The sequence below is a fragment of the Perissodus microlepis genome, chromosome 3, assembly GCF_051167445.1.
Source record: "Perissodus microlepis isolate ML-2025 ecotype Zambia chromosome 3, ASM5116744v1, whole genome shotgun sequence".
Lineage (NCBI taxonomy): Eukaryota > Metazoa > Chordata > Actinopteri > Cichliformes > Cichlidae > Perissodus > Perissodus microlepis.
The window spans coordinates 49,908,005-51,025,308 of NC_140463.1; the positions used below are offsets into that span (position 1 = coordinate 49,908,005).

Consider the following 1,117,304-nt stretch of genomic DNA (forward strand, 5'->3'; position numbering starts at 1 on the left):
CATGCCAAAGGACTGTTTTTTTCCTAGAGCTTTTAAAGTGAAGGGTCACCACCGCTACCTATAAACCTTTGCAAAAACTTAATGAGCTTAATTGTGAAAGCAGAAAGAGTGTCTGTCTTCAAATCTGAACTGAGATGAGATGATGATGAGATGAGATAGCCTTTATTTGTCAGTTGCAGGTCTTTTGCCCACAACCGAGATGACAGACCTTGCCGACCGTACATACAATACACAAACATCACATTGGGGAGACAGGTCAGGCTAGGTAGCGAGGAAAAAAACATCGAAATGTGTAACACAGAAGGATAATACAGGCATGCACAGATATCAACACACCATAGCACAATAAACACAGACAAGCAACATGGGAAAGAGTTCCAGTGTGTACATCTGATCTGGGACCGCTGCAATCTTTCGACTGCGCCTCAAACTGACCCGATGTCCACATCAGAGGGAAGGTAAGCATTGGAGGTGGCGTTGGATCCGGGGTGATGCGTCAGTGAGTGCTTATCAGTATCAGTATATGTATGTGTGTGCGTGTCCATAGTTCAGCTGAGACAGTGTCCTTCGCCCTGCCAGCCTAAGTAAACAGTCTTCCAGCCAACCCAGGTGGCCTTGCATAGAATGGGAAGGAACAGACTCAACACAGTCGTTATCAGGGTGTTTGGTTCAGCTCCGGCCTTGCAGCTGGCGCCAAAGGGGTATCCGCATAAGTGATGGTATTTTTTACTTTAGTGCGAACAGCTCATATGAATTTCAAAGCAGTTCTACAATCCAACACTGGTCTCTCAATCTCCCGTTGGAGAGCTGCGAGCTTCGCCATACTTGCGTTCTGTGATGTTGTCATTTCTTGTGCTCAAGGAGCCGATTTCTGAGAACTCACGGCAGTGTGCCTCCCTGAGATTTCATCCAATTTGTGCCCAGAGATGTTATTCCGGGCGAGCCCTTCCGAGATGTATCCAGTCTGCAGTCAGAGATCTTATTCTGAGTATTCACAGCAGCCGTAGCCTCTCCAAGATCTTCTCCGTGCTGCACTCAATGAGCCCATTTTGAGAAACTCACGCCTCTCCCATCGTTCCAATCCCAGCAGGCAGCCTTGTGGGGGTTTGAACAGCCGGTTCCGCTTCCTTAATTCTTCGATAAGTCAGGGCCAAGCCGATCAGCCAGAACCGTGTTACCATGGTTCCGAATAGGTAGCACTCAGGCTCACCCCAGCCCAAACTTCTCGTTGAGAAAGGGGTGTCAATTGCAATCCATAACTTTTGGGTTTTAGAGAACAGACTGTGAGAGAATGTTCCAGGGAAAATACAAAAAAAACCACGAGACTAGACAAGGACATAAGCAGGGAAGATAAGGGAGAGGAGAAAAAGTGCGTCCGCCTCCTCCGAGAGCCAAAGAAGAAAAGCTGGGAGCTTGTTTCACAGAAAGTGGCTGAAAACTGAAGGTTTTGCTTCCTTCTCTACTTTTAAATACCTGAGGAGCAACAAGTAATTCTGAAATCTGAGAGAGAAGTGCTCTTTTGGTTCTTTAAGAGTTCTTTAAGATATGATGATAATACATGCATGAACTAGTTTTTCAGTGTCACTCTGAGACGGGATCATTCTAGTTTTTCTGGTGTGAAACATTTCTAAGATACCTGAATGTAGAAGTAGTGTATACTGTTCATGCTGATGCACAGATATAAAATGTAGGTATATCAGATAAAGAAAAGGAATAGGAAATGCTGATGTGAGGTTTCGTATTTGCTGCAGTATGAGCTGTCCTCACAACATGATTCCTTGAAGCTTACTGGTTGAGAGTCCATACAGTAGTCGGTCCACATCGTGTTAACGGTCCATCTGTAAGTTGGTGGTAAAGAAGAACAAATATGTGAACGCAGGTGGCCTTCCTAGAATCACTGTCAATATACATTACAAGCTAAATAGGTGTGTCCCTCTGATCAAAGTTTCATGTTTATTACACAATAAGCTTGATAATTTCTTACCGTACAAGTTATTTTTCATAATACGGTGTTTGAGGAACATCCCCACCCTGCTTGTGAACTCCTGAGGTCAAAAGGCACACATGCACACACGTATCCAGTCACGCCTAACGGGAACACACCCTCTCCCTATCATTCACAGTTACTCATTTACTCATTTTGATACACAATATACAGCAGTTCAGCATCCACACCACCTACTCAATTTATTCATCCTGGTTTCCACCCAGCATGCCCCTGACTCATCCCCAGCCTATAAAAAGTCCTGTACTCTGTGTCTCTGTCTTCTTGCACTGGTATCTCAAAGTTAGCCATGGAAATTAAATTAAAGTTTTTAATTTTCTTATTGTGGATGTGTGATTCCAGAGCAGGACAGTTACAGTACAGGTGAGTTCTTAATGCATAACAACTATATAATCAGTTAAGTTGCTAATTATTCGTATAGCTGGATCCTTCTAATAAGTTATGACTTTATCGAGCAAGAACGCGTCGTTTCTTTTCTGATTGTTGTCAATAGCTGCCTTCTTTAATAATTGCTTTAAGTGATCAGTGAGCCTAGAAAAGCACTATGCCACTATGACTCTTATGTATAATAATGCCACGTAAGGCTTAAATCACAAATATATGTCATTATTGGACCTTTTTTTGTTAAGAATTGGGAATTTATTTAGTTATTTATTTCTACCTTTAACTTGACTTTCAGTTTCTTTGGATAACTAGGCCTTCTTTGGAATATGGAATGAATAAAGTGCTTCTTAAATGGACAAAATGAAGAGTTTCCTATTTCACAAATGACTGTCACGGCCCATCCATGTTCATGTGCTCATGTGTTTTTTGTAATTTGGCGAATTGTATCGCAGTAGTTGCACTTAATTAATTAACTCTAATGATGTAAGCCGCCACATGAATAACAGAGACAGAGAATTCTGTTTGAAGCACATTTACTTTATGCACTTTGGCCTGTCTTCCACCATCAATGTGTTCCTTGGAGTGTGTCTTTTTTCTTCTTTTTAATGTCCTGCGCAGTTTTAACCAGACTTTAACCTGCATCTTTCTCTTGTTTGCAGTGCGCAGAATGAGCAGACAGAAGATGGTATGTTGGTTTTTTATCATCTACGACATGTTCAAGACATATAAAGTGCACTTATGGGTAACATACTATCACAGAGATGTGACATTACTGCAACACTGTATCCAACACAGTCCCTGTGTTGGATTTGAACCTTAACTCTTTACAGCTCCTTATCTTAAGTAATGATAATAATGTCCGGCCTAAACATGTACAGAAAAATAAACAGTTGTCTCTCATTGTAGAATCAGTTTAATGTCTGTTACTGGGATGTTAACTGTCAGTAATGATTAGGCATAGCTTGAAACCTGACACTAATAAACAGATGCTTGTTTGCATTTAAACACTTGAACTACTCTATCATAGAGAATTCTTTATGAACATGTTTGGCCTTGTGTTCTGTCTGTAATGTGTTTCTACAGCCGTAGTGGTGACTTCATGCGACTTTAACCAAGACAGTGGCCCATTCTGCGATTTCATCCAGGATAACACAGACAACAGTGACTGGACCCGGCACAGAGGTCCAACTCCCACAACTGGCACTGGTCCCAGTGGAGACTACCCTGATGGAGGTTTGCATGCTTTATTAAAAACATGTTTATTCCGTACTATTGTTGTGATTGTACTGAATGGGATTAATTAAGAGTTCAAGGGTGTAAACAAATAAACATGTTTCGTCTGTGTCCTTCTTTCTGCAGAGGGATACTACATCTATCACGAGGGTGACAATGTGTCTAATGGACAGAAAGCTCGCTTGCTGAGCCCTCCCATCACCTCATCAGCCTCTGAGATCTGTGTTCAGTTCAACTACTACATGTACGGGATTGACAATGCCAATAATTTGAGAATTCTGGCAAAATTACCCAGTAGTGAGGCAGAGGTGTGGAAGAGGACTGGAATCCAGAGTCCAACCTGGTTGACTGGCTCTGTTACCGTATCGAAACCGAGCAGCCAGAGCATTACCGTGAGTGTTACCAGATCACTTTAACAACTTTAAACAGCATCAACAGTAGCAACAGGAGCTTGGGACTTTAGCTATGAAGTGAAGTCATTCAGACACTAAACTCTCATCAGACATTAGTAAGTGACATTAATAAGGTGAAGGAAGCTGCTTTAAACAGCTTTGGAAATATAGAAATCCTTCTGTATTAAGGAACTAATTTAAAGTTTAATTTTGTCGCTGATAATTGAGAACAATTTTTCTACATGCCAAATGAATACACACAATAAGCAATATTTAGCATATAAAACGTTGAAATGTTATTTAGGCTTGAGTACAAAGAACTGTGTACAAAATACTTGGAAACTCCTGGAAACACATGTTTTTGTAAAAATCCACAAGCAACTCCATGCTATTACAAAACAGATAGTCAAACGTAATAATAGTCAACACATGTAAAGATTATTTTACAGCTGCCTTTATGTCTTTGTAATTGTAACAACAGCTGTAAAACAATCATTCAAAATGCTGAACGAGACAAGAACAGACAGATATGTGCTGAGGTTGAGACAAACCTGAGGACAGGCCCATGATAACGCTCTGCTCTTTAAAACATGTTCATAAAGTTTCGGGCTGTCACACCCTCAACAGTATTCTTAAGGAGTTGCTTAACGTCTAGTGTATCATATTTGATACATACAGTTTTTGGCACTTCAACATTATCAGTGTGAATTTTTCCCCCTGAAAAACCTAAATAAACTGCACAATGCCTTTTTTAGCAATTAAAAAAAACAGATAAGCAAATACAAATTAAATGTCATATATAGAAATTGAAATGTGATTTATTTTTTAAAAACTTAAACAAAAGGACGTTAAATAAACACTATTTTCAAAAAATTTACATTTTCTGGCAATGATTTCATGATTCAGGCTTTAAAGGGTTAAAGTAACAGCTGTACTGTTTCTTACATTTTTTGCACAGTGCTTATCATTTAGCAGCTTACCCAGTACTGTTCAGAACCACACTGTCTGTTATACGTTTCACTTTTGGTGAAGTGAAAGCTCAGGAGGAGGAATTTGAAACGAGTCAGGAAACTCAATAATTAAAGATTGTTTGCAGGTTATTATGTAAAATCAATATATAACACACACAGTGTTTCTAGCAGACACTTCTGGTCATGTATGTGTGTCGGTTACATCACAGTATTTAACAATATGAAATCAAAGTACTTACATGCAGGACTAAGGTCGTAGCTTTATGGTCTCAACTATGATACCTTTGTGTCTCATTAGTCTGATACTTCTTCACCTTTTTCTAAGAATCCTTTGGTGTCTCTTCTGTCTGTCACACTTCTCATCTCTCACCTCTTTCTTCTCTTGTTCATAAAAGGCCAAATCATTAAAAACATTTTGTTTTCATGACTAAATGAAAAAGCTTCAAATATTTAAGAGTCCAACCACTACCACATGTCAAAGACATGTCCTGTAACCAGTTTTTACTGTCTCAGTTTCTTTATTTTTGAAACACATCCTTATGAGTAGATTAAAGTGTAACGACAGAATGCTGCTGGAATGACACACAGCGGCGGTTTCCTCTGTGTGTCTATTTCTGGAGGAGTGGAATGATTCTTATCATGTTTCACATTTTATTGTTTGGCCAACTCGTCCACTTTGTCACGTGTAGACATGATTTTCAGCCTTTTTAAAAGACTAAGACTGCTTCCTAAAAGTTCACTGCAAAAATATTTTCAGGGCCCAAACATCAATGTGCTGAAAAACTGATGAAGCACAAAAAGTTATTCATCACTGACACTTGTACTGTTTATGTTGAGGTTGAGCTGACATAAAAACTTTTTGTTCACTTGCCCGCCAGACTTTTATTGGGCAACTAATTTCACTTGCAAATGTTTCCTTCCATCTCTAAAAGCATCAGAGCAATTTTCATTTTGATCAGAAAATGATTTTTAGATAAACTGACTATAGCTTTAAAAATTACTGTTAAAATATGATTGTTATTTACTATAAATTAATTAAAATTACTAGCAAATGGTGCAGATGGCCTGAGCCTGGTTCTGCCGGAGGTTTCTTCCTGTTAAAAGGGAGTTTTTCCTTCCCACTGTCACCAAAGTGCTTGCTCACAGGGGTCATATGATTGTTGGGTTTTTCTCTGTATGTATTATTGTAGCCTTACAATATAAAAGTGCCTTGAGGCGACTGTTGTTGTGATTTGGCGCTGTATAAATAAACTGAATTGAATTGAATTGGATTACTTGGGTATCTGGAATAAAAGAAAATAAACCCTTATGTCTTTTACCCCCCCCCCCGTTTGTTTCTGCTCCTACCGCTTAGATGGAAATCAAGGCCTTATTGAAGAAAAACTCTTTCTTTATGTTACTGTGTATATTATGTATATAAATCTCTAGCTTTTTTTGTGTAGGGTGATATTTTCTTTGCATGTCTACAGATCGTCTTTGAGGCTCAGAGAGGCTTATCTTCTTCTTGTGATTCAGCTTTAGACAACATCGTCATCACTGAAGGAGCATGTCCCTGTGAGTTCACACACATGCACATAAAGACACACACACACACACACACACACACACACAATCACATTTTGAGCTGATATATAAATGTTTTGTTCACAGCTTGTATTTTTGGCTGTGATTTTGACACTTCCGGTGACCTCTGTGGATGGACAACTCAAACTGAGGATCCCAATGTGTTTGGCTTCAGTCAGTGGACAGGAGAAACTGACACTGAAGGCACTGGACCTGATAATGACTTTTCAAAACCTGGTTGTAAGTGATTTTTCTTTGTGAGGTCTAAATGGAAGTGAATGTTTTACCAAGACTGGCTCTATTTTCCTCTTGCAATATTTGCAAAACATAGAACGCTGCTTTCTGGCCTGATTAAGCACTAACTGACACTATTGTGGTACTGACAATAAATCAGAAATATAATAACAATTCTACTAATAATTTACAATTATTACTACTACTAGTAGTAATATTATTTGTATTGTTATTATTATGCTTTTAACCCTTACACATGTAGTTGGATCCTATCTGTTGTTGGATTCTCTCGAGACTATACCTGGAGCCAGTGCTCAGATCACAAGTCCTTTAACAACTCCCTCCTCCTCTGGATGTCTCGAGCTTACCTTCCACTACTACCTGTATGGCACTAGTACTACTATGCAGATCAGCGTCCACACGATCACCACAGGTAAAAGAAAAAAAGGGTGCACTATCATAATAGAAGAATGTTTTGACCAAAAGCTAGAAAAGAGGAAAATCATTTTTTGAATTGTTTTTCTCTTTACCAGATGAAACCCTCGGACCTGCTCTCTTCACTGTAACGGGGAACCAGGGACAAGGCTGGAAGCCGGCAAACGTCCGCTTTCTGGGAAATAATGCTATTAAGGTAAATAGTAGAACACCACAAGTCTCTTTATGTGTGTATTCCTGTGTGTGCACAGGCTTCACATCATATGCACATTTATATGCATTTCAGTTTGCAATTGTGGGTACCTATGGAGAAACGCCTCAGACAGATATTGCTATCGATGCTGTTTGTATCATGACCTGCACAGGTGAGAAATCGACCCAAAACGTTTAATTTGCCTTCTTGCACATTCAGAACCTTCAGAAATATGGATCAGTTGTATCGGTGTTTACATGAGAAACTATATCTGTTTCATTTATAGGTCAGCCTGTTACACCCAAACCACCAACTGCTGCTCCAACTACACCTAAAACAACAACACCCAAACCACCAACTCCTGAACAAACTACATCTAAACCACCAAGTAAGACTTGTTTTATCAGATATTTCTATTAATACTTCATTCCAGAAGTCCAGAAGTTCTTTCATTCATGCTCCTTTTTATTTTCCATCTTATTCTTTCTATCCAGACCCCTGTCCTCCTAACGCAGAGTATATAGAGTGCGGTCCAGCTTGTATACCCACCTGTATGGAACCCTCCACCAATTGCTCCGGCTCCTGTATCAGTGGCTGCTTCTGCAAACCAGGCTTTGTTTTTAAGGGACGACGTTGCATACCACTGGAGAGTTGTGGCTGTTTAGACGATGAGAATAACTATTATGAGGTCAGATGTCCTATTTAGATATCCTACATAAATTCCCGGTCAGTAAACACAGATATACAGTTGACCTCTGCCTATTCAGAATTTGTTGATTTTTCTGTGGAATGTAACTCTAAATTATTGGCAGAAAATTTGCCTATTTGTGGATTTTTTGATAAAGCATATCTAAAATATTCACTAGTTATTTTCATTAGGGTGATGATTTAAGTTATATATTTCATGTTTGAACTATTAAAAAGGGCAGTTATAAGCGTTTTTAGAGGGCGTTCTTAAGTATTCCCAGAGTGATTGTGGTCCCTAACCACAATCGGGGGTCGACTGCAGTAACAAAATGGCAAGCATAAGTTGTATTTCAGGTCCCTCTTCTGTGAAACCAGCCCTCAGTTTAGATTTGCAAAACAGACGCCCTCTCTGCTTTTAAGATTATGCTTACAATTTTTTGATAAAGCTCATAGTTAGGGTAGAAGCAGGTGACCCTAAAATCTCACTTAGTTATACTGCAATAGGTTATGGCTACTAAGGGGTTCGTATGATACACTGAATGTTTCTTCTTCGCTTACCTCTTTTCACTTTTTGTGTTTATTTATAAAACACTTTTCATCTCATCATTACTTATCTGGCTGTGTTCCATAGTGTGTCTTTTTTCTTATTTGCCTTTATTTCTCTTTTTCTCAACTCCAACCAGTCACAGCAGATGGCTACTCCTCACTGTGCCTGGTTTGGCAGGGATTTCTTCCTGTCAAAAGGGAGTTTTTCCTTCCGACTGTTGTGAGAAATAAAATAAATCTAGAGGCGACTACTGTTGTTAAATAACTAAAAATGGAATGAATTGAATAATATGTAATTATACACCACGCTTTCTTAGTTTTGATTGTGTTAATTCTTTTCAGCCTGGTGAGATCGTATTTGGAGATGGCTGCACAAAGCTGTGTCGCTGTGCAGGGAACTACACTTTGGAATGTGTTGATAACTCCTGTGACCCCACTGAAGAGTGTAGGGTAGTTAATGGTGTAGCAGGCTGTTATCCTAAAGGTAATAATGTTTGGCAACAAAAAATTTGTCTTGAAACTACAACGTGCATCTTAAAATGTGTAATTTTAATAGATGAATATGCAATGGATGGTCTAGTCACATCTAAAGACAAAAATATTTTAAAGTAGTCACGTCCACAACTACCACTCCACTGTTCAAAGATTATTGATATAATACTCCAGAGGTTGATTCTGTTAATCTGGACGTAGCGTTTTTGTGGGAGAAATGTTTTGTCACTCATCCAAGTGACTTCTTCAGTCTCAGCTGACTGCAGGTTTCTCCAATCTTATAAACAGTACATTTGCATAATGACTGAAACCAGCCCGCTGAAGGAACAATGGGCTGGGAGGTCAGTTCCTTAATCTAAGGCACTTGGAAAGAAAAAGCATCTGGACTATATCATGTGATTTCCTGAGGTCAGATGGCCCAGGATGCGAGTGGGCGTTGAGGCGTCTGGGAAGGATCTCAAAACTGGATTATAGATGGCAGACAGTTGGTGTCGTAAACCACCGCCTCTGTTCAAGGATGGTCGCTCACAGTGGACATAAATGGCTTATTTTATTCCTCTTTCAAACCATCTGTCTTCTCTGTCCAAAATGTGAACATTGGCATCCTCGAAAGAGTGACCTTTGTCCTTTAGATGCAGATGGACAGCCGAGTCTTGTCCTGTGGAGGTGGCTCTTCTATGTTGTGCCATGCGCTTGTGAAGTGGCTGTTTGGTCTCTCCAATGTAGAGGCCTGGGCATTCCTCGCTACACTGTACAGCGTACACCACATTGTTAAGTTTGTGTTTAGGAGTTTTGTCTTTAGGATGAACCAGTTTCTGTCTGAGTGTGTTGCTGGGTCTGAAAGAAGCTTCTCAGATGAGAGGTGAAATGTCTTAAAGAACTTAAAGAAGTCCAGACGCTTTTCTTTCCAAGCTCCTTAGACTACGATGACCTGGATGACTGAGAACCTTCACAGTTAGTTCCTTGATCTTAATTATGCAAATTCTCATGACCATTGATCAACAACCACTGATCAATAACCATGAGTCCCATTCACAGAGAGTTGGGGAATGGATGCAATCACAGCATTGTAAGATGGTGACAGATGTACCCTTAGGCCCCCTCCTTGATTCAGAGATGGTCTTTCCCTTTTCACGTAAATTTTCACGTTCCTCCCTGTCCAGGATGTGAACATCCTCATCATTGAAAGAGTGTCCACTGGCCTGTAGGTGTAAATAGACTGCAGAGTCCTGGCCTGACGAGGTAGCTATTCTGTGTTGTGCCATCCTCGTAGCCAGAGGTTGTTTGGTTTCCCCGATGTATAAATCCTGGCAATCCTCCTGGCACTTAACAGCGTACATTATGTTACTCTGTTTGTGTCATGGGACCCAATCCTTGGGGTGGCCCAATTTTGGTGCAGTGTGTTTTGGGGTTTAAAAGCCACAGAGACCCGGTGTTTGGAAAAAATGTGTCTCAACTGCTCCGATACTCCTGACATGTACGGGATCACTACAGGTTTCCGCTTAGGCAGCAGTTGTCCTTCTCTCCTGGATCGGCTGGAGCTTTCTTTTGGCGCCTTCACAGCTTTGACAAAAGTCCAGCTGGGATAACCACATTTACTCAGGGCCTTCTTGATGTGATGTTCTTCTGCCTCCCTGGCCGCTGTGTCTGTGGGGATGGTGTTCGCTCTGTGTTGTAGCGTCCTGATTAGGGATGGGTATCATTTAGGTTTTATCCGATACCGGTGCCAAACCGGTACTTCTGAAACGGTGCCGGTGCTTAAACGGTGCTCGAACCAGTGCTTAAAGAATGGAGAACAAAAACTTTGTCCAAAAACCTCTTATGTTTTTATTTTTTGCAGTCTCTTTTTTTCTGCAAAATGATAACCAAGTTAGCCTTTTCTGTTGCTACAACATGAAGGGAGTATCTGCCATCAAACAAGAAGACAGCCACATGTAACACCGACAGTGTTTGCTAGTTCACCTTACGTGCATTAATTTAATAACGTGGTTAGCCTACTCAACGTGAATTACATACGAACAACAGTAAGCTACTCACCCAGAGAAGAACGGCTGCTGCCGCCACCATCATCATCCATCATCATTTCTGCTACACTGGCAGGGCTAGGGGCCAGGACTCTCCTCTTCGGGTTCTTGGGGGATGTTGCTAACTCCGGGTCAATAACAGGCACCACATCCGCAGTAGATGTGCTTGGTGCGAGATCTTGCAGCAAGCTATCAAATACAGTGCATTTCTCTCATTTAAAAAAACGCTATGCATCGCCAGGTGTTTCATCAGATTCGAGGTTTTACCTCCTTTGCACAGTATCACCTCAAAGCACTTGTTGCAGGCTGCTGAGTTTGCATCTTTTGCTGTGAAGTGCAGCCAGACTTTTGACCGCTTCGCCTTGGGCATTTTTAATCTGTAGCTCTGCTCTAAAAGAATGTACGTACCTGGGCCCGCCTACTACCCTTGGAAAGGTCAAATGATTGGCTAGAATCCAAAGTGTATGACATCTCAGGGAAAAAAAAAACAACCGAAATGTGCGCAGCCTTTTGGTCTGGTTACTACCGTTTACGTCAGAACCGGGGCCATAATGGCACCGGATATCGGTACCCATCCCTAGTCCTAATGACAGCCAGTTTATGCTACAGTGGATGATAAGAGTCAAACCTTAAATATTGATCCATATGAGTTAATGTGATCCGTGAAATATGGTATGTCCTGAGATTTGATTTTCAACCAGGTAGCCATTCCCCGACTCTCTGTGCATGGTACTCATGGCCATTGATCAGTGGGCTTTGGTCAGTAGCTGTTGATCAATGGTCATGAGAATTTGCATAATTAAGATTAAGGAACTGACCTCACAGCCCATTGTTCCTTCAGTGGGCTGGTTTCAGTCATTATGCAAATGTACTGTTTATAAGAAGGGGAAACCTGCAGTCAGCTGAGACTGAAGAAGTCACTTGGATGAGTGACGAAAAATTTCTCCCACAAAAATGAATTGTGCTTTTTATTTACATTTTACATAGCATCTCCACATTTTTGGAACTGGGTTTGTAAATCTAAATAAAAAGGTCCTCATACTGTGGTTTACAATCACAAATTTATATCTTGATAGGTTCCAGTGGAGCATTGAATATACTCCAAAACAGTAATACTCTAAACTTACTTTTCATTGCTTCCTGTTCACAAAATCTTGGCACAGTGGATAGCTCTACCTGTTTTATTTGGCAGAGCTTTTACTTTTGACACAGTCCCTAAGGAATTTGTGTCCCAGATTGAAATCAAACTTACCATATTCTTGTTCTTATACTACTACATTTTAACAAAGTCATATATCTAGAGCTTATAAATCTGTCTTAATCAAAGGAGCTTGTAAAGAAAAGCATCTGGACTTCTTTAAGTTTCGTTAAAGATGTTTCAACTCTAATCCGATAAGCTTCTTCAACTCTAAGAGCAATTGGTGAACAGTCCCTGATTTGTAAGCCTTATTGGGAGTGGATCTAAGGGGGCCGTGGACCCCCTAATGTTCCTCTGCATTATCACATGAGCCACGGTTAGAAAACAGGTGTGGGTCACAATCAGCACAGGTTTCGGGTGAATCCATTGTGAGACCTAGCCTCACCCTATCATGTGACTTACTGAGGTGAAATGACCCAGGATGTGAATGGGTGTTAAGGCCTCTGGGAAGGATCTCAAAACTGCATTATAGATGGCAGACAGTCGGTGTCGTAAACCTGTCCCTCTGTTGAAAGATGGTCATTCACAGTGGACATAGATGGCTTCTTTCACTCCTCTTTCAAACTATCTATCTTCTCTGTCCAAAATGTGGACATTGGCATCCTCTTAGGGACACTCCCAATAGGGCTTACAAGTCTGTGACTGTTCACCAGTTGCTCTTAGAACTGAAGAAGCTGAAGAGGTGAAATGTCTTAAAGAAAAGTCCAGACACTTTTCTTTCCAAGGTCCTTAGACTACGATGACCTGGATGGCTGAGAACCTTCACGGACAAATCTGCCTTAAATTCTTGATTACATCAATACATTACATTCGTATCAAAATGCCAATATACCATTTATCTCTTGTTATTTTCTTTAGGTACATCCACGTGCGTCGCATCTGGCGATCCACACTACACCAGCTTTGACAAACGCAAATATGACTTCATGGGCAACTGCAGCTATCTGATGTCTAGTCCATGCAATGACACAACTGTGCCCTACTTTGAGGTCCATACTGACAATGAAAACCGGTATAACAGGCCGACCATCTCCTATGTGAATGCCGTACATGTATACGCACAGATGATAAAGATCTCCATTCTCAAAGGTGGCACTGTGCAGGTAAGAAATAAGAGAAGGAAGGAAAACCAATCACGCTATCACGTTATCAGGCACTACTGCATTACAAACAAACATCATTCTGTGGTACAAATCACTGCACATGCTCAGGAACACTTCTGAAAACCACTGCAATTGACCATGGAAAGAAACTTGCACTTACACTTACCACTTTGCACATGTTCAGGAGTTGAGTGATCACATTTGTTGATCACTCAACTGGCACTGGTTTCGTTAGCTACCAGTGCTAGCTAGCGAAACCTGGCTAGCACTGGTAGCTAGCCAGGTTTCGCTAGCTAGCCAGGTTTCGCTAGCTACCAGTGCCATCGGAATGACAATAGTTCAATAGTCTGATCTTGATCCTAACATTCAGGGACGTCGAGTTCCAAATAGGTTAGAGATAGGTCCTTCTCTCACCCCAACCAGTCGCAGCAGATGGCCGCCCCTTCCTGAGCCTGGTTCTGCCGCAGGTTTCATCCTGTTAAAAGTCGCCTTTGTCGCCAAAGTGCTTGCTCATAGGGGGTCATATGATTGTTGGGTTTGTTCTCTGTATGCATTATTATAGGGTCTACCTTCAAATATAAAGCACCTTGAGGTGACTGTTGTTGTGATTTGGCACTATATAAATAAAATTGAATTAAATTGAATAGAACTGGAAACATCGGAAGACTTCGGCCGCCTTCCCTACTCTGAAGTCGCATCCTTGTCTGATGCCAGTATTGATCTTGAAGAAATCCGTTGAGAAATCATCTCTCCGGACGCAGCAACGGGAGTTGGAGTAGAGACCACAAAAGGCATCTACAAACTTGCTGGGGGACTTCATATTGACGTAAGATAGCCCTTAGAATCAGCCGGTGGACGCTGTCAAAAGCCGCCTCAAAGTCGATGAAATTAATAGAAATCTTCTTTTGGTATTACGATGTTTGTTCAATGATCATGCGGAGGGTGAAGATTTGGTTCACTCAGGACTGGCCACTCCGAAAGCCAGTCTGCTCTTCTCACAGTCGTTCGCCCACTGCACATCGTAGCAAACTCAAAAGAATGAGGAAAAACACTTTCCCAGGTACCGACAGCAATGTGATGCCCTGCCAGTTGTTACAGTCGCCCAAATCACCTTCCTTCCGAAGTTTGATGATGACTGGGATCCACCGTAATTGAGCATTTCAGGGAGGATCTTGTCCAGGCCAGCGGTCTTTCCACTCTTGAGGAATCGGATCGCTTTCTTGACTTCGGCGTGTGTTTGACTCAACGTTGGTCTTGCTCAGCTAGGGTGAGCGGGACTCGTCCATTTTTCTCTTGGATTTGGACGCGGCAGCCACTGCGAACCCCAGTTAGATCTCGTACAATGCGACATAAGGTTCAGATATCGTTCGGCTGCTTCTTGGGCTTCCATGCCTTTGGTTTCGATCCACTCTCACTTGTCACACCGGCAGCTACATTTGACCTGTCCGACAAGGTCTTAGTATGCGTCCTGAACCAACTTCACCAAACAACTTTGAACGAGAAGGCTTTTGACAGCGTCCACCGGTTTGGGACTGGCAACGGCGGAGTTGATGTAAAGACAACAAACATATAATAAGATCCAGAAAGGCTTCCATACCACATCACCAAAACCAACTACACCCAAACCAAGAACTCCTGGGCCAACTACACCCAGACCAAACAAACAATTCAAGGACCGGTTGTGATTTTGTTGCGTTAATGTAAGACAGCTACAAATGTGCCCATGTGCCAATTGTTATTAAAATGGGTTAGAGTGGAATCAAGTTGAAAATAATCAATTTTTATGTTGTTCTTCTTTTTTTTAATGTCTTAAACTGTTGTTCAGACATCATTGCCATGATGAGGGAACGTTTCTTTTTACTTACAGTTAGTAATGTTGTGACATGGGTAATTCGAAAATGAAAATGTTGGCTAATAATTGACCAGATTTGATGTACTGTGCTTATTTTCCCATACAGGTTAATGGGACCAATGTCAATCTGCCACTGTCCCCGGCCCCTGGTATTTCTGTGTTCAAGTCAGGAAAACACTACACTGTCTCCATGAACTTTGGTGTGACGGTTCGCTATGATGGAAACACCTTCATGGACATCAAAGTGATCAAAGAGTGAGTGAAGACCAAATTAATGGTTTCCTTATAAAGTGGTGTTTTAATCACAAGTTCACCAGTCCAGAAATCTACATCCATACTGATACAACTAAAACTATAACACATATTCATATACTGAACATGACTCCTTTATCTGTAAGGAGTAGTAAGGTGATGAAAGCAGAGATTAATGACACAGCTATGATAATTTATTTAAACAATTTAGCAGGGGCAACACAAACAGCTCCCTCAAAATTTCAAGATAAAATCACACAAAACTTCTAATTTCCTGACTAGTTAATTCTATGCTGATGCTATCAACCGCATCAAATGTACATGTCTGATCTTTTAGTCTTACTAATGTGTGGGGTTTAGTCTACTGCTGAAAAGAAACTTGGCTGGAATTAAAAAACGTTGTAAGATGTAGTTCTGGCTGACTTGTTAGTCTTTCTTGCATAAGACACTAACAGTCATTTTCTGCAATCTGCAGCTATCAGAACAAGCTTTGTGGCCTGTGTGGCAACTATGATGGAGATACTAAAGATGACTTCCGCAAACCAGATGGAAGCTTAGCTGAAAATGCCAATGACTTTGGACACAGTTGGAACATGAATCCAGAGTGAGTATTGCAGAGATGCAAGTGTAAAGAAACATTTACCATTGACAAAAGACAAATGTTCTTAAGATGATGGTCTGTCTTGACAGATGTAATGAGAAACCCAACACTACCATTCCTGGGTGCAATGAAGAAGAACAGGAACTGTATGAAAGCTCTGGATATTGTGGCATTCTGCTGGACAAAAATGGACCTTTTGCTGTGTGCCATCCCAAAGTCAACCCCAATGTATGTTCATGTAGAGGATAGTGCACATATAATAAACAAATGTGGAACCGGTCCTTATTCTGAGCTTGTTGTATTTGTGTATGTGTGTGTGCATTCAGGGTGAAAATGTGATATTAGTAATAGTGGAATAATTTCAATATGTGGTTTTAAATGGACACACAATATAAAGCATTGTAACAAAGTGATTGTTTGTTCTCAGAATTACTTCAGGGACTGTGTCTTTGACTTGTGTGAGCTGGATGGTGCCAAGCCCATTTTGTGTGAAGCCATTGAAGCCTATGTCAATGAATGCCAAGATCGTGGGGTAAACCTTGGACCATGGAGGAATGAAACCTTCTGCCGTGAGTATTGGAAGGACAAATGATTTAATATAGCAGTAAAATATATTTAGGTATATCATTAGGTAAAAATCAGCTTGGCTGAGTAGTTGGGAGAAAATAACACAAAGAAGTTTATGTCAGTTTTGACTTGTGGAAGAGTACTTCATACGGGCTTCCTACGCACTAAAGTTAACTGAGGGAGTGCTGCTTTAGCATACCTAGTTGGGCAGACAACATATACCAAGAGGCTGCAGGAGCCTGGGTTACCACCAAACTAAAACAATCTAGTAACACGGAAGACAACACAGCTGGAAGTGCCAAAGACGTATCTCTTTTCTTGTGAAAAGCTGTCATTTTAAATTTTAACCAGCACATACTTTTGTTTCCTATCACTAACTTCAACCTCTTGTGGTCTGCTTAGCACTGAGCTGTCCCCCAAACAGCCACTACGAACCTTGTGCAGATCCTTGCCAGGAAACATGCTTTGGAAAACCCCCCTCCTGCTCTGGTCCCTGCTCTGAGTCCTGTGTGTGTGATCCCAGCTATGTCCTGAGTGCTGGCAAGTGCGTTAAGGAGAACATGTGTGGCTGCAACCACACGAACGGCCAGTATTATGAGGTATGGTGAAGTGGGTCTGATAGGCCGGCAGTGAATCATTTGGTCCTTTGTATTTCAAGTCAGCTCACTTGCAGTCTCTTTATGTCCTCTCTAAAACAACATTTTCATACATACATGCATAAAATGATCTACAAAGAATCATCTGTGCCTGCTATGCTTAATTGTCAATTTTGTTGTCTGTTTGTCAGCCTGGACAGGAGTTTTTTGAGGAAGACTGCAAGCGAAAATGTTGGTGTGGTGCAGCTGGAATTACCTGTGAACCCTCTGAATGCCCCCCAATGCATGAATGTAAACTTCAGGATGGAGAGCTGGGCTGCTATCCTACGAGTATGTTTGTAATGTTCACACCTAAAAAAAACACAGCAAAGCTGTAGCAATTATATTCTAAGTAGGTTTCCAGATCTCATGGGTTGGATGCCAACCTGAAAAGTTTTGCAACTGTGTTTGACGTGATGCTGTAGACTTTGTCAAAGTTCTCAAACTAGCATTTTCTATCCCTGCTTTAATATACATAATTAGACTGAGTAATGGAAGATAGAGAAGCACAACCCAGAGGTGTCTTTTACTTTCAATAACAGTGAAATATTTATGTGTGTGCTGCTGTTATGTTTCTTTTGCTCTCTTCTGTATAGTTTGTCTATAACAACACTTGTTACATGCATTTCTTTATAATACAAAATCACAGAGTTGCAGAAAATTTTTGTCTAGTCAGGAAATGATATATTCTTTGCATCTATTTTAATGCCAGTATAAGTCCAAAGCAACAGTGAACTGCACTTTTATTAGGTAATTGTTCTACAGTGGCTTCATCTGTGTTTCAGTCTGATGTTCCTGATGTTTTTCCCTCTCTCAGGCTTTCAGGATTGTGTAGTTTCTGGGGATCCACACTATAACACCTTTGACAAGAAGTACTACAGCTTCATGGGAACCTGTACTTACACACTGGCCAGAACCTGTAGGAACAGCACAGGTACACACTATTTTGAGACATTTATTCATTAAGATGTTTGGGTTTCATTGCACCTGTTCTAGTCTTGCCACACCACACGCACAAATTAAAGTTTAAATGAGCTAAATTTACTCATTTATTATTTTCATCGCAAAGCATGACAGATGTTGTTTTCATTCACGTTTGCTGCAAAAAGAAGACACTGAATGTCAGTGGTGGTTTGTATGTTAATGCCAATATCTGCCAATGTTCACCTTTAATATAAACACACAATATTCCTGATTGTCGTGGTCTTCCCTGTGCAGGCCCTTGGTTCTCTGTGGAGGCAAAGAATGAAGAGAGAGGAGTTGCAGGAGTGTCATACCTGAGGAAGCTATATGTGACAGTGGATGGAATTACTGTGACCCTGATGAAGAGCAGTAGAACACTGGTCAGTATATGAATGAATTACTATCTCTTGTATTTCCCATCTTTAAGTAAAATGTGTGCCAATAGACATCCCACACACTAGTTGTATCATCACCATGGATGTCTTATGTCTACACATAACTGACATTTTAGCAAAGAACTCAAATTATATCTTTAGTTACTTTGTTGCTAACAGCATGTAAAAAAACAAAACAGATTTTTCCCATTTTGTCAGTTGAATCTATGCCAAAGATAACACAGTGTGATAGGCATAAAGCAATATCTTTCTTGCTTGTTAAATCTATACAAAGTCTGTTTTTGCCTGATATACTGCACATTGCACACTCTTTGTACTTTTATACTCCCTGACCTGTCCACCAATTAGACGTTTACACAGTCTGTTTAACATCTTTATATTCTTATATTCTTAACATCTTTTTCTTCATCACTGAATCAGGTGAACGGAGTACGGGTGGCTCTGCCCCACTCCCCCTCTCCTCTCATGTCTATTAGTCTTGCTGGTCAGTTCATCACGCTTCAAACATCCTTTGGCCTGAGGGTGCGTTGGGATGGAAACCATTATGCCCAGATCTCAGTTCCCAGGTTAGTATAAATATTGGTTTGAACTATTTTGATATTGTAGAACTTCTTTTTATTTCCTTCACACATTCATACAATACACCTGACCACTGTCTCCATTGCTCCATCATTCTTTTTTTGATGACCACTTTCCTCCGATGCAACCATAACCTAACGATCTGAAGAAACTCTGGTAGATAACGATCTAAACTGCTGAACGTCACCAGTTGTTTTAAGTATGTTGTGAAAACTTAAAAAAAAACGAAACATAGCAGTCCATTTGTGTGCATATTGTGGACATATGCAACTTTTAATATATACTAACGATGCCCTGGTTTATTGTATCAGGGATTTTTGCATTCTCTTCATTTGTTTCTAGAATTACAATAAAAGGCCAAGCAACACCTTATTATACATTGCAAATATTCTTAAGCTTGTCTTATTTTAATCCTATATATCCTGCCTTGACTTTGTCCTACCAGCTCCTACTATGACCAAATGTGTGGCCTTTGTGGTGACTATGATGGGAACCCAGACAATGACTTCACTAAACCAGATGGCACTGTGGCAGGAAATAGTAATGACTTTGGGAACAGCTGGCAGACCAAAGACGATGAAGATGACTCGTGAGTTCGAACATATCTATCTTTCTGTCTTTTGGATTTCTTCTGGTTATGTCTTTTGTTACCTTACTGTCGGACTCTTTCTGACAAACGGAAGAGGATGTAACTGTGTTTTGTATTTGTATTGACCAGATGTACCCCAGGAACAAAGCCTGATCCAGACTGTGACCCCAACTTGGAAGCTGAAGTTGTAAAACCAGAGAAATGTGGTAAAATTACAGACCCTACTGGACCCTTCCGGTAAGAATTCACAACCCCTCCACTTTTGGTTATCGACTTGGTTAAACTGATGGGATTCCTGGGATTTTACAACGTTTTTTTCCTGACCTTATAAAATCATGAAATAGATGGCAGCATGCCTGGTAATCACCCAACTGACCTGTAAAATATGAATAAATCTTTTCAATACTATTACTGTAATGCTGTAATGAACCCTTCTGGCACTGGGATGCCAGCTTTGTTCTTTGTCCCTAATTCTCAAACGCAGCAGCAAGTTTTTACCAGACTTGCCATTTTATCTCCATCTATTGTTGCAAAAAACCTGGGATACCAGGTTCTTTCTATATCCCTCCTTTGCAAATGCCACAGTGAGCTTTTGGCACCAGGATGCCAAGTTATTATTCCTCGTTTGCAAATGCATCAACAAGGTTTTCTACCAAGGAGATTCCAGTTTCCCTTCCCCTCTGTCCCTCCCTCGCAAAATGCAGCAGCATGCTTCTTGGCACTAGGATGTCAGGCTTTCTTTCTCTATCCCTCCTTCACCAATGCAGGAGCAAGCTTTTAGCACCGGGTTGCCAGTTCCTCTTCCCTCCCTCTCTTTTTCACAAAAATGCAGCAGCATGTTTTTTGGCACTGGAATGCCAGGTTCTCTTTCTCTGTCCCTCCTTTTCAAATGTACCAGCAAGCTTTTGGGCCCGGGATTCTGGGTTTCTTTCTCTTTTCCTCCTGTACAAATCCAGCAGCATGCTTTTTGCAATGGTATTACAGGTTCTATTTCTCTGTCCGTCTTTTTCAAATTCGCCAGCATACATCTGGCATCGGGATGCCAGGTTCTTTTCCTTCATTCGCAGTAGCAAGCTTTTCTTCCCTCTATCTCTCCTGAGCAAAATGCAGCAGTGTGCTTTTTGGCACCTGGAAGCCAGTTTCTCTTCCCTCTATCCTTCTTTCCCAAATGTAGCAGCAAGCTTTCCCCAATAACTTGGATGCCAGGGTCCATGCATCTATCTATCTTTCACAAAATGTAACAATGCACATTCCTGACGCTCTATTGCCAGTCTTTGTCTCCATATCGATCATTTGCAAACACAGCAGTAAAAGCTTTTACGAGCCGTCAAGCCATTGCCTCATGTCTTAAAATACAAACATGCATCAATCCAGCCTCCATACCAGTCGAGCCACGTTGCCACTCGATCAGTGGTTCTCCTCATTCATCTATTAAGGTCTTTCGTTGTCTGAAATTTGCTTTGATGTCTTCTCCCACCATTCCTTCGTAATTTTCCGAACTCAACCACTCTACTCTCTGGAATCCTTGACCACCTTCTCTCTGCGCTTCTCTTTTGTCCTGCTTTCCTTCTTCCACCTCAACCGGTAGCGGCAGATGGCTGTCCTTCCATGAGAATGGTTTTGCCGGAGGTTTCTTCCCGTTAAAAGGAGTTTTTCCTTCCCACTGTCGCCAAAGTGCTTGCTCATAGGGAGTCATATGATTGTTGGGTTTTCTCTGTAGGTATTATTGCAGGGTCTACCTTACATATAAAGCGCCTTGAGGTGATTGTTGTTGTGATTTGGGGCTGTATAAATGAATTGAATTGAAAAATTGAATTATTACTGCAGAGGTCTTTCACCTTCACAATGCACAGTTATTGCTGCTTCTAGGGGATGCCTTCTTTGGGGATCTGCCAGCCCAGGAGCCACCGCCAGTCCCCAGCGAGGCCTTCCCCGAACTGCAGTTCAATTCATGTTTAAGCCATTCACCTTTATTCACTGGCCCCAGCCAGTGAATTGTTACTAAAATTATGCAACAATTGTTGACTGTTTCACCACCAAATGCAGCTTGTTTGTTTGTTCGAACTCGGATTTTCAGTATATATGAGCCTCTGCCTTTTCCTACCTGAGCTAAGTGAGTGTTTTTCTTTGTTACAGGGAGTGTATCAGTGTAGTTAATCCCACTCCATTCTTCCAAAGCTGTGTGTATGACATGTGTCAGTTCAACGGCCAGCAGCACGTGCTGTGTGACCAGCTCCAGGCCTACACTGACGCATGTCATAGTGCTGGAGCCAAAGTCTACCAATGGAGAACTCCAGACTTCTGCCGTAAGTTTGAATCTGAGATATACCAAATATATCTAAATGATATATGATATATAAAACATAGTCACAGTGACATCACCCATTGGCTTGATAAGCCCAATTCTGAAGCATAAATGAATAAAGACTTGAATAATACCTTTTCATGTTGGAAACATGAGCCTTCAGCATTTTCCCTTTTAAATGGGGTGCATGCCATAGCTTCTCCATTTGGAAGTTGTCTCCACCTGTAAATATAACTAAGATATATTACATCCTGCTCACTATATCACATCCTGCAACATTATAATTGAACTTATAATCATGTTTATAATTGTATAGGGAGGAGAGTTTAAGATACAGTGCACAATGCTGAAACCAATGTAAAATATTCAATGCAGTTAATATTGTCCTTGCTTTCATTTATGACACTGAGTTAAATCAATATGAGATACGTAGATGCCCTGTCTTTGAATCATCCTACTACCCCCTCCCTTCTCTGTTGCTATTTGTCCACCATTGTTCCCTCTCATTATTGTTCATCCCTGTGTTTGTCCACACAGCTCTGACCTGTCCTCCCAATAGCTCCTACTCCCTTTGTGTGAGTTCATGTCCTGAGACATGTCTTGGTGTGGTGGGACCACCTGGCTGTGAGGAAGTGTGTGTGGAGGGTTGTGAGTGTAACCCTGGCTTCATTCTCAGTGATGACAAATGTGTGGAACTGAGAGACTGTGGTTGTGTGGACCCCAGTGGAACCTATCACTCTGTAAGTGGAAACAGCCTCCAAACAATTAAAACCATATTCCATTTACCTTTAAAATGTGCTAAGCTCATGCTAACATCATTTTCAGTTCTCTTTATAACTTCAACAGGAGAGACGCCAAAAGACACAAAGACCCTACAGTACAAAAGAAATTAAAACTCAACTAAATTAAGGGTGCATAGACTGCAGTGAACTGTTGGCACACAAATATTGGTTTTACAACAAAGATTTTTACTTTCAACTTATCAAGCACAGATTATATTTATTATACTGTATTTTACCTGACTTTAAAACACACTGGTGTTATAGAATTTGTATTTATGTCACAGCATTTATATACTGGTGCCACCACAATTAGCAAGACCAAAATAAATAAATAAATGAGTGTAGGTTGGCCTAATTAGTTAGTGGCATACAGAATCCCTGGTTTGCATCCAAATGTATATTTATCATTTTGATCTTTATATTCGTGTGATGTACAAGAGAGAATTACATGACAAAATTTTGATTGTTTTTTGCATTCTGTGTACATTTGTCAGGTGGGCGATGACTGGTACTTGGAGGGTTGTGAACAAAAGTGTATGTGTTACAGTGGAGGTCTGCTACAGTGTCATAACACCAGCTGTAACCCAACTACTGAGAGCTGCCAACTACAAGATGGAGAATATGAATGCCACCCTCTGGGTATGTTAATCACACAGCTTCACATAGAAATAGCTGCATGAATGCATGGATGTGGATTATAGTGTCAAGTGCTTTATCCGACTGGTCCTAGAAATGCAGTAAATAAATGCAGTCATTTTAGCAACAGGCGCTCCAAACCTCCACTGTCTCAACTGATGTTGTTAGTTTGGACTGAGTTTGTTAAGACTGCATAATAACTTCCTACCTTTTTTGTTCCTGAAAGAGTATCTGCACATTTTCCAGTAATCCTTTTTCTTTCTATCCAGACCTGTGTCCTCCTAACGCAGAGTATATAGAGTGCGGTCCAGCTTGCATTCCTACATGTATGGAACCCTCTACCAACTGTTCTGGCTCCTGCATCACTGGGTGTTTCTGCAAACCAGGCTTTGTCTTCAAAGGACGGCACTGCGTGCCACTGGACAAGTGTGGTTGTTTAGATGACAACAATAACTATTATGAGGTCAGATGTCCTAGTTAGTACTGTGTACAGTGTACATTTAAAGACATACAGTATACTTTCTCAGTACTGATTGTTTTCATTTTATCCAGCCTGGTGAGATAGTATTTGGAGATGGCTGCACAAAGCTGTGTCGCTGTGTAGGGAACTACACTTTGGAATGTGTTGATAACTCCTGTGACCCCACTGAAGAGTGTCGAGAGGTTAATGGTGTTGCAGGCTGTTATCCTAAAGGTAATAATGTTTGTTGACTTTATTGTTGTTGACTTGATTTAATGCAGTGTAATAAATTACATCTGCACAAGGAGCACCTTGTGTTGTGCTTTACAGTCAGTCGGTATAACTTGATAGTTGACAGTGTGGAAATTACAATTTTTTCATATATTATTCCTTTAGGTACATCCACATGCATAGCATCTGGCGATCCACACTACACCAGCTTTGACAAACGCAAATATGACTTCATGGGCAACTGCAGCTATCTGATGTCTAGTCCATGCAATGACACAACTGTGCCCTACTTTGAGGTCCATACTGACAATGAAAACCGGTATAACAGGCCGACCATCTCCTATGTGAATGCCGTACATGTATACGCACAGATGATAAAGATCTCCATTCTCAAAGGTGGCACTGTGCAGGTAAGACATCAGAGGAAGAAACCGGATGTTTTGCATGTCAAAACCAATCACGCTTTCACGTTATCAGGCACTACTGCATTACAAACAAACATCGTTCTGTGGTACAAATCACTGCACATGCTCAGGAACACTTCTGAAAACCACTGCAATTGACCATGGAAAGAAACTTGCACTTACACTTAGCACTTAGTTCCTCCTAAGTGCTAAGTGCGCCGAGCGACGCATCGGGCAGCTAACAATCTCCATCGATGTCGGTCAGGGGCGAATGTTTCAGCTTCGTCCCAGGCGATGCCGACTGTTTTCAGATCATCCATAAACGTTCGACGCCATGTGATATTTGGTCGGCCTTGCTTTCGCTGGTTCTGCCGAAGGCTTCTTCCTGTTAAAAGACGTCTCTGTCACCAAAGGGCTTGGTCAATGGGGTCATATGATTGTTGTTTTTTTTCTCTGTATGTATTATTGTAGGGTCTACCTTACAATATAAAGCACTTTGAGGTTACTGTTTTTGTGATTTGGAGCTATATAAAAACCATTGAATTTAAATGAATTGAATTGGAGACGTCGGAGGACACCGGCAGCCTTCCCTACTCTGAAGTTGACATCTTGATCAGAGAACCCGTCATTCGAGATGATGCTGCCCAGACATGTGAAATTTTCCAACTTTTCAGCACGTTATTTGTTGATTATGACGGGAATATGGGCAGTTGTGTAGCCAACTCGGAGTACCTTGGTTTTCTTGGCGCTGATTCATAATCCGACTTTCCTCACCTCCATCTACAAAGCTGCAGTCCACTCTTGGAGGTCTTCCGTAGTCAAGCCCAGTAGGGCGATGTCGTCCAGGAAGTCCAATTCGATGAGATTGCTCGTGCCAGGGGACACCGATGCCAGCTTGGTCATCTGATTGTTGCATGGTTAAGTCAATTACCATCAGGAAGAGAAAAGGCAAACGCAGGTATTGATCTTGAAGAAATCCGTTGAGAAATCATCTGTCCGGACGCCGAAGCGGGAGTTGGAGCAGAGAAAAAAGCGCTATACAAATACAGGGCATTTACCATTTACCAGAGACCACAAAATGCATCTACAAACTGCTGGGGGACTCCATATTGATGTGGGATAGCCCATAGAGTCGGCCGGTGGACGTTGTCAAAAGCTTTCTTGAAGTCGTTGAAATCAATAGAAATCTTCCTTTGCTATTCCAATTTTCGTTCAATGATCATGCGGAGGGTGAAGATGTGCTCGATGCGTGACTGGCCACTCCGAAAGCCAGCAAGCTCTTCTCACAATCGTTCGTCTACTGCGCGTCGTAGCCAATTCAAAAGAATGAGGCACCCAAATCGCCTTTCAGGAAGTTTGGTGATAACGCCTTTTGCCCATTCATAGGGTACACGCAATGTTGACCAGCAGGCGTTTAGGGGTCTTCTAAGGGCGGCATCCAACTGGGCTTCGTCGTGCTTCAGCATTGTGGGGAGGAACTCGTCCAGGCCAGCAGCCTTTCCAGTCTTGAGGAGTCAGATCGCTGTCTTGACTTCGGCGTCGCTGATTTTTCCGATATCGACAGGAAGAAGATCCATGGAGGGTGCAAGTTCTTCAGCCTCGAACAAGTGGAGTTGCTCCGGCTGGTTTAAAGTATCGCAGAACTGTTTGGCTCAACGTTGGTCTTGTTCAGCTTCAGTGAGGAGGACTCGTCCATTTTGTCTCGGATTGGGACCAAGCGGCCCCCGCAAGCCCCTGTTAGATCTCGAACAATGCGATTTAAGATTCGGGTATCGTTCTGGTCTACTGTTTTCTTGGGCATCCATGCCTTTGGCTTCGATCCACTCTCGCTTGTCATGCCGGCAGCTGCGTTTGACATGTCGGGCAAGAGCTGAGTTGTTCAGACATCATTGGCATGATAAAGGAACGTTTCTTTTCAGTTACAGATAGTAATGTTGTGACATGGGTAATTCAAAAATGAAAATGTTGGCTAATAATTGAACAGATTTGATGTACTGTTCCTATTTTCCCATACAGGTTAATGGGACCAATGTCAATCTGCCACTGTCCCCGGCCCCTGGTATTTCTGTGTTCAAGTCAGGAAAACACTACACTGTCTCCATGAACTTTGGTGTGACGGTTCGATATGATGGAAACGCCTTCATGGACATCAAAGTGATCAAAGAGTGAGTGAAGACCAAATTCATGGTTTCCTTATAAAATGGTGTTTTAATCACAAATTCACCAGTTCAGAAATGTACACCCATACTGATACAACTAAAAATACTGTAAACAGTAATAAGGTGATAAAGGCAGAAATTAATGGCACAGCTAGGATACTTTATTTAAGCAATTTAGCAGGGGCAACAAAAACAGCTCACTCAAAATTTCAAGATGAGATGTAGTTCTGACTAAGTTGCTTGTCTTTCTTGCATAAGACTCTAACACAATCATTTTCTGTAATCTGCAGCTATCAGAACAGGCTGTGTGGCCTGTGTGGCAACTATGATGGAGATACTAAAGATGACTTCCGCAAACCAGATGGAAGCTTAGCTGAAAATGCCAATGACTTTGGACACAGTTGGAACATGAATCCAGAGTGAGTATTGCAGAGATGCAAGTGTAAAGAAACATTTACCATTGACAAAAGACAAATGTTCTTAAGATGATGGTCTGTCTTGACAGATGTAATGAGAAACCCAACACTACCATCCCTGGGTGCAATGAAGAAGAACAGGAACTGTATGAAAGCTCTGGATATTGTGGCATTCTGCTGGACAAAAATGGACCTTTTGCTGTGTGCCATCCCAAAGTCAACCCCAATGTATGTTCATGTAGAGGATAGTGCACATATAATAAACAAATGTGGAACAGGTCCTTATTCTGAGCTTGTTGTATTTGTGTATGTGTGTGTGCATTCAAGGTGAAAATGTGATATTAGTAATAGTGGAATAATTTGAATATGTGGTTTTAGATGGTCACACAATATAAAGCATTGTAACAAAGTGATTGTTTGTTCTCAGAACTACTTCAAGGACTGTGTCTTTGACTTGTGTGAGCTGGATGGTGCCAAACCCATTTTGTGTGAAGCCATTGAAGCCTATGTCAATGAATGCCAAGATCGTGGGGTAAACCTTGGACCATGGAGGAATGAAACCTTCTGCCGTGAGTATTGGAAGGACAAATGATTTAATTTAGTAGTAAAATATCTTTAGGTATATCATTAGGTAAAAATCAGCTTGGCTGAGTAGTTGGGAGAAAATAACACAAAGAAGTTTATGTCAGTTTTGACTTGTGGAAGAGTACTTCATATGGGCTTCCTACTCACTAAAGTTAACTGAGGGAGTGCTGCTTTAGCGTACCTAGTTGGGCAGACAACATATGCCAAGAGGCTGCAGGAGACTGGGTTACCACCAAACTCAAACAATCTAGTTACAAGGAAGACAACACAGCTGGAAGTGCCAAAGACGTATCTCTTTTCTTGTGAAAAGCTGTCATTTTATATTTTAACCAGCACATACTTTTGTTTCCTATCACTAACTTCAACCTCTTGTGGTCTGCTTAGCACTGAGCTGTCCCCCAAACAGCCACTACGAACCTTGTGCAGATCCTTGTCAGGAAACATGCTTTGGAAAACCCCCCTCCTGCTCTGGTCCCTGCTCTGAGTCCTGTGTGTGTGATCCCAGCTATGTCCTGAGTGCTGGCAAGTGCGTTAAGGAGAACATGTGTGGCTGCAACCACACGAACGGCCAGTATTATGAGGTATGGTGAAGTGGGTCTGATAGGCCGGCAGTGAATCATTTGGTCCTTTGTATTTCAAGTCAGGTCACTTGCAGTCTCTTTATGTCCTCTCTAAAACAACATTTTCATACATACATGCATAAAATGATCTACAAAGAATCATCTGTGCCTGCTATGCTTAATTGTCAATTTTGTTGTCTGTTTGTCAGCCTGGAGAGGAGTTTTTTGAGGAAGACTGCAAGCGAAAATGTTGGTGTGGTGCAGCTGGAATTACCTGTGAACCCTCTGAATGCCCCCCAATGCATGAATGTAAACTTCAGGATGGAGAGCTGGGCTGCTATCCTACGAGTATGTTTGTAATGTTCACACCTAAAAAAAACACAGCGAAGCTGTAGCAATTATATTCTAAGTAGGTTTCCAGATCTCATGGGTTGGATGCCAACCTGAAAAGTTTTGCAACTGTGTTTGACGTGATGCTGTAGACTTTGTCAAAGTTCTCAAACTAGCATTTTCTATCCCTGCTTTAATATACATAATTAGACTGAGTAATGGAAGATAGAGAAGCACAACCCAGAGGTGTCTTTTACTTTCAATAACAGTGAAATATTTATGTGTGTGCTGCTGTTATGTTTCTTTTGCTCTCTTCTGTATAGTTTGTCTATAACAACACTTGTTACATGCATTTCTTTATAATACAAAATCACAGAGTTGCAGAAAATTTTTGTCTAGTCAGGAAATGATATATTCTTTGCATCTATTTTAATGCCAGTATAAGTCCAAAGCAACAGTGAACTGCACTTTTATTAGGTAATTGTTCTACAGTGGCTTCATCTGTGTTTCAGTCTGATGTTCCTGATGTTTTTCCCTCTCTCAGGCTTTCAGGATTGTGTAGTTTCTGGGGATCCACACTATAACACCTTTGACAAGAAGTACTACAGCTTCATGGGAACCTGTACTTACACACTGGCCAGAACCTGTAGGAACAGCACAGGTACACACTATTTTGAGACATTTATTCATTAAGATGTTTGGGTTTCATTGCACCTGTTCTAGTCTTGCCACACCACACGCACAAATTAAAGTTTAAATGAGCTAAATTTACTCATTTATTATTTTCATCGCAAAGCATGACAGATGTTGTTTTCATTCACGTTTGCTGCAAAAAGAAGACACTGAATGTCAGTGGTGGTTTGTATGTTAATGCCAATATCTGCCAATGTTCACCTTTAATATAAACACACAATATTCCTGATTGTCGTGGTCTTCCCTGTGCAGGCCCTTGGTTCTCTGTGGAGGCAAAGAATGAAGAGAGAGGAGTTGCAGGAGTGTCATACCTGAGGAAGCTATATGTGACAGTGGATGGAATTACTGTGACCCTGATGAAGAGCAGTAGAACACTGGTCAGTATATGAATTACTATCTCTTGTATTTCCCATCTTTAAGTAAAATGTGTGCCAACAGACATCCCACACATTAGTTGTATCATCACCATGGATGTCTTATGTCTACACATAACTGACATTTTAAAGAACTCAAATCATATCTTTAGTTACTTTGTTGCTAACAGCATGTAAAAAAAAAACAGATTTTTCCCATTTTGTCAGTTGAATCTATGCCAAAGATAACACAGTGTGATAGGCATAAAGCAATATCTTTCTTGCTTGTTAAATCTATACAAAGTCTGTTTTTGCCTGATATACTGCACATTGCACACTCTTTGTACTTTTATACTCCCTGACCTGTCCACCAATTAGACGTTTACACAGTCTGTTTAACATCTTTATATTCTTATATTCTTAACATCTTTTTCTTCATCACTGAATCAGGTGAACGGAGTACGGGTGGCTCTGCCCCACTCCCCCTCTCCTCTCATGTCTATTAGTCTTGCTGGTCAGTTCATCACGCTTCAAACATCCTTTGGCCTGAGGGTGCGTTGGGATGGAAACCATTATGCCCAGATTTCAGTTCCCAGGTTAGTATAAATATTGGTTTGAACTATTTTGATATTGTAGAACTTCTTTTTATTTCCTTCACACATTCATACAATACACCTTACCACTGTCTCCATTGCTCCATCATTCTTTTTTTGATGACCACTTTCCTCCGATGCAACCATAACCTAACGATCTGAAGAAACTCTGGTAGATAACGATCTAAACTGCTGAACGTCACCAGTTGTTTTATGTATGTTGTGAAAACTTAAAAAAAACAAAAAAACATAGCAGTCCATTTGTGTGCATATTGTGGACATATGCAACTTTTAATATATACTAACGATGCCCTGGTTTATTGTATCAGGGATCTTTGCATTCTCTTCATTTGTTTCTAGAATTACAATAAAAGGCCAAGCAACACCTTATTAAACATTGCAAATATTCTTAAGCTTGTCTTATTTTAATCCTACATATCCTGCCTTGACTTTGTCCTTCCAGCTCCTACTATGACCAAATGTGTGGCCTTTGTGGTGACTATGATGGGAACCCAGACAATGACTTCACTAAACCAGATGGCACTGTGGCAGGAAATAGTAATGACTTTGGGAACAGCTGGCAGACCAAAGACGATGAAGATGACTCGTGAGTTCGAACATATCTATTTTTCTGCCTTTTGGATTTCTTCTGGTTATGTCTTTTGTTACCTTACTGTCGGACTCTTTCTGACAAACTGAAGAGGATGTAACTGTGTTTTGTATTTGTATTGACCAGATGTACCCCAGGAACAAAGCCTGATCCAGACTGTGACCCCAACTTGGAAGCTGAAGTTGTAAAACCAGAGAAATGTGGTAAAATTACAGACCCTACTGGACCCTTCCGGTAAGAATTCACAACCCCTCCACTTTTGGTTATCGACTTGGTTAAACTGATGGGATTCCTGGGATTTTACAACGTTTTATTCCTGACCTTATAAAATCATGAAATAGATGGCAGCATGCCTGGTAATCACCCAACTGACCTGTAAAATATGAATAAATCTTTTCAATACTATTACTGTAATGCTGTAATGAACCCTTCTGGCACTGGGATGCCAGCTTTGTTCTTTGTCCCTCATTCTCAAATGCAGCAACAAGTTTTTACCAGACTTGCCATTTTATCTCCATCTATTGTTGCAAAAAACCTGGGATGCCAGGTTCTTTCTATATCCCTCCTTTGCAAATGCCACAGTGAGCTTTTGGCACCAGGATGCCAAGTTATTATTCCTCATTTGCAAATGCATCAACAAGGTTTTCTACCAAGGAGATTCCAGTTTCCCTTCCCCTCTGTCCCTCCCTCGCAAAATGCAGCAGCATGCTTCTTGGCACTAGGATGTCAGGCTTTCTTTCTCTATCCCTCCTTCACCAATGCAGGAGCAAGCTTTTAGCACCGGGTTGCCAGTTCCTCTTCCCTCCCTCTCTTTTTCACAAAAATGCAGCAGCATGTTTTTTGGCACTGGAATGCCAGGTTCTCTTTCTCTGTCCCTCCTTTTCAAATGTACCAGCAAGCTTTTGGGCCCGGGATTCTGGGTTTCTTTCTCTTTTCCTCCTGTACAAATCCAGCAGCATGCTTTTTGCAATGGTATTACAGGTTCTATTTCTCCGTCCGTCTTTTTCAAATTCGCCAGCATACATCTGGCATCGGGATGCCAGGTTCTTTTCCTTCATTCGCAGTAGCAAGCTTTTCTTCCCTCTATCTCTCCTGAGCAAAATGCAGCAGTGTGCTTTTTGGCACCTGGAAGCCAGTTTCTCTTCCCTCTATCCTTCTTTCCCAAATGTAGCAGCAAGCTTTCCCCAATAACTTGGATGCCAGGGTCCATGCATCTATCTATCTTTCACAAAATGTAACAATGCACATTCCTGACACTCTATTGCCAGTCTTTGTCTCCATATCGATCATTTGCAAACACAGCAGTAAAAGCTTTTACGAGCCGTCAAGCCATTGCCTCATGTCTTAAAATACAGACATGCATCCATCCAGCCTCCACACCAGTCGAGCCATGTTGCCACTCGATCAGGGGTTCTCCTCATTCATCTATTAAGGTCTTTCGTTGTCTGAAATTTGCTTTGATGTCTTCTCCCACCATTCCTTCATAATTTTCCGAACTCAACCACTCCACTCTCTGGAATCATTGACCACCTTCTCTCTGCGCTTCTCTTTTGTCCTGCTTTCCTTCTTCCTCTTCATCCGGTGTCGGCAGATGGCTGTCCTTCCATGGGAATGGTTTTGCCAGAGGTTTCTTCCCGTTAAAAGGAGTTTTTCCTTCCCACTGTCGCCAAAGTGCTTGCTCATAGGGAGTCATATGATTGTTGGGTTTTCTCTGTAGGTATTATTGCAGGGTCTACCTTACATATAAAATGCCTTGAGGCGATTGTTGTTGTGATTTGGGGCTGTATAAATAAATTGAATTGAAAAATTGAATTATTACTGCAGAGGTCTTTCACCTTCACAATGCACAGTTATTGCTGCTTCTAGGGGATGCCTTCTTTGGGGATCTGCCAGGCCCGGGAGGTGCCAGTCCCCTCTGCAGCCTTCCCTAAAGCTCAGTTCAATTCATGTTTAAGCCATTCACCTTTTTCTAATAGAAACACTGTAAAATGTAAAATGAGGATGTGGGCTCAGCTAGTGAATTAGAGATAAAGTATCCAAACACTTCCCTTCCTGTTCTTATCTATATATAATCCCCCAGTTCTACTAGCTGTTTGTTCTTCCATTCATTCCCAACCCCCCCTCCCCTTTTTCAATTTCAATTCTTTCACTGTTTTACTTCTCATTAGTACATGGGGATCTGCCAGCCCAGGAGCCGCCACCAGTCCCCAGCGAGGCCTTCCCCAAACCGCAGTTCAATTCATGTTTAAGCCATTCACCTTTATTCACTGGCCACAGCTAGTGAATTGTTGCTAAACTTATGCAACAATTGTTGACTGTTTCACCACCAAATGCAGCTTGTTTGTTTGTTCGAACTCGGATTTTCAGTATATATGAGCCTCTGCCTTTTCCTACCTAAGCTAAGTGAGTGCTTTTCTCTGTTACAGGGAGTGCATCAGTGTAGTTAATCCCACTCCATTCTTCCAAAGCTGTGTGTATGACATGTGTCAGTTCAACGGCCAGCAGCACGTGCTGTGTGACCAGCTCCAGGCCTACACTGACGCATGTCATAGTGCTGGAGCCAAAGTCTACCAATGGAGAACTCCAGACTTCTGCCGTAAGTTTGAATCTGAGATATACCAAATATATCTAAATGATATATGATAGTTTAATAATAATATCAGCTGTTCTTTGTGAAAATCATAAAGTATATATAAAACATAGTCACAGTGACATCACCCATTGGCTTGATAAGCCCCATTTTGAAACATAAATGAATAAATCCTACTCCCCCCTCCCTTCTCTGTTGCCATTTGTCTACCATTGTTCCCTCTCATTATTGTTCATCCCTGTGTTTGTCCACACAGCTCTGACCTGTCCTCCCAATAGCTCCTACTCCCTTTGTGTGAATTCATGTCCTGAGACATGTCTTGGTGTGGTGGGACCACCTGGCTGTGAGGAAGTGTGTGTGGAGGGTTGTGAGTGTAACCCTGGCTTCATTCTCAGTGATGACAAATGTGTAGAACTGAGAGACTGTGGTTGTGTGGACCCCAGTGGAACCTATCACCCTGTAAGTGAAAACAGCCTCCAAACAATTAAAACCATATTCCATTTACCTTTAAAATGTGCTAAGCTCATGCTAACATCATTTTCAGTTCTCTTTATAACTTCAACAGGAGAGACGCCAAAAGACACAAAGACCCTACAGTACAAAAGAAATTAAAACTCAACTAAATTAAGGGTGCATAGACTGCAGTGAACTGTTGGCACACAAATATTGGTTTTACAACAAAGATTTTTACTTTCAACTTATCAAGCACAGATTATATTTATTATACTGTATTTTACCTGAATTTAAAAGACACTGGTGTTATAGAATTTGTATTTATGTCACAGCATTTACATACTGGTGCCACCACAATTAGCAAGCCCAAAATCAATAAATAAATGAGTAAAGGTTGGCCTAATTAGTTAGTGGCATACAGAATCCCTGGTTTGCATCCAAATGTATATTTATCATTTAGATCTTTATATTCGTGTGATGTACAAGAGAGAATTACATGACAAAATTTTGATTGTTTTTTGCATTCTGTGTACATTTGTCAGGTGGGCGATGACTGGTACTTGGAGGGTTGTGAACAAAAGTGTATGTGTCACAGTGGAGGTCTGCTACAGTGTCATAACACCAGCTGTAACCCAACTACTGAGAGCTGCCAACTACAAGATGGAGAATATGAATGCCACCCTCTGGGTATGTTAATCACACAGCTTCACATAGAAATAGCTGCATGAATGCATGGATGTGGATTATAGTGTCAAGTGCTTTATCCGACTGGTCCTAGAAATGCAGTAAATAAATGCAGTCATTTTAGCAACAGGCGCTCCAAACCTCCACTGTCTCAACTGATGTTGTTAGTTTGGACTGAGTTTGTTAAGACTGCATAATAACTTCCTACCTTTTTTGTTCCTGAAAGAGTATCTGCACATTTTCCAGTAATCCTTTTTCTTTCTATCCAGACCTGTGTCCTCCTAACGCAGAGTATATAGAGTGCGGTCCAGCTTGCATTCCTACATGTATGGAACCCTCTACCAACTGTTCTGGCTCCTGCATCACTGGGTGTTTCTGCAAACCAGGCTTTGTCTTCAAAGGACGGCACTGCGTGCCACTGGACAAGTGTGGTTGTTTAGATGACAACAATAACTATTATGAGGTCAGATGTCCTAGTTAGTACTGTGTACAGTGTACATTTAAAGACATACAGTATACTTTCTCAGTACTGATTGTTTTCATTTTATCCAGCCTGGTGAGATAGTATTTGGAGATGGCTGCACAAAGCTGTGTCGCTGTGTAGGGAACTACACTTTGGAATGTGTTGATAACTCCTGTGACCCCACTGAAGAGTGTCGAGAGGTTAATGGTGTTGCAGGCTGTTATCCTAAAGGTAATAATGTTTGTTGACTTTATTGTTGTTGACTTGATTTAATGCAGTGTAATAAATTACATCTGCACAAGGAGCACCTTGTGTTGTGCTTTACAGTCAGTCGGTATAACTTGATAGTTGACAGTGTGGAAATTACAATTTTTTCATATATTATTCCTTTAGGTACATCCACATGCATAGCATCTGGCGATCCACACTACACCAGCTTTGACAAACGCAAATATGACTTCATGGGCAACTGCAGCTATCTGATGTCTAGTCCATGCAATGACACAACTGTGCCCTACTTTGAGGTCCATACTGACAATGAAAACCGGTATAACAGGCCGACCATCTCCTATGTGAATGCCGTACATGTATACGCACAGATGATAAAGATCTCCATTCTCAAAGGTGGCACTGTGCAGGTAAGACATGAGAAGAAGAAACGGACGTTTTGCATGTGAAAACCAATCACGCTTTCACGTTATCAGGCACTACTGCATTACAAACAAACATCATTCTGTGGTACAAATCACTGCACATGCTCAGGAACACTTCTGAAAACCACTGCAATTGACCATGGAAAGAAACTTGCACTTACACTTAGCACTTGGTTCCTCCTACGCCAAGTGACGCATCGGGCAGCTAACAATCTCCATCGATGTCGGTCAGGGGCGAATGTTTCAGCTTCGTCCCAGGCGATGCCGACTGTTTTCAGATCATCCATAAACGTTCGACGCCATGTGATATTTGGTCGGCCTTGCTTTCGCTGGTTCTGCCGAAGGCTTCTTCCTGTTAAAAGACGCCTCTGTTACCAAAGGGCTTGGTCAATGGGGTCATATGATTGTTGTTTTTTTTCTCTGTATGTATTATTGTAGGATCTACCTTACAATATAAAGCACCTTGAGGTGACTGTTTTTGTGATTTGGGGCTATATAAAAAACATTGAATTTAAATGAATTGAATTGGAGACGTCGGAGGACACCGGCAGCCTTCCCTACTCTGGAGTTGACATCTTGATCAGAGATCCCGTCATTCGAGATGATGCTGCCCAGATATGTGAAATTTTCCAACTTTTCAGCACGTTATTGGTTGATTATGACGGGAACATGGCCAGTTGTGTAGCCAACTCGGAGTACCTTGGTTTTCTTGGCGCTGATTCGTAATCCGACTTTCCTCACCTGCAGTCCATTCTTGGAGGTCTTCCGTAGTCGAGCCCAGTAGGGGCCAAGTAGCCAATTCAAAAGAATGAGGCAAAGCACTTTCCCGGGTACCGACAGCAGCGTGATGCCCCGGCAGTTGTTACAGTCACCCAAATCGCCTTTCGGGAAGTTTGGTGATAACACTTTTTGCCCATTCATAGGGTACACGCGATGTTGTCCAGCAGGCGTTTAGGGGTTTTCTAAGGGCGCCATCCAATCATCTGTCTGGACGCAGAACCGGGAGTTGGAGCAGAGATCACAAAAGGCGTCTACAAACTGCTGGGGGACTCCATATTGACGTGGGATAGCCCATAGAGTCGACCGGTGGATGTTGTCAAAAGCTTCCTTGAAGTCGTTGAAATTACCCATTCATAGGGTACACGCGATGTTGACCAGCAGGCGTTTAGGGGACTTCTAAGGGCGGCATCCAACTGGGCTTCGTCATGCTTCAGCATTGTGGGGAGGAACTCGTCCAGGCCAGCAGCCTTTCCAGTCTTGAGGAGTCAGATCGCTGTCTTGACTTCGGCGTCGCTGATTTTTCCGATATCGACAGGAAGAAGATCCATGGAGGGTGCAAGTTCTTCAGCCTCGAACAAGTGGAGTTGCTCCGGCTGGTTTAAAGTATCGCAGAACTGTTTGGCTCAACGTTGGTCTTGCTCAGCTTCAGTGAGGAGGACTCGTCCATTTTGTCTCGGATTGGGACCAAGCGGCCACCGCAAGCCCCTGTTAGATCTCGAACAATGCGATTTAAGATTCGGGTATCGTTCTGGTCTACTGTTTTCTTGGGCATCCATGCCTTTGGCTTCGATCCACTCTCGCTTGTCATGCCGGCAGCTGCGTTTGACATGTCGGCCAAGAGCTGAGTTGTTCAGACATCATTGGCATGATAAAGGAACGTTTCTTTTCAGTTACAGATAGTAATGTTGTGACATGGGTAATTCAAAAATGAAAATGTTGGCTAATAATTGACCAGATTTGATGTACTGTGCCTATTTTCCCATACAGGTTAATGGGACCAATGTCAATCTGCCACTGTCCCCGGCCCCTGGTATTTCTGTGTTCAAATCAGGAAAACACTACACTGTCTCCATGAACTTTGGTGTGACGGTTCGATATGATGGAAACGCCTTCATGGACATCAAAGTGATCAAAGAGTGAGTGAAGACCAAATTCATGGTTTCCTTATAAAATGGTGTTTTAATCAAAAATTCACCAGTTCAGAAATGTACACCCATACTGATACAACTAAAAATACTGTAAACAGTAATAAGGTGATAAAGGCAGAAATTAATGGCACAGCTAGGATACTTTATTTAAGCAATTTAGCAGGGGCAACACAAACAGCTCACTCAAAATTTCAAGATGAGATGTAGTTCTGACTAAGTTGCTTGTCTTTCTTGGATAAGACTCTAACGCAATCATTTTCTGTAATCTGCAGCTATCAGAACAAGCTTTGTGGCCTGTGTGGCAACTATGATGGAGAAACTAAAGATGACTTCCGCAAACCAGATGGAAGCTTAGCTGAAAATGCCAATGACTTTGGACACAGTTGGAACATGAATCCAGAGTGAGTATTGCAGAGATGCAAGTGTAAAGAAACTTTTACCATTGACAAAAGACAAATGTTCTTAAGATGATGGTCTGTCTTGACAGATGTAATGAGAAACCCAACACTACCATCCCTGGGTGCAATGAAGAAGAACAGGAACTGTATGAAAGCTCTGGATATTGTGGCATTCTGCTGGACAAAAATGGACCTTTTGCTGTGTGCCATCCCAAAGTCAACCCCAATGTATGTTCATGTAGAGGATAGTGCACATATAATAAACAAATGTGGAACAGGTCCTTATTCTGAGCTTGTTGTATTTGTGTATGTGTGTGTGCATTCAGGGTGAAAATGTGATATTAGTAATAGTGGAATAATTTGAATATGTGGTTTTAGATGGTCACACAATATAAAGCATTGTAACAAAGTGATTGTTTGCTCTCAGAACTACTTCAGGGACTGTGTCTTTGACTTGTGTGAGCTGGATGGTGCCAAGCCCATTTTGTGTGAAGCCATTGAAGCCTATGTCAATGAATGCCAAGATCGTGGGGTAAACCTTGGACCATGGAGGAATGAAACCTTCTGCCGTGAGTATTGGAAGGACAAATGATTTAATTTAGTAGTAAAATATCTTTAGGTATATCATTAGGTAAAAATCAGCTTGGCTGAGTAGTTGGGAGAAAATAACACAAAGAAGTTTATGTCAGTTTTGACTTGTGGAAGAGTACTTCATACGGGCTTCCTACTCACTAAAGTTAACTGAGGGAGTGCTGCTTTAGCATACCTAGTTGGGCAGACAACATATGCCAAGAGGCTGCAGGAGACTGGGTTACCACCAAACTCAAACAATCTAGTTACAAGGAAAACAACACAGCTGGAAGTGCCAAAGACGTATCTCTTTTCTTGTGAAAAGCTGTCATTTTATATTTTAACCAGCACATACTTTTGTTTCCTATCACTAACTTCAACCTCTTGTGGTCTGCTTAGCACTGAGCTGTCCCCCAAACAGCCACTACGAACCTTGTGCAGATCCTTGTCAGGAAACATGCTTTGGAAAACCCCCCTCCTGCTCTGGTCCCTGCTCTGAGTCCTGTGTGTGTGATCCCAGCTATGTCCTGAGTGCTGGCAAGTGCGTTAAGGAGAACATGTGTGGCTGCAACCACACGAACGGCCAGTATTATGAGGTATAGTGAAGTGGGTCTGATAGGCCGGCAGTGAATCATTTGGTCCTTTGTATTTCAAGTCAGGTCACTTGCAGTCTCTTTATGTCCTCTCTAAAACAACATTTTCATACATACATGCATAAAATGATCTACAAAGAATCATCTGTGCCTGCTATGCTTAATTGTCAATTTTGTTGTCTGTTTGTCAGCCTGGAGAGGAGTTTTTTGAGGAAGACTGCAAGCGAAAATGTTGGTGTGGTGCAGCTGGAATTACCTGTGAAGCCTCTGAATGCCCCCCAATGCATGAATGTAAACTTCAGGATGGAGAGCTGGGCTGCTATCCTACGAGTATGTTTGTAATGTTCACACCTAAAAAAAACACAGCAAAGCTGTAGCCATTATATTCTAAGTCGGTTTCCAGATCTCATGGGTTGGAGTGCCAACCTGAAAAGTTTTGCAACTGTGTTTGACGTGATGCTGTAGACTTTGTCAAAGTTCTCAAACTAGCATTTTCTATCCCTGCTCTAATATACATAATTAGACTGAGTAATGGAAGATAGAGAAGCACAACCCAGAGGTGTCTTTTACTTTCAATAACAGTGAAATATTTATGTGTGTGTTGCTGTTATGTTTCTTTTGCTCTCTTCTGTACAGTTTGTCTATAACAACACTTGTTACATGCATTTCTTTATAATACAAAATCACAGAGTTGCAGAAAAGAAATGCAAATAATACAAATTTTTGTCTAGTCAGGAAATGATATATTCTTTGCATCTATTTTAATGCCAGTATAAGTCCAAAGCAACAGTGAACTGCACTTTTATTAGGTAATTGTTCTACAGTGGCTTCATCTGTGTTTCAGTCTGATGTTCCTGATGTTTTTCCCTCTCTCAGGCTTTCAGGATTGTGTAGTTTCTGGGGATCCACACTATAACACCTTTGACAAGAAGTACTACAGCTTCATGGGAACCTGTACTTACACACTGGCCAGAACCTGTAGGAACAGCACAGGTACACACTATTTTGAGACATTTATTCATTAAGATGTTTGGGTTTCATTGCACCTGTTCTAGTCTTGCCACACCACACGCACAAATTAAAGTTTAAATGAGCTAAATTTACTCATTTATTATTTTCATCGCAAAGCATGACAGATGTTGTTTTCATTCACGTTTGCTGCAAAAAGAAGACACTGAATGTCAGTGGTGGTTTGTATGTTAATGCCAATATCTGCCAATGTTCACCTTTAATATAAACACACAATATTCCTGATTGTCGTGGTCTTCCCTGTGCAGGCCCTTGGTTCTCTGTGGAGGCAAAGAATGAAGAGAGAGGAGTTGCAGGAGTGTCATACCTGAGGAAGCTATATGTGACAGTGGATGGAATTACTGTGACCCTGATGAAGAGCAGTAGAACACTGGTCAGTATATGAATTACTATCTCTTGTATTTCCCATCTTTAAGTAAAATGTGTGCCAACAGACATCCCACACATTAGTTGTATCATCACCATGGATGTCTTATGTCTACACATAACTGACATTTTAAAGAACTCAAATCATATCTTTAGTTACTTTGTTGCTAACAGCATGTAAAAAAAACAAAACAGATTTTTCCCATTTTGTCAGTTGAATCTATGCCAAAGATAACACAGTGTGATAGGCATAAAGCAATATCTTTCTTGCTTGTTAAATCTATACAAAGTCTGTTTTTGCCTGATATACTGCACATTGCACACTCTTTGTACTTTTATACTCCCTGACCTGTCCACCAATTAGACGTTTACACAGTCTGTTTAACATCTTTATATTCTTATATTCTTAACATCTTTTTCTTCATCACTGAATCAGGTGAACGGAGTACGGGTGGCTCTGCCCCACTCCCCCTCTCCTCTCATGTCTATTAGTCTTGCTGGTCAGTTCATCACGCTTCAAACATCCTTTGGCCTGAGGGTGCGTTGGGATGGAAACCATTATGCCCAGATCTCAGTTCCCAGGTTAGTATAAATATTGGTTTGAACTATTTTGATATTGTAGAACTTCTTTTTATTTCCTTCACACATTCATACAATACACCTTACCACTGTCTCCATTGCTCCATCATTCTTTTTTTGATGACCACTTTCCTCCGATGCAACCATAACCTAACGATCTGAAGAAACTCTGGTAGATAACGATCTAAACTGCTGAACGTCACCAGTTGTTTTATGTATGTTGTGAAAACTTAAAAAAAAAAAAACATAGCAGTCCATTTGTGTGCATATTGTGGACATATGCAACTTTTAATATATACTAACGATGCCCTGGTTTATTGTATCAGGGATCTTTGCATTCTCTTCATTTGTTTCTAGAATTACAATAAAAGGCCAAGCAACACCTTATTAAACATTGCAAATATTCTTAAGCTTGTCTTATTTTAATCCTACATATCCTGCCTTGACTTTGTCCTTCCAGCTCCTACTATGACCAAATGTGTGGCCTTTGTGGTGACTATGATGGGAACCCAGACAATGACTTCACTAAACCAGATGGCACTGTGGCAGGAAATAGTAATGACTTTGGGAACAGCTGGCAGACCAAAGACGATGAAGATGACTCGTGAGTTCGAACATATCTATTTTTCTGCCTTTTGGATTTCTTCTGGTTATGTCTTTTGTTACCTTACTGTCGGACTCTTTCTGAGAAACTGAAGAGGATGTAACTGTGTTTTGTATTTGTATTGACCAGATGTACCCCAGGAACAAAGCCTGATCCAGACTGTGACCCCAACTTGGAAGCTGAAGTTGTAAAACCAGAGAAATGTGGTAAAATTACAGACCCTACTGGACCCTTCCGGTAAGAATTCACAACCCCTCCACTTTTGGTTATCGACTTGGTTAAACTGATGGGATTCCTGGGATTTTACAACGTTTTATTCCTGACCTTATAAAATCATGAAATAGATGGCAGCATGCCTGGTAATCACCCAACTGACCTGTAAAATATGAATAAATCTTTTCAATACTATTACTGTAATGCTGTAATGAACCCTTCTGGCACTGGGATGCCAGCTTTGTTCTTTGTCCCTCATTCTCAAATGCAGCAACAAGTTTTTACCAGACTTGCCATTTTATCTCCATCTATTGTTGCAAAAAACCTGGGATGCCAGGTTCTTTCTATATCCCTCCTTTGCAAATGCCACAGTGAGCTTTTGGCACCAGGATGCCAAGTTATTATTCCTCATTTGCAAATGCATCAACAAGGTTTTCTACCAAGGAGATTCCAGTTTCCCTTCCCCTCTGTCCCTCCCTCGCAAAATGCAGCAGCATGCTTCTTGGCACTAGGATGTCAGGCTTTCTTTCTCTATCCCTCCTTCACCAATGCAGGAGCAAGCTTTTAGCACCGGGTTGCCAGTTCCTCTTCCCTCCCTCTCTTTTTCACAAAAATGCAGCAGCATGTTTTTTGGCACTGGAATGCCAGGTTCTCTTTCTCTGTCCCTCCTTTTCAAATGTACCAGCAAGCTTTTGGGCCCGGGATTCTGGGTTTCTTTCTCTTTTCCTCCTGTACAAATCCAGCAGCATGCTTTTTGCAATGGTATTACAGGTTCTATTTCTCTGTCCGTCTTTTTCAAATTCGCCAGCATACATCTGGCATCGGGATGCCAGGTTCTTTTCCTTCATTCGCAGTAGCAAGCTTTTCTTCCCTCTATCTCTCCTGAGCAAAATGCAGCAGTGTGCTTTTTGGCACCTGGAAGCCAGTTTCTCTTCCTTCTTTCCCAAATATAGCAGCAAGCTTTCCCCAATAACTTGGATGCCAGGGTCCATGCATCTATCTATCTTTCACAAAATGTAACAATGCACATTCCTGACACTCTATTGCCAGTCTTTGTCTCCATATCGATCATTTGCAAACACAGCAGTAAAAGCTTTTACGAGCCGTCAAGCCATTGCCTCATGTCTTAAAATATAGACATGCATCCATCCAGCCTCCACACCAGTCGAGCCATGTTGCCACTCGATCAGGGGTTCTCCTCATTCATCTATTAAGGTCTTTCGTTGTCTGAAATTTGCTTTGATGTCTTCTCCCACCATTCCTTCATAATTTTCCGAACTCAACCACTCCACTCTCTGGAATCATTGACCACCTTCTCTCTGCGCTTCTCTTTTGTCCTGCTTTCCTTCTTCCTCTTCAACCGGTGTCGGCAGATGGCTGTCCTTCCATGGGAATGGTTTTGCCAGAGGTTTCTTCCCGTTAAAAGGAGTTTTTCCTTCCCACTGTCGCCAAAGTGCTTGCTCATAGGGAGTCATATGATTGTTGGGTTTTCTCTGTAGGTATTATTGCAGGGTCTACCTTACATATAAAACGCCTTGAGGCGATTGTTGTTGTGATTTGGGGCTGTATAAATAAATTGAATTGAAAAATTGAATTATTACTGCAGAGGTCTTTCACCTTCACAATGCACAGTTATTGCTGCTTCTAGGGGATGCCTTCTTTGGGGATCTGCCAGGCCCGGGAGGTGCCAGTCCCCTCTGCAGCCTTCCCTAAAGCTCAGTTCAATTCATGTTTAAGCCATTCACCTTTTTCTAATAGAAACACTGTAAAATGTAAAATGAGGATGTGGGCTCAGCTAGTGAATTAGAGATAAAGTATCCAAACACTTCCCTTCCTGTTCTTATCTATATATAATCCCCCAGTTCTACTAGCTGTTTGTTCTTCCATTCATTCCCAACCCCCCCTCCCCTTTTTCAATTTCAATTCTTTCACTGTTTTACTTCTCATTAGTACATGGGGATCTGCCAGCCCAGGAGCCGCCACCAGTCCCCAGCGAGGCCTTCCCCAAACCGCAGTTCAATTCATGTTTAAGCCATTCACCTTTATTCACTGGCCACAGCTAGTGAATTGTTGCTAAACTTATGCAACAATTGTTGACTGTTTCACCACCAAATGCAGCTTGTTTGTTTGTTCGAACTCGGATTTTCAGTATATATGAGCCTCTGCCTTTTCCTACCTAAGCTAAGTGAGTGCTTTTCTCTGTTACAGGGAGTGCATCAGTGTAGTTAATCCCACTCCATTCTTCCAAAGCTGTGTGTATGACATGTGTCAGTTCAACGGCCAGCAGCACGTGCTGTGTGACCAGCTCCAGGCCTACACTGACGCATGTCATAGTGCTGGAGCCAAAGTCTACCAATGGAGAACTCCAGACTTCTGCCGTAAGTTTGAATCTGAGATATACCAAATATATCTAAATGATATATGATAGTTTAATAATAATATCAGCTGTTCTTTGTGAAAATCATAAAGTATATATAAAACATAGTCACAGTGACATCACCCATTGGCTTGATAAGCCCCATTTTGAAACATAAATGAATAAATCCTACTCCCCCCTCCCTTCTCTGTTGCCATTTGTCTACCATTGTTCCCTCTCATTATTGTTCATCCCTGTGTTTGTCCACACAGCTCTGACCTGTCCTCCCAATAGCTCCTACTCCCTTTGTGTGAATTCATGTCCTGAGACATGTCTTGGTGTGGTGGGACCACCTGGCTGTGAGGAAGTGTGTGTGGAGGGTTGTGAGTGTAACCCTGGCTTCATTCTCAGTGATGACAAATGTGTAGAACTGAGAGACTGTGGTTGTGTGGACCCTAGTGGAACCTATCACCCTGTAAGTGAAAACAGCCTCCAAACAATTAAAACCATATTCCATTTACCTTTAAAATGTGCTAAGCTCATGCTAACATCATTTTCAGTTCTCTTTATAACTTCAACAGGAGAGACGCCAAAAGACACAAAGACCCTACAGTACAAAAGAAATTAAAACTCAACTAAATTAAGGGTGCATAGACTGCAGTGAACTGTTGGCACACAAATATTGGTTTTACAACAAAGATTTTTACTTTCAACTTATCAAGCACAGATTATATTTATTATACTGTATTTTACCTGAATTTAAAAGACACTGGTGTTATAGAATTTGTATTTATGTCACAGCATTTACATACTGGTGCCACCACAATTAGCAAGCCCAAAATCAATAAATAAATGAGTAAAGGTTGGCCTAATTAGTTAGTGGCATACAGAATCCCTGGTTTGCATCCAAATGTATATTTATCATTTAGATCTTTATATTCGTGTGATGTACAAGAGAGAATTACATGACAAAATTTTGATTGTTTTTTGCATTCTGTGTACATTTGTCAGGTGGGCGATGACTGGTACTTGGAGGGTTGTGAACAAAAGTGTATGTGTCACAGTGGAGGTCTGCTACAGTGTCATAACACCAGCTGTAACCCAACTACTGAGAGCTGCCAACTACAAGATGGAGAATATGAATGCCACCCTCTGGGTATGTTAATCACACAGCTTCACATAGAAATAGCTGCATGAATGCATGGATGTGGATTATAGTGTCAAGTGCTTTATCCGACTGGTCCTAGAAATGCAGTAAATAAATGCAGTCATTTTAGCAACAGGCGCTCCAAACCTCCACTGTCTCAACTGATGTTGTTAGTTTGGACTGAGTTTGTTAAGACTGCATAATAACTTCCTACCTTTTTTGTTCCTGAAAGAGTATCTGCACATTTTCCAGTAATCCTTTTTCTTTCTATCCAGACCTGTGTCCTCCTAACGCAGAGTATATAGAGTGCGGTCCAGCTTGCATTCCTACATGTATGGAACCCTCTACCAACTGTTCTGGCTCCTGCATCACTGGGTGTTTCTGCAAACCAGGCTTTGTCTTCAAAGGACGGCACTGCGTGCCACTGGACAAGTGTGGTTGTTTAGATGACAACAATAACTATTATGAGGTCAGATGTCCTAGTTAGTACTGTGTACAGTGTACATTTAAAGACATACAGTATACTTTCTCAGTACTGATTGTTTTCATTTTATCCAGCCTGGTGAGATAGTATTTGGAGATGGCTGCACAAAGCTGTGTCGCTGTGTAGGGAACTACACTTTGGAATGTGTTGATAACTCCTGTGACCCCACTGAAGAGTGTCGAGAGGTTAATGGTGTTGCAGGCTGTTATCCTAAAGGTAATAATGTTTGTTGACTTTATTGTTGTTGACTTGATTTAATGCAGTGTAATAAATTACATCTGCACAAGGAGCACCTTGTGTTGTGCTTTACAGTCAGTCGGTATAACTTGATAGTTGACAGTGTGGAAATTACAATTTTTTCATATATTATTCCTTTAGGTACATCCACATGCATAGCATCTGGCGATCCACACTACACCAGCTTTGACAAACGCAAATATGACTTCATGGGCAACTGCAGCTATCTGATGTCTAGTCCATGCAATGACACAACTGTGCCCTACTTTGAGGTCCATACTGACAATGAAAACCGGTATAACAGGCCGACCATCTCCTATGTGAATGCCGTACATGTATACGCACAGATGATAAAGATCTCCATTCTCAAAGGTGGCACTGTGCAGGTAAGACATGAGAAGAAGAAACGGACGTTTTGCATGTGAAAACCAATCACGCTTTCACGTTATCAGGCACTACTGCATTACAAACAAACATCATTCTGTGGTACAAATCACTGCACATGCTCAGGAACACTTCTGAAAACCACTGCAATTGACCATGGAAAGAAACTTGCACTTACACTTAGCACTTAGTTCCTCCTACGCCAAGCGACGCATCGGGCAGCTAACAATCTCCATCGATGTCGGTCAGGGGCGAATGTTTCAGCTTCGTCCCAGGCAATGTCGACTGTTTTCAGATCATCCATAAACGTTCGACGCCATGTGATATTTGGTCGGCCTTGCTTTCGCTGGTTCTGCCGAAGGCTTCTTCCTGTTAAAAGACGCCTCTGTTACCAAAGGGCTTGGTCAATGGGGTCATATGATTGTTGTTTTTTTTCTCTGTATGTATTATTGTAGGATCTACCTTACAATATAAAGCACCTTGAGGTGACTGTTTTTGTGATTTGGGGCTATATATAAAACATTGAATTTAAATGAATTGAATTGGAGACGTTGGAGGACACCGGCAGCCTTCCCTACTCTGGAGTTGACATCTTGATCAGAGATCCCGTCATTCGAGATGATGCTGCCCAGATATGTGAAATTTTCCAACTTTTCAGCACGTTATTGGTTGATTATGACGGGAACATGGCCAGTTGTGTAGCCAACTCGGAGTACCTTGGTTTTCTTGGCGCTGATTCGTAATCCGACTTTCCTCACCTGCAGTCCATTCTTGGAGGTCTTCCGTAGTCGAGCCCAGTAGGGGCCCAGTAGCCAATTCAAAAGAATGAGGCAAAGCACTTTCCCGGGTACCGACAGCAGCGTGATGCCCCGGCAGTTGTTACAGTCACCCAAATCGCCTTTCGGGAAGTTTGGTGATAACACTTTTTGCCCATTCATAGGGTACACGCGATGTTGTCCAGCAGGCGTTTAGGGGTTTTCTAAGGGCGCCATCCAATCATCTGTCTGGACGCAGAACCGGGAGTTGGAGCAGAGATCACAAAAGGCGTCTACAAACTGCTGGGGGACTCCATATTGACGTGGGATAGCCCATAGAGTCGACCGGTGGATGTTGTCAAAAGCTTCCTTGAAGTCGTTGAAATTACCCATTCATAGGGTACACGCGATGTTGACCAGCAGGCGTTTAGGGGACTTCTAAGGGCGGCATCCAACTGGGCTTCGTCATGCTTCAGCATTGTGGGGAGGAACTCATCCAGGCCAGCAGCCTTTCCAGTCTTGAGGAGTCAGATCGCTGTCTTGACTTCGGCGTCGCTGATTTTTCCGATATCGACAGGAAGAAGATCCATGGAGGGTGCAAGTTCTTCAGCCTCGAACAAGTGGAGTTGCTCCGGCTGGTTTAAAGTATCGCAGAACTGTTTGGCTCAACGTTGGTCTTGCTCAGCTTCAGTGAGGAGGACTCGTCCATTTTGTCTCGGATTGGGACCAAGCGGCCACCGCAAGCCCCTGTTAGATCTCGAACAATGCGATTTAAGATTCGGGTATCGTTCTGGTCTACTGTTTTCTTGGGCATCCATGCCTTTGGCTTCGATCCACTCTCGCTTGTCATGCCGGCAGCTGCGTTTGACATGTCGGCCAAGAGCTGAGTTGTTCAGACATCATTGGCATGATAAAGGAACGTTTCTTTTCAGTTACAGATAGTAATGTTGTGACATGGGTAATTCAAAAATGAAAATGTTGGCTAATAATTGACCAGATTTGATGTACTGTGCCTATTTTCCCATACAGGTTAATAGGACCAATGTCAATCTGCCACTGTCCCCGGCCCCTGGTATTTCTGTGTTCAAATCAGGAAAACACTACACTGTCTCCATGAACTTTGGTGTGACGGTTCGATATGATGGAAACGCCTTCATGGACATCAAAGTGATCAAAGAGTGAGTGAAGACCAAATTCATGGTTTCCTTATAAAATGGTGTTTTAATCAAAAATTCACCAGTTCAGAAATGTACACCCATACTGATACAACTAAAAATACTGTAAACAGTAATAAGGTGATAAAGGCAGAAATTAATGGCACAGCTAGGATACTTTATTTAAGCAATTTAGCAGGGGCAACACAAACAGCTCACTCAAAATTTCAAGATGAGATGTAGTTCTGACTAAGTTGCTTGTCTTTCTTGCATAAGACTCTAACGCAATCATTTTCTGTAATCTGCAGCTATCAGAACAAGCTTTGTGGCCTGTGTGGCAACTATGATGGAGAAACTAAAGATGACTTCCGCAAACCAGATGGAAGCTTAGCTGAAAATGCCAATGACTTTGGACACAGTTGGAACATGAATCCAGAGTGAGTATTGCAGAGATGCAAGTGTAAAGAAACTTTTACCATTGACAAAAGACAAATGTTCTTAAGATGATGGTCTGTCTTGACAGATGTAATGAGAAACCCAACACTACCATCCCTGGGTGCAATGAAGAAGAACAGGAACTGTATGAAAGCTCTGGATATTGTGGCATTCTGCTGGACAAAAATGGACCTTTTGCTGTGTGCCATCCCAAAGTCAACCCCAATGTATGTTCATGTAGAGGATAGTGCACATATAATAAACAAATGTGGAACAGGTCCTTATTCTGAGCTTGTTGTATTTGTGTATGTGTGTGTGCATTCAGGGTGAAAATGTGATATTAGTAATAGTGGAATAATTTGAATATGTGGTTTTAGATGGTCACACAATATAAAGCATTGTAACAAAGTGATTGTTTGCTCTCAGAACTACTTCAGGGACTGTGTCTTTGACTTGTGTGAGCTGGATGGTGCCAAGCCCATTTTGTGTGAAGCCATTGAAGCCTATGTCAATGAATGCCAAGATCGTGGGGTAAACCTTGGACCATGGAGGAATGAAACCTTCTGCCGTGAGTATTGGAAGGACAAATGATTTAATTTAGTAGTAAAATATCTTTAGGTATATCATTAGGTAAAAATCAGCTTGGCTGAGTAGTTGGGAGAAAATAACACAAAGAAGTTTATGTCAGTTTTGACTTGTGGAAGAGTACTTCATACGGGCTTCCTACTCACTAAAGTTAACTGAGGGAGTGCTGCTTTAGCATACCTAGTTGGGCAGACAACATATGCCAAGAGGCTGCAGGAGACTGGGTTACCACCAAACTCAAACAATCTAGTTACAAGGAAAACAACACAGCTGGAAGTGCCAAAGACGTATCTCTTTTCTTGTGAAAAGCTGTCATTTTATATTTTAACCAGCACATACTTTTGTTTCCTATCACTAACTTCAACCTCTTGTGGTCTGCTTAGCACTGAGCTGTCCCCCAAACAGCCACTACGAACCTTGTGCAGATCCTTGTCAGGAAACATGCTTTGGAAAACCCCCCTCCTGCTCTGGTCCCTGCTCTGAGTCCTGTGTGTGTGATCCCAGCTATGTCCTGAGTGCTGGCAAGTGCGTTAAGGAGAACATGTGTGGCTGCAACCACACGAATGGCCAGTATTATGAGGTATAGTGAAGTGGGTCTGATAGGCCGGCAGTGAATCATTTGGTCCTTTGTATTTCAAGTCAGGTCACTTGCAGTCTCTTTATGTCCTCTCTAAAACAACATTTTCATACATACATGCATAAAATGATCTACAAAGAATCATCTGTGCCTGCTATGCTTAATTGTCAATTTTGTTGTCTGTTTGTCAGCCTGGAGAGGAGTTTTTTGAGGAAGACTGCAAGCGAAAATGTTGGTGTGGTGCAGCTGGAATTACCTGTGAAGCCTCTGAATGCCCCCCAATGCATGAATGTAAACTTCAGGATGGAGAGCTGGGCTGCTATCCTACGAGTATGTTTGTAATGTTCACACCTAAAAAAAACACAGCAAAGCTGTAGCCATTATATTCTAAGTCGGTTTCCAGATCTCATGGGTTGGAGTGCCAACCTGAAAAGTTTTGCAACTGTGTTTGACGTGATGCTGTAGACTTTGTCAAAGTTCTCAAACTAGCATTTTCTATCCCTGCTCTAATATACATAATTAGACTGAGTAATGGAAGATAGAGAAGCACAACCCAGAGGTGTCTTTTACTTTCAATAACAGTGAAATATTTATGTGTGTGTTGCTGTTATGTTTCTTTTGCTCTCTTCTGTACAGTTTGTCTATAACAACACTTGTTACATGCATTTCTTTATAATACAAAATCACAGAGTTGCAGAAAAGAAATGCAAATAATACAAATTTTTGTCTAGTCAGGAAATGATATATTCTTTGCATCTATTTTAATGCCAGTATAAGTCCAAAGCAACAGTGAACTGCACTTTTATTAGGTAATTGTTCTACAGTGGCTTCATCTGTGTTTCAGTCTGATGTTCCTGATGTTTTTCCCTCTCTCAGGCTTTCAGGATTGTGTAGTTTCTGGGGATCCACACTATAACACCTTTGACAAGAAGTACTACAGCTTCATGGGAACCTGTACTTACACACTGGCCAGAACCTGTAGGAACAGCACAGGTACACACTATTTTGAGACATTTATTCATTAAGATGTTTGGGTTTCATTGCACCTGTTCTAGTCTTGCCACACCACACGCACAAATTAAAGTTTAAATGAGCTAAATTTACTCATTTATTATTTTCATCGCAAAGCATGACAGATGTTGTTTTCATTCACGTTTGCTGCAAAAAGAAGACACTGAATGTCAGTGGTGGTTTGTATGTTAATGCCAATATCTGCCAATATTCACCTTTAATATAAACACACAATATTCCTGATTGTCGTGGTCTTCCCTGTGCAGGCCCTTGGTTCTCTGTGGAGGCAAAGAATGAAGAGAGAGGAGTTGCAGGAGTGTCATACCTGAGGAAGCTATATGTGACAGTGGATGGAATTACTGTGACCCTGATGAAGAGCAGTAGAACACTGGTCAGTATATGAATTACTATCTCTTGTATTTCCCATCTTTAAGTAAAATGTGTGCCAATAGACATCCCACACACTAGTTGTATCATCACCATGGATGTATTATGTCTACACATAACTGACATTTTAGCAAAGAACTCAAATTATATCTTTAGTTACTTTGTTGCTAACAGCATGTAAAAAAACAAAACAGATTTTTCCCATTTTGTCAGTTGAATCTATGCCAAAGATAACACAGTGTGATAGGCATAAAGCAATATCTTTCTTGCTTGTTAAAACTATACAAAGTCTGTTTTTGCCTGATATACTGCACATTGCACACTCTTTGTACTTTTATACTCCCTGACCTGTCCACCAATTAGACGTTTACACAGTCTATTTAAAATCTTTATATTCTTATATTCTTAACATCTTTTTCTTCATCACTGAATCAGGTGAACGGAGTACGGGTGGCTCTGCCCCACTCCCCCTCTCCTCTCATGTCTATTAGTCTTGCTGGTCAGTTCATCACGCTTCAAACATCCTTTGGCCTGAGGGTGCGTTGGGATGGAAACCATTATGCCCAGATCTCAGTTCCCAGGTTAGTATAAATATTGGTTTGAACTATTTTGATATTGTAGAACTTCTTTTTATTTCCTTCACACATTCATACAATACACCTTACCACTGTCTCCATTGCTCCATCATTCTTTTTTTGATGACCACTTTCCTCCGATGCAACCATAACCTAACGATCTGAAGAAACTCTGATAGATAACGATCTAAACTGCTGAACGTCACCAGTTGTTTTATGTATGTTGTGAAAACTTAAAAAAAAAAAAACATAGCAGTCCATTTGTGTGCATATTGTGGACATATGCAACTTTTAATATATACTAACGATGCCCTGGTTTATTGTATCAGGGATCTTTGCATTCTCTTCATTTGTTTCTAGAATTACAATAAAAGGCCAAGCAACACCTTATTAAACATTGCAAATATTCTTAAGCTTGTCTTATTTTAATCCTACATATCCTGCCTTGACTTTGTCCTTCCAGCTCCTACTATGACCAAATGTGTGGCCTTTGTGGTGACTATGATGGGAACCCAGACAATGACTTCACTAAACCAGATGGCACTGTGGCAGGAAATAGTAATGACTTTGGGAACAGCTGGCAGACCAAAGACGATGAAGATGACTCGTGAGTTCGAACATATCTATTTTTCTGCCTTTTGGATTTCTTCTGGTTATGTCTTTTGTTACCTTACTGTCGGACTCTTTCTGACAAACTGAAGAGGATGTAACTGTGTTTTGTATTTGTATTGACCAGATGTACCCCAGGAACAAAGCCTGATCCAGACTGTGACCCCAACTTGGAAGCTGAAGTTGTAAAACCAGAGAAATGTGGTAAAATTACAGACCCTACTGGACCCTTCCGGTAAGAATTCACAACCCCTCCACTTTTGGTTATCGACTTGGTTAAACTGATGGGATTCCTGGGATTTTACAACGTTTTATTCCTGACCTTATAAAATCATGAAATAGATGGCAGCATGCCTGGTAATCACCCAACTGACCTGTAAAATATGAATAAATCTTTTCAATACTATTACTGTAATGCTGTAATGAACCCTTCTGGCACTGGGATGCCAGCTTTGTTCTTTGTCCCTCATTCTCAAATGCAGCAACAAGTTTTTACCAGACTTGCCATTTTATCTCCATCTATTGTTGCAAAAAACCTGGGATGCCAGGTTCTTTCTATATCCCTCCTTTGCAAATGCCACAGTGAGCTTTTGGCACCAGGATGCCAAGTTATTATTCCTCATTTGCAAATGCATCAACAAGGTTTTCTACCAAGGAGATTCCAGTTTCCCTTCCCCTCTGTCCCTCCCTCGCAAAATGCAGCAGCATGCTTCTTGGCACTAGGATGTCAGGCTTTCTTTCTCTATCCCTCCTTCACCAATGCAGGAGCAAGCTTTTAGCACCGGGTTGCCAGTTCCTCTTCCCTCCCTCTCTTTTTCACAAAAATGCAGCAGCATGTTTTTTGGCACTGGAATGCCAGGTTCTCTTTCTCTGTCCCTCCTTTTCAAATGTACCAGCAAGCTTTTGGGCCCGGGATTCTGGGTTTCTTTCTCTTTTCCTCCTGTACAAATCCAGCAGCATGCTTTTTGCAATGGTATTACAGGTTCTATTTCTCTGTCCGTCTTTTTCAAATTCGCCAGCATACATCTGGCATCGGGATGCCAGGTTCTTTTCCTTCATTCGCAGTAGCAAGCTTTTCTTCCCTCTATCTCTCCTGAGCAAAATGCAGCAGTGTGCTTTTTGGCACCTGGAAGCCAGTTTCTCTTCCCTCTATCCTTCTTTCCCAAATGTAGCAGCAAGCTTTCCCCAATAACTTGGATGCCAGGGTCCATGCATCTATCTATCTTTCACAAAATGTAACAATGCACATTCCTGACACTCTATTGCCAGTCTTTGTCTCCATATCGATCATTTGCAAACACAGCAGTAAAAGCTTTTACGAGCCGTCAAGCCATTGCCTCATGTCTTAAAATACAGACATGCATCCATCCAGCCTCCACACCAGTCGAGCCATGTTGCCACTCGATCAGGGGTTCTCCTCATTCATCTATTAAGGTCTTTCGTTGTCTGAAATTTACTTTGATGTCTTCTCCCACCATTCCTTCATAATTTTCCGAACTCAACCACTCCACTCTCTGGAATCATTGACCACCTTCTCTCTGCGCTTCTCTTTTGTCCTGCTTTCCTTCTTCCTCTTCAACCGGTGTCGGCAGATGGCTGTCCTTCCATGGGAATGGTTTTGCCAGAGGTTTCTTCCCGTTAAAAGGAGTTTTTCCTTCCCACTGTCGCCAAAGTGCTTGCTCATAGGGAGTCATATGATTGTTGGGTTTTCTCTGTAGGTATTATTGCAGGGTCTACCTTACATATAAAACGCCTTGAGGCGATTGTTGTTGTGATTTGGGGCTGTATAAATAAATTGAATTGAAAAATTGAATTATTACTACAGAGGTCTTTCACCTTCACAATGCACAGTTATTGCTGCTTCTAGGGGATGCCTTCTTTGGGGATCTGCCAGGCCCGGGAGGTGCCAGTCCCCTCTGCAGCCTTCCCTAAAGCTCAGTTCAATTCATGTTTAAGCCATTCACCTTTTTCTAATAGAAACACTGTAAAATGTAAAATGAGGATGTGGGCTCAGCTAGTGAATTAGAGATAAAGTATCCAAACACTTCCCTTCCTGTTCTTATCTATATATAATCCCCCAGTTCTACTAGCTGTTTGTTCTTCCATTCATTCCCAACCCCCCCTCCCCTTTTTCAATTTCAATTCTTTCACTGTTTTACTTCTCATTAGTACATGGGGATCTGCCAGCCCAGGAGCCGCCACCAGTCCCCAGCGAGGCCTTCCCCAAACCGCAGTTCAATTCATGTTTAAGCCATTCACCTTTATTCACTGGCCACAGCTAGTGAATTGTTGCTAAACTTATGCAACAATTGTTGACTGTTTCACCACCAAATGCAGCTTGTTTGTTTGTTCGAACTCGGATTTTCAGTATATATGAGCCTCTGCCTTTTCCTACCTAAGCTAAGTGAGTGCTTTTCTCTGTTACAGGGAGTGCATCAGTGTAGTTAATCCCACTCCATTCTTCCAAAGCTGTGTGTATGACATGTGTCAGTTCAACGGCCAGCAGCACGTGCTGTGTGACCAGCTCCAGGCCTACACTGACGCATGTCATAGTGCTGGAGCCAAAGTCTACCAATGGAGAACTCCAGACTTCTGCCGTAAGTTTGAATCTGAGATATACCAAATATATCTAAATGATATATGATAGTTTAATAATAATATCAGCTGTTCTTTGTGAAAATCATAAAGTATATATAAAACATAGTCACAGTGACATCACCCATTGGCTTGATAAGCCCCATTTTGAAACATAAATGAATAAATCCTACTCCCCCCTCCCTTCTCTGTTGCCATTTGTCTACCATTGTTCCCTCTCATTATTGTTCATCCCTGTGTTTGTCCACACAGCTCTGACCTGTCCTCCCAATAGCTCCTACTCCCTTTGTGTGAATTCATGTCCTGAGACATGTCTTGGTGTGGTGGGACCACCTGGCTGTGAGGAAGTGTGTGTGGAGGGTTGTGAGTGTAACCCTGGCTTCATTCTCAGTGATGACAAATGTGTAGAACTGAGAGACTGTGGTTGTGTGGACCCTAGTGGAACCTATCACCCTGTAAGTGAAAACAGCCTCCAAACAATTAAAACCATATTCCATTTACCTTTAAAATGTGCTAAGCTCATGCTAACATCATTTTCAGTTCTCTTTATAACTTCAACAGGAGAGACGCCAAAAGACACAAAGACCCTACAGTACAAAAGAAATTAAAACTCAACTAAATTAAGGGTGCATAGACTGCAGTGAACTGTTGGCACACAAATATTGGTTTTACAACAAAGATTTTTACTTTCAACTTATCAAGCACAGATTATATTTATTATACTGTATTTTACCTGAATTTAAAAGACACTGGTGTTATAGAATTTGTATTTATGTCACAGCATTTACATACTGGTGCCACCACAATTAGCAAGCCCAAAATCAATAAATAAATGAGTAAAGGTTGGCCTAATTAGTTAGTGGCATACAGAATCCCTGGTTTGCATCCAAATGTATATTTATCATTTAGATCTTTATATTCGTGTGATGTACAAGAGAGAATTACATGACAAAATTTTGATTGTTTTTTGCATTCTGTGTACATTTGTCAGGTGGGCGATGACTGGTACTTGGAGGGTTGTGAACAAAAGTGTATGTGTCACAGTGGAGGTCTGCTACAGTGTCATAACACCAGCTGTAACCCAACTACTGAGAGCTGCCAACTACAAGATGGAGAATATGAATGCCACCCTCTGGGTATGTTAATCACACAGCTTCACATAGAAATAGCTGCATGAATGCATGGATGTGGATTATAGTGTCAAGTGCTTTATCCGACTGGTCCTAGAAATGCAGTAAATAAATGCAGTCATTTTAGCAACAGGCGCTCCAAACCTCCACTGTCTCAACTGATGTTGTTAGTTTGGACTGAGTTTGTTAAGACTGCATAATAACTTCCTACCTTTTTTGTTCCTGAAAGAGTATCTGCACATTTTCCAGTAATCCTTTTTCTTTCTATCCAGACCTGTGTCCTCCTAACGCAGAGTATATAGAGTGCGGTCCAGCTTGCATTCCTACATGTATGGAACCCTCTACCAACTGTTCTGGCTCCTGCATCACTGGGTGTTTCTGCAAACCAGGCTTTGTCTTCAAAGGACGGCACTGCGTGCCACTGGACAAGTGTGGTTGTTTAGATGACAACAATAACTATTATGAGGTCAGATGTCCTAGTTAGTACTGTGTACAGTGTACATTTAAAGACATACAGTATACTTTCTCAGTACTGATTGTTTTCATTTTATCCAGCCTGGTGAGATAGTATTTGGAGATGGCTGCACAAAGCTGTGTCGCTGTGTAGGGAACTACACTTTGGAATGTGTTGATAACTCCTGTGACCCCACTGAAGAGTGTCGAGAGGTTAATGGTGTTGCAGGCTGTTATCCTAAAGGTAATAATGTTTGTTGACTTTATTGTTGTTGACTTGATTTAATGCAGTGTAATAAATTACATCTGCACAAGGAGCACCTTGTGTTGTGCTTTACAGTCAGTCGGTATAACTTGATAGTTGACAGTGTGGAAATTACAATTTTTTCATATATTATTCCTTTAGGTACATCCACATGCATAGCATCTGGCGATCCACACTACACCAGCTTTGACAAACGCAAATATGACTTCATGGGCAACTGCAGCTATCTGATGTCTAGTCCATGCAATGACACAACTGTGCCCTACTTTGAGGTCCATACTGACAATGAAAACCGGTATAACAGGCCGACCATCTCCTATGTGAATGCCGTACATGTATACGCACAGATGATAAAGATCTCCATTCTCAAAGGTGGCACTGTGCAGGTAAGACATGAGAAGAAGAAACGGACGTTTTGCATGTGAAAACCAATCACGCTTTCACGTTATCAGGCACTACTGCATTACAAACAAACATCATTCTGTGGTACAAATCACTGCACATGCTCAGGAACACTTCTGAAAACCACTGCAATTGACCATGGAAAGAAACTTGCACTTACACTTAGCACTTAGTTCCTCCTACGCCAAGCGACGCATCGGGCAGCTAACAATCTCCATCGATGTCGGTCAGGGGCGAATGTTTCAGCTTCGTCCCAGGCGATGTCGACTGTTTTCAGATCATCCATAAACGTTCGACGCCATGTGATATTTGGTCGGCCTTGCTTTCGCTGGTTCTGCCGAAGGCTTCTTCCTGTTAAAAGACGCCTCTGTTACCAAAGGGCTTGGTCAATGGGGTCATATGATTGTTGTTTTTTTTCTCTGTATGTATTATTGTAGGATCTACCTTACAATATAAAGCACCTTGAGGTGACTGTTTTTGTGATTTGGGGCTATATAAAAAACATTGAATTTAAATGAATTGAATTGGAGACGTTGGAGGACACCGGCAGCCTTCCCTACTCTGGAGTTGACATCTTGATCAGAGATCCCGTCATTCGAGATGATGCTGCCCAGATATGTGAAATTTTCCAACTTTTCAGCACGTTATTGGTTGATTATGACGGGAACATGGCCAGTTGTGTAGCCAACTCGGAGTACCTTGGTTTTCTTGGCGCTGATTCGTAATCCGACTTTCCTCACCTGCAGTCCATTCTTGGAGGTCTTCCGTAGTCGAGCCCAGTAGGGGCCCAGAAGCCAATTCAAAAGAATGAGGCAAAGCACTTTCCCGGGTACCGACAGCAGCGTGATGCCCCGGCAGTTGTTACAGTCACCCAAATCGCCTTTCGGGAAGTTTGGTGATAACACTTTTTGCCCATTCATAGGGTACACGCGATGTTGTCCAGCAGGCGTTTAGGGGTTTTCTAAGGGCGCCATCCAATCATCTGTCTGGACGCAGAACCGGGAGTTGGAGCAGAGATCACAAAAGGCGTCTACAAACTGCTGGGGGACTCCATATTGACGTGGGATAGCCCATAGAGTCGACCGGTGGATGTTGTCAAAAGCTTCCTTGAAGTCGTTGAAATTACCCATTCATAGGGTACACGCGATGTTGACCAGCAGGCGTTTAGGGGACTTCTAAGGGCGGCATCCAACTGGGCTTCGTCATGCTTCAGCATTGTGGGGAGGAACTCATCCAGGCCAGCAGCCTTTCCAGTCTTGAGGAGTCAGATCGCTGTCTTGACTTCGGCGTCGCTGATTTTTCCGATATCGACAGGAAGAAGATCCATGGAGGGTGCAAGTTCTTCAGCCTCGAACAAGTGGAGTTGCTCCGGCTGGTTTAAAGTATCGCAGAACTGTTTGGCTCAACGTTGGTCTTGCTCAGCTTCAGTGAGGAGGACTCGTCCATTTTGTCTCGGATTGGGACCAAGCGGCCACCGCAAGCCCCTGTTAGATCTCGAACAATGCGATTTAAGATTCGGGTATCGTTCTGGTCTACTGTTTTCTTGGGCATCCATGCCTTTGGCTTCGATCCACTCTCGCTTGTCATGCCGGCAGCTGCGTTTGACATGTCGGCCAAGAGCTGAGTTGTTCAGACATCATTGGCATGATAAAGGAACGTTTCTTTTCAGTTACAGATAGTAATGTTGTGACATGGGTAATTCAAAAATGAAAATGTTGGCTAATAATTGACCAGATTTGATGTACTGTGCCTATTTTCCCATACAGGTTAATAGGACCAATGTCAATCTGCCACTGTCCCCGGCCCCTGGTATTTCTGTGTTCAAATCAGGAAAACACTACACTGTCTCCATGAACTTTGGTGTGACGGTTCGATATGATGGAAACGCCTTCATGGACATCAAAGTGATCAAAGAGTGAGTGAAGACCAAATTCATGGTTTCCTTATAAAATGGTGTTTTAATCAAAAATTCACCAGTTCAGAAATGTACACCCATACTGATACAACTAAAAATACTGTAAACAGTAATAAGGTGATAAAGGCAGAAATTAATGGCACAGCTAGGATACTTTATTTAAGCAATTTAGCAGGGGCAACACAAACAGCTCACTCAAAATTTCAAGATGAGATGTAGTTCTGACTAAGTTGCTTGTCTTTCTTGCATAAGACTCTAACGCAATCATTTTCTGTAATCTGCAGCTATCAGAACAAGCTTTGTGGCCTGTGTGGCAACTATGATGGAGAAACTAAAGATGACTTCCGCAAACCAGATGGAAGCTTAGCTGAAAATGCCAATGACTTTGGACACAGTTGGAACATGAATCCAGAGTGAGTATTGCAGAGATGCAAGTGTAAAGAAACTTTTACCATTGACAAAAGACAAATGTTCTTAAGATGATGGTCTGTCTTGACAGATGTAATGAGAAACCCAACACTACCATCCCTGGGTGCAATGAAGAAGAACAGGAACTGTATGAAAGTTCTGGATATTGTGGCATTCTGCTGGACAAAAATGGACCTTTTGCTGTGTGCCATCCCAAAGTCAACCCCAATGTATGTTCATGTAGAGGATAGTGCACATATAATAAACAAATGTGGAACAGGTCCTTATTCTGAGCTTGTTGTATTTGTGTATGTGTGTGTGCATTCAGGGTGAAAATGTGATATTAGTAATAGTGGAATAATTTGAATATGTGGTTTTAGATGGTCACACAATATAAAGCATTGTAACAAAGTGATTGTTTGCTCTCAGAACTACTTCAGGGACTGTGTCTTTGACTTGTGTGAGCTGGATGGTGCCAAGCCCATTTTGTGTGAAGCCATTGAAGCCTATGTCAATGAATGCCAAGATCGTGGGGTAAACCTTGGACCATGGAGGAATGAAACCTTCTGCCGTGAGTATTGGAAGGACAAATGATTTAATTTAGTAGTAAAATATCTTTAGGTATATCATTAGGTAAAAATCAGCTTGGCTGAGTAGTTGGGAGAAAATAACACAAAGAAGTTTATGTCAGTTTTGACTTGTGGAAGAGTACTTCATACGGGCTTCCTACTCACTAAAGTTAACTGAGGGAGTGCTGCTTTAGCATACCTAGTTGGGCAGACAACATATGCCAAGAGGCTGCAGGAGACTGGGTTACCACCAAACTCAAACAATCTAGTTACAAGGAAAACAACACAGCTGGAAGTGCCAAAGACATATCTCTTTTCTTGTGAAAAGCTGTCATTTTATATTTTAACCAGCACATACTTTTGTTTCCTATCACTAACTTCAACCTCTTGTGGTCTGCTTAGCACTGAGCTGTCCCCCAAACAGCCACTACGAACCTTGTGCAGATCCTTGTCAGGAAACATGCTTTGGAAAACCCCCCTCCTGCTCTGGTCCCTGCTCTGAGTCCTGTGTGTGTGATCCCAGCTATGTCCTGAGTGCTGGCAAGTGCGTTAAGGAGAACATGTGTGGCTGCAACCACACGAACGGCCAGTATTATGAGGTATAGTGAAGTGGGTCTGATAGGCCGGCAGTGAATCATTTGGTCCTTTGTATTTCAAGTCAGGTCACTTGCAGTCTCTTTATGTCCTCTCTAAAACAACATTTTCATACATACATGCATAAAATGATCTACAAAGAATCATCTGTGCCTGCTATGCTTAATTGTCAATTTTGTTGTCTGTTTGTCAGCCTGGAGAGGAGTTTTTTGAGGAAGACTGCAAGCGAAAATGTTGGTGTGGTGCAGCTGGAATTACCTGTGAAGCCTCTGAATGCCCCCCAATGCATGAATGTAAACTTCAGGATGGAGAGCTGGGCTGCTATCCTACGAGTATGTTTGTAATGTTCACACCTAAAAAAAACACAGCAAAGCTGTAGCCATTATATTCTAAGTCGGTTTCCAGATCTCATGGGTTGGAGTGCCAACCTGAAAAGTTTTGCAACTGTGTTTGACGTGATGCTGTAGACTTTGTCAAAGTTCTCAAACTAGCATTTTCTATCCCTGCTCTAATATACATAATTAGACTGAGTAATGGAAGATAGAGAAGCACAACCCAGAGGTGTCTTTTACTTTCAATAACAGTGAAATATTTATGTGTGTGTTGCTGTTATGTTTCTTTTGCTCTCTTCTGTACAGTTTGTCTATAACAACACTTGTTACATGCATTTCTTTATAATACAAAATCACAGAGTTGCAGAAAAATTTTGTCTAGTCAGGAAATGATATATTCTTTGCATCTATTTAATGCCAGTACAAGTCCAAAGCAGCAGTGAACTGCACTGTTATTAGGTAATTGTTCTACAGTGGCTTCATCTGTGTTTCAGTCTGATGTTCCTGATGTTTTTCCCTCTCTCAGGCTTTCAGGATTGTGTAGTTTCTGGGGATCCACACTATAACACCTTTGACAAGAAGTACTACAGCTTCATGGGAACCTGTACTTACACACTGGCCAGAACCTGTAGGAACAGCACAGGTACACACTATTTTGAGACATTTATTCATTAAGATGTTTGGGTTTCATTGCACCTGTTCTAGTCTTGCCACACCACACGCACAAATTAAAGTTTAAATGAGCTAAATTTACTCATTTATTATTTTCATCGCAAAGCATGACAGATGTTGTTTTCATTCACGTTTGCTGCAAAAAGAAGACACTGAATGTCAGTGGTGGTTTGTATGTTAATGCCAATATCTGCCAATGTTCACCTTTAATATAAACACACAATATTCCTGATTGTCGTGGTCTTCCCTGTGCAGGCCCTTGGTTCTCTGTGGAGGCAAAGAATGAAGAGAGAGGAGTTGCAGGAGTGTCATACCTGAGGAAGCTATATGTGACAGTGGATGGAATTACTGTGACCCTGATGAAGAGCAGTAGAACACTGGTCAGTATATGAATTACTATCTCTTGTATTTCCCATCTTTAAGTAAAATGTGTGCCAATAGACATCCCACACACTAGTTGTATCATCACCATGGATGTATTATGTCTACACATAACTGACATTTTAGCAAAGAACTCAAATTATATCTTTAGTTACTTTGTTGCTAACAGCATGTAAAAAAAACAAAACAGATTTTTCCCATTTTGTCAGTTGAATCTATGCCAAAGATAACACAGTGTGATAGGCATAAAGCAATATCTTTCTTGCTTGTTAAAACTATACAAAGTCTGTTTTTGCCTGATATACTGCACATTGCACACTCTTTGTACTTTTATACTCCCTGACCTGTCCACCAATTAGACGTTTACACAGTCTATTTAACATCTTTATATTCTTATATTCTTAACATCTTTTTCTTCATCACTGAATCAGGTGAACGGAGTACGGGTGGCTCTGCCCCACTCCCCCTCTCCTCTCATGTCTATTAGTCTTGCTGGTCAGTTCATCACGCTTCAAACATCCTTTGGCCTGAGGGTGCGTTGGGATGGAAACCATTATGCCCAGATCTCAGTTCCCAGGTTAGTATAAATATTGGTTTGAACTATTTTGATATTGTAGAACTTCTTTTTATTTGCTTCACACATTCATACAATACACCTGACCACTGTCTCCATTGCTCCATCATTCTTTTTTTGATGACCACTTTCCTCCGATGCAACCATAACCTAACGATCTGAAGAAACTCTGATAGATAACGATCTAAACTGCTGAACAACACCAGTTGTTTTATGTATGTTGTGAAAATTTAAAAAAAACATAGCAGTCCATTTGTGTGCATATTGTTAACATATGCAACTTTTAATATATACTAACGATGTCCTGGTTTATTGTATATGGGATTTTTGCATTCTCTTCATTTGTTTCTAGAAATACAATAAAAGGCCAAGCAACACCTTATTATACATTGCAAATATTCTTAAGCTTGTCTTATTTTAATCCTACATATCCTGCCTTGACTTTGTCCTACCAGCTCCTACTATGACCAAATGTGTGGCCTTTGTGGTGACTATGATGGGAACCCAGACAATGACTTCACTAAACCAGATGGCACTGTGGCAGGAAATAGTAATGACTTTGGGAACAGCTGGCAGACCAAAGACGATGAAGATGACTCGTGAGTTCGAACATATCTATCTTTCTGTCTTTTGGATTTCTTCTGGTTATGTCTTTTGTTACCTTACTGTCGGACTCTTTCTGACAAACTGAAGAGGATGTAACTGTGTTTTGTATTTGTATTGACCAGATGTACCCCAGGAACAAAGCCTGATCCAGACTGTGACCCCAACTTGGAAGCTGAAGTTGTAAAACCAGAGAAATGTGGTAAAATTACAGACCCTACTGGACCCTTCCGGTAAGAATTCACAACCCCTCCACTTTTGGTTATCGACTTGGTTAAACTGATGGGATTCCTGGGATTTTACAACGTTTTTTTCCTGACCTTATAAAATCATGAAATAGATTGCAGCATGCCTGCTAATCACCCAACTGACCTGTAAAATATGAATAAATCTTTTCAATACTATTACTGTAATGCTGTAATGAACCCTTCTGGCACTGGGATGCCAGTTTTGTTCTTTGTCCCTCATTCTCAAACGCAGCAGCAAGTTTTTACCAATGACTTCCCATTTTATCTCCATCTATCGTTGCAAAAAACCTGGGATACCAGGTTCTTTCTATATCCCTCCTTTGCAAATGCCACGGTGAGCTTTTGGCACCAGGATTCCAAGTTATTATTCCTCATTTGCAAATGCATCAACAAGGTTTTCTACCAAGGAGATTCCAGTTTCCCTTCCCATCTGTCCCTCCCTCGCAAAATGCAGCAGCATGCTTCTTGGCACTAGGATGTCAGGCTTTCTTTCTCTATCCCTCCTTCACAAATGTAGGAGCAAGCTTTTAGAACCGGGTTGCCAGTTTCTCTTCCCTCCCTCCCTTTTTCACAAAAATGCAGCAGCATGTTTTTTGGCACTGGAATGCTAGGTTCTCTTTCTTTCTCTATCCCTCCTTCACAAATGCAGGAGCAAGCTTTTAGCACCGGGTTGCCAGTTCCTCTTCCCTCCCTCCCTTTTTCACAAAAATGCAGCAGCATGTTTTTTGGCACTGGAATGCCAGGTTCACTTTCTCTGTCCCTCCTTTGCAAATGTACCAGCAAGCTTTTGGGCCCGGGATTCTGGGTTTCTTTCTCTGTTCCTCCTTTACAAATGCAGCAGCAGGCTTTTAGCACTGGGATGCCATGTTCTCTTTCTCTTTTCCTCCTTTACAAATCCAGCAGCATGCTTTTTGCAATGGTATTCCAGGTTCTATTTCTCTGTCCGTCTTTTTCAAATTCGCCAGCATACATCTGGCACCGGGATGCCAGGTTCTTTTCCTTCATTCGCAGTAGCAAGCTTTTCTTCCCTCTATCTCTCCTGAGCAAAATGCAGCAGTGTGCTTTTTGGCACCTGGAAGCCAGTTTCTCTTCCCTCTTTCCCCAATAACTTGGATGCCAGGGTCCATGCATCTATCTATCTTTCACAAAATGTAACAAAGAACATTCCTGACACCGTATTGCCAGTCTTTGTCTCCATATCGATCATTTTCAAACACAGCAGTAAAAGCTTTTACGAGCCGTCAAGCCATTGCCTGATGTCTTAAAATACAAACATGCATCCATCCAGCCTCCACACCAGTCGAGCCACGTTGCCACTCGATCAGGGGTTCTCCTCATTCATCTATTAAGGTCTTTCGTTGTCTGAAATTTGCTTTGATGTCTTCTCCCACCATTCCTTCGGAATTTTCCGAACTCAACCACTCCACTCTCTGGAATCCTTGACCATCTTCTCTCTGCGCTTCTCTTTTGTCCTGCTTTCCTTCTTCCACCTCAACCGGTAGCGGAAGATGGCTGTCCTTCCATGGGAATGGTTTTGCCAGAGGTTTCTTCCCGTTAAAAGGAGTTTTTCCTTCCCACTGTCGCCAAAGTGCTTGCTCATAGGGAGTCATATGATTGTTGGGTTTTCTCTGTAGGCATTATTGTAGGGTCTACCTTACATATAAAGTGCCTTGAGGCGATTGTTGTTGTGATTTGGGGCTGTATAAATAAATTGAATTGAAAAATTGAATTATTACTGCAGAGGTCTTTCACCTTCACAATGCACAGTTATTGCTGCTTCTAGGGGATGCCTTCTTTGGGGATCTGCCAGGCCCGGGAGGTGCCAGTCCCCTCTGCAGCCTTCCCTAAAGCTCAGTTCAATTCATGTTTAAGCCATTCACCTTTTTCTAATAGAAACACTGTAAAATGTAAAATGAGGATGTGGGCTCAGCTAGTGAATTAGAGATAAAGTATCCAAACACTTCCCTTCCTGTTCTTATCTATATATAATCCCCCAGTACTACTAGCTGCTTGTTCTTCCATTCATTCCCAACCCTCCCTCCCCTTTTTCAATTTCAATTCTTTCACTGTTTCACTTCTCATTAGTACATGGGGATCTGCCAGCCCAGGAGCTGCCGCAGTCCCCGGCGAGGCCTTCCCCAACCTCAGTTCAATTCATGTTTAAGCCATTCACCTTTATTCACTGGCCCCAGCTAGTGAATTGTTGCTAAACTTATGCAACAGTTGTTGACTGTTTCACCACCAAATGTAGCTTGTTTGTTTGTTTGAACTCAGATTTTCAGTATATATGAGCCTCTGCCTTTTCCTACCTAAGCTAAGTGAGTGTTTTTCTCTGTTACAGGGAGTGCATCAGTGTAGTTAATCCTACTTCATTCTTCCAAAGCTGTGTGTATGACATGTGTCAGTTCAACGGCCAGCAGCATGTGTTGTGTGACCAGCTCCAGGCCTACACTGACGCATGTCATAGTGCTGGAGCCAAAGTCTACCAATGGAGAACTCCAGACTTCTGCCGTAAGTTTGAATCTGAGATATACCAAATATATCTAAATGATATATGATAGTTTAATAATAATATCAGCTGTTCTTTGTGAACATCATAAAGTATATATAAAACATAGTCACAGTGACATCACCCATTGGCTTGATAAGCCCCATTCTGAAGCATAAATGAATAAAGCCTTGAATAATACCTTTTCATGTTGGAAACATGAGCCTTCAGCATTTTCCCTTTTAAATGGGGTGCATGCCATAGCTTCTCCATTTGGAAGTTGTATCCACCTGTAAATATAACTAAGATATATTACATCCTGCTCACCAACATTATAATTGAACTTATAATCATATTTATAATTGTATAGGGAGGAGAGTTCAAGATACAGTGCACAATGCTGAAACCAATGTAAAATATTCAATGCAGTTAATATTGTCCTTGCTTTCATTTATGACACTGAGTTAAATCAATATGAGATACGTAGATGCCCTGTCTTTGAATCATCCTACTCCCCCCTCCCTTCTCTGTTGACATTTGTCCACCATTGTTCCCTCTCATTATTGTTCATCCCTGTGTTTGTCCACACAGCTCTGACCTGTCCTCCCAATAGCTCCTACTCCCTTTGTGTGAGTTCATGTCCTGAGACATGTCTTGGTGTGGTGGGACCACCTGGCTGTAAGGAAGTGTGTGTGGAGGGTTGTGAGTGTAACCCTGGCTTCATTCTCAGTGATGACAAATGTGTGGAACTGAGAGACTGTGGTTGTGTGGACCCTAGTGGAACCTATCACTCTGTAAGTGCAAACAGCCTCCAAACAATTAAAACCATATTCCATTTACCTTTAAAATGTGCTAAGCTCATGCTAACATCATTTTCAGTTCTCTTTATAACTTCAACAGGAGAGACGCCAAAAGACACAAAGACCCTATAGTACAAAAGAAATTAAAACTCAGCTAAATTAAGGGTGCATAGACTGCAGTGAACTGTTGGCACACAAATATTGGTTTTACAACAAAGACTTTTACTTTCAACTTATCAAGCACAGATTATATTTATTATACAGTATTTTACCTGACTTTAAAAGACACTGGTGTTATAGAATTTGTATTTATGTCAGAGCATTTATATATTGGCGCCACCACAATTAGCAAGCCCAAAATCAATAAATAAATGAGTGTAGGTTGGCCTAATTAGTTAGTGGCATACAGAATCCCTGGTTTGCATCCAAATGTATATTTATCATTTAGATCTTTATATTCGTGTGATGTACAAGAGAGAATTACGTGACAAAATTTATGATTATTTTTTGCATTCTGTGTACATTTGTCAGGTGGGCGATGACTGGTACTTGGAGGGTTGTGAACAAAAGTGTATGTGTCACAGTGGAGGTCTGCTACAGTGTCATAACACAAGCTGTAACCCAACTACTGAGAGCTGCCAACTACAAGATGGAGAATATGAATGCCACCCTATTGGTATATTAATCACACAGCTTCACATACATCTAAAGATTATTATTTCATTTAACACATCTGACATCTCAGTGCATTATCCATCTTACATAGTTCCACTGAAATCTGCATTTGTTTTGCTCATCATGGTAAATGATAAAGTAACTCCCTGCCTTCTTTGTTCAGGAAATGGTATCTGCTCAGTTTCTGGTGATCCTCACTACATAACCTTTGATAAACGTACTCACCATTACATGGGTTCATGCTCCTACACCTTGACCAAACCCTGCAATGTCTCCTCTGGCTTGCCACATTTCACGGTCCATACCCAGAATGAGCACAGAGGAAGTAACAAGAAGGTTTCCTATGTGAGGGCTGTGGTGATCAATGTGAATGGTATCACTGTCATCCTTGGCAAGGGACACACGGTCCAGGTAGGCAGAGGGTTCTTCCAGTCACTCATACAATAAACAGTATCTCTGTTTGCTATCTTAGTGCTTTTACCCATTTTATTTACTACCAACTGAATAATTTTTAGGCCAATATGTGCAGCCTAGGCCTATTGGAACAAGAACCACTTGTAAGATTTTCTTTAAATCTCTTCATAATCAGATTTGAGATTTTTATAATCTGCAGCAGTCAAAATAAAACACAATTTTTAAAAAATTAAGCTAGTTCTCCACCAAATTTAATGCAACAGAAGGCAAGTATAACAAAGCTATATTTATAGCAGCCTCTTTACTGAATGTGTTTTCCTAACATGTGTTTAAATAACAGATTCAGCCTCGTCTCACTAGAAGGTGGAAACTGTCCCCTGCTGCATTTCTATATAAAGATGGTTGATTTAAAGGAAAAGTCTACTGTAGAGGAACAAAGAACAAGTACACATAATAAGCTGTGTTTTTCTGGCAATAATATTGTGATCTCTGGCTGTTGTCAGGTCAATGGCACTGCGGTTGTTCCACCTGTTACCTCCATCAGGGGAGTTAAGATCTACTTGAGTGGAAAGTTTGTTGTCTTAGAAACATCTTTTAATCTGAGGGTGCGTTTTGATGGAAACCATCATGCTGATGTCACTTTGCCAACTTCCTACAATGGCCTACTCTGTGGGATGTGTGGTAAGAGCCAGTGCAATTATTTGCTGTTGTTCCTTACTAAATGAATAAAACACAGGATTTGACTAATTAAAATAGAGTGATTTTGAATATCTGTTGTCCCCACAGGAAATTTCAATGGGAACCCTAACGATGACAACTTGAAACCAGATAACGCACCAGCTGCTAACACCAATGAGCTAGGAGACAGCTGGCAGGTTGCTGACTCAGATCCCGAGTGAGTCACATTACAGAAAACAGAATATAAGACCTTTAATTTTATCTATTTGTAGATTTTCATTTCTTCATCATTATGTCGATACAAGAATTGTTGATCCCACTTTATTCCTAAGTTCCTTTTATTTCATTGTCATTCAGCTTTGACTGCTACGTCTGCATTAAATATCGCTATTAAACTTTTCAAGTTCTTCTCAGAAATTGTCCTATACATGTCACCAGTCTCCTGCTAATCTTAGCCTTAGAATTACCAAACACAAACATGTTGACTCCATTGCAATGAATTCTCCCATTTCCTCTCAGCTGTACTGATGGTACAGAAGAAGAAGATTGTGATGTAAAGGTGGAGGAAGAGGCCACGAAGCCTACCAGCTGTGGCATGATCACTGATCCCAACGGTATGAAAAACACATATGTGTGTGCATGCTCTCTCTCTCTCTCTCTCTCTCTCACTAAGATACACACATACACACACACGCACACATAAAAGAATGTTATCATGACAACTAATAGTCTAATATCATCTACCCATCTATTTATCTATCTACCCATCTATCTATCTACCCATCTATCTATGTATGGTCCTGGGGGCAGTAGTTTAAGGAGACAAGCCCAGACTTTCCTCATCCTAGTCAGCTCTTCTGACATTAATAAGTTATATTTCCAGCGATCTCTCACTCCAACAAGTCCTGGAACTGACCCGCCTCCTTCAATCACAGAATACCTTAACTCAAATGTGTCCAGATGGCATCCTAGTCAATGCCCGAACCACCTAATTGGCTCCTTTGAATGTGGAGGAGCTGCCACTCTACTCCAACCTCTTCACCCTATCTTGGAGCCCAGCCACCCTTCGAAGGAAGCTCATTTCCGCCGCTTATGTACATGACCTCATTTTTTTCGGTCGCTAAAAAAATGAGGTCGCCCAGAGCTCTGAACCGTAGCTCAGGGAAGGATCATAGATTACCCAGATGCTATCCCAATCCGTCTGTCAAATCTGACATGCCACTCTTCCCTTACTCAATTCAATTCAATTTTATTTGTACAGCCACAAATCACAATAACAGTTGCCTCAAGGCACTTTATATTGAAAGGTAGACCCTACAATAATACATATGCACAAGATCCCAAGACCCCTGAACTCGTCCCTGACCTGGAGTGAGTGCTCCACCTTTTTCTGGCTGAGAACCGTGGTCTTGGACTTGAAGGTTCTCGCTTCACACTCAGCTGCGAAACGTTCCAGTGGAAGCTGGAGCTCACCATGTGATGAACGACAAAATCTGCAAAAGGCAAAGATGGAATCCTGATGCCACCAAATGGAGCCTTCGCTACTTGGCTGTGCCGAGATATTCTTCACATAAAAACTATGAACAGAATCAGTGAGAAAGGTCGCCCCTGGCAGCCTACCACTGATTTTCCCAGGGAGGGTGGGAAATGTGATCCCTTATAGTTGGTGCACAGACTTTGCTTCCATTACAGAAGACCTGACTGTAGGATTGAGGATTGTTTGCCATTTTAATGGACTCACCAAACTCCTCCTTTTTCATCTACTGCCTTTCACTCCATTTGGCCCGCAGGTACCTGTTGGATGCCTGTAAATATTAAATAGACTGATTCTTATATGATGCTTTGTATTGTCACAAGCACGTGACTAGAACACACAAACTCCTCCACTGAAACAATATGCTGGTTTACAGAGTGTACTTAATCTTATTAAGCACTGACATTTGATGACTTCAGCACCCTTGTAGACAAAACATGGCGCTCAGCACAAGCCAGGAACTGTGGAAGTGATGCTTGGGAAACGATATGACATATATATGCAGTAAAACAACCAATTGGTTTGGTGATGTGAAATATAGATATGCGCTGTTAGCTGAAGTAAGCCCTTCATGCCTTTTTCCCACTTTGTACCGTATATGTCTCACATATATTAAACAATCTTTACATTTACCTTAAAACTTTTTGGCTGGCCTCTTTGATATATATCACTGTTAGGCTAGACAATGTGGTGAAAATCATCCCCAAGCAGTCGCTTCAACTACACTTTGTTCTATCTTTGATCTTAACCTCAGGAATCTTTAAGCCCTGCCACTCTGTTGTATCCCCCGAGCCATACTTTGAGAGTTGTGTATTCGACATGTGTGCCACTGGAGGTGAGACCGTGGCTCTGTGCCAGGCCATAGAGACCTACGCCGACATGTGTGCTGCTGCAGGAGTCCCCATCGAATGGAGGACGAACACCTTCTGTCGTGAGTACTGTTTTTCTTTGTGTGTGTATAGAGAAAAAAAAGGATCTTAAGTAATACTTTTTCCATTGCTACCAAACGTATTACTAAAGTAATAATAACAGTATTAGATGTTTCCCTGAGAAATCAGTGCCTTCATTTTGAGCGTGACAAAATGATCCCTTTAAATATAAAAAGTTGAGTATAAAGTAAGAAAATCCCCATGATTTGTCCAATACACCCAGGTCATCTTCCACTTTCTTTACTACTAGTGACATTATAGTACGTAGTTTATATTTCCATTTAAAACTGCAGTGTCTGCTGTCTAACAAAGGTTACGTAAGCTTGATTTTTAAGTGCTAAGGAATAATGCTTATATGCTGCTTTATGGGAAACACAAAGGTTTATTGGTCCACAGAAACATATAGTGGACATTCCAGACACTCCCAGATTTCAAGAAAATTTACCAATATTTGTTTGTTTTTTCAGAAAAATATCCCGGTGAAAATAGTGCAGTTTAAACTATATACTCTCATTCGTTTCACTTTCACTAGGTTACATCTCTCACAACGTTTAGATAATTCCACTGCGAGCACCAAAACTGTCCCTCTTCTGAGTTAGGGGCCAACAATGGTCCAAAAAGAAATGACGTACACAAACTTTATGAGTTTTGCTGTAACATGTTTCCTGTAGACAAATACAACCTTCTTTTTGTTTACAGATATGTAACAACTGTTGTGCATTTTTACAAACAACCCTAAAAATTGCTTGACTCCCTCCAGCTCTGAAGTGCCCCCCAGGCAGTCATTACACCTCATGCGGCCCTGCATGTCCTCAGCCGAGCTGTCAGAACCCTGCAGGACACGGCAGCTCTTGCAATCTTCCCTGTGTGGAGGGCTGCATCTGTGACACTGGCCTCATCCTCAGCGGAGACAAATGTGTCCCAATCAGCCAGTGTGGATGCACTGATGGTGATGGGAAATACAGGCCGGTGGGTGTGCAGTGGGAGATTTTCCTTTTTGCAAGAAAATGTGTTTTATGTAAGGGTGCATTAAACTTTTTTGGTATATGTTTAGGTTGGAGACACTTGGTTCACAAAGGCTGACTGCTCAGAGCAATGCAAGTGTGCTGGAAACAACAACATCAGCTGTGAGTCTTGGCAGTGCAGCCCTGCACAGGAGTGCAAAGTGGTGGAAGGAGTACTAGGCTGTCATTCTACAGGTAAACTGAACGAAGGGCTGGATAATTACATGTTCACTTCACCTAAAGCTGTGTCAGTGTATGTTTTTGCCCTTTTACCGAGTCTCATATCCGACCTCAGGTAAAGGAGTGTGTCATGTAGCTGGAGATCCGCACTACTACACTTTTGATGGTGTGATGCATACGTTCATGGGAACTTGCACATATACTCTGGTGGAGGTATGGGAAGAGTTTAACTTACTTTGTACACAACAGATATTCCTGTGGTGCTGTTTTGTCTTTGAAAACGAAATATACGCTATTTTAAAGGTGTGCAACGCCACCCAAGTCACTCCCTTCAACATAGTGGCTAAGAATGAGGAACGTGGTCAACCAGAGGCATCATATGTTCGCTCTGTGAAAGTCACCCTGTACCCTGGCACTGTTATTGAACTGCAAAAGGGCCGCAGAGTTCTGGTATGTGACATAGTTTATGATTTTACAGACATTCAATTATAGAGGAACTACGCCATACTGAAACAATCAGCAGCTGACATGATTTCACTTTTCTGTGCTCAGGTGAACGGACAGCGGGTGAAAACCCCAGTTTCCGTTGACTTGGCTGGAGCTAAAGTGATAACCAGTGGAGCCTATAGTCTGCTGGACACAAACTTTGGTCTACAGGTGAAATTTGACGGAGTCCATCACGTTGAGATCACTGTTCCAGGAGAATATTTTGATAAGGTATCAGAAATTAAGACCATGTTTTCTAGTGTCTGCATCACAACTCTTTCAATGTCAAGTCACATGAGGAAATTAAAAATTACAAATTGTGTATGCTAGTTATGGCTGCTTGTAGTAGCTGCTCTGCTGTATATTACAGAAACATTGCAATAACCTTGTTCCACTGGCCTCTTCTCCAGGTGTGTGGCATGTGTGGAAACTACAACCAGAACCCCTCTGATGACAACCTAATGCCCAACAAGAAACCAGCCAAGGATGACATTGAACTGGGAAACAGCTGGAAATCAAATGGAGACAGTGATCCTGGGTCAGTGGGTAACAACCAATGAACAACTTTTAGTGCTGTTATGTGGATAGTCTGAGTTGTAACTCTATCCGGTCTTTAAGTGATGACATGTTGAATCCTGCTTCCAGGTCCAAACTACTCTGCGTTTAATAAGGCTGTTGTGTTTTTAACACGTTTTAATGTTTTGTATCTTGTTCTATTTAATCTGAACAAGCCCCTAAAAACAGTCAGCGATCACTGTCGGCTTCTCGAGTTTTTTGGGGTTTTTTTGTTTTTTTTTTTACCACTGTTCATTTTAAAGCACAGTTTTTAAAACCTTACATGTAACTACAGCCCAGCCCATGCAGCAGTACATTAATGAATAACCTCATATTGTGGATGGATTATCTCAGTTGTTCTCCTGACTGAAGTTTGGTCCGCTTACAGCAGCGGTCCCCAACCCCCGGGCCTCGGACCAGTACCGGTCCATGAGTTGTTTGGTACCGGGCCGCGAGAGTTGAGGCTCAGGTGTGAAATGTATGGTTTTCAAGGTTTTTATCGGTTTTCAGCGTTATTTTGTTATTGTTTTTATCGTTAACTGTGTTTTCCTGGGTCTTTTCACGTGTGTTATGAATAAATCTTCTTTTTTTCGGTACCGGTACTAGTTTTATTTTGTTGTATTTATCCGCGACACCTTAAAGGCCGGTCCATGAAAATATTGTCGGGAATAAACCGATCCGTGGCGCAAAAAAGGTTGGAGACCGCTGGCTTACAGCATCCTGCCATGCGATTGCATTTTTCCCTAACCATCTGGAACCCTCACGTTAACTTTTATCGAGTGGAAAAAGCAATATATAAACATGTAGCACATGATTATATACCAGCTAGCCTACAAACGTCACTGCTGTTTAGTTTTCTGTCTTCATTTATGCTGGAAATGATAGCAGAGCTGTACATTTTGGAAATCCCTCTTTCAAACATGCTATATTACATATAGATGGAAACTAGCAAGCTAACTGCTTGCTAACTTCTAACTCCATTACATTTCATAAATTCGGTTTCCATGGATTCCTGGACATTAAACTTAATTGTTCCACCTGGTAAAGCAGCAACGCTGATCATTTTATTAGAGATGAAAGAATTTGGACAGTTTTTAACTCTCAGTGATGCTGCAGTGATCGTGTGACTTACGGACCTGCAGCGGAGTTTGGACCTGGGCATGGCTAATGACGTCAGACTTAAAGATAGTAGTGGTCTACAGATTCACCAAACACGCAAAACACCCCTGGTTCCAGATAGTGGTTACTCTAATGAATCAAGTGTATGCTGTCCATGTTGGGGAAATTACACCCTGATCCAAATGTTCTTCTTTTCAGTTGTCAGCCAGACACCCGTCCAGACATCCACCCAAAGTGTAGCAAAGAAGAAGAGATGCTGTATGAGGCTCAGTGTGGTGGGGTCATTCTCTCCAATAACTTCAAGCCGTGCCACGCTCTAGTGCCCCCTGAGGCTTTCCTGGCTAACTGCGTCTATGACATGTGCGAGTATGACGGCATGCAGACTACGCTCTGTGACAACGTGGAGGCATATGCTCAGGCCTGTCAGAGTGCCGGTGTCACCATCAGCTGGAGAAACAGCAGCTTTTGCCGTGAGTTACAGTAACAAAGATTCACATAAAGATTTGAATTTATTGTTTGTCTTACCTCATTCTCGTCCCTCTCTGCAGCCCTGCCCTGTCCTCCTAACAGCCACTACTCAGACTGCACAGCCCCCTGCCCTCCCACGTGCTCTGACCTCTTCCCTGTCTTCTGCCATCTTCCTCCAACTACTTGTCTCGAGGGCTGCCAGTGCAATGCTGGTTACGTCCTCAGTGACAGCAAGTGTGTTACTCTGGACCAGTGTGGCTGTCTGGACTCAAACAGAGAGTACCATGATGTGAGTACAGTACTGCCCGTACTGTTGCTAGATGATGGACTCAGTGGGATGTTCCATAATTGAAAATCCTGAGCTCAAAAGCACACGGAGGCTATGAGGATTTAATATTAGCATATTGAAAACCCTTTATTGTAAGTCCAGGTATAACCAGTCCCATGCATGTCTGTGTGTGTGCGCCCACAGGTAGGAGATTTGTGGCTAACAGATAAATGCACTGAGTCGTGTACCTGTAACCCTGGTGGTGAAGTCATATGTGAGGACCACAGCTGTAATTCGAATTCACTGTGTGACCTGGACAAGAATGGAAACCGCTACTGCAGACCCACCGGTGAGTTTGAGAGACTTCAAACCTTAATAAACAAGCAGAGTAACAAAAATGACTGTGGTTTTTGACCATGAATCCTCCCATTTTCCACCATCGTTAGAGTTCAATCAGTGCAGCATCTGTGGGGATCCTCACTACCTAACATTCGATGGCTTCAAGCATCACTTCCAAGGTGTCGACACCTATGAACTTGCTCTGGGTCACAACCTGTCGAGCTCCCTGACGCCCCTGGTGGTGAGAGGAAAGAACGTTAGACGTGGAGTGAACAAGAGGGTGTCGTTCCTGGAGGAGATGTACATCAATGTTTACGGTGTCAATGTTAAATTCCTGCAGAAGAAGACTGTCCTGGTCAGCTGACACTTTGTTAAAAAAGAGCAGGTTTTCATTCATTTCTAATGGTAAAAATGATGTAACGCAATCCTACCTGATCTCCTGTAGGTCAACGGGGAGTATGTAACACCTCCTCTCACACCAGTTGATGGTTTGACCATCACAAGGAACTCCAGGCAGATCCAGCTCACCACTGACTTTGGACTCACTGTACGCTTTGATGGCAACAGTCGAGGAGGTAAAAGAAGAAGACAGTTCTGTCTGAGAACGTCTTAGGCTTTTGTACAAATCTGTTCACGTTCCTCTTATGTCTCTCTGTTTGTGTATCAGAAATCCTACTTCCTGGTACCTATAAGAATTCTGTTAGAGGACTGTGTGGGAACTATGATGGCATCACCAGAAATGAATACATGAAGCCAGATGGGACAGTAGTCAGGAATCTTAATGAATTTGGAGATAGTTGGAAGGTCAATGACCGACCTGCCAACAGACTTAGGATCTTGGACCGTCCTATCCGTGCACTGAGGTACTATTACAACCAGGCTCACTGCTTCTACAGATTTCTGTGACTATTTAACAGAGAATATTGTTGTTAAAGAAAACTGCCTTATGTTATAAAATAAAGATAATTATTGCTGCCCGACAATAATTAACAGAGCTTGGCCCAAGTCCGTCTGCCTGTTAAGTGCTTGATAAAAGAAAATCTTCAAACAGAATAGGCTCATTTCATGTTACAGTTTTTGTGGAAACTAAACTTCATGTTACACACGGCTGTTACACAACAGTTTCTCTGTCTCCAGACAAGAAGCAGAGACTGATCCAGACTCAGGGTTCGAGGTGTCAGACTGCTCTCAGTCACAGCTCAGCGACTACAACAGCCCGACGAAGTGTGGGGCGCTGTCTGATTCCAGTGGGCCATTTGCTGCCTGCCACGCCACCGTGTCACCCCAAATCTACCAGGAGTAAGTAGTCTGCACTTCAGTGGGGATATGTATGAAGCTGTCTTCTGGAAACATTTCAGTACAATGTTAACTTGAGCATAATCGATATAATTCATCTGAAAAACGCAACGTCTAGATGAACAGAATCAGCCTTTTGGGATTTACGTACCTGGATGATTGAACATGCATCAAGACATATTCAATATAACACATGACAGCAGCTGTATGAACCAACGTGCAAGTGTGAGCGTTTTGCTTGTGCTCATGTTTGTCCTTTCAGTGACTGTCTGTTTGACCTGTGTGCTGAGGGAGGCAGTGAAGCTATGCGCTGTGCCAGTTATGAAGCATATGCAGCAGCTTGTCAACAGGCTGGAGTTACATTAGGATTGTGGAGGCAGCAGCTGGACTGCGGTAAGAAATGCTGCACTTAATTCACATCATATGGGAAGACAAGCAGTTCAGAGTCCATCTCCTCACACCACCTGTTGTGTGTTTTTGTTTGTATTCGTAATTTGAAGTAAATAAAAAACAAACTGCATTTCAAAACTGTCAGAAAACGCAGATTGTAATGTGCTGTCCTCACTGAGACAGATATGTGGTAATGCAGTTTGTATTCATCTTATATAGTTTACAGTTTCTTATATTCTTCTTTATAGTTTCTTATATAGATACTCTTGCACATTATCAAATCTCCTGTAAACGTGAGGCATTGAACTAAGACACATTTGTAAAACAAAGAGTTACAGTCTGTCGAACGGTTTGCTGTAAATAACATCACGTTTCTCTTTCCCAGTCCTCTCTTGCACCGCCAACAGCACTTACTCCCCCTGCATGTCATCTTGCCCCGCCTCCTGCGCCAACCTGGCAGCACCCTCGGAGTGTGAAGTCACTTCGTGTGTGGAAGGCTGCCAGTGTGCCGCCGGCTTTGTTATGAGTGAGGGGACTTGTGTGCCATATGCACAGTGTGGCTGCACCTTCCTAAACAGATACTACCCTGTAAGTGGCCTTCAGTTACACGAGTGACTGTGTATCTATGTGACCACGTGACGATGTGCGCTCATATCTCTCCATCCTGCAGCTCAAAGAGAAGTTTGTGACCGAGGACTGCTCTCAGTCTTGTGAGTGTAGCAGTACCGGTGCTGTGTGTGAGCCAAAGACCTGCCAGGACGCTTACGTGTGCACCATCTACAACTTCAAACGTGACTGCTACAAAGGTACGTGTTCATGCAAGTGTTTGAGCACCGTGTATTTTGAATTATACAATCATACAGCAGGGCTGTGTGGGAGAGTCTGGGTGCTGAACTGGTCTGTGTGCAGTCCAGACCGATAACATAAAAGCAAAAATACAACAAAGAAAATAAAAGGACCATGGAGCATCTCTAATCCCACATTAAACAGGAATGGGACAACATTCACTCCACTAACTGGTCCCAGTTCACAGCTGTTTATGGACAGCTGTTAAAAAACTGATGTTTTTTCACAATTACCTCATTTTTTCCTAAAACTTTATAGATTCTCAGTTTAATTATGTGATTATGTGTTTCCTGTTGTAAATAAAATATCTTACAAATTAACTGAGAAATGAACTAAATTAAACTGTCAACAACAACACCTACTTTTGTCTTCTTGCAGCAAGTCCCTGCCTCAATTACCCCTGTTTGAATGAAGGCACATGTCAGGACTCAGGCAACAACACGTACACCTGTCTGTGTGCAGAAGGCTTTGAAGGCACAAACTGTGAGATGGAAGTGACACCACCCACCGGTGGAGGACTTGGTACGACTCAAACATGACTTCATTCTTTAAAGCTGTCACATTTCCTTGTGAACTTTCTTGTTTCTATACTACTCTTTGTGTCTGCGATGTCTTTGTGTGTCTTTGTGGATGCAAGACTAAACATAGAAACATTTTAGTATCTAACACTGAAAAACTAACGTTCAGCTAGATGTCCCATACTTCACTGGTTATCATCACGAGATCTATTTGCACTAGGATCAACTGATATCAGAGGTATTAGCCAACACGGCGTTCTGGACTAAAGTAGAATTATAATGTCCGTGGTTGATATAACCCAGAAAAATGTTCAAAGTGACAATATAATGTCGAGATAAGAGGGATCATATAAAATACTGACTTCAAATCTCCTCCAAGCTCAGGTTCAAATTCATGTAAGGACACTGCACACACTGTGATTGGTCAAGTGAATTTTTTCACTGAGAGTGGAGGACATGTGGTTAACAGTTAAAGACTTTGTTTCTCATTTTTGTGTGTTTCAGAAACTAAGTGGATTATCCTGATTGCGGTTCTGGTCCCAGTTGCTGTCATTATCATCACCGTGACTACCATTGTTCTTGTTTGCAAAAAGAAAACCATGTGAGTGTTAACAAATCATCTTAACAAAAATATGTGCTTGAATAAGTATGTCTGTGTGCACTGTATGAAATTTAAACACAAATACATGTCTTAAAAATATATCTGGGCCAATATTTTTTGTTTTTTCCAGATACCATTATAAAACTTGAAATAAAAAAATAACTGTATGCATGCACACATTAAAGTCTCTAACCTCAGTTTTTCTCTTTTCAGGAAAAAGAAGAACAAGGAGACAAATATCAGCATGGAATCAACAAGTAAGGATCAGGAAAAAGATTAAATGAGCTTAAAAAAAATCCCCAAAACACAATAAAGCTGCTCTGCCACAATAAACATTTAGTTAGTGTAACACTTACTACTGTTAGTAGTTGTTGTTGTTGTTTCCATAATGTCACTATAAACATCAAATTGAAAGGGTGTGTAGCAGTCAAGCTCCTGCTCATCAAATCCACATGACCATCAGAGTGACCAGTTTGCTGGGCTGGAACATTCAGGTGTATATTAACACTACACCACAAGGCGAGGATGTCCCAGCAAATCCACTCAAAGGTCTGACAGTAAAAAGCACAACGAAAGAGCAAAATATAAAAATCTCAGACTCTGTGTGCCTCACTTAGCATGTTATGTGTAAAAATTCACGACAGCGTCCTTCGAATAAGAATAAGTGTCGCTTGTTCGGAAGCTTTTTCTCTCTTAAAAAAAGAGCATGGCAGCCCACCTTAGGTCTGCAAAGACTCCTCTTACTGTCAAACTGTCAACAATAGTAGAGGAGGGATGTGGTGGTCGCAAGTGTGAGTAATTCCTCAGATTAGAAGTAGGTTTCTGCTTCTCGATTCCAATTAAAGTCAAGAACACAAAAATCCACCTCCCTGCTGCGGAGTAACTTTCCCACGCGCCCAAAAACAGCAGGTGCAGGGTCAAGTACGGGCCAGGACTCTGGCTGAGGGCCCAGCACAAAGGGGCACCCTTAAATTAACCCTTTGCTTTGCCTTCTGACAATAGGTCACAACATGGTCAAAGGTCACACATTAGTACAGCAAACAGCATACTTTTTGTGATAATCTTATGATATACATGTGAATAATACTTGACCTAACTACATCAAATATATGGGTTAAATGCTTTACATAATAATAAACACTCCATTGTAGGTTAATAGTGTGTTTCAGTATCTCTGTTACCATGTTACTATTTTCTAAGAGAGCTGCATGAAAAATGTTTATTGTGTGTGTGTGTGTGTGTGTGTGTGTGTGTGTGTGTGTGTGTGTGTGTGTGCATAAGGGCAAAATACCTCGTGCCTAATATTCTACGTGAAAGTTACCTAGTACATATGTTCAGTGCAGATAGATATATAGAAGGGGTGCAACGATACACAGAATTCACGGTTCGGTTCGGTTTGATACTTTGGTGTCACGGTTCGATATTTTTTCGATACAAAAAAATGTTCATGCTTTTTAATTTGTCATTTATTAAAATTATAAATATATATTTTAACTCAAAAATACAGTTTTTAAAGTTAATGTTGCTGAAACAACAAAGTACTAAAATAATAAATCTATCTGATCGAGAAATCACTCATCTTTGGAAAAGAGAGTTTATTACAGAGAAATGGCTCTTTCCAATCTGAAATGACGTTAACGCCACAACAAGGCAAATCTCCGTTAACCGCGGATCGCCCCGTGCGTGGGGCTGGACAGCGTCAACATGTTAACAAGAAAACTGCGCTAACGCAGTAGTTCCCACCCATGTAATTGAGCATTGCGTGGCACATCCGACATACTGTTTTACTTTTGTCCATGACGCGCTTACCTTCACGGTCATACGTCACATGAAGACCAAAATAGTTCCAAAGGCCAGATCTGAATGAGGGTGGGGGAGGTTCAATTTGCCATGTTGCAACGAGCTTAGCTTCTGTCTCGCTAGCTTGCGCTGCCCTTAGTGGATCTGCGCTCAACAGTGCAGTCTAGGCGGAGTAGTCGAACGCAGATCCACTGAGCGCTCAACACAGACAGCATCGTCAGAAGAAAAGTTGATAAAATAAATTAAACATTTTGTATTGTTCGATACATATGCGTACCGAACCGAAAGCACTGTATCGAACGGTTCAATACAGATACGAGTATCGTTGCACCCCTAATATATAGTGTATAGAGTTATATAGGTATACATGTCATACAAAAATCCACCACAGGGGCTGATGAAGGGGCAACATGAACTCCTCTGTATACCAGAGTCAAATGTGATGTCATCTCTCTGACAACTAAAGCTTGGTGTATAATTACTCGTATGTATATAATGTGTGTGTATTTTACTTATTTTTCAGCTCTAATATGTCTCCCATGTCTTCTGTTTTAGGTGTTCCATATACAAACATTGATAACCAGAAAAAGGAGAAAGTGACTGCTTTTTGATGACAAACTTCAATGAAACTATTTTTTCTCTATGTAACCACTTGTTATCTCAAAGAAGAGTAAAAATGAAGATAAGACTTGCTTATTTGTTTATTTGGTGCTTTTTTAAGTTATACTTGAACATGTCATTTGAAGTGAATGTTTAATTAAATAAATAGTTATATGTGTATGTGTTTCTTGTAGTGTTTGCCCACAGTTTTTCAGAGTAATAAGTTCCACCCTGTCTTTACTTCAGAGCGTGTCCATTACTGACCTGCTGTCTAATAACCAGACAGTAGATGTATTTTAATTATTGGTCTTTACTGGTTGGAAACAGTGTAGAGAGAGACAGCAAAGCGAAACACCACTGTCCCATCTGCACCAAAGCTCATGGAAAAAACGACTGAAAGTAGAAAACCATTCTGTACTCAGGCAAATCAAACATTTTTTATTCTTTTGGAAAACATGAACTCCAGACAATCTGATGGAGTCACTAAAATCATATATTAAAACAAGAATAGGACAACATTCCTCTCAAAGAAACCTCAGTTCTGAAATATTTGCAGACTGTTGAACGAATAGGAAACGCTGCACATTAGTACGCACTGCCATATCTCCTCTTTTTTGATAAATGTTGCTGTTATCAAATTTAAAATTATTTTTCCCAAAAACTGTACTTTTAAAAATCCATTTTAAATACTGGAAGTTCTGTTGTGAATAATAAATGTTTTTACAAAACTGGCCCGCTCTGTTTTTATTTACCTTTTACATGGAGTCCAAACATTTTCAGAGCATTTGTAAGAGGGGAGGCACATTTCTGGAAAAAGTCTTTGGACAGATACAATCAAGTTTAACTTGTATCCAAATGATGGGAAGATAAAAATATAGAGAAGGAAAGGAACACCTCGTGATCCAAAGCACATCATCATCTGTGAAACACCGTGGAATGTGAAGTGTGCCGGGCTATAATCACTGTGGAGAGTCAGCAAAGTGCTATAACACACTGCAAATGGGGGAAAATGTATACTATTACCGCGGAAGCAGCTGGTAGTCGGGCCATATGCGTGTCCTTGTGCAGTTGAACATAATCAACAAAGTCCGCTTGTAGTTGAAAACAAACAGGCAAACATTTATTTCCACAGTCTTGAAATACAGTGATCCGTTTGAATGTTCCTGTACACGGTAAGAAAACTGTTTGACTCCACAGCTAGTTAAAGCCCCGTTACTCCACACTCGCGAACGCTCCCCCCGTGCACGGTTACCATGTATTAAAGGAACAGTACGTCAAAATTAAATAAGGAAAGAAAATACAATTTAATTGTAAATATTACGCTAAACAAAATTATAAAGTAAAAACTGAAATCCCCTATTATCTTACACTTATCCTTATCCAAACTAATTCAAATTATTAACAAATATACACTCTGTGCAATCTGAGTAAAGTAAGAGATGATTAGACCTTTATCTTATACAGTATACTGTAAATGCAAGCTACATGTTTTTAAAGGCGAAACACAGGAAATTGTTCACGAGCCCAGCGAGTCAACTGTCCTCTATTCAACAGAGTTATCAAAGAACAATGCAGAAAAACCCAGGAACTGAAGGCAGGGCAATAAAAGCCTGCCAGAGCATGTCACGGGCATCTGATGATGTAAATGAGCTCTAGATTTTAGGGTCACTGATTGCAAAGGATTTTATTCATATATTTAAAAAACAAACTCCTATATAAGTTTAGCCTCTAAAACGTGGGAGAACATCTAACTAATGACCAGCTGGTCAACTCTACTAAAAAGTATGAAAGTATGAATAGAGTATATTTTGCAGAGGTTTTATACATATTTTTATTCACAGCTTTATACAGTGTAGAACAACTGATGACACTATGAAATTCATCCCAAATTTATTAAGAAAGTGAGCTCAAACTTACAGTCAGTCATAAAAAATTAGAATCTAGATCGATCTATGCACGCACACACAAACGCACAGAGCAGACTTCATAGTTTCTCACACGGTACAAAATACTAAATAATCAGGAAGTACTGTGTAGCACTCACAGTGTGGTTGATGCCACTTGCTGCACTAGAGAACCAGGAACGTATATTTCCAAACTGGGTTACGTTGTTAGAAAGGTCGCTCAATACTTTTAACAAAAGCAAAAAAAACAGCAACTGTGCACAGACTCATTAAGATTACAGTCTCAGCTGCACATATTCAGAATGTTGTTTCCTATGTACATTGTCCTGAACACAACTGTTCTTATGAGAATGAGAACTTTTGATGGCCCATGATACCCTAACCCTAATACATTCACAAAGTGTTACATCATCTGACCCTGACAGTCACTGCACATACCTGTAACTGTTATGTCAGTTTTTTAATTGTAAGCCTATGATTGCATTTATCTCTACTAAACTGTGCACAATGTTTAGGCACTGCAGATGCTCAGATTCTAATCCATAACAATGCCATGAGCGAAGACATTGGTACCACCAGTGCAATGACTCCAAACATGCACTCGCACATGCAATCATCTTCAGTCTCAATAAAAATGAGTTACAGTGGGATGCAAACGTTTGGCAGCCTTGTTAATAGTCATTATTTTCCTGTATAAATCCTTGGTTGTTACAATAAAAAATGTCAGTTAAATATATCATATAGGAGACACACACAGTGATATTTGAGAAGTGAAATGAAGTTTATTGGATTTACAGAAAGTGTGCAATAATTATTGTAACAACCAACGATTTATACAGGAAAATAATGACTATTAACAAGGTTGCACAAACTTTTGCATCCCACTGTACGTCCTCTTTAAACTGTCAGCCTCCTACAGTATCGCTCGTTTTCTACTGCACAGATAAAGCAGTTTTATGATAGTGCAATAAAATCAGCGTTAGCAAAAATTATATTCACAACTAAAGTGCAGATTTTATAATTGTTAATGTTTTTTATGTAAAAAAAAAAATCAAACAGCTGTTTCTAAGCCACATTGGTTGAGTGTCTGCGCTGCCCCCCAGCTCAGCTGCTGGGATATTTACTCTGGTTATCCTCGTCTTTTTTATGATCTGGAACATGCAAGTCTAATAAATCAAAAACAAGAAGGAAATGAAGGAGGGGGCAAATATCACAGCAGGAAGGTCTGAAATATTAGACAGTGCTGCTAGAAGTTAAATCAAAAGATAATATAAACTGAAAGTAAGTAAGTAACTACTGCAAGGGCTTGACACACTCTGACTGGATCCTACTATACAACAAAACTTTTCGCCCATCAGTGTCAGTCTCTGTGCAAACCATAGAGGCTGACATAAGAATAGTTTAAGACATAAATCCTCTAAGTTTGAGGCAAGAAGCCAAGAACCAGCTGTAAACCTTTGACATGTTAAATAGAACGAGTAATTACATTTTTATTGTTACATATAAAGGCCACATGGCACAGTATGCAAAACAAAACAAAAAACATTTCTTTACAAAAACGTAAAAAGTAAGTTCTGTTATCACGTCCACATTTTGAGACATGAAACATACTGGAGCTTACTTTATGCTATTGAGCCTGACTCAATGATGCTAAAAGGAAACTCGAGTGAAACCAACAGATTCAAGCATAAACAGAGACGTGTATGAACAGTTATACACAGTTAAACAGTTTTAGCAAAAACAAACATTTTTAAAAGGTGTGAAGAAAATCTTTAAAGTAAATAAAAATGTTGATGTGATGGAGGGAATTTGTCATCAGGGAGAAGCGTAACAAACAGAAGTATCCCTCCACTAACCTGAGCTCACATCAGAATCTCATCAGCACCAGTCCTCTGACTCATGTTTCATTCCTCATTCACTGACTCCATCTTTAGCATTTATTATAGTATGATTGTTGCTTCTTCTTGGGATGAAGACAAAGATCTGACGGCTGCTCTGTGTTGAAGCACAGCCACAGAACAGTGATGCTTTTGTCATAAGCTCCCACAGTCCAGATCACCTGAACAGAGAAACAGAGTGAGAAGAAATTTAAAATGCTCCTAGGAAATGCACCAACATTAGACCAGTTTGCAGTAGATTTACATTTGTGTACATTTTGATAGATGGACATTTTTCACCACTATCCATTTGATGGCAAATAATCAAGATACAAATTTCATTCCAATTAATTTTAGGGGGTCTAAAGTTACTTAGAAACAAACCGCTCCTTCCAGTCAGCTTGGACAAAGGTTACTAACACTTCTTTAGGCTGTCGTGTTGCTTTAGTCCCGCTTGTTGTATTGTTTTTCTACAGCCAGAAGGTGAATGTTAACCATGAATATTAAGTATGAATATTAAGTAACATGAAACGTATTTCACTCCAGCTTCCTAAGTTTTGTCTTATTTTGACAACATTAAGAGCCAGTCCATTTTGATTGTGCAATGCAGTATTTAAACTACAGAAGGCGGTTAATGTTTCATCTAAATAAAACAGTTAATGTTAAACAGTACATGCACCAAAGTTTCCTACCTTTTGTGTACATATTTGATTCATTCCAGCACTAGCACCTTACACTCTCTCTTGGCTATTTTTACCAGTGAAACAAAGCTGGGATCGGGGGACAGGTGAGGGGCTCGATTAACAGTTCCTGCAGGAGAGGTTGTTGTCTGGAGCTCTGCCATAGCGCCTGACCTGGACCCAGAACAAAGATATCACAGACATCATTGTGGACTGCAATATGAAAGGTTGTCTTAAATGCGTCTCCAATCTTGCATAACTACTACAATGTCTCTAAAAAGTGTATCATCTATTATGTGAATCTTTTATACAAACATATTTGGCTTAAATCTGACATAACTCAAAGGAATTTCCATCCATCCATCTTCTTCTTCTGGAAACAACCTAAGCAGAGAAGTCTCCAGCCACCTCCCACAGCTTATTCAGGGGAACGCCAAGTCGTTTCCATGGCAGCAGAGAGATATAGTCTTACCAGGTTGTCTTGGGTCAGCCACAGGGCTTCCTCCAGGTGGGACACCTTGGAACACCTGACCTGAGAGGAGCCAATGAGGCAACCTATAGATGCCCAAAACAATGACCCGGCTCATTTCCAATTGGAGAAGCAATAGCTCGACTCTGAGCACTTCTTGAATGACTGAACTTCTCACCATCTCTAAGGGAAAGAGCAGCCACCCTCTGGAGAAAGCTCATTTCCGTTGCTTGTATCTTTGATCTTGGTCACAACCCAAAGCTCATGACCACAAGCCAACAGAACACCATCATCTTCCAAAATCAGAGATGAAATTTTGAGGCCACCAAACTGGAAGCCTTCCAGTCCAACGCCCCCCAGAAATGAGCCTGACGAAGTTCAATCGCTGCAGACCAAACTGTTGAAACGGTTGTACAAGGACTGGATGGCCTGTTTCTACGTGCCAGACAACCCATACCCCCAGCACAGGACACTCCGAGGGACATGACTGAATGGCTGCTACACCTCGCCCACCCAAGTTGATAAAAGGTCATTTCTTCCCTTTTTACAGTTTTCAATTAATTCAACTTAACTTTACTCATTTAATAAAAACTTTTTTTCCCAGTCACCCACACCCCAGTGGAAGTATCTCAATGCCCCACAGTTTGAGAAGCAGTCTTGTACAATGACCCTCCATACCTGAGATTTACTGACCAAAATGGCTGGTGGTGGGGGAAGCTCTTTAATCGGCTCAGGCTTTGTCCTTCGAAGGTGTTTTTCAAAGGTGACTGAGGCTCCGTGGGCGGTGCGGGCACAGAAGCTGTAAACTTCATATGCTGGCTCAGCTACCGCGTTATCATAGACATGTGGAAGATGGAAAGCCATTACTTACATTTTTTGTCAAGCAAAACTGTGCCAAATAAAAACAACACAGCAGTATGAGCGGTGTAGTAATTCCTGGTTTAAAGTTCTTCAAGGATCAAACATTAAACTGAGCATAAACAGGATTTACTGGGCTGGGTTTGTGTACTGTTAATATTAAGACAATGTCAATACATTTAACAACTTGTTTCCTTTGGTACCTCAAAAATCCCAGTTTTGAGAATCTGGAAGGCCACAGTGAAGGACAGTATGGAACCTTTCTTACACTGGCCCAGGTTGTTGAGTGGAGACTGGCACACAACCGCTCCCACACTGGGATCCTGCTCACTTCCTCCTAGATGGATGCATGGACAGTGAGGAGCAGGTAACAAACATAAGCAGGGGGAAGAATGAGAATGTAGACTGGATTAGGTATCCGACATAGGATTGGAGCAGAGAATATTTATCCAATTCAAGAATCTAAGGCTACGTTCACACTGCAGGTCTTAATGCTCAAATCTGATTTTTTTAATCAAATCCAATTTTTTTGTCTGCTTGTTCACACTACAAATAAAATGTGACAGCAAACGCGCTCTAGTGTGAACCCTCAATGCGGCCCGCATGCGCAAAATAAGACGTCACACACAACGCGCTCTGTTTACGGAAGTAAAAATAGTGGCTACGGAGCTAGTAGGTGTTGTTGCAGCAGTCTATCAATTTCTCTCCATGCTAATCAAGTCCAAAACCTCAGTTGCTGTCCATTGACTCGCTCCGTCTCCAGTTTCCGCAGCCATGCTTTCTCGTTTGTCTTCTCCGGCGCTGATAGTTGGCGTCTGTCTCATGTCAGGGACGTAAAAGACGGATTTAATATGACATGACCATTCAAACAGCAGTCGCTTTCTAAAACATCAGATATGTATCGGATTCAGTACCACATACGAAAGTGACCCAGATCGGATTTGAAAATATCGGATTTGTGCCGTTCACACTGTCACACCATGATGGGATATGGGTCGCATAGGGTCAAAAAAGTCGGATTTGATGCGCAGTGTGAACGTAGCCTATGTATGAAGCATTTGAATAGAAGAGCAGCAGTTCAGTGATTCTGACCATTAAAAACAGGAACCATGCCATAGAAATATTGGTATTTCAAATCCTTGTGTTCCTGCGGTCCACTTGTACAACTAGTCTGGATTGATCACCTAGCTCTTACACTAAGAGCTTGGTGCCTGCAGTACCTAGGCAATGTGTTTAATTTGTCTCATAAGTTGGATGTTGGAACTGGAATGTGTGATGTCCCCTGAGCTGTGCGCGTTCCAGTAACTTGGAAAATCAAGAAAAACACAGAATTTGCTTTGGTTCTTAGCAAGGTGCAGCCATTTATGCAGCTAGCAATAGAGCACAATGCTCAGGTGGAGGGGGGGGGGGGTTGCCCTTCAAACCACCACTGCAGCACATTCATAGATAGAACCAAGCCCGTGTTCTGCATATGGCTTATTTAGCCAGACACAAATACACAGCAGTGGCAACATTACACATTTACAGTTTTGCTCCCATTTTGAAAATGGGGGTTGGATTGGCTAAAGAAGGAGGTGAAACTTTGAAATGCAAAGCAGCAGCCAGGAGACCTAAACCAGAGCATGCCAAAATCCCTGCTGAGATTGTGGAAACCTGGTGATAAGAAAAGTCTTACCACTGCGCTCGCAGTGACAAGGGTTTCTCCACCAAGTATTTGCTTGGTGTAAATCAATTTACATCTCCATTTTCTTTCATGTAATGTGTTTTTATTTCTGGATTTTTGGTTGATATTCTGTCTCTCCATTAACATGAAAGACTCAATTCTTTGTAAGTGAGCAAACTTCCAGATTCAGGAGAGGGAGCAAATAATTATTTCCCACACACTAGGAGCTGTCTGTAGGATTTGATACTCACCCTCTGAATTCCAGATCAGACGAACAGCAAGGAAATCTTGCAAATTGTTGAGCAGTGTATATTTCACCCAGAAGTGTTGTTGAGGCCTGACGGTCCTTGGGCAGGACGCCATCATCACCAACTCTGGACGATTTAAGTGAACACTGGGTATCGAGTAACAAGTAGAGATGCATCTGGAGAGAGCATGATAAGTATTATATTTCTATTATTAGAACATATAGCAGGAATTCTTCTTATAAGAGAAAACAAATAGCACAACAAGACTACAATTTCAATTCTACACAATTATAAACAGAAAAAAGTCATTTAATGTTCTTACACGGAGATTGTTTTGGTTTCTTCTTTAATACATTTTGTATTTCACACATAAAGGCATACAAAATGACACAATGTGCTAATCCCTGTCAGGGTCACGGGGGGCAGGAGCCTAGCTCGGCTACCACAGGGCGAGAGAACGGGTATACCCCGGACAGGTCGACCAGTCTATTGCAAGGCTGATACATAGAGACAGACAAGCACTCCCACTCACAGTCGTACTTATGGGCAATTTAGAATTATAAATTAACTTAATCCCACTAAACTTTGGTCTTTGGACTGTGGGAGGAAGAGAACCCACGCAAACTCCACACAGAAAGGCCCCAGGCGCTGGAACTGAACTCAGGATCCTCTTGCAGTGCTAATCACAGTGTTACTCCTGCTAGCGTTTGTTGAGCAATTGCTGTCCTTCTACAGCAATGCATAGTGGTCAAAGGTCTAATGTAGTGCAGCCGCATACATGATCCATAGTTGCTACAGCCTGCGGTAAGGGTGCAAACACGCACTCAGTTGTTATTTAAAATAGATGTTAAACTACAAATTCTGGAAGTCATATAAATATCATCTCTTAAATTGTTTAAAAAATTGTTTTTATTTTGCCACAGTTGGTGAAATTAATCAATTTATTTTAATACTAATTTTCTCTAAATCCTGTTATATGTTTGTGTTCAGTCAAATAACATAATAGAGTGCTGTAGATCCAAAAATATAGGATTATAGATCTCTCTCTCTCTCCATATATATATATATATATATATATATATATATATATATATATATACATATTAAAGGTTATTTGTATGTAGAAGCCTGCAGCATTTTGATGATCCTTTGGTGCCCTCTAGTGACTCATGTGAAATAGTGATCAACTGGGAAATTAATGTTATTTCTGTTAAATAAACTGGTATGATCTTTATTTGTAGACCACACTAAGCAAAAAGATCAATAAAAACTCAAAGGGAACTTTAAGTCTGTTTGCCATCCTTCACTGGATGCAAGCAGCGGCTGTAATTACTTTAAAATACACGGCAGTCATTTCATATACACAGTACATGCAGACAGTACTGCTCCAGGATTGTTATGTACTGCTACTGCTACAGAAATACCTCCACAAGAAGACAAATAGTTACCTCATGGCAGGATGTACTGGACTGTGCCACTGTAGGACAGCCAACAATGGGACTTCCAAACCCTATGAAAAGACAACAACATTATTTAATAATTACAACCTCCTCTTCGACCCCTCTACCTCTCACATTGGACTCTCCGGGAGGCTTCAGACTGAAAGCCCCATAGAGGGCAGAGAAGTGACAAGGTGATGAGAGGCATTATGAGGTATGGTCTTTCCATGTGATTTCCATGCATCCTCATTAAATTTTCAATTTTTACAGGTGGGATAAGGTCCCTAGGCTAGATGCCCCATGCTAACCAAGCCTACCTCGGATATGGGCAAGAGAAAAGTGAGACCATACCATCGCCAGGATTAACAAGGTCCCTGTCAGGTGTTGAGGAGCCAGGATACTGATGAAAAGTGTACTGAAACAAGAAGGCTCAAGTCGGCAAGAGATGAGAAGTAACCCCAGGAGAAGAGGTTACATGAGCAGGATGTGGGACCTATGGTATCTCCAGCATCCAGATTGTCAGCAAAACAACTACTAACTCAGTATTCCAACATTTGGAGGAAGGAACTGCTCTCACAGCTAGAGACTGACGAGGTACAACACACAAGCTACGGCAAGGGGGAGCCAGGAAGACAAGTTGGGGGGCGATATCATCCTCACCCCCACCCGAGCTTGGGTACCAAGCCCAGGTACGATGGAAGAAGGAGCGTTGAGTGTGAGAGAAACTGACCTGAAAGGTAGGATCATGGTGAAGCTTTAAATTTGGACCCTCCGTATTCGGTTACCAAGATTACGTGAAGTACTCTCTGAAGGTCTACTAGATGATGTGAATGCAGCACTACGCATCACTGAGACTAATCAATACCCTTCAGTACCCTGGAGAAGGAGACTGGAGGTCAAGATCAAGGTAGCGTGGAGGGAAGTTATCGGTATTGAAGTAGAAAGAAATACAGCAAGCATGAGAACCTGCCTCAGTACCACATGGAAGCTCCTGTCAGGCATCATATCGGAGGCTGAACAGGCATATGGTTCAATACATGAGCGGCGCACAGAAAGGAATCAGCAGGAATACTAGAGGAGTGAATCCCCAGCTACTGGTAGACAGAGCAGGCACCTGAGACTGCAAGAGTTTGAATAATACAGGCTAAGGGAAGCATGTATAAAGTAAACAGAAAAGACACAGTGCCTTTAATTCCTATGGCATGGTCTAACCTCTGTAATATAAACTGTGGTGACCAGTAATGAATGCAGCACTGTGACGTGGCAGATTTCTTTTCTGATGTATTAATCATACATTTTTATCGTATCACATTAGTAATAGTAATATCATTTTCTCCCTTTAGTATAGCAAGAGCACTCCTGTCACTTAGTTGTATGCATGTGCACTACAAATGGGCCTTATGCTCTACACACACACACTTGACGCAGTGAGGCCAGTATTATGGGAGAGGTTAAACAGATAGTGAGACTCCTGTTTATCAGGGACGTAAATCCTTAGGTGATGGCCAAGCAGAAAACAAAGTCATAATTCTGTCTGTGAGGGAGAATTATGACTCTACGATCCCACCTACCCATGTCATGTTTGGTGACAGGGTGTGTACCACACTCAACATGGACCAGAGGAAGCAAAGGAAAGAGTTGTCTCAGGAGATTAGAAAGAAAATCATAGACAAGCATGTTAAAGGTAAAGGCTATAAGACCATCTCCAAGCAGCTAGATGTTCCTGTGACTACAGCTGCACATATTATTCAGAAATTTAAGATCCAAGAGACGGATAATCCAAATGGTAACAAAAGAGCCCAGAAAGACTTCTAAAGAGATCCAAGGTGAACTTCATGCTCAGTGAACATCAGTGTCAGATCACACCATCCGTTGCTGTTTGAACCGAAGTGGGCTACATGGGAGACGACCAAGGAGGACACCATTGTTGAAAACAAATCGTAAAAAAGCCGGACTGGAATTTGCCAAACTACATGTTGACAAGCCACAAAGCTTCTGGGAAGATGTCCTGTGGACAGATGAGACCAAAATTTTACTTTTTGCCAAGACACATCAGCTCTATGTTCACTGACAGAAAAATGAAGCATATCTAGAAAAGAAACATGGAGGAGGCTCGGTTATGTTCTGGGGCGTCCTCTGGGGTTGAATCTGTGCAGGGTACATTGAAATCTCAAGATTGTCAAGGTATTCTAGAGAGAAATGTGCTGGCCAGTGTCAGAAAGCTTGGTCTCAGTCGCAGGTCATGGGTCTTGCAACAGGACGATGACCCAAAAACACACAGAAACACCCAAGAATGACTAAGAGGAAAACACTGGACTATTCTAAAGTAGCCCTCTATGAGCCCTGACCTCAATCCTGTTGAGCATCTTTGGATGAAACATGCCGTCTGGAAAAGGCGCCCTTCAAACTGGAAACAACTGGAGCAGTTTGATCAGGAGAAGTGGGTCAAAATACCTACTGAGAGGTTAAGAAGTCTCATTGACAGTTACAGGAATCGCTTGACTGCAGTGATTGCCTCAAAAGGTTGTGCAACAAAATATTAAGTTGTGGGTACCATCATTTTTGTCCAGGTCTGTTTCATGCATTTTTTTTTTTTTTAAATAATTCTGTTCAAGCATGGTTAAAAAGCAATGTGTGACTTTCAATGGTTAACATTCATAGAATTTGTATTTACTTATACTTTTGTCAGATTACAGTTATTTCTGTGAGTTTTTCGTTCATTGACTGAAGGGTACCAAGAATTTTGTCCACGTCTGTAAATTATATATAAATAACGGTTTATGCAAAATAATTTAGTACAAGCAAATTGTTAGTACAATCACTTCCTTTATTTCTACCGTGTCTGGACTCAGTGGAGACCTTCAAAAAGCAGCTAAAGACATGTTTATTTCAAACAGCTTTTAATTGGAGCGGGGTTTTTATGATGTATTTATGACTGTATTGTGTTTTTACCTTGTAAAGCACTTTGTGACACATGTCTGTGGAAGGTAATATATAAAAAAAACTTTACTTACTTACTATTTATTGTAATCATTTGGCAGCTTTAACTTTGCACTAAAACTTGTTTTCACAAAATCGCACTGGTTTTAAAAAAGTAACGGCACACTCTCCATTGTGCCTTCTCACCTTGCTGGACTGCTGTTCTTCTTTCTCTTGTAGCAGCAGCTGAAAAATGAAGGTCTGCTCCTCCAGGGCATTAAGCATACAAGGTAAATGTGATGATTTGTTGTCTATCCGACAGAATGAAGCCATGGTGATCTCCGCTGACTGGTGGCTTTAATAGAAAGTATAAAGCGTTATGCTCATTAGGAGGCTAAAGAACACAGAAAACAACTTGCCAATTACTTCCCTGCTTACAAAGCATTTGCACACTGAGTGCATATGTACTTACCAGACATTGTCGACTACGAGCACTGAGCCATCAGGCATCATGGGAAGGTAAGACGAGTTATAGTTTGGAAGAATCTTCACATCTTTGACACACATTCTGTCCTGTGAGCTGCAGTTCATCACTGAGGAAAAAGTAACCCACTAATCATTAGCTGTTTATGAGCTTATTGTACTTCTAGGTACAATTGCATCATTTTGGTGTTTTGCTAACTTGACGCAGTTTTCTGGACCATTCAAATTCCCAATTTTTGGTATGTTTAACAGAATAGTATTGTATATTGTGTATATTCATTTTGTTTAAAGTTTAAAATGCAGTAAAAATCAGATGAAGGTAGCGTGACAGATGTTTACTTTGATTACACAAAAATGAGGCAGGACTACGTGATGGATGATTCTAAGGAGCTCGGAAAGCAACCAGCTGGGCTTCTTTAAGTTTCTTGAAGACGTTTCACCTCATACTTAAGCTCTAAAATCAAATAGTGGCGAGTCACAAGTAATTACACCCTATTTAAACCCCAGTGGGCTGCCCCCTACTGGGGCATTTAAACCAGTTTGGGTTTATGTTAGGACTACTCCTGGCAACGAATTTCTTACTTGACTAACTATGTGGGGAAAAAATGAGACACTTGCTTAAAATTATGAAACACTCAAATATTAAGTTTCATGTATGATGAAAAAATGTCAATTCAATAATAACAAAAGGGATTTGAAACCACGTATCACATTGTTTAGTAATGAATCATGGCGCTTAACTGTGTGGCCTCTGACACCGTTAATGATCAACATTACACGTAGCTGCTTTAGTTTAAGGGTCGTGATATAGCGGCTGCTGTTTCACTTAATACTGACACAGGTAGCTGTCGTTTAGGAGAGATCCAGATTTGGGAAAATACAATTAAAAAAATAATAAAAGTCCACGTTTTGTGTCTGTGTGTGCATGAGCTGCTGTTCTACCCTTGAGGACGGTCAGATGTTTTCCAGAAACAGTCATCTGTCGACACTGGACACTGGGAGGTGGAAGAACATCCAGGGTAGTGCTGACTAGGAAAGAGGAAACCATGGTGTTTGTTTACTATCAGACTGGACAATGGAATATGTAATATATGTAATATGTAATCCAATGGGACAGATACTGGTTTCCTAGTCTTATAACCTCATTAGTTGTAGGTTTTAGACTACAATCCTTTTTAACTCTTGTGACACACAGAGCTCATTCAGTATGTTGAGAGATGGCGTGTTTACCTTGTGCCTTGAAGGTGCTAAGATCTTGTCTGAAGGTGCATGTTGGACTCCTAAACTGCAGCAGAGTCAGGTAGCCAAGCTCCCTTAATTCTGCATTTTCCTCCATCTGCTTCCACACAGTGACTACAATCTGTCATCACAGAGAGGCAGGCACAGACAAAACAGGACCAGGAAAAATTAGGAAAAATTAGGAAAATTGGAAATGCATAAAGTTTTACTAAAACTCAAGTTGTCTGCAGCTTTTCCTGACTGCCAGTGCCAGCCTTGTCCCTGAGACGCTGCAAAGGGCGAAGTGAACCTCCAGCCTCCCGGGGATCCGGCAGCTTATGCACCACAGCAGACGCAGCTGCAGCAGGAGGCAGAGGGCCAGCAGCTGCTGGAGCGTCGTCATCCTCGGCTCCTAACGTGTTCGAGTCAGGGGTCACCAATGTGGAGGTAAACACAGACGAGACGAGAGCTCTCACACGCCAACGTTTCTCACTCCAACGTTATTCTTGAACTAACAACAACTGCAAACATCGTACCACAAAACTCAGCAACACACTTCCTGCGTGTGAGTGGAGTCCACCACAGTGGAAATAAGGCAAAAACAAGAGTTTGTTGATAAGATAAGCTTTCTTGTCATTTCTGTCTTCACAAAGATTTTTCCGGGCTTCTTGAAGGGCTTTCCCGAGGTCTTCTAGGGTTGTTGGCTGCTGCTGTTCTCTGTAAAGATGATGCGGGCTCCGAGGAGGCCGATCCATGATGTACTCCATTGTGTGTTTTTCTCTTCAGGTATGCTTTTACTCCCCTTTTTACTTTAGTTTGGTTTTAAAAATTGTGTCATCTAGTTTTTGTTTTTAGTTTAGTTTTGGTTGATTATAATAACATTGCTACTCAGTAGTGTGCGAGCCTGACAATATCAGGCAGAACTGATCCAGGGTATCACTGAGCTGGATCGTCTCAGGTGCATAGTCTCAGATTGACCGAAACAATGTCTAGATTTAGGTCAGGCATGTGTGGGGGCTGGTCAATAGTATCAGTTCCTTCATCATACTCTTGTCACATGAGACCATGTGACCATTCTGGTGCAACACAAGAAACCCAGGACCTGCTACACCAGCGTATCATCTGACAGTGGCTCCAAAGATTTCACTCTGACACCTAACGGCCATCAAGTTGCCGTTGCCTAGCTTGTAGAGGGATGTGCATCCCTCCATGGATGAGGTTGCCCATTCCTTAACCTACAAACAAACCAGTCATGCTGAGCATTATTACAGGCAGCATAACATTCCCCATGGCTTCTCCATTACTTTCACATTTGCCACATCCACTCAGGGTGAACCTGTTAAGAGGTAAATGAATTGGTTTTTATCAGCACCTCCAAGTCTGAGGCCATGTACCTCAGCTGGCAAAGGGCGGAGAGCCCACGCCGGGTCAGCAACAAGTTCCTGGTTGAGGTTGTTCAGGAGTTGGGTGCCTCCTGGGTGAGGTGTTCCAGGCATGTCCTACCAGGTGGAGGCCTCGGGGCAGACACAGGACATGTTGGAGAGATTATATGTTTCTACAGATCTGCGAACGCTTTAGTGTTCCACGGGACAGGCTAGAGGAGGTGGCAGGAGGTCTGGGCTTCTCTGCTTAGGCTGTTGCCCCCGTGACCCGGTCGCAGATTTGTGGAAGAAAATGAAAGGATAGATGGATGGAGTGGTCTCGTTATTGGCCCTCTAGTAGGCCTGTAGTTAATGTAATTAACACCAAAGCAACTGAAACCGATTAAAAATCCCCTCTGCGACTTAACTGACCAGATTAATATACCAAGGGTTGAATTTATTTAATTACTTTGATTAAAAAGTGTTCCTGTAATTAGTTTGAGTGTATAAAGAAATCAGGGATGGGTCAAGACTTTTGAAAAGTTTTGTACCATTTAGGAATAATTAGCACAGTACAAACAAACACTAACAAATATATACACTATACACTATAACCTATACAATACATGTTTACGTTTTTTTTACACCATTTAAATTCCCTTTACTGAAGGCATCAGAACTACGAATGAACACATGTGGAATTCTGTAATAACAGAAAAGTGTGAAATAACTGAAAACATGTTTGATATTTCAGATTCTTCCAAACAGCCTTTGCTTTGATTCCTGCTTTGCTCACTCTTGGCGTTCTCTCCATGAGCTTCATGAGGTCGTCTCCTGAAATGGTTTCCAACAGTCTTGAAGGAGTTCCCAGAGATGCTGAGCACTTGTTGGTCCTTTGCCTTCACTCTGAGCTCCATCTCATCCCAAACCATCCACACTGGGTTTAGGTCAGGTGACTGTGGAGGCCAGGACCCATCAGACCAAAGCACAGATGTCCTCTGGTCTAATGTCCACTCCTTGTGTTTCTCAGCAGCTGTTTGACCATAAAGGCCTGATTCCCACAGTCTCCTCTGAACATGTAGAGATGTGTCTGCTACTGGAGCTCTGTGTGGCATCTATCTGGGCTCTAATCTGAGCTGCTAACTTGTGATTTCTGAGGCTGGTGACTCGGATGAATGTATCCTCAGCAGCAGAGGGGACTCCTGCTCTTCCTTTCCTGGGGCGTCCTCATGTGAGACAGTTTCATCGTGGTCTTGATGGTTTTTGTGACTGCACTTGGGGACACATTCAAAGTTTTAGCAGTTTTACAGCCTGACTGACCTTCAGTTCTTAAAGTAATGATGGGCTGTTGTTTCTCTCAGCTGATTGGTTCTTGCCATAATATGAATTCTAACAGTTGTCAAATATGGCTGTCAGCTGTGCACCAACCTGACTGCTGCACAACACACCTGATGGTCCCAACCTCATTAAGAAGGCAAGAAATTCAACAAATGAACCCTGACAGGCACACCTGTGAGGGGAAACACGTCAGGTGACCACAGCATGAAGCTCACTGAGAGAAGGCCGAGGGTTTGCAGCGCGGTCAATCTATCTACATCTATACACACACGCACACGCACACACACACACACACTACGTGTACATGCATACAGGTGTGTCCAACCTTGGCTTTACGTGTACTGACTGGCAGCTTGTCCAAAGAGACAGTGAGACAGAAGATAAGCTGGTCTTCCAACACCCAAGCAGACTGCAGGAGATCAACATAAGACAATTTTTTTTGTTTAAATAAATAAAATAATATGGACTGAGTTAAACAATCAGTCACAACAGTACGATATCTAACAGCTGCCATCACAGGTAATTCTGGAAAAAACAAAACTCGCTTAATGCTAGTTTAGCTTTAATTGTGGTGGAAAATAATGTATGCGTTTCAGTTTTCTGTTTGCAGATATTTATGTATAGACATTTACAACAGCTGATAAATTAAAATTTAAAGAATAGTTTTACAATCATTTGTTGTATGTGTTTGTGTTTTTTCCTGAACAGTTTGTTGTAGCAACTCTTTTAACTCTGCATGTCATGGTAATTCAACTGTGCAGGTGCCCTGCTGCGACTGGTGCATGGATGTACGGCTCCTGAATGACTGGTTCCAGCCTGAACACCTGCCTTATATATAAAGCCTGGAGCGCTTCACACGCTTCCCATAACAGCTGATCAGCTGAGGAAGTGGAGTGGGTGAGCTGCCGTTACGTTGAACACATCGTTTTCTCCTGTTTTTGGACAGGAGGTCAGACTCTGTCTTTATTTTGGTTCCTTTCCTCTGTGAGGTCGTGTATGTTGGCATCCATCAGACCTTAGCTTTGTTTTATTTACTATTTTGGCCTCGGCTCACCCTGAAGTGTTGACACTCCTGTTCTGTTGTTTTTCCCTCATTACTTTGTAAATAAATGCCATGTAATGATCAGTGATTGTTTCCTGTGCCTGCGTGGGTGTTGGTGGGGAGCAAGTGCCTCATCCATGCCATCTCCTGGCCCGCAGACGGGTTGTAACAATAGGGACTAGACAGGAGAGTGCTGAGAGTGTTTTTGTACTTACGTAGTTTGTTTTTCTAAAAGTAACCTTTTACTTTTACTCCTCACATTTTCAAAAACAGGCTCATTACTTTGCATTCAAGAGGAGTTATTATTTGTTACTGCGAGCCTCCAAACATCAAACTGATTTAAGTCTAAACAGTAACACGTGCATGGCAGTCCTGTTGTGTAATCGTCACCAGAGGATGATGCATAAAAGAGCTGAAGTGTGTCAAAGTCAGGGGTTAAAACTGGGCTTCATGAGCTGCAGGGCTTCAGCATCTAGTCAGCCCCACAGAAGATGAGTGAACATAAAGGGAGTAATGTGTTACTGAAGGTCATTTCAAATGCAGCATTTCTGCAAACACACAAATTGTTTTTGCACAGTTTGTGTAACAGTGTGTTGCGGCTAAAGGTCCAGCTGCTTATTTGACAGGGAGAGAAAAGAAAGAGCTAACTTCACTCAGACAGACAGGACATGGCAGGAAGAAGAGAGCTTACATTTAAAGGTCAGGATGCTCGGTGGGATTTTTTAAAACGAGATATTTTGTTTGTACATGTGGCTTTTTTTAAATTTTGAAACATGCTGCAAATCAAACTAAGGCAGACTAACTGTTATATAAGGCTGCATGAAAACCCTCTGCAGGTTAGTTTGCTGCACTGTGAGGACTTAAAGTAAAGCACAGTGTGTGTCTGGTGCACAGTGGCTGTGGGTTCGTGGCCACAGTTAGCTCACATCACATGTAGCAGAGAGTCACATGAATTTGATGAGCTTAGATCCACTGATGAATTCCACCTTGATACCAGTTTTATAGCATCTAGTATAAACACAGTATAAACTGTGGAGGATGAAACATCTGCTCACATCTGGTTGAATCCAGGTGTGTCCATCCACAGAGAGCAGCAGGTCAGCTGATCACAGCCTGCACACTAAGAACATCTACTGGAGCTCTCAGGAGAAATGAGTGTGAGTTTGATTCAGTTCCCCACACTGAGCCATGACAACCAGTTTTAGGTTCCCCACCTGCTGAACCCACTTTAACCTCCGACTGTGCACACTTCCTGTTTACAGGCAAAGTCCCCTCTACAATGGAGGCAACAGCAAATAGATTTGATTTGATTTTCCTTTTTCTTCAGACTCAAGCTGAGTATAATTAGAATCAAAAATAGACTAAAGTTTGTGTTCCCCTCTACTGATATTATTCTATCATTATGTTGATATAGCACAGGGTTCAGCGTCCTCCTTTACTTCCTTACTTTGAGCACATTTAGAGCCTTTACTTTTTTTTATTCAAGTAAATAAGTTGAATCAGTACTGTAACTTTTACTGGTGTTTTTTTACTAGTAGTATCTGCACTTCTACTCGAGGACAGACAATCTAAACCACCCTCTCGTTTTTCTTTTAATCTAATTAGGACATATGTGTAGGTTACTTAAAAACTAAATAGTTCCTGTCTCGTTGTAGGTAACAACTGTGATGACAGTTATGCAGAAACATTAGATATGTGTAAATCTATGGACTTCCTCTTCTCCAGTACTGGCTTATTTTACCTTGGCTTGTTCTGTGTCGTTGTGCATCGCTGCACTACTGGGTGAGCATTTATGACTGAGGAGTTGGTTACACTGTGTGAAGGTCTGCTTGTCCCCCCGTCTTCTTCCGCTCTGTTCTGCGGTCCTACACTCTACATCCTCGCTGTCTTCACTGCAGCTGCTCGTGCGGTCACACTGCTCAGCCGGTGTCTGCCTCCAGCTCTCCGCGGCGCACACGCTCGCCAGAGCGCACAAAGAACCCCCCAGGTCCTTCCAAGACAGAGCACCATCGTCCCTGTCCGTTAAGCCCCGAAACCGCAACACCAGCAGAAACTGGAGAGTCTCCCCGAGGTAGACGTTCTTTCGCTGAGGAAGCGTTGTGTAGTTTGCTGCGTCTGATAAACTCGATATTTGGGCGACAGGAAAATACATACAAAACTTGTATTGCGACTCCATCGTGGCGTTGGCTAAGTCTGCCTCTGCATTTCACTGCGCCTGAACAGGAGCTTACTGAAAGCGCCCACCGATGTGTGTATCCTGCTTCCTTTCACTAATAGCGACAAAACAACAGGACGATTAATCGATGTAGAGAAGACGAATCAGACCAATGCAATCAAAAGTCAGTGACGAAAACCAGAAAAACGAAGCCATACTGTACCAGGATGCAGTTTACATAAATAACATTTATAATAAGATCATTTTACAAGTCACCTTCCAGTATTCTACTAAAGCTTAACTCTAAGCCTATGCAGCCCTAACTGACAGCTGCCACACTATATTGCCAACAATATTTGCTCATTTGCAAACACACACATGAACGTGAGTGAGATCCCATTCTTAATCAGCTCACCTGGGAACCTTGCTTTCGACAAGGTGCAGGTATGTGTTTATGGGAAATTTGACCATTCTGACCATTTGTGAGGTCAGACACTGATGTTGAACCAGACGCCCGAATCACAATCTCTGCTCTAATTAATTCCTGAGGTGTTCTGTCAGGTGTTCATTCAAGTTCTTCCACACCAAACTGTCTGATCCATGAACAGGGAGGGGTCGTACCCATCACTGGGAGCATGAAGCTGAAATCCATGAAGCTCTCTGCACACTGTTCTTAAGGTAATATTACGGCCACAGTTTTGGAGGTTTGTTGGCAGCCTCTTTCATTCCCAATCACGTCCACTTCATTATAACTGTGTCAGTTGGTGATATCCTCCTAAGACCCAGCAATTAATTTTTGTCCTCCTTTGGGGACACGAGTCTGATACTTCTACATCATGCACCATATATATGACTCCTGCTGTACTGTCAGGGGGCATCCTGGCTTTTGTGTGGGCTGGACAAACAGAACACATCAGCTTCCATATTTTATGGCCATGAGAGATTAAGTGATACTTCTGTTTTTTGTAGATTCTATTGCTTAAACTCAAATTGTTTCTTCTTTAATTTGAGCGTCTTAACTTAGATCTAGATTTCTGAAATGCGTAGTAATTACAGGCTTTCCAAAACAAAACTTTTATTCTGTGTTCTTTTAAATCGACAGAACTTACTACCTCATAACCGATTCCAACAGTGTCTATACTTCAGGAAGTAGAGGGCAGAATGAGGCAGAAAGAATTTTACTCAGAGCTGTCGAAAAGGAATCAGTCAAACGATGAAGTGGAGGAAGGTCAGACATCAGAGAGGGAAGGTGAAAGCTAAAAGGAGGTGATGCACCTCATCCAAAATAAGAACTGTTAAATGTAGGGCTCTGAAGTTTTTAGGCACAACAGTATCAAACAAGCCAACGTGGCCCACAACCACCAAACACGTGATTCTCTGACTACATCAAACAGAAAATAGGCAACACTGAAATAAATTCTTCAATATTAGCAAGTCCATTAAGGTAACAAATGAGAACAAATGTCCTCAACAAGGCTGCCAAGGAAAGATGGTTCCCTTCACAGGCGATCTCCTGTCTGGAAGTTGAGAAACCAAACCTCATAACTTCAGAGCTTATACATCTTGTCCATAATAGACTGTGGGTGTCATCATTTTGCCCGTTCTCAGGCTCCTCAAACGCTGGCACGTCCTTTAATCTTTTTGTTTGCCCTGTCTGTCCTGCATCTCTGACAACTTCCACAGTTCTGAATAAAATATTTTTCAGCTTCACTCAGCTTCATATTCTGTGATCAAAGAAGCTGATGTCCACTTCAAGTAACAGAATATTACAAAAGAAATGTCTCTTTGAAATACAACAATTAAATTATCTAAAAAAATCTAAATATCAAAACATGTTGGGGGTGTCTCGGGAGGAGTGTTATGAACTCCTTGGCCTGCTGTATGATCTGATTCGAGACAGTTTATACCTCAGTATATTTCTGAGTGCTAACTATAATGTACAAAGCAGCCTGCTAACTAAACTCACTAGCTTTAGCTGATAACTGAGCAGTCCAACCTGTCGATCAAATATGGTTGTTTCAGAGAATAGTTATAAAATGGACATGGTTTCATGTATCTACTAATTCTACGTCATTTAAATCTGCAGTATTTCTAATGGCTAGCAGGGCATCCTCGGGTTGCATGAATACTGCATAGAAGTCTATGGGAAATGATTGTGTAGGTCTGTGAGCTCAGTAAAAAGATTTTTAAAGACATTTTTCATTGAATAAAATGTGGAGTCTATGAAGATGTTTAATATGTTCAACTTGAAGAATTAAGAATTAACTTTAAGAATTAATTCTTAAATTTAAAGATGAAACAATTGTGTTGTATTAAGTAAGAGAATAGTCACAAATATGGAGGCTGATATTTGCACAGATGCAACGGCAGCTGTAAACTTACAGTTTGCTTTGCACTCACTGCATTTTCTGTTTCACGATTATAAATGTAACAATTTACACATAAAGTTCTTTGATCTTTTTACTCAGGACATTTTAATGCAGCATAGAACAACCACCGTATCACACAGCTGCTGTAAAATGTTAAAAACAAGGAGGCAAAAAGACGTAGGAGAGTTAAAGATTTTTTTAATTATTTAGTACAAGAAAACAAACACAACAGATGCACACAAAGAGCGTGATCTACTACAAATTTCCGACAGAATACAGTTTCAAGTAAGATCATAGCCACATATACTGCAGCTGCTCTGCCTGCTCAGTAACATCTGGAGCAACATGAGGAATTCTCTGTGAAATGTCCTGTCAGGGCTGTGAGAGTGGCTGAATAGAGATCGTTGGCAAAGTGGGCATGACAGAAGGTAAATCACACCACCTACCACTGCTTCTTACTCTGACCTGTACCGCTCTTGTCCACTATGTACAACATGGAACTTTAATACTGAAAACGAGCTACAAAATGAGTCACATTACAGTATTTGCGAAAATTCAAATAAAGCTTTATCCTAGATCGGGAAGCAAAGTTTGACTTTCTGGTACCTTTTAGTACCAGAAGCTGTTTTTAATGGAGTGTAATTAAAAGGAATAAAACACACACACACGTGTTTAAACACCAATAAAAAGTATGAGCAGACAGAGGTGACAACATAGTTACTGTCCTGAATATAAGAAACAGGTTTAACTTTGTTATTTATTTATGTTAAAATGTTTCACCTCATTTTATTTTTACTTGTTTACATTTTCAACTTATTTGCCATCTTCCATATTTATATTGGAATTAAGTGTGTAATAAAGAAATTTCCCCTGCATTAATAAAGTCTTTTTATTTCTTTATTACACTGTGCTGATTACATGACACGACTGTGGTATCATATAGAAGGGCGCTCGAAAAGCACAAAAACATTATGATGGGGTTTTCAGTGTATTAATTGTTTCTGGTCCATTTTGGCAAGAATTGATTGGCATTTGTCAGCGATTGAGTACCGACGTGTATGCTGTGTGTAAATATGACTTATCACCACTAACCTTCAGAGAGTGACAAATGTACCTGGATATAATAGTCACAGTTATCTAATAACCAAAATATAAGGGACACTTATGTTACAGTATGTAGTAGCACTCTATGATAAAAAAAAATCCATATTGTGTAATTTTTTGAATGTTCAGCTGTTACTGGTGTAAAACATGAACAAGCAGAATAAGAAGCGATATTCTTCGAAATCTAAACGAAAGCTGGCAGGTGCAAAAGACAGAAAGGTCTCTTTCAGTGAAGTCAACACGACGTGACTTGGAAACCAGGAAAACCACGGGAAAGGAAACCATTTACTTCAGTTACGCTGCTGTAACATAGAAGCAGCCGTGGACACGCTGCTGCTGTAACAAAGCAGCAGCTTCTGTCATTCCAAACGTCTGCATAGGCTTGAACTCCAGAGACCTTTCTGGATGTAACATCGAGCACATTTTAATTAGCGCGACTGAAATAATGTTGTTGAGACCCCAGACAGGACTATGACACTCCTGAAGCAGTACTTTCAAGAGTTTCACTGTTAATGATGGCTTATTTATGAATGAAGAGAAAGTCAGAGTTTTAGAGTAAACTAAAATAAATCACTGGTTTCCTGAGTGAAGGGAAATAAACACCTTATGTCCCTTTGATTTTAAGACGTTGTTCAGTATTAGTCGTCCCTTTGACTCTCTTTAAACAGACGGACTGTAAAAGATGAATAATATCCTTTCATCAGAGGAGGTAGCCACTCAAACACAGTATGCCTGAATCTCCCTTACAGGCCACTGCTGAGGTGACCAGATGTACACTGTATAGGGTGGCCGACTCTGGACGGAGAACAAGACGATCGAATGTTTGACACTGGGCAATAAATTCAATACTTTCAACAACGAACGAACACCTACGATCTAGGAAACAACCTGTTGTAAGGAGGTTCATTTAAAAACAAAGTGGCGCATGCATATTTCATGTATATGCATGCAGTCACGTCTTACGCTGTCTGTCACCTGTGCTACCTCGCATGCAGGGATGACCCTCACTAAGGCAGGGTCAACACTGTCAGTGAACCCACTCTGTGACACTTCTTATGCAATCAAAGAAACGTAACTGAAACAGCCGTCTAGCTTTAGCACTTTACCTGCTAAAACACCTAATATGGTCTGTGACTCTACTTTCCTTCCACAGGTATGTCATTAGAAAGGAGGGAAAGGTAAGCATGCTGGCCCTGCACTTGCCCAATGTAACTTTGGACCTCAGTATGGAAGAGCAGGTCAATGACAAAATGAAACTGGGACTGCTTTGAGTCACTGAAAACAACAGCGAGCTATAAGCCTTGTGCCCGACAGGTTCCTAAGATGTGGTTAATGTTGCTGAAAGTGTGGATCTGAAACAATATAGCAATCTTAGTCTAAAGCTAAAAGATGTATATGTATCATAAATGTAAACAAACTGTGGCAGAAAACTGAAACTCATAATCCCGAAATAGCTTTTAGAGTCCAGACTCACCACTCAACAGCACAAACAAGCCTGTGGTGTTTCAGGAGACACGCCCACAGGCACTTATTTTGAAGCACTACCTTAATTTCACTGGGGAAAAAAATCATTACACAAACCTGATGTAAATCAAAACATTTAAAATCCTGCCTAAAAGTGATTTTTTTAAAATTCACCTGGAAGATGTACCTGTACCACCACAGCTGCTATCTGCGGACTTCTCCTATAGATGAGATTTACTGTCTCTGAGCCGTGTTTAAAGGCAAGCTTATGTAAAAAAACAGTCTGTATGTTAAAATACAAAAAAAGAGTTGAGCAAGGAAGCGATCATTTGTCTGATGAAATCAATAACAGCTGTTAATGCAAGAACAAACCTAAAATCTTGCCTGAAAACAATGTCTTGGTTTTCTGCAGTGCTCTGTCCAGCGAGACTGTCTTGATGTTTTTATTTTCACAAACTCCCGCCTGTGTCATTAAAGACACTCTGTCGGATCAGCCACAACACCCGAGCGGTGTACCCCTCCTCTGTAACCTTGGGACAGCTTGTACCTTTTATTTAATTTAAGCATTAACACAGGGTCAATAAGAAAATGCAGTTCCAATAATAAAATAGACTGTCACTGGGAGTAATTGCCAAAGATGAAAACATACCAAACCAGAGAGTGTGTTCAGGAAAAGAAAGAAAACTGGAAGTGCTGCAGAGAAGCTTGTTTCCTTCTCACATGTAAACTAAATTTGGCTCAGGCGTCTCTGGTCCGTTTCCCCTCACAAATCAAAGGTAACATGTAACTCACCTTAAACTATCTCAATCTTTCTTTTTCTCGCACTCCTTTTAAAGTCTGGTTACTCTTCATTATACGGCTTCCATCCCAGTCTCTTTCTCGTTCCATCTCAGCTTCTCCCATCATCATTTTCTCTCCTGTCCTAGATGAATCATGTCTTACAAAAGCACCACCAGCTGCTAGCAGTCCCTGTCCCTGCTGTCCCAGCTGGGGTTGGACAGCCCGTGGGAACTGTTTACTATCCAGCAAATCTTTGTATTGGATCTCGGGCCTAATCATCCTCAGACAGGCCGTCCTGGTAGCATTGTCGAGACCCGGCTGGAGCTCGTATCCAAGAATCTTTACTACTCCGCTCTGAAAGGGTCGGATATTTTTGTCTCGTATCCGGTACGCTTCTACGGGCTTTCCACCATCCTTCAGACAAACCCGGCCCAGGATTTCCCGCCGCATCCTGAGAAGAGCTACTTCTTGCTCCATCTGGGCACGACCAAACTTGTCGATATCCTCCCAGAACGTGCGGTTGAAGGCTTTGTATAGGTACCAATCTAAGGCGTTCCACTGGCGTAGCTTCTCCCGCTGATGATCCGTTAGCGACAGATTGGGCAGCATCTTGCCTTGTGAGCGTCCAGCTCTAGCACCGACGCCAGCCGCTACGGCAGCTTTGCCGACCCAGCTTCCGCTCATTACGCTGTTGCTGCTGGGCTTTTGCTGCCGAGCGTTAAGGCTAAATGAGACTACAGCATCCAGTGGCCAGCAGAGGGCATGTCTCAGCAGGATCATAGACTGGTCAAAGTACTCGGACACAAGAATCAGTCTGAATGTCTGGCGGATCATGGCCTCACCATGCTGAGCTAATTCCACTGAGAAATTAGCATTATTGTCCATGCCAAAATCAAACCACAGCAGGTTGCGGGCATAGTGGTTGTTGCGAAGACGAGGGTCATAGTATTTATTTGGGTCGTCGACAAAGTCGCCCAGCCCTTTTGCCTTCCGAAAGGCAGGAGCTACTTCTTTGTAATAAGCAAAAGAGGACTCAGCCAGCGCGACAGGATCCCTGATGATAGAAAAGTAGAATGTGTCTGCAGGCATCACTTTCTCCACCTGAAAGACAAAAAATTGAAACAGTTACAAATAACGATACTACTGCAGTAGTATCATGTATTGTCTCTGACATCAGTAACGGTTCAACTATCCATTGTTTTAATTATGAAACCAACAGAAGCTCCTCTGATGTCATTCTACCGCTGAGCATGCTCAATCTGGACAGAGGGTTTGGCTTGCTGACACGGGTATTTACAGGTATTTACACTAGCAGTCTGGTGATTAGCCGGAATGACAAATAGTGCTAATGCACGGCCCGGCAGAGTTAGGCTAACCAATCCCACTGGGACCTTCTAGTGCTGGTTGAAGGGTTCAGTTTCCTAAGAGTCTGAAGGTTTGGATGGGCTGGCAGTCCTCCTACAGTCATACAGGCGGTTAGGTTAAGTCAGACTAAGCATGGAGATAAGTGTCTGTAATTTCTAAATGAACATCACTTTAGCAAAACGACCTCTGGGTATAATTTTTGTGTATTTTGTTCATCAGTTGTTACAGATTATCTTCTGCCAATTTTTATTATATGGCTGAGGCTACTGATGTCACATCTGTATATGAGTTTGTACAATTTCATTTTCTATATATAAACTATAAAATGAGTCTCTTTAAAATGTCCAGCCATGTTGGGAATTTGAACAGTGGAGGGTTATACAGATTGCTGTATGATTATCAAACCATTTTCAGTCATTACTGTTAGCCTTCTATTTTACCCACCATTCTCTTCGTGTGAATGACTTACCTCTGGCTTATTAAACCTCATGTGATTGCCCATGATGTGAAACTCCGTGGCTCGGGGACCTCGATAACCTTTGACTCTGTGAGCATTGAAAGGTAGTGGGTACCCCAGCTGGTAGCCCAGTGGAAGGGCAAAGCGAAGGTTGCGTTCCTCTCCAAAGCGGTACAGCATGTTAAGCACTGTGCTGCTTGCTGTCTTGTGTGTCTTGAGGAACATGATGTGAGTGTGGGGCTGACAGGAGCCCAGAGACGGCCCCTGGGCATCAGGGGATGAAAAGATGGAGTGAGCAGCTGGTTGGGCACTGCTGTTGGACGAGTGGGAAGAGAGGAGCAAACTGTAAATAATTATTATTCAGAACATCTCTGGGATTTTACCACAACTCAAAACTACTCACCATATGATAGTATTGACATTTCTACAATCAATGCAAATCAATTCTTAGTCTTACTTGTACTACAAAATCAGTAGGTTTTCACCCCACATCAGAAATAATGTTTAAACCAAACAGCTTAGCAGCATCACACTGTCTCAACCGATAGAACTGATGTGGCTGTTCACAGGAAATGTAAAAGAAAGGACAACAAACAGAAACAGTTCAGTTGCTGAGTACACTTTGAACCTAACTCCTTACTTCATGCAAAGTTAAAATATCTTAAAGAAGTATAAATGTATGAGCTTTGAATTTATTAGTTGCTGTGAACTGATTTTATAACTGAGTTTTATTCCTGTCTGGATGGTTTCCTTCTAAGCAGATGTTACATAAACACAGACACATCACAGCCAAAATGTTCAAAGCTATACTGTGGTACCACGGGGATTTCATTTCATACAGGCACAAATACTCCAAGAAAGCAGCAGCAATCATTTCTTCATCATTAACAGCAAACTGAATGAGAAGCATGTGATTGGGTAGCATTTGTCCTGCAGCTGTGGCTTAATAGTTGGGTAATAGTGGGACAGCAAGGACAACAGTATTTCACAACATTCAGGTCCCTGTTCTGTGCAACCAGGGTTCAGGAGACAGACATTATCTCTACTTTTAAGACTAGGCTTACAGATACAGCCACTTTAAAAACGGCTGTCTCATCCCTGACAGGACCGTGGGTGGGCGCGTGACAGATTTCTGACCAATTGCCAGCTGATGGGTGGCTGTAATGATACCCTCACCTGGACGATGCAACCATGGGTGGTAACGTCCCAAAAGCAGCATTTAGGAAAACCGGTGGTAATATCTTGTGTATCCACCAGGGGGCGCAGTGTGGAGGCACATTCATTTACAGGCTTGTTATACCATGTACATGTGAAACTTGAAATATTAGAATATGGTGCAAAAAACTTATTTCAGTAATTCTACTTAAAATGTGAAACTAATGTAGACTCATTACATGCAGAGCACGATATTTCAAGACTTTACTTGTTATAATTATGATGATCATGGCTTACACTTATGAAAACCCTGGATAGTATAATCATACATATGTACTCAGTACTTGTCTTGGGCCCCTTTTGCATGAATTACTGCCTCAGTGCGGCGTGGCACGTCAGCAGTGACGTGTTATGGAAGACCAGGATGCATCAATAGCAGCCTTCGGCTCTTCTGCATTGTTCGGTCTCATGTGTCTCATCTTTCTCTTGGCAAAGCCCGTTCAGGTCACGTGAGTTTGCTGGCCAATCAAGCACAATTATCCCATGGTCATGATTTTGTTTCTGAGAGTGTCTCAATGACGTAAGCCCGTGCGACGTCCGTGGCAGCAACAGATGTTTGCAGATCAACAATGGAGAGAGCACGACCATGCAGCGTTTAAATCGTGGAAGTAATCACATTACTTTGAGTTTGATTCTGTAAAAAGTGACAAAAACATCAGCGTTTGCTGCACACTCTGCGTGGGAAGAAAACTTCTTTCTACACCGAAACATTAAACTTCAACTCTGAGCAAGCAGCGAGCACGCTGCCACGGGAATGTGACAGAGAAACCCCCGGATCCTCCCACTGACAGGACCGCTGTGGGCAAACCTCCACCCGCCCCCACTCCTGCTAAACAGGTGACAATAGATTTAAGAGCTGCTGAGTCTTTGATTTTATTTACTTTCTGCTGTGTTTTACTTGCATCTATTTGAAAGAGTGAAAACACAAAACAATATTTTATTTTATGTGCTGGAATGTGCAGAAAATAGATTTAAATGTTAAACATTCTTCCAGTCAGAGAATGTTGCATATTATTTAATTTTTGCTTGATGCATAAAGTTCAAAGATTAAAACTAACAAAACAAGTTTTTCATTTCATTACATTTTATATGATGGATTAAGCAGAAAAAGTAGAACTGGGCTGAAAGGTCTGTTGCTCTGTTACATATTCAGGTTGTTTATCATGGTTTTAAAATGTAACTTTGTAACTAATTACTTTTGAAAATAAGTAATCAGTAAAGTAACAGGATTGCTTTCTTTGCAAAGTAATCAGTAATTAGTAACTAATTACTTTTTCAACTAACTTGACCAACACTGCTCTCCATTCTTCCTCCAGACTCTAGGACCTCGGTTTCCAAATTCAATTCAATTCAATTCAATTCAATTTTATTTATATAGCGCCAAATCACAACGAAAGTCGCCTCAAGGCGCTTCATAGATACAGAGAAAAACCCAACAATCATATGACCCCCTATGAGCAAGCACTTTGGCGACAGTGGGAAGGAAAAACTCCCTTTTAACAGGAAGAAACCTCCGGCAGAACCAGGCTCAGGGAGGGGCGGCCATCTGCTGCGACCGGTTGGGGTGAGAGAAGGAAGACAGGATAAAAGACATGCTGTGGAAGAGAGACAGAGGTTAATAACAGATATGATTCAATGCAGAGAGGTCTATTAACACATAGTGAGTGAGAAAGGTGACTGGAAAGGAAAAACTAAATGCATCTTGGGAATCCCCCGGCAGCCTACGTCTATTGCAGCATAACTAAGGGAGGATTCAGGGTCACCTGGTCCAGCCCTAACTATATGCTTTAGCAAAAAGGAAAGTTTGAAGCCTAATCTTAAAAGTAGAGATAGTGTCTATCTCCCGAATCCAAACTGGAAGCTGGTTCCACAGAAGAGGGGCCTGAAAACTGAAGGCTCTGCCTCCCATTCTACTTTTAAATACTCTAGGAACAACAAGTAGGCCTGCAGAGCGAGAGCGAAGTGCTCTAATAGGGTGATATGGTACTACAAGGTCATTAAGATAAGATGGGGCCTGATTATTTAAGACCTTGTATGTGAGCAGCAGGATTTTGAATTCTGGATTTAACAGGAAGCCAAAACAGGAGAAATCTGCTCTCTCTTTCTAGTCCCTGTCAGTACTCTTGCTGCAGCATTTTGGATTAGCTGAAGGCTTTTCAGTGAGTTTTTTGGACATCCTAATAATAATGAATTACAGTCGTCCAGCCTGGAAGTAATAAATGCATGAACTAGTTTTTCAGCGTCACTCTGAGACAGGATATTTCTAATTTTAGAGGTGTTGCACAAATGGAAGAAAGCAGTCTTACATATTTGTTTAATATGTGCGTTGAAGGACATGTCCTGGTCAAAAATGACTCCAAGGTTCCTCACAGCGTTACTGGAGGCCAAGGTAATGCCATCCAGAGTATGAATCTGGTTAGATACCATATTTCTAAGATTTTCAGGGCCGAGTACAATAACCTCAGTTTGATCTGAATTAAGAAGCAGAAAGTTAGCGGCCATCCAGGTCTTTATGTCTTTAAGACATTCCTGCAGTTTAACTCATTGGTGTGTGTTATCTGGCTTCATGGACAGATAGAGCTGGGTGTCATCTGCATAGCAGTGTAAATGTATGCTATGTCTTCTAATGATGCTGCCTAAGGGAAGCATGTATAATGTAAACAGAATTGGTCCTAGCACTGAACCCTGTGGAACTCCATAATTAACCTCAGTGTGTGAAGAGGACTCTCCATTTACATGCACAAATTGGAGTCTATTAGATAGATATGATACAAACCACTGCAGTGCAGTACCTGTAATACCTACAGCATGTTCTAATCGCTCTAATAGGATATTATGGTCGACAGTATCGAACGCTGCACTGAGGTCTAGCAGGACAAGCACAGAGATGAGTCCACTGTCAGAGGCCATAAGAAGATCATTTGTAACCTTCACTAAAGCTGTTTCTGTGCTGTGATGAGCTCTGAAACCTGACTGAAACTCTTCAAATAAACCATTCCTCTGCAGATGATCTGTTAGCTTTTTGACAACTACTCTTTCAAGGATTTTTGATATGAAAGGAAGGTTGGAGATTGGCCTATAATTAGCTAAGACTGCTGGGTCTAGAGATGCTTTTTGAGTAAAGGTTTAACTACAGCCAGCTTGAAGGCCTGTGGTACATAGCCGATTATTAGAGATAGGTTGATCATATTTAAGATCGAAGAATTAATTAATGGCAGGACTTCTTTGAGCAGTTTTGTAGGAATGGGGTCTAAAAGACACGTTGATGGTTTGGAGGAAGTAATTATTGAAGTTAACTCAGAAAGATCAATTGGAGAAAAAGAGTCTAACTTAACATCAATGGTACTAAGAGTAGCTGTAGATAATATTACATCTGTGGGATGATTACTGGTACTTTTTTTTTTTATGATAAAAATTTTATTTGCGAAGAAGTTCATGAAGTCATTACTAGTTAACGTTAAAGGGATGGTTGGCTCAACAGAGCTCTGACTGTTTGTCAGCCTGGCTACAGAGCTGAAGAGAAACCTGGGGTTGTTCTTATTTTCTTCAATCAGTGATGAATAGTAAGATGTTCTGGCTTTGCGGAGGGCTTTCTTATAAAGCAGCAAACTATTTCTCCAGGCTAAATGATGATCCTCTAAATTTGTGATACGCCATTTCCTCTCCAGATTACGAGTCATCTGCTTTAGGGTACGTGTTTGAGAATTATACCACGGAGTCAGGTACTTCTGATTAGAGACCTTAGTTTTCACTGGAGCTACAGTATCCAGAGTCGTACGTAGTGAGGAGGTAAAATTATTAACAAGATAATCGACCTCTGTTGGGGTAGCGTTCAGATAGCTGCTCTGCTCTGTGTTGGTACAGGGCATTGAAGATGATAACAGTGGGTGGATTATATTCTTAAACGTAGTTACAGCGCTTTCAGAAAGACATCTACTTTGATAAAATCTACTCTCCACTGCTGTGTAATCAATTATTGTAAATGTAAATGTTATCAGGAAATGATCAGACAGGAGAGGGTTTTCAGGAAACACTGTTAAATGTTCAGTTTCTATGCCATATGTTAAAACAAGATCTAGAGTGTGATTAAAGTGGTGGGTGGGTTCTTTTACATTTTGAGAGAAGCCAATTGAGTCTAATAACAGACTAAATGCCATGTTGAGGCTGTCATTTTTAGCATCTACATGGATGTTAAAATCACCCACAATAATTATTTTATTTGAGCTCAGAACTAAATTAGATATAAAGTCTGAGAAATCAGACAGAAACTCTGTGTAAGGCCCAGGTGGACGATAGATGATAACAAGTAAGACTGGTTTCTGAGTTTCACAGCTGGGGTGGACAATGTTAAGCATCAGGCTTTCAAATGAATTAAAAGTCTGTCTTGGTCTTTCATTAATTAATAGGCTGGTGTGAAAAATTGCTGCCACACCGCCCCCTCGGCCTGTGCTTCGAGATTTCTGGTAGTTAGAATGACTCGGGGGTGTTGATTCATTTAAACTAACATAATCATCCTGCTGCAACCAGGTTTCTGTAAGGCAGAGTAAATCAATTTGTTGATCAATTATTAAGTCATGTACTAACAGAGACTTGGAGGAGAGAGACCTAATATTTAATAATCCACATTTCACTGTTTTACTCTTTGGTTCAGATGTGGATACTGTACTGTTCTTTCTTTGTAATTGTTTATGTTTAAGTTGTTTGTTGCTGGTTTTTAGTTTGTTTTTTGTCTTTTTGGAAGCTGACACAGTCTCTATGGAGATGGGTTTTTGGGGGGGGTAGCAGGAGGAGAGAAGCAAATGAGATGCAAAATTTGTTCCCACCAGAAACTGGACTTTGTGCCACAGATTAACAGAGCAGTTCCTTTATTCTTTAGCCAGGTGATTCTGTTTGTTGTTCAGGATCGGTTTGACATGAGGAATAGAGCATTTGAAGCTCAAGTCCAGGATCCGTCTGTGTGTTGCACTAACTCCAGCCTCAGTCACTCCTTGTGAAGGTCTCTCACACTGTTGAACGGCCTTTTCCTAACAATCCTGTCCAGGCTGAGGTCATCCCTGCTGCTTGTGCACCTTTTTCTTCCACAGAACTTTCTATTAATGTGCTTTGATGCAGCACTTTGAGAACATCCAACCTCTTTTGCAATTACCTTTTGAGGCATTCCCTCTTTATGGAGGCTGTAGTGATGGTTTTCTGCACAACTGTCAGGTCAGTAGTCTTCCCCATGAACCAGACTGAGAGACCATTTAAAGGCTCGGGAACCCTTTGCAGGTGTTTTGGATTAATTAGCTGATGAGAGCGTGACACTTTGAACCTACGATATTGAACCTTTTCACAATATTCTAATTTGCTGAGCTTTTGAATGTGAAGTTTTCATAAGCTGTAAGCCATAATCATTAAAATTATAACAAATAAAGGCTTGAAATATCTCACTTTGCATGTAATGAACCCAGAGCAGCATCTAGCGGTATGGCTGTTATTTTACTATTACTGTATTATAGTATATATATTGCTATATGCAATACTGTTGAGCATGTATTTGCCTATGTAGAGCTTACAGAGAGGGGGTTTTCAACCACTGCAAACGTACTCCCATGCTGTAGTCCTCCACAATACCAACTGCATGTTGCTCAACATGGATGATGCTGTATGTCAGTTAATGCCAACTGGTTGACAAGTCAACAGGGACTAGCGCGATAATAGGAATGAGACAAGTACAAAAACATTACACACTAGTTTATGCTGAGTTAGTATGAAACGTAGAGAGAGCTGTTTCAGTGGAAACTCTGTTTCACTTTAGGTCTGTACAACTTCACTTTTTTTCACAGACGGCTGATGGGCGAAAAAAGAACATCCAATGGTTGTACCAGCTCTACCACATATTTGTGACACTGTTACCATGTGACAAAAACCCACTCTACAGGAACACGGGCAGCCCAAAGTTGAACTGCCAACATAATTTCCTCATAATAGAGACAAATGAAACTAAATGTAAAAAACCAATGCAGTTCAAATCGAAAAAGCAAAACCATACCTCTTGTTGAAGATGATTCCCAGCAGCTGGGTGGCAAAAGCAATGGCCACAAAGAATAGCAGCGCTTTCCACATCCAAACTGGACCCAGCCGACCACAAACCAGCGATCGCAACATCCTGTGAGGAGGAGAGAAGGATGGATGAATGGAATGATGCACATAGTTGTGAGCCCAAAGCAGTCAGTGGAAGAGGAAGATACAGAAAAAGAAGGGGGAAAGTTTGTGGAAAGAGAGTAATACGGATGGATGGATGGATGGATGGTAGTCGGATGATTGGATGGATGGATGGATGGATGGATGGATGGATTAATGGATGGATGGATGGTAGTCGGACGATTGGATGGATGGATGGATGGATGGATGGGTGGATGGATGGAAGAATCAAACACAGTAAGATAATGTCATTAAAGTGACAGGATAGGATTTGAAGAGCAGAAAAGGCATGAAGAGACGGGGACAGCTGGATGAGTCATAAAACAAAAACGACTTAAGTATCTTCGGGAAGGAAACCAGTCTGAAAATAGATCTTGTATTCCTTAGATTCCTTAGGTACTGTTGTCCGGTTCATTCTTATAACAGAAGATGAATAAACTCCAAGCATACTTTTAACCAAAATTTAAATACTAATCAGTTAAAGGTTCAAGTTAATTTTACATCGCACCATGGACTTTTCCTTGGCTAGGAAAGGCTACCACTCGCTATTGAACAGAGTTTTTTATAATATGGCACAAACAAGGCATGAATGTGATTGGTTTGAAAAAGTTGGGGAGGGGTCACAGTTTAAACTTGGCCTCCCTACTGGTCTTTGGTCTGGTGTCTGGCTCATGTTTCCCCTTACACTTTGTGCAGGGGGCTTGTCTCTGTAATGAGAAGAAAGACGACTCCTCTCTACTTTACCATGGCAACCGCCTCTCTTCTGGAGAGTGAAAGAACTCTTGACTCCTTGGAATTTTTGTACCTTGCTGTACCATCTCCAATGAATTCATTCCCCAAAAATTCCTAAGGGGGGACGGGGGGTTCCTCCCTGTTTATGTTGCGTTTTAGTTAGTATCAGTGTACCAGTCTGCCTCTGATACTAGTGTCTTGTATTTTTCCTGTGGGTTTATATGTATGGGTGCGGCATTTTCTTACAACACTCTATTCTATGATACATATTTGTGTAGTAAAACATGTTAGAACAAATTATGAGGTAATTGTGAAACCTAAAATAATGGGGTGTATATGTATTAAAGATTAAAAAAAAAATATGTGTTCAAATGTGTATCTGTTCATAGTAAACATGTATGTATTGATGTCTGTAACTGTAACTTTAACCTCAGCCAAACGTCTCCGAAAACGTCGGAGCACTTTTGCAAATATGTGGTGTCTTGATAAACCGAGCAGATATTTGAAGTTTACACAGCTACAGTATCGCCTGAAAATGTGTTAAAGGTTTATTTTGTGACCCAGAAAGAATAATAAGAGTAATATTAAAACTAAGTAGCTGCCGCCATTGTTGGAAACTGGAATTGGCTGAGTTGTGCTATGATTTCTGGGAAAGGTTGGTCCACGAAGGATACACCCATCCTTCAAATCTGGGGAGAAGGAGGACGCATTTGTTGGAGTCTTTGAATTTAGACATTTGTCACGTCGCTGTAACGTAATGGGCCAACAAATGTGGCCTGCGAATGATGCGGCCCCTGAATTTGTACACAGCTATGATACCGGACACAGCTTCTTCTTCTTCGGGGTTTAACGGCAGCTGGCATCCTTGTACATGCAGTGCTGCCATCTTCTGTTTCAGTCCGTTATTACACTCTTAAATCCTACTACTTATTCCTGCGTCTTTTGGGATCTTACAAAGCTTCAAACGACGCGTCGAATATTAAATCAGTCGTCGACGATTTCGATAGTCGACGTAATTGTGACTGGTCGACTAATCGTGGCAGCACTACTGTCTATTGATGTCTATGGTGTTTCCATAGTTGGCACTACTAATTATTAAAAGGGTTTGCCCATCTTAAACAGTAAGTGTGACAATACTTTCCATTATCAAGCATTTAAATAAAAACCCAACACCACTAGAAAAGAGATAAAAATATACATCAATAAAAAGTCATTTTTTTTTTACATATTAGTGCATATGTAACAAGTTCTATGTAAAAGACCCTGTAGTGAGCTGTAAAATGAAATAGTACTTTCAGAGAGTACCAGTCTGTTTTTCAGTGACATCGATTGCTGTCACACAATCACACTGGAACAGATCAATGTAACAGGATTTGTGATAGATGTGTGTTCATTGGTTTGGAATCACACACAGGTGTCATCAGAGCGTGAACACAACTGGCATGGTCTTTTTGTGTTTGATAACAAAGGAACACTCACAGGAAGTGGCTGTTAGGTCATACAATTGCACATATATTAAACCTAATTTAACCTAATGCATTTTAGTAAAATGCTTATTGGTAATAAGCTGCTAAATATTGCCAAAACAACCTTGCAACTCTGTTGAAAGGAAGCGTATTTCCTCACTTTTGGTTTTTATTATACTGATAAAGAGCTGATACACTTATCAAAGCCTCCCATGGGTCTTTAAAGCTGAGAGGGGCTCTGTGTAAAGACCATAACATGCGATTCACATCAATTCAATTTTATTTTTACAGCACCAAATCACAACAACTGTCCCCTCAAGGCGCTTTATATTGTAAGGTAGACACTACTAAAACAATCATATGACACCTATGAGCAAGCACTTTGGCGACAGTGGGAAGGAAAAACTCCCTTTAACAAGAAGAAACCTCCATCAGAACCAGGCTCATATTCATATCTATCCAACTTAACAGTGATGCCTTGTTCCATCTAGCTGGGCAAACAGAAAAAGAAAGAGACCATTCGCACTATTACAGCAATATTGTTTTCAGAGGATAAAGGCAACTTTGTCGACTTTGCCACATTAGCTTTGTACTGTTAATACGTGCATAGAATTTATGCTTCTATTAAGATTTTGTAAAAACATCTTTATTAACTTTATTTTTTTTATTTAACCCTAAATAATTAATTTAAAAAAACTCTACAGTTAAAAATGTCCAATAATTAATTTTAGTCTTATACTGATGTATATTACTATGTCAAGTAACCCAGTTACATTACTGGCTAATGGGACACTGGAAAGGTTTGGGGAAAAACTTCTTCAGTGGACTTGGAGACGTTGATGACTAGAATAATCTTCTGACACTCTCCTAATATGTGATGGACTAGTTCTCTATGATAATTTGACATTCAAACCCAGACGGATTCATAACATTGCAGTCAGGCACGTTACAGTGTGGTATGTCATATGACAGCTGAAATAGAATGAATCACACTTCCTCTAAATAGATTTATGCATTTCACTGTTCACTTTGATCAGAACTGATCACACTGCCTCTCCGTCTGATTATCACTTCTGCAGACCAATGTGAGATTAATATTAGGGCAGCAGCCACCACCCTGTTAACCACATATTACAAGTCTGAAATGCCCAAGCAGAGTTGGAGGGAGAGGCTGTATATATGTATATGGTTCCCGAACTTGTGACCATGTTAAGACTTGGCGTGTGAAGAATCCCTACACCCACACCTTCGCCTATGTCTCTGCAAAATCGCAGCCTAGCGCCGCCCATTGTACACCACAGTCTCTCCATCCTAGTAAACCCGTTATGGTTTTGCTATCAGCATCTTGTTCTGTGCCCACTTGTTCCATTCTCACATCTATTGCTAGCTATTTCAAGTTACCTGGCTCTCCGTCTGAAAATCATAGCTGTGTCCCCAGGCCGGTATCGGTGACGCTGTTATTGTGCAGCTGCAGAGAGCTCGGAGCATCTCGGAGGCTTCAGCTGCAGCAGATCCACTGATCGGGCCGTGGACCCGGATCAGCCCCGCGGAGGGACACGGGCCGGAATACGTCCCTGTTGGGCTGAAAGCCCGTTTAGTTCCGAGGACGTAAAACGAAATTTTCTTTCTTCCAGCTGTAAACCTTCCTGCCTATTGTGCTGATGATGAGAATACAGTAGAGTCAAGAAAAGAACAGAGGATGTGGCGTACTTCCGGGAAACATCAAAATAAAAGCATTCATGTGTCTGGACCGTGAGCAAGCCGTGAAGGGTATTAGCGTTAGTCGACGTGGGTGCCGATCAGTGGGTCGGGGGGTCTGGGTCCGTTCATAAAAGTCACTGTACCCCGTCCGATGAACTATACACATACTCAGACTACAGGTTTGAATTTGTCATGTCGCCTGTAAAAGTGGCTCCGCGTTGTATCCGGCTGCTCTTGCTGTCACACACCGTGCTTTTATTAAGTGCGTTATTCCGCTTCGGTTTGTTTTATTGACATTAGCTTGGCGAAGGGGGTCCGCCATATATGACGTCACAGGGTGACGCTGTTAGAAAGGCATCCGCAGAAAAAGAAAGATTCGTTCCCATCGCTTTTCCTTGACCTCGAGGGAAACAAATCCAAGTCCAGGAAAGGTGGTAAGAGAACTGATAAGGAGTTAGGAAAAATGCTCTGAAAATCCGAAAGACCCTGCGCTTGTCTTATTATCAGTGTGATGCCGGATATCCGCCATATTTAAACTACAAAGTGCACGTTCTACTCCTTTAATCTAATGTCGGCAGGTCATTTGGACCTTTATTACAAAAGGTTGGAAATTTGACGAAAACGGAAAAATTCGGCCAGATTTACTAACGCAAGGGGGAGTACAAATACATGGCCTTGTGACATGTATTTGTAAAGAGGAAAATATTTAAATGAGTCACTACAAAATCTGTGCCACACAGTTTATTGCAAATTGCATAATATTTAAAGCCCCAAAACTCATGTCTTATGCCTGCTGCTGCTGTTGTGATAGCTACATCTTTTTTGTTTGTTTGTTGCTGGAGATAGATGGTGATGTGGATGTTGCAAAGCTGTGCCAAAACCGTGTCTCACTAAAACTTTGCACTCAAGCTTATAGGCGAGCCCCGCATATTGCTCTTCAATAATTCTGGGATTTTCATGTAAAACTACAAAAAAAAAAAACCACAACTCAGATTCTTTTTCTCAGCAGTTTGCACACAATACATCTTATTTTCTCGTATTAACCTGCTGTGATCTAGTGGAACTCCTTTCCTCCGCGGTTAGGATTTGTGTGACTGCAGTAAATTCCATCCATCAAAAGTTTATCAAAAGAAGTAAAAGTTTATGATGTCCCTAAAAGGACCCATCTCATCTTCAAGAACTCATTGTACTGTATCTCCTCTTTAGAGTACTTTGCTCTAAGACTGCTGGCTTACTTGTGGTTCCCAGGTAGACGTAGTAATGGGAGGCAGAGCCTTCCGCCTGCTCTTCTGTGAAAGCCTGTTTCTGCTGGCACTTAACCGTACAATCGAATGTGCCTTAAGGCAACTGTTTATGTGGTTTGGTGATTGAATTGAATTGAATAAAGTCTGCAATGTGTCGAAGAGCATTACTAATAATGTGTCTGTGAAGGTTCTCAGTCATTACTAATAATGCAAAATAATTGTACAGAACCTCAGACAGACTGTTATCAGTAAATATCAGAATTTTTATCTTCTAAATCTGCCTTCTTAATAGGAGACCGCGACTCAACTAAAAGTTGTTTTTATTCCTGTTGTGTAATGTTCAGAGTGCAGCTGTGAATTTAACAGGCTGTTGCTAAAACTAAAAATATAGCAGAGGGTTGAAGAAACATTGGGACGAATGTGTAAAATGTATCATCCTGATCCATGCTCCGGTAAGAAAATCCCAGAAAGTTGATTCAGTGTTTTCAGTGGGAGAAACGTTTCATCACAACAGTCCTCAAATGTCTGGGATATACCTCATCATAACTTCTTGGAGGTTTCCCTAAGAGAATAAGCAATCTTATAGCTGGTGGCTGCCCACTACACCTAATCTTAAGGTCAGCATGAAGTTATTTTCCCTGTAGGAATCAGTAAAAGCTACCTTAGTCTACAATTTGGGGCTTAATGTTGAAAAAGATCTAATACCTTTTGACACAAAATTCCACTAATCACTGTCACACTTTCCTGATTTGGTCTCACTGCCGCTTAGCACCAAGAATAGAGAGACCACAAGTTTATTTGATTTGACAAGTTTAGCGGTACAATAGAGAAAAAAAGTCTCTCTTAACAGAGTTGAAATACACTCGATCTGTTTACTTTGTGGACAGGCTGCAACTGCACAGGTTTATTGAATATGAATAAGTTGTGTTGATTTAACTCAGTTGTTTAAGTTTCTGCCAACGCAAAACAATTGTGTGCAACCATTGTTCGCTATTGAATTAAGTAAATCCATCGGTAAAATGGGATTCGGCAGGTGAGGGAGCCAACAGATGTGGACCGACTGCGATCAGGTGACCTGTGCCTCTGCTGCCTTTGAGGTTACTGTTATGATCCATCACTGCTTCATGTGTTTAACCCTCTCTCTTAGCCTAGGATGAGTCCCAGGGCTGGACGGGGACAAAAAAAATCAGCCCAGGCATTTTGAGTAAAACAAACGCCACTGTGACAGTGATGTATACTGTCTTGTTTGTATATATTTATCAATTTAATAAACTTAAACCTACACCATCCTCCCTGTTCTGGTATTCTAAACAGTACTTAGCCGAAACCCAAAGACTGCTTGGTCGAGTTAACCTCCTGAACTATCTACAACACGTGGTGGAAACCTGACAGTAAGACAGAGAAGACTAGAGGTGAGACATGACCATTACTGAATATTAAAAATAATAAATGACAGGTTTGGTGATATTTTCATAAACTATTCATTTACCACATCAATAAACACCATGACAGCACAAAATATTTTTTCTAACATGGCAAACTTTAAAAAGTGAAAGGAGACAGAAAGACAGGTGAGAAAGAATAAAACTTAACTGACTTTTTGATGGCATTTTACACAAAGTACTGGTACAGAATCTAGAAAATGTGGGGAAATACTGGCATCATATACAGTACTTACTTCTGAAGAAATTATGATGGGACCCTGAAAAATAATTACTATGTACAATAATGGATTTCTATACATTTTAGATCAGATGAAAACTTTGTTGTAAGATTCAGATAATTATTTAATAATTTTATTAAATAATTATTTAATAAAAGTGAGAAATTTTAAATAACAATAAGACAGAAAAGTATTTCTTTGTGCCCCCCTCTCCCTGTTAATGCCCTACCTGCCCCCCTGACAACACTTTGCTAGACCCGCCCCTGCACAGTTACCAGCTGTCAGCTACTTAGAAAAGGATCCTGGTGTTATTTGTCTCTCAGAAACAGTTCATAACTTCCCTTCAACTCATTCATGTCACCTAAAAGGTAAACCTGTTTCTCCATCACCTGTTCAGCTCTGATGATTCAGTAAGGACATCACCTGGTTTCATCTTCATGTTTCCCTCTCAGCAGCAGAGATGGGCAGTAACGCATTACAAGGACTGCTGAGACTTTGATTTTATTTATTTTCTGCTGTGTTTTACTTGCATCTATTTTAAAGAGTGAGCGTTTATGCCTGATGCATAAAGTTAAAACATTAAAACAAATAAAACAAGTTTTAAAAAGAGACTTTTCCATTTGATTACATTTTATATGATGGATTATGCAGAAAAAGTAGAATTGAGCTGAAAAATCTATTGCTTTATTACCTATCCAGGTTAAATCATGTTTTTAAAAGTAACTAAGTAACTAATTAATTTTGAAAATAAGTAATCAGTAAAGTAACAGGATTACTTTTTGGGGGAAGTAATCAGTAAAATGGTAAATGGCCTGTATTTATATGGCGCTTTACTAGTCCTTAAGGACCCCAAAGCGCTTTACACAACCAGTCACCCACCCATTCACACACACTGGTGATGGCAGCTACATTGTAGCCACAGCCACCCTGGGGTGCACTGACCACCACCAGTGGGTAACGGGTGAAGTGTCTTGCCCAAGGACACAACGACCGAGACTGTCCAAGCCGGGGCGCAAACCGGCAGCCTTCCGATTACAAGGCGTAATTAGTTACTGATTTTTTTTTTTTCAAGTAACTTGACCAACACTGCTCACCAGATATCCAAACCGACATCATGACCAGGAGCTTTTACAGCTGTGGCTCCAGCAAACATCAGCTGATACTGGAAATTAATATTAAAAAAATTCTAACAACAGCTGATCAAGCTTAAACGTGCTGCTGTTGGTTCGCGTGACATCCGCTGGTTTCCTCTTTCTGGCGCAAAGTGGACGATAAACAAACAAGAGAGAAAAGCCGATCAGCTGATCATTGATCAGTTTCATGATTGAAGTAGCAACAGGAGAGGGAGGGGAGAGAATGAGAGGAGAAGAAACAGCTGTGCAGCGTAACGACAGAATAACTCCAGCTTTGTGTCTTTTTTTTTTTTTCATTGTAGCTGAAGTACGAGACAAACTGTTTTCCTTCTCAGCTCAATACGAAACGCGTAATATTTTCTCTGAATGCGGGACGATTCCGTTTTTTACAGGACGGTTGGAAACTCTACAAACTAACCTTGTGAATTAAATAAAGTTCACTGTCAGTAACATCATAGCACCCACCCAGCTGTATAAACTCCGTCATGCTAGCTAGTACGCAGTACGAGTTATTGTAACTGACTGTAAAAAGTCAGCATAACGAAAATAAACTCCACCTAAACTTGGTTTATATCTGACCCAGATAGACTGCAGGTCATAACTTCTTACCTGAAGTTCAGTTCACCTGACACTCGGACCGCTGCTACCTCAGGTGTCTCCTCCTCCTGCCTTCCCTTCCCTCATCCACCTGTTGCCTCTGTGGAAGCTCCGCCATAGCCACCACCAAACAACTGAGTTATTTTTACGCATCTGCCAGCATCTGGCCAATCCACCACCGTTCATTGTTTATACCGTTAAGGGAAGAACGACAACAAAAAAGCATCAACACCAGGCGGTGGGCCGATGGCCAGTCCAGCTTTGGAGAGTCCCTTTAATCAGCCTTTAATCAGCTAAACCACCTGTGTCTTGTTATCTTCAGTAGTCACGAAATGCAAGGACCAGCTCCACCACCCAGTCTTCAGTAGAATATCTGCCAACTTAGTTCAGTAACAGACTCAGCCCTGGTTGCTTCTTTGGTAATTCTTCCTTCAACATCTTCTCCCTCCCTCGTCCCCAGTGCTTAGCTGCTGATTGTAGGAGCAACTTCATTCCTTCGTAAAAGACTCACCAGCTTCCTTTAGACTGCTTTGTTTTCATTGGAGCTGAGCTGGATACTCACCTCTGATTTCTGACGAACAGAGTTTGCATTGCACGTTTAGATATGGCCCCTCCTTCTTTAAATGTGAAGTGGTGTTGGAATTTTCAAGTAAGAAAAACATTCCTGCACGTGCACTGCTGGCTCTGTTTGTGCTCCGGGTTCATTGTGTAACTGAAGCCATCAACATTAGCAGGATGCCCCTGGCTCGCTCCAGTCTTTTTATGGTTTGAGTTTTTTATGGTTTGAGTAAACAAACAAGAAAATACCCACAACTATTTCCTGAAATGTTTTGCTTGTTTTTTAAAATTTCTAATATTGTATAACAAGACAAAACAGCAAATATGAACACAGATTTTTATCTAACTGAAGCCTTTCATTGAGCTACCAAATAAACACATTGGTCCTTTCTGTCTGTGCACACATGGCAGCACTTCTGCTGACATAGTGTTCATATTTAGCAAAAAAATCGCAGACATAAGTGACACATTAGTTTTTGACTCTCTCGCTAAACTAAACCAGCCTCAGCATGTGATCTTTTTTACAATGTTGCATTTTCATGTTCTTTAGAGATATTTATCACCATTTGATAACATTTCTAGAGTAGGTGGCATTTAAAATACAAAACATGATTAACTGTATTCGTTTAAATAGGTAATATTCAGAATACAGTCACTTCGCTGAAATAAATTTCGTGTTCTCGCTAGTCTGGACTTCATAAGTTTACACAGGTGTCCGGACTTCCCGAGAACACAGTGCGATCCCTTTACAAGAATGGAAGTGTACTTGATGACATCACAGCTCCGGAGTTTTTACCGCCATCCCCTCTTAACTTAACTGTGATAAATATTTGCAATGGAAATTACACATGACATAAAACAACGACACATTATGTAGTAGATTTTTTTAAGAAAAAAAAAGATCATTTTAAGCACTTTGGCAAAATTCACTTTCACGTATCTGTTTCAGGACGTCTCATCTCAGATCTCTCTGACACTTTTATTCTGTTTTAGCTATTCTGGTCTTTATCTCATTGGATGATGTTTGCATGTGTGTACGTATACATGTATTTTATGTTCACCTATGTGTGCTTTTGTGTAAATGTTTAGACTTTTGTATATGTATGTGCATATTTGCATGTACACATATATTTTTACATACATATATGGATGTCTCACAATGTTTTCTATAATGTTTTCATCTTATCTATTTTAACCGCGACCGTGGCTCAGGGGGTTCTGTAACCAGAAGGTTGCCGGTTCGATCCCCAGCTCTCTCTGTCCTGGTCGTTGTGTCCTTGGGCAAGACACTTCACCTACCGCCTACTGGTGATGGCCAGAGGGGCCGATGGCGCAATATGGCAGCCTCGCTTCTGTCAGTCTGCCCCAGGGCAGCTGTGGCTACAACTGTAGCTGCCTCCACCAGTGTGTGAATGTGAGAGTGAATGAATAGTTGAATTGTAAAGTGCTTTGAGGGTCTCGAAAAGCGCTACATAAATGCAATGCATTATTATTATTATTACTAATTCTTTTTATTTTATTATACTATCCTTCTGTTCAGCACTTTGGCCAATACTTGATGTCCTCTAAATGTGCTATATAAATAAAGGTGACTTGACTTGACTAATAAGCTTCCTACAATTAGGCACAATATATGACAGAAACACAAGCTTAATCTCTCTTAATAAACATTTTATAGAACGCTTTTTATTGTAGTAAACACTCAAAACGTACTATAGAAAGCTGGGGTCTGGAAGAGAATTGAACAAGTATTTAAAATATAATCTTATCATTTTTGATCAGATTATCTCCACGTATTAACCTGCTGTTTTTAGATTTGATGTGTAGCATTAGCAACCTGCTATCTGCTAATAATCATGTTCAGATCCACATGATTATTAGCAGACAAAAAGAAAACATATTACTGATACAGAAATAGTTTTCTATATGAGATCACTGCAAAAGTGCAGCCTTACCTAATGTCCACCCTACTGTTACTCATTTATATTAAGATTTAAAAGTCTAGTTGGTATTGGTGTGGCGAGTAACCTTCAGTACACTATTGCTGTGTAACAAATCACACAGCAATAGTACATTCATGTAGCTGTAAAAAGCATGATAATATATTAAGAGTAACTTAACAGGATACGTTACAAAATAAGGGGCATGTATTCTGTAATCCCCAATCAGACCAGGAGTGACATGTTTAGCCGCATGTTCTCCTTAAATTGCTGGCTGTCTGAGTGGTGTCCCAGAAACGATGTGGGCTTCATAGATAATTGGCAAACCTTCTGGAGGAAACCTGGTCTTGTAAGGAGAGACGGCATCCATCCCACTTTGGATGGAGCAGCTCTCATTTCTAGAAATATGGACAAATTTATTAAACCCCCCAAAATATGACTATCCAGAGTTGGGACCAGGAAGCAGAGTTGCAGTCTCTCTGCAGCTTCTCTCCTCCTGCAACCTCCCCCCCCCCCCAAAAAAAAAAAAACCAAAAAAAAAACATCTCCACAGAGACTGTGGCTACATCCACATGTACACGGTATTTCTGAATACTGAGATTTTCCATTTTAAAAAATAATCCCATCCACACGTAAACGCTGAAATGAAGGAAAACGCTGCTAGGAACATGCCAAAGCAACAGGTGGCGATATATTCCTAACCGGCCAATCAGAAAACTAGAAGCCTCGGTGGGAAAAAGTAAACAAAGCTGGGGCATAGAGGCAGAACTGAGTCGTATGTGTGGAGGGACAGTAACTGTGTGTGTATATGTAAGCATTTAAACACTGCAGAGAGTACAATTAACAGTAATAGTATTGTAGAAATTAATTTCACCGAAACAATAACGTGGCGCACACTGTGACGTCAAAAAATGCGCACACCTTTGACGCTGCATTTTCTCCGTTTTTCTCGTCCACACCTAAATGCAAAACGGAGTTTTCGAAAATATCCACCCTGGCAGGCGTTTTTAAAAATCTCCGTTTTCAGTGACCGAAAACGCCGTTTGCGTGTGGACGAAAGGTGCAAACGCATAGAAAAATCTGCGTTTTCAAAAATACCCGGGTACGTGTGGACGTAGCCTGTGTCAGCTCCCAAAAAGACAAAAACAAACTAAAAACATGCAAAAAACAACTTAAACATAAACAATTACAAAGAAAGAACAATACAGTATCCACATCTGAACCAAAGAGTAAAACAGTGAAATGTGGATTATTAAATATTAGGTCTCTCTCCTCCAAGTCTCTGTTAGTACATGACTTAATAATTGATCAACAAATCGATTTACTCTGCCTCACAGAAACCTGATTGCAGCAGGATGATTATGTTAGTTTAAATGAATCAACACCCCCGAGTCATTCTAACTACCAGAAACCTCGAAGCACAGGCCGAGGGGGCGGTGTGGCAGCAATTGTTCACACCAGCCTATTAATTAATGAAAGACCAAGACAGACTTTTAATTCATTTGAAAGCCTGATGCTTAACATTGTCCACCCCAGCTGTGAAACTCAGAAACCAGTCTTACTTGTTATCATCTATCGTCCACCTGGGCCTTACACAGAGTTTCTGATTTCTCAGACTTTTTATCTGATTTAGTTCTGAGCTCAGATAAAATAATTATTGTGGGTGATTTTAACATCCATGTACATGCTAAAAATGACAGCCTCAACATGGCATTTAATCTGTTATTAGACTCGTAAGCTGGAGAGGAAATGGCGTGTCACAAATTTAGAGGATCATCATTTAGCCTGGAGAAATAGTTTGCTGCTTTATAAGAAAGCCCTCCGCAAAGCCAGAACATCTTACTATTCATCACTGATTGAAGAAAATAAGAACAACCCCAGGTTTCTCTTCAGCTCTGTAGCCAGGCTGACAAACAGTCAGAGCTCTGTTGAGCCAACCATCCCTTTAACGTTAACTAGTAATGACTTCATGAACTTCTTCACAAATAAAATTTTTATCATTAGAGAAAAAATTACCAGTAATCATCCCACAGATGTAATATTATCTACAGCTACTCTTAGTACCATTGATGTTAAGTTAGACTCTTTTTCTCCAATTGATCTTTCTGAGTTAACTTCAATAATTACTTCCTCCAAACCATCAACGTGTCTTTTAGACCCCATTCCTACAAAACTGCTCAAAGAAGTCCTGCCATTAATTAATTCTTCGATCTTAAATATGATCAACCTATCTCTAATAATCAGCTATGTACCACAGGCCTTCAAGCTGGCTGTAGTTAAACCTTTACTCAAAAAGCATCTCTAGACCCAGCAGTCTTAGCTAATTATAGGCCAATCTCCAACCTTCCTTTCATATCAAAAATCCTTGAAAGAGTAGTTGTCAAACAGCTAACAGATCATCTGCAGAGGAATGGTTTATTTGAAGAGTTTCAGTCAGGTTTCAGAGCTCATCACAGCACAGAAACAGCTTTAGTGAAGGTTACAAATGATCTTCTTATGGCCTCTGACAGTGGACTCATCTCTGTGCTTGTCCTGCTAGACCTCAGTGCAGCGTTCGATACTGTTGACCATAATATCCTATTAGAGCGATTAGAACATGCTGTAGGTATTACAGGTACTGCACTGCAGTGGTTTGTATCATATCTATCTAATAGACTCCAGTTTGTGCATGTAAATGGAGAGTCCTCTTCACACACTGAGGTTAATTATGGAGTTCCACAGGGTTCAGTGCTAGGACCAATTCTGTTTACATTATACATGCTTCCCTTAGGCAGCATCATTAGAAGACATAGCATACATTTACACTGCTATGCAGATGACACCCAGCTCTATCTGTCCATGAAGCCAGATAACACACACCAATGAGTTAAACTGCAGGAATGTCTTAAAGACATAAAGACCTGGATGGCCGCTAACTTTCTGCTTCTTAATTCAGATAAAACGGAGGTTATTGTACTCGGCCCTGAAAATCTTAGAAATATGGTATCTAACCAGATTCTTACTCTGGATGGCATTACCTTGGCCTCCAGTAACACTGTGAGGAACCTTGGAGTCATTTTTGACCAGGACATGTCCTTCAACGCACATATTAAACAAATATGTAAGACTGCTTTCTTCCATTTGTGCAACATCTCTAAAGTTAGAAATATCCTGTCTCAGAGTGACGCTGAAAAACTAGTTCATCCATTCATTACTTCCAGGCTGGACGACTGTAATTCATTATTATCAGGATGTCCAAAAAACTCACTGAAAAGCCTTCAGCTAATCCAAAATACTGCAACAAGAGTCCTGACAGGGACTAGAAGGAGAGAGCAGATTTCTCCTGTATTGGCTTCCCTTCATTGGCTTCCTGTTAAATCCAGAATTCAAAATCCTGCTCCTCACATACAAGGTCTTAAATAATCAGGCCCCATCTTATCTTAATGACCTTGTAGTACCATATCAGCCTATTATAGCACTTCGCTCTCGCTCTGCAGGCCTACTTGTTGTTCCTAGAGTATTTAAAAGTAGAATGGGAGGCAGAGCCTTCAGTTTTCAGGCCCCTCTTCTGTGGAACCAGCTTCCAGTTTGGATTCAGGAGACAGAAACTATCTCTACTTTCAAGATTAGGCTTCAAACTTTCCTTTTTGCTAAAGCATATAGTTAGGGCTGGACCAGGTGACCCTGAATCCTCCCTTAGTTATGCTGCAATAGACGTAGGCTGCCGGGGGATTCCCATGATGCATTGAGTTTTTCCTTTCCAGTCACCTTTCTCACTCACTATGTGTTAACAGACCTCTCTGCATTGAATCATATCTGTTATTAACCTCTGTCTCTCTTCCACAGCATGTCTTTATCCTGTCTTCCTTCTCTCACCCCAACCAATCACAGCAGATGGCCCCGCCCCTCCCTGAGCCTGGTTCTGCCGGAGGTTTCTTCCTGTTAAAAGGGAGTTTTTCCTTCCCACTGTCGCCAAAGTGCTGCTCATAGGGGGTCATATAATTGTTGGGGTTTTCTCTGTATCTATTATTATAGGGTATACTGTACAATATAAAGCGCCTTGAGATGACTGTTGTTGTAAATTTGGCGTTGTATGAATAAAGTTGAATTGAATTAATCGGTAGTGGAATACATTTAAAAACATCCAACATAAAGACAGGGGCTGTCATTGTCCCTGAATCTTCTTGTGCTTTCCTGCCTGTTTTCTCTCTCTCTCTCTGTCTCTCTGTCACAAAGGTAGTGGTTGCCCCATGATCGGAAGGTCAGGGGTTTGAATCCACTGAACGGCTACCCTGAGGTACCCCTGAGCCAGGTACCGGGTATGGGTTAAATGCAGAGGAGTAATTTCCCTACAGGGACTAACACATACACATTAGGTATATCACATCAGCCACCTGAAAGCATGAAGAAGTGATCGTGATCTTGAAATATCTTGAAAAAAATAAAATCCCCACATCCCCACGGCTTGCCCTGGCAAACCGTGACAATGCCTAATTTGTGGATTGTCGATCTTCGGATGCAGCTGGCTTTAGCTTTCCAGCACAGAGCCCGACACATAACACAACAGCAGAGAGAGCACAGACTTTAAGGTGGCGAGGCGCGATTGCGGATGACGCTCAGGTGCATCCACCTCTCCTGCAGAGGCACTGCAGGCCACACCCCACCATACACATGAACCATTTTTTAGCAGCATAGTGCTTTTTTCCAATTATTTTTAAAATTCAGGGCAAGGCCAAAGGTGATGTAAGAATGACGGCTCACTTTTTGTTTACTACATGGACAATTTCAGTTCAGCTTTGTAATTCATTTAAAAGAGACCTTCAGCTGGATGTTCAAAATGTGTTCATTGCATAAATAAAATTTCATTTTCTTTGTAGCACTTCATGGATTTCATAAGCAACACTTTATAGCTGTTTATACAAAGCATAAAGGTAAAAATGTATGCAGTGTAATCTTCATTTTAGATGTTAAAAAGTATTTGCGGCTCCCAGTGTTTTCTTTTCCGTGGAAACTGGATCCAAATTGTTCTTTGGGTCTTAAAGGTTGCTGACCCCTGAACTAAACCATAAAATAATGCCTATCTGCACCACAGAATGGCTGTCGCCGTCCTCCATCTTTAAAATGTATTACCCTTCCAGGACCTGAAGCTCAGTAAAGCGCCAGGGTTCTTATCAGTGTTTTCAGTATTGGACCTTATCACTGTTTAGTTTTCGCATTTCCTGTTTTATTGTGTTAGCCTCGGACTGTGTGTATGTTCCACTTCCTGTGTCATTAGTTAGATTTAGTCCAGCTGTGTGTACGCACCTGTTTCTTGCCATCATTATCCGGTGTATTTAAACCCTCAGTTTCTCTCAGTTCCTCGTCTTGTAATCGTCTAATCCGCAGGTGTGTTTCCAGGTCTACTTCAGTCAGCCAGTCTTTCAGTTTCAGATAGCTTATGTCCATCCAGCCTCACTAATAAATACCATCCACACCTTCAATCTGCCTGCGAGTCCTGCATTTGGGTCCACTCGCCCTCTCTCTACAGTGTGACGCCTGACAACTTGACATCGACCAATCAGCTGAAAGGAAGAAAAATCTTGTCAAAATTCGTATGTGCAAGTTGAAACTCACGCATGCGAGGGAACTTGAACACGGAGCTTCACACATATTTTTTTTCTTTCTATCCGTAAACAGACATTAACCAAACAACTTGTAACTTGTTTAATTATCTTTTACAAATACAAATCTTTTTTAGGCACACATTTTAGATATTTTGATTTGCAAGGTTACAAAACTCACTTCACAACTAGACCGTCTGATGTACAAGTACAAAATATTTATGACCATAATTTGAGCCCACAGTCCACGGTTCGTAATAATGCAGCTGTCCTCTGAATCAATCTGCAGTCCTAATCCCGAGACCCCTTTGCACAGTGTTCAGAAGAGTTGTTCCTTATATTTCTTAAAATGTTTCTTAAAGGCACATTTATATTCCTTCAGCCTCCTCTCATTTTGCATATAAAATAAAATACATCAAATTTTCTTTTATGTACTTGCTGTGTAACTCTTTTCCTCCATACATCACAGACCGCTAATCACACTTTTATCAGTTAATATCTAATATAGCGTTCCATGTTCTTCCTCCAGCAACAACTGTGTTATTAACAATGAAACGCAAAATGCAGTAACAATGAAGATTCACACAATCTGCTCAACTGTGTTTATGCTGCTCTCTATAAAACAGGAAGTGATGTGTGAACGGACCTAATACAACAGACTTGACACAAGAGGGAGAAACGCTGAGGGAAGAATTTGGAACAAATAACTGGACTAAGTTCACAAAGAGAATCAATACAGGAAATAAGCTAAACATTATAAAAAAAACCATCTCTTGATAAATAACCAAAACTGGAATGTCCAAAACACTGAAAACAACTGACCGAGGACCATGACAGTGTGTGATTTGGGGATTTGTTTGTATTCATTTACACACACTCCATTTTCCCAAGACTTCAGGATGGACACATAGCTGAAAAACTAGATGAAGTTCCCATCGATCCAACCATTCTCTTCCGCTTATCCTTTTTCAGGGTCATGGGTGCTGGAGCCTATCCCAGCTGTCTTAGGGTGAGAGGCAGGGTACACCCTGGACAGGTCGCCAGTCTGTCGCAGGGCGATGAAATTCCCCAAATCCGAAAAGCAAATCCAGAATCTAAAATTGTGTATTTATTTAGGAGTTTAAATGTAATTAATTCCCAATTAAAAAACAAGTTAACTTTGCAGAAACTCACCACTGCTCACACTGTGTGTGGACAGGAAGCCGTCCTGGTTCTAAATTTAGAAGCAAAGCCTCTTATCAGTTCACTGGTGCCTTTGTTAAGGAGCACAACACCTGCTGCTCCTGACCAGGGTCTACTCCACTTTAATCTACATGGCCCGATTCAGAGAGTCGTAACAAAAACGAGCTGCTGCAGGTACCACTGCATACTATCACAAGAAAACATGCACTGCAATATCTGCTTTTGTTCTATTAAACACAAAAACAGCTGCAAAGAGGAACTGATGAAGTCACTGCTGTGTTTAGAATAAGTAACAGTGTGCTTAGTGGTTGTGTTAATGTTTTGTCCCAACATGGTTTTCTAATAATGATGACAAGTACAGTAATACTCATTATTACATTATCAGAAAAAAGAGGAAAAAAACTGTCAGTTTTTTTTATAAAGCTTTTATAAGTTTTATAAAGCCTTGTGAAGGGAATCGTTTTACAACATCAGTGTTACATCCCTGAATTAATGTGACATCATGTGCACCAAACTTTTGTAAAATGACTTTTCCACACAACTACAGTCCTGTGAAAAACTAAGAATGCTCCATGATTCAGTGCCACCTTTAACACTTTAACACCTTTAGTAAGAAAGTACAGGCGTGAGGCAGGTTAATGCTTCACTGCAGTGAAACTGTAATAAACCCTGTCACAAATCTTTCTCTCTAATAATTTTGTCTTAACTTCAGACTCAAGTTTTATGTTTCATTAAAGGGAAATCAGACTGTCTCGTTTTATTGCCACCTCCAGGTTAACACCCTGATGTTGCGCAGTTTACAACGTCGCTGTTTGGATGTTTTAAAAGTAAAATACACTCACGGTGCGGTTCAGCAGGTCTTCCTCGTATAGCGGTGTCCGGTTAGTGAAGAAAACAAAGGGCGTCCTTGTTGCACTGCTCCTGTTGGCTCAGCAGACGGCTGAGAAAGACCTCTGAAGTTACCGTGTCATGTGGTTCCTCTGCGCCACACAAACACCATCACGGACACGTCACTTACCCACTTTCCCGTTTTTACCTTTAGCTAGTAAATCCTGAATAAAAAGTTTTAAATTCGGTATTGGGGAAAACAGTAATGGATACATATGAGCTGGAAAATGTCTCAACATGTTTACTATAATATACAACCCTGAATTATACTGATTCAATTCTATCCTATTTTATTTATATAGCGCCAAATCACAACAACAGTCGCCTGAAGGCGCTTTATTACTGATGACCCAAAGACAATTCAGTCCTCTGATGAGCAGAATGCGCATCAAGCAGCTACGTGAAGTTCACTACAATTAAAAAATGAAGCTTGGAGAAAAAATAGATCCTGGGGTCAAATACGTGATAAAACAGGCTTTTGTGTAGCTACCATTCACTACGCGTTGTTAGTTTGTTAATGTCACACTGGCTACAAACTATACTGCAGCTAAAGTATGTTGATAGTCATGTTTCACCTTTAACAACAGCATCTCTGTTCTCGCACTTTCATTCCAGACGCATTTGTCTGTCCTGCTTTGTGTTTCTTTGCTTTTTGCGCTGTCCACGGCACGTGCAGCAGAGACATCTGGTGGTCATCTTGTGAACGTTTAATGGGTTGTGATTGTTATTTTAGAAATTCAGAGCTTTGAATTCGTTTTTTTATAATAGTCGGAAACCGAACAATATAATATCACAAGTTTAAATTAGATAAAAGACTCTTGACAGCTTACAGGAAACAGAATCTGCATATACTGCATTCTTTCAAATTGCTGACTGAATCCTCCACATTGCTGCTGTCTTTCCAATTTGAATAAAGCATTTGTTTTTCGTATATGGCTTAATTTTTAGCTACATCAAATCGTTGACTATTTCAGAATCAGAATCAAGGAAACGTTATTCATCTCAGAGGGAAACTGAGCTGTCATAGCAGCAGACATACGACAGACACCAAGCAATCATATAAAGTGTAGAAATAGAGATATAAATATAAACATAAATATTAAAGTAATATTAAAAATTTAGAAATGTACGAATCCAGAGATCTGAACCAGGCAGCTGATGGTTCACTCGGGATCACATAGAATAATCAATTAATTCTTCTTGGCAAAACCACCATTTTTCTTGAAGCAATCCTTCCCATGAGTGATATGGACAGAGACTTCCCTCAAGTCAGATTGTCTTCTACTTTCATTAAAAGTGGCATGTTGGTTAATTCAGTTAAATCTGCAAGCCTAGGAGAGTTAGCTCTTCTGTGTTGTGCCACTGGCTCAGCAAGAGGTTGTTTAGTTTCCCTGGAGTATAAATCTTTGCAATCTTCCTGGCACTTCACAACGGTCCTGGTGATATGTTAAATAAGGAATTCTTGTGGAATTTGGTGATATAAATTAGACTTGTTTTGCGATAAATCTTTTAGAACCTACCATTATATTAAAAACACTACAGCCAAAGAAACAAAAAAGTGCTCACAGATTATCCTAACAAAGGAAAATTAACTCAAAAAAGCCTTTTAAAGAATCTTATGTCTTTTGGATTACAAATGAATTAATTTACGAGATGCACTATAGGCACTGTGAATTGCCCAAGAATATAAGTGTGCACATTGTTTTCAAGCGTAGATTGCATGATCAATAATTTATATTATTGATCATTTTGAAGTAGATGTTCTTGCTGATGTTCAGTTTTACATGAATGTCTGCAAGAACATTTCCCATCCTTTTGTTCAACCACTGGGAGTCACCAAAAGCTTAAATTTAACACTGCATGACTTACACTGAGATGTGCGCTTCATTGCCCAAGTGTACAAAATCCTTCTATTAACTAATATGTAAACCTTTTCACCATAACATAGGAATGCTACTGTGTTTAGTAACGACTGTGTCGTCCATGTGGCCTTGGTCTCCACATCAACCAGCAAATTATTCTGATTGATTGACTGAGTATTTGCAGATATGTCCTTACAGCCTTTATTATAAAGAAGATGTGATTGTGAGCTTCTGATAAAGCTTCAAAGCCAGAAAGTAAAATCCTAGAAAAAGTGAAAAAATGCTGCTCTTCTTTTTATTTTTAATGCATTTTGTTATTAATAGTTGTCATACATTGTCACTGTAATACATCGAAATGACAAACACCTCTGTACCATAGCTACAAAAATAAAAGCACTTATTGGTCAGGAATCGTCGCGTATCCACCACTAACTAAAGTAGTGATTTAGCAAACGCCTTCTTGCCTGAGACCCTCTGAGTATTTATACTTTTTCATTTGAAGGCTTGTGAAGTACTCTGCTCTCTGCTCTACTGATGTGTTATTATAGGGCTGATCCACCTTTGTGTGTCTTTAAATATTACATAATTATACTACTTTAAAACATAAGGAAAATGATCTGATGCCAATTTAAAACTGTACAGTTGTATGATGAAAAATAAAATGTGTAGCCGTCCAATAAAGACATGGTTGATATTCCAGGTCCTAATGCTGGATGAAGTATTCAGATTTTTAAAGTAGCATTCTCGGCTGAACCTTAAATGTTGATTTTATACTTAATTTGGTCCTCGCAGAGAAACACACTCCTTACAGCCACAGAGGCATGCTTTTCACAAGTAAAAATACAGTTTCTTTACACATTCAAGCATTTCAGTTTGAACAAGAGGAAGTTACAGCAAAACTAGAGCGTTTGTGTCTAAGGTCTGTTGTTTTTAGAGATCACACACATAGACAACCACACCACAGGAAGCCACAGACATGAACACAATTTCAACTTCTCATAAAGATCTGTCTGTTAAGATTGTGCAGTCAAAGCAAAAGCAGAAGGAAACACCAAAGCTGTTTCTGCCCTTCAATTACAAAGCACACTGTTTTACTCACTTCAGCAAACAATTGTAATTACAAGAAAAATGCTGCGTAAATTCTTAAGTTGAATACTTTGTATGATGCTGAGGTATAATGACCTTTGAAGACACCGTCTGTATGAAGAAACATGCTGCAGGCACTGCTCAGGTGTGGCTTTGGCCCATTCTCCCACACAAATAGGATTCAAATCCTGAAGGTCCCGTGGGCCCGTGCTATAACTCCGAGCTTTAGCTCTTCCCATAGATTTGGATTCAGGGCAGCTGATTGGCTGGTACCAGTTTAGAGTTTCCTTGGCCGTGTGTTTGGCATCATTGTCTTGCTGAAACATGCACTCTTTGTTCATCCTCCTGGTAGATTTTTATCAGGAATGTCTCAGTACATTATTCCATTCATGCAAATTCAGCTCCCAGAGTCCTCATTGGAAGCTTCGGTAGTTTAGACATTCTTCTGTAACCAGTGTCATCGTTATGTTTCGCAGCAATACGATTGCAACAGTCCTTAGAGCGCTCACTGGTTTTATATATCATGAAATGTCCATTGTGTGGCACATTGGTAATGACACAACTTTTTATTGGCCATCAATTAGGCCTGAACCAGCTGATAATAATCAGTACTAAGTGACAGGATTGCTTTCTAATTACTGACAGATTTCAGCTGATGTCATGACTTTCCATGTGATTTCCCTTTCTTCATGTGTTCGGTACTTTTTCCCTGCATCTTTTCTTATTGTTACACATTACACATCGATGGTTTGATTTCTTTAGATATATCGCATAACTGCTGCATCTATTTCATGCATCATGCATTCATACATTTAGTCCAAAATGTGTTTATAGAAAGATTATTTGACTTTGAATTCACTTTATCACAATTCCAAGGCTGCTCAGCACCGAAGAAGCCACTGCTTTACAATGAAAAGCCAGGATAAAGTTTCCAACTTCCCCAACAATCTTACTTTAGTGAGAACTCCCCAGTAAACTGATGGAACAAAAATGTTTGGCCATAAAGGCTGAAATAAGCAAACTTGAAGCCTAAGAGGTCCAATTTTGATATTCCTTTGAAACTCCCACGATGAGGAACCTAATGAGGAGGATGATTGAAGGTTGTTATCATCATGGCCTCATCCAATCAGAATGCAAAATAAAACAGCCACCAGGTTGTTGTTTTTTTGGGGGGTTTTTTAAGTTTTGTGACCTTTTCAAAGTGGACAGACAACCATAAAGAGACAGGAGATAACAGCAGGGGACTTTTCATTTAGCGACTTGACACAGAGAATACAAGAATATCATTTCATTTATTCATTTTCCATCTTTTGGAGCTGCAATATGCTGGTGTACAGACAAGCTCTGTTTCAGAGACGGGCTTTTAACCAGACCACATTATCTACAGTTTCCAGCAGCATTGCTTTCTGGTAAAAGAGTCCAGGTGCTGAACTTGCAAGATAAAGTTACAACATTCGATTTGTTGTGTCCAGTGTCCCGACTTTTTTGGAAACAGGTTTAGAAATGATGAAAGAATACAATCAAGTCTTGGCCTCTGTGCTATCCAACATAACAGAACACAGTAATAAATAATATGGTCTTCAGCAAGTCTTCAGATGATGTACATACAATTTCAGGTGAATAACAAAATGACATATTACATTGTGTAATTATTTATTTAACAAAAGGAAGCCAACACACAGAAGCAGTATGTGAAAAATTAAATACAATAGTACTGCTTCAGTAGGAGTCACGTAGCCGCTAGCTGCTAATAATCAGATAATCTGTTTATGTGCTTCTTATATAAATTTTTTTTAGTGCTGTCAGTGTTAATCTCTTTAAAATGATGTTAACGCCATAACTGCATTAATGCGGCAAATCTCAGTTAGTGAGTTAAAATGGATCGCCCCGTGCATGGGGCTGCATGGCATCAACGTGTCGACGAGCTAACCACGCTAACGTGTTGATGCCATGCAGCTCTATGTACGGGGCGATCCACTTTAACTCGCTGAGATTTGCCGCATTAATGCGGTTATGGCGTTAACATCATTTTAAAGAGATTAACACTGACAGCACTAAAAAATTTGGAACAGAATAAATGGACCCTTGCAGAGCAATAGCAATTCATGTTTACGTAGTTCAAACCTGTATAATAATAATGGATTGCATTTATATAGCGCTTTTCAAGGCACCCAAAGCGCTTTACAATGCCACTATTCATTCACTCTCACATTCACACACTGGTGGAGGCAAGCTACGGCTGTAGCCACAGCTGCCCTGGGGCAGACTGACAGAGGCGAGGCTGCCATATCGTGCCATCGGCCCCTCTGGCCAACACCAGTAGGCGGTAGAGTGTCTTGACACAACGACCAGGACAGAGAGCCCGGGGATCGAGCCGGCGACCTTCCGGTTACAGATGCGATTCCCAACCCCCTGAGCCACGGTCGCCCCAAGATATCATCTTTTACTTTTTTATATTAGAATATTATTTTATTGCATCTCCATGAGCTTTGTGCATTACATTGTTTGTTTTTAGAATCTGTTATTGCATAGTAAAAAAAAAAAAAAATACCTTTATGACCATTGTGAAGACATAGTATATACAAGATTATGCAAGATGTGTTGTTGTGTACACTTCCCTGTGGTGGCTTAGTATTGTGCAAGCATAATACTTGCCGTGGTGGTTGATGAAACAGTGTCTCTGGCTGCACTGTGCTGTGCTGCAGGTTTGATATTAAACTAAAATTAATGCCAGTAAGTTAAGAACATTTTGGAAGGACCCTCATTTAAAGAACACCTCATAAATAAGACGTTAAAGGTTGAGTTGCAATATAGACAAAAGCAAAAGTCATTTCACAGTCTGCTTGTATTTCATCAAATGTGATGGAAAGAGCACAAAGGAGAAAAACAGAACTCGTGCTGGTGATGATGTTGGTGAGAACATAAACCAAAGACAGACAGATACAGACAACTGAGGAAAACATGCCCAGAATGCACCTTTCGGGATAACAGTGACCCATGGAGCTAAGTGGGACTAAGAGATCCTCCAACATTTTTCAGCTATTGTGAGCACTCCGCTATCTCTGCCCTGAACTCAGATTGTACAGGGGGAACATCTTTTGAACAGTGCCTATCACCATGTTCTTCCTGAAGGTATCTGTGGTGAAATAATACGCAATGGGGTTAAGCACTGTGTTTAGACAAGCCACCACCAGGCTGTAGCGGTATGCAGCCAACATGGGGTGCATACCGCTACAAGTTCTAGAGGTTATAGGCTCTCTGTGCAGGGAGAGGACAACTAGGGTAGCATGGTATGGAGAGAAACTGAATAGGAAAATAAGCAGACTTGTAGCGATCATCCTCCGGATCTTTCTGCTGTCCAGCAGATTTGTCTGAGCCACAGTGCTTTTTTGAACAGTATGAACCAATATCCAGGAGCATATTAGCATAATTGCTAAAGGGAGCCCAAACCCCAGAAATAAAGTGGAAAAAACTACTGCTGGTTGCGTGGCATAAACCGGTGGGTTATCAAAACAATGTTTAGTAACATTTAAAGAAACATTTTCACGCTTGAGGATGTAGATTGGCACACTTGGACCAAAGGACAGTATCCAGACTCCAAGACAAATCAACCATGACTTCTGTCTTGCTCTCTGAATTCTTGTAGACATAGGAAAGCTGACAGCGACACAGCGGTCAAAGCAAATACAAGCGAGGAATAAGATGCTCCCATACATGTTGGCCTTCAGCATCAAGCCAAGGCAATCACACAACACCAGAGGAATGCCTTCTAATCCAAGGTGGTAGTAGATTCTCACTGGCAATGTGAGGATGAGTAAAAAGTCCGCCATGGTCAGGTTGGTCATGTAGACAACTGTTGGGGATCTGGATTTGATTTGACAAAAAAAAAAATACCAGAGCTATAACATTCAAAGTAAGACCCACGATGAAGATGAAGGAGTACAAGCACACGTGGATGATGTCGAAGTGGCTCGTACTGTCATTGGTGCAGGTAGTGGTGTTGCTGATGGACATCGTGACCTGTGAGAAAGCATAAAAAATAATGCATGAAAAAAACAGGTTTGTTGCAGGTTTAAGTATCAAAGAACAATTCATGTTCAGCTCAGCTGTTGTCAATCAAATAACTGTAACTTATGTCAAGTCAACATAAAGCTTCTTTGATTACTACGGCAGCAATGTTATGTGTGTTTACAAACTAATATCTCAGCTGGGAAACAGTCAAAGAAGCACACGCTGATCAGAACCATAAGTGAAGCAGCTGAAACAATTGTGGAAGTAGAGGAAGAGGAAGTAGAGGAAGAGGAAGTAGCACATGTGTTTCTGAACAGGTCAGTGAAAACTGCTTAAGAGGTTAAAGAAAGAGATGACCCTGCACAGGAAAGACAGTGTCATTGAGGATGTTGTTGCATTGACCAGCCTACAAGAACAACGTGCAGCTCGGCAGCTGAGTTTTCAAACCTCGACAAAAGAGTTAGAGGAAGATATGGCAAGACTCACAGAAACAATCCCAAGAACTCATTCTGGGTCTAGGCACAGAGTTACCTGCTCTACCGGCACCAACACAGCTCACTGAAGTGACTACACACAGTCGATTCAGAATTGGTGTAAGAAAGACAAACTGTCAGAATCCAACCAAATCGAAACTGGACTTAAAACGAATCACAGTGAAGCTGGAATTACTGAAGCCGTCGTCAGGCCTAAGTCTTTGCAATATGTTAGTGATTAAAACAGACCTCACCCTCGCACAGCTTCATACCACACTGAAGGGACACTACAAGGATGATTGATCTCTATCAATGGCTATTTGCTGGGTGGGCTGAAATCACATTCAGGTTACTCACAGAAGAGGCTCCGCAGTCAGAGCTTCTAGTACCAGTATTAGTAGCTCAGGAAGATAGGGTGGCAGAGGAGCCAATCATTGGCTTCAATGTGATTGAACACATGTTAGAGAGGGGAATAGAGCCGCCTCATGCTGTGAAGGAGGATGTTAGCACAGTATTCTCCACTGACTGTAAGAAAGCTGAAGTCTTTTTAAAGGCGAGTTTGTTATGAGCAACTCAGGCGGACCCCGGCAGCAGATCACAGGACACGTTTAGCTACAGTGTAAATGACTTATCTACAGTGACAGAGTAACAATAACAGTTCTGGGATTGCAGGGATAACTGGCGGAGGACTTGAACGGTCTATGGGAAGAAAAGGGAGCAGAGATTACTGAGTGGACACTAGACTTGTAGTCAAGACCGCCTAAATCAAGACCAAGACAATACCAAGACCAGAGGGTATCGAGACCAAAACCAAGACCAAGACAAAGTCGAGACAAGACCAAGACAAAGTCGAGACAAGACCAAGACAAAGTCGAGACAAGACCAAGACCGAGACTGAGACAAAATCGAACGTTACGTTGTGTTTCATGGATACTGTTGACTCCAAATCTCCCGACTACAATGTCGATCTGAGACAGCAAGACCAAGACAAGACTGAGGGATCCAAGACCAAGACAAGACCAAGACCAATATCAATCGAGACCAAGACAAGACCAAGACCATGTAAAAGTAGTCTCGAGACTGGTATCGAGACCAAGACGGGTCTTGAGACATCCAACTCTAGTGGACACGGAGAGAGGAAGACGAGGGTTGTGTGAGATAATAGAGTTGGAGAGCTTATTTGTCACGAGTTTGGTAGAAGGCTCGGGGAATGGTAGTGAGGAGCTGGGGGCTGAGGCGAGAAGAGTGCGTGCTGGTGGCACAGGCAGATGGGCGTGGCCAGTTCCCCTTCTCCAGCACAGCAGCAGAAGGTAAGACAGCTATTGAGGGAGGAGATTAACATGTTTGCACCCAATGGTTTTTCTTACAGCACCTCCTTCTCAAAACTCCACCTCTCCTCTCCTGCCTGCTCACCCTCTCAGCCTCTCTGCATGACTCCGAGGAATTCAGACTTGATGTATCCTCTCATTTGAGTGAATTATGGTTGTGGAGAGATTACCCGAAAATGATGCATGGACTAATTCTCCTGTCTTCCTTCCCCCAGACAATATCTGTTCCTTGAGTCACAGTCCACTGGCATCCCTTAAACCCTCACCACCATATGGCCCAAGTGTGTGTATGTGTTTAACTGAGAACATGCAACTCAGTTCTGCTCTCTTGCCTGTTCTCGTCTAGGCCTTGCACTTGCACTGAGTCTGCATGCCTCCAGTTTAACCATTCATAACAGAACAGCACATCATGCTACGTGTGCACAGGAAGTAAAAATCTGGAGTCTGTCAAAGCTGTTTCCACAGGGTGCAATAGTGGAAAAATAATCCCCCTCTGTGGAGGTTTTGCTACATAATCTGTAAAAACTGTAATCAAAGGGCATTGTAGCTCCAACAGTACATACACAGTATAAAAGTATTGCTTCACTAACACGCTGTAGCCTTTGTCAGAGTTATCAGAAAAGATAGCACTTTAAATGGCATATGTCTTTAAGTAGTTTGGGAGGACGAATGTAAAACAGTCTATCACATATGTTGCCATGCATATCCCCCAACCTACTCAAATATGTATGTGAGAAAAGAAATTAATGGACATGATGAAAAATTAGTCGTCCTATGTATTCTTTTGTTACAAGATCCCAAATCCACCATAAGAGCCTATAGCAGAGTACTTAAAAGTACTTCTAATGTTACCTTTCCATTTGGTTATAACAAATAGCTGAAAAGTCATTGGCTACCTGGACGATTTTAGCTGAGAGCTTGTAAATGAAAATCCACGTTTGGCCAAATGTTGTGTGGAGTTGAGAAAAGAGACAAAGACTGCGCTTTACTTTAGTTTACTGGGTTTTTGTTTTTTTTGACAATTTGTAAAACATTTCACACTATGAACACGTCTCTGCAGAGACTGCATAGGTACAACAGTATCTCTGTTTCTAAACATTATTTGTGTCTGTTTGAAATAACATGAAATAGTCAATGCATTTTCAAACCAGTACATTTCTTTCAGTTTCATGTCGTTCACACAGACTAAGATAAGGACAGGACGATACACAAATAACATTCCCCGCAATTTTCTGGTTTGGTTCTACCCTCTGTAGAGCTGAGTGACTAGTACTAAAATAGTGTTAAATAGTATAAAATAGTGTTTAAAGGTAATTTGTAAATGAGCTGATAGTGTGAGTTTTACCTGTTTGATGATTAAAGATCCAGTGGAAGCAGAAGAAGAGCACTTCTGTGGTGAGCTGATATCTTTGCCACAAGGCAGCTTCCTGTGCTGACATCGGTCAGCTTCTCTCTGCTTAGTTTTCACACGTCTGTGTGGTAGCAATACTTTCTTTACATATTCTGTACGTGTTATGGAAATGCATCCACAGACAGTCTGTAGTTTGCTCTCATATCATTATTGTTTGTGTAAACATAAACAAAATTAATTATGTTACAAAGGTTATTGGGTCATCTCCAAGCAGATCTAAAAATCATGGTATTAAAATAAAAATGACTATTTTCTAAATTTCAAAGTCATGTGACAAAACAGACGAGGCTCGTTGTCTTTTTTTAAGTTTTAGTTATTATTGACTTACATGAATAATGCTGAACTTGATTTACTTCTAGCTTGATGTTAAATTTACATCATATTTATATCTTAGAAGAGAGATCCCTCTAGAGGCGAGCAAATCACCCAGGTTCTGTTCATCTGGATGTTGGAGGAAACATCAGTGGAACAAACCTTTCTTCAGTCACAGCTGACAGGATGTTACCCCAACCTTCCCCAAACCCCAACTAACAGTGACCCTGAGAGGTCAAGTGGACTGCAACTTAAGAAAACAACAGCAAATAGAAAAAAGCTGCAAAAGAACACAAAACACAACGGAAATAGAGAAAAATATAAAACAAGCCCCAAAACTAAAGGAAAACAATCACAAAAGAAAACAGAAGTGTTTCTGGGGAAACAAAAATGTGACAGAAGTGACGAGCTAACAGTGAACAGCTTATAGCAAACATGTATGTTGTGATGGCATCATCATCATGGTAAATTAGTCCATTTGTAAACTTTATTAGTTTGTTTTGCAGTTTTCTTCATTAATATAATTCATTAATCATTTGGTTAAACCTAACACTGATATTATGAGGCGCGCACATAGTAACATTGTGTGGTTTTTCTAAAATGTTTTGTTATATTAATTATGTTTCTCTTTCTTTGAGTTACCTGGGTTTGGGCGGTGGCTGTTTCCTGTCTGGGCAAAAGGCGTGGCTGAGGACTCTGGGAACAAAATGCCTGCTCAGCAGGACCAACCATGGGCTTACCAGGAGCAGGGGTGTTTTGGGTTTACTTAGGTTATTCTGTGCTTAGTTAATATTAGTGTGTGTTTTTGTTTCTGCATATTGTGCTTAAATGGTTTGGCCAAAACATTATAAAAGCTACCCTCATGTGTCTTTGTAATTAGGTCAGTTTGTGAGTTAAGTTGTGTCTCACTTTGTTTGTTTGGTTGTTTCTGGAAATTGCTTTTCGTAGAGTTATAGCTGACCTCTTTTATGGGCCTGATTATTATGTTTTGAATTTTGTCATTTTTGAACCTTTTGAGGGTAAAAATAAAGCAAACCCTTTTTGAAGATTTTTTTTGCCTGTGTCCTCTATGCCTTGGCTGCTTGGTCCCTCACATATGTACACGATCATATGAATCATGTTCATTGTCCCTCACAGCACTATGAACCTGCTACTTCAGAATGTGTCTCACTGCATGTTTCATCATGTAATATTATAACTGCCTTCATTCATATCAAACAGGTATCAACGCCTGTTTTTGATAAATGGGTCTAATGACACAAATACAGAACATCCTTATAAGGTATGATGTAATGCTGTAGATCCACTTATAAATGTATAAAGTGTATAAACTTCTATAGCAATAAATGCAACAAACACAACAGAACTATTAAGTAAAAGGACACAATGTTTCATCCAACTAAAGAAAAAGATGGATTTTGAACACATAACTTGTTATTTTAAACTATTTTAAATTCCTTTACAAAGAGAGAACAGCCTGTCGATTCTCCACCTGTTCTCCTCTCCATCTCTCAGCTGGCTCTTCTTCGTCCTCTTCCTCACACGCTGCTGCAGGGGACGGTCACCTCCGTGTGGATACTTCTTTAAGACACTCCTGCTGGCGTGGCGACACCCCACAGCTTACATATGAAACAGCTGTGCAGACGTGGAAGCGATTTGATCTCCACTTGTGTGTGAGCAGGTAGAGGCTTTGTGTGGTTCTGAGTGTGGTTCTTTGTGGAGTGGCAGTTTGTGTCTGTTACCCTTGTGGTGGGGATCCTGTCTCAGCAGCCTCCCAGATTTACATTGTACGTTGTGACCGTACATTCTCTATGTGAGAGAATCGCTCTTTACACTGAAACGTCTGCTCGACAGAAGTATTTCTACTGCAGCTCTACAGCATTCAAACCCACCACACTGTGGGTGTGGGTGTGTACCAGTGAACGCAAGAAATGTAGAAAGAACAAAAGCATTCGCTCCAATCCAAACATGGCAAATAACCGTTAGTGTTATTAGCATAGTAGTGTTATAGCACCTGGGTAGACCACACAGGGGTTGGCTGTGAGTGGGTAGAGTGGGTGATTTAGCAGTCACATGGAGTTAATCAGACATTGGTGCTGGAGAGCTGGGACATTTGTATTCTTACACAGTGCTCAGCTGGGGTCTACTGCAGCAGCAACATTTCATTTAGCCAGTGACACTGACTGTAAGCTGTTGCCCTGCAGCATTTTCTGGACTGGTCAGCTGTACGTGGATTTAGGACCTGTGAGCAGAAACAGAGAGAACCAGACGAACAAAAGAAAGACAAAAAAGTAAAGACACAGAGTGATGTGTTACTTATCAAAGGGAGTTCAACAGCGAGGCTGGATATGTCAACCATCAGCAGTGTCAGAACTATGTAGATGTAAATATGACTGAAGCAACAGAACATGTGGAGCAGAACAAGTGTTAGGCTTAAAGAGTGTTTCAGTATTAGACATGCTGTGGCATATTAACATATTAATCTGTAGAGTTTAATTCGGCTCTCTCATGTTTGTCAAATATTTTCACTAAATACATTTTCAATTCAAGTTTCTTTTGTGTTTTCTCTTTTTCTGCTGTTTTTTTTAAATCGTCAAACATGTGACCTTTCATCAGAGTCGGATATCAACCACACACAAAACTGCATGTCAGGATCCAGACTGGCTGGTCCTCCTCCGATCAACCCTCCCACATATCTGACTTCCTGAGTGAGCCGTAGTTCTTCCCATAGTTCTTCAAATCAGTGAGGAAGAGCGTGATGGTGCGAACGACTGAGTCTGCAGACAGTTTATGTAGGAGGCTCGTCGCACACCCTCCTGTACACACTGAGTCTGCAGAGTTCTGCTTTTCACCAAGTGTCCACATTTTCAAGTTTACAGATAAAATGTTCATGTTTGTGTTTTAGCTCTCACGGGTCCTCAGATGCAGCTAAAGGTGGGGCTTTAACAAATCACCCCTTCAAAGGAGTTCTCTTTAACTCATCGATCCTTGTTTCTTTGATATCGAGTCCTCTAAAGGTCAACAGCACTAAATTTTTAAAAAAGAAAATGTATTTTCTCATCACGAGCCCTAAATCAGCTGAGTCACATGTCACAGATGCACCTCAGCCTTTTTCACTCCATGCATTTGTGTTGGTAACACACTGATAACAAGCTGTGCGTCTGTGTGAGGGTATGTCTATGATTTTGATCTTTTCAGTGAAGAATTTGTCTTTGGGCAGTGGAAATGACTTTAACCAAACACGAGTAGATACATGTAGCTTCAGGCTCACCTGTTTGTTTAGCTGTATGTCCGAGACAAACTTCACATGTGGGACAGAAAAGTTTGTTTCTTCTTCTTTAATCCATTACATCGTTTCAAAAACCCAGCTCATTTTGAATAGTCTTTATTAAATGAGGCATTAATGATTACAGACAACAGAGTTTGGATTTCTTTGGAAGTTCAGGATTGGTTATAAACTTGCTGACCAACAGTAATAAAGAAATAATGGAGATTTCTTTGTGAACAAATGTTCTGTAGACACCAGTTTGATATTTGAGGCTTTAATAGTGGAACAATAAACATTTTCTGTCACTGACCTCATTTGTGTCGTGCGCTGATGTCAGTGGTTCCACCACAACTTTGCAACTACATGTTGAAAAGTCCATACAAGTTTTATTATGAGTTCATTTAACATTAACCAGAGAATGTGCAGTTTTTTCCTCAGTCCACTGTGAAAGGTAACACGAATTAAGGCAGAAATGTAGAAAATCACACAGGATTTCACAGAAAACTACATTCAATGTCACAGTGGTGTATGTGGAAGTTTGTCTTCCTGCCAGAAGTTCTTAACTTTGGCTTGAATGATCCGAGTCAAGCTCCTAGTATTCAGTAAAGTCCCTTCGATTCACAAGTTGGAGTCACTTGTTCCTGAGAACTCTGAATGGAAGTCCGTGTCCTGGTATGATCACGTCGGCAGTACGTAAGGCCTCCTGGCGGCTGACCTCGTGTACTGCAGCGTTCATACTTAGATCCCGCCAGCTGTTCTCGTCTGAGCAGCACTCAAACAGATCTCCTGCGATCAGCACGGTGCCTGCTGAGGTCCCCTTCACCTGCACGCTGATATCTTGTCCTGTGTGGCCTGGAGTGGGAACTATAGACACCTGTGGATGAAACAAGACTATTTAAAAACACTACATACATTTAGAAAAACCAACGAGATCACCAACTCTGTCACAGGATTCAAATTTTGAGATTATTGTTGAAATTATTTAATGGTTTTTCTTTATTTTTACTACTTTCTACATTGTAGATACAAACTGAAGACATCACCTATATGAAGCAAGATATATGGGATTATGTAGTGAAGACAAAAGTGATAAATATGTTTTATATTTTAGGTTCCAGCCTTTGCTTTGTTGGCAGCGCTGCAAACCCTCGGCCTTCTCTCAGTGAGCTTCATGCTGTGGTCACCTGACGTGTTTCCCCTCACAGGTGTGCCTGTCAGGGCTCATTTGTTGAATTTCTTGCCTTCTTAATGAAGTTGGGACCATCAGTTGTGTTGTGCAGCAGTCAGGTTGGTGCACAGCTGACAGCCATATTTGACAACTGTTAGAATCCATATTATGGCAAGAACCAATCAGCTGAGAGAAACAACAGCCCATCATTACTTTAAGAACTGAAGCTCAGTCAGTCTGTAAAACTGCTAAAACTTTGAATGTGTCCCCAAGTGCAGTCACAAAAACCATCAAGACCACGATGAAACTGTCTCACATGAGGACGCCCCAGGAAAGGAAGAGCAGGAGTCCCCTCTGCTGCTGAGGATACATTCATCCGAGTCACCAGCCTCAGAAATCACAAGTTAGCAGCTCAGATTAGAGCCCAGATAGATGCCACACAGAGCTCCAGTAGCAGACACATCTCTACATGTTCAGAGGAGACTGTGGGAATCAGGCCTTTATGGTCAAACAGCTGCTGAGAAACACAAGGAGTGGACATTAGACCAGAGGACATCTGTGCTTTGGTCTGATGGGTCCTGGCCTCCACAGTCACCTGACCTAAACCCAGTGTGGATGGTTTGGGATGAGATGGAGCTCAGAGTGAAGGCAAAGGACCAACAAGTGCTCAGCATCTCTGGGAACTCCTTCAAGACTGTTGGAAACCATTTCAGGAGACGACCTCATGAAGCTCATGGAGAGAACGCCAAGAGTGAGCAAAGCAGGAATCAAAGCAAAGGCTGTTTGGAAGAATCTGAAATATCAAACATGTTTTCAGTTATTTCACACTTTTCTGTTATTACAGAATTCCACATGTGTTCATTCATAGTTCTGATGCCTTCAGTGAGAATTAATGTAATCAGAATGAGAATACTTTATTAATCCCTAAGGTAATTATGTAAATGTAAATAGTGTAATAGTTCATTACTGCGTAAATACTAATGACAACTGGTACACACACACACACACACACACACAGTCCGTGTTTTCATCGCAGAGGTTTCAGTGTGCTGTATTCCAGCTAAATGAAGATCAAAATAATAAATAAATCTCTCGGTTCAACCTTTAAATTTCAGTGTGTGTTGTGACAAAAATGAAAAACTCACATGTTCATCAACGGTGTAAGTCTTTCCCTCTGCCAGCTCGCTGGGACTGTATCTGTCCCCTTCACTGATGTCATATCCAATAATCATCTTTGCAGTTGGGAAAAGACTCAGATTTCCAATGTGGTCTGAGTGTCCGTGGGTGCCCACGACCAACTCAATGTTTTCTGGGTCCAAACCTCTCTTTTTTAAGGACGTCAGAAGGAAGTCCCGGTCCCACGGTCCCCCAGTGTCGACCAGGATATTCTTCAGTCCCATTATCAGAGTGATGGTCCCGTCGGCTCTGAAGTTCCCGTCAGTCTCCGGACAACAATATCCGGGTTTCAGGACGGACACGGAATACGTCTGACCACAGAAATCCAACTCCGTCTGTGACAGAGGGACTTTCTTAAAGGAACAACATCCACCAGAGGCTACCTCCATCACTGCAGTTAAGGAAGTGGTGTGGGGGCGTTTCTTCTTCTTCTTGAAAAGCGGAATAAACAGAGAGGTCTGCTGCCCTCTAATGGTTGTTATCTGTTACTGCGAGTTTAAACCGATGACTGAAGCATCTTTTATACAGTCATTGGGTTGGAGCAAAGCACGAAGGAGTATTAGGGTTTTATTCAGAAAAACATATTATTGATCAGTTTGAGAATAAAGCTGAAATAATACTCTGGACTTTACTCTCTTTATTATTAAAAAAAAGTCTGTGGTGATTATAGGCCTCTGCAAAACGCCTTCTGTAGATGAGTTAATGAGATCATACTTCAGAGTCAGTTTTAGTCATAGGAAATGATTTCTCTTTCAGCACAAACACAGTGTGGTGATAAGAATAAGGACAATGAAGAACAGAAAGCAGGAAATGAAATGGCTGGAAATAAGACAGATGCCAGCATACAGATAGTTACACCCTCATGAAAAACATGATGTATGTTGTTTCACAAGACACAGTAAGACAGCTGGGTAAGTGGTCTGTGTAGGTTCACCATCATCTAGGTCATGGCAATCTAGGGAGTTTAGAAATAAGAGCAACTGGACTTCTTAAGTTTCCTGAAGACGTGTCACTTCATATCCGAGAAGCCTGGAACTGAAGAAGCTTCTGGATGAGACTGGGGCCTCAGACACTGGGAATGTCTGAGGCCCCAGTCTGCCAGTTCTTCAACTTCCACCTCAAGCAGAGCTTCAGTTGCATTACAAGAGAGGCTGAGAACATTGAGCCTGAGTGGACCATCTTTCACGCCTCCATTACTGAGACTGATGCAAGGAGGTGTGGCTGCAAGGTAGTTTGTGCCCATGTTGGCGATAATTCGAGGGGAACTAGAGGAAAGGCCCTGAAGGACTAAAGGGAGCTGTCAGGCTAACCAAAGAGTATTATCGGGCTTAGTCTGTGGGACTCCAGAAGCAGCTGACAATTACCTGCAGGACAAGCAGAGTTGCTGATGCATAAACTCAGGTGTGGGAGGAGTTCAGTGAGACCATGGAACAATACTTCCAGACAGCCTCAAAGTGGTTTGGACAAACTGTCAGATCACTCAGGAGGCGAGGCTGTGTTCTGCACACATTGCTTGCAGTGGTGATGGGACATGCACTGAGTGACTCGCCTGTCACTGGATTACCAATGACCTTCTGATGGCAGCTGATTCTAGTCTCCCATCCATCCTCATCCTTCTTGACCTTAGTGTGGCGTTTGATACCATTTCTCACAATATTCTCCTGAACCGGTTAGCATCCATTGGCATTAGTCACACCCCCCTTGCCTGGTTCACCTCATATCTCTCAGACCGCACTCAGTTTATCCAATTTAAATCCCATTCTTCAACTCTCTATCCTGTGTCTGCTGGTGTGCCCCAGGGTTCAGTATTAGGGCCTCTTTTATTCATTATTTATATGCTACCTCTTGGTCATATATTCCAAAAATATAATATAAATTTTCACTATTGTGCCGATGACACCCAGCTCTACATTTCTTCTAAACCCAATTCATCCCTCCCACCTTCCTCCCTCTCAAACTGTCTTATTGAGATTAGATCCTGGTTCTCCTCCAATTTTCTCAAACTTAACAGTAATAAAACTGAAGTTTTATAAATACTTTTATAAAAACTGAAGTTTTATTACGTCCTGCATTGATTACTACAATTCCCTCCTATTTGGTCTTCCTGAAAAGTCCCTTCATAAACTCCAACTTCTTCAAAACTCCACAGCTCGGGTCATAACTCGCACTCCGTTAAGAGCTCATATTACCCCAGTTCTTCAGCATCTTCACTGGTTGCCCATAGAAGCCAGGATAAATTTTAAAATCTTACTTCTTACATACAAGTGAATCCATAAATCTGCTTCTTCATATTTGTGTGAGCTGCTCCATATCACCACTGTTTCCCGCCCTCTCAGATCCTCATCTGCTATTCATCTTACTGTTCCTGACGTCTCATCACTGTGGGGAACAGAGCCATCACTCGCTCTGCTCTGGAACTCTCTTCCTCCTGCCATAAGAAATATTGACTCCTTTTCCGTGTTTAAGTCACAGCTCAATACACATCTGTTCAAACTGGTTTATTCACTTTAGTGCTGATTTGATCTGTTGTCAAGCTCTGTTTTGCAATTTGAACTTATTTTATGTATTTTATGACTATTGCTCCTTTTATTAATTTTGTTCTTTGTAAGGTGACCTTGGGTTTCTGAAAGGCGCCCTCAAATAAAATGTATTATTATTATTATTATTACTGGGGGTGAAGTAACTGATGTAGTTAAACAACTACACAGTATCTGGACCCCTGGGGTGGATAAGATTCACCCTGTAATCCTGAAGGCTTTAGATCTCTTAGGACTGTCCTGGCTGACATGTGTCTGCAACGTCGAGGTTGGGGTGGCCTCTAGATGAGCAAACTGAAGTGATGGTTCTCCTGATTAAGAAGGGGCCCATAGGATGTGGCTCCCGAGGGATTATACTCCTCAGCCTCCCCAATAAAGTCTATCCCAGGGTAATGAAGAGGAGAGTTTATCTGTTGGTTGAACCTTTGATTCAGGAGGACACGTGTGGTTTTCATCCTGGTCATTGAAACACTGGACCAGCTCGTTATCCTCTCAAGGATATTCGGGGATGTGTGGGAGGTTGCCCAACCAGTCTACATGTGTTTTATGGACTTGGAGAAGGCATCTAACCAGGTATCTCAGGGTATCCCCTGGGTCCTCTGGGTGCTTTTGGAGTATGAGGTGTCAGGCCTGTTGTTAGGAGCCATCCAATCCCTGTACAACCATAGCGAGAGCTTGGTTTGTATTGCCAGCAGTAAGTTAAACTAGTTTCCAGTAGGTGTTGGACTGTGTCTTTGTTACCCTTTATCAGCAGTTTTAGTCATAGCTTTTATGGACAGAATAGCTAAGTGTAGACAGATGATGGAGCAAACTAACCAAAAAACAAGTTAAACATAAAGGAAATCGCACAGAAAGAACAATATAGTGTCCACAGCTCCACCACAGAGTAACACAGTGAAACATTAGGTCCCTGTTAGTATACAAATTAATAATGAATTAATATATTGATTGACTCTGTCTTACAGAAACCTGTTTACATAAACATAAAGGTTATGATTATGTTAGTTTAAGCACCACCCCGACCCATACTAACTATCTGAATGCTTGCAGCACAGGCTGAAGCGAGGAAATGGCAGCAATCATCCCCTGTAGCATATTAATCAACCAAAGACACAGACAGTGTTTTAATTCATTTCAAAGCCTGACACTTGTCTACCCTGGAAAACTCAAACACGGTTTTATTTGTGTTCACTTGGCCCTTACTCTGAGTTTCTATCTGATCTCTCTGACTTTTTGTCTTATTTCATGTTTTCTAAAAAGAAACTCATCTGTTACTATGCTAAATAAGTGAAGCTCATCTATTTGTTAATTCTAGCTTCCTTTTCATATGAACACTAAAAGCCCTCAGAGAGAAAGACGACTACACTTTGTAATGAGACTAAATACAGCTTTCAGCAACAATAGCCAACTGCAGCCACAAGATGGTAGTAATGGAAAGGCTGGATGCACATATTAACTGACAGGAGAGGAGCTTTATGATCAAACCTGCAGCCTGTTTCAGCTGCTCCTGACTTTTTCTCCTCACTTTTTTCTTTGACTTTCACTCAGTATTTTAGAGTATTCATTTGTTTTGATAGCTTTATTTTCAAAAACCAAGACATAATTTTCGTAAGGCTTAATAAAGTTTTCTGATTCTGAAAGGACAGAGATTGGTCTAAAGTTGGTATATCTTAAATTATGTTTTAGATTTGACAAAGCAAGCACTGCTTCCCTTGCTTGTCCTAATGGAATCCCACTGGTAGGACTGCTTTCTTCCATTTGTGCAACATCTCTAAAGTTAGAAATATCCTGTCTCAGAGTGACACTGAAAAACTACTTCATGCATTTATTACTTCCAGGCTGGACGACTGTAATTCATTATTATCAGGAAGTCTTAAAAACTCCCTGAAAAGCCTTCAGCTAATCCAAAATGCTGCAGCAAGAGTCCTGACAGGGACTAGAAAGAGTGTGTGTATTTTGCCCATATTGGCTTCTCTTCATTGGCTTCCTGTTAGGTCCAGAATCAAATGTATAATCATTCTCATCACATACAATGTCTTCAGGCCCCATCTTATCTTAACGACCTATTAGTATCACTCCAATAGAGCAGTTACTCTCAGACTGCTGCTTTACTTGTGGTTTAACTACATAGAGTATTTAAAAGTAGAATGGGAGGCAGAGCCTTCAGCTCAGACACAGAGACCGTCTCTACTATTAAAATTGCACTTAAAAATTTCCTTATTAAAAAATTCATAGTTAGGGCTGGATAAGATGACCCTGAATCCTGTCCTGGTTATACTACAAAAGGTTTAGTCTTTCTTCTTCACTTACTTTTTTCACTCACTACGTGTTCATACACCACTCTGCATTTATTTATTAGTTAATCTCTGGCTTTCTCTCCTCATCCCCAAACGATCGTGCCAGATGGCCAACCTGATGTCTCAGCCTGATTCTGTCAGAGATTTCTTCCTGTTCTTCCCACTGTCACCAAGCGTCAGGCGATTGTTCTTGTGAACTAAGGCTATAGAAATTGAATTGAAATAGTAATCGACCTAAACCCATAATAAGTGTGATTTACTTTAATTCCACTGTAATCATGCGGTGAATTTGATTGATATCCGATCTCTTACAGTTAGTTACAGCTCCATTGTTTGGAAAAGACACTTTTTCAGCTTCTAGAAATGTTGTTTTTTATCTTTTAGGTTATACCTGTGTAACTGATATATATGTAAGATATTAACTAAACACTTACTGTAATGTTACATGATGGAGTCGAGCACTTTATGACAGCACACTGTTAGCGGAACACTTGTGATGTCATTTGAACCGGTGGGATCTTGTTTCTGTTACACATTAAACGGCGACGTCACATCTTGACAATGGCGGAAGAAGCCGTTGTTGTTGAGGGTTTGTCTTTTATGGATCCTTTCAAAGGGCTTCTGTTGACATATTTTATGCCAGAATCATGCTACGACGAGTTCTTCCTCAAGTTCAACTTTCTAGACGGTAAGAGGCTCGTCGTAGTTTGACAAGCGCAGTTTATTACCGAAAAGTGTAACTCTGAGGGTCTGATGACAGGACACGAGCGACGTTTCCACGTTAGGTGTAAACAAAGTGAGAGTCATGTGGTGTCGGAACGCTTAGTTAAAATGTTAAAATGTAACGATATTTGAATACAGCTGCATGCAAACAACGAGGGAGCTCGTTTGAACAAGCCGTCTGCTACAAAGTAACGACACGAATTTACCTGAACACGAGTTCGACACGACTGGCAACACTGTGTCAGTTCCACTCTGTTACTCCAACTACGAACTACAAAGTCAGAAAAACAGCAAACAGGAAAAAATTATTGGAGGAATATTTGTGTGTTTTTATTCTTCAATTTATTTCAAAAAGTCCATTTTAAAAAATCAGGTGAAGGAAATATCTTTAAAAGAATTGTAGCAAATGTCTCCGTGATTTCTTTTTCACAAAATCGAAACGATGGCATTTCCAATCTCTTTAATGTTGAGGTAAACTTAGTGTAATCCTGTTTGCCGTGGCCGTGTGTGTTCTGTTTCTTTTACTGGAGTTAGAAGTAAATCTTATTCAGAGAGGAAAATGTATTTACGACACAGACCGTGGTACAGAGTTATTATAATTTTATATTTAAATTCGTTTTTGTTCTTGTTTTTATTTTGTTTTGACCACTTTGGTGGCCTCAGGATCTGATCTTTGGTTTTTGCGGGCGATGCGGTTCTTTTAGCTTCTTGGGATCATGACCTCCAGCTTGCACTGGAGCTGTCTGTGGAGAAGAGAATTAGCGCCTCCATGTCAAAGACCATGGTTCCCAGACAGAAAAGGGTGGCGTGCCCACTCTGAATGTGGGATAGGTTACTGCCTGAAATAGAGAAGTTCTTGGGGTCGTGTTCCTGAGTGAGGGGAACGCCGGATTGACAGGCGGATTGGGGCGGTATCTGGAGCGATGCGGATGCAGTTTGTTGTGGTGAAGAGAGAGCTGAGTATGAGAGCAAGGCTGTCGATTTAGCGGTCTATATTCCTACCCTCACCTGTGGTCACAAGCTCTGAGTAGTGAATAAAGAGGTTTCCTTCGAAGAGCGGCTGGGCTCTCCCTTACAGAAATGGTGAGGAGCTTGGTCATTGAAGAGGGACAGAGTAGAGCCATAGCTCCTCCACATTGAAAGGAGCCAGCTGAGGCATCCACTAGGATGAATCCTGGACACCAGCTAGGTGAGGTGTTCCAGCCATGTCCTACCTCATGCCTGGCCTCAGTCAGACTCAGGTCTCACCGGGCTGCTCAGACTGCTGCCCTTGCAACCGGAGCCCAGATACACAGCAGAAAAATGACTATAATTTCCTTCAGGAAAGTATTTCTGATTCTGATGGATGCTTTGAACCGAGTTGAGTTGTTTCCTTTTCGGTTAGTTTCCAAAATGGTTTTTCTGGTTTTAGTTTAGGCTTTATTACTAAATAAACACAGAATGAAATTAAAGATGCCTAAATGTTTGTTCACTAATAGGTTCAGTTAACTTTAATATCCTTGCTGTAGAAACAAAGGCCTATTTGTTTGGTTTGTTTTGCAACTTTACGATTTTTATTCAAAATCAGTTTAACAGTGCAGTGATTTTTTTTCTTCACTTAACTGTTTTCCTTTACTGCAAATAAAAAAAATAATAAATAAAATAAGAATAAATAATTAATGTGTTGCTGCAGACATTACATGCCAAAGGTCCTGATAATCATTCAGCCTGTGTTTTCTTCCAGTGCCATGTCTGAAGATTGTACTGAGCAAAGGCCTGGGGATCGGCATCATACTGGGATCAGTGATGGGTAAAATGCTTCCTCCACCTCTCTTTGTAACTGCCTTGATCTGAATTGCTGCCTTAGTCAATCAAAAGATAGAATATATTATTTGGCTTATTTGTTTTTAATTATAAATAAACATCAATTTCATTTAATTTTAGTGAAATAATTAATTATAGTCATATATCCTATGTAGTATAGGCCCATATTTGCCTCAAGGTGCTTTATATCATGAGGTAAAGACCCTGCAGATGCAGAGAAAACAGAAAATCAGATGACTTCCCCGTCTCTGAAACCTGACTGAAACTCTTCAATAAGCCATTCCTATGCAGATGATCTGTTGGCTGTTTGACAACTACTCTTTCAAGGATGTTTGATATGAAAGGAAGGTTGGAGATTGGCCTATAATTAGCTAAGACTGCTGGGTCTAGAGATGCTTTTTGAGTAAAGGTTTATCTACAGCCAGCTTGTGAGAAGACGTCAGGAACAGTAAGATGAATAGCAGATGAGGATCTGAGAGGGCGGGAAACAGTGGTGATATGGAGCAGGTCACACAAATATGAAGGAGCAGATTTATGGATTCACTTGTATGTAAGAAGTAAGATTTTAAAATTTATCCTGGCTTCTACGGGCGACCAGTGAAGCTGCTGAAGAACTGGGGTAATATGAGCTCTTAACGGAGTGCAAGTTATGACCCGAGCTGCAGAATTTTGAAGAAGTTGGAGTTTATGAAGGGACCTTTCAGGAAGACCAATAATAAATAAAATAATTAATAAGCAATTGGAGTTAAAAAGAAATCATGGGATCACTTTATGGACCAAAATGTAACAGCTGAACACAGTCGTGGCTTCTTTCTACAACAGAAATCAAATCTTCTCCCATATCTGTAGCAGAAGTTCCCATAAATGTGGACCATGTAGGTTGCTTTGCTTTCAGCCTTCTGTCCAGTTCAAACCAGCTCGATGGGGTTTAAGTCTGGAGGCTGTGATGGACACTCCATGTTTCCAAGCTCACCATCTTGTTCTTTTTTTTTCAGACCTGCATTTATAAGTGTTATGATGGTCTGTCTCTCTTCCATTGTTAATCGCCTTTTTCTCACATCACTCTACTTTCTGCAGTACAACAATGTTCAGCTGATGCTGACGAGGGTTTGGTAGCACTGTGTGTCCAGCACAGCTTTATGCAGACAGAGGGGGCTGGAAGTAACACCTGTAGGAGTTAGTAGCAGCAGCTTCTGCACTGCTGCAGAGCAGCTTCAAACTGTTAGCCCATGTTGTCCCTGAAAAAGATCTTTTTGTATCATTGTGAATGTGCATTATGTTGTTTAACCTCTGACAGTTCAACACTTTCTACCATTTCAAGCTGTTCATTGGACTTCAATTCGGTGTTCTGTAACTCTTGACTGGTAGTGTATACACTGTATACAAATCCAAAACCGATTGTTTGCTTCAGTAAATCGCTGCACCCATCTTCCACCTATTTTCCTTGAAAATATAAAGAGGCGAGGGGTGGTGCAAGACTTCTGTACGGTACTGTATGTTAAATTATTTTATAACTTTTTCCCCAATTGTTTTTTAACAGTGAAGCTTCCTCAGATCTTAAAGCTTCTTGGAGCGAAGAGCGCTGAGGGGCTGAGCTTCAAGTCTGTGCTGCTGGAACTGTTGGCTATCACAGGGACAATGGCTTACAGTGTTGCCAACAACTTCCCTTTCAGGTTGGACCATGTTTGGTTCTGTAAAGTAGAAATGGACACAAGGCGCTCTGAATTCTGCATCTGTTATTGTAATCAGTGTTTATTAAGGGTCCAGGTTTTCTTTATGCCGTATGTCACTGCAGTTCCTGGGGTGAGGCTCTTTTCCTCATGTTGCAAACAGTCACCATTGGCTTCCTCATTCAGCATTATGGAAAAAGAACCAGCACAGGTAAGACTTCGTGCAAACTGAACTGTTAGCAGAACTGCCTCGGTAACAGTTGTGAAGCTTATAGTCGCCTCAAGCATGTATTCATGTAGCGTATAACTGTGAAATGACCAATGGTTTGACTTCTCCCCTTGATGTTATTAAATACCAAAATATACATGAAAAAGACATTTTACATCTCATAGCTAGTCTTAACTGAATGTTCGCAACAACAAAAAAAAGTATCCATAACTCGAAAATCTACATGAATGACGTCATTTCCTTGTTACCCGGAAACTGAAGCCCTCAGCTACAAATGCTACAGCTAAGCTAACAGTATCACAGCCGTCATGAATGCACAAATTGCTGATTATTTACAGCGTGGCTTCACAAATGATGAAATCCTTCAGTTATTAGCTGAATCACATGATGTTACTGTCAGCACCCGTTCTCTCGAAAGCGCCAATTTGTTGCTATACATTGGTAGCTGACCATATCCTCCCGGGTAACAAGAAAATGACGTCATTCACGTAGGTTACTGATTGGCAGAGCTAACTCGAAGTTTCGAGTTACTTTTCTCAAAATTTCAAGAAAAAACTTGAAATTTTGAGTTATGGATACCTTTTTGTTTGTTTGTTTTTGTGGCGGAAACGGGCTTCCATATGAAACGAATACTTCAGTTTAACATTGTTACATCGATATGTTGCTTCCCTTGCAGGTCTCCTATTCATGGTTATATACTTTATCCTGCTGGTCCTGCTCCTGTCTCCAGTGACTCCTATGTCAGTGGTTACCTCCATGCAGGCCTTCAACATGCCGGCGATCATCACTGGGAGGGTAGGCCTGCACACGTCACACACGTGTTTTTTAAATCATCTGTAGCTTTTTCAGATGTTGCCTTTTCAGGCATTCCTGTAACACAGGGCCACAGTACAGTGCATCCAGACAGTATTGACAGTACTCAGAGTGATTAGCTTGTAATACATTTTCAAGACCTCATTGTGTGTATGATATGTCAGCTAACACGTGTCATCAGATGAATCCACCTTTACAGTTACACCGACAGTGTCCACTAACAACATGCAGATAGAAGAATGTGTCAGCCTCCATCAAACAAACGCTCGTGCTTGAGTAACACGTGATAATCCTGTTCTCTCAGCTCATCCAGGCGTCCACCAACTACTCTAACGGTCACACCGGCCAGCTCTCCGCCGTGTCTGTTTTCCTGCTGTTCGCTGGGTCCCTCGCACGCATCTTTACCTCAGTACAGGTAAGACGATTAAAATACAATGCACACCTCTGTGTCTTTGCCCTGGTTTGAGCACCAGTTTTTACAGGGACCATTCCTCATCAGAGGGTTACCTTAATGAACTAAGATCTCATTATAGAGGACATGCTTCACATTCCGCAAAAAGTAAATTATTTAACTTTATACTGTCTTTTTACAGGAAACTGGAGACTCACTGATGGCGCTCACCTACGTCATATCCTCAACCTGTAACGGCATTATTACTCTGCAGGTTCTTTACTACTGGAACAGTTCACCTCAGAAGAAAAAAGAGGATTAGACAAATAACCGTCACTAAACTTGAATAACAGAGAGCCATCTACATGTTTGTTAGACACTATGTGTGTCTTTAAACTTGGAAGACCAAACTTACACATGAAATGTTTGTACAAAGCCTTTGGGACACATGGTATTTCAGATATGCACCTGACTGACGTACAGGTGAAATTGTAACAAGCCAGGCTGATCATTCAGCTTTTATGATTAACAGTTGGGCAGCTTTGGTGGTGGGGTTAAATTATGGATCGAGCTGCTGGCTCTAGTCCTCTCCCTCCCTGCACTGTCCTTACATTCCTTTTGATGCAGTTTTCCTGATTGTGGTTCACACTGGTTTTGATCATCACAGGGTTAAATCTGTAGGCTCTGTGGAGGAAACTGTGTCAGACGACACCACGACGAGTAACCATTGCACATTTGTTTATCATATCTATTCCACTGATTTGTATTGTAACAGCAGTGAGCGACACAACATATCCCTATATTGAATTTCTCTATAGCTGAAATAAAAGATTGTGATTCTAAGTTGGAGGTTTACAGTTTTTCTTTTCTGCATAAAGTGTGTGTGTGTGTGCGTGTGTGTGTGCGCGTGTGTGTGTTCCTGTCTAGCTATCTTTGTGAGGACCGAAATCTGCATTCTACTATACTTGTGAGAACCAACAGGCACTTGTGAGGACACACTCACCGGTCCTCACAAGTTTGAAGCCTTTTTGAGGCTCAAAATGTGGTTTTAGTGTCAGGGTTACAATTAGGTTATGGTTAGGTTTAGAGTAAGGGTGAGGTATTCATTTTTAATGGTTATGGTTAGGGTAAGGGGCTAGGGAAACCATTATGTCAATGAAGGTCCTCACTAAGATAGCTGAACGGGCTTGTGTGTGTGTGTGTACATTTTTTTTCCTGTTTTCTTATAAGTTCAGTGAAGTGATGCAGAAACCAGAGACTGAGAGCTGAACGTGTGCATATTTACTCGCAGGTTAACTTTGAAGAACATTCCCGTCCACGTCCTGCAAAGAGTTTGTGGTTCTCAGGTTTTTGGGTCTTTACCTTACAAAATAAAGAGTTGTTGTTGTGATTTGTTGTCATTTAAATAAAACTAAATTGAATCTTGAATGTAAACACTGAATCACACTTTAAAACTCTGTTGGTAACCACCACCTGATGCTCACACACAACACTCACACAAACAGAGAATGACTGCAGCTCTTTGTAAAGACTTTTAAGTCACTCTTGGCATATCCATGGCAACCACTTTTTGAAGCCTCATTGCTTGTTGCTAGGTGAGGAGATGTACTGGACCAGAAAATCCTTCCATTGACACTCCCTCCACCTCCTCCTCCTCCCACACTACTCTTTCTCCCCCTTCTATCCAATTCCTATCCTCGCATGGTCCCATGGACCTCAGCAAAAACACAAACGTGTGTGCTTCAACGTCTCCCACTTAGAACAAATGGTCAACGATTGTTCCCATGCTACTTCTGTTGTCATGTCACATGGTTTGCTGTTCTTGGTTTTTATAGCTACTTCCTAAAAGATCCCTGTTTTACATTTTAAGAATCAAGAGTGTTGTGGGAAAGTTGTAAAGGTCCACATCCTAGGAGGGTCCATATCGCCTTCCAAGAGATGGATGGATATAGAGATGTGTGTCACCCTAAAATGTGTCATGTTGAAGGGCTGAGAAGCTATAGGTTTTTGCAGAGTCTCTTATATGTGCTCTATGTTGTTATGCCCCTCCTGTTGTTGGTCTCAGTGCGCTCATCTTTTCTCCCTTTCCTCAGGATCCTATCCCCTCCCCTCAGTGACCGATTAGCCAGTGCGTGATTCCCTCCCATTTCCATGAGAAAGGCGCTGCTCGGTGAAAGGGTTAAGCCTGTGGACTAAGTCCTAAAAAGCAACCCTAATTTTCTGCTCGGTGGGGGAGTGAGGAAAGCGGGGAGTGGGAACAAAGACGCCCAGGGGAGGAGCGGGGACTCTGGGTTTACTATATGCACCTGCGACTTGAAAAGCCACGGACAATGTGCTTCTGAAACGGCCAATTACGAACGGGCCATCCACTCGCTTTTTCTGTGGAAAGACGTGGGGGAGGAGGAAAGACGAGTCTAAAGGAAGGAAGAGACTAAGGAAAGTGAATTTTTAAAGAGGGTAAAGATAAGAAAGTAAATAATCGAGCTCTAAATAATTCTGGGGACAATAGAGGACACCCTGTCCTGCCTTCCCAGCCCCCAAAATTCATCCTCCCATATCACATGATCCCCTGTGTTCTCCCGCTTTAAGTTCATTTTTGTCCCAAGTGTTATCCTGCCTCAGGCAGAGCTAATGGCTCCACCCGTTAGGAGGAAAAGTGTCTCTGGAATGCTGAGAAACATAATTTAAACTTTTTCAATTCAGCTTTAAAGTCAAAGATTCTCTTTTTTTAATGCGAAAGCAAAAATTTACGACTGATAAACTCAGAACATTGTGACAAAAGGAAAAAAAGGTTTTCCTGTTTGTCTTTTTTTGCATATTTGTAACAGTTTTCAGATCTTCAAACAAATTTTCATATTAGGCAATAATAACCCAAGTAAAACAAAAGTCCTGTCCTTCTTTTGAAGGACAATTTCATTTATTAAGAGGAACAAAGTTACCAAACCTGCGGTCCAAAGTGAAAAAGGAATTGTCCTTTTAAAATCATAAATTAACACGCAGGCCTGATTACTGCCAGAACTGATGAATCGACAAATCACTTAAACCGGTCTAAGTGAAGTTAGGTTAAGTGAAGGTTAAGAGATCTCAAAGCAACACTTTATGTTGTGATCTAAAGAAACTCACAAACGGATCAGAAACAAAATCATCGATATCATGTCCAAATCTCCAGCGCACCACGGTGACAACTATTATCAACAAACTTAGCAGAGCGGCTGTCTTCCCGGGAGTGACCGGCCTACAAAATGACTCCAAGCCTGTGTCGCTGACGTGTCCAGGGGGTGATAAAAGAACCAGAACTACATGAAAAGAACCTCAGGCCTCACTTACCTCAGCTAAGTGTTCATGATTCAACAGAAAGAAATAGACTGGGACAAAATGGCATTCATAGATTTCAGAGTGAAAAAGAGCTAAAAAGTCTCGGGGAAAATCACAGGAGTCTGATACAGAAATGTAACTCTGTCCCATCCATCAGGGATGTGTTAGTGTTTGTTAGTGTCAACTTTGGGAGCCGACACCGTTTCATAAAAATGAAACCTTACCAACAGTCAAACATGGCTGCAACGTGACGGTCTGGGGCTGCTTTGGTACTTCAAGATCGATGACTTGCTGGAACCACGAATTTGCAAATTGATGGAACAATGAGTTCTGCTCTCTACCAGAAAATCCCAAAAGAGGATGTCGGATGTCAGTTTGTGCCCTGAAGCATGAAATGATGTTCGGCCTTCAGGGTTTCAGCTTATGGAGCAGAATGATGATCTAAAACACACCAGTCCCCTTTAAAAAGGGGGAAAGTGAACAAAACGATGGTTTTGGAGCGGCCTGGACAAAGTGCTGACTTAAATCCTGACCTGACGTTTAACAAGCCGTTCATACTCAAAACCCCTCCATTAAGGCTTATAGTGGGGTATACTCATTCTGCATTCATAATGCAAATATTATAATTCAATAAAAGTTCAAGTGTCAAAGCAGGTAAATACTAGGCCGACATTAAAATGGTGAAAAATCAAATTGTATTAAAACAATGTCAGAATCATCAGTCTGTGTAAATGTGGCTCATGATTGTTCTCTTGAGTAGTTTTAAGGGGAAATCATTTACAGAATTACTTGTATTCACTATATAATTGTAGTATTCTAACCCACAACCTACCAAACTAATCCAGCCCAGCTCAGCACTGTGTAAATGGATGAATGATTACAATATAAACTAAGAAGCCTGCGAGAGCATAAAGGCTGGATTAGTGAGTTATTGGATTGGAGACAAAGTGAGCTGCTGTTATTTCATTTTCATGAAACATGTTGGCATATACCTAATTTATTAATGTTGTTATGAAAGCCACAAATCTTTTCCATCAAAAAGGAATCAGGACTCTTAGTCTAAGAGCTTCATATACATACTGTTTGCATAAATGCTGCCTACGGTAACTTACACATGACACTGGGCAGGTTAAACCCCGAATGCTGGACATAGTTCAGTTATGATGACTAGAACAGAATTATATCACAGTACGTGACTGACATGTCCCGCTTGTGTTTGAAGATCACACTTTGAATCCAACCAGGACTAAACTTAAAAAAGAAATTAGCATTATCTCAACGTTTGTTACTGCAAAAAGTTTAGAAACAAGAATAAAGGTTTTCTGAGGTTTAATCAGGAACACGTATCCATTCTCTTTAAAAGTTATAAAAATACAACTGACAGTTCATTTAAAAACAAGTCTGGTCTTTTTCCAATCCAGCGTCCTTGTATGGAGACATTTGAAAGACCAACTGAAAATCTAGCAGTTCACATAAAAATCCTTTCAATTATTTAAAAGCATAGAAAAAGAAATACTACACCTGCCTAACGCAAGAGGACATGAATATAAATTCAGCATGCTCAGTTCAGATTGATGCATCGAAACACGAAAATGTCCTAAAACTAAATTATAGCAAATAAAACACCTGCACACAGTAAACACAGTCAGATCTTAGAGCCGAAAGTGTGATTCTGACTGAGGCTGCTGCTTCTACTGCATGTAGGAGGTACTACTGCACAAAGCCAGTCCTTTTCCTTGTAGACACGGTGGTGATTGTCCAACAGAAGTTTGTTTCATTTCATTCAAATGTAACTGAAGAGTAGAAGTCCAGATCTAACACAAGGCTACTAAACCAAAGCCACATCGCAAAGAGTTAGATTTTAAAAAGCTCTGTTATTGAAGTTGTGCATTTCATTCTCGAGTTTCCTGCTGACGCGTCACAGCAGCACTAACGAATGGCCAGCAGCTCAGGCGATGTGGCTATCACATGATTTCAGATGGCAGAAAGTGACAGTCGCCATTCGAAGACGTGGCCACGGGAACCAGTCCAACCAGCACTGACTGTGCTGGAACCGTAATGAAAGCCAGTATCGCAAGTATTTAGGGTGGTTCTAAAACACAAGTTCTATAATACACAAAACACTAGAAAATATTACATGTTATGTACAACAGACACCCCGGCTTCACTCAAGACATTCAGGGAGAGACGTCTGTGGCAGGGTGGTGGGTGGAGTCTCAGCGCTGCATGTGTGGCCTGGATGCGTCGTCCGTGTGGCACCAAAGAGTACATTCGGATACTTGTCGTACTGCAGACACATCATCAAAAACTTCACAACTTCTTTATGCTGACATTCTGAAGTACTCCACACCCGATTCCATCTCCTCTCTAGCTGCTCGTGAATCGTTCTTCAGTCCTAGATGTGTGTGAGAGGAACAGTTCCAGTGAGGTAGTGCTGCTGGACACTGGTGTAGCCCCTCTGTGCTGTCGAAGGGTCGCTGGCATCTCCTCCCGGTCCAGGAATGTACATGCTGATCATGTCTCTGAGGTCACCCTGCAAAGCCCCCCGATGGTGGTTTGGTGTTCCCGTGGGAGGAGAGTGGGACACCGGTTCTGATTTCACCATGGACATAGTGACAGGGCTGGGCTGCTGTGGACTGCTGCTGTATGACATGGGGCTGTGGGGTGAAGACGGCATTACAAGTTAAACAACATCAAAACAACGTAATTATTGTGGAATAAAAATGTCAGGATGTACTGCTGAACTACAATTCTGTCCTGTCTTTTTCCACCATAAAAACAAGTGTGCACCGAGCTAGTTACAGCACTTTATCATCAAACACAAACACACTCCTGCATTACTGGAAACTCTGCAATAGTTATTTGAATCCGGTGCCATGTGTAGTAATTATATCCAGATAACTTTTAAGCACCAGATATTTTCAGTTCTGTGTAACATAGCTAATAATGCTGTAGAGCGAAATACAGAATTACTTCTTTTACACTGGGAATTTATACATACATATTTTTATCTTGCACTGGGGATTTTGTTGCTATCATCATGGATAAAAGTTCCTAATATGCTAACAAACCACAGTGTGAACTCTACAACAGACATGAGTGAGTGCACAGCAGACTATGTTTGATTTTGTAGGAAAACTACGGGATGACTGGTCTATGTGTCACAGCTGTTTGAATCCTTTGAGTTTTCAGTACATCTACTTTTCTATCTGAATCCTCTATCATAGTTAAATACGTATTAATGTACACTGATGCAAACTTGTCTTTAGCAAACATACTCTTCATGATTTTCGACACTAAAATGCATTCATTAAATACATATAGAAAGATATTTTCAATGTTGGAAGAGACTGGATGGATTATAAAGTTGATAAGTGTTCCAGATAAATCTTCAAAATACTGTCTGAGAAAATTTGTAAAATTTGGATTTGACTTGTGTTTAAAAGCTTAAAGGAAAAAATCTCAAGCTTCAGTGATTCCACTGCTGTATTAAAAATGCAGTGACAGACACAGCTGCAGACGAGTCAGCAGAACCAATCAAACTGGGAACTACTGCAATAAATTGCAGCATCATCCATCCTTACACCAGAAAATTTATCAAGTGTTCGGACTTTGTTTAGGGTCATGAGATCTGTGCTAGGAGGCAAAATCTCCCCTAACACAGGACAATGGTTTGGATGGGGGTCTGTGGGCAGGGGACCACACACAGAGCAAGCCTGCTTGCCAACAAGTTATACTGATAAAGACTGCAGGCAGAGGAATGCAGACAAACCTCGTTGCTCAATCATATGTAGACTTCTTTGTGATTCGGTGGGAATGGATGCAACATATGTGCCTCATTTGAATAAACTCAGCACGATGAGTCCTGTGGCAGTTTGAGAACATCCAGCATTACTTATTTCTGGTATCTTAATTTTCATTCAGTAAAAAAAGACATTTCTCAGACTCGTTTTTTGAAATCAGAATCAGGATACTTTATAAATCCCCAAGGAAATTATGTAAAATAATATAACAGTGAGGGGATTTTCAGCACAGAGAAATAAATTCTTCAGTGTCACCGAGTGAAAGTCCAAGGAACCATGAAGTCGCACTAACTGAAGGATTGCACACTCCGTTTTCGCCAGATTTTAACACCTTTGACCTGAGTTTGGAGAAGCCCAATGAAGAAGTAACCTACAGTTTAAACGCTGCTGCTCAGTATCGTATCTGCGCGTGTTTTGCCATCTTTAACGTGCGCTGGGAACATGCGCGGTTGCTGTTTTGCAGAAACGCAGACACACACTCACCTGTATGAGTTGGCCCCGTTCATGTACGTCTGCGGCGCCGTCATTGCAGGTGGGTACTGGAGAGCTGACAGCTCATACCGGTGGAGCTGCTGTGTGTAGCCCAGTGCCTCGCCCTGCATGCCGGCGTATCCTCCGGTGGGGCCCCAGCCATAGCTCTCCATCCTGGGGCTTCCACCTTGGCTCTGTGCCGCTGCCACCAGCAGGTTTCCCGCTGTCAGTGGGTACTTGCCTACCTGAGTGTCTTTTTTGAGTAAAGGCTTTGTCTTGCGTCGTGGCTTGTACTTGTAGTCAGGGTACTCCTTCATATGGACCGCACGGAGCCGCTTGGCCTCGTCAATGAAAGGCCGCTTCTCAGCATCGTTCAGAAGTTTCCACTCGGCCCCCAGCCGCTTGCTGATTTCAGAGTTGTGCATTTTCGGGTTTTCTTGTGCCATCTTGCGCCTCTGCCCCCTGGACCAGACCATGAAAGCGTTCATGGGCCGCTTGACTTTATCCATGGGGTCGGCTCCAGGTGCGCATGCCGTTTTAGAGCTCGGGTGAGAGTTTCCATTGCTGCCCATGCTCCCGGTCATGGTGCCGGTGACCGGTGACATTCCCTGGGAGGTCTGATGAGAAGGGGGCTGGCCAGTCGGCTTCAGCTCGTGTTCCATCATGCTGTACATGCTGGGAAAAGTAGGAAAGTTGAGTTACAAATAAACGATCGAGCACTCAGGAGCCTTCGTCGCCGTCAATCTGGCGACTTTTGGCCAGGTTTAGTTACACGTTTCCCCGGGGCTTACGCACGACACACCCGTGAGACTGCAGCGGACAACCTGCCCCCCCTTTCTTAAATTAAAAGTCTCTCGAGGCAGTCATTAAACTAGCACTGAGATACACTTTCACAGTAAAGTTTTGCGGTTTCAGTGCAGTGAAAGAGTTTACGGAAAACCACTTGTTGTCAGACAGCCAGCTCACACACTGAACTCATCTGTCTGTTCACTCCCAAAGTTCTCCTATTCTCGTGCAGTCAGGCATGAACCAATGGGAATGGCAAAAAGCTTCATTCTGTGCGTGTGCATTTGCAAATGAAAGGGCTCCGGGGGTGCGTGAGACACTTGTTGATGACGGAGTTGGTGAGAGGAAGCATTCCAGTAAGACAAGACGATCTTAATAATCCCCGGGCAACTGTAAACTATATACTGAAAACGAGGTTTTAGCAAAGTTGTCTGTGGAGACAGCCACGCAGACTGTCACGCGTCTCCGGGCTTAAAATATGGTTCGAAAGATCCGCAAATATAAATGTATCTATAATCATAAAAGTTGAAATAGTACAAACAACAAAAACTAAAAGAGTAAACAGTGTTTTGTGTTTATAACCAGTTCGATCTCATTTATAAAGCACAACAACAACAACAGTGTTTGATGCTGCGGGGTAACCGTCCGACAATATCACAAAGAAACCCCCAACGATGAGAGCTCCTCTGTGGGCAACACGGGGGACACAACTCCCTCTAACTGTTAGCCAGGGCCAGGCTGAGAGAGGAGCGCATGCTGCCGCTGGTTGATTAGGGAGGTGCAAGAGAAAAACCATCAAAGATCCAATAATTTCATTTCAACAGAGACATATTGTGTCGCACAGCCTGTCGGGACTGTTTCACACACGCAGCTCTGGTTCCAGAGTTTTTAAAAGAGCAAGAGAGTTTCAACTTAGCATTTCAAACCTAAAAGTTTTTTCTAGAAAGCATAAATTATTTGCACACAATAACAGAATTATTTAAAAAATAGCTCCTGAAAACTAACCATGTTATTGAGTAGTAGCACAAACCATGGGTGTGCAATGGCTTTGTAAAACTTGTAGCTGGTAAAATCTGACTGAGGCTTATCTTCCAGTTTACATCCAATAGAAGTTTGAGCTGCAGCTTTAGAAAGCTTCATGCCAAAAACGAAAGAAATCAGTTTAGCTTGAGGAAAAGATATGTTGGTGTTCATAACTCAGGAGGTGGATATGAAAAGTTACTGCAGCATTTCCAACTGTCAAGAACTGGAGTGGAAGTATCATCGAGAAACTCAAAGAGAGCCAGAACAAGCCTTACAGAGGTAGGAAGTACAAGACTAGTGAGAGATGCATCCAAAGATCCCAGAACAACTGCCGACACACAAGTGAAGCCAGTAGAACAGTCGCAATTGTTATTTCAAGGAAGACAGTTACTTTCACCCTGCACAGGAAGAAGAGCAATGGAAACTGTGCAGACACCTTCAAGTCAGACTGAGATACGTTAAAGACAACCTGGAGAAAGACTATGCACACTGGAAGCCCGTCCTTTGGTCAGAGAGAACTAGCCATAGAGACGCTGCTTATGTTTGGAGAAAGAACACAATCCCCACAGTGACACACAATGACGAGAGTACTAATCTGCAGGGATGCTTCGGAGCGTCTGGAACTGTGAATGTCGTCAAAGTGGAAGGAATCGGGAAAATTTGGAAACCTGGAGCAGTCGGCAGCAAAACTGGGTCTGCGTCGTTGCTTTATCTTCCAACTTGACAACAACACCAAACATACATCCCTCATGGTGAACCACCTTCAGAACAACCAGTAAAAAAGCTCTGACTTGAATTCCATTGAAAGTCCTTGACAGTTTAATTTGGAGGAGCTTGAAAGTCGCCAAGTACTGGGATTACTTTGGAGATGTGCGAGTCTTGTTGAACCACAGCAAACGACTGCAGCAATGTCGATACAACCCTGGTAGTTTTGTAAAATAATTTTATCACCATGAAGTGAAGTTGGGATGTTTGAAAAAGCTGAATTAAAAGTGTTTGTTCTGTTGGCACGTAACCAAAATCATGTGTTAACATCAGTTATCAGAGTGTCCTTAAAGCATAAAACAATCATAACGAGAAGCTTCAGATGAGAGTTTGGGTCGAATTTAGTTCCAATAACTTCAACGTTATTTAGACCAAATCACAACAACATGTGTTTTATATTGGAAGGTAAAGACCTCTACAATGTAGCCAGCTCTGATTAGTACTCACAATCAGAGCCTTAAAGAATGATAATAGAGTACTATGTGGCTGTTTCGATTACTTTAATTATGCCGTACTATCTCCTGCTGACTTTGTGAACATGTCAGAGAATCAGAGACTCTTTTAATGTTAAAGAGCTTGGACCGTGACATTTCCATTATATCTCCTCATTCAGCAGACCCACGAAATAATGATGAGATTCAAATGTTTTGGAAAGCATCAAAGTCCAAACAGCTTGATGGAAAGGAGGGGAAATCTGAATGAACAGAAATAAAGTTGGATAAAATAAGCTGGGGTTTGGAGGTCAGAGAAGTGGGTAAAGGCTATAGATTTATAGGGGGAGAAATAACCAATGAAAACAGGGAAGGCCAGAAAATGAAGGTGAAAAGAAAGGAGGAGGGATGCAATGATGAAGGGATGGATGATGAAGGGGTGGGTGATGGGTTGGTGCAGGAGGGTGGATTTGGATGACAGGGCTTGAATAGACCTCTATTCTTCCCTACGCTGGCTTCTCTTATCATGCAAAACAGGCCCGTTCAGCCTCCCAGCCATCCGTCACACAAAGAAAGACCATGGCAGCCTTTTTACAAGCCTCACACTCACATAATCCACCCACCCCATCCCACCATCTCTCAACCCTGCGATCCAACACCCAACAGGGAGCGAGTTGGTACCCACAGTGTGCATGTGGCATTTGGGGGATGGGCACAGGGTACATTCACCACAAACAGCGCCTTTGGAAAAGGGACCACCTAACCTGAGAAGCAGGCCACAAAGTAGAGATCTGCACCATGTTTTTAGGCTGTGCAGACACGATTAGAGGACCACGGGAAGCTGGAATAAGGCTGCCCGTCCATCCCAGGGCTAACATTTCTCTATCTTACGTCTGTGCCTGTGAGCTGGAAATTAGTCTGTGGATAAACTGTCAGTGTCGCTCCTCCAGCAGGCTGGGAGAGAAAGAAAATGCAAATCCACAAGAGCGTGCATGTGTGCTACAGAGAGTACAGGGCTGATTATGTCAGTAAGGCTGAATCAACGTCTCCCTCTAGTGGACGGAGACGTTATAGTTCATACATTTGTTGGCCTCCTGCAGGACATGCTGATGGTGCTACTTCTCAGACAGCTTCTATTTGCTTAGCAGGAAAAACACTGTATGCGCCTCTATTTCATTATTTTATATTCCAGCTTTATTACAAATGCACACATGTATCTTTACCTTATCGTAGACATGCCTTATGCCGTTACATGTTTAGTACTTTATTATGAAGAATTGCACTCTATGCAAGAGTCCGTCAACCAGCCGTGGCCTCAGTAAACTGGTACGGTCTTTAGCTGCTGCACCCACGGTCGCGTGGGTCAGGCCTTGACACCGTTTCACACAAACATCAAATATTTGAATAAAAGCAAATTAATTCAGTCCTATAATGCTTCTGTTGTCTCAGGGCCGTCTCTTTTTAATGAAGATTCAGATCTTAATGAGCTCTCTTTAATTGGGAGGAAAAAAAAGACAACGGGAAAATAAATGGGAAATGCAACAGAGACACTGACACACGTTCTCCTTTGATGTGACACAAACGTGTCTGAAGATGTGAATATTGTAAGAGTTCCAGCTCTAACATTGACTGCTCCACTCCATCGCCCACGTCACTGAGTGAGCTTTGCCACAAAAGTAGACACCACACAGGATTTGGCCAACAGAGGGCTGCTTTACAGCTTTAAAAAAAAGGAAAAGAAAAGAATGTTTTTATTGTTTTTCTTTTAAAGACCAATAAAATAAATACTATACAGTATCCAATGTAGAAAACCTGATACACTGTCTCAAAAAAAAAAAAAAAAAAAAAAGGAGAAAAAAAAAAAAAGAGGGGGAAACAATCCATACATTTGGGGAAAAAAATAAAAAATATATTAGCACTGATAGCACACACCTCATAATACGAGAGCTCAGAAACTTTTGGTGGAGTGGAAAGCAAGATAAAAATCTCTATATACTTTTATATTTGTAGTTTGGTCCAGATGACACTCCCCATTCACCTATAAGATTTGGATGAGGTAGGTTACAAAACATGACCACAACCATTTGAAATCTTATATTCCCTGTAAAAATAAAAAAAAACTCCAATCTCAAGAAACTGGAGACGGGGAAAAAATAAAAACCAAAAAGCCGCTTGGATCTGGGTCAGGAGGCCAAATCGCTACAACTCACCGTTTCTGCCTGCAAGCACTCCTCATCTGAACTCTACTGTACAAATGGCTGAACAGGGTTACGGCCGCAATGGGAAAGGAGGAAAAGCAGAAAAAGCACAGCAGTAAAGAGGATCAAATTTGTCAGCCACTGTACAGCTCATTTTATTGATCATGTCCTGTTTACTTCCAGAACCCAAAACCTGCTGTAAACATGACCATGGGCGTGCGATGAACGTTGTGCAAATACACTGAAGATCGTTTAAATACTGAGCTAGTCAATCACACCGCTGTTCATTCAGAACACCGTCGAGTCCAGACTGCTCGGGTCAGCCGACCGACGCTGCAACAGTCAAACCTCACACAAGCTTCAAATCAACAGTGTCTCTTTGCCAACAATCAGCAAGTATAATGTCATCACTGGACTTTAAATGTGCTTTTGGAAACAGTTCTGGCGTGAAGCAGAGTATTTAACCGCTGGGAAAATTTCAGGGTCGATAAAAGACAATGGCAGATGGAGCGGGTCAGCAAGTTATTCTTCCAAAATCATGTCAAATGCTGAGTAAATTCAGGGTGGAATTTAGAAAAAGGAAGTTTTTAGTATTCGTATTGTAGGAAACAAGCTTTTACTTCTAAAACAATCGGATATGGGTGGACAAACAGAAGCGGGAAGTCTTCTAGATAAGATCGGCCACGTTCATGGGCATCTCCTCCACGGTGGTGTTGTAGAATGTCTCAATGTCCCTCAGTGTTCGCTTGTCATCCTCGGTTATCATGTTAATGGCTACTCCCTTTCTGCCGAAACGACCTCCCCGACCGATCCTGTCAAAAACAAAAGGATCACCGTCACTGCAGATATCATCTCTTTGGGTTTGCTGCTCATGCTCACATTGGACAAAGAGTTTGCTTATAAATAATAATAAATGCAACTTCAGGGTCATGCCATTAACATGCCACGTAACAACTTTCCCAAAGTGGTCTAAAAATTACAACTAATGTGGACATGAACATTTCATTTGCCTGTTGTGAATAGCTGCCAATCATGTCTGCAAACAGTTTATATCCTCACCTGTGGATGTAGTTTTCCCTGTTGGTTGGCAGGTCGTAGTTGATGACAAGGGAAACCTGCTGAACATCAATACCTCTGGCCTGAGAAGAAACAAACACCTTTACTTACATGGCACAACTCAATTTTGGATCTAACAGCGAACCAATGCAGGAGAAAGATGGTCTCTGAAAATGTACTGCTTCCCCCCCTTTTTTTCCTTCCCCTGGAGTTTCTCAGCGTCACTCTGAGACAGGATATTTTAGAGATGCTAAGCAGCCTTACACATTTGTTTAATATGTGCATTGAAGGACATGTCCTGGTCAAACAGGAGGCCGAGGTCAGGCCATCCAGAGGAGGAATCTGGTTGTCAGGGCCGAGCACAATAACCTCAGTTTGACCTCAATTAGGTCTTTATGGCCATCTATCAATTAAAATTGGGCCGTAAACTGGATGTTTCTTTGCACTCAGCTAACCCCACATACAAACTGGTGGTGGGTCCAGTTTCTATGACCCACCACACCTTTACTCAGAACTCTCACAGGTGAGCTACAGCAATAAGTGTAATCTGCCAATTAGTTGTGAGTCAGGGATTTCAACCCAGCTACAGTGGAGGGCAGATTTCTGCTCTACCAAGGAACTTTCAGTCCTTTACCAACACTGCAGCTGGCAGGAGAGGGAACCTTGGACTGCAAACAGCACTAATAAGAAGCCGTTACATACCAACAGGTCAGTGGTAATAAGGACTCGACTGGAGCCCGAGCGGAACTCCCTCATGATCAGGTCTCTCTCTTTCTGGTCCATGTCACCGTGCTGAAAAGACGCAATGAAGTCTTACAACATGCACTGAAAGTTTTTCCACACTTGTACCAAATGTTTCAGTCACACAAAGAAAAGAAAAAGGTTCGTACCAGAGCAGAAACTGTGAAGTCTCTGGCATGCATCTTCTCAGTAAGCCAGTCCACTTTTCTCCTTGTGTTGATGAAGATCACAGCTTGTGTGATGGTCAAGGTTTCGTACAAGTCGCACAAGGTATCCAGCTTCCATTCCTGAGGACCACCAGGTCAGACTGTTAGCACAGCAAGCTCAGCATAAACACCCTGATTACAGGGAAAGCGAGTGCACGTTTTTCACCTCTTTTTCCACATTTATGTAAAACTGGCGGATGCCCTCAAGTGTCAGCTCCTCCTTCTTCACGAGGATTCTGATAGGCTCACGCATAAACTTCTTTGTGACCTCCAAAACATCGGCTGGCATGGTGGCAGACAGTAGGACAACCTTAAAGATTAACAGAGATCTGTCAGCTACAAGCAAAGTTCATATTTCAAGCAAGGATCTTTGACTCGGCCGTTACGGCGCCGACACCAAAGTTCTAACCTGGATGTTGCTCGACAGCTTCTGGAAGATCTCGTAGATCTGATCCTTGAATCCTCGACTAAGCATCTCATCAGCCTCGTCCAACACAAACATTTTGATGTATTTAGAAGCTGCAAAAAGGGAACAACCATGTTACACATAACACAGCCATACGTTTGCACACTGATACAATTGATTCATGTTGGAATAAGGATTTAGGAATCATGTGCCACTAATGAGGTTTTGGTAATGAAGCGTCTTCAGGTGTAAAGGTGCCGTATTCAGAAGTAATGAACGTATGATCATGCCTCTGGACCTCTGTTGTCATGAACGCTCGAGCCAGCAGAACGCCGACCAAAGCAACACCACAGCAGGGGCTTACAGTGTCAGCTGACACGCATGGGTTTCATCATTATACAGCCCTTCTCATACGCAAGCAGGAATAGACACGGGAAGGACTACAATGTGGAGTGAAAGCAATAACTGACCTCTGAGGTGATCAAAGTCACCCGAGAGACTCGTGTTCATTTCTTTCTTTGTGGTCACACATTTCAAACGAAGCCTGATTTAACTCCTTCTCAGGAAGACTTACAAAGGTTTTTGCGAGTTAGCATGTCAAAGACGCGTCCGGGAGTTCCCACCACGATGTGTGGGGCTTCAGCCTGCAGTTTCTGGACCTCACTGCGGATGTTGGTCCCTCCAATGCAGGCGTAGCAGCTGGCTCCCATGTAATCACCCAGGGCAAGGACCACTTTCTGAATCTGAAAGAAAGTCAAAGACCAGACATTAAGCCATGCAAAAGGCTACATGAGAGATTCTTAAGAAACAATAGCACAATATGTCACTAGTGCGACAGGGTGGGTGTGGAAGCCTACCTGCTGAGCCAGCTCCCTAGTGGGAGCCAAGACCAGAGCCTGAGTGCCTTTCAGCTCCACATCAATCTGCTGAAGGATGGAAATGGCAAAGGTGGCAGTCTTCCCAGTGCCAGATTGGGCCTGAGCAATCACATCGTAACCTGAAATTAAAACATGTGCAATTTAGTATCCAGGGAATTCTTGGACTTGTTAACTGCTAAGAAGTGTTAGAAACACTTTATTACACATTGAAGCACGCTTACCCTTGATACAAGGCATAATGGCCCTTTGCTGGATAGCTGAAGGTTTCTCAAAACCATAGGCATAAATTCCCCTGAGCAGGGTCTCACGTAGATTCATCTCATCAAAACTATCCACAATCTGGTTCCAATTGCTCTGGAAAGGTTAGAAAGAGCACAGGTTTGAGTCAGTTCATTACATGCTGTACCTATGGCTGTGAAGAACGTCAGTGCTGGTGGGAGTTTCATAGGAGACTTACCTCAATGATCCCATCTGGCTCCATGCCTTCAGGGCCATTGTCTCTGTGAACGACAGAAACTCACGGTTATCTTTCCTTTCAAGCTGCACTTGTAAATGACCTTAATGAACTAAATCCTCTCTGCCCACGAATAACGAGAATAAAAAAATCTTCTGTGGCACAAAAATATCCCCTTTAAGTAAACGTGCTGATATAATCATTACCAGGCTCCACGTTATATCATTCTTCCCAAACTTGGCATGAAAAAAGAAGCCTTCGCCCCTTGTGCTGTGACGCGCGGCCTTGTGGAGAGGCCGCCATTTTTGCTACATACAATCAAGATGGTCGTTTCTCCATTCAGGGGAGGAAAAGACAGGGGCGGGTGGACGCTTTACGGAGGAAACAGAGCCACAGCCACGTCGAATGTGGCCAAGTAGTCGACAAACGCCGACAACTTCGTGTTCAAAGCGTTCGGATCATTTAGAGTTATCCGCGATGCTAAGAAGAAAGCGGCAGAAGAAGCTTCGCGGCTTTCCGCCGCGGCCTGCTCCGCATTAGCTGCTAGCAACAGGGCCTGCTAGTCTGTAACTGTCGGCGAAAGTCGGCGAAAGCTATTGTTCATTTAGACACGTAAGGCACAGCGCTTTATGGAGGCAGCACACAGCTCCACCACATGCAGCGTGTGTAAACGGAAAAACGACCATTTTCAGCGGCCTTAAAGCGGCCTTTGTTTAAAACGCCGACCATCCGTACTAAGACCATGTGACTCCATCGACACCACGAAACAGCATTAATTCACCTTTACAGACAAAATAAGGTTCGTCGCGTGTATTACACCCGAAAGTATCGTAGTTCCGATGTTTTGGCTTCAATATCAAGTTACTACAAATGAAAAGAGGAAGAATTTTTAAAGGCCTACATCAGGCTTGTTCACGTGCTGTCGCCGGATGCCGATAACGACCGCAGTCCGTATTCACATCTGAAGCATTAAGACTAATATAACTTCTGACTAGCATGACTTTAACGATCTAAAACATTCAATCTTATTTCACACTCGTCTCCTGAAACGCGAAGAGTCCTAATGTTCATCTAAGACAAAAAGTCCCCGAATGTTACTCGACTACAAAACTCGGTTAAAAATCTGCATTCTTGAGAACATCAAGTAAAATATGACGGATTGAAAAAGAAAATAAGCCCTAGAACTCACACTTAGTGTGACCAAAAGTAGCCTTCCTTACCTGTTATCATATTCAGCCGACATTATTTCAAAGAAAGAATCCGCAGCAGAAATCTCTTATATAGGTTATGCGCACAAAGAGGCTTTCTCATTGTAAAAGCTCACCGTCACTTAGCTGTGGTCCCGCCCACAGGCACTTGCGATTGGACGAGCTCTACGTCACGTAAAAGTAAGCAGACCCACGGGGCGGATCGTTTCGTTTACAGTATGCTCGTAATTCACGCTCGTGCCCGAGTTCTTCAGCCAAAGAGGCGGGGTTTCAGTTATTACGGAATCCGTTGGTGACGCAACCGGGTTTCTTCAGTCCGCCTGCCCAGGTGTGTCCCCGCTGCTTTGTTCAGACATTAAAAAACGCCGAATTAAAAATAAACGCAATTTTTAATTCGGGTCATGTAACGTGTTAATGTTCCAGCATTACGTTGAGTATTTACAGCCTATCAGAAATGAGGCTCATGTGTAATATGCATCAACACACTGCTCTTTACATTTACTCATACTCTATCACGGGAAAGAGTTAAAAAAAACTATTTCTGTTGATTATCTCAATTTCTTGCTGAATCTGGATAATGGAAAAATCTAATGACAGTGCAGTAGGTTAGCTCCATAAATGTAAATAAATAAAGCTTAAAAAACTAATGTCTATAATGGCACATTTTAATGCTTAAAAAAACTTGAAACAAACCATAACCACAAAATGACACCATGAAATTAAACTGAACATTGTCCCGGTGACAATAATGTGGCATCTGTACCTGGTTTAGAACTTTTTAAGTGTCTTATCATGTATATGAAGAACCCATCGTGTCTTTCTAGTCTCTACATGTGCTGAGAATCATTCAGATATTTGTTCTGAAATGGGGTTTTATTACTTTAATGTAATGTGTTTTTTATTTCTTGATCTAATATTCTGTCTCCATTAAAATTAAACTACCATAAACAACTAGGCTGCTCATTTCTTTGTGAGCAAACTTACAAATTCACCAGGAGATCAGATGATTTCACCCATTGTACTAATATTTACTTTCTACACAGATTTATGCTTTTTCTTTGTGGATTCCCTCATCAGATATTGCTTTTCTGTATGGGGCCGATTTTGACTTCACACCATGTGGGCTGCAAAAACAAAAAAGCACTTGGGTTTTGGTTATGACTTGTTCTCTCAGTGCTTATGTATCGTCTGAGTGTCGACACCTATCACAAAAAATACTGCAGCGGCTTTCCTCACTTTAACAGCCGACTGTGAAAAGGTGTTGTGGCAGTGATCGAAGCGCCCATTACAGCAGGTATCGGTGTGAAAGGGTCTGCAACCATCCCCTCTGCTGAATACCTGATACTGCAGGTTAATGAGGGACACATTCACACCCCTCACCCACCACATCCTGGTAGTAGTCACTGTAAGGCCCCCTTTGTACTTTGTGGATGATGCAATCAATATGGGACTGAATGATATCCTATAATATCTAGATGCAGTTAGTTTAGCGACACGTTCAAGGCCGTCAGCTGTGCACCCCCAGCTTCCCCAGAGAAAGGAGAGTCTGGTTTGGTGCAGCCACAGAGCAAGGAAGCTCAAAGCAGACAGTTCAGAACTAGGATCACTATTACGAGGAACAAACCATAATATGATGAGCTGAAGAAATGACCCAAGAAGACCTCTTAACAAAAACAAAACAGAGATCCTCTTTTTACTTTAACTTTTCATGAAACCCAAACATATTACCACAATCACTGACAGAGACAGGAAAAAATTAAATGCAACGTAAATATAGTTCTTTGAGCCAACAGGTCATTTCAGTTCAATCTCCCACAAGCTGTTTGTGACTAGAAAATTTGACTAGGACTAAATTACATCTGCAGAGCTTATGGGGTGTTCCCCGTTTGCAGGAAGAAACAGTGGTTCTGATGGAGACTGCATAGCTGTCTATATCTGCATGCCTGTCAAACACACTTTTTCAAAATGCTAAAGTCCAGATTTTGGACAAAGGTTTGAAAGGAGTGAACGACCCTCTTTGAACAGACGTGGCGTCTCACACCGACGGCGTCTGCCATCTACGATCCAGCTTTGAGATCCTTCCCAGACGCCTTAATACACATCCTGGGCCTTTTGACTTCAGAAAGTCACATGATGGGGGGCAAGGTCTCACAATGGGTTCACCTGAAACCTTGGCTGAGTGTGACCCACCCCATTTTCACACCTTGGCTCATGTGATTATGCAGAGAATCAATAGGGGGTCAACGGCCCTCTTAGGGACAATAGGGCTTAAAATCTGGGACTGATTCTCAGACGAAATGTCTTCAAGAAACTGAACGCAGTCCTTCCATTACTATGATCTGGACGAGTGAAAACCTTCACACACACACACACGTTTGCCACATATTTTTATTTTTAGCAGTCATAACGTATTGTAGAAGATATATAAAACAGCTCTCTTGCATCAGCTCCTTCTTGGGAAAAAAAAAAAAAAAGCAAAGCCAAAAACAACTATTCACAAGTTTTCTTTTGTTATAAAAAGAATAAGAGAGCACTGTATCTCCACTGTGGACATATGCCTGGTGTGTATTTGTGGTCCTCAACAAAATGGCTTTTATACTAACCAGAAGATCTAAACAAAAAAAAATAATAACAAGAAAAAAACAAATTGTCTTTTTTCTTGATTTTTTATGAAACCCAAACATGTTACCACAATTACTGACAGAGATTGAAACACATTAAAAATTAAATGCATTGTAAATATACTTCTTTGAGCCATTTCAGTTCAATCGCTTTCAAGGTTTATGACTTGAAAGCGATCGAGGGGGAAAGTTTCTACTGTGTGGGCCAGCATGAGGCGGGACTCATGGATGCTGCAGAAATCCAACTTTCCCTGAGATTCACCAGAAAAAAGTTTTACCTGCCAACATAACCATGGATTCCCACTAAACTCCAGCTGAGCAGACCGCAGGAAACGATTAAAAATATTGTACATGGAAGTTTCACACTGTAATACACTGGCAAACATTTTGTGCTGAACAGCTCGTCCACAATGGTGGCCATTGCATGGGGTACGTTTCATTTGCAAAGATGTCAAGTAATGACTGGCTGGATGGAAAAGTCACTGCAGCCCTCTAAACACAAACTCCACTGTGGGACTTCCCTTCATACCTCCTGGACGCAGGCTTTTCCGTACCTCAGTGCTCCCTCTCCAACCAGAAAACTAGTGGACTATCTTTACACGGATAACTAGCGCATCCCCAAAATAAGACAGCTAGTCTTGGCCTCTCACAACCACAAAGAACTATGACATGATATTTAAATCAGTGTTTTTCAAACAAACCGAGGGAAGCAGAACCTGAAAAAATAAAGTCAAACAATGTTCGCATCTAGAAGAATTTCTCTGCATGGTGGAAGAGAAAAAGTTAGGTTTGTAATGTTTATTTTCCCCCAGTCACTTGCTCCCATTTTCCTCTTGTTTTAACACTGTCCCTCCATCCTGTTAGATTGCAGGGACGGAGCAGGTGTAGCTGGCCACAAACGATGGAAATGAAGGGTCACACCATAAGCTTGCAGTGACACAGTTCTTTGTACATCTGTCTTCTGAGGCGGGGCATGTCTTGCTGCCCAAAGTTGAACTGCTGCCCGAGTGCCAGACACTTGCAGTACTGCAGGATGGCAGATAAGGAAAGGTCAGGGTCAGATACTGAAGCACATTTAAAACAATCTGATGTGTGGTAATTACCATCTATGCAGTAGGTACATATGTTTCCCTCATAAATGCTATAAAGAAGTGGAACTGAGACTAATCCAAATTGTCCATGGCTAGCTCTCAACAACAAGAGTTCGTGTTTATATCAGGGCTGGGCGATATATCGAGTATATTTGATACGTACGACGGTTAAAATGGTTTTATCGTAACCATCGAGTGTAGGTTCCCGCACGCTGCAAATGCATCATCAATCTCCCCTCCTAGCTGGAAAATGTTCGACCTGCCACACTGCGCTGAGCATGCGTGTTTATATGCTAGCAGATGGGAGAAATATGGTGACAGCGGGAGTTTCAGACTCGCTGTCGTTTGGATTTCACGAGGAGGATGTCGAACAACAAGAATGAACTCGGCATGTCAACATCTCCCCACACACCAAAGGAAACGTTAAATACACCAGCTGTGATTCGAGCTACGACGGCCTCTGTTGAAGGAAACAGTTCATGTTGTTGTTTATCGTTCCTGAAGCATATTTGTGGCCTTCTTTTGCTGCTGGTTCAGTTCATTTTGGTTGGAGAGTGACGAAACCTTTGATGTTAGACAATGTGACGTTTGCTCGGTTACGTGAAGCTGAGTGTGGCTTAGTTGTTTGTGTTTAGGCACATAACTGCCTTTTTAATTGTTGTGTTGGCTGTTTGGTGTTTGCAGAAATGGTTTCTATGAGCTTGTGGCTGAGACTTGAAAGTTTCTGTGGATACCACACATGTTGATATTTACATAAAAACCCGACCTCACTGAGGCTCACACTGCAGCCCACCCCCTTTGCTGCTCAAGACATATCGCGATATAGCCAAAAAAATATGGCAATATTAGAGTTTCCTCATATCACCCAGCCCTCATGCACACTGTAGAAAACTCACCTGTAACACAAAAGCCCCACAGTCACTGTCATTGTTCTGGCGGCCCACATTCTGCAACATTACAAATACATTAGCATTAGCAATGGTACCATTTCAACTAAAGTCTACTTCTCGTATCAGTTTTACTCAAAGTCTCACCAGAGCTTTGTTAAGTGTTATAAAGAAAAGTCGTGTTACCATTTTGAAAAAGCCGGTCCATCCTGTCAGGAAGTCTTGCTGGTCTTTTTTGATGGCTTCAGCTTGCAGGTATTTGTAAATGTGCTGGAATCAAAATGAACACATTCAAAGAGACTGAGCAATTTCCAAAAACAGAGATTCTGACTTTGAGCAGTAGATTCATGAATACATTATAGGTGTGACAGCCCGTCCTCTCCTATCAGCAACTGAATCACTGGCAGGACAGACAGAGGAGCAGCTTTGGACCCGAACATTTGGGTTTAACACAACCCAACTGAAGAGGTTACAAAAACTTTGGCCTTTTACAACAAATTTGTAGTGTTAAAAAATACTAAGTTTTATTTAAAAAGCAACAATATTAGCTAACAGAAATATGCAGCTGCTTATTTGCTACTATTAATCATTTTGACAGAAGCGTTAATAAGCATCTATACCCTCTGACCTTTCTTCAAAAACCGTTCAATCATCCACTCATTCCTTTTCCAAAAGCTGCCTGATCCCTACCTTTGGGCAACGCCTGTTCAAAGTCCTCTGAGAGTCAAAGTAGGTGATGGCTCGACGAGGAATGTCAACACTGACCAGCGACCAGTGGACCTCAAGATGGATGGGGATCAACAACAGATCCTTCTGAAAGATGTCGACCTGATAAATGAAAAATATGGTCAACAGAAATAAATGGATTACACAAGAGTTTGAGAGATGTAACAAAAATCTTGGTTAAGCTGTCGGTTTTCAATTATACGATGCCCCCCACCCTGTAACACTAAGCCAGCAGTGCTCCTAATGTGGTCTTAAGCAATGTAACCAACACACAGATGGAAAAGCTTGTAAAGTGGTGTATGCGGCTGCTAGCCAAGAGCTAATTCAATTATGAACCAAACAAAGCCAGACGCTAACAATGTGAGAAGTATGTTCTTCCTATTAAGACAAGCAGATGAGTAAGGCTGTCATCACATCATCGCTTTCAGTTCTATAAAAACATGTCACAACATTTTTCCATGGGATTTTACAGGTACTGCAGATAAACCACATGCAAGTATTTCATTGTTTTGGTGTATATTTGTTACACGTTTCAGACCAAACTAATTTTACTCACATTTATCCAAAAACACCTTGATGATCAAAGATAGTTTTACACAGAATATTCTGTGTAAAACTAACAGCATTGAATATGATAATATATGGTAACATGTGATATTAAACAATGATATATTAATATAACAAGAGGAGGACGGAGTAATGTCCATGGCTGCTCTGCTGCTTCAGGACCTGGACGACTGTAATTGATTCAACCATGAACTCTGACCATGTCCAGCCATCAGGTCACTCAGTAAGCTTAACCACAGGTGGGTAATGCAGCAGGACTGAATATTGTCTAATATTTCATTATGTTTGATTATCTTAAAATGTGTGAACAAGACAAACGTGCAAGAAACTAAGAAATGAGGAACGGGGCATATCCTTGTTCAACAATGCTGGATGATCAGGGTCGAACAGAAACGGAGGCACACACGTCATCTCAATAAAAAACTTTAAAGTAAAACTTTAATCTCCAGACACTCGTGGGATCTTTTTAGTCATCAGATAGTAAGGTTGCATGATGATGATGTGTCTTCTATGTGTATAATATTAGGATGAGATTTAGAAACCAAAACTATTTTATACTTACAAATGAACTGGAACTGTGGATATACAATTACAATTTAAATGTTAAAAAATATTCTGTTTAAACCTTTGAAAAAATACATTGTAATTGTGTTGTGTATTTTGGAGCAGCAGCTAACTAAACGTATCAAGTTGACTGTTTTTTATTCAAGCACTAAAAAGTGCGAGTCAGGACGGTTCCTTTCAGGAGTTTGTAACAAGCTGTAACAGTATTCATGTAAAGACAACATGCTTATCTAAAACTATACAGGAAACAGTTTAAGTTTATTTTGTAACAAACAACCTTTGAAGTTTGAAAGAGAACTGGACAACTCCGTTTCAGATGAACTCTCCATGCTCTGCTGCAGAGTTCTTATGTTTGAAATACAGACTAGACTTTTGTCTTGACCAAAGTTAGTCTGACGCCTTGTTTTTGACTAAAGATCCCAGAGAAGATCAAAATGTTCCATTGGTAGTGTCAGTAGATACCAAATAAAAAAGCTGAACCACAGTGGTGTTTGGACAAACAGCTGATTTCCATCAAAAGCCAAAGCACAGAGCAGACACAACTGTGTGTGCAGCTCAGGCTTTGTTACATGTGTGCGTTATTTAAACGACATGTTTGAATGAAAAGAGCACATAAACAGATCTAAAATACAAAAACTAAGACATAAAAATATATGTTCATTTTCATTTTGATGTCACAACGTTCTTTGAAAGTTAAAACTGAAGCAAACTGACATTTACAGCACTGAGCCATCAGAAAATGGTCAAAGGTCAGAAATGTACTGAAACGTGCAAACACACACATGGAAATCTAAGGCAAAAATACATTTGGTGAGACCAGCCTGAACTCTCCTAGGTCAGGTTCAGAAAAAACTTTCTAGCTTGAATAAAGATCAGTCCAAAGTTCTTCTTTGTTCCCTTCTCAAGGGAACAAAGGGAACAAAGGGAGGAATCTTGATGATTCCAGTTTCAACATCTCTGAGGTCCAAACCCTGAGTGGGTCATTCTACGACTGACCGTGTTTCATTGTTTTTCTATCCAGGTCTTTGCTGCATTACCTGTGTGTTTGACATCGTTGCTGTAAAATAAAGCAGTCAGATGCTTTCCAGCTTTCTCAGTTTGTTCTGCATTCAGAATTCCTTCAGGTTTAAGAAGATCCTGAGCTGGCTGACATGCAGTCTCTGTTTTACAGACGAGACCGTTACTGCACCTCTCTCCTGTTCATCTACAATCTGAAGCTAAAATCTCACATTTGGACGCATCACTCTATAAGACTGGTTGCCACCAATTTTTAGTGTAGTTGTTGAGTTGTCTGGCACTCTTCAGCTTGTTGTCACAGTTTACCTTGCTTCTTTATTTATTTACTATAGATAGATATTTAAGACAGCTACTACTACTTTTGTGCTCCACTTGTCCAGTTTCTTGACTGCTACAATGCCAACATCTGCAGGAGTTTACAGGAAAAAGCTCTTTTTGTCACCGTGTTGGTGACAGAACTACACGGCAGTGTTCAAACAAAAGAAATCAGAACCAATTATGTGTTTCGAAACTGACAATATTTCATCCTATAAGTCCCCCAGAAAACTACTGCTCAACACCACTCGGGTCTTTCTCCTCGGAAGCAAAGACTTCAAGAAATGGGCGGCTGGCTCAAGACCTTTGTGGAGTTAGTAAAGTGAGAAGACTAATCAGTGTAGTTTTGAAAGCAGAGGGTTTTTCCCCCATTCTTACTCCAGATGTGCAAGACAGAGATTCAGTGTCACCCCCCCCCCTAAAAAAACCCACGGACAGTGAGGCTTTAACCTAGACCAGTGCAGATCATACAATCATGCATCACACACAGAGTCGTATAGAGATCCTTTGACTCTGATATTATGTACTGACTTAATGAAAAACTCAAACTCTTCTAAGCAGATGAAACGTTTTCCACTCGTGTGCAGCCTGTCATGACGTTTGAAATGTGCTACTGATGTTCAGAAAGTTCTTAGTTGCAACTGTCTGCATGAGCTGTCTGAATTATTTAGATCACCTTCATAAATTTGTGTTACATTGTAATTTAAAGACAAGACTGAATGTCTTTTATCACCCAGCTCTAACAACACTCCTCATTGTTTTATTCCTGCATATTAATATAAAGTGTTAATATGCTGCTAAACTACTCAGAGTACGTTGGCAGCATTCACTTACATTTTTTGTCCACCGTTTGACTCCTTCGTAGCCTTTTGTCCTTAGCTTATCGTAAAAGAAGCTGTTGAAAAAATGGACCTGAAAAAGAAAAACAAGATTTCGATTGATGACAGTAAACATGTAGTAATGGGATTACACAGACCATTACTACGGGAGCAGCAAGGCTCCAGTCATCGCAGCCAGAGACAGGACTCGGCATAGTCCAATGTTTTAATTTTTTTACCATCATAACATGACAGCAAAAGGAAAAAAAGCTCCTTAATCCATAATTGGCAGCTCGTTATACCCGTCTGCTGATAGCCACACATCCTGCCAGGCGTGTTTCCACACTTTATAAAAAGAACATCAATTAGCATTCAGACAAACTCTGTGAGGCCCAGGTGGACGAGAACAACAGATAAGACTGGTTTTGGTTTTTCCAGCTGGGGTGGACAAGGCTGAGCATCAGGCCTTCAAATGAATTCAAACTGTCTGGGTCTTTGGTTGATTAACAAGCTGAGGTGGAAAATTGCTGCCACACCGCCCCCTCGGCCTGTGCTTCGAGGTTTCTGATGGTTAGAATGACTCGGGGGTGTTGAACCCCGACTATTATGACAAGTTACTCTAAACATGTTACAAATTATCTCCACTACATAAAAACATACTTGAGAATAACTACATTTTTTTTGTTATTCATTAAATCTTTGTTGTTTAAAACTATTTTGGAGCCGTGGGAGCAGCCATGTTTTTTTGCACACAATGCATTCTGGGACGATGACGTGTATTGGTTGTCAGTAGTATAGGTGCTTTCGTTCAGCTAACCTGTTTTGTTTTTTAAAGTGTAGCAACCGTATTAATTAACTTGCCTATTACCTGGTTACGACTTGGTAGACCAGCACTATCCGGTCTTTGAGTGTGATGTTATTAGCCATGTCTGGGCCCAAACTCCGCTGCAAAAGTCAAACGATCACTGCGGCATTACTGAGAGTTGAAAAACTGTCTAAATTTGTTCATCTTTAATAAAATGATCAGTGTGGCAGCTCTGCCAGGTGTAACAATTAAGTTTAATATCCAGGCATCCATGAAAACGGAATTTATGACATTTAACTGAGTTAGAAGTTAGCAGGGAGTTAGCTCGCTAGTTTCCATCTAAATATAACATACAGTGGAACCCTGAATTATGAAATTAATTTGTTCCAGAGGGTCTTTCGCAAGTCAAAATTTCCGTAAGTCGAAGCACCTTTTTCCATCGCCTTTTGAGTGAGGCGATGCTGGCTGAAGACGAAGTTCTTGGTGGAGGAGGAGGTTGAAGAAAGCATACGCATGCATGCATACATACGTACGTGTACATGTACATAACATTATGGAATTTAATTTTTTTAAATTTTCTATATTATCTATTTCGTTACGCGGGCATTTTGCCGTACCACGGGCAGAGATATTGCCGTTAAGTGTCTTTGTAACTTGAATTTTTCGTTAAATGGGGTCTTCGTAAGCCGGGGTTCCACTGTACCATGATCTGACTGAGAGATTTATTATCAAATTCAAACGTACAGCTCTGCTATCACCTCCAACATAAATGAAGACAGGAAACTAAACAGCAGTGATGTTTGTAGGGTTACTGAAGTTGGGCTAGCTGGTATATAATGATGTGCTACGTGATCGCTATGTTAGCATAACATAAACAGTAAAGCTGGAGGATGAACGCTAACAAACGGAGGACTTTTTTTCCACTCAATAAAAGTTCATATGAGGGTTCCCGATGGTCAGGGACAAATGCAATCGCATGGCAGGATGCTGTAAACGGACCGAACTTCAGTCAGGAGAACAACTGAGATAATCCATCCACAATACCAGGTTAGTCATTAACATACTGCTGCTGCATGGGCGGGCTGCAGTTAAAACGTAAGGGTTTAAAATCTGAGCTTTAAAATGATTGGCGGTAATAAAAACCGTGAGAAGCCGACAGTGATCACTGACTGTTTTTAGGGGCTTGTTGAGATTAAATTGAACAAGATACAAAACATAAACATAACATAAAACATGTTAAAAACACAACAGTCTTATTAAATGCAGACTACTTTGGGCCCGGAAGCAGGATTCATCACGTTATCACTTAAAGACCGGATACCGGTCATGGAGGCTAACAAGGGCTGCCCAAAGAACATCTGGATTAAGACAAACAACAAACGCTCTGAGTCGCCGTTGCTATTGGCAAGCAGTAACCGCATAGACACCAGTAGTTTTCCCCCACTCTCTCGTCATCGTGTGACAGATTGTTTTCATCTTCATCTAAACTAAGTGCTGGTTGACTGTTTTCGGTTTGCTCTGGTTCAAACTGGAAAGGTTGAACAGAAGCCATTTCCAGTGCGCTGCTAACTGAACTGGATGCGGTGCAACTGTATGACGTCACTACCCAGAGTGCATTGAGAAGTAAATAACAATGGCGACCTACTGGTAAATCGGTTTTATATAAAATGTGCTTAGAAGGAAAACATTTAGTATATTTTAATACCACATATGTGTTATTGACAGCACAGTACATATTTTAGCACAACCATGTCTTAATAGCCGGGGTTCCCTTTAAACTAACATAATCATCCTGCTGTAACCAGGTAAATCCATTTGTTTATTAATTAATGTACTAACAGGGACTTAGAAGAGAGAGACGTAATGTTTAAAGTTTAACATTTCACTGTTTTACTCTTTGGTGCTGTTGAGGACACGATATTGTTCTTTCTTGGTTATTTGTATTTAAATCATTTGCTCAAGTTTGGTTTGTTTTTGTCTGGCAGCAGAACGATTAGACACAAGAAGGCGTTGGTGGTGTACCGGGGGTTAAACATCTGACCCAATGAGCAGGAAAGTGCAGGAGGAACAGGTCAAGAGGCCACGCTGCTAACAAGTCGGCTATGAGCTAAGCTAGTGAATCGCTGAAGACACAGTGAGTGAAAACTGTGAAAATAACTAGTGTGTGAATCAGAGAGTGCTCTGGACAAACCAAGTGAAGATTACACTCTGAAATAAGACGTTATCTGTAAGTTTCTAATTAAATCGACTACAAAGATAAGCTACACAAAAACAACAGTGTATGTTTTAAAAGGAACAGAGAGATACAGCAGAGAGCAAACACCAAGTGATGAGGAATAATCAGGCCCCATCTTATCGTAATGACCTTGTAGTACCATATCACCCTATTAGAGCACTTCGCTCTCGCTCTGCAGGCCTACTTGTTGTTCCTAGAGTATTTAAAAGTAGAATGGGAGGCAGAGCCTTCAGTTTTCAGGCCCCTCTTCTGTGGAACCAGCTTCCAGTTTGGATTCAGGAGACAGAAACTATCTCTACTTTTAAGATTAGGCTTCAAACTTTCCTTTTTGCTAAAGCATATAGTTAGGGCTGGACCAGGTGACCCTGAATCCTCCCTTAGTTATGCTGCAATAGACGTAGGCTGACGGGGATTCCCATGATGCACTGGGTGTTTCTTCTTCACTAACTGTGTGTTAGTAGACCTCTCTGCACTGAATCGTTAGTTACTGTTAATCTCTTCCACAGCGTCTTTGTCCCGTCTTCCTCCCTCACCCCAGCAGATCCCGTTAGATGGCCCCGCCCCTCCCTGAGCCTGGTTCTGCCGGAGGTTTCTTCCTGTTAAAAGGGAGTTTTTCCTTCCCACTGTCACCACAGCGCTTGCTCATAGGGGGTCATATGATTGTTGGCTTTTCTGTTTTCTTTGCACTATTGTAGGATCTCCAACCTGATAATATAAAGCGGTTTGAGGCAACTGTGTTGATTTGGCGCTCTATAAATAACACTGAATTGAACTGAACTACACCAATTCAAATAATCAGTTTCTGCCCCAAATATATTATTATTATTCACTTATTAGACCCTCCACAAAAATATTTACCATAATAACAATGAAAAACGAAGGAACATATCACAGCTGTAAGATCTTTGTATACTCAGTTTATATATTCTGAGTGGCTGTTTTCATTATGATACATCAAGTATTTGATGTAGCTGATATTGTGCACTGATGTATCGAGTGAAACATGGTTTCAGTGTGTTCAGCAGAGAAGGTTCAAACAAGGCTGAAGAATCTCAGAAGATGTTACATATGGCTTTTGCAACCACACAATAATAACTGTAGGTAGGTAAACACAACACAGCACAAGCTGGAATAAACCTTCATTTCACAAGGATACTGTTTCAGTTTAGTTTGCAGCTTCCTCACCTTCTTTGGCACAGAGTCCATGACCAGCTCACCGTACATGTTCATCACCTGAATAACACAAAAACAATGTAAGAATTAAAGTGCAAAGAGAAATGTTCTCAGGCAGCAACACTTTTGATACAATTCTCTTTAGTTTTAAGGCCCGAGTGTGAAACCAAGCAGCTGTTTTCATAAATACAGTCTGATTTTAAAGCCTCGCTGAGGGCCTAAACTTTGCACACGCATCTGCTCTGGTGAAAGCGTACATATTTTATGGGTCTGGCATGTGGACAGTACAAAATGGTTCTACATACATGGTTCCACCTGTGTGGGTGAAATTTGGTACACGTGTGCAACTTTCCAAGATGAATCAGTTCAGAGAACCTTTGAGACAAACCCGACAGGAAGTCTGCCGTTTGTCATTTCCAGATATTACACTTTGTGGTTGACAAGGAATGTTGAAAATTTGGTTTGGAAAGTCTTCAGCAGTTTGTTTTACAGTTTGCCTCAAAGTTACGACAGGAAGCACAAACCTGCATGTTTGACGTGATCGTTGAGGAGTTTGATTTAAATATGATTACAGGAAATGGCTCAACTGCACCACTCCCACCTCCAGCAAACTGAAATTTTCAATTCAGTTCAGTTTAACTTCTATAGCCCCAAATCACAACAGCAGTCGCTTCATGGCGCTTTATTCTGGAAGGTAAAGACTCTACAATAAACCAAAGAGTGAGTGTCCCGTCATCACTGCTCGCAGCTTTAATTTGTTTTGCTTTTCTTGATGATGAAACATTGGATGTTGTAACATCTGGACTTTGGAGAACGAGAACATATACTGACGTACCTAACTCAGCCGATGCCATGCACCTGCATCATTTACAGCACGTACAAGTTACAAAGTATTAACAGCAGTATCTCTAAAATGTGCCGCAGCAGGAACAACACAGGTGTACTGAATCACATTTAAATGGACTTAACCTTAGGCATTAGTGCACCTAAGTCAATATTCCCCCCAAAAAGCCTAAAGTGTACAGTTAGAGTGTACCAGCATACCTGGTCATTGAGCCAGTTCTGTCCATACAGAGTGCCCAGGTCGTCCATGGTCAGAACATGCCGTTTGTAGTTGACTCTGAAGGTTTTAGCTACAACAGATCCTGATGAGCGCTGGAAGGACTGTATTAGATGTTGGACCACTGCTTTTCTAAGGAAGAACGAATCAAAATCAGATGTACAGTTAGCTCCATGTATTCAGACATCGCTAATGGAAGCTTTCCATTACACAGCCCAAATCAAAGGATCGCTACGGCAGGTGAAAGAGGACACCTTTGCTGCAAAAACAAAACTGCAGTTACATAGTGATTCTATGAACATTAAGTTGTGAGTTGTGAAAACAAAGCTTAATGTCTCATTCACCCAAACAATCATGCAAGCATGTTTCTGTACATCTAAGAGCTTTTATCCATCTCCACACGCCGCTGAATGCCTCACGAGCAACTCAAGATTCAGCAGCTTCCCCAAGGATACTGAAGCATGCAGCCTGGAAAAGCTAATGGATAAAGAAAACACAGATTTTGCGATGAGTGAAGGCCCAACTTCACAGCCACACTAACCCCGGTTCTCTGAAAACCAAGTGAGCTATGGAGTATGCCATCCTGGTGTGACCAATCACGGGAGCTCCCCTTCCACCACATCAAGAAGATGGTTCAAGAACACAGGGTCCCCAGACCCCCTCTATAGGAGCCCCTGGCTCCACACCAGGCATTCACAAAGTGTTTCTTTGATGTGACCATGGTGAGATACCGGCTTTGGTTTTCAGAGAACTGGGGTTGCCCGTGTAACCAAACACTGTGTATCTCACTACAGGAGACTGCATGCTCCAGAGACACCTCGACCGAGGACACGCCAGAGCTCGGTACGGAGCTAACAGCCCATGCTAAGCACCAAGTGTCCAGTGAGTGCACAGTCACATCAAGGCCAAAAACAAAACCCTAACACGTGTGGGGATGCAACACCCTTAAAAAGAGAGCCCCTAAAGGGTCCACCTTCCTCTGGTGGACTTAGCAGGTCCACAGCAGAACTACCTCACTGTGGTTGGAGGGAAAGCTTCCACAGGAAGTATTGCTACATAAAATTCACTCATCCCTTTTGTTAATGACAGTTTTTGTGTGAAATGAGCTTTAAGTCCACACACTCCACAGGCGCAAAACTCTGACACTGCGGCTAAATCCCAGGAGGGAACAACCTGTTTAACAGCAGGCGTCAGGCGGTGGGGCCCCTTATCAACTGCAACATGGCAGGCTGAAATTGGAGCTAAACACACTTCAATAGTTGGAAATGCTCCTAACTTATCCAGAAAATCCTGAAGGAGCAGAACACATTTGATTACGAGCTGCACAAACGTCTCAAATATGCATCAGTAAGTGATGGTGTTGAAGCTCTACGTGGTCTCAACCGCCCTCAGAGGGAGAGCAGACTCATTCAAACTCAGCCTTTCTCATGACTGGGCAGACAGCTAACCTCTGTGGATTCAGATGACAACTCTGTGATACCCACTCACGGTCCGTGGCAGTGGCCACAGATGAGTGTAAAGCAGACAGCTCCATGGGCTGCTTGGTCAGGAAAGGAAAAATCCAAAGATGGTCACTGCTCCATCGGGCCTGTGCCGATGATCCGAGACCAGGGAGGAGAAACGCATACATTAGGCACGCCCTCGTTTGTTAAAAAGGTAAGAACAGAGGATGCTTACACGTGAAGTGAACAGATGCCTGACCAAACCTGAGCCACATACGGTACAATGGATTCAAAAACACAGGGACTGTGTGTTCACAGGGAATGACAGGATGTGCTTGTGTCAGCCGGCCTGTGTAATGTCACACTGCGAGTGCCTCCCTTACAGTTTATATAAGGTAACGGATGTGAGGTGCACCACAGACCCTCTGGGAGCATCTGACATTTACATAAATGTGTAAAGTTACAGATAGCAGCTCACTGCCCACACTGTCCAGTTTTTGTTTTCACAATGTAATAACAGTTAATCCTGAAACCAGCAAATCCCATATTCAGGGATAACATGATGGTAGAGATTCCCAGCAGTCCGGTTCCTCAGAATCGTTCTGAATCTCAGGAATCACGGCACTGTCAGAGGGGAGAGTAGTGCTGCAGATTACAGCGTAGACATGGACACCAGCTTAACCTTTACTGCACAAAAGGATGAGAGAAGGATGCTAACAACACAGAACACTGTTAACACAACAGTATCACTACGTCTCACCTGTGTGGGTGTGAGAAGTTTTCATTGAAGATGTCCTGAAGTTTCTCCACAACATCATCCACGTGGATGGGGATCAAACTGCCGTACTGCCGTAGCGACTCTTCCAGAATACCTCGAGACAGATGACAACCACAGGAATGAGGGCTGTGCCACACACAGGTATAATACAGGTAACATCATACAACATGTCCAGCTGAAATACTTGCATTTACATTTGCGAGCACCAACAATGAGCAAACCCGAGCAGTGAGTTTCATACTGGCGCCTTTTAAATGGGATGATGTTCAACAACAGAGGACGTCCAGCACAAACTGAAACGCACTCTGTGCTCCTCCATGAAGAGCACAAGGCTGTGACGCAGCAGGGTTACAAACCCGTAAGACCGTACAAGCTCACGTTCTGCTAACGTTCACATGCTCCGCCTCCATCAAACATGATGTTAACCATACAAACTGTCTTCCTGCTACCCTCTGAATAAATAACAGTGTGCAGCTGCAGCACTGTGGAAACGCCACATTATTCATGTTCAGTGTTTAGTGCAGTCGAGCTATAGTCTATATTCAACTCAAATTCTTTGTGTCAATACTTCACTTTAACTCTTAGCTGTTCACCCACATTTCAAACTCAAAATAGAAAAATATCTGGGAGCAGCGAGTGACAACGTTAAGCCCCACAGCTCCCAGTTTTTAAACAAAAAGCACCAGTGAAGATGATGCTGCCATAGTTTAATGTCCACACACACTAAACAGAAGTGTCAGTCTTCCACAAAAGCACAGTAACTCGTTAGTTTTGTACTTCATTTAGATTTCATATAAACCACATTCATGGAAACTTTACCGCTAAACTGAAATCAGTTTATTTGAGAACATGAACACGAAGGTTTCATTTGTTTTTGTTTTTTGACAGATGTCAAACTTTAAATGAAAAACATTTGTAACATGAAACCAATGAGCAGTTCATGTCGAGACGTTTTTCCTCTTATCACGGCTCATTAATGAGATCCAAATATTTCTTGGCCAATGATGGAACAATCAGTGGAATACTCGATTACTAGGATACCCTAACCCACCTGCCACAGAGGCAACAACAGGGAACGAGTGGGTACAAAGACACAGCTCTGCTTTACACGGGTGCAGAAAGACTTTATAGAACCAGGTTGGACAGACACAGCACAGCACTGCTGACAGTTACACACATGAGACATACAAGGCCTCAGACACAGCATGAACGGTTACTGATGCAGCACACATGTTTGAGCATGTGTTACAGCACACTCTCTAACATGAACACTGTAGGGCCTCACATTGATGCTGACATGAGAAGCAGCGCACACTGAAACACAACAGGGGGGTACACAAGGACAGACATGAACCAGGACGTCACCCAGTCACAATGAAGGGACGCACTGCAGGAAACACGTGTCAGTCTACAAACAGTTTAGAGACTCACAGCTAAACACAAACTCTAGTGTCTTTAGCAGCCTGTGGGAATGACCCATCAAAGACAGTGGACACCTCAGACCCTGGAAGTCCGGATCTCTGCAGTCAAAGCAGCTGTCACGTGAGGTTTACAGCTGAGGATAACAGGACATTATGGAGGAGCAACAAGTGTGTGTGGACTGATTGGTGCCTCCATATATATGTAGATAAAAAGCAATGACAGCTGGATGAATCTTGAGTTATGGGGTCCCGGGCTGCCGTGTAGACGGGACAGCACAAAGTGTCCCCCCGACTCAGACATGCATGTGACGTAAGGAACATGAAAACTGTTATGTGGAAACAGCCTTCCTCACTATACGACACATTCAGCATCTGCAGCTCATAGACTGTTCAGTAAGGATACATGTTTAACTCCAAGACTGATTAAAGTCTTTGGGTATTAAGACAAAGCAGACGTCATGTTTGATGCGAGCTGGCAATCGCCGCTGCTGCCCGTCAGCCTCCTGCTAGACACACCGATGTTTTTCATTTTCAAAGCCTACGTCGCCTCATTCACAAGCTCTCACATTCAGAAAACCTGACCTCCTCAGCTCGCTGATATTCAAACTCGTCCAAGACTTGATGCCCATACTGTATCAGTTTGAAGCGCCTACGTCGCCTCGTTCTCACATTCACGACCTTGAGCATCCGTGCTGCCCACGCTGGTACTGCACAAACATTTAAGGCAAGGCTAGAAGCATTTGTGATACATACCATTCACACAACTTGTGTGTTCTTCAGTAAGAGCCAGCTCTGCCGGCCTGACCTCTGCCTCCAGGGTCACTCTGTCCTCCTGCTTTCCTGAGGAGGAGCCGTTTATTTGCTGATCTGCCAAAGGAAAGAAAATATATTTGTTATGGAATCTGCAGACTCAGGCATTTTTATCAAATTCCAAAAAGAACAGTTTTTAAATCAATTTGGGTCAAAGGTAACTTAACTGCAACTTTAAACAGTAACAGGGAGCCTAAACCAAACTTCACCAAGCATGACGCTGCAGTGTATCACAGCTGGTGTCACTGCAGGTTATGGAAATTTATTATTGTTCCCACTTATTCAAATGCCTCGTGGGAACTTTTTCACAAAAGCAGTAAAAGTGGCGACTGAAGCAGACTGAAAACATCTGTTACTTTTGTTATGGTACTCTGATTGTTGCCACTGACAAAAAATATCATTTTAAATGCCTGCTATTCCCATTACTTAGCATTCCCACACGAATAAGTACCTGTGTCAGACTCTGTGTGCCCGTCATCACTGCCGTCATACTCCTCGTGCCTGTACGGGGGCCCCTCATACCGTTTCAGTCTCCTCTGTTCTCTTTGAGTGTTCCTTTGCCCTTTGTGGCTCCACCTGTGTCTTACGGAGCACATCCACCGGGCCCGCTGGCGCCAGCTCTTCCAGTGCTGAGAGAGCCGAAATCCAAGACCTCCACGGCATCGCAAACGCTGCAAGCGCCCGAGTCTTCTCAGAGCCCTGTACTTGCTTAGGTGGGACCTAAACAAGTCTCCCGCTTCAGCCTGGCTTAGCGCGTGAGCTACGGGGGCCTCGCCGATCTCTTCAGCCTTCTGTTCTGGTCTCTGATGATCGTGCTGCTGTGAATGAAGGTGCTCGGAAGACTGGGAAGAAAAATCTGAGATTCCCCACTCCTCCACCTCCTGGTCTCCATCCTCTTCAACATCTTCATCCTCATTGTTTTCCAAACTCTTGCTGTCAAACTTACCCATGTCTTCACCATCAAAGTTGTTAACTTCATCGTCACCTACAGCTTCAGTCCCACCTATGCCATCTTCCTCATCCACTACATATTCACCCGTCCACACCTTTTCTTTATGTTCCAGTCTCAGGTGCATGGGGGTGGATACACTGTGATCTGACACTGGGACTATGAGGCGGTCCGCTGGAATCCCACCTATGAAACAAACAGCAGTGATTATCGTCCAATCAGGCATCACGACAGCCCAAAAGTACTGCTGCAGCTCATTACAACAGGTGACAATGTATGTATCTATGAGCTCTTCCTACATAATATAAACAAGGCACACAGTTGTGTCTTTTGCCCCTGAAGGTACTTATCTGTATCACATTACTTAGCAACCACCTACCAACAGGCCAAACTATCCCATTTGTAGTGAGCATGGACCTCTGACACATTAAAAAAGCATCGTATCGTCTTCATTTCACTAAAAAATAACATCTAACCCACAGTGCTGTCCAAAGGTCTTGAGTCACCCCCTCAGGCTTACTTTGAATATTTGAACACAGCCTTAAGTAACAGCTCAAGCTGCTTCTTCAGTTTTCCTTGGGACGTCATTCATTTTTTATTTTTGGAGGTTTGGTTTTTGGCCTCATTTCACTCGGTGATGTTGGGGATCTTGTCAAAATCGAAATCTGGAAAAGTACGCCCAAATTTGGGTCGACCCTGCAAAACCACGAGGAAACGTTCTGCCTGGGAACACATTCAATCATTCGTCTTTGTGTTTCGTATCGGTTAATCCGACATCCTTTTTATCCTGGCAAAGAGAGACTACCAGAGTCTGATTAGTGTTTGTTGTATGATCACCAACAAGAGCTTGAAGACACTATAGAAAAGCAGCAGTTATAATAAGATGAGAGCATGTGTGCATACATTCAGTCCGTGTTTATTAAGGTCAGCTATCGATGTGTGCTGTGACCGCTCCGTCCTCGATAAGGAACGATTCAATGAAATGAATGAAATATCCTGGTGGGAAACCTAAGCTGCATGCTGGTTTCACACACCACCCACGTCCACGTTTGAGATACTAAGTAGATCAGGGGTGGGGAACGCCAGGCCTCAGGTGTCCTGCAGGTTTTAGATCTCACCCTGGGTCAACACACCTGAATTAAACGAGTTCATTCACAGGCCTCTGGAGAACTTCAAGACATGTTGAGGAGGTCATTTAAATCAGCTGACACATCTAAACCTGCAGGACACCGGCCCTCGAGGCCTGGAGTTCCCCACCCCTGATGAAGACTTTGAAATCAAAGACTTCCTGGGGCCCCTGAGGGCCACAGCTCACTGCTGGACTTCACTGGTTACTAGATCGATTTTTTAAAAATGGCATAAAAAGCAAGTTCTTAAAACATACATGAGACAATAAAGAAAAAGCAAAACAAATTTAGGCAAGTTTTATAAACCTACGCCACACTGTTGTTGAATATTCACTCATTTATCACCGACATTTAACTTCAGGTGCACGGAGAGGATGAGAAAGTCACAGTGCAGGGACTCCAGCAACACGTCATCAGGGTGATGATGACCCTGATGAAGGCCACAAGCCAAAACGCGTTGGTCAGGCAGTAAAGTTGTTCCTCTTTAAGTGTTGTGACATTTCATTTCAAAAATGAAAGTGACCTCATGTCCATCAAACTCTTAGGGTTTCCACTGATGCCTGACCCAGTGGTCTGAACGTCCACCCTACTGGGGGGTAAATATTTTCCACACAAACAGTGAGTGCTAACCTCCTCCTGTGTCGTTCTGCCCCACAGCGGTCAGACCCAGGTCTCTCTGCCAGCGGTTCTGGGCTAGGCTACCACCACTGTCTCGCATTATCCAAGAAAAACCCACAACCTGCGCCAGCTCGTCACCTACAAACAAACACAGTCTGCAACGGTGGGAGAGAATACAGTCAGTTCACAAAGTCCACAGTGGGCATCAGAATAACACAGTAGCTGCTTCTGTCTGTTTGGATTTTTAAGTGACAAAAAGAAAACTCTATGAATCACTTTGCTTCATAGAGATGTAGTGCTATATACCAAAATGTAAAGATGAAAGTACACATTTCCATGCAGATTATTCTAGTTTGTAAATTACAATGATATGCAGTTGAGTGTTTTCACAGCATTTATACATGAGTTTATCTGATTCAGCACAGATCCAACACTGAGACAGTGCTCCATAGGCAGTACAGGACACTCAGGACCCTGGGATAGCCCAGTCTCAAAGCATAACCTCCATTATATTGCATTTTTAGGGGAGTCTAACACTTTAGGTCTACCGTGGACCCGCCATGTCTTACAATAAAAAAAAAAAAGAACTGAGTGGTTACAAAACATATTCATAAGTAGCCTATAAAAGACAACTTCACACGAATGAAAGCCTATAGTTCAATAAAAAGTAGAAGTATTAGTAAATTTCATTAATTTGACATGGCAGCACTTTTCTAATCTTACTGAACACTTGTAATGTAAACAAGCCGTTACATAGTCTTGACTTGTTGTTACAAAGTACTGAAGCTAATTTTGGCACAATTATTACAAAACAACTACTAGGGATATAAAGGCAGTAATAATGACCTGAAACCCCCACGCCGTAATTTTACAACTAACGCGTGGGACCGTTTCAGTGGGCAGCCACAGGCTTTGCTACCCTCTCCACAGACACAGAATACACGTCCCGGTGCCTTCACGCTGCTTCACTTATCCTGCAGTTTGTCTTGCTAGCTTCACTCCGACCGCTGTGTGATGACAGCGGCATTGACAAAAAGCGACAGGAACTACACGTAGCTATGAACTTAACTGTTTACGTGCAGGATTAAAAAAAATAAATTACTAAATAAATCCTGTTCTCAATAAAACTCTTCCATTATGAACACTTCTGCAGGAAATAGTCTACACCAATGCTATCTCGTGAATGCTAATAGCTAGCTTACCGTTGCCGTGGTTTCATCAAATTAGACTGAATAAAGCTCACACCAACTGCAAACTCCTTTTTATTATAATATATCATGACTATTGACAACCAAAGCATCAACACGAACATAAGCAATAAGCTGAAGTTATTCAAATTTGCAGAGTTCTTTAATTATCTGCTGAGTGTGCGGGCTAACCTTTGAGCTATAACCATGTTGTCCTCAGCTAGCTAAGCGAACTGTAGGCAGATACCATGCTAGCAGAAAAATAAACCGCCCAGTGTGTGTTTGTTTCCTAGCTAAATGTTGCCACTGCATGCTTACCCTTGATCTGTAGAGGTGTAAAAATTTCTATCCGCGTTCCTCTAACAGAATGTGAGCGTATTCTGTATGCAGAACACTGAACCAAAACAAACGCTAATTGATGTTGAATCTCATTCAATGAAGTCAAGTGTGGGGTAGCTGTTTCCACCCTCTCCCTCCGCTTCCTCTCTTCTTCTTGTGTTTGAAGACGATTGGCCATTAGCTGTTAGGCACTATATCGCCCCCACGTGGTATGGGTGTGGTATAGCGGTTGGAAAGACTCCAACTCGGACTTCAACGTTTACCGGTTTCCTGCTTGTTTTGCCACTTTTGGTCTGCTCCCAGGGGATGAACCATTATTATGTCTACACATTACAGACAGCCTTTGTAATAGCAAAAAAAAAGTCAGGCTGTATAATTTATCTTTAGAATCTTTATTAGCAGCTTACTGCAAAAATACATACTTTTGCTTCCTTTTCTTTAGTAAAATTATTCTTTTTAAATAAATTTGACAACATAGTTTGACAGGCTTAACAGCATTTCTGCACAAACAAGGTGATTCCCAAAGAGTTATTAGCTGAAAACTATGATTTCACGTGGTCTGCAGAGGAAAATAAAACAGGTGGCTTGGAAACGAAAGTCGTGTCCTGCAGTCACCGTGGGAAATCCACCCTGCGCCTAAGTTGATCCGTATACTCATCATAAATGGTGTCAGTGGAAGGGTGGCTGCTAACAAGCTATTCCTAAGGAACGGAAATGGAAGGAGAAAAGGCGAGCCATGAAGAAGAATTGGGCTGAAAATCACTGGCAACAGACTTAAGGACAACAATATCTTGAGAGAGAATGAATCAAAGGCAACACATAAAGAAGAGCTCTGAAATGTCCTTCAACAGGACTGGATGGCTGAAAGAGCTGACAGGAAACTTGCCAAAGAACTAATGCTAAATAAAAGTCGTCACACCAAATAGTCACTCGCAAGCTCATTAGAAGTGTACAGACTTGTTTTTTTCCATATGTACTGTCCATTTATGTTTGTGCATTGCAATAAATCACTTCATTCGCTTTTTTTTTTTGCAAAATAAAGAAATAAGGGATGGCACAAGACTTTTGTCCTAGAGCTGCTGTGCAAACAGAACCATTAGAAATTATTCAGGTGATTCTTTCATTGTTGGTCGGCTCCAGACCATCACGGAGTCCAGACCATCATGGAGTCCAGACCATCACGGAGTCCAGACCATCATGGAGTCCAGACCATCACGGAGTCCAGACCATCATGGAGTCCAGACCATCACGGAGTCCAGACCATCATGGAACTAAAGGAAACCAGATTCACACGCAACAGGTTCTGTCCATGTCTACGGTTAGAAGATGGAACATGTCGAGTGACCCACATTCATTCAAACTGAACTCTGAGGCGAAAGCAGTGACATTAAGTTATTGTTTACTGTGCTGTCAGGACTGAATATTGAGCTGCAGAGAACAGCAACTCACTGATAATGTTCAGCTGAACTTACCATCCCAGCGTGCTTGGCAGTGAGAGCAGCTTGCTGGTTCCTGTTGAACTGACGACTTGCATCCTTCGCAGTTTATATTTCAAGTCATAGAAACCGTTTTCCATCGCTCAGATCAACAAATCGTAGCTTTGATATATTTTTTATTGTTCATTAACCACTTGTGTTTGTTTTGAACTCACTGCAGTACGACTACAGGTACACAAAAACGTCACAGACTCTCTAAAATGATACGGATACAACGAGCGCTTGAGTGATTTACAGATTTATTTGAACCATTACCTTTTTTATGATATTTGAAAGCTGTTCTTAATACAAACTCTGTAAAGTCGATCAAATATGAAGCATATAAAAATAAAACACTGGCCCTGAGATACTGCTGGCGTGGCACTGGGGTGCCGAGACTGCTTTGAGCTAGCAGCCGCAAAGGCTTCATGTTTTTGGGGCTCGCTGGTCTGCCAGATCGGACAACGTCTGGACAGTCTGGGCCAACCGAGTCAGGCCTTCGTCCTCCATGATGAGTTGAGGGGAACACAAAGAATCCTGTAAGGTGACGGAAAGAGCAGGAAGTAGATCCAAGTAAGAAACATACACTTCTACACATTCATCAGTAAGCAGTCCCTTATTAATATAAAGGTAACAGGGTATGTCCAGCTTTATAACTTTGATAATGCTGCATATTTCTAAGTGTGGTTTGATCAGATTTGAAAAACTTTGCTAATGAGACAAAACTAAGGAGGGCGACAATCCAGAGTCCCGTCACTGAGAGGATGCAGTTACATCACAGTGCAAATGTTCCCCTGAATATCAGAGCATGACTTTTACTGACGTATTCATTCTTTACTGAAGATGATGCATTTTGACTGTGTGTACTTACCTGTGTGAGCACGAGCTGCCTCAGGACTAATGCAGGTGTTTAAATGGGTTTGAAATACAGATGCTGCTGTCACTGTATTATAGAAACTCTGATAGGTTTTTGTTTTTCTAACAGAAAAAACGGAACCGAGAGGTTTCAGATGCATTAGCAGTTTTCATATTAGTTTGATGGTTTGTCACAACTCGCACATGACGGGTCGAAAATGAAGACAGATGAGACAATTTCAGGAGGCCAGGTGGATGCATGTAAGCTTCACAAACTGAGACACTGAAGCTGCAGGAAGACACAACAGCAGCAAAGCAAACACAGCAGAGAAGCACCAAAAAGTTCTTTTGAAATCATTTAATTACAACAGATAAAGAGTCAAAAATCATCCTCGTTAGTAAAAGGTGTAGAAATATACAATACAAATGTATTTGGACTAACATTAAAGAATATGTCTGCATCATTGTGTGTTTTATCAGTTAGTGTTCGTCCAGTTTGACCTACAAAAATATACATCTGAGCTGAAACAACAGCAGAGCGTTCATAAAACTGTCAGATATAAGAAGCAGTTATTTTGGTTTTACAATGGACAAAAATCTAAATCAGTATAAAACAGCGTCCTCACACCAGAGCCAATCAATCCCACTGCACTCACACTGAGGGGGCGGAGCAGAGCCAACATCGTCATCGTGAACGGAGCTCAGCTTCTACAACTATCACTTGCACCTACTTCATATATCATGTCTAAACTGAAATAAAGCAACACTTGTGTCCTTTATTCTGCTCGGTCATTGGTCTGTAACCACTAAAAAAATAGAAATTTAAACACCATAAAACAATAAATACAATAAAAATTTCCTTCAGAAGCTCTTGTTGAAACAGGAACTCCAGAAAGTGAGAATTGTTAAATAAACTTTAAACAGAAAGTAAGGAAACGCTGTTTGTTTGTTGTAACGAGGCGTCTGTTCTCACACAGCGTGTCCTTCACCATGAAAACCTGCCACAGCTTCTCTGTCAGCACCAAGCAGCCTATTCTGACACTCTTACGCTGACCGTGTGGTGCTGACAGTCAGGTGCTGACTGGAGCCTGAACGGGTCAAAGTGTGGAGGTGACATAACGGGACTCTCTTACCCGATAAGGTAAGAAAGCACCTTTGGTGGGAGATGCACCAAAGGTGCTCTGTTCAGAGTTTGGGGACGGTGAGGTTGGACTAGCCTGGCCACAGTGCTGACCTCAGTCCCATCGAACACTCCTAGGATCAGCCTGTTTGTCCCAGACTAACCAACACAATCACACCAGTTGACTTGTGACACATGCTGGTCAGAGGCGGTCCAACAGCAGTGTGTGACCTGCATGAACCCAGGCTGTGTACCTGCGTACGGTTCTTCCACAGGCCGATAAGTCGTGTTTCAATCCAATAAGCAGAATAAGCTGTTTGGCATCAGCAGAGAAGGTCTGGCAAGTTTTTCCTGTTATTTCCTCACAAATGTGGCACATTTAAGGGGAAACAGCCGTTCCTGCCAAGCAGCACAGTTGCAGCACAGAAGTGCGTGCTCACACACAAATGTGCAGACTTACTGTTTGTTTAGACGTTTGTTACAGAACTAAATTTACAATAGCTTCTGATTCAGGTACCGAGTGCTTCACATGAAATAATGATGATGAATGCAGTGTGTTACATGTAAATGAGCCCATAATCTATTTACATAGAGGATTACAAGTGGACCCATGTAAGTCTGGGATAACCAAAGGTCATATGAAACAAAAGACACGTGTAACAGGAAGGCGCTGCTCGCCGCTCTGAGCTGTGCTGCTCTCTCATCTCATCAGCTTAAAGTCTCGAGGCAGCTACTGTCGCTTCATATTTGGTGCCATTTATATAAACTGATCGAGTCAGCTGGCCCACAACATGCAGCTGATAGACTGAAGCAGCCTTTAGGTAAAGTGGCCCTGAAGCCAAAAGCCAGACTGCAGCGTCTAGTTTTAGTCCCACAACAGCAACAGTGATGGAAATGAATAGTTTGTAAAAAAGAGCCATCATCTTTAAATCAATGGTTTTTACACGAATAATGTCCCACTTTAGTTAGCAGGCTGATTCAGTTGCTGTTACGTCTAAGAGCAGTGCGAAACTCATGAATAAACAACAAACTGTGTCTGAGCAGAGTGACATCACAGGAAGTTTACACCACGCTGACGGGCTAAACCGGCTCCTCGTAGAGTTCCTTAAAGTGGAAGACGAGAAGGTCTGAGGTGAGATCGACACCAGTCTGTGGTGATGTACACACTCACTCACTCAGCAAGGACACTGCTGTAAAGCCAAACAGAAAGTTATAGAAATAATAAAGTCAGCACATAAAGAAAGCCCAGAGTTACACAGAGGGACTTTTAATCAGGGCTCATCACATGAAAGGAAGCACAGCAACTTTTTTAAGGAAGTTGAAGTGACGACGTGTACGAAGCTAAAAGGAAACCGTTTTCATTTCCTATTTCTCCCAGTGAAATACTATCGCCTACTCTCAGAGTTTCAGATGTTTGAATCTTTGCTCAAACACTGAATGTAGCCTGAATCTCCCAAATGTCTCGTCCTGCGTGGGTTAAACAGCTGCAGTAACGAGTGTCTGTCACACACTGGCCCCGAGTAGAAACAGCAAAGGTTTCCACGCTGAGCCAATCACATCTGTGAATCTCCAAAGGAAACTTTGTCACAGGGTTATTTTACCTGGACACATCTAATTGACCTGTTAGAGTGACTTAAAGTGCGCACACTAATCTCACAAAGGTTTAAAACTACTAAGATGCTGGACTTGTTTCACCGAGACAACCAAACATAGAACAAAATAAATAAAGCAATAATTTAATGACCTGTTTACATTTATACAGACAAAAGGTTAGAGTCAGGGTTAACCGTGATTGGTCAAACAGACCATTGACAGTAATGGAGGGGTTTGAACCTCAGGTCTGAGGCAGTAACGGCGCCCCCTGCTGAAGCGCAGGCATGTTTCACTCGCTCACATCAGCAAACATCACAACGTGAACTCTTAAAACGGAAACATTATCCTTTATTTTGTGTATTCTTGTATTAAATAAGGAGGTGCAGATGCTCTCTATGAGCTCCTCACGAGGTCAGCGAAAGCAGAGATCCCTTAGATGGGTGTGTCAGACAGAGGCCCCGCCCACCTGTCAGGTACAGCTAATCAGACAGACTGGCTAAGAGCGAGGATTATCTGGAGGGGAGAGGGCTGCAACAAGGGCCAGCGTAGGAAACATCAGGAACTGTGAATCATGCAAAGCATCGAGCCCAACAACACAAATACACACAGTGAGACGTTCGTGGTCACAGCTTCTCTCTGTGAGCTGGAACATCCTCCTGCGTGTCTAATAAGACACTTGGTTAACCTGAGATTTCAAATACACAGAACAGCTGGGCTCTGTTTCCCTCAGACTTTCACCAGTATAACCAGTGTCATCAGGACAGATAGCAGTTACCTTTCATTTGTCACTAATGGAGCGACCCAGGGTTAAATGAACTTCCAGGAGATGGTTGGTGACGGTGCAGGAAGCTGTGACACAGACAATCATCACGGAGCGCTTCTGTTCAGTCACCAGTGCAAAGCAGCACACTTACAGGTCTTACAACATGAGCACAAACAGCTGTGACTCTTCTGTGTGTTTGTTTTCTATGCTAACAGCCTGTTGCTATGGCGAACGTACTCCGTGTCACATGTCGTTGCTTTAAGGGAGCAGGTAGCAGTAGAGGACGTAGAGCAGCGCCATGACTGCACAGTAGAAGAGCAAGAAGTCTGCGGACAGCAGCGAGGTGGAGGACGACGAGGCCTCAGGCGAGGAGTGGAGGCGGGACCGGTCCTTCTCCTCCCCCTCCACGGCCAGCAGGGCTGTCACACAGCGCAGCACATTGGGCAGCTTACACAGAAGCACATCAGAGCACACACACACTTCAGTCTGGACAGGAGAGGACACACACGCACGCAAACGCACAGAAAGACAATATGAGTCGTTATATTGTTAAAGCTAGGACATCAGAGACGACAGGACAAAGGGCAGAACAGCAAAAAGCAGATTTAGACTTGATTCAAAGCACTGTCATCACGGCAGACTACACCAGGACACAGCGCCAGGACATTCACACGTTACCTCGGGGACTCCCAGCCGGCGGCAGGCGGCGACGAAGTTTTCCACGTTGAGTCGACACTTTGCCAGGCTCAGTTTGGGCTGCGAATAAAACACACACACACACACACACACACACACACACACACACACACACACAGGCGAGTTATTCTCCATCACAGCAGGAAGCTGCTGCTGTACTTTTACACTCTCTTTGCTGTTTCACATTCAACATCTTCTGGAAGCTTTTAATGTGAAATCTGAGAAGGAAGTAGGAAGAAGCTACAAATATGTAATAGCAGTGTTAGTTGTGACATGAGTCTTTCTGCCTGTATGAGCGTTTTGATCATAGCGAGCCGAGTTTATTTGCACAGACGCAGCTACAGTTCTCACAAACTGCTCGTTTTAAAAAGAACGCTGACATGACCGACAGGTGAGCGGACAATGACCAGGTGGGTCATACAGCTACCCGCTCTACTGCTAACAGCAGCCTCACATTTCCGTTTCAAGGCTTCCAGACTCACCACCGCTGGGGAAGGAATGTGGATGATGGACACGGAGCGTGGGCGGATGTGATTCACCAGCTGGCAGAGGATGGTGCCATTGGCCAGAGCTTCACCCATATCCTCTGGTAGAGTGATCTTCAGCCGGGACTCTAGAGTCTGATTAAGGACACAGAGGTCATGGTTTAAAGTAGACCCCACTCAGGTGCCATGACACTAACACAACTCTTAGTTCATCCTATCAGGAGCCTGACTGTGACACCAAGCGTCCAGTTTCCCGTTTAGATCACGAGGAAGTGTTGGTCTGTGGGGCTGACCTTGCGTAGCTGAGTGATGTCCGGTCTTTCCTCTTTAGGCAAGCGCAGCGTCGTGCGAGACTCGCTTCTGCCAGACTCCCCAAGAGAAAAGATGGCCCCTGAAAGCAGACAGGTAAATAAAGGTGTAAAGGTGTGTGGATTGTGGAGTGACGCTGTGGCGTGTTCTTTGGGTACCTGTGGGTTTGACGCTGCTGTGAGAGGACGTCCGAAACAGGAAGCTGCTGGGTTTCTGGGCCTGACCAGGAGGAGGGGACGTCTTGGGGGAGGACTGGAAATCTGATGCAAACGTCAACAATGCAAAGTGTTAAAGACGCACTCTCACTCACATCACAACACAAAATTACACACACATACAAACTGAATTGAACATATTTCATAATTACAACATGGCTCCCCTTCATCAAAGCATGACTGTAACCACTTGTATGTGGAAGACTTGATTGCTTCACTGAAATGTGCGCTTCTGAGGAACTACACTCATGTGTTACAGCAAATGTTGCACATTGGGATTTAAAAGGCAAGAATTGTGAAACATTCCACCCACACACCCACCCACCCACCCACACTCTCTCTCTCTCCTGTGTTACCTGTCTTGCTGCTCGATCGCTGCAGAGAGACTGAAGGAGAGCCTGTGCTCATTTGGTCAGCGCTCTGAGGGAGAAACAAGTGTGATTTAAAACAGCAGACACACAAACCCGTTTACCTCAGTGAACTGAAGATAAGGACAGTACTCACTGCACATCTGTGTCGCAGGGCAGGCGTGCCATTCTCTGCTTTGCTGCTTTCTGGTGATGTACCACTAGAGAGACACACCACTTTGTATCAGCAGCAGAACTTCAGCCCTTTGTTACCACTCTAACATAGATTTGTGAACAGCCGTTTGTCTCTATGGCAGGCCTCACGTGTGTTTATCTGCACGCCATCCTTACCATGAACTACTTCCCATCTGCTGTGCAGTGGCCACATGACTTCCTGTTTTGGTGGAGAACTTCAGCGAACTACAAAATAACAGGTTAAGACAGGCAACAGCGTATAATTAGACATGAGAGCACAGTTACAGTGTTGACTCGAGGGACACGTAAGGTAAGCAGAAACGCCGAGTCATCATCTTCAAAATAAAGGAAACACTCCCGAGCAGATCGTTACAGGGAGACACCTTTGGAATACAAGCATGCTGATCCACACAGGTGTGCACACGGGTGTTCACACAGGTGTTCACACGGGTGTGCACACGGGTGTTCACACGGGTGTGCACACGGGTGTGCACACGGGTGTGCACACGGGTGTTCACACAGGTGTGCACACGGGTGTTCACACAGGTGTTCACACGGGTGTGCACACGGGTGTTCACACAGGTGTGCACACGGGTGTTCACACAGGTGTTCACACGGGTGTTCACAGACGCAGACTACACCTTTCTTGGCTGCTGCCTCAAAGCACATTGTGCGCTGTCTATCTTGCGTGCTGCACAATATCGTTTATTATTTAGTATCTACTGTTATCTACTGCGAGCTAGTTTATTGTGATGGTGCTGTTTTTATTATGTTGCTCTTTGTTGTTTGCTTTCTCTTCTGTTTTTTTTCTCCATACAGGTGATCCAGGTGTTTTGTTTGTTTGTTTTTTCCTTTCTTCCCCCCTTCTCACCGTCTCTTCTCCCCTTTGGTTTTCTTTCTCTCCCTCTCTTTCTTTCGTTCTTTCTCCCTGTCCTATCCCCCAGTCACGTCTGTCCCGTTTGTAGCAACCGAAAATAAAATAAATTCATAATTATAATAAAGGTCAATCAAATGGACCAATATGGCAAGGCCATGATGATCCACTTGGTAAAATAAATCCGCTTGGCATCTTTCTTGGCCTTAAGACAACAATTCTGATGGTTAAAGATCCAAACGGGACACAAAAAAGAAATGTGAAGACGCTCAAAGCAGAATATCTCCGTCAGCATCAACCTTGCTTTCTCCTTTTGCTGCTGCTGAAGCCGTTCTCTCTCCTGCCAGATAAACAAGGTGCCAGGTCTCCTTCGCTCCTCTAGGGAGGGGCTGGAGGGGGACAGAGGAGACGAGGAGGCTGAAGATGAAGAGCCCAGCTCGATGAGGAGGCTAGATCTGGGAGTGACAAACACAAAATGGATACAATCAGATTTTTTTTTATCCGATTGTTTCCAAGCTCGTGAGCTAACTTCCAGGACTTCTTATTACTGCAATCACTGGCAGCTTGTCTGTTAGATAAGCTGCTGACATACAAACTAAACTAGGACTCTCTGAGAAGCTTCCAACATTTAAACTCTGATTCCTCTTCAACAACAAACTTTCATATCCAAATGTTTCCCATTACTGATGTTTACGCACGATTTACATTCACAGACGTTTGAACCTTTTACTTTATCCAAAGGAAGTCGGGGAAATACGGAGGGCTAAACGTGCACAACTAAACAAAAGAAAAACATACGCTGTTCCAAATATCGTTTTAATCACAGTACGCCATCAAGTCGGTTCAACATGTGAGATACTGATCTGTCCAGAGGTGGTTGGTAATGAGTTTCAGCTGCACTGGTATTAATTAAACTAACAGGTGCTCTACAGAAGCAACAATGGGACAAAGTCCAAAATAAATAAAATGGTTTTATAGGTGAAAGCCGCTGAGTTTGGGTCAGTGCTCCTGCTGACAGGGTGACACCTGGATCATACAGAGGCTGCACAGGTAGTCCGACTCCTCTAGGACGGCACATCAATACGTGCCACTGACACAAGGTTTGCTGCCTCCCAGCACAGTCTCAGAAGCATGAAGGAGACTGCTAACTCTCGCTTGACATTGCCAGAGAAGGTGCTTAACCCAACAGCATTACCAGGATCTGCTCCTTTGTGCAAGTAGCTACAAAATGACCTTCAACAAGCCACGAGTGTGAGCGTCTCTGACCAACAATCAGACTTGGGCCCTGTGCTCACTGCCTGCCCTGGTGCCTGACAGGTCCAGGACCGGTGCTCCGTCCTTTCCACAGATAAGAGCAGGTTCACCCTGAGCACAAGTGACAGGCATGAAAGGGTCTGATACCTCCAGACCCGGACTTTCATCAAGCATCTCAAACTTGGGATGGACTGGTCCTGTGGTGATTGACTGGAATTGGACATACCACCACAGACAGACCCTTCAACCACAACTCAAAAGCTTTGCAGAGGTCTTTGGACTGAACTTCCCAAACATCATGCTGATCCAGTGAAATCTGTAGGAAAAGTCCAAGATCAGAAAACGGCAAAACCCCGTCAATGTCAGATATTTGATCTTAAAAAGCCACACATGGCACTATGGCTCCAGGTTTCCTCACCCACCAGCATAAAATACAAAAAGCTTTATCACAGCAGCAGTGCAGCAGTCAGACATTCCCTCAGATCATCAGAAAGGAGAGAGGCTGTTCTTGTTAACAGCTGGTGTAACCCTGCTCACGTCTCCATCACAGAGCCCACTGGGTGCCTGGACAGTGAACTGTGCGCTGTTGGACTCGAGTTGTGTCATTTGCAAGTGAATTTACCCACGTGACCTTGGTGGCTGTGGATGTTCCTTCCTCTACTAACCCACAGTGCACGTGACACTATCCACTCGGCCACAGCGTGGTTACAGAATCGGCACCCTGGTGTCTCCATTGCTGTCTCGGGTGACTTCAACCACGTCACCTTGGACATGACACTTCCACCCTTCACACAGGACGTGGTCTGTCCCACCAAGGCGGACCGACTGCATGCTAATGTCAGGGAGGCAGACAGTTTCTCCTCCTTTCAGCTCCATGTGCCTACTGTGAAGATGCAGAGTGTGACCACAGGAGGTGGTCAGAGGGCTGTTTCCAGGTGGCAAGCACGCTCGGAGACCCACGGTGAGGACATCAATGGGCTTACCCAGCGTATCACTGAGCGCATAACCTCCTGCACCGACTCTATTGTCCCTCCATTGTTACCCAGATAACAAGCCGACACTGCAGATGAACTGAAGGTGGGCCAGATGTGGGCTGACATTAGACTGACACCAGAGCTGAGGACACCAGCATCTACCTACTCAATCGTGTCTACGCCCTGGACCAGCCGGAGAGGACAGTGAGCGTCATGTTGTTTCAGTTTCCTGGTGCATTCAGCAGCATCAGACAGACCTGCTGGGTGATGATCTGACAGCGATGCAGGTGGATGCCTCGCTATCCTGGATTGTTGATTACCTGACAGGAAGACTAGAATATGTGCGTCTTCAACACTGCGTGTCTGACCAGGTGATCAGCAACACAGGGAACCACAGGGGGCCTCTTCACCCTCTACACCACAGACCTCAGCCACTGCACGGAGACCTTAATGCCACTTTCCACCACCGACATCTATCTACCCAAAGCTTTAGCTTTTAGCTAACTAAATGCAAACAGTCTTAATATATTTGCCAAGTCTTGTTTTGTTTAGTGTACTGTGTGCAGAATATAAAGTTATGCACCCCCATCAGCATTGCTCAATCATACTAAAGGTTCTTCTAATAACATGTATCACTCTGGGTTCCAGCGTTATAATACAGGATAAACTGGATTCATGTTGTGTGAACCTGCAACATATTTAACCTGTAGAGCTTTTGTATTGCAGCTACACTTTGGGAGGTGAGATTTGTGCAGATAATCAATATTCCTCTTTTAATTTTGAGCTTGAATTTGGATTTCTGTTTGTGGTGTTACAGAGCAGACCCTCCGCTCTGAGGTCTGAACCTACAGCAGGTGATACAGCCATGCAAAGCTCTGACTGTGCTTCACACCACTGACCTGGATGTTGTTGACTCCTGGGATTGCAACGGTGACGATCTGTCCTTCTGATCCTGAAAAACCAATACGCGGTCAACATAATCAACACAAACACAGGACACGACGCTGCGTGACAGCTGCTGATCGGCGTGAGGATAACTGGTACCGAAGGAGGCGTGGATGTGTTGGTCCTGATGTCGTCCTCTTCCTCCGTCACGCTGCTGTCAATGAAGTCAACCTGCTCCGCATTTCCATTCACTGTGAAGAGTACGATGGTGTTCGATACGTCTCACAACACAAACAATGATTTATGGCCTGTGTCTCGTTCCTCACCTCTGTTAGATTCCTCTTCTTCCTCTGCCAGGTTACTTTGGTCTCTGTTGACCTCAGCCATGCGGAGGGAGCGCTCTGAGAAGTCATCAGCAGACTGAACACACAGCACATGTCAGTGAAACACTGATCTGTTTATCTAATACTACACAATGCATTTCTATATCCACTATTATAGATATTAATAGAAGAATATATAATGCAGTCACATGTGACAGTGTGTCCTGTAACGTTACCTCGTTCCCAGACCATCGTTTGCTGCCGCTGTCAACGCTGTTGAAGCCAGAGTCGAGCCCTCCTAACTGACCTGGAAACAGTTCCTGGTCTGACAGACTGCAGGGAAAACACCATAAGCACCCATTCAAATAAAGAAGAGCAAACATTGTGTTAGTCGGGGCAAACTGTGAAAGAGAGTCGCTCTAAAGGGCAGTGACTCATGTTTTTAGGCTCTGGTGCAGTGCTAGAGTGGATTTCCCACAGCAGAGTTACTTCTCTTATCTCTGTCCTTGGTTCAAGTACTACAATGTTACTGGGCGGCTAAATGGAATGCATTGAATTACAATGATACTATTTTCATTTGAGTGTAGATGGATACGGAGCGGTCCCCAACCCCCGGGCCACGGACCGGTACGGCCCGCGAGAGTTGAGGTTTGGATGTGAAATTGACCATTTTCAGGGTCTTAACTCGGTTTCTCTGGGTCTTTTCCCGTGTTGCAGTTGTGTCTTATTTTGAAAGAAATATTTATGCGTTACCATAGCGACCAGAGAACATTGGGGTTGGGTTTAAAGCGTTAAGAGGCAGAGAGGAGGAAGTTACGCTAAATGTTGTTGGCGCATTTAGGAGGACGCTGCTAATAAAGTTACACAGTGAATCTGCATTTATTATTATATTTACCAAATCCCAGTTTTTGTCTTGGCCGTATCACTGAGCAAACCAACTTGGCAGCTTCTTCCAAAGTGTTTGTTACAGGATTATAATATCCAGACAATGCAAACACGCTGGCGTAGCACCTCCACATAGAAATATGTATCATCACACGTGTTCTTAGGATCTGACTGTTACAGCAGGAAATTGCACACAGACTTAACCCAACCAGTTAAAGACGTCTTGACTATCTCTTAGACCTTTGTCCTTACCAGCTGTTAAATCCAGTGGGTCTCAGGTGTTTCTCCAGCTCTTCTTGGCTCCTCTTACAGGCCTCCATGTTGAGGTACTTGAAGATGTGGTATTTGCCCTTGGAGCAGATCTGCGCCGGCGGCATCTGCAGTGGGTTGCTATCCAGTGAGATGCTTTGCAGATGCCTGAGGTGACGGTAGCACAAAGGCAGATGGGAAACTCGGTTGCAGGAGACATCGAGCCGAACGAGGGGCAGCTCGGATATTTCTGTGTGGGGAACAGAGAGGGTAAGAGTCAGTCGCTCCGGGCTTGGAGCTTCGTAAACATTAAAATCCAAACTGACTTCATACAGTTGAAACCTCAACTCCTTCACCACTGGACGTCGATCCAATAAGAATTCACTTCTATATTATATTATCTACATTCCCTCTCTGATTGGCCTGTTCAGCACTCTCTATTCCTACTGTGGATTTTCAAGTAAACATGAGTGGCAAAGGGCTCTAAGTTTATTTGTACCTTCAGGCAACGTGGTGAGCCGGTTCCTTCTTAGGTTCAAGTCTCTCAAACACTCCAACTGCCCGAGCTCTGCTGGCAGACGCTGAAGTTCATTACAGCTTACATCCTGAGAGAGAAAAAACTATAATAAACCAAGAGGAAAACTGCAACACAGAAATGTGACTGAGTGATTAAACTGTAAGACTGGACGTCTGACCATGAATCACAGGAAGGTGAAAAGGATGCTGTGAGGGGTACCACTGTACCCTCCACAGTACAAACAGAACATTTCAAGGAGAAATGACGGTGTGAGTGTGTCGTACCAGCTGTCTGAGTTGTGTGAGGGAGTATATGGAGGCGGGCAGTGAAGACAGCTTGTTGTTACTGATGATGAGCACTCGAAGGAGGGGGAGCTGAAAGACCGAAGGCTGTAAACTGGACAGGAGATTACGACTGTGGAGTCACAGAGAGAGTGATGCAGTTTAGGAGGTGTGACCTGGGACTGCACACAAACACAGTTAGATGCTTTACTACATTACAGTGTGTTCGCTGTGAGCTGCACGTTTCCTGCTCGAACTAACAACAACCTGGAGGGTTCGCCTTGTCTCCTAGCAACAGCAAAATGAAAGTGTCCAGGCCCAGATTAACAAACACTAAGACACAGAGGCTCGCCTCAGAGACCTGATTACCGACTGCTGCCTTTGCACTAACCAGCACCTGGTTCTACCAGCCAATGAACAGTGCACAGATGGAATGATCAGTACTTGTGTCACTGATACCAAACCATGACTGCTGACTACTCAGTAAGTTTGTTTTTAAAATGTATCATTTTATATGAACAAAAACAGCATTTTTATTGGACTGAACGTGGCCCAGCAGTCCACCTAAAATAGTTCGGACCCTTGCAGGACCAAAGCTAAACCTGTTTCCATTTTGACAGAATGGTTCAAATGTTGCTGCAGAACAGCTGCAGTAACAGTGTTTCTCGTTGTTTTTGAAGTAGGACCTGCCTCCATCTGACGTTACGACAGAAGCGCGTTACCTCTGCTCTTCCATAACGGCTCTAAGAACTGTTTGAGGTCTACATTTGTCACAACATTACTACAACAGAATACAACGCTACTGCTAAACAATGCAGTGCAGTAATCAGTCATGTGTTGCAGTGTGTAGGAGTTACCTGAGGTTGAGGTAGGTGAGAGCCTGCAGGTTGCTGAGGCTGGAGGACAGGGACCGCATCCCATTGTGGTACAGGCTCAGTGTCTCCAGGGAGATGAACTGACACAGCTCCTCTGGCAGCTCACACAGGCGGTTCTTTGACAGATCTGGAAAACATCAAACGGCCCAAACTTCAATAGTTGTAGATACATTGATACAAATGTTAAAACGGACCAAATGTTTATTAAATGTTTTTATGAATGAGATCTTTGTTTTATGCCACACACAGCAGCTTCCACCTGACAGCATCCAGTTAACCACCACCGCCTCCTGCTCTTCACACTACTGTATGTACGACACTGTCAGTCACCATGAAGACAGCAATGCACAGCAGTCACGTCTCAGCTCAAATTACACATTTAAATGAACAAATGCAGCCACAGGATCAACTTCATACATTTTTTTGTTTTAATTACTTTACAAATAGTTTTTATTTGTTTATATTTTGTATGTGTTGGTAAACTTAAAGGTCAAAGGTCAAGTTTCCTGATAATCTCATGAATGCAATAACCCTGAAAGAAGTCACCTAGCACTTTGCATTTGATGCCACGAGTGTGTCCACTAATGATCTCAAACAAGGCTGAATCTCAGGTCAGAGGTCAGAGGCTGACATGTTCATGCTTCAACAGGACACCTGTGCTGTAGCTGTGTCTATGTAATCGCACACACCCCTGAAACTGTGACCCGAGGTATAGCCTGATGTCCACGCCCCTGCTTTGATTTCAAAATCCTACATTGCATTGTTATCTGGAGTTATTGCACCTCTGACTTTGAGGTCAAGGTCACTGAGATTCATCAAACTCCAAGTTTCTTAAGAGATGCACCAATGGGATCAGTGTAAAACTCCTACTTTGCTTCGTTCTTGAGTTGAGCATTCATAACTTTGGGTATTCCAGTCGCCCACCTTCCTGCCTGGCATAATGACGACGATATCACCTCAGCCTTTCATGGCCGAGGGCTAAAAATGTAACTTAACGTTGGGTCAGTGCAGGTCCCAACTACTGTCATTGGGCCGTTCGATACCATTAGATCCTCCTGGGCATTTGTGGCTAATTTTTACATGCAAATTTCCTCATTTATGAGTGAGACGATAACAATCACCAATAAAAACTCACAAATGTCAGCAAATTCCCAGAGGGAGGTTGCTGACATCATCTGAAAGGACATGAGGGAACATAAAAAGAAGTGGAGGGACAAATATGTCTGACCTCATGAAAGAGGAGAGAAAAGGAGGGAAAAGGTTACTGCATGTAATTTTCTTCTATCGTGGGCAGAAACACATAAAACACAAATCGATAATTAACTGGGGCACAAACACACGGTACAGTAATTAGCACCAAACACACCAGCACAAGCAGGTCGTAGGTCTACAAATATTTCCTGCTGAAGCCTAAATCAAAGATCTCTCCTACTAACACCGAGAACAACACGTGTCCAGTACAGCTTCAGAGACACAGATGAGCCACGGCTGGTGAGAACAGGACACCGTCACGGTGTGGGTGTGGAGTTTTTGTAAAACCTCTTTCAGTTTAGTTAAGAATTCGATTAAATGACTAGTAAGCCTGGTAGTGACAACACCGATGATTAGTCGACTAGTTATTCCCTAACCTTACCCAAGAAAACCTCACCAGCCCAAACTCTGCTACCCTTTCTGTCCAAACGGCTGCTGACCTTGTTAGCAGAGTCAGACTGATTTAACATTAGAAAGTGTCCTGCTGTGTTTCAGCCTGGCACTAAGCGGAAACGCTCCACAGTGAGGAGCAGGAGGAGGCCCAGCACGTCACCATGATAAGAACTGAAACCTTTTGTCAAAGCTGACTCAGACCAGCTCTCTTCAAACACTGCTGTTTTCTCTGTCCTCTCTGGGGAATCAGCTCACATTCAGCTGAGCTGAAATGTGATTGGATTTCCTCGTCAGGACACACGGTGCAGCTTCTTACTTCCTTCAGTGTCGACAGTAGAGGCGAAGAGAACAAATCCACGATACTCTAAGAAATCTAATATACGGTTAAAAAACCTCAATGTTCTTTTTATTTACATTTATTTTATTCTCTATTTCTTCAATTCGCTCCCACTCGGACTCAAAGCAGTTCAGCTGCACACAACCCAAAAGACAAAATATTAAGAACTGAAAAAAGTAAAACGTGTTTTACTTTTTTCAGAACAGAACAGAAACTCAAATGTATGACAAAAACTTTGTCCACATAGTGTGTAGGGCTGCAATAATCTATCAATTATTCTATTAGTTAATCGAGTGATTATACAAAAGAAAAAAGACAAAATGAAGAATGTTTTAATGTTTAACTACGACATTTGTATTTACCTGCCACAGTAAAATGTCATTATCTAAAGAAAACATTTTCTTGGAAAAAATCAATAATTTCAAGTACAGTCAAATACAGAGTAAATAAGATAAATATGCAAACTACACTAAGGCTTAAAAATGCTCTGTGTTGTTTCTGACATTAATAGGAGGCAACGAGACGTTATGAAGGTGTACATGTTAATATCCACCCAACACCCTCACGGGCTCAGTTTTACTGGTCCATGTACTTTTTTATGGGCCCGTGAAAAACTTTACAATTTCATATTTTTAGATATTAAGACAATATTTTATATTATTTCACTTTAAAAATGTTATGAAAGCCTTGAAATAAATGTGGTCTAGTACACCCCGGGCCCCCCCTTAGACTCACCCCTGTTTGCTTCCATATAAACGCGTTTTCTCTCCGTTTTGGCCTCCTGTCCACACTGAGACGGCGTTTTCCTCAAGGAATAATGCAGCGTTTTGAAAACACTCTCGAAAACGCATACATTTCAAAACGGAGCTGTCCCGTCGCAGTGTGGACACTCGAAAACGCAGACTTTCGAAAATGATGACACATTTTAGTCATGTGATGCAGTCATGTGACCAACTATCAGTCTGCACATGCTCCAGAGAGCTTTTCTTCAACTTCTTTAATTCTCACTCGCTTTTGCAACTTTGTACTTTTGTGTTACTCGCAGCAACAACAACACCTCATTGTTAGTCTGTTTAAAAAACTTATTGTTGCGACGTTTCAAAGAGCCAGAAAGTAAATAAGCAGCAGACAGAAATGAGGCAGGTCGAATCTTCTTACGTTTCGCGCATGCGCAGGACTGCAACGTAAGCGTTTTCGGCCGTTTCAATGTGGACGCACACCTCTGTGAAAACAACTGAAAACACTAGTGTGGACGCGGAGCGTTTTCAGACGAAAACGCCGTTTTCAAATCTATCCGGACTGGTGTGGACGTGGTCTGAGTTAACAGTTCATCTGCATATCTGAAACCCCCTGTGGAGGCTTACAGCAGACTTGTCTGTGTGAAACAAACAGCGGTGGATGGAGGAGCTACAAAGTTTGTTTTTCATCACGGTTTGTTGGTCCGCTGGTCTGATGGACGACAAACACATTTTCTGTTCCCTGACTCACTTTACCTGTCATTGTTCGATTACTTAGATATAAAAATGCTTTGTTAATATAAATATATATCATGTTTATGGTTTTTAAATGACTCCTTGTTGGATGTATTTCAATCAAAGAAAATTCAGACCAGCTAGATCTGTATGTGTTCACCCAATGAGAAGTAATTACTTTCAAACAACGACTTTCATTGCCAAGCATTGCACATGCTGCTGCACACTCTGGAAAAAGTTCAAATCTAACCAAGCAGGAACAAATGTTGGATCGCTGTTAAGCTAACACATCATCAGAGCTACTTTCTGCATCTTGAATATCAAGGGTAAGTAATGCATGTGTACAAATATAGACCTGAATATATTCATTTCTGTAGGAGTGACGAGTAACCCTCCACCTTCATGTCACAGGTCGTTCAGTGTTACCCTGTCTCACAGGATTGTCGGCCACTTCAGGATATCTGCTGACCTGGATCGACTCCCGTTAAATTACCACAGTGGGTGTGGAGATGTTTCACCAGGCTTAAGAACAGGGTCAGCGATTATTAGCTCGGAGAAACTGGATCAAAAATATAAACAAGGAAAAGCACACAACAAGAAAAAACAGCATGCAGGTTATAGCAAGCTCTCACTTGCCCTGTGCCGCTGTCACACTCTGTGGGTATTTTCCAGTAAAAGCCACAGGCCTAACCATTTTGAGCCCTGGTCCATATGCAGACACTCTGACAGTGAGCAGAGAGCCGTCAACAGCTGCTGTGGATCAATGATTGTGCTGTGGCCAGAGGGCACAGTAAAACACAGGGTAATGAACCCTGTTAGCAGTAAGACGGCAGCTCTGAAGCTCCACGTCTGCTGTAAGGGACCTAAATATATATAAACACTGTCAGATTAACCATAACGCCTCACTGTCAATGCCATTAACTACAGACATCATGGTGAAGCTAACTGAACGTGACATTTCACAGCATTTGTGCATCCATCAGGTTCATTGATGCTTTTTGTTCTCAATGGATGGAGTTTGTTTACTGCCACAAATGATATGGCAGACAGTGAGCTGGCATATCAACACGGCCATCACATACAGCAGGTACACGTCACCAAGTTTCCCAGTAAATATATTTCTAAAGGTGCTCCTGACGCAAAGAAATCCAACCATAGATGTCCATAAATTATGTGTAATAATAAGAAATGACAAAAGGAACAGGTATTGAACGCATGAAGAAAGAGAGGTGCAAAACCACATGGAAAGTCATGAGACCTGCTGCCATCGCCACGAGATGCCAGACAGACGAGTGAGAAGACTGATCAGAAGAGCTCTCCGAGATCCAAGAGCGCCATGGCCTACGCTCACCCTCACCACACACTCCAGTGCTAAAGAAGAAAGCATGTTGAGGCGTGTTTAAAGTTTGGTGACAAACATTCAGACGAGCCTGTGAATAACTGGTCAGATGAGACGGTGAAACACGTCTGGAGGAAGGACCAGCACGCTCTGGGCTCGCTTCGTATAACTGAAGGAAGGATGAATGGAAGACGTAACGAGACCTTCTGCTGCCAGGATGACGAAGGTGAAATGAAGACAATGATCCCAAACACACGGCCAAGGAGACTGAATTGGTTAAGAGAATAAAGCTGGCGCAGCCAATCGCCTGACTCCAATCTGACATCTGTGGAAAGAGCTAAAGGTCAAAGTAGGGGCTTATGGAGCAGGTCATCAGGATCTGAAGACTGTTTATGTGGAAGAATGAGCCAAGGTCATGTGACTAGTTTCTCTATACAGACGTGTCCTCATCAATAGTATTAAATACATTTTTGTTCAATACTGTCCTGTTTCACTGTGTCGTTACACACAAGTCAACATCTATGGTTTCATTTCTTTGCATGTGTGGATTTCGTGGCTTATTACTGACATTCGGTCACAATGGCAGCATGTTTACTTTTAAATACTTAACTCACCCTCTGCACCTGACTGGTCAGAATAAATTCATTTTTAATAAGAAATATCTGTTATTACGCTGCCTTACCTTCAGCTGGAGCTGGGCAAGTTTTCCAAAATTTGAAAGTAGGGAAGGTGTATTTACTGGAACAATGAAAGCAGATCATGAGGCTTAAAAGGGGGCTGAAGGTTTTAAACAGATCAGTAGAAAGAGGAGGATTTTCCTGTCAGAGCAAAGCTCTGCATCTAATTACAGGCTCTGCAGGAGGCTTTATCCTGGACACTTACGTCACCTCTCACACATTGATCAGACAGAACTCGGTGGAAGGCAGAGGGCTTCCAAACACCTACGGCATGATAACACAGGACACGAACCAGCTCCAGACATCAAACAGGTTTAAACTCATTGTTTAAAAAAGAAAAAAGTCAAATGAAGTCATCGGCCCTCTTATGTTCCACCCTGTACTGCATAACAGCGGGCCTGAGGAGCTGCTCAGCACACGTTTGTTTGTGTTATGAGCTTCATTTGATCACAGCTGACACACTGAAACATTACAGCCTTCAAAGTCTGAATATTTATCCAGGTAAGATGGACAGATGCATCTGTTTCATGAGAAAGTCACCACTACTACAAAATACAGCAGTGTCTCCCACGAGTACTTGGCGAGTACTTGGCGAGCCCCGACGTGTATTATTTAAACTCAGTTTAAACACCTTTTTTTCCTCCCATTGTTTCTGAGCGATCTCCGGCCTCTTATTTCACCTTCAGTTTGCTGGTTTGTCAGCAGCTGATTGGAACAAATGAGCTGAGTCATTTTTGTTTTTATTGCTAGAAATATCAGTAGTGTAAATTATGTAAATGTAAATATCATTATATAAGCCATTGGCTATGCTGTCCTAGGCTTTAGTCGTTTCTATGATGTGAATGATGCTCTGCATGAAACTGACCAGGTGAAGACCACATTGTGGATGACATATTATACAAATAGCATTTCATTGTTGTTCACTTTAACTGCGGTGGCTGATATCATATAAACAACATATGCACATTTGACAAACAAAATAAAATAATATTTCTTTAGTTGAATTTATGAAACATAGACAAAAACCTTACAGTTTGACATCATAAAAATAGTATTTCTGCACCAATGAGGTGATTCCCAAAAAGCTATTAGCCAAAATGTTGGCACCTTTAGCACGCTGTGCTTTAGGGCTGCTCGATTATGGCAAAAATGATAATCACCATTATTTTCACTGAAATTGAGATCTCGATTATTTGACGATATTTATTTAACAATAATGTGTTGAATAATGACTTTAAAGATTGTCAAAAAAATAATATAAACTAGTGCAAATACTGATAACAGTGCAAATGTTTGCAATATAAGAAATAAATGAAAAATGCAAACATCTGTGTTTAGTGAACTTTGCAGTGTTGCTCTGTGGTGCAGCTACGACACCGTAGCAAAGTTTACACACTGTGTCTACTTGATCCACGTCTGACTCCACGAACCCATAACGTTTCCACCCACTGAAGTTTTTTTTACCTCTCTTTTCAACCAACAGCAGTCACTCTCCTCTCCAAATAACTTCTGCTTAGCTTTCCGAGCTTCCCTCGGGTCCTCTTAATCAGCGGTCCCCAACCCCCGGGCCTCGGGCCGGTACCGGTCCGTGAGTCGTTTGGTACCGGGCCGCGAGAGTTGAGGCTCAGGTGTGAAATGTATAGTTTTCAGGGTTTTTATCAGTTTTCAGCGTTATTTTGTTATCGTTTTTATCGTTTACTCGGTTTTCCTTGGTCTTTTCACGTGTGTTATGAATAAATCTTCTTTTTTCGGTACCGGTACTAGTTTCATTTTGTTGTATTTATCCGCGACACCTTAAAGGCTGGTCCATGAAAATATTGTCGGGCATAAACCGGTCCGTGGCGCAAAAAAGGTTGGAGACCGCTGCTCTTAATTGTTGTGACACGTGTTCGAAATGCAGAGAGGTGCGCTCGATTTGCCACACGGAGCAGCGCGAGAGTAAAGCAGGAGGGAGGGGCTAATAATCGGCTCGGTCATTTTTAATGATCGTTGAAAGCTCAGATCGTAATCGAGATTAAAATTCGATTAATTGAGCAGCCCTACAGTGCTTAAAACAATTAGAGGGAATTGGATAACTCAAAGACGTGACGGGGCTAAAAATGACATTTAAAATGAAATCTGATCCTTTACTGTTTGCAGACGCTTCATCACAAACTCTCACTGGAAGATGTGTTGTCAAGAAGCCATCTCTAAGGAAGGGAAATGAGATAAACACTGAGGTGGATCCAGTTACACAAACACTGCACTGAAAATCAGTAACAACACAGCTCAGAGTGATGAATCCAGATGTGAAACTGTCATTGCATGAAGGGGGTTTGATGTTTAGCAGATCTTATGAAAAACTGGCTCCATTACCGATTGTCCCATATCACGTTTCCTGCACATTCTCCACCTGCCTGTGCTGAGGTGTGTTCACGTTAACAACATGAGCCTGAGTTAGTGGGCAGGCACCACTGGGCACCACTGCCAGGGGACAACAAAAGAACTGAGAAGACACAAATAAATGAGTCACAAGGAGAGGGCTGTAGGCAAACGTGTGCGTCGCTTTTTTGTAATAACATGAAACAACTTAGCAACAAGTGCTCGACATATGAGACAATCTTACATTTGTATTCATGTGTTTGTGTGTGTCAGAACGTCTAATACTGACTGACAGTTATAGACTAAAGTTACTTTACTAGAGTTCGACCAACCACGCGTCTCGGAAATGACCTCGTTCGACTACTTTACAGCATTAAATATGCACTGAACATGCATTCCTGCTGCTGTGAGCGACTACAGCGACATCAAGCTTTATTATACATTCGGTTTAGCGCCACGTAGCAACCAGCTACCTCTTCCCTTCACCCTGGCTCTTTTTCATAAGACAGCATCAGACCGCAACGTCTGTTCTGATGCTGTTTGTTTCGCAATGTTGCCAGTGACAACACAACTCTGTGTCTGCTGTAAGACAGGATGTGGCTGTGTGGATTCCTGTTACAGTGTTAGTGATAGCAAGCCGATGAGCAGCACTACAGACAGAAGCTAAAGGCATTCGGTACAGCGTGTGCGAGAGTAGACACAAACTGCACTATTTCATTAGGTGGGAATCTAAATGTTTCTGTAAGTGATGGAGACGTGCAGCAAGTTACCATTTAAATCACAGCGAGATGTTTGGATATGACCCGATCTTAACCAGCAGCGTGTTTCCTACCAGCAGAATAACGAGCAGCTCTGTCTGACTCATGTGAAACAGACTGAGAATGTTGCCTCATTATTTGAAGCCCTTATTATTTTATTCATTATCTTTTATCCTGTCACACCTCCCGTCGTCTTTCTGTTAAAGCCATACAGACTGCAGGTTTTGCTTTAGCTCCATATGCAAAGCTCAGTGTGTCCATGCAAAAGGCAGAACATGCTGCTCAGCACACTGACAAACGAATAATACGACACAATGCACGATGGGCATGAAAAACTAAATCTAACTAAATAAATGTTCCATGGTGGTTGGAGGTAAAAACATAAATAACATTATTTAAAGACTTCTTTTTAGTTTTAGTTTGTTTTTCTACTGAGTTATCAGCTTTGTCACTGGTTAGCTAACAGAAACTATTGTAAGTCTACTAACTGCTACCAACCAACCAAACCCAGTGACGTAAAGGTTTGTACTGGCACCAAACGTGCTCTACAAACTCTGAGCACTTGTGTCTTAAATGCAGTTGCACAGTTTGAGGACAGGGAGGCTCCATAACTGACCTAAACTACAGTTTGTATAAATCTGTTAAACTACTTTCCTTTCATTTGAACCTACCTCTTGATTAAAGACACTAACAACCTACAGCCACATTATTAAGAAGCATATTTCATCTATCAACTTGTAAAAACTCTGACGTTTGCTACAATAATAACAATATTAATAATAACAATAATAATAATAATAACAATAATAGGGTATATGTGCACATACAGTATTTACTTCAACCCCTCGAGGCCCCGTCTTCTACCCACTTGCACAGTGAATCTGCTGTTACGTAAGAGAGGGACGGCCTCAACTTTCATTATAGAGGAGGCGGTCCTCTCCACACAATTAGATTATTTACACACCAATAGTGGTAGATTGTGTTTCAGGGAAAAACACAGGACTATGTGACCTGGGTTTATGGCTCGTGTGTGTTGTCATGGCCCCGTAAGACAGAACGTGTTATTTTTTTCTCCTAGACCGGACTATTTAAGATAAGATGACTCTCTTTATTGTCATTGCACAGTCATACATAGTACAATGAGATTGGAAAACTGTCCTACGTCGGCACTACATATAACACAACACGACACGATATGACACATCACAACGCAACACAAACAACACAACACAGTATATTAACTTAGTAATAAAAAAAAAGAAGAAGAAGTGTATTGCACACTGTTATTATTGCACATTAATTATAGTTGCACCTTGTTATAAATATAAATATTATTATTGTTACTGTTTTAAACATTGTAACCTCCCCCCCAAAAAAGTCCAGGGAGGTATCCAGTCGGGTCAGCTATTTGCATTGATTGGGGCTATTTGCATTGATTGGGGCTATTTGCATTGATTGGGGCTATTGCCCTGTTGTAAAAGCTGTCCTATTTGGGAATTTGACAAACATTAAATTAGTTTCAAAAATGAAGATGGTCGATTACTTCAGATTTTTTTAATGAAACAGGTTAACATTAAACTTTTAACTGGAAAAATGGTAACTTATTGTTGGAATTCACATCCAGTTTGTAGTGGTTAGCAGGCTACGACTTCCTGAATAATAAAGTAGCCTGGAACGCCGGACCTGTTGGAATTTAATGTATTTAAAACAATGTGGTTAAACAACAACAAACAGCTTTAACAAGGAAAGAAAAACATATCAGCAGGAGGAAACTCTACACTCACATACAGTGAAACTTACACAAGTTCCAAATAGAACGTTCAGTTCAGCTCAGCTCTATTTAAACTAGCACCAAATCACAACAACAGGCACCTCAAGTCACTTATTAGTGTAAGAAAAGGACCCCACAATAACACAGAAAACTCCAATAATCAGACGACCCCCTATGAGCAGCACTTTGGCGACAGTGGGAAGGAAGAATTCCCCTTAAACAGGAAGAAACCTTTGGAAGAACCAGGCTCAGGGAGGGGCGGGGCTTAGAAAGACGGGACAAACCATAAACTATTGTCAGTCCTTACAAACAGATCAAAATAACAGTAACATGTCTCACAACTTCCTACACACTGAAGACCAACAGCTATGGGAACATTGGAGTTCTGACTACACACAGACACACACACAGACACACACACAGACCCAAACTAGTTATCGTCCTTAAGGCTGAAGACAGACTCTGGATCAGAGAGAAAAAACAGCAGCAACCTTTAAAGCAAACAGATGTTTGTTACTAAAAGCACCACCATGAAAAGATGTCATACTGAAAACTCACTCTGAACTAAAATGAAAGACTCTGATTAACAGAGCCATCCATGAAGACCACCAGGCTGCCCTGTTCACCAAAAAAAGAGAAAACCCTTTTCCTCATAATGAGATGTCCCATCTAGTCTTATCAGCTCATGAGATGCTCCTTCAGTATTCCCATGGATATGTTTGAGGAAACTGCTGGTTGGTTCATTGACTCACTGCAATGTTTTTAGTCTTTTACACTGACATGACAGCTGGATGGAAACGTGGTGCCTGTCTAACAGAATCTGCTCGGTAATCAGAAAGGGAAAGCAGGGAGGCTCACAGAAGAAAAAGCAGAACTAAAGACTGAGTGAACATGCCGCCCACATCCGCAGAGTAAAGGCAATAAGACCTCTCTGTCACAGAGCAGACGCCAGCTACTGACGAACAAGGCTCGAAGCCATACAGAAGCCACACAGCAGGCAAAATAAGTATTGAACACATCACCAATTTTCTTAGTACATATATTTGTAGTAGCACGAATTGCTCAGGTGTGATTTTGGCCCAGATCTCATTATTACACACAACTTATGGACCTCTGTGATTGATGTCTTTAGCATCTGTGGGCTGAATGGGTCGCTACAGACGTCTGGTGAGAATTTCATCTCATTAGCATCTTTAGAAATATATTTAATTTGTTCAATACTTATTTTACACACTGTGTGTTAAAGTGTGTTCACCGAGTTCACAAAGTACAGGACAGCTTTGTAGCTTCTAGCAACACTTCCCAAACATGTTCCCTTGGATCCCCTGTGGAGGCACCGTGGGCAGACACACACTGCACTGTGGGCCCCTGCAGGGGTTGGTGCTAGCATACCTACATTATGCCCACACACAACTGCTCAAGTGTGGACAAGAACCCCCAAGGGATTTATGTCTCTACCCAGACTCAACAAGATATACTATGGAGCTGCTTACAGAAAAAAAGAGAATCACATATGGCCTAATACCATTGACTTCTTTAGTTGGTCAGCAGTACATCAATAAGGTCTCCATCACCCTTTCTCTGCCCCTTGCTGACAGTGTGATGGCTGGATATTAATAATAACTGATAATTGAATGTAGTGGTGTATAAACATATAGTGAGTGAGAAAGGTGACTGAAGAAGAAACACCCAGTGCATCAATGGAGTCCCTCAGCAGCCTACGTCTATTGCAGCATAACTAAGGGAGGATTCAGGGTCACCTGGTCCAGCCCTAACTATATGCTTTAGCAAAAAGGAAAGTTTGAAGCCTAATCTTGAAAGTAGAGATAGTTTCTGTCTCCTGAATCCAAACTGGAAGCTGGTTCCACAGAAGAGGGGCCTGAAAACTGAAGGCTCTGCCTCCCATTCTACTTTTAAATACTCTAGGAACAACAAGTAGGCCTGCAGAGCGAGAGCAAAGTGCTCTAATAGGGTGATATGGTACTACAAGGTCATTAAGATAAGATGGGGCCTGATTATTTAAGACCTTGTATGTGAGGAGCAGGATTTTGAATTCTGGATTTAACAGGAAGCCAATGAAGGGAAGCCAAAACAGGAGAAATCTGCTCTCTTTCTAGTCCCTGTCAGGACTCTTGCTGCAGCTGTATTATACATGTAAGCATGTATAATGTAAACAGAATTGGTCCTAGCACTGAACCCTGTGGAACTCCATAATTAACCTCAGTGTGTGAAGAGGACTCTCCATTTACATGCACAAACTGGAGTCTATTAGATAGATATGATACAAACCACTGCAGTGCAGTACCTGTAATACCTACAGCATGTTCTAATCGCTCTAATAGGATATTATGGTCGACAGTATCGAACGCTGCACTGAGGTCTAGCAGGACGAGCACAGAGATGAGTCCACTGTCAGAGGCCATAAGAAGATCATTTGTAACCTTCACTAAAGCTGTTGGTGGTTATGAACGGTGTCCGTCAATTGAACGGGTGGTGGTGGTGGTGGTGGTGGTGGTGTGGACATGAGGCAGCCAGTATCACCAGGAGCAATGGTGAAGGAACGTGTCCCAAAAAGTACGTTCTAACATACTTTTGTTTATGTATCACCAAATATGCAATACATGAGATTTTTTTAAAGCGAGAATGTTGTTGCGGTCGATTTGCCAAGATAAGATAATTACTCCAACATTATCTGAGATGTCAGGTCTAGAATCAGCTCTGATATTGATGTGTGAGCCTCACGAACAGAAGCTGTCAATAACCAGAAGGGACAGGACCGAGGAGGATTTATTAGAATGAATAACAGTATGGGACAGAGGTGGTAATACCAGTACTCTATCGTATTGTTTTTGCCTTATACGCTTCATTTCCAAATATGAAGACATGATGGGTGGCTCTAGACTCTGGCACATAACTGTATCTATATGAAAAATGTAAAACATAAATAAATACACGCGTGCGCGCGCACACACACACACACACACACACACACACACACACACACACTCCAAGTGAGCAGCTGGGGTCCTGAGCGCCGGCTGTCCAAATCCCCTCGTGCTCTCAGCATAGCTGTACGACCAGCAGGACCCCAGCAGCCTTTATTAGGAATTTGGAGACGTGGCGAACGACACTACAGGACAACTTCAATTCTTCAACAATTTTCTTTTTAAAATGCTTAAGAAAAAGTTACATACGTTTCTCAGCAGTCCATTTAATCTGCTTGGTGCATTGAAGCATACTTGGGGATTAGCCGAAACCTAACCTCACAGCACTATAGCTCCAGAACAGCTTGGTGAATCAGCACTAACTGAGTACGTCCCTTACAATCACAGAATCAGTGGGTGCAGAGTTTTCAGCTGATATAACATCTGTGTCAGGAGGCACAACTACCAGGTACTTCTGTGAAGCTCAAAGCATGTCATTAGGCAAGACAGTCAAATACAGGCTAGAGGCTACAAAACCGACTCTATGTTTCCTGCTAAACAACGACTGAGTCACCGTGAGCCAGTGTGAATGACAGATGTCAGCAGCTGCCTTGTTAATGAGGACAATGATGCTAAGAACAACTGAAACGCTGATTTCAAGATTCTGCCACATGCCTCGCAAATGTATTAAACTTTAAATAAAAAATGCTTTATTAAGTAACTAACACATTTGTTAAAGGGCTGTGTGTCACTGCTTCTCCAATCAAGCCACAAACGTGTAGTATATGAAAGTCTGTGCACCACTGCATCTGAAAATTTAATTCTCTGCTAAGACTTCAGTCTCCAAATGTTCAATCCATGCACTTAACCTTATAGTGTGAAGAGTATGTAAACAGAATCATCATTAACAGTCTCAGTGGCATTCACTTTGATGATATAGTGATGAAAGCCTGAAATACTTCCTCATCCTTTATTATCAAAAAGCACTGACTGAGTGACACAGGAAAAATGATGTGTCAAGTAGGCATTTAAGTGAGGCCTTGGGACATAAACACCCAGTAAGAATCCAAGCATGGTAGCCTCTTTCATATCACAGTCACCACTCAGTGAGGGAAATCAGAGCTTAAGCTGATGGATAAACTCAAACACCCAGCTAAATGATAAAGATTAGGACACCAATACTGTAACTAACAGATGTCCAGGTATATTTTGCAGCTTATTTTAGCTTTTATTTTTAACCTCCCACCCTGTCACAGCACATGTCTGACCTCCCTGAGCCTGGTTCTGCCAGAGGTTTCTTCCTGTTAAAAGGGAGTTTTCCTTCCCACTGTTGCCAACAATCAGGAGGAATCTGGTTGTTTGGGTTTATCTGTATTAGCGTTAAGTCTTTACCTACAGTGCCGAGGTGACTGTTGTTGTGATTTGGGCCTATATACACTGAACTGAATCAGCCCAAAAAAATGTTACAAAAGATTTTTACTGTTGGGGATTACTGGATCCCACCTCTTATTTTGAAAGATCAGATGCTGCTAACCAGCTAGCCCAGTTTCAAGTCCAGTTTCTCTGCTGCAAACTGATCAAGTCACTGTTGCAGAGGATGTCGTTCAGATGCCTCTCCTTCAGGCCACGAGGGCCCATTTCACAACAGAGTAGTGGCTTTAAATGCTGTGCTTGAATCTTTCATCCAACACAGGTTCTTGAACAGGTTCGCACTTCTTCCACTACTGATCTTTAATGTAAAACCACGACCCAACATTAATGCTGTACACAGCTATCCCCCACAGTCACGAGTGCCCCACTCACGCCCGTAAAGCAAAGACCCAGATGGTTACAATATGCAAAGCAGCAGCAGCACTGCGATCAGACTAATTTCACCCGCTTGGATGAGGTAATCCTCTTTCAGCATCGCTAGGCTAATCCACACCTACTTCACTGTTTTTACTACTTTTACTCTGTTACCAACAGCACTCTGCTTTGAGCGATGATAACTAGCATGAATCACCGGTAAACACAAAGTCTAAACCCCGTTGAGGGTTTCACATGATGAGTTGAGGAAGAGGAACTCGTCTGGCGTTTTTTCCTTTTCTCGTTGGAAGTTAGCTTCCTGAGAATAGCAGCCTTCTTAAAAGCGATAATTATGACTGTGCTCAACTAGAAACGGAATTACAACCTCATATGTTTGAAGCTCTTAAGCAGAAACGTATTTGGGAGTTATACTGGACGCTAACGGCGCCGCTCAGGCCGGTGGGAGACGGGCCAGCTGTACGAGGCTGAATCCCTGTTAGAGATACTTGACGTTCATACGGTTAGTCACGTTAACCTGCCGAAGCAAGAAGTCGCTATGAAACATATAAAACAAGTCAGTTAAAACGTAGAGTGGCTGGTCACGTAGCTATGACAGGGTCGAGGAAACTTGTTTCTTTGAAAACAGTGTTGTGCAACGCGGCGGGGAGGGGAAGGATGAGTGTTCGCCCTGAGCAGAAAGAAGCAGGTGGCGATACAACAAAAGGCGTCTCTCATAATTAAAGCTAGCATGATGGCAGGAAGCTTTTTCAACTTACTTAGAAAAGTGAAAAACAAGCTAACCTGCGTGTGTTATGTCGGACAGGTCATAGTTCTTGGCGCTCCGAGGAAACTCCTTCAGTTTACGGTTTGACAAGTTGAGAGCCCCGCTCGTGGCAGCCTCCTCGAGCGCTTTTTCCACGCTACGACTGGCCGCTACTGTGGCAGGCAGCTGGGCTCCATCCCCAGCAGCCATCAAACGTACAGGTCTACCTCCTCTTACACTTTGTTTGAAGCGTCCACTCCACGTTCATACCCTGTAGGTCCGTGTAAAATCCAGAGTGGGCGTTCTTCGTGGACACTTTCAAAGCAGGGAATTATTTCTTTTTTTAACGCAGGCTTCGCTCAACAACGGAAGCTCTCGATTCCGTTACTGAACGAGGGGCTGTCAATCTTCCAGGAAGTCGCGCCAAGCTACAAAATGTCGCGACTGTTTTACGGGAAGCCCGGGTCTCTCCTTCAAAATAAAATACCAGAACCAAAATAAAATAGTGTAGTAAACCTCCGACGGTTATGAGTGCTGCTCTGTATGTGGCAGGTTTTTAGCAGAGCAAACAGAAAAATAACATTGCACCAATAAAAGAGCTCACAATACTGACAACTGTGCATATTTTAAGTGACTAACTAAACTCATTTTTAGCAATAGATGATATGGTTTGGACATTTTATCGTCAGTTGTGATAATTTTAGATTCAGATTTGGACTTCTAGGCTCCTCGTTACATGAAGAAGAATTGCAAAATGTTGGGAACTGTAACACTGGCACTATCACAAGGGTTCAGTTTAGAATGAACTGGGTTTACAGCACATATCTATTCGCTTTACATGTCAAATGATGTACGGTCCATCACAAAGAAATATATAGAGAAATAAATGTTGATAGGTTACATGAAAAGTAGAATAGCCTTTTATTATCATTGTACATGTACGGTGAAATTGTGGGTGCTCCACACTAACTGTGCATGAAATGGTAAATGGCCTGTATTTGTATAGCACTTTACTAGTCCCTAAGGACCCCAAAGCGCTTTACACATCCAGTCATCCACACATCCACACACACATTCACACACTGGTGAATGTGTGTGTGGAATAAAATATAAACAGTTGTACAGCAAGAATTAATAACAGCCAAGAGGAGTACATACAAACAAGAGAACCATATACAAAACAGGAGGAGGGCGCACATTACAGGTTGCAAACTGATGAAGGTTAATCAGACCATGGCTCAGATTGGTAAGTGGGTGGGTAGGGATGGGGTGTGGGAGGGATAGTGTTTGTTAACAGTCTGAATGGCCAGAGGGATGCAAGGGATACAGTAGAAGGCCAGCATCAGCTTCTGGTCCAGGTTATTCTTCCTCCGTGTCCTGAGGAAGTGTAGCTGCTGCTGAACAAGGCTTGGTTTGGGCCAGGAGTACAGGAGGAGGCCCTAATCTATACTCAGTACAGAATATTTAAGTGTCCTTCCTGAATGTGGCTTAAACTCTACAATAATCAGGACTGAGTTAAGTAAGGTTAAATTAGAACACGTGGGTTAAACCTCATAAGGACAGGTAATCATACATAGTGCTGAAAGTATTCATGGGTTCAAAATACATATATTAAATGAAAACTGTGCAAAAATGATTTCTGTTGAATATTTGCTGCTCATTGTGGAACTGAGGTATAGAATTAGTAAAAAGGTTACTGTGACCATTTAATCCTCTCTGAAACCGAGCGTAGAATTTAAAAAGAAATATTGAATCACAAGTTCCACCTTTCCAACTAGAATGATCTTTGTAGAAATTACGACTACATACGCTCACCGTGATGACTGAAATCCAGTTGTATGGTTGCATTACCCTCAGCACCAGGTGCTGATGGGCAGCTGATGGAAACATGACAACCACCTACACAAACACTCATTCTTGGCGACCTCCCACACTGTGGTCGACTTGGCCAGCAGCACTGGGAAATTTGATGTAGACACTGCTCAGTTCACAAATATCCCTGCAGACTTTATCTGCCAGTTGACCCCTATTAATGAGTACAGAAATCACGTGCCTGTTGGTGTTCATTTAGACCCTCACTAATATTGCCAAACAAAAGTTAAATCAGTCTCCATGAAGGATTAATTTAAAGCCTCTGTGCAGTCACAGCACTCCTGGTTAAATCTGTAATTATTCAAAAGTCTTGAAAAACTAATTGCTTTGAACTAAGACAGATGAAATGGCCATTTGAATTAGCTTTGTCTATTAAGCCTTATAACGCAGTTATGTTGCCTATTCTGGGTTTTATTTTGTTAGGATTAACCGGAAGTGAAGCAACGGTGTGTTTGTCGACGTAGCTTTCACGGGGGTTATAAGGGGTGCGGCCAACGCGAGGGTAGAGGGAAGCATGGGCGTCGCCTCAATGAAAGTATTTTTGAGGCAGACTCGAGGAGGCGGAGACTGTGTGAAGCCTGTTAATATAATAAATGTATTTATATCTACATTAAAGTTTCAGAGTGTAAACTTTTTACAACACAATCATAATCACGCAAGCTTTTTCCAAATGAAGGCAGAGCCAGGTGAGCCAATAACAGTTCCACTTATCTCACTGAAGTTAATGAAATTTTCTTTAATCTTTCATTTTCATTACAGTACCGACGGGATTAAATTCAATATTACTGTGTCCAGTATTTTCATGTTTCAAACATCCATATGAGACATACTATAGCTATAGTTACAGAGTGATTTCACTGTGTGTTTGTGATTCGGATGCATTCCGGTTTGCAGTGTGTGGCTCTTGTTGGAGGGTTGTTTGGGTTTATAAATAGTTGATATAGAGGATTCATCATCCTGCAGGAATCATAGGTTTGTCCTTCTTTAATCTACATTCAATGTCCCCATTTTAAAGTGTGATGGTTGTAAAATAGTTTACATTATTAAAGAAATGCAGTTTCTTATTCCTTTATTTCTTCTGGCAATGTGTTGTTTCAGTTCTCTGACTGATCGTTGATAATTACAGTGTAAATAATGTTTGTTTATTCTCCACCATAAGTTTGTCACGGTCCTGGATTCTGAGCGTAGCAGAATGTTTTAGTTCTGTTCAATATGATGTTTTCCACATAGTCTGTTCTTCATTTACATCCTTTTAAGTTTGTATTTAAGTTTAAATCTGAGTTTATTTTTCACGAGTCTACTCTCTGATTTCCCTACTTTTATCCACAGTTATAGTCCTTCCCTACTCTTCAATCTTCTTACCCTGTTCCCTGTTCTTAAGTCAGCTTTGGTGTCAGATGTTCACATGTTTTGTTATTTCCTGTTTTATTATAGCTTCTTACCTCCTGTGCACTGGATTTAGCTTTGTGTCCTGTGTTTTGTTTTACCTGTTCCAGCTGTGCACAAAATGTGCACATTGTGCTTTTCATTTCAGGTGGTAGAGCGGGTCACCTACTCACCGGAAGGTTAGTGGTTCGATCCCAGTCTGCTCTAGTCTGCATGCCTTGGGCAACGCCCATGTTCCGATGCATCCATCAGAGCGTGAATGTGAGTGAATGTTAGATAGAAGCACTAAAAACCTTAGATAAAGTGTGTGAATGGGTGGATGCACGAGTTGTATAAAGCTCTTTAAGTGCTCAGTGACAGTAGAAAAGCGCCATATAAGAGTTGTATCCTTTGTCTCACTTCAGTTCTTTGTTGTGTCATACTAACCATTTGTCTGCCTTTGTATATCTGTCACGTCACGAGTCGCCTCGGGGGGACGCCCTAGCATGTTGATCCAAATCGAGCTGACGTTCCATGTGATGCGACGAAAGATGCCCTGACCGATGTATCACGTCATGTGTCGCCAGGGACCCACACCGTTGGCCAAGGATCCTTGTTTCCAGCTGGCACCATGAGGAGGTGGTGTTGGGGTTTCACCAGGCCCTCCCGGATGTAGGCTCACGAGCCAACGCAGCATGGCCTAAATAGTGTGAATCCACTGGCATCCAGTGCGTTAAGAGCATGCCCGAACACCTCAAAGCTAAGATCAACAAGAGAGTCATATGGCCGGTGGCCCTATAGGAGCGGAAGATGGAGATGAAGATGCTCAGGTGGATGGTGGGCGTAACCCGCCTGGATCATGTGACAAATGAAGTTGCCCCAGTCGAAAAGAAGATGAGGCAAGCGCACCTACAGTGGTATGGACACATCATGTGCAGTGTGGAAAATTTGGTGTCAAGAACAGCCCTCTGACTTGACTCTGGAGGCTGCCGACTGCAAGGAAGACCGAAGAAGCGGTGGATGGACGCAATCACCAATCTCGCCGTAGAGGACACCCAAAACTGATCCAAATGGAGGAGACAGAGCCACGCAGCGGACCCCGTGCTGGGAAGACACTAGGAAAGAGAGACTGAGCATGTGTCTGCCTGTGAGTGTTCCCTCAGCTGTTTGGGGTTGTGGACTCTGTTTTCCACCTGTTGGTCTTTGTAAAACATAAAAAAACGTTCTTTCTTGTTCATTTACCCTGTTCAACAAGTAATAGGTGATAACAAGGTTTTTGAAACACAGAAACAAGATAGTGAATAAAAATTTGTTATATGTCACGTTTCATTTAATTATTACAAAATTAGTAAAATCCAACCATAACCAAAGGTGTATACAATTACCCATACAAGTTTCAGCCCCAGCATCCAACATCAGCATGGAGGAGAGGAAGGCACTCACATCACTTACTAATGACAACAATATTATCATCCTTCCGGCAGACAAGTGTAGGTGCACAGTATTGCTAAAACAGAAAGACTATCATGAGAAATAGACAAAAATACTTATGAGGCCTTAAAACCAGACCCAGGTTGTGGTTACAGGAAGAAGGTGACTATGGAGGCAGATGAAACCATGGTCTCGTACGACGTTACATCTCTCTTCACTCGCATCCCAGTCACGAAAGCGTTGCAGGTAGTCCGTAAGAGATTACAGGATGACACCAACCTCAGCAACAGGACCGCTCTCAGCATCGACCAAGTGTGTTTGAACTGTGTCTTCATTCCACCTACTTCACATACAAGGGTCAGTACTACAGGCAGAAACATGGGTGTGTCATGAGCTCCCCAGTTTCACCCATCGTGGCCAATTTGTACATGGAAGAAGCAAAAAAGAGGGCTTTGCAATCCTACCCTGGAACACCACCAAGCCATTGGTTCAGATATGTGGATGACACCTGGGTGAAAATCAAATCTCAGGACGTTCCACAATTCATGGATCACATTAACTCGGTGGACCAACACATCAAATTCACCAGGGAGGATATGAAAAGTGGCAGGTTAGCCTTCTTAGACTGTGAGATTTCCATCAGTAATGAGGGACATCTAAAAGCTGACGTGTACCGTAAACCTACACATACGGATCAGTATTTAAGGACACCCACAAACTGGGTGTCATCAGGACGCTACAACACAGAGCGAACACCATCCCCACTGACACAGCAGCCAGGGAGGCAGAAGAACATCAAGAAGGCCCTGAGTAAATGTGGTTATCCCAGCTGGACTTTTGTCAAAGCTGGAAAGACACCTAAAGAAAGCTCCAGCCGATCCAGGAGAGAAGGACAATTGCTGCCCAAGCGAAAACCTGTAGTGATCCCACATGTGTCAGGAGTATCGGAGCAGCTGAGACACATTTTTTCTAAACACCGGGTCTCTGTGGCTTTTAAACCCCAAAACACACTGCGCCAAAAACTGGTCCACCCCAAGGATCGGGTCCCCCGACACAAACAGAGTAACACAGTACGCTGTTAAGTGCCAGGAGGATTGTCAGGATTTATGCATCGGGGAAACCAAACAATCTCTGTCACAACACAGAAGAGCCACCTCGTCAGGCCAGGACTCTGCAGTCTATTTACACCTACAGGCCAGTGACACTCTTTCAATGATGAGGATGTAACATCCTGGACAGGGAGGAACGCTGGTTGGAGGGCGGAGTCAAGGAGGCCATTTACGTGAAAAGAGAAAGACCATCTCTGAATGGAGGAGGGGGCCTAAGGGTACATCTTTCAATCATGCTGTGTTGCTGTGTGTAACTGTGGTCATAAAAATTACTACAGTTAAATTTTTTTTTTAAATTGTATAGTAGAAAGTAAAAAAAGAGACATTTTTCTGTCGTTTACCCGTTTATAGCTTAATGACTTTGTGTAGTATGAAGGCCAATAAGGGAGGTTTTTATCAGCAGGAAAAGCTGTTAAAGTCCATTCTGCTTGTACTTGTTTGTGGTGCACAGCAGCTCAAACAAGTTGGGAATTATAACATAATAATAGACTAATTTAAACACTCAGACAATGAACCATGGCTACATGCACAAAGACACTTGTATATATATAGTTTATTTTATGTAATACTTAATACTGAATTGTAAACTAAGTCTTTTTAAGGAAGCAAGTTTTTATTCAGTGTTATCATAACAGCTTTATTTTTATGCATTTACTACTGCCAGGGAGAGCACACATGAGGCTAAAGTCCTGGACAAGTTTGAAACATTTCATTGACGAACATGGAAAATGCCTGAAAATAAAAATGAGCATCACTTTATCCTAATTTCACTACTTTACAGATAGACTCTAGGCATTGGCATCCTTCATGTAGTGGAGCCAATGCATCCGAACAGAGGGCGGCCCAGGAGGTAATAATAAAGAGAGTTGATGTGTATCTGGCCTCCTGCTCTGACAGTTTCCTGCTCATGTAAATGTTCGGGCAGCTGATCCCCTTTACTTGGAGTGTAGAGCAGGGGTTCCCCACAGAGTAATGTAATGACCCACCCGACACCCTGTCATGCTTGTCACATTGGGAGTGTTCTTTCAGTACCCAGTACAGTGGTCTCCAGCTTCACTATATAAAGGAGAGAAACCTCATTAGTTTTATCATGCACGCCTGTCCCTCCGACCCCCCTGGCACTGCCCCTTGAGCTCACTGCACCACCCCTCCCTTGCAGCTGAGGCAGGGACCACGCCTCCGCCACAGCCTTCTCTTTACCTGTACGACCGCTGCCTGACACTGCTCCGTCCACTGGACCAGACCTGGGGCGAGATCAGTCAACGGGCTGATCAGTTCCGTGAAGCCTGGCATGAACTGACAGTAGTACCCAGCCAGCCCGTGGTCAAATCCAGTGTTGTGAAAAAACAAGCGGTGCGTACCTGGTCCAGGAGCTCAGCTCCCCTTGCTTTCACTCTGTCTTTCCTCAAACAAAGGAACACTGCAGACTCCTATGGGAGTCACTGACAAACTTATGCTTACAGCTAGATAGCGCAATGAAAAAACACCTCTAAGTACTGGGTGAATCCTACAGAACTAGACATGCAGTATAGAATGAAAATATACATTAGCCACTATTCTCAGGGACCAAGAATGCCTGCGGTGAAAATACTGGCTTTAAGGTAAACCAGTACGAAACAAACATTTAAAGACTACATTTTTTGAACATGAAAGATAAAGTTACCCAAGAGAAAGAAAATTACACTCCTCAAAACGTGAAGTATAAACAGGAAACATCAACAGTTCCCCTAGATATTTTTTTCTTACTTGGTTATCGTCTTAATGTAAGTCCCATGTGACCCCATCATGAGTAATCCACAGCCGGGCTGGGTGGAGCAGGTCGAATCGGACCCCTTTGACTCCTCAGAGCTAGCGGCAGCTGTCTGCAAAGGCTGCATGTGCTCGCGCCGTCTTGGCGGTATAATCGGGAAAACCAAGATGGTCATATTGTTCACCTTGATCCGCTGAAGCTCCCTTGCCCTCGAAAGGATTTTAACACAGTGTAGTAAGTTAGCTACTATGGCACGGGGCCGCTCATGCGTCTTAGTCTTGGGAGCCAGAGTACGGTGAGTGTGATCTAGCGGCGACTCCTCTGGGAGGTCAAAGGCCTCCTTTAGCAACTGCGAATCGGCATCCGTGGACGCTGACAATTGGTTGTCTTCCAGAACACCAATGATGCGGATGTTTTGACACCGGGACTCCAAATCGTCACATTTATCCTCCAACTTGGCCACCGCCTTAGTTAGATGTTCCACTTTTCTCTGGAGGCAGATGATGTCGTCAGTACAGGTGGACAGGGATCGCTGCATCTCGGTAACCGTTACCTTTAGTTAGGTGAAACTCTCCTACTCTACTTTGAGAGCGCTGACACGGCTACTATCGGTGGCCTGGGCCCCAGTCCCCGACTCAGGACAGGTCAAGGGCTCATCAGGAGAAGCTGCAGGCGAGGCTGGATCAAGTTTCCTCATTTAGTCGGCTTTGGTGGCATTTTAGTGACCGAAATATAAAAGTTTACAATTGTAAAAGGTCTTTGATATTGCTTGGGGTCGAGTCAGAGAAAAAGTGCTCAGTAATAATTGAAAAATAGGGGCGGCACGGTGGTTAGCACTGTTGCTGCACAGCAAGAAGTTCCTGAGTTCAATTCCACCATCAGGCCGGGGTCTTTCTGTGTGGAGTTTGCATGTTCTCCCCGTGTTTGCGTGGGTTAACTCTGGCTTCCTCCCAACATCCAAAGACATGCAGTTTGTGGGGTTAGGTGAATTGGTTAATCCAAATTGCCAGTAGGTGTGAATGCGGGAGTGAATGTGAGCGCGAATGGTTGTCTGTCCCTGTGTGTTGGCCCTGCGATAGACTGGCGGCCTGTCCAGGGTGTACCCCGCCTCTCGCCCTATGACAGCGCCCCCCGCGACCCTAAAAAGGATAAGCGGAAGCGAATGGATGGATGGATATTGAACCAATGCCAAATAAGCACTCTTTAAAGGTTGAATTTCCCGTGTTGGCTGGTAATAACTAGCGCAATGGATTAGTTCACTCAACATATTGAGTTATTTTTGTCTCTCATTTTTGTCTTTCATCAGTGACCCAGTCAGCTACTCTCCAGCTGCACTATTTTCCCACCAAAGATTTTGTTTATTTATTTTCTATTTTTGTTTCCGCTCAAGTCCCAGCAGGAAAAATGACATCAGCGCTTCTCACGCTCTTCATGCCTTTTTCTTCTGAGCTGTCCCTCTCTCTCTCTCCTACACTCAGTATTTCCCTCATGTGGGTTGTGGAAACATTGTTAGTTTAATTCATAACGTGATCTCTCCATATCCAGGACATGATGGCTCACACTACAATATTACTGATTTTACAGTATTGTGATGCAGCCATGTACAACAAAGAACCAACAAGACAGCTCTTCTTATGACTTTACAAAAAGTTTTGATGATTTATTTATTTATTTTTTCAAAGTCCATCTGCTGTGTTAGTCAGCCTCCCCTGACACCACACGGCCCCCAGCAGACCCATGGCTGATTTCCTCTCCTGTTAGGGGGGTGGGGGTGGGGTCAGGGGAGGCTGACCAACACAGCAGATCTCCATCAGCTAATCATCCCTCCTCTCTTTTAGCCGGCTGTTGCGAGCAGCGCCGGACTGAGCTGGAGTGTGACAGCTGGAAAGCTGCACAAACAGGCTGACAGGTCCTTCTGTTACAAGCATAGAGCATATTATTGGTCCCCGGTCCTTTGAATGTTAAATCAGTCTAAAGAAGTGGGCATCGTACTGGATTCACTTTATCTGGCCAGGATCGCTCTGATTTTGAAACAGAACTGTGACCCTACTTTCATCTCATAGTACAGACCTGTATCTCTCCTCTCAGTCTAAGCAAAATGACTAACCAAGATCTAATCATCTGAAAACTTATACTGCCAAAATCATACTTCTGGATCAGACAAAGTCCATACCCTGTGGGCATATTCATTTCAACATGCAGAGACTTTGTGATATCATCTACAGTATATCCCTGCTCACAGCAGGGAGGATTCAGTCGTATCTCTTTTTGTGCCGGGAAGGCTTTTGCTCAAGTTGAACGGCCTTTTAGTCGACGACTTTTCACCTCTTCCTGTATCATCTGGGGTGGTTGGAACAAGTGGTGTAAAAGATCATTATGATGCTCGAGCCATTTCCTTATCAAGGCTGAGTGGAACAGAGTCTACACCCAGTCTTTGGCTAAAATCTTGCATATCTGAGCCACAGCTGTAGGAAGTGATAGATTTCTGGCTGATCTTTATGAGTGGCCGTTGCTCTGTCTCTCTCTCTCTTTCTGCCTGGGAATTTTTACAGGTAGCATGTGAAATCTATGTAACACACAGAGATTCATTCAACATTCATTTAGGATGGATGGATGGATGCAGGCTGTAATTAAATTACTTCAAACACAGAGCACCAACTTTTTCTTCAGTTTGCCTTCTTTGTCTGCTTGTGGCTGGTTGCTTTAGCCTGTTGATGGTGTGGCCAGTTGTCCCAGTCAGCACAGGGAATCCCGTTATTTGAAACATTTGATCATGATGCTACAGCACAGTTCTTCCAGTTATACAAGAATAGCAGCAATTTCCCAACCTTAGAGTTAAATGATATTCAGCGCAATTAGATTTCCAGGATATTGCACTGACCTCTGCTCGAGTACATATGTGTTTTTAGAAAAGAGGTAACGTGCAAGACCCTGATAATTGGTACGTGGGGGAGGCGGGGTGAGCACTCTGCTGTGCTTCATATACTAAACTAAATGGTAAATGGCCTGTATTTGTATAGCGCGTTACTTAGTCCCTATGGACCCCAAAGCGCTTTACACTACATTCAGTCATCCACACATTCACACACAGGTGATGGCAGCTACATTGTAGCCACGGCTGCCCTGGGGCGCACTGAGGCGAGGCTTGACCAAATGGGGCTATTTAATTTTACCATCAACTTTGATAGCTTTCTGCCTGCTAAACCCTAAACTGGATAAGCAGATAAGAAGATGAATGTAAGTGGGGACTTTTATCTATACTAAATTAAAAGTTAATGCCATGTGAAAGAAAAACTAATGCCAGCTTATTTCGATATAAAATGGGAAAGAGATACGTCACATAAACTACATTACCCATAAGCTCTTAGAACGGAACCGCACAGAGAGCTCATTTATTGGCTGAAAAGCTTCAGCGGTAATCACGTGACTGCCGTCATCCGGGTAGCCATGGCTGTATATAACGAGCGGCTGTGGGGGGGAGGGGGTCTAGTTCAAACAACAGTCGATATTCAGTGTAGACGGAGGATATTATTTTGGCTGCCGAGTCAGAGTTTCTTTGTAAGTTTTTAAATATGGTACGTATTATATGTCGTATTAACAAAATATTATAACGACACACTCTGTTTAGGTAGTTTATTTGAAATAAATCTTTATTTGGTAGCGTTGCATTTTCTTTATTAGTTAACAGTTGGCCGCTAGCATTGACTGGTATAGTGAATTAGCATGCTAAATACCCACTGGCTTCAGTGGGGAAGCGCTAGCATGGCTAGCGAATATTAAGCGGACCTTAAGTTAATGTTGGGCTACAATAAGGCGCGTTTCGGCGGAGGCACACTAACAGTACTGGTGTTTTACAGGCTGGTGGTAAAGCTGGTAAAGACTCTGGAAAGACCAAGACCAAAGCGATTTCGCGCTCTCAGAGAGCAGGACTGCAGGTTTGTCCCCAAATTTCATTCATTTTCTCGGTTGCGCAAGCACGCGCTATTAGCCAAAAGTCAGTGGTTCTTTGTCGGTGGCGGGCTCTCATCGGGCGGCCAGCACGGCTTTGCTTCTGTTCACTCGTGTCATTATCCCCGCAGTTCCCGGTAGGCCGTATCCACAGACACCTCAAGTCCAGAACAACGAGCCACGGCAGAGTAGGAGCCACCGCGGCGGTGTACAGCGCGGCTATTCTCGAATACCTTACTGCTGAGGTGACCCTAAGCTCCGTTTATCTTGCACTTCGTTGCTTGAAGTGTTGATCTTTTTGTAAAGGCTGTGTCTCTTTCAGGTTCTAGAGTTGGCAGGAAATGCATCAAAGGACCTTAAAGTAAAGCGTATAACCCCACGCCACTTGCAGCTGGCTATTAGAGGAGACGAAGAGCTGGATTCACTTATCAAGGCCACTATTGCAGGCGGAGGTACGAACATTACAGAGAACTGTCTTACGGTCTTATACTCTCGTACTGTAGTGGTTTACACATTTTGTTGAGGCACAAATCCCTTTTGTGTTGCAGCTGGTGTAAAACTGTAACATCAACACTGTTGTGGCAACTCCTTGTTACAAGGGAGCAGCTGAAAGTGGTTACTGAAATGAAAACTTAACTGTTCAAGTATATAAACTGTTATAACATTTATTTTTTCAGGCGTGATCCCGCACATCCACAAGTCTCTGATCGGGAAGAAGGGCCAGCAGAAGACTGTATAACCTGAAGGGTTCAGCAAGTTGTGCCATCTCAGGATGAAGTCTGCATCAAGTGGTTAAATGTCTTAGATTAGTAATCTTACATTATTTTATGGTAGTGTGCATTTACTACTCTGGGTGGGGTTTGTTTTTGGGTTTTTTTGTTTTGTTTTTTTAATAGTGGGCCCCTCCCCTCTCCTGCAGGTTTTTGGGGGTGGGGGGCGGCTCCAGCCGGCTTGTCTTGGATGTATACGTGTATTTGGCCTTTCTGTTTTTAATCTTCACAGCTTTGAAAGGAGCTCACAGCCACCAAACCTAGTCGATACAGAGTACAGGATGTGCATAGCTTTTGTGAAAACTTAAGATGTGCTTATGTGCTTTGTATGTACCTTTAATGCAGACCATCCATTTCAGGCTTGTATTTCAAAGCATGTTCATTCTCTTTACCACTGGACTGTCATGGACCGGTTCATAACCTTGTTGGTATTTTTGGATTCCTGAATAAAGACTGGATTTGGCACAGTCTGAGTGTTTCCCCTAGTCTTTGTCTTATTCTCTTTGAACAGAGTGCTGTGACTTTCCTCTCAATCATGCAGTGATGTATGACTACAGGTGGCGTAATGTGAAGCTTTGGCTTTCATTCCACTTTTGTTCAGTTTTACACAAAATTGGAGGAATGCTAATGGGCCAGTTAGGTGAGGTGGCTTCACGCGGTGTTTTAGATTTTATTTATTTTTAATACTTGAGGTCTATTGAATATTCAAACTTATTTGCTAATATGCACTGAAATTCTCATGGGTGCAAATGACTGAAAAGTCAGAACTCAACCTCTGTGATGGTTGAAGTTGGTTCAAATTTTCAAAGCCAGACAGACCTTTATTTGTTTACATGACCTGAGTACTAATGAATCCACGTGCTACATCTGATAGCAGATCTTATATTTCTAAGTATGTCTGCACGGTTTCCTCACAACGAGGTGCTGGGTTTACATCCATGATCTGGCTGGGACTTCCTTTAGGGTTTGCATGGCTTCTTTGTGTTCTTGGGCAGCTGCCTGGAGTCCAAACACATGCTTTTAGTGGGGTTGGGTTCATTCATTCTGGATTACCTATAGGTGTGACAGGTGACCTCTGGCTGCTGGGATAGACTCCAGCAACCCCCGTAACCCTGAACTGGATAAGAGGATGAATGACTTTCTACATTTTTAGTGTGTTTTAGTCTTAACTTTAGGGTGGGTGGCGCTATAATCCCAGTGGACTCCCGTTGTGTGAAGTGCTAATTCATATATGAACCTTATATAAAAAAAACAAAAACTTTTAACAGCTTTCAGAAGTGCTTATTGAGCATATATGAGACAAAACAGTCTTATGGGACAAACCAGTCAGTTATTTCCTTCCGTTTCCTTTTCATTAAACATGGTTGTCTCAAAAAGGGTTTGACCAACAACTTTGGATGGGGAGATTTTTCTGTAGCTTAGTTATAATCAGTGGAAGAAAATCAAACACACGACTGTGTTTCCTGCACTTGTTTCAGTTTATGGGAGGAGTGAAACACTGCTGTGTCTGCAGCTTTTGACGAGACGAGATATGGAGGAGACTTTATCTTTATTTTCATTGCATAAACGGCCAAGAGTGTCATGGTGAAATGCAAACGTCCAAGTTTTAAACTGTCAGGGTTCATCCCCCTTACGTCCCTACTGCAGTGACCTAAACATTTGAAGTCTGTGGTCTAGTGCACTCGGTGGCTTTTTAAAGTGCTGCAGTGCCAACACGCAAGAGTTTTCTGTCTTTGCCTGTGTTCAGAGTTACAGGAGTGTTGTACATGTGAGTTTTTAAAATGATATACTGCAGGCGTAACATCGTAAATCCAATTGTAGTATATGATTCACTTCATAGAAACAACTGGGAGACCACGTTTTTATTTCATTTCACTGAAATTGTAAGAATTCTGATTGTTTTTAAAACTAAAGGTGCCTCAAGTTTACTTTTAGAAACCAAAGAAGCGTTTGGACATTTCCCATTATTGCAAACATATTAGACTGGTCTCTGCTGCATTTAAAAGGTTCTTCAATGCAGCACCCATACCTGATATTGAATACATGCTTTCTAATGCATTAAAGTTTACTGAGTAAAATGTTCATAGAAATAAAAACAGAAAGCTAACAGCAGGATATCATTTAATTGTAATTGAACTGTCCACTGTTGCCCACTCACATCCTGGGCCTTCTGACCTCAGTAAGTCACATGATAGGGTGGGGCTACGTTTCACAGTGGGTTCACCTGAAACCTTGGCTGTATCCCAATTCAGGGTCTGCAACCTTAAAGTACTGTCTAACCTTCGTAGCGCTGCCCAGGTTGCCTAGCAACCATGATAGTAACAGCTGGAAACGTTTCATACAGCTTTGTTTGACAGAAATGAAGGAGAACATATTTTGTACATTTGTTTCTACATGAGCTCTGTGTGATGTGTTTAGTATCTGAGGCTGAGACCACAGGACTGTAAAACATGATTGTTGGGCTTCATTTCTGTGCTGAACAGTCATTTAAGATTAGTTAGTAAATAACAATTAGCTAATGTTGTTCATGAGACTAAAGTCATGTCACTTTGGTAATGTAAATATAATATGGCCAATATTATAGTCACTATATTAGTCATTATTAGTTATTACAGCAGTGAACATGAACTCTGAGCTTCAGTAAAGATTCAAGTTGCATTTATTTATATTTCCTATCTCCTTAAATCTTCACTCAAAGACAATTATCTTTGACAGTGCATCTATAGATGTATTACATACAAGAGACAAATATTGGTCTTTTAATATGTTGGCATTACTAAATTTGGCTCAATGCTTACATATATGTGTAAAAAGTGTAAAAACAAAATGTACGAGCTGTGAAAACTGTGTCTGATAGAATGAAGAGTAGACTGATATATGAAATATTCCTTTATTGGGTGAGAAAATCAGACCATGTCATAACTGCTTTAAGTCATACAGAAAAGATATCAGAGCCTTAAACAGGCTGACTTCTGCTAAATGGGTCAAACTGGGCAGAAAGTCTACAAACACATAACATCCTTAACACATAACATGAAAGTACAAACGTCACTAATGTCACATAACTTTGCCGACATGTGGCCAACATTAATGTTTTAATGTTCTTCGTTATTAAACATTCGCACATAAATAAGTGACATAATATTCAGTTCTTACTTTAAAAGTTTACTCTTCGGCCGCCCCTCTTCTGCTGTTTTTTTCGGCAAAATTATCCACACCCACCGCCGCGCTATGGAGTCTGGGATATGTTGGGCCATGGAGTCTACACCGCCACATCCTTAAAATTCAGGGAAATGAAGGACGCATTTGAAGGCCGCATTTCGAGAAGCCTTTGAATTGGGACAGCCTTCGTCGCGTCGCTGTGACGTAATCGGCCTTAAAATGCGGCCTTTAAGGCTGCAGACCCTGAATTGGGATACGGCCCTTGGCTGATTGTGACCTACACCCGTTTTCACACCTTGGCTCGTGTGATTAGGCAGAGGATCAATAGGGAGTCCATGACCCTCTTAGGGGGACACTCACACGGGACCTAAACCTGGGATTCTCCACCAGTTGCTCTCAGAACTGAAGAAACTTCTTGGATAAAACGTCTTCAAGAAATTTAAAGCAGTTCAGACGCTTTTCTTTCGCAGCTCCTCAGACTGTCCACCCTGTTAGCTTGGTTAAGTAGCCATGAAGAGTAGAAGGCCAAGTATGAGTTTCAAACAGTAAACACATTTATTTTTAAACCCTGCAAATAAACAACATTAACATCAAAAGTTTTACATTTCCTAAATGTATCCCACAATCTGAATATAACACCCACTTCCCTGCATTTGATCCGCTGTGTTAAATATGATTAAGAACAGAATGCAATCATTTGCAAATCCTATAAACCAGGATTTTAACCAAAGTGAGAAAATGAAACATTTAAAGAAAAATATTAGCCCATTTTGAGTTTGATGGCAGCATCCTCTCTCCAAAAACTAAAGGCTTTACGATGTTTAGTGCTGGACCATGTTGGTTAATGTGTAAACTTCTGAAACGTTCAACAGTTTCCATTTTGATTAACCTGACCAACATATAACACAGAACACCTTTGAAGTGGACCTCGCACCCTGTCGATAACTTCAAACACGTCGAGGTCTTCAGAGGCTGAACTTTGACCCAGCATCACAAGGAGCGCCATAAACACTTGTTACGGTTATTAGAAGGAAGCCAGCCTTTACACATCCCCACAATGACATCGTGACCAAGGGTCTGTTGCATGATTTTTAACATGGCTGCAATGTGTCGTCTGCTGAGTCATCGTTTAATACAACAACGTACTGAAAGAGAGCATTCAGCATCGGACTGAGCTGGACTAACCTTCCCTTTCAAAAGTGAAAACTGCAACATAAAACTGGAATACAACCAACTTCTAATGAAATGTAACATTTTATAACATGGACACAGATTCCAGGTGAGCTGTGTCTTCCAGGACTGGATTTACCAGAACAGGTATGAGGACGGTGCCTGACGGGCATGTACGAGCTGGAGTGGATCCCAGCTAACACAGGGTGAGGAGACAGACGACCGTTCACGCTCACACTTATTCACCAGTTAACCTAACCCCACCACCTGAATGTCTGTGAACTGTGGGAGGAGGCCAGAGGCCCCTGAGAGGACCCACACAAACACGGGGAGAACATCCAACCTCCACAGTGTTAGGATGCCTGGGTCATTGACCCAGGGTTTTTTTGAGTTTATTAAAATATTTATCATTTCTAGTCGTTGGTTTCTTAGAGTTCTGTCTTATGGTTTAAGTCTCTGTGTTCTCTAGTTGTTCTGTCTCCCCTGTCAGCTGTATCCCCTTGTCAAGTTCCCGTCTCTGTGTTATGTTTCCTGCTTTACTTTGAAAGTCCGTGTCTCATGTAAATGCGTCTGGTTTTGCTTCCTTTGTCTCGTTAGGCCTGATTTGCTGTGTGTTTCCCTCCTGTTACCCATTCCCTGATTGCTCCCTCTGTGTATTTAAGCCCTGTGTTTCTCTGTGTCTGTGATCTATCCTCATTTATGCTGTGTGTTCTGGCTGTCTGCTTATGTAAGTTTATTTGGATTTTTGTTATGTTTTCCCATCCAGCAGTAAAAGCTGAGTTTTGAACACTTTTGCCTGCAGTGAGTCTCCACTTTGGGTTCACTACTCCTGCCTGCACACAGCCTTCACATGACACACAGAGACTCTCTCTGCACTAAAAGCACAAAATAAAAATCACACCGTCATGTAATTTAAGAAACTGGTCTTAAAAAACAGTTAATCTAATATGTCCAAATGGAGCCTGTGTGTGTGTCCAAGGTTTATTGAAACGTGTCCTTTTATACTGGTATGTATATTTATACCTTTATTTCTCTATTTATCTGAATATTTATCCATCATAACTCTGTTTCTACACTCACTTTATATGAGTGCTTGTTGTTTCTTGTATATTTGCTGCTATGACAACTCAGTTTCCCTCCTGGATTAATAAAGTTTTCTGATTCTGAAATACAGTGAGCCATTATATTTGTAGTTTCTAACTAACAATATAAAGGCTCAGCAACCGATAGAGCCACAGCACGTCCCACTGGCAGCTGAAGGAACTTTTAAACAAAGGACTTTGTAATTGAAGCTTTATTTATACAGGTCGGCTCATTGAGACTCAATGTCTCATTTACAAGAGAGACCTGTTCCAGACAAACATATTAAAATGACAACAATAAAAGAAAAGTTTGTGTAATGTACTCGGTCATATTAAAATGAAAACAAGTTCCCAGAGATGGTTTCACAAAAACATGTGTACGTCTTTTGAAGTCTGCAAGTGAAATCAGCTGAGAGCCTTAAATCCTTCGGTTATGTTTTCCATGAAGACGGAGCAGAAAAGGAGAACGCCTTCTTCCCAAGCTCTGCATGAACTGATGGAACAGTGGATGTAATGATGTCCTGAGACTGCAGGCTATGACTAAACTGTTTGCCTAACATGTACTCTGATAAATAGGAGGCAGTAAACCAGAAACAGATTTATAGATCAAATGATACTAATGGACCATCCTGTGTGAGACCAATGAGGACCAGTTAACCAGAGAACACAGAGTACAGTGGTGTGTTAAAGGTTTACAGACAGTTATAAATCTTAATGCCCCATGATGGACAAAATCCAACAGATGAAGAGAGCGAGCAGAGTCATTCATATAAATCATGTCACTGTAATCCAGGGCAGGTAAAAAAAGGTGGCAGCAACAAGCTTTTTCCTGTGAAACATGATCTGTTCCTGGAAGAGAAGCCCAACTTCAGCCTCAGTGTCTTTATTAGATGTTCAATGTGTGGCTTATAGGAACGACTGTCATCAATCACAATACCGAGGTCTGTGTACGAGGCCACAGTTTCAATAGAAATACTTTGAGCAGATACAGGAGAAGGAAATAAAGCCGGACACAGACATGTAGAGCCAAATACTGTCAATAAGGCCTCTGCAATGCTCTGAAGACAGTTAAACCTGTCAGGTAGTGATGTCCAGCAGGTGGAAATGCAGCTCCATGAACACGCACAGCTGTGGATTCCAGCTGTGTTCGTAGTTCTGTAAACTTTGACCCCACAGAGTCGAGCTTTTCAGTTCAATCAGCTGCCTTTCGATGTCCTCTGTGTCCAGCCAGTTAATGCGACACAAACCCAGCTGCTCATTAAAGCTTCTGGTTTGATCAGAAAAGAAAACATTGGTCCAAACACCTGAAAGTCCCAAAAACACATTGTGAATTCTGTCTCGAGTATCCGGATGTATCCGAGTATTTACGTGGTGCTGATGCTCCTGAAGCTTTTGAAGTGTCTGAATGTGGAACTTTCAGCATTGCTTGAAAAAACTGACAGCGAGCAACGTCCCTCTCACCGGTAGGCTAAGTGATTTTTAGCCAGTTACAAGTTGAATCTGGTAGTTGGGGTTGTTAGCTAAGATACCGTCATTAAGAAGCGGCACAACTAATGTGTCTATGCGAGCTAATTCGCGATGTGCACCGCTGGCCCGGCCATTTATTTTTTAATGCACCTTCCCAGATTACTTCACTGCGTGTCGTGCCCAGGGCTGGACTGGGACCAAAAATCAGCCCGGGCATTTTGACTAGAGACCGGCCCACCAGGTATTAAAGCCATAAAGCCTTTGAATGAAAACAAACACTGTTGTGACAGTGATGTACAGTCTTGTTCCTGGTGTTATTTGTCTCTCAGAAAGAGTTCATAACTTCCCTTCAACTCAATCACGTCACCTAAAAGGTAAACCTGTTTCTCCATCACCTGCTCAGCTCTGATGATTCAGTAAGGACATCTCCTGGCTTCATCTTCATGTTTCCCTCTCACCACATATCCAAACCGACATCATGACCAGCAGCTTCACAGCTGTGGCTCCAGCAAACATCAGCTGATACTAGAAATTAATATTAAATAAATTCTAACAACAGCTGATCAAGCTTAAACGTGCTGCTGTTGTTTAGGGCGACATCTGCTGGTTTCCTCTTTCTGGCACAAATTAGGCGATAAACAAACAAGAGAGAAAAGCCGATCAGCTGATCATTGATCAGTTTCATGATTGAAGTAGCAACAGGAGAGGGAGGGGAGAGAACAACAGTGTAAAGACACAGAATAAATCCAGCTTTGTGTCTTTTCCATTCTAGCTGAAGTCCGGGACAAACTGTGTTCCTTCTCAGCTCAACACGAAACGCATAATATTTTCTCTGAATACGAGACGATTCTGTTTTTTACAGGACGTTTGGAAACTCTACTAAAATAAAGTTCACTATCAGTAACATCATAGCACCACCCAGCTGAATAACCTCCGTCATGCTAGCTAGTACGCAGTACGAGTTATTGTAACTGACTGTAAAAAGTCAGCACAAGGAAAATAGACTCCACCTAAACTTGGTTTATATCTGATCCAGATAGACTGCAGGTCATAACTTCTTACCTGAAGTTCAGTTCACCTGACACTCGGACCGGCGGCCGCCTCGGGTCTCTGCTCCTCCTGCCTCCCCTTTCCCTCATCCACCTGCTGCCTCTGTGGAAGCTCCGCCATAGCCACCACCAAACAACTGACTTATTTTTACACATCGACCAGCATCCGGCCAATCCACCACCTTCCATCGTTTATACCGTTACAAAAAAATAAAAAAACATCATCGGCCCATAAAAACGAAAAATCCCCATCAGTATGCCCGATGGCCAGTCCAGCTATGGTCGTGCCATCAGTTAACCCTTCACGTTCCAGCTGTGACACGTGTGCCCAGGGTTGCCGACCCCTGCTCTAAAGCATCTGATCTGGATTCCTGAGATCAAATATATTTTCCTTTGGCTTTGTTTTCTTCCCATTTGTGGTTTTAATGTAGTGTTACATCCTGTTTGTTTGCTTCCATCTGTATACATGTCCAGATTCACTGTTATGTTTCTATTCTTACATTGCTGTGTGATCACTGTTCCCTCTGCTAACTGATGTGACCTTTTGTATCTTACACTGATACTTGTCATATTTGTATCTGCGCCTAAAAGATAAAAAGTTTTCCATGCTAAAACACAGCTCCACCTCCTGCAGTTCTCCCTCTGAACCACTAGATGTCTCTGTTATCTAAATGAAGACGTGCAGCACAGCAACCACAGCAGCGCTCAGATCACACGTGTCCTGTTATTATGTATAAAAGCATGAAACAGGTGAGACAGGTGGGATCAATATTAATGTTGTGGAAATATATGAAAAAGCAACAGAAGAGTGAAAACATTTCCTGTTTCTAGAAAGATCTTTCAGCTCATAGCTGCTCACAGACTGTATTTACAAGTGACAAACTGCAACTCTACAGTACATCTACAGTATATATCAAATATATTCTGTATTCAAATCTATTGAGTGATGTTTGAAAGTCTTTCCAGGTGAGTTTGATCCAGGAGGGTCTGAAGCCAGAGTCAGACAGAGACTGTGCAGAGACTGTAGAAGGACAGAGCAGCAGCAGAGCAGTCCAGATACACTGATGATCCTCTGTCAGATCCAGAGGGACACACAGGGATGATGCTGGACTCTACATTGTGTCTGACAGTGGAGCTGTTCTCAGAGCAGTTCACTCTGCAGCACTGACAGTCATCTGCACTTCTTCTCATTCCTCTGTCAGTCACTGCTGGATGAAGCTCTCCTCTCCACCTCCCAGTAACATGGCCCAGTCAGAGCGTCTCTACACACAAGCTGCTGCTGCTTCAACCTCTCTGGATCATCAGGACACAGCTCCTCCTCTCTCAGCACACACACCGTCCTGTTTACCATCATCAGCTCCACCTGCAGAGAGAAGAAGGAAGAGCAGAGGAGATAAACGAGTGTTTCCAGAGACTCTTCATCAGCTGTCAGTCAGTGATGCAGCACATCCAGTATAAAGAGCAGCAGGGACTTCAGTGCTGGGACTGTACTAGGACTCACTGTTGCTTCACTTTTTCTAATCTTTGGATTTTTATTGAAGTTGATGAAAATGTTTTTCCCTCCTAGTTTGAGTTTGGACTTTCATTCATTAGAAGAACCTTGGTGTGTCCACTCTGAGCTCTGTAGGAACCCCAACAACAAGCCCAACAATCCAGATGGACGGTTCCAGCTGTTAACTGGAGGAATTCCATCCAAACATCTGCTCTCACTAAATTCTTCCTCACCTACAGACTGTGTTCTTCACTGCTTTAAACTTGGAAATGAACGCAGTCATTGGTCTGCGTGCTGCTTTGTTCAGAGAGCTGATTGGCTGTTGACAGCGTTTGATCAGAGCGTGTCAGCCGTTACTATGGTGACCATAAAGGTCAGAAACAGGAAGTGATTGTGTCCAATCCTGAAGCCTGTCACCATTCTCCTCTCACAGCTTCACTGAGAAGCTGCAGCTTTACAGGAAACTCTGGATCTTTGTTTCATACTGACTGTGTTTAGTACAATACTGCTGACAGCACCACCCACTCACTCCATCACTCTACTGACCCCAGAGTCTCCAGTCTGTAGTCTGGACTCTGCTGAAGATCAGACAGCTGCTTCACATCTGGATGCTTCAGGTTGTTTCTGTACAGCTCCAGCTCTCTCAGATGGGAGGGGTTGGACTTCAGTGCTGCTGCCAGATAATCACAGCTGATCTCTGACAAACCACAGAAACTCAATCTGTATAAAGAATGAAAGATGTAAGTTTATTAGACAAAGTGTGAGCTTGAAATCATTCAGTGTTTCATCATCTGTTCAGAGCTGAAGAAGGTTCAGAATGTAGAAGTTTAGAAAATGGAAACTCCAAACAGCTGAAGCCAACAGGAAGCAGCTTCAAACAGGAAACTGTGCAGAGTTTCAGACTATATGTCCTGATGCAGCCAGTTGGATTTTGGAGATTTGAATCTCTGTTCTGTGACTAAGTCCTTGAATCATTTCTTCCAGTTGGTCCAACAAGACAGACTAAGTATTGGACATGTGTTGTGGCTCCATTAGGGGAGCTTCTAAATGTGATGTGATGGCCCCTCTGGGTCTGTCAGGTCACAGGACTGAAGAGAGCTCAAACTGGGCACACAGTTGTTCCAGTCTGGACCAAAGACTCTATACTGGGACTGAGGGACTGCTTTGACTGCACCCACTGGGACTTTTTAAAGGCTCATGTTCTCACTTAGATCATCGATTTCTACTTACATTTCTTTCTGGGGAAAATGGGGATTACTTTGAAAACAGGAAGTATTTTCCCCAATAAGCAGCCCTGGATTAGTAAATCACTCCAACATGTTCTCAGGCAGAAGAAGCTGTCTTGTTATGAGGGAGAGAAGAAAAAGATTGAGGCACAGAAACTTGTTGAAAGAGAGATAAAGCAGCTGAAATCAGGTGTAAAAGTAAAGCAGAGGATGAGCTGAATAAAGGACACTCAAGGCTGGCTTGGAAAGGAATGAAGTCCATGGTGGGGATGCAGAACAAGGAGCAAAGATGAATGTGATGCTGAATCAGCAGAAGACTTGGACTCATTTGATTCCAGCTTTGATATCATTGATTTCAATGAAGAGCTTTGTGATTGTAGCAAAGGGCTGGTAGCTCTGAGAGTCCCACTGATGAGGTGTTTGTGTGGAAATCTCTTAGTGGGACCAAAGAGAGAAAAAGCCCTGGTCCTGATGCTGTGGGAGGGAAATGATTGAAGTGTGCTGTGAGGAACTGTCTGGGAGATTTTCACACATTTTCCAGTCCTCCTTGGAACAACAGGAAGTTCCCAGCATATGGAAACAAAGGTTAAGTGTCCTATGGCACTCAGTGATGATGGTGCTGTGGCCCCACCACCTCCACCTCTTTGTAAAGGAACTAACTGTAATCTGACACTTCAAATGGAACTAAGACTTCCTCCACTAGGTGGCAGTGTCTGATGAGAAAGTGTTAGTGGAGCTGGCCTGGAGTCAGAAACAGGAAGATGCAGGATTTGGGCTGAAATGGGGAAAAGTGGTTCGCACTAGTGCCTTAAAGCAAGAAGGTTGTAGGTTGAAGCTTGTTGGCCTTTCTGTGGAGGTTGGATGTTCTCCCACAGTCCAATGAAAAGCTGCTTAGGTTCATTGGTGCTTCTAAATTGGCTGTAGGTGTGGATGTGAGAGAGTGCTTCTCTGTCTCTCTCTGTTGGCCCTGTGATGGACTGCTCACCTGTGCAGGTGGACCACGCCTCTTGCCCTATGACAGCTAGGGCACAGGCTGCAGCCCTGTGAGCCTAAGCTGAATAAACAGTTAGCAAAAATGATCCATAGATGGCCTGAAATCCCCCAGTTAGCAGTTTGGTAGATAGCTATGACATGCTAATCCCATCCAGCAGCTGTATTCTACCTGTAAGCTGATCCCTGCTGAGCCAAAGCACTTTTTCATATACAAATTACAACCTTTAATAGAAACCTATTGGTCAGCATCTTATTAGCCTGCTGTTAGCTTCATTCCACAGAAAACTGAGAGAAACTAACAGAGTTGATAAAGAATAAAGAGAAATGTGCTGATTTAAAGCCTTTGAAGTGCTTCAGATGATCTCTGTCCACTTCTGTCCACTCATTCATTCATGTAAGCTTTCTAATGCAGCTTTGATCTTCACAGCCTGCTTTATGAAACTCATTCTAACCCTGAATGTCAGAGTGTTCCTCCTTCTCTTTCCCATCATTCATGCTGGCAGTGGAGGAGATTTGGATGTTGGACTGTGTTTTGGATGATGTGTGTATGTTTGTGTTGGACTGCTGTCTGTAAAGCAAACGCACATTTTGCTTTGGATTTCAGTGTCAGACAGACTTTAAGGTGGAATGAAGAGTTTGAGAGTTTCACAGTGAATTATCCAGTGGAGGATTTTTCTTCTTCTTTGAAGGTTTGAAATGTGAACATTGTTCTGCTGCAGTCAATGGACTAAACCACAGAAGAAGAAAACAGACTTTACCATGAAGATCCTCAGTGTGGATCAGTATAATATCAGCCTGATGTCTGCAGTTTAGTGTCAGCACAACTTTCACATCATATTCATCTCAGCACAACTAAAACATGCTGACTGACCTCAGAGTTTCAAGTCCACATCCTGGACTCTCCAGGAAACCACACAGATGCTTCACTCCTGAATCCTGCAGGTTGTAGTTGGAGCTCAGGTCCAGCTGTCTCAGATGGGAGGGGTTGGACTTCAGTGCTGCTGCCAGATAATCACAGCTGATCTCTGACAAACCACAGCCCCTCAATCTGTATAAAGAATGAAAGATGTAAGTTTATTAGACAAAGTGTGAGCTTGAAATCATTCAGTGTTTCATCATCTGTTCAGAGCTGAAGAAGGTTCAGAATGTAGAAGTTTAGAAAATGGAAACTCCAAACAGCTGAAGCCAACAGGAAGCAGCTTCAAACAAACACAACAGGAGAAAAAACTCTGAATGTTTCACATTAAAGTCGTACATTTATCGTAAAAACAGGACAAAGACTTGAAAAAGTCGTGTTTTTCCTTCCAGGAACCACAAGGCTTCACTTTTAAAGGTGAAGTGTGAAAGAAATGGACATATTTGAAGTCCAACACCTTTTTCCAGTCACATTATTAAAGCAGACAAACTACAAGCTCATTTTCATTCCAACAAGTCATCTTCTGACCTGGACTAACAACACTGGTCTCTATGTGCAGCTGGCTGTGAGACCAGTGCTCAGGGAGCGTCTACAAAGTGCAACACTGAAAGAACATCACACACTAATTTGCTTCCATCATCCAACCTGAAGAGGAAACAGAGACGGGTCCCCTTCAAAGTAAAAGCTGCTCCTTTTGGACACAGTATCAAAGAAAGTCTACAGTATAACATAGAAAAGACAGAACAAAGTTTTGGTTGTTTTTAAATTGTGCAGAAATGAAACTACACTAAGCTCAATTATGTGACAGACATTTCATCCCATGTCAGTTTGGCCTCATCCTGGGCCGGATTATCCAGCACACACTCTGACCACAGGCCCAGGGGCCACGCACAGCTGGGCTCCATCCAAGAGACAGGAAACAAACCAACACAATAATAAAAAGCACCATGTGATCTTCTTACATTCAAGACAAACATAGTAAAAACATGAGCATATTTGTTTCCTGATAAAATGATGTGACAGGTAGAACAGAGTAAAGTGGTGGTGTTACAGCCTTTCTCCCCTCTGCTGCCGAGGCTGTTAGTCTCTCCCAAACTCAGCTACAGGACTTCCAAATGAATGAAAGCAGCAGAAGTGGCTTTACAAATGAAAGAGGAAGAGGAGAAGAAGAGGAGAGGGAGGCCACCCTGACCATCACTCCAGCTGAAAACATCACACTTCCATTAAAGTTGGTGAGGAAATGTTGAGCAGGATGAGCTGCTGGCTAATCTGGAGGCTGTAGCAGCAGCTCACAGTCACAGTGGATTTCCACTCATGAAAAAGCTCTGGCTGCTTCATTTCTCATCTCATATCAGAGACTTTAAAGCTTCACTGAAGCTGTACTGTGATGCTTCCATATTCCAGTGAGGCCTCCATAATGATTTCAGCTGTTCTGTACACACACTGTGTGCCCTGTATGGCTCAAAGTCTCTGCAGCCTGTTTTTATCTGCTATCATCAGATCTTCATCATCCTCATTCACATCCCTCACACACTCTACAGCCTCATCAGCACTGACTTCATCTTCACTGACTGATGGAGCACAACATGAACCTGTGGAGGCTGAAACACTGTCCTGTCAAACATCTCCCCGTCACCACTCCACTTCTGTCAGCCTTTAAATGAACCCTGCTCAAGTCTGTCACTTCTGTTTGGAGCCAAAAGGAAAAACTGTTGTTCAGTCGTTTGGAAAGACAACATTTCTGAAAGCACTCAAACTTCTTCACATTTGTCTTCAGACACATCCTGAACATTTAGGAACTAAAGAAAGTTTCAAACATCAATCAAAGACCTGAAATATAGAAAAACTACAACAGCCGCAGTCAGTGAACTCACCTCAGAGTCTCCAGTCGACAGTTTGGACTCTCCAGTCCAGCACACAGAAGCTTCATCCCTGAATCCTGATGCTTGTTCCAACTCATGTCCAGCTCTGTCAGAGGGGAGGGGTTGGACTTCAGAGCTGAGGCCACAACTTCACAGTGAGACTCTGAGAGTTGACACGGAGTCAGTCTGTGATGATAGAAAATATAAATGTGTTATTATAAAAGCAGAAAATCTGCATTATAAACACAGACTGAATGTATATGAAGACAAAACAGAGTGAGGTCATAATCTGATGAATCTGCTCTTCACATCTGTGCTTCAGCTCCTCTTACTGTGTTTGACATGACACAACGATTGAGTCTCTCTCAGACCTGCAGACTTTTAATGAGAATCTTTGTTTGGCTTTAATCTGCAGATGAAGGAGGAAGATGGTGTCACATTTAGGCTTCCATAATGTCCACAGTCTGTCACTGAGATCTGATCCAGAGTCAGAGTGAAGACACACATTTGGACTGTTTCCTGTTTTGACTCCAGAACATTTTGAATGAGTTCAGCTCAGTGAAGAGTTCCAGCTGGAAAGATGATCTCTGTTTGCTACCTGCTGTCAGGTACGACTGTTCACGTCCACACGCAGGAAAAACCTGCTGACTGTTACCAAACGGAGCAGAAATCTCATCACTGGACAATAATGATGAATGAACTCAGAGCTGCTGATATCAGATCTGATTTCAGGGGAACTAAACACAGAAATGATTGGCTCATTTTAGCTTTCTGAGCCATTATCTGCTGGTGTGTCGCTAGTTGGCAGAAAATGATTTGTATTCCTGTTCAGGGCTTCAGTGTTTATGAGTCCAGATCCAGGTGACAGCGAGTCACAATGATGTTACCTGTCTGTGTCCAGCAGCAGCCTGTATTCACTTTGAATATTGTTATAACCTGACATGGATCAGTTTGTCTTTGATTGGTTTGTAAATGTCACTGTTTCCATTGGACCTGAGTGACGTACAAAGACAGAGAGGGAGAGAAAGGAGAGAGAGGATGGAGACAGCAAAGAGAGAGCAAACACAAACAGGTGAGAGTGGACAGGTGACCAAGGTCAGCAACCAATCAGAGAGCTTCTGTTTGACCCACAGTCACTGATGATGACTGCACATAACCATCAGTGTGTTACTCTGATATCAAATATGGATCCTGCTCTTATAATAATGATCATCAGATGATATTATTGTGTTATTTTGTAGCTGAATACGATGTTTGTGTGATTATCAGTGAAAGAAGCAGTGAGGAGGATGGAGAGAGAGAGAGGACAGAGGCTGAAGTTAGAAACACTAAAAGGATTTTTCATGGATTTCATGGATGATTTGAGTGATTTCCAGCAGGACACTTAAACATGTCAGTGGACGTCCTAAAGAACATATTCACTGATATGAAACGTGTCATTGAACAGGATTAATATCAGTGGAAACATGGTGGAAACAGCTGTGACTGCATGGATGTGACACACTTCAAATCTGTTCTCCACTCTTGGATTTGGGATCCATGGAGCTGCTGCTGAGTCTGTACAATAAAGGAATGGTGTGGAAGGTTGCAGCGTACGGACACAAACACTTTGTGGTTACAATCTGATTTTATTTTCAAAATTAAACTACTAACCTACACTGATCAATGATGTTAATGATCACATCTGGACTCACCGAGCCTTTCTGCAGTTCCTCACAGCTGGAATCAGTCTCTGTTGTCCCCGCTCTGATGTTTTGTACTTCTGCAGGTCAAACTCATCCAGAACCTCCTCTGACATCTGCAGCATGAAGGCCAGAGCTGAGCACTGGATCTCAGAGAGTTCCCTCTCTGACTTCAGGAACTCTTGGATCTCCTGAAATAATGAGAGGTAGTTCATCTCCATCAGACAGTGGAAGATGTTGATGCTTCTGTCAGGAGAGATTTCATCACTGTTCATCTCCTTCAGGTTGTTGATGACTCTCTGGATGGTTCCTGGACTGATCTCTGTCTGACCCAGCAGACCTACTAAGAGTCTCTGGTTGGACTCCAGACAGAGGCCATGAAGGAAGCGAACAAACAGGTCCAGGTGGCCATTTTTACTCTGGAGGGATTTCTCCATGGCTCTCCTCAGAAATACATCAAGTGATTGGAGGTCTTTGTTATCAAAAATACTGGAAATCATCTTGGTCAAAGACTTTGGTTTAAGGAAGTTCTTCAGCACCTCTGTCTTCCTGTTGGTGTGACAGTGGAACATGTAGACAGCAGCCAGAAACTCCTGGATGCTCAGATGAACAAAGCAGTAGACTGGTTTCTGGAAGATCACACTCTCTCTTTTGAAGATCTCTGTACAAACTCCTGAGTACACCGAGGCCTCTGTCACATCCAGACCACACTGCTCCAGGTCTTCTTGGTAGAACATGATGTTTCCTTTCTCCAGATGTTCAAACGCCAGCCTCCCCAGCTTCAGAAGAACTTCCCTGTCAGCCTCCGTCAGCTCCTGTGGACTCGTCTCATGTCCCTCATGGTACTTGTTCTTCTTCCTCTTTGTCTGAACCAGCAGGAAGTGTGAGTACATGTCAGTCAGGGTCTTGGGCAGCTCTCCTCTCTGCTCTGTAGTCAACATGTGCTCCAGAACTGTAGCAGTGATCCAGCAGAAGACTGGGATACTACACATGATGTGGAGGCTCCTGGATGTCTTCATGTGGGAGATGATTCTGCTGGACAGCTCTTCATCACTGAATCTCCTCCTGAAGTACTCCTCCTTCTGGGCGTCAGTGAAGCCTCGTACTTCTGTTAGCCTGTCAACACATGTAGGAGGGATCTGATTGGCTGCTGCGGGTCGGGAAGTTATCCAGACGAGAGCCGAGGGAAGCAGCTTCCCCTGGATGAGGTTTGTCAGCAGCTGGCTGACTGATGACTTCTGTGTGACATCAGACAGCAGCTTCCTGTTGGTGAAATCCAATGAAAGTCTGCTTTCATCCAGGCCGTCAAAGATGAACAAAAGCTGAGAGACAGCCAGCTTCTCTGCTGTGACCTTCTGTAATGGTGGATGGAAAACATGGAGCAGCTCCAGAAGACTGTACTGCTCATCTCTGATCAGGTTCAGCTCCCTGAATGAAAGCAGAACCACCACACTGACATGTTGGTTCTCCAAGCCCTCTGCCCAGTCCAGAGTGAACTTCTGCACTGAGAAGGTTTTTCCAACACCAGCCACGCCGTTGGTCAGAACCACTCTGATGGGTCTCTGTTGGTCAGGTAAGGCTTTAAAGATGTCCTGGCACCTGATTGGAGCGTCATGGAGGGCGTCCATCTTGGAAGCTGTCTCCAGCTGCCTCACCTCATGTTGGGTATGAACCTCTTCACTCTGTCCCTCTGTGATGTAGAGCTCAGTGTAGATCCTGTTGAGGAGGGTTCTACTTCCTGTTTCATCACTTCCTTCAGTCACACGTTCACATCTCCTCCTCAGACTGATCTTATGTTCATCTAAAACCTCCTGCAGTCCAACATCTGCTGAAAGAAAGAAAAACAATGAGACTAAAGAGAAAGAAAACTCTTCAATGTCTGAACAACACAAGAAGTCCAGTTTTCAGAAATGAGTCCATCAGCAGACAGATGTTCAGTCTTACTTTGTACACAGCTGCTCTGACTGGCTGTCTGCAGTCCAGCTCTGCTTCTGGATCTTTCTCCACACTGTGCAGAAGCTCTGATGGTGACACAGAAAAGTCAAAGTGGAGATACTTCTGTCCACCTTTGATTAGACTCATTATAAAAAGGAAAAGTTTGAACACAGTCATGTTTCCAGTTCACTGACTTACATTTATTCCATGGACACTCACTCTAACCTGAACCACAGCTACAACCCAACATTGTTGAGGCCTCATCTCCTCCTTTCCTGACTGTAGAGGTTAAATATGCAACAACCAACAAATAAAAGAATTTGGTTCATTTCAAAGAAATTCACACGGTGACCAAGTAAAGTAACCGTAGTAACGGAGACAACATCCCGTTGATGGTGGGATTATTTGAAAGATTTGCTTTAGTCACGTCACCAAATGCAGTTGAACCACCCGTGGATCCATGTTTGACCATCCTACCACTCTGAGCTCTGCTTTTTAATCATTTTATTATTATCATCATTCATTTATTCATTCTTTGGAGGGGGGCTATTTCCTAATGCCGCCCTAATAAGGTGATGTTCAAGGGGAAATATAACAGAAACTCTTTCAGTGTTATTCATTAATAAATTAACAGATAAACTGTGAGGAAGAAAAAACCTGAGATTTAAAGGAGAGAGTGAGAAACTTGATCATCCATCCTCATAATACATGTTTATCAGTGTCTGCTGTGACCATACTGCAGTAATAACTACAAGTCTACATTTCTGTGACTGTTGATCAATCACAGCAGGAATCTGAGCTCATCTCTGCACACAGAGCAGCTTCAGCTCTGGGATAAACTGCTCGCTTCACGTCCTTCTCAGCTCACAGACACTCATCCTGATATTTTCCTTTAACATTTGATGGTATAATTCATCTGAGTTTACACTTTATCTGCATAAATACAGAAAAACAGACCCAAACACCATAAACCATCAGTTTCACCATGTAGAATATATTGTTGTTTCCTTGCTTTTAATTCAGAGAAAATCTCTGATTTGGATTTTCTCTGTTGTCTTTGCCACAGCCCATCCCAGCAGCAGCTGAAGCAGCTGACTGTCACAACACTGAATAACACTTTAGGAGGAATTTCAGAGGTCAGTAAAGCTCCAGTTTCAACATCAGTTAATTCATCATAGTTCATCATAAATGTTAACCTGGCTGGCACACATGTTAATGTTAGCCATTTAAATATTAGCAGTTAGCTGAGGCCACAAGAAGAAGAGGCCCTAGAAGAACAATGGATGATAAGATTAGATTTTCAAGACTAGGCAGAGACGTGTTTTCCTTCACTGTCTCTTACAGAGGAGGGAGCAGATACCAGACGAGGTCACGGAGGTACGGGGAGGATTCTCAGCAGACAGCAAGGCTGCCACGTCCATGCGAGAGAGCGATGGCTACGATAATCTCTGTTTTTGTCTCCCTATATAATGTTGTACAGCCCATTTGAGGGTTATCCTCTCTGTGAACCAGAGGCTTGATTTCACACAGAGGTCCACCAACTGACTTTGATCAGTTATGGAACGATTTACCTCGACAGGCTCCTTCACTCGCTGCTTTTAAACCTCCTTTAAAACACACTTTTACTCCCTGACCTTTGACCCAGTGTGACATGTTGACTCACTACCTCAGACAGCTTAAAATAGTCTTTTTGTTTTTTGGTGCTGCCTAAAAGAACCGTAAAATATCTGTCCTATATACAGTTATGTTCATATATTTTTGTACTACATCAGGAAACTCAAAAATATAGTTTGTAATATTTTAATCCTTATTTTTAAAACTGTTTTTGTCATTTTTCTTCTCCCATTGCATCAAAAATCATCATTTACACTGAATAAATGAGTCAGCAGCTCTCTTACATTCTTGCTGCAGGTTCATTACTGAAGTTCAGAGGTGTTCCTTTGGACAGGTCACTCCTCACAGACACACAGCTGGATGCTGCAGATCCTGCTCCATCCTCTTCCTCCATCTTCTTGATGTCAGGGTGGAGTTAGTCTGGGAGGCAAACACACACACTCAGAGGTGCTGTTGTACTGGAAGCATCACACTGACGGGTTTCTAAAGTTCTCATTGATCATTTCATGGAGTTTCTGTGGTAAACACTGTCCTGTGACGTATGTGTTATGGTGAGGGTCATGAGGGCTAACCAGCCCCACTCCTTACTCCTCATATTTCAGCCTGAAGCACAATAACAGCCTAAACCTAACCAGGAGGCTGTGACCTCAAAGGGACTTCATGGTTAGAAATAAAGGTTCAATGAAATGAAGCAGATCATAAAGACATGAGTTCCAGCTTTAAAAGAAGCATCCACACGATGACGGCACAGCAGAGGAGCACTTTCTCTAACACACTGATTCAGTTCCACTGACACAAGGACACACACAGGAAGGCACACACACACAAGCCTTTATAAGAAACAACACAATCATCTGCGCTTGACTTGTCAATCCAAGTCCTTAGCCCATGAGCCCGCGGTATCAGACCACAGATATTCCCTTACTTTGAAAAAATAAAGCCAGTTTTCAGAGCAGACCTGATGTTTATGCTACAGCCTGTTTACCAATATAATCAATATCAGATATCAGAGCAACAGAAACCTCGGTGATCAGGACGCTGGGACTGAGAACAGGAAGTGGCTCAAACGTCACAGTTTCATAACGTCACCCTGAACTCCACCCACGGAGTTTCTGTCGCCATTGTAGTTTTTAAAAAGTCCCGTGATAAAGGCGGGTCTTTCTGTGAATCCGCACGCTCATTGGCTAATAGCTCGAGATTGACACATCGTTATCCAATGAGCGTGCGGGAACTTCCGACATAAAGTTGTTTCCTTTGAAAAACCAAAGTCTGATTATTTTTGCCTCCACTGACGGAGCCTGTTGTTCCCGCCACAGAGACACAGTAATGTCAGAGCGGTGTTAACACTCACCCTGCCTCAGCACAGCTCTCACTCTCCTCCTGCTCTCTCACACTAAACGGAGGCTCAGCTAAACTCACTTCCTCTCTACTTACAGGAAACCAGCGCTCAGAGGAGCCGACCGGCCTCACATTTCACCCACAGACACGAACAGCGTGAAATTATTTTATAAGAAGAAACATATTCATGTTAACACTCACCTGCCTCAGCTCCACCTTCCTCCTCCTGCAGCTCTGAACGGAGGCTCAATACTTTCACTTTCACTGCTGCTCCCTAAACACAGAGGATGCTGGGACTTGTAGTTGTTTCCTTCCGGTGCGGTCTTCCTCTTTGTTTGTTTGTGTTTGTGTTCAAGTTATTTGGATCATGTAAACATCAAAAAAACACGTGAAGCCACACAGAGTTTGTATGTCGAGGTGGGTAGGAGGGTTTGAGGGTTTGGGGAGGGGTCAGAGGGAAGAGGTCTCTCAGTCTGGACAATCCACATTGATGGCACAAGAGCATCTGGCTGCAGCCAGATTTTATATTCTACAGCAGGGGTGTCAAACTCAAATACACAGAGGGCCAAAATTCAAAACTGGAACAAAGTCGCGGGCTAACATTAATATTTATTGAAAAAAAAAATCTTCCATCATTGTCAATGTTTGTCTCTGTAATGCCTAAACACTGAGGAGGTGTTCTGACAGATTACACTGAAACAAAGACAGACAGTTACCTTATTTCCAGATAAAAGATCAAAATGATCCCACACAGCAGAAACATTTCTTTTTCTTTTGGGCTCCATTTTGTTATGGAGAGATGTGTATTTTTATTTTTATTTTTTTTTATCTTTGCAGTAATTTTGTGGGTTTTTTTGGTGGCGACTCATTCCGTTGACAGATGCGGATGCGGAACCTTTTAAACACAGGTTGGCACGTTGCCAATGAGCGATACAGCGGCTGTTTCGATCATGTGACATTTTCTTAAAGCGACGCACGCACTGATACAGGCATCGCTAGGTGAGCTTGATACAAGCGTCAGTGCATCAGTGTTGCTGGACCCATCACTAGATCAAAGCTTATGTACCACACATAAAAAAATCAAGGCAGAGTAGAAGCGGGTGGATAGATTGTTAATGAATTTTAAAATTATGTTTGTTTTTCTTATTCTTGAAAAAAACAATTTACCCTCGCATTTTTTCCCTTTTTATATACTACTACTTATGTGTTTTTTTTCTTATTTATGTCTATATTGTTTTGTTAAATGGATGACAGTTTTACCCTTTTTACTACTTTTTGAACTCTATGCTGATGTTTAAAGATTGTATTATTACTAAATAATGTATTTAACAATTAGGTGAAAATAAATATCAGATGAAACGATATTCTCTTCTGTTATCTTTTATTATTTGTTACTTGAATCAGTATCTGCACTGCACACAATCAAAGTTATTTTCAAAACATACACAAACAGGTCTTATTTTGTTAACAAAATGACAAACCAGGTTATCACTGTACATATTAATTAGTCTTGAATAAGACGCTCCTTTTTGGACATGATATAGAAAAAACACACAGTGTTGTCCGCAGGTTACCGAAAAGTCATTCTGAACCTGTCTCCCAGAATACAATATCCGAGCGGTGTTTTTTAAAAGAAAAAGTTTTATCTCGGGTGAAAACTTGTCAGGTGAGTTACCGAAGCTGTCAAAAAGTACCCTTGCTTGTCTTTTGTGATATAGAACGCCAACCAGTGCTTCCCAGGTAAGTCTGATGGATCTGTATTCACAATGCCCATGCATGGATATCTGATGGTCTTTGTTGGCAGCTGGTCACATGCTAAGACACCTAGAAGATGAGCCCTGTTACTAATCCTTTTAACAACGCTGGTTAGTTCTATTGTATTCATTTTGAATCTTTAGTAGTACTCCAGCAGCACTTGTCTCATATTAGATATTTCTATGACTGAATCAAATACAGAGTAACACACCAGGTTCATTGTTCGGGGTAGCGGATTTCTGAAAGGGGTTTCCAGCCTCACGTTCCCTGTTTTAACTAACGATACATTCCCTGAATGTCCTTCATCAGCTTCCAGATTGAAACAGAATAATGTGTAGCCGTTACCAAAGTCCTCACGTGTTATGGCCAATGGTCTATCCTTTAAATGTCTTCCAGTGGTTTGTATCAGCTGATAAAATTCTCTGGTAAAGTGTTTTCTCTGAAAATTTGGCTGGAATTGTTTGGCCGGATACGACTGTCCGTATAAACACATGAATTCTATATCACAGTTTAAAAATTAAATGGATTACGTGTAAAAGAACCAGGATAAGCTTCGTTATCCACAAAGGCGATGATGACAAATTCAGGCAACCTGCCCATAAATAAATTGTCATTAGTTGATATTCTTGCCCCAGCAGGTGTGGAGAAGGTCTTCAAAGAAACTCTGTCTACAGCATATTTTGCATTTGCATGATGCAGCGCCTTGCCGTGTGCCAGCCTGACACTTGGTGAGACACTGATTCTTTTCACAAATAAGCTGGCAGAGACAATTTTAACTTCATACGCGGTGTTAGCTCCAGTCATGAGAGCAAATTCGTCTTTAGAGCGCACAAATTTCAGCGACAGATCGATTCCATTAAGTAATAATTTTTCTTGAACAAACAGGTCTGCGTGTACTGGATCAATCAATTCAACAATACTGCTATTCGCTGTATAAGTACCTCTGGTCACCAGACCCTAGCTCTCCCCTTCTATACATGTATCATTCATGTGCGAGGCTGTGTCTGTACAGAATAAAGCGCTGCTGAACTGTGTGTCTAAAGTCTCCTTATTATAATTGATAAGACGTTCTATTATGCTTCTGTATGGATACGTGTTGGATGATTGGCTAATCAAGCGATCCCCCAAATTTACATCTACCTGACTAAATAAGGTACAACCTGGATAATTAACAAGTCCCACGTTTGCATCCCTGCCTAAGTTTGTGCCGTCAGCATCTGTGATTCTTACTCGTGTGTAGATATAGGAATCGTTTAGATCCAGGTAATCCTCTCCGGACGATGAGATGATTGGACCTCCGTCTGTGATTGCAGAAACTGGCGGAATTTCAGTAAACGTCGTTTTCTCTATGGACGTTTGTGTGTATGGGGCAGTAAAAAGATCGAGCTCTGTTTTTAGACATTCTCCTGATTGGTTGTGTAACAGAGCCATTTAGAAGATGTCAAATGCTGTAGTTTTTGAACGACTGGTTCTGGGTCTTTTCACTCCGCGTGGTTGTCTCCGTTTGGTGGCTTTCCTGGCAGGTTTTGTCGTTTTACGCTTTTTAGGCGGCGGTGTATCACACATGCGTGCAGTGGGAGGGGTCTTAGAAGGTTTGGGTGTATACACATACAAGCCGTTGCCATCCTGCTTAGTAGATGTTGGCTTGGTTATGTTGGATATGACATCAGACACTATGCCTGATGCTGCTGTTTTTAGGTGGGGTTTGACTATGCTGACTCCTTTTTTAAACAACGGTACAGCAATTCTAAACAGGCTGCGGAACAAACCTCCCAGACCTGCGCCATATTGCGTGCTAGTCCCAATATAACCATTCAATTCGCCACCAGCCTGATTTAAATAATATCTTACATATTCATCTGTGTTGTAGACAGACATCCTTATTTTTTAAAAATGGTGTCTTATGGGTCGGAAGTGGAGTTTGACAAACACCTTCCCGTATAAAAAGGGTATGTGTTGATTTTGGTCGTCTTTCAAATCAATTTCTATGTCATCGATTAAGGATTTCGAGACTGGTGTGTAGTGTGGGCTGTCAAATTGAAGAATGGCTACCCGACGATCATCGTCTGTGTCACGGTTTGGCATGGCAGACCGTGGGGGGTGTAGGGAAGGAGGACCCAGGCGCGGTGCTCTGTGTGCGAACAGTGCGTTTATTTACAGTGTGTGGTACAAAACAACAATAAATCCCCGTGTTTTTCCCCAGACTCCCGTGTCGTGTCCTCCTAGTGCTCTCTGCTCCCGTGTCTGCACTCCCGGTGCTCGCTGCTCTTCAGGCCTTCCACACTCCTCCTGCGGGAAACAATAGCGGCAGCTGTCAGGACACTAAACAATGGCAGGCAGGCACTTAACGACAAAACCTAAACTGGGTGACTAACGTGGAGTCTCAAGCAATGATCCCACGCCGGTGGGAGCTCCAAGACTCTCTTAAGTAGCTCCCCCGACGAGGCCTGATCAGCAGCAGGTGTGTGGCTTCGGATGTGGCCCGTCCCCTAGCAGGGCCACACCCACCAGGCCTGACGGCGCCTATAAACGAGTGCTCAGACACACAGCCACCCACCCACACATACATGTACAAGCATAGAGAAGAAGGGGGAGCAACACCAAAAATACATAATAATATAACAGGTCCATGACTGCCCAGGGGTCCTGGGTCGCCCAGTCCCAGGACCCTGACAGTCTGTTATATTTATTGCTCTTAATAGCCGCGCATGGGCGTCGCCCACAAGCTGGTAATCAACGATATCTGCATAAATAAAAATGTTATATTTTCCTCCGTATATGTCTGCAGGATGTGGTGCGTATGTGTTTTTATAATGAAGTACAAACGGGTCTTCTGATTTGAATCCTAAGATTTCTGTCAGTCTCCCTCTAAATGTGAGAACTGTGCCCCTTGGGCCCATAACACTAACATAGTTACTAACTTCACTGTATTGTGTTTTAATGTCGGTAGTGGCTTGATGTTGCTGACATTTAAAATGTCATTCTTTTATTATCTGCGCCACAGATGCATAACGCCCCACAGACAGCTCAATCACGGTTATGGACAATGCTCCATCTTTGACTGGATCATAAATTTCCACTCGCTAATCTGATTGCGGAAAAGAAACCATAGTCTTGGGTATTGAAATTCTATAACACCAACCTCACACGGTTCATTTAAAACAATAGGTTTTGCTAGCTTTGTTCTAAAGTTTGATTTCTTATTGCCTGGATAAACATGTGCTGAAGCATTCGAGAAGAGGCTCACATAAAAGCTGTTGTTGTTCGTTTTATCCATTCCTTCCTTCCTTCCTCAGTCTTTGTCTAGTGCAGAATGAAAGTATGCAGAGCTGCGGCGTCTCTGTTAATCACACTTCAATGATGTCTTTTTCAGGGATCCATGAATTCAAATGAGAAGGCCAACCGAGCCATTTGACCAGCGCTAACTTTTTTCGGTCCTCTTTTTTTCTATATTTTAAAACTTTTGTTTTTGTCAATAGTCACCTGCTGTATCTCAGGTTCGTAAAATACACCTTTCACTGCAGCTCCTGTGAGATCCTCTAGTTTGTATACGGGAGGGTCTCTTCCTAAACGCTCCTTTATGGTAAAGTACTCGTCTGTGTAGGTCTGATGGTAACCCTTTCAGAATATGCCTCGTAGTTTAGATATTCTCTCTGTATCGCCCACATTAAATTTAAAAGTCACCGTGTTTGGGGTTTCATTTTGTACAGGGTGTTAAAGACTGCTTTCTCATTATCTTTGCACACCTCGGTGGGGTCATTTTGATAGAGCTGTGATAAGACATGTTATAGGCCTGTACAAGATCTTGGATCACATTAACATATCTTCGCGAGTTAACTGATGTTAAGTATTTCCACATTTTCCCCTTTAAGGTGCGGTTAAAACGCTCTACCACACATGATTTCATTTCACTAAAGGTTGAAAAATGTGTGATGTTATACTGCTCCATTAGTTTTTTAAAATGTTTACTATAAAATTCTTTCCCTAAACCTGTTTGGAGTTTTTCAGGCACACGGCCCTCTCTCAGAATATCACCAAAAGCCTCAGCAACAGCCTGTCCTGTCTTGGTTTCAAGGCACCTAACCCATGCATACTTAGAAAACACATCTATGCATGTCAATAAGTACCTAACATTATCATTATCCGCAGAATATTCACGCATGTCAACCAAATCAGCTTGAAACTGTTTGTCAATCCTGTTAACCAAAACTCTATTTCTGGGGAAATGTATCCTTGCAGGTTTATGAAGAGTATATGCGTCATCTCCTTTTACAAAACGCTCCACGTCAGGTAATGACGGCTTTAAGCCTGTTGCCTCACTGACAGCAATACGGAGCTTCTTTACACTTCCTAAACCCCCTGGGTGTGCAGGGTTGTGATATATTTTTCTCAGCATATTTTCCATAATCACTTTGACCAAACACAAACACAAATGACCAGAAAAAAGTGTTAGCATACGTTTTTATTTAATTTTCTGTGTAGTGACCAGTAAGGTTTTTATAACAGATGTACATTAAATCTTGTGTCTCCCAGACCAGTAGTTTCCAATCATGTGGAGCAGCGCTGATTTAACACCGCAGGTGTGATGATTGGTATTTAGCATACAATGTGCAGCACTGATCTCAGTTCACACAGAAGACGCTCTGCAGTGCTGATGATTTGTGCTTTAGCCTCACTGACACTGTATGAGCATACAAACAGACGGATGGCCGGGATGAATCGGGGCGTCCGGAGCTTTTCCATCACCTCATCATAGTAGGTCTCGAAGAAAAACACAGGCAGTTCAAACAGGCAACTGCGTTGTAACTGGCTGGGGTGACCAGATTGGCATCCATAACATATCTCCTGCACATACTCATTCAGTGCCATCGACAGCAGGTGGAAGGTTACGAGTTTAATGTTGATTTCCGTTTCCTCAGACGGGTGTGATCCTGCAGAGTCCTGTGAGCATCCTGGAGAGGGGGGCGGAGTCGGTGGGGTCTGGATTAGCAGTGCTGGAGGGGGAGACTCTGAGCGGTCCACAATATGGCAGATGTTGTCTGTAAAAGAAATCCACACATTGCATTTTTTTAAAATATCGGGTATAATGCCAATGTCTCTCACACAGAGACAACCTACCATTTGTTTTTTTTCTTTTTTTCAGTCCTCGGGGTTTTTGATGATTTTTGGCCTGAACATGGCAGAAGGTAAACCAATCTTCGGGCCACGTGCGAGCTGATCATATACAAGACGCTTCCTAATATTCTCATAAGAAGAGGTGACCTTGTCTCTCTTGATAGTCTTATCGACCTCATTAAACACCCGCTGCAGTGCTCTCCAGTCTGACCACTGAATAAAAAACAAATCCTTAAACCATGATAAACATTCTTCAAGGGTGAGGGGGTATGGGTTCAACCTCTTTAGAGGCCCCTGTCCGCAATTACACCCTCCTTGATCCAGGTCCGGACAGACGACTGAGCGAAACGGTTTCCAATTTTTGATAGACATAGAGTGTGTCCCGCCAACTCCCCAAATCTCCCCTCACCAGAATCTACATACAGGGTCACTTTTCCATCACTATATTTAATTGAATAAACATACCCGCACACACCTCTAAACGCAAAATTAAAATCAGTCTCTGTAGACTCTTGATGGAGTGATGAAGATCGGATATCTGCAGACATACCTAGGGGGTCAGAGGCTGCTCGGATGTCTGATGTGAATGCCATAGTTGGAGGTGGAAATTCTTGCTGAAAGTGTGGTGGGTATCCCATGAAAAAGCTATAAAAACCAAACCCTTTTCTCTCCATTATATTGCTTTTTCTTTAAAACACGACCAGTAGGAGACAGAGCATGCGCAGTGGGACCGCATGGCCCGGAAGTGCCCCTTTTTCGGATGAGTGAACGCGCGTGCAAGAGAGTGCATGTGCGCGTGCTCGTACGTGCGAAAGGTGCCAGTTTTTAAGCTCGGCAATGGGGGTGTGGGGGGCATACCTCTCCCCTCACCCCTCCACTCCTCAGACACCCCCCCCCCCCTCCTCACCCCCCACAGAGGTGCCCTATTTATTCTTCTGGAGGGTTTTTGCAGCCTTCATCAGAGTTTCACAAGCCAATAGGTACGGTTTTTAAGTCCTATGCATTTCTTTCTATGTACTATGAGTCTGTGCTGTTATTGTATATTTATTGTGTATCAGTTAATTTCCAATTCTTTTTATATATATTGTGTGTTTTTAATGTTAGTTCGGCTGTTGCCTGTGCAAAGGCCAGACCGTGTGTGTGACTGCCCAGCAGGTAACGTTGAGGTTTCACCCGGTGCAATTGTGGCTCTTGTAACCATAAATGGTAAGTTGCTCTTTTGTCACACAGTACACACACAATAGATGTGTTTGCAGGTTTTATTGCAAATTGTACATTACTACATTGTTTTGAATTACCCTCGGCCCGCAGTATATGTGGGCACCTGTCAAAGGTCATTTGGATTTACCAGACCGCTTTGAAAACAACATGAAATCTTCACAACATGGAAAAAATGAATGTCTTTGTTGAGCCATGACTGGATTTCTCCTTATCCTTCCTAAAGGCCGTTATAACCTTGCACTGCCAGTGGTGAGCTGCACCAGCTGTGACCTAATGTGGTCCCCCTCAGTTAAGGACTTCCAGGGTGGTGGATATTGGCCTGGCACCTTAAATTTCTGCACCCTGTTTTCAATGGATGTCTTTCAGTCTTTCTATGACATTAAGAAGCTGCACCAGGGATGTCACTTAAGGCATTTGTCAAAGTGCTGGATGAAAGAACAGCCCATTTTGGAAGGGTGAGTTTCTAAATTTGTCAAGTTTAAGGAAATTGTGCAAATCAATGTTTATGATGACTGTCCTTGAATATTCTGTTGTTTGTCCTCTACTTAAAAGACTGGCCGAATATCAGCTGATGCCTTCAGTAAAGGTTTCTTGGAGTGGAGTGCTGTAAAGTTTGAGGTGGACAGGATGTGCAAGGAGCCATGCTTTAGCTGCCCTGCCTGCACTCCAGACATGCTCGCCGTGTCAGTTGATGGAAACCGCAAGCTTTATCGCTTTCAGTCAAATGCAAGGTACGTTATGCATTGTGTACATAAATCAAATATGGATTTGTACAAAAATTGTATTTTGATGTTTCTTTTCAAACAACTGTCACTGTGTTCGTTCAGCACTTCAGAGCAGGGGAACTTTGAAGGTGTCTTCATTGAAAAAGATGAGGAAGTTGCTGAGTTTGTGAAATACATCCACAGACACACAAATGATGTAAGATACACATATATATCAGTGCTGTTAGCGTTAATCTTGTTAAAATGACCATAACCATATACACATACGTGTGTGTGGATACATATTTGGATGGGTGGATATTTATTTTGTTTTTCTCTTGGTGTTGTCGTAATACTATTTACTTGACTTTATCTTAATGCATACTTCATTTTGTCACCATGTGTATTTAAAAAAATAAAAACATGGTTTTTATGAGGTGTTGTGTGAACGTGACTTAAGGCTACTTCAGCGAATTCTTTTGCATTTGTGTTAAAAAAGTTTGTCCCTGATAGGGCGTAATCACGTCGTGTCTTTGAGTGTATAGGTCCCAGGGAAAGGGTTGTGTGGATCTTCATCTTGGACTGCAGCAAAGGAGTCGACCAAAAAGTCCACTGGGAAGTTGGATGAAGAGAGCATAGAAATAGCTGTTTGTTTGCTGTTAGTCCTCCTAGCTGCATTGGACATGTTTCGAGGGGAGATCTTTGCTTACCCCCTTTTTCTCCAGAGGAAGTTGGCAGCTAGCGTCCCAGGACATATTATGTTCCTTTGCTCCGATGTGGCCTGTAAATATTTCCCATATTTAACCAACGTGGCTCAGCAGCGCCCTGAGCTGAGGAACCTCTTGTCAATGCGTCCTTTTCTCTCCGTCATGCATGCTAAAGCTCACACTTGGATATGCGAGGTATACTGCAGCTTGTAGTCTTGGATACGTTTAAGACATTTTGTTATAAGGTTGAATGAATTCAGCAGTCATGTATTGTGACCTCCTTTCTATAGATCAAATGGGGAGGTGCGTTTCAGGATGGGGCCGGTTCTACAGTTGGAGAAGAGGTGGAGCAAGTAAACAGTTTCCTGTCTAGGGCGGCCATCACAACGAAGTACATGTCTAATAATAATAATAATAATGGATTGCATTTATATAGCGCTTTTCAAGGCACCCAAAGCGCTTTACAATGCCACTATTCATTCACTCTCGCATTCACACACTGGTGGAGGCAAGCTACGGTTGTAGCCACAGCTGCCCTGGGGCAGACTGACAGAAGCGAGGCTGCCATATCGCGCCATCGGCCCCTCTGGCCAAAGCAGGTGTGTGTCTGTGTGTGAGATTCCACTCAGTCTCCTGCTCATTCATTCTTATTTGTATACTAACTGAAATGCAGGGCGAACAGACATGCTGACCCTCCTGGCTTTGGGCTGGAACAAAAGGAAAGTGGAACAACTGGGCCGCACTTTGAGCCAGAGAGATCTAAAGGTCATTTTTTCAACACCCATTTTAATGTGTGTGGTAATGGGGGAAAACACCAGTACTCTAAAAATGTCCATATGAATGACATTTATTAATGTATTCTTAGATCATAAGGATCCTTAGAGAACAAGTGGAGAGCCTGAATGCGAGCAGAAATGAGCTGGGTGTGGATGACGACACACTGCAGCAATGGGTGGTCGATGTGCAGCAATGGGCTGAAGGTGAGTCTCAATATAATGCAGTCGTGTATAACAACAGGACCCACCATGGCCTCATTAAAGAACTTAGAATTAAGATCTTTCTGACGGTGTCAACAAACAATGAAAAATAAGCCTTGTAAAAGCACAATTGATGGCAGAGTCGTTGCGTTTGATCAAATTGGATTGGACCTGGGTTGAAATGATGTTGTACTAGTTGGTTTTATAAACCTGAACACCAACATACTTGTTATCTCATGATAATGCAGCACATGAAGGCTCCAGATGTCTTATAATGAATATCATCAAGTCAGTGATTACAGAGTCCACTGTAGTTTGGTGACTGTTACTCATCCTGTATTCTGATTAATATTCCTCTCACTTAGAAAGTGATCAAACTGATGGCAGCCTTGGAGCGTTGCAGGCACCAATAGAGGAGCTTGTCGTCATCATCAGAGTGCGAACACAAAGTCTTTACAGACAAAATGGTGTCCCAGTTTCTTTGAAATGGACCGTTTGATGCTCAGTTTGTACAGCTTGTACAGCTACTTTGTAAACAGAATAAAATCAGATCCAGGTTTGTTTAAGCTGGATGTGATTTGTTCTAGCAAACAAATTGATGAGTGTAGATTAAAATGTAAATATATGCATTATGTGAAGGTGTTCCTTTTTATGATTATTTACAGATAGCAACAAGAGGCGACACAGAATTCACAGGGTCATCTTAGATGAGAAGAAACGCTTGGCGGCTGCTGTTGTCGACTACAACAAGCTCGCTGAACCAACAAAGCAAATCGTATCCAGTGATGCCCTCATCCAGACCGACATTTGGCCCTGGCAGAGCACAAGTGAACGTAAGCTCTTGATTTCTAAATATCCTTTTTAAACAAACTCCCAGTATCTGAGCAGTAGTTGAATGTTTTGTTCTTGAATCATAATATGCTACTATGTTTTCCCATCTGATGTTGTTAAACTGTAGCTGCTGCTGACCTCCGGACAAAGAGAAAGGTCTTTGAGAAGGTGATGGCTGTGAGGCGCCTGAGAGAGGAGGAGATGATCCTTTGCAGGGAGATGCAGCATCACTGGACAGTGTTGCGAATGCGATCTGTGGTGTTGGGGACAATCTCCTCAGACTGTAAGCACATCTTTTATTTATTTATACATTTGGTGATGAATTGATTGAAAATAATAGCAGATGCTAAAGTCTTACTGGATCTTTTACCTATATTTGGGTTGCTAGCTGACACTGCCTTGTCCCTTAAAAAAAGTTTAATTATGATCCTAATTCCTTGTGTTTATGAGGTGAGGTTTGTTTGTTTGTTTGTTTGTTTGTTTTACTTCTATTTAATAGTTTTGTTGTTTATGTTTGGTAAAATAAAAAGTTAATCACATCTGTCCAATGTGATTTTCATAATGTCTGTTTTAGAAATTGCTTATCAACAGACATTTTACATGTTGAGAAGAAAAATGTAATTCCCTTGGTGCAGTTGTTTACCCTGAATCATTCTTTCCCATCTAATTTAATGACTAGTGTACATGTTCAGATACAATAACATCATTTAATTCATGGGATGCTCTCTGGGCTGCTCAAATTATCACAGAATGTAAAAGCACCAGGCAGCACACTCACAAGGACATTTTTTGTTCAGTGTTTTGTTGAAGAAATCAACAAGTACAACTGAGATGTTTGCTGTAGTGGTGTGTTTGTTAAGAAGCATGCCAGCACACTGGTGAACTGACAGTCCCAGAATGCACCCGAGCCAGTGACTCGCCCCAGAGCAAATGAAATTAATTATCTAGAAAGACAACCGTGATCAAAGACTAAGTAAAAGAGTAGGAAACAAAAGATAAGGGAAGGTACTGTGGGGTAGGAAAGAAAGGCCAGAGCTGTGCAAAATGACCTCCAGCAGGCCACAAATATGCACGTCTGTTCAAGCGGTCAGATACTGACTCCATGAGGGTGGTATGAGGGCTCGACGTCCACAGGTGGGGGTTGTGCTTACAGCCCAACATCGTGCAGGATGTTTGGCATTTGCCAGAGAACACCAAGATTGGCAACTTTGCCCCTGGCGCCCTGTGCTCGTCACAGATGAAAGCAAGTTCACACTAAGTACTTGTGACAGAGTCTGGAGACATATTGGAGAACCTTCTGCTGCCTGAAACATCCTCCAGCATAATGGTTGGGCAGTGGGTCACTAATGGTGTGGGGTGGCATTTCTTTGGGGGACCGCACAGCCCTCCATGTGCTCGGCAGAGGTAGCCTGACTGCCATTAGGTGCTGAAATTAGATCCTCAGACCCCTTGTGAGACTATATGCTGGTGCGGGTGGCCCCGGGTTCCTCCTAATGCAAGACAACGCTAGACCTCATGTGGCTGGAGTGTGTCAGCAGTTCCTGCAAGACGAAGGCATTGATGCTGTGGACTGGCCCGCCCATTCCCCAGACCTGAATCCATTTGAGGACATCTGGGTCATCATGTCTCACTCCATCCACCAACTGCACCACAGACTGTCCAGGAGTTGGCAGATGCTTTAGTCTGGGAGGAGATCCATCAGGAGACCATCTGCCACTTCATCAGGAGCATGCCCAGGTGTTGTAGTGAGGTCATACAGGCATGTGGAGGCCACACAGACTACAGAGCCTCATTTTGACGTGTTTTAAGGACATTACATCAAACCCGATTAATGATTCTGTATTGCACTGATCAAGGAACCAACCCAATAGGAGCTAAAGGCATCCTCTTCACATTACTTAACCTAGTAAGTTTATACTATGTTTAATGTGCATTTTCTTCATCAGTTTAGAACATAACATGTTAGCGCTCCCTGGTCCTTTTTGGAGACAGGTCCTGAGACAGCAGCCAGCTTTGGAGAACTCATGCCAGCTGTGGTAATTAAGGAATACTTTGATTTAATATTGATTTCATGACAACTATCCTCAGGCACATATTCCTGGATATATACAATGACACGAGTAAACTCCCATTTTAGAATCATTGCCTTCTTTGATCTGACTCACTGCCTCAGACTTTGGACCTGTGTCCCCAAAACTACAGAGAATCCATGACACTGGGTAAGAGGCCTTGATCATGTTATAAGTGAGAGAGTTTGGTGTAACAGTGGTTGAACATGCCAAATCAATCCACAACATACTGCCATTCCCCAGCTGTAACCTGCATATGCATCAAACCAAAACCCAGTACCATAGCCACATGACAGACATACAGATGAGGGTAAAGGGCTGTGTCATGTTGCCAGATAGCTTCATCCCAAAAAAGAGAAACATTCTTCAAAAACAAAAGTTTGTGAATATTTGCTGTATTGCCAGGCCTGAACCAACCTGTTAAACTTATCAAATTATTGTCATAGATATGAACCTATTGATTGAAACAGAATAATCCATTCAAGCCTCCATCATCATCCAAGATCACTGTTAGTATTCAGATTATTTTATCTCTATTTTCCTCTTTGATGATTTGAAAATCAGTATTTGATCAACAGACTTTTTAAAAGTGTATTTTGATCCTATTGTTTACGCGTGTAATTGCATTTTTATTGACATTTTGACAGGAAAACCCTTAATCAAATTGTATCTTTGGTATCTAATAATAATATTAACAATAATGTTACATATGTAATATGTACACAATAATGATTGGCAAACAAACAAGAAAAATAGAAAAAATGACAATTTAAAAAAAAAAAAAATACCCTGTATATAAAAACCACATATGACCACGACTCCAAATGTGCAATTGTCACTGCATCTAAACATGACAGATGACATATTACAAAAAGGTAGAAACGTATAATATACAACATGTTGTGAAGCTGCTACTGGTGCAGTTAACTTTGCTTTAGGCTCCCATACACAGTACTGCTGACCCTAATCACCTCATACAAGATGTTACTTACTTTACGTGCAGTGCAGTATTACTTTAACTTGCAACATGTTATAATAGCCAAGTCACTTCTATATTTATGAGCATGTAGACAATAATGTTGGCTGATATGTAAAACTATGAGATATCGAGTGCTGGGAAGATATTATTGATCGATCAGACTCATGAATGTGTTAGGTACTTAAGCCACAATTAGAGAGTGAAACAGAGACTGACACTGGTTAGAATTGTATAGTAAATATTTTATTTTGAACTTTTATGCTGAACTACAAACTGTGAACTGTGCGATCTCTGCGACCTGTGGTGCCTGGTTTCTGTGTGTAAAACTGCGCAGGTTCCCATGTGTCATCCCACACTTTGCCACTGTCAGGAGAAAAACATAACAAACAACAACCACACACACAAACTAGGATAATTTAGGTTGTGACATATGACAATTTTTTAGGATGAAATATCTTCTATATTCATGTCATGCTTTATACACCTTCATTGTAATATAAATTAATCAAATGAAGTCAGAGAGTAATAATATATGAAGCAGACGTCAAGCAGGACCACAGCAGCAGCCACGATGCTTCAGAACCTGCTGTATGAGAGAGCACAGAAACTCCAGGGAAGAAGTTTAGTTAGTAACATGCATGAACTGCATTACTGAGACATGTATGTTTACAGATGGTGGTGAGGGAGAGGGGGAGAGGTTTTAGTAAAAGGAGATGTGACTGCATCTTCAACCAATACTGAGCCTGCATAACCCTGAAAGAGACAGATAGAGAGAGGGGGGGGGACACTAACCCCCAGCAGTCTGGTCCTGTGACAGCATAACTAAGGGCTGACCTGAACCAGCCCTAACTATAAGCTCTATAAAGAAGTAAAGTCTTATGCCTACTCTTAAAAGTGTTGACCACGTCCACCTCCAAAACTCATAATGGACTTTGGAGGTGGACAGCTATCAAGCTCCTCACAGAAGAGCAGCTTGACAGCTAAAAGCTCCCAATTTACTTTAGTCCAAATACATGAATTCAAATTGAGGTGATAACTATTTATCAACAATATGAATGTCTGTTCCCGTCCAACAAAGTTGTTACTACATACCATGTTGAGCAGGGCTTCCACTTGACTTTAACTTCTTCTTTTTCCTGAAAAACATGATATAAACAAACAATTAATTCAGAAAGACATGCAAGTTGCATACAAAAAGGAGCTTATAAACATTTGTGTACTATTGAATGGCTCAATATATTATACAATTAGTTTACAAAAACATAAGAACCATTACAACGCTTGTACTGCCAGCATCGAGTGCATGTCAGCAAAGCAACACTGCTTACATTGTGGCTCACAAGCAAAACTAACTGAAGCAGATGTTACTGAATGGGAAGGAGCACCTCCACATCAATCACTCCTTCTGAGCATGATGTCAGGAGGACTTTAAAGCACGTAAACATCAGGAAGGCAGCACGACCAGGTCGTATCAGGTGGTATGTTCTTATTTAATGTCCTATTTGGAGGAAAATCCTGACTCAGTGGCTGAATTAGTGTCGATTCATCAAATACAAAAGCTTATGGATAGTCAGTCAGGCACAGTTCAAATCCGGGAAGTCCAAAGACGTAAACAAGTCTGCACAGCAGCAGGCTAAATTACTTACATTTACAACTCTCCTGTCTACTATCTCTTCATATTGGAAAATCTTCTGTGTACGGTGTTTTCGGCATTCTGAAAAATAACAAATGAAATATTTACATGAGGTCTGTAAAACTGGAGAAAATGAAAGAATGAAACAAAAATGAAAAAAGAAATCTTATCAAACTTAACGAACCTGTCATGTGTTTTGTACATTTACAATAACATAACGTCTAACCTTTCCTTTTCCTTTTTTTGGTTGGGACATCCGAGGTGTACGCCGTAGAAATTGAGGGAGATGCAGGAAGTGGAGATGGAGAGGAAGATGCAGGAGGAAGCAGAGATGGAGAGGAGGATGCAGGAGGAAGCAGAGATGAAGAGGATGATGCAGGAGGAAGCAGAGATGGAGAGGAAGATGCAGGAGGAAGCAGAGATGAAGAGGAGGATGCAGGAGGAAGCAGAGATGAAGAGGATGATGCAGGAGGAAGCAGAGATGGAGAGGAAGATGCAGGAGGAAGCAGAGATGAAGAGGAGGATGCAGGAGGAAGCAGAGATGCAGGAGGAGGATGCAGGAGGAAGCAGAGACAGAGAGGAGGATGCAGGAGGAAGCAGAGATGAAGAGGAGGATGCAGGAGGAAGCAGAGATGAAGAGGAGGATGCAGGAGGAAGCGGCGATGAAGAGGAGGATGCAGGAGGAAGCGGCGATGAAGAGGAGGATGCAGGAGGCTGACAGAGGGAAGATGTTGGTTCAGGCTCTAAATGAAGAATAAATTCCTGGTTTAGAGCCTCTGGGTCTGGGACTGGTCCAGCATCCACATTGTCAGCAGAGGATGGTCCAGCTGCTGGTGTAGAACTTTTAGCAGGAGGTGAAACTTGTAATTCTGCAAAATGTTAAATACTAAATATTCATTAAAAGGGGCTGAAAATGTACAGTACACATAAACACATAATAAGTAGTGATTTGCATGTTTTCAGTTAGGTTTTTACTAAAGTTACAACTTGTAAATATTGGCATCAAATAAGTCATCTCACACCCTCACTGACCCAAATCATTCAGTACAAGTGCCCTCGGGGGTAGTGTGACATCTGTAGTGCTTTTCTACTTTGTACATTAATAAATTAATGAGTGTGACTATAAATCCAGAGAGCTAATGACTTTTATCCTCTGATGACATGACTTTCCTGACTTTGTAGTGCATAACATTTGACACTTCAACCTACTGTGACTTAAGAGTTTTGTACAGTGGTGATGCTAACGACCTCAGGGAGGTAATCAGGTGACCTCTTAAGAAGTATATAAGTGTATAAGAATCTTTGTGTTCATATTGGTAACATGTTTACATATGTATTTGTTATACTAGAAAGTCTCAAAGAGAATTATCAGGTGTGGTGTTCGAGAAGATTTGTACAATTACATTTGTATATACATGAGTGTGAAAGACCATAATATACACACACACACACACATATACAAAATTGTTAAGTCAGGTAACACCAGAGGTTCTCGATGGCTAGCTTTGGTGATGTGAACACCACATGGAGAGGTAATAAGGCAGATATAACACTATTTTCATGTTAGCCACAGGACATGTAGGGCAGCTGTCACCTCACAGCAAGAAGGTTACTGGTCTGAAACTTGGCTGAATAATAGAATAGAACAGAACAGAGTAGAGTTGAATAGAATAGCTGGTGACTCTGAACTATCCTCGTCTTCACCATCTTGTTTGTCTCTATGTACCTCGTGGTGAACTGCCTACTTATCTAGGGTGTACCATGAGTATCACCCAAAGACAGCTAGGATAGGCTACCTGATAAGGAGACCTGGTTACAGATAATGGACAAAGCATATCTTACTTCTCAGAAGGTGTTCATAAAGTTTCCTCATCTTCATGAGGATGTCACGTGCAGCACCTTCCGCTGGTTCGATGTGAGCGATCACGTCCCCTACTATACGGCCCTTACGGTCAAACTGTCCAAGAAACAGAATTGGCTGGTAGCCCAGGGCGTGTAGTTTTGAAACCTGCAAGAACAACAAAGAAAAACATGCAGCCAGTCTTTCATGTAAGCAAACGGATGTATAACAAACCTTTAAGTTTCACATCTTTGGTGTTTTATTGTTGTAGATAGTTAAAAAGTATTTATGGCGACCAAACCTGTAAATGTATGATAAAATCCATCTTGAAATGTTTTCTCTCAGTTAATAGCCGATTAAATTAAAAATCAGAAGTAGCTTAAATTAAAATAGTTGAAGTTTTTTCTAGTTTGATGTCTTTAGTGTGATGATGTTATTCTGATGTGAATAACTTTTTATTTATGCTCTTAGATAAATAAATATTTTATGTGTATATACATGTCTTGTTAGTTTCTTACTTCATGATATACAAGAAAACATTGACAACTGTGATTAATAAAGAATTGTCTAGCAGACCAACCGCTTATTAGATCAGAACTTTTAAACTTACTGACAACTGGGCTGAATTAACCACCCTGCTCACATTTCTGTTGTTTTTAACAGAGGCAGCCCAGTTGCTGTTTTTAAACTGTTCTTGTTTTTTTTCAATCCCTCCTTTACGTTCAGGCTGCCCAGGCATCCACTGCATGTCTTCCTGTTGCAGGTGTTTGGAGCCTGACAGGAAGGGCATGGTTTGGTTTTTGGCTTTGTCATTTCTGCAAATGAAAATGGAACATGTAGGGATTATTTCAGGTCTGTTTTGGTGAGATGATTACAAAAATAATTTCTGACCAAAGAAATGAATAATATAATAATAGGCAGTATTACACCATGTTTAGAAAAAAAATCAATTAAGAGATTACAGTCGTAAATATTGAGTAAATTATGAGAATAGGGTTAAAAATACTGAATTAATTACAGAAAAGATGCATTGCTAAAATAGAGCAGTACTAACGTTAGCTGGGTGGCCAAGCAAGTGACTTACACAGGAGAATATATTACAAAAGGAAACATTAAATAAACTTTTGCAGAAGTAGTTCTCTTGGTACTAGGGATGGGTATCGAAACCGGTTCTTGTTGAGAACCGGTTCCCACTGTTTCAGTTCCTTGGAATTGTTTGCCATTTTTGCAAACGATTCCCTTATCGATTCCAGTCGCCCCGAATGACGTCACCACGTTGCGGAGCGTCATTTACCTGGCAGGAAACCGGGCGCCTAAGCGGCTCAAACGCTCAAAAGTTTGATTATACTTTACGAGAACGGATGACAACAGGGCAACTTGCAATACTTGCAAAGTAGATATTTCATTTAAGGGAGGAAATATGCAAAACCATTTGCTCACAAAACACGCGCCAACCTTAAATGAATGTTGTGTTTTTAACTCGTGAATCTCAACCCAGCAGCAGCGGTAACGTTTGCACGTCCTCTCCTGTTAATGCGGCAGGTAAATAATCAACTAACAGTGCATATTATGTTAGCGCAATCTGCCTTATTACAAAACCTGCCATTACTGTGCATTTAGGTGATCATGATGAGAGAGACAGAGTCTGGCTGGCTCAGATGCTGGCAGTTCTACCGGTAGCGTCTCCTTTCAGGTCAGGATAGACGAATGTCACCGAGCAGTGATTAAGTTTGTGGTAAAAGGCTTGCACCCATTTGCCACAGCAGATGCCACACATGCTACAGAATAATTTATGTTATACTTTGTTATTTCTACAGAAGAATATTTATTTTATTATTTTACATTTACAATTTTTTTTTCTGGGGACCCTGTGACACCCCATTGAAGAGCCGTAGGCTGGATCTCTTAAGATCTCACTGTTGGGTTTGTAAGGCCATGTTACTCCTAAATTTCTATCTTGTTCAAAGAGAAGATATAAAACAAAGTTCTAAGCAAATCGACCTTAGTGTTCTTCTTTTTTAAAAAGAATCGTTAAAGAATCGAATTGTTAAACAGAATCGAAAATGGAATCGGAATCGTGAAAATCTTATCAATACCCATCCCTACTTGGTACACAGACTGCTCTGTAAAAACATTTCAAGTTTGATATCAGCTGATTAATATTTTCAGTGAACATGCAAATCACCAACAGTTTATCTCAACTTACTTAGCTAGGATCTGCCTCGTTTTGAAAAACCACTTGGCAGCAGGACCGTGAGTTGAAACATACATTTACTACGACTCCCAAGATGCATTGCAGTAAAAGCCATCCAATCGTCTTGCTTAAAATCTGTTGACGTGTCGCTAAAGGCGCGCTGTAGATAAATATTACAATTTGTAAAAAAAAAAAAAAAAAAAAGATAATTAAAAAAAATAAAATGACCAATTTGTAATGACACCATTAAACACTGGGCCAGTTTATTTTCATATTATGATGATAATTATCGGCGGTTATTATTGTAAAGTTGGACCCAAGAAACATACGCTGGAGCAGCACAACTTTTATTTAACACTGTGGTTTTTACTGGGACACAGACACTCCCGCTCTTTCTCTGCTGTCACGTCTGCTTCCCTCCTCCGGCTGTCACTGCCAACATATAAAGAGACACAATCACTGTCAGATCCCAGCACACCTGTTCACCCCGCCCCTGCGCCGCCCCGGGAGCTCACTGCGTCACCCCTCCTCTGCAGCTGGCCAGAGACCACACCCACGCCACAATTATTTTAGAACAAATACAGGAATAACGGGTAGCGTCAAGCTGCTGATTGTCTTCATTTCCATAGCAACGGCGGTTGAAGATTATGGGTATGCAGTTATGGGATTAGTGCGCCGTTAGCGTAAATTGGTCTGATTGGTTGGAGCCGAGCGCATCCAAAACTAACAGGAATGGTGGATAAAACTATAAATGTGTTTTATGTGTGAAATAAAATAATAAACCCAACCAAGGTTTATGTACGTTAAATCTGCGCACTTTCAGATCGTGAATCAGTTTGGAAAACACTGTGTGATGGCCACAACATGAAGCGATTTTATTGTTGAATTATCAGTGACACTTTCGTGTGTTTTTGTTGAGAAATGTTAACGATGTCATTAAAAGAAAGCTTTGAATTAGGGAGAAAAACACGTCGGGGGAGGGTCCCCGGTTCTCCAGTTAGATTGTGCTTCATGTTTCGCCGTGACGGGGTTATTATTGGAGTAAATGGATGGCTGGAGCCTCTGCTCGAAGCGTGTCTTATCGCCGCAAGCGGGTTCATATTGGAATGAATTGACAACCCACAGGGTCTCATAACGTGGAAGGGTACCTTTAGCGTCAGCATGAGACGTTAAGGGACGTGACAAATCGTCAGTATTTTACGCGTCAGGAGTGAGAACGGGTATAAAGCATGTAGTGAGCGGTTTTACAGTTTTAAAACAGCTACAATAATTGTAAAAAATAAAGTTTGCTACTTCCCAGATTTCACCTACCGCGGGTTATTTTTAGAACGTAACTCCTGCGATAAACGAGGGACCGCTGTATTATTAATAGTAGAGTCTGGGGCATCTAATTGATTAACATCAACATTGATTATTGTGCACTATTATTTTTGTTCAAGGACAGCAAAAAACATAAAACTCTCTCTCAGCTTGTCCGTTGCCAAAAATGAACACTTTTGTGTATGTTCACAAAATGCTGTAAAATGTATATTTATTAAAACATTTATCTACTTTTACCGACTTTAAACCGACACTTTAAATTAGCTCCAGTCCTTTTCATCAAAGCCAAAATTTGATCTACATCCTGTTTTTTACACTTTAAATCCCAGTTAGGTTATATATTACCAGTAGCTTTTCAGATAAAACAGTAATAAAGTCCTAATGGTTTCATAAATCTTCATATTTTTTTCATATAAGCATCGGGGACAAGGCTGTCTTGCAATTGTTGAGGTCACTAGTGTGCGCCCTATTTCTTCCAGGATCACTCTTCATTTGTAGGTTTTAGTGGACTCCTACTACTGTGAAGTGGTTTTCATGGGACAGGGGCTTGTATTCCAAGATCTGGGAGATTGTAGAAATGAGCAGTGATGCCCTTCTTGCCATCTTTCCAGAAATATAAGTGATCTGGAAGCTGTTAGTCTTACTTACAGCAGCAGCACTTTCTGCACCTGCAGAAACTCCAGGACACATTTACTAACAGTGTTTGTTGCTGTGTGTGCTGCAGCTGCAGCTTTGAATTTTTTTTGAGAGCTAATATTTTGGCTATGGTGTCTTGTTATGAAATGTACAACAGTAAAAGTGTTAGCATGTGTGTCAAAGCTAAGTTTGACTGGGAAACTCAAAGCTCAATAACCTGTATCAACAAAAATTCACTGCAGCCTGTGTAATATTTGATGCATCATAATTTATTCCAGTCTATCTTGCAAATACATGTTTGCGTTGCAGTGTCATGCACAAACACACACAACTATTAGATCCTTAAGATCAAACCTGCGTCATTCTTTTGGTCCACTGCAGTGTAGCAGTCAAACAAGAAGAAGAAGAAGAAGTGAAGTGGCCACAAATGGCCAGGATAGAGATCAGAGGGTTAATGCGTAAAATGTATAAAAATATTATTGATTACAGGATAATACATTAATGTTAATATCAACAATAAGCTTTTTACTCTGAAGTTATAACAATGCTGTTACATTTACACTTACATTTTTACTATAAGTACGGAAACAAGTGAACATTTTATAATAAGTTTAACTGGAATTCTGTACAAACAACACATAAAAAACACAAACAAACAGCCAGTGCCTTCATCTGTCCATTAAATGTCAAACATCGCACTGACCCGTAGTCCCTGCTCGTCAGCACATGCTTTTAAAAAGAGCTCCATGTCCTCTGCAAACTGAAAAACAAAGAGGAAGAAGTCCCTCTACACAAAAACACTGCAGATGACAGGCCAGGCAAACATCTACTGACCTGTTTGAATGCCTCCTCATCGTCCACATATGTGGACATCACATTTTGGGTTATTTAGACCAAAATACTCAATTTTGCTCTACATGGGCCTGATATCCACTTACGAGGATGTTATACTGCCACTGTTCTATCAAAATTTTAAATGAAAATCCTCATTTGTGGCTCTCATTTTTCTTAAAAAAAAAAAAAAGGTAAAAAAAAAAATCTGGTAATTCTTTGTTTTTACATTCATTGGGCCCCAATCAGCCCAAATATCAAAGAGAAATTAAAAATCCATGTCGTGGAAGAGTTCGGGTCTTAGGAGGTTAAGGGAGTTTTCTTTACGATGGGAAAATGTTTTACTCTGTTTCTTTAAGTTCCCCAAGAAGAATGATAAATGTTTTTTATAATAAATTTGTAAATACTTTTAGCTAAATTTTTTATCCATAAATGAAAGTTTACTAATAAAACACCATATTTCTGTCATTTTTTAAGGATGTGGAATTGTACATACAATCAATATCAGACTCCACGAACAAAAAGGCTCTCAAAACAATATATATATGTGAATTTTTGCGTGTATTCATATAATTATTACTTTTTTCTTTTTACCCCTGGTTTTGTGTGTTCATGTTCTATTCATTTGTATACTTCATCTGTTCGTATGTTGTATATTCATTGTTTGTTAAATAAAGTTCTTCAAAAAAAGGAAAAAAAAGTCGATGATCCATGCAGGAATGTATCTCTGCCTACTGTGGAGGTCACGTGTTTCAGGTTAGTGTGGAGGTCCCAATATGGCGCCTCCCCAGTGGCTGCAGCCAGACCTTTCTCCCTCCTGCCTCCACTTTCCCTCATCCACCTGCTGCCTCTGTGGAAGCTCCGCCATAGCCACCACCAAACAACTGACTTATTTTTACACATCGACCAGCATCCGGCCAATCCACCACCTTTCATTGTTTATACCGTTACAAGAAAAATTAAAAAAAAAACACCATCAACCTTTTGTATCTTACACTGATACTTGTCATATTTGTATCTGCACCTAAAAGATAAAAAGTTTTCCGTGCTAAAACACAGCTCCACCTCCTGCAGTTCTCCCTCTAAACCACTAGATGTCTCTGTTATCTAAATGAAGACGTGCAGCACAGCAACCACAGCAGCGCTCAGATCACACGTGTCCTGTTATTATGTATAAAAGCATGAAACAGGTGAGACAGGTGGGATCAATATTAATGTTGTGGAAATATATGAAAAAGCAACAGAAGAGTGAAAACATTTCGTGTTTCTAGAAAGATCTTTCAGCTCATAGCTGCTCACAGACTGTATTTACAAGTGACAAACTGCAACTCTACAGTACATCTACAGTATATATCAAATATATTCTGTATTCAAATCTATTGAGTGATGTTTGAAAGTCTTTCCAGGTGAGTTTGATCCAGGAGGGTCTGAAGCCAGAGTCAGACAGAGACTGTGCAGAGACTGTAGAAGGACAGAGCAGCAGCAGAGCAGTCCAGATACACTGATGATCCTCTGTCAGATCCAGAGGGACACACAGGGATGATGCTGGACTCTACATTGTGTCTGACAGTGGAGCTGTTCTCAGAGCAGTTCACTCTGCAGCACTGACAGTCATCTGCACTTCTTCTCATTCCTCTGTCAGTCACTGCTGGATGAAGCTCTCCTCTCCACCTCCCAGTAACATGGCCCAGTCAGAGCGTCTCTACACACAAGCTGCTGCTGCTTCAACCTCTCTGGATCATCAGGACACAGCTCCTCCTCTCTCAGCACACACACCGTCCTGTTTATTGCCATGGTTCCCACCTGAGGAGAGAAGAAGGAAGAGCAGAGGAGATAAACGAGTGTTTCCAGAGACTCTTCATCAGCTGTCAGTCAGTGATGCAGCACATCCAGTATAAAGAGCAGCAGGGACTTCAGTGCTGGGACTGTACTAGGACTCATTGTTGCTTCACTTTTTCTAATCTTTGGATTTTTATTGAAGGTGATGAAAATGTTTTTCCCTCCTAGTTTGAGTTTGGACTTTCATTCATTAGAAGAACCTTGGTGTGTCCACTCTGAGCTCTGTAGGAACCCCAACAACAAGCCCAACAATCCAGATGGACGGTTCCAGCTGTTAACTGGAGGAATTCCATCCAAACATCTGCTCTCACTAAATTCTTCCTCACCTACAGACTGTGTTCTTCACTGCTTTAAACTTGGAAATGAATGCAGTCATTGGTCTGCGTGCTGCTTTGTTCAGAGAGCTGATTGGCTGTTGACAGTGTTTGATCAGAGCGTGTCAGCCGTTACTATGGTGACCATAAAGGTCAGAAACAGGAAGTGTTTGTGTCCAATCCTGAAGCCTGTCACCATTCTCCTCTCACAGCTTCACTGAGAAGCTGCAGCTTTACAGGAAACTCTGGATCTTTGTTTCATACTGACTGTGTTTAGTACAATACTGCTGACAGCACCACCCACTCACTCCATCACTCTACTGACCCCAGAGTCTCCAGTCTGTAGTCTGGACTCTGCTGAAGATCAGACAGCTGCTTCACATCTGGATGCTTCAGGTTGTTTCTGTACAGGTTCAGCTCTCTCAGATGGGAGGGGTTGGACTTCAGTGCTGCTGCCAGATAATCACAGCTGATCTTTGACAAACCACAGAAACTCAATCTGTATAAAGAATGAAAGATGTAAGTTTATTAGACAAAGTGTGAGCTTGAAAGCATTCAGTGTTTCATCATCTGTTCAGAGCTGAAGAAGGTTCAGAATGTAGAAGTTTAGAAAATGGAAACTCCAAACAGCTGAAGCCAACAGGAAGCAGCTTCAAACAGGAAACTGTGCAGAGTTTCAGACTATATGTCCTGATGCAGCCAGTTGGATTTTGGAGATTTGAATCTGTGTTCTGTGACTAAGTCCTTGAATCATTTCTTCCAGTTGGTCCAACAAGACAGACTAAGTATTGGACATGTGTTGTGGCTCCATTAGGGGAGCTTCTAAATGTGATGTGATGGCCCCTCTGGGTCTGTCAGGTCACAGGACTGAAGAGAGCTCAAACTGGGCACACAGTTGTTCCAGTCTGGACCAAAGACTCTATACTGGGACTGAGGGACTGCTTTGACTGCACCCACTGGGACTTTTTAAAGGCTCGTGTTCTCACTTAGATCATCGATTTCTACTTACATTTCTTTGTGGGGAAAATGGGGATTACTTTGAAAACAGGAAGTATTTTCCCCAATAAGCAGCCCTGGATTAGTAAATCACTCCAACATGTTCTCAGGCAGAAGAAGCTGTCTTGTTATGAGGGAGAGAAGAAAAAGATTGAGGCACAGAAACTTGTTGAAAGAGAGATAAAGCAGCTAAAATCAGGTGTAGAAGTAAAGCAGAGGATGAGCTGAATAAAGGACACTCAAGGCTGGCTTGGAAAGGAATGAAGTCCATGGTGGGGATGCAGAACAAGGAGCAAAGATGAATGTGATGCTGAATCAGCAGAAGACTTGGACTCATTTGATTCCAGCTTTGATATCATTGATTTCAATGAAGAGCTTTGTGATTGTAGCAGAGGGCTGGTAGCTCTGAGAGTCCCACTGATGAGGTGTTTGTGTGGAAATCTCTTAGTGGGACCAAAGAGAGAAAAAGCCCTGGTCCTGATGCTGTGGGAGGGAAATGATTGAAGTGTGCTGTGAGGAACTGACTGGGAGATTTTCACACATTTTCCAGTCCTCCTTGGAACAACAGGAAGTTCCCAGCATATGGAAACAAAGGTTAAGTGTCCTATGGCACTCAGTGATGATGGTGCTGTGGCCCCACCACCTCCACCTCTTTGTAAAGGAACTAACTGTAATCTGAAGCTTCAAATGGAACTAAGACTTCCTCCACTAGGTGGCAGTGTCTGATGAGAAAGTGTTAGTGGAGCTGGCCTGGAGTCAGAAACAGGAAGATGCAGGATTTGGGCTGAAATGGGGAAAAGTGGTTAGCACTAGTGCCTTAAAGCAAGAAGGTTGTAGGTTGAAGCTTGTTGGCCTTTCTGTGGAGGTTGGATGTTCTCCCACAGTCCAATGAAATGCTGCTTAGGTTCATTGGTGCTTCTAAATTGGCTGTAGGTGTGGATGTGAGAGAGTGCTTCTCTGTCTCTCTCTGTTGGCCCTGTGATGGACTGCTCACCTGTGCAGGTGGACCACGCCTCTTGCCCTATGACAGCTAGGGCACAGGCTGCAGCCCTGTGAGCCTAAGCTGAATAAACAATTAGCAAAAATGATCCATAGATGGCCTGAAATCCCCCAGTTAGCAGTTTGGTAGATAGCTATGACATGCTAATCCCATCCAGCAGCTGTATTCTACCTGTAAGCTGATCCCTGCTGAGCCAAAGCACTTTTTCATATACAAATTACAACCTTTAATAGAAACCTATTGGTCAGCATCTTATTAGCCTGCTGTTAGCTTCATTCCACAGAGAACTGAGAGAAACTAACAGAGTTGATAAAGAATAAAGAGAAATGTGCTGATTTAAAGCCTTTGAAGTGCTTCAGATGATCTCTGTCCACTTCTGTCCACTCATTCATTCATGTAAGCTTTCTAATGCAGCTTTGATCTTCACAGTCTGCTTTATGAAACTCATTCTAACCCTGAATGTCAGAGTGTTCCTCCTTCTCTTTCCCATCATTCATGCTGGCAGTGGAGGAGATTTGGATGTTGGACTGTGTTTTGGATGATGTGTGTATGTTTGTGTTGGACTGCTGTCTGTAAAGCAAACGCACATTTTGCTTTGGATTTCAGTGTCAGACAGACTTTAAGGTGGAATGAAGAGTTGGAGAGTTTCTCAGTGAATTATCCAGTGGAGGATTTTTCTTCTTCTTTGAAGGTTTGAAATGTGAACATTGTTCTGCTGCAGTCAATGGACTAAACCAGAGAAGAAGAAAACAGACTTTACCATGAAGATCCTCAGTGTGGATCAGTATAATATCAGCCTGATGTCTGCAGTTTAGTGTCAGCACAACTTTCACATCATATTCATCTCAGCACAACTAAAACATGCTGACTGACCTCAGAGTTTCAAGTCCACATCCTGGACTCTCCAGGAAACCACACAGATGCTTCACTCCTGAATCCTGCAGGTTGTTGTTGTTACTCAGGTCCAGCTCCTTCAGATGGGAGGGGTTGGACTTCAGTGCTGCTGCCAGGTAATCACAGCTGATCTCTGACAAACCACAGCCCCTCAATCTGTATAAAGAATGAAAGATGTAAGTTTATTAGACAAAGTGTGAGCTTGAAATCATTCAGTGTTTCATCATCTGTTCAGAGCTGAAGAAGGTTCAGAATGTAGAAGTTTAGAAAATGGAAACTCCAAACAGCTGAAGCCAACAGGAAGCAGCTTCAAACAAACACAACAAGAGAAAAAACTCTGAATGTTTCACATTAAAGTCGTACATTTATCATAAAAACAGGACAAAGACTTGAAAAAGTCGTGTTTTTCCTTCCAGGAACCACAAGGCTTCACTTTTAAAGGTGAAGTGTGAAAGAAATGGACATATTTGAAGTCCAACACCTTTTTCCAGTCACATTATTAAAGCAGACAAACTACAAGCTCATTTTCATTCCAACAAGTCATCTTCTGACCTGGACTAACAACACTGGTCTCTATGTGCAGCTGGCTGTGAGACCAGTGCTCAGGGACCGTCTACAAAGTGCAACACTGAAAGAACATCACACACTAATTTGCTTCCAGCACTTTCACACAAACATCTACTGTCATTATTGTCACCAAACTCTGTGGATCCTTTATTGCAAATTCAAATGGGATCAAATGGTCAGACAAAAGAGGGTTATGAGGAAATATGATGAAATGTTGTGTATTAGCTGCAAGTTATTGAATCATTTTCCTCAGAAACCAAACAAAATGATTGACAAACATGTTTTTACAAACTCAGTGTTGGACTTGGATCAGCAGGATAAGCCGATGTTTAAAGGCATTTGAGTCTCGCTGTATGAGAGTCCAGTTATTACTCAATATTTATGTCAGGGCTCTGTGTGCAGGCGGATGGAGAAGAGGATCCAAATGCGAGACTCTGAGACTGAATTGAAACTGAGAACCTTAGCTTTATTGCTGGTGATAAACGAAAACATGAACTGAACAATGACACTGAGAACTGAACACACAGGCATAATTCTGAGGGTACGACGCGACACCGAGCATGGGAAAACACAGGGCTTAAATACACAGGGTAGTAATGAGGGAATGGGCAACAGAAGGGAGACACAGCTGGGGGAGATCAGGGCTAACGAGACGGGGGAGCGAAGCTGCACACACTAACATAAGACAAAGACTTTCACAATAAGACAGGAAACAAGAATTACTAAACCAGATGCAGACATGACACTGAGAGACAGACTAGACACTGAACAGAAACTGCAATACACATGAGAACCCAAAACCTAAGAACTGATCCCTCACCAAGAATAACAGAAACAGATCCATAATGATAATAATAAACAAATCACCAGAACATCAGAAAACAATCCATAATGCAAAAATAAACCAAAACATAATAAACTCAAAACACTGGGCCCAACGGACCCAGAACCGTGACAATTTATGGATGATGTTCTTTCAGTGTTGCACTTTGTAGACGCTCCCTGAGCCTCACAGCCAGCTGCACATGGACCAGCTGACATTACCCAGCATTAGAGGCGGCTGTAAAAAAATTGATCTTCCTATTTAAATGGTTTTAATTTGAATAAAGCGATGTTGATTCATTCAATCCTTAATCGATTTTTAATATAAATGTATTTTGCCAGAATCTCAGGTTAAAGCTCCCAAAAGTATTTCAACAACAACCAAACAGATAAAACAGTAAATGAGAGCAGCTAAACACACAAAGATGGAAACACAGAGCGTGGATCGTTCACTCGACGGCACGTACACGGACACGCCGTCGGGGCTGAAAGTGGACAGCTCACAGATCCTGAAGCTGCAGGTTTCATCTGTCTCCAACCAAAACTGACTGAACCAGCAGCAAAAGAAGATCCAAACTACGCTTTACGTTTGATGAACATCGTCATGAATTCTCTCTGACTTTGACGTTTACTTCCTGCACAGCTCTCTCTCTCTCAGTGTACTTCAAGAACAGTTTACCTTCAAAAATCTGTTTCCTGCATTATTCACTGCTTATTACGCACCAGTCTGCTGTTGTGTTCACTGCTGTCGGCCTCCCAAAACAAAGCCTCATTTCTGCTGTTCAATACTGAAGAAATTTAAACCTTTTAAAATGATGACAGATTACAAACTCTCAGCTGTGTCTGTAATCAAACCTCTGTAACTTTGCTTCACTTCAGTAGCATCAGGTCATGTTCACATGTTGATTCATGGTTTGCTTCAGTTTTTGATCGACTGCAGAATATTTTGAAGGTTATCTGCTATAAAAAGCCAGAACAGGAAAATCTGCTTCATGTGTTCCTGTTTGATCCTCAGTGACTTTGACACAAAGGCCTCTGCTGTGATGATCACACCTCTGATCAAGTCTCACAGTGTCAGCTTTGTTTTTATACATATGGATATGTGCTGATAAATGATCAGAATTATAATATTTCCCACTGTCTGCTGTGTGCCGTGACCTTTGACCTGCTAAAGACAGTCAGCTGTGGATTATTCATTGTTGTGTCTGATACTTAGAACTGTGAGGAAGAACACTACACAGTTAATCAGGGTCCCCTCTCTCTGAATCAGGAAAGGTGGGCAGGCCGCGTGTGGGCCGCGGGCCATACGTTGAGTATCACTGTTTGAAATGTGAACATTGTTCTGCTGCAGTCAATGGACTAAACCAGAGAAGAAGAAAACAGACTTTACCATGAAGATCCTCAGTGTGGATCAGTATAATATCAGCCTGATGTCTGCAGTTTAGTGTCAGCACAACTTTCACATCATATTCATCTCAGCACAACTAAAACATGCTGACTGACCTCAGAGTTTCAAGTCCACATCCTGGACTCTCCAGGAAACCACACAGATGCTTCACTCCTGAATCCTGCAGCTTGTTGTTGGAGCTCAGGTCCAGCTCTCTCAGATGGGAGGGGTTGGACTTCAGCGCTGCTGCCAGATAATCACAGCTGATCTTTGACAAACCACAGCGATACAATCTGTATAAAGAATGAAAGATGTAAGTTTATTAGACAAAGTGTGAGCTTGAAATCATTCAGTGTTTCATCATCTGTTCAGAGCTGAAGAAGGTTCAGAATGTAGAAGTTTAGAAAATGGAAACTCCAAACAGCTGAAGCCAACAGGAAGCAGCTTCAAACAAACACAACAAGAGAAAAAACTCTGAATGTTTCACATTAAAGTCGTACATTTATCATAAAAACAGGACAAAGACTTGAAAAAGTCGTGTTTTTCCTTCCAGGAACCACAAGGCTTCACTTTTAAAGGTGAAGTGTGAAAGAAATGGACATATTTGAAGTCCAACACCTTTTTCCAGTCACATTATTAAAGCAGACAAACTACAAGCTCATTTTCATTCCAACAAGTCATCTTCTGACCTGGACTAACAACACTGGTCTCTATGTGCAGCTGGCTGTGAGACCAGTGCTCAGGGAGCGTCTACAAAGTGCAACACTGAAAGAACATCACACACTAATTTGCTTCCATCATCCAGCCTGAAAAGGAAACAGAGACGCCTCCCCTTCAAAGTAAAAGCTGCTCCTTTTGGACACAGTATCAAAGAAAGTCTACAGTATAACATAGAAAAGACAGAACAAAGTTTTGGTTGTTTTTAAATTGTGCAGAAATGAAACTACACTAAGCTCAATTATGTGACAGACATTTCATCCCATGTCAGTTTGGCCTCATCCTGGGCCGGATTATCCAGCACACACTCTGACCACAGGCCCAGGGGCCACGCACAGCTGGGCTCCATCCAAGAGACAGGAAACAAACCAACACAATAATAAAAAGCACCATGTGATCTTCTTACATTCAAGACAAACATAGTAAAAACATGAGCATATTTGTTTCCTGATAAAATGATGTGACAGGTAGAACAGAGTAAAGTGGTGGTGTTACAGCCTTTCTCCCCTCTGCTGCCGAGGCTGTTAGTCTCTCCCAAACTCAGCTACAGGACTTCCAAATGAATGAAAGCAGCAGAAGTGGCTTTACAAATGAAAGAGGAAGAGGAGAAGAAGAGGAGAGGGAGGCCACCCTGACCATCACTCCAGCTGAAAACATCACACTTCCATTAAAGTTGGTGAGGAAATGTTGAGCAGGATGAGCTGCTGGCTAATCTGGAGGCTGTAGCAGCAGCTCACAGTCACAGTGGATTTCCACTCATGAAAAAGCTCTGGCTGCTTCATTTCTCATCTCATATCAGAGACTTTAATGCTTCACTGAAGCTGTACTGTGATGCTTCCATATTCCAGTGAGGCCTCCATAATGATTTCAGCTGTTCTGTACACACACTGTGTGCCCTGTATGGCTCAAAGTCTCTGCAGCCTGTTTTTATCTGCTATCATCAGATCTTCATCATCCTCATTCACATCCCTCACACACTCTACAGCCTCATCAGCACTGACTTCATCTTCACTGACTGATGGAGCACAACATGAACCTGTGGAGGCTGAAACACTGTCCTGTCAAACATCTCCCCGTCACCACTCCACTTCTGTCAGCCTTTAAATGAACCCTGCTCAAGTCTGTCACTTCTGTTTGGAGCCAAAAGGAAAAACTGTTGTTCAGTCGTTTGGAAAGACAACATTTCTGAAAGCACTCAAACTTCTTCACATTTGTCTTCAGACACATCCTGAACATTTAGGAACTAAAGAAAGTTTCAAACATCAATCAAAGACCTGAAATATAGAAAAACAACAACAGCCGCAGATCTTTGACCTCACCTCAGAGTCTCCAGTCGACAGATTGGACTCTCCAGTCCAGCACACAGAAGCTTCACTGCTGAATCCTGCTGCTTGTTCCAACTCATGTCCAGCTCTGTCAGATGGGAGGGGTTGGACTTCAGAGCTGAGGCCACAACTTCACAGTGAGACTCTGAGAGTCGACACTGAGTCAGTCTGTGATGATAGAAAATATAAATGTGTTATTATAAAAGCAGAAAATCTGCATTATAAACACAGACTGAATGTATATGAAGACAAAACAGAGTGAGGTCATAATCTGATGAATCTGCTCTTCACATCTGTGCTTCAGCTCCTCTTACTGTGTTTGACATGACACAACGATTGAGTCTCTCTCAGACCTGCAGACTTTTAATGAGAATCTTTGTTTGGCTTTAATCTGCAGATGAAGGAGGAAGATGGTGTCACATTTAGGCTTCCATAATGTCCACAGTCTGTCACTGAGATCTGATCCAGAGTCAGAGTGAAGACACACATGTGGACTGTTTCCTGTTTTGACTCCAGAACATTTTGAATGAGTTCAGCTCAGTGAAGAGTTCCAGCTGGAAAGATGATCTCTGTTTGCTACCTGCTGTCAGGTACGACTGTTCACGTCCACACGCAGGAAAAACCTGCTGACTGTTACCAAACGGAGCAGAAATCTCATCACTGGACAATAATGATGAATGAACTCAGAGCTGCTGATATCAGATCTGATTTCAGGGGAACTAAACACAGAAATGATTGGCTCATTTTAGCTTTCTGAGCCATTATCTGCTGGTGTGTCACTAGTTGGCAGAAAATGATTTGTATTCCTGTTCAGGGCTTCAGTGTTTATGAGTCCAGATCCAGGTGACAGCGAGTCACAATGATGTTACCTGTCTGTGTCCAGCAGCAGCCTGTATTCACTTTGAATATTGTTATAACCTGACATGGATCAGTTTGTCTTTGATTGGTTTGTAAATGTCACTGTTTCCATTGGACCTGAGTGACGGTACAAAGACAGAGAGGGAGAGAAAGGAGAGAGAGGATGGAGACAGCAAAGAGAGAGCAAACACAAACAGGTGAGAGTGGACAGGTGACCAAGGTCAGCAACCAATCAGAGAGCTTCTGTTTGACCCACAGTCACTGATGATGACTGCACATAACCAAGCAGTGTGTTACTCTGATATCAAATATGGATCCTGCTCTTATAACAATGATCATCAGATGATATTATTGTGTTATTTTGTAGCTGAATACGATGTTTGTGTGATTATCAGGGAAAGAAGCAGTGAGGAGGATGGAGAGAGAGAGAGGACAGAGGGTGAAGTTAGAAACACTAAAAGGATTTTTCATGGATTTCATGGATGATTTGAGTGATTTCCAGCAGGACACTTAAACATGTCAGTGGACGTCCTAAAGAACATATTCACTGATATGAAACGTGTCATTGAACAGGATTAATATCAGTGGAAACATGGTGGAAACAGCTGTGACTGCATGGATGTGACACACTTCAAATCTGTTCTCCACTCTTGGATTTGGGATCCATGGAGCTGCTGCTGAGTCTGTACAATAAAGGAATGGTGTGGAAGGTTGCAGCGTACGGACACAAACACTTTGTGGTTACAATCTGATTTGATTTTCAAAATTAAACTACTAACCTACACTGATCAATGATGTTAATGATCACATCTGGACTCACCGAGCCTTTCTGCAGTTCCTCACAGCTGGAATCAGTCTCTGTCGTCCCCGCTCTGATGTTTTGTACTCCTGCAGGTCAAACTCATCCAGAACCTCCTCTGACATCTGCAGCATGAAGGCCAGAGCTGAGCACTGGATCTCAGAGAGTCTCTTCTTTGATCTGTTCTCTGACTTCAGGAACTCTTGGATCTCCTGATGTACTGAGAGGTCGTTCATCTCCATCAGACAGTGGAAGATGTTGATGCTTCTGTCAGGAGAGATTTCATCACTGTTCATCTCCTTCAGGTTGTTGATGACTCTCTGGATGGTTCCTGGACTGATCTCTGTCTGACCCAGCAGACCTACTAAGAGTCTCTGGTTGGACTCCAGACAGAGGCCATGAAGGAAGCGAACAAACAGGTCCAGGTGCCCATTTTCACTCTGGAGGGATTTCTCCATGACTCTCCTCAGAAATACATCAAGTGATTGGAGGTCTTTGTTATCAAAAACACTGAAAATCATCTTGGTCAAAGACTTTGGTTTAAGGAAGTTCTTCAGCACCTCTGTCTTCCTGTTGTTGTGACAGTGGAACATGTAGACAGCAGCCAGAAACTCCTGGATGCTCAGATGAACAAAGCAGTAGACTGGTTTCTGGAAGATCACACTCTCTCTTTTGAAGATCTCTGTACAAACTCCTGAGTACACCGAGGCCTCTGTCACATCCAGACCACACTGCTCCAGGTCTTCTTGGTAGAACATGATGTTTCCTTTCTCCAGATGTTCAAACGCCAGCCTCCCCAGCTTCAGAAGAACTTCCCTGTCAGCCTCCGTCAGCTCCTGTGGACTCGTCTCATGTCCCTCATGGTACTTGTTCTTCTTCCTCTTTGTCTGAACCAGCAGGAAGTGTGAGTACATGTCAGTCAGGGTCTTGGGCAGCTCTCCTCTCTGCTCTGTAGTCAACATGTGCTCCAGAACTGTAGCAGTGATCCAGCAGAAGACTGGGATACTACACATGATGTGGAGGCTCCTGGATGTCTTCATGTGGGAGATGATTCTGCTGGACAGCTCTTCATCACTGAATCTCCTCCTGAAGTACTCCTCCTTCTGGGCGTCAGTGAAGCCTCGTACTTCTGTTAGCCTGTCAACACATGTAGGAGGGATCTGATTGGCTGCTGCAGGTCGGGAAGTTATCCAGACGAGAACCGAGGGAAGCAGATTCCCCTGGATGAGGTTTGTCAGCAGCTGGCTGACTGATGACTTCTGTGTGACATCAGACGGCAGCTTCCTGTTGGTGAAATCCAATGAAAGTCTGCTTTCATCCAGGCCGTCAAAGATGAACAAAAGCTGAGAGACAGCCAGCTTCTCTGCTGTGACCTTCTGTAATGTTGGATGGAAAACATGGAGCAGCTCCAGAAGACTGTACTGCTCATCTCTGATCAGGTTCAGCTCCCTGAATGAAAGCAGAACCACCACACTGACATGTTGGTTCTCCAAGCCCTCTGCCCAGTCCAGAGTGAACTTCTGCACTGAGAAGGTTTTTCCAACACCAGCCACGCCGTTGGTCAGAACCACTCTGATGGGTCTCTGTTGGTCAGGTAAGGCTTTAAAGATGTCCTGGCACCTGATTGGAGCGTCATGGAGGGCGTCCATCTTGGAAGCTGTCTCCAGCTGCCTCACCTCATGTTGGGTATGAACCTCTTCACTCTGTCCCTCTGTGATGTAGAGCTCAGTGTAGATCCTGTTGAGGAGGGTTCTACTTCCTGTTTCATCACTTCCTTCAGTCACACGTTCACATCTCCTCCTCAGACTGATCTTATGTTCATCTAAAACCTCCTGCAGTCCAACATCTGCTGAAAGAAAGAAAAACAATGAGACTAAAGAGAAAGAAAACTCTTCAATGTCTGAACAACACAAGAAGTCCAGTTTTCAGAAATGAGTCCATCAGCAGACAGATGTTCAGTCTTACTTTGTACACAGCTGCTCTGACTGGCTGTCTGCAGTCCAGCTCTGCTTCTGGATCTTTCTCCACACTGTGCAGAAGCTCTGATGGTGACACAGAAAAGTCAAAGTGGAGATACTTCTGTCCACCTTTGATTAGACTCATTATAAAAAGGAAAAGTTTGAACACAGTCATGTTTCCAGTTCACTGACTTACATTTATTCCATGGACACTCACTCTAACCTGAACCACAGCTACAACCCAACATTGTTGAGGCCTCATCTCCTCCTTTCCTGACTGTAGAGGTTAAATATGCAACAACCAACAAATAAAAGAATTTGGTTCATTTCAAAGAAATTCACACGGTGACCAAGTAAAGTAACCGTAGTAAAGGAGACAACATCCCGTTGATGGTGGGATTATTTGAAAGATTTGCTTTAGTCACGTCACCAAATGCAGTTGAACCACCCGTGGATCCATGTTTGACCATCCTACCACTCTGAGCTCTGCTTTTTAATCATTTTATTATTATCATCATTCATTTATTCATTCTTTGGAGGGGGGCTATTTCCTAATGCCGCCCTAATAAGCTGATGTTCAAGGGGAAATATAACAGAAACTCTTTCAGTGTTATTCATTAATAAATTAACAGATAAACTGTGAAGAAGAAACAAACTGAGATTTAAAGGAGAGAGTGAGAAACTTGATCATCCATCCTCATAATACATGTTTATCAGTATCTGCTGTGACCATACTGCAGTAATAACTACAAGTCTACATTTCTGTGACTGTTGATCAATCACAGCAGGAATCTGAGCTCATCTCTGCACACAGAGCAGCTTCAGCTCTGGGATAAACTGCTCGCTTCACGTCCTTCTCAGCTCACAGACACTCATCCTGATATTTTCCTTTAACATTTGATGGTATAATTCATCTGAGTTTACACTTTATCTGCATAAATACAGAAAAACAGACCCAAACACCATAAACCATCAGTTTCACCATGTAGAATATATTGTTGTTTCCTTGCTTTTAATTCAGAGAAAAACTCTGATTTTGATTTTCTCTGTTCTCTTTGCCACAGCCCATCCCAGCAGCAGCTGAAGCAGCTGACTGTCACAACACTGAATAACACTTTAGGAGGGACGTCTTGATGCATTCTCAATCATCCAGGAAAGTAAATCTCCAAAAGTTGATTCTGTTCATCTGGACGTAGAGTAAATGTGGTTATCCCAGCTGGACTTTTGTCAAAGCTGGAAAGGCTCCTAAAGAAAGCTCCAGCCGATCCAGGAGAGAAGGACAACCGCTGACTAAGTGAAAACCTGTAGCTATCCCATATGTGTCAGGAGTATCGGAGCAGTTGAGACGCATTTTTTCTAAACACCGGGTCTCTGTGGCTTTTAAACCCCAAAACACACTGCGCCAAAAATGTGTCCACCCCAAGGATCGGGTCCCTCGAAACAAACAGAGTAACATAGTGTACGCTGTTAAGTGCCAGGAGGATTGTCAGGATTTATACATCGGGGAAACCAAACAACCTCTGGCTACAACACAGAAGAGCTACCTCGTCAGGCCAGGACTCTGCAGTCTATTTACACCTACAGGCCAGTGGACACTCTTTCAATGATGAGGATGTAACATCCTGGACAGGGAGGAACGCTGGTTTGAGGGCGGAGTCAAGGAGGCCATTTACGTGAAAAGGGAAAGACCATCTCTGAATCGAGGAGGGGGCCTCAGGGTACATCTGTCACCATCTTACAATGCTGTGATTGCAGCCATTCCCCAACTCTCTGTGAATGGGACTCATGGCCATTGATCAGTGGTTGTTGATCAGTGGTCATGAGAATTTGCATAATTAAGATTAAGGAACTGACCTCCCAGCCCATTGTTCCTTCAGTGGGCTGGTTTCAGTCATTATGCAAATGTCCTGTTTATAAGATTGAAACCTGCAGTCAGCTGAGACTGAAGGAGTCACCTGGATGAGGGATGAAACGTTTCTCCCACAAAACGCTACGAACAGATGAACAGAATCAACTTTTGGAGAAAGTTGAATCAGTATTTCAGCTTTAAGAGGGTATTTTAACACAAACATCAGTCCTTCTACTTAAGTATGTTTGCCTCTTTGTTTACGCCTAAATTAACTTTACTGTTAACGAGTTTCCATGTTTCTGTAATCCACCAGTGTGCTCATGCTTTTTTAAGTGAAAAGAGATTTTTAATGATCAAATATAATTATTTTTGTTATTTGTGGATTTTAAATTGACAGAGACAGATGATAATCATTATCCTGCACTGTGGTCTCAGGTTTGGTCGAGCTAGCACAAAGAATGGCTGGCTATGTTGAACTTCCTCCTGGGATCTACACTAAGAAGTGAGTCCAACATTAGCAGGGTCTCTTTCCTTTATCTGGATTCACTTTAGCATTCACAGTCACGTGAAGCTTGTTATTAACTCGATAAGTCAACCCAGGGTTTCAGCTGAGCGCTCACATGAAACACATGGTGTTGGCAGCATCTGATCAATCATATTCATGGAGACGTGTATCAGCAACAGAGCAGCTGAGTTTGCAGAAGGAAGTCAAACTAAACCACAGGAACAATATGAGGAGATTACACACATAATAAAATACTAGCAGTAACACAGCTGCTGCAGACAAATCAGTCGTGTGATCGTGTGTGAGAGGAGAAGGACTGTAAAGGAGTTTGGTGTTAAAAGCTCTGTATGAATGTGGGAGCATTTGAAGGGCTTTAAAAAGGCCAATATAAAATAAAAGGCAGCAAAATTGCTGACTGTGAAAGTCACCAGACTTATCAGAGCTCTGTGATTAAGACCTGTAAGAACACCTATTTGTACTTGTTGGCATTATATCAAACACACACGTATATTAAGCCTTTGTTTGAACTCTGGTTGAATTTGTTACTTTCAGACTGTGAAACATCACAGAGGCTGCAGCTGCAGATCTTTTCTTTCACCTGGAAAATTACTTTAAATGTTAGATGGAAAATGTATTGCTCAGTTTAACCAAAGTAAGAACAATAATCCATAAACCTTCATAAAGACAAACATCTCCCCAGAACATTGAGCTGCTGAAGTGTCACTGAAGGGAAAAACTATTTGTCCTCCTCCATCCAGCAACACCTGAAACACCTGAGTGGAAGCTCCTCCCTACACTGTGTTTGAAGCAAAGCACAAAGGAGACACCTGCTGGAGCAGCTGGAGTCCTACAGACACTCAGCCTCTTCACTACACAAACACCTCCTACAACATCCACTCTTTCCACTCTGACTGCTGTGTTTGTGGAAACACTCCAACACACACCGCTTCACATACCAACATAGAAATGTGTGTGAAAAAGAGCTGAGCTGATATTAAACATGAGGATTTATTCAAAAATACAGAGTCAGGAACAACATCTAGACACACATTACCTCTCAGCAGCAGAAGAACAGCCTTTAAAGTTTAGACCAAAATCCTTCGACATGTTGCTCTTTAGAGACACACAGCTGGGTTCAGGTCCAGGAGATTCTGGCCTCTTATTGATCCTAAAAGAAAAACAATAAATGTAACAGCTTCATGAGATAGGAAGGAAAAACTGGAAATATTAAATTAAAGACATGATGAACAATCTCATAAAAATAATGTACTTACTCTTTGTCACATAACAGTCTTTTGTTAAAGTTTACAATAACATCCTTCGACTCGTTGCTCTTTAAGGAAACACAGCTGGGTTCAGGTCCAGGTTCTGGATCAGTTTTAGGGTTATGTCCAGCTGAGCCTGGTACGCCCCACAGCTCTGGGCTTTAAAACAACACACACAGAGGTATGAGTGTGAATAATGATGGAGCAGTGATGTGAGTGCTGAGCTGTGACATGGAGAAGAGTCAAGGACAGTTAGAGATGGTCATCTCACCTCTGAGCTTTGGTCTGGCTCTCATGTTCCCCACACAGAGTGCTTTTAGAGGGAGGGACTCCCTCCTCTCTGTCCTCACACTGATCCATGCTGCTGAAAACGTCCAGATGAACAGAATCAACTTTTTGGGGATTTACTGGATGATTGAGCATCAAGACACTTTTTAGTATTTTACTAATTTCTGAAGCATTTTACCAACTTTGTTCAAATTGGTCTGCTGTCATTTTATTGTTGACAAAAAGAGATTTTGAGTTTGACTGTTGACGTTTCCATGTGGGACTGTTGCTGCAACACCAGGATGTTACTACAGAATACACTTTATATTGTGTGCACTTGGATGTTAGTCCAGTGGTCCTAAACTGACACACCTGCACCTGCATTCATTCTGACCAGATTTTAACCCAACAGTTTTTCATACTTAATACATCAGACATAAACTCTGCAGCTGTCATTGTGTGCAGTGGGACACTGTGTCCTATGAGTGTTATACTACAATAAACAGAGCCTGACCGCGGGCATAAAGAGGGCAAAAACCCACTTATGCTCTAAAGATGAAGTTCTGTTTCTCTTCAAATGACCCTCAGAGCATGTGGAGGGTCATTAAACGCATCACAGATTACCTCAAGAACAACAGGCTGAAGAACATAAAAACAAACGCAGAGTTTCTGTCTGATGGTTTGAACATGAAACAGGAATTATTGAGCAAAAACGGCCAGTTTACTAATTTATGACCTAGCATCAGCGCATTCACCTACAATACACGAATGAATATCACCAGTTAAACTGAAAAAGGAAAAAACCTGCACACAAATACGACAGCAGACTAGGGGTGGGTTTTTATAATCAATTTATCGATTCTGGTTTGGATAATGTGAAATCGATTCGGTAAAATCCTGAATCGATTTTTTAATATAAATTTATTTTGGCCAAAACGCCAGAATCTCAGGTCAAACGTCACAAAATTTCAAGAACCACCAAACAGGTAAAACAGTAAATGAGAGCAGGAACACGGATTCTGCACAAAGACATAAACACAAAGCGCGGAGCCGCCGACGCATCAGAATCAGTGAGATGTGACTTTCTCACCTGACGGCACAGACACGGTCGCTCGCTGAAAGCCGACAGCTCGCTGATTCTGATGTTTCGGCGGGTCCGCGCTTTGTGTTTATGCCCTTTTTGCGCTGATTCTGAAGCTGCAGGTTTTATCTCTCTCCAAACAATATTGAGTAAACCAGCAGCAAAAGAAGATCCAAACTACGCTTCACATAAACATCGTCATGAATTCCCTCTGATTGTTTTGCTGCCACCAGGATAAAATCACACTTCATGCACAGCTCTCTCTCTCTCTCTCTCTGTACTTCAAGAACAGTTTCCCATCTAAAAATCTGTTTTCTGCATTATTCGCTTGCTTGTTACGCACAAGTCTACCGTTCTTACAGCCTGTCGGCTGCTGTTTTTTTTTTTTTCCTTTTACTTACTTCCGGAAAGAAAACCTAATTTCTGCCGTTCAATACTGAACAAATTTAAACTTTTTAAAATTATGCAAAATGCAAAACGCTCAGCCGTGTCTCTAATAAAACTGCTGTAAAGTAGTGATGGGTCGTTTGCGAACGAAATGGCTCTTAGAGCCGGCTCCTTATCGCGAGCCATCACGTGGGTTTTTTTTTTCTTTCTCTCACCCTCTCTCTCGCACTTTTTTTCTGCTTCACTCTGCACGTGAGCCTTGTGCTTTACGCTGGGCAGAGGGGGGAGGGGCGGTAGTTACACTCGCAGTAGCACAGGAACAGAGCCAGAGGGCGAGACAGAGAAAGAGAGCCAGGGACAACAACGTCACATTAGAAAGGTAGAATAATAATAAAGGATAAAGGATTCAGAAAGTTTATTCATGCAGGTCCATATGACAGAGAATATGCATGTTCTTTTTGTTTTCATATTATAATTTATATTTAATTGTGTTGTGGTTTGCAGTGTTTTGTGTTGTTTCACTTTAAATTTGTAAAAGGAAAAAGCTGAAAATTTAAATAGTTAAAAGTTGAAATGTGAATAGTTGATTTTTGTATTATATGATTTATTTATTACATTTTATGTCGAGTGAATAAATAAAAGTATATTTACGGTGGCCCCTACAGACAAATCACGTACGAACTCTGAAGCACGTACAAACCCTGAAGCACGTACAAACTCCAAAACACGTAAAAACACGTACAAACTCCAAAACACGTAAAAACTCTGAAGCACATAAAAACTCAAAACACGTACAAAAGACAACAGAAGTGCTCCAGGATGCTAGGGGTAGTGTTGAGCTTTTGTTACCTAGTGGCTACACAAGCCAGCAAGTACCAACGACCGGATTTGGTGTGTGGTAGTAACAGGTAAATGAACATTTTTTTAAATTATTTGAATATATATGAGTGCTTGTGTAGAAATACAGAAACAATACACATATGCTTTCAATTGTGTAATTTAAGTGATCTAGGTAGCTCTGTTTTGGAAGTTTAGTTCATGCTAGAAATGTGTTTTGAAGTTTGTACGTGTTTTGTCTCCAGGGGCCACCGCATATATTTATATATAAACATATAAATAAAACCACTTTTTTTTACGTTAGTAATTCCTTTTGTGCATGATTTTATATTATTGTTAATAATAAATTAATTAAAGCAACAAAACAACCTGAAGAGCTGGTTAGGAGCCGAAAGAGCCGGCTCTTTTTAGTGAGCCGAGCCAAAAGAGCCGGATCTCTAAAAAGAGCCGGAAATCCCATCACTACTGTAAAGTCAGAGGTAACTGTCACGGCCCAGCGGCACGAGGAAACTCAGATGGACACAAGTGCAGAAACCAAACCGGAAGCGAGACAGTAAATGAACAAAAGGTTTATTTCCCCCCCACAATACAAACAAGCGAAAACAAAACGACGCCACCACACTAGAGGCGCGCTGTATAAACTAGGTTAACAAAGGGTGACCTAGACAACTCTAGGATGTCGCTGAACAGCTGAGGCAGAGGGGAGGTGGAGGCTGACTATGAAGTGACTGGCCGGGCATTGGTTTCAGGTGGGGAAGACAGGTGGAGCGGAAGGCCCGGATGCGGTTGAGGTGAGGGGGAGGCAGGCAAGTGAGTGGCGGGCCAGTTGGCAACATCGTACCAGCAGCAGGTGGCCCAGGTCCAGGAAAGCGGGGATGAGGGCGGTGAGGCCTCCACTCCAGGAGCTACCTATGGGATAGCAGATACTCAGGCGATGATCGATTGAGTGCGCAGGTCTTATATGCTGCCGGAATAATTGCCCACAGGTGGTCAGCCAGGGAGGAGCAACCGATCTCCGCCTAAATGAGGAGGAGTCGCTGTAGGAGACCTGCAGGTAGTGATGGCCAAATGAAGCTTTCTGAAGCACTGAAGCTTGTATTGAAAAACGGTTCATTACTCAAAGCTTTTCAACACAGTCCTGTCTGGTGACATCTGGTGGCCAAAAATATGAAGAGCCGCTTGAATCCACAAAATAAAACCAACTGCTTCATTAAGATTGCCCACTCTACTCTGGAATTCTGTCTGATATTGGGCCACTGTTGTGTTGCTTTGAACATGTATTTTTTGGTGGTTACAAAAATGTGTTTTATTTGTTTAATAAATAATTTTGACCAGTAAACTCTCCTTGTTTAAATGCACCATGGTGTGGTCTTTCTTTGCCACACCACTCCATGTACTTAATTGCTGCAATTAACCGCTAGACGGGTATATTTATAAATAATATTATTAGGGAATTTTTCCCAGACATATTTTTGACCTGGGGGTAGAATTGATTGTTAAATGGAAAGGGAAAATGCTTATGAACTTGCAAATTAAAAACATGATGCATTTAAAGTAACCTTTTTCATTTTTATTTAAGAAGAGAATTTGTTCTAGTGTGCGATGGCCGAACCTGTTCCTTTTCGTGGAGACAATTTCTCCTGCCTTAAGGAAAATCCCTTCACATGGCACAGAAGAGGCTGGAGTGCAGAGAAACTGGTAGAGATGCTGTTATACAGTCTAACTGGGCCCCACAAACTATCAGCTAAAGAGAATAAATAAATTCAATTGCTGCACATTTGGCAGACTAACATTTTCAGATTAATTAAACAATAAAATATATATTTTTACAACATTACATGTAAAGAGTCAAGTGGAAGTTTTTCTACAGTTATTTAATGATATTTATATTATGGAAGCAGATTTTTGACATTTTACCTTTTTCCCGTTTTCAGATATAATAAACACGCACAAAACAAAAGCAAACAGCCAGAAAACAAAGCTGGAAAACCCACCCGATTGACAAAAATCAACTCAAAATTCTCCCACACAACAGAACCTCCTCTATTCCTCGCTGGCTCCAAATCTCTCAGTGGAATGATCAGTGGTTCGCTATCTGTCACCATCAAAACACTCCACAAATCCCGCGAATGATTCGCTTCCTGATAAACCATTGAATCAGATACCGAAGCAGTTAGGTTATAAATGAAGCTTCGGACGTCACTGATCACGTGACTCTGGCCAAACGAATCAAGCTTCGACACAGTGCTTCTGAAGCACTGTGTTGATTTTTTTCGACACACGCACCAGAGCTTCAGCTTCAAGCGGGCCATCACTACCTGCAGGTACCTGCCCGGACCATGACAGTAACGTCCATATGTTGATTAATGGTTTTCTTTTGTTTTTGATGTACTGCAGAATATTTTTATAAAATCCCAGACCAGGAAAATCACCTTCATGTTTTTCTGTGTTTTATCTTCAGCTATGTTGACACAAAGGCATCTGCTGTGATGCTTACACCTTTGATAAAGTCTTGTGTGTGTCAGCTTCCTTTTTATAGATACAAAAATATGTAAATCTACTGATCTGAATTATAATATTTCTGACTGTCAAAATTTCCCAGATTCAAATCGAATCGAATCTAATTGAATCGATTCGAATCGAATTGTGGATCAAATCGATTCGGGACCTTGTGAATCGGAAACGAATCGATTCTAGAAATGAGTGACGACACCCAGCCCTACAGCAGACTATAGCGAGCAGAGAAAGGCATTTTATAGATGAAATGTTGGCAGCGACTTCCGAAAAGCAACTCTTAGGACACCCCTGTCTCACTGTCAGCAGTTAATGAACATCCACCTATGGGCTCAAATTGTGGTCATAAATATTTTGTATTTGTAAATCAGGATTTGTGTGTGTAAAAAGAATTTGTGCGCAGCATAAAGGTCCTTTCACATCAGACTCAGCATGTGCTGCTAATGCTAACTGCTAACTAAAAGCCAAGTGTTGTAAAGACCCACCTTTTAGCACATCCCAGCACACCCACTCACTTCACCAGATGCACCTTGTTTAGTTCTCTCACCTTTGATTGGGTGTGGTGCTTGTCCTGAATTGCACTCACCTGTCACACATTATATAAGGACTGCATTCACTTTTGGCTCACTCTTTCTTCACTCCCACACAGGGCAGCAGCAGAGGTGAGGTTGTGTTTGGGTTTTTGATTTTATGTATTGTTTAAAGTAATGAGTAACTTAAGTCTCTGTTTTCTTTCAGCATTGGCAGTCCATGTGTGTCTTTCCTTCTTTCCTTTATTGATTTGGGAATAAAAGGAGAACCCTGTAAATGATTAGATGACTGCTTATTCTCATTCTAATCGGATGAGCCCATGATGCTGATTACTTAAACCCTGAGCCTTCCTTCCTTCATAACACCAAGGATCCAGAATTTGTTGTGCTGGCTGCTGAGCTCTGTGGGTTTTTGCAGCAGCTCTACTAGATGCACCTGCTCCTTGTCGTTTCTATCTCTGACTTTGTCCTCTACAAGAGTTTTTTTTTTTTTTTTTTTTGTTGGTTCTTCAAATGTTCAATAAAAACATGTATGCTCATTCATAACGAAGAAAGCTTTGTAACTATCCCCACTAGTGAAGACTGTCATTTCCACAACACACCAATGACATTGGCCAATCAGATGAAAGGAAGAAAAATAGGGTCGTACTTGTAACTTAAAACTTGAGTGCAGAGTTTCACACGTATTTCTTAGCTAAGTCCACACACAAATCTTTTTTACACACACACAAATTCTTTTTCCACCTACGAATCCTGATTTACAAGTACAAAATATTTATGACCACAATTTGAGCCCATACATCCACAGACTGATGGAGGCAGGAGAAGCTGCCTACAGTCATCAGTCAGTGGATCCACAGTAACATCGACTCTGAGTTCAGCTGCTGATCATCAACTAACTGTTTCTGTCTCGTTCCCAGACTCTGATCTCACATAAAACGAAGCAGATTTATGCTGAAACTAAGCTGCACGCAGCTGATGTTAGCCAGGAAAACAGTACAGACTGCTAACGTTACCTTAACATGGAGACGATCAACTGCGCCACAACATTCACGAAAGTAAAAACGACGGAAGGAAACGATCAGAGAGGCGTTTGAGGGACGTTCAGAGTCAGGAACTTCAGAAACGGATCAGGCTGGAGTTTAATTCTGTTTTCATCTTTAGAAACATCTGGAAAAAGGTTAAAAATACTTAACCAACTTAAAAAATTACAGGCAGACGTTGTTTTATTACAAGAAACCCACATGCCTGTCACAGGTTTGAATAAACTCAAAACACCTGAGTTTCCTAATGTGTTCTCAGCCTGTTATAATTCTAGACAAAGAGGAGTAGCAATTCTAATACATAAAAATATTAATTTCACAGTACTCGATACAGTTATAGATCCAGAGGGCAGATTCCTAATCGTCAAACTATCTATACTTAACCAAAAGCTAGGTATTGTAAGTATATATGGTCCAAATGTTGATGACCCCTCATTCTTCCACGGTTTTTTTAGTACACTCTCCGAACACCTAGACTGCACAATTGTTCTTGGGGGAGACCTCAACCTGGGACTAAATGAAGAAATGGATAGGCTCAATACAGCAGGAACTCAGCGTAACTGGCAGTCCACAAATATAATCAAACAGTATATGAGCGACTTTGGTCTTTGCGATGCATGGCGCTCCCTTCACCCCAACAGTAAGGAATATGCTTTCTTCTCACATGTTCATCACTCCTACTCTCGTCTGGATTATTTTCTGGTCAGCAGCTCACTGCTGAGTCACATTTCAGACACTGAGATTCATCCTATAGCTGTCAGCGATCATGCTCCTGTATCTTTAACACTAATACAGATGAATAATACTACACCAAGAAAAAACTGGAGATTTAATACATCACTGCTCAAAGACGAAGAGTTTATCAAATACTTTAAAAAAGAATGGACTCTATATTTAGGCTTTAATGACATTCCTGGAACATCAGCATCTGTCCTCTGGGAAGCAGGGAAAGCCGTGATGAGAGGTAAAATAATCTCTTTCTCATCACATAAGAAGAAAGAAGAAAACAAAAAAATTCAGGAACTAGAGAAAAACATCAAATCCTTAGAAAAAGCCTATGTGTCACACCAAGATCAAGAAATATTAAACAAAATACGCAAGACAAAACTAGAATTAAATGAAATTATTAATAAAAAGACTAAATTCTTAGTACAAAGACTTCGCCTGCAAAATTATGAACACGGTAACAAATCCGGACAATTTCTTGCTAACCAGTTAAAAATCAATAAAGAAAAAACAACTATATGTGCTGTTAAAGATTTATCTGGGAATACAATATATGATCCTAAAAAAATAAATAAAATTTTTAGGGATTTCTATGAAACTTTATATACACCACAAATAAACCCATCTAAAAACGAAATTGATCAATTTCTCGACAACATAACTCTTCCAAAATTATTAGACACCCAAGCAATGGCACTGGATTCGCCACTGACGCCAGGTGAACTCCAGGAAGCTCTGATAAGTATGCCCAATAATAAGGCTCCAGGTCCAGATGGTTTTCCAACAGATTTTTACAAAGAATTCTGGACAATTCTGGCACCAGTTTTTCACAGGATGTTGCAGGAAATCAAAGAAAATGGTAGACTACCACCAAATATTAACTCTGCAAATATCAGTCTCTTACAAAAACCAGGCAAAGACCCTGTATATCCCTCAAGCTATCGTCCAATATCCCTTATTAATGTAGACCTTAAAATAATCTGCAAAGCTCTCTCAAAGAGATTAGAGAAAATAACCCCCCTTTTAATTCATCCTGACCAAACTGGTTTTATAAAAGGTAGGCACTCATCAACAAATACACGTAGATTACTTAATTTAATAGACTACTCATGCAGTAAAAACACTGAAACCATAATATTTTCTTTAGATGCAGAAAAAGCATTTGACAGAGTTAACTGGAAATTTCTATTTGCAACTTTACATAAATTTGGTTTTGGACCCTGTTTCATTAACTGGTTAAAAATATTATATAACTCCCCAACAGCTTGTGTCAGAACAAATGACCAAACATCCTCCCGCTTCTCTCTTCTGAGGGGCACCAGACAGGGATGCCCACTCTCCCCTTCACTGTTTGCAATTTTTATTGAGCCATTAGCAGCAGCAATTAGACAGGCTACAACAATTAAGGGCATAAAATGTAAGAATATAGAACATAAAATCAGCCTTTATGCAGATGATGTGTTACTTTTTCTCCAAAACTCACAAACCAATATCTCTGGGGTAATTGCATTGATAAATTCCTTCTCAAGTGTCTCAGATTATTCAATTAACTGGTCGAAATCAACAGTTCTTCCGATTAATTGCTCCTTCCATAATTCTTCTCCTTCCCCACTGCAATGTGGAAATATAAAATATTTAGGTATTAATGTCTCTCCTAAACTTTCAGAATTAACTAAATTAAACCACATCCCACTTTTAAAGACAGTAGAAGGCGACCTGGCTAGATGGAAATCTTTACCCATATCACTCATGGGAAGGGTCGCCGCTATAAAAATGATGATCTTGCCAAAAATAAACTATTTATTTTCAATGATCCCAAATAAGCCATCACAAGATTAGTTCAGATCTCTAGACTCGTATATTTCTAAATTCCTTTGGAAAGATAAACCCCCACGTATCAGCTTAAAAACACTACAAAGGACCAAGGATAAAGGAGGATTAGATCTGCCTAACTTTAATCACTATTTTTTAGCCAACAGGCTTCAGTTCATCTCTAGATGGTTTAAACACACCCTCTTAGATGAACCTTGGATAGATGTAGAACAGGCACTATGTAATAACCTAGAAATTTCAGACCTACCATTTATCAGCTCAAACATCAAATGACATGAATGCTTTAAAAGCATCAATATTAGCTCTTCTCTGACAGCATGGTGGGAGTTTCTAAAAATGACAGAGTCTTCATTAATCCCATGCAAACGTACACCTATCTGGAACAACCCGGACATATTACAAAACAATAATATGATAAACTTTTCAGATTCGAGTTGCAAAGGAATTAAATACTTGGAACATATATTGGAAGGAACAGACTTTATTTCGTTTGACAGACTAGTTATACAATATGGGATCAACAAGAAACGATTTTTGGAATATCAACAAATTAAATCCATAGTAAAAAAGAAATTTAATCCCAGTGAAGCTGAATTACAAACACCACCAAGTGTGGTACAATTTCTTAGTCTAAAACCCCCCAAATTATTGTCTAAAATATACAGAACACTTTCTTAAATAGATGAATCAATATCCCTTCCTATTGCAAAATGGGAAGCAGATTTATCAATCAACTTAGACCCAAACCTTTGGTCTCAGATATGCTTAAAAACCTTTCAATGAATCAGAAATCCCAGTTTGCAATTAATACAATACAAAATATTACACAGAGTGCACTATACTGGTCATAGGATGTTCAAGATGGGCTATACGCCTTCCAACAACTGCTCACACTGCACAGCAAATACACCGGACAATTACATCCACGCGCTTTGGTTCTGTCCACCAGTTCAGAAATTTTGGCGTGAGATATGTGAAGACTTATCAAAGTGTCTGAAATGTAACATTCCAGCCTCCCCTTTAGTATGCTTGCTGGGCAACTTGGATGAGGTCACTGCAGAAATAAACACAGCCCACGTTGTTTTTACGGCCCTATGCATTGCCAAGAAAATGGTCCTCATTAACTGGAAAAATAAAAATAATCTTAATTCTAACCAATATAAAAACCATCTAATAGATCACATTAGTCTTGATACAACCTCTGCCATCACATTTGATCAATCCCTTTGGGCTCCTTTGATCGGCTTCATCACCTAGTGGGGGTGGGGGGTCATGGTTTGGTCCTGCCTTCGCTATTGTGGTTGATATGGGGGTAGGGACGGCCTTAGGGTGTCTGGGGAGTCCCTAGGGACGTTTCCCTAGGGGGCCTAACCTGGGGGCTGTGGCCATGACCTGGTTAGGAGCTCTGGGGGCTCTTGGATGGTGTTTTCCCTGTGGCTGCGTACAGCGGAGATGGGGGAGGGTCTGTGCTGGCGGACGTTGGTTACTGGCCTGGTAGCCTGGCTGCCCCTGGGAGGGTCCGGGACGGGCGTGGAGGCTTGGGGGTCTGGGGGTGCTCCGCCCCCCGGTCTGGGGTGCTGGCCGGGCCTTGGGGGCTTGGGTCCTGGCTGTTGTGTCGCCGGAGCAGTGGGCGGGTGGGTGCAGGGGGGCTCAGCCCCAGTGCAGGGGACCTCTGGTGCATCGGCCCAACTAGGGGGCTCTCTAACTGGTGGGGAGGTTGTTACATCTTTGCAGGTGGTCTCCTCACCACAGGAGCTCACTCTGCAGGTGGGGGGAGAGATATAGGAGAGGGGGAGAATGAACTCAACCTGGGTGTCTATTGTCTTGTGTAGTTTGGGAGATGATTGGATGATGGGGTGGGTGCAGTTTTCTCTGGGGTGGAGTCGGGTGGGCTGCCCCGGGCTCTGTGGGGCTGGGCAGTGCTGCTGCTGCGGGCCCCGGTCCGGATGGGCCTGGGCCCCCTTGCCCTGGTGGGTTCCAGAGCGTGGGGGTGCCTACTGGGGTCAGCGGGGGAGCTGGCCCCAGGGAGGGGCCGCTTGCCCCTCCCTTTCTTCCCTCCCCATCCTCAGCTGCCTCCCTATTCCCGCTCTACCACACCCACCCACACACGCAGGGCTTGGGGTGCAGGTATGTCACCAGGGTGCAGGGGAGGCACTCCCCCTCTGTCCCCTTCTGGCCGCCTGTGCCTCAATTTTATTCTGCAACCTAGACATCCACATTACTCACACTCTCACATAACACATACATATAGGGCCTTGGGGGTGGGCACGTTTTACAGCATCCAGAGGATGGTCGTTGTACTCCAACCCACCTCTGGCGCTGGTGCCCTACCCTCAATTTTAAATGCATTTAGACACTGAGGGTTTTCGGGAGGAGCCGTGCTGCTCTCTGAGAGGAAGCTAGTACCATGCTCTCCTGAGTTTTAAATGCACTTTAGAACAGCACACAACAACATTACATATGAGCGGGCGTAGGGAGGTTTGAGGTCTTCACTCACCCCGGTTCTGTTAGCCGTCAGGGCTGGGGGGCTGGGAGGAGGTGCTGGCCGTCAGACTGGGGTCTGGGATGCGGGGCCTCCCTGCTACTGCAGATAAGGAGGTGGTCCGCTTGCCTCCACCCCAGAGAGAAGGGTTACATCTCCTGGGTCTAGGTGCGGCTTGCCCCTCTGGGGTCGGGGGTACCTGGACCTGGGATATAGAGTATGTTTGGGGAGTGCGACTGTCTGTGCAGTGTCTATTTGTGTCTGTCTACACGTTGGGTGAGTGCCGAGTATTTGGTTGTGCATATGGGGGTGGGAATGCACGTCTGTGTCCGCGTGTGCCTGTTTGTCTGTGTCTATATGTCAGGTTGGGTCTTAGACTCAACCTCTCTGGGTACATCTCAGGCCCTCTAAAGTACGGAGGCCTATCTCCCCTCACCACACTCCCTGCCGGTGGCTGATGCCCTCAGACGATGGTGTGTTGGTGGTCCTTGTCATCTGGGGCTGGGCGCTCATGTATGTACCGGCTCACTCCTGGTGGCCGATTGGCGGGGCCGGGTGCCTGTGGCCTGGCTGGGCTCCTTCCGGGGGGTGGGATGCCCTCAGGCCTCTGGCCTCTGGGCCTGAAGCTCGGTCCTCTCTGGCACAGCTGGCTGCCGGCAGAGCCCGCGGGCACGCCACTGCAACCCCCTCTGGCCTCTGCTCCGTAGCTGCGGGGTGACCTCTCGTTTGGGGCTCTACTCAGCTCTTCTCAGGAGGGTGGCACGGTTCCCCCCCCTTTGGTGGTCCTCCTCGGGTCCTTGTACTCTGGGGCCTCTGGATATCTGGGGCCTGGATCTCCTCCATACCTGCTTCATACCCTGGTGGACGGGGCTATGGCTCCCCACACTCCCTAGCAGATCGTTACATGGAGAAACCTTTGGAATACAAGCATGCTGATCCACACAGGTATGCACACAGGTGTACACACGGGTGTACACAGACGCGGACTACACCTTTCTTGGCTGCTGCCTCAAAGCACATTGTGCGCTGTCTATCTTGCGTGCTGCACAATATCGTTTATTATTTAGTATCTACTGTTATCTACTGCTAGCTAGTTTATTGTGATGGTGCTGTTTTTATTATGTTGCTCTTTGTTGTTTGCTTTCTCTTCTGTTGTTTTTCTCCATACAGGTGATCCAGGCGTTTTGTTTGTTTGTTTGTTTGTTTTTTCCTTTCTTCCCCCCCTTCTCACCGTCTTTTCTCCCCTTTGGTTTTCTTTCTCTCCCTCTCTTTCTTTCATTCTTTCTCCCTGTCCTATCCCCCAGTCACGTCTGTCCCGTTTGTAAAAAAAAAAAAAAAAAAAAAAAAGAAACATCTGGAAATAGTTATAAAAATGCTGCGTAATAAAGAAAAATAGTGTAGATTTGTTTGAGTTGTGTTTAGCTGAGCTGTGTCTTTAATCAAATCTAAACTGAAGAGTTCATTTTGTGGAGGAGCAGCAAGACTTTCAGTGTTACTCTCAGGAGAAAGCCTCCCAAATGTCTGTTGTCTTAATAGTGGAATTATCTGGAAAATGAACCAGTTCTTATAAGCTGCTTTTCAATATGAGCAGTCAAAGCATTTTATACAGCGTGCTTCATTCACACAAGCACTTCTTTTTCTAACAATGACACTATGATGGATGCATCGGAGAGGAAGTCGGGGTTCCATATCTTGCCCAAGGATACCGTGGCGTGCAGACTGGAGCAGCCAGGGATCAAACCTCCAACCTTCCAGTTAGTAATTCTACCTGCTGAGCTACAGTCTGTACTTCCTGAACAACACACCCTCCTTTTGTTTCTTTATTTCCAGTAGCAACCAGGACCATAATGAACCCTGACTCCAACAGACACTCAGGATCCACCTGCCCAGTAAGTCACCCGCTAACTGTAACTATCAGAGCCCTGACCTTCTACAGAGACGACCCCCCCCCTCCCACACACACACACACACACACACACACACACCCCTTATACAAATATTAAAAAGTCTGTAACAAGATGAATTGGATCAGATTAAAGCATACTGTGCTGCCTGTCTGCACTCTACATGGACATCGTGACCTTCATGTCATTCAGATTCACTTCCTTCATGTGCCTCAACATTTAACTCTGTTAATAAACAGACCACAAAAAAAATTCCAAAACTTTGTTATAAAAACAAAAATGCTCTGTTTAAATAACTTTTAATGAGCCTTATAAAATAAACACAGTTTAAAAACATCTAGCTAGTAAATAGGGCTGGGTATTGTCACTGATTTCTAGAATCGATTCGATTCCGATTCAATTCAATTCGATTTAAATCTGGGAAATTTTGCCTCAGACAGTCAGAAATATTATAATTCAGGTCATGCATCAGTACATTTCTATACTTTTATATCTATAAAAAGAAATCTGACACTCGCAAGACTTTATCAAAGGTGTGAGCATCACAGCAGATGCCTTTGTGTCAAAGTAGCTGAGGATAAAACAGAAAAACATGAAGGTTTTCCTGGCATGGGATTTTATAAAAATATTCTGCAGTACATAAAAAAAGAAAGAAAACCATTAATCAACATATGAACATTATCTCTGAAGTTACAGCGGTTTTATTAGAGACACGGCTAAGCGTTTTGCATTTTGCATAATTTTAAAAAGTTTACATTTGTTCAGTATTGAACGGCAGAATCTAGGTTTTCTTTTCGGAAGTAAGTAAAAGAAAGAAAAAAAAAAACAGCGGCCGACAGCCAGGGGCGGATCTAGAAGGGTGGCATGGGGTGGCAAGTGCCACCCTAAAATGATCCCTTGCCACCCCAAGTGCCACCCCAGTTTTGCATATGACAGTGTTGTTTATTAAAATAAGATAGCATTAACAGTTTGAGCGTAGTGACAGTCAATACTGAATATAAATGCTAAAACTGAACATATTGCATAGTGTCGTCCCCCCCTCCACCATTAACAAATGGTTCAGCCCATAGCAGGACCCAAGCGATGTTTATGATTGTGCCAGAGCACATTTTGAACAACACCATGGGAATTTCGCTTTTTACACAGGTGGTTGGATACACTCCGGAAATGGAAGGAAGGTGAGTGTTATTAACCATCTGTGGTCCACGGACACTGCATCTCCAAATCACATGACTGATGTAAGCTGACATAGCAACAAGCTGCAGCTGCTGAGTCTCTATTTCAGCCCACATTGAAAGTTCGGACTTCAAAGTTTTTTAATTTTAATTACAGGCCAGTAAATCCAGATTTATGATAATATATATATATAAGCCACGCTTTTTTCTAAATACTGTCGTCACGTTTTTGTGTGTGTGTTTTTTTTATAGCGTTTTGTAAGGACAGCGCGAAAACAGTAAAGAAAGAAAAAAAGCCACCTCTTTCTTATTGGTGGAAAAATGTACCATGTCGACCAATTAAAAAAAATAAGTCAACACGTGGGATTTGATTGTTTAGGGGAAACTTTTGGGAGTGACGGTAACTGTTTAAGGTCTTTGTGTGATTTCAGATCAGTAATAGTACTATTAATAGTAATAGTAGTACTAATGCAGTATGTCAGTGAAAAAAACAACTAAATTCAGTTGAGCTGAAAAGATACCAAACAAGGCAAGGGGGGAAAAATAAAATGAAACAATCTGATGGTGAAATACAAACGTAAACTCAAAAGGAGTCAAAAATGGCCGGTTGTATTTCAGACCTCAGAAGGTTAATCCAACAAAACATGAAAAATTAGGTTTAAATTTTTGTTCATGACAGTGCAGATTTCTGACATTTTGTGTAATTTAACATGTAACAATGTGATTGTTTTCTAACAAAAAACAGTGAAACTTAAGTTAGATTTGTGTTTGTAAATTAACTGCCCCATGTTGTGTAGCTTTCTGGATTTTATACTTATTGGGCTACATATTTATTTATCATACAGGCTATACAGTACATAACATCAAAACTCACATGTTTTATGTAACTAAAGTGTTTAATTACCGTATTTTCCAGACTACAAAGCGCACCTGAATATTAGCCGCACAAGCTAAAATCAGGGGAAAATCCTGTTTTGTACATACATTAGCCGCACCTGACTAAAAGCCGCAGGTGTTTCAATGTTGACTTATCATATGTAAGAGAATATGCACAAAGGGAATTGTCAGGAAAGAGATGGCTGTTTGGAGACACATCACTGTTATTAATATTTTGAAAAACAAGTTATGGGTACATATTTGCATAACTTTTTAGGGTATATGTACAAGTACCGGTAATTACAAGTACGAAACATGTACTGTGCTTCATAAACGAGTAACAAATGTAGTACATAACAATAACCTACAGCACACCAGAAAAATACCTTTTAGGCTCAGGTACAGCGACACGGCTTTAACAAGAAGAAAAGTCAGTCATTCACCACCATCTTTCTCTTCTTCCTGCGCACTAAAACCACCAAAGTCCTCTTCTCCAGTGTCAGAAACGAACAGGCTCAGGATGGCTTCATCATCCACTCTCCGCTTCTCTCCTTCGTTGTCACTTTCAAAACCAAAGAAATCCTCGTTGTCAGTGTCAGAGTCGAACACCCTCTGAAGGGCCGTGGCGGTGTCCTCCTCTCCATCATGCAGCAGTCCAGCCCTTCGAAATCCGTTGGTGATCGTGGATGTTTTCACACTTTTCCACGCTGTCAGAATCCACTGGTGGAGTTGAGCATAACTTGCTTTTCGCAAGTTTATCGCCGCTCGTCATCCACGCCTCCCGCTGAACGCGTAGCACTACTTTGAAGTTTGTTTTTCGCGCTACTTCGTACGGCACTACGTTGCCTGGCGGACAGACATGTGACCAACATACCACTCTTGAACCCCGATACTGTGTGTCTGATCACATGCCCTTCCGCCAGGCAACGTAGTGCCGTACAACAGCGGAACAAACAAAACAAATCCTCTTACGATATCACAAAAATCATGGACAATTACGGTATGTGGGCTACAGACAATAATTAAGTTGTAGACTATATTTATATGAAAAACGTGTATACTTACTGCATTTGAATCATTTTAACCATATGTAACCACCTGCACATGTGTTTGGGGGAAAAAAGGGGCTTCGATTTTGCCACCCCATTTGATTTCTTTGCCACCCTCATGCCACCCTAAGAAAATTTCTCTAGATCCGCCCCTGCCGACAGCGCTGTAAGAACAGTAGACTTGTGCATAACAAGCAAGCGAATAATGCAGAAAACAGATTTTTAGACAGGAAACTGTTCTTGAAGTACAGAGAGAGAGAGAGAGAGAGCTGTGCATGAAGTGTGATTTTATCCTGGTGGCAGCAAAACAATCAGAGGGAATTCATGACGATGTTTATGTGAAGCGAAGTTTGGATCTTCTTTTGCTGCTGGTTTACTCAATATTGTTTGGAGAGAGATAAAACCTGCAGCTTCAAAATCAGCGCAAAAAGGGCGTAAACACAAAGCGCGGACCCGCCGAAACATCAGAATCAGCGAGCTGTCGGCTTTCAGCTCGTGTCCGTGCAGTCAGGTGAGAAAGTCACATCTCACTGATTCTGATGCGTCGGCGGCTCCGCGCTTTGTGTTTACGTCTTTGTGCAGAATCCATGTTCCTGCTCTCATTTACTGTTTTAACTGTTTGGTGGTTCTTGAAATTTTGTGACGTTTAACCTGAGATTCTGGCGTTTTGGCCAAAATAAATTCGATTCAGGATTTTAATGAATCGATATCACGTCAAGCCAGAATCGATTTTAATCGATAAATCGATTATCAAAACCCATCCCTACTACTAAATCAAGGGTAGCCTGAACTTAAAGTCACACTGAACACAAGTGTCCCTGCTCTCAGATACAAAATATGCCTTTAAAAGTTAAGAGTAATGAAATCAGCAGTTCTGATTCTATAATTTGTAGTATGACACACCACTTGTGCATTTTTGTTGTTTTGATTTACATACGTTGATATTCTGCTGTAAACAACTAATGAGAACATTTTATAAAAGCTTTGAGTGTCCATCAGGATCCTGTAGAAACAGCTTCCATGTCAAAGATCAATATTCTGAATTCTGTTTAGAAAGAAAAACATTTCTAGAAAATTCTCTAAAGAATTCAACATCTGTTTTCTTTTCTACTATTTTTTTAAACGTCCCTCTAGCACAGATTTCTTTAGCCACATGTCTTTCTGTGTCTTCCATACAAATATTAAACGTGCAAACACTCAACACAGCAACACTGAAAGCATTTGATTGTAAATTTCATTCAAATCAAACTTCAAATCTCTTTTTCTCTCTGAAAGAAAGTGACAGCCGACTGAGTCAAAGGCAGAAACCTTATTTAAACACCAAATATTCACCGGCTTCACTTCCTGATCCAGGAGTCAAAGAGGACGTTGCACTTACTCAGCTTCTTCCCGTGAACGTCTTCACTCTGCAGCTCTGCTGTCTGGACCAGGTCTGTGTAGAAACAGAGACAATCTTCTGCTTCATCAGTCCTCTGTGTCTGCAGGCTGAAGTCACATTAAACACTTCACACCAGCAAAGAGTCTGAAACTCACAGGTCAAAGGTCAGCTGCTGCACCTTGTGTGATATTGTTTGATCAATAATTAACCTGCAGCAGGTTTCTGCTCCAACTCCAACACACTGAACAACCCTGAGAACAAATCAGATGATGTGGGTGTGTCTGCAAGCTTCAATAGTATTAAACACCTCACACCAGCAATGAGTCTGAAGCTCGCAGGTTAAAGGTCAAAGGTCAGCTGCCACACTGTATATAACATTTCAATATGTATACAACCTGACTGTGGGCGTGTGTGCAGCCATAAACAGTTTAAACATTAAACACTGAACCATAAAAGAAGCTTAAGCTGCAGCTCACAGGTCAAAGCTCAGCTGCTGCAGCCAGTTATGACTTTACATAAATCATCATGTTTTCCCTCTCAGCACTTGGGCTGTTTTGACTCAGCTACACGATGGGAAATGGCCAATGGTTCCACAGCTGTTCTTGTTCACAGCATCATCCAGTTAGAGAGGAAACTGTATAATGCAATGATGATGTTCCAGCGTCACGCTGCAGTTGTTGCTCCTCCTCCACATGCTTACCTGCCACAGTTTAACTCCGCCTCTTAAACAGTCATGTCACCTGATCTGAATGTTTTGTTGTACGATGATGTTATCTTGCTGTTGACGAGGAGAAAAACTAGTTTGTCCTGCAGATGGCGATCTTGCACCGTGTTCAGAGAGCCAACACTTTGATGATGCTGGTCTACTCAGCTTACTTTTAGCCTGGGTTGGACTATAAATGAGCAGCTTCCACTCTGGTTTCACTGTTAAACACACTTGTTTGATTTCACTTGTAAAAGTTGGAAAATAAATATTAAATTATTTGTTGGTACATTTTTTTTAAGGGTCAAATATCTTGCTTCATTTGTTAAGGTGGAGAAATGAATCAGGTTAAAATAGTGGTCCTTTAAATCAGTGCAGATGTATAATGTAATTTAAAATGTTGATAATGCTTGTAGTGGGCTTGTAATGTAAATGTGGTCTGATTAAATGTGACATTAATGGTGACGCTGCATAAAACCTGATAAAACAGTTCTAGTAGTGGGTCTGTGTGATCAGCATCAGTGGGTTAAACACACACACACACACACATATTCAAGCACATGCATATACACACACATACATGAGAAGGTCTGGTTTCTTCGCCAGTTTTCAAGGAGGGTTAAGGATGGTTTCTCCACTGAAAGGAGGTTTTTCCTCCTCCGCTGAGGGCGTTGAGTGTTTGGTTTCTCCACCAATACAGGGAGTGCAGAATTATTAGGCAAGTTGTATTTTTGAGGAACAATTTTATTATTGAACAACAACCATGTTCTCAATGAACCCAAAAAACTCATTAATATCAAAGCTGAATGTTTCTGGAAGTAGTTTTTAGTTTGTTTTTAGTTTTAGCTATTTTAGGGGGATATCTGTGTGTGCAGGTGACTATTACTGTGCAAAATTATTAGGCAACTTAACAAAAAACAAATATATACCCATTTCAATTATTTATTTTTACCAGTGAAACCAATATAACATCTCCACATTCACAAATATACATTTCTGACATTCAAAAACAAAACAAAAACAAATCAGCGACCAATATAGCCACCTTTCTTTGCAAGGACACTCAAAAGCCTGCCATCCATGGATTCTGTCAGTGTTTTGATCTGTTCACCATCAACATTGCGTGCAGCAGCAACCACAGCCTCCCAGACACTGTTCAGAGAGGTGTACTGTTTTCCCTCCTTGTAAATCTCACATTTGATGATGGACCACAGGTTCTCAATGGGGTTCAGATCAGGTGAACAAGGAGGCCATGTCATTCGTTTTTCTTCTTTTATACCCTTTCTTGCCAGCCACGCTGTGGAGTACTTGGACGCGTGTGAAGGAGCATTGTCCTGCATGAAAATCATGTTTTTCTTGAAGGATGCAGACTTCTTCCTGTACCACTGCTTGAAGAAGGTGTCTTCCAGAAACTGGCAGTAGGACTGGGAGTTGAGCTTGACTCCATCCTCAACCCGAAAAGGCCCCACAAGCTCATCTTTGATGATACCAGCCCAAACCAGTACTCCACCTCCACTTTGCTGGCGTCTGAGTCGGACTGGAGCTCTCTGCCCTTTACCAATCCAGCCACGGGCCCATCCATCTGGCCCATCAAGACTCACTCTCATTTCATCAGTCCATAAAACCTTAGAAAAATCAGTCTTGAGATATTTCTTGGCCCAGTCTTGACGTTTCAGCTTGTGTGTCTTGTTCAGTGGTGGTCGTCTTTCAGCCTTTCTTACCTTGGCCATGTCTCTGAGTATTGCACACCTTGTGCTTTTGGGCACTCCAGTGATGTTGCAGCTCTGAAATATGGCCAAACTGGTGGCAAGTGGCATCTTGGCAGCTGCACGCTTGACTTTTCTCAGTTCATGGGCAGTTATTTTGCGCCTTGGTTTTTCCACACGCTTCTTGCGACCCTGTTGACTATTTTGAATGAAACGCTTGATTGTTCGATGATCACGCTTCAGAAGCTTTGCAATTTTGAGACTGCTGCATCCCTCTGCAAGATATCTCACTATTTTTGACTTTTCTGAGCCCGTAAAGTCCTTCTTTTGACCCATTTTGCCAAAGGAAAGGAAGTTGCCTAATAATTATGCACACCTGATATAGGGTGTTGATGTCATTAGACCACACCCCTTCTCATTACAGAGATGCACATCACCTAATATGCTTAATTGGTAGTTCGCTTTCGAGCCTATACAGCTTGGAGTAAGACAACATGCATGGAGAGGATGATGTGGACAAAATACTCATTTGCCTAATAATTCTGCACTCCCTGTATTTGTTTTACATCTATACTGTCCAGTCTCTCCTGGTGGACATGGCATACAGCAGCATTGTTTTATCTCATTTGAGTCATTGTTAACCTTACCCATCTTTTTAGTCTTCTGAGAGCACTGAAGCTTCTTTCAGCCTCAGTACATGCGTTTTATCCTCAGATTGAAATTATTATTATGTGCTTGATGTGCTTCACCTTTGGCCCTGGCTCTTCCCCTCTGACTGCACTAGGACATATTGCCACCTGATAAAATAACACACTGATTCGTGCCATATAAAAAGTGAGACATGTCAATTCAGATTCTTTGTCAAATATACACTAATGAATCAATTTACATCAGCAGCCTAACAATTGTTGTGATAATAAATACTAGTTAATCTATAGCACCAAAACATCAGTCAGTCACCTGTGACCTCGCATCTTCACCTCTGTCTGAGCTACAACATGGCAGAGCTGCCTCTGTCACCTGATGAATAACAGTGAGACATTCCGAACAAAAAATTCCAAAATGCAGTCACACATGTGCTTCAAATACAGTTATGAACCAACAAGTCATCATCCAATTTCACCTGTGATCTTGTATCACCATTGCTCTCTGAGCTTTGTGTTGGTTCTTCTGTCACCTGACAAATAGGACATACATGACAATAAGAATAAAATGTGCAGCTGCTTCAGTGTTTCTGTCAGTTTGTGCAGATCTTGACTCATCAGTAATGTTTGTACGGTGAGTGCATTTTTAAAACAATTTTTGAAAACTGCACTACAAGGTGGAATATTTGCAAAATCATGACTACCTCATGATATTTTGTCTCAAAAATTAACCCTATTAATATGTCAGTGCCATTAGAATGAAATTATTGTGTCACCAACATTTTAACGTTAGACATACAATTTTAACAGCCTCTGTAAACTAATATCCTGGCTTGCTCAAAGCTGCCGTTTTCTCTGACAGTTTCAATCAAAATTAGAAATGCTACTCTGAGACTGAGATAACTAATAGTGCTGCATGTTGTGCAGTTAGTTTCCAAAACACGTTATTCATACTTACAAACAATTTTAGCCTGATGTGGGCCAAAGCCCAGCATAGCCTGTAACGTTATTAAGACGGACACATTTTATGAGTGAACTTGGCTTTAACCCTTGTGCGCCCGCCTGTTCTCGGGGCGTGGGTCATGGTGACCCCCCGAGGGGCGTGTGTGTTATGATGATGATGGTGGTGGTGGTGATGGGGGGGGTCTTAGTGACCCCCTCGGGGCGTATGTGTTATGACGATGATGGGGGGGGTGTCGTAGTGACCCCCTCGGGGCGTATGTGTTATGACGATGATAGGGTGGGGTCGTAGTGACCCCCTCGGAGCATATGTGTTATGATGATAGGGTGTGGTTCGTAGTGACCCCCTCAGAGCATATGTGTTATGACGATGATAGGGGGTCTTAGTGACCCCCTGGGAGCATATGTGTTATGATGATAGGGTGGGGTTCGTAGTGACCCCCTCAGAGCGTATGTGTTATGACGATGATAGGGGGTCGTAGTGACCCCCTGGGAGCATATGTGTTATGATGATAGGGTGGGGTTCGTAGTGACCCCCTCAGAGCGTATGTGTTATGACGATGATAGGGGGTCGTAGTGACCCCCTCGGAGCATATGTGTTATGATGATAGGGTGGGGTTCGTAGTGACCCCCTCGGGGCATATGTGTTATGACGATAGGGTGGGGTGGGTGGTTGGGGTCGTTCGGACCCCCCGAGGGGCGCTTGTGTTACTACGATGTCGGTGGCATCTGAGAAGCAGCGGTGCGGGAAGCGGCGCAGTTGGGACAGTACTTGACGGCGCAGTTGGTGCACGGATGATCTGATATCCTCGTGTTGGTGTTGTTCCCAGACCATCATGAAAATGTTGTTCCAGGTTCAACATTGCAAGTGACCAATCACATTGTTGTGACGTTATTCTTTTGCGCGCCAAGCCATTCGTGCATTTATGAAATTCCAATGTTGCAAGGACAATATCAATTCTGCTTACTGTTTATTAAAGGGTTACGGTTAGGGTTAGGGTCAGGGTCCGTTGATCGGCAGACAGAGGCGGTTTCTTGCAGCTTAAGTACAGTTTTTTGTTTTACGCCGGTTTTTCCCGAAGTCGCAAAAGTATGACGTCACAACATTCTGATTGGTCACTTGCAATGTTGATCCTGGAACAACATTTAGTATGATGATCTGGGAACAACACCAACATGAGGATATCAGGTCGTGCGTTGGTGCACACGTACACTCGGCACTTGTGGCACAGGATCTTGGTCTTGACGTCTTTGCTCCTGGGACACACGCGGCACCTTCGCCTCTTGACCGGAGAGGAGTCGCGTGGCGTAGCGGTGGCAGTACGAGTAGTACGAGCATCGGCATCAGCATCATCGGCCTCAGTGGTAGTAGTACCTCGGGCCGCGACTCGGCCTCCTCCTCCTCGTGCTAACGCCCTGGCTTCGATCATGGGGCGCGCGAGCGCTTTGCCCAGTCGCTCGAGGAAGAGCCTTCGTTTGTTGAGCTTGCCCGCCATCCAGTTGGGGTGAATTTCCCTCCAGAGCACGAACGCGTTGTAGGCCGCGACGTCGACCATGTTGTGGAAAAGGGCCACAGGCCACCTGCAGGTCTTTCTCCTGCAGCTGTACGTGCTCACAACCTTGTCCAGGTTGTCGACGCCTCCCTTGGTGCGGTTGTAATGCAGCACCAAGGGAGGTTTTCCACCGCTGCCGCTGTCGCTACTGCGGCGGCTAGGCCGGGGCTCGGGGCCGGAGCGGTGGTGAGAAGCAGCACGTTCTTGTTCTTCTTGGCCACGTAGGAGAGGATGATCGTGTCGGGCCCTCTTCCGCCACCTTGTCCTCGTCCCGCGAAGCCACCAAGTACTACAGATTTGACGGAGCCCACGGCCCTGCCCGTGACGCAGCGCAGCTCTCTGGGGATCTCGGGTCTGTTTGATCGCAGAGTGCCCAGCACAGTGTGGCCTCTTTCGCGAAAGAGCCTGTCGGCGAGCTCGCGCGAGGTGAAAAAGTTGTCGCAGGTGACGTTGCGTCTCGGCGCCAATCCCTCGGTGAGGTCCACGACCACTTGAGTGGCCAGGTGCTTTTCGGGAGGGCCGCGCTTGTCGGGCTTGCCGGTGGAGACTTGCATCTTCCATGTGTAGCTGGAACGCGCGTCGCAAGCCACCCATATCTTGATCCCGTACCTGGCGGGTTTGCTGGGCATGTACTGTCTGAACGGACACCTTCCTGATGGCGAGAAAGAGAGAGAGAGAGACATAGAGGGAGACATAGAGGGAGATAGATAGAGAGGTGTGGGAGAGATTGGGGCAGAAACGGATGAAGAGACGTGAGTTTGACAGAGAACACACGTGCAAGAGTGGAAGATAAAGTCATGTAAAAGCACGCACACAACACGCACACAACACACACCATGTACGTACCTCTGAACGGCACCAGTCTCTCGTCGACGTTGACCTCCGGTCCCGGTCGGTACATGGCGGGCAATCTCGCGCACTACTCGTCCCACACGGCTCTGATGGGGGCCAGTTTGTCGTAGCCGCCCTCGCCGTAGCTGTGGCCGCTGCCTCGCCTAGCTTGTCTGGTCTCTCTGTCGTCGAAGCGCAGTGCGCTCAAGTAGGCTCGAAAGGTCTTGAGCGGCATCGCGGCTCTGAACACGGACCTGCCGCTCTCGGCGTCCTACAGGCTCTCGCAGGCCTCTCCCCGGGACCTGTACACGCCGGCGAGCACGAGCAGCCCCACGTAGGCCCGGAACTCGACGCGGCCCATGGGCTTCCATCCGTCGATGGCGGGCCTGCGCCTGTCCGCTTCCAGGTTGGTCATGGCGATCACCGAGTCCTCTATCTCTGGTGGAAAGTAGGCCATGAACGAGGAGGCCTCGTCTCGCGCCGCCGCCACGGCCTCTTCGGTGGGGCCTCGTCCTTGCGGGTCGAGGTCGTCGTTGTCGTTGTGGTCATCATCTTCTTCTTCTTCATAGTCTTTGTCATTATAGTCTTCGTCTTCTTCTTCATCGTCGTAATCATCGGCTGCATCGCGAGTTTCACCGACATCGCCGTGCCTGCGATCGCGCCCAAGATCATGAACGCCACCCGCAGCACGGCCGGCGTCCTCTTGCCAAAGCTCCGAAGCCCCCCGCCCCGGTTCAGCGCCTGCTTCTTCCTCTTCCTCTCGGCAGTTCGACTCACCTTGCGAGCCGCCGTCCTGGCAAAGTTGCAACGGCATTTCGTAACCGTGATCCTCTGCAGCCACATACCCATGTTCCGCCACCTCGTCGTTGTCGTCCTCCTGATCCTCCGAGTAGCGCTCCTCGTCTGTGAGCGTTCGGGCTGTCGAGTCGTTATCCTCCTCGGCCTCTTCCTCCTCCTCTTCCTCCTCCTCCTCCGAGTTCTCCTCTTGTTGTCGTTGGTCTTCCTCGACCCCTAGCCCTGGATAGCGAAACGTGGCTGGTCGCAACAACGGAGCGACCGGAGCCGACCCCACGTACGCCAAACGCGATGGTGACGGTGATGGTGATGGCGAGCAGGAGGAGGAGGACGATGATGACACCGCCGGCGAAAGCGATCCACCTGTACCAACCTTAGTGCTCTTTGGCTCCCACGGTCTAGTGCGTGACATTGTCTTTGTCTGTCTTCTTCTTTCTCGGTGGCACCTTGTTGTTGTTGTTGTACGGCGTGCGCCCGGACACCGCCTCTGTAGCCAAACCCCAACACGCTTAGTACCCACGATCCCCGCTCTTATCATCTCACCGTGCGACACGCTGTGCTTTCGCCGGGGTGTTTCTCAACCCCCCCACCCCCCCACCCTCTCTCTCTCTCTCTTGTTTGTCTCCCATCCCCTTGGGGGGGATTTCGCGACCCCCGCATATTCCCTCCTCCCATCCCCTCCCCGAGGGGGGATTTCGCGACCCCCGCCTCTTCCCTCCTCCCTCTCTCTCTCTCTGTCCCATCCCCTCGGGGGGATCTCGCGACCCCAACCACCTTCCTCCCTCCGCGGGGGACCCGCATCCCCCGACCCCGCCGCTCCCCCTGGCGGGAGCATCAGGGTTAAATAAGCATTAACACTAATAAATAAATAAATGTAAATAGTATAATAAAAGTATTTTTTTTCAATTCATGTAATATAATTCATTGTAGTACAAATAGATGAACACGTACAGAGTCAAAACCTAATTTTGTAAGAAGACAAGGACATAGAAACAACATTAATAAAAAGGACGATACAAAAAGCATTAGAGACCAGAGGGTATAAAAGGAGTGCAGGTAGGAGAGAGAGCTCATTCTGCTTTCGACAGCCGAACAGTGCACATCTCCAGCAGCCAGCCATTGTTTTGAGCGCTTGGATTTTAGTTGATTTTATTTTCTTTCGTGCCTCACAGGCCTGAGGAAGACCTCTTAAGGTCGAAATGTTGCCTGAGGCACGTTTGAACTTTTTTTGAACCAGAAAACACGTTTTTTTCTTTTTAGGGATTTTTAAGCCTTTGGGCTCTCTTTTAGTTGTTTAAGCCCCTTTTGGGTGTTTCTTTTCTGTTTAAAACCAAGCCTTTTTTTTTTTTTTTTTGTTTAAGAGAAATTTAAAAGACAGAGCTGAACAGACGGTTTTTATTTTAAGGGATTTTTAAGCCTTTTGGCTCTCTTTTAGTTGTTTGAGCCCCTTTTGGGTTTCACTTTTATTTGAAAAAACAATTCATAAATTTTTTTGGACATATCATTTAGTTTTAAAAAAATAATATTTAAAAATATAAAAAACAACTAATTAAAAACCACCCGTCATGACGGACGAGTGGCAAGAAGTCCGCTACGGAAGGCGGCGCCAGCGCCTCTTCTTTGACGACCCAGACAGGTATCAGGGGTTCTCCCGTGAGATGGCCCGCGCACCTTCCTTCTACCCTCGTAGGAGGAATCAATTCCCCTACCCTAACCCTAAACCCCGGAAACACTGTGGAGGCCCGTCCCTTAAAGGAGAGGGATGAGCTAAAGGAAGAACAAAAGGAGAAGGAGAAAGAGAAGGAGGAGGGAAAGGAGAAGGACAGGAAAGATGAGATTAGTCTCACCATCCATTTTTTTTTTTTTTTTTGGTAAAACTTGTATACGTGATTTTTAAATGCCATTAGAGGCAGTGGCGGTTTTTGATATGGGCGACATCGTCGTGGGGGCGGCATTATGGCATCGGCAAAAATTGCTTGCACCTGCCCTGACGTCATGCCACCGGTTTTTGGGGATGGCATAGGCACCTCTATTTACGAGGTGCACCTGCTGCTTGCGTTACATTGTTACTTTGAAACCAAGCACACCATTGTTTTTCTTGTGACATTACCAATAGGTTTGATGTGTCACATGGCCCTTTTCCTATTGAAAAAAACAAAATTTGTATCCAAGATGGCCGACTTCTAAATGGCCACCATGGTCACCACCCATCTTGAGGAGTTTGCCCCCTCACATATACTAATGTGCCACAAACACAGCAGTGCTACTAATCCAAAATACTCAAAGCTTCATAGAACTGAAACAAACATTTATTTTTAGCTCCATTCTGCTGCTGATACATACTTTAGGTTTCTGAATATTAAACTTGTTTCTGCTTTTCATAGTGTGTAACTTGAAGGCCCTGAGTACTTTCTCCCACACTGAAAACACTGGAATGATAAAATTTTTTGAACAATATCTAATAAGACTGATTCAGGACAGACAATTAGTTATGTTAAACTTTTTTATCAGTCCTTCACACAGAGGGAACAGTCTGTCTATTCTCTCCATCTGTCAGCTGCTGCTGGCTCTTCCTCCTCCTCTTCCTCACACACTGCTGAGTTTGTCCTGGTGGATCATCAGGGGTGCAAAGCCTCACAGATGATGTGCAGCAGTGGGTTCCTCAGTCTATCCTCACACTGGACACTTGCAGTCTTCACACATGGAAATCAAATGTGTGATAAGCTACAGGATTCAAACACAAATGTATCTTATAAATACATGTTCATACTTTTATTACACAATCAGAGAGAAACAAACCAAACACAAGGAGCCAGAAACAAAAAAAAGCGCAAACACTGGAGCCCGGAAAACAACAGAACAAAAATAGGCTCACGACAGGCGCAGGCGGCCAGGAAAAACAGTTTCCACAAAGTTCAGGGGGCCGGCCCGGAGGTCGACAGCACAACAGTCCAAAACAGTTCAGGTCCGGAGGCCGGCCGCGCAGAAGGCAACGGCGGCGACTGGGCAGGTCCGGAGGCCGGCCGCGCGGAAGGCAACGGCCTCCATGAATTTACATCATGGAAAGATGTTTTGGGACACACCCTGTCTTCATTAATCTACATGGAAATATAATAAACAAAAACCAAGTTAATAATAAAACTAAAACATTACCAATTCAGTTCTTCTGTTATTAGCAACATGTGAAACATACAGTTCTGTCAGAACACCTTAAGGCTGAGTGAAATGCACCTAGAGGGATAATGATTAACTTTTGTTTCAGGGTAATGTACTTAAACCTATAAAGTGATATGAGGGTGCAGTAGCTGAGCTTTGACCCGAAAGCTGCAGCTTAAGACTCTTTTATGATTTACTGTTTAATGTTCAAACTGTTTAAGCCTGCACAGACACATCTACTGTAGCAGTGTTGCATCTAATCTTTGACGTGTGAGCTTGAGACTCTTTGATGGTGTGAAGTGTTTAATGTGAGGGCAGCCTGCAGATACAGAGGATTGATTGCAGAGAAGAAGCAGAGGATTTTCTCTGTTTCTACACAGACCTGGTCCAGACAGCAGAGAGCTGAAGAGTGAAGAAGTTGATGGGAAGAAGCTCAGTAAGTGCAACTTTGATTCATTCCAGTCTCTGAGGTTTCCTCTTCATCACAGAGCAGATGCTCTTTGGTTGTTTGCGTGTTTCTGCGGAGAACACACGAAGCCTTGTTTCATCTCTGACGTCTGGTGTTGGATAAAGGATCCAAAGCAACAACAAAGTCTCCAACATCCAGCTCAGAGCCTTTCAAACAGAGTGTGCAGGTTTGTTCTCCTCAGATCATCACATCAGACTAACAGTATGTGTGGGCGTCTTCATCAGACTGTGCTGCAGGTCGGTACCAACATCATGAAATCGTCCTCACACATCTGCCACTGTTTGATCCTCTTTAACAGAGGAAAGTGTGACTGTGCTGTGATGTCTAGTCACACTCAGTGTTCATGTGGACTCTGAGCAGGCTCACAGTCAAACCATAAAACTGGAGTCCTGATTTGAGAACCTGCTTCAGACGCTGGACTTCAGTTTGACTCTGAAGTTGTTTTATGAAGGATCAGAGTTCATGTTTGTCTGTTAAATATTCTCCAGAATTTATGGAGAATATTTAGCAGGACTCAGTGAGCGCACCCTGCTGGTTCCCCCTGAGTGCTGCTGTCAGTCTCCAATGAGCCTGTAGATGGATTTATGGAGACTTTGAGGGATTCGCTGCAGTCCTGCTGTAGTTAGTCCATCATAGCAAGTAAACTACACTTACATTTTTCACTTCCAGCTCAATGTCGTCTGTGCAGCAACATTTCTTCATCAGATCTGTTTGATCTTCTAGTTTCAGATGGATTCAAATGGAAGCTGTTAGCAGGAAACATGAACTCATTCAAACTTAGACTGCTAATACTGACAGCTCACACATGAAGTCACCGCTTGTCTCCAAATCTGCACAGAGATAAAAACTGAGCCACATTGAGCACAATAGATTTTTTCATTGATGCTGATAATAATTAATGTGACATATGCGAGATACAGTGGGATGCAAAAGTTTGGGCAACCTTGTTAATAGTCATTATTTCCCTGTATAAATTGTTGGTTGTTACACTAAAAAATGTGAGTTAAATATATCATATAGGAGACACACACAGTGATATTTGAGAAGTGAAATGAAGTTTATTGGATTTACAGAAAGTGTGCAATAATTGTTTAAACAAAATCAGGCAGGTGCATAAATTTGGGCACTGTTGTCATTTTATTTATTCCAAACCTTTATAACTAATTATTGGAACTCAAATTGGCTTGGTAAGCTCAGTGACCCCTGACCTACCTACATACACAGGTGAATCCAATAATGAGAAAGAGTATTTAAGGGGGTCAGTTGTAAGTTTCCCTCCTCTTTTAATTTTCTCTGAAGAGTAGCAACATGGGGGTCTCAAAACAACTCAAATGACCTGAAGACAAAGATTGTTCACCATCATGGTTTAGGGGAAGGATACAGAAAGCTGTCTCAGAGATTTAAGCTGTATGTTTCCACAATTAGGAACATATTGAGAAAATGGAAGACCACAGGCTCAGTTCAAGTTAAGGCTCAAAGTGGCAGACCAAGAAAAATCTCGGATAGACAGAAGCGACGAATGGTGAGAACAGAGTCAACCCACAGACCAGCACCAAAGACCTACAACATCATCTTGCAGCAGATGGAGTCACTGTGCATCGTTCAACCATTCGGCGCACTTTACACAAGGAGATGCTGTATGCGAGAGTGATGCAGAGGAAGCCTTTTCTCCGCCCACAGCACAAACAGAGCCGCTTGAGGTTTGCTAAAGCACATTTGGACAAGCCAGCTTCATTCTGAAATAAGGTGCTGTGGACTGATGAAACTAAAATTGAGTTATTTGGGCATAACAAGGGGCGTTATGCATGGAGGAAAAAGAACACAGCATTCCAAGAAGAACACGGTAAAATATGGTGGTGGTTCCATCATGCTGTGGGGCTGTGTGGCCAGTGCAGGGACAGTATCAGCAGATTATGGAGACCAATGTCCAGGAATCAGTAACAAAGCTGAAGCTGCGTCGGGGCTGGATCTTTCAACAAGACAACGACAAACCACTGCTCAAAATCTACTAAGGCATTCATGCAGAGGAACAAGTACAACGTTCTGGAACGGCCATCTCAGTCCCCAGACCTGAATATTATTGAAAATCTGTGGTGTGAGTTAAAGAGAGCTGTCCATGCTCGGAAGCCATCAAACCTGAATGAACTAGAGATGTTTTGTAAAGAGGAATGGTCCAAAATACCTTCAACCACAATCCAGACTCTCATTGGAACCTACAGGAAGCGTTTAGAGGCTGTAATTTCTGCAAAAGGCGAATCTACTAAATATTGATTTCATTTCTTTTTTTTGTGGTGCACAAATTTATGCACCTGCCTGATTTTGTTTAAAAAATTATTGCATGCTTTCTGTAAATCCAATAAACTTCATTTCACTTCTCAAATATCACTGTGTGTGTCTCCTATATGATATATTTAACTCACATTTTTTATTGTAACAACCAATGATTTATACAGGAAAATAATGACTATTAACAAGGTTGCCCAAACTTTTGCATCACACTGTATGATGTAACTTCCTGTTCCCTTAAATAACCCTGTCACTGCAAGAGTCTGCTGGCTGCCACACAGTAAGTTTTTCTGAGAATTCTCCTTTTACAGCCATCTTTACTTTCAGGGAAATCTTTCAGAGATTTCAGTTCAGTGTTGTCTCTCTGTGATAAAATCTGAGGAACATCTTCAGCTGCAGCCTCAGCCTTCCAGTCGGAGCCTTTTTCATGATGGGGAGTCTGACTGTTTGATGAGGCCCAACTTCAAAGTCTTGCTGAGCAAATTTGAGAAAATATTGTATGTATTTAAGGTTAAAATATGAATACATATAATATATAATATGTTAAAATGTGATACAATCAGTGAAAGAAGTTATTTAAAAACAAAAGCTTTGTTAGAGTCAAAGTAAAAATAGTTCTTGCTGAACAATAGTGCTGGATTTCAAATCTAAATTCTAGTTAAACATGACAGCATGAGAGTTTCTTTCAACCATCAAATTACTCCTTATTACTCAGACACTTTTAATCCAGCTGCTGAAAGATGATTTACGATGTAGCGGAGGTTTTCAAAATATTGTTTCATGTTTTAATATATATGTATATACTTTTAATTAACAGTGAATCAGTGTGAGTCAATGCATCGTGTGTGCTTCATGTCTGCAGCTAGTGGACTGATAGTAGAAGTAGAGCAGCTGATGGCAGCTTCCTCTGCCTCACACTGCTGTCTGACTGCATTCAGGTGACACTGAGATGAAGCAGGAAAAAAGCAGCTGATATTTGGACACCACGCATGATGGAAAGGAGGATTTCAGTTGATGTGCACATGAATGATTTGTGTTTCCTCTGCAGGTGAAGGTAGAAAGTGTGTGTGAGCTGATGTGAATTGAGCAGCATGGATCAGTGTGAGGACAGAGAGGAGGGAGTCCCTCCCTCTAAAACCACTCTGTGTGGGGAACATGAGAGCCAGACCAAAGCTCAGAGGTGAGATGACCATCTCTAACTGTCCATGACTCTTCTCCATGTCACAGCTCAGCACTCACATCACTGCTCCATCATTATTCACAGGAAGAAACGAGGAACTAAACGCAAACATGAACCTGGACCCAGCTGTGTGTCCTTAAAGAGTGACCGGTCTAAAGATAGTGGCATTAATTTTAAAGTCCAGCCTCTGTCTACTGCAGGGAGGTGAGCTGTTAGTAACATGAACTCTTTGATTTAACTGCTTGATATTGTTGGATAAAAACTACAGTGCAAACATATCATTCCCTCAATCCCATTTAAACTGTCTCTTAAAAACAAGCCTTTGGTTCCTAAGCAACTGAAAATCTACTTCAGCTGTCCATCTGCATCTAAAGGTCAAAGGTCACTCTTTCGAGGATGCCAATGTTCACATTTTGGACAGAGAAGACAGATGGTTTGAAAGAGGAGTAAAAGCCGTCTATGTCCACTGTAAACAACCATAGTAGTAATATACCTGTACTATTTTTGCCCCCCCACCCCCACTGTACGGGTTCATGAGCGTGCGTGTACACATGCGTCTTCCCCTGTACAAGGCACTTTTGCTTGTTTATATTCACTTCAGTTCATATATGTTTAACCAGGGTTTTCATTTAATCATTCAATTATGTTTTAATTAAACTACTTTTTGTGGATTCTGGACGTGTCTCAGCAACAGTTATACAGGCATAAGCTCTTAAAAGTAATCCGTTGTTTTACCAATGCCTTGACAACCCTGAAATGGCGATCCGACTTTTTAAATTTATCTACAACTGGTCAGAAAAAATGTGTTTACAATCCTGGTTCTAACGACATTTCACCGGTCATTTTATTTTTAAAAATTTAATTGGTTTAATTTAACCACACCTCATGCTGGTTTTCCCATCCCAGTTGGTTCTTTCTTTCTCTCTCTCTCTCTCTCTCTTTTATATTTACCTTTCTGTTACGATGCTCTGGACATTTCTAAACCCCACAAGTTCAGCCTCAATTTTCAACCCAATTTTCCTATGCTCTCACTTTACCACGTCCAGCCTTCACCTCTCACCGGTCCTCATCCTCTCTTCTCACAGCTTCCTGTGTGGCCTCCCAAATCTAACACAGGCCCAAATCAGCCATTTCTTCTTCTCTCTTCATTCTGTCTTCCTCTTTTCAGTCTTTTCTTGGCGGTTAACTCCCAGCATAGCAAATATGAACTCAGAGAGTCCCGTCCAGTGCTTTCACACAGTCTTGTCACTGGTACACTTCCCAGCTTGTAATTCAGAGTGCATGTTTCCATTAACAATGGTATTCATACATGCTGCTGGACCCGTCAGTGTTTTAGGTCAGTTGTACTATCTTTTGCCTGCTGTGAATTCTTCAAGACCACGGTGTTGTTCTGTCTGTCTTCTGTCTTCATCAGGAGATTGAATGTCCTTTAAGCTTCTTCTCAGGATAAGAACAGGATGAGAGGTGAAGCTGTAAAATTTCAGACAAACCTGGCCTGTTTGTCGTCCAAATTATGTTAATCTATCATTTTGCCACTGTACTCATCCGATGTTGAGCCAAGTCCACGGGCACCTGTATTAACACACTAAGACATTTATTTAATATCATTTTCATTACTATTTCTTAACACATTCATTCTCTAATTCCTCTGTTTTAATTTTGAAACGTCTCTATTTCAGCCTTTGCTCGCACGGTCTCTTTTCTCCAAACTGCCTGCAGACTTCCTGCTTCACTTCCTGCCAGACACACACACACTCTTCATTTCACTGGATTTTCATCCGTTTCTACAGCGTAATCGAACTCTTATTTTATGTTCACACTCTATATATCCTCTGTAACTCTACTAATTTCAATATAAAAAGAATGCACTCTCAGCACACAAACACTGGACAACATCATGCAGTTATATAGTCAGCACTTTACACTTGCAGCAATACACAATAAACGGACAACCCAGGTACATACAGACACAAACACCATGATCCCTACGGGGGTTTTCTGGCGTCCAACGCCCGGGTCCAACCCTTTTGCCCCCTTCTGCTGGTACCAGACTTTTCCTACACAATTTTGACAAATTTGAAAGCCTCTAAGCCCAGGTCCAACCTTGCTGGTCAATCAACCCGCTTCGGGAACACCGTCACCGATAACGGTCAAATTTCTAGGCCCTATGTTAATTTAAAAGCACTTCCCGCAGCTTGACCAGAAGCTCCACTTAACCAGCGTCTCAGTATTCAACTGGCGCCTGAAGGTTTACCGGTCACTCCATATTGAAATGGTCACACCCGAGCCCAGCTCTACACCCAAATAGCGCATAAAAGAAGTGATCCCTGACCTGGTTATTAACGGGAGCCCGAATCCCCGCGGGAACCCCCCGAGCTAATCCGGACGCCGCTGGGCCCCACCGCGCATCCGCGATGAGGAGTCGTTGCCACACGCTGAACAGCTGCGCTCCTAGGAGTCCAACCGGGTCCAACCCTCTAATCAATAGGGAATTAAATCCCTTAACCAAATGTCCTAGTCTAATCTCTTTCTCTTGGATGACACAACACAATTAACGTTACACACAGCATTTCAACCTTAAACACACACCCATTAACTTTAAAATTCACTCCAACATTAACAACAATAAGTTTTCATCAAATATTCCCCAGACTTTACTTTTATTGTCACAAATTACCCCAAAATCTCCATGGACATGTCACTAGAAATCTACTGAGCAGATTCTATAATTTAGTTTAATTTTACCACTACTGAGCCAATTTAACGGTCAGGATCTTTAACTCGGTGAACAGATAATTTAGAATTCATCCAATCTGCACAATTTGCTTTTTTGAAAGGGCTGTGCCTACCTTTAAATCTTTTTAGACCGGTCTCCTGTTCGCCACATTTGTCCTCTCAGCCGCAAAAGAATCATGGTCACAGGCACCAATTATTAAATTTGGTTCTTTTCTGAATTCTTTTAGTGACAGAGAAAGACCGGACTCAGTGTGGTCAAGCTCAAAAAATCATCTTTATTTTACATTTCCGGAAACGGAGAGCTGTAGACACGAGCACACACCCACAGTTCTAAAAGCATTGCAAGCCAAAATGCGTATATATAGTTCTGCTATACGTCACACACAGTTTCGATCAAAACAACTCTGCTTAGTTTCACTTTATGTCTGCACGCTTCCTGTTCTCTGGACAAAGCGTGCCGTCTCCTGTCAGTACTCTGTGACTTTTGGCACACATTCTAATTTAGGGGCATTTTCCTACACTGGCCTCTATAAAACAATATAAACAGAAAATAAGCACTAAGAATATATATTTATTTCGTGACACGACACATTCTCTGAATGTCCTTTGTCAGCTTCCAGATTGAAACAGAATAAAGTGTAGCGGTTACCAAAGTCATCACGTGTTATGACCAAGGGTCTGTCCTTTAAATGTCTACCTGTGGTTTGTATCAGCTGGTAGAATTCTCAGGTATAGTGTTTTCTCTGGAAATGTGGCTGGAATAGTTTAGCAGAATAAGCCTGACCATCAGCGTATAAAGAAATGAATTCTATATTGCGGTTTTCAAAATTAAACGGATTACTGGGAAAACTCCCTGTGTAAGCTTCATTTTTGACGAATTTAATGATGACAAATTTAGGTATCTTGCCCATAAATAAATTGTCATTAGTTAATATTCTTGCCCCCACTGGTATGGAGAAAGTCTTTAAAGATACCCTGTCTACAGTGTATTTTGCGTTTGCATGATGCAGTGCCCTGCCGTGCGTCAGCCTGAAGCTGGGTGAGAAAGTGACTTTTTTCACAAACATGCTGACAGAAACCATTTTAACTCTATATGTAGTGTTTGTCTTTACAGCGCACACATTTCAGTGACAGATCGATTCCATTAAGTAATATTTTTTCTTGAAAAAACAGGTCTGTGTGTACTGGCGCAATCAATTCAACAATACTGCTATTTGCTGTATGAACACCTCTGGTCACCAGACTCTGGTTCTCTCCTATAGATGTATCATTCATGTGCAATGATGCATCTTTACAGAATAAGTCTTTGCTGAACTGTGTGTCTAAAATCTCCTTATTATAATAGATTAGGCATTATATTACACCTCTGTATGGATACTCATTGGATGACTGGCTTATGAGCCTATCCCCCAGCATTATGTCAACTTGAGAAAATAGTATACAGCCGGGATAATTAACAAATCCTACGTTTGCGTCCCTAGCTAAGTTTGTGCCATCGGCATTTGTGATTCTTATACGCATATAGATATTAGAGTCATTTCGATCCAGGTAATCTTCTCCGGATGATGAAATGTAAAACTTGATCGTCCTACGTCGGTGATTGCAGAAACTGGCGGGATTTCGATAAATGTACTTTTCTCAATGCTAGTCTGTGTGAAGGGCACAGTAAACAGGTCCAGCTCTGGGTTTAGACATTCTCCAGATTGATTGTGTAACAGAGCCATTTAGAATATGTCAAACACTGCAGTTTTTGAACGACTGGTTCTTGGTCTTTTCACTCTGTGTAACTGTCCCCCTTCGGTGGGTCTCCTCACAGGGTTTGTTGGTTTACGCTTTTTAGATGGCGTGCGCACTGTGCTGTGGGGGGGGATCTTAGAATGCTTGGTTGAATACACATGCAAGCCATTGCCATCCCATTTAGTAGATGCGGGCCTGGTTATGTTGGATATGACATCAGACACTATGCCTGATGTGGCTGTTTTTAGATGGGGTTTGACTACGCTGACTCCTTTTTAAAACAACGGTACAGCAAATCTAAACAAGCTGTCGAACAAACCACCCAGACCTGCCCCATATTGCGTATTGGTGCCGATATACCCTCCGAGCTCTCCCCCCGCCTGTGATATTTTACATATTTTGCTTCATCTGCGTTGTAGACAGCCGTCCTTTTTTTTTAAATGCTGTCTTATCGGACGGAAGTCGAGCTGGACACCTTCCCATATAAAAAGGGTATGTGTTGATTTTGGTCATCTTTCAAATCAATTTCTATGTCACCTACAGTGTAGTGAGGGGTGTCAAATTGTAGAATGGGCACCGGGCGGTCATCGTCTGTTATGGTAAATGGCCTGTATTTGTATAGCGCTTTACTAGTCCCTAAAGACCCCAAAGCGCTTTACACATCCAGTCATCCACCCATTCACACACTGGTGATGGCAAGCTACATTGTAGCCACAGCCACCCTGGGGCGCACTGACAGAGGCGAGGCTCCAGGACACTGGCGCCACCGGGCCCTCTGACCACCACCAGTAGGCAATGGGTGAAGTGTCTTGCCCAAGGACACAATGACCGAGACTGTCCAAGCTGGGGCTCGAACCGGCAACCTTTCGATTACAAGGCAAACTCCCAACTCTTGAGCCACGATCGCCCCAAGGAGTCCAAGATAACTGTGGCAGAAACACCTTTAGATGGAAAAGAAGGACAACAACTTAAGGAAAAGGTTAAGCAAATACCTATTTCTGGCACAAGCACAAGGTAAGCAGAACTGTTATCCCAAGACGTACAGACCCAGCTTGACTGTGCTATTCAAATTGCTCCATCACTAAAAACACAGAGGAGAGAACATTTACTCAGGAATAAAAGAAATGTTAACAGCCTGTTTTGTGCATTTTTTACAGAGGTTAATGCATAGGCCAATGACTTACACTGCAATTGTTATACGCAGATGGAAGACAAAGCAGCACTTCTGTGTTACTGGCGGCTTCTACTACAATAGAAAGTTACTTTTGTTAGGTATTACCTGTAATGGCCCTTTATTCATCAGCCCTTAGTAAACAGGGTAAATGACAGACAATAAACCAGTAAAAAATACACAAAACAGTATCCACATCTGAACGAAAGAGTAAAACAGTGAAATGTGGATTATTAAATATTAGGTCTCTCTCCTCCAAGTCTCTGTTAGTACATGACTTAATAATTGATCAACAAATCAATTTACTCTGCCTTACAGAAACCTGGTTGCAGCAGGATGATTATGTTCGTTTACATGAATCAACACCCCCGAGTCATTCTAACTACCAGGAACCTCAAAGCACAGGCAGAGGGGGCGTTGTGGCAGCAATTTTTTCACACCAGCCTATTAATCAGCGAAAAACCCAGACAAACTTTTAATTCATTTGAAAGCCTGATGCTTAGCCTTGTCCAAAAGTAGAGTTGAAATGTACAAGTTGTCACTGACCAGAAATGGGAGATGGAAGTATGTAAATATAATAATAACCACTGCAGCCAAAAAGAGTGCACGACAAGCCCAGTTGTAAGTAAGCTATTAAAACTCGACTGTACACTGTGTTTGTGTTTTCCTGCGAAATAATAAGTTCCTTTGCAGCAGCCTTTCAATGCCTCTCTCTGTCTCTCGCTAGCAAAGTTGACCCAGACAGTAAAGTAAAGCTGGTTTTTGGCTACGGGCCTGACACAGAACCCAACGTATTACCCAGAGGTCCCTTCATTACGGTTCGGAGCCGCTGACCTGTTTTATATATGTGCGGAATAGTTTTCTATACGAGATCGCTGCAAATAGTGCAGCCTTACGTAATGTCCACCCTACTGTTACTTATTTATATTAAGATTTTTAAAAAAAACTTAGTATTCGTATGGCGAGTAGTCTTCAGTAATAGTAATAAATCACACAGCAGTAGTACATTCATGTAGTTGTAAAAAGCATGATAATATACTAAGTAATCCAAAGTATTCAGAATACGTTACTCTTAGTAACAACAAAGTCACAAGGCCAGCATGTTGTTGCCGTTTCAGGAGGATAAGAAGAACATGAATAGAACTATTCTTTGTGTGACTTGATAACAGCTGTCCAGTCTTTTCAGAGAAAACTTGACATTCTAAAACAGGATCTTCAGCAGGAATGTACATATTTTTCCTCAGTGAAAGGGTGTTAACGTTACTTGCTGCATTTGCACAAAAACTGACTGAAAACTTTAAGAATCGGTTTGATGGCTTCGCTTTTGGAGATCAGCTCCACCTTTTCATGAAAAATCCCTTTCTAGTGAAAAATATCATTGCATTCTCAAAGGAGGTTGCACATGTCTACAAATGGGTGGATATAGGTTCTCTGCAAATGGAACTTTCAAGCTGATATGCTGTTAAAAGAGCAATGTGAAGCATCTGATTCTTCTACCTTCTGGATGCAGACTGTGCCAAACACAAGGTTTCCATGACTTACCAAAGTGGCAGTGTATACTGTTGAGGAATATATATATATATGTATATATATATATATATATATATATATATATATATTCTTATTGCTTATTTTCTGATTATGTTGTTTTATGTATTTAAATAATAAAGGCCTGTATAAAGGAAGGCCAGCTTTGACTCACAAACCAATTGCTTAGCCAGACTGGAACTTTGCAGAACAGGAAGTCTTGTGCAGAGCTGCAGAGGCAGTATATTAAGAACAGGAAGCAGATGCAGACAGAAAAAGCGGAACTAGGCAGATGGTAGCGCACGTAATCACTCTACCAGCAACACACACACACACATCAAGTAAGGCCAGAGGTAAAGAAGCTGTTTTGATCGAAACTGTGTGTGATGTGTGATTACCAAAATAACAGAAGGAGGGAGCAGACTTATATTATACACCTCCGGCTTAATGCTTTAGATCTGCAAGTGGCTTAGCGCTGTGCACATCTCTCTTCCGGAAGATGATTGAATAAAATGATTATAAATACTTTGACCAGTCTGAGTCTGCGTCTTCTCTGTCCAGTAAAAGAATAAAAAGAACTGGGTTCAATATTACCTTAGCCATGTTTGGATTGACATATAGTTTTTGATCAGCCTTCTCAACTGTTAACATGATTAAAAACAAACTTCACTCACAACTGACTAATGAACTTTTGCATGCTTAACCCTTGGATGCACAACCTACCAATACCTACACTCTTCCACAAGTGGGGTCAAAAAGCAGGTCTGCAGGTCCAGATGGCGTCAGCTCCAGGCTCCTGAGATGCTGCGCAGATGAACTGTGTGGCATCCTAGGATATCTGTTCAACCTGAGCCTGTCACTGGGGAAAGTACCACAGCTGTGGAAGACCTCCTGTGTGGTACCGGTACCAAAGACCTCCCATCCCAAGGACCTCAGCAGCTACAGGCCGGTAGCCGTGACATTGCATCTGATGAAGACCCTCGAGAGGTTGGTTCTAAACCATCTGCGCCTGAGGTCTTCATTGGATCCGCTGCAGTTTGCTTACCAGCCTGGCATTGGGGTGGAGGACGCCATCATCTACCTCCTGCACCGAGCTCTGACTCACCTGGAGAAGCCTGGAAGCACTGTGAGGATCATGTTCTTTGATTTCTCCTGTGCTTCAACACCATCCAGCCACGACTTTTGAGAGACAAGCTGGAGCTATCGGGAGTGGACCACCACATGTCCCAGTGGATACTGGACTACCTCACAGAACGTCCACAGTATGTGAGGTCACAGGGCTGTGTCTCTGACACACTGGTCTGCAGTACGGGGGCCCCACAGGGAACTGTGCTGGCACCGTTCCTCTTCACCCTCTACACTGCAGACTTCTCCATCAACTCCCCATGCTGCCAACTACAGAAGTTCTCTGACAACTCTGCCATAGTCGGCCTCATCACAGGTGAGGACGACTCAGAGTACAGACAGTGGACTCTGGACTTTGTTGACTGGTGTCAGCAGAACCACCTGCTGATCAACGCCGGGAAAACCAAGGAGTCGGTGGTGGACTTCCGGAGATGTAGACCCACCACACTGACACCGGTGAACATCCAGGGAGTGGACATTGAGATAGTGGACTCTTATAGGTACCTGGGTGTTCACCTGAATAATAAACTGGACTGGAGCCACAACACTGATGCTCTTTACAGGAAGGGTCAGAGCAGACTCTACCTGCTGATGCGGCTGAGGTCATTTGGAGTACAGGGAGCGCTTTTAAAGACCTTCTATGACTCTGTGGTGGCTTCTGTCATTTTTTACAGTGTTGTATGTTGGAGCAGCGGTTTATCGGCAGCTGAGAGGAAGAGGTTGGATAAACTCATCAGGAAGGCCAGCTCTGTTCTGGGATGCACCCTGGACCCAGTGCAGGTGGTGGGAGACAGAAGGACTCTGGCCAAAATAACATCTCTGATGGACAGAGTCTCCCACCCCATGCATGTAAATGTTGCTGAACTGCAGAGCTCCTTCAGTGACAGACTGCTACATCCTAGATGCATGAAGGAGCGTTTCCGCAGGTCCTTCCTCCCTGCAGCTGTCAGACTGTACAATCAGAACTGCTCCCAACAAACATAGATGTTTACTTCTGCGCTGTAACTGCAATAAGTTAATTAACCGATTCGCACTACAACCTGGTTTGCCTCTTATCTGTAGTTATTTTTATTTAATTTAATAACTGTACAGTACTCTCTGTTTATAGTAACCATTGTCCTTAATGTAAATATGTAAGAAAAATTGTGTATGTTTCTGTTCTGTGTCCTGTGTACTGTTTGTTTATATATATGTCTTTTTGGCTGCTGTTACAACCAAATTTCCCCCTGTGGGACAATTAAAGGATTATTCTATTCTATTCTATTCTAAAAATGACCCCAAATAGAAACAATGCTTTTTTCTATAAACTCGGTTGCTATTCTTCACAATCTTTAAAACGAAGAGTTGTAATATTTTCATATTTGAGGTATTCCTCATAAAACATGTTTGTGACATGAGGCCCTTTGCATTTTTATTTATTTTTTCATTAATTTTAAGAAATTGCAGTTTTTGTATCCTTGTATCACTTTTGTATGCTTGCTCGGCATATACTGCAGAAGCTAGGTCTTCCCTCTGAAAGGCACAAGTTGTTCATCCACTGTAACACAATCACCGAGGATGAATTTCTGCCTGCAGTTGACCAGGAACAGGCCCCATATGTAGCAGAAAGCTGCCATGTGGTTTGTTTTCAGTCGGTAGGCTCTGGTCCTCTTGTCATCAAAGTACAAGAAATGGCGAATATCTTCAAATCTTTGAATTGACAGAGTGGCCTTGTACAATGGGTTACACCGACTGGTACATTCCAGTTCTTCTCACTTCCTGCAAGAATGGTCAATCAAATGAAGGCCAGGAGCTTATGTTTGATTACATTTTTCCACTCTTTTCCCCTTTCTGTGGCTACTCTTCGTGACTCCATGTTTGTGCATGTCAGCACCTCTTCTATTATCAGACATGAACAACTTCCACGCATCTATTGGGGAGACAGTACTAAACCCAGGTGCAAGCCCTGGCCGACTAATTCAGAATATTGTAGCTAGAGCAGTAAGAGGGGCTCATTCTCTTAGACTCAGTATCCATTTCCTCTTCAGAGGACTCATCAGAGGACTCCTCTGTATCTGACTGGCCTTGTTCAGTGGGGGGGACAATAGTCTGGGTCCTCTATATCTTAGATGTCAGATTCTGAGTCAGTGCCTCCGATGGGCTCTTCATCCCATCCGTCCTGGATCATTTGTAGGGCAAGGTCCACAGGGATCCTAGCTGGCCTCATAGCAGCCATGTTACTTTAGATATTTAAAAAAAAAACAACATCAGAAAGGACAATGTTTTTAAACTATAAACAGGGCTGCACATAAATGGTTCGCAGGTGCGCATTCACTGTTAAAATAAAAGATGCGTACCAGATAAGAAGTTGGAACGCGCGTTTGCGTATTTGATGTTCTGGAGGAGGACAGACATTTGTTCAGAACTCTTAAAGATGTCGAAGAAGCAAGCTCCGTAAGCAATTAGTTTGGTGTTCTTCCACCCAAAAGAAGCATGTATTCTCTTAATTTCTAGGAATACTTTTATTTTGACAGCGAATGCGCACAAGGGGACCACTTATGTGCATCCCTGACTATAAATCATGTATGTTACTGTGTAAAAATTAATTCCTGATCCATCAGATGTGTAAGTGGGACAGTCAGAGTTGCTAAGAATGAAAGTTTCATAGAAGATTCCATAGGAACTCCTTGGGGTCATTTTTTTCCCACTTGTGGAAGAGTGGGGTAGTGATACAAAAACTGCATTTTTTCTAAATTAATGAAAAAATAAATAAAAATGCAAATAGCCTCATGTTACAAACATATTTTCAAGAAAAACAACCCGTGGGGTCATTTTTGATCCCACGTGTGCATCTAAGGGTTAAGAATTGCATTGACCCCATTTCACCCAAAATTTAAAATGTTAGCTGCAAATGTCCCTGCAAATTTCTCCCACTGAAGTGAGAGTCAGCACTGTTTTACAGTATGCAGTTTGGTATTGTGAATACTTTCATTCTTTTTGTAATTATGCCTTTTCAAGACCAAAGAAAAATGCAGGTATGTCAGAGGCACAAAGAAATGGACCTTCCCTGTCGAGCGCTGGGAGAATAACGGCTTGTGTTCTTACATGGCGCTGCCCCTGTTAACCTACTAGATGGCACGCGTTGCCTTTAGACGATCAGGAATAAACATATTTTATAAAGCTACAATTACTTACAGAACGAATGATTATGACCCATCATATTAAAACTGATAAAAATCATGCCTCAGAAAAAACCCAGTGGATAGAATATTAGAAACATTTCTCCCACTGAAAACACTACGTATAGATGAACATATTGAACTTATTCAGATTTCCTTACGTGAAATACTGAGCATGCATCAAGGCGTTATTTCATAGGGGTTTGTTGTTACCTATCAAGCAGCTTTCCCACTGAAGCATAAGACCTCAGTAAGAGGGACTGAATCACCTCTATTATAAGTCAATGATAGTTTGTGTTGTAAGCTACCTCATCTGTTCATCGACAATTATGGACAGATGACTTCCTGTACTCTTTTGTCAAACTACTGCATCTGTCTTCATGGTCAAAAATGTGAACATTTTCTTATTTACATTCAGATGTACGATGAAGCATTTTTCTACCTACCTGGCTCTTTTTGGAGTGGTCATTTACTTTCTCCTTATGTAAAAGTCAGATCATTCCTCACTTGATTTAAAACTGAAGAAATATTATGTGAAAAATGTTAGTGGAATTTTATCATGGACCAAAAAAAGACCAGATCCATTTTTTTTCAAGCAGTCAAGACTACCACAATGTTTCCTGTTTTACTTTGAAGGTCCCTGTCTTATGTCAATGTATTGTTTTGCTTCCTCTCTGTCTAGTTATGTTTAATTAGGTTCAGCTGTGTCTCTCTCCTGTTTGCCATTCCTCGTTTCCCTCTGTGTCTATATATTGTTTGTGTTCACTTCTGCTCCTGGTCGAATTGTCTGTGTTACCTCTGTGTTTCTTCCCCATGTTGTGTCAGCATTTCTGCCGTCAGCTTTCCCTGTGTTTCTTGGTTCCACGTCATTTGTTTCTGGTTTCCATCCTCAGGTTATATGTTTATGCTTAGTTTTCCCTAATTTAGGTCTGGTTTAGTTTTCTCTGATCCACCTGTTTGTAGTTTAGTTCAGCTCTAAATAAAGGCTCACCTTTTCAGGTGACCCCTATAAAGACCCCTATGAGAAGACAGTTTGCCCGCCCTGGAGCCAGGCCCGGGGAATATACTAGAGGGCGAGCGTCTGGTGGCCGGGCCTTAGTCACTGGGGCCCAGCCAGGCACAGCCCGAAAAAGATACATGGGCAGGTCTTCCTGCAGGCTCACCACCTGCAGGAGGCGCCGTTGGGGTCGAGTACATTGTGAGCCGAGTGGCGGCCAGGAGTGGAGGTCCTGGCAGACCGATTCCCAGATACCAAGTCTGGCTATTGGAACATGGAATGTCACCTCTCTGGTGGGGAAGGAGCCGGTGTTAGTGTGTGAGGTTGAGAGGTACCAGCTAGATATAGTTGGGCTCACCTCAATGCACAGCTTGGGTTCTGGAACCAGTCTCCTGGACAGGGGCTGGACTCTGTCTCAGTCTGGAGTTGCCCCTGGTGAGAGGCGGCGGACTGGAGTGGTATCCCCTCGGCTTTCTGCCTGTATGTTGGGGTTTCTCCCAGTGGATGAAAGGGTTTGTTCCCTGTGCCTCCAGGTCAGGGAATGGGTCCTGACCGTCGTCTGCGCTTATGTGCAGAGTGGCGGTTCAGAGTACCCAGCCTTCTTGGAGTGCCTGGGTGGGGTACTGGTGGGTGCTCTGCCTGGGGACTCTGTTGTCCTAGTGGGAAACTTCAATCTTCATGTGGGCAACAACGGTGAGACCTGGAGGGGCTTGATTGGGAGGAACAGCCTCCTGGATCTGAACCTAAGCGGTGTTTTGTTGTTGGACATCTGTGCAAACCACAGTGACAGGGGATTTCTTTGAATCACCCCACAGTTCTTCAGCTGTGACGCCTGAGTTAGAAAACACAAACACTGCAGTTGTCTTTACTCGCGAGGACGGTCACAGAGCGCTCGTACTCGCAAGAGGCACTCACGGACTCGCGCTCTGTCACTGTCTACGTTCTTTATTTATACAAGCTTATGTGTGTACAAAGGTAACAAAGATAACTCAGAGCTACGGTTTTCCCCTTTTCTACGTCTGTATGTTCTCGTAAAAGAGCTGAGGTTTCTATTTTCTACATCTGAATGTTCTCTGAAAACAGGAAGTGGTTAGCTGCTAAATAAGTGAGAAATAAGTTTATCACACAAGAGTTCATGTGAAAAGTCACGTAGACATGTGACTTTTCACATGAAAAAAACACATTTCATGTAGCTGATCACACTATATACAATTTTCTTTTAACATTCCCTCCTGTAGATCAGAAAATGAAATGTACATGTTATCAGTAAGTAACTACTTGTCTTTCACATGTTCAGTTACTATATCATTAGTTGCACTTCATCTTCATCTAACAAATAGGAAAAGAAGTCTTCATGATCTTCATCGGTTTGTGGTACCTCTGCATATGCTGTGAGTGATGTTGCTATCATCTGTGAAATTACAGCTTTTAACCCTTTAAGACCTACCATAGAACCAAGTCCGCCAGAGCTTATATTATATTTTTACATGTTGTAGAGCCATTTTTGGGAGCATTTCAAGTTGCTATACATCAATACAACCATTACAGCCTAAATTTTAATAATTTGTATGCATTAAGTGCATAGTAATTACATAAATTGCAAAAAAGTGCAATAAACTACAAAAAAATTTAAAATCGTTTTTGTTTTTTAACATATATTTCTAGTTAGAGAAATTTAAGAGGCTTATCCCTCAAAACTGTAAATACAAAAAAGTTGCACAAACTAGTTTCCCACCACAGGAAATTTATTTTGAGTGTCTTCATAGTTTTATTTTTGAAATACACCAATTTCTATACACTGCAGGAAAAAAGAAAATAAATATTATAGTGCAAATTTGCAAAAAAACAGCGTATGGATCAAAATAAACTATTTCCAGCAGTGCAATATGAGTCCTAAGCAACCCAGAAACGACACAGAAAGTCATAAAGTCAAACATAACTTTTAAAAACACCAGTATAAGCTCATGAGGCCTTGATGGTAAAAAACTACATTTCCGCGAAAATGACATCACTTCCGGTTTCGGGCAGGTCATGGCGGACATGCGATAGTTCACGCTGATGGACGTAGAAAGTGTTATGAACAGCTGATCGGATCGGCAAAGCGAGTTTCTGGAATATTATGTTTTTGTTGCTGCAAGCGCTTTTTATGCAGTTTTTGCAAATCTATATGTGGAAGGAAACCGTGACCTAGGACAAGCTGATGGCATCAGATGTAAGTACAACTCCTCCAGTTTCATATGCAAAAAAAATTATTGCGCTAGCTCACGTGGTTGCAGTGCTACCGGGATTTAAAAATAGTTACGCAAAACGGAGCGTGCCCGCTCTGACCGGTTTTAAAGGGTTAAACAAGGAATAACAGTGTGATCAGAGATCAGAATTGGTGCACATGTTCCAGTGTGTTTCCCATATATGGTTGGTTGTGTTAAACACGTATCTGTATCAGGCATTATTCATCCAAGGATGGATGTGGTCTTGTGTCATGTCCAGTAGATGTGAGTTGTCATGTGTTCATCTCTTATCTCGGCTCATGTATGGGTTTCTGCCGTCTTCCAGGTCGGATAGTCTGATGAATAGAGCCATTGCCAGTAGTAAGACGCCAGTCATCACCTGAGAACACTTCATGCTTGAGGTTGGCCACACCCAAATGTATCAGTGAGCCTAAAGTTGGTCAGTGGCTGGAGAGATAGGAGTGCGAGCTGAGCTCAATCAGCACTCCTCTCTCACCACTGGACCCACTGACACCTGGTGAAACACCCCTTACACTTGTGAATCTCTGGTGGTCTGGACTTCAAGCTCTACTTTTTTGCAGTGGCTCTGATGAATCCAAGATGGTCTCTCTGCTATCTTACAGGCTGTGGGTGTGGTCAACCTCAAGCATGAAGTGTTCTCAGGTGATGACTGGTTCGAATCCGGCTCGAAGGACCAATTTAAATGACAGGGGATTTCTAAGAATCACCCCACAGTTCTTCAGCTGTGACGGCTGAGTTAGAAAACACAAACACTGCAGTTGTCTTTACTCGCGAGCACGGTAACAGAGCGCTCGTACTCGCAAGAGGCACTCACGGACTCGCGCTCTGTCACTGTCTGCATTCTTTATTTATACAAGCTTATGTGTGTACAAAGGCAACAAAGATAACTCAGAGCTACGGTTTTCCCCTTTTCTACATCTAAATGTTCTCTGAAAACAGGAAGTGGTTAGCTGCTAAATAAGTGAGAAATAAGTTTATCACACAAGAGTTCATGTGAAGTAAGTCACGTAGACATGTGGATTGCTTAGTGATCAATAAAAAACACATTTCATGTAGCTGATCACACTATGTACAATTTTCTTTTAACACACAGTTTGGCCATAACGAACACCATGTCTGAACATAAGAGTGTCCATAAGTGCATGTGGCACCAGGACGCAGGACTTGCGGCTGCAAGGTGGTTGGTGCCTGTCGCGGTGGTAACCCACGAAGCAAATGGTGGACACATGAGGTGAAGGGAGCCACCAAGCTGAAGCAGGAGTCCTACTGGGCTTGGTTAGCCTGTGGGAGGCAGCTGATAGGTACCGACAGGCCAAGCGGAACGCGACTAAAGCAAAAACTTGGGTGTGGGAGGAGTTCAGAGAGTCCGTGGAAAAGACTTTCAAACTGCCTCGAAGAGATTCTGTCAAACCCTCAGGCAACTCAGAAGGGGAAAGCGGTGCTCTACCTGCACTGTGTATAGTTTGAATGGAGCCCTGCTGATTTTGACTGAGAGAATTGTTGAGGGTGAATAGGCTCAGAGTAGAGCCACTGCTCCTTCAGATCGAAAGGAGCCAGTTGAGGTGGTTTGGGCATCTGACAAAGATGCCTCCTGGGCGCCTTATCAGTGAGGTGTTCAAGGCATGTCTCCATGACCCGGCCCAAGATAAGCGGAAGAAGATGGATGCATGGATGGATTTTTTTTTTTCTACAATTTTCAGTATATATTCAGAAGATTCCAGTTAATATTACATGATGTTGAATTTAATTTGTATGTCAAAAGCAGTTGTTTATACTTTTCTCTCTCTCTTTTCATCAGCTATGTGTTTGTGTTCTTCTTGGAAACCTTACGGTTAGAGTATTAGACCTACATAAATTTACTTCAGTTTTCTTTTTGTATTTTTTATAACTTGAAGATGTCAAACTGAATTGGCCATTGTGAAATAAATAAAATGTTTTATTCAATCTGATTTTAAAGACTATAAAACTGAGAGGTGTTCTCATCTGTTCTTGAAGCCTTCATGACACTGCGAAAGTGTTAGACATAGTGTCCATTGTACGACACTTGAGCAATAACTCCCACATTTCTTGTTTGATGGGATGGTATTAAAAAAGTTCAGTTATGTGACTTGGCTTTTTGAGCACAGAATGCATGATTATGTTTTCATTTGTTCTTTCATAACATGTTTAATACTTTTATTAGAACACTGAATGTTTAGCTGTTCTCAATTTTGTTTTCTTTTTAAAAATTGTGTATGTGTGAGGGGGTGGTGGGGGGCATGGTGGACAAATAGCAACAGATAGCAGGCTATAGTGTTTTGTTTTATCATTTTTATTCTCCATGATTCTTTCACAGAGTGGACCAGGACAGCGCTGAGGTTCCCAGTGGTCAGTCTGCACAGCAGCATCAAACACACTTGGACTCCATATTTATGGTCTGTACATGTACAGTGACTACTTATACATCTATTCTGTTCACAGTCATCTCCATTCTGTATGTGTATGTTTTACCTATTGTAGTGTTTGGAATATTTAGTTATTCATCTTCCTTCTTAACCATAATGGTGTATAACAAATACCACTCTTTTGTTTATTTTTTGTAACTCACTTTAGCTAAGCAGGCAGCTTGTTCCAAAGAACAGGTCTACAGTAACTAAAAGCAGCCTCAGCACATTTAGATTTAATTATGTGACTAATTAAAAGATCTGCACCTTATAAATTACGAGGTCTGACTGGATTAGCACATTGTACATTGGTCAAATCAAAGATTTATTGGGAGGCCAAACCACTGGGAGCTTTATGAACTAAAAACAATATTCTAAAGATAATTCTGTATTGAAGCAGGAGCCAATTATTTTCTTCTCTACGCCCATCTTTTTACTCCCTATGTATTTATATACAACTGTTGCATGTCATTAAATTATGTTCTTCCTCATCATAGTTTGTGTTTCTTACTCCCCAACACTTTTGGGTCTCTATGCTCTTTTTTTCTACTTTCTCTTTCTCTTCTCACTATAACCTTAATGGATGTGAGTGATTCGGTAATTCATAAAGTATTCTGTTCCAGCTGCTGGAGGAAAACATCATCACTTTCGTGAAGAATGAGCTGAAGAAGATCCAGAAGGTTTTCAGTCCAGATTACCCAGAATGCTTAGAAAGTCAGAGAGAACATGAAGAGCAGAGCAGGAGCAGCAGGAAGGCATTTGTGAATATCACAATAGATTTCCTGAGGAGAATGAAGCAGGAGGAGCTAGCTGACCTTCTCCACAGCAGTAAGAGGATTTCTTTAAAGATTTAAATCTGCTCGATAAATAGGATAAATAGGATAAATAGTTACTGATGTCTCAAAAAAGGGACAAACATACATTTAAAAAGTGTACTTGATAAATACTTAATTGATGTTTTTTTGTTTGTTTGTTCTTATAGGAACTTCCAGTGGGAACTTCCAGTGGAGTCAGTGTGAACTTAAATCTTCTCTGAAGAAGAAGTTCCACTGTCTTTTTCAGGGGATTGCTAAAGCGGAAAATCCAACGCTTCTGAATCAGATCTACACAGAGCTCTACATCACAGAGGGAGGGACTGCAGAGGTCAATGATGAACATGAGGTCAGACAGATTGAAACAGCATCAAGGAAACCAGACAGTCTAGAAGCAATAATCAGACAAGAAGACATCTTTAAAGCCTCACCTGGAAGAGATGAACCAATCAGAACAGTGCTGACAAAGGGAGTGGCTGGCATTGGGAAAACAGTCTTAACACGGAAATACAGCCTGGACTGGGCTGAAGACAAAGCCAACCAGGACATCCAGTTCATATTTCCATTCACTTTCAGAGAGCTGAACGTGCTGAAAGAGGAAAAGTTCAGCTTGGTGGAACTTGTTCATCACTTCTTTACTGAAACCAAAGAGGCAGGAATCTGGAGCTTTGAAGACTTCCAGGTTGTGTTCATCTTTGATGGTCTGGATGAGTGTCAACTTCCTCTGGACTTCCACAAAACTACAATCCTAACTGACCCTAGAAAGTCCACCTCAGTGGATGTGCTGCTGATTAACCTCATCAGGGGGAAACTGCTTCCCTCTGCTCGCCTCTGGATAACCACACGACCTGCAGCAGCCAATCAAATCCCTCCTGACTGTATTGGCATGGTGACAGAGGTCAGAGGGTTCACTGACCCACAGAAGGAGGAGTACTTCAGGAAGAGATTCAGAGAGAAGAAGCAGATCAGCACCATTATCTCCCACATCAAGACATCACGAAGCCTCCACATCATGTGCCACATCCCAGTCTTCTGCTGGATCACTGCTACAGTTCTGGAGGATATGCTGAAAACCAGAGAGGGAGGAGAGCTGCCCAAGATGCTGACTGAGTTGTACATCCACTTCCTGGTTGTTCAGGCCAAAGTGAAGAAGGTCAAGTATGATGGAGGAGCTGAGACAGATCCACACTGGAGTCCAGAGAGCAGGAAGATGATTGAGTCTCTGGGAAAACTGGCTTTTGATCAGCTGCAGAAAGGAAACCTGATCTTCTATGAATCAGACCTGACAGAGTGTGGCATCGATATCAGAGCAGCCTCAGTTTACTCAGGAGTGTTCACACAGATTTTTAAAGAGGAGAGAGGACTGTACCAGGACAAGGTGTTCTGCTTCATCCATCTGAGTGTTCAAGAGTTTCTGGCTGCTCTTCATGTCCATCTGACCTTCATCAACTCTGGACTCAATCCCCTGGAAGAACAACAAACAACCTCCCAGAAGTCTGAAACAAGAGAATCTGCAGATAAACACTTCTACCAGAGTGCTGTGAACAAGGCCTTACAGAGTCCAAATGGACACCTGGACTTGTTCCTCCGCTTCCTCCTGGGTCTTTCACTGCAGACCAATCAGACTTTTCTACGAGGTCTGCTGACACAGACAGGACGTAGCTCACAGACCAATCAGAAAACAGTCCAGTACATGAAGGAGAAGCTCAGTGAGAATCTGTCTGCAGGGAAAAGCATCAATCTGTTCCACTGTCTGAATGAACTGAATGATCGTTCTCTAGTGGAGGAGATCCAACAGTCCCTGAGATCAGGAAGTCTCTCCACAGATAAACTGTCTCCTGCTCAGTGGTCAGCTCTAGTCTTCATTTTATTGTCATCACAAGAAGATCTGGATGTGTTTGACCTGAAGAAATACTCTGCTTCAGAGGAGGCTCTTCTGAGGCTGCTGCCGGTGGTCAAAGTCTCCAACAAAGCTCTGTAAGTAAATATGTGATTATCCTTTAGTATTAAAATGCTCAGTCAACTTAAGAAAAATTATCTAAATAATTATTAATTGATTTTTTTTAAATCATTTCCACTGTCCCCTAATAAGAGCTCTAAATATAGAATCTAGAATGTAATGTTCATCAGCATGTGTAGCTAGTTTATTAAATTTTGAACGTTTCATTGCTGCACAAACATTTGTGTGTGCAATTGTAATCAAGGTACCACCCAAACTTATCCCATTGTGCGCATAAATGTAACAATCACTAACTCCTGAAGAACAAGTACAAAATGTAAATACTAAAAAAATACAAAATCAAAACTTAATGACATGGTCTTTCAGTCTTCTCTGGTAGTTTCATTAGTCCCAAGTTGTAAACTTGTCATTTTGTCCTGATATGTTGTTCTTTATTCTAATGCATACAATGTCAGCTGATTGTTACTGTACCTTGTTTCTTGATGTCATTAAATATAGATGTAGTGCTTTTTTAAATATACGCTATAGTTGTCACAAGAAGGAGATGCAGAGTTTTTCATATTTGTGTGCATTTAATGGGCTGACTTTAAATACCATAAAACAAGGGAGCTCATTATTGATCTCAGAAGAAAAAACAGGTGGTTCAGCAGCCACTGATGATAAATGGGTGAAGGCATGGAGAAGGTGTTTGCATTGGGCACACATGTATTGGAGGACATCATGTGAATACAAAACATAAACTCTTTAATTGGGAAGGCACAGGAGTGAGTACACTTTCTGAAAGTTCTCAGGAAGATCAGCTTCCCACTTCTGCTAGTGTTTTTCTTTCACTGTTCCACTGACAGTGTTCCGATTTGTGGCATTTGGGTGAGGTACAGCATCAGCTCTGCAGCTGTTAAATGTCCCTGCAGAGATTACTTCCAAGAAAATAACAAAAAAAACCCAGCTACCTACAGAACAGGTCAGGTGAACAGTGGTTAGCACTGATGCCTCAGAGGAAGAAGTTCCTTGGTTATAAATCTGCCAGGGCCTTTCTGTGTAGAGTTTGCATGTTCTCCCTCTGTCTTCCTGGGTTGTCTCCCGGTTACTCTGGCTTCATACTATAGAGCAAAAACATGGGATTAGGTTAACTAGTTATTCTAAAGTTCCCATAGGTGTGAATGACTGTCTGTCTCTCTTTGTTAACCACATGACAGTCTGGCCAACTGTCCAGAGCGTGCCTTGCCTCTCACCCTATGTCAGCTGGGATAGGTTACAGCCCCTCCACACCTTAATTTGGATAAATGCAAGAGAAGGCAAACATTAAGGAGTCATCACACTGCTCTCCATTTTCTTGAACATCACCATTCTGAAAGCTGCTATGACGTGACATAAAAGTGTTTAAATATGTTTAAAGCACATGTTGAAACTTTGAATTACTGAGTGTACTGTATGTGAGATTTACTTAATTTATTTATTTTAATTTTCTTTCTCATTCATATCTTCTCTTATTACTTTTACTTATACTACACGGAGAGCAATTTTGATTCACTAGTTTATAAACTAGTGACTGCTAGTTTAATGCATTAAATTTTGTTGTATTTTACAATGACCAATATATAGAGGAATTGGGGGGTAATTTATACAACCCAGATGTCCAACTGTAATTTTGTTGCTTTTTATCGCCATTGTCATATTCCAGAATCTGAGTCTAAAATGTAAAAGTGGATTAGAAAGGATTACATTTCCAATTATGAAACACAAACTATGTTTTTCTTTGTTTGTTTAGTTATAGTGTGTTTTCAGAAATTCTAAACCAAAATGTGCAGGAGGTGGCATTCAAAAGGACTGGTATTGAGCATGCTTTCAGAAAATGGTCAATAAAAGAAAGAAAAAAACCCTTAAATTGGGTTGTTTCACATAGATGATGAAAAGTGGTGGCCAAATATCCTTGGGCAAGATGCTAACCCCAAATTGCTCTACGATGCATCCATCAGAGTATGAATGTATGTGAATACATAGATATAAAGGACTTGAAGCATAGAACAAAGTGCTTGTGTGAATGGGTGAATGTGGCGTAGTCAGATATGCGGATGCAGACAAAAAGGGAACATGAGGACACAACACCATGGCAGGGCACCAGGTGAGGACAGCGGGCCATGACAGAACCCCCAGTTAACGGGAGCCTCCTGGCGACCTGCCAAACTTGTCAGGGTGCCGCTGGGGATATCGAGAATGGCAGACCGAGGCACCCAGGGACGTTCTTCCGGACCGTACCCTCCCCAATCCACCAAATACTGAAAGCCCCTACTGCAGCGCCTGGCATCCATAATCCGGGCAATGGAGTAAGCTGGGGCACCATCAATAATCCAGGTGGGTGGAGGGGGCCTGGGAGGAAACATGGAAGACATTTTGAATCTTCATATTAGTAGGTAGCTACAGTCACAGGATTAATGATGGTGTCAATGCAGAACGGCCCAATAAAATGGGGAGACAATTTCCTGGACTCCGTGCGCAAGGGCACGTTTCTCCATGGATAACCAGACTTTCTGACCTGGAGCGCAGGCCAGGGCAGCAACCCTGCGACAATCGGCCATTCTTTTGTTCTGGTCCTGGGTCCAGAGGAGAGCAGCTCGGGTGGCCCTTCACATATGCAGACAATGACGAACATGTTGCTGGACGGAGGGGACCTTATGCTCCCCCTTGGAGATGCAAAGGAGGGGGGGGGCTGATAGCCCAGGGATGCCTAAAATGGCGACAGGCCCGTGGCGGAGGATGTCATCGTGTTATGAGCATATTCCACCCACGGCAGTTGGGAATTCCACTGAGACTGATTTGAGGAAACCACACAGCCGAGCATCGCCTCCAGCTCCTGATTGGTCCTCTCCATCTGCCCATTAGTCTGAGGGTGAAATCCAGAAGAGAGACCTACTTGGGCTCCCAGCGCCGAGCAGAACTGCTTCCACATCCGCGATGTGAACTGTGGACCTCGGTCAGACACCACATCCTGAGGAATGCCGTGCAGGCGGAACGCGTGGTCGGTCAGCAGCTTAGCAGTCTGTAACGCGGTCGGCAGCTTGGGCAAAGCTGCCGACAATATGGGCAGTTTTAGAGAAGCGGTCAACAACAGTGAGAATGACTGTGTTACCAGAAGAAGGGGCCAGTCCAGTAATGAAATCCTGGCCTGAGGAGTCTAGGAGGCGGAGAAGTGGATGCCTTATTCTGGGCACAGGTGGGACAAGCAGCCATAAATTCCTGGACATCTCAAGCCAGAGACGGCCACCAGAACAAATGTTGCATGGAGGTGCAGGTGCGGTTCTTACCAGGGTGGCAGGAGAACTTAGTAAAATGGGTTCACTGGATCACTTGGGCATACACTGCTGTGGGCACATGCAGGGGGTGAGGTGGACCTGTACCAGGACCGGGTTCCCCTCTCTGAGCATCTCTGATCTCCCATGTGAGTGACCCGACGTTGCAAGCAGCAGGTAAGTTGGTCTTGTCCCTCTCAGTGGCGTCCCCTGGCGACGGGAATTGATGAGAGAGGAAATCAGGTTTCACGTTTCGGGAGCCTTGACGGTAAGTAATAGTCATATTGAAGCTTATGAGAAACAATGCCAACCTGGCTTTCCAGGAGTTGAGGCGTTTCGCTGTCCATAGATACTCGAGGTTCTTATGGTCTGTCCATACAACCAGGTGCTGCTCCAATCCCTCAAGCTAGTGTCTCCATTTTTCCAAAACATTTTAATGGCCAGCAACTCTGTCTCCAACGTTATAGTTCTGCTCCACCTATGTGAGACGATGGGGAAAATAGGCACAAGGATGTAGCTTATCCCCTGAGCGCTCCGACAGCACTGCTCCAACTCCTGAGTCAGATGTGTCCACTTCCATAATGGACGGCTGGGAAAGGTCAGGCTACACCAGGATGGGGGCAGATGCACACCATTGCTTAAGCTGATTGAAGGTTTGCTGCGCCGCTGGGAACCACTGAAAAGTTAGCAAAGCCTGGGAACTTCTGCAGCAGCTTACGCATCCAGGACACTGGCCACTCGACCACCGCTTTGACCTTTGCCGGATCAGCACGTAGCTGGCCCCGTTCCACAAAGTATCCCAGAAAGGCAACTGAGGACACTTAAAACTCACATTTTTCCCCCTTGACCAAAAGCCGGTTCTCCAGCAGTCGTTGCAGTACCTGACGAATGTACCTGCTCCTAGTGTTCAGCCTCTGACTTGGAAAAAATCAAAATATCGTCAAGGTGACAAAGTGATTCAAAAAATCCCTCAAAACGTCATTTACCAACGCCTGAAACTTGGCAGGTGCTTTTGTAAGACCAAACGGCATAACCAAATACTCAAAATGGCAGAGGTGAGTATTGAACGCAGTCTTCCATTCATCCCCCTGTCTGATTCGGACCAGATGGTAAGCATTCCTGAGGTTCAGTTTCAAGAAAACCATGGCCCCCTGTAACAGCTCAAAAGCAGAAGATAGTAAAGGCAACAGATTTTTAATTTTGATGGTAATCTTGTTCAACCCACGATAGCCTATGCACGGCCTCAGAGATTTATCCTTCTTCTCGACAAAAAAAGCCGGCCGCTAACAGGGACTTTGAGGGGCAGATTCTCCCTGGTGCCAGAGAGTCTGTGATATAGTGCTCCATGGATTCCCGTTGCGAGGGGCAAGCGAACGAGTTCTTACTGCACCTCTCGGCAAGGTCACGATAAACCGAGGGCACAGAGGAGAGATCAGGGGCGCTGCCTGCCTCAGAACATGGTGAGGGAGACGCAGTGGGTGTAGCACAGCGCAAACCATTTTCGTGTCACCAGCGACTCCAACCAACAACACTTTCCTGGGGCCAGTCAATCTGCGAATTGTGTAAACTCAGCCATGGGAAACCAAGAACAACGAGGGTCCCTGAGGCATCAAATAGGAAGAAGCTGGTTCTTTCTACATGATTTCCGGACATAGAGAGCTGAATGGGTTGGGTTTGGTGAGCGATGGGGTAAGTTTAGTGCCATTCAACGCAGAAACCTGAAGTGGCTCCACTAGCGATGTCAAAGGAATTTTTAATTCTTTAGCCAGTGAGCAATCTAAAAAACTCTGTTCCGCACCGGAATCAATGAGGGCCAAACACTGATGTGTATGGGTGTGGAGAAGGATTTTAGCCAAGCACTTGACTACGAGTAGGGCAGCGTCTTTACTAGTGCCCGCCAGCATCCCCACGCTTACAGACGGGCGCGCCCCTTTTGCCGCGCCGGGCATGCATCAGCAAAATGTTGCCTTTTCCCACAAGAAAAACACTCACCGACTTGTGGCCGTCTCCTCTGATCCGCGGGCGAGAACTGAGCTCGTCCGAGCTGCATCGGTTCCTCCTCCTCTCTCCAGAACATGGCCTCGAGCCTCCGTCCTCCGCGGAACTCCTGAATGTTGCTGCACTGTCACCATACTGTTCCATGTGGTCATCCATTTTAATGCCCATAGAAATCAAAGCATCAAATGAAGCAGGCAGCTCTTAGCAGACAGTTTGTGTTTCAGTTTCTTATTAAGGATATTCAGAAAAGCGGAACACAGCACATTCTCCTGCCACCCTGTCTCCTTAGCCAGAATCCAAAAATCAATGGAGAAGTCTGCCACGCTCCTCTTACCTTGCCGAAGATTAAACATCCTGTGGGCTGCTGCATCCTCTCTCGAGCCCTTATCAAACACGCTCCAAAACTTAGAGAGAAAGTCAACATAGGAAATTCCTGGGCGTCCGTTGAGGACCATTTCAGAGCCCATTCTGTTAACAGGCTCATCATCTTTGAGTCATCTTTGAGCTGTCGGTGGCATAGGCCTGCAGCATTCTTTTAATTTCCGCTAGGCTTTGGAGGAGAGCACTCTGCTCCTTGGAAAAATGATGAAGCATTTGTTCATGCCGGTCCAATTTGTCCCCATGCATTGCCAGAGCCTGCTGCATTGACGCAGAATCCGCTGGGTCCATTCCTGGCTGGATCATTCTGTCAGCTATTAGGATTCACAACCCACATGCAGGACTCTTTGAATGAAGATTGTCACTCACCTGACTGTAAATAAATGCACTAAGTGCAGAATATTTTCTTCTGGTGACGATGGCCCGTGTCTCCTTTTCCTCTGTTCCCAAAACCCATGCATCAGCTTAATCCACCTGTTTTCGAGATCGGTTTCTCAGACAATGATCCAGCTCTGACAGGTGCTCAGTCAGTCTCCTAAGACTGATCAGCTGCAGGTGTGTGATTGCTTTCTGGTGCGGCGAGTCCCATGACAGGGACACCACTCTTCGGGCTCGGACTTGCAGGGAGACCAGAACATGACACACACACACACAGATGAGGAAACAGGGAACATGAGGACACAACACCATGGCAGGGCACCCGGTGAGGACAGCAGGCCATGACAGGCGTAGTGTATAACACACACTGAGTGCGCTATATAAGAATCAGTCCATTTACCAGTTACCAAATGCAGGGTTGTATCATGGTTGTAGTAATAAATTATAATGTTTTTAATGGTATCTAGCAACAATATTGTCATGGTCCTGAGTCTGAGGACTCGGTGTTTTTTGTTTCTTTATATTATTCTTTGTTCTCATTTATTCTGTTTTGTCTTTTGTTTAGGTTTGCTATGTGTTAGTGTTTTTGTTTCATGCCTGCCTGTGTTCCCTCTGTCTGTCCATGGTGTTATTGTGTCTGCTCTTGAGTCTGCCTGTCAAGTTCAGTGTCCTGTCTGGTTCTCTGTGTCTGTTAGTTTCCTGTTTTATTCTGAAAGTTCATGTCTCATGTCAGTGTGTTCAGTTTTACCTCTCCCCTGTCTCGTTAGCCTAATTTCTCCCAGCTGTGTCTCCCTCCTGTGGCCCATTCCCTGATTACTCCCCGTGTATTTTAGCCCTGTGTTTTCCTGTGCTCTCTGTCGCGTCGTCTGTTTAACTCCATGTCAGTCTGCATTACTCTGTGTTACCCGGTATTCATTCTGCGTCTCTCTGCCATCTTTCTTTGTGCATTTTGCTCCTCCTCCCGTGAGTGTTTGGTTTAGTTTAGTTCTTTAGTTTTCCCAGTTTAGGTTTGTTTACTCCCCGCTCTGCTCTTCCTGTTTTTGTCACCTTATCACCTCTGTAAATAAACACTCACTCGCACCCCAGCCAGTACCTGCATTTTGGATCCTTTTTTTTTTCAATACTCCACATGACTGCTCCCCAGCCATGACAAATATTTAGAAATATTAGAATTATGAAAGTGAACAACAGTACTTTACGCCTGGGTCAGCAGGTACAAAACTAGATTTAGTAGCTAATATAGCAGCTCTTCACTGGTTTCTGTTTCTATATAAAAGTATTCTCATAAGTGCTGCTAATCAGGCACCAATTAGGCACCTGATTGTCAGTACCTAGGGTACTAGAAGCTAAACCATTTGCAGAATAACCTGTTTAGATTTGGGAAAAATGATTTGGCAAGTTTTTAATACGTGCAACCCACAAAGAAATAATCGACCAAACACAAATTGCCTTACTTTTTGTAATTTGTTTCTTTATCTGAGTATGTTCGATATTAAGTTATTTTATTTGTTAACAATAATTATTTGTTTTCAGACTGAGTGCCTGTAAACTCTCAGAGAGAAGCTGTGAAGTTCTGTCCACAGTTGTCAGCTCCCAGTCATCTAGTCTGAGAGAGCTGGACCTGGGTAACAACGACCTGCAGGATTCAGGAGTGATCCTTCTGTCTGCAGGACTGGAGAGTCCACATTGTGCACTGGAAACTCTCAGGTCAAGATTCAGTTTTCTTATGATTACCAAAGTGTTAATTTTATCATCATTATATTACTATTTCATTATAATTTTAATTATATAAAATGTATGGGCAGAATTTTGTGCCATCAGAAACGGAATTTTAATAAGTTAAATTCAAATTTAATATATATATATATATATATATAATATCATATTGAATCTGAATTGTAACTTAAATAAATGCTTTTTAAAACTGAATTTGAATTAGCCTAATTTGAAATTCAATGTATTGGTTTAAAAATGATCGTCACTAAATTGAAATTGAATTATATAGTTTGAAAATGAATTCATTTGCTTTAAAGCTGTATTTTTTTTAAAAAAAAATATACCTCTCGAATAATTTCAGTTTCACTTCTCACCCTTCAGTTTCAGTTCTACAGTTAAATTTCAGTTCCAAACTTCATTTCTTTTTGGCACTTACATTCGGTTCTGGTTCCAGAGTAATCAAGCACAGATTAATAGAACTATGTTTTACAAGGGGACCGAAAGTGTTACTGACAGGAATCTACAGCATCTTGAGTTGGAGCTAGATTAAGAAGTCAGTTGTCATGTTGAATGACCAGTGTATCTCAGGTTGTTAATAAATGTATAACATGTATAAGAACAAGCGTCATGTTAAAAATAATAGCCGTACAGTAACTTTTATGCTTATTGTAGCTGTTAGCTAAAAACACTAATTTAGCATAGTTTGCCTTGTTTTCAACTTTGACAAACAAATATGATTCCAAAGTTGTCGTGTTGTACCTTCTCAGAGCCCTGTATGCTTGCAGAGACCCCTACATTAGGGAAACATGCAAATGAATGTCCAAAACATCATATTTTTTCACAGTCTGGCAGGGGGAAACTGTATGTGTTGCGAAAAAGGACTCAAATGCAGACCAAAACAGAATGTGAAACGTGTCGTGGAATAACAAAAACGAGCCATTTATTAAGGGCTGGCAAAGAAGTACAAAAAAAAGGCAAAGATGAGGCTAAACAATAAACTAAACTGGATGAACTAACACCTTACACATGGAACCTGGCATGGAGACATGTAAAAAACCTGGACATGAACACAGCAGACGACCTGAGAAGGAATGACTGAAAACACACGGACTAAATACACACAGGAGGCTAATGAGGGAAGTGGGAAACACATGGGGAAACAGCTGACACACATGAACATAGCGACGTCACAAGCAGAGTGTAAAACTAAACACAGAACACAGGACCTCTTCAAAACAAATCAGGAAACATAATGAAACGCAGACATGACTACATGAACTTGACAACATAAGAAACACAGACATGAAACACATCAAGGACAAGGGAGCTTTTACACACGGGTTGAAAACACAAGGGGAATATAATAAACAAATGAACTTGAATAACTTAATGAACTTAAACATAGACCATAAACATCAAAATAAACTAAAACTCGAAACGCTGGGTCAAAAGACCCAGGATCTTGACAATTTTAGGTTTATTTATGTCTACACAGCATCCCAAGTCTTTAGCTAACTTAATAACTTTAGCTAAAATGAATAGTTAGTCTAATTTATTAGTGCAGCATTACTGAATCACCTCGGTTTGAAGTGATATGATGTGACATGACATGATATGATATGATATGATATAATATCCCACATAGCAAAATTGGTATGGCCCGGATCTGTCCCACACAATGTGCTTACACATGGCCCACATACCGCAAAGAATGACGGCCCTTTGGTGGCCCAGACCAGGTTTGCCAGAGGTAATCTACACATGGGCCAGCACAGGACCACAAGTGTGTCTGCCACTGGCCTTGCGCAGGCCACCTCTTGCAAAGAGATTGTGGGCCATGTGTAAGTTGTGTGCAGTCACGGGCCATTTGCAGACACACTTCTAGCCCTGTGCTGGCCTAGAACAGTTTCAGCTCTGGTCCCAGATGTCAGCCTTATGGTAAATGGTAAATGCCCTGTATTTGTATATTTGTTTACTAGTCCCTAAGGACCCCAAAGCGCTTTACACATCCAGTCATCCACCAATTCACACACACATTCACACACTGGAGATGGCAGCTACATTGTAGCCACAGCCACCCTGGGGTGCACTGACAGAGTAGAGGCTGCCGGACACTGGCGCCACCGGGCCCTCTGACCACCACCAGTAGGCAACGGGTGAAGTTTCTTGCCCAAGGACACAATGACCGAGACTGTCCAAGCCGGGGCTCGAACCAGCAACCTTCCGATTACAAGGCGAACTCCCAACTCTTCAGCCACGATTGCCCCGTAAAGTAATGTGTACTTTAATCAAGCCATGTAATAGTGCAAAAGTAACATGACAAAACTCTGTTCAGACATGAACAGACGTGTGTGTGTGTGTGTGTGTGTGTGTGTGTGTGTGTGTAAAACAGAGGTGAGCATTCTTGCTTAAGATCTAATCATCTTTCACAATGACAACCATATTGATACACAATTCTCTAGCACTCTCACTCGATCCACTCAACGGTGAGTCATTTACTTTGTTTATTTTGTTATAATTAATGAAAATGCGGCGCCGTGGTCGCGCAGTCAAAACGCCCGTAAGTTTAGCGTTACAGCAACTTTGCTAAAACAATGTGAGAATTTGTAGGTGGGTTTTTATATTACTTCCGGCATCGTCTCAGATAGCAGCCTGTCTAACATGCTCTCTACATTTGAAAATTACTTTCCTCTTTCTTTCTTTTGCTCTTATTTATTTCTTTTTTTCTACTTAATTACACAAAAAGTATAAACTGAAAAACCAACTGAGAAATTTTTATCCTTGTTTGGACACAAAATTCCGTGTAAAACTACTGTGATGACCGCGATGCCACACTGCCCCTTTGTCTATAGCTGAGACCAGCTGCTGGGACTCAGACATCATAGCCATGCCGGTATTCAGCACAAGATCCCTGCGGTGATCAAAAGGTACTACCACGGCTGCAGAGCCAGGAATGCATGGAGACCGAGGAGGAAAAGATTCCGTCCTGCTCTCCCGTCAGTAGTGACTGGTAATGTCATATCGCTGGTTAACAAGATGGATGAGATCGTGACGCTAACAAGGACAGAGAAAGTTTTCCGAGAATGCAGTGTTATGTGTTTCATGGAGATATGGCTGCATGAAAACATCCCGGATCTGGTGGTTGATCTAAACGGATTTACGTGTGTGAGAGCGGACAGGGACCCAGGCAGCAGCGAGAAGAAGAGGGGAAGACGACTCGCTCTTTATGTTAACAACCGCTGGTGTTCCCCCAGTCACGTCAAGGCTGTGTGTAACAAACATATTGAACTGTTAGCAGTCGGTCTTCAACCATATTATTTATTGCAAGATTTTTCCCTCGCCATTATCATCATTGTTTACATCACCCCTGACGCCAACGCAGCGCAGGCTTATGACATCATCAGCTCGGCGACAGCGGATCTTCTGAATCAAAGCCCCTCTGCGTTTGTGGCTGTAACGGGTGATTTTAAGCACACGAAACCTCTCTACTGTTCTACCCACATTCAATCAGTATGTGGACTGCAAAACCAGAGACAATAAAACACTGGACCTGTTTTATGCCAATGCTACTGAGGCATACACCTCCATCCCTCTCCCTCCTCTGGGCAGGGCAGCTCACAACCTTGTCCACCTCCAGCCACTTTACAAACCTGCCTTTCAGAGACAACCTGCAGCTATAAAAACAGTTATAACATGGACAAGGGAGTCAGAAGAGACACTGCAGGGATGCTTTGAGGCAACGGACTGGGATGTTCTTTGTGATTCTCATCAGGACAATGTTGACAATCTCACAGGCTGTGTTACGGATTACATCAACTTCTGTGTGGACACTGTGGTTCCCAAGAGAAACATTCTTGGCTTCCCCAACAATAAACCCTGGGTAAGTAAGAACATCAAAGTGACTCTGAACAAGAAAAAAAGAGCTTTCAGAAACAGGGACATACATCAGTTGAAAATGGTGCAGAAGGAGCTGAAAGCCAAGATTGCAGAGGGAAGAGAGACTTACAGGAGGAGGCTGGAAAACAACAGGGAGGTGTGGAATGCAATGCGGGCAATTACTGGCTTAAAAAAAAGGTGTTGGGATGGATGGGGACGTTGAAAGTGCAAACAACCTAAATCTACACTTCAATAGGTTCGACTGCCATGCGTCTCCCACCTCCACACCCAACTCTTCTCATCTTCTCCATCTACTCCATTCTCCTCCCCCCTCTCCTGCTGCCCCCTCAGCCTGTCTCACCCTGTCCCTTTCAGAAGATGACATCAAAAGGGAATTGGGCAGACTCTACTCCAGTAAAGCTGCTGGCCCGGATGGTGTCAGTCCCAGAGCCCTCAGGTTCTGTGCTTCCCAGCTTTCTGGAGTTCTGCATCGGCTCTTCAACATGAGTCTGAAACTGCAGAGGGTCCCATCACTCTGGAAGACATCCTGCCTGGTTCCTGTCCCTAAGAAGATTAACCCGTCAACCCCCAGTGACTACAGGCCAGTGGCTCTGACTTCACATGTTATGAAGACGGTGGAGAGATTCATCCTGAGAAATCTGCGCCTGTTGGTGGAGCCTTGGCTGGACCCCCTGCAGTTTTCTTATCAACCCCATATCGGTGTTGGGGATGCCATCATCTACCTGCTGGACCAGGTTTATTCTCACCTGGACATTGTTGGATGCACTGTGAGGGTCATGTTCTTTGACTTCTCTAGTGCTTTTAACACGATCAGACCATCACTGCTGGGGAATAAGCTCACAGAAATGCAGGTGGACGCCCCAGTGGTAGCTTGGATCACGGACTATTTAACAAGTCGACCACAGCATGTTCGGCTGAAGGGCTGCCACTCGGATAACATCCTGATCAGTATGGGGTCGCCGCAGGGGATGGTCCTATCACCCTTTCTCTTCACCCTCTACACGTCTGACTTCAGGTACAAGTCATTAGTCATGCCATCTGCAGAAATTCTCTGATGACTCTGCCATTGTGGGCTGTATAAGAGATCATGGACTTTACTTTACTCCTACCCCTGTCACCATCAGAGGGGCTGATGTAGAGATCGTGGAGGACTCCCTGTACCGGGGGGTACGCTTGGACTGTAAACTGGACTGAACCAAGAACACTAATGCTGTCTTTAAAAAGGGCAGAGTCGGTTTTCCTACTGAGGCAGCTCAGGTCCTTTAATGTTTGTAGGAAAATGCTGACAATGTTCTATCACTCTGTGGTAGATAGTGTTGTGTTCTTTGCAGCTGTGTGCTCGGGCAGTGGGGTGAAGACAGCCGAAGCCAACAGCCTGAACAAACTGATTAAAAAGGCTGGTTCTGTCCTGGGTGTCAGACTGGAGAACCTGGAGGTGTCTGAGAGGAGAATGATAAAAAAATTTTCTTTGTATCATGGATAACCCCTCCCACCCCATGCGCGCCTCCATGATGGACCATCGGAGCACTTGCAGCAAAAGACTCATCGCACCTGTCCAGAGATTTATTCTAAATGACACTTCTTCAGCTGAGAGTCAGAGAGTGGAGACACACACGCTGTAGGTTTTTACTTGCAAGGGCGTTCACAGAGCGCTCACATCAGAGTGGGGGCCCTGTGAAGTGCGCACTCTGTTCTTGCACTTGTCTTTATTTATACACAAGGAAAATGAATACATTTGTTCAGTGACGTGAGCATGTGCATGTGTGTGTGTGTGTGTGTGCGAGGTCAGTTTTAAATAACAATCAGTTCTAAGCAATGAAAAGAACAATCAGTTCTAAGCAAGGAAAAGGTCATCATGCAGTATTCTATCACAAATAAACTTATATCATTAAAAGCTTATACTGACTACTCAGTACAATTTTCCCTTAACAGCACTGAAATCCAGAACTGACCGCCACAGTAAATGTCACGGCTGCCGGGGCGAGCCGTGTGGTGTGGGAGGAAAAAGGACCCAAAATGCAGGCAGTGACTGATGATACGAGTGACGTTCATTTACAAGTGGCGGAGTGGCAAAACAGGCAAATGACAAATGACTAAAGAAACCTAAACTGGGAAAACTAAATAACAAACCTGAGGACATACGAAACAGGGTGCGGGGCAGAGAGATGCAGAGAGAGGAAACGAAACACCATGGAACACAGACGAGCCGACAACAAACGCAGACCGACACCCACTATATATACACACACAAGGAGACCAGGAAATGGCATACAGGTGGGAGACACAGCTGATTCTAATACACATAATGACTGGAGGATACAAGCTGAACACAATGACCACAGACACAGACCTTCAGAATAAAAGAGGAAATCCAAAACGCGAACTTAGGGACATAAACCGGGCACAAGGGGAGGACACAGGATACCAAAATCAGAATAAACTAGAACAGAGGAAAATAATCATATAAAACCCAAAACGCTGGGTCAACGACCCAGCACCATGACAGTAAATCTTTTGTGCCAGTGGCAATAATAAAACAAAACTGTAAAATAAAATAAAACTGTACAACTCTTCCTTACTCTGTTGGTGATTTTCCTGAGGATTAATAACAAAGCTATTCTGTTTCCATTCAGACCGTGCAATATCACCGAACAGTTTTTCATTGAATGTTTGTTTCATCTCCCTATCATATGCTGCTACTCTTTTATCCATTTGCACAATACTATCTCACTTTTAGAATCACCTGCACTGATAGCTAAGCTAAGCTATTTAATTTTCAGGATATAGTTATATTGTTGCTTGTTACAGTTATTTGATATTATATTTTGCACTATCCTACCCTACTTTATTTTACTGTATACTTGTATTCTATTGTACATATTGTATATTTTATTCCTCTGCTCCTCTGTCTCTCTTGCTGCATTGAGCATGTGTATGACAAAAAAATTTCCCTCGAGATAAATAAAGTTCTTCTTATCTAATTAGGGCCCGAGCACTGAGAGTGCAAAGGCCCCACTGTATCTGCTCAGTTTCTTCTTCTTCTTCTTCTTCTTCTTATTATTATTATTATTATTAGGGCCCGAGCACTAAAAGTGCGAAGGCCCTATTGTATCTGCTCTGTTTATTATTATTATTAGGGCCCGAGCACTAAAAGTGCGAAGGCCCTATTGTATCTGCTCTGTTTATTATTATTATTAGGGCCCGAGCACTAAAAGTGCGAAGGCCCTATTGTATCTGCTCTGTTTATTATTATTAGGGCCCGAGCACCGAGAGTGCGAAGGCCCTATTGTATCTGCTCCGTTTCTTATTAGGGCCCGAGCACTAAAAGTGCGAAGGCCCTATTGTATCTGCTCCGTTTATTATTATTATTATTATTATTATTATTATTATTATTTCGGCAAATGAATCGGCCTTTTGAGGGCCTAAACATGCTCAAAAACTCATGAAATTTTGCACACGCGTCAGGTCTGGTGAAAATTTACGTATTTTAATGTCCTCAGACATGGCCAGGGAAAATTGGCTCAGTAGCGCCACCTAGAAAAATGAAAAACGCGAGCCCCCCGTGTGGGTATGACCTACATGTATGAAATCTGGGACACATGTGTACCATGCCGAGACGAACAAAAAAGTCTGTGGGCCCATTGACGCAAACCCAACAGGAAGTCCGCAATTTAGAAGTGAAGGTGACATTTTGGCTCTAATTTTGCCATTTCCATGCCTCGAACTTTTTCGAACTCCTCCTTGGGATTTGGTCGTATAAGCTTCATCTTTGGTCAGTGTCTGAAACCTGGTAAGCTTATAGGAGATATCAAGATGTACAAAAAAGTCTCTTGGAGCAATATCCCAAATCCAACAGGAAGTCAGCCATTTTAAAATTAATGTGCAATTTTGGCGACATTTTCCCCTCTTTTCAGGCACCGTACTTTGACGAACTCCTCCAAGGGATTTCATCAGATTGATGCGATCTCCAGTGCGTGGAATCTAAAGACCTTTGTGATGTTAAATTGCGAAGCTTTTTACATTCAGGGAAACGGGGTGGTCATGGCGGCACGTGGAGTTTCAATCACTCGCCAAAAAGCAGTAATCTGCTGTTACTCCAAAACACAATGTCCAATCTCTCCCAAAGGTCGCAGGTGTGATGAGACTCGATCTCGGAAATGTATGTTTTGCCATTTGTCAGTAATGGTTAGAGCGCCACCTAGTGGGATGACTATAATCCTGATTGAATGAGATGAAATGTTAGCTGGTGGTTAAAGGCATGAATTCCATCAATGTGACATCAGATCGGACGTGCTGGTTTTAGGTGTTGGGCGTGGCTCGACGCGCCGGGGGTGCGAGGGCCCTCATAACGCTGCTTGCAGCTTTAATCTTATCTTATCTTTTAGATAACTGTGAGCAGAAGATTCAGGTTCACCCTGCCCGGGATAGAGTTGTCTTCCTGACCATTTTCAGGGGCCATGCTTCCTGAAAATGGTCAAAGAAAGTAGAATTTTTAGGGAGGGTAGTATTGAAAAAAAAATAACATGGATTGTTTTAGATAGATGATGAAAAGGGGTGGCCAAATATTGTTTGAGGAAGATACTAAACCCAAGTTGCTCTACGATGCATCCATCAGAGTTTGACTGTGTATGAATGTTTAGATTAGCCAAACCTACATCCCAACAGGCTTCCAACCCGACGACAGGGCCGTGTCCCTTCTGGAGGCCGGCCATGCCTCCAGCGGTGGTGGCGACACTGGTCTGGAGGCCGGCCACGCCTCCGTACCCCCCTCAACCTTGGACCTGGATCGAGCAGACTCCCCTGCCGCGGGGACCTCCGTCTCCCCACACGGTTCCTCCACCGCTCCCGGCTGGAGCAGCCATTCGCGCAACGGCCCATCTTCTTCCAGCCGGCGCAGACCCCGGCGCGCTTCTTCCACTGCCCGTTGGAGCAGCTCCTCCACCGCATGAGCAGCCCTTCACCCGGCTGCTGCCCCTCCTCCGGCAGGCGTCGACCCCCGCTCGCCTCGTCCACCACCTCCAGCTGTCGAGGTGTCCCAGACGGCTCCCCCACCGCTTACCCACCACCAGGTTCCACCAGTGGGGTTGGTGGCAGCAGTTTTGACCATGACTGGAGCAACATCGCCAGCTCCGCAATTCACCCCAAGTGGCACTCAGCCTGGTCCTGTAGCTCTTCCTGCCACGGCGCGCCCCCGCCTCGTGCTCCCACTGGGTGGCTGCCATTTCGGCCAGCATCTGGGCCAGGGTCCTCCCTTCCCTGGCTCCGGTAAGGACCTGCTGTGCTGCCTCCTGGGTATCGGCACCAGTGTGGTGTGAATGAGATACGGTGGGTCCAGAAAGTGTTGTTTTGAGCCATTTTTATTTGCGGCTGCAGCTCACAAGCTGCCAGCCGCACATGCAGCAGACCACAATACCCCACAACCTCTTCTTCTCCGGGTTTTTAACATGGCTGGCATGATTGTGGATGCCGTGCAGGTGCGTCTGCACGGCACTGCCGACCCCGTCTCACCACACTTACATATAAAATACACTGGCACTAAGTATCAGACACATACATATTGTTTTATTAGCAGTTCTCTGGGATTTGGGATTCTCTGTGGATTTGTGTTTATGTGCGTGTGTTTTCCTTTTCTGTTCCCATTTTCCTCTCCTCGTTTTCATCCAGCCCATCATGTCTCTCCCTCATGCTCTCTCAACCACTCTCGTCCACGCTTGATCTCTCGTGCTCTTCCCTCTCTGTTACTTTCTCCATTATTACCTCTCCTTCCTCTGTTCCCTGGCTTTCATCTCTCTCTGTCTCAGTGTGTGTATCTGTTTCCCTGTACTTCCTGTCTTATTTTGACAGTCTTGTGTTCCATGTTTGGTGTGTTGAGTTTGGCAGTGTCATGTTCATTTGTGTCAGCTGTGTTCCCCATGTGTTTCTACTTCCCTCATTACTCTTCTGTGTATTTAAGTCCTTTGTATCCTTTTGTTTATTGTCAGTTCATCTGTTAACTTTCCCTGCTTTTCTGTTTCATGTTTTGTAACCAGGCATTCCTGATTTCATGTACTAATTTTACCCCAGTTCACGTTTTATGTTAGTTTCTCCCCTGGTTATTGTTCCCAGCAGTGTTGGGCAAGTTACTTTGAAAAGGTACTTAATTATAGTTAATAGTTACTTCTTCAAAAAAATAATTGATTTAGTAATTGAGTCACAAGATTCTAAAAGTAATTAATTACTTGAAAAGGAACTATTACGTTACTTTAAAAAAAATGTTTAACCCTCTGGGGTCCAGGGTATAATTAGCTATTTTTAACTACTTCTGAGAGAACTACTATTTGCTTTGCCTTTGTTTGTACCATTTTTACTGTAAATTCAGACCTCACGTGTCTGAATTTACAGTTATGTTTTCATTTTGACATACTGTATTAACACAATTGATCTAAAATCAGACAAAATACATAAAATTCGAGTAGATAAAATTTATATTTTTACTGTAACAACCACAAACATGTTTATTGAATCATATTTCATGACTTTAAATGCAAATATAAATTGTCAATTTTAAAATCATATGCACAAGTTTTGCAAACAAAGTTATTTGCAGCCATTTACCTTTTACCCTTTTTTTTTATAACCATTTCAAACTATTTACATAATAATCAGGTGTTCTGCATTCAAAAAGATGCCACACAAATTATTTGTGCCACTGCAAAAATTTCTGTCCACTGTAAAGGAGAACATCACAGGACTGATACCTGCAGGTCTGACAGCAGGTGTACCACTCCGTTTTCTGTCTGGAGACAACAGTTGCCTCATTGTTCTGACACAAAACACAAAACTATCCACAACACTACACACTAACTACACAAGAAAACACATTAACTACACACTCCGAACATGCTAAACGTCACAAATCTCTCACATCTCAAAACTCGCTCTCTCTCTCTCTTTCTGCTGTCTTTCTCTTTCTCTCGCCGTCACTCCTAAAACTTCCCCCTCTTCCTAAACAACCACATGTCATGTTGCCATATCGTTTTGATTGGTCAAAATGGTGCATTTTTCCACCAACATGAAAGGGCTGTTTTTGTTTTGGGTTTTTTGTTTCGGAGGGGGGGGGGGGGGTCATAAGTAGAGAGTGTTTGCTAGTGCTGTCCTTAGACAGTAAACGTGACGACACTATTCAGGAAAAAACACTGCGTATATATTGTTTATCATGACTCTGGTTTTACGTGGCCTATCAACATAATTAAAAGCTGGCTCACCAAGACTACTTTATTCTTCCTCAGTGAAACAGCAGCACCAATTGAACAGCACTCATGCGACTGTTTTGCCCCCCTTGAGCTCCAGGTGTTGTGCCAGAAAGTGATTGCCCTCCACGGGAGCGTGCGCAGCTGCTTAAAATCGCAGTGCCCAGATTACTTACGTAGACAACTACATCTGTGCAATTGACATAAGATGCGGTAAGCTGAAGACAGCTTCAACCGTCTGTTTATTGAAAAATAGTAACGCGACCGCACCGCACCGCATTTTCTTTTTAGTAACGGTAACGGCGTTGTAATGATATAAATAATAATTAGTTAGATTACTCATTACTGAAAAAAGTAGCGCCATTAGTAACGCTGTTACTTGTAACGCTGTTATTCCCATCACTGGTTCCCAGCCACGATAAAGGCTCGTGTGTCGTTAAAATTCAGTTCTGCCTCATTCATCTGCATGTGGGTCATCACATCACCATGTAATCTGCCATTGCAGATTGTGATATGATGTTTTTAGAACTTGAATTCAAGACGTATAAAGTCAGATGAATCAGACACAGTTCGTGAATAACAAACAGAACTTCAACAACTATATTGTTCAAAAGAATTTAAGGTAATTTAAAAGATCTAACACAAGAAGTCGTAAAATATATCAATTATTATAGTTTTCAGGATGAATCTTTATGGAATGATCATTTTTGACAGGGAACACAAAATTATTTAACATCAAATGACCACAACATGAGGGTTAAGGACCTCATTATTTTATATCAACCCAACAGAGAATGTCGCTCTCAGACTGCTACTTTAGTAGTGGTTCCAAGAGTATTTAAAAATTGAATTGGAGGCATCCCCTTCAACTTTTAGGCCCCTCGTCTATTGAGCCAGCTTACAGTTGGTATTGGGAGATCTATCTCAACTTTTAAGATTAGGCTTCAAAGTTTCTTTTTTGAAAAATCTTATAGTTAGGAGTGGATCAGGTGACCCTGAACCCTCCCTTAGTTATGCTGCAATAGGCCCTGGCTGCTGGGGATTCCCATGATGCATTCAGTGCTTCTTCTTCATTCGTCTCCCTTCAGTCTCTCAGTGTATATACACCATTCTGAATTTATCTCTTTCTTCCACATCTTGTCTTTTGTCTCTCATCTCTCCCCCCTCCTCCTCAACTGTTGGCGGACCATTCCTGAGCCTGGTCCTGCTTGAGGTTTCTTCCTGTTAAAAGGGATTTTTCCCTTCCCACTGCTGTCAAGTGCTTGCTCAAAAGGGTCATCAGATCGTTGTGGTTTTCTTATAGGGTATGGTCTTACTTGGTCTGCATCTTAGAATATAGAGCAAGTTGTTGTGAATTTGGTGTTGCATAAATGAAATGTGATGAAATTAAATTCAGTGAAGTTTGATGATCTTCCTCTGTATCTTCTTTTGGCTGTGGTGTGTTAACTGCTGGATTTTTGTTGTTGTTGTTTGTTTCTGTAGACTCTCAGGCTGTCTGATTACAGCAAGAGGCTGTACTTCTCTGGCCTCTGCCCTGAGCTCCAACCCCTCCCATCTGAGAGAGCTGGACCTGAGCTACAATCATCCAGGAGACTCGGGAATGAAGCTGCTGTCAGCAGGACTGAACGATTTGCATTGGAGACTGGACACTCTCAGGTATGGAGATAATGTCTGATAGAGGAGGAAGAAATGGAAACATTTTACATATATTTGCCTCTTGATGGAGGCAGTCGCATTTTCTCCTTCTCCCTCTCCCTTATCTTTCCTGCTTGGCTTCTCATGTCTTTTGTGTAGTCTTGCTTATTTGAAAACCCTTAGAGAGTCTCCCAGGCTTGTTCTCTAAAAACCTAAAGAAGAATTATGGATTTGATCAACTGGTGCCTTAATGAAACTGACAAACACCTGGACTTGGGAGAGCCTGATCGTCCTGCGGAGACATTTGCTGCGGGATACTCGATGGTCGGTTGCGTCATGTGTCTTGCGACATTCTCGATGGAAGACATTGAACGACATCTACCAATTCGAAACCACGATTATAGAGTTCTGGCTGATTGGAGCTGGCTCGGACCTGGCTCATCGAAGAACAAGAAGCGGCTACAGCTGTTCAAAATCCGACAAGGCTGGACGACATGATAGACGATGGGCAGGGCTGTGAGTACTCAGACTGTGTTTTTGTGAATGCAATATGGATAGGATCTTGGAGAAGCTCATGGCTCTGCTATATGGACAAGATCTTGGAGAAGAACAATGGGAATTGAGAGACCTGGTGACCAGTGATGGACATTAGACCTACTGTAAAATTGGAAGCAGTTTGTTCGCACTAACCAAAACATCTACCATCTTCATCTCATGCAGGCCCCCTGGCGCTAGCTGGATGCTCAAGGCGAAAGCTGACGGGAATAACAAATTCTCCCTTAGATTGTGTTTGTTGTGACTATCTCCATCCTCATTCAAGGCCACCCATGTCGACTGAAGATTGTTGACTTTTGCCTGACCGGGTGAAGGGACACTTTCTCTCGGCTGAACACGGAACAGACACACACACACTCACATGCACACATACGCATGTACCCGGACACAGACCTACACTTACCCCCCCCCCCCCTCCAAACGCCTTTGAAGCTTATGTCTTCTATGTTGTGAGATGTGATGATCCATGTGTTATGTGATGAGGTGTTTTTTTTCTGTTCTCAAACTGATCTCCCTGTTGGAGCTCAGTCTGGGGGGAGTTCATTTTTCTCCCCGTCTTTCCTCATGTTGTGCATTTTCCATTGTTATACCTCTCTGACCTGTCTTCCCCATGTGATGTTGTGTAATGTATGTATGGTCGGAAGGGTAAGATGGCGCTGGCAAAACGTCAGCAGCCTTAACCCAATTTCCTTCGGGGTCAGCCTTCGGGGATCAATAAAGTTTAATTGAATTGAATTGAATTGAATAATGATCAAGAAACTGACATCACATCCATTTGTTCATTCACTGGGGTGGTTTCAGTCATTGTGCAAAGGTACTGTTTATAACAGAGGTCTCAAACTCGCGGACCTCCGTCCACTTGCAGCCCACGCCACCTCTACATGCATACTGACATGAAGAAATATTTTATTTAATTATTGTTCAGAAAAATGATTTGATATTCAATTCAATTCAATTCAATTCAATTTTATTTATATAGCGCCAAATCACAACAAAAGTCGCCTCAAGGCGCTTCATAGATACAGAGAAAAACCCAACAATCATATGACCCCCTATGAGCAAGCACTTTGGCGACAGTGGGAAGGAAAAACTCCCTTTTAACAGGAAGAAACCTCCGGCAGAACCAGGCTCAGGGAGGGGCGGCCATCTGCTGCGACCGGTTGGGGTGAGAGAAGGAAGACAGGATAAAAGACATGCTGTGGAAGAGAGACAGAGGTTAATAACAGATATGATTCAATGCAGAGAGGTCTATTAATACATAGTGAGTGAGAAAGGTGACTGGAAAGGAAAAACTCAATGCATCTCGGGAATCCCCCGGCAGCCTACGTCTATTGCAGCATAACTAAGGGAGGATTCAGGGTCACCTGGTCCAGCCCTAACTATATGCTTTAGCAAAAAGGAAAGTTTTAAGCCTAATCTTAAAAGTAGAGATAGTTTCTGTCTCCCGAATCCAAACTGGAAGCTGGTTCCACAGAAGAGGGGCCTGAAAACTGAAGGCTCTGCCTCCCATTCTACTTATGAAGGCAGTATAAGCAGAGTGTTCTCTGTAACCTCATGGGCAGTGTAGTCTGTGCTGCAGGGAGAATGGACTGCCATACCCGTCATGTGTCTGTGAGCGCGAGGGAGGGAAAAAAAAAGATGAGTCGAAAAGTAAGAGTTGTCACTGACCAGAAACGGGAGACGGGAGCATGTAAATATAATAATAACCACTGCAGCCAAAAAGAGTGCCTGACGAGCCCAGTTGTAAGTAAGCTATTAAGACTCGACTGTACACTATGTTCGTGTTTCCTCCGAAACAATAAGTTCCGTTGGAGCAGCCTTTCAACGCCTCTTTCTGTCTCTCACTAGCAAAGCTGACCCAGACAGTAAAGCTAGTTACCAGCTACGAGCCCGACGCGGAACCCGACGTATTAGCCAGAAATCTCTTTACCACGGTTCATAGCCGCGGACCTGGCCGAGGTAAGAAGAGACTGCAAACATGTTGAGGGATTGGCTGTGTTAGTTCAGTGACAGGTTTATTTGCAAATAACACAATTTTCACGAGCAGTCAAAAACTACCCACATAGCAAAATTGGTACGGCCCGGACCTGGCCCACACAATGTGCTTATACATGGGCCTCATACCGCAAAGAATGACGGCCCTTTGGTGGCCCAGATCTGGTTTGCCAGAGGTGGCCCACACATGGGCCAGCACAAGGCCGGTTACAGACACGCTGCTGGCCCTGTGCTGGCCCAGAACAGGTTCAGCTCTGGCCCCAGATGTCAGCCCTAATGTGTACCTTAATCAAGCCATGTAATAACAACATGTGCCGGAACATAATCGTGCAAAAGTAACATGACAAAACACTGTTCAGTGAATGGACTGATTCTTACACAGCGCTTTTCTACTCTCTTGGATTATTCAAAGTGCTCAACATGCAACATGCCACATTCACACACTTTCTCTAAACCGAGTGCTTACTAACTACATGCACACTCTTGACACACAGACTGGAGGAGCCAGGGATCGAACCACTAACCTTGCAATCAATAGGTGACCTGCTCTACCGTCTGAGCTACAGCCACCCAGTAAACAGGGTAAACATGAGTAAACCGTCACTAGGTTTTGGATAAAGTGTACACTCAAACCTGTCAAGCCTGCATTTGAAATGTTGGCTACCATAGCAGTATAGTATTGCAACATAGCATTTGGGTCTTCTAGTTAAAATAGGAAAAGAGGAACATAAATAGTGCCATCATTTTTTTTTTTTTTTTTTTGTGTCCCGTTTGGATCTTTAGCCATCAGAATTGTTGTCTTAAGGCCAAGAAAGATGCCAAGTGGATTTATTTTACCAAGTGGATCATCATGGCCTTGCCATATTGGTCCATTTGATTGACCTTTATTATAATTATGAATTTATTTTATTTTCGGTTGCTACAAACGGGACAGACATGACTGGGGGATAGGACAGGGAGAAAGAATGAAAGAAAGAGAGGGAGAGAAAGAAAGCCAAAGGGGAGAAGAGATGGTGAGAAGGGGGGGAAGAAAGAAAAAACAAACAAACAAAACACCTGGATCACCTGTATGGAGAAAAAAAAACAGAAGAGAAAGCAAACAACAAAGAGCAACATAATAAAAACAGCACCATCACAATAAACTAGCTAGCAGTAGATAACAGTAGATACTAAATAATAAACGATATTGTGCAGCACGCAAGATAGACAGCGCACAATGTGCTTTGAGGCAGCAGCCAAGAAAGGTGTAGTCCGCGTCTGTGAACACCCGTGTGTACACCTGTGTGCATACCTGTGTGGATCAGCATGCTTGTATTCCAAAGGTTTCTCCATGTAACGATCTGCTAGGGAGTGTGGGGAGCCATAGCCCCGTCCACCAGGGTATGAAGCAGGTATGGAGGAGATCCAGGCCCCAGATATCCAGAGGCCCCAGAGTACAAGGACCCGAGGAGGACCACCAAAGGGGGGGGAACCGTGCCACCCTCCTGGGAAGAGCTGAGTAGAGTAGAGCCCCAAACGAGAGGTCACCCCGCAGCTACGGAGCAGAGGCCAGAGGGGGTTGCAGTGTGGCGTGCCCGCGGGCTCTGCCGGCAGCCAGCTGTGCCAGAGAGGACCGAGCTTCAGGCTCAGAGGCCAGAGGCCTGAGGGCATCCCACCCCCCCGAAGGAGCCCAGCCTGGCCGCAGGCGCCCGGCCCCGCCAATCGGCCACCAGGAGTGAGCCGGTACATACATGAGCGCCCAGCCCCAGACGACAAGGACCACCAACACACCATCGTCTGAGGGCATAAGCCACCGGCAGGGAGTGTGGTGAGGGGAGATAGGCCTCCGTACTTTGGAGGGCCTGAGATGTACCCAGAGAGGTTGAGTCTAAGACCCAACCTGACATATAGACACAGACGAACAGGCACATGCGGACACAGACGTGCATTCCCACCCCATATGCACAACCAAATACTCGGCACTCACCCAACGTGTAGACAGACACAAATAGACACTGCACAGACAGTTACACTCCCCAAACATACTCTATATCCCAGGTCCAGGTACCCCCGCCCCCAGAGGGGCAAGCCGCACCTAGACCCAGGAGATGTAACCCTTCTCTCTGGGGTGGAGGCAAGCGGACCACCTCCTTATCTGCAGTAGCAGGGAGGCCCCGCATCCCAGACCCCAGTCTGACGGCCAGCACCTCCTCCCAGCCCGCCAGCCCTGACGGCTAACAGAACCGGGGTGAGTGAAGACCTCAAACCTCCCTACGCCCGCTCATATGTAGTGTTGCTGTGTGCTGTTCTAAAGTGCATTTAAAACTCAGGAGAGCATGGTACTAGCTTCCTCTCAGAGAGCAGCACGGCTCCTCCCGAAAACCCTTAGTGTCTAAATGCATTTAAAATTGAGGGTAGGGCACCTGCGCCAGAGGTGGGTTGGAGTACACCGACCATCCTCTGGATGCTGTAAAACGTGCCCACCCCCAAGGCCCTATATGTATGTGTTATGTGAGAGTGTGAGTGATGTGGATGTCTAGGTTGCAGAATAAAATTGAGGCACAGGCGGCCAGAAGGGGACAGAGGGGGAGTGCCTCCCCTGCACCGTGGTGACATACCTGCACCCCAAGCCCTGCGTGTGTGGGTGGGAGTGGTAGAGCGGGAATAGGGAGGCAGCTGAGGATGGGGAGGGAAGAAAGGGAGGGGCAAGTGGCCCCTCCCTGGGGCCAGCTCCCCCGCTGACCCCAGTAGGCACCCCCACACTCTGGAACCCACCAGGGCAAGGGGGCCCAGGCCCATCCGGACCGGGGCCTGCAGCAGCAGCACCGCCCAGCCCCACAGAGTCTGGGGCAGCCCACCCGACTCCACCCCAGAGAAAACTGCACCCACCCCATCATCCAATCATCTCCCAAACTACACAAGACAATAGACACCCAGGTTGAGTTCATTCTCCACCTCGCCTATATCTCTCCCCCTACCTGCAGAGTGAGCTCCTGTGGTGAGGAGACCACCTGCAAAGATATAACAACCTCCCCACCAGTTAGAGAGCCCCCTAGTTGGGCCGATGCACCAGAGGTCCTCTGCACTGGGGCTGAGCACCCCTGCACCCACCCGCCCACTGCTCCGGCGACACAACAGCCAGGACCCAAGCCCCCAAGGCCCGGCCAGCACCCCAGACCGGGGGGCAGAGCACCCCCAGACCCCCAAGCCTCCACGCCCGTCCCGGACCCTCCCAGGGGCAGCCAGGCTACCAGGCCAGTAACCAACGTCCGCCAGCACAGACCCTCCCCCATCTCTGCTGTACGCAGCCACAGGGAAAACACCATCTAAGAGCCCCCAGAGCTCCTAACCAGGTCATGGCCACAGCCCCCAGGTTAGGCCCCCTAGGGAAATGTCCCTAGGGACTCCCCAGACGCCCTAAGGCCGTCCCTACCCCCATATCAACCACAATAGCGAAGGCAGGACCAAACCATGACCCCCCACCCCCACTAGGTGATGAAGCCGATCAACGGAGCCCAAAGGGATTGATCAAATGTGATGGCAGAGGTTGTATCAAGACTAATGTGATCTATTAGATGGTTTTTATATTGGTTAGAATTAAGATTATTTTTATTTTTCCAGTTAATGAGGACCATTTTCTTGGCAATGCATAGGGCCGTAAAAACAACGTGGGCTGTGTTTATTTCTGCAGTGATCTCATCCAAGTTGCCCAGCAAGCATACTAAAGGGGAGGCTGGAATGTTACATTTCAGACACTTTGATAAGTCTTCACATATCTCACGCCAAAATTTCTGAACTGGTGGACAGAGCCAAAGAGCGTGGATGTAATTGTCCGGTGTATTTGCTGTGCAGTGTGAGCAGTTGTTGGAAGGCGTATAGCCCATCTTGAACATCCTATGACCAGTATAGTGCACTCTGTGTAATATTTTGTATTGTATTAATTGCAAACTGGGATTTGTGATCCATTGAAAGGTTTTTAAGCATATCTGAGACCAAAGGTTTGGGTCTAAGTTGATTGATAAATCTGCTTCCCATTTTGCAATAGGAAGGGATATTGATTCATCTATTTTAGAAAGTGTTCTGTATATTTTAGACAATAATTTGGGGGGTTTTAGACTAAAAAAATTGTACCACACTTGGTGATGTTTGTAATTCAGCTTCACTGGGATTAAATTTCTTTTTTACTATGGATTTAATTTGTTGATATTCCAAAAATCGTTTCTTGTTGATCCAATATTGTGTAACTAGTCTGTCAAACGAAATAAAGTCTGTTCCTTCCAACATAGGGCAGGGATAGCTTAGTAGGTAGAGTGGTGGCCCCATGATCGGAAGGTCGGGGGTTCGACTCCACTGAACGGCTACCCTGAGGTACCCCTGAGCAAGGTACCGTCCCTACACACTGCTCCCCGGGCGCTGCATTGGTGGCTGCCCACTGCTTCACTGGGTGAATGGGTTAAATGCAGAGGAACTATTTCCCTATGGGGACCAACACACACACTTTACTTTACTTTTACATATGTTCCAAGTATTTAATTCCTTTGCAACTCCAATCTGGAAAGTTTATCATATTATTGTTTTGTAATATGTCCGGATTGTTCCAGATAGGTGTACGTTTGCATGGGATTAATGAAGACTCTGTCATTTTTAGAAACTCCCACCATGCTGTCAGAGAAGAGTTAATATTGATGCTTTTAAAGCATTCATGTCGTTTGATGTTTGAGCTGATAAATGGTAGGTCTGAAATTTCTAGGTTATTACATAGTGCCTGTTCTACATCTATCCAAGGTTCATCTAAGAGGGTGTGTTTAAACCATCTAGAGATGAACTGAAGCCTGTTGGCAAAAAAATAGTGATTAAAGTTAGGCAGATCTAATCCTCCTTTATCCTTGGTCCTTTGTATTGTTTTTAAGCTGATACGTGGGGGTTTATCTTTCCAAAGGAATTTAGAAATATACGAGTCTAGAGATCTGAACCAATCTTGTGATGGTTTATTTGGGATCATTGAAAATAAATAGTTTATTTTTGGCAAGACCATCATTTTTATAGCGGCGACCCTTCCCATGAGTGATATAGGTAAAGATTTCCATCTAGCCAGGTCGCCTTCTACTGTCTTTAAAAGTGGGATGTGGTTTAATTTAGTTCATTCTGAAAGTTTAGGAGAGACATTAATACCTAAATATTTTATATTTCCACATTGCAGTGGGGAAGGAGAAGAATTATGGAAGGAGCAATTAATCGGAAGAACTGTTGATTTCGACCAGTTAATTGAATAATCTGAGACACTTGAGAAGGAATTTATCAATGCAATTACCCCAGAGATATTGGTTTGTGAGTTTTGGAGAAAAAGTAACACATCATCTGCATAAAGGCTGATTTTATGTTCTATATTCTTACATTTTATGCCCTTAATTGTTGTAGCCTGTCTAATTGCTGCTGCTAATGGCTCAATAAAAATTGCAAACAGTGAAGGGGAGAGTGGGCATCCCTGTCTGGTGCCCCTCAGAAGAGAGAAGCGGGAGGATGTTTGGTCATTTGTTCTGACACAAGCTGTTGGGGAGTTATATAATATTTTTAACCAGTTTATGAAACAGGGTCCAAAACCAAATTTATGTAAAGTTGCAAATAGAAATTTCCAGTTAACTCTGTCAAATGCTTTTTCTGCATCTAAAGAAAATATTATGGTTTCAGTGTTTTTACTGCATGAGTAGTCTATTAAATTAAGTAATCTACGTGTATTTGTTGATGAGTGCCTACCTTTTATAAAACCAGTTTGGTCAGGATGAATTAAAAGGGGGGTTATTTTCTCTAATCTCTTTGAGAGAGCTTTGCAGATTATTTTAAGGTCTACATTAATAAGGGATATTGGACGATAGCTTGAAGGAAATACAGGGTCTTTGCCTGGTTTTTGTAAGAGACTGATATTTGCAGAGTTCATATTTGGTGGTAGTCTACCATTTTCTTTGATTTCCTGCAACATCCTGTGAAAAACTGGTGCCAGAATCGTCCAGAATTCTTTGTAAAAATCTGTTGGAAAACCGTCTGGACCTGGAGCCTTATTATTGGGCATACTTATCAGAGCTTCCTGGAGTTCACCTGGCATCAGTGGCAAATCCAGTGCCATTGTTTGGGTGTTTAATAAATTTGGAAGAGTTATGTTGTTGAGAAATTTATCAATTTCGTTTTTAGATGGGTTAGTGCCATCATTGCCAGACCTGGCACACGTCTGGTTGACATACACCCTGCCATGACACCAGTCAGTCAGAAGTGCCAGCTTGATCCGGGCCACCTGTTTTCTATGAGCCTGGGCCACATAAACCAAACCACAATTGGGAAAGATGTGGCATGCTATCACATAAACAGTGCCATCTATGCCAGGCCTGGCCCATATCTGGATGACAAACCACTTACTATGCCAGAAGTCAGCCAGCAGTGCCGGCTTGACACCGGATCTGGGCCAGACCTGTCTACTATATGGGTAATGTTTACACTTATGTCTGCATTTTTATTTTGTTAAATATGAACAAAATTTTAGCAGAAGTGCTGTCGCATGTTTGACCAGAAAGAGAGTAACAATTTGTTTATTTGGTAGTTCAATGAAAGGCTTCACTTAGTTAATAGTGAGAAAAAAAAATTGTGTTCACGTTTGCAGTCTTGTTATACAATATGTAAATGGTGAGTCTTCTTCATACACTGAGGTTAATTATGGAGTTCCACAGGGTTCAGTGCTAGGACCAGTTCTGTTTACATTACACATCCTTCCCTTAGGCAGGATCATCAGAAGACATAGGATACATTTTCACTGCTATGCAGATGACACCAAACTCTATCTGTCCATGAAGCCAGTGTGTGTGTTATACACACCAATTAGTTAAACTGCAGGAATGTCTTAAAGACATAAAGACCTGGATGGCCGCTAACTTTCTGCTTTTAATTCAGATAAAACTGAGGTTATTGCACTCGGCCCTGAAAATCTTAGAAATATGGTATCTAACCAGATTCTTAATCTGGATGGCATTAATTTGGCCTCCAGTAACACTGTGAGGAAACCTGTGGTGATTTTTGACTAATATATGTCCTTCAATGGACATATTAAACAAATATTTAGGACTGCTTTTGTCACGGCTAACGAGTGAGCCGTGTGGAGAAAATAAATGAGGACCCAAGAGCAGACACTTGCTGAGATGCGAAGGTGGTTTATTGTAAAATAAAACACAAGGTGAAAATGGCGGAACAGAACTAAAGGTAACCTAAACTGGAAGAAACTAAACTACAAAACAGCAAACCCTAACATGAACATGAAGGGGGGAGAGCAGAGGCACATAAAGGTGGACAGCAGGGTGAACACACGGTGGATATGCAGACAGACCAACGACCACCACACGAGTAGACACGACTTAAATGCACACAGAAGAACACAGGGAGTTTACAAACAGGTGGGGAACACAGCTGGAAGTAATTGTCAAGACGAGACAGGGGAAGCCAAACTGAATACACTCACATGAGACACAGACCTTCACAATAAAAGAGGAAACAAGAAACAATTCACAAGGACACAGACTAATTCATGCATTTATTACTTCTAGGCTGGACTACTGTAATTCATTAATTCATTATTATCAGGAAGTCCTAAAAACTCCCCGAAAAGCCTTCAATTAATCCAAAATGCTGCAGCAAGAGTACTGACAGGGACTAGAAAGAGAGAGCATATTTATCCTGCATTGTCTTCCCTTCATTGGCTCCCTGTTAAATCCAGAATTCAAAATCCTGCTCCTCACATACAAGGTCTTGAATATTCATGCCCCATCTTATCTTAATGACCTTATAGTACCACATCGCAGTTCAGGAATATGGCAGCACTGGAGTATAATGGGTTCCTGGTAGCTTCACGTTTGATTCTTCTCAAATCTTTGGCAGTTAACTTGTTTGTTTTTTTCTCAATACATTTCTTGCGAGCCTGTTGACTATTTGCAACAAAACATTTGATGGTTCTGTGGTCACACCCCAATATCTTTGCAATTTCAAGAGTGCTGCATCCTTCAGAGTCCATCAAATCCCTTTTTTCGCCCATTTCGCCTGAGGGAGAGAAGCTGCCTAATAATTATGCACACCTTTATATAGAGTGTTGATCTCCTTAGGCCACACCCTCACTCATTACGCAAATACTGATCACCTGATATACTAAAACCCAATAAGCACTCAAGTTTATACAGCTTGAAGTTGGACAAGATGCGTAAAAATTATGATATGGCCAAAATACCTACTTGCCTAATAATTGTGCACACAGTGTATGTATTATTGTAGGGTCTACCTTACAATATAAGGCGCCTTGAGGCAACTGTTGTTGTGATTTGGCACTATATAAATAAAATGGAATTGAATTGAATGAAATAGAATATTTGAAATATATATATAAAAAAAACTACATTGTTGTTGTTTTCTTGTTTGTTTCAGGGGGTTTTTGTACCATTTGAATACTAAAGTGGTCCTCTAATGAGATGACGGTGCCAGCAGTGGCCCGCGGCTCATTTGAGTTTGACACCCCTGGTTTATAAGGTTGTGGAAATCTGCAGTCAGCTGAGACTTAAGAAGTCACTTGGATGAGTGACGAAAAAGTCAAATGCTACATCCAGATGAACAGAATCAGTTTTTTGGGATTTTCTTACTGAGAGGATTGAGCATTTGTAAGAGCATTACTAGTTAAAGTTAAAGGATGGTTGGCTCAACAGTGCTCTGACTTTTTGTCAGCCTGGCTACAGTGCTGAAGAGAAACCTAGGGTTGTTCTAATTCTCTTCAATCAGTGATGAGTAGTAAGATGTTCTAGCTTTACGGAGGGCTTTCTTATAAAGCGGCAAACTATTTCTCCAGGCTAAATGATGATCTTCTAAATTTGTGACACGCCATTCCCTCTCCTGCTTACGAGTCATCTGCTGTAGTCTACGTGTTTGAGAATTATACCATGGATTCAAATACTTCTGGTTTGAGGTTTTATTTTTCACAACAGTTAAAGTATCCAGTGTCATACGTAGTGAGGAGTAGTGGTGCAACGGATCACAGTTGATCCGAAATCCGAACCGATCCCACTCCACGGTTCAGTACGCGCGTGATCCGAAGATTTGGAAAAGGAAAAAAAAGTATGTGTATGGTGCGCGTGGTCAATCTGTCAAGCGGTAGTTATGGTCAGCGCTAGCGGTCTAAGTAGCAGAGTAGAGGAGTTTGCGGCATTTAAGCAGCCCTTTGCTGCCCAATCCTACTGGGCTAAAGCTATTACAAAAGCTAATGGGGTGTTTAGCTGCAGACGGGAGGCCGTATTGCATTGTGCAAAACTAGGGGTTTAAACTGTGATGAACGTGCTTGAGCCACGCTATGATATTTCGTTGCGCGTCCACTTCAGTATGACAAGATCGTTCCAAACATGTATGAGTAGGAAAAGTTTAAAGTTATGGCTGAACTGTCCCAGGCATCTTGTGTTGCTCTAACTACAAATGGGTGGACCTCCAGGGCAACGGAAAGCCACGTGACCGTGACTGCTCGTTATATCACAGCGGAGTGGTAGATACAAAGCCCTGCACTGCCCTATAGATTACATTAGATTAGATGAAACTTTATATATCCCTCGGGTGGGTTCCTCCGAGAAATTCAGTTTCCAGTAACACAGCACCGACAGAAGGTGCAGAATGTGAGCAGAAATATACCATATATGCACATATATAAATACAGAAAATACAAAAGGGATAAATAGAATAAATAGGAATAAGAATACAAGGGAATGGCACATTTCAAGTATTGTGAGTCTATTACACCATTGGATATTAACAAAAATTATTGCACAGTGAAAAGGCACTACAGCTACTTGTTCCCCCCTCCCTTGTTCCCGTTTCTCCTCCCTCTCCCCTCCAGCGAGGAGTTAAACAGTTTGATGGCGTGTGGGACAAAGGACTTTTTAAGTCTGCTGGTCCTTGACTTTGGGAGAAGCAACCTGTCACTGAACAGACTCCTCTGGTTGTTTATGGCCGTGTGCAGAGGATGCAGAGGATGCCCAGCATGGTCCATAATGTCCATATTGCACCTTAATTTGTTTTTATATAAGTGCGTGGAATGAGTCTTCAGTTGAATGTTTTTTAATAGGCAAAAAATACTTAAATAAGTAAACGGCGAGTCGAATTTTTGTCTTTTTCTATTTTTGCTGATCCGAAAATTGATCCGATCCGAACCCGTGAGATTTTTGATCCGTTGCACCACTAGTGAGGAGGCAAAGTTATTAACAAGATGATCGACCTCAGTTGGAGTAGCGCTGAGGTAGCTGCTCTGCTCTGTGTTGGTAAAGAGCATTGAACATGATAACAATGGGTGGATTAAATTCTAGTTACAGCACTTTCAGAAAGACATCTACTTTGATGAAATCTACTCCCCACTGCTGTGTAATCAATTATTGTAAATTTAAATGTTATCAGGAAATGATCAGAAACACCTCTACATCTCGTTTGGCTCTCAGCGAAGGCGGTCGCACTTTTCTCCTCTCCTCTCCCTTATCTTCCCTGCTTAGCTTCTTATGTCCTTGTCTTGTCTCGTGCTTTTTTTTTTTCACTTCCCTGGAACACTCTCTTACAGTCTGTGTCTAAAAACCTAAAAGAGAATTATGGATTTGATCAACTGGTCTCTGAATGCTATTGACACCCTTTTCTCAACGAGAAGTCTGGGCTCGGGAGAGCCCGAGTGCCCTGGAGGGACTTTCCCTGCCCAATACACGATGGACGGGTGGCAGAAATGGAGGATCGTGTGCCTGGTGGGACTGTCGATCGAGGACGCTAAGATATCTACCTATTCGGAACCATGATAACAGGGTTCTTGCTGATCGGAGCTGGCTTGGCCCTGGCTTGGCCCTGGCGGAACCGGCTGTTCAAACCCCCACAAGGCTGCCAGCTGGGATTGAAACGATGCGACGAGGTGCAGCTTCTCAGAAAGGGCTCACTGAATGCAGCATGGTTAAGAGCTTGGAGGCGCTTACGGCTGCAGTGAATACTCAGAATAACACCTCTGAGCGTATATTGGATTAGATCAGGGAAGAATCCACTCAGAACAACACCTCTGGGCGGAAGCTGGATTACATCGCGGATCAGTTGGCTGCGGTCGTGAGGTCTCAGAATCTGCTCTGTGAGCAAAAGAGTGACAAGACCACGGAATTGAAGTTTAATAACATCATGGAGAAACTCGCAGCTATCCAACGGGAGATTGAGAGACCAGTGTCGGACTGTTAAAAACAGCTTGAAATTGTCATGAGTTGTTTGTAAAAGAAAAATCACCATCATAATGCGGCTACCCCTTCGGCGCCAGCTGAGGGCTCAAGGCTGGAGCTGAACAAAAACTCCCTGATAACGACTGTGTTGAGTCTGTTCCTTCCCATTCCATGCAAGGCCACCTGGGTTGGCTGGAAGACTGTTTACTTAGCCTGGCAGGGCGAAGGACACTGTCTCAGCTGAACTCTGGACACGCACACACATACACACACACTGATATGCACACACTCATCCCCCCTCCTTTTCCAAATGCCTTCGATGCTTGCTCCCTGCGGAGGAACACGGCGGGTCTGAGCCCGCGCTGGAATGGTAGCGCTGGGCAGGGCGGCTGCTGTGTTTGCTTCGGATTACTCCTCACCCCTCACCCAACCTGTGGCTTGTTATGTCCTTCATAATGTTGTGTTGTGGACATTTATGTGCTTTTTGTGCAGAGGAGTTTTTTTGTTTCCTGTTCCCATGCTGTCCTACCATGGGAGCACAGCATGAGCAGAGGTCTCTTTTTTTCCTCTTGTACTTTCCCATTGTAATGTACATTTCAGTGTTTTCTTTCTGTAACGCTACTGATCTCCGACTTGTATCCCCATGTCTGTGTTGTGTGTGTAAGGTCGGGGGGGGGGGGTCCCATTTCACTGCAGGGCAACCTGCATGTGGCGAATAAAGCTTGGATTGATTGATTGATTGATAAATGTTCAGTTTCTATGACATATGTTAAAACAAGATCAAGAGCCTGCAGGCCACCTCCGGCTCGTTGGGCTTTTTATTCCAGCCCGCCGAAGATTGGTGTCTCTCATCCATGTCTCAAGCCATGAAGTCGGGGCAGGGCATGCAGTGTGAAGTTACTCTAATTAAGTAATGACCATGGCAGACCTGATGACACATTCATGCTTTTTAGCATCTCTTCATTCAGACACACAGAGCTGCAGCTTCCACGCCCACATACCCCCATCGCCCGGCTGAGGCCGGGAGCCATCTGGCCGAGCCTACTCTACCACTGCGAGCGGGAGAGGCCCTGGTCAAGCGACGGGGAGATGTGAGTTCAGGTGGCTCCCTGCGAATTAAGCGGCACCGGTGAAGCTCTTCCGGAGGTCGGCCACGTGACAGGTAGATTTGCCGTGGCCGGCACAGTCGTGAGCCCCAGCTCACAGGTGGCTGGGCAGATGTCCGGCGTGCACCGGTCTCTGGTGGGGGTGAGGCCGGTCTGGCGAGCGCACCAATCTCAAGCTTGGTGCACGACTCGCACGCCAGCTCCAATCAAGCAGGCTCCCCTGGCACAGGGACCTCTATCTCCTCACGTGGCTCCTCCGTCGCCGCCCCCGCTCCCAGCTCAAGCAGCAGAATGGCTTGCAGGTGTGTTCGCCTTCTTGCAGGACAGTGACTTGCCATGTTGAGCTAATCGACGGAGACTTAACTAGCATGCTAAACACAAATGTGGAGTCATTTACATTATATTCCTTGGCATTGGATGAAAGTAATGACATAAAGGACACCGCTCAGCTTTTAAATTTTTTCAGAGGGAATAATGACAATTTTGAGATAATGGAGGAGTTTTTGGCCATGGAATGCCTAAAGGGGAAAACATGGGGAGAGGACTTGTATCACAGCATGTCGGAGGCCATCAAGAGGCACAAGCTACCTTGGAGTACACTCGCCAAACTCACCACAGATGGATAGCCGCCAAATCTGACTGGAAAAAAACTCGGGTTGCTCAAAAGAAATCTGTATTGCACCTTGATCACGTAGTGAAGCCTGTTGTAAAATGCATTAACTGTATGAGAGCAAGGGGACTTCAGCATCGTCAGTTTATTACGTTTATTGACGAAATTGACGCTGATCACCAGGACTTGCTTTACCACTCCAATATCTGCTGGTTAGGTTTGGGGAAATCATGTCAACGAGTGTGGGAGCACAGAAAGGAGATTGTCTCATTTTTGGAACTACTTGAGAAAGATGGTGATTTTCCTGAGCTGAGTGACACAGATTGACTTTGTGATTTAGCTGTTGCTGTGGACATACTGGCACACATGAATTAGCTGAATGTGAAGCTGCAAGGCAAAAACCTGTTTGTGCATGAAATGTACACTAACGTCAACGCTCTTAAAATCAAGCTGGTTTTATTCTCAAAACAAATGTCACATAAGTCATTCGCTCATTTCCCCACACTGGCTATGCTGAAAGAGGCCCCTCAACATGTGAAAAAATACAGGAAATCACTGGATGACCTCCATGCGGAATTCTGCCGTCAGTTCTCTGATTTGGGGAAAATTGAATTCACTTCAGCTGGTGTCATGTCCCTTCACACAAGACTCTGAAACAGCGCCACAGGAGTTGCAGTTGGAACTGATTGATCTGCAATGTGACACTGTCTTAAAGAAGTTCACCTCTCTTAAACTGGATGAGTTTTATGCATCATTAAACACAGCCAAATTTCCAAAGATCCAGAAGATGTCACAGAGGATGCTGGTAGTGTTTGGCTCTACGTATGTATGTGAACAGACTTTCAGCATGATGAGCAACAACAAAGCATCCCACAGATCCCATTTGAGTGATGAACACCTCAGATCTGTTCTGAGAATTGCCACAACAAATCTAACAACAGATTTCGACGCACTGACAAAAAAGGGTGATCAACAACACTGTTACCACTAAAAGTGAATGTCAGTATTAATGTTTTTGTTTGATATGTATGCATCTGGTGCTGGCCTGGTCCGTTTTGTAAATTTTAAGCTTCAGTGTGGCCCTTGAGCCAAAAGTTTGCCCACCCCTCATCTACTATTGTGATTAAAGTGGGGGGTGGCTTCTTTTACATTTTAAGAGAAGCCAATTAAGTCTATTAACAGATTAACTGCTGTGTTGAGGATGTCATTTGAAGCACCAACATCACCCACAATAATTAATTTATCTCAGATGAGCACTAAATCAGATAAAAAGTCTGAGAAATCAGACAGAAACTCTGTAAGGTCCAGGTGGACGATAGATGATAATGAATAAGGCTGGTTTTTGAGTTTTACAGCTAGGTTGGACAAGGCTAAGAATCAGGGTTTCAAATGAATTGAAAGTCTGTCTGGGTCTTTGGTTGATTGATAGGTTGGTGTGGAAAATTGCTGCCACACCGCCCTCTTGGCCTGCTCGAGGTTTCTCATAGTTTCTCATAGTTGGAATGACTCGGTAGTGTAGATTTATTTCAACTAACATAATCATCCTGCTGCAACCAGATTTCTGTAAGGCAGACTACATCAATTTGTTGATCAATTACCTTTTAATCATCTTTTATCATACCTTTTATCCACCAATAATCACTTTTTACAGGAGGAGGGCCCTGATCTTGATCCTGCTGTCATCTCTGGATGCTATGTATATGCTCTATGTATGTACAGGGTGGGCCATTTATATGGATACACCGTAATAACATGGGAATGGTTGGTGATATTAAAGTCCTGTTTGTGGCACATTAGTATATGTGAGGGGGCAAACTCCTTAAGATGGGTGGTGACCATGGTGGCTATTTAGAAGTCGGCCATCTTGGATACAACTTTTGTTTTTTCAATAGGAAGAGGGCCATATGACACATCAAACTTATTGGTAATGTCACAAGAAAAACAATAGTGTGCTTGGTTTCAACGTAACTTTATTCTTTCATGAGTTATTTACAAGTTTCTGACCACTTATAAAATGTGTTCAATGTGCTGCCCATTGTGTTGGATTGTCAATGCAACCCTCTTCACACACTGATAGCAACACCGCAGGAGAAATGCCAGCACAGGCATCCAGTATCCGTAGTTTCAGGTGCTGCACATCTCATATCTTCACACCATAGACAATTGCCTTCAGATGATCCCAAAGATAAAAGTCTAAGGGGGTCAGATCGGGAGACCTTGGGGGCCATTCAACTGGCCCACGACGACCGATCCACTTTCCAGGAAACTGTTCATCTAGGAATGCTCGGACCTGGCACCCATAATGTGGTGGTGCACCATCTTGCTGGAAAAACTCAGGGAACGTGCCAGCTTCAGTGCATAAAGAGGGAAACACATCATCATGTAGCAATTTCAAATATTCTAAATGGCCACCATGGTCACGACCCATCTTGAGGAGTTTGCCCCCTCACATATACCAATGTGCCACAAACAGGACTTTAATATCACCAACCATTCCCATGTTATTACAGTGTATCCATATAAATGGCCCACCCTGTATATATGCTGCCCCCAGCAGACAACAGCAAAAGGGATGGGATTTCCTATCACACAAACTGGAAGAAGATCTCAAGCTTGTTGCTGCTCACATTAAAGGGCTTTGAGTAGTGTCTGCCCTTCCTTTTTTCTACAATTCAATTCAATTTTATTTATATAGTGCCACATCGCTTTATATTGTACGTTACACCCTACAATAATACATACAGAGAAAAATCCAACAATCATATGAAGGTCACATATTTCACAACCCGTTGCTATTTATGATATACTTCATACATATACATGTACAATATCTTACCTAAAGTGTCATATTAAATAAATAAATAAATAAACTACTTAAACGTAAATTCATGCCCTGATGAACTTTATCATTTCTTGAAGATGGTTTCTTAAGTGATTTGTTATCAACTTCTGTTTATATAGTTTTAGTTCCTTATTTTGTACTTCTTGATTAGTTAGAGGTGATTTTTGGTTTATTACTTCACTTGCCCCACCACCCTCACCCTGTGGTGCATAAATACTTAATTGAGAGACTCTGGCTAGCCGGGCCATACCCGATAGCTTATGTATAAAAAGCTGCATCAGTCCAAATCATCAGCGGTTTGATCCACGTATGGATTGAAGTGTATTTGTGAAAGTGTTGGACTGTTCCTTTATCAGTGTGTAACAGTGTGTGTATGAGAGCCATGTAATGTCCATGTGTGCATGCTGAAAGAGACTGTGCTGGTCTGACCTCCCTCCACCTTTCAGGTTGGAGCCTGCTGGAGTCCGATGGTTAAGACCAGGTCTGAGGAAGTGTAAGTGTGTTTTTAATGTGATTCATGAAAACAAAGCAGCACACATTCAACCATCTTCAAACTGTCACATCACTCAGTGGCTGTGTCCCAATTAAGAGATCGCACGCTTGAAGTACGCATTTTGAGTGCGATTACGTCACCGCCACGCATCGACGGCTGTCCCAATTCGAATTGTACTTCAAACGCATACCCCAAATCGCCGTCGATTTCCCCAAATATCAAGCGTGGTCCAGTGCACGCTTCGTGGTCCCAAATATCCCACAATTCATAGCGCGGCGGTGGATGTGGATAATTTTGCTGCAAAATACGGCAGACGGCAGAAGGGAGCGGCCGAAGAGCGAACTGTCAAAAGTAAGTACTGAATATGATGTCACTTATTTATGTGCGAATGTTTAATAATAAAGAACATTAAAACATCACTGTTGGCCACATGTCGGCAAAGTTATGTGACATTAGTGATGCTTGTAGTAACTTGGTTTTAAATCCTTTACTTTAAAATATACACCGTTCAGTAGTCGACCTCAATCTTGCAGAGAATGTGATGATTTTGTGGATAATTAAAGTCAGTCATATATCCACAAACACAACAAGCTGAAAGTCAGTGATGCTGCTCGGTTTGCAGTCCTGAATATCACGGCACAAGCAGGATTCACTGCACTGTTAATGTTAGCTATGTTATATTGCTTCCTCTGTTTGGTGGTGTCGAGCCAAACGGACTTTAACGTGTGTTTGAACGAGCTGACGGTTCACTCGTTAGGCTGAAAGAAAGATGCTTTAATCACAGGAGTCACACATGTATCCACTGTACCATCTGGGAACTCTTCTTGTTTAGCACTCGTAATAACACAAACACTAAATCCTCCTTCTCTTGTGCTGTTGTGTAGCAGTGTGTACACCTGAGACTGTCACCTGTCTGTCCTGCACTCCCTCTCTGTTTCTTTCTCTCTGATTGTGGAATAAAAGTATGAACATGTATTTATAAGTTACACTTGTGTTTGAATCCTGCAGCTTATCACACATTTGATTTCCATGTGTGACAACTGCAAGTGTCCAGAGTGAGGACAGACTGAGGGACCCACTGCTGCACATCATCTGTGAGGCTTTGCACCCCTGATGATCCACCAGGACAAATTCAGCAGTAGGGATGGGTATCGTTTAGGTTTTATCCGATACCAGTATCAAACCGGTACTTTTGAAACGGTGCTGGTGCTTAAACGGTGCTCAAACCGGTGCTTAAAGAATGAAGAACACAAACTTTGTCCAAAAACCTCTCATGTTTATCTGTTTTTTGTACAAAGATAACAATGTTAGCCTTTTCTGCAGCTATAGGGCATATATGGTATCACTCTTGGTTGGAAGCAGTGCTTAAACAATGGAAAAAACACAAACTTTGTCCAAAAACCTCTCATGTTTAGCTTTTTTTTTGTAAAAAGACAACAATGTTAGCCTTTTCTGCAGTTATAGGGGATTTATGGTATCACTCTTGGCTGGAAGCAGTGCTTAATCAATGTGGGGAAAAAACACCAACTTTGTCCAAAAACCTCTCATGTTTAGCTGTTTTCCACTTTTTCTTTGGCCATTTTAGCTTTTTTGGCCAGGGTGAAGGGAGTATCTGCCATCAAACAAGAAGACAGCCGCATGTAACTATGACGGTGTTTGCTAGTTCACCTTAAGTGCATTAATTTAATAACATGGTTAGCCTACTCAACGTAAATTACACACGAACAACATTAAGCTACTGACCCAGAGAAGAACGGCTGCTGCTGCCATCATCATTTTTGCTACACTGGCAGGGCTAGGGGCCAGGACTCTCCTCTTTGGGTTTTTGGGGGATGTTGCTAACTCCGGGACCGATAACAGGCACCAAACCCGCAGTAGATGTGCTTGATGTGAGGTCTCGCAGCAAGCTATCAAATACGGTGCATTTCTCGGCTTTTTAAAAAAACGCTATGCGTCGCCAGGTGTTTCATCAGATTCAAGGTGTTACCTCCTTTGCACAGTATCACCTTAAAGCACTTGTTGCAGGCTGCTGAGTTTGCATCTTTTGCTGTGAAGTACAGCCAGACTTTTGACTGCTTCACCTTGGGCGGTTTTAATCTGTAGCTCTGCTCTAAAAGAACATACGTACCTGGGCCCGCCTACTATGCTTGCAAAGGTAAAATGATTGGCTGGAATCCAAAGTGTATGACATCTCAGGAAAAAAAAGCACCGAAATAAAACACCAAAATGTGCGCTGCTTTTCGGTCTGGTTACTACCGTTTATGTCAGAACCGGTGCCATAATACCGGTACCCATCCCTACTCAGCAGTGTGTGAGGAAGAGGAGGAGGAAGAGCCAGCAGCAGCTGACAGATGGAGAGAATAGACAGACTGTTCCCTGTTTGTGAAGGACTGCTAGAAAAGTTTAAAATAACTAATTGTCTGTCCTGAATCAGTCTTATTGGGTAATGTTCAAATATTTTTATCATCCCAGTGTTTTCAGTGTGGGAGAAAGTACTCAGGGCCTTCAAGTTACACACTATGAAAGGCAGCAACAAGTTTAATATTCAGAAAACTAAAGTATGTATCAGCAGCAGAATGGAGCTAAAAATAAATGTTTGTTTCAGTTCTACGAAGCTTTGAGTATTTTGGATTAGTAGCACTGCTGTGTTTGTTGCATCACATTGCTGTAATTGTTTATATGCTTTATATATTCTGAGGTAAGTTGATCTATAGTGTCACATCATATTCTATAAGGATGTTATGTGTTTGTATACTTTCTGCCCAGTTTGACCCATTTAGCAGACGTCAGCCTGTATCTACAGGGAGTGCAGAATTATTAGGCAAGTTGTATTTTTGAGGAATAATTTTATTATTGAACAACAACCATGTTCTCAATGAACCCAAAAAACTCATTAATATCAAAGCTGAATGTTTTTGGAAGTAGTTTTTAGTTTGTTTTTAGTTTTAGCTATTTTAGGGGGATATCTGTGTGTGCAGGTGACTATTACTGTGCATAATTATTAGGCAACTTAACAAAAAACAAATATATACCCATTTCAATTATTTATTTTTACCAGTGAAACCAATATAACATCTCCACATTCACAAATATACATTTCTGACATTCAAAAACAAAACAAAAACAAATCAGCGACCAATATAGCCACCTTTCTTTGCAAGGACACTCAAAAGCCTGCCATCCATGGATTCTGTCAGTGTTTTGATCTGTTCACCATCAACATTGCGTGCAGCAGCAACCACAGCCTCCCAGACACTGTTCAGAGAGGTGTACTGTTTTCCCTCCTTGTAAATCTCACATTTGATGATGGACCACAGGTTCTCAATGGGGTTCAGATCAGGTGAACAAGGAGGCCATGTCATTAGTTTTTCTTCTTTTATACCCTTTCTTGCCAGCCACGCTGTGGAGTACTTGGACGCGTGTGATGGAGCATTGTCCTGCATGGAAATCATGTTTTTCTTGAAGGATGCAGACTTCTTCCTGTACCACTGCTTGAAGAAGGTGTCTTCCAGAAACTGGCAGTAGGACTGGGAGTTGAGCTTGACTCCATCCTCAACCCGAAAAGGCCCCACAAGCTCATCTTTGATGATACCAGCCCAAACCAGTACTCCACCTCCACCTTGCTGGCGTCTGAGTCGGACTGGATCTCTCTGCCCTTTACCAATCCAGCCACGGGCCCATCCATCTGGCCCATCAAGACTCACTCTCATTTCATTAGTCCATAAAACCTTAGAAAAACCAGTCTTGAGATATTTCTTGGCCCAGTCTTGACGTTTCAGCTTGTGTGTCTTGTTCAGTGGTGGTCGTCTTTCAGCCTTTCTTACCTTGGCCATGTCTCTGAGTATTGCACACCTTGTGCTTTTGGGCACTCCAGTGATGTTGCAGCTCTGAAATATGGCCAAACTGGTGGCAAGTGGCATCTTGGCAGCTGCACGCTTGACTTTTCTCAGTTCATGGGCAGTTATTTTGCGCCTTGGTTTTTCCACACGCTTCTTGCGACCCTGTTGACTATTTTGAATGAAACGCTTGATTGTTCGATGATCACGCTTCAGAAGCTTTGCAATTTTGAGACTGCTGCATCCTTCTGCAAGATATCTCACTATTTTTGACTTTTCTGAGCCTGTCAAGTCCTTCTTTTGACCCATTTTGCCAAAGGAAAGGACGTTGCCTAATAATCATGCACACCTGATATAGGGTGTTGATGTCATTAGACCACACCCCTTCTCATTACAGAGATGCACATCACCTAATATGCTTAATTGGTAGTAGGCTTTTGAGCCTATACAGCTTGGAGTAAGACAACATGCATGAAGAGGATGATGTGGACAAAATACTCATTTGCCTAATAATTCTGCACTCCCTGTATTCTGTATGACTTAAAGCAGTTATGACATGGTCTGATTTTCTCACCCAATAAAGGAATATTTAATATACCAGTCTACTCTTCATTCTATCAGAAACAGTATTTACAGCTCGTGTATTTTGTTTTTACACATATATGTAAGCATTGAGCCAAATGTAATGTAATGCCAACATATTAAACGAAAACGAAATAAATAATTGACCCAGAGTTCAAGCTCACTGTTGTTATGTATCCTGTAATATATATATATATGTCATAATACTCTGACAATACATATAATATTGGCCATATTATATTTACATTACCAAAGTGAGATGACTTTAGTCTCATGAACAACATGAGCTAATTGTTATTTACTAACTAATCTTGAAATGACTGTTCAGTACAGAAATGAAGCCCAACAATCATGTTTTACAGAATCGTGATCTCTTCTTCTCGTACTTAGTGTGCGTACTTCAAGTGTGCGGTCTCTTAATTGGGACTCAGCCAGTCACATCTCTGATGTCAGGAGTCATCATCAAAGTGTCAATCAATGAACAGATGATGGATCAATAACTGCAGCTGGATTGTGTTTGTTCACTCCATCAGATTCCTGTCAACTCACAATCGACACAAACACAGTACACACAACGCTCAAACTGTCTGACAACAACAGGAAGGTGGCACGTGTGGAGGAGGTTCAATCATATCCTGACCATCCAGACAGATTCGATGCGTATCCTCAGCTGCTGTGTAGAAATGGTATGACTGGTCGCTGTTACTGGGAGGTCGAATGGAGAGGAAAAGTTGATATATCAGTGAATTATAGAAGAATCCAAAGGAAAGGTGAAGGTGATGGCGGTGTGTTTGGATGGAATGATCATTCCTGGAGTCTGTGCTGCTCTAGTAATGGTCCTCTTCGTGTCTGTCACAATAATCTAGCAAAATCATTCACCAACTCCTCCTCCTCCTCCTCTTCCTCCTCTGACTCTAACAGAGTAGCAGTGTATGTGGACTGTCCTGCTGGCACTCTGTCCTTCTACAGAGTCTCCTCTGACACTCTGATCCACCTCCACACCTTCAACACCACATTCACTGAACCACTTTATCCTGGGTTTTGGTTTAGTTCTGGTTCGTCACTGTGTCTGTGCTGATTTGAGTGTAAAGAGTGTCCTCCTGTTAGAGAAACACTCTGACTGTTGAACAGATAGTTCAGTCTGTACATTTCTGTCTCTTTCACTCAGAAACACATTTTCAGATTCATGGATTCAATCAGTTGATGTTTTAAACTGTTCTAAATGATTCCTTGTAAACTTCTTCCTCTTCAGTCCTTTAAAGATGGAAAGTCCCATTATACCAGGATCCACATGTTGTTTTTATTTTTCCACTCAAAACTTCACAGTAAATATCAGTATGTTGTGTTTTACCTGAAGCTCATTAAGATCACTTCTAAACAATAATACATACATATATATGATGATTGATTTCTACAGTATGGTATTCATTATATAGTAATACTAAATCAAAGTGGTTGACTTGTGACCTTACAAAATAGGTGTGATTTGAGTCAAATTGCAGATGTTCCAGATGTTTTCAGTCTCTCTGTTTTTCTGTGTAAAAGGGGAAAAATTGGGAGCAAAAAAAGTTAACATGTAGATATCACTGCAGTGAATATCAACTTTGATTTTCAGGACATTTTAGGACTTTTTTCCTTTCATCATCTTATAATATTAGAATATTTCAAATGAATCCAATATATTTGAAATGTCAGATTTCAAGTCAAATTCGTTGAAATGTTTGTTACAGGTTGTAGAAAGTACACCGTAAGATGTGCACATCAGGAAAACTCAGTCGAATGCATTAAGCTCTAACTGTACTTTGATGTAAGTGTGAGCCTGTAGTTTTCATGTAGTTAGTCAAATCAAGACTTTAACTTTGATCAGAGTTTTCACAGTGACTTAGAAATAGTTAGCCTTCAGTTGTTCCAAAATGCTGCAGCAAGAGTACTGACAGGGACTAGAAAGAGAGATCAGATTTCTCCTGTATTGGCTTCCCTTCATTGGCTCCCCGTTAAATCCAGAATTGAATTCAATATCCCGATCTTCATATACAAGGTCTTAAATAATCAAGGCCCCATCTTATCTTAATGACCTTATAATACCATATCAACCCCTTATAACATTTCACTCTCGTATTGCAGGCTTAGTTGTTTTTGCTAGAGTATTTAAAAGTAGAATGGGAGGCAGAGCCTTCAATTTCAGGCACCTCTTCTGTGGAACCAGCTTCCAGTTTGGATTCAGGAGACAGACACGATCTCTACTTTTAAGATTTGGCTTAAAACTTTCCTTTTTGCTAAAACATATAGTTAGGGCTGGATTAGGTGACCCTGAATCCTCCCTTAGTTATGCTGAAAAAGGTGTAGGCTGCTGGGGGATTCCCATGATTTCTTTTTCACTCACTATGTGTTTATACACCTCTCTGTATTTAATTATGAGTTACTGTATTATTGTATAGTCTTTACCTTACAACATACGGTATAAATATAAAGCACCTTGAGCTGATTGTATTTGTGATTTGGTGCTATATGAATAAAACTGAATTGAAGGTAATGTGGCGACCCACTAGAGGGCTCCACTCACACCCAAGCTTGGAGGTTCTTTTGTGTTTGGGCGCGATATGCTCAACTGATGTATGGAGGTGAATAAAGTTGGAGTGGAAAACTAGAGCTCCTGTGTTGTGTGTCCATATTGGTGACCCTACTTTGAACATACGGCGAAACCATGGAGATCGCCCTGGAGACGCCAGCGACCACCGGCCCTCTGCCTCCTGCTGTGCGCTCCAGTTGCCAGACTTCTGGCTCTACAACCCCTCGTCATGGTTCGTCCACGTGAAGGCTCAATTTGCTCTCAATTTGCTGACGACACGAAGTCTCATTATGTGGTGGCATTGCTTGACCCACTAGCCACCTGCCATGCGATGGCCCTCCTCCAGGACCCGCCCGCGCACGGTAAATATGTCGCCCTTAAGGACCTACTACTGTGCATCCTGCTGGCTTCCCGCACGTTCGGAGTGCATGCCCTGGAGTGGACGGGCTGGCGCTGATGGCAGGAAGGGTTAGGGATGTGGGATTGAGTCCGGTCCCTGAAGGGTCCAGACGGTGCCCTGTCCATCCCTCTGCCCCTGCCACTTGTCCCCTGCTGGACACGTCTACGGGGAGGCAGCTGCCCTCTCCTGTGACGCACCACCATCCAGCCCTCCGAGTCCATCCGGGACCCCATATTTAAATTTTGTGTCTTGTGTTTTGATGTCGCCTATGTTATCTTTATTTAATAATTGTTTTAATGTGATATTTATTTCAGTTAGATATGTAAAATATGTTTATTTGAATTTACAATCACAAACAAAGGCGAGAGAAAAAAAATAAGAAAAAAACTAAATTAAATTTGTGTTTTTAAACAAAATTAATAAATGAAATTAATAAACTTTTTTAATTTTTAATAAGTGAAAATCAATGAATTAATGTGCCCACTTCTGCGACGTTTCGACCCAAGATAGGTCTTCCTCAAGCTGGGGCACAATGAATGTCAAGCTGGGAATACACAGAGAGAGACAGAGAGAGAGATGTTGTTTCTTCAACGGTCAGCTCCCAAATGAGCTCCTTTCTGCTGTGCAGCCTTTTATGGGCTTGGTTTGGTGTTCGGTAGTTTAAGTTTAGGTTAGGCAGTGTGTTTTAAAATGTCCATGATGACTTTAGACTAAAAAGAATGTGTTTTTTAACCTTTGTAATAAAATTGTATGAAATGTATTTTTATTTTGTATATTATGTGAATTTTTAAAGAACTATATTTTTTGAAGTGATGTATATACGGTTTTATGATTTTTTTTAGGTTTGCAGAGAAATGTATTTATAATTTTAAACTTGGATGAGTATGTTTTTCACCAATTATGTTTTTATGGGGTGGCTGTAGCTCAGGTGGCAGAGCAGGTCAGCCACTAATCAGAAGGTCAGTGGTTTGATCCTAGGCTGCCTCCTGGCTGCATGCCAAATGTCCTTGGGCAAGATACTAACCCCATGTTTGCCTACTGGTGGTGGTCAGAGGGCCCAGTGGCGCCTGTGTCTGGCAGCCTCGCCTCTGTCAGTGCGCCCCAGGGCAGCTGTGGCTACAATGTAGCTTGCTATCGCCAGTGTGTGAATGTGTGTGTGAATGGGTGAATGACTGAATGTAGTGTAAAGCGCTTTGGGGTCCTTAAGGACTAGAAAAGCGCTATAAAATGCAGGCCATTTACCATTTATGCTTTTTGGGTTTGTGTATTTAAGCTATATTTTGTTTTTAAGGGTTTTAATAAAGTTTGTGAATTTAATGACTGTTGTTTTGTTTTGAGTGTAAATTATGAAGTGATTAAAAGGGTCATGAATCAAAATGTCGTGTTTTAATGGTTTCAATAAAGTTTTCATAGGGTTAGGTATTAAGAATTTGAGTTGTTGTTGTTTCACAGTTGTGATTCTGGTGCACTGGCATACAGAGGTCCTTAATTCTCCACCCATTTATAATCCTGTATCCCCTGTACCTTAAGACTTTATTCTCCCTAAGTCCTCTTAGCGGTTCTTTTTATTAGCTTTTTATTGAGTTGTATTTTTAAAGAAATAGACATTCTAATAAATTTTCATTCCCTCTTAACTAAAGAGGAAAAAGGATCTATATTTTTCTAACTTAGCATTCACACGCACTCACCTTCATAAAGTAATTAGTAGGTTTTCAGTGCTCCTATATACAGTGAAATTAATAAGCATACAAACCCATTCACAGGGGACAACCTGTGAATAAAACAGATCCTACAGAATATGTACACTAATATAATAGAATCTCTATTCCGAATATATTTCAATAGTGATCAAATTATTATTTACAGTGGTCTAATCGTCTTTTTTTTTAAATTCCATTTTCCCACACACAAAAAAGAAAATCCAACTTCACTTGGAGCTCTCACTCTCCAGACCAAGATCCCTGTCATTAAAGGGAATATTATGGTCAAGGAAAGAATACCAAGGTAGGTTTAATTAATGTTTTTTTTGTTTTGTTTTTTTGTGGGAGAAAAGAAGACCAACTGAAAAAGATCACTACCAAATTATTTACATAAGAGGACCCACAGAGGCTTCCATTCAGCAAGACTAGAATAAATACAAAGTAACTTAAACACTCCTTTCACAAATCCTGCAGTATCAATAACTTTATTATCACACAATAGACAAGAGATAACATATTAATATCAATATGACATTAGTACTATCTAAAATTTAGCCCATAAGGAGTTCTGGTGTTCAATCTTTCGATCCACAGGTCCTCATTTCTCCTCCTCTGTCCCTCCATCCACGCTGCACAGGATTGCAATCCCAGGATGCCCAGAAAATTCGGTGGATGTGTTTGAAAATGTTGGACCAAGGGAGTTTTAAATCTGCCTTACCCAGTGCTATACAGATATTGTTTTAATCTGTCTGCAAGAGTCTGGCCCGCTTCTCCCTCATACATTGGAGAACACCTTTTGCAGATGATAGATCGCACTACATGGCTACTGGTAAGTGCGGTCTTCTCCAAAATTTGAGTTCTGGCTCCCTCGTGTGGATCAAAAAAGGTACTATCCTTTTTTTAAGAAGTAATAATTTAAACCTTGCTTCCTCTTATCCTGTTGTTCACAATACATTCTGCTTTAATCAACATAAATTAGAATTCTTATTCTGTATGCTGACCGCTGTAGCTTTAAGGTTTTAAGGCATTTTGGTTTAGAATTTTAGCCATAACTGGTCACACCAATTTGCAAATATACATTTCGCTGTATGTTGTGTCCAGTGAATATTGTCCCCAGTCGTTTTAAAATGGTCCCCGGAAAGCGGGTTCAGGACCAAAAACCGTTTTGCAGCGAAGTTATTGATGAGAGTCAAATTTCTTTGTTCTTCTTTTGGGAGGGAAGATGAAAAATTGTGATGGGAAAACTACATCAGCATTTGGGAAGACAGATTTAGCATTTTTGTATAGCATTCTTAATTGTTTGAAACTGCGTCCTGATCCGTATTGTTTATACCCACTGACAAAGCTACGAATTTGGTGTGTGGATTAACAGGCATCTTCTCCAATACCTTGAGAAAATGATAGAAAGAAGCCCCCGGATAGCTGTTGATTTGAATATTGTCATTATTGTAGGCCGGTATACGGTTTAAATTAGAGTCACGCAAAAACCAAATTGGCTTATTACCACAGAATGCCCAATCCGCAATTTTTCTGCCCTTTCTGGCTGTATGATAACTAGGACGACACCCATTTAGCGTCTGTTATTTTTCTATACCTTTTTGTCTCTCTCTCTCTCGTTCTCTACCGTATCAGGAGCGAGCCCCTGAGGGGAGGTGGATCTAACTAGAGGTGCGGCAAGGTGGCTATTTTTGGGGTCAGATGAGGTCTCCACACTTTGGTGTTCGGCCACACTGTGGTCTTCAGACCTTTTCATCATCATGTTGTTGGTTTTATTCCCCACCAGCTTTGCCTGGCCACTTGCCCTCCTTTCTCCTTTCAAGCTTTAATCCCAACCTCCATTCCCCCAGGGGGCGCCCCTGCACCGTCAGTCAGAGCTCTGGCAGCAGAAGAATGGGTCTGATTGGTGTTTTGGGGCCCGTCATTACAGGCTTGTATCTCCGGACTAACCTGGAACACTGACACATTAGAGTTACCGTTTTTCGTCTGGTGAAATGAATGACTCTTAGTCATAGTCTACTGTCCTCTCTGTGCCTCAGGTCTAATTTGTATCTCGCTCCTATTTGCTGTATCTGTAGGTTTTCTCCAGTTTGTTCTAGAGGGAACAAAATCATCATCTATCTGAGGGATCGGAGGCCTAACTTTACCTACCCCTTGGTCTCTCCCCCTCCCCCTGTCTCAACACGGGGTGGGAGGTCAAGGAGGGACAAAGAGGAGCACGAGGGGGGCACGATGGTGAGGAGGACCTTACACCTGTCCGCTGTGGATCCCGAGCAGACCCGGTCACCTGTTTGCTGTTTCCAGGGACGATAGGAGAAATAACCCGGCTTGGTAAGTCATCTCTGACCTTATTAAACTGTGGTATTGGCGCGGGGTCATCTATCAAAGGGGTAAATTGTGAGTCCTGAGTGGTAGGGTTTTTTGTAATCTGAACTTCAGGGTATAACGATGTCTGTTTTAGTCTGTTTATTTCACTCAGAGGTGGAAATTCCTCCTCGCTTTCTAGATTTAATTCATCTGTCGTCTCTTCGTCAAAGGATTCTACAGATGCGAGGGAGCAGAGATGTGTGAGCCCTCCAAGTTTTCAGTGAGTAGAGATCTGACTGCCTCCATCGTACCTTCGGCTAACCTGGCTTTGTAACGCTTTGTCATCCAGTTTGCCGTGACCTGAAAAGCTGTATCACCCCATGTTATGTGACTGTGATGTGCCATAATCTTAGTGTAGTGTTCCTGCAGTATAGAAAGGCTATTTTGCAACCATGTCTGTGTATTTCTAGCCACTGCCTCCCCAAGTTCCTCCGTGGGGGAGGAGGGTCTGATAAATGCTGTGAGTTTTAATATCTGTCTCCTCATTCCCGTAGGGGGGATTTCGGTCAAAATAGCTTTATCAATGATGTTTTTGTGGTGTATAGCCTGCATTAATTCAAAGGGTTAGGGTTAGGGCAGGGTTAGGGTTAGGGAGGGTAAGGGGGAGGAAAAAGGAGAGGAAAAGTGTTCCGGTGTTGTGCCAAAGTAGTTACCCCCATCAAAAATTGTTTCCCCATTCACGGGAGCGCGCAAAGTAGGAGGAGCCACTTGCCCAGCTCCGTTCTGTACGCTACTTGTCACTGATCTGCAGTCGACGCAATAAAGAGTAAAAGGTGGAAAACAGCAGACTCGATGAATTTAATATTAGTTTCGTGACATTGTAATGTGCCGTGTGGAAGACAATTTACCTTAAACTGTACACTGAAATAACCTGCTGGGAATACTTTGTCTAGAAAAAGACTTTGATACTATAATACTGTAAAACCAGATGCGATCATGGAAACACGTCGCTCTCCAGTGAATTTACACTCAGTTTACACTTTGTAGTGAAGCTATCACGAATGAGTTTATTTGCAAAATCAATCTCAGTATAACCAATAAGTACAGTAACTTTGGAGACGATTTCTTCTTCACAGCAAAAGTTATGGAGGGATACAGATTTTATCAGGCTGTGTGCCATCGGCTGCCAAAATGTGTGCCCCCCCTATCTGTAATCCATATTGTCTTTGCTATCACAAAGGGTATATTTGCCAAATAAGTCACAGTATAACCAATAAGTACAGTAACTTTGGAGACGATGTCTTATTCACAGCAAAAGTTATTGAGGGATACAGATTTTATCAGGCTGTGTGGCATCGGCTGCCAAAATGTGCCCCCCCCATCAATAATGCACCTTGGCGTTGGTATCACGAAAGAGTTTATTTGCAAAATAAATCACAGTGTAACTAATAACTACAGTAACTTTGGAGACCATTTGGTTTTTTTAGACTTCTTAATTTAACATCTACATCTATATATGTAGATATGTGTTCTCAACAATGTGTGCCATAAGAACACTAGCTGTGGACCTTTAGTGTCAATTATGTACAAGCAAAACAAATAAACACATCTTCTGGTGGTGGGCTTTTCACGCAGAGCTGGTGGAACCACCGCAAACACATCTCACACTGAATCTGTAAAAAAATACATAATTACAAATCCCAATGTTAAAATTTCATTTATGGGAATTGATCATAACATTTAGCAGTCTTTCTTGATGTCATTACCCATTTGTTGTCAGTTTCATGCTCTTCTTCCCCGCAGAAATGACAGATGTTTGTCAAGTCATCTGTTTTAAAAAGTGAAAAAATAGCACATAGAGTATACTACCTACTGCACTTATTACTTCATTCAAACAACTATATGGTTTGTTTCTATAGCCATCATGATGAAAATATTCATGATCTGAGAACGTTGAATGGTGGAAAATGAGTTGCCTGTCTCTAGGAGAAGAGTGGTGGCAATTTGCAGCCTGTGTGTGCTTATGGCCTTTTTTGTAGACGGAAAGTCTATTGACTCTTTTCGCAAGATCTTTTCAGCAAACTGAAAAAGAGATTCTAAGATGACTAAATAGGCTAATATCGTAAATGTTATTTTATAGTAATTTGTTTTCTGTGAATCAATTTCTTTCTTTTATTGTGTAATTATCTTGTATTCCTTTTCCTGTCATTAACATTTATTACAACACAACATTTCCAATATTCTCGTATATATGTATGTATTACGGTTAAGACTTGTACTTTCAATGCAAAGACTCCACATGAGGTAGCGTCCACTTGTTTTGGGTGTTTGACTGTGTCACAAGTCCATCTTGAGACGTTGCATCCTTTTTTTTCGCATGAATGCCCTGAAAGACAAGTACAATAAAAACAAATAACATGTTTTAAAATTTTGGTGACACAAAAAGGTGAACAGTATGGAGAGCTTAAGTGTCTGTTGAACATCAAGTTAAGAACACTGACCACACTGTTTTGTTAAAATCATTACTTTTTAAAAGTCTACAACGCATTTCCGTGGACAATTACTTGTGCTTTTTTCCCCGTTTCCGCCCATGATATAGAAATCAATCACTTACACAGTACACTTTGAAGAGATGTGGAGGAGGAGCAAAGATGAAATTCACACATGTATAACCTATGTGAAATTATTTTAGACATTTGTCTGATGTTTTAGTGCTAAACCTCCGCAACACTTTATGCAACTACTAAACATTATTCTCCCCGTGCTGTATTTTCTAATGTAAAAACATCATCTCATACAGACATCAGGTCCTCAAATAAACATTGAAACATGGGGAGACTTCTCTTTAAAGGCAAAATTAACCCATAACACCACAATATCAGAAGGCCAACACAAAAATTTAAACCTGTTGCTGCTAGTTTTTTAATTGTGAGTACCAATTGTTTTTTAAAAATTTTTTGGATTGACATCATACTTATAATTGTCATAATAAACACAAAAATAACAACAGCAACAAAGAGTTTAATAAAGGGTCAAAATAAATTTCAACATTTATCCTTACCTTGTTGATTCCAAACAATTTTGGATACCTTGTTTAGTTTCTCCGAGTGGATCAAGATACAGTGACTTCTTTTCTTGTGGGTAAATGACCTACAGTAAAATTATGTGGAGAATTACATGTAATAATTCAAGACTTAAGATTATCTGCATGCCATGCATTTGTCTTATGAAACTGATTTGATGAATATTGTAAATGCAATTATTTTTTTACCACTAATGTCCAGTGATGATGTTCATTTACAATTCCCAGAATGACTTCATGCTCCATGGGTTTGATCTTAAATTGAAACAAAACAATAAAAATATTCACTTCAGACATAAAAAAAAGAAATGCAATAACATGTTGTTTAGAGTCCTTTTTTATTAAAGCAATTTATGATATATTATATATCATCCACTTATAAAGTACTCTGCGACAGCCATGTTTCACCCCTCATTTCTTTAACCTGTGCAAGAAGCAGGACTATCTTATATTTTTTATAAGTGGTTTTGCACATTACTTCCTCCAAGACTAATAAAGGTCTTTCTAAGGATTGTTTTTGGACATGGAGTTCATTTTCAATCATTTTCAATGCGATCCTTGTACCATCTGCAGAATAACGTTTAATGCTTTCTTAAGCCTGTTTAACAGTGACGTACTCTAATGATAAAAATTTTATTTGTGAAGAAGTTCATGAAGTCATTACTGGTTAACGTTAAAGGGATGGTTGGCTCAAAAGAGCTCTGACTGTCAGGCTGGCTACAGTGTTGAAGAGAAACCTGGGGTTGTTCTTATTTTCTTCAATCAGTGATGAATAGTAAGATGTTCTGGCTTTGCAGAGGGCTTTCTTATAAAGCAGCAAACTATTTCTCCAGGCTAAATGATGATCCTCTAAATTTGTGACACGCCATTTCCTCTCCAGATTATGAGTCATCTGCTCTAGGCTACGTGTTTGAGAATTATACCACGGAGTCAGGTACTTCTGATTTGAGACCTTAGTTTTCACAGGAGCTACAGTATCCAGAGTCGTACGCAGTGAGGAGGTAAAATTATTAACAAGATAATCGACCTCTGTTGGAGTAGCGTTCAGATAGCTGCTCTGCTCTGTGTTGGTACAGGGCATTGAAGATGATAACAGTGGGTGGATTATATTCTTAAACTTAGTTATAGCGCTTTCAGAAAGACATCTACTGTGATAAAGTCTACTCTCCACCGCTGTGTAATCAATTATTGTAAATGTAAATGTTATCAGGAAATGATCAGACAGGAGAGGGTTTTCAGGAAGCACTGTTAAATGTTCATTTTCTATGCCATATGTTAAAACAAGATCTAGATTGTGATTAAAGTGGTGGGTGGGTTCTTTTACATTTTGAGGGAAACCAATTGAGTCTAATAACAGATTAAATGCCATGTTGAGGCTGTCATTTTTAGCATCTACATGGATGTTAAAATCACCCACAATAATTATTTTATCTGAGCTGAGAACTAAATCAGATAAAAAGTCTGAGAAATCAGACAGAAACTCTGTGTAAGGCCCAGGTGGATGATAGATGATAACAAGTAAGACTGGTTTCTGAGTTTCACAGCTGGGGTGGACAATGTTAAGCATCAGGCTTTCAAATGAATTAAAAGTCTGTCTTGGTCTTTCATTAATTAATAGGCTGGTGTGAAAAATTGCTGCCACACTGCCCCCTTGGCCTGTGCTTTAAGGTTTCTGATAGTTAGAATGACTCGGGGGTGTTGATTCATTTAAACTAACATAATCATCCTGCTGCAACCAGGTTTCTGTAAGGCAGAGTAAATCGATTTGTTGATCAATTATTAAGTCATGTACTAACAGAGACTTGGAGGAGAGAGACCTAATATTTAATAATCCACATTTCACTGTTTTACTCTTTGGTTCAGATGTGGATACTGTATTGTTCTTTCTTTGTAATTGTTTATGTTTAAGTTGTTTGTTGCTGGTTTTTAGTTTGTTTTTTGTCTTTTGGAAGCTGACACAGTCACTATGGAGATGGGTTTTTGGGGGGGGTAGCAGGAGGAGAGAAGCTGCAGAGAGGCGTGTAAGACTGCAACTCTGCTTCCTGGTCCCAACTCTGGATAGTCATATTTTGGGGGGTTTAATAAATTTGTCCATATTTCTAGAAATGAGAGCTGCTCCATCCAAAGTGGGATGGATGCCGTCTCTCCTAACAAGGCCAGGTTTCCTCCAGAAGGTTTGCCAATTATCTATGAAGCCCACATCGTTTCTGGGACACCACTCAGACAGCCAGCAATTTAAGGAGAACATGCGGCTAAACGTGTCACTCCTGGTCTGATTGGGGAGGGGACCAGAGAAAACTACAGAGTCCGACATTGTTTTGGCAAAGTTGCACACCGATTCAATATTGATTTTAGTGACCTCCGATTGGCGTAACCGGGTGTCATTACTGCCGACGTGAATTATGATTTTACTGAATTTACGTTTACCCTTAGCCAGCAGTTTTAAATTTCCTTCAATGTCGCCTGCTCTGGCCCCTGGAAGACAATTGACTATGGTTGCCGGTGTCTCTAGCTTCACATGTCTGAGAACAGAATCACCAATTGCCAGAGTTTGACCCCCGGCGGGTGTGTCGCCGAGTGGGGAAAAACGGTTAGACACATGAACGGGTTGGTGGTGTACCTGGGGCTTCTGTTTAGGACTATGCTTCCTCCTCACCGTCACCCAGCCGCCCTCTTTCCCCAGCTGCTTGGGGTCTGCCGGGGAACAGCTAGCGGGGCCTACGCTATCTTCGGCTGCACCAGCTACAGGGGCCTGGCTAGCTACGGGTGAATGAAGGGTGCGAAGCCGAGTCTCCAATTCAGTAATCCTGGCCTCCAGAGCTGCAAATATGCTACAGCGAAACAGTACAGAGACAGTGAGTGAATACTTTGGCTATAAATTAGGTAGTGAGTACACAGAAAGTGTGCTTCGGATGAAGCACGTGAAGATTATACTATGAAAACAGAATGTATGTAAAAGTTGTTAATTTAAATTACTAAGCAAATAAGCTGAGCGAGGGAACACCAAGTGACAGCGCCACCAAGAGTGCAAAATGTTGATGAATGAATCAAGATGTTGATTCATTCAATCCTGAATCGATTTTTAATATAAATGTATTTTGCCAGAATCTCAGGTTAAAGCTTCCAAAAGTATTTCAACAACAACCAACCAGATAAAACAGTAAATGAGAGCAGCTAAACACACAAAGATGGAAACACAGAGCGTGGATCGTTCACTCGACGGCACGTACACGGACACGCCGTCGGGGCTGAAAGTGGACAGCTCACAGATCCTGAAGCTGCAGGTTTCATCTGTCTCCAACCAAAACTGACTGAACCAGCAGCAAAAGAAGATCCAAACTACGCTTTACGTTTGATGAACATCGTCATGAATTCTCTCTGACTTTGACGTTTACTTCCTGCACAGCTCTCTCTCTCTCAGTGTACTTCAAGAACAGTTTACCTTCAAAAATCTGTTTTCTGCATTATTCACTGCTTATTACGCACCAGTCTGCTGTTGTGTTCACTGCTGTCGGCCTCCGAAAACAAAGCCTCATTTCTGCTGTTCAATACTGAAGAAATTTAAACCTTTTAAAATGATGACAGATTACAAACTCTCAGCTGTGTCTGTAATCAAACCTCTGTAACTTTGCTCCACTTCAGCAGCATCAGGTCATGTTCACATGTTGATTCATGGTTTGCTTCAGTTTTTGATCGACTGCAGAATATTTTGAAGGTTATCTGCTATAAAAAGCCAGAACAGGAAAATCTGCTTCATGTGTTTCTGTTTGATCCTCAGTGACTTCGACACAAAGGCCTCTGCTGTGATGATCACACCTCTGATCAAGTCTCACAGTGTCAGCTTTGTTTTTATACATATGGATATGTGCTGATAAATGATCAGAATTATAATATTTCCCACTGTCTACTGTGTGCCGTGACCTTTGACCTGCTAAAGACAGTCAGCTGTGGATTATTCATTGTTGTGTCTGATACTTAGAACTGTGAGGAAGAACACTACACAGTTAATCAGGGTCCCCTCTCTCTGAATCAGGAAAGGTGGGCAGGCCGCGTGTGGGCCGCGGGCCATACGTTGAGTATCACTGTTTGAAATGTGAACATTGTTCTGCTGCAGTCAATGGACTAAACCAGAGAAGAAGAAAACAGACTTTACCATGAAGATCCTCAGTGTGGATCAGTATAATATCAGCCTGATGTCTGCAGTTTAGTGTCAGGACAACTTTGACATCATATTCATCTCAGCACAACTAAAACATGCTGACTGACCGCAGAGTTTCAAGTCCACATCCTGGACTCTCCAGGAAACCACACAGATGCTTCACTCCTGAATCCTGCAGCTTGTAGTTGTTTCTCAGGTCCAGCTGTCTCAGATGGGAGGGGTTGGACTTCAGTGCTGCTGCCAGATAATCACAGCTGATCTCTGACAAACCACAGTTCATCAATCTGTATAAAGAATGAAAGGTAACATCATTTTGACTTGCTGTCACCTGGATCTGGACTCATAAACACTGAAGCTCTGAAAAGGAATACAAATCATTTTCTGCCAACTAGCGACACACCAGCAGATAATGGCTCAGAAAGCTAAAATGAGCCAATCATTTCTGTGTTTAGTTCCCCTGAAATCAGATCTGATATCAGCAGCTCTGAGTTCATTCATCATTATTGTCCAGTGATGAGATTTCTGCTCCGTTTGGTAACAGTCAGCCAGAGGTGGGTAGTAACGAGTTACATTTACTTGAGTACGTTTTTGAAAAAAACGTACTTTTAAAGTACCTTTTTTGCACGATACTTTTTACTTTTACTTGAGTACATTTGTGAAGAAGAAACGGTACTTTTACTCCGCTACATTTGCAAAATTCGACTCGTTACTTTTAAAAAAAAATAATTAGTTTAACGCATTAGATAAAATGCCGCCAGTGGAGTTTCCGGTAACTTTTTTACCAATGAGATGTGGCCGTACAGTCACATGACCAGTTTGAAACTGTGGCGGGCAGAGCGGCCCAAGCGTTTCAAAGTAGCGGACACACAGTAAGAAGAAACATGAAAAATGGCAGAGTCTACGCTAGAGCTGAAGAGGATGAACAGCCTTGGCCTCATATACAAAGAATGTGTCTGTGAAGGTTCTCAGTCATCCAGGTCATCGTAGTCAAAGGAGCTTGCAAAGAAAAGCGTCTGGACTTCTTTAAGTTACTTGAAGACGTTTCACCTCTCATCCGAGAAGCTTCTTCAGTTCTAAGGTCAAATGGTGGAGAGTCCCAGATATAAACCTAGTGGGAGTATCCCCCCACAGAGGGACAAAAGGACCCCCTGATGATCCTCTAATCGCCTGAGCCAAGGTGTGAAACTGGGTGTGGGTCCCAATCAGCCAGAGTTTCGGGTGTGTTCATTGTGAAAACTGGCCCCACCTTATCATGCGAATTCCTGAGGTCAGATGGCCCAGGATGTGAGTGGGCGTTAAGGCGTCTGGAAAGGGATCTCAAAACTGGATTATAGATGGCAGAGAGTTGGTGTCGTAAACCCCCGCCTCTGTTCAAAGATGGTCGCTCACAGTGGACATAGATGGCTTCTTTCACTCCTCTTTCAAACCATCTGTCCTCTCTGTCCAAAGTCAGCAAAGAGGCACAGAAAAGAAGACCAGACACCAGCGAGGGAGGATAAGAAGGACAGACGCAACAACATTGTCATCCCCTATGTAGCCGGTGTATCAGAAAAACTTAGGAGAGTTTTCTCCAAGCATGACATCCCGGTGCATTTCAGACCCAGCAACACGCTCAGACAAAAACTGGTTCACCCGAAAGACAAAACGCCAAAACACAGACTTAACAATGTGGTGTATGCTGTACAGTGCAGCGAGGAATGCCCAGACCTCTACATTGGAGAGACCAAACAGCCACTTCACAAGCGCATGGCACAACACAGAAGAGCCACCTCCACAGGACAAGACTCAGCAGTCCATCTGCATCTTAAGGATAAAGGACACTCTTTCGAGGATGCCAATGTTCACATTTTGGACAGAGAGGACAGATGGTTTGAAAGAGGAGTGAAAGAAGCCATCTATGTCCACTGTGAGCGACCATCTTTGAACAGAGGCGGGGGTTTACGACACCAAGTCTCTGCCATCTATAATCCAGTTTTGAGATCCCTTCCCAGACGCCTTAACGCCCACTCACATCCTGGGCCATCTGACCTCAGGAATTCGCACGATAAGGTGGGGCCAGGTTTCACAATGAACACACCCGAAACTCTGGCTGATTGGGACCCACACCCAGTTTCACACCTTGGCTCAGGCGATTAGAGGATCATCAGGGGGTCCTTTTGTCCCTCTGTGGGGGGATACTCCCACTAGGTTTATATCTGGGACTCTCCACCATTTGACCTTAGAACCGAAGAAGCTTCTCGGATGAGAGGTGAAACGTCTTCAAGTAACTTAAAGAAGTCCAGACGCTTTTCTTTGCAAGCTCCTTTGACTATACAAAGAATGTTTCGCTTAAAAGCAGTACAAAAGAACAGCTATGTCTTCAGCGTCGGTGTCTTCAGTGAGAGCCAAAACAAACCAACTTTTCAGCATGAAACAACTCAACTCGTGTAACCTGAGGAAACGGTAAGTTTTCTGTAAATATCTTTTTAGCTGTGGTTAGCTGGATTTCAGTCTTATGTTACAGCAGCTGTGTCAAGCTCGAGCTGCAAGTCATATTTTCGGCGCTACGTTGTAGTGAGATAAGTTTGTGGGTGTTTTGTGCAGCTTCGGCTGTCCCTTTAACTGCTCGCTGGTTAGCTAGCGTGAGCTATAAGCTAACAGCTAGCCTGGTTAATGACGCTAGAGTTCCATGCACATGCAAACAGCTCGTCTCTACTGCTTTAACTGTTAAAACAGAAGGCAATTCTGCGGGTGACAGGGTTTATTATGTGAAACAGCAGCTTGTTTAGTTTAAACAGTCTGCATTAAGCCGGGCAAACACTGCGATTTTATTTTATTTTTTCAGTCGCGTTATTCAGCTCCTGCTCAAACTGTACAATTAAATCGCAAAGGTTAGAAGTTCATAGGTCACGATGCAGGGTCTCACACTATACGGCCTGATGCTCTGATGCGACCTGAGTGCTCAAACTGTGCGTCCATAACATGAAGCTTATCATACAAAATCTGTCCCTCGCTCTCCCTCTTTGTGTCTTTCACTCACTCACTCACTCACTCACACAGACACGCACACACACCATCAACTTTGCTAAATTACTAATGGAAAACATTGACCAGGCAGCTGTGATTGAGCAGCAATGTCCATCCAACTCTTTTCATGGTTGTTGTAGTCGTGATAATTTTGTGAGGCCACATTGAAAAGCCTCGGATACGGACGCGTAGAGCTGCCTCATGTTAGTACAATATACCTTTCACATTTGAACAATATAATATCACGTTCGTACAATATACATAATTATCACGTTCGTACAATATACATATTGTTCAAACGTGAAAGGTATATTGCACGAACATGAAAAGTATATTGTTATGACAATAAACTTTTCACGTTGTAACGTGATATAGCTCTATTTTTCTTTTGCCTGGGTGGCAGCTCTACGCTTTCGTACTCAGATGAGCTTGCCTCATCCTACAAGTTGTGCCTCCATCTCTTGTGTCCAGATCACACGCTGCACTGCCGTGCTGCTCCACCTTTTCTCTTTGATTTCTGTATTTGTGCGTGCGCAGTGTGAGAGGCTGCGTTGAGGGGCGACAGGATTTCAAACAGGTTTGATTATCTTGCGACCATACGATTGTTGATTGGGAGCTGGTCGTGAGGTGTTAACTGCTTTTCGTTACCCCATGTATACTATACGATGCACACATGATTAAGGCAAAACTCGGGCCGATCCCCAAAACGGTTGCACGACTGAAATCGGCTCAAAATGGGCCAAAAATCGCAGTGTATGGCCAGCTTTTGGAGGCTAGCTCCAAACAAACATCTGCAGCTTGGCAGTGTATACAGCACTATAATGACCAGACCTAATTCTTTTGAAAACCTTACATCTTTCCACAGGTCTCCACTTCATCAGACATCACCTAGACACAGAGCTGGATGAGGCCAGCACAAACAGCGGCCTATTCGACGAAGATGATGGATCCATGGGGTCAGGAAAGCCAGAAGCAGGGGAGCTGGAGAGGTACCTTTCATGTCCATTCACTGGAAGTGTGGATCTATTGCATGGCTTTCGTCACATCAAGAAGCTGTCGATCAAAGTCAATACAGCTCTTCCTGCATCTGGAGCTTGTGAAGGACTTCTTAGTCATGCAGGACTCATGTTCACTGCTAAACAGTTACAGCTTCACAGCAAGGACCTTGAGAGCAAACTGCTGCTGAAGCTTAACTGTTATGACATGCATAGGTTCTTTCTCTTCAGCACCCTCTGCTGGTCATAGTGGGAATACTCACCAGCTTATATTTTGGTAGGATTTTTCTTTGTTCCTGTGGGTAGAGGAAACAGGAAGCTGGTCGCTTGTTAGGCTGCAGAATATGTTGTTGCTCTTTAAAACGTTTCTGCCTTGGAGAGTTATTGCTTGTGAGTATTAATGTACAACATGTTTACAAGTTTATTTGGTGCATTTCTATTACAGAGATTTGTTTAGAAACCAGTTATTTCATCTGCTATGTTTATCTTTGAGGAAGCTAAACTCGCTAAGTTGTATTGTGATCAATACTGAGTCGCTGTTGATTACACATACTATATAACAGTATAGTTCATATCCTAGAAGTGTGAGTAAAAAGGAAAAGACATCTTGTAACATTTACTTTGTGTTTGTTTTTAGTTTTACGGGAAGAAAAGGATGTCAATCATTGAACTACTGATGAAGTAAAAAGCCTTAAACTTACTTCCGCCTCCAATGTTCATTGAAACCGTTAGCTGTCTGTCAAGTTGGGTAAAGGGACGCACAATAAGGACAGAACATTAACCATCACCTCACTGAGTGAAGAAATGGCACATTTTTGCTAAAAATGCAGAAATAAATGCACACCCATACAATTTATGGTAAACTGAGCTGCCTTGTATGAACATATGTTGAAGATGCCTCGCTCTGTTTTCTCTGAGGCTGTTGTGCCATTTGGAGCAAAAATGAATATAAAGTTTACAGCATATCTTGTCACTGGAAATTGTTTGCACTGTTTATATATTTATATTATTTACTGTAGGTATTGGTGAAAAAAGCTTTATGTTGTGAAAAACTGAAATCTGGAAATTAGAATTGTTGTGCCTTATTTTGATGTCTTTACATATATTCCTTTTGAAAATAGTAAAATTTGTATATTTATTTATTTTTGTTTGTCTGATAACATTTATTTAAGAAATAAATCGGACATTTAAAACAGTTACTCACTACTTGAGTAGTCTTTTCGCCAAGTACTTTTTTACTCTTACTTGAGTAACTTTTTTGACGACTACTTTTCACTTTTACTTGAGTAATAATATTTTAAAGTAATGCTACTCTTACTTGAGTACAATTTTTGGATACTCGACCCACCTCTGCAGTCAGCAGATTTTTTCCTGCGTGTGGACGTGAACAGCCGTACCTGACAGCAGCAGGTAGCAAACAGAGATCATCTTTCCAGCTGGAACTCTTCACTGAGCTGACCTCATTCAAAATGTTCTGGAGTCAGATTCAAAATAGGAAACAGTCCAAATGTGTGTCTTCACTCTGACTCTGGATCAGATCTCACTGACAGACTGTGGACATTATGGAAGCCTAAATGTGACACCATCTTCCTCCTTCATCTGCAGATTAAAGCCAAACAAAGATTCTCATTAAAAGTCTGCAGGTCTGTATTCTCTCTCAAGTGATGTATTCTCTCTACCTGTCTAAGCGACACACACAGCATACATCCCTAGTTATACACAGACATCTATGGGTGCACTAAGGTTCGTTACATAGAATATAAATGGAGCTGGCTCCAGAGAAAAGAGGTTAAAAATATTTAACCAACTCAAAAAACTACAGGCAGATGTCCTTTTACAAGAGACCCACAGACCTCTTAGAGGTTCGAGTGAACTTAAAACACCTGAGTTTCCTAATGTGTTCTCAGCTTGTTATAATTCTAGACAAAGGGGAGTAGCAATTTTAATACATAAAAATATTAATTTCACAGTACTCGATACAGTTATAGATCCAGAGGGCAGATTCTTAATCATTAAACTATCTATACGTGATAAAAACATATGTATTGTAAGTGTATATGGTCCAAATGTTGATGATCCCTCATTCTTTCACGTTTTTTTCAGTGCACTCTCTGAACACTTAGATGGCACACTTGTTCTTGGAGGCGACCTCAACCTTGGACTAAATGAAGACATGGATAGGCTCAATACAGCAGGAACTCAGCGTAATTGGCAATCCACAAATATAATCAAACAGTATATGAGCGACTTTGGTCTTTGCGATGCATGGCGCTCCCTTCACCCCACCAGTAAGGAATATACTTTTTTCTCACGTCCATCACTCCTACTCTCGTCTGGATTATTTTTTGGTCAGCTGCTCACTGCTGAGCGACATTTCAGACACTGAGATTCACCCTATAGCTGTCAGCGATCATGCTCCTGTATCTTTAACACTAATGCACAAGAATAATACTACGCCAAGTAAAAACTGGAGATTTAATACATCACTGCTTAAAGATGAAGACTTTATTAAATATTTTAAAAAAGAGTGGACTTCATATTTAGACTATAATGACACTCCCGGAACATCAGCTTCTGTTCTATGGGAAGCAAGGAAAGCTGTGATGAGAGGTAAAATAATTTCTTTCTCATCACATAAAAAGAAAAAAGAAAACAAAAATATTCAGGAATTAGAAAAAACCGTCAAATCACTAGAAGAAGCCTACGCGTCCCACCAAGATCAGGAAACATTGAACAAAATACGCAAAACAAAACTAGAATTAAATGAGATAATTGATAAAAAAAAATAAAAAATTCTTAGTACAAAGACTACGCTTACAAAATTATGAACATGGTAATAAATCCGGTCAATTTCTAGCAAACCAGCTAAAAATAAATAAAGAAAAAACAACTATATGTGCTGTTCAAGATTCATCTGGGAACACAATATATGAACCGAAACAAATAAACAACATTTTCAGGGATTTCTATAAAACGTTGTATTCACCACAAATAAACCCATCTAAAAAGGAAATTGATCAGTTTTTGGACAACATAACGTTTCCAAAATTATTAGACACCCAAGCAACGGCACTGGATTTGCCACTGACATCAGGTGAACTCCAGGAAGCCCTGATAAGTATGCCCAATAATAAGGCTCCAGGTCCAGACGGCTTTCCTGCAGAATTCTACAAAGAATTCTGGACGATTCTAGCACCAGTTTTCTACAGAACATTGTTGGAAATCAAAGAAAAGGGCAGACTTCCATCAAATATGAATTCTGCAAACATTAATCTCCTGCTAAAACCAGGCAAAGACCCTTTATATCCCTCAAGCTATCGTCCAATATCCCTTATAAATGTAGACCTTAAAATAATCTGCAAAGCTCTCTCAAAGAGATTAGAGAAAATAACCCCCCTCTTAATTCATCCTGACCAAACTGGTTTCATAAAAGGTAGGCACTCATCAACAAATACACGCAGATTACTTAATTTGATAGACTACTCATGCAGTAAAAACCTTGAAACTACAATATTTTCTTTAGATGCAGAAAAGGCATTTGACAGAGTTAACTGGAAATTTCTATTTGCAATTTTACACAAATTTGGTTTTGGATCCTCTTTCATTAACTGGTTAAAAATATTATATAATTCCCCAACAGCTTGTGTCAGAACAAATGACCAGACATCCTCCAGCTTCTGTCTCCTGAGGGGCACCAGGCAGGGATGCCCACTCTCCCCTTCACTGTTTGCAATTTTTATTGAACCACTAGCAGCAGCAATTAGACAGAATTCAGTAATTAAGGGCATAAAATGCAAGAACGTGGAACATAAAATCAGCCTTTATGCGGATGATGTGTTACTCTTTCTCCAAAATTCACAAACCAATATCTCTGGGGTGATTGAATTGATAAACTCTTTTGCAAGAATATCAGATTACTCAATTAACTGGTCAAAATCTACAGTCCTTCCAATTAATTGCTCCTTCCATAATTCCTCTTCTACACCACTGCAATAGGGAAATATAAAATATTTAGGTATTAATGTTTCTCCCAAGCTTGCAGATCTAACTAAATTAAACCATATCCCACTTTTAAAGAAAGTAGAAGGTGATCTGGCTAGGTGGAAATGTCTACCCATATCACTTATGGGAAGGGTTGCCGCTATAAAAATGATGGTTTTACCAAAAATAAATTATTTATTCTCAATGATCCCAACTAAACCGCCACAAGATTGGTACAGATCTCTAGATTCATGTATGTCCAAATTCCTTTGGAAACATAAACCCCCACGTATAAGCTTAATCAGAATCAGAATCAGAATCAGAATACTTTATTAATCCCTGGGGGAAATTATTTTTTGTTACAGTGCTCCATTATAAACCAACATTAAGACAAGACAGACAATACGCTAAGAATAGTACAATATATACATATATATACATACATAAGTCACTCATAAATAAATAGCTGGAAAAGAAACGTGTAGTTGTAGCAGTAACCAGTGTGTTAAGTGGATGCGTTGTACAGGGAGATGGCCACAGGCAGGAAAGATTTCCTGTGTCGTTCAGTGGTGCTTTTCGGTAGTCTCAGTCTCTCACTGAACGTGCTCCTGTGACTGACCAGCATGTCATGGAGTGGGTGGGAGGTGTTATCCAACATTGTCTTTATCTTGGACAGCATCCGCCTCTCCGACACCACCCTCAGTCGCCTCAAAAAATAGAGACGACTCTGGCCCTTCCTGTAAAGTGCTGTGGTGTTTTTAGCCCAGTCCAGTTTATTGTCAATGTGTACTCCAAGGTATTTATAGTCCTCCACAATGTCAACACTGACCCCCTGGATTGAAACAGGGGTCAAGTGTTTCCTGGTCTTCCTGAAGTCCACGATCAGTTCCTTGGTCTTTGCCACGTTGAGCTGCAGATGATTCTGCTCACACCACGTGACAAAGGAGTCGACCACAGCCCGGTACTCTGTCTCATCATCCCTGCTGATGCATCCAACCACCGCAGAGTCATCAGAAAACTTCTGAAGATGGCAGGTCTCTGTGCAGTGGCTGAAATCTGTGGTGTAGAGGGTGAAGAGGAAGGGGGAGAGGACAGTCCCCTGTGGTGCCCCTGTGTTAAAAACACTACAAAAGACCAAGGATAAAGGAGGATTAGAACTACCTAACTTTCAGCACTACTTCTTAGCCAACAGGCTTCAGTTTATCTCAGGATGGCTAAAACATACCCTCTTAGATGAACCTTGGCTAGATGTAGAACAAGCACTTTGCAATAATCTAGAGATTTCAGATCTACCATTTATCAGCTCAAACATCCAACGACATGAATGCTTCAAAAGCATCAGCATCAGCTCTTCTCTGACAGCATGGTGGGAGTTTCTATAGTTTGAAGTTCTTAGGCACATCTGATCCGTAGATTGGGTCATGTGGCAATACTTTAGCGACTTCAGCGACTTCACGCTTTGCTCTTGATGTGCGTGTGTGTGTCTCTGCTGTGATCTTGAAGGTGTGGTCTGAAATTAGTACTGGTGCACACAGACCGTCCTCCACTCCTTGTTCCCTTGGGTGGGAGCTGGAAAAAACATGCTCAGGATCGAGACACTTGACTACCGATTTGGATTGTTCCTAAATGCCTCAATGAAAATCAACAAGGCGCAAAATGAAGAAATCGACGCAATACACATTGTAGTGATGCAACACAGAGTCGCACTGGACATGATTCTAGCTGAAAAAGGAGGTTTGTGCGTATTGTTTAACACCACATGCTGTACATACATCCCAGACAATGTGCATTCACAAAACATGACTGACGCTCTGAACGCCTTGAGAAAGATTAAGGACGCTCAACAACAAGACTATGTCACAAGCACTGAAGATTGGTTGACATGGTTGCTAGGTGGTTCATGGAAGTCCCTACTGATTAAAGGACTTGTTTGTATTGGATTTTTGCTTTTACTATTATGTGTTTTCACAACATGTGTAATACCCTGTCTGAAGAAAATGGTGTCAAACATGGTGACGACCTCTATCAACGCTTATGTAACACTGTCTCAAATGGAAGAAGTTTTGAAAGATGATTCATATAGTGATGTCTAGTCTAATTGAACACAGGACTGTTTCATGACGTTCAAACCGAAAATGTTCAGACATGAGGTTATGAACTGAAAAATATAACAGTACTGTCATAAAAGAAATCTAAACAACAGGAGGGAATGTCAAAGGATTTTTGCTTTTAAAGGTTTTATTATTCATATAATAATCAGCTAAGAGTGTTTATATTTCTGTTTGTACTCAACCAGCTGCACAATTAACCGCTGGCTCTTTGCTCTATAACGGAAACTGTTTGCCGTCACATTATCTGTCAGCAACAGGAAACCGCCACCCAAGAATAAGAAACGACCTTGTAGAGAACACAACGTTTTGAGAAGTCACACCTGCCTGGTTGACTAGATAAGCATGTTATTTTCTTTTTTGTATGCTTCATGCTGTGTATAAATAAAGGCAGAGAGCTGCTGCAGGGTGTGAGTCTCCGTTGAGCTCTCACCCGTGCACGTTAAACTGCTGAAGTGTCTGAGTGTTATTTCATTATATCTGAGTCCTTGATAAAAGAATATCTCTAACAGTAACTTACCCAACACTCATTATGATAAGATATGGTTAATTATATGACAGTTGATTGGTATATTTGGAACAATGGGACCTTGAAAAAAACCTTTTGTTAAATTCTAAGCTACCATTTGCTTTCTTTCTGCTACATCTCCTGCATCTGATCTCACCTGCAGCATGAGTCACTTACCTTTTCCGTCACCAGTGAAGCTAGTTTTTTTTACTTTTGTATTGGCGGCATTCTGGCTCTGTTTTACTCTTCTGTACCACCGTTAGGAGGCAACAACAGGTAAACACGAGCAAGACCAGGTACTTTTCTTTCAAAAAAGATGTCTAATGAAAATTTAAGTTACGGCAAGACTGTCAAAAAACTGTCTTATCCTGGCTTATCCAACTCCCCCATTGCATAAGAACATAATTACAGTGCGCCAGAAGCACAAAATACCAAAAAGTGCACTCTTATCCTCAAGAGCCTGAGTCTGCACCTGAGTCCATTCTGTTTGACATGGAAAGAGTGGAAAACACACACAATCACACACACACAAGACAACACAGGCTGGCAGTGGGTCAGAACGACTTATGCGTGCAGCAGAGAAACGCTAAGACCACGGAATGGTTCATATGTTCTATTTGAAATCATCAACGATAAGTATGGGCAAAACAAAAACAATCTTTATAAATATCTTGCCTTTCTTTTAGCTTGTTCTCCAGGTGTTGTTTTTCTTTGATACGATGCTGAAAATGCTCTTGTGAGAAGTTTAAATGTTAATTGCTTATATTTAATTATTTTTAACAGTTCTAAATACAACCAAGTATAAAGTCCCTGCTATTTATTAATATAAATCATGAAAGCTATGCACCAGCCACGCCCAAGTCATACAGACTTCATATTTGAAAAACAGGTGTACAAATTCAAATAGCTTAAATTCATCATTCATTACTCAACATTTTCTTCCATATGACATAATTCAACTTATGAATTTATTTCTCGTTTTAACTTGATTTGAGTCATAGGGGCTATAACCTTATTGAAGTCTCATTCCAAACATTCCGGAACCATGGTGCATTCTGGAATTCCGAACATTCCGGAATTATGGCGCATTCCGGAATTCCGAACATTCCGGAACCATGGTGCATTCCGGAATTCCGAACATTCCGGAACTATGGCGCATTCCGGAATTCCGAACAGTCCGGAACTATGGCGCATTCCAGAATTCCGAACATTCCGAACATTCCGGAACCTTGGCGCAAATAGTTACGGAATGTTCGGAATTCCGGAATGCGTTCCGGAATGTTCGGAATTCAGGGATGCGCCATAGTTCATAGTGTCACAGTTCATGTTTTTTGCCACTTCCCTCTTAGCTCTGAGTCCCCTAGTTCATAGTTCCTGCTCTGTTTTCAGCCTCTCATAGTTCATGCTCTTAGCTCCTGCTCAGCTTTTATTGATATTAACTCTCCTACAGTCCCTCTTCCCCTCCTTCTCATTTGGTACCACCACCTTGACCTTTCCGGAATGTTCGGAATTCCGGAATGCGCCAAGGTTCCGGAATGTTCGGAATTCCGGGATGCGCCAAAGTTCCGGAATGTTCGGAATTCCGGGATGCGCCATAGTTACGGAATGTTCGGAATTCCGGAATACGCCAAGGTTCCGGAATGTTCGGAATTCCGGGATGCGTTCCGGAATGTTCGGAATTCCGGGATGCGCCATAGTTACGGAAAGTTCGGAATTCCGGAATGCGCCATAGTTCATAGTGTCACAGTTCATGTTTTTTGCCACTTCCCTCTTAGCTGTGAGTCCCCTAGTTCATAGTTGCTGCTCTGTTTTCAGCCTCTCATAGTTCATGCTCTTAGCTCCTGCTCAGCTTTTATTGATATTAACTCTCCTACAGTCCCTCTTCCCCTCCGTCTCATTTGGTACCACCACCTTGACCTTTCCGGAATGTTCGGAATTCCGGGATGCGCCAAGGTTCCGGAATGTTCGGAATTCCGGGATGCGCCAAAGTTCCGGAATGTTCGGAATTCCGGAATGCGTTCCAGAATGTTCGGAATTCCGGGATGCTTCGGAACTGTGACACTATGAATTATGGCACATCCCGGAATTCAGAACATTCCGGCACCTTGGCGCATCCCGGAATTCCGAACATTCCGGAACGCATTCCGGAATTCCGAACATTCCGGAACCTTGGCGCATTCCGGAATTCCGAACATTCCGGAACTCTCCTACAGTCCCTCTTCCCCTCCTTCTCATTTGGTACCACCACCTTGACCTTTCCGGAATGTTCGGAATTCCGGGATGCGCCATAGTTTCGGAATGTTCGGAATTCCGGAATGCGTTCCGGAATGTTCGGAATTCCGGAATGCGCCATGGTTCCGGAATGTTCGGAATTCCGGAATGCGCCAAGGTTCCGGAATGTTCGGAATTCCGGAATGCGTTCCGGAATGTTCAGAATTCCGGGATGCGCCAAGGTGCCGGAATGTTCTGAATTCCGGGATGTGCCATAATTCATAGTGTCACAGTTCCGAACATTCCGGAACCTTGGCGCATCCCGGAATTCCGAACATTCCGGAAAGGTCAAGGTGGTGGTACCAAATGAGAAGGAGGGGAAGAGGGACTGTAGGAGAGTTAATATCAATAAAAGCTGAGCAGGAGCTAAGAACATGAACTATGAGAGGCTGAAAACAGAGCAGGAACTAGGAACTAGGGGACTCAGAGCTAAGAGGGAAGTGGCAAAAAACATGAACTGTGACACTATGAACTATGGCGCATCCCGGAATTCCGAACATTCCGGAACGCATTCCGGAATTCCGAACATTCCGGAATTATGGCGCAACCCGGAATTCCGAACATTCCGGAACCTTGGCGCATCCCGGAATTCTGAACATTCCGGAACCTTGGCGCTTTCCGGAATTCCGAACATTCCGTAACTATGGCGCATCCCGGAATTCCGAACATTCCAGAACTCATTCCGGAATTCCGAACATTCCGTAACTATGGCGCATCCCGGAATTCCGAACATTCCGGAAAGGTCAAGGCCCAGCCAACATGTATATATGGGCCCCACCTGGTATTTGGGTTCTTAACATTAAACCCATATGGGCCATCCCAAGTGAGCACTTTTAGTAGGTCCTAGCTGGGTCAAACATGGGAAACACTTAACTTGGTCCAAAATGGAAAAGACATGTAGGACCCACTTGGGTTTTCCACCTGGGATAGACATGGGCAAACACAGTAATTTAAGGATAGGCTGTTGTTATGTGCCCCAGGTGGGGCAAAGTTATGTAATCAATATATGTTTTAGTATCGATGACACAGGTGGGGCCTACCTGGCCAAACTATATGGGTCACACATGGGCAAATGCAAGTCAGACCCTGAAAACATGTCTATGTGGGCCCCAGGTGGGGCAAAGGTGTGGTAGTCAATATATTTTTTAGCACTGATGACACACGTGGGGCCCACCTGGTCAAATTACATGGTTCGCACATGGGCAAATGCAAGTCAGACCCTGAAAACATGTCTATGTGGTCCCCATATGGGTTATGTTAAGTTAATATGGGCATATATTTTACGTGGGCTCAAGATTGTGTAGTATATATGGGACCCACTTGGGTTTCTCACATGAAAGCCATATGGGCAAAACCAAGTGGAAACATATAGTAGGTCCTGGCTGGGTCAAACATGGGAAACACTTCACTTGTTTCAAAATGGGAAACACACGTAGGACCCACTTGGGTTTTTCACCTAGGTTAGACATGGGCAAACACAGTCATTTAAAGAAAAGCGTTTGCTGTGTGCCCCAGGTGGGGCAAAGTTAGGTAATCAGTATATATTTTTTAGTACTGATGACACAGGTGGGGCCTACCTGGCCAAACTATATGGGTCACATATGGGCAAATGCAAGTCATACCCTGAAAACATGTCTATGTGGGCCCCATATGGGTTATGTTAAGTTAATATGGGCATATATTTTATGTGGGCTCAAGATTGTTTAGTATATATGGGACCCACTTAGGTTTCTCACATGAAAGCCATATTGGCAAAACCAAGTGGAAACATATAGTAGGTCCTGGCTGGGTCAAACATGGGAAACACTTCAATTGGTCCAAAATGGGAAACACATGTAGGACCCACTTGGGTTTTTCACATGGGTTAGATATGTGCAAACACAGTCATTTAAAGAAAAGGTGTTGTTGTGTGCCCCAGGTGGGGCAAAGTGTGGTAATCAATATATTTTTTAGCACTGATGACACACGTGGGGCCCACCTGGTCAAACTATATGGGTCACACATGGGCAAATGCAAGTCAGACCCTGAAAACATGTCTATGTGGGCCCCATATGGGTTATGTTAAGTTAATATGGGCATATATTTTACGTGGGCTCAAGATTGTTTAGTATATATGGGACCCACTTGGGTTTCTCACATGAAAGCCATATGGGCAAAACCAAGTGGAAACATATAGTAGGTCCTGGCTGGGTCAAACATGGGAAACACTTCACTTGTTTCAAAATGGGAAACACACGTAGGACCCACTTGGGTTTTTCACCTAGGTTAGACATGGGCAAACACAGTCATTTAAAGAAAAGCGTTTGCTGTGTGCCCCAGGTGGGGAAAAGTTAGGTAATCAGTATATATTTTTTTTAGTACTGATGACACAGGTGGGGCCTACCTGGCCAAACTACATGGGTCGCACATGGGCAAATGCAAGTCAGACCCTGAAAACATATCTATGTGGTCCCTATATGGGTTATGTTAAGTTAATATGGGCATATATTTTACGTGGGCTCAAGATTGTGTAGTATATATGGGACCCACTTGGGTTTCTCACATGAAAGCCATATTGGCAAAACCAAGTGGAAACATATAGTAGGTCCTGGCTGGGTCAAACATGGGAAACACTTCACTTGTTTCAAAATGGGAAACACACGTAGGACCCACTTGGGTTTTTCACCTAGGTTAGACATGGGCAAACACAGTCATTTAAAGAAAAGAGTTTGCTGTGTGCCCCAGGTGGGGCAAAGTTAGGTAATCAGTATATATTTTTTTTAGTACTGATGACACAGGTGGGGCCTACCTGGCCAAACTACATGGGTCGCACATGGGAAATGCAAGTCAGACCCTGAAAACATATCTATGTCGTCCCCATATGGGTTATGTTAAGTTAATATGGGCATATATTTTACGTGGGCTCAAGATTGTGTAGTATATATGGGACCCACTTGGGTTTCTCACATGAAAGCCATATTGGCAAAACCAAGTGGAAACATATAGTAGGTCCTGGCTGGGTCAAACATGGGAAACACTTCACTTGTTTCAAAATGGGAAACACACGTAGGACCCACTTGGGTTTTTCACCTAGGTTAGACATGGGCAAACACAGTCATTTAAAGAAAAGAGTTTGCTGTGTGCCCCAGGTGGGGAAAAGTTAGGTAATCAGTATATATTTTTTTTAGTACTGATGACACAGGTGGGGCCTACCTGGCCAAACTACATGGGTCGCACATGGGAAATGCAAGTCAGACCCTGAAAACATATCTATGTGGTCCCCATATGGGTTATGTTAAGTTAATATGGGCATATATTTTACGTGGGCTCAAGATTGTGTAGTATATATGGGACCCACTTGGGTTTCTCACATGAAAGCCATATTGGCAAAACCAAGTGGAAACATATAGTAGGTCCTGGCTGGGTCAAACATGGGAAACACTTCACTTGTTTCAAAATGGGAAACACACGTAGGACCCACTTGGGTTTTTCACCTGGGTTAGACATGGGCAAACACAGTAATCAGTATATATTTTTTAGCACTGATGACATAGGTGGGGCCCACCTGGTCAAACTATATGTGTCACACATGGGCAAATGCAAGTCAGACCCTGAAAACATGTCTATGTGGGCCCCAAATGGGTTATGTTAAATTAATATGGGCATATATTGTACATGGGCTCAAGATTGTTTAGTATATATGGGACCCACTTGGGTTTCTAACATCAAATCCATATGGGTGGGCATCCAATGTAGGTCCTAGTTGGGTCTGTGATGGTAAATGTGTACATTGGTTCAAAATGGTAGCACATGCTTATGTGAGGATTCTTCTTCTGTGAAGAGCCTGAGAAAGTGTTATTTGAATAAAGGAGGATTTATTCCAAACAAGCCCATCACAGATTGCACACAACCCAGGGAGTTCTGAAAGTCAAATTGTAAAACGAATCTCAAAAGAACGTATGAACATAACTCTCTTTTATAACCTGCAGACGGCACCCATGGGGTACCATTCTCTAACAAATCACCCTAACTTTAACATATTTGTCACAACCTCAGTCTATCACTTTTGCTACCCTTACGTACAGTCAGATGTTCTTTACCCTTCATTTTTGACCCTCTCAGTATTTAGCCTTGGCTAGCAAATGTACTCAAAGTCCACATTGAGACCTCAAGATGTTATGTGTTATCAGACACTACAACCCTGCTGTCAAGTGAGACTATAGGAACTTTGGTGTTTTTGAACATTCAATGTTACTCAAAACACTCTGCACACTATTCCAAATAACTGGTTTGAAACTGGTTACTTTTTAATTTTAGATTTCATTTTAAGTACTTAATGTGAACTTTCAGCGCTCTGCATGGTAGGCTGCATGGTGAGGCTCAGATAAGATAAAATAAGGACTTCATGATTCTTCTTAGGTAAATTCACTTGTCACAGTAGCAATAATAAGTGCTTAAAACAGACACAAGAGTAGAAAAAAAGAAAAGCAAAAAATACAAATAAAAAACCGAAGATAAAAGTGAATTACACAGACAAAATCCAGATTTGGCATTTGCAAATTAAGGATTACTGGTTGTTCAAACAATTAAGACTATTTACTTGAGCAAACATGCAGTTGAGGATTTTTAGTAGATCAGACACACTCTACTGTATTAGAGAAAAGACAGTTAGCTACATGGAAGATGGAAGTTTTGGTTAATCAGATCCAGTAAAGCTCCTGAAGTATATTACCGATCTGTTAAAATGTTACTCTTCAAACTTGTGCCCTCAAATTATATAATCAGAAATAATTTATATTTTCTTTGAACTAGTGGAAAGGAGAGGGAATGGGGTCTTTCAAGCAGTCACACTTCAACTGTGTAACTCCCTTGTCCTTATGGTGTATTGACACTATTGAAACTTTTCAAAAGCAGTCTAATGTTAGAAGAGCTTTTAGGTAAACTGTTATTCTTCTTCTTATCATTATTATATTTTTATTAATTATATTTTTATTATGATGTTGATTTGGGCCACAATTTTTGATAAATATTATATATTAATTTTTTAAACATATTAACCATCCCTATGCTTAAAAAACTTTTAAAAATAAAATTGTTCTTTTAAACTTGTGCATTGTTTGACTTTTAAAATTTTTGTATCAGGTGTAAAACGTCTTTTTAATTAAAGTTGTTTTTAATGTGAGCAGCTCCTATTGGCTTGTTTAAAAAGAGGGAGGAGCAGATTGCACCGCCTAGCGTCTAGTCTTCGCGGTCTTTCGTCTGTTGCGGCCTTTTCTCTCCCTGGTGTTTGAGAACGTGGAGGACAAAAGGATACCAAAGAATCGAAAACTGTGACAAAGGTAAATACTTAAAGTTTGATACGTTTTCATCAATGGTTATTTTAGTAACTTTCTATAGTCGTCCTAAACGGTATAAGGGGGAGAAGCATAACATCTTTAGCTAGCAGGTAGAACTGGGTTAATTTACTGCATTGTCTTTGGCAAACATAATTTAAAGTTAATTACAAAACTCTTACTGCCTATATTCTACTCAATAAAGTTCATCTTATCTTATTCTGTTTTCATTGCACCATTCTCTCTATACAGTTTTTGAATTTACACACTATAACGTACACGGCAGTTTTTTTTTCTGTGCTTCTGCAACTGTTTCTTAGGTTTTCCTATAAGGTTTTTGTAATTAATTAAAAAAATTTATATTATTTTTTTGGCTTTAGTGGATTCCCGCTCAGCTAACTCGGCCATTATGCACTACCCAGTAAACAAAATGGCTGAACAGTATCTTAAATGTCTGAACATGAGCTAGTCATACCATGTTACGTAATATTCGTGTGCAGTGTAGCAAGCTCACCTTATAGGTGTGTAAAACACGAGGCGTATGAGGTGATTGTTTAATTACAGGAGTAGATGCCTGCAGCTGAAACGGTTTTCTGATCTGAACGTGAACCTACTGGTCGTAAACTACTACGTTTACGGTAATGTTACCAGATATGCATTGTACTATAGGAAAATGGTGGTGGATCAGTGTGCAAAAAGCCCCCAAAAGAAACACACAGCTTCTTTAGCTCAAACACTGTCTGATCTCTTAGATACTGAGCTGTTCCATCTAGTTATTGGTTACTGAGAAATGTTAGGTCATTAATTAATTAAGAGAGTGCAGCTGTTCAGATCAGATGGTGAAGTAGGAAAATGCATAACATGTTACTATAGCTGAATGCTGTGTAAAATACTAGTAATAAATCTAACTCCCATTTATGGCTTTTACTACTGTGGGGCTAAATAAAAAAATTACAGACATAATGAAATCTGCTACAATTACAAAGCTTAAGTTTAAAACAATTATTATATATTAAGCATTTTTTTGCTCCTTTTTAAAATTCTTTTTGCTAATAATGGACTCAATTTTATTATCAAGTTCAAAGACCTATTAAACTTTTAAACCATTAAATCCAGGTAATTAGATGCCCGTAAATGTACGAGACCCTCTTTATGGCTAGTATCCCCAAATATTTAATAATCCTTTCTAAAAGTACACAAATTTTGTTCTTTTCAATTAAATAGTGCATGTTTAATGTATTCTTGAGCAGGTAAAAATTCCACTAAATTAGTTTTTGCATATTTTTAAGTATAATCAAATTTTTATAGTTTGCGAGTACTTTTAATTTGGAGATTTTGCCACTTGATTTGAAGTTTGGATAGTGCTTTATAGTAATTTGTAAATGTTTTTAACTCATCTGGCTTCTTAATAATTTAATAAAAAATTAACAAGCCATGTAATAATTTGAAAACCACTAGGGACCATTTTGGTGGACATTACTATGTCACCAATTTTTTACTTAAAGGAATTTAGGATTTATGTCTGTCAAGTCATTTGTTCTGGCATAAGTCACCATTTTGACATATCTTCCTGTGACTTTAAAGTCTGTCAGCTAGTTAGATACATTTTTGCACTGCTAGTGTTTGCTGCTTGAATTAGTCAGTTTATCATATAAACACATGCAGTGCCTTTCAAACTTTTAATTACACTGTTCATTTTGTGCATTAGTAAGAGAATCTTTTATATTGAATTATCCTGGGAAAAAACAAAAATGTTTGTATTTTCTCATGCACTTTCTTTCATTTCCTTATCACGTTTAGATTCTTCAAGATCACAAGCACCATCTTTGACATGTAAGTAACTTTCATATTATTTGTATTACTTATCATTATTATTATTATTTTTGAAAAGTGATGGTCTTTGGGGCGTCCTTTTTTTTTTTACTGGTATTCAGTATATATATATATATATATATATATATATATATATATATATATATATATATATATATACAGGGAGTGCAGAATTATTAGGCAAGTTGTATTTTTGAGGAATAATTTTATTATTGAACAACAACCATGTTCTCAATGAACCCAAAAAACTCATTAATATCAAAGCTGAATGTTTTTGGAAGTAGTTTTTAGTTTGTTTTTAGTTTGAGCTATTTTAGGGGGATATCTGTGTGTGCAGGTGACTATTACTGTGCATAATTATTAGGCAACTTAACAAAAAACAAATATATACCCATTTCAATTATTTATTTTTACCTGTGAAACCAATATAACATCTCCACATTCACAAATATACATTTCTGACATTCAAAAACAAAACAACAACAAATCAGCGACCAATATAGCCACCTTTCTTTGCAAGGACACTCAAAAGCCTGCCATCCATGGATTCTGTCAGTGTTTTGATCTGTTCACCATCACCATCAGACCAGGAGTGACATGTTTAGCCGCATGTTCTCCTTAAATTGCTGGCTGTCTGAGTGGTGTCCCAGAAACGATGTGGGCTTCATAGATAATTGGCAAACCTTCTGGAGGAAACCTGGTCTTGTTAGGAGAGACGGCATCCATCCCACTTTGGATGGAGCAGCTCTCATTTCTAGAAATATGGACAAATTTATTAAACCCCCCAAAATATGACTATCCAGAGTTGGGACCAGGAAGCAGAGTTGCAGTCTTACACGCCTCTCTGCAGCTTCTCTCCTCCTGCTACCCCCCCAAAAACCCATCTCCATAGAGACTGTGTCAGCTTCCAAAAAGACAAAAAACAAACTAAAAACCAGCAACAAACAACTTAAACATAAACAATCAAAAAGAAAGAACAATACAGTATCCACATCTGAACCAAAGAGTAAAACAGTGAAATGTGGATTATTAAATATTAGGTCTCTCTCCTCCAAGTCTCTGTTAGTACATGACTTAATAATTGATCAACAAATTGATTTACTCTGCCTTACAGAAACCTGGTTGCAGCAGGATGATTATGTTAGTTTAAATGAATCAACACCCCCGAGTCATTCTAACTACCAGAAACCTCGAAGCACAGGCCGAGGGGGCGGTGTGGCAGCAATTTTTCACACCAGCCTATTAATTAATGAAAGACCAAGACAGACTTTTAATTCATTTGAAAGCCTGATGCTTAACATTGTCCACCCCAGCTGTGAAACTCAGAAACCAGTCTTACTTGTTATCATCTATCGTCCACCTGGGCCTTACACAGAGTTTCTGTCTGATTTCTCAGACTTTATATCTAATTTAGTTCTGAGCTCAAATAAAATAATTATTGTGGGTGATTTTAACATCCATGTAGATGCTAAAAATGACAGCCTCAACATGGCATTTAGTCTGTTATTAGACTCAATTGGCTTCTCTCAAAATGTAAAAGAACCCACCCACCACTTTAATCACACTCTAGATCTTGTTTTAACATATGGCATAGAAACTGAACATTTAACAGTGTTTCCTGAAAACCCTCTCCTGTCTGATCATTTCCTGATAACATTTACATTTACAATAATTGATTACACAGCGGTGGAGAGTAGATTTTATCAAAGTAGATGTCTTTCTGAAAGCGCTGTAACTAAGTTTAAGAATATAATCCACCCACTGTTATCATCTTCAATGCCCTGTACCAACACAGAGCAGAGCAGCTATCTGAACGCTACCCCAACAGAGGTTGATTATCTTGTTAATAATTTCACCTCCTCACTACGTACGACTCTGGATACTGTAGCTCCAGTGAAAACTAAGGTCTCTAATCAGAAGTACCTGACTCCGTGGTATAATTCTCAAACACGTACCCTAAAGCAGATGACTCGTAATCTGGAGAGGAAATGGAGAGTCCAAACTGTCGACTGGAGACTCTGAGGTGACATTTTTGTTTTGTCCATTCCATTTCCCTCTGATGCTCATCTTCTGCCACTCTAACAGCTTTGGCTGCATCTCCATGTGGATCCTGTTTGTTCATTTCTCCCGGGTTTTTGCACCAAAAAATGTTGTAGCAAATTCTCTTGGCCAAGAAAATGGACAGGACGTCAGTTATAGAAATTATAGTCTTTATATGAGACGGTCTTCTAATGACAATACACACGTGCAAAAAATTGTTGGTACCCTTCGGTCAATAAAACAAGAGCTCACAATGGTCACAGAAATAACAAAAGTAATAATAAATAAAAAATTCTATGAATGTTAACCAATGAAAGTCTGACATTGCTTTTCAACCATGCTTCAAAAGGAATTATTTTTTAAAAAAAAATGCATGAAAACGCCAGCCCCACAGTATACATCCAACAGTTGCCGGACAGTACTGGATCACTGGATAGTGAAAACAAAATAATTCAAAATGTCCCGTAACACATCATTAATCAAGGCCTGAAACACTGCTGGTGCATTAGTTAGACTAAATGGCATTACCAGGTATTAATAATGTCCTTGAGAAGTGTTGAAGGCAGTTTTCCACTTATCTCCCTGACATATACGCACCAGGTGAAGGTCCAGTTTAGTGAAAATGACAGCTTCCTGCAGAGGTTCAAAAGCAGATGCGATTAGTGGCATTGGATATTTGTTTATTTGCATTGGTATCATTGTGGCCTCAATAGTCAGTACAGGGCCAGAGTGACCAGTCTTTCTTTCCCACAAAGAAAAATCCATCTGCCAAAGGTGAGGAAGATGGGCAAATTAAGCCAGTTTCCAGCGACTCAGTGATATACCTCTCCATTGCCGCATTCTCAGGTCCAGAGAGTTGTACAGCCAACTTCTAAAACCAGCTCCTTACTGGTTTTGATTTAGAGCTAAAATTGTGATTTACTGTGCAATTTGAAACTTTCCTGTGTTCTCAGTTTAAAATTTATTTTGGGAACTATGAATTTTCGCGCACAGTGACATTGGTTTTCGTTATGTAGAAAAATTATGTGTTTTGGTTTTGTACACGAATACCTTTTTATATGTGTATCTATTTGTTTTTCTTTGGGTTTTTGGGGGCTTTTCAGACTTAGTGGCTGTTTCATATCAGAGAGAACTTGTGAAGCTCTGTCTTTAGCTCTCAGCTCACAGTCTTCTAGTTTGAGAGAGCTAGACCTGAGTAACAACAACCTACAAGATTCAGGAGTGAAGCTTTTGTCTGCTGCACTGGAGAGTCGAAGTTGTACATTGGAAACACTAGGGTGAGATTAACGGATATTTATTTTTCATGAAATGACATATTTAACCAATTTAAACTTTTAGCTAATAAATGTCAGCTTTGTCTTTTTGTTGTTGTATCTTAGTATTGGTCCTTCTTTCTAAATCACAGTAAATTGCCAAATTTGTGATGTGTTTAAAATAAGGAAACACCAATTTTAGGCAGTGTTGGAACATTAAATATTGTCACATCTAGAAAGTCATCCTTGCAACTTAAACTTCAGCTTTTCTATGTTTGTGTGTGTGTGTTTCCTTTGTTTCTAGACTAAGTAGCTGTTATCTCTCAGTGATAAGCTGTGAAGCTCTGTCCCCAGTTCTCAGCTCGCAGATCTCTAGTCTGAAAGAGCTGGACCGGAGTAACAACAACCTACAAGATTCAGGAGTGAAGCTTCTGTCTAGTGCACTGCAGAGTCCACATTGTACCCTGAAAACTTTAAGGTCAGACCAAATCATATTTATTTTTCATCAAATAACTTAATTAACCAATTACAACTTTCAGTTAATAAATTTAAGATTTATCAATTTGTTATGTCTTAGTCTTTTTCATTATTTCTAAATTATAGTAAATTGAAAGATTTCTAATGTGTTTAAAATAAATGAATAGCAATTCCAGCCAATCCTAAAAACAACTTTAAATATTGCCAGACCTAATAACTCGTCAGTGCATCATCAATACACTTTAAGTTCAGCTTTTTGTGTGTTTGACTTCTTTATTTCTAGACTAAGTGTCTGTAATCTCTCAGAGAGAAGCTGTGAAATGCTATCCTCAGCTCTCAGTTCCCAATCCTCTAGTCTGAGACAGCTGGACTTGAGTAACAATGAACTGCATAATTCAGGGGTGACACTTCTATCTGCTGGAATGGAGAGCCCACATTGTACACTGGAATCTTTGAGGTCAGTATTCACTCTTTTCCACTCAGTATTATTTAGAATCTGTATTAAATTACTGAATAAATAGCCAAATTTTATAGAAATTTGGGGTTCCTGTCATTTACCTTTGGTTGGATTATTTGAATTGCTCTCTGTAAAGATTTTCATATCAGATCATGTTATATCCTCTAATATGAACAAAGATAAAATTTAACACTGCCTTCTCTCCTGTGATCAGTATTGACAAATTGAGAACCACCTTTATCAGACTGGGGTTAAAAGCTGAGTCATACACTTGTTACTTCTAGGCTGGATTATTCAAATTCAGTATTATCAGGCTGTTTTAAAATGCAGGACTGATATGTGATTCATGCAGACTTCGGAAGTGCTTACAGGGACTAGACAGAGCACATTTATCCCTCATTAGCTTCTCTTCATATGCACCCTGCTGAATTGAGATTTAAAGTCCCAATTATTATTCTCATAAACTATATCCTGCTTATTTGCATTCCATCATATGTTGAAGACCTCATGATACCATATAACCCAAGAAACACACTCCCTTGCGTTGCTTGGAGTTTTTGTGAAAAGGGAGTTCCTTTTTTCAACTGTAGCCAAGTACTGCTAAGGTACTAAGGAAATGCCAGATTGTGTTCTCTGTAATATTGTAGAGCAGTGGTTTATTAGGTTTATTAAGGTTTTATTAAGGTTTATTATTATTATTATTATGAAGGTTTATTAAGGCCATTGTGTTTTTAACATGTTTTAATGCTTTGTATTTTGTTTTGTTTAATCTGAACAAGCAAAAAAAAAAAGAGTTAGTGATCACTGTCGGCCTCTCTCGGTTTGTATCATCACTATTCTTTTTAAAACCTTACAAAGTAACTACAGCCCAGTCCATGCAGCAGTATATTAATGACTAACCTCGTATTGTGGATGGATTATCTCAGTTGTTCTCTTCACTGAATTTTGGTCCATTTACAGCGTCCTGCCATGTGATTGCATTTGTCCCTAACCATCAGGAACCCTCAAATTAACTTTTATCGAGTGGAAAAAAGTTAGGATTCATCTTCCAGCTTCACTGTGTTTATCTTATGCTAACCATAGCTGTGTAGTCAGCCACCATGCAGCACAAAGGTTTACCGCTCACTTGCAGAAGAAGCGGATCGCACTATCCAGGCAATAGTTTCTGACTCACCAACGGCATCTCCTGTGGCCCCCACCGATTCTCCCGGGGGCCTCCGACTCATCGATGATGGCTGGGATTGCGGCAGTTTTAAGGCCCAGTGAAACGAGCCCGCTAACACTCTGTAGTGGCCACGACCACTGGCGATAAGGAAAGGCTACACTTCATAGAGGACTCACTCTCGAGGAGACGTTTTCTGGTTGACTCCGGTTCCCAGAACAGCCTCTGGAACTCTCCTGTTGTTTTTGCATACCTCCACAATGCAAAGACGGAGTATACAGTCTTTAAAAAATTGGAGATTTCCCGTGTACCACCAGAGAGAGCCTGCGTACCACTAGTGGTACGCGTACCACAGTTTGAGAATCACTGTTGTAGTCTACTGCTGCACAACTTTGTTACAACGTGTTGCTTTAGGAAGCTAACTATTACTGAATTGAATTCAGATAAATTGTTTGTCTGCAGTGTGTCAGGCTGTCTGATCACCGAGGAAGGCTGTACTTCTCTGGCCTCAGTGCTGAGCTCCAACTCTTCCCCTCTCAGAGAGCTGGACCTGAGCTACAATGATCCAGGGGACTCAGGAATGAAGCTGCTGTTGGCTGGACTGAAGGATCCAAGCTGGAGACTGGACACTCTCAGGTATGGAGAGAATGACTATCCAGAGTTGGGACCAGGAAGCAGAGTTGCAGTCTTACACGCCTCTCTGCAGCTTCTCTCCTCCTGCTACTGGTACTACTCTTAGTACCATTGATGTTAAGTTAGACTCTTTTTCTCCAATTGATCTTTCTGAGTTAACTTCAATAATTACTTCCTCCAAACCATCAACGTGTCTTTTAGACCCCATTCCTACAAAACTGCTCAAAGAAATCCTGCCATTAATTAATTCTTCGATCTTAAATATGATCAACCTATCTCTAATAATCGGCTATGTACCACAGGCCTTCAAGTTGGCTGTAGTTAAACCTTTACTTAAAAAGCATCTCTAGACCCAGCAGTATTAGCTAATTATAGGCCAATCTCCAACCTTCCTTTCATATAAAACATCCTTGAAAGAGTAGTTGTCAAACAGCTAACAGATCATCTGCAGAGGAATGGCTTATTTGAAGAGTTTCAGTCAGGTTTCAGAGCTCATCACAGCACAGAAACAGCTTTAGTGAAGGTTACAAATGATCTTCTTATGGCCTCTGACAGTGGACTCATCTCTGTGCTTGTCCTGCTAGACCTTAGTGCAGCATTCGATACTGTTGACCATAATATCCTATTAGAGCGATTAGAACATGCTGTGGGTATTACAGGTACTGCGCTGCAGTGGTTTGTATCATATCTATCTAATAGACTCCAATTTGTACATGTAAATGGAGAGTCCTCTTCACACACTAAGGTCAATTATGGTGTTCCACAGGGTTCAGTGCTAGGACCGATTCTGTTTACATTATACATGCTTCCCTTAGGCAGCATCATTAGAAGACATAGCATAAATTTTCACTGCTATGCAGATGATACCCAGCTTTATCTGTCCATGAAGCCAGATAACACACACCAATGAGTTAAACTGCAGGAATGTCTTAAAGACATAAAGACCTGGATGGCCACTAACTTTCTGCTTCTTAATTCAGATAAAACTGAGGTTATTGTACTCGGCCCTGAAAATCTTAGAAATATGATATCTAACCAGATTCTTACTCTGGATGGCATTACCTTGGCCTCCAGTAACGCTGTGAGGAACCTTGGAGTCATTTTTGACCAGGACATGTCCTTCAACGCACATATTAAACAAATATGTAAGACTGCTTTCTTCCATTTGCGCAACACCTCTAAAGTTAGAAATATCCTGTCTCAGAGTGACGCTGAAAAACTAGTTCATGCATTTATTACTTCCAGGCTGGACTACTGTAATTCATTATTATCAGGATGTCCAAAAAACTCGCTGAAAAGCCTTCAGCTAATCCAAAATGCTGCAGCAAGAGTCCTGACAGGGACTAGAAAGAGAGAGCAGATTTATCCTGTTTTGCCTTCCCTTCATTGGCTTCCTGTTAATTCCAGAATTGAATTCAAAATCCTGCTCCTCACATACAAGGTCTTAAATAATCAGGCCCCATCTTTTCTTAATGACCTTGTAGCACCATATCACCCTATTAGAGCACTTCACTCTCACACTGCAGGCCTACTTGTTGTTCCTAGAGTATTTAAAAGTAGAATGGGAGGCGGAGCCTTCAGTTTTCAGGCCCCTCTTCTGTGGAACCAGCTTCCAGTTTGGATTCAGGAGACAGACACTATCTCAACTTTTAAGATTAGGCTTAAAACTTTCCTTTTTGCTAAAGCATATAGTTAGGGCTGGACCAGGTGACCCTGGATCTTCCCTTAGTTATGCTGCAATAGACGTAGGCTGCCGGAGATTCCCATGATGCATTGAGTTTTTCCTTTCCAGTCTAACTAACAGACCTCTCTGCATTGAATCATATCTGTTATTAACCTCCGTCTCTCTTCCACAGCATGTCTTTATCCTGTCTTCCTTCTCTCACCCCAACCGGTCACAGCAGATGGCCCCGGCCCTCCCTGAGCCTGGTTCTGCCGGAGGTTTCTTCCTGTTAAAAGGGAGTTTTTCCTTTCCACTGTCGCCAAAGTGCTTGCTCATAGGGGGTCATATGTTTGTTGGGGTTTTCTCTGTATCTATGAAGCGCCTTGAGGTGACTTTTGTTGTGATTTGGCGCTATATAAATAAAATTGAATTGAATTGAATGACTGATAAATGAGGAAGAGCTGGAATCATTTCCTGTGTCCTTCACTCACTTCATGTTTATTTCATGCATATGCAGATGACATGAATGCAGGGACAGTTCCAAGAACAGAAACACTAGACTAGCTTAATAATAAACAGATTTCAATGTCGGGGGTCTCCAAGGAGGCCAATCTCAGGAACATTAATGAAGACTGTCTCACCATTTATTCAACATTTGGACAGATATCTTTATGTTTAATGGTGCAGTCATTTAAAGGAAATTCCTCTTCCTTTCAACCTAATTACGATCAGGTTAATCTCCGTACAGAGGCAGGTCTAGGACATATTATAATGATAATAATACATTTTATTTAAAGCGCCTTTCAAGACACCCAAGGACACTTAACAATAGAATAAAACGCATAATAGAACAATGACAACACAGAAAAAAAGGGGGGAAAAAGCACAAAATAAAATAAAATAAACAAACAGTAGGTTCACAGTAAATATGAAAATTTGAATAAAGGGGTTTTGAGTAGGGATTTAAACTGGGGGTGACAACCAATGTTTGTTATATCTGTGGGTATAGAGTGCCACAGTCTGGGAGCAGTGCAGCTGAAAGCTCTGCTTCCCATGGTGGTGAAGCGAAAAGAAGGCACAGCAAGCTGGATAGAAGAAGAGGATCAAATTGAGTGGGCAGAAGAGATGGTGCTTAACAGGTCAGAAAGGTAAGGAGGAGCAAGGTTATGAAGGGCCTTGAAGGTGAGCAGAAGAAGTTTGTACACTATGTGGAATTTCACAGGGAGCCAGTGAAGTTCCTGAAGAACAGGAGTGATGTGCTGGTAGCAGGGGGTTCTGGTAATAATGCGGGCAGCAGAGTTTTGAGCCACTTGAAGCTTATGGAGGGATTTTTGCGGGAGACTGTGCAAGAGAGAATTACAATAGTCAATATGGAGGTAACGAGACTAGGGACAAGAATGGACATAGACTGGGTGGAAAGAGAAGGATGTAATCTTTTAATGTTGCATAGTTGGAAGTAGGCAGAACAGGTGAGATTATTGATGTGAGGTTTATAGGATAGTGAACTGTCTAGGATGACACCAAGGCTCTAATCCTGAGGTGAAGGGAAAACTGGAGTTTTCAATAGTGAGCGAGAAATGATTTGCCTTCAGTAGGTTGGATTTAGTGTCAATAAGGAGGATTTCAGTTTTATGCTGAATAAGCTTGAGAAAATTAGAGCTGAACCAGGATTTTAATTCAGATTCTGTAAGAAAAGAAGTTGGGAGGGATGAATCAGGCCTGCAGGAGAGATATAACTGGGTGTCATCAACAAAACAGTGAAAATGAAGATCAAATTTGTGGAAAATGGTACCAAGAGGAAGGATGTATATTATGAAGAGAAGAGGGCCTAAGACTGAATCTTGAGGTACACCAGTAGTGACTGGGAGGAGACGAGAGCAGAATGATTTGAGTTGAATAAATTGGGAGCGGTCAAGGAGATATGATTGGAATCAAGTGAGAGCTGTGTCGGAGATACCAAGATGAGAAAGTCTGATTAGAAGGACGCAGTGGAATAGAATGGAATAGAATAAACCTTTATTATCCCACGGATGAGAAATTTTTGTGTTACAAAGTTGTTACAGCAAGGGAAAATAAAATATAAAAGGAAGACACAGGGTGATCCTATAAACATAAGCAACCAAAGTTTATATATGGTAACAAAGTACAGAATATGTATAGAAAAACTGAAAAAGTGTTACGGAGATATGTATAAAATGTACAGTAAACAAACAAGCTGGTGAGTAAGATGACCAAAAGACTGTTAACCTGCATTATAGAGTCTGACAACTGCTGGCAAGAATGACCTGCAGTAGCGCTCCTTCCAACAATGTGGGTGTAAAAGTCTACTGCTGAACGAGCTGCTCAGTGCTCGTACAGTCTCATGCAGGGGGTGGGAGGTGTTGTCCATAATGGATGTTAGCTTAGACAACATCCTCTCCTCCCCAACCTGCTCGATGGACTTCAGCGGACAGTCCAGCACAGAGCTGGCCCTTCCGACCAGTTTGTTGAGTTTCCCCCTGTCCTTCCTTGCTATTCCACCACTCCAGCAGACCACAGCATAGAAAATAGCAGACGCCACCACAGTGTCATAAAATGTCCTTAGGAGTGTCCTGTTAACCCCAAAGGATCTCAGCCGCCGTAGCAGGTGGAGACGACTTAGACCCTTTTTGTAAAGTGCATTTCTGTTTGTGGACCAGTCCAGTTTGTTATTGAGACCCAGGTATTTGTACTCCTCCACCCTTTCAATGTCCAAACCCTGGGGGGTGGCTTCTTGCTGAAGTTAATCACCCACTCCTTCATCTTGCTGGCATTGATGCAAAGATGGTTCTGTTTGCACCAGCTGACTAAGTCCTTGATGACCCCCCTAACCCATAATGGCAGTGTTGTCTGAGAACTTCTGGAGGTGGCAAATGTCAGTGTTATAACTGAAGTCCACGGTGTACAGGGTGAAGAAGAAAGGGGCGAGTATTGTTCCTTGTGGGGCCCCCGTGCTACAGACTACCACCTCAGATACACAGTCCCACAGCCTCACATACTGGGGTCTCCTGGTGAGGTAGTCAATAATCCACGAGGACAGCTGATGGTCCACTCCCGCTTCCTGCATCTTCTCCCTTAGCACTGAGGGTTGGATTGTATTGAAGGCACTGGAGAAATCAAAAAACATGACTCTCACAGTGCACTGCAGTTAAGTCACAACATAAACAGGTTTCAGGTGGCATTAAAACACATGAAACCAACACTGCATTCACTCAGAGGTCAGAGGTCATGTACAGTAACCACACTGACACAAAAAAGAAGAAAAACAGCTGGGAGCAAAGGCAGGGAGGTGTCCTTTCCAGCTAACCAGAGGAGGAATATAAAGATAATGAAGGTCACAGTTTGAATCAGTCATATTTCCTTCAATACTGTGGTGTACTGACAGATCCAGGATCAGTCCAAATCATCAGCAGTTTTATCCACGTATGGGTTGATGTGTATTTGTGGAAATGTTGGACTGTTCCTTTATCAGTGTGTAACAGTATGTGTATGTGAGCCATGTAATGTCCATGTGTGCATGCTGACTGTGCTGCTCTGACCCCCCTCCTCCTTTCAGGGTGGAGCCTGCTGGAGTCCGATGGTTGAGACCAGGTCTGAGGAAGTGTAAGTGTGTTTTTAAAGGGATTCATGAAAACAAAGCAGCACACATTCAACCATCTTCATCATGTCAGGAGTCATCATCAAAGTGTCAATCAATGAACAGATGATGGATCAATAACTGCAGCTGGATTGTGTTTGTTCTTTCCATCAGATTCCTGTCAACTCACAATTGAAGCAAACACAGTGAACACAAACCTCAAACTGTCTGACAACAACAGGAAGGTCAAACATGTGGAGGTTCAGTCATATCCTGATCATCCAGACAGATTTGATTTTTTTTTTTCAGCTGCTGTGTAGAGATGGTCTAAGTGGTCGCTGTTACTGGGAGGTCGAGTGGAGAGGAAACATTCATGTATCAGTGAGTTCCAGAGGAATCAGAAGGAAAGGAGACAGTGATGACTGTGTGTTTGGACGGAATGATCAGTCCTGGTGTCTGTACTGCACTAATAATGGTCCTCGATCTGTCAGGCACAATAAAAGATACACATCCATCCCCTCCTCCTCCTCCTCCTCTGTCTCTAACAGAGTAGCAGTGTATGTGGACTGTCCTGCTGGCACTCTGTCCTTCTACAGAGTCTCCTCTGACACTCTGATCCACCTCCACACCTTCAACACCACATTCACTCAAACTCTTTATCCTGGATTTAGAATCAGTTCTGCTTCCTCAGTGTCCCTGTGCTGAGTGGAGTGTAAAGAGTGTCTCCTGTTAGAGAAACACTCTGACTGTTGAACAGATAGTTCAGTCTGTACATGTCTGTCTCTTTCACTCACAAACACATTTTCAGATTCATGGATTCAATCAGTTGATGTTTGAAACTCTTCTAAATGATTCCTTGTAAACTTCTTCCTCTTCAGTCACAAACAAATAGGAAGTGATGTCACATGTTGTTTTTCTGCCTTTTTCCACTCAAAGTTTCACAGTGAATATCAGTTTCATTCATTGTTGGAAGCTCATCATTTGAAAATGTTTTGGCCATATAAGCTGAAGTGTATGCTCAATATTGCTAATGCCATTATAACCATAAAATGATTGTACTGAGGTACCATAATGAATGTTGCTATATAATTAATAACAACAGCTTTAATCATTTGAAACTAGTCTTGTCTTTGTCAGGCACATTGTGAACAAGAATGTGGTGCAGGATGTTGGTAACAGATTGGTTATAATATTCTTAGAAACGTGTGCATAGCACTGCATATGTTGTCTATCACTTTAGTTTTTATGAAACATGAAAACTGTCAGCTGTTTCAGCTGCTCAATAATTCCGTGTGATGCACATTTATACTCTTGTCTAAAATTAAATCTGGTGAGCAGTGTTTCGGGTCATTGTCTTGTTGAAAAATCCAGCCCCAGCTTAGCTTCAGCTTTGTCACTGATTCCTGGACATTGGTCTGCTGATACCGAGTGGAATCCATGTGTCCCTCAACTTTGACAAGATTCCCAGTCCCTGCACTGGCCACACAGCCCCACAGCATGATGGAACCACCACCATATTTTACTGTAGGTAGCAGGTGTTTTTCTTGGAATGCTGTGTTCTTTTTCCTCCATGCATAACGCCCCAAATAACTAAATTTTAGTTTCATCAGTCCACAGCACCTTATTCCAGAATGAAGCTGGCTTGTCCAAATGTGCTTTAGCAAACCTCAAATGGCTCTGTTTGTGCTGTGGGTGGAGAAAAGGCTTCCTTTGCATCACTCTCGCATACAGCATCTCATTGTGTAAAGTGCGCCGAATGGTTGAACGATGCACAGTGACTCCATCTGCTGCAAGATGATGTTGTAGGTCTTTGGTGCTGGTCTGTGGGTCGACTCTGACTGTTCTCACCGTCGCTTCTGTCTATCTGAGATTTTTCTTGGTCTGCCAATTCGAGCCTATGTTTCCAAACCAACTTCATTCTAAGCCAAAGACTAGAAAATATGGTGAAGCATATCTTCCCTTTGGCTTCACCTGCACAAGTGCCAAGGTAGGTCTCCCCTGCAGAATTAAACCAATTGGTTTTCCCTTCGTGGGGAGCACGGGCTGGGTTCTTCAAATCACGGACAAACAGAATCCCACATTCTTGATTTTTAGTTCACAAACACTTCTTGTAATGACTAACTACTCCTGACGTTTTGGAGATGTTAGCTCTTTATACAGTAAAGTTACAGCGGGATACAAATAATATCAGGCTGATCCTGCCACGATTTGTTCCCCTGGTTCAAATCACGGACAAACAGGAACCCACAGTTGTTTATGTTTTTAAAGCCATTTTGCACAGAGAGGCATTTTTTGAAAAATGTATTGATAGCAATGTTGAACATTATTACACAGGAAAAAAACAACTACATGTAAAGTAATTACACCGTGACGCCTCTGCCTTTGTAAATAGAGGGACATTAACTGCGTGTGTATGTAAGTGTGTAAACCTGCAGATAGAGACAAAATACTGTTAATCTGAATATCTGCCATTCTGCAATTCATCTCATATAAACAATAATGTGGCGCACAGCATAATGTGAAAAAAGGTGCATACCTCTGACGTTGCATGACCAACTCTGTATTCCTCGTTAAAAAATCTCCGTTGCTGGTGATTTGAAACGCCGTTTACGTGTGGACGAAAGGTCCAACACATAGAAACACCTGCGTTTTCAAAAATACCCGTGTAGGTGTGGACGCAGCGTAAAAGAGTTAGTAGTTTATTTTATTACTACCTGTAATTTATTGCAGATTACTTGTATTTAGTTGTTTACTAAATATTTGAGGTGTGAAAAAAAAACGCAATGGAGCAAAATATGGGTGTGTGTGGTTGGAGGATGTATTTGCGCGTGCATGTGCGGGCACGGGGGGTGGGTGGGGGGGGGGGGGGGTGGAGTTGTTTTGAGACCCCCGTGTTGCTACTCTTCAGAGAAATTTAAAAGAGGAGGGATTCACTGGATTCACCTGTGTATGTAGGTCAGGGGTCACTGAGCTTACCAATCCAATTTGAGTTCCAATAATTAGTTCTAGAGGTTTTGAAATCAATAAAATGACAACAGTGCCCAATTTTATGCACCTGCCTGATTTTGTTTAAACAATTATTGCACACTTTCTGTAAATCTATTCAACTTCATTTCACTTCTCAAATATCACTGTGTGTGTCTCCTATATGATATATTTAACTGACAGTTTTTATTGTAGCAACCAACGATTTATACAGGAAAATAATGACTATTAACAATGTTGCCCAAACTTTTGCTTCCCACTGTATATCCTGTCACGCCTGACACCCATCAGTGATCTGATGATTCCTGCTCTGACATGAAGGCCTGGTACACCGAACAAAGAAGCTAATCATCTCATATATCCCTCTAAAGAATCTCTTTCCCATTTGACATCTTTACTTCACTTCTTTCTTTTGCTGTAACGCTACAAGCCACATAAACTGGAGTTGGATGATCTCTTTTAATGGGAGCACACTGACTGTGAAATGGAAAGAAGGATTTTAGGAATTCTTTATTTCTATCTCATCTTATTCAAGTCTGACACAGTGAATCAAACTGCTCTATCTTTGCTACATGTCACATTTTCATGGGTCTCCTCCCAAATCTCAGCGACATCGACCTATAATTCAGTAATATCTCATTATTATAAAAAAGGTGTGACAGTTAAAAAGATGGATGTGTCAAATTCAGTATCATTAGTGGTGGGGCAGTCTGTGGAGGCGGAGCAGTTATAGCTCCAAAAAGAAGTTTTCTTCCCACGCACAGCGGACACTAATGTTTTTGTCACTTTTTATGGAATCAAACTCAAAGTAAGATCAGTGCTTCCACGCTTTAAACGCTGCACGCTCATACTCTCTCCCGCACTCGATATATTATCCATTGTTGATCTGCACACAGCTGTTGTCACGAACATCGCACTCACTTACGTCACTGTCATGAGACATTCTCGCAAATAAAATCACGGTTTTAGTAACGCAGTAATGCAGCGTTCCTACGGGAAAGTAACGGTAATCTAATCACCGTTTTTGCAATAGTAATCCCTTACTTTACTCGTTACTTGAAAAAAGTAATCGGATTACAGTTACGCGGTACAAGTGACGCGTTACTGCCCATCTCTGGTTCTGACATTTATCACACAGTTAGAACAAATGTCTGCTGATGACTTCATCTCATGAAATGACTGATAGATGTCAATTCATTGATCAGCTGAGCTGCTGCTGCTGATCTTCATCGTGCACAGAAACATTCAGCTTGTTTCAATCAGTAAATAACTCCCACTACTCTCAGTTTGAACTGTTCCCACTCAAAATGCTGTGAGAACAATGATCATTGTAGAACTTCACAAACATCACGTGTTGTTTTCCACATGTAAGATCAGCAAACATACAGAAACTTCCTGTTGCCACACACGGCCTCTAAAATCTCTTCCACGGTTTCTGTCTGAAGTCCACTCTCTGTGTCAGATCCACAGGAAACAACCAGATCTTATTAACATGGTTTTCAATGTGTCTCCTTACAAAAAGTCCAACCAATGAACAAATGTGAATATTTGTGGAGGCCGAACAAAAGCATGACACATTTCTCTGTTTCTATAAACTGGTGTCAAACACAAATATGAAGAGTTTCATTGACAAACTCCAAAATGCCCCCGCAGTGAATCAAAGGGAAATCCTACAGTGTGGCCAGAGAATCTTAATGGCTCCAACATCAACACATCCACAATGTTGCATCCAGTTCTACCTCACAGAGTTACTAAGACACACCCTCTGCCAGCATTACAACAGCTCCACCTGCTTCACCTGCCTCCTCAGCAAGGAGTCAATCAAACACAGCTAGTTGAGTCATTTCTTGTGTGAGTCTAAAGTGAATCTAGTATTTGAAAGTCCACTTCCTGTATTTGTTGTTGAAGACTTCTTCAGCTTCTTCTCAAGGACATCAGCTGCTTGTTTGGCAGCAGAGGCAGTTAAGAAGCTTCCTGAAAAACACTGAACAGTGAGTTCACTGTGGCATATGACAAATTCAGCTTTCTATGTGCAAATGTGTCTGTGTCAACCTTTCGAATGCTGTTGAATCCAAAACATCAGCGGCTCCTTGGCTGCTCACTTCATGCATTTCTGTCTTTGTGACAGTCCAATGACATCACAGCTGTTTCATCACAGCATCTGGCTGTGGTAACAAATGAGTCCCTGTTTGTGTTCAAATTGTGTGCATGTTTTAGACGTGTGTCACATGTAGAAACACAACAATCCCACAATGACACAAAGATGTGTTTGACACAACTGTGCAGCTGTAAATTGTTTCTAATGATTCATTGAAGCTCTTCTAACATTCTGGAGACGATCAGTACATGAATCTGTTCAACACGACAACAATTTGACTTCAATGTGAACGTTTGCCATTAAATAACCTTCTTCATCCAGCTGACAAGCATCCTTCATTCTATGATATTAACAGTTCCTCCTTTTGATGACAAACCTCTGACATGATCTGCTTGAGGAGCTTTTTCATGTGAAGCTCTCTGAGCTCAGGGCTAAGTTGCTGTGTTTCATCTTTAAGAGCTGCTGCCTCCTCGCCGGACTTGTTCTTCTCTTCTTCTCCTAATGACACCATTTCTGCTTCATATCTTTCACTGGACATACAAACAGATTAAGAGTATATCTACTGCTGTTCACTGTTTGTGTCAATATGGAGAAATATGAAAAGACAAACACAGCACACACTGTAAAAACTGTGATTTGGGTTAATTAGTATCTAATAGGAAAGTGATACTCAGTAAAAACATGTATGTGTTGTTTTAATTAAATCTAAGCAAAATTAAACATTTTTGAGATGTTCAGTTATTTAAATTTACACAATTTTGTTTGGGGTAAATTAAGCAATAGTTTGTTGAGCATATTTAACAAAAATGTATGAGTACCGTGAAAAATGAAGAAATCTAATAGATTTAACTAATGAAAGCATTTTCATTTCAATCATTCTACACTTCCGCCTGTAGTCCTTGTGCCACGTGCAGGACACACACGCTTCAGCAGTGGATGATCTCCATTTTGTCCGAGGTAAGATTATCTTAATTTGTACGAATATACGACACGTTTTAAACAGTAACGTATAGCAGTTTTGAGTAAAAGTTCTAAACAGTATGATACGTCAAAATTAGATTAATAATGACTAGGGATGGGTATTGATAAGATTTTCACGATTCCGATTCCATTTTCGATTCTGTTCAACGATTCGATTCTTTATCGATTCTCTTATCGATTCTTTAAAAAAAAAAAGGAGAACACTAAGGTCGATTAGCTTAGAACTTTGTTTTATATCTTCTCTTTGAACAAGGTAGAAATTTAGGAGTAACATGGCCTTACAAACCCAACAGTGAGATCTTAAGAGATCCAGCCTACGGCTCTTCAATGGGGTGTCACAGAGTCCCCAGGAAAAAAAATTGTAAATGTAAAATATTAAAATAAATATTCTTCTGTAGCAATAACAAAGTATAACATAAATTGTTCTGTGGCAATTACACAAGAATATCCAGTAATGTTCCTGCCTACAATTAAACACATTCACTTACCGAAAATTGGGGGCATCTGCTGCGGCAGCCTTTGACCACAATCTTAGTCACTGCTCGGTGACATTCGTCTATCCTGGCCTGAAAGGAGACGCTACCGGTAGACTGCAGCGAGAACTGCCAGCATCTGAGCCAGACTCTGTCTCTCTCATCATGGTCACCTAAATGCACAGTAATGGCAGGTTTTGTAATAAGGCAGATCGCGCTAACATAATATGCACTGTTAGTTGATTATTTACCTGCCACATTAACGGGAGAGGACGTGCAAACATTACCGCTACTGCTGGGTTGAGATTCACGAGTCCGGAGCGGAATTAAAAACACGACATTCATTTAAGGTCATCGCGTGTTTCAGGCCCACACCAACATGCACATAGAGAGTCATGGAAAGTACGCACGTTCACTCCCGCACGTATTAAGAACAGGGAGGTCGTCTCAGGACAATCTCTCGGTTGGACACACAGTCTCACAAAATTGCACAACATATCACACACTTGTTTGTCTCGAAAGTAGTATTGGATGCCTATATAAGGAGAACTTTGGAACTGTTATCATTTCCAGTAAGATCTAGCTGTGATGTCATCAGGGTAATATAAGGATGGGGAGCGGTCTGCTCGAGGAAGATTGTAAGATTGTTGTTGCAAGTTTCTTCCCACACTCTGCGCAAGTGTGTAAATAAAGATCACTATTTTTGGCACCTACCTGGATTCAGTCTGCTTACTTCTCTTACCCAAATCGAACAAGTTGTCAACAATTCTTGGTGCCGAAAACCCGGTTGGGGAAGAGAGGAGCGTGCGGCTTGGAGGTGCCAAAGGGACGGAAGGCCAGCAGCTTATCTGAGTGACACGCCAGGCGAAGTAGAAGGTGAGTGCCACCTGTTGATTTTTATCCAAAGGCGCTAAATTGGAAGTTAAAACTAAATTTAATAATATTCACTCAGTATAGGCTTCTGGTGTCTGTCCATAGTGATCTTGGGGTAATTAGTGCTAAAAGCAGGGAATATTGGACTGACTAAATTTATTGCTGTTTATTTTGGGGGTGAATTTTGAGTTAAGAGGTTATGTGTTTAAGTCAATACGGTGTGTGTTTAAAGTGATGTGGGTTGACTGGGGAGGCCAGCCAGCCAACCAGTAGTTTAGGGTATTCGGTCTGATTGATCAGCAGAACGCGGTTCGGGCGTCGAAATAACCGCGGACTAAGACCCGGGAGTGATGCTTATAATACACTTGAATAAATTGTCTTAGGACTGGGGCGCGGCCCCTAAGAGCGCAGTTGCTCAGCGTGTGGCGGCGACCCCTGATCGTGGACGCACGGTCAGGTTAAAAGCTCGGGTGGTACCCGGGGGATTTCGAGCCCCCCTTAAAAACTAAAGTGATCAAGGGGATCACTTTCCTTACTGCGCTGTTTGAGTGACAGGGTGCGACCCGGCTGTGACTATTTAACGTCGGGGACTTGTGAACTTTAAGTAAAGCCAAAAGCGTAAACTGTGATATTTCACGTGGCTGGTGGAGGTCCTTGTTGCCTGGCGGGAAGCAGTTATAAATTAAGTAGGGCTTAGGAATCTGACCGCTCTCGGCGGGGGCGTCCTCGAAGCGGGTTTAATTGATTAGCAAGGCACGGCCCTGGGCTGAAAGATGCTTTTAAATTAGTCAAAAAACTTAGGAATATCGGTAGAGAAATAAAGAAGATAAGCTGTTCTGGCATATGGTGTTTTCATACGTTTATATGGGCCCATGTGTAAATAATGTGTAAATAAAGTGTAAATTAGTGGTATAAACTGTCTGTTGAATTTCTCCTGTGTGGTTGCAGAGTGAAAAAAGGAAAACTCTTTTCTTTTCTCTCTCTGAGAGGAGGAGAGGGGGCTCTGTGGGGAGCTCTGTGTGTGTGTGTACTTGCTGGCTTTGTTCCATCTCCCTACTTCTCCATTTCTCTGCTTCTCAGTTTCCTTTTTGGGTAGGTGAAGGTGTGTTTCAGAAGTGTGGTTAAAGGATTTCAGTATATTAAATAAACTAAATCTTGTAGTCTTGTGTTTGTGATTTCCTAGTGTATATAAAGTCTTTTAAAGATCGGTTGAGTCTCTCGCTATAAGGAGGGAAACGGCGTGCATAGTAGATTGATTGGATTATTCTCATGTGTGAAAACTTTGTAGTTGTTAGGGAAGTGAATGTGAGAGTGAGTTTTTGCTGGCTTTGGGTGCTTAAATTGTTGCAGTAGACGTTTGTGAAGTTTTGTCTTGAAAGGAGCATTAGAGAGTGTGTGTGTGTGTGTGTGTATGTGTGTCTGTGGGCGGTCTCTCCCCGGCTAGAGCCTAGCGGAGGTTAAGCTTGACCAGCTTGTGGGATTCTGACTGCCGAAAGGGGAACTACAGTGAGGCAACCCCAAAGGGAGGAGCCTAAGAGCGGCCATTTTGGTAAAGGTAAGTGAGGTCGAAAAGCAAAATGGCTGAAGAGGAAAAGGTGACCCCTGATGGGGGAAAGAGATACAAGCCACTGAAGGAGCAAATACAGCAATTGAAGAAAGCAATTAAAATTACTGCTGAGGGGACTTCAAAGGAGATTGCCCGCCAGTGTCAAGATCTGGAAAGAGAAGTGAAGGAATTATGTGAAAATCAACAGAAGACGTTGGAGGACAGAATCCCTCTTCACTCCATCTTCCAAGTTGAAGGTGAGAAATGTGAGAAGAGGATCAAAGAGCTTGAAGAGGAACACTTGGGACGTTTTCAAGGGAGAAAAGTGAAGGCAGAGAAGAAGCTCATGATTGGAAAACAAAATAAGTATTGCTGTCAGGGTCCTGGGTCTGGGCGGCCCAGGATCCCTGGGCAGTCATGGACTGGTGACATTATATGTATTTTTGGTGTTGCTGCTGCTCTTTCTCCGTGTGTGTGTGTGTGTGTGTATGAACACTGGTTTGCAGGCGCCTTTGGGCCTGGTGGGTGTGGCCCTGCTGGGGGACTGGCCACACCCGAAGCCACGCACCTGCGGCTGATCAGGCCTCGTCGGGGGAGCTACTTAAGAGAGTCTTGGAGCTCCCACCGGCGCGGGATCATTGCTTGAGACTCCACGTTAGTCATCCAGTTTAGGTTTTGTCGTTAAGTGCATGCCTGCCATTGTTTAGTGTCCTGACAGCTGCCGCTATTGTTTCCCGCAGGAGGAGCGTGGAAGGCCAGAAGAGCAGCGAGCACCGGGAGTGCAGACACGAGAGCAGAGAGCACCAGGAGGACACGACACGGGAGTCTGGGGAGAACACGGGGATTTATTGTTGTTTTGTACCACACTGTAAATAAACGCACTGTTCGCACACAGAGCACCGCGCCTGGGTCCTCCTTCCCTACACCCCCCACGGTCTGCCATGCCAAACCGTGACAGAATGATCCCGCCAAGCATGGACCCAGCGGTCTCTGAGGAGAGGCTCAGGAGGGAGGTGATGGACAAGGTTTACCGCCTATGCGAGTTGTGGTGGGAGAAGCCCGCGGAAGGTTTGCGTCACGCCGTGGAGAGGCGGCTGCAGGAGACGCTTGTTAAATTCCCCTGGCTGATGGACTCCCTTAATCCAGTTGTCCTGGACTTCCTGCTTTCCACCCTCCACCTCCACTCTCCTCCTCAGGCTGCTCACCGGCCCGGACAGCTGGTGGTTTCACAGCCTGAGACGCCGGCCCCGACGTCTACACGGAAACGACGTTCGCGCCGCCGGCGTTCCTCACCGCAGCCTGATCCACGGACATCTCAAGAGCCGGCTGTGGTGAGTAGTACGGACTATTTTCCATTTCCCTCACCATCTGTGTTTGTGTCTGCAGTGGACAAGCCGACAGCGCAGGTAACATCACCTCGGTCAGAGGTCTCCACACCACTCGCTGCTTCACCATCTGCAGCTGTAGCACCGCCGTCGTCTCATCTGCCTGCAGCCGCCATTCTGCCATCTTTTTCACCGGCTGCTATGTCGCCACCCGGACCTGCCCAGCCTGAGCCGGAGGAGCTCGCGCTGCCCGAGCAGGAGCCCAGCAAGCCAGAGGAGCTCGCGCTGCCCGAGCAGGAGCTCAGCGAGCCGGAGGAGCTCGCGCCGCTGCCGGGGGAGCTCAGCGAGCCGGTGGAGCCAGCGCCGCTGCCGGAGGAGCTCAGCGAGCCGGTGGAGCCGGTGGAGCCAGCGCCGCTGCCGGAGGAGCTCAGCGAGCCGGAGCAGGAGCAGCTCAGCAAGCCACCAGCTGAGGAGCCAGCGCCGCTGCTGGAGGACCTCAACGAGCCGGAGCGACCGGCGTTGCCAGCAGAGGAGCTCGGCGAGCGGGAGGAGCCTGCGCCGCAGCCGGGGGAGCTCGGCGAGCCGGAGATCGGCGAGCGGGAGGAGCTCAGCGAGCCTGTGGATCCCGCGCTGACACCGGAGGGGCTCGGCGAGCCGGAGCTGGAGATCGGCGAGCGGGAGGAGCTCAGGGAGCCTGTGGAGCCCGCGCTGCCACCGGAGGAGCTCGGCGGTCTGGAGGGACTTGCTCAGCCAGAACTGGAGGTCAGCGAGTCAGAGGGACCTCCACGTCTAGCGCGCCCTCCACGCCGCCCACGTCTAGCGCGTCCACGTCAGCGACCGGCGCTTCATAGGCCATGTGCCACTCCTCGCTGTTGCTCACCGGAGCAGTGCCGTTGCCGTCGGACCCGGGGCAAGCCGCCGGAGGAGCTGCGCCGCCGCCACCGGACCCTGGGTAGGCCGCCGGAGGGGCAGCGCCGCCGCCACCGGACCCGGGGCAAGCCGCCGGAGGGGCAGCGCCGCCGCCACCGGACCCGGGGCAAGCCGCCGGAGGGGCAGCGCCGCCGCCACCGGACCCGGGGCAGGCCGCCGGAACCGTTTCGCCGCTACTGCCGGACCTGGGGCAAGCCGCCGGAGGGGCAGCGCCGCCGCCACCGGACCCGGGGCAGGCCGCCGGAACCGTTTCGCCGCTACTGCCGGACCTGTGGCAGGCCGCCGGAGGTACAGCGCCGCCACCTCTGGACGCGTGGCAAGCCACCGGAGCTGCAACGCTGCCCCCACTGGACTCGAGGTCGGCCGCCTGAAGCGTCCTACTGCCGTCACGGGACCCGAGGTAGGCCTCCTGAACTCTTGTGTTGTAATGATGGGCCGCCTGAGACTGTTTTGTGGCGTTTTTCTTTTTTGCTCCGCTGCGGGATGCGCGGTCGGACTTTGGGACTGTGACCTTGGGGGGGGGGTTGTTCTTTTGTGGTTTTTGCTTGTTTCGGTTCTGGCCCTCCGTCCCGGACCCCCGCCACCCGCCCTGGGTTGGTTGTACTGTAATTTTTGTTTGTGTTTTTTTTTTTTTGTTTTGGGTCGTCGGGAGCCGACCCTTAGAGGGGGGGTACTGTCAGGGTCCTGGGTCTGGGCGGCCCAGGATCCCTGGGCAGTCATGGACTGGTGACATTATATGTATTTTTGGTGTTGCTGCTGCTCTTTCTCCGTGTGTGTGTGTGTGTGTGTATGAACACTGGTTTGCAGGCGCCTTTGGGCCTGGTGGGTGTGGCCCTGCTGGGGGACTGGCCACACCCGAAGCCACGCACCTGCGGCTGATCAGGCCTCGTCGGGGGAGCTACTTAAGAGAGTCTTGGAGCTCCCACCGGCGCGGGATCATTGCTTGAGACTCCACGTTAGTCATCCAGTTTAGGTTTTGTCGTTAAGTGCATGCCTGCCATTGTTTAGTGTCCTGACAGCTGCCGCTATTGTTTCCCGCAGGAGGAGCGTGGAAGGCCAGAAGAGCAGCGAGCACCGGGAGTGCAGACACGAGAGCAGAGAGCACCAGGAGGACACGACACGGGAGTCTGGGGAGAACACGGGGATTTATTGTTGTTTTGTACCACACTGTAAATAAACGCACTGTTCGCACACAGAGCACCGCGCCTGGGTCCTCCTTCCCTACACCCCCCACGGTCTGCCATGCCAAACCGTGACAATTGCAAGCTTATGATTGTCTCCCAAGGCGTTTCTCACTGGATGCAAGAGGAAGTGAACGACACCAAACCAGTCTTAATAAAAGAAGCCGAGGCTGAGGGAATATTATATCCCAGCCTGAAGGAATTCCTGAGTGCCCCACCCCCTCCTTATATCTGTCCAGTGGTGACTTTGGAGGGTGGCACCCTGTGGGGGCCGGGAGGAAAAACAGGAACAGTTAAAGGAGGAATTGTGGAAGTACAGGAGAATCCTATACCATCGACATCTGCTCGGGGCATAGAGGAGGCAGACACAAGAGTGGCGCAGCCTCAATCAGTGGCACCTACACAAAAAGTGATGCAGCCTCAATCAGTGGCAGCTGCATCAGAGGTGAGTCAGCCCCACCCAGCTGCTGGGACATCACAAGGAATCACTACACGGGGGGTGATCTTGATCCCTCCCTCTCTTTTCAGCCCAGATGGAGCTACAGAAGAAGCTCAACCTGTGGCTTCCACGAGTACAGGTCAGGTGACACCGCAACAGCCCAGCCAGGGAAATGCATCCCAGGAGGTCTGGACTTCAGAGGAAGATTCACCTTCACTGCAGTTTCAGAGGCAGCCATTAAAGGCGAGCCAAAAAACCAGTCAGAGGTCAAAGGTTGACAACCCTGAGGAAGAACAGTGGCAGGGCCATGTTGTTGGGAAAATATCTGACAACCGGGAGGCCGTGATAAAGTTGGAACAGACCTTGAAAAGACTGGAGGAAGAAGGCGTAGCAACACCACGGCTATTAGCACAAACGCTTGAGGCATTGGAAAAGGACTTGGCGACCTCTATAAGACAATCACGAAAATCTAGAGAAGTATCGAACCTGGAAATGGGAGGACTCGCCCCAAAGTTTCAGGGTCTCCCAGGAGTGAAGACGCTTCGCTCTGGGAGGGTTCTGGAAGAAGTAAGAGACAAAAGACCGTCGATCTTTGAAAAGAATCGGAAGCAGAACGTTGCATTGCAAACCGGAGAAGGGCAGTGTGACATAGAGGAGGAATTGCCCCTCACTATGCCTTTACTGACGGGTTTACAGGGCGAACCAGTCTACCATCCCTATAATATCAGAGATCTTGAGGCTCTGGTGAAGCAGCTGCCCCCGATCACAGAGGGAGGAGCGGCTTGGTTGAGAAGACTAGGAAGTCTTACAGAAGGAGAAGAACTTGCCCTGGGAGATTTTCGTGCTATCGGTGGGAGGACCTTCAGAGGTGGAGGCCTCGCAGACGTGGAAGAGATAGCAAGAACTGTATGCCAACCAAACGATGTCCCCTATGCAAGGGTGCGAAATGCTCTCTCTGATGCAGTGCGTGAGAAGTATCCGACCCATAATATTGGCACTACACCTAGGATTGTTTGGAGCCCAGAACATTCCCCTAGAGAGTTTATAGAGCACGCAAAAGAACAGTGGATTCTCCAAACTGGAGAGCATCCTGGGCAAGATGGGGAACCTCGGGCGTGGTTCCGATGTGCGGTGTTAGCAGGTCTGCCAGAACGAGTGAGAGCAGATCTACAGAAGAATCCAGACTTTGCGGTGGCGGATTCAGCAAAATGGGAGAGGCATATCATACATCGACTTGAGCTGGAAAGAGACGAGGTGAACAAGAAAAAACAGGAGCTGGAGGAGGCGCAAGGGCAGTTAGTAAAATTGAAATTGGCTGAGGCGAGAGAAAAACTAAACGAAAAGAAAAAGGAAAACAAAGATGGAGCTAAGAAGATGCTGGTGGCGCAGCCACAGGGCAATCCGGAGCCTGATTGGCCAGATTTGGATCCGGTTCTGTACCCTGATGACCGATGGCCCGCCAATGGACCAAGGCAAGGAAGACCCGCGGGGAATTGGGGGGCTACTAGGTCGTTGAGGGGGCGTGGTGGATCTCAAAGAGGAGGCGGACCAAGGGGCCGTGGTCTGGGGGGACCTATGCTGGACCCGAATGTATGCAGAAGGTGTGGAGGACGAGGACATTGGGTTCGTGATTGTCCTACACCACGACAGCTAGAACTTGGTTATCCATCTCCACCCCAGGCACAGGGAGCTCTTCGAGGCAGAGTGGTCCAGACAAGGGGACATCAAGCTCCAAACCCAGGCATGGCGCCGGTGGCTCAGTATCCCCTGGCCTACTGGGGCGGAGAGGAGGAGCTGTACTGACGGGACCCACAGAGACAAGACGACATGGGAATGGCAGATCCGATGTTGTCAATGAGTGTGGAAGGGACTGAAATGACCTTCCTTGTGGACACTGGAGCTACTTACTCAACGCTGAGACAAAGACCAAGCAGTGTCACACTTTCCGAACACACGGTTAGTGTGGTGGGTTTCTCTGGGGTTCCAATGACTCTGCCAATAACCAATCCAGCCCGGACGGTGCTGGGAAATCAGACATTGAAGCACAGCTATGTGGTGTCTCCTCAGGTGCCAGTGAATTTGATGGGCAGGGACCTGCTCATTAAATTGGGAGCCACTGTCATGTGCTCAGCTGATGGATTAACAGTTACACTTCCAGGAGGAAAAGAGTTTCTGTGCCTGGGGACACTTTCAAAGAACCAGTATTTGCTGAAAGACTGTGAACAACCTACAGCTGACATTTACTGGGGTCGGTTGGTGGATGAAGGCATTTTGAGACTGTATCAGCTGTGGAAACCTTGGATTATGGCCTTGGCTGTCTATTCTTTTCCGCGAGATCCATACCATGTGACCCTCTATTATGATAAGAACGAGGACGAAATTTATAGGGACCAGTTCCAGACTGAACTTGAGGGTCAGACTTGGAACATACGCTCTCAGAACATCTATGTTGGTCCTGAAGGCGTCGCTGCAGGAGTAAATTTAACCGAAGAACAACGGCCTTGGTTCAAAATGGGACCTGATTCAGTGCCCCATATTACATTGGCGGTCCATGAGGGTCATCAGGCGAAGGAGCTGGGAACAATGGTCAAGAGAGCCCTCGATGAACCGGGCTGGCAAGCTACTCAGATTCCAGACGTTTGGTACTCGCCAAAATGCAAAATTTACCGTATCACTTGTCTATCAGAGGACACAGTGATATTGGAGCATGAACAAATCTCAAGAATCCATGGGAGAGAAAGAATAGACCATGCGGATGCAGTTGCCGCACTTGCGACTCTTCCTGACACCTTATGGTGAGCTGGGTCTACGGATGTGGGCCTGGCAACTTGCTCGCCTGTTTTGTTCCAGCTGAAGTCTGAAACGCCAATTTGGAAACCGCAGTATAGGCAAAAGAGAGAAGCTGAAGAGGGAATTGCAGAAACCATTGAAGGGCTATTGAAAGTACGGGTGCTTGAGCCCTCACAATCTTACTGGAACACTCCTATTTTGCCAGTAGAAAAGCACGGGACAGGAAAGTACAGAATGGCACATGACTTAAGAGCCATTAATGACACGGTGCCTGTCCCAAATCCATACACAGCATTGACGGCATTAACACCAGAACAGAAGTGGTTTACATGTATTGATCTAGCGAATGCATTTTTCTGTCTCCCATTACATGAGTCTCTGAGGGACATTTTTTCATTCACATACAGGGGGCAACAGTACAGATACACACGGTTGCCACAAGGGTTTGCACTCTCCCCGGGCATTTTCAACCAAGTGTTGAAAGAAGCTCTATCGCCATGCCATCTACCAGAGGGGTGTTCACTGGTGCAATATGTTGATGATTTGCTCATTGCGGCTCCGTCTGCTTTGGCCTGTACGGCAGCTTCACTTACCATACTGAAGAGACTCGCTGAGTGCGGTTTCAAAGTGAGTAAAGAAAAGTTGCAGTTGGTCCGACCAGAAGTAACATTTCTGGGCCGTGTCATTGCTCACAAATCAGTGGGTTTGCTAAACACCCATCGCGATCAGATTTTGACACATCCAAAGCCGCGTACGGTTAAGGAGTTACTCTCATTCTTAGGTTTAACAGGATACAGCCGTCACTTCATTCCAAATTATGCAGGGAAAACAGCCCTTTTGAGGGATTTGGTGAAAACGGTGGGTGTCCGTAACCTGAAGGCTGAACTGCCATGGACATCGGCCACTGAGTGGGCGTTCATCGCATTGAAACAGGACTTGTCAAGATCGGCTGATCTTGCCATCCCTAATTATGATGAACCCTTCTATCTTGATGTTTCAGAAACACACGGGATAGTTAATGGGGTGTTGTTTCAGAAAAAAGGGGGAGGGAGAGATGTACTTATGTACGTCAGCGTCAGACTGGATCCATTAGAGACAAGGCACCCGGGATGCACACAGCATGCCATTGGGGTGTCAAAGATTATACAAAAGACAGCACATATAGTGAGGGACCATCCGTTGAAGGTGCTGACCACCCACAGTGTGGTGGCATATGTTAACTCACAAGCCTTCACCATGACACCATTGACACAACAGAGAGTGTGTAAAGTTTTAGACGCTTCCAACTTGACCTTCACACATGAAGGAATCAATATGGCAGATTTAATGGGGTCAGGAGAGCCGCACGACTGTGCAAAGAGAGCTGAAGTCGACGAGAAGATAAGAGAAGACTTGAAAGCGGAACCTGTACTGGGAGCTGAAGATTGGTTCACAGATGGATGCTGCTACAGAGATGAGGAAGGATTGAAAGCCGCCTGAGACTGTTTTGTGGCGTTTTTCTTTTTTGCTCCGCTGCGGGATGCGCGGTCGGACTTTGGGACTGTGACCTTGGGGGGGGGGTTGTTCTTTTGTGGTTTTTGCTTGTTTCGGTTCTGGCCCTCCGTCCCGGACCCCCGCCACCCGCCCTGGGTTGGTTGTACTGTAATTTTTGTTTGTGTTTTTTTTTTTTTGTTTTGGGTCGTCGGGAGCCGACCCTTAGAGGGGGGGTACTGTCAGGGTCCTGGGTCTGGGCGGCCCAGGATCCCTGGGCAGTCATGGACTGGTGACATTATATGTATTTTTGGTGTTGCTGCTGCTCTTTCTCCGTGTGTGTGTGTGTGTGTATGAACACTGGTTTGCAGGCGCCTTTGGGCCTGGTGGGTGTGGCCCTGCTGGGGGACTGGCCACACCCGAAGCCACGCACCTGCGGCTGATCAGGCCTCGTCGGGGGAGCTACTTAAGAGAGTCTTGGAGCTCCCACCGGCGCGGGATCATTGCTTGAGACTCCACGTTAGTCATCCAGTTTAGGTTTTGTCGTTAAGTGCATGCCTGCCATTGTTTAGTGTCCTGACAGCTGCCGCTATTGTTTCCCGCAGGAGGAGCGTGGAAGGCCAGAAGAGCAGCGAGCACCGGGAGTGCAGACACGAGAGCAGAGAGCACCAGGAGGACACGACACGGGAGTCTGGGGAGAACACGGGGATTTATTGTTGTTTTGTACCACACTGTAAATAAACGCACTGTTCGCACACAGAGCACCGCGCCTGGGTCCTCCTTCCCTACACCCCCCACTGTCTGCCATGCCAAACCGTGACAATTGCAAGCTTATGATTGTCTCCCAAGGCGTTTCTCACTGGATGCAAGAGGAAGTGAACGACACCAAACCAGTCTTAATAAAAGAAGCCGAGGCTGAGGGAATATTATATCCCAGCCTGAAGGAATTCCTGAGTGCCCCACCCCCTCCTTATATCTGTCCAGTGGTGACTTTGGAGGGTGGCACCCTGTGGGGGCCGGGAGGAAAAACAGGAACAGTTAAAGGAGGAATTGTGGAAGTACAGGAGAATCCTATACCATCGACATCTGCTCGGGGCATAGAGGAGGCAGACACAAGAGTGGCGCAGCCTCAATCAGTGGCACCTACACAAAAAGTGATGCAGCCTCAATAAGTGGCAGCTGCATCAGAGGTGAGTCAGCCCCACCCAGCTGCTGGGACATCACAAGGAATCACTACACGGGGGGTGATCTTGATCCCTCCCTCTCTTTTCAGCCCAGATGGAGCTACAGAAGAAGCTCAACCTGTGGCTTCCACGAGTACAGGTCAGGTGACACCGCAACAGCCCAGCCAGGGAAATGCATCCCAGGAGGTCTGGACTTCAGAGGAAGATTCACCTTCACTGCAGTTTCAGAGGCAGCCATTAAAGGCGAGCCAAAAAACCAGTCAGAGGTCAAAGGTTGACAACCCTGAGGAAGAACAGTGGCAGGGCCATGTTGTTGGGAAAATATCTGACAACCGGGAGGCCGTGATAAAGTTGGAACAGACCTTGAAAAGACTGGAGGAAGAAGGCGTAGCAACACCACGGCTATTAGCACAAACGCTTGAGGCATTGGAAAAGGACTTGGCGACCTCTATAAGACAATCACGAAAATCTAGAGAAGTATCGAACCTGGAAATGGGAGGACTCGCCCCAAAGTTTCAGGGTCTCCCAGGAGTGAAGACGCTTCGCTCTGGGAGGGTTCTGGAAGAAGTAAGAGACAAAAGACCGTCGATCTTTGAAAAGAATCGGAAGCAGAACGTTGCATTGCAAACCGGAGAAGGGCAGTGTGACATAGAGGAGGAATTGCCCCTCACTATGCCTTTACTGACGGGTTTACAGGGCGAACCAGTCTACCATCCCTATAATATCAGAGATCTTGAGGCTCTGGTGAAGCAGCTGCCCCCGATCACAGAGGGAGGAGCGGCTTGGTTGAGAAGACTAGGAAGTCTTACAGAAGGAGAAGAACTTGCCCTGGGAGATTTTCGTGCTATCGGTGGGAGGACCTTCAGAGGTGGAGGCCTCGCAGACGTGGAAGAGATAGCAAGAACTGTATGCCAACCAAACGATGTCCCCTATGCAAGGGTGCGAAATGCTCTCTCTGATGCAGTGCGTGAGAAGTATCCGACCCATAATATTGGCACTACACCTAGGATTGTTTGGAGCCCAGAACATTCCCCTAGAGAGTTTATAGAGCACGCAAAAGAACAGTGGATTCTCCAAACTGGAGAGCATCCTGGGCAAGATGGGGAACCTCGGGCGTGGTTCCGATGTGCGGTGTTAGCAGGTCTGCCAGAACGAGTGAGAGCAGATCTACAGAAGAATCCAGACTTTGCGGTGGCGGATTCAGCAAAATGGGAGAGGCATATCATACATCGACTTGAGCTGGAAAGAGACGAGGTGAACAAGAAAAAACAGGAGCTGGAGGAGGCGCAAGGGCAGTTAGTAAAATTGAAATTGGCTGAGGCGAGAGAAAAACTAAACGAAAAGAAAAAGGAAAACAAAGATGGAGCTAAGAAGATGCTGGTGGCGCAGCCACAGGGCAATCCGGAGCCTGATTGGCCAGATTTGGATCCGGTTCTGTACCCTGATGACCGATGGCCCGCCAATGGACCAAGGCAAGGAAGACCCGCGGGGAATTGGGGGGCTACTAGGTCGTTGAGGGGGCGTGGTGGATCTCAAAGAGGAGGCGGACCAAGGGGCCGTGGTCTGGGGGGACCTATGCTGGACCCGAATGTATGCAGAAGGTGTGGAGGACGAGGACATTGGGTTCGTGATTGTCCTACACCACGACAGCTAGAACTTGGTTATCCATCTCCACCCCAGGCACAGGGAGCTCTTCGAGGCAGAGTGGTCCAGACAAGGGGACATCAAGCTCCAAACCCAGGCATGGCGCCGGTGGCTCAGTATCCCCTGGCCTACTGGGGCGGAGAGGAGGAGCTGTACTGACGGGACCCACAGAGACAAGACGACATGGGAATGGCAGATCCGATGTTGTCAATGAGTGTGGAAGGGACTGAAATGACCTTCCTTGTGGACACTGGAGCTACTTACTCAACGCTGAGACAAAGACCAAGCAGTGTCACACTTTCCGAACACACGGTTAGTGTGGTGGGTTTCTCTGGGGTTCCAATGACTCTGCCAATAACCAATCCAGCCCGGACGGTGCTGGGAAATCAGACATTGAAGCACAGCTATGTGGTGTCTCCTCAGGTGCCAGTGAATTTGATGGGCAGGGACCTGCTCATTAAATTGGGAGCCACTGTCATGTGCTCAGCTGATGGATTAACAGTTACACTTCCAGGAGGAAAAGAGTTTCTGTGCCTGGGGACACTTTCAAAGAACCAGTATTTGCTGAAAGACTGTGAACAACCTACAGCTGACATTTACTGGGGTCGGTTGGTGGATGAAGGCATTTTGAGACTGTATCAGCTGTGGAAACCTTGGATTATGGCCTTGGCTGTCTATTCTTTTCCGCGAGATCCATACCATGTGACCCTCTATTATGATAAGAACGAGGACGAAATTTATAGGGACCAGTTCCAGACTGAACTTGAGGGTCAGACTTGGAACATACGCTCTCAGAACATCTATGTTGGTCCTGAAGGCGTCGCTGCAGGAGTAAATTTAACCGAAGAACAACGGCCTTGGTTCAAAATGGGACCTGATTCAGTGCCCCATATTACATTGGCGGTCCATGAGGGTCATCAGGCGAAGGAGCTGGGAACAATGGTCAAGAGAGCCCTCGATGAACCGGGCTGGCAAGCTACTCAGATTCCAGACGTTTGGTACTCGCCAAAATGCAAAATTTACCGTATCACTTGTCTATCAGAGGACACAGTGATATTGGAGCATGAACAAATCTCAAGAATCCATGGGAGAGAAAGAATAGACCATGCGGATGCAGTTGCCGCACTTGCGACTCTTCCTGACACCTTATGGTGAGCTGGGTCTACGGATGTGGGCCTGGCAACTTGCTCGCCTGTTTTGTTCCAGCTGAAGTCTGAAACGCCAATTTGGAAACCGCAGTATAGGCAAAAGAGAGAAGCTGAAGAGGGAATTGCAGAAACCATTGAAGGGCTATTGAAAGTACGGGTGCTTGAGCCCTCACAATCTTACTGGAACACTCCTATTTTGCCAGTAGAAAAGCACGGGACAGGAAAGTACAGAATGGCACATGACTTAAGAGCCATTAATGACACGGTGCCTGTCCCAAATCCATACACAGCATTGACGGCATTAACACCAGAACAGAAGTGGTTTACATGTATTGATCTAGCGAATGCATTTTTCTGTCTCCCATTACATGAGTCTCTGAGGGACATTTTTTCATTCACATACAGGGGGCAACAGTACAGATACACACGGTTGCCACAAGGGTTTGCACTCTCCCCGGGCATTTTCAACCAAGTGTTGAAAGAAGCTCTATCGCCATGCCATCTACCAGAGGGGTGTTCACTGGTGCAATATGTTGATGATTTGCTCATTGCGGCTCCGTCTGCTTTGGCCTGTACGGCAGCTTCACTTACCATACTGAAGAGACTCGCTGAGTGCGGTTTCAAAGTGAGTAAAGAAAAGTTGCAGTTGGTCCGACCAGAAGTAACATTTCTGGGCCGTGTCATTGCTCACAAATCAGTGGGTTTGCTAAACACCCATCGCGATCAGATTTTGACACATCCAAAGCCGCGTACGGTTAAGGAGTTACTCTCATTCTTAGGTTTAACAGGATACAGCCGTCACTTCATTCCAAATTATGCAGGGAAAACAGCCCTTTTGAGGGATTTGGTGAAAACGGTGGGTGTCCATAACCTGAAGGCTGAACTGCCATGGACATCGGCCACTGAGTGGGCGTTCATCGCATTGAAACAGGACTTGTCAAGATCGGCTGATCTTGCCATCCCTAATTATGATGAACCCTTCTATCTTGATGTTTCAGAAACACACGGGATAGTTAATGGGGTGTTGTTTCAGAAAAAAGGGGGAGGGAGAGATGTACTTATGTACGTCAGCGTCAGACTGGATCCATTAGAGACAAGGCACCCGGGATGCACACAGCATGCCATTGGGGTGTCAAAGATTATACAAAAGACAGCACATATAGTGAGGGACCATCCGTTGAAGGTGCTGACCACCCACAGTGTGGTGGCATATGTTAACTCACAAGCCTTCACCATGACACCATTGACACAACAGAGAGTGTGTAAAGTTTTAGACGCTTCCAACTTGACCTTCACACATGAAGGAATCAATATGGCAGATTTAATGGGGTCAGGAGAGCCGCACGACTGTGCAAAGAGAGCTGAAGTCGATGAGAAGATAAGAGAAGACTTGAAAGCGGAACCTGTACTGGGAGCTGAAGATTGGTTCACAGATGGATGCTGCTACAGAGATGAGGAAGGATTGAAAGCAGGCTACGCGGTAGTTTGCAGAAAAGGGGCTGAATTTGAAGTGAAGGAGGCTGAAAGACTTGAAGGGCAGCAGTCAGCCCAAAGAGCAGAAGTAATTGCTCTAAGTCGAGCTCTGAGACTTGCAAAAGGAAAAAGAGTCAACATTTACACGGACTCAGCTTATGCCTTTGGAGCAGCTCACGTGGAGCTGGCCCAGTGGAGAAGAGCAGGATTCAGGACAGCAGATAATGCACCAATCTGCCACAAGAAGGAAATGGAGGAACTTGAGCAGGCCTTGGGAGATCCAGAGGAGGTGAGCATCATAAAATGCAAAGGTCACTCCTCAGGGACTGGCATGGTGGCCAGGGGAAATCAGGAAGCTGATCGAGCGGCCAAGGAGGCAGCAGGCTATAAAGCACTACGACAGATGGTGCAAATAACCGCGGAGGAAGAGGTAGGAGTCAACATGCTAGAGGAGGCCAGGAAGGCCCAAGAGGAGGCGGCCCCGGAAGAGAAGGGGGTCTGGAAGAGTCGAGGAGCCTGGGAAGAAGGAGGTCTCTGGCGAGGACCTGACGGACGACCAGTGTTGACGGCCAACCTGGCAAAACAGAAGATTGCCGAAGCGCAAGGGCTTGGCCATGTAGGTGTGGCCCAGATGGGAAGACATCTGTGCCATTGGTGGCATCCCTTTTTGAAGGATATGATCAAGGAGAAAGCCAGGACGTGTCTGATCTGTGGGAGGCACAATCCAAAACCAGTAATTAAGCCAGAGGCAGGAAAATTTCCCATCCCAGAGAGACCAGGTGAAGAGATTGTGATCGACTTCACTGACATGATTGATCCAGGGCCAGGAGGAGTTCGATATCTACTGGTAAGTGTAGATGCTCTGACGGGATGGCCCGAAGCGTGGCCAACAAAGAGGGAGGACGCAAAAAGTGTGATTAAGTGTTTAATCAATCATTACATCCCCCGGCATGGTTTTCCTAAGAGAATTAGGTCAGACAATGGGACTCATTTCAAAAACAAAGATTTGGCAGAGGTAGAACAGAAGCTGGGGTTGCAACACAGATTTGGCACTGTATATCATCCCCAGTCGCAGGGGAAAGTAGAAAGAATGAATCTAAACCTGAAAAATAAAATCGCTAAAATTTCTGCTCAGACGGGGCTAAATTGGGTGGCAGCCCTGCCAATTGCATTGATGATAATAAAATGTTGTGTTAATCAATCCACAGGTTTCACACCATATGAGCTGTTGACAGGACGACAGTTTCCAGGTCCTTGGACAACAGTCCCGGCAGAAGAAAGTATAAAAAGTAACAGAAACCATACTGAATGTTGGAAAGAATTAAAAGCTCTTGTGTCTAGTTTCACACAACAGGTTGGAGAGGGGGTGAATGCGGAGGACAGGTCCGTACCCGACGCCAAGGCGGTGTGGCTGAAGGTCATTAAGCGAAAGTGGAGAGCTCCAAGGTGGACGGGGCCATTCGAGGTGACGGCTCGCACTACCAGTGCGGTTCGGCTGAAGGGAAAGGGTGAGACCTGGTTCCATTGGTCTCAATGTGCCGTGGCCGATGAGAGCTTACTCGAGATAAGCTCCACCCCAAGTAACACAGGGGGGAACATAGAGGCAGAATAATCCTCTCCCCCTGTGCCGCGGGTCTCCCCAGTAGTCTACCTGGGGAGACGAAGAAAGAAGAGGAGCGTCACATGCCAAGCATTAATTCATTTCAGGCTCCTAATAGGCTAGGGCTCTAGTCTAAAGTATTTTATAGTTTAAAGGAGTCGTAATAGTTTTGTACGATAATCGCATACTTTTATACTCATAACGTTATATTCTTATTACGAAGTTTAAAGTAAAAGTAAAAGTAAAACGAGCCTGGGAACAGTGATCATGAAGTTGTGGGAAAATTGGAAAATAACGGGGATGTTGGGGATAATAAGTGTTATAATGTGTTTGTTTATTTATTGGCAGACAGGTGAATTGCCCAGACGCAGAGGTCTATCCGCTCCAGAGTCCAAACCGATCAAGTCGTCAAGGAAATTCAAGCGCGAGGTTGGCTCAGGTGGGAACGATGGGTGTCTCACAGCCAGTGGGGGAGTTGAGTTTGGGTATGTTAATGGGTCCACGACAGCCTTCACATTCGATTTGTGTGAGGTAATTAGATGCCCAGGAGACGGTAGCAGCTGGAGAACATATGATGTGTGGATTTGTTATCACCCTATGGTATGTTACCCTAAGTCGGTGTGGGGTCCATCAATGGAAGGAGACATTTACACTTATATAACAGATCAGTGGTGTTCTTGGCAGGATGTGGTTGCTTGGACAGGAGTAGGATGGCGGCCAACAGTGCCACAGGCCCTGCAAGGGATAGCCATTCAGAGAGATTATTCTGTTACACAGAACCCTGTCACTCTTTCCCTGGGACCATGGAGCGAACTCCCTGAAGCGGGGTATGACGGGGGTGCGTTTTATCTAGTCATAGGGGTAGATAAAGCAGGGACAGATCCAGCAGGGATAATTCGGGTGAACTTATTCAATCCAAGACCTAAACCGATAGGGAACGACACTGCAATGAATCTCATAGAGCAAATGGACCCCCTAGAGACAGTTACTTACAAGGATTCAGAAGAGAAATGGCTTGTTGCCACAGATTACACTAGATTAAAACCCCAAGAGTTAATAGAGCGGGCCACAGGTTTTGGTGATAGGAATCTTTGGTTAGATTGGGTGGCTCAAAATGCTAAAGAGCAGGAAGTGGTTGATTGTGTTGCTTGTGCTACAGCTCGACCTCGTCTGTTCACTGAACCCGCTCCTCTGTATCCAGAGGATGAGTGGGGTTATAATTGTATGCTGAGATTAACTAGAGAGGCGGTGAACACAGGTAACTGCACCACTTTGTCAGGTTTATATCCGCCAATTGATAAACGTACACAACCAGGTTCATTCACACCTAAACGAGATAATTATACATGTTTTGAGTTCTCTACAGACAGCGTGAGATATACGTTAGGAAGGATTGATCCAAGCTGGTGTCAGAGGACGATCCCAGGTAGGACTACTAATAATGTAAGTGACCCAACCACAATCATAGGCACCTGGGCAAGGGGTGGGCTATATTATTATTGTGGACAGTACACCCTTTTGGTGCAGGTTCCCCTGGGGAGTGTGGGAACATGTGCTCTGGTGCGCCTAGGTGCACCGTTGATGCTTATAGGAAGTAGAGTAGAAACAGTTTCACAGCAGGACACGGGTGTGTTGACAGCCAGACGTAGGAGAGATACAAGGGGTACGCACAAATATGACCCAAGATGGGACTCGCCAACCTGGATTGACTCAATAGGAGTTCCCAGGGGAGTTCCAGATGAGTATAAGTTAGTTAATCAGATAGCGGCCGGCTTTGAAAGTGTGTTTTTATGGATAACACCAAATAAAAATGTTGATCGCATTAATTATGTCCATTATAATGTGCTGAGACTCTCTAATCTCACTAGGGACGCAGTGGAAGGCCTTGCGGAACAATTAGGTCCGACGTCTTTGATGGGAGTCCAAAATCGAATGGCTCTGGACATGTTGTTGGCTGAGAAGGGTGGAGTATGTGCAATGTTTGGTGACATGTGCTGCACCTTTATTCCCAACAATACTGCTCCGGACGGAACGGTCACTCGGGCGCTTGAGAATCTGAAAACGTTATCTAGAACCATGCATGAGCAATCAGGTGTGAACACGGGGCTGGGAGACTGGATCACGTCTGTCTTTGGGTAATGGAAGGGTGTGTTTATGTCTGCCATGTTTTCTCTTATAGTTTTTCTAGGTATATTGATGATCGGATGTTGTCTCATTCCTCTGGTAAGGCGAGTGTTGGTAAAACTGGTAAGCAGGGCCCTAGGCTCTGGTTCAGCTGGTTCAGCTGGTCCGGGGTATATGATGCCATTGCGAGAAGCCGCCTGGACGGAGGAGTGAAACAAAATTCGGGTAAAGGTTGGCCGATGGCCAAAGAGGAGGAGTGTGGACAAAAGATATTTTATTTTGTATTCTTATGGTGACAATTTATAATCAGAACTATCATTGATCAATCATTCATCATTGTCGAACCAGTTGACAGAATAATCTCTGAATTATATCTATGGTAATCTGAGCAAAATATTAATGTATGCATATTATCATCACTTTAATTAGTCTATTGTTGTTCTCTATTATTCTTTCTATCTGCTTAAGCTGTTGCAAATGGTATCCATATCATTGTATTCACACCTCTCGAAGCTGTGGGTCCAGTAGGGCCTTCTACATTCACTTACACACATATTCAGGCCCACACCAACATGCACATAGAGAGTCATGGAAAGTACGCACGTTCACTCCCGCACGTATTAAGAACATTGAGGTCGTCTCAGGACAATCTCTCGGTTGGACACACAGTCTCACAAAATTGCACAACATATCACACACTTGTTTGTCTCGAAAGTAGTATTGGATGCCTATATAAGGAGAACTTTGGAACTGTTATCATTTCCAGTAAGATCTAGCTGTGATGTCATCAGGGTAATATAAGGATGGGGAGCGGTCTGCTCAAGGAAGATTGTAAGATTGTTGTTGCAAGTTTCTTCCCACACTCTGCGCAAGTGTGTAAATAAAGATCACTATTTTTGGCACCTACCTGGATTCAGTCTGCTTACTTCTCTTACCCAAATCGAACAAGTTTTCAACACTCCCTTAAATGAAATATCTACTTTGCAAGTATTGCAAGTTGCCCTGTTGTCATCCATTCTCATAAAGTATAACCAAACTTTTGAGCGTTTGAGCCGCCATGTTTCCTGCCAGGTAAATGACGCTCCGCAACGTGGTGACGTCATTCGGGGCGACTGGAATCGATAAGGGAATCGTTTGCAAAAATGGCAAACAATTCCAAGGAATTGAAACAGTGGGAACCGGTTCTCAACAAGAACCGGTTTTCGATACCCATCCCTAATAATGACCACTGTAATGACAGTGTCGTATTTTTACACAAAATGGCACGAAGTGGACTGCTATCATAAGGTCACTTTCCAAGCCTTCGCGGCTGTGTTACTTAAGAGCTTTGACTAACCACGTTTTACCATATTAAAAAATATATCAATGATGTATTTCGATGGGCTGTAACCTCCCTCATTTACTTTTAAAATTTTATGAAAAAGTTTTGCACTCAGCAGTGAGTGATGTAGTTAAAATCATTTGTGCAGGATTTTGTCAGTCACAGTTTTTCAAAGCTTTTGTCTCCACGCAGTTTTTCAGTTGTGGTAATTAAGCTAAAGTGGCTCAGTCCAGCAAAATAACTGGTTTTCATTTTCATGCTGTCGGAGCCCTGTGAATTTAGTGCGGGCACAGCTCACATAGAGGGATGATGCAAGTTTCCAGTTAAACTTGGTCGGTGTATCAGTGAGACCCATGCTCAGTCACGATGTTTCTGTTTCTGTAGAACGATCTTCAAGACAAAGGTACATTCAGGAAATAATATAGTAATACGTGTTTAATCTGACATAAGTCTTTCATAATTTCTATGTTTAACACCCAATGGTGTTTGGATACAGAGATGACCTTGTGTAGATTAAAAGGACATCTTTTCAAATATGGGAAGATATATACAGTATATAAATACACAAATAGTGTTATTTCATGTCATGATCTGTCACCAAATTGGTACAGAAAATAGGGTCTATTCCCTTTTTAATCTAATAAAGAGTTTCATTGTTTTACATGTGAACCTCACCTTTAAAAAATTTAGTATTAATTCAAATTTGTCTTTAACAATTTGTGTGTGTAAAATATTTACTTTGGAGAGTGCGATTGTTATTAATGTTGTGTTCTTTTCAGTTGTTGGAAGATCCCTTAACTTAAATTCAGCTGATCAGTATGTAGACTATGCATTTTGAATAGGTTGTGATGGATGATTGTATTGAATTAAACTATTAGTTTTGAAATTGAAGCAGCAGAAAATGACAAAGTTGACCCTACTTAATCTAACTTAACTCTGCCCATTTACATTTTATTCTAGGTTGAACGAGATAGAGCTCCATGTAATCACTGATGACTAAATGGAGAAGTTGGTTCTTCCATCAGGGATCCCACCAACAGTAGAGGAGCTGCAAAGTGTTGTGAAGGATACCTTTGGGATTTCAAACGACTTCAGTCTTCAGTATTTTAAACCAAAATTTCAGGACGACTTCACTATTCGCAGAAGTGACCAGATAAAAGACAAAGACACTGTGAAGGTTATTGACATCACCCTGCTCATCCTGCCATTTTTTGGCAGCCCCTCTGATCAACTGTCAACTGACTATGACTCATCATCCAATCCAGTTGTATCCAATGCAGACTCTGCTGCAACCACATCTTCTCAGGACACCATTATTCTCAAAAGGCAGAAGTTCACAGAACGTTGTGAGCCCTGGCCAAAGCTGTTCCACAGTCTGCATATGAAACTGAAATGTAACTGGAAAGAGCCACGAGGAGTATAAAAAGAATGGAAATCTTCTGCCCACCTCCAAAGTAAAGACTGACATTCTCGAGAAGTTGGCCGAAACTGTATTTTCAATTATGGCCTATTCTTCCTATTATTTTGGGGCGAGCACTAGTGAAGAATTTCAGTGCATACAATCTAAATTAATCAGAAAAATGTTATATTATAAATTTTGTATATGTTTTATATTCCACAATAAAAACAATTACTGTTTGAATGTTGTCTTTGTGAAATTGATTCATTTTACTCAGAAAACAAGTTAAATTAATTTGATTTTCTCTTACTATTCAGTCATTAATTATAAAGTTTGATTGGAAAATTAGTGAATTTGAGTTTTAATTAAAAACAAAAAGTTTTAATTTTTTTGTAATGGATATTTTAGTCATTTTTTACTAACCCTTTGCCAGATCGTTAGTAAATTCAAAGTAATTTTTCTCAGAGATTCATTTCAAATGAACTAATTTTTTGTTACAATTACCAATTTTAACCTTCAATTTGAGATTTTGTCCCTAAATTCAACACATATTTACAAGAGAATGTTAATAATATATATTATTGTTTTTTGTTGAAATTTAATTAACATTTTATCTAAATTTTACATAAATAAATAAATCACATAAATCACTTGAAATTAAAATCTACTTAAGTAAATTAAGTGTCACTTTGTTCCCATAGGTTTTTTAAGTAACCTCTAGTCACAGTTTTTACAGCACATTGTCAGGGTTTCTGGGTCGTTGACCCAGTATTTTCAGTTCATGTTCACTGTTTATCCTCTGTATGTTCCACTTCCTGTTTTGTGTTACGTTACTCTGTGTGCATTATGTTCTAGTTCTTATTCCATGCATCGTCAGTTCAATTGTGTTCAGCTGCTCACTCACCTGTCACCTATCAGTCATTGTTCAGCCAGTGTATTTAAGTCCTCAGTTCTCTCCTGGTCGGCGTCGCGTCATTAATGTTGTCACTGCTGTCTATGCCCCATGTTTGCCTCCCAAGTTCAGATCAGTCAGCCGTTCATTCAGTTATTCAGTCAGCCATCTCCTGTTTTCGTCATTCGTCCCTCACAATAAACACCCTGCATCTTCACCGTGAGTCCTGCGTTTGAGTCCTTTTCTCCACATCCACTCAGCAACCCCTGACACACATACAGAGAAATGTAGACAGGATGTGCAGCCAGTGCAGTAAATGGTCTAAATATCAGCTCTTTAGAAAATGATCCTGATTAACATGAAACTAACATCAAATGAGAAACACAGCTTCCTTGTTTCATGTCCAATTACAATAAATGAAGAGCTAATAAAGAGCTATTCTATTGTAAAATGCTGAGATGTATTGAGATTGGAGAGATATTTTGCTGCTATTGTTAATAATCATCATCATTACCATTGCATTAATAATATAATTTACAGTATTGATAATGCATTCAGATGTTTAAACATTTTGGTACCCAATTAGCCTTTATTACAGGTGCAGTGATAACCACTTTAAACTGTTGAGTTGAACCTATAATCTTAAATGCTTTTGAATGCTTGTTATACTCTTAAGTGTGTATGTGCTGATTCTGTTGATTTTGAGTACACTCTGTCAGAGGAACAGTTCAAGTCAGAGTGACAGGAAACTGCAGGTTTGCAGAGCGTGCGTTTGCAGAAGTGAAACTGAAAGCAGAGTCTAAGTGCAGGTTATTCTGAGGAGCTGTTTGGACTAGGTTATTCAAATTGTCTTTTATTTCATTTATATCTTTTATTAAGCTTTTAGTAGAGGTTCTTGATTATAACATTTATTCAACATAGTACATATAGTTTCAGTTAGGTTGTTACACATAAGGATGAGCCTCTGTTCTGGTGAAAGGTCAGAAGTGCAACGGGTGAGATGAGAGAGCATTTAAGGACGAGACACACATACAGTTAGTGAGCGTTAGTAGGCGAGAGGTGACATAGAGGCCGAGTGAGGTCGTGACATATACACACACACACACACACATTAGTTAGACTCATTTATAGGTGAGAGGTTAGTCATGTTTGTCTCTGCAAAAGAGGAACAGTGTCTTGCAGGATGTGGGGCTCGTGTTCCAGACGAGACAGAGATAATGTTCTTTTAAACTGTGTTAAAAGTCATTGTGGTTTTGATTTGACGTATGCATATATTCTGTCTGTGACGTTGACGGGGCGTCATTAAATTTAAGCCCGGATGGTATAAAATATCTGTTTATGCTTTGATTAAGTCGAAGATCAATTCCTGTCTGCGAACAGAGTGATCTTCCCACGCGTGTATTCATTAAAATCAATTGTTTGACCAAGCTCTTCTGGACCATGGTTGTTTGTACTCTCCTTCCTCAATATTTGAACCTTAACAGATGATTATTAGACAGAACCCAGCGGCTCACCGAAAGCCTGCAATGAAAATCTATATGAAAGTAATCTATGCTCATATATGGCAAAATCCTTTAACTGTCACTGTGTTTTTCATCTGTGCTCTTGTTGGTTGGACAAGTTTCTAAATGACAAAGAGCTCAGTGGACTTTGCATCCATCAAATCCTGTTAGATGTTTGGATTGTTTTTCCTTCACAGCTTTGTGATGAAGGCTAAAGAACAGAGATATGAACTATTGCCAATATGAATCCTGATGGCATGACGTGGGCATAGACCCACCAAAGCAACACTCAGCTCACCTCATTCCAGGCGCTTGTCTGCTGGAGACAATGAGCCTTGTTAGTCACACATTAGCACCGTGGTAGGAAACAGCCTCCATCATTTCATTAGATCTGAATTTGGACTGTTTCCCTCTGGATGAGAACCAAGTCTGTCAAATCTCTTGATCCAACACAAACTATCAAACACATTGGCTCACAGTCAGATTGGCTTTGTATGGATGGTGTAACAGGGGGGTGGGAAAGGATGCTGGAAGCTGAATATAATACAGAACAATAACAGGACATATAATAATGCAGCAAACATGATCTTCAACAGGCACACTTCTATTATTCATGATCACAAACACAAAGAACTTGTGCAGCCCTGATATCAGCCCTAATATATGAGTGTGTTTGCCCAAAGATTGAAACAGCATCAACATGACAGCTGTAAGAAATCTTCTCTCAGACTTGTTTGGCAGAAGATCCCTGCAACAAAGATTGTAGCTGAAAGATGACGTGTGTAAAGTTTGCTCTTTGGGAGGGTTGAGGCTGTTTTTAGACCTTTGATAGTTTCCAATCCAGTTCTGAAAGACAGAAATAAAAACAACATCATTAAGATCAGATCATGGAGCTGTTTTCTGCCTTGTTTCTATCTTCACATTACAAGACTTTACTACAATAAAGATGCTAACATGTATCTGTAGGAACAACATCATTGAATCTATAACAACTGGAGCCAAACCAGTGGCCTCTGCTGGGATCACTGGTGAGCCAACACTTCCTTGTTGGATGCAGATTTCAGGGCTTCCTTTTGCTCCTCCGTTATAACTGTTCTCTCTTCTCAACAAATGATGACACAAAGGAATCAGCAGTGACAAAGATGATGCTGAAGAGAAGCTCACATTTCACACATATAACAGACCAGTCCAGTTACACACACCTCTGCTTGACATTAGGCCTCAAACAAAGACACAAAACACTAACTTGACTCTAAATAGAAGAAACGAGCAGCTTTTTCTGTTCTGTGCTTATTTATATTTGACACACATGCTTCTCTTTGTGCAAACACACATTGCACTATAAGGGTAACCTAGCACACAATGATTGGACAGCACAGTGATGATGCTGGGAGATCCTATACGCAGCAACACAGAAACACTGAGAACTTTAAACATTGATTATATTGAGATCAGCAGCCGACCCAGTCTAGATAAAGGCGAGCAGCTGGGACCGCTGCTGCACCAAAAACAGGTTTCAGTGTTTCCATGTGTTTGTGTGTGTGTGATGTCTTTACTTATACTGGTCAATAGACTTTAGTCAACACATTATTGAAAGGTGTTCTACATGAAATAAAAACAGTGTTTCATCTTTATTCCTCTGAAGCAGCTGCATTATAACCAATCTGCTCCTTTGTGGCCATTTAAAACAGCCTTAAATAACTGTTGTTATATTTGTTGCAGTTTCTGCTCCTCTTGGACAGACGACTCTTGAAAAGACATTTTTGAATTTCAACTTTTAACTGGATAAATATCGGATATATAAACGTCTGCAACAAACTGATTCCAGCTTCTACCTCACGATAGGAATGTTTTTGTGGCTCAAGATGACCTGATATCTTTCATGATGGATACATTTGACACATGTTTCACATATTATAGACCAACAAGTTATTCATAGCAGTTTAAATACGGGGAGTCACTTTTGGGCCCAGCAGATAAAACAGAGCCAATATTTGCTTCTTTATTTAAGTGACGTGTGTCACAGATGTGACCTAGTAAAGTGTAGTAACGTTATTAACACTCTCAGCTCGTCCTTGTTCCAGACCTGAAGATCCTCTTCTTTCATTCAGCAGCAGCTTCAGGTCTCTGATGGTCCAGGGCTTGTTGTTGGGAAACAGCCCTGCTGGGATGATGGTGTCCTCACAGAAACAGTCAGTGATGCTGTTGATCTCCATCACAGAGCACGTCCCAGTCTGCAGTCTCAGTCCTGCAGGGCCTCGCTGGCTTCCTGACTCCACCCAGTCAACAACAGGAAGTGTTTGAACTGCAGGAACAAACTGAGGCTGTGGTCAAACAGGAGTTTTTATCTCCTCGCTCTGACTCTCACTGCGGCCCCGCTGCTGTGTCAACATGTGTTTGTGCTAAACAATGATGGAAAGTGTTATAAATGACTTGTTGGCCTCTGATCTGTCACAAACAGCTGAAACGTGTCTCTCATGAGTCACATGAAGGTTTTTGACAGAAAGGACAAAAAGTAGCTGCAGTCAGTTTGTGTCATTTTTATATTTATTCATCTGGGAGAAAAATCTGAGGGACATTAAAATGTGTTTTTCAACAGAGACAAGAACATAAATATAACAGAACAGGTAAATGAACATATTTCAAGTAAACAGCTGGACTGATCAGGTCCAAACACAGAGTGATAAACTTGTCAAACAGCTGTCATATCTTTATATATAAGCTCTTTATAAATCCTGTTCACTGCAGTCTGTTTACTAATAATGTCAAACTGTTAGAAACACAGAAACATCAGAATCGTCTTTGTTCACATAAACCTGTCTGGGATCCTTTGTTGTTCTTTTGATGCAGAGTTACATTATAAATATAAAGAGTTATTTCAGAGTCTCATCAGTTTTCCTGCATGTCTTTATTTAACACATCAGCAGGGCTGAAGCTCTCATGTTAAAGACACACTGATCTATGGACACGTTCATGTGTTTCTAACAGAACCAGGCTGTTATCAGCCCTGCACTAACATTACAGGGAGTGCAGAATTATTAGGCAAGTTGTATTTTTGAGGAATAATTTTATTATTGAACAACAACCATGTTCTCAATGAACCCACAAAACTCATTAATATCAAAGCTGAATGTTTTTGGAAGTAGTTTTTAGTTTGTTTTTAGTTTTAGCTATTTTAGGGGGATATCTGTGTGTGCAGGTGACTATTACTGTGCATAATTATTAGGCAACTTAACAAAAAACAAATATATACCCATTTCAATGATTTATTTTTACCTATGAAACAAATATAACATCTCCACATTCACAAATATACATTTCTGACATTCAAAAACAAAACAAAAACAAATCAGCGACCAATATAGCCACCTTTCTTTGCAAGGACACTCAAAAGCCTGCCATCCATGGATTCTGTCAGTGTTTTGATCTGTTCACCATCAACATTGCGTGCAGCAGCAACCACAGCCTCCCAGACACTGTTCAGAGAGGTGTACTGTTTTCCCTCCTTGTAAATCTCACATTTGATGATGGACCACAGGTTCTCAATGGGGTTCAGATCAGGTGAACAAGGAGGCCATGTCATTAGTTTTTCTTCTTTTATACCCTTTCTTGCCAGCCACGCTGTGGAGTACTTGGACGCGTGTGATGGAGCATTGTCCTGCATGGAAATCATGTTTTTCTTGAAGGATGCAGACTTCTTCCTGTACCACTGCTTGAAGAAGGTGTCTTCCAGAAACTGGCAGTAGGACTGGGAGTTGAGCTTGACTCCATCCTCAACCCGAAAAGGCCCCACAAGCTCATCTTTGATGATACCAGCCCAAACCAGTACTCCACCTCCACCTTGCTGGCGTCTGAGTCGGACTGGAGCTCTCTGCCCTTTACCAATCCAGCCACGGGCCCATCCATCTGGCCCATCAAGACTCACTCTCATTTCATCAGTCCATAAAACCTTAGAAAAATCAGTCTTGAGATATTTCTTGGCCCAGTCTTGACGTTTCAGCTTGTGTGTCTTGTTCAGTGGTGGTCGTCTTTCAGCCTTTCTTACCTTGGCCATGTCTCTGAGTATTGCACACCTTGTGCTTTTGGGCACTCCAGTGATGTTGCATCTCTGAAATATGGCCAAACTGGTGGCAAGTGGCATCTTGGCAGCTGCACGCTTGACTTTTCTCAGTTCATGGGCAGTTATTTTGCGCCTTGGTTTTTCCACACGCTTCTTGCGACCCTGTTGACTATTTTGAATGAAACGCTTGATTGTTCGATGATCACGCTTCAGAAGCTTTGCAATTTTGAGACTGCTGCATCCCTCTGCAAGATATCTCACTATTTTTGACTTTTCTGAGCCTGTCAAGTCCTTCTTTTGACCCATTTTGCCAAAGGAAAGGACGTTGCCTAATAATTATGCACACCTGATATACGGTGTTGATGTCATTAGACCACACCCCTTCTCATTACAGAGATGCACATCACCTAATATGCTTAATTGGTAGTAGGCTTTCGAGCCTATACAGCTTGGAGTAAGACAACATGCATGCAGAGGATGGTGTGGACAAAATACTCATTTGCCTAATAATTCTGCACTCCCTGTATGTCACACACACTGAATGTAACAGTGACAGTTTACATCATCACACAATCAGCTGTGATTGTTTCACTGTCATCAAACTAGTCAACAGGAAGTAGAATAAATAGAAACCAATCATTTACTGACAGCATGTCTGATGGAAATAAGTGCAGATTATGTATGAAGTATAACTGCACACAGTAACTGTATTACAATAAGGACTTAACACCGCCCTCTGCTGGAGTGTTTCAGTACTGCGTTAACTAGAATACACCACCTCCTCCTCCTCCTCACACCACCTGCTACAGCTCTACTCTTCTATGACTACAGTCATCCACAGCACTGATGTGAGGTCACATGGTTCATATGTAAGGAGCACAGAGACGTCCTAGCAGCTGACCTCAGGTCAGTTTAATGACTGTGAGCAGCAGCTGTGTTATTGTCACTGTGACAGGGAGACACTCTCAGACACAGCGCTCATGTCAGCTTGTTCTCATGCAGGAGGATCAGGAGCTCCATGTTTGTCTTTCTGTTTGAATCATGATGTGTTTGTGCCATCAGAGTCTGTCATGAGTATTCAGGGTTTCACAGCAGCTCTTCTGGATGCTGACGAGGACTCCAACCTCATGTTTCACCTCTCTGAGCTTCTGATGTCTGTGAACACTCGTGTTTCTTCTCTGGGCTCATCTGGACAAAAACACCTTTCTGTGTTTGGCTCCAGCCTCATTCTGACTGACAGGAAGTGTGTTATCCATGAGCTGCACTTCTGTGAGAAAGTTTCCTGCTGTGTTTCCTGTCTGTGGACAAACACGAGTGTTTCAGCTGAGGACTTGGTTCCTTCCACCTGTCCATACAGGACATCACGCTGTCTTTTCTCTTTAAATGCAGCTCCAGGTCCTTCCACGTGCTGCTCTGTATTTGTGCAGTTTGTAGTCTGTCCTGGGAAACGTAGCACACATGGTGTTCTTCTGCTGTTTCCTCCTTTCACTGAGTGTGAAACACTGACGCTGTGCTGTTGTTCACAGAGGGGAGCTGATTCTAGCTGCAGCTGGACTCTGTCATCTAACTGAATGTGTTGGTGCTGATCACGGGGCTCTGAGGGGGGAGCAGCAGGAGGACTCTGGATACTGACGTCAGTGTATCTGTGGAAGCTCACACAGCGTCTCTGTCATTCAATATTGTGCTATATATTGTATCTATGCAAAGATGAACAGACTGTGTATTCACTGGTCTCTGTGCTGCTGACTGCTTTGCTGCAGCTCTGATGTCATCATCACTCCCTCCTCCACCCTCAGCAGTCCCAGCATGCTGCTGTGGTGCACCCCACCCTCACTCTACACCTGAGCCGTAGACCACACCCTCCACCTCAATATACACCACAGTTTTCTCTGCTATGGAAATGAGATCAGGAGGAAATCATTATTATTATTATTTAATAAATGCTCACATTAATGTGGGCTTATTTGTTTCATATTAGAAACATTAGTTGAGTGTTTTTAGTATAAAATGGTGAAAGTCCCTCTTTTTGCTCCTCCCCTCACCTGTGGATGGACGGTGCTGTTACCGTGGTGACAGCTTGGATGCGTTTCAGTCCTGCCTGGTTATCACTGCAGGAATCTTTACTTTCACATTTATTACAGGTAATAACTCTGATTTTTCTGTGTATTATGAACTAAATGTATCCTGATACACACAGAGATGGATGAGCAGAGGTCACATGATGAAAGAAAAAACATGGAGTCTTTGATTTATTTAGATATTTATTGATGAATGCAAACAAACCCTGACACTGAACCATCGTCGAGCTTTCACAGAACAAACCTGATCACATGACCTGCTGACCCAAACAGTGAAAAGCTCCATGGCAACAACAACAAACAGCCTCACATATGTTAACAGAGGCTGTTAGAAGCACAGAGTCTTTACAGTCTTTCTCCTGTTTGTACACAGATCTCTGCACATCTTCATCACAGTTACTCACAGACGTGCAGAGTGTGTGGATATCAAAGCTAAGTTTCCACCATGTTTGTAGTCTGTACTGGGACTCGTGGAGCATCTCTCTATGAGCACTCAGTGATTTAAACAGTGAGTCCCAGTTTAACCAGCAGCCTTCACACCACACAGACATGGAAACTTCAAACCCTCAGACTGAAGACACCATCATAAATAAATAGATTGTGATGAAGATGAAGAACTGGAACAGTTTGCTGTGGTTTCTTCTGTTCCTGTCAGAAATGAGAGTCTGGCAGCACTTTGCTCTCTTTCCACATGTTTAAGGAGGAAGTGAAGAAGAGTGAGTGAGTCGTCTTCCTCTGTGGGCCCAACATCAGGCAGCAGCCACGTATTTTTAAAAACCCAGCACACTGCTTCAGAAACACTGAGTCCAGGTGACCAGAGTCATGTGATCAGTGAGGTCTTCACTCAGGACGTCACAGCTTCAGGACCTGATTCAGAGGTTTATAAGGACGTGGATCATTGGTGCTGATGTTGTGTGAGAGCTGGTGAACCATGGGGAACATAAATAACAACCAGGCCATCAGCAATTCTACCCCCAGCTCTAAAACCTACATAATACACTATACATATAGTTATATAGGTTATAGTATGTTATATATAAACGTAGCTGAAGCAGTTTAATTTGTAGCTTCACGCTGCACTTCATATGTTTGTCCAACAGATGGCAGCACAGAGGCCTGTGTTGGAAAGCTTTGAGTAATGAAGCGTTTTCAGAATCAACCAAAAGGTTGATTCTGTTCATCTGGACGTTTTCAGAAACGTTTGCTCACTGATCAGGTGACTTCTTCAGTCTCAGCTGACTGCAGCTTTACAGCCTTACAAACAGCACATTTGCACAATGACTGAAACCAGCAGCAGCAGCACCTGATATATATGATACTAATATAATACATATACATATATAATCCATACTAATGATGAAGGAACTGAGCTCACAGTCCATTGTTCATTCAGTGAACTACTCAGTTTATTTTGGGCCTCAGAAATGCTCACTCTGTTTGTACATCACTGTCAGCAATAGACTCATTCTGCTGTGTGGACAGGAACACATGTGACATCACTTCCTGTTTGTTTGTGACTGAAGAGGAAGAAGTTTACAAGGAATCATTGAGAAGAGTTTCAAACATCAACTGATTGAATCCATGAATCTGAAAACGTGTTTGTGAGTGAAAGAGACAGACATGTACAGACTGAACTATCTGTTCAACAGTCAGAGTGTTTCTCTAACAGGAGACACTCTTTACACTCCACTCAGCACAGGGACACTGAGGAACCACGACCCAACCAAAACCCAGGATAAAGAGTTTGAGTGAATGTGGTGTTGAAGGTGTGGAGGTGGATCAGAGTGTTAGAGGAGACTCTGTAGAAGGACAGAGTGCCAGCAGGACAGTCCACATACACTGCTGCTCTGTTAGAGACAGAGGAGGAGGAGGAGGAGGAGATGGATGTTCTTATCTTATTGTGCCTGACAAACTGAGGACCACGATCAGAGCAGTTCAGACTCCAGGACTGATCATTGTTTCCAAACAAATAGTCACCACTGCGTCCTTTCCTTCTGATGCTTCTGTAACTCACTGATATATAAACGTTTCCTCTCCACTCGACCTCCCAGTAACAGCGACCAGTCAGACCATCTCTACACAGCAGCTGACGAACATCAAATCTGTCTGGATGATCAGGATATGACTGAACCTCCTCCACATGTGTCACCTTCCTGTTGTTGTCAGACAGTTGGAGCTTTGTGTTCACTGTGTTTGTGTCGATTGTGAGTTGACAGGAATCTGATGGAGAGAACAAACACAATCCAGCTGCAGTTATTGATCCATCATCTGTTCATTGATTGACACTTTGATGATGACTCCTGACATGATGAAGATGGTTGAATGTGTGCTGCTTTGTTTTCATGAATCCCATTAAAAACACACTTACACTTCCTCAGACCTGGTCTCAACCATCGGACTCCAGCAGGCTCCACCCTGAAAGGAGGAGTGGGGTCAGAGCAGCACAGTCAGCATGCACACATGGACATTACATGGCTCTCACACACACACTGTTACACACTGAGCTCAAACCTCGGCTCCACTGTTTTATTCAAAGAAATCTACATTTATTTATCAGCACATTTAAAAACAGGTTGAGCCAAAGTGCTGCACAGAGTAGAGAGAAAATAGGAAACATACACAGTAATTACTATAAAGACTCGTCAGAATTGAAAGCTACAGAGTACAAATGTGTTTCCAACCGGGTTTTAAAAATGTCGAGTGTTGGTGACGACCTGATGTGAAGGGCGACTGTTCCAGAGTTTGGCTGCAGCCATCGATAAAGCTCACCTCTGTTTTTACGTCTAGTTCTGGTCAGAAGCTACTTATCTGCAGACCTGAGGGCTCGACTTGGATTATTTTGTTAAAGAGAGATAAGATGGAGCCAATCCATTCAGAGATTTAAAGACAAACAACAAGATCTGGAAGTGGATTCTACGACGTACTGGTAACCAGTGGAAAAAGCTGGAAAAAGCTGGCGATGGGTGGTCTAGCACAGACCCACCGCTGGAACCAGACAATTCATGAGGGAGAGAACTGTGACAGCGCCGTTCCTTCACTTGACCTCAGTCGCTCTCGTCTGCTCCCTCGTAACACTGCTCTTTATTGAGGTTACATGAATATGCATAAGTTCATTAACATATGACGTCTTACACAGGTATGAACAAAGAGTACCAGTCTGTGAATAGTGTAGGTGTGTGTGTGTGTGTGTGTGTTCTCGTATTTACTACCTGGTGGGATCCACAACCTGAGATTTCACTCACCTCGCGGGGTCCAATTTTTCCGGTGGGGACCGAGCCCCGGTCCCCACAGGCACAAGCATTGCAATGGATAGAAAACAGCCTCCCGATATGCCTAGTGAGATTTTTTTTGAAAAGTAAAATTGGTCCCCTGGAAGTGACTTTTCCTGACAACGTGTGTAAACATGTGTGTCGACTTGACGCCCTACTGTTGAAATGTGGTATTGCAAGTGTGTAAAATTGGACCGGTGGGGCCATTTTCCTGACAAAGTGTAAACTTTTAAACTAACTATAACTTTATATTTTATGAATGCATTTACATCAAAAGCATTTCTTAATGATCTGGGTGGAGTTTTGAAGGGTTGAGCATTCTGATATGTCACTCCTACACGAATAGGCCCCCCAAAATGTACTTTCAAACTTCCCTATGCAATTGCATTGCCTTTTCTCCTAAATTTGCTGTCATGCTGTGAGTCACAGGAGGGGCGTAGAGGGTCAGAAATCGGTTCACTTCATCGCCAAATCACACTCTTCAAGACTTACGTGTTTGCATTCTGATACGTCACTCCTACGCGATTAGGCCCCCCAAAATGTACTTTCAAAATCCCCAATACATTTTTATTGCCTTTTCCACTAACTTTGCGGTCATGCTGTGAGTCACAGGAGGGGCGTAGAGGGTCAGAAATCGGGTCACTTCATCGCCAAATCACACTCTTCAAGACTTAAGTGTTTGCATTCTGATACGTCACTCCTACGCGAATAGGCCCCCCAAAATGTTCTTTACAATGGTGACCTTTGACCCCCTGGTTCCCCAGACTTCCAGAGGGCCTTCTAAAGGCCCTGTATCCCAGCCAAGAGGCAACTTTCTTGGCATCCCAAGGTGCAATGACCCGCTGCTGATTTTCAGGACAATGGGTAAGGCCTGCAAGGCCTTTTGAAAAAAACTGACACCAAGGATGGATCCTTTTTGAGTCAGACAGGTCGCAAGGGGGAAAGGTGAAATGCATTCATAAAAGTTAAAAAAAAAATTGTTGGATAAGTGCGTATTCTGGTGATCGTAGGAAAGACAGAACAATGTGAAATTCAACATGCTTTTACTCTTTGATAACCCCTTCTAGAATCTTGAGTTTGAAACACATGCAGCCATGGGTTGGATGTTTTCCTGACTATTTAGCAAGTTTTGGAGGGAAAATATGAATAAAGTACTTTCTAGTAGGACTGGGTCATATTATACCATTCACTGTAATACCGGTATAATGTTACGCAACGATAAGAAAATAAAATATCGCGATAGAATATGAGTAAAATGGGCATGCGCAGTGCCTTTGTTTTCATACACATGTGGCCACAAAAGCATGGCGGCGACAGAGAATGAGAAGGGGGAAAGCTGATCGTTGAGTGAAACGGATGAACCAGAATTTGTTTGTAAAATTTGTGCAACTTCAGTGGTGTGGAACTGGTTTGGTGTTTGTCCATCAGATACACACCAAAGCAAATTTTTTTTGTAGAACATTCAAGCGGGACGTCATTATTACCATATTTGTCGTACTATAAGGTGCTCATAAAAGCCTTCAATTTTCTCAAAACTCAACAATGCACCTTATAATCCAGTGTGCCTTATGTATGAATTCTGCATTCCGTACCATTGATTCATTAATGTTAAAATTCTCTCGCAGCTGCTCTATTCTAATAACTAACCTTGTATTACTGATGGATTATCTCAGTTGTACTCCCGACTGAAGTTTGGCCCGTTTATAGCATCCTACCATGCGTCTGCATTTGTCCCTAACCATCGGGAATCCTCACGTTAACTTTTATCGAGTGGGAAAAAGTTAGCGTTCACCCTCCTTCACTGTGCTAATGTTATGCTAACATAGCTGTGTCACTAGCGATCACGTAGTACATCATTATATACCAGCTATCAGTAACCTACAAACGTCCCTGCTGTTTAGTTTTCTGTCTTCATTTATGTTGGAAGTGATGGCAGAGCTGTACGTTTGAAGTTTTTCAGAAATCTCTCAGTCAAAACATGCTGTATCATGTTTAGGTGGAAACTAGCGAGCTAACTTTCTGCTAACTTCTAACTCCGTTAAATTTAATAAATTCTGTTTTCATGGATGCCTGGATGTTAAACTTAATTGTTACACCTGGTAAAGCAGCAAGACTGATCATTTGATTAAAGATGAAAGAATTGAAGTTTTTAACTCTGTGACGCTGCAGCGTTCGTTTGACTTTGGCGCCTGAAGTGGATAGAGTTTTGGACCCAGATTACTCCGCAAGGCTCCTGACTATGGCAGCCGTAATGCTCTGACAATCCATCGAGCGGTGCGGCTTCGTAGCTTACCCAAGTCTTACTAAAAAAAATTTGACAGATTTTTGAGCACCATGTACCAAATAAAATCGTTTCGAGGTCAGTAAGCACAACCAGAATTCATACATAAGGCAAACTGTTGATTTTTGAGAAAATTAAAGGATTTTAAGTGTGCTTTATAGTGTGGAAAAAACATTATACAGAAGAAAAGAATCAATCTATCTATCTATCTATCTATCTATCTATCTATCAGGCAAGACCCCAGGTGCAGGCTGTGTAAAGATGCTCCAGAGACAATCCAGCACATAACAGCAGGGTGCAAGATGCTAGCAGGCAAGGCATACATGGAACGCCATAACCAAGTGGCCGGCATAGTGTACAGGAACATCTGTGCCGAGTATAACCTGGAAGTCCCGAGGTCAAAATGGGAGATGCCCCCAAGGGTGGTGGAGAATGACCGAGCTAAGATCCTGTGGGACTTCCAGATACAGACGGACAAAATGGTGGTGGCTAACCAACCGGACATAGTGGTGGTAGACAAACAGAAGAAGACGGCCGTAGTGATCGATGTAGCGGTTCCGAATGACAGCAATATCAGGAAGAAGGAACACGAGAAGCTGGAGAAATACCAAGGGCTCAGAGAAGAGCTCGAGAGGATGTGGAGGGTGAAGGTGACGGTGGTCCCCGTGGTAATCGGAGCACTAGGTGCGGTGACTCCCAAGCTAGGCGAGTGGCTCCAGCAGATCCCGGGAACAACATCGGAGATCTCTGTCCAGAAGAGCGCAGTCCTAGGAACAGCTAAGATACTGCGCAGGACCCTCAAGCTCCCAGGCCTCTGGTAGAGGACCCGAGCTTGAAGGATAAACCGCCCGCAGGGGCGAGATGGGTGTGTGTTATCTATATCTATATATATCTATATATAGATATATATATAGCACATGCTTCGAATTATACCGCAATATGGATTTTCGGCCATATCGCCCAGCCCTACTTAGAAGTAATTTTCCTTTATATGTTTACTGTCTTTAGCTTATTAATACTATAAAGATAAAGTTAAAGAGGTAATATCTTTAAAAGTAAGGGGGGAGAAACTCAAGCTTGCATTCAAAAGTGGACTGTGGGGTATTTCATTTAAAAAAAATTTTTATATCAATCAATCAATACTTTATTTATATAGCACAATTAAACACCAGAGGTACACCAAAGTGCTTCTAAATAGTAAAATATGAAATAAAATTAATTGGGTATGATAGCAGAGTATATATACACTTCCCGAAAAAAACAAAGCACTAATTAACCTGGGAATACTATGTTAAAAGAAATATTTCACTCCTAGTGTAAAAAAACTAGTAAGACAATAGGTTAAAATTAGATACAGATGCAATAAAAGTACAAAGTGTACATCCGATAAATCACTAACCGAAAATGCAAGATCAAATAAATACGTTTTCAATCGTGTTTTAAAAGACTGAATAGATTCCGACACGCGAATATCAGCTGGAAGACTGTTCCAGATATTAGGTGCAGCAATGTCAAAGGCACGATCACCTCTGGTTTTTTAGCCAGGACATAGGTTGCGCCAAGAGCATTTGACTCGATGATTGAAGTGCTCTCCTAGAAGTATACAGGCTGAGAAGTTCAGTTAAATAGCAAGGCGCAATATTATTTATGATTTTGAATATAAGCAATAAAATCTTAAAATCAATCCAATATTTAATGGGCAGCCATTAAAGTCAGCCATTTCTAGTACCAGTTAAAAGGCGTGCCACTGCATTTTGGACAAGTTGTAGTTTAGGTAGAAGGGCAGATTGGAGGCCCAGGTAAAGGGAGTTGCAGTAGTCTAATCTTTAAGTAACAAAGGCATGTGTCATGGTTCGAATTTTTTGAGGAAGAGACATACGACTGGAAGTCCATAGTGGGTCAACACAAATTATTTTATTAAAACACACAGTACAGTGTGGGAAGAAACTTGCAACAGCAACCCTACAATCTTCCAATCTCCCTCGAGCAGACCGCTCCCCATCCTTATATTACCCTGATGACATCACAGCTAGATCTTACTGGAAATGATAACAGTTCCAAAGTTCTCCTTATATAGACATCCGATACTACTTTCGAGACAAACAAGTTTGTGATATGTTGTGCAATTTTGTGAGACTGTGTGTCCAACCGAGAGATTGTCCTGAGACGACCTCCCTGTTCTTAGTACGTGCAGGAGTGAACGTGCGTACTTTCCATGACTCTCTATGTGCATGTTGGTGTGGGCCTGAATATGTGTGTAGGTGAATGTAGAAGGCCCTACTGGACCCACAGCTTCGAGAGGTGTGAATACAATGATATGGATACCATTTGCAACAGCTTAAGCAGATAGAAAGAATGATAGAGAACAACAATAGACTAATTAAAGTGATGATAATATACATACATTAATATTTTGCTCAGATTACCATAGATATAATTCAGAGATTATTCTGTCAACTGGTTCGACAATGATGAATGATTGATCAATGATAGTTCTGATTATAAATCGTCACCATAAGAATACAAAATAAAATATCTCTTGTCCACACTCCTCCTCTTTGGCCATCGGCCAACCTATACCAGAATTTGTTTCACTCCTCCGTCCAGGCGGCTTCTCGCAACGGCATCATATACCCCGGACCAGCTGAACCAGAGTCTAGGGCCCTGCTTACCAGTTTTACCAACACTCGCCTTACCAGAGGAATGAGACAACACCCGATCATCAATATACCTAGAAAAACTATAAGACAAAACATGGCAGACATAAACACACCCTTCCATTGCCCAAAAACAGACGTGATCCAGTCTCCCAGCCCCGTGTTCACGCCTGATTGCTCATGCATGGTTCTAGATAACGTTTTCAGATTCTCAAGCGCCCGAGTGACCGTTCCGTCCGGAGCAGTATTGTTGGGAATAAAGGTGCAGCACATGTCACCAAACATTGCACATACTCCACCTTTCTCAGCCAACAACATGTCCAGAGCCATTCGATTTTGGACTCCCATTAAAGACGTCGGACCTAATTGTTCCCACCTGAGCCAACCTCGCGCTTGAATTTCCTCGACGACTCGATCGGTTTGGACTCTGGAGCGGATAGACCTCTGCGTCTGGGCAATTCACCTGTCTGCCAATAAACAAACAAACACCTTATGCAAGGATACGTTTTTCAAGATCCATTTGCGGTATGTAATGCTTAGCCTTAGAGATTTGTCGTAGTTGGTAAAAGCTAGACTGTACTACAGAGGACACTTGTTTAACAAGTTTAAAGGAACTGTCCAAAAGAACACCTATGTTACATACTGTATCAGAGAGGAAGGTAGCAAAGGGCCCAAATATATCAGCTAATTGTCCCCGCGGCATGTGGCTAACAAAGACAATAATTTCCATTATCTTTTTAGTTAGGGAGTTACTCGATAACCAGCCTCATACAATCAAGAAAGCAGTGTAGTGAAGATGGAGTATTGTCAGTCAGACAAAAATAGATTTCAATATCACCAGCATAAAAATGAAAAGAAACGTTATATTTCTCAAATATAGAGCCCAAGGGTAGCATGTACAATGAGAAAATTGTACAGAACAGATTACTGGGGCACACCACAACGAAAAGGGGTAACAGAAGAAGAGTAGCTCCTCATCGTAACAGAAAAGGTGTCACGGTTCGCGAGGTGAGCCGTATGAAAATATTAAGGACCCAAGATGTGGCACACCTGAGGTGAGGAAGCTTTATTGGTGGAGCATGCTCATACAACAAAAGGTGAGAGTGGCGAAAAACAGAACCGAGTAAACTGGGAAAACTAAGCATAGAAAACAAACCTGAAACCTAGAGACACAAAAGAAGATGCAGGGAGATGTGGCGAAAACCACTCTAGACGACGGAGGGGAAAAACGCAGACGAATCAGCAACGAGGACGAGGTAACACACAGTATAAATACACACACCAGGAATCAGGGGATGGGAAACAGGAGGGGAACACACCTGGGAGACATCACAGCTGATGAGGCAGGGGAAACGTAAACAGAACACACTGACATCAGACAGGGACCTTCAAAGTAAAACAGGAAACACATACTGTCATGGTTCTGGGTCGGTTCAACCCAGCATTTTGAGTTCTTATGTTTTGGTTTATTTTTGAATGATGGACTGTCTTCTTTCTCTGGTGCTTTATTGATTATTATTATAAGCTATGTTTCGGTTATTCTTGTTAAGGGATTAGTTCTTATGTTTTTGGTATTTCTCGGGATTAGGATTTATATGCTGTTTACTTTGTGATACTGTGTTTATCATTATATTAGTAGGTTTTGTTCAGTGTCAAGTCAGTCTCTCTGTCTAATCCGTGTCTTAGTAAAGTGTGGTTTCTTGTTTCCTGTTTTGTTGTGAAGGTCTGTGTCTTATGTTAGTGTGTCTAGCTTCGCTCCCTCTGTCTCGTTAGCCCTGATCTCTCCCAGCTTTGTCTCCCTCCTGTCTTCCATTCCCTGATTACTTCCTACTTCCTACCTGTGTATATTAGCCCTGTGTTTGCCCTTGCTCCATGTCCGTATCATCAGATTATGCCTGTGTGTTTCTGTTCTCTGTCACCAGTATTCTTTGTTCAGTTCCCGTTTTGTTTTCTCCAGCAATAAAGCTGAGGTTCTGAGTTTCAATTTAGGGTCTGAGTCTCGCATTTGGATCCTTCTCTCCATCCGTCTGCACACAGAGCCCTGACACATACATGCAAAGACACATACTCAGAGACGCGGGCTTAACACAGAGACCTTACTACACTAAAGGGGATACACAGGCAGGGATGACACCAACAGAGGGAACACAACTAAACCCTGGGAAACCAAAACACAGTCATACTACATAAAACTATCAAAAGTAAAAGTACAAAAACCAAAAACACTGGTCACCGACCCAGGACCATGACAAAAGGACCTATCCAAAAGATACAATTTAAACCATTCAGGGGCGCTTCTTTTAATGCCTACTAAATATTCTAGTCTTGTTAGCAGAATGCTGTGGTCCACCACATCAAAGGCTGAAGACAAATTCAGTAAAACCAAGAACTCAGGGCTCCCTAAATCTGCAATTAAAAGGTCATTAACAACTCTCAGCAGAGCCGTTTCAGTACTATGATGTGGTTTAAACCCAGACTGAAATCTGTCACTATTTAGATTAGCATCTAAAAAGCCCGGTGATTGCTGAAGAAGTACATATGCCTGTGCTTAAACTGCTGTTTTATAAATAAGTGATCCATTTTCCTTATTTGGATTTTTTTTAATAATATATTTTTGATCAACAAGAAATATGAAAAATACACTGTTGATTGTTTTTGTGTAACAAAAGCAAGCCTACATGAAACAAATGTGTGCAGATGAGAGTAAGCTGACATTTCCAGACTTTTCTGGTCCCCATGATGACCATGCCCATCCCCCCATAAAGTGTGTGCCTCAGCAGGAGGAAAGAATCTTGTTTGCAAAGGTTACACACTTCTGAATTTTGCGGTCCCCACGTTACCTATCAGTTTATCCCCTCCCCCACAGACACTCAGCACGAGGAGCCATGTTGGATGGAGCAAAGCAATTTTAATTTCTGCAGAGACTGATTACATGATGGAAACCAGGTAAGTCCTCTCAAAACTTTAATATTGCTGCTCTCAATAGATGCAGAGACGTTTCAGAGATATATTTTAGCTTTTTATGAGTTAAAGTTTTTAACTGCAATCTTTTTCATACATGGTGTGTGGTTAGCTAATATTGATTGGCTCTGTGGCCTGGAGGCTTACTGAGGGATGATGATGGCTCCTTGACACTGGTTTGGTTGTTTATTCATGGGAGCTTAATTTGACCTATATTACATTTGTACTAACTTTAAAAGCCTGAAGTCTTATTGAAATGCTCAAGTATGCAGTGGTGGAGGTGGCGAAGGGGGATTGAAGATCAGAATACGAACACGCATTAACCTTGTTAGCATGTTTAATCTTCATATTCCATTGCAGTGATTCTGGGCAGTTTATCTTCTAAATTATTCTGATGAGTTCATGTTTGTTTTAAATCCATATAGCTTTTTAATGTTACATGGTGGACACGCGCCTGTAGACCACGGTCACGTGCATGAGGCCCAGTAAAATTATATTTGTGTAGAAACATGGAGTCTGGTCAACCTACTGTCATCTCAGCAATTTTATTGAAACAAAATAGCTGCTTCTGCTCTCCATGCCTGGCGTGTGACATAGACAGAACCATGGATTTTTCATGCATCTGCAGCTGCATGAATGTTCATGCAGCTGCAGACCCTGTTTGCAGCTCTTCCTTCTGCAGAGCTGCATTGTCTTTATTAAACATTTGAACATAATACAACATAAACTCTCGTAGAGGAGATAAAGTCAGAGAGATACATGTTTTGAAACGACAAGGATCAGGCGCATTTAGTACACCTAGAGCGGTCGCTAAAAAACAATATACAAGCAGAGCTCAGCAGCCAGCGCAACAAATTCTGGATCCTTCGCTCTTAGTTAGCGGTGAGCACAGCGCATGTTGCGTCCGATGTGAAACTGCCTTTATGCTGCATAGTGTGACTCATAGCAGTGGTCCCGGGTCAACCCTGATTTTGTGTTAAAGTAATACTAAAGTAATAATGGTGTTTCTGAAGACTGGTATACCACAACTGTATGCTTTCAACAGCTACCAAAAGTTAAAAGACCTTATGAGTATTATGGGATATTTATATAAAGATCCTCCAGCTTCAACTGTATTACCCTTCAAGGACCTGCAGTTCAAAAAAGCTTCCCTCCGACAGCCAAACCAATCTGTTCTCTGATTGGATAGTTCTATTTGTGATTGACATGACATTGACCAATCAGCTGAAAGGAAGAAAAATAGGGTCAAAATTCGTACTTGTAAGTTGAAACTTGAGTGCAGAGATTTTTTGGCTATGTCCACACACAAATCTTTTTTACGTACACAGAAATTCTTTTTACACAAACAAATCCTGGTACAAAAAATTTATGACCACAATTTGAGCCCATAGAGGTAAAACAGTAGGGCTGGGTATCGTCACTGATTTCTAGAATCGATTTGATTCCGATTCACAAGGTCCCGCGTCGATTATTTTCGATTCGATTTGATTTGAATCGGGGAAATTTTGCCTCAGATAGTCAGAAATATCATAATTCAGATCATGAAAGGTGACACTTGACTTTATCAAAGGTGCATCACATCAGATGCCTTTGTGTCAAAGTAAATGAGGATAAAACACAGAAAAACATGAAGGCGATTTTCCTGGCCTGGGATTTTATAAAAATATTCTGCAGTAGATCAAAAACGAAAGAAAACCATTAATCAACATATGAACTAGAGCAGGGCGATATGACCAAAAATATTTATCACGATATACATTTGAAAATTTGCGATAACGATATAACTGACGATATAATTGACACTAGACAAAATACTTTACAAATCCACAACTTTATTAGTGCAAAAAAACCTCATCATTGTATTTTCACTTAAACAAGCAGCTGTTTTTTATGTGCATTAAAGTTATATAAAAATTTAACAGTGCAAATGCAAATTCCTTGCTGACAGTTTAACAAAAGGCATTTCCAGTGGAAATTGGCCGACATATCCTCAGCACAACCATGTATAGTAACCACAAAACTTAAAAAGAGGTTATACACAAAATGTGGTAATATTATGTTGAAGCACAGTACGTGTTACGAGGCTCCTGACGACGGTAGCCATAATGCTCTGACAATCCATCAAGCGGTGCGACTCTGTAGCTTAGCAAAGTCGTACTAAAACATTTTTGACAGATTTTTGAGCGCCATGTACGACATAAAATCGGTTCGGTAATAACGACGGACCATTTGCATGCTCTACCAAAAAATGTGCTTTGGTGTGTATCTGACGGACGAAAGCCAAACCAGTTCCACACCACTGAAATTACACCATTTTTACAAACCAATTCTGGTTCATCTGATTCATTCAGCCATCCGCTTTCTCCCTTCTCATTCTCCGTCGCCGCCATGCTTTTTCCGCCATGTGCGTATGAAAACAAAGTCACTGAGCATTCGCGTTTTACCCATTTTCTATCGCGATATTTCATTTTCTTATCATTGCCTAACATTATGGTATTTATTATTATTATTATTGGTAGGATGAGAGGAGTCCCTGAGAACGATGCGTGCTTGACATAGACATCTCTTCTCTTGGACATCCTCAGTGGCAGGAGGTGGAGTCCCTGTAATGCATTTTCACTACCCGCTGCAGTGCCTTGCGGTCAGCAACAGCGCAATTCCTATACCAGTTACACAGTTGGTCAGGATGCTCTCTATCGCACAGCGGTGGAAGTTACCCAGTATGTCAGCAGACAGGTGATTCTTCTTCAGTGTCCTCAACAAAAAGAGGCGCTGATGGGCCTTCTTGACCAGGCTGGAGGTGTTAGTTGACCAGGACAGATTCTCAGATGTGGGTCCCCAAGAGCTTGAAGCTGGAGGCCCGTTCAAGAGCTGTTCCATTTATGTAGATGGGGACATGTGTGTCTGTTTTCTCCCTCCTGAAGTCCACAATGAGCTCTTTGGTTTTGCTGGTATTCAGAAGCAGGTTATTGTCAGCAACACACAGCTAGGTGCTTTACTTCTTCCCTGTAGTCAGACTCGTCGTTGTCACTGATGAGACAATCACCGTAGTATCATCTGCAGACTTGATGATGGAGTTTGGAGGGAATAACTGTACTGAATGCTGAGCTGAAGTCGCCGGAGAGTGTGGTGTCCAACTAGCTCGATAGAGTTGTGTTTCCATTAGTATCATGACATTACAATCCATTAGTGTCCTGTTGTCAGTGATCCACAGTCATAACTCATTCATTTTATTCACCAGGTGTTAGCCTTAGATTAACTGTTAGCCCTCTGCATTTCCCTTGCCTTTGTTTACAGTCTCTGTGCCGTCTTCAAGCACTTCCGGTTGGCCGAGCAGCCTGCAAAAGCATCGGTGTTCTTCTTATTTCCGGGATGAGTCAAAGGTTGCTGATAAAACAGTCGAAGTTGTGTAATCCTAAATCCAAAACCTCTAGTCGGGTGTAAGATGTAAAGGCGAAGCTGTTCTACATGAACAGACCCAAAATAAGCAGGAATAACACAGCAAACTTGTAAAATGTGAAGAGACACTGTACCTAGTGTGATGCACGGGCCGCCATCTTGGTATTAGGCCTGACTCCATCTCCTTGTTAAGTTATGACACACTTAATAAACACTTCACTTCTGAAATGACCAGATTTATGCATTTGAATTTAATGTTTTGTTTTTTTTAAACAGGCCCTTTGATCACAACAACATGGTGGACCGAGTCAGAGGGTGATACTCCTTTGAAAGGTATTGTTACAACAAATGTACACCTCAAGAGCTAGGGTGATATTTTATTTACATTTTATTTAAATCTGCTGTCTGATATTCAGCTTTTGAAGTCAAACCCAAAGTCCACAGCAAAGAAAATTAAACCTCTTCATGTGACTCAAAAACAAAGAACTTGGCCTAACTGTCCAAATTCTTTTGCAGGAGACGGTTTATTTCATTGTTCCCTGTTGCCTGAAACAATTTTATCTTCAGTTGATGAATTTGTTGAACACAGTTAAAAGATTGTTATGGTACTGTACAGGTTTTTATTTAGCTCTGGAAGTATGTTTGAGTTATTACAGCATTTGTATAACACCATACAGCACAGGTGTCGAACTCCAGGCCTCGAGGGCCGCTGTCCTGCTTGTTTTCCAACTACCCTGCCATTGTAGCTTCTTATTGGCAAAGCACACCTGATCCAGGTAATCGGCAGCAGGTAGGGCAGGGATATCTCAAAAACAAGCAGGATACTAGCCCTTGAGGACTGGAGTTTGACACCCCTGCCATACAGGGAAGTTTGTCAGTTTTGAGATATGTACATGCAGTACAATATCTCCCCTGAAATGGCAAAAATAAATGGGGGCTACTTTTTATTTCACTTGTTCACATGTTGTATTTTACTTGTTCAGTTTCCTATTTTCTTGTCTGTCCCTCACACTAGTTTCACCACTATGCTCTCGAAATCACTAGCATCAGAAATATCACTTCACCTCACAGGCCCCTTCAATTAAAATGAATTATTACTATTAATACTTTTGTTTGTTCTCAGGAGCTTCACAGAAGAGAGGCTGGTCTGCAGCAGAGACTCTTGCTGTAGAAAAAAAGAGAAAAGGTTCCTAGAAGGTGGCGAAGTTCCTGGTAAGGTGGATTGCGTGTATTGAATCTTCACCAAAAGAACTTGAACAAAGGACGTGGAAAGCAGTTAAGGTCTATGTCATAAACAGAATTGGAGCACTGAGGCACCAGAGTGCTAAAAGACTTTTGGTTTTGGTTTAAAACACATAGTTGCACATTTCAGAGTGCTGTTTTTTCATGTTTCATGTTGAAGCTCATATTTAGTTTACCCACGGCTGGCCCAGTGTAAACTAAATTGAGTACTTTACATATTTGTGCACAATGGCACTTTTCATTTCATTATGGATTGTAGGAAGGTCAGTACAAGACAAAATAATAATGTGAATTCCGATTTTTACATTATAAAACATTTGGATAAATGGAATACTTGGGATTTTTTGTTTAGAAATAAACAATCACTGTCCCATTTACAGTTTTTTGTTTTTGTTTTGTTTATTAGGTAATGGGATATATGGCATGACATTTTGCTGCCATGCAAAATGTCTTGTGTTTTAAATAAAGAGCTTAAACACAAAAAAAATGTTCTTTTGATTGAGAAATTTAAGTGTGTTTGAGGTACACTATCACCATAGCTGCTGTAGTATTATAGCTGTTCTGTTTAACATGGTAGCAAATGTTAATTATTTGTGGTAAAAAGTAAAATTGCTCATTTAATATAGGAGGGTCCCCACAGAAATAGCAAAATTCAGGTCATTTTTTTTCATGTGAGTGTTTTTAATATATCAAGTGATTTTCCTCTTCACAAAAAATTTACATGAATTTAGCAATTAAAATCAATTTTCTAAACCATGTAGAAAAGGTGGATCCCACCAGCACCCTCCCAGTCAGGTGGTCCCACCAGGTAGTAAAAATGGGTATGTGTGTGTGTCTGTGTATGTGTGTGTGTGTGTTCCAGATGTGACCCTGTGACCCCAAAGCTGGTGCTAAGAGTCCAGCGGTCCCCCTAACAAAGGGCTCTTATACTTAACCAGACACAGAGTAGGTGTCCTCCTACACCAGGGGTCTCAAACTCGCGGCCCGCGGGCCAATTGCGGTCCGCAGGACGATAGTTTTTGGCCCCCACCTTAATATGAAAATTTAATGTTAGTTTGATAATGTATGACACTTTACAGTGTTGTGTGCGGAGCTGAATTAACCTACCAATCGGGGTGGGATATGGATCTCAGGGGACACCAGCCGGGCTTGATGCAAGCAGGGAAACATTTCTCAATGAGTGAAAGTTACAGCAGCGTTGCCGTGGAGTGTTTCTTTCTTTTCTGTGCCTGGCTGGCTTCCTCCTTTCTATTGGGCAAACGCCGACATTCACCCCAGCGCGCAGCGTTCACAACACTTCAAAAAAAGTTGTGTTTTTTAAGTTGCTGCCCAGCGGGACATTATTCGTATATAGATTTATACACACGTCAGTGGGATTTAAAGTTATTTTTCCACAGAGAGAGATCTCATATTAACTCTCACAGTGATGCGTAGGCGGCGGGATAAAAGAAAAGTAATGAACTCAATGCAGCCCAATTTAGTCTGCAGTCACATAGCGACACCTGTTCATCGGCAATAACAGTCCCCGGTAACCCGGTCTAATTATAGGGTCGCACCGTAATTTGTGGCTCGATGTTTTTTATTTGCATCACTCCGTTTGCATTGCAGCATACATGAACATTACATATATTTCAATATAATGTAAAAGCAGTCAAAACAACTAACATCAGAAACAGGTGATGTTATTTGTTATATGTCACGGTGTCATTTCCGCTTCTTTCTCCTGTAACAACAGCCCGGCGCCGTGAGCAGTTGCCTTTTTTGCGCTCGCCATCCCTGTACTTTGTACCATCTGCAAATGCCACAGTGTTCGTGTCATCATGAAAGACATGAACATCGAGCGTAAAAACAAAGGAGACTGCTACCGGCTTTTTATCTGCCGATCGCCGTGCTACGGTTGCAAGAAATGTTGGGTGAATAATTATTACCACCTAATGCTAATATCATTTTCTCTTCCCTTTTAACAATGTGACCAGCTAATGCTAAGTAGGTTGCTGTTATTAGCTAATACTAATTTGAGGTGAATTAGCATTATCAGCTCATGCTAACAATGTTTTTTCTTACTTTTTAACAATACGAGTAGCTAATGTGAACACTTTTATTTATTCAATTTTAACTTTTCCCCTGCGATGTGAAGAGTTAATGCTAAATAGGATGCCATTAGTGGCTAATTCTAATTTTAGATGAGAAAGCATTAGAAGCTAATGCTAATACCATATTTTCTTGCTTTATATCAATATCAGTAGGTAATGCTAAGTACGTAGCCATTATTAGCTAATGCCAATTTGATGTGAATTAGCATTATCCACTAATACTAACAATGTTTTTACCAACTCTTTTCCCTTGCATTATAACAATATGACCAGCTAATGCTAAGAAGGCTGCCATTATTAGGTAATGCTAATTATTATGTGTGTTAGCATTATCCGCTGCTGCTAGCAATGTTTTATCTTACCTTTTAACAATATCAGCAGCTAATGCTAACACTACTTTCATTTCAGTTAAGCCTACTTGGCATTAATTAACTTCATTTAGCATTAAGAAGTTTTTGCTAAATAGGCTACCATTAGTGGCTAATGCTAATTTTAGGTGAATAAGCATTGGCAACTAATGCTAATACCATATTCTCTTGATTTGTAACAATGTGAGCAGCTAATGCTAAGAAGGCTGCTGTTATTAGGTAATGCTAATTTAAATTGCTAATGCTAACAATGTTTTTTCTTACATTTTAACAATGTGATGTGTGTTACCGTTAATAACTATTGCTAATTTGATGTGAATTAGTATTATCAAATAATGCTAACTATTTTCCCTTGCATTATAACAATGTGAGCAGCTAATGCTAAGAAGGCTGCTGTTATTAGGTAATGTTAATTTGATGTGAGTTAGCATTACCCGATAATGCTAACACTTTTCCCTTCCCTTTTAATAATGTGAGCAGCTATTAGTCACTAATGCTAATTTTAAGTAAATAGAAATTGGCAGCTAATGCTAATGCCATATTTTCTTGCCTCATAACAATGTGACCAGCTAATGCTAAGCAGGTGCCGTTATTCGCTAATACAAATTTGAAGTGAATTAGCATTATCCGCTTATGCTAACAATGTTTTTTCTTACTTTTTAACAATACGCCATTAGTGGCTAATTCTTATTTTAGATGAAAACACATTAACAGCTAATGCTCATACTGTTTGCTTTGTAAGAATGACAGCAGCTAATGATGCAAAATCTGCCGTTATTAACTAATGCTAATTTGATGTGAATTAGCATTATCCGATAATGGTAATTGTTTTCCCCTGCATTATAACGATGTCAGGAGTTAATGCAAAGTAGGCTGCCATTAGGGGCTAACTCTAATTAGGGGTGAATAATTATTAGCAGCTAATGCTGATACCGTTTTCTCTATCCTTATAACAACTTGAGCAGCTAATGCTAATTTGATGTGAATTAGCATTATATTAGTGAGCAGTTAATGCTAAGTAGGCTGCCCTTATTAACTAATACTACGTTAATGTGATTTAGCATTATGCGCTACTGCTAATACTGTTTTCCCTTACTTTTTAACAATGTGAGCAGCTAATTCTAAGTACACTGTTGTAAATAGCTAATGCTAATTTAATGTGAGTTAGCATTATCCAATAATGCTAACACTGTTTTCTCTTACTTATTAAAAATGATAGTAGCTAATACTAATACTCTTTTCCGTTTGGTAACAACGAAGTGAGGAGTTAATGCTAAGTAGGCTGCCATTAGCAGCTAAAGGTAATCTGAGGTGAATAAGCACTAGTAGCTTATGCTAATACCCTTTTCTCTTGTGTTATAATTATGTGACGTTAATGCTAAATAGGCTGCCATGAGTGACTCTTTTCCCTTGCATTATAACGATGTGAAGGGTTTATGCAAAGTAGGCTCCCATTAGCAGCTAAAGCTAATTTGAGGTGAATAAGCATTAGTAGCTAACGCTAATACCCCTTTCTCTTGTGTTATAATGATGTGAGACATTAATATTGTTCTCAAACAACAGAATGAGAATGAAATATTGATTCTAACAGGGCCCATAAATAGCATTAGCCTAGCAGCATTAGCTTATCAGAGTTTCCATCATGGTCACACAAATCCTTAGAAGAGTAAAGTGGCCTACTTAGCAATAGCTGCTCAAGTTGTAGAAAGCAAAGGGAAAACCGTATTAGCATTAGCTGCTAAATGTGCACTTGAGAACAAATCTATTGTGAATTCAGCTGTGAATGTAGAGTTTGTCATTATTTAAGCTTCCATTTCCGAATGTTAGCTGCTCCTGTCTGCCTCTTTGTCACACACACAGACTGAAATGATTCACAGCCTTGTTTCATCCTTCTGTCAGTGTCACTGACTGTCACTGTGACTGTGGACATACAGCATGGGAAACATACACATGGCTGACACTTTATTAGGTACACAGTGGCCACTATCTCAGGTACACCTGTGACCTAATAAAGTGTATCTAAATTTACAAAATGTTGTCTCTGTCCAAATATTTATGGACCTAACTGTAGGTCTACTTTTAATGAAACTCTCAACATGACTTATCAGTTATCATTAATGTTCCTGCAAACAGACTCCTTGGAGACCCCTACATAAATATCCATGTACTATCCAGCTAGACTAGTGTGTCTGTCCCTGAAAATATTCCTGCATGTGTGATTGTTCATATCTTATCTGCAGGAAACAAACAGGAAGTGAGTGAAGGACACAGGAAATGTTTCCAGCTCTTCCTCCTCTATCAGACATTCTCTCCATACCTGAGAGTGTCCAGTCTCCAGCCTGGATCCTTCAGTCGAGCCGACAGCAGCTTCATCTAATTTGATGTGAATTAGCATTATATTAGTGAGGAGTTAATGCTAAGTAGGCTACCATTAGCAGCTAATGCTAATTTGAGGTGACTAAGCATTAGTAGCTAACGCTAATACCCTTTTCTCTTGTGTTATAATGATGTGAGACGTTAATGCTAAATAGGCTTCCATGAGTGATTCCTTTCCCTAGCATTATAAAGATGTGAAGAGTTTATGCTAAGTAAGCTGCCATTAGCAGCCAATGCTAATACTGTTTTCCCTTGCTTTATACAACTTGAGCAGCTATTGCTAAGTAGGCCACTTTGCTCTGCTAAGGATTTGTGTGACCATGATGGAAACTCTGATAAGCTAATGCTGCTAAGCTAATGCTGTTTATGGGCCCTGTTAGAATCAATATTTCATTCTCATTCTGTTGTTTGAGAACAATAACAGAAAAATGTGCTCTTGAGAACAAATTTATTGTGAATTCAGCTGTGAATGTAGAGTTTGTCATTATTTAAGCTTCCATTTCCAAATGTTAGCTGACACTTTATTAGGTACACTGACATCTATCTCAGGTACACCTGTGACCTAGATGTTCCTGCAAACAGACTCCTTGGAGACCCCCTACATAAATATCCACGTACTATCCAGCTAGACTAGTGTGTCTGTCCCTGAAAATATTCCTGCATGTGTGATTGTTCATGTGTCATCTGCAGGAAACAAACAGGAAGTGAGTGAAAGACACAGGAAATGTTTCCAGCTCTTCCTCCTCTATCAGACATTCTTCATACCTGAGAGTGTCCAGCCTCCAGCCTGGTTCCTTCAGTCCAGCCGACAGCAGCTTCATTCCTGAGTCACCTGGATGATTGTAGCTCAGGTCCAGCTCTCTCAGATGGGAGGGGTTGGAGCTCAGAGCTGAGGCCAGAGAAGTACAGCCTTCCTCTGTGATCAGACAGCCTGACAGGCTGCAGACACACAAAACAACAATCATTCTATTATCCATCTATATGGCAGCATAACTAAGGGATGGTTGAGGGTCACCTGATCCAGCTCTAACTATAAGTTTTATCAAAAATGAAAGTTTGAAGCTGATCTTCAAAGTAGAGAGGGTGTCTGTCTCCTGAACTCAAACTGGGAGCTGCTTCCACACCCAGTCCAACATAGCCAGGCTTTCTTTGTGTTTGCTGCTTTGATAAAACCTCAAATCCCAGTCAGAGATGATGAGCATCATCACAGTGATGATCATTTCTCTGTTAACCCAGGCTTTCTGCTTCAGGATCTGTGCACGCTCACAGAACAAGGAGACCTTTAAACATCATTTCACTGAATGGATGGACTGAGCTCGGCCTACAGATGAACTGGATAAATAAAGATTTGACCTCAGTGTGCTCAGTGTTACTGTCTATTCCTAACATATTCCTAACATGATAGCTGCACTTTAGAGCTCTAAAACTGGAACTGACACATATTTAAACTCTACATGTTACTCAGTACATTCAGTTCAGACACCCGCCCACAGTCCAACAAAGGAAACATGGAGATCACATCAGTTTGTCACCAAAGTCTAATTATTCCAGAGGGCAGTGTTGATATAACTAAAGTTATTTTTTTACTTTTTTAATTTATGTTTTATTAGTTTTCTTATTTATACAACATGTACAACAAATTCAATTTAATCACCGTGAGGGGGAAAGCAAAACCAAACCGAACAACAACAGATGAGACAAACGGACCAAAACAAAATCAAACAAAACACAAGAACAAACAAACAAACCAAGAAATACAATGACATTATACAAAATCGGACCTCCCATTTTGTACATATTTTAACCATTTCAACCAATATTCTTCAAATGAGTTCGCCTGGCACTTTAGCCTAAAAATTATTCTTTACATAACAAAAATATTATATATCACATCAATCCATTCATCTATGGTAGGAATATCCTCTTTAATCCAAAGGCGAGTTATGGCCTTTTTGCAAGCTACCAACAGCACACTGAACAAATATTTATCCGGTTTGCATAGATTAAGACTCTCTAGGTTGCCTAGGTACAATAATGCAAAATGAAATTGTATTTTCTTTTGGAAGATTGTTTCCATGACCTTATGTATTTCCTTCCAAAATGGAACCACATGGGGGCATTCCCAAAAAATGTGAAAATGATTTGCTGTTGCATGTCCACAATGCCTGAAGCATGTTGTATTCTGAGAATAATTGGATTTTTGGGCTGGGGTAATAAAATAACGAAATATATTCTTCCAGCTGAATTCCCTCCACGAGGGGGAGCTTGTTACTGACCACTGCTGCCTACAAGTCCTATCCCATTGCTCTCCTGTTAGGAATAGATTGCTATCTGTTTCCCATCTTGCTTTAACATATCTTGTATCATGGCCCCGTAGATTGATCAGTGAGCAATATAATTTGGAAATAATTTTTTGATAGGGTCCATCTCTATATGCATTCTCGAATATATTTATAATCTCTTCATTCCCAGTCGATAACTGAGAATTTTTTAGCTTTTTATTCAGGAAGTCCCTCATTTGCAAATATCTAAAAAAAAATCTTGATTTTGCAACCCAAACTTTTTCTTGGAAACTCATCACTTTTCCATTTTTCAACAAGGTACTGTATGTGGTGAGACCTTTATTTGCCCATGTTTTGAATGTCGAGTCGATCTTACTAGGCAAAAATTCTGGGTCATATGCAAACCATTTAAGGAATCCGGCCCTCTGGTTTAATTGGTACTTTTTAAGTACTCTCTCCCATATTTTTATTGAACTTTGTAACCACGGTAACTTCTGACCCCACTTCCGCCAGTCCCTTTATTGTGGCGGGAATGAACCCTGCATAAGTTCCGGGTCAATCAGCTGCATGTTCCCTGCTCCTCTGGCTGCTGTTGTCCCTGTGGTTGGCGTACTTGTCAGATATCGACAAACTTTACACTACAGACCAGTTGACAGCGTGCAATAACCCGGCCGATTCATTCATCTTTACACCACCTCACAATCGACTCAACAGTGAGTTATTTGTTTGTTTTGTCACAATTAATGAAAATGCGGAGCCGCCATCACACATCCTAAAACGCCGGTAAGCTAATGCTAGGCTAGCGACAGTAGAATAGAATAGAATAGAATAGAATTCAACTTTATTGTCATTGCACATGCACAGGTACAGGGCAACGAAATGCAGTTTGCATCCATCCAGAAGTGCTTTAGTGATATAGATATATAACAATATATATTAGCAATAATATAGATATGTGAGTATATTACAGAATGGGTCTATTACGGTATGTTATAATGTACACGGTATGAAGTATGTTGTGAATATTCTATAACTATAAGTATGTACAGGCTGTAGTGAGTACAAGCTATGTACAGGCTATGAACAGGATATAAATATGAAAAACTATACAGAATATGAAATAAATAACTTTACAGAAATCTGAGATATACAGCTATACAGAAATGGGAACTATGCAAGTTGTAAACAGTTGTAGGATTAAAAATGATCGAATGTACAGAATGATTATTTACACAGAGCTATACAGTAGTGCAGTTAAGATAAGTGAGATATAATTCCTACAGAGGCTATATAAAGTGCTAGTGGTTGTGAGTGGTGGTTCAGTCCATGTTATTATTGTGTGTTTGAGGGTACAGTTGTCCATTGTGGGTGTGTGTATGTTCAGTCCATGTGTTAACGTGGGTCAGATGTCAGGAGGCAGAGTTCAGGAGTCTGACAGCTGTGGGGAAGAAGCTGTTCTGGTACCTGGTGGTCTTAGTCCGGAGGCTCCTGTAGCGCCTCCCAGAGGGCAGGAGGGTGAAGAGTCCATGTGATGGGTGACTGGGGTCTTTGATGATTTTCCCAGCCCTTTTCAGACACCGCTTCCTGTAGATGTCTTTTATGGCAGGAAGTGGTGCTCCGGCGATGCGCTGGGCAGTTTTCACGACCCTCTGCAACGCCTTCCGGTCTGAGGCAGAACAGTTCCCGTACCAGACTGTTATACAGTTGGTCAGGATGCTCTCGATGGTGCAACGATAGAAGTTCACCAGGATGTCTGAGGACAGGTGGTTCTTCCTCAGAGTCCTCAAGAAGAAGAGGCGCTGGTGAGCCTTCTTGACCAGCTTGGAGCAGTTGGTCGTCCAGGTGAGATCCTCGGAGATGTGGACTCCCAGGGACTTGAAGCTGCTCACACGCTCCACAGCCGTCCCCTTAATGTGGATGGGTGGATGTGGGTCAGCATTCCTCCTGTAGTCCACAATGAGCTCCTTGGTCTTCTCGGTGTTAAGCAGCAGGTTGTTTCTGTCGCAGTAGGTGCAATTACTAGTTTTATTTATTGAATATTGTTGTTTTTGTTTATTCCATTATGGCCGAATGTTGACTTAACGTATCTAGAGTTGAACGAGTGATTTGATTTTTGTAGTTTTGTCCGTTTTGGATGTTTTTTGTTACTTTTCTGATGAAATGTCAAAATGGCCTATGAGATTTTGCATTGAGTTAAATTCCATTGAGATTATTGAATCTGTTGCGCAACTCCTGTGATTAAATGAGTTTTGTAAATATATGTTTGATTAACTTTGGATAATGTTTATTAGCTTTATTGCTGATATACTTTGATGGGACCCATGAGAATGTTTTTCTATAATAGTATTTTGAATGAAATTCATTATGAGAGATGATGGTTTATTGATTGTTGTATGAAACATGGCATTAATTACTTGTCTTTGTTATTTATGGATTTATGTATTTGTCACAGCAGTAGAATGCTGTTTCATTTTCTTCTGTGAATGATAATTTATGTTTTTGACCTTGTTTAGGTCAGGTCAGGTTTTTTTTTCTCCCGCGATCAGCCCTGATCAGCGCGGGATGGTGAGCCACCCGACCACCGCTACGTTGCGGTAGGAATCGTAAACCTAGGGACTGAATTAAACTGTTGACACATGACCTATCACAGGTCCATGGAACTGTACTAAATCTCATACTGGACTACACCTCATCCCACCTCCTTTTGGAACCTAATAAGCTGTTTTGTATTGTCAACATTATTTTTGTTTGTGATATATGCGCATATTTTTTTATTTTTTGTACATCCGTCTATACATTTCTCATAACAAACATAATATATATATTTTGAGCTCTACTTTGGTTTCCTGTGTTTTATTCACACACTCAGGCTCCATAGTGGAAACCAATTCTGATAGCTCATTGTCTATGAAGCTGCAGTCAGGCGCCCTGGTCCTTTAACCGCGTTACAACTTACTATCCAAGGGTTGCCCGGGTCTCCCAGGAGTCGTAACTCTGAAGGATCTCCTATCAGTGCTCCGACAGGGAAGTTACCTCCCAAGGACAATTCCACTTCCTTCCATCTTGAACAGTATCCGGGTTTACACCAGCCCACCAGATTTCTTATTTGTGTTGCCCTGTAGGCAAGGGAGGCCTAATCCTCCTTTATCTTTGGGAAGCTGAAGTGTTTTGAACTTAACTCTTGGCTTTTTACCCGCCCATATAAATCTTGAGAGGATCCTATCCCACTCTACAAAGTATCTATCAGGGTTTTCTATAGAAACAGACTGGAATAAGTACAATATCTTTGGGAGCATATTCATTTTTATGATGTCCACTCTAGAAGAGATGCTTAGATAAGGGATTAATGACCATCTGCTAATATCTACCATGATATCTTTTTTAAGTAGGGGGTAATTGATTTCTTCCAAACTGGTTATCCATTGATAAATTTATGCCCAGATATTTGAGAGTTCTTTTGTCCCAGCTTAACTAAAGTTATTTTTAAGCAAAGTTGAGTTTTTTATCGTCGGAGTACTTCAAGTCTGAAGTATCACTTAAATGCATTACACGCTGTTGATGGCAGCAAACAAACCACCCAAACAAACAGCAGTGGGAGGCTTGGGCAGACTACGTAGATTCAGTTTGTGGGAGGAGTCTAGATAAACCAAAGAAAGACAAGCTAACAAACGCCACAGTGAAGTGAGCAGCTACAAACTTCAGGCCAATTAGTGTTGTTGAAGAAGTCAGGAACGTTCTTAGGATCAACAAATGATGGCATGTATGAGCCTCCCTCAAGACGCACCATCACAAGAAGAATACATGAGCTGTAGAAAAAGGAGAGACTACGAAAGCCACGGCGTTACAACGTGAACCAGCTGTTGGTCTCTCTGGAGACTACTTGGTGAGGCTGGGTAACCATGGTTACTTGGAAGTTACAGTACATGATATTAATGAAGAGTGGGAGCTGCGTTCTATAGCAAACAATTTGTTATAAGGTAATCAGCTGATCTTACTTTAACTGGAAGCCCTTCACAATAATTGCAAAGCCTTTATTTTGTACAACTACCATCAGTTCATCTGTACTGATGGTAACTTAAAGTCACACTAATGTCATTTAGTTTGTATAGTGTATGTAGTAGAAGTATACTACAGTACCCTGATCACTGATAGGATAGATTTATGTAGATATACACCTTTGTGTTTAACATTACTGCATTATAGTACTGTGATCTTTGTCCTTATATATGGCTATATTAGCTATACTGATGTATGTACATATAACTGGATATGTAACTTATCTATTCATCTTATTTGTCATATATTTGCATTGTGTACTTCCTTTTTGTAAGAAACCACACACGTGATCACAGCCACAAGAATCAATCAGTGAAAGAATAAAGTGCCTCAAACCGAACCTTAAGCTCCTTATTCCACATGCTGGGATCATTTGGCCTTCAGTGGTGTTCTGGCTGACACACCAGAGTGACCAGAGTGCTAAAGAGTGAATCGGACACACCAGTGTCATCCCTGATATCTCCACTACATTTAATCGTCCTTCAGCTTGTGGCTGCCGTTAGCCGGTGTGCTAGTTAGCTGATCTGCTAGTTAGCCGGTGTGCTAGTTAGCCGGTTCGCTAGTCAGCTGGTGTGCTGACCAGCGAACCAGTAGGTTACAAGTTGAGCTTGTCTGTCTGATGACCCAGCTCTCTCTGTCTTGATTGTTTTGTCCTTGGGCAAGACACTTCACCTACCACTTACTGGTGATGACCAGAGGGGCCGATGGCGCGATATGGCAGCCTCGCTTCTGTCAGTCTGTCCCAGGGCAGCTGTGGCTACAACTGTAGCTTGCCTCCACCAGTGTGTGAGACTGAATGAATAGTGGAATTGTAAAGGGTCTTTGAGGGTCTCGAAAAGCACTATATAAATGCAATCCATCATTATTATTATTATCATCATCATCATCATCATTATTATTATTATTATTAAGAGCATCTTTAGGCCTGACTGTGCTCATTCTTCCTCCAACCTCTCCTTACCAAAGATAACAACTACATCAGTATTAGTCAAAGGAGCTTGCAAAGAAAAGCGTCTGGACTTCTTTAAGTTACTTGAAGACGTTTCACCTCTCATCCGAGAAGCTTCTTCAGTTCTAAGGTCAAATGGTGGAGAGTCCCAGATATAAACCTAGTGGGAGTATCCCCCCACAGAGGGACAAAAGGACCCCCTGATGATCCTCTAATCGCCTGAGCCAAGGTGTGAAACTGGGTGTGGGTCCCAATCAGCCAGAGTTTCGGGTGTGTTCATTGTGAAAACTGGCCCCACCTTATCATGCGAATTCCTGAGGTCAGATGGCCCAGGATGTGAGTGGGCGTTAAGGCGTCTGGGAAGGGATCTCAAAACTGGATTATAGATGGCAGAGACTTGGTGTCGTAAACCCCCGCCTCTGTTCAAAGATGGTCGCTCACAGTGGACATAGATGGCTTCTTTCACTCCTCTTTCAAACCATCTGTCCTCTCTGTCCAAAATGTGAACATTGGCATCCTCGAAAGAGTGTCCTTTATCCTTAAGATGCAGATGGACTGCTGAGTCTTGTCCTGTGGAGGTGGCTCTTCTGTGTTGTGCCATGCGCTTGTGAAGTGGCTGTTTGGTCTCTCCAATGTAGAGGTCTGGGCATTCCTCGCTGCACTGTACAGCATACACCACATTGTTAAGTCTGTGTTTTGGCGTTTTGTCTTTCGGGTGAACCAGTTTTTGTCTGAGCGTGTTGCTGGGTCTGAAATGCACCGGGATGTCATGCTTGGAGAAAACTCTCCTAAGTTTTTCTGATACACCGGCTACATAGGGGATGACAATGTTGTTGCGTCTGTCCTTCTTATCCTCCCTCGCTGGTGTCTGGTCTTCTTTTCTGTGCCTCTTTGCTGACTTTGGACAGAGAGGACAGATGGTTTGAAAGAGGAGTGAAAGAAGCCATCTATGTCCACTGTGAGCGACCATCTTTGAACAGAGGCGGGGGTTTACGACACCAACTCTCTGCCATCTATAATCCAGTTTTGAGATCCCTTCCCAGACGCCTTAACGCCCACTCACATCCTGGGCCATCTGACCTCAGGAATTCGCATGATAAGGTGGGGCCAGGTTTCACAATGAACACACCCGAAACTCTGGCTGATTGGGACCCACACCCAGTTTCACACCTTGGCTCAGGCGATTAGAGGATCATCAGGGGGTCCTTTTGTCCCTCTGTGGGGGGATACTCCCACTAGGTTTATATCTGGGACTCTCCACCATTTGACCTTAGAACTGAAGAAGCTTCTCGGATGAGAGGTGAAACGTCTTCAAGTAACTTAAAGAAGTCCAGACGCTTTTCTTTGCAAGCTCCTTTGACTACGATGACCTGGATGACTGAGAACCTTCACAGACATACATCAGTATTAGCTCAATAACAATTTCTGCAATTCAATTGTGGACATTCATTTTTAAACCTTGTGTAAAACGATAAAACCTAAAAGTCTGAGTATTATTCTTTGTGCAAACAGCTCTTGCAGGTTACCCCGGACTTAATAATTAAATAATAATAATAAAAATAACCTTTTACTTTTGAGCAGCTGTTCAGGCTACTAAACTCATCCCAGAAATAACAAGTGACACCATTGATAGTGGAGCTAACTTTAACAGGTGAAACTGATTTGACTTATATGGCTACTGCAGTTACTTCTTATCAAGGTTAGTAGGGAAGACATCTGGATGACGTAGTTAGTAGTATGTAGTTAGTACCGGGCGAGTCCCCTCCCCCACATCGGCACCAGAACCCTGTATTATCTACAGGGTAAGACTGCCTGTTTTATCAAACTATGGCCATTACTACTGTGATCATTTGCAGCCCAGTGTGCCGCTCCCTCTGCTGGGATGAACCACTGGAGCTCACCCAGTCATCCCTTTCTTTCTCTCAAGAAGAAGTGAAATAAATATATTTATTATGTTACGAGTCTAATATTCTTTAAATCAAACTGTAATGAATAAATCAAGCAAGAAGATTTGGTGGCTCCAAGTGTTGTAGAAGAAAAGATAAACATCTCATTTTGAGAAATAAGCCTTTAAAATTAAGTAAGTACTGTGAATAAAAAACAAACAGCGAACCAATCAGTAGTCGCCAATATCCTCCTAATTTCATTCACAAAGAAATCAAATATATATATTATTGGCCCAAAGGAGCCTAAATCTTTAAATTAGGCAGTACATGAAGTATTTTTTTAAATAAACAAAGACATGACTATAACAACTTTTAAAAGTAATTCAGAGTCCAATTATCCACTCAAATGTAAATAAAAGTTCACTTGATAGCTGTATAAAAGTTACCTGTTTATACAATAATATAAGTCACATTTCAAATGATCATCTGTGGAAAAGTTTGAATCCTGACCTGAGAGTTTCCACTGCACACTGTGAACTCTTTAGTCCAGAGGACAGAAGCTTCACTCCTGAATCCTGCAGGTCAGAGTTACTCAGGTCCAGCTCTCTCAGACTGGAGGACTGGGAGCTGAGGACTGAGCACAGAGCTTCACAGCTTCTCTCTGACAGGTTACAGCCACTCAGTCTGAAAAATAAAAGACAGTCTATACAAGAAATACTCATGTAGAGTTTGTTAATACATTTCACAACATTAAATCTTGACTTTCTATTTTTAAAGGAAACATAAACATACTAAGATACAACATCATATGGATGAACTTTAATTAATAATTCTAAAAACTAAATGTTTTCTGATCTGACCTCAGAGTATTCAGTTTACAGTTTAAACGTTGTAGTCCAGCAGACAGAAGCTTCACTCCTGAATCCTGCAGCTTTCTGATCCTCAGGTCCAGCTCTGTCAGAGTAGAGGACTGTGAGCTGAGAACTGAGGACAGAGCTTCACAGTTTTCCTCTAAGAATTCACAGATGTTAAGTCTGAAAATAAAAACATGAATAAAGATAATTGTTAAAGTGTAATCAGGGTGCAATAGCTTATTGTCTTGTACTGAGCAGGTTAGTAAAACTTCACTTTAACTTGGAAATGAATAAAAATGCTATGAAACAAGGATAACTGGATAAAGATATAAACAAAAACAAACATCAAACACATAAACAAACAGAACTAAATAGAATACAAATTGATCTGACCTCAGAACATTCAGTTTGGCGTGTGGTCTCTCCACTGCAGCAGACAGAAGCTTTACTGCTGAAGCTTTAAGGCCGTCGGTACTCAGGTCCAGTTCTCTCAGACTACAGGACTGGGAGCTGACGACTGACAACAAATTTTCACAGCCTTCCTCTGAGACGTTACAGCTGCTCAGTCTGACAGAGAAAGGGAAAAAAACCAAAACAAAAAAACCAAACAATATATGTGATCAAATTAAATTTGTTTATATGTTGAACCTTTTTTTTTTTTTAATTTTAAACCTATGAGACTATGAGTGCTACCAATCCAGTGCACACAATTGGTACCTTGATGGTACCTTGCTCAGGGGTACCACAAGGTAACTATTCGGTGGATTCGACCCCTGACCATATGATCATGGGGCGACCACTCTGCCTACTGAGCTTCTGTGTACACTATCATACAATATTAACTAAAACAATTATTTTAGAAAATTTTAGTAATTCAATAATCATTATGCTCATTACCTGTGTACTGTGAGGAACACTGGATTTTAAACACTAGCTGTATAAAACTCTTCCTGTCAAAGGTGCGTATAAAGGAGATGAGCTGAAATCCTGTCTTCCTTCTCTCACCCCAACCGGTCGCAGCAGATGGCCCCGCCCCTCCCTGAGCCGGAGGTTTCTTCCTGTTAAAAGGGAGTTTTTCCTTCCCACTGTCGCCAAAGTGCTTGCTCAATGGGGGTCATATGATTGTTGGGTTTTTCCTCTGTATCTATTACTGTACGATCTACTGTACAATATAAAGTGCCTTGAGGAGACTGTTGTTGTGATTTGGCGCTATATAAATAAAATTGAATTGAATTACATCCCATTTCAGGTACCTGGAACCTGAACCTTCTCTGGAAACCTGGGACGCTGGCGGGTTTCTCTTGCTTACCTATCTGCTCATCCTCTTTCTTTCTGCTCGCATGATGATTTCCTGGTTGAGTTTGTAAAGACTTTTGCTCAGGACCTTCTTGCTGTGCGGCAACAGTGCTAACCACCGTCCGCTGTATTTTTTCAGTCATTAAATAAAACCATGAAAGATCAGCTTGCTTCTCGTGATGAACCTGTATATTTTCGATTCCACACCAGGGTCTGCCCACTGGTAAGTTCGGGGATAAGGGTGGAGGATACTCACACAAACAAAAAAAACCCAGATTGCAACTCCAAGTCTCTGTGCTAGTTAACCAGACCTTTCAGGATCTTGTTCAATCACAACCTCATGGAGTCTGAGTTAGCGAGACAGTTAAACATCCCTCTATGCGCCCTTAATCCGCCCATTCCCACTAAGTCATTAAATAAACGAGTGTCCCCTCACATAACTCACCGCACAGAGCCTGTCACCCCTGGCAATCACAAGAAAACCCTTACCTTTTTTGCTTTTCATGCACCTCACAAACCACTTATACTCGGGTTTCCTTGGCTAGAATTACGTAACCCACACTTAGACTGGTCAGGTCAGAGGGTAATCAGTTAGAGTCTGTTCTTTCATTCAAATTGCCTTGTTTCCGCCCGTCCACCGGAACCTGTGGAACCATCAACCAACACTGAGACTGTTTTAGATCTCTCCTCTGTGCCCACCAAATGTCATGATCTTCAGGAAGTATTTAGCAAAAGTAAAGTGCTTTCACTGCCACCTCACAGACCACATGACTGTACCATAGAACTACTCTCTGGCTGCACCCGGCCTTCTAGCTGGCTGTATAACCTGTCTAGACCTGAGTGTGCAGCTACGGAAAAGTACATTAAGGAATCCCTCGGTACAGGCATAATCCAACGATTGTCATCTCAAGTTGGAACTTCTTTTTTGTGGGGAAAAAGGATGGCTCTCTCTGGCCATGCATTTACATCAGGGGCCTCAGTGATATTACCATCAAGAATAAGTACCTATTACCTCATTAGCTCTGCTTTCAGGCCATTTCACAGCGCCACAGGGTTTACAAAACCCCACCTCCGCAACGCTTACCACTTTTTCCAGATCAATCAGGAAGACAAGTGGAAGACCGTTTTAAACATGCCATCGGGGGACTACGAGTATTTGGTCATGCCGCCTGGGTTAACTAATGCTCCCGCAATGTTTCAAGATTTGTTAACGATGTCCTCCGGGACTTCCTTGACAGGTTCGTATTGGTGTATCTGGATGATATCCTCATTTTTCCCAAAACCTGCGAGGAACATCAGTCTCATGTCCATGCTATTTTTCCAACGTTTGCTGGAGAATAAACCTTATGTTAAAGCAGAAAAGTGTGAATTCCATTCCTCATCAATAACTTTTTTCGGTTACATTTTGGCACTGGGGGCAGGTGAAGACGGATCTGGCAAAAGTAAAAGCTTTCACAGAGTGGCCTTCCCCTTGTACCCATTGTAGATTCCAGAAGCATCTCCAATGGGTTTTGGGAATAGCAAATTTTTATAGATTGTTCATTTGCAACTATAGTCAGGTAGCTGCACCACTCAAGTCTCAGCATGCATCTGGTCCCCCAAAGCTGAAACTGCATTCACCAAACTGAAGTATCTGTTCACCACGGCACCTTTTTGGTTCACCCTGATCACAGCTATCACATTGAAGATAACCTCGTTCACTTACTGTAACCTCCACCAGTGATCTTTCTGATGCTGCTCTACCTCTGTTAAAGTGACTCAGATTACCATCAACCAAGACCCATTTCCGGAAACCTACCATTGAGCCCACTTCATGCTCACAGATTCAAGTACTTGACTTCTGCCATAGTTCACAGTTCATGTTAAAAATTCCAAGTGTCAAGTTCCTGTGTGTAAATAAAGCCTTCACGTCTAGTAATATTCAGTTCCTTCACCTTTGTCTGTATTTTGGGTTCACCATGTTGTTCTGGCCACACCGAAGTAACAGAATTATATTTGAAAAAATGAGAGACATTGGGGATTGCAATAAAGGTGAGACACAAACCAGACCTTATAACAAGAACATCTGAAAAAGATGTAGGTGCAGTCTGGTAGCTCAAGTATTTGCTTTAAAAAACAGAGTTAAACTCCTGGTTGTTGGAGACAAGTGAACAACTTGAGGATAATAAACCTGTCAGAGGGGCTGAAGGATCAGACCTCATGTTCTTATAGGCTGGATCTGGATTGTGTTTTGATTAGAGTTAAAGACAAAAATATTTCAGAAATGCTGACATGTCCTGCTGGAGTGAAATATTTAAAGTATCATATTTGACTAAGTGACTATTTTTTAATTTTTCTTAAAGGGTAGTGTTCTTTGAACTGAGCACCTCAGATTTATTTCCCATGATTTTAAGAATGAAGCAATGAGTTCATGTTTACTTACAGAGCTTTGTTGGAGGCTTTGACCACTGGCAGCAGCCTCAGAAGAGCCTCCTCTGAAGCAGAGTATTTCTTCAGGTCAAAAACATCCAGATCTTTTTCTGATGACAGTAAGATGAAGACCAGAGCTGACCACTGAGCAGCAGACAGTTTATCTGTGGAGAGACTTCCTGATCTCAGGGACTGTTGGATCTCCTCCACTAGAGAATGATCATTCAGTTCATTCAGACAGTGGAACAGATTGATGCTTTTCTCTGCAGACAGATTCTCACTGAAATTCTTCTTGATATACTTGACTGTTTCCTGATTGGTCTGTGAGCTACTTTCTGTCTGTGTCAGCAGACCTCGTAGGAGAGTCTGATTGGTCTGCAGTGAAAGACCCAGGAGGAAGCGGAGGAACAAGTCCAGGTGTCCATTTGGACTCTGTAGGGCCTTGTCCACAGCACTCTGGTGGAGAGAGTTTTGGAGTTTTGGTTTATCAAATAATTTAGACCACATGGACGTTGTTTGTTGTTCTTCCAGCAGATTGAGTCCAGAGTTGATGAAGGTCAGATGGACATGAAGAGCAGCCAGAAACTCCTGAACACTCAGATGGATGAAGCAGAACACCTTGTCCTGGTACAGTCCACTCTCCTCTTTAAAGATCTGTGTGAACACTCCTGAGTACACTGAGGCTTCTCTGATATCGATGCCACACTCTCTCAGGTCTGGTTCATAGAAGATCAGGTTTCCTTTCTGCAGCTGAACAAAAGCCAGTTTTCCCAGAGATTTAATCATCTTCCTGCTCTCTGGACTCCAGTGTGGATCTGTCTCAGCTCCTCCATCATACTTGACCTTCTTCACTTTGGCCTGAACCACCAGGAAGTGGATGTACATCTCAGTCAGGGTCTTGGGCAGCTGTCCTTCCTCTCTGGTTTCCAGCACATCCTCCAGAACTGTAGCAGTGATCCAGCAGAAGACTGGGATGTGGCACATGATGTGGAGGCTTCGAGTTTTCTTGATGTGGGAGATGATCCTGCTGGCCTGCTCCTCATCTCTGAATCTCTTCCTGAAGTACTTCTCCTTCTGTGGGTCAGTGAACCCTCTGACCTCTGTCACCATGCCAACACAGTCAGGAGGGATCTGATTGGCTGCTGCAGGTCGTGTGGTTATCCAGAGGTGAGCAGAGGGAAGCAGTTTCCCCCTGATGAGGTTTATCAGCAGCACATCCACTGAGGTGGACTCTCTAGGGTCAGTTAGGATTGTAGTTTTGTGGAAGTCCAGAGGAGGTCGACACTCATCCAGACCATCAAAGATGAACACAACCTGGAAGTCTTCAAAGCTGCAGATTCCTGCTTCTTTGGTTTCAGTAAAGAAGTGATGAACAAGTCCCACCAAGCTGAACTTTTCCTCTTTCAGCACATTCAGCTCTCTGAAAGTGAATGGAAATATGAACTGGATGTCCTGGTTGGCTTTGTCTTCAGCCCAGTCCAGGGTGTGTTTCTGTGTTAAGACTGTTTTCCCAATGCCAGCCACACCCTTTGTCAGCACTGTTCTGATTGGTTCATCTCTTCCAGGTGAGGCTTTAAAGATGTCTTCTTGTCTGATTGTTGTTTCTGGTTTGTGTGGTTTCCTGGATGCTGTTTCAATCTGTGTGACCTCATGTTCATCATTGACCTCTGCAGTCCCTCCCTCTGTGATGTAGAGCTCTGTGTAGATCTGATTCAGAAGGGTTGGGTTTCCTGCTTTAGCGATCCCCTCAAACACACACTCAAACTTCTTCTTCTGTGCAGATTTAAGGTTACGTTGACATATCGTAGGAAAATGTTCTGGAAAAAGAATGCAAAACATTACGTCTCATTTTTTTAAAGCATGGATATTTGGCTACATGTTGGTCCATCTCTTAAGACAATAACAAATGTTCTAGTCATCCATCCATCCATTTATATTTTTCCGCTTATCCAGGGCCGGTCAAGGAGGCAGCAGCCTAGGTAGAGAAGCCCAGACAACCCTCTTCATGACCACTTCCTCCAGCTTGTCTGGGGGAACATCAAGGTGTTCCCAGGCAAGCCAAGAGATATAATCTTTCCAGCATGTCCTGGGTCTGCCTAAAATGCCAGTGGCAGCCACGTACCAGTTGTTGGGAATTATTATTGCCAGTGGTTTACTTATTTTCACCATAAGCTTTGTGATATGGTAATGGTTACATTTTGGCGAAATATGTTTTACATATTAACCTAATAGCCGCTGCGGTGTAAATGTGGGCTAAGCTAGCGTCTCATGGTAACGTGAGTTGTGGTTTTTCTTTTCGTTCGAACAGCTTGAAGTGGGATTTGAGCATTAAACACAGTTATCGCCAAGCTCAGAGGTAAGTTTTTTTTTTTATTGTATTTTAATATTGTTGTGGTCAGTGCAGCAGCTGTAGTGGAAGATGAGCTTGTGGTAGGCGACATTCCCAAGTGGGCTGATGCATTTGTCTTGTTGTTCGGATTGTTTTATGTCTTGCATCTGGACTATCCAAAAAACCTAGTTAACACATTCACATTCATCCAGAAACTCCTGATGGGCCTTGAGGATGGTAAACAGTTGAAACCATGTCTTCTTCGCCTCAAAAACAATCTTTTACTGCCAGAGTAGCAGGTACAGGTGCTGGCACTATACTGCTGGAAAAATTCAAACTGTTCCAATGAAGTTGATGCCTCGCATGACTAGTTGTACTAAACTGTAGTAAAGTTTCATACAAAGTTCTGTAGGTTTAGGACATCTGCTGCTATCTGTTCCCCATAGCCTGAGACATAGACTGAGACAAACATGCCTCTAGATAGCTTTTTTTTTTTATATGGCGGGTGTTCTATTTAACTTAGTCTTATAATGAAAACGTGTAAGAAAATGCTCATATATATTTTTTTGTTTTAAATGTTTCTATTTTTAAAAGTTTTAAAAGGGAACAACTGGAGAAAAAACTGATGCACTATATTATTTGTTATAAAAATACTATTTATGTTGAAGTTTAAGGGAAAAGCTAAAGAGTAGACGGAGACTATTTATTTTGTTTAAATGTTTATAAAAATGCCTTTTATTAGTTTTATAACAGCATCAGGCTGATTCTTTTTTATGTTGTTTCCAAAATTATTTTTAAAAGAGAGCCAAAGAAAAGGCTGAAGCACTATATTGTTTAACATTTTCACTGTACAAGTTGTACAATAAGCACTAAAAACATGTTCAAATGCAGAAGCATGTAAAGTTTTGTGCAGGTAGTTATAAATAAACTTGAGATTGCAAATCTGTCTCAGCTTTCTTTCTTTACAGAAAGACCCTGTCTATGAAGGGTTACACTTAGCGTGCGCTTTAATAGGTAATTAGAGTTTATATAAGTTATAATATTTAAGTTAGTAAAGTAATGAAATAAAGTTCAAATAAAATAAAATATACAAGTTTAGTGAAATTAAACTTTGTAAGTTACTTAAATACTAAGTTACAGGTTGGAGGTAGTTCAATTCCTTGATCTTATTCAGGTCATATTTTTTAAATTACAGTGAACTTATAGTTTTTAAGTAAGTTAACTTAAAAATTATTATGTAATCAGTTTCCTCATGAATGTTGAGTTCACTGGACTTATTCGGGTTTACAGTGTACCCAACAAGGAGTCATTTATCTCTCTTAGGGACCTCGCCCCAAGAGACAGGTAAGTTGTCCCCTCATCCACAGACTCTGCTTCTTCTACAGGAGGAGGAAGCCAGTGGGATTAAGGAAGTCCTCAAAGTATTCGTATTCCTTCCACCGCCCGACAATATTCTCTGTCGAAGTCAGCAGTGCTCCACCCGCACTATACACAGTGCAAGTAGAGCACCAGTCTCCCTCAGACTGCAGTTGAAGATACATACACTATGCACAGAAGTCCAAAAACAAAACACCACTCAGATTCAGATCCAGGAGGCGGTTCCTCCCAATCACGCCCCTCCAGGGCTCACTGTCATTGCCCACATGAGCGTTGAAGTCTCCCAGTAGGACAACAGTGGTTGTTTAATGACTGTTGAAATCATCAATCAGCTTAAACGCTTACAGAAATGCTCTTACTGCAATAGAGACGCTCAGCCAGCTCCTCCTGCTTCAGTCTCCTCAGAAAGTTCACTGTGATTGTCACAAGTGCCTTTCTGCTCCTCTCCTCCTCCTCCTCCTCCTCCTCCTCCCTCTGACTCTCTAAGCATTCTGGGTAATCTGGACTCAGAACCTTCTGGATCTTCTTCAGCTCGTTCAAAAAAGTGATGATGTTGTCCTCCAGCCGCTGGAAAAGAATACTTTATGAATGAGCCAATCAGACTGAAATCATGTAATCATGAAAACATGTAAACACAAAGTGTGGATCATTAACCTGATGTTTAGACCTCTGATGAAGTCTCAGCTTTGTTTTTATACCACAGTAGTTTACACGGAGTTTGTAGTTGCAGAGAAAGACTCAAATCATTTGGAATTAAATGTTTTATATTTACAAGGTTTAGAGTGAAATCCAAGATAAATAATCATGATTATAATATTTCTGACTGAGTCAAAACTGAATTTGTGAATCAGAACTGAATCATTGTAAAAATCAGCAAAGTACACAAAGTCTGTACTTTTGTTTAAGTAGAAGGACAACTACTACTATTAAAAACTACTCCAGTAAAAGTTGAAGTACTCATTAAACTTAAAAGTAATAGTAAAAAAGAAAGTAGCTCTTTGGAGGACGTTTCTACTTTTAAGAAGTAGAAAGTTCAGATATTTGTTTAAAAATGTACAGAGTAAAAGTAAAAAATAGTTACTACTCAAGTAAACTACAGATACCTGAAAATAGTAATTAGGTTATGTAATGAAGTATTTGTACTTTGTTCTCAGCCCTACAGACAATCCACTGGTCTCCAAAGAGCAGCATGGAGATGACTGTGAACAGATCAGATGTAACAGTAGTTGTTGTACATGTACAGACCATAAATATGGAGTCCAGCTGTGTTTGATGCTGCTGGGCAGACTGACCACTGGGAACCTCTGAGCTCTGCTGGTCCACTCTGTGGAGGAAACATGAAGGATTAGATGAACACAGGATACAGATCCAGGAGTTTCTGCTCAAATAACTTCATCTGAATCAAGTCTGTCAAGATTTAGACTCTCAGATTGTGAAAATATGGGCCATTTTTACTAAGTTTATGGACGTCCTTTCAGTGGTGATGTCAGGGATGATTTTGAAGAAGCTCATTAAACTGAACCATCAGCAGATCACTGCTCCAAAACCAGAACATGATCCGAGGTCTCCCTCCACCACCAGAACACCAGCTTTACTAACGTGGTAGATCAGTGTAGTACAGATCAATAACTGATGAGTCATTTTATCAAAATCACCGAGTGCTTCACGTCTGACCCTCTGATGCTTCTGTAGACATTTTGCATATTTAATGAATGTCTGACAGTTTTACATTCATTCTATGAACACAGTGGAAATGTTGTGTTATAGTCTCCATGTTTTTTCCAGCATCATAAATTCTTAAGTTCAGAAAATTAGATTCTTTTTTCACGGCTGAAAAACAACAACATTTATTCTCTTTTGAAATCTGCATCGTCCACTCCAAAGGTCACAATCTGAAGGTAACATCTGGTTTTGTTCCCTGTGATTAACTCTGAGCATCAGTATGGTGGGATTTATCCACTACATCCACACCACTGTGGTTCAGTGTTGTCCTGATGGAGTCTCATTAACAGCAGCCAGTATGATCCAGGCTTTAGCTGCTGGGTCTCTTTGTGACCTCTCAGACTGTTTAACAGATCAGACACAAAGAGAATCAGAGCAGCTCTGTTCTTTAAAGACAAACCCACTCAGGTCACACTTTCCCCACAGATATGAGCATCACTGTCCTCAAACAGCAAATGACCAAGTCTAACATTTGGATCTTTTCTCTTTCATTGTTTTCTTTTTAATGAATCTTTGTAACAATCTGAGGATGTTTCAGGTCATATTTATCCAGGAAACACAAACATGTAAAGGACTCATCACAGCTCTCTGACCTCGTTGGACCAGGTTCAGCACTGAAGTTTGGAGGGTCACCTTTGGACCGGTCACTCCTCACAGACGGACAGCTGGACCCTGCAGACTCTGCTCTGTCCTCCTCTTCCTCCATCATCATCTTCAGTCAGTCTGAGAGGTAAACTACAAACACTCAGTGAGTTCACATTAACAGGAGTAACTGAGTTACAGTCGCTGACCTCTGACCTGTCATGTGACCTAGAAACCAGGTCAATATGTCTGTAGGTTCAGTCATCCAGGTCATGTGATCTAAGGAGCTTGGAGAGAAAAGAGACATCTTTAAGTTTCTTGTAGACGTTTCATCCGAGAAGCTTCTTCAGCTCTAAAACCAAACGGTGGAGAGTCCCAGATACTTAAACCTGAGACGGAAAGAGACGCTCACCATTGATCATGTGACTCATCACATGATCAATAGTGGGTCAACAATATAAACACTTATTTCAAGGAGGAAACTGAGAGCCTTTCCACCAGGAGCACAGACATCTGGGGCACAGACATCTGGGGCACAGACATCTGGGGCACAGACATCTGGGGCACAGACATCTGGGGCACAGACATCTGGGGCACAGACATCTGGGGCACAGACATCTGGGGCAGCATGTCGATGCTGCTGTTATGTGACGGCTGTGTGCAGACAGGAATAGGACCCAAGGTGCAGACTCCGGAGACAAACGTGAACTCAAAACAGCTTTAATGTTAAACTCAAATATAACTGGAAAAAAATCAAAATAAACTTAAACCGGAGGACTGACAGAACACACAGCTAGGTAAACGGTAGGTCGCGACACAGACACAGAGAAACACAGGGCTTAAATACACAGAGGGAGCAATCAGGGGATGGGTAACAGGAGGGAAACACAGCTGGGGCAAATCAGGCCTAACGAGACAAGGGGAAGCGAAACCAGACACATTAACCTCAGACAAGGACCTTCAAAATAAAACAGGAAACATGACACAGACTGAACTAAAGACACAGTCTCGCACGCACTGCAACAGAGGGAACAGAAACGTGGGACCAGGGCAGACACAGACACTGACTGGACACGGGGATATAGCAACTAAGGATACACAGAGATGCGAACTAGACAAGGGAATACAGCTGACAGGGGAGACAGAGCAACTAGAGAAGACAGAGACATAAACCATAAAACAGAACTCAAAGAAACCAAAGACTAGAAATTATAAATAATATAATAAACTCAAAAACCCTGGGTCAACGACCCAGGCATCCTAACAGTACCCCCCCCTAAAGGGCTGGCTCCCAGACAGCCCAAACCGAAACACAAAAAACCCACACACACACACACACACACACACACACACACACACACACCCCAACCAGGGTGGGCGGTGGGGGAAACAGGATGGAGGGCTCGAAACAAACCAAACAAGGAGCCAGAAACAAAAAAAAAAAAAAAAAGTGCAAACACCGGAGCCCGGAAAGCAACATAACAAAACACAGGCTCACGACAGGCGCAGGCGGCCAGGAAAAACAGTTCACACAAAGGTCAGGGGGCCGGCCCAGAGGCTGACGGCACGATAGTCCAAACCCGGGCAGTTCAAGGGGGGCGGCCCGGAGGCTGACGGCCCAAGAGCCCAGAAAACAGTTCAGGAGGCCGGCCGGGCGGGAGGCACCGGCGGCGACGTAGTTCAGGGGGCCGTCCATGACGGCAATGACGTCCAGTCATCGGCCTGGAAAGCGGCCGAACAGGACGTGCAGGACAAGCAGGCCGGACGGGACGTGCAGGCCGGACGGGACGTGCAGGACCAGACAGCATGGGGACCTCAGGCGCAAACAAAGCTAGACGGAGCGAGGCAGGACCAGGCGCAGCTGAAGACCCGGAGGCTGGACCAGGCGCAGCTGAAGACCCGGAGGCTGGACCAGGCGCAGCTGAAGACCCGGAGGCTGGACCAGGCGAGGCGGAAGCAGATGCTGCAGGCGGCGTGGATGTTGAGGTTGCAGGCGGTGGAGCCGGTGGTGGCTGAATGGTCTCGCCAGAACCGTCAGCAGACACTAGGATGTGCTGGCTGGGTCCTCCCGGACCCCCAGCTGATGAGGCAAGAGGCTGAACGGGCCCCTCGGACCCTCCAGCGGAGACAGGAGGCTGAACGGGCCCCTCGGACCCTCCAGCGGAGGCAGGAGGCTGAACGGGCTCCTCGGACCCTCCAGCGGGAACAGACGGCTGAAGCCGTTCCTCGGACCCCCCAGTGGGAACAGACGGCTGAAGCCGTTCCTCGGACCCCCCAGCGGAAACAGACGGCTGAAGCCGTTCCTCGGCCCCTCCAGCGGGAACAGACGGCTGAAGCCGTTCCTCGGACCCTCCAACGGGAACAGAGGGCTGAAGCGGTTCCCCAGAACCCCCAGCGGGAACAACAGGTGGCAGAACAGAAGATTGAGGAGAGGAGCGACGGTGGCGTCGTTTCCTTCTGAATGAGGGAACTGAAACTGGCGGAGAAACGGAGACCTCTTCATCGTCCGACCACATAGCTGCCAGGAAAAACGCAGGCGAACGAGAACCCAGCTGGTGTGGGGAGTGAGAGGAAGTCCGTGGCAATGTTGAGACAGGTGGAGAGTGTGTGTTGTCCTGGGGCAGCGGTGGGGAAGATGTAGTGAGTGAGAGAGCAAGCTCACCAGCCTTGACTTGCTCTCTCCAGGCAGTAATGGTGCCGTCCAACTTAGTGTCCTTAGCAAACTGAGAAAGCTGAGGGTTATGGCGAATGATGGCATCTACTGCACTTAGCCCGACTGCCATAGTCCGTAAATCCTGTGACTGGGCAATGCGGTCGAGCAGACTCACCATCCGCATCATCTCACCGTTGAACTCCAAGGAAAAAGAGTCGGCAGGGTCCATGTTCTGGTCGCGATCTTCTGTTATGTGTGGCTGTGTGCAGACAGGAATAGGACCCAAGGTGCAGACTCCGGAGACAAACGTGAACTCAAAACAGCTTTAATGTTAAACTCAAATATAACATAACTGGAAAAAAATCAAAATAAACTTAAACCGGAAGACTGACAGAACACACAGCTAGGTAAACGGTAGGTCACGACACAGACACAGAGAAACACAGGGCTTAAATACACAGAGGAAGCAATCAGGGGATGGGTAACAGGAGGGAAACACAGCTGGGGCAAATCAGGCCTAACGAGACAAGGGGAAGCGAAACCAGATACATTAACCTCAGACAAGGACCTTCAAAATAAAACAGGAAACATGACACAGACTGAACTAAAGACACAGACTCGCACGCACTGCAACAGAGGGAACAGAAACGTGGGACCAGGGCAGACACAGACACTGACTGGACACGGGGATATAGCAACTAAGGATACACAGAGATGCGAACTAGACAAGGGAATACAGCTGACAGGGGAGACAGAGCAACTAGAGAAGACAGAGACATAAACCATAAAACAGAACTCAAAGAAACCAAAGACTAGAAATTATAAATAATATAATAAACTCAAAAACCCTGGGTCAACGACCCAGGCATCCTAACAGCTGTTGGCTGAGATCCTGAAGACTGAAGTCCAGGCAGCTCCAGCAATGATCCACTGATGTGTTTTTATTCCATGTATGAATGTTGTTATTGACAGAGATGAAGTTTGTGTGTCAGTGATGCAGTGACTGTTAACTGTAAAGGTTGGTTAGACATACAGATCTCTGCATGTTAGAAGAGACTATTAAAGGCAGAGGTGGGTAGTAACGAGCTACATTTACTCGGTTACATTTACTTGAGTAAGCTTTTGAAAAAAATGTACTTTTTAAGTACCTTTTTTGCACGATACTTTTTACTTTTACTTGAGTACATTTATGAAGAAGAAACGGTACTTTTACTCCGCTACATTTGCAAAATTCGACTCGTTACTTAAAAAAAAAAAAAATTAGTTTAACACATTAGATAACATGCCGTCAGTGGAGTTTCCAGTAACTTTTTCACCAATAAGATGTGGCCATGCAGTCACATGACCAGTTTGAAACCGTGGCGGGCAGAGCGGCCCAAGCGTTTCAAAGTAGCGACACACGGGAAGAAGAAATATGATGGCAGAGTCTACGCTAGAGCTGAAGAGGATGAACACCCTTGGCCTCACATACAAAGAATGTTTCACTTAAAAGCAGTACAAAAGAACAACTATGTCTTCAGCGTTGGTGTCTTCAGTGAGAGCCAAAACAAACCAACTTTTCAGCGTGAAACAACTCAACTCGTGTAACCTGAGGAAACGGTAAGTTTTCTCTAAATATCTTTTTAGTTGTGGTTAGCTGGATGTCAGTCTTATGTTACAGCAGCTGTGTCGAGCTCGAGCTGCGAGTCATATTTTCGGCGCTACGTTGTAGTGAGATAAGTTTGTGGGTGTTTTGTGCAGCTTCGGCTGTCTTTTTAACTGCTCGCTGGTTAGCTAGCATGAGCTATAAGCTAACAGCTAGCCTGGTTAATGACGCTGGAGTTCAACGCACATGCAAACAGCTCGTCTCTACTGCTTTAACTGTTAAAACAGAAGCAATACTTATTCAGCTCCTGCTCAAACTGTACAATTAAATCGCAGAAGTTAGAAGTTCATAGGTCACGATGCAGGTCTCACACTATACGGCCTGATGCTCTGATGCGACCTGAGTGCTCAAACTGTGCGTCCATAACATGAAGCTTATCATACAAAATCTGTCCCTCGCTCTCCCTCTTTGTGTCTTTCACTCACACAGGCACACACACCATCAACTTTGCTAAATTACTAATGAAAAACATTGACCAGGCAGCTGCGATTGAGCAGCAATGTCCATCCAGCTCTTTTCATGGTTGTTGTAGTCGTGATAATTTTGTGAGGCCACATTGAAAAGCCTCGGATATGGAAGCGTAGAGCTGCCACCTAGGCAAAAGAAAAATAGAGCTATATCACGTTATAACATGAAAGGTTTATTGTTCTAACAATATACTTTTAATGTTTGTACAATATACATTTCATGTTTGAACAATATAATATCACGTTATTACAATATACAACATAATTATCACGTTCGTACAATATAAATATTATATTGTACGAACGTGATATTATTGGAATAAAAGTATGAACATGTATTTATAAGTTACACTTGTGTTTGAATCCTGCAGCTTATCACACATTTGATTTCCATGTGTGACAACTGCAAGTGTCCAGAGTGAGGACAGACTGAGGGACCCACTGCTGCACATCATCTGTGAGGCTTTGCAGCCCTGATGATCCACCAGGACAAACTCAGCAGTGTGTGAGGAAGAGGAGGAGGAAGAGCCAGCAGAAGCTGACAGATGGAGAGAATAGACAGACTGTTCCCTGTTTGTGAAGGACTGCTAGGAAAGTTTAACATAACTGTCTGTCCTGAATCAGTCTTATTAGGTAATGTTCAAATATTTTTATCATCCCAGTGTTTTCAGTGTGGGAGAAAGTACTCAGGGCTTTCAAGTTACACACTATGAAAGGCAGCAACAAGTTTAATATTCAGAAACCTAAAGTATGTATCAGCAGCAGAATGGAGCTAAAAAATAAATGTTTTTTTCAGTTCTATGAAGCTTTGAGTATTTTGGATCAGTAGCACTGCTGTGTTTGTTTGCATCATATTGCTGTAATTGTTTATATGCTTTATATATTCTGAGGTAAGTTGATCTATAGTGTTACATCATATTCTATAAGGATGTTATGTGTTTGTAGACTTTCTGCCCAGTTCGACCCATTTAGCAGAAGTCAGCCTGTTTAAGGCTCTGATATCTATTCTGTATGACTTAAAGCAGTTATGACATGGTCTGATTTTCTCACCCAATAAAGGAATATTCAATATATCAGTCTACTCTTCATTTTATCAGAAACAGTTATCACAGCTTGTACATTTTCTTTTTATAAATATATGTATGCAATGAGCCAAATTTAGTAATGCCAACACACTGAAGGAACAACATTTGTCTCTTATATATGATACACCTATATGCACTGTCAAAGATACTTTTCAAATTCAAATTCAAATTCAAATTTTTATTTGTCACACACACACAACCATACACAGTATGACATGGGGGTGAAATGCTTGTAGCTGTACAATGCCCGACCATTAAATGACAGAAAAAAAGTTTTACAGTATTTACAATTTACAGGTTACTACAAAATTTACAATTTAACTTAGAAATTTACAGTAAAAAATGTGCAAATAGCAGAAAGAGATTATAAAGATTATAAATTATAGGAATTATAGGATTATAGGAAATGTGTGGTGGTGCGTGTGGTGATGTGATGTGATGTGTGGGAGAGTCCAGTCTTATAGTGACGTGTATGGGAGAGTCCAGTCCTACACCTGGTTCAGGGCCCGAATAGCCTGGGGGAAGGAGCTCCTCCTCATTCTCTCTGTTTGGCCTTAAAGGAGCGGAAGCGCTTCCCAGACCTCAACAGTGAGAAGAGTCCATTGCTGGGATGGGAGAGGTCCATCATAATCTTCCTAGCTTTGGACTTGCACCGCTTGGTGTAGATGGACAGCAGGTCAGGGAGCTCTGATTGAATGATGCGTTCGGCTGAGCGCACCACTCTTTGCAGATCTCGTCTGTCCTGCTTGGTGCTGTTCCCAAACCAGGTGCAGATGTTTGCCGTCAGGACGCTCTCGATGGTGCAGGAGTAGAAGTTCTTGAGCACCTTCAGTGGCAGATGGAAGTCTCTAAGTCTTCTGAGGAAGAAGAGACGCTGACGGGCTTTCTTAACCAGGGTGTTGATGTGGCAGGACCATGACAGGTCCTGAGTGATGTGGACACCCAGGTATCGGAAACTGTCCACTCTCTCCACTGGCGTGCCACTGATGATGAGGTGCTTGTAATTCCTCGCCTGCTTTGTAGTGAAGTCCACGATCAGCTCCTTAGTCTTGCTGATGTTTAGGAGGAGGTTATTCTCCTGGCACCAGGTCTCCAGGTTCCTAATCTCCTCCAGGTAGGCCGTCTCGATGTTGTCGGAGATCAGGCCTACAACAACAGTGTCGTCAGCAAACTTGACAATGGAGGTGGTGTCTGATGTGGCTACACAGTCATAAGTGTACAGTGAGTACAGCAGGGGGCTTAAAATACAGCCCTGAGGCACTCCAGTGCTGAGTGAGATGGAGGGGGAGACTCTCACCCTCACTGATTGGGGTCTGTCTGTGAGGAAGTTGAGGATCCACTGACACAGTGATGAGCTGAGTCCTAGATCCGTCAACTTGGTGAAAAGCTTAGAGGGAATTATTGTGTTGAATGCTGAACTGTAGTCCACAAACAGCATCCTAACATAATTCCTTCTGCCAGTGTCCAGGTGACTCAGGGATGTGTGGAGCAGGTGAGATATGGCATCGTCTGTGGAACGATTAGTCCGGTAAGCAAACTGAAGTGAGTCGATGGTAGCAGGAAGTGAAGAAGTGATGTGATCTCTCATCAGTCTTTCAAAACACTTCATCACAATTGAAGTCAGTGCTACTGGACGGTAGTCATTGTGGCAAGCGGGCTGTTGTTTCTTTGGAACAGGGACAATGATGGACTGTTTGAAGCACGTGGGAACCAGCTTGGGCCAGGGAAAGGTTGAAGATCTCCGTGAACACCGGTGCTAGCTGGTCAGCGCAGGCTCTCAGGACCCGGCCAGGGATTGCATCTGGTCCTGCTGCCTTCCTGGTGTTCACCCTCCTGAAGGTGTTCCTCACGGCATGCTCTGTGATGATGAATGCATTTTCTTCACTGGTGCACTCCGAGCGTGCGCAGCCGTTTGTTGTTTTAATTGCTGCGGCGTTGAAGCGAGCATAAAAGGTGTTCAGCTCATCAGCCAGTGAAGCATCGGCATTCATCATTGAAGAAGCTGGTCGTTTATAGTCCGTTATAATCCGCAGTCCTTTCCACAGGCTCCTAGAGTCACACTGTCGTAGCTGTGACTCTAGTTTTTCCCCGTAGCTCCGCTTTGCCTTTCTGATCGCGCTGCGCACGTTGTAGGACGCAGCCTTGTATAGGTCCATATTAGCAGAGACGAGCCCTTCATTGTAGGCAGCGGCATACTTGTCTTTGAGTGAAGATTTAAGGTGATAAGACATATAAATAACTGCAACTTGAATCTGTACTGAGGCTCAGTATTTGACACAGAGTTCATGTTCACTGCTGTAATAGCTAATAATGATTAATATAATAACTATAATATTGGCCATATTATATTTACATTACCAAAGTGATATGACTTTAGTCTCATGAACAACATCAGCTAATTGTTATTTACTAGCTAATCTTAAATGATTGTTCAGTACAGAAATGAAGCCCAAAAATCATATTTTACTGTCCTGTGGTCTCAGCCTCAGATACTTATCAAATCACACAAAGCTCTTGTAGAAACAAACAAACAAATGAACAAAATATGTTCTCCTTCATTTCTGTCAAACAAAGTTGTATGACACGTTTCCAGCGTTTAGTATCATGGTTGCTAGGCAACCTGGGAAGCGCGACGGAGACTAGACCGTCCCATACAGACAAACTTGCCGTTTATTTTGCAAATCGAGCTCAACACTGCCCCTAGCGTCCTGGAGCACTTCCGTTGTGCTTTGGAATATGCATGTGTTTTGGAGTTTGCATGTGTTTTGGAGTTTGCAAGTGTTTTGAAGTTTGCAAGTGTTTTGGAGTTTGCATGTGTTTTGGAGTTTGTACGTGCTTTGTCTCTAGGGGCCACCGTAGGACCCGAATATAACGGCGAAACATCTTCAAGCAACTTACAGAAGTCCAGATGCTTTTCTTTCCATGCTCCTTAAACTACGATGACCTGGATGACTGAGAACCTTCACAGGAAAAATGAAACACACTGAACAAAGAATGCAAGACTTTCACAATAAAACAGTAAACAAAGGAACGCAACACTAACACGTGAGCTTGACAGAGGAGTGGAGGAAAGGCAGACGAGAGTGAGCGAGGGAAAGAGGAGACAAGAGAGACATGACAGGTTGAGGAAATATAGAATGGAGCACCAGGCCTCACACAAACACACATAAACACAGACACACACAGAGACACACAGAGACACAGAGGGAATCTAATGATCAAGGAACTAAACAGGAAGTATAAGAAACTCAAAGCAGCATAAATAAGACTGTAAATGAACCAGAACATAAACCATAATACAAAACATCACCAAAACACAAGAAACGCAAAGTGCTGGGTCAAAGGGACCCAGAACCATTAAAGTTCTTTTCTTTGCTCTTCACTGTTTGAGTGAAAACAGACTCCACGTTAAACTATGACAGCACCGTCCCTGCTGCTGCTGTCAGACCTGTTATTCACTCACTGCTTGCCAGTCTTTCTAATGAGTTTTACTCATCCATGAGAGTTTAAAGCTTGCACTTACAAGCAATGTTCCCTCTAATTTTTCATGTGTCTGAGCGAACACACAAACTCCCTGAGCGATCCACTGTGAGCGACATTAGACGTGTGCACTGTGGTCACGCCAGCGTCGAATCCATCCAAGTTACATGGTTTATTAAAATAATCAATTTACAGCATTTACATTTCTGTTAGACGACTTTTAATTAACTGTTTTAGCCCACTTACAATGAAAATTAAAAAAAAAATCTTGTTCATGACCTGTGTAGCATGTTAACACTATTGGAAGTAAAAAATAACTTGAACTCCAATTTTGAAAACACAACTTTCTTTTTTTTTTTTTTTTTTTTTATAAAGCTCTGACTTGTATTATGAGTCTGTGGTCTGGGAGAGAGTCTGTAACTCTGTCTGCAAAATACAGTAAATAATGACCAATGTTGGGCAATTAATGATATAGTTACTTCTTCAAAAAAGTAACTGAGTTATGCAAACAAAGTTTTTTGCAGCTGTTTACCTAAAAATGCAGCCAAGGCGGTTTTTTTAAATAAACATTTCAAACTATTTACAGAACAATCAGCTGTTTTGCATCAAATCTGATGCCACACAAATTATTTGTGCCACTCCAAAAATAATTTCTGTCCACTATGAGATGAAGGAGAACAACAGCCTGATACCTGCAGGCCTGACAACAGCAGATGTATCACTGCTGTAACACCTGTAACATTCAGCAGTCGCCTCATTGTTCTGACACACACAACAAAACTATTGACTACACTACACACTAACTACACACTAACTACACACTAACTACACAAGATTTGCTCTAAATGTCTCAAATCTCTCACATCTCAAAACACCGCCGTCACTCCGTTTCTTAACAACTAAATGCCATGTTTTGATTGGTCGACATGGTACATTTTTCGACCAATAGGAAAGGGTGGGGATTTTTGGTGTTGTTTTTGCTCACAGGCTTTTGAGCGTTTTCCTTATAAAACGCAGCTTTCACCGTTTCTTCCCGCAGTAAATATAAACAACGATAGTATTCAGGAAGAAAACCAAACATTGCAGATATTTTTATCATAACTCTGGTTTTACGTGGCCGATCAACACAATTTAAAAACTGGTATAAAGTCCACACTTTTCCCGTCAATTGTTCCGTCTGTCCTGCTCACATCTGCAATGGTTGTACATGTTGTCATTAACGTGGCTTCACTCCACATCAGCCACGCCGCTTTGCTAGCTAAAACACCGGCACATATTTACTTTAATTTCAATTCAGGATAGAATTCTTTTTGTGTGCGCAACACAGATTTTCTCTGCGCAGAGACCGTGCCAACAGTGCACAATTGCGCACGTGCGCAGCTTAGAGGGAACATTGCTGGTGACTACCAATAAAAATGAGTGTGCTTCACTGTCAGAGCTACGGTGATTCAACCAGTAGGTCGAATGACTTGATAATAAAAAATATTTGTTTGATGCTTTGCATTGAGGCGCATTGTTGAATTTGCAGGGACACAATAACCACAGATCAATTGTTCAAACCACTACAGTTGGGAGCCATGTTATGAATAATAAACAAATAATAATATTAATACTACTACTAATAATAATGTTAATTTAAGTAATTGTTTTCGACTGAACATCACATATAATGTAACAAGCAGTAAATTCAGGTTAAGTGCATTTTCAGCATTTGGAGGAGCTCCTTATCCTTCTTTTTACTGCTCACCTCTTACAAAGTGTTCACACAGTTTGCTAGCCTCTTTCAGCCTGCTAGCTATGCTAACAAGTCTACTACACACACTTGGTCACATGACAGACAGCAGAGATAGCTGCTCTGCTAGCTAAGCTAACTCATGTTAAAGGTCAAAGAAATGAGGCGATGCTGCTGGGAGTTATGTCACAGACTAGCAGAATTTAGTTATTCAGCATACTATTTAATCCTTATTATCTGCTCCTCTCACCTCTGTTTACATCTGAAAACAAGAAAATTTTGCCAACAGTTTATTAGCTTTGGTGAAATTATAAACAGGTATCAGCACGGTCACCTATACTGTCCTTTAATGCTAGAGCAGCAGGAACACCGGTTAATCTAAAATCTCCTTTTCTCTCTAAAAAAGTGACAGCAGACTGAGTCAAAGACAGAAACCTTATATAAACACCAAATATTCACTTCCTGATCCAGGATTCAAAGACGATGTTGAACTTACTCAGCTTCTTCTTCCAATGAACGTCTTCACTCTGCAGCTCTCTGCTGCCTGGACCAGGTCTGTGTAGAAACAGAGAAAATCCTCTGCTTCTTCTCCGTCAGCAGTCGTCTGTGTCTGCAGACTGCGTCACATTAAACACTTCACACCAGCAAAGAGTCTGAAGCTCACAGGTCAAAGGTCAGCTGCACTGTATATAACAATTCACTTTTTAACAGTAGATAGCCTGTAGGCGTCTCTGCAGTGATAAACAGTTTACACATTAAACACTGAACCATAAAAGAAGCTTAAGCTGCAGCTCACAGGTCAAAGCTCAGCTGCTGCACCCAGTTATGAGTTTAAATAAATCATTAATCATGATCTTTTCCTTCTCAGCACTTTCACTTGGCCTTGGGGTGTTTTGACTGAGCTACACTGTATGTTTCAAATGTTGTAAATAAATTGGGAGTTAGGGCTGGGCAATATGGCATAAAATCCATATCGCGGTATAATTTGAAGCACGTGCGGTAACGATATATATCGCGATATATTCTTTTCTTCTGTTTAACGTATTTTCCACACTATAAGGCACACTTAAAATAATTTAATTTTCTCAAAAATCAAGAGTGTGCCTTATGTATGAATTCTAGATGTGCTTACTGACCTCGAACCGATTTGGGCGTGCAGAAATCTGTTAAAAAATGTTTTAGTAGAACTTTGGTAAGCTACGAAGCCGCATTGCTTGATGGATTGTCAGAGCATTACGGCTGCCGTGGTGAGGAGCTTCGCGGAGTAATCTGGGTCCAAAACTCCGTCCGTTTCAGGTCCCAAAGTCAAATGAACACTAAGAGTTAAAAACGGTCTAAATTCTTTCATCTTTAATAAAATCATCAGCGTTGCTGCTTTACCAGGTGTAACAATTAAGTTTAACATCCATGAAAACAGAATTTATTAAATTTAACGGAGTTAGAAGTTAACAGGAAGTTAGCTCGCTAGTTTACACCTAAACATTTCATACCATGTTCTGACTGAGAGATTTCTGAAATAATTCAAACGTACAGCTCTGCTACCACTTCCAACATAAATGAAGACAGAAAACTAAACAGCAGTGGCGTTTGCAGGGTTACTGAAGTTGGACTACCTGGTATATAATGTTGTGCTACGTGATTGCTAGCGACACAGCTATGTTAGCATAACATTAACACAATGAAGCTGGAGGATGAACGCCAACTTTTTTCCACTCGATAAAAGTTAACGTGAGGGATTCTGGTGGTCAGGGACAAATGCAATCGCATAGCAGGATGCTATACATGGGCCAAACTTCAGTCAGGAGAACAACTGAGATTATTCATCCACAATACGAGGTTAGTTATTAATATACTGCAACAACATGGGAACAGAACAGCTGCGAGAGAATTCAACATTAATGAATCAATGTTATGGAAGTGGAGGAAGTGCAGTTTTTGGCTTTCCCCGTATTTCAAAAGTGCTTCATCTCTTTGCTATGACTGTCACCCGCCATAATTGCAGATGATAATTGTTGTAGCCGCTGCGATGCTTTCGACCAAAAAAGGCGCAGCTTGATGACATCATCAACATGCGCTAACGCGATAGAGCGATATAGGCTGTATCCCAATTCAGGGTCTGCAGCCTTAAAGGCCGCATTTTAAGGCCGATTACATCACAGCGACGCGACGAAGGCTGTCCCAATTCAAAGGCTGCTCGAAATGCGGCCCTCAAATGCGTCCTTCATTTCCCTGAATTTTAAGGACGTGGCGGTGTAGACTTCGTGGCCCAACATATCCCAGAATGCATAGCGCTGCGGTGGGTGTGAATAATTTTGCCGAAAAAAAACGACGGATGAGGGGCGCCCGAAGAGTAAACTTTAAGTAAGTACTGAATATTATGTCACTTATTTATGTGCAAATGTTTAATAACGAAGAACATGAAAACATTACTGTTGGCCACATGTCGGCAAAGTTATGTGACATTAGTGACGTTTGTACTAACTTGGTTTTAAAGCCTTTACTTTAAAATATACGCCGTTCAATAGCTGAGCTTAATCTTACAGAGAATGATCAAAGCTCATGCAGAAACAAACAAACAAATGAACAAAAGATTTTCTCCTTCATTTCTGTCAAACAAAGCTGTATGAAACGTTTCCAGCTGTTAGTATCATGTTTGCTAGGAAACCTGGGCAGCGCAACGGAGGCTAGACCGTCCCATTTCACAAGCCTCGCACTTCCGGCCTTAGCGGTCTTTAAGTACGCGGCCCTTGTGGACCGTTAAGGCTGTGTACTTTAAGGCTGAAGACCCTGAATTGGGATACAGCCATAGTCAGAGGCCCTTTCTCAATTCTAAGTACGCAAGTACGTACTTGCGTTCTCGGCGAGACCGGACTTGCCGAGACCGCACGGGAGTACGGACTTGCTGAGAATGCGAGCACGGACTCGTACACGGATTTGTAAAATTGGAACGCCAGCATACTTGATGATGTCACAGGTCCGGAGGTTTTACTGCCGTCCCCTCTTAATTTAACTGTGAGTAATATGTTATGAAGCTTAACTTTAATCACAGCCAAACCGGTTTACTCAGGAACAAATAAAACACTAAAATAAGCCAAACATTAACATTTAGAAGTGATCTAAGTGACTTATATATCATGTTTAACCTCAGTAGTGAAATCTCTATTAATAAAAATAGTGTACATACCTTAATAAAAACAAGCAGGTGAGATGTTAGAACGCTTTTATTTTTATTTTAGTGGACACTCAATACAATAGACAGCTGCTGGGGTTTGGGGTTTGTTTAACCTGAGTAGGGAAAAGACCGTGCGGGGGGGGGGGGGGGGGGGGGTGTTGAAAACGATGTGCCGGGAGTCCGCTGTTCTCGCCAGCTCTAATGATCCTCGACCTCACTGTCTGCTATGGAGCTGGCGGGTCACAGACGTCTCCGAAAACATTGGAGCGCGTTTGGAAATATATGATATCTTGATAAATCGAGCAGATATTTGAAGTTTACACAGCTACATTCTCGCTTGAAAATAACTTAAACGTTTATTTTGTGACCCAGAAACAGTAATATTTAAAAGTTTTTCGCCCCGCTCGTCCGCCATTGCCGCGTTTGAGTTTTGGACGAAATGCATTCTGGGATATTTAGCTGTACCAAGTCCACACAAGTCACCACCGATGCATGCTCGATAAAACGGGCGGAGCGAGAACTCGGCTTGATGCATACTTCGAATTGGAACAGTACTTGGTCTCCGACTGATGACGTATCACGAGTAGACGAGAACGCAAGTACGCACAAGTACGCATATGGAGAAAGGGCCAAAATCTCTATCGTTGACCAAATTTAATCGATTCTATCGTATATCGTTTATATCACCCACCCCTACTGGGAGTGATTTGGTTGTATTGGTTTGTTTTTTGATTTTATGTTTCCATGTAGATGAATGAAGACAGATTCACTCTTACCTTTTCAAAATGTCTATAAGGTAGACTAGGTCTATGCTTTTCTGCCTCTTCACAGATAATCCCAGTGATTTTCCCTTGGTCTGAAATCTCACCTGATCTTGTGATATTGAGAGTCATCTGCCTTTGAGGCAGCTAACCAAACAGTGTTCTCTAAACTCTTTAACTTTAATATACTTTGATATATTTCAGATTTCTGAGCTCTGCTCTGACTCCGTGCCAGTAGCTCCTTAATATGACTTTAGTTTGATCAATAATTAACCTGCAGAAAGTTTCTGTTCCGACTCCACCACGCCGAACAACCCTGAGAACAAATAATATGATGTGGGTGTGTCTGCAGGCTTCAGCACTGTGAGCATTAAACACAATAAAAGACTCACAAGTTCCTGCTCAAAGGTCAGCTGTCTTTAGATCAATCATTAACCTGCAGCAGGTTGTGGCCTGATGTGTTTGTAAGAGTTTCACTTTCAGGAGGAGAAGATTTAAACGAGTCACATAAATGTGAACTACAAAGTCTGTGACACACAATTTAGTGCAAACTGCATGAAATCTGACCTGAAGAAATCCAGTCTTCTGCCTTTTGTGGTTGTGACAGCTGCTCGTAGGAGAGTTTGTGTTTAGGAGGTGGAGATGTTCTCAGAACGAGTGCGTAATCGTCTCTTTGTGTAGACGCTAAAAGCTGTGAGCCAAAACTCTCTGCTCTGAAACTCTTCACTCAGTCCTCACGCTGAGAGTTTAGAGGCTGAACTTCTTGTTCATCCATAACACTGTTTTCATGAAACAGAGCAGAAATGAGCTTCTGTTTCTCAGCAGTGCGCACACAGAGAGCCACTCCTCTCTGCTCAGTCTGAACAAATCAAAGTGAAACGTCTGTGAAAACACAGCTGCTGATGAAACTGTGTCAGATTAATGCCTCAATGTTTCACTGTCAGATTAAAAAATACATAAAAATGATTTAAAGAAGTAAGAGGCAGATTTTCACAATAAGAGCACTTTGTTTTTAATTCAGTTAATGTCAAACTGTCATCAACATCTCTGTGTTGTCTCTGTCTCTGAGCAGATTCAGGCATTACTCAAATAATAAAGGCTTTTTATTACTATTATACTTTTCATTAGTCTCCAGGTTGATGATTATAAACAGAATTATTAAAGTTTTTATCATTTCAGGCTGAAAATCAACATGAATTTGGTTCTAATCAAAGAAGCTCCTTTAATGTGTGTCATTAAAATCCTCACACAGACTTAAAAAGGCGACATTAACATTAAAATAAATGAATGAAACTTCAGCTGAGAACTTCATGCAGTCATCATAAGCGGTTCATAGCAGTCACAGCTCTTTATTACGCAGCTTTGCAGGAATTAAAGTGGCTGAAGTGTCAGTTTGTGTGAGAAGCTGCTTTATGGACAGCTGTACACACTTTTTTATTATTTCTTCATAAATCAAACACACAGGTTTGTCTGTAGATGATTTAAAGTGTGTCGTTGTGCAGTTAAAGCTGTTTGTGTGACGCCCTGACCTCCTGTGAATGAAACAGCCAATCAGATCCATCAGAGAGAGAGAGCAGGAAGTGTTGTGTGTTTGTGACAGAACAAGGAAACAGTGATAATGATGAACATAAATATCCTCTGATGACGTGTTTGTGTTTCCTGTTACTGTAACGCTTGATCATCTGTTGCTCTCCTACGCTTTCCTATAAATAAAGGAGAAAAAGTCCATTTAGTTTCATTTGCTAAAGCTCAGAGTTACACTTCACATTCCTGCAGTCACATCAAAAAGCTTCACTTTGGTCCAACATCTACATGTTAACATGAAACACAGAGAGACTCAGAACATCTGGAACATCTGCACATTGACCCAAACTGTTATAGCCAGGATATTTTCTACATATTTCTTATGTTGGATCTGTTTGAACTGTAAACGACCTGTAATCATCTGTAAATGGTGTGAGACACACTGAGGCCACCTACAGGGCAGCTGGGGAACAGCAGGGATCTGAAATCATGAGATGTTAGTGAGTGAGAAGAACAAGCGGACTTAAGTTGGCTCAAAGTGATCAAAGTTGATCTAAAACAGAAGATAAATCCACTGATTCTTTGTAAAGTCGATCTGGTGCTCACATGAATCCTGTGATGAAAGATTTATTTCACTGAATGTTCTTCAAAGCTCATTTCAACCTGTTGAAGTCATGAATGAAAGTGCAGACTGAGAGTGGATCACATGATGTTTAAGGTGTGTCATGTGACATGTTCAGTATTGTCACACATGTCCAGATTGTCCCTGATATCATAACTGCTCAAACACTGATGGTTATATTTGAAGAATTATTACTGATGGGAGCAAAGTTTGAATGGAGCTCTCTGTCTGTGCTGATTTGTCGCCCTCTGGAGGTCAAAGCACAAACTGCATGATGTCACTGTAACCACCACAGTGAGAGGAAGGGTTTTTAAATGATGAAATATGTCAGTGATGCTGATTGACATGAATCAAAGTGAAAGCAGAGAAACTGGAATGAATCAGGTGTTTTTACCTGGTGTAAATGGCAACACATTAAAGGTGTATAGACAGTAGAGATGTTTCAAAAATCTTTAAGAACAGTTCAGTAGCAGCGCCTCACTCGTCACTTCTCATGGTAGATGACTTTAAACTATGGCCCGATGTTAGCTACATCCACATTATTAATGACTTGTATTTTCCGAAGGCGTTGTTGGCGAGGAATTGTGTAATTATAAGAGCACCGAGGCGTATAATTACCTGCACAGCAACAACATTGATAAAGTACTGCTCAACAATAGGGATGGGTACCGGTATCCGGTGCCATGATGGCACCGGTTCTGACATAAACAGTAGTAACCAGACCGAAAAGCAGCACACATTTCGGTGCTTTATTTCGGTGCTTTTTTTTTCTTGAGCTGTGATATACTCAGTGTTGGGAAGGTTACTTTTAAAATGTATTCCACTACAGATTACAGAATACATGCCCCAAAATGTATTTTGTAACGTATTCCGTTACGTTACTCAATGAGAGTAATGTATTCTGAATACTTTGGATTACTTAATATATTATCATGCTTTTTACAACTACATGAATGTACTATTGCTGTGTGATTTATTACTATTACTGAAGGTCCGCGGCTCCGAACCGTAGTAAAGGGACCTGTGGGTAATACTTCGGGTTCGTGTCGGGCTCGTAGCAGAAAAATAGCTTTACTTTGTTGTCTGGGTCGACTTTGCTAGCGAGAGACAGAGAGAGGCGTTGAAAGGCTGCTGCAACGGAACTTATTGTTTTGGAGGAAAACACGAACACAGTGTACAGTCGAGTCTTAATAGCTTACTTACAACTGGGCTTTTGGCTGCAGTGGTTATTATTATATTTACATGCTTCCAGCTCCAGTTTCTGCTCGATGACAACTTGTACTTTTCTCCTTTTTCTCCCTCCGTCGCTCACAGACACATCACGGTATGGCAGTTCATTCTCCCTGCAGCACGGACTACACTGCTCATGAGGCTACATTCTTTAGCGCTATGCCTGTAACACTCTGCCTATTGCATTCATATTAAATCACAGCCGTTTATTTTCCAACAGAAACACACTGCCGCTAACCAAACTGCTTGGCATAGCTTAGCACAGCAACAACAACAACAACAAAAACGAGCTCTCTCACCCAGGAAACACACAGTCGCAGAGAGCGCATGTCGCCCTGTAACCATGGCAACCGTAACGCTGCCGCCTGGAACAACAGAACGTAGCTGTCAAACAAAACCCAAACAGTCCTGACCCGCCACAATATGAAACAGGAAAATACCGCCGTGTAATCCATTTATTTCAACAAAGTAACTGTATTCTAAATACCACCATTTTAAACGGTAACTGTAACGGAATACAGTTACTCATATTTTGTATTTTAAATACGTAACGGCGGTACATGTATCCCGTTACTCCCCAACACTGAATATACTTTAGATTCTAGCCAATCATTTTACGTTTCCGAGGATAGTAGGCGGGTCCAGGTACGTAGGTTCTTTTAGAGCAGAGCTACAGATTAAAAATGCCCAAGGCGAAGCGGTCAAAAGTCTGGCTGTACTTCACAGCAAAATATGCAAACTCAGCAGCCTGCAACAAGTGCTTTAAGCTGATACTGTGATACTGTGCAAAGGAGGTAACACCTCAAATCCGATGAAACACCTGGCGACGCATAGCGTTTTTTTTAAAAGCCAAAAAATGCACCGTATTTGATAGCTTGCTGCGAGACCTCACACCGAGCACATCTACTGCGGGTGTGGTGCCTGTTATCGTTGGCAACATCCCCCAAAAACCCGAAGAGTAGAGTCCTGGCCCCTAGCCCTGCCAGTGTAGCAGAAATGATGAGGATGATGATGCAGCAGCAGCTGTTCTTCTCTGCGTGAGTAGCTTAATGTTGTTCGTGTGTAATTTACGTTGAGTAGGCTTACCACGTTATTACATTAATGCACGTAAGGTGAACTAGCAAACATCATCATAGCTACATGCGGCTGTCTTCTTGTTTGATGGCAGATACTCCCTTCAACCTGGCCAAAAAGGCTAAAATGATCAAAGAAAAAGTGGAAAACAGTTAAGCATGAGAGGTTTTTGGACAAAGTTTGTGTTTTTTCCATTGTTTAAGCACTGCTTCCAGCCAAGAGTGATACCATATCTGCCCTATAGCTGCAGAAAAGGCTAACATTGTTATCTTTTTACAAAAAAACAGCTGAACATGAGAGGTTTTTGGACCAATTTTGTGTTCTCCATTCTTTAAGCACCGTTTTGAGCACCGTTTAAGCATCGGCACCGTTTCAAAAGTACCGGTTTGGCACCGGTATCGGATAAAACCTAAACGATACCCATCCCTACTCAACAAACAAGACGACTTTATTTTTCTTAAAGCAGCTGTAGAGCCGAGCCAGAGCGCTAATCAAGCTAAACACTTAGCATGGCTAATGCTAAGAGAAAGTGGAGTAGTGGAGACAGTCGGCTGTTCCTGTATCGCCGGATTAGGGAAATCATGTAGTCATGCTGCTGTTCTGTGGAGGTTATTTCACTTATCTGGATATCACAATGTTTAAATGACTGAAACAGAAACACTGGACTGGTCAAAGGCTGTCTGGGGAGTCACGCTACTGCCATCTAGCCAAGTATTACATGGAGCACTGTTTACTGATTACATGTCAAAGCCACTCGTTAACTTTGTGTGGGCTGTATGCTGCACAATCACAGGTTAAAAAATATTAAAAAAATAAAAGATTGAGGACAAATTTACAAGACAAGAAAAAAAAAAAATATATATATATATATATATATGTACACACACACACACACACACACACACTACTTTGAAAAAAAAAATTAGACTGTGGATGTATGTTGGATGCAGTACGATGAAAAACTAGTTTAGTCCTGCAGATGGCGATCTTGCACTGTGTTCAGAGAGCTGACACTTTGATGATGCTGCTCTACTCAACTTACTTTTAGCCTGTTTTGGACTCTATATGAGCAGCTTCCACTCTGGTTTCACTCTTAAATACACTTGTTTGATTTCACTTGTAAAAGTTGAAGAATAAATATTTTATTGCAAAATTATTTGTTGGTACATTTTTTGAGGGTCAAATATATTGTTTGATTTGAGGAATAAACTGTTAAGGTGGAAACAATGAATCAGGTTAAAATACTTTAGATCAGTGCAGATGTATAATGTAATTTAACATGTTGATAATGGTTGTAGTGGGCTTGTAATGTTAATGTGGTCTGATTAAATGTGACATTAATGCTGACGCTGCATAAACCTGATAAAAGAGTTCTATTAGTGGGTCTGTGTGATCAGCATCAGTGGGTTAAGGTGAGGCCTTGACTAGTAGAACGTCATGTTGTTGTTTGACAACACATGAGCCAACATCAGACTCCGAGCGCTACGATGCTAAAGATCAGAAGATCCAGTGTGACATCATCGTTACCTGGCAACAGAAGCCCTGAGCCCATCTGACTTTATTGGAGGATATTTACACCAGCAACACTGTTTAGTTTGATATGACGGATTAACAACATGCGCTGCTATATCCAGTTCATCTGTAATAGATACTGGATCTAATCAGTCAGCAGATATTTGATCACCTTATTTATAACTATACTAGAAACAAATACAACTGTGTTGGTGATTCATGCAAACTTGCATATCAGCCTTTTAAGGTTTTGTAGTATTGAGAACAAAGAGGTTGTGTTAGGGCTGAAAAGCCCGACTTGTTCTCCTCTGCAGGTCATCAAATGCACCACAGAAGTTTGTATTTGCACAAGCCTGTATAGGAGGCAGAGCCTTCAGTTTTCAGGCCCCTCTTCTGTGGAACCAGCTTCCAGTTTGGATTCAGGAGACAGACACTATCTCTACTTTCAAGATTAGGCTTCAAACTTTCTTCTTACTTAACGATTAAGTCCCTGTATTCCACCGTTATATGGAAATCAGCCATTATAACTTGTGTCAAATCTACTTGTACCTCACAGTTTTCTAAGTACACAGAGAGCAGTAAACCTCAGAGCAGCAGCACATCAGACTGTGTGCAAAAAATCTAGAAGAGAAAATATTTTGACCCATTTCTAAATGATTCTTGTGACCATGCTGCACCACAACACCTGATCTCTGGTTTCCTGACCTCTTCAATCCCACTTTAATACTTGACTAAACTCATTTTCCTGTTTAGGTGTTGAGGCTAAGCCACCCATCTACAATGCAGGCAACAGCAAATGGAGCTATTTTTTATTCCCTTTGGGTTTTTTCTACTTTTGTGCTACAAAATGTTCAAGCTGATTAAATTCATTAGAGTAAAAGTTCAGATAATTTTCTCATATTAATGTTGGAGGTAAAAATTCAGGTAACTTTGCACAAAAACTGGCAGAAATTTCCTTCAAAGATGGAGTTTTTACTTTAATACTGTGAGTACATTTCAGAGCCTGGACTCTTTTACCTTTACTTGAGTAAAGAAGTTGAATCAGTATTTCAGCTTTAAGAGGGTATTTTAACACAAACATCAGTCCTTCTACTTAAGTATGTTTGACACTTTGTTTACGCCTAAATTAATTTTACTGTTAACGAGTTTCCATGTTTCTGTAATCCACCAGTGTGCTCATGCTTTTTTAATTGAAAACATATTTTTAATGATCAAATATAATTGTTTTTGTTATTTGTGGATTTTAAATGTACTTGACAGAGACAGATGATCATCATTATCCTGCACTGTGGTCTCAGGTTTGGTCGAGCTAGCACAAAGAATGGCTGGCTATGTTGAACTTCCTCCTGGGATCTACACTAAGAAGTGGGTCCAACATTAGCAGGGTCTCTTTCCTTTATCTGGATTCACTTTAGCATTCACAGTCACGTGAAGCTTGTTATTAACTCGATAAGTCAACCCAGGGTTTCAGCTGAGCGTTCACATGAAACACATGGTGTTGGCAGCATCTGATCAATCATATTCATGGAGACGTGTATCAGCAACAGAGCAGCTGAGTTTGCAGAAGGAAGTCAAACTAAACCACAGGAACAATATGAGGAGATTACACACATAATAAAATACTAGCAGTAACACAGCTGCTGCAGACAAATCAGTCGTGTGATCGTGTGTGAGAGGAGAAGGACTGCAAAGGAGTTTGGTGTTAAAAGCTCTGTATGAATGTGGGAGCATTTGAAGGGCTTTAAAAAGGCCGATATAAAATAAAAGGCAGCAAAATTGCTGACTGTGAAAGTCACCAGACTTATCAGACCTCTGTGATTAAGACCTGTAAGAACACCTATTTGTACTTGTTGGCATTATATCAAATACACACGTATATTAAGCCTTGTGGACAGTCATAGCCTGCTGCTAGCATGAATGCTAAATGTACTGCTGTGGATGATCAGCAGAAAAACATGTTGTCAGTTTGACTGTTTGCTGTATTTAAAGTGTTTTTCTCAGTTCATCTGTATTCAAAGTGCATTCGGGGCTTTAGCTGACAGCTCTTTGTGCTAACAAGCTAAACTCTCTTAGTTTAAGCCAACAGACTTTACCAAACACAAAGCCTGCTGCTGCCTCCATGGGTTAGCTTGTGTGACTGGTGTTTACACCAATGAAATCTAAATCACACTAATGTGTCCTCCAAGGTGTTTGGTGGGAGCACTGAGTGAAACATAAGAGCTCTGGTAAAATAACAAACAGGGCTGTGAGAGCAACTGAAGTGATAAAAATACTGTTTGAAGATAAAAAACACTTTGATGTTCTCTCGTCACCTAACAAAGTCCAAACCCTGTGAACTATTTTAGCTTTAATAACTGTGGATTCAGGTATCCTGAACCCATCTTTGGACATTTGTAATTAAATATTTTAAAACTCCATCAAAGACTCCTGATGTGGCTGTTTGGAGAAGGAAAAGAGGGACAAAGTGGAGCGTCGAGCTGAGGCTTCATTCACTGCAAACCTACAGTTATGTTTTCTTATTTCTGCTGTTTGCATGTTCACAGCTGAAATAAAGCTGCCTCTTTGACTTCATCCTGTTGTGTTTGGGTCCAATCCTGCCTGCCACACAGCGCTACAGGACAAAGTCTAATATTTTTATCTTTTTAATGAATCTTTGGTCATATTTATCCAGGAAAACACAAACATGTAAAGGAGTCATCACAGTTCTCTGACCTCGTTGGTCCAGGTTCAGCACTGAACTCTGGAGGGTGACCTTTGGATTCATCACTCCTTATAGACGGACAGCTGGATCCTGCAGACTGTGACCTCTGACCTCTGCAGACACAAACATGTTTTATTCAATGATCAATTCTCTGATGAAGTGATTGAAGCAGCTGTGATCACACAGACTGCAGATAATGCAGCTGTTTCCTGTCAGTAACAGTCCTCTTAGATTAGAGTTCCGCTTTTTACAGGAAAACAAATGTCCCTGAATGCAACAGTGAGACACAGTCTGCCTGTGTGGCTGTGATAGCTGCCGTTAGGAGCGCTCATGTGTTTGCAGTTAGACGAGGAGATGTTACCATCATGGACACGTTAACAAATCCTGCAGCATCACGTGGCACAAACACTTTGTGTTCCTGTCATCTGCAAGCAACAGGAAGTTCATTAATAAAGGCGGGATGGAGATGTGACTGTGATGGTTCTCCTTCATCCAGCTGTTACACACATCTGGGCTCACACGACGAGCCTTTGTCTAATACAGCAGCTGCTCTCTGAACACTTTTCTGAAGAGGAGCTGCACAAACCTTTGTTTGCTTTCTAGAGCAGCGTATCAAAGTCAAACTACCCACTGCTAGCAGCTGTTTCTATCATAGTTTAGGATCCAGATGTGTGAGGTCTAAATTTACACCTCTGATTAAAATACATAGTTAAAAACAGCCAATTGAGTCCAAATGTGTCTTAAAACCAGATAAAGTAACAGTTACAGCTGAGCCTGTGTGTCCTTGGAGACACTGCTCTGCTACAGAGATGCATTTTAGAAACCAGGAAACATCAAAATCATTTAAATCAGAGAGTTCATGTTACTAACAGCTCACCTCTCTGCAGCAGAGACTTTAAAATCAATGGGGGAAGTTCTAGACCGGCAACTCTTGAAGGACACAGAGCTGGAATCTGAATCAGAGTCTGAATCAGGTTCAGGTCCATGTTGGTCCCTGTGAATAATGATGGAGCAGTGATGTGAGTGCTGAGCTGTGACATGGAGAAGAGCCATGGACAGTTAGAGATGGTCATCTCACCTCTGAGCTTTGGTCTGGCTCTCATGTTCCCCACACAGAGTGGTTTTAGAGGGAGGGACTCCCTCCTCTCTGTCCTCACACTGATCCATGCTGCTCAATTCACATCAGCTCACACACACTTTCTACCTTCACCTGCAGAGGAAACACAAATCATTCATGTGCACATCAACTGAGAGCTGCAGAGGTCTGTCTGATGTGTTGGACTAACATCCATCTGAGACGCAGCTTTCATCAGTTCACTACAAAAAGTGTCACAGAGCCGAGTTCAGCCTCCAAATCCTCCATTACTGTAGTCCTACAAAGCAGCAGGTCAAACATGGCTGCAGAGAGCAGCTTTATGTCAGTAACAATGTCCAGGACCGAGCTGACTGCTTACAGAGTTCATACTCTAACTGCTAGCTGCTCTGCTAGCTAAGCTAACTCAGTAACAGTGACTCTGACAGCAGTTACTGTGGAACAGCGGCCGAGCTCAGGACACATTCAGTGTGTTTAGTCTGAGTCCTGGACTCTGATTCAATGGATTCAATCCAGCTCAGAGTTTCATGTGTTCATCAGAATAAAATACATGTACTAATATAACAGAAGTAATACTCTGAATGCAGGACTGTAATGGAGGATAAATAAGGTTTTTACAGCCTGAAAGAAACATTCAGTTCATATATTTGTAGACAGTGAAGCAGTTTTTAATACTGCAGCTGTTTCCTTCACCTGTGTGTGTGAGAGCCACACCTTCATGTGCTGCTTTAGAAATATGTGGTCTGACTGCTCAGACTGAGTCTAGGAGGAAAGTTCACACGCTGGAGAAAGTTTTGTTCCTAACTTTGTCAGAGTTCGGCTCCAAAGACAAAGAAGACGGAGCCCACAGTCTGTAGATGGTCCTCAGTGTGTGTGTGAAGCCAAGAAAGCACACAGGAGTGTGTTTATGTCAGCAAATCAGTGTGTGTGAAGAGTCTGAGGGAGTGTGTGAATGAGACTAAACACTGAAACCAACAGTCCAAGAAAAGCGTCTGGATTTCTTTAAGTTTAACTTAAAGAAATCCAGACGCTTTTCTTTTTGTCTCCATAACGTCTCCATAATGCTGCAATGTTATCTGCCCCAGAAACACACTGTGCAGAAGCTCTGATGGTGACACAGAAAAGTCAAAGTGGAGATACTTCTGTCCACCTTTGATTAGACTCATTATAAAAAGGAAAACAAAGTTTGAACAAAGTCATGTTTCCAGTTCACTGACTTACATTTATTCCATGGACGCTCACTCTAACCTGAACCACAGCTACAACCCAACATTGTTGAGGCCTCATCTCCTCCTTTCCTGACTGTAGAGGTTAAATATGCAACAACCAACAAATAAAAGAATTTGGTTCATTTCAAAGAAATTCACACGGTGACCAAGTAAAGTAACCGTAGTAAAGGAGACAACATCCCGTTGATGGTGGGATTATTTGAAAGATTTGCTTTAGTCACGTCACCAAATGCAGTTGAACCACCCGTGGATCCATGTTTGACCATCCTACCACTCTGAGCTCTGCTTTGTAATCATTTTATTATTATCATCATTCATTTATTCATTCTTTGGAGGGGGGCTATTTCCTAATGCCGCCCTAATAAGCTGATGTTCAAGGGGAAATATAACAGAAACTCTTTCAGTGTTATTCATTAATAAATTAACAGATAAACTGTGAAGAAGAAACAAACTGAGATTTAAAGGAGAGAGTGAGAAACTTGATCATCCATCCTCATAATACATGTTTATCAGTATCTGCTGTGACCATACTGCAGTAATAACTACAAGTCTACATTTCTGTGACTGTTGATCAATCACAGCAGGAATCTGAGCTCATCTCTGCACACAGAGCAGCTTCAGCTCTGGGATAAACTGCTCGCTTCACGTCCTTCTCAGCTCACACACACTCATCCTGATATTTTCCTTTAACATTTGATGGTATCTGGAATAGTTGGCAGTAATAAGGATGATTTTCTGTAAAATAATATTGATATCACCCGTGAATTATTCATAGATGAGCGTTAGATTAGTTTGATGGGTTAACTCAGAGAGCTGAAGATATCGTGGACATGCTGACCTCGCTCCGTGGTGTACAGGGCCGTTTACCCTCATGATTAATATTCACAATAAAAAAATGAGGCGAACATCATGAAGTCTGTATGTGTTTCATAGTGTCGAACCACCTTTGTACAGTTAAACCTAACAGTTACTACATGACGGAAACACCAACGTTATTTCTTTTTTGTGTTTATCAGGTCACGCTGATTACTGAACAAAAACCCAAACATCAGATGTTAATCGAATTTTTTTGCTCTCTCTCCTCCTTAAACATGTTTTTAATGTTAGTTATAATTCAGAATTGGCGACTGGAACACGTATGACACATGCGAACATCAGGAAATAAAAACTTGATAAATATAACCTCAGTAAATGAAGTCAGTGTACAGCGGGGGTTATTACAGCTGTGTACCGGGGCCTGCGCTTTGTCGGTGGTAATAACAGCTCGATTGCTTGCGAGGCGAGCGGGTCTATCCCACGCTTTGCCGTGAGACTGGGCAGACATCTCCAAAATCATCGAAGCACCTTTGCAAAGAAGCTGTATCTTGACAAACCGACCAGACATCTGAAGATTAAACCGCTACATTCTTGGCTAAAAAAATATTAAAACGGTATTTGGTGAGACACAAACAGGGTTTTTCAAAGTTTAGTTCTGTTAGTTTCCACATGGCAGTTGTTGGTGTGCAGTAACGCCTTCTAAAAACAATGGCCACCAGGCCAAAGCAATGGTTCTGACTCGATCAGCATTAACCCCGCCCCCTGGGTTTGATGGGTGAGTTTGACAGATAAAATAAATTTATGGTGAGACCTGAAGGAGTCAACTGTGCCAAAATGAATGAATTAATTACACCATTAAATAATTATTTAAATGTGGCAATAATTAATTAAAACGTGAAATAAATAATTAATGAATCATATCTGTTATTAATCTCTGTCTCTCTTCCACAGCATGTCTTTATCCTGTCTTCCTTTTCTCACCCCAACTGGTCGCAGCAGATGGCCCCGCCCCTCCCTGAGCCTGGTTTTTCCTTCCCACTGTCGCCAAAGTGCTTGCTCATAGGGGGTCATATGATTGTTGGGTTTTTCACAAATGCTCTAAAACTGTACAAGAAGGTTGCATGTGATGAAAAAATATTTTACTATGACTTCACCAGTCTCTATCCCACAGTGCAATCTAAAAAAGATTATCCTGTAGGACACCCTCAAATCATTTACAGAAACTTTGACAGCCTAGAAAATTATTTCGGCTTTGTTAAATGCTCAGTACTGCGGCCAAGAGGTCTTTTTCACCCCGTCCTTCCCTACAGGTGCCACGGCAAACTGAGGTTTCCGCTCTGCAGCTTGTGCGCTGAAGACCAGAAGCAGCACAAAGCATGTGGGCACAGTGACAGTGAGCGGGTGTTGAATGGCACATGGGTCTCATTTGAGCTTGAAAAAGCTGTTGAGAAAGGATACAGGATTGTTTCTATTGATGAGGTGTGGCACTTCCCCAACAAGACTGACACATTGTTTAAAGACTATGTGAAAGCCTTTCTAAAACTTAAACAGGAGGCCTCGGCGTATCCAGAACATGTGAAAACACCTGACGAGCAACAGAGGTACATAGATGAGTATTATGAGAAGGAGGGAATAATGCTAGATCCGTCCAAGATATGTGTAAATAAAGCTATTCGAAACTGTAACAAGCTGTTGCTAAACTCGTTATGGGGTGGTTTCAGTATGACGTCGAATATGGCGTCATCTGAGTTCATCACAGACCCTTCCAGGTTTAGCCAGCTAATGTTCAGCGACCAGTACGACGTGCGGCAGTTTTGTTTCATCTCTGACGAAGTCGCCATGGTGCAGTGGCGCCACGCCGATGGTAGAGCTTCCCGTGTGAAAGACGTTAATGTCTTTGTAGGGGCCATGACCACTGCACACGCCAGACTCATGCTGTATGGCTTGTTAGAAAACTTGCAGCAGCGTGTGCTGTATTGTGATACAGACAGCATCATTTTCATGGCACGCCCTGGCGACTGGATGCCTCCTCTAGGCCCATTTCTGGGGGATCTCACCAGCGAATTAGATTCTGGAGAGGGAGGTGTGGAGGATCACATAGTAGAATTTGTTTCCGGTGGGCCAAAATGCTACACGTATCACACATCACTGGGACCCAGGTCAAATGTAAAGGCGTAACACTGAACGCACTAAACTCAAAAGTTGTCACCCACGAATCCTTGAAAGGTTTAGTCCACAAGTTTGTAGCCAATATGACATCAGACGCACACCTAGGCGCCATCTCTGATAATATCAGACGTGATAAAAAGAAGCTTCATTTGAAGAATGAAACCGTTGTGAAGAAGCTTAAGGTTGTCTACAATAAGCGCCGTGTGCTCCCAGACTATACAACCCTGCCTTATGGATTTTAAATTAGATCAGGGGTTTGACGCCAGGTTACAGCACCCGTTCAGCATGGTGGTCAGCGGTTCCAGTAACTGTGGCAAGACCTTTTTTGTTAAAAGCGTCATTGAAAATTCTTCCAGGATTATATCACACAGCATTGATAACATTGTGTATATATACTCATGCTGGCAGCCACTATATGACCAGCGTCTTAAGATAAGAGACATAAACTTTGTTAACGGTATACCCGAATCTCTTGCTGATGACACCCTTCTACCTACAGACAAGAACAATTTGTTAACCCTTTAAGACCTACCATAGAACCAAGTCCGCCAGAGCTTATATTATATTTTTACATGTTGTAGTGAGATTTTTGGGAGCATCTCAAGTTGATATACATCAATACAACCATTATAGCCCAAGTTTTAATAATATGTATGCATGAAGTGCATAGTAATTACATAAATTGTAAAAAAGTGCAATAAACTACCAAAAAATTGAAAATCGTTTTTGTTTTTTTAACATATATTTCTAGTTAGAGAAATTTAAGAGGCTTATCCCCCAAAACTGTAAATACAAAAAAGTTGCTCAAAATAGTTTCCCACCACAGGAAATTTATTTTGAGTGTCTTCATATTTTTATTTTTGAAATACACCAACTAATATTGTTTAAAAATCCAAGAGATAAATATCAAATCATGCTTTTAGGTAGGCAAATCTTTCCTGGTAATACTAAATATATTATAGAAGCGTTTAATGATGCCACATCCACAACATACGGGTATGTTTTAATAGACTATAAAGCTAAGATCCCGGACTATTTAAGACTCAGAACAAATTTACTGTCAGACCGTCCGGTTGTTTATATCCCAAAACAAAAAACAGTGAAGAGGTGAAAGGATGTCATCACACATGCGGAGGAATCTGTCTCTGTTGGAGTTGATATACAAGTCTCCCCCGGCTCTACACAGAGTTATTATTAGCAATGCAAACTTCATCAATGCATTGTGTGAGATAGCCTTTAACGTATTGCAAGGTAACATTCCACTGACAAATCAGAAGTACAAACAGCTAAAAAAAAATCTCTAATCAGACTGATTGCCGAAGAAAAGATCAAAACTTTGAAAAAGAGAAAGACAATCAACCAATCTGGCGGGTTTTTACTACCCTTATTAGGGGCTGCAATCCCTTTCATAACCAGTCTGATAGCAAACAGGTGAAAATGGAGCATGTGCAAAAGATGTTTTTGGTGCCCCAACATCAGTTGGACTTATTGAAGCAACCGCAGCAGTACACAGACAACATCAGACAGCAGGCTCAGAAAGACTTGGACAAGGAGATGCTTCAAGTGTTACAAGAATCAGACATAGATGTGTATGAGAAAGCTAAAAAAAATATGGTGATATTCTCCAAAGATACCTCACACTTGTGAGACAAGGTGCCCGTGAAAAGAATATATTGTCTTTATCCCTACCGGAGCAATTTAACATGGATGTGCAAACCCAGCCTGCGGACACCCAACCTGTTTATGGTGATGCTGGGGTGAAGGATTTATTGCAGAGAATGTTTCGACACACATACCTAAAAGGAGAAGGAGGAATGCAGAACTCATTCTCTCGTTGGCCAGACTTGATTTCTTACAATGACAAAGGCGAAATTGTTGTTGATAAACACACCATCCCGGGTTCACACATTTACGACCTGATTAAAGCCGTCACAACCACACACACACCTTCAGACCTACTGGCTGGACAGAGTTTTTAAAGGCTGTTTCAGATTTAAACATACCGTTATCAGCCATATCCAACACCGGCATACGTAAGACCATTGCCATGTATAAAACTGATCACACACTGACTGAAGACCCTGAAGCATTTGAGTGTAACTTTCATTCAAATCAAACTTTATACACAATTACAAAATGGAAAAATTACTAAATATTAAAACACTACAACCACTGAAGAAACAAATAAAACCAATCACAATCAACATCAAAATATGATAATAGAAACATAGAAGAGACATATCATACAATTCATACACATTCATGTGATCTCTACGTTCAAAAACCCAATAACCTTCATTTAAATTACATTTCAATTTCAGCTGGCAGCTGTTGGAGTCAAATTTTTAAATGTTGTCATTGTTACTTAAATTTGTAAGTCTTAGTTCAAGCAGCAGGATCAAAGACATTCCTTTGTCTCTGACCACCTCTCCAACCAGTCTGTTGGTGGGGGAGGCTGTAGTGTTTTATTATAGGGACATCCTGTCTGAAGGTTCTGTTTTCTTGGTTAATAAGCTTCCTGCTTTTATGACCCTTTTGGTGAGCAGGAGGTCACACAAACGCACCCCCAAACACACACACACACACATTCAAGCACATGCATATACACACACATACATAAGGAGGTCTGGTTTCCCAGTTTCAAGAAGGGTTAAGGATGGTTTCTCCACCAAAAGGAGGTTTTTCCTCCTCCGCTGAGGGCGTTGAGTGTTTGGTTTCTCCACCATTATGTAAGGAGGATAGAGCTTTCATTGGTGCCTATTTTGTGTGTGAACGGGCGTGTGAGAGAGTGCGGGCCAGACGTGGTCTGTGTGAGTGTGGCTGATTGTTGTCTTGTAATGGGGAATAAACTGAGTAATTCTGCCTTGAAAGGGGATGAAATACATTGCAAAGTATTCACTGGGCAGCACGTAGTATGTAGATCATTGAAGAAAGAAAGTAATGAATTTGTGCACAAAGCTGATGGAACAGTGAGTGTGAATGTATCTGACGTCACTGTGTGTGTGAGCCACAGAGAGGTGTGAAAGACAAAGTCAAACATCCAAACTCAGCCTGCAGTTCTGTTCTGTGATTCTACATTTGACTATCCGTTGAGTTTGGTGTGTACTTCTGCTTTGTTCAGATGCATTTAGATACATCACCTCCACTCTCCTGTCTTTCCTTCTCTACCATTGCCTCCTAACTAGGGATGGGTATCGGTATCCGATGCCATAACGGCACCGCTTCTGACATAAACGTAAGTAACCAGACTTTTTTGGTGCTTTTTTTCCTGAAATGTCATACACTTTGGATTCTAGCCAATCATTTTTCCTTTCCAAGGATAGTAGGCGGGCCCAGGTACGTATGTTCTTTTAGAGCAGAGCTACAGATTAAAAATGCCCAAGGCGAAGCGGTCGAAGTCTGGCTGTACTTCACAGCAAAAGATGCAAACTCAGCAGCCTGCAACAAGTGCTTTAAGGTGATACTGTGCAGAGGAGGTAACTCCTCGAATCTGATGAAACAGGGAGGCTGTAGCTCAGGGGGTAGAGCTGGTCACCAACTGATCGGAAGGTTAATGGTTCGATCCCAGGCTCCTCCAGTCTGTGTGTCACATATCCTTTGGCAAACTAACCCCAACTTGCTATCCGATGCATCCATCGGAGTGTGAATGTACTTAGAAAGGACTTAGTGTCGATAAAGTGCTTGTGAGAATCGGTGTGAATGTGGCATGTTGTATAGAACGCTTTGAGTACTCCGGGACAGTAGAAAAGCGCTATATAAGAATCAGTCCGTTTACCATGAAACACCTGGCGGCGCATAACGTTTTTTTTTAAAAGCCGAGAAATGCACCGTATTTGATAGCTTGCTGCAAGACCTCACACCGAGCACATCTACTGCGGGTGTGGTGCCTGTTATCGGAGCCGGAATTAGCAACATCCCCCAAGAACCCGAAGAGGAGAGTCCTGGCCCCTAGCCCTGCCAGTGTAGCAGAAATGATGACGGATGATGATGATGGCAGCAGCAGCCGTTCTTCTCTGTGTGAGTAGCTTAATGTTGTTCGTGTATAATTTACGTTGAGTAGGCTAACCACGTTATTACATTAATGTAAGGTGAACTAGCAGTAGTTCAAGTTCAAGTTCAAGTTTCTTTATTTGTCACATGCATAGTAATACAAGTATAACACACAGTGAAATGTAGCCTGACACGCTCCTCGACATGTGCAAAAATGGGGGGGGGGGGGGGGGGGGTAGAGGAAGAACATTATATATATATATGTATAGTATGTACATTGGGTGAATGTGCAGTAGTAGCAGCAAGCAGGTGAATTCTGTACATTAATATGAATAGACATCTGACTATTTTACAGGATAGACAATATAAACATATTTAAAATTAAAGGAATTTGGAATGTACATTGTGCCTTGGTTTAGAGTGTCTGGAAGAGAGTCCTGTCTCAGTCAATTATAGATGATGTGAGAGGGCGGGTGTGTGTGTTTAGGGCCCAGATGGCTTGGGGATAGAAGCTCCTCTTGAGTCTCTCTGTCCTTGCTCGGATGATGCGGAACCTTCTACCAGATTGCAGGAGTTGGAACAGTTTGTTGCCAGGATGGGACGGGTCCTTCAGTATCTGTGCTGCTCTAGTCCGGCATCTCCTGGTGTAGGTGTCCTGAAGCGGGGGGAGAGCAATCCTGCAGCAGCGTTCTGCTGTACGGATCACTCTCTGGAGAGCTTTTTGGTCCTTCACACAGCTGTTCCCAAACCACGATGTCATGTTCTGTGTGAGGATGCTCTCCACAGCGCCTGTATAGAAAATCCTGAGGATCTTTGGAGAGACCCTGAACTTCCTCAGTTGTCGTAGGTGATACAGGCGCTGCCTAGCCTTTTTGGTCTGGGCCTGAATGTGGGCAGCCCATGTCAGGTCTGAGGAGATGTGGACACCAAGATACTTGAAGGACTGCACCCTCTCCACTGGAGCTCCATTGATGATAATGGGCTTGTAGTCTCTGTGCTGACCCCTTCTGAAGTCCACCACCAGCTCCTTGGTCTTGCTGACGTTCAGCTGGAGGTGGTTGTCCTGGCACCAAGATGCCAGATTCTTCACTTCATCCATGTAGGCCGCCTCATCGTTGTTGGAGATGGCACCCAACACCACTGCGTCGTCAGCAAACTTCACAATGGTGTTGGAGCCATGGGTGGCCACACAGTCTGAAGTGTAGAGGGAGTAGAGCAGTGGCAAGAGGACACATCCCTGTGGTGCTCCTGTGTTGATGGTGATGCTGTTGGAGACGCATCTACCCACCCTCACCACCTGAGTTCTGCCAGTGAGGAAGTCCAACACCCATGCACACAGACGGCTGTTAAGTCCCAGATCCCTGAGCTTTGTGAACAGTCTGCAGGGCACTATTGTGTTAAACGCTGAACTGTAATCAACAAACAGCATTCGCACATAGTTACCCTGTTTCTTGTCAACGTGGCTGAGAGTGGTGTGCAGGACGTGGGCGATGGCATCCTCTGTGGATCTGTTGGATCAGTAGGCGAACTGCAGCGGATCTGTGGTGTCTGGGATGGAGGAGGAGATGATGTTCTTCAGCAGCCTCTCAAACACCTTCATTACTACCGAGGTCAGTGCAACTGGCCGGTAATCGTTCAGGGATGAGGGTTTGCTGTTCTTGGGCACAGGGATGATGGTGGATCTTTTGAAGCATGTGGGGACCACAGACTTCGCCAGGGACTCATTGAAGATGTAAGTGAACACACCTGCTAGCTGGTCAGCACAGCAGCGCAGCAGACGGCCAGTGATAGTTACATGCGGCTGTCTTCTTGTTTGATAGAGTGATACCATATATGCCCTATAGCTGCAGAAAAGGCTAACATTGTTATCTTTTTACAAAAAAAAACCAACTAAACATGAGAGGTTTCAGGACAAAATTTGTGTTTTCCATTCTTTAAGCACCGGTTCCAACCAAAGGAGGTGTGTTGTATCAACAGAAAAGGCTGACTTGGTTATCATTTTGCAGAAAAAAAGAGACTGCTAAAAATAAAAACATGAGAGGCTTTTGGACAAAGTTTGTGTTCTCCATTCTTTAAGCACTGATTCGAGCACGGATTAAGCGGCACCGGCACTGTTTCAAAAGTACCGGTTTGGCACCGGTATCGGATAAAACCTAAACGATACCCATCCCTACTCCTAACATGCCTCCTTCCTCCTCTTCCTTTTCTTTCAGCCATCAGTAGCATGACAGTCTTATTCATTATGATCCACGCATTTTATTTGGTAAAGCTTTAGTTCAGAATGCCCTTACTAATGCAACACTCCCCATTTACCCAGGCTGCCACTTGGAGTACTCTGGCTTGTGGCCCCTTGTGGCAGCATTAGTGCTTTCCTCCTTTCTGCTGCTCACAATTCACCGATCACACTTTGACTATTACCATTAAAACAAGAGTCAGAAAATTTAGCAACAGAGCTGCGATACTTTAAATGTTAAAGTTTCATGATTCACGTGTGGATGTTGCATAAGAAAAGCATGATGTATAAAGTATAAGTGTTTCTGACCAGTTGTTCATGTTCCTTCATTTTTCCCTGAAATCTATCAAATACTGTCCAAGAGACTGTTGGCACAGCAGTGCAGAGGCTGCAGAGGCTGCAGAGGCTGCAGAACCTGCGTCTGAAGCCTCTGGTTTAAAATAGTTCAAATAAATAATCCAGCTATAGTTGTCAGTATTTCCACTGCTGCACAGGAAATAACTTTTTTATTAAACACAACTTGTACATTCACACAAGCACTTTTTCCATGTTTCTAAGTGCTTCCTGTCTAACATTCACACTCTAATGGATGCGTCGGAGAGCAACATGGGGTTAGTATCTTGCCCAAGGACATCATGCAGACTGGCATTAAACCACCAACCTTCTGGTTAGCAGGTGACCTGCTCGACCACTTGAGTTACAGCCACCTCATCAAAGTGACCAATCACATTAGAATCCTGTCCTGCTTTGGGCTCCGCCTCCAAACCATCCAAAGCTGGTTTATTTGCACCATGTATGCAGGTAAACTCAAACATCCATTCAGCTGCTTCAGAAGGAAAATGTCAGCTTGTGGTTTCAGTCACAGGAAACTCACAGGTTAGAGTCCAGCCAGAGGGCTGCTGTTGTTTATCTGTAAAGTCTTTAAATTTACAGAAATAAATAATGATGTGGACACATCTGGATCATCAGCAAACATGAAACCAGGTGACCACCAGGACCAAGCTGACTGCTGACACAGAGTTCATACTCTAACTGCTAGCTGCTCTGCTAGCTAAGTTAACTGATGTTAAAGGTCAGAGTAAAGAAATGACGTGATGCTGCTGGGAGTGACACCACAGACTAGCAGCATTTAGTTACTCAGCATATAATGCAGTTAATCTGAAATCTCTTTTTCTCTCTGAAACAAAGTGACAGCCGACTGAGTCAAAGACAGAAACCTTATTTAAACACCAAATATTCACCGGCTTCACTTCCTGATCCAGGATTCAAAGAGGACGTTGCACTTACTCAGCTTCTTCCCATGAACGTCTTCACTCTGCAGCTCTGCTGTCTGGACCAGGTCTGTGTAGAAACAGAGACAATCTTCTGCTTCATCAGTCCTCTGTGTCTGCAGGCTGAAGTCACATTAAACACTTCACACCAGCAAAGAGTCTGAAGCTCACAGGTCAAAGGTCAGCTGCTGCACCTTGTGTGATATTGTTTGATCAATAATTAACCTGCAGCAGGTTTCTGCTCCAACTCCAACACACTGAACAACCCTGAGAACAAATCAGATGATGTGGGTGTGTCTGCAAGCTTCAATAGTATTAAACACCTCACACCAGCAATGAGTCTGAAGCTCGCAGGTTAAAGGTCAAAGGTCAGCTGCCACACTGTATATAACATTTCAATATGTATACAACCTGACTGTGGGCGTGTGTGCAGCCATAAACAGTTTAAACATTAAACACTGAACCATAAAAGAAGCTTAAGCTGCAGCTCACAGGTCAAAGCTCAGCTGCTGCAGCCAGTTATGACTTTACATAAATCATCATGTTTTCCCTCTCAGCACTTGGGCTGTTTTGACTCAGCTACACGATGGGAAATGGCCAATGGTTCCACAGCTGTTCTTGTTCACAGCATCATCCAGTTAGAGAGGAAACTGTATAATGCAATGATGATGTTCCAGCGTCATGTTGTTGCTCCTCCTCCACATGCTTACCTGCCACAGTTTAACTCCGCCTCTTAAACAGTCATGTCACCTGATCTGCATGTTTTGCTGTACGATGACGTCATCTTGACGTTGACTAGGAGAAAAACTAGTTTTGTCCTGCAGATGGCGATCTTGCACCGTGTTCAGAGAGCTGACTTTGATGATGCTGGTCTACTCAACTTCCTTTTAGCCTGGGTTGGACTCTATATGAGCAGCTTCCACTCTGGTTTTCATTGTTAAATACACTTGTTTGATTTCACTTGTAAAAGTTGGAAAATAAATATTAAATTATTTGTTGGTACATTTTTTTGCTTCATTTGAGGAATGAAGTGTTAAGGTGGAGAAATGAATCAGGTTAAAATAGTGGTCCTTTAAATCAGTGCAGATGTATAATGTAATTTAAATGTTGATAATGGTTGTAGTGGGCTTGTAATGTAAATGTGGTCTGATTAAATGTGACATTAATTGTGACGCTGCATAAACCTGATAAAACAGTTCTATTAGTGGGTCTGTGTGATCAGCATCAGTGGGTGAAGGTGAGGCCTTGACTAGTAGAACGTCATGTTGGTGTATGACAACACATGAGCCAACATCAGACTCCGAGCGCTACGATGCTAAAGATCAGAAGATCCAGTGTGACATCATCGTTACCTGGCAACAGCAGCCCTCAGCCCATCTGACTTTATTGGAGGATATTTACACCAGCAACACTGTTTAGTTTGATATGACGGATTAACAACATGCACTGTGATGTCCAGTTCATCTGTAATAGATACTGGATCTAATCAGTCAGCAGATATTTGATCAGCTTATTTATAACTATACTAGAAACAAATACAACTGTGTTGGTGATTCATGCAAACTTGCATATCAGCCTTTGAAGGTTTTGTAGTATTGAGAACAAAGAGGTTGTGTTAGGGCTGAAAAGCCCGACTTGTTCTCCTCTGCAGGTCATCAAATGCACCACAGAAATTTGTATTTGCACAAGCCTGTATATGTTTGATGGCTTTATTATTCTCTGTTCAAAGACAATAAATGTGGAAAATGTCTCATGTAGTATCAGCTTCATTTAAAAATGACTGCAAACATTTACAGAACATGTGCTGCTGTTTGTCCTACATTTCCAACACTGAACTAACCCTGAAAACGTGATGGCAGATGGCATATTGGAGTTCACATGAAATATCGGCTGTATGAAGACTGGAAATATAGATGATACAAATATGCAGCCAAACATTTGTGGACATGGATAAACTATCTGATCCAAAAAGCATGAAGTGACACAGCTAGAAAATGAAAGTGTGTAACAGCTGAAGTCAAATGTAATGCAGAGTTGAATCTGCAGTTGGATCCATCTGTGAAAGGTCCACATGTAGGGATCACATGAGTCATGATGTTTGTCAGTCCAGCTTGATAACTCCATCTACTGTGGGCTACATATACTGGGCTGGTAGCTCCATAGTGTTGGAAAGAAACTATTCAATGTGCATTTTTTAAAATCAGAGGCTCTTCTAACACAGGAGCCATGTTGAGTTTAGATCACAGCCGACCACCGGCAGTCTGAAATGGAATGAAGCCCATTGACAGCGAGCAGGTCTGAACAGGAATGGAACGCATCCATGGATAATACACCACTTTATTTGAAGACATCTGTAGCACTGCCTCAGTTCTGGATGTTTCCACAGACTCCTCTGTGCACCTAAAGAAAAGGTCAAAGGTCAGCAGCACATGTAGTTGGGACAATTCTTCATTTACAAACAACAGTCGCACAAATGATACAATTATTTTCCTCCAGTTACGACTTTTCACTTGCAGAAATGGTCCTGTGTGATTTCTAGGCTGTGATATAAAAACTAGTTCCTAATGGCAGCGATTCACTCAGTAAACATGTGTTTCCTTCACCAACCTCACACACAGATCCAATAAGATCAGGAAGTGGGCAGTATAGTACAATATGTGTTATTTTGTACTGTACTGCCCAAACTAAAGATCTGCTGAACTGTTGGAAATGATTCAGATGTTTATTTTGGACGATACAGCAGAAGATCAGACATGAAAGTGGAGACAACACAGAAGACCTGCAGCAAAGGGTCAGAGGTCAGACTGGGCCACTGGATTCAACAATGAGCCAATGATCATCAAGCAGTGACTAAAGCAGAGCCCTGACGTTCTGACATTTATCACACAGTTAGAACAAATGTCTGCTGATGACTTCATCTCATGAAATGACTGATAGATGTCAATTCATTGATCAGCTGAGCTGCTGCTGCTGATCTTCATCGTGCACAGAAACATTCAGCTTGTTTCAATCAGTAAATAACTTTGAACTGTTCCCACTCAAAATGCTGTCAGAACAATGATCATTGTAGAACTTCACAAACATCACGTGTTGTTTTCCACATGTAAGATCAGCAAACATACAGAAACTTCCTGTTGCCACACACGGCCTCTAAAATCTCTTCCGCAGTTTCTGTCTGAAGTCCACTCTCTGTGTCGAATCCACAGGAAACAACAAGATCTTATTAACATGGTTTTCAATGTGTCTCCTTACAAAAAGTCCAACCAATGAACAAATGTGTATATTTGTGGAGGCCGAACAAAAGCATGACACATTTCTCTGTTTCTATAAACTGGTGTCAAACACAAATATGAAGAGTTTCATTGACAGACTCCAAAATGCCCCCGCAGTGAATCAAAGGGAAATCCTACAGTGTGGCCAGAGAAGCTTAATGGCTCCAACATCAACACATCCACAATGTTGGGTCCAGTTCTACCTCACAGAGTTACTAAGACACACCCTCTGCCAGCATTACAACAGCTCCACCTGCTTCACCTGCCTCCTCAGCATCTGTACACCTGAAGAGAAAAGAAAGGCTCCAGAAGCTCAAATCTACAAAGGATTCATGAAGTTTCATCCAACAATAACATGTTTGCCTTCCACAGTGTGCTGTTAGACACCACTGTACCTCTGCCATTTCAAAAAGAGCAGCTTGCTAACATTTTGGCTCCAAACACTTTGTGTTTAAGTTCCTAATCTTTGTTTTCTTTGTGAAGCCGACAACATCTGGAGCTTTTTGACTCATAGAAACATCATTTCTTCTTTAGATGACAGCAGATTGGGACTGAATAATCAATCACTATCAAACCAATAAAGACAAAAATGCTGATTTTACAGGAGCTTTGTTGGAGAAGCTGTAAAGACATGAAACTGGTGGAGATCCCAAACCAGTTGATAGTGCTGGTTATTCCAAATAAAGCTGTTTCCATTTGAGATGAAATGACTTTCTGTCCTGATATATAATAAAGATGTTAGTTGTTTTTGAGCCCCTGTATTAAAAGTAGATCCAGTTTAAAGTCAGCTTGAGTTTGATGTCTTCATGTCAAAGCTGCTCATGATGTTGAGCTGCTGATGGAATAAAAACAGTGAAAAATCTGCCTCAATATAAAAGCATGTAGTCCAGACTTAAATGTAGCCTATTGTTAGCTGAGGTCCACACACAGTGTTTGACAGTGTAAACTGTGTGAAAGGGCTGCTGGTGGAGCTCACTAGGATGAGCAGGTGACCATGTGCCACGAGGTGGAGAGCAGCTGGCCTGGTTTGATTCTGACCCGGGCCACGCCCCCTTTCTCTCTCCCTCTGCTTTGCTGTCACTTATCTTCACTGCTCTGTCCAATAAAGCTGGAAAAGGCCCCAAATCAAAGAAATCTGCCTGCAGCCTCTGAAATGTCTTCTGTTTCCTTCCAGAGGCCGACGGCTTTTTCACCGTCAGCCCATCAGACAGTCCAGTAGCATTTATGATGATGTCATGATTTTGAAGAGACTGCTATGGTGGCCTCCCATGACCCCCAGCCTCATCTACACTGAGATGCAGACATTTGAAAACATTCAGCACACAGCAGACAACTGAATAATAGTCCAACACAACAGTCTGTGTACAGACACACACTGACCTTTCATATAGTCAAAGGAGTCAATCAAACACAGCTAGTTTAGTCATTTCTTGTGTGAGTCTAAAGTGAATCTAGTATTTGAAAGTCCACTTCCTGTATTTGTTGTTGAAGACTTCTTCAGCTTCTTCTCAAGGACATCAGCTGCTTGTTTGGCAGCAGAGGCAGTTAAGAAGCTTCCTGAAAAACACTGAACAGTGAGTTAACTGTGGCATATGACAAATTCAGCTTTCTATGTGGAAATGTGTCTGTGTCAACCTTTCAAATGCTAAACTGTTTAATCCAACACATCAGCGGCTCCTTGGCTGCTCACTTCATGCACTTCTGTCTTTGTGACAGTCCAATGACATCACAGCTGTTTCCACCCCCAGTGTCTCAGGACTGGAAACACCTTTAAACATGTAGAGCAGGGGTCGGCAACCCTGGACACGCGTGCCACAGCTGGCACATGAAGGGTTAACTGATGGCACGACCATAGCTGGACTGGCCATCGAGCATACCGGGCATTTGCTCGGTGGGCAGATGATTTTTTATTTTTTTTGTAAAGGCATAAACAATGAAAGATGGTGGACTGGCCAGATGCTGGCTGGTGTGTAAAAATAACTCAGTTGTTTGGTGGTGGCTATGGCGGAGCTTCCACAGAGGCCAGGAGGTGGATGAGGGAAAGGGGAAGCAGGAGGAGCAGAGACCCAAGTCCGAGTGTCAGGTGAACTGAACTTCAGGTAAGAAGTTATGACCTGCAGTCTATCTGGGTCAGATTTAAACCAAGTTTAGGTGGAGTTTATTTTCCTTGTGCTGACTTTTTACAGTCAGTTACAATAACTCGTACTGCGTGCTAGCTAGCATGACGGAGTTTCTATACAGCTGGGTGGGTGCTATGATGTTACTGATAGTGAACTTCATTTTATTCATAAGGTTAGTTAGTAGAGTTGCAAACCGTCCCGTAAAAAACGGAATCGTCGCGTATTCAGAGAAAATACTACACGTTTTGTATTGAGCTGAAAAGGAGCACAGTTTGTCCCGGACTTCAGCTTGTATGGAAAAGACACAAAGCTGGATTTATTCTGTCGTTACGCTGCACAGCTGCCTCTTCTTCTCTCATTCTCCCCCCTCCCTCTCCTGTTGCTACTTCAACCATGAAACTGATCTATTCTATTGTAAAATGCTGAAATGATTATTACACAGAAGCCAGCGGCTCAACAAAAGCCTGCATTGAAAATCTATATTAACCCTTTAAGAGCTACCATAGAACCAAGTCCGCCAGAGTTATCTTTATATTTTCACATGCTGTGGTGCCATTTCTGGGAGCATTTCAAGTTGCTATACATCAATATAACCGTTATAGCCCAAATTTTGATAGTATGTATGCATTAAGTTTATAATAACTACATAAATTGCAAAAAAGTGCAATAAACTACAAAAAATTGAAAATCGTTTTTGTTTTTTTTTAGCATATATATTTCTAGTTAGAGAAATGTAAGGTTTGTTCCTCAAAACTGTAAATACAAAAAAGTTGCACAAAATAGTTTCTAATAACAGGAAATTTATTTTGAGTGTCTTCATAGTTTTATTTTTGAGATACACCATATTTTATATACTGCTGGAAAAATGAAAACAAATATTATAATGCAAATTTGCAAAAAACTTTTAAAAACACCAGTACAGGCTTATAAGGCCCCAAAGGTAAAAAAAAAAACCAAAAACAAAAAACCCCCCCAAAAAAAACGACATTTTCCGCGAAAATGACGTCACTTCTGATTTTGGCCAGGTAATGGTGGACACATGATAGTTTGCGCTGACGTCTATTCCAACGTAGGAAGTGTTACGAACAGCTGATCGGATCGGCAAAGCCTGTTTGTGGAATATTGTGTTTTTGTTGCTGCAAGTGCTTTTTATGCTGTTTTTGAAAAGCTATATGTGGAAAGAAACCATGAGTTACGACAAGCTGATGGCATAAAATGTAAGTACAACTCCTCCGGTTTCATGTGCAAAAAAATGATTGTGCTAGCTTACGTGGTTCCAGTTCTACAGGGATTTAAAAGTAGTTACGCAAAACGGAGCGTGAGAGAACCAAGTCTTTAAAATCTCTTTATCCAACACAAACTATCAAACACATTGGGCCACAGTCAGATTGGCTTTGTATGGATGGTGTAACAGGGGGGTGGGAAAGGATGCTGGAAGCTGAATATAATACAGAACAATAACATGACATATAATAATGTAGCAAACATGATCTTCAACAGGCTCACTTATATTATTCATGATCACAAACACAAAGAACTTGTGCAGCCCTGATATCAGCCCTAATATAAGAGTGTGTTTGCCCAAAGATTGAAACATCAACATGACAGCTATAAGAAATCTTCTCTCAGCCTTGTTTGGCAGAAGATCCCTGCAACAAAGATTGTAGCTGAAAGATGACGTGTGTAAAGTTTGCTCTTTGGGAGGGTTGAGGCTGTTTTTAGACCTTTGATAGTTTCCAATCCAGTTCTGAAAGACAGAAATAAACCAAAACAACATCATTGTCAGGTAGTGATCAGCTGATCCTGGGGCCGGGTTTAAAAGAGAGACACCACCCACCTGTTCGCCGCTCAGACATCGTTCTCTTCTTGTCAGGAGCTCCGAAACCTTGCCGACGTCAGTCTCCGCCTGCTTCAGCAACTGTGAGTGTTTTCCCTCTCGATTCATTTTCTCATCCCGGCTCCGCTCGCTCTCCGTCTGTAACGCCAATTCCGAAGCCACGCTTCGTGTACTGATCGTTACTAGAATAACTGTGTGCCTGTTCCAACCCATCGCTAGCCTTCGCCGCGTTTGGGTCTAGCCAGCACGCCACACGGGCACGCCGAATTACTGTGTGTAATTCGCCCGATCGTGACAATCATCAAGATCAGATCATGGAGCTGTTTTCTGCCTCGTTTCTATCTTCAGATTACAATACTTTACTACAATAAAGATTCTAACATGTATCTGTAGGAACAACATCATTGAATCTTACATCTGTAACAACTGGAGCCAAACCAGTGGCCTCTGCTGGGATCACTGGTGAGCCAACACTTGTCCTTCATTGTTGGATGCAGATTTCTGGGCTTCCTTTTGCTCCTCCGTTATCACTGTTCTCTCTTCTCAACACATGACGACACAAAGGAATCAGCAGTGACAAAGATGATACTGAAGAGAAGCACACATTTCACACATATAACAGACCAGTCCAGTTACACACACCTCTGCTTGACATTAGGCCTAAAACAAAGACACAAAACACTAACTTGACTCTAAATAGAAGAAACTCGCAGCTTTTTCTGGTATGTCCTTATTTATATTTGACACACATTGTTAAAGTGAATTGTTTAATGTTGTCATTTGTATGCTTACCATCTCTACATTGTTTCAAACTGTGTGATCAAAGACATTCCTTTGTCTCTGACCACCTCACAGCTACTCTGGTGCTGGGGGAGGTTTTATTGTAAGCACATCCTCTCTGAAAGGTCTGTTTCTTGTGTGGTAAGCTTCCTGCTTTTATGACCCTGTTGGTGAGCAGGAGATCACACACACACACACACACACACACACACACACTCACACGTTCTTGCACATGCATACAGGTGCTTTCACATACACACACATAGTGCCTTGTCTTTGTAACCAAGGGGGGTTTTACGGTGGGAGGTGCTTGTGTTGTGTATTGTAACAGTTTGTCAATAAAAGGCTACGAGGAGGGCTGCTCTTTGATGGAGTTGGGCTGGAGACAGGTGAGGAGCGTTAAGCTCCACGAGCAGCCTTCCCTCGCTAGCGAGTAAAAGACCGGTTGAAGATGTTCCGTCTTGTTTTTGTCCTTCACGAGAATAAGTTTATAATCTAGCAGAGCCTGTGGAAGCACAGACTCAACATTTATTTGGTCCTTCTGAGCCGGAACACAACAAATTGCGTCCACCGAGGGAGAGGGAGATGACGCCGCTGAAGTCTGCTAGCAGCGAGACGTCTGCGACGCCTGATGAAAGACCTGGTCCTTAACTTTGTCGCCAGGTCGGCGAGTTTGCGTCTGAACTCCCCTCGGGTTGGATGGTGACTGACGGGATCCAGAGACTTTTCCCGTGAATGAAACAACACGAACAGTGAGTACAGAAGGCCTTAGAGAGCGGCTACGTGACCGTGCGGTTAAACGCAGGTACGTGAGTGCGCAAGCTGTGCGTGTAGACGCAAGCTACCTGGTTTCTCCACCAGTTTTTCTTTTTTTTTTTTAAGGAGGTCTGGTTTCCCCACCAGTGTTTTTAATTTTTTTAAGCAGGGTTAAGCAGGTTTCTCCATCGAAATGAGATTAAAAACATTTTTCTCCGCCTCTGAGGGCGTTGAGTGTTGGTTTCTTCCCCAAAAGGAGGTCAGAGCTCTTGTTAGTGCCTATTTTGTGTGTGCGGGCCAGGCGTGGTCTGTGTGAGTCTGATTGTTGTTTTGTATGCAGTCAGTTTTAAGCTGATGAGCAAGCTACACATTTTCAGAGCAGGAGCTGGTTGAACGCATCAGAGGGAGGGAAACAGAGCGATGATAACTCGAGCGTGCAGCTGTCCGTGAGTTCAGTTTCTTCCTCACACCTCAGATGGGCAACAGCTTTCCTGCATCCTGATTCATGTGTGTGAGACTTTTGTAACATCAGCATCATGTTTTTGTTTTGGCAAAAAGCAGGTGATTGTGTCTGACGTCACTGTGTGTGAGTTACAGAGAGGTGTGAAAGTATGTGTGTGTGAAGTGGTCTCGAACTGGGGCAGAGATGATTCTGCAGGTCACCTTCTACCCCAGTGGACACAAAAGAAATAAAATAGTTTTGTTGTTGATGAAAAAACAAAACAATGATAACATGAAGAGTGTTTCTCAGCCTGAAACAGCTACAATCTCACTTTCTGTTTGTAAGAAAGGAGAGTTAAAAAAAAAAAGGGAGAGAGAGATGTGTGTTGTTTAAGCAGTGATGAGAATAATGAAAATGTCTTAGTTTGTCACTTCAGGTGAAAAGCAGACCTGGATAAATTTTCCACGAGCAGCAGTCGGAAGAAAATTATAGGTTAACATCATTAGGAAACACTCAGGCCGAGTTTTGGCTGAATTGTGTTTACAGCTTAACTCCTATGTGTTCCTCACCCTGTAAAAACAAGCTCCAAGGAAACTAACCTCTCCTTGAAGATAAGGAGTGCAGTTTCAGAAGCACAGGCATGAACATCAACAGTTCACAGCAGGTCAAGAGACAACAGCAGAGTCCTGAGAGAGGTCCAGCAGCAGTGTGAGCAAACGGCATCAGAGAGAAAGAAAACATGGATGGATGGATGGAGATGCGTTTCCAGCAAGCTGCAACTTCACTGTGTGTGAAGATGACTTTTGAGGAGACTGTCTGAGTGACATTTGCCACGTTTGGAGTGGAATGGCAAGAAGAGACAGTGAGGATGACCCAGGACAAAGCTGAAGAGAACTGACTGCCATTGGACTGCAAAGTGGGAGAGGAGAACAGAGTGGAGGGAGCAGGTGAGAACACAGAGGAAGGCTGTCGTTTAGTGTGGGGAATCAAAAATTGGGTTAGCAATCGTGGGAAAAAGGAAACTGACTGCTTTAAGGGGAAAATTGAGAAAAGGTCTGTACCACAAAATGAGAAAGGTACACAAAAACACACACAAGCAGAAAATGTATTAACCATACTAACCCTACATACACATATGATGAAACTCATGAAGACCAGACAGCATCTAAGCATGAGTTTCTGTTTGTCATCTTGTCCAAGTCACTAGTAAGATGAAAGTGATACATAGACTAGTGGACGAATATTATTTTGGAGGACAGATGGTTGCATCTGTTAGATCCCAGTTACCCCTGTACAGGTGGTCTGGCTCTCCATCTGAGGAGACTCGCTCAGCCTCTAACTGCTCTGCACTACCTCTGACTCTATGCTCTCATTGGCAACCTTAATGAAACATATTTGTCAGTCGCACTTATTAACGGCAGCTCTCCTCTAATGATCTATGGCACTTGTTATTGTGCTGAGTAAAATTTAGTGACCTGCACAGTAGGTCCCAAGGACGTGTTATAATGATTGACTAGAATAACCTATAAGAACCCTAAATGTGATGTTATGAGTTAACACACATAAAGTCTTACCATTTACTGTTTTAAGGAAGTAATAGAATGAATGTCCACAATTCTGACTTTGGATGCAGATAGATAATTTTTATTAAAGCAAGATTTCAGCAGGGGTTAGCAAACAGCTTAATTGCAATTTAATCAATCAAATCCAAATAATCAATTCACCACACTATAAAGCCTAACTATTCTGTTGCTAAATGACTACAACCGTTGTTGAGGTGGGTCTTCTTTTAGGAGGGAAGGAAGATCATCGTGCGCACTGATAGAATCCAGCTCCCCGCTGTGTTGGCCGAAGTCCAAAGGAAAGATAAAGTGTAGCCCAGTGCAGAGGCTCCCCAACTTCACCTTCTTGACTCCGATCCTAACTCATCATACGATGAGTAGGCAGTTCAAAATTCATGATTCAATCAGTTGATCCACAGTGAAGGGTTATGACTTCTCCTCTTGCCGTCCCTCGCTCGTCTTCTTACCGTGGATCTTCAGTCTCTTCTCAACCTACTCACCGGCTCGGGACTAGAGGAAAAAGCCCCTCTCTGCTTTTGCCTCCCATCTTTATACACCTCTACAGACCTGTCCAGACATGTCTAGTCATCTTCTGGACGGAAACACCATCTATGGACATGTCATGTTCCTCCTTTGGCCCCCCCTTTGCTCTTTGACGCACTGGCATGACTTGCAGTTTTGGTGCATTTCTTTTCTTCTACTCCACCCAACAATACTGCAGCTCAACTTCCCTAATAACTCTGAAGTTTCATACAAACAAAAATCACTTCTCCTTTTTCTCATGTCTTAAGGACCGTTTAATTCATGCACACACATGATGATTTTTTATTAATCCGTTAGCACTGCAATGCATACATAACTCGTTTTATTTATTTGATTCTACACTTTAACAAACACAACAACTTTCCTTATTTCCATGTGTGACGAACATGCCGGAGATTCTCACGTTCTTCTGACACATCATAGAGGAGAAAACAGGATGCTGATGAGGGGTCTTGAATGAGTGAGCTGATTGTTGAGTTTCTGATGTGTGAAGAAGTTTTAACATGGCACACATTTGGTTACTTGAGAAGAAACTCATTATGTGATGAGACAACAGGGTTATGTTGTGTGTGGTGTGAGGTGTGTGGATGAATGTTTGAGATTAATCTGGCTGATGATTTGTCTTTTGTTGCAAAGTTGAATCTGCCAGTTAGGTTTGGTATGATTTCCCCTCCTGGGATGAAGAACACGTGTCATGACTTAACAAGGCCTTTCTTTCTTTTTTCCTTTTTATTTTGTTACTTTCACAGTGCACTAAAAGTTTGTTGCTAAATCGCTGTCATTTAAAGCACATCTGAACATTTGAACAGGAAGAACTACACAACATGTTGTCGGGAACGGTTGCAAAGTGAGTTTCTCCAAAATTAAAATGGGTTCAGGAGAAAGCCACTTATTGGGACAATTAGGAAGCGAGTCCCTGTCTAAAAGGATTCAGCGGTAATCCAGTCTAAATTCTTTTTCTTTTTTTGAAATGGCGTCATATTGCTGAGGGTGGAAACGAAATGCGACGATAGATTCCACTATCAGCACTGAATGAATAAATGAATAAAAAATGAGTGAAAAAAATGGGGAACTGACTGGACTGCTGAAAGCTGACAAGAGTTGACTGACTTGACTGGCTTAACACCACTATGCAAAGGTTAACCCCCACCCAGATGTGACAAAGGGGTGGATGTATCTCTGTGTGTGTCTTTTGTTGCAGGAGCAGGAGGAGACCAGAGGAGGAAACGTTGGGTCACATGACTGTGTGAACTCTGCAAATTTAAGCTTTTAGCTGTAAATTTTCTGTGTGTCTGTGAATTTAACAGCGGTGTGTTATTCATGATCCTGTATTACTCACAATGCAGACGTCACTGTGAGAAAGTGTGTATACACCTGTGCAGCGCTAACATTTACATTACTTTTCTAGAGCAGAGGGTTAATCATGTGATTTGATCATGTGATTTACAGCAGGACACAACTTAATAATGTTTTTCTACCACAGGATTACTGAGTTTTTGTGTGAAGGAAACTGTGTTGACAGGCTGTATGTTGGTGATGAAATTACACTGTGTTGTTGAGGAATGTGAATATTACAGTGGAGATGTGAATACAGTGTGAGAGACATACTGTGTTGAAACCAGTGTTACTTCTTTTACAGCAGAGTGTTAACTTTATGACCTTTTACAGCACCTCTGGAATCTGGGTGACCCAGGCCTGACCTAGGATGCTACTGCTAATGTTTCTCTAAGAGTGCTTGTAAAGGATTCAGCACAAGTGACAACTGAGCAGATGTGCAGTGATTATAGAATAGTTAAAATGGGGCTCATTATCTGACCACTATTGAGCTCATAGTGATGAAATAAGTGAGAGACAAACTTAAGGAAAGTCACTGATTACAATGTGGGATGAAGTTGAGATGATCGATGATTTGGAGCAAATTATGGCACAAAAGCAGGGATTTAATGATTTAGAATAAACCTGCAATGATACTTGTCTCTGTGATGCTGAATACTTTATTACACTTATGAGCTACAGTTGTTTGCAAATGTGAAGTTTGTTTTAACTTACAGGGTTTTGTCTACAGGCAAGGATACAGGCTCCGGGTGGAGCTGGGAGTTGAACAATCTTAACATTACAGGTTTGGAGTGAAGCTGCTCCAAGAGAAACCCTGGAGAATTTTTCAGAGAGAATGTGCAACATTCTTGTGCATGTCTCATTGTGTGGAGTTGACACATGGCGAAAGCTGCTGTTGTTTAGCGCGACATCAGCTGGTTTCCTCTTTCTGGCGCAAAGTGGGCGATAAACAAACAAGTGAGAAAAGCCGATCAGCTGATCATTGATCAGTTTCATGATTGAAATAACAACAGGGGAGGGAGAGAAGAAGAAACAGCTGTGCCGCGTAATGACAGAATAAATCCAGCTTTGTGTCTTTTTCATTGTACCTGAAGTACGGGACAAATCGCGTTCCTTTTCAGCTCAATACGAAATATTTTCTCTGAATACGAGACGATTCCGTTTTTTACGAGACGGCTGGCAACTCTACTAAAATAAAGTTCACTATCAGTAACATCATAGCACCCACCCAGCTGTATAGAAACGCCGTCATGCTAGCTAGCACGCAGTACGAGTTATTGTAACTGACTGTAAAAAGTCAGCACAAGGAAAATAAACTCCACCTAAACTTGGTTTATATCTGACCCAGATAGACTGCAGCTCATAACTTCTTACCTGAAGTTCAGTTCACCTGACACTCGGACCGGCGGCCGCCTCGGGTCTCTGCTCCTCCTTCCTCCCCTTTCCCTCATCCACCTGCTGCATCTGTGGAAGCTCCGCCATAGCCACCACCAAACAAATGACTTATTTTTACACATCGACCAGCACCAGCCAATCCACCACCTTTCATCGTTTATACCGTTACAAAAAATTTAAAAAACATCATCGGCTCATAAAAACAAAAAATGCCCGATGGCCAGTCCAGCTATGGTCGTGCCATCAGTTAACCCTTCACGTGCCAGCTGTGACACGCGTGCCCAGGGTTGCCGACCCCTGCTCTAAAGCATCTGATTTGGATTCCTGAGATCAAATATATTTTCCTTTGGGATTGTTTTCTTCCCATTTGTGGCTTTAATGTAGTGTTACATCCTGTTTGTTTGCTTCCATCTGTATACATGTCCAGATTCACTGTTATGTTTCTATTCTTACTTTGCTGTGTGATCACTGTTCCCTCTGCTAACTGATGTGACCTTTTGTATCTCACACTGATACTTGTCATATTTGTATCTGCGCCTAAAAGATAAAAATAAAAAAGTTTTCCATGCTAAAACACAGCTCCACCTCCTGCAGTTCTGCCCCTGAACCACTAGATGTCTCTGTTATCTTTTTTTTTTTTTTTTTTTTTTGTGTCCCGTTTGGATCTTTAGCCATCAGAATTGTTGTCTTAAGGCCAAGAAAGATGCCAAGCGGATTTATTTTACCAAGTGGATCATCGCGGCCTTGCCATATTGGTCCATTTGATTGACCTTTATTATAATTATGAATTTATTTTATTTTCAGTTGCTACAAACGGGACAGACATGACTGGGGGATAAGACAGGGAGAAAGAATGAAAGAAAGAGAGGGAGAGAAAGAAAACCAAAGGGGAGAAGAGACGGTGAGAAGGGGGGGAAGAAAGGAAAAAACAAACAAACAAACAAAACGCCTGGATCACCTGTATGGAGAAAAAAAAACAGAAGAGAAAGCAAACAACAAAGAGCAACATAATAAAAAAAACTGCACCATCACAATAAACTAGCTAGCAGTAGATAACAGTAGATACTAAATAATAAACGATATTGTGCAGCACGCAAGATAGACAGCGCACAATGTGCTTTGAGGCAGCAGCCAAGAAAGGTGTATTCCGCGTCTGTGAACACCCGTGTGTACACCTGTGTGCATACCTGTGTGGATCAGCATGCTTGTATTCCAAAGGTTTCTCCATGTAACGATCTGCTAGGGAGTGTGGGGAGCCATAGCCCCGTCCACCAGGGTATGAAGCAGGTATGGAGGAGATCCAGGCCCCAGATATCCAGAGGCCCCAGAGTACAAGGACCCAAGGAGGACCACCAAAGGGGGGGGGGAACCGTGCCACCCTCCTGGGAAGAGCTGAGTAGAGCCCCAAAGGAGAGGTCACCCCGCAGCTACGGAGCAGAGGCCAGAGGGGGTTGCAGTGGCGTGCCCGCGGGCTCTGCCGGCAGCCAGCTGTGCCAGAGAGGACCGAGCTTCAGGCCCAGAGGCCAGAGGCCTGAGGGCATCCCATCCCCCGGAAGGAGCCCAGCCGGGCCACAGGCGCCAGGCCCCGCCAATCGGCCACCAGGAGTGAGCCGGTACATACATGAGCGCCCAGCCCCAGACGACAAGGACCACCAACACACCAACGTCTAAGGGCATCAGCCACCGGCAGGGAGTGTGGTGAGGGGAGATAGGCCTCCGTACTTTAGAGGGCCTGAGATGTACCCAGAGAGGTTGAGTCTAAGACCCAACCTGACATATAGACACAGACAAACAGGCACACGCGGACACAGACGTGCATTCCCACCCCATATGCACAACCAAATACTCAGCACTCACCCAACGTGTAGACAGACACAAATAGACACTGCACAGACAGTCGCACTCCCCAAACATACTCTATATCCCAGGTCCAGGTACCCCCGCCCCCAGAGGGGCAAGCCCCACCTAGACCCAGGAGATGTAACCCTTTTCTCTGGGGTGGAGCCAAGCGGACCACCTCCTTATCTGCAGTAGCAGGGAGGCCCCGCATCCCAGACCCCAGTCTGACGGCCAGCACCTCCTCCCAGCCCCCCAGCCCTGACGGCTAACAGAACCGGGGTGAGTGAAGACCTCAAACCTCCCTACGCCCGCTCATATGTAATGTTGTTGTGTGCTGTTCTAAAGTGCCCCCTCCCTGTCTTTGTTATCTAAATGAAGACGTGCAGCACAGCAACCACAGCAGCGCTCAGATCACACGTGTCCTGTTATTATGTATAAAAGCATGAAACAGGTGAGACAGGTGGGATCAATATTAATGTTGTGGAAATATATGAAAAAGCAACAGAAAGATCTTTCAGCTCATAGCTGCTCACAGACTGTATTTACAAGTGACAAACTGCAACAGCCATAGCTGAATAAACAGTTAGCAAAAATGATTCATAGATGGCCTGAAATCCCCCAGTTAGCAGTTTGGTAGATAGCTATGACATGCTAATCCCATCCAGCAGCTGTATTCTACCTGTAAGCTGATCCCTGCTGAGCCAAAGCACTTTTTCATATACCAATTACAACCTTTAATAGAAACCTATTGGTCAGCATCTTATTAGCCTGCTGTTAGCTTCATTCCACAGAAAACTGAGAGAAACTAAGAGAGTTGATAAAGAATAAAGAGAAATGTGCTGATTTAAAGCCTTTGAAGTGCTTCAGATGATCTCTGTCCACTTCTGTCCACTCATTCATTCATGTAAGCTTTCTAATGCAGCTTTGATCTTCACAGTCTGCTTTATGAAACTCATTCTAACCCTGAATGTCAGAGTGTTCCTCCTTCTCTTTCCCATCATTCATGCTGGCAGTGGAGGAGATTTGGATGTTGGACTGTGTTTTGGATGATGTGTGTATGTTTGTGTTGGACTGCTATCTGTAAAGCAAACGCACATTTTGCTTTGGATTTCAGTGTCAGACAGACTTTAAGGTGGAATGAAGAGTTTGAGAGTTTCACAGTGAATAAATCCAGTGGAGGATTTTTCTTCTTCTTTGAAGGTTTGAAATGTGAACATTGTTCTGCTGCAGTCAATGGACTAAACCAGTGAAGAAGAAAGCAGACTTTACAATGAAGATCCTCAGTGTGGATCAGTATAATATCAGCCTGATGTCTGCAGTTTAGTGTCAGCACAACTTTCACATCATATTCATCTCAGCACAACTAAAACATGCTGACTGACCTCAGAGTTTCAAGTCCACATCCTGGACTCTCCAGGAAACCACACAGATGCTTCACTTCTGAATCCTGCAGGTTGTTGTTGTTACTCAGGTCCAGCTCTCTCAGATGGGAGGGGTTGGACTTCAGTGCTGCTGCCAGATAATCACAGCTGATCTTTGACAAACCACAGTCCCTCAATCTGTATAAAGAATGAAAGATGTAAGTTTATTAGACAAAGTGTGAGCTTGAAATCATTCAGTGTTTCATCATCTGTTCAGAGCTGAAGGAGGTTCAGAATGTACAAGTTTAAAAAATGGAAACTCCAAACAGCTGAAGCCAACAGGAAGCAGCTTCAAACAGGACACAACAGGAGAAAAAACTCTGAATGTTTCACATTAAAGTCGTACATTTATCATAAAAACAGGAAAAAGACTTGAAAAAGTCGTGTTTTTCCTTCCAGGAACCACAAGGCTTCACTTTTAAAGGTGAAGTGTGAAAGAAATGGACATATTTGAAGTCCAACACCTTTTTCCAGTCACATTATGAAAGCAGGCAAACTACAAGCTCATTTTCATTCCAACAAGTCATCTTCTGACCTGGACTAACAACACTGGTCTCTATGTGCAGCTGGCTGTGAGACCAGTGCTCAGGGACCGTCTACAAAGTGCAACACTGAAAGAACATCACACACTAATTTGCTTCCATCATCCAACCTGAAAAGGAAACAGAGACGCCTCCCCTTCAAAGTAAAAGCTGCTCCTTTTGGACACAGTATCAAAGAAAGTCTACAGTATAACAAAGAAAAGACAGAACAAAGTTTTGGTTGTTTTTAAATTGTGCAGAAATGAAACTACACTAAGCTCAATTATGTGACAGACATTTCATCCCATGTCAGTTTGGCCTCATCCTCGGCCGGATTATCCAGCACACACTCTGACCACAGGCCCAGGGGCCACGCACAGCTGGGCTCCATCCAAGAGACAGGAAACAAACCAACACAATAATAAAAAGCACCATGTGATCTTCTTACATCTTCAAGACAAACATAGTAAAAACATGAGCATATTTGTTTCCTGATAAAATGATGTGACAGGTAGAACAGAGTAAAGTGGTGGTGTTACAGCCTTTCTCCCCTCTGCTGCCGAGGCTGTTAGTCTCTCCCAAACTCAGCTACAGGACTTCCAAATGAATGAAAGCAGCAGAAGAGGCTTTACAAATGAAAGAGGAAGAGGAGAAGAAGAGGAGAGGGAGGCCACCCTGACCATCACTCCAGCTGAAAACATCACACTTCCATTAAAGTTGGTGAGAAAATGTTGAGCAGGATGAGCTGCTGGCTAATCTGGAGGCTGTAGCAGCAGCTCACAGTCACAGTGGATTTCCACTCATGAAAAAGCTCTGGCTGCTTCATTTCTCATTTCATATCAGAGACTTTAAAGCTTCACTGAAGCTGTACTGTGATGCTTCCATATTCCAGTGAGGCCTCCATTTAACTGCCATAAATGTAAATTATGTCAGTTTGTTTAATTTATTGTGTTCATCTATGTTATTTATTTCCTTTATTTATTGTTGTTCCTTTTGGGGTAGGAACTAAGGTTCATTCTGTGTTGCGCACAGGTCTTTTAAGTGACGTAAAGGGAAGTCAAAAGCATGTGCAAAGAAGCTAAGTTAATAAGTTAACTAAGTCAGAAGAAGGAATAAATAAGCAGTTTAAAGTAAAAGAAAGCTGCGAAGAAGAAGACATTGGGAATTATTTTTGTTAAGTTTTTGTTCCTGAAGCGGACTCATTCCCTCATGGTTACGTGCAGCCAGCGAGGTATGTTAACTGTGTTTGTTTATCGCGTATTTGTTAACTTGGGTTTAAATGTTTATTTGTAATATTTATGTTTGGTCATTCTGTACTTTTATGTAATGACAGTTTGACGGTGGATTTCATGGTGTTTCGGAGGAGAAGTGTGACGGAAGAATAAATCCATCTGTGAATGAAGAACCGTGATGTCGTGTATTAACTGGAGGGAGTGATAGTCAAACTCGGATCTGCCCAGACTCGCCCTATCAGCGCAATTTTGACAGCTCATCAAGACGGGACACAGATAAGCCACTGTTTAGGACAGACAGGTTCATAAGGTTTTCATGAAGAAGTCTATAAGTCAGGCTCTAAAGTTTTTGGTCTGAAAAGTGACACAAGAGTTGGAAACTAAAAGGGACCGTGTATAGCCTGACAGCCACGGTGTTTCACGTATATGAATGTGCATTTACGTAAGAGATGTAAATTCATGTTCAGCTGAATAATTATAGTTGGCTCTGAAAGGGCAGAAGTAAACTTTGTACATTTTGACAGAAATTCACAGTTTGTATTTATGGTTCAGTGTCTTTTAAGAACTCTGTTAAGTGTACTTACTCTGTAATATTCTACATGTATGGGCTAATTTGAATGAGAGTGACTTCATTTAGTTAAGCTCATTCTTTCAGTATTCACAAATGTTGTTGCAGCTTGCTCTTGTATGCTGCCTGTGTATATCTGTGTCTAAATAATCAAAATGTCACATACAAGTAAAGAAGCTCAGGGTGCAGCAGCTGCTCTGGAAGAAGAGACAGAGTTAGAGCAGACAGGTGAATCAAATATCGGGCAAAATGTAGCACCACCTGAAGAGCCTCGTAGAAGTGAAAGAGCCCGGACATTAACAGAAAAAGGAAAAGAGTTTCAGAAAGAGCAAATCAAAGGGCTATTGCTTCGCTTTGACAGCAAATATGAACGATGGAAAGCTCTGATTAAGGTAGCTAAAAGATCTGTGTTAAAACAGGATCCTAGTGACATCCTACAAGAACACATCACCAGTATTCAAAGGGAATTATCTGAGTTGAACATTACTTATGATGATTACAGAAGAATTGATCAACCAGCCCATGACATGTGTCGCAAGATGGATAACTGCATCTCGATCACAAAGACTGTAGTACAAAATGCTCAATCTGAAATGCAGGGAACAGCGGAGGAGTTGATTTGGCCAGATAATAGTTCTGTATTCTCATCCTCAGCCTCCAGTGTTTCACTTCCTGCCTCTAATGGTTCTAAAGCTTCTTCTATTCACTCAAATGTATCTTCACTTAGAAGACAAGAAGCTGCTGCCGAGTATGCAGCTACACAGGCTGTACTGCAGATTATGGCTGAACAAGAGGGCCACGAAGAGAAACTGCAAAGCCTTGAAGCTGAAGAGAGGTTGATCATTGCAGACCAAGAAGCATCAGCATTAGCTCGTCGTCTTGAAGGAGAAAGGGAAGAAACTGAACGTAGGCTAGAAAGAGAGAAACAAGAGGCTGCTCTCTTAAAGAAACAGCAAGAAGAGAATGCTGCAAGAAGAAGGTCTGTAGAAAACCTAAAGAGAGAACTTGAGCGTTTGGAAAATTTGAAAAGGCTGAATGCAGCCAAAGCAAGGCTTCAAGTATATGATGAGAGTGAGCTCAGTCCAGCCCAAGGGAATGCTCCACAGAGCCTGAATCTACATAAGGTTATGCAGCCACTCAATCTGGTGAAGCCTGAGGACCAGCACTCACAACCACCAAAGGATGCAGTGTCAACACATGTGCTTCAAGATAGCACAGGAGAGCTTGTGAAGGTCTTAGCTGAGGCTATATCAGCAAATAGGCTACCCATTCCAGAGCCCACAGTTTTTAGTGGTGATCCACTCAAGTTTAATCATTGGAAGTCATCCTTCCAAACTCTTATTGAAAAGAAAAACATTCCAAGCTCAGAGAAAATATTCTTTCTCCAGAAATATGTTGGAGGAGCAGCTAGAGAGGCATTAGAAGGTTATTTTCTGATTGGTTCAGATACTGCATATGTTGCTGCATGGGAACTCCTCAATGAGCGATACGGCCAGCCTTTTATGATTGCCAAAGCCTGCCGAGACAAATTACATGCCTGGCCAAAGATAGCGTCAAGAGAGAGCGCTGACTTAAGGAAATTTGTGGACTTTTTACGCAGTTGTGAATGTGCCATGGCTCACAATGAGAGTCTGCGTATTCTTGATGATGGCATTGAAAACCAAAAACTGACAGCCAAGTTGCCTGATTGGTTAAGCAGCAGATGGAACCGAAAAGCCACACAGTATCAGCTGGAGCATGGAAGGTTCCCAGATTTTAAGTATTTCGTAACTTTCCTGACTTTGGAGGCTAGTATTGCTTGTAACCCTGTTACATCTTACTATGCTTTGCGGCAAGGGGAGCCGGAAAGGACAAGATCTAAACCTCAGAATGTAGTGACCTCTAAGAACCAAGCAGCAAGTGCAAGGATTTTTACAACTAACACCACTGAGAAGAGCATAAGCACATGTATGTTTTGTAAGAAAACAGGGCATGTCTTGCACAAGTGCTGTAGACTAACTGCAAGGCCAGTTGCTGACCGAGTGAAGTTCATTCAAGGTGAGAAACTGTGCTTTGGCTGTCTGAGTCCTGGCCATCAATCCAAGAATTGCAGCAACCGGATGGTCTGTGACACCTGCTCAAAGCGCCACCCCACATGCTTTTACATGAGGATCGCTCAAAGCAAAAGGAAAATGACGAGACAAGTTGCAGTAAGGAAAGAAAGCCACAATCGCCGCAAGACACCACTCAAGAAATCACATCCAATAGAGTTGTGCATGATGGTAACAGTGCTCAGACTTCAGCAATAGTTCCTGTTTATGCATCAGTGCCAAGTGATTCAAACAAAGAAGTCCTTGTCTATGCTCTGTTAGATTCACAAAGTGACTCTTCATTCATTCTTGAAGAAGTGGCAGATGCTCTTGATGTTAATGCAGAGCCAGTCAAGTTGAAGTTGTCCACAATGTCTTCCAAAGAGACAATTGTACCATGCAAAAGAATCAAAGGTCTACAAATAAGAGGGTTATCTTCTTCTAAGAAGATCACAGTGCCAACGGTCTACACTCGTGAATTCATACCTGCCAATCGTACACACATTCCAACACCAGAGACTGCAAGGGCATGGCCTCATTTAGAGCATCTTGCGGAACACATTGCCCCGCCGAAGAAATGTGAAATCGGTCTTCTTATCGGGTATAACTGTCCACAAGCACTAATGCCTAGAGAAGTTGTATGTGGTGAGGACAACCAGCCCTTCGCACAGAAAACTGACGTAGGCTGGAGCATAGTGAGCTATGGTGATCCAGGCGAACACTACGGTGATGCAATAGGAGTAAGTCACCGCATCATTGTAAGGCAAGTGACTCCTGAACCCAAAGTAACAAGTAAGTTGAAGAGCAAAGTTCATTATGTTTGCAAAACAAGAATTAAGGAGATGACTGCTCCAGAAGACATACTTAAGGTGCTGGAATCTGACTTCAGTGAAAGGCTTGGAGAAGAGGCAAATCTCTCGCAAGAAGATCTCCGGTTTTTGACTAAAATGAAAGAAGAAATTAAGCACAAAGAAGACGGACATCTTGAAATGCCTCTGCCTTTTAAACAGAGCAGGCCAGAGCTACCAAATAACAAGCCAAGTGCTGTTCAACGCCTCATGTGCTTGGAAAAGAAGCTCAAGAGAGACCAGAAATATCGGACTGATTACATGAACTTCATGAAAGACATTATCAGTCGTGGTGAAGCAGAAAAGGTCCCAGAAGAAGAGCTTGATAAACAATCAGCTTGGTATATTCCCCACCATGGCGTATACCACCCTCAAAAACCAGAGAAACTGCGAGTGGTCTTTGATTGCTCGGCAAGATTTCAAGACATGTCATTGAATGACTATCTTCTTACAGGACCAGAGCTCACAAACACCTTGGTGGGAGTTCTTTGTAGATTTCGAAAGGGCCCAGTCGCTGTTATGTGTGATGTGGAACGAATATTTCATCAATTCCATGTAAAGCCTGAAGACCAAGACTACTTGAGGTTCTTATGGTGGGAGAATGGTGATCTTGAGTCTCCGCCATCAGTTTTTCGGATGCAAGTCCATTTGTTTGGAGCAGCTTCCTCACCTGGCTGTGCCAATTTTGGACTTAAACATCTAGCCACAGAAGGTCAGGATCGATTTAACCAAAGCACTGTCAAGTTCATCCAAAGAAATTTTTATGTTGATGATGGACTGGTGAGTGTAAGGTCTGATGCTGAGGCAATCGAGCTGATCAAGGAAGCAAGAGAGCTTTGCAGCGCAGGCAAGCTTAGACTACACAAGTTCATTTCCAACAGCAAGAAGGTATTGGAGTCAATACCAAAGGAAGAGTGTGCAGACAGTGTCAAAGAACTGGACATAGATTTAGGGGAGCCACTCCTAGAAAGAGCACTGGGCGTGCAATGGTGCGTATCCTCTGATGACTTTCAGTTCAGAGTAACTGTCAAGAAACATCCAATGACGAGAAGGGGAGTGCTATCCACAGTAGCTTCCATCTACGATCCTTTGGGTTTCGTAGCACCGTTTGTTTTACGTGGGAAGTTGATCTTGCAACAGTTGAGTCGAGAGAAAGCTAGTTGGGATGAACCACTTTCAGAGGAGTGCAGATCACAGTGGCAGTCATGGTTGCAAGATCTCCATAACTTGTGTCAAGTAAAGATTAAGAGGTGCTACATACCAGCAAGCTTCATAGATGTCAAGCAGTACGAGTTACATCACTTCTCAGATGCTAGCTTCACAGGTTATGGGGAGTGCACTTATCTAAGAGCAGTGAACTCTAATGGCAGCGTACACTGCTCACTTGTCATGGGGAAAGCGCGTGTTGCCCCCACTAAGGTCACAACAGTTCCAAGGCTTGAGCTGTCTGCAGCAGTGGTTGCTGCGAAGATGGGTGCCGTGTTAAAACATGAGCTTGAAATAGACAACCTTAAGGAATATTATTGGACTGATTCAAAAGTTGTTCTCGGGTACATTAATAATGATGCCAGACGCTTTCATGTTTTCGTGGCAAATAGGATCCAGAGAATCAAAGCCACCACAGATGTCAACCAATGGTATCATGTGCAGTCCGAAGACAATCCGGCGGACCATTCTTCGAGAGGGTTATCGGCAGATCGGCTCGTTGCTTCAAATTGGTTTACTGGCCCAGACTTTCTGTGGGAAAGGGAGCTACCCACAAGAGATGCTAAGGTGGGAGAGGTTAGTGATAATGATCCAGAACTTCGAAGGGCTCAGGTGCTCAACACCAGCGCAAGGATAAATAGAACATTGTTGGACCGCCTGACTAAGTTTTCTGACTGGAAAAGAGTTGTTAAGGCTATTGCTTGTCTTAAACGTCATGCTAAGCAAGTTAAGGGTCTTAGTCCCAAACTCAATGGAAGTACAAGTGTTGAGGAAAGACAACAAGCTGAACTTTTCCTAATCAGATTGGTCCAAACAGAAGTATTCAGCAGTGAAATCAAGAATTTACAGCAATGCAAGGACATAAAATCCAAAGACAAAGCAAACAAGCTATGCAAATTAAGTCCATTTTTGGATGAGCAGGGTGTGCTGAGAGTAGGCGGACGCTTAACAAGAAGTGGTCTTCATACACATGTTAAACATCCTGCTATTCTGCCAAAAACAAGTCACGTGTCTTCTTTATTGATCAAGCATTATCATGAGAAAGTACAGCATCAAGGAAGAGGTATGACTGTAAATGAGTTGCGATCTAATGGGATATGGGTCATTGGATGCAGCAGTGCAGTTGCCTCACATATCTTTAAGTGTGTCACATGCAGAAAGTATAGAAGGAACACACAAGATCCAAAAATGGCAGATTTGCCAGAGGACAGAATGGAAATGACCCCTCCATTCACATATTGTGGCATGGATTGCTTTGGACCATTCTATGTGAGGGATGCAAGAAAGGAACTGAAGAAGTATGGTCTCCTCTTCACTTGTATGTGTTGCAGAGCTGTACATATCGAAATGCTTGATGACCTCAGTTCAGATGCTTTCATCAATGCATTGCGCATATTTATTGCAATACGTGGGAATGTAAGGCAGTTGAGATGTGATCAAGGTACCAACTTTGTGGGTGCAAAAAGAGAGTTCATGGACTCAATGAAGAACTGGGATCATGAGCAGGTGAAGAAATATGGCTGTGAGTTTGTAATGAATCCCCCATCATCAAGCCATATGGGAGGAATTTGGGAGAGGCAAATAAAGACAATCAGAAGTGTTCTAACAGCAATTCTTGATCAGTCTGCTAAAAGACTTGACACCGCCTCACTTAGGACTTTTTTGTATGAAGTGATGGCTATTATAAATAGCAGACCGCTGACAACAGAGCACCTGAATGATCCAACAAGTCTTGAACCGCTCACACCAAATCGCATTCTTCTGATGAAGTCTAACATCATATTGCCACCTCCGGGTCAGTTCGTGAGTCAAGATTTATACCTGCGTAAGAGATGGCGTCAGGTGCAGTTCTTGGCGAATGAGTTTTGGACAAGGTGGAGGAGGGAGTATCTTCTTAATCTCCAGCAAAGACAGATATGGCATGGGGATAAAAGGAACACCAATGTCAATGACATTGTTATTCTTCAAGAGGACAGTGCTCCGTGAAATCACTGGAGACTAGCAAGAGTCACAGAGGTGTACCCCAGCTCTGATGGAAGGGTCAGAAAGGTAAAGCTGTTGGTTAGTGACTCAACTTTGGACAAACAGGGAAAACGCACAACTAGGCCAGTTTATCTTGAAAGGCCAGTGCAAAAAATAGTTCTACTTGTTGAAGCAGTAAAGTATGTGTTAAACTGTTGTAAATGCTTATAACTTGAAGATTCAAATCTGTGAAGAAATCTCAAGTTGAGATTTGGTGGGAGTTTAACTGCCATAAATGTAAATTATGTCAGTTTGTTTAATTTATTGTGTTCATCTGTGTTATTTATTTCCTTTATTTATTGTTGTTCCTTTTGGGGTAGGAACTAAGGTTCATTCTGTGTTGCGCACAGGCCTTTTAAGTGACGTAAAGGGAAGTCAAAAGCATGTGCAAAGAAGCTAAGTTAATAAGTTAACTAAGTCAGAAGAAGGAATAAATAAGCAGTTTAAAGTAAAAGAAAGCTGCGAAGAAGAAGACATTGGGAATTATTTTCGTTAAGTTTTTGTTCCTGAAGCGGACTCATTCCCTCATGGTTACGTGCAGCCAGCGAGGTATGTTAACTGTGTTTGTTTATCGCGTATTTGTTAACTTGGGTTTAAATGTTTATTTGTAATATTTATGTTTGGTCATTCTGTACTTTTATGTAATGACAGTTTGACGGTGGATTTCATGGTGTTTCGGAGGAGAAGTGTGACGGAAGAATAAATCCATCTGTGAATGAAGAACCGTGATGTCGTGTATTAACTGGAGGGAGTGATACTCCATAATGATTTCAGCTTTTCTGTACACACACTGTGTGCCCTGTATGGCTCAAAGTCTCTGCAGCCTGTTTTTATCTGCTATCATCAGATCTTCATCATCCTCATTCACATCCCTCACACACTCTACAGCCTCATCAGCACTGACTTCATCTTCACTGACTGATGGAGCACAACATGAACCTGTGGAGGCTGAAACACTGTCCTGTCAAACATCTCCCCGTCACCACTCCACTTCTGTCAGCCTTTAAATGAACCCTGCTCAAGTCTGTCACTTCTGTTTGGAGCCAAAAGGAAAAACTTTTGTTCAGTCGTTTGGAAAAACAACATTTCTGAAAGCACTCAAACTTCTTCACATTTGTCTTCAGACACATCCTGAACATTTAGGAACTAAAGAAAGTTTCAAACATCAATCAAAGACCTGAAATATATAAAAACAACAACAGCTGCAGTCAGTGAACTCACCTCAGAGTCTCCAGTCGACAGTTTGGACTCTCCAGTCCAGCACACAGAAGCTTCACTGATGAATCCTGGAGGTTGTTCCAACTCATGTCCAGCTCTGTCAGATGGGAGGGGTTGGACTTCAGAGCTGAGGCCACAACTTCACAGTGAGACTCTGAGAGTCCACACCGAGTCAGTCTGTGATGATAGAAAATATAAAATGTGTTATTATAAAAGCAGAAAATCTGCATTATAAACACAGACTGAATGTATATGAAGACAAAACAGAGTGAGGTCATAATCTGATGAATCTGCTCTTCACATCTGTGCTTCAGCTCCTCTTACTGTGTTTGACATGACACAACGATTGAGTCTCTCTCAGACCTGCAGACTTTTAATGAGAATCTTTGTTTGGCTTTAATCTGCAGATGAAGGAGGAAGATGGTGTCACATTTAGGCTTCCATAATGTCCACAGTCTGTCACTGAGATCTGATCCAGAGTCAGAGTGAAGACACACATTTGGACTGTTTCCTGTTTTGAATCTGACTCCAGAACATTTTGAATGAGTTCAGCTCAGTGAAGAGTTCCAGCTGGAAAGATGATCTCTGTTTGCTACCTGCTGTCAGGTACGACTGTTCACGTCCACACGCAGGAAAAACCTGCTGACTGTTACCAAACGGAGCAGAAATCTCATCACTGGACAATAATGATGAATGAACTCAGAGCTGCTGATATCAGATCTGATTTCAGGGGAACTAAACACAGAAATGATTGGCTCATTTTAGCTTTCTCAGCCATTATCTGCTGGTGTGTCGCTAGTTGGCAGAAAATGATTTGTATTCCTGTTCAGGGCTTCAGTGTTTATGAGTCCAGATCCAGGTGACAGCGAGTCACAATGATGTTACCTGTCTGTGTCCAGCAGCAGCCTGTATTCACTTTGAATATTGTTATAACCTGACATGGATCAGTTTGTCTTTGATTGGTTTGTAAATGTCACTGTTTCCATTGGACCTGAGTGACGGTACAAAGACAGAGAGGGAGAGAAAGGAGAGAGAGGATGGAGACAGCAAAGAGAGAGCAAACACAAACAGGTGAGAGTGGACAGGTGACCAAGGTCAGCAACCAATCAGAGAGCTTCTGTTTGACCCACAGTCACTGATGATGACTGCACATAACCAAGCAGTGTGTTACTCTGATATCAAATATGGATCCTGCTCTTATAACAATGATCATCAGATGATATTATTGTGTTATTTTGTAGCTGAATACGATGTTTGTGTGATTATCAGTGAAAGAAGCAGTGAGGAGGATGGAGAGAGACAGAGGACAGAGGGTGAAGTTAGAAACACTAAAAGGATTTTTCATGGATTTCATGGATGATTTGAGTGATTTCCAGCAGGACACTTAAACATGTCAGTGGACGTCCTAAAGAACATATTCACTGATATGAAACGTGTCATTGAACAGGATTAATATCAGTGGAAACATGGTGGAAACAGCTGTGACTGCATGGATGTGACACACTTCAAATCTGTTCTCCACTCTTGGATTTGGGATCCATGGAGCTGCTGCTGAGTCTGTACAATAAAGGAATGATGTGGAAGGTTGCAGCGTACAGACACAAACACTTTGTGGTTACAATCTGATTTTATTTTCAAAATTAAACTACTAACCTACACTGATCAATGATGTTAATGATCACATCCGGACTCACCACGCCTTTCTGCAGTTCCTCACAGCTGGAATCAGTCTCTGTCGTCCCTGCTCTGATGTTTTGTACTTCTGCAAGTCAAACTCATCCAGAACCTCCTCTGACATCTGCAGCATGAAGGCCAGAGCTGAGCACTGGATCTCAGAGAGTTTTTTCACTGATCTGTTCTCTGACTTCAGGAATTCTTGGATCTCCTGATGTACTGAGAGGTCGTTCATCTCCATCAGACAGTGGAAGATGTTGATGCTTCTGTCAGGAGAGATTTCATCACTGTTCATCTCCTTCAGGTTGTTGATGACTCTCTGGATGGTTCCTGGACTGTTCTCTGTCTGACCCAGCAGACCTACTAAGAGTCTCTGGTTGGACTCCAGACAGAGGCCATGAAGGAAGCGGACAAACAGGTCCAGGTGGCCATTTTTACTCTGGAGGGATTTCTCCATGGCTCGTTTAAGGAAATCGTGCAGAAAGGACTCGTATTTTTTTCCCAAAAAGTCCCTCAGCACCTCTGTCTTCCTTCTGGTGTGACAGTGGAACATGTAGACTGCAGCCAGAAACTCCTGAATGCTCAGATGAACAAAGCAGTAGACTGGTTTCTGGAAGATCACACACTCTCCTTTGAAGATCTCTGTACAAACTCCTGAGTACACCGAGGCCTCTGTCACATCCAGACCACACTGCTCCAGGTCTTCTTGGTAGAACATGATGTTTCCTTTCTCCAGATGTTCAAACGCCAGCCTCCCCAGCTTCAGAAGAACTTCCCTGTCAGCCTCCGTCAGCTCCTGTGGACTCGTCTCATGTCCCTCATGGTACTTGTTCTTCTTCCTCTTTGTCTGAACCAGCAGGAAGTGTGAGTACATGTCAGTCAGGGTCTTGGGCAGCTCTCCTCTCTGCTCTGTAGTCAACATGTGCTCCAGAACTGTAGCAGTGATCCAGCAGAAGACTGGGATACTACACATGATGTGGAGGCTCCTGGATGTCTTCATGTGGGAGATGATTCTGCTGGACAGCTCTTCATCACTGAATCTCCTCCTGAAGTACTCCTCCTTCTGGGCGTCAGTGAAGCCTCGTACTTCTGTTAGCCTGTCAACACATGTAGGAGGGATCTGATTGGCTGCTGCGGGTCGGGAAGTTATCCAGACGAGAGCCGAGGGAAGCAGATTCCCCTGGATGAGGTTTGTCAGCAGCTGGCTGACTGATGACTTCTGTGTGACATCAGACAGCAGCTTCCTGTTGGTGAAATCCAATGAAAGTCTGCTTTCATCCAGGCCGTCAAAGATGAACAAAAGCTGAGAGACAGCCAGCTTCTCTGCTGTGACCTTCTGCAATGTTGGATGGAAAACATGGAGCAGCTCCAGAAGACTGTACTGCTCATCTCTGATCAGGTTCAGCTCCCTGAATGAAAGCAGAACCACCACACTGACATGTTGGTTCTCCAAGCCCTCTGCCCAGTCCAGAGTGAACTTCTGCACTGAGAAGGTTTTTCCAACACCAGCCACGCCGTTGGTCAGAACCACTCTGATGGGTCTCTGTTGGTCAGGTAAGGCTTTAAAGATGTCCTGGCATCTGATTGGAGCGTCATGGAGGGCGTCCATCTTGGAAGCTGTCTCCAGCTGCCTCACCTCATGTTGGGTATGAACCTCTTCACTCTGTCCCTCTGTGATGTAGAGCTCAGTGTAGATCCTGTTGAGGAGGGTTCTACTTCCTGTTTCATCACTTCCTTCAGTCACACGTTCACATCTCCTCCTCAGACTGATCTTATGTTCATCTAAAACCTCCTGCAGACCAACATCTGCTGAAAGAAAGAAAAACAATGAGACTAAAGAGAAAGAAAACTCTTCAATGTCTGAACAACACAAGAAGTCCAGTTTTCAGAAATGAGTCCATCAGCAGACAGATGTTCAGTCTTACTTTGTACACAGCTGCTCTGACTGGCTGTCTGCAGTCCAGCTCTGCTTCTGGATCTTTCTCCACACTGTGCAGAAGCTCTGATGGTGACACAGAAAAGTCAAAGTGGAGATACTTCTGTCCACCTTTGATTAGACTCATTATAAAAAGGAAAAACGTTTGAACACAGTCATGTTTCCAGTTCACTGACTTACATTTATTCCATGGACACTCACTCTAACCTGAACCACAGCTACAACCCAACATTGTTGAGGCCTCATCTCCTCCTTTCCTGACTGTAGAGGTTAAATATGCAACAACCAACAAATAAAAGAATTTGGTTCATTTCAAAGAAATTCACACGGTGACCAAGTAAAGTAACCGTAGTAAAGGAGACAACATCCCGTTGATGGTGGGATTATTTGAAAGATTTGCTTTAGTCACGTCACCAAATGCAGTTGAACCACCCGTGGATCCATGTTTGACCATTCTACCACTCTGAGCTCTGCTTTTTAATCATTTTATTATTATCATCATTCATTTATTCATTCTTTGGAGGGGGGCTATTTCCTAATGCCGCCCTAATAAGGTGATGTTCAAGGGGAAATATAACAGAAACTCTTTCAGTGTTATTCATTAATAAATTAACAGATAAACTGTGAAGAAGAAAAAAACTGAGATTTAAAGGAGAGAGTGAGAAACTTGATCATCCATCCTCATAATACATGTTTATCAGTATCTGCTGTGACCATACTGCAGTAATAACTACAAGTCTACATTTCTGTGACTGCTGATCAATCACAGCAGGAATCTGAGCTCATCTCTGCACACAGAGCAGCTTCAGCTCTGGGATAAACTGCTCGCTTCACGTCCTTCTCAGCTCACAGACACTCATCCTCATATTTTCCTTTAACATTTGATGGTATAATTCATCTGAGTTTACACTTTATCTGCATAAATACAGAATAACAGACCCAAACACCAGAAACCATCAGTTTCACCATGTAGAATATATTGTTGTTTCCTTGCTTTTAATTCAAAGAAAAACTCTGATTTGGATTTTCTCTGTTCTCTTAGCCACAGCCCATCCCAGCAGCAGCTGAAGCAGCTGACTGTCACAACACTGAATAACACTTTAGGAGGAATTTCAGAGGTCAGTAAAGCTCCAGTTTCAACATCAGTTAATTAATCATAGTTCATCATAAATGTTAACCTGGCTGGCACACATGTTAATGTTAGCCATTTAAATATTAGCAGTTAGCTGAGGCCACAAGAAGAAGAGGCCCTAGAAGAACAATGGATGATAAGATTAGATTTTCAAGACTAGGCAGAGACGTGTTTTCCTTTACTGTCTCTTACAGAGGAGGGAGCAGATACCAGACGAGGTCACGGAGGTACAGGGAGGATTCGCAGCAGACAGCAAGACTGCCACGTCCATGCGAGAGAGCGATGGCTACGATAATCTCTGTTTTTGTCTCCCTATATAATGTTGTACACACTGTTCCAAAAAATAGTAATGTCAAATTATTTTACTGTGTATCTTACAGTTGTGTACTGTTTTTCTAGAATATCATTACATTTACATAAGTAGACTGTGATCTGACACGTCAAATGTAAAATAACATAACATCACTGTAAATGTAATAAAACACAATTTACTTGTTTGTTAAATATATTTTGTTGTACATATGCATATTTAGATTGTAAAAATACATCCAGAAATGTCTCCCATCATGCCTTGGGACATGTGCTGCTGTTTAGATGTTCTTGTTTTATTGTTTATGGTTACGTTACTTTTAACTGTTATCTTGAATGTTGTGTTTACGCCGTGGTGCAGCGTCACTGACAGTTGTTGTTTTGTAGAGAGAGTGCTGTACCATGAGTGACTTCTGTTGTGCTGTTGTTGAACCTTGAGGCACATTGTAGCACCGGCAAGTGTTTTAATAAAGAGCTCCCCCTACCAGCTTGGGGTTAAATAACCAGCTCAATCTCTCTCTGTGAGCTTCTTTGTTTAAATTTCTCTGCATGCCACAATGTAAAACATTGCACGGACACACTGTGCTAATTATATATTTTGAAAAAGAAATGTAGAGGTAGGAATTGCAGTTAATATAAATAACATGACGCTAAGCATCGGCCAATGAATGTGAACTAACAACAACAAGGTCGCGGGTATGGCTGCAACTGTAGGAAAAAACCCTAAAATAAAGGTATTTTACTGTGCATTTTACAGTAATGTTCTGTTCTTCTAGAATATCATTAAAGTTACGTAAATAGACTTTGACTTCACATTTTGAATGTAAATTAACGTTAAATCACTGTGTGAAATGCACTACACACAGGTACACACACACACAGGTCTTTATCACCACATTCCACATTTATTTATAGTTTTCCCTGGGTTATGACTGAACACAGTCTGACAGCTGTCGGTCCCAGCTGATTTCCCTCTCCCTCCGCTCCTCTCCGTCTCACTATAAAAAGGGAAGGAAAAAACCATCAGTCCAAATCGCCATCAGCTGTTCTCACCGGCATCTCCAGCACCGCCCCGTTGAGCTCACTGCACCACTCCTCCCCTGCAGCTGCGCCCGGGACCACACCTCCGCCACACACCCCCACCGCCCGACTGAGGCCGGGGAGTCGTCCGGCCGAACCTACTTCCCCCCCCCCCCCCCCCCCCCCCCGAGCGAGAGAGGAAATCGGCCACCGCCATCTGCGCCCCCGGCCTATGGACCACCTTGAACTTAAAGGGCTGTAAAGCCAGATACCACCGGGTGATCCGGGCGTTGGCATCCTTCATGCGGTGGAGCCACTACAGCGGGGCGTGGTCCGAGCAGAGGGTGAATGAGCGCCCCAGGAGGTAATAGCGAAGGGAGTCGACCGCCCACTGGATAGCCAAGCACTCCTTCTCCACAGTGCTGTACCGTCTTTCACGCTCTGCCAGCTTCCGGCTGATGTAAAGAACGGGACGGTCGGCCCCCCTTACCTGCTGGGACAAAACGGCCCCCAGCCCTCTGTTCGAGGCGTCAGTCTGCAGAACAAAAGGGAGGGAAAAGTTAGGAGTGTGAAGCAGCGGCTCCCCACAGAGAGACTTTTTCACCTGCACAAACGCCGCCTGGCACGGCCCCGTCCACTGAACCAGATCTGGAGCACCCTTTCGGGTGAAATCGGTCAAGGGGCTGGTCAGCTGCGCAAACCCTGGCACGAAACGGCGATAGTAACCTGCCAGCCCCAGAAACCGTCTCACCTCCTTTTTAGTCTTGGGGCGCGGGCAGGATGCGATAGCCGCCGTCTTCTCCACCTGTGGACGCACCTGCCCGCCCCCCAAGTGGTACCCCAGATACTGTACCTCCCTCCGTCCAACCGCACACTTCTTCGGGTTGGCCGTGAGCCCCGCCCTCCTCAGGGACTCCAGGACCGCGGCCACCCGCTGCACATGCTCCGCCCAGGTGTCGCTGTGGATGATCACGTCATCCAGGTAGGCAGCAGCAAATGCAGCGTGCGGACGCAGCACCTGGTCCATGAGGCGCTGAAAGGTGGCAGGGGCTCCGAACAAGCCGAACGGAAGCGTAATGAATTGGTACAACCCGTACGGAGTGGAGAAGGCCGTTTTCTCCTTGGACTCGGCAGACAAGGGAATCTGCCAGTAGCCCTTGGTTAAATCCAGTGTCGTGAAAAAACGGGCAGTGCCCAGCCGATCCAGGAGCTCATCGACCCGGGGCATGGGATAAGCATCAAAACGTGACACTTCATTCACCTTGCGATAGGCGACACAGAACCGTATAGACCCATCCTTCTTCACCACAAGAACGATGGGGCTACACCAGGCGCTGTGCGACTCTTCTATCACTCCCATTTCCAGCATTTCAGCCAATTCCCTCTGAACGATTTGCCGTTTATGCTCAGGAAGCCTGTAGGGCCGTGAACGCACCGTCACGCCAGGCTGCGTTACAAAATGATGCTCAATGAGAGACGTTCGGCCGGGCAGGGGGGAGAACACGTCAGCAAAACGCTGTTGTAACGCGACAACGTCCGCTCTCTGGGCCTGTGTGAGATGGTCAGCACAAGGGAGGGAGGCGGGGATGATGGAATTTGGCACCTCCGGCCCCAACTCATCTCTCTCCTTAACCAGGCTTACCAGAGAAGCGGTTTCAACCTCTCTCCACTCTTTAAGGAGATTGAGGTGATAAATCTGCGTGGCCCCTCCCCTGTCCGACCGAGCGACCTCATAGTCAACGTCCCCGACTCGCCGTGTGACCACAAAGGGTCCTTGCCACTTGGCGAGCAACTTTGAGCTGGAAGAAGGGAGTAATACAAGCACTTTTTCTCCCGGTGAAAATTGCCTGAGTCTAGCCCCTCTGTCATACAGGCGTTGCTGACGCTGCTGAGCCTGGAGCAAATTCTCCCGTGACAACCTCCCCAAAGTGTGGAGTTTCGCTCTCAGGTCCAACACGTACTGAATCTCATTCTTGGTGGGGCTCGGACCGTCCTCCCAGCTTTCTTTAATCAGGTCGAGCACCCCACGTGGCTTCCTGCCGAACAGCAGTTCAAAGGGAGAAAATCCCGTGGAGGCCTGGGGCACCTCCCGCACTGCAAATAACAGAGGGTCTAGCCAGCGATCCCAATTGCGTTCATCCTCGTTAATGAACTTACGAATCATGGACTTTAAAGTCTTATTCAGCCGCTCCACCAGCCCATCCGTCTGAGGGTGGTAGACGCTGGTCCGAATAGATTTAATGCCCAGTAATTCGTACAGTTCCCGCAGTGTACGAGACATACACGACGTGCCCTGGTCAGTCAGTATCTCTTTCGGGATTCCGACTCGGGAGATGACCTGAAACAGTGCCTGTGCCACACTCTTTGCAGAGATGTTGCGCAGCGGGACTGCTTCCGGGTACCGCGTTGCATAATCCACCAGGACTAATACAAAGCGGTAGCCGCGTGCACTCCGATGAAACGGCCCAATGAGGTCCATGCCAATGCGCTCAAACGGGACCTCTATGAGTGGAAGCGGGCGCAAAGGCGCTTTTGGTATGGCCGGCTGATTAACAAGTTGGCAGTCCGGGCAGGACGCGCACCAGCGGCGCACATCCGCTCGGATGCCCGGCCAATAAAATCGGGCCGTTATTCGCTCCAGAGTTTTTTCGTATCCCATATGCCCTGCCATGGGGTTATAATGAGCCGCCTGGAAAATCGTTTCCCGGCGGCCCTGCGGCACCAACAACTGGGTGTGTGTCTCCTCCGTGCGAGTGTCACGACTCACTCGATATAACCTATCTTTTGATAAAATGAAGCGCGGGTAGGTCCGCACGGCTTCAGGGCGCACCACGTGACCATCAATCTCAATCACCTGGTCAAAGGCTGAGCGTAGGGGGTCATCACGAGACTGCTCCAGTGGGAAATCACCCGTGGGGGGAACTTCCGGAGCCGGCGGGGCTTCCCATGAAGGACCCGCCGGCTCCCCCTCCCCGGAGTCAGTGTCGGACGACCCTGCGTCACCGCTGAGCGCCGCGCAGACACTACATGCTACTAACGGTCGTGATCGCATCCCCGCATACTGTCCCAACAGATGATGAAACCCCAGCCAATTCGTGCCCAGAATTAGGGGATGTGACAGGCGCGGGCTAACCGCAGCCGTTACTCTATGCGTTTTGCCCTTATACTTTAATAACAGCGGCACTATGGGATACCTGTGAACATCACCATGAACACACTTCACCTCCACCCATTCTGCCTCCAGCAATGCCCCGGGGCGAACCAAGCCTTGGTGCGCGAGGGTCTGCGTGCAGCCCGTGTGCACCAAAGCATGGCGTATACCCCCTCGAGTCCTTACCGGAATGCTGTATGTCCCTCCTGGACCGGGAGAGGGTGCTGGGGCACCGGCGACGTGGAACACCTGCCCCACTTCCATCAGAGGACAGTCCCTCCTCAGGTGTCCCGGTTGCCCGCACTTCCAGCACTCCTGGCGTCTGTGCTGTTCTCCGTGGCTCAGGGGCAGCACTGCCCATGTCTGATCCCTGGGAAGGCACAAACGCAGCAAAAGGATTAGTGGGGCTCAGCGCCGGCGCCCGCTCTGCCTGCCCTGGCGCAGGTACCCGGCGCCTAGGTGCCGGCACTGGGGCTTCTTTGCTCGGCCTCCGGCCTTTGTCCCCGGGCTCCCCCGCTCTAACGGCAAGGTGGTCCTCCGCCAACGTTACCGCCACCTCCAGCCTCGCAGGACGGTGGCACCTGACCCATCTCGCCGTCTCCGCAGGCAGCCCCTCCACGAACTGCTCCAGCACCACCTTGTCCACCAGCAGCGTCTCGCCCTCTGACGATCCCGGCTGCAGCCAGCGCACCTCTGCATCGTGCAGCACCTGCGGCCACTGGCAGGCCTCCGCCATGGCACGAAAAGTCTCCAGGAAAACCTGGGGGTCGTCCCCGTCCCCCATCCGGGGCATCGCCACCGACAGCGGCGGAGGCTTCGGCGGAGGCTTCGGCGGAGCAGCGGCTCCAACCAGCCGCTCCAGAACCAGAGTCTGCCGGTCCGCCTGCTCCTGCAGCGCAGCCAGGTGAGCCCGCTGGGTCGCCGCTTGGTCCTGGCTCATCTTCGCCATCTCCGCCAGCATCTGCGCCAGAAACTGCAAAGGCTGGGCGGGCGGCGCAGCCTGTGGGTCGGACATCCCCACGCCGGCTGGACACTGGGTTTCGGCACCACTTGTGAAATGCACTACACACAGGTACACACACACACACACAGGTCTTTATCACCAGATTCCACATTTATTTATAGTTTTCCCTGGGTTATGACTGAACACAGTCTGACAGCTGTCGGTCCCAGCTGATTTCCCTCTCCCTCCGCTCCTCTCCGTCTCACTATAAAAAGGGAAGGAAAAAACCATCAGTCCAAATCGCCATCAGCTGTTCTCACCGGCATCTCCAGCACTGCCCCGTTGAGCTCACTGCACCACTCCTCCCCTGCAGCCGCGCCCGGGACCACACCTCCGCCACACACTGTAATGTAATACAACATAATTGTCATGATTATTAAATGTATCTGTCTGTACATATGCATATTTAGATTGTTAAAACACATTCACAAATGTATCATGATTTCACAAATATCTGTCCGTTATTTGAAAGATTGAACTGTTGAATTCAAATGTAATGCTATGGAAAAGTATACAACATGATCCCTATAAGCTTGTGTTACATCACATAAGTATTATTATCGTTGGTAGTTAGGGCGTTCGTGGCTCAAGAGTTGGCAGCTCGCCTTGTGATCAGAAGGTTGCCGGTTCGCGCCCAGGCTCGGACACTCTCCGTCGTTGTGTGCGTGGTCAAGACTCTTCACCTACTAGTGATGGCCAAAGGGGCCGATGGTGTGATATGGCAGCCTTGCCTCTGTCAGTCTGTCCCAGGGCATGCAATCAATTATTATTTAAACCAACTGTTAACTGTATATTTCTGTACATTTACGTATTATGATTCATATTTCCACATTCAGTGACCTTGTTTATAGGTAATTTCATTGTTTGATCACGTAAAAATGTTCCTAATTTAATGTCTTAAAGCACTTGGAAAAGGCAGAATCCCATGTCAAATTAGCGCAACAAACTCTATTTTCATTACTGAAAATAACTGTATTTTTATGGGACAGTTATTTTCTGTTATTTTACGGTCGTATTTTGGCGCCCCAGCTGCCGGAATATTACCATTTTTTTAAGATGTTTTTTTTCCTATTTATAGATGATTTCATTGTTTAATCACATTAACATGTTCCTGATTTAATGTTTAGCGGCACTTGAAAAAGGCGAGATCCCATGTCAAATTAGCGCAACTAATTGTATTTTCATTACTGGAAATAACCGTATTTTTATGGGGAGTTATTTTCTGTTATTTCACGGTCGTATTTTGGCGCCCCAGCTGCCGGAATATTACCGTTGTTTTAGGATGTTTTTTTTAACAGTGCAGCCCATTTGAGGGTTATCCTCTCTGTGAACCAGATGCTTGATTTCACACAGAGGTCCACAGCGCTGTGTAAACTTGTAATTTCAACTGCCAAAGCAAATTAAATCTTTTTAAATGTAAAAAAGTAAACCCAGATAACTAGAAGGGTTGCATCAGGAAGCATCAAACACATGGATCCATCTACTGCTGCAACCCCTGTGGAAATAAGGGAGCCTCCCAAAGTACCTTTAGCCCATAGCCACATTAGCAGTCTGCTAAGCTAGAATTAAGGTAGCTGTTAGCTGCTATGGCTAATAAAACAGCGAGGAAACAAACGTTATGGTTGTCCTGTTAGTCTGTAACATTATCATAGATGGAGTTAATTTAACAGGAAAACAGTTCTTTATGTTTCTCTCACAGAACCTGATTGAAAAGCATCAATGACACAGAAACAGGATCAGCCTACATCACCAACTGAATTTGATCAGTTATAGAACAATTTACCTCGACAGGCTCCTTCACTCGCTGCTTTTAAACCTCCTTTAAAACACTCTTTTACTCCCTGACCTTTGGCCCAGTGTGACATGTTGACTCACTACCCCAGACAGCTTAAAAATAGTCTTTTTGTTTTTTGGTGCTGCCTAAAAGAACCGTAAAATATCTGTCCTATATACAGTTATGTTCATATATTTTTGTACTACATCAGGAAAATCAAAAATATAGTTTTTAATATTTTAATCCTTATTTTTAAAACTGTTTTTGTCATTTTTCTTCTCCCATTGCATCAAAAAGCATTATTTACACTGAATAAATGAGTCACCAGCTCTCTTACATTGTTGCTGCAGATTCATTACTGAACTCTGGAGGTTCTTCTTTGGACCAGTCACTCCTCACAGACACACAGCTGGATGCTGCAGATGCTGCTCCATCCTCTTCCTCCATCTTCTTGATGTCAGGGTGGAGTTAGTCTGAGAGGCAAACACACACACTCAGAGGTGCTGTTATACTGGAAGCATCACACTGACAGGTTTCTAAAGTTCTCATTGATCATTTCATGGAGTTTCTGTGGTAAACACTGTCCTGTCACGTATGTGTTATGGTGAGGGTCATGAGGGCTAACCAGCCCCACTCCTTACTCCTCATATTTCAGCCTGAAGCACAATAACAGCCTAAACCTAACCAGGAGGCTGTAACCTCAAAGGGACTTCATGGTTAGAAATAAAGGTTCAATGAAATGAAGCAGATCATAAAGACATGAGTTCCAACTTTAAAAGAAGCATCCACACGATGACGGCACAGCAGAGGAGCACTTTCTCTAACACACTGATTCAGTTCCACTGACACAAGGACACACACAGGAAGGCACACACACACAAGCCTTTATAAGAAACAACACAATCATCTGCGCTTGACTTGTCAATCCAAGTCCTTAGCCCATGAGCCCGCGGTATCAGACCACAGATATTCCCTTACTTTGAAAAAATAAAGCCAGTTTTCAGAACAGACCTGATGTTTATGCTACAGCCTGTTTACCAATATAATCAATATCAGATATCAGAGCAACAGAAACCTCAAACATCAGATGTTAATCAAGTTTTTTTTCTCCTTCTCCTCCTTAAACATGTTTTTAATGTTAGTTATAATTCAGAATTGGCGACTGGAACACGTATGACACATACGAACATCAGGAAATAAAAACTCGATAAATATAACCTCAGTAAATGAAGTCAGTGTACAGCGGGGTTATTACAGCTGTGTACCGGGGCCTGCGCTTTGCCGGTGGTAATAACAGCTCGATTGCTTGCGAGGCGAGCGGGTCTATCCCACGCTTTGCCATCTCCAAAATCATCGAAGCACTTTTGCAAAGAAGCTGTATCTTGACAAACCGACCAGACATCTGAAGATTAAACTGCTACATTCTCGGCTAAAAAATATTAAAACAGTATTTGGTGAGACACAAACAGGGTTTTTCAAAGTTCAGTTCTGTTAGTTTCCACATGGCAGTTGTTGGTGTGCAGTAACGCCTTCTAAAAACAATGGCCACCAGGCCAAAGCAATGGTTCTGACTCGATCAGCGTTAACCCCGCCCCCTGGGTTTGATGGCTGAGGTTGACAGATAAAATAAATGTATGGTGAGACCTGAAGGAGTCAACTGTGCCAAAATGAATTAATTAAATACACCATTAAATAATTATTGAAATGTGGCAATAATTAATTAAAACGTGAAATAAATAATTAATTAATTAAATGTGTCAAAAATATTAATTAATTAATTATTTCCCATTTTAATTAATTATTTCAAATTTAAATTTATTATTGTCACATTTAATTTATTATTTAATTGTGCATTTAATTAATTCATTATGGCAGTCCTGGCGTTCCATACTGTGGTTGGGTCGACTTTAATATATAGACATGTTTCACATGTTTCCATCTCAGCAGCCCCGTTGACAGATCACAGTATTATTACTTTTAAACTTAACCCTGAAAATAAAACGCAATTTAAAAAAGATTACTGGAAATTTAATGCAGATCTGTTAATTGATGATGGGTATGTTAAGATAGTTAAAGAGCTCCTCCATAACATTTACAACAATGTAACAATTGGCAATTACATACATAGATGGAAATTTTTTTAATTTAAAGTTAGAGAATTTTCAATTACGTTTAGTAAAATGAAAAGTAGACAACAGAAGGAATTTGAAAGTAAATTACTTTACAATATAAATAACTATTGTAATAGACATTTTATGTCAGAGGCTGATAAGAAATCCCTGTTGTCTTTACAGGCTCAATTAGATGATCTATACAAGAAAAAGGCTCATGGAGCTTACATTAGAGCTCGTGCAAAATGGATAGAAGAAGGTGAAAAAGTGCTTCATATTTCTACAATTTGGAGAAACGGAGGCAAGAAAAGAAATCTATTAATACATTAATCGTAAATGGGAAGGAATGCACAAATCATAAGACTATAGCGGAAGAAAAACATAAATTTTACTCAAATTTATACTCCTCAAAATATTTAATTACTGATTCATTAAGTTTTTTTGATCAGATTGAAGCTTATACTCCAAAAATCGATTCTGTATTCAGAGAAATTTGTGATTCTGATATATCACTGGATGACTGAGATCACGCCTTAAACAAACTGAAAATGGACAAAGCTGTTAGAACAGCTTTGAAATTCATATGAGTTGTTCGCACTAAAGTAAAAACCACCATCACTTCATGTGGAGACCCCTTCGGCGCCAGCTGCGGTCTCAAGGCTGGAGCTGAACAACAACACCCTGATAACGACTGTGTTGAGACTGTTCTTCCCATTCTATGCAAGGCCACCTGGGTTGGCTGGAAGACTGTTTACTTAGCTTGGCAGGGCGAAGGACACTGTCTCAGATGAACTCTGGACACACACACACAGACCTTATCTTTCCTCATCTTGTGCTTTTCCATGTTATACCCCTCTGACCTGTCTTCCCCATGTGATGTTTGTGTAATGTATATATGGTCGGATGGGTAAGACGGCGCTGGCACGGCTGGCAGCCTTAACCCAATTTCCCTCGGGATGAATAAAGTTCAATCAATCAATCAATCGATCAATCAATCAAAGCTCCTGGTCAGGACGGCTTGACTGCAATCTTTTATAAATACACCTTTTAGACAATGACGGAAATGTGTTAACATATAACAAATTCATAGATAATTATGGCATATCATGTACTCAGAGTAAATTCATTAAAGTTGTGAAAGCCATTCCCCCTGCAATGATTCAGATGTTTTCCCCCGATTGAACAACAACGCGTCAACAACATGCTGAGCTGTGACTCTTCTTCCCTCTAAAGTCCTGGTGTTAACAATTCAATTCAATTCAATTCAATTTTATTTATATAGCGCCAAATCACAACAAAAGTCGCCTCAAGGCGCTTCATAGATACAGAGAAAAACCCAACAATCATATGACCCCCTATGAGCAAGCACTTTGGCGACAGTGGGAAGGAAAAACTCCCTTTTAACAGGAAGAAACCTCCGGCAGAACCAGGCTCAGGGAGGGGCGGCCATCTGCTGCGACCGGTTGGGGTGAGAGAAGGAAGACAGGATAAAAGACATGCTGTGGAAGAGAGACAGAGGTTAATAACAGATATGATTCAATGCAGAGAGGTCTATTAATACATAGTGAGTGAGAAAGGTGACTGGAAAGGAAAAACTCAATGCATCATGGGAATCCCCCGGCAGCCTACGTCTATTGCAGCATAACTAAGGGAGGATTCAGGGTCACCTGGTCCAGCCCTAACTATATGCTTTAGCAAAAAGGAAAGTTTTAAGCCTAATCTTAAAAGTAGAGATAGTTTCTGTCTCCCGAATCCAAACTGGAAGCTGGTTCCACAGAAGAGGGGCCTGAAAACTAAAGGCTCTGCCTCCCATTCTACTTTTAAATACTCTAGGAACAACAAGTAGGCCTGCAGAGCGAGAGCGAAGTGCTCTAATAGGGTGATATGGTACTACAAGGTCATTAAGATAAGATGGGGCCTGATTATTTAAGACCTTGTATGTGAGGAGCAGGATTTTGAATTCAATTCTGGACTTAACAGGAAGCCAATGAAGGGAAGCCAAAACAGGAGAAATATGCTCTCTCCTTCTAGTCCCTGTCAGTACTCTTGCTGCAGCATTTTGGATTAGCTGAAGGCTTTTCAGTGAGTTTTTTGGACATCCTGATAATAATGAATTACAGTAGTCCAGCCTGGAAGTAATAAATGCATGAACTAGTTTTTCAGCGTCACTCTGAGACAGGATATTTCTAATTTTAGAGATGTTGCGCAAATGGAAGAAAGCAGTCTTACATATTTGTTTAATATGTGCGTTGAAGGACATGTCCTGGTCAAAAATGACTCCAAGGTTCCTCACAGCGTTACTGGAGGCCAAGGTAATGCCATCCAGAGTAAGAATCTGGTTAGATACCATATTTCTAAGATTTTCAGGGCCGAGTACAATAACCTCAGTTTTATCTGAATTAAGAAGCAGAAAGTTAGCGGCCATCCAGGTCTTTATGTCTTTAAGACATTCCTGCAGTTTAACTAATTGGTGTGTGTTATCTGGCTTCATGGACAGATAGAGCTGGGTGTCATCTGCATAGCAGTGAAAATGTATGCTATGTCTTCTAATGATGCTGCCTAAGGGAAGCATGTATAATGTAAACAGAATTGGCCCCAGCACTGAACCCTGTGGAACTCCATAATTAACCTCAGTGTGTGAAGAGGACTCTCCATTTACATGCACAAATTGGAGTCTATTAGATAGATATGATACAAACCACTGCAGTGCAGTACCTGTAATACCTACAGCATGTTCTAATCGCTCTAATAGGATATTATGGTCAACAGTATCGAACGCTGCACTGAGGTCTAGCAGGACAAGCACAGAGATGAGTCCACTGTCAGAGGCCATAAGAAGATCATTTGTAACCTTCACTAAAGCTGTTTCTGTGCTGTGATGAGCTCTGAAACCTGACTGAAACTCTTCAAATAAACCATTCCTCTGCAGATGATCTGTTAGCTGTTTGACAACTACTCTTTCAAGGATTTTTGATATGAAAGGAAGGTTGGAGATTGGCCTATAATTAGCTAAGACTGCTGGGTCTAGAGATGGCTTTTTGAGCCCTGCATCAGCTTCACCCATTTTTAAATTGTTTTTACTTTTCAAACTGACGGATCATTTGAAGCCAACCATCCAAAAACTACTTCAGCTGTGTTTGATGTTTATGCTACAGCCTGTTTACCAATATAATCAATATCAGATATCAGACGCCGTAAGATGGCTGCACTGACGAGAGCTCCCAGTCATCTCAGCAAAAATGTTATTATTTCTTTTGTACTGTTTTCTATTTCTGTGCGCACAGCGGGTTTCGACTCCGTGGACGCTCTGCTGCCTGGGATCCTTTGTTTACTTGCGCGACGTCGAGGGAAAACAAAGAGGGGGAAACGCGCCGGAGTTTTGTGCCGAACGCAACAGAGAAACAGCAAGCCACCTCTCCCCAACATCCTGCTTGCGAATCTCCAGTCTCTGGACAACAAACTTGACGAGCTGCGTGCACGGATTAAACACCAACAAGACATCAGGAACTGCTGCTTTCTGGCCTTCACAGAGAGACATGGCTGGAGCCCAGTGTCCCCGACTGCGCCATCACGCCGGATGGATTCACTGTTTACCGGGGAGACCGAACGAAGGACTCAGGCAAGAAAAGGGGAGGAGGGGTGTGCTTTATGGTTACCTCTTTGTGGGCTAGAGATGTGTGTATCTTAAAAACTTACTGCTCTCAGAGCCTCGAGCTGCTGACCATTAAAGTCAGGCCTTTTTACCTCCCGAGGGAGTTCAGCTCAGTTCTCCACTCAGCTGTTTACATTCCCCCACATGCTGATAAAGCTACGGCTATGGACGAACTGTATGACATCATTACTGGACTTGAGAACAAAAATCCAGAAGCCGCCTTTATTGTGCTGGGAGACTTCAACAGAGCCAACATGAAGAAGGTTCTCCCCAAATACTATCAGCACATCTCCTTCCCCACAAGAGGTGATCAAACACTGGACCACTGTTACACTCCATTCAAAGAGTGCTACAAACCCTTCCCCCGCCCAGCTTTTGGTAAGGCAGACCATTGTTCCATACTGCTGCTGCCTGCATACAGACAAAGACTGAAACAGGAAAAACCAGCTTCCAGAGTTATTTACAAATGGGACAGTGAGGCTGAGGAGGTCCTACAGGACTGCTTTGAGACAACTGACTGGCAGATATTTGTGGATGCAGCTGATGGCAACATCAATGAACTCACAGACTCTGTCATTGGATATATTGGAAAGTGCATGGATGATATCATCACAAAAACCACTGTCTGCATATATCCAAATCAGAAACCCTGGGTAAATAAAGACGTCCGCGCCAAGCTAAAAGTGCGGACCTCTGCCTTTAACTCCGGGGATGCTGATGCATATAAAGCAGCCAGAAAGGACTACAGGGACAAAATGGAGTCCAGCTACCACAGCTTTGACACCAGGCGACTGTGGAATGGACTGCGCTGCATCACTGACTACAAGGAGGACAACACAGTCAGTGTTCAGCCCACTGCATCTCTCGCAGACGAGCTTACCAACTTCTATGCTCGTTTTGATGCAGACAACAGAGAGCAGATCCTCTACCCTCAGGAGGACAGTGAGGCTGCAACTTTAACTCTGAAAACAGAAGCTGTGAGATGGACCTTTAAAAAGGTAAATCCTCACAAAGCTCCAGGACCAGACGGCATCCCAGGCCGGCTACTCAGAGTGTGTGCAGACGAGCTGGCAGAGGTGTTCACCAACATCTTCAACCTCTCCCTGAGGCAGTCAGTGGTCCCCACGTCCCTCAAAGCATCCACCATCACTCCCATTCCCAAAGAATCAGTGGTCTCCTGTCTGAATGACTACCGTCCTGTTGCACTGACATCCGTCATCATGAAGTGCCTGGAGCGGCTGGTCAAAGGTCACATCTGCTCCTCCCTCCCTGACACACTGGACCCTCTTCAGTTTGCCTATCGGACAAACAGAGCCACAGAGGATGCCATCGCCCTGGCAACGCACACCACCCTCACTCACCTGGAGAAAGGGAATACATATGCAAGGATGCTCTTCATCAAATACAGCTCGGCATTTAACACCATCATCCCCTCAAAACTTGCCACGAAGCTCGTCGACCTTGGGCTGGGAACACTGATCTGCAGATGGATTCTAAACTTCCTCACAAACAGGCCCCAGGTGGTGAGAGTTGGTAAGCACACCTCCTCATCACTCATCCTAAACACAGGTACGCCACAGGGTTGTGTGCTTAGCCCCCTCCTATATTCCCTGTTCACACACGACTGTGTTGCTAAACACGAGTCCAACATCATCATCAAGTTTGCGGATGACACAACCATCACAGCCTCATCACAGACAACGATGAGACGGCCTATAGAGAGGAGGTGATGGCACTGTACGAGTGGTGTCTGGAAAATAACCTGACTCTCAACATCAGAAAAACTAGAGAGATGATAGTGGACTACCGGAAACGACCAGTCAGGGAACACCAGCCCATCCACATCAACGGTGTCAAGGTCGAAAGGGTCAGCAGCTTCAAATTCCTTGGACTCAACATCACCGAGGACTTCTCCTGGACCCTTCACACAGACACTGCTATCAGGAAAGCTCGTCAGCGGCTTTATTTCCTGAGGAGGCTGAGGAAGTTTGGCATGAACGCCAACATCACCTGAAATTTCTACAGGTGTGCAATCGAGAGCATGCCGACAAGCTGCATTACTGTTTGGTACGGAAGCTGCTCTTCCAGCAGCCGTAAATCACTACAGAGGGTGGTGAAGGCAGCAGAGCACATAACTGACACGAGGCTTCCTGCCATTCAGGACATTTATCTCCAGCGATGCCTCCGTAAAGCACACAGCATCATCAAGGACCACAGCCACCCAGCACATCAGCTGTTCTCCTTGCTACCATCTGGCAGACGTTACAGGAGTCTGTCTGCTCAGACTACAAGACTTAAAAACAGTTTTTACCACCAAGCCATACGACACCTCAACCACAACATTTAAACACACACAACACAGGATGCACTCAGAAGCTACCCTGCAGCTTCACAAGTACTCTGTTTAATCTGCACTGGTCACTCCACTTATACTGTAATTTTCTGCTGCTCATTCCTGTGCAATATCCCATCTGCCCTCCCGTCATATTTCTTTTCAAGATTTTCTAGTGTATATTTATATTTATAGATACATATATATTTATGTCATCATCTTTTCTCTTTTACCACGTCTCTCTAATATTTTGCTCTTTACTATTTTTCTATTTATTTTTTTATTATTTTATTTTATTATATTTTATTCTACTGTACCATGCTGCTGAGTGACTGTTGCTCGTCAAACACATTTCATTGCAATGTTGACCCTGTGCTAACTTGCATATGACAAATAAAACTGAAAACTGAAAACTGAACGGAGCAACAGAAACCTCGGTGATCAGGACGCTGGGACTGAGAACAGGAAGTGGCTCAAACGTGAAGGCGGGTCTTTCTGTGAATCCGCACGCTCATTGGCTAATAACTTGAGATTGACACATCGTTGTCCAATGAGCGTGCAGGAACTTCCGACATAAAGTTGTTTCCTTTGAAAAACCAAAGTCTGATTATTTTTGCCTCCACTGACGGAGCCTGTTGTTCCCACCACAGAGACAGAGTAATGTCAGAGCGGTGTTAACACTCACCCTGCCTCAGCACAGCTCTCACTCTCCTCCTGCTCTCTCACACTAAACGGAGGCTCAGCTAAACTCACTTCCTCTCTACTTACAGGAAACCAGCGCTCAGAGGAGCCGACCGGCCTCACATTTCACCCACAGACACGAACAGCGTGGAATTATTTTATGTCATAAGAATAAACATATGCATGTTAACACTCACCTGCCTCAGCTCCACCTTCCTCCTCCTGCTGATCTCAATACTTTCACTTTCACTACTGCTCCCTAAACACAGAGGATGCTGGGACTTGTAGGTTTTTCCTTCCGGTGCGGTCTTCCTCTTTGTTTGTTTGTATTTGTGTTCAAGTTATTTCGATCATGTAAACATCAACAGAACACGTGAAGCCACACAGCGTTTGTATGTTGAGGTGGGTAGAAGGGTTTGAGGGTTTGGGGAGGGGTCAGAGGGAAGAGGTCTCTCAGTCTTGACAATCCACATTGATGGCATTGCATCTTTCAACGTGTTTGTGGGTCGATTTGGATGCTCCAGGTGTAAGAGCAGCCACTCAGCCTCTACTGCAGATGTGTGTCACAAGTTCATCTAGTAGTATGCTATGGCACTTGGCCACAGGTGGCAGCAGTGGACTGGCCTCCATGTGAGACTGCTCCAGCTGCTATGTGATAGTCCAGCTGCAAACTGAAGATCATATGCAAGTTTTGGAAATTAAACTGTACAATATAAAGCGCCTTGAGGCGACTGTTGTTGTGATTTGGTGCTATATAAATAAAATTGAATTGAAATTCAGAATATTCTTAACTTAGCTTTAAAACCAACCCAATCTAACTCTCCTCCACACTCAAAAACAAAGACAAACCAACTGACACATCTGAGTCCCTCACTTTCTTCAATCCACTTACTCTCACAAGCTCCACTTAGTCACACTGGCTCTGTTTATTACGAATTACTATTGTCTCCCCAGAATCATTTCTGTTTTCTTTTTTCCTATTTGTGTTTTCGTTTTTTGTATTTGTGTTTTGTTTTTTCCTATTTCCGCTGTCGTTTTTTGTGCTTTTGCAGCGTTTTTGTTATTGCTGGTGCTTTCTTAAGTTGCAGCCCGTTTGGCCTCTCAGGGCCACCGTAGCTATAGGCCAAAAATAAATACATAACATCATTTCAATCAGTTTAAAGGTTTATTTGAAAGACACAAAAACAGAAAAAAGGAAAAGTTACAAATGTATTGTGCATGAAACAGGAATTCAAACGTGGCTCAGATGTGTGTCACAAGTTAATCTGGCTGTAGGCTATGGCACTTGACCACAGGTGGCGCTAATTGACTTGACTCCATTTGAGTGCACACAAAGTAAACTGCACACTTTAGTTGTGAAGCGAAAACGCTGAAATCGCAGTAATAACACGTACGAGGGGAACGATAACGAAGACAAGATGCTCCTGATCGTTACTCTTGCTGTCCTGTGAACAGCATCGGCGTGGTGTTAATTGTTTGCTTTTGTTTTGGCGAGCGCCCCGTGAATGAGAATATGACCAGGTAAACCCGCGACATTTTTAAATAGTTTGTCGTTCAACAGCAACAAGACTGACGGAGTGTGTTTGAGGAAACCTCACAAATGTCACAGATGAAATATTTGGTGTTTATTTGCTGGTTTGTCGGTAGCAGCTCCTTAAAAATAAGTCTACCCCACATCTATTTGACCAACACCAGTTGATTTGGATCACCGGTCCAAACAATTTGAAGGACTGTTATGTTACCTTTTGTGTTGAGTTTGACTGATATTTGCTGGATAGCAAATGTTTTAAAGCTATGCAACCTTTATCTGCACATAGCAGTTAAACTGTTTAGATCAATCTTTATTGATAATATACATTATTTATTTATGAATTACTGTGTACACAAGAATAAGTTAATGTATTAAGATAAACTGGCTGAAATTTTTGTATTATTGTTGTGATTTTTTTTTTTTTTTATTGGCCCTGTTTATTTACAGGCCAGGTGACCCTTTAGGGGTTTAAAATGCCGAGCCAATGAACGGCTGGGAGCAGGAATCTTTCTTCACTGAAGCTTCCACTTCCACGGGTCTGGTAGGAAGTTGTCCAAGCCAACAAAACAAACAGACAAAAAATCCATATATCAATCACCTGGATCACCTGTTGAGAAAGAAAAAAGAGGAAACAAGCAAACAAAAGAGAGCAATATAATAAACAACATCATCGCGATGATCTATGTGAAGATAACTGTAAATACTAAATATTGAATATTATTGTGCAGCACGTAAGATCGACAGCGCACAGTGTGCTTTGAGGTAGCAGCCAAAATGCAAGGCAAGTTTATTTATATCGCACAATTCAACAACAAGGTGATCCCAAGTTCTTTACAGAACATTAAAAAACAAAAACAGATAAAAAGCATGATTTAAACGTGACGTGCCCGTGAGCTCCGCCGGCAGCCAGCTGTGCCTGAGTGACCGAGCCCCAGGCTGAGAGGCCAAAGGCACCCCACCCCCGAAGGAGCCCGAGCGAGCCCCAGGCTCCAGGCCCCAACAAGCAGTACCTGGACGCCCATACCCGGACACAAAGAACCACCAACGCACCGATGTCTGAGGGCGTCTGCCACTGGCAGGGGGAGTGGTGGGGGGAGATAGGCCTCCATACCTTGGAGGGCCTGAGATGTCCCCAGAGAGGTGGCGTCTGATACCCGACCTGACATATAGACACAGACAAACAGGCACACACAGATACAAACATCCATTCCCATCCTCATGCTTTCATATGCAATTACTCAGCAGCAGGTAAGCGCAGAGCCCCTCCTGGTAGCCCTCAATGTATACGTGGATTTAAAATTGAGAGGTGGGCAACGGTGCCAGGGGTGACGTCGTACACCCTGATGGTCTTCTGGATGACGTGTAGCGTTCCCACCCCCAAGGTCCTATATGTATGTGTTATGAGAGTGTGAGTAATGTGAATGTCTAAGTTGTGGGATAAAATTGAGGCACAGGCAGCCAGAAGAGGACAGAGGGGGTGATGCCTCCCCTGCACCCTGGTGACACACCTTTACCCCACGGCCCTGCATGTGTGGGTGATTGTGGTGGAGCGGGAAGAGGGAGGCAGCTGGAGATGGGGAGGGAAGGAAGGGAGGGGCAAGGGGGCCAGGCCCATCCGGACCGGGGCCCAGTTCAGACATAGACACCCAGACTGAGTTCTTCCTCCACCTCTCCTGTATCTCCCCCACCTGCAGAGTGAGTTCCTGGAGAGAGGAGACCTCCTGCAAGATGTAACAGCCTCCCCCACCAGTCTTCCATACAAACATTAAACATGCAAACACTCAACACAGCAACACTGAAAGCATTTGAGTGTAACTTTCATTCAAATCAAACTTTATACACAATTACAACATGGAACAAAAGACAATCTAAACATTAAAACACTACAGCCACTGAAGAAACAAATGAAACCAATCACAATCAACATCAAAATATGATCATAGAAAAATACAAGAGACATATCATACAATTCATATACGCTCATGTGAAATCTTTGGGTTCAAAAAACCCAATAACCTTGAATCCTTCTTTTAAATTACATTTAAATTTCAGCTGGCAGCAAAGAAATGAATCAGAAATTAACCACAATGAATCTGCAGCTTCATCAATGTGATGCTGAGTTTCTGACTGAAATTCAGTCTGAACATGTCTGACTCTGTTAAACAGTGTTTCTCTAACAGCAGGAGCCTCTTTACACTCAGCTTCACACAGACGAGCTGAGGAATGATCAAGCAAACTTCTTCTTCTGTCATTTTTAACAGCAGCTTGCATCCAAAGATGTTGCACTACTGCCATCTCCTGGCTTTTACTCTTACTTCTCTTCCAGATCCTCAGATCCTCTTGATGACATCAGTATTTCTCAAAAAATGAAAAACCACTCCTTTCACCTCATCAGGACTTAACTGATTAACCACTTTTTCAAACGTAAGTTTCATTTCACCACCAGTTCCCACCCTCAACACTCTCCTTTGACTTCTATACTTCCTGCAACAAATAACCACATGTTCAACCGTCTCCATAGCATTACACCATCACATAACCCAGTCGGATGTTTCCCCATCATAAAAAGAGAACCATTTAGAAAGCAATGACCTGTTTGTATTCTCCTGCTGCCTATTTAACCCACTACTCCTCTTAACTTCTATTGTGTTTTGTACCCCATGTCTCCCTTTTGTTCCATTATCCCATGCCATTCTCCAGAAATTCTTACTTTGTGTCCAAACTATTTTTTTCCCTCAGATTTCAACAATGGTATCTGCACATCTATGTCTACTTTTTTAACAGCTGCTTTAGCCAACCTATCTGCTCTTTCATTACCCACAATACCTCGGTTGAGGGGGTCAGACCAGCACAGTCTCTTTCAGCACACATGGATATTTCATCAGTCTCATAGACACTGAGAACAATTTGTGTATGAGACTAAAGAAACAGTCCACACATAATTGAACAAAAGGCCTCTAAAGTTCTGTGGTTGCCACATTTCCGCATGACTGTTTAATTACAGCAAAAACCATAATTATAATTATCTTGATTGATATTGTAATCTCAGTTTTCAACACAATTGTTCATTAACTTAATGTTACAAGATAAATATATATTCTTAGTGCTTATTTTCTGATTAGATTGTTTTATGTATTTTAATAAGAGAGGCCTTTATAAACCAAGCCCAGATGTGAGAAAGAACTAGGTCAGAGGGTGAACATAAGATAAGAGCTCAATTAGGCTGTAGAAACGGATGAAAATCCAGCAAAGTGAAGTGTGTGTGTGAGTGTGTGTGGGTGTGTGTGTCTGGCAGGAAGTGAAGCAGGAAGTCTGAATATAGTTTGTGAGTTTGTGAGAGACGTTTCAAAATGAAAACAGAGGAATTGGAGAATGAAAGTGCTAAGTAATAGTAATGAAAATGATATTAAATAAATGTCTTAGTGTGTTAATACAGGTGCCCATGGACTTGCTCAACCTCCTGGAAGAATACAGCAGAAAAATGACAGATTAACAGGCGACTTTTGTTGTGATTTGGCGCTATATAAATAAAATTGAATTGAATTGAATTGAATTGAATTGGGACGAAAACAGGCTTTGGTTTAAAATTTCACAGCTTCACCTCTCATCCTGTCCTTATCCTGAGAAGAAGCTTAAAGGGCAGTTAATCTCCTGATGAAGAGAGAAGACAGACAGAACAACACCGTGGACTTGAAGAATTAACAGCAGGCAAGAAGACAGTGCAACTGACCTAAAACACTGAAGGGTCCAGCAGCATGTATGTTGATGGAAACACTGGAAAGTGTACCAGTGACATGACTGTGTGAAACCACTGGATGGGACTGTCTGAGTTCATATTTGCCATGCTGGGAGTTAAGCGCCAAGAAAAGACTGAAAAGAGGAAGAGAGAATGAAGAGAGAAGAAGAAACAGCTGATTTGGGCCTGTGTTTGATTTGGGAGGCCACACAGGAAGTTGAGAGAAGAGGGGACGAGGACCGGTGAGAGGTGAAGGCTGGACGTGTTAAAGTGACAGCATAGGAAAATTGGGTTGAACATTGAGGCTGAATTTGTGGGTTTAGAAACATCCAGAGCATCGCAACAGAAAGGTAAAGAAAAAAAGAAAAAGAGAGAGAGAGAGATAAAGAAATAAATAAACTAATAATACATAAATGAATAGAAAAATAGAAAACACACATGTAGAAATTGTCACATGTGAAATTATTTTTGGAGAGAATCAGAAGTGAGACAGTTTGAATCCACAGCTCAGCGCAAAGATGCAGGAATTAAATCTGATTATAAAAACACATCGAGGCAACGAAGACCAGCTTACACTCAATATTAATATGAATACACAACATACACCCAATGAAGACATGCTTACATTCATGAATGTGAATACATGACATAAATGCTAAATGGTGTAGATTTAACACACTTAAAGGCTGAAGCTGAGGAATAACTCAGGAAGTTGCAGGACAATAGAGTGACTTTTGTGAAAAGGAAAAAGAGACTGGGAGGACCAACCAGGGATTAAAAGCTTAAAGCAGTTTTAAAATAGTGAATTAGAAGTGGTTTCCAGCTGATTGAGCAAAAGAAGTGACGACTGTAGAAATAAAAATAAAATAATAATAATTGAATTATGCGGCAATGTTTTGAATATGCATTTCTGTTGTCAGGGCAACTTCTCGAGATGTGACTCAATATGCAAATTAGTTGAATGAGTGGGGATAGAAAAAAAAGAAAAAAGAAAAACTCAAGTTTCCTGTCTGAGACATGAGTGAAGTTTGCATTGAGAGAAATATATCTGTGACTGTGTGAGAAGAATTGTTTGGTAAAATATATGATAGCAGCCGCAGGACAATTAAATAAAGTCTGTGACTAAGTGCAGTCGTGCAGATTTGGAGAAGAAGTTTATAATTTAGTGATGACACATTGTTATAAAGTGTTTAGAAAGGGCTTAATGGGAATTTTACTGTTGGGCAAACTGTGCGGCTTTTAACAAGATTTTCTGTGTATTTAGCAGGTGAAACTCTGTCAGCTGACTTCAGACTGTCAGGAAGCTGAAGAACCTGAGGCCAACCACTGAAATATGATGTGGGCAAAATGAACAGAGGGAGTGATTTTAAGTCTGATTTCAGACTATGTAAGTATTAGTTAAGCCAAGAGTCGGGCAAAAGCTTTATGGCCCGGAAAGTTCTAATTCCCACAACATATTGTTAGATTAGTAAGCAAAACTTTTCTGTGATGAAGATTTTTGGGGTTGTTGTTTTAGTGATGGGTTAATTCTGTCAGTTAGGTTTGGCTTGTTTTCTTATTTCAATAGAGGGAGTTTTACTAAACATGGACATGTCGAGGAGGGGCTCATTATTTTTGTAACAGTGCACTTAGAGAAAACTGTCAGGTGTCGCCCCCTTTGGTGATGATGTTTTGTGCTCTGATGAGCTAATAATCAGCTCGCTTTTTCTCCTTTTTTGTTCTAAGCAGGCCTGCAAGACTGAATTAACAGCGCTGTAAAACATTTTTGTGAGAGCAAATATAAGGTGAGCTTTTCCAGATTACAATGGGCTGAGGAAAAGGTCACCTGTGGGAACCTGCGAGTTCCTGTCTAAAAGGATTGCAGCGAGTCAATCCAGTCCAAGATCATAAAGAACTCTTATTCTAAAAACAAAAGAAACAACAAATAAATGAGCTCATATTGATGAGGGTGGAGAATCTGATCCTTTGCGCGTGAGGCTCCACTATCAGCAAGATCTAGTGTGAATGCGTGTGCATGATGTGTGTGACTGGACTGACCATGTGGACTAAAGTGTTGACTGACTTGACACTGAGACAAAGACTGGACCAACGTTAGGATGAGTAGATGTTGACAAACAATTCACGACGCCGGTAAGAAAAGGGTGGATGCTTTGCTTTGCTTTGCTTTTGGCAGGAGCAGGAGCAGAAGAGAGAGAGGCAGACCGAAAGGTTCACATGAGAGTGTGGAGCTGCAGACTCGACCCTTGGGCGGCTAATTTTGGGTTGCTGATGTTTGCTTTAAGAAAATGTTGTTTTATTGACTGGGTTTAGATGATGGTATCACATTATATTGTTGGGAAAATGCCAAATGCTAAAGGGGAGAAAATGTTTGATATTACTGATGTTACCATTAACCAAAGCAGGCCACTGTAGAAGTCAATGACATTTTATAGAAGGAAAATAGAACCAAAGCAAAATGTAGGAGTTATATAGGGGATTGGTAGACTTGTCACATTCCAAATCCAGTTATGGAATAACAAACACTGGTCCAAGGGAAAGGGCAGGTGATACGAGGTGGTGCTGGAGGAAAACGAGCAAAGTAAAGACAGCAAACCTATTTTGGTTCGATTTGATAAAGTCAAATTAAAAGAAGTACCATGACACTCAGAGGATCAACGTGAAACTAAAACATACACAAATTTTGTATGAAGCACATGACTGATAACTGTTCTGTTTTAAGTTTAGCTTCTTATAGCACAGAGTGGATCACAGTGAGGGAAGGACAGGGGGGGAACTGAGTTTAAATGTGAAGTTGATGCTAATATACAGGTTTTGTTTCTAGGTCGTTCTAGGATGCAGGCTCTGGGTTGAGTCAGGAGTTGAAAAGATCGAACATGATAATTAAACTGATTTTATTATTTAAACACAGGTTTGCAGGCCCGGAGCAAATATACTCGAGAGGAGAATCGCTGAGGTTTTCTGAGAAATGATATGATTAACCTTTTTCTTTTAATTTTCTAGTTGTGGTTTTGTTTGACACATGAAGATGTGTCAAAGGGGGAGTTTTAGGTCTAATTTGAAACAATGGATTATATGATCAGTGTGTGACTTTTTGTGTGTTTGATCATTTAGCTACGGTAAAACTTAGGCATAAGTAATTGCTTTTATGCTTAAGCTTAACTGATTGAAAATGTTTGTTTTCTTTATGATTTCTTTTACTAGAATAAGCGCTTATAATCATTTTTCATACACACATTGCAATTGCACTGATAGGAGTTGCCACTCAGTCTTGTGAAGGTCATAAGCTTCGTTCAGCGTGACTGTCTGGATTGAAATATGGTAGGAAAAGGACTTAGAGTGCTTAGGGGTGAATGCAAACACGCTTACACACAGAAATAATAATTAGGCTGATCCTTTTGATTAGAGAGTCCCGAATGTGATATTTTGAACCAACTTTGAATAATCAAGAGAAGAATTGATGAACATATTAGATTGTCAAAGGAGCTTGCAAAGAAAAGCGTCTGGACTTCTTTAAGTTTACTTGAAGACGTTTCACCTCTCATCCGAGAAGCTTCTTCAGTTCTAAGGTCAAATGGTGGAGAGTCCCAGACAAAAACATGGCTGTGCCATGGGCTCCCCCGTGTCACCTATTGTAGCCAACCTTTACATGGAGGAAGTGGAAAGGAAGGCTCTTGGCTCTTTCAAAGGAAGAGTACCCAGCCACTGGTACAGATATGTGGACGACACCTGGGTCAAAATCAAGACACAAGAAGTGGAATCCTTCACTGCGCACATTAACGCTGTGGATAAAAACATCAAGTTCACCAGGGAAGACACAAAGGACAACTGTTTGCCTTTCCTGGACTGCGCTGTGCACATTGAAGAGAACGGCAAACTCAACATCGAAGTTTACCGGAAGCCCACACACACGGACCAGTACCTCTTCTTTGACTCCCATCACCCTTTGGAACACAAACTTGGAGTAATTAGGACCCTACACCACCGGGCAGAACATGTTCCCTCTAAGCCTGAAGGAAAAAAGAAGGAACACACACATGTAAAGGAAGCACTCAAAACGTGCGGCTATCCTAAATGGGCGTTCTTAAAGTCAGCAAAGAGGCACAGAAAAGAAGACCAGACACCAACGAGGGAGGATAAGAAGGACAGACGCAACAACATTGTCATCCCCTATGTAGCCGGTGTATCAGAAAAACTTAGGAGAGTTTTCTCCAAGCATGACATCCCGGTGCATTTCAGACCCAGCAACACGCTCAGACAAAAACTGGTTCACCCGAAAGACAAAACGCCAAAACACAGACTTAACAATGTGGTGTATGCTGTACAGTGCAGCGAGGAATGCCCAGACCTCTACATTGGAGAGACCAAACAGCCACTTCACAAGCGCATGGCACAACACAGAAGAGCCACCTCCACAGGACAAGACTCAGCAGTCCATCTGCATCTTAAGGATAAAGGACACTCTTTCGAGGATGCCAATGTTCACATTTTGGACAGAGAGGACAGATGGTTTGAAAGAGGAGTGAAAGAAGCCATCTATGTCCACTGTGAGCGACCATCTTTGAACAGAGGCGGGGGTTTACGACACCAACTCTCTGCCATCTATAATCCAGTTTTGAGATCCCTTCCCAGACGCCTTAACGCCCACTCACATCCTGGGCCATCTGACCTCAGGAATTCGCATGATAAGGTGGGGCCAGGTTTCACAATGAACACACCCGAAACTCTGGCTGATTGGGACCCACACCCAGTTTCACACCTTGGCTCAGGCGATTAGAAGATCATCAGGGGGTCCTTTTGTCCCTCTGTGGGGGGATACTCCCACTAGGTTTATATCTGGGACTCTCCACCATTTGACCTTAGAACTGAAGAAGCTTCTCGGATGAGAGGTGAAACGTCTTCAAGTAAACTTAAAGAAGTCCAGACGCTTTTCTTTGCAAGCTCCTTTGACTACGATGACCTGGATGACTGAGAACCTTCACAGACAACATATTAGATTATTGAGGCGTAGCAGAGAGAGGTGTTTTCCTTTTCTGTCCTTTACAGGAGAAGATTCCAGAACCACAGCAAAACCACGAAGGGGTTGGTGAGAATCCAGGACCCAAGAGGAGGGGCACCCAAAAGAAGCACAGAGCACAGAGAAACCTCTCAGAAAATGTGTTGTTCAGATTGAAAAGAACATTAAAAGCTTGTTAGACAGAGGTTATAATGTGAGCACAAAGTAATGAAGGGTAATGGGAGGATTAGCTTTAGTAATAGTTTGTATGATTTTTATGTCAATTGCCCAAACACAGTGTTCAGACCGGATATGCTCCACCCGTTAAAGGGGGCGAAGGGACAAATGAAGTGAACTGTAAGTGTGTGCTTAGAAACCAGGAGGAAATGTTTAAAAGAGGAAACGGGTTAACTGTGTAGAGATCGTTTCCATAGACTGACAAAAGTAATGTTGGACCTTTTTACCAGGACAAAGTTAATCTGTTTTTAGTTCACAGTAGTTATTGAGGGAGTCAGTTAATTAGGTTAACTCATAAAATGAGTTAAAAAGGGGGAGACTGTTACGAAATAAATATATATTCTTAGTGCTTATTTTCTGATTATATTATTTTTTGTACTTTGTAATAAAGTCTGTGAGAGAGGTCAGAGGGTGACAGGTTGCCTAGCAACAGAGGCTTTAGTAAGGGGAGGTTAAGAAACAGGAAGTTTAGTGCAGAGCTGCAGAGGCATATTAATAAAATACAGGAAACCAGACAGAAAAAGCAGAACTAAGTAACACACACACACATTAGTCAGAGCAGAAGGAGTTGTTTTGATGGAAACTGTGTGTGTCTGTGTGTGACCTATAGCAGAACTATGTATACCCATTCTGGCTTCTAATGCTTTCAGACCTGAGCGTGTGTTAGTGGGTACAGGTCTCCGTTTCCGGAAATGTACAATAAAGATCATTTTTTGAACTTGACCACTCTGAGTCGGAAGTCTTTCTCTGTCACCAAAAGAATTTAAAAGAACGGAATTTAATAGTCACATAGCATCGATTTGTCACATGGCATCAGTATGTTAGGTTTTGGGATGAGAACGTGTTGGGTGGTTACCTGTCTTGGTCTGGTGGAGGTCTCTTCCCATAAGAAGACTGATGACTTTTTCATTAACACTGAAGTGTTTCTTTCTTCTCTCTCCCCTCAGATGACTTCACACTATAACCAAGGACACCTCATAGGGGATCATCTGATTGTGGCTTCTCTAATAATCTTTCTAATAGTAATATTGTTCACTGTTATGTTACAGAGTGAAGTGAGATTAGTGCTGTAAAACTTCCATAACACTGAACAGATGCCACCACAGATATGTTGAAATCTCAGTCAAAACTAGCAAGTAAAAACAAATGAAATCCATGAATCAGAAATGCTGATTGTTGAACAGATAATTCAGTCTGTACATGAGGAGGATCCACTTTAGACTAAACTACATACAGAAACACAGGAACCAGGGCACAGTGTAAATCCAGGACCTCTGTGTGCAACAGCTGACCTGTATGAACACAAAACATTGATTGAAGTCCACGTTGATGCTTTCTGTCTGTTTAACTTTTACATTTGAAGTAACACATTTGACTTCAAACACACAGATCAGGTAGAAAACTGTGGATTAGAAAACAAATTCATCAAGAAGGTCCTGAAGCAAGAAGTTCATCATTGCATAGAGTAAGAAAAAGGACATGAATCATCCCACGGGTATGTGTGTCGTTATATTATCATCACCTAAATCATGTCTGCATACTGTGTGTGTGTGTGTGTGTGTGTGTGTGTGTGTGTGTTGCTTTTTTAAATCTTCTACTTAGAGTTCAAACTTGGATAGTGATAAAAACATTGCACTGCTTCATTGAATATTTAATTGAACACATCTGTGGTTGAATTTGAATCTTAAATGTTTTGATTTCAAAGATGTGGTTCTGATATGAAGGAACAGAAAGTAAATTGTTGCCATGGATACAGTGAGACAGACGCCTCAGACCCTTATTTTTTATTTCTTTTATTTTATTGATTCATTTCTTTATTTTTACATTTTAAAAAGTGTATTTGTCTGAATGAACTAATCCCCATTTTCCATGCTTTGTATCAGTGGTCATACTGGGAACAGCCATAGAAAATGTTTGTAAAGAAGAAATCTTAAACATGAGCAGATTCTCAGGCGATTTCTGTTTCCTAACCATTGTTTCAGTGCACACGTCCCATCACTACATGTGTGTTAAAGATTTCTTTGGGATCAAAATAATCCACTGACAGTTATCAGTACAAACAGAATGCAAAAATCAAAAGTTCAGACTTCTGAGTTACTAAAACAGAGATCTGAGGAAAACTGGTTCTTCACACGACTTTTCATGTGTGAACAGTAGAGGTGGTTTCATTTTCAAATGTAGGTATTGCAGTGAGGATTGCAGGGAGACATTTGCTGAATAGCTGCAGCTCTGCTCCTGTAGACTGCCTCTGAATGTGTGTGTGGTAATAAAGTCACTTTCATTAAATGTCACCTGTTAGGGAAAACTTTGTGTTAACTGAAGAAAGTTCACTTCTCTTTCATTGCAGCTCCACTCTTATTTTTGATGCACTCATTTGTTTAATAAATGATTTCAATGATTTTGCCACACCTCTGCATTGTCAGGTCGGAGCATGTGTGCTTTTGATGAAATGCTGATATGATTACGCTTGATTGGGGAAAGATTTCCACAGGTGGTGTTGTTGGTCTCCTTCTTCCAGTGTTCTTGTTGCTGCCTCTCTCCTCGCCTCAGTTGCTGCAGCTGTATCATGTATGTTGTTATGTTACATACAAAGAGGAACAGGAATTTGTGACATTAAAGAGTAAAGATTCTTCTAATGGTTTTCCATCTCATCTCCTACTGCTTTAGTCTGCGTGGACAATATATGAGTAAATCATTACCAAGCCAGATTATATTTGGAATATTTAAAACAGAGTACATTACAGTGAAATCTGCTTTCAATGTGACATTTACTTTGATCCTTTAAGACACAGTTTATACATCAGACAAACTGTTTGTAGAGCAATTAAATGTTTAATATTGTTGTTAAAGTTGTACAGATGAGCGTTAATCACCAACAGCTTCATTCATGTGGATGAACTGGACGGTTCCAGGGAAACTATCAGGATCACATGCCTCCAGTGGTCACTGTGAGTAACTACAACTCTGCACATACAATAATTAAGATGAAGATATGTTTTTATTGTAGAAAGATGAACCAAATTTAGTTTGACTCTCTGACAAACGATGGCAAGATAAAAGTAGTTTGTTAAAAAAAGACACAAAAATGGTAACAATGCAAACAAATACAAACAACAGCATATCCTGACATGAGGCTCACAGATCAGGATCAATACAATACGTAGCAACCGACATTGATGTTGCCATGGTGACCACTGCCATATATAGTGTTTCTGTTACCTCACTTGTCTTAAACATCAACGCTGGCTGTTTTTCATTTTACTAATGAGTCCACTCTCTTCCCTCACTTTCGTCTCTTCCTCGTGTTTGAGCTCCTCTCAGAGAGGATTTAAGAAAGAGCTTTGATGATGGCTGTAGCTCAGGAGATAGAGCAAGGCATCTAATGATCAGAAGGTTGGTGGTTCAATCCCTGACTGCTCCAGCTGGCACACAAAGTATCCTTGAGCAAGACACTAACCCTCTCCGATGCATCCATCAGAGTATGAACGTGTTAAACAAGAATCAGTCCATTCACCATGGAAATATCAAAGTAGAAAGTGATGTCAGTTATGATTGGCTGCACAGCTGGATCACATGACCAGGTGAGTGGTACAAATAACAGGAAGCTTCTCTTGTGGCTTTAATAATCATTTGAATTGATAACTTATGATTTACAGACTGTTCTTTATCTTTTCATTGTCGCCTGAAACACAGAAAAATATCAATGTTGGAAAATATGACATTTATATCTAGTTTCTAAAGGATGGTTTAATTCTCCAAAGGCCACCACAGACATGACAAAGTTATTTCATCATTATAATGCACAAAAACAAAAATCAGGATGAGCCCTGCTGCTCACCAAACTTGTGTTGAATAATAATTTGTGAATCATTTAGTTTAAAACATCAACTGACTGAATCCATGAATCTCATCATGTGTTTCTGAGTGAAAGACACAGACATGTACAGACTGAACTGTTTCTCTAACAGGTAAGACTAACTACACAGAGTCACTGACTCAGCTCCAAGTAAAAATCCTCTTATAGACTTCTGCAGATAAGTGTTTCTCAAACTATCAGATCCTGGAACCCAAATCCAGGATAAAGAGGTTCAGTGAATGTGGTGTTGAAGGTGTGGAGGTGGATCAGAGAGTCAGAGGAGACTCTGTAGAAGGACAGAGTGCCAGCAGGACAGTCCACATACACTGCTACTCTGTTAGAGACAGAGGAGGGAGAGGAGGAGATGGGTGTTTTTCTGTTATTGTGCCACACAGAGGAACCATAATATTTAGAGCAGCAAAGACTCCAGGACTGATCATTTCTACCAAACACACACTCATCACTCCTTCCTTTCCTTTTGATTCCTCTGTAACTCACTGATATCAAAGCCTCCTCGTCCACTCGACCTCCCAGTAACAGCGACCAGTCAGACCATCTCTACACAGCAGCTGTTCACAAACATCAAATCTGTCTGGATGATCAGGATATGACTGAACCTCCTCCACATGTGTCACCTTCCTGTTGTTGTCAGACAGTTGGAGCTTTGTGTGTATTGTGTTTGTGTCGATTGTGAGTTGACAGGAATCTGATGGAGAGAACAAACACAATCCAGCTGCAGTTATTGATCCATCATCTGTTCATTGATTGACCCTTTGATGATGACTCCTGACATCAGAGATGTGAATGATGAAGAATGTTGAATGTGTGCTGCTTTGTTTTCATGAATCCCATTAAAAATACACTCACACTTCCTCAGACCTGGTCTCAACCATCGGACTCCAGCAGGCTCCACCCTGAAAGGAGGAGGGGGGTCAGACCAGCACAGTCAGCATGCACACATGGACATTACATGGCTCTCATACACACACTGTTACACACTGATAAAGGAATAGTCCTTCTACTTAATAAATGCTCTGTAGAGCAAATTTGTTGAAGGTAAACAAACATAAATGATGGAAACAGCATCAACCAATCACAATGCTGCACTCTTGCAGGACGAGGTTGTGATTTGATGCATGTGATGTATATATTTATTTCTTATTCTCCTAACAGGAAAATTATCTTTTATTTTTGTATATTTATACTAACATAAGTGCATTTAAAGGCTCGTCATCTTGATTTATTTATTCAGAAATGATATCAAACAATAATACAGGCAAACCCTGAATTAAATGACACAATTCTTGGTCATTGATGGTTACAGCTAACAGTGTCTCTGGGACCACTTTTGACAGCATTTGACTGAAGTGCTGGTTGGCTGCAGGGCCACCATGAAGGCTCTTTCTGGAGCTCTCAGTGCTGCAACACATATCCTGCAGTGCAGGCTGCAGGGTAACAGGACCAGTGGTTGTTAATGCTACATCCACTTTACAGTCAAAAACACCCACTAGTCTGGGCCTAACACCCAACCAGTGACCCGGTTTCCTCCACCAGCTCCATCCCTTTGTTTCTTAATCTCTTCTTTCTGTTGGAATGATTATTTCTTATTATAATTATAATTTGAAGGTTGATCGACCAAAGTTAATTCACTTTGACTGCATTCTATTTTTCTGTTGTTTTCTACTAACTATTATCACAAAGTCCAGAAGATCAATTTGATATTTTAGCACAAACAAGTGTCAGTAGTAAACGCTCAGAAGCAGCAAACTGGCAGTGCAAAATAGCCCATTTTAGTAGGCGGCTAGTTAAGTTGAGTGACCTAGTAATCCATTTATTTTTTTTAACATTTAATGTTTTTTCTAAAGTGGTGAAACAACTTCCCCCTAATTCCAGTTTATGCTGGGCCAAGCTAAACATGTCCTGGACATGGTCTCTGCACACAGAAAAAACTTAAAATAAATAAAGATTGTGAAAATGTCAGTTCCTTTCCAGAGATCAGTTTGAACAGGCTGCACCGTTGTTGCTGACAGAGATTTTGTCCTATGAGACCCCATACAGACATCTACTGTTTAAGTTAGACCAGAATGGAAAAATGTTTCTATATGTGTGATTGTTCAAATAACACTGGTTTCCAGCATTAAGTAATCAGACAGAGCCAGTTTCCTCATCTATCAGACACTGTTTGTGGCTGTAACGGCCATCTACATACCTCAGAGTGTCCAGTCTTAGCTGCTCAAGCATCTTCACTGCTGCCTCTCCTGGGTTATTGTAACTCAGGTCCAGCTCTTTCAGATGGGAAGAACTGGAGCTAAAAGCTGAGACCAGAGACTTGCAACCTTCCTCTGTGATCAGGCAGCCTGACAGCCTGCAGACATGACAAATACTCTTAGAGAAGAGAAAAATAGCTAAATGCAAACAGGAAATTGCAGCCAAAAATCATTAAAAATGACACGACTCAAACAGGAGTTAAAAATAGCCATTAGTCAATCTAAACCTTAGATTGTAAACCTCTAAACCTCATTTACTGAACATTTCAAGAACGCTGACCTGAGTGTTTCCAGTTCACAATATGGACTTTTCAGTCCAGAAGACAAAACTTTCACTCCAGAGTCCTTCAGGTCATTGTTACTCAGGTCAAGCTGTCTCAAACTAGAGGGCTGGGAGCTGAGTAGTGAAGACAGAGTTTCACAGCTTCTCTCTGAGAGATTACAGACACTCAATCTGAAGAGACAATAAAGAGAAAAATAATAATGTTAAAATTTCTGGTCTGAACCTTTGAAAAAACATTATCTAGATAAAATATCATCTCTATAGAGGTTAAATCATGTGGAGGGTTAATTAATCATGAATAATTAATCAATTAGTCATTAAATAATTAATTAAATGTCATTAATGAATTAAGTTCAAAATACTTAAAAAATTTAATACATACATCATTGATTTAATGCCAAGTAATTTCATTTCCAACATTTACAATAAATTAATTAAAAATTTAATGATTTTTAAGTAAATGTAATTAATCAATTATTAACATATTTAATAAATTATTTAAGAATCTATTCATTTAATTCATTTTGGCCCTTCTAGCCCTGCAGCTGTGCATGTGCTTACATATCCACTAGTATATATCCCAGAGGCGGAGCCAGACATTTGAAACACCCGGGGCTTAGCCCTAAAGGGTAGTATGCATGTGGGATTTTTTTTTTTTTTTTTTTGGGGGGGGAGGGGTTAGAAATGACTGAAAGATTAATTGGCTCTGTTTTGAGTTTTGTTCAAAAAAGAATGACTTCATATAGGGAAAAATATATATCACATATGCAGGACACCTTAAACTAGTTTTTTAATTAAGCAGCAAGGCAGAACAAAGTCGGGGCTGTATCAAGACACGCGGACTAAACCCCAATTCAACCAGACGCAGAACTGATCCAGAATTAAAACAGGACTACAACAGTTCAAAATCAGGACTACTTGGGATTTAACCAAGACAGAACCAGAATCAGAACTAGATGATAGTAGCACTAAAAATCATCATAGACCTGCACTACACTTATTTTTTAATTCTACCAAAGTCCACTATTTAGATTGAGAAAAGTTTATATAATTATTTAGCCTTGTTGTGCAAACAAGCCTGCAGAACTTAATATATGTAGAATTTGAAAAATAGTAAACCTAAAAAGAAACACTAGGTACGAGATACATGAGGACCTATGATACGGTGATACTTTTGGTAAACAACCATTTGACTAACATGTGTGTCTCACCTGCTCTTGTTCATCTCTGTTCTGTCCTCATTCTCCATCTCCCTCTCTCTCTCTCTCTGTTCCTCTCTCTCCCTCTCTGTTCCTCTCTCTCCCTCTCTGTTCCTCTCCCTCTCTGTTCCTCTCTCTCCCTCTCTGCTCCTCTCTCTCCCTCTTTGTGCTGACAATCATCAAATATACAGTTGAAACCAGATATTTACACACTCTTCAGATTAAAACACAAACACTTTTTTTAATTGTAACATCAAATCAGACTAAATGTTTATTTTTTTTACATTGATAAATATATTATTTATCAATAACATATTTGTTAACTTTAAGAGTAAAGAGATAAATTGTTTGTATTTCTTAATTGTAAATGGCACCAAATTGTATTCAAAATTGAGCCACACTTATGGAGCTCCACAATTCTTTTTCTGGTGTTTTGGTTGATGTCTCTTAATTTTCCCATTTCAAAGAAACAGGCTCTGTGTTTTGCCTTATATGCATCCACAGCTGTGCCACCAATTTACTCACATGGACTCTACGAACCTATCAGAAGCTTCTTCAGCTCAGAATGGAATCGTCTGGAGTTTTCTTATTAACTAACAATAAACTTAGTGTATATGTACTCCTAAATTTGATGAAAGTGATAAAAAATAGAAGCTCTGTCTCTCTTTATTCTGACATTTAACTAATTCAAAAGATATTTCAATATTTATTTATCCAAAACAAAACAAGTTTACTCTAAATTGATGTTGTACAGTAAAAAAATGTTCTTGTGTTTTCCATAAAGTGTAAATATCTGGTTTCAACTGTGAATATACTGCTGTGTATTGAAGTTCCTCTTGTTTTGCATAGAAATATACTGAACAACATACAAAGCATAATATATAAAACAACATCTACCAGAGTTTTTTCTTTGAAAGAAGCCCCTTATGTCCATTCTTGTATATCAGTGCATTACTGAAACCGATTTATTTAGCCGTGGAGGGTAACAACTGAAAATATGAAATAAACACATGTAAGCTGAGACTCTCTAAAGAAACAGCATTGTTGTTGTTCAGCTTTTCATTTCGCCATTTGTTGATTCACTTGAAGAGCAAGTAACGTAATATGGGTCAAGTGATCAGTTTGATATCAATCTTTCATGATACACCGTCATATTTACATTATTTGTACGGTACGAATGATTTGCTTTGGTACCTGGTCAAACTTAAGCTCTCCTTAGTATGCCTGGCTCCGTTTCTCCAACAGCGCACTCACAGGCAGCAGCTGCCCCGCCCTCTCGCTCAGTCGCTTAGTGCCTGAGCTCGGATCATACCAATATCAGGGGGGATTCACGCACAGTCGTAAATTCCCACAGTGTGCACTATGTGCTTCGAATATTGTGTGTACTTTTTGTTTTATACAGTTGTCAGCCAGGCATCTAACTATGAAAAAATTACACTCCAAAAGACCCCGGGCTTCTGACAAAACAACCCGGGCTTAAGCCCAGTAAGCCACCCCCACGCTCCGCCCCTGATGTATCCTACAGGTATTCTCACAGCAGTGCTGCTGAACATTAAATGACCAGCAGATGTCAGTTCTTCATAATAAGCAGTTAAACGAGGCTTTGTGTGATCTGCCTTTGGGTGAAGCAACAAAGCCGGAAAAATTGGACACATTCACAGAGCTTTACCACACCATCACTAGACAACAATGGAATTATTTTAACTAAAAACAAATAATCAGAAAGTCTTCTGCCTGGTCTCGTACCTCTGTGTTTCTGTAACAGAAATAATGAGCTGAAACTTTCCTCACGACACCACCGATTTACAGTTTACCTGCATGCATCCTGTTCACCTGTCAGCTGTTTACCACCTGCTGCTTATTCAGGAAACACGCCCACATTACCTGGTGACAGTCACAGTTTAATGCGGGCCGCTGTTTGTCAATATAAAATAATTTAGTTCTAATATTGTGCACACAATTTGCAAATGTACCATATTTTTCGGACCATAAGACGCACCAGATTATAAGGTGCACTGTCGATTTTTGAGAAAATTAAAGGATTTTAAGTTTGTTAAGTTAAGCTTGTGTTTACCCTCAAATCTGGGTTAAAAAGGGGATTCAAAGGGCGATGGACACTAAGATAACTACAGAATACTTTATAAGTGAACCTGATGCTTTAATAAGGATTTGGGTTATTTGCATTTAAATTAAATAGATTTATTGACAGACATCAATTAAATAAGTAAACGTGTACCTCAGTAATATAGTTCTGCCACTTATCTGCTCTAATGACTGGAAATCTGATATCCAGTCACCAGCACAGCTCACTCACTTACAGTCACTTACTTCACTGTTTTTGCTCCTGAGCAAATCAGTTTGTTTTAGATTAAAGTTGTTTCATAACTGCATCATTTTACTGAAGTTTAATGTGTCAGCGGAGCACATGTGGAATTGAACCATTCGCTTGTCTTAATTATCTGATGTTTATATGTGTTACACTTTTTTAATCTTTAATTTTAAATTGAAAGTAACATTTAAAAACATTTGGTACAATGTGGAAAGAGGAAGAGTATTTCCACCAGGAGCAGAAACGTCTGACTCAGCATGACGATGCTGTTGGTGGATACTGAAGAGCTCAGCCTGTCAAGACAGGATTAGGTTATCGTTTTTAAAAATGTTTATTCAATTATATTCTGAGGCCAGTTATCTGGTATAATTTTTGGAAGTCTATTAAAATAAAAATAAAATCAGATGTGTGGTCTTTTGGTTGTTGTTTTGTTCAATAAGCAGATGTTGGTGTTTCAGCAATGCAGTAACTTAAGTTTAAAAGGCTTGTTAGAAACTATGAAACACATCATACAGACTTGTGGACATTAGAAGACGACTAATAATCATCATGAATAAGACTAAAGGCAGGAAGGTGTCCTTTATAACTAATAATATTAATAGTGGTTGGCACCTCCAAATTGATATCATAGTCTGTCTGCAGCTGAGACAATACAAACTCAAACTGTGGGGAGAAGATTATATCACTTCAGTTTAAATTGACCTGGAAGCGCCACATTTTCACAGACTTCTTTATTTATAGCATTTTTACGTGCTGTATAGATTATACAGTTAGGTCCATAAATATCTGGACAGAGAGAACTTAATTTCTAATTTTGGTTCTGTACATACACTAAAATCAATTTGAAATGAAACAACTCAGATGTGTTTGAAGTGCAGACTTTCAGCTTTAATTCAGGGGGTTGAACAAAGAGATTGCAGAAAAATGTGAGGAACTAAAGCATGTTTAACACAATCCCTTCATTTCAGGGGAAATGTAGAGGAAAAATTAGAAAAATTAAATAACTTAATGAAATGAATTAAATCATAAGATTGTCAGCTGATAACCAGCTTCATGCGACCGCTTATCCTGGTCCCAGTGTTAGGGTCAGTGAATCCAGTTAACAGAAAGATATCCTGGATATACTTGACTGACTTTTTAGACTCAAGATTAATAATCATAATAAAAATTATAGTCTAACATCCAGAAATCTGTACGATGTGTTTCATTATGTCTAACAAGCCTTGTACAGTTAAAGCTAACAGTTACTACATGACTGAAACACCAACATTATCTCTTTTATTAAAACATGCATATTAGGGCTGGTATCGTCACTCATTTCTAGAATTGATTCGATCCACGATTCAATTCAATTTGATTCAATTTGAATCGGGGAAATTTTGCCTCAGACAGTCAGAAATATTATAATTCAGGTCATGCATCAGTACATTTCTATATTTTTATATCTATAAAAAGAAATCTGACGCTTGCCAGACTTTATCAAAGGTGTGAGCATCACAGCAGATGCCTTTGTGTCAAAGTAGCTGAGGATAAAACAGAAAAACATGAAGGTTTTCCTGGCCTGGGATTTTATACAAATATTCTGCAGTACATCAAAAACAAAAGAAAACCATTAATGAACATATGAACATTACCTGATGCTGCTGACGTGAAGCAGAGCAAAGTTACAGAGGTTTGATTACAGACAGCTGAGCATTTTGCAATTTTGCATCATTTTAAAAAGTTTAAATTTGTTCAGTATTGAACGGCAGAAATGAGGCTTTGTTTTCAGAAGTAAGTAAAAGAAAAAAAAACAGCGTCCAACAGGCTGTAAGAACGGTAGACTTGTGTGTAACAAGCAAGCGAATAATGCAGAAAACAGATTTTTAGATGGGAAACTGTTCTTGAAGTACAGAGAGAGAGAGAGAGAGAGAGAGAGCTGTGCATGAAGTGTGATTTTATTGTGCTGGCAGCAAAACAATCAGAGGGAATTCATGACGATGTTTATGTGAAGCGTAGTTTGGATCTTCTTTTGCTGCTGGTTTACTCAATATTGTTTGGAGAGAGATAAAACCTGCAGCTTCAGAATCAGAGCAAAAAGGGCATAAACACAAAGCGCGGACCCGCCGAAACATCAGAATCAGCGAGCTGTCGGCTTTCAGCTCGTGTCCATGCAGTCAGGTGAGAAAGTCACATCTCACTGATTCTGATGCGTCGGCAGCTCCGCGCTTTGTGTTTACGTCTTTGTGCAGAATCCGTGTTCCTGCTCTCATTGACTCTTTTTGCTGTTTGGTGGTTGTTGAAATTTTGGGAGGTTTAACCTGAGATTCTGGCGTTTTGGCCAAAATAAATTTATATTAAAAAATCGATTCATGATTTTAATGAATCGATATCACGTTATCCAAGAGAGAATCGATTTTAATCGATAAATCGATAATCAAAACCCACCCCTGATGCATATACACGGGTCACACTGCTTATTGAAACCCCCCCAAAGATCAGATCTTAATCAGACAGGTTTTTGTTTTTTGTTTTTAAAGTTTAGACTTTGCTTCTATTGGACTTTTTATCAGTAACACGTGCTTACTTTTTGCAGGAACAGTTGAAACTAACATAAATAAATAACTCAAGAGGTGATAGTCAGCAGGGGGTTTACAAGTTGTGTGCCGCGTTGTCGGCGGTATAAGCTCGACCACTTGCAAGGTGAGCTGGCAGACATCACTGAATTCATCAGAGATGATTAGGTTCATTTTGACAAAGTGAGCAGATATTTAACCTCCTAGGACCTGGCGTCCATATATGTGGACATCACATTTTGGGTTGTTTAGACCAAAATACTCAATTTGCTCTACAAGGGCCTGATATCCACTTACAAGGATGTTATACTGCCACTGTGCTATCGACATTTTAGACCAATATCCTTATATGTGGCTCTCATTTTTCTCAGAAACAAAAATTTGGTAAAAAAAAAAAAAATATAGTAATTCTTTGTCTGTGAAGGTTCTCAGTCATCCAGGTCATCGTAGTCAAAGGAGCTTGCAAAGAAAAGCGTCTGGACTTCTTTAAGTTACTTGAAGATGTTTCACCTCTCATCCGAGAAGCTTCTTCAGTTCTAAGGTCAAATGGTGGGGAGTCCCAGATATAAACCTAGTGGGAGTTTCCCCCCACAAAGGGACAAAAGGACCCCCTGATGATCCTCTAATCGCCTGAGCCAAGGTGTGAAACTGGGTGTGGGTCCCCCGCCTCTGTTCAAAGATGGTCGCTCACAGTGGACATAGATGGCTTCTTTCACTCCTCTTTCAAACCATCTGTCCTCTCTGTCCAAAATGTGAGGCGGGGGTTTACGACACCAACTCTCTGCCATCTATAATCCAGTTTTGAGATCCCTTCCCAGACGCCTTAACGCCCACTCACATCCTGGGCCATCTGACCTCAGGAATTCGCATGATAAGGTGGGGCCAGGTTTCACAATGAACACACCCGAAACTCTGGCTGTTTGGGACCCACACCCAGTTTCACACCTTGGCTCAGGCGATTAGAGGATCATCAGGGGGTCCTTTTGTCCCTTTGTGGGGGGATACTCCCACTAGGTTTATATCTGGGACTCTCCACCATTTGACCTTAGAACTGAAGAAGCTTCTTGGATGAGAGGTGAAACGTCTTCAAGTAACTTAAAGAAGTCCAGACGCTTTTCTTTGCAAGCTCCTTTGACTAGTAATTCTTTGTTCTTACATTCATCAGGCCCCAATCAGCCCAAATATCAAAGAGAAATTAAAAATGAATGCCACGGAGGAGTTCGGGTCTTAGGAGGTTAAAGATTATGCCACTACATTCTTGTCTAGAAGATATTAAAGTGTATTTGGTGACACACAAAAAAGGGTAAAGTTTAAGTATAGTTTGGATCCACAATGTCCAAACCGGGGTGTATAGGCCTACTTAGTTTTGAGAAATTGTCATGGGACCAGGGTCTGGGTGACCCAGGGCCTGTAAGAAGTTATGGACATGTGTTTTTTTGGTGCTGCTGTCTCCTGTTTCCATGTTTGTGTATCTGGGTGTGTGTGTGGGTGTGTCACACCTGCGTAGGAGAATTACTCACACCTGCAGCTGATCAAGCTACTTAGGAGTGTGGTGGAGCTTTCTCCGATGCTGGATCATTGCGTAACTTCACGTTAGTCTCTTGGCGAGTTAGTTAAGGTTAGTCTGCCGCATTGTGGCGTTGCTGACGGCTGCCTCTTTGTTATTCCCCAGGAGGAGTGTGGAGACGAGAGGGCAGCGAGCACGGGGTGCTCAGACACTGAGGTCCAGAGACAAAGAACACTAACACTGGCAAGAGGACATGTCAGAGTCGAGGACGCACTGGGGATTTATTGTTGTTTGGATTATTTTGCATCACTTTAAATAAATGCACTGACCTCATCAAAGAGTCCAGCATTTGGGTCCTCCTTCCCCTCATCATAGTCTGCCACGCTTGATCAGCATTAACCCCGCCCCCTGACTTTGATGGGTGAAGCTGACAAATAAAATGTATTTATGAACACCGATGCAGGGCCAGGAGTAGCAACGTGAATTAAATAAATACATCATTAAATAATTCATTAAATGTGTCAGTAAAATAATTAAAATAGAAAACAAACCAATAATTGATTAAATATGTAATTAACTAATTTGAATTGTATATAAACAAATAATGAAACATTTTAAGGCGTTTGGAAAGGGAGGGGGGATCAGTGTGTGCATATCAGTGTATGTGTGTGTGTGTGTGTGTGTGTGTGTGTGTGTGTGTCCAGAGTTCAGCTGAGACAGTGTCCTTCGCCCTGCCGGGCTAAGTAAACAGTCTACCAGCCAACCCAGGTGGCCTTGAGTGGGAAGGAACAGTCTAAACACAGTTGGTATCAGGGAGTTTTTGTTCGGCTCCAGCCTTGAGCCCACAGGGAAGAAAGAATAAAGAATTAAGTTATATTGAAACCAAGCACACCATTGTTTTTCTTGTGACATTACCAATAAGTTTGATGTGTCACATGGCCCTCTTCCTATTGAAAAAACAAAAGTTGTATCCAAGATGGCCGACTTCTAAATGGCCACCATGGTCACCACCCATCTTGAGGAGTTTGCCCCCTCACATATACTAATGTGCCACAAACAGGACTTTAACCCTTTAAAGCCGGTCGGAGCGGACACGCTCCACTTTGCGTAACTATTTTTAAATTCTGGTAGCACTGCAACCATGTAAGCTAGCGCAATAATTTTTTTGCATATGAAACCGGAGGAGTTGTACTTACATCTTATGCCATCAGCTTGTCCTAGGTCACAGTTTCCTTCCACATATAGCTTTGCAAAAACTGCATAAAAAGCACTTGCAGCAACAAAAACATAATATTCCAGAAACACGCTTTGCCGATCCGATCAGCTGTTTGTAACACTTCCTACGTCCATCAGCGTGAACTATCGCATGTCCGGCATGACCTGCCCGAAACCGGAAGTGACGTAATTTTGCGGAAATGTAGTTTTTTACCATCGTGGCCTTATGAGCCTATACTTGTGTTTTTAAAAGTTATGTTTGACTTTATGACTTTCTGTGTCGTTTCTGGGATGCTGAGGACTCATATTGCACTGCTGTAAATATTTTATTTTGATGCATATGCTGTTATTTTGCAAATTTGCACTATAATATATTTTTTCGTTTTTCCTGCAGTGTATAGAAATTGGTGTATTTCAAAAATAAAACTATGAAGACACTTAAAATAAATTTCCTTTGATGGGAAACTAGTTTGTGCAACTTTTTTGTATTTACAGTTTTGAGGGATAATCCTCTTAAATTTCTCTAACTAGAAATATATGTTAAAAAATCAAAAACGATTTTAAATTTTTTTGTAGTTTATTGCACTTTTTTGCAATTTATGTAATTACTATGCACTTAATGAAGACATATTATTAAAATCTGGGCTATAATGGTTGTATTGATGTATAGCAACTTGAAATGCTCCAAAAAATGGCTCCACAGCATGTAAAAATATACTATAAGCTCTGGCGGACTTGGTTCTATGGTAGGTCTTAAAGGGTTAATATCACCAACCACTCTCATTTTATTACCATGTATCCATATAAATGACCCACCCTGTATAATAGAATGAAACAATAATGCCATTTATAAATAAAGAAAAATTGAATGAATTACAAAAAACTCTTTTTTTCTATTAGATCTGAAAATGTTGTGTAATACTACAACCTGAAACGACAAATAGATTATCTCCTGTACAGGTCAACGCAAAGAAAAAAATGTAACAACAGCGGTGAAATGGAATAGTCCAAATCACCAAAGTAAACTGGACCTGGGCTTGTTGCAGGGATCTAAAGTTACTAAACATTCTGAGTGTATGCACTCAAACTTCACTCAGGATCATATAATAATAAATATGTGCGTGATGAAAGTTGGGCAGCACGCTAACGTGCTTACTCCACTCTGTATGCTCGTATGGGTCTGACCCTTTCACTCCTTTGATTTTTTTTCCTCGTACTTTTCTTTTGCCTTTTCATCAAGTCTGTCTTCGTACGGACCTGCTGAGTTCTTCGTCGTTTTGTACTCAACTGTTTTGGGGGTAAATAAAATGCAAGTAGGGATTAAAACGGCAGAATTAATGATTATCGGTGCTGGAAATACTAGTGTTTGATGCAGTGTCTTGATGTTGTTGCCACTCGTACCCAGCATGCAATGCGTGAAAGTCACGTGGTCTGTCAATCTCTTTGGCTTTGGAGTGTGATGTCACGGGCGTTGGCGTGGAAAGTATTTTGGCCTGATGCTCCATTTTCCGGGTCCAAAAAAAACAAAAGAACAAGGAGCGAAGGCAAACGCAATGGTTCGTACTTGCTGTGTGGTCGGCTGCAATGTTCGATCGCACAACCGGCAAGAGAATAAGCTTAAAAAGGGTTTGTCTTTTTATTCTTTCCCAACTTGGAAGCAACATCAGGGAGCTCGTGTATCGGATGTTACCAAACGAAGGTGTCTAGCCTGGATAGCAGCTGTGAGACGAGCTGATATCCAGTTCGCTTCCATCTCCCGATAACTGTTGGTGTGCTCCAGACATTTTCACTCTGGTAAGTTCTATATATGTGCATATCACTCTTTATAGCTTAATAATATTATCGTTGTGGCTGTTGGAGGTTATAGAAATTGTGAACAAACATAGAATTGAGTGACTGTGCAGACATACGTGCTATGTAACGATTCGCTAATTCTTTCGCACAACTGTAGCCTGCCTATGAAATGGATCCAACAAGTCCAGACTGGGTACCAACGTTACACATGGGGCACTCCGAAATCTGAACGTCACATTCAGACCGTCACAGACGGCGAACGCAACAGCAACAACAAAAAGCACTAGTTGGAGGTAAACAACAACCCCACCTCCAACCACAATCCCTCATTTTAAAAGTTGCTCTTAGTGTCCGGCAATCAACACATACATTTTGGAGGATTCATACGGCCTTAATGTGTAAACTGTTTAAAAATTCCCTTGTGTGTTTGCACTCTTTGCGTTGGACAGGCTTTCACAGTGGAGCAGAAGAGTATGAAGGTGAGGCCTCAGCAGAAGTTACCACAGAAGAGCAGCCAGAGATGGACACGACAGAAGAGCAACACCATAACAACCCTGTGACTTTGGCTGAGGGCCAGATTTGTGTTGGACATGTAGAGGCAGAGGTAGTGGGTGCAAATGTAGAAAATGGTGATCTGAGAGAGAAACAGACAGAAGATCGAAGACCGACAAATGATTGTGTGCGCTGTGTACAGAGCAGAGCAGAAATAAACCGGCTGCTGGAGGAGAACAGAAAGCTTAATTCACTGTTGGACAAGACAGAGCTGAATGAAAACCTTTTAAAGGGTGACACAGAAAAAGTGAAATATTACACTGGTCTTACTTGTTTTGCTATTTTTATGTCCGTGCTCGACAATGTAAACGCTTTCCTACCAGCATCAAAGAAACTGTCGCATTTCCAAATGCTTTTACTCACACTTATGCGTCTTAAACTCGATCTTCCTGTCCAGCATCTTAGCATCTCTATTCAATGTCTCCCACAAAACTTTGTCTTCTGTCTTTGCTGATACAATTGATGTTTTGTATGCCCGCTTAGGAGTATTGGTACACAGGCCAGAGAGGCACTGTTTGCAAACATCAGTGCCTCCACAATTTACGGAAACTTTTGGAAATTGGGTAGCCATCATTGTTGACTGTTTTGAAATTCGTACAGAACGACCATCTAATGTAAATGCTCGTGCTCAAACGCACTCGCACTACAAGGGTACACACACCATGAAATACCTGATCAGGATTACTCCACAAGGTGCAATTTCATTCATTTCTAAGGGGTGGGGGGGCCGTGCATCAGATAAACACATCACAGAGCAATGTGGCATACTTAACAAGCTGTTACCAGGGGATGTAGTTTTGGCTGACAGAGGCTTTGACATCAGAGATGCGGTGGGAATGAAGTGTGCGGAGGTTAAGATCCCAGCATTTACAAGGGGCTTCTGTCAACTAGATGCCAAGGACATAGAAAATACACGAGCCATTGCACACCTAAGAATCCATGTCGAGCGAGTAATTGGCAGTTTGCGCAACAAGTTCAAAATGCTACACACCACCACGCCAATCCGTTCTCTTCTTCCATGTGAGGGTGAAGACTTTACCTTTCTTGATAAAATTGTGCGTGTGTGTTGTGTTTTGGTTAACATGTGCCCCAGTGTGGTAGTGAAACCAGACACACACGAGACTTGTTCTTGTTAATTAATGATTGTGAAAACTTTGAGTATGTCTCTGAAGACATAGTACTAGGAAAACCTTTTTTTATGTGTAATTGTATGAACACACTGACATTACGTTATGTAACCATTTCTGTGTCTGTACACTATAATCGACAGTTTATCATCGCTTTGAACTCTTTGTTTCACTAAAATGACGTTATAATAAAAGCCAGATAACGACAAATAACTGCATTTGACTCTTTATTTTACACTTTGACAATTGTTACATGGTAAGTGCTGCAGGTTTGAAATCAATTTATACATATTTCAATGCACTTCTGACAAAAAACTAGACACCAGAAAGAAAAACGTTGTGACCACTTGGGGCTGCATTTTGCATGGAGAAATGTTTTCCTACTAGTTCAGGAAGGCACACCTTCTGAAAGAACTCCTGAGCTTTCTTTAAACGCGATTCCCAGAAGTGCACATCAGGGAAGATGGGTACAACTGCCATGTCTTTTTGTGTCCACACCACGAGGTCACAGTGCTTTGCGTTGGCCACAAAGACCTGTGTTTGCACTTGTGAGTAAAAGTGGTGTGTCTTCTTCAAGTTATGTCCATTTGCTGTCAATTCGGGGCAGAAGTCTTTGTCATGCGCATCCAATGCTGAAAGCTGTCAGATCTGTATTTAAATGGACATTTAATTTCCAGGCAGCCCTTCCCACAACATTCACACGTGGTTTGTCCATCAGGAGATGCTCCTACTTCAGGAAAAGCCGTGTTAACAAGAAAACCACACATACGGACCTGTAGGTTTTTGTGACACGCTGACATTTTCTGGGTGTAGGCGTGTTGAGCGTCCTGTTCATGCTCCAGTCCCCAAGTTGTTTGCACATTACAGACAGAGTTAACAGGGTAGCAAACACGATTAACCACAGTAATGGCAGGTTTTTCTACAGTGGTGGCAAACACAGCGTGCATCATTGAAGCTGTGATTCTCCCAGCACGTCACACATACCATTGAGGGCTCTTGTGTTGTAGTCTTGTGCGTACCTCAATAGCTTCTGCCTGTTCTTCAGTAACTTTTGCTGCATTTACCTACTTTACACAGTGCAGTTGTAGCTCGGTAAGGCCAAGGGACTGTGCACCTGTGTTGTGCAAACACACCAGAGACAGTGGTAATGTGGATGACTGTACAGTGTGTGATGTGTAGTATTTCTCCAATCCAGACAAACACACTGCTTTATTGTGTTTTTGAAGTGTGTCTAACACTGGTGACAACTCCTCAAACGTAGCAGAAGGAATCTTTCTTTTTGAAGGACGGCTTCTTCTGCCTTTCACCACAGACGGTCCGTTTATATTTTCATCAAGAGTCTTTTTTTGTGCTGCTGAAGATGTAAAGTCAATGTTATGGCCAACCTCTGGCTGTATCTTGGTTGTGTTCCCCGGCAAAACCCAGTAGGCTGGTTCATCTGTGACAGTCTTTGTGCCACGGATCCTCACTGTTGCCTCCACTTTAAACAGAAGCGCAGCGACATGGGTGCAGGTCTCCGCAACTCCGGCCATACAGATGCACTGTGTGGCTTCGACCTTCCCCGTGGTGCTTACAATTACCCATGGCCGTAATGCAGGTTCATTCAGTCTTTGGGAGTGCAGTACCTGTAACATACAAGGACAAGGTTGATGTAAAGACAATAAATTAAATGAGACAGGGAGGACACAAATTGGCGTTAAGTAATAATTTGCCCGATTATCAATGTGTTAGTTTGCATCTACTTTACAATCATGGGCACATGATATGATAACGATATTTTAGCAGTTCAGTGATAAATGTATAACATTAATTATGGTGGGGGGTGGACAATGGCTATTACACTCGACGCACTCCAGCTGACTTACCTTGGTATGAATGACGACGTACTCACAGTTTGGCGGCTTGAAAATAGCCAAATCTTGCACCCAGCCATTTGGATGTGCGCCCCCAGTGACTTGTAATTACGAAACTGGTTCGCAGTGTAAGCGCTTACTCCACAAACAAGATACGTGAAGATATCAGGGTAGGACAGTGGCGGTAAGTCGTCTGGGTCTTTACTCCACTGCCGTATTTCATATGGGTCCAGATTTGCGATGCACTCTAATTTTTTCAAGTGCTGCTGCTTCGCCTCTGGACGCAATCAGTCTCTATACTGTCTTGTTACCGCGCTTGTTTTGATTTGTGGACCTGGAAAATGGCGCAATACATTGCATTATTAGTGTAGGACTGAACTCTCCCACACACACGACATCACTATAAGACTGGACTCTCACACACATCACATCACCACACGCACTCTGGTTTTTCTTCATGTACACTTCCTTATAATCTCTTTCTGCTATTTGCACATTTTCACTGTAAATTTCTAAGTTAAATCTGTACATTTTGTAATAACCTGTAAATTGTAAATACTGTAAAACCACTGTCATTTAATGGTCGGGCATTGCACAGCTACAAGCATTTCACCTCATGTCATACTGGGTATGGTTGTGTGTGTGACAAATAAAATTTGAATTTGAAAGTCTTTCCAGGTGAGTTTGATCCAGGAGGGTCTGAAGCCAGAGTCAGACAGAGACTGTGCAGAGACTGTAGAAGGACAGAGCAGCAGCAGAGCAGTCCAGATACACTGATGATCCTCTGTCAGATCCAGAGGGACACACAGGGATGATGCTGGACTCTACATTGTGTCTGACAGTGGAGCTGTTCTCAGAGCAGTTCACTCTGCAGCACTGACAGTCATCTGCACTTCTTCTCATTCCTCTGTCAGTCACTGCTGGATGAAGCTCTCCTCTCCACCTCCCAGTAACATGGCCCAGTCAGAGCGTCTCTACACACAAGCTGCTGCTGCTTCAACCTCTCTGGATCATCAGGACACAGCTCCTCCTCTCTCAGCACACACACCGTCCTGTTTACCATCATCAGCTCCACCTGCAGAGAGAAGAAGGAAGAGCAGAGGAGATAAACGAGTGTTTCCAGAGACTCTTCATCAGCTGTCAGTCAGTGATGCAGCACATCCAGTATAAAGAGCAGCAGGGACTTCAGTGCTGGGACTGTACTAGGACTCATTGTTGCTTCACTTTTTCTAATCTTTGGATTTTTATTGAAGTTGATGAAGATGTTTTTCCCTCCTAGTTTGAGTTTGGACTTTCATTCATTAGAAGAACCTTGGTGTGTCCACTCTGAGCTCTGTAGGAACCCCAACAACAAGCCCAACAATCCAGATGGACGGTTCCAGCTGTTAACTGGAGGAATTCCATCCAAACATCTGCTCTCACTAAATTCTTCCTCACCTACAGACTGTGTTCTTCACTGCTTTAAACTTGGAAATGAACGCAGTCATTGGTCTGCGTGCTGCTTTGTTCAGAGCGCTGATTGGCTGTTGACAGCGTTTGATCAGAGCGCATTAGCCGTTACTATGGTGACCATAAAGGTCAGAAACAGGAAGTGTTTGTGTCCAATCCTGAAGCCTGTCACCTTTCTCCTCTCACAGCTTCACTGAGAAGCTGCAGCTTTACAGGAAACACTGGATCTTTGTTTCATACTGACTGTGTTTAGTACAATACTGCTGACAGCACCACCCACTCACTCCATCACTCTACTGACCTCAGAGTCTCCAGTCTGTAGTCTGGACTCTGCTGAAGATCAGACAGCTGCTTCACATCTGGATCCTTCAGGTTGTTTCCTCTCAGCTCCAGCTCTCTCAGATGGGAGGGGTTGGACTTCAGTGCTGCTGCCAGATAATCACAGCTGATCTCTGACAAACCACAGCTCCACAATCTGTATAAAGAATGAAAGATGTAAGTTTATTAGACAAAGTGTGAGCTTGAAATCATTCAGTGTTTCATCATCTGTTCAGAGCTGAAGAAGGTTCAGAATGTAGAAGTTTAGAAAATGGAAACTCCAAACAGCTGAAGCCAACAGGAAGCAGCTTCAAACAGCAAACTGTGCAGAGTTTCAGACTATATGTCCTGATGCAGCCAGTTGGATTTTGGAGATTTGAATCTCTGTTCTGTGACTAAGTCCTTGAATCATTTCTTCCAGTTGGTCCAACAAGACAGACTAAGTGTTGGACATGTGTTGTGGCTCCATTAGGGGAGCTTCTAAATGTGATGTGATGGCCCCTCTGGGTCTGTCAGGTCACAGGACTGAAGAGAGCTCAAACTGGGCACACAGTTGTTCCAGTCTGGACCAAAGACTCTATACTGGGACTGAGGGACTGCTCTGACTGCACCCACTGGGACTTTTTAAAGGCTCATGTTCTCACTTAGATCATCGATTTCTACTTACATTTCTTTCTGGGAAAAATGGGGATTACTTTGGAAACAGGAAGTATTTTCCCCAATAAGCAGCCCTGGATTAGTAAATCACTCCAACATGTTCTCAGGCAGAAGAAGCTGTCTTGTTATGAGGGAGAGAAGAAAAAGATTGAGGCACAGAAACTTGTTGAAAGAGAGATAAAGCAGCTAAAATCAGGTGTAAAAGTAAAGCAGAGGATGAGCTGAATAAAGGACACTCAAGGCTGGCTTGGAAAGGAATGAAGTCCATGGTGGGGATGCAGAACAAGGAGCAAAGATGAATGTGATGCTGAATGTGAAATGTGCTGATTTAAAGCCTTTGAAGTGCTTCAGATGATCTCTGCCCACTTCTGTCCACTCATTCATTCATGTAAGCTTTCTAATGCAGCTTTGATCTTCACAGCCTGCTTTATGAAACTCATTCTAACCCTGAATGTCAGAGTGTTCCTCCTTCTCTTTCCCATCATTCATGCTGGCAGTGGAGGAGATTTGGATGTTGGACTGTGTTTTGGATGATGTGTGTATGTTTGTGTTGGACTGCTGTCTGTAAAGCAAACGCACATTTTGCTTTGGATTTCAGTGTCAGACAGACTTTAAGGTGGAATGAAGAGTTGGAGAGTTTCACAGTGAATTATCCAGTGGAGGATTTTTCTTCTTCTTTGAAGGTTTGAAATGTGAACATTGTTCTGCTGCAGTCAATGGACTAAACCAGAGAAGAAGAAAACAGACTTTACCATGAAGATCCTCAGTGTGGATCAGTATAATATCAGCCTGATGTCTGCAGTTTAGTGTCAGCACAACTTTCACATCATATTCATCTCAGCACAACTAAAACATGCTGACTGACCTCAGAGTTTCAAGTCCACATCCTGGACTCTTCAGGAAACCACACAGATGCTTCACTCCTGAATCCTGCAGCTTGTAGTTGGAGCTCAGGTCCAGCTGTCTCAGATGGGAGGGGTTGGACTTCAGTGCTGCTGCCAGATAATCACAGCTGATCTCTGACAAACCACAGAACCTCAATCTGTATAAAGAATGAAAGATGTAAGTTTATTAGACAAAGTGTGAGCTTGAAATCATTCAGTGTTTCATCATCTGTTCAGAGCTGAAGAAGGTTCAGAATGTAGAAGTTTAGAAAATGGAAACTCCAAACAGCTGAAGCCAACAGGAAGCAGCTTCAAACAAACACAACAAGAGAAAAAACTCTGAATGTTTCACATTAAAGTCGTACATTTATCATAAAAACAGGAAAAAGACTTGAAAAAGTCATGTTTTTCCTTCCAGGAACCACAAGGCTTCACTTTTAAAGGTGAAGTGTGAAAGAAATGGACATATTTGAAGTCCAACACCTTTTTCCAGTCACATTATTAAAGCAGACAAACTACAAGCTCATTTTCATTCCAACAAGTCATCTTCTGACCTGGACTAACAACACTGGTCTCTATGTGCAGCTGGCTGTGAGACCAGTGCTCAGGGAGCGTCTACAAAGTGCAACACTGAAAGAACATCACACACTAATTTGCTTCCAGCACTTTCACACAAACATCTACTGTCATTATTGTCACCAAACTCTGTGGATCCTTTATTGCAAATTCAAATGGGATCAAATGGTCAGACAAAAGAGGGTTATGAGGAAATATGATGAAATGTTGTGTATTAGCAGCAAGTTATTGAATCATTTTCCTCAGAAACCAAACAAAATGATTGACAAACATGTTTTTACAAACTCAGTGTTGGACTTGGATCAGCAGGATAAGCTGATGTTTAAAGGCATTTGAGTCTCGCTGTATGAGAGTCCAGTTATTACTCAATATTTATGGATGATGTTCTTTCAGTGTTGCACTTTGTAGACGCTCCCTGAGCCTCACAGCCAGCTGCACATGGACCAGCTGACATTACCCAGCATTAGAGGCGGCTGTAAAAAAATGGATTTTCCTATTTAAATGGTTTTAATTTGAATAAAGCGACGTTGATTCATTCAATCCTGAATCGATGTTTAATATAAATGTATTTTGCCAGAATCTCAGGTTAAAGCTCCCAAAAGTATTTCAACAACAACCAAACAGATAAAACAGTAAATGAGAGCAGCTAAACACACAAAGATGGAAACACAGAGCGTGGATCGTTCACTCGACGGCACGTACACGGACACGCCGTCGGGGCTGAAAGTGGACAGCTCACAGATCCTGAAGCTGCAGGTTTCATCTGTCTCCAACCAAAACTGACTGAACCAGCAGCAAAAGAAGATCCAAACTACGCTTTACGTTTGATGAACATCGTCATGAATTCTCTCTGACTTTGACGTTTACTTCCTGCACAGCTCTCTCTCTCTCAGTGTACTTCAAGAACAGTTTACCTTCAAAAATCTGTTTTCTGCATTATTCACTGCTTATTACGCACCAGTCTGCTGTTGTGTTCACTGCTGTCGGCCTCCGAAAACAAAGCCTCATTTCTGCTGTTCAATACTGAAGAAATTGAAACCTTTTAAAATGATGACAGATTACAAACTCTCAGCTGTGTCTGTAATCAAACCTCTGTAACTTTGCTTCACTTCAGCAGCATCAGGTCATGTTCACATGTTGATTCATGGTTTGCTTCAGTTTTTGATCGACTGCAGAATATTTTGAAGGTTATCTGCTATAAAAAGCCAGAACAGGAAAATCTGCTTCATGTGTTTCTGTTTGATCCTCAGTGACTTTGACACAAAGGCCTCTGCTGTGATGATCACACCTCTGATCAAGTCTCACAGTGTCAGCTTTGTTTTTATACATATGGATATGTGCTGATAAATGATCAGAATTATAATATTTCCCACTGTCTGCTGTGTGCCGTGACCTTTGACCTGCTAAAGACAGTCAGCTGTGGATTATTCATTGTTGTGTCTGATACTTAGAACTGTGAGGAAGAACACTACACAGTTAATCAGGGTCCCCTCTCTCTGAATCAGGAAAGGTGGGCAGGCCGCGTGTGGGCCGCGGGCCATACGTTGAGTATCACTGTTTGAAATGTGAACATTGTTCTGCTGCAGTCAATGGACTAAACCAGAGAAGAAGAAAACAGACTTTACCATGAAGACCCTCAGTGTGGATCAGTATAATATCAGCCTGATATCTGCAGTTTAGTGTCAGCACAACTTTCACATCATATTCATCTCAGCACAACTAAAACATGCTGACTGACCTCAGAGTTTCAAGTCCACATCCTGGACTCTCCAGGAAACCACACAGATGCTTCACTCCTGGATCCTTCAGGTTGTTTCCCCACAGGTCCAGCTCTCTCAGATGGGAGGGGTTGGACTTCAGTGCTGCTGCCAGATAATCACAGCTGATCTTTGACAAACCACAGTCGATCAATCTGTATAAAGAATGAAAGATGTAAGTTTATTAGACAAAGTGTGAGCTTGAAATCATTCAGTGTTTCATCATCTGTTCAGAGCTGAAGAAGGTTCAGAATGTAGAAATTTAGAAAATGGAAACTCCAAACAGCTGAAGCCAACAGGAAGCAGCTTCAATCAAACACAACAAGAGAAAAAACTCTGAATGTTTCACATTAAAGTCGTACATTTATCATAAAAACAGGACAAAGACTTGAAAAAGTCGTGTTTTTCCTTCCAGGAACCACAAGGCTTCACTTTTAAAGGTGAAGTGTGAAAGAAATGGACATATTTGAAGTCTGCACAACTTTCACATCATATTCATCTCAGAACAACTAAAACATGCTGACTGACCTCAGAGTTTCAAGTCCAGATCCTGGACTCTCCAGGAAACCACACAGATGCTTCACTCCTGAATCTTGCAGCTTGTTGTAGCTCAGGTCCAGCTCTCTCAGATGGGAGGGGTTGGACTTCAGTGCTGCTGCCAGATAATCACAGCTGATCTCTGACAAACCACAGTCCTTCAATCTGTATAAAGAATGAAAGATGTAAGTTTATTAGACAAAGTGTGAGCTTGAAATCATTCAGTGTTTCATCATCTGTTCAGAGCTGAAGAAGGTTCAGAATGTAGAAGTTTAGAAAATGGAAACTCCAAACAGCTGAAGCCAACAGGAAGCAGCTTCAAACAAACACAACAAGAGAAAAAACTCTGAAAGTTTCACATTAAAGTTGTACATTTATCATAAAAACAGGAAAAAGACTTGAAAAAGTCGTGTTTTTCCTTCCAGGAACCACAAGGCTTCACTTTTAAAGGTGAAGTGTGAAAGAAATGGACATATTTGAAGTCCAACACCTTTTTCCAGTCACATTATTAAAGCAGACAAACTACAAGCTCATTTTCAATCCAACAAGTCATCTTCTGACCTGGACTAACAACACTGGTCTCTATGGCTGTGTCCCAATTCAGGGTCTGCACGCTTGAAGTACGCATTTTAAGTGCGATTACGTCACCGCCACGCAACCACGGCTGTCCCAATTCGAAGTGTACTTCAAATGCACCCTCCAAATGCGCCGTCGATTTCCCCAAATATCAAGCGTGGTCCGGTGCATGCTTCGTGGTCCCATATATCCCACAATTCATAGCGCGGCGGTGGGTGTGGATAATTTTGCCGCAAAATACGGCAGAAGGGAGCGGCGGCCGAAGAGTGAACTGTCAAAAGTAAGTACTGAATATGACGTCACTTATTTATGTGCGAATGTTTAATAACGAAGAGCATTAAAACATTACTGTTGGCCACATGTCGGCAAAGCTGTGTGACATTAGTGATGTTTGTACTGTCAGCGTTAACTTGATTTTAAAGCCTCTACTGCTATATATATATATATATATATATATATTACATCATAATAATCTGACAATACTATAATATTGGCCATATTATATTTACCACAGTGAGATGATTTTAGTCTCATGAACAACATTAGCTAATTGTTATTTACTAACTAATCTTTCAATGACTGTTCAGTACAGAAATGAAGCCCAACAATCATGTTTTATAGTCCTGTGGTCTCAGCCTCAGATACTCAACTAATCAAAGTGATGTCATGACAAAAATGAATGACTAACAAAACATTTTTCTCCTTCATTTCTGTCACACAAAGCTGTATGTAACGTTTCTCGCAGTTAGTATCATGGTTGCTGGGCAACCTGAACAGCGCGACGAAGGCTAGACCGTCCCATTTCACAAGCCTCTCACTTCCGCACTTCTCGTACTTAAAATACGCACCGTACGTAGTACACGTAGTGCGCGTACTTCAAGCGTGCAGACCCTGAATTGGGACACAGCCTATGTGCAGCTGGCTGTGAGACCAGTGCTCAGGGACCGTCTACAAAGTGCAACACTGAAAGAACATCACACACTAATTTGCTTCCATCATCCAACCTGAAGAGGAAACAGAGACGGCTCCCCTTCAAAGTAAAAGCTGCTCCTTTTGGACACAGTATCAAAGAAAGTCTACAGTATAACATAGAAAAGACAGAACAAAGTTTTGGTTGTTTTTAAATTGTGCAGAAATGAAACTACACTAAGCTCAATTATGTGACAGACATTTCATCCCATGTCAGTTTGGCCTCATCCTGGGCCGGATTATCCAGCACACACTCTGACCACAGGCCCAGGGGCCACGCACAGCCGGGCTCCATCCAAGAGACAGGAAACAACCAACACAATAATAAAAAGCACCATGTGATCTTCTTACATCTTCAAGACAAACATAGTAAAAACATGAGCATATTTGTTTGTTTTTTTTATGACTCAAACTTAATTAGATTTTAATATACACAAAAAACAAAAAAAACACAAAAAAAAAACAAACAAAAAAAAAACACCCCAGACCCCCCCCCCCCCCCCCCCCCCAAAAAAAAAAAAAAAAAAAACACCCAAAAAATAGCAGAATGGACATTCCCAGTAACAACAACAGAACAAATTGAGAATCAATGCATATTTCCATCCCAAAAAAAAAAAAAAAAAAGTGATGCCAACATTTCACATAGACCAGATTACAGCTATCCTATTTAGTCCGATCTTAACTACTTTAGCCGGATACGTCACTGACCTGTATGTAAAAAGTAATTAGCCCACTTATCATTATAATCGTCCAGTCTATTTAGCAGTCTATATGATAATCTTTCGTAAGCTGCCACTTGTCCCAAAGAGATATACCACTGAGAGAAGGTAGGAGTCGATGAGGCCTTCCACTCTTTCACCAGCAGCTTCCTCCCCAGCATAATCGCCGTTTGTACCCAATGAGCAAGAGAAGTGGATAAGTGACTCAAAGCTGAAGGGTCTCCTAATACATAAAGACTGTTCATAAATGGGACCCCTTGACCTACAACCTTCTCTACTACAGTGTGAATATGAATCCAATAATCTTGGACTTTGGAGCACCCCCAAAGCAAATGTAAAAGTGTGCCACTTCCTTGCTGGCATTTCCAGCATGCATCATCAGTCGCTAGACCCACCCTATGCAACCGTGAGGGTGTCCAGTATACTCTATTTAAAATCTTAAATTGAACCAATCTTGAACGTAATTTGCGTGACATTTTTTTCAGATTCCTGAGGATGCCATTCCATTCTTCCACTGTAAAGTTGAGATTTAAGTCCATTTCCCCCTTTCTTTTGAGGGACAGTGTGTTAGGATCAGAAGCTAATAAAAGCATTTTGTAATAAGCTGATGCCTCTTGTCCACGCCCAAAGGTTTTTTTTATTTCCTCCAGAAAGTCGCAGCTTAAAGGGAACTTTGCGAATGAACCACATGTATTGGCCATTAAATGTCTTAGTTGTAGATATTTCCAAAATTCCTGTCTAGGTAAATCAAATTCTTCTGCAAGTTTTCCATATGATTTAAATATACTATTTTCGTAAAGATCCCCCAACACTGTTATACCTCTCTGAAACCAGAACTTCCAAAAGAAGGGTAGTTTAGCAATAGAAAGTTTGGGGTTATACCAAATACCAGCAGATTGGTTAAGATATGGATCAAATTTGAATAATTTGGACATTCTTTTCCATACTTCTTTCAAATGAGAACGTACTGGATGTGATTGGATACGGGGGGACAAATTAGTTGATAAGCTATATAATGGTGTAAATGGCGAGCAAGCAGTACTTTCAATGGAAAACCAAGGAGGCGCTTTCTCAGGGGGTAAGAACCAATGTGCCAAATGCCGAAGAGAAAAAGCATAATGATATAAAAGTAGATTAGGCATCCCTAACCCACCTCTGTCCACTGGTTTCTGCAGTTTTCTCAGATTCAATCTAGGCTTTTTATTATTCCATATAAATGACTTACAGAGCTGGTCAAACTGTTTGGTGTATTTCAAAGGAACATGGATTGGTAGAGCCTGCAACAAATAATTGAACTTAGGTGTACATACCATTTTGATTACGTTTACCTTTCCCCACATTGAGAGATACATCTGAGACCAACGATCAATATTAATTTTCATATCGCTGAGTAAAGGTTCAAAATTTATCTTTATCAGGTCTGACAAATGAGGCGGGAAGGTGATGCCTAAATACTTAATGCCCTTCTGAGGCCAGGAAAACATACCGGTTTGAAAAAGAGACCTAGGACAATAACTAGTTAACGGAAGGGCCTCTGATTTGGTCCAATTCACCTTATAGCCAGAAATAGCTGAAAACGTATTTATTATTTCCTGCAAGGAGTTTAAAGACTTTTCTGGGTCTGATATAAAAAGCAAAATGTCATCGGCGTACAACATCAATTTATGACAGTCTCTCCCTATACTGACACCTGGAAAATTGGGCTCCCTACGAATAGCCACTGCCAACGGCTCAAGGGCCAGAGCAAAAAGAAGTGGAGAGAGGGGATCCCCCTGCCTGGTTCCTCTACCTAGTTCAAAAGAAGGCCCTATTATTCCATTTGTGAGTACTGATGCCTTGGGGTGTACATATATAAGCTGAATCCAATTAATAAAGCTTTTGGTAAAACCGAAACACTCTAAAGTAGCAAATAAATATCTCCACTCGACTCTGTCGAATGCCTTTTCGGCATCCAGCGAAATCGCAGCTATGGGAGAATGGCTGTCCTGAACCGCCCACATAATATCAATTAACCTCCTAATATTATCAGCTGAAGAGCGTGAGCTTATGAAACCAACTTGATCTACATGTACAAGAGAGGTTATTACCCGGTTTAATCGATTAGCCAGAATTTTAGATAAAATCTTACTATCATAGGAGGTTAGACTTATCGGTCTGTAGCTTTTACAGTCAGTGGGGTCCTTATCCTTCTTTAGGATAAGTGGAATGATGGCTTCAGATAGTGAAGGTGGGAGCCTACCCTCTTGAAAAGATTCGTTATAAGTGTTTAAAAGCAGTGGCGCTAGATCTTCTGGAAAGGATTTATAAAACTCAGCCGTATATCCGTCCAGGCCTGGTGCTTTATCAGAGGGCAGGTGTTTAATAACTCCCACTATTTCTTCAACGGTAATGGGAGCGTCCAAATATTTCAGTTGATCCACTGTCACCCTAGGAAGATTTAAAGATAACAAAAATTTCTTTATATCACTCTCTGAGATGCTTGATTCCGAGCTATAAAGATCTTTATAAAAATTACTAAATATTGTATTAATTTCTTTAGGTTTAAAGAAAAGACGTCCATTATTATCTTTAACAGCTGAGATCACAGCCATAGTCTCTCTCTGTTTAATATATCTCGCTAAGAGCCTTCCGGCCTTATCCCCTTCCTCGAAGTGTTTTTGTCTAGCACGAAATAGAGAAAATTCAGCTTTTTGTGACAGTATTGCATTAAATTCATATTTTAACTTGGTCAATTCATTCAAATTCAATGAAGAACAATCATTTTTAAATTTTAAATCAGCAAGTTTAATTTGACGTTCTAAATTTTGAAGTTTAGTAATATTTTCCCTCTTTTTAAATGAGGCATACTGTATTATATAGCCTCTCAGGAAAGCTTTTAGTGCTTCCCATGCTACTCCTGCTGAAGGGGCAGTAGGGACATTCGTCTCTATATACAGATTGATTTGTAATCGAAGAGACTCTCTGAATGCTGCATCTAATAAAAGGGTCGAATTAAGTCTCCATCTAGGCGTCCTAGCTGTATCATTAGATAGTAGCATGAGAAGATAAACAGGGCTATGATCTGAGAGGATTATGGTACCAATATTACTCGATACAACAGCAGGCATTAGTGATTGGGATACCAAAAAAAAATCTATCCTTGAGAAGGAGTGGTGAGGGGGGGAGAAAAAAGTATAGTCCCTTCCAGAGGGGTTTTGTAACCTCCACACATCTATGAGGCCACACGCTTCAGTCAGCCCTTTTAGGGCCCTATGAGCCCTAGAAGCATAGACTGATCTGGAACTCCGATCCAGTACCGGGTCCATAACCTCATTAAAATCCCCCCCCATAATAATAGGGTAATCCCCCATGTCAGATATTTTTTTCTCTAATTGTCCAAAAAAGGATGGATCATCTACGTTAGGAGCATATACATTAGCTAAGATGACCGCCTTCCCTTGAACTTCACACAACATTAACATCATTCTCCCAGCGTCATCCTTACTCTTTTGGATACATTTAAACTGTAAATGTTTACCAATCAAAGTGGCCACTCCTCTGCTTTTACTAGTACCACTGGCTGCCCCTACATATCCCACCCAACCCACGCATAGCGTCTGAGAATCTTGAGGCAACAGGTGGGTCTCTTGAACAAATGCAATATCACACTTCTTAGATTTTATAAAGGACAATATTTTGTTTTTCTTAATGGGATTATTGAGGCCCTTGACGTTCCAGCAAACATGAGCATATTTGTTTCCTGATAAAATGATGTGACAGGTAGAACAGAGTAAAGTGGTGGTGTTACAGCCTTTCTCCCCTCTGCTGCCGAGGCTGTTAGTCTCTCCCAAACTCAGCTACAGGACTTCCAAATGAATGAAAGCAGCAGAAGTGGCTTTACAAATGAAAGAGGAAGAGGAGAAGAAGAGGAGAGGGAGGCCACCCTGACCATCACTCCAGCTGAAAACATCACACTTCCATTAAAGTTGGTGAGAAAATGTTGAGCAGGATGAGCTGCTGGCTAATCTGGAGGCTGTAGCAGCAGCTCACAGTCACTGTGGATTTCCACTCATGAAAAAGCTCTGGCTGCTTCATTTCTCATCTCATATCAGAGACTTTAAAGCTTCACTGAAGCTGTACTGTGATGCTTCCATATTCCAGTGAGGCCTCCATAATGATTTCAGCTGTTCTGTACACACACTGTGTGCCCTGTATGGCTCAAAGTCTCTGCAGCCTGTTTTTATCTGCTATCTTCAGATCTTCATCATCCTCATTCACATCCCTCACACACTCTACAGCCTCATCAGCACTGACTTCATCTTCATTGACTGATGGAGCACAACATGAACCTGTGGAGGCTGAAACACTGTCCTGTCAAACATCTCCCCGTCACCACTCCACTTCTGTCAGTCTTTAAATGAACCCTGCTCAAGTCTGTCACTTCTGTTTGGAGCCAAAAGGAAAAACTGTTGTTCAGTCGTTTGGAAAGACAACATTTCTGAAAGCACTCAAACTTCTTCACATTTGTCTTCAGACACATCCTGAACATTTAGGAACTAAAGAAAGTTTCAAACATCAATCAAAGACCTGAAATATAGAAAAAAAACAACAGCCGCAGTCAGTGAACTCACCCCAGAGTCTCCAGCTGACAGTTTGGACTCTCCAGTCCAGCACACAGAAGCTTCACTGTTTGTCTGACTATCAGTGAAAGAAGCAGTGAGGAGGATGGAGAGAGAGAGAGGACAGAGGGTGAAGTTAGAAACACTAAAAGGATTTTTCATGGATTTCATGGATGATTTGAGTGATTTCCAGCAGGACACTTAAACATGTCAGTGGACGTCCTAAAGAACATATTCACTGATATGAAACGTGTCACTGAACAGGATTAATATCAGTGGAAACATGGTGGAAACAGCTGTGACTGCATGGATGTGACACACTTCAAATCTGTTCTCCACTCTTGGATTTGGGATCCATGGAGCTGCTGCTGAGTCTGTACAATAAAGGAATGGTGTGGAAGGTTGCAGCGTACGGACACAAACACTTTGTGGTTACAATCTGATTTTATTTTCAAAATTAAACTACTAACCTACACTGATCAATGATGTTAATGATCACATCTGGACTCACCGAGCCTTTCTGCAGTTCCTCACAGCTGGAATCAGTCTCTGTTGTCCCCGCTCTGATGTTTTGTACTTCAGCAGGTCCAACTCATCCAGAACCTCCTCTGACATCTGCAGCATGAAGGCCAGAGCTGAGCACTGGATCTCAGAGAGTTTCTTCTTTGATCTGTTCTCTGACTTCAGGAACTCTTGGATCTCCTGAAATAATGAGAGGTGGTTCATCTCCATCAGACAGTGGAAGATGTTGATGCTTCTGTCAGGAGAGATTTCATCACTGTTCATCTCCTTCAGGTTGTTGATGACTCTCTGGATGGTTCCTGGACTGATCTCTGTCTGACCCAGCAGACCTACTAAGAGTCTCTGGTTGGACTCCAGACAGAGGCCATGAAGGAAGCGAACAAACAGGTCCAGGTGGCCATTTCCACTCTGGAGGGATTTCTCCATGGCTTTAGTCAAAAAGACATCCATTGATGTGAAGCTATAAGACTTGAACATGTTCTTAAAAAAAGATCTGTTCTTGTGTTCTTCTCGGAAATTCCCATCTACCATCAAATCTCCTAGAAAACCTTCTACCACCTCTCTCTTCCTGTTGGTGTGACAGTGGAACATGTAGACTGCAGCCAGAAACTCCTGAATGCTCAGATGAACAAAGCAGTAGACTGGTTTCTGGAAGATCACACACTCTCTTTTGAAGATCTCTGTACAAACTCCTGAGTACACCGAGGCCTCTGTCACATCCAGACCACACTGCTCCAGGTCATCTTTGTAGAACATGATGTTTCCTTTCTCCAGATGTTCAAACGCCAGCCTCCCCAGCTTCAGAAGAACTTCCCTGTCAGCCTCCGTCAGCTCCTGTGGACTCGTCTCATGTCCCTCATGGTACTTGTTCTTCTTCCTCTTTGTCTGAACCAGCAGGAAGTGTGAGTACATGTCAGTCAGGGTCTTGGGCAGCTCTCCTCTCTGCTCTGTAGTCAACATGTGCTCCAGAACTGTAGCAGTGATCCAGCAGAAGGCTGGGATACTACACATGATATGGAGACTCCTGCATGTCTTCATGTGGGAGATGATTCTGCTGGACAGCTCGTCGTCACTGAATCTCCTCCTGAAGTACTCCTCCTTCTGGGCGTCAGTGAAGCCTCGTACTTCTGTTAGCCTGTCAACACATGTAGGAGGGATCTGATTGGCTGCTGCAGGTCGGGAAGTTATCCAGACGAGAGCCGAGGGAAGCAGATTCCCCTGGATGAGGTTTGTCAGCAGCTGGCTGACTGATGACTTCTGTGTGACATCAGACAGCAGCTTCCTGTTGGTGAAATCCAATGAAAGTCTGCTTTCATCCAGGCCGTCAAAGATGAACAAAAGCTGAGAGACAGCCAGCTTCTCTGCTGTGACCTTCTGTAATGTTGGATGGAAAACAAGGAGCAGCTCCAGAAGACTGTACTGCTCATCTCTGATCAGGTTCAGCTCCCTGAATGAAAGCAGAACCACCACACTGACATGTTGGTTCTCCAAGCCCTCTGCCCAGTCCAGAGTGAACTTCTGCACTGAGAAGGTTTTTCCAACACCAGCCACGCCGTTGGTCAGAACCACTCTGATGGGTCTCTGTTGGTCAGGTAAGGCTTTAAAGATGTCCTGGCACCTGATTGGAGCGTCATGGAGAGCGTCCTTCTTGGAAGCTGTCTCCAGCTGCCTCACCTCATGTTGGGTATGAACCTCTTCACTCTGTCCTTCTGTGATGTAGAGCTCAGTGTAGATCCTGTTGAGGAGGGTTCTACTTCCTGTTTCATCACTTCCTTCAGTCACACGTTCACATCTCCTCCTCAGACTGATCTTATGTTCATCTAAAACCTCCTGCAGACCAACATCTGCTGAAAGAAAGAAAAACAATGAGACTAAAGAGAAAGAAAACTCTTCAATGTCTGAACAACACAAGAAGTCCAGTTTTCAGAAATGAGTCCATCAGCAGACAGATGTTCAGTCTTACTTTGTACACAGCTGCTCTGACTGGCTGTCTGCAGTCCAGCTCTGCTTCTGGATCTTTCTCCACACTGTGCAGAAGCTCTGATGGTGACACAGAAAAGTCAAAGTGGAGATACTTCTGTACACCTTTGATTAGACTCATTATAAAAAGGAAAAAAGTTTTAACACAGTCATGTTTCCAGTTCACTGACTTACATTTATTCCATGGACACTCACTCTAACCTGAACCACAGCTACAACCCAACATTGTTGAGGCCTCATCTCCTCCTTTCCTGACTGTAGAGGTTAAATATGCAACAACCAACAAATAAAAGAATTTGGTTCATTTCAAAGAAATTCACACGGTGACCAAGTAAAGTAACCGTAGTAAAGGAGACAACATCCCGTTGATGGTGGGATTATTTGAAAGATTTGCTTTAGTCACGTCACCAAATGCAGTTGAACCACCCGTGGATCCATGTTTGACCATCCTACCACTCTGAGCTCTGCTTTTTAATCATTTTATTATTATCATCATTCATTTATTCATTCTTTGGAGGGGGGCTATTTCCTAATGCCGCCCTAATAAGGTGATGTTCAAGGGGAAATATAACAGAAACTCTTTCAGTGTTATTCATTAATAAATTAACAGATAAACTGTGAAGAAGAAACAAACTGAGATTTAAAGGAGAGAGTGAGAAACTTGATCATCCATCCTCATAATACATGTTTATCAGTATCTGCTGTGACCATACTGCAGTAATAACTACAAGTCTACATTTCTGTGACTGCTGATCAATCACAGCAGGAATCTGAGCTCATCTCTGCACACAGAGCAGCTTCAGCTCTGGGATAAACTGCTCGCTTCACGTCCTTCTCAGCTCACACACACTCATCCTGATATTTTCCTTTAACCCTCTACAGCATAGCGTTACCCTGAGGCAACAAACCACATTTTCATGCCTTACACTGGCCCTTCAAAAAAAAAAAAACTTTTTTTTTTCAAATAATGCTACCAGACACATCTCTTTCCAATAAAATGATGAGTTGAAGGTGGTGTGACTTTCATTTTGGTGGGGGAGGACCCCTTTCTGCAAGCTGCACTACATGAGGGACATCTCCATTAGGAGGCAAGATAAAGATCACTATTTTACATGTTTATAGTGAAATAAATGTATATTAAAAAATACTTGTATGTGCATGAATATGTTAAAAAGCATATTTGATTGTTTGTTCTACTTTTGTAAATTTATTTATACAGTAAAACTGTTCATTTTCATTCGTTGCCTCAAGGCAACACTGCGCAGTTAGCCCAAAATTTTTCAGGCATTATAATACATTTGCATGTGAGTGTAGAGATGTGTTTGTGTGCATTTATATGATCATAGTCAATGTTTTTTACTTTACAATCTACTCATAATTACAGGACATGGATGTAAATACCTTTTATGGAAGGAAACCAAGGGAATGTGCACTTTCTGTCCTCAGAAATGAGGACAGTGAGCTTTCAGGGAGTGACATTGAAGTAGAGGAGTGGATCCCTGAATGAGGTTTGGGGGGATACTTAGGAGCTCAGGGGTCAGTTGGTAAAGTAACTGTGTCTGTGTGTGTGTGTTAGTGCCCACATAGCAAGCAGGTCTGGCCAGGATCTGGTATCAAGTCGGCACTGCTGGCCGACTTCTGGCATGATAAGACGTATGTCATCAGGCCTGGCATAGATGGCACTGTCTATGTGATGGCATGCCATATCTGGCTTGATTGTGGCTTGGTTTATGTGGCCCAGGCCTACAGAAAACAGGTCTGGCCCAGATCTGGCATCAAGCTGGCACTTCTGACTGACTGGTGTTTTGGCAGAGTGTATGCCAACCAGATGTGTGCCAGGTCTGGCAATGACGCCACTGTTTATGCGATGGCATGCTATATCTCAGGTGGTAGAGTAGGTTACAAACTGATAGGAAGGTTAGTGGTTCGATCCCTGGCTCCTCCAGTCTGCATGTCAAGAGTGTGAATGTGTATGAATGTAGTTAGGAAGCACTCAGTTAAGCAAAAGTGGGTGAATGTGGCATGTTGTATAGAGCAGTTTGAGCAATCTGAGAGAGTAGAAAAGCGCTATATAAAAATCAGTCCATTCACTGTCTGAACAGAGTTTCGGCATGTTACTTTTGCACTGTTTTGCATGTTCTGGCACATGTTGTTATTGCATGGCTTGATTAAGGTACACATTAGGCTGACATCTGGGGCCAGAGCTGAAACCGTTCTGGGCCAGCACAGGGCCAGCAGTGTGTCTACAACTGGCCCGTGGCTGCACATCACCTACAGATGGCCCACATACCGCAATGAATGACGGCCCTTTGGTGGCCCAGATCAGGTTTGCCAGAGGTAATCCACACATGGGCCAGCACAGGACCACCAGTGTGTCTAAAACTGGCCTTGTGCTGGCCCATGTGTGGGCCACCTCTGGCAAACCAGGTCTGGGCCACCAAAGGGCCGTCATTCTTTGCGTTATGTGGGCCATGTGTAAGCACATTGTGTGGGCCAGATCCATGCCATACCAATTTTACTGTGTGTGTGTGTGGACGTGTATTACTTATTATTGTGGGGACACAAATTTGTTTACACACTCCCATTGTGAGGTCTCGCCTACTTTATGGGGACAAATTGCAAGGTAAATCATTTAATTTTAGGGTGAAGGCTTGAGTCAGGGTTAGGGTAAGGTTCAGGCAGGGACTTGTGATGGGTAGAGTCAGGATAAGTCTCCAGGAAATGAATTTAAGTTAATGTAATGTCCCCAAAAGTGATGGAAACACAACGTGTGTGTGTGTGTGTGTGTGTGTGTGTGTGTGTGTGTGCGCGTGCACGGGGTTAGGGTTAAATGTTGGATGTATTTTGGTGTTTTATTGTTCTGTGAAATGTTTGCATTGTTTATTTGTTGTTTATTTATTTGTTCATCCTTGTTGTACTAATACAACTTATTATAGAATAACTTGGCATTTTACTACCCTTGTCGCACAGTGTTGCCTTGAAGCAACAAACCAATATCTGTTTGGGGGGGGGGCAGGGTGTCAAATTTTATGATTGATATATTATTAGGGACCTAAAGCTCCCCCAAAATAGGGAGAAATATTTTTTTCCCAAAGAAATAAAAAGTCATGCCATCAAACACCATTTGATGGTGTTACGTCCCCCCGAAGGGGTCTAGGCATGCGAGTGAGGGGAGCAGTAACAAATGGGTCCAGAACAGAATGAAAGGAGAACAGATAGGTGTTTTTAGTAAACAAAATAGTCTTTATTACAGATAATCTTAACATAAAGAGCCGGCAACGCCGTTTTACCAATAACACTTGGAAAAAGGAAAAACGTTGCAACAAAAAAACACAACAACAAAACAAAAAACTCCACACCACAAGGAGGCACTTCCAGGGGCCCAGAAGCTCACCCTGTCACTAGCAGCAGCTAGCTTTACTGCTGCCGAGGCCCACAAGCCCACACTACTCACGTGAAGCAGCTACAGTGCACACTGCTTCCACAACTCCACACTATAGGATCTCTCCCGACACCTTCGACACACAATGTGGGAACACCAGAGGAAAACCACCCTCTCACATCCAGTTCATCCCCAGCTTATATGACCTCAGAGAGGTGATTGCTGACTGGGCCCAGGTGGTAAATGAGGCCAATGAGCAGTAGTGATGTGTCGGTTGCGAACGAAATGGCTCTTAGAGCCGGATCTTTGACGTGAACGACGCGAGTCGGCTCCTTATCGCGAGCCGTGGGTTTTTTTTTTTTTCTTCTCTCACCTTCTCTCTCGCACTTTTTGCCGCTTCACTCCGCATGCGAGCCTTGTGCTTTGCGCTGGGAAGAGGGGGGAGGGGCAGTAGTTACACTCGCAGTAGCACAGGAACAGAGCGGGAGGGAGAGAGAGAGAAAGAGAGCCAGGGACAACAACGTCACATTAGAAAGGTATAGTAATCATCCACAACTATTTTCAGTTGCAGATGATAAAGGATTCAGAAAGTTTATTCATGCAGGCCTATATGACAGAGAATATGCATCTTCTTTTTGTTTTCATATTTTAATTTATATTTAATTGTGTTGTGGTTTGCAGCGTTTTGTGTTGTTTCATTTTAAATTTGTTTAAAAGGAAAAAGCTGAAAATTTAAATAGTTAAAAGTTGAACTGTGACTAGTTGGTTTTTGTATTATATGATTTATTTATTACATTTTATGTGGAGTGAATAAATAAAAGTATATTCACGGTGGCCCTTAGAGACAAAGCACTTACAAACTCCAAAACACGTAAAAACTGAGAAGCACGTAAAAACTCCAAAACATGTACAAAACACAACAGAAGTGCTCCAGAATGCTACACCCAGCATTGAGCTTTTGTTACCTAGTGGCTACACAAGCCAGCAAGTACCAACGACCGGATTTGGTGTGTGGTAGTAGCAGGTAAATGAACTTTTTTTTTTAAATTATTTGAATATATATGAGTGCTTGTGTAGAAATACACAAACAATACACATATGCTTTCAATTGTGTAATTTAAGTGATCTAGGTAGCTCTGTTTTGGAAGTTCAGTTAACGCTAGAAATGTGTTTTGGAGTTTGTACGTGTTTTGTCTCTAGGGGCCACCATAAATATTTATATATAAACATATATAAATAAAACCACTTTTTTTTTTTACATTAGTAATTCCTTTTGTGCATAATTTCATATTATTGTTAATAATAAATTAATTAAAGCAACAAAACAACCTGAAGAGCCGGTTCGGAGCCGGAAGAGCCGGTTCGGAGCTGGATGAGCCGGCTCTTTTTAGTGAGCCGAGCCGAAAGAGCCGGATCTCTAAAAAGAGCCGGAAATCCCATCACTAATGAGCAGCAGCTGTGTCCTGGGGAGAGAGAAGAGCACGAGAGAGACAGAGGGGTGGAGCAAGAGAGGAAGAGGCGGAGAGAAAACACCACACCCACACAAGGGCACACAAGGTCCAGCTAGGCCATAACAGATGGTATAATTCATCTGAGTTTACACTTTATCTGCATAAATACAGAAAAACAGACCCAAACACCATAAACCATCAGTTTCACCATGTAGAATATATTGTTGTTTCCTTGCTTTTAATTCAGAGAAAAACTCTGATTTTGATTTTCTCTGTTCTCTTTGCCACAGCCCATCCCAGCAGCAGCTGAAGCAGCTGACTGTCACAACACTGAATAACACTTTAGGAGGAACGTCTTGATGCATTCTCAATCATCCAGGAAATTAAATCTCCAAAAGTTGATTCTGTTCATCTGGACGTAGAGTAAATGTGGTTATCCCAGCTGGACTTTTGTCAAAGCTAAAAAGGCACCTAAAGAAAGCTCCAGACGATCCAGGAGAGAAGGACAACCGCTGCCTAAGAGAAAACCCCTACCCTAACGTGTCAGGAGTAATGGAGCAGTTGAGATGCATTTTTTCTAAACACCGGGTCTCTGTGGCTTTTAAACCTCAAAACACGCTGCGCCAAAAATTGGTCCTCCCCAAGGATCGGGTCCCCCGACACAAACAGAGTAACATAGTGTACGCTGATAAGTGCAGGAGGATTGCCAGGATTTATACATCGGGGAAACCAAACAACCTCTGGCTACAACACAGAAGAGCCACCTCGTCAGGCCAGGACTCTGCAGTCTATTTACACCTACAGGCCAGTGGACACTCTTTCAATGATGAGGATGTTCACATCCTGGACAGGGAGGAACGCTGGTTGGAGGGCGGAGTCAAGGAGGCCATTTACGTGAAAAGGGAAAGACCATCTCTGAATGGAGGAGGGGGCCTAAGGGTACATCTGTCACCATCTTACAATGCTGTGATTGCAGCCATTCCCCAACTCTCTGTGAATGGGACTCATGACCATTGATCAGTGGTTGTTGATCAGTGGTCATGAGAATTTGCATAAGATTAAGGAACTGACCTCCCAGCCCATTGTTCCTTCAGTGGGCTGGTTTCAGTCATTATGCAAATGTCCTGTTTATAAGATTGAAACCTGCAGTCAGCTGAGACTGAAGGAGTCACCTGGATGAGGGATGAAACGTTTCTCCCACAAAACGCTACGAACAGATGAACAGAATCAACTTTTGGAGAAAGTTGAATCAGTATTTCAGCTTTAAGAGGGTATTTTAACACAAACATCAGTCCTTCTACTTAAGTATGTTTGACACTTTGTTTACGCCTAAATTAACTTTACTGTTAACGAGTTTCCATGTTTCTGTAATCCACCAGTGTGCTCATGCTTTTTTAAGTGAAAACATATTTTTAATGATCAAATATAATTATTTTTGTTATTTGTGGATTTTAAATGTCCTTGACAGAGACAGATGATAATCATTATCCTGCACTGTGGTCTCAGGTTTGGTCGAGCTAGCACAAAGAATGGCTGGCTATGTTGAACTTCCTCCTGGGATCTACACTAAGAAGTGGGTCCAACATTAGCAGGGTCTCTTTCCTTTATCTGGATTCACTTTAGCATTCACAGTCACGTGAAGCTTGTTATTAACTCGATAAGTCAACCCAGGGTTTCAGCTGAGCGTTCACATGAAACACATGGTGTTGGCAGCATCTGATCAATCATATTCATGGAGACGTGTATCAGCAACAGAGCAGCTGAGTTTGCAGAAGGAAGTCAAACTAAACCACAGGAACAATATGAGGAGATTACACACATAATAAAATACTAGCAGTAACACAGCTGCTGCAGACAAATCAGTCGTGTGATCGTGTGTGAGAGGAGAAGGACTGTAAAGGAGTTTGGTGTTAAAAGCTCTGTATGAATGTGGGAGCATTTGAAGGGCTTTAAAAAGGCCGATATAAAATAAAAGGCAGCAAAATTGCTGACTGTGAAAGTCACCAGACTTATCAGAGCTCTGTGATTAAGACCTGTAAGAACACCTATTTGTACTTGTTGGCATTATATCAAACACACACGTATATTAAGCCTTTGTTTGAACTCTGGTTGAATTTGTTACTTTCAGACTGTGAAACATCACAGAGGCTGCAGCTGCAGATCTTTTTTTTCACCTGGAAATTTACTTTAAATGTTAGATGGAAAATGTATTGCTCAGTTTAACCAAAGTAAGAACAAGAATCCATAAACCTTCATAAAGACAAACATCTCCCCAGAACATTGAGCTGCTGAAGTGTCACTGAAGGGAAAAACTATTTGTCCTCCTCCATCCAGCAACACCTGAAACACCTGAGTGGAAGCTCCTCCCTACACTGTGTTTGAAGCAAAGCACAAAGGAGACACCTGCTGGAGCAGCTGGAGTCCTACAGACACTCAGCCTCTTCACTACCCAAACACCTCCTACAACATCCACTCTTTCCACTCTGACTGCTGTGTTTGTGGAAACACTCCAACACACACTGCTTCACATACCAACATAGAAATGTGTGTGAAAAAGAGCTGAGCTGATATTAAACATGAGGATTTATTCATAAATACAGAGTCAGAAACAACATCTAGACACACATTACCTCTCAGCAGCAGAAGAACAGCCTTTAAAGTTTATATCAAAATCCTTCGACTCGTTGCTCTTTAAAGACACACAGCTGGGTTCAGGTCCAGGAGATTCTGGCCTCTTATTGATCCTAAAAGCAAAACAATAAATGTAACAGCTTCATGAGACAGGAAGGAAAAACTGGAAATATTAAATTAAAGACATGATGAACCACCTGAAACTCATAAAAATAATGTACTTACTCTTTGTCACATAACAGTCTATTGTTAAAGTTTACAACAATATTCTTCGACACGTTGCTCTTTAAGGAAACACAGCTGGGTTCAGGTCCAGGTTCTGGATCAGTTTTAGGGTTATGTCCAGCTGAGCCTGGTACGCCCCACAGCTCTGGGCTTTAAAACAACACACACAGAGGTATGAGTGTGAATAATGATGGAGCAGTGATGTGAGTGCTGAGCTGTGACCTGGAGAAGAGTCATGGACAGTTAGAGATGGTCATCTCACCTCTGAGCTTTGGTCTGGCTCTCATGTTCCCCACACAGAGTGCTTTTAGAGGGAGGGACTCCCTCCTCTCTGTCCTCACACTGATCCATGCTGCTCAGTTCACATCAGCTCACACACACTTTCTACCTTCACCTGCAGAGGAAACACAAATCATTCATGTGCACATCAACTGAAATCCTCCTTTCCATCATGTGTGCTGTCCAAATATCTGCTGAATGCAGTCAGACAGCAGTGTGAGGCAGAGGAAGCTGCCATCAGCTGCTCTACTTCTACTATCAGTCCACTAGATGGAGCCATGAAGCACACATGATGCATTCACTGACACACACTGATTCACTGTGACTGGAAGTTTAAGTACATTAAGCCTCCACTCATCTACATTGTACTTACAACCCATTGCCCCCCATCTTCCACCCCCATCAACCTCCTGGGGCCAGGAATGACTGGAACTGAATTGGAAACGGGCGTAATCAAGCATAAATATGTTATTCTTATCCAACCTGTCTGCCTGGACACGGTTTGCTGACCAATCATGGAGCCTATGATTCGCTTGGACAACAACTTCATGAATGTGGAAATGAAACTGAGTGTCAGCTGAGTGTCGAGCAGAAGAGGAGTCAGAGAAAAGTGACAGAGCTGCTGACTTTACAAAGAAAGCTAAAACCATGTTGAAGAGATTAAACAGATAATACAAGCTAACAACAACAACACAGCTGCTGCAGACAAAACACATGTATGAGTGTGTGACAGGAAAAGCACTGAACAGAAGTTTACTATTAAAAATGCAGCATGTTGTAAAAAGTTTGGTCAGTGAGACTGAAAAATAGCTGCATAAGTTACTATTATGAACAAACCCCTATAAGAACCCTGATATTACCTGAATAAGATCAAATCCTGATACGTACTGCAGACCTTGGTAAGAGATACGGTCCAACTGGAATATAAACCTTTGGTGTGTTTAATCCAGTCCGTCTCTGAGTAACTCCACTCCTCTGCTTTCTGTTGGAAGAGAGACAAAAGTTCGTAGCACGATCCTTTTCCTCAGAGGCCTGTGTTGAATTTATATTACATCTATGATAAAAATAATTCACAAAGTCTGCTCTGCCCTCCCTGCAGTCTCTGTGAGCTCTGCAGAGTGATTATAAAGACCTGGAGCTCAGAGTTTCAAGTGTGAGCCACGCCTGCCACCCGTTATCTGCCAAGCTTGCGCTTCAACGCTAAGTTTTACGGTAGTGCTGCTTCTTATCCCTTTTTGCTGATCACACACACAACAACACACATGATTTTCAGGAAGTTAACAGAAAAAAAGCTCCAGTGTCATTTGTTTTCACTCAAGTTGAAGAAGAAGAAGAAGAAGAAGAAGAGGAAGAAGAAGTAGAAGAATCCTTTAATTGTCCCACAAGGGGAAATTTGGTTGTAACAGCAGCCAAAAAGACACGTATACAAACAAACAGGACACAGAACAGAAACATACACAATTTTTACATATTTACATTAAGGACAATGGTTACTATATACAAAGAGTACTGTACAGTTATTAAATTAAATAAAAATAACTACAGGTAAGAGGCAAACCAGGTTGTAGTGCGAATCAGTTAATTAACTTATTGCAGTTACAGCACTGATGTAAACATCTGTGTTTGTTGGGAGCAGTTCTGATTGTGAAGTCTGAGAGCTGCAGGGAGGAAGGACCTGCGGAAATGCTCCTTCATGTATCGAGGATGCAGCAGTCTGTCACTGAAGGAGCTCTGCAGTTCAGCAACATTTGCATGCATGCGGGGGAGACTCTGTCCATCAGAGATGTTATTTTGGCCAGAGTCCTTCTGTCTCCCACCACATGCACTGGGTCCAGGGTGCATCCCAGAACAGAGCTGGCCTTTCTGATGAGTTTAAGCTGTCTTTTCTTCTTAATTTTTCTGGTAATGCTTCTTCATTCATGATTCATTCAAATCTAAACTAACTTCAAAAAATGTAAAATATTTCTGAAAATCATCTTTTATAGTTGAAATTCAGTTGTCATTTGGCTCAGCTGCTCTTTCATGCATCCATAGTTTCACCTCAAACTGCTGCTTGAGACACGAGAAATTAAAGAACAACTGTTCAAACTGAGAAACTAATGTCATTTAAATGGTTTCAGGTAGGTGTATGAAGGTTCTGTATTAAATCATATATGATAGTTGACATGAAATTCTGAATTCATCTTCTTGGACACCCACACTGTTTAATTCGTCATTTCTAATCAATTTCAATCTCAAATATCATAACATTGCATCAAAATGCATAAAAATGATTCTTGATAGCTGACCTAAAAGTCTCTGTGCATTCTTCCTCAGGGTTACCTTCTCTATATATTTGCAGTTTAACCACCAAAAGCTGCAAGGTTTCAGAGAAATAAAAGGAAAGTTCTACTCAAATTTAATAGGATTAATTTAATAAACAATAGAAAAAAAACTTTGACAGTTGTCATCAAATTCTTAACAAACTCCTCTTCTGCCTGTAGCTCAGGAGTTAGAGCAGGTCACGAACTAACTGGAAGGTTGGTTGTTTGATACGAGATACTAACCCCAAGATAGAAAACTCTTCTGCACAGGGAAAGTCCTTGAATGAGTCATTTGTATAAAGCACTTTGAATGCTCAGAGTAGAAAAGCACCATATCAGAACCAGTCTCACCCACTTGTAATGGGTGGGTGGCTGTGGCTCAGATGGTAGAGCAGATCAGCTACTGATTGGAAGGTTGGTGGTTCGATCCTTGGCTTCCCCAGCCTGCATGCCAAATATCCTTGGGCAAGATACTAACCCCAAGTTGCTCTCTGATGATTAGTTTGCACTTGTGTTTAGAAGAGCTTGTGTGAATGAGGCCTGTTGTATAGAGCACTTTGAGAACTCCAGGAGAGTAGAAACGCACTAAATAAGAATCAGTCCATTTAATACATGTCAGCAAAGTTTTATCTCCAACCACTGCAATACTATTTGTTAGGATCGCTGTTCCCTCCGGGTACTCCGGCTTCCTCCCACCGTCCAAAGACATGCAGCTTGTGGGGATAGCTTAATTGGATAATCCAAATTGCCACTAGGTGTGAATGTGCGAGTGAATGTGAGTGTGAATGGTTGTCTGTCCCTGTGTGTTGGCCCTGCGACAGATTGGCGATCTGTCCAGGGTGTACCCCGCCTCTCGCCCTATGACAGCTGGGATAGGCTCTAGCACCCCCCGCGACCCTGAAAACTAGAAGCGGAAGTGAATGGATGGAAGATCGCTGTTTTTTTTCCAGGGTTTTGTGATGCCTTTTTGTTTTTGAGAGTCTTTTGTGTTTTAGTTTGGCTCTTTGTATATAAGGATGGTTAATAGTTTGCTTTAGGATTTACTATATCCCATGTAGCCTGTTTTCATATTGTAGTTTGTCTTCTTGGTTTTGTAACACTAAATATCTGCTTTTGTGATCCCTTTCTGTACTTCAGTTATGTTCCTTTGTCTGTCATTGTCTGATTTCCCCATGTTTCCCATTCACTTATATTTTCCTTTCTGTTTTCTACATGTCTGCGTATGTCTCTGTGTATCATTTCCTCTTTTTTTAACGTTTCATGTCTCCTGTACTTAATTTTGAGTTTGACTTCCCCCATTTGGTTAATGATTTGTTCCCATCAGTGTCTCAGTCTCGTCTGCATTTATCTATCTCATGTTCCCCTGTCCAGTCTTTTCCCCTCTATGTAATTTAAGCCTTGTTCTCCATGTTTTCCTGTTTTATTGTTTTAACTGTTGCTTCCTGTGACTATTGTAGTTTTCTCCTGCATCATGTCTCCCACCTGTTGCCTCTCGTCTCATTATCCAGTGTGTATTTATTGTCCCCATCTTCTGCTGTACTTTGTGCTTTCCTTGCTCTGTGTCCCCAAGGTTTTGGCGGCGGTGGTGTGGGATTGATTAAGGAAATGGTTGGGTTAATAGGAATGACTAAAATGAGAAAAATAAATCGATCTTCAATAAGAGAAAGGATTCTAAGAAGGAATATCTTTGATGGATCAGAATTATATAATGAAATATGAATATAATCTTTTGTTAATCATTGTTTATTAACTGAACTTTGTTGAATTTGAGTAGAACTGGTTTTTAATTTGGCAGAAACACGGCAGCAGTTTGAAATGAAACTATCCAGGCTGTAGAGTAGACGAGCAAAGTCAAGAATCCACTGAGATTTTCATGACAATAACTAAGAAGGATTTCTTAAATGAATTGTTGATACGCTGTTATGATAATCCACTGAGCTTATTGAATTTGGGGAGAAATGTCCTTTAATGTGGAATCACACAGTGGGCTGAGATGAAACTGCACACAGTGTGGGTGTCCCAGAAGAGAAATCAGTTAAAAATTTAGTGTCAGCTAGTAAGCATTAATTTAAAAAAAAATATTTTTACAGATATCAAATTTGTTCTGTTATATAAAACTGTAATTTATTCTAGTCAGGTGGCTCATCAACGATCATCAATCAGTGCATTAGAATATGCTATAGTCCTTTAAATACCAATTTAAATATATTTCAAAAATATATTACAGCTTTTTTCAGTCTGTTGAACAAAAATCCCCAAAGAAGAAGAAGCACTACCATAAAACTTTGTGTAAAAGTGCAAGAAAGTTTAAGAGGCTTACAAATGACGGCTCACATAACTGCGGTGTTACAAGTCAACCTCGGTCATATCTGTCATCATGAACAATGCTATGATTTGTGCTGGAGCGAAGCTGCACACAGCTGATATTATCAGAAAAAATACATACTGATTCGATTACCTTCACACGGAGATTCACACAAAGACGACCAGCTGCATCAGCGAAGTTTAGAGAACAGACAGTGAAACTTAAAAAAAGGAAACAGACAGATTTGTGGGAATGCTGGGGCTGGGGAACATTAGTAATTAGAAACACAAAATGTTTCTAAGCATTTGTAAATGTTTGTTGGAGGGTTTAGAGGAGCTGAATCATTTTGTGTGAAAGTTAAAGTCAAACACACTCTTAGTAGAGAGAGACTGTGTCTGCAGATCAAACAGGTCTCACTGTGATGTCCCTTTAGTTAGACTCTGTCTCTGCTACATTAATGACTGAAAGTTGTCACATTCTTATTTAGTTAATACTCCTCAAACCAGGTATACACTTTTAGTTTAATACATTATAGATTCTCTGATGAAGAAATACGGTATATATATGCAACCTGATGAAGCGGTATCTAAAATGTTTTTATGTTTGACATACCAAGACTGTTTCACACTGCAGGAGTTGCAGATGATAAAACAAAGACTGTAAAGCTAAGCAGTTTGCAGGCTGTTTATCACTGCCTGTCCATTAGTCAAATTAATATTACTTTTATCAAAAATAATTTCCCCGTCTGTATTTGGTCTTTCTCCGTAGTCGCCATAGTCACATCATTGTGTTTTGTTGATGTTTCCCCTCCTTGTGATTCATTCAGTGTTCCCATGTCTGTTTCGCCCTCGGTCCCTGTGTGTCGAGCCGTGTCTCTTAGTTTGTATCCTGTTTTATTTGGACAGTCTCGTGTCCTGTGTTCAGTGTGTTCAGTTTTGCTTTCTCCTGTCTCATCACATCTAATTTGTTCCTGCTGTGTCCTCATGTGTTTCCACTTCCCTTATCATCCCTCTGTGTATATATTGTGTGACTTTCCTTTTGTTCATTGTCAGGTTGTCTGTTTATTATGCGTTATGTGTCGGGGGCTGGATCTGTGACCCAGTATTTTGAGTTCACTGTGTGTGTTTTTGGAGGTCTTATATTATATTGAATATATGCTTAGTTCTTGTGTTGCCATTATTAGTTAGGATTTAGTTGGGTGTTATTCTAGCTTAGGTTTCCATCTATGTCCCCTTCTGTGAGTCTGTTCTTGTCTTCTGTGGTAATTGTCATGTCTACATCTCTCAGTTTTTTCTTGGTTTATTTTGAAAGAGTCTTGTTTCTTTGTTCATTGTGTTTAGTTTCACTTTAGCCATGGCATCATTATGTTCATTTCAGTCAGCTGTTCCCCCGTGTGTTTCCACTTCCCCTGATCACCTCCTGTCTGTATTTAAGTCCTCTGTCTTTCTTTATTCAGTGTCAGGTCGTCTTTTTTCAAAACTTAGTTCTGTCTCCTTCCCTGTCTGCACTTCCACTTCATCATCACACCGGTGTACCCCACCATGACAGTTATGTCCAAGTGTTCCATGTTCCCAGTGTTTAGTTTTCCCACTTTAGTCTTGGTTAGTTTTCCTTTAGTTTACTCCTGCCTTTTGTTTTGTTTTGCTCACCAGCCTTGAATAAACGGTTCAGTTTTGGTTAAAGTTAACCTTTGTTTCCACGCGTCTGCTTCTGGGTCCACACTTCAACCTCCACATAGTCCACAGCCCACACTGTGGCTGGGGTTTTAACTGGCATTTTATGCAAGATTTCATTCTTTTCCTGGAATTTACTTGCTACATTTTGCTGGCTGTGTGTTATGACTCTGGAAATTATTGTAAAAAATATTAATTTGTGATTGTTTCATGACCAGATCCTACAGACTCTTTACAGTCATTATGGGATGGTTTTACAGGTGGAGGACACCGACATTTTTCCTCCTCATACCAGTGTCACTACTGGTATGAGAAGAGACCAGGACCCTATACATGTATTTGATTTATTTATTTAGGACAGTGCATGTTAATGAACATAAATGTAAAAAAAATTACATGAATGTAAACATACCAGATTATAGCCAAGGGCTAATTTCCATCTGTTGTCCATAAACATAAAAAAAAAAAATCTGTATCTGACAAAACAATCAGAAACAGATTTTATAAGGGTGGCCTGAGGGCCTGATGTCCTCTAGCAGGCCCTGTACTCACTGACTGGAACCATGCATGATTGACATTTGCCATAGAATACCAGAATTATCAGGCCACCACTGGAAGACTGTGTTTTTCACCCTGAACACATATGACAGATATGAAAGGGTCCGGAGAAGTTGTAACATTGTTCTGCGTGGCCAGTTTGATAGTGGGCCAGTAATGACCCAAGAGGCATATCAATGGAGGGAGGCACAGACATCTATGGGCTGGCAGCATCACCCTGACTGCAATTAGGCATCAGGATGAAGTTTCTGGACATCCGGACTGATTGCCAAACTCTACGCTGGTGCAGTGGGTTGCTCCTCCTGCTGCAGGACAATGACACCAAACACACCTCCAGGCTGTGTGAGGGCCGTTTGACCAAGAAGGAGCGTGATGGAGTGCTGACCAGATGGCCTGGCCTCCACAGTCACCTGACCTAAACCCAGTGGAGATGGTTTGGGATGAGATGGAGCGCAGAGTGAAGGCAAAGGACCAACAAGTGCTCAGCATCTCTGGGAACTCCTTCAAGACTGTTGGAAACCATTTCAGGAGACGACCTCATGAAGCTCATGGAGAGAAGGCCAAGAGTGAGCAAAGCAGGAATCAAAGAAAACATATTTAATTTTAGTAAGCTCTTTAGGATCCACTAAGGTTTGCAGAGGTAGACTGCATGCTTAGGAGCTTGCTTTTACACACCTATGGCAATCGAGCTGAAAACACCTGAATTCAAAGAGTAAGAATGGTGAAAAAATGAAAATGAGTTTCTCTGGTCCAGATGGTGAGTGTTTTTCTTTTTGGGTTGTAATACTTGTTTACTGTGTTAAGACAGGAAGAGACAAGGGAGAAAATCACTGATGCATCTGTATCTATGCTTAAAAAGAAACGTTTACTGATGAAGTTGAACAACCTTTGAACAATTGTACTGTGAACATGTTCAGGTCTGTCGGATGCAAAGAATAAAACTCAGATCAAGAAATCTCTTAGAGGTGAGTAAATGTTTTCCTATAATTGTTTCTTTGGGTTTGATGATGATGTAATAAGACATTATTTCATGTAATGAGACATAAATCTATGTCTATAGATAGTAAATGTAGGAATGATCTAGATATTTAATAAAAGCCAGTCATGAATATCAGAATGTAGTTTATTTTATACCTGCAAAGGGACAAATCATCAACTTAGAGTCAAACAGTTTCACATTCAGACATTCCCTGAAATTTCATCATATTTTGTTTGAGATATCTATTTTCTCTGCTGATCAAACTGGAGAGTCTCACTGTAATGTGCCGGCGAGTCACACTCAATTTTATTTTTGGTTTGGAAACTGAACAGACTTTCAGTAAAAATAATGATTCAGCAATGTACAAAGTTGGGAACTAATAAATTTATAACTATTTTCTAAAGGATCATTTAATGCCACTACAGGCAAGCTAAAGTCTAGCTATCATTTCATAATTCCCACAGCAAAAGGAAGGTGACAGGTGACCACGATGTGGCAACAAGACTGAATTAAGACTGGAAACCTGCACCATCATCTCATCCATCCTCTCAGTTTGGAAAGTAGACCTACACCATTGTCTCAAAGGTATACTCTTCTGTTGGATAATTTGTTAGTTTGTTAAAAACCGACAGAGGAAGCTGTACAAACACATCACATGTCAGTTGTCAGCAGAAGTGTAGAGAGGACAAAATGTAAGCGCTGAGAACTTCAGAATCTGAGATTTGTCCAGGTTTGTAGACGGACAGATCAGATTTATTTTGTTTATATCATTTTCAGTCTTTCAAAATTAGAAAAGGCAGAATTTGTGTTGTTCAAACACACTGATTCCACAAAAAGACACAAATGTGAAATTGCCTAGCAAACAGTTACAGAGCAACAGGATGATAATTATATGTGATGACATCTGCTTTTTTAAAATATAGCTCCATGCTTGCATTTACATCTGTGACCATCGGAGGGCAGTAAGCACTCATTAGTCACTTCCTCTTTACTGACGTCAGCGTTTCTGTCAGTTTAATAATATCTGTGTTCAAATATGTTTCAAATAAGTTCAGTATTCCAACATTGAAATGAACTTCATCATCTCAGCTGAACTGAGCTTCAGAGAAACACTGCATACTGATGTCTGTGAAGCTTTGACAGAAAAACAGTTTGAAACATCAAGTGATTGAATCCATGAATCTAAAAATGTGTTTCTGAGTGAAAGAGACAGACGTGTACAGACTGAACTATCTGTTCAACAATCAGAGTGTTAGAGGACACTAACATGACACTCTTTAAACTAAACTCCACACAGACACACTGAGGAACCACATGAGACTAAATCCAGGATAAAGAGGTTCAGTGAATGTGGTGTTGAAGGTGTGGAGGTGGATCAGAGAGTCAGAGGAGACTCTGTAGAAGGACAGAGTGCCAGCAGGACAGTCCACATACACTGCTACTCTGTTAGAGACAGAGGAGGAGGAGGAGGAGGAGATGGGTGTTTCTCTGTTATTGTGCTACACAGAGAAATAATGATCAGAGCAGAAAAGACTCCAGGACTGATCATTTCCACCAAACACACACTCAAGGCTGGACTGGGACAAAAAATCAGCCCGGGCATTTTGACTAGAGACCGGCCCACCAGGATAAAGATTGAAAATGTGACGTCATTCAGGGGTAAAACCGCAAAGGATTCTGGGAACTTGTGGCAAGAGGTACTAGCGCACGCAGGCTTTCAATTGAACTCAGTTACACAGCGATAAAAAGAAACACAAAAAATGGCAAGAAGCTGTTGTATTATTAACTGCAATAGCCGGTCGCATGACAGCCACGGGAAGCCGACGGGTAAAGAGATCGTTTTTTTTTTTATCGGATTACGTCGTTGAAGAGAAATTTTTTAAGCCATGTTTCCGAAGTAAGAGCCGACGGATGGTCTGGATATACCAAATATAACGTCTCAGAACACTCCAGCTCACATGTTAGTCTGCTCCAAGCATTCCCACAAAGGTCAGAGTTTTGTAGTAGTTAATACGTCATTTTTCTTAACATAATTGGTGATATAGGTTACAAGCAAGTCTGGCGCTGAACAGAAATTGTGGCGCTATGCTCCTTTATTTATTGTGCATAAATAGTGAATTGTCCTGACACAATATTGCATTTCGCTTCTGTTATTACCATGGTACATTGACAAAAACATATACTTTTATTCACAGGATAAAACAGTTGTTTTGTATCACTAATTGCGATTACAACATACAATATTATTGTCACTGCTACATTTCTGTAATGCTACCAGAAATTATTTCCACTACTAATTAATTACCGTTGAGCTCAAAGGTTATATTAATAAACGGTTAACGAATGTGTATTTATGACGACGATTTGTGAGACTGGTAAACTTACCTTTGTTCGTACGATGGTCTTTCGTTCTACACGGTGCATTTTAAGGTCCTGTACCCATCCGTCGGTAAACTGTACCTGGGCTTGTTGCAATGACCTGAAGTTACTAAACTTCATGAGTGTATGCACTCACTCCAAGAACCGTATAATTATAAATCTGAGCGTGGTGAAAGTTGGGCAGCACGCTAACGTCTTTTGTCCACTCTGTGTGCTCGTAAGGGTCTAACCCTTTCACTCCTTTGATTTTTCCTCGTATCTTTTCTTTGTCTTTTCGTCGAGTCTGTCTTTGTACGGACCGGCATTGTTCTCCTTTTGTTTTGTACATTCCTTTTTTGTGCGGCAAAGAAAAAACAAGAAGGTATTGGAACCGGAGAATGAACGTTTTGCGGTGCTGCAAATGCTTGCATTTGATGCGGTACTTGGATTGTTTTGCCACGAGTTCCCGGCATGCAATGCGCGAAAATCACGTGATTGCTAAACAAGGGGGAGGGTGCATCCGGCCTCCTCGGCTGTAATTGGTCCAGCCCAGAGTCGATCATGACCAATTGGCCAATCCAACACCTTTCATTATATATACCCTTCCTAAAAAAAAAAAAAAAAAAATCCATCGGCCCATAAAAACAAAAAATCGCCAGCGGCCCACCGGGCAAATGCCCGGTGGGCCGCTGGCCAGTCCAGCTATGCACACACTCATCACTCCTTCCTTTCCTTTTGATTCCTCTGTAACTCACTGATATCCAAGCCCTCCTCGTCCACTCGACCTCCCAGTAACAGCGACCAGTCAGACCATCTCTACACAGCAGCTGTTCACAATCATCAAATCTGTCTGGATGATCAGGATATGACTGAACCTCCTCCACACGTGTCACCTTCCTGTTGTTGTCAGACAGTTGGAGCTTTGTGTTCACTGTGTTTGTGTCGATTGTGAGTTGACAGGAATCTGATGGAGAGAACAAACACAATCCAGCTGCAGTTATTGATCCATCATCTGTTCATTGATTGACCCTTTGATGATGACTCCTGATATGATGAAGATGGTTGAATGTGTGCTGCTTTGTTTTCATGAATCCCATTAAAAACACACTTACACTTCCTCAGACCTGGTCTCAACCATCGGACTCCAGCAGGCTCCACCCTGAAAGGAGGAGGGGGGTCAGACCAGCACAGTCAGCATGCACACATGGCTCTCATACACACATTGTTACACACTGATAAAGGAACAGTCCAACATTTTGACACATAAATGTTTAAACTTCAAAAGAGCAAAACTCATAATCACATCACATTTAATCTCCTTTATTAAGCACGATGTCCAAGGAGCATTGACATGTGCCACAGTCAAGGTTCAACACACTGTGACATTCATGCTGTCAGGGAGTGGGTGCATATTAAATGTAAAGACTGGGACTGGCTACAAAAACTGATTCAGTACAGGTAGAGTGCAGCAGCCAGTGCATCACATATTTTGAGCTAATGCAGCGGTCATCACACCACATACTGCTTTCTATGTAAAGGAGCCTTCATTCTCAGATTAGGGCTGTTTGTGACCATAAAGTCTGTCTCACAAGGGCAGCCACTGGCCCAGGCGAGGATGCCTCCACAGTGGGATGTCTGAGGGTGCAGACATGGGTGAAGTTAGGACCAGGTGCCAGTGGACCTGTGGACCTCTGGAGATAGGAGTTATTGTTTCACTCCACCAAAAGCAGAGAGAAAGATGTTTATTAATAATCCTTCTAATTAATAAATGCTCTGTAGAGCAAATTTGTTCAAGGTAAACAAACATAAATGATGGAAACAGCATCAACCAATCACAATGCTGCACTCTTGCAGGAAGAGGTTGTGATTTGATGCATGTGATGAATATATTTATTTCTTATTCTCCTAACAGGAAAATTATCTTTTATTTTTGTATATTTATACTAACATAAGTGCATTTAAAGGCTCGTCATCTTGATTTATTTATTCAGAAATGATATCAAACAATAATACAGAGAAACCCTGAATTAAATGACACAATTCTTGGTCATTGATGGTTACAGCTAACAGTGTCTCTGGGACCACTTTTGACAGCATTTGACTGAAGTGCTGGTTGGCTGCAGGGCCACCATGAAGGCTCTTTCTGGAGCTCTCAGTGCTGCAACACATATCCTGCAGTGCAGGCTGCAGGGTAACAGGACCAGTGGTTGTTAATGCTACATCCACTTTACAGTCAAAAACACCCACTAGTCTGGGCCTAACACCCAACCAGTGACCCGGTTTCCTCCACCAGCTCCATCCCTTTGTTTCTTAATCTCTTCTTTCTGTTGGAATGATTATTTCTTATTATAATTATAATTTGAAGGTTGATCGACCAAAGTTAATTCACTTTGACTGCATCCTATTTTTCTGTTGTTTTCTACTAACTATCATCACAAAGTCCAGAAGATCAGTTTGATATTTTAGAACAAACAAGTTTCAGTAGTAAACGCTCAGAAGCAGCAAACTAGCAGTGCAAAATCCCCCATTTTAGTAGGCGGCCAGTTAAGTTGAGTGACCTAGTAATCCATTTACTTTTACTAACATGTTTTTCTAAGCTGGGGAAACAACTTCCCCCTAATCCTAGTTTATGCTGGGCCAGGCTAAACATGTCCTGGACATGGTCTCTGCACACAGAGAAAACTTAAAATAAATAAAGAGAGTGAAAATGTCAGTTCCTTTCCAGAGATCAGTTTGAACAGGACAGACATCTACTGTTTAAGTTAGACCAGAATGGGAAAAATGTTCCTATATGTGTGATTGTTCAAATAACACTGGTTTCCAGCATTAAGTAATCAGACAGAGCCAGTTTCCTCATCTATCAGACACTGTTTGTGGCTGTAACGGCCATCTACATACCTCACAGTGTCCAGTCTTAGCTGCTCAAGCATCTTCACTCCTGCCTCTCCTGGATTATTGTAGCTCAGGTCCAGCTCTTTCAGATGGGAAGAACTGGAGCTAAAAGCTGAGACCAGAGACTTGCAACCTTCCTCTGTGATCAGGCAGCCTGACAGCCTGCAGACATGACAGATACTCTTAGAGAAGAGAAAAATAGCTAAATGCAAACAGGAAATTGCAGCCAAAAATGAAACAGGAGTTAAAAATGGCCATTAGTCAATCTAAACCTTAGATTGTAAACCTCTAAACCTCATCTACTGAACATTTCAAGAACGCTGACCTGAGTGTTTCCAGTTCACAATATGGACTTTTCAGTCCAGAAGACAAAACTTTCACTCCAGAGTCCTTCAGGTCATTGTTACTCAGGTCAAGCTGTCTCAAACTGGAGGGCTGGGAGCTGAGTAGTGAAGACAGAGTTTCACAGAGATTACAGACACTCAATCTGAAGAGACAATAATGAGAAATAATGAGAAAAATAATAATGTTAAACTTTCTGGTCTGAAACTTTGAAAAATACATGATCTAGATAAAATATCATCTCTATAGAGGTTAAATCATGTGGAGGGTTAATTAATCATCTATAATCAATCAATGAGTCATCATTAAATAATTAATTAAATGTCATTAATGAAGTAAGTTCAAAATACTTAATAAATTAAATATATACATAATTGATTTAATGTCAAGTAATTTCATTTCCAACATTTCCAATAAATTAATTAAAAATGTATTGATTTTTAAATATATTTAATTAATCAATTATTGACACATTTAATTAATTATTTAAGAATCTATTTATTTAATTCATTTTGGCCCTTCTAGCCCTGCAGCTGTGCATGTGCTTACATATCCACTGGTATGTATCCTACAGGTATTCTCACAGCAGTGCTGCTGAACATTAAATGACCAGCAGATGTCAGTTCTTCATAATAAGCAGTTAAACGAGGCTTTGTGTGATCTGCCTTTGGGTGAAGCAACAAAGCCGGAAAAATTGGACACATTCACAGAGCTTTACCACACCATCACTAGACAACAATGGAATTATTTTAACTAAAAACAAATAATCAGAAAGTCTTCTGCCTGGTCTCGTACCTCTGTGTTTCTGTAACATGAATAATGAACTGAAATTCTCCTCACGACGCCACCGATCAGCTCGAAGGGCCCTCGAGTTTACCTGCATGCATCCTGTTCACCTGTCAGCTGTTTACCACCTGCTGCTTATTCAGGAAACACGCCCACATTACCTGGTGACAGTCACAGTTTAATGCGGGCCGCTGTTTGTCAATATAAAATAATTTAGTTCCAATATTGTGCACATTGGTATTGCAAATGCACCATATTTTACAGACCATAAGGCTCACTGGATTATAAGGCGCATTAAGCCAAACAAAAATGTCGCATAAGTCAAACTTTACTCAGCTCATTCTTCTTGCTTCCTCCACTTCCGTACCATTGATTCATTCATGTTTAATTCTCTCACAGCTGCTTTATTCCCATGTTGGGAAGGGCGATGGACACTAAGATAACTACAGAATACTTTATAAGTGAACCTGATGCTTTAATAAGGATTTGGGCTATTTGCATTTAAATTAAATAGACTTATTGACAGACATCAATTAAATAAGTAAACTTGTACCTCAGTAATATAGTTCTGCCACTTATCTGCTCTAATGACTGGAAATCTGATATCCAGTCACCAGCACAGCTCACTCACTTACAGTCACTTACTTCACTGTTTTTGCTCCTGAGCAAATCAGTTTGTTTTAGATTAAAGTTGTTTCATAACTGCATCATTTTACTGAAGTTTAATGTCTCAGCGGAGCACATGTGGAACTGAACCATTCGCTTGTCTTAATTATCTGATGTTTATATGTGTTACACTTTTTTAATCTTTAATTTTAAATTGAAAGTAACATTTAAAAACATTTGGTACAATGTGGAAAGAGGAAGAGTATTTCCACCAGGAGCAGAAACGTCTGACTCAGCATGACGATGCTGTTGGTGGATACTGAAGAGCTCAGCCTGTCAAGACAGGATTAGGTTATTGTTTTTAAAAATGTTTATTCAATTATATTCTGAGGCCAGTTATCTGGTATAATTTTTGGAAGTCTATTAAAATAAAAATAAAATCAGATTTGTGGTCTTTTGGTTGTTTTGTTTTGTTCAATAAGCAGATGTTGATGTTTCAGCAATGCAGTAACTTAAGTTTAAAAGGCTTGTTAGAAACTATGAAACACATCATACAGATTGTGGACATTAGAAGACATTATGTCTAACAAGCCTTGTACAGTTAACTGAAACAGCAACATTATCTCTTTTATTAAAACATGCGTATACACAGGTCACACTGCTTATTGAAAACCCCCCAACAAAGATCAGATCTTAATCAGACTTTATTTTAGAATACAGTTTAATAATATTTTTTAAAGCAGTTTAATAATTTCTGGAGCAGGCTGATCAGCAGTCTTCACTGTCTACAAACAGCATGAACATGCTGTGGTGAAAATGCTCTCTTTCCTCCTTAAACATCTTTTTAATGTTAGTTTTAATTTAATGCTTGTTTCAGAAGCATAGTCTTAACTCAAAGTGGGAGGGGAGGGGCTGTCAGATGCGCTGAGAGACCGTTTCGTCTGCGGCAACAACAATGAAAGCACACGGAAACGACTCCTCACAGAGGATAACCTCACTTTGCACCGTGCATTAGCGATAGCTATATCGATGGAGACAGCGGCAAAAGATGCAGGACAGCTCCAGGAAAAATGCACGGAGCCGTGTTCCGTAAATAAAATACATCCACATTGCAATAATAAATTACAGATGTGCTTCGGATGCGGCAAAAAGTCACTTCAGGCTGCTAATTGTTGGTTTAAAGAGAAAGAATGCCTGCAATGCAGCAAAAAGGAGCATATACAGAAATGTGCAAATCAAAGCAGTATGATACAAAAAGAAAAACGAGAGAAAAGAGACAGAAAGCTGCATGAAGTAACTGAGAAAGACTCAAATGATTCTCAGGAGGATTTGGCATGCCTGGAGCTGTACACAATGCAAGAGAAAGATAATAATGCAATATGGCTCACACCAAAAATACAAGAGGTTGAGTTACAGATGGAACTGGACACTGGGACTGCCCTCTCACTGATCTCATATGAAGATTACAGAGACAAATTCCCCAATCTGAGACTGAAACACACCTCAGTGAAACTGAAAACATACACAGGTGAAAGAATAACTCCTCTGGGAAAACTAAAAGTGAAAGTGGAATATGAGAAAAAGAAATGCAACCTGGAACTTTATGTTCTGAAAAATGGAGGTGTGCCATTATTTGGGCGTGACTGGTTGAAACACATCCACCTCAACTGGAAATAAATAAATAATGAGACTGGAACGAGGCCTGAGTGCACATTCTGTGGATGAAAGACTGAAACAGATACTTAATAACCATGCCCAGGTGTTCAAAGATGGAATCAGCACCCTGAAAAATATTGAAGCACAGATCATACTGGAGGACAATGCAAAACCAAGATTTCACAAGGCACGTCCTGTACCTTATGCTTTACGCCCCAAAGTCGAAGCAGAGCTCCAGCACTGTGAAGAGCAAGGAATACTCACCAAGGTGGAATGGTCAGATTGGGCTACACCAATAGTGTCAGTAAGCAAGAAAGGAAGTGACAGAGTGCAGATCTGTGGTGATTTTAAGGTTTCAGTGAACCCAGTTCTCCGTGTAGATCAGTACCCACTTCCACGGATAGAAGACATATTCACAGCAGTCGCAGGTGGCAAACACTTTTCAAAAACTGACCTTGCCCAGGCTTATCTCCAGTTGGAAGTAGAAGAGACATCCAGGAAATATCTGGAGATAAACACTCACAAAGGCCTATATCAGTACAACAGACTGGTATTTGGTATCACCAGTGCCCCAGCAGTATGGCAACGTGCCATGGATCAGGTCCTACAAGGCATTCCAGGAACACAGTGTTTTCTGGATGACATAATTGTCACTGGTGTTGATGAGGAGACTCATCTGGCTAACCTAACAGCAGTCCTGGCCAGGCTAGAAAAATATGGATTGAGAGCAAACAAAAACAAATGTGAGTTCTTCAAGGATGCCATTGAGTATTGTGGACACAAGATCGACAGACATGGGCTCCACAAAACCGAGGACAAAGTTGAAGCAGTCCTGAAGGGACCAGACCCTAAAAATGTGAGTCAGCTACGCTCATTCTTGGGCTTAATTAATTATTACCACAAGTTTCTACCAAACCTTTCAACAGTCCTGCACCCGCTGAACTCTCTGCTGCAACAAAATGTCAAATGGAAATGGACAAAAAACTATGAAGAGGCATTTAATGGCGTTAAGCAGCTCATTAAATCAGAGGAGGTTCTGACACACTTTGACCCCAAAAGTGAAAAGAGAAACGAGCGGAGACACAATCTTGTCCAAAGTATACAATCTTACTGTGAATGGTTGGCCGTCCTGTAGTGATACTTAGTTCTCTGCGTACTCCACCCGCAAAGACCAACTATCCGTTTGCCAAGGATGTGTCATGTGGGGAACTCGTGTTATCCTGCCACCCAAACTACGTACAAAGGTACTGGACTCACTGCACGATGGACATTTGGGTGTTGTTAAGATGAAAAGTCTTGCTAGAAGCTATGTTTGCTGGCCAGGCACTGATTGTGAAATAGAGAATATGGCTAAATCCTGCATTGGCTGCCAGCAGACGCTGCACCAGCCTCAAACAGCACCTGTACACGCGTGGGAGTGGCCATCCACTCCATGGCAACGCATTCATATAGACTATGCTGGCCCATTTATGGACCAAATGTTCCTGGTTGTGGTTGATGCCCACTCAAAGTGGTCAGAAATCTTCCCCGTAAAGCAAGCAACAGCTGCCAGCACGATCAATAGTCTTTGGTCACCGTTTGCACGCACAGGTCCGCCACAACAGCTCGTAAGTGACAATAGTCGTCAGTTTACTGGAGAGGAGTTCCAGTGTTTCCTTAGGAGTAACGGTATACAACATATCACTTCAGCTCACCATCATCCTGCAACAAAGTTGAACGGTTCATCCAGTCCTTCAAGCGGTCAATGAAAGCCAGTCGCACAAAGGGGAAGCCGCTACAACAGAAAATTGGCAATTTCTTACCGGCTTACAGGAACACCACTCATGCCAACAACTGGACACACACCTGCAATGCTCTTCATGGGACGGAGAGAGATCACGTCTAGATTTGCTGAAACCAGACATTCGCAAGGATGTCCAAGATAAACAGTCTTCCATGGTGGAAGCAACAAGAAACAAAACCAGATTCTTCAATGTTGGACAAAAAGTTCTCGCTACAGAGACCCAAGTCGGAAATGGCAGTCTGGCACGATTCGTTCACGGACCGGACCGCTGATATACACCATAAATGTTGAAGCCAAATTAGTCTGGCGTAGACCTGAGAGGACATCTACACCTCAAGATTCAGAAGAGTTTTGCCCTCGCTTCAGGGTTTACGTGAAAACACCAATGTTCAAACACCTGAACTTCCCACACAGAGCACTATGGACTCTGACCAAACAGGCAGACGTTACCCTGAGAGAAATCGCAGAGCACCTCAGAGACTGAACTTATAGGTTTCCAGTTCAGTTTGTAAGGAAAGCAGTTAAAATGTTTAAGAGGAAACAACCTACCTCTATGTTGTAAATCACTGAGTAGGTGTCATATTTCAGTTTAAGTACAATTATTGGGTTACAGCATTTACCTGAAAATATCTCGATTGTTTAATACTTAATGTGTTCATCAAAGCTGGATGGGAGGAGCTGTTATGTATTTAGTAAAATCAGTTTATATTTTTGTGGTACTACTTTCTGTGTAAAGTAGAGAACACCAAGTGTGGTGTTTGTGCGCATTGATATGCCTGTGCCTTTCCACAACATGGTTAATAAAGTAAGTTACTAACAACCAACCAGGTGTTGTTACTTTACCAGTTAAGTTATAAGAGAGAACACAACAAACTGGTTGAGATCCTGGATTAAAGAGGGAATGGGAAGGGAAGAGGAGTACAGAGGACTGATTGGTCGGTTCGTGAGGTGGTGTGAGGAGAATCACCTGAAACTGACTGTGGCCAAAACAAAGGTGCTGGTGGTGGACTTTGGCAGAAACAGATCCCTCCTCTGTCTGCACTGGTGGGAATGATGTTGAAATAGTCACATCCTTTAAGTATCTGGGAGTTCATCTGGATCACAAGCTGGAGTGGTCTGCCAACATGGACGCTGCCTACAAAAAGGGTCTGAGCCAGCTTTACTTTCTACGAAGGCTCAGATGGTAAATGGTAAATGGACTGGTTCTTATATAGTGCTTTTCTACTCTCATTGAGCACTCAAAGCACTTTATACAACTTGTGCATTCACCCAATCATACCCATTCACACAAGCACTTCATCTAAGGTTTTTAGTGCTTCTATCTAACATTCACTTGCATTCACACTCCGATGGATGCATCGGAGGGCAACAACTAATTTGAGTTAGTTTTAAAAACAAGCAGCGTGCCTTAAAATCATCAGACACAGAAGAAAGCCAGTCCCAATGAAAATCATCCATCTGAAAGACATCATTAAAATGCAGTTCAGATAAAAGTTGAACCAGAGACGGTGATGTGCTGGGGGAAGCAGATGGAGGCTGATAGCAGCCAACAACAGTCTGATTTCCAAACAGATCAATAGTTAAGGCCAAGATTTCAAATCGCTGAGGTGCAGATCGAGAGAACAAGACTTGAGCAGCAAGACAGACCTTCACATAAACTTCCAGACCTCCGCCTTTTCTGGGACAGTCTGAGTGCTAAATGTTAAATCCATCAGTTGCTACGTTTTTATCCAGTAAAGATTTGGAAAGTCTCAGAAACAACAATGATACCAGCACCGGTTGAACAGGCCCAGATTCCAATCATATCCATGTTAGGAAGCACACGACGTGATGCACGTGTAACCCAGACAGTTTTTAACATCTGCTGGTGTTTCACATTCAGCCAGAGGCCCAGGGTTAGGTTGGATACCAGACAATAATAAAAGCATCGTTATTAGACTCTAGAGCTCGTATTATAGCTGACACCACATGTAGAGTTTAAGTTCACACAGAGACGATGACATTTTTCTAAAACCAGCAAACAATAAACAAGAAATGTAACAAGAGTTTCAGAGGAAGCTGTTTTACAGAGAAATGATTCCCTGAAGACAAAATTATTATTATCATCCTTTATTTCTCCAGGTGAAAATTTAATTGAGATTAAAAATGTTGTTTTCAAGAGAGACCTGGCATCATAGCAGAAAGAGTCAAAAATACATAATAATTCAAACAAATACAAAATAGGAAAAACATCCTACATAAACTTCATAAAGTTTCATTAACAGACTTTGAACAATGGACTTCAAACTTCCCCCCAAAACAACAGAAACACATTTGAAGATAATGAATGACATTTATCCCTCTAAAGAACGACTTAGACTACGATTTAATATGAATGAGAACATGTTCATAAATGGATGCAACCAAAGATTTCATCAATCCCTGATTTAGAGACAACAGAACATTTGGTTTGATTTCACAAGATAAGAATGAGGACTGAGTTGGAAGATTGTTTTATGTTTAGTCAAATCTTTCATACATAAAGTCGGATTACAAAATCATCCCCTAAGTTTGTTGTTTTATTCAAGGAACTGAAATTATAGAAAAAATCTGTGAAATGACTTAAAGAAAACATCAGCTGTGGATTCCAGCTACGTTTGTAGTTCTGCAAACTTTGACCCCCACAGAGTCGAGCTTTTCAGTTCAATCAGCTGCATTTCGATGTCCTCTGGACAGGACCTCTGGACAGGTCCTCTGCAGGACCTGTACACCTCCAGGACACTGGGGCGTGCAGCTCGGATCTCAGCTGACCCTTCTCACCCTGGACACAGTCTGTTTGACCTGCTCCCCTCAGGCAGGAGGCTCCGGTCCATTCGCACCAGAACCTCTCACCATAAGAACAGTTTCTTCCCCTCTGCTGTTGGACACATGAACAATAACCGTATGACTGTTCCCACCACTAACACATGACCCTACGCTGTGTTCACTGCATCATTCCATGTTTGGCACTGATCACCACCTGCACTCATGTATATATCTATCTACGTAGCACTTTTAATTCTTATTCTTATTTTTTATTTTCATGTCTATTTAAGCGTAATTTATGACAGTATGTTTGCACTGAAGCACCGCAGCAATTTCCTAATGTTGTAAACCTGCTCAACATTTGGCAATAAAACCCTTTCTGATTCTGATTCTGTGTCCAGCCAGTTAATGCGACACAAACCCAGCTGCTCATTAAAGCTTTCTGGTTTGATCAGAAAAGAAAACATTGGTCCAAACACCTGAAAGTCCCAAAAACCCATTGTGAATTCTGTCTCGAGTATCCGGATGTATCCGAGTATTTACGTGGTGCTGATGCTCCTGAAGGTTTTGAAGTGTCTGAATGTGGAACTTTCAGCATTGCTTGAAAAAACTGACAGCGAGCAACATCCCTCTCACCGGTAGGCTAAGTGATTTTTAGCCAGTTACAAGTTGAATCTGGTAGTTGGGGTTGTTAGCTAAGATACCGTCATTAAGAAGCGGCACAACTAATGTGTCTATGCGAGCTGATTTGCGATGTGCACCGCTGGCCCGGCCATTTATTTTTTAATGCACCTTCCCAGATTACTTCACTGCGTGTTGTGCCCAGGGCTGGACTGGGGAAAAAAATTGGCCCGGGCATTTTGACTAGAGACCGGCCCACCAGGTATTAAAGCCATAAAGCCTTTGAATAAAAACAAACACTGTTGTGGCAGTAATGTACAGTCTTGTTGCTATATGTGTGATTTCTATACATTTTACATCAGATGAAAACTTTGGTTGTAAGATTCAGATAATTATTTATTAAAAGTGAGACATTTTAAATGAGAATAAGAAAGAAAAGTATTTCTTTGTGCCCCCCTTTCTGTTAATGCCCTACCTGGCCCCCTGGCAAAACTTCCCTAGATCCACCCCTGCACAGTTACCAGTTGTCAGCTACATAGAAAAGGATTCTGGTGTTATTTGTCTCTCAGAAAGAGTTCATAACTTCCCTTCAACTCAATCACGTCACCTAAAAGGTAAACCTGTTTCTCCATCACCTGTTCAGCTCTGATGATTCAGTAAGGACATCTCCTGGTTTCATCTTCATGTTTCCCTCTCACCACATATCCAAACCGACATCATGACCAGCAGCTTCACAGCTGTGGCTCCAGCAAACATCAGCTGATACTAGAAATTTATATTAAATAAATTCAAACAAAAGCTGATCAAGCTTAAACGTGCTGCTGTTGTTTAGGGCGACATCTGCTGGTTTCCTCTTTCTGGCACAAATTAGGCGATAAACAAACAAGAGAGAAAACCGGATCAGCTGATCATTGATCAGTTTCATGATTGAAGTAGCAACAGGAGAGGGAGGGGAGAGAACAACAGTGTAAAGACACAGAATAAATCCAGCTTTGTGTCTTTTCCATTCTAGCTGAAGTCCGGGACAAACTGTGTTCCTTCTCAGCTCAACACGAAACGCGTAATATTTTCTCTGAATACGAGACGGTTCTGTTTTTTGCAGGACGGTTGGAAAATCTACTAAAATAAAGTTCACTATCAGTAACATCATAGCACCACCCAGCTGTATAGAAACTCCGTCATGCTAGCTAGTACGCAGTACGAGTTATTGTAACTGACTGTAAAAAGTCAGCACAAGGAAAATAAACTCCACCTAAACTTGGTTTATATCTGACCCAGATAGACTGCAGGTCATAACTTCTTACCTGAAGTTCAGTTCACCTGATACTCGGACCGGCGGCTGCCTCGGGTCTCTCCTCCTCCTGCCTCCCCTTTCCATCATCCACCTGCTGCCTCTGTGGAAGCTCCGCCATAGCCACCACCAAACAACTGACTTATTTTTACACATCGACCAGCATCCGGCCAATCCACCACCTTCCATCATTTATACCGTTACAAAAAATAAAAAAAACATCATCGGCCCATTAACAACGAAAAATCACCATCAGTATGCCCGATGGCCAGTCCAGCTATGGTCGTGCCATCAGTTAACCCTTCACGTGCCAGCTGTGACACGCGTGCCCAGGGTTGCCGACCCCTGCTCTAAAGCATCTGATTTGGATTCCTGAGATCAAATATATTTTCCTTTGGCTTTGTTTTCTTCCATTTGTGGCTTTGATGTAGTGTTACATCCTGTTTGTTTGCTTCCATCTGTGTACATGTCCAGATTCACTGTTATGTTTCTATTCTTACGTTGCTGTGTGATCACTGTTCCCTCTGCTAACTGATGTGACCTTTTGTATCTTACACTGATACTTGTCATATTTGTATCTGCGCCTAAAAGATAAAAAGTTTTCCATGCTAAAACACAGCTCCACCTCCTGCAGTTCTCCCTCTGAACCACTAGATGTCTCTGTTATCTAAATGAAGACGTGCAGCACAGCAACCACAGCAGCGCTCAGATCACACGTGTCCTGTTATTATGTATAAAAGCATGAAACAGGTGAGACAGGTGGGATCAATATTAATGTTGTGGAAATATATGAAAAAGCAACAGAAGAGTGAAAACATTTCCTTTTTCTAGAAAGATCTTTCAGCTCATAGCTGCTCACAGACTGTATTTACAAGTGACAAACTGCAACTCTACAGTACATCTACAGTATATATCAAATCTATTCTGTATTCAAATCTATTGAGTGATGTTTGAAAGTCTTTCCAGGTGAGTTTGATCCAGGAGGGTCTGAAGCCAGAGTCAGACAGAGACTGTGCAGAGACTGTAGAAGGACAGAGCAGCAGCAGAGCAGTCCAGATACACTGATGATCCTCTGTCAGATCCAGAGGGACACACAGGGATGATGCTGGACTCTACATTGTGTCTGACAGTGGAGCTGTTCTCAGAGCAGTTCACTCTGCAGCACTGACAGTCATCTGCACTTCTTCTCATTCCTCTGTCAGTCACTGCTGGATGAAGCTCTCCTCTCCACCTCCCAGTAACATGGCCCAGTCAGAGCGTCTCTACACACAAGCTGCTGCTGCTTCAACCTCTCTGGATCATCAGGACACAGCTCCTCCTCTCTCAGCACACACACCGTCCTGTTTACCATCATCAGCTCCACCTGCAGAGAGAAGAAGGAAGAGCAGAGGAGATAAACGAGTGTTTCCAGAGACTCTTCATCAGCTGTCAGTCAGTGATGCAGCACATCCAGTATAAAGAGCAGCAGGGACTTCAGTGCTGGGACTGTACTAGGACTCATTGTTGCTTCACTTTTTCTAATCTTTGGATTTTTATTGAAGGTGATGAAGATGTTTTTCCCTCCTAGTTTGAGTTTGGACTTTCATTCATTAGAAGAACCTTGGTGTGTCCACTCTGAGCTCTGTAGGAACCCCAACAACAAGCCCAACAATCCAGATGGACGGTTCCAGCTGTTAACTGGAGGAATTCCATCCAAACATCTGCTCTCACTAAATTCTTCCTCACCTACAGACTGTGTTCTTCACTGCTTTAAACTTGGAAATGAATGCAGTCATTGGTCTGCGTGCTGCTTTGTTCAGAGAGCTGATTGGCTGTTGACAGCGTTTGATCAGAGCGTGTCAGCCGTTACCATGGTGACCATAAAGGTCAGAAACAGGAAGAACAGCTGATCTTTGACAAACCACAGCCCCTCAATCTGTATAAAGAATGAAAGATGTAAGTTTATTAGACAAAGTGTGAGCTTGAAATCATTCAGTGTTTCATCATCTGTTCAGAGCTGAAGAAGGTTCAGAATGTAGAAGTTTAGAAAATGGAAACTCCAAACAGCTGAAGCCAACAGGAAGCAGCTTCAAACAGCAAACTGTGCAGAGTTTCAGACTATATGTCCTGATGCAGCCAGTTGGATTTTGGAGATTTGAATCTCTGTTCTGTGACTAAGTCCTTGAATCATTTCTTCCAGTTGGTCCAACAAGACAGACTAAGTGTTGGACATGTGTTGTGGCTCCATTAGGGGAGCTTCTAAATGTGATGTGATGGCCCCTCTGGGTCTGTCAGGTCACAGGACTGAAGAGAGCTCAAACTGGGCACACAGTTGTTCCAGTCTGGACCAAAGACTCTATACTGGGACTGAGGGACTGCTTTGACTGCACCCACTGGGACTTTTTAAAGGCTCGTGTTCTCACTTAGATCATCGATTTCTACTTACATTTCTTTCTGGGAAAAATGGGGATTACTTTGAAAACAGGAAGTATTTTCCCCAATAAGCAGCCCTGGATTAGTAAATCACTCCAACATGTTCTCAGGCAGAAGAAGCTTTCTTGTTATGAGGGAGAGAAGAAAAAGATTGAGGCACAGAAACTTGTTGAAAGAGAGATAAAGCAGCTAAAATCAGGTGTGAAAGTAAAGCAGAGGATGAGCTGAATAAAGGACACTCAAGGCTGGCTTGGAAAGGAATGAAGTCCATGGTGGGGATGCAGAACAAGGAGCAAAGATGAATGTGATGCTGAATCAGCAGAAGACTTGGACTCATTTGATTCCAGCTTTGATATCATTGATTTCAATGAAGAGCTTTGTGATTGTAGCAAAGGGCTGGTAGCTCTGAGAGTCCCACTGATGAGGTGTTTGTGTGGAAATCTCTTAGTGGGACCAAAGAGAGAAAAAGCCCTGGTCCTGATGCTGTGGGAGGGAAATGATTGAAGTGTGCTGTGAGGAACTGACTGGGAGATTTTCACACATTTTCCAGTCCTCCTTGGAACAACAGGAAGTTCCCAGCATATGGAAACAAAGGTTAAGTGTCCTATGGCACTCAGTGATGATGGTGCTGTGGCCCCACCACCTCCACCTCTTTGTAAAGGAACTAACTGTAATCTGAAGCTTCAAATGGAACTAAGACTTCCTCCACTAGGTGGCAGTGTCTGATGAGAAAGTGTTAGTGGAGCTGGCCTGGAGTCAGAAACAGGAAGATGCAGGATTTGGGCTGAAATGGGGAAAAGTGGTTCGCACTAGTGCCTTAAAGCAAGAAGGTTGTAGGTTGAAGCTTGTTGGCCTTTCTGTGGAGGTTGGATGTTCTCCCACAGTCCAATGAAATGCTGCTTAGGTTCATTGGTGCTTCTAAATTGGCTGTAGGTGTGGATGTGAGAGAGTGCTTCTCTGTCTCTCTCTGTTGGCCCTGTGATGGACTGCTCACCTGTGCAGGTGGACCACGCCTCTTGCCCTATGACAGCTAGGGCACAGGCTGCAGCCCTTTGAGCCTAAGCTGAATAAACAATTAGCAAAAATGATCCATAGATGGCCTGAAATCCCCCAGTTAGCAGTTTGGTAGATAGCTATGACATGCTAATCCCATCCAGCAGCTGTATTCTGCCTGTAAGCTGATCCCTGCTGAGCCAAAGCACTTTTTCATATACAAATTACAACCTTTAATAGAAACCTATTGGTCAGCATCTTATTAGCCTGCTGTTAGCTTCATTCCACAGAAAACTGAGAGAAACTAACAGAGTTGATAAAGAATAAAGAGAAATGTGCTGATTTAAAGCCTTTGAAGTGCTTCAGATGATCTCTGTCCACTTCTGTCCACTCATTCATTCATGTAAGCTTTCTAATGCAGCTTTGATCTTCACAGCCTGCTTTATGAAACTCATTCTAACCCTGAATGTCAGAGTGTTCCTCCTTCTCTTTCCCATCATTCATGCTGGCAGTGGAGGAGATTTGGATGTTGGACTGTGTTTTGGATGATGTGTGTATGTTTGTGTTGGACTGCTGTCTGTAAAGCAAACGCACATTTTGCTTTGGATTTCAGTGTCAGACAGACTTTAAGGTGGAATGAAGAGTTGGAGAGTTTCACAGTGAATTATCCAGTGGAGGATTTTTCTTCTTCTTTGAAGGTTTGAAATGTGAACATTGTTCTGCTGCAGTCAATGGACTAAACCAGAGAAGAAGAAAACAGACTTTACCATGAAGATCCTCAGTGTGGATCAGTGTAATATCAGCCTGATGTCTGCAGTTTAGTGTCAGCACAACTTTCACATCATATTCATCTCAGCACAACTAAAACATGCTGACTGACCTCAGAGTTTCAAGTCCACATCCTGGACTCTCCAGGAAACCACACAGATGCTTCACTCCTGGATCCTGCAGGTTGTAGTTGATGCTCAGCTCCAGCTCTCTCAGATGGGAGGGGTTGGACTTCAGTGCTGCTGCCAGATAATCACAGCTGATCTTTGACAAACCACAGAGACTCAATCTGTATAAAGAATGAAAGATGTAAGTTTATTAGACAAAGTGTGAGCTTGAAATCATTCAGTGTTTCATCATCTGTTCAGAGCTGAAGAAGGTTCAGAATGTAGAAGTTTAGAAAATGGAAACTCCAAACAGCTGAAGCCAACAGGAAGCAGCTTCAAACAAACACAACAAGAGAAAAAACTCTTAATGTTTCACATTAAAGTCGTACATTTATCATAAAAACAGGACAAAGACTTGAAAAAGTCGTGTTTTTCCTTCCAGGAACCACAAGGCTTCACTTTTAAAGGTGAAGTGTGAAAGAAATGGACATATTTGAAGTCCAACACCTTTTTCCAGTCACATTATTAAAGCAGACAAACTACAAGCTCATTTTCATTCCAACAAGTCATCTTCTGACCTGGACTAACAACACTGGTCTCTATGTGCAGCTGGCTGTGGACCAGTGCTCAGGGACCATCTACAAAGTGCAACACTGAAAGAACATCACACACTAATTTGCTTCCATCATCCAACCTGAAGAGGAAACAGAGACGCCTCCCCTTCAAAGTAAAAGCTGCTCCTTTTGGACACAGTATCAAAGCAAGTCTACAGTATAACATAGAAAAGACAGAACAAAGTTTTGGTTGTTTTTAAATTGTGCAGAAATGAAACTACACTAAGCTCAATTATGTGACAGACATTTCATCCCATGTCAGTTTGGCCTCATCCTGGGCCGGATTATCCAGCACACACTCTGACCACAGGCCCAGGGGCCACGCACAGCTGGGCTCCATCCAAGAGACAGGAAACAAACCAACACAATAATAAAAAGCACCATGTGATCTTCTTACATCTTCAAGACAAACATAGTAAAAACATGAGCATATTTGTTTCCTGATAAAATGATGTGACAGGTAGAACAGAGTAAAGTGGTGGTGTTACAGCCTTTCTCCCCTCTGCTGCCGAGGCTGTTAGTCTCTCCCAAACTCAGCTACAGGACTTCCAAATGAATGAAAGCAGCAGAAGTGGCTTTACAAATGAAAGAGGAAGAGGAGAAGAAGAGGAGAGGGAGGCCACCCTGACCATCACTCCAGCTGAAAACATCACACTTCCATTAAAGTTGGTGAGGAAATGTTGAGCAGGATGAGCTGCTGGCTAATCTGGAGGCTGTAGCAGCTGCTCACAGTCACAGTGGATTTCCACTCATGAAAAAGCTCTGGCTGCTTCATTTCTCATCTCATATCAGAGACTTTAAAGTTTCACTGAAGCTGTACTGTGATGCTTCCATATTCCAGTGAGGCCTCCATAATGATTTCAGCTGTTCTGTACACACACTGTGTGCCCTGTATGGCTCAAAGTCTCTGCAGCCTGTTTTTATCTGCTATCATCAGATCTTCATCATCCTCATTCACATCCCTCACACACTCTACAGCCTCATCAGCACTGCCTTCATCTTCACTGACTGATGGAGCACAACATGAACCTGTGGAGGCTGAAACACTGTCCTGTCAAACATCTCCCCGTCACCACTCCACTTCTGTCAGCCTTTAAATGAACCCTGCTCAAGTCTGTCACTTCTGTTTGGAGCCAAAAGGAAAAACTGTTGTTCAGTCGTTTGGAAAGACAACATTTATGAAAGCACTCAAACTTCTTCACATTTGTCTTCAGACACATCCTGAACATTTAGGAACTAAAGAAAGTTTCAAACATCAATCAAAGACCTGAAATATAGAAAAACAACAACAGCCACAGTCAGTGAACTCACCTCAGAGTCTCCAGCTGACAGTTTGGACTCTCCAGTCCAGCACACAGAAGCTTCACTCCTGAATCCTGCAGCTTGTTCCAACTCATGTCCAGCTCTGTCAGATGGGAGGGGTTGGACTTCAGAGCTGAGGCCACAACTTCACAGTGAGTCTTTGAGAGTCGACACTGAGTCAGTCTGTGATGATAGAAAATATAAAATGTGTTATTATAAAAGCAGAAAATCTGCATTATAAACACAGACTGAATGTATATGAAGACACAACAGAGTGAGGTCATAATCTGATGAATCTGCTCTTCACATCTGTGCTTCAGCTCCTCTTACTGTGTTTGACATGACACAACGATTGAGTCTCTCTCAGACCTGCAGACTTTTAATGAGAATCTTTGTTTGGCTTTAATCTGCAGATGAAGGAGGAAGATGGTGTCACATTTAGGCTTCCATAATGTCCACAGTCTGTCACTGAGATCTGATCCAGAGTCAGAGTGAAGACACACATTTTGACTGTTTCCTGTTTTGACTCCAGAACATTTTGAATGAGTTCAGCTCAGTGAAGAGTTCCAGCTGGAAAGATGATCTCTGTTTGCTACCTGCTGTCAGGTACGACTGTTCACGTCCACACGCAGGAAAAACCTGCTGACTGTTACCAAACGGAGCAGAAATCTCATCACTGGACAATAATGATGAATGAACTCAGAGCTGCTGATATCAGATCTGATTTCAGGGGAACTAAACACAGAAATGATTGGCTCATTTTAGCTTTCTGAGCCATTATCTGCTGGTGTGTCGCTAGTTGGCAGAAAATGATTTGTATTCCTGTTCAGGGCTTCAGTGTTTATGAGTCCAGATCCAGGTGACAGCGAGTCACAATGATGTTACCTGTCTGTGTCCAGCAGCAGCCTGTATTCACTTTGAATATTGTTATAACCTGACATGGATCAGTTTGTCTTTGATTGGTTTGTAAATGTCACTGTTTCCATTGGACCTGAGTGACGGTACAAAGACAGAGAGGGAGAGAAAGGAGAGAGAGGATGGAGACAGCAAAGAGAGAGCAAACACAAACAGGTGAGAGTGGACAGGTGACCAAGGTCAGCAACCAATCAGAGAGCTTCTGTTTGACCCACAGTCACTGATGATGACTGCACATAACCAAGCAGTGTGTTACTCTGATATCAAATATGGATCCTGCTCTTATAATAATGATCATCAGATGATATTATTGTGTTATTTTGTAGCTGAATACGATGTTTGTGTGATTATCAGTGAAAGAAGCAGTGAGGAGGATGGAGAGAGAGAGAGGACAGAGGGTGAAGTTAGAAACACTAAAAGGATTTTTCATGGATTTCATGGATGATTTGAGTGATTTCCAGCAGGACACTTAAACATGTCAGTGGACGTCCTAAAGAACATATTCACTGATATGAAACGTGTCATTGAACAGGATTAATATCAGTGGAAACATGGTGGAAACAGCTGTGACTGCATGGATGTGACACACTTCAAATCTGTTCTCCACTCTTGGATTTGGGATCCATGGAGCTGCTGCTGAGTCTGTACAATAAAGGAATGGTGTGGAAGGTTGCAGCGTACGGACACAAACACTTTGTGGTTACAATCTGATTTGATTTTCAAAATTAAACTACTAACCTACACTGATCAATGATGTTAATGATCACATCTGGACTCACCGAGCCTTTCTGCAGTTCCTCACAGCTGGAATCAGTCTCTGTTGTCCCCGCTCTGATGTTTTGTACTTCTGCAGGTCCAACTCAACCAGAACCTCCTCTGACATCTGCAGCATGAAGGCCAGAGCTGAGCACTGGATCTCAGAGAGTCTCTTCTTTGATCTGTTCTCTGACTTCAGGAACTCTTGGATCTTCTGATGTACTGAGAGGTGGTTCATCTCCATCAGACAGTGGAAGATGTTGATGCTTCTGTCAGGAGAGATTTCATCACTGTTCATCTCCTTCAGGTTGTTGATGACTCTCTGGATGGTTCCTGGACTGATCTCTGTCTGACCCAGCAGACCTACTAAGAGTCTCTGGTTGGACTCCAGACAGAGGCCATGAAGGAAGCGAACAAACAGGTCCAGGTGGCCATTTCCACTCTGGAGGGATTTCTCCATGGCTCTCCTCAGAAATACATCAAGTGATTGGAGATCTTTGTTATCAAAAACACTGAAAATCATCTTGGTCAAAGATTTTGGTTTAAGGAAGTTCTTCAGCACCTCTGTCTTCCTGTTGGTGAAACAGTGGAACATGTAGACAGCAGCCAGAAACTCCTGAATGCTCAGATGAACAAAGCAGTAGACTGGTTTCTGGAAGATCACACACTCTCTTTTGAAGATCTCTGTACAAACTCCTGAGTACACCGAGGCCTCTGTCACATCCAGACCACACTGCTCCAGGTCTTCTTGGTAGAACATGATGTTTCCTTTCTCCAGATGTTCAAACGCCAGCCTCCCCAGCTTCAGAAGAACTTCCCTGTCAGCCTCCGTCAGCTCCTGTGGACTCGTCTCATGTCCCTCATGGTACTTGTTCTTCTTCCTCTTTGTCTGAACCAGCAGGAAGTGTGAGTACATGTCAGTCAGGGTCTTGGGCAGCTCTCCTCTCTGCTCTGTAGTCAACATGTGCTCCAGAACTGTAGCAGAGATCCAGCAGAAGACTGGGATACTACACATGATGTGGAGGCTCCTGGATGTCTTCATGTGGGAGATGATTCTGCTGGACAGCTCTTCATCACTGAATCTCCTCCTGAAGTACTCCTCCTTCTGGGCGTCAGTGAAGCCTTGTACTTCTGTTAGCCTGTCAACACATGTAGGAGGGATCTGATTGGCTGCTGCGGGTCAGGAAGTTATCCAGACGAGAGCCGAGGGAAGCAGATTCCCCTGGATGAGGTTTGTCAGCAGCTGGCTGACTGATGACTTCTGTGTGACATCAGACAGCAGCTTCCTGTTGGTGAAATCCAATGAAAGTCTGCTTTCATCCAGGCCGTCAAAGATGAACAAAAGCTGAGAGACAGCCAGCTTCTCTGCTGTGACCTTCTGTAATGTTGGATGGAAAACATGGAGCAGCTCCAGAAGACTGTACTGCTCATCTCTGATCAGGTTCAGCTCCCTGAATGAAAGCAGAACCACCACACTGACATGTTGGTTCTCCAAGCCCTCTGCCCAGTCCAGAGTGAACTTCTGCACTGAGAAGGTTTTTCCAACACCAGCCACGCCGTTGGTCAGAACCACTCTGATGGGTCTCTGTTGGTCAGGTAAGGCTTTAAAGATGTCCTGGCACCTGATTGGAGCGTCATGGAGGGCGTCCATCTTGGAAGCTGTCTCCAGCTGCCTCACCTCATGTTGGGTATGAACCTCTTCACTCTGTCCCTCTGTGATGTAGAGCTCAGTGTAGATCCTGTTGAGGAGGGTTCTACTTCCTGTTTCATCACTTCCTTCAGTCACACGTTCACATCTCCTCCTCAGACTGATCTTATGTTCATCTAAAACCTCCTGCAGACCAACATCTGCTGAAAGAAAGAAAAGCAATGAGACTAAAGAGAAAGAAAACTCTTCAATGTCTGAACAACACAAGAAGTCCAGTTTTCAGAAATGAGTCCATCAGCAGACAGATGTTCAGTCTTACTTTGTACACAGCTGCTCTGACTGGCTGTCTGCAGTCCAGCTCTGGTTCTGGATCTTTCTCCACACTGTGCAGAAGCTCTGATGGTGACACAGAAAAGTCAAAGTGGAGATACTTCTGTACACCTTTGATTAGACTCATTATAAAAAGGAAAAAAGTTTTAACACAGTCATGTTTCCAGTTCACTGACTTACATTTATTCCATGGACACTCACTCTAACCTGAACCACAGCTACAACCCAACATTGTTGAGGCCTCATCTCCTCCTTTCCTGACTGTAGAGGTTAAATATGCAACAACCAACAAATAAAAGAATTTGGTTCATTTCAAAGAAATTCACACGGTGACCAAGTAAAGTAACCGTAGTAACGGAGACAACATCCCGTTGATGGTGGGATTATTTGAAAGATTTGCTTTAGTCACGTCACCAAATGCAGTTGAACCACCCGTGGATCCATGTTTGACCATCCTACCACTCTGAGCTCTGCTTTTTAATCATTTTATTATTATCATCATTCATTTATTCATTCTTTGGAGGGGGGCTATTTCCTAATGCCGCCCTAATAAGGTGATGTTCAAGGGGAAATATAACAGAAACTCTTTCAGTGTTATTCATTAATAAATTAACAGATAAACTGTGAGGAAGAAAAAAACTGAGATTTAAAGGAGAGAGTAGAAACTTGATCATCCATCCTCATAACACATGTTTATCAGTATCTGCTGTGACCATACTGCAGTAATAACTACAAGTCTACATTTCTGTGACTGTTGATCAATCACAGCAGGAATCTGAGCTCATCTCTGCACACAGAGCAGCTTCAGCTCTGGGATAAACTGCTCGCTTCACGTCCTTCTCAGCTCACAGACACTCATCCTGATATTTTCCTTTAACATTTGATGGTATAATTCATCTGAGTTTACACTTTATCTGCATAAATACAGAAAAACAGACCCAAACACCATAAACCATCAGTTTCACCATGTAGAATATATTGTTGTTTCCTTGCTTTTAATTCAGAGAAAAACTCTGATTTTGATTTTCTCTGTTCTCTTTGCCACAGCCCATCCCAGCAGCAGCTGAAGCAGCTGACTGTCACAACACTGAATAACACTTTAGGAGGAATTTCAGAGGTCAGTAAAGCTCCAGTTTCAACATCAGTTAATTAATCATAGTTCATCATAAATGTTAACCTGGCTGGCACACATGTTAATGTTAGTCATGGACAGTTAGAGATGGTCATCTCACCTCTGAGCTTTGGTCTGGCTCTCATGTTCCCCACACAGAGTGGTTTTAGAGGGAGGGACTCCCTCCTCTCTGTCCTCACACTGATCCATGCTGCTGAAAACGTCCAGATGAACAGAATCAACTTTTTGGGGATTTACTGGATGATTGAGCATCAAGACACTTTTTAGTATTTTACTAATTTCTGAAGCTTTTTACCAACTTTGTTCAAATTGGTCTGCTGTCATTTTATTGTTGACAAAAAGAGATTTTGAGTTTGACCGTTGACGTTTCCATGTGGGACTGTTGCTGCAACACCAGGATGTTACTACAGAATACACTTTATATTGTGAGCACTTGGATGTTAGTCCAGTGGTCCTAAACTGACACACCTGCACCTGCATTCATTCTGACCAGATTTTAACCCAACAGTTTTTCATACTTAATACATCAGACATAAACTCTGCAGCTGTCATTGTGTGCAGCGGGACACCGTGTCCTATGAGTGTTATACTACAATAAACAGAGCCTGACCGCGGGCATAAAGAGGGCAAAAACCCACTTATGCTCTAAAGATGAAGTTCTGTTTCTCTTCAAATGACCCTCAGAGCATGTGGAGGGTCATTAAACGCCTCACAGATTACCTCAAGAACAACAGGCTGAAGAACATAAAAACAAACGCAGAGTTTCTGTCTGATGGTTTGAACATGAAACAGGAATTATTGAGCAAAAACGGCCAGTTTACTAATTTATGACCTAGCATCAGCGCATTCACCTACAATACACGAATGAATATCACCAGTTAAACTGAAAAAGGAAAAAACCTGCACACAAATACGACAGCAGACTAGGGGTGGGTTTTTATAATCAATTTATCGATTCTGGTTTGGATAATGTGAAATCGATTCGGTAAAATCCTGAATCGATTTTTTAATATAAATTTATTTTGGCCAAAACGCCAGAATCTCAGGTCAAACGTCACAAAATTTCAAGAACCACCAAACAGGTAAAACAGTAAATGAGAGCAGGAATACGGATTCTGCACAAAGACGTAAACACAAAGCGCGGAGCCGCCGACGCATCAGAATCAGTGAGATGTGACTTTCTCACCTGACGGCACAGACACGGTCGCTCGCTGAAAGCCGACAGCTCGCTGAAAGCCGTCAGCTCGCTGATTCTGATGTTTCGGCGGGTCCGCGCTTTGTGTTTACGCCCTTTTTGCGCTGATTCTGAAGCTGCAGGTTTTATCTCTCTCCAAACAATATTGAGTAAACCAGCAGCAAAAGAAGATCCAAACTACGCTTCACATAAACATCGTCATGAATTCCCTCTGATTGTTTTGCTGCCACCAGGATAAAATCACACTTCATGCACAGCTCTCTCTCTGTACTTCAAGAACAGTTTCCCATCTAAAAATCTGTTTTCTGCATTATTCGCTTGCTTGTTACGCACAAGTCTACCGTTCTTACAGCCTGTCGGCTGCTGTTTTTTTTTTTTTCCTTTTACTTACTTCCGGAAAGAAAACCTAATTTCTGCCGTTCAATACTGAACAAATTTAAACTTTTTAAAATTATGCAAAATGCAAAACGCTCAGCCGTGTCTCTAATAAAACTGCTGTAAAGTAGTGATGGGTCGTTTGCGAACGAAATGGCTCTTAGAGCCGGCTCCTTATTGCGAGCCATCACGTGGGTTTTTTTTTTCTTTCTCTCAGCCTCTCTCTCTCTCTCTCTCTCTCTCTCTCGCACTTTTTTTCTGCTTCACTCTGCACGTGAGCCTTGTGCTTTACGCTGGGAAGAGGGGGGAGGGGCGGTAGTTACACTCGCAGTAGCACAGGAACAGAGCCAGAGGGAGAGACAGAGAAAGAGAGCCAGGGACAACAACGTCACATTAGAAAGGTAGAATAATAATAAAGGATAAAGGATTCAGAAAGTTTATTCATGCAGGTCCATATGACAGAGAATATGCATGTTCTTTTTGTTTTCATATTATAATTTATATTTAATTGTGTTGTGGTTTGCAGTGTTTTGTGTTGTTTCACTTTAAATTTGTAAAAGGAAAAAGCTGAAAATTTAAATAGTTAAAAGTTGAAATGTGAATAGTTGATTTTTGTATTATATGATTTATTTATTACATTTTATGTCGAGTGAATAAATAAAAGTATATTTACGGTGGCCCCTACAGACAAATCACGTATGAACTCTGAAGCACGTACAAACCCTGAAGCACGTACAAACTCCAAAACACGTACAAACTCCAAAACACGTAAAAACACGTACAAACTCCAAAACACGTAAAAACTCCAAAACACGTAAAAACTCCAAAACACGTAAAAACTCTGAAGCACATAAAAACTCAAAACACGTACAAAAGACAACAGAAGTGCTCCAGGATGCTAGGGGTAGTGTTGAGCTTTTGTTACCTAGTGGCTACACAAGCCAGCAAGTACCAACGACCGGATTTGGTGTGTGGTAGTAACAGGTAAATGAACATTTTTTTAAATTATTTGAATATATATGAGTGCTTGTGTAGAAATACAGAAACAATACACATATGCTTTCAATTGTGTAATTTAAGTGATCTAGGTAGCTCTGTTTTGGAAGTTTAGTTCATGCTAGAAATGTGTTTTGAAGTTTGTACGTGTTTTGTCTCCAGGGGCCACCGCATATATTTATATATAAACATATAAATAAAACCACTTTTTTTTTACGTTAGTAATTCCTTTTGTGCATGATTTTATATTATTGTTAATAATAAATTAATTAAAGCAACAAAACAACCTGAAGAGCTGGTTAGGAGCCGAAAGAGCCGGCTCTTTTTAGTGAGCCGAGCCAAAAGAGCCGGATCTCTAAAAAGAGCCGGAAATCCCATCACTACTGTAAAGTCAGAGGTAACTGTCACGGCCCAGCGGCACGAGGAAACTCAGATGGACACAAGTGCAGAAACCAAACCGGAAGCGAGACAGTAAATGAACAAAAGGTTTATTTCCCCCCCACAATACAAACAAGCGAAAACAAAACGACGCCACCACACTAGAGGCGCGCTGTATAAACTAGGTTAACAAAGGGTGACCTAGACAACTCTAGGATGTCGCTGAACAGCTGAGGCAGAGGGGAGGTGGAGGCTGACTATGAAGTGACTGGCCGGGCATTGGTTTCAGGTGGGGAAGACAGGTGGAGCGGAAGGCCCGGATGCGGTTGAGGTGAGGGGGAGGCAGGCAAGTGAGTGGCGGGCCAGTTGGCAACATCGTACCAGCAGCAGGTGGCCCAGGTCCAGGAAAGCGGGGATGAGGGCGGTGAGGCCTCCACTCCAGGAGCTACCTATGGGATAGCAGATACTCAGGCGATGATCGATTGAGTGCGCAGGTCTTATATGCTGCCGGAATAATTGCCCACAGGTGGTCAGCCAGGGAGGAGCAACCGATCTCCGCCTAAATGAGGAGTCGCTGTAGGAGACCTGCAGGTAGTGATGGCCAAATGAAGCTTTCTGAAGCACTGAAGCTTGTATTGAAAAACGGTTCATTACTCAAAGCTTTTCAACACAGTCCTATCTGGTGGCCAAAAATATGAAGAGCCGCTTGAATCCACAAAATAAAACCAACTGCTTCATTAAGATTGCCCACTCTACTCTGGAATTCTGTCTGATATTGGGCCACTGTTGTGTTGCTTTGAACATGTATTTTTTGGTGGTTACAAAAATGTGTTTTATTTGTTTAATAAATAATTTTGACCAGTAAACTCTCCTTGTTTAAATGCACCATGGTGTGGTCTTTCTTTGCCACACCACTCCATGTACTTAATTGCTGCAATTAACCGCTAGACAGGTATATTTATAAATAATATTATTAGGTAATTTTTCCCAGACATATTTTTGACCTGGGGGTAGAATTGATTGTTAAATGGAAAGGGAAAATGCTTATGAACTTGCAAATTAAAAACATGATGCATTTAAAGTAACCCTTTTTCATTTTTATTTAAGAAGAGAATTTGTTCTAGTGTGTGATGGCCGAACCTGTTCCTTTTCGTGGAGACAATTTCTCCTGCCTTAAGGAAAATCCCTTCACATGGCACAGAAGAGGCTGGAGTGCAGAGAAACTGGTAGAGATGCTGTTATACAGTCTAACTGGGCCCCACAAACTATCAGCTAAAGAGAATAAATAAATTCAATTGCTGCACATTTGGCAGACTAACATTTTCAGATTAATTAAACAATAAAATATATATTTTTACAACATTACATGTAAAGAGTCAAGTGGAAGTTTTTCTACAGTTATTTAATGATATTTATATTATGGAAGCAGATTTTTGACATTTTACCTTTTTCCCGTTTTCAGATATAATAAACACGCACAAAACAAAAGCAAACAGCCAGAAAACAAAGCTGGAAAACCCACCCGATTGACAAAAATCAACTCAAAATTCTCCCACACAACAGAACCTCCTCTATTCCTCGCTGGCTCCAAATCTCTCAGTGGAATGATCAGTGGTTCGCTATCTGTCACCATCAAAACACTCCACAAATCCCGCGAATGATTCGCTTCCTGATAAACCATTGAATCAGATACCGAAGCAGTTAGGTTATAAATGAAGCTTCGGACGTCACTGATCACGTGACTCTGGCCAAACGAATCAAGCTTCGACACAGTGCTTCTGAAGCACTGTGTTGATTTTTTTCGACACACGCACCAGAGCTTCAGCTTCAAGCGGGCCATCACTACCTGCAGGTACCTGCCCGGACCATGACAGTAACGTCCATATGTTGATTAATGGTTTTCTTTTGTTTTTGATGTACTGCAGAATATTTTTATAAAATCCCAGACCAGGAAAATCACCTTCATGTTTTTCTGTGTTTTATCTTCAGCTACGTTGACACAAAGGCATCTGCTGTGATGCTTACACCTTTGATAAAGTCTTGCGTGTGTCAGCTTCCTTTTTATAGATACAAAAATATGTAAATCTACTGATCTGAATTATAATATTTCTGACTGTCAAAATTTCCCAGATTCAAATCGAATCGAATCTAATTGAATCGATTCGAATCGAATTGTGGATCAAATCGATTCGGGACCTTGTGAATCGGAAACGAATCGATTCTAGAAATGAGTGACGACACCCAGCCCTACAGCAGACTATAGCGAACGAGCAGAGAAAGGCATTTTATAGATGAAATGTTGGCAGCGACTTCCGAAAAGCAACTCTTAGGACACCCCTGTCTCACTGTCAGCAGTTAATGAACATCCACCTATGGGCTCAAATTGTGGTCATAAATATTTTGTATTTGTAAATCAGGATTTGTGTGTGTAAAAAGAATTTGTACGCAGCATAAAGGTCCTTTCACATCAGACGCAGCATGTGCTGCTAATGCTAACTGCTAACTAAAAGCCAAGTGTTGTAAAGACCCACCTTTTAGCACATCCCAGCACACCCACTCACTTCACCAGATGCACCTTGTTTAGTTCTCTCACCTTTGATTGGGTGTGGTGCTTGTCCTTAATTGCACTCACCTGTCACACATTATATAAGGACTGCATTCACTTTTGGCTCACTCTTTCTTCACTCCCACACAGGGCGGCAGCAGAGGTGAGGTTGTGTTTGGGTTTTTGATTTTATGTATTGTTTAAAGTAATGAGTAACTTAAGTCTCTGTTTTCTTTCAGCATTGGCAGTCCATGTGTGTCTTTCCTTCTTTCCTTTATTGATTTGGGAATAAAAGGAGAACCCTGTAAATGATTAGATGACTGCTTATTCTCATTCTAATCGGATGAGCCCATGATGCTGATTACTTAAACCCTGAGCCTTCCTTCCTTCATAACACCAAGGATCCAGAATTTGTTGTGCTGGCTGCTGAGCTCTGTGGGTTTTTGCAGCAGCTCTACTAGATGCACCTGCTCCTTGTCGTTTCTATCTCTGACTTTGTCCTCTACAAGAGTTTTTTTTTTTTTTTTTTTTTGTTGGTTCTTCAAATGTTCAATAAAAACATGTATGCTCATTCATAACGAAGAAAGCTTTGTAACTATCCCCACTAGTGAAGACTGTCATTTCCACAACACACCAATGACATTGGCCAATCAGATGAAAGGAAGAAAAATAGGGTCGTACTTGTAACTTAAAACTTGAGTGCAGAGTTTCACACGTATTTCTTAGCTAAGTCCACACACAAATCTTTTTTACACACACACAAATTCTTTTTCCACCTACGAATCCTGATTTACAAGTACAAAATATTTATGACCACAATTTGAGCCCATACATCCACAGACTGATGGAGGCAGGAGAAGCTGCCTACAGTCATCAGTCAGTGGATCCACAGTAACATCGACTCTGAGTTCAGCTGCTGATCATCAACTAACTGTTTCTGTCTCGTTCCCAGACTCTGATCTCACATAAAACGAAGCAGATTTATGCTGAAACTAAGCTGCACACAGCTGATGTTAGCCAGGAAAACAGTACAGACTGCTAACGTTACCTTAACATGGAGACGATCAACTGCGCCACAACATTCACGAAAGCGAAAGTAAAAGTGACGCAAGGAAACGATCAGAGAGGCGTTTGAGGGACGTTCAGAGTCAGGAACTTCAGAAACGGATCAGGCTGGAGTTTAATTCTGTTTTCATCTTTAGAAACATCTGGAAAAAGGTTAAAAATACTTAACCAACTTAAAAAATTACAGGCAGACGTTGTTTTATTACAAGAAACCCACATGCCTGTCACAGGTTTGAATAAACTCAAAACACCTGAGTTTCCTAATGTGTTCTCAGCCTGTTATAATTCTAGACAAAGAGGAGTAGCAATTCTAATACATAAAAATATTAATTTCACAGTACTCGATACAGTTATAGATCCAGAGGGCAGATTCCTAATCGTCAAACTATCTATACTTAACCAAAAGCTAGGTATTGTAAGTATATATGGTCCAAATGTTGATGACCCCTCATTCTTCCACGGTTTTTTTAGTACACTCTCCGAACACCTAGACTGCACAATTGTTCTGGGGGGAGACCTCAACCTGGGACTAAATGAAGAAATGGATAGGCTCAATACAGCAGGAACTCAGCGTAACTGGCAGTCCACAAATATAATCAAACAGTATATGAGCGACTTTGGTCTTTGCGATGCATGGCGCTCCCTTCACCCCAACAGTAAGGAATATTCTTTCTTCTCACATGTCCATCACTCCTACTCTCGTCTGGATTATTTTCTGGTCAGCAGCTCACTGCTGAGTCACATTACAGACACTGAGATTCATCCTATAGCTGTCAGCGATCATGCTCCTGTATCTTTAACACTAATACAGATGAATAATACTACACCAAGAAAAAACTGGAGATTTAATATATCACTGCTCAAAGACGAAGAGTTTATCAAATACTTTAAAAAAGAATGGACTCTATATTTAGGCTTTAATGACATTCCTGGAACATCAGCATCTGTCCTCTGGGAAGCAGGGAAAGCCGTGATGACAGGTAAAATAATCTCTTTCTCATCACATAAGAAGAAAGAAGAAAACAAAAAAATTCAGGAACTAGAGAAAAACATCAAATCCTTAGAAAAAGCCTATGTGTCACACCAAGATCAAGAAATATTAAACAAAATACGCAAGACAAAACTAGAATTAAATGAAATTATTAATAAAAAGACTAAATTCTTAGTACAAAGACTTCGCCTGCAAAATTATGAACACGGTAACAAATCCGGACAATTTCTTGCTAACCAGTTAAAAATCAATAAAGAAAAAACAACTATATGTGCTGTTAAAGATTTATCTGGGAATACAATATATGATCCTAAAAAAATAAATAAAATTTTTAGGGATTTCTATGAAACTTTATATACACCACAAATAAACCCATCTAAAAACGAAATTGATCAATTTCTCGACAACATAACTCTTCCAAAATTATTAGACACCCAAGCAATGGCACTGGATTCGCCACTGACGCCAGGTGAACTCCAGGAAGCTCTGATAAGTATGCCCAATAATAAGGCTCCAGGTCCAGATGGTTTTCCAACAGATTTTTACAAAGAATTCTGGACAATTCTGGCACCAGTTTTTCACAGGATGTTGCAGGAAATCAAAGAAAATGGTAGACTACCACCAAATATGAACTCTGCAAATATCAGTCTCTTACAAAAACCAGGCAAAGACCCTGTATATCCCTCAAGCTATCGTCCAATATCCCTTATTAATGTAGACCTTAAAATAATCTGCAAAGCTCTCTCAAAGAGATTAGAGAAAATAACCCCCCTTTTAATTCATCCTGACCAAACTGGTTTTATAAAAGGTAGGCACTCATCAACAAATACACGTAGATTACTTAATTTAATAGACTACTCATGCAGTAAAAACACTGAAACCATAATATTTTCTTTAGATGCAGAAAAAGCATTTGACAGAGTTAACTGGAAATTTATATTTGCAACTTTACATAAATTTGGTTTTGGACCCTGTTTCATAAACTGGTTAAAATATTATATAACTCCCCAACAGCTTGTGTCAGAACAAATGACCAAACATCCTCCCGCTTCTCTCTTCTGAGGGGCACCAGACAGGGATGCCCACTCTCCCCTTCACTGTTTGCAATTTTTATTGAGCCATTAGCAGCAGCAATTAGACAGGCTACAACAATTAAGGGCATAAAATGTAAGAATATAGAACATAAAATCAGCCTTTATGCAGATGATGTGTTACTTTTTCTCCAAAACTCACAAACCAATATCTCTGGGGTAATTGCATTGATAAATTCCTTCTCAAGTGTCTCAGATTATTCAATTAACTGGTCAAAATCAACAGTTCTTCCGATTAATTGCTCCTTCCATAATTCTTCTCCTTCCCCACTGCAATGTGGAAATATAAAATATTTAGGTATTAATGTCTCTCCTAAACTTTCAGAATGAACTAAATTAAACCACATCCCACTTTTAAAGACAGTAGAAGGCGACCTGGCTAGATGGAAATCTTTACCCATATCACTCATGGGAAGGGTCGCCGCTATAAAAATGATGATCTTGCCAAAAATAAACTATTTATTTTCAATGATCCCAAATAAGCCATCACAAGATTAGTTCAGATCTCTAGACTCGTACATTTCTAAATTCCTTTGGAAAGATAAACCCCCACGTATCAGCTTAAAAACACTACAAAGGACCAAGGATAAAGGAGGATTAGATCTGCCTAACTTTAATCACTATTTTTTAGCCAACAGGCTTCAGTTCATCTCTAGATGGTTTAAACACACCCTCTTAGATGAACCTTGGATAGATGTAGAACAGGCACTATGTAATAACCTAGAAATTTCAGACCTACCATTTATCAGCTCAAACATCAAATGACATGAATGCTTTAAAAGCATCAATATTAGCTCTTCTCTGACAGCATGGTGGGAGTTTCTAAAAATGACAGAGTCTTCATTAATCCCATGCAAACGTACACCTATCTGGAACAACCCGGACATATTACAAAACAATAATATGATAAACTTTTCAGATTGGAGTTGCAAAGGAATTAAATACTTGGAACATATATTGGAAGGAACAGACTTTATTTCGTTTGACAGACTAGTTATACAATATGGGATCAACAAGAAACGATTTTTGGAATATCAACAAATTAAATCCATAGTAAAAAAGAAATTTAATCCCAGTGAAGCTGAATTACAAACACCACCAAGTGTGGTACAATTTCTTAGTCTAAAACCCCCCAAATTATTGTCTAAAATATACAGAACACTTTCTAAAATAGATGAATCAATATCCCTTCCTATTGCAAAATGGGAAGCAGATTTATCAATCAACTTAGACCCAAACCTTTGGTCTCAGATATGCTTAAAAACCTTTCAATGAATCAGAAATCCCAGTTTGCAATTAATACAATACAAAATATTACACAGAGTGCACTATACTGGTCATAGGATGTTCAAGATGGGCTATACGCCTTCCAACAACTGCTCACACTGCACAGCAAATACACCGGACAATTACATCCACGCTCTTTGGTTCTGTCCACCAGTTCAGAAATTTTGGCGTGAGATATGTGAAGACTTATCAAAGTGTCTGAAATGTAACATTCCAGCCTCCCCTTTAGTATGCTTGCTGGGCAACTTGGATGAGGTCACTGCAGAAATAAACACAGCCCACGTTGTTTTTATGGCCCTATGCATTGCCAAGAAAATGGTCCTCATTAACTGGAAAAATAAAAATAATCTTAATTCTAACCAATATAAAAACCATCTAATAGATTACATTAGTCTTGATACAACCTCTGCCATCACATATCACATTTGATCAATCCCTTTGGGCTCCTTTGATCGGCTTCATCACCTAGTGGGGGTGGGGGGTCATGGTTTGGTCCTACCTTCGCTATTGTGGTTGATATGGGGGTAGGGACGGCCTTAGGGCGTCTGGGGAGTCCCTAGGGACGTTTCCCTAGGGGGCCTAACCTGGGGGCTGTGGCCATGACCTGGTTAGGAGCTCTGGGGGCTCTTGGATGGTGTTTTCCCTGTGGCTGCGTACAGCGGAGATGGGGGAGGGTCTGTGCTGGCGGACGTTGGTTACTGGCCTGGTAGCCTGGCTGCCCCTGGGAGGGTCCGGGACGGGCGTGGAGGCTTGGGGGTCTGGGGGTGCTCCGCCCCCCGGTCTGGGGTGCTGGCCGGGCCTTGGGGGCTTGGGTCCTGGCTGTTGTGTCGCCGGAGCAGTGGGCGGGTGGGTGCAGGGGGGCTCAGCCCCAGTGCAGGGGACCTCTGGTGCATCGGCCCAACTAGGGGGCTCTCTAACTGGTGGGGAGGTTGTTACATCTTTGCAGGTGGTCTCCTCACCACAGGAGCTCACTCTGCAGGTGGGGGGAGAGATATAGGAGAGGGGGAGAATGAACTCAACCTGGGTGTCTATTGTCTTGTGTAGTTTGGGAGATGATTGGATGATGGGGTGGGTGCAGTTTTCTCTGGGGTGGAGTCGGGTGGGCTGCCCCGGACTCTGTGGGGCTGGGCAGTGCTGCTGCTGCGGGTCCCGGTCCGGATGGGCCTGGGCCCCCTTGCCCTGGTGGGTTCCAGAGCGTGGGGGTGCCTACTGGGGTCAGCGGGGGAGCTGGCCCCAGGGAGGGGCCGCTTGCCCCTCCCTTTCTTCCCTCCCCATCCTCAGCTGCCTCCCTATTCTCGCTCTACCACACCCACCCACACACGCAGGGCTTGGGGTGCAGGTATGTCACCAGGGTGTAGAGGAGGCACTCCCCCTCTGTCCCCTTCTGGCCGCCTGTGCCTCAATTTTATTCTGCAACCTAGACATCCACATTACTCACACTTTCACATAACACATACATATAGGGCCTTGGGGGTGGGCACGTTTTACAGCATCCAGAGGATGGTCGTTGTACTCCAACCCACCTCTGGCGCTGGTGCCCTACCCTCAATTTTAAATGCATTTAGACACTGAGGGTTTTCGGGAGGAGCCGTGCTGCTCTCTGAGAGGAAGCTAGTACCATGCTCTCCTGAGTTTTAAATGCACTTTAGAACAGCACACAACAACATTACATATGAGCGGGCGTAGGGAGGTTTGAGGTCTTCACTCACCCCAGTTCTGTTAGCCGTCAGGGCTGGGGGGCTGGGAGGAGGTGCTGGCCGTTAGACTGGGGTCTGGGATGCGGGGCCTCCCTGCTACTGCAGATAAGGAGGTGGTCCGCTTGCCTCCACCCCAGAGAGAAGGGTTACATCTCCTGGGTCTAGGTGCGGCTTGCCCCTCTGGGGTCGGGGGTACCTGGACCTGGGATATAGAGTATGTTTGGGGAGTGCGACTGTCTGTGCAGTGTCTATTTGTGTCTGTCTACACGTTGGGTGAGTGCCGAGTATTTGGTTGTGCATATGGGGGTGGGAATGCACGTCTGTGTCCGCGTGTGCCTGTTTGTCTGTGTCTATATGTCAGGTTGGGTCTTAGACTCAACCTCTCTGGGTACATCTCAGGCCCTCTAAAGTACGGAGGCCTATCTCCCCTCACCACACTCCCTGCCGGTGGCTGATGCCCTCAGACGATGGTGTGTTGGTGGTCCTTGTCGTCTGGGGCTGAGCGCTCATGTATGTACCGGCTCACTCCTGGTGGCCGATTGGCGGGGCCGGGCGCCTGTGGCCCGGCTGGGCTCCTTCCGGGGGGTGGGATGCCCTCAGGCCTCTGGCCTCTGGGCCTGAAGCTCGGTCCTCTCTGGCACAGCTGGCTGCCGGCAGAGCCCGCGGGCACGCCACTGCAACCCCCTCTGGCCTCTGCTCCGTAGCTGCGGGGTGACCTCTCGTTTGGGGCTCTACTCAGCTCTTCCCAGGAGGGTGGCACGGTTCCCCCCCCCTTTGGTGGTCCTCCTCGGGTCCTTGTACTCTGGGGCCTCTGGATATCTGGGGCCTGGATCTCCTCCATACCTGCTTCATACCCTGGTGGACGGGGCTATGGCTCCCCACACTCCCTAGCAGATCGTTACATGGAGAAACCTTTGGAATACAAGCATGCTGATCCACACAGGTATGCACACAGGTGTACACACGGGTGTACACAGACGCGGACTACACCTTTCTTGGCTGCTGCCTCAAAGCACATTGTGCGCTGTCTATCTTGCGTGCTGCACAATATTGTTTATTATTTAGTATCTACTGTTATCTACTGCTAGCTAGTTTATTGTGATGGTGCTGTTTTTATTATGTTGCTCTTTGTTTGCTTTCTCTTCTGTTTTTTTTCTCCATACAGGTGATACAGGCGTTTTGTTTGTTTGTTTGTTTGTTTTTTCCTTTCTTCCCCCCCTTCTCACCGTCTTTTCTCCCCTTTGGTTTTCTTTCTCTCCCTCTCTTTCTTTCATTCTTTCTCCCTGTCCTATCCCCCAGTCACGTCTGTCCCGTTTGTTAAAAAAAAAAAAAAAAAAAAAAAAAGAAACATCTGGAAATAGTTATAAAAATGCTGCGTAATAAAGAAAAATAGTGTAGATTTGTTTGAGTTGTGTTTAACTGAGCTGTGTCTTTAATCAAATCTAAACTGAAGAGTTCATTTTGTGGAGGAGCAGCAAGACTTTCAGTGTTACTCTCAGGAGAAAGCCTCCCAAATGTCTGTTGTCTTAATAGTGGAATTATCTGGAAAATGAACCAGTTCTTATAAGCTGCTTTTCAATATGAGCAGTCAAAGCATTTTATACAGCGTGCTTCATTCACACAAGCACTTCTTTTTCTAACAATGACACTATGATGGATGCATCGGAGAGGAAGTCGGGGTTCCATATCTTGCCCAAGGATACCGTGGCGTGCAGACTGGAGCAGCCAGGGATCAAACCTCCAACCTTCCAGTTAGTAATTCTACCTGCTGAGCTACAGTCTGTACTTCCTGAACAACACACCCTCCTTTTGTTTCTTTATTTCCAGTAGCAACCAGGACCATAATGAACCCTGACTCCAACAGACACTCAGGATCCACCTGCCCAGTAAGTCACCCGCTAACTGTAACTATCAGAGCCCTGACCTTCTACAGAGACGACCCCCCCCCTCCCACACACACACACACACACACACACACACACCCCTTATACAAATATTAAAAAGTCTGTAACAAGATGAATTGGATCAGATTAAAGCATACTGTGCTGCCTGTCTGCACTCTACATGGACATCGTGACCTTCATGTCATTCAGATTCACTTCCTTCATGTGCCTCAACATTTAACTCTGTTAATAAACAGACCACAAAAAAAATTCCAAAACTTTGTTATAAAAACAAAAATGCTCTGTTTAAATAACTTTTAATGAGCCTTATAAAATAAACACAGTTTAAAAACATCTAGCTAGTAAATAGGGCTGGGTATTGTCACTGATTTCTAGAATCGATTCGATTCCGATTCAATTCAATTCGATTTAAATCTGGGAAATTTTGCCTCAGAAAGTCAGAAATATTATAATTCAGGTCATGCATCAGTACATTTCTATACTTTTTTATATCTATAAAAAGAAATCTGACACTCGCAAGACTTTATCAAAGGTGTGAGCATCACAGCAGATGCCTTTGTGTCAAAGTAGCTGAGGATAAAACAGAAAAACATGAAGGTTTTCCTGGCATGGGATTTTATAAAAATATTCTGCAGTACATAAAAAAAGAAAGAAAACCATTAATCAACATATGAACATTATCTCTGAAGTTACAGCGGTTTTATTAGAGACACGGCTAAGCGTTTTGCATTTTGCATAATTTTAAAAAGTTTACATTTGTTCAGTATTGAACGGCAGAATCTAGGTTTTCTTTTCGGAAGTAAGTAAAAGAAAGAAAAAAAAAACAGCGGCCGACAGCCAGGGGCGGATCTAGAAGGGTGGCATGGGGTGGCAAGTGCCACCCTAAAATGATCCCTTGCCACCCCAAGTGCCACCCCAGTTTTGCATATGACAGTGTTGTTTATTAAAATAAGATAGCATTAACAGTTTGAGCGTAGTGACAGTCAATACTGAATATAAATGCTAAAACTGACCATATTGCATAGTGTCGTCCCCCCCTCCACCATTAACAAATGGTTCAGCCCATAGCAGGACCCAAGCGATGTTTATGATTGTGCCAGAGCACATTTTGAACAACACCATGGGAATTTCGCTTTTTACACAGGTGGTTGGATACACTCCGGAAATGGAAGGAAGGTGAGTGTTATTAACCATCTGTGGTCCACAGACACTGCATCTCCAAATCACATGACTGATGTAAGCTGACATAGCAACAAGCTGCAGCTGCTGAGTCTCTATTTCAGCCCACATTGAAAGTTCGGACTTCAAAGTTTTTTAATTTTAATTACAGGCCAGTAAATCCAGATTTATGATAATATGTAAGGACAGCGCGAAAACAGTAAAGAAAGAAAAAAAGCCACCTCTTTCTTATTGGTGGAAAAATGTACCATGTCGACCAATTAAAAAAAATAAGTCAACACGTGGGATTTGATTGTTTAGGGGAAACTTTTGGGAGTGACGGTAACTGTTTAAGGTCTTTGTGTGATTTCAGATCAGTAATAGTACTATTAATAGTAATAGTAGTACTAATGCAGTATGTCAGTGAAAAAAACAACTAAATTCAGTTGAGCTGAAAAGATACCAAACAAGGCAAGGGGGGAAAAATAAAATGAAACAATCTGATGGTGAAATACAAACGTAAACTCAAAAGGAGTCAAAAATGGCCGGTTGTATTTCAGACCTCAGAAGGTTAATCCAACAAAACATGAAAAATTAGGTTTAAATTTTTGTTCATGACAGTGCAGATTTCTGACATTTTGTGTAATTTAACATGTAACAATGTGATTGTTTTCTAACAAAAAACAGTGAAACTTAAGTTAGATTTGTGTTTGTAAATTAACTGCCCCATGTTGTGTAGCTTTCTGGATTTTATACTTATTGGGCTACATATTTATTTATCATACAGGCTATACAGTACATAACATCAAAACTCACATGTTTTATGTAACTAAAGTGTTTAATTACCGTATTTTCCAGACTACAAAGCGCACCTGAATATTAGCCGCACAAGCTAAAATCAGGGGAAAATCCTGTTTTGTACATACATTAGCCGCACCTGACTAAAAGCCGCAGGTGTTTCAATGTTGACTTATCATATGTAAGAGAATATGCACAAAGGGAATTGTCAGGAAAGAGATGGCTGTTTGGAGACACATCACTGTTATTAATATTTTGAAAAACAAGTTATGGGTACATATTTGCATAACTTTTTAGGGTATATGTACAAGTACCGGTAATTACAAGTACGAAACGTGTACTGTGCTTCATAAACGAGTAACAAATGTAGTACATAACAATAACCTACAGCACACCAGAAAAATACCTTTTAGGCTCAGGTACAGCGACACGGCTTTAACAAGAAGAAAAGTCAGTCATTCACCACCATCTTTCTCTTCTTCCTGCGCACTAAAACCACCAAAGTCCTCTTCTCCAGTGTAAGAAACGAACAGGCTCAGGATGGCTTCATCATCCACTCTCCGCTTCTCTCCTTCGTTGTCACTTTCAAAACCAAAGAAATCCTCGTTGTCAGTGTCAGAGTCGAACACCCTCTGAAGGGCCGTGGCGGTGTCCTCCTCTCCATCATGCAGCAGTCCAGCCCTTCGAAATCCGTTGGTGATCATGGATGTTTTCACACTTTTCCACGCTGTCAGAATCCACTGGTGGAGTTGAGCATAACTTGCTTTTCGCAAGTTTATCGCCGCTCGTCATCCACGCCTCCCGCTGAACGCGTAGCACTACTTTGAAGTTTGTTTTTCGCGCTACTTCGTACGGCACTACGTTGCCTGGCGGACAGACATGTGACCAACATACCACTCTTGAACCCCGATACTGTGTGTCTGATCACATGCCCTTCCGCCAGGCAACGTAGTGCCGTACAACAGCGGAACAAACAAAACAAATCCTCTTACGATATCACAAAAATCATGGACAATTACGGTATGTGGGCTACAGACAATAATTAAGTTGTAGACTATATTTATATGAAAAACGTGTATACTTACTGCATTTGAATCATTTTAACCATATGTAACCACCTGCACATGTGTTTGGGGGAAAAAAGGGGCTTCGATTTTGCCACCCCATTTGATTTCTTTGCCACCCTCATGCCACCTTAAGAAAATTTCTCTAGATCCGCCCCTGCCGACAGCGCTGTAAGAACAGTAGACTTGTGCATAACAAGCAAGCGAATAATGCAGAAAACAGATTTTTAGACAGGAAACTGTTCTTGAAGTACAGAGAGAGAGAGAGAGAGAGAGCTGTGCATGAAGTGTGATTTTATCCTGGTGGCAGCAAAACAATCAGAGGGAATTCATGACGATGTTTATGTGAAGCGAAGTTTGGATCTTCTTTTGCTGCTGGTTTACTCAATATTGTTTGGAGAGAGATAAAACCTGCAGCTTCAGAATCAGCGCAAAAAGGGCGTAAACACAAAGCACGGACCCGCCGAAACATCAGAATCAGCGAGCTGTCGGCTTTCAGCTCGTGTCCGTGCAGTCAGGTGAGAAAGTCACATCTCACTGATTCTGATGCGTCGGCGGCTCCGCGCTTTGTGTTTACGTCTTTGTGCAGAATCCGTGTTCCTGCTCTCATTTACTGTTTTAGCTGTTTGGTGGTTCTTGAAATTTTGTGACGTTTAACCTGAGATTCTGGCGTTTTGGCCAAAATAAATTCGATTCAGGATTTTAATGAATCGATATCACGTCAAGCCAGAATCGATTTTAATCGATAAATCGATTATCAAAACCCATCCCTACTACTAAATCAAGGGTAGCCTGAACTTAAAGTCACACTGAACACAAGTGTCCCTGCTCTCAGATACAAAATATGCCTTTAAAAGTTAAGAGTAATGAAATCAGCAGTTCTGATTCTATAATTTGTAGTATGACACACCACTTGTGCATTTTTGTTGTTTTGATTTACATACGTTGATATTCTGCTGTAAACAACTAATGAGAACATTTTATAAAAGCTTTGAGTGTCCATCAGGATCCTGTAGAAACAGCTTCCATGTCAAAGATCAATATTCTGAATTCTGTTTAGAAAGAAAAAGATTTCTAGAAAATTCTCTAAAGAATTCAACATCTGTTTTCTTTTCTACTATTTTTTTAAACGTCCCTCTAGCACAGATTTCTTTAGCCACATGTCTTTCTGTGTCTTCCATACAAATATTAAACGTGCAAACACTCAACACAGCAACACTGAAAGCATTTGATTGTAAATTTCATTCAAATCAAACTTCAAATCTCTTTTTCTCTCTGAAAGAAAGTGACAGCCGACTGAGTCAAAGGCAGAAACCTTATTTAAACACCAAATATTCACCGGCTTCACTTCCTGATCCAGGATTCAAAGAGGACGTTGCACTTACTCAGCTTCTTCCCGTGAACGTCTTCACTCTGCAGCTCTGCTGTCTGGACCAGGTCTGTGTAGAAACAGAGACAATCTTCTGCTTCATCAGTCCTCTGTGTCTGCAGGCTGAAGTCACATTAAACACTTCACACCAGCAAAGAGTCTGAAACTCACAGGTCAAAGGTCAGCTGCTGCACCTTGTGTGATATTGTTTGATCAATAATTAACCTGCAGCAGGTTTCTGCTCCAACTCCAACACACTGAACAACCCTGAGAACAAATCAGATGATGTGGGTGTGTCTGCAAGCTTCAATAGTATTAAACACCTCACACCAGCAATGAGTCTGAAGCTCGCAGGTTAAAGGTCAAAGGTCAGCTGCCACACTGTATATAACATTTCAATATGTATACAACCTGACTGTGGGCGTGTGTGCAGCCATAAACAGTTTAAACATTAAACACTGAACCATAAAAGAAGCTTAAGCTGCAGCTCACAGGTCAAAGCTCAGCTGCTGCAGCCAGTTATGACTTTACATAAATCATCATGTTTTCCCTCTCAGCACTTGGGCTGTTTTGACTCAGCTACACGATGGGAAATGGCCAATGGTTCCACAGCTGTTCTTGTTCACAGCATCATCCAGTTAGAGAGGAAACTGTATAATGCAATGATGATGTTCCAGCGTCACGCTGCAGTTGTTGCTCCTCCTCCATATGCTTACCTGCCACAGTTTAACTCCGCCTCTTAAACAGTCATGTCACCTGATCTGAATGTTTTGTTGTACGATGATGTTATCTTGCTGTTGACGAGGAGGGCGAGAAAAACTAGTTTGTCCTGCAGATGGCGATCTTGCACCGTGTTCAGAGAGCCAACACTTTGATGATGCTGGTCTACTCAACTTACTTTTAGCCTGGGTTGGACTATAAATGAGCAGCTTCCACTCTGGTTTCACTGTTAAACACACTTGTTTGATTTCACTTGTAAAAGTTGGAAAATAAATATTAAATTATTTGTTGGTACATTTTTTTTAAGGGTCAAATATCTTGCTTCATTTGTTAAGGTGGAGAAATGAATCAGGTTAAAATAGTGGTCCTTTAAATCAGTGCAGATGTATAATGTAATTTAAAATGTTGATAATGCTTGTAGTGGGCTTGTAATGTAAATGTGGTCTGATTAAATGTGACATTAATGGTGACGCTGCATAAAACCTGATAAAACAGTTCTAGTAGTGGGTCTGTGTGATCAGCATCAGTGGGTTAAACACACACACACACATATTCAAGCACATGCATATACACACACATACATGAGAAGGTCTGGTTTCTTCGCCAGTTTTCAAGGAGGGTTAAGGATGGTTTCTCCACTGAAAGGAGGTTTTTCCTCCTCCGCTGAGGGCGTTGAGTGTTTGGTTTCTCCACCAATACAGGGAGTGCAGAATTATTAGGCAAGTTGTATTTTTGAGGAATAATTTTATTATTGAACAACAACCATGTTCTCAATGAACCCAAAAAACTCATTAATATCAAAGCTGAATGTTTTTGGAAGTAGTTTTTAGTTTGTTTTTAGTTTTAGCTATTTTAGGGGGATATCTGTGTGTGCAGGTGACTATTACTGTGCAAAATTATTAGGCAACTTAACAAAAAACAAATATATACCCATTTCAATTATTTATTTTTACCAGTGAAACCAATATAACATCTCCACATTCACAAATATACATTTCTGACATTCAAAAACAAAACAAAAACAAATCAGCGACCAATATAGCCACCTTTCTTTGCAAGGACACTCAAAAGCCTGCCATCCATGGATTCTGTCAGTGTTTTGATCTGTTCACCATCAACATTGCGTGCAGCAGCAACCACAGCCTCCCAGACACTGTTCAGAGAGGTGTACTGTTTTCCCTCCTTGTAAATCTCACATTTGATGATGGACCACAGGTTCTCAATGGGGTTCAGATCAGGTGAACAAGGAGGCCATGTCATTCGTTTTTCTTCTTTTATACCCTTTCTTGCCAGCCACGCTGTGGAGTACTTGGACGCGTGTGAAGGAGCATTGTCCTGCATGAAAATCATGTTTTTCTTGAAGGATGCAGACTTCTTCCTGTACCACTGCTTGAAGAAGGTGTCTTCCAGAAACCGGCAGTAGGACTGGGAGTTGAGCTTGACTCCATCCTCAACCCGAAAAGGCCCCACAAGCTCATCTTTGATGATACCAGCCCAAACCAGTACTCCACCTCCACCTTGCTGGCGTCTGAGTCGGACTGGAGCTCTCTGCCCTTTACCAATCCAGCCACGGGCCCATCCATCTGGCCCATCAAGACTCACTCTCATTTCATCAGTCCATAAAACCTTAGAAAAATCAGTCTTGAGATATTTCTTGGCCCAGTCTTGACGTTTCAGCTTGTGTGTCTTGGTCAGTGGTGGTCGTCTTTCAGCCTTTCTTACCTTGGCCATGTCTCTGAGTATTGCACACCTTGTGCTTTTGGGCACTCCAGTGATGTTGCAGCTCTGAAATATGGCCAAACTGGTGGCAAGTGGCATCTTGGCAGCTGCACGCTTGACTTTTCTCAGTTCATGGGCAGTTATTTTGCGCCTTGGTTTTTCCACACGCTTCTTGCGACCCTGTTGACTATTTTGAATGAAACGCTTGATTGTTCGATGATCACGCTTCAGAAGCTTTGCAATTTTGAGACTGCTGCATCCCTCTGCAAGATATCTCACTATTTTTGACTTTTCTGAGCCCGTAAAGTCCTTCTTTTGACCCATTTTGCCAAAGGAAAGGAAGTTGCCTAATAATTATGCACACCTGATATAGGGTGTTGATGTCATTAGACCACACCCCTTCTCATTACAGAGATGCACATCACTTAATATGCTTAATTGGTAGTTCGCTTTCGAGCCTATACAGCTTGGAGTAAGACAACATGCATGCAGAGGATGGTGTGGACAAAATACTCATTTGCCTAATAATTCTGCACTCCCTGTATTTGTTTTACATCTATACTGTCCAGTCTCTCCTGGTGGACATGGCATACAGCAGCATTGTTTTATCTCATTTGAGTCATTGTTAACCTTACCCATCTTTTTAGTCTTCTGAGAGCACTGAAGCTTCTTTCAGCCTCAGTACATGCGTTTTATCCTCAGATTGAAATTATTATTATGTGCTTGATGTGCTTCACCTTTGGCCCTGGCTCTTCCCCTCTGACTGCACTAGGACATATTGCCACCTGATAAAATAACACACTGATTCGTGCCATATAAAAAGTGAGACATGTCAATTCAGATTCTTTGTCAAATATACACTAATGAATCAGTTTACATCAGCAGCCTAACAATTGTTGTGATAATAAATACTAGTTAATCTATAGCACCAAAACATCAGTCAGTCACCTGTGACCTCGCATCTTCACCTCTGTCTGAGCTACAACATGGCAGAGCTGCCTCTGTCACCTGATGAATAACAGTGAGACATTCCGAACAAAAAATTCCAAAATGCAGTCACACATGTGCTTCAAATACAGTTATGAACCAACAAGTCATCATCCAATTTCACCTGTGATCTTGTATCACCATTGCTCTCTGAGCTTTGTGTTGGTTCTTCTGTCACCTGACAAATAGGACATACATGACAATAAGAATAAAATGTGCAGCTGCTTCAGTGTTTCTGTCAGTTTGTGCAGATCTTGACTCATCAGTAATGTTTGTACGGTGAGTGCATTTTTAAAACAATTTTTGAAAACTGCACTACAAGGTGGAATATTTGCAAAATCATGACTACCTCATGATATTTTGTCTCAAAAATTAACCCTATTAATATGTCAGTGCCATTAGAATGAAATTATTGTGTCACCAACATTTTAACGTTAGACATACAATTTTAACAGCCTCTGTAAACTAATATCCTGGCTTGCTCAAAGCTGCCGTTTTCTCTGACAGTTTCAATCAAAATTAGAAATGCTACTCTGAGACTGAGATAACTAATAGTGCTGCATGTTGTGCAGTTAGTTTCCAAAACACGTTATTCATACTTACAAACAATTTTAGCCTGATGTGGGCCAAAGCCCAGCATAGCCTGTAACGTTATTAAGACGGACACATTTTATGAGTGAACTTGGCTTTAACCCTTGTGCGCCCGCCTGTTCTCGGGGCGTGGGTCATGGTGACCCCCCGAGGGGCGTGTGTGTTATGATGATGATGATGATGGTGGTGGTGGTGATGGGGGGGGTCTTAGTGACCCCCTCGGGGCGTATGTGTTATGACGATGATGGGGGGGGTGTCGTAGTGACCCCCTCGGGGCGTATGTGTTATGACGATGATAGGGTGGGGTCGTAGTGACCCCCTCGGAGCATATGTGTTATGATGATAGGGTGTGGTTCGTAGTGACCCCCTCAGAGCATATGTGTTATGACGATGATAGGGGGTCGTAGTGACCCCCTGGGAGCATATGTGTTATGATGATAGGGTGGGGTTCGTAGTGACCCCCTCAGAGCGTATGTGTTATGACGATGATAGGGGGTCGTAGTGACCCCCTCGGAGCATATGTGTTATGATGATAGGGTGGGGTTCGTAGTGACCCCCTCAGAGCGTATGTGTTATGACGATGATAGGGGGTCGTAGTGACCCCCTCGGAGCATATGTGTTATGATGATAGGGTGGGGTTCGTAGTGACCCCCTCGGGGCATATGTGTTATGACGATAGGGTGGGGTGGGTGGTTGGGGTCGTTCGGACCCCCCGAGGGGCGCTTGTGTTACTACGATGTCGGTGGCATCTGAGAAGCAGCGGTGCGGGAAGCGGCGCAGTTGGGACAGTACTTGACGGCGCAGTTGGTGCACGGATGATCTGATATCCTCGTGTTGGTGTTGTTCCCAGACCATCATGAAAATGTTGTTCCAGGTTCAACATTGCAAGTGACCAATCACATTGTTGTGACGTTATTCTTTTGCGCGCCAAGCCATTCGTGCATTTATGAAATTCCAATGTTGCAAGGACAATATCAATTCTGCTTACTGTTTATTAAAGGGTTACGGTTAGGGTTAGGGTTAGGGTCAGGGTCCGTTGATCGGCAGACAGAGGCGGTTTCTTGCAGCTTAAGTACAGTTTTTTGTTTTACGCCGGTTTTTCCCGAAGTCGCAAAAGTATGACGTCACAACATTCTGATTGGTCACTTGCAATGTTGATCCTGGAACAACATTTAGTATGATGATCTGGGAACAACACCAACATGAGGATATCAGGTCGTGCGTTGGTGCACACGTACACTCGGCACTTGTGGCACAGGATCTTGGTCTTGACGTCTTTGCTCCTGGGACACACGCGGCACCTTCGCCTCTTGACCGGAGAGGAGTCGCGTGGCGTAGCGGTGGCAGTACGAGTAGTACGAGCATCGGCATCAGCATCATCGGCCTCAGTGGTAGTAGTACCTCGGGCCGCGACTCGGCCTCCTCCTCCTCGTGCTAACGCCCTGGCTTCGATCATGGGGCGCGCGAGCGCTTTGCCCAGTCGCTCGAGGAAGAGCCTTCGTTTGTTGAGCTTGCCCGCCATCCAGTTGGGGTGAATTTCCCTCCAGAGCACGAACGCGTTGTAGGCCGCGACGTCGACCATGTTGTGGAAAAGGGCCACAGGCCACCTGCAGGTCTTTCTCCTGCAGCTGTACGTGCTCACAACCTTGTCCAGGTTGTCGACGCCTCCCTTGGTGCGGTTGTAATGCAGCACCAAGGGAGGTTTTCCACCGCTGCCGCTGTCGCTACTGCGGCGGCTAGGCCGGGGCTCGGGGCCGGAGCGGTGGTGGTGGTAGCGAGGAGCGGTGGTGAGAAGCAGCACGTTCTTGTTCTTCTTGGCCACGTAGGAGAGGATGATCGTGTCGGGCCCTCTTCCGCCACCTCGTCCTCGTCCCGCGGAGCCACCAAGTACTACAGATTTGACGGAGCCCACGGCCCTGCCCGTGACGCAGCGCAGCTCTCTGGGGATCTCGGGTCTGTTTGATCGCAGAGTGCCCAGCACAGTGTGGCCTCTTTCGCGAAAGAGCCTGTCGGCGAGCTCGCGCGAGGTGAAAAAGTTGTCGCAGGTGACGTTGCGTCTCGGCGCCAATCCCTCGGTGAGGTCCACGACCACTTGAGTGGCCAGGTGCTTTTCGGGAGGGCCGCGCTTGTCGGGCTTGCCGGTGGAGACTTGCATCTTCCATGTGTAGCTGGAACGCGCGTCGCAAGCCACCCATATCTTGATCCCGTACCTGGCGGGTTTGCTGGGCATGTACTGTCTGAACGGACACCTTCCTGATGGCGAGAAAGAGAGAGAGAGAGACATAGAGAGAGACATAGAGGGAGATAGATAGAGAGGTGTGGGAGAGATTGGGGCAGAAACGGATGAAGAGACGTGAGTTTGACAGAGAACACACGTGCAAGAGTGGAAGATAAAGTCATGTAAAAGCACGCACACAACACGCACACAACACACACCATGTACGTACCTCTGAACGGCACCAGTCTCTCGTCGACGTTGACCTCCGGTCCCGGTCGGTACATGGCGGGCAATCTCGCGCACTACTCGTCCCACACGGCTCTGATGGGGGCCAGTTTGTCGTAGCCGCCCTCGCCGTAGCTGTGGCCGCCGCCTCGCCTAGCTTGTCTGGTCTCTCTGTCGTCGAAGCGCAGTGCGCTCAAGTAGGCTCGAAAGGTCTTGAGCGGCATCGCGGCTCTGAACACGGACCTGCCGCTCTCGGCGTCCCACAGGCTCTCGCAGGCCTCTCCCCGGGACCTGTACACGCCGGCAAGCACGAGCAGCCCCACGTAGGCCCGGAACTCGACGCGGCCCATGGGCTTCCATCCGTCGATGGCGGGCCTGCGCCTGTCCGCTTCCAGGTTGGTCATGGCGATCACCGAGTCCTCTATCTCTGGTGGAAAGTAGGCCATGAACGAGGAGGCCTCGTCTCGCGCCGCCGCCACAGCCTCTTCGGTGGGGCCTCGTCCTTGCGGGTCGAGGTCGTCGTTGTCGTCGTGGTCATCATCTTCTTCTTCTTCATAGTCTTTGTCATTATAGTCTTCGTCTTCTTCTTCATCGTCGTAATCATCGGCTGCATCGCGAGTTTCACCGACATCGCCGTGCCTGCGATCGCGCCCAAGATCATGAACGCCACCCGCAGCACGGCCGGCGTCCTCTTGCCAAAGCTCCGAAGCCCCCCGCCCCGGTTCAGCGCCTGCTTCTTCCTCTTCCTCTCGGCAGTTCGACTCACCTTGCGAGCCGCCGTCCTGGCAAAGTTGCAACGGCATTTCGTAACCGTGATCCTCTGCAGCCACATACCCATGTTCCGCCACCTCGTCGTTGTCGTCCTCCTGATCCTCCGAGTAGCGCTCCTTGTCTGTGAGCGTTCGGGCTGTCGAGTCGTTATCCTCCTCGGCCTCTTCCTCCTCCTCTTCCTCCTCCTCCTCCGAGTTCTCCTCTTGTTGTCGTTGGTCTTCCTCGACCCCTAGCCCTCGATAGCGAAACGTGGCTGGTCGCAACAACGGAGCGACCGGAGCCGACCCCGCGTACGCCAAACGCGATGGTGACGGTGATGGTGATGGCGAGCAGGAGGAGGAGGACGATGATGACACCGCCGGCGAAAGCGATCCACCTGTACCAACCTTAGTGCTCTTTGGCTCCCACGGTCTAGTGCGTGACATTGTCTTTGTCTGTCTTCTTCTTTCTCGGTGGCACCTTGTTGTTGTTGTTGTACGGCGTGCGCCCGGACACCGCCTCTGTAGCCAAACCCCAACACGCTTAGTACCCACGATCCCCGCTCTTATCATCTCACCGTGCGACACGCTGTGCTTTCGCCGGGGTGTTTCTCAACCCCCCCACCCCCCCACCCTCTCTCTCTCTCTCTCTCTTGTTTGTCTCCCATCCCCTTGGGGGGGATTTCGCGACCCCCGCATATTCCCTCCTCCCATCCCCTCCCCGAGGGGGGATTTCGCGACCCCCGCCTCTTCCCTCCTCCCTCTCTCTCTCTCTGTCCCATCCCCTCGGGGGGATCTCGCGACCCCAACCACCTTCCTCCCTCCGCGGGGGACCCGCATCCCCCGACCCCGCCGCTCCCCCTGGCGGGAGCATCAGGGTTAAATAAGCATTAACACTAATAAATAAATAAATGTAAATAATATAATAAAAGTATTTTTTTTCAATTCATGTAATATAATTCATTGTAGTACAAATAGATGAACACGTACAGAGTCAAAACCTAATTTTGTAAGAAGACAAGGACATAGAAACAACATTAATAAAAAGGACGATACAAAAAGCATTAGAGACCAGAGGGTATAAAAGGAGTGCAGGTAGGAGAGAGAGCTCATTCTGCTTTCGACAGCCGAACAGTGCACATCTCCAGCAGCCAGCCATTGTTTTGAGCGCTTGGATTTTAGTTGATTTTATTTTCTTTCGTGCCTCACAGGCCTGAGGAAGACCTCTTAAGGTCGAAATGTTGCCTGAGGCACGTTTGAACTTTTTTTGAACCAGAAAACACGTTTTTTTCTTTTTAGGGATTTTTAAGCCTTTGGGCTCTCTTTTAGTTGTTTAAGCCCCTTTTGGGTGTTTCTTTTCTGTTTAAAACCAAGCCTTATTTTTTTTTTTGTTTAAGAGAAATTTAAAAGACAGAGCCGAACAGACGGTTTTTATTTTAAGGGATTTTTAAGCCTTTTGGCTCTCTTTTAGTTGTTTGAGCCCCTTTTGGGTTTCACTTTTATTTGAAAAAACAATTCATAAATTTTTTTGGACATATCATTTAGTTTTTAAAAAATAATATTTAAAAATATAAAAAACAACTAATTAAAAACCACCCGTCATGACGGACGAGTGGCAAGAAGTCCGCTACGGAAGGCGGCGCCAGCGCCTCTTCTTTGACGACCCAGACAGGTATCAGGGGTTCTCCCGTGAGATGGCCCGCGCACCTTCCTTCTACCCTCGTAGGAGGAATCAATTCCCCTACCCTAACCCTAAACCCCGGAAACACTGTGGAGGCCCGTCCCTTAAAGGAGAGGGATGAGCTAAAGGAAGAACAAAAGGAGAAGGAGAAAGAGAAGGAGGAGGGAAAGGAGAAGGACAGGAAAGATGAGATTAGTCTCACCATCCATTTTTTTTTTTTTTTTTGGTAAAACTTGTATACGTGATTTTTAAATGCCATTAGAGGCAGTGGCGGTTTTTGATATGGGCGACATCGTCGTGGGGGCGGCATTATAGCATCGGCAAAAATTGCTTGCACCTGCCCTGACGTCATGCCACCGGTTTTTGGGGATGGCATAGGCACCTCTATTTACGAGGTGCACCTGCTGCTTGCGTTACATTGTTACTTTGAAACCAAGCACACCATTGTTTTTCTTGTGACATTACCAATAGGTTTGATGTGTCACATGGCCCTTTTCCTATTGAAAAAAACAAAATTTGTATCCAAGATGGCCGACTTCTAAATGGCCACCATGGTCACCACCCATCTTGAGGAGTTTGCCCCCTCACATATACTAATGTGCCACAAACACAGCAGTGCTACTAATCCAAAATACTCAAAGCTTCATAGAACTGAAACAAACATTTATTTTTAGCTCCATTCTGCTGCTGATACATACTTTAGGTTTCTGAATATTAAACTTGTTTCTGCTTTTCATAGTGTGTAACTTGAAGGCCCTGAGTACTTTCTCCCACACTGAAAACACTGGAATGATAAAATTTTTTGAACAATACCTAATAAGACTGATTCAGGACAGACAATTAGTTATGTTAAACTTTTTTATCAGTCCTTCACACAGAGGGAACAGTCTGTCTATTCTCTCCATCTGTCAGCTGCTGCTGGCTCTTCCTCCTCCTCTTCCTCACACACTGCTGAGTTTGTCCTGGTGGATCATCAGGGGTGCAAAGCCTCACAGATGATGTGCAGCAGTGGGTTCCTCAGTCTATCCTCACACTGGACACTTGCAGTCTTCACACATGGAAATCAAATGTGTGATAAGCTACAGGATTCAAACACAAATGTATCTTATAAATACATGTTCATACTTTTATTACACAATCAGAGAGAAACAAACCAAACACAAGGAGCCAGAAACAAAAAAAAAGCGCAAACACTGGAGCCCGGAAAACAACAGAACAAAAATAGGCTCACGACAGGCGCAGGCGGCCAGGAAAAACAGTTTCCACAAAGTTCAGGGGGCCGGCCCGGAGGTCGACAGCACAACAGTCCAAAACAGTTCAGGTCCGGAGGCCGGCCGCGCAGAAGGCAACGGCGGCGACTGGGCAGGTCCGGAGGCCGGCCGCGCGGAAGGCAACGGCCTCCATGAATTTACATCATGGAAAGATGTTTTGGGACACACCCTGTCTTCATTAATCTACATGGAAATATAATAAACAAAAACCAAGTTAATAATAAAACTAAAACATTACCAATTCAGTTCTTCTGTTATTAGCAACATGTGAAACATACAGTTCTGTCAGAACACCTTAAGGCTGAGTGAAGTGCACCTAGAGGGATAATGATTAACTTTTGTTTCAGGGTAATGTACTTAAACCTATAAAGTGATATGAGGGTGCAGTAGCTGAGCTTTGACCCGAAAGCTGCAGCTTAAGACTCTTTTATGATTTACTGTTTAATGTTCAAACTGTTTAAGCCTGCACAGACACATCTACTGTAGCAGTGTTGCATCTAATCTTTGACGTGTGAGCTTGAGACTCTTTGATGGTGTGAAGTGTTTAATGTGAGGGCAGCCTGCAGATACAGAGGATTGATTGCAGAGAAGAAGCAGAGGATTTTCTCTGTTTCTACACAGACCTGGTCCAGACAGCAGAGAGCTGAAGAGTGAAGAAGTTGATGGGAAGAAGCTCAGTAAGTGCAACTTTGATTCATTCCAGTCTCTGAGGTTTCCTCTTCATCACAGAGCAGATGCTCTTTGGTTGTTTGCGTGTTTCTGCGGAGAACACACGAAGCCTTGTTTCATCTCTGACGTCTGGTGTTGGATAAAGGATCCAAAGCAACAACAAAGTCTCCAACATCCAGCTCAGAGCCTTTCAAACAGAGTGTGCAGGTTTGTTCTCCTCAGATCATCACATCAGACTAACAGTATGTGTGGGCGTCTTCATCAGACTGTGCTGCAGGTCGGTACCAACATCATGAAATCGTCCTCACACATCTGCCACTGTTTGATCCTCTTTAACAGAGGAAAGTGTGACTGTGCTGTGATGTCTAGTCACACTCAGTGTTCATGTGGACTCTGAGCAGGCTCACAGTCAAACCATAAAACTGGAGTCCTGATTTGAGAACCTGCTTCAGACGCTGGACTTCAGTTTGACTCTGAAGTTGTTTTATGAAGGATCAGAGTTCATGTTTGTCTGTTAAATATTCTCCAGAATTTATGGAGAATATTTAGCAGGACTCAGTGAGCGCACCCTGCTGGTTCCCCCTGAGTGCTGCTGTCAGTCTCCAATGAGCCTGTAGATGGATTTATGGAGACTTTGAGGGATTCGCTGCAGTCCTGCTGTAGTTAGTCCATCATAGCAAGTAAACTACACTTACATTTTTCACTTCCAGCTCAATGTCGTCTGTGCAGCAACATTTCTTCATCAGATCTGTTTGATCTTCTAGTTTCAGATGGATTCAAATGGAAGCTGTTAGCAGGAAACATGAACTCATTCAAACTTAGACTGCTAATACTGACAGCTCACACATGAAGTCACCGCTTGTCTCCAAATCTGCACAGAGATAAAAACTGAGCCACATTGAGCACAATAGATTTTTTCATTGATGCTGATAATAATTAATGTGACATATGCGAGATACAGTGGGATGCAAAAGTTTGGGCAACCTTGTTAATAGTCATTATTTCCCTGTATAAATTGTTGGTTGTTACACTAAAAAATGTGAGTTAAATATATCATATAGGAGACACACACAGTGATATTTGAGAAGTGAAATGAAGTTTATTGGATTTACAGAAAGTGTGCAATAATTGTTTAAACAAAATCAGGCAGGTGCATAAATTTGGGCACTGTTGTCATTTTATTTATTCCAAACCTTTATAACTAATTATTGGAACTCAAATTGGCTTGGTAAGCTCAGTGACCCCTGACCTACCTACATACACAGGTGAATCCAATAATGAGAAAGAGTATTTAAGGGGGTCAGTTGTAAGTTTCCCTCCTCTTTTAATTTTCTCTGAAGAGTAGCAACATGGGGGTCTCAAAACAACTCAAATGACCTGAAGACAAGGATTGTTCACCATCATGGTTTAGGGGAAGGATACAGAAAGCTGTCTCAGAGATTTAAGCTGTATGTTTCCACAATTAGGAACATATTGAGAAAATGGAAGACCACAGGCTCAGTTCAAGTTAAGGCTCAAAGTGGCAGACCAAGAAAAATCTCGGATAGACAGAAGCGATGAATGGTGAGAACAGAGTCAACCCACAGACCAGCACCAAAGACCTACAACATCATCTTGCAGCAGATGGAGTCACTGTGCATCGTTCAACCATTCGGCGCACTTTACACAAGGAGATGCTGTATGCGAGAGTGATGCAGAGGAAGCCTTTTCTCCGCCCACAGCACAAACAGAGCCGCTTGAGGTTTGCTAAAGCACATTTGGACAAGCCAGCTTCATTCTGAAATAAGGTGCTGTGGACTGATGAAACTAAAATTGAGTTATTTTGGCATAACAAGGGGCGTTATGCATGGAGGAAAAAGAACACAGCATTCCAAGAAGAACACGGTAAAATATGGTGGTGGTTCCATCATGCTGTGGGGCTGTGTGGCCAGTGCAGGGACAGTATCAGCAGATTATGGAGACCAATGTCCAGGAATCAGTAACAAAGCTGAAGCTGCGTCGGGGCTGGATCTTTCAACAAGACAACGACGAACCACTGCTCAAAATCTACTAAGGCATTCATGCAGAGGAACAAGTACAACGTTCTGGAACGGCCATCTCAGTCCCCAGATCTGAATATTATTGAAAATCTGTGGTGTGAGTTAAAGAGAGCTGTCCATGCTCGGAAGCCATCAAACCTGAATGAACTAGAGATGTTTTGTAAAGAGGAATGGTCCAAAATACCTTCAACCACAATCCAGACTCTCATTGGAACCTACAGGAAGCGTTTAGAGGCTGTAATTTCTGCAAAAGGCGAATCTACTAAATATTGATTTCATTTCTTTTTTTTGTGGTGCACAAATTTATGCACCTGCCTGATTTTGTTTAAAAAATTATTGCATGCTTTCTGTAAATCCAATAAACTTCATTTCACTTCTCAAATATCACTGTGTGTGTCTCCTATATGATATATTTAACTCACATTTTTTATTGTAACAACCAATGATTTATACAGGAAAATAATGACTATTAACAAGGTTGCCCAAACTTTTGCATCACACTGTATGATGTAACTTCTTGTTCCCTTAAATAACCCTGTCACTGCAAGAGTCTGCTGGCTGCCACACAGTAAGTTTTTCTGAGAATTCTCCTTTTACAGCCATCTTTACTTTCAGGGAAATCTTTCAGAGATTTCAGTTCAGTGTTGTCTCTCTGTGATAAAATCTGAGGAACATCTTCAGCTGCAGCCTCAGCCTTCCAGTCGGAGCCTTTTTCATGATGGGGAGTCTGACTGTTTGATGAGGCCCAACTTCAAAGTCTTGCTGAGCAAATTTGAGAAAATATTGTATATATTTAAGGTTAAAATATGAATACATATAATATATAATATGTTAAAATGTGATACAATCAGTGAAAGAAGTTATTTAAAAACAAAAGCTTTGTTAGAGTCAAAGTAAAAATAGTTCTTGCTGAACAATAGTGCTGGATTTCAAATCTAAATTCTAGTTAAACATGACAGCATGAGAGTTTCTTTCAACCATCAAATTACTCCTTATTACTCAGACACTTTTAATCCAGCTGCTGAAAGATGATTTACGATGTAGCGGAGGTTTTCAAAATATTGTTTCATGTTTTAATATATATGTATATACTTTTAATTAACAGTGAATCAGTGTGAGTCAATGCATCGTGTGTGCTTCATGTCTGCAGCTAGTGGACTGATAGTAGAAGTAGAGCAGCTGATGGCAGCTTCCTCTGCCTCACACTGCTGTCTGACTGCATTCAGGTGACACTGAGATGAAGCAGGAAAAAAGCAGCTGATATTTGGACACCACGCATGATGGAAAGGAGCATTTCAGTTGATGTGCACATGAATGATTTGTGTTTCCTCTGCAGGTGAAGGTAGAAAGTGTGTGTGAGCTGATGTGAATTTAGCAGCATGGATCAGTGTGAGGACAGAGAGGAGGGAGTCCCTCCCTCTAAAACCACTCTGTGTGGGGAACATGAGAGCCAGACCAAAGCTCAGAGGTGAGATGACCATCTCTAACTGTCCATGACTCTTCTCCATGTCACAGCTCAGCACTCACATCACTGCTTCATCATTATTCACAGGAAGAAACGAGGAACTAAACGCAAACATGAACCTGGACCCAGCTGTGTGTCCTTAAAGAGTGACCGGTCTAAAGATAGTGGCATTAATTTTCAAGTCCAGCCTCTGTCTACTGCAGGGAGGTGAGCTGTTAGTAACATGAACTCTTTGATTTAACTGCTTGATATTGTTGGATAAAAACTACAGTGCAAACATATCATTCCCTCAATCCCATTTAAACTGTCTCTTAAAAACAAGCCTTTGGTTCCTAAGCAACTGAAAATCTACTTCAGCTGTCCATCTGCATCTAAAGGTCAAAGGTCACTCTTTCGAGGATGCCAATGTTCACATTTTGGACAGAGAAGACAGATGGTTTGAAAGAGGAGTAAAAGCCGTCTATGTCCACTGTAAACAACCATAGTAGTAATATACCTGTACTATTTTTGCCCCCCCACCCCCACTGTACGGGTTCATGAGCGTGCGTGTACACATGCGTCTTCCCCTGTACTAGGCACTTTTGCTTGTTTATATTCACTTCAGTTCATATATGTTTAACCAGGGTTTTCATTTAATCATTCAATTATGTTTTAATTAAACTACTTTTTGTGGATTCTGGACGTGTCTCAGCAACAGTTATACAGGCATAAGCTCTTAAAAGTAATCCGTTGTTTTACCAATGCCTTGACAACCCTGAAATGGCGATCCGACTTTTTAAATTTATCTACAACTGGTCAGAAAAAATGTGTTTACAATCCTGGTTCTAACGACATTTCACCGGTCATTTTATTTTTAAAAATTTAATTGGTTTAATTTAACCACACCTCATGCTGGTTTTCCCATCCCAGTTGGTTCTTTCTTTCTCTCTCTCTCTCTCTCTCTTTTATATTTACCTTTCTGTTACGATGCTCTGGACATTTCTAAACCCCACAAGTTCAGCCTCAATTTTCAACCCAATTTTCCTATGCTCTCACTTTACCACGTCCAGCCTTCACCTCTCACCGGTCCTCATCCTCTCTTCTCACAGCTTCCTGTGTGGCCTCCCAAATCTAACACAGGCCCAAATCAGCCATTTCTTCTTCTCTCTTCATTCTGTCTTCCTCTTTTCAGTCTTTTCTTGGCGGTTAACTCCCAGCATAGCAAATATGAACTCAGAGAGTCCCGTCCAGTGCTTTCACACAGTCTTGTCACTGGTACACTTCCCAGCTTGTAATTCAGAGTGCATGTTTCCATTAACAATGGTATTCATACATGCTGCTGGACCCGTCAGTGTTTTAGGTCAGTTGTACTATCTTTTGCCTGCTGTGAATTCTTCAAGACCACGGTGTTGTTCTGTCTGTCTTCTGTCTTCATCAGGAGATTGAATGTCCTTTAAGCTTCTTCTCAGGATAAGAACAGGATGAGAGGTGAAGCTGTAAAATTTCAGACAAACCTGGCCTGTTTGTCGTCCCAATTATGTTAATCTATCATTTTGCCACTGTACTCATCCGATGTTGAGCCAAGTCCATGGGCACCTGTATTAACACACTAAGACATTTATTTAATATCATTTTCATTACTATTTCTTAACACATTCATTCTCTAATTCCTCTGTTTTAATTTTGAAACGTCTCTATTTCAGCCTTTGCTCGCACGGTCTCTTTTCTCCAAACTGCCTGCAGACTTCCTGCTTCACTTCCTGCCAGACACACACACACTCTTCATTTCACTGGATTTTCATCCGTTTCTACAGCGTAATCGAACTCTTATTTTATGTTCACACTCTATATATCCTCTGTAACTCCACTAATTTCAATATAAAAAGAATGCAGTCTCAGCACACAAACACTGGACAACATCATGCAGTTATATAGTCAGCACTTTACACTTGCAGCAATACACAATAAACGGACAACCCAGGTACATACAGACACAAACACCATGATCCCTACGGGGGTTTTCTGGCGTCCAACGCCCGGGTCCAACCCTTTTGCCCCCTTCTGCTGGTACCAGACTTTTCCTACACAATTTTGACAAATTTGAAAGCCTCTAAGCCCAGGTCCAACCTTGCTGGTCAATCAACCCGCTTCGGGAACACCGTCACCGATAACGGTCAAATTTCTAGGCCCTATGTTAATTTAAAAGCACTTCCCGCAGCTTGACCAGAAGCTCCACTTAACCAGCGTCTCAGTATTCAACTGGCGCCTGAAGGTTTACCGGTCACTCCATATTGAAATGGTCACACCCGAGCCCAGCTCTACACCCAAATAGCGCATAAAAGAAGTGATCCCTGACCTGGTTATTAACGGGAGCCCGAATCCCCGCGGGAACCCCCCGAGCTAATCCGGACGCCGCTGGGCCCCACCGCGCATCCGCGATGAGGAGTCGTTGCCACACGCTGAACAGCTGCGCTCCTAGGAGTCCAACCGGGTCCAACCCTCTAATCAATAGGGAATTAAATCCCTTAACCAAATGTCCTAGTCTAATCTCTTTCTCTTGGATGACACAACACAATTAACGTTACACACAGCATTTCAACCTTAAACACACACTCATTAACTTTAAAATTCACTCCAACATTAACAACAATAAGTTTTCATCAAATATTCCCCAGACTTTACTTTTATTGTCACAAATTACCCCAAAATCTCCATGGACATGTCACTAGAAATCTACTGAGCAGATTCTATAATTTAGTTTAATTTTACCACTACTGAGCCAATTTAACGGTCAGGATCTTTAACTCGGCGAACAGATAATTTAGAATTCATCCAATCTGCACAATTTGCTTTTTTGAAAGGGCTGTGCCTACCTTTAAATCTTTTTAGACCGGTCTCCTGTTCGCCACATTTGTCCTCTCAGCCGCAAAAGAATCATGGTCACAGGCACCAATTATTAAATTTGGTTCTTTTCTGAATTCTTTTAGTGACAGAGAAAGACCGGACTCAGTGTGGTCAAGCTCAAAAAATCATCTTTATTTTACATTTCCGGAAACGGAGAGCTGTAGACACGAGCACACACCCACAGTTCTAAAAGCATTGCAAGCCAAAATGCGTATATATAGTTCTGCTATACGTCACACACAGTTTCGATCAAAACAACTCTGCTTAGTTTCACTTTATGTCTGCACGCTTCCTGTTCTCTGGACAAAGCGTGCCGTCTCCTGTCATTACTCTGTGACTTTTGGCACACATTCTAATTTAGGGGCATTTTCCTACACTGGCCTCTATAAAACAATATAAACAGAAAATAAGCACTAAGAATATATATTTATTTCGTGACACGACACATTCTCTGAATGTCCTTTGTCAGCTTCCAGATTGAAACAGAATAAAGTGTAGCGGTTACCAAAGTCATCACGTGTTATGACCAAGGGTCTGTCCTTTAAATGTCTACCTGTGGTTTGTATCAGCTGGTAGAATTCTCAGGTATAGTGTTTTCTCTGGAAATGTGGCTGGAATAGTTTAGCAGAATAAGCCTGACCATCAGCGTATAAAGAAATGAATTCTATATTGCGGTTTTCAAAATTAAACGGATTACTGGGAAAACTCCCTGTGTAAGCTTCATTTTTGACGAATTTAATGATGACAAATTTAGGTATCTTGCCCATAAATAAATTGTCATTAGTTAATATTCTTGCCCCCACTGGTATGGAGAAAGTCTTTAAAGATACCCTGTCTACAGTGTATTTTGCGTTTGCATGATGCAGTGCCCTGCCGTGCGTCAGCCTGAAGCTGGGTGAGAAAGTGACTTTTTTCACAAACATGCTGACAGAAACCATTTTAACTCTATATGTAGTGTTTGTCTTTACAGCGCACACATTTCAGTGACAGATCGATTCCATTAAGTAATATTTTTTCTTGAAAAAACAGGTCTGTGTGTACTGGCGCAATCAATTCAACAATACTGCTATTTGCTGTATGAACACCTCTGGTCACCAGACTCTGGTTCTCTCCTATAGATGTATCATTCATGTGCAATGATGCATCTTTACAGAATAAGTCTTTGCTGAACTGTGTGTCTAAAATCTCCTTATTATAATAGATTAGGCATTATATTACACCTCTGTATGGATACTCATTGGATGACTGGCTTATGAGCCTATCCCCCAGCATTATGTCAACTTGAGAAAATAGTATACAGCCGGGATAATTAACAAATCCTACGTTTGCGTCCCTAGCTAAGTTTGTGCCATCGGCATTTGTGATTCTTATACGCATATAGATATTAGAGTCATTTCGATCCAGGTAATCTTCTCCGGATGATGAAATGTAAAACTTGATCGTCCTACGTCGGTGATTGCAGAAACTGGCGGGATTTCGATAAATGTACTTTTCTCAATGCTAGTCTGTGTGAAGGGCACAGTAAACAGGTCCAGCTCTGGGTTTAGACATTCTCCAGATTGATTGTGTAACAGAGCCATTTAGAATATGTCAAACACTGCAGTTTTTGAACGACTGGTTCTTGGTCTTTTCACTCTGTGTAACTGTCCCCCTTCGGTGGGTCTCCTCACAGGGTTTGTTGGTTTACGCTTTTTAGATGGCGTGCGCACTGTGCTGTGGGGGGGGATCTTAGAATGCTTGGTTGAATACACATGCAAGCCATTGCCATCCCGTTTAGTAGATGCGGGCCTGGTTATGTTGGATATGACATCAGACACTATGCCTGATGTGGCTGTTTTTAGATGGGGTTTGACTACGCTGACTCCTTTTTAAAACAACGGTACAGCAAATCTAAACAAGCTGTCGAACAAACCACCCAGACCTGCCCCATATTGCGTATTGGTGCCGATATACCCTCCGAGCTCTCCCCCCGCCTGTGATATTTTACATATTTTGCTTCATCTGCGTTGTAGACAGCCGTCCTTTTTTTTTAAATGCTGTCTTATCGGACGGAAGTCGAGCTGGACACCTTCCCATATAAAAAGGGTATGTGTTGATTTTGGTCATCTTTCAAATCAATTTCTATGTCACCTACAGTGTAGTGAGGGGTGTCAAATTGTAGAATGGGCACCGGGCGGTCATCGTCTGTTATGGTAAATGGCCTGTATTTGTATAGCGCTTTACTAGTCCCTAAAGACCCCAAAGCGCTTTACACATCCAGTCATCCACCCATTCACACACTGGTGATGGCAAGCTACATTGTAGCCACAGCCACCCTGGGGCGCACTGACAGAGGCGAGGCTCCAGGACACTGGCGCCACCGGGCCCTCTGACCACCACCAGTAGGCAATGGGTGAAGTGTCTTGCCCAAGGACACAATGACCGAGACTGTCCAAGCTGGGGCTCGAACCGGCAACCTTTCGATTACAAGGCAAACTCCCAACTCTTGAGCCACGATCGCCCCAAGGAGTCCAAGATAACTGTGGCAGAAACACCTTTAGATGGAAAAGAAGGACAACAACTTAAGGAAAAGGTTAAGCAAATACCTATTTCTGGCACAAGCACAAGGTAAGCAGAACTGTTATCCCAAGACGTACAGACCCAGCTTGACTGTGCTATTCAAATTGCTCCATCACTAAAAACACAGAGGAGAGAACATTTACTCAGGAATAAAAGAAATGTTAACAGCCTTTTTTGTGCATTTTTTACAGAGGTTAATGCATAGGCCAATGACTTACACTGCAATTGTTATACGCAGATGGAAGACAAAGCAGCACTTCTGTGTTACTGGCGGCTTCTACTACAATAGAAAGTTACTTTTGTTAGGTATTACCTGTAATGGCCCTTTATTCATCAGCCCTTAGTAAACAGGGTAAATGACAGACAATAAACCAGTAAAAAATACACAAAACAGTATCCACATCTGAACGAAAGAGTAAAACAGTGAAATGTGGATTATTAAATATTAGGTCTCTCTCCTCCAAGTCTCTGTTAGTACATGACTTAATAATTGATCAACAAATCAATTTACTCTGCCTTACAGAAACCTGGTTGCAGCAGGATGATTATGTTCGTTTACATGAATCAACACCCCCGAGTCATTCTAACTACCAGGAACCTCAAAGCACAGGCAGAGGGGGCGTTGTGGCAGCAATTTTTCACACCAGCCTATTAATCAGCGAAAAACCCAGACAAACTTTTAATTCATTTGAAAGCCTGATGCTTAGCCTTGTCCAAAAGTAGAGTTGAAATGTACAAGTTGTCACTGACCAGAAATGGGAGATGGAAGTATGTAAATATAATAATAACCACTGCAGCCAAAAAGAGTGCACGACAAGCCCAGTTGTAAGTAAGCTATTAAAACTCGACTGTACACTGTGTTTGTGTTTTCCTGCGAAATAATAAGTTCCTTTGCAGCAGCCTTTCAATGCCTCTCTCTGTCTCTCGCTAGCAAAGTTGACCCAGACAGTAAAGTAAAGGTGGTTTTTGGCTACGGGCCTGACACAGAACCCAACGTATTACCCAGAGGTCCCTTCATTACGGTTCGGAGCCGCTGACCTGTTTTATATATGTGCGGAATAGTTTTCTATACGAGATCGCTGCAAATAGTGCAGCCTTACGTAATGTCCACCCTACTGTTACTTATTTATATTAAGATTTTTAAAAAAAACTTAGTATTCGTATGGCGAGTAGCCTTCAGTAATAGTAATAAATCACACAGCAGTAGTACATTCATGTAGTTGTAAAAAGCATGATAATATACTAAGTAATCCAAAGTATTCAGAATACGTTACTCTTAGTAACAACAAAGTCACAAGGCCAGCATGTTGTTGCCGTTTCAGGAGGATAAGAAGAACATGAATAGAACTATTCTTTGTGTGACTTGATAACAGCTGTCCAGTCTTTTCAGAGAAAACTTGACATTCTAAAACAGGATCTTCAGCAGGAATGTACATATTTTTCCTCAGTGAAAGGGTGTTAACGTTACTTGCTGCATTTGCACAAAAACTGACTGAAAACTTTAAGAATCGGTTTGATGGCTTCGCTTTTGGAGATCAGCTCCACCTTTTCATGAAAAATCCCTTTCTAGTGAAAAATATCATTGCATTCTCAAAGGAGGTTGCACATGTCTACAAATGGGTGGATATAGGTTCTCTGCAAATGGAACTTTCAAGCTGATATGCTGTTAAAAGAGCAATGTGAAGCATCTGATTCTTCTACCTTCTGGATGCAGACTGTGCCAAACACAAGGTTTCCATGACTTACCAAAGTGGCAGTGTATACTGTTGAGGAATATATATATATATGTATATATATATATATATATATATATATATTCTTATTGCTTATTTTCTGATTATGTTGTTTTATGTATTTAAATAATAAAGGCCTGTATACAGGAAGGCCAGCTTTGACTCACAAACCAATTGCTTAGCCAGACTGGAACTTTGCAGAACAGGAAGTCTTGTGCAGAGCTGCAGAGGCAGTATATTAAGAACAGGAAGCAGATGCAGACAGAAAAAGCGGAACTAGGCAGATGGTAGCGCACGTAATCACTCTACCAGCAACACACACACACACATCAAGTAAGGCCAGAGGTAAAGAAGCTGTTTTGATCGAAACTGTGTGTGATGTGTGATTACCAAAATAACAGAAGGAGGGAGCAGACTTATATTATACACCTCCGGCTTAATGCTTTAGATCTGCAAGGGGCTTAGCGCTGTGCACATCTCTCTTCCGGAAGATGATTGAATAAAATGATTATAAATACTTTGACCAGTCTGAGTCTGCGTCTTCTCTGTCCAGTAAAAGAATAAAAAGAACTGGGTTCAATATTACCTTAGCCATGTTTGGATTGACATATAGTTTTTGATCAGCCTTCTCAACTGTTAACATGATTAAAAACAAACTTCACTCACAACTGACTAATGAACTTTTGCATGCTTAACCCTTGGATGCACAACCTACCAATACCTACACTCTTCCACAAGTGGGGTCAAAAAGCAGGTCTGCAGGTCCAGATGGCGTCAGCTCCAGGCTCCTGAGATGCTGCGCAGATGAACTGTGTGGCATCCTAGGATATCTGTTCAACCTGAGCCTGTCACTGGGGAAAGTACCACAGCTGTGGAAGACCTCCTGTGTGGTACCGGTACCAAAGACCTCCCATCCCAAGGACCTCAGCAGCTACAGGCCGGTAGCCGTGACATTGCATCTGATGAAGACCCTCGAGAGGTTGGTTCTAAACCATCTGCGCCTGAGGTCTTCATTGGATCCGCTGCAGTTTGCTTACCAGCCTGGCATTGGGGTGGAGGACGCCATCATCTACCTCCTGCACCGAGCTCTGACTCACCTGGAGAAGCCTGGAAGCACTGTGAGGATCATGTTCTTTGATTTCTCCTGTGCTTCAACACCATCCAGCCACGACTTTTGAGAGACAAGCTGGAGCTATCGGGAGTGGACCACCACATGTCCCAGTGGATACTGGACTACCTCACAGAACGTCCACAGTATGTGAGGTCACAGGGCTGTGTCTCTGACACACTGGTCTGCAGTACGGGGGCCCCACAGGGAACTGTGCTGGCACCGTTCCTCTTCACCCTCTACACTGCAGACTTCTCCATCAACTCCCCATGCTGCCAACTACAGAAGTTCTCTGACAACTCTGCCATAGTCGGCCTCATCACAGGTGAGGACGACTCAGAGTACAGACAGTGGACTCTGGACTTTGTTGACTGGTGTCAGCAGAACCACCTGCTGATCAACGCCGGGAAAACCAAGGAGTCGGTGGTGGACTTCCGGAGATGTAGACCCACCACACTGACACCGGTGAACATCCAGGGAGTGGACATTGAGATAGTGGACTCTTATAGGTACCTGGGTGTTCACCTGAATAATAAACTGGACTGGAGCCACAACACTGATGCTCTTTACAGGAAGGGTCAGAGCAGACTCTACCTGCTGATGCGGCTGAGGTCATTTGGAGTACAGGGAGCGCTTTTAAAGACCTTCTATGACTCTGTGGTGGCTTCTGTCATTTTTTACAGTGTTGTATGTTGGAGCAGCGGTTTATCGGCAGCTGAGAGGAAGAGGTTGGATAAACTCATCAGGAAGGCCAGCTCTGTTCTGGGATGCACCCTGGACCCAGTGCAGGTGGTGGGAGACAGAAGGACTCTGGCCAAAATAACATCTCTGATGGACAGAGTCTCCCACCCCATGCATGTAAATGTTGCTGAACTGCAGAGCTCCTTCAGTGACAGACTGCTACATCCTAGATGCATGAAGGAGCGTTTCCGCAGGTCCTTCCTCCCTGCAGCTGTCAGACTGTACAATCAGAACTGCTCCCAACAAACATAGATGTTTACTTCTGCGCTGTTACTGCAATAAGTTAATTAACCGATTCGCACTACAACCTGGTTTGCCTCTTATCTGTAGTTATTTTTATTTAATTTAATAACTGTACAGTACTCTCTGTTTATAGTAACCATTGTCCTTAATGTAAATATGTAAGAAAAATTGTGTATGTTTCTGTTCTGTGTCCTGTGTACTGTTTGTTTATATATATGTCTTTTTGGCTGCTGTTACAACCAAATTTCCCCCTGTGGGACAATTAAAGGATTATTCTATTCTATTCTATTCTAAAAATGACCCCAAATAGAAACAATGCTTTTTTCTATAAACTCGGTTGCTATTCTTCACAATCTTTAAAACGAAGAGTTGTAATATTTTCATATTTGAGGTATTCCTCATAAAACATGTTTGTGACATGAGGCCCTTTGCATTTTTATTTATTTTTTCATTAATTTTAAGAAATTGCAGTTTTTGTATCCTTGTATCACTTTTGTATGCTTGCTCGGCATATACTGCAGAAGCTAGGTCTTCCCTCTGAAAGGCACAAGTTGTTCATCCACTGTAACACAATCACCGAGGATGAATTTCTGCCTGCAGTTGACCAGGAACAGGCCCCATATGTAGCAGAAAGCTGCCATGTGGTTTGTTTTCAGTCGGTAGGCTCTGGTCCTCTTGTCATCAAAGTACAAGAAATGGCGAATATCTTCAAATCTTTGAATTGACAGAGTGGCCTTGTACAATGGGTTACACCGACTGGTACATTCCAGTTCTTCTCACTTCCTGCAAGAATGGTCAATCAAATGAAGGCCAGGAGCTTATGTTTGATTACATTTTTCCACTCTTTTCCCCTTTCTGTGGCTACTCTTCGTGCCTCCATGTTTGTGCATGTCAGCACCTCTTCTATTATCAGACATGAACAACTTCCACGCATCTATTGGGGAGACAGTACTAAACCCAGGTGCAAGCCCTGGCCGACTAATTCAGAATATTGTAGCTAGAGCAGTAAGAGGGGCTCATTCTGTTAGACTCAGTATCCATTTCCTCTTCAGAGGACTCATCAGAGGACTCCTCTGTATCTGACTGGCCTTGTTCAGTGGGGGGGACAATAGTCTGGGTCCTCTATATCTTAGATGTCAGATTCTGAGTCAGTGCCTCCGATGGGCTCTTCATCCCATCCGTCCTGGATCATTTGTAGGGCAAGGTCCACAGGGATCCTAGCTGGCCTCATAGCAGCCATGTTACTTTAGATATTTAAAAAAAAAACAACATCAGAAAGGACAATGTTTTTAAACTATAAACAGGGCTGCACATAAATGGTTCGCAGGTGCGCATTCACTGTTAAAATAAAAGATGCGTACCAGATAAGAAGTTGGAACGCGCGTTTGCGTATTTGATGTTCTGGAGGAGGACAGACATTTGTTCAGAACTCTTAAAGATGTCGAAGAAGCAAGCTCCGTAAGCAATTAGTTTGGTGTTCCTCCACCCAAAAGAAGCATGTATTCTCTTAATTTCTAGGAATACTTTTATTTTGACAGCGAATGCGCACAAGGGGACCACTTATGTGCATCCCTGACTATAAATCATGTATGTTACTGTGTAAAAATTAATTCCTGATCCATCAGATGTGTAAGTGGGACAGTCAGAGTTGCTAAGAATGAAAGTTTCATAGAAGATTCCATAGGAACTCCTTGGGGTCATTTTTTTCCCACTTGTGGAAGAGTGGGGTAGTGATACAAAAACTGCATTTTTTCTAAATTAATGAAAAAATAAATAAAAATGCAAATAGCCTCATGTTACAAACATATTTTCAAGAAAAACAACCCGTGGGGTCATTTTTGATCCCACGTGTGCATCTAAGGGTTAAGAATTGCATTGACCCCATTTCACCCAAAATTTAAAATGTTAGCTGCAAATGTCCCTGCAAATTTCTCCCACTGAAGTGAGAGTCAGCACTGTTTTACAGTATGCAGTTTGGTATTGTGAATACTTTCATTCTTTTTGTAATTATGCCTTTTCAAGACCAAAGAAAAATGCAGGAATTGTCAGAGGCACAAAGAAATGGACCTTCCCTGTCGAGCGCTGGGAGAATAACGGCTTGTGTTCTTACATGGCGCTGCCCCTGTTAACCTACTAGATGGCACGCGTTGCCTTTAGACGATCAGGAATAAACATATTTTATAAAGCTACAATTACTTACAGAACGAATGATTATGACCCATCATATTAAAACTGATAAAAATCATGCCTCAGAAAAAACCCAGTGGATAGAATATTAGAAACATTTCTCCCACTGAAAACACTACGTATAGATGAACATATTGAACTTATTCAGATTTCCTTACGTGAAATACTGAGCATGCATCAAGGCGTTATTTCATAGGGGTTTGTTGTTACCTATCAAGCAGCTTTCCCACTGAAGCATAAGACCTCAGTAAGAGGGACTGAATCACCTCTATTATAAGTCAATGATAGTTTGTGTTGTAAGCTACCTCATCTGTTCATCGACAATTATGGACAGATGACTTCCTGTACTCTTTTGTCAAACTACTGCATCTGTCTTCATGGTCAAAAATGTGAACATTTTCTTATTTACATTCAGATGTACGATGAAGCATTTTTCTACCTACCTGGCTCTTTTTGGAGTGGTCATTTACTTTCTCCTTATGTAAAAGTCAGATCATTCCTCACTTGATTTAAAACTGAAGAAATATTATGTGAAAAATGTTAGTGGAATTTTATCATGGACCAAAAAAAGACCAGATCCATTTTTTTTCAAGCAGTCAAGACTACCACAATGTTTCCTGTTTTACTTTGAAGGTCCCTGTCTTATGTCAATGTATTGTTTTGCTTCCTCTCTGTCTAGTTATGTTTAATTAGGTTCAGCTGTGTCTCTCTCCTGTTTGCCATTCCTCGTTTCCCTCTGTGTCTATATATTGTTTGTGTTCACTTCTGCTCCTGGTCGAATTGTCTGTGTTACCTCTGTGTTTCTTCCCCATGTTGTGTCAGCATTTCTGCCGTCAGCTTTCCCTGTGTTTCTTGGTTCCACGTCATTTGTTTCTGGTTTCCATCCTCAGGTTATATGTTTATGCTTAGTTTTCCCTAATTTAGGTCTGGTTTAGTTTTCTCTGATCCACCTGTTTGTAGTTTAGTTCAGCTCTAAATAAAGGCTCACCTTTTCAGGTGACCCCTATAAAGACCCCTATGAGAAGACAGTTTGCCCGCCCTGGAGCCAGGCCCGGGGAATATACTAGAGGGCGAGCGTCTGGTGGCCGGGCCTTAGTCACTGGGGCCCAGCCAGGCACAGCCCGAAAAAGATACATGGGCAGGTCTTCCTGCAGGCTCACCACCTGCAGGAGGCGCCGTTGGGGTCGAGTACATTGTGAGCCGAGTGGCGGCCAGGAGTGGAGGTCCTGGCAGACCGATTCCCAGATACCAAGTCTGGCTATTGGAACATGGAATGTCACCTCTCTGGTGGGGAAGGAGCCGGTGTTAGTGTGTGAGGTTGAGAGGTACCAGCTAGATATAGTTGGGCTCACCTCAATGCACAGCTTGGGTTCTGGAACCAGTCTCCTGGACAGGGGCTGGACTCTGTCTCAGTCTGGAGTTGCCCCTGGTGAGAGGCGGCGGACTGGAGTGGTATCCCCTCGGCTTTCTGCCTGTATGTTGGGGTTTCTCCCAGTGGATGAAAGGGTTTGTTCCCTGTGCCTCCAGGTCAGGGAATGGGTCCTGACCGTCGTCTGCGCTTATGTGCAGAGTGGCGGTTCAGAGTACCCAGCCTTCTTGGAGTGCCTGGGTGGGGTACTGGTGGGTGCTCTGCCTGGGGACTCTGTTGTCCTAGTGGGAAACTTCAATCTTCATGTGGGCAACAACGGTGAGACCTGGAGGGGCTTGATTGGGAGGAACAGCCTCCTGGATCTGAACCTAAGCGGTGTTTTGTTGTTGGACATCTGTGCAAACCACAGTGACAGGGGATTTCTTTGAATCACCCCACAGTTCTTCAGCTGTGACGCCTGAGTTAGAAAACACAAACACTGCAGTTGTCTTTACTCGCGAGGACGGTCACAGAGCGCTCGTACTCGCAAGAGGCACTCACGGACTCGCGCTCTGTCACTGTCTACGTTCTTTATTTATACAAGCTTATGTGTGTACAAAGGTAACAAAGATAACTCAGAGCTACGGTTTTCCCCTTTTCTACGTCTGTATGTTCTCGTAAAAGAGCTGAGGTTTCTATTTTCTACATCTGAATGTTCTCTGAAAACAGGAAGTGGTTAGCTGCTAAATAAGTGAGAAATAAGTTTATCACACAAGAGTTCATGTGAAAAGTCACGTAGACATGTGACTTTTCACATGAAAAAAACACATTTCATGTAGCTGATCACACTATATACAATTTTCTTTTAACATTCCCTCCTGTAGATCAGAAAATGAAATGTACATGTTATCAGTAAGTAACTACTTGTCTTTCACATGTTCAGTTACTATATCATTAGTTGCACTTCATCTTCATCTAACAAATAGGAAAAGAAGTCTTCATGATCTTCATCGGTTTGTGGTACCTCTGCATATGCTGTGAGTGATGTTGCTATCATCTGTGAAATTACAGCTTTTAACCCTTTAAGACCTACCATAGAACCAAGTCCGCCAGAGCTTATATTATATTTTTACATGTTGTAGAGCCATTTTTGGGAGCATTTCAAGTTGCTATACATCAATACAACCATTACAGCCTAAATTTTAATAATTTGTATGCATTAAGTGCATAGTAATTACATAAATTGCAAAAAAGTGCAATAAACTACAAAAAAATTTAAAATCGTTTTTGTTTTTTAACATATATTTCTAGTTAGAGAAATTTAAGAGGCTTATCCCTCAAAACTGTAAATACAAAAAAGTTGCACAAACTAGTTTCCCACCACAGGAAATTTATTTTGAGTGTCTTCATAGTTTTATTTTTGAAATACACCAATTTCTATACACTGCAGGAAAAAAGAAAATAAATATTATAGTGCAAATTTGCAAAAAAACAGCGTATGGATCAAAATAAACTATTTCCAGCAGTGCAATATGAGTCCTAAGCAACCCAGAAACGACACAGAAAGTCATAAAGTCAAACATAACTTTTAAAAACACCAGTATAAGCTCATGAGGCCTTGATGGTAAAAAACTACATTTCCGCGAAAATGACATCACTTCCGGTTTCGGGCAGGTCATGGCGGACATGCGATAGTTCACGCTGATGGACGTAGAAAGTGTTATGAACAGCTGATCGGATCGGCAAAGCGAGTTTCTGGAATATTATGTTTTTGTTGCTGCAAGTGGTTTTTATGCAGTTTTTGCAAATCTATATGTGGAAGGAAACCGTGACCTAGGACAAGCTGATGGCATCAGATGTAAGTACAACTCCTCCGGTTTCATATGCAAAAAAAATTATTGCGCTAGCTCACGTGGTTGCAGTGCTACCGGGATTTAAAAATAGTTACGCAAAACGGAGCGTGCCCGCTCTGACCGGTTTTAAAGGGTTAAACAAGGAATAACAGTGTGATCAGAGATCAGAATTGGTGCACATGTTCCAGTGTGTTTCCCATATATGGTTGGTTGTGTTAAACACGTATCTGTATCAGGCATTGTTCATCCAAGGATGGATGTGGTCTTGTGTCATGTCCAGTAGATGTGAGTTGTCATGTGTTCATCTCTTATCTCGGCTCATGTATGGGTTTCTGCCGTCTTCCAGGTCGGATAGTCTGATGAATAGAGCCATTGCCAGTAGTAAGACGCCAGTCATCACCTGAGAACACTTCATGCTTGAGGTTGGCCACACCCAAATGTATCAGTGAGCCTAAAGTTGGTCAGTGGCTGGAGAGATAGGAGTGCGAGCTGAGCTCAATCAGCACTCCTCTCTCACCACTGGACCCACTGACACCTGGTGAAACACCCCTTACACTTGTGAATCTCTGGTGGTCTGGACTTCAAGCTCTACTTTTTTGCAGTGGCTCTGATGAATCCAAGATGGTCTCTCTGCTATCTTACAGGCTGTGGGTGTGGTCAACCTCAAGCATGAAGTGTTCTCAGGTGATGACTGGTTCGAATCCGGCTCGAAGGACCAATTTAAATGACAGGGGATTTCTAAGAATCACCCCACAGTTCTTCAGCTGTGACGGCTGAGTTAGAAAACACAAACACTGCAGTTGTCTTTACTCGCGAGCACGGTAACAGAGCGCTCGTACTCGCAAGAGGCACTCACGGACTCGCGCTCTGTCACTGTCTGCATTCTTTATTTATACAAGCTTATGTGTGTACAAAGGCAACAAAGATAACTCAGAGCTACGGTTTTCCCCTTTTCTACATCTAAATGTTCTCTGAAAACAGGAAGTGGTTAGCTGCTAAATAAGTGAGAAATAAGTTTATCACACAAGAGTTCATGTGAAGTAAGTCACGTAGACATGTGGATTGCTTAGTGATCAATAAAAAACACATTTCATGTAGCTGATCACACTATGTACAATTTTCTTTTAACACACAGTTTGGCCATAACGAACACCATGTCTGAACATAAGAGTGTCCATAAGTGCATGTGGCACCAGGACGCAGGACTTGCGGCTGCAAGGTGGTTGGTGCCTGTCGCGGTGGTAACCCACGAAGCAAATGGTGGACACATGAGGTGAAGGGAGCCACCAAGCTGAAGCAGGAGTCCTACTGGGCTTGGTTAGCCTGTGGGAGGCAGCTGATAGGTACCGACAGGCCAAGCGGAACGCGACTAAAGCAAAAACTTGGGTGTGGGAGGAGTTCAGAGAGTCCGTGGAAAAGACTTTCAAACTGCCTCGAAGAGATTCTGGCAAACCCTCAGGCAACTCAGAAGGGGAAAGCGGTGCTCTACCTGCACTGTGTATAGTTTGAATGGAGCCCTGCTGATTTTGACTGAGAGAATTGTTGAGGGTGAATAGGCTCAGAGTAGAGCCACTGCTCCTTCAGATCGAAAGGAGCCAGTTGAGGTGGTTTGGGCATCTGACAAAGATGCCTCCTGGGCGCCTTATCAGTGAGGTGTTCAAGGCATGTCTCCATGACCCGGCCCAAGATAAGCGGAAGAAGATGGATGCATGGATGGATGTTTTTTTTTCTACAATTTTCAGTATATATTCAGAAGATTCCAGTTAATATTACATGATGTTGAATTTAATTTGTATGTCAAAAGCAGTTGTTTATACTTTTCTCTCTCTCTTTTCATCAGCTATGTGTTTGTGTTCTTCTTGGAAACCTTACGGTTAGAGTATTAGACCTACATAAATTTACTTCAGTTTTCTTTTTGTATTTTTTATAACTTGAAGATGTCAAACTGAATTGGCCATTGTGAAATAAATAAAATGTTTTATTCAATCTGATTTTAAAGACTATAAAACTGAGAGGTGTTCTCATCTGTTCTTGAAGCCTTCATGACACTGCGAAAGTGTTAGACATAGCGTCCATTGTACGACACTTGAGCAATAACTCCCACATTTCTTGTTTGATGGGATGGTATTAAAAAAGTTCAGTTATGTGACTTGGCTTTTTGAGCACAGAATGCATGATTATGTTTTCATTTGTTCTTTCATAACATGTTTAATACTTTTATTAGAACACTGAATGTTTAGCTGTTCTCAATTTTGTTTTCTTTTTAAAAATTGTGTATGTGTGAGGGGGTGGTGGGGGGCATGGTGGACAAATAGCAACAGATAGCAGGCTATAGTGTTTTGTTTTATCATTTTTATTCTCCATGATTCTTTCACAGAGTGGACCAGGACAGCGCTGAGGTTCCCAGTGGTCAGTCTGCACAGCAGCATCAAACACACTTGGACTCCATATTTATGGTCTGTACATGTACAGTGACTACTTATACATCTATTCTGTTCACAGTCATCTCCATTCTGTATGTGTATGTTTTACCTATTGTAGTGTTTGGAATATTTAGTTATTCATCTTCCTTCTTAACCATAATGGTGTATAACAACTACCACTCTTTTGTTTATTTTTTGTAACTCACTTTAGCTAAGCAGGCAGCTTGTTCCAAAGAACAGGTCTACAGTAACTAAAAGCAGCCTCAGCACATTTAGATTTAATTATGTGACTAATTAAAAGATCTGCACCTTATAAATTACGAGGTCTGACTGGATTAGCACATTGTACATTGGTCAAATCAAAGATTTATTGGGAGGCCAAACCACTGGGAGCTTTATGAACTAAAAACAATATTCTAAAGATAATTCTGTATTGAAGCAGGAGCCAATTATTTTCTTCTCTACGCCCATCTTTTTACTCCCTATGTATTTATATACAACTGTTGCATGTCATTAAATTATGTTCTTCCTCATCATAGTTTGTGTTTCTTACTCCCCAACACTTTTGGGTCTCTATGCTCTTTTTTTCTGCTTTCTCTTTCTCTTCTCACTATAACCTTAATGGATGTGAGTGATTCGGTCATTCATAAAGTATTCTGTTCCAGCTGCTGGAGGAAAACATCATCACTTTCGTGAAGAATGAGCTGAAGAAGATCCAGAAGGTTTTCAGTCCAGATTACCCAGAATGCTTAGAAAGTCAGAGAGAACATGAAGAGCAGAGCAGGAGCAGCAGGAAGGCATTTGTGAATATCACAATAGATTTCCTGAGGAGAATGAAGCAGGAGGAGCTAGCTGACCTTCTCCACAGCAGTAAGAGGATTTCTTTAAAGATTTAAATCTGCTCGATAAATAGGATAAATAGGATAAATAGTTACTGATGTCTCAAAAAAGGGACAAACATACATTTAAAAAGTGTACTTGATAAATACTTAATTGATGTTTTTTTGTTTGTTTGTTCTTATAGGAACTTCCAGTGGGAACTTCCAGTGGAGTCAGTGTGAACTTAAATCTTCTCTGAAGAAGAAGTTCCACTGTCTTTTTCAGGGGATTGCTAAAGCGGAAAATCCAACGCTTCTGAATCAGATCTACACAGAGCTCTACATCACAGAGGGAGGGACTGCAGAGGTCAATGATGAACATGAGGTCAGACAGATTGAAACAGCATCAAGGAAACCAGACAGTCTAGAAGCAATAATCAGACAAGAAGACATCTTTAAAGCCTCACCTGGAAGAGATGAACCAATCAGAACAGTGCTGACAAAGGGAGTGGCTGGCATTGGGAAAACAGTCTTAACACGGAAATACAGCCTGGACTGGGCTGAAGACAAAGCCAACCAGGACATCCAGTTCATATTTCCATTCACTTTCAGAGAGCTGAACGTGCTGAAAGAGGAAAAGTTCAGCTTGGTGGAACTTGTTCATCACTTCTTTACTGAAACCAAAGAGGCAGGAATCTGGAGCTTTGAAGACTTCCAGGTTGTGTTCATCTTTGATGGTCTGGATGAGTGTCAACTTCCTCTGGACTTCCACAAAACTACAATCCTAACTGACCCTAGAAAGTCCACCTCAGTGGATGTGCTGCTGATTAACCTCATCAGGGGGAAACTGCTTCCCTCTGCTCGCCTCTGGATAACCACACGACCTGCAGCAGCTAATCAAATCCCTCCTGACTGTATTGGCATGGTGACAGAGGTCAGAGGGTTCACTGACCCACAGAAGGAGGAGTACTTCAGGAAGAGATTCAGAGAGAAGAAGCAGATCAGCACCATTATCTCCCACATCAAGACATCACGAAGCCTCCACATCATGTGCCACATCCCAGTCTTCTGCTGGATCACTGCTACAGTTCTGGAGGATATGCTGAAAACCAGAGAGGGAGGAGAGCTGCCCAAGATGCTGACTGAGTTGTACATCCACTTCCTGGTTGTTCAGGCCAAAGTGAAGAAGGTCAAGTATGATGGAGGAGCTGAGACAGATCCACACTGGAGTCCAGAGAGCAGGAAGATGATTGAGTCTCTGGGAAAACTGGCTTTTGATCAGCTGCAGAAAGGAAACCTGATCTTCTATGAATCAGACCTGACAGAGTGTGGCATCGATATCAGAGCAGCCTCAGTGTACTCAGGAGTGTTCACACAGATTTTTAAAGAGGAGAGAGGACTGTACCAGGACAAGGTGTTCTGCTTCATCCATCTGAGTGTTCAAGAGTTTCTGGCTGCTCTTCATGTCCATCTGACCTTCATCAACTCTGGACTCAATCCCCTGGAAGAACAACAAACAACCTCCCAGAAGTCTGAAACAAGAGAATCTGCAGATAAACACTTCTACCAGAGTGCTGTGAACAAGGCCTTACAGAGTCCAAATGGACACCTGGACTTGTTCCTCCGCTTCCTCCTGGGTCTTTCACTGCAGACCAATCAGACTTTTCTACGAGGTCTGCTGACACAGACAGGACGTAGCTCACAGACCAATCAGAAAACAGTCCAGTACATGAAGGAGAAGCTCAGTGAGAATCTGTCTGCAGGGAAAAGCATCAATCTGTTCCACTGTCTGAATGAACTGAATGATCGTTCTCTAGTGGAGGAGATCCAACAGTCCCTGAGATCAGGAAGTCTCTCCACAGATAAACTGTCTCCTGCTCAGTGGTCAGCTCTAGTCTTCATTTTATTGTCATCACAAGAAGATCTGGATGTGTTTGACCTGAAGAAATACTCTGCTTCAGAGGAGGCTCTTCTGAGGCTGCTGCCGGTGGTCAAAGTCTCCAACAAAGCTCTGTAAGTAAATATGTGATTATCCTTTAGTATTAAAATGCTCAGTCAACTTAAGAAAAATTATCTAAATAATTATTAATTGATTTTTTTAAAATCATTTCCACTGTCCCCTAATAAGAGCTCTAAATATAGAATCTAGAATGTAATGTTCATCAGCATGTGTAGCTAGTTTATTAAATTTTGAACGTTTCATTGCTGCACAAACATTTGTGTGTGCAATTGTAATCAAGGTACCACCCAAACTTATCCCATTGTGCGCATAAATGTAACAATCACTAACTCCTGAAGAACAAGTACAAAATGTAAATACTAAAAAAATACAAAATCAAAACTTAATGACATGGTCTTTCAGTCTTCTCTGGTAGTTTCATTAGTCCCAAGTTGTAAACTTGTCATTTTGTCCTGATATGTTGTTCTTTATTCTAATGCATACAATGTCAGCTGATTGTTACTGTACCTTGTTTCTTGATGTCATTAAATATAGATGTAGTGCTTTTTTAAATATACGCTATAGTTGTCACAAGAAGGAGATGCAGAGTTTTTCATATTTGTGCACATTTAATGGGCTGACTTTAAATACCATAAAACAAGGGAGCTCATTATTGATCTCAGAAGAAAAAACAGGTGGTTCAGCAGCCACTGATGATAAATGGGTGAAGGCATGGAGAAGGTGTTTGCATTGGGCACACATGTATTGGAGGACATCATGTGAATACAAAACATAAACTCTTTAATTGGGAAGGCACAGGAGTGAGTACACTTTCTGAAAGTTCTCAGGAAGATCAGCTTCCCACATCTGCTAGTGTTTTTCTTTCACTGTTCCACTGACAGTGTTCCGATTTGTGGCATTTGGGTGAGGTACAGCATCAGCTCTGCAGCTGTTAAATGTCCCTGCAGAGATTACTTCCAAGAAAATAACAAAAAAAACCCAGCTACCTACAGAACAGGTCAGGTGAACAGTGGTTAGCACTGATGCCTCAGAGGAAGAAGTTCCTTGGTTATAAATCTGCCAGGGCCTTTCTGTGTAGAGTTTGCATGTTCTCCCTCTGTCTTCCTGGGTTGTCTCCCGGTTACTCTGGCTTCATACTATAGAGCAAAAACATGGGATTAGGTTAACTAGTTATTCTAAAGTTCCCATAGGTGTGAATGACTGTCTGTCTCTCTTTGTTAACCACATGACAGTCTGGCCAACTGTCCATAGCGTGCCTTGCCTCTCACCCTATGTCAGCTGGGATAGGTTACAGCCCCTCCACACCTTAATTTGGATAAATGCAAGAGAAGGCAAACATTAAGGAGTCATCACACTGCTCTCCATTTTCTTGAACATCACCATTCTGAAAGCTGCTATGACGTGACATAAAAGTGTTTAAATATGTTTAAAGCACATGTTGAAACTTTGAATTACTGAGTGTACTGTATGTGAGATTTACTTAATTTATTTATTTTAATTTTCTTTCTCATTCATATCTTCTCTTATTACTTTTACTTATACTACACGGAGAGCAATTTTGATTCATTAGTTTATAAACTAGTGACTGCTAGTTTAATGCATTAAATTTTGTTGTATTTTACAATGACCAATATATAGAGGAATTGGGGGGTAATTTATACAACCCAGATGTCCAACTGTAATTTTGTTGCTTTTTATCGCCATTGTCATATTCCAGAATCTGAGTCTAAAATGTAAAAGTGGATTAGAAAGGATTACATTTCCAATTATGAAACACAAACTATGTTTTTCTTTGTTTGTTTAGTTATAGTGTGTTTTCAGAAATTCTAAACCAAAATGTGCAGGAGGTGGCATTCAAAAGGACTGGTATTGAGCATGCTTTCAGAAAATGGTCAATAAAAGAAAGAAAAAAACCCTTAAATTGGGTTGTTTCACATAGATGATGAAAAGTGGTGGCCAAATATCCTTGGGCAAGATGCTAACCCCAAATTGCTCTACGATGCATCCATCAGAGTATGAATGTATGTGAATACATAGATATAAAGGACTTGAAGCATAGAACAAAGTGCTTGTGTGAATGGGTGAATGTGGCGTAGTCAGATATGCGGATGCAGACAAAAAGGGAACATGAGGACACAACACCATGGCAGGGCACCAGGTGAGGACAGCGGGCCATGACAGAACCCCCAGTTAACGGGAGCCTCCTGGCGACCTGCCAAACTTGTCAGGGTGCCGCTGGGGATATCGAGAATGGCAGACCGAGGCACCCAGGGACGTTCTTCCGGACCGTACCCTCCCCAATCCACCAAATACTGAAAGCCCCTACTGCAGCGCCTGGCATCCATAATCCGGGCAATGGAGTAAGCTGGGGCACCATCAATAATCCAGGTGGGTGGAGGGGGCCTGGGAGGAAACATGGAAGACATTTTGAATCTTCATATTAGTAGGTAGCTACAGTCACAGGATTAATGATGGTGTCAATGCAGAACGGCCCAATAAAATGGGGAGACAATTTCCTGGACTCCGTGCGCAAGGGCACGTTTCTCCATGGATAACCAGACTTTCTGACCTGGAGCGCAGGCCAGGGCAGCAACCCTGCGACAATCGGCCATTCTTTTGTTCTGGTCCTGGGTCCAGAGGAGAGCAGCTCGGGTGGCCCTTCACATATGCAGACAATGACGAACATGTTGCTGGACGGAGGGGACCTTATGCTCCCCCTTGGAGATGCAAAGGAGGGGGGGGGCTGATAGCCCAGGGATGCCTAAAATGGCGACAGGCCCGTGGCGGAGGATGTCATCGTGTTATGAGCATATTCCACCCACGGCAGTTGGGAATTCCACTGAGACTGATTTGAGGAAACCACACAGCCGAGCATCGCCTCCAGCTCCTGATTGGTCCTCTCCATCTGCCCATTAGTCTGAGGGTGAAATCCAGAAGAGAGACTTACTTGGGCTCCCAGCGCCGAGCAGAACTGCTTCCACATCCGCGATGTGAACTGTGGACCTCGGTCAGACACCACATCCTGAGGAATGCCGTGCAGGCGGAACGCGTGGTCGGTCAGCAGCTTAGCAGTCTGTAACGCGGTCGGCAGCTTGGGCAAAGCTGCCGACAATATGGGCAGTTTTAGAGAAGCGGTCAACAACAGTGAGAATGACTGTGTTACCAGAAGAAGGGGCCAGTCCAGTAATGAAATCCTGGCCTGAGGAGTCTAGGAGGCGGAGAAGTGGATGCCTTATTCTGGGCACAGGTGGGACAAGCAGCCATAAATTCCTGGACATCTCAAGCCAGAGACGGCCACCAGAACAAATGTTGCATGGAGGTGCAGGTGCGGTTCTTACCAGGGTGGCAGGAGAACTTAGTAAAATGGGTTCACTGGATCACTTGGGCATACACTGCTGTGGGCACATGCAGGGGGTGAGGTGGACCTGTACCAGGACCGGGTTCCCCTCTCTGAGCATCTCTGATCTCCCATGTGAGTGACCCGACGTTGCAAGCAGCAGGTAAGTTGGTCTTGTCCCTCTCAGTGGCGTCCCCTGGCGACGGGAATTGATGAGAGAGGAAATCAGGTTTCACGTTTCGGGAGCCTTGACGGTAAGTAATAGTCATATTGAAGCTTATGAGAAACAATGCCAACCTGGCTTTCCAGGAGTTGAGGCGTTTCGCTGTCCATAGATACTCGAGGTTCTTATGGTCTGTCCATACAACCAGGTGCTGCTCCAATCCCTCAAGCTAGTGTCTCCATTTTTCCAAAACATTTTAATGGCCAGCAACTCTGTCTCCAACGTTATAGTTCTGCTCCACCTATGTGAGACGATGGGGAAAATAGGCACAAGGATATAGCTTATCCCCTGAGCGCTCCGACAGCACTGCTCCAACTCCTGAGTCAGATGTGTCCACTTCCATAATGGACGGCTGGGAAAGGTCAGGCTACACCAGGATGGGGGCAGATGCACACCATTGCTTAAGCTGATTGAAGGTTTGCTGCGCCGCTGGGAACCACTGAAAAGTTAGCAAAGCCTGGGAACTTCTGCAGCAGCTTACGCATCCAGGACACTGGCCACTCGACCACCGCTTTGACCTTTGCCGGATCAGCACGTAGCTGGCCCCGTTCCACAAAGTATCCCAGAAAGGCAACTGAGGACACTTAAAACTCACATTTTTCCCCCTTGACCAAAAGCCGGTTCTCCAGCAGTCGTTGCAGTACCTGACGAATGTACCTGCTCCTAGTGTTCAGCCTCTGACTTGGAAAAAATCAAAATATCGTCAAGGTGACAAAGTGATTCAAAAAATCCCTCAAAACGTCATTTACCAACGCCTGAAACTTGGCAGGTGCTTTTGTAAGACCAAACGGCATAACCAAATACTCAAAATGGCAGAGGTGAGTATTGAACGCAGTCTTCCATTCATCCCCCTGTCTGATTCGGACCAGATGGTAAGCATTCCTGAGGTTCAGTTTCAAGAAAACCATGGCCCCCTGTAACAGCTCAAAAGCAGAAGATAGTAAAGGCAACAGATTTTTAATTTTGATGGTAATCTTGTTCAACCCACGATAGCCTATGCACGGCCTCAGAGATTTATCCTTCTTCTCGACAAAAAAAGCCGGCCGCTAACAGGGACTTTGAGGGGCAGATTCTCCCTGGTGCCAGAGAGTCTGTGATATAGTGCTCCATGGATTCCCGTTGCGAGGGGCAAGCGAACGAGTTCTTACTGCACCTCTCGGCAAGGTCACGATAAACCGAGGGCACAGAGGAGAGATCAGGGGCGCTGCCTGCCTCAGAACATGGTGAGGGAGACGCAGTGGGTGTAGCACAGCGCAAACCATTTTCGTGTCACCAGCGACTCCAACCAACAACACTCTCCTTGGGCCAGTCAATCTGCGAATTGTGTAAACTCAGCCATGGGAAACCAAGAACAACGAGGGTCCCTGAGGCATCAAATAGGAAGAAGCTGGTTCTTTCTACATGATTTCCGGACATAGAGAGCTGAATGAGTTGGGTTTGGTGAGCGATGGGGTAAGTTTAGTGCCATTCAACGCAGAAACCTGAAGTGGCTCCACTAGCGATGTCAAAGGAATTTTTAATTCTTTAGCCAGTGAGCAATCTAAAAAACTCTGTTCCGCACCGGAATCAATGAGGGCCAAACACTGATGTGTATGGGTGTGGAGAAGGATTTTAGCCAAGCACTTGACTACGAGTAGGGCAGCGTCTTTACTAGTGCCCGCCAGCATCCCCACGCTTACAGACGGGCGCGCCCCTTTTGCCGCGCCGGGCATGCATCAGCAAAATGTTGCCTTTTCCCACAAGAAAAACACTCACCGACTTGTGGCCGTCTCCTCTGATCCGCGGGCGAGAACTGAGCTCGTCCGAGCTGCATCGGTTCCTCCTCCTCTCTCCAGAACATGGCCTCGAGCCTCCGTCCTCCGCGGAACTCCTGAATGTTGCTGCACTGTCACCATACTGTTCCATGTGGTCATCCATTTTAATGCCCATAGAAATCAAAGCATCAAATGAAGCAGGCAGCTCTTAGCAGACAGTTTGTGTTTCAGTTTCTTATTAAGGATATTCAGAAAAGCGGAACACAGCACATTCTCCTGCCACCCTGTCTCCTTAGCCAGAATCCAAAAATCAATGGAGAAGTCTGCCACGCTCCTCTTACCTTGCCGAAGATTAAACATCCTGTGGGCTGCTGCATCCTCTCTCGAGCCCTTATCAAACACGCTCCAAAACTTAGAGAGAAAGTCAACATAGGAAATTCCTGGGCGTCCGTTGAGGACCATTTCAGAGCCCATTCTGTTAACAGGCTCATCATCTTTGAGTCATCTTTGAGCTGTCGGTGGCATAGGCCTGCAGCATTCTTTTAATTTCCGCTAGGCTTTGGAGGAGAGCACTCTGCTCCTTGGAAAAATGATGAAGCATTTGTTCATGCCGGTCCAATTTGTCCCCATGCATTGCCAGAGCCTGCTGCATTGACGCAGAATCCGCTGGGTCCATTCCTGGCTGGATCATTCTGTCAGCTATTAGGATTCACAACCCACATGCAGGACTCTTTGAATGAAGATTGTCACTCACCTGACTGTAAATAAATGCACTAAGTGCAGAATATTTTCTTCTGGTGACGATGGCCCGTGTCTCCTTTTCCTCTGTTCCCAAAACCCATGCATCAGCTTAATCCACCTGTTTTCGAGATCGGTTTCTCAGACAATGATCCAGCTCTGACAGGTGCTCAGTCAGTCTCCTAAGACTGATCAGCTGCAGGTGTGTGATTGCTTTCTGGTGCGGCGAGTCCCATGACAGGGACACCACTCTTCGGGCTCGGACTTGCAGGGAGACCAGAACATGACACACACACACACAGATGAGGAAACAGGGAACATGAGGACACAACACCATGGCAGGGCACCCGGTGAGGACAGCAGGCCATGACAGGCGTAGTGTATAACACACACTGAGTGCGCTATATAAGAATCAGTCCATTTACCAGTTACCAAATGCAGGGTTGTATCATGGTTGTAGTAATAAATTATAATGTTTTTAATGGTATCTAGCAACAATATTGTCATGGTCCTGAGTCTGAGGACTCGGTGTTTTTTGTTTCTTTATATTATTCTTTGTTCTCATTTATTCTGTTTTGTCTTTTGTTTAGGTTTGCTATGTGTTAGTGTTTTTGTTTCATGCCTGCCTGTGTTCCCTCTGTCTGTCCATGGTGTTATTGTGTCTGCTCTTGAGTCTGCCTGTCAAGTTCAGTGTCCTGTCTGGTTCTCTGTGTCTGTTAGTTTCCTGTTTTATTCTGAAAGTTCATGTCTCATGTCAGTGTGTTCAGTTTTACCTCTCCCCTGTCTCGTTAGCCTAATTTCTCCCAGCTGTGTCTCCCTCCTGTGGCCCATTCCCTGATTACTCCCCGTGTATTTTAGCCCTGTGTTTTCCTGTGCTCTCTGTCGCGTCGTCTGTTTAACTCCATGTCAGTCTGCATTACTCTGTGTTACCCGGTATTCATTCTGCGTCTCTCTGCCATCTTTCTTTGTGCATTTTGCTCCTCCTCCCGTGAGTGTTTGGTTTAGTTTAGTTCTTTAGTTTTCCCAGTTTAGGTTTGTTTACTCCCCGCTCTGCTCTTCCTGTTTTTGTCACCTTATCACCTCTGTAAATAAACACACACTCGCACCCCAGCCAGTACCTGCATTTTGGATCCTTTTTTTTTTCAATACTCCACATGACTGCTCCCCAGCCATGACAAATATTTAGAAATATTAGAATTATGAAAGTGAACAACAGTACTTTACGCCTGGGTCAGCAGGTACAAAACTAGATTTAGTAGCTAATATAGCAGCTCTTCACTGGTTTCTGTTTCTATATAAAAGTATTCTCATAAGTGCTGCTAATCAGGCACCAATTAGGCACCTGATTGTCAGTACCTAGGGTACTAGAAGCTAAACCATTTGCAGAATAACCTGTTTAGATTTGGGAAAAATGATTTGGCAAGTTTTTAATACGTGCAACCCACAAAGAAATAATCGACCAAACACAAATTGCCTTACTTTTTGTAATTTGTTTCTTTATCTGAGTATGTTCGATATTAAGTTATTTTATTTGTTAACAATAATTATTTGTTTTCAGACTGAGTGCCTGTAAACTCTCAGAGAGAAGCTGTGAAGTTCTGTCCACAGTTGTCAGCTCCCAGTCATCTAGTCTGAGAGAGCTGGACCTGGGTAACAACGACCTGCAGGATTCAGGAGTGATCCTTCTGTCTGCAGGACTGGAGAGTCCACATTGTGCACTGGAAACTCTCAGGTCAAGATTCAGTTTTCTTATGATCACCAAAGTGTTAATTTTATCATCATTATATTACTATTTCATTATAATTTTAATTATATAAAATGTATGGGCAGAATTTTGTGCCATCAGAAACGGAATTTTAATAAGTTAAATTCAAATTTAATATATATATATATATATAATATCATATTGAATCTGAATTGTAACTTAAATAAATGCTTTTTGAAACTGAATTTGAATTAGCCTAATTTGAAATTCAATGTATTGGTTTAAAAATGATCGTCACTAAATTGAAATTGAATTATATAGTTTGAAAATGAATTCATTTGCTTTAAAGCTGTATTTTAAAAAAAAAAATATATACCTCTCGAATAATTTCAGTTTCACTTCTCACCCTTCAGTTTCAGTTCTACAGTTAAATTTCAGTTCCAAACTTCATTTCTTTTTGGCACTTACATTCGGTTCTGGTTCCAGAGTAATCAAGCACAGATTAATAGAACTATGTTTTACAAGGGGACCGAAAGTGTTACTGACAGGAATCTACAGCATCTTGAGTTGGAGCTAGATTAAGAAGTCAGTTGTCATGTTGAATGACCAGTGTATAAACTCTCAGGTTGTTAATAAATGTATAACATGTATAAGAACAAGCGTCATGTTAAAAATAATAGCCGTACAGTAACTTTTATGCTTATTGTAGCTGTTAGCTAAAAACACTAATTTAGCATAGTTTGCCTTGTTTTCAACTTTGACAAACAAATATGATTCCAAAGTTGTCGTGTTGTACCTTCTCAGAGCCCTGTATGCTTGCAGAGACCCCTACATTAGGGAAACATGCAAATGAATGTCCAAAACATCATATTTTTTCACAGTCTGGCAGGGGGAAACTGTATGTGTTGCGAAAAAGGACTCAAATGCAGACCAAAACAGAATGTGAAACGTGTCGTGGAATAACAAAAACGAGCCATTTATTAAGGGCTGGCAAAGAAGTACAAAACAAAGGCAAAGATGAGGCTAAACAATAAACTAAACTGGATGAACTAACACCTTACACATGGAACCTGGCATGGAGACATGTAAAAAACCTGGACATGAACACAGCAGACGACCTGAGAAGGAATGACTGAAAACACACGGACTAAAAACACACAGGAGGCTAATGAGGGAAGTGGGAAACACATGGGGAAACAGCTGACACACATGAACATAGCGACGTCACAAGCAGAGTGTAAAACTAAACACAGAACACAGGACCTCTTCAAAACAAATCAGGAAACATAATGAAACGCAGACATGACTACATGAACTTGACAACATAAGAAACACAGACATGAAACACATCAAGGACAAGGGAGCTTTTACACACGGGTTGAAAACACAAGGGGAATATAATAAACAAATGAACTTGAATAACTTAATGAACTTAAACATAGACCATAAACATCAAAATAAACTAAAACTCGAAACGCTGGGTCAAAAGACCCAGGATCTTGACAATTTTAGGTTTATTTATGTCTACACAGCATCCCAAGTCTTTAGCTAACTTAATAACTTTAGCTAAAATGAATAGTTAGTCTAATTTATTAGTGCAGCATTACTGAATCACCTCGGTTTGAAGTGATATGATGTGACATGACATGATATGATATGATATAATATAATATCCCACATAGCAAAATTGGTATGGCCCGGATCTGTCCCACACAATGTGCTTACACATGGCCCACATACCGCAAAGAATGACGGCCCTTTGGTGGCCCAGACCAGGTTTGCCAGAGGTAATCTACACATGGGCCAGCACAGGACCACAAGTGTGTCTGCCACTGGCCTTGTGCAGGCCACCTCTTGCAAACAGATTGTGGGCCATGTGTAAGTTGTGTGCAGTCACGGGCCATTTGCAGACACACTTCTAGCCCTGTGCTGGCCTAGAACAGTTTCAGCTCTGGTCCCAGATGTCAGCCTTATGGTAAATGGTAAATGCCCTGTATTTGTATATTTGTTTACTAGTCCCTAAGGACCCCAAAGCGCTTTACACATCCAGGCATCCACCAATTCACACACACATTCACACACTGGAGATGGCAAGCTACATTGTAGCCACAGCCACCCTGGGGTGCACTGACAGAGGCGAGGCTGCCGGACACTGGCGCCACCGGGCCCTCTGACCACCACCAGTAGGCAACGGGTGAAGTTTCTTGCCCAAGGACACAATGACCGAGACTGTCCAAGCCGGGGCTCGAACCAGCAACCTTCCGATTACAAGGCGAACTCCCAACTCTTCAGCCACGATTGCCCCGTAAAGTAATGTGTACTTTAATCAAGCCATGTAATAGTGCAAAAGTAACATGACAAAACTCTGTTCAGACATGTGTGTGTGTGTGTGTGTGTGTGTGTGTGTGTGTGTGTGTGTGTGTAAAACAGAGGTGAGCATTCTTGCTTAAGATCTAATCATCTTTCACAATGACAACCATATTGATACACAATTCTCTAGCACTCTCACTCGATCCACTCAACGGTGAGTCATTTACTTTGTTTATTTTGTTATAATTAATGAAAATGCGGCGCCGTGGTCGCGCAGTCAAAACGCCCGTAAGTTTAGCGTTACAGCAACTTTGCTAAAACAATGTGAGAATTTGTAGGTGGGTTTTTATATTACTTCCGGCATCGTCTCAGATAGCAGCCTGTCTAACATGCTCTCTACATTTGAAAATTACTTTCCTCTTTCTTTCTTTTGCTCTTATTTATTTCTTTTTTTCTACTTAATTACACAAAAAGTATAAACTGAAAAACCAACTGAGAAATTTTTATCCTTGTTTGGACACAAAATTCCGTGTAAAACTACTGTGATGACCGCGATGCCACACTGCCCCTTTGTCTATAGCTGAGACCAGCTGCTGGGACTCAGACATCATAGCCATGCCGGTATTCAGCACAAGGTCCCTGCGGTGATCAAAAGGTACTACCACGGCTGCAGAGCCAGGAATGCATGGAGACCGAGGAGGAAAAGATTCCGTCCTGCTCTCCCGTCAGTAGTGACTGGTAATGTCATATCGCTGGTTAACAAGATGGATGAGATCGTGACGCTAACAAGGACAGAGAAAGTTTTCCGAGAATGCAGTGTTATGTGTTTCATGGAGATATGGCTGCATGAAAACATCCCGGATCTGGTGGTTGATCTAAACGGATTTACGTGTGTGAGAGCGGACAGGGACCCAGGCAGCAGCGAGAAGAAGAGGGGAAGACGACTCGCTCTTTATGTTAACAACCGCTGGTGTTCCCCCAGTCACGTCAAGGCTGTGTGTAACAAACATATTGAACTGTTAGCAGTCGGTCTTCAACCATATTATTTATTGCAAGAGTTTTCCCTCGCCATTATCATCATTGTTTACATCACCCCTGACGCCAACGCAGCGCAGGCTTATGACATCATCAGCTCGGCGACAGCGGATCTTCTGAATCAAAGCCCCTCTGCGTTTGTGGCTGTAACGGGTGATTTTAAGCACACGAAACCTCTCTACTGTTCTACCCACATTCAATCAGTATGTGGACTGCAAAACCAGAGACAATAAAACACTGGACCTGTTTTATGCCAATGCTACTGAGGCATACACCTCCATCCCTCTCCCTCCTCTGGGCAGGGCAGCTCACAACCTTGTCCACCTCCAGCCACTTTACAAACCTGCCTTTCAGAGACAACCTGCAGTTATAAAAACAGTTATAACATGGACAAGGGAGTCAGAAGAGACACTGCAGGGATGCTTTGAGGCAACGGACTGGGATGTTCTTTGTGATTCTCATCAGGACAATGTTGACAATCTCACAGGCTGTGTTACGGATTACATCAACTTCTGTGTGGACACTGTGGTTCCCAAGAGAAACATTCTTGGCTTCCCCAACAATAAACCCTGGGTAAGTAAGAACATCAAAGTGACTCTGAACAAGAAAAAAAGAGCTTTCAGAAACAGGGACATACATCAGTTGAAAATGGTGCAGAAGGAGCTGAAAGCCAAGATTGCAGAGGGAAGAGAGACTTACAGGAGGAGGCTGGAAAACAACAGGGAGGTGTGGAATGCAATGCGGGCAATTACTGGCTTAAAAAAAAGGTGTTGGGATGGATGGGGACGTTGAAAGTGCAAACAACCTAAATCTACACTTCAATAGGTTCGACTGCCATGCGTCTCCCACCTCCACACCCAACTCTTCTCATCTTCTCCATCTACTCCATTCTCCTCCCCCCTCTCCTGCTGCCCCCTCAGCCTGTCTCACCCTGTCCCTTTCAGAAGATGACATCAAAAGGGAATTGGGCAGACTCTACTCCAGTAAAGCTGCTGGCCCGGATGGTGTCAGTCCCAGAGCCCTCAGGTTCTGTGCTTCCCAGCTTTCTGGAGTTCTGCATCGGCTCTTCAACATGAGTCTGAAACTGCAGAGGGTCCCATCACTCTGGAAGACATCCTGCCTGGTTCCTGTCCCTAAGAAGATTAACCCGTCAACCCCCAGTGACTACAGGCCAGTGGCTCTGACTTCACATGTTATGAAGACGGTGGAGAGATTCATCCTGAGAAATCTGCGCCTGTTGGTGGAGCCTTGGCTGGACCCCCTGCAGTTTTCTTATCAACCCCGTATCGGTGTTGAGGATGCCATCATCTACCTGCTGGACCAGGTTTATTCTCACCTGGACATTGTTGGATGCACTGTGAGGGTCATGTTCTTTGACTTCTCTAGTGCTTTTAACACGATCAGACCATCACTGCTGGGGAATAAGCTCACAGAAATGCAGGTGGACGCCCCACTGGTAGCTTGGATCACGGACTATTTAACAAGTCGACCACAGCATGTTCGGCTGAAGGGCTGCCACTCGGATAACATCCTGATCAGTATGGGGTCGCCGCAGGGGATGGTCCTATCACCCTTCCTCTTCACCCTCTACACGTCTGACTTCAGGTACAAGTCATTAGTCATGCCATCTGCAGAAATTCTCTGATGACTCTGCCATTGTGGGCTGTATAAGGGATCATGGACTTTACTTTACTTTACTCCTACCCCTGTCACCATCAGAGGGGCTGATGTAGAGATCGTGGAGGACTCCCTGTACCGGGGGGTACGCTTGGACTGTAAACTGGACTGAACCAAGAACACTAATGCTGTCTTTAAAAAGGGCAGAGTCGGTTTTCCTACTGAGGCAGCTCAGGTCCTTTAATGTTTGTAGGAAAATGCTGACAATGTTCTATCACTCTGTGGTAGATAGTGTTGTGTTCTTTGCAGCTGTGTGCTCGGGCAGTGGGGTGAAGACAGCCGAAGCCAACAGCCTGAACAAACTGATTAAAAAGGCTGGTTCTGTCCTGGGTGTCAGACTGGAGAACCTGGAGGTGTCTGAGAGGAGAATGATAAAAAAATTTTCTTTGTATCATGGATAACCCCTCCCACCCCATGCGCGCCTCCATGATGGACCATCGGAGCACTTGCAGCAAAAGACTCATCGCACCTGTCCAGAGATTTATTCTAAATGACACTTCTTCAGCTGAGAGTCAGACAGTGGAGACACACACGCTGTAGGTTTTTACTTGCAAGGGCGTTCACAGAGCGCTCACATCAGAGTGGGGGCCCTGTGAAGTGCGCACTCTGTTCTTGCACTTGTCTTTATTTATACACAAGGAAAATGAATACATTTTAAATAACAATCAGTTCTAAGCAATGAAAAGAACAATCAGTTCTAAGCAAGGAAAAGGTCATCATGCAGTATTCTATCACAAATAAACTTATATCATTAAAAGCTTATACTGACTACTCAGTACAATTTTCCCTTAACAGCACTGAAATCCAGAACTGACCGCCACAGTAAATGTCACGGCTGCCGGGGCGAGCCGTGTGGTGTGGGAGGAAAAAGGACCCAAAATGCAGGCAGTGACTGATGATACGAGTGACGTTCATTTACAAGTGGCGGAGTGGCAAAACAGGCAAATGACAAATGACTAAAGAAACCTAAACTGGGAAAACTAAATAACAAACCTGAGGACATACGAAACAGGGTGCGGGGCAGAGAGACGCAGAGAGAGGAAACGAAACACCATGGAACACAGACGAGCCGACAACAAACGCAGACCGACACCCACTATATATACACACACAAGGAGACCAGGAAATGGCATACAGGTGGGAGACACAGCTGATTCTAATACACATAATGACTGGAGGATACAAGCTGAACACAATGACCACAGACACAGACCTTCAGAATAAAAGAGGAAATCCAAAACGCGAACTTAGGGACATAAACCGGGCACAAGGGGAGGACACAGGATACCAAAATCAGAATAAACTAGAACAGAGGAAAATAATCATATAAAACCCAAAACGCTGGGTCAACGACCCAGCACCATGACAGTAAATCTTTTGTGCCAGTGGCAATAATAAAACAAAACTGTAAAATAAAATAAAACTGTACAACTCTTCCTTACTCTGTTGGTAATTTTCCTGAGGATTAATAACAAAGCTATTCTGTTTCCATTCAGACCGTGCAATATCACCGAACAGTTTTTCATTGAATGTTTGTTTCATCTCCCTATCATATGCTGCTACTCTTTTATCCATTTGCACAATACTATCTCACTTTTAGAATCACCTGCACTGATAGCTAAGCTAAGCTATTTAATTTTCAGGATATAGTTATATTGTTACTTGTTACAGTTATTTGATATTATATTTTGCACTATCCTACCCTACTTTATTTTACTGTATACTTGTATTCTATTGTACATATTGTATATTTTATTCCTCTGCTCCTCTGTCTCTCTTGCTGCATTGAGCATGTGTATGACAAAAAAATTTCCCTCGAGATAAATAAAGTTCTTCTTATCTAATTAGGGCCCGAGCACTGAGAGTGCAAAGGCCCCACTGTATCTGCTCAGTTTCTTCTTCTTCTTCTTATTATTATTATTAGGGCCCGAGCACTAAAAGTGCGAAGGCCCTATTGTATCTGCTCTGTTTATTATTATTATTAGGGCCCGAGCACTAAAAGTGCGAAGGCCCTATTGTATCTGCTCCGTTTATTATTATTATTATTATTATTATTATTATTATTATTTCGGCAAATGAATCGGCCTTTTGAGGGCCTAAACATGCTCAAAAACTCATGAAATTTTGCACACGCGTCAGGTCTGGTGAAAATTTACGTATTTTAATGTCCTCAGACATGGCCAGGGAAAATTGGCTCAGTAGCGCCACCTAGAAAAATGAAAAACGCGAGCCCCCCGTGTGGGTATGACCTACATGTATGAAATCTGGGACACATGTGTACCATGCCGAGACGAACAAAAAAGTCTGTGGGCCCATTGACGCAAACCCAACAGGAAGTCCGCAATTTAGAAGTGAAGGTGACATTTTGGCTCTAATTTTGCCATTTCCATGCCTCGAACTTTTTCGAACTCCTCCTTGGGATTTGGTCGTATAAGCTTCATCTTTGGTCAGTGTCTGAAACCTGGTAAGCTTATAGGAGATATCAAGATGTACAAAAAAGTCTCTTGGAGCAATATCCCAAATCCAACAGGAAGTCAGCCATTTTAAAATTAATGTGCAATTTTGGCGACATTTTCCCCTCTTTTCAGGCACCGTACTTTGACGAACTCCTCCAAGGGATTTCATCAGATTGATGCGATCTCCAGTGCGTGGAATCTAAAGACCTTTGTGATGTTAAATTGCGAAGCTTTTTACATTCAGGGAAACGGGGTGGTCATGGCGGCACGTGGAGTTTCAATCAATCGCCAAAAAGCAGTAATCTGCTGTTACTCCAAAACACAATGTCCAATCTCTCCCAAAGGTCGCAGGTGTGATGAGACTCGATCTCGGAAATGTATGTTTTGCCATTTGTCAGTAATGGTTAGAGCGCCACCTAGTGGGATGACTATAATCCTGATTGAATGAGATGAAATGTTAGCTGGTGGTTAAAGGCATGAATTCCATCAATGTGACATCAGATCGGACGTGCTGGTTTTAGGTGTTGGGCGTGGCTCGACGCGCCGGGGGTGCGAGGGCCCTCATAACGCTGCTTGCAGCTTTAATCTTATCTTATCTTTTAGATAACTGTGAGCAGAAGATTCAGGTTCACCCTGCCCGGGATAGAGTTGTCTTCCTGACCATTTTCAGGGGCCATGCTTCCTGAAAATGGTCAAAGAAAGTAGAATTTTTAGGGAGGGTAGTATTGAAAAAAAAATAACATGGATTGTTTTAGATAGATGATGAAAAGGGGTGGCCAAATATCGTTTGAGGAAGATACTAAACCCAAGTTGCTCTACGATGCATCCATCAGAGTTTGACTGTGTATGAATGTTTAGATTAGCCAAACCTACATCCCAACAGGCTTCCAACCCGACGACAGGGCCGTGTCTCTTCTGGAGGCCGGCCATGCCTCCAGCGGTGGTGGCGACACTGGTCTGGAGGCCGGCCACGCCTCCGTACCCCCCTCAACCTTGGACCCGGATCGAGCAGACTCCCCTGCCGCGGGGACCTCCGTCTCCCCACACGGTTCCTCCACCGCTCCCGGCTGGAGCGTACCCTCGTGCACCTCCTCCATCTACTGGAGCAGCCATTCGCGCAACGGCCCATCTTCTTCCGGCCGGCGCAGACCCCGGCGCGCTTCTTCCACTGCCCGTTGGAGCAGCTCCCCCACCGCATGAGCAGCCCTTCACCCGGCTGCTGCCCCTCCTCCGGCAGGCGTTGACCCCCGCTCGCCTCGTCCACCACCTCCAGCTGTCGAGGTGTCCCAGACGGCTCCCCCACCGCTTACCCACCACCAGGTTCCACCAGTGGGGTTGGCGGCAGCAGTTTTGACCATGACTGGAGCAACATCGCCAGCTCCGCAATTCACCCCAAGTGGCACTCAGCCTGGTCCTGTAGCTCTTCCTGCCACGGCGCGCCCCCGCCTCGTGCTCCCACTGGGTGGCTGCCATTTCGGCCAGCATCTGGGCCAGGGTCCTCCCTTCCCTGGCTCCGGTAAGGACCTGCTGTGCTGCCTCCTGGGTATCGGCACCAGTGTGGTGTGAATGAGATACGGTGGGTCCAGAAAGTGTTGTTTTGAGCCATTTTTATTTGCGGCTGCAGCTCACAAGCTGCCAGCCGCACATGCAGCAGACCACAATACCCCACAACCTCTTCTTCTCCGGGTTTTTAACATGGCTGGCATGATTGTGGATGCCGTGCAGGTGCGTCTGCACGGCACTGCCGACCCCGTCTCACCACACTTACATATAAAATACACTGGCACTAAGTATCAGACACATACATATTGTTTTATTAGCAGTTCTCTGGGATTTGGGATTCTCTGTGGATTTGTGTTTATGTGCGTGTGTTTTCCTTTTTTGTTCCCATTTTCCTCTCCTCGTTTTCATCCAGCCCATCATGTCTCTCCCTCATGCTCTCTCAACCACTCTCGTCCACGCTTGATCTCTCGTGCTCTTCCCTCTCTGTTACTTTCTCCATTATTACCTCTCCTTCCTCTGTTCCCTGGCTTTCATCTCTCTCTGTCTCAGTGTGTGTATCTGTTTCCCTGTACTTCCTGTCTTATTTTGACAGTCTTGTGTTCCATGTTTGGTGTGTTGAGTTTGGCAGTGTCATGTTCATTTGTGTCAGCTGTGTTCCCCATGTGTTTCTACTTCCCTCATTACTCTTCTGTGTATTTAAGTCCTTTGTATCCTTTTGTTTATTGTCAGTTCATCTGTTAACTTTCCCTGCTTTTCTGTTTCATGTTTTGTAACCAGGCATTCCTGATTTCATGTACTAATTTTACCCCAGTTCATGTTTTATGTTAGTTTCTCCCCTGGTTATTTCCTTTGTTTGGCTTTTATTTTTGTTCCCAGCAGTGTTGGGCAAGTTACTTTGAAAAGGTACTTAATTATAGTTAATAGCTACTTCTTCAAAAAAATAATTGATTTAGTAATTGAGTCACAAGATTCTAAAAGTAATTAATTACTTGAAAAGGAACTATTACGTTACTTTAAAAAAAATGTTTAACCCTCTGGGGTCCAGGGTATAATTGGCTATTTTTAACTACTTCTGAGAGAACTACTATTTGCTTTGCCTTTGTTTGTACCATTTTTACTGTAAATTCAGACCTCACGTGTCTGAATTTACAGTTATGTTTTCATTTTGACATACTGTATTAACACAATTGATCTAAAATCAGACAAAATACATAAAATTCGAGTAGATAAAATTTATATTTTTACTGTAACAACCACAAACATGTTTATTGAATCATATTTCATGACTTTAAATGCAAATATAAATTGTCAATTTTAAAATCATATGCACAAGTTTCGCAAACAAAGTTATTTGCAGCCATTTACCTTTTACCCTTTTTTTTTATAACCATTTCAAACTATTTACATAATAATCAGGTGTTCTGCATTCAAAAAGATGCCACACAAATTATTTGTGCCACTGCAAAAATTTCTGTCCACTGTAAAGGAGAACATCACAGGACTGATACCTGCAGGTCTGACAGCAGGTGTACCACTCCGTTTTCTGTCTGGAGACAACAGTTGCCTCATTGTTCTGACACAAAACACAAAACTATCCACAACACTACACACTAACTACACAAGAAAACACATTAACTACACACTCCGAACATGCTAAACGTCACAAATCTCTCACATCTCAAAACTCGCTCTCTCTCTCTCTTTCTGCTGTCTTTCTCTTTCTCTCGCCGTCACTCCTAAAACTTCCCCCTCTTCCTAAACAACCACATGTCATGTTGCCATATCGTTTTGATTGGTCAAAATGGTGCATTTTTCCACCAACATGAAAGGGCTGTTTTTGTTTTGGGTTTTTTTTTTCTTTTTTGGGGTTTTTTTTGGGAGGGGGGGGGGTCATAAGTAGAGAGTGTTTGCTAGTGCTGTCCTTAGACAGTAAACGTGACGACACTATTCAGGAAAAAACACTGCGTATATATTGTTTATCATGACTCTGGTTTTACGTGGCCTATCAACATAATTAAAAGCTGGCTCACCAAGACTACTTTATTCTTCCTCAGTGAAACAGCAGCACCAATTGAACAGCACTCATGCGACTGTTTTGCCCCCCTTGAGCTCCAGGTGTTGTGCCAGAAAGTTATTGCCCTCCACGGGAGCGTGCGCAGCTGCTTAAAATCGCAGTGCCCAGATTACTTACGTAGACAACTACATCTGTGCAATTGACATAAGATGCGGTAAGCTGAAGACAGCTTCAACCGTCTGTTTATTGAAAAATAGTAACGCGACCGCACCGCACCGCATTTTCTTTTTAGTAACGGTAACGGCGTTGTAACGATATAAATAATAATTAGTTAGATTACTCATTACTGAAAAAAGTAGCGCCATTAGTAACGCTGTTACTTGTAACGCTGTTATTCCCATCACTGGTTCCCAGCCACGATAAAGGCTCGTGTGTCGTTAAAATTCAGTTCTGCCTCATTCATCTGCATGTGGGTCATCACATCACCATGTAATCTGCCATTGCAGATTGTGACATGATGTTTTTAGAACTTGAATTCAAGACGTATAAAGTCAGATGAATCAGACACAGTTCATGAATAACAAACAGAACTTCAACAACTATATTGTTCAAAAGAATTTAAGGTAATTTAAAAGATCTAACACAAGAAGTAGTAAAATATATCAATTATTATAGTTTTCAGGATGAATCTTTATGGAATGATCATTTTTGACAGGGAACACAAAATTATTTAACATCAAATGACCACAACATGAGGGTTAAGGACCTCATTATTTTATATCAACCCAACAGAGAATGTCGCTCTCAGACTGCTACTTTACTAGTGGTTCCAAGAGTATTTAAAAATTGAATTGGAGGCATCCCCTTCAACTTTTAGGCCCCTCGTCTATTGAGCCAGCTTACAGTTGGTATTGAGAGATCTATCTCAACTTTTAAGATTAGGCTTCAAAGTTTCTTTTTTGAAAAATCTTATAGTTAGGAGTGGATCAGGTGACCCTGAACCCTCCCTTAGTTATGCTGCAATAGGCCCTGGCTGCTGGGGATTCCCATGATGCATTCAGTGCTTCTTCTTCATTCGTCTCCCTTCAGTCTCTCAGTGTATATACACCATTCTGAATTTATCTCTTTCTTCCACATCTTGTCTTTTGTCTCTCATCTCTCCCCCCTCCTCCTCAACTGTTGGCGGACCATTCCTGAGCCTGGTCCTGCTTGAGGTTTCTTCCTGTTAAAAGGGATTTTTCCCTTCCCACTGCTGTCAAGTGCTTGCTCAAAAGGGTCATCAGATCGTTGTGGTTTTCTTATAGGGTATGGTCTTACTTGGTCTGCATCTTAGAATATAGAGCAAGTTGTTGTGAATTTGGTGTTGTATAAATGAAATGTGATGAAATTAAATTCAGTGAAGTTTGATGATCTTCCTCTGTATCTTCTTTTGGCTGTGGTGTGTTAACTGCTGGATTTTTGTTGTTGTTGTTTGTTTCTGTAGACTCTCAGGCTGTCTGATTACAGCAAGAGGCTGTACTTCTCTGGCCTCTGCCCTGAGCTCCAACCCCTCCCATCTGAGAGAGCTGGACCTGAGCTACAATCATCCAGGAGACTCGGGAATGAAGCTGCTGTCAGCAGGACTGAACGATTTGCATTGGAGACTGGACACTCTCAGGTATGGAGATAATGTCTGATAGAGGAGGAAGAAATGGAAACATTTTACATATATTTGCCTCTTGATGGAGGCAGTCGCATTTTCTCCTTCTCCCTCTCCCTTATCTTTCCTGCTTGGCTTCTCATGTCTTTTGTGTAGTCTTGCTTATTCGAAAACCCTTAGAGAGTCTCCCAGACTTGTTCTCTAAAAACCTAAAGAAGAATTATGGATTTGATCAACTGGTGCCTTAATGAAACTGACAAACACCTGGACTTGGGAGAGCCTGATCGTCCTGCGGAGACATGTGCTGCGGGATACTCGATGGTCGGTTGCGTCGTGTGTCTTGCGACATTCTCGATGGAAGACATTGAACGACATCTACCAATTCGAAACCACGATTATAGAGTTCTGGCTGATTGGAGCTGGCTCGGACCTGGCTCATCGAAGAACAAGAAGCGGCTACAGCTGTTCAAAATCCGACAAGGCTGGACGACATGACAGACGATGGGCAGGGCTGTGAGTACTCAGACTGTGTTTTTGTGAATGCAATATGGATAGGATCTTGGAGAAGCTCATGGCTCTGCTATATGGACAAGATCTTGGAGAAGAACAATGGGAATTGAGAGACCTGGTGACCAGTGATGGACATTAGACCTACTGTAAAATTGGAAGCAGTTTGTTCGCACTAACCAAAACATCTACCATCTTCATCTCATGCAGGCCCCCTGGCGCTAGCTGGATGCTCAAGGCGAAAGCTGACGGGAATAACAAATTCTCCCTTAGATTGTGTTTCTTGTGACTATCTCCATCCTCATTCAAGGCCACCCATGTCGACTGAAGATTGTTGACTTTTGCCTGACCGGGTGAAGGGACACTTTCTCTCGGCTGAACACGGAACAGACACACACACACTCACATGCACACATACGCATGTACCCGGACACAGACCTACACTTACCCCCCCACCCCCTCCAAACGCCTTTGAAGCTTATGTCTTCTATGTTGTGAGATGTGATGATCCATGTGTTATGTGATGAGGTGTTTTTTTTCTGTTCTCAAACTGATCTCCCTGTTGGAGCTCAGTCTGGGGGGAGTTCATTTTTCTCCCCGTCTTTCCTCATGTTGTGCATTTTCCATTGTTATACCTCTCTGACCTGTCTTCCCCATGTGATGTTGTGTAATGTATGTATGGTCGGAAGGGTAAGATGGCGCTGGCAAAACGTCAGCAGCCTTAACCCAATTTCCTTCGGGGTCAGCCTTCGGGGATCAATAAAGTTTAATTGAATTGAATTGAATTGAATAATGATCAAGAAACTGACATCACATCCATTTGTTCATTCACTGGGGTGGTTTCAGTCATTGTGCAAAGGTACTGTTTATAACAGAGGTCTCAAACTCGCGGACCTCCGTCCACTTGCAGCCCACGCCACCTCTACATGCATACTGACATGAAGAAATATTTTATTTAATTATTGTTCAGAAAAATTATTTGATATGAAGGCAGTATAAGCAGAGTGTTCTCTGTAACCTCATGGGCAGTGTAGTCCGTGCTGCAGGGAGAATGGACTGCCATACCCGTCATGTGTCTGTGAGCGCGAGGGAGGGAAAAAAAAAGATGAGTCGAAAAGTAAGAGTTGTCACTGACCAGAAACGGGAGACGGAAGCATGTAAATATAATAATAACCACTGCAGCCAAAAAGAGTGCCTGACGAGCCCAGTTGTAAGTAAGCTATTAAGACTCGACTCTACACTATGTTCGTGTTTCCTCCGAAACAATAAGTTCCGTTGGAGCAGCCTTTCAACGCCTCTTTCTGTCTCTCACTAGCAAAGCTGACCCAGACAGTAAAGCTAGTTACCAGCTACGAGCCCGACGCGGAACCCGACGTATTAGCCAGAAATCTCTTTACCATGGTTCATAGCCGCGGACCTGGCCGAGGTAAGAAGAGACTGCAAACATGTTGAGGGATTGGCTGTGTTAGTTCAGTGACAGGTTTATTTGCAAATAACACAATTTTCACGAGCAGTCAAAAACTACCCACATAGCAAAATTGGTACGGCCCGGACCTGGCCCACACAATGTGCTTATACATGGGCCTCATACCGCAAAGAATGACGGCCCTTTGGTGGCCCAGATCTGGTTTGCCAGAGGTGGCCCACACATGGGCCAGCACAAGGCCGGTTACAGACACGCTGCTGGCCCTGTGCTGGCCCAGAACAGGTTCAGCTCTGGCCCCAGATGTCAGCCCTAATGTGTACCTTAATCAAGCCATGTAATAACAACATGTGCCGGAACATAATCGTGCAAAAGTAACATGACAAAACACTGTTCAGTGAATGGACTGATTCTTACACAGCGCTTTTCTACTCTCTTGGATTATTCAAAGTGCTCAACATGCAACATGCCACATTCACACACTTTCTCTAAACCGAGTGCTTACTAACTACATGCACACTCTTGACACACAGACTGGAGGACCCAGGGATCGAACCACTAACCTTGCAATCAATAGGTGACCTGCTCTACCGTCTGAGCTACAGCCACCCAGTAAACAGGGTAAACATGAGTAAACCGTCACTAGGTTTTGGATAAAGTGTACACTCAAACCTGTCAAGCCTGCATTTGAAATGTTGGCTACCATAGCAGTATAGTATTGCAACATAGCATTTGGGTCTTCTAGTTAAAATAGGAAAAGAGGAACATAAATAGTGCCATCATTTTTTTTTTTTTTTTGTGTGTCCCGTTTGGATCTTTAGCCATCAGAATTGTTGTCTTAAGGCCAAGAAAGATGCCAAGCGGATTTATTTTACCAAGTGGATCATCATGGCCTTGCCATATTGGTCCATTTGATTGACCTTTATTATAATTATGAATTTATTTTATTTTCGGTTGCTACAAACGGGACAGACATGACTGGGGGATAGGACAGGGAGAAAGAATGAAAGAAAGAGAGGGAGAGAAAGAAAGCCAAAGGGGAGAAGAGACGGTGAGAAGGGGGGGAAGAAAGAAAAAACAAACAAACAAAACACCTGGATCACCTGTATGGAGAAAAAAAAACAGAAGAGAAAGCAAACAACAAAGAGCAACATAATAAAAACAGCACCATCACAATAAACTAGCTAGCAGTAGATAACAGTAGATACTAAATATTAAACGATATTGTGCAGCACGCAAGATAGACAGCGCACAATGTGCTTTGAGGCAGCAGCCAAGAAAGGTGTAGTCCGCGTCTGTGAACACCCGTGTGTACACCTGTGTGCATACCTGTGTGGATCAGCATGCTTGTATTCCAAAGGTTTCTCCATGTAACGATCTGCTAGGGAGTGTGGGGAGCCATAGCCCCGTCCACCAGGGTATGAAGCAGGTATGGAGGAGATCCAGGCCCCAGATATCCAGAGGCCCCAGAGTACAAGGACCCGAGGAGGACCACCAAAGGGGGGGGAACCGTGCCACCCTCCTGGGAAGAGCTGAGTAGAGTAGAGCCCCAAACGAGAGGTCACCCCGCAGCTACGGAGCAGAGGCCAGAGGGGGTTGCAGCGTGGCGTGCCCGCGGGCTCTGCCGGCAGCCAGCTGTGCCAGAGAGGACCGAGCTTCAGGCTCAGAGGCCAGAGGCCTGAGGGCATCCCACCCCCCCGAAGGAGCCCAGCCTGGCAAGTGGCCCCTCCCTGGGGCCAGCTCCCCCGCTGACCCCAGTAGGCACCCCCACACTCTGGAACCCACCAGGGCAAGGGGGCCGAGGCCCATCCGGACCGGGGCCCGCAGCAGCAGCACCGCCCAGCCCCACAGAGTCCGGGGCAGCCCACCCGACTCCACCCCAGAGAAAACTGCACCCACCCCATCATCCAATCATCTCCCAAACTACACAAGACAATAGACACCCAGGTTGAGTTCATTCTCCACCTCGCCTATATCTCTCCCCCTACCTGCAGAGTGAGCTCCTGTGGTGAGGAGACCACCTGCAAAGATATAACAACCTCCCCACCAGTTAGAGAGCCCCCTAGTTGGGCCGATGCACCAGAGGTCCTCTGCACTGGGGCTGAGCACCCCTGCACCCACCCGCCCACTGCTCCGGCGACACAACAGCCAGGACCCAAGCCCCCAAGGCCCGGCCAGCACCCCAGACCGGGGGGCGGAGCACCCCCAGACCCCCAAGCCTCCACGCCCGTCCCGGACCCTCCCAGGGGCAGCCAGGCTACCAGGCCAGTAACCAACGTCCGCCAGCACAGACCCTCCCCCATCTCTGCTGTATGCAGCCACAGGGAAAACACCATCTAAGAGCCCCCAGAGCTCCTAACCAGGTCATGGCCACAGCCCCCAGGTTAGGCCCCCTAGGGAAACGTCCCTAGGGACTCCCCAGACGCCCTAAGGCCGTCCCTACCCCCATATCAACCACAATAGCGAAGGCAGGACCAAACCATGACCCCCCACCCCCACTAGGTGATGAAGCCGATCAACGGAGCCCAAAGGGATTGATCAAATGTGATGGCAGAGGTTGTATCAAGACTAATGTGATCTATTAGATGGTTTTTATATTGGTTAGAATTAAGATTATTTTTATTTTTCCAGTTAATGAGGACCATTTTCTTGGCAATGCATAGGGCCGTAAAAACAACGTGGGCTGTGTTTATTTCTGCAGTGATCTCATCCAAGTTGCCCAGCAAGCATACTAAAGGGGAGGCTGGAATGTTACATTTCAGACACTTTGATAAGTCTTCACATATCTCACGCCAAAATTTCTGAACTGGTGGACAGAGCCAAAGAGCGTGGATGTAATTGTCCGGTGTATTTGCTGTGCAGTGTGAGCAGTTGTTGGAAGGCGTATAGCCCATCTTGAACATCCTATGACCAGTATAGTGCACTCTGTGTAATATTTTGTATTGTATTAATTGCAAACTGGGATTTGTGATCCATTGAAAGGTTTTTAAGCATATCTGAGACCAAAGGTTTGGGTCCAAGTTGATTGATAAATCTGCTTCCCATTTTGCAATAGGAAGGGATATTGATTCATCTATATTAGAAAGTGTTCTGTATATTTTAGACAATAATTTGGGGGGTTTTAGACTAAAAAAATTGTACCACACTTGGTGGTGTTTGTAATTCAGCTTCACTGGGATTAAATTTCTTTTTTACTATGGATTTAATTTGTTGATATTCCAAAAATCGTTTCTTGTTGATCCAATATTGTGTAACTAGTCTGTCAAACGAAATAAAGTCTGTTCCTTCCAACATAGGGCAGGGATAGCTTAGTAGGTAGAGTGGTGGCCCCATGATCGGAAGGTCGGGGGTTCGACTCCACTGAACGGCTACCCTGAGGCACCCCTGAGCAAGGTACCGTCCCTACACACTGCTCCCCGGGCGCTGCATTGGTGGCTGCCCACTGCTTCACTGGGTGAATGGGTTAAATGCAGAGGAACTATTTCCCTATGGGGACCAACACACACACTTTACTTTACTTTACTTTTACATATGTTCCAAGTATTTAATTCCTTTGCAACTCCAATCTGGAAAGTTTATCATATTATTGTTTTGTAATATGTCCGGATTGTTCCAGATAGGTGTACGTTTGCATGGGATTAATGAAGACTCTGTCATTTTTAGAAACTCCCACCATGCTGTCAGAGAAGAGTTAATATTGATGCTTTTAAAGCATTCATGTCGTTTGATGTTTGAGCTGATAAATGGTAGGTCTGAAATTTCTAGGTTATTACATAGTGCCTGTTCTACATCTATCCAAGGTTCATCTAAGAGGGTGTGTTTAAACCATCTAGAGATGAACTGAAACCTGTTGGCAAAAAAATAGTGATTAAAGTTAGGCAGATCTAATCCTCCTTTATCCTTGGTCCTTTGTATTGTTTTTAAGCTGATACGTGGGGGTTTATCTTTCCAAAGGAATTTAGAAATATACGAGTCTAGAGATCTGAACCAATCTTGTGATGGCTTATTTGGGATCATTGAAAATAAATAGTTTATTTTTGGCAAGACCATCATTTTTATAGCGGCGACCCTTCCCATGAGTGATATAGGTAAAGATTTCCATCTAGCCAGGTCGCCTTCTACTGTCTTTAAAAGTGGGATGTGGTTTAATTTAGTTCATTCTGAAAGTTTAGGAGAGACATTAATACCTAAATATTTTATATTTCCACATTGCAGTGGGGAAGGAGAAGAATTATGGAAGGAGCAATTAATCGGGAGAACTGTTGATTTCGACCAGTTAATTGAATAATCTGAGACACTTGAGAAGGAATTTATCAATGCAATTACCCCAGAGATATTGGTTTGTGAGTTTTGGAGAAAAAGTAACACATCATCTGCATAAAGGCTGATTTTATGTTCTTTATTCTTACATTTTATGCCCTTAATTGTTGTAGCCTGTCTAATTGCTGCTGCTAATGGCTCAATAAAAATTGCAAACAGTGAAGGGGAGAGTGGGCATCCCTGTCTGGTGCCCCTCAGAAGAGAGAAGCGGGAGGATGTTTGGTCATTTGTTCTGACACAAGCTGTTGGGGAGTTATATAATATTTTTAACCAGTTTATGAAACAGGGTCCAAAACCAAATTTATGTAAAGTTGCAAATAGAAATTTCCAGTTAACTCTGTCAAATGCTTTTTCTGCATCTAAAGAAAATATTATGGTTTCAGTGTTTTTACTGCATGAGTAGTCTATTAAATTAAGTAATCTACGTGTATTTGTTGATGAGTGCCTACCTTTTATAAAACCAGTTTGGTCAGGATGAATTAAAAGGGGGGTTATTTTCTCTAATCTCTTTGAGAGAGCTTTGCAGATTATTTTAAGGTCTACATTAATAAGGGATATTGGACGATAGCTTGAAGGAAATACAGGGTCTTTGTGTGGTTTTTGTAAGAGACTGATATTTGCAGAGTTCATATTTGGTGGTAGTCTACCATTTTCTTTGATTTCCTGCAACATCCTGTGAAAAACTGGTGCCAGAATTGTCCAGAATTCTTTGTAAAAATCTGTTGGAAAACCGTCTGGACCTGGAGCCTTATTATTGGGCATACTTATCAGAGCTTCCTGGAGTTCACCTGGCATCAGTGGCAAATCCAGTGCCATTGTTTGGGTGTCTAATAATTTTGGAAGAGTTATGTTGTTGAGAAATTGATCAATTTCGTTTTTAGATGGGTTAGTGCCATCATTGCCAGACCTGGCACACGTCTGGTTGACATACACCCTGCCATGACACCAGTCAGTCAGAAGTGCCAGCTTGATCCGGGCCACCTGTTTTCTATGAGCCTGGGCCACATAAACCAAACCACAATTGGGAAAGATGTGGCATGCTATCACATAAACAGTGCCATCTATGCCAGGCCTGGCCCATATCTGGATGACAAACCACTTACTATGCCAGAAGTCAGCCAGCAGTGCCGGCTTGACACCGGATCTGGGCCAGACCTGTCTACTATATGGGTAATGTTTACACTTATGTCTGCATTTTTATTTTGTTAAATATGAACAAAATTTTAGCAGAAGTGCTGTCGCATGTTTGACCAGAAAGAGAGTAACAATTTGTTTATTTGGTAGTTCAATGAAAGGCTTCACTTAGTTAATAGTGAGAAAAAAAAATTGTGTTCACGTTTGCAGTCTTGTTATACAATATGTAAATGGTGAGTCTTCTTCATACACTGAGGTTAATTATGGAGTTCCACAGGGTTCAGTGCTAGGACCAGTTCTGTTTACATTACACATCCTTCCCTTAGGCAGGATCATCAGAAGACATAGGATACATTTTCACTGCTATGCAGATGACACCAAACTCTATCTGTCCATGAAGCCAGTGTGTGTGTTATACACACCAATTAGTTAAACTGCAGGAATGTCTTAAAGACATAAAGACCTGGATGGCCGCTAACTTTCTGCTTTTAATTCAGATAAAACTGAGGTTATTGCACTCGGCCCTGAAAATCTTAGAAATATGGTATCTAACCAGATTCTTAATCTGGATGGCATTAATTTGGCCTCCAGTAACACTGTGAGGAAACCTGTGGTGATTTTTGACTAATATATGTCCTTCAATGCACATATTAAACAAATATTTAGGACTGCTTTTGTCACGGCTAACGAGTGAGCCGTGTGGAGAAAATAAATGAGGACCCAAGAGCAGACACTTGCTGAGATGCGAAGGTGGTTTATTGTAAAATAAAACACAAGGTGAAAATGGCGGAACAGAACTAAAGGTAACCTAAACTGGAAGAAACTAAACTACAAAACAGCAAACCCTAACATGAACATGAAGGGGGGAGAGCAGAGGCACATAAAGGTGGACAGCAGGGTGAACACACGGTGGATATGCAGACAGACCAACGACCACCACACGAGTAGACACGACTTAAATGCACACAGAAGAACACAGGGAGTTTACAAACAGGTGGGGAACACAGCTGGAAGTAATTGTCAAGACGAGACAGGGGAAGCCAAACTGAATACACTCACATGAGACACAGACCTTCACAATAAAAGAGGAAACAAGAAACAATTCACAAGGACACAGACTAATTCATGCATTTATTACTTCTAGGCTGGACTACTGTAATTCATTAATTCATTATTATCAGGAAGTCCTAAAAACTCCCCGAAAAGCCTTCAATTAATCCAAAATGCTGCAGCAAGAGTACTGACAGGGACTAGAAAGAGAGAGCATATTTATCCTGCATTGTCTTCCCTTCATTGGCTCCCTGTTAAATCCAGAATTCAAAATCCTGCTCCTCACATACAAGGTCTTGAATATTCATGCCCCATCTTATCTTAATGACCTTATAGTACCACATCGCAGTTCAGGAATATGGCAGCACTGGAGTATAATGGGTTCCTGGTAGCTTCACGTTTGATTCTTCTCAAATCTTTGGCAGTTAACTTGTTTGTTTTTTTCTCAATACATTTCTTGCGAGCCTGTTGACTATTTGCAACAAAACATTTGATGGTTCTGTGGTCACACCCCAATATCTTTGCAATTTCAAGAGTGCTGCATCCTTCAGAGTCCATCAAATCCCTTTTTTCGCCCATTTCGCCTGAGGGAGAGAAGCTGCCTAATAATTATGCACACCTTTATATAGAGTGTTGATCTCCTTAGGCCACACCCTCACTCATTACGCAAATATTGATCACCTGATATACTAAAACCCAATAAGCACTCAAGTTTATACAGCTTGAAGTTGGACAAGATGCGTAAAAATTATGATATGGCCAAAATACCTACTTGCCTAATAATTGTGCACACAGTGTATGTATTATTGTAGGGTCTACCTTACAATATAAGGCGCCTTGAGGCAACTGTTGTTGTGATTTGGCACTATATAAATAAAATGGAATTGAATTGAATGAAATAGAATATTTGAAATATATATATAAAAAAACTACATTGTTGTTGTTTTCTTGTTTGTTTCAGGGGTTTTTTGTACCATTTGAATACTAAAGTGGTCCTCTAATGAGATGACGGTGCCAGCAGTGGCCCGCGGCTCATTTGAGTTTGACACCCCTGGTTTATAAGGTTGTGGAAATCTGCAGTCAGCTGAGACTTAAGAAGTCACTTGGATGAGTGACGAAAAAGTCAAATGCTACATCCAGATGAACAGAATCAGTTTTTTGGGATTTTCTTACTGAGAAGATTGAGCATTTGTAAGAGCATTACTAGTTAAAGTTAAAGGATGGTTGGCTCAACAGTGCTCTGACTTTTTGTCAGCCTGGCTACAGTGCTGAAGAGAAACCTAGGGTTGTTCTAATTCTCTTCAATCAGTGACGAATAGTAAGATGTTCTGGCTTTGCGGAGGGCTTTCTTATAAAGCGGCAAACTATTTCTCCAGGCTAAATGATGATCTTCTAAATTTGTGACACGCCATTCCCTCTCCTGCTTACGAGTCATCTGCTTTAGGGTACGTGTTTGAGAATTATACCATGGATTCAAATACTTCTGGTTTGAGGTTTTATTTTTCACAACAGTTAAAGTATCCAGTGTCATACGTAGTGAGGAGTAGTGGTGCAACGGATCACATTTGATCCGAAATCCGAACCGATCCCACTCCACGGTTCAGTACGCGCGTGATCCGAAGATTTGGAAAAGGAAAAAAAAGTATGTGTATGGTGCGCGTGGTCAATCTGTCAAGCGGTAGTTATGGTCAGCGCTAGCGGTCTAAGTAGCAGAGTAGAGGAGTTTGCGGCATTTAAGCAGCCCTTTGCTGCCCAGTCCTACTGGGCTAAAGCTATTACAAAAGCTACTGTGGTGTTTAGCTGCAGACGGGAGGCCGTATTGCATTGTGCAAAACAAGGGGTATAAACTGTGATGAACGTGCTTGAGCCACGCTATGATATTTCGTTGCGCGTCCACTTCAGTATGACAAGATCGTTCCAAACATGTATGAGTAGGAAAAGTTTAAAGTTATGGCTGAACTGTCCCAGGCATCTTGTGTTGCTCTAACTACAAATGGGTGGACCTCCAGGGCAACGGAAAGCCACGTGACCGTGACTGCTCGTTATATCACAGCGGAGTGGTAGATACAAAGCCCTGCACTGCCCTATAGATTACATTAGATTAGATGAAACTTTATATATCCCTCGGGTGGGTTCCTCCGAGAAATTCAGTTTCCAGTAACACAGCACCGACAGAAGGTGCAGAATGTGAGCAGAAATATACCATATATGCACATATATAAATACAGAAAATACAAAAGGGATAAATAGAATAAATAGGAATAAGAATACAAGGGAATGGCACATTTCAAGTATTGTGAGTCTATTACACCGTTGGATATTAACAAAAATTATTGCACAGTGAAAAGGCACTACAGCTACTTGTTCCCCCCTCCCTTGTTCCCGTTTCTCCTCCCTCTCCCCTCCAGCGAGGAGTTAAACAGTTTGATGGCGTGTGGGACAAAGGACTTTTTATGTCTGCTGGTCCTTGACTTTGGGAGAAGCAACCTGTCACTGAACAGACTCCTCTGGTTGTTTATGGCCGTGTGCAGAGGATGCAGAGGATGCCCAGCATGGTCCATAATGTCCATATTGCACCTTAATTTGTTTTTATATAAGTGCGTGGAATGAGTCTTCAGTTGAATGTTTTTTAATAGGCAAAAAATACTTAAATAAGTAAACGGCGAGTCGAATTTTTGTCTTTTTCTATTTTTGCTGATCCGAAAATTGATCCGATCCGAACCCGTGAGATTTTTGATCCGTTGCACCACTAGTGAGGAGGCAAAGTTATTAACAAGATGATCGACCTCAGTTGGAGTAGCGTTGAGGTAGCTGCTCTGCTCTGTGTTGGTAAAGAGCATTGAACATGATAACAATGGGTGGATTAAATTCTAGTTACAGCACTTTCAGAAAGACATCTACTTTGATGAAATCTACTCCCCACTGCTGTGTAATCAATTATTGTAAATTTAAATGTTATCAGGAAATGATCAGAAACACCTCTACATCTCGTTTGGCTCTCAGCGAAGGCGGTCGCACTTTTCTCCTCTCCTCTCCCTTATCTTCCCTGCTTAGCTTCTTATGTCCTTGTCTTGTCTCGTGCTTTTTTTTTTTTCACTTCCCTGGAACACTCTCTCACAGTCTGTGTCTAAAAACCTAAAAGAGAATTATGGATTTGATCAACTGGTCTCTGAATGCTATTGACACCCTTTTCTCAACGAGAAGTCTGGGCTCGGGAGAGCCCGAGTGCCCTGGAGGGACTTTCCCTGCCCAATACACGATGGACGGGTGGCAGAAATGGAGGATCGTGTGCCTGGCGGGACTGTCGATCGAGGACGCTGAAGATATCTACCTATTCGGAACCATGATAACAGGGTTCTTGCTGATCGGAGCTGGCTTGGCCCTGGCTTATTGGAGAATTAAGAAAGCGGAACCGGCTGTTCAAACCCCCACAAGGCTGCCAGCTGGGATTGAAACGATGCGACGAGGTGCAGCTTCTCAGAAAGGGCTCACTGAATGCAGCATGGTTAAGAGCTTGGAGGCGCTTACGGCTGCAGTGAATACTCAGAATAACACCTCTGAGCGTATATTGGATTAGATCAGGGAAGAATCCACTCAGAACAACACCTCTGGGCGGAAGCTGGATTACATCGCGGATCAGTTGGCTGCGGTCGTGAGGTCTCAGAATCTGCTCTGTGAGCAAAAGAGTGACAAGACCACGGAATTGAAGTTTAATAACATCATGGAGAAACTCGCAGCTATCCAACGGGAGATTGAGAGACCAGTGTCGGACTGTTAAAAACAGCTTGAAATTGTCATGAGTTGTTTGTAAAAGAAAAATCACCATCATAATGCGGCTACCCCTTCGGTGCCAGCTGAGGGCTCAAGGCTGGAGCTGAACAAAAACTCCCTGATAACGACTGTGTTGAGTCTGTTCCTTCCCATTCCATGCAAGGCCACCTGGGTTGGCTGGAAGACTGTTTACTTAGCCTGGCAGGGCGAAGGACACTGTCTCAGCTGAACTCTGGACACGCACACACATACACACACACTGATATGCACACACTCATCCCCCCTCCTTTTCCAAATGCCTTCGATGCTTGCTCCCTGCGGAGGAACACGGCGGGTCTGAGCCCGCGCTGGAATGGTAGCGCTGGGCAGGGCGGCTGCTGTGTTTGCTTTGGATTACTCCTCACCCCTCACCCAACCTGTGGCTTGTTATGTCCTTCATAATGTTGTGTTGTGGACATTTATGTGCTTTTTGTGCAGAGGAGTTTTTTTGTTTCCTGTTCCCATGCTGTCCTACCATGGGAGCACAGCATGAGCTGAGCAGAGGTCTCTTTTTTTCCTCTTGTACTTTCCCATTGTAATGTACATTTCAGTGTTTTCTTTCTGTAACGCTACTGATCTCCGACTTGTATCCCCATGTCTGTGTTGTGTGTGTAAGGTCGGGGGGGGGGTCCCATTTCACTGCAGGGCAACCTGCATGTGGCGAATAAAGCTTGGATTGATTGATTGATTGATTGATTGATAAATGTTCAGTTTCTATGACATATGTTAAAACAAGATCAAGAGCCTGCAGGCCACCTCCGGCTCGTTGGGCTTTTTATTCCAGCCCGCCGAAGATTGGTGTCTCTCATCCATGTCTCAAGCCATGAAGTCGGGGCAGGGCATGCAGTGTGAAGTTACTCTAATTAAGTAATGACCATGGCAGACCTGATGACACATTCATGCTTTTTAGCATCTCTTCATTCAGACACACAGAGCTGCAGCTTCCACGCCCACATACCCCCATCGCCGGGCTGAGGCCGGGAGCCATCTGGCCGAGCCTACTCTACCACTGCGAGCGGGAGAGGCCCTGGTCAAGCGACGGGGAGATGTGAGTTCAGGTGGCTCCCTGCGAATTAAGCGGCACCGGTGAAGCTCTTCCGGAGGTCGGCCACGTGACAGGTAGATTTGCCGTGGCCGGCACAGTCGTGAGCCCCAGCTCACAGGTGGCTGGGCAGATGTCCGGTGTGCACCGGTCTCTGGTGGGGGTGAGGCCGGTCTGGCGAGCGCACCAATCTCAAGCTTGGCGCACGACTCGCACGCCAGCTCCAATCAAGCAGGCTCCCCTGGCACAGGGACCTCTATCTCCTCACGTGGCTCCTCCGTCGCCGCCCCCGCTCCCAGCTCAAGCAGCAGAATGGCTTGCAGGTGTGTTCGCCTTCTTGCAGGACAGTGACTTGCCATGTTGAGCTAATCGACGGAGACTTAACTAGCATGCTAAACACAAATGTGGAGTCATTTACATTATATTCCTTGGCATTGGATGAAAGTAATGACATAAAGGACACCGCTCAGCTTTTAAATTTTTTCAGAGGGAATAATGACAATTTTGAGATAATGGAGGAGTTTTTGGCCATGGAATGCCTAAAGGGGAAAACATGGGGAGAGGACTTGTATCACAGCATGTCGGAGGCCATCAAGAGGCACAAGCTACCTTGGAGTACACTCGCCAAACTCACCACAGATGGATAGCCGCCAAATCTGACTGGAAAAAAACTCGGGTTGCTCAAAAGAAATCTGTATTGCACCTTGATCACGTAGTGAAGCCTGTTGTAAAATGCATTAACTGTATGAGAGCAAGGGGACTTCAGCATCGTCAGTTTATTACGTTTATTGACGAAATTGACGCTGATCACCAGGACTTGCTTTACCACTCCAATATCTGCTGGTTAGGTTTGGGGAAATCATGTCAACGAGTGTGGGAGCACAGAAAGGAGATTGTCTCATTTTTGGAACTACTTGAGAAAGATGGTGATTTTCCTGAGCTGAGTGACACAGATTGGCTTTGTGATTTAGCTGTTGCTGTGGACATACTGGCACACATGAATTAGCTGAATGTGAAGCTGCAAGGCAAAAACCTGTTTGTGCATGAAATGTACACTAACGTCAACGCTCTTAAAATCAAGCTGGTTTTATTCTCAAAACAAATGTCACATAAGTCATTCGCTCATTTCCCCACACTGGCTATGCTGAAAGAGGCCCCTCAACATGTGAAAAAATACAGGAAATCACTGGATGACCTCCATGCGGAATTCTGCCGTCAGTTCTCTGATTTGGGGAAAATTGAATTCACTTCAGCTGGTGTCATGTCCCTTCACACAAGACTCTGAAACAGCGCCACAGGAGTTGCAGTTGGAACTGATTGATCTGCAATGTGACACTGTCTTAAAGAAGTTCACCTCTCTTAAACTGGATGAGTTTTATGCATCATTAAACACAGCCAAATTTCCAAAGATCCAGAAGATGTCACAGAGGATGCTGGTAGTGTTTGGCTCTACGTATGTATGTGAACAGACTTTCAGCATGATGAGCAACAACAAAGCATCCCACAGATCCCATTTGAGTGATGAACACCTCAGATCTGTTCTGAGAATTGCCACAACAAATCTAACAACAGATTTCGACGCACTGACAAAAAAGGGTGATCAACAACACTGTTACCACTAAAAGTGAATGTCAGTATTAATGTTTTTGTTTGATATGTATGCATCTGGTGCTGGCCTGGTCCGTTTTGTAAATTTTAAACTTCAGTGTGGCCCTTGAGCCAAAAGTTTGCCCACCCCTCATCTACTATTGTGATTAAAGTGGGGGGTGGCTTCTTTTACATTTTAAGAGAAGCCAATTAAGTCTATTAACAGATTAACTGCTGTGTTGAGGATGTCATTTGAAGCACCAACATCACCCACAATAATTAATTTATCTCAGATGAGCACTAAATCAGATAAAAAGTCTGAGAAATCAGACAGAAACTCTGTAAGGTCCAGGTGGACGATAGATGATAATGAATAAGGCTGGTTTTTGAGTTTTACAGCTAGGTTGGACAAGGCTAAGAATCAGGGTTTCAAATGAATTGAAAGTCTGTCTGGGTCTTTGGTTGATTGATAGGTTGGTGTGGAAAATTGCTGCCACACCGCCCTCTTGGCCTGTTCGAGGTTTCTCATAGTTTCTCATAGTTGGAATGACTCGGTAGTGTAGATTTATTTAAACTAACATAATCATCCTGCTGCAACCAGATTTCTGTAAGGCAGACTACATCAATTTGTTGATCAATTACCTTTTAATCATCTTTTATCATACCTTTTATCCACCAATAATCACTTTTTACAGGAGGAGGGCCCTGATCTTGATCCTGCTGTCATCTCTGGATGCTATGTATATGCTCTATGTATGTACAGGGTGGGCCATTTATATGGATACACCGTAATAACATGGGAATGGTTGGTGATATTAAAGTCCTGTTTGTGGCACATTAGTATATGTGAGGGGGCAAACTCCTTAAGATGGGTGGTGACCATGGTGGCCATTTAGAAGTCGGCCATCTTGGATACAACTTTTGTTTTTTCAATAGGAAGAGGGCCATATGACACATCAAACTTATTGGTAATGTCACAAGAAAAACAATAGTGTGCTTGGTTTCAACGTAACTTTATTCTTTCATGAGTTATTTACAAGTTTCTGACCACTTATAAAATGTGTTCAATGTGCTGCCCATTGTGTTGGATTGTCAATGCAACCCTCTTCACACACTGATAGCAACACCGCAGGAGAAATGCCAGCACAGGCATCCAGTATCCGTAGTTTCAGGTGCTGCACATCTCATATCTTCACACCATAGACAATTGCCTTCAGATGATCCCAAAGATAAAAGTCTAAGGGGGTCAGATCGGGAGACCTTGGGGGCCATTCAACTGGCCCACGACGACCGATCCACTTTCCAGGAAACTGTTCATCTAGGAATGCTCGGACCTGGCACCCATAATGTGGTGGTGCACCATCTTGCTGGAAAAACTCAGGGAACGTGCCAGCTTCAGTGCATAAAGAGGGAAACACATCATCATGTAGCAATTTCAAATATTCTAAATGGCCACCATGGTCACGACCCATCTTGAGGAGTTTGCCCCCTCACATATACCAATGTGCCACAAACAGGACTTTAATATCACCAACCATTCCCATGTTATTACAGTGTATCCATATAAATGGCCCACCCTGTATATATGCTGCCCCCAGCAGACAACAGCAAAAGGGATGGGATTTCCTATCACACAAACTGGAAGAAGATCTCAAGCTTGTTGCTGCTCACATTAAAGGGCTTTGAGTAGTGTCTGCCCTTCCTTTTTTCTACAATTCAATTCAATTTTATTTATATAGTGCCACATCGCTTTATATTGTACGTTACACCCTACAATAATACATACAGAGAAAAATCCAACAATCATATGAAGGTCACATATTTCACAACCCGTTGCTATTTATGATATACTTCATACATATACATGTACAATATCTTACCTAAAGTGTCATATTAAATAAATAAATAAATAAACTACTTAAACGTAAATTCATGCCCTGATGAAGTTTATCATTTCTTGAAGATGGTTTCTTAAGTGATTCGTTATCAACTTCTGTTTATATAGTTTTAGTTCCTTATTTTGTACTTCTTGATTAGTTAGAGGTGATTTTTGGTTTATTACTTCACTTGCCCCACCACCCTCACCCTGTGGTGCATAAATACTTAATTGAGAGACTCTGGCTAGCCGGGCCATACCCGATAGCTTATGTATAAAAAGCTGCATCAGTCCAAATCATCAGCGGTTTGATCCACGTATGGATTGAAGTGTATTTGTGAAAGTGTTGGACTGTTCCTTTATCAGTGTGTAACAGTGTGTGTATGAGAGCCATGTAATGTCCATGTGTGCATGCTGAAAGAGACTGTGCTGGTCTGACCTCCCTCCACCTTTCAGGTTGGAGCCTGCTGGAGTCCGATGGTTAAGACCAGGTCTGAGGAAGTGTAAGTGTGTTTTTAATGTGATTCATGAAAACAAAGCAGCACACATTCAACCATCTTCAAACTGTCACATCACTCAGTGGCTGTGTCCCAATTAAGAGACCGCACGCTTGAAGTACGCATTTTGAGTGCGATTACGTCACCGCCACGCATCGACGGCTGTCCCAATTCGAATTGTACTTCAAACGCATACCCCAAATCGCCGTCGATTTCCCCAAATATCAAGCGTGGTCCAGTGCACGCTTCGTGGTCCCAAATATCCCACAATTCATAGCGCGGCGGTGGATGTGGATAATTTTGCTGCAAAATACGGCAGACGGCAGAAGGGAGCGGCCGAAGAGCGAACTGTCAAAAGTAAGTACTGAATATGATGTCACTTATTTATGTGCGAATGTTTAATAATAAAGAACATTAAAACATCACTGTTGGCCACATGTCGGCAAAGTTATGTGACATTAGTGATGCTTGTAGTAACTTGGTTTTAAATCCTTTACTTTAAAATATACACCGTTCAGTAGTCGACCTCAATCTTGCAGAGAATGTGATGATTTTGTGGATAATTAAAGTCAGTCATATATCCACAAACACAACAAGCTGAAAGTCAGTGATGCTGCTCGGTTTGCAGTCCTGAATATCACGGCACAAGCAGGATTCACTGCACTGTTAATGTTAGCTATGTTTTATTGCTTCCTCTGTTTGGTGGTGTCGAGCCAAACGGACTTTAACGTGTGTTTGAACGAGCTGACGGTTCACTCGTTAGGCTGAAAGAAAGATGCTTTAATCACAGGAGTCACACATGTATCCACTGTACCATCTGGGAACTCTTCTTGTTTAGCACTCGTAATAACACAAACACTAAATCCTCCTTCTCTTGTGCTGTTGTGTAGCAGTGTGTACACCTGAGACTGTCACCTGTCTGTCCTGCACTCCCTCTCTGTTTCTTTCTCTCTGATTGTGGAATAAAAGTATGAACATGTATTTATAAGTTACACTTGTGTTTGAATCCTGCAGCTTATCACACATTTGATTTCCATGTGTGACAACTGCAAGTGTCCAGAGTGAGGACAGACTGAGGGACCCACTGCTGCACATCATCTGTGAGGCTTTGCACCCCTGATGATCCACCAGGACAAATTCAGCAGTAGGGATGGGTATCGTTTAGGTTTTATCCGATACCAGTATCAAACCGGTACTTTTGAAACGGTGCTGGTGCTTAAACGGTGCTCAAACCGGTGCTTAAAGAATGAAGAACACAAACTTTGTCCAAAAACCTCTCATGTTTATCTGTTTTTTGTACAAAGATAACAATGTTAGCCTTTTCTGCAGCTATAGGGCATATATGGTATCACTCTTGGTTGGAAGCAGTGCTTAAACAATGGAAAAAACACAAACTTTGTCCAAAAACCTCTCATGTTTAGCTTTTTTTTTGTAAAAAGACAACAATGTTAGCCTTTTCTGCAGTTATAGGGGATTTATGGTATCACTCTTGGCTGGAAGCAGTGCTTAATCAATGTGGGGAAAAAACACCAACTTTGTCCAAAAACCTCTCATGTTTAGCTGTTTCCCACTTTTTCTTTGGTCATTTTAGCTTTTTTGGCCAGGGTGAAGGGAGTATCTGCCATCAAACAAGAAGACAGCCGCATGTAACTATGACGGTGTTTGCTAGTTCACCTTAAGTGCATTAATTTAATAACATGGTTAGCCTACTCAACGTAAATTACACACGAACAACATTAAGCTACTGACCCAGAGAAGAACGGCTGCTGCTGCCATCATCATTTTTGCTACACTGGCAGGGCTAGGGGCCAGGACTCTCCTCTTTGGGTTTTTGGGGGATGTTGCTAACTCCGGGACCGATAACAGGCACCAAACCCGCAGTAGATGTGCTTGATGTGAGGTCTCGCAGCAAGCTATCAAATACGGTGCATTTCTCGGCTTTTTAAAAAAACGCTATGCGTCGCCAGGTGTTTCATCAGATTCGAGGTGTTACCTCCTTTGCACAGTATCACCTTAAAGCACTTGTTGCAGGCTGCTGAGTTTGCATCTTTTGCTGTGAAGTACAGCCAGACTTTTGACTGCTTCACCTTGGGCGGTTTTAATCTGTAGCTCTGCTCTAAAAGAACATACGTACCTGGGCCCGCCTACTATGCTTGCAAAGGTAAAATGATTGGCTGGAATCCAAAGTGTATGACATCTCAGGCAAAAAAAGCACCGAAATAAAGCACCAAAATGTGCGCTGCTTTTCGGTCTGGTTACTACCGTTTATGTCAGAACCGGTGCCATAATACCGGTACCCATCCCTACTCAGCAGTGTGTGAGGAAGAGGAGGAGGAAGAGCCAGCAGCAGCTGACAGATGGAGAGAATAGACAGACTGTTCCCTGTTTGTGAAGGACTGCTAGAAAAGTTTAACATAACTAATTGTCTGTCCTGAATCAGTCTTATTGGGTAATGTTCAAATATTTTTATCATCCCAGTGTTTTCAGTGTGGGAGAAAGTACTCAGGGCCTTCAAGTTACACACTATGAAAGGCAGCAACAAGTTTAATATTCAGAAAACTAAAGTATGTATCAGCAGCAGAATGGAGCTAAAAATAAATGTTTGTTTCAGTTCTACGAAGCTTTGAGTATTTTGGATTAGTAGCACTGCTGTGTTTGTTGCATCACATTGCTGTAATTGTTTATATGCTTTATATATTCTGAGGTAAGTTGATCTATAGTGTCACATCATATTCTATAAGGATGTTATGTGTTTGTATACTTTCTGCCCAGTTTGACCCATTTAGCAGACGTCAGCCTGTATCTATTCTGTATGACTTAAAGCAGTTATGACATGGTCTGATTTTCTCACCCAATAAAGGAATATTTAATATACCAGTCTACTCTTCATTCTATCAGAAACAGTATTTACAGCTCGTGTATTTTGTTTTTACACATATATGTAAGCATTGAGCCAAATGTAATGTAATGCCAACATATTAAACGAAAACGAAATAAATAATTGACCCAGAGTTCAAGCTCACTGTTGTTATGTATCCTGTAATATATATATATATGTCATAATACTCTGACAATACATATAATATTGGCCATATTATATTTACATTACCAAAGTGAGATGACTTTAGTCTCATGAACAACATGAGCTAATTGTTATTTACTAACTAATCTTGAAATGACTGTTCAGTACAGAAATGAAGCCCAAAAATCATGTTTTACAGAATCGTGATCTCTTCTTCTCGTACTTAGTGTGCGTACTTCAAGTGTGCGGTCTCTTAATTGGGACTCAGCCAGTCACATCTCTGATGTCAGGAGTCATCATCAAAGTGTCAATCAATGAACAGATGATGGATCAATAACTGCAGCTGGATTGTGTTTGTTCACTCCATCAGATTCCTTTCAACTCACAATCGACACAAACACAGTACACACAACGCTCAAACTGTCTGACAACAACAGGAAGGTGGCACGTGTGGAGGAGGTTCAATCATATCCTGACCATCCAGACAGATTCGATGCGTATCCTCAGCTGCTGTGTAGAAATGGTATGACTGGTCGCTGTTACTGGGAGGTCGAATGGAGAGGAAAAGTTGATATATCAGTGAATTATAGAAGAATCCAAAGGAAAGGTGAAGGTGATGGCGGTGTGTTTGGATGGAATGATCATTCCTGGAGTCTGTGCTGCTCTAGTAATGGTCCTCTTCGTGTCTGTCACAATAATCTAGCAAAATCATTCACCAACTCCTCCTCCTCCTCCTCTTCCTCCTCTGACTCTAACAGAGTAGCAGTGTATGTGGACTGTCCTGCTGGCACTCTGTCCTTCTACAGAGTCTCCTCTGACACTCTGATCCACCTCCACACCTTCAACACCACATTCACTGAACCACTTTATCCTGGGTTTTGGTTTAGTTCTGGTTCGTCACTGTGTCTGTGCTGATTTGAGTGTAAAGAGTGTCCTCCTGTTAGAGAAACACTCTGACTGTTGAACAGATAGTTCAGTCTGTACATTTCTGTCTCTTTCACTCAGAAACACATTTTCAGATTCATGGATTCAATCAGTTGATGTTTTAAACTGTTCTAAATGATTCCTTGTAAACTTCTTCCTCTTCAGTCCTTTAAAGATGGAAAGTCCCATTATACCAGGATCCACATGTTGTTTTTATTTTTCCACTCAAAACTTCACAGTAAATATCAGTATGTTGTGTTTTACCTGAAGCTCATTAAGATCACTTCTAAACAATAATACATACATATATATGATGATTGATTTCTACAGTATGGTATTCATTATATAGTAATACTAAATCAAAGTGGTTGACTTGTGACCTTACAAAATAGGTGTGATTTGAGTCAAATTGCAGATGTTCCAGATGTTTTCAGTCTCTCTGTTTTTCTGTGTAAAAGGGGAAAAATTGGGAGCAAAAAAAGTTAACATGTAGATATCACTGCAGTGAATATCAACTTTGATTTTCAGGACATTTTAGGACTTTTTTCCTTTCATCATCTTATAATATTAGAATATTTCAAATGAATCCAATATATTTGAAATGTCAGATTTCAAGTCAAATTCGTTGAAATGTTTGTTACAGGTTGTAGAAAGTACACCTTAAGATGTGCACATCAGGAAAACTCAGTCGAATGCATTAAGCTCTAACTGTACTTTGATGTAAGTGTGAGCCTGTAGTTTTCATGTAGTTAGTCAAATCAAGACTTTAACTTTGATCAGAGTTTTCACAGTGACTTAGAAATAGTTAGCCTTCAGTTGTTCCAAAATGCTGCAGCAAGAGTACTGACAGGGACTAGAAAGAGAGAGCAGATTTCTCCTGTATTGGCTTCCCTTCATTGGCTCCCTGTTAAATCCAGAATTGAATTCAATATCCCGATCTTCATATACAAGGTCTTAAATAATCAAGGCCCCATCTTATCTTAATGACCTTATAATACCATATCAACCCCTTATAACATTTCACTCTCGTATTGCAGGCTTAGTTGTTTTTGCTAGAGTATTTAAAAGTAGAATGGGAGGCAGAGCCTTCAATTTCAGGCACCTCTTCTGTGGAACCAGCTTCCAGTTTGGATTCAGGAGACAGACACGATCTCTACTTTTAAGATTTGGCTTAAAACTTTCCTTTTTGCTAAAACATATAGTTAGGGCTGGATTAGGTGACCCTGAATCCTCCCTTAGTTATGCTGAAAAAGGTGTAGGCTGCTGGGGGATTCCCATGATTTCTTTTTCACTCACTATGTGTTTATACACCTCTCTGTATTTAATTATGAGTTACTGTATTATTGTATAGTCTTTACCTTACAACATACGGTATAAATATAAAGCACCTTGAGCTGATTGTATTTGTGATTTGGTGCTATATGAATAAAACTGAATTGAAGGTAATGTGGCGACCCACTAGAGGGCTCCACTCACACCCAAGCTTGGAGGTTCTTTTGTGTTTGGGCGCGATATGCTCAACTGATGTATGGAGGTGAATAAAGTTGGAGTGGAAAACTAGAGCTCCTGTGTTGTGTGTCCATATTGGTGACCCTACTTTGAACATACGGCGAAACCATGGAGATCGCCCTGGAGACGCCAGCGACCACCGGCCCTCTGCCTCCTGCTGTGCGCTCCAGTTGCCAGACTTCTGGCTCTACAACCCCTCGTCATGGTTCGTCCACGTGAAGGCTCAATTTGCTCTCCGCGGCATCTTTGCTGACGACACGAAGTCTCATTATGTGGTGGCATTGCTTGACCCACTAGCCACCTGCCATGCGATGGCCCTCCTCCAGGACCCGCCCGCGCACGGTAAATATGTCGCCCTTAAGGACCTACTACTGTGCATCCTGCTGGCTTCCCGCACGTTCGGAGTGCATGCCCTGGAGTGGACGGGCTGGCGCTGATGGCAGGAAGGATTAGGGATGTGGGATTGAGTCCGGTCCCTGAAGGGTCCAGACGGTGCCCTGTCCATCCCTCTGCCCCTGCCACTTGTCCCCTGCTGGACACGTCTACGGGGAGGCAGCTGCCCTCTCCTGTGACGCACCACCATCCAGCCCTCCGAGTCCATCCGGGACCCCATATTTAAATTTTGTGTCTTGTGTTTTGATGTCGCCTATGTTATCTTTATTTAATAATTGTTTTAATGTGATATTTATTTCAGTTAGATATGTAAAATATGTTTATTTGAATTTACAATCACAAACAAAGGCGAGAGAAAAAAAATAAGAAAAAAACTAAATTAAATTTGTGTTTTTAAACAAAATTAATAAATGAAATTAATAAACTTTTTTAATTTTTAATAAGTGAAAATCAATGAATTAATGTGCCCACTTCTGCGACGTTTCGACCCAAGATAGGTCTTCCTCAAGCTGGGGCACAATGAATGTCAAGCTGGGAATACACAGAGAGAGACAGAGAGAGAGATGTTGTTTCTTCAACGGTCAGCTCCCAAATGAGCTCCTTTCTGCTGTGCAGCCTTTTATGGGCTTGGTTTGGTGTTCGGTAGTTTAAGTTTAGGTTAGGCAGTGTGTTTTAAAATGTCCATGATGACTTTAGACTAAAAAGAATGTGTTTTTTAACCTTTGTAATAAAATTGTATGAAATGTATTTTTATTTTGTATATTATGTGAATTTTTAAAGAACTATATTTTTTGAAGTGATGTATATACGGTTTTATGATTTTTTTTAGGTTTGCAGAGAAATGTATTTATAATTTTAAACTTGGATGAGTATGTTTTTCACCAATTATGTTTTTATGGGATGGCTGTAGCTCAGGTGGCAGAGCAGGTCAGCCACTAATCAGAAGGTCGGTGGTTTGATCCTAGGCTGCCTCCTGGCTGCATGCCAAATGTCCTTGGGCAAGATACTAACCCCATGTTTGCCTACTGGTGGTGGTCAGAGGGCCCGGTGGCGCCTGTGTCTGGCAGCCTCGCCTCTGTCAGTGCGCCCCAGGGCAGCTGTGGCTACAATGTAGCTTGCTATCGCCAGTGTGTGAATGTGTGTGTGAATGGGTGAATGACTGAATGTAGTGTAAAGCGCTTTGGGGTCCTTAAGGACTAGAAAAGCGCTATACAAATGCAGGCCATTTACCATTTATGCTTTTTGGGTTTGTGTATTTAAGCTATATTTTGTTTTTAAGGGTTTTAATAAAGTTTGTGAATTTAATGACTGTTGTTTTGTTTTGAGTGTAAATTATGAAGTGATTAAAAGGGTCATGAATCAAAATGTCGTGTTTTAATGGTTTCAATAAAGTTTTCATAGGGTTAGGTATTAAGAATTTGAGTTGTTGTTGTTTCACAGTTGTGATTCTGGTGCACTGGCATACAGAGGTCCTTAATTCTCCACCCATTTATAATCCTGTATCCCCTGTACCTTAAGACTTTATTCTCCCTAAGTCCTCTTAGCGGTTCTTTTTATTAGCTTTTTATTGAGTTGTATTTTTAAAGAAATAGACATTCTAATAAATTTTCATTCCCTCTTAACTAAAGAGGAAAAAGGATCTATATTTTTCTAACTTAGCATTCACACGCACTCACCTTCATAAAGTAATTAGTAGGTTTTCAGTGCTCCTATATACAGTGAAATTAATAAGCATACAAACCCATTCACAGGGGACAACCTGTGAATAAAACAGATCCTACAGAATATGTACACTAATATAATAGAATCTCTATTCCGAATATATTTCAATAGTGATCAAATTATTATTTACAGTGGTCTAATCGTCTTTTTTTTTTTAATTCCATTTTCCCACACACAAAAAAGAAAATCCAACTTCACTTGGAGCTCTCACTCTCCAGACCAAGATCCCTGTCATTAAAGGGAATATTATGGTCAAGGAAAGAATACCAAGGTAGGTTTAATTAATGTTTTTTTTGTTTTGTTTTTTTGTGGGAGAAAAGAAGACCAACTGAAAAAGATCACTACCAAATTATTTACATAAGAGGACCCACAGAGGCTTCCATTCAGCAAGACTAGAATAAATACAAAGTAACTTAAACACTCCTTTCACAAATCCTGCAGTATCAATAACTTTATTATCACACAATAGACAAGAGATAACATATTAATATCAATATGACATTAGTACTATCTAAAATTTAGCCCATAAGGAGTTCTGGTGTTCAATCTTTCGATCCACAGGTCCTCATTTCTCCTCCTCTGTCCCTCCATCCACGCTGCACAGGATTGCAATCCCAGGATGCCCAGAAAATTCGGTGGATGTGTTTGAAAATGTTGGACCAAGGGAGTTTTAAATCTGCCTTACCCAGTGCTATACAGATATTGTTTTAATCTGTCTGCAAGAGTCTTGCCCGCTTCTCCCTCATACATTGGAGAACACCTTTTGCAGATGATAGATCGCACTACATGGCTACTGGTAAGTGCGGTCTTCTCCAAAATTTGAGTTCTGGCTCCCTCGTGTGGATCAAAAAAGGTACTATCCTTTTTTTAAGAAGTAATAATTTAAACCTTGCTTCCTCTTATCCTGTTGTTCACAATACATTCTGCTTTAATCAACATAAATTAGAATTCTTATTCTGTATGCTGACCGCTGTAGCTTTAAGGTTTTAAGGCATTTTGGTTTAGAATTTTAGCCATAACTGGTCACACCAATTTGCAAATATACATTTCGCTGTATCTTGTGTCCAGTGAATATTGTCCCCAGTCGTTTTAAAATGGTCCCCGGAAAGCGGGTTCAGGACCAAAAACCGTTTTGCAGCGAAGTTATTGATGAGAGTCAGATTTCTTTGTTCTTCTTTTGGGAGGAAAGATGAAAAATTGTGATGGGAAAACTACATCAGCATTTGGGAAGACAGATTTTGCATTTTTGTATAGCATTCTTAACTGTTTGAAACTGCGTCCTGATCCGTATTGTTTATACCCACTGACAAAGCTACAAATTTGGTGTGTGGATTAACAGGCATCTTCTCCAATACCTGGAGAAAATGATAGAAAGAAGCCCCCGGATAGCTGTTGATTTGAATATGGTCATTATTGTAGGCCGGTATACGGTTTAAATTAGAGTCACGCAAAAACCAAATTGGCTTATTACCACAGAATGCCCAATCTGCAATTTTTCTGCCCTTTCTGGCTGTATGATAACTAGGACGACACCCATTTAGCGTCTGTTATTTTTCTATACCTTTTTGTCTCTCTCTCTCTCGTTCTCTACCGTATCAGGAGCGAGCCCCTGAGGGGAGGTGGATCTAACTAGAGGTGCGGCAAGGTGGCTATTTTTGGGGTCAGATGAGGTCTCCACACTTTGGTGTTCGGCCACACTGTGGTCTTCAGACCTTTTCATCATCATGTTGTTGGTTTTATTCCCCACCAGCTTTGCCTGGCCACTTGCCCTCCTTTCTCCTTTCGAGCTTTAATCCCAACCTCCATTCCCCCAGGGGGCGCCCCTGCACCGTCAGTCAGAGCTCTGGCAGCAGAAGAATGGGTCTGATTGGTGTTTTGGGGCCCGTCATTACAGGCTTGTATCTCCGGACTAACCTGGAACACTGACACATTAGAGTTACAGTTTTTCGTCTGGTGAAATGAATGACTCTTAGTCATAGTCTGCTGTCCTCTCTGTGCCTCAGGTCTAATTTGTATCTCGCTCCTATTTGCTGTATCTGTAGGTTTTCTCCAGTTTGTTCTAGAGGGAACAAAATCATCATCTATCTGAGGGATCGGAGGCCTAACTTTACCTACCCCTTGGTCTCTCCCCCTCCCCCTGTCTCAACACGGGGTGGGAGGTCAAGGAGGGACAAAGAGGAGCACGAGGGGGGCACGATGGTGAGGAGGACCTTACACCTGTCCGCTGTGGATCCCGAGCAGACCCGGTCACCTGTTCGCTGTTTCCAGGGACGATAGGAGAAATAACCCGGCTTGGTAAGTCATCTCTGACCTTATTAAACTGTGGTATTGGCGCGGGGTCATCTATCAAAGGGGTAAATTGTGAGTCCTGAGTGGTAGGGTTTTTTGTAATCTGAACTTCAGGGTATAACGATGTCTGTTTTAGTCTGTTTATTTCACTCAGAGGTGGAAATTCCTCCTCGCTTTCTAGATTTAATTCATCTGTCGTCTCTTCGTCAAAGGATTCTACAGATGCGAGGGAGCAGAGATGTGTGAGCCCTCCAAGTTTTCAGTGAGTAGAGATCTGACTGCCTCCATCGTACCTTCGGCTAACCTGGCTTTGTAACGCTTTGTCATCCAGTTTGCCGTGACCTGAAAAGCTGTATCACCCCATGTTATGTGACTGTGATGTGCCATAATCTTAGTGTAGTGTTCCTGCAGTATAGAAAGGCTATTTTGCAACCATGTCTGTGTATTTCTAGCCACTGCCTCCCCAAGTTCCTCCGTGGGGGAGGAGGGTCTGATAAATGCTGTGAGTTTTAATATCTGTCTCCTCATTCCCGTAGGGGGGATTTCGGTCAAAATAGCTTTATCAATGATGTTTTTGTGGTGTATAGCCTGCATTAATTCAAAGGGTTAGGGTTAGGGCAGGGTTAGGGTTAGGGAGGGTAAGGGGGAGGAAAAAGGAGAGGAAAAGTGTTCCGGTGTTGTGCCAAAGTAGTTACCCCCATCAAAAATTGTTTCCCCATTCACGGGAGCGCGCAAAGTAGGAGGAGCCACTTGCCCAGCTCCGTTCTGTACGCTACTTGTCACTGATCTGCAGTCGACGCAATAAAGAGTAAAAGGTGGAAAACAGCAGACTCGATGAATTTAATATTAGTTTCGTGACATTGTAATGTGCCGTGTGGAAGACAATTTACCTTAAACTGTACACTGAAATAACCTGCTGGGAATACTTTGTCTAGAAAAAGACTTTGATACTATAATACTGTAAAACCAGATGCGATCATGGAAACACGTCGCTCTCCAGTGAATTTACACTCAGTTTACACTTTGTAGCGAAGCTATCACAAATGAGTTTATTTGCAAAATCAATCTCAGTATAACCAATAAGTACAGTAACTTTGGAGACGATTTCTTCTTCACAGCAAAAGTTATGGAGGGATACAGATTTTATCAGGCTGTGTGCCATCGGCTGCCAAAATGTGTGCCCCCCCTATCTGTAATCCATATTGTCTTTGCTATCACAAAGGGTATATTTGCCAAATAAGTCACAGTATAACCAATAAGTACAGTAACTTTGGAGACGATGTCTTATTCACAGCAAAAGTTATTGAGGGATACAGATTTTATCAGGCTGTGTGGCATCGGCTGCCAAAATGTGCCCCCCCCCATCAATAATGCACCTTGGCGTTGGTATCACGAAAGAGTTTATTTGCAAAATAAATCACAGTGTAACTAATAACTACAGTAACTTTGGAGACCATTTGGTTTTTTTAGACTTCTTAATTTAACATCTACATCTATATATGTAGATATGTGTTCTCAACAATGTGTGCCATAAGAACACTAGCTGTGGACCTTTAGTGTCAATTATGTACAAGCAAAACAAATAAACACATCTTCTGGTGGTGGGCTTTTCACGCAGAGCTGGTGGAACCACCGCAAACACATCTCACACTGAATCTGTAAAAAAATACATAATTACAAATCCCAATGTTAAAATTTCATTTATGGGAATTGATCATAACATTTAGCAGTCTTTCTTGATGTCATTACCCATTTGTTGTCAGTTTCATGCTCTTCTTCCCTGCAGAAATGACAGATGTTTGTCAAGTCATCTGTTTTAAAAAGTGAAAAAATAGCACATAGAGTATACTACCTACTGCACTTATTACTTCATTCAGACAACTATATGGTTTGTTTCTACAGCCATCATGATGAAAATATTCATGATCTGAGAACGTTGAATGGTGGAAAATGAGTTGCCTGTCTCTAGGAGAAGAGTGGTGGCAATTTGCAGCCTGTGTGTGCTTATGGCCTTTTTTGTAGACGGAAAGTCTATTGACTCTTTTCGCAAGATCTTTTCAGCAAACTGAAAAAGAGATTCTAAGATGACTAAATAGGCTAATATCGTAAATGTTATTTTATAGTAATTTGTTTTCTGTGAATCAATTTCTTTCTTTTATTGTGTAATTATCTTGTATTCCTTTTCCTGTCATTAACATTTATTACAACACAACATTTCCAATATTCTCGTATATATGTATGTATTACGGTTAAGACTTGTACTTTCAATGCAAAGACTCCACATGAGGTAGCGTCCACTTGTTTTGGGTGTTTGACTGTGTCACAAGTCCATCTTGAGACGTTGCATCCTTTTTTTCGCATGAATGCCCTGAAAGACAAGTACAATAAAAACAAATAACATGTTTTAAAATTTTGGTGACACAAAAAGGTGAACAGTATGGAGAGCTTAAGTGTCTGTTGAACATCAAGTTAAGAACACTGACCACACTGTTTTGTTAAAATCATTACTTTTTAAAAGTCTACAACGCATTTCCGTGGACAATTACTTGTGCTTTTTTCCCCGTTTCCGCCCATGATATAGAAATCAATCACTTACACAGTACACTTTGAAGAGATGTGGAGGAGGAGCAAAGATGAAATTCACACATGTATAACCTATGTGAAATTATTTTAGACATTTGTCTGATGTTTTAGTGCTAAACCTCCGCAACACTTTATGCAACTACTAAACATTATTCTCCCCGTGCTGTATTTTCTAATGTAAAAACATCATCTCATACAGACATCAGGTCCTCAAATAAACATTGAAACATGGGGAGACTTCTCTTTAAAGGCAAAATTAACCCATAACACCACAATATCAGAAGGCCAACACAAAAATTTAAACCTGTTGCTGCTAGTTTTTTAATTGTGAGTACCAATTGTTTTTTAAAAAAATTTTGGATTGACATCATACTTATAATTGTCATAATAAACACAAAAATAACAACAGCAACAAAGAGTTTAATAAAGGGTCAAAATAAATTTCAACATTTATCCTTACCTTGTTGATTCCAAACAATTTTGGATACCTTGTTTAGTTTCTCCGAGTGGATCAAGATACAGTGACTTCTTTTCTTGTGGGTAAATGACCTACAGTAAAATTATGTGGAGAATTACATGTAATAATTCAAGACTTAAGATTATCTGCATGCCATGCATTTGTCTTATAAAACTGATTTGATGAATATTGTAAATGCAATTATTTTTTTACCACTAATGTCCAGTGATGATGTTCATTTACAATTCCCAGAATGACTTCATGCTCCATGGGTTTGATCTTAAATTGAAACAAAACAATAAAAATATTCACTTCAGACATAAAAAAAAGAAATGCAATAACATGTTGTTTAGAGTCCTTTTTTATTAAAGCAATTTATGATATATTATATATCATCCACTTATAAAGTACTCTGCGACAGCCATGTTTCACCCCTCATTTCTTTAACCTGTGCAAGAAGCAGGACTATCTTATATTTTTTATAAGTGGTTTTGCACATTACTTCCTCCAAGACTAATAAAGGTCTTTCTAAGGATTGTTTTTGGACATGGAGTTCATTTTCAATCATTTTCAATGCGATCCTTGTACCATCTGCAGAATAACGTTTAATGCTTTCTTAAGCCTGTTTAACAGTGACGTACTCTAATGATAAAAATTTTATTTGTGAAGAAGTTCATGAAGTCATTACTGGTTAACGTTAAAGGGATGGTTGGCTCAACAGAGCTCTGACTGTCAGGCTGGCTACAGTGTTGAAGAGAAACCTGGGGTTGTTCTAATTTCTTCAATCAGTGATGAATAGTAAGATGTTCTGGCTTTGCGGAGGGCTTTCTTATAAAGCAGCAAACAATTTCTCCAGGCTAAATGATGATCCTCTAAATTTGTGACACGCCATTTCCTCTCCAGATTACGAGTCATCTGCTTTAGGGTACGTGTTTGAGAATTATACCACGGAGTCAGGTACTTCTGATTAGAGACCTTAGTTTTCACAGGAGCTACAGTATCCAGAGTCGTACGTAGTGAGGAGGTGAAATTATTAACAAGATAATCGACCTCTGTTGGGGTAGCGTTCAGATAGCTGCTCTGCTCTGTGTTGGTACAGGGCATTGAAGATGATAACAGTGGGTGGATTATATTCTTAAACTTAGTTACAGCGCTTTCAGAAAGACATCTACTTTGATAAAATCTACTCTCCACCGCTGTGTAATCAATTATTGTAAATGTAAATGTTATCAGGAAATGATCAGACAGGAGAGGGTTTTCAGGAAACACTGTTAAATGTTCATTTTCTATGCCATATGTTAAAACAAGATCTAGAGTGTGATTAAAGTGGTGGGTGGGTTCTTTTACATTTTGAGAGAAGCCAATTGAGTCCAATAACAGACTAAATGCCATGTTGAGGCTGTCATTTTTAGCATCTACATGGATGTTAAAATCACCCACAATAATTATTTTATCTGAGCTCAGAACTAAATCAGATATAAAGTCTGAGAAATCAGACAGAAACTCTGTGTAAGGCCCAGGTGGACGATAGATGATAACAAGTAAGACTGGTTTCTGAGTTTCACAGCTGGGGTGGACAATGTTAAGCATCAGGCTTTCAAATGAATTAAAAGTCTGTCTTGGTCTTTCATTAATTAATAGGCTGGTGTGAAAAATTGCTGCCACACCGCCCCCTCGGCCTGTGCTTCGAGGTTTCTGGTAGTTAGAATGACTCGGGGGTGTTGATTCATTTAAACTAACATAATCATCCTGCTGCAACCAGGTTTCTGTAAGGCAGAGTAAATCAATTTGTTGATCAATTATTAAGTCATGTACTAACAGAGACTTGGAGGAGAGAGACCTAATATTTAATAATCCACATTTCACTGTTTTACTCTTTGGTTCAGATGTGGATACTGTATTGTTCTTTCTTTGTAATTGTTTATGTTTAAGTTGTTTGTTGCTGGTTTTTAGTTTGTTTTTTGTCTTTTTGGAAGCTGACACAGTCTCTATGGAGATGGGTTTTTGGGGGGGTAGCAGGAGGAGAGAAGCTGCAGAGAGGCGTGTAAGACTGCAACTCTGCTTCCTGGTCCCAACTCTGGATAGTCATATTTTGGGGGGTTTAATAAATTTGTCCATATTTCTAGAAATGAGAGCTGCTCCATCCAAAGTGGGATGGATGCCGTCTCTCCTAACAAGACCAGGTTTCCTCCAGAAGGTTTGCCAATTATCTATGAAGCCCACATCGTTTCTGGGACACCACTCAGACAGCCAGCAATTTAAGGAGAACATGTGGCTAAATGTGTCACTCCTGGTCTGATTGGGGAGGGGACCAGAGAAAACTACAGAGTCCGACATTGTTTTAGCAAAGTTGCACATCGATTCAATATTGATTTTAGTGACCTCCGATTGGCGTAACCGGGTGTCATTACTGCCGACGTGAATTATGATTTTACTGAATTTACGTTTACCCTTAGCCAGCAGTTTTAAATTTCCTTCAATGTCGCCTGCTCTGGCCCCTGGAAGACAATTGACTATGGTTGCCGGTGTCTCTAGCTTCACATGAAACGGGTTAACTCTATAGAGGATGTTTCCAAAGGTTGACAAAATAATCTAGGAAATACAGATAGTTTCTCTCTTTACTCTTAAAGTTAACAAATATGTTTTTTATATTTATCAACCTAAAAAAATAAACATTTAGTCTGATTTGATGTTACAATTAAAAAAGTGTTTGTGTTTTTATCTGAAGAGTTTGTAAATATCTGGTTTCAACTGTATATTTGATGATGTTGGTGTTTGGCTTGATTGTCAGCACAAAGAGGGAGAGAGGAACAGAGAGGGAGAGAAAGGAGCAGAGAGAGAGAGGAGAATGAGGACAGAACAGAGATGAACAAGAGCAGGTGAGACACACATGTTAGTCAAATGGTTGTTTACCAAAAGTATCACCGTATCATAGGTCCTCATGTATCTCGTACCTAGTGTTTCTTTTTAGGTTTGTTATTTTTCAAATTTCAAATTCATATTTATTAAGTTATGCAGCTTGTTTGCACAATGAGGCTAAATAATTATATAAACTTTTCTCAATCTAAATAGTGACCTTTGGTAGAATAAAAAAATAAGTGTAGTGCAGGTCTATGATGATTTTTAGTGCTACTATCATCTAGTTCTGATTCTGGTTCTGTCTTGGTTAAGTCCTCAGTAGTCCTGATTTTGAACTGTTGTAGTCCTGTTTTAATTCCAGATCAGATCTGGGTCTGGTTGAATTGGGGTTTAGTCCTCGTGTCATGATACAGCCTTGATTTTGTTCTGCCTTGCTGCTTAATTAAAAAAGTAGTTTAAGGTGTCCTGCATGTGTGATATAAATTTTTCCCTATATGAAGTCATTCGTTTTTGAACAAAACTCAAAACAGAGCCTATTAATCTTTCAGTCATTTCCAACCCCCCCCCCCCCCCCCCCCTCCAATCCCACATGCATACTACCCTTTAGGGCTAAGCCCCGGGTGTATCAAATGTCTGCCTCTGCTTCACAGTAATATAAAACAGAAATACATAAAATACATTAATAATCAAACATACAGCACAAATCTAATTAAAAGCAAATCTAAATAAATGAGTCTTAAGCTGCTTTTTAAAAGAACAAATACAATCAAGGCAACGTAATGATGGAGGGAGAGTGTTCCACAACCTGGGGGCCACCGCTCTAAAAGATCTATCACCTCCGGTCTTAAAACGAGTTCGTGGGACTACCAACAGACTTTGATTAGAAGATCTCAGGCTGCGAGAGGGAGCGTGGGGTTCTAAAAGATCAGAAATGTAGGCAGGGGCATCACAATTCAAAGCTTTAAAAGTCAGTACCAAGATTTTAAAATGGATTCTAAAATGTACTGGAAGCCAGTGTAATGAACGTAACACTGGTGTAATGTGCTCTCTTTTTCGTGTCTTAGTTAAAAGCCTTGCAGCAGCATTCTGGACTAACTGGAGACGGTCAAGATTCCTTTTGCTCAAACAAAGAAAAATGCTTTTACAATAATCTAAGTGAGATGAAATAAAAGCATGAATAACCATTTCTAAATCAGATTTAGACAGCAAAGTTCGCAGTTTGGAGATGTTTTTTTTAGCTGAAAAAGGCAATTCCTAATCAACTGGCGAGAGTGTTGTTCTAGGGATATGGCAGAATCAAACATCACACCAAGGTACCTGAGGCTCAGGTGAACAGATGAGCCAAGAGAACCAAGAACACATCAGTCGAGTTTATTGTTTATCCATGTGGCTTTCAGCTAACTGCAAAGCCGTAGCTTGGTCACACTCCTCTTTATGACCCCTATCAACCCCCCAAATCTTCTCACTATAGGCATCCTGATAGGTTTGTAGCTTAAACCTATTCGCTGGAACGTTGAAGACATTTTAATTACACAGCAAAAGCAAGACACGAGTAGGCATAGTTCTTTCTGTTTCTCGTGCACGGGAGAGAACCGGACAAACGCCGTTCCTTCGCTTGACCCCAGTTGCTCTCGTCCGCTCTCCCGTAACACTGCTCTTTTATTGAGGTTACATGAATATGCACATTGTTCATTAACACATGACGTATATATACACACAAAGAGTACCTTGCCTGTGCGTTGTGTAAGTGTGTGTGTATGTGTGTGTGGTCAGAGTATGAGCCTGTGAAGACTCCCCAAAGCTGGTGCCAGGAGTCTAGCGGTCCACCTAAACAAAAGGCTCTTATACTTAACCAGATACAGAGTAGGTGTCCTCCTATACCATAAATCAGTAAAAGCAGATATAAACTCTCCTCTGACCTCAAGTTGTGTGCATGCCAGAGTGCTCTGGGAGGCACACCGAGTCTCCACAGACTACTAAGGATCAAACCTCTACCAACATGACATTGATTATAAAACTCTAAGCATATATGAGTAGATATTTCTAAGCATAAATGACAATCAACAATACAAATCTAACATTTCCCCCCTTTTGACAGTTATGCTAGAAAAGTCCTCAGTTATGAATACCTCATGTCTGACAGTGTCAATGCAACCATTTTTATACTCAGCATATGTCAAATCACCCTAAATTACTGTAAATGCACACAGTTTGACAAATATATTAGCAGTTATCCAATTTCTCATTGATCTCATTCAATGGTAAACTGCATCCTTCAAGCAAACAAATGAATTGTTAATGGTCAAAAGAGAAATTAACATTTTCAAAAACACTCCAGCTTGGAGCTTGGGATACTCGGTGCTGGATCCAGTTATCTTACTGCTGTTATGATCCCAGCAGTCTTCAGTGTCATCGTATGCACAGTACAGTGACACAGCATTAGGTGATGTCCATAGGAAACTGCTGTCATCACCACCATAGCTTCTGGTTCCTGTGCTTTTCACAGAATCATGATGTCATCCTTAGACTCCCTCTGCGCTGTCGATGGAGCTTGGCACGCTCCCCTCATCCTTCAGGTGCCCGTCTGTTGTCCACAATCTCCTCTGTTGGCCTCTGGAAAGCCCCCCTGGCACATCTCTCATTCCAACGCAGCTTCATGGTCCTTGCTGTGGCTCCGGAATCTGATCTCATGATGGGCCCCAAGCAGCTCAACCTTTGACTTCAACCACTGCCTGGCTGTCAGCTATGTCTGGAATGGTTCTTGTTTCTCACTGGGCCTCTGAAGATTTCTCAGGAGATTCCTTTCAGCAATACTCTGACTGCTGCACCTGTATTTCTTTGCTAGGAGGAAAACCTCTATTTGGAAAGCATGTCAGCCATCATCAAACCACATTCTTTAGTTCAGTAAACTTCACTTATAGGCCATCAAAGCGTCATCTGAACCTGGATGCACCACTTGCATAGGTTTAATACCCGTAAATGAACTGTTAATCACACAAATCACTGCAACAATCATAAAAACATTGTTTCATGTTAATCCTGGACCCCTCCTCTTGACGCATGGAGAATCCCATGAGTCAACTCATCAAAACCAGATTCCTGTCTGAAAGAAAAAGGTTAGCTAGATCATGTCCCAGGCAACATCAGGGTGTCTCCTCCTCTGGAGCAGCACCACCCCGGACCTATAACCCAGCAATAAAAGATGTTAGTGTGTTTTGCATATTAAGTTTGCTTAAAACCCGGCTCTGCCTGGAGCCTGCATACACACCATCATGGCCTGGAAAACAAGATCTGGAAGTGAAATCAAACTTCACACTTATAAAAAATTGTATCATAAGAGTAATAAAGCATTCAGCACCAGCAAGACAAGTGTCATGTGCAGGTTCTCTCAAATCAATAAACTACAATTATTACCATAATTTGCCTCAGACATGGATCATCCCATGTACTCAGTTGCCATTTATGTAATCGGTGACTTCCCTCAAGCAAAGTCACTCCACTCATATATCACTAGGAGCTCAACAGTGGCCAGCTAATGAGCCCCATATTAAACTATTCCATAAACACTGCATCTCTCATTTGTTTTTCTCATGTCACTTGTCTGCTTCTGCTGAATCCTCTACATGCATTCTTCGAAAAAACAAACATTAGCAACACACATGGACCAACCTGGTGGTCAGGCACAAGTTGACAGGTTCCAGAGGTGCTATAAAAAGACCATAAAGTTAACCATCCATAGCTGTGGAAAGAAGTGACACTACTTTCAACACAGGAAATTTCTCACAACTTATTCACATCGTCAAAGTAACCTTCACATTTTCCCAAAAACACAGTGTAACAGCATCACCACTCATAACCTGTAAACACAGTTTTCTTCACACATAAACCCAGAAATCCTGTAGTAGAAAAACATTAACTAGTTGTCCTGGTATAAATCACATGATCAAACCACATGAAGAACTTTAATGCTGTAGAAAAGAGAATGCAAATGTTAGCGCTGCGCAGATGTATACACACTTTGTCACAGTTACCTCTGTGAGCAACACAAGGTAGTGAATAACACCCCCTGGTAGATTCACAGACACAGAAAGTGGCATTTAAAAGCTAAATCGGTACGGCCAAAGCTCACGCAACCTAGGATGTTGCTGTCATCTTTCTGCTCCTGTAAAAAGAAACACACATAGATTCATCTGCACCTTTGACAGGTGGGGGTTAACTTCGCACAGTCATGTTACGTCAGTCAGTCAGTTTTTTTTTCCTTTCACTCATTCATTCTTTTTTTGCTGATAGTGGAACCTATCGTCGCATTTAGTTTCCACTCTCAGCAAAATGACGTCATTTCAAAAAGAAAAAGAAGAACTTTAGATCGGATTACCTCGCTGAATCCTTTTTGGACAGGAACTTACTTTCTAATTGTCCCAAATAAGTGGCTTTCTCCTGAGCCCATTTTAATGTGGAGAAACTCGTAACAATTTTCTCGACGATGTGTCGTGTAGTGCTTCTGTTCTAATCGTGCAGATCTGCTTCAAACGAGATCATCAAACAAAAACTCTCAGTGCACTGTCAAAGTATCAAAATAAAAAGGCCTCATTAATTACACATGCTCCTTATCTCAGGAGGGTAAATTATACCATCATACTAATTGGCAGGCTCAACTTCACAACAAAAGAAAAACCATCAGCTAGATTCACTCCAAACCAACCATCAGCCGCACAACACACAACATAAGCCTAATATGTTATTAGATATGAGTTTAATCCCCAGGTCTGTGCTTTTCACTCATTTAGGCCACAGATTTATTTAGTTTTCCTTTCTTCCCCGTCATCATAAAACATGTGACATGTCATCAGGTATTTCACAAAAGAAGTTTGTTCTTATGTATTCAGAGTTGTGTATCTAGGTACAGGATTCACTCGCACATCAAAACCAGGAAACTCAGTGTTTTAGAGTCTCCACTCTAACAAACTCCAACACTCACTTGTGCTAGAATTCAGTCACCTTTCATTAATCTAAGAACGATCAACTAATTTGCATATCAGCTATTAACCCACCAAGTTGACAGGACAACAGAAATGCATGTTCAAAATGTTATCACAAAAGAGAATTTCCCTCATACAGTAAATTACTTGTGCAGCATCAGTCAAGCAGGAAGCATCTCCCAATTTACTATATTAACAACTAAATTTATTGTCTGACCACTGGTTGGTCAAACCAGAATCTTTTTTTTTTCCCACAAAAATTAAACTGTTGTCCTGCAACCTAGAGAGTTAATTGTCAGCATTGGATACACTCAGCATTTGATAACAAGTGTCTGTTAAATTGACACTATTTTAACACTGGTGAGAGAAAACAAGCTGATTGTCATTGCATGTGTGTTTGTGTTATTAGGCAGGTTTAATCAATGTCTGTGGAGCTGCATCTCCAGCAGGGCATGTTCTTAAAGCTGCCTTTCTTACACACTTCTCTGCTATTATTTGATCATTTCTTAACCCTTTAAGACCTACCATAGAACCAAGTCCGCCAGAGCTTATATTATATTTTTACATGCTGTAGTGCCATTTTTGGGAGCATTTCAAGTTGCTATACATCAATACAACCATTACAGCCTCCATTTTAATAATATGTATGCATTAAGTGCATAGTAATTACATAAATTGCAAAAAAGTGCAATAAACTACAAAAAAATTGAAAATCATTTTTGTTTTTTTAACATATATTTCTAGTTAGAGAAATTTAAGAGGCTTATCCCTCAAAACTGTAAATACAAAAAAGTTGCACAAACTAGTTTCCCACCACAGGAAATTTATTTTGAGTGTCTTCATAGTTTTATTTTTGAAATACACCAATTTTCATACACTGCAGGAAAAACTAAAATAAATATTATACTGCAAATTTGCAAAAAAGCAGCATATGCATCAAAATAAACTATTTCCAGCAGTGCAATATGAGTCCTAAGCATCCCAGAAACAACACAGAAAGTCATAAAGTCGCTTTTTATGCAGTTTTTGCAAAGCTATATGTGGAAGGAAACTGTGACCTAGGACAAGCTGATGGCATAAGATGTAAGTACAACTCCTCCGGTTTCATATGCAAAAAAAATTATTGCGCTAGCTCACGTGGTTGCAGTGCTACCGGGATTTTAAAGTAGTTGCGCAAAACGGAGCGTGCCCGCTCTGACCGGTTTTAAAGGGTTAACTAATGTGCTATGAGTCCACTGGTCTTTGCATCACTTTTCACCACACAAAGTGACTTGGACAAGATGATAAACAGACTCACATACTCAAGATGTTGTCTAATCTTCATGAGCTCTCTTGTGTTTGTGTTAGTAGGGTTAATGCATGTTCTGCTTGTGTGTGTGATTTTGTATATGTTTCTTTTTGCAGTGTTTCAGACTCCTTCACAATTATTTTTTTTCCCAGGTTTGCTGACCCAAATTTTGATTTCCCACATTAACCCTTTAGAGCCGGTCGGAGCGGGCACGCTCCATTTTGCGTAACTATTTTTAAATCCCGGTAGCACTGCAACCACGTGAGCTAGCGCAATAATTTTTTTTTGCATATGAAACCGGAGGAGTTGTACTTACATCTTATGCCATCAGCTTGTCCTAGGTCACGGTTTCCTTCCACATATAGCTTTGCAAAAACTGCATAAAAAGCACTTGCAGCAACAAAAGCATAATATTCCAGAAACTCGCTTTGCCGATCCGATCAGCTGTTCATAACACTTCCTACTCCATCAGCATGAACTATCGCATGTCCGCCATGACCTGCCCGAAACCGGAAGTGACGTCATTTTCGCGGAAATGTAGTTTTTTACCATCAAGGCCTCATGAGCTTATACTGGTGTTTTTAAAAGTTATGTTTGACTTCATGACTTTCTGTGTTGTTTCTGGGATGCTGAGGACTCATATTGCACTGCTGGAAATAGTTTATTTTGATGCATATGCTGTTTTTTTTGCAAATTTGCACTATAATATTTATTTTCGTTTTTCCTGCAGTGTATAGAAATTGGTGTATTTCAAAAACAAAACTATGAAGACACTCAAAATAAATTTCCTTTGGTGGGAAACTAGTTTGTGCAACTTTTTTGTATTTACAGTTTTGAGGGATAAGCCTCTTAAATTTCTCTAACTAGAAATATATGTTAAAAAATAAAAACGATTTGAATTTTTTTTGTAGTTTATTGCACTGTTTTGCAATTTATGTAATTACTATGCACTTAATGCATGCATATTATTAAAATTTAGGCTGTAATGGTTGTATTGATGTATATCAACTTGAAATGATCCCAAAAATGGCTCTACAACATGTAAAAATATAATATAAGCTCTGGCAGACTTGGTTCTATGGTAGGTCTTAAGGGTTAAACAACAGCATTCCTCTGTGTTCTCACCTACTCCTCTCACTCTGTGTTGTCCTCTCCCACTTCAACAGTCCAATAGCCGGCAGTTCTCCTTCAGCTTTGTCCTGTATTCTTCACTGTCTCTTCTTGCCATTTTACTCCAAAAGTGGCAAATGTCAAACTCCAACAGTCTCCTCAGTTCTCCTCAAACGTTCTTGTCACATGCACAGTGAAGTTGCAGCTTGTTGGAAACACAGTGCCATTCATCCAATCAGGCAGGATGATGGGTTTGCTCTTCTTCTCTGATGCAGTTTGTCCACACTGCTGCTGCTTGCTGGGTCTCTTTGCTCAGGACTTTGCTGCTGTCTCTTTATCTGCCATGTTATTGCTCTTTGGAGCTGCATTACTTGTCTTCGGGGAGGAGTGAGAGCTTGATTGTGAGGTTGAGGGACACATGGTGCTGTAAATAAGTCAGACAGAATTTGGCCTGAATGTTTCCAATGATGTTAAACTATAACTTTCTTCTGACCGCTGCATGTGGAAAATTGATTAAGGTCTGCTTTTCACCTGAAAGTGACAAAACTAAAACATTTTCATTATTATCATCACTGCTTAATCAACACACATCTCTCTCTGTTTTTTGAACTCTCCTTTCTTAAAAGCAGAAAATGAGATTGTAGTTGTTCTTGGCTGATAAACACAAAACCTTTTTCCTATGATTATTTTTCATCTACAATGTAAATTTTGTCACTTTTTTATTCTTTTTTTTTCTCTACAATAACTGGTGACCTGGAAAATCATCGTTCTCACAATTGGAGGCAATTACTTTTACACAGCGCGCACACACACTGCGACGTCACGGACATTCACACTCACTTTTTTCATCTGCGTAAATAAATCATATGGCTGATGATATGTGCCATGGTGATCCATAAGTATGATCACAAGTTTATATAGCTAGTTTTCAACCCAACAAAACAAATAAACAAGAACATGATGCTGATGCTATGAACACTCCACACACATGAGTCAAGATACAGGAAAGCTACTCATGGAAACGCTGCACACTCCAGTTATCACAGTTATCATAGTTCTGTTTCCCTCTCTTTGATAAGTTCTCAGCCAGCTCTCGATCTGATAATGTGTAGCTTGCTCATCAGCTCAGAAGAGACCGCAACGCAACCTCACACAGTGGTTGCGTTCTTTGCCCACAGTGGCAAAGACTTGCACTTTCATATTCAATTCAGCTTCTCCATCATGTAGTTTTAGCTGTTTCATACAGGGTTCAGCATATTAGTTGTTTTCATAGGTGTGCTCTATATCTCAACAATGGCTCATAATGGGATGACAGTCGTTCAAACAGGTCAAGTGCCTCTATGGCACGTCATTAGTTTAAATATTTGCCTATTTTACTTCAGCTCATATGTCATTGTACTAATTTTGAGCAACCCTAAGCTTAATGCAGATTACTTTTAACAATTATCCACCTCAATTAAATATATGGTCTGGAGCACAGGCTGTTGTTGATCAGGGCAAGCTAAAAAAAATAATCTAAACATGTGTGTGTATTGGCAGTGTTGACGGGTAGTAATCATTTATTACAGGTGGGGTTACTCAGGCTTGCGCTTAGGACACTCTCTAGCATAGTGACCCCTTTGTCTACATGCATAGCATTTACCATCTCTTCTGCCGTGTCTCCACCTGGGTCTCCGCGGGCCTTCACCTCTTTTATTCCTACCCCTATTTTGCCCTATTCCAGCCTGTCCCTGGAAAAAGATCTCATCTGCTAGGGAAGCGGCGACTGCAGGGCTTTGTGACTTCATCTATGTTTCTTTAATTCCTTCCTGTGCACAGCGGGTGCAGTTAATGCATTTGACGGACCCGTCAGAGTTATGATTTAACATTTTGTTTCCTAATAAAATCAGCAATGGGTGGGTGAAAGCCATTCATCAGAGCATAGCTTAACTGCTGCTGGTGTGGGCTGGCCTTCTCTGCACACTCTTCAGGGCCGCTATGTTTTCTGACAACTTCTAACATTTGACATCCTCCAGCTACCAGTTTACTCTCATTACAGTTAAGAAGCATATAAATACCTCGCACTGCTGGGAGTAAATTCTTGCATGAATGTGTCGTCTCCCTGTGAGGCAGTCTTACTTGCTCGGGAACCCATGATAACAACAAGCGTGTCACAGACCACGCCAGCATTCACACAACAACACAAAATAGGCCTATTGTCCAGCACAGTCTGGACTCCGCGGAACTTCTCAACGCCTCACAAAGTGGCGGAGGACAACACACTCACACGGTTATAGAGTAGGGCTCTAGGAACTTACTTGGTGTTGCTTAGCGTGTAATATCAGCCTCGGATCCCGCCGATAGTCATTCATCGAGGAGAGAAAACAGACAGCTAATCCACCGGCCAGATGACAAATTCTCGGGACTGTACTACAGGAACTTCCTGGCTGACGTCAGTCTTTCAGCGTGTCTCTTCTCCTCTCGGTGAATGCCGACTCCAGGGATCCGGCGTCGAAGGACCAATTAATGATAGGTTTGTAGCTTAAACCTATTCGCTGGAACGTTGAAGACATTTTAATTACACAGCAAAAGCAAGACACGAGTAGGCATAGTTCTTTCTGTTTCTCGTGCACGGGAGAGAACCGGACAAACGCCGTTCCTTCGCTTGACCCCAGTTGCTCTCGTCCGCTCTCCCGTAACACTGCTCTTTTATTGAGGTTACATGAATATGCATAGGTTCATTAACATATGACGTATATATACAAACAAAGAGTACCTTGCCTGTGCGTTGTGTAAGTGTGTGTGTGTGTGTGTGTGTGTGTGTGTGTGTGTGGTCAGAGTATGAACCTGTGAAGACTCCCCAAAGCTGGTGCCAGGAGTCTAGCGGTCCACCTAAACAAAAGGCTCTTATACTTAACCAGATACAGAGTAGGTGTCCTCCTATACCATAAATCAGTAAAAGCAGATATAACCTCTCCTCTGACCTCAAGTTGTGTGTGCATGCCAGAGTGCTCTGGGAGGCACACAAAGTCTCCACAGACTACTAAGGATCAAACCTCTACCAACATGACATTGATTATAAAACTCTAAGCATATGTGAGTAGATATTTCTAAGCATAAATGACAATCAACAATACAAATCTAACACATCCTGTGGGAGTTAGAGTTAACTGGTGAATCATCTGCTTTCACAACACCTCTCCTTTCCTGTTGTCACTGCAGAAAAAGTTTTTAAAGGAAATTGGATCAAGTTGTTTATGATCTTCTCCCCCCTTTTTGAGTTATATCCACCCATGGCTCAAAACTTCAACCAGCTTAGAGAAGTGTAGGTGATGTGTAGACAAAAGGCTTCTCTGTTTAAATGCCTTCTTGCAGAGGGCAAAAAGAATAGGTGACGTTGCACAAATGCCACGGCAAATCCCCAACCTGGACTGACCCACTGCCCTTCATACACATGGGTAACTGGCCTGCTTCCAGTTTGTTTAGCAGTTCAATGTCCTGCAGCGGGTCAGATACTTGGGGTCAGGCTAGCAGGTCTGTCGTACCAGAGCAATTCACATTCCCAGCTACTGGCTTCAATTTTGGGAAAAGTGCTGTTAGTTATTTCACAGTCACCTGGCATTTGTGCTGTTCACAGAACCATAATTCCATCACTGAAACTTCCTCTCTGCGCCATCGGATAGAGCTTGACACGCTCCCTTCATCCTTCATGTTCCAACGCTGCTGGCGATTTAAGGCAGGGCACGTCATACACCCTAGTTGTCTTCCTCAACGTCAACGTCAAATCTCTTTCACTTTGTTAGAGATAATCTTTTATCAAACACTCAGATATAATGAAATAACACTCAGACACTTCAGCAGTTTAACGTGCACGGGTGAGAGCTCAACGGAGACTCACACCCTGCAGCAGCTCTCTGCCTTTATTTATACACAGCATGAAGCATACAAAAAAGGAAATACTATGCTTATCTAGTCAAGCAGGCAGGTGTGACTTCTCAAAACGTTGTGTTCTCTACAAGGTCGTTTCTTACTCTTGGGTGGCGGTTTCCTGTTGCTGACAGATAATATGACGGCACACAGTTTCCGTTATAGAGCAGAGAGCCAGCGGTTAACTATGCAGCTGGTTGAGTACAAACAGAAATATAAACACTCTTAGCTGATTATTATATGAATAATAAAACCTTTAAAGGCAAAAATCCTTTGACATTCCCTCCTGTTGTTTAGATTTCTTTTATGACAGTACTGTTATATTTTTCAGTTCATAACCTCTTGTCTGAACATTTTCGGTTTGAACGTCATGAAACAGTCCTGTGTTCAATTAGACTAGACATCACTATATGAATCATCTTTCAAAACTTCTTCCATTTGAGACAGTGTTACATAAGCGTTGATAGAGGTCGTCACCATGTTTGACACCATTTTCTTCAGACAGGGTATTACACATGTTGTGAAAACACATAATAGTAAAAGCAAAAATCCAATACAAACAAGTCCTTTAATCAGTAGGGACTTCCATGAACCACCTAGCAACCATGTCAACCAATCTTCAGTGCTTGTGACATAGTCTTGTTGTTGAGCGTCCCTAATCTTTCTCAAGGTGTTCAGAGCGTCGGTCATGTTTTGCGAATGCACATTGTCTGGGATGTATGTACAGCATGTGGCGTTAAACAATACGCACAAACCTCTTTTTTCAGCTAGAATCATGTCCAGTGTGACTCTGTGTTGCATCACTACAATGCGTATTGCGTCGATTTCTTCATTTTGCGCCTTGTTGATTTTCATTGAGGCATTTAGGAACAATCCAAAACGGTAGTCAAGTGTCTCGATCCTGAGCATGTTTTTTCCAGCTCCCACCCAGGGGAACAAGGAGTGGAGGACTTTCTGACCATTAGTCCATAGCTTGAAGTTCTTAGGCACATCTGATCCGTAGATTGGGTCATGTGGCAATACTTTAGTGACTTCACGCTTTGCTCTTGATGTGCGTGTATGTGTCTCTGCTGTGATCTTGAAGGTGTGGTCTGAAATTAGTACTGGTGCACACAGACCGGTGGAGTTTGGTGGGAGCATGAAGTAGGTTTTAGGCCCGCAGGCCCAAGCGGCTCCCTGGACCCAGAAAGTTCCATTTCTGAAGGTGTGTATTCCTGTGGATCGGGTCAGGTCAAGTGTGTGTGTGCAGTTGCGGTTACGTCCAACTTGTCTGCTTCCGTCCGAGAAGTTAAAACATATTGGGTGTTGTATGTCAGGCGGCAGAATTATGGCGAATGATTTGCTTTTTGTGTTGTTGGCCTTGACATTTACCCAATGTTCTTCGTTGCAGGTGTAGTTCCAGTTTGTGAGATTGTAGGCACAAGGGGTTTGTCTGTTCGGTTTGGACCCATCGCTGCAAAATTGGTTTCGTGACAGGTTTAACGTCTGCGTCATTACACCATGGAATTCGGTCTTCCTTCTTTATGCTTTGACCTTTTAGGGCCAGTCCTGTTGCCATCAAAACTCTGCGTGAGCAATTGCCAGTTATTGCCTTGTTGAACACACACACCGCTTCGTCGAGTTCAGGTGCCATTCCATATATTGTTGCGTGTATGGCCGTTGTTGGCATATGTGAACACACATAGCACTCCGTGCTGTTGTCGGTGCGTGTTCTATCGTACACATACCTATACCACGCGTTGTTCATCCATGGGTGGTTATGGTCTTGGTTCAGGTCGCGCAGGTGTGAGTTGTCATGTGTCCATCTTTTTTGCAGGTGGTGTTGTTTATTTCCTCTCATCTGGGTGAGTGTTAGTAGGCTCACCAGGAGCGCAATGCAGGCCACTAGGAGGACAAGTGTCTTCATGATGACCAGGCACACCTAGGCCTCTGGTGAGTAGACTATTGGCGAGAAGAAAAAGGGCGGGATTTACCCAATCAGCCCTTCCTTCACCAATAGATCACCTGGAAGCTAGGGCAGCCGGCGTCTAAACGTTTGGATTGTCACTCACTTTTTTACAGTGGCTTTGGTGGATCCAAGATGGTCTTTCTGCTATTTTGCAGGCAGTTGGTGTGGTGAGTAAGACTTGTGTGAAGAGAAAAGTTATTAGAAAGGCAAATGAAGTCACACTCAGATATCTAATTTTTACATGCGCATGGGCGGTCACGGTCCGATCTGCTCTGCTTTCAAAGTGCGCACAACAGATGTGACAGAAAAACCGCCCAGGGCTTTCAGAGCATTCTTTATTTATACCAAGCAAGCTTACAAAGAAGTAGGAGTGTCATGTTCAGGATACAAAAACATTTTCCTTAAAAGGAGAAAAACTGTTCGCTTATCTTCTGAAACAGGAGGTAGCTTAGTATGTATAGAAACTTAAACATTTCCTTAAAAGGAGAGTAAGAGAGGGGGGAAACCGTTAACTCAGGATGTAGTATGTATGTAACCACATTCCTCTATACATCTGGTTCCACTTTCCTTCCCTGTGGTGGTTCCAATCCACAAGCTCCTATTACCTTAAAAATGAAGCTACAACTTAAACATAATCACAAAACTAAAAAATATCTTAACATTCCCTCCTGTATGTAGCGAAATTTTAAACAATACATCAATGTGTTTCAGACACAGACCCTACATTGTGAATGCTTTCGGTCTGGTCGTCATAAAATGTGTATCATTCAAACATAATCATTCATCACATTAGTTTCATACTCATCGTCTTCTCCTTCTTCCCCGTCTGGCACAGTGACATATGCAACAAGAGATTGGGATATCATTCTTGATACCATTCCTCTTACACAGGGGATAATGCATGTAGTAAAGATACAAAACATGATGAGTATTAGGCCAATAAACATCAAAACCTTAAACATCAGTGTTCTCCATGAGCCGCTCATAAACCAATCCCACCAATTACTTTGTGCATTTGCCCAATCGGTTACCTGTGCCTGTTGAACATTTCTAAGTAATTGTAGGGCATTTGTCATATTATCAGAATGCACATTGTCTGGAATATATGTGCAAGTTGTATTGAACAAAACACACAGTCCGCCTTTTTCTGCTAAAATCATGTCCAGAGCAACTCTGTGTTGCATAACAGTTATTCTTATGGCATCAATTTCCTGATTTTGCTCGTTGTTGATGGTAGTCGATGCATTTAAAAATAGCCCAAAACGATAATCTAGAGTTTCAATACGCAGGGCATGTTTTCCAACTCCAATCCATGGAAATATTGCATGGACAATCTTTTGTCCAGTGGTCCATGTTTTGAATTCTTTCGGTACGTCACTGCCCCACACAGAATCATATGGCTTCACTTGCTGGGCTTCTCGTTTCCTTCTCGTAGGTAGGTTGAAAGCTCTCGATTGCTGTTATCTTAAATGTGTGGTCAGAGATGAATATAGGGGCGCATGTGCCTGTCCACTGCTCTGGGAGTACGAAATAGGCACGCTGTCCACATAACCATGCCATTCCCTGTACCCAATAGGTACCGTTAGATGGACCGTTGTTCCTCACTGGGCCACCAAGTGTATGTGTATACGTTCCTACACAGTTCCTGGTGGTCCCTAAAGTGATGTTTCCTTCTGTCTGGCGATAACATCTCATATGCTCCCATTTTGTTGGGTTTTCTAGGAATACCGGGAAATGCAGTGCTTCATGTCTTTGCTTAACCTTCAAGTTAACCCAAAACAATTGATCACAGGTACCATCCCGAAGTCCAATAGTCAGGGGGTCGCTGTGGTTTAGGACAATTCCTGAATATTGATATCCTAGACTGGCAAAGCTTGCTGCGCATGTCACTTGAGTCATGTTCATAGGTCTACCATATAATGTAGCATGTTGTGTTGTAGCAGGCATATGTGAGCATATATAACAATCTTTGCCTTCTGTGCGATTATATATATATCTATACCAGGCATTATTCATCCAAGGGTGGATGTGGTCCTGTGTCACTTCAGCCAGGTGTGAGTTGTCATATGTCCATGCTCTTCTATGCAGGTTGACTTCTTGATCCTTTAAATGCATCAGGGTCCATGCTGTAAGCAGCAGGGCCAAGGTGGTAAGCAGAATAATCTTCATGATGACCAGACACACCGATTTATTCTGGTGAGTAGACTACAGGCGAGAAGTAGAAGGCGGGATATACCCAATCAGCCCTCCCTTCACCTGTAGATCACCAAAGAGTCGGGGTGGTGGTGTCTTTAGGTTGTGCTGTCACTCACTTCCACCTTTTTGCAATGGCTCTGGTGGATCCAAGAGGGCCTCTCAGCGATTTTGCAAGCTGTTGGCGTCGTTAGGAGTACTTGGTATGGACCTTCCCACCGGGATGAGTTCCAATTCTTTCTCTGAAGCACTCGTATAAGAACCCAATCGCCTGGTTTTAATCTGCAAGAGACTGGAGAGGAATCACACGGCAGTTTATTGTTTAACACGATGTCCTTGTTTTTTAGTAGCTTTGACATCTATTCTGCTAAAGTTATCTCTCTAACAGATTTATCTATTGGTTCACTTGTTATTGGTAGTGGAAAAGGTCTCCCATGAATTATTTCAAATGGTGTCAGTTTTTGGGAGCCCTGAGTTAGTCTCATCCACATTTTTACTAGACCTATGCACTCTGGCCATGGTCTTTTTGTTTCTTCCATGCACTTCTTCAGTCTTTGTTTTATAGTGCCGTTAGTTCTTTCTACTAATCCTGCACTTTGTGGGTGGTATGCACAGTGATTTTTAATGTTAAAATCTAACACTTCTGAAACTTTTCTGATAACTTCGTTGACAAAGTGTGTGTCATTGTCAGATCTAATCAATGAAGGAATGCCATAAGTGGGAATGAAATGATTACATAAACATTTTGCAACGGAGATTGCATCATTCCTTTTTACTGGATATATCTCTGGCCAGTTTGAAAACACATCTATGATCACTAAAGCATATTTTGATCCTTGACATTCATTCAGTTCAATAAAATCCATGTGGATGGTGTGGAATGGATGAGGTGGTGTAGGGAACTGGCCTCTCTTAGGTCTTAAATTTCCTTGTGAGTTGTGCTTTTGACAGATTAGTCATGTTCTTACAAATTCTTTCGGTGAAGTTTCAAAATTTATAGTGTAGAAGTGTGTATTGATTATCTGTATCATCCCTCCTGTTGACACGTGTTACTCCATGTGTCACTAAAGCTGCTGTTTTGTGTAGAGACTTTGGTAATATTGGCTTTCCATCACAAACCATTAAATCATCTTTTAGTTGTGCTCCACATTTCAGCCACTTGTTCTGTTCAGTGGTTGTTGCAGCTTTTTGTTCGGCTCTTAGTACATCAAGTGGTATTTGTGTACAGTGTTCGGATGTTAGAAGCGTTATCGTTTGTTGTGCAGCCTGCTTTGCTGTTTGATCTGCAAAGTTGTTTCCTTTTGTGACAACAGAGTTGTCTTTTTGATGTGCCGCACATTTACAAAGTGCCAATTGTTTTGGCAAGGCAATCACTTCCAGCAGAGTCTTTAGTAGGTCACCATGTTGCACTGGGTTACCTGTGGATGTGACCATACCTCTATTTTGCCAAATTCTCGCAAAATGATGTACTGCTGAGAAAACATACTGGCTGTCAGTGTGAATATTTATTGATTGGCCTTTGTGTAGTTCACACGCTCTTATAACTGCTTTCAGTTCTGCACTCTGTGCTGAGTGTGAAGGTGTAAGAGGTTTTGCTTCAATCACACTGTCTGCTATAGTTACTGCATAACCTACGCAATTTTGGCCAATACTATTTTTAGATGCTGAGCCATCTACAAAAATGTCGCTGAAACCAGGTTGTGGCGTGCTGTGGATGTCAGCACGTGGTTTGGTGTCCTCATCAAGTTTTTCTATACAGCAGTGTGGGTAACCCTGTCCTGGCGTAGCTAAAAGTGTGCTTGGGTTTAGCTGGCCGCATTTTTCAATCTGTATATGTGACTGTGATAACAAAATGCCTACATAGGATAGTTGTCTTGCATGAGTCAGGTATGAAAGGTTGGCTTGCAACAGAATGGAGGTTACTGCATGCGGTACTCTAATTATTAGAGTGTGACCTAGTACAATGTCAGCTGACTTTTTTACTGCTTCTGCTGCTGCAGCGCAAGCCTGTACACACGTAGGCAGTCCTGTGGCAACAGAGTCTAATTTACTGGAATAAAATGCCAATGGGCGTTGTTTTTCGACAAAGGCTTGGGTTAACACAGCTTTCATGTACCCTGCTCCACCATCCACATGCAGGTAGAATGGTTTATCATAGTCTGGCAGAGCGAGTACAGTGTTTGTTTGTAATGCATTTTTTAAATCTATGAATGCCCTCTCTGCCTCTGGAGTCCACTGTATTTTATCCTTTAATGCCAAGTTTTTTCCATAAATCACGTCTTGTAACGGCTGAACTTCAGCTGCATAATTTGGAATCCAGGTTCTGCAGAAATTGCAGAGACCCAAGAAACTCATCATTTGCTGCTTTGTCAAAGGTTTTGGGGCATTTTGTACAGTCACTTTTCTACTATCTAGTAGTTTCTTTCCTTCTCCCGTGAGCGTATGCCCTAAGTATGTAACCTTTGGGCTCCACAACTGCAGTTTGTGTTGCGAAACCTTGTGCCCCTGTTCAGCCAAATGTTTTAACACAGTCAAGGTGTTCAATTTGCATTGCTCCTGTGTGTGTCCTGTTATTAGGATATCATCTACGTAAAGCAGATATTGTCCCGGTGCAGGTAATGTACACAGTGACATAGATTGTTTCAATGCTTCGGCATACAATGTTGGGCTATTTTGAAACCCTTGTGGTAGCCTTGTGTATGTGTATCTTTCACCATTAAACGTGAACCCAAAAAGATGCTGTGAGTCAGGGTGCAGGGGCACTGAGAAAAAGGCGTTTGACAGGTCAATCACTGAGAACCACTGTTCTTTTGGTGTCACTTGATTTAGTATTGTATGTGGATTGGCCACCACTGGTGGTACCGTTTTTGTAATACTATTAATAGCACGTAGGTCATGTACCAAACGAAATTTTCCTGTATTCGCCTTTTTTATTGGAAAAATGGGAGTGTTACATGATACTTTATCTGACTTGATCAAAATTCCTGCTTGTTCCATATCCGTGATGACAGGTTTAATGCCTTCCATAGCTTCTTTAGATAATGGATATTGTGGTTTTACAGGTCTGTGTGAGGTAGTTGTTTCCACTCTTATTTGATCTGCATTTTTTATTAAACCTACGTCGGTCGAACCTGAAGACCATAACTCATCAGGCAATTGCTCTAGCTCTGGGTACTTTTCTATTATTAATGAATGTCACTCATTATCATTCTGTGTCATACAGACGTTTGCACCGTCCGATAGATGAGTTGTGGGTATTGTTGTCATTACCCATCCTAATGTGTAGCGCATGCATTTTTTCCTTCTGCCTTGTAGCCACCCTTCATGGGTTTCTTCTGTCTTCTCATATCTGTCAATTTCTACACTTCTGAGGACCCGCCCTAAGTCTCTCCAGTCTGTGTTGTCATTATGAGCCACTGACACATGTGGGTTTGGCATTCTGTTTACTTCCTGAATTTTCTCGCTCTGTATCACTGAGCACACTGCATTTCCACTTTTTGTGACATAGAGGTGCTGCAGTGTTAAACGTTGTGTTCCTAATCTATGGATTTGTGCATCATATTGAGGATCTGGGCCTGGGCTTAATTTATATCGTAGTGTATTGTGATACTCTATATAAGGAAGTACAACAGATGTAGGTGGCAAATACATTTTGGCTTTTTGTTGTAATGGCTCTAATGAGGGAAGATCTAGGGTCCAGTAGTAATGGGCCTCTGGTCCCGCTTTACAACCATTTGGGCGTGGTTCGGTGCTTTCTGTTTCTTCATCATTTAGCATTAGTTCTGCATGCATGCCTCGTTCTCCTGGCACTACTCCTATCTTTAGTTTTTTTAGTGCGTCTCTTCCTAACAGATTCACGGGGCACGACGGGTCATAGATGCACTGATTTTTGCATGACCTACCGCTGTCTCTTAATACTAAAAATAAGGGTTTTGTCAGTCGCTGGACTGTAGTGTGACCTGATGCTGATTTTACTATTAAAGTATCTTCTGAAAATTGTACTTCCTGTGGTTTTCTGTTCAGAACGGTTTTACAAGCTCCTGTGTCACACAACATCTGCACTGGCTTGCCATTCACATATACTGTCAGTGTAGGTTTGCCTTCTACTTCAGAAACTAATTGATGGACATTAAATACTTCTGCGTCACTTTTGTCATTTTCATTTGGCTTTTTCTCATTTAGTCATTCATATGAGTATTGTCGTTTGTCCATTTTATGTCTGCAATCTCTGGTGAAATGCCCTTCCTTGCCACAATTCCAGCACGTATTATCTCTTTCTTCACTTCTTTCGCGTAAGTCTGTCTGTCCTACGTATCTCTGGCCCTTTCCTCTAAATCCTCCTCTTCCTCTGCCTCTATTTCCTCTCCTCTGTCCCTGTCTGTTACCTCTAAATCCTCCTGAAAATGCAATAAATCCTGTTTCTGGATCCAAAGTAAAAGTACCTGTGCTTGCAGTTTTTTTCTTTATTACACGGAGATCGTGCTCGGCATGTTGCAATGCGTCGGATGGTGGTCCCGTATTCATCGTGACCCAGTGTTTTTCAACATGGGATTTCACTGAGGGTAGCAGGCCATTCAGGAATGCATTTCTTAGCTGCTGTTGATAAGGACCGTCAGGACCTTCATTATAATCCATTCCTGAATGTTGCCTAAAAACCGGACGCAGGCGATCTAAAAAATCGGACGCTGTTTCATTTTCTTTTTGTTTCACTTCGCCAATTTTGCCATATCAGCCCTTGGAGCTAATCGTACTCTTACGCGATCATATAAATTTGTGACGGTGGTTTGTAGTTCTTGACTTGCAGGTGGTAAGGGTGTTCCATCAGCGGTGCTACCTGAGAAGTTTCCCCTAACCGTTCCCATTTTTAAACCTAGTACGTCTTGCATTACTTGGAACATTTCATGACCATTTAAATACCACTGTCTTCTGATCATTTCTACCGCATCTCTCCAAGGTATAAAACCTTCATTAAGAGGGGGAACATCTTTTAACACATTTTGCCTATTTGTTTGTGACCACGGCCGGAATACAAATGTATATGGGTTATCGTCGCGTTGTACCTCTCCACCTTCTCCACCTTCCCCTGTGGGTTGGCCGTATCTGGGGTTTGGTACTGCTATCATGGGAAAAATGCCGGGAGGACCAGGTGGATCAACATCACCTCCCATATTTAGTCCATAGCGATCTTTTCCTATTTTTTCCTGTAGATTTTCACCTAGTACTATTTTATCTAACATGTTTTGTGCTTCTGCATAAGGACCAGGTTGAGGTCTGAACGGATCACAGGATTGTTTAAGGGGGGTTGCAGCAGCGGAAGTGGGGGCTGGTTTCACAGCAGCAGAAGTGGGGGTCGGCCTCGCAGCAGCGAGTGGAGCATATGGTGGGGGGTTTGATACCTCTGCCTTTTCTTTTTTCTTTTCTTGTTTCTTTTGTTTATTCTCACATCGTCTATCTGCCTCTCGCTTCCATGCTTGGAAATATTCTAATTCTTGCGTGCGTTTTCCTTTTTTCTTTAAATCTTTTGTCTCTCCTACTTCTTTCAGTAATGCTTGTTTAAGTTGTAACAATGCAGATGGGCTACATTTTCCTTCCCACGTGGGATATTTGGTTTTTTTAGGATTTCTCCATCTTTGCACACTAATTTGTCCGGCGCCTGGACATTGTTTCTCTAGCCACTGTTCGTCAACAGTAAACTTAGTGGGCTGATTACCCATTAAAACAGAACTGCAGAGCCTTCTCTGGTATTAGACTTAAAGAGTGGTTACTGACTACGCCCTTCTACTCCACTCTAATTAGTGGAGCGGTGTCAGTTTTATGAGGCGGAACTCAACCGTTCTCTTTTGTCACCAGTACTTCAGCTACTGACAGGAAATAAAATGACAACAACAATGAGAGTGATTCAGCAGCGTATTTGTGCTGTTTAAATCAATTCACTCTCAACACACAGAAAACACAAACATTTAAACAGACATTTTACACAATCGCGCAGACCTTTTCGGCAGGCCAGTCCTAAAGCTTTTATTTTGAAAATCCTTTCAGCGGATTAGTCTTTAAAAAACTTTTATTTTACAAATCCGTGCAGTGGATTAGACTCATCAAAATCCGTTCGGTGGATCATCCCGACTTTTATATATCCGTGCAGTGGATTAGACTAATTACACCCTTTCGGCGGGTGAGACCAAAGTTCGTTTTACGCGAGTGTAAATGAGTCTCTTCCTTTACCTTCCCAAGATTCTCTGGCTATGTTGAAAGTCAGCCACTGGATCCCAGCGTCGTGGACCACTTGATAAAACACTGGCCAGGAATCGAATTTTAGCGTCCCTGGACTTTTTCACTCCTACCTAGAGGAGGCTCGTCGACTGATGTCAGTGCAGCTTTCCACGACGGCAGGACACAGCGGCCGATGCTTCCTCTCCGGCTCGGAGGACCAAGAAAATGTGAAGAGAAAAGTTATTAGAAAGGCAAATGAAGTCACACTCAGATATCTAATTTTTACATGCGCATGTACATGTCACGGTCCGATCTGCTCTGCTTTCAAAGTGCGCACAACAGATGTGACAGAAAAACCGCCCAGGGCTCTCAGCGCATTCTTTATTTATACCAAGCAAGCTTACAAAGAAGTAGGAGTGTCATGTTCAGGATACAAAAACATTTTCCTTAAAAGGAGAAAAACTGTTCGCTTATCTTCTGAAACAGGAGGTAGCTTAGTATGTATAGAAACTTAAACATTTCCTTAAAAGGAGAGTAAGAGAGGGGGGAAACCGTTAACTCAGGATGTAGTATGTATGTAACCACATTCCTCTATACATCTGGTTCCACTTTCCTTCCCTGTGGTGGTTCCAATCCACAAGCTCCTATTACCTTAAAAATGAAGCTACAACTTAAACATAATCACAAAACTAAAAAATATCTTAACAACTTGGTATGGGCCCTCCCACCTTGGTGAACTCCAATTCTTTCTCTGGAGTACTTTGATCAGGATCCAATCACCTGGTTTCAACCTGCAAGACACTGGAGAGATATCACTCGGCAGTTGGTTGTTTAGCACAATCTCTTTATTTTCAAACAGTTTAGTCATCCATTCTGCTAGGGTAGTTTCCCTTATTGATTTGTTAATGGGCTCACTTGTGATTGGTAATGGGAATGGTCTACCGTGGATGATTTCAAAAGGTGTGAGTTTCTGAGAACTTTGTGTTAGTCTCATCCACATTTTTACTAGGCCTATACACTCGGGCCATGGCCTTCCTGTTTCTTCCATGCATTTTCTTAATCTCTGTTTTATCGTGCCGTTAGTTCTCTCCACTAGTCCGGCACTTTGTGGGTGGTATGCACAGTGATGTTTGATGCTAAATCCTAGAGCTTCAGAGACTTTGCTGATTATGTCATTAACAAAATGTGTTCCATTGTCTGACCTTATCAGACTGGGAATGCCGTATGTGGGGATGAAATGATTGCATAAGCACTTTGCTACTGAAATTGCATCTGCTCTTTTTACTGGATAGATTTCTGGCCATTTTGAAAATACATCTATAATTACTAGAGCATATCTTGATGCTTGGCATTCGTTAAGTTCAATAAAATCCATGTGGATTGTATGGAAAGGGTGAGGTGGTGTGGGAAAATGACCTCTTTTTGGTCTGAGGTTTCCCTGTGCATTATGTTTTTGGCAAATCATGCATGTTCTGATGAGTTCTTTTGCTGAATTTTCGAAATTTTGAGTGTAGAAGTGTTTAGAGAGAATATCCAACATTCCCCCCTTTGACACATGCGTTAAGCCATGTGTCACTAGTGCTGCTGTCTTGTGTAGAGATTTCGGCAATATTGGTTTGCCATTACAGGTCATTAAGTCATTTTGTAGTTGTGCGCCACATTTTAGCCATTTCTTCTGTTCTGCGATAGATGCGGCTTTCTGTTCATCTTTAAGTACATCGAGTGGTATTAACTTTGAGGTTTCAGACATTAAGGTCTGTATAGGTTGCTGTGCTGCCTTCTTTGCGGCTTGGTCTGAAAAGTTATTGCCTTTAGTAACTTCTGAGTTATCTTTTTGGTGTGCAGCACATTTGCATAATGCTAATTGTTTCGGCAATGTTATGACTTCTAGCAGTTCTTTTAAAAGGTGTCCATGTTGTACTGGATTGCCAGTAGAAGTAACCATACCTCTGTTTTGCCAAATCTTTGCAAAATGATGTACTGCTGCAAAAACATACTGACTGTCTGTGTGTATGTTTATGCTTTTCCCTTCATGCAGCTGACACGCTCGCACAACAGCTGTAAGTTCTGCACTTTGTGCAGAGTTTGAGGAAGTTAAAGGTCTTGCTTCTAGAACTGTGTCTACTGTGGTTACTGCATAACCGACACAGTTTCGACCTAAGCTATTTTTTGATGCTGAGCCATCTACAAAAATGTCAGTGAAACTGGGTTGGGGTGTGCTGTAGATGTCAGCTCGTGGTTTCGTTTCCTCATCTAGCTTTTGCATACAGCAGTGTTTTTCACCGTCTTCTGATGTGGGGAGAAGTGTGCTTGGGTTTAGCTGCCCACACTTCTCGATTGTAATGTGTGACTGTGATAGCAGAATGCCTACATATGAGAGCTGTCTTGCATGTGTGAGATAAGACAAGTTTGCTTGCAGTAAGATGGAGGTTACAGCATGGGGAACTTTGACAATCAATGTGTGTCCTAGGACAATATCAGCGGACTTTTTAACTGCCTCTGCTGCGGCTGCACAGGCCTGCACACACGACGGTAAGCCTGATGCCACTGAGTCTAGTTTACTCGAGTAAAATGCAAGTGGGCGTTGCTTTTCCCCAAAGGCTTGTGTTAGAACGGCCTTCATATAGCCTGCACCTCCGTCTACATGCAAGTAGAAAGGTTTATCATAATCTGGTAATGCTAAAACTGTGCGCGTCTGCAATGCAAGTTTTAGATCATTAAATGCTTTTTCTGCTTCTGGTGTCCATTCTAAGATAAGATAAGATAAGATAAAACTTTATTAATCCATCGGGTGGGTTCCTCTGGGAAATTCGGTTCCAAATAAGAACAGCACCGACAGAAGTTATAGAGTTACAGAATATTATATATATATATATATACACACACATATATAAATACAAAGACATATATAGATAAAAATATACAAAGGGGATAAATAGAATAAATAGGAATAAAATAAAAATAAAAATACAAGTGGATTGCACATTTCAAGTATGGAGTCTATTGCACCGTTGACTATTAACAAAAAGTATTGCACAAAGGTAGTTGCACAGTGAGGTGAAGAGGCACTACAGCTTAGTTGTTCCCCCCTCCTTTGTCCTCCTGTTTCCCCTCCCTCTCCCCTCCAGAGAGGAGTTAAACAGTCTGATGGCGTGTGGGACAAAGGAGTTTTTAAGTCTGTTGGTTCTTGTCTTGGGGAGAAGCAACCTGTCACTGAACAGGCTCTTCTGGTTGTTTATGGCCGTGTGCAGAGGATGCCCAGCATTGTCCATAATGTCCAGCAGTTTCTTTAGTGTCCTTTTCTCTGCCACTGTCACCAGAGTGTCCAGCTTCATGCCGACCACAGAGCCAGCCTTCCTGATCAGTTTTTCCAGCCTGGATGAGTCCTTCTTTGCTGTGCTGCTCCCCCAGCACACCACAGCATAGAAAAGTACTCCAGCAACCACCGACTGGTAAAACATCCTCAGGAGCTTCCTGCAGATGTTAAAAGACCTCAGCCTCCTGAGGAAGTACAGTCGGCTTTGGGCTTTTTTATACAGGTGCTCTGTGTTGCATGACCAGTCCAGTTTGTTGTCCACCCTATTTCATCTTTCAGTGCTAGATTTTTTCCATAAATTAAGTTTTGTAAAGGTTGAGCTAACAGAGCATATTCAGGTATCCAGCATCTGCAAAAGTTGCAGAGACCTAAATAACTCATCATTTGTTGTTTTGTGAGCGGTTTTGGAGCATTCTGTACTGCTAGTTTTCTGCTGTCTAACAGTGTTCTCCCTTCCCCTGTGAGCTTGTGTCCGAGGTATGTGACCTCTGGGCTCCACAGTTGTAATTTATGCTGTGAGACTTTATGGCCTTGCTCGCCTAAATGTTGTAACACTGTCATTGTGTTTACTTTGCAGTCTTCCTGCGTGTTTCCCGTGATCAGTATGTCATCTACGTACAGGAGAAACTGTCCTGGGGCAGGGAGCGTGCAAAGTGACATGGATTTCCTTAAAGCTTCTGCATACAGGGTGGGGCTATTCTGGAAACCCTGAGGTAACCTTGTGTATGTGTACTTCTGATCGTCAAAAGTGAATCCAAACAGGTTTTGTGAGTCAGGGTGTAGCGGTACAGAGAAGAATGCATTTGACAGGTCTATAACCGAAAACCATTGTTCTTTTGGTGTCACTTGATTTAGGATTGTGTGTGGATTTGCTACCACGGGTGGGATTTGCTCTGTTACTTCATTTATTGCTCTGAGGTCATGTACTAGGCGATATTTTCCCGTGTTTGCTTTTTTCACTGGAAAGATTGGAGTGTTACAGGTTACTTCGGTTGTTTTCACTAAAATGCCTGCTTTTTCCATATCTGCAATTACTGGCCTGATCCCTGCTTTTGCTTCTGTCGTTAAGGGATATTGTGGTTTAACTGGCCTGTAGGTTGTGGTGGTTTTTACTACAACGGGATCTGCTCCTTTAATTAATCCTACATCTGTTGATCCTGTGGACCACAGCATTGTGGGCAGTTGTTGTAGTTCTGGGTGTAGCTCCAATGAGAGTATATGTCAGTTCTCACTATCTTCCTGCACGTGTACATCAGTGCTGTCAGTCATGTGGGTGGCTGGGTGGGTAGTGAGTACCCACCCTAATGTGTATCTCATGCATCCTGTTCTGCGACCTTGTAGCCATCCCTCATGTGTTTCTTCAGTCTTTTCATATCTGTCTCTTTCAACTTGGGCGAGAACGCGGCCTAAATCTTTCCACTCAGTGCTGTCATTGTGTGCTACTGACACATGTGGTTTTGGCATTCTGTTTACTCGTTGTACTGCCTCAGGCTGCAGCACAGAGCACACTGCGTTACCACTTTGGGTGACATATAGGTGCTGTAATGTCAGCATTTGTGGGCCTAGCTTGTGTACTTCTTGGTCATACACGGGATTAGGACCTGGACTCTGTTTGAACCTCAATGTGTTGTGATACTCAGTGTAGTCCTGTCGTGTTGAGTGAGTTGGCAGATATCGATTTGCTATGTGTTGTAAGGGCTCTAGTGGGGGCAGGTCTAATGTCCAGTAGTAGTGGGGCTCTCCGAGTCCTTTGCACACATTAATCTGATAATCTGCTGGGCTTTGTTTCTCGTTTAACATTAGCTTAGCATACATGCCCTCTGGCCCTGGCAGTACTCCTATTTCCAGCCTTTCTAGTGCATCTCTCCCTAGAAGGTTAACTGGGCAAGACGGGTCATATATACATCGGTTTTTACAGCTGCGGCCGCTGTCTTCATGAGCTAAAAGCAAAGGTTCTGTCAGGGATTTGGTACTGACATGCCCTGACGCTGATTTAACTATCAAGGTATCACTGGAGAATTTCATTTTTGGTGGTTTTTCAGTCAATACTGTTTTACATGCCCCGGTGTCACAGAGCATGGTCATAGGTTGTCCGTTCACATGGACAGTTACTGTAGGTTTATGCTCAGAGCCCAAAAGTAATTGTTCTATGTTGTAGATTTCTGTGTCATCCTCAATATCCTGTTCTAGTCATTTACTCTCTCTTTCGCTATCATTGTTTCTTTTGCTTTTACAATCTCGTGCAAAATGTCCTTCTTTTCCGCAGTTATAACAATGGTTATTTCTTGGCCTTCTATCTCCCTTATAACCTCCATTTCTCTTTTCCTTCCCTCTGTACTGACCTTGGTTTTGTCCTTTGTATTCACCAGAGAATGCTACAAATCCTGTTGCAGGATCGACGGTGAAAACACCTTTTTCTTTTTGTTTTTGAACTTTGACAGCATGTTCTGCATATTGCAGGGCATCTGGTAAACTTCCAGTGTTCTGTGTTACCCAGTGTTTCTCAACATGAGCTCTGACTTTTGGAAGGAGGCCGTTTAAGAATGCGTTCTTTAATTGTTGCTGAAACGGTGTTTGTGGCCCTTCCTGGTAATTTAAACCTGAATGTTGTCTGAAAACTGGGCGTAAACGATCAAGGAAGTCAGATGCTGTCTCAGCTTCCTTCTGCTTTACTTCGCCTATTTTTCCATAGTCAGCTCTTGGAGCTAAACGGGTTCTAATTCTATCATATAAAGGCGTTAGTTGGTTTCGTAGGGCGTCTGATGTAGGACCGAGAGCTCTCCCTTGGTGATCTGTCCCTGTGAAGTCATCTTTTACTGTCCCCATCTTTAACCCTAACAAGTCCTGGATTACTTGGAGCATTTCATGGCCATTTAGATGCCAGTGTGTTCTAATTAACTCAACTGCTTCCCTCCATGGTTCGAAACCTTCATTTAATGGTGGAACGTCTTTTAATACATTTAGTCTGTCTGTTTGGGACCACGCCCTAAAAACGTACAGAAAAGGGTTGTCATCTCTCTCGTTATTATCGCCACCCGTTGGTTGGCCATATCTTGGGTTGGGCGTGGCTATCGTTGGAAACAGACCCGAAGGTCCTGGGGGGTCAACCTGTCCTCCCATATCCCTACCTGACGGGTCTTTCCCTATGTCTTCCTGTTCCTTCTGTGGGTTCCCTGTCATGTGATTTAGTGCGCTTTGGGCTTGTGCATAAGGGTTAGATACGCTAGTGAACGGGTTTTTAGACTGAGGTTCTGGCGTTAACGATGTCGGCACATATGGTGGAGGCTGCGAGTTTTGTGAGGCTGCTTCTGTTTTCTTTTGTTTTTTCTTTTGCCTATTTTCGTTACGTCTGTCATCTTCTGCTTTCCATGCTTTGAAATGTTGCCACTCTGTGACACGTTTAGCTTTCTTTTTAGGGCTTTTTTCATTGTTTAGTTCTGTTCGGAGGGTCTCTTTTAAAGCGGTCACTGCAGAGGGATTACATTTTCCCTCCCACGCAGGGCAATTTAATTTCTTTGGGTTTCTCCATCTATTCATACTGATTTGTCCGGCGCCTGGACATTTTTTCTCTAACCACTGCTCGTCAGCAGTGAGTTTTGTTGATTTGTTACCCATTTTCTCTCAACTTATAGATATATTTACGTTTACACACACACACCCGTGGTGCTTTCTCTGGCACGAGGAATGAGAGAGGTTATTAACACAGCCTTCTACTTTCAAGCTATTCTTGAAAGCGGTGTTAATTTTATGTGATGAAGCACAACCTTTTTCTCGTTCCACCAGTACTTGAGCAACCAACGGTAAACAATTCAGTAGAGTAGTTCAGCCTTCTTAATGTGCTGTGAAATCAACTTACTCCACCAACAAAACAGTAAAAAAGACAAATATTGCGCGCTCTAATGGTTATTATTATGACACTTTCTCTCTAAAATAGCTACCAGCCCTCTTTCAGGCGAGCATTTACTTTTAGAGTTTTTCCTATAATAGCTACCAGCCCTTTTTCAGGCGAGCATTTACTTTTAGGATTTTTCCCCTATATTAGCTACCAGCCCTTTTTCAGGCGAGCATTTACTTGTGGGAATGGCTACCAGTCCTCTATTTAGGACGAGCGTTCACATGTGGGAACGGTGTCAGTTCTTAATTCGTTTTTTCGCAAAATGTGGGTGAGTGTTAAATGTTCACCTGAGTTATTGTGTGGTTGCTTAGGTCTCCTCCATCAACCCCCAAAGTCGTGGGCCTCTTATAAGAACGCTGGCCAGAACCCGAATTTCACGTCTCTGGACTTTTATCCTCTGCCTGGAGAGGAACTGTCGACAGACTTTTCAGCGCGGGCTTCTCACGACGTCAGGACTTGATGAAGGTTTCCTATTGGAGCATGAAAAATATCAATGTCCACTCCGGCTCGAAGGACCAATTAAATGTTAGAGATAATCTTTTATCAAACACTCAGATATAATGAAATAACACTCAGACACTTCAGCAGTTTAACGTGCACGGGTGAGAACTCAACGGAGACTCACACCCTGCAGCAGCTCTCTGCCTTTATTTATACACAGCATGAAGCATACGAAAAAGGAAATACTATGCTTATCTAGTCAAGCATGCAGGTGTGACTTCTCAAAACGTTGTGTTCTCTACAAGGTCGTTTCTTACTCTTGGGTGGCGGTTTCCTGTTGCTGACAGATAATATGACGGCACACAGTTTCCGTTATAGAGCAGAGAGCCAGCGGTTAACTATGCAGCTGGTTGAGTACAAACAGAAATATAAACACTCTTAGCTGATTATTATATGAATAATAAAACCTTTAAAGGCAAAAATCCTTTGACATCCTTTGACACCCTTTATTTAAGATTTTGCTGTTCAAAATCTCCTCATGACAATCTCTTGGAAGCCTAGTGGCGCAACCCACTGTGGTTTGTAAGCTGTCCTGCAGATGGTCCCTGCTTCTCACTGGTCCTCTTGAAGCCTCTCTCAAGTTAAAAATTGACACTCCTCTTTTGCCAAACGGCTCTCGCCATGTGTCAAATCCACACAATGAGACATGCACAAAAATGTTGCACATTCTCTGTGAAAAAGTCTCCAGGGTTTCCCTCTTGGAGCAGCTCCACTCCAAACCTATAACCCTGTGTCAAAACATTGTTTAACTCCCAGCTCCACCTGGAGCCTGTATCCTAGAAGACAAAGTCTTTAAGTTAAAACAAACTTCACATTTGCAACCAACTGCAGCTCATAAGAGTAATAAAGTATTCAGCATCACAGAGACAAGTATCATTGCAGGTTTATTCTCAATCATTAAACCCCTACTTTTTATCCATAATTTGCTCCAAATCATTGAACATCTCAACGTCATTCCACATTGTAATCAGTGACTTTCCTTTGTTTGTCACTCACTCATTTTATTACTATGAGCTCAATAGTAGTCATATAATGAGCCCCATTTTAAACTATTCTGTAATCACTTGAACACATCTGTTCAATTGTCACTTGTCTGTCTGTCTTGAATCCTTGAAAGCACTCTTAAAGAAAAACAAACATTAGCATTAGCATCTTAGGGTCAGGCCTAGGTCACCCAGATTCCAGAGGTGCTGTAAAAGGTCATAAAGTTAACACTCTGTAGTAAAAAGAAGTAACACTGGTTTCAAACACAATACATCTCACAATGTATACACTTCTTCCCTTGTAACATTCACATTTTCTCAACAACACAATGTAATTTCACAACCAACATATAGCCTGTAAACACAGTTTTCTTGACACAAAAACTCAGTAATCCTGTGAAAAAAACCATTAAGTTGTGTGTCAACTGTTAACGACATGATCAAATCACATGATTAACCCTCTGCTGTAGAAAAGTAAGGTAAATGTTAGCGCTGCGCAGGTCTATACACACTTTCTCACAGTGGCCTCTGTGAGCAACACAAGGTGGTGAATAACACACCTGGTAAATTCAAAAACATGCAGAAGAAATTACAACTAAAGAGGTTAAATTTGCAGAGTTCACATGTTCATGTGACCCAGAGTTTCCTCCTCTGGTCTCCTGCTCCTTATATCCACCCTTTTGTCATGTCTGGGTGGTGTTACGTCAGTCAAGTCTTGTCAGCTTTTATCAGCTTTTACCAGTCAGTCAGTTCCCCATTTTTTTTTGTTTTCACCCGTTATTCATTCTTTCTTTCTTTCTTTCTTTCTTTCTTTCTTTCTTTGCTGATAGTGGAATCTATCGTTGCATTTTGTTTCCACCCTCAGCAAAACAACAGCATTTCAAAAAAGAAAAAGAATTTAGACTGGATTACCTCGCTGAATCCTTTTAGACAATGACTCGCTTTCTAATTGTCCCAATAAGTGGCTTTCTCCTGAGCCCATTTTAATGTGGAGAAACTCACTTTGCAACCGTTCCCGACAACATGTTGTGTAGTTCTTCCTATTCAAAATTCAGATCTGCTTAGATGACAGAGAAATTATCAAACGAAAATTTCAGTGCACTGTGAAAGTGACAAAATAAAAAGAATAAAAGAAAAGAACAGAAAGGAAAGGCCTTGTTAAGTTATTACACATGTGTTCTCCGTCTCCCAGAAGGATAAATCATACCAAACCTAATTGGCAGGCTCAACTTTGTTACTAAAGACAAATCATCAGTCAGATTAATCTCAAACATTCATCCAATCAGCCACGAAACACACAACATACAACATAACCCTGTTGTCTCATCATATAATAAGTTTCTTCTCATGTAACCAAATGTGTGCCATGTTAAAACTTCTTCACACACCAGGAACTCAACAATCAGATCACTCAGCTCACTCATTCAAAACCCCTCATCAGCATTCTGTTTTCTCCTCTATGATGCAACCATCTGTCCTCCTATAATATTCAGTCCACTAGTCTATGTATCACTTTCATCTTACTAGTGACTTGGACAAGATGACAAACAGAATCTCATGCTTAGATGCTGTCTAGCCTTATTATAACTCATTATTCTCATCACTGCTTAATCAACACACATCTTTCTCTCTGTTTTTTGAACTGTCCTTTCTTAAAAACAGAAAGTGGGATTGCAGTTGTTTCAGGCTGAGAAACACCAAACACTCTTTATATTATCATTGCTTTTTTTTTTCATCAACAACACAACTATTTTATTTCTTTTGTGTCCACTGGGTTAGAAAGTGACCTGCAGAATCATCTCTTCCCCAGTTCAAGACCGCTTCACACACACATACTTTCAAACCTCTCTGTGGCTCACACACACCATGATGTCAGACACAATCACCTGCTTTTCGCCAAAACAAAAAACTTGATGCTGATGTTAGAAAGGTCTCACACATATGAATCAGGATGCAGAAAAGCTGTTGCCCATCTGAGGTGTGAGGAAGAAACTTAACTCACGTATAGCTGCATGCTCGAGTTATCATAGCTCTGTTTCCCTCCCTCTGATGCATTCTCAAGCAGCTCCTGCTCTGAAAGTGTGTAGCTTGCTCATCAGCTTAAAAGCAACTGCATACAAAACAATAATCAGACTTATACACACAGACCACGTCTGGCCCGCACTCACTCACACACAAAATAGGCCTACCGCTTGCGTCTGCACGCACAGCTCTCCTGGACCTGCGTCCTGCCCGCACAGCCCAACGCACTCGCATGCTCGTGTGAAACCGTGCAGCTACGGAGCAGTTTCTTTTCTTTAGTAGCCTGCATCCTTCCCGCACAGCTGGCGCACTCCTGTACCTTCGGGAAACCACATGGTCACGTAGCCACTCTCTACTGTTTTAGGTTCGCGTGCACCCGCACAACCAGTGCTCCCCCAGACTCGCGTTTACACGCGCAGTCACAGTGACGCATAAGGCCTTTTCTACTTACTGTTCGTGTTGCTTTTTCGTTCACGGGAAGAGTCTCTGGATCCCATCAATTGCCATCCAACCTGAGGGGAGTTCAGATGCAAACTCACCGGCCTGGCGTCAAAATTAAGCACCAAGGCTTTCATCATCTTTCATCCCAGACGCTGGCTGCTAGCAGACTTTGGCGGCGTCATCTCCCCCCTCCTCGGTGGACGCAATGTGTTGGGTTCCGGCTCGGAAGGACCAAATAAATGTTGGGTCTGTGCTTCCACAGGCCCAGCTAGTTTAGAGACTTATTCTCGTTAATGACAGAAACAAGACAGAACATCTTTTACGGGCTAGCAAGGGAAGGCTGGTCAGAACCAGGCTCTTGTAACTCAACACTCCTCACCTGTCTCCCACCCAACTTCTTCAAAGAGCAGCATTCCTCGCAGCCTTTTATTTCCCTGACACACAGTTTACACAACAGTACACACAAGCCCCTCCCATTGTAAACCCCCCTATGGTTCTAAAAGATAAGCCACTATGTGTGTATGTGTGTGCACGTGTATGCATGTGTATGCATGTGCAAGAATGTGTGTGTGTGTGTGTGTGAAAATGTTTGTGTCATTGGGGTGCGTTTGTGTGACCTCCTGCTCACCAAAGGGTAATAAAAGCAGGAAGGTTAGGGTTAGGGTTAGGGGTTAGGGTTAACCCTAACCCTAACCCCCACAAGAAACAGATCTTTCAGATAGGCTCTTCTGAGGCTGCTGCCAGTGGTCAAAGCCTCCAACAAAGCTGTGTAAGGAAATATGTGATCAGTCTTTTATTTATAACTTAAACAGTGTAATGTGGGATGGCCCCTGAAAAACATAACCACATATAATTAAATGATCATCAGCACTACATCAATTAAGGGTGTGGGGTGGTTCCCTAAAAATTTTGCTGGGAGTTGGCAATCAATTTTAATTTAATGCAAGTGTAAAACAAATGCACAGAAATCAATTATTTTTCTACAATATTTAAACAGATTCAACATCTTTCTTCAACAGAATTGCAGACTGCCCAGATGGTACCTTCCCAAAGGAAAAAGTACTATAGCTTGCTGGGGTGTATATTACACTTATTATATACAATAATGGATTTCTATACATTAAATCAGATGGCCACTTTTTTGTAAGAATCAGATAAGTATTTATTCAAAGTTTTTAAATGACATAACAAAGAAAAATATTTCTTTGTGCCCCCCTTTCCCTGTTAATGCCCTACCTGGCCCCCTGGCAAAACTTTGCTAGACCCGCCCCTGCACAGTTACCAGCTGTCAGCTATGTAGAAAAGGATCCTGGTGTTATTTGTATCTCAGAAACAGTTCATAACTTCCCTTCAACTCATTCATGTCACCTACAAGGTAAACCTGTTTCTTCATCACCTGCTCAGCTCTGATGATTCAGTAAGGACATCTCCTGGTTTCATCTTCATGTTTCCCTCTCACCACATATCCAAACGGATATCATGACCAGCAGCTTTTACAGCCGTGGCTCCAGCAAACCTCAGCTGATACTAGAAAGTAATATTAAATACATTCTAAGCTTATCACGCTTAAACGTGCTGCTGTTGTTTATCCGCTGGTCTCCTCTTTCTAGCGCAAAGTCGGCGATAAACAAACAAGAAAGACGGGACTTGTGGCAGAAAAGCCGATCAGCTGATCATTGATCAGTTTCATGTTTGAAGTAATAACAGGAGAGGAAGGGGGAGTGAATGAGAGAAGTAGATGCAACTGCACGGCAAAGACAGAATAATTCCAGCTTTGTGTCTATTTTTTAATTCTAGCTGAAGTACGGGACAAATCGCTTCCTTTCCACCTCAATATGGAACTCCGATGGCCAGTCCAGCTGTGGCTCAATATCAGTTGTTAAACTTAACGTGGAAATACTATGCAAACATTCAGGGATGAACTTGCACACTTGCTTTACTTCTCTGGGATAGTTTTCACCGAGATGAAATGCCACAGTTAGGAAGCATGTAGCGAGGCTCCAAATGCTCCAACAGACCGCCGACAGGTCCTGCAGACAACAGCCGCTCTAGCACGTGACACATACTGCTCCGATGCACTGAGCTGGGTTACGCCAAGTAGGGCGTTTTGTGAGGTGATTTTGTGATACTTTGGATCGGATTACATTTTTTATTTCTCTCGGATATCAGATCCAGTAATTTAGGTCAGTATCGGACCGATACCGATACGTAATATCGGATCGGTCCATCCCTTAGAGATCCGATCCGATCCGAAACTATGGTCACGAGATGTTGGTAGTGGCTGAAAGAACAAGATTGCGGATACAAGCTGCAGACATGAGCTTCCTCCGAAGGGTGGCTGGACTCTCCCGTAGAGACAGAGTAAGAAGTTCAGACATCCGGGAGGGCCTAAGAGTAGAGCCGCTGCTCCTTCACATCGAAAGGAACCAGTTGAGGTGGTTCAGACAGGTGGGAATGGTGACAAGAGTAAGGGAAAGGTTGATGACTCCTGCCTTGGTTGGTCCACAAACACTTTCATCTATGAAAGTGCTTCCTATCTTTTTGTTTATTTGTTTGTTTGCTTGGTAGGGTTGGGGGTGGAACACTCGAGGTTGTATTCATTATTATCAGGATGTCCAAAAAACTCACTGAAAAGCCTTCAGCTAATCCAAAATGCTGCAGCAAGAGTCCTGACAGGGACTAGAAAGAGAGAGCATATTTCTCCTGTTTTGGCTTCCCTTCATTGGCTTCCTGTTAAGTCCAGAATTGAATTCAAAATCCTGCTCCTCACATACAAGGTCTTAAATAATCAGGCCCCATCTTATCTTAATGACCTTGTAGTACCATATCACCCTATTAGAGCACTTCGCTCTCGCTCTGCAGGCCTACTTGTTGTTCCTAGAGTATTTAAAAGTAGAATGAGAGGCAGAGCCTTTAGTTTTCAGGCCCCTCTTCTGTGGAACCAGCTTCCAGTTTGGATTCGGGAGACAGACACTATCTCTACTTTTAAGATTAGGCTTAAAACTTTCCTTTTTGCTAAAGCATATAGTTAGGGCTGGACCAGGTGACCCTGAATCCTCCCTTAGTTATGCTGCAATAGACGTAGGCTGCCGGGGGATTCCCATGATGCATTGAGTTTTTCCTTTCCAGTCACCCTTCTCACTCACTATGTATTAATAGACCTCTCTGCATTGAATCATATCTGTTATTAATCTCTGTCTCTCTTCCACAGCATGTCTTTTATCCTGTCTTCCTTCTCTCACCCCAACCGGTCGCAGCAGATGGCCGCCCCTCCCTGAGCCTGGTTCTGCCGGAGGTTTCTTCCTGTTAAAAGGGAGTTTTTCCTTCCCACTGTCGCCAAAGTGCTTGCTCATAGGGGGTCATATGATTGTTGGGTTTTTCTCTGTATCTATGAAGCGCCTTGAGGCGACTTTTGTTGTGATTTGGCGCTATATAAATAAAATTGAATTGAATTGAATTCAGGTCAGGGGGGAGATATCATTACCCCCACCCGAGATTGGGTACCAAGCCCCAAGTGCAATAGGAGAAGGATCGTTGAGTGCGAGAGGAACTGACCAGAAAGATAGGATCATGGTCAAGCTCAAAACCTGGACCCCCTGTAGCCAGTTACCAAGAATGCAGCACTGTTAACACGGTTACCTGTTAATGAGGCACTACGGACGATACCTACAGCCATGACTACCGACACTAACAAGCTGATCTACAATACGGCAGCATACTTGGCTACAAGTTGAACAGCCACAAGGGGCAGTACCCTCCATGGAGAAGGAGGCTAGAGGCTAAGATCAAGGTAGCACGGAGGGAGGTCAGTCAACTATCGGAGTTGCAGAAAGGCACGATGAAGAAGGTGCCTAAGAAGTACAGGAAGCTGTCCATACCTGAGGCCTTGGAAACTGCCAAGCAACGACTCACAGCTTTGGCCAGCCGCTTGAGGAGGTACACCAGAGAGATAGAAGGCAGGAAAATAAACCAGCTGTTCTCCACAGAACCAGCCAAGGTGTACTCTCAGTGGCAGGGGAACAATATGACAACAGCACCACCAAGGCTGGAGATAGAACAATACTGGAAGAGCAGAGGGCAGACCTGTAGTCTGAGGGCAGACCACAGCGACCTCCCTGAACAGGGTCCAGTGACCATCACAGTGGCAGATATCCAAGAAAGGGTCTCCAGTATGAAGAGTTGGACAGCACCAGGCCCTGACACGGTTCATGCCTACTGGCTGAAGAAGCTGAGTGCACTCCACGAGCACCTGGCAGCACAAATGAACCAGCTGCTAGTTGACGAGAGACACCCAGAATGGCTAACCGAAGGCTGGTCAGTCCTGATCCTCAAGGACCCCCAGAAGGGACCGGTCCCCTCCAACTAACTACCGACCAATAACCTGCCTCAGCACCACGTGGAAGCTCCTGTCAGGCATCATAGCGACTAAGATGAACAGGCACATGGGTCAATACATGAGCGGGGCACAGAAAGGGATGGGCAAGAATACCAGAGGCGCAAAACACGAGCTACTGGCAGACTGAGCAGTCAGCCGAGACTGCAAGACCAGACTGACCAACCTGTGCACTGCCTGGATTGATTACAAGAAGGCCTATGACTCAATGCCCCACACCTGGATCCTGGAATGCCTAGAACTATATAAGATCAACAAGACCCTGAGAGCCTTCATCAGGAACTGAATGGGGATGTGGCAGACAACATTGGAGGCCAACCTCAAGCCCATAGCACAAGTCACCATCAAGTGCGGGATCTACCAAGGAGATGCTCTGTCCCCACTGCTGTTCTGCATAGGCCTTAACCCCCTCAGTGAGATAATTGACAAGACTGGCTATGGATACCGACTACGGAATGGAACAGTTGTTAGCCACCTCCTGTACATGGATGACATCAAGCTGTATGCCAACAATGAACGAGAAATCGATTCACTGATCCACACCACCTTGATATACAGCAATGACATCGGAATGTCGTTCGGACTGGAGAAGTGTAGTCGGATGATAACAAAGAGAGTGAAGGTAGTCAGAACTGAAGGGATCGAACTACCAGAGGGCAACATTGCAGACATAGAGGACAGTTACAAGTACCTGGGGATCCCACAGGCAAATGGAAACCAGGAAGAGGCCGCTAGGAAAGCAGCAACCACCAAGTTCCTGCAGAGGGTCAGGCAAGTCCTGAGGAGTCAGCTGAACGGTAAGAACAACATCCGGGCCATCAACACCTACACCCTGCCCGTGATCAGATACCCTGCTGGGGTAATAGGCAGGCCAAAGGAGGAGATAGAAGCCACTGACATAAAGACAAGAAAGCTTCTTACCATGCATGGAGGGTTTCACCCCAAGTCCAGCATCCTGAGGCTGTACGCTAAGCAGAAGGAAGGACGCCGGGGACTGGTGAGTGTCAGCACCACAGTCCAGGATGAGACAACGAACATCCACGAATACATTGGGAAGATGGCCCCAACTGACAGCTGCTCAGTGAATACCTCAGGCAGCAGAAACCGAAGAAAGAGGAGGAAGGCGAGGAACCATCATGGAAGGACAGGCCCCTGCACAGAATGTACCACCGGCAGATAGCGGAGGTGGCTGATACCCAGAAATCCTACCAGTGGCTGGACAAAGCTGGACTGAAAGACAGCACGGAGGCACTAATCATGGCAGCACAGGAACAAGATCCATAGAGGCTGGGGTCTATCACACCAGGTAAGACCCCAGGTGCAGGCTGTGTAAAGATGCCCCAGAGACAATCCAGCACATAACAGCAGGGTGCAAGATGCTAGCAGGCAAGGCATACATGGAACGGCATAACCAAGTGGCCGGCATAGTGTATAGGAACATCTGTGCCGAGTATTACCTGGAAGTCCCGAGGTCAAAATGGGAGATGCCCCCAAGGGTGATGGAGAATGACCGAGATAAGACCCTGGATGGCCACTAACTTTCTTCTTCTTAATTCAGATAAAACTGAGGTTATTGTACTCGGCCCTGAAAATCTTAGAAATATGGTATCTAACCAGATTCTTACTCTGGTTGGCATTACCTTGGCCTCCAGTAAGGAGGTTCCTCCAGTGAGGAACCTTGGAGTCATTTTTGACCAGGACATGTCCTTCAACACACATATTAAACGAATATGTAAGACTGCTTTCTTCCATTTGTGCAACATCTCTAAAGTTAGAAATATCCTGTCTCTTAGTGACGCTGAAAAACTAGTTCATGCATTTATTACTTCCAGGCTGGACTACTGTAATTCATTATTATCAAGATGTCCTAAAAACTCGCTGAAAAGCCTTCAGCTAATCCAAAATGCTGCAGCAAGAGTACTGACAGGGACTAGAAAGAGAGAGCATATTTATCCTGTTTCAACACACATTCCTCCGATACCAATCATTTATGTTCTAGAATCGATTCTCACATTAAAATACCGATATTTTAGTAATTTTGGGTAAATTTGTAGTTTATCATTAACAGGAACACAGTGGAAAGAAACCATAACATTCGGATTGTCATGTGCAAAATACGGCTGTATAAACGTCTCGCAGCCCCTTGGCGTGTGCACTCACAACAACGGCTGAGCGTAGTTGGAGTCATGTGCGGACATATTTTACCTCCACAAACAGCTGAGACGTGGTTTGCGATACATGTGGCAAAAAAGTGAGGTGTTGTGGCAACAGCACTAACCTTGTAGAACACCTCAGAGTAAATCATATCACAGAATATGACGATATTGCGTATGTTGAGGCAAACTGAAGAGGAGGAGAGGGACAGGTGCTGCTAGGGCGAGACAGACGTCTCCCTCGGTTTCCTTTAGTGCTCCAGGCAGGCAAGGTGTTCAAATAGCGCACAACTTCAGTTTTTTATTTCTATATGATGAACTCTGCATTATTAAGTGATAAGAACAAGTAATCTGATGTCCTGTAATCATTATGACGCTATAATTTGAGATACAATAAATAAAATAAGTTTTTCTACAAAGTATCGGTATCGGATCAGTATCGTCGATACCACCCTGAATTTTAATTGGTATCGGATCGGAAAAGAAATCAGTGGTATCGCACATCACTAGTCCTGATGATCCTCTCCGCAACTGTTATCACTGTCTGCAGGCGTTTGCGGTCTATGGCAGTGGTGCTGCCGTACCATGCAGTGATGAGGCTGGTCAGTGTGCTCTCCACAATGCAGCTGTAGAACCTGATGAGGATCTTGGCCGACATACCAAATTTCTTGCCTCCTCAGGAAATACAGCCGCTGATAAGCCTTCTTGACCAGCTGTGTGGTGTTCAGTGTCCATGTGAGGTCCTCGGAGATGTAAACACCCAGGTAGCTGAAGCTGCCCACCCACTTCAAGGCCCCGGATAAACAGCGGCTGGTGAGGCCTCTTCTTCTTCCTCCTCATGTCCTCTATCATCTCCTTTGTCAGTGTTGAGGGTGAGGTTGTTGTCCTCACACCGTGACACCAGACCGGCCACCTCTCTACTATAAGCCGCTTCGTTCTCTCCAGTGATGCAAACGATCACTGCAGTGGCGTCCGCGAACTTTAAAATGATGTTATCTTTGTTGGAGGTGACAGAGTCGTGAGTGTACAGGCTGTAGAGGATGGGATTGAGGACGCAACCGTGTGGAACTCCAGTGTTTGTAATAATGCTGGCTGAGGACCTGTTGCCGATCCTGATGGACTTGGGCCTGCCAGTCAAAAAGTCCTGTTGCCAGTCACAGAGGGTGGGGTTCAGGCCGAGTGTTGCCAGCTTGTGAGTGAGTTTGTGTGGCATGACAGTATTGAAGGCAGAGCTGTAATCAGCAAAAAGTACCCTGATGTATGAGTCTTTGTTTTCCAGATGGGAGAGGGAATAGTGAAGGGCAGCAGCGATTGCGTCTGACGTGGACGTGGACCAGTTTGAAACACATCCCAGTCTGTTTGGGCAAAGCAGTCCTGTAGGATGCGCTCAGTCTCTGGGGTTCACAGTTAAACAGGTTTGGTGACAGGGTTTGATTGTTTCAGTTTCTGCCTGTAAGCCGCGTACATGAAAAGAGAGCTGTGTGCAGAGTGGGGTCGTGGTGCAGCCCTGTATGCACTGTGTATGTTGCTGTAAACAAGATCCAGGGTGTTCCTGTCACGGGTAGGAATGGCCAAGTGTTGGTGGTATTTTGGGAGTACAGTCCATAAGTTGCATTTATTAAAGTCACCAGCAACAATAAAAGCGTCTAAATGAGTAGTCTCTAATGCGCTGATGACACCATGGAGTTTGCCAAGCGCTGCAGTCAGCTCGCGGCTGGATGTAAACAATGGCCATAAAGACAGCTGAGAACTCCCACGACAGATAGCAAGAGTGGCATCTAAGCATTAAAAACTCAACGTCTGGCAAACAGTACTTGTGGACAGTCTGTACATCTCCATACCACGAGTTATTAATCAATGCACACACACCTCCACCGATAGCCTTACCAGAGGCTGCAGTCCAGTCTCCTCTGTATAAAATACATTCTTTTTTCATAGTATATTCTTCACGTACTTCATCCAAAGCACACTTTCTGTGTACTCACTACCTAATTTATAGCCAAAGTATTTACTCACTGTCTCTGTACTGTTTCGCTATCTTAGCTTAGCTCGTAGCCAACTCGTTAGCACCATGGCTACTTCACCTCTCCCCCTGCACTTTCCTGCTCATTGTGTCAGATGTTTAGCTACTCCTCGGCCTCCTTTAGCAGTAGAAGCCCCCAACCTGTTCATGTGTCTAACCGTTTTTCCCCACTCGGCGACACACCTGCCGGGGTCAAACTCTGGTAATTGGTGATTGTGTCCTCAGACATGTGAAGCTAGGGACACCGGCAACCATAGTCAATTGTCTTCCAGGGGCCAGAGCAGGCGACATTGAGGGAAATTTAAAACTGCTGGCTAAGGGTAAACGTAAATTCAGTAAAATCATAATTCACGTCGGCAGTAATGACACCCGGTTACGCCAATCGGAGGTCACTAAAATCAATATTGAATCGGTGTGTAACTTTGCCAAAACAATGTTGGACTCTGTGACATGTTTAGCCGCATGTTCTCCTTAAATTGCTGGCTGTCTGAGTGGTGTCCCAGAAACGATGTGGGCTTCATAGATAATTGGCAAACCTTCTGGAGGAAACCTGGTCTTGTTAGGAGAGACGGCATCCATCCCACTTTGGATGGAGCAGCTCTCATTTCTAGAAATATGGACAAATTTATTAAACCCCCCAAAATATGACTATCCAGAGTTGGGACCAGGAAGCAGAGTTGCAGTCTTACACGCCTCTCTGCAGCTTCTCACCTCCTGCTAACCCACTGACAACCAATCTCCTTTGTGACTGTGTCAGCTCCCAAACAGACAAAAAAAACAAACTAAAAACCAGCAACAAACAACTTAAACATAAAAAATCACAAAGAAAGAACAATATAGTATCCACATCTGAACCAAAGAGTAAAACAGTGAAATGTGGATTATTAAATATTAGGTCTCTCTCCTCCAAGTCTCTGTTAGTACATGACTTAATAATTGATCAATAAATCGATTTACTCTGCCTTACAGAAACCTGGTTGCAGCCAGATGATTATGTTAGTTTAAATGAATCAACACCCCCGAGTCATTCTAACTACCAGAAATCTCAAAGCACAGGCCGAGGGGGCGGTGTGGCAGCAATTTTCCACACCAGCCTATTAATTAATGACAGACCCAGACAGAAGACAGACTTTTAATTCATTTGAAAGCCTGATGCTTAGCCTTGTCCAAAATGACAGACTCAAACATGCATTTAATCTGTTATTAGACTCAATTGGCTTCTCTCAAAATGTAAAAGAACCCACCCACCACTTTAATCACACTCTAGATCTTTTTTTTAACATATGGCATAGAAACTGAACATTTAACAGTGTTTCCTGAAAACCATCTCCTGTCTGATCATTTCCTAATAACATTTACATTTACAATAATTGATTACACAGCAGTGGAGAGTAGACTTTATCACAGTAGATGTCTTTCTGAAAGCGCTGTAACTAAGTTTAAGAATATAATCCACCCGGGGACTTCCGGTGAAGATGGTTGGCTAGAAGACGTGCTTTCACTGTGCTCCCGCTCCCAACTGTATTTATTACAGTGTAATGCGCGTTACTGTCTATATTTTTATCTAAACTACTGACTGAGAGTTTTGGGAATATGCAACAGCCCTAAATACACTTTTTGGACGACAAGTAATGTCGAAACAGACAAAGATACAGACTCGAAAGACGACGGCCGCCATGACAAACGGTGCTAGCCAAACTGATATGCTAGTAGCAATAGGCGACCAGCCCTCACCCCCGGTGGACACCGCAGCATCCGTGAGGTGACTAATAGCGTCAGTTAGGTAATTGACCAAAAACTGTCTACACTGTCTGGGACACTGGAGAAAATTTCGTCCTCGCTGGAAAACGTCTCCAAACGCGTCACGGAGGCAGAGCAGAGAATCTCAGATGTGGAAGACGGGGTGACTGACCTCGCGGGAAGACTGGCTGAAGCTGAGGAGAAGATTAAGATCATGGCAAAAAGCTTGGATGATTTAGAGAACCGCAGCAGGCGCGACAACATCCGCATTATTAATCTGAAAGAAGGCGCGGAGGGTGAGAGTCCTATTCAGTATTTTGAAGCCTGTCTGCCTGCTACGCTCGGGCTGGGGAACAGCTCCACGGGTAAAGCCCACATTAAAATTGACCGTGCACACCGGGGCCTCGGCCCGCGGGGTGCTCACCCCAGGCCGGTGATTATTAAGCTCCACAACTCAGACAAACCGCGGATAATGGCAGCAGTGAGAGCGGCCCCAAAACTTCACTACAACGGACAGCGGATCTTTATACAGCAGGATTTTTCCTACGCGACTCGTGAGAAACAACGGGGATTTAATGCTTCTTGTCGTGCCTTAATTGACAAGGGCATCCGCTTCAGAATGCGCTACCCAGCGACGCTCGTGTTGAATCACAATGGCACTGAACACAAGTTTGATTTGCCTAAAGATGCACAAAGTTTCATCAACTAATACTTGTCCCGTACAAACTGTGGCACTGTTGGATTTAACTTAGAACATGACATTGGTTCAGCACGCCATAGGACGCGCAAGTCCACTGTGTTTAATGCAGCTTGAGGGAAAAGAGACAGTTTAAAGGGAAAATAGAGATTTGTTCATTCTTCATACTTAAAGTGGCTTTAGGGCCAATATCTAGTATACAGTACTAATTGTTTACTCAGTCTTTAATTTTGTTTCACAACTTACAGTAACCCGATTTTATTCAGGTTTGGGAAGCAGGGGTGGGGTTTTGTCCTTTTTAATTCTTTTCTCCCGTGGAGTGAAACTTCTTTTGGTTGCACTGGTCTTGTAATACCACCCAGTGGGTGACTTTTTCGTTTTCCTTTTCCTTTTTTTGTTTTTGTTTTGTTTTGTTTGTTTTTGGTTTGTGATATTTTGACGTTTATCCTAATTCCTATATTCTTATGCTGTTTGTTGTTGTGTGTAAGGGTTCCTTTGCCATTCGTTTATGATGGTTTTGTTCATGTCAGCACGGCCAGTCCAGGCCATGGGTTAAATCTTTTACAGTGTGTTTATTATAATGGGTCTTTTTGTTTGCTTCGGGTTGACAATCTTTGTCCAGTGACTGACAACTTTTACAATGAGTAACATAAAAATTCTAACTCTCAATGTCAAGGGAATTAATCATGTTATTAAGAGATGCAAAATATTTTCCTCACTCAAAAAAGATAGAGTGCAGATTGCATTACTGCAAGAGACTGACCTAACAAATTCTGATCACTTAAAAGAGGAATAGTAAATTTGTCCCACCCAATCATGCTTGAGTTTTAACTCTAAAAGTAGAGGCGTTGCAATATTGATCCATAAAAATCTACCGTTCACTCTAAATACTATTGTAAGGGATACGGACGGACGATTTATTCTGATTACTGGGCTTTTATATGGGGAACAAATTCTATTAGGAAGTGTTTATGCACTAAATACTTTTGATAGATTGTTTTATTTAAACCTTCTAGCAAAAACCTCCTCTGTGTGTCCGAATCACATAATAACTGGTGGGTTTGAGTCCTGAAACTGATTATAATCCACCAAAATCTCAACCACCTTCAAAAATGGCAAAGGCTACAATGGACTTCTGCTCAGATCTTGGTCTTTTTGATGCCTGGAGAGTTTGTAATCCACATGTGAAAGACTTTACATTTTTCTCACGCCCCCATTTTTCTTTTTCCAGAATTGATTACATGTTTGTTTCTAGATCTGTCCTTGACAGAACTCGGGGTTGTTTGATCAACACATGTGCTCTCTCAGACCACTCATCAGTCTCAATGGAGTTATTACCACCTTATTATGATCCCTTGTCTAGACACTGGTGGCTAAACCCAGCTCTCCTTATTGACCCTGAATTTGTAAAATATTTAGAAGATCAGTGGGAACTTTTTCTTTCTACAAATGACTTACCGGGGGTTAGTGCTTCTACTCTATGGGAGGCGGGTAAGGCATTTCTCAGGGGCTCTATTATCTCTTTCACCTCAGTGAAAAAGAAGAGCACCTTAGCCAAACAATTAGTACTTGAACGCGACATTACTAACTTGGAGAGGGAGTTTAAGAAATCCTCATCTGTTTCTGTGCTTATGAAACTGGATGCAGCCAGATCAGCCCTGGACCAACTACTAACTCAGAAAGCAGAAACTGCAATGTTTTATGCAAAACATAGATTATTTGAATCGGGCAACAAACCTGGAGGCTTACTTGCCCGACTTGCCCAGGGGAAAAAGGGCTCTTATGCAATACCCTCTCTAAAAGATAAGAAAGGTGTGATACAATTTGAGGCTAAACTTATCAGCAAAATAATGAAAGAGTTCTATCAGGACTTATATTCCCCTGAGTGTCAAAATACTGTAGACACTAGGAAATTGTTTCTTGATAATGTTAATCTCCCTATACTATCAGAGGAAAGTCGATTAGATATTTGCAGTCCTATTAGGGCGCAGAAAATCTTAGATGCAATCAAATCCTTACAGAGTGGAAAAGCTCCAGGCCCTGATGGATTTGGGCCAGAGTTTTATAAAAAAAATATGGCCAAACACATGGTGGGTCCTTTATTAAAAATGTATGTAGAATCTCTTGAGAGGGGCACACTTCCACACACCGTAAATCTTGCCCATATATCCCTGATCTTAAAGAAGGATAAACCTGCAGATCTGTGTACATCTTACAGACCTATAAGTTTACTTGGTGTAGATTGCAAGATTCTGTCCAAAATTTTATCTAGACGATTGGAGGAGGTTCTGCCAGTTCTGATAAAGCCTGACCAAACGGGTTTTGTCAAGAATAGATACTCGCGCTGTATGTACGCCGACTCATAAATGTTGTGCAATTCTCTCAGAACACCAATTATAGGGCTCTTGCAATTTCAGTGGATGCTGAGAAAGCATTTGATCGGGTGGAGTGGGAGTATCTATTTGATGTTTTGGACAGATTTGGTTTGGGATCTGAATTTGTCAAGTGGGTCAAACTGTTGTATGGGGCCCCAGCTGCACGGGTACTGGTTAACGGCTCAGTCTCAGATGTTTTTCCACTGGGTAGAGAAACACGTCAGGGATGCCCCCTTTCTCCCCTACTGTTTGCACTTGCATTGGAGCCACTGGCAGAGGTTATAAGAACTGACCCTGAGATCTGTGGGGTAACCTTGTTGAATACTGAATACAGAATTTCCCTTTACGCGGATGATGTGTTGCTCTCTGTCACTAAGCCAGAAACATCTGTTCCTGCACTGACACATATCATTAATCAATTTGGCCTTTTTTGAGGGTATAAAATAAATTATGATAAATCTGAAGCTTTGCCACTGGGTGATGGGGGAGGTGGGACACTCCTAATTTTCCTTTCAGGTGGTCAACCACAGGTTTTACATATTTAGGTATTAGGGTGTCCGCAGACACAACAGAGTTGTACAAGTTGAACTTTAAACCAATTGTGGCCTCAATCAAGAATGACCTCAATAGATGGTTTGACCTTCCCCTATCTTGGACGGTCGCAGCAGATGGCCGCCCCTCCCTGAGCCTGGTTCTGCTGGAGGTTTCTTCCTGTTAAAAGGGAGTTTTTCCTTCCCACTGTCGCCAAAGTGCTGCTCATAGGGGGTCATATGATTGTTGGGTTTTTCTCTGTATCTATGAAGCGCCTTGAGGCGACTTTTGTTGTGATTTGGCACTATATAAATAAAATTGAATTGAATTGAATTGAATAAGTTTAATCAAAATGAATGTTTCACCCAGAATATTATATCCCATACAAATGTTGCCTCTCAGGATCAACAGAGAAACATTCTCAGAGATTGAGGGATATCTTTCTAAATTTATATGGCATGGGAAGAAATCTAGACTAGTGATGGGTCGGTCGCGAACGAAATGGCTCTTAGAGCCGGGTCTTTGACGTGAACGACGGGAGCCGGCTCCTTATCGCGAGCCGTGTTTTTTTTTTTCTTTCTTTCTCTCACCCTCTCTCTCGCACTTTTTTTCCGCTTCACTCAGCATGCGAGCCTTGTGCTTTAAGCTGGGAAGAGGGGGGAGGGGCGGTAGTTACACTCAGTAGCACAGGAACAGAGCAGGAGGGAGAGAGAGAGAAAGAGAGCCAAGGCCAACAACGTGACATTAGAAAGGTATAGTAATCATCCACAACTATTTTCAGTTGCAGATGATAAAGGATTCAGAAAGTTTATTCATGCAGGTCCATATGACAGAGAATATGCATGTTCTTTTTGTTTTCATATTATAATTTATATTTAATTGTGTTGTGGTTTGCAGTGTTTTGTGTTGTTTCACTTTAAATTTGTAAAAGGAAAAAGCTGAAAATTTAGTTAAAAGTTGAAATGTGAATAGTTGATTTTTCTATTATATGATTTATTTATTACATTTTATGTGGAGTGAATAAATAAAAGTATATTTACGGTGGCCCCTACAGACAAAGCACATAAAAACTTCAAATCACGTACGAACCCTGAAGCACGTACAAACTCCAAAACACGTAAAAACTCCAAAACACGTAAAAAACACGTACAAAGTCTGAAGCACGTACAAACTCCAAAACACGTACAAACCACGTACAAACTCTGAAGCACGTACAAACTCCAAAACACGTACCAACCCTGAAGCACGTACAAACTCCAAAACACGTAAAAACTCCAAAACACGTAAAAAACACGTACAAACTCTGAAGCACGTACAAACTCCAAAACACGTACAAACTCTGAAGCACGTACAAACTCCGAAGCACATACAAACTCCAAAACACGTACAAACTCCAAAACGTAAAAACTCCAAAACACGTACAAACTCTGAAGCACGTACAAACTCCAAAACACGTACAAACCCAGAAGCACGTACAAACTCCAAAACACGTACAAACCCAGAAGCACGTACAAACTCCAAAACACGTACAAACTCCAAAACACGTACAAACTCCAAAACACGTACAAACCCAGAAGCACGTACAAACTCCAAAACACGTACAAACTCCAAAACACGTAAAAACTCCAAAACACGTAAAAAACACGTACAAACTCTGAAGCACATACAAAAGACAACAGAAGTGCTCCAGGATGCTAGGGGCAGTGTTGAACTTTTGTTACCTAGTGGCTACACAAGCCAGCAAGTACCAACGACCGGATTTGGTGTGTGGTAATAGCAGGTAAATGAACATTTATTTATTTTTTTATTATTTGACTATATATGAATGCTTGTGTATAAATACACAAACAATACACATATGCTTTCATGCTTTCAATTGTGTAATTTAAGTGATCTAGGTAGCTCTGTTTTGGAAGTTCAGTTCATGCTACAAAATGTGTTTTGGAGTTTGTACGTGCTTTTTGGAGTTTGTATGTGTTTTGTCTCTAGGGGCCACCGCATATATTTATATATAAATATATATAAATAAAACCACTTTTTTTTTACATTAGTAATTCCCTTTGTGCATAATTTTATATTATTGTTAATAATAAATTAATTAAAGCAACAAAACAACCTGAAGAGCAGGTTCGGAGCCGAAAGAGCCGGCTCTTTTTAGAGAACCGGCTCTTTCGGTTCGGCTCACTAAAAAGAGCCGGAAGTCCCATCACTAATCTAGACTAAAGATACAGATTTTACAACTACCTGCAGATGAGGGGGTCTATGGAACGCCAGGACTGCCATAATGAATTAATTAAATACACCATTAAATAATTAATTAAATGTGGCAATAATTAATTAAAATTGGAATTAATGAATTAAATAAATAGTTATGACACATGTAATTAATTAATTATTGACACATTTAATTAATTATTTATGTATTTCACATTTTAATTAATTATTGACACATTTCATTAATTAATTAATGATATATTTAATTAATTATTTATGTATTTCACATTTTAATTAATTATTGACACATTTCATTAATTATTTAATGATATATTTATTTATTTCATTTTGGCAGTCCTGGCGCCTGGCTCTCATCTTGAATTAATTTTATCTGTCAGCCTCACCCATCAAACCCAGGGGGCGGGGTTAACGCTGATTGAGTCAAAACCATTGCTTTGGCCTGGTGGCCATTGTTTTTAGCACACAACAACTGCCATGTGGAAACTAACAGAACTGAACTTTGAAAAACCCTGTTTGTGTGTCACCAAATACAGTTTTAATATTTTTTAGCCGAGAATGTAGCGGTTTAATCTTCAGATGTCTGGTCGGTTTGTCAAGATAGAGCCTCTTTGCAAAAGTGCTTCGATGATTTCGGAGATGTCTGCCCAGTCTCACGGCAAAGTGTGGGATAGACCCGCTCGCCTCGCAAGCAATCGAGCTGTTATTACCACCGACAAAGCGCAGGCCCCGGTACACAGCTGTAATAACCCCCGCTGACACTGACTTCTTTTGCTGAGGTTATATTTATCGGGGTTTTATTTCCTGATGTTCTTATGTGTCCTACGTGTTTCAGTCGCCAATTCTGAATTATAACTAACATTAAAAACATGTTTAAGGAGGAGAGAGAGCAAATAAATTTGATTAACAGCTGATCTTTGGGTTTTTGTTCAGTAATCAGCGTGACCTGTGTATAAACGCATAAAAAAGATAACGTTGGTGTTCCCGTCATGTAGTAACTGCTGGCTTTAACTGTACAAAGGTTGTTCGACACTATGAAACACATACAGACTTCATGATGTTCGGCTAATATTTTTATTGTGAATATTATTCATGAGGGTAAACGGCCCCGTACACCATGGAGCAAGATCAGCATATCCACGATATCTTCAGCTCTCTGAGTTAACCCAGAGTTTCCCAGCTGACTAATCTAACGGTCATCTACGAATATGTCACGGGTCATATCAATATGATTTTACAGAAAAGCATCCTTAATACTGCCAACTATTCCAGAGACGTGAAAATCTACAGCATAAAGACCAAAAAATATAGCAGTCTAACGCAACACTGTAACAGAGATGAACCGTCAGTTTGTCGCAGATCAAAGTGGAATGAAAGTGATTGGTTGAACAGGTGTTCGTGATCTGTGTTATCTGCATTTTCATCAGTGTAAGAGACTCAGCAGCAGATTAGAATAACAGTTATACATTTAATAAATTACCAAATGAATCCACGCAAGAAACGAGCAAACCTGTTCCGACAATTTGAGTTTGTATTCCCTCCGCTGCAGACTCGCTGCTGTTTAAATGTTTGAGAGGAAGATTAGATATAAAGCAAACGTCAAACATAGACTCAGTCTGCGTTCACATTTGATATGAGGCCAGCACGTATAGTGGCTGTGTCCTGTTTTAAGATCATACATGTAAAATTGTTGTCTGACCTCCGTCGATCCAGCCGCTCAGAGTCCGTGGTTACCATGGTTACTGCATAAGCAGCTATAATGTTAACAGCTGGCACTGAGGAAACCAACCGGCAGCATGAGTGTTTATGTTTTTCGTTGCAAAAGAACCGTCTGAATGGTTAACTGAACTTAACTTGGATAAATTATAGGAGTATCACAGATAACGCCCATGTGAGCTATGTGACTGTTCACCACTACACTGAAATCAGTAGGCTATTACTGAAATACACGTGCTATATCATAAACTATGATATAAATAGGGAGGTCCTACTAACATGTTTAGTTTTAAAGGACACCTTCCTGCCTTTAGTCTCATTCATGAGCAGTATTAGTTTTCTTCTAACATCCAGAAGTCTGCACGATGTGTTTCATAGTTTGTAACAAACCTTTGACAGTTAAACATAACATGACCGAAAAAGCAAAAAAAAAAAAAAAAAGCAAAAAAAAAAGAGAGAGAGAAATAAATCACACAAATTATATGTTAACCTCATTTATTTTTAGTTAAGTAAACTCTAAAAATTCTAACAGACAGCTGGTGCTTAGAATACAGTTGAATAACTATTAAGAAACAGATGATATAATATTTCTGTCCAGGTTGCAGTCTGCATGATGAACATGCTGTTGCAAACCCTGCTCCTCTCGGTGGAAATGCGCCTTCTCTTTCCTCTTTGTATAAAACATTTTAAAAGTCAGTTTAATCTCAAAATTCACTGTTAAATCCAAAACACACCAGATAAAGAAAAGTGAATGCTTCAGTCTAACACAGTGAACCATTAAAGGTCTGTAAAACTATGCAGTTATGAAACGTAACTTTAACCTCAGCCAAACCGATTTGCTCAGTTGTAAATAAAACAGCGAAGTAAACGTGACCCGACAGACAAAACCTGAGTGAATTAGGTCCAGCGTTTAACCACTGAGAGCTAAAACTCAGGTGAGGTTTCAAAGCTGTGTGCGGGTGATTGGACATCAGCCGCCGATGAAGCTGGTTCGCCTATAAAGTGCTCTGTAAGGAAACAAGCTCCAGCAGCTCTGCGCTCGGGAAAAATACTATATTTACTTATCTTGTGCAGAAAAATGCGCTGACATTGCTTTATATCGAGCACCGGCTGCCCAGTTAAACTGTGACTATCACCAGGTAACGTAGGCGTGTTTCTTGAATTAGCAGCAGGTGTTAAACAGCTGAAAGGTGAGGAGGAGGATGCATGCAGGTAAACTGAGGGTCTGTTGAGCTGATCGCTGGTTTCGTGAGAAAAATGTCAGCTCGTTCTTTATGTTACAGAAGCACAGAGACACAAGACCAGGTGGAAAGAGACGATCGTTCGGTGAAAATGAGAATCTGCAAATGCAACATGTGGAACACGGAGAGTGGAATATGTAAACAAACCGGTTAACGTGACCCCCTCGGTGCACTCTGCATGCTGACTGTTAGCAGAGCTAGTGAAATCTCTGAAAACATCTGAGCACTTTTGCAAACATGTTCTATGTTGACAACCTGACCAGACATGTGAAGATTACGGCGCGACATTCGCGGCTAAAACACTGTTAAAAGTGTAGTTGGTGACAGAAAAACGGGGTATTTTAAAACTACACCACCACCATTGCTGCCTGTGATTTGAAATGCATTCTGGGATACCTGGCTGCCCCAAGTCTACACAAGCAATCGATTATCTAGAATTGACCTGTTTTGACTTACTTTGCACGGCAACCAATCAAATGTTAGAGAAGCTGCATGGGCAGCGTTAACCCCGCCCCCTGAGTTTGATGGGTGAGGCTGACAGATAAAATTAATTCAAGATGAGAGCCAGGCGCCAGGACTGCCAAAATGAAATAAATAAATATATCATTAAATAATTAATGAAATGTGTCAATAATTAATTAAAATGTGAAATACATAAATAATTAATTAAATGTGTCAATAATTAATTAATTACATGTGTCATGCCTATTTATTTAATTAATTCCAATTTTAATTAATTATTGACACATTTAATTAATTATTTAATGGTGTATTTAATTAATTCATTATGGCAGTCCTGGCGTTCCATAGGGGGCAGGCACTTCCTAACGTTTTATATTATTACTGGGCTTGCCATGCACAAATAATCTCAGGGTGGTTACATTCCTTTCTATACCAAGGCGGTAGATACTTGGTGCTGTGACCCTCTTTCGCCTCTTAGTCTTTTATCTATTTTTTTCTTTTTTTTCTTTTTTCTTTTTTGTAGAAGTGGATTTTATGTCTTGTCAACTTTCGAGACAGGTGTTGTGTGGGGCTTGATTTTTGACAGAATAAAATAAAAGAAAAAAAATAGACACCGTAGAGACACATTACTTGAGTTGAATTGCATGATAATAATATGTATTTATCTGTCATTTTCAATCAGCACTGTGAATCAGATCTGTGCTACTCTGAAAGAGAACCCAGTTACAGTGATAAACAGCATTTTATCACTACCACGAAAAGACATTTTGCACTTGTTTCTATTATACATTTGTTTTTCTTAATCTTAAAAGTCTTAAAAGTGTGATACCGTACTAGTGCAGTTGATGGCATGACATGCAAAAAGAGGTGTTTAATAGTGAAATTATTTCTGACACCAAGAGGAAGGTCAGCCAGATCAATAGATAAAAGAAACAACATGAAGTGGCCTTCATGTTGTTTCTTTTATCTATTGATCTGGCTGACCTTCCTCTTGGTGTCAGAAATAATTTCATTTTGATGCCTACACTTAAAGTTTGGCATAATATTGCTGCCCACGTCGGAAGAAGAGGTTTTTCTAGTCTTCCTCTTGTGTTAGGGTCGGCACTGACCCATTTTAAATTTCAAATGCATAAAAAAATCACATACATTTGTTTATTGTATCAAGGCTTTTTGACTTTGTCGGGAACCTCTATTTCTACAAAATAAAACAAAAACATTTTTTTTCACTAAATTATAAAATGCCCTAGTTGAAATTATGACCTTTGTGTTGTTAGGGTTGGTTTCGACCCAGTTATAATATTATGAGTATATAGCAATAATTAGAGCCAAAACTGAAATCATAAGTGCACTGTCAATTGACACACTGACAGCTAGCTCCTCTCCTAATCATATGAGCTTCAGGGGATTCTTATTTTGCGTGTTTTTGCAATATACCTGCACAAAAACAACAAAAACAAAGACGGGCATGTCAAGACATGTGAGGTGAATTCACTCATTTGAGAGGCCATTTGACTTCCAGAGTGCACATTTACAATTTGCAGCATACAAAAATGAGAAGATTTACAGTGAGCCAAGTTCTGGATCATATTTTTGGTGAAAATGAAGTAGAGGACAACGAGCAGCATAGCAATTCAGATGGGCAAGTTTCTGAGGGGGAAGACAATGTGGACTATCATCCAGAAAACACAGACACATCTGATCAGAGGTGGAGGTCGCTGGTGCTGAAGCTACTCCTGCTGAAAGATTCAAGTCCAAAAATGGTAAGATCTTTTGGAGCTCAGTACCTCATGAGCAGGGCAGCTGCTGCAAATGTCATCAAAATGACCCCTGGAATCACAAGGTTTGCTCTGACCAAAGTCAGTGACATCAAGAGATGCTTTGAGCTATTTATGCCATTGTCACAAAAAAGGATCATTATTGCTATGATGAACCTTGAAGGAAAAAAAAGTCCAAAGATAGTTATGAGGAATACCTGGATGCTTTCATTGGTGTTCTTCTTCTTGCTGGAGTGTACAGATGCTGCAATGATGCCACTGATAGTCTATGTGACGCATCGAAAGGCAGAAATATTATCCAGGCAACAATGTCACTTCACACATTTGATATCATTTTGATTCAAGAGTCCTCTGATTTGACAACAGAGAGACCAGACCGAGGTCTGACAAGCTTACTCCCATCAGGGATGTCTGGGAGAGATGGATGCACCTTCTTCCGCTGATGTTCATCCCAGGGCCAGAGGTGACAGTGGATGAACGTCTTGTCCACTTTTTGAGGAAAATGCCCCTTCCGGCAATACATATCCAGTAAGCCAGGGATATACGGCAGAAAAATCTGGGAAGCCTGTGATGCCAAAACCAACTATACCTGGAATGTACAGATTTTCACAGTCAAAGCTGTGAGTGGCATCCCTGAGAAGAACCAGTGAAAATGTTCTCAATATGACCACAGCACTGCAGGGTCACAATATCAGTTGTGATATTTTATTTTATTTTTATTTTTATTTTTTTTACCAGATATGACCTGGGACAAGAACTTCACAAAGGAAACTTCACAAAGACACAGCTGTATCATCAGGAAGTGATAAAAAGCCCACAATTACCCACGACTATAACCAAAACAAAGGAGAAGTGGACTTTTCTTTGTTTTTTTTAGTTTATGTTAAAGGTCTACTGCTGAAGAAGAAACTTTTTTTGGCTTTTCTTGATGTAAATATCTATGGGTCGAAACTGACCCGTAGCACCATAGGTGTCATTTTAGTTATTAATATTAAAATGAAAAAATCAATAAAACAGATTTATTTAAGAGATGTGTCCTATACTCCTCAATAATACTCCGGTAACACAAAAACCTTTTATTTAATATGATTCTCTCTTTTTTTTTTTTTTAATTAAAATTGAGGGTTATTGTGACAAAAAAAGACCCAGAGGCCCACACCAAAAGTATTAAAACCAACATTTTCATGGATAAGGAAGCCTAACAAGGTAACCAAGGGATGAGAAACAAATTGGATGTTAACTTATTGTTTTTAGTGTATTTTATAGCTGATTTAATACACGGGTCAAAACCGACTCGTTAACATAAGACATGATAACAGAAAGCTAACACAAGAGGAAGGCTAGTGCACTACAACCTATAATTAGGAATAAAGCTTTCCTCCCAGGTATTGGCATTAGTATATTTGATGATTGGTGTTCTAAAGATATAAGATTTATTTGCGATGTTTCTGTTTGAAAGGGGTAGTTTTATGGCCTTTAATCATATTCAAATTAAATATAATTTACCACAGAAAGACTTCTTTGGGTTCCTCCAAGTAACGCATTTTGTTAACTCCCTTAAATTCCCAGCCAATCAACCAGTTTTGAATCCTATTGAAAGCTTTCTTCTTAAATTTAATGAGGAAATAATCACAAAAAAGAAATTTATCTCTCTTTGTTATGGGAAATTATTGTCTTTGAATTTTGTAACCACTGATAAGGCCAGGGTTTGGTGGGAAACCGACCTCGAAGTTCAGCTTAGTGCAGAAGCATGGTCCAAAACTTTTAGATCTGCCAATAAATTGTTTTCCTGTAGCAGACTCCAGGAAAGCCATTACAGAATCTTACATAGACTGCAGCGTACGCCAGAGTTTCTAAATAAAATTTATCCTCAGATTTCTCCTCTTTGTGTAAAGTGCAATACGGATATGGGGACATACTACCATTGCATATGGCAATGTCCTTTAATTACTAGATTTTGGGAAAGTATTGCTATAGAGCTTTGCTCAATCTTTCGCCAGTGATGCATTCTGTAAGATATGGCAGCCTTTGCTTGATCACCTACCTCGTGACCTTGCTGTGCTATTACATAAAAGGGGATCACATTTTGTTTTTAAACACAATAATTGATGTCTGTATTCCCTTTTTTTTTCTCTCCCCCACTTTTTTTCGTTTTTTCTTTCCCTTGACTTCAAATGTGAAACACTGTACATATTTTGACCCAGACATGTACATCTGTAAATCAAGTACCTGTATTTGTTTTTTTCTTCTCTTTTTCTGATTTTTATTTGGCTGTGCTGATTTGTTGCTGTTTGTGTTGTTCAAAAAAAAACAATAAAATCATTGTTTAAATATATATATATATATGTATATTCCACCCACTGTTATCATCTTCAATGCCCTGTACCAACACAGAGCACAGCAGCTATCTGAACGCTACCCCAACAGAAGTTGATTATCTTGTTAATAATTTTACCTCCTCACTATGTATGACTCTGGATACTGTAGCTTCTGTGAAAACTACGTCTCAAATCAGAAGTACCTGACTCCGTGGTATAATTCTCAAACACGTAGCCTAAAGCAGATGACTCGTAAGCTGGAGAGGAAATGGCGTGTCACAAATTTAGAGGATCATCATTTAGCCTGGAGACATAGTTTGCTGCTTTATAAGAAAGCCCTCCGCAAAGCCAGAACATCTTACTATTCATCACTGATTGAAGAAAATAAGAACAACCCCAGGTTTCTCTTCAGCACTGTAGCCAGGCTGACAAAAAGTCAGAGCTCTTTTGAGCCAACCATCCTTTTAACGTTTACTAGTAATGACTTCATGAACTTCTTCACAAATAAAATTCTTATCATTAGAGAAAAAATTACCAATAATCCTCCCACAGATGTAATATTATCTACAGCTACTCTTAGTACCATTGATGTTAAGTTAGACTCTTTTTCTCCAATTGATCTTTCTGAGTTAACTTCAATAATTACTTCCTCCAAACCATCAACGTGTCTTTTAGACCCCATTCCTACAAAACTGCTCAAAGAAGTCCTGCCATTAATTAATTCTTCAATCTTAAATATGATCAACCTATCTCCAGTGTTGGGAAGGTTACTTTTAAAATGTATTTCATTACAGATTACAGAATACATGCCCCAAAATGTATTCTGTAACGTATTCCGTTACGTTACTCAATGAGAGTAACGTATTCTGAATACTTTGGATTACCTAATATATTATCATGCTGTTTACAACTATGTGAATGTACTATTGCTGTGATTTATTACTGTTACTGAAGGTCCGCGGCTCCGAACCGTAGTAAAGGGACCTCTGGCTAATACGGTGGGTTCTGTGTCGGACTCGTAGCCGAAAAATAGCTTTACTTTGTTGTCTGGGTCAACTTTGCTTGCGACAGACAGAGAGAGGCGTTGAAAGGCTGCTCCAACGGAACTTATTGTTTTTGGAGGAAAACCGGAACACGGTGTACAGTCGAGTCTTAATAGCTTATTTACAGCTGGGCTCGTCAGGCACTCTTCTTGGCTGCAGTGGTTATTATTATATTTACATGCTTCCAGCTCCCGCTTTTGCTCGATGACAGCTCGTACTTTTCCTTTTTCTCCCTCCCTCGCTCACAGACACATAACGTGTATGGCAGTCCATTCTCCCTGCAGCACGGACTACGCTGCCTATGAAGCTAAATTCTTTAGAGCTATACCGGTAGCATTCTGCCTATTAGCTTAGCACAACAACAACAAAAAGGCGCTCTCTCACCCAGGAAACACGCAGAGAGAGCGTCACCCTGTAACCATGGCAACCGTAACGCTGCCACCTGGAACAACAGAACGTAGCTGTCAAACAAAACCCAAACAGTCCTGACCCGCCACAATATGAAACAGAGAAGTACCGCCGTGTAATCCATTTATTTCAACAAAGTAACTGTATTCTAAATACCACCTTTTTAAACGGTAACTGTAACAGAATACAGTTACTCATATTTTGTATTTTAAATACGTAACGGCGGTACATATATTCCGTTACTCCCCAACACTGCCTATCTCTAATAATCGACTATGTACCACAGGCCTTCAAGCTGGCTGTAGTTAAACCTTTACTCAAAAAGCATCTCTAGACCCAGCAGTCTTAGCCAATTATAGGCCAATCTCCAACCTTCCTTTCATATCAAAAATCCTTGAAAGAGTAGTTGTCAAACAGCTAACAGATCATCTGCAGAGGAATGGTTTATTTGAAGAGTTTCAGTCAGGTTTCAGAGCTCATCACAGCACAGAAACAGCTTAAGTGAAGGTTACAAATGATCTTCTTATGGCCTCTGACAGTGGACTCATTTCTGTGCTCGTCCTGCTAGACCTCAGTGCAGCGTTCGATACTGTCGACCATAATATCCTATTAGAGCGATTAGAACATGCTGTAGGTATTATAGGTACTGTGCTGCAGTGGTTTGTATCATATCTATCTAATAGACTCCAGTTTGTTCATGTAAATGGAGAGTCCTCTTCACACACTTAGGTCAACCATGGTGTTCCACAGGGTTTGGTGCTAGGACCAATTCTGTTTACATTATACATGCTTCCCTTAGGCAGCATCAGTGGAAGACATAGCATACATTTTCACTGCTATGCAGATGACACCCAGCTCTATCTGTCCATGAAGCCAGATAACACACACCAATTAGTTAAACTGCAGGAATGTCTTAAATACATAAAGACCTGGATGGCCGCTAACTTTCTTCTTCTTAATTCAGATAAAACTGAGGTTATTGTACTCGGCCCTTAAAATCTTAGAAATATGGTATCTAACCAGATTCTTACTCTGGATGGCATTACCTTGGCCTCCAGTAACACTGTGAGGAACCTTGGAGTCATTTTTGACCAGGACATGTCCTTCAACGCACATATTAAGCAAATATGTAAGACTGTTTTCTTCCATTTGCACAACATCTCTAAAGTTAGAAATATCCTGTCTCAGAGTGACGCTGAAAAACTAGTTCATGCATTTATTACTTCCAGGCTGGACTACTGTAATTCATTATTATCGGGATTCCTAAAAACTCGCTGAAAAGCCTTCAGCTAATCCAAAATGCTGCAGCAAGAGTACTGACAGGGACTAGAAAGAGAGAGCATATTTATCCCGTTTTGGCTTCCCTTCATTGGCTTCCTGTTAAATCCAGAATTCAAAATCCTGCTCCTCACATACAAGGTCTTAAATAATCAGGCCCCATCTTATCTTAATGACCTTGTAGTACCATATCACCCTATTAGAGCACTTCGCTCTCACACTGCAGGCCTACTTGTTCTTCGTAGAGTATTTAAAAGTAGAATTGGAGGCAGAGCCTTCAGTTTTCAGGCCCCTCTTCTGTGGAACCAGCTTCCAGTTTGGATTCAGGAGACAGAAACTATCTCTACTTTCAAGATTAGGCTTAAAACTCTCCTTTTTGGTAAAGCATATAGTTAGGGCTGGACCAGGTGACCCTGAATCCTCCCTTAGTTATGTTGCAATAGACGTAGGCTGCCGGGGATTCCCATGATGCACTGAGTTTTTCCTTTCCAGTCACCTTTCTCACTCACTATGTATTAATAGACCTCTCTGCATTGAATCATATCTGTTATTAACCTCTGTCTCTCTTCCACAGCATGTCTTTAGCCTGTTTTCCTTCTCTCACCCCAACCGGTCTCAGCAGATGGCCCCGCCCCTCCCTGAGCCTGGTTCTGCCGGAGGTTTCTTCCTGTTAAAAGGGAGTTTTCCCTTCCCACTGTCGCCAAAGTGCTTGCTCATAGGGGGTCATATGGTTGTTGGGTTTTTCTCTGTACCTACGAAGTGCCTTGAGGCGACTTTTGTTGTAATTTGCCACTATATAAATAAAAAAAATTGAAATTGAAATCCTTTGCAGTCAATCACAGCCTGAAGTCTGGAACACATAGACAGACGCTGTGTTTCATCCCTGGTGATGCTTTGCCAGGCCTCTAATGCAACCGTCTTCAGTTCCTCCTTGTTCTTGGGGCATTTTCCCTTCAGTTTTGTCTACAGCAAGTGAAATCCATGCTGAATCGGATTCAGGTCCGGTGATTGACTTGGCCATTGCAAAACAGTCCACTTATTTCCCTTCAAAAACTTTTTGGTTGCTTTTGCAGTATGCTTTGGGTCATTGTCCATCTGCACTGTGAAGCGCCATCCAATGAGTTCTGAAGCATTTGGCTGAATATGAGCAGATAATATTGCCCGAAACACTTCAGAATTCATCATGCTGCTTTTGTCAGCAGTCACATCATCAATAAATACAAGAGAATCATTTCCACTGGCAGCCATACATGCCCACACCATGACACTTCCACCACCATGCTTCACTGATGCGGTGGTATGCTTAGGATCATGAGCAGTTCCTTTCCTTCTCCATACTCTTCTCTTCCCATCACTCTGGTACAAGTTAATCTTGGTCTCATCTGTCTATAGGATGTTGTTCCAGAACTGTGAGGGCTTTTTGAGATGTCGTTTGGCAAACTCTAATCTGGCCTTCCTGTTTGTGGGGCTCACCAATGGTTTACATATTTTGGTGAACCGTCTGTATTCACACTGGTGGAGTCTTCTCTTGATTTTGACTTTGAAATACATACTGTTGTGAAGGGTGTTTTCTTCACTGGGGACAGGATTCTTCGGTCATCCACCACAGTTGTTTTCCGTTGTCTTTTGGTGTTGCTGAGCTCACCGGTGCATTCCTTCTTTTTGAGAATGTTCCAAACAGTTGTTTTAGCCACGCCTAATGCTTTTGCTATCTCTCTGGTGGGTTTGTTTTTTCAGCCTAATAATGGGGCTTGCTTCACTGATAGTGACAGCTCTTTGGATCTCATCTTGACTGTTGACAGCAACATATTCTAAATGCGAATAGCACACTTGAAATGAACTCTGGACCTTTTATCTGCTCATTGTAATTAGGATAATGAGGGAATAACAAATACCTGGCCATGGAACAGCTGAGAAGCCAATTGTCCCATTACTTTTGGTCCGTTAACAAGTGGGAGGCACATATGCAAACTGTTGTAATTCCTACACCGTTCACCTGATTTGGATGTAAATACACTCAAACAAATGCTGACAGTCTGCAGTTAAAGCACATCTTGTTCGCTTCATTTGGAATCCATTGTGGTGGTGTATAGAGCCAAAAATGTTAGAATTATGTCGATGTCCCAATATTTATGGACCTGACAGGACATAAGCAGACCTTTAAGACCAATTGTCTATATCATCAACTTGGTCACTTATAACATCTCAAAGTTTTTAATAGCTTTTGGATCGCTTCAATCCTAAACCCATTGGTAGGCAGCTCTAAACACCATATCCAGAACACATTGGATTTTGTTGAGAAGGCAAGAGATGTCGATATGGATGCAGATGAAACAATAGTCTGATGTTACATTTCTCTTCACTTGTGTTCCACTCAGTGAACCAGTAGATGTACTTCATAAGAAATTATAGGATGACCCTAACCAGTCTCAGCACCGACCAAGTGGGTTTGCTCTTGGAACTGTTTTCGTTCAACATATTTCACATACAAGGGTCAATACTATAGGCATGGTTGTGCCATGGGTTCCCCAGTTTCACACATTATGGCCATGGAAGAAGTGGAAAAGAGGGTTCTGTTATCCTACAATGAAACTGACGTGTCTGTTTTTTCCGAAAGGAAGTACATGAGAATGTCTATCGTTTAAAATATTTAATTTGCTTTAGCAGTTGGAATTTCAAGTTACAGTCCTGGACCTCCATGTGAAATCAGCCATCTGCCTCACACCAAGGACGACCCTGGATCAGGCTGTGCAGTTTTATACCGCAACAAGAAGAAGTGCCACGCCACTTCCGGAAGAAGTGACGTGGCAGTCCTGCTATCTCCCGACAAGTCTTCTCTCCGTTCATGTCCGACCTTGCCTCGTATCTGCGCCTTTCCTTATAAGAGAACAGAGAAGAGAAACACGTTCCTGCCTAGCCTTTATTATTAATATTATTGTACTGATTCTATTTATTATCTATCTATCTTTGGGACATTCTGTTCGGTAGTGACGGCTCGCTTGAAGCCGACGCTCCGGTGCATCAAAAAAATCAACACACTGCTTCAGAAGCACTCTCAGAAGCTTGATTCGTTTGGCCAGAGTCACGTGATCAGTGACGTCCGAAGCTTCATTTAGAACCTAACTGCTTCGGTATCTGATTCAATGGTTTATAAGGAAGTGAATCATTCGCGGCATTTGTGGAGTGTATTGATGGTGACAGATAGCAAACCACTGATATTTCTACTGAGAGATTTGGAGCCAGCGAGGAAGAGAGGAGGTTCTGTTGTGTGGGAGTATTTTGAGTTGATTTTGGTCAATCGGGTGGGTTTTCCAGCTTTGTGTTCTGGCTGTTTGCTTTTGTTTTGTGCGTGTTTATTTTATCTGAAAACGGGAAAAACTTCAAAAATCTGCTTTTCATAATATAAATATCATTAAATAACTTTAGAAAAATTTCCATTTGACTTTTTACATTTAATGTTATACAAATATATATTTTTTATTTTTTTATTAATCTTAAACTGTTAGTCTGCCAAATGTGCAGCAATTTAATTTATTTATTCTCTTTAGCTGATAGTTTGTGGGGCCCAGGTAGACTGTACAATTGCATCTCTACCAGTTTCTCTGCATTCCAGCCTCTTCTATGCCATGTGAAGGGATTTTCCTCAATGCAGGAGAAATTATCTCCACAAAAAGGAACAGGTTCAGCCATCGCACAGTGGAACAAATTTTCTTCTTAAATAAAAATGAAAAAGGGTTACCTTAAATACATCATGTTTTTATTTTCCAAGTTCATAAGCATTTCCCTTTCCATTTCACAATCAATTCGACCCCCAGGTCAAAAATATGTATAGGAAAATTTCCCCAATATAATAATATTTATAAATATACCCGTCTAGCAATTAATTGCATAAGTGCATGGAGGCAGGACCTCACAGCAGAAGAATACTCCATAATGTGTTGTACATTATTATATGTATATTATATGTAACGTGGTATTTTTCAATTATTGTATTTACCAACATCAAGAAGTCACAAGCAAAGAAAGACCACACAATGGTGCATGCTTAAACAAGGACAGTTTACTGGTCAAAAGTATTTATTAAACAAATAAACCACATTTTTTACCCCCAAAAAATACACGTTCAAAGCAACACAACGGCAGCCCAATATCAGACAGAATTCCACGCTGTAGAGTGAGCAATCATAATGAAGTTGGTTTTATTTTGTGGATTCAAGCTGCTCTTCATATTTTTGGCCACAAGCTGTCACCAGAGAGGACTGTGTTGAAAAGCTTTGAGTAATGAACCATTTTTCAATACAAGCTTCAGTGCTTTAGAAAGCTTAATTTGGCCATCACTACTGTTCGGACTCCCTGGGCCCAGAAATTATCATCCTGCCTGTTAACTAGTTATGATATGTAAGCATGTTGCAAAAACCCTCTGCACTTCTCCATGATAATCACACCATCACAATGAGTATATAAAAAAACTGCTTTATTTTGAATTAATCATTTTATTCCTAACAAATTCCTATTTTCACACATATTTTACGTGTGAATCAAAAGAACGTGTTTCGTTCAGCCTGCTATCCCACAGCTTCCCATCCAGTGTGATACTCAGCCTTTCAGCCTTTCCCTCTTAACTGGAGTGGAGTCCTGTGCTCAAGTCAGTGCTAAGTCAGCTGTCGGCCCCCTTTGGTCAGTTACTGGGTCTTACAGACCATCAGCCCGTCCCCTCAGGAGGACACACCAAACGAACACAGGCATTTTACTTTCTAAAAACGATTCAGTGTTTCTTCAAATAATTAAAAGCCTAAGCATGCAAATGAGCAATATACATTTAGCCCTTCCTACATCTCAACATCTAGGGGCTCCAACTTATCTCTCTGCTCAGTCTTGAATCCTTCTCACTTGATTCATCACTGACCCAGACCAACAAAGGCATCTGATAGGATGCCTTATTCAAAAAGAGTTTTTAATTGCTTTGAGTTAGGGAAAGACAAAATATTTCTGCACAAAATAAATGCTTTATATTATTTTTTAAACACAGATCTGAGCATTTTAAAACTATTTTCTATTATCTATCAATAATTTTATTGCTGAACAGAAACCAGAAATTGAAGAATTCTTTGTTATTATTAGTCTTTTGATCACTAGGCATAAAGCAACCTTTTGGAGTTTTGTTGCTTGTAATCAAAAGTGAGTGTATTCAATTTCTTTACTTACTTACTAGTTCAATAACATGGTTCAACTGAGGTGTGAGGGTTTCAACATCTGACATTTTTATTGGAAAGCTGGAAAGTTCTTTGACCTTCGACACATTATCAGAGACAAACGTGATCAGGATACTGAATGCTTTGCAAAATTCTTCACTGCCCTTAATGAGGTTGATCACGTCGTTGGTGGTTGGAAGGTTGAAATTCAGTTTTCCATCGACCTTTTCCATCAGTGACTTTGCAACTGCAAAAATGTTATCAGTAGCCTAAAAAACCAAAATAAAAAATATTAACCAACATTAATGGCACAGGATTTCTTGTAGACATTTTCTGTGCATTTAAAGGTCAGAAAATAAGCAATGCAAGATGATATTACATAGTTAATAATTAGTATTAAGTAGTAATAATACACCATTGCAGGTTTCAGGGACACCCAGCCCATCCGGGATACTCATCAAGTTTTAAATGACTTTGATGGCTTGATATGATATTCAAATTGCAGTCAAAAGTTGCAAAAACTGTATTCTAAGGCTCCAAAAACGATTTGATTGAAAACAGTATGTAGTGTAGGACATACCTTAGATACTGGTTCAAGCTTCATTTCAATAACTGATTCCAGTGGAACATGCATGTCACCCAGGGTGATGATGTCACTTTTGTGTTCTTCCAGCCAACCAGAGAGCTTTTGAACTAAGCCCATTTCAGTTTGGATCACAGCCTTCAGAGCTGCAATGACATCAGTTTTCTTCCCTGCATCCGGATCCCCACTTTTCCATTTTTTTTTAAGCACATCAACTAGTTGCACTGTCATAAGAACCGCAAATGCCAAATTGCCAAAATCTTTTACACAAGCCATAGCAACAGGCCAAACACTGGTCTTCAATGTCTCAATAAACTTAGAATAACCTGAAATCGTTTGTCGTATTTCAGCTATTTCACCAGCTATTGCTTCTGTTTCCATACCTTCTTCTATACCTTCTGCAGCTTCTTCACACATATCCATTACCTCAGTTACTTCTTCCATAACAATTCCTGCCATTTTTGGAATGGAAGGGATCTGTGTTATCCAAAAAAGAAAACATTGTTTAATAACTGTTAGCAGCAACTAATATGGAATAGTTACTAAGAAATGTTGCCTAAGTAGCTTGGAAAGAAAAAAGCATCTGGACTTCTTTAAGTTGCTTGCAGACATTTCACCTCTCATCCGAGAAGCTTCTTAAGTTCTAGGGTCAAATGGTGGAGAGTCCCAATTTGAGCCCTGTGGGAGTATCCCCCCAAGAGGGACAATGGACCCCACAATGATTCTCTACCAAATCTAAGCTAATCACATGCAAATATGCCTATTTGCACTAGTTTACATTATTTAATAGCTTCAGCATAAGTTCTACTATTGTGCCTAGTTTAGTGTCTAGACTAATATAAACAGGATTTTTTTTTTTGCCTGCGCTTTGTTATATCTTGTATTTACAAATTTTATCCAAAAAGTTCATATTATATCATAAAGATTTGTATTTAGGGAAATAATTCATGGTGCCCACGCTGAAAATAAAAAATAAATAAATACACAAATAAACACTACCAGCTACAGAAAGACACATCTTAGAAACAGCCTATGTAGCCTCAGAGTGAGAGATAATGCAAATACTCACAAACTAAATCCAAATGTCAAAGTGGTTGGACGCAAAGTGTTGAGGAGGACTCAGGCTGCCAGCTTTTATGTCTGGTTCAGGGAGGGTGGGGAATTCAACAGAAAACAGGTTGTGTCACATCCTTTTCATGTAACCCCTTCCATATAACTGCCTTATTCCAGTGGAACTTGAACATACCCACACAGGGTTTTTTTTTTTTGTTTTTTTTTGTTGGTTTTTTTTATTTAACCCTTCTTTCCTCAATCTTTCCCTTTCTTCAGACTATCAATTTTGCTGGGCAACTCGCATGCCTTGTCTTTTAAGGCTACATGCATGTGTAACAGAGTTAGAAAATACCTTAGTGAATTTACTCAAAATTGATGTGCTTTGTGAATAGTTGGAGCCACCTGGTGGACAAATACTGCAACTGCAACTTTTAAGGTTCCAAATTGCTGCACAGCGCATGCCTCAGCAAAGGAAATTACTCCCAAGCTGGTGGTAGGTGCTTGTGAGCGATGCTGTTGTCAATTTTGTAGGTGTATTAATGCAAACATTCTTATAGTGGTAATTGTCAACATATATTTTGATTGTAAGCAGTACTAGCATGTATCTTGAAAGTTACAGGCATTCTGATGCATGGGTAGTAACTTTATTCACGAGCAGCATTTTTAGTTAGAATGCTAAGCTAATACTCGTTAGCTAGTCGGGTTCTTTTTGACTTGCACTCAGCTCTAATGTTTCTCTTTGGCGACAGTGGGAAGGGAAAACTCCCTTTTAACAGGAAGAAACCTCCGGCAGAACCAGGCTCAGGGAGGGGCGGGGCCATCTGCTGAGACCGGTTGGGGTGAGAGAAGGAAAACAGGATAAAGACATGCTGTGGAAGAGAGACAGAGATTAATAACAGGTATGATTCAGTGCAGAGAGGTCTATTAACACATAGTGAGTGAGAAAGGTGACTGGAAAGGAAAAACTCATTGCCCCGGCAGCCTACGTCTATTGCAACATAACTAAGGGAGGATTCAGGGTCACCTGGTCCAGCCCTAACTATATGCTTTAGCAAAAAGGAGAGTTTGAAGCCTAATCTTGAAAGTAGAGATAGTGTCTGTCTCCTGAATCCAAACTGGAAGCTGGTTCCACAGAAGAAGGGCCTGAAAACTGAAGGCTCTGCCTCCCATTCTACTTTTAAATACTCTACGAACAACAAGTAAGCCTGCAGTGTGAGAGCGAAGTGCTCTAATAGGGTGATATGGTACTACAAGGTCATTAAGATAAGATGGGGCCTGATTATTTAAGACCTTGTATGTGAGCAGCAGGATTTTGAATTCAATGAAGGGAAGCCAAAACAGGAGAAATATGCTCTCTCCTTCTAGTCCCTGTCAGTACTCTTGCTGCAGCATTTTGGATTAGCTGAAGGCTTTTCAGTGAGTTTTTTGGACATCCTGATAATAATGAATTACAGTCGTCCAGCCTGGAAGTAATAAATGCATGAACTAGTTTTTAAGCGTCACTCTGAGACAGGATATTTCTAATTTTAGAGATTTTGCATAAATGGAAGAAAGCAGTCTTACATATTTGTTTAATATGTAATATTTGTTTGAAGGACATGTCCTGGTCAAAAATCACTCCAAGGTTCCTCACAGCGTTACTGGAGGCCAAGGTAATGCCATCCAGAGGAAGAATCTGGTTAGATACCATATTTCTAAGATTTTCAGGGCCGAGTACAATAACCTCAGTTTTATCTGAATTAAGAAGAAGAAAGTTAGCGGCCATTCAGGTCTTTATGTCTTTAAGACATTCCTGCAGTTTAACTAATTGGTGTGTGTTATCTGGCTTCATGGACAGATAGAGCTGGGTGTCATCTGCATAGCAGTGTAAATGTATGCTATGTCTTCTAATGATGCTGCCTAAGGGAAGCATGTATAATGTAAACAGAATTGGTCCTAGCACTGAACCCTGTGGAACTCCATAATTAACCTCAGTGTGTGAAGAGGACTCTCCATTTACATGCACAAACTGGAGTCTATTAGATAGATATGATACAAACCACTGCAGCACAGTACCTATAATACCTACAGCATGTTCTAATCGCTCTAATAGGATATTATGGTCGACAGTATCGAACGCTGCACTGAGGTCTAGCAGGACGAGCACAGAGATGAGTCCACTGTCAGAGGCCATAAGAAGATCATTTGTAACCTTCACTAAAGCTGTTTCTGTGCTGTGATGAGCTCTGAAACCTGACTGAAACTCTTCAAATAAACCATTCCTCTGCAGATGATCTGTTAGCTGTTTGACAACTACTCTTTCAAGGATGTTTGATATGAAAGGAAGGTTGGAGATTGGCCTATAATTAGCTAAGACTGCTGGGTCTAGAGATGCTTTTTGAGTAAAGGTTTAACTACAGCCAGCTTGAAGGCCTGTGGTACATAGCCGACCATTAGAGATAGGTTGATCATATTTAAGATCGAAGAATTAATCAATGGCAGGACTTCTTTGAGCAGTTTTGTAGGAATGGGGTCTAAAAGACGCGTTGATGGTTTGGAGGAAGTAATTATTGAAGTTAACTCAGAAAGATCAATTGGAGAAAAAGAGTCTAACTTAACATCAATGGTACTAAGAGTAGCTGTAGATAATATTACATCTGTGGGATGATTACTGGTAATTTCTTCTCTAATGATTAAGATTTTATTTGTGAAGAAGTTCATGAAGTCATTACTAGTTAACGTTAAAGGGATGGTTGGCTCAACAGAGGTCTGACTGTTTGTCAGCCTGGCTACAGAGCTGAAGAGAAACCTGGGGTTGTTCTTATTTTCTTCAATCAGTGATGAATAGTAAGATGTTCTGGCTTTGCGGAGGGCTTTCTTATAAAGCAACAAACTATTTCTCCAGGCTAAATGATGATCCTCTAAATTTGTGACACGCCATTTCCTCTCCATCTTACGAGTCATCTGCTTTAGGGTACGTGTTTGAGAATTATACCACGGAGTCAGGTACTTCTGATTTGAGGCCTTAGTTTTCACAGGAGCTACAGTATCCAGAGTCGTACGTAGTGAGGAGGTAAAATTATTAACAAGATAATCGACCTCTGTTGGGGTAGCGTTCAGATAGCTGCTCTGCTCTGTGTTGGTACAGGGCATTGAAGATGATAACAGTGCATGGATTATATTCTTAAACTTAGTTACAGCGCTTTCAGAAAGACATCTACTTTGATAAAGTCTACTCTCCACTGCTGTGTAATCAATTATTGTAAATGTAAATGTTATCAGGAAATGATCAGACAGGAGAGGGTTTTCAGGAAACACTGTTAAATGTTCAGTTTCTATGCCATATGTTAAAACAAGATCTAGAGTGTGATTAAAGTGGTGGGTGGGTTCTTTTACATTTGGAGAGAAGCCAATTGAGTCTAATAACAGACTAAATGCCATGTTGAGGCTGTCATTTTTAGCATCTACATGGATGTTAAAATCACCCACAATAATTATTTTATCTGAGCTCAGAACTAAATCAGATAAAAAGTCTGAGAAATCAGACAGAAACTCTGTGTAAGGCCCAGGTGGACGATAGATGATAACAAGTAAGACTGGTTTCTGAGTTTCACAGCTGGGTTGGACAAGGCTAAGCATCAGGCTTTCAAATGAATTAACCTGTCTTGGTCTTTCGTTGATTAATAGGCTGGTGTGGAAAATTGCTGCCACACCGCCCCCTCGGCCTGTGCTTCGAGGTTTCTGGTAGTTAGAATGACTCGGGGGTGTTGATTCATTTAAACTAACATAATCATCCGGCTGCAATCAGGTTTCTGTAAGGCAGAGTAAATAGATTTGTTGATTAATTATTAAGTCATGTACTAACAGAGTCTTGGGGGAGAGAGACCTAATATTTAATAATCCAAATTTCACTGTTTTACTCTTTGGTTCAGATGTGGATACTGTACTGTTCTTTCTTTTTGATTGTTTATGTTTAAGTTGTTTGTTGCTGGTTTTTAGTTTGTTTTTTGTCTTTTTGGAAGCTGACACAGTCTCTATGGAGATGGGTTTTTGGGGGGGTAGCAGGAGGAGAGAAGCTGCAGAGAGGCGTGTAAGACTGCAACTCTGCTTCCTGGTCCCAACTCTGGATAGTCATATTTTGGGGGGTTTAATAAATTTGTCCATATTTCTAGAAATGAGAGCTGCTCCATCCAAAGTGGGATGGATGCCATCTCTCCTAACAAGACCAGGTTTCCTCCAGAGTGAGTGAATAGTTTGGCTATAAATTAGGTAGTGAGTACACATAAAGTGTGCTTCGGATGAAGCACGTGAAGATTATTCTATGAAAAAAGAATGTATTTAAAAGTTGTTAATTAAATTGCTAAGCAGATAAGCTACTCAGAAACACCACTGTGTTTGAGCAGGAACAGGAAGTGATACTCTACCACAGAGCGAGCGACAGCGCCACCAAGAGTCAGATATGTCTCTCATCTCTCAGTTACCATAATAAATAAATAATACTGCCACTATATGATCACAGGTTTGGTTTCAGCTAGAACTTTTAAAGAAAGACTTTTTTGATGTTGTGTTGTATAAATATATATTAGTCTTTTGTTAAGTGTTATATTTGGGGAAAAAAGGAAAATACTCCCAAGCTTGTGAACTGAATGTTGCAGTTGCTTTTCGCACTGTTGATGACGACTGTGTGCTGTTTACTTTGTATCAGTTGCCAGAATAAAGAGGGAGCCCAGAGTAAGGGCAAGTCCAGCGTTGCAGTGCCATCCTTTCTACATGGGCATATCACACCACTTGCACCATAGACTCACAGAACAGCAACAGGTACACATGCACTAACGTGGATCTGTAATACTGAGGAATTGAGAAGATGTGTGGCTCTTGAAAAGTAAAATAGGTGCACCTAATGCTTTACAAAAAAAGTGAAAGGTGAAAAGTAGTCTTTTAAGCCACACCATAGAACTGAAACAGCCCTGCTAAGAGTCTACAATGATCTTCTTGTATTTGCTGATTCAGGTCACCCTGCTGTTATAGTTTTATTGGATCTATCTTCAGCTTTTGACATGGTTGATCATGATATTCTCTTAGGGAGGCTAGATCATGTTGTAGGCATCAAGGGTTCTGCCCTTAACTGGTTTAATTCTTTCCTCTCGGATAGATTGTTTTCGGTTGTGATGGGAGGATACTCTTCCTCTGTTGCCCCCCTCTGTTGTGGTGTGGCCCAGGGGTCTGTATTGGGCCCCCTATTGTTCTCTTTGCACATGCTACCCTTGGGCTCCGTATTTAAAAAATACAATATTTCTAATAATTTGTTACGCTGATGACATTCAAATTTATTGTCAGCTGACTGATGATCTGTCAGCGTCACTGCACTCCCTGTTGAATTGCCTGAGAGAGGTCAAAGATTGACTGTCGGTTCATTCCAACATTTTAAATGAGAAAAAAAAAAACTGAAATTATGGTGTTCGATAGTCATATTCCTCGAGACCAGCTCGTTGCCCTACTAGGCCCCCTTGCCCCTGATTCTATAAATAACCTGGGAGTCTATTTGGATAGCTCCTTTAAGCTCTATAAGCAAGTGTCATCTGTAATTAAATCTGGCTTCTTTCAATTGCGCCACATTTCTAAAGCTAAGGGTTATATACCACGCATGGACCTTGGAAAATGTATCCACGCTTTTGTGACACCCAGGTTAGACTATTGCAATTCTCTTTACTGTGGTCTCCAATCTGTCTCTCTTCGAAGGCTACAGCTTGTTCAGAATGCTGTGGCTCGCCTTCTTACTGGAGCTAGAAAATTTGTTCCTATCACTCCAGCTCTTGTTGATTTACATTGGTTACCTATCAAATATCGCATTGAGTTTAAAATTTTGCTACTCACTTTTAAAAACCTGAATAATATTGCACCCAGTTATCTCACTGATCTCCTCAATCTGTACACTCGCCATGCATTAAGATCATCAGGTCAATTACTCCTGGCCCAACCTAAGTTTAGGCTGAAGACCAGAGGCGATCATGCCTTTGCTTCAGCTGCACCCAACCTTTGGAATAGCCTCCCCACTTCTATTCATACCTCAGACTCTATCCAATCCTTTAAATCACGATTAAAAGCTTACTTATTTAACCTGACTTTCCCAACCAGTGAATGCCCTTTTTAAACTCATTATTAATTTTATTATATTATTTTTAATTTTACTGTTGTTTTTATCTTCATAGTAGATATTTTGTATTCACGAACTGATCTTCCTCCTGATTTGAGGCTTGATATCTATTTTACTTAACTCTTCTGGTCTATTAGTGCCTCCCTTCTGTCTGTGCTAGGGCTCAATTTGTACTTTGTTATTTGATTTGTTGTTTCTCTGTATTATTTTGAAGCACTTTGGTGTGCCTTCGGGTTTTTAAATGTGATATATAAATAAAACTGTATTGTATTGTATTGTCTTTTACTATGCACGTCCTGATGAATTTCATTATCAAGAAAAACATATATATACACACACACGCACAAAATTCCCCTCTCGCCCCTGCGCACAGTCTTTATCCTTCAGCTCGGGTCCTATACCAGAGACCTGGGAGCTTGACGGTCCTGCGCAGTATCTTGGCTTTTCCTACGACTCTGCTCTTCGGCACAGAGATCCTGGATGTTGTTCTTGGGATCTGCTGGAGCCACTCACCTAGCTTGGGGGGTCACCGCACCTAGTGCTCCGATTATCACTGGGACCACTGTAACCTTCACCCTCCACATCTTCTGGAGCTCTTCTCTGAGCCCTTGGCCAGCTTCTTGTGTTGCTTCTTCCTGATGTTGCTGTCACTTAGTATAGTTACATCTTTCACTACAGCCTTCTTCCTCTGGTTATCAACCACTAGTATGTCCAGTTAGCTAATCATCACTAGTTCAGATCAGATTTACGTCATTCACATGCTAAGGAATTATCCACAAAAATTTCTGCTTAAGGAATAAAGCATGAAAACAATTAGTTTTAAATTCAAGTTCTCTTTCTAATGTGTTTTACAACTATCAACCTCTCTGCAGCTTCTCTCCTCCTGTTCTCCCCCCAAAACCCCATTGCCTCAGAAACTGTCTGTGACTATCTAAAAATAACAAGAAACGAAAGAACAATACAGCATCCATATCTACATCAAAGAGTAAAACAGTAAAATGAGGATTATTAACATGAGTCAATAGTTGATCAACCAAACGATTTACTCTACCTTAACATAACCTGGTTGCAGCAGGATGATTATGTTCGTTTAAATGAATCAACACCCCCGAGTTATTCTAATTATCAGAAACCTTGAAGCACAGGCCGAGGGGGCGGTGTGTCAGCAATTTTCCACACCAGCCTATTAAACAACGAAAGACCAAGACAGACTTTTAATTCATTTGAAAGCCTGATGCTTAGCCTTGTCCACCCTAGCTGTAAAACTCAAAAACCAGTCTTATTTGTCATCATATATCGTCCACCTGGGCCTTACACAGAGTTTCTCTCTGATTTCTCAGACTTTTTATCTGATTTAGTTCTGAGCTCAGATAAAATAATTATTGTGGGTGATTTTAACATCCATGTAGATGCTAAAAATGACAGCCTCAACACAGCATTTAATGTGTTATTAGACTCAATTGGCTTCTCTCAAAATGTAAAAGAACCCACCCACCAATTTAATCACACTCTTGATCTTGTTTTAACATTTAACAGTATTTTCTGGAAAACCCTTGCCTGCCTTGTCTATTAAGGCTACATCCATGCACTTATGTGGATCTGTGGCACTGATGAATTGAGAAGATGTGTGGCTCATGAAAAGCAAAATAAGTTCACCTAATGCTTTGCAAAAAAAAGTGAAAGGCAAAAAGTAATCTTCAATGTCTTGATGCATTCTCAATCATCCAGGAAAGTAAATCTCCAAAAGTTGAATCTGTTCATCTGGACGTAGCGTTTTGTGGGAGAAACATTTCGTCACTCATCCAAGTGACTTCTTCAGTCTCAGCTGACTGCAGCTTTCAATCTTATAAACAGTACATTTGCATAATGACTGAAACCAGCCCACTGAAGAAACAATGGGCTGGGAGTTCAGTTCCTTAATCTTAATTATGCAAATTCTCATTACCATTGATCAACAACCGCTGACCAAAACCCACTGATCAAAGACCACTGATCAATGGCCATGAGTACCATTCACAGAGAGTTGGGGAATGGCTGCAATCACAGCATTGTAAGATGGTGAAAGATGTACCCTTAGGCCCCCTCCTCGATTCAGAGATGGTCTTTCCCTTTTCACGTAAATGGCCTCCTTTACTCCGCGCTCAAACCAGCGTTCCTCCCTGTCCAGGATGTTACATCCTCATCATTGAAAGAGTGTCACTGGCCTGTAGGTGTAAATAGACTGCAGAGTCCTGGCCTGACGAGGTGGCTCTTCTGTGTTGTAGCCAGAGGTTGTTTGGTTTCCCCGATGTATAAATCCTGGCAATCCTCCTGGCACTTAACAGCGTACGCTATGTTACTCTGTTTGTTTCGAGGGACCCGATCCTTGGGGTGGACCAATTTTTGGCGCAGCGTGTTTTGGGGTTTAAAAGCCACAGAGACCCGGTGTTTAGAAAAAATGCATCTCAACTGTTCCGATACTCCTGACACATACGGGATCACTACAGGTTTTCGCTTGGGCAGCGGTTGTCCTTCTCTCCTGGATCGGCTGGAGCTTTCTTTAGGTGTCTTTCCAGCTTTGACAAAAGTCCAGCTGGGATAACCACATTTACTCAGGGCCTTTTTTTTTTTTTTTTTTCTATTTGATTCACCGTTTATTGTTTATTTTATTTATTTATTTATTTTCACTTGCTAGATACGGGACAGACTTGAATGAGGAAAAGAAAAGGGAGAAAGGAAGAGGGGGAAAAAACAGCGGAGAAGAGGGACGGGGATAAAGGGCAAAAAAACAAAAACCAACTAAATAAGCAGACAAAAAAATACATATATCAATCACCTGGATCACCTGTTGAGAAAGAAAAAAGAAAACAAGCAGAAGAAAACGAGAGCAATACAATAAACAACATCACCATGATCTATGTGAATATAACAGTAAATACTAAATATTAAACATTATTGTGCAGCACGTAATATCGACAGCGCACAGTGTGCTTTGAGGTAGGAGCCAAAAAGGGTGTCGTTTGTGTGTGTGAGCACCCGTGTGTACACCTGTGAGCATGGACGCGCTTGTTTTTAAAAGGTTCCTTCATGTAATGATCTGCTAGAGGGTGTGGGGGGCCACAGCCCCGTCCTCCAGGGCATGAAGCAGGTATGGAGGAGATCAAAACTCCAGACATCCAGAGGCCCCCAGAACACAAGAGACCAAGGAAGACCAACAGAGGGGCAGCTGCGCCACTGTCCCAGAAAGAGCTGAGGAGAGTCCCAGATGAGGGCTCACTCAGCAGCCGCGGAGCAGAAGCCAGGGGGGGTTGCAGTGACGTGCCCGTGAGCTCCGCCGGCAGCCAGCTGCGCCAGAGTGACCGAGCCCCAGGCCGAGAGGCCGAGGGCACCCCACCCCCGAAGTGGCCCGAGCGAGCCCCAGGCTCCAGGCCCCGATAAGCAGCCACCAAGGAGTGAGCCGGTGTGTACCTGGGCGCCCATCCCCGGACACAAAGAACCACCAACGCACTGAGGGCGTCTGCCACTGGCAGGGGAAGTGGTGGGGGGAGATAGGCCTCCATACCTTAGAGGGCCTGAGATGTCCCCAGAGAGGTGGCGTCTGATACCCAACCTGACATATGGACACAGACATACAGGCACACACAGATACAAACATCCATTCCCACCCTCATGCTCTCATATGCAATTACTCAACACTCAACCAACGTGGAGACAGACATAGAGAGACACTGTACACACAATCACACTCCCCAAGCGTACTCTAAGAACCGGGTCTAGGTACCTTTGCCCCTGGAGGGGGAAACTGCACCCAGACCCAGGTGGTGTTACCCTTTTCCCTGCGGTGGGGAGAAGCAGACCGCCCCGACTCCGCAGCAGCAGGGAGGCCCCACACTCCAGACCCCAGTCGGACGGCCAACTCCTCCTCCTAGCCTCCCGCTCCAGCAGGTCGCAGAGAACGGGGGTGTGAGAAGACTCCAAAACCTCCCTCCGCCCGCTCATATGTAGTGTTGATGCATGTGTGTTCTAAGGTGCATTTAAAACCCAGGAGGGCATGGAGCTACCTGACAAAGAGCAGCAGGTAAGCGCATAGCCCCTCCTGATAGCCCTCAGTGTCTACGTGTATTTAAAATTGAGAGGTGGGCAACAACGCCAGGGGTGAGGTGTACACCCTGATGGTAATTTGGAGTCCGTGTAGCGTGCCCACCCCCAAGATCCTATATGTATGTGTTATGAGAGTGTGAGTAATGTGAATGTCTAAGTTGTGAGATAAAATTGAGGCACAAGAAGCCAGAAGGGGACAGAGGGGGGGATGCCTCCCCTGCACCCTGGTGACACACCTTTACCCCAAGGCCCTGCATGTGTGGGTGATTGTGGTAGAGCGGGAAGAGGGAGGCAGCTGGAGATGGGGAGGGAAGGAAGGGAGGGGCAAATGACCCCTCCCTGGGGCCAGCTCCCCCGCTGACCCCATACTCCGCAACCCGCAACTCCGCAACCCGCCAGGGAAAGGGGGCCAAGGCCCATACTCAGGGCCTTCTTGATGTGATGTTCTTCTGCCTCCCTGGCCGCTGTGTCAGTGGGGATGGTGTTCGCTCTGTGTTGTAGCGTCCTGATGACACCCAGTTTGTGCTCCAGTGGATGATGAGAGTCAAACCTTAGATACTGATCCGTATGTGTAGGTTTACAGTACACGTCAGCTTTTAGATGTCCCCCATTACTGATGGAAATCTCACAATCTAAGAAGGCTAACCTGCCACTTTTCATATCATCCCTGGTGAATTTGATGTGTTGGTCCACTAAGTTAATGTGATCCGTGAAATGTAGTACGTCCTGAGATTTGATTTTCACCCAGGTGTCATCCACATACCTGAACCAATGGCTTGGTGGTGTTCCAGGGTAGGATAGCAAAGCCCTCTTTTCCACTTCCTCCATGTACAAATTGGCCACGATGGGTGAAACTGGGGAGCCCATGGCACACCCATGTTTCTGCCTGTAGTACTGACCCTTGTGTGTGAAGTAGGTGGAATGAAGACACAGTTCCAAAAGCAAACACACTTGGTCGATGCTGAGAGTGGTCCTGTTGCTGAGGTTGGTGTCATCCTGTAATCTCTTACGGACTACCTCCAACGCTTCCGTGACTGGGATGCAAGTGAAGAGAGATGTAACGTCGTACGAGACCATGGTTTCATCTGCCTCCATAATGACATCTCGCACTTTCTCAACAAAATCCAGGGTGTTCTGGATGTGGTGTTCAGAACTGCCCACCAGCGGGTTGAGGATCGAAGCCAGAAACTTGGAGATGTTATAGGTGACAGAGTTGATCATGCAGACAATCGGTCTTAAAGGCCCTGTTTATGTATTTTCGGTAAACCGTACAGACTTGGTGTGGACTCCCCTGGGTATAGCCTGTGGTATGAGGTCTGGTCAATAGCCTTGTCTTGTTCTAACTGCTTCAGATAGTCTATCACCCTCTTCCTGTAGCCACTTCCTGGGTCTTGTTTCAGGGGCTCGTTTCTCATTTCTGTTTATAAGATTGGGGAAACCTGCAGTCAGCTGAGACTGACTTGGATGAGGGACAAAACGTTTCTCCCACAAAACGCTATGTCCAGATGAACAGATTCAACTTTTGAAGATAGTCTTCAATGCCTTGTGCCAACAGAGCAAAGCAGCTACCTGGACACTGCTCCAACAGAGGTCGATTATCTTGTTAATCATTTTTCATACTCACTGGACTCTGGATACTGTAGCTCCTGTGAAAAATAGAGCCTCAAATCAGAAGTACCTGACTCCATGGTATAATTCTCAAACACGTAGCCTAAAGCAGATAACTCGTAAGGAAATGGTATCTCCTAAATTTAGAAGATCATCATTTAGCCTGGAGACATAGTTTGCTGCTTTATAAAAAATCCCTCCGCAAAGCCAGAACATCTTACTATTCGTCACTGATTGAAGAAAATAAGAACAACCCCAGGTTTCTCTTCAGCACTGTAGCCAGGCTGACAAACAGTCAGAGCTCTGTTGAGCCAACCATCCCTTTAACGTTAACTAGCAATGACTTCATGAACTTCTTCACAAATAATTTTTTTTAAAACTTACCAGTAATCATCCCACAGATGTAATATCATCTACAGCTACTCTTAGTACCATTGATGTTAAGTTAGACTCTTTTTCTCCAATTGATCTTTCTGAGTTAACTTCAATAATTACTTCCTCCAAACCATCAACGTGTCTTTTAGACCCCATTCCTACGAAACTGCTCAAAGAAGTACTGCCATTAATCAATGCTTCAATCTTAAATATGATCAACCCATCTCTAATAATCAGCTATGTACCACAGGCCTTCAAGCTGGCTGTAGTTACACCTTTACTCAAAAAGCATCTCTAGACCCAGCAGTCCTAGCTAATTATAGGCCAATCTCCAACCTTCCTTTATATCAAAAATCCTTGAAAGAGTAGTTGATCATCTGCAGAGGAATGGTTTATTTGAAGAGTTTCAGTCAGGTTTCAGAGCTCATCACAGCACAGAAACAGCTTTAGTGAAGGTTACAAATGATCTTCTTATGGCCTCTGACAGTGGACTCATCTCTGTGCTTGTCCTGCTAGACCTCAGTGCAGCGTTCGATACTGTTGACCATAATATCCTATTAGAGTGATTAGAACATGCTGTAGGTATTACAGGTACTGCACTGCAGTAGTTTGTATCATATCTATCTAACAGACTCCAGTTTGTTCATGAAAGTGGAGAGTCTTTTTCACACACTGAGGTTAATTATGGAGTTCCACGGGGTTCAGTGCTAGGACCAATTCTGTTCACATTATACATGCTTCCCTTAGGCAGTATCATTAGGAGGCATGGCATACTGTTATGGGGCCTGGATCTGGGTGACCCAGGGCCCGCAAGACGTTATCGACATGTGTGTTTTTGGTGCTGCTCTTCCCTGTTTCCAGGTTCTTGTCTCTAGGTGTGTGTGTGTGTGGGTGTTTCTGCCAAGAGCCTGGCCACAACTGCAGAGGAAAATTACACACACCTGCAGCTGATCTGGCTCGTCGGGGGAGCTACATAGGGGTGTAGCTGAGCACTCCTCGACGCGGGATTATTTCGTGTGACTCCACATTAGTCTTCTAGTTTAGTAAAGTTAGTGTGTATGGCCGCGGTTGTATGGCATCCTGACGGCTGCTTCTATTTGTTTCCCCAGGAAAGGTGTGGAGTGCCAGACAGCAGCCAGCGCGGGGAGTGCTGAGACATGGGAGCGGAGAGCACAAAGACACGGACTCTTCAGAGAAGACACGACAGGTGGGGATGTTTGCCCAGGCAAACCGTGACACATACATTTTCACTCGTATACAGATGACATCCAACTCTATCTATCCATGAAGCCAGATAACACACACCAATTAATTAAACTGCAGGAATGTCTTAATGATATAAAGACCTGGATGACCTCTAACTTTCTGCTTTAAAAATTCAGTCAAAACTGAGGTAATTGGAATTGGCCCTAAAATTATTTGATGTTGCTATGATCAAATGGCTGTTGTGTTGTGGAGCAGACCCAGAAGCAGATTCACGAGGGACAGAACTGAATTTTAATAAAAAGTGAGACGTTTATTCAGGCTGGTGGAAAACATACAAAAATAAATGGCACTGTTGGGATTATGTCATTTTAAAAATCACGTTATTCATTCATATCCTTTTATTCGTTTATATCCTTTTTATTAAGCTTTGAGTAGTGGCAGTTGATTAAAACATTTATTCAATATATTACACATATAGTTTCAATTATGTTATTACACATATTGCAAAAATGTGCTTACAGAAGAGTTGGCCTTCTGTCTGGTAAGAGGTTATAAGTTCTAGTTGGCGAGGTGAGACAGAGTGCACTGAGGTCGAGACACATACAGTTTGCCGACACACACACACACACACACACACACAAACACACAGTATGTAGACTCATTTCTAGGTAAGAGTTCAGATATATTTTGCTTGTAACTGCATTATGTGCCTGCATAAGTGATAGTTTGTTGTAGGATGTGCTTCTGATGTTCCAGAGATAAGCGACAGTAAGAAGATCAACAGGAAGCACCTGGCGTGGAGACGGAGAAAATGTTCTTTTTGAATGTGTCAAAAGTCATCAACAGAAAAGTTGTGGTTTTTGTAACTTATGCATGTTATATATCTGCTTTGACACATGAAGGGGCATAATAATATCGTGACGTATAAAAACATTTTCAGTATGCTTTCTTGGGGGATTTATGCTGAGGATTGTGACGGTGTATTTCCTCCACACGTGTGTTTAATAAAATCATTGTTTTGACGCACTTGGACCTGTGGTCGTTTGTCTCTCACCTCAATCACGAATCGGGACAGCACAAACTACACTATAACCTAAACTGGGTGAACTAGTACTAGACATGAGAAACTGTAAAAATGAACATGAACATGAAAAGACAGAGACTTGAGAGGCATGATTTCCAATGACATGAGAGAAGGGAAAACTGATGACCTGACAATGAACTAAATCAGTGCTTCCCAAACTTTTTCCAGCCGCGTACCCCTTGAGACATGTCACCCTCAGCCGCATACCCCCTGCTATGAACGACTCTTAATTAGTGTCTATAAATACATTGCAATATCGCATGCATACAAATAAATACTGCACAGTCGATTATTTCTCAGCACCAAATGAATTTATTAATATTTTTTAGTAATGACAGAATTTTAATAACAAACTTTACTACTTAATACTAGCAGTGTATCAAAAGATTTATTAGAATTCACTGTTTTGTCGAGAGCATAAAGGCCATGAACTTTCATTAAACAGAACTTTGTTTAATGTGATGGATGTGCTTGAGCAGAGGCACACAGCTCTTCAATGTTTGGCTCAATTTGGGAAAGGCTGAGTCTTAAATCGTTTTCCACACAAAGTCTTGCTCTGTATTTTGTTTTCATGTTTGTTAAAGCAGAAAATCCCCTTTCGCATAAGTATGTGGTGGCGAAAGGCATCAGAGTCTTGACAGCGCGCTTAGCCAGTGCGGGCTGTTCAGTGCGCAGCCCTATCCAGAAATCCGCCAGGGTCTTTTGAGCGTGTTCAAGTTTTAGAGATCCATCTGTGGCGATTTCAATTAGGCTCTCCTGGTCAGACGGTGATAACGAAGTAGGCACGGCGGTGAACGGGTGACGTATCCAATCATTTGAGCCGTCCGTCTCTGGGAAGTATCAGCGTAACTGCACCGCCAGCTCCTCAAGGTGCACGTTACATTCGCGCTTTACACTTTTAGATAGTGTGAGATCATTAGAGCACAGAAAATCATGCAGCACAGGAAAGACTTCAGTGTTGTTTGTATCTTCCAAAGGTTTAACTTCTTTATCATGGCCTCAACTTTATCTTGAACATTGAATATAGTTGCAGAAACGCCTTGTAATCCGAGATTGAGCTCGTTCAGACGAGAAAATATATCACACAGATAAGCCAGGCACGTAAGGTACTCTTCATCATGCAAATGTTCAGACAGCTCAAAGGGATGGTTACTGAAGAAAACTTTAAGTTCATCCCTCAACTCAAAGAAACGGGTCAGCACTTTCCCTCTAGATAGCCAGCGAACCTCTGTGTGGAGTAATAATGTCTCATGCTCGCTGCCCATCTCATTGCACAACGCAGCAAATAAGCGGGAGTTCAGCGGCCTGGCTTTCACAAAGTTAACCATTTTTATACTCGTGTCCAAAACATGTTTCAAATGGACAGGTATTCCCTTTGCAGCAAGAGCCTCTCGGTGGATGCTGCAGTGTACCCAGGAAGCATCTGGCGCGACTGCTTGCACACGCGAAACCACACCTCCGTGTCTCCCAGTCATGGCCCGTGCGCCATCAGTACAGATGCCAACACATCTGTCCCACACGAATCCATGTGTGTTCATGAATGTGTCCAGCTTTTGAAAAATATCTGCGGCAGTTGTCCTTTGTTCCAGTGGTTTACAGAACAGCATGTCCTCCTTGATGGTTCCTTCATGAATGTAGCGCACATATACGAGGAGATGCGCCAGGCCAGCCACATCCGTGGACTCATCTAGCTGTATTGCATAAAATTCACTGTGGCGTATGCGCAGAAGTAGCTGCTGTAAAACATTTTCTGACATTGCATTGATGCGCCGTGAGACAGTATTGTTTGATGATGGAATGGACTGTATCGTCTTTTTTGCCTTTTCCCCCAACATTGTCCCTACCATATCTAAAGCAGCAGGGAGAATGAGGTCCTCCACAATAGTGTGGGGATTGTTGTTTTTAGCCACTCTGTAACTGACCATGTAAGATGCTTGTAGTCTGTTTTTATTCATAAGATCTGGCACCTGAATGCAGGTTTTACTTGTTGAAAGTGATTTTAGCTGTCGCTCAAAATATTCCCTTGGTTTATTTTTCAAATGGGGATGATTTGTCTCTAAATGTCTGCGCAAAAGTGAAGGTTTCATTGAGTTCTGAGACAATACTTTTGCACAAATAACACATTGTGGCCGGGAAAATCCACCAATATTTATACACGTGAACCCCAGCGAAATATAATTGTCATCATATTTGCGCTTCTTTGATGAGGTTGTGTTACAGTCCGAGCTGTCATGCTTTCTCCCACTTTGACGCTCCGTATCAGACACTTCATCACTTTCCACATGGCTGGCTCCAGCTATGCTAGCCACTTGGCTAGTAACCACAGATACATCCCTGCTAGCATCCAAATCTGACGAACACATTGTTGTTGAACAATCACCTGTGCGGTCACTGGAAAATGCATCTTCAGATATGAGCTTATTGGTTGTTGTGGCCGGTGTCTCTGTGGTAGGGCCTTTTTTTCTTGTTAACCACTTGTCCATTTTCGCGCTGCACTGAATGCTTGGAGGCAACTTCAACTGTTAGGTGTCAGTCATTTGGGCAAGTCACGCCCATGTATTTTGTCAGAGCTATTTTTTTGCTGAACACCAGAAGGTGGTATATAGTCATGTATTTGACAGGCACATAAAACTGCATTAGCGCAAATTTCGGCTTTTAAAATTTTTGATCCCCACTCCAACCCCAACCCACGCGTACCCCCTACAGCCACTTGCGTACCCCCGAGGGTACGCGTACGGTAGTTTGGGAACTACTGAACTAAATGAAACAGAGGACTTAAATAACAGAATGTTAATGAGGGAAATGGAAACACATGGGCAACACAGCTGACACAAATGAACATGAACCCACAGGGGATGCAGAAATAACATACTGAACGAGGAACAAGAAACTGTCAAAATGGAACAGGAAGCATGTAACCAAGAGATTTAACAAGGTGACAAATACAGTGGACCTGATGGACTGGAGAGAGCACACAAGTCGCACATGACATATAGGGGAGACATGACATGAAACACAGGGAGGGAACATGTAACTGGAAGGGATGATGAGACACCTTGACAAGACAAAATGGAAATGGAAATATAACTAAACATCGCAGCCAATATCAGATTAACTTAGTATTCAAAAAACATCCATCCATCCATGTTTGCTCATAGGGTGTCATATGATCCTTAGGTTTTTCTCTGTGTCTATTAATGTATGGTCTACATTGCAATGTAAAAAACCTTAAAGTAACTGTTATTGTGATTTGGCACTATATAAATAAAATTGAATTGAATTGAATGAGGTATGCATGTTATTTATGAGTTAAAACACTTTAGTCTCCACATCTAGTTGCTAACCAAACAGACATCACACTGTATGCACTTTGCTGCTTCAACTGCAACAATGTACCTCTTTTGTCAAAGGAACAGCTTTGGCTGGTGTGGGGTTAAGCAGCTTTAGCAGTGTAACCAAACCGTAACAGTCAAGGCTGGATAACAAATGTCATTGATTAAAATCGAATTGTCCATCCAGATCAGAAAATAACAATTGTTAAACAAAAATAAATAAATAACAAAAATAAAGTGCATTGGACCCTTCAATAGAACAATAAGTCAATTTTAGACAATTATCTAATTAGAGTTTTGCTTTAGAGTTTCTCCTTTTCTAACTTTGATTGTTTTTAACTGAAACACAACAAACCACATTAGTAATAATTCCAAAAAAAGTCTGTACTTCTGCTTGTTACTATTGCCTATTCTAGATATGGCTCTCGTATCATAACTGATCATAACTGTATCGCCTGCTTTGAGGATCATCCTTTCTGTGAGGGAGATCGCTGATTTCACATCGAGGTCCAGCGCTGTAACTTGTAATTTCAACTGCTAAAGCGAATTAAATCTTTTAAAAGATAGTAGTTCTCCTGTACATCCTTAAGAAAAGAAAACGAAAGATCAGTTCAGTGTTTAAAGGTGTGTAGTTATGTAAAATATCTTCCCTCACATGCATTAAATGCAAAGTAACAAGTCTATTTTGAAAATGTACGAAGTAAAACAAAGATATTTGTGTGAAAAAATTGTTATGCATCCCTCCCCATCCCCATTTACTCCTCATCTTAGATTTCCATTGCGTTTCGAGCAGATTCCCTGAATAGAAAGAAAAGGGGGAAAACAGAAAGGAAGGCACAGCTCACATCACCAATAGCTCTTTATTTTCATTGCACACACTTACTTTGTAGAATAGTAAAACAAAATTGTACTACTGTCCCACATCAGTCTTAAAGAGACTTAGCATTAAAGAAGAACTCTTCCTAATAGAACTTGGAAACATCATGTAAATGTAAAATAGTACTCAGTTATGTTTCAGTCCTGTAACACTGACTTCAGCGTTTATGTTTGTTTGTTTTGATTTCCTTGTTAAATTAAACGCAGTTTTAAAGAAATTAGGGTTGCAGTGGGAGCATCAGAGTGATATGTGAGTGTATCAATGTACCAGGGCTGTAACATCATCACTTCAACACAGCAGAAATTGCCTCTGAAAAATGAAGAGGAAATTGCTGAGCACAAGGAGGGAGGACCGCTTCATAATATAACTTGGATATAAACATCACATTAGGGATAATGTTCTATTATCTTTCATTTCTATAGCACTGCAACCATACCATACCAGCAACAACTGGGTTGTTTTTTTTTCCCTCAATTTGTTCTTCTTTGAGGAAGTTTCAAAGAAAGAATGATTGCAGTTGGGGAACTGGAGTGTCAGGTCTGAGTACATCTGGCAACGACTCTTGGTCTACCTAATGTCATCAGCTCAGCACAACAGAAATTTCCTCTGAAGAATGATGAGGAAATTACTGAGCGTAACGTGCTGCAGGTTTCAGCACGTCTGACACCTAGCACTCTCAAAAACATTCTTCCCCAGGGAGGGTGGGGAATTCCACAGAAAACATGTTGTGTAAGTACACAATTTCATCTTTACAAGGACAGTTTCAGAAGTTGGTGATAGAGTTTCTATCATTGTTTGTGTGATTTTAGGTTTCAGATTCAAATTGTGATTTACAAGTATTGTTCTGTGCTGTTTGTTAACCTACAGACTTCTAGTAGCTTCTTCTGAGTAGCTTATTTTCATAGCAATTTAATTAAAAACTTTTAGATAACTTCTTTTTTCATAGTATAATCTTCACGTGCTTCATCCGAAGCACACTCTCTGTGTACTCACTCCCTAATTTATTGCCAAAGTATTCACTCACTGTGTCTTTACTGTTTCGCTAGCTTAGCTTAGCTTGTAGCCAACTTGCTAGCAGCATGGCCTCTTCACCTGTCCCTCCTGCACTTTCCTGCTCATTGTGTCAGATGTAGAGTCAGAGCTCTGTTGAGCCAACCATCCCTTTAACGTTAACTAGTAATGACTTCATGAACTTCTTCACAAATAAAATTTTTATCATTAGAGAAAAAATTACCAGTAATCATCCCACAGATGTAATATTATCTACAGCTACTCTTAGTACCATTGATGTTAAGTTAGACTCTTTTTCTCCAATTGATCTTTCTGAGTTAACTTCAATAATTACTTCCTCCAAACCATCAACGTGTCTTTTAGACCCCATTCCTACAAAACTGCTCAAAGAAGTCCTGCCATTGATTAATTCTTCGATCTTAAATATGATCAACCTATCTCTAATGGTCGGCTATGTACCACAGGCCTTCAAGCTGGCTGTGGTTAAACCTTTACTCAAAAAGCCATCTCTAGACCCAGCAGTCTTAGCTAATTATAGGCCAATCTCCAACCTTCCTTTCATATCAAAAATCCTTGAAAGAGTAGTTGTCAAACAGCTAACAGATCATCTGCAGAGGAATGGTTTATTTGAAGAGTTTCAGTCAGGTTTCAGAGCTCATCACAGCACAGAAACAGCTTTAGTGAAGGTTACAAATGATCTTCTTATGGCCTCTGACAGTGGACTCATCTCTGTGCTTGTCCTGCTAGACCTCAGTGCAGCGTTCGATACTGTCGACCATAATATCCTATTAGAGCGATTAGAACATGCTGTAGGTATTACAGGTACTGCACTGCAGTGGTTTGTATCATATCTATCTAATAGACTCCAATTTGTGCATGTAAATGGAGAGTCCTCTTCACACACTGAGGTTAATTATGGAGTTCCACAGGGTTCAGTGCTAGGACCAATTCTGTTTACATTATACATGCTTCCCTTAGGCAGCATCATTAGAAGACATAGCATACATTTTCACTGCTATGCAGATGACACCCAGCTCTATCTGTCCATGAAGCCAGATAACACACACCAATTAGTTAAACTGCAGGAATGTCTTAAAGACATAAAGACCTGGATGGCCGCTAACTTTCTGCTTCTTAATTCAGATAAAACGGAGGTTATTGTACTCGGCCCTGAAAATCTTAGAAATATGGTATCTAACCAGATTCATACTCTGGATGGCATTACCTTGGCCTCCAGTAACGCTGTGAGGAACCTTGGAGTCATTTTTGACCAGGACATGTCCTTCAACGCACATATTAAACAAATATGTAAGACTGCTTTCTTCCATTTGCGCAACATCTCTAAAATTAGAAATATCCTGTCTCAGAGTGACGCTGAAAAACTAGTTCATGCATTTATTACTTCCAGGCTGGACTACTGTAATTCATTATTATTAGGATGTCCAAAAAACTCACTGAAAAGCCTTCAGCTAATCCAAAATGCTGCAGCAAGAGTACTGACAGGGACTAGAAGGAGAGAGCATATTTCTCCTGTTTTGGCTTCCCTTCATTGGCTTCCTGTTAAATCCAGAATTGAATTCAAAATCCTGCTCCTCACATACAAGGTCTTAAATAATCAGGCCCCATCTTATCTTAATGACCTTGTAGTACCATATCACCCTATTAGAGCACTTCGCTCTCGCTCTGCAGGCCTACTTGTTGTTCCTAGAGTATTTAAAAGTAGAATGGGAGGCAGAGCCTTCAGTTTTCAGGCCCCTCTTCTGTGGAACCAGCTTCCAGTTTGGATTCGGGAGACAGAAACTATCTCTACTTTTAAGATTAGGCTTAAAACTTTCCTTTTTGCTAAAGCATATAGTTAGGGCTGGACCAGGTGACCCTGAATCCTCCCTTAGTTATGCTGCAATAGACGTAGGCTGCCGGGGGATTCCCAAGATGCATTGAGTTTTTCCTTTCCAGTCACCTTTCTCATTCACTATGTATTAATAGACCTCTCTGCATTGAATCATATCTGTTATTAACCTCTGTCTCTCTTCCACAGCATGTCTTTTATCCTGTCTTCCTTCTCTCACCCCAACCGGTCGCAGCAGATGGCCGCCCCTCCCTGAGCCTGGTTCTGCCGGAGGTTTCTTCCTGTTAAAAGGGAGTTTTTCCTTCCCACTGTCGCCAAAGTGCTTGCTCATAGGGGGTCATATGATTGTTGGGTTTTTCTCTGTATCTATGAAGCGCCTTGAGGCGACTTTTGTTGTGATTTGGCGCTATATAAATAAAATTGAATTGAATTGAATTGAATAGTTACTCCTCATCCTCCATTAGCAGTAATGCTATTTGTAGTAAATGTAGCACATTTGCAGGTCTGCAGCACTATATACATATGTACAGTATTAGCAGAGAAAAATATATAAAATGTACAAATATACAAGCCAGTTTTTTTGTTTTTATAAGTAATATGTAATAAATAGTGTGATGTATATACAGTTGGGTTATTGCACATAGAATTTGGTATTTCTTTTTTTTTTTTTTTTTTTTTTTTTTTTTTTTTTTGTGTCCCGTTTGGAGCTTTAGCCATCAGAATTGTTGTCTTAAGGCCAAGAAAGATGCCAAGCGGATTTATTTTACCAAGTGGATCATCATGGCCTTGCCATATTGGTCCATTTGATTGACCTTTATTATAATTATGTATTTATTTTATTTTCGGTTGCTACAAACGGGACAGACGTGACTGGGGGATAGGACAGGGAGAAAGAATGAAAGAAAGAGAGGGAGAGAAAGAAAACCAAAGGGGAGAAGAGATGGTGAGAAGGGGGGGAAGAAAGGAAAAAACAAACAAACAAACAAAACGCCTGGATCACCTGTATGGAGAAAAAAAACAGAAGAGAAAGCAAACAACAAAGAGCAACATAATAAAAACAGCACCATCACAATAAACTAGCTAGCAGTAGATAACAGTAGATACTAAATAATAAACGATATTGTGCAGCACGCAAGATAGACAGCGCACAATGTGCTTTGAGGCAGCAGCCAAGAAAGGTGTAGTCCGCGTCTGTGAACACCCGTGTGTACACCTGTGTGCACACCTGTGTGGATCAGCATGCTTGTATTCCAAAGGTTTCTCCATGTAACGATCTGCTAGGGAGTGTGGGGAGCCATAGCCCCGTCCACCAGGGTATGAAGCAGGTATGGAGGAGATCCAGGCCCCAGATATCCAGAGGCCCCAGAGTACAAGCACCCGAGGAGGACCACCAAAGGGGGGGGGAACCGTGCCACCCTCCTGGGAAGAGCTGAGTAGAGCCCCAAACGAGAGGTCCCCCCGCAGCTACGGAGCAGAGGCCAGAGGGGGTTGCAGTGGCGTGCCCGCGGGCTCCGCCGGCAGCCAGCTGTGCCAGAGAGGACCGAGCTTCAGGCCCAGAGGCCAGAGGCCTGAGGGCATCCCACCCCCCGGAAGGAGCCCAGCCGGGCCACAGGCGCCCGGCCCCGCCAATCGGCCACCAGGAGTGAGCCGGTACATGCATGAGCGCCCAGCCCCAGATGACAAGGACCACCAACACACCAACGTCTAAGGGCATCAGCCACCGGCAGGGAGTGTGGTGAGGGGAGATAGGCCTCCGTACTTTAGAGGGCCTGAGATGTACCCAGAGAGGTTGAGTCTAAGACCCAACCTGACATATAGACACAGACAAACAGGCACACGCGGACACAGACGTGCATTCCCACCCCCATATGCACAACCAAATACTCGGCACTCACCCAACGTGTAGACAGACACAAATAGACACTGCACAGACAGTCGCACTCCCCAAACATACTCTATATCCCAGGTCCAGGTACCCCCGCCCCCAGAGGGGCAAGCCGCACCTAGACCCAGGAGATGTAACCCTTCTCTCTGGGGTGGAGGCAAGCGGACCACCTCCTTATCTGCAGTATACAAGCCAGTTTTTTTGTTTTTATAAGTAATATGTAATAAATAGTGTGATGTATATACAGTTGGGTTATTGCACATAGAATTTGGTATTTCACAGTGGTGGATCATAGAGGAAGTGGGAAAAATGGGGGGGGGGGGGGGGGGGGTCTGTGTTATCAGTGCATGTGTGAGTTCAGGGTGGTTAGGGCCTTTGGGAAAAAACTGTGTCTGAGTCTGTACGTTTTTTATGCTGATGCACCTGTGGCGCAGGCTGAACATGTTGAAACCAGGGTGCGAGCTGTCGTTGATGATGTTTGCTGCTCTGCTGAGGCAGTGGGAGGAATAAATGTCCATCAGGGAGGGGAGAGGGCAGCCTTTGACCTTTTGTGCTGTTTTGACTACACTTTGAAGCCTCGCTCTATCCGCCTTAGTGCAGCTGCCGTACCATATCGTGATGCAGTGGGTTAGCAGGCTCTCAATGGGTGAGCGGTAGAAGGTCAGCAGCAGGTTGGGGTTCAGCTTGTACTTCCTGAGGACCCTCAGTACATTGCCTCCTGAAGTTGACAATGAGCTCTTTGGTTTTCTTAGTGTTTAGTGCCAGGTTCTTTTCTGAACACCATGCTGCTAACTTCAGGACTTCCTCTCTGTTGTCTGCCTTGTCTCCCTTTGAGATGAGTCCGACTACCAAGGTGTCATCTGCAAGCTTGATGATGAGGTTGTTGTTGTGGGTTGAACTGCAGTCGTGGGTGTAGAGAGAATACAGGAGGGGGCTCAGCACAGAGTCCTGTGGGGAGCAGCTGCTCAGTGTGCGAGTGGAGGAGAGATGAGGGCCGAGTCTTACAGTCTGGGGCCAGTTTGTGAGAAAGTCCTTTATCCAGGCACATGGAAGAGGGGGGAGGCAAAGTGTGACCAGTTTGGTGATGAGGATGTCTGGGATGATTCTATTAAAGGCTTCATCTTTAAGCAGTGATGTATTAAATCTCCAGTTTTTACTTGGCATAGTATTATTCTTGTGCATTAATGTTAAAGATACAGGAGCATGATCACTGACAGCTATAGGGTGAATCTCAGTGTCTGAAATGTCACTCAGCAGTGAGCTACTGACCAAAAAAGAATCCAGACTAGAGTAGGAGTGATGAACATGTGATAAGAAAGTATATTCCTTACTGTTGGGGTGAAGGGAGCGCCATGCATCGCAAAGACCAAAGTCGCTCATATACTGTTTGATTATATTTGTGGATTGCCAATTATGCTGAGTTCCCGCTGTATTGAGCCTATCCATTTCTTCATTTAGTCCAAGGTTGAGGTCGCCTCCAAGAACAAGTGTACCATCTAAGTGTTCAGAGAGTGCACTGAAAAAACCGTGAAAGAATGAGGGATCATCAACATTTGGACCATATACACTTACAATACATAGCTTTTTATCAAGTATAGATAGTTTAATGATTAAGAATCTGCCCTCTGGATCTATAACTGTATCGAGTACTGTGCAATTAATATTTTTATGTATTAAAATTAATTATGTATTTTTACCGTTACAAAAAGTAAAAAAATAAAATCACCATCGGCCCACTGAGCAAATGCCCGGTATGCCCGATGGCCAGTCCAGCTATGGTCGTGCCATCAGTTAACCCGTGCCAGCTAGGCACGCGTGCCTAGGGTTGCCGACCCCTGTTCTAAGCTAATCGACGTTAGTGTTCTCCTTTTTTAAAAATAAGAATCGATAAGTGAATCAATAAAGAATCGAATCGTTAAAAAGACTCGTAAATGGAATCGGAATCGTGAAAATCTTATCAATACCCATCCCTATCTTTCTCTAATATTTCACCACTACTAAGCCAATTTAATGGTGAAGATCATCAACTCGGCGAACAGATAATTTAGAATTCATCCAATATCCACACTTTGCTTTTTTAACAGGTGGTGCTTATGTGGTGGATCATAAATTTGATTAGTTTTGAAGTTGTACATCTCTGTTCCTTACATTTCATGTCATGCCCTTATTAATGTTTTATTTGTTGCTTTGACTGTTTTCGAATAGAATATGCAGTGGGAATATAGAGGGAGATAAGTAGTGAAAGTTTTGCCTGGGTTGATTGTGCGTCGATCCATTGTTAATGCCTCAGGGCTCCAGTAGGTGGGTTCACGCGCTTCCTCCTTCACTCAATACAGATGAGTGAGAGTGAGAGCTGCGTGTCTGTGCCGTTCTTTCACCTCTCCTCACTATTTCCCCTGTTTAAGGTAACTGTCACGCACAAATCTGTATAAATGTGTGTTACTGTTGATTATTACATTGTTATCATTGTTCATTGTAGCGAAAGATGTGAATTGTGGACTATTTTGCTGAGAAGTTCCAGTTAATCTCTGTTGCTGTGTATGCTAGTTTTCGCTATTACTCCGCCATATTGTGCGAAGATTTTTCTGTTACTATCTGTATAAGTTAACTACTGAAAGACATGCAGTACTTAAAGTATTATTTCATTGCTGTGGAAAGTTAGTGACTGTGTCAGCTAACATGTGCGAGTTAAAAAGATGTTTTTGTCTAATGCTACAGTTCATGTTATCTAAAGTATTCTCATCAGCTAATGCAGCGAACAATAGTGACTTAGTTTGGATACAGTTGTCCTGATACTGAGTGCATCCATAAGAATATTGTTTTGGTTGTATTGCTTCTGAAACTCAATACAAACGAGTGAGAGTGAGAGCTGCGTGTCTGTGCCGTTCTTTCACCTCTCCTCACTATTTCCCCTGTTTAAGGGCACAACACTTACCTTTAAATTCTATCAGACCGGTCCTCTGTTCGCCTCATTTCACAATGCCACCTTGGGCCGAATATGTCCTCTCAGCCATAAAAGAGCCCGGGTCACGGCACCAAATATTAAATCCGGTTCTTTTATATTCTTTCACTTACAGAGAAAAACCCGACTCAGTGTGGTCAAAATTTTATAATAATTTTATTCAATCATTACTTTCCAGAAAGTATTGAAGCATTCAATATAAACAATATAAACAACTCTGCAGTGCACTCTGCCTAGTTTCATATCCTGTACTCTGCAGGCCTGCATAAAGCGTCTTCTGCAGTTTCCTGTCTTACACAGTACTCTGTGACCTTTAGCACACATTATAACTCAAAGTAGCGTTTTACTACACCGGCCTGTATAAAACAATATAAACAGAAAATAAGCACTAAGAATATATATATTTATTCCGTACCAGTTGTCATTTGAGTTTTCAAGTTTCGTGTTTGTAGTCGGGTCTCCTCTATGATCTGAGAGAAGAACAATAAACAGTGTTGAATGTTGATCTTGAACAAAGGTTTGGAGACTCAGATGGTGGGAGTGAAGTTGACCATAAAAGTGTGAATTGTTTTTCTATAGGGAGGATGCACATTGTGAATTCTTTGGATGTGCAATGGTGTTGATGTTCATTAAATAGAAAAGAAATCTCACAATGTTTGTTTAATGTGATTCTGATGGGGATGAATCAAAAGGGTGGAATGTGATGCAGATTTCTTTTCTCATGTATTAATCACATATTTTAATCATATCACATTACTAATAGTAATGTCACTTTGTCACCTGTATGCATGTGCACTACAGAGGGGCCTTATGCCCTACACATAGTGAGGCCATTGTAATGGGAGACATTAAACAGATAGTGAGACTCCTGCTTAGGGTTAGGGATGTAAATCCTTAGCTGACTAATTCTTGTTGTGAGGGAGAGGGTATACCCCCCCCCCCCATGAGAGGGGCCAACATGTGAGAGTTGTGGAATGTTCTTTGTCTGTGCCTTTGTATATAAGATGTAAGGGCGGTGGCCACAATTCAAAACACTCGCTGGGTGTATTGCAGGTTATTGTTAAAATAAGCAAGGTTGGGTTTATGAAATTGGGTTAAGGCTGCCAGCCGTGCCAGCGTCGTCTTACCCTTCCGACCATACATACATTACACAAACATCACATGGGGAAAACAGGTCAGAGGGGTATAACATGGAAAAAGCACAACATGAGGAAAGATAAGGAGAAAAAAATAACTCCCCCCAGACTGAGCTCCAACAGGGAGATCAGTTTGAGAATAGAAAAAAAACACCTCTGCACATAGCACATGAAAAAACTCTTAATACACCAAAGAAACACATGACAAGCAACAGGGGTGGGTAAAGGGTGAGAGACAGCCAGTGTAGACAGTGCATCCGGGCCTGCAGCATAAGCGCTGGTCTCCTTGATCCACTGTCAGCATCGGAGGGGAATAAGCGTCGAAGGCGTTTGGGGGGGGAGGGGGGATGAGTGTACATCTGCATGTGTATATATGTCTGTGTGTCTGTGTGCGTGTGTATGTGTCCAGAGTTCAGCTGAGACAGTGTCCTTCGCCCTGCCAGGCTAAGTAAACAGTCTTCCAGCCAACCCAGGTGGCCTATGCTCTCTCTTTCTAGTCCCTGTCAGGACTCTTGCTGCAGCATTTTGGATTAACTGAAGGCTTTTCAGGGAGTTTTTAGGACATCCTAATAATAATGAATTACAGTCGTCCAGCCTGGAAGTAATAAATGCATGAACTAGTTTTTCAGCGTCACTCTGAGACAGGATATTTCTAACTTTAGAGATGTTGTGCAAATGGAAGAAAGCAGTCTTACATATTTGTTTAATATGTGCGTTGAAGGACATGTCTTGGTCAAAAATAACTCCAAGGTTCCTCACAGCGTTACTGGAGGCCAAGGTAATGCCATCCAGAGTATGAATCTGGTTAGATACCATATTTCTAAGATTTTCAGGGCCAAGTACAATAACCTCAGTTTTATCTGAATTAAGAAGCAGAAAGTTAGCGGCCATCCAGGTCTTTATGTCTTTAAGACATTCCTGCAGTTTAACTAATTGGTGTGTGTTATCTGGCTTCATGGACAGATAGAGCTGGGTGTCATCTGCATAGTAATGATACTGCCTAGGGGAAGCATGTATAATGTAAATAGAATTGGCCCTAGCACTGAACCCTGTGGAACTCCATAATTGACCTCAGTGTGTGAAGAAGACTCTCCATTTACATGCACAAATTGGAGTCTATTAGATAGATATGATACAAACCATTGCAGCGCAGTACCTGTAATACCTACAGCATGTTCTAATCGCTCCAATAGGATATTATAGTCAACAGTATGGTGCACTGCACTGAGGTCTAGCAGGACAAGCACAGAGATGAGTCCACTGTCAGAGGCCATAAGAAGATCATTTGTAACCTTCACTAAAGCTGTTTCTGTGCTGTGATGAGCTCTGAAACCTGACTGAAACTCTTCAATAAACCATTCCTCTGCAGATGATCTGTTAGCTGTTTGACAACTACTCTTTCAAGGATTTTTGATATGAAAGGAAGGTTGGAGATTGGCTTATAATTAGCTAAGACTGCTGGGTCTAGAGATGCTTTTTGAGTAAAGGTTTAACTACAGCCAGCTTGAAGGCCTGTGGTACATAGCCGACCATTAGAGATAGGTTGATCATATTTAAGATTGAAGCATTAATTAATGGCAGGACTTCTTTGAGCAGTATCCAGAGTTGTACGCAGTGAGGAGGTAAAATTATTAACAAGATAATCGACCTCTGTTGGGGCAGCGTTCAGATAGCTGCTCTGCTCTCTGTTGGTACAGGGCATTGAAGATGATAACAGTGGGTGGATTAAATTCTTAAACCTAGTTACAGTGCTTTCAGAAACACATCTACTTTGATAAAGTCTGCTCTCCACTGCTGTGTAATCAATTATTGTAAATGTAAATGTTATCAGGAAATGATCAGACAGGAGAGGGTTTTCAGGAAACACTGTTAAATGTTCAGTTTCTATGCCATATGTTAAAACAAGATCTAGAGTGTGATTAAAGTGGTGGGTGGGTTCTTTTACATTTTGAGAGAAGCCAATTGAGTCTAATAACAGATTAAATGCCATGTTGAGGCTGTCATTTTTAGCATCTACATGGATGTTAAAATCACCCACAATAATTATTTTATTTGAGCTCAGAACTAGATTAGATATAAAGTCTGAGAAATCAGACAGAAACTCTGTGTAAGGCCCAGGTGGACGATAGATGATAACAAGACTGGTTTCTGAGTTTCACAGCTGGGGTGGACAATGTTAAGCATCAGGCTTTCAAATGAATTAAAAGTCTGTTTTGGCCTCTCTTTGATTAATAGGCTGGTGTGAAAAATTGCTGCCACACCGCCCCCTCGGCCTGTGCTTCGAGGTTTCTGGTAGTTAGAATGACTCGGGGGTGTTGATTCATTTAAACTAACATAATCATCCTGCTGTAACCAGGTTTCTGTAAGGCAGAGAAAATCAATTTATTGATCAATTATTAAGTCATGTACTAACAGAGACTTGGAGGAGAGAGACCTAATATTTAATAATCCACATTTCACTGTTTTACTCTTTGGTTCAGATGTGGATACTTTATTGTTCTTTCTTTGTGATTGTTTATGTTTAAGTTGTTTGTTGCTGGTTTTTAGTTTGTTTTTTGTCTGTTTAGGAGCTGACACAGTCTCTATGGAGATGGGTTTTTGGGGGGGTAACAGGAGGTGAGAAGCTGCAGAGAGGCCATGAGAAATGACAATAAACTTTTTAAGTCTCTACTACTACAAAAAAGTAAGATTACTGTTACTTTCCATTGCATCCGTGGCAGCAACAGACGTGTGCAGATCAACAATGGATAATATGGAGTGTTGGAGAGAGTACGACTGTGCAGCATTTAAAGCTTGGATGTACTGAGATTACTTTGAGCTTGCTTTTGTTAAAAGTGACAAAAACAGTGTCTGCTGTTCACTCTGCGTGGGAAGAAAACTTCTTTCTACGGCTAAAGATTGAAGTTCATGTCACGGCCACGTAGGCAGGCCGTGTGGAAGAGAAGAAGGAGAACCCAATAGCTGGCACTGGCTTGGATGTGAGTGAGCTTTACTTAAACGATGGTGGCACAAACAGAAACACAGCGGGCACAAACAGAACCTAAAGATAACCTAAACTGGGAATGACTAACAAAACTAACCTTAAGCCTGAAATCCTTAGACAGAGATGAATGGAGACGACACAGACAAACCAGCGACGAACCCTAAAACTAGAACTCAAGAAACACTAAAAAACTAAGGAACCATGAGAAGAAACCAAAAGTACAAAACTCAAAAAACACTGGGTCACCGACCCAGGACCATAACACTTCAAATCTGAGCGAGCATGCTGCCACGGGAATGTGACATTCACAGAGAAACCCCCAGATCATCCCTCTGATATGACCTCTGTGGGCAAACCTCCACCCGCCCCACTCCGGAGTGGAAACACAAAACATTATTCTATTTCATATGCAGGAAATAGGTTTAAATGTTTAACACATTTCTTCAAGTTAAAGACAGTCATAATATAATTACATATTTGCTTGATGCATAAAACAAAAAGATTAAAAATAATAAAACAATTTTTAAAAGGCTTTTTAAATTCAGTTTTATAGGATGGATTATACAGAAAAAAATCAAAGTCTCGGGCTGAAAGGTCTACTTTCTACTTTATTATGTATTTAAGTCATCTTTTTTAAAAGTAACAAGCAGTAAAGTAACTAATTACTTTTGAAAATAAGTAATCAGTAAAGAAATTGGATTACTTCCTTGGAGAAGTAATCAGTAATTAGTAACTAAGTACTTGACCAACACAGCTTGTAATTAAGTAAATGTTCTGTATGATCTGAATGAAAGCGTAACTGGTGAGGTGAGTCAGTCTTTATACAGCTCTGTTTAATAACATGTTGTTGCTGCTGAAGCTTCACAAAGATCAGGAATGATGCCAAATGAAACTCTGCTGCAGGCAGTGACTAGTTTTTCTAGTTTAAACTTCCCTGGAAAAACGTTTAACTGGCTGAAAAAACCCAACATCATTATAAACACCTCTGATTCTCACGCTCTAAACTCAAAGGCAAACCATAAAAAACCTTAAGGCATCCATTGCTTTAAGGCTTTTTAAACTGATGATCTTAAACATTTGAGCTCATCAGAACTCCAAAAGTTTGATTGCATTTGACATCTACGACTGAAATAAAGTTAAAGGTTTAATAATTACATTTAAAATTATTTAGTAACTGGGACTTAAAGTTTTCACTCATGTCTCCCATGTGGATAAGCTGACATAGTATAAAAGGTACAACAGAGTCACTTTCAGTTTAGTAAAGCTCAACATTTATTGTTCATTTTTGTAATATTTTGTAATTAAACAAACTCAAAGCTCTGAACATCAAAAACTCAAAAACACGTCACACAAAACGTAAATGAAAAGTAAGACAACCAGTTGGCTCCATTAAACCGAGTCCAGCTAAATTTCAAGCTTAAATACATTTCTCCTGTAACTGTGTTTTCTTGGCCTCCGCCAATGAAACATTGCATAGTTTATATTTAAGAAATATCCAAATAGATTATTTTAAAGCAAAAAAAAAAATTAAGATATTAACCCTCTGATGCATGAATTATGAAAGCCTTGGTCAAGATTTTTTTCTTAAGTGCTTTTATTCTTCTCAGGACATGAAAAAAAATGTTCAACTCTTTTTTTTCCAAAAATATTTTTTTTTATAAAGTTATAAACTTGTCCACTCCAGTGGACTACATGCGCCCGAGCACTTAGCATGAAATACTGTGAATTTACTGTAAAAATGAATTACCTTGTGTTCTATTGTAAATATACAAACACTTGTTTGCTTGTATCCTTTGAAAAACATCTCAGCAATTTTTTGGAACTTTCAACTCATATAGCCCCAATGTTTAGACATAAATAACAAAACCAATCAACAGTCCTAGCTGTGAATCCTACACCTGAATATGGAAAGCTATCTACAACAAGAGAAACATTTTTGAGTCTACACAGTTCTATAACGATGCAGGACAGTATTACCAAGCCCTTATTAGCATGCTGGAAGAAAACACAAACTGACATCTTAGTCTCTGCATCTCCGAACACTTCTATGTTCATCACACCTAGGCTGTGCGAAAGTTTGCAAAGCATCCAGGGCACAATGGCACACAGCATTGCATGCAGATGTATTTGGTCTTCCGTGTGCACGCAACATCATGGCATCTGTTTGCATTTTTCACCTCGGTCAGTTGGGGCCAGTGATATCCTGTGGCAAACCTGACCTCACAGGCTACTTTGGTGACTGCTCTCCACTTCACGGGTTGTGGGGTCCCACTGGGTCTTCCTCTTTTGCATTGCTGGAGGGTGCCACTATTTATCAGTGCACGAGCCACAAATGCTTTGAAGAGGAGGAGTCTCATATTTTCCAAACCAGACATCTGGTGGAAGTGCCAGGCATTTACAATGGTCACATCCAAAAAATGAAAAAACACTAGGATATACCACCTCTTGTTTCGACGTCTGTGGGGGTACATTGCCAGACATTGGTCAACAAGATGATGCAAGATGATTAAAAAGGGCCACAGAGAAGGGCTTTTGGATCATCGTCATCTTTTTTTCCTTCTTGACCCATCTGTTGGCAACATCTTCAGGAGATTGGCCAGCACAGGACGAGACCATGTGGATGACAGAACTGTCGAACCATATAGCCTGTCATATAGCCTAAGGTTCCTGCTCTCACCCATACCTTCACTCCCCAGGGTTTGGGCTTTTTTGGTATGTATTGCTTGATGGACAGTAGGCCTTTGAAAGGAATTATCTGCTCATCAACTGACTGAAATTCCTCAGGGTCTGCTGCTGCCTTGAATGTCTCCTGAAGAGCACATAGGATTGGTCTTATTTTGAAGAGCCTGTCTGTGTTTGCTGGCTGGTAAGTCAAGTTATCCACAAAGTGCAGGTATCTCAGGATTCGCTCATATCTGCTTACAGACATGGCATTTGCAATTATTCCAAGACGAAGACCGTCCTCACTAGACCAGTACATTCGTGCCCTAGGATACCGAATGTACCCCATGATCAGGTTGATCCCTAAGAAAACCTGAATCTCTTCTCCTGTTACTGACAGTTCTTTCCCTTTTTGTAGAGCATACAAGTTGGTGTTGTATGTTATATTATCAACTAGATCTGCTGGAAACAGATGTCTGAAGAAATCTATGGGATCCTTCCCCTCCACATTCAATTTCCACTCTCCTAGAAAAGGAGGCAAGTCTCCATCAAAGTCATTGTCTTCGACTTTCCAAATATTTTTGCGGGCTTGAGTATGGTCAGGTGCCATGTACCCATCTCCCACAGCTCCCTGATCATGCTGACCTTCCTCTTCATCCTGCCCCTCATCGTTCTCACTTTCTGCATCCTGACTGTCTGTGTCTTCATCATCCATAGCTCCTATGTCTCTGTTCTGCTCTGGCAGCCACTCATCATCACTGGACTTATCATTGAACTCATCAATGAAATCATTATCACTGGAGCTGGATGGAATTTCCTGGACTATTCTGTACGCTGCCTTATTCTTTGCTGCATTTGAAGTCTACAAAATATGATAAAATAATTATTATAGTAATTCAAACTACAGCTGATCTGCACAAAAATATATATTTTAAATGAGTAGCTTATAAATGTAACAATTATACGCTTACTTATAACCAAAACAGTCCCAAAAAACAGTGAGACAATTTATGACTTATGTTAAAAAATATAGTGGGTAATGCATGATGTCCACTTCATTGGACACATGGTTAATCGTAGTTTTCTACATATTAGACATAACAATTTCTTATTCCAAACAGATAATATCCTTCCCTAGATGTTACTGCATATCATCATATTTTTTTTACCTGTTGGGCTCTTTTAGCATAGAAGGATTGACAGGATATGCCAGCAGTGGTCGGCAGGGGTGACAGTTTGTCTGCCATCTTTGATTCAGAGGAAATTTACTTGCAGTTGCACTAACTGAACACTGAATTGACCTCAATGGAGCATGGCAGCAGAGAGCACTCTAGAGGCTAATGTGCAGTTCCACTATAGAAACCAATGCATTAAAGAGATATGTACGTTTTAGTAGCTGTTCACTCCAGTGACCACTATGCATCAGAGGGTTAATGGATTGCATTTATATAGCGCTTTTCGAGACCCTCGGAGCACTTTAGTATTCATTCCCTCTCGCATTTACACACACTGGTGGAGGCAAGGTACAGTTGTAGCCCCAGCTGCCCTGGGGCAGACTGACAGAAGCGAGGCTGCCATATCGCGCCATCGGCCCCTCTGGCTATCACCAGTAGGCGATAGGTGAAGTGTCTTGCCCAAGGACACAACGACTGAGCCTGTCCGAGCCAGGGCTCAAACTGGCAACCTTCCGATTAAAAGACGAACTGCCAACTCTTGAGCCACAATAGCCCAGGATATTGTAAGTACTTTTGAATATGTTAATAGCAGGTTTGATTAAATTACACTTAGATTTTTAAATTACATTTAAAGTGTACTTCAGAACTGCATTAAGAAATGCAGTTCTGAAGTGCTTATTTTTCACTTGGAATTTTATTTTTGTGGTCATTTGTATTAACATTTTACTTTTCATTGGCAGAGAATAAAATAAAACCTGTCTTCCAATTCACTGCATTTTTTTGTGTGTGTGTGTAACCCTATCCCTAAGTATCGGTTTTTGTACTCTGTATTGGCAAGTACACAGATCCAAGTATCGGTATCGTATCGGTTTGAAAAAATTGGTATCGTTGCATCCCTACTAATGACCTACTAATTGTATTCAGGTGTGTTGCAGCAGGGACACATGGAAAAGTTGCAGGACAGCGGCCCTCGAGGACTGGAGTTTAAGACCCCTGCCCTAGGGGCTGATATACTGTCCTGAAACTTTCCCACGCTGTAATGCCAAAAAGGATGTTTTTGAGACAGGAGTGCACGATGACCCCAACAGTCATACTGACCTGCTACATATCCTGCGGCTTCGTTTAAATCCTTATAACACAATAGGGACACACAATTGGGAGGTGGCGGAGAGGTGGGAAACGTGCATAATACCTACTACTAATTCTTTTACTCATTTCATATCATTTTTAATAGTGACAAAACTAAAGAAATTTTTTTTGATTTTAAGGGTAAACATGCACATGACCCAGTGTTGATCGATGGATGTACACTAGAGCAGGTTAGTTTATTTAAGTACTTAGGGCATGGATATGAATATCCTTTTTTTAAAAAAAGGAAAGAATATGTTGATTTTTTTACTGTGAAAATTTAGTTACATTTTCTTTGCTGGCTCAGTTTGCATAATATAAACCTTTATTAGTCCCACAGAACAGAAAGTACAAGAGCAGTAAAAAAATAAAGAGAAAAAAAGAGGAAAAACACTAGAATAAGATAAACAGAGTAACATACTATAGAAATAGAAAGAATACTATATACAGTAGAATGAGTACTATACAAATAGAATAAAAATAAAATACTTTGTTAAATCGGGAAAATGGGGAAAGGTTGATTTGATTGGCTGCCTTTTTTGACAATCAAATTTCGAGAAACCATTAAAATCTGCCATGAAAATCCTAAAAACAAAGAGTAACTGTCTCACCAAACAAAATATGAAAAACTGTGATTCATCAGGCTTATCAAATTGTTAATGTTCCATCCCGTATCAGAGTATGAGTTATTACCCTCAAGAAGAGTGTACAGAGCAAGCAGCTGTGAAACAAACCACTATAAGCTCTCATTGGTGTCCTCAGTGGGGAAGGAATTTGTGTTATTATGTGTGCGTTACATCTGCATGTTGAGGTCTAGGGGAGGGTGTGGAGAGCAAACACAGTTACAAGGAAACAAATATTATTTGATATTTTTGACCCCTTTAACCGCCACTTTCACCTTAAACAGTGTCTATGAGATATAAAGTGATACTAAGAAGGCAGAGATGAATGACATGTCTCCATTTTCGTATGCCTGCAGCTGTCATGTTGAAAGTGAAACATGTAACAGCTGGCCTTGCTGTGAGAGACTTGCTGCTACTTATTTATTCTTTAACAGTTCCCCCTTTTTAACTCATATAATTTTATGAGTTAACCTAATTAACCGACTCCCTCACTAGCTACTGTAAAATAAAAACAGATATAATTAACTTTGTCCTTAAAGGTCCTAGATTATTTTGTCAAGCTTTGGAAACAGTCTCTATATAGTTAACTTGTTTCCTCTTTAAAAAGCACTTCTGGTTTCTAAGCACACACTTTCAGTTCTCTTAATTGTCCCTCTGTCTTTAACAGGTAATTGACATAACATAAAAATCATACAAACTATTACTAAAGCTAATCCTCCTATTACTTTTCATTACTTTGTGCTCACACTATAACCTCTGTCTAACGAGCTTTTGACCTTAAAAAAAGGTCAAGTTAAAGACTCCTCTAAAGAGGAGTGAAAGAAGCCATTTACGTCCACTGTGAGCGACCATCTTTGAACAGAGGCGGTGGTTTACGACACCAACTGTCTGCCATCTATAATCCAGTTTTGAGATCCCTTCCCAGATGACTTAATGCCCACCCACATCCTGGGCCATCTGACCTCAGGAAATCACATGATAGCGTGGGACCAGGTTTCACAATGAGCTCACCTGAAACCTTGGCTGATTGTGACCCACACCCGTTTTCACACCTTGGCCCGTGTGATTAGAGGGAGGATCAATAGGGGGTCCATTGTCCCTCTTGGGGGGAACACTATTACAGGGCTTAAATCTGGGACTCTCCACCATTTGACCTTAGAACTGAAGAAACTTTTCAGATGAGAGGTGAAACGCCTTCAAGCAACTTAAAGAAGTCCAGATGCTTTTCTTTCCAAGCTCGATATACATCTTTATTACAATTTATGTAATAATACAATTTATGTTTTAAAATCCTTTTTGTCTAAGTTCATACTCTAATTCTAATTTCAAACAAACTCTGAACACATTTTGTAAAGAGATTATTTAGTGCATTGAACATTATCTTAGTACATTAATGGAAATCAACTAAATCATAAAAGCCTTGTTTTAGTTCTAATGGTTTCTTTTACTCGATACAAGCAGGTGGTAGGTGGGCAGGTAGGTGAGATAAGTCCTGATTTAAGATCAGCAGAGCAGTTGGGTCAACGTACAGAACAACTTAATGATTGTGTGGGAAAGTTTTCAGAAGAAACCTGGCAAACAAAAGAGTATTGAGGAGGTGATTCAGAAACTAATTTAAGCTGGTGGTGAGGAGACTAGTCTAGCTCTAACTGCCTACATCCAGATGCTGATTCCACTAACCTTTGATGATGCAACCAACTCGCAGCCTCAACAGCCACACCTGTTTATGGCAGCTCTCCTCTTATAGATCCTTGCTCTTGGTAAAATAGCTAGTTTGTACTTTTGAAGCCAGGAAAAAATGCTCCATTTTTTTAATTTTAGGGATTAGAACAACCTGTATGAATCATTAAAAGATGTAATACTAGCTTTTAAACTTTATTGGTAAAAAAAAAAGACTCAAAATGGAATCTCCATAACCTTAGACTATGAATGCAGATAGAAATGTTACTGATAATGTCTATTAAAAGTGTAAATGTGAAAGAAGTAATGTTTTACTTTTGCTTATAGGATCAGTAACATCTCCCCCAAATACAAAGACATCATCTCCAAAAGTGTTCAGCTCCGTTCAGGACCTCCTGCTGTCTACCAGCTGAGACCAAAGGAAACTAAGATTGGTTCTCTGACTAGACAGAGACCGTTGGTGAAAAAAAACACAAACAAGGAAAATAAAAATATCTTACTTGTGGGTGAAACAGGAGCAGGAAAGTCTACTCTGATCAACTCTATGGTCAACTACACCATGGAAGTGACGTGTGACGATAAAGTCTGGTTTCAAATTGTAGAGGATGAGAAGAGAAGTCAAGCAGAAAGTCAGACATCAGATGTGATCGTGTACGAGATCTTTGGTTTTGAAGATGAAACTCTGCCCTACTCTCTGACCATCATCGATACTCCTGGATATGGAGACACCAGAGGGACTGAAAAAGATGACATTGTCATTGAAAGGTTATTTGACTTGTTTTGATCAGAGGATGGAGTTCATGAAGTTCATGCAGTGGGTCTGGTGATGAAGGCAGCTTTGAATCGAGTGAGTGACCGTCAGAAGTACATCTTTGATTCAGTGATGTCTCTGTTTGGCAAAGATGTGGAGAAAAACATCGTAGCTCTGATCACACACTCAGATGGAATTCCAGCTGAAAATGTTCTTGAGGCTCTTAAAACAAAAAACATTAAACGTGCCAAAAATGAGAAGAACCAGGCTGCTCACTTCCTGTTTAATAACTGCCTGAACACAGCAATAACAGAGGAAAATGAGTTTGGTTTGGACACAGCATGGAGGGTAACAGAGAGGGGAATGAATCAATTCAAAGTCTTCTTGGAAACAATTCCTCCTCAGAAACTGAAGACGACAGTTGAAGTGTTGAATTCACAAATCAGACTGAAAGCCTGCATCCAAAACCTGCAGGAGAGAATCAAGTTCATTGAAAAAACCCAGAAAGAAATCACAGAGACAAAAGAAGCTCTGAAAAATCATAGAAATGAGATGGAGAATAATGAAAAGTTTACTATAGAAGTTTCTGAGGTCTACAAAGTCAAAGAACCTATCAAGATCAAGTGGTTTTTGATGGGTGGCTTTGAAGGAGCTGTCTGTTGTAAAGTCTGTGAGGAGAACTGTCACTATCCTGGATGCACAATGGCCTGGTTTGCTGGAGCCTGTGAGGTCATGAGAGGAGGACGCTGCACTTCATGTACCAGGAAGTGTCCTGTTTCAGCTCATGTGAAAGAAAAGTGGATCTATGTGACCAAGACAAGAAGAGTAAAGAAGACCAATGAAGACATGAAAAAGAAATATGAAACTGAAGGTAAAAACAAGCAAAGTCTTTTTGAAAATCTTGAAGAGAAAATGAACAAACTGACAGAAGAGAAGTCACAGTTCCTGGATTAGTCCTACCAACATGTCAGACTGGAGCAGATCGCTCTGAAAGCTGATTCAGCGTCCACTATTGTCCACTTGGACTTCCTGATTGAGAAGATGAAGGAGGAGGAGGGTGAAGGAGACACAGAGAAAGTCACTAAACTGGAGGAAATGAAGAAGAGAGTGGCTGAAGCAAACAAATCAGGATAAAGGAAAAAGAAAAGTCAAGTGCTCTGAGAATGACTGCTTGAAATATTTCTGATGACTCAGGCTGAGTGGAAACATTTGGATCCTTTCATGTTAGACTTGATTTGTTCAGGTTCTCTATATTCTGTTCTGACTCCTCAATAATAAAAACAGCAACCCTGAGTTTAACCCTTTACAGTCTTTTATGTCCGCCTCTGAAAGCAAAAAGCTAAGCATGTATCTGAACTTTGCAGATTCCAGATAAAACACTTACAAAATTTGAAAACACATCTATATTCAGCTTTAATTTGTCCCACAAAGGATTTAAAAACATTTATTTAACCAGTTTATTATTTAATCAGTTTAATCAGATTAAATAAAATCCCTGAACTGAAATAAATCTCTGTTTTTGTCACAATCTGCAGCTGCAGATTGTGGGTTTCTTTGTAAGACGAACCAAACACAGACCACAGGAGACAAACCTGTACTTTAACCCTCCTGTTGTGTTCACCCCCACCCCTTACTTTAATTTTCCTGGTCAAAATTGGCCGGTCAGTTTTAACAGCTCTTAAATTAACAAAAGAAACATTTTTCACCTCCCATTCATTTCCTATGGCGGTCACTTTGACCGGGAACACCACAGATGTAACAAAGTTGATTAGAACACTCAAAATTCAACGAAAGAGGTGCTCGTCACTTTTATATGTTCAAGTGCATAGAGTGGAGGATGTCATAAGGCCTCGAGGCAATCGGATGTAAAACACAGTATTTATGAGTGTACTGGACCAATTACAATACATCCATATTGAGGGGAAAAGGAAAGCAGTTTGTCCCGTACTTCAGCTAGAATGAAAAAAAGACACAAAGCTGGAGTTATTCTGTGTTTTTGCTGCACAACTGTCTCTTCTTCTCTCATTCTCTCCCCTCCCTCTCCTGTTACTACTTCAGTCATGAAACTGATCAATGATCAGCTGATTGGCTTTTCTGCCACAAGTCCCGTCTCTCTTGTTTGTTTATCGCCCACTTTGCGCCAGAAAGAGGAAACCAGCGGATGTTGCGCTAAACAACAGCAGCACGGTCAAGCTCGACAAGCTGTTGTTAGAATTTATTTAATATTACTTTCTAGTATCAGCTGATGTTTGCTGGAGCCACAGCTGTAAAAGCTGCTGGTCATGATGTCGGTTTGGATACGTGGTGAGAGGGAAACATGAAAGTCATACAAATCATACATATATACCAACAAGACAGTGTACATCTCTGTCACAACAGCGTTTGTTTTAGTTCAAAGGCTTTATGGTTTTTCCTATAATACCTGGTGGTGTAGTCGGCCGATTTTTTGTCTTTTCAGCTTTATATATTATGTTTAACCCAAGTGACCACCCGGTCAGCTGGTGGGTAACAGGCATCTCCGAAAACATTAGAGCACTTTTGCAAATATGTGATGTCTTGATGAATCGAGCAGATATTTGAAGTTTACACAGCACCATTCTCGCATGAAAATATCTTAAAAGTTTATTATGTAACTCAGAAAGAGTAATATTTCAAACTCCGCCACTCTGTGTTCCTCCGCCACTGCCTCGTTTGAGTTTTGGACGAAAAGGATTCTGGGATATTGCATTTCGTCATTTCGAGCTGATTGGAGACCAAAACAGCCAATCAGATTTTTTTTGCATCCAAGTCTGTGATTGGCTGGTTTTGTGGCACAATATAACGGTGTACAGAAATGATGAGAGTGCAAGCAACACATTACGAGCAAGCGCAAATGCAAAAACTGAGCGAGAGGGGCTGCTATTGTGTGTGTGTATGGATAATAGCAAACACTGAAATACATTTTTTGCACGCAGCAATGAATTTTGTTCAGTCAAATTTAGCTTTTCTTTGCTCAAAATGAATTTCTAATCAAAATGCAACACTTGCACCTGCAATTGTTTTTTCCGTGTGCTCAAATGCTCAAAAATAACGCCATAAATATCCTGCACATCTCTCTGTTTGCTTGTTAAATCACTTCAAGGGAACATTTAATACAGTCCATTCATACTGTCCTGGTCACAGTCTGATGATCCTTTATTCACAAACCTCATTTGTTAGTCAGTGTGAACAGTACAGGCTCACCGGGTGGAGGAGGAGGGTGGGGATTTTATTTTCATTCTCTTTAAATGTTGGTAAAATCTCTGAGTTTGTTCTTTGTCTCATTTGACTTTGTTAAGCTGACTTAGATGATGACATCATAACTTTTTATCCTCTGCAGGAGTGACTCTGAAGATTCCAGCAATGAGAGCTAGTAGCTGATTGGTCACATTCATCACTTATAAATATGTAGTTATAACTCCTACACAACGGCACATCCACCTGCAATGGCAGCTAAAATCCAAGAGCTAAAGTCAGTCCTCCAGTGAAGAACGAGGCTACGAGGACTCGGGCTCCTGCTCCTCCAGTCCTCCTGCTGTCCTTTGTACATCTGTGGCCTTCTGTATTTCTTTTACATCTTTAGAAATCCTCAAAAAAAATTCTTACACTTTCTCTCAGTGTTGGATTTCTGCTATCAAACTGCTGGATGGAAGATGCACTGCTAATATGTTTGCCCATGAATTCAGACAAACTAGGAGGCAGTTTCTTTGCTCCCTCTTTTTTTTAGGAGTCAAGGACATTTTGTGAGGTTTTCTTCTAACTAAAAACTTGTTGACCGGTTTTCCTCTGGACGGTCTGATGATCAGCTTGACCTCTGACCTTTTGCTTTGGATTGTGAATCAAACTCTGGTCAGTTAGACTTTGTGGACACAAACAGAAACACGTTGTTTTTACTGGGTGACTGTTGGTGAATCAAACACATCACGGACTGGAAGAGACCAAACTGTAGTCTACAAATTAAAATCTGTATGATGAGTGAAAGCAGTGAAAACAGTTCAAGTGTGAGACTGTGTGTGTGTCACTCCTGATGAAAGACCTTCATCATTAGTACAGGTTAATGAACCTTTTTTTTTTTTTTTTAATTTTATTTTTTAATAAACAACCTATAAGAACACAAATAAACCAAAATAAACAAATAATCAAAAATAAACAAACGGGTGTACCATCCAGTGTGTTTACACACACACACACACACACACACACACACACACACACACATACACATACACACCCATATCCTTAGACATACATACACATACCTACATACATATGTATTCGCCTATACCCTCATACATACTGACATATACATATATACACATAACAATTCAGAAATATGGCATACATAATTACAGAGATTCAAACAAAATCGGGTCTCCTTGACAAAATGTAATGTTTCCATTTAACCCAAATATCACTAAATATGTCATATTGGAGTCTATTAATGAAGGTAATTCTTTCCATTTTAAACATCCCATAAACAATCTCATACCAGTCATTTAGTGATGGAATTTTCACACTAAGCCATTTCTTGGTAATAGTCTTACGGGCAGCCAGACTCAGAATACCATACAACAGCTTGGACATTTATCTACATTCACTGAGTATAAATATCCAAACAAAAGTTCATCCCAATTAAAGGGAAGTTGCCTAATGAACCTTTAAAGTCATTAACCTCCACAGTTTCAAAAAATTTCTGTTATTTGGAGGGGTTTTTTTTTTCCTAATATTCATCTTCCTCTGTGTTAAGATTGTCTCTTTCTCTTCTTCTCTGGTAAAATAAGTAAACACTGTCACCCAGAAATAATCTCTATTCAGTCTCATGTACTATATTTATTCATATTATGTTCCTGGAAGTGTTTCACAATAAAAGCCACAGGTAATGCGGTAGGATGGAGTGCTGGTAAATCCAGGCCTTTCATCTACCTGGCAGGTCTGACTTTTCAACCTTAGTGAGCCAGCTATCCAGCTCTTGGTGGACTTCTAGATGGTGGTTGAGTCTTTCCGAGATGCATCAAAAAGCTTTCCCAAACTCTTCACTGGTTGCTCACTGATGGAGGGGGTGATCAATCCAGCCAAGGAAAAAATGAATTTGTTGTTCACTTTCCCTTTTTTTAACACTCAGTTTGGAAGGTCTGAAACCCATCCTTGCCTGGGTGACAAGTTTTTCGAGACCTTGCTCCTGGGACTGATGCTGTTGCAACAATGGGATCATCCATATCCACATCCACATCCTTATGCCAGTGACACCCTCAGAAGACACCCTCAGTGTTAAATTGTCATAATAATCCAGAATGAGGTCCTTGATTTTACTAAGGACATGGTGGCAGTGTAGTGCAAGATCAACCAACCTGTGTGGAAATAATCCATACATGTTGGCCAAATCAAGCCACAGCACGCATAAGTCACTCCTGTTCTCCCGGGCTTCTCTAATAAGATGTGTGACTATACTACTGTGCTCAAAGCAGCCAGGTACTCCAGGAAAAGAAAACAAGGAGCACAAGTGTCCAAAACCTTTTCTGGGTGTCTCACTGGACATGATGCGAGACCTGGAGAAAGTTTCCTGCATTAGAGATGGAGCAACTCCAGGAGGGAATCTGACTCATGTGGTGGCTTGACAGGAGGCTGGCATCAGGCTGCAAATCATGAAGTGTTCCTGCAGTAAAACTATGTGAGAAGAATCAGGAAGTTGTAGCTGAAGCAGTGATAGTGCTCCTGTGACTGAGATGTGATTAGAGATGATTTAATTACACTGATGCCAGTGATGCAGTCATTTGAGCTCACAGTGTTTTTTTTAACACACTGATTGTTTTCAACACACATCAGTCAGCTCATTAGTTTCTCTAGTGATACCAGTTTTACTTTCACTTTCGTTATGACTGCTGTTAAACAGGATGGGAAGGGGTTAACCTGTTCCCCGTAAGTCCATGATTTCTTGGAAATCAGGCAGTCCTATGGCACCTCAAGTCTGGGAACTGGAGTGCTTTTAAATAAAAAAAATATAATTCCTCATGATGTTCAATAAAGAGATTTTATGAACAGCCTCAGACTGTTCCATGTCTTTCAGTTCTGATTAAGCTTATAATAAAAAAATGAAGTAGGTGTGAAAACAAAATAAGTTTGTGTTCTTATAAAATAAATAAAAGCAAAAGTCAAAAGAAAATGTATTTTCACAGAAGAAAATTGGTATTAGATTATCAATAAAAATGTTTATCAAAGAGCCAGCATTGACGGTCAGCTACCCCATTGAGTAGCTCTAACTCGATGAGAGGGGGTACAGAGGGGTAACGAGGGCCTGGAACAGGATAACACCAAACACAACATGACAACCATGACATAATAATTGTCATGTGAATTGAAGCCAGTGTGAGGTTTTTCTAATATGTTCCACTTTTAAACATAGAAAGACCTCTTCAAAGATTTTAAAGCAATACATTTTTGATAATTTTGTGTGTTATTTTTTTTTAATTAATCTGAAAATATCTTAATGACCTGTCCACAAGTAAAACCCCCCAAATCTTTTCCCACACAAATCGCAGAGAATTCCAGGAAAATCACTCAGGGACAATACACAGACTGAAAGCAGATTTATTGAAGTTCCGTTAATAAAGTATATTTTAAAATTGAAGGTAGGTAGGAGGTGTACGCTTTATTAATAGACAGCACTTCAGAAAGGAAAAAAATGTGATGGTATGAGAGTAAAGCCTTTATTAAACCCCGATTCTTTTGTCCCCATGACAGAACAGAGAAAACCGACTCATAGTGTGTTAAAATATTGATATTTCTTTTTATTCAATCATCTTCCGGAAGAGAGAGACCCATGCACAGCTCAAACGCCAGTTGCAAGAGCTCTAACATTAGAATCATAAACTGTGCTTCATATAGGTGTTATTTTGGTACTTTACACGTCACACAGTCTCAAACATTGCTTATATGGCAAGTTCCTCATTTCAGTGACTTATCTATTAATATGGCTGTGCACTAAAACTTCCTGTTTTTCAGTCTGGCTGAGCACTTAGTTTGTGAGTTAAAAGTGGCCTTGCTCTACAAGCCTTCATTATTAAAGTACATAAAACAATCTAATAGGAAAATAAGGATACTAAGGATATTGATTTCATGAAAGTTCTCCCCCTTTTTGTGTTTTGTAAGAAACACAACATAATTCCTAATTTTTCCCATTAAGTTTACTTCAATTCAATCCAATTCAATTTTATTGATATAGCGCCAAATCACAACAAAAGTCGCCTCAAGGCGCTTAATAGGTATAGAGAAAAACCCAACAATCATATGACCCCCTATGAGCAGCACTTTGGCAACAATGGGAAGGAAAAACTCCCTTTTAACAGGAAGAAACCTCCGGCAGAACCAGGCTCAGTTAGGGGCAGCCATCTGCTGCGACCGGTTGGGGTGAGATAACAGAGACTTAGAGGAGAGAGACCTAATATTTAATAATCCACATTTCACTGTTTTACTCTTTAGTTCAGATGTGGATTCTGTATTGTTCTTGCTTTGTGATTGTTTATGTTTAAGTTGTTTATTGCTGGCTTTTAGTTTGTTTTTGTCTGTTTGGGAGCTGACACAGTCTCTATGGAGATGGGTTTTTGGCGGGGTAGCATCAGGAGAGAAGCTCCAGAGAGGCGTGTCCCATGTTAAAAGCTAAAATATAACAAAAGAGATTCTGCTAAACAAAACAAAACCTTTCAATTGCCCAACCCTATCTGTCCCCTCAACGGGTTGTATGTTTTCAATGTTTCAATGTTTCCTTATTATTTCCTTATTATTATTATTATCATAAAAATAAATCAAACAAATAACTTAAGCTGTGTGACAGCACCTTGCGTTTACGCCGGGCTGTGAACTGTCCTAAATCTACTTCCTTCTCCCCCTTTTCAACTAGTTTAAAACTATTCCTGACTTCCCTCAGTGCACACTGTAAACTCCAAAAGATACAATTAGCTTTTCTGGTAAAAGGTCCTAGATTATTTTGTGAACTTTTGGAAACATCCTCTATAGAGTTAACCCGTTTCATCTTTAAAACTTAGGCCTGGTTTCTTCACCCCCTTTAACGGGTAGCGCATATCCAGCCTGAACACTGTGTTTGGGCAATTTACATAACATAAACATCCTGCAACAATTCCTAAAGTCCATCTCATTACTTTTATGTTCCCATTATAACCTGTGTCTAACAAGCTTTTGATCTTCTTTGCAATGTAAACAACTAGGTGTCTTTGTGCTCTGTTCTTCTCCTTTCTCTGGTTGGTTCCATTTGGTCTGGGGCTTCCAGGATTCTCACCACCCCGTGGTCGCTGTGGTCCTGAAATCTTCTCCTGTAAAGGATAGAAAACAAAAAGCGTCTCTCTGCTACACCTCACTAATCTACTGTGTTCATCTAATGTTCCTTTAATCATTCAAAGTTGTTTCACCATATCATGTTCTGGGCTCTGTCCTTTATATTAACTTTACTTAATCTCAATGCTCTTCATGTGTGTGAGCAACACTTTTAGTTTCATTAAACACACCCAGGGTAAGATATAAACCATCACCATCTGAGCATAAAAACAGACAGAGATCTTCTCCGAACAGCTCAATTCAGCATGGTTTCATTCATTAGGGTTATGCCCCTTCTCGCGTTCTAAGAACATAATTTACATCTTAAGAACATCATTTGCATATTCCTTCTATGCTCCAAGTCACTTACACAATAGATTGTCTGGACATCGCGGCAAACAAAGCTTAAAACCTTCAATAGACTGGGCATCAACTCTTTGCATTCCTCTGTGTTCTCACATCCTGCTCCGCTGTCCTCTCTCACTTCAACAGTCCAAAACAGGCAGTTCTCTTTCCGAGACAGAATCCACTCTTGGGTTCTGTCTCCTCTGTGTACACATGGCTGCCGTTAATGCACAAGTTGTTTAGGTCATTGTTGCTCTGCTTGGAGCGTCCCATCAGTGAGAAAGAACCCAAAGACACCTTGCTGTCAGAGCTGCCGGTTCGTTTGTGTCCCAATTTGCATTTCTTCTTAACATCAGGAGAGTTGACATTGAGACCAGATGAGCGGCTGCTCCTCAGAGATGAATTCTTCTCAGGCAGCATCCCCAGTGTGGACATGGACTGTGAGATGTTACGCTGCAAGTTTGATCTTCGGGCAAAGAGCTTTTGAGCTTAGATTTCTTTTTCTCATCCATGTCATTGCTCTTTGGAGCTGCATTCCTTGTCTTCAGCCAGGAGTGAGAGCTCGCTTGTGAGGTTTAGGGACACATGGCGCTGTAAACAATTCAACCAAAAACTTGGCCTGAACGTTTCTAATGATGTTAACCTATAACTTTCTTCCGACTGCTGCATGTGGAAAATTGATCCAGGTCTGCTTTTCACCTAAAATTAACAAAACTGAGACATTTTCATTATTATCATCACTGCTTAACCGACCTGCTTCTCTCTCTCCGGTCAGAAATACCAATTTATGTCATGTATGTCAGTGTAAGCGTGTTCTTCATTGCATGTATATTATGTGGTCATATTAACTGAGTGTAAGCTGCTTCTTCGTTGCATAGGTATTTTTATAATCAGGTGTAATTCATGCCTCTTTGCGCTGAGCTGTAGATTCAAACTGTCTCACTTCTGATTCTTTCCAAAAATAATTTCACATGTAACAATTTGTGTGTGTGTGTTTTCTATTCATTCATGTAATCGTTAGTTCATGTATTTATTTTTCTCGGTCTTTCTCTTTTCTTTTCTTTTTTTGATGTGGTGGACAATCCTAAACCTCCATGAGTTAGCTTCCATTTTCGATCCAATTATATCCTGTACTCTCTCACTCAAACTCGTCCGGGCTTGACCTCTGACTGGTCCCCGTCCCTCTTCTCACAGTGTCCTGTTTGGCCTTCAAATCTCCAGGAAACACAGGCTCAACTTAGCTGTTTTCTTCTTCTCTGTTTCTTCTCTGTTGATCTTTCAGTCTTTTCTTGTAGGTTAACTCCCAGCATGGCAAATATCCAGTGCCTTCAAACAGTCATGTCACTTGTTCCAGCTTCAGGTTTCCAGCTTGTAATTCAAAGCTCATGTTCCATCAGTGGTATTCATACATGCTGCTGCTGGACCCTTCAGTGTTATAGGTCAGTTGCACTGTCCTTTGCCTGCTGTTAACTCTTCAAATCCACGATGTTCTGTCTGTCTTCTGTCTTCATCAGGAGATCGACTGTCCTTTAAGCTTCTTCTCAGGGTGGGGACAGAATGAGAGGTCAAGCTGTAAAATTTTTAAGCCAAAGGCTGGCCTGTTTGTCGTCCCAATTCTGTTAATCTATCCTTTTGCCGCTGTACTCATGTTTTCAGGTTGAGGAGAGTGCACCTGTATTGACACACTAAAACATGTAATTAATATCATTTTATTACTTTTCCTTAAGACATTCAGTCTCTAATTCCTCTGTTTTCATGTTGCAGCGTCTCTCACCAGCTCACAAGCTATAATCATACTTGCTGGGTCACATCCTGTTTGACACACACACACAGCCTCTCTTCTCTCAGACTTCCTCTTTTTCCCGCACTCTGCTATGAACCTATGTAGTGTTATTATTACTTATTTATTATTTTGTACAAATCACAGAATCACTCAAATCCAGTATTCACAACATTCAAACACTTAGAATCACCCAAAACCTGCTTGTGATGAACTATTTTCATCAAACCTGCTGTTTAGAATCAGAAAGAGGAAGTAGACCGCACCCTGTTAAGTGCGTATACGACCTCAAACTGAAAGAAAAACAATTAAAACCTCTAATCAATTTTCACATTCCACACCAACAGGTTCAGCGATGTTCACAACAATATATTTATAGAATCACCAATCATTAAAGGATTTCACAACATACACACTTTCATTTCAACACACACTCTCAGCATTCTTCCAGCCTTTAAATCACTGTTAAATTGCAAAGTTCTTTTAAATACCAAAATACTTATTTTATATTACAAAGATGTCTTATAATTTTACAACAAACAGACGGATCCCTGACATACTCAACACAAGAACCTAACCAATTTTGACAAATTTTAGTAGCGTCGAACCCCAGGTTCTGACCTACTGTATGAAGCGTCCACCACTAGGGTCTGACCTTCTTGTGATCAATTAACCAGTATCAGTCCCGGACTGTGGCCCGATTTCTAAAACACTAAGTCAATTTAAAAGCGTCAACCAACCCAAACTTTGCCTGAAGCTCTATTTTTGGCATTTCACAGCCAAGGCTTTCTCCGAAGTTTTAAGTTAAGGTTTCACGCCCGAAACCCGGTTTCTACTGCCCAAAAACTGCACAATGTCGTCCCGGACAACAAACTGGTAGATACCAGTGGCCATTTTGAACCAAGGTCCCAAGTCATTGGCAGGTGCCACCTGGGATAACCTCACACCGGAGGACCCTTTCCCACGTCTGGAAAAGGGAGGGAGTTCCCACCCCTAAACTTGGTGCAGTCCTAGGAGCCCAGCTCCCGTCCTAAGATACTTTATAATAATTTAAACAACCATCACAACTTCACATGAAGTACAGTGGGGCAAAAAAGTATTTAGTCAGCCACCGATTGTGCAAGTTCCCCCACCTAAAATGATGACAGAGGTCAGTAATTTGCACCAGAGGTACACTTCAACTGTGAGAGACAGAATGTGAAAAAAAAATCCCTGAATCCACATGGTAGGATTTGTAAAGAATTTATTCGTAAATCAGGGTGGAAAATAAGTATTTGGTCAATAACAAAAATACAACTCAATACTTTGTAACATAACCTTTGTTGGCAATAACAGAGGTCAAACGTTTACTATAGGTCTTTACCAGGTTTGCACACACAGTAGCTGGTATTTTGGCCCATTCCTCCATGCAGATCTTCTCGAGAGCAGTGATGTTTTGGGGCTGTCGCCGAGCAACACGGACTTTCAACTCCCGCCACAGATTTTCTATGGGGTTGAGGTCTGGAGACTGGCTAGGCCACTCCAGGACTTTCAAATGCTTCTTACGGAGCCACTCCTTTGTTGCCCGGGCGGTGTGTTTTGGATCATTGTCATGTTGGAAGACCCAGCCTCGTTTCATCTTCAAAGTTCTCACTGATGGAAGGAGGTTTTGGCTCAAAATCTCACGATACATGGCCCCATTCATTCTGTCCTTAACACGGATCAGTCGTCCTGTCCCCTTGGCAGAAAAACAGCCCCATAGCATGATGTTTCCACCCCCATGCTTCACAGTAGGTATGGTGTTCTTGGGATGCAACTCAGTATTCTTCTTCCTCCGAACACGACGAGTTGAGTTTATACCAAAAAGTTCTACTTTGGTTTCATCTGACCACATGACATTCTCCCAATCCTCTGCTGTATCATCCATGTGCTCTCTGGCAAACTTCAGACGGGCCTGGACATGCACTGGCTTCAGCAGCGGAACACGTCTGGCACTGCGGGATTTGATTCCCTGCCGTTGTAGTGTGTTACTGATGGTGGCCTTTGTTACTGTGGTCCCAGCTCTCTGCAGGTCATTCACCATGTCCCCCCGTGTGGTTCTGGGATCTTTGCTCACCGTTCTCATGATCATTTTGACCCCACGGGATGAGATCTTGCGTGGAGCCCCAGATCGAGGGAGATTATCAGTGGTCTTGTATGTCTTCCATTTTCTGATGATTGCTCCCACAGTTGATTTTTTCACACCAAGCTGCTTGCCTATTGTAGATTCACTCGTCCCAGTCTGGTGCAGGTCTACAATACTTTTCCTGGTGTCCTTCGAAAGCTCTTTGGTCTTGGCCATGGCGGAGTTTGGAGTCTGACTGTTTGAGGCTGTGGACAGGTGTCTTTTATACAGATGATGAGTTCAAACAGGTGCCATTCATACAGGTAACGAGTGGGGGACAGAAAAGCTTCTTACAGAAGACGTTACAGGTCTGTGAGAGCCAGAGATTTTCCTTGTTTGAGGTGACCAAATACTTATTTTCCACCCTGATTTACGAATAAATTCTTTACAAATCCTACCATGTGGATTCATGGATTTGTTTTTCACATTCTGTCTCTCACAGTTGGAGTGTACCTCTGGTGCAAATTACTGACCTCTGTCATCATTTTAAGTGGGGGAACTTGCACAATCGGTGGCTGACTAAATACTTTTTTGCCCCACTGTATATGACCAAAGCCGGTCCAACCGTCTTTGCTAATAGGGACTCTATCCCTTAAAAATGACCAATTACCTATTATACTAAATTCACTTAGCAGTCCAACTGCTTTCTCTTTACTCAGTACTGTCACTCTCAACGTTTCATCATCCTTACTTCAAAACTTCTCATTACTTCAAAGTTTCTCATTATCATTACTTCAAAGCTTTACTTTATTCTCAAGAATTCAGTTTTACCACTACTGAGCCAATTTAATAGTTAAGATCATCTACTCAGCGAACAGATAATTTAGAATTCAGCCAATTTGCACAAATTTGCTTTTTGAACAGGTTTGTGCCTACCTTTAAATCTTTTTAGACCGGTCTCCTGTTCGCCTCATATCAGATCCAACCTTTGGACCCATGCACAGCTCAAACGCCAGTTGCAAGAGCTCTAACATTAGAATCATAAACTGTGCTTCATATAGGTGTTATTTTGGTACTTTACACGTCACACAGTCTCAAACATTGCTTATATGGCAAGTTCCTCATTTCAGTGTCTTATCTATTAATATGGCTGTGCACTAAAACTTCCTGTTTTTCAGTCTGGCTGAGCACTTAGTTTGTGAGTTAAAAGTGGCCTTGCTCTACAAGCCTTCATTATTAAAGTACATAAAACAATCTAATAGGAAAATAAGGATACTAAGGATATTGATTTCATGACACCTTTAACTAATTTCACTCTCATACTCAAGTTACATGAGAAGAGAAAGTGGGGATAATTATTATTACATAAAGCTATCAAACTGAAACACATTCCACTTTCATACAGATATTAAATCTATTTTCTACTGTGATAGTCGAATTAACATGAAATGTTTTGTAATGAATAATTATTGTTACTGATGTTTATCAGCATGAATGAATAGTGCAGACCTCGTAGTGTACACAGCTCCCTGGGCTGGCTTTGAAGACACATGCTTGTACGCTTCTTCTTTTGTTTTTAACTGCTTTCTTTGCTGATGTCAGTTTGTCATAAAGAGATCACATCATTGCCTGGACTCCTTTACCCTGGCTGTTTTTTATCTTCTCCAATTTTTGGATCTTCTCACTGTTTTCCATCTCTTCCATTAACTCAATCAGTAGGTCCAGATTTACATTGGTGGGCACTGAATCAAAATTCAGGGCGATCTTCTCCCTCTTCATCCCATAAACGATTCCCATCTGTATCAAGATCTTCTCTCTTGTTTTTAAGAGCCAACAAATGTTGGCAATGTTTTTGCTCTCCAGATATTTGACTTGATATGTTACTTTCAACATTTCCGTAGTCTTTCTAATGCTCTCTGTCTTGGTCACATCTCCACAGTTTTCTTTCACATGAGCTTATGCAGGACATCTCCCAGTACAAACAACGCAGTGTCATGATGTCACAGTGTTCAGATTTCCAGGGCATAATGAATCCAAAATAGTGAAGGTTCTCCTTACAGACAACATACATCACCTTGAAAGAAAACAACCCCCCACACACCACCTTTAATAACTTCTACAGTGAAGTTCTTGTCATTCTTCAAGCCTTCCTCAGTGCGTTGGATCTCACTGATGTTCAGATCAATCAGCTCAATCCTCTCCTGCAGGTTGTGTAGGAAGGCTGCCAATTTGATGCATGTATTCAAAACATCCACAGTTGTGCCCAGCAAAGTGGACTATTTCTGTTTGGCTTTTGAGCTCATCTCTGTCAGGATCCTGGGCCTCCTGACCCAGTGTTGAGTTTCTTGTGTCTCAGTGTTTTTGTATTATGATGTATGTTCTAAGTTCTTTGTTGCCCCAGTTTATTCTATAGAGTCTAGTGCAGGGGTCGGCAACCTGCGGCTCCGGAGCTGCATGCGGCTCTTTTGTCCTTATACTGCGGCTCTGCGTGGTTTGGGAAAATAAATTAGAAGTATTTAGCTGAAGTGTATTTTATTTGTGTTAGTTGTTTTTTTTTAACGTGTAGTTCTAAATTGGAAGATTATTGTGATATTGAAATAAATTTTTTTTTTTTATTATTATTATTTTTCATCGCTCAAAATAAGCGTCACACTCGCGGAAACCGGTATACCGCAGAAACGCCGTGCATTTATCGAGACTTTCAACCCCAGATAGGCCAATTATGGATCTTCGGATCCACGTTATGTCAGCAGCTCCACCGTGAACTATGTTAACAACAAACACCGCTCGCGCCTCACAGATGACAGCTTACAGTCCTGCGTAAAGATGAAAGTGACTTCGTACCACGGCAGACCCGCTTCTTTTCAGCATCTCTTTATTCAACACGTTCTCACTCCTAACTCGTCAAATGTGTGATGCATGGTCAGGCTCCCTCTGCTTCACCCCCCTCGTGTCGAGAATTGACGTGCAGGGTCCTCTTATTGAATACTATAGAGCTCCCTTAACGTTGTTTATTGACGACAGGAGATTGCCGCGGAAGACCCTGTTGTCCGTATATTTATATATTTCCGAAATCACATTGTAGTGACGTATACAGAACACAATAAATTATATAATGTAAACAACTACCAGACAAACAGCAGATAAACTAAATACAGCTATTACTTTTGTGTCGTTTATTGCGTTGATGGAGGGAGTGATGTATGCTGGGTAATGGCACAGCTAGCGACTGGGTGACTTTATTCACCCGCTTCAAATGTTATCAGTCCATACAATGGGCGTTATTAGCAGAAATCAGTCCCATAGATATGGGCCATCTCCACCTGCTAGATTGTTCAGAAGGTTGTTCTCATCCATCCAGATGGAGGATCACTAACAGGAGCGTGGGAAGACTCCAGAATCCACTCTGGCTGGAATCCGGTGGATACAGCAGTGTTTACAGGTAAGACCATTTAAACGGACAGCATTTATAGAATGACTATTAAAAGTCAGCGAGTGTCAGTAATGTTAATGTGGTTATGTTAGTAATACACAGAGTGCTAATATAACAGCTTTAAGATGCATTTGTAGATATTATTACGTGTTTTACCGTCTTTATTATTTCCAATGACATGAGAGAAGGGAAAACTGATGACCTGACAATGAACTAAATGAAACAGAGGACTTAAATAACAGAACGTTAATGAGGGAAATGGAAACACATGGGCAACACAGCTGACACAAATGAACATGAACCCACAGGGGATGCAGAAATAACATACTGAACGAGGAACAAGAAACTGTCAAAATGGAAAAGGAAGCATGTAACCAAGAGATTTAACAAGGTGACAAATACAGTGGACCTGATGGACTGGAGAGAGCACACAAGTCGCACATGACATGAAACACAGGGAGGGAACATGTAACTGGAAGGGATGATGAGACACCTTGACAAGACAAAATGGAAATGGAAATATAACTAAACATCGCAGCCAATATCAGATTAACTTAGTATTCAAAAAACATCCATCCATCCATGTTTGCTCATAGGGTGTCATATGATCCTTAGGTTTTTCTCTGTGTCTATTAATGTATGGTCTACATTGCAATGTAAAAAACCTTAAAGTAACTGTTATTGTGATTTGGCACTATATAAATAAAATTGAATTGAATTGAATGAGGTATGCATGTTATTTATGAGTTAAAACACTTTAGTCTCCACATCTAGTTGCTAACCAAACAGACATCACACTGTATGCACTTTGCTGCTTCAACTGCAACAATGTACCTCTTTTGTCAAAGGAACAGCTTTGGCTGGTGTGGGGTTAAGCAGCTTTAGCAGTGTAACCAAACCGTAACAGTCAAGGCTGGATAACAAATGTCATTGATTAAAATCGAATTGTCCATCCAGATCAGAAAATAACAATTGTTAAACAAAAATAAATAAATAACAAAAATAAAGTGCATTGGACCCTTCAATAGAACAATAAGTCAATTTTAGACAATTATCTAATTAGAGTTTTGCTTTAGAGTTTCTCCTTTTCTAACTTTGATTGTTTTTAACTGAAACACAACAAACCACATTAGTAATAATTCCAAAAAAAGTCTGTACTTCTGCTTGTTACTATTGCCTATTCTAGATATGGCTCTCGTATCATAACTGATCATAACTGTATCGCCTGCTTTGAGGATCATCCTTTCTGTGAGGGAGATCGCTGATTTCACATCGAGGTCCAGCGCTGTAACTTGTAATTTCAACTGCTAAAGCGAATTAAATCTTTTAAAAGATAGTAGTTCTCCTGTACATCCTTAAGAAAAGAAAACGAAAAAAAACACCTTCCATTTAGGTTCAGATCAGTTCAGTGTTTAAAGGTGTGTAGTTATGTAAAATATCTTCCCTCACATGCATTAAATGCAAAGTAACAAGTCTATTTTGAAAATGTACGAAGTAAAACAAAGATATTTGCGTGAAAAAATTGTTATGCATCCCTCCCCATCCCCATTTACTCCTCATCTTAGATTTCCATTGCGTTTCGAGCAGATTCCCTGAATAGAAAGAAAAGGGGGAAAACAGAAATGAAGGCACAGCTCACATCACCAATAGCTCTTTATTTTCATTGCACACACTTACTTTGTAGAATAGTAAAACAAAATTGTACTACTGTCCCACATCAGTCTTAAAGAGACTTAGCATTAAAGAAGAACTCTTCCTAATAGAACTTGGAAACATCATGTAAATGTAAAATAGTACTCAGTTATGTTTCAGTCCTGTAACACTGACTTCAGCGTTTATGTTTGTTTGTTTTGATTTCCTTGTTAAATTAAACGCAGTTTTAAAGAAATTAGGGTTGCAGTGGGAGCATCAGAGTGATATGTGAGTGTATCAATGTACCAGGGCTGTAACATCATCACTTCAACACAGCAGAAATTGCCTCTGAAAAATGAAGAGGAAATTGCTGAGCACAAGGAGGGAGGACCGCTTCATAATATAACTTGGATATAAACATCACATTAGGGATAATGTTCTATTATCTTTCATTTCTATAGCACTGCAACCATACCATACCAGCAACAACTGGGTTGTTTTTTTTTTCCCTCAATTTGTTCTTCTTTGAGGAAGTTTCAAAGAAAGAATGATTGCAGTTGGGGAACTGGAGTGTCAGGTCTGAGTACATCTGGCAACGACTCTTGGTCTACCTAATGTCATCAGCTCAGCACAACAGAAATTTCCTCTGAAGAATGATGAGGAAATTACTGAGCGTAACGTGCTGCAGGTTTCAGCACGTCTGACACCTAGCACTCTCAAAAACATTCTTCCCCAGGGAGGGTGGGGAATTCCACAGAAAACATGTTGTGTAAGTACACAATTTCATCTTTACAAGGACAGTTTCAGAAGTTGGTGATAGAGTTTCTATCATTGTTTGTGTGATTTTAGGTTTCAGATTCAAATTGTGATTTACAAGTATTGTTCTGTGCTGTTTGTTAACCTACAGACTTCTAGTAGCTTCTTCTGAGTAGCTTATTTTCATAGCAATTTAATTAAAAACTTTTAGATAACTTCTTTTTTCATAGTATAATCTTCACGTGCTTCATCCGAAGCACACTCTCTGTGTACTCACTCCCTAATTTATTGCCAAAGTATTCACTCACTGTGTCTTTACTGTTTCGCTAGCTTAGCTTAGCTTGTAGCCAACTTGCTAGCAGCATGGCCTCTTCACCTGTCCCTCCTGCACTTTCCTGCTCATTGTGTCAGATGTTTAGTTACTCCTCATCCTCCATTAGCAGTAATGCTATTTGTAGTAAATGTAGCACATTTGCAGGTCTGCAGCACTATATACATATGTACAGTATTAGCAGAGAAAAATATATAAAATGTACAAATATACAAGCCAGTTTTTTTGTTTTTATAAGTAATATGTAATAAATAGTGTGATGTATATACAGTTGGGTTATTGCACATAGAATTTGGTATTTCACAGTGGTGGATCATAGAGGAAGTGGGAAAAATTGGGGGGGGGGGGGGGGGGTCTGTGTTATCAGTGCATGTGTGAGTTCAGGGTGGTTAGGGCCTTTGGGAAAAAACTGTGTCTGAGTCTGTACGTTTTTTATGCTGATGCACCTGTAGCGCTTCCCTGAGGGAAGCAGGCTGAACATGTTGAATCCAGGGTGCAAGCTGTCGTTGATGATGTTTGCTGCTCTGCTGAGACAGTGGGAGGAATAAATGTCCATCAGGGAGGGGAGAGGGCAGCCGATGACCTTTTGTGCTGTTTTGACTACACTTTGAAGCCTCGCTCTATCCGCCTTAGTGCAGCTGCCGTACCATACCGTGATGCATTGGGTTAGCAGGCTCTTCATGGATGAGCGGTAGAAGGTCAGCAGCAGGTTGGAGTTCAGCTTGTACTGCTGCTGTTGGGCCTTCTTGATGACCGCTGAGATGTTGTCTGTCCAGGAGATGTCAGCAGAGATGAGGACACCAAGGAACCAGAAGGTGTGGACCCACTCCACACACTCCCCGTTGATGTAAAGGGGGGATAAGTCAGTGCTGTGCCTCCTGAAGTTGACAATGAGCTCTTTGGTTTTCTTAGTGTTCAGTGCCAGGTTCTTTTCTGAACACCATGCTGCCAACTTCAGGATTTCCTCTCAAAGTCTGTCCAGTTTGGTGATGAGGATGTCTGGGATGATTGTATTAAAGGCTGAGCTGTAGTCCAGCAGCTGAAACTTTAGCTGGAAACACACTATGAGACAAACTGCACACAAACAGTTTGTTTGCTGATGTTCGCTGAGCTGATAAAAATGCTGCACTTGAAATTGCCTGACACATAAAAAAATGGCACTCCCTTCATCCTTCCTCTTCTTCTGTAGCAACAGCTAGATTTTAAAGTACCACGACCAAAACGTAATGAAGCCTGCATTCCTTCTGCTCCATTTTGTCCCGCGAGCATAAACGCTATAAATGATAATGTAAATTAAAATTTACAAGTCTGTTTTGAAAATGTAAGAAATAGAGTGTACAGACGTGTTTAAAATGTAGAAATAAAAATACGTTCTCAGAAAAAATAGTCAAATAAAGTACAGAGACAATAATGAAGTATTTGTACTACATTTATGAGAGAGGTTAAGATGAGTATTTGTACTTGAGTAAGTCCAAGCTCCCCACCCCTCATAGACCAAAATTTGGAAAAGTGCATTCGTAGATTTTATATCCAGTTATAGTCACATACCAGAAAGGTTAGGCACTCCTTTGCTTGAACTGCCCTGATAGAACTGTATATTCACTTACAAAACGTAGAGTATTACTCTATAAAGCCTTGCTGAAGGAAATACCTTTTCTAAAGCTGTCATTTAATAGGGTGATAGAGCCTTCCTACACATGCTTTCTGTGGAATTCGGCACTCCTCCTTGTATTAGGTATAACAACTGAAACCCTAGATCGAGGTCATCAGTTTGATTGGTGACAGTCTTCGTGGTTCCTACCGGTCTGACTCCACTTAGTGAGTATTTGTACTTATCTTTCTGACAGTTTTTTTCTTACATAGCCAATTGCTCTATTTGTAGTTTCCTAGTTATCCTAAATTATTTTGAAGAGTTATGGTAATTCCTATGATATGCATTTGCTGAATGAATCTAGGTATTTTTTGAATGTTGGTTTAATACAAACACACAGAAAAGCATTCTATTATTATTAATAATAATAAATTTCTCAATAACATTGAGATACAAACAAAGGGTACAATTTACGTGTAACGTCATAGGTATTATGAAACATATAGGATTAGTGATTGACAGTTAATCTAAAAGTACATTTAACTGATGCAGCTTTCAGTGGCTACTTTATTGTTAATGACAGTATTTGAATGGTTTGTTTATAGAAATTAAGGTAATATGATAAATATTTTTTCGTTTTAAATTATTTACTAAAATTTATTTTGAGATTGATGAAAACCTTCAGTTACACACCATTTCATTACAATTGAGGAAAAATAGAGTTACAACGTTAGTAAATTGTTTTAGGTCACCAATTTGTCACAGAGTCAAAATATTAGAGACAACAACGACTTTGGACTGTGGAACGAAGGTAGAGTACTCAAATTATATTCAAATCTATCCAGGGTATACCCTGCCTTTTGCTCCATGACAGCTGGAATAGGCTCCAGCCCCCAACACATCCTCCAACTACACACACCCATATTTTGTTTGCAAACTCCTTGCAGTTTATTTCACACCTCAAGCCTTTAATAAACAATTAAACAAATACGAGAAAACTGTAATAAATTACAGGCAGCAATAAAATAAACTATTAACTCTTTTACGCTACGTCCACACCTACATGGGTATTTTTGAAAACACAGCTTTTCGCAGCTTTTTCTGTGTTTGGACCTTTCGTCCACACGTAAACGGCGTGAATCACTGAAAACTGAGATTTCTAAAAACTCCTGCCAGGTTGGAGATTTTCGAAAACTCAGTTTTTGCGTTTACGTGTGGACAAGGAATACAGAGTTCATCACGCAACATCAAAGGTATGTGCCTTTTTTCACGTCACGCTGTGTTGTTATTGTTTACATGACATGAATTTCTACAATGACGGATAGAGACAAAATACCTTTTACTGTTAATTTTACTATCTTCAGTTTTTACACGCTACATATACACACGCAGTTACTGTCCCTCCATTTAGAAATTAGAGTCCCTCCATTTAGAGGCGTCAGAGTGTAATTATTTTACATGTAGCTGTTTTTTCCTGTGTAATAATATTCAACATTACTTAGAGTTGGATGTCTCGAGACCGGTCTTGGTCTCGACAGACTTTGGTCTCGGTCTTGTCTTGGTCTCGCTGTCTCGGTCTTGCTTTCTCACATCAACATAGTGGTCGGGAGATTTGGAGTCAACCATCAGCGGAGCGGGGGGGTGGCTTACTGGGCTCAAGCCCGGGTCATCTTTTTCAGAAGCCCGGGGTCTTTTGGAGTGTAATTTGTTTCATAGTTAGATGACTGACTGACAACTGTATAAAACAAAAACAACACACGAAGCACAGAGCGCACCGGTGTAAATTCCCCCTAATTTTGGTATGATCCGAGCTCAGGCACTAGGCGACTGAGCACGTTCTTTTTTTTTTGTTTTCTTTAAAATTCATACCGTGCCCCCCCCCTGCAATTGCTCAGCGCCCCCCTAGGGGACGGAACCCCCCACTTTGGGAACCTCTGCATTAGTGGAAGAGAATTGATAGATAGAAATGTAGTCTTTGGTTAACACTGAACACCATGATTTCCACATAATTTTGGGTCTAGGGAAACAGACTACCCACTAAGATAAAATGTAAATTTTACATAAATTAGTAATTTAACCACACATCATGCTTGTGGCAAGCACTACACAATTTGACTCCACCATTTGACTTGTGCCTGTTCAGCCTATACAGTCCAAGAACAGCATTTCAACTTGAAGTATCGAAGAGTTTAACATACAGCTGGATTTTATGTTAAGACTACATCAAAGTCTGCACCAAGCTTCCTTCTTGCCAAGAGTTTAGAAACAGTTTGCCAAGTGCAAAGAAATATTCAGTAAAATATGCACGTGTGCAATTGTAGAAATTGTTTACACATAAAAATATATACATAAATAGACTGCTAAACTGTAATTGTTCTTTTGAATTGTTTGTCTTTTTTCCAGGTTACGTCATTATGGGAATTGTTTTAGGAATTGTGGCTGATATAGCACTTGCAAGTATAGCCGCAGCAGGAGAGGCAGCGGCTTCAGCGGCTGCAGCAGCTGCTGGAGCAGAGGCAGCGGCTGCTGGAGCAGAGGCCGTGGTTGCATCGGAGGTTGCTGCAGAGGCAGCCACAGATACTATTGCAGAGGCTACTGGAGCTGCAGCGGGAGACACAACAGTAGATGCAGCTGCAGATGCAGGACTTGAAGCAGGAGTTGAAACCGCTGGTGAAGTTTTCAGCTCTGTTGCAAAACTTTGCAAAATGATTAAAGAATTCAGTGTCATTGATGCTGTTTTTAAGGTTGCAAAAGAAATTTTTGAAAGCCTCAGTGACCCAGAATCACATGACAAAATGAACAGACTAGGTCACTCTCTTCGAGTGCTGACAAAACTAATCTCTAAGCTAGAGGAATTGGGAAGGTGGCTGGAGGATCATAAAGAAGATAAAGTGAAACTTGATGGAATTGATGTCCCTTTGGAGTCAGGCATTCTAAGCACGTCCCTGAAACCGCTCTTTGTGGTAAGCTACTAATTGTACTCCTTTTACCATTTAGCTATTCAAGGAAACTAGCGCTAATTCAGGGGGGTTAAATGGATCGGAACAACACAAGTTACCTCCACCTCAATTGTTCCTCTGCTCTAGAGAGAAGAGGAACAGCAGTCATTATAACCAAGGCTGAATGCATGTGTGTGAATGAGAGGGAGACAGGTGAAAAAGTGATGATTCAAGGAGCAGAGGTAGTGATGTTATATGAATTTAAATACCTAGATCCAACAAAAGCAAAGCAATAGACATTGCATAGGAAAGGGGCCGTGCTGACACCTCCTGCTCTCTGGCAGAAAGCACCATGCCCTCCCGTGTGTTTTAAATGCACTTAAGAACAACATGCAGCAACACTACACATGAGCGGGCAGAGGGAGGTATGGGGTCTTCACACACCCCCGTTCTCTGTTAGCAATCGGGCTGGGAGGAGGTGTTGGCCGTCCGATTGGGGTCTGGGATGCGGGATCTCCCTGCCGCTGCAGGGCCGGGAGCGGTCTGTTTGTCTCCACCCCGGGGGAAAGGGTAACATCTCCTGGGTCTAGGTGCAGTTTCCCCCTCTGGGGGCGAGGGTACCTGGACCTGGGGTATAGAATATGTTTGGGGAGTATGATTGTGTGTACAATGTCCAATTGTGTCTGTCTCCACGTAGGTGAGTGCTGAGTATTTGTATATGTGTGCATGAGGGTGGGAATGCACGGTGTGTCTGTGTGTGCCTGTTCGTCTGTGTCTATATGTCAGGTCGGGTCTTAGACTCCACCTCTCTGGGAACACCTCAGGCCCTCCAACATATGGAGGCCTATCTCCCCCCACCACACTCCCTGCCGGTGGCCAATGCCCTCAGGCACTTGGTGTCTGGGACTGGGTGCTCAGGTATATACCGGCTCACTTCCAGTGGCTGCTTGGCGGGGTCTGGCGCCCGTGGCTCGGTCGGGCCTCTTCCGGGGTGTGGGGGGCCCTCAACCCTCCGGCCAGCTGTGCCTACGGCTCACTTCATTCTGGCACAGCTAGCTGCTGGCAGACGCTGCTGGCAGACGCTGCTGGCAGACGCCGCAGGCACGCTTCTGCAGCCCCCTCTGGCTTCTGCTCCATGGCTGCTGGGTGACCCCTCGTCTGGGGCTCTCCTCAGCTCTTCCCAGGAGAGTGGCACAAATGCCCCTGCGGTGGTCCTCCTTGTCTCGCACTCTGGGGCCTGGATCTCCTCCATGCCTGCTTCATGCCCTGGGGGACGGGGCTATGGCTCCCCACACCCTCTAGCAGATCCGTACACGGAGAAACCTTTTAAATATAAGCACGCTCATCCACACATTCTTGGCTGCTACTTCAAAGCCCATTGTACGCTGTGGGTCCTGCGTGCTGCACAGCAACATTTAGTATTTACTGTTATTTACACTTAGCTAGATTAATGCGATAGTGTTGTTTTTATTATGTTGCTCTCTCTTTTTTTGTTGTTGCTTGTTTTCTCTTGTTTTCATTTTTTTTTCTCCACAGGTGATCCAGGAGATTTTTTTCTTTTTAAATGCCCTTTCTCACTGTCCCTCTTCCCCTGTGTTTTTCTTTTCCTTCCTCTTTCTTTCTCCCTTTCCTATCCCGTGGCCATGCCAGTCCCATCTGTAACAACTAAAAATAAATTAAAATAAAATAAATAATAACAACAATGGTCGATGAAATGGACCTATACGGCAAGGCCGTGATGATCCACTTGGTAAAGTAAATCCGTTGGGTATCCTTGTTGGCCTTCAGACAACAATTATGACGGCTAAAGAACCAAACGGGATAGGCAAAAAAAAAAAAAAAGAGAGAGATGCAATAGAAAGTGGAGACAATATTGAGCATGTAGTGTCAAGTGTCAGGGAGGATTTTTGACAAAAGGATATCAGCAAGATTGAAAGAGCTGGCTTACAAGTTGGTATTGAAACCTGCTTTGATATGTGATTTGCAGAAAATTGCACTGACAAAAAGACAAGAGGCCAAGCTGGAAAAAGCAGAGCTGAAGATGTTAAGATTTTCATTTGGGGTGACCACAACGGGCAAGATTTGAAATAAGTACATCGAAGGGACAGCTCAGTGGTTTGCAGAAAAAGTTGAGGAGGAAGGCAGAGATAGTTTGGAGACAGGACAAAGTAAAATTTAAAACTATTCGACACTCTTTTTCAGGCAATACCCATATTACAACAACTATCAAAAGATGTCGGAAGCCTGAATCTGAAAAAAGAAGTGATGACAGATGGACAGCTAACAGCATTGCACAGAGGCATTATTCGTGTTGTGGCAACATTTGAGTCCATCGCCAAATACAAAGAAGAGAAGAGTGGAAAATTCCCTGTGTTGACCTCGCTTCCGATCACCTTGAATGAGGTTAATCAATGGAAGAATGACATTGGCTGTGAAGAGAATTCTATTCTCTCTCTTTTAAAACATTAAACATATAAGTAAACCTCTGATTTATAAACAAGAGTAAGTCAGATCAAAAATATACTTTATGATTTGTGGTTCATTATAAACATTGCTTTTACTTTTGATTCTTCTATGCAATTAATTGTGCAACTGTTTCTAATATGAATATAATCAGGTTTTAGCACTACAACTTCTAAAGTTCTGTATCTGTAATTTTTGGGACACAAGTAATAGAGGTGCAACGGATCACGGTTGATCTGAAATCCGAACCCATCCCACTCCACGGTTCGGTACGCACGTGATCTGAAGATTCGAAAAAAAAAAAAAAAGTATGTGTTTGGTGCGCGTGGTCAGTCTGTCAAGCGGTAGTTATGGTCAGCGCTAGCGGTCCAAGTGGCGGAGCAGAGGAGTTTGCGGCATTTAAGGAGCCCTTTGCTGCCCAATCCGACCGGGCTAAAGCTATTACAAAAGCTAATGGGGTGTTTAGCTGCAGACGGGAGGCCATATTCCGTTGTGCAAAACAAGGGTTTTAAACTGTGATGAACGTGCTTGAGCCACGCTATGATATCTCGTTGCGCGTCCACTTCAGTTTGACAAGATCGTTCCAAGTATGTATGAGGAGAAGTTTAAAGTTATGGCTGAACTGTCCCAGGCATCTTCTGTTGCTCTAACTACAAATGGGTGGACCTCCAGGGCAATGGAAAGCCACGTGACCATGACCGCTCGTTATATCACAGCGGAGTGGTAGATACAAAGAATATATAAATCTAGTTAATTTCAAAATACTGTTGTGTTAAAGGTATAGAAAATAGAAGTGCGACATTCTAATGCGCTTTTTAGTATTTTGGGCTTCCGGCACACTGTAATTACGTAGTTGGGGAGTCGGATAAGCTGGAAGCAACACAGTTTTTTGACCGAGTCTTGCCATGTAAATTAAAAGTTTCAATAAACATCTTTTTGCAAGAAAGGTACCTGGACTTGCTCGCGTTTCAAATGCATGTTGCCGGACTGACTCCTAAAGGTGGTACAGAAGAGTGAAATAGAGACGGAGTGCCGCCACTACAATAGGAATAAGAATACAAGGGAACAGCACATTTCAAGTATTGTGAGTCTATTACACCGTTGGTTATTAACAAAAACTATTGCACAGTGAAAAGGCACTACAGCTACTTGTTCCCCCCTCCTTTGTCCCCGTTTCCCCTCCTTCTCCCCTCCAGCGAGGAGTTAAACAGTTTGATGGTGTGTGGTAAAAGTGACTTTATAAGTCTGCTGATCCTTGACTTTGGGAGAAGCAACCTGTCACAGACTCCTCTGGTTGTTTATGGTTGTGTGCAGAGGATGCCCAGCATGGTCCATATTGCACCTTAATTTGTTTTTATATAAGTGCGTGGAATGAGTCTTCAGTTGAATGTTTATTAATAGGCAAAAAATACTTAAATAAGTAAAGGGCAAGTCGAATTTTTGTCTTTTTTTTTCTATTTTTGCTGATCCGAAAATTGATCCGATCCGTGACTTAAAACCGTGATCCGATCCGAACCGTGAGATTTTTGATCCGTTGCACCACTAACAAGTAATATTCTTACTGTTCTTTGGCGCTGGCCCTTTTCTTACTAACTTTGATATTGATATGTAAAATTTATAATAATGTGTAATGTAATAAGTAATGTGATGTCACCAAAGCCAGAAATAAATTCTAACATGCAAAAATAATTGCATCTGTCAACTGTTTTACAATGCATTAAAATTTTTCTTCTTATATTCAACAACACAACTAACCTTGGAGCTTGACTCCAAGGTTTCCTGCTCATTGTGTCAGATGTGTAGTTACTCCTCAGCCTCCATTAGCAGTAATGATACTTGTAGTAAATGTAGCATATTTGCAGGTCTGGAGGCCAGGATTACTGAATTGGAGACTCGGCTTCGCACCCTTCATTTACCCGTAGTTAGCCAGGCCCCTGTAGCTGGTGCAGCCGAAGGTAGCGTAGGCCATGCTAGATGTCAACCTAGCTGTAATATCATCACTTCCTCTGAAAAATGATGAGGAAATTGCTGAGCATAAGGAGGGAGGAGCGCTTCATAATATAACTTGGATCAGAGGTTCCCAAAGTGTGTGTGTGTGTGTGTGTGGGGGGGGGGGGGGGGGGGGGGGGATATGAATTAAAAGAAAAAAGCGGGGCTTCCACACAAGCGCAAAGAAGGATATGAAGCACCGCCAAATATGTTTCCAAACCAACTTCCTTCCAAGCCAAAGATTAGAAGATATGGTGAAGAATATCTTTCCTTCACCTGCACAAGTGCCAAGGCAACACGTTCTCACTCCCAAGTCGTCAAATGTGTGACGCATGGTCAGGCTCCCTCTACCCCCCTCGCGTCGAGAATTGACGTGCAGGGTCCTCTCATTGAATACTATAGAGCTCCCTAAACGTTGTTTATTGACGACAAGAGATTGCCGCGGAAGAGCCTGTTGTCCGTATATTTGTATATTTCCGAAATCACATTATAGTGACGTATACTGAACACAATAAATTATATAATGTAAACAACTACCTGAAAAAAGGCAGATAAATTAAATACAGGATATTACGTTTGTATCGTTTATTGCATTTATGGAGGGAGTGATGTATGCTGGGTAATGGCACAGCTAGCGACTGGGTGACTTTATTCACCCGCTTCGGCTGTTATCAGTCCATACAATGGGCGTTATTAGCACAAATCAGTCCCATAGATATGGGCCATCTCCTGCTAGATTGTTCAGAAGGTTGTTCTCATCCATCCAGATGGAGGATCACTAACAGGAGCGTGGGAAGACTCCAGAATCCACTCTGGCTGGAATCCGGTGGCTACAGCAGTGTTTACAGGTAAGACCATTTAAACGGACAGCATTTATAGAATGACTATTAAAAGTCAGCGAGTGTCAGTAATGTTAATGTGGTTATGTTAGTAATACACAGAGTGCTAATATAACAGCTTTAAGATGCATTTGTAGATATTATTACGTGTTTTACCGTCTTTGTGGTGCTAGCTTAAAGTTACGGTGTAAACGTTAGCTTATATTGGAGGAAAGCTGTTACTGTTTAAACGATGTTAGCACAGAAATATTAGCTTCTGTCATGACTGATGAAGTTACTAGTTAATAACTTTTCCAGTATAGTGATTAATCGCAGCCACAGATTGACAGCAAATATCTCGATTAGCTTCAGTGCATCTGTAATAAATATGTGCAAGTTTCAGTGCTTCGTTTAAACTGTATGATACTTGTACTGACCCAGGGTCAGTGTAAAATACAATCCTAGCTGTGTGAACAAAGCCTGGCTCCTTTGATCCTGCATGACAAACCTCAGGATGCAGGTTATTATTACTCTTTCCTGCTGGCACACCTGTCACACCTGAGAGTCAGCTAGAAACTTACAGTGACGTGGACATCATGCAAAGTAATACTGTAAATGATCAGTGAATCAGGTTAACACTAAACCTTAAACAGTACCTCTGTGTCTTTGTGTGTGCTGAACATTTAGGATTTCATTCAGGCTGCATTGAGTGTGGGAGTTTTCTCTGTTAAAAACAGGTTGAAGAAGCTCAGAAACATTTGAAGATTAAAATTTAGCATTATAGCTGATGGTGGTGTGTAAAGCCTCTACTCAGCTGTATTTTTGTTTCTAACTTATATTTGTTGTTTAACACAGATTTCAGAAGAGCAAAGATGAGCACTGTTGCTTAATCCTTAATACTTAGAACCAGAACTGGATTGCAAATCAAAAAATCCAGATTCTTCTTCCACAGAAGTTTCATCTGTCAGTGTGGCACTGCTGAGTCACCTGAAGAAGTAATTTCATTCATTCTCCACATGATGTTCATTTACAGAAATGTTTCACAGGAACTGATTCCTCCCAAAGGGTGAACTAGTGTGTTTCCATAGATTACCTCTGTATGAATGTACTTCTTAAATGAAGGCAAGTGTTTGTCCTTTTTTGTTCCTCAGGTACAGTACGTGATATCAAGGGCAGGCGGTCAACACTGGGGGAAGACAAGAAGCAGACGTACTTCCAAGAGGGAGCTGCAGTGAGGACACAGCCAGGTCACTGAGGTCAGAGGTCAGAATCTGAAACAGCTTAGGTTTGTATTCTAGGGGTTATGAAAAAAAATTGAAATGTATTTATAGAGAAACCTTTAAATAAGATTTAAGAAATATCAAACATTTAAGTGGATTTTCTGTTACACGTATTGTTTTCGCCCGGCGATAAACTGGCAGCCTGTCTTTGTCCTGTATCAGCTGGGATAGGCTTCATCCTCCTGCGACCCTGAATTGGATACATTATATTCCAATTATGTAATCTGATCATTTACAAACTCAAGGTATCTAATCAAAATGTAAGTAATAATTATAAAATGGGAAAGCAGAAATAAGTGTGACATAAATGTGTTAGCTGACATGGAGGACAGCTACATGTAGTCTGAAAAACCTTTGTTGTCCATCAGCACGAGACATTCTTACATAGAAGAGACTGTTAAAGTCTCTAACTCAGTGAAGCATCATTGGTCCCGTCTGTTTGCATAAATATAATAAGCTGATGTATGTCCATTTATTGACACATTTTCTTAAGTGCTTATCCAGTTCAGGATCACAGTGGAGCTGCAGCTGCATATGTTCAGTAAATAAACCTTACAAAAGTTAACAATAAACCTGCATCCATGTACGTGCCTGTGTCTTTCACAGGAGGCACTGGAAGGTTTCAATAATAGTTCCTGGTGAATCAAAGCAGAACCATAAAGGTTGCTGGACTGCATGATGGCCTTACTCCTGAGCAGTCATCCTGTTAAAGGAGGATCCAGTTAGAAGCTGTTTTCAAAGTAGCTGGCAGAAGAGGTCAGAGAACTTCAGGCCGTGTACTGAAAAGGTATTTTTTTCTTGTTATCAAAAGACATTTGGAGTGGCAGCTTCTACAACTGGTTGTGCTGAAGTAAAGCTTACAGTCTAAGAAGCCACAGTGTTGATATTCAGCACAAAGAGAAAAGCTCACTTGTTTGAATTTATTTACAATCATAGTTTTATAAATTCTGACTGTAAACAGCTTTTACAGCTTTGATATTGTTTGACACTCGATATCAGGTGATAGGGTTTAATTTAAAGGTTTCTATGTCCCTACGTTCCATTTACAAGTAGTGACAGTCTGCCGCAACTCGAACTCAAACCCCGCTTTGTTCTTTAACTATAGGCCTTTTATAGCCGTTCATGACACGCACACACACACATAAAGCACTTTGCCTCACCATGAGAATGCAAGTTTACCTAACCTAACTTTAAAGTATCTGATATAGGATAGAAAAATGAAGCAACCAGAGATTTAATGATGAAGACTCTGGGTTCTGTAGTTCACGTTTTACAGTCCTGAATGACTCTTTGCATATAACTTATTGAAGAGGAGTTTAGAATGCACTTTACATTTAGACTGTTGCTGTTTCATTTTTTACATTGTTGCCGTGTTATGTCATGAATAAGGTTCACCTGCTGGGGGTTTGATGGATCAGCTGGACAATACAGTCAAAGACAGACTTCATTCATCATATGCAAGAATCCTAGTTGGATTTTTGTTGTCACTCATGTTTTTGAACCAAATATTGAAAACAATTCTGACAGACTGGATACCTGGTCAGGGTGTACGTTACCTTGTACTCAAGCATCCCAGGACAGAGCCCTGCCCCACCATGAGCCTGGGTGGATACGTGGTTATAATATAAAAGGACCGATACTGAATATGAATATTTCATGAAAATTGAATTATAATACAAATTAGTAATAAGGGTTTCTCTGCGCCCTTATCTACCCCATACTCAAAGAGCTGCGGGCAGAGAGGGTGACAGGAGAGGATGGCACTGAAGAGAAGATACTCGGTTTCTGGAGTCTCCTGGTCCTGTCAGTATTAGTAGGATGCATCTGCTGTGTCTTCTCGTGGATGCTCACCTACCTTGACTCGTTCCAGCCTGGTATGGATTTCCCAACACTGCGGACAGTGGCCCACGTCAGAGACGTTTAATATTGATTACATATGTCTGAATTGCTAACCCTAACCCTAGCTCAACAGACCACAATGCCCTGGACTGTCAGTATTATTACATGCTGTGAACATAAGTAGCTTTGATCACAGTTTATGTTGTAAAAGAGAAGGAATATTGGAAAGAAAGATCAACATTGTGATATTATTTCTTCCAAACTGACCAGAAACATGCTTGTCAGACTCTCACAGCAAAGGATCAGACTCACTGTGCATGACGGCTCGGGCCAAAGATGTCTGTTAGATTGTCAGTTGTTTAGTGCTTCTGTACAGTTAGGGTCACCGTCTCTATTTCAGAATAATTAATATGCGGAAAACACTAAAAGTTGATTGTCTTCCAATATTCTAGCATAATTAAAAAACTTTGACTTTGTAAGTACATATTATTAGTCCTAATGCCAATATGATTCTTCATAACGCCTGCTTTGAAATACTGAACTTTAAAATTTACCTGATGAAAGATCATTTACAGTGGCACTCTGTCAGGATCATTCTGACTGTAAGATCACTGTATTAATCTGAATCCTTCTGAAATGTGCTGTGAATGAATGCTGATGCAACTCACTGTGTGAAAACTGTTAATAAAATGAATCTGTGACACATGCAACACATTCACAGAGGAAGAGGACACAAAGGGAGGACACGCAGAGGCTGTGTTGAAGTCAGAAATCCAAATCTTTAGTCAAAAACAGGCGGCGGTAACAAACAGGAAGACAAGCAGTCCATCAAACAGTCTACAGGGTCAAACATACAGAGAATTCAAACAGCAGTAAAAAATAACTGGACACTGAAAAACTTAAAGCAATGTGTGACGCAATAAAAGGAAGCAGCGCAGTATATTCACTGAATTATCATCAATTACAAAAGAGAAAAACGACGATTTCCAAGGATTATTTTCTTAAATGCAGTTAGAGTGTGGCTGGTAAAGATGGAAACATACAGAATGTAAACTGTGTGAGTTTGTGAACTTTGTTAGTAACAAATGAGGTAAAAAAAAACAACCCCAAAACAGACAAAACACAGAAAGAGGCTCTCAGTATTCATTAATAATTAGAAAGAAAAATTCTGGTCATGGATTTTTACAGTCTTAGTTCCGCTCGCTGTCATCATTATAATCATCATGATCAATGGCGAGGTCCTGAGGTGGGCGGGGCTGTCTCTGGTGATGTCACCATGAAGGAACAGCATCTGGCACGTGTTGCTGAAACATCCCAATACACTGGTGTAGTTTCCTCTCCAGCTGTTTGACATGTGACACTTGAACATTAAGGGGAAGAAGAAGAAACAGTGTTAGGTCAGGTGACCACATGGTTTCTAAAGTAACTGACAGGAAGTAACCAGGCCGTTAGAAATGGATGGCATGTGTTTAGAGTTACTGGAGTTGGGTAACTCTACTTACCAAAAGCAGAAGCACACAGATGAAGGATCAGATGCTGAATGTTGCAGGAACATGCTCATGTGCAGTGGTCATTCAGTGCTGCTCCGGCAGGTTAGACAGTCCAAGACTGATATCCTGCCCATCTGAGAGTCTGAAAACACACATGCAAAGATTTATTTTGTATTACAGTCAAAGTTGGATGTTCATTTTTGTCCTTTAAAAATGTTTGTGTATTTGAAAGCACTAACATTTAAGGATGACTTGGATCGTCTCCTTTAAAGGGGAGACAAGTGTATCCACTGATCCACGTCACTTTACCTGGATGATGACTCCTCTCCCCCTCACTCAGAAACACTCCTAATATAACCAAGCAAATAAATAATATTGAAGATTTACTTACATCATTACAAAAACATCAAAAACATCAAAAACATCTCCCTTTGATTCTATTTCTCCATTCCTGCTGAACATCAGGCAACAAATATCTCAATAAATCACAGTAAATGTAAAGCACATGTTTTCTCTGCTTTGTCTAACCTCTGCAGAGCCTCTGTCAAGAAAAACACATCTGTAAGCATAAAACAAATATACATTCATAACACGTCACTGGACAAACCTCGGTCAGTTGATTTCCTCTGTGCAGTGCAGACGAGCATCAGTCAGCAAGTCACGGTGGTGAGATGGACTGGTGTCCTTTGTGACTCTGCTGGTTCTTCTGAGGAAACGCCACCGTCTCTCCACACCGTCACCATCTGTGAGCACAAACTGCCGCTCTGCTCTGCCAGCATGAAGGAAATCACATATCACACACACAGGGGTGAAGAAGCATTAGAGCTCAACTTTGGATACTTTAGATCAGGGGTGTCAAACTCAAATACACAGTGGGCCAAAATTCAAAACTGGAACAAAGTCGCGGGCTAACGTTAAAATTTATTGAAAAAAAAAAAAACTTCCTCCAGATATAAGAATGAATCTCTGGACTCAAGTTTTGCTGAAAAACTGAATATGGAACAAGCAAAGCTTAATACTAAACAATATATATATTAGCTGTATAATACCAGTAGGCCAGCTCTGATAGTAATTTGGTATGGCTTCGCGGGCCAAATGTAATTAGGCTGCGGGCCAAATTTGGCCCGCGGGCCAGAGTTTGACACGTATGCTTTAGATCTAAACAGATCAAAGTAGCTTTTAGTTTCAGCGATCAGTGAGCAGACAAACAATGATACCAAACTGATTCTGTATGAATACAATATGGTATTTTCAATACAGGTGTCAAATTAATTCATTAAAACTAATACAGATATATGTATTTTTTTTTTTGATAAATTAGTTTGCTAAATTATAAGAATTTTTTTTTTTTCATTTAACAATTGCAACTGAAAGAAATTAAATATTGAAGAAAAATATATTGTCACATTCTGAGCATGCTCAGCACGCTGACAGACTTGAAGTTGCTACAGATTTTAAGAAGTGATAATTATAGGGAAGAAACTTCTCTTTTTCATCCGTTTAATCAAACATTTGCTGCCTCAGCTGTCTCAGTCCTATAGCGTTCTGCAACTACAACTAACCTGAAGCTTGGATTTGGCTGCAGGTGCCCCTGTACATCCTTCTCAGCAGCACACATGTGGGTACCATTTAATCACACTTCTTCCTGAGCTTTGCTTCATCACAAGACCAAAGGTGGCATCCCGTGTCACAGTCTTATCATCATCCAGAAGAAACATTTGAAGAAACATCATGGAGAAGAAACATTTACGCGCCTCCTGGTTTTGTTTTCTGATCCTGCAAAAAGACTGAGGACAACAAAGCCCAGAGAACACGAGATACACAACATCCAACATTCAGACTCAACAGCCTCCATAAATGAAGAGCACCAGGTTGGTTCAGTTATAGTAGATATGAGCATACTTCACATTACTGGGTATGAATAATAATGAGGGGGCAAACTTTGAAGATGCAGAGCATGATGTCCCATCATCAGACTGCAAACAAACATCCACCAGGCTTCTTTGTTGCCAAAATTGATGATTCTCCTATCAGGGATCAGTAGCGTGTATTAACCTGTGGTATAAGCAGCAGTCACTGAAATATTACTCTTTCAGATAAGAAATCTAGCACATAAAAGCCAGGGTGGGAGGGATCTCTGCAAACTGACTTACCTCTGCAAGTGTGAAGCTCAACAAAAATCTGACTCTCCAGTCACTGACAAACAAAAAGCTCCAGCTGGGAGATAGAAAACGCTGTCTGGGTCTTGCTGGATGTTGCTGGTCAGAGTCCACACATTAGCAGAGTGCTTCTTGGTCCCACTGACCCATGTGGACAGTGACTGTGGAGAACTGTTCTGGAAAACAGAGAAGAGAATTAAAATAACAAAAAGCCAAACAGGATTTCCACAAAGACTCTCTTGGAATCAGCAATCAAAAAATCACTGGTTCATATTTCAATTAAATATGAACAGGTTCCTTAAATGTAAGCAGTTCAGGTCTGATTTAATTTAATTTCCTTCACACAGCACATTCGTCCAGGCTGACAGGTAAACATAGAATTAATCTCAGGTAACATGACTCATAGTAGAGATTCAGTAAGAAAGATTGCCAGCTCTAATATTACCACACAATCCAAGGACACACCAACAGCTCAGATTTCTAGAACTATTTAAACAAATGTCTTCTGAATATTCAATTCAGGTTCACAGTGTGAGGGTGGGAGGTGTCGTGGAATTTTTAAAATAAAGTCTGCAACACAGAAAGAGCTGTGATCAAGCTATTTATTACTGCGCCAACACACATCAAACATCACAGTTCAGTCATGTCAGCGCTGCCACAGAAGTCGTGCTCCTACTCCTTTATGCATTCCAAGGAAGGGGGAGGAAGTTACAAACTGATCCTACCACACTTCACGTGTCTCGCTATGAAACCTAACGGATCAATGGTTAAGCTGTTTTGTGCCCTTGGCCTTATCAGCACCTGTAAAGGGAGTTGTTTTCAAGTTCATCTAGTTTTAGAAACTTTCACTGAACAGTCTATAACAGTGTCACAACTAAGCATATGCATAAGCACTTAAATACTTTAGATGAGAATAACAGAAAATTTCTATTACAGGAGCTAGAGCCTGTCCCAGTAGTCACAGGTAGAGCACACCTGGACAGGTCACCAGTCTGTCAGAGGACTAACACAGAGACAGACATCAGAGTAACAAATCTATTTAAAATTAATGTAAGTTTGCTGCAGCTGTATGTATGAACATGTGTTTCTGTGCTCACAGTCCACCTCTCAGGAACCTGCAGTTCATTTTTAGTCTACTTTAAACAGACCTCACAAAAGGCTGATGTGGCTGGATCAGTAGTCTGATTTAAGTACGATACCTTTGGCCAGGGATTAATCTGGTGCATCGCTTCACTGCAGTCTTACGTATTTTCCCCACACCTGAATAAAAAATACTGATATATACAAATAACAGCTTCAGCTGATGCAGCCTGACTCAATCCTAAATGTTCAGCACACAGAGAGACACAGAGGTGCCGTTTAAACTTTAGTGATAACACTGAGTCACTGATCATTTGCAGTATTACAGAGTCTGGCAGTCTTTGCATGATGTCCACGTCACTGTAAGTTTCTAGCTGACTCTCAGGTGTGACAGGTGTGCCAGCAGCAAAGAGTAATAATAACCTGCATCCTGAGGTTTGTCATGCAGGATTAAAGGAGCCAGGCTTTGTTCACACAGCTAGGATTGTATTTTACACTGACCCTGGGTCAGTATAAGTATCATACAGTTTAAACGAAGCACTGAAACTTGCACATATTTATTACAGATGCACTGAAGCTAATCGAGATATTTGCTGTCAGTCTGTGGCTGCGATTAATCACTTTACTGAAAACTTTATTAACTAGTAACTTCATCAGTCATGACAGAAGCTAATATTTCTGTGCTAACATCGTTTAAACAGTAACAGCTTTCCTCCAATATAAGCTAACGTTTACACCGTAACTTTAAGCTAGCACCACAAAGACGGTAAAACACGTAATAATATCTACAAATGCATCTTAAAGCTGTTATATTAGCACTCTGTGTATTACTAACATAACCACATTAACATTACTGACACTCGCTGACTTTTAATAGTCATTCTATAAATGCTGTCCGTTTAAATGGTCTTACCTGTACACACTGCATATCCACCGGATTCCAGCCAGAGTGGATTCTGGAGTCTTCCACGCTCCTGTTAGTGATCCACCATCTGGATGGATGAGAACAACCTTCTGAACAATCTAGCAGGAGATGGCCCATATCTATGGGACTGATTTGTGCTAATAACGCCCATTGTATGGACTGATAACAGCCGAAGCGGGTGAATAAAGTCACCCAGTCGCTAGCTGTGCCATTACCCAGCATACATCACTCCCTCCATAAATGCAATAAACGATACAAAAGTATCGTTCTACCTGTTTCTCAGGTAGTTGCTTACATTATATAATTTATTGTGTTCAGTATACGTCACTACAATGTGATTTCGGAAATATATAAATATACGGACAACAGGCTCTTCCGCGGCAATCTCTTGTCGTCAATAAGCAACGTTAAGGGAGCTCTATAGTATTCAATGAGAGGACCCTGCACGTCAATTCTCAACGCGAGGGGGGTACCCTGCGCGTCGATAAGTGAAGCAGTTGGAGCCTGACCATGCGTCACACGTTTGACGAGTTGGGAGTGAGAACGTGTTGACTGAACTGTACAATGTGAAAAAACAACATTTAAGTCAACAAAGACCTGCAGAGGTGCTGAAAAGAAGTGCATATTTATAACTTTAACTATGAGGTATATTTAATACCAACATACCTTTGAAAGGCAAAGCATTTTGAATGTATCCATTTATATGCTCCTCAATCTTTGCCCTGACAGTAGGGCTGAAAGTGGGGCACAGAGGGCAGTGAAACAGCCAACACGTGGTGCATTCCTGCAATTCTGGCTTGGAGGCAGAACTCCAAATTGATATTTGCATCTAAAACAGAGAGAAAAACAGATAAACACCATATACACATTTAAGTTCAGGTTTTAGCAGAAATAACACGTTACAGTTAGCATGTAAGAGATTTGGGAAAAAATTCTTTAAACATAATTTACAAGAAACTTATTTGTGACATACGTATCTATTGACATATAAATGACAATTTAACAAAGGCTAACTAACATCTGGGCAATAAAACAGAATAAATAGAGAATATTAGTATTTATACATATATAAAACTCTGTGACGACCTTTACAGTGTTTTTGCAGGTGGAATGAGAGACATAAATAAAGTGCAATATGCAGTAAATGGAACAATGTGCATTGATGTTACAGATCATGAAAAGTAGTGAAGTGAATTTGTTCATAACAAGCAAAAATCAAATACATTTGAAACTGACCACTAAATGCTAACCAGAGGTGTCAAAAGTGCACATTCTTACTAAAGTTTAGATACCTCGGGGGTCTGACCGTTGTTGTAGCGCTAACAAAGTGCCAACGTAATCAGTGTAAGCAAACTAGATGATTCCTACAATTATATAATTATTAACGGCAAATTTAGACATGAAAGACTCTGGAACAACCTTTACGATCCACTTGCAAGGTTTCCACAGTCGTTGGCTGTATCCCAATTCAGGGTCTGCAGCCTTAAAGTTCGCAGCCTCAACGGTCCATGAACTCTGAACATCTGAACTCTGAAGCATGAACTCTGTGTCAAAGATTCAAGTTGTAGTTATTTATATTTCCTATCATCTTAAATCTTCACTCAAAGACAAGTATCTGTGACAGTGTGTATATAGATGTATCATATATAAGAGACAAATATTGATCTTTTAATATGTTGGCATTACTAAATTTGGCTCATTGCTTACATATATGTGTAAAAACAAAATGTACGAGCTGTGATAACTGTGTCTGATAGAATGAAGAGTCGACTGATATATGAAATATTCCTTTATTGGGTGAGAAAATCAGACCATGTCATAACTGCTTTAAGTCATACAGAATAGATATCAGAGCCTTAAACAGGCTGACTTCTGCTAAATGGGTCAAACTGGGCAGAAAGTCTACAAACACATAACATCCTTATAGAATATGATGTAACACTATAGATCAACTTACCTCAGAACATATAAAGCATATAAACAATTACAGCAATATGATGCAACAAACACAGCAGCTACTGATCCAAAATACTCAAAGCTTCATAGAACTGAAACAGACATTTATTTTTAGCTCCATTCTGCTGCTGATACAGACTTTAGGTTTCTGAATGTTAAACTTGTTGCTGCCTTTCATAGTGTGTAACTTGAAGGCCCTGAGTACTTTCTCCCACACTGAAAACACTGGATGATCACATTATTTGAACATTACCTAATAAGACTGATTCAGGACAGACAGCTATGTTAAACTTTAAACTTTCCTAGCAGTCCTTCACAAACAGGGAACAGTCTGTCTATTCTCTCTATCTGTCAGCTGCTGCTGGCTCTTCCTCCTCCTCTTCCTCACACACTGCTGAGTTTGTCCTGGTGGATCATCAGGGGTGCAAAGCCTCACAGATGATGTGCAGCAGTGGGTCCCTCAGTCTGTCCTCACTCTGGACACTTGCAGTCGTCACACATGGAAATCAAATGTGTGATAAGCTGCAGGATTCAAACACAAGTGTAACTTATAAACACATGTTCATACTTTTATTCCACAATCAGAGAGAAAGAAACAGAGAGAGAGTGCAGGACAGACAGACAGGTGACAGTCTCAGGTGTACACACTGCTACACAACAGCACCAGAGAAGGAGGATTTAGTGTTTGTGTTATTACGAGTGCTAAACAAGAAGAGTTCCCAGATGGTCCAGTGGACACATGTGTGACTCCTGTGATTAAAGCATCTTTCTTTCAGCTTAACGAGTGAACCGTCAGCTCATTCAAACACACGTTAAAGTCCGTTTGGCTCGACACCACCGAACAGAGGCAGCAATATAACATAGCTAACATTAACAGTGCAGTGAATCCTGCTTGTGCCGTGATATTCAGGACTGCAAACCGAGCAGCATCACTGACTTTCAGCTTGTTGTGTTTGTGGATATATGACTGACTTTAATTATCCACAAAATCATCACATTCTCTGTAAGATTAAGCTCAGCTATATTTTAAAGTAAAGGCTTTAAAACCAAGTAAACGCTGAAAGTACAAACGTCACTAATGTCACATAACTTTGCCAACATGTGACCAACAGTAATGTTTTAATGTTCTTCATTATTAAACATTCGCACATAAATAAGTGACATAATATTCAGTTCTTACTTTAAAAGTTTACTCTTCGGCCGTTTTCTTCAGCAAAATTATCCACACCCACCGCCGCGCTATGGAGTCTGGGATATGTTGGGCCATGGAGTCTACACCGCCACATCCTTAAAATTCAGGGAAATGAAGGACGCATTTGAAGGCCGCATTTCGAGCAGCCTTTGAATTGGGACAGCCTTCGTCGCGTCGCTGTGACGTAATCGGCCTTAAAATGCGGCCTTTGAGGCTGCCGACCCTGAATTGGGATACGGCCCTTGGCTGATTGTGACCTACACCCGTTTTCACACCTTGGCTCGTGTGATTAGGCAGAGGATCAATAGGGAGTCCATGACCCTCTTAGGGGGACACTCACACGGGACCTAAACCTGGGATTCTCCACCAGTCGCTCTCAGAACTGAAGAAACTTCTTGGATAAAACGTCTTCAAGAAACTTAAAGCAGTTCAGACGCTTTTCTTTCGCAGCTCCTCAGACTGTCCACCCTGTCAGCTTGGTTAAGTAGCCATGAAGAGTAGAAGGCCAAGTATGAGTTTCAAACAGTAAACACATTTATTTTTAAACCCTGCAAATAAACAACATTAACATCAAAAGTTTTACATTTCCTAAATGTAGCCCACAATCTGAATATAACACCCACTTCCCTGCATTTGATCCGCTGTGTTAAATATGATTAAGAACAGAATGCAATCATTTGCAAATCCTATAAACCAGGATTTTAACCAAAGTGAGAAAATGAAACATTTAAAGAAAAATATTAGCCCATTTTGAGTTTGATGGCAGCATCCTCTCTCCAAAAACTAAAGGCTTTCCGATGTTTAGTGCTGGACCATGTTGGTTAATGTGTAAACTTCTGAAACGTTCAACAGTTTCCATTTTGATTAACCTGACCAACATATAACACAGAACACCTTTGAAGTGGACCTCGCACCCTGTGGATAACTTCAAACACGTCGAGGTCTTCAGAGGCTGAACTTTGACCCAGCATCACAAGGAGCGCCATAAACACTTGTTACGGTTATTAGAAGGAAGCCAGCCTTTACACATCCCCACAATGACATCGTGACCAAGGGTCTGTTGCATGATTTTTAACATGGCTGCAATGTGTCGTCTGCTGAGTCATCGTTTAATACAACAACGTACTGAAAGAGAGCATTCAGCATCAGACTGAGCTGGACTAACCTTCCCTTTCAAAAGTGAAAACTGCAACATAAAACTGGAATACAACCAACTTCTAATGAAATGTAACATTTTATAACATGGACACAGATTCCAGGTGAGCTGTGTCTTCCAGGACTGGATTTACCAGAACAGGTATGAGGACGGTGCCTGACGGGCATGTACGAGCTGGAGTGGATCCCAGCTAACACAGGGTGAGGAGACAGACGACCGTTCACGCTCACACTTATTCACCAGTTAACCTAACCCCACCACCTGAATGTCTGTGAACTGTGGGAGGAAGCCAGAGGCCCCTGAGAGGACCCACACAGACACGGGGAGAACATCCAACCTCCACAGTGTTAGGATGCCTGGGTCATTGACCCAGGGTTTTTTTGAGTTTATTAAAATATTTATCATTTCTAGTCGTTGGTTTCTTAGAGTTCTGTCTTATGGTTTAAGTCTCTGTGTTCTCTAGTTGTTCTGTCTCCCCTGTCAGCTGTATCCCCTTGTCAAGTTCCCGTCTCTGTGTTATGTTTCCTGTTTTACTTTGAAAGTCCGTGTCTCATGTAAATGCGTCTGGTTTTGCTTCCTTTGTCTCGTTAGGCCTGATTTGCTGTGTGTTTCCCTCCTGTTACCCATTCCCTGATTGCTCCCTCTGTGTATTTAAGCCCTGTGTTTCTCTGTGTCTGTGATCTATCCTCATTTATGCTGTGTGTTCTGGCTGTCTGCTTATGTAAGTTTATTTGGATTTTTGTTATGTTTTCCCATCCAGCAGTAAAAGCTGAGTTTTGAACACTTTTGCCTGCAGTGAGTCTCCACTTTGGGTTCACTACTCCTGCCTGCACACAGCCTTCACATGACACACAGAGACTCTCTCTGCACTAAAAGCACAAAATAAAAATCACACCGTCATGTAATTTAAGAAACTGGTCTTAAAAAACAGTTAATCTAATATGTCCAAATGGAGCCTGTGTGTGTGTCCAAGGTTTATTGAAACGTGTCCTTTTATACTGGTATGTATATTTATACCTTTATTTCTCTATTTATCTGAATATTTATCCATCATAACTCTGTTTCTACACTCACTTTATATGAGTGCTTGTTGTTTCTTGTATATTTGCTGCTATGACAACTCAGTTTCCCTCCTGGATTAATAAAGTTTCTCTGATTCTGAAATACAGTGAGCCATCATATTTGTAGTTTCTAACTAACAATATAAAGGCTCAGCAACCGATAGAGCCACAGCACGTCCCACTGGCAGCTGAAGGAACTTTTAAACAATTTAAACTTTGTAATTGAAGCTTTATTTATACAGGTCGGCTCATTGAGACTCAATGTCTCATTTACAAGAGAGACCTGTTCCAGACAAACATATTAAAATGACAACAATAAAAGAAAAGTTTGTGTAATGTACTCGGTCACATTAAAAACGAGAACAAGTTCCCAGAGATGGTTTCAAAAAACATGTGTACGTCTTTTGAAGTCTGCAAGTGAAATCAGCTGAGAGCCTTAAATCCTTCGGTTATGTTTTCCATGAAGACGGAGCAGAAAAGGAGAACGCCTTCTTCCCAAGCTCTGCATGAACTGATGGAACAGTGGATGTAATGATGTCCTGAGACTGCAGGCTATGACTAAACTGTTTGCCTAACATGTACTCTGATAAATAGGAGGCAGTAACCCAGAAACAGATTTATAGATCAAATGATACTAATGGACCATCCTGTGTGAGACCAATGAGGACCAGTTAACCAGAGAACACAGAGTACAGTGGTGTGTTAAAGGTTTACAGACAGTTATAAATCTTAATGCCCCATGATGGACAAAATCCAACAGATGAAGAGAGCGAGCAGAGTCATTCATATAAATCATGTCACTGTAATCCAGGGCAGGTAAAAAAAGGTGGCAGCAACAAGCTTTTTCCTGTGAAACATGATCTGTTCCTGGAAGAGAAGCCCAACTTCAGCCTCAGTGTCTTTATTAGATGTTCAATGTGTGGCTTATAGGAACGACTGTCATCAATCACAATACCGAGGTCTGTGTACGAGGCCACAGTTTCAATAGAAATACTTTGAGCAGATACAGGGGAAGGAAATAAAGCCGGACACAGACATGTAGAGCCAAATACTGTCAATAAGGCCTCTGCAATGCTCTGAAGACAGTTAAACCTGTCAGGTAGTGATGTCCAGCAGGTGGAAATGCAGCTCCATGAACACGCACAGCTGTGGATTCCAGCTGCGTTTGTAGTTCTGCAAACTTTGACCCCACAGAGTCGAGCTTTTCAGTTCAATCAGCTGCCTTTCGATGTCCTCTGTGTCCAGCCAGTTAATGCGACACAAACCCAGCTGCTCATTAAAGCTTCTGGTTTGATCAGAAAAGAAAACATTGGTCCAAACACCTGAAAGTCCCAAAAACACATTGTGAATTCTGTCTCGAGTATCCGGATGTATCCGAGTATTTACGTGGTGCTGATGCTCCTGAAGCTTTTGAAGTGTCTGAATGTGGAACTTTCAGCATTGCTTGAAAAAACTGACAGCGAGCAACGTCCCTCTCACCGGTAGGCTAAGTGATTTTTAGCCAGTTACAAGTTGAATCTGGTAGTTGGGGTTGTTAGCTAAGATACCGTCATTAAGAAGCGGCACAACTAATGTGTCTATGCGAGCTAATTCGCGATGTGCACCGCTGGCCCGGCCATTTATTTTTTAATGCACCTTCCCAGATTACTTCACTGCGTGTCGTGCCCAGGGCTGGACTGGGACCAAAAATCAGCCCGGGCATTTTGATAGAGACCGGCCCACCAGGTATTAAAGCCATAAAGCCTTTGAATGAAAACAAACACTGTTGTGACAGTGATGTACAGTCTTGTTCCTGGTGTTATTTGTCTCTCAGAAACAGTTCATAACTTCCCTTCAACTCAATCACGTCACCTAAAAGGTGAACCTGTTTCTCCATCACCTGCTCAGCTCTGATGATTCAGTAAGGACGTCTCCTGGTTTCATCTTCATGTTTCCCTCTCACCACATATCCAAACCGACATCATGACCAGCAGCTTTACAGCTGTGGCTCCAGCAAACATCAGCTGATACTAGAAATTAATATTAAATAAATTCTAACAACAGCTGATCAAGCTTAAACGTGCTGCTGTTGTTTAGGGCGACATCTGCTGGTTTCCTCTTTCTGGCACAAATTAGGCGATAAACAAACAAGAGAGAAAAGCCGATCAGCTGATCATTGATCAGTTTCATGATTGAAGTAGCAACAGGAGAGGGAGGGGAGAGAACAACAGTGTAAAGACACAGAATAAATCCAGCTTTGTGTCTTTTCCATTCTAGCTGAAGTCCGGGACAAACTGTGTTCCTTCTCAGCTCAACACGAAACGCATAATTTTCTCTGAATACGAGACGATTCTGTTTTTTACAGGACGTTTGGAAAATCTACTAAAATAAAGTTCACTATCAGTAACATCATAGCACCCACCCAGCTGAATAACCTCCGTCATGCTAGCTAGTACGCAGTACGAGTTATTGTAACTGACTGTAAAAAGTCAGCACAAGGAAAATAAACTCCACCTAAACTTGGTTTATATCTGACCCAGATAGACTGCAGCTCATAACTTCTTACCTGAAGTTCAGTTCACCTGACACTCGGACCGGCGGCCGCCTCGGGTCTCTGCTCCTCCTGCCTCCCCTTTCCCTCATCCACCTGCTGCCTCTGTGGAAGCTCCGCCATAGCCACCACCAAACAACTGACTTATTTTTACACATCGACCAGCATCCAGCCAATCCACCACCTTCCATCGTTTATACCGTTACAAAAAAATAAAAAAACATCATCGGCCCATAAAAACGAAAAATCACCATCGGTATGCCCGATGGCCAGTCCAGCTATGGTCGTGCCATCAGTTAACCCTTCACGTGCCAGCTGTGACACGTGTGCCCAGGGTTGCCGACCCCTGCTCTAAAGCATCTGATTTGGATTCCTGAGATCAAATATATTTTCCTTTGGCTTTGTTTTCTTCCCATTTGTGGTTTTAATGTAGTGTTACATCCTGTTTGTTTGCTTCCATCTGTATACATGTCCAGATTCACTGTTATGTTTCTATTCTTACATTGCTGTGTGATCACTGTTCCCTCTGCTACCTGATGTGACCTTTTGTATCTTACACTGATACTTGTCATATTTGTATCTGCGCCTAAAAGATAAAAAGTTTTCCATGCTAAAACACAGCTCCACCTCCTGCAGTTCTCCCTCTGAACCACTAGATGTCTCTGTTATCTAAATGAAGACGTGCAGCACAGCAACCACAGCAGCGCTCAGATCACACGTGTCCTGTTATTATGTATAAAAGCATGAAACAGGTGAGACAGGTGGGATCAATATTAATGTTGTGGAAATATATGAAAAAGCAACAGAAGAGTGAAAACATTTCCTGTTTCTAGAAAGATCTTTCAGCTCACAGCTGCTCACAGACTGTATTTACAAGTGACAAACTGCAACTCTACAGTACATCTACAGTATATATCAAATATATTCTGTATTCAAATCTATTGAGTGATGTTTGAAAGTCTTTCCAGGTGAGTTTGATCCAGGAGGGTCTGAAGCCAGAGTCAGACAGAGACTGTGCAGAGACTGTAGAAGGACAGAGCAGCAGCAGAGCAGTCCAGATACACTGATGATCCTCTGTCAGATCCAGAGGGACACACAGGGATGATGCTGGACTCTACATTGTGTCTGACAGTGGAGCTGTTCTCAGAGCAGTTCACTCTGCAGCACTGACAGTCATCTGCACTTCTTCTCATTCCTCTGTCAGTCACTGCTGGATGAAGCTCTCCTCTCCACCTCCCAGTAACATGGCCCAGTCAGAGCGTCTCTACACACAAGCTGCTGCTGCTTCAACCTCTCTGGATCATCAGGACACAGCTCCTCCTCTCTCAGCACACACACCGTCCTGTTTACCATCATCAGCTCCACCTGCAGAGAGAAGGAGGAAGAGCAGAGGAGATAAACGAGTGTTTCCAGAGACTCTTCATCAGCTGTCAGTCAGTGATGCAGCACATCCAGTATAAAGAGCAGCAGGGACTTCAGTGCTGGGACTGTACTAGGACTCATTGTTGCTTCACTTTTTCTAATCTTTGGATTTTTATTGAAGTTGATGAAAATGTTTTTCCCTCCTAGTTTGAGTTTGGACTTTCATTCATTAGAAGAACCTTGGTGTGTCCACTCTGAGCTCTGTAGGAACCCCAACAACAAGCCCAACAATCCAGATGGACGGTTCCAGCTGTTAACTGGAGGAATTCCATCCAAACATCTGCTCTCACTAAATTCTTCCTCACCTACAGACTGTGTTCTTCACTGCTTTAAACTTGGAAATGAATGCAGTCATTGGTCTGCGTGCTGCTTTGTTCAGAGAGCTGATTGGCTGTTGACAGCGTTTGATCAGAGCGTGTCAGCCGTTACTATGGTGACCATAAAGGTCAGAAACAGGAAGTGATTGTGTCCAATCCTGAAGCCTGTCACCATTCTCCTCTCACAGCTTCACTGAGAAGCTGCAGCTTTACAGGAAACACTGGATCTTTGTTTCATACTGACTGTGTTTAGTACAATACTGCTGACAGCACCACCCACTCACTCCATCACTCTACTGACCTCAGAGTCTCCAGTCTGTAGTCTGGACTCTGCTGAAGATCAGACAGCTGCTTCACATCTGGATGCTTCAGGTTGTTTCTGTACAGGTCCAGCTCTCTCAGATGGGAGGGGTTGGACTTCAGTGCTGCTGCCAGATAATCACAGCTGATCTTTGACAAACCACAGCTCTCCAATCTGTATAAAGAATGAAAGATGTAAGTTTATTAGACAAAGTGTGAGCTTGAAATCATTCAGTGTTTCATCATCTGTTCAGAGCTGAAGAAGGTTCAGAATGTAGAAGTTTAGAAAATGGAAACTCCAAACAGCTGAAGCCAACAGGAAGCAGCTTCAAACAGGAAACTGTGCAGAGTTTCAGACTATATGTCCTGATGCAGCCAGTTGGATTTTGGAGATTTGAATCTCTGTTCTGTGACTAAGTCCTTGAATCATTTCTTCCAGTTGGTCCAACAAGACAGACTAAGTGTTGGACATGTGTTGTGGCTCCATTAGGGGAGCTTCTAAATGTGATGTGATGGCCCCTCTGGGTCTGTCAGGTCACAGGACTGAAGAGAGCTCAAACTGGGCACACAGTTGTTCCAGTCTGGACCAAAGACTCTATACTGGGACTGAGGGACTGCTTTGACTGCACCCACTGGGACTTTTTAAAGGCTCATGTTCTCACTTAGATCATCGATTTCTACTTACATTTCTTTCTGGGGAAAATGGGGATTACTTTGAAAACAGGAAGTATTTTCCCCAATAAGCAGCCCTGGATTAGTAAATCACTCCAACATGTTCTCAGGCAGAAGAAGCTGTCTTGTTATGAGGGAGAGAAGAAAAAGATTGAGGCACAGAAACTTGTTGAAAGAGAGATAAAGCAGCTAAAATCAGGTGTAAAAGTAAAGCAGAGGATGAGCTGAATAAAGGACACTCAAGGCTGGCTTGGAAAGGAATGAAGTCCATGGTGGGGATGCAGAACAAGGAGCAAAGATGAATGTGATGCTGAATCAGCAGAAGACTTGGACTCATTTGATTCCAGCTTTGATATCATTGATTTCAATGAAGAGCTTTGTGATTGTAGCAAAGGGCTGGTAGCTCTGAGAGTCCCACTGATGAGGTGTTTGTGTGGAAATCTCTTAGTGGGACCAAAGAGAGAAAAAGCCCTGGTCCTGATGCTGTGGGAGGGAAATGACTGAAGTGTGCTGTGAGGAACTGACTGGGAGGTTTTCACACATTTTCCAGTCCTCCTTGGAACAACAGGAAGTTCCCAGCATATGGAAACAAAGGTTAAGTGTCCTATGGCACTCAGTGATGATGGTGCTGTGGCCCCACCACCTCCACCTCTTTGTAAAGGAACTAACTGTAATCTGAAGCTTCAAATGGAACTAAGACTTCCTCCACTAGGTGGCAGTGTCTGATGAGAAAGTGTTAGTGGAGCTGGCCTGGAGTCAGAAACAGGAAGATGCAGGATTTGGGCTGAAATGGGGAAAAGTGGTTCGCACTAGTGCCTTAAAGCAAGAAGGTTGTAGGTTGAAGCTTGTTGGCCTTTCTGTGGAGGTTGGATGTTCTCCCACAGTCCAATGAAATGCTGCTTAGGTTCATTGGTGCTTCTAAATTGGCTGTAGGTGTGGATGTGAGAGAGTGCTTCTCTGTCTCTCTCTGTTGGCCCTGTGATGGACTGCTCACCTGTGCAGGTGGACCACGCCTCTTGCCCTATGACAGCTAGGGCACAGGCTACAGCCCTGTGAGCCTAAGCTGAATAAACAGTTAGCAAAAATGATCCATAGATGGCCTGAAATTCCCCAGTTAGCAGTTTGGTAGATAGCTATGACATGCTAATCCCATCCAGCAGCTGTATTCTGCCTGTAAGCTGATCCCTGCTGAGCCAAAGCACTTTTTCATATACAAATTACAACCTTTAATAGAAACCTATTGGTCAGCATCTTATTAGCCTGCTGTTAGCTTCATTCCACAGAGAACTGAGAGAAACTAACAGAGTTGATAAAGAATAAAGAGAAATGTGCTGATTTAAAGCCTTTGAAGTGCTTCAGATGATCTCTGTCCACTTCTGTCCACTCATTCATTCATGTAAGCTTTCTAATGCAGCTTTGATCTTCACAGTCTGCTTTATGAAACTCATTCTAACCCTGAATGTCAGAGTGTTCCTCCTTCTCGTTCCCATCATTCATGCTGGCAGTGGAGGAGATTTGGATGTTGGACTGTGTTTTGGATGATGTGTGTATGTTTGTGTTGGACTGCTGTCTGTAAAGCAAACGCACATTTTGCTTTGGATTTCAGTGTCAGACAGACTTTAAGGTGGAATGAAGAGTTGGAGAGTTTCACAGTGAATTATCCAGTGGAGGATTTTTCTTCTTCTTTGAAGGTTTGAAATGTGAACATTGTTCTGCTGCAGTCAATGGACTAAACCAGAGAAGAAGAAAACAGACTTTACCATGAAGATCCTCAGTGTGGATCAGTATAATATCAGCCTGATGTCTGCAGTTTAGTGTCAGCACAACTTTCACATCATATTCATCTCAGCACAACTAAAACATGCTGACTGACCTCAGAGTTTCAAGTCCACATCCTGGACTCTCCAGGAAACCACACAGATGCTTCACTCCTGAATCCTGCAGGTTGTTGTTGTAGCTCAGGTCCAGCTCTCTCAGATGGGAGGGGTTGGACTTCAGCGCTGCTGCCAGATAATCACAGCTGATCTCTGACAAACCACAGTCCCTCAATCTGTATAAAGAATGAAAGATGTAAGTTTATTAGACAAAGTGTGAGCTTGAAATCATTCAGTGTTTCATCATCTGTTCAGAGCTGAAGAAGGTTCAGAATGTAGAAGTTTAGAAAATGGAAACTCCAAACAGCTGAAGCCAACAGGAAGCAGCTTCAAACAAACACAACAAGAGAAAAAACTCTGAATGTTTCACATTAAAGTCGTACATTTATCGTAAAAACAGGACAAAGACTTGAAAAAGTCGTGTTTTTCCTTCCAGGAACCACAAGGCTTCACTTTTAAAGGTGAAGTGTGAAAGAAATGGACATATTTGAAGTCCAACACCTTTTTCCAGTCACATTATTAAAGCAGACAAACTACAAGCTCATTTTCATTCCAACAAGTCATCTTCTGACCTGGACTAACAACACTGGTCTCTATGTGCAGCTGGCTGTGAGACCAGTGCTCAGGGAGCGTCTACAAAGTGCAACACTGAAAGAACATCACACACTAATTTGCTTCCATCATCCAACCTGAAGAGGAAACAGAGACGCCTCCCCTTCAAAGTAAAAGCTGCTCCTTTTGGACACAGTATCAAAGAAAGTCTACAGTATAACATAGAAAAGACAGAACAAAGTTTTGGTTGTTTTTAAATTGTGCAGAAATGAAACTACACTAAGCTCAATTATGTGACAGGCATTTCATCCCATGTCAGTTTGGCCTCATCCTGGGCCGGATTATCCAGCACACACTCTGACCACAGGCCCAGGGGCCACGCACAGCTGGGCTCCATCCAAGAGACAGCAAACAAACCAACACAATAATAAAAAGCACCATGTGATCTTCTTACATCTTCAAGACAAACATAGTAAAAACATGAGCATATTTGTTTCCTGATAAAATGATGTGACAGGTAGAACAGAGTAAAGTGGTGGTGTTACAGCCTTTCTCCCCTCTGCTGCCGAGGCTGTTAGTCTCTCCCAAACTCAGCTACAGGACTTCCAAATGAATGAAAGCAGCAGAAGTGGCTTTACAAAGGAAAGAGGAAGAGGAGAAGAAGAGGAGAGGGAGGCCACCCTGACCATCACTCCAGCTGAAAACATCACACTTCCATTAAAGTTGGTGAGGAAATGTTGAGCAGGATGAGCTGCTGGCTAATCTGGAGGCTGTAGCAGCAGCTCACAGTCACAGTGGATTTCCACTCATGAAAAAGCTCTGGCTGCTTCATCTCTCATCTCATATCAGAGACTTTAAAGCTTCACTGAAGCTGTACTGTGATGCTTCCATATTCCAGTGAGGCCTCCATAATGATTTCAGCTGTTCTGTACACACACTGTGTGCCCTGTATGGCTCAAAGTCTCTGCAGCCTGTTTTTATCTGCTATCATCAGATCTTCATCATCCTCATTCACATCCCTCACACACTCTACAGCCTCATCAGCACTGACTTCATCTTCACTGACTGATGGAGCACAACATGAACCTGTGGAGGCTGAAACACTGTCCTGTCAAACATCTCCCCGTCACCACTCCACTTCTGTCAGCCTTTAAATGAACCCTGCTCAAGTCTGTCACTTCTGTTTGGAGCCAAAAGGAAAAACTGTTGTTCAGTCGTTTGGAAAAACAACATTTCTGAAAGCACTCAAACTTCTTCACATTTGTCTTCAGACACATCCTGAACATTTAGGAACTAAAGAAAGTTTCAAACATCAATCAAAGACCTGAAATATAGAAAAACTACAACAGCCGCAGTCAGTGAACTCACCTCAGAGTCTCCAGCTGACAGTTTGGACTCTCCAGTCCAGCACACAGAAGCTTCATCCCTGAATCCTGATGCTTGTTCCAACTCATGTCCAGCTCTGTCAGAGGGGAGGGGTTGGACTTCAGAGCTGAGGCCACAACTTCACAGTGAGACTCTGAGAGTTGACACGGAGTCAGTCTGTGATGATAGAAAATATAAAATGTGTTATTATAAAAGCAGAAAATCTGCATTATAAACACAGACTGAATGTATATGAAGACAAAACAGAGTGAGGTCATAATCTGATGAATCTGCTCTTCACATCTGTGCTTCAGCTCCTCTTACTGTGTTTGACATGACACAACGATTGAGTCTCTCTCAGACCTGCAGACTTTTAATGAGAATCTTTGTTTGGCTTTAATCTGCCGATGAAGGAGGAAGATGGTGTCACATTTAGGCTTCCATAATGTCCACAGTCTGTCACTGAGATCTGATCCAGAGTCAGAGTGAAGACACACATTTGGACTGTTTCCTGTTTTGACTCCAGAACATTTTGAATGAGTTCAGCTCAGTGAAGAGTTCCAGCTGGAAAGATGATCTCTGTTTGCTACCTGCTGTCAGGTACGACTGTTCACGTCCACACGCAGGAAAAACCTGCTGACTGTTACCAAACGGAGCAGAAATCTCATCACTGGACAATAATGATGAATGAACTCAGAGCTGCTGATATCAGATCTGATTTCAGGGGAACTAAACACAGAAATGATTGGCTCATTTTAGCTTTCTGAGCCATTATCTGCTGGTGTGTCGCTAGTTGGCAGAAAATGATTTGTATTCCTGTTCAGGGCTTCAGTGTTTATGAGTCCAGATCCAGGTGACAGCAAGTCACAATGATGTTACCTGTCTGTGTCCAGCAGCAGCCTGTATTCACTTTGAATATTGTTATAACCTGACATGGATCAGTTTGTCTTTGATTGGTTTGTAAATGTCACTGTTTCCATTGGACCTGAGTGACGTACAAAGACAGAGAGGGAGAGAAAGGAGAGAGAGGATGGAGACAGCAAAGAGAGAGCAAACACAAACAGGTGAGAGTGGACAGGTGACCAAGGTCAGCAACCAATCAGAGAGCTTCTGTTTGACCCACAGTCACTGATGATGACTGCACATAACCATCAGTGTGTTACTCTGATATCAAATATGGATCCTGCTCTTATAATAATGATCATCAGATGATATTATTGTGTTATTTTGTAGCTGAATACGATGTTTGTGTGATTATCAGTGAAAGAAGCAGTGAGGAGGATGGAGAGAGAGAGAGGACAGAGGGTGAAGTTAGAAACACTAAAAGGATTTTTCATGGATTTCATGGATGATTTGAGTGATTTCCAGCAGGACACTTAAACATGTCAGTGGACGTCCTAAAGAACATATTCACTGATATGAAACGTGTCACTGAACAGGATTAATATCAGTGGAAACATGGTGGAAACAGCTGTGACTGCATGGATGTGACACACTTCAAATCTGTTCTCCACTCTTGGATTTGGGATCCATGGAGCTGCTGCTGAGTCTGTACAATAAAGGAATGGTGTGGAAGGTTGCAGCGTACGGACACAAACACTTTGTGGTTACAATCTGATTTTATTTTCAAAATTAAACTACTAACCTACACTGATCAATGATGTTAATGATCACATCTGGACTCACCGAGCCTTTCTGCAGTTCCTCACAGCTGGAATCAGTCTCTGTCGTCCCCGCTCTGATGTTTTGTACTCCTGCAGGTCAAACTCATCCAGAACCTCCTCTGACATCTGCAGCATGAAGGCCAGAGCTGAGCACTGGATCTCAGAGAGTTCCTTCTCTGATCTGTTCTCTGACTTCAGGAACTCTTGGATCTCCTGAAATAATGAGAGGTGGTTCATCTCCATCAGACAGTGGAAGATGTTGATGCTTCTGTCAGGAGAGATTTCATCACTGTTCATCTCCTTCAGGTTGTTGATGACTCTCTGGATGGTTCCTGGACTGATCTCTGTCTGACCCAGCAGACCTACTAAGAGTCTCTGGTTGGACTCCAGACAGAGGCCATGAAGGAAGCGAACAAACAGGTCCAGGTGCCCATTTCCACTCTGGAGGGATTTCTCCATGGCTCTCCTCAGAAATACATCAAGTGATTGGAGATCTGTGTTATCAAAAAGACTGAAAATCATCTTGGTCAAAGATTTTGGTTTAAGGAAGTTCTTCAGCACCTCTGTCTTCCTGTTGGTGTGACAGTGGAACATGTAGACAGCAGCCAGAAACTCCTGGATGCTCAGATGAACAAAGCAGTAGACTGGTTTCTGGAAGATCACACTCTCTCTTTTGAAGATCTCTGTACAAACTCCTGAGTACACCGAGGCCTCTGTCACATCCAGACCACACTGCTCCAGGTCTTCTTGGTAGAACATGATGTTTCCTTTCTCCAGATGTTCAAACGCCAGCCTCCCCAGCTTCAGAAGAACTTCCCTGTCAGCCTCCGTCAGCTCCTGTGGACTCGTCTCACGTCCCTCATGGTACTTGTTCTTCTTCCTCTTTGTCTGAACCAGCAGGAAGTGTGAGTACATGTCAGTCAGGGTCTTGGGCAGCTCTCCTCTCTGCTCTGTAGTCAACATGTGCTCCAGAACTGTAGCAGTGATCCAGCAGCAGACTGGGATACTACACATGATGTGGAGGCTCCTGGATGTCTTCATGTGGGAGATGATTCTGCTGGACAGCTCTTCATCACTGAACCTCCTCCTGAAGTACTCCTCCTTCTGGGCGTCAGTGAAGCCTCGTACTTCTGTTAGCCTGTCAACACATGTAGGAGGGATCTGATTGGCTGCTGCGGGTCGGGAAGTTATCCAGACGAGAGCCGAGGGAAGCAGCTTCCCCTGGATGAGGTTTGTCAGCAGCTGGCTGACTGATGACTTCTGTGTGACATCACACAGCAGCTTCCTGTTGGTGAAATCCAATGAAAGTCTGCTTTCATCCAGGCCGTCAAAGATGAACAAAAGCTGAGAGACAGCCAGCTTCTCTGCTGTGACCTTCTGTAATGTTGGATGGAAAACATGGAGCAGCTCCAGAAGACTGTACTGCTCATCTCTGATCAGGTTCAGCTCCCTGAATGAAAGCAGAACCACCACACTGACATGTTGGTTCTCCAAGCCCTCTGCCCAGTCCAGAGTGAACTTCTGCACTGAGAAGGTTTTTCCAACACCAGCCACGCCGTTGGTCAGAACCACTCTGATGGGTCTCTGTTGGTCAGGTAAGGCTTTAAAGATGTCCTGGCACCTGATTGGAGCGTCATGGAGGGCGTCCATCTTGGAAGCTGTCTCCAGCTGCCTCACCTCATGTTGGGTATGAACCTCTTCACTCTGTCCCTCTGTGATGTAGAGCTCAGTGTAGATCCTGTTGAGGAGGGTTCTACTTCCTGTTTCATCACTTCCTTCAGTCACACGTTCACATCTCCTCCTCAGACTGATCTTATGTTCATCTAAAACCTCCTGCAGACCAACATCTGCTGAAAGAAAGAAAAACAATGAGACTAAAGAGAAAGAAAACTCTTCAATGTCTGAACAACACAAGAAGTCCAGTTTTCAGAAATGAGTCCATCAGCAGACAGATGTTCAGTCTTACTTTGTACACAGCTGCTCTGACTGGCTGTCTGCAGTCCAGCTCTGCTTCTGGATCTTTCTCCACACTGTGCAGAAGCTCTGATGGTGACACAGAAAAGTCAAAGTGGAGATACTTCTGTCCACCTTTGATTAGACTCATTATAAAAAGGAAAAGTTTGAACACAGTCATGTTTCCAGTTCACTGACTTACATTTATTCCATGGACACTCACTCTAACCTGAACCACAGCTACAACCCAACATTGTTGAGGCCTCATCTCCTCCTTTCCTGACTGTAGAGGTTAAATATGCAACAACCAACAAATAAAAGAATTTGGTTCATTTCAAAGAAATTCACACGGTGACCAAGTAAAGTAACCGTAGTAAAGGAGACAACATCCCGTTGATGGTGGGATTATTTGAAAGATTTGCTTTAGTCACGTCACCAAATGCAGTTGAACCACCCGTGGATCCATGTTTGACCATCCTACCACTCTGAGCTCTGCTTTTTAATCATTTTATTATTATCATCATTCATTTATTCATTCTTTGGAGGGGGGCTATTTCCTAATGCCGCCCTAATAAGGTGATGTTCAAGGGGAAATATAACAGAAACTCTTTCAGTGTTATTCATTAATAAATTAACAGATAAACTGTGAGGAAGAAAAAACCTGAGATTTAAAGGAGAGAGTGAGAAACTTGATCATCCATCCTCATAATACATGTTTATCAGTATCTGCTGTGACCATACTGCAGTAATAACTACAAGTCTACATTTCTGTGACTGTTGATCAATCACAGCAGGAATCTGAGCTCATCTCTGCACACAGAGCAGCTTCAGCTCTGGGATAAACTGCTCGCTTCACGTCCTTCTCAGCTCACAGACACTCATCCTGATATTTTCCTTTAACATTTGATGGTATAATTCATCTGAGTTTACACTTTATCTGCATAAATACAGAAAAACAGACCCAAACACCATAAACCATCAGTTTCACCATGTAGAATATATTGTTGTTTCCTTGCTTTTAACTCAGAGAAAAACTCTGATTTGGATTTTCTCTGTTGTCTTTGCCACAGCCCATCCCAGCAGCAGCTGAAGCAGCTGACTGTCACAACACTGAATAACACTTTAGGAGGAATTTCAGAGGTCAGTAAAGCTCCAGTTTCAACATCAGTTAATTCATCATAGTTCATCATAAATGTTAACCTGGCTGGCACACATGTTAATGTTAGCCATTTAAATATTAGCAGTTAGCTGAGGCCACAAGAAGAAGAGGCCCTAGAAGAACAATGGATGATAAGATTAGATTTTCAAGACTAGGCAGAGACGTGTTTTCCTTCACTGTCTCTTACAGAGGAGGGAGCAGATACCAGACGAGGTCACGGAGGTACGGGGAGGATTCTCAGCAGACAGCAAGGCTGCCACGTCCATGCGAGAGAGCGATGGCTACGATAATCTCTGTTTTTGTCTCCCTATATAATGTTGTACAGCCCATTTGAGGGTTATCCTCTCTGTGAACCAGATGCTTGATTTCACACAGAGGTCCACCAACTGAATTTGATCAGTTATGGAACGATTTACCTCGACAGGCTCCTTCACTCGCTGCTTTTAAACCTCCTTTAAAACACACTTTTACTCCCTGACCTTTGACCCAGTGTGACATGTTGACTCACTACCTCAGACAGCTTAAAATAGTCTTTTTGTTTTTTGGTGCTGCCTAAAAGAACCGTAAAATATCTGTCCTATATACAGTTATGTTCATATATTTTTGTACTACATCAGGAAACTCAAAAATATAGTTTGTAATATTTTAATCCTTATTTTTAAAACTGTTTTTGTCATTTTTCTTCTCCCATTGCATCAAAAATCATCATTTACACTGAATAAATGAGTCAGCAGCTCTCTTACATTGTTGCTGCAGGTTCATTACTGAAGTCTGGAGGGTTTCCTTTGGACAGGTCACTCCTCACAAACACACAGCTGGATGCTGCAGATCCTGCTCCATCCTTTTCCTCCATCTTCTTGATGTCAGGGTGGAGTTAGTCTGGGAGGCAAACACACACACTCAGAGGTGCTGTTGTACTGGAAGCATCACACTGACGGGTTTCTAAAGTTCTCATTGATCATTTCATGGAGTTTCTGTGGTAAACACTGTCCTGTGACGTATGTGTTATGGTGAGGGTCATGAGGGCTAACCAGCCCCACTCCTTACTCCTCATATTTCAGCCTGAAGCACAATAACAGCCTAAACCTAACCAGGAGGCTGTAACCTCAAAGGGACTTCATGGTTAGAAATAAAGGTTCAATGAAATGAAGAAGATCATAAAGACATGAGTTCCAGCTTTAAAAGAAGCATCCACACGATGACGGCACAGCAGAGGAGCACTTTCTCTAACACACTGATTCAGTTCCACTGACACAAGGACACACACAGGAAGGCACACACACACAAGCCTTTATAAGAAACAACACAATCATCTGCGCTTGACTTGTCAATCCAAGTCCTTAGCCCATGAGCCCGCGGTATCAGACCACAGATATTCCCTTACTTTGAAAAAATAAAGCCAGTTTTCAGAGCAGACCTGATGTTTATGCTACAGCCTGTTTACCAATATAATCAATATCAGATATCAGAGCAACAGAAACCTCGGTGATCAGGACGCTGGGACTGAGAACAGGAAGTGGCTCAAACGTCACAGTTTCATAACGTCACCCTGAACTCCACCCACGGAGTTTCTGTCGCCATTGTAGTTTTTAAAGTCCCGTGATAAAGGCGGGTCTTTCTGTGAATCCGCACGCTCATTGGCTAATAGCTCGAGATTGACACATCGTTATCCAATGAGCGTGCGGGAACTTCCGACATAAAGTTGTTTCCTTTGAAAAACCAAAGTCTGATTATTTTTGCCTCCACTGACGGAGCCTGTTGTTCCCGCCACAGAGACACAGTAATGTCAGAGCGGTGTTAACACTCACCCTGCCTCAGCACAGCTCTCACTCTCCTCCTGCTCTCTCACACTAAACGGAGGCTCAGCTAAACTCACTTCCTCTCTACTTACAGGAAACCAGCGCTCAGAGGAGCCGACCGGCCTCACATTTCACCCACAGACACGAACAGCGTGGAATTATTTTATAAGAAGAAACATATTCATGTAAACACTCACCTGCCTCAGCTCCACCTTCCTCCTCCTGCTGCTCTGAACGGAGGCTCAATACTTTCACTTTCACTGCTGCTCCCTAAACACAGAGGATGCTGGGACTTGTAGGTTTTTCCTTCCGGTGCGGTCTTCATCTTTGTTTGTTTGTGTTTGTGTTCAAGTTATTTCGATCATGTAAACATCAACAGAACACGTGAAGCCACACAGAGTTTGTATGTCGAGGTGGGTAGGAGGGTTTGAGGGTTTGGGGAGGGGTCAGAGGGAAGAGGTCTCTCAGTCTGGACAATCCACATTGATGGCACAAGAGCATCTGGCTGCAGCCACAGGGGAGCGCCATATTGCGACCTCCACACTAACCGGAAACACGTGACCTCCACACTAACCGGAAACACGTGACCTCCACAGTAACCGGAAATCCTCTACAGAATGGTTTGATGAAATTGGTGATATTGATGCCACACCTTCTGCAGGGCATTTTGACATTGATGAGCTTCTTTCACAATCTGTACTTTGGTATCAAGCAAATTGACAGTGTTAATGACGACCTTCTATCGTCACCTACTGCGCATTCTGATGCAATTGGTAGTCTTGATGTTGTGTCCTCTGCTGACCATTTTGACACTCATGAGCATCCTCCTTCTCCTGGCGATGATTTTGATGCAGCTGTTGATGTATTAGATAATACGAATGAAAGTGACACTGTGCAGATTGGCGGCAGCAGTGGTGATGGTAGCGGTGGGGTTAGGAGTAGGGACATGCCTCATTTTAATTCCAGAGAACTGCGTCAGCGTCTTGATTTTAGAGAGATCGGTCTAGATAATCTGCAACAGGTTCCCTGCAGGGTGCGAGAGAGTTTAGGTAATTTAATTGACCAAGCCTTAGAAGATGCCCCATCAGGGAGGATGTTGAATGTCATGTTACGAGGACCATCCCTAGCCAGTGATGTGCAGTGTGTGTTACAATCAGATGATGATTATAATACAGATTTATTCCTTGAGGAAATCATGCAAGTGCTTCAAAGTAATGACGAGTCTATATCATCAGACGAACTTGAATTTATCGCCACAGTTGCTCATAACAGGAGCGGCGGTGTTCGTTTGAGATTAGGGAAAGTGATTTATGACGACATCTTGCTAAAAAAAAAGGGAGACATCTGTATAATCCTCAAAATAGTAATAACAACCTGTGTTTTTGTCTGTGCTTGGCGCATGCTCTCCATGCTGAGGTGTCTGAGGATGAGAAACTACTCTGTGCAAAGCAGCTACACATTGATGCAGGGCTCGACCCCAGGCAGCAGGTTTCTTTCACCAATGTCAGCAGTTTTGAAAAACAGCTAAATGTTAAAATTGTTATGTTCCATCATACTGCAGGGCGAAAACAGCTACAGTGTTTCAAAACACACGACACACCGCAGCCTCAAACCATATATATGTATTTACACGATGGTCATGATTATGTCATTGAAAGCACAACAGGGTTTTTTTGGAGTTAGCTATTTTTGTAATTATTGTTATAGTACATATCAGACTCCACTGTGCCACACATGTAGATTCAGATGCAATGTATGCTTTACACTGTGTCAAAACTACCCGTCACAGACTGTGAAATGTGCAGACTGTAAACGTATCTGTAAGTTGCAGCATTGCTACCATCAGCACAAACTAGTAGAACCGCTACATAATCTAATACCGTGTGATCGTATGAAATACTGTGAAACATGTGGTATGGTATACAGGAAGTCAGACAAGTCAGAACACAAATGTGCCCCAAGTGCATGTACACTCTGTGGAGAACGCCTGGTAGACACTGGCATGAATCACGAGTGTTTTCTTCAGCCTGCTGAAATGAAACAACCTCGTGAAAAATACATAATATATGATTTTGAGACCCGGTATCATGACAGAAAGCATGAGGCTGTTTTTGTGTGCACAATGGATATGCATGGGAAAAATTCTGTTTCAACACATTAAATTGTGTGTCTGCATTCGTTGGGCACTACAGAAGGCCTAAATACCGTGGCTATACATTTATAGCCCATAATTCTTCGGGTTTCGACAGCTATATTCTCTTGGAATACCTCGTTAAACAGGGTATTGCTCCGGGTGTAACAATGAGAGGGAGTCGTGTCGTTCTAATGTATGACAAATCCTATGATCAGAGATGGATAGACTCATTTAGCTTTCTGCCCATGCGTTTGTCCAAAACACCTTCTGCCTTGGGATTCGAGGACCTTGAAAAAGGCTTCTTTCCACACACATTTAACACAAGGGCTAACGAATTCTATGTAGGTCCTTATCCTGCCCCGTCTTTTTACGGGTATGAAAAAATGTCTGAAATTGAAAAGGAGAAATTTATGGTGTGGTACAAGCCTGCCTGCGAGAAACCATTTGATTTACAGGCTGAAATGCGTAAGTACTGCATTAATGATGTCGAAGTGTTGAGAATGGCTTGTAAAATATACCGCGAGACCTTGATGGAGTGCACGCAGATTGATCCATTTTCACACGCCACCCTGGCATCATACTGCATGGGGATTTTCAAAACCTTGTTTCTTCCAAAAGACACCCTGGCACTGACTCATCACGGTGCGTATGTTGATCAGAATAAGACATTTTCAGACGTGTCTCTTGAATGGCTTCAATACGAAACAAAACATTGTTATCAAGCAGGCGGCGAACAAAAAGTAGGACCTTATTTTGTGGATGGATTTGATGCTTCCAGCAGAACTGCATATGAATTCTTTGGGTGTTTCTATCACGGTTGTCTACGCTGCTACCCGGAGAGTGATGTTAACCCTGCCGCCAAGCTGTCATATGGTGAGTTGTATCATGCAAGTTGTGAGAAGGTGAATGCTCTAAGAATGCATTATGGTCTTAATGTCGTGGTCATGTGGGGGTGTGATTGGTCATCATTAAAGTCGACTGATCAGTCAGTCAAGGACTTTATGCGCAAATACAAAAAGCCTGAGACTCTGGACCCTAGAGACGCGTTGTTTGGTGGGAGGACTAATGCGATGAAACTGTACCACAAGGTTGATGATGGTGGAGATGAAAAGATCAGATACTATGATTTTACAAGTCTTTACCCCACTGTTCAGTGCACGAAAAATTATCCAATAGGTCACCCTCAGATCATATGCAATAATTTTGACAGAGTTGAAAATTATTTCGGGTTTGTTAAGTGCACTGTGCTTCCACCAAGGGGTCTATTTCATCCTGTTCTGCCCTACAAGTGCCACAATAAGCTGATGTTTCCTCTCTGCAGAACGTGTGCTGAAGAGCAGCGCCAGCACAGTGATTGTGTGCATGCTGAGAGTGAGAGGCAGCTGTCAGGTACTTGGGTTTCCTTTGAGCTTGAAAAGGCTATTGAAAAAGGGTATCAGATTGTCTGCATCACTGAAGTTTGGCACTTCCCTAATAAGACTGACACACTGTTTAAGCCGTATGTCAAAACATTTTTGAAATTCAAGCAGCAGGCATCTGGATACCCAAAAAATGTCAAAACAGCTGAGGAGCAGCAGGATTTTGTTCAAGGCTATTATGAGAGAGAAGGCATCAGACTTGACCCTACCGTAAAGCAGATGACTCGTAATCTGGAGAGGAAATGGCGTGTCACAAATTTAGAGGATCATCATTTAGCCTGGAGAAATAGTTTGCTGCTTTATAAGAAAGCCCTCCGCAAAGCCAGAACATCTTACTATTCATCACTGATTGAAGAAAATAAGAACAACCCCAGGTTTCTCTTCAGCACTGTAGCCAGGCTGACAAACAGTCAGAGCTCTGTTGAGCCAACCATCCCTTTAACGTTAACTAGTAATGACTTCATGAACTTCTTCACAAATAAAATTTTTATCATTAGAGAAAAAATTACCAGTAATCATCCCACAGATGTAATATTATCTACAGCTACTCTTAGTACCATTGATGTTAAGTTAGACTCTTTTTCTCCAATTGATCTTTCTGAGTTAACTTCAATAATTACTTCCTCCAAACCATCAACGTGTCTTTTAGACCCCATTCCTACAAAACTGCTCAAAGAAGTCCTGCCATTGATTAATTCTTCGATCTTAAATATGATCAACCTATCTCTAATGGTCGGCTATGTACCACAGGCCTTCAAGCTGGCTGTGGTTAAACCTTTACTCAAAAAGCATCTCTAGACCCAGCAGTCTTAGCTAATTATAGGCCAATCTCCAACCTTCCTTTATATCAAACATCCTTGAAAGAGTAGTTGTCAAACAGCTAACAGATCATCTGCAGAGGAATGGTTTATTTGAAGAGTTTCAGTCAGGTTTCAGAGCTCATCACAGCACAGAAACAGCTTTAGTGAAGGTTACAAATGATCTTCTTATGGCCTCTGACAGTGGACTCATCTCTGTGCTTGTCCTGCTAGACCTCAGTGCAGCGTTCGATACTGTCGACCATAATATCCTATTAGAGCGATTAGAACATGCTGTAGGTATTACAGGTACTGCACTGCAGTGGTTTGTATCATATCTATCTAATAGACTCCAGTTTGTTCATGTAAATGGAGAGTCCTCTTCACACACTGAGGTTAATTATGGAGTTCCACAGGGTTCAGTGCTAGGACCAATTCTGTTTACATTATACATGCTTCCCTTAGGCAGCATCATTAGAAGACATAGCATACATTTTCACTGCTATGCAGATGACACCCAGCTCTATCTGTCCATGAAGCCAGATAACACACACCAATTAGTTAAACTGCAGGAATGTCTTAAAGACATAAAGACCTGGATGGCTGCTAACTTTCTGCTTCTTAATTCAGATAAAACTGAGGTTATTGTACTCGGCCCTGAAAATCTTAGAAATATGGTATCTAACCAGATTCATACTCTGGATGGCATTACCTTGGCCTCCAGTAACGCTGTGAGGAACCTTGGAGTCATTTTTGACCAGGACATGTCCTTCAACGCACATATTAAACAAATATGTAAGACTGCTTTCTTCCATTTGCGCAACATCTCTAAAATTAGAAATATCCTGTCTCAGAGTGACGCTGAAAAACTAGTTCATGCATTTATTACTTCCAGGCTGGACGACTGTGATTCATTATTATCAGGATGTCCAAAAAACTCACTGAAAAGCCTTCAGCTAATCCAAAATGCTGCAGCAAGAGTCCTGACAGGGACTAGAAGGAGAGAGCAGATTTCTCCTGTTTTGGCTTCCCTTCATTGGCTTCCTGTTAAATCCAGAATTGAATTCAAAATCCTGCTCCTCACATACAAGGTCTTAAATAATCAGGCCCCATCTTATCTTAATGACCTTGTAGTACCATATCACCCTATTAGAGCACTTCGCTCTCGCTCTGCAGGCCTACTTGTTGTTCCTAGAGTATTTAAAAGTAGAATGGGAGGCAGAGCCTTCAGTTTTCAGGCCCCTCTTCTGTGGAACCAGCTTCCAGTTTGGATTCAGGAGACAGAAACTATCTCTACTTTCAAGATTAGGCTTCAAACTTTCCTTTTTGCTAAAGCATATAGTTAGGGCTGGACCAGGTGACCCTGAATCCTCCCTTAGTTATGCTGCAATAGACGTAGGCTGCCGGGGGATTCCCAAGATGCATTGAGTTTTTCCTTTCCAGTCACCTTTCTCACTCACTATGTATTAACAGACCTCTCTGCATTGAATCATATCTGTTATTAACCTCTGTCTCTCTTCCACAGCATGTCTTTATCCTGTCTTCCTTCTCTCACCCCAACCGGTCGCAGCAGATGGCCCCGCCCCTCCCTGAGCCTGGTTCTGCCGGAGGTTTCTTCCTGTTAAAAGGGAGTTTTTCCTTCCCACTGTCGCCAAAGTGCTGCTCATAGGGGGTCATATGATTGTTGGGTTTTTCTCTGTATCTATGAAGCGCCTTGAGGCGACTTTTGTTGTGATTTGGCGCTATATAAATAAAATTGAATTGAATTGAATTGAATTGAATTGAAATTGAATTGCTAAGATTTGTGTAAACAAAGCAATCAGAAGTTGTAATAAACTGCTTCTGAACTCTCTCTGGGGGCGATTCTGCATGCGAACAAATATGCCATCTTGCGAGCTGATTACAGATCCTGCCAGATTCACACAGCTGATGTTCAGTGACCATTATGACGTACGCCAGTTTTGTTTCATCTCTGATGATGTTGCAATGGTTCAGTGGTGTCACGCTGATGGTAGAGGGTCGCGGGTGAAGGATTTGAATGTCTTTGTTGGTGCTATGACTACGGCCTATGCGAGGCTCACTCTGTATGACTTGTTAGACAAGCTGCAGGAACGCATTCTTTACTGTGACACAGATTCAGTTATCTTCACCTCTCATCCCGGGGAGTGGGTACCCCCTTTAGGACCATACCTCGGTGAGCTGACTGATGAGCTCAATGATGGCGGGTCTGGAGAGGATGATCACATTACTGAGTTTGTCTCTGGAGGTCCAAAATGCTATGCTTATTACACAAAACAGGGCAAGACTCAGGTTAAGTGTAAAGGTGTAACACTCAATGATGTTAATTCTAAAGTTGTTACCCACGAATCGTTGAAAGGCTTAGTCAAGGCATTTGTGGCCAACAGGGATGCGCATTTAGTTGCAGAGTCTGACATCATCAAACGCAATAAGAAGAGGTTTCATCTTAGGAGTGAAACAGTTGTAAAAAGTTCAGGTGGTCTATAACAAGAGAAGGGTGTTGCCTGACTATACAACACTCCCTTATGGATACTGATCAGGATCAAGCCTTTGATGGGAGGCTCCAGCACCCTTTTAGTTTAGTTGTTAGCGGGCCGAGTAATTGTGGAAAGACTTTCTTTGTCAAAAGCATCATTGAAAAAGCATCCACTGTTATTTCAGCCAAAATTGACAATATTGTTTACATCTACTCCTGCTGGCAACCTTTATACAATCAACTTCTTCAGATAAGAAAAATCACCTTTGTGAATGGTATACCGGAGTCTCTGAGTGACGATGTCGTTTTACCTCCGGATAAGAACAACTTGCTCATTATCGACAATGTGATGAATACTGCGTCTAACAGCATAGAAGTTCAAAATGTGTTCACACAATACGTTCATCGTAGGAACTTGAGCTGCATGTATTTAGTTCAGAATTTGTTTATGCAACACTTTCGTTGAACACTAATTATTTAATTCTGTTTAACAACCCTCGAGATAAATATCAAATTTCAGTTTTAGGTAGACAGATGTTTCCAGGTAATACAAAATACTTCTTAGAAGCTTTTAATGATGCCACATCCACCCCATACGGGTATCTTCTAATCGATTATAAATCTAAGACGCCTGACTATTTAAGACTCAGAACCAATTTGTTGTCGGATCGTCAAGTTGTTTATATCCCCAAAAAACGGCTAAAGCGGTAAAAAGGATGTCGTATTCACGGATGCAGAGAAACATTGCACTGTTGGAGTTGTTGTATAAATCCCCACCCAGCGTACGGAGGAATATTATTTGTAATGCAAGCATGGATTTTATTAATGCTCTGTGTGAGATATCGCTCAATGTTTTGAAAGGTGTTATCCCGCTGACTGATCAACAGTACAGACAACTAAAAAAGAAAAAAAAGTAATCAGGCTGGTTGCAGACAAAAAGGTCAAAAGTTTGAAAAAGAGAAGATCCATCAACCAATCTGGAGGATTTTTGCTACCGTTATTAGGGGCTGCCATACCCTTCATCACCAGTCTTATTGCAAATAGGTGAAAATGGAGCACACACAGAAAATGTTTTTGGTCCCGCAGCATCAGTTGGACATGTTAAACCATCAGCAGCAACAACATACAGGCTCCGTCAGACATGTAGCGCAAAACGAGCTAGACAAAGCTATGGTTGAAGTGCTGCAGCTGCAGATCTGGATGTGTACGAGAAGGCTAAAAAGTATTCTGCCATTCTTCAGAGATACTCTGTGCTAACACTATCTTTGCCTTCTGAAACCGGTCAGGATGCATCTGACCGCCAAAGCAATGTTGGTGGCGACAGACAAAAAGACGTTTGCGGATGAGATTTTGTCCTATATGGCAAAAAGGAGCAGAAAAAATGCAGAGCTTATTTTAACAGCGCTCACTCGTGCGTCGGGAGTTTCTTGGAATGATAGGGGTGAGATTATTATTGACAACCAGATAATCAGAGGTTTGCATCTCTATGATTTGATCAAAAGTGCAACAGCAACATGTAGAGCAACAGATGTTTCATGGCCTGCTGGGTGGTCGACATTTTTAAAAGCACTCGCCCGCTTAAATGTTCCTCTGTCTGCTTTTCCTAATGCTGAGGTGAGGAGGACTATTAGCCAATATAAAGGCGACACTGGCGACCTGAGTGTTGAAACAAATGGTTTGCACAAGAAGCGGTCACTGAGTGATCAAAGCTTATTTACCACACATAAAAAATCAAGGCAGAGTAGAAGCGGGTGGATAGATTTTTAATGAATTTTAAAATTATGTTTGTTTTTCTTATTCTTGAAAAAAAGATCATTTACCCTCGCATTTTTTCCCTTTTTATATACTACTACTTATGTGTTTTTTTCTTATTTATGTCTATATTGTTTTGTTAAATGGATGACAGTTTTACCCTTTTTACTACTTTTTGAACTCTATGCTGATGTTTAAAAATTGTATTATTACTAAATAATGTTTTTAACAATTAGGTGAAAATAAATATCAGATGAAACGATATTCTCTTCTGTTATCTTTTATTATTTGTTACTTGAATCAGTATCTGCACTGCACACAATCAAAGTTATTTTCAAAACATACACAAACAGGTCTTATTTTGTTAACAAAATGACAAACCAGGTTATCACTGTACATATTAATTAGTCTTGAATAAGACGCTCCTTTTTGGACATGATATAGAAAAAACACACAGTGTTGTCCGCAGGTTACCGAAAAGTCATTCTGAACCTGTCTCCCAGAATACAATATCCGAGCGGTGTTTTTTAAAAGAAAAAGTTTTATCTCGGGTGAAAACTTGTCAGGTGAGTTACCGAAGCTGTCAAAAAGTAGCCTTGCTTGTCTTTTGTGATATAGAACGCCAACCAGTGCTTCCCAGGTAAGTCCGATGGATCTGTATTCACAATGCCCATGCATGGATATCTGATGGTCTTTGTTGGCAGCTGGTCACATGCTAAGACGCCTAGAAGATGAGCCCTGTTACTAATCCTTTTAACAACGCTGGTTAGTTCTATTGTATTCATTTTGAATCTTTAGTAGTACTCCAGCAGCACTTGTCTCATATTAGATATTTCTATGACTGAATCAAATACAGAGTAACACACCAGGTTCATTGTTCGGGGTAGCGGATTTCTGAAAGGGGTTTCCAGCCTCACGTTCCCTGTTTTAACTAACGATACATTCCCTGAATGTCCTTCATCAGCTTCCAGATTGAAACAGAATAATGTGTAGCCGTTACCAAAGTCCTCACGTGTTATGGCCAATGGTCTATCCTTTAAATGTCTTCCAGTGGTTTGTATCAGCTGATAAAATTCTCTGGTAAAGTGTTTTCTCTGAAAATTTGGCTGGAATTGTTTGGCCAGATACGACTGTCCGTATAAACACATGAATTCTATGTCACAGTTTTCAAATTAAATGGATTACGTGTAAAAGAACCAGGATAAGCTTCGTTATCCACGAAGGCGATGATGACAAATTTAGGCAACCTGCCCATAAATAAATTGTCATTAGTTGATATTCTTGCCCCAGCAGGTATGGAGAAGGTCTTTAAAGAAACTCTGTCTACAGCATATTTTGCATTTGCATGATGCAGCGCCTTGCCGTGTGCCAGCCTGACACTTGGTGAGACACTGATTCTTTTCACAAATAAGCTGGCAGAGACAATTTTAACTTCATACGCGGTGTTAGCTCCAGTCATGAGAGCAAATTCGTCTTTAGAGCGCACAAATTTCAGCGACAGATCGATTCCATTAAGTAATAATTTTTCTTGAACAAACAGGTCTGCGTGTACTGGATCAATCAATTCAACAATACTGCTATTCGCTGTATAAGTACCTCTGGTCACCAGACCCTGGCTCTCCCCTTCTATACATGTATCATTCATGTGCGAGGCTGTGTCTGTACAGAATAAAGCGCTGCTGAACTGTGTGTCTAAAGTCTCCTTATTATAATTGATAAGACGTTCTATTATGCTTCTGTATGGATACGTGTTGGATGATTGGCTAATCAAGCGATCCCCCAAATTTACATCTACCTGACTAAATAAGGTACAACCTGGATAATTAACAAGTCCCACGTTTGCATCCCTGCCTAAGTTTGTGCCGTCAGCATCTGTGATTCTTACTCGTGTGTAGATATAGGAATCGTTTAGATCCAGGTAATCCTCTCCGGACGATGAGATGATTGGACCTCCGTCTGTGATTGCAGAAACTGGCGGAATTTCAGTAAACGTTGTTTTCTCTAAGGACGTTTGTGTGTATGGGGCAGTAAAAAGATCGAGCTCTGTTTTTAGACATTCTCCTGATTGGTTGTGTAACAGAGCCATTTAGAAGATGTCAAATGCTGTAGTTTTTGAACGACTGGTTCTGGGTCTTTTCACTCCGCGTGGTTGTCTCCGTTTGGTGGCTTTCCTGGCAGGTTTTGTCGTTTTACGCTTTTTAGGCGGCGGTGTATCACACATGCGTGCAGTGGGAGGGGTCTTAGAAGGTTTGGGTGTATACACATACAAGCCGTTGCCATCCTGCTTAGTAGATGTTGGCTTGGTTATGTTGGATATCACATCAGACACTATGCCTGATGCTGCTGTTTTTAGGTGGGGTTTGACTATGCTGACTCCTTTTTTAAACAACGGTACAGCAATTCTAAACAGGCTGCGGAACAAACCTCCCAGACCTGCGCCATATTGCGTGCTAGTCCCAATATAACCATTCAATTCGCCACCAGCCTGATTTAAATAATATCTTACATATTCATCTGTGTTGTAGACAGACATCCTTATTTTTTAAAAATGGTGTCTTATGGGTCGGAAGTGGAGTTTGACAAACACCTTCCCGTATAAAAAGGGTATGTGTTGATTTTGGTCGTCTTTCAAATCAATTTCTATGTCATCGATTAAGGATTTCGAGACTGGTGTGTAGTGTGGTCTGTCAAATTGAAGAATGGCTACCCGACGATCATCGTCTGTGTCACGGTTTGGCATGGCAGACCGTGGGGGGTGTAGGGAAGGAGGACCCAGGCGCGGTGCTCTGTGTGCGAACAGTGCGTTTATTTACAGTGTGTGGTACAAAACAACAATAAATCCCCGTGTTTTTCCCCAGACTCCCGTGTCGTGTCCTCCTAGTGCTCTCTGCTCCCGTGTCTGCACTCCCGGTGCTCGCTGCTCTTCAGGCCTTCCACACTCCTCCTGCGGGAAACAATAGCGGCAGCTGTCAGGACACTAAACAATGGCAGGCATGCACTTAACGACAAAACCTAAACTGGCTGACTAACGTGGAGTCTCAAGCAATGATCCCACGCCGGTGGGAGCTCCAAGACTCTCTTAAGTAGCTCCCCCGACGAGGCCTGATCAGCAGCAGGTGTGTGGCTTCGGATGTGGCCCGTCCCCTAGCAGGGCCACACCCACCAGGCCTGACGGCGCCTATAAACGAGTGCTCAGACACACAGCCACCCACCCACACATACATGTACAAGCATAGAGAAGAAGGGGGAGCAACACCAAAAATACATAATAATATAACAGGTCCATGACTGCCCAGGGGTCCTGGGTCGCCCAGTCCCAGGACCCTGACAGTCTGTTATATTTATTGCTCTTAATAGCCGCGCATGGGCGTCACCCACAAGCTGGTAATCAACGATATCTGCATAAATAAAAATGTTATATTTTCCTCCGTATATGTCTGCAGGATGTGGTGCGTATGTGTTTTTATAATGAAGTACAAACGGGTCTTCTGATTTGAATCCTAAGATTTCTGTCAGTCTCCCTCTAAATGTGAGAACTGTGCCCCTTGGGCCCATAACACTAACATAGTTACTAACTTCACTGTATTGTGTTTTAATGTCGGTAGTGGCTTGATGTTGCTGACATTTAAAATGTCATTCTTTTATTATCTGCGCCACAGATGCATAACGCCCCACAGACAGCTCAATCACGGTTATGGACAATGCTCCATCTTTGACTGGATCATAAATTTCCACTCGCTAATCTGATTGCGGAAAAGAAACCATAGTCTTGGGTATTGAAATTCTATAACACCAACCTCACACGGTTCATTTAAAACAATAGGTTTTGCTAGCTTTGTTCTAAAGTTTGATTTCTTATTGCCTGGATAAACATGTGCTGAAGCATTCGAGAAGAGGCTCACATAAAAGCTGTTGTTGTTCGTTTTATCCATTCCTTCCTTCCTTCCTCAGTCTTTGTCTAGTGCAGAATGAAAGTATGCAGAGCTGCGGCGTCTCTGTTAATCACACTTCAATGATGTCTTTTTCAGGGATCCATGAATTCAAATGAGAAGGCCAACCGAGCCATTTGACCAGCGCTAACTTTTTTCGGTCCTCTTTTTTTCTCTATTTTAAAACTTTTGTTTTTGTCAATAGTCACCTGCTGTATCTCAGGTTCGTAAAATACACCTTTCACTGCAGCTCCTGTGAGATCCTCTAGTTTGTATACGGGAGGGTCTCTTCCTAAACGCTCCTTTATGGTAAAGTACTCGTCTGTGTAGGTCTGATGGTAACCCTTTCAGAATATGCCTCGTAGTTTAGATATTCTCTCTGTATCGCCCACATTAAATTTAAAAGTCACCGTGTTTGGGGTTTCATTTTGTACAGGGTGTTAAAGACTGCTTTCTCATTATCTTTGCACACCTCAGTGGGGTCATTTTGATAGAGCTGTGAAAAGACATGTTATAGGCCTGTACAAGATCTTGGATCACATTAACATATCTTCACGAGTTAACTGATGTTAAGTATTTCCACATTTTCCCCTTTAAGATGCGGTTAAAACGCTCTACCACACATGATTTCATTTCACTAAAGGTTGAAAAATGTGTGATGTTATACTGCTCCATTAGTTTTTTAAAATGTTTATTATAAAATTCTTTCCCTAAATCTGTTTGGAGTTTTTCAGGCACACGGCCCTCTCTCAGAATATCACCAAAAGCCTCAGCAACAGCCTGTCCTGTCTTGGTTTCAAGGCACCTAACCCATGCATACTTAGAAAACACATCTATGCATGTCAATAAGTACCTAACATTATCATTATCCGCAGAATATTCACGCATGTCAACCAAATCAGCTTGAAACTGTTTGTCAATCCTGTTAACCAAAACTCTATTTCTGGGGAAATGTATCCTTGCAGGTTTATGAAGAGTATATGTGTCATCTCCTTTTACAAAACGCTCCACGTCAGGTAATGACGGCTTTAAGCCTGTGGCCTCACTGACAGCAATACGGAGCTTCTTTACACTTCCTAAACCCCCTGGGTGTGCACGGTTGTGATATATTTTTCTCAGCGTGTTTTCCATAATCACTTTGACCAAACACAAACACAAATGACCAGAAAAAAGCGTTAGCATACGTTTTTATTTAATTTTCTGTGTAGTGCACAGTAAGGTTTTCATAACAGATGTACATTAAATCTTGTGTCTCCCAGACCAGTAGTTTCCAATCATGTGGAGCAGCGCTGATTTAACACCGCAGGTGTGATGATTGGTATTTAGCATACAATGTGCAGCACTGATCTCAGTTCACACAGAAGACGCTCTGCAGTGCTGATGATTTGTGCTTTAGCCTCACTGACACTGTATGAGCATACAAACAGACGGATGGCCGGGATGAATCGGGGCGTCCGGAGCTTTTCCATCACCTCATCATAGTAGGTCTCGAAGAAAAACACAGGCAGTTCAAACAGGCAACTGTGTTGTAACTGGCTGGGGTGACCAGATTGGCATCCATAACATATCTCCTGCACATGTTACACTGCTGAAATGATGGGCCAACTCATCTCCCGTGCAACATATTTATTTTTACAGAGAAGCTGTAAAGACAGAAAAATGTCTGATCAATCAGTTCTTTCGGCGCGCGGGCCGTACACTGCCTCTTCACCACTGACACTACTTCTTCTAGTGTCGACAACATTACTTTATACAAGTAACTTATACAGTTCCATATTCATATACACCACTTTGATAAACTGCTTAAATCACACAAATACATTTTACTATACACATGAATAACATAGTGAACTCTCATTACAGTTTTATCTTGTTTTTACTTCTGTTTTAACCTATTTATGAACGTATCTTCTTAACTGTATTTATTAGACTAGATCTCTTTCAAATAAATGTTTTTCTTAACACATTTTTACAGCATTCACTTTTCATGAACTAAACATAAAGCAATTCACATTTTCTCTTATTGTGCAAAACATATATATTGTGACTTTAACCAAAAATACCTGCACCGAGCTCACAGAGTTTCGGTACAGTCTAACACTTGGATCGGCACAGGCTAACAACTGGACCAACTTGGAAATTAGCTCTTTAGCTTAACATTTGCCACACACAAGACATTTATCATTAATCGCCACTGCTGTCAGTCACGTTTAGAACCTCTGTTTTACATTATCAACCACCCAGCTTACCTGTAAAGACAGAAAAATGTCTGATTAATCAGTTCTTTCGGCGCGCGGGCCGTACACTGCCTCTTCACCACTGACACTACTTCTTCTAGTGTAGCGTCAGCTACCGATGCGTACAGGACTGAGCGCCCTCTGCTGGTGGAACTTAAACAACAGTAAAACTGACATTACAGTGGCCTTACTAAAAGAAAATGTCTCTGAGCATCAAATAAAATGGGGGGCTACTATTTTCATGTCTCTGTCTTTAACATAGTGCCACACTCTCCCCCACAAAATTAAATGTCTCCTGACATTTCTGTCTGCATCATCTATTGAACCATAGCTTTAACACACTCCCACAGCCCATGGTCTCCAGAAGCCATTACAGTCAATAACCTGAGCCGTAGTCACTGTACAGTTCCTCTGAACCAAAGTTGGCTGACCTAAAGTGTCATAGCTCAGTACCGTTGGTTGCTGTCTTTGTCTTTGAGGTCGCTGCCTCACAGAGTCAGTCTCACCACCAGTTGCAGCTAGAATGTCAGTCATAGCATCACCACTCAGTGGCCTGTCATTGTCAGGGCCTTGGATCTGCCCAGGCCCAGTCTCTTCAGTTTGTAGTGGCAAATCCTCTTCGCTCTGTAGTGGCAAATCCTCTTCGCTCTGTAGTGGCAAATCCTCTTCGCTCTGTAGTGGCAAATCCTCTTCTTGACAGTGGAGACTCAGATGAGGCTGGAAGGACTCTGCCAAAGGGTTAAGCGGAGTCTGCCTCTGTCGTCTCCCTGGAACCGGCCTGAGGTACCACTGGAAGGTGCCACTGTCGTCATCATCCGATGTGTCGCCATTCCCTGGCTGCTGCTGTCTACGCGGAGGGCTGAACTTCTTCCTTGTCACAGTCGGGGAGTCTTTTTGGGGCTGAACAGTCTGTGTTGATGGCTTCTCACTTGGTAGGAAGTCACAGGGCAGTAGGAGATTTCTGTGCACCACTTTATCTCTGCCTTGGCCATTTTCAGGGCTGATCACATACACTGGACTGTCATCTGCTTTCCTCTCCTTCACTTTGTAGACTTGGTTCTCCCAAAAGGACTGGATCTTTGCGGGTCCACCTCGAGGAGTGAGATTTCGGAGGAGCACTCTATCCCCAGGCTGAAGATCTCTCCCTTTAACTTTCTTGTCGTAGTACGCTTTGCCTCGAGCAGCTTCCTTGGTAGCAGTTTGAGAAGCCACTCTGTACGCCTCCTGCATTCTCTTTTTCCAGCAGTTAACATAGTCATCATAGTCCACATGAGCTTCATCCCTTTTCAGGTCGAAGAGCAAGTCGATGGGCAGGCGTGGGGAACGTCCGAAGATGAGGTAATATGGGGCGTAGCCTGTTGCCTCATTCTTCGTACAGTTGTACGCGTGGACGACTTTAGCTAGCGACTCTTTCCAATCATCCTTCTCCTTGTCCTCCAGGGTCCGCAACATGGACAGCAGGGTGCGGTTGAATCTCTCCACCTGTCCATTACCCTGTGGGTGGTAGGGTGTCGTGTGGGAGCCCTGGATACCAGAGAGTTCTTTCAGTCTTGCCATGAGTTTGTTTTCAAACTCCTTGCCCATGTCGTGGTGTAGTCTGGTCGGAAAGCCGAACTTGAGTGCAAAATCATTGAAGAGCTTGTCAGCGACTGTTTTAGCTGCTTTGTTCTTCGTTGCATAGGCTTGGGCAAACCTCGTGAAGTGATCCATGACAACAAGTATATACTCGTAGCCCTGCTTACACTTTTCCAGGTGAAGGAAGTCTATGGACACCAGCTGGAATGGGTAAGTGGACTGGATCGAGGACAGAGGTGCATGGGTCTGCTTACTCAGTTTCTTCTTCTTAAGACACTCACATTCTTCTGTAACAAAGTGTTCAACCTCTTTCGCCATCTGCGGCCAGTAGAACCTGTCTCGAATCAGGTCGAGCGTTCTTTCCACCCCTAAATGGCCCATGTCTTGGTGGAGTTCTTTAAAAACCAGGGGACGATAGACTTTGGGGACCAGTAGCTGCTCTCGGCATGATGTTTGGCGACTCAGGACACCATTCTGGTCAACGTGAAGCTTCAACCACTGCTTGAGTAGTGCAGCTACTGCAGGATGCTCTGACTTCACCTCAGTTCTACTTGGTCTTCTACCCAGCGACTTATACCAGAGCACTCTTGCCAGAATTTCATCTGCTTCCTGGGCTCTGCATATCTGGTCTGGTGTAAAAGGCTGGGTAGTGTCAGAATCTTTGATTAATTTCAGAGCACTAACCTGGATAACTCCAACACCTTGGCAAGGGTCTCTCTCCTCCACCGTTACAGACTCCATTGATGCGCTTATGGCTTCCTGTCCAACTTCAGCTGTACAGCTCTTCATGTAGCTGTCAATGTCCAGCGGCATTCACGACAGCCCATCAGCATCTGCGTTGGTCTTGCCTGGACGGTAGCGGATGGTGAAGTTGTAGCTGGCCAGCTCCGCGACCCATCTGTGACCCGTGGCGTTAAGCTTCGCAGTAGTGAGCACATATGTTAGTGGGTTATTATCAGTGTACACCACGAACGATGGGGCATGGTACAGATAATCCCGGAAACGTTCACAAATCGCCCACTTCATAGCCAAAAACTCTCATTTGCCAGAGTGCAGGTGGTACTTTTTCTCTGCTGGACTCAGGGTGCGGGAGCCATATGCTATGACTCTCATCTTGCCTTGCTGCCGCTGATACAAAACAGCACCTATCCCAACCTGTGATGCATCACAATGTAACACAAAAGGCTCTGTGAAGTCGGGGTACCCGAGAATGGGGGGTCTTGTAAGTGCATCTACAAGCTGGTTCAATGTCTCTTGGTGGGAGGTCGTCCACTGAACGGGCGCCCGTGATGGTAAGTGGCCTTTACTTTTCTTCACTTCCTTTTTGGACTTGTCGGCTGAGACTGGAGCAGAGTTCTCAGAAGATGGAGGGCTGAGCAGGCTGTAGAGTGGATGGGCTACACGGGAGAAGTTGGGGATGAAAGGCCTGTAATAAGAGAGGAAACCAAGCATTTGACGTACCTCTCCGACGGTTGCAGGTGTCTTTTCCTTTAACGCCATCACCGGGGCCAACTCTGCCGGGTCCATTGTGTAGCCTTCACCTGTTACCAGCTTTCCCAGAAACTTGACACTTCGCCTGAACAGTTCACATTTCTTCGGGGTCAGCTTAACACCATGCTCTCTGTAACGCTGGAGGACAAGGCGGATATGTTCCAAGTGTTCATCAAAGCTGTTGCTGTGCACCAGGTTGTCGTCCAGGTATGGGAGGCAGATAGTGTCTCTGAGGCCTGCCATGCAATGCTCCATGCTTCTCTGGAACTCAGCAGGTGCGGAGCTCAGGCCAAAGGGAATGCGTACCCACTGATAGAGCCCCCAGGGTGTGATGAAGGCGGTTAAGGGGCGGCTTTCTTCATCCAAGAAACCCTGGTGGTACGCCTTACCCTGGTCCAACACAGAAAACCAGGAGCTCCTGCCCAGAGCATCCAACATGTCTTGGATCCTTGGTATTGGATGGCGGTCTGGGACTGACTTGCGGTTGAGCTCCCTAAAGTCACAACAAAGGCGGAGGGTGCTGTCTTTCTTGCGGACACACACCACAGGTGATGAGTAGGGGGACCGTGATGGTGTGATCCAGCCTTTGTTAAGCAGGTCTTGCAAATACTCTTTCACTTCGTTGTGCAGGGGTTTTGGGATGGACATGTAAGTCTTTTTCACAGGATTTGTGTCATGGAGGCTTATATGCATTCTCAGGGATGGTATGCAGCCAACATTGTCACTGTCATATGCAAATGCCTCACATTCCTCTCGCAACATCTTCCTCGCAGCCGCTCGCTGATTTTCATTCAGATGCTGGAGATCCACTGGTGGGTCCCATGACTTTGGCCTCTGTTGGTTCTCTCGTGTCTGTGTGTTACTCGGGTTGTGTGACTTTAGCTCTGTACCATTTTTGTTCTCTTGTGTCAGCTCGTTTACTTTAGTCTGGATGCCAGCTTCGTATACAGTCTTTACTGGTTCAAGGTATCCAATCATTTTACGGCTCTCCAGATAAACGGTGTGGTCTGTGGTGTTAGTCACAGGGATGGGCACATATGGTACTTTTCTGTCCATATGGGCTTATACTGCAGAACAGCAGTGAAGGCCCAGAGACAGGTGTGGTAAGGACTGGTGTAAGAAGAGTGCCTTTGTCAGCGAACCAAGTCACTACAGTTTATGTACGGGCACACGTTAGTTCACATGCCCGGGGCCAAGACATGCTCTTTCTACCTGATGGAGCTGACCCACCACCAGAGGGCATAATATTCAGTGATGTACTGGTGAAAATCCCAGACAGAAAAGTACCATATGTGCCCATCCCTGTGACTAACACCACAGACCACACCGTTTATCTGGAGAGCCGTAAAATGATTGGATACCTTGAACCAGTAAAGACTGTATACGCAGCTGGCATCCAGACTAAAGTAAACGCTTGACAACATTATGTGCAGTGCGTACAGTTATTTCAAACGCTTTACTCACATAGTGTGCTAGCTGTTTTCTTCCTCCTTTGGTTTTTACTTCTTCCTGGTTCACGATAGCTTCAATGACATTGTAGCCAATGATGGGATCACTGGCCACAGCCGGGTCACTGGAAACCAATATTGGAACTTGCAGCTCACTGGTTGGAGACAAATCACTGCCTAGTCTGAAGCTGACTTCTATCCAACCAATGTAGGGAATGGGTGTGTCATTTGCAGCAAACACTGTGAGCATCTCATTGTCTAACAGTTCGGAAACAGGTCTGACGACCGTGTGAGGGAAGTGGTTTTGCCGCCAGTTTTCATTTACTATGCTGGACTGTGCCCCTGAATCCCATAATACCTTAGCTGGGTGATTGTCCATAAAACAGTTCACAGTACATCTGTTTCCCACTAGGCTTACTAACCGTGACTTCCGTTGAGGGGGTAGATAGTGAACCTCAGTTACCGCTGATGGGACACCAGCTGCAGTTTCTTTGGAGGATGTTGGTGGGCTTGACTGTTCATTATGGGACCGTGGGCTTTGGACTACTGTTGGTCCCATCTCAGTAGTCCCTCCCCGTTTCCCGATGGCAGTCGCGGTGCTCGGCATCCACGGGAGTAGTGGCCCTCTCGCCCACATTTGAAACAGTGCAGGCAGTTCTCTCCTTTCCCCTCTTCTTTGCACTTTTTACAGCCTTTTTCTCGTTGCTTTGGTGCCATGGTGCCATGGTGCGGGGACTGGTTTCCATAGCAGCCATAAACATTTGTTTCATCTCTTTACGTAGTTCTTCTATAATCTGCTGCGTGTCTGACTTAGTCTCTTTATTTTTCACTGTTGTCATGGCCACTGTAGCGGGGGATTCCCTGGGTTTGGAGGGACTCTGAGCAGATGTCAGGGCTGTTTGGCATTCTGTTTGGAGCGCTTGGACTTTGGGAATCTTGGCTGCAGTGGACCTTTTCCGTTTCTCAAATCTTTCATTTTCTAGCTTTGAAGCTTCATTGACTTTCTCAATCAGTTCTTCATCTGTTATGGTTATGTCGTTTAGGGGGGACAGTAGCTGATACTTGATAGAGTCAAAATCAAAATCAAATTCAAATTTTATTTGTCACGTACACAGTCATACACAGTATGATATGCAGTGAAATGCTTAGACAACTGCTCATGACCTAAAGAAAAAAAGGAAAAGGCTATGAATAAGATAGGAAATAAATATGAAAAATTAAAAAGGGTAAATTTAACTAGGAAGGAATAAGATAAAATATATAAATTAAAGTTGAAAATAAAATAACTGTACAACAAAATACACAATACACAGTATAGAACTATATAAGAATGTATGAAGAAATATAAATAAATAAATATATATACACACACAATAACAGCAGCTGTACAAGTATTAACTGGAAATGAAGAATATAGTGACCAGTGTTGTGCAAGCCACATTGTCTTGTGCAGTGCAAATATGCTTAAAGTGATTTAAGTGATGAAGTGAAAACAATGTCCAGAATGTCCAGTGTGTGTGTATGAACTATATGTGTGGGTCAGTACTGCGTGGTGGTGTGATTGAGAGACCGTATCGCCTGCGGGAAGAAGCTCCTCCTCAGTCTCTCTGTGTTGGTCTTCAGGGAGCAGAATCGCTTTCCTGACCTCAACAGAGAGAACAGTCTGTTGTTGGGATGGCTGAGGTCCTTCACGATCTTCCTGGCCTTGGTCCAGCACCGCCTGCTGTAGATTGAGTGCAGGTCAGGGAGCTCGGAGCGGATGGTGCGCTCAGCTGACCGCACAACCCTCTGTAGAGCTCGCCTGTCCTGCATGGTGCTGTTCCCGAACCAGGTTAAGATGTTTCCCGTCAGGATGCTCTCTATGGTGCACGAGTAAAAGTTCCTGAGCACCTTGGAGGGCAGTTGGAAGTCTCTCAAGCGTCTGAGGTGGTAGAGACGCTGACGGGCCTTTTTCACCACGGTGTTGATGTGACAGGACCATGACAGGTCCTGCGTGATGTGAACTCCGAGGTATTTGAAGCTGTCCACTCTCTCCACTGGGCACTCGTTGATGACGGGGGTCTGGTAGTTCCTCTCCTGCTTAGTGCTGAAGTCCACTATCAGCTCCTTTGTCTTACTGACGTTTAGAAGGAGGTTGTTCCTCTGGCACCAGTTCTCCAGATTCCTGATCTCCTTCAGGTAGGCCGTCTCGTTGTTATCAGAGATCAGGCCCACCACGACGGTGTCGTCAGCAAACTTGATGATGGTGGTGGAGCTGGTAGTGGCCACACAGTCATATGTGTACAGAGAGTACAGCAGGGGGCTCAGAACACACCCCTGGGGGGCTCCAGTGCTGAGAGTGGTGGAGGCTGAGACATGTCCGCCCATCCTTCACTGAGCAGCCCAGTTTCAATGGAGCGGAGGAATTTGCGCTGGATGGTGGCTCTGCTATACAGTTCATCTGTCTCCTCATATGCCGCTTTCCATAACAACTTCTCTTTAAGTTCAATGGCACGAAATACAAAGTTTAAGGGAGTTTCTTTGGGCTCTTGGGAGATATTGAGGAGCTGATGGTAAAGCTCAGTGGGGCTGTCTACTGTTACGGATTCAAATATTGGGGATGGATACAAGAGGAAAAACCACAATAACAACACTGGTCCGGCCGGGTTGAGTCAAACGATGATTTTTAATGATCACACGCGTGGGAGATGGACACCATACGCAGACAGCATCAGATCTCAAAATGGTGGAGCATTGATCAAACTGTTATAGCCTCTAGTGGCCCCCACCTAATCATAAAAGCCTAAACATTCACATTCTTTCTCTCACACAGTGCCTAAGCTACAACCTTGGCTCCCTGTTTATCTGCTCCTGCTGAGATGGGGCAGAAAACTCCAGTATGTTCTATTCTCTTCTAATCAGACAAATAAGGCGATGACTTTCTGCAAACAGTATTTCTCATAACTCAGCAGCATAATGCATCATAAAACAATATCATTCATTCACAATCAACCAGCAGTCTAATGTAATGCAAATCAGCTTAACAAATGCAATAGTTATCACCTTCTTCTAATTCAGGAGAATAATGCAAACTAAAACTACATAATAATTCACCATCTTTAATTAAGGGTCTAACATGGCATAAAATAATATTATAATCTGACACTCCCCCTTTTGTGCTCTTTAGAATAAAGAGCACACCTACACCCTGTAGTCCAATGCGGCCGGGTTCATTTCTTCTTACGCCTGAGGCCCTCTGTCCCCCTGTTGGACGAACCATATGTGAGATGACCTCTGTGTTTGCGCAGTCCAGGTGCAAGAAGAACTATTATTCCAACAGTAGCAGGTACAGATGACACTCCCCAGTTCTCCCACAGCTTTATTTTGGTGCTACCTTATACCCTTCAGACGTACTCAGACTAGAACCTCTGTCCGAGGAGCTTTTAGCCTTTATTTTATTGCTGCAGCCACCAGTGTCTTCCAGTTGGGTGATCCACTGCTCTTCTTTCTTTAACCTCAGGGGTTAGACAACCCTTCAGTTGTTGCACAGATCAGGGGATTATTCTGCCCCGATGTCAAACAACAATCTGTGTATCCTCGGGTCCTGTGTATCCCGTGTATTCCCCAGAAAAAGGAACAGGAACGTGTCCCCCTTTTGCCCCGTTTACAAACTTCACAAATAAACGTTTATCCATGCCTCTCTTCAATTTTATTTCCCCCTGTTTTTCCCTCACTGACCACAGCAGGGGAACCTATGTTTTGATTCAGCCATGAATCCAGCCCACCTGATTCATCACTGAGCCCCATCGCCACTGGCGTCTGACAGGGTGGTGCTGCATATTCTTCCTTTAATGTCTCTATTTTCAATCTGTTAATTAGAGTGCTTAAACATGAAGTAGACTACGTCCACAACAAGTCAATACACCTGTAAATGTGGCCAATTATCAATCTATAACCAAGCAATAACGAAAAATAGCTTTTATGTTATGCATGCTTTTAGTCAACCACTCACCCAGAGGATCTTCAATCCCAGAAAATTCCTTCTCCTCATTTAATAAGTCTGTCCTCCTTCCATGCCCTGGTAACTGGTCCATCCAGAGCCATATCATCTCGAAATATACATACACCAAGCCAACCCACACCTTGGTCACACCAACCCTCTTCCGCCCTGAAGATGTCCAATGCCATCGTAGTCTGGATCAGGGTTTTAATAGATTTGCAATTTAATTAGTTTCTATTTAGTTTTGACTTCAGATTTTCAATTTTATGTCAGTCGTAATTAGTTTTTACCAATTGTTTGTTAGTTTAGCTTAGTTTCTATCTTTTTTGAAAATCCTTAGTTTCAGTTTAGTTTTGATCAGTTTCAGTTATAGTTTTAGTTGTGTTTGCAATAATTAAGTGTAACAAAATCCCAGTTTCATCATATCAGTCATGCTCTTCTGCTTATCCTTGGGTATTGAGACTATAAATTCTTGGAGCGCCGGTGTTCGTAATTTTGGTTCAAGTGAATTGATAAACTTTTAGAAGGCAATTGACTCACACAGTTATGTAGATGTCCCCGTCCTGTTGTCTCGGGATGCATCACGCTGCCTTGCCTGGGGTTAGCTTCTGTTTTCTGGGGATGAGGGTTGAGTGGGGGGAGCTCTCTGAGGAGGGGGAGTGTGCTCCCCCTTACCTTTTCAAGGTAAGCTAGGTTAGCCTTCTTGTGTGAGCTTCTCAAGTGCATTTTAAGGTCTGTGGGATTTTTTCCCTTTAGAAGTGTCCCTCATAATTTGTCTCTTTTCACTACATGACACTTGCTTTATACTAAACACAGTCATATTTAAAGTAATTCCAAATTGGACTCTGGCGCTTTCTCCCGACTTTTCCTGACATGATTCTGCGCGTGGACGGAGCAGCAACACAGACGACTCGCCTAACGTACTGCCACCTGCTGGCATAATGAGACACAGCAAGAAAAAAATCTGGAAACTAAACTTCATTTTCACCCATGACTATTGTAGGACACGCACACCTCAATGAAAACTAAACACATTTTGCTATAACTTCAGTTAATTTTAGTTAGTTTTGTGAACGCTCATTACAGTTTTAGTTAGTTTTCCTTTTTTGTTCTTATTTTTATTTCTGTTAATGAAAATGTTTTTTTTTCTCACTTCTAGTTTTCGATATTTCGTTTACATGTACTCTATTTGAACAGGGATTTATCAGTGTCAAATGGGATTTTTTTTTTTTTTTTTAATGTGTGTCTGTTAATGCAAATCAATTTATTTATTTATCTGAAAGGCAAATGTTAAACGGGCTCTAACAAATCCACTTTATTGCGTGCTCATAGATTTTCTTTTGTCAGGGTCGCTCACCCAATGTGGTTTATTTAAATTTGTGAATTATGTCACGCTTATTAGTGGCTCATGATTGCTTAAGGCCTATGTCTGAACTTGACTACAGAGGCAGAGCATCATTCCATCCTTTCAGGGTGAAGGACTCCACTTTCTTTGTGTCAAGGCAGCTCATAATTATCTTAATAGCTTTACCTAATCAAGTTATGGCTTACCATCACTTGTGTTATAAGTATGAAGTGTCCTAAATTCATTCAAATTTTGTTTCCAATTCACTTGCAGCAGTTTAGACCGAATTATTAACGATAATAACCTTGCTCTGGACTGTCAAAGGTGACTTTAACGCTGACTGTTCCGACAATTCATTTTATAACATTTCCTGGTCAGATTAGCCAATCTCTGCACACTTGAATAAACATAATCAACATGGTCAATATTTTCCTGCGTGTTATTTCACCATGTTATCGATTCCAACTCTCCATCCGCATGTGGTTTGGTACATTATATCTATCCAAAACTCCACTCTGTCTCTAAATGTTTTGAAGAATTTTTCAAGCCTGGGGTCAAATTTTGAGAATTTGACCATAAGTGAAAGTTATGGTGTTATCACCCCCTTTTGGGGCTTACCTTTCCCAGTTTTGATGATATTCCTCCCTATTCTTTGCAAGTACCCCCTTTTGGTGGCGAGAAACTGTTGGTGTGGTCAAGTGGGTGCTGTAAAAACAAAAGCTCAGGACAGAACAGTCACCAGTCATGTACTTCATACAAAATTAGCATATATTTGATTTCATATTGATCCTCTGAGTGTAATGGTACATTTTAATTTGAATTTCTCAAAGCTAAACACAAAATTTTTCTTTATTTTGCTCTTGTTCCTGTGCAGCACCACCTCTCAGCACATGCCCCTGTCGGTCATATCTCTATTTTTCTGAATTATTGACTATTTCAATGAAAGGACCTAAAAGATGGGGACCAGTGTTTATCCTTACATATCTCCAGTTTGAATGTGACAAGCCTATCATTCCCCTGTTATTCATAGACATCAATAGAGGGTTTTTTTTTGGCGGCTTTTTTTCTTTTTTCCTCTATAAAAGTTAATTGACTTTTTACAGTGGGCTGCTATGGTTAATAATAACATGTTCAGTCATGAGTGAAATCAAACCTTTTCTTCACTTTAGCATTTAACCTTCCCAACAATATAATGTGATACATTAATCGAAACACAGCTACTAAAACACAATTTTCTTAATGCGAACATCAGTAACTCAAAATTAGCCACCAAAGGGTTAAGTCTGCAGTTCACGCTCATGTGAAGATACAGCCTCCCCCTTTAGTCTCTGTCATCCTTCTGTTCTTGTAAAAACAAATCAAAGCAAGACAAAACATCCACCTTTTTTTACAGGCTGGGTGAATTGTTTGTGGACATTTACTAATCCTAAAGTCGGTACCGTTTTTGTCTCAGTATCAAGTCAGTTAAAACTTTTAGTCGTCAGTCCATCACAGTCCAGCCACATGCATACATCCACACACATTCATACCAGAAGTTGCTGATAATGGAGTCTCACGCGCAACCTATTCGAGCCTCCCTCACCAGCAAGATGACGTCATCATTTTAAAGGAAAACAGTTCCTTGTTTTTTGACTGGACTGACTCGCTGCAATCCTTTTAGGCTCAGGACTTCTCATGTGATCAATGTCCCATATAAGTGAATTTCTCCCAAGCCCATTATAATCATGGAGAAAAACACTTTGCGACTGTCGTCAGTAAGAATATTTTATAGCGCTTTAAAGTTCAATCTCTCAGGCCTGGATTAAAGAGCTGATTTGTTAAATCAGGAACTCACAAAATACCAAAATATCACCACCGGTGGATCACACCTCTCAGATGTTCTTATTTCAGTGCACTGTAACAAAAGCAAAAACAAACGTAACCAATAAAATACTCATATAATAACAAATACTGGGGCCCATTGCAAACATGTCCAAGCATAAAACCATCTTTCTCTCTCTTAGAGAAAGAAAACAATCCAAACCTCACTGATGAAATCAACCTAGTGTTAAGCAAAACCCAAAAATCAACTAAAATTCACCAGAAAGTTTTTCTCCCTCCTGGGACAATATTGTGCAGGAATACAGGGACCGTAACTCCTTTTTGCCCTGACAAAAAACGTGTTGGATTTACTTGATTCAATAGTGGACACTGGTTGCACACAAATGTTTTGCTCCGACAGAAACTTAAACAACTGAGTTAAATCAACACAACCTTTTCATATTCAGTAAACCTGCATTTTGTGTTCATAAAACACGATTGAAACATGTTCAGATGGAGTAAGTTGAGATCCTGGAATATTTTGATCCTTCAATTCTGTCAGTTTATTTCAACACTATTCAATAACTTTTATTCAAATTCTACTTGGTCACTTAAATACTACATGTTGTCTTCATATTGCATACGGCTCAACAAAGTCTAGATCCTGGTTACCATAAAAATTGAATGGGTCTACAACAACTACCATCCTCCTATCTTTCTCCTGGTTGCAGCAGGGCTGGGAAATAACCCTGAAACGATAGGTTACCAGGCAGGGTACACCCCGGACAGCTGACCAGTCTATCAGATAGAAACAAACAGCCATTCACACTCACATTCATGGATAATTTAGAATCATCAATTAACCTAGCTCTAATAGCTGCATGACTTTTCACTGTGGCAGGAAACCAGAACACCCAGAGAGAAACCACTGCAAACTAGCCAGACTGTGGACCTGCACCCAGGACCTTCTTAATGTGGAGCAACAGCACCAACCAGCATGCCAACAATGTAGGAAATACAGGAAAGCTATGATTTCCGGTATTTGATGCAGAATTCTTTTGTTCTTGTCCTTGACAGGTTAATCCACAATAAATAGCAATAGCATGCATGGGGTGTGTGTGTCGCTGTCTGCCTCTTATAACTCCAGTGATTTTCCTGTAGTTTGAAATCTTATGCGGTGTTGTGAATTCCGTGAGTTCAGCAGCTAACCACTCTTATTAGATCGTATCGTGTCATCTCAATGAGAACAAGTTGAGTTGTTGGATTTTATTTATTTATTTATTTTTTTTCAGTGTGTTCCTCCTTCAATTAAATCTCAATCACAAAAATGTGGCGCTCCGAAATAAAACTCACACCGTTAATTCATCATTTTCACTCTGTACCACTGCTCCTTATCAGGCTGTGTGAAGCACAGTAAACAATTCAGTCGAGGCCTTGAGCCACAAACAGACATCACGCACAGACATTGTTTTCATAACCAAACTGCCTTAGACCCTGTCCCCTAAATCTACACAAACGCCCTCTGGGTGACATGAAATGCATTTAACCAATAAACAATCAATGGCTTCTTGTTGTTGTAACAGATTCTGTATTTGGATGTTTGTGTGCAACTTTTTGCGTGTCAGCATAAGCATTTGTTAGTAAAGCATTCTTCATTGCACAAGCGTGTGCATGTGTGTGTGTGTGTGTGGATCACTTCTCAGTGAACTGAATCAGCATTTCGATTTGTGTGTGTGTGTGTTTGTCAGTGAATCAACGAGTGCATATGTGTTCATATGTGTGTTTCTCTTCATTCTGAGTCAGTGCATGTAGATGTGTGTGTGTTTGTGTGTGTTTGTGTTCATCACCTTCCTGTTCTGGTGTTCTGGGTAAACCACGGCCTGAGGCGTGCCCTGGGGTCCTGCCCTCCTCCATTTCAGTCTGTTTGCATCCATTGGTGCTGCTGCTCAAAGTTCTGTCCATACTGGTTCTGGCCCCAATTGAGGCAGTCCTTTTCTCCAGTGTCCTGCATCTTCTCCTTGTCCAGCTCCTCCTTAACTTGACCCTTTTGCTTCTGTAGCTCCTTCAGGGCTTGCTCCTGCTGTAGGAGCTTCTTGTCAGGTTTGGCGACCTCCTGCTCCAGCAAGCTCCGGCCTGGTTTCAAGTCCTGTGTCTGGGACTCTAAGCCTGACTGATGGGTTCGATTAGCAGCCAGCTCCTCCTGAGCCATGCTCAGTTTTTGCTCTGATGCCTTGAGCTCTTACTGAGGGCAGAAACCTCAGAGTCTTTTCCGTACACGTCAGATTAAAGTCCATTGATGTTTTCCTTGCTTTGCTCCACGGCCTTCTGCAGCTCTGCTGTCCGGCTCTTCTCAGAGGTCAGCTCCTGGCCGAGCCCCGACACCTGTGCCTTCAGCTTATTTTCTTCTGGTGCTTTTGTCCATTCTGAGGTGCCTCCTGACCTCAGTTACTCCTCCTGTCTCTGGCACGCCCTTTTTGCTGCCCGATCATCCGTGTTGGTCTGTCACTGTCCTGCACAGTTTTAATGCAGAGTTGTTAAGGTCAGCATTCTTTTGCTCGGCCTCACTTTTCATCTGGGCTTAATGGGCGTCTCGTCACAGCTCTGTCAGCTGAAGCTGTCTGGAAATCTCCCCCGTGTAGTGAAACGGGCCTTGGATTTAACGCTCTCCGTCTCCGCTGCATGAGATCGTTTTCCTGCAGCACTGTTGACATTTGCAGGTTGTTGTTGTGGGTCCAGCTGCTGTAGCATTTGGTCAGGGTCACATCAAAGATGGTAGAGGAGTGAGCAAAGATGGTAGAGGGGAGAGCAGGAGTCCAGGTCAGCCTCGGCAAAGCAGCCTGTAATCAAGCATAAAGAGAAAAAACAAAAACAAAACAAAAACAAAACAAAAACAGACGAACAGGAAAATGATGTTGTGTTGGCTGTGTTATTCAGAGAGGGGAGAAACACGGGGCCAGGCCCTGTGTCAGCCTTCTCTCCCCCTTTCTTTTGTTTTTTTTCTCACTATATAATCAACTCATAACCCACCAAGCTGACAGGACAACACAGGTACATGTTAAAATTGTTAAGATCATGTTTAAAAGCCCAAAAAGGAATTTTCTTTCATTCAGTAATCACTTGTATTAATCAATCAGCAGAAAACATGTCACAGTTTGAATCTTTTACCCACTAAATTTGTCGTGTCATCACTGGTTGGTCAGACCAGTGTCTTTTTTTTTTTTTTTTTTGAAGTTAAATTGTTGTCCTGCAACCCAAAAAGTTTATTTGTTAGTAGTGGATAAACTTTATCATTCAACAACAGGTGTATGTTAAGTTTCGCTGCTTTAACCTTGCTGGAAAATCTTCGCGTGTTCATGAATGTAAGCTGTTTCTTCATTGCGTGTGTGTGCGTTTGTAGGTGGGTTATTTTAACTTTTTTCTCAAACGAGGCATTTCTCTAACACGTGCCTTTCTCATACATTTCTCTGGTTGTGTGTGTGTTTTTATTTTGTTTCCCAAATTTTGATTTCCCACCTTAAATAACAGCATTTCATGTCTACAGCCAGGAGTTAGGGCTTGGTTGTGAGATTCAGGGACACATGGTGCCAATAACAATTCAGTCAAAAACTTGCCTGCAAATTTCCAGTGATGGTAACCGATAACTGGAGGAGAAGATGTCCTTTAAGCTTCTTTTCCGGGTGGGGACAGAGTGAGGTCAAGCTGTAAACTTTTGAGCCAAAGCTTGGCCTGTCTGTCGTCCCAATTCTGTTTATGCTTTTGCCGCTGTACTCAGGTTTCCAGGTTGGGAGAAATCCACCTGTATTAACACACTAAAACATTCACTTAGTATTTCTTTTCTGAAAACATCCACTCACTTCATCTGACTAGATTTTACTCTCTCTCTCTCGGTGCATACTTCTCACAGTCTGGCCGTTGCCTTTTATGGGCATGCAGAGTTCCTGTCACACACACAGCTGAACTTCGTGCTTGATCTCACCCTATATTATGATAAAACCAACAGTAAATCAAATGTAACCGCTTATATTATTGAGCTGAACCAAGGGACACTTTAAAAATCTTATAAATCCTGCTTCACACCATAAAACTGAAACAAATCACAGCTGTATTTATCACTCAGTCTTACTCTGCCGACTGAAGTGTCGGTCTAAATTATGCACGATTTGTCTTTTCTATATCAAAACCCAGCCAAACATCAAACATTCACCGTAGTCATTCAAAACCTTATTTGTAATATTATAATCAGCAAAATCAGCGTCTTATTTACAGGTCTTTAACAGTATTTGCAAATCATAATTATAAAACTCAAAAAACATGCTAAACAGGAAGCAGAAGTCCTCTGTGCGCTTCACAGCAGCCACCTCATTTGCATGTTCACACACCGTCTAAAAATAGCTCGCAGCGCTGCAGCGCGCTGTCGTCACACACAGTCTCACACACAGCTCTATTATTTTATATTACAAAGACGTCTTATATTTACAACCACTGTCAGGCCTGGCAGATTTAGCGCCTACACAATTTTGACAAATTTAAGTTAACGGGTCCAACCGAAAAAGTCCAACTTTTTTGTAATCAATTAACCAGTATCAGCCTCTAACTGTATCTGGCCTAATCTCTAAAGTCCCTAACTCAATTTAACAGTGTCCAAAAAAGCGCAGACACCGTTCCAAACGGTAAAGTGGTGCAACCACTAGTTATTCTGGAGTGCCCCAAGCTCCACAGTGACCAACTGACTATCCCTCAAAGAGGACAAGGCCTAGGCGTCCCCGACCTTGGCAAGCGTTACCTCTGAGCACTGTGCTTCCTAGCAGACTCCAACTGCCGTCCTATAATAATTTATAACACTTTAAAACAACAGTCAGCACCCCAAAACAAGAGTATGACTGAGGCAGGTGCAACCTAGTGGTCAATGGGGACTCCAACCCACAAAATGACCAATTCCCTATCAAACTACTTGGGACTCCAACCCAATTTCTTTGCAGACTCTAACTGCATTTATTTCTCAGCAGACTCTGACTGCATTTATTTCTCAGCAGACTCTAACTGCATTTATTTCTCAGCAGACTCTGACTGCATTTATTTCTCAGCAGACTCTAACTGCATTTATTTCTCAGCAGACTCTAACTGCATTTATTTCTTAGCAGACTCTAACTGCATTTATTTCTTAGCAGACTCTAACTGCTTCAACTCATGAGATTTTTTCATCAAAATCAAAACAGGCATTTACCAGTACTTTCAGTGAGTAGACTTCAATTTTGTCATGTCCAATTTGGCACACTTTGGAAATAATTCAACAGGTAGTGCCTTACCTTTGTATAAGCCGGCTTATGCCCACTCACGTCAGACCACTGGCTTGTGCCTGTCCGTTCGACAACCTCGGACCGTCCAAACCTCCAAAATTCCACCCCAATACCACAGGACAAGCCCCCAAACTGTTACGGATTCAAATATTGGGGATGGATACAAGAGGAAAAACCACAATAACAACACTGGTCCGGCCGGGTTGAGTCAAACGATGATTTTTAATGATCACACGCGTGGGAGATGGACACCGTACGCAGACAGCATCAGATCTCAAAATGGTGGAGCATTGATCAAACTCTTATAGCCTCTAGTGGCCCCCACCTAATCATAAAAGCCTAAACATTCACATTCTTTCTCTCACACGGCGCCTAAGCTACAACCTTGGCTCCCTGTTTATCTGCTCCCGCTGAGATGGGGCAGAAAACTATAGTGTCCCTTTAATATGGTGAGCAGTTTGCTAAGTGTTAACCCACGTTTAATCTCCAACATGTCTCTTAGGGGCGTTCCTGGACTAATTACTGCTTCCACGATTTCAGTCTCCGAGTGCCCTTTTTCACTCCCATTCTCAATCTGGCGAATCAAGCTGAGATAGGATAGCTTATCCTTCTGCCCATGCTCTCCAATCTGCCCACAGATTTTAAACTCCCTCTTCAGTGTTACCTCTTGAAGAGTTCGCATTGCCTCTGGTCGGGCTCTGGGTGAGTAATCTGCAATATGTACTGGAGTAGCACATGCGGTGTTCTCAAGATCTTTCTTTTGCCCAGACTCTGTGCCATGGGGTTCCCTTTCTGACTGACTCTCCCCTTTGCTTAGTCTCTGGATGTATACAGCAATGTCTTTATAAAACTGTTTTACTTGATCCTCTTCCTCACTTTTCTCCACATCATCAAACATGCCCTCTGCCAACCTGATGAGTGTCCTCTTGGTCTTGCTGTGAGACTCTGCGCTGTCCAGGCCGGAACATTTCAGTCGCCTGCAGACATCCACAAGATGCTCTCTCTCCAACTGCCACAAGGCTGCACTCACTTCGTCACGCAGAGGTTGCAGAGTTTCCATTTCTTTTGATTGAAGGTTCGTCTCTTGGGAAAGAAGGTGGTTGGTGATGGTGTTGACTCACTAGTGCCACCTCCTGGCTGGCTCGCCAAAATATGTTACACTGCTGAAATGATGGGCCAACTCATCTCCCGTGCAACATATTTATTTTTACAGAGAAGCTGTAAAGACAGAAAAATGTCTGATTAATCAGTTCTTTCGGCGCGCGGGCCGTACACTGCCTCTTCACCACTGACACTACTTCTTCTAGTGTAGCATCAGCTACCGATGCGTACAGGACTGAGCGCCCTCTGCTGGTGGAACTTAAACAACAGTAAAACTGACATTACAGTGGCCTTACTAAAAGAAAATGTCTCTGAGCATCAAATAAAATGGGGGGCTACTATTTTCATGTCTCTGTCTTTAACATAGTGCCACACACATACTCATTCAGTGCCATCGACAGCAGGTGGAAGGTTACGAGTTTAATGTTGATTTCCGTTTCCTCAGACGGGTGTGATCCTGCAGAGTCCTGTGAGCATCCTGGAGAGGGGGGCGGAGTCGGTGGGGTCTGGATTAGCAGTGCTGGAGGGGGAGACTCTGAGCGGTCCACAATATGGCAGATGTTGTCTGTAAAAGAAATCCACACATTGCATTTTTTAAAAATATCGGGTATAATGCCAATGTCTCTCACACATAGACAACCTACCATTTGTTTTTTTTCTTTTTTTCAGTCCTCGGGGTTTTTGATGATTTTTGGCCTGAACAGCTAACAGATCATCTGCAGAGGAATGGTTTATTTGAAGAGTTTCAGTCAGGTTTCAGAGCTCATCACAGCACAGAAACAGCTTTAGTGAAGGTTACAAATGATCTTCTTATGGCCTCTGACAGTGGACTCATCTCTGTGCTCGTCCTGCTAGACCTCAGTGCAGCGTTCGATACTGTTGACCATAATATCCTATTAGAGCGATTAGAACATGCTGTAGGTATTACAGGTACTGCACTGCAGTGGTTTGTATCATATCTATCTAATAGACTCCAGTTTGTGCATGTAAATGGAGAGTCCTCTTCACACACTGAGGTTAATTATGGAGTTCCACAGGGTTCAGTGCTAGGACCAATTCTGTTTACATTATACATGCTTCCCTTAGGCAGCATCATTAGAAGACATAGCATACATTTTCACTGCTATGCCGATGACACCCAGCTCTATCTGTCCATGAAGCCAGATAACACACACCAATGAGTTAAACTGCAGGAATGTCTTAAAGACATAAAGACCTGGATGGCCGCTAACTTTCTGCTTCTTAATTCAGATAAAACTGAGGTTATTGTACTCGGCCCTGAAAATCTTAGAAATATGGTATCTAACCAGATTCTTCCTCTGGATGGCATTACCTTGGCCTCCAGTAACGCTGTGAGGAACCTTGGAGTCATTTTTGACCAGGACATGTCCTTCAACGCACATATTAAACAAATATGTAAGACTGCTTTCTTCCATTTGCGCAACATCTCTAAAATTAGAAATATCCTGTCTCAGAGTGACGCTGAAAAACTAGTTCATGCATTTATTACTTCCAGGCTGGACTACTGTAATTCATTATTATCAGGATGTCCAAAAAACTCACTGAAAAGCCTTCAGCTAATCCAAAATGCTGCAGCAAGAGTACTGACAGGGACTAGAAAGAGAGAGCAGATTTCTCCTGTTTTGGCTTCCCTTCATTGGCTTCCTGTTAAATCCAGAATTGAATTCAAAATCCTGCTCCTCACATACAAGGTCTTAAATAATCAGGCCCCATCTTATCTTAATGACCTTGTAGTACCATATCACCCTATTAGAGCACTTCGCTCTCGCTCTGCAGGCCTACTTGTTGTTCCTAGAGTATTTAAAAGTAGAATGGGAGGCAGAGCCTTCAGTTTTCAGGCCCCTCTTCTGTGGAACCAGCTTCCAGTTTGGATTCGGGAGACAGACACTATCTCTACTTTTAAGATTAGGCTTAAAACTTTCCTTTTTGCTAAAGCATATAGTTAGGGCTGGACCAGGTGACCCTGAATCCTCCCTTAGTTATGCTGCAATAGACGTAGGCTGCCGGGGGATTCCCAAGATGCATTGAGTTTTTCCTTTCCAGTCACCTTTCTCACTCACTATGTATTAATAGACCTCTCTGCATTGAATCATATCTGTTATTAACCTCTGTCTCTCTTCCACAGCATGTCTTTTATCCTGTCTTCCTTCTCTCACCCCAACCGGTCTCAGCAGATGGCCCCGCCCCTCCCTGAGCCTGGTTCTGCCGGAGGTTTCTTCCTGTTAAAAGGGAGTTTTTCCTTCCCACTGTCGCCAAAGTGCTTGCTCATAGGGGGTCATATGATTGTTGGGTTTTTCTCTGTATCTATGAAGCGCCTTGAGGCGACTTTTGTTGTGATTTGGCGCTATATAAATAAAATTGAATTGAATTGAATTGAACATGGCAGAAGGTAAACCAATCTTCGGGCCATGTGCGAGCTGATCATATACAAGACGCTTCCTAATATTCTCATAAGAAGAGGTGACCTTGTCTCTCTTGATAGTCTTATCGACCTCATTAAACACCCGCTGCAGTGCTCTCCAGTCTGACCACTGAATAAAAAACAAATCCTTAAACCATGATAAACGTTCTTCAAGGGTGAGGGGGTATGGGTTCAACCTCTTTAGAGGCCCCTGTCCGCAATTACACCCTCCCTGTCTTCACACACACTAAGAAAAATGAAGTTGTCACCAGGACGATTGAAACGGTCCACTTCTACACAGTAGAGTTCAGGTCCTGTTGGACTGACCCATTGCGAAACATAAAGCATCTCCGGGAACCCCGGTTGATCCAGGTCCGGACAGACGACTGAGCGAAACGGTTTCCAATTTTTGATAGACATAGAGTGTGTCCTGCCAACTCCCCAAATCTCCCCCTCACCAGAATCTACATACAGGGTCACTTTTCCATCACTATATTTAATTGAATAAACATACCCGCACACACCTCTAAACGCAAAATTAAAATCAGTCTCTGTAGACTCTTGATGGAGTGATGAAGATCGGATATCTGCAGACATACCTAGGGGGTCAGAGGCTGCTCGGATGTCTGATGTGAATGCCATAGTTGGAGGTGGAAATTCTTGCTGAAAGTGTGGTGGGTATCCCATGAAAAAAGCTATAAAAACCAAACCCTTTTCTCTCCATTATATTGCTTTTTCTTTAAAACACGACCAGTAGGAGACAGAGCATGCGCAGTGGGACCGCATGGCCCGGAAGTGCCCCTTTTTCGGATGAGTGAACGCGCGTGCAAGAGAGTGCATGTGCGCGTGCTCGTACGTGCGAAAGGTGCCAGTTTTAAAGCTCGGCAAAGCTCCTCCCCCACAGAGGTGCCCTATTTATTCTTCTGGAGGGTTTTTGCAGCCTTCATCAGAGTTTCACAAGCCAATAGGTACGGTTTTTAAGTCCTATGCATTTCTTGCTATGTACTATGAGTCTGTGCTGTTATTGTATATTTATTGTGTATCATTTAATTTCCAATTCTTTTTATATATATTGTGTGTTTTTAATGTTAGTTCGGCTGTTGCCTGTGCAAAGGCCAGACCGTGTGTGTGACTGCCCAGCAGGTAACGTTGAGGTTTCACCCGGTGCAATTGTGGCTCTTGTAACCATAAATGGTAAGTTGCTCTTTTGTCACACAGTACATACACAATAGATGTGTTTGCAGGTTTTAGTGCAAATTGTACATTACTACATTGTTTTGAATTACCCTCGGCCCGCAGTATATGTGGGCACCTGTCAAAGGTCATTTGGATTTACCAGACCGCTTTGAAAACAACATGAAATCTTCACAACATGAAAAAAATGAATGTCTTTGTTGAGCCATGACTGGATTTCTCCTTATCCTTCCTAAAGGCCGTTATAACCTTGCACTGCCAGTGGTGAGCTGCACCAGCTGTGACCTAATGTGGTCCCCCTCAGTTAAGGACTTCCAGGGTAGTGGATATTGGCCTGGCACCTTAAATTTCTGCACCCTGTTTTCAATGGATGTCTTTCAGTCTTTCTATGACATTAAGAAGCTGCACCAGGGATGTCACTTAAGGCATTTGTCAAAGTGCTGGATGAAAGAACAGCCCATTTTGGAAGGGTGAGTTTCTAAATTTGTCAAGTTTAAGGAAATTGTGCAAATCAATGTTTATGATGACTGTCCTTGAATATTCTGTTGTTTGTCCTCTACTTAAAAGACTGGCCGAATATCAGCTGATGCCTTCAGTAAAGGAACAACTGTCACTGTGTTCGTTCAGCACTTCAGAGCAGGCGAACTTTGAAGGTGTCTTCATTGAAAAAGATGAGGAAGTTGCTGAGTTTGTGAAATACATCCAGAGACACACAAATGATGTAAGATACACATATATATCAGTGCTGTTAGCGTTAATCTTGTTAAAATGACCATAACCATATACACATACGTGTGTGTGGATACATATTTGGATGGGTGGATATTTATTTTGTTTTTCTCTTGGTGTTGTCGTAATACTATTTACTTGACTTTATCTTAATGCATACTTCATTTTGTCACCATGTGTATTTAAAAAAATAAAAACATGGTTTTTATGAGGTGTTGTGTGAACGTGACTTAAGGCTACTTCAGCTAATTCTTTTGCATTTGGGAAGTTGGATGAAGAGGGCATGGAAATAGCTGTTTGTTTGCTGTTAGTCCTCCTAGCTGCATTGGACATGTTTCGAGGGGAGATCTTTGCTTACCCCCTTTTTCTCCAGAGGAAGTTGGCAGCTAGCGTCCCAGGACATATTATGTTCCTTTGCTCCGATGTGGCCTGTAAATATTTCCCATATTTAACCAACGTGGCTCAGCAGTGCCCTGAGCTGAGGAACCTCTTGTCAATGCGTCCTTTTCTCTCCGTCATGCATGCTAAAGCTCACACTTGGATATGCGAGGTATACTGCAGCTTGTAGTCTCGGATACGTTTAAGACATTTTGTTATAAGGTTGAATGAATTCAGCAGTCATGTATTGTGACCTCCTTTCTATAGATCAAATGGGGAGGTGCGTTTCAGGATGGGGCCGGTTCTACAGTTGGAGAAGAGGTGGAGCAAGTAAACAGTTTCCTGTCTAGGGCGGCCATCACAACGAAGTACATGTCTAAAGCAGGTGTGTGTCTGTGTGTGAGATTCCACTCAGTCTCCTGCTCATTCATTCTTATTTGTATACTAACTGAAATGCAGGGCGAACAGACATGCTGAGCCTCCTGGCTTTGGGCTGGAACAAAAGGAAAGTGGAACAACTGGGCCGCACTTTGAGCCAGAGAGATCTAAAGGTCATTTTTTCAACACCCATTTTAATGTGTGTGGTAATGGGGGAAAACACCAGTACTCTAAAAATGTCCATATGAATGACATTTATTAATGTATTCTTAGATCATAAGGATCCTTAGAGAACAAGTGGAGAGCCTGAATGCGAGCAGAAATGAGCTGGGTGTGGATGACGACACACTGCAGCAATGGGTGGTCGATGTGCAGCAATGGGCTGAAGGTGAGTCTCAATATAATGCAGTCGTGTATAACAACAGGACCCACCATGGCCTCATTAAAGAACTTAGAATTAAGATCTTTCTGACGGTGTCAACAAACAATGAAAAATAAGCCTTGTAAAAGCAGAATTGATGGCAGAGTCGTTGCGTTTGATCAAATTGGATTGGACCTGGGTTGAAGTGATGTCGTACTAGTTGGTTTTATAAACCTGAACACCAACATACTTGTTATCTCATGATAATGCAGCACATGAAGGCTCCAGCTGTCTTATAATGAATATCATCAAGTCAGTGATTACAGAGTCCACTGTAGTTTGGTGACTGTTACTCATCCTGTATTCTGATTAATATTCCTCTCACTTAGAAAGTGATCAAACTGATGGCAGCCTTGGAGCGTTGCAGGCACCAATAGAGGAGCTTGTCGTCATCATCAGAGTGCGAACACAAAGTCTTTACAGACAAAATGGTGTCCCAGTTTCTTTGAAATGGACCGTTTGATGCTCAGTTTGTACAGCTTGTACAGCTACTTTGTAAACAGAATAAAATCAGATCCAGGTTTGTTTAAGCTGGATGTGATTTGTTCTAGCAAACAAATTGATGAGTGTAGATTAAAATGTAAATATATGCGTTATGTGAAGGTGTTCCTTTTTTATGATTATTTACAGATAGCAACAAGAGGCAACACAGAATTCACAGGGTCATCTTAGATGAGAAGAAACGCTTGGCGGCTGCTGTTGTCGACTACAACAAGCTCGCTGAACCAACAAAGCAAATCGTATCCAGTGATGCCCTCATCCAGACCGACGTTTGGCCCTGGCAGAGCACAAGTGAACGTAAGCTCTTGATTTCTAAATATCCTTTTTAAACAAACTCCCAGTATCTGAGCAGTAGTTGAATGTTTTGTTCTTGAATCATAATATGCTACTATGTTTTCCCATCTGATGTTGTTAAACTGTAGCTGCTGCTGACCTCCGGACAAAGAGAAAGGTCTTTGAGAAGGTGATGGCTGTGAGGCGCCTGAGAGAGGAGGAGATGATCCTTTGCAGGGAGATGCAGCATCACTGGACAGTGTTGCGAATGCGATCTGTGGTGTTGGGGACAATCTCCTCAGACTGTAAGCACATCTTTTATTTATTTATACATTTGGTGATGAATTGATTGAAAATAATAGCAGATGCTAAAGTCTTACTGGATCTTTTACCTATATTTGGGTTGCTAGCTGACACTGCCTTCTCCCTTAAAAAAAGTTTAATTATGATCCTAATTCCTTGTGTTTATGAGGTGAGGTTTGTTTGTTTGTTTGTTTGTTTGTTTTACTTCTATTTAATAGTTTTGTTGTTTTTACAGCCTCCCTTGTTGGCATGTCGGAGGATGCACAGAAAGGACTCCATAGCCTGGTTTAAAAACAGCAAAGTGAACTGAAAGCTGAAACGCTCAAAGTAAAGGACGTGTACAAGAGAATCCTCAGCCACCAACCACTCCTGGAAATGGACTCGGAGGAGGAGGAGGAGGAGGACATTCCAGACGATGCCGCTGAGAGTGATTTGAGCACTTCTGATGAAGACTGATTGTGTCATCATTGATGTTATGTTTGGTAAAATAAAAAGTTAATCACATCTGTTTAATGTGATTTTTATAATGTCTGTTTTAGAAATTGCTTATCAACAGACATTTTACATGTTGAGAAGAAAAATGTAATTCCCTTGGTGCAGTTGTTTACCCTGAATCATTCTTTCCCATCTAATTTAATGACTAGTTTACATGTTCAGATACAATAACATCATTTAATTCATGGGATGCTCTCTGGGCTGCTCAAATTATCACAGAATGTAAAAGCACCAGGCAGCACACTCACAAGGACATTTTTTGTTCAGTGTTTTGTTGAAGAAATCAACAAGTACAACTGAGATGTTTGCTGTAGTGGTGTGTTTGTTAAGAAGCATGCCAGCACACTGGTGAACTGACAGTCCCAGAATGCACCCGAGCCAGTGACTCGCCCCAGAGCAAATGAAATTAATTATCTAGAAAGACAACCGTGATCAAAGACTAAGTAAAAGAGTAGGAAACAAAAGATAAGGAAAGGTACTGTGGGGTAGGAAAGAAAGGCCAGAGCTGTGCAAAATGACCTCCAGCAGGCCACAAATATGCACGTCTGTTCAAGCGGTCAGATACTGACTCCATGAGGGTGGTATGAGGGCTCGACGTCCACAGGTGGGGGTTGTGCTTACAGCCCAACATCGTGCAGGATGTTTGGCATTTGCCAGAGAACACCAAGATTGGCAACTTTGCCACTGACGCCCTGTGCTCTTCACAGATGAAAGCAAGTTCACACTAAGTACTTGTGACAGAGTCTGGAGACATATTGGAGAACCTTCTGCTGCCTGAAACATCCTCCAGCATAATGGTTGGGCAGTGGGTCACTAATGGTGTGGGGTGGCATTTCTTTGGGGGACCGCACAGCCCTCCATGTGCTCGGCAGAGGTAGCCTGACTGCCATTAGGTGCTGAAATTAGATCCTCAGACACCTTGTGAGACTATATGCTGGTGCGGGTGGCCCCGGGTTCCTCCTAATGCAAGACAACGCTAGACCTCATGTGGCTGGAGTGTGTCAGCAGTTCCTGCAAGACGAAGGCATTGATGCTGTGGACTGGCCCGCCCATTCCCCAGACCTGAATCCATTTGAGGACATCTGGGTCATCATGTCTCACTCCATCCACCAACTGCACCACAGACTGTCCAGGAGTTGGCAGATGCTTTAGTCCTGGAGTCTGGGAGGAGATCCATCAGGAGACCATCTGCCACTTCATCAGGAGCATGCCCAGGTGTTGTAGTGAGGTCATACAGGCATGTGGAGGCCACACAGACTACAGAGCCTCATTTTGACGTGTTTGAAGGACATTACATCAAACCCGATTAATGATTCTGTATTGCACTGATCAAGGAACCAACCCAATAGGAGCTAAAGGCATCCTCTTCACATTACTTAACATAGTAAGTTTATACTATGTTTAATGTGCATTTTCTTCATCAGTTTAGAACATAACATGTTAGCGCTCCCTGGTCCTTTTTGGAGACAGGTCCTGAGACAGCAGCCAGCTTTGGAGAACTCATGCCAGCTGTGGTAATTAAGGAATACTTTGATTTAATATTGATTTCATGACAACTATCCTCAGGCACATATTCCTGGATATATACAATGACACGAGTAAACTCCCATTTTAGAATAATTGCCTTCTTTGATCTGACTCACTGCCTCAGACTTTGGACCTGTGTCCCCAAAACTACAGAGAATCCATGACACTGGGTAAGAGGCCTTGATCATGTTATAAGTGAGAGAGTTTGGTGTAACAGTGGTTGAACATGCCAAATCAATCCACAACATACTGCCATTCCCCAGCTGTAACCTGCATATGCATCAAACCAAAACCCAGTACCATAGCCACATGATAGACATACAGATGAGGGTAAAGGGCTGTGTCATGTTGCCAGATAGCTTCATCCCAAAAAAGAGAAACATTCTTCAAAAACAAAAGTTTGTGAATATTTGCTGTATTGCCAGGCCTGAACCAACCTGTTAAACTTATCAAATTATTGTCATAGATATGAACCTATTGATTGAAACAGAATAATCCATTCAAGCCTCCATCATCATCCAAGATCACTGTTAGTATTCAGATTATTTTATCTCTATTTTCCTCTTTGATGATTTGAAAATCAGTATTTGATCAACAGACTTTTTAAAAGTGTATTTTGATCCTATTGTTTACGCGTGTAATTGCATTTTTATTGACATTATGACAGGAAAACCCTTAATCAAATTGTATCTTTGGTATCTAATAATAATATTAACAATAATGTTACATATGTAATATGTACACAATAATGATTGGCAAACAAACAAGAAAAATAGCAAAAAATGTCAATTTTTTTTCTAATACCCTGTATATATATATATATATATATAAAAACCACATATGACCACGACTCCAAATGTGCAATTGTCACTGCATCTAAACATGACAGATGACATATTACAAAAAGGTAGAAACGTATAATATACAACATGTTGTGAAGCTGCTACTGGTGCAGTTAACTTTGCTTTAGGCTCCCATACACAGTACTGCTGACCCTAATCACCTCATACAAGATGTTACTTACTTTACGTGCAGTGCAGTATTACTTTAACTTGCAACATGTTATAATAGCCAAGTCACTTCTATATTTATGAGCATGTAGACAATAATGTTGGCTGATATGTAAAACTATGAGATATCGAGTGCTGGGAAGATATTATTGATGGATCAGACTCATGAATGTGTTAGGTACTTAAGCCACAATTAGAGAGTGAAACAGAGACTGACACTGGTTAGAATTGTATAGTAAATATTTTATTTTGAACTTTTATGCTGAACTACAAACTGTGAACTGTGCGATCTCTGCGACCTGTGGTGCCTGGTTTACTGTGTGTAAAACTGCGCAGGTTCCCATGTGTCATCCCACACTTTGCCACTGTCAGGAGAAAAACATAACAAACAACAACCACACACACAAACTAGGATAATTTAGGTTGTGACATATGACAATTTTTTAGGACGAAATATCTTCTATATTCATGTCATGCTTTATACACCTTCATTGTAATATAAATTAATCAAATGAAGTCAGAGAGTAATAATATATGAAGCAGACGTCAAGCAGTACTACAGCAGCAGCCACGATGCTTCAGAACCTGCTGGATGAGAGAGCACAGAAACTCCAGGGAAGAAGTTTAGTTAGTAACATGCATGAACTGCATTACTGAGACATGTATGTTTACAGATGGTGGTGAGGGAGAGGGGGAGAGGTTTTAGTAAAAGGAGATGTGACTGCATCTTCAACCAATACTGAGCCTGCATAACCCTGAAAGAGACAGACAGAGACGGGGGGGGGGGGGGGGGGGGGGGGACACTAACCCCCAGCAGTCTGGTCCTGTGACAGCATAACTAAGGGCTGACCTGAACCAGCCCTAACTATAAGCTCTATAAAGAAGTAAAGTCTTATGCCAACTCTTAAAAGTCTTGACCACGTCCACCTCCAAAACTCATAATGAACTTTGGAGGTGGACAGCTATCAAGCTCCTCACAGAAGAGCAGCTTGACAGCTAAAAGCTCCCAATTTACTTTAGTCCAAATACATGAATTCAAATTGAGGTGATAACTATTTATCAACAATATGAATGTCTGTTCCCGTCCAACAAAGTTGTTACTACATACCATGTTGAGCAGGGCTTCCACTTGACTTTAACTTCTTCTTTTTCCTGAAAAACATGATATAAACAAACAATTAATTCAGAAAGACATGCAAGTTGCATACAAAAAGGAGCTTATAAACATTTGTGTACTATTGAATGGCTCAATATATTATACAAGTAGTTTACAAAAACATAAGAACCACTACAACGCTTGTACTGCCAGCATCGAGTGCATGTCAGCAAAGCAACACTGCTTACATTGTGGCTCACAAGCAAAACTAACTGAAGCAGATGTTACTGAATGGGAAGGAGCACCTCCACATCAATCACTCCTTCTGAGCATGATGTCAGGAGGACTTTAAAGCACGTAAACATCAGGAAGGCAGCACGACCAGGTCGTATCAGGTGGTATGTTCTTATTTAATGTCCTATTTGGAGCGAAATACAGACTCAGTGTCTGAATTAGTGTCGATTCATCAAATACAAAAGCTTATGGATAGTCAGTCAGGCACAGTTCAAATCCGGGAAGTCCAAAGACGTAAACAAGTCTGCACAGCAGCAGGCTAAATTACTTACATTTACAACTCTCCTGTCTACTATCTCTTCATATTTGAAAATCTTCTGTGTACGGTGTTTTCGGCATTCTGAAAAATAACAAATGAAATATTTACATGAGGTCTGTAAAACTGGAGAAAATGAAAGAATGAAACAAAAATGAAAAAAGAAATCTTATCAAACTTAACGAACCTGTCATGTGTTTTGTACATTTACAATAACACAACGTCTAACCTTTCCTTTTCCTTTTTTTGGTTGGGACATCCGAGGTGTACGCCGTAGAAATTGAGGGAGATGGAGGAAGTGGAGATGGAGAGGAAGATGCAGGAGGAAGCAGAGATGAAGAGGAGGATGCAGGAGGAAGCAGAGATGAAGAGGATGATGCAGGAGGAAGCAGAGATGGAGAGGAAGATGCAGGAGGAAGCAGAGATGAAGAGGAGGATGCAGGAGGAAGCAGAGATGCAGGAGGAGGATGCAGGAGGAAGCAGAGACAGAGAGGAGGATGCAGGAGGAAGCAGAGATGAAGAGGAGGATGCAGGAGGAAGCAGAGATGAAGAGGAGGATGCAGGAGGAAGCGGCGATGAAGAGGAGGATGCAGGAGGAAGCGGCGATGAAGAGGAGGATGCAGGAGGCTGACAGAGGGAAGATGTTGGTTCAGGCTCTAAATGAAGAATAAGTTCCTGATTTAGAGCCTCTGGGTCTGGGACTGGTCCAGCATCCACATTGTCAGCAGAGGATGGTCCAGCTGCTGGTGTAGAACTTTTAGCAGGAGGTGAAACTTGTAATTCTGCAAAATGTTAAATACTAAATATTCATTAAAAGGGGCTGAAAATGTACAGTACACATAAACACATAATAAGTAGTGATTTGCATGTTTTCAGTTAGGTTTTTACTAAAGTTACAACTTGTAAATATTGGCATCAAATAAGTCATCTCACACCCTCACTGACCCAAATCATTCAGTACAAGTGCCCTCGGGGGTAGTGTGACATCTGTAGTGCTTTTCTACTTTGTACATTAATAAATTAATGAGTGTGACTATAAATCCAGAGAGCTAATGACTTTTATCCTCTGATGACATGACTTTCCTGACTTTGTAGTGCATAACATTTGACACTTCAACCTACTGTGACTTAAGAGTTTTGTACAGTGGTGATGCTAACGACCTCAGGGAGGTAATCAGGTGACCTCTTAAGAAGTATATAAGTGTATAAGAATCTTTGTGTTCATATTGGTAACATGTTTACATATGTATTTGTTATACTAGAAAGTCTCAAAGAGAATTATCAGGTGTGGTGTTCGAGAAGATTTGTACAATTACATTTGTATATACATGAGTGTGAAAGACCATAATATACACACACACACACACATATACAAAATTGTTAAGTCAGGTAACACCAGAGGTTCTCGATGGCTAGCTTTGGTGATGTGAACACCACATGGAGAGGTAATAAGGCAGATATAACACTATTTTCATGTTAGCCACAGGACATGTAGGGCAGCTGTCACCTCACAGCAAGAAGGTTACTGGTCTGAAACTTGGCTGAATAATAGAATAGAACAGAACAGAGTAGAGTTGAATAGAATAGCTGGTGACTCTGAACTATCCTCGTCTTCACCATCTTGTTTGTCTCTATGTACCTCGTGGTGAACTGCCTACTTATCTAGGGTGTACCATGAGTATCACCCAAAGACAGCTAGGATAGGCTACCTGATAAGGAGACCTGGTTACAGATAATGGACAAAGCATATCTTACTTCTCAGAAGGTGTTCATAAAGTTTCCTCATCTTCATGAGGATGTCACGTGCAGCACCTTCCGCTGGTTCGATGTGAGCGATCACGTCCCCTACTATACGGCCCTTACGGTCAAACTGTCCAAGAAACAGAATTGGCTGGTAGCCCAGGGCGTGTAGTTTTGAAACCTGCAAGAACAACAAAGAAAAACATGCAGCCAGTCTTTCATGTAAGCAAACGGATGTATAACAAACCTTTAAGTTTCACATCTTTGTTGTTTTATTGTTGTAGATAGTTAAAAAGTATTTATGGCGACCAAACCTGTAACTGTATGATAAAATCCATCTTGAAATGTTTTCTCTCAGTTAATAGCCGATTAAATTAAAAATCAGAAGTAGCTTAAATTAAAATAGTTGAAGTTTTTTCTAGTTTGATGTCTTTAGTGTGATGATGTTATTCTGATGTGAATAACTTTTTATTTATGCTCTTAGATAAATAAATATTTTATGTGTATATACATGTCTTGTTAGTTTCTTACTTCATGATATACAAGAAAACATTGACAACTGTGATTAATAAAGAATTGTCTAGCAGACCAACCGCTTATTAGATCAGAACTTTTAAACTTACTGACAACTGGGCTGAATTAACCACCCTGCTCACATTTCTGTTGTTTTTAACAGAGGCAGCCCAGTTGCTGTTTTTAAACTGTTCTTGTTTTTTTTCAATCCCTCCTTTACGTTCAGGCTGCCCAGGCATCCACTGCATGTCTTCCTGTTGCAGGTGTTTGGAGCCTGACAGGAAGGGCATGGTTTGGTTTTTGGCTTTGTCATTTCTGCAAATGAAAATGGAACATGTAGGGATTATTTCAGGTCTGTTTTGGTGAGATGATTACAAAAATAATTTCTGACCAAAGAAATGAATAATATAATAATAGGCAGTATTACACCATGTTTAGAAAAAAAATCAATTAAGAGATTACAGTCGTAAATATTGAGTAAATTATGAGAATAGGGTTAAAAATACTGAATTAATTACAGAAAAGATGCATTGCTAAAATAGAGCAGTACTAACGTTAGCTGGGTGGCCAAGCAAGTGACTTACACAGGAGAATATATTACAAAAGGAAACATTAAATAAACTTTTGCAGAAGTAGTTCTCTTGGTACTAGGGATGGGTATCGAAACCGGTTCTTGTTGAGAACCGGTTCCCACTGTTTCAGTTCCTTGGAATTGTTTGCCATTTTTGCAAACGATTCCCTTATCGATTCCAGTCGCCCCGAATGACGTCACCACGTTGCGGAGCGTCATTTACCTGGCAGGAAACCGGGCGCCTAAGCGGCTCAAACGCTCAAAAGTTTGGTTATACTTTACGAGAACGGATGACAACAGGGCAACTTGCAATACTTGCAAAGTAGATATTTCATTTAAGGGAGGAAATATGCAAAACCATTTGCTCACAAAACACGCGCCAACCTTAAATGAATGTCGTGTTTTTAATTCCGCTCCAGACTCGTGAATCTCAACCCAGCAGCAGCGGTAACGTTTGCACGTCCTCTCCTGTTAATGCGGCAGGTAAATAATCAACTAACAGTGCATATTATGTTAGCGCAATCTGCCTTATTACAAAACCTGCCATTACTGTGCATTTAGGTGACCATGATGAGAGAGACAGAGTCTGGCTGGCTCAGATGCTGGCAGTTCTACCGGTAGCGTCTCCTTTCAGGTCAGGATAGACGAATGTCACCGAGCAGTGACTAAGTTTGTGGTAAAAGGCTTGCACCCATTTGCCACAGCAGATGCCACACATGCTACAGAATAATTTATGTTATACTTTGTTATTTCTACAGAAGAATATTTATTTTATTATTTTACATTTACAATTTTTTTTTCTGGGGACCCTGTGACACCCCATTGAAGAGCCGTAGGCTGGATCTCTTAAGATCTCACTGTTGGGTTTGTAAGGCCATGTTACTCCTAAATTTCTATCTTGTTCAAAGAGAAGATATAAAACAAAGTTCTACGCAAATCGACCTTAGTGTTCTTCTTTTTTAAAAAGAATCGATAAAGAATCGAATCGTTAAACAGAATCGAAAATGGAATCGGAATCGTGAAAATCTTATCAATACCCATCCCTACTTGGTACACAGACTGCTCTGTAAAAACATTTCAAGTTTGATATCAGCTGATTAATATTTTCAGTGAACATGCAAATCACCAACAGTTTATCTCAACTTACTTAGCTAGGATCTGCCTCGTTTTGAAAAACCACTTGGCAGCAGGACCGTGAGTTGAAACATACATTTACTACGACTCCCAAGATGCATTGCAGTAAAAGCCATCCAATCGCCTTGCTTAAAATCTGTTGACGTGTCGCTAAAGGCGCGCTGTAGATAAATATTGCAATTTGTAAAAAAAAAAAAAAAAAGATAATTAAAAAAAATAAAATGACCAATTTGTAATGACACCATTAAACACTGGGCCAGTTTATTTTCATATTATGATGATAATTATCGGCGGTTATTATTGTAAAGTTGGACCCAAGAAACATACGCTGGAGCAGCACAACTTTTATTTAACACTGTGGTTTTTACTGGGACACAGACACTCCCGCTCTTTCTCTGCTGTCACGTCTGCTTCCCTCCTCCGGCTGTCACTGCCAACATATAAAGAGACACAATCACTGTCAGATCCCAGCACACCTGTTCACCCCGCCCCTGCGCCGCCCCGGGAGCTCACTGCGTCACCCCTCCTCTGCAGCTGGCCAGAGACCACACCCACGCCACAATTATTTTAGAACAAATACAGGAATAACGGGTAGCGTCAAGCTGCTGATTGTCTTCATTTCCATAGCAACGGCGGTTGAGGATTATGGGTATGCAGTTATGGGATTAGTGCGCCGTTAGCGTAAATTGGTCTGATTGGTTGGAGCTGAGCGCATCCAAAACTAACAGGAATGGTGGATAAAACTATAAATGTGTTTTACGTTTGAAATAAAATAATAAACCCAACCAAGGATTATGTACGTTAAATCTGCGCGCTTTCAGATCGTGAATCAGTTTGGAAAACACTGTGTGATGGCCACAACATGAAGCGATTTTATTGTTGAATTATCAGTGACACTTTCGTGTGTTTTTGTTGAGAAATGTTAACGATGTCATTAAAAGAAATTAGGGAGAAAAACACGTCGGGGGAGAGGGTCCCCGGTTCTCCAGTTAGATTGTGCTTCATGTTTCGCCGTGACGGGGTTATTATTGGAGTAAATGGATGGCTGGAGCCTCTGCTCGAAGCGTGTCTTATCGCCGCGAGCGGGTTCATATTGGAATGAATTGACAACCCACAGGGTCTCATAACGTGGAAGGGTACCTTTAGCGTCAGCATGAGACGTTAAGGGACGTGACAAATCGTCAGTATTTTACGCGTTGGGAGTGAGAACGGGTATAAAGCATGTAGTGAGCGGTTTTACAGTTTTAAAACAGCTACAATAATTGTAAAAAATAAAGTTTGCTACTTCCCAGATTTCACCTACCGCGGGTTATTTTTAGAACGTAACTCCTGCGATAAATGAGGGACCGCTGTATTATTAATAGTAGAGTCTGGGGCATCTAATTGATTAACATCAACATTGATTATTGTGCACTATTATTTTTGTTCAACGACAGCAAAAAATATAAAACTCTCTCTCAGCTTGTCCGTTGCCAAAAATGAACACTTTTGTGTATGTTCACAAAATGCTGTAAAATGTATATTTATTAAAACATTTATCTACTTTTACCGACTTTAAACCGACACTTTAAATTAGCTCCAGTCCTTTTCATCAAAACCAAAATTTGATCTACATCCTGTTTTTTACACTTTAAATCCCAGTTAGGTTATATATTACCAGTAGCTTTTCAGATAAAACAGTAATAAAGTCCTAATCGTTTCATAAATCTTCATATTTTTTTCATATAAGCATCGGGGACAAGGCTGTCTTGCAATTGTTGAGGTCACTAGTGTGCGCCCTATTTCTTCCAGGATCACTCTTCATTTGTAGGTTTTAGTGGACTCCTACTACTGTGAAGTGGTTTTCATGGGACAGGGGCTTGTATTCCAAGATCTGGGAGATTGTAGAAATGAGCAGTGATGCCCTTCTTGCCATCTTTCCAGAAATTTAAGTGATCTGGAAGCTGTTAGTCTTACTTACAGCAGCAGCACTTTCTGCACCTGCAGAAACTCCAGGACACATTTACTAACAGTGTTTGTTGCTGTGTGTGCTGCAGCTGCAGCTTTGAATTTTTTTTGAGAGCTAATATTTTGGCTATGGTGTCTTGTTATGAAATGTACAAGAGTAAAAGTGTTAGCATGTGTGTCAAAGCTAAGTTTGACTGGGAAACTCAAAGCTCAATAACCTGTGTCAACAAAAATTCACTGCAGCCTGTGTAATATTTGATGCATCATAATTTATTCCAGTCTATCTTGCAAATACATGTTTGCGTTGCAGTGTCATGCACAAACACACGCAACTATTAGATCCTTAAGATCAAACCTGCGTCATTCTTTTGGTCCACTGCAGTGTAGCAGTCAAACAAGAAGAAGAAGAAGAAGTGAAGTGGCCCCAAATGGCCAGGATAGAGATCAGAGGGTTAATGCGTAAAATGTATAAAAATATTATTGATTACAGGATAATACATTAATGTTAATATCAACAATAAGCTTTTTACTCTGAAGTTATAACAATGCTGTTACATTTACACTTAAATTTTTACTATAAGTACGGAAACAAGTGAACATTTTATAATAAGTTTAACTGGAATTCTGTACACTGAAAAACAAACAACACATAAAAAACACAAACAAACAGCCAGTGCCTTCATCTGTCCATTAAATGTCAAACATCGCACTGACCCGTAGTCCCTGCTCGTCAGCACATGCTTTTAAAAAGAGCTCCATGTCCTCTGCAAACTGAAAAACAAAGAGGAAGAAGTCCCTCTACACAAAAACACTGCAGATGACAGGCCAGGCAAACATCTACTGACCTGTTTGAATGCCTCCTCATCGTCCACATATGTGGACATCACATTTTGGGTTATTTAGACCAAAATACTCAATTTTGCTCTACATGGGCCTGATATCCACTTACGAGGATGTTATACTGCCACTGTTCTATCAAAATTTTAAATGAAAATCCTCATTTGTGGCTCTCATTTTTCTTAAAAAAAAAAAAAAGGTAAAAAAAAAAATCTGGTAATTCTTTGTTTTTACATTCATTGGGCCCCAATCAGCCCAAATATCAAAGAGAAATTAAAAATCCATGTCGTGGAAGAGTTCGGGTCTTAGGAGGTTAAGGGAGTTTTCTTTACGATGGGAAAATGTTTTACTCTGTTTCTTTAAGTTCCCCAAGAAGAATGATAAATGTTTTTTATAATAAATTTGTAAATACTTTTAGCTAAATTTTTTATCCATAAATGTAAGTTTACTAATAAAACACCATATTTCTGTCATTTTTTAAGGATGTGGAATTGTACATACAATCAATATCAGACTCCACGAACAAAAAGGCTCTCAAAACAATATATATATGTGAATTTTTGCGTGTATTCATATAATTATTACTTTTTTCTTTTTACCCCTGGTTTTGTGTGTTCATGTTCTATTCATTTGTATACTTCATCTGTTCGTATGTTGTATATTCATTGTTTGTTAAATAAAGTTCTTTAAAAAAAGGAAAAAAAAGTCGATGATCCATGCAGGAACGTATCTCTGCCTACTGTGGAGGTCACGTGTTTCAGGTTAGTGTGGAGGTCCCAATATGGCGCCTCCCCAGCGGCTGCAGCCAGACCCTTCTCCCTCCTGCCTCCACTTTCCCTCATCCACCTGCTGCCTCTGTGGAAGCTCCGCCATAGCCACCACCAAACAACTGACTTATTTTTACACATCGACCAGCATCCGGCCAATCCACCACCTTTCATTGTTTATACCGTTACAAGAAAAATTAAAAAAAAAACACCATCAACCTTTTGTATCTTACACTGATACTTGTCATATTTGTATCTGCACCTAAAAGATAAAAATAAAAAAGTTTTCCATGCTAAAACACAGCTCCACCTCCTGCAGTTCTCCCTCTGAACCACTAGATGTCTCTGTTATCTAAATGAAGACGTGCAGCACAGCAACCACAGCAGCGCTCAGATCACACGTGTCCTGTTATTATGTATAAAAGCATGAAACAGGTGAGACAGGTGGGATCAATATTAATGTTGTGGAAATATATGAAAAAGCAACAGAAGAGTGAAAACATTTCCTGTTTCTAGAAAGATCTTTCAGCTCATAGCTGCTCACAGACTGTATTTACAAGTGACAAACTGCAACTCTACAGTACATCTACAGTATATATCAAATATATTCTGTATTCAAATCTATTGAGTGATGTTTGAAAGTCTTTCCAGGTGAGTTTGATCCAGGAGGGTCTGAAGCCAGAGTCAGACAGAGACTGTGCAGAGACTGTAGAAGGACAGAGCAGCAGCAGAGCAGTCCAGATACACTGATGATCCTCTGTCAGATCCAGAGGGACACACAGGGATGATGCTGGACTCTACATTGTGTCTGACAGTGGAGCTGTTCTCAGAGCAGTTCACTCTGCAGCACTGACAGTCATCTGCACTTCTTCTCATTCCTCTGTCAGTCACTGCTGGATGAAGCTCTCCTCTCCACCTCCCAGTAACATGGCCCAGTCAGAGCGTCTCTACACACAAGCTGCTGCTGCTTCAACCTCTCTGGATCATCAGGACACAGCTCCTCCTCTCTCAGCACACACACCGTCCTGTTTATTGCCATGGTTCCCACCTGCAGAGAGAAGAAGGAAGAGCAGAGGAGATAAACGAGTGTTTCCACAGACTCTTCATCAGCTGTCAGTCAGTGATGCAGCACATCCAGTATAAAGAGCAGCAGGGACTTCAGTGCTGGGACTGTACTAGGACTCATTGTTGCTTCACTTTTTCTAATCTTTGGATTTTTATTGAAGTTGATGAAAATGTTTTTCCCTCCTAGTTTGAGTTTGGACTTTCATTCATTAGAAGAACCTTGGTGTGTCCACTCTGAGCTCTGTAGGAACCCCAACAACAAGCCCAACAATCCAGATGGACGGTTCCAGCTGTTAACTGGAGGAATTCCATCCAAACATCTGCTCTCACTAAATTCTTCCTCACCTACAGACTGTGTTCTTCACTGCTTTAAACTTGGAAATGAATGCAGTCATTGGTCTGCGTGCTGCTTTGTTCAGAGAGCTGATTGGCTGTTGACAGCGTTTGATCAGAGCGTGTCAGCCGTTACCATGGTGACCATAAAGGTCAGAAACAGGAAGTGTTTGTGTCCAATCCTGAAGCCTGTCACCATTCTCCTCTCACAGCTTCACTGAGAACCTGCAGCTTTACAGGAAACACTGGATCTTTGTTTCATACTGACTGTGTTTAGTACAATACTGCTGACAGCACCACCCACTCACTCCATCACTCTACTGACCACAAATACTCCAGTCTGTAGACTGGACTCTGCTGAAGATCAGACAGCTGCTTCACATCTGGATCCTTCAGGTTGTTTCTGTACAGGTCCAGCTGTCTCAGATGGGAGGGGTTGGACTTCAGCGCTGCTGCCAGATAATCACAGCTGATCTTTGACAAATCACAGCCCCACAATCTGTATAAAGAATGAAAGATGTAAGTTTATTAGACAAAGTGTGACCTTGAAATCATTCAGTGTTTCATCATCTGTTCAGAGCTGAAGAAGGTTCAGAATGTAGAAGTTTAGAAAATGGAAACTCCAAACAGCTGAAGCCAACAGGAAGCAGCTTCAAACAGGAAACTGTGCAGAGTTTCAGACTATATGTCCTGATGCAGCCAGTTGGATTTTGGAGATTTGAATCTCTGTTCTGTGACTAAGTCCTTGAATCATTTCTTCCAGTTGGTCCAACAAGACAGACTAAGTGTTGGACATGTGTTGTGGCTCCATTAGGGGAGCTTCTAAATGTGATGTGATGGCCCCTCTGGGTCTGTCAGGTCACAGCACTGAAGAGAGCTCAAACTGGGCACACAGTTGTTCCAGTCTGGACCAAAGACTCTATACTGGGACTGAGGGACTGCTTTGACTGCACCCACTGGGACTTTTTAAAGGCTCGTGTTCTCACTTAGATCATCGATTTCTACTTACATTTCTTTCTGGGAAAAATGGGGATTACTTTGAAAACAGGAAGTATTTTCCCCAATAAGCAGCCCTGGATTAGTAAATCACTCCAACATGTTCTCAGGCAGAAGAAGCTGTCTTGTTATGAGGCAGAGAAGAAAAAGATTGAGGCACAGAAACTTGTTGAAAGAGAGATAAAGCAGCTAAAATCAGGTGTAAAAGTAAAGCAGAGGATGAGCTGAATAAAGGACACTCAAGGCTGGCTTGGAAAGGAATGAAGTCCATGGTGGGGATGCAGAACAAGGAGCAAAGATGAATGTGATGCTGAATCAGCAGAAGACTTGGACTCATTTGATTCCAGCTTTGATATCATTGATTTCAATGAAGAGCTTTGTGATTGTAGCAAAGGGCTGGTAGCTCTGAGAGTCCCACTGATGAGGTGTTTGTGTGGAAATCTCTTAGTGGGACCAAAGAGAGAAAAAGCCCTGGTCCTGATGCTGTGGGAGGGAAATGATTGAAGTGTGCTGTGAGGAACTGACTGGGAGATTTTCACACATTTTCCAGTCCTCCTTGGAACAACAGGAAGTTCCCAGCATATGGAAACAAAGGTTAAGTGTCCTATGGCACTCAGTGATGATGGTGCTGTGGCCCCACCACCTCCACCTCTTTGTAAAGGAACTAACTGTAATCTGAAGCTTCAAATGGAACTAAGACTTCCTCCACTAGGTGGCAGTGTCTGATGAGAAAGTGTTAGTGGAGCTGGCCTGGAGTCAGAAACAGGAAGATGCAGGATTTGGGCTGAAATGGGGAAAAGTGGTTCGCACTAGTGCCTTAAAGCAAGAAGGTTGTAGGTTGAAGCTTGTTGGCCTTTCTGTGGAGGTTGGATGTTCTCCCACAGTCCAATGAAATGCTGCTTAGGTTCATTGGTGCTTCTAAATTGGCTGTAGGTGTGGATGTGAGAGAGTGCTTCTCTGTCTCTCTCTGTTGGCCCTGTGATGGACTGCTCACCTGTGCAGGTGGACCACGCCTCTTGCCCTATGACAGCTAGGGCACAGGCTGCAGCCCTGTGAGCCTAAGCTGAATAAACAGTTAGCAAAAATGATCCATAGATGGCCTGAAATTCCCCAGTTAGCAGTTTGGTAGATAGCTATGACATGCTAATCCCATCCAGCAGCTGTATTCTACCTGTAAGCTGATCCCTGCTGAGCCAAAGCACTTTTTCATATACAAATTACAACCTTTAATAGAAACCTATTGGTCAGCATCTTATTAGCCTGCTGTTAGCTTCATTCCACAGAAAACTGAGAGAAACTAAGAGAGTTGATAAAGAATAAAGAGAAATGTGCTGATTTAAAGCCTTTGAAGTGCTTCAGATGATCTCTGTCCACTTCTGTCCACTCATTCATTCATGTAAGCTTTCTAATGCAGCTTTGATCTTCACAGCCTGCTTTATGAAACTCATTCTAACCCTGAATGTCAGAGTGTTCCTCCTTCTCTTTCCCATCATTCATGCTGGCAGTGGAGGAGATTTGGATGTTGGACTGTGTTTTGGATGATGTGTGTATGTTTGTGTTGGACTGCTGTCTGTAAAGCAAACGCACATTTTGCTTTGGATTTCAGTGTCAGACAGACTTTAAGGTGGAATGAAGAGTTTGAGAGTTTCACAGTGAATTATCCAGTGGAGGATTTTCTTCTTCTTTGAAGGTTTGAAATGTGAACATTGTTCTGCTGCAGTCAATGGACTAAACCAGAGAAGAAGAAAACAGACTTTACCATGAAGATCCTCAGTGTGGATCAGTATAATATCAGCCTGATGTCTGCAGTTTAGTGTCAGCACAACCTTCACATCATATTCATCTCAGCACAACTAAAACATGCTGACTGACCTCAGAGTTTCAAGTCCACATCCTGGACTCTCCAGGAAACCACACAGATGCTTCACTCCTGAATCCTGCAGCTTGTTGTTGTTACTCAGGTCCAGCTCCTTCAGATGGGAGGGGTTGGACTTCAGCGCTGCTGCCAGGTAATCACAGCTGATCTCTGACAAACCACAGCCCATCAATCTGTATAAAGAATGAAAGATGTAAGTTTATTAGACAAAGTGTGAGCTTGAAATCATTCAGTGTTTCATCATCTGTTCAGAGCTGAAGAAGGTTCAAAATGTAGAAGTTTAGAAAATGGAAACTCCAAACAGCTGAAGCCAACAGGAAGCAGCTTCAAACAAACACAACAAGAGAAAAAACTCTGAATGTTTCACATTAAAGTCGTACATTTATCATAAAAACAGGACAAAGACTTGAAAAAGTCGTGTTTTTTCCTTCCAGGAACCACAAGGCTTCACTTTTAAAGGTGAAGTGTGAAAGAAATGGACATATTTGAAGTCCAACATCTTTTTCCAGTCACATTATTAAAGCAGACAAACTACAAGCTCATTTTCATTCCAACAAGTCATCTTCTGACCTGGACTAACAACACTGGTCTCTATGTGCAGCTGGCTGTGAGACCAGTGCTCAGGGAGCGTCTACAAAGTGCAACACTGAAAGAACATCACACACTAATTTGCTTCCAGCACTTTCACACAAACATCTACTGTCATTATTGTCACCAAACTCTGTGGATCCTGTATTGCAAATTCAAACGGGATCAAATGGTCAGACAAAAGAGGGTTATGAGGAAATATGATGAAATGTTGTGTATTAGCTGCAAGTTATTGAATCATTTTCCTCAGAAACCAAACAAAATGATTGACAAACATGTTTTTACAAACTCAGTGTTGGACTTGGATCAGCAGGATAAGCTGATGTTTAAAGGCATTTGAGTGTCGCTGTATGAGAGTCCAGTTATTACTCAATATTTATGTCAGGGCTCTGTGTGCAGGCGGATGGAGAAGAGGATCCAAATGCGAGACTCTGAGACTGAATTGAAACTGAGAACCTTAGCTTTATTGCTGGTGATAAACGAAAACATGAACTGAACAATGACACTGAGAACTGAACACACAGGCATAATTCTGAGGGTACGACGCGACACCGAGCATGGGAAAACACAGGGCTTAAATACACAGGGTAGTAATGAGGGAATGGGCAACAGAAGGGAGACACAGCTGGGGGAGATCAGGGCTAACGAGACGGGGGAGCTAAGCTGCACACACTAACATAAGACAAAGACTTTCACAATAAGACAGGAAACAAGAATTACTAAACCAGATGCAGACATGACACTGAGAGACAGACTAGACACTGAACAGAAACTGCAATACACATGAGAACCCAAAACCTAAGAACTGATCCCTCACCAAGAATAACAGAAACAGATCCATAATGATAATAATAAACAAATCACCAGAACATCAGAAAACAATCCATAATGCAAAAATAAACCAAAACATAATAAACTCAAAACACTGGGCCCAACGGACCCAGAACCGTGACAATTTATGGATGATGTTCTCTCAGTGTTGCACTTTGTAGACGCTCCCTGAGCCTCACAGCCAGCTGCACATGGACCAGCTGACATTACCCAGCATTAGAGGCGGGTGTAAAAAAATGGATTTTCCTATTTAAATGGTTTTAATTTGAATAAAGCGATGTTGATTCATTCAATCATGAATCGATTTTTAATATAAATGTATTTTGCCAGAATCTCAGGTTAAAGCTCCCAAAAGTATTTCAACAACAACCAAACAGATAAAACAGTAAATGAGAGCAGCTAAACACACAAAGATGGAAACACAGAGCGTGGATCGTTCACTCGACGGCACGTACACGGACACGCCGTCGGGGCTGAAAGTGGACAGCTCACAGATCCTGAAGCTGCAGGTTTCATCTGTCTCCAACCAAAACTGACTGAACCAGCAGCAAAAGAAGATCCAAACTACGCTTTACGTTTGATGAACATCGTCATGAATTCTCTCTGACTTTGACGTTTACTTCCTGCACAGCTCTCTCTCTCTCAGTGTACTTCAAGAACAGTTTACCTTCAAAAATCTGTTTTCTGCATTATTCACTGCTTATTACGCACCAGTCTGCTGTTGTGTTCACTGCTGTCGGCCTCCGAAAACAAAGCCTCATTTCTGCTGTTCAATACTGAAGGAATTTAAACCTTTTAAAATGATGACAGATTACAAACTCTCAGCTGTGTCTGTAATCAAACCTCTGTAACTTTGCTTCACTTCAGCAGCATCAGGTCATGTTCACATGTTGATTCATGGTTTGCTTCAGTTTTTGATCGACTGCAGAATATTTTGAAGGTTATCTGCTATAAAAAGCCAGAACAGGAAAATCTGCTTCATGTGTTTCTGTTTGATCCTCAGTGACTTTGACACAAAGGCCTCTGCTGTGATGATCACACCTCTGATCAAGTCTCACAGTGTCAGCTTTGTTTTTATACATATGGATATGTGCTGATAAATGATCAGAATTATAATATTTCCCACTGTCTGCTGTGTGCCGTGACCTTTGACCTGCTAAAGACAGTCAGCTGTGGATTATTCATTGTTGTGTCTGATACTTAGAACTGTGAGGAAGAACACTACACAGTTAATCAGGGTCCCCTCTCTCTGAATCAGGAAAGGTGGGCAGGCCGCGTGTGGGCCGCGGGCCATACGTTGAGTATCACTGTTTGAAATGTGAACATTGTTCTGCTGCAGTCAATGGACTAAACCAGAGAAGAAGAAAACAGACTTTACCATGAAGATCCTCAGTGTGGATCAGTATAATATCAGCCTGATGTCTGCAGTTTAGTGTCAGCACAACTTTCACATCATATTCATCTCAGCACAACTAAAACATGCTGACTGACCTCAGAGTTTCAAGTTCACATCCTGGACTCTCCAGGAAACCACACAGATGCTTCACTCCTGAATCCTGCAGGTTGTTGTTGTCGCTCAGGTCCAGCTCTCTCAGATGGGAGGGGTTGGACTTCAGCGCTGCTGCCAGATAATCACAGCTGATCTTTGACAAACCACATTCGATCAATCTGTATAAAGAATGAAAGATGTAAGTTTATTAGACAAAGTGTGAGCTTGAAATCATTCAGTGTTTCATCATCTGTTCAGAGCTGAAGAAGGTTCAGAATGTAGAAGTTTAGAAAATGGAAACTCCAAACAGCTGAAGCCAACAGGAAGCAGCTTCAAACAAACACAAGAGAAAAAACTCTGAATGTTTCACATTAAAGTCGTACATTTATCATAAAAACAGGACAAAGACTTGAAAAAGTCGTGTTTTTCCTTCCAGGAACCACAAGGCTTCACTTTTAAAGGTGAAGTGTGAAAGAAATGGACATATTTGAAGTCCAACACCTTTTTCCAGTCACATTATTAAAGCAGAAAAACTACAAGCTCATTTTCATTCCAACAAGTCATCTTCTGACCTGGACTAACAACACTGGTCTCTATGTGCAGCTGGCTGTGAGACCAGTGCTCAGGGACCGTCTACAAAGTGCAACACTGAAAGAACATTACACACTAATTTGCTTCCAGCACTTTCACACAAACATCTACTGTCATTATTGTCACCAAACTCTGTGGATCCTTTATTGCAAATTCAAATGGGATCAAATGGTCAGACAAAAGAGGGTTATGAGGAAATATGATGAAATGTTGTGTATTAGCAACAAGTTATTGAATCATTTTCCTCAGAAACCAAACAAAATGATTGACAAACATGTTTTTACAAACTCAGTGTTGGACTTGGATCAGCAGGATAAGCTGATGTTTAAAGGCATTTGAGTCTCGCTGTATGAGAGTCCAGTTATTACTCAATATTTATGGATGATGTTCTCTCAGTGTTGCACTTTGTAGATGCTCCCTGAGCCTCACAGCCAGCTGCACATGGACCAGCTGACATCACCCAGCATTAGAGGCGGGTGTAAAAAAATGGATTTTCCTATTTAAATGGTTTTAATTTGACTAAAGCGATGTTGATTCATTCAATCCTGAATCGATGTTTAATATAAATGTGTTTTGCCAGAATCTCAGGTTAAAGCTCCCAAAAGTATTTCAACAACAACCAAACAGATAAAACAGTAAATGAGAGCAGCTAAACACACAAAGATGGAAACACAGAGCGTGGATCGTTCACTCGACGGCACGTACACGGACACGCCGTCGGGGCTGAAAGTGGACAGCTCACAGATCCTGAAGCTGCAGGTTTCATCTGTCTCCAACCAAAACTGACTAAACCAGCAGCAAAAGAAGATCCAAACTACGCTTTACGTTTGATGAACATCGTCATGAATTCTCTCTGACTTTGACGTTTACTTCCTGCACAGCTCTCTCTCTCTCAGTGTACTTCAAGAACAGTTTACCTTCAAAAATCTGTTTCCTGCATTATTCACTGCTTATTACGCACCAGTCTGCTGTTGTGTTCACTGCTGTCGGCCTCCGAAAACAAAGCCTCATTTCTGCTGTTCAATACTGAAGAAATTTAAACCTTTTAAAATGATGACAGATTACGAACTCTCAGCTGTGTCTGTAATCAAACCTCTGTAACTTTGCTTCACTTCAGCAGCATCAGGTCATGTTCACATGTTGATTCATGGTTTGCTTCAGTTTTTGATCGACTGCAGAATATTTTGAAGGTTATCTGCTATAAAAAGCCAGAACAGGAAAATCTGCTTCATGTGTTTCTGTTTGATCCTCAGTGACTTCGACACAAAGGCCTCTGCTGTGATGATCACACCTCTGATCAAGTCTCACAGTGTCAGCTTTGTTTTTATACATATGGATATGTGCTGATAAATGATCAGAATTATAATATTTCCCACTGCCTGCTGTGTGCCGTGACCTTTGACCTGCTAAAGACAGTCAGCTGTGGATTATTCATTGTTGTGTCTGATACTTAGAACTGTGAGGAAGAACACTACACAGTTAATCAGGGTCCCCTCTCTCTGAATCAGTAAAGGTGGGCAGGCCGCGTGTGGGCCGCGGGCCATACGTTGAGTATCACTGTTTGAAATGTGAACATTGTTCTGCTGCAGTCAATGGACTAAACCAGAGAAGAAGAAAACAGACTTTACCATGAAGATCCTCAGTGTGGATCAGTATAATATCAGCCTGATGTCTGCAGTTTAGTGTCAGCACAACTTTCACATCATATTCATCTCAGCACAACTAAAACATGCTGACTGACCTCAGAGTTTCAAGTCCACATCCTGGACTCTCCAGGAAACCACACAGATGCTTCACTCCTGAATCCTGCAGCTTGTTGTTGTTACTCAGGTCCATCTCTCTCAGATGGGAGGGGTTGGACTTCAGTGCTGCTGCCAGATAATCACAGCTGATCTCTGACAAACCACAGCCCCTCAATCTGTATAAAGAATGAAAGATGTAAGTTTATTAGACAAAGTGTGAGCTTGAAATCATTCAGTGTTTCATCATCTGTTCAGAGCTGAAGAAGGTTCAGAATGTAGAAGTTTAGAAAATGGAAACTCCAAACAGCTGAAGCCAACAGGAAGCAGCTTCAAACAAACACAACAAGAGAAAAAACTCTGAATGTTTCACATTAAAGTCGTACATTTATCATAAAAACAGGAAAAAGTCTTGAAAAAGTCGTGTTTTTCCTTCCAGGAACCACAAGGCTTCACTTTTAAAGGTGAAGTGTGAAAGAAATGGAGATATTTGAAGTCCAACACCTTTTTCCAGTCACATTATTAAAGCAGACAAACTACAAGCTCATTTTCATTCCAACAAGTCATCTTCTGACCTGGACTAACAACACTGGTCTCTATGTGCAGCTGGCTGTGAGACCAGTGCTCAGGGACCGTCTACAAAGTGCAACACTGAAAGAACATCACACACTAATTTGCTTCCAGCACTTTCACACAAACATCTACTGTCATTATTGTCACCAAACTCTGTGGATCCTTTATTGCAAATTCAAATGGGATCAAATGGTCAGACAAAAGAGGGTTATGAGGAAATATGATGAAATGTTGTGTATTAGCAACAAGTTATTGAATCATTTTCCTCAGAAACCAAACAAAATGATTGACAAACATGTTTTTACAAACTCAGTGTTGGACTTGGATCAGCAGGATAAGCTGATGTTTAAAGGCATTTGAGTCTCGCTGTATGAGAGTCCAGTTATTACTCAATATTTATGGATGATGTTCTTTCAGTGTTGCACTTTGTAGACGCTCCCTGAGCCTCACAGCCAGCTGCACATGGACCAGCTGACATTACCCAGCATTAGAGGCGGGTGTAAAAAAATGGATTTTCCTATTTAAATGGTTTTCATTTGAATAAAGCGATGTTGATTCATTCAATCCTGAATCGATTTTTAATATAAATGTATTTTGCCAGAATCTCAGGTTAAAGCTCCCAAAAGTATTTCAACAACAACCAAACAGATAAAACAGTAAATGAGAGCAGCTAAACACACAAAGATGGAAACACAGAGCGTGGATCGTTCACTCGACGGCACGTACACGGACACGCCGTCGGGGCTGAAAGTGGACAGCTCACAGATCCTGAAGCTGCAGGTTTCATCTGTCTCCAACCAAAACTGACTGAACCAGCAGCAAAAGAAGATCCAAACTACGCTTTACGTTTGATGAACATCGTCATGAATTCTCTCTGACTTTGACGTTTACTTCCTGCACAGCTCTCTCTCTCTCAGTGTACTTCAAGAACAGTTTACCTTCAAAAATCTGTTTTCTGCATTATTCACTGCTTATTACGCACCAGTCTGCTGTTGTGTTCACTGCTGTTGGCCTCCGAAAACAAAGTCTCATTTCTGCTGTTCCATACTGAAGAAATCTAAACCTTTTAAAATGATGACAGATTACAAACTCTCAGCTGTGTCTGTAATCAAACCTCTGTAACTTTGCTTCACTTCAGCAGCATCAGGTCATGTTCACATGTTGATTCATGGTTTGCTTCAGTTTTTGATCGACTGCAGAATATTTTGAAGGTTATCTGCTATAAAAAGCCAGAACAGGAAAATCTGCTTCATGTGTTTCTGTTTGATCCTCAGTGACTTTGACACAAAGGCCTCTGCTGTGATGATCACACCTCTGATCAAGTCTCACAGTGTCAGCTTTGTTTTTATACATATGGATATGTGCTGATAAATGATCAGAATTATAATATTTCCCACTGTCTGCTGTGTGCCGTGACCTTTGACCTGCTAAAGACAGTCAGCTGTGGATTATTCATTGTTGTGTCTGATACTTAGAACTGTGAGGAAGAACACTACACAGTTAATCAGGGTCCCCTCTCTCTGAATCAGGATAGGTGGGCAGGCCGCGTGTGGGCCGCGGGCCATACGTTGAGTATCACTGTTTGAAATGTGAACATTGTTCTGCTGCAGTCAATGGACTAAACCAGAGAAGAAGAAAACAGACTTTACCATGAAGATCCTCAGTGTGGATCAGTATAATATCAGCCTGATGTCTGCAGTTTAGTGTCAGCACAACTTTCACATCATATTCATCACAGCACAACTAAAACATGCTGACTGACCTCAGAGTTTCAAGTCCACATCCTGGACTCTCAAGGAAACCACACAGATGCTTCACTCCTGAATCCTGCAGGTTGTAGTTGTTACTCAGGTCCAGCTCTCTCAGATGGGAGGGGTTGGACTTCAGCGCTGCTGCCAGATAATCACAGCTGATCTTTGACAAACCACAGCTCCACAATCTGTATAAAGAATGAAAGATGTAAGTTTATTAGACAAAGTGTGAGCTTGAAATCATTCAGTGTTTCATCATCTGTTCAGAGCTGAAGAAGGTTCAGAATGTAGAAGTTTAGAAAATGGAAACTCCAAACAGCTGAAGCCAACAGGAAGCAGCTTCAAACAAACACAACAAGAGAAAAAACTCTGAATGTTTCACATTAAAGTCGTACATTTATCATAAAAGCAGGACAAAGACTTGAAAAAGTCGTGTTTTTCCTTCCAGGAACCACAAGGCTTCACTTTTAAAGGTGAAGTGTGAAAGAAATGGAGATATTTGAAGTCCAACACCTTTTTCCAGTCACATTATTAAAGCAGACAAACTACAAGCTCATTTTCATTCCAACAAGTCATCTTCTGACCTGGACTAACAACACTGGTCTCTATGTGCAGCTGGCTGTGAGACCAGTGCTCAGGGACCGTCTACAAAGTGCAACACTGAAAGAACATCACACACTAATTTGCTTCCAGCACTTTCACACAAACATCTACTGTCATTATTGTCACCAAACTCTGTGGATCCTTTATTGCAAATTCAAATGGGATCAAATGGTCAGACAAAAGAGGGTTATGAGGAAATATGATGAAATGTTGTGTATTAGCAACAAGTTATTGAATCATTTTCCTCAGAAACCAAACAAAATGATTGACAAACATGTTTTTATCTGTTATCTGTCTGTCACCACTGAGAACCTAAATAATCCACAGCATATCTGGAAAATCACTGAGTCTCTTTCAGTGAGTAAAAGCTCCCACACTCTACCCACCTACATTTTTAAGGATTCTGTTCCTGTTTATGATAGGAAGGAGATGATGAATTGCTTTAACAAGCACTTTATATCTTCTGGCTCTTTGTTTGACTCTCTGAACAGAGTCTCTGTAAAATCCGTCACAGACCTTCCGGTGTACACTGGTCAGCCATTTAACTTTGTTCCTTTCTCTGTGCAGGAGGTCTGTAAAGCTCTTAAACTGTTAGATCCTAGAAAATCTCCAGGGCCAGACTTACTAGATCCTTACTTCTTGAAACTGGCAGCTGATTTTGTGGCAGAGCCTCTCACAACACTTTTCAACCTCACAGTGGATACAAATAAATTTCCCTCAGTATGGAAATCAGCTTTTGTTGTTCCTCTATTAAAAGGGGGCGACCCAGCAGTGTTAACTAATTACAGACCAATATCTAATCTATCTGTGCTGGCCAGAGTTCTTGAATCTCTTGTGTGCGAGCAGTTAAAGGAGTTTTTACACACCAATGCCATTTTATCTGAATATCAATCAGGCTTTAGGAAGAATCACAGTACTATCACAGCTGCAATTAGAGTGGTAAATGATATTACTATTGCACTTGATAAAAAACAACACTGTGCATCCCTTTTTTTTGATTTGTCAAAAGCATTTGACACTGTTGATCATTGTATTTTAAAACTTACACTCTTCCAGTCAGGACTCTCTGAGAGAGCAGTGGATGGTTCTCAAACTATCTCAGTAACAGGACTCAGTGCATTAAATCTGACGGTCTATGTTCTGACTTTGTTACAGTGCACAACGGAGTGCCACAGGGCTCTGTATTAGGTCCCCTTCTATTTATCATTTACGTAAACAATCTTAGTCTAAATGTGCCAGATGCAAACTTGCACTTCTATGCTGATGATGCAGTTATTTACAGCTGTGGCTCAACTCTTGTCCAAGCCATTGACTCCTTGCAGAAAGCCTTTTCTGCTGTCCAGCACTCATTACTTCAGCTTAAACTTGTTCTCAACGCAGACAAAACAAAGCTCATGCTGTTTTCTAAATCAAGGAATTTGGCCCAAACAATCCCATCAGTAACCACTCTTGAAGGTAATAAAATAGAGTTGGTTCACACCTATAAATATCTGGGAATCTTAATTGATGACTCGCTCACCTTCAAACCACATGTAGAGAATCTTGTAAAAAATCTGAAGTTAAAACTGAGATTTTATTTTCAGAATAAGTTGTGTTTCTCTTTTAATTCAAAGCAGCGGCTTGTTGCTGCAACATTTTTGCCTGTGCTGGATTATGGTGATATTCTATATATGAATGCTTCTGCTCAATGTCTTCGAATGGTTGATATTGTGTATCGTGCTTCTCTGAGGTTCATCACTAACCGTAAATTTCAGACTCACCACTGTGAGTTATACTCTCAGGTAGGATGGCCTGATTTGGTAAGTCGGAGGAACTCTCATTTATACAGTTTTATATATAAGGCGATACTTGGGTTGCTGCCTTCCTATATATGTTCCCTGCTAGCAATGAAACACGCTGGTCGGTATTCTCTTCGTCCGCATGGTTACTTGTTGCTTTCTGTTCCATTTGCCCGAACTGAACTTGGTAAAAGAGCTTTTGTCCATTTAGCCCCCTCGGCTTGGAACAAACTGCAGAAGGAATGGAAAATGACTGAATTCATTTCATTAAGTGCTTTTAAATCTAAACTATGAATCCTTGAGGCCAAGTCCATAACGTGCAACTGTTTCAATTAGATTGATTGTCATTTTAACTGACCTTTTATTTTTATTTGAAATTTATTGAATTTTATTTTATTTGTATTCTTTCACTTATTGTTGCATGTGTGTTGTTGCTGCCTGTGTTTGATTGAGTAATTTCTGTAACTGTGAGACACTTGCTGCTGCCTATCTTGGCCAGGTCTCCCTTGAAGAAGAGGTTTTTAATCTCAATGGGATCTTCCTGGTTAAATAAAGGTTTACTAAAAAGAAATAAAAAATTTTTTTACAATCTCAGTGTTGGACTTGGATCAGCAGGATAAGCTGATGTTTAAAGGCATTTGAGTCTCGCTGTATGAGAGTCCAGTTATTACTCAATATTTATGGATGATGTTCTTTCAGTGTTGCACTTTGTAGATGCTCCCTGAGCCTCACAGCCAGCTGCACATGGACCAGCTGACATTACCCAGCATTAGAGGCGGCTGTAAAAAAATGGATTTTCCTATTTAAATGGTTTTCATTTGAATAAAGCGATGTTGATTCATTCAATCCTGAATCGATGTTTAATATAAATGTATTTTGCCAGAATCTCAGGTTAAAGCTCCCAAAAGTATTTCAACAACAACCAAACACATAAAACAGTAAATGAGAGCAGCTAAACACACAAAGATGGAAACACAGAGCGTGGATCGTTCACTCGACGGCACGTACACGGACACGCCGTCGGGGCTGAAAGTGGACAGCTCACAGATCCTGAAGCTGCAGGTTTCATCTGTCTCCAACCAAAACTGACTGAACCAGCAGCAAAAGAAGATCCAAACTACGCTTTACGTTTGATGAACATCGTCATGAATTCTCTCTGACTTTGACGTTTACTTCCTGCACAGCTCTCTCTCTCTCAGTGTACTTCAAGAACAGTTTACCTTCAAAAATCTGTTTCCTGCATTATTCACTGCTTATTACGCACCAGTCTGCTGTTGTGTTCACTGCTGTCGGCCTACGAAAACAAAGCCTCATTTCTGCTGTTCAATACTGAAGAAATTTAAACCTTTTAAAATGATGACAGATTACAAACTCTCAGCTGTGTCTGTAATCAAACCTCTGTAGCTTTTCTTCACTTCAGCAGCATCAGGTCATGTTCACATGTTGATTCATGGTTTGCTTCAGTTTTTGATCGACTGCAGAATATTTTGAAGGTTATCTGCTATAAAAAGCCAGAACAGGAAAATCTGCTTCATGTGTTTCTGTTTGATCCTCACTGACTTTGACACAAAGGCCTCTGCTGTGATGATCACACCTCTGATCAAGTCTCACAGTGTCAGCTTTGTTTTTATACATATGGATATGTGCTGATAAATGATCAGAATTATAATATTTCCCACTGTCTGCTGTGTGCCGTGACCTTTGACCTGCTAAAGACAGTCAGCTGTGGATTATTCATTGTTGTGTCTGATACTTAGAACTGTGAGGAAGAACACTACACAGTTAATCAGGGTCCCCTCTCTCTGAATCAGGAAAGGTGGGCAGGCCGCGTGTGGGCCGCGGGCCATACGTTGAGTCTCACTGTTTGAAATGTGAACATTGTTCTGCTGCAGTCAATGGACTAAACCAGAGAAGAAGAAAACAGACTTTACCATGAAGATCCTCAGTGTGGATCAGTATAATATCAGCCTGATGTCTGCAGTTTAGTGTCAGCACAACTTTCACATCATATTCATCTCAGCACAACTAAAACATGCTGACTGACCTCAGAGTTTCAAGTCCACATCCTGGACTCTCCAGGAAACCACACAGATGCTTCACTCCTGAATCCTGCAGGTTGTTGTTGTCGCTCAGGTCCAGCTCTCTCAGATGGGAGGGGTTGGACTTCAGTGCTGCTGCCAGATAATCACAGCTGATCTCTGACAAACCACAGTCGATCAATCTGTATAAAGAATGAAAGATGTAAGTTTATTAGACAAAGTGTGAGCTTGAAATCATTCAGTGTTTCATCATCTGTTTAGAGCTGAAGAAGGTTCAGAATGTAGAAGTTTAGAAAATGGAAACTCCAAACAGCTGAAGCCAACAGGAAGCAGCTTCAAACAAACACAACAAGAGAAAAAACTCTGAATGTTTCACATTAAAGTCGTACATTTATCATAAAAACAGGACAAAGACTTGAAAAAGTCGTGTTTTTCCTTCCAGGAACCACAAGGCTTCACTTTTAAAGGTGAAGTGTGAAAGAAATGGACATATTTGAAGTCCAACACCTTTTTCCAGTCACATTATTAAAGCAGACAAACTACAAGCTCATTTTCATTCCAACAAGTCATCTTCTGACCTGGACTAACAACACTGGTCTCTATGTGCAGCTGACTGTGAGACCAGTGCTCAGGGAGCGTCTACAAAGTGCAACACTGAAAGAACATTACACACTAATTTGCTTCCAGCACTTTCACACAAACATCTACTGTCATTATTGTCACCAAACTCTGTGGATCCTTTATTGCAAATTCAAATGGGATCAAATGGTCAGACAAAGGAGGGTTATGAGGAAATATGATGAAATGTTGTGTATTAGCAGCAAGTTATTGAATCATTTTCCTCAGAAACCAAACAAAATGATTGACAAGCATGTTTTTACAAACTCAGTGTTGGACTTGGATCAGCAGGATAAGCTGATGTTTAAAGGCATTTGAGTCTCGCTGTATGAGAGTCCAGTTATTACTCAATATTTATGGATGATGTTCTTTCAGTGTTGCACTTTGTAGACGCTCCCTAAGCCTCACAGCCAGCTTCACATGGACCAGCTGACATTACCCAGCATTAGAGGCGGGTGTAAAAAAATTGATTTTCCTATTTAAATGGTTTTCATTTGAATAAAGCGATGTTGATTCATTCAATCCTGAATCGATGTTTAATATAAATGTATTTTGCCAGAATTTCAGGTTAAAGCTCCCAAAAGTATTTCAAATACAACAAAACACATAAAACAGTAAATGAGAGCAGCTAAACACACAAAGATGGAAACACAGAGCGTGGATCGTTCACTCGACGGCACGTGCACGGACACGCCGTCGGGGCTGAAAGTGGACAGCTCACAGATCCTGAAGCTGCAGGTTTCATCTGTCTCCAACCAAAACTGACTGAACCAGCAGCAAAAGAAGATCCAAACTACGCTTTACGTTTGATGAACATCGTCATGAATTCTCTCTGACTTTGACGTTTACTTCCTGCACAGCTCTCTCTCTCTCTCAGTGTACTTCAAGAACAGTTTACCTTCAAAAATCTGTTTTCTGTATTATTCACTGCTTATTACGCACCAGTCTGCTGTTGTGTTCACTGCTGTCGGCCTACGAAAACAAAGCCTCATTTCTGCTGTTCAATACTGAAGAAATTGAAACCTTTTAAAATGATGACAGATTACAAACTCTCAGCTGTGTCTGTAATCAAACCTCTGTAACTTTGCTTCACTTCAGCAGCATCAGCTCATGTTCACATGTTGATTCATGGTTTGCTTCAGTTTTTGATCGACTGCAGAATATTTTGAAGGTTATCTGCTATAAAAAGCCAGAACAGGAAAATCTGCTTCATGTGTTTCTGTTTGATCCTCAGTGACTTTGACACAAAGGCCTCTGCTGTGATGATCACACCTCTGATCAAGTCTCACAGTGTCAGCTTTGTTTTTATACATATGGATATGTGCTGATAAATGATCAGAATTATAATATTTCCCACTGTCTGCTGTGTGCCGTGACCTTTGACCTGCTAAAGACAGTCAGCTGTGGATTATTCATTGTTGTGTCTGATACTTAGAACTGTGAGGAAGAACGCTACACAGTTAATCAGGGTCCCCTCTCTCTGAATCAGGAAAGGTGGGCAGGCCGCGTGTGGGCCGCGGGCCATACGTTGAGTCTCACTGTTTGAAATGTGAACATTGTTCTGCTGCAGTCAATGGACTAAACCAGAGAAGAAGAAAACAGACTTTACCATGAAGATCCTCAGTGTGGATCAGTATAATATCAGCCTGATGTCTGCAGTTTAGTGTCAGCACAACTTTCACATCATATTCATCTCAGCACAACTAAAACATGCTGACTGACCTCAGAGTTTCAAGTCCACATCCTGGACTCTCCAGGAAACCACACAGATGCTTCACTCCTGAATCCTGCAGCTTGTTGTTGTTAGTTGAAGACCAGGAGTCACTACTCAGGTCCAGCTCTCTCAGATGGGAGGGGTTGGACTTCAGTGCTGCTGCCAGATAATCACAGCTGATCTCTGACAAACCACAGTCCCTCAATCTGTATAAAGAATGAAAGATGTAAGTTTATTAGACAAAGTGTGAGCTTGAAATCATTCAGTGTTTCATCATCTGTTCAGAGCTGAAGAAGGTTCAGAATGTAGAAGTTTAGAAAATGGAAACTCCAAACAGCTGAAGCCAACAGGAAGCAGCTTCAAACAAACACAACAAGAGAAAAAACTCTGAATGTTTCACATTAAAGTCGTACATTTATCATAAAAACAGGACAAAGACTTGAAAAAGTCGTGTTTTTCCTTCCAGGAACCACAAGGCTTCACTTTTAAAGGTGAAGTGTGAAAGAATTCAATTCAATTCAATTTCATTTATATAGCGCCAAATCACAACAAAAGTCGCTTCAAGGCGCTTCATAGATACAGAGAAAAACCCAACAATCATATGACCCCCTATAAGCAGCACTTTGGCGACAGTGGGAAGGAAAAACTCCCTTTTAACAGGAAGAAACCTCCGGCAGAACCAGGCTCAGGGAGGGGCGGGGCCATCTGCTGTGATTGGTTGGGGTGAGAGAAGGAAGACAGGATAAAGACATGCTGTGGAAGAGAGACAGAGGTTAATAACAGATATGATTCAATGCAGAGAGGTCTATTAACACATAGTGAGTGAGAAAGGTGACCGGAAAGGAAAAACTCAATGCATCATGGGAATGCCCGGCAGCCTACTTCTATTGCAGCATAACTAAGGGAGGATTCAGGGTCACCTGGTCCAGCCCTAACTATATGCTTTAGCAAAAAGGAAAGTTTGAAGCCTAATCTGTCATGGTCCGTGGTCCTGTGTGTGGAATGTGTGATGCGCGGGTAGCCACACCCCCAGACTGCGCCATCACCGGCACACCTGCTCTCCATCGGGGTGATTACCTGAAGAGCTACTTAACCCGGCGCTGACGGATGCACCACGCCAGTCCGTTAATCACCTCTCTGTGGTAACTAGAGTCCCGCGAAAGCGTTGCATTACTATCTTGTTGGAGCTGCGTTAAATCTGCCTACTTGTGTCTAGGTTTCGATCCGGCGTTCAGCGTCTGCCACCTGCCTGTCCTCCTGCTCAATTGGATCACCCGGTGCATCATCTGGCCCATCCACTACCTCCACGGATTTCCTTCTCACGGCCTTCCCTCCCGAGCTCCCACGGTCCCGCTCTAATCGTAAGCCAACTGGTCTAACTCAGTTTTGATGTGTTTCCTCCGCTTCCCGGCTCCCTAGTAATCTTCTCCCCTTTCTGTTGCAGCCTCCCATGGTCCCGATTCCCGCTTCCTCGCGTCATTGTTTCCCCGGGTTTTTTAGTTCCTCGTTTTGCTCCTTTGGTTTTCCCGGGTCGCCTTTTGTTGTTATAATAAAGTGTCATTTTCTGCTAGCGCTTGAGTCTGCGTTTGGATCCTTTTGTGCACGTCCGCCGCGGCACATGACAGTACGGACTGGCCAGAATGGATCCAGCAGACCCAATACGCTCAGCTATTAATAAGCAGGGTGCCATGCTCGGCCGACACGATCAGTTACTTCAATCGCTTCAGGATCAGTGTCAAGAGCTTAGCGAGACACAGGGAGAGATGTGCGCTAAACAACCCGACACGGCATACCGTTGTGTGACGTCTCCGCCGCCGGAATCCTTTCACGGCGAATTGGACCAGTGTGGGGGGTTCCTTTTTCAGTGTACCCTTTTCTTCGCTCGCCGCTCACGTTCCCCACTGATGCAGCCAAAATTTCCCACTTTGTGGGACTGCTGAGGGGAAGAGCGTTGGCGTGGGCTGAAGCCTATTTATCTTCCAACCCGATACATAGTTGCGACTTCGATGACTTCCTCGAAGAATTCAAAGCAACTTTCTCTCCTCCGGTTTCCGAGGATGATGCTGCTCAAAAGCTATTGGCGCTCCGCCAAGGCCGGCGTAGTGTTGCGGAGTATTTGGTGGAGTTTCGCACCGTGGCAGCCGCCGTTGGCTGGCCCGATTCGGCCCTAAGGGGAATTTTTTTACGCTCCCTGAATGAACAAATGAAGGATCAGCTCGCGTTTCACGAAGCAGCTAAATCATTCGAGGATCTGGTGTCACTCGCCCGTAAAATTGATAAGCGTCTGCGGGAGAGAGAGGCCGAAACCCGTGTTGCACCCGGAGTTTCGCATGTCACCATCCCTGCCCCCGTTTAGTTCTCCAGCGGCGTGCGCTCGCTCACCGTCACCTCCTCCGCCAGAGCCGATGCAGATCGGACGCTCTCGGCTCTCGCCGGAGGAGAGGGAACGCCGTTTTCGGGCCGGGGACTGCTTATACTGTGGGAAGCCGGGACACCGCATCGCCAGCTGCAAGGTTCGCCCAAATGAACCAGCTCACCGGTAGGTTCGGGGATACGGGTGGGCAGCACATTAAATTCTATCAGACCCCGATTAGTTTTGTCCGTTGCCATAGTGACTAACAAAAGGACTGTTACATGCAGCGCATTAGTGGATTCAGGGGCGGAGCAGAATCTTATGGATGAGAAGCTGGCTAAAGAGCTAGAATTACCACTCACTCCGTTAGAACCTCCCATTCCCGCTTCTGCTCTGAATAATCAAGTGTTTGCTTTTATCACCCATCAGACTGCGCCTGTAAAATTAGTCACTTCCGGGAATCATAATGAATCACTTTCATTCTTTACCTTCCTGTCTCCCGACACCCCGCTCATTTTAGGTTATCCGTGGCTACAAAGACATAATCCCCACATTGATTGGGCAGGGAGCAAGATCGCCAGTTGGAGCTTATTCTGCCTAGCTAATTGTTTGATATCAGCAGTTCCCGCTCCACCAGCGAATCTGTCCCCACCTGTTTCACAAGCACCCGACCTTTCCTCCATCCCACCCGAGTACCATGATTTACAGGAAGTGTTTAACAGGGACAAGGCTCGCTCCCTGCCACCTCACCGCCCATATGACTGCGCCATTGACCTTTTACCTGGAGCCCCGCTGCCCTCTAGCAGGTTGTACAACTTGTCTTGCCCTGAGAGGGAGTCGATGGAAAACTACGTCCAAGAATCACTAGCAGCAGGTATTATTCGGCCCTCTTCTTCCCAAGTCGCTGCAGGCTTCTTCTTTGTGGGGAAAAAGGAGGGTTCGTTGCGGCCATGCATAGATTACCGGGGCTTAAATGACATCACTGTAAAGAACAAATACCCTCTTCTGCTGATTAACTCTGTTTTTGAATCTCTCCAGGAAGCCACCGTTTTCACGAAGTTGGATCTGTGAAATGCATACCATCTGGTCCGGATAAGAGACGGGGATGAGTGGAAGACCGCTTTTAACACTCCACTGGGCCACTTTGAGTATTTGGTTATGCCATTCGGCTTAACAAATGCCCCTGCGGTTTTTCAAACTCTAGTGAACGATGTGCTTCGAGACTTCCTGAACGTGTTTGTTTTTGTATACTTGGATGATATCCTCGTTTTTTCCAGGACCGTTGAGGAGCATCGCATTCACGTCCGGAGCATCCTGCAACGGTTACTGGAGAACAGACTATTTGTCAAAGCAGAGAAATGCCAGTTCCACGCCTCATCAGTTTCCTTTTTGGGCTATATCTTAGCAGGAGGGCAGGTGAAGACGGACCCAGCTAAGATCAAGGCAGTTCTGGAGTGGCCAGTCCCAGATTGGCGAAAGAAGCTTCAACGCTTTCTCGGGTTTGCAAACTTCTACCGACGTTTCATCCGAAACTACAGTCAAGTCGCCGCGCCTCTCACTCGCCTCACTTCTTCTAAGGTACCTTTCACCTGGCCTCCGGAGGCCCACACAGCATTCACTAAATTAAAAGAACTGTTTACTGCGGCACCCATTCTACTCCACCCCGACACCACCAAACAATTCATCATTGAGGTGGACGCGTCCGACACCGGAGTCGGGGCTGTTCTCTCTCAGCGGTCTGGGCCTCAAGGTAAGCTCCAGCCGTGCGCCTACTTCTCTCGCCGGCTCACTCCTGCTGAAAGAAACTATGACGTAGGCGATAGGGAGCTCTTGGCCATAAAACTTGCTTTGGAGGAGTGGCGCCACTGGCTGGAGGGAGCCGAGCAGCCTTTTCTCATATGGATGGACCATAAGAATCTGATTTATCTTAGGACTGCTAAAAGGTTAAACTCCTGACAAGCCCGCTGGTCTCTGTTTTTTACCCGTTTTAACTTCACTCTCTCGTATCGCCCAGGTTCACAGAATGTCAGGCCAGATGCGCTCTCCCGCCAGTACTCCCCAGACACGGAAACATCATCACCAACCACCATTCTCCCCCCCACCTGTGTGGTGGGCGCCCTCTCCTGGGATGTTGAGGAGGTTATCCACCATGCCCTCCCAGGAGACCCTGACCCAGGTACCGGACTGCCCGGACGGCGTTTTGTCCCCGCTGCCGCCGTGGAGCGGTAATTCATTGGATCCACACCGCACGTTTTTCATGTCACCCTGGCGTGAGTAGAACCATTGATCTTCTCAAATGACATTTCTGGTGGAAGACTTTAAGAAAAGATGTGAGGGAGTACGTGTCTGCCTGCACTGTTTGCGCCCGCAATAAATTATCCACTAAGCACCCAGCGGGCTTGCTCCACCCACTCAGCACGCCTTACTGGCCTTGGTCTCATATTTTATTAGATTTCGTTACAGGTCTTCCTCGTTCCTCGGGAAAGAGCGTAATCCTCACCATCATCGACCAATTCTCTAAAGCCGCTCACTTCGTTCCGCTAACAAAACTACCCTCCGCCTCTGACACAGCCCAAGCCCTGATTGAGAAGGTTTTCCGGCTCCATGGTATTCCCCTTGACATTGTCTCAGACCGAGGCCCGCAGTTTACTTCTCAAGTATGGAGGACCTTTTGTTCCATTCTGGGCGCGAGAGTTAGTTTAAGCTCAGGTTTCCATCCGCAATCTAATGGCCAGACTGAGCGGCTTAACCAGGAGCTTAAGGCTGCGCTGCGTTGTGTAGCGTCCCAAAACCCCACCTCCTGGGTCACCTATTTACCCTGGCTGGAATACGCACATAACTCGCTTACCTCGTCTGCCACTGGTTTGTCCCCGTTCGAAGCTTCGCTCGGTTATCAGCCTCCACTTTTCCCTGAGAATGGACTGGATCTTGCAGTCCCCTCCGCACGGCATCATCTCCGGCGCTGCCAGCGGGTCTGGCTCAGGGTCCGCCAAGCTCTCCTGCGGACAAAGGAACTGCACACACGCCATGCCAACCGCCGTCGCACCCCCGCCCCCGACTACCAGCTGGGGCAGAAGGTCTGGCTGGCTGCCAAAAACATTCCGCTGCGTGTGTCATCCTGGAAACTGGCCCCCCGCTTCATCGGCCCGTATGAAGTTGATGCAGTTGTTAACCCGGCGGCAGTTCAGCTCAAGCTCCCTGTTTCCTGGCGCATACATCCCACGTTCCACGTTTCCCAGATCAAACCTGTCCGCCAAAGCCCATTGTGCCCTCTTCCGAGCCCCCTCCTCCCGCCTGGCTTGTCGATGGTCACCCGGCCTATGCGGTCCGGCGGATCGTGGATGCGCGCCGGCGCGGGCGGGGGTGGCAGTACCTGGTGGACTGGGAGGGGTACGGACCTGAGGACCGCCTCTGGGTTCCTCGGTCCTTCATTCTGGATCCGTCCCTCGTTGCTGATTTCCACGTTTCTCTCCGCAGGCCGCAGTCCGGTCAGTCGCCAGGGGGCGACCCTTGAGGGGGGGGCACTGTCATGGTCCGTGGTCCTGTGTGTGGAATGTGTGATGCGCGGGTAGCCACACCCCCAGGCTGGGCCATCACCGGCACACCTGCTCTCCATCGGGGTGATTACCTGAAGAGCTACTTAACCCGGCGCTGACGGATGCTCCAGGTCAATCCGTTAATCACCTCTCTGTGGTAACTAGACTCCCGCGAAAACGTTGCATTACTATCTTGTTGGAGCTGCGTTAAATCTGCCTACTTGTGTCTAGGTTTCGATCCGGCGTTCAGCGTCTGCCACCTGCCTGTCCTCCTGCTCAATTGGATCACCCGGTGCATCATCTGGCCCATCCACTACCTCCACGGATTTCCTTCTCACGGCCTTCCCTCCCAAGCTCCCACAGTCCCGCTCTAATCGTAAGCCAACTGGTCTAACTCAGTTTTGATGTGTTTTCGCCGCTTCCCGGCTCCCTAGTAATCTTCTCCCCTTTCTGTTGCAGCCTCCCATGGTCCCGATTCCGGCTTCCTTGCGTCATTGTTTCCCCGGGTTTTTTAGTTCCTCGTTTTGCTCCTTTGGTTTTCCCGGTTGCCTTTTGTTGTTATAATAAAGTGTCATTTTCTGCTAGCGCTTGAGTCTGCGTTTGGATCCTTTTGTGCACACGCGTCGCAGCGCATGACATAATCTTGAAAGTAGAGATAGCGTGTGTCTCATGAATCCCAACTGGAAGCTGGTTCCACAGAAGAGGGACCTGAAAACTGAAGGCTCTACTTTTAAATACTCTAGGAACAACAAGTAGGCCTGCAGTGTGAGAGTGAAGTGCTCTAATAGGGTGATATGGTACTACAAGGTCATTAAGATAAGATGGGGCCTGATTATTTAAGACCTTGTATGTCAGGAGCAGGATTTTGAATTTAATTCTGGATTTAACAGGAAGCCAATGAAGGGAAGCCAAAACAGGAGACATCTGCTCTCTCTTTCTAGTCTCTGTCAGGACTCTTGCTGCAGCATTTTGGATTAACTGAAGGCTTTTCAGGGAGTTTTTAGGACATTCTGATAATAATGAATTACAGTATTCCAGCCTGGAAGTAATAAATGCATGAACTAGTTTTTCAGCGTCACTAAGAGACAGGATATTTCTAACTTTAGAGATGTTGCGCAAATGGAAGAAAGCAGTCTTACATATTTGTTTAATATGTGCGTTGAAGGACATGTCCTGGTCAAAAATGATTCCAAGGTTTCTCACAGTGTTACTGGAGGCCAAGGTAATGCCATCCAGAGGAAGAATCTGCTTAGATACCATATTTCTAAGATTTTCAGGGCCGAGTACAATAACCTCAGTTTGATCTGAATTAAAAAGCAGAAAGTTAGCGGCCATCCAGGTCTTTATGTCTTTAAGACATTCCTGCAGTTTAACTCATTGGTGTGTGTTACCTGGCTTCATGGACAGATAGAGCTGGGTGTCATCTGCATAGCAGTGAAAATTTATGCTATGTCTTCTAATGATACTGCCTAAGGGAAGCATGTATAATGTAAACAGAATTGGTCCTAGCACTGAACCCTGTGGAACACCATAATTACCTCAGTGTGTGAAGAGGACTCTCCATTTACATGTACAAACTGGAGTCTATTAGATAGATATGATACAAACCACTGCAGCACAGTACCTGTAATACCTACAGCATGTTCTAATCGCTCTAATAGGATATTGTGGTCGACAGTATCGAACGCTGCACTGAGGTCTAGCAGGGCAAGCACAGAGATGAGTCCACTGTCAGAGGCCATAAGAAGATCATTTGTAACCTTCACTAAAGCTGTTTCTGTGCTGTGATGAGCTCTGAAACCTGACTGAAACTCTTCAAATAAGCCATTCCTCTGCAGATGATCTGTTAGCTGTTTGACAACTACTCTTTCAAGGATTTTTGATATGAAAGGAAGGTTGGAGATTGGCCTATAATTAGCTAAGACTGCTGGGTCTAGAGATGCTTTTTGAGTAAAGGTTTAACTACAGCCAGCTTGAAGGCCTGTGGTACATAGCTGATTATTAGAGATAGGTTGATCATATTTAAGATTGAAGAATTAACCCTTTAATTAACCCTTTAAGACCTACCATAGAACCAAGTCCGCCAGAGCTTATATTATATTTTTACATGCTATAGTGCCATTTTTGGGAGCATTTCATTACATCAATACAACCATTATAGAACAAATTTTAATAATATGTATGCATTAAGTGCATAGTAATTACATAAATTGCAAAAAAGTGCAATAAACTACAAAAAAAATTTAAAATCGTTTTTGTTTTTTAACATATATTTCTAGTTAGAGAAATTTAAGAGGCTTATCCCTCAAAACTGTAAATACAAAAAAGTTGCACAAAATAGTTTCCCACCACAGGGAATTTATTTTAAGTGTCTTCATAGTTTTATTTTTGAAATACACCAATTTTTATATACTGCAGGTAAAACGAAAATAAATATTATAGTGCAAATTTGCAAAAAAGCAGTATGTGCATCAAAATAAACTATTTCCAGCAGTGCAATATGAGTCCTAAGCATCCCAGAAACGACACAGAAAGTCATAAAGTCAAAGATAACTTTTATAAACACCAGTATAGGCTCATGAGGCCCTGATGGTAAAAAACTAAATTTCCGCGAAAATGACGGCACTTCCGGTTTCGGGCAGGTAATTGCGGACATGCGAAAGTTCGCGCTGACGTCTATTCCAACATAGGAAGTGTTATGAACAGCTGATCGGATCGGCAAAGCGTGTTTCTGGAATAATTATGGTTTTTTTTTGCTGCAAGCACTTTTTATGCAGTTTTTGCAAAGCTATATGTGGAAGGAAACCGTGACCTAGAACAAGTTGATGGCATAAAATGTAAGTACAACTCCTCCGGTTTCATATGCAAAAAAAAATTATTGCGCTAGCTTACGTGGTTGCAGTGCTACTAGGATTTAAAAATAGTTATGCAAAACAGAGCGTGCCCGCTCCGATCGGCTTTAAAGGGTTAATTAATGGCAGGACTTCTTTGAGCAGTTTTGTAGGAATAGGGTCTAAAAGACACGTTGATGGTTTGGTGGAAGTAATTATTGAAGTTAACTAAGAAAGATCAATTGGAGAAAAAGAGTCTAAATCAACATCAATGGTACTAACAGTAGCTGTAGATAATATTACATCTGTAGGATGATTATTGGTAATTGCTTCTCTAATGATAACAATTTTATTTGTGAAGAAGTTCATGAAGACATTACTAGTTAACGTTAAAGGGATGGTTGGCTCAACAGAGCTGTGACTGTTTGTCAGCCTGGCTACAGTGCTGAAGAGAAACCTGGGGTTGTTCTTATTTTCTTCAATCAGTGATGAATAGTAAGATGTTCTGGCTTTGCGGAGGGCTTTCTTATAAAGCAACAAACTATTTCTCCAGGCTAAATGATGATCCTCTAAATTTGTGACACGCCATTTCCTCTCCAGCTTACGAGTCATCTGCTTTAGGCTACGTGTTTGAGAATTATACCACGGAGTCAGGTACTTCTGATGTGAGACCTTAGATTTCACAGGAGCTACAGTATCCAGAGTCGTACGTAGTGAGGAGGTAAAATTATTAACAAGATAATCGACCTCTGTTGGGAAAGAAATGGACATATTTGAAGTCCAACACCTTTTTCCAGTCACATTATTAAAGCAGACAAACTACAAGCTCATTTTCATTCCAACAAGTCATCTTCTGACCTGGACTAACAACACTGGTCTCTATGTGCAGCTGGCTGTGAGACCAGTGCTCAGGGACCGTCTACAAAGTGCAACACTGAAAGAACATCACACACTAATTTGCTTCCAGCACTTTCACACAAACATCTACTGTCATTATTGTCACCAAACTCTGTGGATCCTTTATTGCAAATTCAAATGGGATTCAAATGGTCAGACAAAAGAGGGTTATGAGGAAATATGATGAAATGTTGTGTATTAGCAGCAAGTTATTGAATCATTTTCCTCAGAAACCAAACAAAATGATTGACAAACATGTTTTTACAAACTCAGTGTTGGACTTGGATCAGCAGGATAAGCTGATGTTTTTTGTTTTTTTGTTTGGTTTTTTTTTTGTGTCCCGTTTGGATCTTTAGCCATCAGAATTGTTGTCTTAAGGCCAAGAAAGATGCTGTCAGATTATAATATTATTTTATGCCATGTTAGACCCTTAATTAAAGATGGTGAATTATTATGTAGTTTTAGTTTGCATTATTCTCCTGAATTAGAAGAAGGTGATAACTATTGCATTTGTTAAGCTGAGTTGCATTACATTAGACTGCTGGTTTAGTGTGAATGAATGATATTGTTTTATGATGCATTATACTGCTGAGTTATGAGAAATACTGTTTGCAGAAAGTCATCACCTTATTTGTCTGATTAGAAGAGAACAGAACATACTGGAGTTTTCTGCCCCATCTCAGCAGGAGCAGATAAACAGGGAGCCAAGGTTGTAGCTTAGGCACCGTGTGAGAGAAAGAATGTGAATGTTTAGGCTTTTATGATTAGGTGGGGGCCACTAGAGGCTATAAGAGTTTGATCAATGCTCCACCATTTTGAGATCTGATGCTGTCTGCGTACGGTGTCCATCTCCCACGCGTGTGATCATTAAAATCATCGTTTGACTCAACCCGGCCGGACCAGTGCTGTTATTGTGGTTTTTCCTCTTGTATCCATCCCCAATATTTGAATCCGTAACAGTTTGGGGGCTTGTCCTGTGGTATTGGGGTGGAATTTTGGAGGTTTGGACGGTCCGAGGTTGTCGAACGGACAGGCACAAGCCAGTGGTCTGACGTGAGTGGGCATAAGCCGGCTTATACAAAGGTAAGGCACTACCTGTTGAATTATTTCCAAAGTGTGCCAAATTGGACATGATAAAATTAAAGTCTACTCACTGAAAGTACTGGTAAATGTCTGTTTTGATTTTGATGGAAAAAAAATCTCATGAGTTGAAGCAGTTCGAGGCTGCTGAGAGAAATTAATGCAGTTCGAGGCTGCTGAGAGAAATTAATGCAGTTCGAGGCTGCTGAGAGAAATAAATGCAGTTCGAGGCTGCTGAGAATCTAATGCAGTTCGAGGCTGCTAAGTTTGGTAGGGAATTGGTCATTTTTGTGAGTTCGAGGCTCCATTGGTTATGGTTGGACCTGAGTGGGTCATGTTGTGAGTTAGAGGCTCCATTGACCACTAGGTTGCACCTGCCTCAGTCATACTCTTGTTCTGGAGGGTTGACTGTTGTTTCAAAGTGTTATAAATTATTACAGGACGGCAGTTCGAGGCTGCTAAGAAGCGCAGTGCTCAGAGGTAACGCTTGCCAAGGTCGGGGACGCCTAGGCCTTGTCCTCTTTGAGGGATAGTCAGTTGGTCACTGTGGAGCTTGGGGCACTCCAGAATAACTAGTGGTTGCACCACTTTACCGTTTGGAACGGTGTCTGCGCTTTTTTGGACACTGTTAAATTGAGTTAGGGATTTTAGAGATTAGGCCAGATACAGTTAGAGGCTGATACTGGTTAATTGATCACAAAAAAGTTGGACTTTCTTCGGTTGGACCCGTTAACTTAAATTTGTCAAAATTGTGTAGGCTAAATTTTCCCAGGCCTGACAGTGATTGTAAATATAAGACGTCTTTGTAATATAAAATAATAGAGCTGTGTGTGAGACTGTGTGTGACGACAGCGCGCTGCAGCGCTGCGAGCTATTTTTAGACGGTGTGTGAACATGCAAATGAGGTGGCTGCTGTGAAGCGCACAGAGGAGTTTTGCTTCCTGTTTAGCGTGTTATTGAGTTTTATAATTATGATTTGCAAATACTGTTAAAGACCTGTAAATAAGACGCTGATTTTGCTGATTATAATATTACAAATAAAGTTTTGAATGACTACGGTGAATGTTTGATGTTTGGCTGAGTTTTGATATAGAAAAGACAAATCGTGCATGATTTAGACCGACACTTCAGTCGGCAGAGTAAGACTGAGTGATAAATACAGCTGTGATTTGTTTCAGTTTTGTGGTATGAAGCAGGATTTATAAGATTTTTAAAGTGTCCCTTGGTTCAGCTCAATAATATAAGCGGTTACATTTGATTTACTGTTGGTTTTATCATAATATAGGGTGAGATCAAGCACGAAGTTCAGCTGTGTGTGTGACAGGAACTCTGCATGCCCATAAAAGGCAACGGCCAGACTGTGAGAAGTATGCACCGAGAGAGAGAGAGTAAAATCTAGTCAGATGAAGTGAGTGGATGTTTTCAGAAAAGAAATAGTAAGTGAATGTTTTAGTGTGTTAATACAGGTGGATTTCTCCCAACCTGGAAACCTGAGTACAGCGGCAAAAGCATAAACAGAATTGGGACGACAGACAGGCCAAGCTTTGGCTCAAAAGTTTACAGCTTGACCTCACTTTGTCCCCACCCGGAAAAGAAGCTTAAAGGACATCTTCTCCTCCAGTTATCGGTTACCATCACTGGAAATTTGCAGGCAAGTTTTTGACTGAATTGTTATTGGCACCATGTGTCCCTGAATCTCACAAGCAAGCTCTAACTCCTGGCTTTAGACATGGAATGCTGTTATTTAAGGTGGGAAATCAAAATTTGGGAAACAAAATAAAAACACACACACAACCAGAGAAATGTATGAGAAAGGCACGTGTTAGAGAAATGCCTGGTTTGAGAAAAAGTTAAAATAACCCACCTACAAACGCACACACACGCAGTGAAGAAACAGCTTACATTCATGAACACGTGAAGATTTTCCAGCAAGGTTAAAGTAGCGAAATTTAACATACACCTGTTGTTAAATGATGAAGTTTGTCCACTACTAACAAATAAACTCTCTGGGTTGCAGGACAACAATTTAACTTCAAAAAAAGAGACACTGGTCTGACCAACCAGTGACGACACGACAAATTTAGTGGGTAAATGATTCAAACTGTGACATGTTTCCCGCTGATTGATTAATACAAGTGATTACTGAATGAAAGAAAATTCCTTTTTGGGCTTTTAAACATGATCTTAACAATTTTAACATGTACCTGTGTTGTCCTGTCAGCTTGGTGGGTTAGGAGTTGATTATATGGTGAGAAAAAACAAAAAAAAGGGGGAGAGAAGGCTGACACAGGGCCTGGCCCGGTGTTTCTCCCCTCTCTGAATAACACAGCCAACACAACATCATTTTCCTGTCCGTCTGTTTTTGTTTTGTTTTTGTTTTGTTTTTGTTTTTTCTCTTTATGCTTGATTACAGGCTGCTTTGCCGAGGCTGACCTGGACTCCTGCTCTCCCCTCTACCATCTTTGCTCACTCCTCTACCATCTTTGATGTGACCCTGACCAAATGCTACAGCAGCTGGACCCACAACAACAACCTGCAAATGTCAACAGTGCTGCAGGAAAACGATCTCATGCAGCGGAGACGGAGAGCGTTAAATCCAAGGCCCGTTTCACTACACGGGGGAGATTTCCAGACAGCTTCAGCTAACAGAGCTCTGACGAGACGCCCATTAAGCCCAGAGGAAAAGTGAGGCCGAGCAAAAGAATGCTGACCTTAACAACTCTGCATTAAAACTGTGCAGGACAGTGACTGACCAACACGGATGATCGGGCAGCAAAAAGGGCGTGCCAGAGACAGGAGGAGTAACTGAGGTCAGGAGGCACCTCAGAATGGACAAAAGCACCAGAAGAAAATAAGCTGAAGGCACAGGTGTCGGGGCTCGGCCAGGAGCTGACCTCTGAGAAGAGCCGGACAGCAGAGCTGCAGAAGGCCGTGGAGCAAAGCAAGGAAAACATCAATGGACTTTAATCTGACGTGTACGGAAAAGACTCTGAGGTTTCTGCCCTCAGTAAGAGCTCAAGGCATCAGAGCAGAAACTGAGCATGGCTCAGGAGGAGCTGGCTGATAATCGAACCCATCAGTCAGGCTTGGAGTCCCAGACACAGGACTTGAAACCAGGCCGGAGCTTGCTGGAGCAGGAGGTCGCCAAACCTGACAAGAAGCTCCTACAGCAGGAGCAAGCCCTGAAGGAGCTACAGAAGCAAAAGGCTCAAGTTAAGGAGGAGCTGGACAAGGAGAAGATGCAGGACACTGGAGAAAAGGACTGCCTCAATTGGGGCCAGAACCAGTATGGACAGAACTTTGAGCAGCAGCACCAATGGATGCAAACAGACTGAAATGGAGGAGGGCAGGACCCCAGGGCACGCCTCAGGCCGTGGTTTACCCAGAACACCAGAACAGGAAAGTGATGAACACAAACACACACAAACACACACAAACACACACACACATCTACATGCACTGACTCAGAATGAAGAGAAACACACATATGAACACATATGCACTCGTTGATTCACTGACACACACACACACGCGCTGAGTCAATTGAGTGAGAAATGACGCACACACACGCACACAAATCGAAATGCTGATTCAATTCACTGAGAAGTGATACACACACACACACATGCACACGCTGATGCAATGAAGAGTGATGCACACACACACGCTGCTGCAATGAAGAATGCTTTACTAACAAATGCTTATGCTGACACGCAAAAAGCTGCACACAAACGTCCAAATACAGAATCTGTTACAACAACAAGAAGCCATTGATTGTTTATTGGTTAAATGCATTTCATGTCACCCAGAGGGCGTTTGTGTAGATTTAGGGGACAGGGTCTAAAGCAGTTTGGTTATGAAAACAATGTCTGTGCGTGATGTCTGTTTATGGCTCAAGGCCTCGACTGAATTGTTTACTGTGCTTCACACAGCCTGATAAGGAGCAGTGGTACAGAGTGAAAATGATGAATTAACGGTGTGAGTTTTATTTCAGAGCGCCACATTTTTGATTGAGATTTAATTGAAGGAGGAACACACTGAAAAAAAAAAAAAAAAAAAAAGGGCCAGCCCTTGGATTTACGTAAGCATCTCGCGTGTATTTAACACAATTGCCTCAGGCTTTAAAGATCTGTACGAAATTCAATTTGTTCTCATTGAGATGACACGATACGATCTAATAAGAGTGGTTAGCTGCTGAACTCACGGAATTCACAACACCGCATAAGATTTCAAACTACAGGAAAATCACTGGAGTTATAAGAGGCAGACAGCGACACACACACCCCATGCATGCTGTTGCTATTTATTGTGGATTAACCTGTCAAGGACAAGAACAAAAGAATTCTGCATCAAATACAGGAAATCATAGCTTTCCTGTATTTCCTACATTGTTGGCATGCTGGTTGGTGCTGTTGCTCCACATTAAGAAGGTCTTGGGTGCAGGTCCACAGTCTGGCTAGTTTGCAGTGGTTTCTCTCTGGGTGTTCTGGTTTCCTGCCACAGTGAAAAGTCATGCAGCTATTAGAGCTAGGTTAATTGATGATTCTAAATTATCCATGAATGTGAGTGTGAATGGCTGTTTGTTTCTATCTGATAGACTGGTCAGCTGTCCGGGTGTACCCTGCCTGGTAACCTATCACTTCAGGGTTATTTCCCGGCCCTGCTGCAACCAGGAGAAAGATAGGAGGATGGTAGTTGTTGTAGACCCATTCAATTTTTATGGTAACCAGGATCTAGACTTTGTTGAGCCGTATGCAATATGAAGACAACATGTAGTATTTAAGTGACCAAGTAGAATTTGAATAAAAGTTATCGAATAGTGTTGAAATAAACTGACAGAATTGAAGGATCAAAATATTCCAGGAGCTCAACTTACTCCATCTGAACATGTTTCAATCGTGTTTTATGAACACAAAATGCAGGTTTACTGAATATGAAAAGGTTGTGTTGATTTAACTCAGTTGTTTAAGTTTCTGTCGGAGCAAAACATTTGTGTGCAACCAGTGTCCACTGTTAAATCAAGTAAATCCAACACGTTTTTTGTCAGGGCAAAAAGGAGTTACGGTCCCTGTATTCCTGCACAATATTGTCCCAGGAGGGAGAAAAACTTCCTGGTGAATTTTAGTTGATTTCTGGGTTTTGCTTAACACTAGGTTGATTTCATCAGTGAGGTTTGGATTGTTTTCTTTCTCTAAGAGAGAGAAAGATGGTTTTATGCTTGGACATGTTTGCAATGGGCCCCAGTATTTGTTATTATATGAGTATTTTATTGGTTACGTTTGTTTTTGCTTTTGTTACAGTGCACTGAAATAAGAACATCTGAGAGGTGTGATCCACCGGTGGTGATATTTTGGTATTTTGTGAGTTCCTGATTTAACAAATCAGCTCTTTAATCCAGGCCTGAGAGATTGAACTTTAAAGCGCTATAAAATATTCTTACTGACGACAGTCGCAAAGTGTTTTTCTCCATGATTATAATGGGCTTGGGAGAAATTCACTTATATGGGACACTGATCACATGAGAAGTCCTGAGCCTAAAAGGATTGCAGCGAGTCAATCCAGTCAAAAAACAAGGAACTGTTTTCCTTTAAAATGATGACGTCATCTTGCTGGTGAGGGAGGCTCGAATAGCTTGCGCGTGAGACTCCATTATCAGCAACTTCTGGTATGAATGTGTGTGGATGTATGCATGTGGCTGGACTGTGATGGACTGACGACTAAAAGTTTTAACTGATTTGATACTGAGACAAAAACGGTGCCGACTTTAGGATTAGTAAATGTCCACAAACAATTCACCCAGACTGTAAAAAAAGGTGGATGTTTTGTCTTGCTTTGATTTGTTTTTACAAGAACAGAAGGATGACAGAGACTAAAGGGGGAGGCTGTAGCTTCACATGAGTGTGAACTGCAGACTTAACCCTTTGGTGGCTAATTTTGAGTTACTGATGTTTGCATTAAGAAAATTGTGTTTTAGTAGCTGTGTTTCGATTAATGTATCACATTATATTGTTGGGAAGGTTAAATGCTAAATTGAAGAAAAGGTTGGATTTCACTCATGACTGAACATTATTAACCATAGCAGGCCACTGTAAAAAGTCAATTAACTTTTATAGAGGAAAAAAGAAAAGAAAAAAGCCAAAAAAAACACTCTATTGAGGTCTGTGAATAACAGGGGAATGATAGGCTTGTCACATTCAAAATGGAGATCTGTAAGGATAAACACTGGTCCCCATCTTTTAGGTCCTTTCATTGAAATAGTCAATAATTCAGAAAAGTAGAGATATGACCGACAGGGGCATGTGCTGAGAGGTGGTGCTGCACAGGAACAAGAGCAAAATAAAGAAAATTTTTGTGTTTAGCTTTGAGAAATTCAAATTAAAATGTACCATTACACTCAGAGGTTCAATATGAAATCAAATATATGCTAATTTTGTATGTGAGTACATGACTGGTGACTGTTCTGTCCTGAGCTTTTGTTTTTACAGCACCCACTTGACCACACCAACAGTTTCTCGCCACCAAAAGGGGGTACTTGCAAAGAATAGGGAGGAATATCATCAAAACTGGGAAAGGTAAGCCCCAAAAGGGGGTGATAACACCATAACTTTCACTTATGGTCAAATTCTCAAAATTTGACCCCAAACTTGAAAAATTCTTCAAAACATTTAGAGACGGAGTGGAGTTTTAGATAAATATAATGTGCCAAACCACATGCGGATGGAGAGTTGGAATCGATAACATGGTGAAATAACACGCAGGAAAATATTGACCATGTTGATTATGTTTATTCAAGTGTGCAGAGATTGGCTAATCTGACCAGGAAATGTTATAAAATGAATTGTCGGAACAGTCAGCGTTAAAGTCACCTTTGACAGTCCAGAGCAAGGTTATTATCGTTAATAATTCGGTCTAAACTGCTGCAAGTGAATTGGAAACAAAATTTGAATGAATTTAGGACACTTCATTCCTCCTGGGAAGAGCTGAGTAGAGCCCCAAAGGAGAGGTCACCCCGCAGCTACGGAGCAGAGGCCAGAGGGGGTTGCAGTGGCGTGCCCGCGGGCTCTGCCGGCAGCCATGGATAAGCTGATGTTTAAAGGCATTTGAGTCTCGCTGTATGAGAGTCCAGTTATTACTCAATATTTATGGATGATGTTCTTTCAGTGTTGCACTTTGTAGACGCTCCCTGAGCCTCACAGCCAGCTGCACATGGACCAGCTGACATTACCCAGCATTAGAGGCGGGTGTAAAAAAATGGATTTTCCTATTTAAATGGTTTTAATTTGAATAAAGCGATGTTGATTCATTCAATCCTGAATCGATTTTTAATATAAATGCATTTTGCCAGAATCTCAGGTTAAAGCTCCCAAAAGTATTTCAACAACAACCAAACAGATAAAACAGTAAATGAGAGCAGCTAAACACACAAAGATGGAAACACAGAGCGTGGATGGTTCACTCGACGGCACGTACACGGACACGCCGTCGGGGCTGAAAGTGGACAGCTCACAGATCCTGAAGCTGCAGGTTTCATCTGTCTCCAACCAAAACTGACTGAACCAGCAGCAAAAGAAGATCCAAACTACGCTTTACGTTTGATGAACATCGTCATGAATTCTCTCTGACTTTGACGTTTACTTCCTGCACAGCTCTCTCTCTCTCAGTGTACTTCAAGAACAGTTTACCTTCAAAAATCTGTTTTCTGCATTATTCACTGCTTATTACGCACCAGTCTGCTGTTGTGTTCACTGCTGTCGGCCTCCGAAAACAAAGCCTCATTTCTGCTGTTCAATACTGAAGAAATTTAAACCTTTTAAAATGATGACAGATTACAAACTCTCAGCTGTGTCTGTAATCAAACCTCTGTAACTTTGCTTCACTTCAGCAGCATCAGGTCATGTTCACATGTTGATTCATGGTTTGCTTCAGTTTTTGATCGACTGCAGAATATTTTGAAGGTTATCTGCTATAAAAAGCCAGAACAGGAAAATCTGCTTCATGTGTTTCTGTTTGATCCTCAGTGACTTTGACACAAAGGCCTCTGCTGTGATGATCACACCTCTGATCAAGTCTCACAGTGTCAGCTTTGTTTTTATACATATGGATATGTGCTGATAAATGATCAGAATTATAATATTTCCCACTGTCTTCTGTGTGCTGTGACCTTTGACCTGCTAAAGACAGTCAGCTGTGGATTATTTATTGTTGTGTCTGATACTTAGAACTGTGAGGAAGAACACTACACAGTTAATCAGGGTCCCCTCTCTCTGAATCAGGAAAGGTGGGCAGGCCGCGTGTGGGCCGCGGGCCATACGTTGAGTCTCACTGTTTGAAATGTGAACATTGTTCTGCTGCAGTCAATGGACTAAACCAGAGAAGAAGAAAACAGACTTTACCATGAAGACCCTCAGTGTGGATCAGTATAATATCAGCCTGATGTCTGCAGTTTAGTGTCAGCACAACTTTCACATCATATTCATCTCAGCACAACTAAAACATGCTGACTGACCTCAGAGTTTCAAGTCCACATCCTGGACTCTCCAGGAAACCACACAGATGCTTCACTCCTGAATCCTGCAGCCTGTTGATGCTCAGGTCCAGCTCTCTCAGATGGGAGGGGTTGGACTTCAGTGCTGCTGCCAGATAATCACAGCTGATCTTTGACAAACCACAGCTCCACAATCTGTATAAAGAATGAAAGATGTAAGTTTATTAGACAAAGTGTGAGCTTGAAATCATTCAGTGTTTCATCATCTATTTAGAGCTGAAGAAGGTTCAGAATGTAGAAGTTTAGAAAATGGAAACTCCAAACAGCTGAAGCCAACAGGAAGCAGCTTTAAACAAACACAAGAGAAAAAACTCTGAATGTTTCACATTAAAGTCGTACATTTATCATAAAAACAGGAAAAAGACTTGAAAAAGTCGTGTTTTTCCTTCCAGGAACCACAAGGTGTTAGATTTTTATTGTTTATTGTCATTTATGCTTAGAAATATTTAACCATATATGTGTATAATCTATTGTGTAGTGATAGGATGTGTGATCCTTAATAGCCTGCAAAGGCTTTGTGTGCATTCCAGAGTGTTCTGGAATGCACACAAATCATTCACACCCACATTCTGGGAGCATGGGAGAGGTCTACCTTCTCCTATTGTTTTATGGTAGGATAAACGTATCTATATCTGATTTAGTCTAAGTGCCTTTTGTTTAGATGAACTGCTGGACTTCCAGACCAGCAGGTTTAGGGAAGTCATTTATGGGGTCACACTCTGACCCCCCCCCCCCACACACACACACACACGCACGCACACACACATACTTACACAACGCACAGGCAAGGTACTCTTTGTTTGTATGTAGACATCATATGTTAATGAACCTATGTATATTCATGTAACCTCAATAAAAGAGCAGTGTTACGGACGGATGAGAGCGACTGGGGTCAAGCGAAGGAACGGTTGAGCGCTTGTCGTGGTTCTCTCCCTCATGCATGAGTAACACGAAGAACTTTGCCTACTTGGTGTTTAATGCTTTTTGCTGTGTAGTTGAATTGTCCGTAACGTTCCAGCGAATAGGTTTAAGCTATAAAACCTATCACAAGGCTTCACTTTTAAAGGTGAAGTGTGAAAGAAATGGACATATTTGAAGTCCAACACCTTTTTCCAGTCACATTATTAAAGCAGACAAACTACAAGCTCATGTTCATTCCAACAAGTCATCTTCTGACCTGGACTAACAACACTGGTCTCTATGTGCAGCTGGCTGTGAGACCAGTGCTCAGGGAGCGTCTACAAAGTGCAACACTGAAAGAACATCACACACTAGCTGTGTCGCAAAACGTCGGCTGCATCCTTCGGAGGACCAGGTCTTCGCGGTCTACGTGGGCCGGGTCCTTCAAAGACTGAAAAGGCTGGAAGTGCGAGGCTGTGAAATGGGACAGTCTAGCCTTCAGATTTGCGTCCGGAACAAATAAAACACTGAAAAAAGGCAAACAATTACATTTTTAAGTTATCCGAGTGACTTATATCATGTTTAATCTGAGTAGCGAAAGAGCGGGGGTCTGAAAACGATGAAGCCGGGTGTCCGCTGCTCTCGCCGGCTGGAGTGACCATTGAATCCCCCGGCTTGCTATCGAGCGGGTGGGTAACAGACGTCTCCAAAAATGTCGGCACAATTTTGCAAATATGCGATGTCTTAATAAACCAAGCAGATATAACTTTACACAGCTACTTTCTTGCCTGAAAATATGTTAAAAGTTTATTTTGTGACCAAGAAAGATTAATAAGAGTAATTTGAAAACTTAGTAGCGGCCGCCATTGTTGGCAGCTGAAATTTGGCTGGGCCGCGCTATGAATTCTGGGATATGGTGGGCCACGAAGGACACACCCGACCCATCCTTCAAATTCGGGGAAATGAAGGACGCATTTGCCGGCCGCATTTGAAGGAGTCGACGAATACAGACAGTCTTCGTCGCCTGGCTGTGACGTAATCGGCCTTCAAATGCGGCCTCCGGAGGATGCAGCCGACATTTTGGGACACAGCTACTAATTTGCTTCCATCATCCAACCTGAATAGGAAACAGAGACGGCTCCCCTTCAAAGTAAAAGCTGCTCCTTTTGGACACAGTATCAAAGAAAGTCTACAGTATAACATAGAAAAGACAGAACAAAGTTTTGGTTCTTTTTAAATTGTGCAGAAATGAAACTACACTAAGCTCAATTATGTGACAGACATTTCATCCCATGTCAGTTTGGCCTCATCCTGGGCCGGATTATCCAGCACACACTCTGACCACAGGCCCAGGGGCCACGCACAGCTGGGCTCCATCCAAGAGACAGCAAACAAACCAACACAATAATAAAAAGCACCATGTGATCTTCTTACATCTTCAAGACAAACATAGTAAAAACATGAGCATATTTGTTTCCTGATAAAATGATGTGACAGGTAGAACAGAGTAAAGTGGTGGTGTTACAGCCTTTCTCCCCTCTGCTGCCGAGGCTGTTAGTCTCTCCCAAACTCAGCTACAGGACTTCCAAATGAATGAAAGCAGCAGAAGTGGCTTTACAAATGAAAGAGGAAGAGGAGAAGAAGAGGAGAGGGAGGCCACCCTGACCATCACTCCAGCTGAAAACATCACACTTCCATTAAAGTTGGTGAGAAAATGTTGAGCAGGATGAGCTGCTGGCTAATCTGGAGGCTGTAGCAGCAGCTCACAGTCACCGTGGATTTCCACTCATGAAAAAGCTCTGGCTGCTTCATTTCTCATTTCATATCAGAGACTTTAATGCTTCACTGAAGCTGTACTGTGATGCTCCCATATTCCAGTGAGGCCTCCATAATGATTTCAGCTGTTCTGTACACACACTGTGTGCCCTGTATGTCTAATTATTGAAGAAGGAAAAGAAGGCGAGCCCTCAAATCCAGCTGGCGAGGGTCCATCACACATCTGTGCCCAGGGCTCTGTAAGCTGAACATCCAGCAGTGGCCACATGGAGCCATCATGGATTTAGTGTGAACAATAAAATAGGCAGTGATGTTTCCACATCTCGTCCAGAACATAATGACATTTAAAATGATGTGATTACATGAAACTGGCAGATCCTGGTTCAGCCTCCAGTCTGCAGTCATGTCAGCATCATGTCCCACATTCACTGGAGGCCATCTTTGGCTTTATTGTCAAATCTGCTCTGATTGGCTCTGTTACCCATAATGCAACAGGCGTCAGACACGGGCAGAAAGAGTGTGAGAGTTTTTTATAAAGTGAAAACAGTTCTTATGTTTTTAATAACGTTGAGCCAAAGTGAGAGAAAAAGGAGCTTTATGGAAGGAATGAATGTGATGAATGAGTCATTACATCTACACCTGAATCACAACACTCACAACACTCCAGCAGGCGCAGCCATCGGCCATCAGCTGTGCAACACTCACGCAAATATATCACCTGGGTTTAATATTTAGCCACGTAGATCATTTATGTGCTTCAGCTCTTCTTACATTTTACCACCAACATGTTTCAAAAGGAGCAGCTTTTACTTTGAAGGCCAGCTGTCTCTGTTTCCTGTTTTCATTGTTGGATAATGGAACAAGTCGATGCTTCAGTGCGTTGAATTGTGTTACACAAAAATAAGAAAAGTTTTCACGTTGTTCAGGCAGAATCGAGCATTGAAGAACGAATTCAAACATTTTCATCAGCACAAGCAGGACAATGAAAGCAGGAAATACCCCAAAATGCCATTTCTCATTCTACAACTTCAACAACTGCACATGAATTATGCTTCATGCACAGACGCACAGTCTCTGAGTCCTGCTTTGTTGTCATGTTTGGGCCTGTGTTAGGCTGCTCTGTGTTCCTCTGCTTTAACACACACCTCACCACAGCAGCTGTGTGGGTCGTCTCTGTAGCAGCTGTTGGGAGATTTTGAGTTTTGTGTTATGTTTATTTGTAGCTTCATTTAAAGGAAGAAGAGCTTGTGAATTGGACAATGGCAGGAAAAGGGAGCGAGACATTGTGTGCAGAAAATGTGCTATGACAGCCAAAAGCTACCTCCTGTTTCAACAGATAAGCTAGCGGTTTTTCCTTTTAAGGAGTTGTTATTGGGTTCTGTACATGCCACACCTATTGCTGTGAAAGCTTGTTTAGTATAAATAAAGAATGTACTGACAGCCCCGCGCGATTCCCTCTGTGACGGGGGTCGTCCATGTACATGTAAATTCTCTGAGTTTGTGTTTCTTTGCCTCCTAAGAATTTCTCCTCACAGCAGCCATATCAGCTTCTGATACATGAACATCATCACAGCTCCTAACTTCACCTTTATTAGCTTCGACATTCATGTCTTTCTTTTCTCTCTCTGTTTCCACACAAGCTCAAAGTCTCTGCAGCCTGTTTTTATCTGCTATCATCAGATCTTCATCATCCTCATTCACATCCCTCACACACTCTACAGCCTCATCAGCACTGACTTCATCTTCACTGACTGATGGAGCACAACATGAACCTGTGGAGGCTGAAACACTGTCCTGTCAAACATCTCCCCGTCACCACTCTACTTCTGTCAGCCTTTAAATGAACCCTGCTCAGGTCTGTCACTTCTGTCTTCTTCACATTTGTCTTCAGACACATCCTGAACATTTAGGAACTAAAGAAAGTTTAAAACATCAATCAAAGACATGAAATATAGAAAAACAACAACAGCCGCAGTCAGTGAACTCACCTCAGAGTCTCCAGTCGACAGTTTGGACTCTCCAGTCCAGCACACAGAAGCTTCATCCCAGAATCCCGCAGCTTGTTCTCACTCATGTCCAGCTCTGTTAGATGGGAGGGGTTGGACTTCAGAGCTGAGGCCACAACTTCACAGTGAGACTCTGAGAGTTGACACCAAGTCAGTCTGTCATGATAGAAAATATAAAATGTGTTATTATAAAAGCAAAAAATCTGCATTATAAACACAGACTGAATGTATATGAAGACAAAACAGAGTGAGGTCATAATCTGATGAATCTGCTCTTCACATCTGTGCTTCAGCTCCTCTTACTGTGTTTGACATGACACAACGATTGAGTCTCTCTCAGACCTGCAGACTTTTAATGAGAATCTTTGTTTGGCTTTAATCTGCAGATGAAGGAGGAAGATGGTGTCACATTTAGGCTTCCATAATGTCCACAGTCTGTCACTGAGATCTGATCCAGAGTCAGAGTGAAGACACACATTTGGACTGTTTCCTGTTTTGAATCTGACTCCAGAACATTTTGAATGAGTTCAGCTCAGTGAAGAGTTCCAGCTGGAAAGATGATCTCTGTTTGCCTACCTGCTGTCAGGTACGACTGTTCACGTCCACACGCAGGAAAAACCTGCTGACTGTTACCAAACGGAGCAGAAATCTCATCACTGGACAATAATGATGAATGAACTCAGAGCTGCTGATATCAGATCTGATTTCAGGGGAACTAAACACAGAAATGATTGGCTCATTTTAGCTTTCTGAGCCATTATCTGCTGGTGTGTTGCTAGTTGGCAGAAAATGATTTGTATTCCTGTTCAGGGCTTCAGTGTTTATGAGTCCAGATCCAGGTGACAGCAAGTCAAAATGATGTTACCTGTCTGTGTCCAGCAGCAGCCTGTATTCACTTTGAATATTGTTATAACCTGACATGGATCAGTTTGTCTTTGATTGGTTTGTAAATGTCACTGTTTCCATTGGACCTGAGTGACGGTACAAAGACAGAGAGGGAGAGAAAGGAGAGAGAGGATGGAGACAGCAAAGAGAGAGCAAACACAAACAGGTGAGAGTGGACAGGTGACCAAGGTCAGCAACCAATCAGAGAGCTTCTGTTTGACCCACAGTCACTGATGATGACTGCACATAACCAAGCAGTGTGTTACTCTGATATCAAATATGGATCCTGCTCTTATAATAATGATCATCAGATGATATTATTGTGTTATTTTGTAGCTGAATACGATGTTTGTGTGATTATCAGTGAAAGAAGCAGTGAGGAGGATGGAGAGAGAGAGAGGACAGAGGGTGAAGTTAGAAACACTAAAAGGATTTTTCATGGATTTCATGGATGATTTGAGTGATTTCCAGCAGGACACTTAAACATGTCAGTGGACGTCCTAAAGAACATATTCACTGATATGAAACGTGTCATTGAACAGGATTAATATCAGTGGAAACATGGTGGAAACAGCTGTGACTGCATGGATGTGACACACTTCAAATCTGTTCTCCACTCTTGGATTTGGGATCCATGGAGCTGCTGCTGAGTCTGTACAATAAAGGAATGGTGTGGAAGGTTGCAGCGTACGGACACAAACACTTTGTGGTTACAATCTGATTTGATTTTCAAAATTAAACTACTAACCTACACTGATCAATGATGTTAATGATCACATCTGGACTCACCGAGCCTTTCTGCAGTTCCTCACAGCTGGAATCAGTCTCTGTCGTCCCCGCTCTGATGTTTTGTACTTCTGCAAGTCAAACACATCAAGAACCTCCTCTGACATCTGCAGCATGAAGGCCAGAGCTGAGCACTGGATCTCAGAGAGTCTCTTCTTTGATCTGTTCTCTGACTTCAGGAACTCTTGGATCTCCTGAAATAATGAGGGGTGGTTCATCTCCATCAGACAGTGGAAGATGTTGATGCTTCTGTCAGGAGAGATTTCATCACTGTTCATCTCCTTCAGGTTGTTGATGACTCTCTGGATGGTTCCTGGACTGTTCTCTGTCTGACCCAGCAGACCTACTAAGAGTCTCTGGTTGGACTCCAGACAGAGGCCATGAAGGAAGCGAACAAACAGGTCCAGGTGGCCATTTTTACTCTGGAGGGATTTCTCCATGACTCTCTTGAGAAATACATCAAGTGATTGGAGATCTTTGTTATCAAAACTACTGGAAATCATCTTGATTAAAGATTCTGATTTTAGAAACATCTTCAGCACCTCTGTCTTCCTGTTGGTGTGACAGTGGAACATGTAGACAGCAGCCAGAAACTCCTGAATGCTCAGATGAACAAAGCAGTAGACTGGTTTCTGGAAGATCACACACTCTCTTTTGAAGATCTCTGTACAAACTCCTGAGTACACCGAGGCCTCTGTCACATCCAGACCACACTGCTCCAGGTCTTCTTGGTAGAACATGATGTTTCCTTTCTTCAGATGTTCAAACGCCAGCCTCCCCAGCTTCAGAAGAACTTCCCTGTCAGCCTCCACCAGCTCCTGTGGACTCGTCTCATGTCCCTCATGGTACTTGTTCTTCTTCCTCTTTGTCTGAACCAGCAGGAAGTGTGAGTACATGTCAGTCAGGGTCTTGGGCAGCTCTCCTCTCTGCTCTGTAGTCAACATGTGCTCCAGAACTGTAGCAGTGATCCAGCAGACGACTGGGATACTACACATGATGTGGAGGCTCCTGGATGTCTTCATGTGGGAGATGATTCTGCTGGACAGCTCTTCATCACTGAATCTCCTCCTGAAGTACTCCTCCTTCTGGGCGTCAGTGAAGCCTCGTACTTCTGTTAGCCTGTCAACACATGTAGGAGGGATCTGATTGGCTGCTGCGGGTCGGGAAGTTATCCAGACGAGAGCCGAGGGAAGCAGCTTCCCCTGGATGAGGTTTGTCAGCAGCTGGCTGACTGATGACTTCTGTGTGACATCAGACAGCAGCTTCCTGTTGGTGAAATCCAATGAAAGTCTGCTTTCATCCAGGCCGTCAAAGACGAACAAAAGCTGAGAGACAGCCAGCTTCTCTGCTGTGACCTTCTGTAATGTTGGATGGAAAACATGGAGCAGCTCCAGAAGACTGTACTGCTCATCTCTGATCAGGTTCAGCTCCCTGAATGAAAGCAGAACCACCACACTGACATGTTGGTTCTCCAAGCCCTCTGCCCAGTCCAGAGTGAACTTCTGCACTGAGAAGGTTTTTCCAACACCAGCCACGCCGTTGGTCAGAACCACTCTGATGGGTCTCTGTTGGTCAGGTAAGGCTTTAAAGATGTCCTGGCACCTGATTGGAGCGTCATGGAGGGCGTCCATCTTGGAAGCTGTCTCCAGCTGCCTCACCTCATGTTGGGTATGAACCTCTTCACTCTGTCCCTCTGTGATGTAGAGCTCAGTGTAGATCCTGTTGAGGAGGGGGGTTCTACTTCCTGTTTCATCACTTCCTTCAGTCACACGTTCACATCTCCTCCTCAGACTGATCTTATGTTCATCTAAAACCTCCTGCAGACCAACATCTGCTGAAAGAAAGAAAAGCAATGAGACTAAAGAGAAAGAAAACTCTTCAATGTCTGAACAACACAAGAAGTCCAGTTTTCAGAAATGAGTCCATCAGCAGACAGATGTTCAGTCTTACTTTGTACACAGCTGCTCTGACTGGCTGTCTGCAGTCCAGCTCTGCTTCTGGATCTTTCTCCACACTGTGCAGAAGCTCTGATGGTGACACAGAAAAGTCAAAGTGGAGATACTTCTGTCCACCTTTGATTAGACTCATTATAAAAAGGAAAACAAAGTTTGAACACAGTCATGTTTCCAGTTCACTGACTTACATTTATTCCATGGACACTCACTCTAACCTGAACCACAGCTACAACCCAACATTGTTGAGGCCTCATCTCCTCCTTTCCTGACTGTAGAGGTTAAATATGCAACAACCACCAAATAAAAGAATTTGGTTCATTTCAAAGAAATTCACACGGTGACCAAGTAAAGTAACCGTAGTAAAGGAGACAACATCCCGTTGATGGTGGGATTATTTGAAAGATTTGCTTTAGTCACGTCACCAAATGCAGTTGAACCACCCGTGGATCCATGTTTGACCATCCTACCACTCTGAGCTCTGCTTTTTAATCATTTTATTATTATCATCATTCATTTATTCATTCTTTGGAGGGGGGCTATTTCCTAATGCCGCCCTAATAAGGTGATGTTCAAGGGGAAATATAACAGAAACTCTTTCAGTGTTATTCATTAATAAATTAACAGATAAACTGTGAAGAAGAAAAAAACTGAGATTTAAAGGAGAGAGTGAGAAACTTGATCATCCATCCTCATAATACATGTTTATCAGTATCTGCTGTGACCATACTGCAGTAATAACTACAAGTCTACATTTCTGTGACTGTTGATCAATCACAGCAGGAATCTGAGCTCATCTCTGCACACAGAGCAGCTTCAGCTCTGGGATAAACTGCTCGCTTCACGTCCTTCTCAGCTCACAGACACTCATCCTGATATTTTCCTTTAAAATTTGATGGTATAATTCATCTGAGTTTACACTTTATCTGCATAAATACAGAAAAACAGACCCAAACACCACATCAGTTTCACCATGTAGAATATATTGTTGTTTCCTTGCTTTTAACTCAGAGAAAAACTCTGATTTTGATTTTCTCTGTTCTCTTTGCCACAGCCCATCCCAGCAGCAGCTGAAGCAGCTGACTGTCACAACACTGAATAACACTTTAGGAGGAACGTCTTGACGCATTCTCAATCATCCAGGAAAGTAAATCTCCAAAAGTTGATTCTGTTCATCTGGACATAGCATAAATGTGGTTATCCCAGCTGGACTTTTGTCAAAAGTGGAAAGGCTCGTAAAGAAAGCTCCAGCCGATCCAGGAGAGAAGGACAACCTAAGAGAAAACCTGTAGTGATCCCGTATGTGTCAGGAGTATCTTTTGGAGAAACTTGAATCAGTATTTCAGCTTTAAGAGGGTATTTTAACACAAACATCAGTCCTTCTACTTAAGTATGTTTGACACTTTGTTTACGCCTAAATTAACTTTAGTGTTAACGAGTTTCCATGTTTCTGTAATCCACCAGTGTGCTCATGCTTTTTTAAGTGAAAAGAGATTTTTAATGATCAAATATAATTATTTTTGTTATTTGTGGATTTCAAATGTCCTTGACAGAGACAGATGATAATCATTATCCTGCACTGTGGTCTCAGGTTTGGTCGAGCTAGCACAAAGAATGGCTGGCTATGTTGAACTTCCTCCTGGGATCTACACTAAGAAGTGGGTCCAACATTAGCAGGGTCTCTTTCCTTTATCTGGATTCACTTTAGCATTCACAGTCACGTGAAGCTTGTTATTAACTCGATAAGTCAACCCAGGCTTTCAGCTGAGCGTTCACATGAAACACATGGTGTTGGCAGCATCTGATCAATCATATTCATGGAGACGTGTATCAGCAACAGAGCAGCTGAGTTTGCAGAAGGAAGTCAAACTAAACCACAGGAACAATATGAGGAGATTACACACATAATAAAATACTAGCAGTAACACAGCTGCTGCAGACAAATCAGTCGTGTGATCGTGTGTGAGAGGAGAAGGACTGTAAAGGAGTTTGGTATTAAAAGCTCTGTATGAATGTGGGAGCATTTGAAGGGCTTTAAAAAGGCCGATATAAAATAAAAGGCAGCAAAATTGCTGACTGTGAAAGTCACCAGACTTATCAGAGCTCTGTGATTAAGACCTGTAAGAACACCTATTTGTACTTGTTGGCATTATATCAAATACACACGTATATTAAGCCTTTGTTTGAACTCTGGTTGAATTTGTTACTTTCAGACTGTGAAACATCACAGAGGCTGCAGCTGCAGATCTTTTCTTTCACCTGGAAATTTACTTTAAATGTTAGATGGAAAATGTATTGCTCAGTTTAACCAAAGTAAGAACAATAATCCATAAACCTTCATAAAGACAAACATCTCCCCAGAACATTGAGCTGCTGAAGTGTCACTGAAGGGAAAAACTATTTGTCCTCCTCCATCCAGCAACACCTGAAACACCTGAGTGGAAGCTCCTCCCTACACTGTGTTTGAAGCAAAGCACAAAGGAGACACCTGCTGGAGCAGCTGGAGTCCTACAGACACTCAGCCTCTTCACTACACAAACACCTCCTACAACATCCACTCTTTCCACTCTGACTGCTGTGTTTGTGGAAACACTCCAACACACACCGCTTCACATACCAACATAGAAATGTGTGTGAAAAAGAGCTGAGCTGATATTAAACATGAGGATTTATTCAAAAATACAGAGTCGGGAACAACATCTAGACACACATTACCTCTCAGCAGCAGAAGAACATCCTTTAAAGTTTAGACCAAAATCCTTCGACTCGTTGCTCTTTAGAGACACACAGCTGGGTTCAGGTCCAGGAGATTCTGGCCTCTTATTGATCCTAAAAGAAAAACAATAAATGTAACAGCTTCATGAGATAGGAAGGAAAAACTGGAAATATTAAATTAAAGACATGATGAACAATCTCATAAAAATAATGTACTTACTCTTTGTCACATAACAGTCTTTTGTTAAAGTTTACAATAACATCCTTCGACTCGTTGCTCTTTAAGGAAACACAGCTGGGTTCAGGTCCAGGTTCTGGATCAGTTTTAGGGTTATGTCCAGCTGAGCCTGGTACGCCCCACAGCTCTGGGCTTTAAAACAACACACACAGAGGTATGAGTGTGAATAATGATGGAGCAGTGATGTGAGTGCTGAGCTGTGACATGGAGAAGAGCCATGGACAGTTAGAGATGGTCATCTCACCTCTGAGCTTTGGTCTGGCTCTCATGTTCCCCACACAGAGTGGTTTTAGAGGGAGGGACTCCCTCCTCTCTGTCCTCACACTGATCCATGCTGCTGAAAACATCCAGATGAACAGAATCAACTTTTTGGGGATTTACTGCATGATTGAGCATCAAGACACTTTTTAATATTTTACTAATTTCTGAAGCATTTTACCAACTTTTTTCAAATTGGTCTGCTGTCATTTTATTGTTGATAAAAAGAGATTTTGAGTTTGACCGTTGACGTTTTCATGTGGGACTGTTGCTGCAACACCAGGATGTTACTACAGAATACACTTTATATTGTGTGCACTTGGATGTTAGTCCAGTGGTCCTAAACTGACACACCTGCACCTGGATTCAGTCTGACCAGATTTTAGCCCAACAGTGTTTCATACTTAATACATCAGACACAAACTCTGCAGCTGTCATTGTGTGCAGTGTGTGTGCAGCGGGACACTGTGTCCTATGAGTGTTATACTACAATAAACAGAGCCTGACCGCGGGCATAAAGAGGGCAAAAACCCACTTATGCTCTAAAGATGAAGTTCTGTTTCTCTTCAAATGACCCTCAGAGCATGTGGAGGGTCATTAAACGCATCACAGATTACCTCAAGAACAACAGGCTGAAGAACATAAAAACAAACGCAGAGTTTCTGTCTGATGGTTTGAACATGAAACAGGAATTATTGAGCAAAAACGGCCAGTTTACTAATTTATGACCTAGCATCAGCGCATTCACCTACAATACACGAATGAATATCACCAGTTAAACTGAAAAAGGAAAAAACCTGCATACAAATATGACAGCAGACTAGGGGTGGGTTTTTATAATCAATTTATCGATTCTGGTTTGGATAATGTGAAATCGATTCGGTAAAATCCTGAATCGATTTTTTAATATAAATTTATTTTGGCCAAAACGCCAGAATCTCAGGTTAAACGTCACAAAATTTCAAGAACCACCATCAGCTAAAACAGTAAATGAGAGCAGGAACACGGATTCTGCACAAAGACGTAAACACAAAGCGCGGAGCCGCCGACGCATCAGAATCAGTGAGATGTGACTTTCTCACCTGACGGCACAGACACGGTCGCTCGCTGAAAGCCGACAGCTCGCTGAAAGCCGTCAGCTCGCTGATTCTGATGTTTCGGCGGGTCCGCGCTTTGTGTTTACGCCCTTTTTGCGCTGATTCTGAAGCTGCAGGTTTTATCTCTCTCCAAACAATTTTGAGTAAACCAGCAGCAAAAGAAGATCCAAACTACGCTTCACATAAACATCGTCATGAATTCCCTCTGATTGTTTTGCTGCCACCTCGATAAAATCACACTTCATGCACAGCTCTCTCTCTCTCTCTCTCTGTACTTCAAGAACAGTTTCCCATCTAAAAATCTGTTTTCTGCATTATTCGCTTGCTTGTTACGCACAAGTCTACCGTTCTTACAGCCTGTCGGCTGCTGTTTTTTTTTTTTTCCTTTTACTTACTTCCGGAAAGAAAACCTAATTTCTGCCGTTCAATACTGAACAAATTTAAACTTTTTAAAATTATGCAAAATGCAAAACGCTCAGCCGTGTCTCTAATAAAACTGCTGTAAAGTAGTGATGGGTCGTTTGCGAACGAAATGGCTCTTAGAGCCGGCTCCTTATCGCGAGCCATCACGTGGGTTTTTTTTTTCTTTCTCTCAGCCTCTCTCTCTCTCTCTCTCTCGCACTTTTTTTCTGCTTCACTCTGCACGTGAGCCTTGTGCTTTACGCTGGGCAGAGGGGGGAGGGGCGGTAGTTACACTCGCAGTAGCACAGGAACAGAGCCAGAGGGAGAGACAGAGAAAGAGAGCCAGGGACAACAACGTCACATTAGAAAGGTAGAATAATAATAAAGGATAAAGGATTCAGAAAGTTTATTCATGCAGGTCCATATGACAGAGAATATGCATGTTCTTTTTGTTTTCATATTATAATTTATATTTAATTGTGTTGTGGTTTGCAGTGTTTTGTGTTGTTTCACTTTAAATTTGTAAAAGGAAAAAGCTGAAAATTTAAATAGTTAAAAGTTGAAATGTGAATAGTTGATTTTTGTATTATATGATTTATTTATTACATTTTATGTCGAGTGAATAAATAAAAGTATATTTACGGTGGCCCCTACAGACAAATCACGTACGAACTCTGAAGCACGTACAAACCCTGAAGCACGTACAAACTCCAAAACACGTAAAAACACGTACAAACTCCAAAACACGTAAAAACTCAGAAGCACATAAAAACTCAAAACACGTACAAAAGACAACAGAAGTGCTCCAGGATGCTAGGGGCAGTGTTGAGCTTTTGTTACCTAGTGGCTACACAAGCCAGCAAGTACCAACGACCGGATTTGGTGTGTGGTAGTAACAGGTAAATGAACATTTTTTAAAATTATTTGAATATATATGAGTGCTTGTGTATAAATACAGAAACAATACACATATGCTTTCAATTGTGTAATTTAAGTGATCTAGGTAGCTCTGTTTTGGAAGTTTAGTTCATGCTAGAAATGTGTTTTGAAGTTTGTACGTGTTTTGTCTCCAGGGGCCACCGCATATATTTATATATAAACATATAAATAAAACCACTTTTTTTTTACGTTAGTAATTCCTTTTGTGCATGATTTTATATTATTGTTAATAATAAATTAATTAAAGCAACAAAACAACCTGAAGAGCTGGTTAGGAGCCGAAAGAGCCGGGTCTTTTTAGTGAGCCGAGCCGAAAGAGCCGGATCTCTAAAAAGAGCCGGAAATCCCATCACTACTGTAAAGTCAGAGGTAACTGTCACGGCCCAGCGGCACGAGGAAACTCAGATGGACACAAGTGCAGAAACCAAACCGGAAGCGAGACAGTAAATGAACAAAAGGTTTATTTCCCCCCCACAATACAAACAAGCGAAAACAAAACGACGCCACCACACTAGAGGCGCGCTGTATAAACTAGGTTAACAAAGGGTGACCTAGACAACTCTAGGATGTCGCTGAACAGCTGAGGCAGAGGGGAGGTGGAGGCTGACTATGAAGTGACTGGCCGGGCATTGGTTTCAGGTGGGGAAGACAGGTGGAGCGGAAGGCCCGGATGCGGTTGAGGTGAGGGGGAGGCAGGCAAGTGAGTGGCGGGCCAGTTGGCAACATCGTACCAGCAGCAGGTGGCCCAGGTCCAGGAAAGCGGGGATGAGGGCGGTGAGACCTCCACTCCAGGAGCTACCTATGGGATAGCAGATACTCAGGCGATGATCGATTGAGTGCGCAGGTCTTATATGCTGCCGGAATAATTGCCCACAGGTGGTCAGCCAGGGAGGAGCAACCGATCTCCGCCTAAATGAGGAGGAGTCGCTGTAGGAGACCTGCAGGTAGTGATGGCCAAATGAAGCTTTCTGAAGCACTGAAGCTTGTATTGAAAAACGGTTCATTACTCAAAGCTTTTCAACACAGTCCTGTCTGGTGACATCTGGTGGCCAAAAATATGAAGAGCCGCTTGAATCCACAAAATAAAACCAACTGCTTCATTAAGATTGCCCACTCTACTCTGGAATTCTGTCTGATATTGGGCCACTGTTGTGTTGCTTTGAACGTGTATTTTTTGGTGGTTACAAAAATGTGTTTTATTTGTTTAATAAATAATTTTGACCAGTAAACTCTCCTTGTTTAAATGCACCATGGTGTGGTCTTTCTTTGCCACACCACTCCATGTACTTAATTGCTGCAATTAACCGCTAGACGGGTATATTTATAAATAATATTATTAGGGAATTTTTCCCAGACATATTTTTGACCTGGGGGTAGAATTGATTGTTAAATGGAAAGGGAAAATGCTTATGAACTTGCAAATTAAAAACATGATGCATTTAAAGTAACCTTTTTCATTTTTATTTAAGAAGAGAATTTGTTCTAGTGTGCGATGGCCGAACCTGTTCCTTTTCGTGGAGACAATTTCTCCTGCCTTAAGGAAAATCCCTTCACATGGCACAGAAGAGGCTGGAGTGCAGAGAAACTGGTAGAGATGCTGTTATACAGTCTAACTGGGCCCCACAAACTATCAGCTAAAGAGAATAAATAAATTCAATTGCTGCACATTTGGCAGACTAACATTTTCAGATTAATTAAACAATAAAATATATATTTTTACAACATTACATGTAAAGAGTCAAGTGGAAGTTTTTCTACAGTTATTTAATGATATTTATATTATGGAAGCAGATTTTTGACATTTTACCTTTTTCCCGTTTTCAGATATAATAAACACGCACAAAACAAAAGCAAACAGCCAGAAAACAAAGCTGTAAAACCCACCCGATTGACAAAAATCAACTCAAAATTCTCCCACACAACAGAACCTCCTCTATTCCTCGCTGGCTCCAAATCTCTCAGTGGAATGATCAGTGGTTCGCTATCTGTCACCATCAAAACACTCCACAAATCCCGCGAATGATTCGCTTCCTGATAAACCATTGAATCAGATACCGAAGCAGTTAGGTTATAAATGAAGCTTCGGACGTCACTGATCACGTGACTCTGGCCAAACGAATCAAGCTTCGACACAGTGCTTCTGAAGCACTGTGTTGATTTTTTTCGACACACGCACCAGAGCTTCAGCTTCAAGCGGGCCATCACTACCTGCAGGTACCTGCCCGGACCATGACAGTAACGTCCATATGTTGATTAATGGTTTTCTTTTGTTTTTGATGTACTGCAGAATATTTTTATAAAATCCCAGACCAGGAAAATCACCTTCATGTTTTTCTGTGTTTTATCTTCAGCTACGTTGACACAAAGGCATCTGCTGTGATGCTTACACCTTTGATAAAGTCTTGTGTGTGTCAGCTTCCTTTTTATAGATACAAAAATATGTAAATCTACTGATCTGAATTATAATATTTCTGACTGTCAAAATTTCCCAGATTCAAATCGAATCGAATCTAATTGAATCGATTCGAATCGAATTGTGGATCAAATCGATTCGGGACCTTGTGAATCGGAAACGAATCGATTCTAGAAATGAGTGACGACACCCAGCCCTACAGCAGACTATAGCGAACGAGCAGAGAAAGGCATTTTATAGATGAAATGTTGGCAGCGACTTCCGAAAAGCAACTCTTAGGACACCCCTGTCTCACTGTCAGCAGTTAATGAACATCCACCTATGGGCTCAAATTGTGGTCATAAATATTTTGTATTTGTAAATCAGGATTTGTGTGTGTAAAAAGAATTTGTGCGCAGCATAAAGGTCCTTTCACATCAGACTCAGCATGTGCTGCTAATGCTAACTGCTAACTAAAAGCCAAGTGTTGTAAAGACCCACCTTTTAGCACATCCCAGCACACCCACTCACTTCACCAGATGCACCTTGTTTAGTTCTCTCACCTTTGATTGGGTGTGGTGCTTGTCCTGAATTGCACTCACCTGTCACACATTATATAAGGACTGCATTCACTTTTGGCTCACTCTTTCTTCACTCCCACACAGGGCAGCAGCAGAGGTGAGGTTGTGTTTGGGTTTTTGATTTTATGTATTGTTTAAAGTAATGAGTAACTTAAGTCTCTGTTTTCTTTCAGCATTGGCAGTCCATGTGTGTCTTTCCTTCTTTCCTTTATTGATTTGGGAATAAAAGGAGAACCCTGTAAATGATTAGATGACTGCTTATTCTCATTCTAATCGGATGAGCCCATGATGCTGATTACTTAAACCCTGAGCCTTCCTTCCTTCATAACACCAAGGATCCAGAATTTGTTGTGCTGGCTGCTGAGCTCTGTGGGTTTTTGCAGCAGCTCTACTAGATGCACCTGCTCCTTGTCGTTTCTATCTCTGACTTTGTCCTCTACAAGAGTTTTTTTTTTTTTTTTTTTTTGTTGGTTCTTCAAATGTTCAATAAAAACATGTATGCTCATTCATAACGAAGAAAGCTTTGTAACTATCCCCACTAGTGAAGACTGTCATTTCCACAACACACCAATGACATTGGCCAATCAGATGAAAGGAAGAAAAATAGGGTCGTACTTGTAACTTAAAACTTGAGTGCAGAGTTTCACACGTATTTCTTAGCTAAGTCCACACACAAATCTTTTTTACACACACACAAATTCTTTTTCCACCTACGAATCCTGATTTACAAGTACAAAATATTTATGACCACAATTTGAGCCCATACATCCACAGACTGATGGAGGCAGGAGAAGCTGCCTACAGTCATCAGTCAGTGGATCCACAGTAACATCGACTCTGAGTTCAGCTGCTGATCATCAACTAACTGTTTCTGTCTCGTTCCCAGACTCTGATCTCACATAAAACGAAGCAGATTTATGCTGAAACTAAGCTGCACGCAGCTGATGTTAGCCAGGAAAACAGTACAGACTGCTAACGTTACCTTAACATGGAGACGATCAACTGCGCCACAACATTCACGAAAGTAAAAACGACGGAAGGAAACGATCAGAGAGGCGTTTGAGGGACGTTCAGAGTCAGGAACTTCAGAAACGGATCAGGCTGGAGTTTAATTCTGTTTTCATCTTTAGAAACATCTGGAAAAAGGTTAAAAATACTTAACCAACTTAAAAAATTACAGGCAGACGTTGTTTTATTACAAGAAACCCACATGCCTGTCACAGGTTTGAATAAACTCAAAACACCTGAGTTTCCTAATGTGTTCTCAGCCTGTTATAATTCTAGACAAAGAGGAGTAGCAATTCTAATACATAAAAATATTAATTTCACAGTACTCGATACAGTTATAGATCCAGAGGGCAGATTCCTAATCGTCAAACTATCTATACTTAACCAAAAGCTAGGTATTGTAAGTATATATGGTCCAAATGTTGATGACCCCTCATTCTTCCACGGTTTTTTTAGTACACTCTCCGAACACCTAGACTGCACAATTGTTCTTGGGGGAGACCTCAACCTGGGACTAAATGAAGAAATGGATAGGCTCAATACAGCAGGAACTCAGCGTAACTGGCAGTCCACAAATATAATCAAACAGTATATGAGCGACTTTGGTCTTTGCGATGCATGGCGCTCCCTTCACCCCAACAGTAAGGAATATGCTTTCTTCTCACATGTTCATCACTCCTACTCTCGTCTGGATTATTTTCTGGTCAGCAGCTCACTGCTGAGTAACATTTCAGACACTGAGATTCATCCTATAGCTGTCAGCGATCATGCTCCTGTATCTTTAACACTAATACAGATGAATAATACTACACCAAGAAAAAACTGGAGATTTAATACATCACTGCTCAAAGACGAAGAGTTTATCAAATACTTTAAAAAAGAATGGACTCTATATTTAGGCTTTAATGACATTCCTGGAACATCAGCATCTGTCCTCTGGGAAGCAGGGAAAGCCGTGATGAGAGGTAAAATAATCTCTTTCTCATCACATAAGAAGAAAGAAGAAAACAAAAAAATTCAGGAACTAGAGAAAAACATCAAATCCTTAGAAAAAGCCTATGTGTCACACCAAGATCAAGAAATATTAAACAAAATACGCAAGACAAAACTAGAATTAAATGAAATTATTAATAAAAAGACTAAATTCTTAGTACAAAGACTTCGCCTGCAAAATTATGAACACGGTAACAAATCCGGACAATTTCTTGCTAACCAGTTAAAAATCAATAAAGAAAAAACAACTATATGTGCTGTTAAAGATTTATCTGGGAATACAATATATGATCCTAAAAAAATAAATAAAATTTTTAGGGATTTCTATGAAACTTTATATACACCACAAATAAACCCATCTAAAAACGAAATTGATCAATTTCTCGACAACATAACTCTTCCAAAATTATTAGACACCCAAGCAATGGCACTGGATTCGCCACTGACGCCAGGTGAACTCCAGGAAGCTCTGATAAGTATGCCCAATAATAAGGCTCCAGGTCCAGATGGTTTTCCAACAGATTTTTACAAAGAATTCTGGACAATTCTGGCACCAGTTTTTCACAGGATGTTGCAGGAAATCAAAGAAAATGGTAGACTACCACCAAATATGAACTCTGCAAATATCAGTCTCTTACAAAAACCAGGCAAAGACCCTGTATATCCCTCAAGCTATCGTCCAATATCCCTTATTAATGTAGACCTTAAAATAATCTGCAAAGCTCTCTCAAAGAGATTAGAGAAAATAACCCCCCTTTTAATTCATCCTGACCAAACTGGTTTTATAAAAGGTAGGCACTCATCAACAAATACACGTAGATTACTTAATTTAATAGACTACTCATGCAGTAAAAACACTGAAACCATAATATTTTCTTTAGATGCAGAAAAAGCATTTGACAGAGTTAACTGGAAATTTCTATTTGCAACTTTACATAAATTTGGTTTTGGACCCTGTTTCATAAACTGGTTAAAAATATTATATAACTCCCCAACAGCTTGTGTCAGAACAAATGACCAAACATCCTCCCGCTTCTCTCTTCTGAGGGGCACCAGACAGGGATGCCCACTCTCCCCTTCACTGTTTGCAATTTTTATTGAGCCATTAGCAGCAGCAATTAGACAGGCTACAACAATTAAGGGCATAAAATGTAAGAATATAGAACATAAAATCAGCCTTTATGCAGATGATGTGTTACTTTTTCTCCAAAACTCACAAACCAATATCTCTGGGGTAATTGCATTGATAAATTCCTTCTCAAGTGTCTCAGATTATTCAATTAACTGGTCGAAATCAACAGTTCTTCCGATTAATTGCTCCTTCCATAATTCTTCTCCTTCCCCACTGCAATGTGGAAATATAAAATATTTAGGTATTAATGTCTCTCCTAAACTTTCAGAATTAACTAAATTAAACCACATCCCACTTTTAAAGACAGTAGAAGGCGACCTGGCTAGATGGAAATCTTTACCCATATCACTCATGGGAAGGGTCGCCACTATAAAAATGATGATCTTGCCAAAAATAAACTATTTATTTTCAATGATCCCAAATAAGCCATCACAAGATTAGTTCAGATCTCTAGACTCGTATATTTCTAAATTCCTTTGGAAAGATAAACCCCCACGTATCAGCTTAAAAACACTACAAAGGACCAAGGATAAAGGAGGATTAGATCTGCCTAACTTTAATCACTATTTTTTAGCCAACAGGCTTCAGTTCATCTCTAGATGGTTTAAACACACCCTCTTAGATGAACCTTGGATAGATGTAGAACAGGCACTATGTAATAACCTAGAAATTTCAGACCTACCATTTATCAGCTCAAACATCAAATGACATGAATGCTTTAAAAGCATCAATATTAGCTCTTCTCTGACAGCATGGTGGGAGTTTCTAAAAATGACAGTCTTCATTAATCCCATGCAAACGTACACCTATCTGGAACAACCCGGACATATTACAAAACAATAATATGATAAACTTTTCAGATTCGAGTTGCAAAGGAATTAAATACTTGGAACATATATTGGAAGGAACAGACTTTATTTCGTTTGACAGACTAGTTATACAATATGGGATCAACAAGAAACGATTTTTGGAATATCAACAAATTAAATCCATAGTAAAAAAGAAATTTAATCCCAGTGAAGCTGAATTACAAACACCACCAAGTGTGGTACAATTTCTTAGTCTAAAACCCCCCAAATTATTGTCTAAAATATACAGAACACTTTCTTAAATAGATGAATCAATATCCCTTCCTATTGCAAAATGGGAAGCAGATTTATCAATCAACTTAGACCCAAACCTTTGGTCTCAGATATGCTTAAAAACCTTTCAATGAATCAGAAATCCCAGTTTGCAATTAATACAATACAAAATATTACACAGAGTGCACTATACTGGTCATAGGATGTTCAAGATGGGCTATACGCCTTCCAACAACTGCTCACACTGCACAGCAAATACACCGGACAATTACATCCACGCGCTTTGGTTCTGTCCACCAGTTCAGAAATTTTGGCGTGAGATATGTGAAGACTTATCAAAGTGTCTGAAATGTAACATTCCAGCCTCCCCTTTAGTATGCTTGCTGGGCAACTTGGATGAGGTCACTGCAGAAATAAACACAGCCCACGTTGTTTTTACGGCCCTATGCATTGCCAAGAAAATGGTCCTCATTAACTGGAAAAATAAAAATAATCTTAATTCTAACCAATATAAAAACCATCTAATAGATCACATTAGTCTTGATACAACCTCTGCCATCACATTTGATCAATCCCTTTGGGCTCCTTTGATCGGCTTCATCACCTAGTGGGGGTGGGGGGTCATGGTTTGGTCCTGCCTTCGCTATTGTGGTTGATATGGGGGTAGGGACGGCCTTAGGGTGTCTGGGGAGTCCCTAGGGACGTTTCCCTAGGGGGCCTAACCTGGGGGCTGTGGCCATGACCTGGTTAGGAGCTCTGGGGGCTCTTGGATGGTGTTTTCCCTGTGGCTGCGTACAGCGGAGATGGGGGAGGGTCTGTGCTGGCGGACGTTGGTTACTGGCCTGGTAGCCTGGCTGCCCCTGGGAGGGTCCGGGACGGGCGTGGAGGCTTGGGGGTCTGGGGGTGCTCCGCCCCCCGGTCTGGGGTGCTGGCCGGGCCTTGGGGGCTTGGGTCCTGGCTGTTGTGTCGCCGGAGCAGTGGGCGGGTGGGTGCAGGGGGGCTCAGCCCCAGTGCAGGGGACCTCTGGTGCATCGGCCCAACTAGGGGGCTCTCTAACTGGTGGGGAGGTTGTTACATCTTTGCAGGTGGTCTCCTCACCACAGGAGCTCACTCTGCAGGTGGGGGGAGAGATATAGGAGAGGGGGAGAATGAACTCAACCTGGGTGTCTATTGTCTTGTGTAGTTTGGGAGATGATTGGATGATGGGGTGGGTGCAGTTTTCTCTGGGGTGGAGTCGGGTGGGCTGCCCCGGACTCTGTGGGGCTGGGCAGTGCTGCTGCTGCGGGCCCCGGTCCGGATGGGCCTGGGCCCCCTTGCCCTGGTGGGTTCCAGAGCGTGGGGGTGCCTACTGGGGTCAGCGGGGGAGCTGGCCCCAGGGAGGGGCCGCTTGCCCCTCCCTTTCTTCCCTCCCCATCCTCAGCTGCCTCCCTATTCCCGCTCTACCACACCCACCCACACACGCAGGGCTTGGGGTGCAGGTATGTCACCAGGGTGCAGGGGAGGCACTCCCCCTCTGTCCCCTTCTGGCCGCCTGTGCCTCAATTTTATTCTGCAACCTAGACATCCACATTACTCACACTCTCACATAACACATACATATAGGGCCTTGGGGGTGGGCACGTTTTACAGCATCCAGAGGATGGTCGTTTTACTCCAACCCACCTCTGGCGCTGGTGCCCTACCCTCAATTTTAAATGCATTTAGACACTGAGGGTTTTCGGGAGGAGCCGTGCTGCTCTCTGAGAGGAAGCTAGTACCATGCTCTCCTGAGTTTTAAATGCACTTTAGAACAGCACACAACAACATTACATATGAGCGGGCGTAGGGAGGTTTGAGGTCTTCACTCACCCCGGTTCTGTTAGCCGTCAGGGCTGGGGGGCTGGGAGGAGGTGCTGGCCGTCAGACTGGGGTCTGGGATGCGGGGCCTCCCTGCTACTGCAGATAAGGAGGTGGTCCGCTTGCCTCCACCCCAGAGAGAAGGGTTACATCTCCTGGGTCTAGGTGCGGCTTGCCCCTCTGGGGTCGGGGGTACCTGGACCTGGGATATAGAGTATGTTTGGGGAGTGCGACTGTCTGTGCAGTGTCTATTTGTGTCTGTCTACACGTTGGGTGAGTGCCGAGTATTTGGTTGTGCATATGGGGGTGGGAATGCACGTCTGTGTCCGCGTGTGCCTGTTTGTCTGTGTCTATATGTCAGGTTGGGTCTTAGACTCAACCTCTCTGGGTACATCTCAGGCCCTCTAAAGTACGGAGGCCTATCTCCCCTCACCACACTCCCTGCCGGTGGCTGATGCCCTCAGACGATGGTGTGTTGGTGGTCCTTGTCATCTGGGGCTGGGCGCTCATGTATGTACCGGCTCACTCCTGGTGGCCGATTGGCGGGGCCGGGTGCCTGTGGCCCGGCTGGGCTCCTTCCGGGGGGTGGGATGCCCTCAGGCCTCTGGCCTCTGGGCCTGAAGCTCGGTCCTCTCTGGCACAGCTGGCTGCCGGCAGAGCCCGCGGGCACGCCACTGCAACCCCCTCTGGCCTCTGCTCCGTAGCTGCGGGGTGACCTCTCGTTTGGGGCTCTACTCAGCTCTTCTCAGGAGGGTGGCACGGTTCCCCCCCCTTTGGTGGTCCTCCTCGGGTCCTTGTACTCTGGGGCCTCTGGATATCTGGGGCCTGGATCTCCTCCATACCTGCTTCATACCCTGGTGGACGGGGCTATGGCTCCCCACACTCCCTAGCAGATCGTTACATGGAGAAACCTTTGGAATACAAGCATGCTGATCCACACAGGTATGCACACAGGTGTGCACACAGGTGTACACACGGGTGTACACAGACGCGGACTACACCTTTCTTGGCTGCTGCCTCAAAGCACATTGTGCGCTGTCTATCTTGCGTGCTGCACAATATCGTTTATTATTTAGTATCTACTGTTATCTACTGCTAGCTAGTTTATTGTGATGGTGCTGTTTTTATTATGTTGCTCTTTGTTGTTTGCTTTCTCTTCTGTTGTTTTTCTCCATACAGGTGATCCAGGCGTTTTGTTTGTTTGTTTGTTTGTTTTTTCCTTTCTTCCCCCCCTTCTCACCGTCTTTTCTCCCCTTTGGTTTTCTTTCTCTCCCTCTCTTTCTTTCATTCTTTCTCCCTGTCCTATCCCCCAGTCACGTCTGTCCCGTTTGTAAAAAAAAAAAAAAAAAAAAAAAGAAACATCTGGAAATAGTTATAAAAATGCTGCGTAATAAAGAAAAATAGTGTAGATTTGTTTGAGTTGTGTTTAGCTGAGCTGTGTCTTTAATCAAATCTAAACTGAAGAGTTCATTTTGTGGAGGAGCAGCAAGACTTTCAGTGTTACTCTCAGGAGAAAGCCTCCCAAATGTCTGTTGTCTTAATAGTGGAATTATCTGGAAAATGAACCAGTTCTTATAAGCTGCTTTTCAATATGAGCAGTCAAAGCATTTTATACAGCGTGCTTCATTCACACAAGCACTTCTTTTTCTAACAATGACACTATGATGGATGCATCGGAGAGGAAGTCGGGGTTCCATATCTTGCCCAAGGATACCGTGGCGTGCAGACTGGAGCAGCCAGGGATCAAACCTCCAACCTTCCAGTTAGTAATTCTACCTGCTGAGCTACAGTCTGTACTTCCTGAACAACACACCCTCCTTTTGTTTCTTTGTTTCCAGTAGCAACCAGGACCATAATGAACCCTGACTCCAACAGACACTCAGGATCCACCTGCCCAGTAAGTCACCCGCTAACTGTAACTATCAGAGCCCTGACCTTCTACAGAGACGACCCCCCCCCTCCCACACACACACACACACACACACACACACACACCCCTTATACAAATATTAAAAAGTCTGTAACAAGATGAATTGGATCAGATTAAAGCATACTGTGCTGCCTGTCTGCACTCTACATGGACATCGTGACCTTCATGTCATTCAGATTCACTTCCTTCATGTGCCTCAACATTTAACTCTGTTAATAAACAGACCACAAAAAAAATTCCAAAACTTTGTTATAAAAACAAAAATGCTCTGTTTAAATAACTTTTAATGAGCCTTATAAAATAAACACAGTTTAAAAACATCTAGCTAGTAAATAGGGCTGGGTATTGTCACTGATTTCTAGAATCGATTCGATTCCGATTCAATTCAATTCGATTTAAATCTGGGAAATTTTGCCTCAGAAAGTCAGAAATATTATAATTCAGGTCATGCATCAGTACATTTCTATACTTTTATATCTATAAAAAGAAATCTGACACTCGCAAGACTTTATCAAAGGTGTGAGCATCACAGCAGATGCCTTTGTGTCAAAGTAGCTGAGGATAAAACAGAAAAACATGAAGGTTTTCCTGGCATGGGATTTTATAAAAATATTCTGCAGTACATAAAAAAAGAAAGAAAACCATTAATCAACATATGAACATTATCTCTGAAGTTACAGCGGTTTTATTAGAGACACGGCTAAGCGTTTTGCATTTTGCATAATTTTAAAAAGTTTACATTTGTTCAGTATTGAACGGCAGAATCTAGGTTTTCTTTTCGGAAGTAAGTAAAAGAAAGAAAAAAAAAACAGCGGCCGACAGCCAGGGGCGGATCTAGAAGGGTGGCATGGGGTGGCAAGTGCCACCCTAAAATGATCCCTTGCCACCCCAAGTGCCACCCCAGTTTTGCATATGACAGTGTTGTTTATTAAAATAAGATAGCATTAACAGTTTGAGCGTAGTGACAGTCAATACTGAATATAAATGCTAAAACTGACCATATTGCATAGTGTCGTCCCCCCCTCCACCATTAACAAATGGTTCAGCCCATAGCAGGACCCAAGCGATGTTTATGATTGTGCCAGAGCACATTTTGAACAACACCATGGGAATTTCGCTTTTTACACAGGTGGTTGGATACACTCCGGAAATGGAAGGAAGGTGAGTGTTATTAACCATCTGTGGTCCACAGACACTGCATCTCCAAATCACATGACTGATGTAAGCTGACATAGCAACAAGCTGCAGCTGCTGAGTCTCTATTTCAGCCCACATTGAAAGTTCGGACTTCAAAGTTTTTTAATTTTAATTACAGGCCAGTAAATCCAGATTTATGATAATATGTAAGGACAGCGCGAAAACAGTAAAGAAAGAAAAAAAGCCACCTCTTTCTTATTGGTGGAAAAATGTACCATGTCGACCAATTAAAAAAAATAAGTCAACACGTGGGATTTGATTGTTTAGGGGAAACTTTTGGGAGTGACGGTAACTGTTTAAGGTCTTTGTGTGATTTCAGATCAGTAATAGTACTATTAATAGTAATAGTAGTACTAATGCAGTATGTCAGTGAAAAAAACAACTAAATTCAGTTGAGCTGAAAAGATACCAAACAAGGCAAGGGGGGAAAAATAAAATGAAACAATCTGATGGTGAAATACAAACGTAAACTCAAAAGGAGTCAAAAATGGCCGGTTGTATTTCAGACCTCAGAAGGTTAATCCAACAAAACATGAAAAATTAGGTTTAAATTTTTGTTCATGACAGTGCAGATTTCTGACATTTTGTGTAATTTAACATGTAACAATGTGATTGTTTTCTAACAAAAAACAGTGAAACTTAAGTTAGATTTGTGTTTGTAAATTAACTGCCCCATGTTGTGTAGCTTTCTGGATTTTATACTTATTGGGCTACATATTTATTTATCATACAGGCTATACAGTACATAACATCAAAACTCACATGTTTTATGTAACTAAAGTGTTTAATTACCGTATTTTCCAGACTACAAAGCGCACCTGAATATTAGCCGCACAAGCTAAAATCAGGGGAAAATCCTGTTTTGTACATACATTAGCCGCACCTGACTAAAAGCCGCAGGTGTTTCAATGTTGACTTATCATATGTAAGAGAATATGCACAAAGGGAATTGTCAGGAAAGAGATGGCTGTTTGGAGACACATCACTGTTATTAATATTTTGAAAAACAAGTTATGGGTACATATTTGCATAACTTTTTAGGGTATATGTACAAGTACCGGTAATTACAAGTACGAAACATGTACTGTGCTTCATAAACGAGTAACAAATGTAGTACATAACAATAACCTACAGCACACCAGAAAAATACCTTTTAGGCTCAGGTACAGCGACACGGCTTTAACAAGAAGAAAAGTCAGTCATTCACCACCATCTTTCTCTTCTTCCTGCGCACTAAAACCACCAAAGTCCTCTTCTCCAGTGTCAGAAACGAACAGGCTCAGGATGGCTTCATCATCCACTCTCCGCTTCTCTCCTTCGTTGTCACTTTCAAAACCAAAGAAATCCTCGTTGTCAGTGTCAGAGTCGAACACCCTCTGAAGGGCCGTGGCGGTGTCCTCCTCTCCATCATGCAGCAGTCCAGCCCTTCGAAATCCGTTGGTGATCGTGGATGTTTTCACACTTTTCCACGCTGTCAGAATCCACTGGTGGAGTTGAGCATAACTTGCTTTTCGCAAGTTTATCGCCGCTCGTCATCCACGCCTCCCGCTGAACGCGTAGCACTACTTTGAAGTTTGTTTTTCGCGCTACTTCGTACGGCACTACGTTGCCTGGCGGACAGACATGTGACCAACATACCACTCTTGAACCCCGATACTGTGTGTCTGATCACATGCCCTTCCGCCAGGCAACGTAGTGCCGTACAACAGCGGAACAAACAAAACAAATCCTCTTACGATATCACAAAAATCATGGACAATTACGGTATGTGGGCTACAGACAATAATTAAGTTGTAGACTATATTTATATGAAAAACGTGTATACTTACTGCATTTGAATCATTTTAACCATATGTAACCACCTGCACATGTGTTTGGGGGAAAAAAGGGGCTTCGATTTTGCCACCCCATTTGATTTCTTTGCCACCCTCATGCCACCTTAAGAAAATTTCTCTAGATCCGCCCCTGCCGACAGCGCTGTAAGAACAGTAGACTTGTGCATAACAAGCAAGCGAATAATGCAGAAAACAGATTTTTAGACAGGAAACTGTTCTTGAAGTACAGAGAGAGAGAGAGAGAGAGAGCTGTGCATGAAGTGTGATTTTATCCTGGTGGCAGCAAAACAATCAGAGGGAATTCATGACGATGTTTATGTGAAGCGAAGTTTGGATCTTCTTTTGCTGCTGGTTTACTCAATATTGTTTGGAGAGAGATAAAACCTGCAGCTTCAGAATCAGCGCAAAAAGGGCGTAAACACAAAGCACGGACCCGCCGAAACATCAGAATCAGCGAGCTGTCGGCTTTCAGCTCGTGTCCGTGCAGTCAGGTGAGAAAGTCACATCTCACTGATTCTGATGCGTTGGCGGCTCCGCGCTTTGTGTTTACGTCTTTGTGCAGAATCCGTGTTCCTGCTCTCATTTACTGTTTTAACTGTTTGGTGGTTCTTGAAATTTTGTGACGTTTAACCTGAGATTCTGGCGTTTTGGCCAAAATAAATTCGATTCAGGATTTTAATGAATCGATATCACGTCAAGCCAGAATCGATTTTAATCGATAAATCGATTATCAAAACCCATCCCTACTACTAAATCAAGGGTAGCCTGAACTTAAAGTCACACTGAACACAAGTGTCCCTGCTCTCAGATACAAAATATGCCTTTAAAAGTTAAGAGTAATGAAATCAGCAGTTCTGATTCTATAATTTGTAGTATGACACACCACTTGTGCATTTTTGTTGTTTTGATTTACATACGTTGATATTCTGCTGTAAACAACTAATGAGAACATTTTATAAAAGCTTTGAGTGTCCATCAGGATCCTGTAGAAACAGCTTCCATGTCAAAGATCAATATTCTGAATTCTGTTTAGAAAGAAAAAGATTTCTAGAAAATTCTCTAAAGAATTCAACATCTGTTTTCTTTTCTACTATTTTTTTAAACGTCCCTCTAGCACAGATTTCTTTAGCCACATGTCTTTCTGTGTCTTCCATACAAACATTAAACGTGCAAACACTCAACACAGCAACACTGAAAGCATTTGATTGTAAATTTCATTCAAATCAAACTTCAAATCTCTTTTTCTCTCTGAAAGAAAGTGACAGCCGACTGAGTCAAAGGCAGAAACCTTATTTAAACACCAAATATTCACCGGCTTCACTTCCTGATCCAGGATTCAAAGAGGACGTTGCACTTACTCAGCTTCTTCCCGTGAACGTCTTCACTCTGCAGCTCTGCTGTCTGGACCAGGTCTGTGTAGAAACAGAGACAATCTTCTGCTTCATCAGTCCTCTGTGTCTGCAGGCTGAAGTCACATTAAACACTTCACACCAGCAAAGAGTCTGAAGCTCACAGGTCAAAGGTCAGCTGCTGCACCTTGTGTGATATTGTTTGATCAATAATTAACCTGCAGCAGGTTTCTGCTCCAACTCCAACACACTGAACAACCCTGAGAACAAATCAGATGATGTGGGTGTGTCTGCAAGCTTCAATAGTATTAAACACCTCACACCAGCAATGAGTCTGAAGCTCGCAGGTTAAAGGTCAAAGGTCAGCTGCCACACTGTATATAACATTTCAATATGTATACAACCTGACTGTGGGCGTGTGTGCAGCCATAAACAGTTTAAACATTAAACACTGAACCATAAAAGAAGCTTAAGCTGCAGCTCACAGGTCAAAGCTCAGCTGCTGCAGCCAGTTATGACTTTACATAAATCATCATGTTTTCCCTCTCAGCACTTGGGCTGTTTTGACTCAGCTACACAATGGGAAATGGCCAATGGTTCCACAGCTGTTCTTGTTCACAGCATCATCCAGTTAGAGAGGAAACTGTATAATGCAATGATGATGTTCCAGCGTCACGCTGCAGTTGTTGCTCCTCCTCCACATGCTTACCAGCCACAGTTTAACTCCGCCTCTTAAACAGTCATGTCACCTGATCTGAATGTTTTGTTGTACGATGATGTCATCTTGCTGTTGACGAGGAGGGCGAGAAAAACTAGTTTGTCCTGCAGATGGCGATCTTGCACCGTGTTCAGAGAGCCAACACTTTGATGATGCTGCTCTACTCAACTTACTTTTAGCCTGGGTTGGACTATAAATGAGCAGCTTCCACTCTGGTTTCACTGTTAAACACACTTGTTTGATTTCACTTGTAAAAGTTGGAAAATAAATATTAAATTATTTGTTGGTACATTTTTTTTAAGGGTCAAATATCTTGCTTCATTTGTTAAGGTGGAGAAATGAATCAGGTTAAAATAGTGGTCCTTTAAATCAGTGCAGATGTATAATGTAATTTAAAATGTTGATAATGCTTGTAGTGGGCTTGTAATGTAAATGTGGTCTGATTAAATGTGACATTAATGGTGACGCTGCATAAAACCTGATAAAACAGTTCTAGTAGTGGGTCTGTGTGATCAGCATCAGTGGGTTAAACACACACACACACACACATATTCAAGCACATGCATATACACACACATACATGAGAAGGTCTGGTTTCTTCGCCAGTTTTCAAGGAGGGTTAAGGATGGTTTCTCCACTGAAAGGAGGTTTTTCCTCCTCCGCTGAGGGCGTTGAGTGTTTGGTTTCTCCACCAATACAGGGAGTGCAGAATTATTAGGCAAGTTGTATTTTTGAGGAATAATTTTATTATTGAACAACAACCATGTTCTCAATGAACCCAAAAAACTCATTAATATCAAAGCTGAATGTTTCTGGAAGTAGTTTTTAGTTTGTTTTTAGTTTTAGCTATTTTAGGGGGATATCTGTGTGTGCAGGTGACTATTACTGTGCAAAATTATTAGGCAACTTAACAAAAAACAAATATATACCCATTTCAATTATTTATTTTTACCAGTGAAACCAATATAACATCTCCACATTCACAAATATACATTTCTGACATTCAAAAACAAAACAAAAACAAATCAGCGACCAATATAGCCACCTTTCTTTGCAAGGACACTCAAAAGCCTGCCATCCATGGATTCTGTCAGTGTTTTGATCTGTTCACCATCAACATTGCGTGCAGCAGCAACCACAGCCTCCCAGACACTGTTCAGAGAGGTGTACTGTTTTCCCTCCTTGTAAATCTCACATTTGATGATGGACCACAGGTTCTCAATGGGGTTCAGATCAGGTGAACAAGGAGGCCATGTCATTAGTTTTTCTTCTTTTATACCCTTTCTTGCCAGCCACGCTGTGGAGTACTTGGACGCGTGTGAAGGAGCATTGTCCTGCATGAAAATCATGTTTTTCTTGAAGGATGCAGACTTCTTCCTGTACCACTGCTTGAAGAAGGTGTCTTCCAGAAACCGGCAGTAGGACTGGGAGTTGAGCTTGACTCCATCCTCAACCCGAAAAGGCCCCACAAGCTCATCTTTGATGATACCAGCCCAAACCAGTACTCCACCTCCACCTTGCTGGCGTCTGAGTCGGACTGGAGCTCTCTGCCCTTTACCAATCCAGCCACGGGCCCATCCATCTGGCCCATCAAGACTCACTCTCATTTCATCAGTCCATAAAACCTTAGAAAAATCAGTCTTGAGATATTTCTTGGCCCAGTCTTGACGTTTCAGCTTGTGTGTCTTGGTCAGTGGTGGTCGTCTTTCAGCCTTTCTTACCTTGGCCATGTCTCTGAGTATTGCACACCTTGTGCTTTTGGGCACTCCAGTGATGTTGCAGCTCTGAAATATGGCCAAACTGGTGGCAAGTGGCATCTTGGCAGCTGCACGCTTGACTTTTCTCAGTTCATGGGCAGTTATTTTGCGCCTTGGTTTTTCCACACGCTTCTTGCGACCCTGTTGACTATTTTGAATGAAACGCTTGATTGTTCGATGATCACGCTTCAGAAGCTTTGCAATTTTGAGACTGCTGCATCCCTCTGCAAGATATCTCACTATTTTTGACTTTTCTGAGCCCGTAAAGTCCTTCTTTTGACCCATTTTGCCAAAGGAAAGGAAGTTGCCTAATAATTATGCACACCTGATATAGGGTGTTGATGTCATTAGACCACACCCCTTCTCATTACAGAGATGCACATCACCTAATATGCTTAATTGGTAGTTCGCTTTCGAGCCTATACAGCTTGGAGTAAGACAACATGCATGGAGAGGATGATGTGGACAAAATACTCATTTGCCTAATAATTCTGCACTCCCTGTATTTGTTTTACATCTATACTGTCCAGTCTCTCCTGGTGGACATGGCATACAGCAGCATTGTTTTATCTCATTTGAGTCATTGTTAACCTTACCCATCTTTTTAGTCTTCTGAGAGCACTGAAGCTTCTTTCAGCCTCAGTACATGCGTTTTATCCTCAGATTGAAATTATTATTATGTGCTTGATGTGCTTCACCTTTGGCCCTGGCTCTTCCCCTCTGACTGCACTAGGACATATTGCCACCTGATAAAATAACACACTGATTCGTGCCATATAAAAAGTGAGACATGTCAATTCAGATTCTTTGTCAAATATACACTAATGAATCAGTTTACATCAGCAGCCTAACAATAAATAAATAAATACTAGTTAATCTATAGCACCAAAACATCAGTCAGTCACCTGTGACCTCGCATCTTCACCTCTGTCTGAGCTACAACATGGCAGAGCTGCCTCTGTCACCTGATGAATAACAGTGAGACATTCCGAACAAAAAATTCCAAAATGCAGTCACACATGTGCTTCAAATACAGTTATGAACCAACAAGTCATCATCCAATTTCACCTGTGATCTTGTATCACCATTGCTCTCTGAGCTTTGTGTTGGTTCTTCTGTCACCTGACAAATAGGACATACATGACAATAAGAATAAAATGTGCAGCTGCTTCAGTGTTTCTGTCAGTTTGTGCAGATCTTGACTCATCAGTAATGTTTGTACGGTGAGTGCATTTTTAAAACAATTTTTGAAAACTGCACTACAAGGTGGAATATTTGCAAAATCATGACTACCTCATGATATTTTGTCTCAAAAATTAACCCTATTAATATGTCAGTGCCATTAGAATGAAATTATTGTGTCACCAACATTTTAACGTTAGACATACAATTTTAACAGCCTCTGTAAACTAATATCCTGGCTTGCTCAAAGCTGCCGTTTTCTCTGACAGTTTCAATCAAAATTAGAAATGCTACTCTGAGACTGAGATAACTAATAGTGCTGCATGTTGTGCAGTTAGTTTCCAAAACACGTTATTCATACTTACAAACAATTTTAGCCTGATGTGGGCCAAAGCCCAGCATAGCCTGTAACGTTATTAAGACGGACACATTTTATGAGTGAACTTGGCTTTAACCCTTGTGCGCCCGCCTGTTCTCGGGGCGTGGGTCATGGTGACCCCCCGAGGGGCGTGTGTGTTATGATGATGATGATGATGGTGGTGGTGGTGATGGGGGGGGTCTTAGTGACCCCCTCGGGGCGTATGTGTTATGACGATGATGGGGGGGGTGTCGTAGTGACCCCCTCGGGGCGTATATGTTATGACGATGATAGGGTGGGGTCGTAGTGACCCCCTCGGAGCATATGTGTTATGATGATAGGGTGTGGTTCGTAGTGACCCCCTCAGAGCATATGTGTTATGACGATGATAGGGGGTCGTAGTGACCCCCTGGGAGCATATGTGTTATGATGATAGGGTGGGGTTCGTAGTGACCCCCTCAGAGCGTATGTGTTATGACGATGATAGGGGGTCGTAGTGACCCCCTCGGAGCATATGTGTTATGATGATAGGGTGGGGTTCGTAGTGACCCCCTCAGAGCGTATGTGTTATGACGATGATAGGGGGTCGTAGTGACCCCCTCGGAGCATATGTGTTATGATGATAGGGTGGGGTTCGTAGTGACCCCCTCGGGGCATATGTGTTATGACGATAGGGTGGGGTGGGTGGTTGGGGTCGTTCGGACCCCCCGAGGGGCGCTTGTGTTACTACGATGTCGGTGGCATCTGAGAAGCAGCGGTGCGGGAAGCGGCGCAGTTGGGACAGTACTTGACGGCGCAGTTGGTGCACGGATGATCTGATATCCTCGTGTTGGTGTTGTTCCCAGACCATCATGAAAATGTTGTTCCAGGTTCAACATTGCAAGTGACCAATCACATTGTTGTGACGTTATTCTTTTGCGCGCCAAGCCATTCGTGCATTTATGAAATTCCAATGTTGCAAGGACAATATCAATTCTGCTTACTGTTTATTAAAGGGTTACGGTTAGGGTTAGGGTTAGGGTCAGGGTCCGTTGATCGGCAGACAGAGGCGGTTTCTTGCAGCTTAAGTACAGTTTTTTGTTTTACGCCGGTTTTTCCCGAAGTCGCAAAAGTATGACGTCACAACATTCTGATTGGTCACTTGCAATGTTGATCCTGGAACAACATTTAGTATGATGATCTGGGAACAACACCAACATGAGGATATCAGGTCGTGCGTTGGTGCACACGTACACTCGGCACTTGTGGCACAGGATCTTGGTCTTGACGTCTTTGCTCCTGGGACACACGCGGCACCTTCGCCTCTTGACCGGAGAGGAGTCGCGTGGCGTAGCGGTGGCAGTACGAGTAGTACGAGCATCGGCATCAGCATCATCGGCCTCAGTGGTAGTAGTACCTCGGGCCGCGACTCGGCCTCCTCCTCCTCGTGCTAACGCCCTGGCTTCGATCATGGGGCGCGCGAGCGCTTTGCCCAGTCGCTCGAGGAAGAGCCTTCGTTTGTTGAGCTTGCCCGCCATCCAGTTGGGGTGAATTTCCCTCCAGAGCACGAACGCGTTGTAGGCCGCGACGTCGACCATGTTGTGGAAAAGGGCCACAGGCCACCTGCAGGTCTTTCTCCTGCAGCTGTACGTGCTCACAACCTTGTCCAGGTTGTCGACGCCTCCCTTGGTGCGGTTGTAATGCAGCACCAAGGGAGGTTTTCCACCGCTGCCGCTGTCGCTACTGCGGCGGCTAGGCCGGGGCTCGGGGCCGGAGCGGTGGTGGTGGTAGCGAGGAGCGGTGGTGAGAAGCAGCACGTTCTTGTTCTTCTTGGCCACGTAGGAGAGGATGATCGTGTCGGGCCCTCTTCCGCCACCTCGTCCTCGTCCCGCGGAGCCACCAAGTACTACAGATTTGACGGAGCCCACGGCCCTGCCCGTGACGCAGCGCAGCTCTCTGGGGATCTCGGGTCTGTTTGATCGCAGAGTGCCCAGCACAGTGTGGCCTCTTTCGCGAAAGAGCCTGTCGGCGAGCTCGCGCGAGGTGAAAAAGTTGTCGCAGGTGACGTTGCGTCTCGGCGCCAATCCCTCGGTGAGGTCCACGACCACTTGAGTGGCCAGGTGCTTTTCGGGAGGGCCGCGCTTGTCGGGCTTGCCGGTGGAGACTTGCATCTTCCATGTGTAGCTGGAACGCGCGTCGCAAGCCACCCATATCTTGATCCCGTACCTGGCGGGTTTGCTGGGCATGTACTGTCTGAACGGACACCTTCCTGATGGCGAGAAAGAGAGAGAGAGAGACATAGAGAGAGACATAGAGGGAGATAGATAGAGAGGTGTGGGAGAGATTGGGGCAGAAACGGATGAAGAGACGTGAGTTTGACAGAGAACACACGTGCAAGAGTGGAAGATAAAGTCATGTAAAAGCACGCACACAACACGCACACAACACACACCATGTACGTACCTCTGAACGGCACCAGTCTCTCGTCGACGTTGACCTCCGGTCCCGGTCGGTACATGGCGGGCAATCTCGCGCACTACTCGTCCCACACGGCTCTGATGGGGGCCAGTTTGTCGTAGCCGCCCTCGCCGTAGCTGTGGCCGCCGCCTCGCCTAGCTTGTCTGGTCTCTCTGTCGTCGAAGCGCAGTGCGCTCAAGTAGGCTCGAAAGGTCTTGAGCGGCATCGCGGCTCTGAACACGGACCTGCCGCTCTCGGCGTCCCACAGGCTCTCGCAGGCCTCTCCCCGGGACCTGTACACGCCGGCGAGCACGAGCAGCCCCACGTAGGCCCGGAACTCGACGCGGCCCATGGGCTTCCATCCGTCGATGGCGGGCCTGCGCCTGTCCGCTTCCAGGTTGGTCATGGCGATCACCGAGTCCTCTATCTCTGGTGGAAAGTAGGCCATGAACGAGGAGGCCTCGTCTCGCGCCGCCGCCACAGCCTCTTCGGTGGGGCCTCGTCCTTGCGGGTCGAGGTCGTCGTTGTCGTCGTGGTCATCTTCTTCTTCTTCATAGTCTTTGTCATTATAGTCTTCGTCTTCTTCTTCATCGTCGTAATCATCGGCTGCATCGCGAGTTTCACCGACATCGCCGTGCCTGCGATCGCGCCCAAGATCATGAACGCCACCCGCAGCACGGCCGGCGTCCTCTTGCCAAAGCTCCGAAGCCCCCCGCCCCGGTTCAGCGCCTGCTTCTTCCTCTTCCTCTCGGCAGTTCGACTCACCTTGCGAGCCGCCGTCCTGGCAAAGTTGCAACGGCATTTCGTAACCGTGATCCTCTGCAGCCACATACCCATGTTCCGCCACCTCGTCGTTGTCGTCCTCCTGATCCTCCGAGTAGCGCTCCTCGTCTGTGAGCGTTCGGGCTGTCGAGTCGTTATCCTCCTCGGCCTCTTCCTCCTCCTCTTCCTCCTCCTCCTCCGAGTTCTCCTCTTGTTGTCGTTGGTCTTCCTCGACCCCTAGCCCTCGATAGCGAAACGTGGCTGGTCGCAACAACGGAGCGACCGGAGCCGACCCCGCGTACGCCAAACGCGATGGTGACGGTGATGGTGATGGCGAGCAGGAGGAGGAGGACGATGATGACACCGCCGGCGAAAGCGATCCACCTGTACCAACCTTAGTGCTCTTTGGCTCCCACGGTCTAGTGCGTGACATTGTCTTTGTCTGTCTTCTTCTTTCTCGGTGGCACCTTGTTGTTGTTGTTGTACGGCGTGCGCCCGGACACCGCCTCTGTAGCCAAACCCCAACACGCTTAGTACCCACGATCCCCGCTCTTATCATCTCACCGTGCGACACGCTGTGCTTTCGCCGGGGTGTTTCTCAACCCCCCCACCCCCCCCTCTCTCTCTCTCTCTCTTGTTTGTCTCCCATCCCCTTGGGGGGGATTTCGCGACCCCCGCATATTCCCTCCTCCCATCCCCTCCCCGAGGGGGGATTTCGCGACCCCCGCCTCTTCCCTCCTCCCTCTCTCTCTCTCTGTCCCATCCCCTCGGGGGGATCTCGCGACCCCAACCACCTTCCTCCCTCCGCGGGGGACCCGCATCCCCCGACCCCGCCGCTCCCCCTGGCGGGAGCATCAGGGTTAAATAAGCATTAACACTAATAAATAAATAAATGTAAATAATATAATAAAAGTATTTTTTTTCAATTCATGTAATATAATTCATTGTAGTACAAATAGATGAACACGTACAGAGTCAAAACCTAATTTTGTAAGAAGACAAGGACATAGAAACAACATTAATAAAAAGGACGATACAAAAAGCATTAGAGACCAGAGGGTATAAAAGGAGTGCAGGTAGGAGAGAGAGCTCATTCTGCTTTCGACAGCCGAACAGTGCACATCTCCAGCAGCCAGCCATTGTTTTGAGCGCTTGGATTTTAGTTGATTTTATTTTCTTTCGTGCCTCACAGGCCTGAGGAAGACCTCTTAAGGTCGAAATGTTGCCTGAGGCACGTTTGAACTTTTTTTGAACCAGAAAACACGTTTTTTTCTTTTTAGGGATTTTTAAGCCTTTGGGCTCTCTTTTAGTTGTTTAAGCCCCTTTTGGGTGTTTCTTTTCTGTTTAAAACCAAGCCTTATTTTTTTTTTTGTTTAAGAGAAATTTAAAAGACAGAGCCGAACAGACGGTTTTTATTTTAAGGGATTTTTAAGCCTTTTGGCTCTCTTTTAGTTGTTTGAGCCCCTTTTGGGTTTCACTTTTATTTGAAAAAACAATTCATAAATTTTTTTGGACATATCATTTAGTTTTTAAAAAATAATATTTAAAAATATAAAAAACAACTAATTAAAAACCACCCGTCATGACGGACGAGTGGCAAGAAGTCCGCTACGGAAGGCGGCGCCAGCGCCTCTTCTTTGACGACCCAGACAGGTATCAGGGGTTCTCCCGTGAGATGGCCCGCGCACCTTCCTTCTACCCTCGTAGGAGGAATCAATTCCCCTACCCTAACCCTAAACCCCGGAAACACTGTGGAGGCCCGTCCCTTAAAGGAGAGGGATGAGCTAAAGGAAGAACAAAAGGAGAAGGAGAAAGAGAAGGAGGAGGGAAAGGAGAAGGACAGGAAAGATGAGATTAGTCTCACCATCCATTTTTTTTTTTTTTTTTGGTAAAACTTGTATACGTGATTTTTAAATGCCATTAGAGGCAGTGGCGGTTTTTGATATGGGCGACATCGTCGTGGGGGCGGCATTATAGCATCGGCAAAAATTGCTTGCACCTGCCCTGACGTCATGCCACCGGTTTTTGGGGATGGCATAGGCACCTCTATTTACGAGGTGCACCTGCTGCTTGCGTTACATTGTTACTTTGAAACCAAGCACACCATTGTTTTTCTTGTGACATTACCAATAGGTTTGATGTGTCACATGGCCCTTTTCCTATTGAAAAAAACAAAATTTGTATCCAAGATGGCCGACTTCTAAATGGCCACCATGGTCACCACCCATCTTGAGGAGTTTGCCCCCTCACATATACTAATGTGCCACAAACACAGCAGTGCTACTAATCCAAAATACTCAAAGCTTCATAGAACTGAAACAAACATTTATTTTTAGCTCCATTCTGCTGCTGATACATACTTTAGGTTTCTGAATATTAAACTTGTTTCTGCTTTTCATAGTGTGTAACTTGAAGGCCCTGAGTACTTTCTCCCACACTGAAAACACTGGAATGATAAAATTTTTTGAACAATACCTAATAAGACTGATTCAGGACAGACAATTAGTTATGTTAAACTTTTTTATCAGTCCTTCACACAGAGGGAACAGTCTGTCTATTCTCTCCATCTGTCAGCTGCTGCTGGCTCTTCCTCCTCCTCTTCCTCACACACTGCTGAGTTTGTCCTGGTGGATCATCAGGGGTGCAAAGCCTCACAGATGATGTGCAGCAGTGGGTTCCTCAGTCTATCCTCACACTGGACACTTGCAGTCTTCACACATGGAAATCAAATGTGTGATAAGCTACAGGATTCAAACACAAATGTATCTTATAAATACATGTTCATACTTTTATTACACAATCAGAGAGAAACAAACCAAACACAAGGAGCCAGAAACAAAAAAAAGTGCAAACACTGGAGCCCGGAAAACAACAGAACAAAAATAGGCTCACGACAGGCGCAGGCGGCCAGGAAAAACAGTTTCCACAAAGTTCAGGGGGCCGGCCCGGAGGTCGACAGCACAACAGTCCAAAACAGTTCAGGTCCGGAGGCCGGCCGCGCAGAAGGCAACGGCGGCGACTGGGCAGGTCCGGAGGCCGGCCGCGCGGAAGGCAACGGCCTCCATGAATTTACATCATGGAAAGATGTTTTGGGACACACCCTGTCTTCATTAATCTACATGGAAATATAATAAACAAAAACCAAGTTAATAATAAAACTAAAACATTACCAATTCAGTTCTTCTGTTATTAGCAACATGTGAAACATACAGTTCTGTCAGAACACCTTAAGGCTGAGTGAAGTGCACCTAGAGGGATAATGATTAACTTTTGTTTCAGGGTAATGTACTTAAACCTATAAAGTGATATGAGGGTGCAGTAGCTGAGCTTTGACCCGAAAGCTGCAGCTTAAGACTCTTTTATGATTTACTGTTTAATGTTCAAACTGTTTAAGCCTGCACAGACACATCTACTGTAGCAGTGTTGCATCTAATCTTTGACGTGTGAACTTGAGACTCTTTGATGGTGTGAAGTGTTTAATGTGAGGGCAGCCTGCAGATACAGAGGATTGATTGCAGAGAAGAAGCAGAGGATTTTCTCTGTTTCTACACAGACCTGGTCCAGACAGCAGAGAGCTGAAGAGTGAAGAAGTTGATGGGAAGAAGCTCAGTAAGTGCAACTTTGATTCATTCCAGTCTCTGAGGTTTCCTCTTCATCACAGAGCAGATGCTCTTTGGTTGTTTGCGTGTTTCTGCGGAGAACACACGAAGCCTTGTTTCATCTCTGACGTCTGGTGTTGGATAAAGGATCCAAAGCAACAACAAAGTCTCCAACATCCAGCTCAGAGCCTTTCAAACAGAGTGTGCAGGTTTGTTCTCCTCAGATCATCACATCAGACTAACAGTATGTGTGGGCGTCTTCATCAGACTGTGCTGCAGGTCGGTACCAACATCATGAAATCGTCCTCACACATCTGCCACTGTTTGATCCTCTTTAACAGAGGAAAGTGTGACTGTGCTGTGATGTCTAGTCACACTCAGTGTTCATGTGGACTCTGAGCAGGCTCACAGTCAAACCATAAAACTGGAGTCCTGATTTGAGAACCTGCTTCAGACGCTGGACTTCAGTTTGACTCTGAAGTTGTTTTATGAAGGATCAGAGTTCATGTTTGTCTGTTAAATATTCTCCAGAATTTATGGAGAATATTTAGCAGGACTCGGTGAGCGCACCCTGCTGGTTCCCCCTGAGTGCTGCTGTCAGTCTCCAATGAGCCTGTAGATGGATTTATGGAGACTTTGAGGGATTCGCTGCAGTCCTGCTGTAGTTAGTCCATCATAGCAAGTAAACTACACTTACATTTTTCACTTCCAGCTCAATGTCGTCTGTGCAGCAACATTTCTTCATCAGATCTGTTTGATCTTCTAGTTTCAGATGGATTCAAATGGAAGCTGTTAGCAGGAAACATGAACTCATTCAAACTTAGACTGCTAATACTGACAGCTCACACATGAAGTCACCGCTTGTCTCCAAATCTGCACAGAGATAAAAACTGAGCCACATTGAGCACAATAGATTTTTTCATTGATGCTGATAATAATTAATGTGACATATGCGAGATACAGTGGGATGCAAAAGTTTGGGCAACCTTGTTAATAGTCATTATTTCCCTGTATAAATTGTTGGTTGTTACACTAAAAAATGTGAGTTAAATATATCATATAGGAGACACACACAGTGATATTTGAGAAGTGAAATGAAGTTTATTGGATTTACAGAAAGTGTGCAATAATTGTTTAAACAAAATCAGGCAGGTGCATAAATTTGGGCACTGTTGTCATTTTATTTATTCCAAACCTTTATAACTAATTATTGGAACTCAAATTGGCTTGGTAAGCTCAGTGACCCCTGACCTACCTACATACACAGGTGAATCCAATAATGAGAAAGAGTATTTAAGGGGGTCAGTTGTAAGTTTCCCTCCTCTTTTAATTTTCTCTGAAGAGTAGCAACATGGGGGTCTCAAAACAACTCAAATGACCTGAAGACAAAGATTGTTCACCATCATGGTTTAGGGGAAGGATACAGAAAGCTGTCTCAGAGATTTAAGCTGTATGTTTCCACAATTAGGAACATATTGAGAAAATGGAAGACCACAGGCTCAGTTCAAGTTAAGGCTCAAAGTGGCAGACCAAGAAAAATCTCGGATAGACAGAAGCGATGAATGGTGAGAACAGAGTCAACCCACAGACCAGCACCAAAGACCTACAACATCATCTTGCAGCAGATGGAGTCACTGTGCATCGTTCAACCATTCGGCGCACTTTACACAAGGAGATGCTGTATGCGAGAGTGATGCAGAGGAAGCCTTTTCTCCGCCCACAGCACAAACAGAGCCGCTTGAGGTTTGCTAAAGCACATTTGGACAAGCCAGCTTCATTCTGAAATAAGGTGCTGTGGACTGATGAAACTAAAATTGAGTTATTTTGGCATAACAAGGGGCGTTATGCATGGAGGAAAAAGAACACAGCATTCCAAGAAGAACACGGTAAAATATGGTGGTGGTTCCATCATGCTGTGGGGCTGTGTGGCCAGTGCAGGGACAGTATCAGCAGATTATGGAGACCAATGTCCAGGAATCAGTAACAAAGCTGAAGCTGCGTCGGGGCTGGATCTTTCAACAAGACAACGACGAACCACTGCTCAAAACCCACTAAGGCATTCATGCAGAGGAACAAGTACAACGTTCTGGAACGGCCATCTCAGTCCCCAGACCTGAATATTATTGAAAATCTGTGGTGTGAGTTAAAGAGAGCTGTCCATGCTCGGAAGCCATCAAACCTGAATGAACTAGAGATGTTTTGTAAAGAGGAATGGTCCAAAATACCTTCAACCACAATCCAGACTCTCATTGGAACCTACAGGAAGCGTTTAGAGGCTGTAATTTCTGCAAAAGGCGAATCTACTAAATATTGATTTCATTTCTTTTTTTTGTGGTGCACAAATTTATGCACCTGCCTGATTTTGTTTAAAAAATTATTGCATGCTTTCTGTAAATCCAATAAACTTCATTTCACTTCTCAAATATCACTGTGTGTGTCTCCTATATGATATATTTAACTCACATTTTTTATTGTAACAACCAATGATTTATACAGGAAAATAATGACTATTAACAAGGTTGCCCAAACTTTTGCATCACACTGTATGATGTAACTTCCTGTTCCCTTAAATAACCCTGTCACTGCAAGAGTCTGCTGGCTGCCACACAGTAAGTTTTTCTGAGAATTCTCCTTTTACAGCCATCTTTACTTTCAGGGAAATCTTTCAGAGATTTCAGTTCAGTGTTGTCTCTCTGTGATAAAATCTGAGGAACATCTTCAGCTGCAGCCTCAGCCTTCCAGTCGGAGCCTTTTTCATGATGGGGAGTCTGACTGTTTGATGAGGCCCAACTTCAAAGTCTTGCTGAGCAAATTTGAGAAAATATTGTATATATTTAAGGTTAAAATATGAATACATATAATATATAATATGTTAAAATGTGATACAATCAGTGAAAGAAGTTATTTAAAAACAAAAGCTTTGTTAGAGTCAAAGTAAAAATAGTTCTTGCTGAACAATAGTGCTGGATTTCAAATCTAAATTCTAGTTAAACATGACAGCATGAGAGTTTCTTTCAACCATCAAATTACTCCTTATTACTCAGACACTTTTAATCCAGCTGCTGAAAGATGATTTACGATGTAGCGGAGGTTTTCAAAATATTGTTTCATGTTTTAATATATATGTATATACTTTTAATTAACAGTGAATCAGTGTGAGTCAATGCATCGTGTGTGCTTCATGTCTGCAGCTAGTGGACTGATAGTAGAAGTAGAGCAGCTGATGGCAGCTTCCTCTGCCTCACACTGCTGTCTGACTGCATTCAGGTGACACTGAGATGAAGCAGGAAAAAAGCAGCTGATATTTGGACAGCACGCATGATGGAAAGGAGGATTTCAGTTGATGTGCACATGAATGATTTGTGTTTCCTCTGCAGGTGAAGGTAGAAAGTGTGTGTGAGCTGATGTGAATTTAGCAGCATGGATCAGTGTGAGGACAGAGAGGAGGGAGTCCCTCCCTCTAAAACCACTCTGTGTGGGGAACATGAGAGCCAGACCAAAGCTCAGAGGTGAGATGACCGTCTCTAACTGTCCATGACTCTTCTCCATGTCACAGCTCAGCACTCACATCACTGCTTCATCATTATTCACAGGAAGAAACGAGGAACTAAACGCAAACATGAACCTGGACCCAGCTGTGTGTCCTTAAAGAGTGACCGGTCTAAAGATAGTGGCATTAATTTTCAAGTCCAGCCTCTGTCTACTGCAGGGAGGTGAGCTGTTAGTAACATGAACTCTTTGATTTAACTGCTTGATATTGTTGGATAAAAACTACAGTGCAAACATATCATTTCCTCAATCCCATTTAAACTGTCTCTTAAAAACAAGCCTTTGGTTCCTAAGCAACTGAAAATCTACTTCAGCTGTCCATCTGCATCTAAAGGTCAAAGGTCACTCTTTCGAGGATGCCAATGTTCACATTTTGGACAGAGAAGACAGATGGTTTGAAAGAGGAGTAAAAGCCGTCTATGTCCACTGTAAACAACCATAGTAGTAATATACCTGTACTATTTTTGCCCGCCCACCCCCACTGTACGGGTTCATGAGCGTGCGTGTACACATGCGTCTTCCCCTGTACAAGGCACTTTTGCTTGTTTATATTCACTTCAGTTCATATATGTTTAACCAGGGTTTTCATTTAATCATTCAATTATGTTTTAATTAAACTACTTTTTGTGGATTCTGGACGTGTCTCAGCAACAGTTATACAGGCATAAGCTCTTAAAAGTAATCCGTTGTTTTACCAATGCCTTGACAACCCTGAAATGGCGATCCGACTTTTTAAATTTATCTACAACTGGTCAGAAAAAATGTGTTTACAATCCTGGTTCTAACGACATTTCACCGGTCATTTTATTTTTAAAAATTTAATTGGTTTAATTTAACCACACCTCATGCTGGTTTTCCCATCCCAGTTGGTTCTTTCTTTCTCTCTCTCTCTCTCTCTCTTTTATATTTACCTTTCTGTTACGATGCTCTGGACATTTCTAAACCCCACAAGTTCAGCCTCAATTTTCAACCCAATTTTCCTATGCTCTCACTTTACCACGTCCAGCCTTCACCTCTCACCGGTCCTCATCCTCTCTTCTCACAGCTTCCTGTGTGGCCTCCCAAATCTAACACAGGCCCAAATCAGCCATTTCTTCTTCTCTCTTCATTCTGTCTTCCTCTTTTCAGTCTTTTCTTGGCGGTTAACTCCCAGCATAGCAAATATGAACTCAGAGAGTCCCGTCCAGTGCTTTCACACAGTCTTGTCACTGGTACACTTCCCAGCTTGTAATTCAGAGTGCATGTTTCCATTAACAATGGTATTCATACATGCTGCTGGACCCGTCAGTGTTTTAGGTCAGTTGTACTATCTTTTGCCTGCTGTGAATTCTTCAAGACCACGGTGTTGTTCTGTCTGTCTTCTGTCTTCATCAGGAGATTGAATGTCCTTTAAGCTTCTTCTCAGGATAAGAACAGGATGAGAGGTGAAGCTGTAAAATTTCAGACAAACCTGGCCTGTTTGTCGTCCCAATTATGTTAATCTATCATTTTGCCACTGTACTCATCCGATGTTGAGCCAAGTCCATGGGCACCTGTATTAACACACTAAGACATTTATTTAATATCATTTTCATTACTATTTCTTAACACATTCATTCTCTAATTCCTCTGTTTTAATTTTGAAACGTCTCTATTTCAGCCTTTGCTCGCACGGTCTCTTTTCTCCAAACTGCCTGCAGACTTCCTGCTTCACTTCCTGCCAGACACACACACACTCTTCATTTCACTGGATTTTCATCCGTTTCTACAGCGTAATCGAACTCTTATTTTATGTTCACACTCTATATATCCTCTGTAACTCCACTAATTTCAATATAAAAAGAATGCAGTCTCAGCACACAAACACTGGACAACATCATGCAGTTATATAGTCAGCACTTTACACTTGCAGCAATACACAATAAACGGACAACCCAGGTACATACAGACACAAACACCATGATCCCTACGGGGGTTTTCTGGCGTCCAACGCCCGGGTCCAACCCTTTTGCCCCCTTCTGCTGGTACCAGACTTTTCCTACACAATTTTGACAAATTTGAAAGCCTCTAAGCCCAGGTCCAACCTTGCTGGTCAATCAACCCGCTTCGGGAACACCGTCACCGATAACGGTCAAATTTCTAGGCCCTATGTTAATTTAAAAGCACTTCCCGCAGCTTGACCAGAAGCTCCACTTAACCAGCGTCTCAGTATTCAACTGGCGCCTGAAGGTTTACCGGTCACTCCATATTGAAATGGTCACACCCGAGCCCAGCTCTACACCCAAATAGCGCATAAAAGAAGTGATCCCTGACCTGGTTATTAACGGGAGCCCGAATCCCCACGGGAACCCCCCGAGCTAATCCGGACGCCGCTGGGCCCCACCGCGCATCCGCGATGAGGAGTCGTTGCCACACGCTGAACAGCTGCGCTCCTAGGAGTCCAACCGGGTCCAACCCTCTAATCAATAGGGAATTAAATCCCTTAACCAAATGTCCTAGTCTAATCTCTTTCTCTTGGATGACACAACACAATTAACGTTACACACAGCATTTCAACCTTAAACACACACCCATTAACTTTAAAATTCACTCCAACATTAACAACAATAAGTTTTCATCAAATATTCCCCAGACTTTACTTTTATTGTCACAAATTACCCCAAAATCTCCATGGACATGTCACTAGAAATCTACTGAGCAGATTCTATAATTTAGTTTAATTTTACCACTACTGAGCCAATTTAACGGTCAGGATCTTTAACTCGGCGAACAGATAATTTAGAATTCATCCAATCTGCACAATTTGCTTTTTTGAAAGGGCTGTGCCTACCTTTAAATCTTTTTAGACCGGTCTCCTGTTCGCCACATTTGTCCTCTCAGCCGCAAAAGAATCATGGTCACAGGCACCAATTATTAAATTTGGTTCTTTTCTGAATTCTTTTAGTGACAGAGAAAGACCGGACTCAGTGTGGTCAAGCTCAAAAAATCATCTTTATTTTACATTTCCGGAAACGGAGAGCTGTAGACACGAGCACACACCCACAGTTCTAAAAGCATTGCAAGCCAAAATGCGTATATATAGTTCTGCTATACGTCACACACAGTTTCGATCAAAACAACTCTGCTTAGTTTCACTTTATGTCTGCACGCTTCCTGTTCTCTGGACAAAGCGTGCCGTCTCCTGTCATTACTCTGTGACTTTTGGCACACATTCTAATTTAGGGGCATTTTCCTACACTGGCCTCTATAAAACAATATAAACAGAAAATAAGCACTAAGAATATATATTTATTTCGTGACACGACACATTCTCTTAATGTCCTTTGTCAGCTTCCAGATTGAAACAGAATAAAGTGTAGCGGTTACCAAAGTCATCACGTGTTATGACCAAGGGTCTGTCCTTTAAATGTCTACCTGTGGTTTGTATCAGCTGGTAGAATTCTCAGGTATAGTGTTTTCTCTGGAAATGTGGCTGGAATAGTTTAGCAGAATAAGCCTGACCATCAGCGTATAAAGAAATGAATTCTATATTGCGGTTTTCAAAATTAAACGGATTACTGGGAAAACTCCCTGTGTAAGCTTCATTTTTGACGAATTTAATGATGACAAATTTAGGTATCTTGCCCATAAATAAATTGTCATTAGTTAATATTCTTGCCCCCACTGGTATGGAGAAAGTCTTTAAAGATACCCTGTCTACAGTGTATTTTGCGTTTGCATGATGCAGTGCCTTGCCGTGCGTCAGCCTGAAGCTGGGTGAGAAAGTGACTTTTTTCACAAACATGCTGACAGAAACCATTTTAACTCTATATGTAGTGTTTGTCTTTACAGCGCACACATTTCAGTGACAGATCGATTCCATTAAGTAATATTTTTTCTTGAAAAAACAGGTCTGTGTGTACTGGCGCAATCAATTCAACAATACTGCTATTTGCTGTATGAACACCTCTGGTCACCAGACTCTGGTTCTCTCCTATAGATGTATCATTCATGTGCAATGATGCATCTTTACAGAATAAGTCTTTGCTGAACTGTGTGTCTAAAATCTCCTTATTATAATAGATTAGGCATTATATTACACCTCTGTATGGATACTCATTGGATGACTGGCTTATGAGCCTATCCCCCAGCATTATGTCAACTTGAGAAAATAGTATACAGCCGGGATAATTAACAAATCCTACGTTTGCGTCCCTAGCTAAGTTTGTGCCATCGGCATTTGTGATTCTTATACGCATATAGATATTAGAGTCATTTCGATCCAGGTAATCTTCTCCGGATGATGAAATGTAAAACTTGATCGTCCTACGTCGGTGATTGCAGAAACTGGCGGGATTTCGATAAATGTACTTTTCTCAATGCTAGTCTGTGTGAAGGGCACAGTAAACAGGTCCAGCTCTGGGTTTAGACATTCTCCAGATTGATTGTGTAACAGAGCCATTTAGAATATGTCAAACACTGCAGTTTTTGAACGACTGGTTCTTGGTCTTTTCACTCTGTGTAACTGTCCCCCTTCGGTGGGTCTCCTCACAGGGTTTGTTGGTTTACGCTTTTTAGATGGCGTGCGCACTGTGCTGTGGGGGGGGATCTTAGAATGCTTGGTTGAATACACATGCAAGCCATTGCCATCCCGTTTAGTAGATGCGGGCCTGGTTATGTTGGATATGACATCAGACACTATGCCTGATGTGGCTGTTTTTAGATGGGGTTTGACTACGCTGACTCCTTTTTAAAACAACGGTACAGCAAATCTAAACAAGCTGTCGAACAAACCACCCAGACCTGCCCCATATTGCGTATTGGTGCCGATATACCCTCCGAGCTCTCCCCCCGCCTGTGATATTTTACATATTTTGCTTCATCTGCGTTGTAGACAGCCGTCCTTTTTTTTTAAATGCTGTCTTATCGGACGGAAGTCGAGCTGGACACCTTCCCATATAAAAAGGGTATGTGTTGATTTTGGTCATCTTTCAAATCAATTTCTATGTCACCTACAGTGTAGTGAGGGGTGTCAAATTGTAGAATGGGCACCGGGCGGTCATCGTCTGTTATGGTAAATGGCCTGTATTTGTATAGCGCTTTACTAGTCCCTAAAGACCCCAAAGCGCTTTACACATCCAGTCATCCACCCATTCACACACTGGTGATGGCAAGCTACATTGTAGCCACAGCCACCCTGGGGCGCACTGACAGAGGCGAGGCTCCAGGACACTGGCGCCACCGGGCCCTCTGACCACCACCAGTAGGCAATGGGTGAAGTGTCTTGCCCAAGGACACAATGACCGAGACTGTCCAAGCTGGGGCTCGAACCGGCAACCTTTCGATTACAAGGCAAACTCCCAACTCTTGAGCCACGATCGCCCCAAGGAGTCCAAGATAACTGTGGCAGAAACACCTTTAGATGGAAAAGAAGGACAACAACTTAAGGAAAAGGTTAAGCAAATACCTATTTCTGGCACAAGCACAAGGTAAGCAGAACTGTTATCCCAAGACGTACAGACCCAGCTTGACTGTGCTATTCAAATTGCTCCATCACTAAAAACACAGAGGAGAGAACATTTACTCAGGAATAAAAGAAATGTTAACAGCCTGTTTTGTGCATTTTTTACAGAGGTTAATGCATAGGCCAATGACTTACACTGCAATTGTTATACGCAGATGGAAGACAAAGCAGCACTTCTGTGTTACTGGCGGCTTCTACTACAATAGAAAGTTACTTTTGTTAGGTATTACCTGTAATGGCCCTTTATTCATCAGCCCTTAGTAAAAAGGGTAAATGACAGACAATAAACCAGTAAAAAATACACAAAACAGTATCCACATCTGAACGAAAGAGTAAAACAGTGAAATGTGGATTATTAAATATTAGGTCTCTCTCCTCCAAGTCTCTGTTAGTACATGACTTAATAATTGATCAACAAATCAATTTACTCTGCCTTACAGAAACCTGGTTGCAGCAGGATGATTATGTTCGTTTACATGAATCAACACCCCCGAGTCATTCTAACTACCAGGAACCTCAAAGCACAGGCAGAGGGGGCGTTGTGGCAGCAATTTTTTCACACCAGCCTATTAATCAGCGAAAAACCCAGACAAACTTTTAATTCATTTGAAAGCCTGATGCTTAGCCTTGTCCAAAAGTAGAGTTGAAATGTACAAGTTGTCACTGACCAGAAATGGGAGATGGAAGTATGTAAATATAATAATAACCACTGCAGCCAAAAAGAGTGCACGACAAGCCCAGTTGTAAGTAAGCTATTAAAACTCGACTGTACACTGTGTTTGTGTTTTCCTGCGAAATAATAAGTTCCTTTGCAGCAGCCTTTCAATGCCTCTCTCTGTCTCTCGCTAGCAAAGTTGACCCAGACAGTAAAGTAAAGCTGGTTTTTGGCTACGGGCCTGACACAGAACCCAACGTATTACCCAGAGGTCCCTTCATTACGGTTCGGAGCCGCTGACCTGTTTTATATATGTGCGGAATAGTTTTCTATACGAGATCGCTGCAAATAGTGCAGCCTTACGTAATGTCCACCCTACTGTTACTTATTTATATTAAGATTTTTAAAAAAAACTTAGTATTCGTATGGCGAGTAGCCTTCAGTAATAGTAATAAATCACACAGCAGTAGTACATTCATGTAGTTGTAAAAAGCATGATAATATACTAAGTAATCCAAAGTATTCAGAATACGTTACTCTTAGTAACAACAAAGTCAGAAGGCCAGCATGTTGTTGCCGTTTCAGGAGGATAAGAAGAACATGAATAGAACTATTCTTTGTGTGACTTGATAACAGCTGTCCAGTCTTTTCAGAGAAAACTTGACATTCTAAAACAGGATCTTCAGCAGGAATGTACATATTTTTCCTCAGTGAAAGGGTGTTAACGTTACTTGCTGCATTTGCACAAAAACTGACTGAAAACTTTAAGAATCGGTTTGATGGCTTCGCTTTTGGAGATCAGCTCCACCTTTTCATGAAAAATCCCTTTCTAGTGAAAAATATCATTGCATTCTCAAAGGAGGTTGCACATGTCTACAAATGGGTGGATATAGGTTCTCTGCAAATGGAACTTTCAAGCTGATATGCTGTTAAAAGAGCAATGTGAAGCATCTGATTCTTCTACCTTCTGGATGCAGACTGTGCCAAACACAAGGTTTCCATGACTTACCAAAGTGGCAGTGTATACTGTTGAGGAATATATATATATATGTATATATATATATATATATATATATATATATATATATATATTCTTATTGCTTATTTTCTGATTATGTTGTTTTATGTATTTAAATAATAAAGGCCTGTATAAAGGAAGGCCAGCTTTGACTCACAAACCAATTGCTTAGCCAGACTGGAACTTTGCAGAACAGGAAGTCTTGTGCAGAGCTGCAGAGGCAGTATATTAAGAACAGGAAGCAGATGCAGACAGAAAAAGCGGAACTAGGCAGATGGTAGCGCACGTAATCACTCTACCAGCAACACACACACACACATCAAGTAAGGCCAGAGGTAAAGAAGCTGTTTTGATCGAAACTGTGTGTGATGTGTGATTACCAAAATAACAGAAGGAGGGAGCAGACTTATATTATACACCTCCGGCTTAATGCTTTAGATCTGCAAGGGGCTTAGCGCTGTGCACATCTCTCTTCCGGAAGATGATTGAATAAAATGATTATAAATACTTTGACCAGTCTGAGTCTGCGTCTTCTCTGTCCAGTAAAAGAATAAAAAGAACTGGGTTCAATATTACCTTAGCCATGTTTGGATTGACATATAGTTTTTGATCAGCCTTCTCAACTGTTAACATGATTAAAAACAAACTTCACTCACAACTGACTAATGAACTTTTGCATGCTTAACCCTTGGATGCACAACCTACCAATACCTACACTCTTCCACAAGTGGGGTCAAAAAGCAGGTCTGCAGGTCCAGATGGCGTCAGCTCCAGGCTCCTGAGATGCTGCGCAGATGAACTGTGTGGCATCCTAGGATATCTGTTCAACCTGAGCCTGTCACTGGGGAAAGTACCACAGCTGTGGAAGAACTCCTGTGTGGTACCGGTACCAAAGACCTCCCATCCCAAGGACCTCAGCAGCTACAGGCCGGTAGCCGTGACATTGCATCTGATGAAGACCCTCGAGAGGTTGGTTCTAAACCATCTGCGCCTGAGGTCTTCATTGGATCCGCTGCAGTTTGCTTACCAGCCTGGCATTGGGGTGGAGGACGCCATCATCTACCTCCTGCACCGAGCTCTGACTCACCTGGAGAAGCCTGGAAGCACTGTGAGGATCATGTTCTTTGATTTCTCCTGTGCTTCAACACCATCCAGCCACGACTTTTGAGAGACAAGCTGGAGCTATCGGGAGTGGACCACCACATGTCCCAGTGGATACTGGACTACCTCACAGAACGTCCACAGTATGTGAGGTCACAGGGCTGTGTCTCTGACACACTGGTCTGCAGTACGGGGGCCCCACAGGGAACTGTGCTGGCACCGTTCCTCTTCACCCTCTACACTGCAGACTTCTCCATCAACTCCCCATGCTGCCAACTACAGAAGTTCTCTGACAACTCTGCCATAGTCGGCCTCATCACAGGTGAGGACGACTCAGAGTACAGACAGTGGACTCTGGACTTTGTTGACTGGTGTCAGCAGAACCACCTGCTGATCAACGCCGGGAAAACCAAGGAGTCGGTGGTGGACTTCCGGAGATGTAGACCCACCACACTGACACCGGTGAACATCCAGGGAGTGGACATTGAGATAGTGGACTCTTATAGGTACCTGGGTGTTCACCTGAATAATAAACTGGACTGGAGCCACAACACTGATGCTCTTTACAGGAAGGGTCAGAGCAGACTCTACCTGCTGATGCGGCTGAGGTCATTTGGAGTCCAGGGAGCGCTTTTAAAGACCTTCTATGACTCTGTGGTGGCTTCTGTCATTTTTTACAGTGTTGTATGTTGGAGCAGCGGTTTATCGGCAGCTGAGAGGAAGAGGTTGGATAAACTCATCAGGAAGGCCAGCTCTGTTCTGGGATGCACCCTGGACCCAGTGCAGGTGGTGGGAGACAGAAGGACTCTGGCCAAAATAACATCTCTGATGGACAGAGTCTCCCACCCCATGCATGTAAATGTTGCTGAACTGCAGAGCTCCTTCAGTGACAGACTGCTACATCCTAGATGCATGAAGGAACGTTTCTGCAGGTCCTTCCTCCCTGCAGCTGTCAGACTGTACAATCAGAACTGCTCCCAACAAACATAGATGTTTACTTCTGCGCTGTAACTGCAATAAGTTAATTAACCGATTCGCACTACAACCTGGTTTGCCTCTTATCTGTAGTTATTTTTATTTAATTTAATAACTGTACAGTACTCTCTGTTTATAGTAACCATTGTCCTTAATGTAAATATGTAAGAAAAATTGTGTATGTTTCTGTTCTGTGTCCTGTGTACTGTTTGTTTATATATATGTCTTTTTGGCTGCTGTTACAACCAAATTTCCCCTTGTGGGACAATTAAAGGATTATTCTATTCTATTCTATTCTAAAAATGACCCCAAATAGAAACAATGCTTTTTTCTATAAACTCGGTTGCTATTCTTCACAATCTTTAAAACGAAGAGTTGTAATATTTTCATATTTGAGGTATTCCTCATAAAACATGTTTGTGACATGAGGCCCTTTGCATTTTTATTTATTTTTTCATTAATTTTAAGAAATTGCAGTTTTTGTATCCTTGTATCACTTTTGTATGCTTGCTCGGCATATACTGCAGAAGCTAGGTCTTCCCTCTGAAAGGCACAAGTTGTTCATCCACTGTAACACAATCACTGAGGATGAATTTCTGCCTGCAGTTGACCAGGAACAGGCCCCATATGTAGCAGAAAGCTGCCATGTGGTTTGTTTTCAGTCGGTAGGCTCTGGTCCTCTTGTCATCAAAGTACAAGAAATGGCGAATATCTTCAAATCTTTGAATTGACAGAGTGGCCTTGTACAATGGGTTACACCGACTGGTACATTCCAGTTCTTCTCACTTCCTGCAAGAATGGTCAATCAAATGAAGGCCAGGAGCTTATGTTTGATTACATTTTTCCACTCTTTTCCCCTTTCTGTGGCTACTCTTCGTGACTCCATGTTTGTGCATGTCAGCACCTCTTCTATTATCAGACATGAACAACTTCCACGCATCTATTGGGGAGACAGTACTAAACCCAGGTGCAAGCCCTGGCCGACTAATTCAGAATATTGTAGCTAGAGCAGTAAGAGGGGCTCATTCTCTTAGACTCAGTATCCATTTCCTCTTCAGAGGACTCATCAGAGGACTCCTCTGTATCTGACTGGCCTTGTTCAGTGGGGGGGACAATAGTCTGGGTCCTCTATATCTTAGATGTCAGATTCTGAGTCAGTGCCTCCGATGGGCTCTTCATCCCATCCGTCCTGGATCATTTGTAGGGCAAGGTCCACAGGGATCCTAGCTGGCCTCATAGCAGCCATGTTACTTTAGATATTTAAAAAAAAAACAACATCAGAAAGGACAATGTTTTTAAACTATAAACAGGGCTGCACATAAATGGTTCGCAGGTGCGCATTCACTGTTAAAATAAAAGATGCGTACCAGATAAGAAGTTGGAACGCGCGTTTGCGTATTTGATGTTCTGGAGGAGGACAGACATTTGTTCAGAACTCTTAAAGATGTCGAAGAAGCAAGCTCCGTAAGCAATTAGTTTGGTGTTCTTCCACCCAAAAGAAGCATGTATTCTCTTAATTTCTAGGAATACTTTTATTTTGACAGCGAATGCGCACAAGGGGACCACTTATGTGCATCCCTGACTATAAATCATGTATGTTACTGTGTAAAAATTAATTCCTGATCCATCAGATGTGTAAGTGGGACAGTCAGAGTTGCTAAGAATGAAAGTTTCATAGAAGATTCCATAGGAACTCCTTGGGGTCATTTTTTTCCCACTTGTGGAAGAGTGGGGTAGTGATACAAAAACTGCATTTTTTCTAAATTAATGAAAAAATAAATAAAAATGCAAATAGCCTCATGTTACAAACATATTTTCAAGAAAAACAACCCGTGGGGTCATTTTTGATCCCACGTGTGCATCTAAGGGTTAAGAATTGCATTGACCCCATTTCACCCAAAATTTAAAATGTTAGCTGCAAATGTCCCTGCAAATTTCTCCCACTGAAGTGAGAGTCAGCACTGTTTTACAGTATGCAGTTTGGTATTGTGAATACTTTCATTCTTTTTGTAATTATGCCTTTTCAAGACCAAAGAAAAATGCAGGAATTGTCAGAGGCACAAAGAAATGGACCTTCCCTGTCGAGCGCTGGGAGAATAACGGCTTGTGTTCTTACATGGCGCTGCCCCTGTTAACCTACTAGATGGCACGCGTTGCCTTTAGACGATCAGGAATAAACATATTTTATAAAGCTACAATTACTTACAGAACGAATGATTATGACCCATCATATTAAAACTGATAAAAATCATGCCTCAGAAAAAACCCAGTGGATAGAATATTAGAAACATTTCTCCCACTGAAAACACTACGTATAGATGAACATATTGAACTTATTCAGATTTCCTTACGTGAAATACTGAGCATGCATCAAGGCGTTATTTCATAGGGGTTTGTTGTTACCTATCAAGCAGCTTTCCCACTGAAGCATAAGACCTCAGTAAGAGGGACTGAATCACCTCTATTATAAGTCAATGATAGTTTGTGTTGTAAGCTACCTCATCTGTTCATCGACAATTATGGACAGATGACTTCCTGTACTCTTTTGTCAAACTACTGCATCTGTCTTCATGGTCAAAAATGTGAACATTTTCTTATTTACATTCAGATGTACGATGAAGCATTTTTCTACCTACCTGGCTCTTTTTGGAGTGGTCATTTACTTTCTCCTTATGTAAAAGTCAGATCATTCCTCACTTGATTTAAAACTGAAGAAATATTATGTGAAAAATGTTAGTGGAATTTTATCATGGACCAAAAAAAGACCAGATCCATTTTTTTTCAAGCAGTCAAGACTACCACAATGTTTCCTGTTTTACTTTGAAGGTCCCTGTCTTATGTCAATGTATTGTTTTGCTTCCTCTCTGTCTAGTTATGTTTAATTAGGTTCAGCTGTGTCTCTCTCCTGTTTGCCATTCCTCGTTTCCCTCTGTGTCTATATATTGTTTGTGTTCACTTCTGCTCCTGGTCGAATTGTCTGTGTTACCTCTGTGTTTCTTCCCCATGTTGTGTCAGCATTTCTGCCGTCAGCTTTCCCTGTGTTTCTTGGTTCCACGTCATTTGTTTCTGGTTTCCATCCTCAGGTTATATGTTTATGCTTAGTTTTCCCTAATTTAGGTCTGGTTTAGTTTTCTCTGATCCACCTGTTTGTAGTTTAGTTCAGCTCTAAATAAAGGCTCACCTTTTCAGGTGACCCCTATAAAGACCCCTATGAGAAGACAGTTTGCCCGCCCTGGAGCCAGGCCCGGGGAATATACTAGAGGGCGAGCGTCTGGTGGCCGGGCCTTAGTCACTGGGGCCCAGCCAGGCACAGCCCGAAAAAGATACATGGGCAGGTCTTCCTGCAGGCTCACCACCTGCAGGAGGCGCCGTTGGGGTCGAGTACATTGTGAGCCGAGTGGCGGCCAGGAGTGGAGGTCCTGGCAGACCGATTCCCAGATACCAAGTCTGGCTATTGGAACATGGAATGTCACCTCTCTGGTGGGGAAGGAGCCGGTGTTAGTGTGTGAGGTTGAGAGGTACCAGCTAGATATAGTTGGGCTCACCTCAATGCACAGCTTGGGTTCTGGAACCAGTCTCCTGGACAGGGGCTGGACTCTGTCTCAGTCTGGAGTTGCCCCTGGTGAGAGGCGGCGGACTGGAGTGGTATCCCCTCGGCTTTCTGCCTGTATGTTGGGGTTTCTCCCAGTGGATGAAAGGGTTTGTTCCCTGTGCCTCCAGGTCAGGGAATGGGTCCTGACCGTCGTCTGCGCTTATGTGCAGAGTGGCGGTTCAGAGTACCCAGCCTTCTTGGAGTGCCTGGGTGGGGTACTGGTGGGTGCTCTGCCTGGGGACTCTGTTGTCCTAGTGGGAAACTTCAATCTTCATGTGGGCAACAACGGTGAGACCTGGAGGGGCTTGATTGGGAGGAACAGCCTCCTGGATCTGAACCTAAGCGGTGTTTTGTTGTTGGACATCTGTGCAAACCACAGTGACAGGGGATTTCTTTGAATCACCCCACAGTTCTTCAGCTGTGACGCCTGAGTTAGAAAACACAAACACTGCAGTTGTCTTTACTCGCGAGGACGGTCACAGAGCGCTCGTACTCGCAAGAGGCACTCACGGACTCGCGCTCTGTCACTGTCTACGTTCTTTATTTATACAAGCTTATGTGTGTACAAAGGTAACAAAGATAACTCAGAGCTACGGTTTTCCCCTTTTCTACATCTGTATGTTCTCGTAAAAGAGCTGAGGTTTCTATTTTCTACATCTGAATGTTCTCTGAAAACAGGAAGTGGTTAGCTGCTAAATAAGTGAGAAATAAGTTTATCACACAAGAGTTCATGTGAAAAGTCACGTAGACATGTGACTTTTCACATGAAAAAAACACATTTCATGTAGCTGATCACACTATATACAATTTTCTTTTAACATTCCCTCCTGTAGATCAGAAAATGAAATGTACATGTTATCAGTAAGTAACTACTTGTCTTTCACATGTTCAGTTACTATATCATTAGTTGCACTTCATCTTCATCTAACAAATAGGAAAAGAAGTCTTCATGATCTTCATCGGTTTGTGGTACCTCTGCATATGCTGTGAGTGATGTTGCTATCATCTGTGAAATTACAGCTTTTAACCCTTTAAGACCTACCATAGAACCAAGTCCGCCAGAGCTTATATTATATTTTTACATGTTGTAGAGCCATTTTTGGGAGCATTTCAAGTTGCTATACATCAATACAACCATTACAGCCTAAATTTTAATAATTTGTATGCATTAAGTGCATAGTAATTACATAAATTGCAAAAAAGTGCAATAAACTACAAAAAAATTTAAAATCGTTTTTGTTTTTTAACATATATTTCTAGTTAGAGAAATTTAAGAGGCTTATCCCTCAAAACTGTAAATACAAAAAAGTTGCACAAACTAGTTTCCCACCACAGGAAATTTATTTTGAGTGTCTTCATAGTTTTATTTTTGAAATACACCAATTTCTATACACTGCAGGAAAAAAGAAAATAAATATTATAGTGCAAATTTGCAAAAAAACAGCGTATGGATCAAAATAAACTATTTCCAGCAGTGCAATATGAGTCCTAAGCAACCCAGAAACGACACAGAAAGTCATAAAGTCAAACATAACTTTTAAAAACACCAGTATAAGCTCATGAGGCCTTGATGGTAAAAAACTACATTTCCGCGAAAATGACATCACTTCCGGTTTCGGGCAGGTCATGGCGGACATGCGATAGTTCACGCTGATGGACGTAGAAAGTGTTATGAACAGCTGATCGGATCGGCAAAGCGAGTTTCTGGAATATTATGTTTTTGTTGCTGCAAGCGCTTTTTATGCAGTTTTTGCAAATCTATATGTGGAAGGAAACCGTGACCTAGGACAAGCTGATGGCATCAGATGTAAGTACAACTCCTCCAGTTTCATATGCAAAAAAAATTATTGCGCTAGCTCACGTGGTTGCAGTGCTACCGGGATTTAAAAATAGTTACGCAAAACGGAGCGTGCCCGCTCTGACCGGTTTTAAAGGGTTAAACAAGGAATAACAGTGTGATCAGAGATCAGAATTGGTGCACATGTTCCAGTGTGTTTCCCATATATGGTTGGTTGTGTTAAACACGTATCTGTATCAGGCATTGTTCATCCATGGATGGATGTGGTCTTGTGTCATGTCCAGTAGATGTGAGTTGTCATGTGTTCATCTCTTATCTCGGCTCATGTATGGGTTTCTGCCGTCTTCCAGGTCGGATAGTCTGATGAATAGAGCCATTGCCAGTAGTAAGACGCCAGTCATCACCTGAGAACACTTCATGCTTGAGGTTGGCCACACCCAAATGTATCAGTGAGCCTAAAGTTGGTCAGTGGCTGGAGAGATAGGAGTGCGAGCTGAGCTCAATCAGCACTCCTCTCTCACCACTGGACCCACTGACACCTGGTGAAACACCCCTTACACTTGTGAATCTCTGGTGGTCTGGACTTCAAGCTCTACTTTTTTGCAGTGGCTCTGATGAATCCAAGATGGTCTCTCTGCTATCTTACAGGCTGTGGGTGTGGTCAACCTCAAGCATGAAGTGTTCTCAGGTGATGACTGGTTCGAATCCGGCTCGAAGGACCAATTTAAATGACAGGGGATTTCTAAGAATCACCCCACAGTTCTTCAGCTGTGACGGCTGAGTTAGAAAACACAAACACTGCAGTTGTCTTTACTCGCGAGCACGGTAACAGAGCGCTCGTACTCGCAAGAGGCACTCACGGACTCGCGCTCTGTCACTGTCTGCATTCTTTATTTATACAAGCTTATGTGTGTACAAAGGCAACAAAGATAACTCAGAGCTACGGTTTTCCCCTTTTCTACATCTAAATGTTCTCTGAAAACAGGAAGTGGTTAGCTGCTAAATAAGTGAGAAATAAGTTTATCACACAAGAGTTCATGTGAAGTAAGTCACGTAGACATGTGGATTGCTTAGTGATCAATAAAAAACACATTTCATGTAGCTGATCACACTATGTACAATTTTCTTTTAACACACAGTTTGGCCATAACGAACACCATGTCTGAACATAAGAGTGTCCATAAGTGCATGTGGCACCAGGACGCAGGACTTGCGGCTGCAAGGTGGTTGGTGCCTGTCGCGGTGGTAACCCACGAAGCAAATGGTGGACACATGAGGTGAAGGGAGCCACCAAGCTGAAGCAGGAGTCCTACTGGGCTTGGTTAGCCTGTGGGAGGCAGCTGATAGGTACCGACAGGCCAAGCGGAACGCGACTAAAGCAAAAACTTGGGTGTGGGAGGAGTTCAGAGAGTCCGTGGAAAAGACTTTCAAACTGCCTCGAAGAGATTCTGGCAAACCCTCAGGCAACTCAGAAGGGGAAAGCGGTGCTCTACCTGCACTGTGTATAGTTTGAATGGAGCCCTGCTGATTTTGACTGAGAGAATTGTTGAGGGTGAATAGGCTCAGAGTAGAGCCACTGCTCCTTCAGATCGAAAGGAGCCAGTTGAGGTGGTTTGGGCATCTGACAAAGATGCCTCCTGGGCGCCTTATCAGTGAGGTGTTCAAGGCATGTCTCCATGACCCGGCCCAAGATAAGCGGAAGAAGATGGATGCATGGATGGATGTTTTTTTTTCTACAATTTTCAGTATATATTCAGAAGATTCCAGTTAATATTACATGATGTTGAATTTAATTTGTATGTCAAAAGCAGTTGTTTATACTTTTCTCTCTCTCTTTTCATCAGCTATGTGTTTGTGTTCTTCTTGGAAACCTTACGGTTAGAGTATTAGACCTACATAAATTTACTTCAGTTTTCTTTTTGTATTTTTTATAACTTGAAGATGTCAAACTGAATTGGCCATTGTGAAATAAATAAAATGTTTTATTCAATCTGATTTTAAAGACTATAAAACTGAGAGGTGTTCTCATCTGTTCTTGAAGCCTTCATGACACTGCGAAAGTGTTAGACATAGCGTCCATTGTACGACACTTGAGCAATAACTCCCACATTTCTTGTTTGATGGGATGGTATTAAAAAAGTTCAGTTATGTGACTTGGCTTTTTGAGCACAGAATGCATGATTATGTTTTCATTTGTTCTTTCATAACATGTTTAATACTTTTATTAGAACACTGAATGTTTAGCTGTTCTCAATTTTGTTTTCTTTTTAAAAATTGTGTATGTGTGAGGGGGAGGTGGGGGGCATGGTGGACAAATAGCAACAGATAGCAGGCTATAGTGTTTTGTTTTATCATTTTTATTCTCCATGATTCTTTCACAGAGTGGACCAGGACAGCGCTGAGGTTCCCAGTGGTCAGTCTGCACAGCAGCATCAAACACACTTGGACTCCATATTTATGGTCTGTACATGTACAGTGACTACTTATACATCTATTCTGTTCACAGTCATCTCCATTCTGTATGTGTATGTTTTACCTATTGTAGTGTTTGGAATATTTAGTTATTCATCTTCCTTCTTAACCATAATGGTGTATAACAAATACCACTCTTTTGTTTATTTTTTGTAACTCACTTTAGCTAAGCAGGCAGCTTGTTCCAAAGAACAGGTCTACAGTAACTAAAAGCAGCCTCAGCACATTTAGATTTAATTATGTGACTAATTAAAAGATCTGCACCTTATAAATTACGAGGTCTGACTGGATTAGCACATTGTACATTGGTCAAATCAAAGATTTATTGGGAGGCCAAACCACTGGGAGCTTTATGAACTAAAAACAATATTCTAAAGATAATTCTGTATTGAAGCAGGAGCCAATTATTTTCTTCTCTACGCCCATCTTTTTACTCCCTATGTATTTATATACAACTGTTGCATGTCATTAAATTATGTTCTTCCTCATCATAGTTTGTGTTTCTTACTCCCCAATACTTTTGGGTCTCTATGCTCTTT

General features: G+C 42.4%; 30 protein-coding genes, 4 long non-coding RNA genes, 1 other non-coding gene and 9 pseudogenes across 82 annotated transcripts; 16 read left to right on the top strand and 28 right to left on the bottom strand.

The window, feature by feature from the left end:
• The first annotated feature begins 438 nt into the window (after positions 1-438).
• Positions 439-82,685, top strand: zanl (zonadhesin, like). The gene is made up of 120 exons (XM_084922896.1): positions 439-458; positions 3,049-3,074; positions 3,473-3,622; positions 3,749-4,014; positions 6,455-6,539; positions 6,636-6,788; positions 7,045-7,215; positions 7,316-7,413; positions 7,504-7,602; positions 7,702-7,798; positions 7,905-8,098; positions 8,986-9,127; positions 13,216-13,460; positions 15,419-15,567; positions 16,040-16,168; positions 16,255-16,393; positions 16,593-16,734; positions 17,135-17,331; positions 17,520-17,658; positions 18,185-18,301; positions 18,586-18,710; positions 19,146-19,291; positions 19,750-19,893; positions 20,023-20,130; positions 22,030-22,199; positions 22,736-22,938; positions 23,475-23,619; positions 23,886-24,079; positions 24,169-24,310; positions 24,473-24,717; positions 26,728-26,876; positions 27,161-27,289; positions 27,376-27,514; positions 27,714-27,855; positions 28,256-28,452; positions 28,641-28,779; positions 29,306-29,422; positions 29,707-29,831; positions 30,258-30,403; positions 30,864-31,007; positions 31,137-31,244; positions 33,437-33,606; positions 33,857-34,059; positions 34,596-34,740; positions 35,007-35,200; positions 35,290-35,431; positions 35,594-35,838; positions 37,621-37,769; positions 38,054-38,182; positions 38,269-38,407; positions 38,607-38,748; positions 39,149-39,345; positions 39,534-39,672; positions 40,219-40,335; positions 40,620-40,744; positions 41,174-41,319; positions 41,777-41,920; positions 42,050-42,157; positions 44,342-44,511; positions 44,762-44,964; positions 45,501-45,645; positions 45,912-46,105; positions 46,195-46,336; positions 46,499-46,743; positions 48,526-48,674; positions 48,959-49,087; positions 49,174-49,312; positions 49,512-49,653; positions 50,054-50,250; positions 50,439-50,577; positions 51,124-51,240; positions 51,525-51,649; positions 52,081-52,226; positions 52,684-52,827; positions 52,957-53,064; positions 55,257-55,426; positions 55,677-55,879; positions 56,416-56,560; positions 56,827-57,020; positions 57,110-57,251; positions 57,414-57,658; positions 59,441-59,589; positions 59,874-60,002; positions 60,089-60,227; positions 60,427-60,568; positions 60,969-61,165; positions 61,354-61,492; positions 62,019-62,135; positions 62,420-62,544; positions 62,977-63,122; positions 63,575-63,718; positions 63,848-63,955; positions 66,312-66,481; positions 67,050-67,252; positions 67,790-67,934; positions 68,097-68,344; positions 68,851-69,028; positions 69,134-69,242; positions 69,545-69,639; positions 71,314-71,490; positions 72,249-72,457; positions 72,543-72,687; positions 72,788-72,885; positions 72,976-73,122; positions 73,225-73,389; positions 73,569-73,696; positions 75,031-75,302; positions 75,381-75,589; positions 75,773-75,917; positions 76,015-76,262; positions 76,353-76,482; positions 76,575-76,756; positions 77,025-77,206; positions 77,466-77,596; positions 77,979-78,181; positions 78,264-78,399; positions 78,818-78,961; positions 79,462-79,558; positions 79,772-79,815; positions 81,914-82,685. The coding sequence occupies exons 1-120, from the start codon at positions 439-441 to the stop codon at positions 81,967-81,969; spliced, it is 18,213 nt and encodes a 6,070-aa protein (XP_084779022.1). The 3' UTR covers positions 81,970-82,685.
• Positions 82,686-85,327: 2,642 nt separating this feature from the next.
• Positions 85,328-101,755, bottom strand: trappc14 (trafficking protein particle complex subunit 14). Of its 2 annotated transcripts, XM_084916501.1 has the most exons (12): positions 101,199-101,755; positions 98,741-98,824; positions 95,729-95,858; positions 95,441-95,527; positions 94,488-94,608; positions 94,223-94,370; positions 91,106-91,167; positions 89,661-89,833; positions 87,950-88,083; positions 87,567-87,712; positions 86,432-86,593; positions 85,328-85,921 (listed from the first exon to the last, which is right to left on the bottom strand). In XM_084916501.1, exons 1-11 carry the CDS (start codon positions 101,631-101,633, stop codon positions 86,452-86,454), a joined length of 1,662 nt encoding a protein of 553 aa, XP_084772627.1. In that variant the 5' UTR covers positions 101,634-101,755; the 3' UTR covers positions 85,328-85,921; positions 86,432-86,451. The 2 variants fall into 2 exon arrangements, with proteins under 2 accessions (XP_084772627.1, XP_084772636.1); XM_084916510.1 differs by lacking the exon at positions 98,741-98,824.
• Positions 101,756-104,162: 2,407 nt separating this feature from the next.
• Positions 104,163-135,291, bottom strand: gal3st4 (galactose-3-O-sulfotransferase 4). Of its 3 annotated transcripts, XM_084916842.1 has the most exons (5): positions 135,187-135,291; positions 132,867-133,123; positions 116,398-116,514; positions 109,164-109,464; positions 104,163-108,430 (listed from the first exon to the last, which is right to left on the bottom strand). In XM_084916842.1, exons 2-5 carry the CDS (start codon positions 132,881-132,883, stop codon positions 107,348-107,350), a joined length of 1,518 nt encoding a protein of 505 aa, XP_084772968.1. In that variant the 5' UTR covers positions 132,884-133,123; positions 135,187-135,291; the 3' UTR covers positions 104,163-107,347. The 3 variants fall into 3 exon arrangements, with proteins under 3 accessions (XP_084772968.1, XP_084772977.1, XP_084772960.1); XM_084916851.1 differs by lacking the exon at positions 132,867-133,123 and having other exon boundaries at positions 135,187-135,288; XM_084916834.1 differs by lacking the exons at positions 132,867-133,123; positions 135,187-135,291 and adding an exon at positions 120,149-120,628.
• A 4,946-nt stretch (positions 135,292-140,237) lies between these two features.
• LOC146391773 (lysophosphatidic acid receptor 6) lies at positions 140,238-142,198 on the bottom strand. Its single transcript, XM_084917069.1, is given in 2 exon segments — positions 140,238-142,070; positions 142,072-142,198. Coding segments are annotated over 2 exon segments (957 nt in total). The 5' UTR covers positions 142,195-142,198; the 3' UTR covers positions 140,238-141,236.
• Positions 142,199-147,302: 5,104 nt separating this feature from the next.
• On the top strand, positions 147,303-149,293 carry LOC146391774 (uncharacterized). Its single transcript, XR_014798963.1, has 2 exons — positions 147,303-147,396; positions 148,332-149,293. It is a non-coding gene; the product is annotated as an uncharacterized LOC146391774 (long non-coding RNA).
• Positions 149,242-151,737, bottom strand: mblac1 (metallo-beta-lactamase domain containing 1). Its single transcript, XM_084917333.1, has 2 exons — positions 151,297-151,737; positions 149,242-149,857 (listed from the first exon to the last, which is right to left on the bottom strand). Exons 1-2 carry the CDS (start codon positions 151,714-151,716, stop codon positions 149,615-149,617), a joined length of 663 nt encoding a protein of 220 aa, XP_084773459.1. The 5' UTR covers positions 151,717-151,737; the 3' UTR covers positions 149,242-149,614.
• Positions 151,738-156,678: 4,941 nt separating this feature from the next.
• Positions 156,679-162,633, top strand: mpdu1b (mannose-P-dolichol utilization defect 1b). Its single transcript, XM_084917226.1, has 7 exons — positions 156,679-156,849; positions 158,608-158,673; positions 160,228-160,360; positions 160,483-160,568; positions 161,263-161,381; positions 161,704-161,814; positions 161,993-162,633. Exons 1-7 carry the CDS (start codon positions 156,723-156,725, stop codon positions 162,110-162,112), a joined length of 762 nt encoding a protein of 253 aa, XP_084773352.1. The 5' UTR covers positions 156,679-156,722; the 3' UTR covers positions 162,113-162,633.
• A 3,784-nt stretch (positions 162,634-166,417) lies between these two features.
• On the bottom strand, positions 166,418-171,970 carry sox19b (SRY-box transcription factor 19b). Of its 2 annotated transcripts, XM_084917102.1 has the most exons (3): positions 171,171-171,970; positions 169,392-170,054; positions 166,418-167,762 (listed from the first exon to the last, which is right to left on the bottom strand). In XM_084917102.1, the coding sequence occupies exons 2-3, from the start codon at positions 170,051-170,053 to the stop codon at positions 167,501-167,503; spliced, it is 924 nt and encodes a 307-aa protein (XP_084773228.1). In that variant the 5' UTR covers position 170,054; positions 171,171-171,970; the 3' UTR covers positions 166,418-167,500. The 2 variants fall into 2 exon arrangements, with proteins under 2 accessions (XP_084773228.1, XP_084773220.1); XM_084917094.1 differs by lacking the exon at positions 171,171-171,970 and having other exon boundaries at positions 169,392-170,685.
• A 2,737-nt stretch (positions 171,971-174,707) lies between these two features.
• On the bottom strand, positions 174,708-179,652 carry eif4a1a (eukaryotic translation initiation factor 4A1A). The gene is made up of 11 exons (XM_084916940.1): positions 179,544-179,652; positions 178,327-178,369; positions 178,091-178,223; positions 177,849-177,988; positions 177,566-177,734; positions 176,995-177,104; positions 176,752-176,895; positions 176,529-176,666; positions 176,341-176,430; positions 175,642-175,721; positions 174,708-175,394 (listed from the first exon to the last, which is right to left on the bottom strand). The coding sequence occupies exons 1-11, from the start codon at positions 179,564-179,566 to the stop codon at positions 175,250-175,252; spliced, it is 1,215 nt and encodes a 404-aa protein (XP_084773066.1). The 5' UTR covers positions 179,567-179,652; the 3' UTR covers positions 174,708-175,249.
• LOC146391779 (small nucleolar RNA SNORD10) lies at positions 177,251-177,391 on the bottom strand. Its single transcript, XR_014799969.1, has one exon. It is a non-coding gene; the product is annotated as a small nucleolar RNA SNORD10 (small nucleolar RNA).
• Positions 179,653-181,901: 2,249 nt separating the features above from the next.
• Positions 181,902-202,249, bottom strand: senp3b (SUMO specific peptidase 3b). The gene is made up of 12 exons (XM_084916524.1): positions 202,062-202,249; positions 200,569-200,711; positions 198,314-198,997; positions 197,806-197,919; positions 195,614-195,725; positions 193,396-193,543; positions 192,364-192,411; positions 188,154-188,231; positions 184,821-184,958; positions 184,317-184,400; positions 184,140-184,190; positions 181,902-183,178 (listed from the first exon to the last, which is right to left on the bottom strand). Exons 2-12 carry the CDS (start codon positions 200,654-200,656, stop codon positions 183,068-183,070), a joined length of 1,656 nt encoding a protein of 551 aa, XP_084772650.1. The 5' UTR covers positions 200,657-200,711; positions 202,062-202,249; the 3' UTR covers positions 181,902-183,067.
• Positions 202,250-203,800: 1,551 nt separating this feature from the next.
• Positions 203,801-233,513, bottom strand: lrch4 (leucine-rich repeats and calponin homology (CH) domain containing 4). 3 transcript variants are annotated; one of them, XM_084916268.1, is made up of 19 exons: positions 233,122-233,513; positions 217,235-217,379; positions 216,381-216,510; positions 216,079-216,184; positions 215,583-215,829; positions 214,682-214,778; positions 214,449-214,542; positions 214,282-214,373; positions 214,137-214,189; positions 211,309-211,464; positions 210,292-210,360; positions 210,098-210,161; positions 209,950-210,013; positions 209,537-209,638; positions 209,363-209,460; positions 209,067-209,204; positions 208,567-208,644; positions 208,126-208,374; positions 203,995-204,094 (listed from the first exon to the last, which is right to left on the bottom strand). In XM_084916268.1, exons 1-18 carry the CDS (start codon positions 233,291-233,293, stop codon positions 208,147-208,149), a joined length of 2,133 nt encoding a protein of 710 aa, XP_084772394.1. In that variant the 5' UTR covers positions 233,294-233,513; the 3' UTR covers positions 203,995-204,094; positions 208,126-208,146. The 3 variants fall into 3 exon arrangements, with proteins under 3 accessions (XP_084772404.1, XP_084772394.1, XP_084772386.1); XM_084916278.1 differs by lacking the exon at positions 208,126-208,374 and having other exon boundaries at positions 203,801-204,094; XM_084916260.1 differs by lacking the exon at positions 203,995-204,094 and having other exon boundaries at positions 207,457-208,374.
• A 10,544-nt stretch (positions 233,514-244,057) lies between these two features.
• On the top strand, positions 244,058-245,798 carry LOC146391782 (histone H2A.Z). Its single transcript, XM_084917557.1, has 5 exons — positions 244,058-244,168; positions 244,468-244,545; positions 244,690-244,803; positions 244,881-245,010; positions 245,236-245,798. The coding sequence occupies exons 1-5, from the start codon at positions 244,058-244,060 to the stop codon at positions 245,295-245,297; spliced, it is 495 nt and encodes a 164-aa protein (XP_084773683.1). The 3' UTR covers positions 245,298-245,798.
• A 5,168-nt stretch (positions 245,799-250,966) lies between these two features.
• On the bottom strand, positions 250,967-266,594 carry LOC146391783 (protein NLRC3-like). 8 transcript variants are annotated; one of them, XM_084916141.1, is made up of 8 exons: positions 266,518-266,594; positions 265,263-265,398; positions 263,374-263,450; positions 261,442-263,257; positions 259,760-259,933; positions 257,841-258,017; positions 255,297-255,470; positions 250,967-254,621 (listed from the first exon to the last, which is right to left on the bottom strand). In XM_084916141.1, the coding sequence occupies exons 2-8, from the start codon at positions 265,370-265,372 to the stop codon at positions 254,612-254,614; spliced, it is 2,538 nt and encodes an 845-aa protein (XP_084772267.1). In that variant the 5' UTR covers positions 265,373-265,398; positions 266,518-266,594; the 3' UTR covers positions 250,967-254,611. The 8 variants fall into 8 exon arrangements, with proteins under 8 accessions (XP_084772267.1, XP_084772278.1, XP_084772256.1 ...); XM_084916152.1 differs by lacking the exon at positions 266,518-266,594 and adding an exon at positions 265,937-266,087; XM_084916130.1 differs by lacking the exon at positions 266,518-266,594 and adding an exon at positions 265,904-266,087.
• Positions 266,595-272,516: 5,922 nt separating this feature from the next.
• Positions 272,517-273,882, bottom strand: LOC146391784 (uncharacterized). Its single transcript, XR_014798950.1, has 2 exons — positions 273,737-273,882; positions 272,517-273,110 (listed from the first exon to the last, which is right to left on the bottom strand). It is a non-coding gene; the product is annotated as an uncharacterized LOC146391784 (long non-coding RNA).
• Positions 273,883-274,999: 1,117 nt separating this feature from the next.
• LOC146391785 (uncharacterized) lies at positions 275,000-277,294 on the top strand. Its single transcript, XM_084917131.1, has 7 exons — positions 275,000-275,138; positions 275,235-275,328; positions 275,657-276,013; positions 276,109-276,218; positions 276,484-276,583; positions 276,684-276,798; positions 277,161-277,294. The coding sequence occupies exons 1-7, from the start codon at positions 275,035-275,037 to the stop codon at positions 277,292-277,294; spliced, it is 1,014 nt and encodes a 337-aa protein (XP_084773257.1). The 5' UTR covers positions 275,000-275,034.
• A 3,646-nt stretch (positions 277,295-280,940) lies between these two features.
• Positions 280,941-284,186, bottom strand: LOC146391786 (uncharacterized). Its single transcript, XM_084922897.1, has 6 exons — positions 284,150-284,186; positions 282,883-283,176; positions 282,534-282,821; positions 282,321-282,388; positions 281,767-281,810; positions 280,941-281,037 (listed from the first exon to the last, which is right to left on the bottom strand). The coding sequence occupies exons 1-6, from the start codon at positions 284,184-284,186 to the stop codon at positions 280,941-280,943; spliced, it is 828 nt and encodes a 275-aa protein (XP_084779023.1).
• A 4,359-nt stretch (positions 284,187-288,545) lies between these two features.
• Positions 288,546-312,875, bottom strand: LOC146391787 (protein NLRC3-like). 3 transcript variants are annotated; one of them, XM_084915850.1, is made up of 11 exons: positions 312,856-312,875; positions 306,495-306,587; positions 306,233-306,382; positions 306,013-306,126; positions 302,612-302,688; positions 300,668-302,495; positions 298,984-299,157; positions 297,064-297,240; positions 294,151-294,327; positions 291,607-291,780; positions 288,546-290,931 (listed from the first exon to the last, which is right to left on the bottom strand). In XM_084915850.1, the coding sequence occupies exons 1-11, from the start codon at positions 312,861-312,863 to the stop codon at positions 290,913-290,915; spliced, it is 2,991 nt and encodes a 996-aa protein (XP_084771976.1). In that variant the 5' UTR covers positions 312,864-312,875; the 3' UTR covers positions 288,546-290,912. The 3 variants fall into 3 exon arrangements, with proteins under 3 accessions (XP_084771976.1, XP_084771977.1, XP_084771978.1); XM_084915851.1 differs by having other exon boundaries at positions 300,668-302,492; positions 312,856-312,874; XM_084915852.1 differs by lacking the exons at positions 288,546-290,931; positions 291,607-291,780 and having other exon boundaries at positions 293,373-294,327; positions 312,856-312,874.
• A 25,528-nt stretch (positions 312,876-338,403) lies between these two features.
• Positions 338,404-792,207, top strand: LOC146391788 (protein NLRC3-like). 12 transcript variants are annotated; one of them, XM_084915584.1, is made up of 15 exons: positions 338,404-338,588; positions 338,673-338,792; positions 355,624-355,702; positions 356,335-356,539; positions 356,694-358,500; positions 366,058-366,231; positions 378,849-378,977; positions 414,152-414,167; positions 438,456-438,484; positions 439,605-439,778; positions 440,059-440,232; positions 440,515-440,669; positions 442,294-442,486; positions 758,037-758,210; positions 770,662-770,854. In XM_084915584.1, exons 1-15 carry the CDS (start codon positions 338,500-338,502, stop codon positions 770,852-770,854), a joined length of 3,711 nt encoding a protein of 1,236 aa, XP_084771710.1. In that variant the 5' UTR covers positions 338,404-338,499. The 12 variants fall into 12 exon arrangements, with proteins under 12 accessions (XP_084771710.1, XP_084771716.1, XP_084771789.1 ...); XM_084915590.1 differs by lacking the exons at positions 414,152-414,167; positions 438,456-438,484; positions 439,605-439,778; ... (3 more) ...; positions 758,037-758,210; positions 770,662-770,854 and adding exons at positions 397,769-397,815; positions 402,767-403,518 and having other exon boundaries at positions 378,849-379,022; XM_084915663.1 differs by lacking the exons at positions 338,404-338,588; positions 338,673-338,792; positions 355,624-355,702; ... (6 more) ...; positions 758,037-758,210; positions 770,662-770,854 and adding exons at positions 397,769-397,815; positions 402,767-403,518 and having other exon boundaries at positions 356,488-356,564; positions 356,728-358,500; positions 378,849-379,022.
• On the bottom strand, positions 410,666-412,540 carry LOC146391789 (sentrin-specific protease 2-like; annotated as a pseudogene).
• LOC146391790 (uncharacterized) lies at positions 457,462-459,462 on the top strand. Its single transcript, XM_084909624.1, has 3 exons — positions 457,462-458,365; positions 458,432-459,268; positions 459,353-459,462. Exons 1-3 carry the CDS (start codon positions 457,639-457,641, stop codon positions 459,460-459,462), a joined length of 1,674 nt encoding a protein of 557 aa, XP_084765750.1. The 5' UTR covers positions 457,462-457,638.
• On the top strand, positions 462,400-463,386 carry LOC146391791 (uncharacterized). The gene has a single exon (XM_084917045.1). The coding sequence runs from the start codon at positions 462,400-462,402 to the stop codon at positions 463,369-463,371; it is 972 nt and encodes a 323-aa protein (XP_084773171.1). The 3' UTR covers positions 463,372-463,386.
• On the top strand, positions 467,844-468,830 carry LOC146391792 (uncharacterized). The gene has a single exon (XM_084917032.1). It carries the CDS (start codon positions 467,844-467,846, stop codon positions 468,813-468,815), a length of 972 nt encoding a protein of 323 aa, XP_084773158.1. The 3' UTR covers positions 468,816-468,830.
• Positions 485,423-499,305, bottom strand: LOC146391793 (neoverrucotoxin subunit alpha-like). The gene is made up of 3 exons (XM_084909636.1): positions 499,049-499,305; positions 487,626-487,672; positions 485,423-487,477 (listed from the first exon to the last, which is right to left on the bottom strand). Exons 1-3 carry the CDS (start codon positions 499,303-499,305, stop codon positions 486,948-486,950), a joined length of 834 nt encoding a protein of 277 aa, XP_084765762.1. The 3' UTR covers positions 485,423-486,947.
• LOC146391794 (protein NLRC3-like) lies at positions 506,478-526,054 on the bottom strand. Of its 3 annotated transcripts, XM_084915960.1 has the most exons (7): positions 525,862-526,054; positions 525,657-525,786; positions 524,587-524,665; positions 523,701-523,908; positions 519,649-521,452; positions 515,587-515,760; positions 506,478-506,842 (listed from the first exon to the last, which is right to left on the bottom strand). In XM_084915960.1, the coding sequence occupies exons 2-7, from the start codon at positions 525,773-525,775 to the stop codon at positions 506,584-506,586; spliced, it is 2,643 nt and encodes an 880-aa protein (XP_084772086.1). In that variant the 5' UTR covers positions 525,776-525,786; positions 525,862-526,054; the 3' UTR covers positions 506,478-506,583. The 3 variants fall into 3 exon arrangements, with proteins under 3 accessions (XP_084772086.1, XP_084772095.1, XP_084772104.1); XM_084915969.1 differs by having other exon boundaries at positions 525,657-526,054; XM_084915978.1 differs by lacking the exons at positions 506,478-506,842; positions 515,587-515,760 and having other exon boundaries at positions 519,645-521,452.
• LOC146391795 (protein NLRC3-like) lies at positions 589,095-601,558 on the bottom strand (annotated as a pseudogene). The gene is made up of 4 exons (XR_014798849.1): positions 601,427-601,558; positions 592,690-592,766; positions 590,785-592,573; positions 589,095-589,267 (listed from the first exon to the last, which is right to left on the bottom strand). The product of XR_014798849.1 is annotated as a protein NLRC3-like (transcript).
• Positions 637,888-639,055, top strand: LOC146391796 (uncharacterized; annotated as a pseudogene).
• LOC146391797 (protein NLRC3-like) lies at positions 641,463-665,507 on the bottom strand. 5 transcript variants are annotated; one of them, XM_084915838.1, is made up of 11 exons: positions 665,270-665,507; positions 664,393-664,524; positions 664,131-664,280; positions 663,905-664,018; positions 656,425-656,501; positions 654,451-656,305; positions 647,069-647,242; positions 646,522-646,695; positions 644,189-644,365; positions 642,650-642,823; positions 641,850-641,974 (listed from the first exon to the last, which is right to left on the bottom strand). In XM_084915838.1, exons 2-11 carry the CDS (start codon positions 664,479-664,481, stop codon positions 641,965-641,967), a joined length of 2,994 nt encoding a protein of 997 aa, XP_084771964.1. In that variant the 5' UTR covers positions 664,482-664,524; positions 665,270-665,507; the 3' UTR covers positions 641,850-641,964. The 5 variants fall into 5 exon arrangements, with proteins under 5 accessions (XP_084771974.1, XP_084771964.1, XP_084771954.1 ...); XM_084915828.1 differs by having other exon boundaries at positions 654,451-656,308; positions 665,270-665,506; XM_084915847.1 differs by lacking the exons at positions 641,850-641,974; positions 642,650-642,823 and having other exon boundaries at positions 643,676-644,365; positions 654,451-656,308; positions 665,270-665,505.
• Positions 673,505-678,545, bottom strand: LOC146391798 (stonustoxin subunit alpha-like; annotated as a pseudogene).
• On the bottom strand, positions 691,641-704,940 carry LOC146391799 (protein NLRC3-like; annotated as a pseudogene). Its single transcript, XR_014797319.1, has 6 exons — positions 704,861-704,940; positions 698,424-698,516; positions 697,181-697,257; positions 695,237-697,064; positions 693,552-693,725; positions 691,641-691,808 (listed from the first exon to the last, which is right to left on the bottom strand). The product of XR_014797319.1 is annotated as a protein NLRC3-like (transcript).
• Positions 782,400-784,750, top strand: LOC146391800 (uncharacterized; annotated as a pseudogene).
• A 7,157-nt stretch (positions 792,208-799,364) lies between the features above and the next one.
• LOC146391801 (sentrin-specific protease 2-like) lies at positions 799,365-801,238 on the bottom strand. Its single transcript, XM_084917471.1, has 6 exons — positions 801,176-801,238; positions 800,966-801,054; positions 800,185-800,290; positions 799,882-799,987; positions 799,672-799,733; positions 799,365-799,578 (listed from the first exon to the last, which is right to left on the bottom strand). Exons 1-6 carry the CDS (start codon positions 801,230-801,232, stop codon positions 799,486-799,488), a joined length of 513 nt encoding a protein of 170 aa, XP_084773597.1. The 5' UTR covers positions 801,233-801,238; the 3' UTR covers positions 799,365-799,485.
• Positions 801,239-815,034: 13,796 nt separating this feature from the next.
• Positions 815,035-816,598, bottom strand: LOC146391802 (syncytin-A-like). The gene has a single exon (XM_084922898.1). It carries the CDS (start codon positions 816,596-816,598, stop codon positions 815,501-815,503), a length of 1,098 nt encoding a protein of 365 aa, XP_084779024.1. The 3' UTR covers positions 815,035-815,500.
• A 29,736-nt stretch (positions 816,599-846,334) lies between these two features.
• LOC146391803 (uncharacterized) lies at positions 846,335-863,394 on the top strand (annotated as a pseudogene).
• A 3,374-nt stretch (positions 863,395-866,768) lies between these two features.
• LOC146391804 (uncharacterized) lies at positions 866,769-869,874 on the bottom strand. The gene is made up of 3 exons (XM_084917248.1): positions 869,843-869,874; positions 868,771-869,250; positions 866,769-868,459 (listed from the first exon to the last, which is right to left on the bottom strand). The coding sequence occupies exons 2-3, from the start codon at positions 869,230-869,232 to the stop codon at positions 868,196-868,198; spliced, it is 726 nt and encodes a 241-aa protein (XP_084773374.1). The 5' UTR covers positions 869,233-869,250; positions 869,843-869,874; the 3' UTR covers positions 866,769-868,195.
• Positions 869,875-906,867: 36,993 nt separating this feature from the next.
• LOC146391805 (uncharacterized) lies at positions 906,868-909,499 on the top strand (annotated as a pseudogene).
• A 21,244-nt stretch (positions 909,500-930,743) lies between these two features.
• Positions 930,744-936,051, top strand: LOC146391806 (uncharacterized; annotated as a pseudogene). The gene is made up of 2 exons (XR_014798902.1): positions 930,744-931,622; positions 933,801-936,051. The product of XR_014798902.1 is annotated as an uncharacterized LOC146391806 (transcript).
• A 5,103-nt stretch (positions 936,052-941,154) lies between these two features.
• On the bottom strand, positions 941,155-945,885 carry LOC146391807 (uncharacterized). Of its 6 annotated transcripts, none has more exons than XR_014798943.1 (8): positions 945,630-945,883; positions 943,631-943,812; positions 943,419-943,504; positions 943,040-943,264; positions 942,085-942,246; positions 941,717-941,825; positions 941,490-941,611; positions 941,155-941,347 (listed from the first exon to the last, which is right to left on the bottom strand). It is a non-coding gene; the product is annotated as an uncharacterized LOC146391807 (long non-coding RNA). The 6 variants fall into 6 exon arrangements; XR_014798942.1 differs by having other exon boundaries at positions 943,419-943,532; XR_014798944.1 differs by having other exon boundaries at positions 943,419-943,807; positions 945,630-945,885.
• A 5,379-nt stretch (positions 945,886-951,264) lies between these two features.
• Positions 951,265-966,894, bottom strand: LOC146391808 (protein NLRC3-like). Of its 5 annotated transcripts, none has more exons than XM_084916036.1 (8): positions 966,811-966,894; positions 965,558-965,693; positions 963,669-963,745; positions 961,725-963,552; positions 960,042-960,215; positions 958,121-958,297; positions 955,577-955,750; positions 953,337-954,901 (listed from the first exon to the last, which is right to left on the bottom strand). In XM_084916036.1, exons 2-8 carry the CDS (start codon positions 965,665-965,667, stop codon positions 954,892-954,894), a joined length of 2,550 nt encoding a protein of 849 aa, XP_084772162.1. In that variant the 5' UTR covers positions 965,668-965,693; positions 966,811-966,894; the 3' UTR covers positions 953,337-954,891. The 5 variants fall into 5 exon arrangements, with proteins under 5 accessions (XP_084772179.1, XP_084772162.1, XP_084772170.1 ...); XM_084916044.1 differs by lacking the exon at positions 966,811-966,894 and adding an exon at positions 966,199-966,766; XM_084916053.1 differs by lacking the exon at positions 966,811-966,894 and having other exon boundaries at positions 951,265-954,901; positions 961,725-963,549; positions 965,558-966,767.
• A 37,192-nt stretch (positions 966,895-1,004,086) lies between these two features.
• LOC146391809 (uncharacterized) lies at positions 1,004,087-1,006,465 on the top strand. Its single transcript, XM_084922900.1, has 7 exons — positions 1,004,087-1,004,305; positions 1,004,401-1,004,518; positions 1,004,593-1,004,684; positions 1,004,785-1,004,899; positions 1,005,563-1,005,730; positions 1,005,856-1,006,011; positions 1,006,338-1,006,465. The coding sequence occupies exons 1-7, from the start codon at positions 1,004,087-1,004,089 to the stop codon at positions 1,006,463-1,006,465; spliced, it is 996 nt and encodes a 331-aa protein (XP_084779026.1).
• Positions 1,006,466-1,009,263: 2,798 nt separating this feature from the next.
• On the bottom strand, positions 1,009,264-1,012,479 carry LOC146391810 (uncharacterized). Its single transcript, XM_084917345.1, has 6 exons — positions 1,012,443-1,012,479; positions 1,011,179-1,011,469; positions 1,010,917-1,011,147; positions 1,010,704-1,010,771; positions 1,010,150-1,010,193; positions 1,009,264-1,009,406 (listed from the first exon to the last, which is right to left on the bottom strand). The coding sequence occupies exons 1-6, from the start codon at positions 1,012,477-1,012,479 to the stop codon at positions 1,009,355-1,009,357; spliced, it is 723 nt and encodes a 240-aa protein (XP_084773471.1). The 3' UTR covers positions 1,009,264-1,009,354.
• A 4,362-nt stretch (positions 1,012,480-1,016,841) lies between these two features.
• Positions 1,016,842-1,037,009, bottom strand: LOC146391811 (ribonuclease inhibitor-like; the record flags this gene model as incomplete). The annotated part of the gene is made up of 5 exons (XM_084922901.1): positions 1,016,842-1,019,244; positions 1,019,920-1,020,093; positions 1,027,707-1,027,883; positions 1,034,454-1,034,630; positions 1,036,789-1,037,009. Coding segments are annotated over 5 exons (768 nt in total), but the record flags the coding sequence as incomplete, so codon positions are not given.
• Positions 1,037,010-1,055,684: 18,675 nt separating this feature from the next.
• LOC146391812 (protein NLRC3-like) lies at positions 1,055,685-1,073,985 on the bottom strand. 4 transcript variants are annotated; one of them, XM_084916006.1, is made up of 8 exons: positions 1,073,932-1,073,985; positions 1,067,525-1,067,617; positions 1,067,263-1,067,412; positions 1,067,043-1,067,156; positions 1,064,326-1,064,402; positions 1,062,379-1,064,206; positions 1,060,687-1,060,860; positions 1,055,685-1,056,157 (listed from the first exon to the last, which is right to left on the bottom strand). In XM_084916006.1, exons 1-8 carry the CDS (start codon positions 1,073,937-1,073,939, stop codon positions 1,055,965-1,055,967), a joined length of 2,637 nt encoding a protein of 878 aa, XP_084772132.1. In that variant the 5' UTR covers positions 1,073,940-1,073,985; the 3' UTR covers positions 1,055,685-1,055,964. The 4 variants fall into 4 exon arrangements, with proteins under 4 accessions (XP_084772132.1, XP_084772115.1, XP_084772125.1 ...); XM_084915989.1 differs by having other exon boundaries at positions 1,062,379-1,064,209; XM_084915999.1 differs by having other exon boundaries at positions 1,062,379-1,064,209; positions 1,067,525-1,067,614; positions 1,073,932-1,073,979.
• Positions 1,073,986-1,099,440: 25,455 nt separating this feature from the next.
• Positions 1,099,441-1,099,794, top strand: LOC146391813 (uncharacterized). Its single transcript, XR_014798949.1, has 3 exons — positions 1,099,441-1,099,506; positions 1,099,540-1,099,632; positions 1,099,717-1,099,794. It is a non-coding gene; the product is annotated as an uncharacterized LOC146391813 (long non-coding RNA).
• The last annotated feature ends 17,510 nt before the right edge of the window (positions 1,099,795-1,117,304 follow it).

Coding starts and splice junctions, on each gene's coding strand:
- lrch4 (XM_084916268.1), bottom strand. CDS start 233,293: ATGGCTGCTGGGGATGGAGCCCAGCTGCCTGCCACAGTAGCGGCCAGT. Junction 210,014..210,097: donor CCCTGCGACACAGATGTGCA/GTGAGTACTGTC, acceptor TTTCTCCCTCAG/AGCGCTGACCAAATGAGCAC. Junction 209,639..209,949: donor GCGATCGAGCAGCAAGACAG/GTAACACAGGAG, acceptor CGTTTGCATCAG/ATTTCCAGTCCTCCCCCAAG.
- LOC146391812 (XM_084915989.1), bottom strand. Junction 1,067,157..1,067,262: donor AGACTGTTATGTGACAAAGA/GTAAGTACATTA, acceptor TTTTTCTTTTAG/GATCAATAAGAGGCCAGAAT. Junction 1,060,861..1,062,378: donor AGGAACTGCAGAAAGGCTCG/GTGAGTCCAGAT, acceptor CTATCATGACAG/ACTGACTTGGTGTCAACTCT.
- mpdu1b (XM_084917226.1), top strand. CDS start 156,723: ATGGCGGAAGAAGCCGTTGTTGTTGAGGGTTTGTCTTTTATGGATCCT. Junction 160,361..160,482: donor GCCAACAACTTCCCTTTCAG/GTTGGACCATGT, acceptor ATGTCACTGCAG/TTCCTGGGGTGAGGCTCTTT. Junction 161,382..161,703: donor CGGCGATCATCACTGGGAGG/GTAGGCCTGCAC, acceptor CTGTTCTCTCAG/CTCATCCAGGCGTCCACCAA.
- zanl (XM_084922896.1), top strand. CDS start 439: ATGTCCACATCAGAGGGAAG. Junction 67,253..67,789: donor CTAGTGGAACCTATCACTCT/GTAAGTGCAAAC, acceptor TACATTTGTCAG/GTGGGCGATGACTGGTACTT. Junction 69,640..71,313: donor CATGATCACTGATCCCAACG/GTATGAAAAACA, acceptor TCTTAACCTCAG/GAATCTTTAAGCCCTGCCAC.
- LOC146391792 (XM_084917032.1), top strand. CDS start 467,844: ATGGGAATGGCAGATCCGATGTTGTCAATGAGTGTGGAAGGGACTGAA.
- LOC146391801 (XM_084917471.1), bottom strand. CDS start 801,232: ATGGAGCATGAAGTCATTCTGGGAATTGTAAATGAACATCATCACTGG. Junction 799,988..800,184: donor GTGGAGTCTTTGCATTGAAA/GTACAAGTCTTA, acceptor TCTCTTTTTCAG/TTTGCTGAAAAGATCTTGCG. Junction 799,579..799,671: donor ATGAAACTGACAACAAATGG/GTAATGACATCA, acceptor ATTTTTTTACAG/ATTCAGTGTGAGATGTGTTT.
- LOC146391808 (XM_084916036.1), bottom strand. CDS start 965,667: ATGGAGGAAAAGGATGGAGCAGGATCTGCAGCATCCAGCTGTGTGTTT. Junction 963,746..965,557: donor AATGAACCTGCAGCAACAAT/GTAAGAGAGCTG, acceptor TGTCACCATCAG/AGCTTCTGCACAGTGTGGAG. Junction 955,751..958,120: donor TGTGGACTTGAAACTCTGAG/GTCAGTCAGCAT, acceptor TTCTTTATACAG/ATTGGAGAGCTGTGGTTTGT.
- LOC146391783 (XM_084916141.1), bottom strand. CDS start 265,372: ATGGAGGAAGAGGATGGAGCAGGATCTGCAGCATCCAGCTGTGTGTCT. Junction 263,451..265,262: donor AATGAACCTGCAGCAAGAAT/GTAAGAGAGCTG, acceptor TGTCACCATCAG/AGCTTCTGCACAGTGTGGAG. Junction 259,934..261,441: donor AGGAACTGCAGAAAGGCTCG/GTGAGTCCAGAT, acceptor CTATCATCACAG/ACTGACTCCGTGTCAACTCT.
- LOC146391793 (XM_084909636.1), bottom strand. CDS start 499,305: ATGGAACAGCTCTTGAACGGGCCTCCAGCTTCAAGCTCTTGGGGACCC. Junction 487,673..499,048: donor ACCGCAAGGCACTGCAGCGG/GTAGTGAAAATG, acceptor TCCTCCTTTCAG/GGTGGAGCCTGCTGGAGTCC. Junction 487,478..487,625: donor GAGACCAGGTCTGAGGAAGT/GTAAGTGTGTTT, acceptor TCTCTCCATCAG/ATTCCTGTCAACTCACAATC.
- LOC146391797 (XM_084915828.1), bottom strand. CDS start 664,481: ATGGATCAGTGTGAGGACAGAGAGGAGGGAGTCCCTCCCTCTAAAAGC. Junction 664,019..664,130: donor AGACTGTTATGTGACAAAGA/GTAAGTACATTA, acceptor TTTTGCTTTTAG/GATCAATAAGAGGCCAGAAT. Junction 646,696..647,068: donor TCTGGACTTGAAACTCTGAG/GTCAGTCAGCAT, acceptor TTCTTTATACAG/ATTGATCGACTGTGGTTTGT.
- gal3st4 (XM_084916834.1), bottom strand. CDS start 120,171: ATGATTTTCAGACGGAGAGCCAG. Junction 116,515..120,148: donor ATTTTCAGACGGAGAGCCAG/GTAACTTGAAAT, acceptor TCCTCCTCACAG/GATGTTGCGATCGCTGGTTT. Junction 108,431..109,163: donor TGAGGTTTAATAAGCCAGAG/GTAAGTCATTCA, acceptor TTTGTCTTTCAG/GTGGAGAAAGTGATGCCTGC.
- LOC146391790 (XM_084909624.1), top strand. CDS start 457,639: ATGCCAAACCGTGACAGAATGATCCCGCCAAGCATGGACCCAGCGGTC. Junction 458,366..458,431: donor GCCGCTGCCGGGGGAGCTCA/GCGAGCCGGTGG, acceptor CGGTGGAGCCAG/CGCCGCTGCCGGAGGAGCTC. Junction 459,269..459,352: donor CCGCCACCTCTGGACGCGTG/GCAAGCCACCGG, acceptor ACGGGACCCGAG/GTAGGCCTCCTGAACTCTTG.
- LOC146391804 (XM_084917248.1), bottom strand. CDS start 869,232: ATGGCAGGAATTGTTATGGAAGAAGTAACTGAGGTAATGGATATGTGT. Junction 868,460..868,770: donor AGCTTGAACCAGTATCTAAG/GTATGTCCTACA, acceptor TTGGTTTTTTAG/GCTACTGATAACATTTTTGC.
- LOC146391794 (XM_084915960.1), bottom strand. CDS start 525,775: ATGATGATGGAGGAAGAGGAGGACAGAGCAGAGTCTGCAGGGTCCAGC. Junction 523,909..524,586: donor AGCTGGACTCCATATTTATG/GTCTGTACATGT, acceptor ATTCTTTTCCAG/CGGCTGGAGGACAACATCAT. Junction 506,843..515,586: donor TGTGCAGTGGAAACTCTCAG/GTCAGGATTCAA, acceptor GTGTGTCTGCAG/CCTGTCAGGCTGTCTGATCA.
- trappc14 (XM_084916501.1), bottom strand. CDS start 101,633: ATGGAGTCGCAATACAAGTTTTGTATGTATTTTCCTGTCGCCCAAATA. Junction 94,371..94,487: donor CTCGTAGTCGACAATGTCTG/GTAAGTACATAT, acceptor TTTCTATTAAAG/CCACCAGTCAGCGGAGATCA. Junction 89,834..91,105: donor CCAGTACATCCTGCCATGAG/GTAACTATTTGT, acceptor TGCTCTCTCCAG/ATGCATCTCTACTTGTTACT.
- LOC146391791 (XM_084917045.1), top strand. CDS start 462,400: ATGGGAATGGCAGATCCGATGTTGTCAATGAGTGTGGAAGGGACTGAA.
- LOC146391787 (XM_084915850.1), bottom strand. Junction 306,127..306,232: donor AGACTGTTATGTGACAAAGA/GTAAGTACATTA, acceptor TTTTTCTTTTAG/GATCAATAAGAGGCCAGAAT. Junction 302,689..306,012: donor TGTTCTTCTGCTGCTGAGAG/GTAATGTGTGTC, acceptor TGTCACCATCAG/AGCTTCTGCACAGTGTGGAG.
- LOC146391786 (XM_084922897.1), bottom strand. CDS start 284,186: ATGAAGATGAGGAAACTTTATGAACACCTTCTGAGAA. Junction 282,389..282,533: donor CAAAAAAAGGAAAAGGAAAG/GTTAGACGTTAT, acceptor GTTATTTTTCAG/AATGCCGAAAACACCGTACA. Junction 281,811..282,320: donor TAGACAGGAGAGTTGTAAAT/GTAAGTAATTTA, acceptor CATGTTTTTCAG/GAAAAAGAAGAAGTTAAAGT.
- mblac1 (XM_084917333.1), bottom strand. CDS start 151,716: ATGGAGGTAGCCTCTGGTGGATGTTGTTCCTTTAAGAAAGTCCCTCTG. Junction 149,858..151,296: donor CTTACACCGTTGATGAACAT/GTGAGTTTTTCA, acceptor TTTCATCCACAG/GTGTCTATAGTTCCCACTCC.
- LOC146391802 (XM_084922898.1), bottom strand. CDS start 816,598: ATGACGCAGACGTTAAACCTGTCACGAAACCAATTTTGCAGCGATGGG.
- senp3b (XM_084916524.1), bottom strand. CDS start 200,656: ATGCGAGACAGTGGTGGTAGCCTAGCCCAGAACCGCTGGCAGAGAGAC. Junction 195,726..197,805: donor ACACACAAGTTGTGTGAATG/GTATGTATCACA, acceptor ATCTGTCTCGAG/GTATTCTGGAAGAGTCGCTA. Junction 192,412..193,395: donor AGAACTGGCTCAATGACCAG/GTATGCTGGTAC, acceptor TGTGTTATTCAG/GTGATGAACATGTACGGTGA.
- eif4a1a (XM_084916940.1), bottom strand. CDS start 179,566: ATGTCGGCTGAATATGATAACAG. Junction 178,370..179,543: donor TCGGCTGAATATGATAACAG/GTAAGGAAGGCT, acceptor TGTCGTTCACAG/AGACAATGGCCCTGAAGGCA. Junction 177,735..177,848: donor CTAGGGAGCTGGCTCAGCAG/GTAGGCTTCCAC, acceptor ACTTTCTTTCAG/ATTCAGAAAGTGGTCCTTGC.
- LOC146391782 (XM_084917557.1), top strand. CDS start 244,058: ATGGCTGTATATAACGAGCGGCTGTGGGGGGGAGGGGGTCTAGTTCAA. Junction 244,169..244,467: donor TGCCGAGTCAGAGTTTCTTT/GTAAGTTTTTAA, acceptor GGTGTTTTACAG/GCTGGTGGTAAAGCTGGTAA. Junction 244,804..244,880: donor TCGAATACCTTACTGCTGAG/GTGACCCTAAGC, acceptor TGTCTCTTTCAG/GTTCTAGAGTTGGCAGGAAA.
- LOC146391785 (XM_084917131.1), top strand. CDS start 275,035: ATGTGCAAGGAGCCATGCTTTAGCTGCCCTGCCTGCACTCCAGACATG. Junction 275,139..275,234: donor CGCTTTCAGTCAAATGCAAG/GTACGTTATGCA, acceptor GTGTTCGTTCAG/CACTTCAGAGCAGGGGAACT. Junction 275,329..275,656: donor TCCACAGACACACAAATGAT/GTAAGATACACA, acceptor TTGAGTGTATAG/GTCCCAGGGAAAGGGTTGTG.
- LOC146391809 (XM_084922900.1), top strand. CDS start 1,004,087: ATGTTTCGAGGGGAGATCTTTGCTTACCCCCTTTTTCTCCAGAGGAAG. Junction 1,004,685..1,004,784: donor TGAGCCAGAGAGATCTAAAG/GTCATTTTTTCA, acceptor ATGTATTCTTAG/ATCATAAGGATCCTTAGAGA. Junction 1,004,900..1,005,562: donor TGTGCAGCAATGGGCTGAAG/GTGAGTCTCAAT, acceptor GATTATTTACAG/ATAGCAACAAGAGGCAACAC.
- LOC146391788 (XM_084915584.1), top strand. CDS start 338,500: ATGGATCAGTGTGAGGACAGAGAGGAGGGAGTCCCTCCCTCTAAAACC. Junction 356,540..356,693: donor AGCTGACCTTCTCCACAGCA/GTAAGAGGATTT, acceptor TTGTTCTTATAG/GAACTTCCAGTGGGAACTTC. Junction 758,211..770,661: donor TGTGCACTGGAAACTCTCAG/GTCAAGATTCAG, acceptor TTGTTTCTGTAG/ACTCTCAGGCTGTCTGATTA.
- sox19b (XM_084917102.1), bottom strand. CDS start 170,053: ATGTACAGCATGATGGAACACGAGCTGAAGCCGACTGGCCAGCCCCCT. Junction 167,763..169,391: donor AACGGGGCCAACTCATACAG/GTGAGTGTGTGT, acceptor TTCACCCCACAG/CCCCATGTCATACAGCAGCA.
- LOC146391810 (XM_084917345.1), bottom strand. CDS start 1,012,479: ATGAAGATGAGGAAACTTTATGAACACCTTCTGAGAA. Junction 1,011,148..1,011,178: donor GCTTCCTCCTGCATCCTCCT/CTCTGTCTCTGC, acceptor TGCATCCTCCTC/CTGCATCTCTGCTTCCTCCT. Junction 1,010,772..1,010,916: donor CAAAAAAAGGAAAAGGAAAG/GTTAGACGTTGT, acceptor GTTATTTTTCAG/AATGCCGAAAACACCGTACA.